The sequence below is a fragment of the Prionailurus viverrinus genome, chromosome D4 (assembly GCF_022837055.1).
Source record: "Prionailurus viverrinus isolate Anna chromosome D4, UM_Priviv_1.0, whole genome shotgun sequence".
NCBI classification, from domain to species: domain Eukaryota; kingdom Metazoa; phylum Chordata; class Mammalia; order Carnivora; family Felidae; genus Prionailurus; species Prionailurus viverrinus.
The window spans coordinates 10756485-11709810 of record NC_062573.1 but is presented as its reverse complement, the minus strand read 5'-3'; the positions used below and the strand labels follow the sequence as shown (position 1 = coordinate 11709810).

Genomic DNA, 953326 nt, shown 5'->3' with positions numbered 1-953326 from the left:
TTAAATGGCACTAGCAGGTACAGCATCCTGGGTAAGAAAAAGCACTGTACTCTCGAGAGACTGAATAAAAAGCCAATGCACTTAGGAAGTAGAAAGAGAGGGTACCAGTGGACCAATAAGAGGATGGAGAGAAAAGTTATCATGAGCCATGTTGAGAATTTCAGGCTTTATCTTAACAGCCATGAGGAGCCATTGAATGTTTTTTCAGAAAGGGACTTACAAGGTCAGATTTGTGGTTGAGGAAGATCCACCTGATGGCCATCTAAAGGAGAAAGATGGAGGGAAGGAACAGATGTAGGGTATAAGAGGAAAGAAATGATGATTCTTGGATGACAGTGGTGGTCATGGTGAGTGGGCAAAAGAGTTTCCCATTCTATTAGTGAAGTTGGATGAAATAATCTTTAGTGTTCAGCATTGTGTGATTCTAGAAAGTCATTTTACACCACAGCTATTCACTGATTTTAGAGAGTTGCTTTTCAATTAATAGAATTGCTTTTTAGGGAAGCTTCAGGTTTACAGAAAAAATTGAAAAGAAAGTAGAGTTCCGATTGAATTTCTTTTTAAATAATGGTATATTTGGGACTGGGAAATCTAGCGATTTCCTGGGCTCAGCCATTGGGAAAATATAAAGACCTAAAGCCATGTGATCAGGTGTGTAGGTTTGGATATTCAAGTGATATTCCTGATGACCCTTCAGTGGTTTGTTGTGGTGAGGTCTTAAGACAAGAGTGCAAGACTTTGAAGGGTTTGGAACACAGTCAGATGGGATCTGGAATCATGGCCATTTATATGCGGTGCTATCTTGGGAAGTTCTCTACCTGTTCCGTAGCATTGTCTGTAGAATGGGATTCATCATTTCTGTCCTAAATGGGCTGTCCTGAGAAAAATGTATCATAATTTAAGTAAAGCACTCAGCAGGGGGTAGCTATACACTAGGTCTCAATATATGTGCTATCCTTTTGCCCTCCCCTACTTCTCCACCCCATCTTTGGCTAAATATGAGCCCCATGGTAGGCTGCACTCTGCAGCAGAAGTGGGATGGTAAGAGGAGGGAAAGAGATACACCCAGCCCAGCTCCCCAGTATTTACATGGAGAACATTATGCGCCATTTTCACATCACCGAGACTGGAGTTATCTAAGGTCCATATCTTGTCCATTCAGTGTCCATTTCTGTGAAATGATAAATCTCAGTTACATGCCCAAGAGACTGAACAGGTCCAGAGTAAAATCCAACAAAGAATGAAAATCAAGGTTATTCTACTCTCTAGCTTGTACTTTAGAAGAGTAACAAGAGCAGAAGTGGAGAAGGGGTGCCTTTAAGACAAGGAGAGAGATTAGCTTCTCTTTTATTTCTCACAAAAATACTGTAATATATGGATCATTAGTCCCATTTCCACAGATGACAGAAACTGAGGCTCAAAGTTTAAGTGAATTTTCATAGTGAATGGACCCAAAAGTCAAGTACCCGTCTCATTGAGGTGTAAACAGATTCTCTCTTCTCATGATTGTCTTGTCTGTTTGAACCAAAAGCAATATTATTTAAATACTCCAGGGATGGAAATCATTTCAACTTAATCTCCACACAGATTGGTAGTGATTGCAATGCTGTGTTGAGAAAGGTTTTTATAATGCATTCAGGCTACAGGGGAAAGGATAATGTGACCTTGGGAAAGTTACCACATCTTTCTGAACTTGTTTCCTCATCCATGCCTACCTATCATAGAAATGGAAAGGACAGTTGCAGTATAAATGTTATATTTGCTTTTCCATGTTCAGTATAGTTTCTTTATTTGTCAAATGTAAATTCAAGATTGGGTTAGGGAGGAGATTCTCCAGGGCTACACCTCATGCCAGACACAGAGCTCCCCCCTTCTGCCACCTTGGTCAGTACTCTGTCCTTGACCAGGATGCCTCTTGTCTAACTTCATTAGAGACATCATCATCTCTGGACTATCCAGATCCCCTTGAACAACTTACAAGTTGTATCATGACTGGTGCTAAGTGAGCATTTTTTTTTTCCAGACGTTTCCATCCATGACAAATCGAGTCTTGTATCTTGGAATGACACTGAACTTGTCTCAAGCCTATGAGGAGAACAGATTATGTGTACTTCTCTAGCTACTCTATCCTCTACTGACCAGTTAGGTGGACAAGACAGCCTATATAATAATATTTAAAGAAGGCTCCATTTACTGAGAAATTACCTTTATCCATTCTTTAATCCTAACAACAATGCTATAAACAAATATCTTTAAGTCCTTTTATGGATGAGAATATCAACACCCACAGAAATAAGCACCTTGTCCAAAATTACACAGTAACCAAGTAGTAGAGCCAGGATTTTGGCCCAGGCATGTCAGATTTCTAAACCCACATTTTTATTTCTCATGTGATCCTTTCTTCCTATCATAATATAAATGGGAAAAGGGTTGTTTTGGTATTTTTACTACCTAGAGCAAATTTCTTCCCTCTGGTCCTCAGACTTCCCATTTACAAAATGATAATATGGAACTTTCTATTCCTAAGGACATTTCCATTTCTTATGGTTAGTGATTTTGTGATGGATAGTCTTGAAAGTTCCGGACATAAAGGTAGAATTTACCTAAGTTACAAGGAAGGGAGTATTTAAGCCATTCTACTTCAGTTGTAGAGCTGCTGCTTTCGAGAACATAATGTATGCTGTCTTTGGAAAGGATCAGTGATGATTTGTAGAATGAATAAGCACAGTCCACAGAGAGGGGAACCTGGACTGCAAGTTAAAGCTCTTAGCAGGGAAATGTTAAGTTTATTTCTAGCTCACTCAGTTTCCACATGTCTACCTTTCTCACTGCCTTACTTCCCATGTGCAGTAAAAGTAAGTAGGGTGCCTATTCATAAAGAGAGGCGTTATAAAGGAGTCTTAATTTTTTCCTGATTAAAAAGATGCTACAACAGTATATAATGATGAAGATAATTCCCTAAGACCCAGAAATTCCACTTTTAAGAGTACATCCAACAGAAATGTATATATTCATATATATATGTATATATATACATATATATGTGTATATATGTATGTGTGTATATATATGTATGTGTGTATGTGTGTGTATATATGTGTGTGTGTGTGTGTGTATACATATTCACCAAAAACAAGTTCCAGAATGTTTATAGCAGCATTATTGATGACAGCCCAAACTTGGAAACTCACCAAATGCCCATCAACAGTATGATGGGCAAATAAGTGGTATATATGAATACACTGAAATGCTACAGCAATAAGAACTGATCTACAACTTTATGCCACAATATGACTAAATCTCACAAAAAATGATGTCAAGCAAAAGAAGCAAGACACAAAAAAATATACACTATGGGATTTCCATTTATGAAATACAAAAATAAAGCACAATTAATGGTGCTGGGGCAACTGGGTATCTACATCCAAAAGAATGAAATTGGACCCCTACCTCATACCATATATACAAACTGATCCCAAATACATCAATGACCTAGATATGAAAGCTAAAATCATAAAATTCTTAGAAGAACACATAGGGAGAAATCTTAATGACCTTGATTTTAGAGATACATTCTTAGGTATGACACAAAAGCACAAACAACAGGGGCAAAAATAAATTAGACTTCAACAAAATTAAAAACTTTTGTGCTTCAAAGGACACTATCAAGAAACTGAAGAAAAGATTTCTAAATCATTTATAAAGAATATATAAGGAACTATTGCAAAAAGACAAATAACCCAATTGAAAATGGAAAAAATAACCTGAATAGACATTTCTCCAAAGATTAAAGACAAAGGATGGATATAGTTAAAAAAATTAAAGATAACAAGTGTTGGTGAAGATGTGGAGAAATGAGAACACCTGTGCATTGATGGCGGGCATATATAATGGTCCAGCCACTGTGGAAAACAATTTGTTGCTTCCTCAAAACATTAAGGGTAGAATTACCATATGATCCTAAAATTCCACTCCAAGGTATATGCCCAAAATAATTAAAACCAGATACTCAAGTACATGTACATACATGTTTGTAGCTGTGCTACTCACAATAGACTAGAGGTAAAACACCCCAATTTTCCATCAACAAGTGAATGGATAAGCAAACTCTGGTACACGCAAACAAAAGGACATTAGTCAATCATAAAAAAACATATTGATATGTGCTGCAGAGTTGATGGGCCTCCAAAATATTATGCTAAGTGAAAGAAGCCAGTAACTAAAAGGTTAAATATATCAGAATAGATAAGTCCATATAGAAAGACAGAGCTTGGTGGCTGCCAGGAGCTTGAGGAGGGTCAAATGGGGAGAAGCTGGTTACCGGGTAAAGAGTTTTACTTTGGTGTGATGGAAATGTTTGGAACTAGATAAAGGTGGTGGTCTCCCAAGATTTCAAATGTATTAAACACTACTGAATAGTTCATTATAAAGTTGCTAATTTTGTTATTGTAAATTTCACCCAAATAATTCTTTAAAAAGAGACTGGAAAAAACCCAAACATGAATATCAAAAAAAAAAAAGATAGATAGATAGATAGATAGATAAATAGATAAAGAAGAGAAGAAGGAAGAGGAGACAAACATTGCCATTAGAAGCCATGGTAGTGGGATCCTTCAGAGGAAGGGTAGTCACTGGAAGACACAAGAAGAGGACTTCTGGGATGCTAGTAATGTCCTGTTTCTTGATTTGAGTGCTGGATACACATGTCTGAATTTATGAAATTCAGCAAGCACTTATAATAAGTGTACATAATCTTCTGTATGTATATTATGTCAATACCAAAGTTTTTTAAAAGATTCACTGGCAAAAATGCTCCATTAGAAGTAAGACATTTTTTATGTCTTCTGCCCATTTCTTCACTGGATTGTTTTTCAGGTGTTGAGTTTGCAAAGTTCTTTATAGATTTTGGATACTAACTCTTTATCTGATATGTCATTTGCAAATATCTTCTCCCATTCTGTCGGTTACCTGGGTGTGGTATGTAAGAAATGAACCACGGGAATCTACCCCCAAAACCAAGAGCACACTGTATACACTGTATGTTAGCTAACTTGACAATAAATTATATTTGGGGGAAAAAAAAAGAAACAAGACATTTTTCTAGAATATTTTTCTGATGTGGAGTAAGACCCCACTTCAGTTCAGGAGCATAAGCTGGCATCTACATTTTCCCCCAAATTAGCAATGATCTTTAAAACACAACAAAGCTTGGCTATACAAAGGGTGGGGAGGGGAAGCAGTTGGCTGGTTTTGTGGAAGAGTGGGTAGTCAGGAGCCCTGGGCTCCAGCTGCACTGTTACGCTTTATAGCACTCTCTGGCCACAGAGAAGCCACTTTACCACTGAATCTCAGGATTCCTCATCTGAGCACTGGGCAAAGAAGATACGACATGAAGTGGTCTGTGTCTATTGCTCTCAAACCAAGTACTGTGAAGGAACTGCAAGAAATGCCATGGAGAAGTGGGTTGAGAAGCAGCCAAGAGAATGGAGATTGTTTCCTTGGGAAACTCATCCTACACCAAAAAAAGCTAGAACATTTTAATCTTCTCTACCCAAGGAGCCTCCTTGTAATAGTTAATGCACCTCTGCCACCATCTATTTCCATTTTGATCTGTCTTTCCTTCCCTTGCCTCAGATCCTTGGGAGATTGGCTAAAATGTAACCAGGTCAAAGGTTCTCAAACATTTCAGCCAAGTGCAGTGTTACATGAAATGTCAAGTCAAAAGACCTTCTCTAATCAAAGAGGGGATGAGGGACTCCTCTAGTTGGCCCATTCTATCTTCTCTAACTAGCCCGTTGACAACTGGATATTCCAGGATGTTTAGGGGCCAAAAAGTAGCCAGAAAAGATATGAAGACCACAAGGAGTCAAATACATAGCAATTCAGTTTTTACAGAAAAGGGGGGTTTAGTGCAGGGAACATGACAGACATAGATGCTTGCATGAGTGCTTTTAACAATTTAAATCCATAGAAAACTGTCCAGAGGTCCCAGGACTAGCCTCCAAACAGAGTAAAGAACTTTTTGTCTATAATGCATGATGCCCTTGAGTTCTACTGCAGGTAGGGTCAACAATCTCTTAGGAACTATGGCATTGTCCAAGCCCCTCTTCTATATTACTGGACTTCTTAGAGGAGGTAGCACTTGAGATGAGCCTTGGAGAACCAGTAGAGCTTTAGAAAAAAGAAGAAAGCGTAGTTGGCTGAGAAAAAGTCCACCTGACTTTAGGACTCCATATTGTCTCCCTCGTCTCCTCTTTCTTCTTCAAATATATGAGGAAGCACACAAGTGGCATCCTTTCACAGAAGTTTGTCTAGGAGGTGGGGTGCTCCCCTATGTCTCCTACCAGGAGCCTGTCTGGACTTTGCATGGAAAAGGAGCAGCTGATTCTTGATACTCTTATGCCATATGGAACACATTCCTTTCCAGGATTAAAAACACATTAAGGTAACACACACCACATGTAGGAAGGGAAGTGACCAGTCATCCTATTTTCTCCAGTCCCTGAGAAATAAATGTAATGCATGTATCCATCCATTTATCTGAGTGTGCACACATGCGTGTGTGTGCATGCATACACATGCGTGTGTGTGCATGCATACACACACACACACACACACACACACACACACACACACACACACAACCTTCTCTACCAGCACAGGCCAGGGAGGTGCGGTTTCCACAGACCAATCTCAAAACTTCTTCCCAAGGAGCCAAAGAGGGAACTTAGTTTCCAAACATTTAGTGCATCATCTGAGACCTAAACCCAAACTTTGATATTTCTCCTCTGGTAGGAGAATGGCTTACACATTTTTCTCTGTGTTGATATTTTTAAAACATTTCCACAAAGCTACCTGCCAAATGCCTTCATCTCAAATGCGCAGCTTTCCTGTAATGCATGTTAACATATACAAAGCATCAGCAGTTGGGACTCCATTCACCTGTAAATTTAAGCTGTCTTCAGAGCCTGATATTTGTAAACAGGTTCACTTCCTAAGAATACAGCTGGTCAATGTTTTAACTTGCTTAAACCCTTCACTGTAGATTCTGCCTGCCTTCTGCTAGACTTGTGTTTTGCCACCATCCCTCCCATCACCGACCCAACCCTCACACTATGCTCTCGCTAAACTGTACTTCCTTTAGTTACTTTAGCACGCCATATTTTCTTAGTTCCCAGCTTTGGTCTCAGGCTTTGCCCCTTACTTAGAACACCCTGTCTTAACTATGAGTAGCTCAGCTTAGATGATCAATGCATTAGTAATTATTATTATAGTTTGCATTGACTGCAGGCTTGCCATGCACCTGACACAAAATTAAGTACTATACATGCAATCATTAATTTAATATATATAATAACACACTGAAGTAGATATAGCTATCAGTATTATCATTTTATAAATGAGGAAAACAGGGTTAAGAAATTTTAAATAGCTTCTGCAAGAAATTTTAAATAGCACTGCAATGACTAGTGAGGAATTAAATCTGAATTTAAACCCAGGTAATCTGATTCTGAACACATTGAACATAACTGACTTATGTTGCTCCTTAAAACCTTCTCCAAGTTCAGCTAAGTCTGGTAGTCTTGTGGGTCCCCACCAGCCCCTATTACTTGCAAAACTGTCCTAATCATACTACACTAATTGTCCATTTATTTCTCGCATACCTCAAAAATACATACAAGCTGTTTCTCACTCAACCTGTATCCCCTGGCTCACAGGTCTGTGATTGTTTAAGGAAGATACAAATAAATTTAGATAGAGCCTGAGTTAACTTCTATTCATAAAGAAAACACATGATAATCCAGTTAGTGATATAAACCCCAGGCTGTAACTAAAGCAATTAAAAGAATAAAATTTTTCAGCACTTTGATAATGCTTGCTAACACAAAAATCATACGTCAATTACCAATCTTTTTCATTTATTCATGAAAGAAGGTGTCCCAAAGATTTCCAATTGCTAAGGCTTCCTGTGATGAGCAAGTGCTTAGAGATAAGAAAGTTTAATTAAAAATAATAATCAGTAATTCCAACACTTAGTACATTTCAATTGCCTGTGTTTAAAGAACAGAGTCAAATCTGGATAAGCGTTTGGCAGATGGAGTAGAAAGCTATATTCAAAGTTCGATGTCACGTGGGGAACTGGACAAACACAAGGACATCTGAGACCAGGGAAGAGGGTTGGCAAAACCAAGACTATAGCCGACCAACCCAGGAGGTCTAGTGAGTTTCAAATAGAAGATGGAGTTCAGCTTTCACAGGCCCAGATGTGAGGGATTGCCAAACTCCTCTGCCTCAGGCTAGGATGGGTTTTGAACCTCCAACTGGAGGCAAGAAAAATAAGGTGGTGTCTTGGATTGACCTGTTCTTCCTATCTTGACATCCTAGGGTTCTGAAGGAGAGGGTTGCTGGTTACCACTTAGTTCACAGAGCTGATGATTTACCAGACTCCTAGGCTTAGACTTTATCAGGTGACCAGCTTCACCCAGACATCTGACCTGTCCGCCATACCCTTCCTAGGTCAATTAAAAATATGGTTCCACCACAAAAGACCCCAAATAGCCAAAGCAACCTTGAAAAAGAAACACAAAGCTGGAGGCATCACAATTCCAGACTTCAACTTATATTACAAAGCTGTCATCATCAAAACGGTACAGTATTGGCACGAAAATAGATCAGTGAAATAGAAAAGCCAGAAATGAACCCACAATTATAATGTCAATTAGTCTTTGACAAAGTAAGAAAGAATATACAATGGAAAAAGAATGTCTCTTCAACAAATGGTGTTGGGAAAACTGGACAGCAACATGCAAAAGAATGAAACTGGACCACTTTCTTACACCATACGCAAAAATAAATTCAAAACGGATTAAAGACCTAAATGTGAGACTTGAAACCATAAAAATCCTTGAAGAGAGCACAGGAAGTAACTTGTTGTGTATTGGCCATAGGAACTTCTTTCTAAATATGTCTCTTGAGGCAAGGGAACCAAAATCAAAAATAAACTATTAGTATTACATCAAAAACAAAACAAAACAAAACAAAAAACTTCTGCACAGTGAAGGAAATAATCAACAAAACCAAAAGGCAACCTACTGAATGGCAGAAGATATCTGCAAATAACATACTGGTAAAGGTTGAGTATCCAAAACATTAAAGAACTTATAAAACTCAACACCCTCAAAAATGAATAATCCAATTAAAAATGGGCAGGAAACATGAATAGACATTTTCCAAAGAAGACATACATATGGCCAACAGATACATGAAAAGATGCTCAACGTCACTCATTATGAATATGCAAATCAAAACCAAGAAGAGATGCCACCTCATATCTGTCAGAATAGTTCAAATCAACACAAGAAACATCAGTGTTGGCTAGGATGTGGAGAAAGGGGAACCCTCTTGCACTGTTGGTGGGAATGCAAACTGGTGCAGCGGCTCTGGAAAACAGTATACAGTTTCCTCAAAAAGGTAAGAAGAGAACTAACCAGGATCCAGCAATTGCACTACTGGGTATTTACCCAAAGAATACAAAAATACTGATTCAAAGGGGTATGTGCACCCTGATATGTACAACAGCATTATCTGCAATAGCTAAATTATGGAAATCACCCAAGTGTTCATCGATTGATGAATGGATAAAGAAGCTGTGTGTGTATGTATATGTATGTATGTGTGTGTGTGTGTGTATATATATATATATATATACACATACATATACATATATACAATGGATGTGTATATACATATATGTAATATATGTGTATATGTGTGTACACACACATATGTACATGTATACATACGTACACACAGTGGAATATTACCAAGCCATAAAAAATCATGAAATCTTGCCATTTGCAATGACATGGATGGAAGTACAAATAGTACTATGCTACGTGAAATAAATCAGAGAAAGACAAATACCATATGATTTCACTCCTATGTAGAATTTAAGAAACACACACGCACACACACACACACACACACACACAAAATGAGCAAAGGGAAAAAGAAAGAGACAGAGAGACAAACCAAGAAACAGACTCTTAAGTAGAGAGAACAAACTGATGGTGACCAGAGGGAAGGGGAGTGGGGGAATGGGTTAAATAGTAAAGGAGATTAAGGAGATCACCTATTGTGATGAGCATCAACACAGGTGATGTACAGAAGTATTAAATCACTACATTGTACACCTGAAACTAATATCACACAGTATGTTAACTTACTGGAATTTAAGTAAAAACTTTAAAAAATCTGGTTCTGTTATTTTCAATTTTCACAGGTTTTCTGGTAAAGCCACACACTCTCTTTCTCTTTTCCATGCAAAGTTGGTCATTCTCCTTTCTTCTGTTTTTTGTTTTGTTTTGTTTTTTCTTTGAGCTCCCTACCTCAGTGTAACTGGTCAGGAAAAAACCAAAAACTTAAAGATGACTGAGTATCCTGCTACAAGAATGATATGTACAAATTCCACTGTATTCATGCTAAAACACAGATTCCATCGATGGCCCAAATGGCCCTGAATGACCTAGCCTGGCACTGTCCAACACAGCAGCCAGTAGCCACATGTGGCTATTGAACGCTTGAAGCATAGGCAGTCTGAATTGATATGTGCTGCAAGTGGAAACTCCACACTGGATTTCAAAGACTTTGTACCAAAATAACAATAATAATGATAATAATAATAATAATGTAAAATTTCATTAACAATTATTTATATTGATCGCATGTTGAGACAGTAGTATTTTGGATATTTTGAGTTCAATAAAATATATATTATTAAATTTAATTTTACTTGTTTCTTTTTAATTTTAAATGTGGCTACCAGAAAATTTAAAATTACATGTGACTCACACTGTATTTTTAAACATTTTTTAAAAGTTTATTTTTTTTGAGAGAGTGAGCAAGCAAGTGAACATGAGTAAGGGAGAGGGAGAGAGAGAATCCCAAGCAGGCTCCATGCTGTCAGTGCACAGCCTGATGCGGGGCTCAATCACATGAACATGACCTGAGCCGAAATCAAGAGTCAGATGCTTAACTGATGGAGCCACCAGGCGCCCCCTCCCACCATATTTCTGTTGGGTGTTCAGCCTCAGTTCCTGTCACCCTTCTAACCACAGTCTAGGCTCCAGGTAAGCTGAATTCCTTTTAAGCCTTCATCTATGTCAGTTTTTTTCACTTAATTTACTCTTACTCAGCTTTGTGCCAGAGTTCAGATATTACTTCCTTGATATAGTGTGGCATGTGGTCAGCCTATCAAATTTGGATCTCTGCGACCTCATGACCCCATTTGTTTTCATCCATCATGGCACTTGTCACACTGCTATAATGGACCCTTTCTGCCCCTCTGGACTATAAGCAGCAAGAGTGAAGAAACTGCTACTATATAGGGCATACAGTAGGTGCTCAATAAATATTTATGAAGGAAGGAGGGAGATCTAATCTGATTGTACCGCATCAATGTCACCCAACACCCTATAGCAGGGACTGGCAAACAATAGCCCACAGGCCAAATCTGGCCTGCCATCTGCTCTGGTAAATAAAAGTTTACTGGAATACAGCTAGGTTCATTCATTTACACACGATTTATAGCTGCTTTTGTGAAGCAGAAGTGAATAGTTGCAGCAGAGACCATATGGTCCACAAAGCCTAAAATATTTACTCTATGACTCTTTCAAGAAAAAAGTTTGCTGATGTCTGTCCTATAAGACAATGTTCAACTCCTCAGCACAGGTCACTGCTTACCTGTCCAGCCTTATCTGATGGTACTCCTCCTATAATACCTGTTTCAGATGTGCTGAACTACAGCCAGTGCCGGAAAACCTCCCTCACTCATGCTCATCCATTCCATGTCCAGACCACACTGTGGCTCTCAACACTGTAACATACATAATATGTAATTATAATTCCAGAATATGTAACAGAAATGCATATATACCTACCTGCAAGTCTTTCTTCTTTAGACCGCAAACAGCTCAAGGGCAAGGACAGCTTACTCATTCAACACGTATTTATTGAGTGTGCCCCAAATGTGCCATTAGGAGCTAGAGACAGAATGGTCACCATGCTCAAGTCACTTACAACCAGTTGGAATGGAATGGGAAATCCACTTTCCTTCAACTGTGTCCCCACTGTCCAAGTCAGTGCCAGGCATGCTGGAGCCACGCAGCTCATGTCTAAGTGAAGGAACGTCTCCTACCAGAATCACACTTTTAGCTTCACATAACACTACAAGCAGTGCTATTAGGAGTCAGACCCCTTTCCCCTCCCAGCCTTGACAGGTGGGCAGGCAAGAAATAATAGGTGAGGACACAGATTTGGGAAGCAAACTGCCTGGATTGGAATGCTGGCTCTGCTACCTGCTCTCTGTGTGATCTTAGGAAAGCTGCTAGACCCTCCTGCGAATCATGTCTGTAAAGTAGGCCGTGTCTGTAAAGTAGGCAGAAAAACACCCATCTTGGAGAGATGCCATGTAGATTCAATGACCAATACTATAGATGCAAAATGCACAGAGCAGTGCCTGGCCCATAGCAAGTGTTTTATAAGCATCGGCTACATCATTATCATCATCGCTCTTGTTATCACAACCTAAGGGAGGGTATGTGACGCCTTTAGGAGCCTCGTTGGTCAAAGGGGGCTAATGGTATCTGCTCTGCCCACTTTGCTGTGGAAATCTGACTAGAGACATCAGTGGGAGGACTCCATGACCTGTAGAGTGCTCTCCAGATGTGATCCAGGGTGATGATTAGCTCCCAGATGTGTGGGCCAAGACATTGCTGACACATCTGCAAGGCACAGACATCTGGAGGCCTGGCATTCCATCATCTCAACCCCTGCTGCCCTTCCCCCTCCTGCTCAACTTCCTTCCCTCACGCAGCCCCTTCTCCCACCCGGGCGGTTGGGGGGGGGGGTAGGGCGCAGCTTGCCCGTTCCACGGTTGGAGCAAGAGATTCTTCTGTTCTCTCTCCAGTTTCCATCATGTCAAGGATGCACAGAGGGTCCATTAAGGCTTCTTATGGGAAGAGGCAAGGGTGTGGAGAGAGGGAAGGAATGGGACTCCCTTCCACTGGGGTTTTGACAAGCACCCCTAGATGAAATCTTTCCATTCAGTCACCAAAGCCCTTGGTGGGTCATGGCTACTGCTAGGATGTGATTTCTTTTTTCTTTCTTTCTTTCTTTCTTTCTTTCTTCCTTCCTTCCTTCCTTCCTTTCTTTCTTTCTTTTTTGGAAGTAGGCCAACAGCAAAAGAACGTTTCATTGAATCAAAATACACATCCATTGCAATTTTTTTCTCAGCCATTTTTCCTCTTTGCTTTCCCAAACACAACACTGTCCAGCGTAGTTCACAAAGCACTTTTGGAGTTAAGGCTGAGACTGTTTTGCAAGGAATCCCCAAAAGCAAGTCAATTCGGTTCAATACACATTTATTCGGCATCAGGCACCATGCTGGGCCCCAGAGGTGAATTGAAAACACTGCACTGTTGTTGGAGACAGTCATAAAACCCAGAACTTTCTGACACGCTATGATAGGGCTGACATAGAAGTGATCCCTGGAACTTGGGGATCTCAGAGGAGGGGACAGGTACCCAGCTTTTGTATTGCTTGACCCGAGCACAGAACCAAACACATCTTAAGTCTTTCACGGCAATATCATGAATTAGTGAGCCCTACATTTGAGAGTTCAAAGGAGACTTCCCAAAGAAAACACTCATGGATCATGGGTGAATAGATGAACCAGGGTTCATAGTTGCAAGCAGCAACCACAGAATTTGGCTCAAAGAGAACTCATGGCAAGCATTTGGGGGAGCATGGTCCACAGTTTTCTATGAGGGAAGGCTGAAAAATAAGACTTGAAGGAGTCAGAAAGCCAGGCAGTTTCAGGGGCTCAGTAGCAAGAACAGTTCAAAAATTGCACCCAGCTTTGGGATGCCTGGGTGGCTCAGTCGGTTAAGTGTCCGACTTCTGCTCAGGTCATGATCTTGTGGTTCATGGGTTCGAGCCCCGCATCATGCTCTGTGCTGACAGCTCAGAGCCTGGAGCCTGTTTCAGATTCTGTGTCTACCTCTCTCACTCTCTGCCCCTACCCCACTTACTCTCTCTCATTCACTCTCTCTCTCTGTCTTTCTCAAAAATAAGTATTAAAAAAAATCGCACCCAGTTTCTCCAAACTCCAACTGTTCTCTCTAGCATCACTCTGCTCAAGACTCAGAGTCCTGGGAGAGAGGCTGTAGCTGGCACATGCAGGTCACCTGCCTAGGTAAGGAGAGGAATGATCTTCAGTGGGAGAATATAATGGTCTGATTTAAGCTCCACCAAAGCCATACCCAGTGGGGCAGAGGTGGTTTGCCCCCCTTCTCCCTGCAAAACATTTAGGGTGTTGCTGAGGAGTAACTGCACTGCTGCTGAGCAGCCAAAAAAAGACATTGCAACCGCCAAACAGCGATAAGCAGGAGAAAAAGGGTGGCAAAAGTGTGCATGATCATGGAAGCTGGGTGAGCAAAGTTATGGAGGTCTAGAAAAATAAGGAATGGGCAGGGAATTTCAAGCAGCTTGGCATTACTTGGGTATAAGGCATGAGATCAAAAAACAACCAGGTATGAGCAGGGGCACAGTATGGTGATGCTTAAACTTGAGATTGCACTGGGGAGTGGTTGGGACCATGAAGGAAGCTACGGAGTCTGGTGTCACCCCTACCTGTGTTACTGCTGCTTAGAAGTAGTGTGTTGTTCTTGCCCAGTGTCAAGGACTGCAGCATGTTCCGTGACTATTATGTACCCCACTGATACCGGGACAAATAGATTAAACAAGTCCAAATACCAGTAACCCAATTGCAGTTGTTCTGAGAGGGCTCTGAGCTTGGCCCATCCCCAACTGCAAGTTTCACGGGAAGACTTAAAAGGAAGGGTGGAGAATTCTCATCTGTGGCCCATGCATGCCCCATCCCCCAGCCAACCTCAGAAACCTCTGCTGCCCAATATTCATCCTTTGCTCTGTTTTTCTTTGTTGATTTTGTTTGTAACACAGGCCAGTGTCTTATGTAATGGAACACATGGCTGGGTGAGAAGCTTCCTCCCGGAAGTTTGGTTTTCTTGGAACTAATTGTGATGCTAAAAGGAATGATCGACTGAAAACTAAAAACACAAGCCTTTCTTGAGCACCTGCTTTCTTATTTATTGATAATATGCTAGCCCCTTTCTTACTTATTGATAATGCTTTCCCTACAATGAATGTCCCAGTGAAGCAGATGAAACTTGTAATTCCTGTTTTCCTGGTAGGAAAACGGATTCCAGGTCTGTAAAGTTCTCATGTTTGGGGAAGCTGAAATTTAAACCCAAGTTTGTCGGACTCCAAAGGCCAATATTCATTCCTCAGAATCAATCTATCCCTTAACAGGTCTTTCTGTAGCTATTTTGTTCCTTGCCACATGGATCTGAACCTCAACTTGGTTGCCTGTCAGCTTGCACCTCTTTAGTGATGGAAAGCTCACCGCTTCACATACAAAAAAGAGCCCTTTAAAAACCAGCCCTTTATATGGAGACAAATCTGCCCCCACTGGGAAATCCTTTGTCTCCACCTTGCATTCTTGAACCCCAAAAAGGAGTCCCTGCCTCTAGCTGCATGTTTACTATGACAATATCTGAAGATGAGATTGAATCTCAGTGTATTCTCCATGTAAACTCACAACCTCTCTCTTCTCTAATTGGAAATGTTCTTGGAAATCATCTAGGTGTGTCGTCCTTAAACAAGGCAAACATCAAATTCCCTAGGAAACATGTAGATTCCCAGGTCTCTCCTAATACTTATTCAACTGGAGTCTCAACAAGCGGGGCCAGAAATCTGTACTTCCCCCCAAGCTCCCAGGTCATTCACATTTCTCCATGGGTTTCCATCCCATTCTCCAAATTATATTGCATAGGAGATCAAGATCCAAAGAGGGGAAGAAATTTGCCTATAAGCCACACAGCCAATCAGTCATGTTTTTACATTCTGATAGGGCAAGGCCAGCCTTGCTGATTCCTGTAAACAGCCCCTCTTACACACATGCCTCTCGCTCTGCCCTGAGAAGGCTGTTCATGGACTGTGGAATAGAATAGCTTGCCTACAAGTGAGTGAAGAAACTACGTCATCTCTGATCGTAAAACCTAGTGAACTGCAACCATGCTGGTATTTGTACTACAAAAACCTCCTGGGGAAGCTGGCCAGACTTGGCACTGGCCTTGCTTCTAGAGCAGAGGTTAAGGCTTTCTTCCCTGCCCCTCCCTACCTGCGCAGACGTCTGGAAAGGGGATGGGCTTGGGGGCTGCCAAGGGGTCAGGAAAGCACCAGAGATAAAAATCAGGGAATATTCCACTCTTGGTTCTGCCAGCTGAATAACTTTGGATAGGTACTTTTTCCTTCCTGGCCCTCAGTCTTCTCATTTCTAAAATGGGGGGATTTTAGAAATGCTCTGGAGTGGGTAGGGGTGCCTGGGGACCTCATTTGGTTAAGCGTCTGACTTTGGCTCAGGTCATGATCTCACAGTTGGTGAATTCGAGCCCCAGATCCCGGCTCTCTGCTGTCAACGCAGAGCCTGCTTTGGATCTTCTGCCCCCCTCTCTCTGCCCCACCCCTACTCACACTCTCCTTCATTCTCTCAAAAATAAATAAACATTACAAAAAGAATCAGAAATGGGCTGGAGTGATTATGAGAATAGAGCTGCAGAGTCACCACGTCTTAAATTAGAACTCCATCCCAGCCCCTTACTGATGACACCACTCCGGGAGCATCACCTGCCCTCCCTGTACCACAGGACGTGTTCTGTGAAGTGGCGATGCCAACAGCTGGATTATGGGATATGAGTGACACCTAAGTGAGATACTACAAATAACCCCGCTTGGCATAGACCCTGGCCAAGGAAAATGCACAACAAATGGTAAGTATTCCTCTTATTGTTATTATAACTGGCCATTCTAATCTGAATCTCCAAGAAAGGAGCCTCTCTGACCAAGGGCAGAATACCGAGGTCTTACATTTGAACAGTCTTCCCCAGTTCCTTCACAGATGGCCCCCTCGGCCCCCCAGGGTTCCTCAACCACCCTATGAATGGACCGCTTGGCATAGCCCGGAGGAGATTTCTCTGGGTGTCATAAGAGAGATGCCCAAAGTCCTGCTCTGGCATGGATACCCTGTGTCAACACAAACCCAGCCTCAGTTTCTTCATCTACAGAGTACAAAGCCTGTCCATGACAGACTTCATGAACCCTGTCCTAGAAAACTCAAATCAGCACACATTTGCTGAGCACCCAACATACGCTTCAGCCTGACCTGGGCATGAGAGACATAAAACATGGCCATACCAAGGAGGTGACATCTTAAGGGAAAACAGAAACCTGAAGGGATGATTAGAACTCCTTGGGCTAGGTAGAAGCATCACAGATGTACGGGGATTGTAAGAAACAAAAGGAGGAGCCCCTAACCTGCATTTGGGGGAGATATGTTTAGAACAGCTTCCCTAACATAGGTAATACTTCTCTGAGAGTCTTCTGGGTCAACATCAACATACTCAACATAGAGGACTGTTTCTTTACTCCCTCCATTTCCAGTTGTGGGCCCTGAGGGCTTGAGAATCCTGGAATATTAGAGTTTAGAGCTGAAGGATTTTTCCAAGAAGTCCTAGTGCCACCAATCTGTTTTTGAAAAGACCCTGAGGGTAAGACTGAGGAGAGCCCGGCCTAAGGTTCCCATGGCCTGTTAGTGTCAGAGCTGGGTGCAGGATATGAGTTCTTCACTTCCCATCTGGGGCATTTGCTGCTATGTGAACTCACAACCTCCCCTCGTGCCCCCTTGTCTTTTTTCCTTTTCTTTTCTCTTTTCCTTCCTTGATCTCCTTTCTTCCTCCCCCACCCCCGCCCTTCCTCTTTCCCTTCCTTTTCTTTTTTCTTCTTTCTCTCCCCCCATAACCCCGCCAACAGAGCACAACTATGGCCCCTTGAATGCCCCTGCTGCCAACTCCTGTAAAATAGGAAAACAGAGCAGCTATAGCATGTACAAACACATGTAGCGAAGTTTCCAAAGGGAGACAGACAGTGAGTGCCTTTCAGGGTCTTGCAGTTTGATGGGCAGAGGCCAATTATTAAAAAGCTCACCCCCACAGAGCTTGTGGGTTCTGTTTGGCAGCTGCCCTCTTTCCAAACCCTCATGCTACATTGATTGCAAATTGGAAGGGTCACTGCTCTCAAGGGATTCTGGGTATTTCATATGCTTCCTAGGATCCTCCCTCAGGGCTCCCTCATTCCAGGCATCAAGGTCAATCTTGCTGGATGCTATTCATGAGCTAGGTCCAGTGCAAGACAGCAGGGTACAAACAAAATCCTACCCAGACTGTGCTCTTGCGTTGCTCATAGTCTTATGGGGCACAGTGACACTGAGTGAGGAAAATGCTGGAATGGAGGTGGGGAAGTCTTCACCATCAGACCAACTCCTTCTGGGAGAGGCAAAAGGTCTTAGGGAGGCAGTGAAAGACATTTTAACTGGAAGGGCATTACCAGAAAACAAAATAGCACATGCAAAGACTGAGAGGAAAGGTGTGAGAGTAAATTTTTTGAGATTTTTCAGTGTGGCTGTCAATAAAGTATGGTGCTGAGTACAAGAATGACAGTGACAACTAACACTTATATAGTACTTGTTACACCATGGGAACTATTCTAGGTATCTGACATATGTCGACCCATTCTCACTAAAATCTTATGAGGGCTGCTATTATTTCTCCTAATCGGCAGAGGAGGACACCAAGGCATGCAGAGGTTATCATTCGCCCAAGGTTGTTGGGCCCTTAACCACTAGTGTCTTGTATGACCATGAGAGGGATCTCAGTTGTCTCTAGGCCAGGAGAGTTGGATGGGGATCCAGACTCTGCTCCAGACTTTTTGGGACCTTAACCTTCTCTAGACTGGCCAAATGGAGCCATCCATTGTCCCATCGTTAACCTCAACAGAAGGCAATGAAGGTAAAAAGGACAGAGAAGAAAAAAGTGTTTTTTGTACATAAGTTATTATCTAATATAATCCCTCATGCCCATGGCACATCTTCCCCAGTGTGGTGGGGGCATATGGAGAACCTGAGGCCCACAGAGGGTGAATGGCTTGCTAAAGGCCACCCAACCACTCTTCCATAAAGGTTAGACTGGAAATGAGAAAAAGAGGGAGGAGGAGGAGCAGAAAGGGAAGAGGAGGAGAGGGAAGGAGAAGATGATGAAGAGGAAGAACCTAGCACTCTTAAGTTTACAAACTTTTCCCAAAACATCTACACTGGCTTTACACAGCCCCTCACTATGGTTCACATACTTGCATTTGGAAGTCATAGCACATTCATGCAGTTACACATAGGTCCATGCATGGTTTCCACCTAAAGCTAAATGGTATTCTTTTTTTCTTAAATTCTGCTTACTGTATCTGTATGATACAAATTATGCCTCATCCATGCACTGTCCATTGAGCCCAAGTGGATTTATCACCCACTTCAGGCTCCATGTTCTTCCTGCTCTAATACTCGACACCAGAGGGGACTGGGAAGACCCAAGTTCCCAGACCTCTTAGTTAGCAAGTCCTGCTGAGTCAAATTCCTTAATACTGCCCAGATCCAGCCGCACTATCACAACGACCCCAGCTCAGGCAACCTCATCTTCCTCTAAACATTTATCTATTCTCCTACCCCAGCCCATCCCAAACTATTTTACTCTACCCGACCTTACCTAGTCTCTGTGCCTTTGGCTCCTTCCCTTCTCTCTACTTTCCTACTCTGCAGCCAGAGGGGTTTTTCCAAAATGCTTGTCTGCCTATGTCACACCCTGCTTTCAATCCAGTGCCTTCCAATGGCCAAGGTGTTCAGCTCTGCCAACCTCTCCAAACAGCCCCCATCTTTCAGTCCATAGCAATTTCTCGCCGTGTCTCAAATATGGCGTACTCTTTCATAGATATGTTGGTCTCTCTATCCATAGGGCTGTTCCTCTACTGCTCTCCTCACTGAACTCTCACACATCCTTTGACTGTGAAGGCTCTCCTGATGCCTGCCCTTCCTTGGCAGAGTTAATCTTGTCTATCCTTTTCTCACCTACATAAGCTGCTGTAATAACTATTTACTGAGAGTTTTTGTTTTCAAGCACCTAATGGCTTTACATACATTAGCTAATATAATCTTTCCAACAGTTCTTTGAGGCAATGTATTTATCCCCTTCATAGATGAAGAAAGTGAGGCTTAGAGAGGTTAATGTCAGCTAACTTGAGCCTCTTAATTAGCAAGACCTGTTGAGTGTGACTTATAAATTTCTCTCAAGGACCAACCCCTCCTCGATGTAAATTGTACCACCAATATTTAAACCCAGATTGGCTTGACTCCAAAGTGTCTGATTTTATCACACTACCTTTAGTTAGCTAAGTTCCAAGAGTTTCTTAAAGGCAGACTTTGGGTCGTGTTCATCGCAGCACTCTAAACCTGGAAATCAGTCCTCAGGCATTGGCTGGAAGGTAGAGGGATTTAGCTTTTGACTTAGGATGGGGAAGAGGGGCACCATCCATTTGTTGTAGGAAGCACAGTTATCACTGGTTTGAATTACTTAGTCTGTCCAAGTTTAGATGTCAATATCTCAAGACCATAACTAACTACAGAATTTGGAACAGGTTATTCAAGTGGTTTAAACCTCAATTTCTTTAACTGGAAAATGGCAGTAACATGGTTATTTTGCATGTGGTTAAGTGAGATAAGTGTGTAGTCACTGATGTGATGAGCACTCTCGAAATAGTAGTTACCAGCGTTTGTCTATGCAGTCCCCTCCTCTTTGTCATGAAGCCTGCCTAGGGAAGTAATTCCTCAACCATACAGGAGGAGAAAATCATCTAGGGGTGATTCCCTGTGCACCTCTGATACACACCTTCTTTATTCAGTGGAGGACACCATATGAAAAGTCCCACATTGCCAGCACAGTGGGAGGTGAGCTCCCTGGGCATTTTCCATGGCAGCACATGAATCATCTGACTGTGTGGAGGCCAGGGCACCAAACCCAGCAGCCTCAGGTGCACTTCAAGAATTTTTCTTTTCTTTTTCTTTTTTTTCCCTAATGAAACATCTTAACAGACATTGGTCCAACTAACTTTCCCGCCATGGCAACACACAGACACACACCTGTCTCTCCAAGCTTCTGGAATCCCCCTCTGGAGAGCCTGATGGGGGCTGCGAGGAGCAGCAAGGCTCCACAGTGCCAGGAAAAGGGGTTTAAAACTAGAGAGGGCATGAGCAGCAGAATGAGCTGGGGACAGGCTGATAGCACATATTGTGGTGGCATCACACATATGTGATGGCACACTCAGGGGTCAGCCAACTTCGGCCAACCAGGCAGCTATCCAGAGGCCACAGCTGTCTGTGAAGGCCTCAGAGAAGCCACACACCTCTCTTTGCAGCTTTTGCACTGTGTTGGGTTCTGCCATCACAGCTGCTTTACCCTGAGTTAAACTTTTGATACTCTTTACAGTTCACACATCGCACAGGACTGCTAATCATTAATCCCTTCTCTCTCTTTTTTAAAATTCCTTCTCTTAATCAGAATTCCTTAGGCCTCTCCCAAACAAAGCTTCCTACTTCTCTCTCCAAGATTCAAAGAGTTGTGCATATAATCTAATAAAAGAAGAAATGACCCTACTATACATTGTACTGAATACATTACAGTCACTTTCTTGGTCAAGCTTCATAATAACCTCATAAGGTGGAACTATTACTAACCCCATTTTGTTGATGAGGAAACAGAGGTTCTGACGGCAAATTACTTACCCAAGTAATAGCTAGTGAATGGCGACAGAGACAGATTCAACTTAATTAGGCTCACACCATGGTCTCAGCACACTGGGGAGTTTCTGCAACTGTTAGGCTAATTTTTCCTTTGGGTTGGGTCAAGACAATGGAAAGCTATGATAATGGAGTGACTCAGCAAAGGCCAGGGACCTAGGTTTTAGGAAAGGGCATACACGAGAGGAATTTAGAACAGGGCTTGGCATGTGGCAATGTTATACACTGAATATTTGTGTCCTCCTGAAATTCCTATGTTGAAACCTAATCCCCAGGGTGATGGTATTAGGAGATGGGGCCTCTGGGAGGTGATTAGGTCTTGAGGGTGGAGCCTCTTGAATGGGATTAGTGCTTTTATGAAAGAGACCCCAGGGAGCTCCCTCTTCCCATCTGGCCTGTGAGGACACAGCAAAAAGATAGCTGTTTATGAACCAGGAGATTCTCACCAGACACTGAATCTGCCAGCACCTTGATCTTGGACTTCCCAGTGCCAGAACTATGAGAAACAAATCGGTGTTGTTTATACCAGTATCCTATTACACCAAAACTAAGATAAGGCCACAGACAAAGGCAGGCAAGTGTTCAATGAATGCAACTATGACTTTTCTTTTCTTCTTCTTTTTTTCTTTTTTTACCATGTTGGTTCCTCTCTGAAAATATTATGCCTAGGAGGAGGAGTCGGCAACACTGCAGGAGAAATTTATTCATCTAAACTCCACCTACATACTTGCAGAAACGTAAATCCAGTAATAATGAAACTTCTTGAAAGAGTATCCTTGAGCTTAGATTGCTAGAATTTGAGCAGACCTCTAGGCACTGAGTTGTCTGGAAGAATCTCTCTGTGCTTTGTTTCCCCATGTGTAGTAGAGTTGGGGTGGAGTGGTTGCGGGGGACTCAGTATGTAGGTTTTCAGGAATGGGACTGTTGACCTCATAGGCACTCATCAAAACTGAGAAGTAGGCATAGTTTCAACTGCTTATATTTTACACCTCTCTGAATTCCCACAGTGCCTTACTCTCCTCTCTTGAACAGGTGTCATCCTTGCATAATGAGATACCTGACCACATGCTTACTTCTTCTGCAGAGCTAGCTCCTGTGAGCTTTTACCAGAAAGTTAAGACTCTATAAGGCCTCTTTGCACTCTACCCTCCCAGGTAACACACTGGAAACAGTTCATTTGCTTTTTTAAAGGAGACTCCAGGGGTGCCTGGGTGGCTCAGTTGGTTAATTAAGTATCCCCTGACTCAGGCTTTGGTTAGGATCTCACACTTCTTGGGTTTGAGCCCCATGTTGGGCTCTGTGCTGACAGCTCAGAGCCTGGAGCCTGCTTTGGATTCTGTGTCTCCCTCTCTCAGGGCCCCTCTCCCGCTCGTGCCCTGTCTCTCTCTCTCTCAAAAATAAATAAACACTTAAAAAAATGGGGTGCCTGGGTGGCTCAGATGGTTAAGCGTCCAACTTCAGCTCAGGTCGTGATCTCATGGTTTGCGAGTTCAAGCCCCATGTCGGGTTCCACGCTGGCAATAGGGAGCCTGCATGGGATCATCTCTTTCTGCCTCTCCCCCACTAGTGAGCTCTATCTCAAAATTAACTTATAAATAAATAAATAAATAAATAAATAAATAAATAAATAAAACAATGGCAGAATGTCTCCCCATGACCTCAATATCCAAACTGCCATTGCTTCTTGCCTGGAAAATAACAATAGCCTCTTTGGGGCCTCTTTGGGGCCTTCTCTCTGGCCCCATTTCCACTTCTGCGGCCAAAACAGTTTTTCTTAAAGAGCAAGCTTGGTATTTCACTTTGTTAACATTTTTTGGTACCTCTCAGTAACTTCAAATATGGTCCAACTTTTTGTCCAAAGCTTCCAACACTCTGCCTAGCCCCAGCTTGCCCTCTGGCTATTTGGGTCTTTATTCTCATGGGAAGTGCTTTCAGCCCCGGAATGTGTTCCGTTTTCTCTTATCTCTGGGTTTTCAATGTTCCTGGTGGCCCATCTCATTCCTCCCCACTCTCTTTGGATTACCCCTCCTGTCCTTTGGGCTTTAGGCATCACTTTTTCAAGGAAGCACTTCCTTGAAGCACTAGTTTGTCTCATGACCCAGCAAGGAGTTAAGAACCCCCTACTGCAGCCTGAATTCACTGACCCACCTCTCTATAATCTCCAAGGGACTGTACGGTCCGAGAGCAGGGAGCTTCTCACTCTTCCGTTGCACGCCCAGTGGCTGGCATATAGTAGGTAATCAATAGATATCTGTTGAGTGAATACACAGAGGTCCCCCAGGGGCAAGAAACACTACCCAAGCAGAAAGAGAGACAATAAGAATTTTTAATCCATGGAAAGTGCTGCAGGGACTCTGTCCAGGCCCACAGGCAGCAGGAAGAGGCAGGGATCCTGCAAACCCAGTAGTGTCTGGAAAATGAAAAGCCATTAAGACCCAAGCTTCCTCACTGCAACAATCCTCGGGGCCTCCTTCCTGATGCTGAAGAGGTCAGATTGTCTCTCCATGGGTCTCCTCCAGGGCCCACTGTGGGAAGGAAGCTGAGTGTGGCAGGAGGAAGGAAGAAGAGCAAAGGCCGCTTGGTCTCCACCTGAAAGCCCCTCCCCCGGGACTGACCGCCGCCATCCATAAGAAAATGTTTAAAAAGGAGAGACTTGGATAGTCAAATAATATCTTAGAAAAAATAAAAGAGAAAAAAAAAACCGGATAATTCCAGCAGTTACAAAGTTCTCTGTCAGCTATCCACAAGAGAAAGAGTTTGCTTTGGCCTCGCTGGCAAGCCTCATCTGCCAGGCCCATCCTCAGCTGTCCCCCAGCCCCCCCCAGGCCCCAGGATCCACGAGAGTAGGGCTCCCCCTCCCATGGAGAGTCTCTGTGCTCATGGAGGGCAGTACCCTCCCTCACCGGCCCTTGGACTCCCCATACGTGTTTCGGGCCATGGACACCATCTTCTCCTCGCATGTGATTTTGGTGTCCTTGAGGATGCTGTACCACACCATACCCGCAGGCCGGACCTCCTCGCTGCGGCAGAAAAGGTAGGGCACGGTGTCCACACGGCTCTGGATGTAGGCGCTTCGCAGGAGGCTGGAGCAGTGACCGCTCACCCTCTCCAGTCGCCGCAGGATCAGGTGGGCCTTCCTGAAAGGCAGGACGAGACAGCGATGAAGAATGAAGCCCAGATCAAAGCTTAAGCCTTTGACGGTGAATAAAGGTCGACAAGAGAAATGAGGACTTCCTGTCCCAACAACCTCCTAACCATTACTGGCCTGAGTGTGATATTTCAAACACCCATTTGAAAATCACCTCAGAATCTGTCCTCTTCAACTGTGCAATGTGTAAAGAATGAAAGTGACATAGAACCTTTGATCCAGCATTTTCATTTCCAAGAAAAGAGAGTCCCAGGAGTTATGAAGTCACCAGCCTTAGGGCTCTGACCAAGGAGAAATTATTATAATAATCATACACAGAAACCACAATCACAACTAAAATTTATTGACACTAGCCATGCTAGGCACAGAGTAAGTGCTTTGCATACATTTAACAGTTTTATTTAATCTTCACAACAGCCCTGAACATACTGTTCTTTCCACTCACACAGAATGGGAGTAGAGCCCACAGCTCAGAGAAATGACATTGCATGACCAAGGTCAAACATCAAGTTGACCGTTGGGGCTGGGCATTCGAATCTAGGTCTGATACCCATGAAGTCCCTCTCTAACTTCTGCTTTTGTGTTTCTCTATTCTCTGATACTCTATTCTTTTTTTTTTTTTTTTTTTAAAGAGAAAGAGAGCATGCAGAGAGAGAGAGGGAGAGAGAGAGAATCATAAGCAGGCTCTGCGCTGGCACAGAGCCTGACACAGGGCTCGAATTCATGAACCATGAGATCATGACCTGAGCCAAGATCGAGTCAGATGCTTAACTGACTGAGCCACCCAGGTGCCCCTCTCATACCCTATTCTTACAGGCAGGAAATTTGGAGATCTTTCATCAAAGCCTTAATAGGTAAGTTCCCAAATCAGATTTCTCTAGATCTTGTTTTTGTCATCTCTAAAACAGTGAGGATGGTCTTAGTTTCACAAGTTTGTGGTTAAGATTTACCATGAGAAAGGGCCAAAGCCTGGCACAGAGTAAGCTCCCAATAAATGATACCTACAATTACCAAGAATTGTTATGATAGTATCTTGGGATCAGGGTCATACTGAACACTAGTCTAAACAAGAATCACCCTGTGCTGTGGTGATCATCATGAGTAATTTATCTGGAGTCCTTTATCCAGCACCAGAAAGAGGATCATTGAGGAGGTCTGATGGCTGCATAGAAGATTAAGCTAGAGAGGATCTCTGAGATCCTTGGGTCTCTCAATGATGGCACTATTGACATTTGAGCCAGATAATTTGCTGTTGTGGAGGCTGTCTGGTAGGAAGTTTTGCAGAATCTCTGGGCCTCTGCCCGTTAAGTACCAATAGCACTCCTTTGCCCCAGTCCTAGCAATGAAATTGTCTATAGACATTGTAAATTCTCCTCTTGGAGGTGAGGGAGGGGGGAATCACCCCAACTGGGAACCAGTGACCTGGTCTCACCTACTGTCATTGAAGATGTGAAAACTGAGACTGAGAGAGGAAAAGGGGCATCCTCTTCCCGGATCCCACCATAGACTAGTGTCACTATCAAGGTGTCCATCTCCATGTAGAATCCAGTTTTCTCTAGGTTTCACCATCTTCAAGATACCCAAGGGCTGAGTGAACAGCTCTCTCATGCTGTCCTCTCCATGCCCCTCTGAGACCCCAGGAGGGAGGGCATTTTACGACAACATACCCCACAAGTGGGAGACTGTGTCAGGCACCTGCATGGCGACTGGAAAAGGGCCGGGCTTACGTGTGTATGTTTTGTGGGCACAATTTATGAGGTACCTTTCAAAAAGTCCTCTTTGTATAGTTCACCACTTGGGTGGAATATTTCCTGAGGTGCCAAGAATTCATAGCTTCATAATCACACTCGAGTTGCCACTCTGCCCACAGACCTCTCTCTCCCCTGGCAGGCCAAAGAAGAGCTTGAGGAGTACGTTTCTCTCTTCTGGTTTGAGTCCTTGCTCTGTTCCTTAATAGCTCTGTGTCCTTGGGAAATTTACTTAACGTCTCTAAACCCATTTCTTCACTTGAAAAATGGCACTGTTGTGAAGTTAAAGGAGATAATGCTATTGACTGCTCATTTACTGAGCATTTATTTTATGAGAGCGCTCCCTATTCAGTGTGAAAGACCAACAGATGGACAATGACAAAAAGGAGAATGATAGGAGGAGGCATGGGGGCCGGGAGGAAGCAGAGGAAGGTGCCTACGTAGGATTGGGGATATCCAAGAAGGCTTCCTAGTAGAAGGGCAAATTGTATTGAGTCTCATAAATGAATAGGGGTCAAAGAAGACAAAGACATAACAGGAGGGATAGGGAAAGGCATAAAGATAAGTGATTACGTTGAATTTCTGAGGATTTACAGTTGGAATGCCATGTGGTAAGTGGGGACACAGTGGGAAAACTGGCAAAGTGGCAGGAGCCAGCCATTAGAACTCAGGAACTGGGAAGTTGGTTGTACCAAGTAATGGTGCACCATTCAGGATCTAGAGCCTGACTGCTCAGGTTCAAATCCTGGCTCAGCCACCTACTAGCTCTGATATTGAGGGAATTGTTTAACCAGGTGTGACTCCATTTCCTTATCCATGAAATGGGAATAATGTTTGTTATCTACCACATAGACTCATTAAAAAAAAAAAAAAGCATTAATGAATCTATAACAAGCCCTCAATAAGTGTTATCTAGATTGGTAGTCTGGAAGGCAAGTAGGGGAGTTATCAAAGGGTTTCAAGCTGCCAAGTAACAGATTCAGAGCTGGACTATTTAAAAACGTTCCTGGATGCCTTGAGGAGAACCGAATTGGGGGAAGGACAAGCCTGGCAGCAAGAAACCAGGTAGGGCACACATCCAGGAGTCAAGTGTTTCCTATCATCACACTTAAGGGTGCTGGTTTGCTTTTTCTGTGCTTTTAAAAAGCTGCGTCCTCTTTCCACTTCCTCATTTATAACAAGGGAGCGACATTTGCCAACCTCATAAAGTTATAGCGAGGATTACAGAAGTTAATACACACAAAACCCTTAGAAATGTGTTTGGCACATTGTAAGTCCCCGATACAGGGTAGAAAGTACCACCCCCACCATTGCCCCTCATCATCACTGTTTCTGTACTGGTATAAGCCTTGGGCACCTTTGCAAGTCAGTGGCAGGAGACAGACAGAAATAGGAATAAAGTGGATACCTAATCATTAGTTTGGGGGCTCAGAAATCTTTCCAAGGGATTTAACAACTACACTAGGACTTCAATGATGAGACAGGTTTTTAAGGTAGATGGGGAGGCAGAGGAAAGAGCCCATCCAAAGTTAGATTACCAAGAGCATGAACAACCAGAACTTTGAAATGGTTAGTGCAAAGAATGGATAAGAGACTAGTCAGTTTTTCAGATCTCAGACCATCTAGACTCTTCAAAGCCCTGGGGAAGTGTTATATTTTAGGGGCAATGGAGAGTGACTGTCTGGTTCAGACAGTCACAAAAACAAGGCACGGATATAAAATGAGGTTGGAAAGGGGAATCCCTTCAACATGTCCAAAGGCTTTGTCTCCAAAGGCCCAGCCATTTCCTCAGGGAGAATTCTGGAACTCCAATGAACCAAGCCTCCTTTTGAATGGATGGGGAAACTGAGGTTTGGAGTGAGAAAATACTCGGTCTAAAGGAACACCTTAAGTTAGTAACAAAGGCAGAGCAAGAACCAGAGCTCTTGGTTGTACAAAGCTGAATTTAAATATCTGGGCCTGGAGTCTCAGAGTCAAACCCTAGCTCTATAACTTAACAGCATGTGGATCATTAGGAAGTTCTTCAGTGGTGATCTTAGTTACCACATCAGTAAAACGAGAGTAATAACAGTGTTCTGGGGGGAATGAGATGAGCTGAGTAATTTGATTACTCTCAGTAAATGTTAGCCAAGGTTCAAAGTAGCATACTGTAGTAGAAAGGACATAGGCTTCAGAAACCATTAGGGTAAGTCACTTCTCTGTAAGTCTGTTTCCTCATTTGTAAAATGGGATTAGAGATGCTTATTTTGTAGGGCTGCTGTTAGGCTGAAATGAATGACTGCTGTAGGCATCCAGCACAGAAATTTGTACTCAATAGGCACTAAACTGGTGCCAGTTCACTTAACTATCCCCTGCTCTTTGTCCACAGCACACACTGCCTCAGACTTTGGCTTGCATTTAGCCAACAAACACAGGAGAACTCAGAAGGGGACACCATGGAGACAAGGATTGGAGGTGCTCAAAGGCCGGAGAAGAGGAGGGGGAGTGAGAGACCAAAGGTGAGAGAGCTGGGTAATAAATTTGTAGGCAATGGAGATCCATAAATCAAAGGCCAGGCATGCTCCAAGCTTTCCCTGGAGAGGGAATCATAGGTCAGAATGACCACTTTTCTCAAATACCGGAAATGAAATCTTCCTCATTGGAGACAGGACCCAGGCCTGCTGGGATAGGAAGCCAGAGGTGAAGGAGTGACAGTGCACATTAATTTATGGTTGTATTAGCGGGCAAGGCTGAGACAGGAATGGCTTGTGGAGGAGTCAGGGGCTGAGTTCCAATGCCACTTCTCCGGGAACTATAGAACCTTTGACCGACCATTCTATTCCCAGCACCATTACCCAATCAGCTGTTGACACAGTTAGTGGATACAGACCTAATTTCTAAGGGGGCCCTGGAATGGAGGGGGGAAAAAGAGGCAGTAGGGAAATGTTCCTATTGGCCTCTCCCCCTCCTCCCTATCTCCTTTAGTTGAGCTCAAACGTCTCTGTGTTAGCTGACCTCAAGCTTAATGAGAGTCGAGGGCATGACGTGGTTGCACAAAAACGGGACACAACCTCCAAAAATGGATAGCGCAGATTAAGAGAAAGAATGACTTCATTCATGTTGCCCTGGTCAGGCCACATCTGGAGAACCCCGGTCACTTCTGGTAAGAGGGACATGTGCAAACTGTAGCCAGACCATGATGCTGAAGCTTGTCTCAAAAGCAAGTCTTAATGAGGAAGTGTGGAAAGCAGGAATGGAATGTGTCCTCTGAAGGGAGAATTCAGGCAAATGGCTATGTTGTTCTAATAAATGAAGACTAGTGGGAAGAAAAAAAAAACCTGAAATTAAATATAATCCTCACCACAATTTTAGAGTTCATACTTCAGTCCCAGTCTTTAGGTGGTAAAAGTGAGGCTTGGGCTGGCCATATGGTTTGACCAGGGCTAACAGAGTGTGAGAAGAGCATCTAGAGCTGTTGCAAGGCACCTCAGTGTTATCAATGATATTGCTCCAAAATTAACAGAAGGTGAATTTTGACTCAATATTATAAAAAACTTAAAACTAGAATCCTTGAAATCTAGAATGGACCCTTCCATATCTCCATATCACTAGAGATGATCAAATCAAGTAAGTTTTAGAAAGGAGTCTGTCTTGGTCTGTTTGGGCTGCTATAACAAAATACCACAGACTGTGTCATTTATAAACAATGGAGATTTAATCCTCACAGTTCTGAAAGCTGGGAAGTCCAGGATCATGGCACTGAGGACATGTGCTGTGCGGTAGCTAGTGAGGGCTAGCTTCCTGGTCCACAGATGGTACTTTCTTGCTGTGCCTCCACATGGCGAAGGGGCAAAGAATCTCTCTGGTCCCTCTTTTTATAAGAGTACTAATCCCATTCCTAAGGGATTCAACCTCTCGACCTAATCAACTCCCAAAGATCCCATCTCTTAATACTATCACCTTGGACATTAGTTTTTGAATCTATGGATTTTGGGGGGATACAACATTCAGACCATAGCAGACTCTAATGGTAGTAGAAAGTGGAGAAGACTTATGTGGTTCTTGTTTGTTTTTTACTGACAAGAATCAAGGGGTTGATTCACAGATACCATCTGGTGGGCATCTGAAGAGAACTTCACAATAGATGTGACACAACTGCCAAGGCACAGAGTTCCTGACGTAAGAGGACCACATTTGCTGAAGTTCTGTTCTTGCTTCAAAGTCATGCTGAAATTTCACCTTCAGGAAGTCTTCCAGAACTTCCCAGCTATCATAAGTCATCTTTTACCCTTTGCTGCTGAAGCTTTTTATTTCTCTGTTGAGATATATAATATATTCTGCCTTAGTTGTGTACATATCTTGGGATGCAATGTGTTATAATGGACAGGACGCTGGTTTGAAGTTTGCATTTTGAGTTTATTTTGAATTTGGCCTCTGGCAGTTATTAGCTATGTAACCTTAAACAATTTACTTAATTCCAGTGATTCCCTGTTGCTTAATCTTCAGAATCGACGGTTTAGGAGATGAAATGAGATGTAAATGACCTCGCCCATAATAGTGCTCAACTAGTATCTTCCACCTGCTTCTTGGACAATGTAGAAGGAATTAATAAGAGTGAACTGACTTGAACTGAGGAAATTCTCAGGACTCAGCTTTCAAAATCCAAAATTCTCTAGCAGGAATTGATAAAAGGAATGGAATGGCATTTGAGCATCCATGTGGACCTAGGGAAATAATATGGCCAGGTGGGCAAAATGTTTATACAGAGTTGTTTATAACAGCAAAGCATTTGGAAGAAACCTAGTTGGTATTAAACAGAAGACTCAAGTAACATATAGTACATTCAAATAATTGCATGGCTAAAGGGCCTACCCAGATAACACAGTACATGTGCATCCAAGAGAAAAGACCTATTAAGTATAAAGAGACAGCAGAACATGGTGTATCTATTTGTTGTACATAGCAGAGTTGGTGAAAATTGTGCTCTGGTTGTAGATACAGGTATATCCTTAAGCCTGTATCAGCATCCCTATTCATTTTCTTATCCAAGTCATATCTAGAAAGGTATGTGCACACTGCTAATGACTTTATCTCTGGGTTGGGATTATGGAATTCAGAGTGCAAAATTCTCACTTTCCACTTTATATACATCTACATCATGTAGATGCTACAGAATGAGCAAGAATTACTTTTAGAACAAAATACAGTAAGTTCTTTCCATTTTGAAAACCTGTGTATATACACATATATTTTTGTAGCTGGTATGATGAATCTGAGCAATGAAACCATGGTTTCATGGCGTTGCGGTAGTTCAATGAGGTTACTTTCAGCATCTAGCCTCAGACCAGTTCCACAAAACAGAAAACAAGTAGCTCAATACTGCTGTCTTGATATAGATCTTCAACATCAGCTTTAAAATGTGATTTATAAGAGTGAAAATATTTATGTTTTGTCTTCTCCTTATTCTCTCACAAGAAACCATAAGACCTTCCCAAGAATTCATTCCTTAACTGATGGTAAGAATGACAGAGTCTCAACCAACCCAGTGATTTCAGTGTGGAACAGAAACAGACTACAAAATAGCAGCCAACCTTGCTATACTACCAGTGGGAACACTGATCCATAGAACACTTGTTCAAGGTCATCCTGTGTTTTGTATTTATCCACCCTGAAGCATCTTCAATTATAAGAAATGCCACTGATTTAATAATAGCCTTTCAAGAAAAGGAGAAAGAATATAACACTTAATGTGCACATCCATTGTTCACCGTCCATCCTGATTCCAGAAATGTCAAAACATGCAACAACAACAAAAAAGATTAAAAGTGCATGTGAGATCATAGGAATATGGCCCTAGAAGCCTAAGTTTGCTCTTGTTCAAAATATCCTAGAAATTCCAAAAGACTTAATCCCTGATAGCTAAGGAAAGGGTTAATATAATCTTGAATTGAAAGAATGACATCGAGTTTGATTATTTTCACTATGGATGCAGCAACCATGGTTCATGGGATATGCCAACTCTTCTCAGATAGGAAAGGCCTATCTTGCTATGTTGAGAAAAATCCTAGGCTAAACCAAGTCTGTAATGATTTCTGTGATGTATTAGCAATGTCTGCCATGGAAGCAAGAGGGGCTGAGACAGTAAATATATCATTATAGTCCAGAAAGATCAATTCACTGAAACAAAATCCCTTCAAGTGCTTGCTCTCTTCTTCCTATTCTGTCATCTCAGCCATACGTGGCTGAGAGGATCATCGAGAAGCCCAAGAGTGGTCAAGTATATTCTATTGGAGCAAATTCTGGTCCTTAGCCACCTATGAGCTCAGTTTCTCATGTCTAACAGAAACCGTATGGCTGGGCCAGCTGGGTGTCAGCAGGTTTTCTCTGAGTAGCTGTTTGTGGCACCCATGGCTGCCACAGGAGCCAGGCTCTGGAGGACAATGGCCTGATAGATTTATTAGGCAGAGATAAGAGATGCCCAATTTGTCACCAAATTTTATGGGGGTATATGACTATAGTTTTAAGGAGAAGTATGGAAAATTTTGGGGTTTGGTGATTCCTGATAGAGTTCATTCCATGGTATCGGTGGTTCTGGGAAGTGCTCTTAACACCCTGGCCACCTAGGTCCCTGAGAAACAGAACATGCTGGACTAAAGGACAGTCAAGGTGTCCCTGTTCTCTGGTCTTTATGACCTTGAGGGCTTTCTGGTTTCTTCGCTTCCCAGCTGGAAGGGACTTTGGAGTCCAGCTCTTTTACATTACAAATGAGGTCCAGAATGGGAATGGAGGTTTTCCAAGGTCACGCAGCTAGTGGGTGGCAAACCTAGGACAGGAACCCAAGGCTCCTGGCTCCAGGGCAGTGTCTTGCTCTCTCTCTCTCCTTTACATTTTGATACTTTGCACACTTGCGAACCCTTCGGAGTCATGGCACATTTACCCAAATTGTTCCTCTGTTTAAAACGTTTACCTGGCTTTTTGGGGGAAAGAATACACTCCTGGACAGAGCTCACAGGAGCCATCATGATCTGCCCTCTGCTGAACTCACCAGCCTTGTTCTTTTCCCCCCTCTCACCTTGAACTCTCTGTCCCAATGAGAATTATACTTCTTAAGTGTATCCTCTTAATTACCATCCCCCAACTCATCTTTGCATTGGTTGTTCCTTCTGATGAAAGCATCCATGGGAGGACTCCTTTGATGCTAAGCACAGACTTCACTGTCTTCTCCAAGGATTCTTGTTTGAGGTCCAGTTCTGGGTTAGGTGTGCCAGCTGTTCACATCTAGAACCCTGTCACTCAAAGTGTACTTTTGGGACGAGCAACACTGGCATCACACCTGAGAGCTTATTAGAAATGCAGAATCTCAGGCCCATCCTAAGCCACTAAGTCTATTTGAATTTTAGCAAGGCTTTCACGGGATTCTCATGCCCATTAAAGTTTGAGAAACACTGCAGTAAACCAGCTTCTCACCCTCCTTTTTACAGCATGCTTCTTGTAACATGCTTCACTGCAACTACCTACAGACTTTTGCTCACTAGATGCTGCTCCTTCTAAGGCAGGGTCTGTCTTCTTCACTCATATATTTCCAGCCCATAGCACAGAGTCTGGTACATAGTAAGTACATTACGTGAATCAACGAATAAGTAAATTAATGAAATGTGGTCTCCACAGGTCTCTTAATATTTGCAAGCACAATGCATTTTTTTATTGCTACTTTTGAGCTGGAGAGACCTTAGGGTTCATGGAATTTAGTTGTTACCAACTGTGACCTATAGATCTTTGATAGCTCACAGAGACTTAAGAGTCCCTCGGGATTGGGGGAAGGGGGTCTGAAAGGGAAACCTAGCAGGTGGAGCTCCAGACCACCCTCTCTAGTTTCTACCAGAACAACTGTGTAACCATCTGAGCCACACATTATCCAATTATTTAACAAGTAAATTTAGCACCTACTTACAAGAGTGAGTAGGACATAAAGAATCACTAAACACACATAAGCTGCCATAGTAGTACAGAAGAGAGATAACACAAGAGTAAACACATAAGCAATATAAGATACCAAAGTTAATAGGTATGATGCAGAAAATTAAAACATGAGCATGTGACTGAGAAGATATGTAGAAATCTTAGAGGATTCTCTGAGGAAGTAGCATTCTAGTTGAGACATGGGGGTCTACATAGGATCTGTTTAGAAAAAAATTTTCTACTGCTTAAAAGAAGGAGTACCACTGCCCTAGTTCATCCTGATCATTTTATAGATGAGGAGACTGAAAGCCAGAGAAAGCCAGAACCCGAGGTTATACACTGAGTTCATTAGCACTGTCAGGATAGATTAGGATGCAGCCATCTTGGTTCCTGTGGACATGCCAGTGTGGGATGTTAAAGGAATCTCATATTCCCTCCAGAGACTAGAAATACTGAAGAGTGAGGAAACTGGGTGATACCAACGGGGGCTGGTGGACAGTGACTGGTGGCCGGTTGGCTGGAGGTTAGGGGGGTTATCAGAGCCCATTACCAAGTGGGTTGTCCTACCTCTGTGGGCGGCCAGGCAGCCTCTCCAGAAGATTTATGTCCTTGAGGGCCATAAAGGATCCCAGAAGGTCATAAAGACAAAGTCAGGAGTGGAGCTCTGGTTTACCTTCCACCCAAACTCTCTGAGCCCTGTGGGAAAGGCCAATAAAGTGGGATGCTTTTCCCTGACCATGGGCAAGATGGCAGCCCAGATGACTCACACAGTGGCTTTCATCTGAGGCTCTGGGCTTCTGCCTGTCTACTCTCTTTTAGCTTTTATCTAAAGAAACTTCCTTTCATGTGAAAGAGAGAAAGTTATAGTCCAGGACCCAATGGGCAGATAACGTCTATTCCAGGGAGAGATCCCAGCTCTCATCTGTTCCCTTGAGGGCCTCAAATCCTTGGAGGGTTATTTCAAGTGTTATAAGGGCTCAGGGTAAGAGCTCAGGGCAGAATCAGCCTCCATATAAAACTCTGTGCAACCATGGACAGTTCACTTGACCTCACAGGGCCTCCAATTCCTTATCATCCACAACATGAGAATACCCTACTTTGCCCAGCTTACCCGGGTAATTTTAAAACTTTTTAAAGCATAGAGTGCTACCAACTAAGTATTTCAGGAGGTCAGATGATGCTCTCCAATGCCACCAGTACCACCCTGCCCCAGAACACCACACTGTCTCCCCTGGATTATTATAACAACGGCCTCCAGAGCCTCACTACCTCCCTCCTGTCTTGACCCCTCTCCATGTTTCCAACAGCAAGTCAGAGGCATCTTTCTTCCCTGAAGATCAGCTAATATCACCCCCTTCTGAAAAACACTTGAAAAGCTTCTCATTACCCTGGGGAGATAATCCAAACTCTTTAACCCTACTTAAAGGGCATTCAGGACTGGCCCCTGCTGACCTCTCCCTTCTTATCCCTTCCCACTCCTGCTGTCACACACTTTGCTTCAACTACAGGGAAACTCTCTCAGTTCCTCTACACACAGTGTTTACCAAGTGTAGAAGGAGTTCCCCTGGGGAAGGAGAAAGGGTTTGAGGTGGTACTCAAGACGATCACAGACACAGCATTAAACAACAATGAATCACACTGGGAAAAGCAGTTAGATTCTCTTTTTCATTCTCTTCCCCTCCTCCAGATTACTTTAAAAAAGAAAGTCTTGGTTTGAGACTGTGTCTTTAGTACTTCTCTAACACTTGCTAATCTCCTTTTTAAACTCAGAGTGTCAGGCTCTACTAGGATTGAATAGCATTGTTTTCTGTTTTTGTTTTTTGTTTTTGTTCTTTTTTCTCTTCCCTTGTATCAAATGTTTACATTTAATTTTCTTTTTTTTATTATAATTTTTAAAAAATCTTTATTTTTTTCTTGAGAGAGAGCAAGAGAGAGAGAGAGAGAGAGAGAGAGAGAGAGAGAGCGCGCATGAGCAGGGGAGGGGCAGAGAGAGAGGGAGACTCAGAATCCTAAGCAGGCTCCAGGCTCTGAGCTGTCAGCACCGAGCCCAACGTAGGGCTTGAACTCACAACCCACGAGATCATGACATGAGCCGAAGTCAGATGCTTAACCAACTGAGCCACCCAGTCACCCCTACATTTAATTTTCTATTAAGGGTAGTTGGTGCCCATTTTCCCTTTACAAAATGATATGGTGTTTTCAAATATATTATCAATGAGAAGTGAATCTAAGATACCAAAACAAAACAAGTGTTTACAGTATGGCGATATGTAGAAACTCATAAAAGTGGCAGGCAGATGATGAAAATTTGAGGAAAACGCTGGCCTGATGTAACATTATCTCCTCTGTGCATTCCCTAGGCTAGTCACAATGCCCCACACCCTCCAATCCTCCTCCCCTTCCTCTAGTCTGACCCTCTTCACCCTGTGGGTCTTAGTCTCAGCACTTGGAAAGCCTTCACTAGGTTACCTAGATCAGATGTCTATCTCTCACCTTCCCAAAGGACCCTATTCTGTTATCTCTTTTACTTATTCCTATTCTTTCAATTGCTTAAATGCTTAATTACCTCCAACAGTGAGTTTCTCTCCTTTTACTACTGCATGGTCAATAACCAACTGGTAAGAGGTGCTACTAAAAGTAAGTGATGAGTGAACGAATAAGTGAATGTTGTTAGGCGCAAGGCATGAAATGCAGCCACCATTTCATATACTACTTTGTGAATGAAGCTTCACAAGATAGGGACTGTGCCTTTGTGATGTTTGAATCCCCCATGGCATCTAGCACCAGTGGCTGGCATAGTCACTGCCGATGACAGAAGTCATGGCTTAATACACATTGAATATAGAAATGTATTTAGTAATGGTCACTAATGGACTTATTCTAGAAAACCTCAGGCTTCTTATGGAAGAGTGGGGAGAGCCCTAGATTAGAGGCCATGAGTCTGCCACTATGCCCTTCTATCATCCTGGTTAGGACACATAACCCTCCAGGAGTCCATGGTTCCTGTCTCTAACCCTGAAGGTGGAAGGTGGGTGAGGAAAGCGAATGATGGAAAGGACAGTAATGTCTCTCTCCTATCTGATATTCCAGGAGTCCAAGAAACAAAAATTCCAAGATTCTGTCATTCTCCCTGCCCATTTCCCATCTCTAATCCTGACAGAACAAGAGTGAATGATACCCTTATTTATTTGACAAAGCCCATTCTTAGCCTATGGGAAAAAAAAAAAAGGTCCAGTAAAATCACACAGAAGTAAGAGGAATCTGCCACTCCACTCATACTCACACAGCCATCCGTACCTGGGCCCCAGCTCGTCCTCACTCCTCCAGACAAAGTCACCAAACTTCTCATAGTGAGAATTGTAGTGGTGCTGTACTCGGAACAACATCGAGGCTGAGACCTCCATCAGCGTGTTGTAGGCAGTCTGCTGCTCCTTTCCACTTGTGTACCCATTGTACAGATTGTAGATCTTGTCTGCTATCTCTGAGGTGGGGAGAAATATAGGCACAGATCACTGTACAGCAGGAAAAAGTGAGCATGGAAACATGCCTTGCAACAAGGGAGGCACATTTGTGCGGGACTTCGCATGCATAGTATTTGGGGGCAGACAGACCTTCAGTCCACCTTGAATATCATTGGCTAGTTATGCTCAGTTTTCCCATCTATCAACTGGAGACAAGGATGTCTACTCTACAGGTGTGCTGGAAGGGTGGAATTAAAAAGTGAATGTAAAGCATTCGACACGGGGTCATAATTTGCCAGCTTCATTGTCAACAAACATTTGGTGCCCATGATTGAACAGAAAATTCCAAACAAGTGCAGACGCTTAAATCAACTGTCATGGGCTCATCTCAGCAGTCTACTTCTACATCCCCTCTATAATATTTCCAACACAGCTCCATGATCAGGTCTAACAGGTGTCCATTCAAAAATCTTTCAGAGGGGCACCTGGATGGCTCTGTCAGATAAGCATCTGACTTGAGCTCAGGTCATGATCTTGCAGCTCATGGGTTCGAGCCCTGCATCAGGCTCTGTGCTGACAGCTCAGAGCCTGGAGCCTGGTACAGATTCTGTGTCTCCCTCTCTCTCTGCCCCTCCCCGACTTGTGCTGTCTCTATCGTTCTCAAAAAAAAACTAAACATTAAAAAAAATTTTTTTTAATCTTTCAAAGAAAAATCAGACTCTTCTGCTGGCCATTCACAGCAATTTCTATTTCTTTAGTCATTCCTATTCAATTGATGTAACTTGAAATCATCATGGGCTGCTCTCTTGAATGGAAGGACCACTCTTTCATGTTTGAAGACTCTGACCAAAATTTATGTACGTCCCCCCAAGTCATCGCTAATGGCAATTGCCTCCAGAAGAATCTTGGAAACTTGCATTAAGATGGGACATTTACTTCTCATTATTTCCACCCTGGTTTTAATTTTTCTTTCTTTCTTTCTAATCCCATGCATATGTTATTTTAAAATAATAATAATAACAATAACAATAAATGACCAGGAAACCATCTCAAACCCCCTCACTTTTGAGATTCAATAGCTCTTCAATAGGAGGACTATCTTGTCTTGTCTGATACCACACAAAGTGCTTATTATTCGACTTATTATTCAGCCATGTGTAGACATGTCTGTCTGTCTGTCTGTCTCTCTCTCTCTCTCTCCCTAGAATGTGAACTCCTAAAAGGTGTAGAGCATCACTTGTGTACCAGCGCTCTTAGGAAATATTTGCTCAACTTGAAGTGAACCACCAGGACTCACAAGTCACCATTACACTCTGGCCAGTCCTGATGTAGAAACCATACCTATAGGTTGGCGAAGAACTAAGTATGTGGTGGATGTGACCGACTGGTTCGACTTTTTTTAGGTGTTTTGCCCGAAGTTTACAACTTCAGGGACCAGGAGCAGCAGAAAGGTCCAATCTTGCATGCTAGCTCTCACTGATAGTCACTGACTTCAGCTCTAGGCTGAGGATTCTGAGGCCACCCCTGGGCTAGATGGGAATGTGTGCTATGAGGACCTAATGATAGTAGGTTGAGTCATCTTCTACTGTCACTGATACGCCAGCTCTGGCACAGACTGAAATGGAAAAAAGTGACTGGTCTCCCAAAGCCTAGGCTAAGGGGCAGGATACAGTCATGGGGCCCTGACTGTCTACCATCCTTGCCTCTAAACCAGAACACAGACAAATTCTATGAAAGAGGAACAAGTCTCTCCACTGGCTAAGATACTGCTGGACAATCTCAATTTCCTTTAGGCCTTACTTAATTTACTTCCGTGTGCCTCCTGTCCCCTTAGTCCTTTCACTTTTTTCTTTCTGTGCAAATACGTGTATGTGGCAGGAAAGGGGTGGTGGTTAACTTCTGGGTACAGAACTTAAAGGAAATATGGGAATTTCCTGGGAAGTGAAGAGATTGGTCACCTACCTTCTGCTTTGTTGTCATCCACCAGTGGACAGGCCGTTCTCAAGGTCACTGTGCTGAGTTCCGAGTGCCTCCCCCGTGTATCCACGGCATACAAAGTGAACCTGTAGCACAGCGAGAAAACAGAGCACTGGGTTGTGACTTCAGAGAAGACCCTGGAAGGTGTAAGGAGGAACACAAAATCATAGTACAGGGGTAATGGTCAATAGAAGTCAGGGAGGCTTAGCCTCTAAGATAAATGATTTGGGGAAAAAATAGCAACCATATAGCATTTATTGGGCACCAATCATCTGCAGGGCACCCTGTACTTACTCCTATTTTACAAGTAAGCAAACCTAGAAGGCAGGGATTATTATCACCTGAACTTCACCAATGAAGAAACTGAAGCTTAGATTTTATATCTTCCTGTGGTCTCGTAGTTATTTGGGGACAGAGCAGTCTGAGTCCGGGACTTCAGAAGTGAACCCTAGTGGTGTCTTGGATGGCTAGAATACTCATCTATGTTCTTTCATTCATGCAGTGAACAAACACTTACTGAGCATTAACAATGTGCTAGCAGTCATTTTATTCAGACACTACCTAAGCTAGGTATTATGGCTGTGTTTTATCAATAAGGACATTGGTCCCAAAGAGGTCAAGTAATTGTCCTATTATTACATATTAAGTAAGTAGCAACAGGGGACCACAACTTAGGTCTGCCTTAATCCAAAGATTATATTCTTGGGACACCTGCATGGCCCAGTCGGTTGAGCGTCCAACTCTTGATTTTGTCTTAGGTTGTGATCTCAGGGTCCTGGGATCGAGCCCCACATCAGGCTCCACGCTGAGGGTGAAGCCTGCTTAAGATTCTCTCTCTCCCTTTCTCTCTCCCATCTTTCCCTCTTCCTCACTTGCTCTCTCTAAAAAGCAAAATCAAAACAAAGATTATGTTCTTATCCACACTGCCAAATCTAACTCTACCTTTTATCTTTCATTAGCTGGCTCGGAGTGCTGGCAAAGGTAAGGAAGTGTGGGCCAATACCTAAAACATAAGTCTTAAGAGGCCTAAACATGGGGTATTTGGGCCCCATCTTCAAAAAGAACCTAATCTATTCATCTGCTTTCTGGGGATTTGGGCTTCCGCCTTTGGTATAAGAACAATAGCACTGTGATGTGGGCATTCTCTCTCTCCTCCTGTTGTATCTCTGCATCATGAGTGGAGCTCAGTTCTACGGCTTACTACATCCAGTACCATTTAGGTCAAGAGAAACAGTGGGGGGGGGGCCTGGGTGGCTCAGTGGGTTAAACGTCAGACTCATGGTCATAGCTCAGGTCAAGATGAGATCAAGCCCTGCATCTGGCTCTGCACTGGCAGCATGGAGCCTGCTTGGGGTTCTCTCTCTTCTTCTCTCCTTGCCCTTCTCCTGCTCATGTTATATCTCTCTCTCTCTAAAAATAAATAAATAAACATGAAAACAAAATTAAAAAAATAAAAGAGAGAAGCAGTGGTGACAGAGGGAAGAGCCTGGTCCTGGAGATGGCCAGGTTTGGGTTCACGTTCCACTCTACTTCCTTGCTCTGTGACCTTGGTCAAGTCACTTCCCTTCTCTGTGCTCACTTCATCTCTCTGTATCACGCATCTCTGTTAAGGAGGCCACTGCCCACTTCGTGGGTCAGTGTGGATGAACATAAAATGTTAAGTGCTACTTGAGGTGAGTAATGATTGAGAAGCCTTGCAGAGGAGTTAGAAGGAAGATCACGAGGAAACTCCAGGATACGAGAATAAGCAAGTGGCAAAGTAGGAAGGTAAGGACAGTACTGGGTACCACTGTGTAAGCAGTTACTACCCACACAACAACCCATCTAGAAAGCAGCAGAGGCAGAATCCAAACCCTAGCCTGTAGCTCCCAGAGGGTGTATATGTCAGTTTGAGTACAACGGTATCCCTGGCATTTAACAGTACTGGGTATATATGATAGACACCCAGTAAATATTTGAGTAAATAAATGAACCTGAGCATACCACATCTTTTTTTCTTTTAGTTTGCTTACTTACTTAATTTATTATTTTGATAATTACTATTTTTTTAATATGAAATTTGTTGCCAAATTGATTTCCATACAACACCCAGTGCTCATCCCAACAGGTGCCCTCCTCCATGCCCATCACCCACCCTCCCCTCCCTCCCACCCCCATCAACCCTCAGTTTATTCTCAGTTTTTAAGAGTCTCTTATGGTTTGGCTCTCTCCCTAACTTTTTTTCCCCTTTCCCTCCCCCATGGTCTTCTGTTAAGTTTCTCAGGATCCACATAAGAATGAAAACATATGGTATCTGTCTTTCTCTGTATGACTTATTTCACATAGCATAACACTCTCCAGTTCCATCCACGTTGCTACAAATGGCCAAATTTCATTCTTTCTCATTGCCAAGTAGTATTCCATTGTATATATAAACCACATCTTCACGTTGCTACAAATGGCCATATTTCATTCTTTCTCATTGCTATGTAGTATTCCATCGTGTATATAAACCACAATTTCTTTATCCATTCATCAGTTGATGGACATTTAGGCCTTTCCATATTTTGGCTATTGTTGAAAGTGCTGCTATAAACATTGGGGTACAGAGAGATCAAGAGAAAATCCCAAATAGGCTCTGCACTGTCAGCATAGAGCCCGATGTGGGGCTTGAACTCACAAACCATGAGATTATGACCTGAGCTGAAACCAAGTCAGATGCTTAACCAACTGAGCTAGCCAGGTGCCCCCCACATATAATTCCTTAATTTCAGTTTCTACATTTTCTACAACAAAATGGGGATAATTGTAGAGATAATGTATGATTATCTCAAATATTACATAGAGTGATACATGAGAGGTGGCTTGTAAGCTGCAGATTTTTTTGAGGGGGGGAGGGGCAGAGGGAGAGAGAGAATCTTAAGCAGACTCCACACCCAGTGCGGAGCCTGATCTCACAACTGTGAGATCATGACCTGAGCTGAAATCAAGAGTTGGACGCTTAACCCACTCAGCCACCCAGGCGCCCTGCTGCAGATTTTCATAAAGACCATGTAAAGAGCACTTATTTGTGCAAGTGTATACCTTTAAAAAATGGTTTCTTGGGGAAGAGGAGATTCATTCCAACTGAAGGAAACACAGAAGGGCATAGTGAATGGAATATGTGAATTAGCCTCAAAACATGAGGAGTTGGAAAAAATTTTTAAACACTGCTTTCCCATTGGCCACTTATGTTTCCATGGTATTTCTGCAATATATTTCCTCCACCAAGAGGGTCCAGGGTCACCTCTCTGCTTAGCCAAGCAGCATGAATAACAGCATGCTGGGGAAGAAGCAGTCTTACATTTTTAAGTTACAAAAACCTGGGTGGAATCCTTGTTTTCCCCAATTGTTGGCTGAGTATTCTCTGGTGAAATTCTCTATTTCTCACAAGTTTGAGATCAAGACTCAATGATGGAGCAGGCCTGGCTCAGTCTTTGCTCCTAAAAGGTAGCTTCTATTTGTGTTATTAGGGTAACCAAACATGTCAGTGGAGGCCTCAGGATGGAGGAAGCCTCAGGCCACCCTGCCAGTGGGGGGTGGAGGGGTGGAGAAAGAGGAAGATGTCAACCTCACAGGCCTGGGTCAAAAGTCACAAGGCCAAGCACTTTCTGCCCGTCTCAGCTGTAATTGTAGAACTGTTCCAGAGACACATCTGAAAGCTGTTAGGGGACCAGGCAGGGCTTGGAGGGGCTCTTTGTGAGAGGAAGAAAGTGGCGGCCCCTGATGTGGAGAAGGGTGGGGAGAAAGGAGAGAAAGAAAGAGAAAGAGACCGAGAAACAGACACACAGACACACCCATAGAGTAGAGTGAAAAGCAGGGAGAGAAAGAGAGACTGAGAGAAGGCACAGGTGAGACTTCTGTGTTTCTCAGGGGATCCGGAAGGGTGCCCACCACCATCTGCTCAGTTCTTTCATCTTCTCTTTGCCCACTGAAGCAGGCTGAGATTCACTGACAGTTTGAACTAGAACTCCCAAGCCATCCCCAAACTCCATATACTTATTTACAGGTGGAGAAATGGAGGCCCAGAGAGGAAAGATTCTTACGTAAGGACCCACTGCCAGTTAGTTCAGAGTAGACACTGGCTTTTCTGACTCCTCCCCCAGTGTGCCTTCTATACACTAGACTGCTTCTGGTATAACTGGCTGACTTAGGTCCAATTGCACCTTTGGGATACTTTTATTACAAAAGAGGGGGCTCCAAGAATGAAGTGGGATGAGCTGTTTAGGAACCTGAAGCTCCAGACTCCAACCCGTGCTGTTCCTTCCTCCCACTTTGGTTTAGGGGAAAGAACACTGGCAAAGGTGCCTGAAACAAACAGAACAAAACAGACAGAAATACCATAAATGCAGAGAACAAAGTGGTGGTTGTCAGAGGAGTGGGCTGTAAGGGCATGAGCAAAATGGGTGAAGGGAAGTGGGAGGTACAGCCTTCCAGTTATGAGTAAGTCATGGGGACAAACAGTACAGCACAGGGAATATAGTCAATGGTGTTATAAGAGCTTTGCATGGTGACAGATGGTAGTTACACCTGTGGTGGACACAGGGTAATGTAGAGAGTTGTCGAATCATTATGTTGTGCACCTAAAACTAATGTGATATAGTTTGTCAAGTATACTTATATTAAAACAAGCAAGAAAACAAACAGAGTTCATGTCCCAGGTTTTCCACACACTGTGGCCTGTGAGATCTTGGCTGTCTAAAGCAATATGGTGTTGGGCGCCTGGGTGGCGCGGTTGGTTAAGCGTCCGACTTCAGCCAGGTCACGATCTCACGGTCCGTGAGTTCGAGCCCCGCGTCAGGCTCTGGGCTGATGGCTCAGAGCCTGGAGCCTGTTTCTGATTCTGTGTCTCCCTCTCTCTCTGCCCCTCCCCCATTCATGCTCTGTCTCTCTCTGTCCCCAAAATAAATAAACGTTCAAAAAAAAAAAAAAAGCAATATGGTGTCAGTGAATTGTGATTTCAATGTGGGGGAAGTGCCTTGGGATTGACTACTCAAAGGCAAAGTATTTTTCAATTTCCTTATCACCCTCAGGAAAAAGTCCAAAACCCTTACCACAGGCTCCCAGGGTGGCTCCTTGACCTTTATTCATTTGACAGTACTGGATCATTGAACTTCAAATAAACTCCGGCCACACCTCCAGCCTTGTTTACCAGTCTTTGCCTACTATTCTGTTTCATAGTAGAACCTTATCCAACTGCTAATGGTTCCAGAACATGGATTCTACCTCTTTGCCTTTGCACATGCTACACCCTCTGTCTGGGTTGTCCTTCCCCTTCTCCACTCAACCCTTCCTTTCCACCTTGTCCTTGGAGCATCAGTCAAACCTCATCCCCTCCAGTAAACCTTTCTCCATGCAGTGAATAGTGCCCTAGTATAGCACATGCCGCATTACTATGTCAAGTGCTCATACACTTCTCTCTTGTCCCCATGACATCTTCAGGACCAGAATATTGCTCTGCCCATCTCCATCCACCCACCTACACCGGGTGCTCAGACACCTAAATCACATGATGCTGAGCAAGTACTTTCCAGACTGAATGGCAGACTGAATGAATGACTCAATCAACTATGAAGTAGTTCCCTTGTCTGGAAATCAGCTTCCCCATTTGTAAAATGAACGAAAGGTGACTAGGTTGAAAGGCCATCATAAGAGATGAGATGACAGAATGGCTAAGAGCATGATCTTGGAATCAGGCAGTTTGGTTTTAAATTGGGGCTCCCTATTTATTGCCTGTGTAAGGACTTGTGTCAATTTACTCACCTGTAAAATAGGAATCAGGATATTAAAACCTACTGTATACGGTAGTGGTAGCATAAAATGAGATGTGAGTAAGTGCTTATCATGATGCCTGGCATGTGCTAACATTCAGGGAGAGTGAGCTGTGGGCATTATTATCAATAATATTGTTATTATGACGGTGCTCAAGGCTCTGACCCCTCCCCTCCCCCTCCTTCCAACATCCAGAGCGAGCTGTCCTAGTAGAAATCAGAGGAAATTGGGTGGAGAGGAAGCTGTTGTTGGTCCCATCCAAGACCCCCAGACCCCCTCACAGCAGGGGTGAGAGAATGAAACCGAGAAGTTAATTGGCGGTGAGAGCTTCTCATGGATCTGACAGGGGGTAAGAGCAGGGATAGAGCCCCAGAGGCCCACATCAGGACCAGGTCCCCGAGAGTACGGGAGAATGCGTTTGAAGTCTCCAGGCCAACGCCTGCTCTTCCCCAGCCGCCACATGATTTAGGCATTCTGGGGAGGCAAAAGTCTCCTCGCTGATTTGAAGGGAAACAGATGTTTCCAGGCCAGAGGCCCTGGTCTTGTAAAATGCTCCTTCCCCCCACGCAGCTTTGGCAAACAACTTCCCGTTAGTTTAAATCCCCCCACTTCCCCACCCCAACAAACACACACCCAGTCTACCATCACTCCCCTCCCCACCATTCCCAGCACAATGTGGCAGTCAGGGTGGTGGGAAAAACAGAGTCCCAGCTTTGGCTCTGGGTCCAAACAGCTGGATGGCCAGGGACACTTGACTGCCCTTCTCTGGGTCTCAGTCTCCTGTCTCTGGAGTGAGGGAACTAAACCAAGACCACCTCTAAGGACAGGCTAGATCTGATATGTTAGGGACTCATGATTGTTTTTTCCTCTGAAAGAACTGATATTATTCATTCCAGATCCTACTCCATTGCAGTCTATAGCAAAGAGCATGGGACTCATATCAAGCCACTCTGGTTTTAAATCTGGCTAGACTCTGTCAGCTATCTGGCAAGTAATGACTTAACCATTGGGCCTTGGTTTCCTTACCCACAAAATGGGACAAAGGTTCCATCTCACAGCATTGTGAGAATTAAATCAGAATTCAATCTCCCATATTTTAGGTCTCTTATGAGTGAAACTGAGTGTCAGACGTCTTTCCTTACACTACTCAAAAGGCACCGATTTTGGAGCCTGACTACCTGAATTCAAATGTTGGTTGCACAACCTACATTTTTTGACCTTCAGCAAGTTAATTAACCTCTCTGTTCTTTAGTGTGTCTTGTCTTTAAAGTGTGGATGATCACATTACCTCCTTCAAAGGGATGTTAGAGGAATAAAGTACTCAATACACTGCCTGCCACAGGGTTAAGTGCTAAGTAAGCATTCACCACTATTCGGGGTGTGTGTTGAAATTATTAGTCTCTGCTAGAATGATTTTAAAAAGTGAGCCCCCCCCCTCCCCAGTTCTTTAACATTTCTCTCATTGAGACATGGGGGTTCGATGGCTCTTCACCTTGAATTTTGGTGGGTTCAGGAATGTGTTGACTAGTAGAACACAGCAGAAGGGATACTTGCTGTATGACTTTTGAGTCTGGGTCATAAAAGGCTATGCAACTTCTACCAAGCTCACTGAAACTCGATCGAAGCCCTGAGCCTCCATGCAAGACATCCAACAGCCCTCAGGCCACCTTGGAGCAAGGAAGCCAGGACACAGGGGGGGAGAGGCTGATGTGAGCAGACCTGATGTTCACGTAATCCCAGCCCAGATGAGCAAAAGAACCTTCAGGTAATTCCAGCCCAAGTGGTCAGGTCATTCATCCCTGCAGCTGAGGCTCCAGACTTCATGAAGCAAAGACAGCTGATTGTGCTGAGCACTGTCTTGGTGCCTGACCCACAGAATCCATTAGCATAATCAAATAAGTTGGTTTAAGCCACTAAATTTTGGGGTCATTTATGACATCATCATCAACAGTAACTCTAACAACTTCCAAGCATCTACAGCAAGGGTCAGCAAACCATGGCACATGGGCCAAATCTGGTCTGCCACAGGTTTCTGTAAATAAGGCAGAGCTGAGTAATTGCAACAGAGACCATGTGACCCACAAAGCCTAAAAGGTTTACTATCTGGACTTCTAGAGAAAAGTTTGCTGACCCCTGATCCAGAGTTTTGACACAGAACTTAACACAAAGCACTTCATGCAAAATCATTTTGTGTACATTATTTCATTTGATGCCAGGGTTAGAAATCATTCCTGTTTTACAGACAGGCTCAGTGAGTCCAGATGACTCGTCCAGGGTCACACAGCTCTTCTGACCCCAAGTCTAATGTCACAACTGCTTACTGAAGATCCGGACTCCAGTTTGGGTTCAGACACTGAATAAGCAACATGGCCTTGGGCAAGTTCTATTGTGTTTTGTTCTCAGTTTCCCAGCCTGCGAAATGAGGGGATTGGGCAGGACGGTGTGAACCAGTGCCAGAATTCAGATGTCCAAAGTTCTCCCCAGCTGGGTGCTGGCCATCAGGCAAAATCTCTCTGTTCATCAGTCCAGGAGTATCAAAGCAAGGCTTGAGAATGAACAGCCAGGGGCTGTTATGGTTCCCTGCTCTGTTCCACATGCAGCCCACCTACTCCCCAGCAGTGAAAACCAATCTTTTTATATCCCAACTTGGGCTGGCAACTTGTGCTTTCTGCCAACATAAATATTTGGTTACAGTGCCCGGCACGGAGAGACTGTCATGGTATTAAGGACACTGATCCTGGTTTCTACTTTCAGAGCAACTCAGTCTGAGGCCTGATTGGGAGGCCAGTGGAACACCTGCTAGGTGCCCGGCACTCCACGCAGCAGGGGAAAAACAGTTGGGGAGAAGACGAGTGTGGTCCTTGCTTTCCAGGAGCTTACAGAAGAGCAGCGATATGGTTGAGTGAAGAAATGGGATGCAGTGCTAGGAGCACTTCGATAAAAATTTATTCCCGTCCTTCCATTTCCTTCAGATGTGTTCTTTCTTCTTTCTTTAAAACAATGGACTAAAGCCTCGGGTAGGCATTCGAGGACTGCCCGGATCCCCTGTCAGCTGCAATCTATCGGGAATGTCAACCACCTATGACAATCTCGTTTTCTCCTACCAAAAAAAACAAAAACCAAAAACCAAACAAAAAACAAAAACAAAAACAAATCCACCTTAAAAAACCCCTATAAGGGGACAATCTTTATACCCCCCACCCTGAAAGCCTTAGAAGACTGAAAGAGCCAAAGGATTTTAACATACAAAAACTAGGTGAAAGGTCCATTTGAGCTCATTCATTTACCTATCAAGTATAACTTGACCCTTCTTGAAAGAAAGATTCAGGTTGGCACTTAGCTTTCAAGGCTGTTCTTGTTTCCCTTTCCTTTTCTTCTTGTCAGTCCCTTCCTTTTCTTGACCTTCTTCTCTCTTCCTTCTCTTTTTCCAGGGAGTAGACTACATGGTAACACACAGCTAGACTGACCACTGGTCTCAGTTGGAGGATGTTCATCTTTTTTGTTTGCTTGTTTGTTTATTTATTTATACTTATTTATTTAGAAAGTGAGCACACACACAAGAGGGGTGCAGAGAGAGAGAGAGAGAGAGACAGAGAGAGAGAGACAGAGAGAGAGAGAATCCCAAGCAGGCTCCACGATATCAGCGTAGAGCCCAATGCGGGGCTCAATCTCATAAACCATGAGATCATGACCTGGCCCAAAATCAGGAGTCAGATGCTCAACCGACTGGGCCACCAAGGGGCACCAAGGATGTTCATCTTTTAATAGGTTGTTTTAGGTCAAAGCAGACACAGACTAATTTTATGGTTTCAAATCAAGGAATGGATGCCTTATTATTCCATGATTCAATTTAAATTTGTATTCCTGGGATCTTTAAAGCAAATTGTGGCCTTTTTATTATATATTTATTATAAACTGGATAGTCTTTCTAACACACCTAGGTATAGACAATAATTTTTAAGTGACTACAGTTATAGGAATTTTTTTGCAGAAAAGTATAGCTTAGAAGTATGTAGCATTGAGACAGAGGGCAGGATTTGAAGGTTTAACCTTGTCTTTAACTAGCTATGGAAGTTTGTCCAGATTATTTAACTTCTCTGTAGTTCAGATACCATTGATATCAAACCCCACAGGGATGCTGTGAGGGCCAAATGTTCATTATGGATGTGAAAGTGCCTTAGAGACCCCACACACACTTCCTGGGCACTCACTCTGTATCGGAGCACTGTGCTGGGGGCTTTTACACAGTTGTCTTCTGTTCTCTTTAAAACTGCCTAAGGGGTACATATTATTAAATCCACTTTACAAGGAGGCAAATGAGCCATGGAAATTTGAATTGACTTTTCCAAGGCTGCACAGATAGTTCAGCTAGGCCCCAACATAGGTCTCCCAACTGAAAGTTCAGTGCCATTTCCAAACAGATAGAATTGGTAACTATTCATTGGTCCCAATTGGACCTTGAGTCACAGTTTGGAGGAGGTTAGAGCTGATTAGGAGGATGAACTCCATGTTCCCAACTTTTGACAAGGAAGCGCTCTTAGTACAGCAACACCATCATCGCCCATCATCCATTTTCAACCCTGGCATTACCCCTCTTCCTATGTCTGACCCTGAAGTCTTTCTCTTCTTCCTTATTGCCTTGTAAAATTGCATTTGATCCAAGTCAAGCTCAGAGGAGAGGAGGCCAAGCAGAGGTCTCCAACTTGGAATTATCCTTGGGCATTAAGTCAGGCAACACTATAGGCAGGATGGTTCTTAGCTACCTCAAGTTGAGCTCAGTTTCCACCTGATGTGTGAGCAGTGTTTTCCCACAGGTGGAGGAATGGGTGTGGGAAGAAGGGCCAAGCCCTGCACTTGGGAGTCTGAAGGACTGAATTTGTACCATGGCTGTCCATTTCCTATTCCTGTTTTCTTTGACATCCTTGGTGTCCATAAATGTAAAAAGTGGAGTTAACAGTATCTGTCTCACAAGATTGTTTTAAGAACAAAATAACATGAAAAACACCTAGAATAGTGCTTGGCACTGTAAATATCATCTTACTTGTCTTGCTTCTTCATAACACTCAAATGGGGGGATAAAGTGGAAACATTGATTCCTGAAATCAAAACCCTGGGCAAAGGCAATCCTCCTGGAGGGTATCATGGCAACAAGGCCACTGTTTTCCATAATGTTTAGTTAGAACTCCAGCTCAGCCACTGGGTATGTAGGCAAATCACATCATGCCTCTGAGCCTCAGTTTCCCTTTCCTTCCCCAGGAAAGGGAAATGAAAGCAAAAATAAATAATTGGAATTACATCAAACTGAAAAGTTTTGCAGTTAAAAAAGCACCATCAACAAAATGAAAAGGCTACTTACTGAATGGGATAATATATTTGCAAATGATATATTCAATAACAGGTTAATATCCAAAATATCAAGAACTCAAACAACTCAACACCAAGAAAAAAATCAGATTAAAAAAATGGACAGAGGACCTGAATAGACATTTTTTCAAAGAAGATATACACATGGCTAACAGACATATGAAAAGATGCTCAACATCACCCATCATCAAAGAAATGTAAATCAAAACCACAATGAACTATCACCTCACACCTGTCAGAATGGCTAGTATCAAAAAGACAAGAAATAACAAGTGTTGATGAGGATGTGGAGAAAGGGGAAGCGTCATGCACTGCTGGTGGGAAGGCAAACTGGTGCAGCCACTATGGGAAACAGTATGAGGGGCCTCAAAAAATTAAAAATGGAACTATCATATGATCCAGTAACTGCACTTCTGAGTATATACCCAAGGAAAATTAAAACACTATTTTTTTTTAGAGAGAGAGAGCACACAAGTTGGGGAGAGGGGCAGAGGGAGAGAGAGAGAAACCCAAGCAGGCTCTATACTCAGCGCCACGCCCAACATGGGGCTTGATCCCATGACCCTGGGATCACAACCTGAAATCAAAAGTCAGACGCTTAACCAACTGAGCCACCCAGGTGCTCTAAAATACTAATTTTAAGAGATAGATGCACCCCTGTGTGTACTGTACTATTTACAATAGCCAAGACTGGAAGCAACCTGAGTGTCCTTTGATAACAGATGGATAAAGATGCGGTACATATACACAATGGAATATTACTCAGGTATAAAAAAGAATGAAATCTTGCCATTTGTGACAACACGGATGAACCTAGAGGGTATTATGCTAATAAGCAAAATAAGTCGGACAGAGAAAGGCAAAAACAAAATCAATGGACAAACAAACAGAAACAGACTTATAAGTACAGAGAACAACTTGGTAGTTGCCATGTGGGAGAGGTTGGGGGGGATGGGCAAAAAAGGTGAACAGAATTAAGAAGAACAAAGTTCTAGTTATAAAATAAATAAGTAATGGAGATGAAAAGTACAGCATAGGACATATAGACAATAATATTGTAATAATGTTGTATGGTGACAGTCAGTGACAACACTTACCATGGTGAGCACAGAGTAATGTACAGAATTACTCAATTACAATGTTGTACACCTGAATTAATGTAACACTGTATGTTAACTATACTTCGATAATTGAAAATATGATAATATAAACAGATAAATAATATCTGCTTTTTTGCTTTTTCATATAATTGATCACTCTTGTTAATCAACTGCAGTTTACTTAGCTCAAAAATTTCAAGTCCAGTCTAGTTACCATACAGTGTTATATTAATTTCAGGAGTATGATACAGTGATTCAACAATTCTATACATTACTCGGTGCTTATCAAGATTGTACCTTTAATCCCCTTCACCTATTTCACCCATGCCCCATCAACTCCCTTTTGGTAACCATGAGTTTGTTCTCTACAGTTAAGAGTCTGCTTTTTGGTTTGTCTAATTTAGTATTTTTTTTGCAAAGGCCAAGATTTCACTCTTTTTATGGCTGAGTAATAGTCCATTGTATGTATGTGTGTGTGTGCAGACACACACACACACACACACACACACATACCACATCTTTTTAACAATATCTGCTTTTAATAGTATGAGAATTAGAGACTATGCACGCAGTCAGCTACAAACTGAGGGAGGTCTGAACCTTGGGCTTCCCTGGCTTTGCCCTAATCAGCACTATGACTGTGGGTGAAGTCCTTCCTCATGGATTTTGCTTTCTTTTCCTATAAAACAATGGGTCATTAGATGTCTTCGCTGGTGAATTCCACCAAATTTTAATAGCAATCAACACGAATCCTACATAAACTCTTCCAAAAATATAAAAGAGGAGGGAACACTGCCAACTAATTATATGAAGCCAATATTATTCTGATACCAAAACCAGAAAAGTCATCAAAGAAAGAAAACTACAGTCCAATATCCCTTATAAATATAGATACAACAAAATCCTAAACAAATCCAGTAACATGTAAAAATGATTATACATCATGACCAAGTGGGATTTATCCCATGAAAGCATGACTGATTCAGCATATGACAATTAACTAATATAACACACCCTATTAATAGAATAAAGGACAAAAATTATACAATCACCTCAATAGACACAGAAAAAAACTTTCATAAAACTCAACATCCCCTCATGATAAAAACACTTGAACTATGAATAGAAGAAAACCACCACAACCTGATAAAGGGCATCTGTGGAAAGCTCAGAGCTAACATCATACTTAATGGTAAAGACTGAAAAACTCCCCCTATGGCCTAGAAAAGACAAGGAGACTGACTTTCACTATTGCTATTCAGCACTATACTTAAGGTTATTGACAGGGTATTTAGGCAAGAAGAAGAAAAAAAAATCATCCAGATAGTAAAGTATAAAACTATCTCTATTGGGGTGCCTGGGTGGCTCAGTCGTTAAGCATCTGACTCTTGATTTTGGCTGAAGTTTGTGAGGTTTGTGAGATCGAGCCTCATGTTGGGGCTCTGAGCTGACAGCATGGAGCCTACTTGGGATTCTGTCTCTCTGTCCACCCCCTCTCTCAACATGAATAAATAAACTTAAAAAAATAAAACTATCTCTGTTTGTAGATGACATAATCTTGTATATAGAAAAACAAAGGAATATACACACACACAGACACACATACACACACAACAGATCTTAAAAAGAAAGAAAACAAATTCGATAAGGTTACAGGTAAGATAAATATACAAAAGTCAATTGTATTTTATATACTAGCAGTGAACAATCAGAAAATGAAATTAAGAAATAATCCCATTTCTAGTAGCAACAACAAAAAAACCCACTTAGGAATAAATTAAACAAAAGGCATGCATGACTTATACACTGAAAACCATAAAACACAGAAAGAAATTAAAGACTTAAATAAATGGAAAGACATCTTGTGCTCATGGAGTGGAAGATTTAATGTTATTAACACCGAAATACTCCCAAATTTATCTGTAGATTCAACACAACTCCATTAAAATCCCAGCTGATTTTTTGCAGAAAATGACCAGCTACTCCTAAAATTCATATGGTACCCAGAAGAGCCAAAATAATCCCCCCCCCCAAAAAAAATGTTGGAAGACTCCCATAACCTGATTTCAAAATTTACCACAAAATTGCAGTAATCAAGACTGTCTGATACTAGTATAAAAATAGACATAGATCAATGGACTAAAATTGAGAGTCCAGAAATAAATGCATACATTTATGGTCAATTGATTTTCAACAAGAGCAAAAGAATAGTCTCTTTAACAATAGTCTCTCCAGTAAATGATGCTGGGACAATTGGATAGCGATATGCAAGAAAATGAAATTGGACCCCTATCTCACACCATATAAAAAAATTACCTCAAAATGGATCAAAGACATAAACATAAAAGCAAAAACTAAAAAAACTCTTAGAAAAAAACCTAGATCTTCATGAGCTTAGATAAGATGATGATTTCTTAGCTATGACCCCAAAAGCACAACTAAAACAAAAAAAAAATAAGAGAAGTTAGACTTCACGGAAGTTAAAAACTTTTGTGTTATAAAGGACGATATTAAGAAAACAAAAACACAACCCACCAAACATGGGAAAATATTTGTAAACCATGTATCTGGTACAAGACTAATATTCAGAATATATAAAGAAGTATTGCAACTCAACAACGGAGAGATAAATAGCACAGTATAAAAATGGACAAAAGATTTGAATAGATATTTCTCAGAGAAGATACACAGCTAATAAAAATATGAAAATATGTTCACATCATGAGTCAGCAGGGAATGAAAATCAAAAGCATAATGGGACACCACCTCTTACGCATTAAGATGGCTATAACCAAAAAACAAAAAAACAAAAACAAAAAACAAGAAATAAGTGCTGGTAAAGATGGAAGAAATTGGAACTCTCATATATTGTTGATGGGAATGTAAAATGGTATAGCCATCCTGGAAAACAGCTTGGCAGTTCCTCTCAAAGTTAAAAAAAAAAAATTAATGTTTATTCATTACTGAGAGATAGAGACAGACAGAGCATGAGCAGGGGAGGGGCAGAGAGAGAGGGAGACACAGAATCCGAAGCAGGCTCCAGGCTCTGAGTCGTCAGCACAGAGCCCGACACGGGGCTGGAACTCACGGACCGTGAGATCATGACCTGAGCCAAAGTCGGACGCCCAACCGACTGAGCCACCCAGGTGCCCCTTTCCTCTCCAAGTTAAACATAGAGTTAACATGACCTAGAAATTCTATTCCTAGGTATATACCCAAGAGAACTGAAAACATATGTCCATTAAGAAAAAAGTGTACACAAATTTTCATAGCTGCATTAACGGCCAAAAAGTAGAAAACAACTCAAACGTCCATCAACTGATGAATAAACAAAATATCCATACAACTGAATATTATTCAACCATAAAAAGGAATGAATTCCTTATTCATGCTACAGTATCACTGAACCTTGAGAACATTATGCCGGCTGAAAGAATTCAGACAGGCCATATGTCGTGTGATTCCATTTCCATGAAGTGTTCCCAATAGGCAAATTCCTAGACACAGAAAGTAGATTAGTGGTAGTCAGGACAGGGACGCGGAGACAACAGGAGTGACTGCTAATGGATATGGAGTTTCTTTTTCAGATGATTAAAATGTTCTGGAATTAGTTGTAATAATCGTACAACTTTGTAAACATTGTAAAATTCACTGAACTGCATACTTTACAAGGGTGAATTACATGGTATGTGATTTAGATCTCAAAAAAGTAATAAAGCTCTATAAACAAACAAAGCCAATGTGTCACTCTACAAGAATCCTGTGTCCATAAAGGTGGCCGTGGCAAGGATCGGATCTTCAATATCTGTAGCTTTCTGACCTCTGAGTTTGAGAAAGCACCTTCTGCCTCAGCCTCTGTCCCATATTTGCTCATATAAGCAGAAAGGGTTACTTAAAGGGGAAACGGGACCTTCAATGAAAACTTTTTTAAAAAATAAACGTTTATTTACTTATTTTGAGAGACAGAGAGAGAGTGTGTAACAGCATGGGTGCGAGTGGGGGAGAGGCAGAGAGAGAGGGAGAGAGAATCCCAAGCAGGCTCTGTGTTAGAAGTATATTAGAATACCATTCAGCTGGCTGTATTTTTTTCTTCATAATATTTATGAACTTCTAATATATAGTTTCCTTGTTTGTTATATTTACCGAGTTTGTCACTCCTGCTTGGATATAAAATTCACAAAAACAAGAATGGAGTCTGTTACAGTCACTGATATATCCCTAGTGCCAAAAGTTTAGGTAGCTCACTGGGACACCTGGGTGGCTCAGTCAGTTAAACGTTCAACTTCGGCTCAGGTCATGATCTTGTGGTCTGTGGGTTTGAGTCCTGCTTTGGGCTCGGTGCTAGCAGCTCGGAGCCCGGAGCCTGCTTCAGATTCGTGTCTCCCTCTCTCTGTCCCTTCCCTGCTCATGCTCTGTCTCTCAAAAATAAACATTCAAGAAAATTTTTTAGTGACTTGAATCTGAATATTGCACTTTTAATCCCAAGCCCCTGATGTATCTTTCAGAATAAAACCAAATAATGTTTAGGGGTGCCTGGGTGGCTCAGTGGGTTAAGCGTCCAACTGAGGCTCAGGTCCTGATCTCATGGTCTGTGGGTTCGAGCCCTGCATCAGGCTCTGTGCTGACAGCTCAGGAGCCTGCTTTGGATTCGTGTCTCCCTCTCTCTGTCCCTTCCCTGCTCATGCTCTCACTCTCAAAAATAAACATTAAAAAAATAAAAAAAAAATAGAGCTAGATCATAAGGTAGGCTAGATCATAAGGGTTTCTTGAATACATGGATATGTACATATGAATACATATAAATGTCTGTCCGTGTGTGTGTGTGTGTGTGTGTGTGTGGAGTATGAGTAGAATGTGAGATATTGCATGTGCATTGCTTAGGAAGAGGATGGATCCTTTTTCCTACATTCAGCATTGGAAAGCTAGGGGAAAGAAAATGTGGAGAAAAAGGAGGAAAAGGGATTATAGTTTTCACAAACTCAAAAACTTAGGAAAGTCAGTCCTTTTGTAGCTATTAAAACAGCTGTTTGGTCATTTTATAGTATTTCTGTAAACCAATGTGCACCTAAGCGCCTTGGCTGCAGCTACTAAAAAGCAGGTGTGGCCCAGAAGCCCTGTGCACACAGTCCCTGCCCATCAAGGGGCTCTCAATTTACTTGACTAGACTATATACACACACACATACACACACAATTCATACATATGTATCATCTTTGCCAATCATTGACTATATGTTATCTAATTTACTCCTTACCACAATCTTAAGTAGATCATATTATCTATATTTATCTATGCTTACAGATGAAGAAACAAAGTCTCAGAGAGATAAAATGAAATGCCTGAGTCACCTGGTGGTAACTTCCAGAGTAGGATCCAATCCCAGAGCTGTCCTGACCTCAAGTCTGCATTCTTTGTAGGATACAGTATGCCCATCATGAATTAACATGTCAGTCTTAATCCAAAAGGCACTTATATATGATCTGAAGATAGTAGTTTTGTCTCCAATGCACATATTTTAATCAAACACCAATGCTTCCTGTCCTGAGTTCCTGCCGTCTTGTGACATTGTACTTTTGTTCCTGAATAAAAGCAAAGGATTCTTTCTGTTGCCATCTTAAAACAAACAAACAAACAAAACAAAAGGCACTTATAATCCTACGTGAACAGATAAAACATGTCTCCAAGAACCAATGGTGAACAAGACAGGATAGAAAGTTAGGCACTGGTCGAACTAGTTCAGAGAAAAAGTAAGGGGGTTGGCAAAGTTCTTCCTTAGGGGAAAGGAGAGAGCTATTACCTTCACCTGTTCAGGAAGGCAGAGCAGTAATAGAGGGCAAAGTTAAGGGGTGCGAACAGAATGATTGAAAGATCAGTTCTCCACGCCAGGCTGCCAAATAAACAGGTCACGGATGACGAAAGCACACTAGATATGAATGTGCAGTATCTCAGTAGAACTCCCAACAGAGGTGGTAACCACTGAGGAGCTGGACGCGGCTGCTCAGAAAGCCCTGAGGGAAGCCTCGTCTGTGTCAGTCCTGAGCTCCAGAGAGAACTCCCAGTGTTCTCACCAGCTGAGAAATAGCATCAGGACAGAGTCTTGTCAAGTAGCTTATTCAACCCTTTCACCTAAGGCTCAGAGAGGGCAATCAACTTGTCCTAGGTCACATAGTGAGTTCAAAGCAAATCCAAGATTTGAACCCAGACCCCCTGTCTCCAAGGCAGGGTACTGTACTGACACTTAGCACAGTGAGCAGATTCACAGGGGAAACTACAAACAGGGCTGAGAGCAGGGTACCCTTCCCCAAAGGTGTCTCCCTGCCTCTATTCCACTTAGCAGGACCGGCCTGGTGGGTCCCCAGGCAGCCTTTATACTGGGCAGTTTTTACTCTGTTTTGATTTTATTTTTTTCCTCCTCTCATTCCGTTGATGCTCGCTCTCTGGGCCATACTGACCCATTCTCTGCTCGCTCATATGGCCCAACTCCCCGCTTCTTTGCGGCAGCCATTATGTCTGATAACTGTATGTCATGCACTGTGGGTACTACATGACTGATCCTGGTTTTCCCAAGAAAGGGGTTCTGCAAAGAAGGTGCCTCTCCCTCACCCACTACAGTAACAGGCTCAGAGCGGTGTCATTCCTCTGGAAGGCTAAGTGCCCATTATATGGCAGAGAACAGGTCTGCATTCAAACCCAGGACTGTCTGCCCCCACCACCAGGGCTGCGTCCTCCCCACGACGGTGTCCCTCTGTTCTCACCAGAGGGTCTGATCACTGCTGTGAACTTGGGCAACCTCACATAGCCTTTGTCTCGTATCTCAGAACCCCAGCCACCATCCGGCTCCCTTTGCCCATGAAGATAAGCCTCTTTGGTCGACTGGACACATCGGCCTTAGAAACCTTGAGCTACCAGAATAAGGGCAACGGGCTGGCTGGGCACAGTTGGGGCATCCGGCCCTGATAAGACCTCGCCACGGCTGGACAAGCTCTCAGAGACGTAAGACTTTGCGTAAGCACGAGATTAGAAGAATACATTATTAAAGTATTTATTTCTTTTCTTATAGGTATTGACATAAAAAGGGGGGAAAAGGGTTCCCAGGAGAGATAAGACCTAATGAGACTTTCTGCGGCTTGGTTTTAAAAACATGGCTATTATGGAAATTAAGTTAATATTATTAATAAATAATAAATAACAAAAACTGTGTCAGCTGCAACCAGCTGGATGTTCAATTGGCTAGCGTATGAAACGAGAGATGCCATTGGAAATTAAAAAGGAGAGAAGTGAGCAAATAAATAAACAAACATAAACTCACTTTGCTCTTTGGACCAGACTGATGACAAGGAGACAGTCATCTTCAAGTGGATCTTTAATTTTAATTTCTTTTAGGATAAAAGAAAGTACTCTGAAGCAAATGTGACACAGCCCTGGCAGGTATTAATCCTGCACAGTGGGCACACGGTGGCTTATTGTACTGGCTCCGTACTTTCTGCATTTTATTTTCAGTTTTGTGATTAAAGCAAACAAATGAACACATCCCTGACACCTATCAATTTACACTTTGCAAAGCTTATTACGCAAATAACCTTGAAAGCAAGACAAAGCAGGCTTTATTGCCCACATTTTACATTCAGAGAATTTGATGTCTGCAGGGAGGGTGGGGAGGGAGCTCTTTAATCAAGGACAGACACATAGTGGCAGAGTGATAGAGCTGGCACTTAATTTAACTTCTGGTTGAGGGCTCCTTGTGCTATATTCACCTTGACACTGAAGACACAACTGCTCCCTCTTGCAGAAAAATCTCTACAGGGTCTGGGTTGATCCAAGGACAGACACGGCACCAAGACACTTCTGAGCTCAGCGTCTCTGCTAGTCTACCCACCTTCCCATCACTCTGCTCTCCAACAATGAAACTTGATATCACTGGTCCAGTAAATGTTCCCTAAAGCCTAGATACAAGGCTGGGACTCCTAGGTAGCTCTCTATAGCACTCTGCTTCACATTCATACCAGCCCATTCTCTCTGTGACCTTTATTGTCTAGTTCATCTTTGTGAGTTGGGATGCTGCACCTGAGTGGGTTTTTTCACCTCCCCACCTTCCTCAGATGGAACGCAGACTATGAGGGAAGGCAGTGCAATGCCGGTGGTTAAGGATCCAGGGTGTTAGCATTAGAAAGACCTATACATGGGCCCTGTTCTGTGCTCCACCTCTACGAACCTCTATTTTCTCAACTCTGTACAGGAGATAATAGAACTCTGAGGACAGCAGGGTTTTCCGGTTTTGTTTTGTTTTCAGTTTTGGTTGTTTCCTTTACCTAGCCGTTCTTACTCCTTTTTCTGGAAGCATGGTGCCTGTGTCCACTTAGCAACAATTTTTCCACCTCTACTGTGATTTGAGTGGGACCGTCCATTTCATGTCCCTGACTCCCACCACAGAAATGGTGAGATAACCCAAGCAAAACAACCAGATTCCTTTCCTGGGGATTGATAGGGATCTCTTTCTAAGATCATAGGTCTAAAGGACCATCAAAGACTCTAGCTGCCAGGGTCATGAGGAAAACCCAACTCAAAAAGCAGCCAAACACACGGCAAACTTGAGACAGACACAAAGTCCATATCCTATTATCTGAACTCCTAGATTCCGCTGAATCTAGGGGCTGAAGCCAGCACGTTTGTTGAATTTCCCAGTTACACAAGAAAATAAATTCCATTTTTTTCCACAAGCAATTTTGATTTGAGTTTCTGTTACTTGCACTCATGAGTCCAGATTCTCCTATGTCCTTCTGAAATATCCTTTAGAAAGTTATTGTGAAGATAAAACAAGTTAATGTTTAGTCACACACTTAAAATAGTATCTGCTGCATTTCGAGTTGCCCAAGATGGTGGGGAGGAGATTAATAGGACTGTGGTGGACTCTCGTCCCAGAAGCGGGACTGCTCTTCTGCTTGGCTCTCCAGCTCAGCTTAGCGACCAGCAAATAAAATCCCTGCCACTGCTTGGTCACGTGACCTTGGCCAGTTCTCTCTCCGGGCTCTGGGAGAGACCCATACCTGTTTTCACGGGGTCAATTGCTTCTCCCTCAGAGTCTTAGTACCTAGGACATGAAGCCATAAGTGACACTGTCCTCATCTATCCTTTATTTGCTGAGCACACCACTGGTATGCGAGCTCTCTGGGAGAAAGAAACTGTATCTCATCTCCCTTCAACCCCATCAGCCCCCACATGGTTGTGGCACCCATAAAGGATCTCTTGCTGTTTCCGAAACAGATGCGAGCCAAGTACTCTTAAAAATTTAGAAAGGGAATAATGGGAACTTTTGCCAACTCACATAAGCTCACTTTTTTTTTTTTTAAATCTTCCAGAGGATAGGTATAGCCCACAGTAGGTACTTGGGAAATATTTTCTGGTTGTCGACAGTACTGCTCTTCCTTGGGCCAGCCTAAGAGGCAAGGGATTGAAGTAGAGTTCTTACCAATAAGCATCATGCAGGATAAATTTGTACATGCTCATGAGCTGTTTCTGGCTCATCCCTCGCCCTCCCATGTCCTGCTCATCTGACACGGTAGATTTCAACCACCCTCTTTCTTCCAATTCTGGCTAACACTAGACTTCACTGTCTCTCATTGAGGTCTTGGGAACAGCTTCCTTACTGCTTCCTACAGTTCCCTCCAACTTCCAATCTATCGTCAGTATATCAGCCAGACGGATCTTTCTAAAGTGCAAATTAACAATGTCTATTGAGCATCTGGCTTAAAACCTTTAATGACTCCTTTACCCCTTAAGATAAAGTCCACACTTCTTGGCCTAGCAAGAGAGTCCCTTGCTCTTCAATAACTTTGTACATATGACTCCCTCTCCGTGGAAAACCTTTCCCCTTCTCTGTCTTCATCTTCCTGATCCTATTTATCCTTTAAAGCTCAACTGAAATGAAATGTCACCCTTCCTGGCCAGCTTTCACTGGACTGAGAGGCATCGCCTCCTCTGAGCTCGCTTATCACGGGCCACATTTTATCATGAGCTCCACGGCAGTAGGGACAATGTGCTGTTCATCTCTGGGTCCCTAGAATATAGTGCAGGTCCCTACAGAGATGCAGAGACTGTAAAATGAATGAACACCAGTGCTAATAGGGAAGATGCTACATTTGAACACACCCTTAAAGGCTAAGTGTGCACTGGATAAGTACAGAAAGTACTGTTCTGGCTGTCCAAAACATCTTCTTTCTCCCTACCTTTTTCCATAGCTCATAATCAGTGTGATATTGTAGAACCAGTTCACCAATTTTAATTGCCCTGTGGTGTGGCAGTTTGTATACACATCTGGCTTCTCCCAGCAGAATAGGGAGCTATCCAGGGCAGACACTGTGCCCTCATTTCTGTGTGTGTCCCTTATAGGGCTGCACAGGAAGGAATACAGTGTACAGGTTCAGAGCGTGGGCTCTGAGATCAGAAAAGACCCGTTTTCTAACACTAGTTCTGGCATATACCCCCTTAGTGACTTAGTGACATGCCCAATTTACTGAACCTCTGCAAGCCTTTATTTCTTTATGTCTAAAATAAGGGAGAAAAGTGTGTGCCTCATATAGCTATGATTAAATGCGATACTACATGCATTGATTTCTCCAATGAATATTCATTGAATGCTTTCTGCATGTGTGCAGTTGAGTGTACAGAAATAAACAAAACAAACACCAGCTTTACTCTCACAGACTGTCAAGTCTAATAGGGGACAGACATGATCACACACACAAATATGTCATTTCAAAGTTTAATAATTGCAGTAAAGGAAAGGGGTAAGGAGGCGCAATTCAGATTACGGGTTGGGGGATGCCATTCTGAGGGAGCAACACTGAGGCTGAGGCTGAGAACTGAAGAACAAATACGAGATGTAGATGTGCCAAAGCCCTGTAAGGGGTAAAGAGTGCGCAATCTGGCAGAGGCAGCACTCGTTACTGATGAGAAGCTTGGGCTCTGGAACCAGCCAGTATGAATTTAAATCCTGGCTCTGTTACTGACTAGTGCATGACTTTAGGCAAATTTCTTAACTTCTCTGGCCTTTGGTTATCTCATGTATAAAATGGGGATCATAAAATTCTGTCCTCACTGAGTTATTGAGAGGACTGGTCCAGGTAATTTATATAAAGCATTTAGAACAGCATCTGGCATATCAACAGCACTCTTTCACAGCCATCCGTATCATTAATTCTTCTTTGTTTCTTCCTCTGAAGTATGAACATGGATACTACTAGAAAGGAAGAGGCAAAGGTCTTGCCTGAAGAAGACATATCCACGCTAGGAAATGAAAAAGGATAGTGGGAAATGATGGGAGGTTGTCCAATAAAATATCAGGAACTCAGTTTGCCTAGCTGAAAATGGTATAATCCTTGCCTCTAGGGTCAGCACATTTTATGGTGCCAATGCACTCCTAAGACACCTCTAGGGGACTCCCTTTGGCCTGCATTGGTTAGCTGGATTTGGACAAGGTTACTGGGATTCCTGGAAAAAAGTATAATTCTAAGCCAGTGTATTATTTAAAAATTCACAGACTTAAAGCAAAAGCAAACAAATAAAAAACTCCAGGGATTACCTCTGTGTTTTTTTTTTTTTAAGATGCTTTGGTTGATTTAATATCCATCTAGAAGCCAGCGAAATTGCTGTTTGTTTATTCTGTAGCTTCTGAGTGTCTTCCTTGCCTGTGTGCGTTCTCTCCTCTCCGTCACAGGCCATAGGTATGGTTAATAAATATCTATCTATGTCTTAAGCTATGACACATGTGAAGGAGAGAGTTCTGGGGGGCAGGACTGTGATAAGGATGAGAGGGCTAGATACAGTCCTGGGAGTCAGGCAGGGAGCTAACCCAAGCACCGCCCTCTGCACAAGTCAGACAGCTCCCTGGCCTTCCTTGCTTGTTTGAATCTGTGTTTCCCAGAAAGAAATAGTAACTTCTCCTTTTTCTGGCAGGGGTGCCTGATGAAACTCCCTGAAAACAGGGCCTCTCCCTCCCCTTCACGCTGGCCTCACACATGCTAATGCAAATGAGTCCTGACCCAGCCAGGGGTCTGCGGGAAAGCTGCCAGGAGCTTTAGAACAAACATGAAAAGAATGTTATTTCATTTCTGGCATCCTGGGGAAAGAGGGACCCAGAGAGGGAAGTTGGGCAGTTAGGGGGTGGAGGGAGAGGGACAATGAATATGAATGCTTACTGCAATAAGACTGAAGCAAAAGGAAAGGATGAGAGGAAATTAATATAAATGTCTCTCAAGTGCCAAGAATTGACATATAGAATAATTTTTTTTTTAATTTGACAGATACGTTTTGAAGTAGAATTTATTGCTCCCATTTTCTGGATGCAGAAAGAGGCTTGGTCTCAAAAGCTAGACATAGTTTTTTCAAAGGTTACCAGACTATGAAAGGGTAGAGTCAAGATTTAAACCTAGATTTTAAAGTTTTGAATTCCGTGCTATATCTTCTCAACGAGGCTGGCTTGTTGGCTGTTCTTTGATAGATTTCCAAAGAACACTGTGAGTACAACAAGCCCACATCCTACCTATGCCTCTCTTTATCCACTTCTTCCTCTCATCTCTTTCTGCCACAATTCTAACTCCGGATTCCTCACCTCTTACCAGGACTCCTACAACAGCTCTCTAAGTCTCCCGAATCTAACCCACACTCCACAGAGATCATTCTAAAGCCCAAATGCGGCCTTCTCACTGCTGCTCAGAACCAATCATTGGTTCCTTCATCTGCATTACGAGGCCTTACAAGTTCTGGCCCTCCAACCTCATACAGTACAAATCTCAGCCATCCTGAATCTTCTGCTCTTCCCTTATGTGTCCCTTCAATTTCCCCCTTCTTGTCTTTATTTTGGCTATTCCCTCTGCCTCAGATGCCTTAACTTTCCTAATTCTAAATGGCCAATGCTATCCATTCTTTCAGACTCAACTCAAATGCGCCTCCCCCGAGGTACACTGGCTGTTGGAGATCACAGCCTCCTCCAAATTTTCTTGCCTTTAGTAAGGGTAAATCACCCTCCACCCCAGAGTAATTATCTGCTTACAAATTTGTCTCCAACACAGCACTTTCAATCTGAGCCATAAGAGTTCCAATTTTAGTCACTCTACTGCCTATAAGAGGAATGCATAAGAACATACAAGTGTAGACTCTGGAGCCAGGCATCTTGTATTAGACTCATGGCTCTGCCATTTACCAACTAGGTGACCTTGAACAAGACACTTAGCCTTACAGTGTTAGCTTTCTTATATATAAAACAAGGATACTATAGTACCTGCCTCAGAGAGTACCATATTGTGAAGGATCGAAGAGTTAGTGTGGCAGGTAGTCAGAACTTGATAACTGGTTGATGAAGACAGTGACTAGGAGGCAGGGGCCATGTGACTGCTATGATACTGGCTAATAGCCATAGATGTTTATATGAAGTATGGACTCTAGCCATTCAACCTGTAGTACCTATTACTGACCTTTGGTGTTGGCTGAATTGAGTACCTACCAAATGTTAGGCCATATGCTAGGGACTCACAGAGTCCTAAAGCACGGTTTCTAAAACATCTTCTACTCTTGGATCACTGACAATCTTAGTTCCCGATCATCATGAGAACAATATTTGGGATGGGTTCAAGGAACAATAGAAGAAAAAAAGAAAAAGGGAAGGCATCTCTTGTTATGTCAGATATTTGATGAAAATGATCCTCAATTTTGTCACATCTTATGTCCAAAGGGCTCCTGGAAGTGGCTCAGAGAGAACAGAAAAATGTGAGCAACTTCACAGTGGGCAGGACAATTGGCTGATCATGGGTCCCCTTTATGGTCATCCTTGAGGAAGACCTACTAAAGAAACATCTTGTGTGTACTTGGTATGTGCTTGGTATGTCTTGTGTGCTGAACATCTATGGCTGGGAGCTTGGCATGTATTAACCATTCTATACTTGCTTTACCATGAAACTAATGTAGGAAGTAGCAACACTCTCACCTTGCAGATGTGGAAATTGAGAGCCAGGAAAAATAAGTATCTTGTACAGCCAGAAACTATCTGATTTTTGAACTCACCCTAGGGCAATCTGACTCCAAACCCCATGCCCCTAGCCTCTCATACACCCAATATGATCGGGGTACACATGTGCTTGGATCCAGGACAAGAAAGCAGCAGGTGGCCTGCATGGTCTGTATGGGAGTTAAGAGCCCTCATCCAGCCCAGCTCTGACACTGATTCTCTAAGTGACAGAGTGCAGGTTCGTGCCCTCCCTGATCTTCAGTTTCTCCCATAAAGAGAGAAGGTTCAGGTCAATGATTTCCGAGACCTCAAGCTCTATTATGCTGTATTCCAAGTGTGAAAGCATCACAGGGTTGTTGGTAAATGGGAGAGTCTGTCCTTGAGGGAAAGGAGAACAGAATAGAAAGGAAAATGTCAAGAATCTGGATTCTGTCTTGCTTCTGAATTTCCATGCATCATTCATGATGATCCCCTGTGGTCTGCTAATACCTTTTCAGCGATGACCCTCAAGACTGCTCACAGCAACAGCCTCCACAGATGGAGGTGGGAGCGTGGGGGGCAGGTGGCCACTTAGCATGAAGTGATGGACCCACAGCCAAGATAACAGGAGCAGGGACAAGTCAGGAAGCCTGGCCTCTAGCCTGAGTCCATTCCTACCTCTAGGAGTTCTTCGAGCCTTAGAAATCAGAGAAGGAAGGGACTTCTCCATTCAATCCCTTCATTGTAACAAGAAAGAAACTGAAGTTCAGAAAGAGGAAGCTCTTTGCCTATGGTCTCTCGTGGATGGGCAGCAAAGCTGGGCACAGAACCCGGAGTGGCTTGTGACCCCATCCCAAGAATCTCTCACCTGTTGAGCTGTCTCTGTGCTTCCCCTGCAACAAGGCAACCCTAAGGTAGAAGGTCGGGGTCAAGACTCATTGGAAAGAACACTGCATCAGGTGTTGGGACCACTATATGTTAATCCTTGCTCTGCTCTGAATGAGAAGCCTATGGGTCATCTCTCAGGGCCTCAGCTTCCACATGTATACACTGGAAGAGCTGACCTAGGTTCATAATTCTGAATTAACCTGAAGGTTAATTGTAACTTACAAAATTGGTCTATGTGACCAATTTTAAATTGGTTGCCAGCAAGTACTAATTAAGAGATTTCACTTAAACCCCTAGATTTATGGCTTGGAATATTTTTCAACACTGGGTCTATACTCTCACATAGTAATAATCAGCTGGAGCTGAGTATTCTCTACTCCATTTATAGTTTACCATGGTCCCCACTGTTGCCTATCATAACCATCTGGCCATTGTTGACCCATTGACGTCACTTGCAAGTTCCTCCTTATAAAGCCCAGCTGAGAGTTCACCCTGTCTCCCTTAGCCCCCTGCTACCCTGTGCATAGGGCTTTCACTGTCCTCTGAGATTACCACCCCACTGATGGCCAGCATCAGAATGTTTTCTGATAGTGACCTAGCAAAACTCCAACTTCTGCCTGTCTTTCCATGTAGTAGATACCAGTAACTACACTGGATTTAGGAACCAATCTAATCCAGTGTAATCTCATCTTGATCCTTAACTCATTACATTTACAAAGATTTTATTTCCCAAATAAGGGCATAATCTGAGGTTTGGGGTAGATATGGACTTTGGTGCGGGGGGGGGGGGTGTCATCACTATTCAATGCAGTACAACCCCTCCAATTACTTCCTCAGGAAGATTTTGCAGTTGATTTGCAAAGGGGGCCTGCAGTAGACCTGGCTGGGTTCGTGGCCCTTCCCCAGAGTTCTCACAGCCCCTGGGCTTTCCCATCAGAACACGAAGTGAAGCACCATGGACCTGTCTGGTCTCTTCTGCTTCCCCACCATAACTGTGAGCTCTGTGAGAGCAGAGACCTTGCTTGGCTTGCTTAGTTCTGCATCCCAAGTACCCAGCTTAGGGTGAGGCTCACTGTAGATGCCCCACAAATATGTCCTTTTCCAGAGCACTCTGCACTGCAGTCAGTTAGTAAGGATAAGAAAAGCTATCCTTGGATGTTCCCAGAACTGAGCTGAGCCCATGTTGCTCCACTCTGACCCAGCATATGCCCTTCTCAGGGCACCACTCACTGGATCCCCAAATGTATGAGGACCCCACCCTTCCCCTTTACCTATGCCAAATGGCTTCCCTAATAATCAAGTCAACCCAGCTCCTTCCACACCATGCTCAGAGTAGTCCCCACAAAACACAGGTTTAAATATAACCTGCCCCTCCTCAAGCTTTTCTTTGCTCCCCATTGCCTGCAGGATAAAGTCCAGCTTCTCTGCCCAGCATTCAAGGCCTAGCTTTCCAGCATGGCCTCAGCCCTCACCCATCCACTATCCATGAGTTCACAAGAGCAGCCTGTGCCCTGTCCCTCCAGAACTCTGGCGAGTGTCCCATTCCTGGATGAAATCTTGATGCAGTTTGAGGAAAGAAACAGCCTGCCTGAGAGTCCCCAGCAGGTTTTAGGAGCCTCACTGTCTGTCAGCTGAAAAACAGCTTTATTTTTCCTCTACGAGTCTCTCTTGGCTTGAGACACATGCTGTATATGCCTCTGGCTTAGGACAGCTCTTTCCCTCTCTGGGGCCCCAACTGTGCACTTTGGAGAGGTTAGCATGACCTGATGCTAGAGGGAATTGAGTCTTGAGTCGCAAGGCTATCTCTCTCCCTACCCACAACCCTGTCTCCCAACCAACTGGACAAGGTGCCACAACCTGGGAGAGTTCACATTCCATTCAGGTTTGGGGGCATCGGAAGCCCCCAGCCCCTGGTTAGCTCTGGGACCCTTGGCCACAACTTGGCTGTTTGCTCCAGAGTTACACAGTAGACCCAGGCCCTTGTACTTAGGGTGGGTGCCGTGGGGAATGCACAGAAGGATGAAAGAATAGAGATCTTGGGATTGGGACAGAGACTGAGAAGTGGTAAGTAAAGAAGAAAGAGACAAGACATGCATATGCAGAGATGGCAAATAGAAGAGAAGGACACACAGACAAAAATAATAGATGGGAAGTCAGAGTGACGCCAAGACAGGGAGAGAACAAGAAAGTGAGAGGGGAAAAAAAGGGAGGGAAAACAAAAGTCAAGCAATAAAGACATGGACAAAGGGGAAAGGAAAGAAGAGATGTTTGAAAAGAGGGAGGGGACACAGGGAGAGAAGGAGGGAGGGAGGGAGATGGAAGAAAGGAAAGTGAGGGAGGGGGAAGAAAGGGAGAAACTGCAGGGAGAGGGAGAAGGGGGGTGGGAGGGAGGAAGGAGAGGGAAGGGAGGGAAGGGGGAGAAAAGGCAGAGAAAAAGAGGGAGAAGGTAAATAGCAGGAGGAAGGAAGGAAAGGGGGAAGGGAAGGAGGGAAGGAGAGAGGAAGGGAAGGGAGGAAAGAGGAAGGGAAGGAGGGAAGGAGAGAGGAAGGGAAGGGAGGAAAGAGGAAGGGAAGGGAGGAAAGAGGAAGGGAAGGGAAGGGAGGAGAGAGGAAGGGAAGGAAGGAAGGAGGAAAAGTGGGAGAAAAGGCAGAGAAAGAGAAAGAAAAGGAGAAGGGAAGTGGTGGGGGGAGGGAGAGAAGGAGACTGAAGAGAAGAAGAAAGGGCTGAGGAAGTTTCACACTGGGAAGAAAAAGTCAGTATGGAGTGGGGCAAGAATTGTCAGGCCTGTCTTGGCTTCTTTCCCTGGTGTTTCCTGGATCAACCCTGGGCCTCAGCCTCCGTTCACACTGGTCCAGAGGCTGTGGCCCAGGGCCCTGGTCAGCATGGAAGGCTTCTTCGGTGCCTATCTCTTTTCTCCCAAATGCTGAAAGTCCCCTCAGAAGTTGGGCCCTGTCACGCTGGGGACTTGGCTCCAGAGGCCCACTAAACAGATGGGTTCACTGAAACTGAAAGGTGGGAGAAGTATGGGGCCTGAAGCTGAATGAAGCTCTTCTGCCTGGACTCGAACTCTCCCCTCTCCAATCAACAGGGGCTTGAGTCCCTCTCCTCTCCTCCGTTCTCTCTTGAGGTGCACAGCCTGCAAATTCATGAACTGGTCCTTTGGGTCGGCCTCATTCAATCCCTCTCCTATAAGTGAAGAACCGGAGGCCTCCAGAGGGGAAAATCCTTGCCACGGCCCCAGCTGCTTCGAGCCAGAAGCAAGATGACCCTCAGGTCTCTCGCCTCCCATCATCTGGGCAAGCACTTTTGGAAGCCAGCCTTAGAGGGCTCCTGATGACTTTCATGCTGTTTCCAGTAAAGTCTGTGCTGATTCTTGGCATGAAGAGAGGAAATGAAGAGGGTAGGGTAGGAATGTAAATAAAGGGGAACTTTGGGATTTCATCTAATATATAATTATAGTATCCATGGCGGTGGCCTTGGCTGCTTTTCTGATGTACTGCCCAGGCTGTGCCCAGGCAGAGGTGGTGTCTGGGGGTGAAGGGGGCCCAGAAATGCTCCATCCAAGGCTCCAGTCCCCCTGGGCTTTTGGAATAGCATCTCTGGGCCAAAAAGCATGGACTTGTTTGCAGAAACACATGGCAATCTGGAGACACTGAGAAACAATTCAGCACATGAGAGCTGGAGATCCTGGGTGTCGCAAAAATGGCATTGGGAGTACGTTGCTAGAAGAAGCAGAGGTCTTCGTACTGACTCTGAGCTCAGCCGTTGGCATGGCAGGGCCAGGAGTGCAGGAGGAAGTATGGAATTGAGTGGTAGTGGACAGGTATCTCTTGGTGTCAAGACTGAAAAATCTGTTTTCCATACTGTTTCCAACTCATCTGGGCCCACGTGGCTCTTTGCACAAAAGACCCCTCTAAACATATTCTACCCCCTGACCCTCACCATCTCTACACTGTATCATTCTTCTTGTCATCCAATGTGGTATTTTGAGTTCAGGCTCTGGAAATAAATTAGCTGAGTTCAAAGCCTGACTTCTCCTCTTACTAGCTTTGAGGTTTTGGTCACGTTATCTAAACTCTCTGTGCCTTAGCAGGCTAATCTGTTGGATAAGAAGAATAGTAATGGCCTTAGAGAGTAGGTTTGAGGATTAAATTAGATAAGGTAGATAGGTAGGTAGGTAGGTAGGTAGGTAGCCAGGCAGACAGACAAATATCCAGGTAGATATAGAGATACGGAGATTCGGTACTAGACCGCAGCCCGGCACACGGTGGGGGTCATCTAAATATTTGGTACGAAAGGGAGTTAGAGGTTGTGAATGCATGAAGGGGAAAAGTCAGTGTCTCCAGATTGATGCACTGACTTGGAACTTTCTTCAAATCGTTCAATAACTATTTACTGGATTCTTTACTGGTGTCAGTCACTGTTCTAGGTACCAGGGGTATGGGATAAAAAGGCAGACACAGATGCTGCTCTATGCAGCTGACAGGTGAGAAAAGACAGACAACAAACAAGTGACCAGATACCAAGTCATTACAGCTTTAGTGAGTAGCATGGCTTTGTGTGTCTCTATGTGTGGCAGGCAGGATTTACTGCAGATAATGTGGTCAAGGAAGGCCTTTTTCGGGAGACGAAGTGACATGTAATTCAACACGTAAAGGAGAACAAGGAGCCATCATGGGAACAAGGATGCGCAAATCCCGGAGAAGTCCATCCTGGGGAAAGGGAAGAAGCAGAGGCCTTGAGGAAGGAAAAAAGCACTACATCCTAGCAAGAGTGCGTGGGGATGATGAGTAAAGGGCCAGTGTCCGAGATAAAGACTTACTTTGCTCTCGCACTAGAATGCCGTGAACAGGAAGGTGTCAAAGTGGCAACCCCAGGCCGGATTGCTTGGGTGAAGACTGCTACCCCAGAGAGTACCGGCCAGGCTCCTCCACCTCCAGTCAAGCACGGACAGTGAGCTAGACACATCTAGTGCTCTTTACATGTTTCAGTCCATCGAATCCTCACGATCCTATGCAAAGGGTCCTATCGTGATTCCATTTTACAGGTGAAAAATTGTAACTCAGGAAGGTTAAGAGATTTGCCCAAGGCCACCTACCCACCTGAGGGGAGGGGTTGGAGTGGAGGCGAAGACTTCCTTCTGTCTGATCTAATTTTAAGGCCTAATTTTAAACTGTGTATGTGAGGTGGTGGGTGGGAAGGGGCAAGTGGATTCACGACGTCCCTACTGCCTTCCCTGCTGCTGACCTCTGACGACGGAGTCATCAAGAAAGCCTGACATGAGCACATGATGACCTTGTGAAAAATTCAAAGCACTTCCTCATCTACCACTCATTTTAATCTTTGTGACCACATGGGGAGGTAGAACTAATTATCTCCACTTTCTGGATCAATCAGCTCCATTTCACGGATGAGAAAGATGAGTGTGAAGCACCTTCCCTGGGGGTCTGCAGGCCGCAGGCTGGGTCCATCCCCAGCGTGCTTTCCATGACAAACAGGGTTGCCGTTAGTGCAAATGCCCTCTTGCACTCATATTCTGACAGGTCCATTTGTGTGATGCACAAGGACAGGGATAGCACGTGGGGCGAGGGCAGAGGAGGGTGGGTGTTAGAGGCAGCTTGGGTAAAAATGTCAGCTCTCTTTCTCCTTGTCATGTAATTTTGGGAAAAATGTTTACCCCTTTAAGCTCCAGTTTTCCCACCAATGAAACAGGAGGTGATGACGATGATGATGGTGATACCAGATCCACAGGATTATGGCAAGGATTAAACGAGACAGCACACCCAACATCATCCTTAGCATGGTTCCTGGCACACAGGGAGTTCTCAGTCAACTATTACTCTCCCCGCTACTGCTATTATCCAGGAAGTACCAGAGGCACTGAGAATCAGGACTTTGGTGTAGTCTTAATCCCCACCTCAGAGGTGAGCAATTCTCATAGCACAGAGTTTAACCTTTCCATTTCACAGATGAGAACATCAAGGCAGAGGCGGAAGAACTGGCTCTGGGTCTCACTGGGAGCAAGTGTGGGAACTGCTGTCTGACTCCTGACCTCAGGCTTTTTCTTCACAATGCTTTCCCTTCTCTAGGGCCCTGGTTTTCCTTTTACTCCTCTCCTCCAACTCCACCCATCCCTAAGAAGGAACCCCTCTCCTCCCCCAAGCCTCTGGCCCCACCATGGATGTTGGCATGTGGTTGTAGTACCCAGGCTCCCTTGGCATTCTTTTCAGAGAGCTGAGGCCAGGGAGGTGAAGGACGGGCCTGGGGCAAGCCTCTGAATGTGTGGGAATGAGCCCCCCTCCCCGGGAATTGGGCCTGGCTGCCACTGCATGTTTGCTCAGGACCCTTTGGCAGTCATCCATGGTTTGAGAAAGGCAAAGCAGCCAAGACAAGACAGAGGCTAATTACCTTGGGTAATAGGAAATTGAGGAGCGGTGACAAGAAGGGTATCTAGGCCTCTAGCCAGGCAAGGGCAGGGAAGACCATGGATGCCTAGCCCGGCCTGACCCATCCACTGTGAGTGGAGATTCCTTCTTAGGGTCACTCTCCAGTTCCAACAACCCAAGGGTGCAGGAGTTGGCCACACTGTCAGACCTTCTGGGGACCCTCTCCTCTGCTTCTCTTTGTTTGTTTTCATTCAAAAGCAAAACAAATGAAACAAACAAGGAAATTCAATTTAGACAGGGCCCAAATGCTGAGGTTTCTGTTTTGCTACACCAGGGTGAGCTTAGGACAGAATCAGCCTTGACTTTCCCTCCCCCAATTGGTCTCAACCAAGTGGTGCTTTGTAAAACTACATGGATAAAGGGGCTGCAAAAGTAATTTGCCTTCCTTGGTGGACTGAAGAGAGGGAGTAGAGATTCAGAGAGAGAGAGAGAGAAAGACAGAATGAGAGAGACGGAGAGAGAGAGAGAGAGAGAGAGAGAGAGAGAGAGAGAGACGAAGAGAGAGGAACCCACACTCAAATAAGAAACAGGACAGAGAAACTGAGGTACACACACAACAACAGAAGAGAATAACAAAGAGAAAGGCAAAGTCATAATGACTGGGAGAATGGCAGATAGACACAGACAGCAAGCTATGAAGAATAGACTTACACAGAGAATGAATGAAAGGCAGGAGAGATGAACAGAGACACAAGGAGGCACAGTGGGGTAAAAACAAGTGAGAGAGGCAGAAAAGCAGGAAGGGCAGGAGCCCAGGAGGAGAAGAAGGGAGAGAAAGAATGAGAAGAAATCTCGTGGCAAAAGTATGCATTCTCTGAACTCTCAAGCTGGGGTGGATCTAACACACCTTCACTTTGAAGGTGCCAGAACTGCAGAACAAGAAGGGGACATGAACGTTTAGCCCAAGGTCCCAGAGATGGAAGTGGTGGTAGTGAGATATGAATGCAGACTTCCTGCCTGAGAGACTGGCCCTCTCCACCTGAATCCTATTATATCTCTGGGGGGGGCGGGGAGGGTGGATGGGGGATTTGGTGCCCTGTGCTTAATTAAAACTCAGGGGTGTGGGCTCATGCTCTCTTTTCATTCTATTTCATTCCCAAAGGATCCTGGGCCAGTAGCACCTCAACCTGCTCCATAGGAAATGGCTCTCCCTTGGTTGTCCTTGGAAGAGACACAGATACCAAGTGATGGAGTCAATAAGAACAAAGCAGTAACTATATGCAAGGCATTCTGGTCAACCCCTGTCTGTGGAGTTTGTCACTTACTGCTCTTCCTTTTAACCCCGTGATATGAGAACAATTACTAGCTCCCTATTTCCAGAGGAAGACACTGTTGCATCGAGCAGTGAGAAATTACTTTCCCCAGGGCAGGTCATGAGTAAAGGGCAGAATCAGGATTTGCACCCAGTTTAGTCTGTCCCCAAAGCCCATGCTCTTCCTACTTCCATACACAGCCTTTTTGACCCAAGAGTAAGAAAACTGATTTTGGTAAGGAATGAGCAAGCAGAAAATAAGAAGCCCCAAGAACTGACAATGGAACTATTTTAAAACTCGCGACCGTGTTGGTCAGACTTCATGGAAGGAGAGTCACCAATAGGATGAGAGATGGGTCCAAACCACACCCTGGGATCCTTGTCGAAGCAGCCCAGATTCCATAGCCATTTAATAAAATCAGTTTTGAAAATAAAAGAAAGAAGTGTTCAGAGTTAGGAATGACAAACTCATGACAAATACATTTCCAGGACAGAAGAAGAAAGGATGGTCCCACTTAAAGACATGGCAAGGGGGTCATGGGTGTTAAGCAGTAAGGGAAAGCAGAGGTGAGGGAAAACCACCATCATCTTGAAAGGATTCGACTGATTTGTCAGCTCTCAGGGTTAATTGCTTTTGGGGTTCCATAAGACATTTCATTGCTCTCTACATAACAGGTCTGTAGGATTCCAGACTGCCTAATGCCCAGACTCTACAATGTCACCCAGAGACAGGGTTACTACTTGTTTCTCAATGGATAGGAACCACCTTCCAGGGCTCTGGCCCTCTCTGCTAGATGTTATCCCAGTAGTTGGTGAATGGACGGGGAGGGGATTAAAATTAACCATTAGCCCAACAAGGACAACAAGAACAACAGTGATAACAGCTAACACTTCTTACGCTCTTACTGGGAACTCATCACCAAGTGGAGAGCTTTTGTGCACTAGCTTATCAAATCCACTTCAGGTCCCAGTGCATCAGACACTGTTATTATCTACATTTTCACAGAGGAGGACATGGAAGCTCAGAAGGTTGACAGGCTCACTAGGTGTCACACAGCTGGTAAGTGCAGGGTAGAGATGTGAACCCAGATCTGTCTGCCTCCAGTCTATGTGCTTAATGAGGGACAAAGGGACCAGAAGCCAGTCATCATGAAATCTTTCAAAAATGTTACTTTCTTCACATAATCAGTTTTCAGAGTTGGAAAAGGCTTCAGAGCTCTTAATCTAGTCACATACATTTAATAGATGCAGTGGTCCTGGACACCCAGAGGTTGGTGTCAGCACTTATTGATTAAGAGGCAGTGGAGTCATGCTCTCAAGATCTGGATCCCAGGTCAGCACTTAAGGCTTGAGGCAAATGCTACTTCCTCTGGCAGGTTTGCCAAGATGTCCCACCAGAAGATATTTGATAGCCTGTTGTATTTTGGGGATTCCATTTCCAGAGCTCTCACTGTCCCCAATTGATTTTGCTATTCTGTACAAAGTAAAACTTGGATCCCAACATCTACAAGATAGTCAGTGGCAGAGCCAGGGTCAGAGGCCCAATCTCTAGCTTATAGGGATATTCCTGAGTTTGGTGCATGAATGTGTTAGGTGTTACCAATGAGCCTGAATATGTTGGATATTCTAAAGTATGCCATGGTCTTTAGAAAAGTCATGGCCTTACAGAGGAAGTGGGGATGGGATACGGTTTGGAGGTGAAAGAGATTCACATTGTGAAGGGGTTAATACTTACTGAGCACATACATACTGTGCTGAGGTGTTTTTTGTTTAATTCTCATGTGCCTCTGCAAACTAGGTTTTATTATTACTGTTGTACTGAGGCTTATAGAGGTAAAGGATGACATAACTAAAAATGTCAAAGCCAGATCGGAATTCACGGTCTGTGGCCTTTCATACCACCATTAAGTTCTAAGTTATTTGAGAATAGAACCCTTGTCGTAGTCACATTCATACCTGCATTTCTTAGCTCAGTACCAAGTCATAGGAACTCTTCAGAAAATGTCTGCTGAATAAGTAAATGAGTTATGAGTGAATGAATGAATACATAAAAATGGAATGAATGAAAGAAGTGATGAATAAATAAGTGAATGAATGATGGAGTATAAGAGAGGAAGAACAGATATATGGATGAATGAGATAGATGGAGAAAGGGAAGAAGGGGGAGAGAAAGGGATGGAAGGACGGATGGATTAATGATTGGGTAAAGGATGGATAAATGAATGGATCACTGAGTAAATAAAGGAAAAACATAACTGAGTTCAATAATTTGTGGATAATGCCTTCCTTGTTAATAACTTCAGCTTTCTAGGCTAAGGGAGGTGCCCTATAGTTTTATAACTAGGGTACATGAAGAAAGCTTGTCTCTAGAACTCTATATTATAGCTTTTGATGGATGCATCTCAATGTGGCAAATGCTCACCGAGGGGAGAACAAAAGAAAAACAAGCCCCTTTTCTAAGATTAACAGATGAGCCTCAGAATGACTTCCTTTTGTATCACTAGAAGTTTGGATGCAGTAACTCTAATATATTTTGTGAAGGAGTGATAATGGCACTATTTCTAAGGAGGGGGAAGCTGAATCTAATAAAACTAACAACAACAAATATATATACATACATACATATATATACATACATACATATATATATGTCATATATATACGCTGCATGCATGCATACTTCAGATATACGAATCTAAGTATTTTTTCAGAGGGGATATCATGGAATTGAGAAAAGAACGCCAGGCAGGGACTCCTATCCCAGCCCTCCTTGCTAACTCACCACTTTTCCTCTCTGGGCTGCAGATTATTCATCACTAGAAGAAATGCTTTTGTGTTCCTGGCCTCCCTGGGCCCTCCAGCACTAACCCTGTGTGATTCTGTGGCCTATTGTGGCCACACTTCTCCAATGGATACTTCCAAACCTTAGCATCTGAAGGTGCACATACAGGCTGTCTATAAAACGCTTGGCTGCCTGGACAGATTACTCATGCCTTGCCTCCCAGACTTGAAATCATCTTGTTTCACATCCCCCACGCACCCAGCACATCTTACTTGTAGAGACCGTCGGGCTCCAGACACTTGAAGATGACGGAGTAGATACTGACTTCAGGGACCTCTCCATGGCTTCGACCAGCTGCTACACAAGATGTGCCCAGGCCAGAGAGTAAGTCATCGGCAAAACTCAGGAATTCTCCTGGAGGGAGACAAAGAAAGATGAGCTCCCCAGCTCAGGCCTTGGTGAGCAGACATCCTTGTTGCTGTCCAAACCCAAGAAATGTCTGGATACCATTATCAGGAGGATTAGTGGGCAAAGCAAGCATAGCATATGAATGACACAGAATAGTATCTAGCCTTAATGTCTCTTTGTTTAAATTTATGCCTGAATTTTCCCAACTGTAAAGTGGGCATACTAATATCTGCCTTTATAAAATTGTAGGAAGGCTCAAATGAGGTAAATTATTGTGCAATAAAAATATACGAAAAGGCAAAAGGTGCATCGTGCTTTCTGTCCAGACTAACTATTCTGGTCTTATTGCTGCCATTAACTTCCTCTTAACTACTTGAGCAAGACCTTCCTTCCGGGAACTGCATTCTCCTTGCTGGTGTAACAAAGGAGTTGGACCAAGGATGTAAGATAGGTTTCCTATTACATGGTCACTCTTATGCATGAAGTGGAGTCATGAAGTATCCTGGTTCTGGATTCTGGATTCATGAAGTGGCTCATGGATTTAGGAAGTGTTATGTTGGTTCTGGATTCGTGAAGTGTTATGTTGAGATGGACAGAGACCTGGTCCAACTAAGGGGGAAAAAGTTCCATGCCTGATAAGTGATGGCCATGGGGCAGGAAGGGACAGTGGAAGAACAGGAGCCTCGAACTCCATGATTTCTAAAAATCAACCTAGACACTGGATTTTAGGAAGCAGCTGAAGTTTAGTAGAAATAGACCTAACTAAAAGGAATAACTGAACATTTAAAATCTCAGGTTCTACTTTTAGCTCTGTTAAGAATTTGCTGGATGGCTTTGGGCAACCCAATTCCCATCTCTGTGCCTTATTTTTGTCTTCTATAGAGTGAAAGTGGTAGGATCACTATTAGAGCTTTTGAAAAAAGAAAATAAAAACATAGATGTGCACAAAGATTAAGATATATGGATAAACGTTACAGTACCATTTAAACCAGGATGAATTTAGAAACAACTAAATGTTCAATGATATAGAAATAGCAGTATCATTTATAGTTCAGTGATGCAATGGAACATTTTATAGCCATTAAAAACAAGATTGTGGAAGCATATGAAGTTATATGAAAAGATATTAAGTTAAAAGACAGGTTACACTATTACAGAATAATCTAATTTTTGGTGGAAATTTTACATGTTTATCTATTTAAAAAGAGAAGGAAGAAATTACAAAAAAAATGTACAATAGTGGCTTTGTCTGGAAAGTGAGATCATGGGTATTTTTCTCTCTTATTTTTGCTTATCTGATTTTTTTTTAATCATCGATAATGGACATGTATTACTTTTGTAACAAAGAAAAAAATCAATAAAAAATTACTTAAAAATAGATAAAATAAATGAACCAGGCTAAATGGCCTCTTAAAGTTCCCTTCCAATTCTAAAATTGGATGATTTAGGAACAAAACAAACACGTGGATTATTCTATACCACACAGTATGGAATGATTTGAAGCGTCCTTACCATTCATTCCTTCTCCTTCTTGTCTAATATGGAATGCCTCACACTCTCTTCTCATTTATTCTTAATAACGACAAGAGGAAGAAGTCCATTCGACTAAATCCTCTCCACTTGTTGTTAAGGACAATCAAATATATTGGAACCAACACGGAACAGTAATAATATTGGCCAAGTGCCTGAGAAGGCTGTGACCCAAGGAGGCCACAGAGCTCTTCTCTACCACGGAACTGGTAAAGCCAAATATATAGATCACAGCCTGCTGGTGTTTCAAAGAAAAGTTTCATTCTTCACTCACAGGTGAATGATGTAACACTTGTCTGACTGAACTGTCTGGAAAGCCCTAGGATTTCAGGTAAACGACCGTTCGATAACGTACTTGTCCGTAGGGTCCAATAGAGCAGATCTGATTGTAGTGTTCTTTGTTTTCTACTTTTTTACAAAGACATCTACAGTGCATAGACTTGATACGTAGGTGCCAGAGGGAAGCATGTGAACCAGGCTGATGTCAGCAACATGCAAGTTCACCTGCTATTGTCAGACAGGCTTGGGACTGAATTCTACCTCCACCATTTATTGCAAGTCTCCTAACCTCTGAAAGTCTCAGTTTTCCCTTCTGTAATACGGGATCAGTAACTGTTACTGAGTTTGGAGTCCAGAATGAAAGAATCTAAGAAGAGATTCTTAGACCGGCAGTCATCTAGAACCAGCAGTTGGAAACCGAAAAGGTAAATGAAAGCTTTATTCATCAAGGATGTTGGCATCCTCTATTTCTTTCACAGGCCTCTAATGTCAGCTTCTTCCACAGTAAAATCATAAACAGACAATGTCTCTCTTCCAATACCTACCAAAGCAGAGCAACATATACGGTGAAAAATGAAGAAAAGGGGGAAAAACATAGAATTACTCACTGGAGTAAGGGCTTTGTCTCTCGTGGTTTCTCTCGTGGATTTTAAGTTTGGCAACTTACATTTGTTTTCTCTGAGCTTGGATCCACGTCTGTCTGCTTCTCAATTTGTTTCTAGATAGCCATTGAAAGAGTTGGCCCCTCGTGAGGGAATTCAGGATTTCTGTGGCCAGTATTAACGGTCTTCAAGCCAAAATATGGCTGACATTCATTCACAAATGGGCATAGCTTTCCAGATGTTTCAATGCATTTCAGAACAATTGGACCCTGGATAAAAGCTTTATAGCATGCCTGACAGGTCAGTAAGACAGGCACACAGCTCTAAGGTTTAAGATTTAGCTCGAAGGAAGAAACTGGATAGCATGGAACACATAACTAGTCATATGGAGGACAGTATAAGGACATACAGCACCCAGTTGTATTCGGGACTGCATAGACATGATGACCTTTGCATGGAAAGTGTCAAAAGGAAAGGAAATGACACAGTGCCAACTCTTCTTTGTTTCATTTAATCACCACAGCATCTAATCCTAAGGAGTTAAATGTTAGCATCTCTGTTGTAAAGCTGGGATTAAGCTCACAAATTTCAGGAGGGACAGAGCTGAGATTTGAACCTGTATAATCCTAACTGGAAATCCATACTTTTTCTTTTATACTATGCTGCCTCCTAGAGAAAGTTTAAAAACAACAGTGTTCGAAAGTGAGGTTTTCAATTCTGTTCAGTTTGCAATTGAAGCGTGTCACTCTCTTAGCTTGGGGAGTGAAACAATGAAAGAAATATTTCCTGACCTACAGTTTGTAGTGTGACAAGAGGAAGGGTTCTGAAAGACAAGAACAGACCGACAGAGTAAGTTGTAAGATCGCTTTTCTTGGCACTGTCTTCCAGAAGGTTTAAATGTAATTTCGATGGAGACAGGTGAATGAGGGGATCCTTTACTCCCTCACCTGTTGGAAGGGGTCCTAAGGAAGATCTTCTCTGTGCACAAATGCAAATCAGTGCAGTTCAACACATGCACTGGGGCTCCACAATACCCCAAGTCTGGCAATGGGACAATCAAATGAACAATGCTACAGGGCAGTGGTTAAGAGGCTGGGCTCTGAATTTACACTGCTTAAGGTTAAATCCTGGTTCACCCCCACTTATGGCTTGCCTCAGGCAGGTTCTTTGATTCCCTCCAACTATCTCCTCATATGTAAAACAGATAGAATCATAGTATCTAACGTACAATGTTGTGAATATCATATAAAATATTGCATCTATTGCTTACAAATCAATTAGCACCGTGTCTGACATACAATAAGGGTTCAAAGATATGTTAACTATTGTGTTAATTATCGTTTTCGATAACACTGTCATCATATCAGAGGACAGAAGATAAGGGCCCTTAGAACTTTTTTTTTTTTTTTTGGTCCAATCTTTTATCCTGTCCTTTTCCAGGTGACAATTGAGGCTTAGAGAAGGAAAGTATCATGTCCATAGCCATACACAAAGTGGGAGGTCCGCTTGGAACAAACATTTCATCTCTTGGCCCTTACAGCCTGTGTGGCGATTCCTATTAGCCTCTGAGATAAACCCGCTGAGACCTGAAGACCTTGCTCTGAATTTCTGACCAACTACCTTCAACATGAATGTGAGCTAGATTTACTTTGTGCCAGGCACCGTGCGAGACACACAGTTCCACCCTGCCATCTTCTTAAACTTGGACTCCCCTAAGAAAGATAAAAAGCCGAGGAGAGACAGAAGTAGTTCAAGAGGTTTCCAACACGTGCTATATTCTAGCAGCGGCTTGCCCATCAGGACATGCAGAACTCCAGGGTGGAGAAGGAGAGGCAGACGTGGTGGGGGCTGAAGTCTGTCTCCTCTGTGCCCACACCAACTTCAAGCCAGATCAACACCAGTTTGATCTATTGTATATACTGATGGTCACGTTTTATTTAAGTTGGGGACAAAAAACTGTTCTAAAAATATTGGCTTATAAGTTTTACTGCTTAAAATGTTTGAATCCTAAAACCCTGCCACATTCTCTGGTAGAAGAAATACAGAGGTTCAGGAATGTTGTACCCCACCCCCCAACCCCCAATTCAAGGCATCACAGCCACTCTGGGGCAGAGTCGAGGATCAAACCTATTTGCTTCTGAGCTCCACGTGCCTTCCACTAGGAAACTCTGCCCAGGTTAGGCTACCCCTGTCCCCTCCTCTCTGGTATGTTATGGCTGTGTGGCAGGACCCTCCTAGACGGGGCTGCTGTTGCCACCGCCTAGCTCATGCCTGTCCAAGATTCTAACATTCTTTCTCTGTTTTTCTTTCCTTGAAAACAGATAGGGAGTTGGGAGTCGCTGTACAGGAATGTGCCTGTTCCCCATTATGGCTCTTCTGGGGCTGTAACCCGAGTGGGCTTGGGCCAGACCCCCACACACTGCTTCATCCACTCAGACTCGAGCCTTGCTCTCATTACGATCCACAGCGGAGGTCAATCACAAATTCTGCCGGAGATTCAGAACCAACCCAACAAAGCACAGTAATTTTTCGAAAGGCCCCACCCCCTGCCTCAATCCCTTCTCCTTTTATCACTCCCTCAAATCCCCTGCCTCCTCGTTTCCCCCCTCTCTCCCCTTCTCCCCTCACCCCCTCACTTCTGATTGAGTTGAGGTCACAGTCAAAGCCGGCCACAAGAGCAAATTGAAAACAGGCTGGGGGGGGGGGGGGGTAGAAAAAGCAGCAAAGAAATTCCAAAATGGAAGGGGCGGGAGTAGTGAGTTATTTAGCCCAGGTGGGGAGAAAGGTCCCCGCTCCAGCCTCCACGCTCTTTTCAGGAAACGCCAGGGGGATTTGGAGGCAGCTTCGGGCCTGGTCTCTCTCTAACCTGAGGATGCTTCTTGCTGTGGTGCCAAGGAGAAGCAGGGCTCTGCATTTCCCACCATTCCTTTAGTTGGGCCAATGTAGAAATTCATTCAGAGACCTTGTCACGACAAGATGCATTTTTTCAGGGCCTCACACTTATCAGCTGCCATTGGTTTGTTTCTTCACAAACACGGTACTTGAAATCTGAGGAGCCAGTGTCTGGTTCCTACCTTGAGCATAATGGCAGTACGAGGTGGAGGAAAAAGAGTGGGTTTGTGGGGGCAGATGAAAGACCCGGTTTTGAAGCCAGCCTCCACCACTTAGGAACTATACTATCTACGGATGGATGATTAAGCTGAGACTGCTTCTTCATCATCGGAGAATCGGGTGAGGAACAAATAATTTATGTGGTATGCCTGCTACATGGATGGTTTACCAATGTCCGTGTTCCCCCAGTCCTGCTACCGTATGTCCATTTCCATCAGGTCACAGCAATTTGTCTGACAGCCAAATTTTTAGTGGTGAAACTCAGCTACTTTGAGATACATTATATAATATCTAACTCCCTAGAACTTTTTTTTGTTTTTAAAGGAAGCAATATTTAAGAAGGTTGAGGGAAGAAGGATGGAAGGTAGGCAAAGAGGAGAGAGGGAAAGGAAATGTCTATTTCACTCTTTATCGTATGGCAGGTATTTTTTTTAACATTGCCCTGATTAAACATTGAAAACAGCCCCATTGTGATTTTCAATACAATCTAAAGATTTGGGTTAACCACGCTTTTACAAATGAGGAAACAGGTTGAAAGAAGGCTAAGAAACTTGCCTAATGGGATCTCATGCTTTTCCTACTGCACATTTACCAACAGACTAGGAGATGCTGTTTCAGCAGGACTTGTGTTTTGGTCACCTCTGTGTCCTCAGTGCCCAGCATAAGGCTGGCCATGCAGAGATGTGTGGGACTCTAGAAAACCAGATGTCAGTGGTTGAAGCCTGGATCCACACCCCCAACTCCCCATCAATGGCATCGGGCATTAGAACTCTCTTTTGGGAGAACCAAGATGCCTCCTGGGTGACCTCTTTTAGGAATGCATAGGACACACATGATATAAAAGAGAAGGGACTGCCAAAAAATGATTCTGAAAATGGCAATGGTGGTCTAGCAAATACCTACCAAAAGTTCCTATGTGCCAAAAGTCATGTGAAGGGACTTCTGGCTCATCTCCATGCAAGTCCTCGAGTGAACCATCCATCGATTGGACCAGCTTTAAACCCATGCCTCCTTCTACTAACAGCGCACGAGTTTTCCACTGGAGAACCAGCTCTCCCCTAATGTCAACCTATGTGATTTCGGTGGAGCTAAGGCCTACTCCTTCCTCCAGAGATGGGCATGTGGTCAGCGACCCGATATTCCATGTCAGAGGCCAACGAGAGATGAACAAGTGACTCAAGCCTGATCAATCGGACTAACTCCTGGGACAGAGTCCAAGTCCTGATGATGACATCATTTGAAACCTTGGATCGGTTGGGTCTGTAGTTAGATATCCTCTTGGATATTTCAAATACATGAGTCAGTATTTTCCCTTTTCTGCCAAAGTACTTTCCATTTGTTTTCAGTTACTTGCAACCAGGAGCCTTACCAGACACAAATCCTATGAGGTAGATTTTATGATTGCCATTTTATATGAAAAAAAAAAAAAAGCTTACAGGTCTCAAGCAGATTGCCTAAGGTCACACTTCATCTAAATAACAAGGCTGAACTTCAAATCCATAGCTGTCAGACTCCAAAATCTGAGCCTTTCCCATCATAAAACACTGCCTTGGGCAAGAGATACAAAGATTCTATTATTCAACAAAAATCACTGAGAATTTCCAATTCCTATTTCCTCTAGTCCTGTTTTCCAACCTCATTGCCTACATTATCTTCCTCACTAACTCATTCCAGCAATACTGGTATTCTTCTGAGGAAGAATGCCGTGCATTCTCCAACCACAGGGTCTTTGCACCTATGGCTTCCATCTCTGGAGAGCTCTTCCCTGTGTTTTTTGCATAATCATTCCTTCTCCTTACCCAGATGATTACTTAAATGTTACTTCCTCAGAAAGGCCTTCTCCAGCCACTCAGTCTCATCTAATCCCTTTCTATCCCCCTTTTCTACTTTCTCTTCATAAACCTTATCAATCTTTCTCATATATTGATGAATTATTGTATTGTCTGTATACCCCACTATGAGCCCCATGGGGAAAGGACTTTGATCATTTACCACAGCAACTGTACATAGCAGATTCTCCATAAATATTTACTGTGTACTGTGACCTGAGGTGATGGCTGGCAACACAACGTGAAGAAGAATGTCTAAGTTTACGTGCCCTGGGAACCAGAGACTAAAAGAAGGGTCTGGGTGCAGATGGTTATTCCGAGAAGCATGCATGGGAGAGAGGAAAGAATCAAATAAGGAAAAAGAAACATCAATATAGAAGTGCATGATGAAGTCTACTGCCATGAATCATAGGAACGCCATTCTACAGGGACCTTCTAAGAAGGGAACTAGATGTCTCCCAGAATCATTTGGCTGAAAGCTGGGAGCTAGAGAGCATACCACCTGATTCCTGATAACCACTGGTTGAGAACCTCCCTGTGAAAATCTCCCCATGCCTTTTTTTTTTTTTAAGCTGTGCATGTACATGGGCCTAGGGAGCTCCCTTGGTCCTGTATAACAGCATGATGAGGCAGAAAGTGGAAGCTTGCTTTTGAGGTCACTATCAGTACAAGGTGAGCCTTGGTGTAGACAGTACTACCACCACTGCTGTGGCTAAAATATCCAGGACCAAGCGGGTATAGTATAGCCCAAGAGGTGTCTGCTACAAAGACCCAAGTCCTGTGTTTGAGAAATTCACAGAAAGAACAACTGACATGCCTTGTTCACTGAGGTCTAGGACAGATGCAACTGGGTAACCCAACTGGTGAAACAGTCCACAAACAATTATTAAATACCCACTAGGTTCCAAGGAAAGGACTACCCACTATGGACAGAGCACTGGGCCACCCTTTCCCTGTGGTGCTCATGGCTTAGCAAGGCAGATTTGCAATGGTTGCTTTTATGAGCAACCCACCAAAGAGTCCTGCAACTTATTATTAATATGGAATTTAATAATATTAACCTCAGTATTAATATGCACTTGGCCAATAGAGACTGCCCTTTTCTACCGCTGGATTAATCAGGGCCAAACAAGCCCTCGTCATCCCCACCATCTCGAGGACAAATGATGCTAATGCATTTGGCCAGAGTGGGTATTGCTAACATGTGTGAGGAGAGCTGATCTGGGGGGCAGGCTTGTGGAGGAGGAGCAAAGTGGAAAGGCTGCCAAGGTCCCCTCGCCATCATTCTCTGAGGACCATGGTGCTTGTTTACCGCCCTCACAGCACGCATCAACAGAAGCTTTGCTTTTCTTCCTTGTCTTTTTTTTAACTTGCATTCCTAAATGTTACACTATGGTGAAGTGGAAAGAACCGAATGTACAAAATGTGCTTCTCATCAGAGTCTCCGTTCCCCTAACACTTCCAACTTTGTCTGGGCCGAGCACTTCATTCAACGTCTCCCTCTCTGGGTAAAGAGGCAGAAACGTTGTGTGCTGACAGTGGGTCCTAATAGCCCCTCTGACCACAAGTCTGATGAAACAGTATACAGTCTGGTGGAGCTGGGGTTACTATTCTCATTCTATCCAGAAGAGAGGTGCAGAGAGTCGGGGCAAGTGGCCCAACCACACACCTACTGCACGGTGAAGCTAGCACTTGAACCCAGGTCGATCCAATCCCAGAGCCTGTGGTTTTTCTTAATTGTTCTGTTTCTATGGACCTCAGTCTCCTTGTCTCTTAGATGAGGATGTCATTATCTACTCTGGAAGAGGGACATGAGGAGTGAATTCAATTAAGTCCATAAAAAAATATAAAAGTGCTTTATTATCTGCAAACTGTGATGTGTATCTAAGGGGTTGTTGGTGAGGTAAATCCACAGAATAACAGGCAAGAGGATGAAAATGTCAGATGGGTTCTGCTTCTGGAGTTAGAAGGAGGGAAAGGAGGCCATCTTAAGGGAGGAACTGAGGTATGTTGGTGTTCAGCCCAAAGGACACACAAAATGGAATGATGATGAACCTTTACCAACCTGGAAACATACTCATCAGTGGCAAAGAGGAATTTGTATCCCAAGAAGGGGAAAGGCATTGTGCTGGATGAGGGTGCTATAATGCAGGGCAAGTTAGGACTCCTGGGGCTGGAGCTTCCAGAACTCTTAGTCCTGGAAAGTGGGCTTCTCTTACTTCAGTTCAGCTAAAGTCCTATCGCCTCAGAGCCTTCTGCATCACCCTATCTAAAGCAGACATAGGTTGCCTACTCTCAATTAGTCTTCATAGTACTCTTGATTTTCTTTTAAGCACCTGTAGTTACTATGTTCATTTATTTATTTTCATCTGATTATTAAAACGTGAGCTCCATGAGCTCAGAAGGCTTATCCATCTTGTTCCATCTTTTTCATGGTTTCTGTTTAGCAAAGAGTGGGGGACAGAGTAACCATTCACTAAGGATTCACTGAATACATTGGGGAGAGGTGAGGCCTGAGAGGCAATCAACTAATGACTCAGCCACGACTTCGCAAACATGTGGAGACAGCCTGTTGTTTTTGCTCATACCTGATATCTTTCCAAAAGCTTTCCTTGGCCACCCTTCCATCCAGCAAGGATGAGGTACCTCCTATGAGTTCCCATAGTGCCTTCACTTCCACCACTGTGGTCCTTAACCCATTGTCCTGCAACCACCTGTTTAGTGTCTCCCTCCCCCAGGACTTATGGAAAGGGACCTGGCCTGTCTTATTCACCATCTGAGCCCTATGCCGGGGTGTGTGGAATGATTAAGTAGATGAATGAGCATGGCTTCCTTCCCAGCTGGAAGCAGGCCCGCTAGGCAAGGGGTGGGGTGGGATTTCCCAGCACACCAACCTCTGAATTGTGTGGGGAAGAGCAATCCCAGGAGGCCAGTAGATCTTGTGTGAAAGAACACTGAATCCAAGGTCAAAGGGCATGAGCTGTGCCCCTGCCTTCCTATGAGACTTTACAAATCTATTCACATCTCTGCCACAGCAAATGGCCGTAATAGAAAGGGCATGCATCAAACTCTTGTCCAGCCTTTACCTGGTTTGGTCTTGCAACCAATTCCAACACTGAGACCCTCTTTTATTTTCCTCTATATTTGCCTATCACTTTGCTTCTTCAGTCTCAGCCTCCCTGAGCTTTGTCTAGCTGCCAGACCACCCACACCCCAGGAAATTTCTGTCATTGGTAGTACCGCTTCTTGATCTCTGCCCAACCCTGGCATTTCTGCCCAGCTAAGCCTTCTGCTGTATCACCTTACCACTCGCACTGGCTGCCTATGAATCCTTTGACTCCTGTCTCTCTTCATGAGGAGGGTTGCCATTCTCTTCTTACAGCTTTCTCCTTTTGTAAAGCCCTTTAAAGTTCACAGTGCAAGCCCCTACCTTCTTTGCCATCATACTCAAGCTTCACAAGCACTCAGTGAGGTAGGAAACATGAATAGAAGTGAAAATTCCCATTTTACACAAAGGAAAACTGACTCAGGAAAGGAATGTGTCTACAGAAGAGGTACCGGGGATGGATCACACATTTCCTGATGTGAGATACAGTGTTTTAGTAGCTGTACCTTGTGCTCTTGTCTCCTCATCCAGACTGCAGACCCACCTGTGACTAACACAGCTTTACAGCCACTCCCTGAAGGAACTAATGAGGCCCTCACCTTTAGTGAGCCCTCCGCACATTTACTGATTTAGACAATTACATTTACTAAGACATCAGCATCAAACCCCCATTGGAGAGGGAAAAGTAGCAGAAAAGGCAATACTGTGCTCCTGGGTTTAAATCCTGGCTTTGCTGAATGACTCCTCCGAGCAAGTTACTTAATCTCTCTAATCCTCATTTTCTTCATCTGAAAAATGCATGTGAAAATGCCTACCTCACCAGAATCAATATAGAATCATACTAAGAGCTAATTTACACAACGTATGCAAAACACTTAGCACGGTGCCTGGCACATGGTAAACACTCAGTAATGGAAACTGTATTGTTGTGATTACTTTTATTATGGAAAATGCCAACTCATAAAGCATTTCACAGGAAGTAAAGAGGAGAAATTCAACAATCCAGGGACAGTGAATTATCCTCCTGAATTTAGCACCTCTTACTCTGCCCAAACCAGAACTGTGTAAATTATGTGCCCAGAGATTAAAATTTGCTGAATGCCCAAAGCTGCCCTCCCTTTTCTAAATATAAACGTCAAAGCCCATGGTTAGCAGATAGCTGGGGTATCTTCCATAGATAAGGGAGCCTCTGTTTGTCTTTCTTCTTCCCTCCTGGGGTGGGATCAGGCTTCAAACCCAAATCTGACCAAAACTCTCCAAAGGCAGCTCTGGGGGGACCCTGTTAAGGCACCAGAGAGGAATGAATGAGGTCCTAAGGCCATTCCATTCTCCCAGCCAACTTCCCCCAATACACACACACACGCACACACACACACACACACACACACACACACACACACGTGCACAAATGCATATCCCCCTCCTCATCCCATCCCTGTGCCCAGGCCTTACGGCAGGGAGACGCCAGGAAGGTGGAGGGAAGTCCAGCAAAGATGACTCAGTTTTTCTAGTCGTGCAAACAACACCATTCCACCAGGCTGAGGTGAATCACTGAGAAGAGGTGGGACCTGGGAGGTGGCAGAGAGAGGTACCTTTCCAAATGAAAGAGACACACAGAAAGAAGGAATAGGACGGAATAGAGAAAGAGTCAGAAAAAGACTCATAGCCAGGAAATGCTCAGAGGCAGACTGAAGTAGAAATAGATAGCAATAGAAAGGAACAGAGAAGGAGAAAAAGAGTCATACAGAAATGGAAAGATGGAAAGAGAGACAAAGAGAGATCAAAAGAGAGATAAATGGAGACAGAAGGAGACCAAGAGTAAGAGAAACAAGGAAGGAAGGAAGGAGGAAGACAGGAGGGAGGAAGGGAAGGAGTGAACTATCCCAAAAGAGAAAGGGATAATATCAAAACAAAACAAACCAAAAAACAGGAGGAAAAGAGGCAGAGAGGGACATAGACAGCAAGAGAGCTGGACACTGAGAACAACCCCTGCAAGAGGAGGAGAAGAGGACAATGCCTGGCCATTGCCACTGAGCCATCTTAGCTCTTCCAAGGGCAGGCTAATGCTCCTTCTTCTCATTCCATCCTCCATGACCTTATCCAGTCCCCTTGACAGAAGAGACACACCCTAGGCCCAGAGGGGGAATGCTGTCCCCTTCCCTTTTAGCTTTGGATCAAAAACCAAGTCAGTCAAAGGTCCTATCGCTCTATAACCTGGCCATAAGAGGGCCTTGGGGTCCCACTGAGATCCCACAGGGAGAAGTGACTTTCTGGAGATGCCCAGAGGCCAGAAGGGCCTCCACAGGAGATGGTGGCCCTTGAGTATCTGACCAGGGCAACCTTGATGGGGGAGGGGTGCCCACCTATCCCAGGGGAAATGACCTGGGAGGTAAAGACGGCAGTGTGAGTAGGTGACAGCCATTTGCATCCAAACCCCCTCATCTATCCTCCCACACACATACAGGATTTTTTTCACTCTCTTAAAATGACTTCCTTGCTTCCCAATTTATATTAAATTTTTCCTTTAAATAGAGAAGGGGAAACAAGTTCTCTCTTCAACCCACAATGAAAGCTATAAAAGGGTTTTTAAGCTTGGAAAATTTGGCTGGTCAGTTTTTCCTACTGTTTAATACATGCCTTAGGTTACAGTGAATGAGTAAACATGGTTCATAAGCTTCTAATTCATAACTAGCCCTGTGAGTTTATACCATATATAGACACACACACACACTGGAGATATATATATATATATATATATATATATGGTGAGTGTGTGTATAAGTAGGGTATATATTCACACACATATATAGTATAGTATACATGTGTAGTATTCATGTATATGGTACACACATGTAAAAACAAACATGTATGTTTGCATCTACATACATAAACATACACATGGAAGTGTGTGTGTGTGTGTGTGTGTGTGTGTGTGTCTAAGTGATCTCTCAAATTTGACATCCCATTAGGGTTGACAAAACACTCTCTTATTTGATCCTAGATAACCCCAGGAGGTAGGCAGGGTGAGATGTCACCTCCAGTTTGCTGATACCTTTAGTGAAGGCAGAGCTCCAGGGACCAATAATCTCCCATATTACAGTTCCCCTTGCCAGTCACACAGACTGGTTACATGAGCACTGTTCAGGCAATGCACGCATCTGGATCTACAAGAACCCAAAGCAAGGGGAGCCTAAGGCATCATCTGTTTCAGGCCTTCATTTTACAGATTATAAGACTAAAGCTCAGAGACTCACTGCTTGCCCATAGGGTGCCTCTGTGCAAATCTTCCTTAAATACTTTGCTTCTATGTATCTGCAAGTGGTCCTAAAATCCCAGTTTATTAGAACAAGAGACATGACTATAATGTCTACAACTGGAATGAGGAGTTTTTAGATGTGGTAGTACTGTGCACTGTAAAACCTGTGCAACTGTACATGGCATTCCTGGGAGGGAGCTCAGCCAAGGTCAGGGCACAGAGGAGGGCAAGAGAGAAGATAGGGAGGGGGTGCCTGGGTGGCTCAGTCAGTTGAGTGTCCAACTTCAACTCAGGTCACAATCTCACGGTTTGTGAGTTCAAGCTCTGCATCAAGCTCACTGCTGTCAGAGCAGAGCTCACCTCGGATCCTCTGTCCCTCTCTCTCTTCCCCTCCCCCACTCATGCTCTCTCAGAAATGAATAAACATTTATTTAAAAACAAGAGAGAGGATAGAGAAGGTAAGATGAGAGAGGAATCAACCTTAGATTGTCTAAGAAGATAACTCATTTCACTTCAGGTATAACAGGAGAAAAATAATACCTAGTGTTTATTAAGCACTTAATGGTGTCTGATGGTTCCAATAACCCTTGAGTGGGACACATCTCTACTGCTGCCTTCTCTGCTGTCCTCCAACTAATGCTGCTACTACTGACCTTGAGCACTCACGATCTGTAGAGTAGCACGCCTAGTATTTCATTAACGTCACCTCATTTCGGCTCCACAAGAACTCTAAGAGCTGTTTCCCTGAATTTACAGATGAAGATGTCAAGACTAACACATGGGCAGTAATATGCCCAGGTTCATGCAGCCAACTGTGTGGCTGAGATTCAACTTTGGTGAGGAAAGGGTAGAGGTCAGATTCCTCCACATTCTCTGAAGAGAACTCAAATGCTCTACCTACTTAATCACTACTGACTCTTTTGGCACACCAGACTCTACCTACTCTGTATGTGGGGGTGTCAATACCCAATAAGTACCAGCCAAGAATGAAAGCATCTCTCTTAATTCTCATTCGTGTGTTTTATAGTGTCCCACAGTCGGTTCATCCCTTTAATCATGCCAAGGATGTTGAATAGAGCCATATGGATGATGTATCTGTGGAGTCTGTGCTCTGAGGCCACAATGGCGGCTCTGCCCCAGCTTTTCCTCGGTACCCAGTTTGTCTCCTTATTTCCACCTCTCCCTCACTAGCTTCCCATTTTGAATACAAACAGATATGGATAGTCATCATAAATTAAAAAAAAAAAATTAAAAAGGCAAGGCAAAACAAAATTAAAGCCAGGAGTCTGCCACAGGAAGCAAAGCCACGTCTTTGGATACCAGTGGAAATGGGCTTTCTGTCTTCAGCATCCTCTAGTATAAATGGGAGTAAGTTCTCCTACTTTGATGATGTATTTTATGGATTTAATGTGATGTATAGTTTCTGGCCCATTGCTTGCCACTCAGAGCTTTGTTTTACAGACTGGGAAACAAGAAGCGGGTATCGGCCAGGGTCACTCACACTGGACTAGAACTTTACGGTGTGTATATTTCATACCCATCAACTCCTTACCATAGTCTACGAGATGTCAGTGGTCTAGGGCCACCACTGCAGCTAGGGCCCTTTGCTCCCCCTTGCTGATGATACTTCAGTGATCTGAACTCACATCATCAAAGAGGTATTCTCTGACCCCCTAACTAAAGTGGCATCCCCAACCTCTGTCCCCATATCCATTTTTATTTCAAGCACTTATTACTCCTTGACGTTATATTGTACATCAGTTATTTTATCATCTTATCCCATCCTCCTCCCCCTGCAACGGGAACATAAGCTCAATAACAGCAGGTATTTTGTTTTCTTCGGTGCTGTAGCTCAGCTTCTATATGTTTTTAAATGTTTATTTATTTTTGATAGGGAGACACAGAGAGACAGCACTAGCGGGGGAGAGGGGCAGAGAGAGAGGGAGACACAGAACCTGAAACAGACTCCAGGCTCTGAGCTGTCCGCCCATAGCCCGACATGGGGCTTGAACTCACAAACTGCGAGATCGCGACCTGAGCTGAAGTCAGACGCTTAACTGACTGAGCCACCCAGGTGCTCCAATGCTGTATCTCAGCTTCCAGAATAGTTTTTGGTGCACAGTAGGTGCTCGATAAATATGTATTAAATGACTTAAGTCATAGTTCTTCACAAAATACCAAGAGGCTAGCCAGGCTGGGATTCTGATTCCCATTTTATACATGAATAAACAGGCCTATGGAGCTGAAGAAGTTTCTCCAAACTTCAGCTGGTGACAGAGGTGGGACTGGCACACTGCGTGGTCAGACTGAAATCCAAGTTTCTTGCTCTCCCACCAAGCTGTATTTCTTATTATCACTCCCCTTCCTCTCCAAGTATATATGGGGAGTGGCTGTTACTTGAGATTCCATTGCTTAAGTGAGAAGCCACAGGAGATGGAGGTGTTAGGAGTGATTTCCCTGTGTGTTCTCCACCCAGACACAGGCCTTGCCAGGGCCATGCTGTGTACATACTAGAGCACTGATCCTCAGTGGGAACCACGCATCATCCATGTTCCAGACCAGCCACCAGCAGCCAAGAGGAGGAGGGTTTGGTATCAAGTTGGTAGAATGGAGGAAGAGGGTAGGAAGGGACTGCTGTAGTCATCTTCAAGGCTCCAGAGAGCCATAAGGGAGAAGTCCAATTTCCCTTTTGGAGTAATTTCCTCTCTATGAAGCGGTGATGACTTATTTCATTACCCCAAGGTTTCCACTTGCCTCCTGGGAACAGCCAAGTCCTGCAGAAGAGGGAGGGACTCACCAGCTCTTGGGTTCTCTATGGAGAGGAAAGGCCTGGGCTGGGACTTGGGCTGGGATCTGACCTCCTCTGTGACTCACCTGCCTTCTCTGGACATCAGCTCACTCAGAAATCTTGGGCATAGAAAACCCTGGGGATTGGTTTGGGGAGATGGTGTTTAGAAAACTGTAGGCCGTGGCATACTATAGGTCCATACTGTGTTTGGTGTCCCACAAACGTGATGCCCTTAACCCTCACAGAAATACATGACGTTGGCATTATCGTGCTCATTTTGTAATTGGAGAAACAGCAGTGCAAGGTCAAGGACTGTGTCCAAAATCACACTGATAGTGAAAAGAACGTTGAGATCAGAGTCAAGATCTCTTAATAATCTGTCCCTCTCAAATGCAGACTCGGGGTATGGCCACCTGACATCCTCAGAGTCACAGCCAGGGTCCTTAGAAACCAATGAAATCTTTTGTCTCCTAGACAGATAAACAGGCATGAAGGGAAAGGGACTTGTCTGGGATCACATAGCAAGATAAAAGCAGAGTCCAACTGGAACCAATCCAGACTTTCCTGCTGAACTAAAAAGTGAATGGACATTCAATGGTAGTCCGCATTCCATCATTATTGGCCAGGCGAGAAGAAGGTGGGCAGCCTTCTTCCCCCCTCCCCCACCCCTGTAGGGGGAAGGGCAAGAGTTCCTAGGAAAAGGGTCCTTCCAAGCCTCACCCTCTAGACCACAATATTCCCACAGCCTAGCATAGTGCTGGTGCTTAGCGGATATTCAAGATCTCTTTGAATGAATGAGTGAATGAATGAATGAATGAATCACTCCTCTCTTCTTTTTGTTCTGGGCATCTTCCCACGGCGACACTTCTGTTCACACTCTTCTACTTGTCTGGTATGTTCTCTCTGTCCTGCAAAGTCAATCTTTAGGCCCCAGGTTAAGGTTCAAGCCCATCCCCACTACTTTCCCATTTCCCATTCCACATTAATTTACAGGGACCTCAGAGAGCTGCCGTGAGGATCCATGATGTTCAGGAGAGGCCAGCGAGTAATGCATTCCATACTTGCTACAAGGTGGTGGTACAGTCGTGGTCATAGGCTTCAACATGTCACCTAGTCCTATGACCTGCAGGAGTTCCCATGTGTTCCAGTCACTCTTCTAGAACTTCAATTTCCTTTCAATGTATGCATGAATAGGACCAGTCAGCTGCCTGTGACGTAGGGGTGTGTGTGATGCGTGGAAACACCCTGCCTTGGGAAGCCCTGATTCATGGTGGCATCACTGACATCCTTGCCCTCATGCAGAGCACTTTGTAGTTTACAGGGTATTTTTCTTTTCTTTCTTGTGATCCTTACAGCAACACTTATGAGCAAATGATGTTACTTTTACTTTCCAGACAAGGAAAGCTGAGGATCAGAAGAGGGAGCTGATTTGGCACCACAGCAGTAAGTGTGAGATGTGGGATTCTTGCAAGGTATTTAGCACCTGCACCCAGTTCTGCTAACCCCCTGTCAAGTGACCTTTCCTCAGTGTCTCCATGCACAAGGTAAGGGCATGATTAGAGTATGCCAAAGGGAATGCTTTCATAGAAGGAAGTGCTGGGATGATCAACATAAGGCAGGGCAATGGAACAGGAAATGCACTTTGGAAGACCTGCCCAAGAGGGTTTCAGAAGACCCCCCTGCCGGGCAGTGAGATGTGGGACTCAGCTCTAGAGCACAATTTCCTCCCATACCTCTCCTCCACCTCTGAATTTTTAAGCACATCCCTGGGTAAGCTGAATTTTTCAAAAGTTCCCATTTGGATACTCATATGAATCTTGATTCTCTTCTTTGATCTAGGGACAGAATCCTGATTTTGAACGGATCAACCCCTCAGAAAACAGTAAAGCTTACATCATAAGCCAATGGATGTTTGCAAATGGTTGCTTTAGTGGTGGGCACATGAGCCAGATGTAGGGAAAGTGTGCTAGAGGGCTTCCACACAAACTTTCCCCTCTTTCTTAAGATGGAAGAGAGTCCATTTTCTCTCTTGAACATATCTGAATATAATGCTTAGAAGCCTTGCAGCCATCTTGTGATCAGCGCGAGGCAGCCATCTTGCCACCAGCCTGAGGAACAGGCCAGAAACAAGGGCACTTTCAGAGAACCAGAGCTGGGTCTCTGATATGCCACATTTGGATCCACCCTACCTCTGGACTTCTGGTAACACAAGATAATGCATTTCCTATTTGTTTAAACTGATTTGCACCAAAATGACTGTTCCTTGAAGACAAAAGCCACCTGCCCCCTCCTGGTGGGTCTTATGTGCAGCCTGCATTGTGACCCAGTGCAGGTCTCTCCAACGGTGCTATGACCTACTGAGTCAGGTAGCCAAAAGTTATTAGTCACAAACAGTAAAGTCAAAATATGTAAGAACACTTGACTTTTTTTAGATCATTAGACCAATGGCTCTCAAACTTTAATGCATCAGAATTACCTAATGGGAGGTTCTTGTTAAAATACAGATTGCTGGACCCCAGCCCCAGAGTTACTAATTCAGTAAGTCTGTGGTGGGGCTTGAAAATTGAAATTTCTTTCAGGTTCCTAGATACTGATGTTGCTGCTGGTCTGAGTACCACATTTGGAGAACATTTATGTGCACTTATTTGCACATAAATATGATTTCTTGGATAGGAGAAAAGGAAGTAAAACTATAGTTAGTCCTCATGTACCTGGAAACATCTAGAGGAGTGTGTCTTCCGTTGACTACATCTTTCATGGGTATCCTTAGAAATGAGGGTTGAGATCTAAGGTTCCAGATGCCTGTTACTTCAGACCCAGAAAACCTAGGATGTAGGTACAGTGACTTAGTGATAACACAGATAAAGTTCCTGTCTTCATCTCCTAGGTAACATTATTTATGAAATCAAAAAGGAACTGCTGCCATTATTAATGCCATTAATGTCATCACTTAGACTTTATAAATTCTTTTCACATCCTTCATCCCATCTGATCTCTGTAACAACACTGTGAGAAAGATCATTAAGATTATAAATAAGGGAGAAGAGAAAGAGGTGGACCAGAAGGGGAGTGAGAGATAAAATTCCCATTGCACAGATGTGGAAACTGAGGTTGAATGACCTGTCCTTGTCATACAGCAAGTAAATTCCTGAGCTAAGATTCAAATCCAGAATTGTCCACCATTAGGTTGCATATTCTCTCTAGTCAACTATGGTATTTTTAGTAAGGTGGCACAGGAGAGAACTATGGATAAGAAAAAGAAAGTTCAGAAATTCTAGGGCTAGCTCATCTTCCGAAAGAAGGCCAACCTCTTGCTTCAGAAATCCTAGCAAAGCCAACACAGCCTAATGGATTGGTATGGTATGGAAAAGAGCATGGTGATCTTGGGTGGCTCTCTCTGAGCATCCATTTCCTTGGCTTGAAAATCAATGTCATAACACCTTCCTTGAGGAATTGTGAAGACTGGCAATATTACATAGAAAGAGCCTAACAGTCTTTGGCCCAAAGTAGGTCCTAAATAATAGGAGGCTCTTGTGATTTTGATAATGATGATTATTCAGGGAGGTTCTAAGAATGAACACGTATGAGATGGGAGGCAAGGAAGAGGCTCAGATCCATGACGAGCAGGTTCAGCTTGGACAGACATGGACACCAGGCCTTGGATGCCAGCTTCAAATATTAGTTTCTAAAGTTGTAATTTGCTAAACCAACCAGTTCGCGGGCCTTACTTCACAAATTATTACTTTGCCGTTTCAAAGGCCTCCCATAACTAGAACCAGCCCTCCACAAAGCAGGAAGAGAGTCACAGCTGAGTTCCACGAGGAAAGCATTGTCTCAGGGGCTGTAGACGCATGCAATATATTTTTTGGCCAGTGCTACTTGGATTTTTAGCAAGGAGAGAAGGCCAAAATGTAAAAAAAAAAAAAAAAAATCACATAGCTTACATGCTTAGATTTGGACTGAAGTTTGTCTCATTTTCAAACTCTAAACATGGGGGCGCCTGGGTGGCTCAGTGGGTTGAGCGTCTGACTTCAGCTCAGGTCGTGATCTCATGGTTCGTGAGTTTGAGCCCCATGTTGGGCTCTGTGCTGATAGCTCAGAGCCTGGAACTGCTTTGGATTCTGTGTCTCCTTCTCTCTCTGCCTCTCCCCCACTCACACTCTGTGTCTCTCTCTCTCTCTCTCTCAAAAATAAATATTGAAAAAAAAAACTCTAAACATGGATGCTGTCTCTGTTTCACTGACAGAATATTACTAACCTGGTTGGACACCTTGGCAAAGGCAAAAGAAAAGTGATTCTTGGCGGGAGAAAGACAGAAGGTCCTATTTTTTAGTGACTTCTGCAAATGTCTGCATTCTCCACCAGGGAAGGGGGAAATTTTTTTTTTAATTTTGTTCTAGTTTTACCTGGTAGGTGCTACGTGAAACGTAGCTGAGTTGACTGGAAGGCAAGGGAATTGCTGAAACACAGGGCTTTACTATTTGAGACACAGATCTCAACCACCGTGGGTAAACATGTTTCCATGGGAAAATGTGGTCAGAGTTCCCTTCCGCACGTAGGTGCCAAGAACACCTTTCCCTCGCAGCCTTTCACTGACTTCTGTGGGGCTGCGTGGTTCTATATTTAGAACAAGATGACATGAGTTCCAGTCCCAGTTTTCCCTGCTCTATTAGTTGAATGACCCTTGGACTCTCTGTCTCCATTTCTTTATCTGTCAAGCAGGCATGAAAATCTCCCACTTCTTTGGGGTCTTTTGAGCTTAAAGGAAAATAATGTTTGCAGCCTCACTTTGAAAACTGCACAGCCCCTGTACAATTTTGAAGAGTTGTTAGTAACTCTCCAGTCTGTTAGGATGTGAGCCCCCCTCCACAACTTCTACATGAAAGCGGGCATTCACTTCTCAGGACTCCATGGCCAAGGCCCCAGTCCTCTCTCTGTGTGGAGACGTGCCTGCTTCTGTCTCTAAGCTGCCCAGGTGTCTCTCCTCTCAAGGCTTCAACTTCCAAAATTCATAAGCTCTGTGATAAAGAAAACTAAAAAGGAACAATTATTGCCACACATGCGGACAACATATAATATGTGGTATAGATCACGTTCCTGCTTGGGGCCCTGCTGGCAGGGCACAGGGTGGAGGGTGTGCGAGAGGAGGAAACAGCAGAGCACAGGGGCCAGTGATTTCCCGGCTCCGGGGGTGGGATTTTGTCTCATCCTCTACCCTCATCCAGAACCTAAATACCACTGATAGCTTCTGCCCTCTATGGCTGCTGTAATAGGTCAATAAATGAAGCATCAGATTAAAACCTGTATTCAAAAGCTATTCATCTCCCCTCTACCAGAGGTCCTTAGATTGAGTGATAATGTTAGCACTGAGTAGTAAACACTGGAGATTAAAGCAAGCCACTGCTGCATTCAACAGCAGTGCCAGAAGGACGTAATGAGAATTCCCAACGTGTCAAGGGAGCTTTCTCGATCCTTTACCCTGCAGGTGCCAACCCTAAGCAAAGCTTTTCCTTTGCTGTTTCCCTGCTGAAAGTCTTTAATTATTCATGGGCCTCGGGGAAAAAAGGTCACAACTCTTCGGAGTTGCCCTAAATGGGTCCCAACTACCATTCCAGGTGCACTCGTTCCATAAACCATCCCTTCTGGATTCATCCCCAAACAGGTCACAATTTTATACCTCCCTGCTTTTGTGTTGGCTGTACCCCCCACTTGGTAGACCACTTCTCCCCATTTCCTTGCCCGCTGTCAGTGGAGGCTTATTGAAATCCTACTCATTTCCAAGGCCCAAATCAAATGACATCTTCTCTAGGAAGCCCCGCCTTATTCCAAACCTCCTCCACAGCAACCCCCACCCCCTTTTCCCCCTTGTCTAAGCCACAGCTGACCTCTATTGTTTGGTGCTAATTTCATTTATACAAAGAACACGACATCAGAAGGCTTAACTTTGTGCACGTGGTCCAGCATCTCTGACATGTGTGCCTGTCACATCCTGGAAACCTCTAAAAGTCTCTCTTTCCTTATCTCTAATAGGGGAGATAATCATAATATCTACTTCATGGAGGTGGTGTAAGCAGCAAAAGAGATGGAAGTATATTTTAATTTTGGAAATATGACAAATTTGTCATTGCGATTTTTAGTGTGCCTGCCTAAGCTGGGTTTTTGTTTTTTTTGTTTGTGTTTTAACTTCCCAATGAGGCCAGTCTGATATCTGGATCCCAGTTGCTCAGATCCAATTCTGACCCAGCACAAATAATTAGAAACATCTGACAAGGGACACCTGGGTGGCTCAGTCAGTTAAGCGTCCATCTTCCACTCAGGTCATCATCTTGGGTTTGTGAGTTCAAGCCTTATGTCAGGCTCTGTGCCGACAGTTCAGAGCCTGGAGCCTGCTTTGGATTCTGTGTCTCCCTTTCTCTCTGCCCCTCCCCCTCTCATGCTCTGTCTCTGTTTCTCTCTCAAAAATAAACAATAAAAAAGATTTTAAAAAAAGAAATGTCCGATGACTTTAAAATATGAAAATAAAAGAACAAAAAATGAATTAATCAAATCAGAGTCGGGAAACAGAAGACTCCTTTCAACATAAGAATGACCACTTCCCCATCAATTAAATTAGGGTTCTCCTGATACTCCTTTTCAAAGCCAGACCTGTGCACTCCAAAAACATTCCTAATTGTTCTCTTCACAGAACCTTATCATAACATGAACTTTCCCTGTAGTCTGTTGGTCTAATTTGTTTCAGCTGCATTTGACAAGTCCCCCAGTGATGGGGACCATTTGTCTTTTGCCCATCGAACACCTACCACCTAGGACAGCTCTAAATGTACATCTGCTAAGTGAAAGAATACACTGATATTTCTACTTATCAAAACAGAAAACCACGCCCATATGGAAGGTGATGGCAAAGGGTAGCCTATCATTCAATAACTGTTAGTGTACGTGGAGACAACTTCCTTCTTGTACCCGTCCCATCCCGTAGGCTGGGTAGGAGGTCCAGTGTTTGTTCCCATTGCTTCTTCACTTTCCCCCATGTAAACACTTAAACTACATCACATATGTCCTTGTCTGCTTGCCTTCTAGACTATGATCTCCAAAACAGAACCGCACTTTTGTCTTTATGTCCTAACTGCACAGCAGTGGTGCTGAAACACAGGGATAGGGCACAGCCACAAGTGTGAAGTTCTGTTTGATATGTGGTTCAAGGCCCCTCTGCTTACTGATGCTCACATGCTTTTTATTTTATTTGGTCTCCCTGTTCACCAGAATTTCTCCATGTTTACACGTGTCAATGTGTATGGACATGTGTAACATGGAACAAACAGAACTGAAATTTTGGCTTTACAATTTATATTGGTAACTTCATGTTCATTTGACAGGTGTATTTCTGACAAGTGCACACTTTCTTTCAGTCTTGGACTATGGATACCATACAAGATGGAGTGGCATACGTAATGCGGTTTGTGGTAGGGACACCGGGAACTGAAACCCACAGAGAAGACCTGAGGAGGGAGGCAGTGAATGATGAACTTTGATGGAACCCGCCTGCCCCTAAGTTTCTGAAGCCAGAAAACCCAGCAGGGTCTCTTGGATAAAAGTTTTAAGGACAGCTCAGTGTTTGGAAAAAGTGTCTCCTGCAAACTCACTGACCATCGCAGAATCAGAAGAGCTGGGCAGCTGCCACGTGGGGAACGGGATACAGGTGTAGAATCAAAAATTTCGATTTCAAGTCATAGGTACTGAGGGATAATGGTAAGGATTCAAGCCACAGAAGATGTGAGCCAGGGCAGCTGGGAATGTTATACAGGGGACGGCATAGGAGGTGAGGAAGCCCAGCGATGTGCCCCACGTCACACTGCTCCTAAGAGGCCACGTCCGGGTTGGAAACCAGACCTGTGCGCTCCAAATGCAGGACTAACTGTACTCTAAGACAGTGCCTTCTGCTTGATGCTTAGGCTATCTCTAGCTGATCTGTCTGGAATGAGCCAGAGCTGTGTCCCCAGTCTTGGATTAGCTTCTATGGGGGAAAAAAAAGGGAGGGAGGAAAGAGGAGAAGCAGAGAAAAAGAGAAAGAATGAAAGGGCAAGCGAGAGAAAGAGAAGGGGATTTTGGCTCTACGCCAGCCCTACTGAGAAAGGATCTTCAGGGTTGTGACCCAGGGCTTCATATTTGAAACACTCTGCAGGTGATTCTCGTACCCAAGAGCAGACAACCATGGATCTGGAGCCGAATTCTGCTCTGGCTGTGATGTTGGACTCGTGAGTTCTAACGGGCTTTGCAGAGTCTGGGCTGTATGTCCCAAGTCTCTCTGCTTGCTGGCACTCAGAGCCAAAGCTCTTCATATCGACTGAAGGAAAAGTACTAAAGATACATTTCCGTATTTTATAAATAATAAAATACTTTATTTTTTTGGTCTTTCAGTATATCTTAAAAATTGAGATGTGTCCTACAAGTGATGATGACATACAAACAGTTTCCATCAGCCAGGTGGCAGATGTGACTGCGTGCACCTTGTGTGAACTTGGCTGTCATTCCTCGTGTACAACTAGATATAGACAGCCCTTGATGTTTCAGGCCACAAACTCCTGAAGAACTAATTGTGAAGGAAATGGGAGTCCTGACTGTTGGCTGACAGCCTTCACTGACAACCGCCAGAAAGATCAGGAAAGCACCAGCATTAAAACTTGAAGGAAGGGGCGCCTGGGTGGCGCAGTCGGTTAAGCGTCCGACTTCAGCCAGGTCACGATCTCGTGGTCCCTGAGTTCGAGCCCCGCGTCAGGCTCTGGGCTGATGGCTCAGAGCCCGGAGCCTGTTTCCGATTCTGTGTCTCCCTCTCTCTCTGCCCCTCCCCCATTCATGCTCTGTCTCTCTCTGTCCCAAAAATAAATAAACGTTGAAAAAAAAATTAAAAAAAAAAAAAACCAAAAAAACTTGAAGGAAAATCCCAGAGATAATAATGGAGTCTTCGTTGACGAAATGTGGTAATAAAAACGAGTGATATACTATACATGCTGTGACAGGGATGAACCGTGAAAGAAGCCAGTCATCGAAGATCACATATTGTTAAGATTCCATTTCTATGAAATGTCCAGGGCAGGCCCATGGAGGTAGAAAGTAGTTTTGTGGTTGTGTGGGACTGGGGAAATGAGAGGAAGAAGGGAGTGGACGCTAATGGGTAGGGGGCATATTTGAGGGGTGCTGACCAAGTCCTAAAATTGATTATGTTGGTAGTTACAACTCTGCAAATGTACAAAAAAAAAAAACCCTATTAAATTATATACTTTAAACAGGCAAACTGTATGGGATGCAACTTATATCTCAATGTTGCTGTTAAAAAACCCCAAATACTATGAGGTAGTGGTGGGGGGACGGGGCAATGCAGTATAATCAATCCTCTGGCTGGTAAAGAGAACAATAGTATATGGAAAAACCCAGGATTCAATGACCTTGAATCATAAACTGATTTGGCAAAGTCAAAGCTGGATGTAAAGAAATGCTATGAATATTTGAATACTTATTTTACCTTTATATCACAGAAGTGATATATTACAAAAATACTATCACAATACATGAGCTCTTTTAATGAGTCTAAAAATTTAATTGTGAAGAAAGCACTGGCTTAGAGCTGAGTTGGCAGCATTTTCTTTTTCTTCTTAATGGCACCTAAAACAAAGTGGCTCTTAAAATCAATGACATGTCGATATGATGAAGATACGGTATTTGAGTCTTAGCTACTGGAGGCCAGCTTTTCCAGCCAGTGACTAGCCACGAAATGCCCGATAGATCCCTTAGCTTCTCCATTCCTAAGCTTTCAGATCTCTCTAGTGGATTTATTTCTAAGGATCCTCCTGGCTCTCAGATGTTCCAGTTCTAATTTAAATTTCTATTCATGTCTGGTGGAAAATTCACCAATCGTTAGATCCTGCACCAGATCACAGGCTTCAAATATAAGGAAGAGAGGAAAATAGCACATCCATCTAAATTTAAATTTCTTTCTACCGAAAAGGAATACGCTGGAAGAGAAAGGTAAAATGACTTCTTGTACTTTTCCCTTGATTATCTGCAGAGTTTCATTTCTTAATCCTCTCTGAATCCCAGATCCCCAGAGATCTGACAGTGAATGGAATAACACATTAAGAGGGGAAACTCTGGGCCTGTGGTCAAAATGTGTTCACTACGGCAGCCAACTGCTTGGGCGGCAGCTTTGGCCCCTGGATGAGTTCTTGGCGTATAATTGTCCAGCCTGTAGGTGGCTTCCTGCTGATCCTGTGTGCAGGGCAGCAACCAGGACGCCTAAAGCACTAACCCCAGCGGGAGCTCACACAGACTCAGGACTTACAAAAAGAAAAGAAACACAATGGAAGAAGAGAAACCCTTACAAGCGTCATCAGAGAAAACTTTTCTTAGCAGGTTCAAGAATTCCTTTAGTTACCAGACTGCATAGTTCAGATTATTTTTGTCTAAAATGCAAGGGCCCATGTTTATGTCAGTCGTCTTCAAAATAAGTGAGAAACTCAAAGTGCCTAAATGTCCAACACTGGAAAAATGGTAAATAAAATCTGGACTATCCATATTATAAAACTGTATACAGACACTAAAATGTTTGCCAGTAGTTTACAAAACTTTTTTTTTCCTGTGGGGGCGGGGGGGGGGGGGCGATGGGGAGGAAAGGCTTAGATAACACCATCTAATAAAAAAAAGTAGAAAAATGTAAAATACATTATGTTTTCCACTATATAGAGAATATACATTGGTTGGGAAAGAAATCTATGAAAATTCTGACCATCTCAGACCTGTGTCTTTCTGAGAGCTTTGTTACCATTTCTGTTTTCCCATTCTATAATGCACGCAGCACCATTTTCTACTATGGAAATTCTATATAATTTTAAACCTCTTTTTATTATAAAAAAATCTGTTCATTATAATTTAAGGAAATGAAGAAAATATAAATCTGCCAGACATAACATAAAGAAAACAACTTATGGTGACATTTTGGTATATGTTGCTTGAATCAATACACAGCACACAACACACAACACACATGACTATACGAGCCACTGCGAAGTTCACTCAGACTATAACTCTACTCTCTGAGAACTAGCCCCAAGACACATAGTACTGGGCTGTGTTAGCCATGGTTTTCCCAGGTAACCCTATATCTTTAATCATAGCTTACTGAATCAAGAATAAAAATTTAACCCAAGGTGGCCCAATCATATTTCTTTTCTCTAGGGAATTAAAGCTGGTAATTCCAAGGTACAGGGAAGATAGGCAGATGGTCAAAACACTGGACTGGGGCAGTGACTTTATATCGTGACCAGAGGCAACAGATGATGGGCTTCTGGAAGACTGAGAGAACAACAATAGTGATTCCTAATAACTCCCAGTTCCCATGTCTCTTTGACTCACAAGACTCCCCCTTCAGTTCTAAGTAAAGACATCCACACCCCTGGAGCCAAAAGTGCTTTAATTAAAACATATCAGATGGTAATTTGTAATGGGCTTTCTTCAGTGGTAATATTTAGATGATTTCCTTTATAGTTAACATTGTCCTAGACATTCTCGCATGCAAATATTTTATGAGCAATTCTTCCTGGAGTAAGTTGTCTTCTGCTATGTATTGATAATATTTACCTTTAAGAAAGTTATATTAATTCACATTATAATCAACAAACCATAATATAGCCTAATAAATTTAATATAATTTTTAATGAAATAAAAAGGTGACATAAACCTTTAGTAGTTCATAAGATCCTCTAAGAACTACTGTTCATAAGAGGGCCTAATAAATCCCTTCACTCCAATTGAATAAACGGTCTTAGTATCAGAACAACTCAAGTTGACATGTTTATTATTTTTGGTCAAAGATCATTGGAAGGGTGTTCAGAAAAAAATGTTAAATTCATTGTGAACTTTAAAAATAGCTTAGAAAAATCTGAAAAAGCCAAGCTATAGATTCTTGGGAAAAGAGATAACAGTTTGGAGTTATTAAACAACATTATCAGTCCCATTCATCAAAGTGTTGTTCAAGAGTATTATTTTTGGAATAACCTTGATGTTTCATCTTTTGAATCATCCAGTTACCCAAAAAAGTCATACAGTATCAGTGTTGGACAGCAATATAGCTTTTTTGGAACTATTTTAAACTGAATATTAGCTCTACTAAATATGCATCCTAGGGAACATCTGGCAAGTTTTTTTGATGGAAAGAAAAGCTTTGAAGAAAATGAGGGGAGTTCTTCATACTCATGGATGATAGCATGAAGGAGGACTAATACTCTCCCCTTTGTTGATTATGACATAGTTTTGAAACAGATTGTCCTGACGAAAAAGAAGCTTCAGTGAATACAGAAGTGTTGATAGCTCTTCAAGCAACTGATTTCAATTCTTTTGGATATATACTCAGAGAATATGGTAGTTGAATTTCTACTTTTTTTCAGGAACCTCCATACTGTCCCAAAGTGGCTGTACCACTTTACATTCCCATCAACAATGCACAAGGCTTCCTATTTCTCCACATCCTCGCCAACACTTGTCCTTTGTTCTTTTGATAAAGCCATCCTAACAGGTGTGAGGTAATGACTCACTGTGGTTTTGAGCCACAGTGGCCAAGATGTGGAAGTAACCAAATGTCCATCATTGGATGAGAAGATAAGCGAGTTGAGGAATATACAAACAATGGAGTAATAGTCTTTAAACAAAAGGAAATTTGGCAATATGTGATGATATGAATGAACCATGAGACTCTTGTCTTCTTGAGGACAATATGCTTGTCTTCATGAGGACAGTATGCTGAGTTCTAAATAAGCCAGTCACAGAAGTAAAATGCTGCATGATTTCACCTATATGAAATATCCAAAATAGTCAAACACAGAATCAGAGAATGGAATGGTAGTTTCAAGGGGCTCCAGGAGGGGAAAATGGGCCATTGCTAATCAATGGGCATAATATTTCAATTTTGCAAGGAGCAAGTTCTAGAGATCCGATGTACATTGTACCTATAGTTAACAATACTGTATTGTTCATTTCAAAATTTGCCAAGAGAGCAGAACTCATATTAAGTGTTCTTACCACAATATTTTTTTTAAAAGAAGCTTAAAACTGCTTAAAAGTCAGAAGTCTGGCAAAGTAGAATAATGCAGCTCTATGCCATATACCATTTGCTGAGCTGAACAAGTGTTCCCTTTTAAATCATGTTCCCTTAAGACAATAGTCTTTATTTTCCCGTCGCCTTCTCCAGTGGCCTCTCTTGAAAAATCATCCTCATCCACAGATGGTCAACATTATGATGGAATTTTGTTTTCCTCTCCTGTGAATTTGGAGCTGATAGAAGCTTCTCAGCTCCTTGCTGGGACCTGCTGACAAACCCGCTGGCCCCAGAACTACCTGTGACGTCAGGATGATGCTTCTGAGGTTCCTGTTGGTACCTTCTGCCGAGCCACGGGGCCCAGCTGGATATGCACCGATGAGCACATGGAGTTCAGGCTTTGTCACTGTCCCCATAAAGCCAATGTGAGCTGGAGTGGCTGATGGAATCCTTCACTATCTTTTCCCCATTAAAACATGATAGAGTCTAGTTTTAACAGAGAGATTGGGGAACGGGTTAACAATATCAAATTCCCTTTGGAAGTACTTGGAAAGAAACTACCAAACAAGCCCTCTTTTGTAAACTAAGAGGGATGCATTCAAAGTTCTCCAACAGCACTCCATGGCTGACATTCTAGTATTCAATAACGAATCAACCCCGAAACTTGCACCTAGGTGGTCCTACTAAGGAACATACAGTGTCTGGGGAGAAATGAGATATCTGAACGAAAAATGGGGTGTCCCTCAGATAGTCATGAGGAGGAGACAGGAGGCAACCCAGAAGCCCTCCATGTCCAATCAAGTGACTCACCTATGACAGCATCCCTCCCACCCTCCAAACCAAAAAATGTTTGTTATCAAGAACTGTCATTGACAAAAAACACAGGTATCTTAGACATGGCAGTGACAGGTCCTTCTCTGAAAGGGTCCACCTACAGCCCATTTTTACAGGCAATTTGCTATGTTTACACACGCCAGAACACAAGGAAAGGACAGCTACTTGGGCTCCTCTATTGCCACAGATCTGATGTGCCTTTGACTGTTCTATCACATACCTTCATTCCTCGGTTGTTTGGTTGATTCATTTTTAGGGGTATCAACAGTTTACACTGGAACATGGTTTGGGCACAAAGGCCTTATACTTTAGACACCAAAGGTCACACTCTGGATTAGGTTCGAGGGGCCAGGCCTCTAGACCACAAGAGCAAACACAACAGCAATTTTCCAGGAGCCAAATCAGTGGGAAACATGGCAAAGAAGGTGAAGCCGAGAACTATTTTTGTGGCTGTCTTAAGGACATAAAAAGTCATAAAGCATAAAAAGGCCTCAGATGGATTTCCCCCATCTTTCTTCCCAGCTGCAGAAACTTTCTCCCTGGCTTGTTTTGGAATATAAGCCAGAAGACCCTTGGTGAGAATGCCAATGGCCTGCTCCCAGCCCTGCTACCTGCTCCCTGGATGCCTGAGCAAACGTGGATGTGCCTTGCTCCTCTGCAGCCCCTGGGGCAGATCCTTCCAGCTTCCCAGCGATGTTCTTGGACTGCATAAGTAGCTCCTGGCCCAGAGTTAGGCCAAGCTCTCAGATGTGCCAACTCACAGCTAGGGACGCCAGACCTGGCATGGGGGGCCGCCCGCCTGGGGCCGTGGGCTATCCTCAAGAAAACAGAGAGTTTGAAAGGGCCTAGAGTTTCACCCCCAAGCTGTGCTTTGATCCCGGTGGGCTTCTGCACCGGTTACACATGGTCTTGTGGAAATGCCCTAAAGATTTAAGGATAGATGCGGGTGGGGGAGAGGGCAAAGTGGGTGATGAGCTGGGAGGAGGGCACTTGTTGGGATGAGCGCTGGGTGTTGTACGGAAACCAATTTGACAATAAATCATATTTTAAAAAAAAGAAGAAGAAGAAAGAAAGTGTTGCTCCCCAAATCAGAGGATGAACACCGCAGACTGAATCTTCAGATGCAACCCTGTGCCTCAGTGCCTCATTTGGGAAACCCCAATTCCTTCTCATTACCTAACATCATTCGGTTTTCAAACATTTCAAAGCCAAGACTCCACCTTTCCAGAACATCTTACCCATACATCCTATATAAAACCCAAAGACTGGGGCCATGAGGCTCCAGCTCCTTTATCCCATAAAGCAATTCTACTGCACAGCTTGTGGGCCCCTGAGGTCTAGCCACAGATCCCTTAAGCTCTGAGAAACATACTGGAAAACCATGGTTTAAGGATTTTTATAAACAACCTAAATCTTTCTAAAATCCAATTTCAAAATTGCCAGTTTTTAGCAGGAAAAAAAACAACCCCATCAAGTAAATTCACAGGCGTTCAGTGTCAGAACGCATTCAACAAACACCTTAGGAGTACAGAGCACAGGTCAGGCACTGTGCTGGGCGGCGGGGACGAAGACATAAAATAAGACACAATTCTAACACCGAATTGCAGCCGAGGGGCGTCAGGAAAGCTACTCACGTCTCTCTGAGTCCCTGTCGTTTTATGTCCTTGTGCAGTAAATGTGCTAACAGTGTGAGAGTGGATGATTACTGTCATCTGGAATCTCTTCAGTTTCTACTAGAAGAAGCTGAGTTCCAGAGTGGGAGATCAGACTTCAGGCCCAGACTCAACTTCTGGTCTCCTGGATTCCAACTGAGCAGTATTTCAGTCTCCCTGACTGCAGGGTATGGCAGAGGTCAGTGAGGAGAGGCTGACGAGAATGGCGTGGGAAGAGCAGGGGCAGCGGTGGTGGCTGGGTCTCCTGACTCGAAGGTGAAGTGCTGAAGCTATTCTGTCTTAGATGATGGGGTGAAAGAACTCTGCGGGTAGGGTGTGAGAGCTTAGCAAAATAACACTGTCAAACCAAATACATCAGGGTGACAGACAACGGGTTCCCAATACAGATAGTGTTCCTTTTTACTTTCCAAATGCCTCCCGGTTTACAAAGCACTTTCACTGGCAGTATCATATTTGATCCTCCTAGGAAGGATTTTGGTGCATAGGAGGGACATTTCCCCATTTCAGATGTGTATAAATGGAGTCTGAGAGATGGGAGATGACTTCCCAGGAGGGTCAGACAAGTGAAAAGTAGCACAGCCTAGACATTTCAACAAGTCAGGAGTCTACACTTTCTGTTTGAGTTGAGTAATGTACTGAGTGAGAAAGAGGTGTGGGTCTCGACTTTGATCTGGGGGTATGGGAATGGTAGTGACTTTGACAGAATTAAAGAAAGGAGATTGACATTTATTGAGTATAACCATCATATCAATGGGAAGCACAGTTAGTGCCTGGACCTTTACAGTAATATGGGGAAGGCAGGCATGTCAAGAGGTAAATAGTTATCTAGTGTGATGAATCCTAGTCTAGAGATATGTACAGGAGCTTGTTTCATTGTAGCAACCAGGGGATAGGTGTGTTTATTTCCAACTCCATGAGGAAACCGAAGCTCAGAGAGGCTAAGTAACCAGCCCCCAGGCCATGCAGCCAGTACTCAGGAGAAGGAGTTGAACTCCAGGTACTGACTCCAAAGCCCTTGCTCTTTGGACCTCACCTAGCTGCCCTTAGCTTCAATGAAAGCATCTGCAGGCAAGCTGGCTGGAGAGGGTAGGAATAATGTTATTTCATTTATGTTTTATTTATGTGGTGTTGTGATATTTATCTAGAAGCTTTCATCTGAGAGATGTGAAGTGTTTTATAAACAGGTTCCTATTATTGCCTCTCTCCCCTTCTCCTCCTTCACCCGAGTCCTTGGGAACCAGGAGGTTGCCAGGGATGGCCAAGGTCACAAGTATGGACAGGTGTATGTGTGATGGTTTCCCCATGTGGGGACACAGCTGTGTTTGGCGATAACAGCAATAATCTCTCACTTTGTATATCTCTCTGTTGTTTACTAACCACTTTCATGTCCAACTTTGACTTGATCCTCACATCAGTCATGTGAAATAGGCACAGCAAGCAATATACAGAGGAGGAAACAGGCCCAGAGAGGTAAACTAATTTGCTCAAAGACACACAGCCTACCATGAGAGGAGGGTAGAAAGAAACCCAGATCTGCTGATTTATGCCAAAGTGGTGTTGTATATTGATCAAGAGGCTGAGCTTTGGACTCAGGCAGACCTACCTAGAGTTCGGCACCCACTAGGTATCTTCAGAGCTATATGCCTGTAATGGTAGACTTCATCTGAAAGGGACATACTAATCACTCCTACATCAGTGAGCTGGGGAGAATCCACATGGGAACTTCCTGTAAGTATAAAGAACTTACCATAGTGCCTTACAAGTAGGGAGCTCTCAATAAACAGCAGCTTGAATGAAAATTCCAACTGAGACCTCCTCCCACAGTAACCATTGTCTGGAAGGAAGGAGTGAGGCATGCATACCCCAGAAGGGGTCTGCCTGGAACCTGGGCAAGGTGTGCAGCCTACCTACAGCTGCCATCCAAGCTGAGGTTCCCAGCCCCCACTCCCTCCCCCTCAGACATCAGCCCCTGTATGGGATGCTTCTGACGGCACGTACTCCCTAGCTCATCCCCAAAGTCGCTGCCCACCTGTTTCCAGTTCTCCCCAGCTGGCAGCTTCACTTTGCCTGGGAGAAGAGCAGGAAACCTGCGTCCTCAGGTGCTCTCCTCCTAGCTCCCCCACGAGGAGATACAGCCAAAGAAAACCAAAGCACTCTGTTTGTTTTCTAAGCCGGAGCCAGGAGCGATTCCCGTAAGGCACGCCTGGCTTAATGGGGCTGTGTCTGGGCCTTGCCTCTAAGCCAGGCTCTGGCAGAGTCAGAAGGCTGCTCTCCTGCCTGGCCCCACTGCAGGCAGTGGCATTTGCTTAAGGCGATTCAGAGTCCAGGCCAAGGGGGCGGAGATGGCGGGAGGCTTCATTCTGGTTCTGTCTGCACTGACTTCCCATGTGACCCTGGACATGTCCCTTTTTCTGCTCTGGGCCTCAGTTTCCCCACCTTTGCCAAAAGTCGTTTCTTCTAAGTCAGTAATTCCCCACCCTGGCTGCTTAAGAGAATCACGTGGAGGAGCTTGTACAAAATGAACACCTGAGCCCCTGCCCCATAGATTCTCCTCCTATTGGTCTGGTGTGAGGTCTGGGGAACAGCAGTTTTCAGAAGCTCAACAGGTGATTCGAGCAGGCAGCCAAGGTCTAGAACCCAAGGCCCTCAGGGAAGTCTGAGAGCCCTGTGAACTCTGTCATTTAACAATTCTATGAAAAAAGTGAAGGAGTGGAAACAGAACCTTCTAGGAGAAGTCCTGATGGTTCTTCTGTCTTTAAACCTCCATCTAATCAAGGTGCCTCACTGGACGGATGGGCAAACTGAGGCCCAAAGAGAAAAGATGAGGCCAAAGCCATCTAGTGAGTCACTGACAGCCTGGTCTAAACCTGGGTCTCCTAAACCTCAAGTCCAAAACCTGAGTCACATGACAAATACTACAATAAAGACCTAAAAAGGATTCAAAGGAGGGAGGAGAAGAAGCTGAAAGTACAACAAAGAAAGGAAAGGCAGAGGAGGGCACATTTCTAAAGGAAGAGAAGGAAGTAAAAGAAAAGAACGGGAGGCAAGGGAAGGGGGGTGCGGAGAAGGGAGAGAAAGAGAAATAAAAGCCACGGCAGGGGCACGAGCCGCTCAGAGAGTCCCCGGTGAGTCAGGGCAGCTCCGAGCCACACTTGGCTGTACAGCGCGTATTCGGCAAATACAACCAGGGCAAGAGCTCCGCTCCCAGCTGGGGCCCCAGGCCCAGGCTGGAGCCTGTGTGGGGGCGGTCTGACTCACAGCTGCTGCTTCCTCACCCTGCTTCCAGCCTCTTGCTCAATCCAGGCAGCAGGCAGGACGGATGCTCTTGTGCAAGGTGATCCCAGCAGAGAGGTCCTGGAATCTTTAGGATAGACTTCTGGCATGGGGAAGGGAGCAGATGGGATGGGGAGACCCTGGGCGACCCCCAAAGAGGCCGAGCCTCTTCCCCCTGCAGGCCCTTATCTGAGGCCCACGTCCGCTGGAGCGCTCTTCCCTACCGACGGCCCACCTAGCATGGTATTCAAGGCCTCCTACATCTGGCCCTGTGACGTCTTTATTCAGGTCTCCCCGCATGCTTTTTTTTTTTTTTTTTTTAAATTTTTTTTTTTTCCAACGTTTATTTATTTTTGGGACAGAGAGAGACAGAGCATGAACGGGGGAGGGGCAGAGAGAGAGGGAGACACAGAATCGGAAACAGGCTCCAGGCTCCGAGCCATCAGCCCAGAGCCTGACGCGGGGCTCGAACTCCCGGACCGCGAGATCGTGACCTGGCTGAAGTCGGACGCCTAACCGACTGCGCCACCCAGGCGCCCCTCCCCGCATGCTTTTGATACTACTCGTGAGGCCAGCTGTTTCCCCAAACATGGTTGGAAGTCTCCTACCTCCACACCTTTGTGTATCATGTGTTCACTCACCTGTCCTATTGAATTCGTAGGCATCTTTTAAAATCCAACTTATAAAAATCTCACATGAACTATCCCGGCATTAGTCTCACTCCTTCCCCAATGGCCCTCTCCAGATCTCCAGTCAGAATCACTCCTTTCCCCTCCTACATTGCCCCATCAAGCGTCCTATCCCTCCTCTGCAATACCTACCCCACCCCCAGACTAGTGGATCAGACCACAGAAATGAAAGTTCTTAGGTGACCAGATTATATCCACAGAACGTCTCTTGACAGTAGACTTGGACAGATCTCGGTTTCGGTGGACTTGGACAGACACACCTGCTTTATGGGTGTTTTGAGTCACAGCACCCTCAACTGTAAGACCAGGGTGTCAATTCTTACCTCATAGGGTCAATGTGGCCACACTGCCAGCAGTGTGGGTGAGGAGGAGATCAGGAGAGGAGGAAGCAGAGAAAGTAAGAATGAACCCTAAAAGTAAGGATGCTGGGTAGGCTCTTTTCCTCATGAGGACCAGGCTGGCAGAGCTGAAGCAACTTTGTACTCAAGACCTCATACCCTCCTCCTAATAGCACTGTGAGATAGGCAGGAGATCCTGTCCCTAAAAATGGAGACTCTACCTAACATAGGAAAGCTTGGGCCAAGGCCCCATGAAAACGTGAACCCTCCTACTTCTGAGATGCCTATTCTAGCTTTATGGCTCCACTGCCTGTCAGGAAGACAAGCAGACTTGGCCCCAATGTTGGCAGATGTCAGCCTTTGGGCACAATGGGACCTAACTGAGAGGCTAGAGGAAGGCAAAACACATGCAGGGAACTCTGTCTTTTATAGGAAGCCAGGATGTGGAGTGGGGAGAGGAGGAGGGGCATTCCAAGGGCCTGCAGAACTCTTTGGGAAAACATTTATTTGGTTTCATCATCCCAAGGAGATTCTCAATCATGGTGACTCTCACACATTAATAGACATGGAATCACTGGCCGGGGGGTGGGGGGTGGGGGGTGGGATCTAAAAAATAAAAGTTCCCAGAAATACTGATTCAGTAGCTTTGGAGTCAATGCTGTAATTTGCATTATTAACATGTTCTCCCTTGTGATTCTGATATAAATGGACCACACATTGCAAAACACTTTAGCCCATGCTCTGACCTAAACCATCTCTCTCCTCCTAGCCTAGCCTGCCCCTAGCTCAGAATTCTCTTTTACTCACAACACTGATTAAATTGATGTGTGTACCTCTTTCCCCTTCTTCTGCCAACACCTATCATTTCCTTCTGTCCTGTTTCATCTGGGTCTCTAGGGAAGAATTACCCGAGCGGGCAATAAGCATCCTTCCATCTCAGGGAGGCCAGTCCCTGCCCATGAGCTTCAGATGGATCCTTCTATCAGTTATTTCTGTCAGTTTATTTCTATCAGTTACTATAGTTCCTTTCCTCCAGAATTGCTTCTTCTTCTGTATCTCTTTCCATTTGGGAGACAGGCTCTAAGTTCCACATAGTGATCCTGCCTCAACCTCTCAAAGTCTATATTCAAAGTCGATATTCACTCTTCCCACTCAGTCTTCTGCTCCAGCAACACTTCACCAAAATGCATGTGTGTACACACACACACACACCCCACCATCACCTTCACTATACTGTGGTTCTACCTCTCAGCGTCCCTCCTCACTCCATCATCTCTTCCATGACTCTCCTTTGGTCCCTAATTCTCCCCCAGAGCACTGCAGTTCAAGGAGACCAAAGAAGAAGGTGTGAGGGGTAAGAATTCAGGCTGGGCCTTCTTGGATTCTCAGGAAATAGGAAGAGCTGTGGAGAATTAGGGGGACTCAGAGAAAGGGAAGATGATATCTAACCAAGTTGGTAGCTCTAGCCATAAAGATATGGCCAACAGATTTTAAAATAGCTTGCCATATTGTATGTCTACATATGTATAAACATATATACATACACATGCATGTGTGTATATACACACACATATATGAATATACTTGTATGTATATACTTGGGCACGTATACATATATACACACATGCATAAAACATATACACATACATATATACGTACTTGATTGCAATAAAGTTTAGAGGAACAAAAGCATCCATGAAGACTTTGCTATTTTTCCTCAGCAGCTGCCAGAGGCCAGAGTTGGCCACTGGGCTCTTGTAACAACAAAGATTCTAAGATTCTTCCATCATGGGATGTGTGAAGGTGTGGGTGAGTGAGCAAAGTCTTTTCTTAACCAACTTCCCATGCCTCGATGAATCCATCATCTAAAATAGGCATATTATTAGGAAAATCATGTGTTTTGTTCATTTTCATTTCTTTTCTTTGGGAGTGTTATCGTGTGTATTTGTGTGTGTATGGGGGCGGGGATGAGGGCTTATCTTAGCTGAAAGTGAGTCTAGAAAAAAGAGTGTTTTTCAAACCACTTATTCCTAATAAGATTTCATGGAAAAACCCAGCAGGTAAAGGTAAGGCTCTCTGCTAGTAGCAGGAGGTGAGTGGTCCAATTTCCTGTCTATTCTAATTTGCCTTCCTCAGTGGCTGTTGAGGTGCCTCAAAATATCCCTCAAGTTATAATGACACTGTTTTGGAAATTGCTTATGTAGTCCAAACTTCTTATTTTGAGAATGAGAGAAAGGGAGATTTGCTATAGCTTACACAGCCACAGTACTAGAATGTGAATGCCTGATTACCAACTCTCGCACCCGTGTTCCTCCAGCTAAGCGGTTCTCCCATGTGTGCTGGTGTGATAACACCAATTCAGGGCTCAAAGGAAAGATGAAGATCCAAGGCATCTGGGTCCAGCCACTCTTTTCCAAGCCACCATGTTCATAGCAAACGAGCATCCCCAGCCTCTGTAGGGCAGTCAAGGGCTTTTGGTGGGATTTTATAGCTTCCTTTGGAAATACATGAAGTTCTTTGCATCATGACAAGAATGGGAAAGGTTCTGGGGGTGCGGGGGCACTAGGGCTGAAGGCAAGAGGCCCAATACAGAGAAGACCAAGGCAGCATCAGAGAATGAGGTGATGTGAGACAGAGAGTTGAAGGCTTTCCCTGGCTGGACGTCTTAAGAGATGTCTGAGTCCAGCTTAGGCAAATCCCCTCTTGAAGGACAAGTTCTTTCTCCCTCTCTTTTTTGTTTCACATTTTTCTTTTTTCAATGGTCTGTGAATCTACAGACATGCCAGGGAAGAGGCCGGAGAGTCTACTTTTGACTCTAAAACAAGACTAATCAATAGTCAGTCTTACCTCAGTTCATTTTAGTTCTCAAATTAAAAATAAATAAAAAGGGTCCAACATTAGATGTTTACAGCATTTGCCTACAAGGAACCCTGGGTGAGGTAGTGAAGTCCAGACAGCACAGGGCCAAGGCTCAGTGTACATTTTCCTTCAGTTTTTTCTTATGGGTCTCAACGTCTCCCATCTGTTGTGCCACCATTACCCCCAGCAGATACTTACTGAGCAGCAACTATGTGTAGGGCAGTGTTAGCCCTGAGAAACGAAAAGCACATGTGAAAGAAAAAAAAAAAAAAGAAACTGCTCTCAAAAAACTTACAAGCATGTAGCTCTGCAATGCAGTAGAAAGAGTCTGGGCTTTGGAATTGGAAAGATCAGAGCCCAAGTCAAATTTATATCTGCCCAGGCTACTATGATTCGAGCTTCAGCTGAATCTCCACCACTCCATGCAGGATGTTGTGATAACAGCACCTACCTAGCACAGCCCTGAGCATGGGGTCGGTACTCAACAAAAATTACCATCTTTCTTGCCTCTCTTAGAAAATGTGGGGAAGTCAAAGTTGGGGTGAATTTGTCCCTCAGATCTTTGACCTTAAGCAAAAGTTGAAGTTTAGAAAGTTTAGAAAGTTATCATAGAAGAACAGAACACCTAAGCCCCTGCTTACATTTTGTTTTGTACATTGGGCCTTCCTAAATTGTGGGGTTTTTTTAAGGGGAAGGGGAGGGACTTTGCTGATATTAAAAGGAGGAAGAAGGGGAGAAGAAGAAAAAGAGGGAAGGGGGGGCAAAGAGAAATATAAAAAAAAGAAAAAAGAAATTGAGAAATAAAAAGAAATCAAGAAATCATGAAAGAAATCAAGAAGGAGGTTGGTAAGCAAAGGGTCTTCTACTAGTGATAGGTGGATGTAACTAAAGGTACAAGTTGTTGAGTGAGTATTGAATGATGAGTGAATGAATGCTTAACCTAGTAAATGTCAAAGCTTAACATGCTTGTGACTGATTTACTCTCAAGTTTTTATAGTTTGGCACAAATTATTTTGTCACTAAAATAATCCCTTAATTCCACTGCACTTAAGTGGGGTAGAAAAGTATGAAGCAATGGTTAGAATACTGAAAACCTAAGATCTATGTTAATGCCACAGACACAGAGTAGCGTGGTGGGGAAAAAAATGGCATAACCTTTTTCTTGACAAAGTCCTTATCTGGTGAGGTCTCACTCCTGAGAAATGAATTGTTCCCTTCAAAGAGGCAATGGGTGTATATTTAGAGGACAGGGGGAAACTCATTCTGCATTCCAGCATCCTGGGTCTAGTCCTCCAACTGCCACAGATTTACTGTGCAGCCACCAGCCTGTCCCTACCCTGGTAAAAACCATTTTGTTGGGTTGCATGGTATTTACCAAAGTGTGGGACACATCAGAATTAAACCACTTAATGGAAAAAACAAAACAAAACAACTTTCTAATTTTCTTTCAGTCCTTCACATTTAATCATGGAGAATGGCTTCGTTTACCGCTGATATTCCTTTGACAATTCCATAACATGTGCCAACTTCCCTTCTTTACAAGACAGAGCAAGCCTGGGGCTCAGAACCTTCTAGAGGCAATACTGTCTTGTCCAGAGTTATATAAAATTGTTTCATTTTCATTGTATTGATTTTTAGAGTTAGCTTCTATTTGTGGCAAGTAATCCTGGCTTTCCACTTACTGGTAGTGACATAAATTTCCATTTTGAAATCAATGATTTCACCAAAAATACTTTAAAATTTTTTTTCAACGTTTATTTATTTTTTGGGACAGAGAGAAACAGAGCATGAACGGGGGAGGGGCAGAGAGAGAGGGAGACACAGAATCGGAAACAGGCTCCAGGCTCTGAGCCATCAGCCCAGAGCCTGACACGGGGCTCGAACTCACGGACCGCGAGATCGTGACCTGGCTGAAGTCGGACGCTTAACCGACTGCGCCACCCAGGCGCCCCTCACCAAAAATACTTAAGAAAGAAAGAAAGAAAGAAAGAAAGAAAGAAAGAAAGAAGTCAGTTTCAATAAGAACACGTCAAATTAATAATATCTCAGGGATGACAAGATTGTAAAGCTGATGCTCAAATGAGGGCTACGAGAAACTGTGCTTGAGGATTTTCCAGGGTCCTTTCAAGGAGGGGAAATTGGGATTATTTGAGCTCTTCAAACTCTGAAACTGCCAGCCAGAACATTCCAAAGGGGATCAAATGAGCTTTAGTTTTCAAGGGAAACCAGGTTTTGGTTTCCGGGAAAACTAAACTGTGTAGAGGGCTACCGGGATCTATTCCCCTCAATCAGTTGTCCGCATGGGAGAGAAGCAGGTCTGCAGAGGCCCTGGAAAGAATACAGGGCTCCTTAACTCTGGGGCCCACAGAAAACAGCCTCTGGCTGCCCAGAGGCCACCCCAGCAAGAGGTTGAGGCCCTATGATTTCTCTGAGCTCCCCAGCCGGGGCCTCTCTGCTCCCTGGCCAAGAAGAGAGACAAGGCCAGCTGCACAGGCCGGCCCACTCATGCGCAGCTGGAATCTCTGGGCCAAGGGGAGTCAGGGGCCCTGATACAGTCTCCTTCTCCTGCACACCCACCCTACCTCAGTTTGAAATATAGCAGAGCAAGGAGGTAAAACCAGGACGACCCCAAACTGCAGAGATGGGTTTAAATGGGATGGGAGTGGGTTCTCTCCTCCCTACTCAGTATACTCCACCCCCCGGGCCATAAGAGCTCACCAAGATTTCTGGCTCAAGCTGACCTCAGGGAGAGCGATTGGACAGTGCTCTGAAGACAATGAGGAGGAAGAGGAGGAGGACGAGGAGGACGAGGAGGAGGACGAGGAGGAGGACGAGGAGGAGGACGAGGAGGAGGACGAGGAGGAGGACGAGGAGGAAGAGGAGGAGGAGGAAGAAGAGGAGGAGGAGGAAGAGGAGGAGGAGGAAGAGGAGGAGGAAGAAGAGGAGGAGGAGGGAGAGGAGGAGGGAGAGGAGGAGGGAGAGGAGGAGGGAGAGGAGGAGGGAGAGGAGGAGGGAGAGGAGGAGGGAGAGGAGGAGGGAGAGGAGGAGGGAGAGGAGGAGGGAGAGGAGGAGGAGGAATGGTTCCCCAGCTCTGGAGGGGGGGAGGAGAAATGGAAGGGGATGGATTTCTCCAAAGAGTTAATGTTCACTGAACATTACACACACTCACCTGAATTAAAAATTAAAAAAAAAAATTAAAAAATTAAAAAAATTAAAAAACCTCCCAACCCTGGACCCGACCGTTGAATGACAGGGACTGCTGGCTATGGAACGGGGAGACGCCTCAGTATGGGAACTGAAGCAGGGATGGATTATCATTCAGGACAAATTAACATCTCAAGTTGGGGGCTGCTAGTTCTGAGAGTACTAGTTTGACCCCATCAGTGGACACATCACCAATTCACAGCATGGCAGGACTGGCCTGGGCAAAAAGCATCTATGATGCCCCTCCATCACATCATCTGCTGAGCAACACTGAAGTCAACACCTACCAGGTACAGGGCTCAGAGCTAGGTACTGAGGGGACAGTGGTGAACAGACCAAACGCAGCTGCCTCTGCCCTCCATGAACTTTACCTTCCAGGAAAAATACAATTTGAATAAATAATTGCAATGACACATGAAGAGAGCTCTTAGGTGAGTGAGTGCTTGAGTCTCCAGTCACCTCTACTAAAAAGTCTTGGAGAAGGGCACCTGGGTGGCTCAAGTCAGTTAAACGTCTGAGTCTTGCTTTTGGCTCAGGTCATGATATCAAGGTTATGAGATGGAGCCCTGTATCTGGCTCCTTGCTTAAGATTCTCTCTCTGTGTCTCTGTCTCTCTCTTTCTCCCTCTTTCCTTCCCTCTGCCCCTCTCCTGCACTCTCTCTCTCAGCAAATAAGTGTTGGAGAGGCCTGGAAAACTGTCTCTGCATCCTTGGTCTGGAGTTTCCTCATTGGTGACAAGCATGGGGGTCAAGATCCATGACTTTTAAGTCCTAGGGATTCTAGAAGTGTTCAGGGCCACTGAGAATGAGCTTGCAGCCTGAATCCCTAAGCCCCTGCTTTTATTTTGTCTAGTACATTGGGCCTTTCCAAACTGTGTTTAAAAAACGGGTTCTGCTGATATTAACAGGAAGAAGAATATATGTTAACAAATTTAGATTTAAATTTAAAAAATTAAAAATTAAAAAAGGGCACTTCATTTAAAAAAGGAAGGAGGAAGAAGAGGGGAGAAAAGTAGGGAAGGGGGGGAGGGAGAGAGAGATCAAGAACAAAAAAAGAAAACAAATTAGAAATCATGAAAGAAATTAAAGAGGTTGGTAACTTAACAAGATGATCACCAAGATTTTCTCAAGTTTTGGGTTTCTAGGACTGTGGTGGCACAAATGTCCCAGAATTTAAGCTAGTGATGCTGGGTTATATGAAAATCTATAACTATGACCATATTCACATGTTGAAGTAATTTTCTACTCACTTTATCCATTTGTTTTCCTGTAAGCACCCAGAAAGGTGAGGTCATTGGTGTGTATATGAACTCACACACACACACACACACACACACACACACACGCATGTGCATATTTACAGTGTATGCATAACATATATACACAGAGAAATACAGATGAAGAGACATGAAAATATATGCACCACTGGGTGTAACTAAGCATTGTTCAGTTCCATGATGTAATAGTTAAAAAGCACAGTGTTTTGAGTCTAAAGGACTATTTCCTGGATATGTGATTTGGGGAACTGACTAAACTGTCCTAAGTCTCAGTCTCTCTTTCTGTGAGTTGGGAAGAGTAATGTGTAACTCTGCAGGATTCTTGGATGGATTAAGTAACAGCGTAATTACAGCACTCACCATGGTGAGTAGCAAGTAACAGAAACCTATAAATGATATTTTCTTTTGCTTTTATGCCTCTTCCTAAATGTCTAGCCATGGATAGCCAGCATTTTCCCTCTGTGCCTTTCTTCCTCTCAATTCGGACAGGGACACTGTCACTTGGAAATTGTCCTTACTGAAACCCCAGGTTGGTACAGAAGTGAAAGGGCTGTAATTTGGAGGATCTTAGGCTGAGTCCCTCCACGTTCCTACATAATGCATGCTCATCCACTGAAATAGTGGGAAACGTACACAAGCAAAGATGTAAAAAAAAAAATTAAAATTATCTGTAATCACTCTACTTCAAAATAATCACTGTTGGCATCTTGGTGTGTATTTCCCATACCCTTTTCTAAGTATATATAAACAAACATAATATTTTCTATGTCTCTGAGCAATTTTAAACTCCCAGGATGAAAGAGGCACAGGGAGAATACAGACAAACAAAACACTCTAACACACACACACACACACACACACACACACACACACACACACCTTTCATTTTGTTCTCTGGTTCTTGAACAGCTCTGAACTTCCATTCACTTCAAGCTCTGTCCATACTCCCAAGAAGCCATGATTGAACAAGCATTGCTGGATTTTCGTTTTTGCACAAGTCCCATTATAGACCTATAGACACAGACATAGAATGACTATGTTCACCCCACGGTTGATCAATCTTTTAGCCAATGAGTCCTGGACTCTCACCATGAGCCACATCCCGTGTGGTAGGGCCTGAGGTCAAGGGCACCAGCCCCATCCTCCCAGAGCTCTGAGACTAATATCAGCATACAGCCGCCACCCCATCTTGGGTCCCAAATTCAGCAGGTGACATGGCGAACCAGTTGGAGGCCCTCAGATAAAATAGCGATACAAATAGCAGTAGTAGTGACAGCCACCATGTAGGAGAGCTGATCACTATAATAGAAACTGTGCTCAACACTCTGCTTTCATTGCCTCTGATTCTCTCTCTCCAAGGTAGACACAGTTACCCCTTTTTAAAGCATACTGAAGAGAAAAAGCAAAACACGGCTTGCCTAAGGTCACCTCGTCAGTGAGTGGTTGAGCCAGGGTTACATAAGGTTCCCTCCGTCTCTTCTGTGGAGCAAAGCTTATAGAAGGACACTGGCCACTCCCCAGCAGGATCAGAGCCCACAGTCCCAGGCCAATGACTTGTATCACTCTGGCCCACGACACTCACCTCAGGGAGGCAGACCTAAACAGCCCAGGAATATCAAGACTGAGGAAGTCACATCTGCTTGACTCAGTCAAGCCAAGGGTTCTGATTCAGCTGGACTCTCTCGGACCACCCAGCTCAGCCTACATATCAATCGTGAGCCCAATTACCCCACCCTGGTCTGCCCTGGCTCCTGCCAGTGACTGAATTCTCCTCTCCTTCTCAAGGCACCTGATATTGTGGGACACAGAAGAATGAGCGAGAGCTAGGGCCAGGATGTAGATCCTGATCATGTGAGCTTGCCTGAGCCTGTTTCCTCAGCTGTAAAACAGAGATGAAAATATAACCTTCTACATAAGACTGATGAGAGGGTCAAATGAATCCTGTAAGATTGCCTGGCACATGGTGGCTTATTTAATAAATGCTCATTCTTTCTCATTTTTTTTTCTTTCATTAAATATTTCATGGGGATCTACTTTGATTCAGTTATTCTTGCAAGTGCTTAAAACAGACCAGTCAAGAAAACAAACGAAGACAAGAAAACAAACAATAGATTGCTGCCTTTGTAGAGGTTACACCTGGGGAGTAGGGGAAGCCATTCTCATTCTTCCCTCCTTGCCCTCTTTCTTGCCAGCACGACTTGCACAGAAGGCTCAAGCGCTGTGAGGCTTCAGGAGAGCCCCCCACCCCTCCCCACCCCTTCTCTCAAGTGTGAAATGTTGCTCTTAGAAAGACCCTTGGAAACTCCACACTGTTCCAGCACAAGTCCTTTGCCCTAACCTTATTCCATTTCACAGACCGATACAGAAGGCTGAGACCTTGGAAATCTCATCAGACCAGATGGGCAAGAAAATAATTTTAGGGAGAGGGAATTCAACAGACACATGCTGAATACATCTCTACGCCAAGCCCTATGTACTGGTGCCGAGAGAAGATGGGGCACACACCCAGCTTTTTTTTTTTCCACATTTAGAGGAAAATTCTGATCTGAGTTAATTGTGAGCTGTTTGTGGTATTTTCTTTAATTCCACTTAATCTGTTAATGTATATATACAGCTGCAGACAAAAAGGAGTTTGATTCTGGGGGTCATGTCTGAGAACCCAATGAGGACATTACAAAATATAGGACACAGGCACTTCATTAGCTTTCGAAAAATCCCCCCCTCCAAAATTCTCAATCCAGAAACACATCTAATACCAAGAATTCTGGACAAGGGATGATTGACTTGTAGTATTATTTTCTCTATATTATGGATTTAAAAAGCCGAGCTGCAGGGAACCTAAGGAATTTGTCCAAGGTTACACAGCTATAACAGAATCAGGATTGGAACCTGGAAGCCTGATTTAAGAACCTATTTTCTTGGTCTCTACATGATTTGCCTTTCTTACTTCCCACATTATTTATGTGTGCCAGGCATTTTATATTCTTTTTTTTTTTTTTGCATTTAATCCTCACAACAATCAAATAGGTAATGACTACGATTGTCAGTCTTTCGTTGATAAAGAAACGATTGCTAAAACCAACATATTTAAATTTTTTTTTACGTTTATTTATTTTTGAGACAGAGAGAGACAGAGCATGAATGGGGGAGGGTCAGAAAGAGAGGGAGATACAGAATCTGAAACAGGCTCCAGGCTCTGAGCGGTCAGCACAGAGCCCGATGCAGGGCTTGAACTCACGGACTGCGAGATCATGACCTGAGCTGAAGTCGGACGCTTAACTGACGGAGCCACCCAGGCACCCCTAAAACCAACATATTTAATATCATGCTGCTTAACAGGTAGCAGGACTGGGATCTGAACTTAGAACTGCCGGCTCTAATGCCCTTACCCTTCATCACTGTCCTATATACTGCCATGGACCACTGAGGTCCAAAATGGGCTGCAGTTACAGAGGACTTGCATGATCCTTTGGTGTATGTACATCTGCTCTCTTGCTTCCTTGCAATCATTCTCCACATAACAGCACAGTGATATTTGTAAAATAAAATCTGATCGTATCACTAATTCATTCATTCACTCAATAAATTTACTGAGCCTTCATGCCTGTCATTTTTCTGGTCACTAAGACGACAGCGATAAATAAAAATCAGTCTAGCCCATTATGGAGCAAACTCTTCCCCATGTTTCCATTATATTTAGAATAGAATCCAAAAGCCTTAACGTTAGACCCAGGAGATATGAACCTCCTCATCCTCTCTTCTTGTTCTTCCCCTTCACTGTCTCCTCCACTCCTAGTAGCCTGCAGTGAGTTCGTCCATCATTCCAGCTTCCTCCAGCCTCGAGACCTTAGCATGTGAGAGTTTTTTTTTCTTTCTGAAAATGTGTTTCCTTACACATTCATTAGTTTCATTGTTCAATTAATGTGTTTCCCACTAGACCGTAAGTGACATGTGGGAAGAGCTATGCCTTTTCTTGTTGACCTGTGTATCGCCAACCTCTAGCAACACGTATCTGGTACTGAAGGGGCATTTAATAAATACTTTTGGAATAAGTCACACTAGAAGTACTATGTTACAGGTACAGATCTTTCTTTAAATGCGGAGTCAAGTGGCATACTATTATGACATTTATTTTCTTGTATAACTTTTTTTTTAGTTTCCTGGGGCTAATTACTGTTCATTTTTTCCTTCCCAAACTTTACTGAAATATTACCGACATACAACATATGTAAGTTGAAGGTACAATGTGATGATTTGGTAACATGCATATATTGGGAAATGAGTACCATAATAAGGTTAGTTAACATCTCTGTCCCTCCTCAAAATTCCCTTTGTGTGTGTGTGTGTGTGTGTGTGTGTGTGTGTGTGTGTGTGATGAAAACTTTTAAGCCTACTCTCGTAACAACTTTTCAGTAAATAATAGAGTATCGCTAACTATGGTCACCATGCTGTTCATTAGATCCCCAGAACGTATCTGTCTGATAGCTGAATGTTTGTACTCTTTCTTCTCTTCCAGCATCTCCTCTTTCTCTTCCAGCCTTCAGCCCAGGCAACCACCATTCTACTATTTTTTTGAGCTTTTTTTAAAAAAAAGATTCTACATCTAAGTGTGAACACACAGTATTTGTCTTCTCTGTATGACTTACTTTGCTTAGCATTATGCCGCCAAAGTCCATCTATGTTGCTGTAAAAGGCAACATTTCCTTCTCTTTTAAGGCTGAATAATACTCCTTTATAAATATATACCATGGAATACACACACACACACACACACACACACACACACACACACACATTTTCTTTATCCATACATATACTGATGGAAACTTAGGTTGGTTTAGAGGCACAAAACTTAAGTATTAATAATATTTGGACCTAGATATAAGGCAGAGAAAGAAGATAGCAAGAACACTTCTCAGGGAAAGAAAAGTTACTTCAACTGAAGATCATGACTGGTACCACAAGAGCAAAGAACAATATGCCAGGAGGGTTGAACACAGGAGTGTCGACATGAACTCTGGGTTGTTTGTAAAAATGAGGCTGAGTGAGTTTAGGAAAAGTAAGTCTGAAGACATTATACGTGTTGAAAACCAAGGCTCTACAAAGATAGAGACAGAGAGGGTGTCTCTGCTTCGAATTCATCCCTTGAGCACATATCCTCCCCGCACTCACACCTGCCTCCCCTCCAGCCTGGTGTGCATCATGGTACACTCGGTCACCTTTCTAGGTCTATCTTCCCCTTCGAGGTTGGAAAGTTCTCGTGAACAATGGCTGTAACGGATTCACCTTACTGTTCCTGATGCCTATCATACAGGTGCCGGTGGGAGTTCAAGAAGCATCTGTTGACTTAGACGGAACGGAAGTGCAATAACATAAGCTGAGGCAGAAGCAGCTGCATTTTTCTCATCTACTCCAGCATCTGCCAACTTCCACTTGGTGAAGTTTAGCTGGATCATCGGGCTCCGAATCAGAAAAAGCCATTCCGACTTTAAGAGATAAGGGAGACCACCAAAGAGAAAAACAGAAACCAAGAATGACTTTGAGAAAGACACAGACAAAAAGAATCTGAGAAACCACAGGAGTCTCCTTGTCAAAATCTGGAAGGGACTGCTGGCACCTCCCATCAGCCCCATGGGGGCGAAGATAAAAATCCTACCCCTGTGGGCATCAAACTGCATCTACTACATACTGCCACTAATTCAATTTTTATGGCATGGACTGACCTGCCAAACTTCTATTGTTGAGTCTGCTTGAGAAGACAGCTATGGAGGGTGAGAAGGAAAAAGCCATGCCTTCTTCTTCCACAGGCCTGGGTCATCTCCTTTTCATTCCCTTGGCTTTCTCCCAATTGTCATAATTGTGACTCCTTATATTTCATTAAGGGTTCCCTATAGTCAGGAAAATTTTAAAGTCTGAGGTCATTTCTCCTTCCTGAACAGCCTTTTTCTCAGCAGGCAAATAGGAGGTAAAAACCAAAACCAAGGTGGCTGCCTTGGGCTATGAAGCTAGAATATCAGAGGTCAGCTGAGGTTAAACCAAAAAATATTCCAAAAGCTGGAAGAGCCCAACTAAGTTGCAACCCAGTATTTCCCAGAGAGGGTTTCTGAAGACTGTTCCTTTGGGAAAAGGTGCATTATAGTCAAATATGTTCAAGAAACAGTCTTTGACAATCCCTTCCTTTAAGATTCACAATGCCCATGTATCATACTAATGTCTCTGAGAAGTCACTGAATTAAGAAACCCACTTAGATTTGATTAACCAACAGTTTTCCAAACTGATTCCAGAACTCTTTATGTTCTATTAGGTTCACTAATTAAAATCCCATCAGACTAATGTTCTCCTGTGTAGACGCTGTGGAGTTGAGGTCCGGGAGAGGTGAGCATGAACTTGACAATGAAAGAATGCTTCTTTAAGAATACCAGGCTTATGCAGGACCTTGAAGGATAAGGGGTGAGGAGGCACCGCTTAGGCAGAAATGACAGGCAAGGTTCAGAAGTGTCACTGGTTCGTTTAATAATTCATTAAGTATTCATTCAGTGCCTATTCTGAGCCAGAAAGTATTCTTGGTGTTAAAGACACAGAGATGATTGAGAGAAACATGAACTTGGACTTCCTGGAATCTGCATTCTGCATTAGAATGGAAGATGTAAGCAGACCATCACAGACCAATTCTTCTACCCAAGATGGCTAAGGAAAAGTAGCTAGGACCTGAAGGTTAATTAAGAATTCTCCCACCAGAGTGGCAGAGAAAAGAATTTGAGCTAGAGCAACATGAATAATGGTTCCCTTGCCATCCCTCAAATACAGTAGGCACACTCCCACCTCAGGGCCTTTGCATGTGCTTTTCTCTTTGCCAGAAACCTTCTTCCTCCAGGTCCCTCATCTCCTTCTGGTCTTTGCTCCAAAGTTTCCCTTTTCTGACTACCTCATTTAAAATGATGTGGCCCCCTCCCAATTCTAACACTTTTTCTGCTTTTCCCTTCTGTATCACTTATCAAAATCTGATAAATTATATAAATTCTTATTTTTTATTTATTTTTACTCTCTGTCTTCCTTTTATTCTAGAGAGATATGTGAGGGTGACCCCAAATTTATGTGACATTGTGACACCCCCACCCTCCAGAATGTTGACTCTATAAAAGAGGTTTTGTCTCTTTGGTTCACTGCTGTGTCCCCAGCACATACTACCTGGTACAGTAGGCATTCAGTAAGGATTTACTGAATAAATGGATTAATGAACAAATGCAAAGTGTGGGTATGTTTGAAGGATAATGACAGGAGGGAAAGAATAAACACTTAGCACAAATTCTTTGCAAAGTGCATGGATTATAAAAATATTAGAAGACCAATATTATCTTCATTTTATAGATGGGTAAACTGAAACTCAGAAAGGTACAGTGATTTACTCAGTGCCACACAGCAAATAAGTACAGAAGCCCATGTACAAACCTAGATCTGATACGAATCACTAAAACGACTCAGGCTTGGTGATCTCAGGTGGTTCTTTGGTTCTTGGTCTTCACCATAATGCACTTCTACTCTGAACTAATGAGTAGCTTTCCGAGGTGGCCCAGAATGCATAGATCTGGTTGGCTCCTAGTCATGGGACCAATGAATAATGGCATGGCAGCCCTCAGGGCTGAAGATGAGTCAGCAGACCAGAGCTGTAGAGGCCATCTCTCCCCATCCCAAACACCTCATTCATTCTGTGATGTCAGGCGCCTGACTACCTCCATGCTGAGCCAGTTAATAGCTCACCCTATAAACGGGTGCGTAACAAAGTCTACTGCAAGGCCGTCATCACTTGGTCAAGTTTGGCTGATCTCTGGGCTGGCCACATGATTAATTCCAACTGGCTGTGGTCCCCTGCCTGGGGTCATTCAGAAATCCTTCACTCCTTGGCTAGGAGTCTATAGACTCATAGTGTTTGTTAGGGGATTCAAGAACTTCCTTTCTCCCTCCCTCCCTCCCTGATTTCCTCCCACCTTTTTCTACTTCCCTTGTTAATTCATCCATCGGTTTTTCATGGAGTTACATATTCGCTTAGTCATTCGTTCATGAATTCATATATTCTTTCATTAATTTACTCATATATTGCTACTATATAATCTATAATATTATTCATTCATAAAGGCATACATTGATCTGCTGATTCTCTTAATCAAACCAGGTATTGTAAAGGATCTTATGATAATTATTTTCATCTTGGAGCTCAGACGTCACCTCTCTAAGCATGATTTTCCCACTGAAGAAGGTTGAGTGGGGAGTCTCGATGGCACAAAATGTCTAAGCCACTTGTAACCAAAAGCTTCCTTCAATTCGTTACTTCCATGAGTTTAATTTGTATAAGATACAAGCCCAGCTCTACAAGAGTTCATAGCCTCGAAAAGTACATTTCAAACTTTTTTGACTGTGATTCATATATTTTTCATCCCAGCGTAGCATGCATATGTGACTGAAACAAAGCTTTATAAAATAACACTGACCCTTGATACACACAATATAATCTGATATATTCATTTTTTTAAATGTTGGCCACAATCCAGTAAGTTGATTTCATGACTCACTAATGGGTGTGTAATGACCTAAAGTTTCAACACTATAGACTAGAAAGTCTAGAGAAAGAGTTACAAGTAACATATAAGACAAGATAACTATTTGGACACCACCATAGTCTCTCTGCTCCCATAATCTTTCAAATCCAACAGCCATCTACCTACTTATGTGGGTTCCATCTCTTCTTAAATGCCTCCTGACTTTCCTTCCCTGCATTCACTGTTCCTGCCATCTCTGCCAAATGGACCTGACTTCCTGCCTCCAGTCTTACCCCTCCACTCCATCCTCTAAACTGTAGTCAGTGATCGTTCTAAAATATGCACTCGATGAAAAGTCTGTAATACTCCTCACTTAGCTTCGCTCTACAAAATAAATAAATGTATCTAATTCCTTAGGTTTCCCTGGCCTTGATTCTTTCTCCAGGGTCATTTCCTGCTAATTCCACTCTTGTATCTTATGCTAAATCCATATGTTGGGTTGTTCACAACCTTGAATCTTCTGTGCTGTTTCATGTCTCTGAGTCTTTGCTTTTGAAGATTTTTCTGTCTAGAATTCCCATTCCACTGACTGCAGGGCTCACTTAAGGATCATCAAATCACATATTTCTCTGTGCAGACTTTGTTGAGGGGCCTCCTCAACCATCCCCTTTCTTTTTACACTACCCTGAATATCTGTGTACCCTCAAACTCCTGTTTGGGTCAAGGACTGTGTTTCTCACTTCTCTTCATCCCCTGGACTCAGCAAAGTTCTTGGCATAACTTAGGTGCTTGGAAAATATTTTTAAAGGTGTATGAGGTACTCTGGGGAAGATGGGATTTGACTTGTTAATAACTGTGGCAGCCCTGAGAAGGCACCTTGGAAATCCGGCCATAGGGGGCTCAATTAACCAAGAGCCCAAGTCTGAGTTTTCCAAATTCCATCCCATTTGCACTGAGGCCACATTTCCTATAGGCTGCTGTCAGACAGTGACAGGACATGGTGCCAGGGGCACTGGGGCAGGCCCGTTCCTATGAGACGCAAGACTCCCCCTTGGACGGTAGACCGTTTTCAGGACTCCTCCTTGATGGTCTTGCCAAATATTACTTAAGCCTCCATTCTCTCTCTCCTCTACTCAGGGTCAGCTTTGCACCATGCTCTGATGGTTTTCCCAGCCTTTGCAGTAACTGCCCATCTTCTCTCACACAGGTGTTTCCCCTAATAAAATACTTGACTGTTTCATCCCATCTCGGTGTCTGCTTCTTGGAGGGCCTGAACTAACACAATATGCTCAGTGTCTATATGAGAGGTGACATGATTGTGAACAATTGATGTGACTGAGGTTCAGTAGTGTGCTGGTAAATACTTAACAGGCTCTCGGGGGTGGGGGGTGGGAAACAAGGTCCTGATTTGTAGCACCGGCTGATGTCAATAGCTAGTCAATGTCAATTTTTCCACCACAGCCAGTGTCACACTGCCACTGTGATATCACTGAACATGGACTTGGAAAGAGATGTGCACAGTTGTCTTGAGGACAGAGTGCAAACCAGCTCTAGAGGGCCTCCATGAGGTTCACAAGCACAAGTTTCCATCTTTCTGCTGGGCATCTTTTGATAGCCCACTGCAGTTCTGTTCACTCCTGAGTGCTCTTTCCAGGAGGGGCCCTGTAGCTAGCCTGTTCTGGAAGTTTCTGTCAAGTCACTGGGCTGGAAACCTTGTGGACCTGTAGCTAACCCATGGTTCCAGAGGGTGGATGAGGGGGAGGGTCTCCTGTTCCTAGACATATAGGCTCTGCTAGGTGGAAGCAGTCATCTGCTGTGTTCTTAGAGAAGGCTTGTGACACCAAACTGGCCTTGGATGACCTTTCTGGCTGTGATATGGAAGATGGTTTGAAGGAGAAAAGGAAGAAGACAGTAAGACCAATAAGAGGTGGTTTAAATAAGAGTTGTAAAGCCTGAGTGGAAGGTAGTATTGTAGGGATTATTTCATCAGGAAAATCAAGGAAGGAAGAAGTGGAGGGAAGGAGAAAGGAACGGAAGGAAAGAGAGAGGGTGAGAGAGAGGAAGGAAGGAAGCAAGGAAGGAAGCAAGCAAGGAAGGAAAGAAGGAAGGGAGGAAGCAAGGAAAGAAGCAAGGAAAGAAGGAAGGAAGGGAGGGAGGAAGGAAGGAAGGAGGGAGGAAAGGAGGAAAGGAAATAAAGACCAGTTATTATTGAGCCTTTACTACTTGCCAAGCTCATATTAAGCAGTTTCTTATTTCACACCCCCATATAAATGCCAAGGTGAAAATTACTGTCTCCCATGTTACAGATGTAGAAAAGGAGCCTCAAAGAGGTTATGCCTTGAAAAACAATAATCGAAGAGATAGCAAAAATAGTAGCTAGTGTTCCTTGAGCCTTGACTGTACAGAGTAACTCACAGCAACCCTATGGGGTATTGCTATCATCCCAATTTAAAGATGTGATTAAACTACTAACAAATGATAGGAGTTGAAACTATAATCCAGACACCTTATCTCTTGACCAAGGTCTAAGTATCCTGCTTTAGATGCCATTAATAAAACAGATTAAGTCCCCAAAGTCAGAAAACACACTTTTTCAGTTCTTCATGAATGAGGACAGAGATTAAGAAATGCACAATGTAAAAAAGAAAGATTCTGAGACCCGTCTTGCAGATGGAAAATCTGGGCTGCCCTCCCTGTTGTGGAAAGGATACTTGGAATTTCAGCTTAAGACTGTATCACTGGATGAGCCCACAGTAAACTCATCACATGGCAGAAGTTTGGGAGAGGCTTTAAGCTAAGTGGACTAAAGACCAAGAATAGTTAGAAAGAAAGTTAAATACATTTGAGAACAAAAGCAGCCACTGACCTCCCCATCCTGGGAATTGGAGTCTGTAGCCAAATCTCAGCAGACACAGCTGGATAATCCCAGTGTAAATCCCCTTGCTGAGTAAGAGATCCCACCAGAATAAACAACAATAATTGAACCCCATGGCCTCTTGACTTTACCAGCTGGCCATTCTCAACACAGATAGCCTTTGAGGGGAGATGCTGGGCCAGTGACTCTACCAGAGTGAGCCTAGTCCTTCTCTGAACATAGGGCCAACTATCACATAATACTTGAAATGGACAGGCACTAGCCAGAAATGAAGACAGGTAATGCCACCTAAGGTGAAGCAGGAGTCTGATCAAACTGAGTCAGATGAGATTCAGGGACTGGAGGACACCCCTTCCCAAAGAAACCAACTGGAAGACAGCAACTGGGTGATGTTGTAAAGAGATGTCCTTTCTAGACAAAGTGAGGCCTTTTGTTTGACCCTGACATCAACTGCTTTACCAATCCAGAAAGAAAAGTGATCATGCCAAGCTTGGTCCAGGGAGCAGCAGGAAAGGGAGTGGGGGTGGGGATCAGGGGCTCTAGATCTTGATCAGCTCTGTGACCTTGAACAAGATAGTCTTCCTCTCTCAGTGGAGTTCTTGTCTCTCTACCTTGGAGGTAACCGCCCCTGCACCCATCTTTCCATATTGGTCAGGAAGGCCACAGACCAGAGCAGTGAGTAGTGACAGCTAAGAGTCACTAAGGCCTGGTTTGCATCTCAGTGCTGTCGTCGGCTAGCTGTGCAGCCCATGGCAAGCTGCCACACGTCTCTGAGTCTTGGTTTGCTTGTGTGTGAAAACGACAAATACTTATAGGAGCGCTGTGAACATCTGAGGAAACAACACATGCAAAGTGTTTAGGGTAGTTCCTGGCAGGACATTAAGTACTTAATAAATAGTTGCTAATATGATTATCAATCAAAACACAGCAGTAATAATTAAGTGTGTTATCAGACCTCAGCATTCCTACCTGTAAAACGACCAGATGATCCCAATGTTCCTTCCACCTCTGCTGTTATCTGATAACCCACAGCAGATACTTGACAATACAAAAAAAAAAAAAAAGGAAAAAAAAAGGAATACGTGCTCCAGACCATGCAGACTGGAGGACAGAACTCTGATCTACTCAGCCTCAATCCACATTTGGCCTCACTAGTTTTCCCACTGTTGCTTTCTTCCTTGACCAACAGACACCTAAGGAAACCCAAGAAGCCAGAGACCCATCCTTGATACTCTACTCACACAGTAGACAGCCTGATGGCGGAGCCCAGGGCCTCACGGGGAACGGTGGGAACCAGCACGTCAGCACCCAAGCTGAGATCTGACGCCAGGCAACAGATGATCCAGGCCCGTGGGGAATGAGCGATAACTTCACAAACCAAGATTCCTCTTACTGGTAGGAGAGTCCAAAGTATGCCCTCATGTCATCTAACTCAGAGTCTTTTTGCTGTGACTTTCTCTCTCCCCTTTCTATTGGCTCTTGCTCAAGATCTGAAAAGCCACAGGAAGTACTTAATTATTACCATGTAGTGGAAAAGACAGGGGGCTTTGAAGTCAGACTGCTGGGTTTGAATCTGGAATTCCTAACTATGCTGCCTTGGGCAGGTGGCTTCCCATTTTCAGCCTTGGTTTCTTCATATGTACTGTGAGCTGTTAATCCATATTTTTCATAGTTTGTTTTATGAGCTTTAACTGACATAAAGGATACATAGTGCTTGGCACAGTACATGTAGCAGGCTTTCAATTAATGTTTACCCCCTTTGACCCCCTTTCCTTATCAATATAAAAAGACTCACATTCTATTTTTTAAGTTTATCGAGAAAGACAGAGAGAGGGAGGGAGAGAGAGAGAGAATCCCAAGCAGGCTCTGCACACACTCGTGAACTGTGAGATCATGACCTGAGCTGAAGTCAAGAGTCCGACTCGACCAACTGAGCTACCCAGGCACCCCCAAGAATCATATTCTATATATTAATGTAACTTTCGCCCTCTGTTTCAAAAGTTTTATATTCTGTATCTCTTTATCTTATTAGACAGTACTTTGGAAAGTGAGTTTTGAGTATCTTATTTCTATGCCCAGCACCCTGCATTAGTCTGGACCAGAAGAGTTACTCAAGAAGGTTTGCTGATCAGAATCTGTTTCACTGGAAATCCTGCGATTCCATGAAGTGAGTTATATTGACTTAGTTACATAATAAGCGAGCTTTGCCCAGTCCTTTACCTTCCCCATCTTCTCTAGAAGCACAGCCCTTCTTAGGTTCACAAGTTTTCCTGTTTTATTTTTAAAAACAAAAATCTTTTCTTCTTAAAAAAAAAAAGAGAGAGAGAACAGAATATATCCTGAGAGTCTGAGAAAGAGCTTCTTTGTGATGCTGCGGTCTGGGGAAAGTCAAATCGGACTACAGGCAATGCATAGATCAGGATGAAACGAGATGGTTTGGTGCCTCTGTCCCTGCTGGACTGAGGCCTAAGCCCTGGCCCCAGGATGACCACTCACTTTCCTGGGGGTATCACTTGCCCCAGCTATAGACAGACACCATGTCTGTATGGCCTCCCAAGGATGCCACCCCAAACCAGCTTTCTCTCTGCTTCAGCAACTAGAGTGGAGGGGACAAGAGCCCAGGCGGAGGACCAGATCTGGCGTGTAACCTCTCGTCTTCCCCCGGGGGCTGTTCTTCACTCTATTTTGTTTCCCTGTCCTCTTTTCCATCCTCCTCAACCCTCTTTTTCTTCTCTCACCCTTTTCTGGCCTCCCTCTGGTTTCTCTTATAGAAACATTCACTGATTCCATTTACTAACCGACGCATGCAGACCGTGAGCGCGTGTGCTGTGTGCTAGGCAATCGGCTGTCATCCAATGTGTCACGCATGCCCATTTGTGTTGGAGGGACCAACATGGCGCGCGGTACATCCAAATGTCTTTGCAGTATGCCTGCGGGGAGCTGGCTGTGTTTATGCATATCTTGTGTGCTTCTACTGCTTGGCCAGGATTTGCCTCTGGGAGTGTCTGTTGTGTGTGGTGTGCTATCCCCAAGCCACGTGTCTCGGTATGTGTTGTGGGTCCACTCTGTGCGGTGTACCGTGTATGCCTATGTGCTTACCATGTGTGTCTTTGTTATCTGCCTTTTGTATACTGTACGTGGCTTGAATGTCCCTGTGGGGTGATGTGTTTACACACGTGTGGGTCTACGTGTCCTGTTTATTGCTTAGCTAGGTGAGGTCACCGTATTGTGTGTATTTGTGTGTGCTGGGCTGCCTTCGTGTTGTGGTTCCGCAGCCTGTGATCCTGCGTGTGGTTGTCAAATCTCTTGGTTGTGTGCGTTGTGTATGTGGGATGTATTGTATTTGCTGTTTATGCACATGCGGCTTGTTTCTCTGTGTCCCTGTCTCTGTGAAATGTGTCTGTGTTTCCCCTGCCAGCTCTTCCTCCCCTTCGAGCGCCCCAGCCTCCTTCCCTCCCGTCTCCTCCCTAGGCTGTGACCAGTCTCAGCTGACACCTTCGCTGCTCTGGCAACCCAAGAACAGCCTGGAGAAAGGTCAGCTGGCCACCTTCTCCCTGGGCCTGCCCAGATCCCAAGACTCTGGTGTTGTGTGGTGTGGGAGCGCCCTCTGTTGGCTCTGTGGACCACAAATGGCCTCTGCAACTGGGGCTTCCTCCTCCCTTTGCAGATCACCCCCAAGAGACTTCCAGCCTCATTAATAAAAGGCCTTAGAAGGGGGGAATTCCCGTATCATTTCTCATTCAAAGAAAGAGACTTGAGATTGAAAGAGGGTGTTATTAAGTGCACTGAGACACTGGGTACATACCAGATGCATTCTCAGTTGATGGTAAAGACTTCCCTGACCACATACTCAGGTCACTGTCCCACTGAAACAAGACTGGAAAACATATACTGGCCCTCACTGGTGAAAGTAACAGCTACTTCCAATTTATATTCAAGGGGGTTCCAATCTCAACCCCACACTTACCTGATAATTTCATGCTTCCACCGCCACCCCCCAACTACCCCAGGCATTATTTCCCAAGGCTTCAATTTCCCCTTTGTGACAAGACCCAATGTTGACACCCCAGGGGTTCCATTCCAGAAAAAGGGAGGGGTCAATAGTGCAGGATAAACATTGAAAAGTTTCCAGTGGCTTGAACTTAAGGAAGTCGAAGGCACACTTGTGAGAGGGTTACACTTAGTGGAAGAAAAGTGAATGGTCACGAATGCACTCAGGACTTACAATGCCCTGGGTATGTGATTCTAAGACCCTCCACAGGAGGAGAAAGGATCCATGGGCTTACTTACGTGTGGGCATGGGTGCACAGAGACACATATCCACACCAAAATGCAGAATTCTCAAACAGCCTTTGTGGCAAATGTCCCTGAAGTGTGGGGGCATGCATATTTCCCACTTCTTGACTTACAGAACAAACAGAACTTAAGGCCATTATTTTACACAAAAACATGGGTTTTCATTGCATTCCTTCTTCTGGTGACTAACAGGATGCTGATAAGCAGTAGTTGTTTCTGTAAACTCGGTATGACAGGGTTGCAGGAGGACCCAAGGACCACATGGCCCAATCAGCCTCCTCAAGTATGTTTTTCAGAACATCACTTCTCATGAGACATTAATAGTTATTTCAAGGTTATTTCAATAACAGTTATTAGAAATAGAAACAGTTATTTAAAGCAAAATAAGTTCGAAAAACACAGGGTTAACTAAAGTTTAACAGATTTCCTTCCCACATGTTTTCTTACAGCCTTTAATATGATGATGATATATCTCACAAATTTCTGAAAAAGGGGGGAATGTATGTAGTGTGTCTCAAAGTACATACATAATAGAATTTTTTTCTTTCCTACAAATTTATGGGTGAAAACATTGTGTTTACACGTTGGCAAAGCAAGATCCCAAGTAGCATAATTCAATTACCATTAAATTCCCACTTACTTTGATAATTAGATATTTTGTTTTTGGATGTTTGTTTTAATTCATCTCTTTGGACCTTAAAATAACGTGGGTAGATGGATACTAGGAGATACTATGTTATCATGCTAAATTACAGATAAGAAGACAGACTCAAGGAGATAAAGTGACTTGTCCCAAGTCATGACATTGGTCAGTGATGACACAAGACTTGACAAGAGGCACATCTCTCTCCAAAACACATATACCTCTACTTTGTTAACTACTGCTGAGTCTAGCTTTACCAAAAGTTTAAATGTAGTCCCTGTCCTCAACAGCTATATATTATACTTAAAGAGACCTTTTAAAAAAAGTTTTTTAATGTTTATTTAGTTTTGAGAGAGAGAGAGACAGAGAGAGACAGAGAGAGACAGAGAGAGACAGAGAGAGACAGAGAGAGACAGAGAGAGAGAGAGAGAGAGAGAGACAGCATACAAGCAGGGGAGGGGCAGAGAGAGGGAGACACAGAATCTGGAGCAGGCTCCAGGCTCTGAGCTGTCAGCACAGCTGACATTAAAGAGACCTTTTAAAAAATACAATGCTAAAAATTAGTGGATAATAATTGGCATCACATATGGGAGACAAGGGAAAGAAAAAGAACTGGGAAGGAAGGTCAAGGAAAGCTTCCTGGAAGAGGTGAATTTCAACTGTGCTTTGAAGGATAGAGAAGGCTTATTAGATCAGGGGTCAGCAACATTTTATTCAAGGTAAAGGGCCAGATAGTCAATATTTTCTGCCTGTGAGCCATACAGTCTCTGCTGTAAGTACCTGACATCGCTGTTGGGAGTGTGAAAACAGCCCTAGATGATAAGTAAATGAATGGACATGGTTGTGTTCCAATAAAACTTTATTTGCAAAACTTTATTCGCCCATGGACCCTAGTTTACCAGTCCCTGAGTTGGATGGAGGGACAAGGGGAATGAGACCTTTCTGGACTAGAAGGATCTCTTCTACAAATGCAGTCAGCAGTACACTCAAGGGCCTTGCTCATAACTATTTACTTTCTAGTTCCCATTCCACCCCAACCCCACCTCAATTGCCTTCTAAGCCCTGAGGGTAAACTCACTGTAGTTATGCAAAGAGAAGGCTGTCTACATCTGAGATAAGCTGAACAAACAGCTCAAGGATCCCAGTGGAAGGTGCCTGGATTTAGTCTGTTGGGAAGGCAGAAAAAGCCAACAGACCTAGTTCTCTCTTGAAAAGGGGATTGGTCTCTTCCTCCAAAAAGTCAAGGCTAATGCTCAAGTGCTTACCTGTTTCTATATACTAGGTATGGAACAACCGTTCCTTTGCAGATAGCCAACCTGATGTGCAGAGGTTCCAGTATTCATCAAATGTAATATGCCAGAACAACATCTCTGTTCCTCCATCCCTAGCACGGGCCCAGTGAGTGGCGTTACTCCTTGCACATTACACTTCAGTAGCTCTCTACTTAGTATAGGATCAAAATCAGGTGCTCCAGCCTGGCCTCAAGGCACTGTACATGTGACCTCAAAGACTCAAGCCTCACTCTCCTCAGCATCCACTCCAGCTAAATTACATTGGTCTCTGTGCCCTTGTGCACGATTTACAAGTTCCACACTTCGGGCCTCTGCACCTGTGCCTGGAATGCCCTCCCCCTTCCTTCCTTTTACCCTTGCCCTATCCTGTCCTTCAAGGCTCTACTCTTAACTCCTCCTACTTAGCAACTTGGCGAAGACATCCCATTCTCCCCTCTAAATCGCCACAACCCAGATGCAGCACTTATTATGGGCAGTGTCCTTGGCTTTTTGTTTTGTTTTCCAAAATGAAACTTGGGGCACCTGGGTGGCTCAGTCGGTTGGGTGTATGACTTCAGCTCAGGTGATAATCTCACAGTTCATGGGGTTGGGCTCTGTGCTGACAGCTCAGAGCCTGGAGCCTGCTTCAGATGCTGTGTCTCCCTCTGTCTCTGCCCCTCCCCTGTTTGCTCTCTCTCTCTCTCTCTCTCTCAAAAATAATATTAAAAAAAAAACTTGTTAATGATCGTAAGAAATACAAACCTACTGTTTAAAGACCCAAGCATTCTAAAAACTATAATGCAAAAAAAGAAAAGAAAAGAGAAGAAAAGAAAAAGAAAAAGAAAAAGAAAAAGAAAGAGAGAGAAACTCAGATGGGTGATAAAGTCCAAAAAGATGTCAAGGGGTAATACAGCACAGTCTTTCAGGGAATGCAGCTGCTCTGGTGTAAAGGACCCCTACAGAGGAATGACGAGAGAGAACGCTGGGAACATGGCAGGGGCCAGAACACCAAAAATCCTAACTTTCTTTTTTTTTGCTCCCCTAAATTCTAAATTTCACTGAGTTTTGATTTAGAGATTGCTGGAGGAAAAAACAAAAACAAGAAAACAGATGCCATATCCCCACTAAGCACCTGGCTTGATACATAGTAGGTGGTCAATAAGTATTTGTTAAATTAATATAAGGCTGGACTTGGGGCCTTAGGCTAAGAAAACAACTCTAACTGGATTTCCTAGCATTGTTCCTATAGGAAAGGCATTGAGTGAGAGTCTGCAGTAGGAAGCTCAGGGGACTGGTGCCTGTGGATGGTCCCATAAACTAATTCCTTAATCATTTCCCCCTTAAAACAGAGAGTGTCTCCCCATCTATCCCAACATGTGTACTGAAGCTAGGCGTGAGAATACGAGTGGACAAGTTCCACAGTGAGCTTCTGAGGGTGAACAGAAAGATACATTATGGGGAGTTAGCCATAAAAGGGTAGCTCTCTGGTGCCATGCTGGAAGGGGAGAAGCTCAAGGCACAGGGGGAGGAAAAGGTAAGGGAAACAAAAAGGGGAGAGGAATGAGCAGGAGTAGCCCTCTTGTCTGCATGCTGACCTTTGCAACCTGGGAAGTATTTTACAGAGTAGAAGAATCCTAAGATTGGAAGAACCCAAAAGGTCACAGAAGCCGACCCCTCGATCAACAAGCCAGTGCCATTTGGCCCCACTTTGAACCTTTCCAGTTATAGAAAACTAGCTCCTCTATATCCAGCAGGCTGGTGCAGGGCAGTGTCCAGGATGCAAGTGTAGACAATACGAAGAGGAAGGGGGACTAATCCCCTAAGAAGCATTTACTATATGTCAGGTGATCACTGGGCGTACTACCTACATTATTTCGTGTAACCCTCATGACAACCTCGTGAATGGGGATTAACGTCTCTGTTTTACAGGTAAGGAGAGTGGGGCTCAGAAATATTGAGTCATTGGACCTAATTACAAATCTGGTAAGTAGGGAAGCTGGAATTCAAATTCAGGATGGTTTACCATCAAGGCCCATGGGATTTTAGCCAAAAAGCAGCTTTGGCTCAGACTCATAAAAGGCCTGATGACTTAGGTAGCCCCCACAAAGGCCAGGGTAGAGGGGATGAGGACCCTGCCAGTTGGTATGGCTATGGGGGGTTGGGGGAGGGAGCGTGAGAGGATGCCAGGCTGGGGCAGGAATACAGGAAATGCTTCAGGACAGGATTATGGCACATTGGCAAGGATGGTCCCGAAGGCTCACATGTTTTTGGTTCTGTGTGCCTGTGCCTGCCCCATGGTGAACATTTGGGCACTCTCCTCTTCTCATCCCCTTCCCAAGCTTCAAACAAAAGAAGAAGAGAGTAGGGCTCAGGGAAACAAGAGTGTCCTGGCCTGATCCCATAATCACATAAAGCAAGCCCCACCCTGGATCTGTTACCAACTCTCCTTTCAAAAGCATCAGAAAACTCATCCCACACTCCCCCTTGCTTGCAAAGCCCTTTCATCCTTTCAGTAAGCAGCGTAGAGTCTCAGGGCCAGGCACTAGGGATAGAGAAAGAACAACAACAATCACAGAAACCATGTCTCCAGTTCTTTCTATGTGCCAGGAGCTCTGCTAAGTGCTTTATGTGCATTTTCTTACCTAATCCCAACAACAACCTTGTGAGGTAGCCGCTGTCACTGTTCCTACTTTACAGACAGACACTGAGGCTCAGATTAATTCATCCAAAGTGACAATCACTACGTGGGGGAGTGGGGATCTGAAATCTGAACCCAAGCACAGAAATCCAAAGACTCTCAAGGAACCAGCTCACAGTTCAGGGAAAGAGGTGTGCGCTGAGCACGAGGCATGTGAACCCACAGAATCTGAGTCTGAAGTGCTGTCCAGGAGGCAAGTGATGAGAAAAAAAGGAGGAAAGGCTAACCTTGTGAAAAGCACTTAATATATGCCAAGCCAAGCAAGGTCAGTTAGGTTGGTTGTCTCACTGAATTCTTCCTTCAACCCTGTGGAGAGGCAACTGATAGGCCCATTTTACAGATGGGCAGTGTGGGGCTCAGGGATACTGAGTCCCTTGACCTAAGATGGAAGTCCAATTATTAGGAGGCTTGTAGGTGAAGCTCCTACAGCAGCCTCAAGTTGAGGGTGGGCTCTTAAGAGGGTATCTCATGCAAGGGTATCTCAGCAGAGGGATTACAGTGTGCAGTGGCCGAGGGAAGGGTGGCAGGCAGGGCTGGACCGGACGCGAGGAGAGATAGGGCTGGAGAGACAAGAAGGGGTAAAATTTAGGAGAACCTTAAAAACCACACTAAGAAATGGGAATCTTATTCTGAAGGCAAAAGAGAATTATGATGGGTTTTAGAATCCTCCCACTGACTGCAAAGTGAAAAATCAGAGGGGTAAAAAGGTTAGGATGGATGGAGACAGGAAGACTAGTTAGGAGAACATTACAGTAACCCAGGAGAGCAATGATGAGGACAGGGCCAAGGCCAAGGGTCAGTGTAGTCTGAAATGACAGCAATAAAGTAATTTTATTAAAGGGAGACTGAGGCTCAGAAAGTTAAGTCCTGGTCACTGTTAAAACTGGAACACAAACTCTGGTCTTCTGACTCTCAGGGACCTTTTTAAAACTGCATACATCCCTTTTTTTTTTTTTTTTTTTAGAATTCTCTCTCTCACTCACTTCTACTATCTACCAGCATGAGTACATTTTTCATTACCCAGATAGGAGTTTTAGGATTCTCATTTTAAAAACGTGAAATCATGAGTTCAGAGAAGCAAAGAAACAATTGTGTCTAAAATAATGTAAATAGGATGCAGCAGAGCCAGGATTTGAATGCAAAGCTTGTATTTTTCCCACTCCACCCTGCAGATCCCCAATACAACACCATGGCTCTTTCATGCCCACACACTACCTCCCTTCTCATCAACTTTTTCTTATGTTGGGTTTTTCAAATGGAAAAAATACCAACTGAGGAAATAGAGTATGCAATACATTTTTGGATAAAGTTATTTTTGTCCACGGTGATTTCTCCCCCTCAGAAAGATTACAGAAGGTTCAGATCAGCAGAAAAGCAGCCTGGAAATTTCATGCTTTAACAAGTTCCAAATATTTTTGAATTATTATTTACTTATTTTCTTAGGAAGTAAATTCCACATTTGGGGGGGGGGGGTGAGGCCAAGAAGTGGCCACATATCCCGGTTTTTGATTCACTCTCAAGAAGGAAAGCACCTGGAAAAACTGCAGCCTGCAATTATCAATTATCGATCTTCCACTATGGGTCCATTATACCCACTGGCTCATTTAATTATCATGATGATCCCACAGGAGTGTTACTATTATCCCTATTTTATAGAGGGGGTAACTGATAACCAGAAAGATGAAGTTACACGCCCATTGTCATCCACATGGAAATGGAAGATTTGAATACAGAATCTATCACAAATGTTTTTCTCTTCTGACTGTAATTTACTGCATCTATCGCCATAATTAGTCTAGTTCATCTCTCTTTGCTTTCCCATTATTGATTTTATGAGCAGGTAGCAAATGCAAGCATCATCAGGGTTTAATGGGAGGAGCAGAGCACACACGACGCCTCCAAGCCCTACCGGCTTTTTCTTCCACCATCTTGCTGTTAGACCTCTCCAAACAAAAGAGCAAAAAGACCATTGGTCTGCAAGTCAGGCCCCGAGATCTAACGCTGGCTCTGCCGGACCAAAGGTGTGGGTCCACAGACAAACAACCTCCCTAATTGGCCCTAGTGTCATCATCTGTAAACTTAGGATGTTAGAAAGCAATGAGGTGCTCTTGTGGTTCCATATTCTAAAATGTTAGTATCTCAGAAGAAATGCAGTGGGTCAGTTCTCAGAGCAAAGGTGAACATACACAGGACAGAAGAGGCAGAGATAAGACAATGTGGGGAGAGGGAGCAAAAGGACTGAAACAGGGGAGGAGGTCTCTAACAGTGGGGGCAAGAGGCAGCCCAAGGTTACAGCCTTGCCCTTTCATCTAGAGCCTTGCAGATAAACTTCAACCCAAGTCAAGGGCCCATGGCCCTATGAAGAACATTGACTGAGGGCTGACTAGAATCTGGGATGGAGGAAAGGGAGCAAAAGAAAGCCAGTGACAGATCTTCCATTCACTTGAGATGCTGTATGACACCAGGCTGTGTTCTAAATCTGTTCTTTGCAGCAGGACAGCTGAGTTGGTGGCATAGAAGGGCCAGATGTAATTGCAAAGCCAGCCTGGTCTTCTCTCTTTTTTCCCTGGTTGCCATTTTCACATGAAAACCATAAAAGATCCCAGAAATGGGAGGTGCACTTAATGGGTTTTTTTGGCACCAAGAAATTAATCTTTTTTAAACCAAGGGGATTTTTTTCTCTTTCCTAAAGATCTTTGGCAAACAGAAGCTAAATTGCTTCCAGACCTCATGAAAGGTATTCTGTGCAAACGAGGTGTGATTTACACTTCCTTTAATTAGTCTGAACCCTGGAAAAAGAGAGAAATAATAGAAAACAAGAGCTATGTAGAAAACAAGTCCAAACAGCCCTAAAATAACAGTTTTGTAAAAGCATCAGTTGAGGGTGTTAGAAGGAAACCAATAACAAAAAACAACAAAAACAAAACAAAACAAAAAAATCCTTCTAGTTCTGGGAGTGGGGCAATTACAAGTGAATTGAAGTTTTGTTGGACTCCTTTCCCTGGGGATGGGGGAGGGGAGAAAGTTTGGCAGAAAGGAGCCTTAGTGTTCTCAGAGTTAAGTTTCAAGTTCTGGTTGACCTTCCTTCCATTAAGCCTGTCTTTTCTGAGGGCATTTGGGGTCTAGGGAGCCAGAGAGTCAGGGAAGGACAGGATAGTTCTCGAAATCGTGGACATTTCACCAAGTCTGTCTCCTACCTGGGTTGAACATACAGCATTTGGGAAGAGGAATGGTTTTTGGAAACACAGACCTATACTTAAGTTTTGGCTCTGCCGTTTACAGCCAGAGTGACTCTGGACAACCCCAGTCTGCAATCTGTTGACCACTCCCTTACTCCTTGAAGCTCTCATTTCCTGGCTGCCTGATTCCCCCTCTTCCCCACACCCTTCTTATTGTCCCATCAGGTTGCTCCTGTTTATTATCTTTTGCAGATTCAAGTTCATCTACCTGGAAGTTAGTTGCTGGGGTTGCTCAAGACTCAGTCCCAAACCCACTTCCACTGGTCAGTTGACTTTATCAAGATGATATATCCATTGTGTATTGTTCCATCTTTCATCTGATTAATTCTCAGAGTCTTATTGCCTGGCCACATCTTCTCCTTTGTTGGGTCCTCATAGCCAAATGTGTTGCTACATCTTTTAATTGAATGTTTCCAAGTATCTCAGATATAACATATCCAAAACTGAACTCAGGATCTTCCACGTTAATCAGGTCCACTCCCCAGAGAAGACCATCCCCCTCCATGCACATATTATCCTTGGCCCACATTATCCTTCACCCTCTATCTGGTGCAATGTCATGGCCAGTTGATTTCATCTCTGCCCTGACATTGCATGATTTGAGCCAATCTTGCCCCTTCTCTGTGCAAAATGGACAGAGATGTGCATGGCTTTGTTGACAGTGTGCAACAACTCAATGGTGATCATCTCCACCTCTTACTCAGCTCACCTGTAGTCTATGATGGACTCTGGATCCATCCACAGCCTGGGCCCAGGAACTCTTAGAGGAGTTTAAGTTTAAGGAGACAATTAGGAGCCAGCAAGAGAAGCCTCTGGTGTGAATCTTATCTTTATTTTCACTAATCCCATTCCTTCTGACTACTCATCTCCCTCAGGGAAAAAAGAAAAAAAACAAAAACAAAAACAAATTATCATACCTTTTGGGTGTTGGAATGGAATACCCAACCTGATGTACTGCACAAGCTTAAAGAATAATTTCATCTTACCTTTAGAATGTTTAAGAGCCTAAGGCTCCATTCTACCACTAGAATCCTTGAAATCATAAGGCCAGTCTCAATGATAATTGCACTGGCCATACATACGTGATTCAAGAGTCATAAGCCAGAGGACCTGGGCTCAAGTCCTGGCTCTGTCTCTAACTCACCACCCTTATTCTCAAGGACTTCATCATCTCTGTACAAGAAATGGGTTTATACTTGGTGAGTTACATGGGTTCTGTCAGCTCAAACATTTACAGGACCGTTATTATAAACCATGCAGAGAAGGAAAGAGGGATCCAGGGAGACTCTTCTTTGCAGACTCCCTAGAAAATCATGGATCTTCTCCATGAAAGGAATAACACAGATAACAACTGCTGAAATTTATTGAGCACCCATCATATACTACACACTAATGTCCACAGTCAAGAGATAAACTAAGAAAGAAAACAAAATTGAATCCGTGCACTGTTGGTGGGAATGCAAACTGGTGCGGCCACTGTGGAAGACAACAGTATAGAGGTTCCTCAAAGTTAAAAATGGGGTGCCTGGGTGGCTCAGTCCATTGAGCATCCAAATCTTGGTTTCAGCTCAGGTCATGATCCCAGAGTCATGGGATAGAGCCCTGCATTGGGCTCTATGCTCATCATGGATTCTCTCCCTTTCCCTCTGCCTCTCTCCGGCCCCCGCCCTTTAAAAAAAAAAGGTTAAAAATAGAACACTAATTTATGATCCAGCAATCATACCACTGGTTATTTACCCAAAGAACACTGGGTATTTACCCACAAGAACACTGATTCAGAGAGACAGATGTGCCTCTATGTTTATAGCAGCATTATCTGCAATAGCCATATTATGGAAGCAGTCCAAGTGTTCGCTGATTGATGAATAAAGAAGGTGTGACGTACATCTACAATGGAATATTACCCAGCCATCAAAAAGAATGAAATCTTGCCATTTACAACATGCATGGAGCTAAAGAGTATCATGCTAAGCAAAATAAGTCGGAGAAAGACAAATACCATATGATTTCACTTATATGTGGAATTTCAGAAACAAAACAAATGAACAAAGGGAAAAAAAGAGAGAGAGACAGAGAGAAGCAAACCAAGAACCAGACTCTTAACTACAGATAACAAACTGATGGTTACCAGAAAGGAGGTGGGTGGGGGGGAAGGGTTAAATAGATGATGGGGATTAAGGAGGGCACTTGTCGTGATAAGCACTGAGTGATGTATGGAAGTATTGAATCACTATATTGTAGACCTGAAACTAATATCATACTGTGTGGAATTGAAACAAAAACCTTAAAAAGCCAAAACAACATACAAACCAACCAACCAACCAACCAACCAACCAACAAACACGTTGAGCCTTGCCCCCAGTATCACATGGTTAATGAATGGTACAGCTGAGATTTCCAATCTCACACTGACTTATTTACAGCCCGTGCTGGACACCACACTCTCCATTTATCCAGCCATTTTTGTTGTGCCTCTGTTCACTCATCCATTCATTCGTGTTACAAGCATTCCAAGTACTTTCTCTGTGCGTGGAACTGTGCTAAACACAAGGAAGCGTGAGAAAAGTCCATCAAGAAGTTCACAAATTGGCTACAGAAACAGGTAACTATGCTCAGGGCATTTAGAAAGATTCTTTCTTTCCAAAGGGCCATTCTGGTCATGTCTCTGATCCTTCTGAAAAAGGCTGATGGCGCTCCCCTTTGCCTACAGGATGAAGTCCAAACAGCTTAGCCTGTTGTCTAATCCCATTGTGACCTGGTTCTGGTCTCACCTCCTCTCGACGACATTCATTCAACACTTGTTCAATACTAGCCACGTGCCAGAACTGTACTAGAGTGTTAGGAAGGCAGTGCTGAGTGACAAAGACTTAGGCCCTGATCTCCTGGAGCTTGCAGATATCAACCAAATTATCACATTAATGCAGAAGTAGGCATTCCTTTAAGCTTTCTGTGGCCCAGCCCCAGTAGATGTGGGGTGTCTCATCCCATCAGACGCTTCCTGCCCAGTAAGCCATAAGGATCCAGCTCTCCTTGGATGCATTCGATGATCAAATGGACTTTTAACAGTGCAACTTGTCCTATTCATCAGGCATAAATATCTACTAACCAGAGATTTGTGTGTGTGTGCAATAAATACATTTTTACTCTACCTCAACATAGTTTTTCAACAATAGTTTAAAACTTCTTACTATATACTACCATAAAACACCATGGTCCTTCTCCCCAGGAAATGCTATGCTTCAAGTTAATTGCTTACAGTTTATCTCCCCTATTCAACTCTAAATTTCAAGTAGGCTGAGTTCTTGTCTATTCTTGTTCACCAATGAATTCCCAGCACTTAGCCCAGTGTTTGGCACACTGTGGACATTCAGAACATATGTTGCTTAGATTGAATAATCCTTAATGATTCTTAAATCCTTAACTCAAAAGGAGACTGTAACAGACAGATTCTCACCCATTTTTTTTTCCAGAGGAGGAAATACAGACTGAAAGGAGAAACAACTTTCCAAAAGCTACAGAGAGTTGGTAGCTTAATTGAGGTCAGAACCAAAGAGAATCTGATGTCCAGAACTCCTGTGATACCACACCCATTCATGAACCTTGAGTCTGACATGGCCAGGAAGATACAGCCTCAGGGGGAAAGAGCACATAACTGGAAGCAGACATAGTCCCTCGACCTTTACTACACACGTATTTATCTCAGAGAGCGTCACTGAGTGCATTGTTCCAGAGCAAGACGAGCCCATCTGCGTGGGAGAAACTCTAGTCTGCCCCCAAAGATCATCTCTGACTGAGAAAAAGATTCAATCACTCCCTCTAACCCAAACTCTCCAAAACTCTATTTCCTATTATGTCTCAACTACCAAATTTAACCCACCCGCATCTCAAGATTAGATCTGTGAGCTCACAAAAGCTCAATCACTCAATTTAGAGTAGGGAAAATCTTATCCTCTCCAAACAAAGTGAAATGTGACATAACCCAGTTGCTAGGATTATGTCTCACTCAGGAAGAAGGAGAGGAACAGGGAGAAAAATGGGTGGGTCATTCATTACAGTGAATTTTCCAGGATAATTTGAGTACTGTGGCCCTCCAAAATCAATGTTCCAGTCCTTAAAACAATGCTCAAGTCAAGGTCCAGGCTTTAGGAGAGCCATGAGAGTGAAGAAGCCTCTTCTGCCCTTGCCCTGAATCCCTGAGTAATCTCTAGGTACATTCTGATTCCTCCTCGGATGACTGGCCTAGTATCAATGATGATCTTTATACCCAGGCCCAGGGAATCCTAAAAGAAAGTACCAGTCTCCAAAATCTACTTGATTAGGCCAATGCAGAATATGGCACAATTCTACCTAATCAAGAATCCTTTTCCTCTTCTGAGCCTTCATTTGCAACATCCTGGAATTTCATAGGAAGCTGACTTGGGAAATATCTAAAGTCCCTTCCAACATCTTTGGTTGGTGTTTCAATAACTGAAAGACAGTTTGGTATACCAAAAGGGTCAGAGACTCTGGCCTTTTTCAATTTCCAATTCTGCCCTGGACAAGCGATTTTACTTTGCTGAACACCAGTTTTATCTTCTTTAAAAAAGGCAGTGACAATTTATAGATCACAGAATTTGCAAGGATTTGAGAAAATATATTTGATGTCCTTAAAACAGTGTCTGGTATACAGACCTACACAGTAAATGATCAGTAATCAGTCTGAGTAGGTCTTTGGACTTCGGCTAATTAATGACTGGTCTCAAGAATAAGACCTCTATGGATAAAATCTTAAAAGAGACTTTGAGTTCAGAAAGGAGCTATGTTCTCAAGTCAAAGAGTCTTCTAATTCATCAGCAACTACTAATCTACTAGAGGCTACCAATTCACAGCTGGTGAAACCTGTTTTCCTAAAACAACTGGCCATGTTAAAAAGTGATACAGTTACAGAACATCCAGCTCTCAAGGCCAGTTTTAGAGGAAATCATTCTTTCCATATGGAGGATTACTAAGAGGCACCTTGGTATGGACTCAATTTTAAACAATCCAGAAAAACTCCTGCCAGGGCCTGAGCAATGTAATTAATTTTGGACCAGCCACCCTACCATCCTGAGTTTCAGTTTGCCCATTTATATGGTAGAGGTGATGACATAAGCATCTAGGAGTTGCTTAAATGACTGACTGTGATAACCCCAAGTCCTTACAGGGTAGATGGTTGACAGCAAAAGCAGGATTCCTTAGTATTCCTGCAGCTCTTATCACCTATGTGTCTTTGGTTACCTCTCTTTCCCTCTCTGAGTCTCCATTTTCAGACCTAGAAAAGGAGTCCCAGGACACTCCCCATCATAGAACTATTGTAAGCAATTGATGAGGCAATGGACAAAAAGGGTTTTATAAAGTAGAAGGAAGGCATGACCCAAAGGCAGGACATGCTCATGGCTATGCCCAGGCTCTTTTAGACAAGCATCCCAGCATCTCCCTTTTATTCTTATCGCCTAAAAGTGATTGTACTTCCATGTACACAAGAGTTTGAAGGTTCCATTTCCAATGGTGCCTGTGGAAATGTTACCAGTATTTTTTGTCATTTAGAGTGACCCGAGGGGAAATTGGCCAGACTGTTGTCCTAGGTCCAGAGTCTTACTACAAGATTAAAACTCCACCCAGAAACCTGAGTCAACCTAAGAATGAAGCACTGGGCATAAACCATGCCAAAAATATCCACCCTCTGCTTTCCAGGATCCCAAATGACACTGGTCATTGAAAACCCATCCCTCCAATCCAGAGGGAAAACTCAGCTCTGCTTAAGATGAATTTAGTGCCCAGCATTAGTGTTAAAACCCCAAAAGACCCTTCCAAAACTGTGACCTTCTATTCAAAGGCTTGCTTTTGTTTGGTTGTATCTTGTAAAACACTTTAGCAGCAAATTTAGGACTTATAAAACGGGGCCAATTGACAGCCTCAGGAACCAAAAGTCTGTTTATTCATTGAGTACAGACAGTGGGGGCAGGAGCAACAGACAACATGGTGCCTAAGCCAGGGGTTTCTGGAGCAAAGATATCTTAGAACCCAGAGCAGTCATAGGTCCTGAGGTAAGAATGAGGAAAGAGTTCATGGAAAAGGTAGAACTAGTTATAATTGCAGTAGGCTCTGGGACAACAATGATTTAAAAAGAACACCACTTGACCTTGGATATGTTACTGAGCATCTCTGTGTCAATAAAATGGATGATACACTTCCTACTTCATGATTACTACTGAATACTATTATGCCAAAGGGCTCTACTAAAGCCCTCTCTGACCCTCTCTCATACTGTTTGTTTTTTTGAGGAATAGAATTTACATACAATAAAATGCATGGATCTTAAATACATAGTTCATACCTGAATGATTTTCAAAAATGGCTGAATTCTCCACTTTACATGGATGGCTAACCTATGTCACAGGCACTTAGGCAAGATAAAAGAAAAGATATTCTTCTGGTATCTAGGAAACGCAAACCTATAAGGAAGCTTATACATGAACTATTATAATAATTTTCTTTTTCTTTTAGTGAGAAAACTGAGGTCTAGAGAATTGATTTGGGGAAGTTAATGTGGTAGAAGGTCATATACTTTTACAGTGATAAAATGATCCTGATAATTAGCAAATATCTATTCAGTGTTTAATATGTCTCAGGATGATAGCTCTCCCTGCTAAATGCTTCATCAACAGCCATACTGAAAGTGATGCAGCCACAAAGAGACTTCTAACCATAGGTAATCTACCGGTTACATTAAGAAAGATGTGGGGGGTGGGGGTGTCTGGGTGGCTCAGTTGGTTAAGCGCCCAACCCTTGATTTTGGTTCAAGTCATGTTATCACAGGTTCATGGGATCAAGCCCCTGTGCTGACAGCACAGAGCCTGCTTGGGATTCTCATTCTCTCTTTCTCTCTCTCTCTCTCTCTCTCTCTCTCTCAATCTCTCTTTCTGCCCCTCCCCTGCTCATGGTTGTGTGTGCTCTCTCTCTCTCTCTCTCTCTCTCTCTCCCCCCGTCTCTCTAAAAATAAATAAATAAACTTAAAAAAAAAAAAGAAAGATAGGAAGAATGGGGAGTGAAAGAAGGCTGAAGGGAGGGAAAGATTGCAGTTGAAGATACATTAGTTATAAAAGTGCCAGGCATACTGAATAGACAGTTCAAAGAAACTCAATAAATAATTGTTGAATGAATGCATGCATGCGTGATCTGTAGACAACTTCATCAACTGGACTGCAAACACTTCTTTCAATGCTTAGAATAATTGCAGTCATAGACCCACATGTACACATTGCTAAGAAGTCCAGTGTCTCCTTGAGGCCACCCTCGCTCGTGTCTGGATTATAAGAGAATTCTAGAGGTTTCCTCAGTCAAGGCTTTATGGTGCCTTATGAAGAGAGAAGGGGGAATAGCATCATGTCCCCAGTGGGCCCCCTGTCCTTCTTTGCCTGTAATTCCTGCCACTACCACATAAGGCCACTTTGGAAAATGGGAGTTCTGTGAGGCTCTATGCCAGGTCATGGTGAGGAGGAAGGCATTAGAAAAGTCGTCTAACACATACCACAGTGGTTCTCCAAGGGAGGACCATCACACTCCTCAGCCACAGAGGTCCAGGCTTGGGCTCCCGAGTCTAAAACTCTTTGGACTAAGTCTCGTTTCTCGTGCTCAGGTCATGCCCACTGTACCAACGTGGCTGTGCCTACTGTGACTTTAGCTTGACACACCGATCAGATTTCCTCCTCCCTCACACTGAGTTCCCCTACATGCTGAGACAATATTACTTCATCCTAGAGGTTCTATACTTGATAAAGTGATCAGGATCTTCTACCCATCTGTTTCCAGCAGCAACTCAATTTAAAATCAAATTTTCATATTGCTCCCCTTGAATGCTCCATACTAAACATCATTGACAGGGTAGCCTTTTTCAGGCCACAAAATGCCCCAGTTAAATCCTTGCCCCAGAGTAAGCACTGTTTACTAATCGGACTTACTCTCATATATTTAAGACATACCATTCACAAGAACTTTCTCAGACAGAAAAGCTCAGCTCCAACATAACTTGCAGTCTATACATACTAAAATTTGTTCTCAGCTCCTCTTGAGAACAAATAATGATAAATAAACTACAACTCTTCCTAACAATATGAATGGACTGCACAATATGATGAGCAAAAGAATCCAGACACAGCAGAATGCAAATTGTGTATTTTATATATAGCCCAAAAGAGGCAAAATTAGTCTGTAAATTAAGAAATAAAAAATAAAATAAATACAATACAAGTCAGAATAGAGGGCTGCCTCAGTTCGGCTCAGGTCACAATCTCGCAGTTCAAGAGTTCGAGCCCTTCATTGGGCTCTCTGCTGTCAACACGGAGCCGGCTTCAGATCCTCTGTTCCCCTCTCTCTCTGCCCCTCCCCAACTTGTGCGCACACACACATGCTGTCTCTTTCTCTCTCAAAAATGAGCAAACTTTTTTTAAAAAGTCAGGATAGAAACGTATCCTTGAGGAAAGGGCAAATACCTAAATGAAAGCACAGGTGGGCTTCCGGGAGGCTTGCAACGTCCCGTTACTTGATCTGGGTATTGGTAACAGGACTGTATTCACTTTGTGAAAATTCATCCAGATGTACACTTATGATTGGTATACTTTTGTGTATGAATGTTACACTTCCGTAGAAATTTCAAAAAACAAAGGTACTCCGCCAAAAGTGAATAAAAGAAAGGACAGTATATGCATTTAATACCCTAGAGGCATGAAATCATAAAATCTTAAAGACAGAAAGGCCTCGGAAGTGATCAGTTTCAACCACCTCATTTTAAAGACAGGGAAAATGAGGCCCATAGAGGGGAGTCCCACGATCACACAGAGACTTAGTGTCAGATCACGTCTCCTGTAATTCAGCACTTCACAATATTCCTTTCCTTCTGCAGCCGATAAAGGGGAAATATGACAGAAGACTAAAAATAAGCCATACATCAGGATATCAAGGCATAAAATTTTTCAAATGCCGATGGATATCTATCTGCCTTGCAAACAGTGTCAGACAGCTGGGACGAGGCAGATGTGGCCACATAAGTGTGCTGCCCATGACGCATGGGCTGGAAGAGTGAGGCAGAGCCAACTCTAAAGGAACAAAAGAGAAGCCTGTCTGTCCAGAATGCACCAGGAGTGAGAATTCCAAAGAGGTCATCCAGGGAGAAGCTGTGCTTGCGCCCCAGAGAAGCCTGGGTGCATTTACTGGCATTCCAAACATCTGTGCTTTTGCAAGACAGATAAAAGGGAGTCTGCTTCCCTGACTTGAGGTATGATATATGGGCTTCTGAGGCACTGGGTGTGGGCTGCTGTTGAAGATGCGATGCAATGTTTGATGGATGAAGGCTGAGGAAACTACTAAGCCACACATTAATAAAAATTATCAAACTGTCCTGGTTGGTGGAACAGAATGCTAATGCCATTCTCCATGTGGACGTCAAAGGCAGAGAATGTCTGGAGGGAGCTAACCTGCTTTGTATCTTTACCTTCATCCCACTTGTCCAAATTAGAGCCTCAGTTCTGCTGCCAACACCTTAACTAGCCAAGACTGGCGGGGCCCACTCTAAAATAGAACCACCCATGATGCCTCACCTGCACCTACCCCTTCTCAACTGAGAGTGAGAAGGTGTGTTGCAATCACAATGTAGACCCATAAATACCCTCCACCACTCCCCACTGCCCAGAGAATAGTCCAAATACCAGCCTGGCCTTTAAGGCACTTATCCACCTGACCACAAACTTCCGTCTCCTTTATGTTCTCATGGTCCTCCTTTCTTTTTCATCTTCATGTCTTTGTTGGTTTCCACTCTTTCCTCATCTGGATTTCCTCTCATTCATCTCTACCACTGAAACTCTTCCAGGCTGAGGTCAATGGCCACTATCTTCATGATGGCCTCCTTGATCACCAGTTCCCCAACCAGAACCAATCTTTCTTCCACTGTAAGTTTATCTATTTAGTTACATTTCATTTTTACCATATTATCACATAGTTGTCCATTTTTCATTTCTCTCACCCCAGATTGAGCACTCCAAGAAAGAAGATAGTACTCACTGATATAGCAATATGATTGACATATGCAGTTGTCCAATATACAGATTTTTCTGAATGAGTGTGTAAGACAATCCTTTGGCATCATCACACATCCCTAGCCTCTGATTTCAGCCTCGACTGCAGTAGACAGTTCCAGCGCGAGCTCAGACTCCCCTTATGCTGCTCTACCTCCAGCACAGGCCAGATGCATCTTTCTGCTTCCTGCCCCGGGGGGCCTTAGCTGGCTGATGCCCGGCATCAGCTCAGAGGGGTAAACATGGCCCAGAAGTGTAACGAATGGAAATCTTCAAACACAGGTAGGAAGCCAGAGCAGACATACTCCTACTTTGCATCCTCAATTCTGGCAGTGATTATGGGAGGCATTTGTTTCCTCCTCAGGAGGTGCCGGTGGACTAGAGCCCATATTACCTCAATAAGAACCTTGTGAACACACCCCTGTATTGGCTTTCTCTCTTTCTGGTGGTACTACCCAAGCTCCATCATAACTGCTTCCTGTGTGTACCTACTAAGTAAATTACCTGCTCCTAATCCTTGCTCAGTGTCTGTTTTTAGGTTAAATCAAAATGAAAAATAAAACAAAACAAAAAACAGGATGAATACATGTCCTCTCTCTGAATTACAATTGGGCAATACAACTAACTGTCTCTAACATTTCCCCAGTGCCTGGAACCACCTATGGTATGCAATATATAATCCATAATTATGTGAGCAAGAAATAAATTTTAAAAATATGAGCCACTAGTGTCAACTTAGCCTATAAAAAAAAGCCCTACTTACAAACATAATCATCGAGGCAGTTGTCTATGTAGCTAATTCTAGGTGAGAAACATTAGAAGAATACAATCTCACTGCCATTTGATTTTGCTCCATCACTTTAGGTTCATTCAGTTGAGTGTATTCACTGGATCTCATTTTCAATACCCCCTTGTCTCTTTATGATGCGGGTCCAAGACTCCCCTGAGAGGTTCAGCTACTGAATAACCAGATCTGATTTTCCTAAGGCGTAACTTATCACACTCATGATGACAGAACATGTGTACCCAATGCAGAAAACATGGTGACCTATAGATCCTGGCCCAGGCAGGGTATGATCAGAGCTTAAGTTGTGCCAAGATTTCTGCCTTGAAAATAATGCTCAGTCCTCCTCCATATCTGTAATAAAAAAATGTTTATTTCTCTTTCACTATATATTCCTTTCCTTTCTTCCACTAAAATCATCATCATCACCATTACCATCATCATCGTTCTTCCCCTTTCAGGGATTCCTTGGAAGCTATCAAGAGTAGGGATAAAGAACATGGACTTCTGAATGAGAAAAAATCAGATTCAAATCTTAGCTCTATCACTTAATAACAATTAGTTCCTAGGCAAGTGACTCTGCTCCCAAACCTTGATTTCCCATTTGTGCTATAAAGATAATAATAACTACTTTTCAGAACAATTCTGATGATTAAGTAAGTCCTTAGTATATAAATGCTCAATCATTGCTAGTTCTCTCCCCTTTCCTTTTTTTTTTTTTTTTAAGGGAGAGTGAGAGAGCAAAAGCACGTGCACTAATTGGAGAGAGGTGCAGAAGAAGAGAGAGGATCTTAAGGGCTCCATCCCATGACCCTGGGTTCATGACCTAAGCTGAAATCAAGAGTCTGATGTTCAACCAAATGAGCCACCCCTCTCCCCTTTCCTTTAAATTAGCTTTGCACTTTACTGCTTACAAAATTCCTGGTATAGAAAAGGTGCTTCACAAATACCACTCGTCTTGCTTCATTCTTGCTTTAATTCCCTTTAAACTGGATAGAAGTAGTTTGCCTGCCTTGTTTCAGGGATTTTGATACCAGCATAATTTACATTTTTGATACTAGGAATATACCATAGACTGAGACAGTCAAGGTGAGGTCCCCAATCTTATAGGGCCTACATTCAGGAGCAGGGGAACCAAAAATAAACAGGCAAAAATAAATAAATAAGTAAAATTATTTCAGAAAATGGCAAGTGATGTGAGGACAGTAATACTGGAGGATGTGGCAAGAGGTGACAGAGAAGGAACTTTATATTTGGGTGGTCAGGAGGCCTCTAAGTGAAGAGGACAATGGGATGAAACAATCAACAATTCAAAGAACTGGGGAAAGAACATTCTAGGCAGAGGAAAGTAGGTGTGAAGAAACAAGCTTGGTGTGACTGAGGATAAGAAAGATGACTAGGGCGGTTCTGCCCTTCCATGCTAAGTTAGTCATCAGTTACCTCAAAGCCAACTCAAGAAGGGAAAGAGTTTGTGTTGTGTTGTTCTCTTTTCCAAATATAAAGGAAATACCTCTCAAGGATGGCTGTATAAGGGAATTTGTTTTCTTGCCTACTAGAATGAATGACTTCCATCTTTTCTGGCCTTTGGAAATGGTATGCTCCCTTCTTGAAGGCTACGCTCTCCAGAACTCAGACTTCTTCTAAAGGATGACTTCTGCCCAGGGGTCTGAAATAATGAGTGAGCCCAAATCCAAAGGTATTGTGACCCAACTCTTTGGCACTTGAATGGTTAGTGCTGACAGCACAAATTATTCTAGGATTCTTGATATGGGGTCTAAGACCTCTGGAATTACATTCATGAACTATGAATGATCTCAGTGGAGTCACTTCTCTTCTGAGTCTTACTCCTCATCTGTATGATTGAGTGAGAGAGGAGAGAACTGGGCAGAGGTGGAGGCAGGGGAACTGGGTAGAGGTTTGTCTGTGATCTCTACAGTTCCTTCCAGATTTCCTGTGATTCTAAAAGGTACTTTAGAATCATGGAGTGAGTATTACCAGGGAACTCTTATGTGTTGGAAAGCTGGCTTACATCACTGATGTCAGCTGTACCTGAGGCCTTTAAATGGGTCAACTGTCTGCAAAGATGAGCTGGAGAGAAACCTAGTAATTATGTATTAAGGAGAAATTACAACAGGGCCCATAATTGTTCTTTTACAAGCCCATATTCATTGTTAGTTAATAACCAAATTCCCTCTTTCCAGAGTATTCCACCCTTACCTTTCCCCACCTGGCTAGGTGAGGCCTGCTCAGGGCAGGGCAACTGAGTTCTCCCTGGGGAGTTTGGGGTCCAATGAAGACAACTCCTTGATCTCATCTTACATGACTTCAGGAATGTACCCCAAATCTTTCCCTTGAGAGGCATGATAAGATGACTTAGGAAAAGGAAAGTCAATGGGAGGAAGTTTATGAATACTGGGGATGGAACTAGTGGGCAAATCCAAGCCTGAATACTTCTAAGGACACATGGTAGAAGAATTAATGCTGGTTCTCTAATCTCTAATATTTGCTCTTCCAGATTCAGGGAACTTTCTCTTAATATATCCATGATATACAGTAATAGGGCAAAGTATTGCTCTGTGAACAAACTGAAGCATTTAGCTTTTCTCTCTACCTGAACCTTCTGAAAATGACAAAGTCTGGGAGTGTTCTTTCTTCCATGGCAATCATACCTATTTGCATAAGTTCAATAAGAACCTGCTCTCCTTATAATAGGACACCACTGGAAATACTGGTGATCTTACCAAGGCTTTGACTGGAACATCATATTTGAGAGATATGTATAGTCTCAGATATGACCATACAGCTTTAAAGAACTAAAGTTGACTTTATGAAGCATGAAGCCAATAAAGCCCCTTGGAAATGTTGGTCTAATATCTTGCTTAGAGAGTATCCAGAGTCTTCCTTATCCAGTAAGTAAAAATGTCACTTCCTGGCAGGTGCAGAAACCACAGGATACTTTGGGGACCTCATGAAGAGGAATTAGCCCAAATCAACAGGTATTGCAGGCATGTCTTATGGCAAGTACTTGGCATGGCTTCTGGCCTAGAGAGGCTACTAAAAGTTCAATCTCGATTCCTTATAAAAAGTTCTAGCAAAGCAAATTTTAAAAGATCTATATTGGGGCACCTGGGTGGTTCAGTCGGTTAAGCATCTGACTTTGGCTCAGGTCATGATCTCACAGTTTGGGAGTTCGAGCCCCACATCGGGCTCTGTGCTAACAGCTCAGAGCCTGGAGCCTGCTTTGTCTCCCTTTCTCTCTGCCCCTCCCCTGCTCATGCTCTGTCTCTGTCTCAAAAATAAATAGAACATTAAAAAATTTTTTTTAAAGATCTATATTGATCAAGAACTACTTTTGTTAAGCTAAGTAAATAATTAGGCCAAGTTTGTTAAAATTGGACTTTTCAAAAAGGATTAGTCTTGATTTGGCTATCACTGGAAATGAGGGTAATTATAGAGAAAAATTATGTTCAATAATAACACATCTTTGCAGATGTTAAATTCTAGTTCTGTCTTTAAATGTTGGCTAAGCTGGGCAACTTGAGGTAAACTTCAGAGAAATAGCTCATGTATAGAAAATCTTGGTTGTTATTCCGTGGGGATAACAGGACCCCATAGGCAGAGGACTACTTAAACAACTGGAAAATGGGTTGGATTCCCCCAAGTGTATATAAAAAGGCTTTCTCACTGTAGACCTATCAATAGATACAGGCTATAGAGCTTTATTAAATTATTCACTTGAGGCTGGGTTAATTCCTACATCTCTAAATGAATATGCAAACTATATCCTCCCTAAATCTGATCTGACAGTTGCTAGCAACCCACCCCATATAAACCCAGGAGACCTGGTTTATTTAAAGGATTGGAAATCTAATACATCAGGAAATTTAACTCCTAAATGGAAGGACCTCTACCGGGTCATATTATGTACTCTCACTGAAGTAAAATTAGAAGGACATTCCTCATGGATTCATGTTTCAAGAATTAACCGGGGTGCCTGGGTGGCTCATTTGGTTAAGCTGACTTTGGCTCAGATCATGATCTTGCAGTTCATAGGTTTGAGCCCTGTGTTGGGCTCTGTGCTGACAGCTCAGAGCCTGGAGCCTGCTTCGGATTCTGTGTCTCCCTCTCTCTCTGCCCCTCCCCTGTTCCCTCTCTCTCTTATAGATAAATAAACATTAAAAAATTTAAAAAAAAAAGAATTAAAGAATTAAACCTGTATCTTCCTCACAGGATTCTAGTATGCCTGCTGACATGCCTTCTTACTCCTGTGAACCTGTGGAAGACCTCAAATTTCTCTTCAGGAGACAACAAAAGAGTTGAGGAAAATTCTAACTATCAAAGGTCTTTTATTTAGGTTTCTCTTTCTCATAATATTAACGTTATTTTGTTGTCTTATTTCCAGTGTCTCCCTGACTGGTGCCAAGACTCCTTCACTACCATGACTTCCAGCTGATAGATGATCTTTTCTACTCAAGGAGGTTCATACATGTTTTCTACCTGGGATTGGCTGCCTTGGCCTTTGGTAACTCCTATACATACATACCTCAACTGACCAATGTTGGTCTACAGGTAGGGGCATCTCTACACCCCTATTCAGCAAGAAGAAGTTATAGAAGAGAAGACCTTCCACCCTCAGCAACCTTTAAGATTTAAGGGTCAAAACTGTTCAGGGGGGAATGATGTGGGAAACTCTGGAGGAAATGTAGACGAGATTAAATTTCCTTTTAACCTGCTACCCATTGACAAATACTTGAGGCAGGTGGAGTACAACATTTCTCCAGGAACTCCCCAGTATCTTAATGTTAATGCTTTGCTAGAGGGGAAAACAACCTTAGTTGGACAATGACAATGGCTAGGCTTCCAGAATCTGATGAGTCTTCTTTAGCATAGGAAAATCCCTTTGGAAAATCCCACTGACTTTACCTCCCCAACTCCCAAGTATATAATCAGTCTCTCCTCACAATCTCTGGACAGCTCTTTCTGCCTGGGTCCTTTCCCCATGCTTTAATAAAATTACCTTTTCACACCTGGCAGGGGGCGGGGGAGAATCCATGCATGGCTGGGAGCAGAGAGATCCAAATCTACTCACCAGGAGACTAAAACAAAGTTCCTTGACTTCTGGAATTCAGTTTCCTCATCTGAATTGAATCTATAAAGATCTTGTAGTATATTTTAGGATTCTAGAAGCATGTGACCTAGTGGGGCTACTCCTAGTTGATCATCTATCAGCTGAAGTATGGTGGTGAAGGAGTCTTGGTACCAGGCAGGGAGACACCGGAAAAGACAACAAAGTAAAGTTAATGAGAAAGAGACAAAAGCCACAGTTCAGGCTTTTGTGAAAATGAGAATAACAATAATAACTTCATCAAAGAATTATGGTGAACATAGAGTTTAGCACAGCACTTCTACTTCTTTCATTCGATGTACTCCTTTAATGGTTACCCATTAGGTTTCTGCTGTGAACCTACGCTAGGACAGGACAGACAAATACAGTGATGAACTAGATGGAGATCCTCACAGAGCTAGAAGTCTTGTGGGGTGATGGCGTTTTGGGGTAATGCTGGGGTCTGGAGCCGACAGCCAGGAAAAAAATTCTTGAAGACGTCTTTGGTGCAAAAAGATGATTTTATTAAGGTACAGGGACAGGACCCATGGGCAGAAAGAGCCACCTGGGATTGAGAAGAGTGACTGATTATATACCCTCAGGTTGGGAGGGAGTTAGGGACAGCATACATCTCTAAGGAATTCTGGAAGCAAGGTTTCCAGGACCTTGAGGGGCTAGTTGTTGTTAAGAAAATGTCATTTATTACTGCTTAATAAAACTTCAGTCATGAGACCCTTCAGATATGTATCAGGGGCCATATGCTTGGAGTATAACTGCCAACATATACTTGGGGATTAAAGATAAAAGAGGTTTGCAAAGAAATACTTATGTGTTTAAGGAGATGCACAGAATCCTGTGAGGGGGGGAAGGGGAGGTCAGGATAATGTTAAACCAAGATTCCCTTTTGCCCCTAGCAAAGTGTCAACATTGAGGCAGCTGGGCTTCTAGAGGAAGGTCACTCTGCCTATTTCAAAGACTTGTCAATGGGTTGTAGGTAGTAAGGGAACTTAATTTTTCATTTGCCTTGTTTCCCACATCACCAGGGCAAGTACATAAACCCCCTTAAATTTTGATGAGGGTGATATCAGGGCTCCAGGAAACAGAGTCTATAGGTTTCTGGAGATTAGACTGTGGATGCGATTGCCTTTTTCTTGCAGTTTACTAAGTTATCTGTAAACTGAAGGAGACTCCTGGCCTGCGTGACTGCGATCTCAATCAGTCAACCACTTACTTTCTTTCCTTTCCCCTGCTCTTGGGCAGCCAGGACTGTTAGAGGAATATCACACACATCCCACCTTGGTGGAGGGGGGGGCAGGGAGGGAGGGGAGGGTACTGTTAGCCTGTACTTTGCCCTCAGCTTGCCCCACGCTCCCTCATCAGGGGCACAGAGCAAACATTCAAAAATTGAAGCTATTTTTATAGGACATTTCTGCTATTATTATTAATAATCAGCTCAACGCCCACCCTACCCCCCGCCTTTGTTACGATACAGGCAAAGAGTAGGCTAGAATATTCCAAGACATGATTAATTCAAAACTCTGAAGGGAAGATGCTCTGTGTCCCTGGCCTGGGTTAGGGAAGACACAATCAAATATCTGAGGGGTAAAGCAGATAATACAAATTCATGCAGTCGGTCAGACGTCAGACAAACTGGAAGACGGGGCACTTTCGCAAACTAAAGCTTACGCACATTCTCTACAGGGGGGAACTGCTACTTAGCAATCCTGTCCACTGCTGCCATGTGGGATTACGCCCCAGCTTGCCAGAACCTACTCTTTTTTCAACAGAAGCCAGGAATCCAAGTGTTCATGGGAAAACATTCCAGATTTCAAATGATGGCAACTTATCCAAATATTAAAAAATGCTACGTAGCCAATTGCTACTTCTAGTTTAAGGCCAAGTATTTCAGATAAGGAAGAGTATTGTGTATATTTTCAAAGGGGATGCTAAAGAGAAAAGGAATGAGTAATTATTTTATATCCTCCATGCACCAGGCATCTCACATACATCATACAGAATTTCATTTGCTGCTCACAACAGTGTTGAGAAGTACCAATGTTTAGTTTGGGTTTTGTTTTGTTTTCTTTTTTTCTTAACATATTCACCTTTAGAGACTGTGTTTTGGGGAACACTGGCATAGACAGATAAGAGTCTGGCAGCACCAGTAAGACTGAATATAGGGGAAGACAAGAAGAGGTAGAGAAGCCTGATGAGGAAGTTATACTGGAAGTATCTAGAGTGGCCTCAGTGAGGAAGAAAGATTTGAGGTATAATGGAGAAGGAAGGTTTTTTTTTTTAATTATTTTTTTAATGTTTATTTATTTTTGAGAGAGAGAGAAAGAGAGAGAGAGAGAGAGAGAGCACAAGCGGGGGAAGGGGCAGAGAGAAAGGGAGACACAGAATCCAAAACAGGCTCCAGGCACTGAGCTGTCAGCACAGACACAGGGATCAAACTCACAAACCATGAGATCATGACCTGAGCTGAAGCCAGACGCTCAACCAACTGAGCCACCCAGGTGCCCCAGAAGTAAGATTTTTTTAAAGTCAACAAATAATGCCTTAGAGGGAAATCCTCCTTCCTACCCCCTCCCCAAGTCTGATGGGGGTACAGAGGTACTTACAGCTACACTCTTTTCCTCATCTTTTCCTTTCATCTTTAGGCAATCTTTTTGGATGCCTCTGCTCAGTCCCATGTCAACTATCCCTCCAGGTGGGCAATATAAGATGAACCTTAGTCCTATAAATTGGGTCACTCAGTCAACTCCTTGATGCCCACACAGAATCCTTAGGACAATGAAGTTCTGTAGAGAAACCATTCAGCCATTGTTCTTGATCCCCAGAGCCAGGGGCTTCTTGCCTCTGACTAGCATACACCAGCAGTCAGAAATGGAAAGAAACGTAGATTAAATAATCAGATACTAAAATTCAATTTTTGACCCCACTCTTCTCAGAAGTTGGACTTTTGACTATCAACTTCACAAGCCTGATCTTCAATTCTCTCACCTTTAAATGGAGATAATAATTCCCTACTTGGAAGGATGAATTTGTGGATAAAATGAAATACTAGATTCAAAGATGCTTCAACTCATCTTCCATTGACTAGCAGCCAAGGCAATAAAACGTGCATTCTTTAACATGCCTTAAACAGCTCACCATAACTTCACCCCTTCTATGGTCTCTTCTCTTTTAAATCTACCAATCAAAATTTAATCTCCAGCCACATTACCCTTTTATTCCTTAAGGCCACTGCACATGCTTTTCCCTCTCTCTATCTGGGATACTCTCCTTATTCATCTTCCCCTCAACCTTCACATGGTCTCACTATTTCTTGCTCACACTTCAGGGCCTTTATTAGGTGCCTACCATATGCCTGACATTTTACTAGACACTGGGGATGAAGTGATAAAAAAGAGGAACATAATTCTACCTAGGAGGAGTTAATATTCTAGTGAGAAAGGCAAATGTTAAGCCCATCTCCCCCCAACCCCCAATCAAAATCCATTCATTATAATTGTAATAAGTGCTACCAAGGGAGTATTAAATGCTAAAAGTTCACATAATCAATGAAAGGGCCAAATATAATCTAAGGATTTAGAGAAGTGACATTTAAGCTGAGACCTGAGTGTATAGACCCCAGTGGGAAAGAAAATTGGAGATATCAAGAATAGATAGAAGACTGGAGAAGAAGGCAAGAACAATTATTCATAACCTTATAGGCCATGTCAAAAATTTTTTTTATTCAGTTAGAAGAGTTATGGGAAGCTCTTAAAAGGTTTAAGTCAGGAGAGTAATATTATAAATCAGATATCTATTCATCAACTATTAATTGAGCATCCATGATATGCCAGGCACTGTGCTAGGTCCTGGATATGATCAAGAGCTGTATTTTGAAGGGTAGCTCTGCCTTTAAAACTGAGAACTGAAAGGGACAAAACGTGGCTAATATGAAAACTAATTAGAAGGTAGCTGCAAGAGATAATTGTGGCTTACACTAGGCAATATGAAAAAAAGAGAACAACAAGAGATAGTGTTATGTGTCGATTATACCTTCAACAATACTTCTTTTTCTCTGGCAGAGAAAGAGACGATGGAGATCGAAGCTAAATAACTTGGTTATAGATTGAATATGAGGATAAATAAGAGAAAAGAGTTATACCTTGGGGGGTTTTCTTCAAGGAACTCAGTTTATAGTGGTACCATTTACAGAGAATAAACTAACACTTGGGCAGGGGCGTATGTGTGTGGAGATGGTAACAAGTTCAGTTTGGGATGTGTTGAGTTTGGATTGTTTGTGAGACACCACACTGCACATGCCTTTTTTTATTCAGCTAGATATGGGTAGAGAGCTCAGAAGCATGAGATGGAAATGCAAACATAAGAGCAGCAAATGTGTTGATTTTAACTATCGGAGTGCACATGGGACCCCAGAGACAGTTTAAATTAAGAGTAGATAGAAAGGGTGCCTGGGTGGCTTAAGCATGTGACTTAGGCTCTGGTCATGATTTCATGGTTTGTGAGTTTGAGCCCCACATCGGACTCTCCACTGCTGTCAGTATGGAGCCCATTTCGGACCCTCTGTCCTCCCCCACCTCAAAAAATAAACTTAAAAAAAAAAAAAAAAAGAAAGAAAAGAAGAGAAGATAGAAGACCAAGACCTAAGGACTCTAAGATTTAAAGAGCAAACTGGAGGACCCGGAAAGGGAGGCTGAGTTGGAGTCAGACAGGCTAGTGGAAACCCAGGACAGTATGGTCAAAGAAAGCAAGAAAAGCAAAGGTTTCAGAAGAGAATGGTCAACCCCATAGAACGAATGAAGATATCAAGTAAATTTATGACCAAAAATTAAAAAAAAAAAAATCATTGAATTTAGTACCGCATGGAAGTCGCAGACATTTGCAGAGAAAATGATTCATGTCAGCAACATGGTGGTTGCAGGAAACAGAGTCAAGCAAAGTGAGGTGAGGAAGGAGTGGAAAGTGAAGAAATGGAGTCAACCACTGTAGATTCTACTTTCAAAAGTGTGTTTATTAAGAAGAGACATACTGAGAGTAGAAAATGGAGTGTTTTGTTTCTTTAAGAAAAACCTACAAGAATATTTAAATTATGGTAAAAATAATCTACTGAAGGAGAGACTGAAGATACAAAATACAGGGATATAATTAATATGTAAAGTTTCCTAAGAATTTAGGAGGACATGAGAGCAGTGTGAATAAGGGGACTAACTCTAGGTGCGCCTGGGTGGCTCATTGGTTAAACGTCCAACTTCGGCTCAGGTCATGATCTCATGGTTCATGAGTTCGAGCCCTGTGTCAGGCTCTGTGCTGACAGCTGGGAGCCTAGAGCCTGCTTTGGATTCTGTGTCTCTGTCTCTCTCTCTGCCCCTCCCCCGCTCATTCTCTCTCTGTCTCTGTCTCTCTCTCTCTCTCTCTCTCTCTCAAATAAATAAACATTAAAACAATTAAAAGGACTAACTCTAGAGAGGAAGAGCACCTCCTACATTGTATCATCAGGGAAGTGGAAAAATATGCAGAAAGGGGCACAGAGACTTAAAATTGTCACAGATGGAGGTTGAACTACTCCCTATGTTATCTTCTCTGTGAATGAGGGACAAGCCCATCTGCTGAGAGAGGCGGGGAAGGATAGGGTGTTATCAATTGAAAGACAATGGAGAAGAAAGTAAATGACAGGAGAAGTCTAGTAGGATTGCCTGGTGGTGAAGCATCCAGATGACACTGGTGACTGATGATATAATGGTGCCAAATACTCTCAACTTTGTGCTTTTCTCCAGCAGTGTGATTGTATGTACAAGCAGCAGGGAAGAAGTGAGACTTGAAGAGCAGTCTTTTCAGCCAGAGGGTGAGCTCCACATGGGAGGGCTCATAGTCTTGAATAAGAGGGGTTGATCAGTATGATTAATTACTAAAACCGGAATCTTGAACAGCTCCCTCACTTCCTCTAGGTAGCCTTTACTGACACCATGGGCCTAAGTTAGAAGCCTCTATTCTGTGCTCTTAACAGTATCTGAATTATCTCCATACCTATCACACTAGAGGGTAATTTCTTGCTATGTTCTCTCTCTCTCCTAGTCAAGTACAGGATCCATATGGGCAAGAATCATGCCTGTTTTATTACTCTCCTATGCCCAGCATGTTCTGCAATATCTGGGCCACAGTAAGAGCTCCATATACATTAATGGGATAAGTTAATGTGCTTTATGAACTGTAAAAAAAAAAAAAAAAAAAAAAAAAGAAGAAAGAAAAAGAAAAGAAAAAACTCTGATACAGAAAGCGGGCTGGGTAGAAAGCAGGCTGGGTGGCATGCAGGAATGGAGAGAATTAAGACCCTCCAAGTACCTTTTCCCTTTGGAAGTACTTCACTTTTGGAAACCTCTCATCCGAAGAGCAGCTGTAGTGACAGAAATGTTTTCTGAGGATCTAATATCAGTTCCAGATGTTTTCAGTCATGTCGGTTTGTACCTCACCCTGTAAAACATATTTTCTTCATCCCCCCTCCTCTCCTCCACTCTAGCTGAGGGAGTGAGGCCCAGTCTCCAATGACATCACCTCCCTCAAGCTGGTCCAGAGCAGGCAGACGGCAGGCGGATAAGGGCCCCTCTAGCTTCTCAAAGAGTATGGCTGAACCATGGCCTACGCTGCTTGAGAAGCTCTGAGTAATCTCCACAGTATTTTTTCAACAGTTCTATCACAGATGTTGCTGCTACCATCCTCTCAGCTCCTAGGGAAATTGGGGCCATGTTGTCCCTTGCCTTCAGTTATCCCCCCACACAAATTGACCTCTATAACTGCTTGCCTTCACCTGAGAAGGTCTTCAGTCTAAGGTCTAAGATGGGATGGTGTGTGTGGGGGAGGGGAGGTTGTCTTTCGGTTGTAGATTAGATTTAATAGAAACTTAATGGAAATTGGGAGAAAGAAGATATCGAATGGGGGTGGGGTGGTGGAGGCATCTTCTCATCATTCTAGACATCATTCGTGACCCAGATCTAGAGGAATTTATATGAGCAGTTCATACCTAAGCCAGTTCAGGGAGACAAACACAAGAAAAGATGGTGCGAGACACAGACAGAAGAAGACATGAAGTGAAAAAGACAAAGGAAGAGACAGAAAGATATCAAGAGGAAACACACACAGAGGGAGAAAAAGAAAGAGAAAGAGGGAGGGAGAGAGTCAGGAAAGGACAAAGAAAGGAGGAAACACACACAAAAGCTGAGAGTTGGCAGAAGGGGAGCCTGGTACTGATCAGCTGGGGAGCAGCCCAGCAGGCTCCCAGATGCCAGGACAGCAAAGGGCACTGACCAGCTCCAGATGTTGTTGCTTTCCATGAGGAGGCTGGGGGAATGGTGTAAAGGCCCTACTGCCTCTGTGGGGGCCAAGGCCTGAATCAAACAAGTTAAAGTTGGAAAGCCCATGGAAAGAGACAGAAGTTTCTGATTTTTAGAAGGTTAAAAAAATCCAGCAGATTACCTAGGCAAGTTCAGGGGGGTGTGGTGGGAGATTATGACACTGAGTGAGACCCTTCCCCTTCTTGTCTTCATTCTTCTGACCCTTATAATGAGGGAGCTGGACTGATGCTTAAGGTCCTTCTACTCTGAACTTCTGGGGTTCACAGAAGCTGACATATATGAAAATAGACAAAGTAGTGATGATTCTAAAGGTCTACATTCCCTATAAGGTGACAGCCCCCCAGCTGCCATCAGGTGGCTCGATACTTCATCATGCCCAGACAAACAGACACCTTCTATGCCCTAATTTCCATCTGCCTCAGCACGGCACAGCCTACTAGAGGTAATATGGACTGCTGGAAAGATGACTGGAATTGGCAGGGAAAGGAGGGAAAGAAACCAGAGTCCCTCCCATTTTATCTCCAGCTCGACTACTAGCTCATCCTACGTGCCACTTCCAGTCAAGTCCCTACCCTTTCCTCGCCTATTCCTCCATAAGTCAATCAAGGAATTTGACTTTATTAAATCTGCTTGTGCCTCAGCCCCCACTTCATATTCCTACCCTCCTGCCCAAAAGGCTGAAACCCGTGCCAATTTCTCTGGTGAGGCCACGCGAGAGAACCAGACGTCTGTTTTTAATATCGATGACAGGTTAGTGTGTGGGGAATTTAGCCACTCCCCAAAACAAGCCCCGTTTCTGTTCAAAACAACTGGAACAGGAGGCTACTTATGTTTGGCTTTCCCAATAGAGTCCCAGAACCGACAGAGCAATGGCTTCTCTGAAAGAAACAAAGAGAGTGCCAAACCCAGGGGCAAGGGGCAGGGGAAGGAGACAGGGAAGGAGAGAGTGAGCATTTCAACAGCTAGTTCAAAAAGATATGGAACAGATGGCAGTAATAAAGTGTGGTGTGTTTGTGTGTGTAAAAGAGAGACAGAGAGAGGGCAAGAGAGAAAGAGTTCGTATGCATGTATATCAGTGCACACACATTCGTGAGCTTGCAAATAAATAATTCCAGCACTGGACTCGGCTGTTGGTGAAAATCCAGAGGTCAAAGGAGAAAACCCGCATTTCCTTATTCTGGCCTCACCTGGCAAAGTGTGTGAGTAATCCTATGTGTGAGTAATCCTAACTCTCCATCCAAAACAAGTCTTACACCTTACTTTGTTGTTTTCTTCTGAACATTTAATTTTCCTTTCATTGTTTTTAATTCATGGAAATGAGAAGCAACTAAAATTTACTAGTACCTACTCTGTCCCAAGAACTTTACTACCTTCGATCTTGAAGGTAGCATGTTCAGTGATTGTTATTTTTCCCATTCCATGGATAAGGAAACTGAGACCTAGAAAAGATTATGACTGGCCCTAGATTTCTCAGTGCAAAGTGGTGGAAACTGAAAGCAGAAGCCAAGTTTTCCAAAGTCCATACTCCTTCATTAGGCTTCTATCCTCTAAGATAAAACGCAATCAGATGAGCTGGAATATTTAAATTTGAGCCAGATGAAGTTTCGAGATGGTTGAGACATGGTAAAGATGACATAGAGGCAAAAAAAAAAAACAAAACAAAACAGTTTTTGCTTCAGATAGCCCCCAATCATCCATAGCATCAGTTGACCATGATACATTTTAGAAGGCTTATTATATACTCAGCTAGTCTCTAGGGCTACATAAGACTAAATATCTATATCTATACACATATACATACATATATTGATATCTACCCATGAACAACTCAATTCATTAACATTGAAAATCTATGTGGGTCAGGCACTATGGGAGGATTCCAAATTATACAGAAATAAGTCATTATCTTCTTCTTTGTAGACAGCTACCCACTAAAAAATTCAAGAGCTGAACAATGGGGATAATGAAAGTCAAGTCACACAAGAAAGGATTAGAAGAACTTATAAAGATGGAAGTAGCTATGTCATTACCTTCAAACTTCTGAGTGACAGCAGGAAGAAGAAGGGGTGATATCTGTGTGGGGTGACCTCAGACCATTAACTAAAAACAAGTAAGCTTCATGTATATGAAAAAAAGAAAGAAAGAAAGAAAGAAAGAAAGAAAGAAAGAAAGAAAGAAAATTCTTGGATCAGAGCATTGGTTCCTAGACAATCAGAAGGAAGAATCTTCAATTTTCATTTCTGGACCAGATGGACAAACAGCCACTAGATTAATTTCCCCAGCTGCCTGAAACATAAAGAAATTAAAAAAGGAAAAGAAAGAGTATAAAACAAATGTTCAAACTGGAACTCAGCAACAAAGGCCAGAGATCTTGAAAGATTGAAATTGAAAACAAATTATGTGAGCCCTTAAAATTTTCCAGATTACTGCCTTTAGAGAGTTTCCAGATCACTGTGCAGTGAGAGGGAGGCCTGCAAGATTCCCTGCACTGAGAAGACCCAGTTCTCAGTCTGAAGAGATCAAAAATGACTACAGGGATAAAAGAATGGAGAGAGGAGAGCTACACAAAGAGAAAATTGAAGAGATCTGTGGAGGGTCCCATTTCAACACTCACCACAGTACTGACTAATGAATGTAGGTGAGGAAACTACTACCTCAAGAGGATTAGATGGAACGCTGCCAAGTGTTCATATAGGGGCCAAAAATAGTGGCTGTTCCTACCAGCCATACTGGAAAATCTCATAATTCATAGGCCATTGTGTGGAGCACATAGAAGAATCTTGCCTCAGTAGTAAGGAATAATTAGCCCTAGACTAAACACTGTTCCAGTTCCAGCTAGCAAATCTTAAAAGTGAGACTCAAAAGAATAGAACTATTTCCAAGTAACTTAACTGTGTCCCAGAACACAGTTAAAAAATATAGGAATACAAAAATATCCAGCACCAACAAGGCAAAAATAAAAATGTCTGGCATCCAGTCAAAAATTACCTGGCATGTAAAGAAGCAGGAAAATGCAACCCATAATGAGGAAAGAAACCAATCCATTTAAACTGACTCAGACATTAGAATTAGCATATAAAGACATTAAAACAATTATAACTCTATTCCATATGTCAAAAATGTTAAAGTGTGTGATATATTAACAAGACCCAAACTGAACTTTTAAAGATGAAAATTATAATGTCTGAGATGAAAAATTTACCAGATGGGGTCAAAAATAGGTTAGACTTTGCAGAAGGTATTGAAGATCCATCCAAAATTAAACAAAGAATTAAAAAAAAATAGAATCACTTCACATGGCCAAAAACACATGAAATTAGAGTCACTGAAGGAGAATAAAGATGGTCAGGAAGAAAAAAAATATAAAAAAAAAATAATGGCCCCCAAATCTCCAAACATGATAGAACTATAAACCCACATATTCAAGAAGCTCAATGAACCTCAAGCACAATAAAATAATAATATTGCTCAAAACTTGGACTAAAGAGAAGATCTTAGAAGCATCCACAGGACAAAAATGGTATGTATATACAGGGGGTCAAAAGTAGGAATAAAAGCAGATTTCTCAATGCAAACAATGTAAGCAAGACAGAGGAGCAACAGTTTTAAATTACTAAAAGAAAAACATGTCAATCTAGAATTCTATATCCAGCAATAACAACTTACAAAAGCAGAAGCAGAAAGAATCTATCACTAACAGATCTGAAAGGTAAGAAATAGAAAAAGACATCCTTTAGGAAGGACAATGAAATTAGATTAAAATATGTATGTGAAGGAATGATGAGCAGCAAAAATGGTAACTACATGGGTAAATATATAAAATTATTTTTTTCTTAAAAAAATAAAATTACTTTTCTTATTATTTAAATGTCTTTAAATATAATTATTCTTTAGGGAAAAATAATGACATGTTATAGAATATAGCATGCATATATATATGCAAAATGTATGTCAATACAATAAAGGCTAGGAGAGGAGAAATAAAAGTATACTATTATAAGGTTCCTATACTATATATATGGTGGTATAATAGCTTTGAAGGTATATCATGATATGCTGACTATGCATATATAAACACTAAAGTAACCACTAAAATAAAAAAAAAGATATATAGTTAATAAGTCAACAAAGGAGATAAAAAGGAATCATAAAAACACCCAATCCAAAAAAAGAAAAAAAGAGAAGATAGGACAACAGAAAATAAGTAGCAAGATTACAAAACTAAACCTGACCAAAAAAAGAAAATCACATTAAATATGAATGGTCCAAATACCCCAATTTAAAGGTAACAGTGTCAAATTGGATTTAAAAAATATATACAAAAAAACTAAATATATGTTGCCTACAAGAAATATATTTTATTTCATTTTATTTTTGATAACTAAATGGAATTTATTTTTTTACATTTGATCAAAGATTTTATTTATTTTTTTTTAATTTTTTTAAACGTTTTATTTATTTTTGAGACAGAGAGAGACAGAACATGAATGGGGGAGGGGCATTGAGAGAGGGAGACACAGAATCGGAAGCAGGCTCCAGGCTCTGAGCCATCAGCCCAGAGCCTGACGTGGGGTTCAAACTCACAGACCGCGAGATTGTGACCTGAGCTGAAGTCGGACGCTCAACCGACTGAGCCACCCAGGCGCCCCTGGCCTTTTATTTATTTTTTAATATAATTTATTGTCAAATTGGTTTCCATACAACATCCAGTGTTCATCCCAACAAGTGCCCTCCTCCCTGCCCATCACCCATTTTCCCCTACCCCCCATCCCCCCAATCTACCCTTAGTTTGTTCTCAGTCCTTAAGAGTTTTAAAGTGGATGCTGAAAATGATGACAGAACAGATTCTGGTCCATAAAGCCAGTCTCAATAAATTTAAAATGATTAGTCATAAAAATTATGTTCTTTGATATATAGTGACATCAATAACAAAAAGATGTCTGTAAAATACCCAATATTTGGAACATAAGTAACATTAAATAAGTAGCCATAAAGAATCCATAAGTCAAAGAAGAAAACAAAAGGGAAATTAGAGTATGTTTTGAAATGAATGAAAATGAAAACTCAATTTATCAAAAATTGGTAAGCCACTAAAGCAGTAGTTAGGGGGAATGCTTATAAGAAAAATCTCAAAACAATAACCTCAGCTACTACCTTAAAAATCCAGGAAAAAGAGGAGTGAACTAAATCCAGTTAGCCAAAGAAAAGAAATAATAAAGATCCCAACAGAACACAATGAAACGGGTAACAATAGTAAAAACAGATGAAACCAAAGTTGACTGGCTTGAGAAAGTAAATAAATTACATAACCTTTGAGCCAGATTGATCAGAAAGAGAGAGAGAGAGAGAGAGAGAGAGAGAGAAAGGCAAACTGCCAAAATCAAGAATGAGAGAGAGATCGCTATAATTTCTAAATTTTCATGGGTATTAAAAGACTAATTATAGAATGTTATGAACAACTTTTTGCCAGTAAATTTTATAACCTACATGAAATGGCCAAATTCCTTGAAATACACAAGCTATAATCTGAATAGCCTTGTATCTATCAGACAATTAAATTGGTAGTTAAACCTTCCTACAGGGAAAGCTCCAAGCCCAGATTATTTCACTGGTGAATTCTATCAAATAATTAAGGAAGAAATACTGCTAATTCTACCCAAACTCTTTTAGAAAATGGAAAAGGAAGGAAATATTTTGTGAGGGCAAATTTACGTTGCGAGGCCAGAATTAATCCTGATAATAAAAACAGACAAAAGCATTACAAGAAAACTACAGATCAGAATCTCTCAGGAACATAGATGCAAAAAATTCGCAACAAAATTTTAACACATCAAATCCAACAATATGTAGAAAGAAAAAAAAAGATGATGCATCATGACCATGTGGGATTTACTTACTCTGGAAATGTAAGGTTTTTTTGTTTTTTTTTTATCATTTGGAAATCTATCAATGTAATTTATCATATTTTTAAATGTAATCTATCATATTCACAAAGAAACAAACTATATGATCATTTCAATAGGCAGAAAATTCAACATCCATTTCTAATTCAAACAAAAAAAAAATCTCTCAGCAAACGAGTATTCAGTCTTCCATCATGAAGTCTGATGTTACATAAAGAATGAGCACGGTGCTGGAGTGAGATTTGGTTATAAAGCCTGACCCTACGAGGTACTGGTTGTAGGACTTTGGCAAAATCTCACACCTCTCTGGGTGGGATCCATTTACTTGATCTGTAAGCAAGGCTGCTAATCATTTGGAGAGTGAAGTTAGAACAATGACGGCACTTGTTCCTCTGACCCCCGCCCTCCCCAAATCAATTTCAACAGGTAGCCATGCAGAAAAATACGTCCGCAAGAACTAAAGTTTCTAGGTAAGGGATTATAGCACTTGGGTGAGGCACAAAAACAGGAAAATCGATAGTAAGCAGGTTAAAAAGGATAAGATTCACTATCATAACCTCCCCCAAGATGGGACAGACCAATTCAGAGAGAGAAATCCTCCCTGTGGAAGGAGAGAGAAGTGTGTGCGTGGCTTCACCAAGAACGCTGTACCCGCTATTGAGGCCCCAGAAGCTTTCAAGGCACCAGGCTCTCACGAACTCAAGCTTCCAACCCATCCTGGTGCCTGCCAGTTCCTACAGCTCCAGGGGTCCCTGTGGGCCAGGCTTCACTTGGTTCCAGTGATGACTGGGCATAACCCAAGCATACAATACATGCTCACAGAAAATTGGTTAGTTTGCCATGTATCTAAACCATATTCTCAATGATGCTTCATTGTTAATTAAATTGACAGTGCCTTCAGATACAGTCAGCCTAAGCCTGAATACCACAGACCCAGACTCCTGGCCTGCCTTGAAGCCAAACCCGCTCCCACACAGCCAATCTCCAGGATGGCACAGCTTCCTGGCTCTATCAGACATTCAGAATTCAAGGAGAGCAACTCAGAGTCACAACCAAATGTAGCACTCTGAAGAGTCCCTTTTCTCATCTCCTCCCGAATGCGTGAATCATTTCCAAATCCCTCTTCCCCACCACTGAAGACAGCTATCTCACTAGAGATGGTATGTCTCACTAGAAAAGACAATTCCTTGAGTTTATCTCCGTCCCAGAGATTATATACTTACAGACTCTGTTATTCAAACATGTGACCTGTAGGCCTTTCCAAGCAGAAAAGGTTAAATCCTTTTCTAAATTAACACTTAGATATATGACTTTAACGATCCATCTCAGAGAATCAGAAATTCTTTCCAACTACAATTTAATATCCTTCCCCACTGAAAAATCATATAAAAAGGCATACAGGTGTGGGCACCAGGTGACAATCACAAAACAATGAAATCTCAAATGCCTTCCCACATCAGATGACAGTAAGTCTCCAAATCCATTTCTCTCCTCTGTCACGCCACCCCAACAAAATGCAAAGTCATGGGCTTCCTACTTACCTGTATAGAGGTCTGTATCTGTGTATTCATCCACCTTCTTGTGCTGCAGAATATAGTCAGAGACCTTGGTCCCAATAGCTGGTTGAACATCCACCCACTCCAAGGAGACCACTGTGCTGGAGGGCTCTACTGTTGGGGACAGACGAAGCCTAGAAAGGGTGACGGGGAAGGTTGGTCATTTCCCAGTCAGCATTGGCTGGGCTCCAAAAGCATGTGCACATCTCAAGATTAAAAGCACAGGATTCACCCTAGGCTCAAATCCTGTTTCAACCCACCAACAAGCCTTTGTATGGACTCTGGCAATTCATTATACCTCTTTCAGTCTCCATTTCCTTATCCATAAAACAGGGTTATGAATAGCTACCTTTCAGGATCAGTGTGGGATCCAGTAAATTAACCCAAGCATATGATATATGCTCACAGAAAATTGATTTTTCCATGCATCTAAACCATATTATCAATGATGCTTCGTTGTTAATTAAATTCACAGTGCCTTCAGATACAGTAGCCTCAACCTTCCTGCCATTCTCTCCAATCCCCCAACAGATCAGTCAGATCTATAACATCTTTAAATCAACACTCCCTCAGAGAGGGCAGGAGTCCCAGAGAATCCTTTTATAAGTTATGACACAGCACAACGATTGAAGGTCAGAACTGGAAAAGTCCTTAGAGGCTGGGAAGTTCAATCACCTCATTTCACAGGTAGGGAAGCAAGGAAAAGAAAAACTATTTCTGAAAAGTCACACAGCATGTTGGGCACAGAACTGTGATGGTAATTTCCTTGTGCCCAGCCCAGATTCCTTCTCTATTTCCATTACACTACCTCTTCAAGAACTATCTTATGGTGTAATCTACCTAACACACACAAAGGGATGTTATGGGCCTCTGGTTCAGCCATATTGGCTCTTGCTCCTCTCTCCTATGCTCCTCACAGCACTGTCTTAATCACACTGCATCAGTTGAGATGATCTTCTCTTACTTCCCTGAATGCTGAATTTCCCACATTGGGGCTTTCACATGTGTTCCTCCTTTTGCTTGAACCACGATGGTGCCATTTGTTGCCTCGAAAACTACTCTGATTCAGGTCTTTTCAGAGAGGCTTCCCTCCCTCCCCTCCAACTAATGCACCAACCACATTATTCTCTCCCAGCACCTCTTCGTCTTTCTTTCATATATTTATTAGCTTTTTGAACTGTATCATATTTTCCTGTTTTTGCTTTGATATCTGTCCCCTCACTAAAGGGTCAGCTCCCTAAGTGCACAGGCTGTCTTGTTCACTGATGAATTCCCCAGTGCCTGACACACAGCAGGTGTTCAAAAATTATTTGTTGGGGGCGCCTGGGTGGCGCAGTCGGTTAAGCGTCCGACTTCAGCCAGGTCACGATCTCGCGGTCCGTGAGTTCGAGCCCCGCGTCGGGCTCTGGGCTGATGGCTCAGAGCCTGGAGCCTGTTTCCGATTCTGTGTCTCCTCTCTCTGCCCCTCCCCCGTTCATGCTCTGTCTCTCTCTGTCCCAAAAATAAATAAACGTTGAAAAAAAAAATTAAAAAAAAAATTATTTGTTGAATGAATGAATTAAATGACATTTCTTAGACAACATTCTACACCCTCCTTACCTCAGTAGCCCCAGTGACCAACACAGGAACTGATTAAGCAGCTGTCAGTGCCCAGTAAATGTCTCCTAAACAGATGAGCACGGAAGTAATGATAAACGGAGGGGATCATTTAAAAAATCTGGTTTCTATTCTCCCCAAACACTCCGCTTTCTCAAAGGAGGAGGCAGGTCACAGAGACTTCAGGGATCTGGTGATGCACTCGGGGACAGGACTGGGAGTCCATGAAAGGGGTGGCCAGAGGAAGAGGGACCATGCACACATACGTACACTGGCTGTGGGAGGGGGCTGCAGTTTGGGAGCCCACTGGCATCAAAGGCGCTGAGGTCACATCTGCACCAGTCATCGATCACATCCCCTTTTCCAGAGCACCAGTAGGAGCTCATCAGTGCGCTCTTGAAGGCCTGGAATAAAGAAGGGCAGAAGAGATGATGATGATGATCATGGTGGAGAGATTGAGAGTGAAGATCCCAGGGACCAGAGTTGACCCAAGCTTCAGAGCAACCCATCTAGGCACAGGCCACCATGTCTTTCCCAAAGACCTAACACTCGGCCACCAGGTTCTCCCATTCTGAGCCATTCTCTCCCCCAGGCAGCCAGAATGGTCACTGAGGCAGGACAGTGGTAACAGCAACTGCTGAGAATCTCCTCTGGGGCCCAGTACTCTACCTGAATTAAATTATGTAATCTTCTCCACCCCATGCAATCGATATCACAATTATTATTATCGTCATTTCCCACTCTACCCATTGGAGTACTGAGGTCCACAGAAATAACTTGTCTGAGGTTCACAGCCAGTAACGTGATGGAGCTGGGATCTCATGAAAACAGTCTGGGCCCAGGCCCTGCCCCTCCCCACCCCTTTTTAATTGAAGTATAATTAACAGTGTTATATTAGTTTCAAGTGTACCATGTAAGGATTCCACAATTCTACACACTACTCAGTGCTTAGCACAGTAAGTAAAGTCACCAGACTTCTTGCAGATGTTTGGTCCATCTCACCTTCCCATGTGGAAACCTTCAGAGGCTCCCCCCAAGGCCCTCAGGATAAAGCCTAAGCTCCTTACTCTAGCTCCTGATGGCTTCCACGGGCTCATCGTTCACCACTCCTGTGATGTTCCCTTACATGCTAATGTCCACCCTCATGCCACCTCTAACATTCTCACCACAGTAAATTCCTATGAAAAGCGTGCTCTAAGTTAGGAGACAACAAATTCCTTCTGTAAAGGGCCAGATAGCAAATAGTTTTGGCTTTGTGGCCAGGTAGTCTCTGCCACAATTAACTTAGCTTTGCCTTTGTAGCCCACAAGCGACAGAGATACTTTAAATGAATGGGCATGATTGTGTTCTGATAAAACGTTATTGACAAAGACAGGAAGCAGGCCAAATTTGGTCTAGGTCCACAGTTTGCTGACCCTTCCTCTCAATGATGATAAACGTTCTATAGAATTGCAATGTGCCTCGTTATCTTTTTATTTAAAAAGATTTCTTTTCTCCCTGCTAGAATATTCCCTACTCCCCTTCCTTGTACTCCAAGGAAGGAAATATCCCTTTATTCTGGGACTAATTCTTAAGTCTTGAATCATTCCCCTCTTCTGGACGCCATAACACGCTAGACCACACCTATTGCCACCTTCCCTTGCCTGTCTCATCCAACAGATTCTGATCACACCAAGGGTACGGGCCATGCCTTATTCACACAAGTATTCTCACAGGGCCTAGCACCGATATCCAGTCAATATTTACTGAATAAATAAATGGACACCGAAAAACATCAAGCTCATGTTCAGGTTCAGGTGTGCTTCACGCTGTAGTCACTCCATTTACACTAATGTTTCAAGGCACTGAGGATTCAGCTCTTTCTTTTTTTTTTCTTTTTTTTTTTAATTTTTTTAAATGTTTTTTTGTTTATTTTTGAGACAGAGAGAGACAGAGCATAAGCAGTGGAGGGGCAGAGAGAGAGGGAGACACAGAATCTGAAGCAGGCTGCAGGCTCCAAGCTGTCAGCACAGAGCCCGATGCCGGGCTCGAACTCACAGACCATGAGATCACGACCTGAGCCGAAGTCAGAAGCTCAACTGACTGAGCCACCCAGGCGCCCCTCAGCTCTTTCTTAAACTTAGAGAGCATTGATCTCTTTTCTCTTGGCCAGGTAACGGACCCTATGTCCTTTCTTTTTCTTTTATGTTTGTTACTTTCTGTGTACTTTTTAAATTTTTAAAATTTTTATTTACTTTTTTGAGAGAGACAGAGTGTGAGAGGGGGAGGGGCAGAGAGTGAATGAGACACAGAATCGGAAACAGGCTCCAGGCTCCGAGCTGCCAGCACAGAGTCTCTTTGTACTTTTTAAATGAAAGTGTCACACTGCCTATAACCAAGGACACCTGATTACCCAGGTGTCACTTTTTCCATCCTACGTTGTCAAAAGACTCAGGTGTAACATGTTTGTGTAAAGTAGGTCTGGGGTCTGCCTCCTTAGCTACCCAACACACAGATACAAAAGGAGGTAAGTAGCAAGGATGCTATTGTCACACCGTGCATGACTGTCCTGCAGATCTGCCTCTTGTTTCAATAGTATTAGGCCAGAACAGACCCAGGGACACCCCTTCTTCCAGCCTCTGACCACCCTCCAACCTCTTCCAGTCACAACCTTCAGAACCATCTTCTCAGCCATCCTCTGTCTCCAGGACCAGGCAACACTGCGTTCTGAGCTTAGCTCCTTATTGCCAAACAAACATGAGCTCTCAGATTCTTCAGAGTTATTCTGTCAAAGTGGAGGCTGCCATTGACCACCGTTAGCCCTAACCACTAGGGTTAGGGTCGATATGCATCTGTGGGCCTCTTACACCTACCTCTCTCTGGGCTTCTATTTCCACCTTGACAGTGTAGCTCGGGAGGGTATGGGCCACTTCTTCTGCAAGTCGGCTGAGCAGAAATGCAAAGGCACTGAGTGCTTCTTGAAGATGCAAAACTAGCTTCTTGAAGGGCAAAACGTGCCCTCCTCCAAAGCATTCAAAAGCCTTTCCAAGATGAGTGGAGAAAAACTCTAGACACCATGGAGGTTCTGAAGAAGAACCTGAACCAGGCCCTCTTGAAGCTGCCTGCCCTGTGTTCTACCCAAGCAGGCCCCCATCTCTGTAACTTCCTGGAGAACCACTTCCTAGATGAGGAGGTGAAACTCATCAAGAAGATGGTGACCACCTGACTCACCTTATCAGGCTCGCTGCTCCCCTAGCTGGGCTGGGCAACTATTTCTTTGAAAGGTTGACCCTGAAGCACAACTAGAAGCAACTGGAGCCCAGCAGCCTTTGAGGACCCTCCCCTGACATCCCCCTGGTGTCGGAGATTCTGCCTGAGCCTCTCCCTGCAACCATTAGGCAGCCTTTTAACTACCCCAGATCCCTTTCCCAAGCCAAAGGCCAAAAGGAAACAATAAAGCTTTTTAGAGGAAAAAACAAACAAAACAAGAATGCTATTGTATTAGCCTCTACCACATTTCTCTAAGTGACTCTGATGAGGAGGCCCCAATATTCCTGCTGTGTGTTTTCACCCATAATCTCCACTAGGGAATAAACAAATGACTAATTTATCCTGAACTTAGAGTAATGATCTAAAGAAACAAAGAAGATCAGGGCACCTGGGACGCTCAGTAGGTTAAGTGTCCAACGTCGGCTCTGGTCATGGTCTCATGGTTTGTGGGTTCGAGCCCCATATCGGGCTCTGTGCTGACAGCTCAGAGCCTGGAGTCTGCTTCAGATTCTGTGTCTCCCTCTCTCTCTCTGCCCCTTCCCTGCTCACACTCTGTCTCTCTCTCTCTCTCTCTCTCTCTCTCTCTCAAAAATAAATAAACATTAAAAAAAATTTAAATAAAGAAACAAAAAAGAATTATAGTGAAAGCTAATGTTCATGAAGCATGTAATACAGCATATACTTTAAGGGCATTAGGGTTGCCCTTAAAGGGTTGCTAGAGTTAGTAAACAAAAATACAGGATGCCCAGTTAAATTCAAATTTCAAGTGAACAACAATATTTTTTTAGTATATTTCTCTCAACATTTGCATATGCACCTAGCACTCTTCCTACTACAAATCAGAACCTATGTTAGAAACAAATGTCCGCTGCTCTACCAGCACAGGGTGGGGGTGGGGGTGGGGGTCGGGGTCTCTTGAGGACAGAAAGCAATGGGATCACATTAGGTCAGGCTGACTGATGGACTTTCTTCCTCCATTTGCAGGTTCTCCTTTACTACAATTAATGTGCAAAATGGCTCTGGGCATAAGATTCTGTAACATCTCCAGCCAGTACTAAGGGCTTACTACCATAATGGTGAAATCTGGGGCCATGGATGAAAGTGACCCAGATGGTAAGAGACTGCTTTGACTCTAGCAATGAGAGGAGAGAGAACATCCTGTTTTGTTTGTGTATGTGTTTTTGTTTTTGTGTGAGTGTGTGTTTTGTAATCAAGAGTCGCTTGAGCTTGTGGAAAACAAAACAGGAAATCTCTCTGGACTTTGTGAGTTTCACCATCCAAGCTGCTCTTGGGAAGAAATCCTGCCTGTGAGTCTCCTCATCTACTGGCTCTTTCCCAAACCATGAGGAACAGAATGGGGACTGGTGCAATGGCCAGGCAAACCCTGGAGAGAGCACAAACATACCCTGATAAAAGGCCTACATCAAAGAGGGAGCCCTGGCTAGGCAGCAGAAACCAGCAAGGCATCAGGGCAGCATCACTCTTTCCTTGTCTCCAGCCCTTGCAACATCCCATCCCGAATCCAATTAGATCCCAGGGGAGGAGAATCATAGAACGTTCCAGCTTCAAGGGATTCTGTAAATCATCTAATCTAATCCATTTGACAGATCAGATACAGTGGCTCAGAAAGGCTAGCTGGCTGGCCCACGGTGAGAGAGCAACTCTGTGATGAAATGATTCTATTCCTCCATTTAGTCGTAAAATTACCCTTTGAGATAGAGGTCCTATCCCCATTCACAAAGGAGCATGGAAGAGAATCCTGGCATCCTGGACTTCCCCAGGTCACACAGCAACAATAAATGCCAAGATTTCATCCAAAACATCCTTTTCAGCTGCTCTGTTTGAATCACGTGCTTATGTTCTGTTTGCATGCCTGTGCATGGGTGTGTGTGTGTGTGTGTGTGTGTGTGTGTTTGTGTGTTCTCAGAGGAAAATGAAACCTTACACTGGAGGCATTGTTGACTTCTGGCTTTTGAGTCAGTGCAGGGACTGAAGAAACAAATCCTGTACTTAAACAAGGGTAAGGACTACATTTGCATGATCATTCGTTTTCATAACAAAGAAATGCTTCCAACTTCTGGCTAATTAGCTAGCAAACCAAAAGGGGCAGGAGGAGTAAACAGCCACAAAAATGTTAAGCAATCAAAATAAACTAAGATTTATTTCTGACTCGATGGTTACTTTCCTATTTGAACTTGCCTCGTGCAAATTATTGAGTCATTCCTCTCTTTAAGCCTTAATTTCTCCATCTGTAAAATGAGGATGCAAAAGATATATTTTTGAAGGTTTAGTTAAGTTCAGTAAACATTCACTGAACTTCCTGCTCCATACCATCTGCTGTCTGGATGCTAAGAAACGAGGTGAACACGATGCAGTAGCTAACTTCAAAGGACTCATAGTGTAATGCTGAAGACACCAACAATCGCAATGAATACGGTTCAAATGCTATGAAGTAGTACACAGAGAAGGCTGTAGGAATACCAAGGAAGGGACTCCTCCAGCCTTAGGATGTTGACAATGTCTTAGGAATCCTAACTTTAGTACTCTGTATTTGATTAAGATACTTGGGACCATCCATATAGAATGTCACTGAGCCCGTGAATTAAATTCCATACTCTATATTTACAATGACTGTATTTTTTACACTAAAAATCAGACTCAGAGGCTGACACCAAGTTTGTTGTTTCTGATTTTGAGATGATTCTGAGATGATTTTTCTGACCAAAAAGATGCCCTGAAGTCCTCACTCAAAGCTTAATGGATTTTGTTATCCCCACGGTGCTATTAAGATTGGTCTTGTGGCTGTCCAATCATTTTCTCTAGGCAACTGTCATAGCCTCTGGACTGGCCTTCGAGCTCCAAGGTCACCTTTTCAGCACCTCCTCTCCCAGCTTTCTAAAACATTCCTGCTTAGTACACTCTCTTGCCCAGATTCCTTCAAAATCCCACCTCCTTCTGGTTAAAGTCTCTCTCTGCTTCTTAACCTGACATTCAAAATCCTTTGTTGTTCAGCCTGTGGCTCCTCTCCCTTCTCTTCCCCACTGCACCCACTTTATGATCTGACACATGCCGAGCCTTCTCTTGTGCTGTGCCTTTGTTCTGTATTGCCCTTTCCCCACTTTTTTCTCCTTGCTGAATTCCAGGAAACCTTTTGTCCACCAGGACCCTGCCATACTTGAGGAATTTTGTCCCTATACCTCCTCTCCATTTTTTCCCATTTCCCATTTCCTTGCAGTTTGCTTACTTATGTGTCCTTCTTACTTATTATACTGTGAACTCCTCCAGCCCAAGATAATATATTTGATTAATCACTGTGCCCCTGGCTCTAAGCAAAAGAGCAACACATAGTAGCGTCCCCAAAATGGGCGTTAAATTCCACAGATACGTACTAGGATGCTCTGCCAGGTATTAAGCTTATATACTTGCTGTTACTTTTCTTTTCTAGCAAAAGAGATGACAGAAATGCAATTGGTCACCATAAAAAGACTGACTCTCCATGAAGCCATTGAAAGTGCACTGGGGTGGGGGATGGAAGGAGAGAGAATCTCTTCTGGAGACATCTGGAATCACTGCTTGGAGGAGAGTAGGTTGATAGCTTTTTGCCAGAGGAGTGCTTGGGTCTAAAATAAGAAGCTCCTAGGTCCCTAGAGAAAGAGGGAGGAGGAGCAATGGGAATGGTTGACATCCTAGCTTTGTAGGGAGACTAATTCCTGAGCCCCTGTGGACCACACGTTTGATTGATCAGGAGGAACTAGGATTGATGAACACAGAAAGAATTGAAGAGGACATCATAGGAGCGCTTGTGCGGAGGCAGAAATCATGGTTTCCAGCTCAGCCTGGACCTCTGGGATAGAATCTACCTGGGCCATTTGCCATCCAGTCATCAGCACACCCACTAGCAGTGGCTGCAGGAGGTGCCAATCACTCATTTTCCCAGCAGACAGAGGCGTTGGAGACCAGGGACCAGAGCCCCCATTCTTTGGGAATAGAATAAAACACTGTTGGTGTGCCCTGATCTTGAGGAGATTGGCTGGTCATCTTGTTATCAATCAATGACTGCAGAATTAAGCAGCCTGTGTGAGAATACATTTGGGGACAGAAGTGAATAATGTCTGGGGACTGAAATTTTTTTATTCTGCAACAGAGCAGGAAGGCAGGGATAGTGACTTTAAAACATGCCCCTAGATATCGCTGATGTTTCCTTCAACATGACACGCAATCTAGGTTCTCCCCCCTTGGGTCTGGACTCTGTAACTGCAGCCAAAAGAATCATTACTGCTTCAATTTCTGGCCCCAAGTCTTGAGAAACTGGCAGCTTCCACATTATGTCTTTTGGGATATTCACTCTTGGAGCCCAACCACCATGCTGTGAGGAAGCCCAGACCACATGGAGAGGCCACATGGAGGTATTCCAGCCAATGGACCTAACTGAGGCCACAGCCAACAGCCGGGGTCATCTGCTGGATATGTGAGCGTGGACGTCTTTGAGATACCTCCAGCCACAGCCACCAGCTGACTGCACCCACATGAGAGAGCCAAGTAAGAACTACTGAGGTCAGCCCAGTCAACCCCCAGAACCATTAGAAAGACTAATAAAATGATCACCATTGGTTTAAGTCAACAGTTTCTGGGATTACATGGCAATAAAAAATGGGGGCAGCAGGTAATTTACCTCTGACAATGGTGAAAGATTGCTTAGAGGAGGTAGCAACTAGGGGACAGCCAAGCAAAGGGAAGTACAAACCTTAGACTAGAGGGCTCTGACACGCATATGCACATACTCAATGCCACAGATCCCTGGTATGTCAAATCTAGAAGACTCCTGAAAGGTGATGCTGATCTTCACAATTCTGCAGACCAAGAGGCCCAAAGAGGGGAAGAGACTTGTCCAAGTTTACACCACAAGAATCTGGCAGAAAACAAACCAAGTTTCTCATCTCAGTAACAGTCACTACATGAGGCTGCCTACCTTTGGACCTGGTTCAAGCCACTCATCGGCTATGCTGCTAGACAGGAAACATAGTAACAACACTCGCTGAGAGTGTACTAAGCACTTTGATACACATGATCTCACTTAATCTTGTTGCCTTAGAAGGCAGATTCTGTTGTTACTGTCCCCATTTTATAGGTGAAGAGACTGAGGTTCAGAGGGTGCAATAGTCTATTCAAAGTTACCAATTAAAAAGTGGTAGAACAAGAACTTGAACTCAGGTCATTTGATCCTGTAATCCATTCTGTCAGCCATGACCATCATGAGCAATATTCTCACCGACTAGAGTAGCCAAGCACTTTTACACTTTCCATGTGTTACTTCTCACAACAACTCTAAGTACTTTAGATATATCGGCTCATTTAATTTTCCCAACAATCTGTGAGGTAGGTAGAATTATTATGTTCCATTTTACATTTGTACCCAGGGTCATGGGGCTGGTCGGTGACACAGTCGGGATTTGAAACCAGGAAATCTGGCTCTAGAGCTTGCGCTCTGAAATATAAAGCCTCCAAATACACACTCTGATGGAGACAATCCATGTTTTTAAATATGATTTTCACCGCCGATTCCCTCCACCTTTAGTAGATATTGAGGTCTTCACTGTATCCATATGAATAGACTAATGAAAATGCCATCTGTAATTTCCATTTCTGTAAGTCAAATGTCAGTAATGTCACACAGTTCAATGTAATAGCAGCCACAGGAGTGAATAAAATTCCACAGGAAGAGGAGATAGAGCATGAAAAAAGCCAAGCGACAGGAGAATCCCAGGGACTCTAACCTTTTCCGACTAACTTGCTATGTGGCCTCAGTAAGTCATTTACCCTCTCTGGGCCTTATTGTCACTCATAATTTCTTCAACTTATGTACACACTGCACAGTATTGCTGGTTCTGATAATGTGTCCTGATTTGTGTCCGGGATTTTACTTTTCCTCATAACTGCCCACAGTTTTCCCATCCCCTTTAAAACTTCCTATCTTAGATGTACTGTCTGAGATCCTTTAAAAGTTCCTTCCAGCAGACAGAACTATGGAGACAGTAAAAGGATCAGTGATTGGCAGGGGCTGGGGAGAGGGGACGAATGGACAGAAGGAGCACACAGGATTTTTGGGCATTTCAACTGTTCCGTATGATACTATCATGGTGGATGCGTGTCATTATACATCTGTCAGAACTCGGAATGCACACCAAGAGCAAACCCTCACGTAAACCATGGACTTTGGGTAACAAAGATGTGTCAGTACAGGTTCATCAGTTGTAACAAATGCACCATGGTGCTGAGGGATTATGATGTGGTATGGGGGAGACTCTGTGTTGTGGGGGGGGCGGGGGTATATAGGAACTCTTTGTACTTTATGCCCAGTTTTGCTGGGAACCTAACACTGATCAAAAGAAAATAAAGTCTATACTTCACCCCCCCTGATAGCTAACATGCTTTCTGCGGAAGAGGTCACACGGGCGATGAGCATGCCATGGATGGTTTCTGAATACAGGGAGGGGTATCATGAAGGGAAGAGACACCTGTTAAGCACATCCTTACTCTGTCCTGGTGCTAAGGCATCTATCTGTCAGCTCTCCTATGCCTCTCAACACCTGGTACACGCTACAGCTCTCACCGTCTGCAGTAATCCTTCTAGACGAGCAAGTGTAGGACCAGAGAAGAGAAGACAGCAGCCCAGCGTTCCCCAGATAGAACACAATCGAGCAGAGAGTCTCCAACTCCAAACCCAAGCTTTGCCCCCTGACTTCCCTTGTCCCGCTCCTCATTTTCAGCTTCTGAGTCAGACCCCTCTATTCACAAGGCCACACAGTGCAGGAATACTAACCGGCAAGGACCCATTTCCTATATGAGAAATTGTGCCGCTCAATCTATGGCTCTATAAATCACAGAAATGACACCTAATTTCCCCTGTCAGGATAAACTTCGCTTTTCAAGCCATTCTCCCCTGAATGATGAGAGCCCAACAGAACAGCTTGTTAATCTGGGTGACAGGGGGAAGACATTTAAAGCCAGCCAAGCCCCCCTTCTTGCCACACTTACTTCTGCTAATGAAAAAATATTAGAGAAATAAATATACAACCCACTGGGATGCTCCAGCATGGGGCACTGTCAGCTGTCTGTTTCTCAAGATGTACAGAGACAAGATGGTAAGGTTATATGATCCTCAGGCAAGGAGCTATTTTTCTTGTCAGTGCACCCCATACTTCAGTTCCCATCCATCTCAGGTAGAGGACGGAGTGCTAGGTTTCAACGCATTAAAAATAACTGAGCGGATTTGAGCACAACTATATGCCAGACACAGTGCTCATTGTTTTCCAGGAAGAGAAGCATTTTATTTGCACAGGAATGCCATGATTTGGGTATTTCTATCACTCTCATTACACAGAGGATGAGACCAAAGCCCCAGGGACTCTGGGTTCCTTTCCTATGTTACATAGACAATGTTTGGCAGAGCAAAATTAAATCTCAAGCTCCTCCCATTCCTAAATACATCACCACTTCCAGCTAATTTAATCCTGAAATACGCCAGTATACTGGGTTGTACTAAATCTTTGAAAAAGTTGAAACTTAAAGTTTGGCTCAGCATGAACAAACGACTTGAACTATGTCACAAATCTAGGATAATTCAGAGTTAGGATTCAAACACCAAGCTGATTCCCGAGACTGAATACTTCTTCTCTGCTCCAGTCATTTTTCCTAAATACTGAAAACAGGTGAGGTTTGAGGGGTGTGGCATATTCTCAGGGTGAGCCAGGGTGACTGGTTAACCTTGTTTTGTTCAGTCCTAAGTCCTTACTGGCAAGAACAACGCTCCAAAGTGTGTTTCCAGGAACATGAGTTCAATGGGATGCTGATTTTAGGTTAAAAAAAAAAATTGAGAGTGGTTGGAGAGGTTGTCTCTGTGGTCAAGTACACTTGGAAAAGACTGGATTTAAAAAGATAAGATTGCTCTACACGGAACTTTTCAGAGCCATTTATATGCTAGTGGTCAGTGGGAAACCCTAAGAAGGTAATGCATAAAATGCAGTATTTCCCAAACATCACTGTCTACAGAACGTTTCCCCCCCCCCCCCCCCAACATGGCATCTTGGTATCTGGTACTTGCCAGAGTCTTCTCCATATTGTGCTAACCTCGATTCTAGGCTGGATACAAAGCCCTCTGCCAAGAGCTTCTCAGGAAAGAGAGCTCATCCCAGCTCTGTCAGCAACTGTGCAACTTTGGCCAAGTCAGTCTCCCTCTCTGGGACTCAGTTGTCTCGTCTATAAAATAAGGGTGTTGAATATTCTTATTTCAGAGGCCCTAACCTGGCAACACCATGAGCACTAGAAGGACCTGTAACTCACACTGATACTGCTTAAACTCCTGTCGAATCTTCCCCAGGCATCCAATTCAGATGCTTGCAGACTAAGCCATAGGCCACTCTGATGACCTGAGCCCTCCATGATTGGCCTCCCTGGCCACAGAGCCTGCCACATTCCACTAGGTGGCTTGGAGTCATCTGGATGCCTCTGTGCTGATGTTGGGCCCTCCGAATCTCTGCTCCTTCCAGCATCACCTCTTGCCACCACTCTTTTCAGACTCTATTCTCCAGCCATGCTTTCTCACCTCTAGCCATTCACATGCTATTTCCTCTCTAGGAACTCTTCCCCCATCCCATAATTTCCCCCACCGAGTGATCTATCAATTCTGTTTGGGAATAAGCTCTTCCAGGGAACATTCTCCAACCTCCTAAAGCTGGAATAGACCTCTTCCTTTGTAATACATCTTCTCCCACCTTCCCCTGTCATAAAACTTATTCTACGGTGTTATATTTTCTTGTCTGTTTCATTGCTCATCTGTCTCTCCTAATAGACTGTGTACAAACTGAGGTCGGAATTCTCCTGTCTGCTTTATTATTTAATCCCTAGCAGCTGACATAGAGTAGAGGGGCTCAGTAGTTGATTAATCAATTGGTTTATCATAAATGAGCTAATGCTAAGAGCCCTAATCTTGTATCTCTTATCCCTTCACCCCCGGTTGGCCTTAGCTTAGAAGATTTCTCTTCTGCCTAGGGCCTTAGGATAATTCTCTGTTTCTTAACCTTTTCCATGCTCCTACCACATGCTAACTTTTTTTCTAAGACCAGCACAGGAGATCTAAGAGCCAAAGCTCTCGATTTTTAAAAACTTTCCATATCCTCCAGTAAAATATGGAAGGGTTTTTTGTTGTGGTGGTGGTTTGTTTGTTTATTTGTTTGTTTGTTGTTTGTTTTATCTTTTCACACAAAGAATCCCAAATATCAGAAAGGACCAGGACAAAATTACTTTGAAGTCTCTTTCCTAAATATTTATGCAAATTGCAAATTCTACTCTACAATAGACTTGAGTTGGTTTTCATATTAAAACAATGACATTTTTTTCCTCTCAAAATGTTTCTCATAGGGTGATATTTGGGCCTCTTCCCTCATTAATGACTGGAAGCACTTATTAGAACTTCAGATTCCCAGGTCAAACTCAGCAGCACTGAACCAGAATACCGAGCGAGGTGCTGCAAAATCTGATTTAATATACTCGCAGGTGATTCTTGTATACTATTTGTTCAAGAATCTCGTCTCTCTTTATCCTGTGGCTTTGGAGATATCTTTGCATATCATAGTGTATCCCTCCTGGATTAAGGTACTCTGGTTTGAGAATAAAAACCTACCTACAGGATTTTATTTTAATAGTTACCTTTCAGGTATCAGATACAAAGAACAGTTTGGCAGTCATGTTTGAACTAAATAACCTTGTTGCTTTAGCCAAGGGTGGTGGGAGCAAAATTCATTATTTGGCCTAAATTGGACTGATTAGATATTTTTGCTATGAATTTAGATTCAAAGGGTCATTGGTCTGTGAGTGCTTGAACTGGCATGAGATACAAAGCTAGACTTGGCTCTGGGGTCTTGGCATGCTGAGCTACTTTCACAGAGACCAGAAAATATAAGAAAGGGAGTTAGAGAGAGAGAGAGAGACAGACAGAGAGAGAAGCAGAGACGGAAGGCTTTGGAGTTACTTCTGAGAGTGGTTTCCTAGATGCTGGGGCTCTGCTGTGTTCTCTGTCCATGAGAAGTCACTATATCATTATAATAATTTCTCCAATTTTTTTCCCTCAGATGTTTTAGTGGGTTTCTACTTCTTACCAACAGAAGGGCAAGTATAAATATTCTGTTCTTGGCCTGGCACACAAGGCCCTTCCTACAGAGATGGCAATCTTTCTAGCCTCATGCCCCACCACCGAGTATACCCCAGTCCTACATACCAGTGACACTAAACCACCTGTCACAAACCAGACAAGCAACAAACTCTTCTCAGCTTAGAATGCTTTTCTTCCACTCTACCTTTGGTCACATCACCCTCATTCTCTAAGACTTATCAACAACTGCAATCTTCTCCAGAAACCCCTTTCTGGTTTCCCAGCTCCCACTGCACCTTGGACAACGTATCTGCTAGTGAGCTACAATATTTTACTGAATTATTCATCGGTATGCCTGTCTTCTCCACTGAAATCTTCCTTGGCTTATTTTACCCGAAGCTTCTTGTACAAGGCCTGGCCCACAGCAGGTACTCCATACATGTTTGTCACATGAATAAGTGACACATGAATGAGTGGCAAACTCTGAGGAACAGAAGACTAGAAGCTCTTTGGATATCTAACCTATGTGACCTTAGTAGACCTTCTCCAACACCAGGGCAATAGATTGTGCTTACATTGTTCCAAACTATCTCCAGACCATTTGTCCTGCCTGTCACCGAGCTGATAGCAGTTGTGAAAGTGATGAATAGCAGACCAATTATGAGCACCAGGAAACATCAGTTATAACTCCAGGGAGAAGATGCAGCCATATCAGTAGCCTCATCCATCTAATCATGAGTCATCTTCCCAAGGCATCTTGCCCTGTGACCTTGAACTGCCAAGGGCTTCTTAGTCTCGCACAAATCCAAGTTCTTCAGAGAACAGATCCTCCTTTCAGCCTGTCTCCTACAAGGCGTTGCTCCTGGCCCGCTCAGTCCTAGAAGGGAAAACCTGGATGGAACTCATACTTTTCCTAAGGGAAGCTTTTAGCCAAGGCTCCCAGCCCCACCCAATAGACAAGACCTGTCTTCTAAGGCCTGCTGTCCTTTGACAGATAGTAACTCCTCTCCCCTGTGGTGAGAACATCTGGAGATGAGAGGCGGATGGGAAGGTTTCAAGTGGAAGATTTGTCCAAGATTGTGGAGTTTATGTCGCTAAATGCTAGCTTAAGTTAATGGTGAGTTTCTGAGTAAAGGACCGCAGAATTTCCTTTCTGTGGCCACTGGTGACCTCATTTTTCCAGTACGCCCATTTTCCCTTAGGAGGCATCTGAGGGAGGCAGTCTCTCCAGCTGATGAGGCTTCCATGGTTGGGCCTGTGGGTGGGGGCAGGGAAAGAAAGGTCAGAGGACAGGAGGGGACAGTCTAGTCTAGACTCAAACTAAGCTTATCTTTGCCTTTGAAAGGGAGGCTTAGAAATTTAGCTGGAGAGGTTATGAAAACGGAAATTTCTACCACATGCATTATAGTCACATTTCCATCAAGGCACGTTGGGACTCTGAAGTCTAGATCCCTTAAACCAACAAAGTTTATTATACATGCTGGAGGGAAAGCAAGACATGGAAGTCAAGAGTATGGTCTTTGGAACCAAACCCCTGGGTTCAAAGTTTAGTGTTCTCACTAAGCAAATTGACAGAAGTGACTTCAACTCTCTATGTTTCATTTCCACATGTGTGAAATGGGGATACGTTAATGCCTACAACAGTAAGGAATGTTTAAGGATCATTTGTAAAGTATCTAGCATAATGTCAGACCCATGCATGTGTCTATGCATATATATACATTTAACAACTACGTGAATATTGACAAAGCCCTGGACTTGGATGTTCACCACATGGAAGAAACATAATTATTATGAATTATTATTTTTATGAATTATTATTATTTATTATGAACATAGTAAAGTTGTTTACAATTATTTACAGACAAAAATTATTCTAGGCACATCTATGCTCAGAGTAATTTTTATTCTTTTTAATATTTTTTCAGTGGGGAAAAGTAAATCACTAGAACGAGCTTCCAAAAAGATAATAAGATTACCTTTGCCTCTGGGGAGGTATGACTTTCCTGGTTTCTGTGAACTCACCACCCTTCGGGTTTTTTAATCAATGGATGCCTGAGGCTAAGACAATTATGATTTAGTGTGCACCTACTCTATGCTGAATGTTTAATCAGCAGCAAGAACAGAAGCAGAAGAGACAAGGAAGAAAAAAAAAAGAGAGTGAAGTTGAAGATGAAGAGGAAAGAAGCTGCAACTAACACTGATCAAATTTTTAATCATACTAAGAATTTCTAAGGGCTTTATATAAATAATCCTACCTAAGCCAACAATAATTCAATGAGCTACATCATCCCCATGTTATCTTCATAGAGATTCTCAGTAATAGAAGTTGTATCTCCATCGTATGTGGCAAAATAAGAATTTAAGCCTAGGTCTATCTGATACTTGAACCTTCTTTTCTTTACATCTATTATCATATATAATATCCAGAACAATCCTAGAAAGCAAGTCTTAAGATAAGACAATGGAGCTCACGTAGCATAAGTTATCTGTACAATGCTATCCAACAGGTAAGCATAAACTCTGAAATTCAAATCTAGATCTGGGTGACTACAAAATTCAGACCTTCTCAATGACATTTCACTAAAATGCCTAACACCTCAAAATCTCATTGATAAGTCTGTTTACTTTGAATATAAGAAACACCCTCCTTGATATAAAATATGCATAAATATTTAAGTATATATATGCGCACACACACACATATATCTACCTATAGGTATATATCTATATTTATACTTTCTCCAGGTTCCTTCAAAATAAATATCTGAAAATTTGACAAACAAATAGGAAAGAAGCAATATGAGGGATGGAAGAGCCTCACTAATGTGTACTTCTCAATCCCAAAGCAGCCACTTACACTACCATTTGCTGGTATTCCCTCTATTTTTTAAGAGAAAGTAATAACTTTTGGTAAAGATTCAGCTTGGGCAAGCCAAAGTTGAAGGAGTCAAGCCCAAACACTTTTAAGAGTGGATCCATGCTTCTAAAAAGGATTGAGAACAGGGCTTTGGATTGAGTTAACAAAAGGTATTTGTTGAATCACTTCATACCTATTAGAATGGCTATTATCAAAAAGATAAGATATTTTGATATAAGATGTGAAAAAGATAAGGTAACACCAACAAGTGTTGGTGAGGATGTGGACAAAAGGGAACCCACGTGCATTGTTAGTGGGAATGTAAATTGGTGAAGTGACTATGGAAAACAGTATAGCAGTTCCTCAAAAAACTAAAAAAAAAAAAAAAGAATTACCACATGACCTGGCAATCCCTCTGGGCATTTACCCAAAGAAAATGAAAACACTAACTCAAAAAGATACATGCACCCCAATGTTCATTGCAACATTATTCATAATAGCAAGATATGGAAACAACCTAAGTGTCCACTGATGGATGAATGGATAAAGAAAATGTAGTGTGTGTGTGTGTGTGTGTGTGTGTGTGTACACACGCAAATATTATTTAGCCATAAAAAATAAAATCTTGCCAGATGAACATGGATGGACCTTGAACACATTATGCTAAGTGAAATAAGTCAAACAGAGAAAGACAAATACCGTATGATCTCACTTACATGTGGAATCTAAAAAAAAAAATTCATAGATAAAGAGAATAGATTAGTGGTTGCTCAGAGGTGGGGCATAGGGGTGGGGAAAATGGGTTAGAGAGGTTAAAAAGTTTATAATTTACAAACTTGCAAATTAAAAAATAAATAGGTTATGGGGATGTCATGTACAGGTTTGTGACTATAGTTGATAATACTGAATTGTATATCTGAAAGATGCTAAGAGAATAGATCTTAAACGTTCCCATCACATGAAAAAACTTGTAACTATGTGATGATGGATGCTAACTATTAACTAAACTCATGCGGTGATCATTTTGCAATGTGCAAAAATACTGTGCACCTGAAACAATATAATATTATACATCAATTACACCTCAATAGAGGGAAATGAGGAGGAGGAGGAGGAGGAGGAGGAGGAGGAGGAGGAGGAGGCCTTTGTTGAGTTTTGAGACAAGAACTTCAATTAGGTGGTGGAATCGCTTCCAAGAAGCTGAGAAGTGACAGAGTTGAGAAATGAAGCAGAAGTTTCACCATCAAGGAAAAGTGAAGTAAAAGATAGTGACAGGAGAGACTGTAGAATCCAAGAACAGCTATTTGATGATACAATAGGTTTGCTTGTGTCAAAGTGTAGAGGAAGGAGCCAATGATGAGGCAGTTTCTGTAGCTTACATATTTGAGACTACAGGCAATAGAACCAGATAAATGTGTTTAAATCCTGGTTCTATAACTCCTGGCTGATTTCTCCTTCTGAGCTTTGGTTGACTTTAGCCACTCAAAAGTTATGCTTTGAATGCTTAGTATATACATGACACTAAAGATAAAAGCTATTGTGACCCAGGACAAATCCAAAAGTCTGGAAGCAAGAGACTTGAATTCTACCTTTAATTCTGTAGGCAAGTGAAGCAGTCTCTGTGTGTTCTCACTTCTACATAAACCATACATCATTAAGAAAGATATACACATGCTGAAGTTCTTACAGAGGCTAATAATTAAGATGGCTGGGATAAAACTGGGTCGGAGTGAAGCACAGACCCATTTGATGAAAAGTTATAAAAGGAACTGGGATGTTTATAAGAATTAAGTCTTAAAATATCTTCAAATTCCTGAACGACTGTCACTTAGAACCAGGAGAGGACATATTTTTATTGAGCTACTTCTATGTGCCAAACGTTGCTCCTAAGCACCCTACCTGGATTATTTTCAATTAATAATCTATTATTTTAGCTACTATAGTTAGAAACAATTCTATAAAGTAGACATATGAGAGAATAGAATCTTAAAACCTTCAGTAATGTGCCCAAATACACAAAGTAATCTTGTAGCGAAGCTGATATTTGAACCTTTATCTCTCTGATTCCAAAGTATATGTTCTGTCTAATAAGTCAGTAGGTAGGTCTATTTCAGTATAGTGTTGATGAATGGAACTAGAGACCAGGATAGGAAAATATTTTGACTCAATAAAAGGGACATTCTAGTAGTGAGAGAACAAGCTGTTTAGGGGTCACTGGGCAAGCTTCACTTGGAATATTCAAATACAGACTCTTGCAGGGTATAGTAGAAAAGATTCAAGCAATAGACTAGGATACATCCACATGCCTGGACCCCTTCCAGTTCTGAGTCTGTCTGCTCTTTATTTCTCATAGGCATTGTTTTGATCATAAAATAAAAGAATGAAATGTGGAAAAGGAGAAGGAAAAGCAAGAGGAAGAACAGAAAGGGAGAAAACATAAGTAAGAGCTTATCTTTACTCAGCACAAGACTAAGCTTACTACATACCAGATACAAGACTAAGCGTGTTAAATGCCCATCTCATTTAACAGAATAACCTCAGAAATTAGGTATTATTATTATTAAACCCACATCACATCTGAGGGAACTAAGGCTCAGAATTCCTTGCCAAAAGTCACACAGAGAAAAGGAACAGCTAGGACTTGATGACAGATTTGATGTACATCAAAAACAAACTCGTAAATCCTAGATTAGAAAGCTCAGGTTATTCTATTAGATCCTTGGGGTACAGGTGTATCAATACTGGTTGTGGTAGAATGCCAAAAAAGTCAAACCTGGTCAACCTTCTAGACCTAACTACCAAGATACAGGAAATGCAGCGGCAGAGGAACATGTTAAATGATACCATGAGGATGCAACGAGCAAAATCCAGGCTGTGGAGAGCTCTACTGGACAAATGATGCAGTTCTTGAAAAATATCACAAGGAATAAAAAGAGAGAGAGTTAGATAAAGGAAGAAACCTACAGATTAAAAGAGACTTACTTATCAGCCCATCACAATGTTTAGATCTTATTTAGATCCTGCTTCGATCAAACAAACTTGTACCAAAAACATAAGACAATCCAGTAAACATGAACAATGACTAGATATTTGATGATATTGAGAAACTGTTAAATTGGAGAGCATGGTAATGGTATTGAAGGTATTTTTTTAGTCTTTATCTTTTAGAAATATGGGCTTTAACATTTGTACATAAAAGGCCATAATGTTTGAGGTGAGAGAGCAGGTAAGGTAGGCTTAGTGTGAATTGATCACTGTTGCAACTGAAGGTGAGAGGCCCATGGAGGTTCATTACACTAATTTCTCTGCTCTGATGGAAGTTACAGTTCTCTAAACTAAATCGTTTTGGGTTGGGTAGCAGAACTGGGATTTAACAGCGTCCCCTCAAATGGGAAAGTGTGGAAATGAAGTTGAAAAAGAAAAGAAACATGTGGTCCCAGGAGAAGCCCCATTCCTCAAGGTATTCTCCTCCTCCCAGGACTTGAGTTTACAACCTGGAACCCTTCCATTCAGAAATATTAGGAATGACACGACTCTATTGACCAAGGAAGGCACTGCACAGACTGACTGTATAATGGTACAAACTCATGCTGCTTTCAGCTACATCTGCCTGGTGAATTGTGAGACACATCTGGAACGACTTTTTGGTTCTTAGAAATAGCAAGAGAGTTGAACTGTTTGTGAATTCTTTCTGGGCCCTTTGCATCACCGCTGACTGAAGTTGTCTAATGACCCAAGAAGAGCCCCTGTGAACAGGGATAAGCTCCAGAAGGGATGGGGCCTACAGCTTGCTCCATTCCTGGAAGCCAGGCACTGCCCTGGCTGGGGTAGTCTTTGCATGGTTGTGTGATGGATGAGTTGTTATAGGTCAGCTCGAAAAGAGATCCCAGCCCTAGTTCTGATATGTTTTAGCCCTTTGGGACTTTGGGGGGTGGCACCTACCCTTTCTAAGCCTCAGTTTCCTTTTCTGTAAAATGAAGATAAATATCACTACCTTCCTTGGTCTGTTGAGAGGATCAAGGGGGCCAGTGTATGTGAAAGCACCTTGGAGGCATACCAATGTAAGTTGGTAATTCATTTGCTTTTCACTCATTCAATTCACCTATTCACATTGAGAATTTACTGAATTTCTACTATGAGTCAGGCACTATACCGGAATGCTGGTGCAATGCTGAGCACAAGTTTGCCCAGACCTTTGTCTCATGGAATTTACCCCCTAATGTATAAGACAATCATTTGAGCCGATTAGGAAAGATATTCTAGAAGTAAGAGAAACAGGATGCTTGGGGTCACTGAGCAAGCTGTTACTGGGAATGTTCAAACACAGACTCCACTCCAGTTTGTAAGGCGCGGCAGAAAGGAACCAAGAAGTAGACTAGGGTTGGACTAGATGCCTTCATTCCCGAGTTTACCTGTTCTTCCTTCCTCACAGGCACTGCTGTCATCATAAAACAAAATAATAAAATGTGGAGGAAGAGGAGACATAGACATTAATCAATTTCATAAACATAAAAAGTATAATTAGAAGCTTTGATAACGGCTACGGAAGAAAGATAAAAAGACTCAAGAAAGTACATAAACAAATAAATGGGGAGCTTATCAAATCCAGAAGCTTCCACAGCAATCTGGCGGGGGGAGTAGCAGTTAACTCAGAAAAGAAGGAGGAAGAGGGATGAAATCCATGCTAGTTAGAGGGAGAAGCATGAGCAAAGGCTCTTCAGCACAACAAGGTATATAGCCTTTCCAGAAATTGGATGATCACCAGTGACTGAAAACCAGAAAGCAAGGACGGTAGGGGTACCAATGAGTTTTAAGAAGTTAGAAGGGCCAGCCAGTCCAAGCAGCCCCATGTAGGCCATGTTAGTAAGTACCATGGTCTTGATCCTAGGCAATTGGAAGGCAGTTAAGGGTTTGAATTAGGAAAGTGATGAGTGTAAGTTTTATTTTTGAAAACGTCACTAGCTGCAAGGAAGAAAATTAACTAGAGGGGGCAAGGACTGTTGTTAGCCAGTGAGGAGACAATTGCAATAGTCCAGGTAAAACTTGAACAAGACTGGGTAAGAGTGAATTCTTCTGAGAAATTCTTAAGAAGAAAAATCTGCAGGATTTGATAATGGGTTATAGTTTCAGGGGGACGAGTGCAGGAAGGAAGAAAAGCATCAAGAACCTATTGGTCTCAGAATCTGTAAAAAGTGAGATAGAAAACACTATCTTAAAAAAGGCAGTCTTTTATGGCAAATGTAGTGTCCACAAGACTGAAGCCACTCTGTTTCCATTGGATGAAGGGAGTCAGCTCTGGAATGAGTTGCAAAGTGAATCAGCATAGACAGTAGAAGCAGTCAATTTTTAAAAAAAAAATTTGGCCGTGAAGTAAAGAAATGAAGACACAGTAGCTGGAGAAGGTAATATAATGCAGTGATAGTGTCTGTAGTTCACATTAGACTTCCATTTATGATAATTTAAAAAGTTGAAAGGAAGTAGCTAATAGAGAGTACAGCAAAGTGAGAAAAAGCCCAGGGGCTCAGGTTAAACCCTGGTTCCTCCACCTGGTCCTATTTCTAGGGACTGGGGACAAATGGTGTAACATCTCCATGCCTCAGTTTTCACAATGGAGAAAAAAAAAAAAAAGATAATAATAATACCCACCATGTGAGGTTGATGAAAAGGGTTCAGTGAGCTAAGTACATAAAGAGCTAAAGCTGAGCTCCTGGCACAATTGAAGTGCTCAGGAAATGGTTGTCATTAAAAGTACAAGGGAAAGACATTATGCTATTCTCTTTTTTATCACATTTGCTAACTGAATTCAATGCCCCTTGGGGCAAGGGTAGGGGGAGGACGCCCTTTGCTGTGACATGCAACAGTGTTTGCATTTGCTAAGTCTGTATGTCTTGTAGATCTTATTGAAGCTGGTCGTCTTCTGGTCCCATGAAATAGCTACGTTTTCCAGTTTTGCAAGTAGGCAAGCCAAGCATTAAGTTCCTTTTTTGTAATTGACCATGAGCGTGTTGAGTAATGTGTGGATTATTTCTCCCTCTTTTCTTTGATCTTCTCTCTTGCCAAGGATTGCCTGACAGTCTGGTTCCTGGCCAGTGCACCTCCTCAGAATGCACGGAGAAGGAGAGGAAGTGGCCCACAATAGCAGAGATTTACGCCGGATTATAAGTACTTGACTTTCTTAATCCCTAAACAAGGAATTCCCTGAAGGAACTTCAGAATAAAAGAGACCTATGATAGTGGTTCTCAAGTTCAGTGTGCATCAGAATCACTCTGGAAGCTTGTGAAAATGAAGATTCCCAGCCTCACCCCACCTGAGAAAAAATAATCAGTAGGAGGAAGCCAGGAACCTGCATTTTTAACAAATGCTTCCTCCATGCCCATCCCAACAGATTCCGAGTGAGACCCCCTGAAATCCAGTCTCCATATTCCACTAGCTACTCCTCATGTCGCTTTACTGCTTTATTGTTTTTTCTCTTCACTTTTTAATATACAGTTATCATTTACTATTCTCATTGTTTACTTTTTGTCTCCCACACATGCTCCAATAGAAATTAAGTCTCCAGATGGTCAAAATACATGCCTGTTTTTCTCTCTAATGTATCTCAAATGCCCAGCATAGTGCCTGACCCAAGGGAGACCCTCAGTAAATGCTAAAATTATTTGAATTGAATCCCCACACTCCCAGCCACCTCATATAGGAACTTCTGCAATAGAAACCCCAACTAACTGGTCATCTTATTTAAGTCTTCTATAACGTTTGGGTCCAGAACGTTTAGAAAACAGACTGATACTGGGGCGCCTGGGTGGCGCAGTCGGTTAAGCGTCCGACTTCAGCCAGGTCACGATCTCGTGCTCTGTGAGTTCGAGCCCCGCTTCAGGCTCTGGGCTGATGGCTCAGAGCCTGGAGCCTGTTTCTGATTCTGTGTCTCCCTCTCTCTCTGCCCCTCCCCCGTTCATGCTCTGTCTCACTCTATCCCAAAAATAAATAAACGTTGAAAAAAAAAATTTTAAAAAAAAAAATTTAAAAAAAAGAAAACAGACTGATACCAAGATTTTTTTTCCAGGAAAAATAATTTGATAATGTATAATTTGGTATAAATTTTTGGAGGATGGAGATCCAAAGACGCTTTGAAATCAGAGATCTGCAGACCCCAAATTTAATAACCCTTGGTTATTACATAGCCTTGGTCCCTGAAATTCACTCTTCGGTTGTTGCTGTAGTTATTCACCGAAAAGTCACATTTATTTTCACTTTTTTTTTTTAGGAATTTAATTTTTTTAATGTTTATTTTATTTTTGAGAGAGAAAGAGAGAGAGAGAGAGAGAGAGAGTGAAAGCAGAGAGGGGAAGAGAGAGAGGGAAAGAGACAGACAATCCCAAGCAGGCTCCATGCTGTTAGTACAGAGCCTGACACAGGGCTTAAACCCATGAACTGCGAGATGATCTGAGCCAAACTCAAGAGTTGGATGCCTAACCGACTGAGCCACCCAGGCGCCCCTAAGATTTTATTTTTAAGTAATTTCTACACTCAACGTGGGACTTGAACCTACAACCCCCAGATCAAGAGTTGCATGCTCCACCAACTGAGTCAGCAGGTGCCCCTAAAAAGTCACATTTAATCATGTCTTTTTCCCTTGACCCAAACCTTGAAGGAGGACTCCCTATAGTTTACATAGTTCCTAACTCCCTCAATGCAGCATTCAAAGCTTCCCACAACTCAGGCTTCTGCACATCACTTTTCCAGTTTGATCTCTCCCAAACCTCACACCTGTCACAGAGTGACTGATGAAACACACAAGCTTTAGATACAGACATCCCAGGCTCACATTCTGAGCCCACAAGTCCCTAGCTATGTGATCTTAGATGAGTTACTTACCTCTGTAAAGCCTCAGGTTTTGCTTTTTAATTTGTGAAATGGGCATAATAGTGCATACTCAAATGTGTTGGGGGGGTTGGAGTGAGAGAACATATATTAATATACATAAAACGCTTAAAAATGCCAGGCATAGATTTGGCACTCAATAACTGTTGAGTTTTATTCTCCTATTCTATATGTTTGGCTCATAGTATCTGAAATAACCTTTTTTCCCCTTCCTTTCCAATATCCCTTAGTCTAGACCAAGGTTTATCAGACTTTTTTTTTTTTGTAAAGAACTAGAAATGAATGTTTTTGGCTTTGTGTGTCATACTGTATTCTGTGGCTACTACCCAACCCTGCTGTTGCTGCAGGAAAGCAACCATGGATGATATGTAAACAAACGTGTGGCTAGGTTTCATAAATGTTATTTATAAAAACAGGTGGCGTGCTGGATTTCACCCATGGGTCACAATTTTCCAACTATGACCTGAACTAGCTTTGGAACTTTACAGAACTGGCTTCAAGCTTCTCTGAGACTCTGTGTCCTCATCTATTAAATAGGGATAATAATAGTACTTCCCTCATGAATTGTTGGATGATTAAATGAGATAAAAGCATGTAAAGCCCTCAGCACAGTTTCTGGCATATGATAGGCATCTCATCGATAGTATTACCTTCATCATCCAACAGACCTGCCTCAAGCTGTTCCATGATCTGCCCATATCCACCTTGCCTACTGCAAGAACTTTTCCAGACTCTCTCTGAGTTTCTTTCTCCCACTTTCTAACACTGTTGGAATGTCAATTGTATTATTGGAAAATAAGTCATGCATGAATGTAACATATGCAAGTAATTATAGTTACTTCTGTGACTCCGCAGCTTCACCCACTAGACTGTGAGCTCCTTGAAGGCACAATCTGCATCTGACTCCCCCCTCTGAATCTTGTTCCCTTACACAGTTATCTGTCACACACTAAGCACCCAAGGAAGGCAAGAAGATGGCAGCGATGGTGCTACAGTGATGGTGACAGCAGCTGTGATAATGGTGGTGGTGATGGTGGTAATAATGGTGTGGGGGAAGCGGGGGTGATCTTGGCTGACTTCCTTTCAAAGAGCAGTCATTTGGAATTCCCTTCTCAGTGAGAGCCAAGAAGTGTAAATAGAGCAAACAAGTCTTTCTGGCAGAGAGAGGATCTGCTAGAGGGTCAGACAACCACAACAAGACCAAAATTATACATGGCTCTTCCTAGAGCAGCATGAAAAGAAAAAGAAAAAAGAAAAACAAAACAAAACAAAACTCACATGACCGGAAGTCAGGAGAACCAAGCACTAGGAAATAATCATCCATCTATAGAGTATTTCACAGTCTTCAAATTGTTAGCATAGGGTGTCTTAATTTTTCTACATGAGAGCCCTCTGGTAAAAGTTACCACTATCCATTTTACAGAGGAGGAAACTGAGTCTCAGAGAGATGAAGGGCATCACTGAGGCCAGAAGCCATGCCTAACTGCTTCGAATTCAAAACTGGTTTGTGACTAGAGCAAGCCACTCCTCAAATCTAGGTCTTACTTCTACTATTTGTGACATAAGAGACTTGATCTGTAAGATGAACAGGATGTGGTTTTAACATCGCTCTCTACTCATAAATGCTGTGTCACTGCAATAAAGTGCAAGATATGTACCTATTTCTCTTCCAAATATTAATTGAAGGAGCAAAACTGTTAATATATCTGGATGGGAAATAAATTGCAGGTCACAGGATGACTCTTCTAACCTCAAAGTATTTCCCTTATTTTCAGGGTAAAAGTCAGCTCTGACCCTACCACAGCACTGGGAGGTGGAGGACGGGGGGGAGGGTGATGAAGTTAGCTCAGAATTCTCATGGTACAGATAAAGTAACAAAGACCACAACACTAGAAGCATCCATGCCCAATGCCATATAAGAGTCAAGGGCAGAGCCTAGTTCAGATTCCAGATGTCCCAATTCTCTAGTTGTCCCAAAGAGAACTCCTAGCCCCAACATGGATAGAGATAGATACAATGCCTAATTTACAAATGAGTACAAGGAAGGTCACCCAGTAGCCAATGGCAGAGATGGGTTTCAAATCAAGGTCTGACTGGCTCTGCACCATGACTCTGTTCTGTCCCCCCCACTCGCAGCCTCTTCTTCTCCTTCACCCAAAGGCTACATTAACAGCCCCACAAAGTCTTATACATTAAGCACTAGCTGTGGTTTTGGGCTGTGTAAGGTCATTTAACAGGTGGAGGGAGGAGATTTATATGTAAACCAAACTGTCCATCATAAATCATTTTTTTCCTGCTTTCTTTGTTCTAAATCACAGCGTGACATGTAATGAAGGGCTCTTTTCCAACTGAGGCACAAGGAGTCATCCTATCCTATGTATTTACGGAGACGGATGCAAGGAGACCCCAACCACCAAAGGAGCTGGTGTCCAGTGGTCCCCAGGGCTATTCAGAGCACATCCTAACCTTGGTCCAGAATGAGAGGCCAGAACTGCCTTACAGACCTCAGACAAGCCACACCCCCTCACTGATACTTCCTACCATGCCATAAAATGGGACTCAGAAGTTGCCTGAACACCCCCAAATAATTCAAGGGAGTCAGGGGTTCTTACATAGAAGACTGGTTCCATTCCACATCAGGAGGTCTGTAGGAGAAGGGAATCCTCTTATTCTTTGTGGCACTCCACCTATGACTTCCCTTACCAACAGAATATGGACTCTAGCCAAGTTTATAAAGTGTGAAAATGTTCCTGTATTCCCTCCATTCATGATCTGTCCTTTTGGGTTACCCAGTGATGTCTCCCATGCAAAATACAGATCTTACTCTAGAATGTCATGTCCCTAGCACTTTGGACATCTGCAAAGTTACAGAGTACTACTTAGAAGAGGAAGTATCAAAGGAAACTTGAAAAAAGGAGGGACGAAGTTGAGATGAACATCACTTTTATCATTATCATAGAGAATGTTTGTCCATTATATGCAATGTGCCAGGCACTATACATTCGTTATCTTGTTTGATGCCCATAAAGACCACATTTTACAGATGTGGAAATTGAAATTTGGAGAAGTCATTCAGCATCACACAGTGAACAGGAGATTGGGGCAGGATTCCAATCCAGCCTGAGTAGAGCAACAGAGCCTATGCTACCTGATTCCACTCCAACGAAGTTTCTTGCAGGAAACTCAGAAAGAAACTCATTCATCCTCTCTGCCTTTTCAGGTAGGGGAAGAAACACCCAGAAAGGGAAAAAGGACTTTTCCCAGCCTTGTTGTGCCTCAGTGTCAGAGCCCAGGCCAAGGTTCTTTTGTGTGTTATGCATGTGTCCTCCACCTCCAGCTGCAGAGAAAAGCAAAGAGATGGAGAAGCCAGGGGAGAAGGATCAATGGGGTCTGGGGAGGCAGAAAAACAGATGACTGCCACAAGGGGAGTGGCTGCCTCTCATCACACCAGCCTCATTCAATGACCATATTCCCCTCCCCCAGATCATTTCCAGACCTACAGTCGGCCTTTACCACCCACTCCTTCCTTAGCCTGGATCTCCTGGAAAAACCTAACTTACCACAGCCCCTAGACTGTTATGCAACTTTAAGAAGGCCTACCATTGGGGGTTGGGGAGAAGAAGCTTGGAGACTCGAGGAAGCCATCTCATCAACCAGCTCTGATGTTTCTGAGCAGGGATGACTAAGAGGAGGAGAGTGTGCGGCTGAGAACACATCACCCCTGCCTGTCTGCCTGCCCAAACTCTTCCCAGGCTCCCCACTACTGGAGGCCAGACTCCTCCCCACCACAGCCTCCCCAGGCCTGCCTGGCCCAGCCCTGCCACTTTCTCCTCGGTGCTGCCCATGGAGCTGCCCCCGAGTCTCAGCCCCTGCCACACACAGGTTCTCACTCAGTTTCTCAGGCAAATGGGCCAGTTCATTCTTCAGGCCTTTGCAGGAGTTGGGTCTTCAGTGTTGCATGTGCTCAGTCTCCTCGCCTTCCCCCAAACACAGTCCTCCACATTCACCTTATGCATCCAAGCCCTCTTAAATGTCACTTCCTCAGGGAAGCGTTCCCTAACTCCACAAGACCTCCTACCACACTCTTTCAACCCACTGGCCTGGACTTCCCTTGGTACTTTGCAGTCCATCTTTACTTGTATCATTGTTTCATTAATACCCGTCTCGTCCGTGTGAGGATAAAGACCAAGTCTACGCATTACACTCTACTTCTCAGGGCATGACACAGTACTTGGCATATAGTAAGTCCTCAAAAATGGTGAATGAATGAATGAATGAATGACTAGTGCTTCAAGGGTCCCAGATCTCCTATAAGGAGAACAGTGACATCTAGTGACTGCTTTCACACTCTTGGGCTTCTCTGATAACATCCCACCAGTTGGCCTCGAAAACATCTCGCTGGATTTCCGAAGAACTGCATATTTCGCTGATGCCAAGGGAAGCTGGCATAGAATCCAGACATGGGGGAATCTGATTCCTAAGCAAGGAGGAAAGGAACCACCAAGTCTCTGGCTATTGCATGTGCCAAGAACACATCACAAAAGTCCTGGGACTTCACTAAGATGGTGCCACATCACAGATGAGAAGAGTCTGGCCCAGAAAGGCAGTCACTGGGCCAAGTTTACAGAGCAGTAAATGGGGATTCTCACAGCCTCACCCACCAAGTACTGGAGAGCAGTTAACCATGATGCTTCACTCATCCACACTGACATAACACTGGTTGGACCATATTTGGTATTCGGCGGAAGCTACCACCCTCCTGAGAGGTCTCCCCCTTTGCACCCTTGCATTTTCACACTCATCTCTCACCCTGAAGCTGGAGGGGTGGAGATATATACATATTTGGCTTTTTTGTTATAGTTATTGTGGAGACCTTTCATGCACAGAATTAGATTATCCACAATGCTTACTTCATGATTCAAGCTCATTATTGCACCATGCATGGTTAGGCTTTATGTATTCATCCAGTTAGTGTTCGTTAATTAGCTAGTTTTAATGCTTTAATAAACTCCCACAAATCCACCACCCAAAATGCCAGCTAGGAACTTGATTCCTCCATCAAGTAATGAGGGCTCCCTCAAGCCATTGCCCCGCCTCCCTGACTCAAGACTACCATCATCCTGAGTCCTACGTTCACCATTTCCTTGGTTCCCTTTTAAAATAGTTTATAACACCTGTATTCATTCCAAAAATGTAGTGTATTTGGCGTGTGTGTATCTGTTTTAACTTAAAACAGGGGAGGGGTGCCTGGGTGGCTCAGTCGGTTGAGCATCCAACTTTGGCTCAGGTCATGATCTCACAGTTCATGGGTTTGAGGCCTGCATCGGGCTCTGTGCTGACAGCTCAGATACTGTGTCTCCCTGCTTCAGATTCTGTGTCTCCCTCTCTCTCTGCCCCTCCCCGCTCATGCTCTGTCTCTCTCACTCTCAAAAATGAATAAATGTTAAAAAAAAATTAATTATACCTTTGGGACTTCTATTCTTCATTTAATATTATGTTTGTTCATCTCATATCAAGTGTCAGTATAATCCATTTGTTTTGTCTGCTGTAGAGCATTCCACTGTATGCATATTCCATTATACACTTATTTAACTGCTCTCCCACTGAGGGGTCTTCTGCGTCATTTCCAGAGGGCTCCTTCTGCTGCACAAATCTAACCTATCTAATCCTTCCTGCATATCCTAAGCATCTCACTGCCCTCCAGACAGATCCAAATTCTATGAGCTAGTTTTCTATAACCTGTATGATCAGGCTCCTTCTGACCTCTCTAGCCTCATTGTGCTTTCCTTTTATCTCTTGATCTTAGTCACGGGGGATGTCTTCCAGTCTTCATATGGATCATGTTCTTTTCTGCATCTGGTCATCTACCTAATGCTTTCCCCACCTCCTTACTCTGATCCCCTCTCTGTCCTCTATGAAACCCTACCTGACCACGTACCACCCTCTAGCACTCTGTCCAATAGAATGCTATGGTGGGAACGCACAATCCATAGCATCCTATTGGTGCTGGTCAGGGATCTACCAGAGTATCTTCTTTGGAGGTGCAGGGCCAGCTATCTGGGAGTTGCTGCAGAGGGAAGCATGGGGACCAAGTAGAGATGCTTTAACCACTTTCCTCTTCCTAAGTGAAGGCGTGGCATCACTATTCCTGGTTTTTAGGAATTGGGGTTCCTGAAAGATTGCATTTAGAGAAACTGTTCATTAATACACTTTTGCAAACCAGTGAACCATTTATATGGTCTCTTCAAGTCCAGGCATACTGTAATGGAAAATGAGAGATGCAGAAAGAGGAAAAAGAGGAGATAGAACTTCGCGACTAAGTACATAGGCTCTGAAACAGACTAACTTTGAGCAAATCACTAAACATCTTCGAGGTTTCCTTACTTGTAAAGTGGGCATGACATTAGGATGAACCACATGGAATTACCATTTTTATAAATTAAAAAATGATCCACAGTTGGTAATTTCATATGAATCACACCAATATTTATATGTATTTCATAGATCTGGAGGGAAGATTAAATGAGATAATCCAAGTATAGCACTGAGGCAGAGACTGTCAGGTTTTCAACAAACCCATATATCTTCTTCTCCTCGGCAAACAGATAGAATAGATTTCCCTGTTTTTGTTTGCAGACAGGTGTGTCCAATGGCTGAGTTCTAGCCAAGGGAGTGGAACTGAAATGATATTTGTTACTTTCAGGCTTGGCCCATTTCAACTTCTCACGTATGATCCTCCATGTTATTTCTTCTTCCACAGCAACTGTGGAAGCATCAGGTTGATGGAGCACAAGACAGAACAAGGTGGGTCTCTGAACCATTTCTCAGAGTAAAGCCACTCATCATCAGAAACATTTATCTGGGACTCTGCACAAACAAGTGATAACTTCTATTGTCTTAAGCCATTGAGATTTGAGGATTTGTTGGTAATAGCAGCTATATATGTACTTAAACCATGGTAAGGAATCAATAAATGCAAGTCGTCACCATGGTGATGATGACAAGACAATCCCAGTGGACAAAGGGCCTACAAGGGCAGGAGGCAGGAAGATTGATATTTAAATGTGACACAGTGGCTGTGTCAGGGGAGCTCACCTCCTTGGTACCATTGTCTTGGATGAGGGTATACAGTGGTACCACATGGTTGATTTCCAGCAGCACTGGCGTGGGGCTCAGCTGCTCCTTGCCCGGCCGGCGGCAAAGGTGGCAGGTAGAGGGACATCGGCCTTTCTCCTCACAGCGGATCTCCACACCTGAGATGAGCTGGTCATCTGACAGCATTTGCGCCGTCAGCAGACCTGAGAGGTAAGTGATGAAGGGCATGGACTTGAGTTCCTTCTTGCTGCCCAGCTCTGTGGTCTCTGGAGAGGAAAGAGAAATTCAATATTGTTCAAAAGGTCAGACTCTTGAACCCATAGGGTCCAATGTGCTAAGGAGGAGGTATCCACTGGAAAGGAAAAAAAAAGATGGTAGAATGGTTTGCTCATGATGCCTTGGAAAGCACACCTGCTTTAGGACTCAAGGTGTCAGAATGGTATCTTGTTTTCTAATTCATGTTAAATAGCTCCTTACTTTCTCTGGGCCTCACTTTCTCCATATTGGAAGTTGGTTGCTTAGACAAGAGGATTCTCCAAGGGCCCTGTAAGATGTAAATATCCAAAGAAATTTTTCCCAACAGGAAATTCCTGTCTACTGTCAATTTACATAAATTTTACCTTTCTTTTGAGAACTTGCTCCAGTCCTGTATTTTCCATGAAGTTTCATGTAATGGCGGAAACATAAGCTGGAGTCCAATCAATTTCCATTTAAATCCCTACTCTGTTTGAAAATAGCAAGGGGTCTTGGGAAGGTCTCTTAATACCTAAGCGCCTTTGGAGATTAATTCTGTAAAATGGGGTTATAACGTTAACTGAAACAGTGATGACTGGTAAATGAGATAGAAGGAGGACCTGCCTGGAAAAGAAATGATTTCCCCTTTCTTTCTGTGCTCCTCTGGTCCCTTGTTCAAATTTCTTTTCCTATCTTCTTCATGCTCATGCTGAGATCTAATTACATATGCTCCATTCTGGGCTGTCTCTCTTGATCTGTGCAGTTAGCATTTCCCACCTCTGTACTTCTGCCCACTTTCTCTGCTGCCTCTCCAAACATTTACCACCCATGCATGCTCCATTTCAATATCCCCTTTTCGGGAAATCTTTTCTCCTTGCTCTAGCCCTTCTTCTCCAAAGAAGCATTTCTGTTGATAAGCCTTTTTCTTGTTAAGCTCATTTTCTCATCTCATTTTCTGCTGACCTCGCCCACCGTATTATCGGCTCTTGGAGACGGGACCATGTCTCCCACTCCTGCCTCCCGCACCCTGTCTGCTTCAGTGTCCAGCACAGCACTAGGGATATACTTAAGACTTCATCAAAGAGGAAAATTATGGAATCTGAATGGCTAGAATGACATCCATGATCTAGTCGGGAGGCTCCAAAATCCTTCAGAGGAATTCTTATGGATCCCAAGAAGCATCTCAACAGATGCTTGCAAAGGACAAAAGGGAAACTGGGCAGGTGGCACTCTAAACCCCACCTCTCAGCTTCCATTAGAGCAGTGCCACTTGTATCTCTCCTATAGACTGGCCTTCTACATAAGGCTTCATAAGAAGAGAGTGGTCTACAGCCATGCCAAAAAGCTTGAAAAAGCCAAGTAATTGGTACAACCCAGGGAGTTCCATTTACATCAGAGACTATGTGAATGGTGTTCTCAAACTTACGAGATGCATAATCTGAGTGGCAAAACAGGATAGCCCTGTAAGTAATAAGGGACAGGGCTTGGTCCAGACGGCAGTTTCTTCTAAGCCTGGTAAAGAGAAGGCAGGCTCCTGCCTCAGTGGAAACAGAGGCCCTGGGCACCAAGGCCTGAGAGAAAAAGTAGGGTTGTCTCCTGCTCTTGCTCTTGGCCTGCAGTGACATGCAGCGGCGATCTGGAAATGGGCTTGTGAACGAGAAATCAAAATAAATGCGGCCTTCATTCATTACTCTCTGGGCCCTCGGGCCTGGGATCTGGGCTCCACCTTTTGTGTCTGGCTGTCAGCAAATGCTTATGAGCATCAGATCAAAGACTCTGAGGGAGGAAGACAAGGCAAATTCCAGCTAACCAATCCTTCAGAGGGATTAAAGAAGGGTAGTTACTAAGATAAACAAAACAAAGCTGTGAAGAAGGCATCTCAGCAGCTGGGCAGACAGAGACAGTCTTAAGTACAGACAAGTCGAAAGAAGATGATGATGATGATGACTTCTGGAAGTGGAGGCCAGAAGGAATAGTTTTGGAGAAGGGTAACTTCAAACTTTGGAGAGAATAACCATTGAGGGGAGAAGGTCAGAGAGCAGTCAGAGCTGTGAGGACACTAGCGAGACAGTTAGCCCACACTCTGATCCAGAGGTCAGCAAACTATGGTCCATGGGTCAAATCCACACCTCAGCCTTTTTTTTTTTCTTTTTTGTAAATAAAGTTTTATTGGAACACAGGCACCCTCATTCATTTATATATTGTGTATGGCTACAATGGCACAATTGAGTAGGTGCAACCAGGACGCTATGCCCCACGAATTCTGAAATATTTACTATCTGATCCTTTACAGATTAAGTTTGGGAACCTCTGCTCCAGTCCTAGGTTATAGATGGGGAAACCGAGTCTCAGAAAGAGAATCTACCTTTGGTCACACAAGAATGTGGCAGTATAATGGTAACATTGGAACCGATTAGGCCATCAATACACTTACATTGTGAATCTCCAATGAGAAAAAAATAGTGAGGCACCTTTTCTCCATAAAACATCTTCCAAAAAACTATTGAAAAAACATACATTTGAAAATGGTAATCTGGTAGAACCCTCCCATTTTGAACAAGGGGAAACTGTGTCCCAAAGAAAGACTCTCCAAGGTCACACTCTGAGTTTGGGTTCCTTTCGGTACATGATTCCAGTCTCTTCTCTTAACTAGTTCATCACTTAAACTACTAATTTTATCTTGTATTTTAAACCATAGATGGCCCACCCCTCATAGCACCTTGCCACATGCACATAATTTAACTGGGAAGGAAATAAGGTGTTGGAAGTAAAAATTCCCTTGATCAAACATTCATAGCCACTGGGTTAAAGATATAACTATCCATTTAACAACAAAACAAGCTATAGATCTTTGCTGGTCTGTTTTTTTCCAATAAATCTCTTTCATCTTTTTTTTTTTTTTTCAACCTATCAATCCTACAGGTGGGGTTAAAAGCCCACGGTCTAGACTAACAGTTGCACTACAGTAGCAATATAGAATTCCTAGTTGAACACAGAAGCTGGTTTTGCAAAAGGAGGGTCCTTGAGTATCACCTGGTCCAACCCCGTTGCTCAACAAACGAAGAACTTGAGACCTAAACAGAGAAAGAGATTTACCTCTATATTCCATGCACATTTATTAACAATGATCCTTTTTGTAAAGATCGCTTCATGCCTAAGTTATGATCTGGATGAAAGTTACAACAGGGAAGACCATTAACCATTCCATTAATTATTCCTCTGTAGACATGGCAATTGTGAAATCTAATTATTTCTGATCCAACCTCACTCTGTGGCTAAAGTCATCTTTAGTTCAAGTGCCAGTTTTTCAGAAAGACCTTCCCTGAACTCCATCCCCATGCCACCAATCTACACAGGGTTTCCTATTAAAGATTCTTGTAGCATCCTGTTCTATCCATCACCTCTTAATGCGTCCAGACTATAAACTCCATGAGGACAAAGACCGTATTAGTTTTGCTGATTCCCATACCCACTTCACATAGAAGATGAAACACTTCAGGTTTTCAGTAATATTTTCAATAAATATTTGTTGAATATGTATTTATAGACCCTGATCACTGTACTATCTTATCAAAGCACTGATAAGTCGAAGAACGAAGATCTGTGCATGTCATGACTAACAGTTAATTGATGGCTTGTAATCAAGTGGCAACCTCTTCCCAAAGCAAAATTAGCTTTCTCAGTTGGAAGGTTTATGGATGAATAGCTGATCAATTTGCCAGTTGCTCTGACCTCCCCTGGGTTTTCACATAGGCCCTTGCCATTGAGGGGATGGGAGAGTTCACTTAAAACAGCCTGTCTCTAACAGGCAAGGATCAAGAGCATTTTTGAAGAGACTTATCCTCTGTTCACATTTCCCATCCCTCTGAACAATGCTTCCAAAATAGGATCATGTCTGGTTTCAAGCCCAATTCAGTTCCAATGACACTACAACCCATTCATTTGAGAACCTGCCAACTGAACTCTCTTTTTTCTCCTCCCAAATTCCTGCTGGGTCTAATTTTGTTGCCACCAAAAAAAAAAAAAAAAAAAAAGCAGCAGCCTCAGTTGAAGTGACAAGTCCTTGTTGGGAGGACAGCCAGGGCTTTCCGGCAGGAGGCGATGGCACTGCTTGCCCTCATCCAGAAAACAAAACAAAGGCAACAGACGAAGGGCTCCGGGGAGAGCCAAAGCCGTGCGAATGTTTGTTCAATATTCGGCCACAGCGCAGGGCGCTGCCTCCCAAGTCAGACAGGCTTGCTTTGGCAATAGGCTTGCACTTGAAGCATTTAAAGGCTCCACAGGGACCAGAGGGGCTCAAATTAGAAACGTTAAGGGTGGGGGGGAAGAGGGTGAGACTTTTATATCATAAAGAATGGCCTTTATTACAGCAACGGCCTCCCAGGAATTGCTGAAATGGGATCATTTCTTAGGCGGAGTTACTGTCTCCTGTTGGAGGAAAGCAATTGCTCTGAGGCCTGACTCAAGGACCCACACAAATATCCTGAACAAAGGGAAAGTAGCCAGCCGAAAGGCCATCGGCAAGGCCTGTGCTTGTGCGTTGTGCAATCCAAACTCCCCAGCGGAACAGTCAAGGTCACGCATTGTCAGTGTGCCCTTCGTAAGTCACGGCACCGACCTGACTGAATGAGTTCTTGGGAGGATCAACGACGGTGCCTGGCAAAGGTTAAGCTCTCAGTCTGTATTAGTCGTTGTTGTTGCTGCTGCTGCTGCTGCTGTGGTTGTTATAATTCTTACCGCTGCTGCTGCAGCTCACAGGATGTTACCATTGCAATTTCTACGGAGACACCAAGATAGAATAGAAATGAAATCCCAAAGCCGAGCCCCAATATGCAGGATTTACAAAGGAGATGGACCCTAGTTTCAGAACTCCAGGATCCTCCGCCAGAACAAGGAAATAAAACAAGGTCAGAGAATAGACGGGAAGGATTTAGGAGAGATTTGTTTTAGACAGGCTATTACCTGACGTTTAGAGTCTCCAGCACCCCAGGTGAGAGATATGTGGAGCACGGTACCTTTTCATCCCATTTTGTAAGAAGGATCTCAAGAGTGCCTCTTGGAGAACTTGGTAGGTGTTCCCTACAACTGGGGAGATAGTGGACTAGAGTCTTAACGCCACCTGCAAAAACTCTACTGACCTGTGGCAACACCACAGGCGGGCGGGGGGGGGGGGGGGGGCGGTGCGCGGGCTACACGGGGATGAGGCCCAAATCCCAGAGGCTGCCAAAGTGAAAATGTTCCAGTCTTTCCCTGTACCAGGTGTGAGTCACATAGGAGAAAGAGAGACCTAGAACGGTTGGTTCTAAGTCCTACCCGAGAGGAATTCTAACAGAGATTGAGGGGTTCACCCCAGTGAGAGTCCCTATGAGATAGGCCACTAGAGAAACACAGGTGGAGGGAGAACGGTAGCAGGCAGCCTGAGAGAAAATGCATCATCCCAGGTCTTGGGGAAAGCTCCCGAAGAAGCCCCAAGAGAAAGGGCTAGCTTTAAAAACCGTCAAGATCAGAGAACACAGAGCCATATACAAGGGTACCAGGGTAAGGATGACCTTCCTAATCCTTACCACTTCCTCCCTCTGCTTTGACCACGGAGGGAGAGGAAAGAGAAATGTGAGGTAGAAAAACAGAATGAAGGCCAATCTTGTCCCACCTCTTAATGCCCCCACCACTGGGGAGGGCAAGGAGATGTGATATGTCAGATTTAGAGATCTGATTAAAATTCTTAGACTGGACAGCCTAATTCCTGACTGGAAACTGTGTTAGCAGCTGAAAATGTCTATATCGCCGTCTAGCCCATAAAAGTGAGAACAGATTAGATGTGCCCTGCTAAAATCTTCATCTAGGAGCAGAGGAAGATTATCCCATTGAATACATTAAAAGGATCATGAGAAGCAAGTCACATGTATACTTTAGAACGTACCTATATTCATAAACTGTATTGCGAATTTTCTCCATTTATATTATCAACCGAACCATTTACATCATCTTCATTAGAGTGCTTATCACATTTTTAATTTTAGTTAATATGCTAGTTCAATTAATAACTGTGTCCCCAACTAAACTACAAGCTCCATAAAAGCAAGGACCACAGCCTGTCTTAGTGACTACTTGCATCCCAGCACAGAGTTCACTGTCTGACGTAGTATAGGTGGCTTACAGGTTAAGTATCTGCATAAATAAACGTGATCTGACCCTCTTTCCCTTTAATCGCTTCCATTCCTAGAACACTTGTGAGACTTTAAGCTCGCTATCTCAACTTACCACCATAGTTCCAAAGGCAGATGGTCTTAACCTTACTTTATTAAGGTACAAATAATAGCTCAGAGAGACAAAGTAATTTGCCCAAAGCCAATTAAAGTTAGTAACTAGCCTAGCCTTTTTTTTTTTTTTTTTTAGCAGGGGCGCCTCGGTGGCTCAGTGGTTAAGCGTCTGACTTCGACTCAGGTCATGATCTCATGGTTGGTGGGTTCAAGCTCCATGTCAGGCTCTGTGCTGACAGCTTAGAGCCTGGAGCCTGCTTCAGATTCTGTGTCTCCCTCTCTGCCCCTCCCCCACTAGTTCGCGCATGCACACACGCATTCTCTCTCTCAAATAAAAGTTAAAAAAAACAAACATTAAAAACTAAAGTTTACTCATTTATCTTGAGAGAGAGAGAGAGAGAGAGGGAGGGGAAGAGAGAGATCAAATCCCAAGCAAGCTCCACACCGACAGTGAAGATCCCAACATGAGGCTCAAACCCATGAACCGTGAGATCATGTCCTGAGCTAAAACCAAGAGTAGGCTGCTTAACCAACTGAACCACCCAGCGCCCCTAGCCTAACTTTTTATACTGGTTCTCCTACTCCTGCCATTGTCTATGTTGTAGACATAGACAAATCTTGTAGCACTAACTCTCACTCTTGCACAACGAGTCTCTGCTGAAAACACTTGGGCCTTCTCTGTTGCTGTTATGCCCAGACAACACCGCCAGGCTCCCTCACCTCTTTCCATGGACTAAAGCATCTCACGGGTAAAAGGTAGTTTAAAGGTCACCTGGTCAGAAATCCCATCTGATGTTCCATTCACCACCAAATCATCCTCTTCTTTTTGGAAGCTTTAAATGATGTAAAGCTCATTATCGTTTTAGGCTTCCAGTTCCATTATGGGACAGCTCTGTTAAATCTAGATGGCTTCCCACACAGGAACTGCATTCTTCATCCTAAGCATTAGACTCAGACCCAGAGGTATGCACTTTATGCTATTAGGACAACCTATCGAAGGTCCTCAAGCCTGTCCCCTCCTTGGGGGTCATGCTAAGATTAACCAACAAACTAGGTGGAGGAACTGTGGGGCATTCCCAAGTGGCTTCTGGTAAGGTATAAGTGTCTCAGTGAGTGTATGTGTATGTGAGTGTGTGCACACATGTGCATATTTAAGGAATGGAAGGGAAGGCAGGTCTACAAAACTGCCAAATCCTAGGAAAACTGGTCTCCTGATCTAACCTAATTCACAGCTTCTTCCCAAAATATACAACAATCAGCCCATTTGCAGAGGGCAGCTATAGCACACAGACTTGCTTGGGTGTGAATTCCACCTCTTCCATTTCCAGGTGGGGGACCCTGGACAAGTCACTTAACCTCTCTGAGGCTCCATGTTCTCGCCTGTAAAATGTTGATACTGTTAGTACCTAAATCTTGGAATATTCGGAGGATCAATGCGAAACAGAACCTGATGAGGAATTTACAAATTCTAGGGTGTCCGGAGCATCGTCAGAGTTATTTTTGTCCCAGCCCTTCGCCTTCACCTCAGCATTATTCAGTTCTTGTTCAAGTCTGGATCTGTAAAGCTTCCCTTGTAACCTGCAGCGCTTTAACCACACTGTCAGGAATTTCTCCCCAAACCACCCACTTTCTACCTAGTGGAACACGGCAGACAACGGTAGAATTGAACACTTAAGTCCAAAGCTACTGAGTTAGGTTCCCTGATTTAGGATCCTTCTGGGCAAGTCACTACCTCTCCAACCTTGGTGTTCCTCGCTTGTAAAATGGGAACACTAATTCCTGACTGAACTGCTCTGAGCATCAAATACGAGATGCAGCCCCAGCAGATTTACACCGATGATATCATATGGCTCTTCCTATCATACTACAAATTAGGAACAGTTGCCCCCTTTTATAGATAAGGAGACTGAGGCTCAGAGTGACACAGTATAACCTCACAAGAAGATACCTGTTTCAAGTGAAAGCAGTAACATCTCTGAGGAAGCAGTTAAATCTGAGGAAAATACTCTCTGCAAGGCAAGGAGGGCCAGCCCTATACACTGCCCAGTACCCAATATCCCAGTAGTGGCTAATGTCATTTAATGTTTGTTTGCAAATTAGAATCCTTCAATTTTTTTTTTTTTTCAAGTACTAAAATTCCTGTGTGGCTCTGCTGTCCTAAAGAAATTAATGAGCAGAGTGAAGAATCCCAGTACAGTTCAGTGGACCCCAAAGTGGGCCTTTCCACAGTCCAAGGTGTGCTCAGGCTTCCTCTACCCCTCCTGGAAGGGAACAGTCAGTATTGAAGCTTATCATTTACTCCTGCCTGTAGTGGGACAAGACGGGCCCTGGCCAGTAAAGGGAGGCTGGAGAAAAAGGTCATCTGTGATCTCCTGCTGCCCTCTAGTGCCTGCTTAAGATGATTGCTCTTGGGAAAAATGTGTTCTTCCATGCCAAAGAATGATTGCTGTGTACAAAGCAACTTGCTAGGAGCTGAGGGCAGCAGGTAAAACAGTAAAGCCTTGGCTAAAATACAAGGAAGCCTAGTGTAATGACCATAAGGCAAGCATTTTCTTAGAAGGCCTATTTGCCAGGTTTGCAGCCAGGCAACGGGGGACAAGGGAGCTGAGGGGTGAAATTATGAGCAACGATTTGTTTCAATCCCAGCAGTACCCAAATATAGAAATTGTACTGAGTGTATCCACTAAGGAGAAAAAGCCAGACAAGAGGGAAAGAAGACACATGGGAAAGATCATCAATGGAGCAGAATCCTATAGGAACCAGGCAGAGATAAACTCTCAGGGAGTACAGGAAAGGATGTGATCCGAATCTAAGACAAATGTAAGTTGGAATTTTATCATGAGGCCAGGGCCTCTGGGCACAGCTGTGCGAGTTGTGCACACATGTGACAGTAACAAGGCAAGGGGGTGAGTAGGATCTGAATCCAGACTCAGCCCCGCTAGCTGTGCCTGTGCCCACCGGATTGAATCCAAGTAGAAGAGCACTATTTCCTGATTTCTATAAAAGCTAAGTCATGGGCTGGCCGAGGCCTTGCATGGAACCATGAACATGCTGTCAGAGCCTCTGCTCTATTATGTTTAAAGTAAGGCTAGTCTCACCGACGGCACAAAGTTGTTAGAATCTGAGATAATGTATGCCCATGCCACCCAAGAAATTTCAGTTCTTATTGTTACTACTATTATTATAACAAACTAGTTTTATTTTTAAGAGATGGTGGGATAAGTCCTTCAGGAAAGGGAAAGGGTAGAAAGGAAATTCACATTTCCTGAGCTTCCATTATGTTTTGCCAAGCACAAGACATTATGAATCTCACTGGCTCCTCGTGACAGTGCTTTTGGACTAGGGAGTATTAACAATTGTCACAACCATATTTTACAAGTGAAAAAACAGAAGTTCTGAGAGGTGACAGACTGCAGCCAAAGGCTATTAGGCATTCAGGGCAACTCTAAAGCCCATTTTCTCGCCAATGGAGCACAGAAGCATCATTAAGAGGAGGCCTGTTCTCTCCTACCTGAGATCCCATTCTCCCTGTTTCTTAAAAACTCTGCTCAAAACTTACCCCCTTCAAGGAAGCATTCCAAGATTAGTTAATCCCCAATCCTTTCTCCTCCCAGTAGCTTCTTAGGCTAGGGATCAAGGATGAAATGCTCAGAAGGAATCATTCCTGGATAAGGCTTAGGGAATGGAGGTCTCTGGAATGCTAGTAACCTGCTTCAGACAGAGACTCCCAGATCATGCTGCTTGGAAATGACCTTGAAGCAGGAGAGCAGGCTGACAAGACATACCTGGTCACCCTGCAGCCAGCAGGAGGTTGCCAGATTTGAACATCAAGGAGGGCATGACCTTGAAGTGGGGTCATTTGGAAGCTCTGGTGTGAAGGGCTATCAGAAAACAAACTTCTACTCTCTGGCCACTCTCCCAGGAGGTTACAGGCTTGTGACTACACTTCTAACTCTTTCCCCTGAAATCTTAATACTCAGGTTAAAAGGTCATCTTTAAACATGCTGACAGGCAGTAGTTTTGGAGAACAGATTCAAGGTGAGTTACTTCTCCCATTAGCATCCCTCTTCCCTATAGTTGTGCTGCTAGGGATAAGGAGAGGGTCTAATGAGCCCACCCATCAAAAAATAAAATAAAAATAAAGGGCTAAGACCATTAAAGACTCCTTCTTATATTGCTGAGGGAAGCAGTAAAATTAACATTAATACTAGCTATGGGGCTCCTGGGTGGCTCAGTCTGTTGAGTGCCCAACTCTTGATTTCGGCTCAGGTCATGATCCCAGGATCATGGGTCAAGCCCCATGTTGGGGCTTAAAAAAATTAAAATTAAAAAAAAAAATAGGGGCACCTGGGTGCCTCAGTTGGTTAAGCATCTGACTTGGGCTCAGGTCATGATCTCGCAGTCTGTGAGTTCCAGCCTCGCGTCAGGCTCTGTGCTGAGAGCTCAGAGCCTGGAGTCTGTTTCTGATTCTGTGTCTCTCTCTCTCTCTGCCTCTCCCCTGTATCTCCGTCTCTCTCTCTGCCACTCCCCCACTCATGCTCTGTCTCTTAATGTCTCAAAAATAAAGATAAACATTAAAAACAATTTAAAAAAATTAAATAGTAGCTATGACTTTACAGGGACATATCACAGCTCAGATGTTCTGTCATTTACTATGTGTACATTGTCTCCTGTGGTCTGTAAAAATCCTAACAGTGAGAAGTAGGTTTTGTTATCGCTTTTTAAAAGGTGAAGAAATGGAGGCTCACAGAGAAGAAATCAATGGTTGGAGTGAACTGGATTTGCAGCCACTTTGACTGGTTTTACTTACTCTAAGCATCTTTCACTATTGTAAGCTGTGTCCAATCTACTAGACCACTGGAGATTCAAGGCTAGGCAGTTATAAATTCTGAAAATTGAATGTGTAATTTCTGTTACTTCTGCCCATTACATCATAGTGATTAACAATAAAAACCTTAACATAAGAATCTATGGACAATCAGTAGGTAATTGGTTGAAAAATTATGGTGTATCCAGACGGTGGAGTCTATTTACTTAAAAAGGGAATTAGGACAATCTTTATATGTGATATGAGTAATCACAAATATATTTTATTAAATGGAAAAAGCAAAGCACAGAACAGTGTTTATAGTGCTTTCTTTTGTACGAGAAAGGAACATAAATATATATATTATATAAATATTGGATTTATATAATATGTATATATGACCTATATACAGATTAGATAGATTTTTCAATAAGTAACACTTAAACAATCAACTCAAACTAAAAAAAAAAAAAAAAAAAAAGGTAAACCAAGGGGGAGCAAGGAAATAGGGCCAAGGGAACAAGGATAGAAGCCAAAGTTTTTTGAATATATCTTTTTTTTTAATAAGTTTTAGCTTTGGAATCATGTAAAATTATTATATAATTTTTTAAGTCAAAAAAGATAAAAACAATCTCTGCAAATTAAATGCAAATTGAAAAAACCTAGTTTTATATATATATATATATATTTATATATATATATATACACACACACACACATATATATATGTATATATATATATATATATATATATATATATACACCACAGAAACAATAATTATTTTAAGTGGCTTTTAAAATGCAGAAATTTTGATTTCATGCTTAATGAGAAATATTCCAAAGGAAAAAAAAAATCTGCAAATAGAGCTTAAACTAAGATTTATTGCTAGCTATAGTATGGGTATTGTTATTTTGAAACTATTACGGATATAATGTGGGCTATAGCAAATAAATAAGCCATTACATTACCATCATTAGGAATGAACATTATAAGCAGAAGAGGCAACTACTTCAGGTATAGAGTCAAAGAAGGTGAGAAAAATTCTGTACACTGAAATTTTCACTGGAAATCATATAAATTTATGATTTATTTTTATCTTTTACAAAATAAGCATTTCATAGTTGTCTCCACTGAAAAGACCTAGAAATGATGACAGCTAATAGCAATGAATATCCCTACTGCCTAGACTCTTGTTTTGAAATACCATTGCCCACTAAAAGAAACAAAAGATTCTTGGAAAAATTCCTTACTCCAGCTCTGGAAGAGGTATGATACAAGCTGTGCCTGGGACATCTTGCCATGCCAAAAAGCAGGATCTGCCAAAGGCTGATGTGGTCATTTCAAAAGGACATAGAAACCCATCTAGAGGGGCTCACACTGGCCTAACATTGATTGAATAAACTGAACATCAAAGAGAATAATGACTGAAATTGATTGAAATGGATCAAATAAATAAGTTTCCTGTAATTCATAGTGTACTTCAAACCAAAACCAAAGCCAAAGCCAAAACCAAAAAGCAAACAAAGCCTATTGATCACCATTGGGGATGGCTAGGACACTAGGTCATTATCTGAAAATTGATAAAGGAATCCAGTAATAATCAAGTTTTATTGCATGAACTGGATTTCAGGGTAACTACCCTTTTCTTTATGGCAATACTGCCAGTAACAAAAGGTTGGAAGAATGACAGAATTACAAAATTGCCACTTTATAAGCTCTAATAAGACAAGAGATCTGGACAGCTCTCATCAATTAATCCTAAAATCATTAGCAGAAAGGATGATGGGAAAATGTCTAATCAGTGTATAGGAATTATACCGCCTAACCTGCTGATCAATCATAATATCACTAAAAGTAGTAAACCAGACAAGTACCTTTGATATGATGCCAGAGGAAGCACACAGCATGGCCTGTATGCTGGCATTCCTTAGGTCCATGGATAAAATTTAAGAGTCTGTGAACTTGTTTAGGGGAAAAAAGACATCTTTATTTTAAGTATCCTATAAAGGCAATTTAGCATTTTCTTAAATTATGAATGAAGGCAACAAACAATAGTAGTGTACCACTTCCTATGATTTTGACAATCAAATTCATATATATTTCTATCACATTACAGTTTTTAAAAATACAGGTATTTCCAAATACTTACATTCAGTACTACTTAGAAATTATAAGTTATTAGACTCTCCACTACATCTTGTTATTAATAAAGAAGCACACATAACATTACACTACTGATTTTTTTATATTTTGATAACTATATCTGATATCATGTCTTTCTTACATAGTTTCTATGAATTTAATTTTATGAATTTACAAACATGATTCTGATATAAGTGGGTCAGCAGTCTTCATTCATTCTACACAGTGGGTCCAATGGGACCAAAAAAAAAAAAAAAGTGATGAATCGCTAGGAGAAAAGAACAAATTAACACAAAGAGGCAGCCATCAGCTAAATCTGCCAAGTAGACAATTCTAAAGAACACATGAGTCACTATCTTCGACAAATAATGGCATGGGCAAAATTTTAGGTGTGACTGTTATAGACTAAAGGAGACCAAGTACAACATGTAGACATTTTGATCCTTATCTAAACACACTCATAAAAAAATAAAACTTATTAAAAAAGTTTTTTGAAGCACTTAAAGAATTTTGAATATGAACTGCTAGATGTGATAATGATGCTGAGATATTATGTTAAAAAATAATGGTCTGTTAGAGATACATACTGAGATATTTAAAGGAGGAATGATAGGATATCTGGGATTTGCTTTAAAAGATTCTAGCAACAAAAAACAAATTGGGAGTGAGGGATAGCTGAAGCAAAATCAGCAAACTATTGACAACAATAATTGCAGGGTGATGGGCACACAGGGACCCACTATACCATTTTCCCTCTTTGTGTGTGTACTTTTTCTCCATAAAACACAGAGAAAAAAGGGCTGTCAGAGGATTACACAAAACCAGTAAAGGCAATTACTGTTGGGGAGTAGAACGGGGAGGAATTTTTCACATCTACAGCATGTATTGTTTTGATGCTTTCTTCTAAATGCATTTTCATTTGTATTATGTTTAAAAGTGAAAAAAAATAGCAACCAAATATTCCTACTTTTGTAAAAATAAATTAGAATAATGGTTAGCAATGACATGGGAAAAGTATATAGAGATGGGTGGGGGTAAGGGAAAGGAGATTGTCTCTGTCTGCTGCTGGCCAGTCTCACAGACTACCAATTGATGGAGTGGGCCAATGGTGGCCACCATAAAGAGAAAGGTGGATGAAATCCTGGAGCAACGATAACAGGGAATATGGAATGAGGTTGAGAGGTGGGACTTAGCAGGAATAAGACCCATGGGAAATTTTCCAGCAACCCTCACTTAGCATTGAGTTGAGTTGAGGTTGATGACACCAAACAGGCAATGTTCTCTGAGCAAGCCTCCAAATGCTACCAACATTTATCAAGGATCTACTCAGTCAGTGACTACTGCTGACCTTTGGCTATAGGCACTAGTTCAAACTATTAGAAAGTGGGTCTGGCCAATGCACATACATGTGTATGATATTAAAATAAAGCTTCAAAATTCTGAACCAACTATTTCCATATCAGTTCAAGAAAATTAAAAAAAAATCCTCCCTCACAAGGACATTTATGCAGCCTTATTTGTGATGATTAAATGTTTAACGATAGGCTTCTCAACTTGACGAAGTCTTACCTGGCCAGTTTGACAACCATGAGGACCAAATACACACACACACACACACACACACACACACACACACACATACATTTTTCAAACATTTTCCCATTTTAAGTAAAAATGAAAACTTACATTTATTAGAAAAACACTTGTTGGACACCCAATAAAGTCATAAGTATACATTAAAAGAGAACCTTGTAAATGAACCTTGTGAATTTATATGAACATAACCAATATAATGGTTATATTAAGGTGATGAATAGTTGACTCTTTGTATATGCTCTTTTATGCTATAAATTTAAATTGAATTCAAACGTCTATTGAGCACTTACCATGTACTGGGTGAAGGTCAGACTGAGAAATACACAGGTATTGAGTATGGCATATGTAGATGAGAGTCAGAGTTTCAGCAGAAAGTAGACTAATGACAGGCAGACAGACAGATGGTAAATACATAAATAGGATAAGAGATTGAGGGAGGGAGGAAAGGATGGAACATCTAAAATGGCCTGCAACAGGGGCGCCTGGGTGGCGCAGTTGGTTAAGCGTCCGACTTCAGCCAGGTCACGATCTTGCGGTCCGGGAGTTCGAGCCCCGCGTCGGGCTCTGGGCTGATGGCTCAGAGCCTAGAGCCTGTTTCCGATTCTGTGTCTCCCTCTCTCTCTGCCCCTCCCCCGTTCATGCTCTGTCTCTCCCTGTCCGAAAAGTATATAAACGTTGAAAAAAAAAATAAAATGGCCTGCAATGATCTCATGTCCTTGATATGCACTGCCTATTATAATCTCTTCCACTTGAGTAAATTGCTTTTAACCAACAGAATATGGCAGTTAGGGATGTTGCTTCTGTGATTAGGTTACGAAAGACTGTGACTCTTGTCTTTGTCAGACCCTCTCTTGATTTGATGAAACAGACTCTCATGGAGCAGCTCACATGTCAAGTACTATCAGAAATCTCCAGCCAAATGGCAGCAAAGAACGGAGGCCCTCAGTCCAACAACCCTTAAGGATTGAATCCTGCCATCAACTACATAAATGATCTTGGAAATGATCCTTCCTCAGTCAAACCCCAGCCCTAGCTGATAACTAGACTGTAGTCTTATGAGAGACTGTAAGGCAGGGATCTAGCTAAGCTGTGCTCAGATTCCTGACTCACAGACTGTGGAGTAAGAAGTGTGTTGTTTTAAGCCACAACACTTCAGGGTAATTTATTATTCAGTGATACATAAGTGATAGAGATAGACAGATATAACTTTATTCTATCATTTCATGGAAATTCTAGCAATTTTAAACCTCTAGAATCAAACAAGTTTGGTTAGGATAAAGTAGAGTTTTAACTCCTCCCATTTTCTCCTTTGTATTCTATAAACACAAACTCCTCTTCCTCCTCAGAATTCATTGGTAATAAGAGATGAAGGGGAAAATATTTTGTCAAAAATACTATAGATCACATTAATGATAATAATGGCTATAGTAGCCAACATTCACAGAGTACTTACTCTTTACAAGGCTGTGCTTTAAAAACCTGGGCTCTGTTAAGTCATCCAACATTCAAACATTCCTATAGGTCGATAACTAATAGTCCCATTTTGCAGAGGTGGAAAGTAAAGTACAGAGAGGCTAAACACCTTTTCTTTTTTTTTATTTGAGTGTGACAATGAGCTAGGTTGTTTTTTTTTTTTCATATAGCAATTTTTATTTATGTATATTTATACTTACTTCCAAGGATTTTTAATTTTTATTTTTTCATCATGATAAATGTACTCCTTAATCCCCATCACCGTTTCACCGATCCCCCCACCCACCTCCCAAACCTCCCAAACCATCAGTTTGTTCTCTGTAGTTAAGAGTCTGTTTCTTGGTTTGTTGCCCTCTCTCTCTCTCTCCTTTTATCTTCAATGTCATTTGTTTTGTTCAAAGTAAATTCTCCAAGATTCCACAGCTTGTCAGTTGCAGTAAGTTACCAAGCTTCACCCCAAATCACCTTTTCCTCAAAATAACTTTCCAGGTAGGGAGGACTGGGGTTCCAAACAGGTCTGACTCCAAAGCCCCTTTCTCTTTCTACTACACAAGGGTGGACTTAATAAAAAAACAAACAAAAACAAACAAAAAAAACCCACCTTGTTTATAAAAAGCGCAATAAATTACACATTACTACAAGAGAGGCAATATCCTAAAATGTAAATGTTTAACATCTAATATTTCTCATTTTGTCTCCCAAAATCCTATGGGTTCGCTACTGTTATTCTCATCATTAGGAAAATTAAAAAGATGTTAAACTAGAAATCTTAGCAAATGGAGAAAATAGTGCTTATCTCATTGGGTGATGCTATCGGTTGAACTGTGTCCCCCAGAAAGATAGGTTGATAGCCTATACGTCAGAATGAGATTTAATTTGGAAATAAGGTCATTGCCGACGTGATTAGTTAAGATAAGATCATACTGAAGTTTTAATTAGGTAAGATGGTGGTCACACTTAACCTGACTGCTGTTCTTACAAGAAGACAGCAACACACCCAATGAGATGAGGAGAATGGCACGTGAACATGGAGACATACACAGAGAAAATGACCACAACAAGATGGAGGCGGGCATTGGAGTTACGCTACCACAAGCCAAGGGATGCCTGTGGCCACCAGAAGCTGGAAGGGGAAACGAAGGATCCTCCCTCAGAGACTTCAGAGAAAGCGTGGTCCCACTAACACCTGGATGTCAGATTTCTAGCTTCCAGAACTGTGAAAGAATAAATTTCTCTTGTTTTAAGCCACCCAGTTTGTGATACTTTGTTATGACAGCCCTAGGAAACTGATACAGGTAGTTTAAAAGTTAAATGAAAAAAAGATTATGATGAAATGCTGAATAAAGAGTAAAGTACTCCACAAAGAGTATTTTAGAAACGTCTCTATGTATGAGGAATGCTAATATTGTGCCAGAGTATGCAAAGCCACGGAATTAAAATGAGTGCCTTTTCCCAGGGTATTTATTTTACTCTGAGATTTTTGAGGGAAGTGTGGTAATTAATTTCACTGGTAAGTAATTTAAACATAAAAAAAAAAAAAGCACAGCCAAACATTTTTTTTTTTTTTTAATGAGGAGACAAAGGATTTTTCATTGTTGTTGTTGTTGTTCTTTAAAGGCATGCTTGGATGATATCTCCAGACTGTCAGAGGAGTGCAATCAGCTCCTCTCACTGGGGAAACATCAGAATAAAAACATGATGAGTCCTGAATGGAGACTTTGGGTTGGGAACTGTGGTTTTCAGCAGAGTGATAACTCCCATCTGGTCTGAGAAGAGGGTATAGGTGAGGTCTTAAGGTTGGGAACAAACTATTTGACGGCAGCCCTCCCATCTCCCCAGCCTCTAACATGGGGGGCTGATAGAAGTACTCCCCAGTTCCCTATCCAGAAAGGTTTCTTGCCATTCTGGTGAAACAGGCCACTCCGACTCTCCAACATGGCAGAAACTCAGGACAGAGGGCAATTCCTGCTGTTCCCTGGCATTGCTGCCCAGAAGAGCTCATCGGAGTGTCTTTGTCTTGACAGGATCATGCTCTGTGGTCAGAATAATAGCCACGATTTGCCCCACAATCCTTGAATTCCTAAGCATTGTCATCTCTCCTTCTCTTTTGATTCTTATGAATAATCCTCAATAAAATAGAAAGCTAGCTCCCATCATAAAATGTGAGTAGTCTTTGTATGGTGGTTCAGAGCAGGTCCGTGGGCCTAACTGGCCTCGGTTTGTACCTCAGTCCTGTCACTTCCTAGGAGACTAAGGTAGGCAAGCAAGTTAGTCCTGCTGAGTCTCAGATGCCTCTCTGTAAGATGGACCTACTACTCTCTACTTGAGTCATTGCTGTGGCAAATTGTGATATGTGACCGTATCTGTGAAGTGTTTGGTATATTGCTGGTGTTCGAAATACGGTCCCCTTTTACTCAACTGACCCCCCTGAGTCATTCTGCAGCTTGAGTAAGTGTAGGTCAGACAGGAAATGCAGTTCACTTAAAATCACATTTCTGAGTCTCACTCACTTACTCAGCAACTCTTATGTGCTGGGCACTGTGCTAACAGATGCAAGAATTCCTCCTCGCTTGGCCCTGGAAGGTTCTGTTGCACCTGCTGGCTGGCTGCCAGTTTTGAGCAAAATCTGCCCCAGGGCCCTTCAGTCCCCAGCTGGGCTCCCTCTTCAGTCCACTCCTGACTCAACTTTTTCCTGGTCTGTCTGGTCAAAACCCTGGGTAGCTATGAACTGCAAATATATCCTTGAGGTCTAAATAGCCTCTGAACTCTATGCCAATCCAGGCATCCGGCCCCAGGTCTGTTCAAAGCATGCCGTAAGTATGCCAACCCAGTCTCCCTTTGCCCTCAATATTTGAAATGCTGGGCACTAGGGCTTCTGGAAGCAGCTGTCTAAAGGCTGTAAGAGCTAATTATAATTTTAAAAAATACTCTTAATTAAGTGCAAACGACTATGTATTCATAATTTTGGTTAATCCTCATAGCAAAACTTATCTCCATTTAGAAATAAAGAAATGGACCAAGAGGTTAAGCAAGATTATTAGGGTGGGTTCTCATCTAATCTTGGGTCCCAATCTCTGTTTTATCCTTGTGAACACGTGGCCTTACTGTGTAACCATCTGGGTGTCAGTTGCTTATCTAACAGGGTGGTTATGAGAATTAAGGGACTATGCATGGGAAGCGCTTAGCTGCAGCCAGACACCAAGTGCTCAAAGGTGGTAGCTGCGTTCTGTTTCCGTTGTATTATCATTGTGCAGGGTCACATACCTACGTGGTATTTCCAATTCAGGACCATGCAACCTCACCCCCTGTCCCTGCGCCTACACTGTACCACGTGGTCTGCTGCACCAGCAGGTACTGGACCTGGAACTGCCTCAGGGGCCACAGGTGCTCAGCAGCCCTAGGCCTGACTGGCTGTACTGCGGGCTTCCCGGAGGGCGCTTTGCTCTGCAGGGGCAGCAGGTGCAGAGCGCGGTCCCCTATTTACCTCTCCTGCGGCCTCCCCACAGGGCAAGGAAAAGACTCCTCTCCCTTGAGCACTAGGTCCATCGCATGAACTCGAGTCTAGGCAGGCGCGTGTCCCAGGGAGAAACACGGAGCCCCAGAAACTTGCTCTGTAAGCAAGTCCAGCCTCCGCGCCCGCCCCCGGGGAAAGCTTCCCCTGGTCACTCCCTCACATGCGCTGGCCGCACTTCCGAGACGCCCTTCTGCCAGGAGCCCAGGCTCTGCTGAGGCCCGTTCCTGGACGTCACGGGTCAGCGAAGCGGGTAACGCACATATTGGAATCAGACACGAGTTCTGACTTAGCTCCGGACTCGCTGAGGGAACCTGGGCGGGCCGCTTTCATCTCAGTTTCCCTGTCCGCACAAGGTGGGGGACACAAAGCGGACGCGCGCGTTCCTAGGTCTCCACGTTCCCAGCTGGGAGCTAGCTTCTACTCCGCCCGAGCTACGGACGCTCGGGTCCGTGCGACTACAAGCCCCAGCATGCCCCGGGGGCGGGGCGCAGTGACGGACAGACGGCTGTGCGAATTAGCGCCTGCCAAAGGGAGCGCGGCGGCGCGTGCGCAGAGGGCGGCGGGCGGGTGGGCTGGCGGCGGTGGACGCCTTGAAGCCGCGGGCGGTCAGGTAAGGGGCGGGAAGGAGGGTCCGGGACTAGGGACCGCGGCCTGAGTCGCGGGCCGTGGCTTAGCGGCGGGGCTGGGGGCCGCGCTGGCGTGCAGCGGCCGGCCCACGCCCGACTGGCAGGGTCTGGGGACCGGATCTGGGGGGCAGGACCAGGGTGGGGGTGGGGCTGCGAGGGACAGGCTCGGGAGGGATCCGAAGGGGCAGAGGAGCTCAGAGGAGATGCAGATCCGCTGAGAGGGGAGCGAGGGCCTCTCTCAGAATACCCGGTGCAGCATCTCGGGAGGCCTGAGGTAATGTGGGGGTCCCCGAGGAAAGAGGGGTGCAGCATCTGGGAGATGGGAGGGCATATGAAGGCCCTGGAGGCATCGGGGGTGCAGAATTTCGGAAATAAAAAGGAACTGGGGGGCTCTGATGAGGTTTGGGGTGCCGCATCTCAGGAGGCTTGAGGCAGTCTGGGGTCACCATGCATTTGAGGGGCCAAAACCTGAGATCAGAGAGAGCAGGGCCTGGGGAGGAAGCGTTTTCCAGATGAGATCTGGGGAAAATTGAGGGCGTTGAGTTCTTGGGGGAATCAGTGGGAGGCAGTGTCTTGTTAGCAGGGAGGGATCAAGCTGAGGTTTGAAGGCAGCACATGACATGGGGTGGATAAAAGGGGAAGGAACCAGGTTTGAGGTCGGCCGACTGCCTGATGGAATGCAGGACTTGGGGTTTCAGATTGAGGCGGGGCACAGAAGTCTGGGGTGTGCAGTTGGGATGCTATGATGGGATGCAGGGCTGAAGGCTGCAGCGATTTGGAAACAGATGAAAGGATCTATGTCAGAGGCATTTGGGGCACATGAGTAAAGAATTGGTAAGGGCTGCAATACAGAGCCCCAAAGGCTGAATTGCCTGTTGTAAGACGGTTGGGATTTAGGGAGGGCTGAGGGGACAGGCTGGAGACATACTAACTGGGTTATAGAATGAAAGGGCTCTAAGGACCCTGAATAGGTTTATGGATTGGTGTCTCGGGCTGCTAAAGGAATTTTCCTGAAGTCTGCATGGGAGGCAAAGGGAGTACTATACTAGAGTCCCAAGGCCCCGGGGGGTAGTGTGTGAGAGTGGACTTGAGTGTGTGGAGTTTAGCAAAGTTCAGGGGTTCAGCAGCAGAGTCAGAAATCTTCAGGGATCAGGACTCCTGAAGGAGCCTGACTCTCCACGGGAGGGGCAAAATCCCCCTCCCTCCCTAACCAGAGATTGCTTATCACAGGGCAACTATGGCACTGCCAGTAACTCTGAAGCCAGCCTGGGCTGCTGCAAGGGGTAGGCTTGGGAGGAGGAGGAGACAGTGGTTAAAGGAGGTGGAAAGCAGGAAACCGTTCAAGGTCATCTGCCTAAGTATTCCTTCCCCTGCCCCTCCGAGCTGTGATTGCAGATAGTATGGGAGACCTCCAGGGGATGAGTAGAACAAGACCTCAGGCCTTACCGTCCTTATCAGTTACATAAGTAGACTGAATTAATCCTGAATAAGGTCCACTACAGCTCCAAGAGGCAGTGACTCTGTGAGTGAGGTGTTTGGGCTGGAAAAGAATGACAGGAAGAGGGGAACACTGAGCATTTAGTCCTGCACCAGGTTCTAAAGAGAGGGTTCCTAATGAGACATGTGCAATACCTGGAAACGTTTTCGGCCCACACGGTTGGGGTACGGGGGACTACTGGCCTCCAGTAGGCAGACGCCAAGGAAACTGTTAAACATTGTACAGTGCACCGGTCAGCCCCCACAACAAAGAATTATCTGGCCCAAAAATGTCAGCAATGCCAAAGCTGAGGAACTCTGCGCAGGAGTCAGATGTTCTGGATTCAAATCCTGGCTCTCTGTCTTCCCTCCTTTGTCACCTTGAATGAATTACTTAACCTCCCTGCGCTTGGCTCTTCATCTGTAAAATGGAATTAATCACAGGACGACATCATAGATGACCGTGAAGCTTCAGTGAGAGACATCAGAGTGCTTCGTGTCTGGTGCACAGCAAGCACGCAGAATTTAGTAATGTGTAATTTTTATATGTGCTTTCTTACTCAGTTTTCCTCACAGCACTAGTCAACAGGCCCTACCATATCCAGTTTTTTTTTGTTTTTTTTTTTAATTTTTTTTCAACGTTTTTTATTTATTTTTGGGACAGAGAGAGACAGAGCATGAACGGGGGAGGGGCAGAGAGAGAGGGAGACACAGAATCGGAAGCAGGCTCCAGGCTCTGAGCCATCAGCCCAGAGCCCGACGCAGGGCTAGAACTCACAGACTGCAAGATCGTGACCTGGCTGAAGTCGGACGCTTAACCGACTGCGCCACCCAGGCGCCCCTATCCAGTTTTACACATGAGGCAGCTAAGTCTTGGGAAGTGACTTGTTTAAGGTTCCATAACTAGAATGGCAGAGCTAGGCTCATATTCAGATCTCTGTAGCCTGTAACCCTGCGTATTCCCTCTTTCCTTGCTGGGGCCTGCTTAGTCTTACTGTCTCAGCCCCTTCCCCTCTAATGAAAGAACTGCCCGTGAGTATTGCTGAATATCCAACTGCACTCGAAAGGGGACAAAACTATCTCAATTAGGTAGGGAGTAGCCCTGGACTTTGTTCTTGATTTGCTCTTAGACCAGGACCAGTGGGCAGATAAGGGGAGGAGCCTGAAGTTAGACGGGATGAGGTGCTAGGGACTGAAGGGTGAGGTGTGGAGGCCGCTGGCTTGAAAAAAACACTTCACAGCAGAGACTGAAGCCGAAGGCAGTCACGCTCTGGAAAATAACTCCTGGTTCTAAATGATCTCTTGGGTTTCTTTCCCCTGGGACAGAGTAACAGCATTTGCTCTGTCAGCTCCAGGACAAGCTACGGCACTGCTGAAGCCAGTTCAGGAACACAGTAGGACTGCATCAGAAGGCAAGAGATTTAGCTGGAATAGTCATACGCACCGCTATGGAAAACATGTGATAGGAATTGAATCAGCCTGGGAGTCAGAGGCTTCAAGTCCAAAATCCTTCCTCTGCTGCTAATTTACTAGGTGACCTTGGACAGATACTTCTTAGCAGCCTCAATCTATTAAAAATAAGAATAGCAACCATTTACTGTTTATTATGTGCATTGACTCAGTTAATCCTGCCAATGATCCTGCCAACATTGTAGATGTTATTCCATATTTTGTAGATGAGAAAACTAATAGGTTAAATGCTTTACCTAAGGCTTCATAGCACAGCGGGATGTGAGCCCAGGTCTGTCTGACTCCTAAGTTATATTATACTAGTTTCATTAGAATGGCTTCTCCAACATTTAAAGCCTGTGCACCTGTGTCTGGAGAGTTTGGTAGTTAGGTTTACAAAGCCCTTTGGGTAGATCACTGTCCCTGCACACTGACTTGCTGCCTCTGTGACAGTCCTTCCATTTCGTCCTTTTGGTATAACAATTTGATTTAAAAATCATTCCTAGGTGCCTTTACCAACCTCTCAGCCAAACTGCCTAGAGCCAGTGGTAGCCTCATCAGCTAGGGAACCGTAACGGATGTTTTGAGTTGATGTGGTTTTATGACTGGGAGTTAACACCTGGATTTGAATCTCAGTTCTACTACCTACCAGCTTTGAGACTCTGTGTCCTTATTTATGAAGAGGAATAACAAACATGTATTTCACAGTGATTACGAGGAGATAATGTATAAAAGATGCCTGACATCCAATAAATGGTAGTTTTATAAGAGCACTTCTAAGAGGAAGGCATTGCTAGAAGGGAACTGAGGGTTGCTTTGCCAAATTTCAGTGATCCTAAGCAGCCCCTGCCAGTCTCCCCCCAACTCCCATCCCCTCCTCTACCTTTCCCAGGATCTGCTCCCTGATCCTTTCATCAAAAGCTCATGGTTAAGGGAACATGTGTTGTACGTAGATAAAGCAACTGGAAGAGGGGTGGGTGAGTCGAGATGAGTTGGAGGTCCTCTGAGAAAGGACTGTTGGTTTTTCCCATATTCAAGATTCTTTGTCACATTGGCAGCATTGGTATTAACCCAAACGTTTGTGGAAGATACAAGGGAATCTTTCCAGCGCCTGCCGTTTTAGAAGAGGAAGAAAAGTGTCTTTCCATCAAACTCTATTATTGGTTTAACTTATTCTTGACATACTTTAGCTGAGGTTCCCTTTTCTACAAACATTTTCTTCTGAGTTGTTTTGTATGTCTCAGACTGGTACAGCTTTGGGGGGAAGTCATGCTTGTGTTTCCCTATAAGCTCCTACTTGTTGAGTTTCTCTTAGCTGTTGGCAGGTACCTTAAACGCCCTGTGTAAATAAACTTCAGACCCTCTTCCATACAAGATTAGGCAGGTGTCACGAGAGGACCTCCCTGACTTTGTTAAAATCGCTCCTGTTAGCACCTCCCAGAGAGCGACCATTGGGGGCCCGGAGATGGTTGTGTACTTGGTCAGCATTCCATTCAAACACAAGAGGAATACATACAGTTTAGAAAGGAAATGTGATAAGCCTTGCAAAACCACCCCCCTGCCAAACCAGAGGAAGGTGGCAGTGGAAGATGAACCTTTATGCTTTCTGAAAGGAAACGTAGTACTATTTTACATGTTTTCTGGTTTTTAGGTAAGTCGCTCTATTCATGTTTGGGTTTGTTCAAAATTATATCCCTAGTGTTTTTATGGGGCTAGACTCAGTGTGTGCTCAAGTAAAGATTTGTTTAATTAATTGCTTAAAGTTCTTCAGTTCTGCTGACGGCCTAAGCCCCCAAGGAGTTGACACATGTACGGCCTTTGGGCATCTCTAATCTTTTGGTTCAGAGATCAGGTAAAAACTCTTTGGTGAAGGCTCAGAACTTTTACTTTTGAAACTTGCATATTTGGTATCTTCATACAGTATGCCTGTTGTAAAGTGCGTATTCTTTTCTTCTCATTGGCTGAGTAGTGGCTGCCCCTGCACTCTTATAAATACTGCACAGTTAATTGTATGCTTCCCTTGGTGCTATACTAAGTGTGTTATTCACATAATCCCATTTAATCCTTACAATAACCTTGTGAGGAAGATACTGTTGTAAATCCCGTTTTCTTAGATAAACCAAGAACTAGAGAGGTTACTTAACTTGTCCAAGTCTCCACAGTGAGCAGTAGGGCCAGGATTGAAATCCAGAAAGCCTGATTCCTGAGCCCTCTTTCTTAGTCTGTATAATACTGGTTACCTCCAGTTCCTGTCTTTTAGTCCTCATTCTGCCATATGATTAGCAAGTTCTCGATTTCTCTCTCCTGATCTCCGTTTACTCATCTATTTTACTCTTTGAGATCACTACTAATTCTAGCATTCCATATTTAGTCCCTAGTAGAAGAAGCCTATTTTCTGGGCAAAAGAAGTTGTGAATTCATGTGCCAGTCACTTTCTAGCATGAATACCTAGTGTCCTCAATCAAATTCTTTCAAAGCTGGCCAGTCTCTTCATTAATCTTCATGCGCTTTTATATGTCATGAAAAAAAAGATGTGTCATCCTTTTAAAATGTAGTTTATAAACTGAATCCTTGGTTTATACTAGTACTAGTTGTTGTTATTGTTAATACCATTGCTGGTTGTTACTAAAACTATGATAGATAGCAATTTTTCATTTCATACCTGCCGGTTTCCAGACTAGGCACTTCACATGCATTATCCTTAATTTCTTACTTTTTGTGAAGTAAGAAAACAAATTTGGTGAGGTTAAATAACTTACCTATTGTCCCACACCTTGAAAATGACAGTGCTGATTTGACCCCAGTTCTGTCTGACTTCAGGGTTCATGGGTTTCTGTTTGCTTTTTGTTTTTTCCTGCTATCCTGGTTGTTTAAATCATGGACTGGAGAAAGCCTGGTGGTGCCAGAAACGGCTGGATTAGGCTAGGGTAGGACTATAGAATTTTCCTGAGTCTTAAGGCAGCTGAAGCAAACACAGCTGAAGGGGTAGATTCTCACCTGAAGAGCTGGCCTGGTATCAGGAGGCAATGTGCAGTATTAATCATGAGATCAGAACAGTGATGGGAGAGTGCATGGGCTGAGGTGAGCAGTCAAGAGTTGAGAGTACAAAGACACAACAGGAAACATATTCAAGGTATCATGAAGTCAGACAACACTATTATAAAGAACGTGTTGGGGGTTCATTCTGATTGGTTTTAGATTTTATAGCTGGCAGAAAATGGGCAGCTAACTTAGAGACTTGGGATGGTTAGACAGTTCCTGTCACCCGTCTGGCCCTTTCATGGAAACTGAGTTTGAATTAACTTTCCATCTGAATCACTGTCAGTATTAACAGTAGTGGTTAGATACACGCTTCTGGAGGAGAGGGAACGTATCTGCTTGTCACACAGAGCTCTGTGTCGGGCTAGGATCCTACTGAAGGCAGTGTTCCCAGCTCCTAGAGATGGGAGACATAGTTTAGGCTTTTTCCAAGTCTGAGGTATATCCCTGATGCTTTAGTGATGGCAGCTCCAGCTTTCCTGGCAAAGCATGCCAGCATTAGAGTAGGAATCCTTGACATTCTCCTCTGCCTCAGAGAGCCTAGTGAAGCTGCAGGCAGCTGAGGTATTTTAGGATATGGATGTGGGCATAGTAAATTCATTTTTCAAAGTGGATGGCTTAGACAGGGCAGTAAGAAGCTTTTTAATTGAAGGAGGTGGTACGACATTCCAGAAAGCTAGGGAAAGAATTTGCTAGTATTTTTACAGGTTGGCAGGTTTGTTTAATTAGCTGATCTGCAGTGCCAGCTTTGGGAAGAACAGATGTCCCTTGCATTGTAAGGTGACATGCTCTTGATCTAAACACCAAATGTTGCCCTCAGTCTGTTGTCCCAGATGATGGAAGAAGGGACCGAAGCTATTGGTTTAGAACTAAGGTTTGCATGGATTCTGAGTTGAGGTTTCTATCAGCATTTCTCAACTACTGTGCCCAGACCCATGGGATTTAAGAAGTCAGTATTAAGTTTCAGATATGCACTTGGGACCTTATAGGTTCATGATACGTGATAATGTGTCATTTTGTTGAGACATGGATTTGAATCATAATGGTTTGCCAGGCTGCTGTGTGAGAGTGGGTCACCCAGCTAATAAATCAATATAGCCCATTTTATAGAAGCTAAATACCGTAACAATAGTATTGTTCTTTCTTATTTGTGGAGAAAAGGATATGCTATAAGACAGCGTTTCCCAGAGTATGGTCTGGAGAACACTTGTTAACAAGTGTTATTACACCAGTGGCCGGGGGGGGGGGGGGGGGGGGGGAAGCTTGAAGTAATTCTGGGTTAAACAAAGTTAAAGGTTATCTGTACTGCATGGTTTCACCACGTGTGGGCTTTGTGACCCTAAGCCAGTGTTTCTGAGCCAGTGTTTCCTCATGGCAAAATGAGATAATAAAAACAGCACCTACTTTATAGGGGCATGAGGCAGATTAAATGAGATTAAGTATATGAAGCATCTAGTGTGGCATCCAGCACATAGAAGGTACTAGATGTATAATGGTTTCCCTTCCAGTAGAAGGGAAGTGGGATTTCAGAGAGGTTGGATTGCTTTTGGATACTGTGTGTCTGCTGTTGAGTACTTGTCAGATCGCGATGCAAAGCTAAATACGGGGAATTCTGTAATACGCATCTAGTACGCATCTCTGCATAGACGCCCTTTCTTCTGTATGCATGGAGAAAGTTGATGGCATTTGCGGAGCTCTTCTCAGCTTGCTGCATTGTCCTTAAAACCCAGCTAACTTGCCCTCCTCTTCTCCTTGATGGCTGAGGATCTGCATTTCAGGACAGCACAGATGTGGCTGTAGAATTTGCATTTAAGAAGGGCTGCAATTTACCCACATGCCTCACCTTGCCAGATCTGTTCATTCTAATTTGGAGTATAAATACACAATGACGGAAGTCTCAGAGCACTGAGATCTCTGTTCTATTTCATGAGCATATGTGGATCAAGGTGGGTGGGAGTATTTATGGCATGTACTTAGAGAAGCAGGGGATGTTCCAGGCCAAAAATAAATGGTCTTGATAAGGCACTACTGGTTTTTAAATCACTGGGCTTGAGTCTTTGGTTATCTTAGCTCCACCACTTTCCTACTTCAATCTACTCATTTTAGTGATTGTACTTCTGGAATATTGCTCCCATGCATCTTCGTTCCATTTCCACCCCTTGCTGTCTAGTTCAGCCTCCCTATTACCTCCCCCAGGCAGTTTTACAGCAGCTTCCAGACTAGGTTCTCCGCCTTTTCACCTACTCCATTCAAGCTCTGATCCTATCAGTTCTCTGCTTCAAAACATGCATTGCTTCACCATGCCTGTCAAAATGAAATCCAAAGGTCTCATTTCGGCTCTGAAGACTTCTTATAATTATTCTCATAATCATGCCAGTTACTTTAATCTACCTACATTCTCCCCACAGTTTTAACCTTAAGGATGAGAGAAAATAGAACTAAAATTTATCTAAGACTTTTTTGGTGCTAAGCCAAAACTTAGCATTTCATACACTGCCTATATCGTCCCATGTAATCCTCGTGTTGACCTTGTGAAGGCGGTATTATTTCATTGTACAAATGAGGAAACAAATGTATAGAGGCGACAGGTTCTCCTTCTAATACCCTGAAGTTCTTGCTCTTCCCCTTGCCTTCTAACCTTTGTTAAGACTGCCCTTTGTCTGGTACTCCCTTTCTCCCATCTCTACCTATCTGTGCACCCTTCCAGAGCCCTATCCAGTGCCATCCCCAGCCCCTACTGAAAATTCTATTTCCCCTCAAATTAGAGTAGATGCCTCATAGCCTCCATCTAACTGAGTTTATGTCTTATTTATGATACTGCTTTCTGCCTTGGCTATTATTTGCCTATATGTCTGGTCCCCTTTCCTAAAGTTTGAGATCTGAAGGGCAGGATTTCTATCCTGAAAACCTAATATAGGACAGCACGTGGTACCTAGTCCTAGTTGGGTGGATTGGTGAGTAGATAGGGGAATAGATACATGAAAAATACATGTATTTCCCGACCTAATGTTTTACGGATCACTTGAATTTTCTGTTTCTCTGTATGCTTCCCAGGACCCCGAATGTGACATGGTGAACTCTATATAACATAATAAAACAGGCTCCATGATTTTGGTCACATAGTTTTCTTTGCCTAAAATGCCTTTATCCCACAAGGCCTTGTTTCTTTCCAGACCTGTCACAGAAGTGACACTGTTTCTGGGAAGCCCTTCCCAGTTCCTCTGGGAACTGTTACTCCGTCCACCGTGCACCCACAGAACTTTGTGTGTAGTCCTTTCCTGTAATTTTCTTAGGCTTTTCCCCTGATATAAATGGAGTTGTAGATGTCAGTAATCACTAACATTTATCAGGCATGATGCTGGCCACGGGCTGTGCTAAGTGCGTCGTAGTCATCATGTTGCTTAACCCTTCCAAAACTCATATAAAGTAGATACTGTTATTACTTCAATTTTATAGATGGGTGATGGGGAAACCGAGCTTTGGGAAGTTTAGGCCACCTCCTTAAGGTCACACAACTAAGTATCAGAGACTCGAGAACCTGAATTCTTACCTACTATGCAGTGCTGCATCTGTTCCGTTTCCCTGTGTATCACGGTCACCTAACAGACTTCAACAAGTATTTGTTAAACACGTCAGTGGCTGGATGAGAGATGGTAGCTGTTCTCTGAATGTTTCTTGAGTGAATTAGTTCATGCAGGCAGTGCAGTAATGGCTTCTTATTCTTATTAGCAGGCTTTGACCCTCTGGAGCATGAATGCCAAGGTGTTCAGTCCTGGGCTGTGTTAGCAGGCCTCTCAGAGGAAGTGCGATGGCTGCAGCAGCGGCTGCGTCTCACCTGAACCTGGATGCCCTCCGGGAAGTGCTGGAATGCCCCATCTGCATGGAGTCCTTCACAGAGGAGCAGCTACGGCCCAAGCTCCTGCACTGTGGCCACACCATCTGCCGCCAGTGCCTGGAGAAGCTCCTGGCCAGTAGCATCAATGGTGTGCGCTGTCCCTTCTGCAGCAAGATTACCCGCATCACCAGCCTCACCCAGCTGACGGACAACCTGACCGTGCTGAAGATCATTGACACGGCGGGACTCAGTGAGGCCGTGGGGCTGCTCATGTGCCGGTCCTGTGGGCGGCGGCTGCCCCGGCAGTTCTGCAGGAGCTGCGGCCTGGTGCTGTGTGAGCCCTGCCGGGAGGCTGACCACCAGCCCCCTGGCCACTGTACACTCCCCGTCAAAGAGGCAGCCGAGGAGCGGCGCCACGACTTCGGAGAGAAGCTGGCCCGTCTGCGGGAGCTCATGGGGGAGCTGCAGCGGCGGAAGGTAGCCTTGGAAGGGGTCTCCAAGGACCTCCAGGCCAGGTACAAAGCAGTGCTCCAGGAGTACGGGCACGAGGAGCGCAGGGTCCAGGAAGAGCTGGCCCGCTCTCGGAAGTTCTTCACGGGCTCTCTGGCCGAGGTGGAGAAGTCCAACAGTCAGGTGGTGGAGGAGCAGAGTTACCTGCTTAACATTGCCGAGGTGCAGGCCGTGTCTCGCTGTGACTACTTCCTGGCCAAGATCAAGCAGGCGGACGTCGCGCTCCTGGAGGAGACCGCAGATGAGGAGGAGCCGGAGCTCACGGCCAGCCTGCCCCGCGAGCTTACCCTGCAGGACGTGGAGCTGCTTAAGGTCGGCCACGTCGGCCCCCTCCAAATCGGGCAGGCTGTTAAGAAGCCCCGGACCGTTAACATGGAAGACTCCTGGGCCATGGAGGCGGCAGCCTCTGCCGCCTCCACCTCTGTTACGTTCAGAGAGATGGACGTGAGCCCCGAGGAAGTGGTCGCCAGCCCAAGGGCCTCGCCTGCGAAGCAGCGGGGCTCCGAGCCAGCCGCCAACATGCAGCAGTGCCTCTTCCTCAAGAAGATGGGGGCCAAAGGCAGCACGCCAGGCATGTTCAACCTCCCGGTGAGTCTCTACGTGACCGGTCAGGGCGAGGTGCTGGTTGCCGACCGAGGCAACTACCGAATCCAAGTGTTCACTCGCAAAGGCTTTTTGAAGGAGATCCGCCGCAGCCCCAGTGGCATTGACAGCTTTGTGCTGAGCTTCCTTGGGGCTGATCTGCCCAACCTCACGCCTCTCTCAGTGGCCATGAACTGCCAGGGGCTGATTGGTGTGACTGACAGCTATGACAACTCCCTCAAGGTATACACCTTGGATGGCCACTGCGTGGCCTGTCACCGGAGCCAGCTGAGCAAACCCTGGGGCATCACAGCCCTTCCATCTGGCCAGTTCGTGGTAACTGATGTGGAAGGTGGAAAGCTCTGGTGCTTCACTGTTGACCGGGGGGCAGGGGTGGTCAAATACAGCTGCCTCTGTAGTGCCGTGCGGCCCAAGTTTGTCACCTGCGACGCTGAGGGCACCGTCTACTTCACGCAGGGCTTGGGCCTCAATCTGGAGAATCGGCAGAACGAGCACCACCTGGAGGGCGGCTTCTCCATTGGCTCTGTGGGCCCCGATGGGCAGCTGGGTCGCCAGATTAGCCACTTTTTCTCAGAGAATGAGGATTTCCGCTGCATTGCCGGCATGTGTGTGGATGCTCGTGGCGATCTCATTGTGGCCGATAGCAGTCGAAAGGAAATTCTCCACTTTCCCAAGGGCGGGGGCTATAGTGTGCTCATTCGAGAGGGGCTCACGTGTCCAGTGGGCATCGCCCTCACTCCTAAAGGGCAGCTGTTGGTCTTGGACTGTTGGGATCACTGCATTAAGATCTATAGCTACCATCTGAGAAGATACTCCACCCCTTAGGGGATAAGAGAGAGAACAGGTTCTTCTCCCCAGCCAGCTCCCTACCCAACCCCCACCCCCACCCCCACCCTTATTCCTGGGTTATTGGTGGTATTGTAGAGTGCACTTGGCCTAGGTCTTCATTCCTGCTGGCTAATCTTAGAATTTTAGAAGCTCTGTCTTTTAGTAGTTTTTTGTTTCTGTTTCTGTTTGTTTCTTTCTGCATTATTTTCTTCCTAAATTTAGAGCTTTAACATGCATTGCCCCAAATAAGACATATGATATGGGGTTAACTGAAGTTTGATTAGAATTTAGGCACTTCTGAGGCTTCAGTAGAGAGCCTCCTGCCCCTGTATTTGAAATTTGCCCTTATACTGAATCCTTGTTGATTTCCCTCTTTTGGCCTCGTTAACCCCGGTCCCATATTTCCCTCCTATTATAATGTGTTTCATCTGTAATACTTTCTCTTCAGCTCTGCTGCATTTAGTGTGCATGCTCCACCTTTCGTTTCAGACATCACAGCCCTGGGGCATGATGTCTCAGGTCTCTTCACCTTTACCAGAGTGAAAGCTCACTCATTTAGTGCCACCAAGAGACATACACAGTCCCTTTGGACCTCTCGGCTCTGGAGGTTTTGTGCCATCTTGGATTGGTCTCTAATTGCAGATGTGACAGAGGATGGATTGACCCTAGTTGGTTGGTATGGAAGACTTCAGCCTGGAAATTGCTCGCCTTTTATAGGAGCATATAGACTGGAATTATTTCAAAGCACAGAAAGATGGGAATAAACAAACACAAATGCTAATATAGTCAGTAAACACTCTTGGAGAGTCTCTAGAGTTCATCATTTTTCATATTACCTCTCTCCACTGACCTGTGCTAAGAGTTGTCTGCAGAATTGTACAACACAGGCCAGGGCCAGCAGAGTGGAGATGTGGGCACATCGCATTTTCATTACTAAGACAAAACTGTTGGGTCTTTATTCTGTATTTTCCTCAAGTGACTGCACAGTATTTGGTTTTGAGATTTATTTCCATTCCTCTATCAGAATTAAATAATTGATAACTGTTTCTTCATCGCTGGTGTTCATGTCTTTTAATTAAATATGGGATTTGGGAGATGGAGAGAGAGAAGTTGTACCACGCCGCTTTGCTTCCATATCTGACACTGCATTCTTTGAGAGCGTTAGGATCTACCCCAGCCCAAAATCAGCCTAAGGCACCATTATGTAAAAATGATCCAATTCTTACTCTCACCCACAGGTATACAGAATCAGCCCCCAAGATTGATAGAGTCACCAGCGCTCTGTTAGGAAATGAGCTTCTACCATTTGTGTTATCCTTATAATTACAGTTCAAAAACGGAAGAAGTCTTGTCTTTAAAAAGACCAAAACTGGATAAGGGAAATCATGACAAGGCTTCTCAGGCTTTGTTTTTGCTAAGCGGCATATTTTGCTCGTAGATGCAGGGCCAAAGAGCTATCACCCTGCTTTTCAAAGAAACAAAATTTGCTGAGCTGGGCTACTCAAAATTGTTTTTTGTTGTTTTTTATCTGTTTTTGTTTTTGTTTATTTGGTGGTCGCGTTGCTTTTTTGGCTTCTGTTGTAATAGCTGCCAAAGAATAGGAAAGGAAATAATTGGTAGGATGTTGAATTAGTTCCTCTTGTGCTTTTCACCTGGAGAATGCCCCGTGTTCTGATTATGAAATTGCACCCAATTTCCAAAGATCGTAGAATTGAGAAGAAACTGATCCAATTAAAAGTGCATCACAAATGGCTCCAGTAGTTATCAGAGCCACTTTCTCTGTGATGGCACCTGGCAGTAGGAGGTCTGTCTTTGCTGTCAGTGGGGAGCTTGCTGAGGCAATAACAGTGGTCGAGGCCTCTGGCACAGGGTCTGCAGCACAGAAATGTACATTGTGGGCTGGCTTGACGTAAATGGGCCAGAAACCCTGTAGCTGCCGATGCTTTTGGAGGCAAGTGCTATCACCAGTGCTGTTCAGCACTTAGGGCTTCCCGTTGCTGAACTATGCTCATGCCGTGGTCCTCAAGTACGGCATTTCTTTGATGTGAATATTTCAGGCTGTGCTTAGTCCAATCAGTTTTCAATTACCTACCGTGTTGACTCAATCACATACGTAGTACATCCCCAGGACACCGTTTTCCTCAATTATAGCAGTTTCTGTTTGTTGTTTGTTTTTTGTTTTTAAGCAACAGTGCCCTTAGTTGAGTAAAGTCTCACATGCCAGTCTGTCATGTCAAGTAGATCACCCCTGCTCTGGGTGAAGCAGGTTTGTGGGCCTGGAGAAGAGGCTTTATTTATCCCCTCATCTAACCTCCTGTTTATTCTTACAAAACTCTTGAGAATCTACAGAACACTTTCTGAAAACCATTGCTAATCTTCCATGTGGCCATGGACAAGCCATTTCACCTTTCCCCTTCTGGAAAATGATGGAAATGATTCTTCACAGGAAGGGTGTAAAATACGAGACAATGGATGCAAAACTACTTGGATGTAGTCCTCGGCGTACTCAACAGGTGACAGCTGTTCCTGTCTTCCCTGAGTGGCATGAGGTGGTCCAACCACTCCAAACTATACTTTCCCTCTTTCCTATTTTATGGGTTCCTAATTGCCAGCCACAACTTTTCTCAGGCATTTCCTCTCCTGGTCACCTGTTCCTTTCTATTATCACTCTCCCTATTTCATGTGTCTATTATTGTATAAATTGCTGTGAGCACATAGCATGGTCCCTAACACAAAATATATCCTCAGTTATTTAATTGGCTGCTGTTTACTTGCTAATGATGATAGGTCTCCAGTAACCTTCATCTTCTTAACGTAGTAGCCCCCTCACGTTGGACAAAACGGTAGGTATTCTTAGGCAACAGATTACTTATAGGTTAGTTAAGTCCCTGCCTCCCTTTATCATTCTGAGTAATTAACTTAGAAATTAAGGTTTTAGAGCAATGATTCATTCAGTATTTCTTGAGTACCTACTGTGGGCCAGGCACTATGGAAAGTGTTCAGAAAAGAAAAAAAATTAATAAATGATATTCATGTGTCTACTCTTTCAGAAATTGTTTCAGTCTTTCCTAAGATACTTGAAATCTAATGTTACATTGCCGTGGACTTCCTGAGGGGCCAGGGATAGGCACTGCCTGAATGATTGTAAGGGCCAGTCCCAATGTACACTCCAGCCAGAGACAGTCCACAGAGGGACACTCCATTATTCCAGTCAGTAAGATAAACTTGGCTGGAGTCCTACAGTGTTCCTGTGGGTAAGGCAAGTAATGCTTAAGTAGTTGTACTTTTAATCTAATGCTAATTAATGGCCTCTTAAAAGTAAAGTGTTACCCAGCTCTGTCGCAGGGAAGTAGAAGGCAGAGCTTGGTATGAAACTGGGGGCTCTGTCTTGCACCTGACTAGGCTGCTGATTTGTACTCAGGACGTACAGCCCCTCGAGGGATCTCAAAAACAAATTACAGATATGAAATAGCAGATGCCTGGATGAATTTTACAAGCAGGGCAGTGGTGAGGTACAAAGCTGCTTAGCAAAATACATACTTAGACTCCAGACCTATGGCTATATCTTGTCAATATCATTAATATTCATGCTCTCCTGGCTAAGTCCGAAGTTAGTGAGGCAGCTCTGGGACTGCCAATGTATTCTAGTGGGAAAAGTCACTGGACTTCGTCTAGGTCTGAATCACAGCTCTGCCCTTGACCTATTCAGGTGGCCTCGGGTGATCAACACACCTCTCCAACAGTTTCCCAGTCTGTAAAGAGGTTAGACTAGATCATTGGTAAAATCCCTTTTAGCGCTACGATTTTAATTACTCTTTAACCAACTAGAATTGTTGCATTTTGCCTCACTGTTTTTGCCTAATTCTTGCTATAACTGTGTTTAATACATTGGAGTGGTAGAAAGAACCTCCACTTTGTAATAATCAGCTCCACTTTGGTCCAAGTCCTTACTCTGCCCCAACTACTGGAACTTGCTAGGCTCTTGTCACTCTGCTGAACTATGGTTTCTTCATCTGGTGGAAGGCAAAGACAGTTTACGTTTTACAGCGCTTTTGTGAGAATTAAAAGATACAAATGGGATGGCATACATAGAAGTACCTAATTCAGAAAGTGTGAGGTGCTCAGGGAACGTGACTTCCCGTCGTGCTGCACTGATGTGAAATTTTCAAGTTAACGTCGGGAGACTGCAGACCTGTGTTGGTGTTGCGGGTGGCACTGCTCAGCTTCTGAAGAAAAGCCTACTGGAGGGAGAGAGGGATTCCTGGAGAGGTGGAGGCAAACACTCATAGTACTGTACCCCTCAAGGGAAGCTGCACGTCAAGCTTATAGGCTATTTGATGAAAGTAGTCAGGATGTCATCTTGACTGTTTTTGAGAGGTTAAATGGAGTCACGATTTTTATATACAGACATATATATGTATGTATTGTGTGCATGTGTGTGTATTTATTTCAAGACAGAAATATGCGTGTTTAGCTATTCTGCTAGATGGCTAGCATAAAAGGATTTTTCCTCTGGGTCATTATTCATGAACTCAAGTAATTACAAAAATTAACATAAGCCATTAGAGTGCAGTTGCTGGCTGCATCTTGGGCTCTCCTGGAAACAAAGGCTGGTTGTCACGGACACTGAACCTGTGGCCCTCCATCCCTTGCTGCCCATTCGGCCTTGGGTCGGGGAAGCAGCACTCTGAAAGTTCAGCACAGCCACGAGACACCCCTGCTCTAGCACAGAGCCAAACGTAGGCCCTCGGCATACCTCGTCTGTAGGACAGGGTCCCCCCTCCATCCTTGGTCCTTGGCTGGATATCATGGTGCTGGAGAAGGTCACCCCTTTTCCAAGACCCCTTGGCTATCTGAGGAGTCCCCTATGATCAACCCAGTAACTTTATAGATGGCATCACCAACCATCATATATGATCGAATTTGCTGGAAAGCTGCTGCTTTTCAGTCCTTCACTGGTATGTTCCTGATAATGAGACAGGACCCAAGAGGCAACACAACTGGCCAAACTTCATGCAGTCCTCTTTTCACTGGACGCCCTGGCCAACAGTCCACCCCATCTCCACATTCCTCTGTACTCTTGGGCCATTGCCAAAGATGTGTTCATCTGGTCCAGTCAGTGGGTGCAACAGTCCTCCATCTAGGATCTCTGGGAATCTCTTGTGTCACAGATACCCGAAACAAATCAAGATCACACATGTCTCTACACAAACTAAATCGATAACAAAAGTCCTCACTAAGACACTTCATCGCCTTCAGAGTTTCAGACATTATTGATAGTGACCAAAGCACTCATTTCATTTCTCAAAATACACAGCGTTGGGCTCTTATATAAGGCATTTAGTAGAATTTTCATTTCCCTTACCACCCTCACACTGCAGCCCTCATAGAGTGCCATAATGGCTTACTTATGTTCAAGTTCAATTAAATGAATCATAGCACATTTCAGTAACCAAACATCCAGGGTGAATTGTAATGATTCTGACTCCATATTTGATGCTTGGATTCTGACAGCATCCAAGCCCCGCTACTCCCTCATTTGGCAAACCCAGGTGCTCCCACTCTTGGTGCCAGAGGGAATTTCAAACAGTGGAGACATACCCCAACCCCCCTGCCCATTATATACTAGCCAGGTCAGTCTCTCCTTGTTTTCTCAAGCCACTTGGGACCTTCGGGAGAGCAGAAAGCCTCATTATGTGAGCGATTAGCCCTTTTATATCTTGATGTGTGGGCGGGAGCATCAGTTCTGTGGCCAAACCGCATGCATACCGGGTGGGACTCCATCCCGCTACTGCCCTGTGACGGCACACTTCAGAGTATGATAAATTAAGTTTTACGAATGTAGTTTATGAGCAACCACATGAATAAGACTGTGTTTCTGTGAAATGACAATATCTAAACTTGAGAATAAAAACCCTAACTGTCTCAGGCCCAAGGACCTGAGACTTGTTTGCAAGCCTGATGATTCTAGAGCAGGGTTAGAAATAAACTGTAAATATCGTGGCTCAAAGGGTGGAAAGGGAGCGGGCCTGCTTCGTATCTCCCCTGATCCTGGCTCAGGGCTGGACACAGGAGAAGGAAGCTTGTGCCGATGGATGTGCTGGAAGAAACGTGTGATCCATACACAGATGGGCCATCCACCCTGCACCTCCCATAAAGGCTACTTAATTCTTAGCTAAATGAAAGGTACAAATGCTGAGGCCAAAGCCCTAGCAGGATGTATTCTTCTCTCCTGCTCTGGCATCGATGGCTGCACAGGCCCTTCTCCCTCCTCCATGAAATGGGAGACGTTAACGCCAGCCTACCTAACATGCACTATCCCACAGCATTTTACAGAAGGAAAAGCTGGCCAGAAACGAGAAGCATGCACAGCCCCTCTAAATGAAATAAAGCCGCTCTAAAGAAAACCTCAGAAACAATACTGGGCCCAGGGTTGGGGGGGGGGGGGGGGAGGGTGGGGAAGGCTGCTCCCTGAGGAGACAAGTTGCAAAAGGGGAGCTGTGTCTTTATACAGGGAGCTCTGTCTCCTATGACGGTTACCAACCGGGTCCCAAACCTGCATTTTCGGTTTGTTTGTTTTTCCCCCTCATTACCAGTCTGGGGTATGTCCAGCTGCCCACTTTGTACTGCCAATCGGGATGTGAACTGTGGGCTGCTGTGCTGGATGAAGACCTCCCTGAGAACCCTCATGCTCACTGTCCTCAAGCCTGAGCTCCGCTCTCCAACACTGGCTGACCTTCCTTTGTTCTACTTTAACAAACCCTTCTGGGGCGCCTGGGTGGCTCAGTCGGTTGAGCGTCTGACTTCAGTTCAGGTCATGATCTCACAATCTGTGAGTTCGAGCCCCGCGTCGGGCTCTGTGCTGACAGCTCAGAGCCTGGAGCCTGCCTGTGTCTCCCTCTCTCTCTGCCCCTCCCCCGCTCATGCTCTGTCTCTGTCAAAAATAAAAATAAACATTAAAAAAATTAAAAAAAAAAAGAAACCCTTCAGCGCCCCCATTTCTTACCCATTTACTTCTGTTTTCTCCAGCTTCACGACTACGAAATGCTAAGCTGCTATCATTTTTCTCCTGAAACAAGGCTACAACTTCCTAACTGATCTTCCCTGATGACTCTTATCTAGCATCCCATATACACGTCCTTCAATCCCAGGTCCAGCCCCACCCTGCACCAGCCAGAATCAACTGTTTTTTGAAATGCAAATTAATATGACACAAAAATCTTTAAACGACCTTAAACGGCTCCTACTAAAACGGGCGCATTTCTTAACATGGTCCACACATCTAGGGGGATTTGGCGTTTATCTCAGCTCCTCCCTAGCAATCTGCTCCATACACTTTTTGTCTCGTATCTCAGGGCCTTTTCTGTACACGCTTTTCTGTACACGCGTGTCTGTACACCTGAAACTTGCCCTCTCCCTACCCACCTACGTGGCCTAAACCTTGCCTCCTGCAGGATTCCTGGGATGCCCCTTCTGACCCACCGCACAGTTTGAGTCAGGTGTCCAAGCCACGCTTTGTGTGGCTGCTGCTCCTAGCGTTTCACGTTGCATTGTGATTTCCTCATTACCTATCTCTCTCCAAGTCTGGACTGAGCTCTGTGAAGGGAGAGCCACGTTGAATTTGGTGCCGCATTGGCACAGAGTAGACACTAAAACTGTTGCTGGACAAAACCAGGGCAGGGGGTCAGCTTCGCTCATATGTTAATATAAATGAACACTTTGTATTGCATTTGGCCCCTGCTGGCTGTGCCCCCTTGTCCCCCTCCCACCAGCTGCCTCCCTGAATCACTGACAGTAGGTGGGACAGAAAACGGGACATAGTTGAAAGTGGGAGGCGTATTTACCTCCGATTTCATTTTCCTTGAAGAAGCTTCTCAACCAGACAATACTAAAAAGTTGTGTTTCCTTTTGGAAACTCAACCCAAACTGTGTCTTTGTGCAGAATCACCACCGGAAGAGAAGGCTCAAAAAGATACCTTTGACGTGTGGTATGTACATTATATATCTCAATAAAGCTGTTAGAAACAAAAAGGAGATACCTTTGGACAAAGGGTCTCTTAACACATCTTCTTGGAATGAGAAGGAAGAAAGAAAAGGGAGCTGGTTTGAGTCCTAACCCTGTCACTAGTTTATAGTTCCCTTTGAACAAGTTTTTCATTACCCATTTCATCATCTACAGTTAATAGATTTATTGAATTAAGGGTCTTTCCGGTTGTGAATTTCAGTGATTGTGGTGCCTCAGACTTCAGGGACTTCTTGGACCAAGATCTCTAAAAGAAGCCTTCCATCGGGCGCCCATGGAATGTGAGGAAACAGAAGGGCAGACCCCAAGAATCCTACAGAGGAACACTTGGGGTCTAGGGCTTGTGTGTCAGATGAAGACCAGCTCCAACCCAATGGATCAGCAGTCAAGTCATCTCTAAGACCTGGCTCAAAGCCTGCGCCCCGACCCAAAATCAGGGTGTTGATAGAAAACAAGAATCTGGAACCAACTGACCGACATCATGCAGGCTAGAATCATGCTGGTCTATCTGCCTCTATTTTTTCACTCTTCCTGATGAAGTATGTCTACCTGTTTCAAGAGGAAGAGAAATGCCTCCCAGAGAGGACACTTTTTGGAGTGCCCACTGTGGTTAAGTAACAGCAAAACGTAAATGGTAAGAGGCCCTGAGCAAGAAAAGAAAGAAAGGGAAGAGCGGGTATTTCCACCAGCTATATGTCTCTGGATTATATACATCCCCCCTCCCACCCCAGCATCTCCTGAGTCTCAGTTTCCTAGGCAGGAAGACATCAGCTTCAGAGGGTTTGTTGTTAGGATTCACTGAGATCCTGTATGCGAGGTGCCCAGCATGCCTGCTGGCATATAGTGGTTCTCAGTACCTGGCATCTGTTCTTACAGGGATGAAGTAGGGCGTTGGGGCTCTAGAGTGACACAGTGCTGGGATAGAATCCTGCCTCTGCCTATTACCAGCCACGTGACCTTAAGCAGATGAGTTTTCTCATTTGGAAGATGGACATAATACTCTGGACCCTGCCGGCTTCTCATGAAGACAACGCAAGATCATGTGATTAACTGGCCCACAGTAGGAACTGCATACAAATCAGTCATCATTGCCCATTCCTCCGGCATCCCTTTCCCCAACGCACACAGCCCTACACATCCTTCTCGTGTATTATAAGCTCAGTGCCCAGCTGTGCAAACACTCCCCTGTGCCCCACTGCTGGGTTCCAGGCTGTGCTTTTTGATAATTTTGCTCCCCCACCCCCACCCCAACCACCCCCAGGTTCAGGCAGGACTCAAATTCAAGCTGGCAGATCATCCAGTGAGAAACAGCCGTGACTTCAGGCTTATCTAGGCTTCTGTACTCAGGACTGGAAAGAGCTATACCATTAGGCTTTTTGTTTTGGGAAACTGATGGTAATAACAATCATCACTGACTCAACTGCATCTCACAATAATAAATGATCACAATAACAACTCGCATTTCCTGAGTATTTCTTATATGCCAGGTGCAGTGATTATCACTTTATAATCATTGTTTCTGCTAATTCTGCTAACAATACTGTGAAGCAGGCATCACTATACCCATCTTGAAGATACACTGAGACTCAGCAAATCAAAATGCCTTGCCCTAGTCACACATCTGGCAAACGGGGCAGAAGACTCACATACACCGGGTATGTATGTCGGTATTTGTTGAAAGGTACGCCTTTGATAAGGAGGGGGGAACAATGACTGATTTGAGTTCCTACAAGCCAACTCATCACACTACCTCATACCATCTTCATAATAACCTTGATGCTTTCCTAACTATTCCCCAGGTACCTCTGAAACTAGCCCCATGTGTTGACTCCATTGCAGGCATTTGGAGATACAGCCTCGCCCTTGTGCGAGAGGACTCAACTATGGACACAGGCAATGGCAATTTCTCTAACTACTTGGAAGACTGAGGAACAGAGACATTCAAAGACCTAAAAAAGAAGCCAGTGGTGTCCCTAAAGAGCACCTGGAGAGATTCAGGCACTGTTGCTGCAAACTGGCCTGAGAGGACTCAGCATTCACCAGGCTTTCCCACACCCCAGATTCACGTCTTGTCCCCTGCAAATCCCTTCTCTACCACCCCAGTCTGGCAAATGCCCACACCCTCCCGGGCTCTGCTGGGACATCTCCTCCAGGAAAGTTCCCAGCCACCCTACGTGGTTAGGGGCCAGTCTTCCAGGCTTGCTTCCTTCACTCCTGACCCTACACACACACACACACACACACACACACACACACACAGTGCACACATGCACATGCGCATGCTTTCCTTTGTTGCAGCATTTATCAAAAGGGTTGTAACTGTCTATCCACCTGTTAATCTTTCCTATTTGGGTGTGAGCTTCCTGAGAGCAGGGGGTGGGTCTCACTCGCCTTGCAGCCTCAGCACCTGATACAGAGCCTGGCATATCCCAGGAGTTGGACCCACTAGTGGACCCCCTAGTGTGGAAAGATGGAGGGGTGAGAAGGTATGAAGAAGAACAGGAGAGATAGAGCGGCAGGAAACACACCCTGTGCTGTGATATCTGTGAGTGAGGCTGCTCTCAGGTTGATGGGTTCTATCTGCTGCTGCCAACCTGGGGAAGGCAAAAGCTTCCCTCCATGCACCAGGGTTCCTTCCAGACCATTCTGTTCTCACTAAGGGGCTGAAGGCAGAAAGAGAACAAAAGCCCCATATTCATCTCCAGGGAAATTCCACGTCCTTAGTGCAGGACTGCTGAGAGAGAAGGGTCCCTTCGGACAGCCCCGCTCCCTCTGTCCCTGTATCGCCTTCCTGGGAATAGGCCTGTGATAGCAGAACAAGTGTGGTTTCACCCCTGGCTGAATAGAATCAAGGGTAACCAGCTTACAGCAGTATCCATCTTGTATTGTTGCCCTAGGGGGAAGGACAACAGGGGTTGTCTCCAGGGCTTCAGGGGAGGATGTATTTGTGTGTGCACGTACCCTAAAACAAGAAAATGTGCAGTCTGTCCACCGATAACTCTGCCATCTCTGAGGATATGGGGGGCTTTGGCAAGCAGGAGACTTTGAATTTGCTCTGAGTTTTCAGGAGGGTGAAGAAAAAAAAAAACAACACTGTTAGCTGGTTATTACGTTGTAACTATAGGTTCTAACAGATTGTATAAGCAGACCTCAACTTTCCCGTCTGTAGAATGGGAACAGCCAGCCCAGATGAGAATAGAGAATGCCTTACACAAGAGTCATTGTTTCTTCCTTTCGTGCCCATGGTAGATGTCGCTAAGTGACCACTGGATTCCTGTCACCAAGCCTGGTCCTGACCCAGGATCTCTTTCCGCGAGCATTCCAGGCAGCTACTACCTTTTGATCAAAACCGGCACATAAGGAGAAGCTCACCCTAGCTGGATACCTGCCAAGGCTTCTTCCAGCTCTGATGTTTTAGGGTTTGGCTTTGTCTGGCAGTGCTGTGGCTAAGCTAAGACAGAGAATTAAGCTACCAGAGGGGTACTGGTGCACAGAGTACCTCCTCCCCCGCCCAAGCTGAGGGCCTACACTCTAAGTCTTTGCTTCCCTCAGTTCTTCCAGTGGTGGATAAGAGAAACAGAACAGGAGTGCAAACAGCTCCCCTGGGTCTCATGCCAGCCAGCATCTAGAGAGTTCTCTGAGGCCGCCGTGCTATGCACACACAGGGTCTTCATGATTAAAGCAGCCTGGGTTCAAATCCCCGCTCTGCCACGCTCCCTGGTGTGAACTCCCTCAGGTCGCCTTACCCTTCTGAGCCTCAGTTTCCTCAAGCACGAAATGCAGATAGCAACGCCTCCCTTCCAGGCCTGTTGTGCGAGGAGTACATTGGATGAAATAATGTACGTGAGAGGGCTCTGTGAGTCGCTCTGCGCTGAGCGCCGCGAAGGATTATTATTCTTGGTACGCACCAATAGGAAGAAGACTAGGGTGTTCCGTTCCAGATGGACTCAATCTAAAGCGGGGAACAAATGCTTTTTTTGGTAATTTCATCTGGTGGAAATGGCAGTCTCATGGGCCTATTTGTGTTTAATGAACCACATCCTGTATCGTCTTTTTGCAAGGCTCTGAGGAGAAAGAAGTGGGTTCCCTCCTCTGGCGTGCTGCAGACTAGCGAGTGAGTGTCCAGCTCTCCCTTAACCTCCCCTGACCGCTCTACCCTCCCCTCTCCCTCAGAGCTAGATGAGTCCTACAAGTAGCTGCGTCAAAGCCACGGTGCAAGGGGAAGGGAGAGGGGTCCTCAGCCACATCCCACCATCTGGCTGAGACCCTGGCATAGATGGATGTGGACAGGCTCTGATCCCTGACTCCTGCTGTAGTTAAGGAGCGTGCGGCTGCGTGTGACTGAAAGGCAGACGGCCTGGGGCAGATGGGGCCCGAGGAAGGGGCAGTCGGTTGGGGACACAGCAGATCTGGGAGGGCCCTGAGGCCGTGCAGAAGAGTCTGGAAATTAACCTCAGGGCAAGGACACAGCACCCAGGAGTTTTCATTCAAGAAGTGGCATGAAGGAATGTCTGTTTTAGAAACATCCCATGATGGCTGGTTTTATGTGAAATCTTGCCTGAGCCATGGGGTGTCCAGATATTCGGTCAAACACTCTTCTAGCTGTGTCTGTGAAGGTGTCTTGGATGAGATAATCAGAAGACGAAAGCAGGCTGCCCTCCCTAATGTGGGTGGGCCTCATGTAATCAGTTGAAGGCCTGACTAGGACAAAAAGGCTGACCCTCCCGTGAGAAGGAACTCCTCCTGCCTGACTGTTTGAGCAGGAACGTCATTCTCTTCCTGCCTTTGGACTTAAACTGAAACATTGGTTCTTTTTGGGTCCCAAGCCCACCAGCTTTGGAATTAGAACTTATACTACCAGCTCTCCTGAATTTCCAGTCCGCTGAACAGATCTTGGATTGACACTTAGCCTGCACAATAACATCAGTCACATGAGCCAATTCCTTATAATAAATCTGTGTGTGTGTGTGTGTGTGTGTGTGTGTGTGTATCAAATGTATCTTTTACATGAATATTACATATCCATCCAACCAACCATCTTGTTGGTTCCATCTCTCTGGAGAGCCCTGACTCGTCCATGTCCTGAGGGCTGCTATGTGGTTTGGATTGATGGGGGACAGGAGTGAATGCAGGGAGTCCGGGTAGGATGCCAATGCTAGAGTCCAGACAAGTCACGATGCCAACTTGTGACAGAGCGACCGCAGTGAGGTGGAAAGAAAAGGGTAAATTCAAGACCTAACTGGGAATTAAAACGGATAAGATTTGCAAAATGGCAGGGGGAGGGAGAGGGAGATATTAAGGACTCAGCAGGGGCATCTGGGTGGCTCAATCAGTTAAGCATCCAACTTCTCACAGTTTTTGAGTTCAAGCGCCACATCAGGCTCTGTGCAGACAGCTCAGCGCCTACAGCCTGCTTCGGATTCTGTGTCTCCCTCTCTCTCTGCCCCTCCCCCACTCACACTCTGTCTCTCTCTGTCTCTCAAAAATAAATAAATGTTAAAAAAAAATTAAAAAAAAAAAAGAAGAAGAAGAAGAAGAAGAAGGACTCAGCCTTCTGTCTCCCTTCCCAAGATCCAAACAGATCATGGCACATTTTGTGAGAACACTGGAAATTGCTAGGTTGTCTAGGGTGTGTGGGGCAGAGTTTGGGCTGGCAAGGGAGCTGGCATAACAGCAAATATCAGAGGAAAGCTTGGAGGCACAGGTGTGAAGTGGGAGTCATCAATTGTAGGGATGGTGACAGAGTCCCCACAGAGGGAAGGACAGTCCAAGAAGAGGGCCCAGGCCAGGGTCCTGTGCAGCCACACCAACTGGTTTGGCAGAGGAGGATGAAGCAGACAGAGAAAGGAGCTGGCAAGAAGGGAGGTGGCCAACAAGGAAGGTCTGGTGCCATGGAAGCAAACACAGAAAGTGCCTCAAGCAGGAAGTGGTCAACTGTCAACTGCTAACACAAGGTCAAGCAAACAGGACCTGAAAACTGCCCCCGATGATTGAATCTACAGAGAAGTAAACCGGTGCCCAGGCAGGCCTCGGCTCTGAGAACGACTCCTTTCATGTCTGGTTGCTGTCTTTGAAGCAAGGTCCCTCAGGAAACTGAAAGCCCCAGAGAGTTCTCCAGCCCGCATCAGCCCCTTGGCCACAACTGTCCTCACAAAAGGAGGTGACATTTGACTTTCTTTCCCTTCTCCTCCCCCCCACCTCAAACCCTGGGCTGCCTTTCAAACAGCCAAAACTCCTTTAAAGAGGAGTCTAGGAATGCCTCAGCTGACATTCAAAAGTGCATTGTAATTCAAATGGAAATGCAGAAATTCATTCCCTTGGACAGTCTTGGGAAATTATAATAGAGATAAAACATCTTTTAAAGGTGGCACCAGGCATTTATCTGTGAGGACATCTCTATACCATGGACTATCCCAATCTTAACTCAAGAGCAGTATAACCTTCACTGGAAAATGTCCTTTCACAGGGTCACAGAGTCTATAAACTTGGAAAAGTCATATTAATTGCATAAATTTTCTCTTCTACACTTTCTTGGTCTCTCCTTTGGGTATCTGTGTGTGTGTGTGTATCTTGGTTTGCCTTTGCCTATCTCTCTTTTTTTCTGACTCCTCCTACCTCCTTCAGTTGGTCTCTCTCTGTCTCTCTTTCACACACACGTGTGCACATGCACACGTACACACACACACACACACACACACACACACACACGAACGCAGTTACCTGAGCAGACATGGCAACTATGGTGCGGAAGGAATGGGTTGGGTCAAGATGATAATTAGGTGCCCAGCTCAGTGCTAGATGAGTCCATTGTTATGCTATGCTTTCATGGGAGCCTGTGTTCTGCATATGAGGAAACTGATCTAGAGAGTGAATCAATTTGCCCAAGAACACACAGCTGGTAAGAGGTAGAGCTTGCGTTTGAACCAGAGTCCATCTGATTGCAAAACCTCTGCTTTATCTCAGAATGAGGAAGTCTTTATCCAAGGTAGCCAGGGGATAGATAACTTCATAGAGAGAGTTCTTAATCATGGTAAAAGTCTCATGTATCAAGGTCACAGCTAAGCAGAATATGTGAATATCAAGTCAAGGAGTGAAATGGAGGCCCAATTGGGAGAAAGGTAGTTTTTTAAAATACACACATATCAAGACCACAGCAGTATTTAGTGAAAAGTGAGCTGAGGCAAGAGACTCAAAACTCCATGTGGTCCTTGGGGCACCACCTGGGAGGAGAGGTGAAGGTCAAAGGAAACGGACAGGCTAAGCAGCTTCCACACTAAGCCTGCCTGGGCCCGGAGGGTCCAGCGATGATTTTGGCTACTCTGGTTGCCTTCTAAGGTCCAGCTCTTCCTGGCTTCTGACAGGCATCATCTAATTAGCCTGTTCGGTGCTCTGGTCCCCTCCAGACCGGTGAAATGCTGAGCAGACCCACTTGGTGGTAGAAAGCCCCACCTCCCTGCCTAGATCTTTCTAGTCCTGCTTGGCATACCCAGTCCCCCTCTGGAATCAGTGTCACAAGGTGGGTCTGTTACTTTAGCATTCACTTTGCCCTACTGCAGGGAGAGCAATACATAGACCACCCCCTGCCACTATCTGCATCACAACAGATGTTGTTAACTGATCATAATGTTCTTGGCCAATGACTTCAATGAGCTCCATACAGTGGCCTAGACAAGCTACTCCCTAACGGATCAAAACTGGCACATGAAAGGAAAGGTATGGACCATCACATGATAGTGACTGGGTTCTTTACCATGTGTCAGTCCCTCCCTCTTTCCAGCTATTTACCAGTGAATTAAAAAAAAAAAAGTCTACAACAAAAATGGTAAAATGTTGAAAGTCTAAGACAGACTGGTGATGAACAACAGGGGACAGTGCCCACATCTTGTCTACTGCGGTGCCCCTAGTACCTGGTGTGAGGTCTGCCAAGAAGGAACATTTGGGTATTAGTGAATTAAAGAATTAATGCATGATAAATGTGACTTTTTTCTCCCTGTGGAATGCACACTTAGAAGCACTTAGGGGAATAAAATGAACCTCTCATGAGGATATTTTAATCAGGCACATTCACCCCAACCCCCTGGGCTTTCCAGTGATTTCCAGTGGCTGCTTTGTGTCACAGCAGGAGCCAGAGCCCCATGATTAGTAAATCTGGAAAGGCTGGGGCATTTATTTGTAATTTCTGGGGACACAAGATCTAGGGAACACTGTACTCAGGTTGGAATTCAAACACCATCTCATTCACTAACAAACTGTGTGGCCCTGACAAGCCCCTTTTCTTCTCTACGCTCCAGGTTCCCCTTCTTTAAGATAAGGGGTGAGTAGTATCCTTGCTTTCTCTGCCTCCGGGGGTATGTGGGAGAACCAGTGGAACCATACTCTGTGAAGTGCTCTACTCATGTCTGTGCTCAATACCCATGCCCTATTGGGTCTTTTTTCTTGACCTTCTCTTCCAGCCTTGCTCTTTCCAGCCAAGGACAAGCCATCATGTGGAGCTAACCATAGATTTCAAAGACTCCAGGAACCCCTCCACCCCTACACTCTCTGGTTGGAAGGATATTTGCAGGGATTTTCCTATTATGGTGACACAGGTGCGTCACAGGGGGAAGTAAGGGCTGAGTTTACACGTGAGCCAGGAGTTGTGGCCAGAAATCCTCAGCTGACGCCCACACGTTTCGCTTTATTTTAAGCTACAGTTTTTCATGTGCTTACTCTATGCCAGACATCTCACCTGTATTATCTCATTTCATTTTCCCAACAGCCCCACAAGGGAATTACTATCTCTCATTTAACAAGTGGGGGCACGGAAACGTAGCAGTTACTTGCCCGAGGTTACCCAGCAGGAGGCTTGCAAGTCTGTCTGTCCGGCTCGGCCCCACACTAGCTCTCCTCTTTCCACAGCTCTGCCGCCAGAGTGATCAGCTTCCAAACCCAGATCCACCCTGACCTGCTTCCCAGGGAGCCCTTGTTTAGCAAGCGCCCATGACACACAGCTGATGGCTGGGGAGAGAAAGGTTACCTGCTATCTCTGAGCCCAGAGTTCTTTCAATTCTTTGGGGTGTGGGGGGTGGAATCCCTGGCTTCTCAGCCTCCCACTCGCAAACATCACTCCCACATTTAAAAAATAAAACCATCGTGTTTAATGTGCCATCTAGATCACAGCAGGTGGACAGAGAGAGGAACGCACACGTTAGTGTTAAGGTGGCCTCAGCATATTCCTGTGCTCTTCTTAGGGGCAAGCCTGGGTGACAGAAGAAGGAAAAGTGCCTCAGCACAGGCAGCCCAGAGAGAAAAACTACCACACCAAGGGTTCCCAGCAAGTCTGTGGCAAACCCGAAGACTCTGGAGTCTTAAAGGGGCCCCCAGATGCCCTTTCAGGCCTCCTCTCTGCCCCCAAACCATCTGACTTGCAACAGAGTCCATGCATTCACTGTATGAGGAGTGGGATTTTCTGGAGTGCAACAGTCCAGGGCCTGGAAGCAGCTGACATGGCACTTAGCATGAGACTGCTGTCCCAGGCCCCAAACGCGGGCCGAGGCGAGTTAGTTCGGCGGCCACAGTGAGCGAAGCTTTTTATAAACATAACCTAATTGTATTACTTCAAAGTCCTGAAGCTTATTGCCCTGCTTAATGATGTGTCACGTTATTTATAGGGGAGGACAACGAGACTTCTATTGATTTAATGCACTTCCTTAAAGACCGTCATTGTCACAGCCATAAAACAGAGCTATTCCCAGACAACTCAATTATGTCCCCCGCGTCTATAAACCACCCTGTGGCCCACACAGTTGTACACAGGAGGCAGGGAGAGGTGAGACTATGGTGGGGGTCTCAAGGCCCCAGGACAGAAGGAAAAGTTCTAGAGATGGCAAATGTAGGTGCAGTGGGGCACCATCCAGTCAGGGAGGAGGGGCGGCATGCAAAACCCTTGATGGGGAGCTTGAAGCACCCCACTTCGTCTTGGCCCACCCAGCGGAGCTCTGTGATGCTAAGCAAGCTTCCTCCTCCCTCTGGGCCTTAGTTTTCCCAACTGCAAACTTGGGTTGCTAAGCCCAGCGAGACGTGTAAGGTCCCTGGTGGCCCCCACGTTCTGCGGGTTTGAGGGTTACGGCTGATCTGGTTCTTGAGACAGAGCTGAGCCATGTGGCGACGGTGCAAGCACATGTTTAACATCGCTCCCCACCCTTTCCGTCCATCGTCCATCGAGAACTCTTCTTTCTCAGTTGATCGATGCTAACAGTAACGAACGCTAACAGGAAGCAATTCTCGCCCTGCTACTTATTAGCTGTGTATCTCTGGGCACTTGACTTGGCACAACTGAGACGCATTTTCTCCCCTGTGAAATGGGGATGTGAATACACAGGCCTGTTAACATACCTCATTCATGTATGCCATATGCCTGTCTTTCTCAAAATGCTGCTGCACAAACTACTACCCTTTAATGTGGGAGGCAGACAAGAACAGCTAAAGTGCCCATTTCATAGGAAGGGAAAACTGAGGTGGGAAGGGAATGAAGTTCCCCAGGTGGGGTGGTGGAGACTGGTCTCCTGCATCTGATCTGGAGAGTTCCAACTCTGGTAACAGCTGAGGATTGAAGGGAGATAAGATCTGGTGACCCTCCCTGAGGACAGAAGGCCCTCCGTGGGACAGACTTGAAACTGTGCCCTCAGACACAAAGTGATGGCTGCCAGGCTTCCAAGCAGACTGGAGAGAAGAAGGGGTCAAGGAGACACCACTCCCACCCCTCTAACTCTTCCCCAACAGTTGTTTCAAGGGGAGAGAGCTGGGAACAAGGAGCCTGCGGGAGAAGACCAGAGTTCTGGAGTGCTGACCACCACCTTACAGCCTCAGAAAATGCCTGAACTGGAAGAATCCTGAGATATCATCATACGGCCCCTTATAGGGTCAGTGGTACAAGGAAGCCCAGAGAGGGGCGGGGACCGCCAAAGGGCACACACCCTGTACAAGACAGAGCCAGGATTTAGCCTGTAGGAGCCTTACCTCCACACTCCACCCAGCTGCCAACTTCAGCAAGCACTTGCAGGCTTACCTTTCTGATACTGGAGCCACAGCTGCTGCTGGACCTTCTTGCTGGGAAAGTGAATGATACAGGTGAGCTCGGAGCCATAGAGGGCCTCTGCGATGTAGTGGGAGCCATAGTGCTGGATGAAGGAGAGCAGCTCCTCCCGGCTGCTCTCCCTGGTCAGGATCTTGAGGACGTTGGTGAAGCCTGGACAGAGGAGGAGCAGGGGGAGGTGGTCAGATTTGGGAGGCCAGTGGCTGCCAAACTGTAAGTGGCAGGGGGCTCTTTCCAGCCAGGTTTGGTGACTTATCCCTCACCACCACATCAGCCTGCTGGCTGCACTGGTCTGAACATACGCGACAAGTTCCCCTTCACTCACACGGCAAAGGTCGGTCCCTCTGGTGGACCCACAACTGAGAAGGGAACAACAGCGGAGTAAGGCCAAAAGCCTGGCAACCTAGATCATGGGACCTGAAAGTCATGATCAGGAAATCAAAGTTGATGTCTGTCCCGAGCAACTAATGTGTACCAAGCACACTGCTCACTGTTTCGCCCACTTTGTCCAATTTAGTTTAGGCCCCAACAGGGCACCCCCCGCTGTGTATGTGAGCAAATCAAATTCTCAGACTATAAATCATTTCCTTGGTCTTCCAGCCAGAGGAGCTAGGATTCCCAGCCCCTTCTGCTCTCACTGCAAAGCATATGCACTTCCCGCGGCATCCAGTCACCCAGGGCTTGAACTCTCCATGGCTGGAGCCCCGGGGCTGCACTGGCCTAGGCTCAGCAGATACTCTGCGTGCTAAGATTTGATCCCTGGCTTAGCTTCCTATAACACTACTTTCCCTTCTGCCTCTGCCTTTGCCTTCCCAAAACAGTGGTATGTTCTCTCTCCTGACAAGGCCAAGGGCTTCCTTTGCTGCTCTACTGTCCTTAGTCCTGTGCCAAAGAGACCTAGGTCCTCAGTGCCCAGCATGGTGCCTGCACAGCAATCACTCAGCAACTGCTGTCCCCCCCCCTCACCTTCCCCCGGCAGGCAGGTCACCAAGCTGTGCTTCCAAGAGCCTTAAGTCCTGCGTGGGCTCCTTCCTGCTACTAGATGACCAGTCCAGTGACCTTACCTGGTATTCCAGGCCTCCAAGGGCATCTCCCATGAGCCACCTACATCAGGCTTTACATCCAGCCAAATCAGCCTTCTGATTTCTCCTAAATGTGACCTGAGATCTCCACCATCCTTTCTTCACGTACATCCCCCGACACGCAACACCCATACACATTCACACCACCACCCACCTGGAATGGCCTCCCCACTTCTTCCCTATGTCCTCCCAGTGCACGAAGTCGCCGTCACCCCCACCCTCCCAAGAAACCATTCACACAGTCCTGGCCAGCCGCACCTACACTCTGCACCGCCAGGGGGCGCCACCTTGACCGCAGAAACTAGTCCACTCGTCTTTGAGCCTGGAAAGGCGTCCTTCCCCACCCCCGCCCCACCCCGGTACAGGGCACAGGTCCTGGGACAAGGCGGGGACACCAACCACCATTCTTCCAAGAGCAGTGGATTCTAGGCCGCATGAAAGTACAATGTAAAACAGCAAGCAAGCCCTTCTCCAACAGTAGAAATGAGCTGCAGTTTGCCAACACTTGATTTACAAGGGGTTCCCAGGAGCATCATTATTGATTAATTAAAGCTGATACACCTTTGTAGTTTTAACACAAACATCGCAGTCTCATTCACAAGTGCCGTGCAAGAGTGTGGGTGGTAGGGAAAACAGAAACATGCCTCAAAAGAATGGCTGTTTGATTAGGACAACCCCTCTCCATCAATCTGTTAACTCATACAACTGGGTAATTAATGCAGCAGTGTTAATGATGAGATCATTTCTCTTAAATAATAAATAACAACACCATGGAGATGACCTGTGGCTCTTTATCCAGGCAAACAAAACTAATCAAATCCCTGCTCTGCTCCTGTTTGGCCACTTCCTAGTGTGACCTTGGGCAAGTTACTTAACCTCTCTGACCCTCAGTTTCCTGATCTGGAAAAAAATGGGATAAATAATGCCTTCCTTTCAGGACTGATAGAAGTCCTAAGATAAAAAAAAAAAAAAATCATTAGAAAGGACTTAGCCAACATCAGCAAGAATCACTATTTGTACTTCCCAGATGGGAAAGTCCCCTGATTCCTAGACTAAAAGAGTTCCGTGTTGCTCGTGAACAAAGTGATATTGAAAAAGATAAGAAAAGATGTGGCAGTAAGTAGGAGACACAGGGACAATCATTCAGTGGTAGCGTTATGAGTAACAGCCGGGGTACAAAACCCCATTTTTCCAGAAACTTTCATTCACTCTGAATTTTCCAGTTTTCCTTTTTTTTTTTTTTTAATTCCTTTATCAAACAAGAGTGCCAACAATGTGTTGATTCTCTGTTAGTTACAGAGAATACAATAGAGGATACCGGAAAGAACAGGGCCTACACCCTACCCACAGTTCTTGGGTCAGGGGAGAAGACAGACAAGACTCAGATATGCATCTAGCACTTGTTAGTGCTTTAATACAGGTGCTCACAGGGAATATCCGGAGTTACTCTGAGGGGAATAGAGAACACAGGAGGGGTCTTGCAGCACTGCATGATGTGTTCCCTGGGCCAGGAGATCCAGACAGAGGGAACAGCATGTGCAAAGGCACAGAGGCATGAAAGAACATGGCCCATTTTGAGAACTATAAATTGTGCCTCATCAACTGAAACACAGGGTTTGTGCGGGTAGAGCATGGGCAGTATATGTGCCCATGTGTTGCAGGGGTATGTGTTATTGCTGTCTAGGAGTTGGACAGGAAAGGAAATCATCCAGGAGAGACCAGAGGAACCAGTGCCTCAGAAGAATTTATAATCCACAGGCCTGACATACACAGAACATAATTGTGACTTAGATTGTCATTTACCCCATCTCCCACTCACCCTTCCCCATACTGCTATGATACCCCTTCCTCCAGGAAGCCGCTCGGACTCCTCAGAGCAGACAGCTCCCTCCTCTGGGGCACTGCTGCCCCACTGTTGCATTGAACCAACTGAAACATAAGGGTCTCACTGTCTGTCTGCTTGTCTGCACCCCCTCCCTGTGGGCTCCTTCATGGCAGGGAGGTCATGGTCTCATTCCCTCAGCATCCCCAGTGCCAGCCCAGGGCCTGGCACCCCCTAAGCCGTTGGGCACATGTGCTGAATTGCACCAAGCCCCCTGGCTGCCTGAGAGGTGGTCCTCACCTGACGAGAGGGTGATGGTGCTGAGCTTCACGCGGTAGAGGTTGCTTCGGACCCGCCACTGCTGCACCATAGGGTAACCCATGGCCTCGTCATACCTGATGTCTCCTGGGGGACAGAATAAGAAGGGGAGGTCAGCACTTAGAGAACACTCACCAAAACCCCCAGCCTGCAGCCCTGCTGTGTAATGGCCCCTTCTAAATAGGTAGATGCTTGCCTTGACGTGCGGGCTCTCACTGGGGCCAACAGCTTTATCTGGATCTGCCTCCAGGCCTCTTCCTGGCCTCTGATCTCAACCCCAATCCTGCTTTTTCTCTGCCCAACAGCTTATAAGCAAGCAAAAGCAGATTTATGATTCCACGTAATCCTGCTGGCACCTTGCCATGGGAAATTAGACATCTCAGTGCCTCGGTTTCCCCACTGATACTATGGCTACCTATGCTGACCTTACTTCATAGATGCCTCAGGAGACTCAAATAAGATAACAGAAGTGGAGTCCTGTGGGAACCTGTCAATGCTGTACATGCAGGCACAGGGTCAGTGACCACAGCCCGTCCTCTGCGTATCACCTATGGCTGCTTTCACAGGATGACAGCTGTTCTCAGCAGGTGCCACAGAGCTTCCTGTAGAGCCTAGCACATTCACTATCTGGCTCTTTCTGTTGGCTGACCCCTGTTTGGACCACTGTTTTCTAACATGGAAACATGGGGTGAACATCGGTATCACATAAGACACACATGCACATACATAAAGGCTCACATTTCAAGTAAGACCGAGCTAAATGAAATTAAGCAAGATTTTAAAAACTCTGGGTAATTTCTGGGGCACTTGGGTGGCTCGGTCGGTGAAGAGACCGACTTTGGCTCAGGTCATGACCTCAAGGTTGGTGAGTTAGAGCCCCACATCGGGCTCTGTGCTGACAGCTCAGAGCCTGGAGCCTGCTTTGGATTCTGTGCCTCCCTCTATCTCTGCCCCTCCCCCACTCACACTCTGTCTCTAAAAACTAAGCATTAAAAAAAATTTTTTTTTTAATCTGTGATAATTTCTTGGCACCTTGACTAGATTAACATGCATTCTAGAGCTCTAGGAAGGTAGCAGTGTGGGTACTGTACTACTTAAGGTAGCATTTTGCAAACTTTTTTGACCAAGGAATCCCATTTTCATAGAGGGTTCACTGGAACTCATGTTCCATAGAATGCATTTTGGAAAACACAGGTATAGACAAAGAATAAACAAAGACGAAACCAGCACAGTGTTAGCAAATGGTTAACTCTAGGTGGTGGGTGTATAAACGATTCTTGTATTCTGATTTATATCTATTTGCATTTTCTAAACTTTCTGCTCTTAGCACTGAAAACTCTCTCTTTTTTTTAATCAGGAAAAAAATACATGGAAAAGAAATGCTAGTCACATCAGCAGTTAATATTATTGTTGTTATGTATCCTCTGCAAATGGCAGGCACATTTTCTGTCCTTTTCTCTTGTCCCCTGGTGAGGAGGCACTTAAAGAGATGTCTGATACCAAGATTAAAATGAGAATCTCATTGGAACCAATGATTTCTTCCTGGACATTACTGCAGTATTAAAGTTGTCCATTACTGTCAACTTTTTTTTTTCCTCCTTAGACTTTTCAGGAATAACATAATTTTTTTTCCGAAGCTTTCATTTTAAAGTAAAATATTCATGATCTCCAAATATATGTCTACTGGAGTGGGGTTGTTTTGTGATAAATATGTCCTCTCTGTTTATCTGCTCTGCCTGTCCTGTCCTTCCTCTGGAGAGGCTGCAAAGAGAAGGAGAATGGGTAGGGGTGGGGGATGAAGGAGATGCTGTGTTTTGAGTCAGGCAGGAGCAAACAGTCTGCACAGGAAGACTAGGCACCTGCATCCAGGTAGCCTCTGCCCCATCTGTTTGCGCCCGTCCGGATTCAGAACAGGCTTGGAGTGGGGATTGGCGACGGGGGCCCATCTTCAAGAGAGGGAGGCAAAGCATCTGAATGCAGGCTGTGGACACAGTTCATTCACTGGATGACATGGCGTCCAAAGGGAAAACAAATGCTACGTCTTTTGATTATCATGAAACTTATAAAGCCATCATTTTTGCCTCTCCCCACATTGTTGGACCTCCCCATAGTCATTATTATCGCTCTGCCCTTCACTTCCCTCCATCTCTGGTCCTTCCTGGAGTCCATCCTGGAATATAAGCTCCTCTAGTGGAGTGTTAGCTTCTTGAGGTCAAGGAGATTTTTTTTAATGTTTATTTATTTATTTTGAAAGAGAGAGAGAGAGAGAGAGAGAGAGAGAGAGAGAGAGAAAGAATCCCAAGCAGACTCTGCGCTGTCAGCACAGAGCCTGATGCAGGGCTCCAACTCCCAAACCTGGAGATCATGACCTGAGTGGAAACAAGAGTCAGGTGCATAACCGACTAAGCTACCCAGGCACCCCAAGGCCATGGTCTTTATTATCTGCACTCCTGCAGAGCCAAGAACAGAGCCTGGACCATAACAGGCTCTCAACAAACACTTATTTACTGTCTCACTTGCTCACTTGCATCCTATACCCAATTGTAAGGGTATGGCTCATCCTTGGTCCTTACTCATCCTTGACGTCCATGTTATCTGACTCTATCCTAGATCCCCACCAAAAGATGGGCTTTTTCCTGGTAAGTTTTTTGTTGTTGTTGTTGTTGTTAACTCTAGAAATATAACAGTTCCCTTATTAGGATGCCTCCAGAGATCCTCATGTCAAAACAAACAATCCTAATAATTTGTACCACTAATACAGAAGCACAATGCACTGAGCATTTTACACCTACGATCTCCAGTACTCACCACGGTGCTGAAGAATAGCTCTTACACCCCATATCTCAGAAGAAGAAACTGAGGCTCAGAGAGGGAAATGCCCAAGGACACACAGGTCAATGCCTGTGCTTTTCCATTAAAGAACAGCCCCTCCCCACAGACCATGGTGATGTCTGCTTTAAGGGGTGGTGAACTCCCTGTGACTGAGAGTATCCAAGAGGGATCATTACTCAGTGGAGATATTACAGATCTGATCTCTTCATTGGTAAGGAGGACTAGACGAGATGCCCTTGACAGTCTCGGTGAGCTCTGAAATCCTATGATCTTATGAAAATCTAAAATTAAGGAAGGCACAGCAGTTTTTAGACAGATTTTACAAAGCATTTTTAGATATATGATTTCATCTGATCTACATCTGGGCTCTTTTTGAAGTAGGACAGGTCAGGAAGGTGATGTAGGATAGTGGATACGGCATCAGCTTTGGAGTCAACACCCACTGGGCTTAAATCCTGACTCGACTGTGGACTGGTCATGTGGCCTTGGACCAGTTAAATGAGTTCTCTAATCAGAAAGAAATCCTGTGCCCTTGAAAGGGGACAATGACCCTTGCAGGGTTACAGAGATGAAGACGTGCGCAGTGTATGGCCCCTGGAGACCTGAAGCACACATGACTTGGGTCCTCTGCTCCGTCCGTGCCACTTTATTGGAAAGGCTGTGGAGGTTCCAGCTTGCACGTGGTAGAGGGGGCTAGGAACCAAAGTTGGCCACACTGTGTGGTCTTCCTTGGGGGACAGTTTCCTTCTCAGTGAGAGGGTGCAATCACCTGTGAGGATGACCATTCTCTGCGGGTAGTGGTTGAGATCCCCAACCACTGTATCACAAAAGCAGAACAAGGGCCTGTACATCTTAGGAAAGTCCCTCCAAAAAAGGTAGGAGAGGACCTGGGAGAAGATGAGGGGGAGCAGAAGGGCATCCTGGGTGGGACAGAAGATACAGAGTCCCAGGAGAGCCTGCAGAAGAGGGGGAGAAGGAGAGGGAGGGGTGGGGGTTGGGGGGCTGCAGAGCAGAGTGAATAGGGCAGAAGACTCAGGGCGGTGGAACCTGGTTCTCATCCTGGTAGGCGTGCTCTGTGACCTTGGGCTGATCCCATCACCTCTCTGAGTCTGGATTCTTCATCTGTATAATGGGGAAAATAATACCCACCCCACAGGATGGCTCAGCGCCCATATTCAAAATCAAGTTGTGTAACAAGTGCTTTCAAGTGAGGGAGACTCCTGGTAGAGAGGGCCAGTGATGTTACTTTAGCACGATTTAAAAATAAACCTAGTGAAATAAGCTAGACGCAGAAAGACAAATACTGCACGATTTCGCTTTTATGTAGAATCTGAAAAAGCTGAACTCATAAAAGCAGAGAGTAGAATGGTTGAGGGTTAGGGGGAAATGGAGAGACGCTGGTCAAAGGTACAAAGGTTCAGTTATGTGGGATGAATAAATTCTGCGGATCGAAGGCACAGCACGGTGCCTAGAGTTAGCATACTTGAAATTTGCTAAGAGAGTACGTCTTGGCCCAGATCAGAGGCTGGAGTCTCAGGGAATCCCCCTAGCTCTGCACAGACCATAGCAGAAGCCTCCCCTCCCCCTCCACCCCCCAAATGGCAGGTCCCTTTTGCACTCTGTCTTTCATGAAGGAGGAGGCCCGTCTTGGACTTGCTGAGGACTGACAGGCACCAGAACAGCAGGTGTGCGGTCAGAGTGGCGGGGAGGGGTGTGGCATGTGTGGCTTACCAGTGAGCAGCTGGAGGTCCGGGAGGGGCTCGGAGAGGACCCCCCGGCACTGCTCCTCCACCGGCAGTGGGATCACCAACAGCCCATCGGCCAGCTGAGGGAAGTCCTTGATGAAGTTGTTCTCCCTGTGGAGAGGAGCAGAAAGACCGCCAGAATGAGAACGTGGAGGCTGCTGGGGGCTGCAGGGTAGGAGGGCCGGGCTCTTGTAGTCAGATCAGAGAGACTCTCGAGTGGGCGGCTGTCCTTGCCCTTCGCCTCTGGCTCCCCGAGTCCCGGCTCAGAGCACTCGGTGCTAATCACAGGCTCTAGACTCCTGCAGGCTAGGGCTCGAGTCCTGGCCCGCCATCCACTAGATGCACAATCCTGAGGAAGCTACTGTTCCACCCAGAACCTCAGTTTCCTTGCTATGAAGTGAGATCTCAGGGTTGTTGTAAACACTTAATGGGATAAAGCTGCCAATTGCTTAAGACACCGTCTGAGGCTCTACAAACTGTGTATTTGGCTGCTAAACATCTCCTTGCATAAGCAATGACAGTGGTGAGCTAGAATGTGAGGCAACTGGGGACAGCCTGGAGTGCTTGGAGGAACAGGGGCAGGGTTGAGCTGGAGAAAGGAAGGCTGCAAAGAATGGGTGTGAGTGTGCTCAAGTGGAAGTGTCCTAAGGCATCTTTTGGATCACACGCCTCCTTTTACAGATGGGGAAACTGAGGCCTAGAGAAAGGGAGCCACTTGCTCCCAGACCCACCCCTCCCCACTCTCCCCACCCAATTCCAGGCTCATGCTCTTTCTCCTGCCCTGGTTTCATCAGATGCCTCTATTCCTTCCTTGCAGGTCCATTGCAGGGAACAGAAGACAGACCTTGGGGGACTGAACCCTGAACAGAGGTAGTCTTTTGGGCAGGCGGGGTACTAACAGTGCATCCCATGGGGGGAGCCTTCAATCTTTCATGCAACAGACCTGCCTAACACTAGAACAGCTTGCCAAGCCAGGTGGTGAGCTTCCTGTTCTTGAGAGTGTGCAAGCAGGGAATCTGACAGCCACTTGGCATGGATGGTATTAAAATCTGACATTTGAGGTCCCTCCATATTCAGAAAAGCTCAGAATCTGAGACACTAATCACAATCTGGAGAGGAGAAGGAGGAGGAGGGGGAGGAGAAGAAGAAAAGGAGGAGGGTGTTTATCACTTCACTGTGCCCCCTGGAAAGGGCAACTTTGAAATGAAAATCAGGAAGAGGAAAACAAAGATAGGGATGCCAAGGCAATGCCTTTGAAGCCTGGATCTCTTGAGCAGTTCAAAAGCAGCTGTACAAACGTGGGGGCAGGGCTGGGTCACTTCCTGTCTGTACTCCCTGTCCCTGCTGCGCACCTCACCCTAGGCACCTGTGAAGCCCCCCCAACGATTCATTCATGTAGGGAACCCCTCCCCTGTATCCTGACCCCTGAGGAGTCCAGGGTAAGAGACGTTAGCCCCATTTTCAACATACTCAGCATTGCCAGTATCTTCGTCATCATCATCTCTCACATTGTGTCCAATCCTCAGAATTTGCTAGGGTCTGGCTAAGTGCTTTACATACATTTTATCACTTAATGCTCACAGCAACCCCACAAGACAGTTATGATTACATTCTTTTCCCAGATGATCAAAACACGGGGCGCAGAGTGAAGAGGTGGTGGGTGTTGGGGTTTGAACCCAGGTCTGTTGATTGCACACTTGGGAAAGTTGGCAGCTGGGCCTGGGAGTGTCTGCTAAACACGTGTGTGCATGACAATGAGTTTCTAGGTCCACGCTGGTGCACTGAGGCATGCTATTTTGTGTGCCTGTGTGGGCGTACCCCTGTCTGTCTCGGGAGCTATACTTGTTTAAGTCTATGCATGTGCCATGATCGTGGCTTCCACCTAGGTGTTTGTGGTTGGCGTATGATCCGTTTGAAAGCCTGGGTGTGTGGAACAGCCATGCGAATAGAAAAAGAGGGACTTCTGGGGCGATGGGAGTGCCCCTAAAGGGGCACGTTAACACTCGCCAGGGTCTGAGGGCCTAAGTTTCCTTCTGTGTCCCTTGTGAGGTGGCCTGTGGTGATACAGATCTCCCCACAAAGAAACGGCAGGGTGGAGGGTGTCTGCATGCCCAGGTCAGCTGAGCTCACACTCTGGGTGGAGCCCTGAGCTGGGCCGAGAGATTCAGAGAGATCGGATTCTCCCCCACTTTTCTAGATCTTCCCAGCCTAGTGGGGGAGACGACAAATGAGCCATGCGGAGCAGCCACTGGGGCCCAGTGATCAGGAATTCTGGGTGGGCTGGATGCTTCTGGGACCCATCTCCACGAGACCCAAGCACCTGTTTCAAGCGTAGGTATGGGCACGAGTGAGAAGGTGCCAGCGGCTCTGGAGACTGGGCTCCAGTTCTGCCCACACCACACCACACCTCACTGCTTAACCTGGAGCAAACCGCTCAAACTTCAGATTTCCCATCTGTAAAGTGAGGGTCAGAAAAGCTGTTCGATCTGCCTTAATGAGAAACAGCAACAGACAATAAGAATAACCTTTTATTGAGCACCTACCACGTACCAGGCACGGTTCCAGGTACATTTATCTTCTCCCAACCCTATGAGGTCGGTGCTGTTAGGACCCTCACTTCAGAGGCTGAACAGATGAAGCACAACACAGTTGGAGGTCCCAGGTGGTCTGGCCCCAAGGCTCCCAGTCCTCACTACTGCTCAGGTGCAGGGAACTGTCAAAGCCAGCAGAGCAGTAGCACCCCTGGGTACACTGAGCCCAGACAGGCCATGGCCAAGAGAAGGAGCGTGCTGCTCGTTACGACTTGACCGAACCAGCTGCTCTGGTCTCCAAGTGACCTCACCCATCTTCACTGCATCGCCATGAGCTGGGTGCTCACTCAGCCAATGCAGAAGTAGAGGCTTTGAGGCATGCAGTACCTTCCAGAACTTACACAGAGTGCACTGGAGAAGAGGGATCTGAAAGCAAGCTTATGTTTTCTCACTTTACCATCCAGGGTCTCCATCTTCTCTGGCACTGCTTTTAGAGACAGAGACAGAGACAGAGACACCCTCTTCACTCCACATCCCTCTGCCTTCTGTGTAAGCCAGGCTTCACTCGGTGGGTAGATCTGACCCCACAGGGACAATGAAAGGCAGCCTCGGGATGGTGGGGTGGAGGTGGGGGGGTCTCATATGCTCTGTGTTCCTAGAGGAAGGTTTTCTCCCGAAGCTTTGGGGAAGCAGGGAGGATGTTGAGGAAGCATGTGAGGAAGAAGGGGAAGATGCAGGGGTGGGAGGTTGAGGGCCAGTGTGAAGGCTGGGAGGGAGGGAGGCAGGGGCGAAGCAGGGGATGGTAAGACCAAGGTCTGTCCCTCAGAAAGGGGCCCCTTTGCCGCCACCGCCTGGGGATGGCCACAGTCCTCTGTGGCCGTTGCCAGCAGAGGGCGCCCAGGGCTTTCATATCTCCTGGGCTCTCTCGGGAGGTACAAAAACTCAGATGGGAAGAGCAGGCGCCAGGAAGTTCCCCTGGGCCCAGAACCGCAGACAGAACCCAGACGGCTGCTTCAGAATCCACCCACCTGCAAAAGGGACGCGGGAGGCCGGCGGGGTGCTGGTTAAATTCAATTGCCAGAAAGTGAATTCTGATTCTCATAGCTTGTGTGTACGTGTGTATAGAAAAACAAAAACAAAAACAAAAACAAACAAACAAACAAAAAACTGTAAGGCAACTGATCCCAAAGATAGGAAGATGGGAAGGAGAATGAGTAATATTTATCGATCCTATTTGTTGATCATCAGCTATGCCCTAAATAGTGTGTGTGCGTGTGTGTGTGTGTGTGTGTGTGTGTGTGTGTGTGAGTGTGTGATTTTAACCGCATGAGACCTCTAGGAGACAAGTAGTATTACCCCCATCTTGTAAATAAAGAAATGGGCCCTCAGGGAGGTTAAGGAACCTGTCCCACATGTCCACAGTTAGGAAGCTGGAAGGGGCCAAGACCACTTGTAGCCAACGGGGAGGTTCCCAGCTTAGTGCTTTGCACTTGGTAAACACCTGCCCAATGGATCAATCCAAAGGCCATGCTCTTGATCCCTGGTATAACCTGAGACCAGTCAGTTCTGCCCTTTTACCGCCAGAGTGGATGCTCTCTCGTGCCCACGGGTGTGTCTGTATGTGTATGTGAGTGGATGTCATGTTTCAAACTGGGACAGGGTCACAGTTTCTTTAGACAAGTATCTCCCCCCAAATATCCATGAATCAATCTCAGCTGATATTATATGAAAATACTTCATTAACTTTTTTTTAAGCTTTTTTAAAATTTATTTTGAGAGAGAGTGCTGAAGGGGCAAAGAAAGAGGGGGAGAGGGAGAATTTCAACCAGGCTCCGCACTGACAGTGCGGGACTTGAACTCGCTAACCGTGAGATCATGACCTGAGTGGAAATCAAGAGTTGGTTGCTTACCTGACTAAGCTACCCAGGCACCCCTGGAAATGATTAATCAACTTTTAAAAATAGCAGATCCTGGGCTCTGGGCACTCAGGAGGGCCCTGGAGGTACGAGATCTCACTTGTTCCACATTTATTAGGGTCTCTCAAGTTTCAGGGACTGATCTGCACACCGGGGCCCAGCAGGAAACAGGGAGGTGCCTCCATTCACAAGGATCAGAGAGAACGCAGGGCATGTAGGAAGGTCTGAAAGGTCTTCGAAATCTAGCCTCTGCCTACCTCCTGCCTTATGTTTTGACCCCTGTCCCCTGGTCTGCTCTTCTCCAGCCGCACTGACCGCCCTTAAGTTCCTCTTACAGGGCATACTCACTTCCTACAAAGGGCCCACTGGGGGTTTGCCCTCTCTCTGGAAAGGTCCCTGCCCCGTGCACCTGGCTATCACCTGCTTATCATTCGGGCTACACATTACTGCCAGGACAGTTCTCCTGTTATGCTATCCCATAGTATCTTTCCTTCCATGAAGAGCTTCTCAACTCCTACCCGTAGATGTGCTCCCGGGGACCTTCCTTGAGACCTACCCTGCCTGTTAAACTGTGAGCTCCATGGGGGCCAAGACTACCTGCCTCCCCAGTGCAAACTGCATACAAAGTGTGTACTTACTGAACACTGGATTGAAGGGATCTTGGGAATCTAAGTCTAAAACTCCAGCCTGTCCCCATGGAGCTTCAAACCCTACTTTCTTCCTCTTCCTAACTGCATGGCACCCTGGTTCCTCTGGAGCTCAGATAGGAGCCAGGGGCTCCAGCCACACCCAGCTGCTGGGGACCCGATGGGAAATGGTGGTCTGTCTAAGCAGGGGTTGGTCAGACCTCCCACACTGGATGAACACATGTGTACGTGTGTGCATTCCCACTGGGGTGGGGATGCAGCAGGTGGGGTGGGCTGAAGGATGTCAACAGGAGGCAAGAGGCCAAGTTAAAAACCCACCTCCTCTTCCATGTAATCATCTCGATTTTCCCCAGATGCAATAAAACCTTCCTATCACTTTTCCCTCATGCATCTTGCTCATGAATAGATCCCAGAAGTGGCCTTGGGGTCTGGTGGTGGAAAAGGCAAGGGCTCAAAAGTCCTGCAGACATGGATCCAAATGCTGGCTGTGTGACCTTGGGGGGGGGGTCACTTCCATTTTATGAGTCTTAGTGACCTCACCTGTAAAATGGAAGTAAGAGGTCTGACTTCCAGGGGCTGAAAGGAAGATTCATTTGTAAAGTGATCTTTAGTGATGATCCCATTTCCGGAACCCCACACTAGATTCTGAATCTCTTCAAGAGCCTCAGAGCACCTGAGACAGTGACTACTCCTAGTAGAAGCCCCGTAAGCATCTGTTCAGTTGTGTGCAGAGGTGAGAGGCAGGCCTCTTCACCCACCATGCCACCTGCAAAGGACCTCCTGACTCAAAGCTACAGAGTATTTCCATGGAGTATGCACCTTGTCTAGCTTCCCTCCCATCAGCCATGCTGACAAGAACAGCAAGCAGGGGAGGCTGGGCTCCTCCGCCACCCTCCCCAGCCTACCTGAGGTCTTCCCTCCCTCCTGCCCCAATTTAAGAATATGTGTAAGTGTTTTGGATACATTAATACACAGCCACCAGCATGCAAGAGCCGATCACCCCTCAGTTCTGGGGAAATTAGCATTTAAATTGAGGCATTTCAGGGAAGTAAATCATCCCAGAGCCAGCCAGCACTGTCTGCAGCTCTTCCTCAGTGGAGGGAAGGCGAGGAGCCGTGGCCTGCAAGCTGTTGAGTCTGCAGGGAGTGGCTCTCTCCACCATTTCTGGCTCTCCCCAGGCTGCCCAAGGCCTCCTAAAAGGGTGGCAGTCAACCCCCAGCACCACTGAGGACATCACACCTGGTTTAAACCATGCCGTATCCCTCACCTACGCCTAAACTGAGGCTTTCTGTCAAATGAGAGTGGTGTTTTTGGCTGAGATGTGGTTTCCTGTGTGATCAACGAGCCAGGACATGTGCTCTCATCTTGGCTCTGTCACTGTCTAACTGGGGGGTCTGGGGAAGCCACTCCCCACCTCTGGGTGGGTGAGCAGCTGGTAAAAATACTTGGGCTTCTCTGAAGTGTAGATTAAGAGGTATTAGGCTTGATTCTACAGGCACTCTGTATGTTCTGGAGTCACAGGGACCAGTGTTGTTGAAACTGATGCTGACATCTGTCCATACCCAGCCTCCAACTCTGCTCTTCTTGGGGAGCAGTTAGAAACTTTGTTCTGTGATCTACTTCTTAACTATGGGTCTTTGTTTACATTCTCTGCTCAGGTGCTGCACTGAGTCATTCTTACATTCAACCTTTCATTCATTCATTCATTCATTCATTCAAATATTCAATGAATTTTCATTATTACATACCAGGCCTTGGAAATACAATGACAAAACAGACATTCTCTGTCCTTAAGCTCCCACATCCTAGTAGGAGACACATGTGTAAAATGCTTCTAGATAAGTGTGCAAGGTGAATAATGGTTTTGAAGAGGTTCAAGTGAAGTATTTTTCATTCCCCATAAATCACATTTGTCTACGGCACCCTGCCCGCTCAATCAAAAGCATTCATCCCTTAGGTAGAAGGGAAGACATCATCTGGACAAGAAAGGGGGTCATTGCTCAGCTTTGCATCTCAAAGATGACTTTGTAGTGTCTTGAGCTAGACAAGAGTTTCCAAAGCCAGCCTGTGCTAAAAGTGAAGGTCCCCTTATATATCAAAGCCAGGCCTGACCGACTCAAATCATAGTGTCTTATTTTAATGTATAGATGGTGCAGGCTATGACCTCAGGGGAGTTCCCACCAGACAGGAAAAGGAAGGAGAAAACCCTTCTTTCTGCCATCAGTGCTGTGCTGGATTGCTGAGAAGAGAAGGCTAGGGGGGCCAGGAGCTCATACCCAAGGGTAGACAACCCCTTTCTGGTCTTTTGGAAGGCAGCACCGCCTCCCCATCCACCCCGGCCTCGAGGGCAGCGTCTACAAATGCTGAAGATACTAACAAGTGTTTGGGAAAAGTCCCAGAGCAGGTGAGCAGGGACACTGGGGCCTGCTGCTTCAGATCAGGGATTAGTCTGGGGAGCTGGGGAGCCCCTCTATCCAACGAGCCATGGAAGCTCCCATGAGAGGGCAGCAGGAGCTGAGCAAGAGCCTGGAAGTCAGCCTCTGATTCCTGCACCTACAGGGCAGACATAATAAAGCTGACAAGACTTCCTGTCCTAACCCCCTGCTTGCACGGAGGCAGGGATGGGGAAGCAGACCTGAGATTAGAACAAAGGGGCTTCAGAGTGTGGGGACCTCATGACTCTGGACTGTGGCAGTATATTCTGACAACATATCCTTCCTCAAAAGACTACCCAAGACCATCCACATCCTAACGGATGCCAGTGCAAGGGCACAGAGCCACGCTCAAGTAAGAAATCCACATAGTGACTCCAAGCAAGGATCTAGTACACCATGCATCCTGAGGCCTCGTGGAGGTGGGGGGAGACTGCTTGGTGAAGAAAAGGCAGGGTTGGCTGGGGAGGAGTTCAACTTTGAACAGACTAAGTACTTCCTCTAAAGAGGATGTTCTGTATCCTTCATTGGTAACCTGAAATACTTTTTTTTTTTGCTATAAGTGAAATGGAAACTTGAGGAAAAGATTATTTCAGCTGTAGAAAATTAAGACTACACTGTTTTGCATAACTGACTTGTAGTGGGAAAAATGTTTAAATCTTTTGTTGTTTAAAGAGACAGTTATAGGTTAGAGTTATAAAGTTTAAGATTCACAGCAGGGAGGTTCAGAGAATAAGGGGGTAGAGAGGAGGGGCACTTAACACAGAGTGGGCAAGGTGGGAAGGCTGCCTGGAGAAGGTGAGCCTTGACTGATTGGGAGGGGTCATCCAGGGAAAGAGCGAAGAATGAAAATGGGGTCCGGGCAGAAAGAATAGCATGTGCAGAAGTCTGAAGTGGTGTGTGTGTGTGTGTGTGTGTGTGTGTGTGTGTCTCAGAAGGAGAGAGAGAGAGAGAGGAGGTAAACACTCACATGGCACATTCTGCAAATTGAAAGAAGCCAAGATTCAAGATGTAAAAGCATTGACTAAAATGCAAAGACGGGCTGGAGAGGGGCACATAAACAGACCAGCTCTTACCAGTCTTCCAAGTGATGCTAAGAGACGTGGGCTTTATTTTATTTTTTATAATTTTTTTACTGTTTATTGATTTTTGAGAGAGAGTGAGTGAGCGAGCAGGGGAGGGGCAGAGAGAGAGGGAGACACACAATCAGAAGCAGACTCGAGGTTCCACTCTCTGAGCTGAGAGTCAGCACCGAACCCGATGTGGGACTGAAACTCCCAAACCGTGAGATCATGACCTGAGCGGAAGTCAGATGCTTAATTAACCGCCTGAGCCACCCAGGCACCCCAGGAATGCAGGCTTTATTCTGAGGGCAAGACGACCCACTGCAGGGGTTTCAGCAGGAGAGAAATACTTTCTGACCGGAGCTTTAGAAAGATGGCCTGGACACACGCTAGAGAGTGAGCTGAAAAAGGAACAAGGACGGAGGGAAGGAGTGTGTTAGTATGTTATGGGGTTTTGCAGCACCCCAGACAAGCACGGTGGAGGCGCCCTACGACAGGACATGGAGAAGACGCACGCTTTGAAAGACACACAGCAAGTAGGACCTGCTGTTCCCTGTCACCAGCTGCACGTGGTGGGAGCAGAACGAGTCATGAGACGTGTCAGCAGTGCTGACTCCAGAACCCACGTCCACTTCTGGCTAAGCACCAGAGCCCCCGGACACCCCCGATTTTACCTGCTGTGGCCGGAGAGCAGACCAATGCCCATCGGGAAGTTCTTGCCTCCTTCCTGCCCCTACCAGCTGGCAGCCCATCCTCCACGAGATTCATCCTGTGAGATTCACAGGAAGACTGCCAGATCTCAGTAAAACCCCCAGCGTTTCCTGCGAGCCCAGCCACCTCCAGAGGGAGGCTCCCAGGATTGCCGTCTCTTCCTTGGCAGGATGCAGTTCATGACCCCCACCCTACGGGCTGTTTCACAGGTCATGGGCGCAAAGTTGCCTCCCTGGCTCTGCTGGGGCCCATGCGTGTGGGGCCGTTCTTATCTCAGCTGATGCTCGGCACATTGATGAGAGAGGGGACAAAGGCAGGGCAGAGGAAGTGACTCATTTACTGGTTCCTGGGTTGGCAAGACCAGAACAGGCTACCCATCCACATTTTTGATTTCCAGCCCCAGAGCTGTTTCCTCTTGCATGTTCTGGAGGGTTCCTAAGAAAGGCCATGTTACCTGCCCTACCCCCTCGGACCTGTGGGCTCCTTGAAAGCAGGGGCTGCATTTGATTCTTCTTTGCAACGTCCCCTGAGCTCTCTTGGGAGCCTCCAGACAGACTTCATAGTGTCCTCTTCTCTAGAAGGCATCCCTGAGCCCCTTCAGTGGAAGGGACGCCCTGCTTCCACAGCACTTGATTTTGACTCTGACCACAGCCTCTGGCAAGTACATGGTCGTTCTCTGCATGCCGGTTTCCCTTTCAAGGCTCTCTACTTCTCAGTTGCAGGGATCTGGGAATCTGGGGATCTGGGATCTGCCAGATCTGGGATCTGACAATCGTCTGGGCAACTGCCCTCTGAGCCTTCCTCACCTACACACCCTGCTTCCAGGGTGTGTACAGACACAACACAGGACGGCTGTGTGCTTGGGTTCAGGCCACCACCCCTCTCCCAGGGTCTGCTGTAACAGCCTGTTAATAATGCACTCTGCATTCAGCCTGGTCCCTCCAATTTGCCAACCATCCTGTGGCCAGAATGATTTTGTAAAATGACGGTTCTAACTCAGATGTATCACGGGCCCCGTGTCTTCGTGTATTAGTGTTCTGTTGCTGCCATAACCAACTGCCACCAATATAGTGGCTTAAACCAACATACACTTATTATATTTTTTTGTAGGTCAGATATCTGACATGGGTTTGTGGGCTTCAGGCAAGGTGTTGGCACGGCTGTATGCTTTCTGGAAGCTCCAGAGTAGGAACCGCTCCCTTGCCATTCCAGCTTTTTGAGACTGCCCGCGTTCCTTGGTCCCGGGCCCTCTTCCACCACCATCAAAGCTAGCCAAGGCAAGACAAGTCCTTCTGGAATCACATCCCTCTGGTCCCCTCTGTTACCTCCCACTCCCCTTTTAAGGAACCTTAGGATTACATCAGACCCACCTGGATAATCCAGGCAATAATCTCTTTATCTCCAGATCAGCGGCTTGATTTCCACCTGCACCCTTAATCACCCTTTGCCATGGAAGGTAATTTATTCACAGGGTCTAGGGATTAAAATATGTACATCTGGAAGGCATTATTCTGCCTACTACACTCCATTTCCACCCCCGGCAGGAGAGCTTTGCTGATGCCTCCCTTTCACTTGGGGGTTTGATGCCCCTTCTCTGGGTTTCCACAGCCCATCCTTCCCCTATCTTAGCACTTTCACACCGGACTATTGATCTTGGTCACTCACTGTCTCCCTTGCTGGACAAAGGGCACTTTATGGCAAGGGCCACGTCTTTCTTACTCGCTGCCTACATCCAGCCTTGACACAGGGGCTGAAACACATTCTAGGGGCTCAATAAGTGATTATTCAGTGAATGAATGAATGAATGAATGAATGGTCCTAGCTGAATGGAAATGTGGGAGAGACCACCCATCCAGCTGTGTTACTCCAATCTCCCCCTACCCTTTCGTCCCTACATATCTAGTATCAGACTGACAAACGTCATTTTTAAACTAATATCTACTGATTCCTTGCAGTGTGCTAGCAATTATTCTAAGGGATCTGCACACATCTTGTTTCACACAGCAACCCTGGGAGGGAAGTACTCTTATTCTATTTGTTTGTTTGTTTTAAATAAAGGAACAGAAGAGTAAAGAGATTGATTAAAGTACAAGGGACTAGCAAGCTGGACGTGGAACAATTCAACTCCATGTTCTTAGAAACTATGCAAAAATAGGCTAGTAATGTTTAATCTTGCCCCAAAATGAAATGCTGAAACGTGCAAGCTGACTCACTGAAAATACCAGTGTTGGCTGAATGTGCCAGATGGATGCCCACATTGATAACAGTAACTGCTCTTTATTGAATGCATGTCATGTGCTAGGTCCTCGGCAAGACTTGTTTCTAACTTTTTTTTTTTTTTTTTTTTTGCCATAGACTGAATGTTGGTGTCCTGCCCCTTCAAATCCATATGTTGAAACCTAACCCCCAATGTGAAGGTATTAGGAAGTGGGGCCTTTGGGAAGTGATCAGTTCATGAGGGTGGGCCCTTCAGGAATGGGGTTAGTGCCCTTGTAAGACAGACCCCAGAGAGCTCCTTGTCCCCTCCACCAAGTGAGGAAAGGTACCATCTAAGCACCAGGAAACAGTTCCTCAGCACACATGAATCTGCCACTGCCTTGATCTTGGACTTCCCAGCCTCCAGAACTTAGAGAAATAAAATTTTTGTTGGTTCCGCCATGAAGTCGATGGTATTTTGTTAGAGCAGCCCCAACACTGAGCCCCAACAGCCCCAACACTAAGACACTTCTAACATCTTGCAAAGTCATTATTATTATCTTGATGCTGGAGGTAAGGAGACTGGGTCTCAGTGAGGTGGGGTCACGTTCCCAGGCTCACCCTCCACTCTGCCACGCCCCTCTCCAGCCATGTTCACACGGTCTTTCTCCTGCCTTGCCCTCATGCATACGAAGGTGTGCATGAACACACACACACACACACACACACACACACACACACACACACAATGTGAAGTCTGGCTTACACACTGCACATGCCTTCCCTCTCTAAATGCAAAACCATTTCTACCAGAGGCACCAAACTCACTTAAGCATTCCGGGCATGGCCGCTTCTAACTCCTGCCCTGGTAATTGCAATCCCTGAAATTGAAAGAAATCGCAGGCTAGAGAAACATTATCTTCTCTTCAGCCCCTGTACCCTCCCCCTCCTCAGCACCAGGACTCGTCGTGGTGTCCTAACCCCAGGAGCAGGCCAGATTGCTGTCACTGGGGCCTCTGCAGCTGTTTCCAGAACGTCCCCCTCCATTTCTCAAGGGAAGGAATCCAAGACCCTGCTACCCTGACATCCAATTTCAGAGCTGGGGTGGCGAAAGTTCGACATCACTAGGCCCGATCTCTGCATTTTTTTCTGACCCAGCACTGTCGTTATCTCTGCTTTTCAGATGCTATAATGAGATCTGAAGAGGAGAATTAGCCTCACCAAAACCTCCAGACAGAAACGTGGACCTAAACACAAATCTGCAGGGCCTGAGTGAACAAGCCCCTGGTCCTAGGTGGCGGCTGAGCCTGTGAGAGAGGGGTACGGCTCAGCCTAGATCCCCCTCTGCAGCCACAGCCCAAACTGCACGCTGAGATTTACCCCCCTCCATCCTGAAAGGGTCTATTGCTTATGTTATCACAGTCAAAGGCAGAAGCCACTATCCCTGTGCTGTTAAAAAACATTTCAATTGCAATTAGGATTTCATATTCCAGTGTTCAGGGCACTCTCTGCTCTCAGGGCACCATGATCCCCACACACCTCCACTCATGTCTGTCTCAAGGGTGTAGCTTAACAGCAGACACAAAATACGTGTACTCAAGCACTTGCTGAGTGAGTCCAAGTGTTGGGACTACTGACTCTCCCTGAATCCTGGTGTGAGTGCTCACCATTCCTCAAGCACCCCCAGTCCTCTCCTGGACAGGGAGCCAGTTCTGTGAAGCTGTTCCACCAACTTGCTTTAAACAAGTCACTTCCCAGCTCCGGGGGTGTCTTAAGCCCTGGGGTCATTTCTTTGACAAATACAGGCGTCCTCAAACGGCTCTGGCACAGAGGGCTAAGAAGAAGTTCCCGAGAGGAGGAGCTGTGTTCCCACGGGCACTCTGTATCTTCCTTCCCACCTCGGGAGCAGTCTCTACAGCCAGACCACCTGAATTTACAGCATGCTTCCAATTCCCATCCCCTACATGGCTCTGGTTAGACAGAACGTTGAGCCTTTCCTGGGCCTCTGTTTGCTCATCAGGAAAATGGGAATAATAATCATCCTTAGCCTTACATACTTGTCATAAAGATTAAAAGAGTCCATAATGTGAACCACAGAAGAAGGACTGAAAATAGTAGGCTCTCGATAAATAGTAGCTATCGCCGCTGTGGAGCAGTTTTATTTAACATTCTCGAAAAGCCTGTCTTGATTAGGAATAAGAGAGATGCAAATTTTAGAGCTGGGATGGACCTCAAATTCTTTTCTTTTCCTCTTTCCAGGCAGCAGACACAGCTTGTCCAAGTCACATGATAGGACTATAATGAGAACCCAGGACAGGTGGCTACTAATTTGGAGTTCCTTTTTTTTCTATCATGGGATTCTTTTTTTTTTTTTTTTTTTCTGGCTGGTGGATTTGATTTTTCCCTAACCTCATACCCTATCCCTGACATCTGGAAGAGTTTTTTTTTTTTTTTAATGTTTGTTTATTTTAAGAGAGAGAAAGAGACAGAGCATGAACGGGGGAGGGGCAGAGAGAGAGGGAGCCACAGAGTCCGAAGCAGGTTCCAGGCTCTGAGCTGTCAGCACAGAGCTCAATGCAGGGCTCGAACTCACAGACCATGAGATCATGACTCAAGCCGAAGTCGGACACTTATCTGACTGAGCCACCCAGACGTCCCCTCTAGGAGAGTTATTAATGCTAAAGGCAGTATTCCCAGCACCATATGTTGAACACATCTCTTCTTATCACATTATGCACTGAAATTGTTGTGGGTATGTCTTTCCCCCCACATTGGGAGCAGAGACCTACTGTGTCTTCTACTTCTCCAGTTCCCAACAAAGAGTTAGGTACATAGAAGATTCTCAAAAATGTTTGTGAAACTGAATCTCCAGGAGGTTGGACTCCAAATTAAATTAAAAAGACATTTCAAAACTCCTAACTTAGGAGTGCCTGGATGGTTCAGTCAGTTAAGCTTCCAACTTTAGCTCAGGTCATGATCTCACGAGTTTGAGCTCTGAGTCTGGCTCTGTACTGACAATGCAAAGCCTGCTTGGGATTCTCTCTCTCCCTCTCTCACCCTGCCCCCCAAATAAATAAATAAACTTTAATAAAGAAAACTACCTAACTTAAAGCAACAAATAGGAAAAATCAAAGCCACATTTTAACTAACCTCACAGCATCAATACATTTGTAACTTTATCTGTAGTATTTAGAAAGAGAACCCTTTTCTTCTTTTGTTTTTCTTTTTTTTTTTTTTTGGTTGTTGTTGTTTTTCATTTCCTTTTCTTTTCTTTTCTTCCCCTCCTCTCTCCTCCCCTCCCCTCCTTTCTTCCTTTCTTTACTCTTTTCCCTTCCTTCCTTCCTTCCCCTCCCTCCCCTGCCCTTCTCTTCTTCCTTGCTTCCTTCCTTCCTTCCTTCCTTCCTTGTTAACACTTAAAACCAAGACATGAGGTGCCTTTTAACATCAGAACATGTGGTCTAGATACAGCTGGTTCTGGTGTGAATTTCTGGCAGGGGTCATATCTCTGAAAATTTCTTTCTTCTTCACTTTTGCCTTTCTCCTTCTCCCTGGGGCACCTTGGAAGTCTTTCCATATAGCCACCTCTAATGAGCTCTGCAGAATGAGAAACCTGCTGCAATAGAAGAAAATCTAATAGCAATTGCTTTCTTGTTTGCTCCCTCTTCTCTTTCTCTCTCTTTTTTTATTAGTCATTAGCAATGGAGAAAGAAAACACCCAAAGGCAGTAGAAAGGCAGCAATATTTGCACGTGCTTTCTGCAACAGTGAGCTGATGAGGAGCCCTGATCATCTCTCATATCCCTTCTTTTTCAATTCTCGCAGATCTGATATCAGTTGCAGTCCAATCCAGACCCCAGCTAGTGTGGAATTAGCTATTTTGCATCATAACCAAAGTGAAGTGTGGGTATTGTTGTAGGACAACTGGAAATGGCTTTAAGTGCTCCTTAAAAACCAATGGATGTCAAGACTTAAAAAGGGCCTAGGAAAACCAAAAGGTCTAATTAACGAACACAATTTTTGGTCTTTTCAAGATCTGACACCAAAATGTAATTCAATTTAGTTTTCAAGAGCCTAGGTCTAGCTCATACCCTTGCTAGTTAGTGATCATGGTTGTCACATGGCCATGCTCAGCCTCAAATTTGTCTATAGTACTCCCACCCCGCACATCGAGAATGGGTCTTCAACTCCACCTCTTACTGTGTGTGTGATCCTGAACAAGTTATTTAATTTCAGGAGCCTCAGTTACCTCATTTGTAAAATGAGGATCAAAATACTACCTACTTTTATAGACTCAATTACGAGAAGAAAAAAAGGGGGTGAGGGATAAAAACAGCCTTGCATATATGTAACCGTATGGAAGTTTCCATTTATTTTCTAGAAAGAAGGGGCAGGTCTAAGTCTTGCCTCTGCCTTTTTAGATAAACGTGCCTCTGTCATTGGATAGATTTCAGGTTCCTCATTTGCATTAGGGACTAAATCACGGTACTGGTGATTCTAAGCTATTGTGGAACTAAATGAGATGACGAATACAGCATGACACCTGTCACATCATACTATGCATTCCATAATGTTCATTACGGTTGTTATTACTATTGATAATAAGAATGTGAAGTGGGTTTTTAAAAAAAATAATATAGGGGCGCCTGGGTGGCTCAGTCGGTTAAGCGTCCGACTTCGGCTCAGGTCACCATCTCGCGGTCCGTGAGTTCGAGCCCCGCGTCGGGCTCTGGGCTGATGGCTCAGAGCCTGGAGCCTGTTTCAGATTCTGTGTCTCCCTCTCTCTCTGACCCTCCCCCGTTCATGCTCTGTCTCTCTCTGTCTCAAAAATAAATATACGTTAAAAAAAATTTTTTAAAAATTTAAAAAATAATATATAGTGGGAAACCCCCAAAGAATCAAAAGTAACAGCAACAACAACAAAAAATTCCTGAAACTAGTAAGTGACTATGGCAAAATGACAGGATACAAGGTTAATATATGAAAAATTCTTTCCTATATGACAGCAATGAACAATGGAATTTGAAATTAAACACAAAATACCATTTACAGTGGCATCCAAAAAAAAAAAAAAAAAAGAAATCCTTAGGTCTAAATCTAACAAAATACACACAAGATATATAAATGAGGAAAACTTCAAAACTGATGAAAGTAATAAAAAAAAATCTAAAGAAATGGAAAGACATTCCACGTTCATTCTCATGTTGTTAAAATGTCAGTTCGTGCCAAGTTGATCTATAGATTCAACGCAATCCCAATCAAAATCCCACTAAGTTATTTTGTAGAGATCGACAAGCTAATTCTAAAGTTTATGTGGAAAGGCCAAAGACCCAAAAACAGCCAACACAAACTGAAGGAGAGAAAACCAAGTCAGATAACTGGTATTGCCTAACTTTAGGCTTATTATAAAGCTACAGTAATCAAGGCAGTATGGTATTGGTGAAATAATAGACAAATAAGTTAGGAAACAGAACGGAGAGCCCAGAAAGAGACCCACACAAATCTAGTCAACTAATCTTTGTTAAAAGAGCAGAAGCAATTCAACAGAGAAAGGATTGTCTTTTTTAAAATATGGTGCTGGAAAAATAGACATCCACATGCCGGAAAAAAGAAATCTAGACACAGGTCCTACACCTTTCACAAAAAAAATTAACCCCACACGAATCGTAGACCTAAATGCAAAGCCTGAAACTATAAAACCTCTAGAAGACAACATAAGAGAAGATCTTGGTGATCTTGGGTTTGTTGATGCATTTTCACATACAACGCCAAAAGCACAATCCATTAAAGAAAAAAAAAAGATATGTTGGGCTTTATTAAAATTAAAAACTTCTGCTCTGTGAAAGACACTGTTAAGAAAATGAGAAGACAAGGCACAGATTGGGAGAAAATATTTGCAAAACACATATCTGATGAAAGACTTGCATCCGAATTATACAGAGAACACTTAAAATTCCACAATAAGAAAACAAACAACCAGATTTAAAAAGGGGCAAAAGAGCTGAGCAGACGTAGCACCAAAGAAGATATACAGATAGCAAAGAAGCATATGAATGCACGCACAACACATGTCATTCCGTAATTGCAAATTAAACAACAATGAGATACCACCACATAACTATTGGAACGATAACATCTAAAGCACTAACAACACCAAATGCTGGTGAGGATGTGGACCAGAAGGAAGAGTTCAGTGCGACTGGGAATACAAAATGGTACAGCCACTTTGGCAGGTAATCTGACAGTTTCTGGTAAAGCCAAACATATCCTTACCACACAATTCAGCAATTGGGCTCCTTGATACTTAACCCAAGTGAATGAAAAACATGTCTATGCAAAACCCTGCCCGTGAACAGTCATAGTGACCTTACTCTTGCTTACCAAAACTTGGACGCCACCAGGTTATCCTTCAGTAAGTGATCCGATAAAGGATTTGTGGTGCATCCATGAACGTGATAGTTTGTACCAACAACAATAAATGAGCTATCAAGCCACACAAAGACACAGAAGAACTTTAAATGCATACTGCTCCATGAAAGGAGCAAGTGTCAAAGGGCCACAGATTGTATGATTCCAACTTTATCACATTCTAGAAAAGGTAGAGCTATAAAGGCAGTGAAAAGCTCAATGGCTACTAGGAGTTGGGGGAGAGAGATGGACGGATGAGAAGGTGGCACAGGGGTTCTTTAGGACAGTGAAACTGTGTCACACTGTAATGGTGGATATATGATGTCATGCAAAACCCATAGAATGTACAACACAAAGTATACTATGGACTATAATTAATAATATTGTGTCAATAGTGGCTCACCAATTGTGACAAATACACCCCACTCATATAAGATGTTAATGATAGGAGGATCTGTATGGTAGGGGGTACTGAGGGCAATGGAAACTCTGTACTTTACACTTCATTTTTCTGCAAATCTAAAACTACTCTAAAATATCCTATTAATGTGGCTCCTGGGTGGTTCAGTTGGTTAAGTGGCTGACTTCAGGTTAGGTTCTTGTGGTCCATGGGTTCGAGCCCCACATCAGGCTCTGTGCTGACAGCTCAGAGCCTGGAGCCTGCTTCAGATTCTATGTCTCCCTCTCTCTCTGCCTCTCCCCCACCTGCACTCCGTCTCTCTCAAAAATAAATAGACATTAAAAAATTAGAACATCCTATTAATTAAAATAATAATAATATGCAGAGGCAAGACAGGTGTTCCATTAAACTTTATTGGTGTAGGGGCTCCCTCCTATTTTTGCAGATAATATTTAACCGGAAAATAGTCACATCCATTTATCTATATATTGTCTATGGTTGCTTTCTTATTAGGATAGCACAGTTGAGTCACTGTGGTAGAGTCTGTATGGCTAACAAAGCGGAAAGTACTTGCTATCTGGCCCTGTACCGAAAATTTTGCTGATTCCTGTTTAGAGTATAGACTTTTGGGCTGAGAAGTACATTGAGAAGTTGTTCAGTTCAATTACCTAATAAATTCTGGAAACCTTACTACCACAACATCCCAGGAGGAGCAGCTACCTTGTCTAACCTCTCCAGCTGGTATGAACTTCTGCACATTAATCTTAACATTAGAAACCAGCCTCTTTTCCTCTCTCTGCTATTCCTCCGATTCACCAAGTGCACTCTTTCTGATCTAGAAATATGATATCAGAGGAGAACCTGGGCATACACACATCACTCACAGCCTTCTTCATGAACCACACCCTTTCATACCCATGCCCCCAGACCCTACTTCTGATTTTTGGTTTCAATGCCAGAACAAGGTACCCCAGCTATGGCCCTGGCTCCTTTTAAATTGAAAAGGAAGTTGACCCTTGAAAAAGGCAGGGGTTAGAGGTGCCAACCCCCATGTAGTTGAAAATCTGCGTATAACTTTTGACTCTCCCAAAACTTTACTACAAATAGCCGAGTGTTGATCAGAAGGCTTACTGATAATAGTAAATTAATACATACTTCGTATGTTCTCCGTATTATATACTGTATTCTTACAATAGACTAAGCTAGAGAAAAGAAAATGTTATTAAGAAAATCATAAGGAAGAGAAAATACATTTACAGTGCTGTGCTGTATTTACTGGGGGAAAAACCCCATATAAGTGGACCCATGTGGTTCAAACCCATGTTGTTCAAGGCTCCACTGTAGACAAAATTATGGACCTCAGAGATGTCCAGGTCTTTATTCCTGGAACCTGTGAACATTACCTTATGTCATGGACTGAATTGGGTCCAATTCATATATTGAATTCTTCACAGTATCTCCCAGTATCTCAGAGTATGTATGTATTTAAGGATAAGATCTTGAAAGAAGTAAGTTAAAATGGGGCCTTGAGGGTGAGTCCTAATCCAATCTGACTGGTGTTCTTGTAAGAGGAAAATCATGGACATGTGGAGACACCAAGGATGCTTGTGAAAGACCATGTGGGGACACAGTGAGGAGGCGGCCATTTGCCAGGCAAGGGGAGAGGCCCTCGAAGAAACAAACCTGCTGACACCTTGTTCTTAGCTTCTAGCCTCCAGACCTGTAAGGAAATGACTATCTACCGTTTAAACCACCCAGTCTCTGATATTGTGCAGCCCAAGCAAACGAATACACCTTATGTAGCCAAAGGGACCTTTCAGAGCAACAGCTCCTAGTCAGACCTGTCCATCCACATTAAATTAAAGGTTCTAAAATGATGGGCCCTACTGCATCACACATGTCCCCTATAAGGAGGAAACAAGGATGTGCCCACATAAGGGCCAGAAGGTGATATGAAGATGGGAGAAGAGATTGCAGTGATGTGGCCACAGGCCAAGGAACACCAACGTATAGAAGAGAACACTCCAGATTCTCCCCAGAAGCTTCTAGAAAGAACTCCTCCTAATACCTTGATTTAAGCCCCATCAAACTCAGTTTGGACTTCTGGCCTGCAGAAGGGGAAGAGAAGTGTATGCTGTTTTAACCACAAAGTTTGTGGGCATTTCTTACAGCAGTCATACGAAACGGATACATGTACTTTCTCAGATAAATACCATTTTTGGTTTAGCGTGGTCTCCAGACCCTTCTTCTCCATGGCCTCAGCTCTTAAGCTGGAGACAGAGGGCCACTCAACCAATTCCCTGTCCAAGTATTTCTGGGGACTCTGAGGAGTTCAACATTAGCCAGGACTGTGTTTGAATCCCCACTCCAAAAAGTGTTAGTCTCTGTGATCTTAGGCATTGTACTGAACCGTTTAAGCCTCGATTTCAATCAGTGAATGAGGATCAAACTATCAACCCTCTAGGGTTGTTGCAAAACTGTTAAATGACACAGGTAAAATTTTCTGGAATAAAGTACCTTTTTAATGTTCTTAATAAGTAATTATGACAATTGCTATCCTTATCGGTGTTAGACTCTCCACAAATTCTCAGCCTGCCTGAGTTTCTCTTCTCAAAGCTGATAACGGACTTTGTAAACCATGGCTTGGGGCTCATCTCTGGTACCAATTCAGTGAGTTTGTACCAGCCACTCCCTCTCTCATTCACTGGTGACCCTGACCAGTGAGTATCTGTGAGGCACTTAGAATCAGGAAGGCATGATCGTCAATGACTACAGTTCTGTTATTTGGCACGTACGAGAGGCCGAGTGGCTTTACTTCAGAGAAGCTAAGTGACTTGCCCAAGGTCACACAGCTAAATAAATGACCACCTTGGGATTGAAGTGCAGGTTTCCAAAGTACTATCCACTATGCCACACTGTGTCTCACCTACTACGCCTGCCTCTCCAAATTCTAAACCTCAAAACATCAGGCTCCCACTACAGCACTTCCTGAACTAGGCACAGGCATCTCCTGTTCCTAAGGCTAGACTCCGTCCTTTCGTCTTCTGGGAAGTTCCTTCCCCAGGGCAGCTCCTGGTGAGGAGACAGATGGGAGGGCCCCTCGCAGGTGGTGGGAAGCCCTGAGTCTCTGTGCCCTTGTGCTGGAGAAGGTGGTGACATACCTAATCGTCCTCCCTCCTCCCAGGGAACTAGGAAACCAGCGCTTACCCAGAGCGCCTTCCCACTCTGTCAGCAATCCAGACCATATGGTTAATTAGCTAAAATTTGCGACCGCATCTGTGATGCTATTTCTCTTTTTGGCATGTGTGAACTTAATTACTGAAGCCATGGGAAGCTCCTGGCCCACTGGGAGTGTGGTGGGCACGAGGGTCACAGAGAATGCCCATGGCTTAGAGATGGGATGTGTGGGTGGTCGAGGGTCTGAGACACAGAGAACAGAGAGGGCCATTCGATCAGCTGAGGATGGGAGTTTTATGTGGTGGCAATGAGGCTGGGACACAATGTCACAAGGCCCCATCTGTGCATGTTGGCAAGCATCCGCAAAAAAAGGCCACCCTCTTTGCACAGTGGGGCATAGGGTTCACTCACTGGTCACCCATTGTTCTTTAGTTCTGTCCTCAGTTACTGCACAAAACATCTGTCTCCCTGGAACATGGGGATGGGGCCTATGACATAGAAGGTGTCCAATAAAGAAGGCTGATTGGTCCAATAAATGAATGTACCCTTCTTTGCCTTTGTTTCCTCATCTGTAGAATGGGTCTTAAAAGTTAAAGTTGACCATTCTGTTAGGATTAAATGAGATAAAATACATGTGGTAGCTAGCACAATGCCTGACATAATAATAGGTGTTCAGTAATAACTCACTGAATGAATGAATGGATAGCAGAATCAATGAGCCACCCGATGTCAGCCCTGGGAGAAGCTGGAGGGATCAGAATCCAGTCCGATCCTCCCACTGTGCCTCATTTGTCTCATCTGCAAAATGGGTACAATACACTCACCTCCCTGATTAGGTTACTTAAGGCAAAAGAAATAACAATAATGCAGACCTTCTAGAAGGGTGCCTGAAATGTGGTGAGCATTCAGCAAACACTGTTGCTGGGGTTGTGGATGATAGTGAAATGGGGGAAGCTTACTGCGAGCAGAGAAAGGGCTCTGCCCAGGCAACAGCAGCCTGTGGTATATCCTGGACGCTCCTCTCAGCATGGGCCAACACCATGCTCCAGGGCTCACAGGATAGACGTGTGCCAGCTCTGAGGGGTCACTGGTATAAGAAGGGAAACAGAGCTCCCCACAACCCCTCCTCTGGCGAACACTCAAACTAAGAAGTAAGTCAGAGCCCAGAGATGATCTGACCAATGTTGACATTGTCCCCCCCTTGTACCCCCCTTCGTGGGGACTCCTGGGGCTCCCACATATGATTTTGCAGATGGTGCCGTTGGTAAGAGGGCACAAAGAGAGTAAAATCCAGCCCTGCTCAGCAAGCCACATGCAATGCCCGTGAAGGGTGTGTCTTCCCCGAGATGGCTATTTTTTTCTGATTCATACACACGTGGTGTATCGGCCGCTGTGGCCTTGGAGCCTTCTCTGGGGTCAACGGGCAGCTTGGGGGCTGGTGAACTGGAAGCCTCAGAACTTGGGGGCAGATGTTCATAAGAGCAGGGCCAGTGTGTGTCTTACTCATCTAGGTCTAGTGCCTAATACTAGTGGACACTCAAGCAAATACCTGTGGAAGAAATGAGCCATTGTATTCTTACTACCAATCAGAGACCCTACTGTGTGCTATGAATTCAGCGCATGCTGAATAAATGTATGACTGAACTAGCAGGAGAAGACGTGTGTTCAGGAAAAGCAGTGATTTCCTCAACTTTCAGCACGATATAGTAATAGGAGTTACTTTATTGAACAGCGACTGTGTCTGGGCATAATATAAAGAGCAATATATGTATTGTCTCCTCAAGTCTCACAAAGGCCTTAGAGGAGGGCACTAGGCTTGCATGCAATGTACAAATGAATGCACTGAGGCTCATGAAGGCTGAGGGATTTGCCAGTGGTCACAGGGCTCCCAAGGAGCAATGTGGACATTAGAAGTGGGACGCCTGGGTGGCTCAGTCAGTTGGGTGTCTGACTTTGCCTCAGGTCATGATCTCACAGTCCATGAGTTCGAGCCCCATGTCAGGCTCTGTGCTGACACCTTGGAGCCTGGAGCTTGCTTCAAATTCTGTCTCCCTCTCTTTCTACCCCTCCCCCACTCCCCCCCCCTCAAATATAAATAAAGATTAAAAAAAAAGAAGCGTTTCATTGCCTCCAGTGGTGTTTCATTGGCTCCATTTTTTTTTTTTTTTTGTAGGTTCTGGAGCCTTCCTACAATTCCCATTCTTTGCCGGAGACCTGGGGATCCCTCAGTCTGGCCCAGCCCTGACCCAAAAGACTGTGGTATTCGTGTCTGACTGTGCCCCAGCCTCCCCTCTCTGCCTGGGACCAGGACCCTTCACAGCATCACTTGTGAGCAAATGTTGGATGAAAGAATGAATAAATGAATGAATGTGTGAGGGGAGGGATGAGGGCAGCCCACGGGATGTGTGATTTCCCTCATTGTGGCAGCAATTTCCACTCACATCTTAGAAGCCTGGTTGGTACACCCTCTTTGGCTTCTGGGGGGCATCAGGTAAACATACTCATTCATTCATTCATTCATTCATTCATTCACTCAATGGCCACCAGTGCCCTTTTAACCACCATGCTCTTCTCCCAAGCTGATGCATGAGATATCAGGAAACCTACCACTCCCTCTGTCTGTTATACTATTTCCCTCCACTCGCTCACACCGTCACTTTATTCAGTTCTGTGCTTTTCTGTGTCACCTCCTCTGAGAGGTCTGCCATGACCACACTGGATAGAGTAAAACTTTCCAATTCCTTACCCTGCTTTATTCTTCTTCATGTTCCCTACTGCCACCAGAAATGCATGTTGATTTTCTCTTGGCTGCCTTCATATCCCCATCCTTTCCCAGACGGTTAGCTCTATGAGGGCAAGGACCTTATCTGTCTTGTTAACTGCTATTTTACCAATATTTAGAACAGCACCTGCCATAGCAAAGTGCCTGACATGTATTTATGAAATGACCGGAAGGGTGGTTGGAGAGCCTCGGTCTGTTATTTAAATGTCTGTTCAGCGTCTGACATTCTCTTTCTTTCTCATTCTCTGCACTTGCTTCTTCATCAGTCAGGCAAGGTACAGAAAACAGACGTGACACCCCCCCAACCCCGAATGTATAAAAAGGGCCATCAGGAAAAGTTTAGGAAATCACCAAATGGAAGATATCATGTCTGAGCGTTAAGAGCCTAGGTCCCTACCAAAAGGCTCCCCACCTTGCAAGGGCTAGGACGCACAGCGTAACCTCAAAGCCCCAGCCTTTGCCACACCCGAGACAAGGGCTTCACCAAGACAAGTCAGTGCAAGGCAGCGTCGGGACTGGTTTTGGACAGGGAAGCTGGGGGCAGCTGCTGTGACAGCACCGTGCAGTGGTGACAATGTGAGGTACGTCATCTTGCTCCCGTTGCCTCTTACCCAAGACCAAAGTAATGCTAACACCAACCTTAGAGGGCACCTACTAGGCTGAAATGGAAGCACTTTGTGAAGTGCAAAGCTTCACACAGATGGAGACAGCAAGGCTGGGCAGTTCAGAGTTGACTGACAGCTGGGAGCCACGGGAGGATTCGGAGAAGGGTAGAAACACACCAGGAAATCACGTTTGGGGAGCGAATGCAGTCTTGTGTACAGACAGCCTGGGCCTCCAGCTTCCCTTTTCCCTTCTGGATTGTGCCTAGGCAAGGGGGGAGGGGAGAGAAGTAGCGACTGCAGAGTGGGAATCCCCCTTCTGCACATGCAGGAGGGAGTGGGGGTGGCAGGGAACGGGCCTGGGTGACAGGCACCGCTTGTGCCACCCTGATTAGCTGGGAAAATGCAAATCTGCACTTCCTTCCCCGCCGCAGCTAACAAGATAATGAATATTTTCATCAGCTGCAGAGAATACAAACATCTGTAGGAACACCAAACCTACTCTCAGGGGTGGGGGGAGGAGGGGAGGACGCGGAGGTGGGGAAACAGCTTCTCAGCAGTTTTAGGGAAGAGGAGATGTGTGGAGATGCTGGAGTGGTGGCTGGGAGCTCTGGCCGGTGCCTCCAGCACATGGCACAGCGGGGAACAGGTAACTATCCGCTGCAGCCCACTCCCGCTGCCCTGGCAGGGTTGACGCATGGTCCTCTGTGGACTTTTCATCCCTGTCGATCTATCCACCTGCACTGGTAGCTGTTCCCTCCGCCTGCCCACATATCTACTCAACCAACATTCACGGAGTCCTACTATGTGCCAGGGATGAATGTAGGCTCTAGGGGATAGAGGTAAATAAGACAGCTCTTGCTCTCAACAAGCTCATCCATGCGTATATTTACTTGCATTATTAAATGCCTATTCATGAAGCGCCCACTGTGTGCCCGGCACGACCCATCCAGTCGGACAGACAGACATGTGAACACATCCCCTTATCGAAGGAGTGCTCTGAGAGAGCAGACAGCAAAGGAGGATCGCCTACTGGTTCCTTCTGGAGGAGTGGTGTTCCAGAAAGACTGTTCGGAGGAGGTGACAGGCCCCTGGTGCAAATCGAGAATGGACTGGAGTATCTTAGGCAGGGAAAGTGGAAGAGCATTCCAGATACAGGGAGCAGCATGTGCAGAATCAGGAAAGCAAGAGGAACCCCGGGGAACTCAGTGAAGCACCAAGAGTTCAGTAGAAATGGAAGATACCAAGCAAGGCAAGGGCCAGGAGCAGTGACAGAGGAAGTCTGAGAGGTAGGCTGGAGCCCATTTATGTGAAGCCTTATCCACCATGCTAGGGAGGTGAAGCTTATCCTGGACATGATGTGACAATGCTGGCCAAGTTTTGAGCACAGGAGTGCCATGATAAGATGTGCGTTTTAAGAAGATCACTCTGGCTGCAGCATGGAGAATGGATTCAGAAGGAAGAGTGGGAGGGGAGTAAGGGGGCTGCTGAGGATTCTGGCTGGAGGCAGCCTGGCCCTTATTCAAAGGGCTTGTCCTCTAGGGGCTGGAAGACACCTGCAGATGCAGAGAGCTGGCTCTGTGACTTTGCAGAGCACCAGAAGCTACTAATAAGACCCCCTTCTTGCAGTTTCACTGAAGAACAAATGAGATAATGTGTGTCAAAGTGACCGACAAGGTCTAAAGCACTGTAGAAATATTAGTTATTGGTTATTTCATCAGAGCAGTACTATTGGGTCTGATCATCATTGCCTTCTGTTGTCTTACATTCCCATCACTGATAATCTAGAAACAGAAGGTGGTAAAAATTGGAGCCTCTAGACTCTAGTTTTGCCACTCACTGTGAGTGAGGGCTTGGAAAGTCCCTTGAAGCTCTGTGTTTTGGTATCTGCATCTCTGAAAGGAGAATAATACTCTTCCCTTTACCTATTCTTTAGGGCTCTTAGGAGGACACATCAGGACGGCTGACCCTCTAGTATTGGACAAACCTGTATCTTGCACAGCAACTTGAGTAGAAAGTGGGTGTGAACTCAAACCCAGTGAGCACCTGCCTGGGCCCCGTATTTCAGATTAGAGGTCTAGTCTGCCGGCCAAATGTAGCCCTCTGCCTGTTTTTTGGTGCAGGCCATGGGCTGAGGATGGTTTTTAATTTTTAAGTGGCTGTGGGAAAAATCAAAGGCAGAAGAGTGTTTCGTGCGACATGCAAAAATTCTGTGGAATGCAAAACTTGGTGTCCATAAATAAAGTTTTATGGGAACACACCCACAATATGCCAAGTGGACAGGTGGAGGGCTGCATTCATTTGTATAATGTTTGTGGCTTTTTTCCACCACAGCCTCAGAGTTGGTTACCCGCACCAAAGGACACAAGTCTGCACAGCTCAGTATATTTACTACCTGGCCCTTTACCAAAAAAGTTTTCTGATCTCCTACTTTAAAGTTTATTGATTTACTTTGAGAGAGAGAGAGAGAGAGAGCAACACAGAGCACGGGAGACAGAATCTCAAGCAGGCTCTGTGCTAACAGCGTGGCGCCCAACATGGGGCTCGATCTTATGAACCGTGAGGTCATGACCTGAGCCAAAATCAAGATTCCAATGCTTAACAGACTGAGCCACCGAGGCACCCTGTCCCCCTACTCCAGATACACGGACTTGAGTGTTGCTCACTGTTGCAACCCTAGGAGGTAGGGATTTTGTTTCCTTTCTGTTTACAGATGAGGAAACTAAGGCCCAGAAAAATTGAACCACTTGTCTAAAGAGACATAGAATGCTTCAATTCCATGGCTACTTTATTTCAAAGCCCATTCTCCTTTTGCCTTTTATCCTGATTCTTCTCTCCGAAGGGGCCAATTACCCTCCTTCTCTCAAGACACCCAGCAATCACGGGTCCACCAGACTCCACCTAACTGAGAGTAAAGACCAAGGGGGCCTTATATCCCACACCATGCAGCATCTACTACGGTGCCCCTCACACAGTACGTGCTTGAAAAATAACGATTGCTACTTTGGACACATGTGGCTGGCGGGGGTGGGGGAACCATGCTGTTCCATCACCCCGGCATTCATACTTATCAGCCATTAATTTATAAGATATACTCCTTTTTTCCTTTCTTTATTGGAAATGAGTGTAAATCTGCACCCTCCCCCCAAAACGCGGCCATGTGGAGATGTTTGTGCACACTGTTCAGTTTCTCGACAGGAGCCCAGCAGTCAGTGCTTGCTGTTTTATGGCAAGCAAGTCCTGCGATCAATACCAACCTACCTCTTCCTCTGGCTGCGAGGCGGCTCTGGGCCCCTGAAGACCATCTTCCAATATCCCCAGTTCCTACTTCTCCAGGCAACCCTCATCACTCAGACTTTGTGAAAACCGGCAAGAGAAAATACCCACGGATGGCGGAGCGCTGATAGGAAACACTGCCTGTGTTTGGGGACGTGGAGTCGCCCCGGGGGGACCTGGTCTCTCACGGCATCCCAACGTAAGCAACAAGAAACGGTTTGTTGTGCATCCTAGGGTGAGATTCCTCACCTTTCTGAGATTCGGTTTCCTTATAGATGAGGTGTGGTTGCTAAAGCCAGGCTGTCAGGGTTATAGAGAGGGCTGAACAGGGAATAGCAGGTGGAAAAAGTGCCTTGCAGCATCTGGCCCACAGCAGATACTCAGTGAGCTCCACTAGACCGCAGTTCCCTTTTGCACAACGTGCAACGTGCCCTCAGGCGTGGGGGCATGGGGTGGGGGTGAGGGAGGAAAATAACCAGATTACTACAGCACCAACCAGGGTAAGAGGGTTGGAGAGAGAGCCCAGAGGAAAAGAAGCAAGAATGTAACTTTTACTAAGGATCCCTGTTGCCAGATTTGTGCTGGGAACTTCTCTTACAGAAGCTCTTTTATCTTTTTTAAATGTTTATTTATTTGTTTTGAGGGGGGAGGGACAGAGAGAGAAGGGGAGAGAGAAAATCCCAAGTAGGCTCCGCGCTGACAGCTGGCATACGGCTCGATCTCATGAACCGTGAGATCACAACCTGTGTTGAAATCAAAAGAATCAGACGCTTAACCGACTGAGCCACCCAGGCGACTGTCTCTTTCCATACATGTCCACTCAGAGCCACTCCCTGATAAGCATGCTGAACTCAGCTTCTGCTTCCTGAGCGAACCCCACCCACAATGAAAGGCAGGAAATGATGGAGCTCACACCTTGACCTTCCGTCGGAACCTCTTCCTTTGGGTACCTGCACAATTGAAGTCATTCATTGGTGCACATCTTCAACTGTTCACTGAATTTCCCAAGAACCGTGATCCTTCAAGATGCTCAGAGTACCATAAACTTACATTTTCTGAACTTACTGTTTTGGATGCCACTGTTTCCCCACCTTTAGGTGAGCTCCGACCTCTGAGTATCTTTTTTTAATTATTATTATTTTTTAAATGTTTATTTTTGAGAGAGAGAGACAAAGCATGAGCAGGGAAGGTTAGAGAAAGAGGGAGACACAGAATCAGAAGCAGGCTCCAGGCTCTGAGCTGTCAGCACAGAGCCCGATGCGGAGCTCGAACTCACAGACTGTGAGATCATGACCTGAGCCGAAATTGGAGGCTCAACCGACTGAGCCCCCCAGGTGCCCCCCGTTTAAAAAAATTTTTTTTTATTGTTCGACCTCTGAGTATCTTAACTGCCTTCTGTTATTTCAATTAGAAGCTGAGGAGCAGCGTATATTTTAAAAATAATCACAGTCCAATGCATGCACCAATCTGATCTGCAGTGCTTCCGAAAGACATCCACAGTACCTCCGTATCCGCGTGTGACTGCACCCTCCGCCCCACCACCCTGGTTTTGCCTGCCTTTCCCCCCTCATTTACTTCGGTTAACACTCCTCTTCATCTTTGAGAGGCACTGTGTGAACTGCAGATGCCTTTCCAGCAGGCTTGCTGATGACAAATCTGAGGACCAAGACAGCATGGGGCCACATTATGGTCATTCAGCTCCAGAGGGTTCTTTCTGAGTGGAGGCCAACATCTACCTGTGAGCACTGAGCGAGCATCGCCTAATGTGGCCGAGCAGCCTAATGAACCCATCCTTGTGGAGAACACCTGCTTTCCTGCCCCTGTGTCTGTCTTCCAGGAGTCTTGAAGCACAGCCTCCAGTCACTCCTGGCCCCAGTCCTGGACCAGCCCATGTCCGGAGGCCATAATGCAAGGTCCCCTCCCCACAACAATGTTTGGAGTTCAGTCAGGACCCCAAACAACACCAGCTGCATCCCCTCTGGCTCGCTTACTGCCTTGCTAAGCCATTACATCTAGAACTCCAAGTGTAAAGGCTGGCCCTTTCTTGGGGCTAGTGGTACTGGCTATCAACAGTTCAGTGTGCAAACCTCTTGCCCGAGAGGTTCTGCTTCCTAGACTTATCCTAAGGAGACAACCAGTCAAGTGCGCACAGCTGTATTTACAAAGATGCTCATCACAACATAGTTTATGACAGTGAAAAGCTGGCAAACATCTCCGTGTCTATCAATAAATAAATGAATTATAAGTCTTGGCAATGAAATACCATGCAGGCATTCAAAAACATATAGCTGATCTTTATAAATTAGAGGAGAAAGATCTCTAGGGGATATTTTAAAGTGACAGGCATATGCTATATGATACTAGGCACATCAATTTTTTACTATAATATATGTGACTACAAGCACAGGGGGACATTTGGAATGAGGTTCACTAAAATGTGAAGGAGGTCACACACAGATGAGGCTTCAGGTGATTTTAAACTTCTTTTAAAAAATATTGCTTGGGTTTTTCTACAGATATAATATATACCTGTAGATTATATCTCTACAGATACACACACACACACACACACATATATATATCTATATATATCTATATATCTACAGATATACACACACACATATATATATATCTACAGATATATATCTATCTACAGATCTCTCTCTCTCTCTCTCTCTCTCTCTCTCTCTCGGAACAAAGCCCTGGGTAAATAATTTTCCCTTTCAATCCTGAGTGAAGAGGGATCTAATACTATCAATAATACTACCTATCATTTATTTTTATTTTTTAACATTTATTTGTTTTTTGAGATAGAGCAGAAGCAGGGTAAGGGCAGAGAGAGAAGGAGACAGAATCTGAAGCAGGCTCTGGGCTCTGAGCTGTCAGCACAGAGTCTAACGTGAGTCTTGAACCCACAAATCGCGAGATCATGACCCAAGCTGAAGTCGGACACTTAACCAAATGAGCCACCCAGGTGCCCTAATAATATTACCTATTAATAAGGCTATGAAATATTAAGCAGAGACTTATCTAAGTCACTTAAAACAGAGCCTAAGACATGACAAGCTTCAATAAACGGTCACTAGTAATAATTATTATAAAGAAGCAGGTATAGGGCAGACATCCTGGACAGATAGCCTAGGGCAATAACAGAGAGGACAACCCAAATGGACCAGGCTTCGTCTCTTCTGCTTTCACAGGACCACACTCCCACACACATAAATACACACACACACATTCATCCCCAGTCCCATAAATGCTCACATGCGTACACACAAATACATACACTCACACTCACACGTAAACCACACTAATAGATATTCATACTTACACATAAACACGCCCACACATATTCACCCTCGTACTTGTACATGCACTCACACGCACACACACACACACATTCATGCTCACATACACCAAGGCAGGCAGACACATACACACATATTTCAGGTACATGTGTTGGGGGCACACGCTGAGATGCACACACACACACACAGAGACGCAAGCAGACACACAGTGACGTGCATCACCAGGAGATGGGGAGGACCGAGCCGGCAGAACGGGCAGCTGGCACCTGCCTTTCTCCCTGCACCACCCCCCCACAAGCCCGCTCATGCCCTGGGTCCCCTCTGCACAGACTCTGGCTGCTCTCTGCTGGCTCCCAAAGCCTGTCTCCCTGCGAGGAGAGGGAGGGGTGGCTTGCGAGAAGCGAGAGGGTGACTGTTTGGGTTGAATTAAGCATGATGCCCAGAGACGTGTCGCTGAACTCAGAACCCCCATTCTCCAGGCGTGCGCAGGCCTGACAAAACATTTCAAAGCGGAGGACAGCCGGAGGAATGGAGGAGCCGACAGCTCCTAACAGCACGGTAACAAGAAGACACTAATAAAAGAGTGCGTCTGTGAGCTGAGCAGCTCCAGAGACGAAGAATACAAGGCTTCTTCAAAGGCATGTTGGCAATGCATGGGCCTTTCCTCTGGCGTCTTCTGTGCCCCACGCATCACAGCAGAGGGGCAGAAGTGCCTGGTGAGTTGTGCTCGGATTCCCCTCTGTGAGCAGGGGTTCTTGCAGCCAGCACCATCAGGTACGTCCTTGAGAGCCCTAGAGGTCAAAACCGTGGGGAGCGTGGTACAGTGGAGTCCTACGGTAGATAGCTCTGGAAGCAAGAAAAGGAAAGCAGGAGGCAGAGAGGAGGTGGGAAAGGGGATGCAGGAGGAGAAGGAAGACGATCCTCTATTTCCTGAGTGTAGATCTGTAGTGAAAGAGAGCTTATTGCCTCCACAACAACCTGTGCAAATGTCAAGGATTCTAGTTCCAAAAGACACAAGTCGCCAAACACCTACTTTTGGCAGACCCTAGGTATTAAAGATGAAAATCAAAGCAAATCAGACAGAGGAACAGTGACCCCATCCTCAAGCCCTTGGCAGTCTAGTAGGGGGGTCATACAGGTAAAGGGGCAATTGTGCTATGTGTAAACTCCCCACATCCCATGTTCTCTCTCCCTTTTCTTGCAAAATCCCTCCTCGAAGAGGAGTTCCCGCACCCTCCCTCCACCTTCTCCTCTCTCATTCTCACTTAACTCCTTCCAAGCACCTTCTGCCACATTCACACACTCAACTTGCACTCCCCGCCATTACTGACAACCCCCACTTTGCCAAACCCACTGCTCTCCATCTTCATCTTAGGGGGCCTCTGAGTGGCACGTGCCACAGATGACCAAACTCTTCTTGGGAAGTGTGTTCTGCGGGTTCCATGGCATCCACTGTCTGGTGTCTCCTCATTCTGCTGCCTCCCCGGCTCCTCTGACCCTGTCCCTTGGGCTGGTTTCTCTTGTCTTCCCCCTAAACAATGTGTCGTGTCTCTCTTCGCTCTCTGTACTCTCTCTGGGCAATATCCCCTACAATGATTTTTGAAATTCTCTATATACCAAGAGGGTTAGTTTAGAATCAACTGCGAGGTATGTTTGCGCATTGAGGAGAGTTACAATCAGGCAGTTGGATATGCCTGACTTTTGCTCTGAAGAAAGCTCCAGGCTGGGGACACAGATCTGGAAGAGGGCACACATGGAGAGCTGCAGGGAGAGAAGACCCAAGTACTGAGGATCAATCCCCAAGAAGGCTGGAAGTGTCTGTGGAGGTGACAAGGCAACCAGGGGCATGGCGTGCACAAAAGCCTGGAAAGACATTTTCAGGAAAGAGTGGACAATGGTGCTAAGTGAAGAGAAGCATGGGTGCGAGATAGAGAGAGAAGCATGTATATGGGATGTCACCATGAAGGGAGCACTTTTGGCCTTGAGGAAAGCAGTTTCTGTGGGTGATGGGTGCAGACGCCAGGCTGCGGTGGGTGGGGAAGCAGTGGGAAGTGAGGACACGGAGACCATTTGCATAGACTTCTCTTTCTAGAATGCTGGCTGCGAATGGAAGACATACGGTGGCAGCAACTCAAGTGTGTGGAGGGGACGAGAGGGGAGAAATGAACACAGTTGGGCTGAGGGGAGAGGATCAGGACAGAGGGAGACATTTACGAAAAAAGGGGGGCGCTCACTGAGGACATCAGGTTTCTAAATGATTGCAGGGGAGGAGATCAGTATTAGATGGCAGAACTCTTCCCCTAAGACAGGAGTGGGTGTGTATGCGGGTACATGAAAAAGAGGTTTGGAAGTTACGCTCTTTCTTGCATGATGATCGCATATTTTGTCTTTAAAATAGTAGAGGAGGGGGCGCCTGGGTGGCTCATTCAGTTAAAAGCATCCAACTTGATTTTGGCTCAGGTCATGATCTCGCAGTTTGTGAGATCGAGCCCTGATGACAGTGCAGAGCCTGCTTGGGATTCTCTCTCTCCCCTCTCTCTGCCCTTCCCTGGCTTGCTCTCTCTGTCTCTCCAAATCAATAAATAAACTTTAAAAAAATATAGTAGAAGAGAAAGGAAGGTAGTGCTGAAGTCGTGTTGGAGGCCGAAACTAGGGGGCTCTGAAGGTTTGACAAATCCACTACCGCAGGGATGGGGAGAAGGAAGAGAACAGCAAGAGACTGCCTGCTTGTTTGAGGACCCAGCTGTTATTGAGACTATGGATGGGTATTAGTGCCAGTCTGCATTGCAGTGTGGCTTATACAAACTACATGTGGCTGTCCCCAGGTTGGAAGCAGGAAAGCTGATGGGGTGGATCCAGGGCCAGGGTCCATGCAAGACTGGTCCTGAGCTCACCTGTGTCTATAGGACAATAATTAAAGCAACAACAGCTACCATTTTGCTGAGTGTTGATAATGTTCCAGGTGCCTTATATACTGCATCTCTAATTCTCAGGATAGTGCCACAAAACCACTAAGTATTCCCCCTTTTACCCAGGAGAAATCAGGTCCCAGAGACGTGATCTAATTTTCCCAAAATTTCAAAGGCTGTCTGATTCCAAAGTCTGGGCTCCTTCCCTTATTCTGTATCTTGTCACAACCTTTGAGACTTGACTGTAGCTCTCATTTTCTCCAAGTGTTTGCTTCCCAAGGACAAACAACTCCAGGCTTTGAACATGTCCTTTTGGGACCTCGTTTCCAGTCCCCTTCCTCTCCACGCAGTTTGTTAACTTCCCATTCCTGAACATGTGTACACACGTGTGCTTTCTTCAAGGTGGTAATGAGTTCCCTATGGGAAAGCCAAGACTCCTCAGTAAAAAGTTCTTGAAGACTCAGGAGGGTTTTTCCCCAAAGAAATTTGCATATGCTTCCCTCTAGTTTCCTCACTAAACCAATCTGCCAACTCAGATGTCCTTCCAGGAGCCAGAGATGCAGAGCCCAGCATCCCATGGCCATGATCACCTCTCTGCCTCTCCCTCCAAACACTCATGCCCACGCTCCACAAAGACCAAGCCACTTGGGGTCTTACATGCTTTGTTCTCAAGTTTTGTGCTTCTTGAACTTCACCTATTGATCTTTCTGCCTGAAATATCCCTTCCTCGGCCCTTTTCTAGCAAACACTCACCCCTCAAGATTCAGCTCAGACATCACCTTTGAGGAACATTCTCAGGTGGCCCGCTACCATCAGGTTCCCCCCAGTGTTCGTGCTTCCTCTCTGATAACACAGAACAGGCAGGAGACAACGGTTATGTGACTGGGTCAGTGGGCTCATCAGTCAGACTAGGCAAAACCTGGTTTAAGGCACTTACTACTTGTGTCACTTAACCTTCTCGATGTCCCCATCTTCTCAGCCCAAGGATGGGGACAGTGTAGACCTGTCTCGTAGGGCTGGTGTGAAGAAGTAAGCTGAAAGCTCTTAGCACTTGGCACAGTGCTCAGCACATAAGAAATGGCAGTTATTCCTGTAATACTTGTCAAACAGTACTATATTGAGTCCATGCTTTTATCTTCCCCACCAGCCCATGAGTACCAAGAGGGAAGGGATAGCACCTGATTCATGTTTTTTCATCTCCAACACCTTGCTCAGTGCCTAGATTACAATAGAGGATCATGAATAAATGAACAGATGACTCTAAGTCACTTCAGTGTGTATTGTCCTTGTAATCACATTATCTGAAATTACCTATTTCATTTCCATATGTTTTGAGAGAAGATAAGGGATAAGATGTACTTTCTTCATTTGAAAGGCAGGAGACCTCCCCAAGGATCGACTTGATGATGGGGAGATTTACGGGTTGAGTACCAAGCCCCATGCAGGATCGTGGGGAGTGGAGGTGGCCATCCCCAACTGGACCTTATGACCATTCAGAAGAGGTAAAGACCAATGGCTAGGCACAGTCAACAGTGTAAGCTGGCAAGAAAAGATCTAAGTCACATGGAGAGATGGGGGCACTGTATCAAGACTGACATTGTACTGGTACTCATGCATACAACCGTTCTTATTTATGGCTCCACAGGCAATAGGACGGTTCCATTCTGATTATTTGGCATCCATGCCATCACATTTACAAAATATATTAAACATTACCCTTTCCCTGAAACACCGGGATCCTAGGTTCCCAGCAGGGTTGGGGAAAGTGATGAAGAACACAGTTGAGAGGACTGTGAACCCAAAGACTAAATTTCAGGTGGCCACAAGCTAGGAGCAAAGAACAGAATTCAGGTCAGGTGAAGGCCAGCCATCTTGTTGAGTCAAGGAATTAGCAATCTGAGCCCTGCATGGAAGCCACCCCTTAGAAGACTCTGCCTTCTCCCTCAACCACCACCGCCCCCGGCTCTCTCTCCATATAACAGAGCCACGTGACTCCAGCCAGCAGCCTCATCTTCGCTGCAGCCACCGGGGCCAGAATCTAGTCACAGGAAATTTATGAACCTCTAGGCCAGATCTCAGGGGACCTAGCTTCCCATTAGCACTTAGTACTTATGTCTGTTATGCATGCACCTAGTGGTACAGTCATTATTTCTTTACAGATGCGTCTTTCCTGCTAGCTTGAGGCTTTCCTAGAAGCAGTAAGATTGAAAAAGAAAGAAAGAAAGAAAGAAAAGAAGAAAAGGAAAGAAAAGAAAAGAAAAGAAAAGAAAAGAAAAAGAAAGAAGGGAAAGAAAAATAAAGAATGGAAAAAGAAGAAATTAGGCTGGCTTCTGGTTTTGCTCTCATTTTAGGAACCAGTTTTATACAGTGGGCCTCTCTCCTATTTTTCCAATGCCTATCTTGATAACCTGCCCAGCGTGCTATGTTCTTTTGATCCCAGATGCTTTCCCTGTAGGGGACAGAAATCCATCCCCAGGTTTTTGCCCATATCTTGGGCCTTTAGTCTTTGAAACATACCTAACTTCTACTGCAAAGTTGTGAGCCCTGACTCTGAACCAACATATACTTGACTACCCAAGGGGGTCCCTATTGAATTTTCCAACCTGCTACAGTCATGTTTCTTCCTTTCTGGAAGTCTCCTGTGAAGGCTTTGCCTCAGAAATCTGTGGATTTGAGGAAAGAAATGAAGTAGGTTAGTGAGGATGTCATGTGGAAGAACAGGGGTCACAGAGAAGAGAGATCATGATAGGGAAGGTAGGTGGGACCATGTCTGTTTCATGAGGGGGAGTACTTCACTTAAAGACAGGCCTCTGATTCAGAATTCAGAGTTCAGGTGGGGAGATGCAGAAGAGAAAACACATACTGAGTATATACCACAAACCAAGCACTGTGAGATTATATATTATATCTCACTGAATGTTCCCATCACTACTTGCAATACAAGCCATTGTTCCCATTTTACAGATGAGAGCACTCAAGTTCAAGGAGATTAAGAATCTTCTTTGATATCAACAAGCAAATTAAGAGTAGAGCTCAGAACTGAATCAGTTCTGTCTCACTGTAAAGCCATTTCCTCCAAACCCTTAGCCTAGGTAAACAGGATGTCCCCACACTTTGGAAACATGCCTTTTCCCCCAGCTAGCCCCAAATCCCCAGGATAACTATCTTTTACAGTTTAAGTGAGCAATCATGGTCACCTCTGCTTATCTGGCTCCTTCCACGAGGAGATTATAAAATCTTGGGCCACTGAAACCAAAAGCAACTTAGTACTCCATTGAAGCAGCGGCTTTCAAATTTCTTTTCTTTGTGGCAGAATCTATATTTGGGACTCCCATGCATGAAGCAGATACCAGAGTAGTCTCCAGCCCCCCTCCCCCAAACTGTCCCCCTCTGAAAGGTACTCCTGAAGCTCTTCTTAAGACCCCATACCCCTCCAAGAAATGCAGTCTGCCTACTTTGGCACCTCATTTGTGGATGAGGAGGCTGGGGACTAGGGTCATAAAGGGCCTCACCCAAGGTTATCCAGTGACCTGGAGGCAGCACTGGGACAAGAATCTACATCCATTGTTCTCGTATTCTCTTTTCTATCCGATGGTCAAGTCATATCCATCAGAGTAAACGATAAGGTGCTCTGAGTCTAAGCAGGCAGACGGAGTAGGAGTGGGTTCTAGAGACAAAAACCTCCTTCTGATAGGGGGAGGAATCATTAAGAATAGTGACCAACTTAACTGAGCACTTTCTGTGGTGCTAGGTGCAGGGCAGAGAGCTGTGCCTGCAGCATTCCATTTAATCCTCGCAAGAGATTATGATCCCATTATGGAGATGAGGAAGAGGAGTCTTAATCCCTAGGCATTAGGTGACCCAGCCAGTAAAGTGCTGTCAGTGGGATTTGTTCCAGAGCCACCTCGCTCCAGAGCCCAGCTCTTAACCAGCCTGCGGTACGGTCTTCCTACTGAAGGCTAGACTCGTTGGTATTTACCAACATGTCCTTCCCTCCCCTCCTGCCAATCTCCCAGCAAACGCTCTGCACGATCAGACATCTCATTTTCCTCACCGTGACCGCCTGTGTGCAAGGTCTTGGGTATAAATGCGCACCTCCTACCCTCCCTCTGACAAACGCACATGCATGCGTACACAGGTGCGGGCATGCACTCATGCATAATGCATGCCACCGCGGTCTCAAAGCCTGCTAAATTGAGATTCAGCCGGCTGTTGGGTCTGGAGGAGACACCTCAGTGCCTGCGTCATTAGCTGAGCTCTGAAAGCCATCATTACTGCAGCCACTGTGGCTGAGTCACTGAGACTGCAGGCAGGTAATAGAATTGCAGGGACACATAATAAAAGGGAATGGAATGGGACTCGGGCCGGAAAGGAGGACTATCTGTCATCCGTCCTGAAGGGTGATATGTAAACAAGAAGCTCCAGGTCCCCGAGATACCGGTTCCGTCAAGTCCTTCAGCAGAGGATAATAAACGGCGCAATTATAACCTCGGCACTCTGAGGTTTCAAAGGAGAGGGAGAAGAAAAAAAAATCAATGAAATTAATTTAATGTGGACCCATTCTTTATGTTTGTTTTGCTACAGCAGTTGTAGGAGATACCCCTATAGACCTGCTCATCTTTCCTCCACCCACTGTCTTTACCCACAAGAGCAAAGGGAGAAGAAAAAACCCAGGACTTCAGGCATATTTGTCTATGACACCTCATAGAAGGGAAACAGATCAGAGAATCTCAGGCTGGAAGAGGCTTTAAAATTGCATCTTTCACAACAGAGAGGAAGATGGAGGGTTGGTACATACCATTGTGTGGGTTGTGCACTGTGTAAGGGTGCCCTGTTGAGGGACAAATGGGGACTTCAATCGAACCCATGCTTTCCAGATCCTTGGATGGGGTCACATCCATCTCTATATAAGTGAGAGGGAGGAGCCACAGGTAGGTCTAGGGAGTTATACTGAACGAGGACTGAGAGACCTGTGTTCTGTGGGGTTCACATTCAATGTGATCATTTGTACATCCCCTTCCTGGATATATTCCCTCTTTGTAAAGGGAGGACATTAGATAACGTGCAGGGGAAGGGGCTACCATGAAGGCACTGATTTCCCATGATTTCCCAGCAGGCATAGTACTCAGAGTATGAAGCATCTGCCTTATTGAATATTTTCAATAATCCCCTCGAGGTTGACTTAGTCCCATTTTGCAGATGGGGAAAAAAAAAGCAAAGCTCAGAGTTGTGATCACCTTCCCCAGGTCACAAAAACAGCTGAGTAGAGAAGCAAGGCTTGCGATCTAAGTAGGTCTGAGCAACACGCCTCCTCTATAAGGCTGTTTCCACCTCTAGTTTTCTGTGATTCTGTATATAAAGTGACCTCAGCTATTGGAGTGCCAGGGGCAGGGGGCAAGGACTGGTCTTGCTATCCCAATCAAACAATGGAGAACGTTATCTGATAAGAGCTGACGGGTCTGTGCAACAGGGGGCGGGAGGTCAGGGTGCGGGAGAAGCAAAACTGACCAAATGCAAAACTGGTCTTCCAAGGAGGTTAATGAGAGATAATCCTGAAAATCACTGTCCAGTAAGCCCGGTGTCAATATTTAGTAAAATAATTGGACGAATGTGCCCAGAGAAAATCTGCAAGCATTTGGGAGATAATGGAATAGTGAGCGTTAAGGAGCACTGGAGGTTCATGTAGAACAAATCATCCTGGACAACTTGATAGCTTTTCCTGACAGAATTACAAAATTAGTGGATAAAGGAGATGTAGTAGAGGTTATGGATCTGAGCTCCGGCAAAATATTGAATAGTGTCACATGTGATATTCAACTTGCCAAATTAATTCAAATTGCCTCTGATTCAAGCTGTGCTATGCGGATTAGTGCTGTTATTGAATCTGGTTGAAGAACAGAGCCATCAGGTGCTGATATGTAGTACTGCTCCAAGGGCCAGGCCCAGCGACCTTCTCACCCCCATCTGTGGTCTGGAAGGGAGTGGCAGCAGGGCCACTAGGATCCCAGGTGAGAAATGCAGGCATCTCTAAAACAGTGGAAGGCCTTGGGGCATCAGGAGGGAAAGGCTGTTTGATAGATAATTTGATTATCACAACCTCCCTATGGGCCAGCCGTCATTACCATCATCCTTCTCATCATCAATTGTCATCATCATAATGTGAATCATAATGAACTGAGGGGTTGGAGAGGGAGTGGCTGACCACACAGATAGGAAGTGGAATCACCTGTTTCTGATTCTAATGACTGGTGTACTTTCCTCTGTGCCCAGTGGTTCCCAAACTATGCATATATCAAAATCGCCAGGGGTGCAGGGAGAGTGGGGGAGGGTTAAAGATGGCTGGGCCCACTCCCAGAGTTTCTGATGCAGTGGTTCTGGGGCCTGAGAATTTGCATTTCCACCAAGTTCCCAGGTGACGCTAGTGTCCAAGGACCACCCTTGGACCACTGCTCTATTCCAGTACTTCTTGGGTATTAATTTGCATATGACTCACCTGTTAATCTTGTTAAAATGCAGATTCTGATCAGCAGATTTCCTGAAGAGTAAAGGATTCTGCATGTCTAATAAGCTTCCGGGTGGGGCCCAGGCCGCTGGGCCCAGCACACCTTGAGCAGCAAACACCTATGCCGTGATGTTGGGCAATAAATCTAGAAAGCACCGTGACTTAAGAATCTACTCTGGAATTCAAAGTAGAGGAAAGAGGTCTTAAGACATACAGAAAAATGATTTACAGAAAAGACATAATTCGGAAGATCCGAATTTCAAATGTGGCCTTGCCTTCCTTTTATTCCTTTTATGGTTGGAGGAATTTCTTTAACTTCTTTACGCATCAGTTTGCTTGTTTTCAAAGCAACACTCATTATGCGTCTTACAAAAATTATTTTTCTTTAATGCCAAGACTTTTATTCGATGGTCAATTTATAAAAAAGTCCACAGAGAAAATACTTGTGGACTTGTCAAATGATTGCTGAAGACACACCCTATGGTATTGTTCAACACCCTTTTGTGGGCAGCCACCCAGGAAACGCTTCTCAGAATGCAGTGTTAACTCATCTCTCTCTCCCCTGATGACTGACTCTACCTCCTTCTACAGGCAAACAGGACCCAGTATACTTGTCATTGCCAAAATGTTCCCTGGACTCTTCTAGGGTGATTTTATTGGAATTCTAGAATCACTCCATTATAAAATATACCCCTCTGCCTTTTTTAAAAAAAAGTTCATTTATTTTGAGAGAGAGAGAACATGAGCAGGGGAAGGATAGGGCAGGGAAGGGGAATGAGGGGGTAGGGGCACAGAGAGGGAGAGAGAGAGCCCGACGACCTGGGGCTCCATCTCATGAACCATGAGATGATGACCTAAGCCGAAATCAAGAGTTGGTCACTTAACCAATCAAGCCACCCAGGTGCCCCGGCCCCTTCTGCTTTAAATACCTCAATGTATGTATACAATTTCTTGCCAGTTGTCTACAGTCCTTCAGCAGAGTGGAAAGGGCCTATGTGTGAACTACTGATTTAATGAATGCAAAAGGAAAGAGTGAGGGCCCTTGCCCATCCTTCTCTGGAGGTACTTATTAAGCTCAAGAGAGAGAAATCAAAGAAGGACTGCTGTAGACAGGGACAAGAGGAATGAAATGGCTAATTATCGTTGTGATTGTTATTACATACACTATCAAAACCAGTTATGCTTTAAATTCAGTATTTAGATGGAGCACCTGGGTGGCTCAGTCAGTTAAGTGTCTGACTGGCTCAGGTCATGATCTCGCTGTTCATGGGCTCGAGCCCCGCATCAGGCTCTGTGCTGACAGAAGCCTGGAGCCTGCTTTGGATTCTGTCTCCTTCTCTCTCTGTCCCTCCTCTGCTCACACTCTCAAAAATAAATAAATGTAAATTAACAATTTTTTTTTAAAAATTGATATTTAGGAATGTTTCAACAGTTGTTAAAAAATAGAACCCCACCTGGCATAGTCTTCCAGCCTCAGTGAATTCTGACCATTCTCTCCACAATCTCTGCATTCCTCATCATCTCCTTCTCCTGTTACCTCTAGCATTCCCTGACCAGTGCCTACCACAGCAGCAAATTCTAAATCTTGATGTATTTCTTAATGTTCCTCAAACACCAGGAAAGAAATCACTAGTTCCACTCACATCCCAGTCTCTTTTTTTCCACTCTCCCAGAGTAACACAAATTTCCCCAGAGCCACGTGCCTTTTACGGCTCTCCTTGTCCAACAGCGGGTCTAAGATATGTGGGGTCAATAATTAATCATTCATTTACCTTTACATTCCCTCAATAACTGTCCTGCTCCCAGCCACTCCTTCATTTATTCCACCATTCATTGAACACATCACTAATCCATCCAGGGGTTCATTCATTCATGTAATTATTCTCATATATTCATCAATATATGGATCAGATGTGAATATACATTAACATATATATGTATGTATGCATCCACTAAGCAGTCCATTTTTCATTCACATTAGATCTCTATTCATACATTCTTTCCTTCACTCATTCATTCACCAAATATCCACAGTGCTCGCTGGGAGCCCAGTTGGTCGGGATCTGCCTTGGATACTGATTTGTAGAAGGTGTGGCCACTGCCATTTAGAAATTCAGAAACCAATGAAGAAGACAGAGGACAGGCAAACATAAAATTGCAAAGGCTGTGTGGTCAGGGCAAGGAGGGCAAGAAGTTGAAAACAAAAGTAATAATAACTGCATGCCTACTATGTCCCCAGTACTTCCCATGCCTTTTCTGATTTAAATGATCCCTTCCTTTTGGGGCACCTGGGTGGCTCAGTTGGTTAAGGGGCCAATTCTTCATTTCGTCGCAGGTCATGATCTCATGGTACATAAGCTGAAGCCCTGCATCAGGCTCTACACTGGGCATGGAACATGCTTGAGATTCTCTCTCTCTCCCTCAGATCCTCCCCTGCTTGCACATGCATGTGCTCTCACTCTCAAATAAATAAATGAATAAATGTTAAAAAAAAAACGCTCCCTTCCTTTTAATAGGTGATGAAACCAAATTTACCTAGTAAATAGTCTCAGCTGAGATCCGCGCCCAGGCATTTTCTTCACGCTCCCCAAACTCTTAACCACTCTGCTATATTCACTGGCAATATCATTGGCGACCTCACTTTAGACTAGAGTTTCTGGGGAGTGATGTGGGAGAAATCCAATTAGAAAGGTGTGAGAAGCAATTGGAATGTGAAGAAGTGGAAACTATGAGTTTTTGTCAAGGAGCTTGTCCTTCAAAGGGTGGAGAGAGAAGGTGGTGCCTGAAGAGGAGACTAGGAGCAAGTCTCAGCCAGGGCATCAGAAGATTCTTAGGAGTAAAGACAAGCAGGTTTACCACCGCAGGTCCCTTCCATTCTCTTCCATTAGTTACTGTCTCCATTCCTGTTGCTCTCGCCATGCCTGTGAGCTGTTTTATTTACTTCTGTAAATGCTAGGATATAGCGAAGAGGCTAACATAGTGTAGTTGCTAAATTAACACCTATAGAGTGGACGTCAAATGCGCTACAATGGATTGATGAATTACCTAGAATCACACTGTAGAGAAAGAGAGGAGTATGTTGGCTGAGTGGGGCAGCTCATCACCAAGTGATGAGTGGATCCCACTGGATCCTGGAAGGCTGCTGATATGGAGGCAGTGGCTGGGGTAACTAGAAACATAAAGTCAAAACTTGTAAGAAAAGTGTAGGTTCAAACACAGAGTAAAACTGACTTTGTGCCTAAGCAGGGGGCAGCATCAAAGTGGGGGACTCGAAAGAGTGTGTAGGATTGTCTTAGAGGAGACTGGCACATAGAAAACAGACCCAGGGAACAAATGTCACATGCCTATAGTGTTTGGCCATTTGCACAATTCCCTGGCAATTCACATTGGTTCAGGAGCCCCAGCCGAGAAAACAGTCTTAAGGGTGTAGAGAAAATGAAGGTTTCAGTTTCAGTGGGGTGGGTTTTATTACAACTGTTATTAGTCTGTTGTGCAAAAAGCCCATTAGAAACTCACTAAGGCTCTCAAAAGTATTGCACATTTATTATAATTATATTCCTTCTGATTGCTCCATGGGTTTCTTGATACTGACTGAGCATTGGATCTATTAAAGGTGCATAGGGAAGGGTAGCTTCTGGGTCACTTGGCATTTGAGTCCAGGGACAGATACCTCTAGTTCATGCCCCACACATATTGCTGAAAGGAAGAAAGGGACCTTCCAAGTTGTGAATTGTAGGCACGTGCTTCAACATGTATTATTTTCTATCATGACGACCAGAGGAGCCGGAGGATCAGATACATCAAGTAGCTTTCCCAAGGTCACACAGCTAGTCGGGAGCAGAACTGGCATTCGTAACCCAGCTGGTCTAACTTGCAAAGCCTATATCCTTTCCAGGGCCCCATGCAGCCCCCAGCAATGGGATCTCTTTAGTAAGAGAAAGGATTTCTCACTCCAGGTTGGCAACCTTTTTGAGAAAAGGAGGGGGCAGGGGAGGAAAGAATCATTTCATGCCAGTTTCAGTCTCAAAGATCACTCTCCAGCTGTCAGCAGAGCCCGCAATCACTGTGGAGTTTTATTAAGGAGCAAGAGTCGTAGAAGAGAGAAGTGACAGATTGAAAATTAACTTGCCAAACTCCCCATCAATATTGTGACAGTCCCCAAGTACCAGTTCAGTGGCCCAGTGTACCAACTTGACAATATTAACATAACTTTGTCGGAACAAAAGCTTCCCCTGTGTCTTTTCAAGAGAAGCTGATTTTGGGGAGACAGACATTCTTCTTTTTGCCTTTTTTGTCACCTCTGACTTCTACATGTCACACCCCCAGCTCACTTGACCGAATTTCACTTGCACAAGCATCTTTTTTGTGTGACCTAGGAGCTTGGTAAGTGGAGGGACAGTGGAAGCTATCATCTAATCCAGGCGACTTTTATCTGGGATAAATGGTAAACTTAGACAGGACTCTGGGACAAAAGGCATAAACCAGAACTGTCCCAGTCTACCTGGGACATACGGTCACCCTACAAATACTAGGCACAGGCTGCAACTCTTTGTATGTCCATCACCTTGCACAATGATTAAAATTCAGTGAGAGCAGGGAATTTGTTCAATGAGGGAATGGAATGGGTTATTTTCTTTTAATTAGTCTTAGAGAAGCTCACAGAACCTTACTGACTTCCTTCTTTGTTCCTTCTATACTCTTGCCCTCCCTCTCTTCAGCCCTCCCCAGACCCTTCCTTCCTTTTATTTCTTCTTGCCTTCTCAACTTACAAGTCACCTTCTATTCATCAAGCCCTGTTTAGTTTTTATCACTGGGCATATAAATAAACACAGTTTCTGCCTTGAGGGTGAGAAGAGAAAATGAGTAGAATATACTAAGCATTGACCATGGGTCAGCTGATTTAAACACTGGCTTATTTTGCCACCTGACCAATGAGGTAGTTAATATGTTCACCTTGTGCAAATGAGGAAAATTAGCCTGGGCCAGGTGACTTGACCAAGGTCACACAGCTAATAACAGCAGAGGGTGAATTTAATTCCAGGCCTGCCAGAGTCTCACCCTTAAACTACACTCCCACCTCAGCTTTATAGAGGGAAACTGAAATATAAAATAGTGCAGTGTGTAAAGTGCTGTGACAGAGAAGGGTTCCCAGTCTGTGGATGGGTATAAAAGCGTCTCTGACCCACAATTTTCTATACACTTTATCCATAAATCAACATGAATGGAACCAGAGAGTGTTATGCTAAGTGAAATAAGTCACACAGAGAAAGACAGATACCATATCTTTTCACTCTTATGTGGATCCTGAGAAACTTAACAGAAGACCATGGGGGGAGGGGAAGGGGGAAGAAAAAGTTGGAGGGAGGAAAACCATAAGAGACTCTTAACTGAGAATAAACTGAGAGTTGATGGGGGGAGGGGGAGAGGGGAAAGTGGGTGCTGGGCATTAAGGAGGGCACCTGTTGGGATGAGCACTGGGCGTTGTATGGAAACCAATTTGACAATAAATTTCATAATAAAAAAAATGAAAACACAAAAAAATAAATTAAAAAAATCAACTTTGAACTTACAGCTACCATTTGTCACAACCTTAGTCGTATAGACACTTTGCTAGCTAGGTCTTGGGGATTGATACTGACAGTCAAAAACGTGCTGGGTCTCATTTCAGTAGGGAAGGTAGACACTGAATAAAGAACACACAAATATTAATTTAATTTAGGTCTTTACAAATATTTCAGTGGAAAAATAGCACAAAGACAAGATATAATTTTTTTCGTCATTATTTCCATGGGCAAAGAACAGTCTGGGTGGGTAAATAATGAAGATCATATTGCGGAGAGCTAGGATTTGAACCCACCAACTACTTGATCGCAAAGCCTGTGGGTGCCCTTCCCTCCCTCCTCAACAATGTGACTGCAAAGCCATTGGTGGAACAGAGCAAATCCCTCGCCACCACTTTCTAAGCTCAGTAACCTCAGTGTCTTTCTCTGCAGAATGGATATAACATTGGCTCATCTCCATGAGCTTGTTGTGAGGAGTGAAGAAGATAAGTACTTGAAGCACTGTGCAGAGTCTCTGACCCATACATGTGTGCTCGGTAAATAGCAATTATCATCATCGTTAATATTATTAGGCAGTATTGAATTATTGACCAAGGTAATTTGGTGGTCTATCATATACATCATGTCCTGCGTGGTTGGTTAACTTTTAGCCTGGGCATATTTTTATAATATGCTTCCTCCATTCCCCAGCTGCCGCCACCCTCCAGTCCCTGAGCCCAGCACGGTGATATGAATGGAGCAGGGCATGTGACCGTGTGGTGTAAGGGGAAGGGAGGAAGAGATGTTTGAGTATGGGTTTGGAGCCACACTGCCAAGATGTCAATCCTGGCTCCACCATTTATTTCTAAGCTGGGTGACTGAGAAAATTAGTGTCATCTCTGGACACCACACTGCTGTGGGAGCTGAATGGGTTTATACAGGTAAAGCTCCTCCCTGAGTTCTCCTCTTAGGTCACTGGGAACTCGTTCTCATCCTCTTTGGCTGGTGCCTCTTCATTTCTCTGACCTGTAAGTATGGGAGCCCCTGGGCTCTGGGCCTGGGCTCATCTCTTCTCTCTCTACTCCCTGATGAGTCTGTCTCCTCTCATTTATTTTATATCATTCATATGCTAAGTAATCTGACATTTGTATTTCAAGGCCGGTTTCTCTTCTCTGTTGGTATATCCAACTGGCTTCCTGACATCTTCATGAGGAAATACGTGAGATATGGCCAGATGACGTTTACTAAAGCAGGGTGATGATGACCTGGGGTTTATGATACTGTTGCCTACTTTTATTAATGGCTGGAATTTTCCACAAATGAGTTCATTTTTTAATATGGCTGAAATCGAATTTCTGTTTCTGCTCCCCTCCCTTATGCCTCCTCTCCTGTCTCCGTCAATGGGACTTCCATCTGTCCAGTGGCGTAGGCTAAAACAGAGAGCCAACCTCACCTCCTGCTTCCTCTCCCTCATCAGCAAATTCTGTTGCCCTATCTTGAGAATACACCCAGAATCTGCCCATCATGTCAACTCGTACAGCCATGCTCCATTGTCTTTCACCTGAACCACTGCAGAAGCCTTGGAACGGCTTTCCCTGCTTCTATCCTGGCCACTAAAGTCTATTCTTCACACCCCAGATGGAATGGTCTTTTAAAAATATGAGTGAGATTAGAGCCCTCTTCTACTCAAACCATGCACTGGCTTGCTTCTCTTCTCACTCAGGATAAAATCCAAAGTATGGCATTTACATGACTCATGGGACTCCACACAGATTGCCACAGCGTTCTACTTGCCATCCATTATTTTTTAACTTAGAACATTTTCTCCTACTACTCACCCCCCCCCCCCTTCACTATGTTCCATCCACCTGAATTCCTTTTTGTTCATGGATCATGCCAGGGATCTATGAACTTGCTACACCCTCCGCCCGGAGGCTCTTCCTTAGGTACCTGCAAAGTTCACGATCTCACCTAAGACCTATGCACAAGTATCACCTTATCGAAGAGGGCTTTTCTGTTCAGCCTGTATTAAACAGGACCCCCTGCCCAGCACATGCCAGCCCTATGATCCTGCCTCCCTCCATCGTGTTTACACTTGACATAGTCTCTATATAGTTATCTGTTGATTGTCTCCCACACTAGAATACAACTCACGAGGGCAGGGATTTTAGGGGCTTTGTTCATTGCTATATTCCTGGCTTTCCAAAGACAGTGAGTGACATATAAACAGGTACTCAGTAAAGTTTTGGTTAAATAAAGATACAATGGCGCCTGGTGCAAGATAAGTCCTGTATGTTTGTCACTGCTATTCTTGTTACTATTGTTAGTACTGCCACTACTGTTAATTTTACTAGGACTTAGTTGACTCACAATGACACAACAAGATGTAAAGACCTTATCAGGACCTTATCGTACAGATGAGGAGACTCGGCTGAGAAAGGAGAAATCACCTGTGTGAGGCATGACAGGCCAAGAGGAAGAATTCAGTCTCCAAAACCCTGCTCTCTCTCCTCTCTGAGGCCCCTAGTTTTTCCATGATGGAATCTTATATCACTGATGGGATCCCTGTATTAGAATGTTCTCTGTGTCATTTTTTTAAAAGTTCATCGCCTATGGAAAGACCTTTAAGAGATATCACTAAATGAGGGTAAAAGTAAAAAAAAAAACAACAATATACTTTGTGTGATTTTTATGGAAGAAAGGGGAGGGATAATATTTAATCTTACTTGCTTGGATTTATATGTAAAAAACACTGGAAAGATCCCCAAGAAAGGAGTAACAGTAGGGTAGGGCCAGGGGAATAGGGACGGCAGAAAACAGGGAAAAGATGAAAAACTACCATTGTATGTATTTTATGCTGCTTTTGTTTTTGAACTTTGTGAATTTAATTTATATAAAAAATAAGCCTTCCAAAACTGTCACAGGCAAAGGAGCCCAGAAGACAGACAGGTAAAGGTATAGTAGTGACGAAGCCGGCCTTGAGATTCTCTCAACTTGACCCATCTTCAAACAAGCTTCTTCCTGACTCTAGGTGTCTGACCTCTCTTTCTCAGACTATGGCTTTAGACAAGTGTCCCTATAAATTCTTTATCTGCACCTTTAGCAAGTAAATCTTTCAAGAAGTGTCTGGCTAGTTCTCCAACCCAGGAAGGAAAGTCTTTCTTAAGGATCCGAAAGCCATCTCTTTAAAACACAGTCGTCAAGGAAGATAGCAGAGAAATACGTCTTTGGATTTGGAATAACTCCATCTGTGGGATGTATTCCGCTGGTGACCCTCCCCTGAAGTCCTCTGGTACCCTTCTACCTGCTTACCCCAACCACAGAAACCCTCCTGACCTTGTCTGAATGCAACTGAGTTCAGACCTCTCTCCCTGTTGCAGCAGTCTTGAATAACCTCTTTCTGGCCTGTTCGACACAGTCTGATGAAATTTCTGCTTTGAAAGTCACAGCGCTGGATAAGAGCCAGGATCAGAACAAAAGGACGTTACGTACAAATTAAGGTAGTCTGAATCACTGACTTTATTCAAGGCTACTGCAATAAAAGAGAGGGGTTTGAACTCAGTTCCACTGGGCTAGAGGGCAGAGGATTTTTGAGGCTGGGGTGGGAAGGCAGGAGGTACTGGAGGACTCTGGCACTAGGAAAGGGGGGTTGACCAATAGGTATGTCCTACATATTGACTTATGTTGAATTTGCAAATGCATTTCTCTATCTTTCTCCATAATTACGTTTCAAAAAGAGATGCTCCCAGGTCTTTGAGAAAGAAAAAAAAAAAAAAAAGGAAACACAAATGTAAATAATACCAATAAAAACTATATCCTTTTCCCCTTTATACCAATGTTGGGCTCCTTGAGTCCTGCTCAGCTTTTAGCTCCAGAACCTGGCAGATGATAAGTACTCAGTGTCTATTTATTGGGTGAATCACACAGCTGAAGGAGAATTTAATTGCTATTTAGTTTAATTTCAAACTAGGTTTCCACCTCCTTTGCAAACACAGCTGCAAGATTTCCTATAGGCTTGTATATTCCCAGTGGTTGGGTTCTCATGAACTCCTTAGAAGTAGAGGGGGAATTAATACAAACTTGTAGAACACTGAGTTCTCTGAACTTCAGTTCTCTGAACCGTGAGTTGGCAGGGAAGACTCATCCCTTTATCCTGTCTTTCTTCCTACTCTAGGAAGCATCCAAAACAAGCTGAAGCATCTTCAAGGTCACAGGTCATGGCAAGTGCCGGGACCCGCACAGAGAATGGAGAGGTGGCTGACTGATTCAGGGTTGATTCTTGCAACGTGGTCAGGAATATACTGAATTAACTAGGACTGGGTTACCCAAATGACTGCAGCTTCTGCTCCTGGCTTATGCCTGCTAATTAATTGCCCACTTAATGGGCTCCTCTGAGGATCTTATGAGACATAAAAATAAATGCTCATTTTGGACTCTTAAAAGCCACCTTTGAGGTGTTTCACTAGATTATCATTAATAGAAATTATTCAGCGGTGATGTTACATAAAACCCCAGCCACTGCCCTTGGAGCTCTCTGTATTAATTCACATCCAATAAACTGTGATCCTATCTTTCATTAGAATTGTTACTAACTACATTTCTATTCAGGGCATCTCCCTGAAATGGAAATATTTCCCTAAAAATTAATTTTCCTGATACACATGCGTAGGCTTATTAATGTGAGCTTAGAATAGACTTACTGTTTCATTTCTCTGGAAGGAACACAAAGAAAGTAATGTTGGTGAATTTGCATCTCACATGATCTCAAGTGTGCCAGGATGGGCGCTCCGGCACAAAATTTCAGAGTAAGTGGCATCTCACAGATCCTCAGATTCATGTTAGGAAAATGTCACTAACATTTGCACATGTCTTTACATTTACAAAGCATTTTAACCTGACTTTTCTCATCACCTCTCCCTCCCCACCATAATTCTCCTGTGGGGTTGGTATGATGATGTTCCCTGATTTAGTGGTGAGCAAACTGGCCTCAGAAGGTTCTAAGAAAAGTTTCATAGCCAGTAATGGTCCCATTACCGTCGGGGTTTAAATAACCCTTCCTGACTGAATGCCCATCCCCCACCATGGTTTATTTCTACAATCCCTTTCCCTCACCCTCTTCAAGATCCTCTAGACGTCCATGTCTGCAGATGCTCTGTGCTCTTACTTGCCTGGGAGCACTCTCCCACCTAGCTAACTCTTAATCACAGACTCCAGATTTCAGCCAGCAGCTTTCAGGAAGCCTCCCCTACCTCTGCTCACCACTGGCCAGTGGTCCATCTGCATAAGCATAGAGACCTGGACTGTCTCCTTCATCTTTTCATCCTCAAAGCTCATACATCACAGCCGAGCAACAAAAACTTGTTAAAAGCAAATGGGAACCAGTGGTAAAGCCAGGACTGGAGTCTCTGACCTCAAGTGCAGCCCTCTGGCCATTTCATTCCCTCCTGTAATTAACAAAATGACAAAAACAACAAATGACTTCTGAGGTGTGACTTCTTCAGAGAGTGATACACCCGGTGTTGCCTTACTTAGCATAATGCAAATATAGTAAAATTTCATCGCTGTGGACTCCATTAATTAAGGATGCATAATGCTTGGCCAGGGGCTGGGCTGGCGTGTACCTTTGGAGTGTTTATTTATAAAAGAGATTGCTAAGCACATTAGTACATTAGCAGTGTAAACAAGATCACCAGGGAAACGGCAGAAGATACTTAAGAGAACAAACTGCCTGGAGTCACTTTGGAAGCACCCATTATGAACAAACAATCACTGTGCTAATTACAATTGCTCTGCTAATTACAATTACTGTGCTAATTACAATCTATCCTTATCTGTTCCATAGGCTCCCCTATGGACTTTTTCTTCTGAGCACTTAGACCAGCCTGAGTTACCGCCTACATTTTCGTGGAATGAAATTGTGGTTCTTTAAAAATTGTCTCTGCTTTGGATGGCTCAGTGGTTCCAATAGGCTTCCCCCTCCTAGAAAAAGAACAGAGTCAGGGATTTTGAAGCCAGAAAATTAAAAACAAAACCAAAAAAATTCAGGGGGAGAAGGGAAGTGAACCTGGTTGCTTTTGTTGTTTTAGCACCTTCTGCAGACTAAAAGACACAGTTTTAGGTTAGTCGGAGAACATTCAAAATACACTATGTATAATTTGTTTTCCTCATAAAATGACCACGTTTGGTAGATTTAGAGATGTGGACACCAAGAACAAAATTTGAAAAAAAAATTAAAGTTGCTATTTGTCTTTCTTCTCTTACTATAATTAGGGAGAAAGATTAGAGAGGCCTTTTTTAGAAATGGATTGCAATTCCATGCTCCCCGCATGCAAAAAGTAAAAAGCATCTTTCACTAGGTCTTAATTTTACTACTTTCTTTCTGTCCCCAATTATACTAATGAGTGTTGAGGGTATGAGATTTTTGTCTAAGCACTTAATAATAATAAAGCTTCGGGGCGCCTGGGTGGCTCAGTCAGTTAAGCAACTGACTTCGGCTCAGGTCATGATCTCACAGTTTTGGGTTCAAGCCCCACGTCGGGCTCTGTGCTGACAGCTCAGAGCCTGGAGCCTGCTTCGGATTCTGTGTCTCCCTCTCTCTCTGTTCCTCCCCTGCTCGTTCTCTGTCTCTTTCTGTCTCTCAAAAAAATGTTAAAAATATTAAATAATAATAATAATAATAATAATAATAAAGCTTCACTCAGGCCGGTGTCTCCTCCCAAATGGATTTCTCACTTCTGTTTCAGGAGTCTGTCTTCCACCTGAAGCTGACTGTAGCCCAGCTCTCTGCTGCAAAGTCCTCTCTGCTGCATTCAATGGTGGTGAACTGAGATTGTGGCACACAGGAGGCTCTGATCTGGGCACCCAACCATGGCTTCAGGATACTGGACTCAGGATGAGTGTCTCCCCCCAACTGGGACTGATTCTCAGAGCATCCCATAGCCATCACTAAGCAGAGGAGATGGATGGATGGATGGATGGATGGACGCAGAAAACAAGTTGTGCTACATTATACACTAGGGGCCTGTTGGATTACAGGGCAAGACTGTCACCCTGGCTGCTGCAAACCCCAAATACAGTCTCTGCACTTGGTCACTCTGGATGAAGACTCCTTTGGGAGTGCATGGCCTTCTAGGTGTCATTGGCCCTGGGACTTGAATACTGCTCTCCAGCAGGAAAATGGAAGAGGGACAATCCTTCTCTAGTCTCAGGCATAACCTGGGCTCACAACTCATGAAAAGTTCAGTTTAATGCCTTGCTATTCAAAGCTGGTCCTCAGACCCGGGAACTCATTTGTAAAGCAGAGTTTCAGGTCTTATCTTCAACCCATTGAACCAGAGCCTCTATTTTAGCAGGATCCCTTGGTGATTTGTATGCATATTAGAGGTTGAGAATCACCAGTATAATTCATATGTACTATGTTCTGGCTATAAGCAGACATAGGGAAAAGTCCTACCTTTAGATAGGGTTTTTGTGTATAATAATGATGATGAGCTATTACTTGCTCTCCTACTCTTCGAGGATCATATGGTTTGAGCCATATGTGTGTGCATTTGTACACATTATCTGGAGGCTACAGAATGGAGATGAGAGCAGGGCATGACTCTTGGCTCCCTCACCTGCTGTATCACCTTGTATGCCATACTTCACTTCTCTGAGCTCTAGTTTTCTCATGTAGAAGTATCGTAGTCAACCCATTCTACATGTGTTATGGGAGAAATACCTTCCTATGACCCTCAAAGTCAGGCTTTGAAAGGTAAAGAAAATCTGGTTTTATAATATCAATCATCTCTAAGGGTACTGGGTAATGTACCAGAAGGAAAAGTAGGATCTGAACAAGTAGGTTCTGATGTGCAGAACATAGGACTTACTGGTTAACCTTCATTGTGTTTAGATGCATATCCTTTCCTATAGGTCAGGACCACTTCTAAGCTGGTTATTACATATTTTTAATATTTCCACAGAAGTGTTCCACACTTCCAGAACTTTTAGGCATAAGCCATGGCCCATTATCAAATTCCACACAGTACACATGGGCATCTAAATCCCACATTCCTCATTGAATGTAGGTCATTCATACAGAAACAAAGGAGCTATCCTACAGGACACAGGTAATACAATACATGAGCAAGATTTTGTCCTTCCAAAAGAAGGTGACCTTGGGCGGTTGCCTATTCCACAATGCTGGCTGAGTGGTCCACCTCCCAAAGACCCACAGAGCATGAAGGGCTCTGTTCCTACCCCTACCCTGGGCATTTCACCAAAGCAATGTATTCACCAAAACATGTTGGGTGGAGGAAGCTAGGAGGATGATGACAGGTCTTAGAGGATATTTTTAGGTTAAAACCCCACTTTACAGTTGAATATCTTGAGGTTCACGGAGGGTAAGAGATTTATCCAAAGCCACACAGCTATGCAATGGCAGATGCAGGGTTTACGCCTCATCATTTCTCGTGGTGGCATTTGACAGTTCAGAGCCTGGAGCATGCTTTGGAATCTGTGTCTCCCTCTCTGTCCCTCCCTTGCTCACGTTCTCTCTTGAAAATAAATACACATTCAAAAAGTTTTAATCATCACAATACCATCAAGAAGTAGGTATTGTCATTATTTCCAATTTAGAGATGAGGAACCCGAGGCACAATGAACAAATGTGCCCAAGGTCATACAGTTGACAGGTCGCAGGCTAGGACTCAGACTCTAGAGTCTGGCATCTTAGACACGAGGCCAGTACATCTCCGAACTGCTGGATAATGTGAGGCATATGGGCATATGGTGATGCTTCACTTTCCCAAGCTCCTTATTTTAGGAGGGGGGAAAAAAAACAAAACAACAAAAAACAACAATTGGTAAGTCTTGGTGCAGCTCCAGGTGATTCTTATGATCAGGTGAGTAGGAGAAGCTTCACTAAGCCTGTGGCCATGGGGGTTGAATAGGAAGAGGCTGTATTCCTCAGTATTCGTCTAAGTTCTGCCATAACCTTAATTTACAGAAACGGCAACTGATCAGGAGAGAATGAGCAAGGGTGATCCAACAGGAAGTGGCAGAACAGGTATGGAAACTCAGCTTTTTTATTCCAGGGCATATAGGACAGGGGACACATTGGCCTTCACTCCTGCAGAAAATGTCCAGAAACCTTGGGAAAATGCATAGACCAAAGAGAGATTCTTCTGTAGCCAGCCCAAGAGTCAGGGCCCCAGGGAAAGTTGCCTCTTAACTCCTGTGATCCAGCCTCTAATTTCTGTCCTCAGTTTACTACTAAAGTCTCATTAATTTATTCCCTAGAGAAGGGAACATACAGCTGTGTCTCCAGGTAGCAAGTTGAGGATATTGTCAAGAGTTGGGATATGACTGTACAGGTAGACTTGAAAATTGTCTTGAGAATCAGAAGCTAATGCCACTTTTAATTAATAATCTCTCCACCAGCAGCCTCCTTTGCTTTCTCTTGCTGTAGTAATACCATGGTGTATCACAAAACACCCAGGCCTGAGAATGCAGAAAAACAGCTTCCAGTCCTATCTCTACCATTAATTCTTTATATGGAGGCTTGACCTTGATGTTGCCATCTATATAGTGTGGAAGCTGGATCATAGATCTTTAAGGCTTCAGAGTGGATACAGTGCAGCCCAACAGACTGGGGGTTGGAAGTCTGACTTTTTCATTTACTAGTTATATGATTTTAAGTAGTTCATTTAAACACTGTGAGACATAGGCATCTCATCTACAAAAGGAGGGAGCATCACTGAAACTTCTTCAAAGTTCATCCATTTATAAATATGGTTTTTTTGGGGGGGAGATGAATGAAGGAAATGGTCAAGAAAAGAATAGAAGGTCTTATTACGGTTCTTATATAGGTGGTGATGTCAAGTGGGAGAATGCTAGAAGCCCGAAAGTTACACTGGTGGATGGGCTTTGTTGTTAGACTGAAGTTCTATCACCTGATAGCTGTATGACTATTAGGCTAGTTAGCTTAACATCTCTATACCTCGGTGTAGTAAATGGTATTGATGTCCCATGTTTTTCTTGATCTTCTCAGCACCTGGTAGACAGCATTTCATGTCCCTGCTCAATACTTTGAGGGGTACTGTAACCATAGGACTGGATTTGACCAATGGAACATGAGCAGAAAGTCACCTCTAGGAGGAAGTAATGAGAGCAAATTCCCTTCCCATTACCATAGTGTTCACAGAAGTACATGGAGATGATGTTTCTGTCAGGAGGGAGACACAGAATCCAAAGCAAGCTCCAGGCTCTGAGCTGTCAGCACACAGCCCAAAGCAGGGCTTGAATTCATGAAACACGAGATCATGACCTGACCGGAAGTCGGGCGCCCAACTGACTGAGTCATCCAGGCACCCCTCCTTTCCTCTTTTTTTTTTTAATAAAACCAAGTTGTTAAGGGCTATTTTGTGATTGGTATTGGGAACATTAAATAAGAAAATATATAAAGTACATGGTATAGGATCTGGCACATAACAAAAATGCATATGGCTAACTGGAGAAAATGAGAGAAAGGGAGAAGGGAGGGAAGGGAAGGATCCAGAAACAGCATGTATCATTAGCCATCTCCCAGGAAGGCACTAGAAAAATAGCTTTGGAGGCCACTTAATAAGATCTGACTCAGGACCCTCCACTGGGAAACAAGTGGGTGCCACTAACAAAAGCCAGCTTTTCTCAAATGCTTAAAGAGAGCCCTTCTGTCTCACCAGGCGTAGGCTGGTGGTGCCTCATCCTGAAATCCCACATCTCACCCAAAACTATCCTCTTACGCTGTATAATGTGCACATCTGATAAGCAGACTAGACTGAAAAGCACCTTTCTAGCAAATCTCTCATGAGCTCCTTGTGCTCTTTGTAGGTCATCCTGGAAGGCCTATGAGCAAACATCTATTGCCAGCGGAACCATCTTATTTTTGATGAGGCTTTTGCAAAATCTACAATTGTAATTTGCTCAGCCCCCATTCCCAAGCAACTTCCTTCACTGCAATTTCTGAGACTCCAGGCTGAATAAGAGCTCTTGAGTGATGTTTATCTAAATCCCTGCAATCTATAACCAAAGTTGATCTCTCTTTCTTACAGGAATGAGGTAGGATGGATGAGGATTAGGGAGGGAAGGAAGTAAAATACAAACAAAAAATCAAATACCACCAACCTTTGATGACTTTATCTCATTCCGACAGTCTTTCCCAATTCCCTCATTGATGGAGAGCTAAGAGGAGGGAATTCTAATGGCAACCCTGCGTGGGTCATTAAGACCCACAATGTGCACCGAAAGGGATTAGAACCAGCAAAACTTGACATCACTTCCTGAGTTTTGGGGGTAACTCAGGAGTGAATTACGTTGACTCTCCATGTTTCTACAGAATCTGACAATTTCATAAAGTTTTATGTCTATTCATGTCCATCTGATTAGGAAACGGATTCCTAATCCAGAGCTCTCTCCAGGTACCACCCAGGTTCTTTTTTTCAACGTTTATTTATTTTTGGGACAGAGAGAGACAGAGCATGAACGGGGCAGGGGCAGAGAGAGAGGGAGACACAGAATCGGAAACAGGCTCCAGGCCCTGAGCCATCAGCCCAGAGCCTGACGCAGGGCTCAAACTCACGGACCGCGAGATCGTGACCTGGCTGAAGTCGGACGCTTAACCGACTGCGCCACCCAGGCGCCACAACCACCCAGGTTCTTAAAATAACCTCTACCCATCCTGGGACTAAACTCTGCTGTGACTTGAGTATGAACTCTATCTTCTTCCTCTCTCACTTGAGGTCTGTCCTCCAAACCTTTCATTTCTCACTCCTTCCCACTTCCCCACCTTTCGTCTCTGCTTTGTCTCTGTGACTGCTTCTCGTTGTCACTCTTTTCCTATCTCTAACTTTCTGTGTGGTCTCTTAGAGTGTGCCACACAAAATCTTCACACACAGTGGAAAACTCCCAGGTTTGTCAGGGTCGTAAGCATCCCCACATGCTCATCTCTCAGGGACAGGCTGCAGCCTAAACATGGCAACCTGAGAAGGTGGTCAGAAAAGGAATCACGTTCCTGCAGAATCATATACACGGGGGTGGCTCTTGCCTAAAGTCCATCCGTCATTAAGAATCCGGCGTCCCCTGGGGCACCTGAGTGGCTCAGTTGGTTAAAGCATCCAACTTTGGCTCAGGTCATGCTCTTACAGTTTGGGAGTTCGAGCCCCACGTTGGGCTCTGTGCTGACAGCTCAGAGCCTGGAGACTGCTTCAGATGATATGTCTCCCTCTCTCTTTGCCCTTCCCCGGCTCGTGCTCTGTCTTCTCTGTCTCTGTCTCTTTGTCTGTCTGTCTGTCTCTCTCTCTCTCTCAAAAATAAGTAAACATAAAAAAAAAGAATCTGGCTTCCCCCAATGGCACCTGAGTCCTCCCTCTGTGTTGGCCACATGCTATTAAAGGGATACGAGGAAGTGACAGACATCCCTTACAACAGAACCAGAAGCCAGAGAACATTGGTTTGAGAGTTAGAAACTCTAACCTTGAGTCTCAAACGGGCCCCAGATCATGGCGAGCCCTGGAAAAGTTGTATCGTTTGCTGGGTCTCAGTTTCTCTATGTGTGAAACAAGGGGTTGGGTCTAATCATTAAGGTCTTGTGCAGTGTAGAGACTTGAAATGGGAGGCCTTTCATAGACCAGAAATCCAGGTTGCTTTTCCAGAGATTTGATGGAGGAAATGAGAATGCACATCTGTCCTCTGTCAGCATTTGCTAGGTGTGAGGATCAAGGTAGGGGCAGGGAGGAGAATGAAGCAGAGTGGTGCCTGTCATGCAGGAGACTCTAGCTGGTAGACAGTTTGAAATCCCAGGCCAGGCGGTTGTCAGGAAATGAGGCATATGGCAGGACGGCTGGTGGGGTGCCTGCTGGCTACTCTGGAGGGCTGGACCGAAGATTACTTGGAGGAGGGAGAAAAGGAACGGGGGATGAGGTGAGAAATGACAACTGCCTTTGATATTGAAAATTTTGCAGGCCTGCCTTCTGGAACTTGGAGGACAGAGAAGCCACTGCCTCCCCCCTGTCTGAGGCTCAGTAAGGGAGCCTTGAAAGAGATAAATTTAGACTCATCAGGAGCCACTCGGCTTCCCACTGTGGGAAGTCAACTGCCTTACCATGTGCCTCCGAGAGGTGACATGGTCTAAGGATGGAAATAATTGTAAAAAAAAGTTTAACTGAAGCCAAGGATAAGAGAGTTTATGTGAAATGGGTGAATCAAATACAATGGTAGTCTGGGGAGTTCCCTAAATCTTGAGGCTGTTGTCAAAAGAGAAAGTGTGGTCTATTCACTACACTCCTTTCAATGAGCAAATCAGGGCAGACATAGACCCTGGCTATTCAGAAACAACTCAAGATTGAAGGGTTGGAAACAATGAGCAGAGTGTTTGAGGCAGAATGAGGATTCCGGATGGGGCTAAAATTCTGTCAGAGCCTGGAGACTCCCAGGCTCAGCCTTTACAGCAACATGCTCTCTCTTAATGATCAGTTTGTTGGTAGTAGAAAGGCCAGCATGCTGGGATCTGACCTGAGGTCATGAGCTAGCTTTGCAGTGACTTGTTTTGTGACCTTGCCCAAGTCCCTTCTCCATATGTAAATGAGATCTGGGATTCCATGGAGGTTCTTTGGGATCTAGCATCTTACTTTCCAGTTTGGGTCCTTCTTTTGCACCCAAAGCTAATCTCCACACAAGAGAATGAGAATTAGTACATTTGATCACTTAGCCAGCCAGTCTGATAGCTGCTGTGAGAAATCAAGCTACATAAAACATACAACAGGTCCATCACAGTGGCTGGAAAGTGATGAGATGACTATGCTTGTCATGGGTGGGACCAGGATTTGGAGCCGGGTCTATGTGGAGACCTGTTCTGCTGAGTCCCCACCCCTGCTTATCTGTATCTGTCCATCTGCAGACTCGTTTCTCGACCAGAAAATGCCCTTTCAACTCTTATCCCTCCCAAGAAGTACTTTTCTTTGCTATCACTTCAAACCCCAATTCATAAGCCTCATCCTCTGAGAAACCCCTTATCGTTCTTTCTAATTCTTCTCAAAAGGCTTCACAAAGAAATTCTTTGAAAACTACTGTACTACCGCTTTGCAAATTAAATATTCATATATTTTTGTCGATTGTGTATGTCATTGTGCGAGCTTGTAAATTCCCTTCTCAAAAAACAAGGGACACTTTCTTTCTTTTGGATACCACACAGCATTATTTTACCTATCAGGGTGCTCAAAACAGAAGTTTCATAAAGTATTAAAACTACAGAAAGTTAGCATTGTGAATCCCAGTATTGAGTAGTTCATTTGAATTATCCTTAAGTCTCTCAGATTTTTCCAACAAAGTAGCATTCAGCTGCTGTTCGAGCCTCTGCATAGTAGAAAGGAAACTTCACTGGGATTTGAAGGACTCAACTCTGCTACCAAATTGCTGTTTGGCTACCAGTCACTCCTATTACCCTTAAGTCATCCCTTGCTTGACCTTCTCTTCTGCCTACAACTGCTCACTGGCCATTGGGCATTATGCCTTTCAACTAAATATCTTCCAATATCCCCCTTTCTCTCCTAACTGTTCCCATTATCCCGGTTGAAGCCACCCACACTCTTACGTGACTTCCAAAATATACCCCCAACTAAGCCCCCATTTCACACTTTCCCATGCCACCCTTATTGCAATCTACCTCCCATGCAGTCACTATGAGGTTGAACAATGTAATACAACCACTCTTTTAACCCTTTATCAGTTCTCCCATTTACTATTAGAATAAAGACTTGGCCAGCAAGACCCCCGTGATCTGCCACTACGTGCTGCTCTGGCTTCACCTCCCACAACTCTTCCCTTACTTTCTCGGCCAAAACCACACCAGACTGCTTCCTATCTTAAAGCCAAAGGCATTTTTTTTCCTTCTTAGAACATCTGTCTCTGCTTGAAATCTTTCCCAATGCTAACTCTCACTCATTTTCCAGGTATTAGTTAAATAACACTTCATCTGAAAAGTAGACTCCCAAGTCTTATTATTGCTTTCTAATCCAATAGATGCACACCCACTATTCTGCTCCAACTAAATTAGAGCCTACTGTTAATTGGTATCTTGGAACACTGTATCTTTATTCAACAGTACTTACCACAAATTAAATAAGTAGATAAGATTACAAACACACACACACACACACACACACACACACACACACACAAGCACACATGTATGCCCACACACTACACCTAGACACCAGAGGATCTCAGGCCACTTTTATCTTACTTTTCATTGTATCTCAAGTAACCAGCATGGTACTTGGAAAACAGTAGGTGCTCAAGCAGCTGTGATAACTACACAGGTGAATGGTTTTAGGGGGTTCACATTTCCATGCTTGTTCTACAAACCGGGAAGTGACAAGGTATACTGGATGAAAAGACAAGAGCAAGACTTTGGAGTCAGCCAGATTTACACCTGATTCTTTGCTCTGCCTCTCACTGGTGACCTTGGGAGAGTCACTTTACCTCTCTGGTGTTGACATATCAGCTGCAAAATGGAGGCTATGGTGCCTCCCAGGGTGTTAATAATGAAGCTAAAATGGTATTATCCTGGCTCTCTCACTTCCTAGAAGGGATATCAGGGAGAATCACTTAACATTTCCATTTTTCTTCTGTATAAAGGGGATGAAAATAGACCCTGCTTCTCAGGGCCATTGTGAGGATCACATAAATTAATAGATAGTTAATAGATGGCAAGTGCTTAGAATGCCCTCAGCATGTGCTGAGTTAATATCATCACCACCATCATCATCATTACTGTTACTATTATTAATACTAAACATACTTGGTAAAGAGTTTGACATGGAGTATTTCTTAATAAATAGTGGTCATTATTACCACTCCTACTATAACCACTACTATTATTAATTAGATGATGGAATGGGGATGATAATGATTATAATGGTGATATTTCTTCCCAATTCTGACTTTTGTTGACATGACCTCAAAATGCTAGGGTGAACCCTGCCCTGTGATAATATCCTATTACATTTTCATGCAAAACTGTCTAAAAGTACTGTTTTTTTAAAAAAGATAATCATTCTTTATACATAGAACAATGCTTCTCATTCTACCATCTTTTGATTCTTCAGATTGTGAGACATGATAAATCCTGCTTCTTCAGATCTCTCAGGGAGGCTTTCCTAATGAAGCTGCATGTCTAATCTTCATATAATTTGGCCAACTCAATCCTCATTCTGTTTGCTCTTATATGAGAATGGTCTTATGTTTTAATTTCGTAGGTACCTCTATATTTATTAACAGAGAAAGAGGTCTTTGACATTTTGTTGAGCAAAAAACAGCAATTTCTAAACAGCTTTACTGAGATTTAGTATGTGTGTGTGTGTGTGTGTGTGTGTGTGTGTGTGTGTATGTGTGTGTAGATAGAGAGAGGGAGAGAGGAGTTTTAAGAATGTTCAAGAAAATGTTAATTCTGGATATTTCTGGGTGATGGGAATTTTATTTTCTACTTCATTAAATGTCTTTATTTTTTAACTGCCTGAATAGCCTACATAGGATACTTATTTTTTAATAGACTGAAAGATTAATTTAAACATTTTAAAATTCCATTAACTGTACTTATAGGATGATTTAAGGCTGAATTAAAAATATGTGGATAGAGTTAGAAAAATTGAAGGGCAGGATAAATAAAGGCTAGGTCAGTGGAAAAGGAACCTCATGGAATGAATTTTGCTAACTTGTAACACTTCATTGGATAGGCATCAATAAGCCTACAAAGATACTGGTCAGTCTAACAAAGCTCAATTCCATGGTGCCCATGGCTTCTGCCCCCTGCCCAGATTTTGGGTCAGTGATCCAACCAGTGAAGTGCGAGTATCTGCCCATACCTAAAGGTCATCTGGAAGACTTGGCCTTGGTTCACATGCTGGGTCCGGTTGTTGTAACCATGTAGCATCTCTCCAAAGAGGGTGTCGTTGAATTTGGAGTCGGGTTTGAGGCATTTGGGGCCCTCGCAGACATCTGAGAGCATTAGGCAGGATTTTCCATCAGGAGCCAGCTTGTATTCCTCCACACAACTGCACAATAAAACAGAGCCAAGAGTTAGCTCCGCATGCTGGATGCCCCCATTGTGGATGACCTAAAACCAAGGCCTCCTTTGCCTGCAAAACAGGTCAGAGTTTAGGAATGGAGACAGCTATTCTGGCTGGAATCTATCTAGGGCACAGGTGTCTAGAGAGAAGCACATTAATCCTGCAAATTGGTAAATTCAGGGAAGTCATTTGTGACATTTTGGAGGAGTCGAGGGGGAAACCAGAGTGCACATCTACGCACAAAGCAAATTTAAAAACTGTTTTCCATGAACACACAGACTTTAAAAAGCATGACAGACCAATTCGCAGGGAATTATCAACTAGTTTCTCAAACCAGAATCTATTCCCAGTGTATCTGTCCACCAAGGTTGAAGACTAGCAAAAACAAGGTTGTTATTGCCCTTGTAACTCAGAGGTGATCCTTCCAGGACCACGGACAGCTCACTGCAGCCGCGGCTTCTGCTCAATTAGCAATATACCTAGTCTCTGTTGGCCTCTAACTACCCAATCCTAACAGCAGAAGGGCCTTTGACATGCCTTTGAGTCAGGGACTAAACCGGTCCTCCTCTGTGGACTAAATAGGCATCTGAATGGGGTGTGGAAATAATATTTGCAATCTGGGGATGTTTGTAGTGAAAAAGGAATCTTTTAGGCATGGGGAAGAGGAGGAAACAGAGGTCTCAGCTCCTGAAAAATCAATCCAGAAATGGGAACTCTTTTAGTCTTTACATGTTCATGGCCTTTGGCTATGCACTGGGAAAAGGGTGCACATAAGAGATAAGACACACAAAAGAATAGGCTGCTCAACTGAAAAAACTTGTATAAATATCATCTTTGCTCCTTTGGACCTATGTGAACCCCAGCAAGTCATTTAACTTCTTTGATCTTCAATTTCCTCATCTGTAGAATGGGGTAGAAACTCCTACCCTATATTAATTCATTAGGCTGCTATAACATCCTTGGATACATTGGCTGCAAAAAGAGGAATTGAAAGGTACTTCGCAAAATAATTACAGTAATGATGGAAATGGTGGTGTTTATTGAGCAGACACTTTCCATGGAAATTTCATATATTTCTATTTTTAAATGTTTCTTTTTGAGAGAGAGAAAGAAAGAACACAAGCCGGAGAGAGTTAGAGAGAGAATCCCAAGCAAGCTCCATGCTAAGCCTACTGTCAGCACAGAGCCCGACGCAGGGCTCTACCCCATGACACTGAGATCATGACCCTAGCTGAAATCAAGAGTTGGGCACTTAACTGACTGAGCCACCCAGGTGCCTCTTGTATATTTATTTTCTGGCCATGAAACAAGTTAATTTCATCATTCCTGCTTTACCCAGAATCAAAATGAGGAGACAAGTAAAGCAGGTCACACTGTAAGCAAGAGGCAAAGTGGCATTCAAATTTGAGTCTGTTTAGCAACAAAGGGACCTTTTTCTACTCTTGTCTTCTCCAAATCCAGTTGTTTCTACTTGCATGAAATGACCCTGGGTAAGGCTGTGCCAGTGAGAGGCAGTAGAAAGCAGGCAAGCTCTTATTTGTGAAAATCTATTGACTCTGACTGCAGAGAGACTCCGAAACTCATACAGAAGAAGGGAGAGGCTCTATGCGATGGTTTGGGAAGAAAATATTCCTAGGTTGAAAGAACCAGTAGCTGATGCCAGACACGTGGAACTCAACTGAAGGCAGGAAGCAAATAGGAAGAGCTGAAACGCTGACTCAAGATCACTCTAGTGAAAAGCCAGGAATGTCTCCTGCATAAAGCAAGCTGTCACTCTTCCCTTGTTCTCTTATCACCTCTAGTGTGTTGAACAGATGCACCAACTGTCCTTCCTACATGCTTCTGCCCAAGTACAGCAGAAGGTTGTTGGAAGAAGCCCTGTCCTGGTGCCTTCATCAAGTCTATCCCCTCTTCTTTTTGCATTTGTTAAATGTAAGTAACTCTCCCTTGATAAAGGTGGAGTACACATGACATGAGTTACATGAATGCACAGAGTATATGGTAAGTTCCTAACGAAGTCTAGTTCCAGCCATCTATTCCCAGGAGTTCCCAGCAAATATGAGAAATGGTTTACTGGAGTAGAGCTTCCTCTCTTTATACACACACACAGACACACACACACACACATGCACACACGCATGCACCTGTGAATAAATATACTCTTGTTATAAATGATTAAACATTATCAAAGTCTATAGAGTTCTTCATTTCCACTCCTCACATATTTTTACTTAATATCAGTAGTCATCATTGTTAACTATTATGTATTCTTCTAGGGTTTTAAAAATACATTTATAAATACAATATTACGCATATAATTATATATATAAATGTTCATAATAAACTCGTAAGTACACCCTACATTATCATTATTATAAGATATGCATTTGTACTTAATACTATTTCTTAGAGATCTTTTCAAACCAGTATTCATATAGATCTATCTTTCTGATGGTTATTTGGCATTGCACGGTATAAATGTACCATAATACCTTTAGCTAATCTTTATTAATGAGCATTTTGGTTGTTTATAGCTGTTTATTATTGCAAATGGTATCATAATGAAGATCTCTGTACATATATCATTCTGTACATGTATGTGTTTCTACTAAAAAAATCTTAGAAAAAGGATTGCTGGGTCAGTGGTTTATGAATTTAAAAATTTTGGTAGATTTAATAATGGCTGTCTGTTGGGGCTCTACCAGTCTACAATCCTATCACTGATGATTGAGAAAGCCCATTTCCCCATAACTTTCATGTTCATTATCACCAATATGGGATAGGAAAAAAACTCATTTTTGTTTTGCTTGGCATTTCCCTGATTACTGCTGAGGTTCCCCACCTTTTGATGTCATGGCCATGTGTATTTCTCCTTCTATAGGTTGTCCATCCATGTGCTTTAACCATTTTCCTATTGTGATTCTTGTCTTTTTCCTTATTGGCTTATGTATGCTTTGCATATTTTCTGGAGTTCTCCTTCTCCTTTCATACATATTGAAATTTTCTTTCATTCTGTACTTGTGTTTTAACCTTACTTTTGATATCTTATAACCTCTCTATCTTGGTCCTTAACTGCTTCTGAATTTGGTGCAATGCTTAGGAAGCGACAGATGATAAAACACATTTCTATATATTATTCTAGTATTTATATAGGTTTTTAAAAATCTTTGGTTGTTTAATCTGTATGGATTTAATTTTGTGCATGATGTGAGTGGTTATTTTAACTTCATTATTTTCAAAATGAGTAACCATTACCTGAAGGGTCCATCTGTTCACTAACTAATGTAAAATACTATTTTGTCATATACTAAATCACTATGTATGCCATGTATACATGGTTGGAATTTTTCCTATTTAGCTGTCTGTATTTTCCTGCAATAATTCTATACTACTTGAGGGGTTCCTGGGTGGCTCAGTCAGTTGAGCATCCAACATCAGCTCAGGTCATGATCTCAGGGTTCATGAGTTTGAACCCCACATCAAGCTCTCGGCTGTCAGGGCAGAGCCTGCTTTGGATCCTTTGTCTCCCTCTCTCTTTGCCTCTCTCTCTCTCTCTCTCCCTCTCTCCCTCTCCCTCTCCCTCTCTCAGAAATAGAAAAAACATGAAAAAGATTATATACTACTTGAATTACTGTAGCTTTGAGGCGTGGTCTGGATATAGTCAAGTAAGTCTCCTCCCCATTGTAAACACTAATTTTCTATCTCAAAACTTCCTCACTCGCCTTATTATTTTCCCATTCAAATGAATTTTAATTTTGACTTGTCAAATTCCACATAAAACCCTAGTAGAATTTTGGGTGATATCACATTGAATTTGTAGACCAATGTGGGGGGAATTAAAAAAAATGTTCCCCTGTAAGAAATACATATTGAGACTCAACTCTATGTTGGGCACCACCACCAACTGTGGCAGAGACAATGTCTTCCATTCGCTACACTGGGTCCTCTTTCTGGATGTGTACCATAGACTGTGCAACCAAGCTTCCCCTGCAGGTGGGCCAGAGGGGCCACGTGACGGGATTCTGAATGATGGAATCTGTGCTGACGTGATGCAAGCTGCTGCCAGACTCAGACCTTCAAAACATCCTGTCTGATTCTCAAGCCCCCTCTTCTCTTGCTATGGCAAGTTTGGAGAGCATGTGATCGAAATGCGTACTTGCGGTTGGAGAAGTTCACCTCAATCACAATGGATCTTGCATGAAAAGCGTATAATAAACTTTTGTGTACACGTTTCCGGCTTGAGAGGCTTCATTTGTTACAGCAACACAGCTGATCTTATCCTAGGATCTTTACAGTTGTGACTTTTCTAATTCAGAAATAGTTTGTATCTCCATTTATTAAGTGTTCCTTTAATGTTTTTTAATTTTTTTTATTATTTTTTGTAAACACTGTTTTCCCGTTATTTAGATTTTTAAAGGCTCCAAAACCAGTGTGGCTCAAACACCTTTTATTACAATCAAAACTTAATTTTTTATATGAAATATAATTTCTTGTCAAATTGGTTTCCATACAACACCCAGTGCTCATCCCAACAGGTGCCCTCCTCAATGCCCATCACCCACTTTCCCCTCTCCCCCACCCCCATCAACCTTCAGTTCATTCTCAGTATTTAGGAGTCTCTTATGGTTTGCCTCCCTCCCTTTCTGGTTTATATATTAAGCGTTCCTTTAAAGCCTTCTCTGAAGTTTTAGACTTCTGGTCGTAAACGTCTTCTTGGGGCTTATTCTTAGGTATGGGTACAATATGCAGGGTTCCACAGGTTACAGACATGCATTTTAGATGCAGATCACCAGGGGCCAAATCCTGATTTTGTCTCCCATTAGCTGTGTTGCCTTGGACAAAATGCTTAGCCTCTCTGTACTTGCTCTGCTTACCTATAAAGAAGTACTCACCTCAAAGAGCCACTGTGAAGATTAAATGAGTTATGTCTGGAATTTGGTATATCCAAACTTACAGCCAGTGGTCGCTGCTATCATTACATCCTTTTCCACTACAGAAGTAGAATCAGGTTTTCACTTATGTTTTCCCTTTTATTTTCTAGTAGAAACTGCTGATATTGAGGAAAGCTATTACTGATTTCTATAAGTTGATTTTTCACCGTACCACATAAGGAGCTCATCAGTTCTAATACATGTACCAGATTTTTCTAAATGGATGAGTATATATTTGCCTCATTTAGGCATTAGAACTATGCTAGGATTTTGGAATAAATTAGAAAACAGCCATTTTAGTTTCTTTCTCTGGTTCAGTTTATATAAGAGAGTGGTTGTGCATTCCTTAATGATTTGATAGGACCTGCCTATAAAACCCATGAGCTCATGACTTCTTTTCAATTGTAGATATTTAGCTCTCTGATCATTTTATTTTATGTTATCTGTCTGTTTAGATTTTCTACACCATCATGACTGAAACTTGGTAATTTATATTTTCCAAGAAAATAATGCATTTTATCAAGACTTGCAAATTTATTGGTATAAAGTTGTACACAGTATTCTCATTAAATTTGCTTTATCTTCTGTGCTTCTATGGGTATGTCTCTAGCTCATTCCTAATGTCCTTGTGTTCTCTCTCCCTCTCTCATTTCAAAAGGCTTTTGCATTTTATTGATGAGGCTCCTTTTTTTCACCTATTTCATTTATTTCAGCTTTTATTTGTATTAATTCCTTCCTGCTGCTTTCTTTGACTTTGTTATATAATTCTTTTTCTAGCTTCTTGATTTGAATGCTTATTTGTTTATTTTCAATCTGTCTTGCTTCTCAATACATGACACGGAGCTCTGACTGCCTTGCCCATGTTCCATGAATGTGAATATACAGTCTGCCTGCTCCTACTCATTTCTAAGGACGTGGTCATTTAAGTTTGATTTTTCTCCTTACTCGAGTGTTACTTAGGAGGTTTAGTTGTTTAAATGTAAAAAAAATTCTCAAATAGACCGATGCATCTGCTAACTAGACTGCTGTTAATATGTAATATTATTCCATTCTAGTCTGGAATATAGCTTGTATAATTTCTACTTCGGTGAATTTACTGAGATTTCATGCTCCCTTACTTAAGGGAGACACAGGTGTGGAGCTCAGAGTTAATTAAACCAGGGTTCAAAGGGAAGCTATGCCCCTTATCAACCATATGACCCTGATACAATCTATTAACTTCTGTAGGCCTCAGTGACACAATCTATTAAATGGGGATAAAAGTTATCCTTACCACATAGCTTATGTGAGAACCGACATAACTTACCTAAAGGACAAAATAGTATCTGTCGTGTAATAGACAATGTGAAACATATGGTGCCGTTGCAACACTGCTCTTGGTAAATGATACATCCATACATATAGCATTCATGTATTTTAAATAGATAAGTGTATACATAATTATTACAGTTCAAGTTAAATATGTACATTATATACATATGTATGCCTGTGTATTTATATTCTTATGCATATACATATATACACACACATATATACATGTACATATATACACATACATACATACACACATACATGCAAAGCTCAGCCCTACAGTTAAGATTCCAGTCTAGTGGAATATTTCCCTATATACAAACTGACCTGCTCCTTATTACAACCTGAATTAGGTAGAATAATGGTGCCCCCAAAATGTCTGTGTCTTAACAACCATAGGTCCTTACAACCTATGGATATGTTACCATACATGGCAAAAGGAACTTTGTAAGTATGATTAAGACTTTCGAGGTGGGAAGATTGTTCTTGATTATCTAGTTGGACTCAATGTAATCAAAAGGGTCCTTATAAGGGGAGCCTGGGTGGCTCAGTTGGTTAAGCATCTGACTTCGGCTCAGCTCATGATCTCACACTTGGTGAGTTCGAGCCCTGCATCAGGCTCTGTGCTGACAGCTTGGGCCCTGGAGCCTGCTTTGGATTCTGTCTCTCTCTCTCTCTCTCTCTCTCAAAAATAAATACACATTAAAAAACATTTTTTAAAAGGGGGTCCTTATAAGAGCATAAGAAGTAGACAAATGTGTCAGAGTCAGAGAAGGAGATATAGTGTGGAATCAGAGGAGAGACAGAAAAAGACTGTTCCTCTGGCCTTAAGAATCTTGCTGATGCCTCAGTTTTAGGAATTATGACCTCCACAGGTGTAAATAATAAATCTGTGAGGTTTTAAGCCGCTACGTTTGTGGCAATTCATCATCAAAGCATTAGGAAACTAAAGGAAGACCGTAACAGGGAGGCATTGCTCACGTTCAGATGAGAAAACCGGTAAGTGACTTGCCCATGGAGATACACCTTGTTTACCGTGGTGCTAGGAAGCAGACCTGGGAGTTCATATTTCAAAGCATGTGTATGAGTGTGTGTGTGTGCCATGTGTGTGTGCGTGTGTGTATGTGTGTGTGAGAGAGAAATTTTAGCCATATTACACCTGTAGGTTCATGGTTATTTATTTATTTATTTTTGTCTGGAGGTAGGAAAGGATTGTGGCTCAACAGGAGAGGAAGGAGGGGAGATAAAAGGTTTGGGGCATGCTTAGTAAGACAGAGATGCGGGGAGGGGAAAAAAACAGAGACTCATAAAAACATAGGGACTCAGAGGTAAATGATCCTCTGAGTTTTGAAACACGAGAAACTCTCTCCCCCAAGCCACCTCAGGGCACAAGATGGATGATTTATGCAAAGGTCTGTTTAGTTGTTGGTTTTTTTTTTTTCCATGCGACATAATTATACAGTTTCTTTAGAACATTCTGTCGTCTGGGAGATTTTCTTACAGAAATTCTAAAGAGTGTAGGCTCACAGGAAACCAGCCAAGATCTGCAAGGAACTATATTTATACATATGCCAAAATGAAAACCATAAAATAAGTACAAAGATACAAACTGGGCATTTTAGCTGTAGGCAATGAATGTGTTACCCTTAACACACCTATCACATTATAGAGAATACTAGAACTAGATGGGCCTTTAGAGATTGTACCATAAAACCTATACGTGTTTAGCCAAGAGCATGTTTTATTTAATCCCTACAGCAACATCACGAGATGGGGAGTTTCATTCCAACACAGCCACCAAGGACCTCGAGGCTGGCACTTTAAAATTCCACAACCAAGATCATACCGGCACTTTGGAAAAACCAGTACCTTGCCCTGGATCTTCTTACTCCACATCTAGTACTCATTCCATTTCGGCACAAAAGAATATTTCCGATCTGCTTGTCTTTCAAAAGAGGAATCTGGGACCTTAGAGAGGTATGGCATTTACACAGATTCTCCAAGCAGGGTGTTTATTTATTCATGTATTTACTTGCTCAGTTATTCATTCATTCCTCAACGGTTTGTGGAGCCTATAAAATTATAGATGGCAATGCACAGACTAGAAAATTTTTTCTTTAAATGGCAAAAAGAATCAGATCCTGGAGGGGGCCCTGGGGAATGTAAAAACATAGAAAACGTAAGGTCAGAAGAGCTCAACACTGACTTGGACCAACGTCAGGGCTGAATCTGAGTATCCCACCACAAGACAAGACCGTAGCAGGTGCCGTCCAGCTTTACTGAATCGGACCCCTGAAATGAATCCCACCCTGGGGCTGTCCGGACCATGACTCTCTGTGGCCTAGAAGGTAAAGTCCTGAGCCACAGGAACCCTACAATCCAATATCATGGGGGCCTTTCTCATGAAGGCCCTTGGGACTGTCCCCACATTAACCAAAATAAAGATTAGCAAAACTGTTTTCAGGGTGGTCTCCATCTGAAGGTTTCACTCAAGGGAAAGATTTAGTTTCCAGAAAAAGCCATTTTGAATGTAAGGTACCCAAGGGTATTCTTTAGAAAAGAAGGAAAGAAGGAAAGGAAAGGAAAGGAAACAGAATTCCATGGGGGAATTCTGGTTAACTTATATAATGATGTATCTACTCTAAGACCCTCAACACTTGTGAGAAACATTAGCATGTCACCTAACACTAAGAAAAACATTTTAAAAAAATCTTTCAAAGCATTGATAGTAAAATGCATCCTGATTTCAGAGATGTTAGAAAGTGGAAAATGTGGGCACTTTAGAACCAGTGAATTATGATATATCACCACCGCAGGACTTGTCAGAGCCTTTACTATCCTCAGGTGCACCATGAACCTTAAAGGCAGTTATAGAGTATAATTTCCCATCCACATAGGAATGTGACCACTGAGCTACCCTTTTCTGCCTTTCAGCTGCATATGGGACTCATGTTTCTCAGATCCCACAGTGGAAAAACCTCTCTGAATGAATGGATGAACTCTGTGTGCTTCAGTCAAATGTCTGTGAATATGTTTTACACCTGAGCTTTTGCAAAATACTTCAAGCAGCAGGGAGCATAAGGTTGTGATGTCTGCCGAGAACCTGGTATGTGGATGTTCTGTGCTAACTATGGGAGGTAAAATCCCGTTTCTCCGATCAGAAGTCACAGAGGTGAAAATGCAGACCCTAACCTAAAAGTCAGAAACCAAAACAAAACAAGTGGTAAATAAACACATCCCACACCTCTCCAACCAGTTACTGAAAGTCAAAATTAAGATCACTATCTTCCCTCTGGAGGTCAGCGTTTGCCACTCCTAGAGAGGATGTGTGGCTAGACGTGCTCTTTCGGCCCAGATTTTTAAACACATTTTCATTACATTGTTAATAAAATTACATTTACATCACATTCAAATCTGAAGAGAGATGCTTGGGTTATCTCCTGTCCCAACTTTACCTCCTAAATGGCTGTGAGATCCTTCTGGGCCACGGTTTCCTCCTCTGAAAGATCTGAGAAATACTTGTAACTTCAAAAAATATTAATGACCTTGATCACAATTTCTTATTTAAAAATACAGGGAACAAAATTATACATACAGGGAACATCTCTCTTAGCAAATTATGCCAGGAAAAGGTGTTTACCCCCTGAAACAAACAAAACACAATAAAACAACAAAAAACACAACCTTCCTTTTGTCAAGCCAGGACTACTATATAATCCACCATATGTTTGGGGTGGGGGGTGTTGTTTGTTTTGCCTTTTATGTTTACGTCAGTTGCCAAGAAGCAAAGAGCTAAATTTATCTCCAGTTGAGTAATGCCCCCATTTCAGGCTCCTGCAACCATTTGCTCTCTCTGTCCTTACACATGGCTCCGGTCAGTCCTAACTTTATATGACATGCTTTTTTAATAGGTTGGATTTATGTGGATAATATTAAGTCCTTGTCAAAGAATGCACGAAGTACTTCATAAACACACATACACAAAAGATACCAACTTGGTTGCTAGGTAACCAAGCAACCTGTAATTGCTTGGGGATGCTCCCTCACCTGTAAAGATTCATTCTAAATGCTTCAGCTCAGTTTCTGATGACCTTCTCAACTTCTCTCAAATTCACCTGCTTCTCTCTACCCTGCTAGTACCTGTTGCTCTATCAACATCAATCAGGACCAAGTGAGGCTCAGCCACCTGTCCTCAGTGACCCCTCTCTCCCAGAGTACAAACTCAATGCCTATTTGCGTTCTCAGCATCCCATAAAAGGCCAGGTACAGAGTAGGTGCAAGAAATCCTAGATAGATGAATTCCTTAATTCAACGGTTACGGTTTTGAAGAAGTTCTTGGGGCAAACAGTGGGGAGTGACAATGGGGATACCCAGGTGACTACGACCTAGTCCCTGATCATGAAGACTTCACAGTGCAATGAGGTCCACACAGGAAGGCAGGTAAGTCAAAAGAGCAACGGGGTGACCACAGAGAGAAGCACTGGGGTGCTGTGTGATCCCAGAGAAAGATACTTTACTCAGTTGTGTAGACCAGGGGCTGGCTATCAAGGCAGCTGGCAGGAGGTCCAGTCTGCAGGGTGTCCAGATATCACTGGGATAAATTAGAATTCAAAGCTACCAAACAGTCCTTGCAAGAGCATCTTGTGGGTCGAAATGAAAAAAATACAAATCAAAATAAAACAAGAAAAAAGGTCCTTTCTTTGCACGCCCTAACCCCACTTGCTAAATCCCCAGCCAATATTTAAACAGTATCCACTTGAAAGGGCAAGGTGTTCTATTACCCAGCTCCAGGGTAACTACACTTCTCACTCCTGCACCCCATGGGGCTCAGAGAAGACTTGTCAGAGAAGGTTATATCCACACTGACTCTTGATGATGAAACAGAGCTGTCTAAGCTAAATGGCCACAGGCAAGGGGTGGGGACTGATGGTACAGAGGAGGAGGAGAGGCAGATGGACAACATTGTCAAAATTCCAGATGCGCAGGCCAAGAAGAGGACTCATTCAGGAAGAGGGACACAACTGGAATTGCAGCTGGAAAGACTGGGCTGGGGACAACTGCTTTAGCCATGTTAAGTGAAGAACATCATTTAACAATTATTATGTGAGCACCTACTAATTGCCAGGCACTGTTCTAGGTGCTGGAGATAGGGTGGTAAAGAAGACCTACAATTCCGTCCCCAAGTGATTAAATTAGCTGGCTTTATACCTATTAGACTGGCCATAACTGCCATTCGCTGGGTGCTCACGCATGCTGGCCTCTGTGCATGCATAATTCCATTCAATCCTCACAATTGCATCTGATTCTACTTAAAAGGAAAGGCTCACAGAAGTTTATGGACTTGCTTAAGACCACGTAGCTAGAAGTGGCCAGAGGCGAGGAATAACAGCAGGTCTGTCCTGACTGAGACTAGAGCCCCACAGCCTGGGTTGGAGCCCTAATGCCCCCATGTACCAGCTGTGTGACCTTGGGAAAGTCACAGAGCTATTCTGTGCCTGGTTTTCTTGATGGTAACTGGCGATCATAATAGTACGTCCCTTGTAGAGTTGTTAGGAGAATTAAAAACCGGCTCTTGTAATCGAAGCACTAACCACAGCCATGGCACAGAAGAGGCACTTCATAAAAGTTAGCTGCTGTGACTCACCTAGCTGCAGAGGGGTTTATTGAACCTGAGCCTACCCAAGGAACTCAGCAAGGTCACAGAGCTCTGATCCAGTCTGGAAGGTCTCCTTGAGCAAAGGTTTGTTTCCCTTGCTTAATTCAATTAGGTGCTACATCTCTCTACCAACTCTCTCACAAGTACCTGCTAATGGCTTTCATTGTTTTGTTTACAGTGCTTCTAACAAGTGTGGGTAACTTCTCATTTGCATCCTTAATAGGCAATCTTCAAAACATGTTGACACTGCAGTTGGTTTTAGGAGACCTGGGTTTTATTTTCTTTTTTTGTCCTGTTTATCAGCATTTGGATGGGCTTCAACAGCTGCCAGCACACTCCCCCCCATTCATTCTTATTTAAGACTTTCAGAGTTCTTCTTATATTTTGGATATTAACCCCTTATTGGATATATCAACACCAAAAACAGCAACAACAACAAACAATCCAATCAAAAAATGGCCAGAGGACCTGAATAGACATATTCCCTAAGGAGACGTACCAATGGCCAACAGATTCATGAAAAACTGTTTCAATATCACTGCATGTCAGAAAAATGTAAATCAAAACCACAATGAGATATCCCTTCAAATCTGTTGTTAAGGCTAGTATCAAAAAGACAGGAAATAACAGGTGTTGGCAAGAATGTGGAGAAAAGGGAACCTCAGTGCGCTGTCGGTGGGAATGCAAACTGGCGCAGCCACTATGGGAAACAGTATGGAGTTCCTTAAAAACTTAAAAACAGAACTACCCTACGATCCAGCCTGAAGAAAATGAAAACACTAATCAGAAAAGATATGTGCACCTGATGTTTACTGCAGCATTATTTACAATAGCCAAGATATGGAAGCAGCCCAAGTGTCATCAATAGATGAATGGAGGGGCTTGTGGGTGGCTCAGTCCATTAAGTGCCCAACTTCAGCTCAGGTCATGATCTTATGGTCCATGAGTTCGAGCCCTGAATCAGGCTCCGTGCTGGCAGCTCAGAGCCTAGAGCCTGCTTCGGATTCTGTGTCAATGTCTTTCTCTGCTCCTCCCCCACTTGCGCGCGCGCTCTCTCTCTCTCTCTCTCAAAAATAAATAAACATTTTTTAAGAAGTTATAGATGAATGGATAAAGATGTGGTGTGTGAAAATAAATAAACATTTTTTAAGAAGTTATAGATGAATGGATAAAGATGTGGTGTGTGTATATGTAGACACACACACACACACACACACACACACACTATGGAATACCACTCAGCCACATACAAAGAATGAAATCTTTTTTTTTTTTTTTCAACGTTTTTATTTATTTTTGGGACAGAGAGAGACAGAGCATGAACGGGGGAGGGGCAGAGAGAGAGGGAGACACAGAATCGGAAACAGGCTCCAGGCTCCGAGCCATCAGCCCAGAGCCTGACGCGGGGCTCGAACTCCCGGACCGCGAGATCGTGACCTGGCTGAAGTCGGACGCTTAACCGACTGCGCCACCCAGGCGCCCCCAAAGAATGAAATCTTACCATTTGTGACAACATGGATGGACCTAGAGGGTACTATGCTCAGGGAAATAAGTCAGACAAAGAAATAAAAATACCACACGATTTCACTGATCTGTGGAACCTAAATATCAAAACAAAGAACACCAACAAAAAAAAAACAGTCATAAATACAGAGAACAAGCTAGCGGTTGCCCGCGGGGAGGCGGGGGCAGGGAAGGACAGGGGCAAAACAGGGGAAGGGGCTTGAGGAACAAGCTCCCAGTCTCATGTGGTTGCAAAGTACAACATAGTAAATAGAGTCAGTACCAGTGTATTAAGTTTCTATGGTGACAGATGACAAGTACACTTACTGTGGTGAGCGTCCCCTAACGTATATAAATGTCAGATCACTATGGTGTGCATCTGAAACTAATTTTGTATCCCAACTCTGCTTCAATTAAAAAAAAAGAGACTTTCAGAGACTTTTCCTCATAGGGAAAGTTAGGTGATCCTGTCTCACAAACCTAAAAACCAAGAACTTGAACACCTCGAATCACTGAGCAAGTGAGGGGCTATTGTCCCTACTCATCATTCACTGTAATTATTTTATTTAACAAATACATACAGTGCCAACTCTGTGCAGGGCCCTGTTCAGAAGCACTTTACAGACACTCATGGAAACTGTGAGGTAATGCATTTTAGTCCTCATCACAACTCCATAAAGAGATACTATTATCACGCCTATTTTACAGAGGAGGAAAGGGAGACACAGAGATGTTGAGTAACTTGCTCATGGTCACGCAGCAAGGAGGCAGCGAGCTACATTACTAACCATGTGACCTTGGACACACGACTTACCCTTAAGGGAGTAATAAACAGTAAGTAACTGTGCACTCTTCACAAGCATCTTTATATTGGGGCAAATATTAAAAGTTTAGACACGAGCAAACTGAAGATCAGGGGTTCTCAGAGACTTGCCCAATGCCTAAGAGAGAGTTATCTCCAGAGCTTGGATGAGAACGGAGTCTGTCGATTCCCCTTGACCTCTGCAGTGTGCTTCACTGGAAGGTGGTGACAGTCGCTATGTCACAATCCATTACTGCTCTACCTGCTGTTCCTGCTGTTTTTTGCAACGGAAAGACCACCCCACCACCAGGTACACAGGGAGAAAAATAATGATAAGAACACGGCTGATTCTGTATTCAAGCTTCAGATCTAAGCCCATGCATAATTTACTCAACACTGCCCTGCAGTCACTTAAGCTGAGGAGAGACAGCTATAAATTCAGGTCTGCATACACTAATTTATTTCTTATTTATTTTGCTGATACATATCTAGGGCCTGCAGCAAGCCGTTGCAACACCTGCTCAAAGGCACCTGCAGCCCCCAGTGTAACTGAGGCAGAAGGGGAGACCCTAAAGCAAGTCCCAGAAGGAAAACTAGAACCCTGGACGAGAACCATGCAGATAAAATTAATTTTCTGTTACACTGAGTTCAAACTCATAGACGCTCCCCCACCCCCTTTTGCATAATATGTAGGACCGAACAGGCTCTTGCTAAATGCCTTATTCTGTTTTCCGATCTTAGCAAAGCACTGAGCATATTTCGATGACAGACATTCTTGCACGAGCACTGGATTATTTTTCTGAGTCACAGAATGTCAAAAGATGAGGACATTTTTAAATAGGAAGATGTCACCAGAAAGAGACTGAAGAAGAGAGGGGGAAGAAAGCAGTGCCATTTTCGAGGAATAGCTGAGGATCAAGCCCTACCCTGGAGGCCGTCCATGACAGAGGTAATTCCCAATTCACTCCTCCGGATGGAAAACTAGGTAAACTGGATGAAATGTTAGGCGTCATCGGCCAAAGATCTCATTTTGCATGTGGTCAAACTGCGGCCCAGAGAGGGAAAGGGACTTGTCCCAGGCTACTCAGCAAGCTGGCCCCAATGTGCCCATTCTTTCAGTCTCAGACACATTGTAAAACTCCACTGAGTCCTTAGCATTTGCCTGCATGGCTTCCTTTCCACCTCCTCGCCTCCACTTAATTATCCTTACAGATAGGGCGTTAGGGCATAGAGAGGCCATCCCTGAATTTGCACTGCTAACTCCCTGCAGAAACAGGGTAGACAGTCTGGCCCAAGCTTTTTCTCAAGCACACACCTCCTGGTTTCTCAGTGAGACTTTCAAGGTGCCTGCTCTGGTCTCCAAGCTACACTGGCCAGGGCTGCGGGGGAGACACAGAAGGGGCAGGGGGCTTCGGCACAAAACAGTCCTGACCCTAAGACACCGCCTGAGCACGGATTCCATTATTATAAGAATTAATCAATTATTTATTTTACTTCTTCCTTTCTTCTTCCCAATACCCCACAGAAGCCTTTTGCTTCTTGGGCTGAAAAAGCAGACGTGGAAAGGCCATTTCGTTGACGGGCAGGCCCGGTCTGGCCTGACTGCAGTTCCTGACCTTTTTTCCACATCTCCCACCGATGGGAAGGGCCTCGGGGACAGAGACTCACCCGCAGAACATGAAGATGGTGCTGGAGGTGGCATCATAGGGCAAAGGCAGCGTCTGCTGCAGGCACAGCTGCTCACAGCCACCGTTGAAGCCGTCCGAGCAGTCGATGCCTTTGGAGTGGTCGTAGCATCCGGAGCCGTCCTTCATGGGCCTCAGCTCCTCGGGGCACTGCTCGGGGAGAGAGCGACAGGGCAGTCACGGCCAAGGAGGTGGTGGGTCCCACTGAGCCCTCTCCTCCCACTTTCCGAGAAGGGCCATGTGTCAGAGACCACAGAGGGGGTGTCAAAGTCTTGTCTGGCCAATTAATAGTTGCATGGTCTCTCTGAACCTCACTGTGCCCACCTGTGAAATGGGACTTTTGTCAGCATCCGCCTGGTAGACGTGTGAGAATAGAAGGAGGTACCGTGGGCAAAGTGCTCAGAACAAAGTGCTCAGAACAAAGTGCTCAGAATGAAGTGCTCAGAACAAAGTGGCTCATGTGGCAACTGCACAGCAAGCCTTAGCTCCTATTACTATTGACACTGCGGGAATCATCATCATTATTGTGTTTACTATTATCCAGTAGGATCTGCCACTGATAAAAAAAAAAAATCACCCTGGCAGGCAGCCAGGTATATTTTAAAGAGTTCCTACCGACATGAGTTTTAAACTCCAGCTCTTCCTCTCCTCATTCTGTGACCTGGGACAAGGTACTCACCGTCTCTGAGCCTCAACCTCCTTATCTGTTAAATGCGCAGAGCACCTACACTTATGCATTTGTTGGGAAGCTTCAACTGGATCCTGGGAGTGCACGTCCTACTTCGGAATTTGGCACGCAATCTGGTACTCATCAAACGTGAGTTCTCTCCCTTCCTGTCTTGAATTTGTCTTTTCGTCTCCATCCCTGTTTCCAGAGTCCTGAATGGGACCCCTTCATGGCCACATAGGGAGCCTGCAAATTCCAGTTAGGTCTCCTCCACACCATCCTCCTAAGTTAGGTATTTCTCAATCATCACTCCCCAGCTTAAATAAGTAACTGCATTTTCCAGAACAGTAACACTTTGAATCTCCCTTCAGCTGATAGGCAAGGTCTTCTGTAGATGTTTCAGCTCCTGTTTCACCAGGAACACCTGTCTCCTGGACTCGTAGCACTCTGGTCCCTAAAAGTACCCTGGTGACTCCAATCTTGAGTGACCTCAGTCAAATGCTCTTCTGAGTGTGCCTGGCATCTGCTAAGTGCTCCATAATTGGAAGATCCTATACTGTAGGGACAACTGGCTATATAATTTATTTTCCATCATTAGATGAGCTGAGCTAATCTTGTCCAGTCCAGCAGACAGAGAAGCAGTTTCCAACTTCTCTTGCATTCAGGACCAAAAATGAGGTACTAGGTTTTAATTTCAGTCACCCTTGCTGGCATTTCCTGTCCACAAAGATTAACACCCAGAGCTCAGCCCTCCTCATCCATCACTGGACATCACTGATTAAAATGCCCCCACTGCACACCCCACACCCAGCTCTCCGGTCCCTTCTCCAAGCCTCCATCCTGAACCCCATCAATAACAAACACATACACACAGATCAATTCACAAAGACCACAATAACAATAACCACAAAAAAGAAAAAGGTCAATCCTCCTGGAAATTAAATTTCGCCTAAGAAGAATTCATAATTACCAATGCACAAGAATTCTTCGAGACATTTGAGACTGGCGCCAGGGAGGGTGACGGAGAAAGTAGGTTATAAATGGCCTTTGTCAAGCTGCAGAAAGGTTATAAAACTGGCTACATTTTGTGCTTAAAAAGAAAAATCAATTTTCCATGTGAGTGAAGTGCTGTAAATATTAATACAAGCTCAGAGGAAGTCCCTGCTTGTCTCTAAACATTCAATGTCAGACAGGAGGGCACCTGGTCATGGGGTCATTTGGGAGCCATTTACCGGTCCTCAGGGCTGGGTCTGTCTGTCTGCAGAGATTGGGAATTAGCACTGGAAAGAATGGCTGACCTTCTCACCAGGTGACAGGAGGTATCTGGGGCACGGAATTACAGTTCGTCCCATCCCCTGCTGATTCCCTACTACTTTTGTTCTTTATAAAAGTATGTTCTGGGGGCACCTGCATGCCTCATTCGCTTGAGCCGCTGACTTCAGCTCAGGTTATGATCTCAAGGTTCATAGGTTGGAGCCCTGCATCGGGCTCTGTACTGACAAAGCAGAGCCTGCTTGGGATTCTCAATCTCTCTCTCTCTCTCTCTCTCTCTGCCCCTCCCCAACTTGCGCGCTCTCTCTCTCTGTCTCTCAGAATAAATGAATAATCTTTAAAAAAATAAATAAAAAATTTTTCAAAAGTATGTTCTGTAATCCAGATAAGACCTAAACACTTTCCCTGTTTTTACTTAGTCCTTACAGCAAGCCTATGAGGTCGTGTGGCAGGCTGAGAATGGCTACCCAAGATATGTTTCTGTCTTTATCCCTGAAACCTGTGAATATCACCTTCTATGGTCAAGTTCTGGCAGATTAAAGTTCTGGAAGATTAAAGTTCTTGCATGGAGTTGACTACCTGGGTTATCGAAGTAGGTCTAAATGCAGCCATGAATGTCCCCACAGGAGAGAGGCAAAGAGAGATCACACGCAAGATGAGAAGGCCGTGTGCAGGCAGAGCTGAGATTGTAGCCACATGGCTATAAGCCAGCAAATGCTGCAACCCCCAAAAGCTGGAAGAGGCAAAGAAGCCACGTGGAGGGAACGTGACCCTGAGAGCACCATGACTTTGGACTTGTGCCCTCTGGAATGGAGACAGAATACATTTCTGTCATCTTAAACCACACAGTTTCTGTGCTTTGGTAGTCACAGGAAAGCAATACAGGTTGGTAGTCACATTAGTCCCATTTTACAGATCAGGAAACTGAGGAGAAGTGGCAGGTGTGGGGCTTTTCAGGCTTTCTGGCTCGGTAGCTCTTAACTGATACTCAGGCAACTCACTGCACTCCCCTGTCACTTACTGAATGGTAGATTTTTCATCTTGGGAAGTCAGAGCAAAGATGGATTTAGAGCTGACCTCACCGACTTACTGTAAAGTTGAGGCTCAGAGAGTAGGAGGGTGTCCATCACCGCAAATCCCCCAGCACATGAGTAGAGGGTACACAGCCAGTCCCCTAGTCCCAGCTTGGGGCCCCATCCACCATACTTACTACCCTTTATGTTAAAGCATTTTATGTCTGAAGACAAACTTGATGATGATTTACAGATGGGAAACTGAGGCTCAGAGAGGTGAAGGTGCTTGAATAACATAACACAGCAAATTAAAGGCAGAGCTAGAATTAAACTTGCATTTGATCTGTGACCATGGGAGAGGTGTTCTGAGTATATGAAGTGGGTTTTCCAATCACCATATGATCATCCCTTCATCCAGCGTGGACTTCATACCCTGAGTCCTTGTGGGTGGGAGAGGGCAGACTAGATCTAGTAATATCATTTGAGATTTGCAAATTATTTCAACTATTTCACAGTTTGTCATCTCTCTCCCCCCACCAAAATGCAAAGCTGGTAATACTATGGACCTTCCTGCCTTGTCCTCAGCTACACTGCACACTTAGCATAGCGTCTGGAACATAGTAGCCGCTTTTTTTTTTTTTTTTAATAAACCATCTGAGCGCCAGACAGGATGTATAGTATGTCTGTGTGTTTGGGTTTGGGTTTGGGTTTCAATCCAAACTCTGCTTCTTATAAGCTGTGTAACCTCTTGCCAGTGACTCAACATCATCTATCTTTATGTGATTACTCTAAGGAGTAAACAGAGTGAAAGCCAGCATCAAAGATGGCCCCCAATGATGCCTGCTACTGGTATTCACACCCTGTGTAGTCTCCTCCCACACTCTACCAGCGTTGGTCTGCATGACCAATAGCATATGGCAGAACTGATGGTATATCACTTCCAAGATTAGATTATACAAGACTGAAATTTCTGTCTCCCTCCCTCTCTTTCATAGCACTGCTGTGGTGAAATCAAGCTGCCATGTTGTGAGCAAGGGACTGAAGCCTCTGGCCAACAGCCAGCAAGGCTGACCTTCCAGCAACACATGAGTAAGCTTGGAAACAGATCCTCCAACCCCAGTAAAGCCACTTCAGAGAACTACAGACCCAGCTGACATTTTGACTATAATCTTATAGGGGCCAGACCCACCCGGCTAAACCACTCTTGAATTTCTAACCCTCCAAGATTATGTGAGATGATACAAGCTTCTAGTTTGCAGCTGCTCAATTTGGGGATAATTTGTTATACAGCAATAGATAACTAATACAGTGAGACAAACGCGTCAAATGTTCAACATACACTCAGCAAGTGGCAGCTGCTGTTGTGGGTAATTTGAAGGAGCTTAGAAACTAGTTTGAGAGATAAGGAATATACATATCTGTCAGACAGAGGACTAGTAATAGAACAAACAAAGAAGCACAGCATAATTTGAATGGAAAAATAAAGTCCCTCTAAGTGTGAGTGCGACGGGGGGATGCCGGAGTGGAGAGGCCTTGGTCGGAGAAGACTTCCTCTTTGTCAGGAGCAGATGTCACTGAGCAAAAGGGACATGTGCCAATACACTAGAAACAGGAAGATCAGAATTCCTGCCCAGGCACGTCTGCTCACTTGCTTTGTGTGTCAGACATGTCCCTGAACCCAGCTGGACCTCAGTTTCCTTTCTTTAAACAGAGGGACAGCTCACAGACAAGAATGTGGGGGCTGAAGTCAGGCCTGATCCCGTGCAGGTTTTGAGACCCTGAGCAAGTGCTTCACTCAAAGAACGCCTCAGGTTCCTTAGGGAGGAATGGCCACTCTACTGGAGGCATTTCTGGAGACTTTATGAGAAAACCCACCTGAAGTGCCTGGCTCGGAACCTAGTACATAGTAGGCACTTAATCGATGAAGGACAAATGAACAAATGATAAATGAATGAACCCAACCCCCAAAAGAAAACCTAACTAAAACTATTAGCTTCTTTTTTTTTTTTTAACGTGTATTTATTTCGAGAGAGAGAGAGAGAGAGAGAGAGAGAGAGAGAGAGAGAATGTATGCAGATGCATGTGAATGGTGGGAGGGGCAGAAAGAGGGAGAGAGAATCCCAAGCACACTCTGCATTGTCAGCACAGAGCCCGATGCAGGGCCTGAGCTCACGACTGTGAGATCATGATCTGAACCAAGGCCAAAAGTCAGACAATTAACAGACTGAGCTCCCCAAGCATCCCTAGCTTCTTCCTTTGTTATCTATATAAGTCTTTCATTGGATCATTCAAAATATATTTACTGAAAACCTCCTCAGTGCTAAAAATTATCAGTAAACACGAGAGACAAGGCCTTGCTATCATGGACTTTAAATCCTAGAGAGGAGACAAATGATTGGCAAGGAAACAGAAAATGGTTATTCCACGGAGGAAAAAAGCAAGATGAAGAAAGAATAAAGTGAGTGGGGATGGACTGAAGGAGGCATACACACAACATCGGAGCAAAGCCTGAATAATTAGCCTCCTGGGTGAATACAAGTGGGAAGAATTTTCTAATAGGGAACAGGAAGTCTGAAAGTCCTGAGGGAGGAGCAGTGTTGGCCTGTCCATGGAACAGAGGAGGCCATAGCTCAGTGAGACAGGGAAAAACAAGGCTAGCACAAAGCAAGGTGTGAGAGGTAGGCGGTGACCAGATCACTTAAGCCAGAGTTAGCACACTATAGTCTGCAGGTCAAATTCAGTCTGAACCCTGTTTGTTTGCCTTTTTTTCATGTTTTATTTAATTTTGAGATAACTGTAGATTCACATGCAGTTGTAGGAAATAATATGATATAGAGAAACCCTGTGTATCTTTTGACCAGTTTCCTCCAATGGAAACATCTTGGAAAAAAATATAGAAAAAATATCACCCCAAGGATATTTACATTGATAGTCAAGATACACAGCATTTCCATTACTACAGAAATTCCCCTTTTTGCCCTTTACTTCCACAATCACTTCCCACCCGACTCCTCTCCTTAATGCGCAGAAACCACCATGTTCTCCATTCCTTTATATCATAGAATTCTTCAGAATACGTTATAGAATTTCTGTCACTTCAGGAATAGAACGTAAATATAATCATACAGTATGTGACCTCTGGGGATTGGCTTTTTTCCCCCCACTCAGCATCATTCTCCTATGCATCCAGATTGCTGATGTATCAATATTTACCTCCTTTTTTATTGCACAGTAGTATTCCATGGTGTGGACATACCATTGTGTGTGTAACCATTCACCCGATGAAGGACATGTGAGTTGTTTCCTGTTCTTAGCTAATATGAACAGCTGCTCTAAACATCTGCATACAAGTTTCTGTGTAAACTTAAGTTTTCACTTCTCTGAAAAAAATGCCAAGAAGTACAATTTCTGAGTCATAGGATAGTTACAGATTTAATTTTTTTTAGAAAGCTGCCAAACTGTTTTCCAGGGTGTCTGTGCTATTTTAAATCCCCACAGTAACGTATGAGTGGTTCAGTTTGCCACAACCTTGACATCATTTGATGTTGTCAATATATTTTATTGTAGCTATCCTGATAGGTGTGTGGTGATATCTCACTGTGCCTTTAATTTGAATTTCCCTAATACTTATTGATGTTGAATATCTTTTGTGCTCACCTTCCATCTGTAGATCTTTTTCAGTGAGGTGTCTCTTGATGTCTTTTGCCTATTTTCCGATTGATTTGGGTTTTTTATACTGTTATTTGAGAGTTCCTTATATATTCTAGACATTAGACTTTTGTCAGAGATGTGGCTTGCAAATGTATTTTCTCTCCCAGTTTGTAACTTGTCTTCTCATCTTCTTCAAATGAGCTTTCACAGAGCAAATGTTTTCAATTTTGATGAAATCCAAGTTACCATTTTCTCTTTTATGGATCATACTTTTAGAATCTGAAAACATTTTGCCAAGCCCAACTCTCAGAGATTTTCTCCTCTGTGTGTGTACTTTTCTAGAAGTGTTAAGGCTTTATGTTTCACAATTAATTCTGTGATACTTTTCGAGTTAATTTCTACATGAGGTGTGAGACTTACCCTGAGGTTGTTTTCTTGACTGTGAATGTGCTATTGTGCCCAGCACCCTTTGTTAGAAAGCTCCATTTTTTTCCCCACTTAAGTGGCTTTTGCCTCTTTGTAAACAACAACAACAACACAAAAAACAAAAACAAACTGAGCATATTTGTGTGGGACATTTCTGGGTTTTCTATTCTGTTCCATTGATCTATAGGTCTGTCCCTCTTACACACCTTAACATTGGGTAGACTGACTTCTTCTACTTTATTCTTCTTTTCAAAAGAAGTTGTGCTTAGGTGGCTCAGTCAGTGAAGCATCTGACTTCAGCTCAGGTCATGATCTTGCGGTTCGAGGGTTCAAGCCCTGCACTGGGCTCTGTGTCGACAGCTCAGAGCCTGGAGCCTGCTTCGGATTCTGTGTCTCACTTTCTCTCCGCCCTTCCCCCACTCATACTCTCTCTCAAAAATAAATAAACATCAAAAAATTAAAACAAAAACGAAAGAAGTTTTGCTCATTCTAATTCTTTTGCCCTTCCATATAAATTGTGGGAAAATCTTGTGTATATCCACAAAAAACTCATCCTGTCGTTTTTGATAGGAATCATACTACAAATTTGTATCAATTTGAAGAGAATTGAGATCTTTACTATGTTGAATGCTAATCCATGAAGAGAATATGTCTTTCCACTTAGATCTTTTAAAAATTTCTTTCATTAGCATTCCATAGTTCTCAGCATACATGTCCCATTCATGTTAGATTCACATCTAAATATTTCATTATTTTTTTAGGCACTATAAATGATATTGCATTTCACCTGTTCCATTCCTGATATTGATAACTGGTATCTTCTCTCCCTTTTATCTGTATTCCTAGATTTTTTTTTCAATTTTCTTGATGTTTCCAAAGAATCCATTTTTTTGTTTCCTTGACTTTTATCTATAGGTTGTGTTGTTGTTCTGTTTTTAAGTGCATTGATTTCCTTTCTTTTGCTTGCTTTGGGTTTATTTTGTTCTCTTTTTTGTAGGATCTTAGATGGAAGTTTAAATTACTAAATTGAAACTTCTTTTCTAATGTATGCATTCATGACTATTAAGTTTCCTCCTCATTAAATATAAGGACCCAGAGAAATTACAATGAAAGGATAGCATCCCACAAATTCGCATATACTGTATTTTTATTTCCTTCAGTTCAGTGTATTTTTTTTATTTCCCTTGAGACTTCCTCTTCAATCTATGGATTATTTAGAAATTTGTTGTGTAGTTTCCAAATGCTTAAAGATTTTTCTGTTATTTGTTATTGCTTTGTAGTTTGCTTCTCTTGTAGCTAGAAAACACACTGTATGATTTGAATTCTTTAAATTTATAGAGGTTTTTTTAATGGTCAAGATACGATCCATCTTAGTACATGTTCCATAGGCACTGAAAAGAATGTGTACTCTGTTGTTGTTGGGCAGTGTGTTCTATAAAATTAACTAGATCCTTTTAGTTGATGATGTTATTGAGTTATTCTATAACGTTGGTAATTTTCTAACTGTTCCATTCCATCAGTTCTTGAGAGAGGAAGGTTGGTGTAATCAACTATAATTATGGATTTATCTATTTTTCTTTTCAGTTCTATTGGTTTTTGCCTCACAAATTTTGCAGTTTCACTCTTTGATGCATAAACATTTAGGATTGTTAAGACTTCTTGGTGGATGACCCTTTCAATATTATCTGATAGCCCTCTCTGGCTTACTTTATCTGATATTAACATAGCTACCTCTGCTTTCTGTTTGATTTGCATGTCTTTTTTTACATGTTTATTTATTTATTTATTTATTTACTTATTTAGAGAGAGAGAGAGCAGGAGAGAGGCAGAGAGAGGGAGAGAGAGAATCCCAAACAGGAGTGAGGCTCAAGATCACAAACTGTGATCATGACCTGAATGGAAATCAAAAGTCGGATGCTGAACTGATTGAGCCACCCAGGAGCCCCTTCATATGTCCTTTTTAATTTACTTTCAACCTACTAAAATCATTATGTGTGAAGTGAATTTCTTGTAAAAAGCATACCATATTTTTAAATCAACTCTGCCAATTTGTCTTTTGCGTTTTTAAATCATTTACATTTAATGTGATTATTAGTATTTTAGAGCATAAGCCAGATGTTTGATTTTGTGTTCTGTTCTCCATTTTTCATTTTACTGTCTTCATTTTCTTGTCTTCTTGTGGGTTATTCGAACATTACTTTTTAAATTCCATCTTGATTTGTCTATAGTGTTTTTGAGTACATCTCTTTATATAGTTTTTGGTGTTTGCTCTAGGTATGCATAACTTATTACAGTCTATTCATGCCAACCCATTTAAGTGACATATAGAAACCTTACCTCCCTTTATGTCCCTTTATCTTCTCTCATCTGCAACATAATTTTCTTAAATATTCCTTTAAATACTTTTAGGACCACGTCAAATAGTGCTATCAGCTTTACTTTAACTGTCAAATATAATGTAGAAACTCAAGAAAACAAGGAAGGTCTATTGCATTTACCCATATTTGTGCTGTATTCTTTCTTCCTTCCCAATGTTCCAAGATTCCTTCTTCTATCATTCCTTTCTGTTTGGAGAACTTCCTTTAGCCAGTTTTTAAAAAAGGTCTAATGGCAACTAATTCTCTAAGTTTTCCTTCATATGAGAATGTGTTGATTTCTCCTTCATTCCTAAAAGATATTCCACTGGGCATAGGATTCTGAGCTGAAAGTTTTGGGGTTTTTTTGTTTTTGTTTTTGTTTTTTTATCCAACACTTACAAAATGCTGTGCCACTTGCCTCTGGCCTCCTGGTTTCTCAAGAGAATCCCGCCATCATTCAAATTGTGTTTTTCCATACAAATCAAAACCACACTCAGGTATCACCTCACGCCAGTCAGAGTGGCCAAAATGAACAAATCAGGAGACTATAGATGCTGGAGAGGATGTGGAGAAACGGGAACCCTCTTGGACTGTTGGTGGAATGCAAATTGGTGCAGCCACTCTGGAAAACAGTGTGGAGGTTCCTCAAAAAATTGAAAATAGACCTACCCTATGACCCAGCAATAGCACTGCTAGGAATTTACCCAAGGGATACAGGAGTACTGATGCATGGGAGCACTTGTACCCCAATGTTTATAGCAGCACTCTCAATGATAGCCAAATTATGGAAAGAGCCTAAATGTCAATCAACTGATGAATGGATAAAGAAATTGTGGTTTATATACACAATGGAGTACTACGTGGCAATGAGAAAGAATGAAATATGGCCCTTTGTAGCAACATGGATGGAACTGGAGAGTGTGATGCTAAGTGAAATAAGCCATACAGAGAAAGACAGATACCATATGGTTTCACTCTTATGTGGATCCTGAGAAACTTAACAGAAACCCATGGGGGAGGGGAAGGAAAAAAAAAAGAGGTTAGAGTGGAAGAGAGCCAAAGCATAAGAAACTCTTAAAAACTGAGAACAAACTGAGGGTTGATGGGAGTTGGGAGGGAGGGAGGGAAGGGTGGGTGATGGGTACTGAGGAGGGCACCTGTTGGGATGAGCACTGGGTGTTGTATGGAAACCAATTTGACAATAAACTTCATATATTGAAAAAACAAAACAAAACAAAAAAACAAATTGTGTTTTTCCAGTAGATAAAATATCATTTCTTTCTCCTTGCTTTCAAGATTTTTTCCCTGAAAAACTGAAATTTGACTATGATTGTTGGTGTGGATTTCTTTGTGTCTATCCTGGAGTTTGCTCAAGCTTTTCAAATATGTATATTTATGCATTTTACCAAATTTGAGATGTTTCCAGCCATTATTTCCTTTTTTTAAATATGAAATTTATTGTCAAATTGGTTTCCATACAACACCCAGTGCTCATCCCAACAGGTGCCCTCCTCAGTGCTCATCACCCACTTTCCCCTCCCTCCCACCCCCCGTCAACCCTCAGTTCATTCTCAGTTTTTAAGAATCTCTTATGGTTTGCCTCCTTCCCTCTCTGTAACTTTTTCCCCCTTCCCCTCCCCCATGGTCTTCTGTTAAGTTTCTCAGGATCCACATATTATTTCTTTGAGTACTTTTTCAGTTCCACTCTTTCTTCTCTCCTTCTGGCTCTTGAGACTGTTTATTTTATCAGTCTTTTCTCTTGATGTTCAAAGTGGGTAATTTCTATTGTTCTATCTTTAAGTTTACTGGTGATTTTCTCTGTCCTCTCCATTCTATTAGCCGAGTCAATCCACTGACTTTCAAAAAAATTAATTATTGTATTTTTCACTTCTATAATTTTCATTTGCTTCTCCTTTATATCTTTTACTTCTTTCCTGAGACTTTTTTTCATTTGTGCTTGAAATTGCTTAAGCATTTTTATGATGGCTATTTTAACATATTTGTCATCAAATTCCAATATCTCTGCTATCTTCATAGTAGCATCTATTGGCCATCTTTTTTTGCATTTGGTTTGAGATCTTTCAGGTTCTTGGTATGACAAGTGATTCTCAACGGAAACCTGGACAACTTGGGGCATTATGTTATGTTATTATGTTTTAACTCTGTATCTTATTTAAACCTTATATTTTATCTGGATTTCTCTGACACTGTTCCAATAGGGGAAAGTGGAGGCATACCTCATTACTACCAGGGGAGGTAGAATCCCAGTTTCCCCACTTGGCCTTCTTGGACACCATTGGCCACCAATGCAGCAAAGACAGGGGAGGATCGCATTATCAGATGGTATAAGTCTGGTAACAATGGAAGTCTAGCTTCCTACTTGGCCTTTATTAGAATGGGTTGGGAATGGGCCATGTTATTTCTATGATGTTTGGCTAGAGTGATTATTGTCTGAAGACTTTCTGTTTTCATAGGCTTCCTTTTTCTTGGGACTTTGGCTGAGAAGAGAAGGCTTTGGGTTTGGGGTTTTGATTTTTGTTTTTTGGTCTTTAAATATTGGAATTTCTGATTTGTTGGCTCCTTCAGCTCTAAGCTTGGGATATATGAGGCAAAAAGCAAACTCAAGGTGTAGGGGCCACCATATCTTTCCTTGGGCCCCCCATGTTCTTAGCTGGTCTCCCTTTTCGCTACCTTTTATAGACTTATGTTTGTTTTTTAAGTAACCTCCAGCATTTCTAGCTGTATTTAGCAGGAGAAAGACATCTATTTCCCAATGCCTGTTTTCCACAGTACTAAGAATGTTTACATTTTTAAAGTTTTTTTTTTAAGGAAGAACATGAGACAAAAAAAAAAAAAAGACCACATGTGGCTTGCAAAGCCTAAAATATTTACTACATGGTTCTTTATACACAAAAGTTGTTGACCCCTGACTTTAGCCATGGGAAGGCATCTTGAGTTGATTCTAAGTACAACTGGAAGGCACTGAAGGTTGTGAAGTGATCTGGTGTGGTACTTTGAAGAGATTACTGAAGTCAGTGCATTCAGTTATCTGTAAGCACTTTCTTAGAGCTCACAAAAGAAGCCTTGGGAGGCAGACTCTGTGGGGCTAGAAGTGGGCAGAAGAAAAGGGGCAGGTCTGTGTCATAATAACCTCATTCCTTAGAAGGCTGGTCTTTTGCCAGAAGGTTTTCAGTAAGTGCATGAGAAACCCAGACCAGCTGACCTCCAGAACTTCACAGCCTCCATTCTGCCCCACCTCAGGTGAGGACCCACAGGAACACCCTGGGCCTGAGTCCCTGAGTCTTAAAGTCTTGAGGATCTGAGTGGGGGAGTGTTACAGGGGATTCTTGGCTGTTCCTGCAACAGACTGGCCTTGCCTTTCTCCTCCCAGCCCCCTCTTCCATCCCCTGTGCCTTCTTTCTCTCCTTCCCCGCCCGTTTTCAACATCACCAAGCCATTTGTTTCTGTTTGTAATTATGCATTTTAATGTTCATTAATTATGGAATGCAAATTGCTTCAAGTGCAAAATTGTCATGAGCTGCTCCACCACCCCACCCCCAGGTCTAGAAGGTGGACCAGCTGTTCTGAGCAGAAGGAAAAACAACCAACTTACAAGACAGAATAACTTTTCCCGGGGGCTGATGGACTCATATGACAAATAAACCTGGGGAATCTCCGGACTGGTGCTGAAGAAAGAACCCTGCCCCTCCCTTGGGTCCCGTGGGGCATCAGTGTGGCATCATCCTTCTCTTCTGCAACCTTGGGCTTGAGAGACAGGGTGGGATAATAGAAAGAACTCCAGCCTCAGACCTAGACTCTTACTCACTGTCATCTGTGCTAGTCGTGTTTCTCTGACCCTCAGTTTCCCCACCCAGAAAACCTTTCTCAAAGTGGGTGTGGAAGGCAAACAGGATGACGGAGACAAATAGCCAAAGCCTAGCAAGCCCTCAATAAATAAATGCATGTGAATAAGGATCTCCAGAGAGCTGAGTTTCAGGTCTGCCTTGCCTCTCTCTTAACTGGCTGGGTGGCTTCAGGCAAGCACATCCGCCTCTCTGAGTCTGTTTCCTATACTGTAAAAAGAAGACAGTGGACAACAGGAAGCTGGAGACGTCTCTTAGCGCTGAGCTGCTTGGGCTTATTTTTTTTTATTTAATTAAAAAAAATTTTAATTGAATATTTTATTGGTGGGGGGAGGGACAAAGAGAGAGGGAGACAGAATCTGAAGCAGGCTCCAGGCTCTGAGCTGTCGGCACAGAGCTCAATGCAGGGCCTGAACCCACAATCCGTGAGATCATGACCGGAGCCGAAGTCAGACACTTAACCGACTGAGCTACCCAGGTGCCCAGAGCTGCTTGTTTTTTTTGCTAAAGCAACTATGAGTTGTGAAAAGGAGAGAAGCAGCTCTAAACTATTTCCAAAGGAAGTGGAGAATCCCCTCTGAATTGACTGAGCATGATTTAAGACACCACCAGGACGACTCCCACCTGCCAAACTACGGGCAAAGCCTTGTCCTCCTCCAAGGGCTCAGCAAGTATCTGATTTTTCTCATCACTAGTGCAAGCAAAACAACAGTCCTTCCTCCTAGGACAAGAGCCACCTTCTCCTAATAGCACTGCCTCATCAGATCATGGTCAAGATTACATAAGACAATGCAAAAGCAGTAATACCATTCATGAACGACAGTCTGAACACACTGTCAGCCATATAGGATCCCACTCCTCCTGTGAGTGAAATCTGCCACTTCCCTACTGTGTGCCCTGGATTCCCCGTTTCCACATCTCCACACTGGAGAGAGAGTCCTTCCTACCCCCCTGCGCTTCTGAGCGAATGGAACCATATCACATGCCTGACACAGGTCTGACCCAATGGCAGGTGCTCAGAAAATGGTAAACTGCTTTTGGGATCCCTTGTGACTTTCCCCCAAATAGGAAATACATTCAGGAAGCAATGGAAGAGGGCTGCATGCAGGCAGAGGGAAAGGAGACTGTTGCCATGGGCAGTTTTTACTATTCTCAGCAATGCTAAGGTAGGACCAGCATCATCATGCTCATTTTGCAGATGAGCAAACTAAAGCCCAGAAAGGTCAAGTGACTTGCCTGAGGTTACACAGCAAGTAAGAGGCAGACTCTGCCTACCTCTGGAGGTTCCCTGATTGTAAAAAAGGGGTTCTTTCTCCCTGATCCACATGAAGGTGGACTGTCCGTGATGTCACAAGTGGTTCAGACTGGCCAGGGCTACACAAGAATTCTGAGAGCTTTGTAGGAAGGTCACTATGATGGACTATGAAGGGACACAAAGGGGCTGGTGGCAGCAGTCTTGGAGGTGCAGATCAGATACAGCATCCCTAGGAGGGTGGGAAGCAATGAAGAAAATGAGATGGTTATTTCTACCAGGTGCTAGATTTTTCCCATATGCCACCTCCTCAAGTTCTCACAGCAAAACTCAGAGGCACCGGTAAGACACCCTCTTTCTGCAGGTAAGGTTATGGAGGACCGCGCTAACTAAGCGAGTGCCGCGGAGCCCTTCAGTGCCGACCATCCCTTTGACTAGACGCTGAGTGGGCTGGGCTGCCCGTGTCCCAGGGGGCCTCAGGATGACTGCCTGGAAAGGGGGTGTGCAGGGAAGACCCTGCCATCCCCCATCCCCTGCACTTCTCCCTCCTCCACCTCAATCTGTCAACCAGGCCAGCTAGCCCGTCTATTACTGCAGACATTGATTTGGACAACCAGGCCGGTCGAGAGCCCATAATTACGGGGAGTTTTAATCAACTCATGCCAATTCAGCCGTCGCTCAATTTGATGCGGACATGGAGGAAAGGGGTGGGCATGCAAAAAAGGATTACGGGGATCGATCGTGGCTGATGGAGGACTGCAGCTGCAGGCACCCCCAGAGGCTTCAGGCCCGAGTGGAGGAGTCCCCGGGAGAGCTCCCAGGCACGCTGCCCAAACCACAACCCTGCAATCATCTGTCTCTCCACCTGGATGTGGAAACCATGTAGGCAGACGCCCAAGGGTGTCTGCAGTGAAGGGGCAGAGAGAACGAGAGGGAGGGAGAGAATCCCCAGCAGGCCCCGCACTGTCAGTGCAGAGCCTGATGCGAGGCTCGATGCCATGAACCGTGAGATCATGACCTGAGCTGAAATCAAGAGTCGATGCTTAACCGACTAAGCCACCCAGGCGCCTCTTTATGTGTCTTCATTTTAAAATGGACTTGATAATAACTAACTAACTCCTGGGTTTGCTGGGACTTCTCAGTGCCATCATGGACAGATACCTTATATGGAAGTTCTTACTTCCTTCTGATTGGCCCGGAGTCAGCAAGCCTCATTTTCACTTCTCTCCTAGGTTAAGGATTCTTCCCAGCACAAACGTCATTCTGCCATTGAGGATGTTTTCTGGCTCACAGTCTGTCTCCCCAGGAGCCTGTGGGCTATTTGAGGAGAGAGTGTAAGACACACAGCTTCCTCTTTTCGGCCCAGTCCCAGTGCCCAGCACAGGGGACGAAGACGCTGGCGTGGCCTTCGGCATCAGGCAGGTCTGGACTGGAATCCCTCCGGATTGCCACTCACTAGCCGTGTAATGCTAGCCAGTCACATTCTCAACACTTCAAGACTCAATTCCCTCAACGTAAACGGAGACTAATTACACCTATTCAGCGGAATTGCCACGGGGAAAACAAGTCAGACAACCGATGTCCCTAGCACAGAGCCTGGTACGTGATAAAACGTCAACAGTTATAAAAGTGGTTATTGTGATCATTGTCGCTTGAATATTTGATACCCAGTAAATATTTCTGGAATGCAAGAAAATGTCAATTACGTTGCTTAGTTCTGTCTTGAGTTCCTGTGAAACACCAATAGGCCATTCTCCCCACACGCCTGCCATCTGTGCAGCATTCAACAAACACTCACTGGAGACATGAGAGAGGAAATTGGCGTGCTCTGGGTGCCTACTGTGAGCCAGACGCTACACGACGTGTTCTCCTTAGCCTGCTTTGCTCAAGACCCACAATTCTAAATTTTTTTAACATTTATTCATTTTTCAGAGTAAGAGAGACAGAGCATGAGTGGGGGAGGGGCAGAGAGGGAGGGAGATACAGAATCCAAAGCAGGCCCCAGGCTCTGAGCTGTCAACACAGAACCACATGTGGGGCTCGAACTCACGGACCGCGAGATCATGACCTGAGCTGAAGTTGGACACTTAACCGACTGAGCCACCCAGGCGCCCCTCAAGACCCATAATTCTATGGGCTCACTATTATTCAGCCCGATTTTGCAGAAGAGAAAACAGGCTTTGAAGCCAGAGTGCTTTTCCTATGTCACTCAGGCTTTCTACGAATGGAAGCAGGGTGTAGGCACAGGTATGTTTGGCTCTAAACCCGTGCTCTCTGCACCACACAACTCATTTCTGATGGAGACACGAAGAAAGAGAAGGGATGGCGGTCCTTGACCTCCAAGAGAATTAGACCTACTGGAGGCACTGGGGAAACCCCCAGAGGGAGGCAAGTCACGGCTCAAGATGGTTTATGCTCAAGAGTAGTCCTAAAGGGTGCCTGGGTGGCTCAGTCGGTTATGCATCTGACTTTGGCTCCGGTCATGATCTTGTGGTTTGTGGGTTTGAGCCCCACATCGGGCTCTGTGCCGACAGCCTAGAGCCTGAAGCCTGCTTCAGATTCCACATCTCCCTCTCTCTCTGCCCCTCCCCTGCTCGCAGTCAGTTTCTTTCTGTCTCTCAAAAATAAATAAAAAATGTTTAAAAAATCAAGAATAATAGTGAGATGGCACTGGTGCTGAAAAACACGGCTGGGTTTGCTGGCACCCATCCGGGTCATGGCCAGCCATCCGAATTTATTATGAGCACCCATCTTTCCCATTAGAGGAACACATGAACACAGTTAGGAGACACTGATTACAGTCTCTGCTTTGGGCAGTTCTCTTCCTTTCTCTTGCCTCAGGCTTCCTATCTGCTCTGAGAAAGGTGGCAGCTGGTTTCCACGGACCTTACAGCTTGGACATCCTATGGTTCTCTGCAAGAGGCTCACAGAAACACCAAGGGAGGTCAGAAGGTATGTTCTGGTAGTGGGTAGAACCTGCGCTGGGGAACCATGGAGAAGGGCTGCTCTTGTGGGACTGGCCCAAGGATATTGTTTGCAGCCAAGCCAGACAGCCGCTTTCGACGGCTGGCCGTCCTTCTAGCTGGAGTCATAAAGCTTTCTGCCTCCCTCTGGAGTTCCCCATGACACCACGTGGAGTAGGGGTTCAGTTCAGCAAATGCCTATTCAAAGCTGACTGTCCTCCAGGCCATCAAGTTTACAGAGCCTTAGCCCAGCCTTCAAAAAGCATCTGGTCCAACACAGGGAGAGGAATAAGTCATAACATTCTTATAGTCCTTGGAGATTTTTAATATGGTACAAATAAGCATGGAGAGCAGAGCGAAGAAGAAAACAGAGAACACTCTCCCAAGAAAATTCTCCAGGAGTCCTGTCAAATGTTTATTCAATAACTGTCTAGTAAGGAAAATAAATAGCCTTTGTATAGTTAATCAATAATAGTAATAGCTGGGGGGCGGCGCCTGGGTGGCTCAGTCAGTTAAGTGTCCGACTTCGGCTTGGGTCATGATCTCATGGTCCGTGAGTTCAAGCCCCATGTCGGGCTCTGTGCTGACAGCTCAGAGCCTGGAGCCTGTTTCCGATTCTGTGTCTCCCTCTCTCTCTGACCCTCCCCCATTCATGCTCTGTCTCTCTCTGTCTCAAAAATAAATAAACATTAAAAAACAATTAAAATTACTAAAAAAAAAATAGTAATAGCTGGGGGCACCTAGGTGGCTCAGTCGGTTAAGCGTCTGACTCTTAGTTTCGGCTCAGGTCATGATCTCACAGTTTGTGAGTTTGAGCCCCATATTGGGCTCTGCACTGGCAGCATGGAGCCTGCTTGGGATTCATTCTCTCTCTCTCTCTCTCTCTCTCTCTCTTTCTCTCTCTCTCTCTCTCTCCCTGTCCCTCCCTTGTTCGCTCTCTCTCCCTTTCTCTCTCAAAATACATAAACTTAAAAAATAAGTACTAGCTAACAATAGTTCTCACCATGTGCCAAGTACTATTCTAAATATGTTAGGGATATTAACTCCTAGTGTTAACGATACCCTGGTGGTAAAGGTACTATTATTCTTGTTTTTCAGAAGAGAAAACCGAGGCACAGACAGCTTCAGTAACTTGTCCGAAGACCTGAGCAAGTAGACGGCACAGCCGGCCATCAAGTCATGCTATGCTGCCTTTCAGGTGGCTGAGGTTTCTAAAGTCCTTCTCCAAGCATTCTATCTATCATTCCAGCCTCAGGTGACTGCCAGACAGACTCAGCTCCTGGTTGGAAGAAGAGAACCCCACGGTGCAAGACGCAAGGGGCCTTCCCTGGGTCACACAGTGAGCACCTGTAGGGCGGAGCTGAGGTTCAGCAGCCTGCACCATTCCAAAGCTGCACCTTCCGGGCTAACGGCAAGACTCAGTGAAGGAGCCCTCTGCTACCGAGACGGGGCTCGAGCCCCCTTCCCCTGGGTCAGGCGCTTTGTGGTGCCAGGGTGCTGGGGGCAAGCAGACATGGATCATGCACTCCCTCAATGCCCGGCACGTCATTCCAGCTCGCCAGCTCCTCAGAAAAGGGTATATACTGTTATTGTCAGCACTCACAAATGGGAAAGTAAGGCTTGCAAAGGAGAGATGATGTTGCTTCAGGTCAACATTATAGATGCTCCAATTTCTTCTAGTTTTAAGAAGACCCATGTCCCTGTTCTCCCTGTGAGTGGCACAGAGCCAAGAGAATTTTGACAACGTTTGCACGCTACAGACTGATGTGCAGGGCAGCACTGGCAAAAATGGCTTTCCGACATCATCTGAGCACTGACTGCCGAGCCAGGTCCCACACTAAGCGCTGAACGCACGCTGACTCGGCCCCTCCTCAAAGCAGCCCTAAGTGGTGGATGCTATTACCAAGCTCACTTACCAGATGGGGAATCTGAGACGCAGCGAGGTTCATGAGCATGCCCAAGGTCACACAGCCAGTAAGTGGCAGAGCCAGGAAAGGAGGCCCCAGGGTCTGTTTCCTTAAGCCTTGGGCTAGGCCTCCTCCCATAACAACCACGTAAGGTAGGTCCTATTAGTTTACTCATTTTTTGATATTGGGAGACTAAGACTCAACATGGTTTAAAGCAACCTATGTCAGTATATAGTAAGTGGCAGAGCCAGGATTTGAACCCCGCAGATCCCAAAGAACTCCTTCTCCCCCACTACTATGCCTACTAGTGAGCTAGAGATCCAGGGGCCAGGCTTCTGTCAGGACAGGCTGAAGACATGGTCTTTTTGATGGCTGCTAGGTTTTGCTGGCTCATTCCCTTCCCCATCCTTTGTAACTAAAAACTATTCGCAGCTTGCGGCTGTGTCCTCACACCGCACCTTCTCATCGATCACCCGGACTCTGCGTGAGAAATGATTTTATAAGCTAGTTGGCTTTGAAAAGCATGGAGCAGCAGCCATTGAACATATGCTTCTGTGGGTATATATTTATTCAGCGTATGTTGAGTGTAATTTTGGGCGGTTTGCATATTTTATTTTTTTGTTGTTGCAGAGAGCAATTTAAGAGAACGAAGAAAAAAAAAATCTACCCCTGAATGGAGACAGATGCCATAGATGTTAGACCCTGAGGTTCAGAGTCCAGTGTTTTGGGAATGGTGGGGGGGTGGTGAGAGGAAACTCAAGCCAAGAATTAAGGACCAGCAGTGACCCTCTCCCATCCCTGCCACCTACGGCAAGCACTAGCTAGCCAGCCTCATGGCAGGTGCTTCAAGTCTTTATTTTCAAGCCCTCCCCAGCAGCCTATCTGACTCTGCCCCTAGCTGCTATGTACTGAGTACTATAAATATCATCCAGACCCAGGGCTACGTGCACACCACCCACCTAACTCTCCAGGCAATCCCACGTGGAGGTGCTGCTGTGCATATAAGAACATTAATATATCATTACTCAGTGTCATTAACGGGTACAACAGGGATCTGTGCAGCAGGAAGCCTGACCCCAGACCAGTGCTCCCTCAAAGTTACTAGAGCCCTTCAGATTCGGGTTCCCATCCCAAGGCCTCCAATCCCAACGTGACCCCAGATCAGCGATCCATCAAGGTGACGGGAGCCCTTCGGATTTGGGATCTGATCCCAAGGCCACCAAACCCAACATGAGTGGCACTGCACGCACGCTACTCCCCTTCCTGGGTTGGCTTCTATACTCGCAGAATGCGGATGGCGATGCCATTTGGCTGGTGTGCTGTGTGGATTCCAAGATCCAAAGTTACACTTAAAAGCTCAAAAGACATTGGTTCCCTTTCTCTCTCTACCCCCACCCCTTGCCTAAAAGGTTCTCCTCTCACCCGGGATGAACTCAGGATGTAACATTTAAAGATATGCCTTAGAAGAAGCCTGCATGGTTTGGACCAGCTGCGGGGGGAGGGGGGGGATTTATGCTCGTGTGGGTGCCAAAAACTCAAAGGACAGGAAGAAGCAGGCCCAGGCCCGAGTCTACACCAGAGGGAATCTTTCAGAAAGGAGAAAGTTTACCCTGCATATGTGCTAAAAAGAGGCATCCACGTGTGATTTTGCGTGGTGGGATCTGAAATATCAATTTCTGGCTAGGTAAATCGACTGAGCTCTTTGTTAGCCAGGACACAACTCACCCCTGCGACTTTGGAGCCTAGCAGAGGACCCCACCCCAGGAGGGACTTAGGTGATGCATCCTGAATGCAGCTAAAATTTGAATGAAACTGTGGACCAGCTGATAAATACTTTTTGCTTCAACTGAAAGATTAGTTTTACCTAGCTTAGTGAAATGTGCTGAAGGCCAGAGAATTCATCACTGAAAAGCAAAAATAAAATAAAATTGTGGTTCTAGGTACATATAAATGGGGAAACTACATGGAAAAGATAAGGGACTTGATTACCATAAAAGTCAGGGCTGTGGCTACTTATAGAGGGGGAGAAAGGGCTAAAACGGGAAATGGAGTCCCAGCAAGTGTGTTAAGAAGGGGCTTCTGGAATGCAGGCTGTAGTCGAAGTTTTGACCTGGGTGGTGAATAGATAGGTATCACATAATTACTACATTTATTTATTTACTTACTTATGAGAGAGAGGGGGGAGGGACAGAAGGGGGAGAAAGAAAAAGAGAGCAGGGGAGGGGCAGAAAGAGAGAGAAAATCTTAAGCAGGTTTTACTTTCAGTGTGGAGCCCAACGTAGGGCTCAATTCCATGCCCTTGGGATCATGACCTGAGCAGAAATCAAGAGTCAGATGCTCAACGGACTGAGCCATCCGGGAGCCTTGCATAATTTGATTACTATCGACGAAACTCCATGTGATATTTGACACATTTCTCTCTCTCTCTCTCTCTCTCTCTATATATATATATATATATATATGTATGTACATATGTATGTATATATGTGTGTGTGTGTATATATATATACATACATATATACACATATATATGTGTGTGTGTGTATACACACACACACACACACACAGTAATAGAAAGAAAATACAAAAATACCAAATTGTTAGTGGTGATTATTGGAGATGACATGACTGTGGGTGATATTTTTCCTCCTTCTTCTTTCTCTGTATTCTAAATATCCTTACATGTATATATAATGCCTTTATAATTGAAAAAGGGAAAGCAAGTTTATAGCTGAAATGCCTCATTATCTAAACAAGGCGACAACAAAATCGTGGAGGTTGGTTACAGTGCTGCTGCCTAGAATCCCACCATATGGAGGCCTCCGTCTTCTTCCTAAGGTTTACTGTGTGTGCAAGAACAGCTCTCCTGGGGGAGTGGGGGGAGGAGCACAGGTGCCATTGACTATCATACAGGCTGATCTTCAGTCTTCCCTCTCCAGACCCAAGCACAGCTTCAACTTGTGGACTGTTGGGGGGAAAGAAGGAGCCCCAGACAAAATTAAGCTCAAATCTCAGAATCTGTAAAAAGCATGAGAGGCTCAGCTAAGAACACACAAGTAGAACCATGTTGAGGAATAGGGTCATTTTATTACCTAGGTCTGTACCATCCCCATGACAGTGGGCTTCTAAGATCACTTTTCCTTACAATGACGGCAAGAAAAATTCTTGAAGATCAATGAAAGCCAGAAAAAGATCCCATGCATGATAATGTGATTTATAATAAGGAATATGTATATTTTTATCTTCATCCTCATTTCTAGACAGAGTTCTCAAAACCCTTGGAATTTCCTTAAGTGATGAGAGCAAACAAGGTTTCTTAGTGTTTATAACAAGCTCCTTTCAATCACATCTGAACTTATGTTAATGAGGTGATTTTTGGAAAGAACCTAATGTTGGGGTCTGCTGGTTGCCAGGGGGAACCAACCAGGTGATTAGAAGGCTGGGACCTTCAGGATCCCGTAAGAGGAAGAAGGGGCTGGAAGTTACATCAGTTGCCAGTAGCCGACAATTTAAGCAATTATGCCTATGTAATGAGGCCTCCGTAAAAACCCAAAAGGATGGTGTTTGGAGAGCTTCTGAGATAGTACACACATGGAGGTGAAGAAGGGGCATGCAAGTTCCATGCTTCTTTCCCTGCACCTTGCCCTATGTACCTCTTCACCTGGTTGTTCATCTGTATCCTTTATAATATCCTTTACAATAAACTGGTAAACAGAAATCAGTGTTTCTCTAGTTTTGTGAGTCACTCAAGCAAATTAATCGAATCCAAAGAGGGGGTCATGAGAACCTACCATCTATACCTGGTCAATCAGAAGGACAGGCTTACAAGCTGGACCTGTGACTGGTCTCTGGAATTGGGGGGCAGTCTTATAGATGTGACTCTGTAACTTATGGGATCTGATGCTATCTTCAGGTGCACAGTGTCCAAGTTTAGTTGGATTGTAGGACAGAGTCACTTCCCATTGAGAACTGGAGAACTTCTGGGTCATGTCAAAGAGCAAGCATACATGGGCCTTGTTTCCTAGCTCACCAAACTCCTCCCTACCCAATAGGAACTGATCCTGGAAAGGGAGGTTACAGAACAGGGTCCTTCTCATGCCTGGCTACTCACATTGGGCTGGGCCAACATCATAAGGTGCAGGGATCATTCTCAGTTTATGGACAATGCAACAGAGGCTCAGAGGCATTCAACAATTTGCCCACAGTCACACAGCTTCCCAGTGATTAGACGGCACATAAACCCAACTCTGTATCATAGCCAAGTCTGCTCTTTGCACTGGAAGAATTCTGATGAGCCATCCCACTGCCCTAGGAATGTCTATGGTGCTACTCAGGTGCTATCTTCTCACCGAGAAGAAAGGCTAGTGAGTGAGGGGTTTATGAAACCTTCTCACTCTTTGCTATCCCAAGGCTAAAAGGTTTCAAGGTCGAGGCTGGTCGTCTTGTGCTTCTCTGCTGTCCCTGGGATAACTTCTCTAGTCTCCAAGAATATCTGGGCTAGCAGAGAAGATGTACAAGGCAGGACTCAGGGAGAAGCTGGAGAATGCAGGGAAAAGGCTAAATTTTCAAATTTGTAATAATGATGATGATGATATAATTTCTGATCCATTTGCCCCAAGATGTGTGATAAAAAGAAAAGGACACTACACTGTGTGGGAGAGAGAATCCTAGCCTGGAGTTTAGGACACTTGAGTTCAAGCCAAGCATAGTTCCTATGCTTTTTGGCCTCAATTTGTTCATCTTTGTCTTTGGTTAAAATCAAGTTAAGAAGCCAGTTGTCTTAAAAAAAAAAAAAAAAAGGAAAAGTTTGTATAAAGACATGTGGTTCTGACACAGAAAGTTACCTCAAAGAAACACAACTACTGTATGCTTTTCATGCTTCTATTTTTAAACTTACATATATAAATTCTTATTTAGATTTGCATATGCATTGGGGAAAATTTATAGGAAGATATATAGAGACCCAAGTGAAAGAAAATAAGGACACTGGTTTGTGTTTTTTTCTTTCTACATTTCAGCAGGGGTTTAAATTGGTCTTATTTTAGGGGCTCCTGGGCGACTCAGTCGGTTAAGCATCCGACTCTTGATTTCAGCTCAGGTCATGATCTCATGGTTCAGGAGTTCCAGCCCCACACTGGGTTCAGTGTTTGAGATACTCTGTCTCCCTCTTTGTGCCGTCCCTTGCTCACACACACACGTGCACACTCACTCTCTCTCTCAAAAATAAACATTTAAAAATACATAAAAATAATAAAGTTTGTTTTATTTTCTTTTACAATGAGCACGAGCTACTTAAACAACAACTAAGAAAAAAAGAAGACTGAAGATCGGATGGGGAAGACACCTTATAGATGCAACGAGTCTATTACCATAGTTAAGACGAACACAATGATTCCGGGTTTTCATTTCAGAGCTAAGAAAAAGGTGTCTATCAGCGTTCCAATGGCCATGGAGTCTGTCACAGGTGCTCAGCATGACCACCGGGAACTCTGTGGTCACGGTCTCTGACCCGCTCCAGTCTTCAAGGAGACAACAGCCCCGCGACAACAGCCTCCTACCTGCCCGGTCCTCTGCATTTGCGCCCCCTCCCACATGCATCTTGCACACATCACCGGGCTCTACTCTCTAATGTACCATTTTTGCTTGATCACTCCCCTCGTCAAGGGGATACTTTGGGTCCAACACCCTAACCTGCCCTTGGACTGCATCATGAAAGAAAACCAGCACCCCTGAAACAGGTGGAGTCCAGAAAGTCAGAGGTGGTGTTGCTCCCTTTTATTTTTATTTTTCAACGTTTATTTATTTTTGGGACAGAGAGAGACAGAGCATGAATGGGGGAGGGGCAGAGAGAGAGGGAGACACAGAATCGGAAACAGGCTCCAGGCTCCGAGCCATCAGCCCAGAGCCCGATGCGCGGCTCGAACTCACGGACCGCGAGATTGTGACCTGGCTGAAGTCGGACGCTTAACCGACTGCGCCACCCAGGCGCCCTGCTCCTTTTTATTTTTAATCCATCTCACACCTTCACCCAAATCATGGAATTTGAAAACTGGTCTTACAGACTATTGAGAATTTATTCTAAAGAAATAACTCAGAACACAAAGAATCCTTCGGCCCAAAGATGATCAGGGCAACACTGTTGACAATAGATTAAAACTGAAGGGACACCTGGGTGGCTCAGTCGGTTAATCGTCCAACTTTGGCTCAGGTCATGATCTCGCGGTCTGTGCGTTTGAGCCCTGCGTCGGGCTCTGTGCTGACAGCTCAAAGCCTAGAGCCTGCTTCAGATTCTGTCTCCCTCTCTCTCTGTCCCTCTCCCCTGCTTGCACTCTCTTACTCTCTCTGTCTCAAAAATAAATTAAAAAAATTAAAAATTAAAAAATACAGATTAAAATTGAAAACATTCAAAATGCCCACCAATCAGGTGAAGTAAGGGATTGAGTAGTCCCCTCTGTGGAGTATTAGGCAACAGGACAAATGATGTTTATGAAGACTTTGCCTGACTGAGGACGAGGGTTCTACCATTGGGCTGCTTGACTTAAACTCCCTGCTCTAGAACTTAGAAGCTGTGTGACCCTGAGTGAGGTACATAAGTTCTCCCATCTGTAAGAAAGGGGCAACGGGGTGACACCCATGTCAGACGCTTTGGGACATAGCAATCCCCCAGACAATTTCAGCTCTCATCATCCCTATCATCTGCGCATGAAATATCAGATAATAGCAGCAGCAACCATACTTTGTGTCTACTTAGGGCCGGGTGCTGGCCCATTGTGTGTGCATTATCTCAGTTAGTGCCGATGGCAGCTTTGCTGGATATTATTAGCCCCATTTTACTCAACAGGAACCTGAGACTCAGAGGCCTTAAATACTTTGTCCCAAGGTCACCCAGCTAGTGAGTGACAGAGCAGATTTGGGGCCCAGGTTTCTCTGATGCCAGAAACTGCTCTTAAGCGCTATGCTGACCCCTTGAAGGTAGGGGTGATGGTGGGAGTAAATATATTCTCTCATAAGGGCACCTTTCCAAAGGCGAAAAGCTTTGTGAAGCAGGTGCATGAAACATACAATTAAAATGCCAACGTCTCTCCTGAGATGCTTACAAAAGGGAAGCAAAGGGATGGAGAATTTTTTCCTCCTGTATGTTTGCTTTCCCACCAAACCAGGAGTTAAGCCTCACCCTCCACCTAGTGTTGCCCTTCCCCCTCCCCGCCTTGGGCCCTTCCGATGTTAGAAATCTGCCCTCTGAGAACATGTATCATGAGGTCATAGATTTCAGGAATTGAAAGGAAACTCAGCAATCGGTGGCCCCTCTCCAGGGCGGTCTGAAGCTCCCTCTCCCTTCCCACACGCAGTCCACACAGAAGGTGGCCGCCTTCCCCGAAGGGATTTGTTCCACTCCTGCAGCCAACAGGTGGCAGAACCAGGCAGTGCCCGTTCCCTGCCCCCACCTCTGGGGCTCCTTTCCCCCACGCCATTCTTCCAGGAATCAAAGGGTAAAACCCATCGCTTCAGAAGGGCGAGGGCTGCTCCCTGACTTTAACAGCTAATGACTTCCACACAATAAAACCAGCTTACCAGAAATACCATCAGACCCAGCAAATCTGGGTCCCAAAGAAATAACATGAGGGGAAAAAACTAGAGAAGGCTTCAAATGTCATGGGAAGAATAAAATATTTAATATCATAAAAGGGTGCTGAGGCTTTATGAGAAAGCCACACATTATAATCCTGAAAACCCTATATCGGACTCCCACCCACTGCCGCCACACCCACCCCAGAAGGGAGGAGGACTATGGTGGGAGTTCACAAAGAAAGGATGGACAGGCACAGCTCCCAAATGAGGGGCAGCTCCCTTCCTTTTCACTCCCCAAAGTTTGATCCTTACAGACAGGCTCAGAGTCAATAGGCAAGTTCTAATCTCGTTCTTTTCTACTCTCCTACCCCTTTCTCCAATACTTATTCTCTTTTATCTTCCTGCAGATCTCCTGGATGCAGAGGAAGAAGAAGACATTTTAGACACTGAAAGAGAAGGGGGAGAAGGGAGTGTCCCCTTCCTTTCACTCCCTGACATTGAGGGACATCTGCTTTATCCCTGGGGAATGATCCTTAGCCTGTGGAAGTTGCCATCTGAGGAGTTAAGAGAACGGGATTTGGAGTTAGATATACCTGGGTTTGAATTTCTGCTCTGCCTTTTTCTGGCTGCTTAGACTTGGGCAAGTTTCTCGTGCTTCCTAAATCCATTTCTTCACGGACAAAGTAGGAGTAACAATAGTGCTCACCTCCTAAGGTTGATGCAAGGATCCAATGTGATGACCTATTTCAAGCATTCGTCCCAGGGCCTGGCACGTAATCAGCACTCAAACCCTCTATGTATCTCTATCAGTAATTATTGATAGCACTAATTTGTTTGTCAATAGCATCAACCAAGTCATGCTTTCAATAATACGATCAGTACTAGTATTACTGATGAAGGGGCATATAGAGAATTCTCCATGTATGGACCTGGTTGATCAGAGGGTGCTGTGATGAGGACAAGATATAGGAGATACTCCACCCCTGAAAACAACTATTTCCCTGCCCAAGAGTCTCTGAGTTTTTACAAAGATGTGTTACTCTCTGACTCTGCATATTTGTAAGATTTCTAAGAAGAAAAAGGTGGCAAAGCATCATTCCTTCTATTGGACTATGGCAAAAGCCAGCTGGGCTGTAGTATGAATCCAACATACCCCCTGTCACCGGTCTGCTGGGATGGACTAAACCTCAAGAGTCCACTTCTGGGGAGGAGAAACTACGTCTCAGGGGCCAGGCCCTACCGTGGCTCAGCCTCGCATCGCCCGTCCAGGCGGGCAGAATGCCAGGCCCACAGGCTTGGGCTTCCCCCGGTCAGCAGTGCCTGGGCTGTGCTCCAAAGTGATTTCTCACCCAGCTGATTCTCTGAGGTGCCTTCCCTGCCCTTCGGAAAGGATGAGGGATGGAGAGAAGCAGGCTCTCTCTTTCAGCATCTCATGGCAATCAGGGGTGCTGTGGCCCTTCCTAATATCTGGGAGGCCAGATGGCTTTTTAGGTCAAAATGGAAACACACACACACAAAAGAGAGAAGGAGATTATGGGTGGGTGGTTTCTAGGTGTGGGGCGGAGTGGGATCTGTATGGAATTCAAAGGGAGGGCTGGACACACCTCCTAAAAGATACCAACACTCTGCAGGATGGAGCCAGCATGCAAATCCCCATTCCTTCCTCAGTCCTAACTTTCCACGAAGGCCCTGGACTGTCTGGTACCCACCCTCCTCTCCTCTCCATCCTTCTCTTTTGATGCTTCTACACATAACCTCATTTTCTACCAGGCAGTTCCATTTTTCTCATGGGTCAAGTAGAGATAATTATACAACCTAGATCATAAGCTGAGCACTCAAAATCATGTCTGCACACAGGTCACTGTGTGAACTATTGCTCTTACATTCCTAGTCTTTTTCTTATTTAAAAAAATTAATGTTTATTTATTTTTGAGAGAAAGAGACACAGAGTATGAGTGGTGGGCACAGAGAGAGAGAGACAGACAGACAGACAGAATCTGAAGCAGGCTCCAGGCTCTGAGCTGTCAGCACAGAGCCCAACAGGGGACTCGAACTCATGGATGGTAAGATCATGACCTGAGCCGAAGTCAGACACTTAATCAACTGAGCCACCCAGGCGCCCCTAGGCTTTGTCTTTCTTAAAATGGACCTAACAGTGTCCATCTAGAGGGAGAGTTACAAGCATTAACTGCCATGGACATACGTGAGTTGACACGCAGTATTAGTGAGCATCCCTCTCTCCTACCCCAGCCCCCTTCTCTCTGCACTCACATCCACCTTGAGAGATACTCTCAGGCAGAGATGAAGTGATTTGTTCAAGACCACACTGCAGTCCTGTTGAAGCCCATCTCGCCTTCTGAGCTACCTTAGAAAACAAGGTGGGGCTCTTTTTCTTGTCTTCCCTGCTCCATTCAGTGTGCTGGATGAAGGACTATTGCTGAATAAATCTTTGGACTGTTGCAGTGGCAAAGGTGATCATAAGGCCACTGCCTAGGCAGGTTCACCTGGGAGGAAGGAGTCTTGGGATCACATCTTGATTCTGTCACTGTTTTCCTACATGAACTTGAGCTATCTCTGCATCTTTCTAGGCTTTTGCTTTTCTTTCTATATAATGGGTACTGGCCTCATTAGATCTCTAGGGTGCCTTCCTACTCTCGGAGCCCTGGTCCATGCGTCCATGCTACAGGAATAAGGTAGATTAAAGAGAGCCACCCATTCTCTGCTGCTCTCCCCATCGACAGGTGAAGTCCAATTCCCTCTCTATGAATCTACACTGACCTTAATGACCTGCCTGACAAACAGAATGGGGTAGGAATGATGTTCTGGGACTTCTGAGGCTGGGTGCTAAGAAGCCTTGAAGCTTCTGTCTCTGCTCTTGGAACACCTGATTGTGGGATGCTCCCTCTGCAAACCGAGCCTCTGTGGCCTGACGAGCCCTGCCCGATGGAAAGGCGATGGGCAGGCACTCTAGTTGACAGCCCCAGGACAGAAATGAGGTCCAGCATGGCCAGGCTTGACTGTCTGCTATTCCGGCACCTTCTAAGTAAGTGAAGGGACCCTCATGGAAGAAATCCTCCAACTCTAGATGGCCCCCCTGTCACACATCAGAGACAAATAACCCAGCTGAACCCTTCCCATATTTCTGACTGACAAAACGTGAGAAAAACATTGGGAAAATGGAGGTAAGCTGTGAATTGCCGTTTCAAAAGGGGCTGAGAGAACAGATTTCGATCCCCAGATTTGTCTGAGGTTGAAGCCGTCAAGAGGATGCTTCCCCCGCTGGGAGAACCTGGGCAACACCAAGGAGGAGCCTGAGCAAAATGCTTCAGGGGCAGCAGCCACACAGGGATGGCCCCAGTGTCCTCCACACAATATTATGATAAAGTACCCATGGTTTTCTTTGGTTTTGTCCTCTATCATGATTAAAATTTCACCATGTTTGTACTGTCACACAGAATAAATGGAACCACAGCTTACTTTTCAAACTGGGCCTTGCCGACATCATTACGTGTGTCAGATTTATACGATTTCTAATAGATAACAACGTTTTACCCTTCAGCACACCGAAGGGGAACGCAAGCCTCCCTCCCTTCCCTGATGCTTCATTCACTGTTACTTCCTCCATCTCTGATCAAGCGGTGAGGGTCTCCCCGGAAATAATTGAAAATCGAAATAACAAGATGATTCTTTACGTGGCACCTCCTGGATCACCCTCCATATTCTCGCCGACAATATTTTTATTCACCCTGCATTAGTTTCTTCTCGCCGCTGCAACAAATTACCACCAACCTGCTGGTTTAAAACAACACAAATGTACTATCTTGCAGTTGCACAGGCTGGAAGGCCAACAAAGTTCTCAGTTGGCTCAAATCACGGTATTGGCAGGGTGGCACGACTTTCTGGGGGCTGTAGGGGTGAATCCATTTCCTTGCCTTTCCCAGTTGTTAGAGACTTCTCCTGGGGTTGTAACTCCTTTCCTCCATCTTCAAAGGTGGCAATGTTACATCGCTCTGAACTTCTGTGCTGGCTCCCGCCTTCCACATTGAAGGGCACTGTGATTACACTGGGCTCGCACTGATAATTCAGGACAATCTCCTTCTTTAAAAGTCAGCTTAGGGGCGCCTGGGTGGCTCAGTCGGTTGAGCGTCCGACTTCGCTCAGGTCACGATCTCACGGTCCGTGAGTTCGAGCCCCGCATCAGGCTCTGTGCTGACAGCTCAGAGCCTGGAGCCTGCTTCAGATTCTGTGTCTCCCTCTCTCTCTGGCCCTCCCCCCGTTCATGCTCTGTCTCTCTCTGTCTCAAAAATAAATAAATGTTAAAAAAAATTAAAAAAAAAAAGTCAGCTTATTAGCAACCTTAATTCTGTATGTGAATTTAATCTCCACTTTAGTTATGAAAGGTAAAATATTCACAGGCTCCAGACATTAGGATGTAAATTTCCTTGTGGGGGCTATAATGCTGCCCACCATATACCAAGTGACCCTTCCCAATCTGGGCAACTATATACTTGAGGACCACAGTATCCCAGGGGAATTACCATAGAAGAACCAGAAAACAAAGCCAAATGTGTCCACTTTTTTTTTCATTTGGGGGTTCAGAAGTTGAGGTCTAGATAGAAGGTAAAATAAGATGATAATAATGACAGTAATGGGAAATCTGTGATATGTTAGAGCACTGGCTTCTCCACCCTCTACCTGCCCCCCACTCCAAAGAAGTAAGGATCACTTGAGCATGGGAAGACAGGAATGTTGGAAATGAAACAAGATGGTCTTGAAAATGGTAGAGAATGTCCTTCAAAGAGATCCTGCACTTCATATGCATCAGGCTTGCCCACGAGGTGCTAAAGAGGATGACGAGCTATAGAAGATCAGGTGAATTTGAGGGACTGGAAAGCAAAGAGTGTTCCTGCCTCACTTGCCAGATAGCACCTGGGGGGATGGCAGCACAGTCAAGTGCTCTTCCTTGGCATGACAGCAGCCAATGACAAGTGCCTTCATGGTCGGCCTAAATCAAGAGGTCTTCAGCTGGTTCCTCTCGACACTCATGCCCCCAGTGTGGTCAAGAGGAGTTGCTGTCCTCATGCCCTCAGCAGGGTGGTAAAGCTATCTGATGCACAAAGCCAGCTGGCCTCAAAGGACCTTGTGGTGGGGATGGAGAGAGCAAGGCAGAAGATGCCAGGATAAGCCACATGCCTATAAATCACATGGGAACAGGGCGGTGCTGGCACAATACCAGTGATGGACAAGGGCCAGACAAGACAGCAGGCACTAGAACTGTCAGGTAGTTGTCGAGTACAGAACCACCCCTCAGCCCCATGCATGGATGGACATCAGCCCCCTTTGAACTTGTACACTCAGGAAGAGGCGGGAGGCAGAGCACCTGAATTAAACTAGAATTAAGTTTCCACCACCAATGGATGGAGCAGAACAGAAATGAAATTCGGTTACAGAAACATTATAGAAAATTAAATAGGCTGTGCTCCTGAGCTTTCGTGGCCCCAAATATCATATCCACTGCATAAAAACATCAGCGATCCTGGTCTCATCATCTTGCACATAAGTGACATTTTGTGAATCCCTAATCATCTCCGGTTATATTCTTTGTCAGACAACCTACAAGTTCAAGAGCTACTGCTTTCTTCTGAAAGATGAAGGAACTGAGGCTAATGAGGTGAACATAGATTCTAAAGCTCACGGATGACCAAGCCAGGGCTTAAGCCCAATTTGCTTAGCCCAGTCTTCCTTCCAAGCTTCTCCACTACTATCTCCACTCAGAATCACAGGAAAGCAAGCCAAAATGGTTGTGGCATGAAGAATAATACTTAAAACACATTCTTGGGCCTCTACCTGGCCACCTTGTGGTGATACCTTGGGAAGTCACTCTGCTTCCCGCATGGGCGGGGTACCCGCTGCCCAGGTTTGTTGTGAAGATGAGTTATTGGAGGCAGACATGTCTGGGGAACTCTAAAGTGCTCTAAAAATATAAGGTATTTTACTACTTTTTTTTTTTTTTTTTTTTACCAAATTGAGTTTCTTAGAAGAGGAGCTGTAAGAAACAGTTTCTCTATGCAGAAATGCCAAAAAGAAATGAGGGAGATTTTCAAGTTCAGTGTAGAAGTGGGTGTCTCCCCATGTATTCTGAAGGCACAAAGAAGAGCGTGCCTTACCTCCACTGAGCCCTGGAGTTGCAGCTTTAACATTAGATCCTTAATCTAGAGAGGAAGGTCTTTGACAACCTCATTAAACTGTTGAATTTTCTCTTAACCTCCAGGGAACGAATGTTCTTTCTCTCTCTCTTTTTATTTTTCCAGTTCGCACTGATGAGAGAGGGAAAAGAGACAACTCTTACCTAGACACACACACATGTGTGCATCCCTCTGCATTCTGACGTTTTGTTCTTCTGGGACATCTATCTTCAAGGAGAGGGAGTTTAATTAGTTTGGGAAACGGAACTGATGAAAGAAGGAAATAGAGGCAGGCAACTCATGCCTTTCAGAAATATCAGCTTTCTGTTGTGGAGACAACACAGACGATCTGGGACATCCTTTTGATTTGCATGCCCACTGACTGGCTTTAAGACTAGGGCAATTCCTCCTCTCTCTCAGAGGGCCTCAGTTTTCTAATATGCAAAATGGAGGGTTGGTTTGCAATACTCTGAAGTAGACAGCGGCTGTCACCAACCCCCCCTTTCTGTTGCCTGTACCCTACTTTTCCTTGAGAGTCTGTGCCCTTCCCCCAACTCACTACCATGTACTGGAGGTGCAGCTGGCACTTGGCCAAAGCCTCGGGTATGACTGGGTCTGGGATGAGCCCAGTGTTTCCCCTTGACCACAGCAATTGGTACAGTGATGGGCATGAGGATGAAGGTGGCCCAGTGAGATGAGATCCTGTGACTAGAGCTGGAGGAACTAGGAAAGAGATGTTATTGTCCTACAGGACTTACTGAATGGGGACGCTGTCCAGTGAATGACATGGTTCGGAGGAAAGTAGAGTGAAGAGAAGACAGATCCCATGACATTGTTTAAACCCCTTAATCCTACTGTGCCTAGACTTCTGTTAGATCCAATACATTTACTCTTTTTGCCTAAACTAGTTCGGAGTTTCTATCACTTATAATCCCAAGAATTATAATAAAAAAAAATCTCTAATTGCTCATCCACTTCTGAAGATCTGCTGATCTTTGAGTCTAAAATGTATTTTAATTGCATTGTCTCAATCTCTAGAAGCTTCTTCTTTGTATTGGGCTCCCAGCCACTGTCTATTTCCCTAGCTGTGGTGCAGGAACATTAAGAGTGGAATGTGTATTCTATTTCCTGTGGTCTCTAGTCCAAAGCAGGAATTCACATCCTTGGCCCCGTTCCTCCCTCCATCCCTTCTTTCTTTCATCCTTATTTACACAGACAGTTGGGGTGTTAAGTTGAATCGACAGATTCCTGGGTTCTCTCTCAGTTCACTGGGCAGGATAAACTTGAAAAAAGGCAGTTTGTGCTATAAATGATTACAGAGTATATAGCAGATGTAACAGGTGCATGACAACAGTGATGATCCTTAGAACAGAGTGGTCACTTTGCCAAGATGGGGAAGGAAAAGAAGACAAATCTGGAAAGAGATCTACTTGTTTGCTACACTGGCTGGGTGGTTGGGGGAAGGACCTTAGGCAAAAGGATGGCGGGAGCAAAGGCTCGGAGTCATTAAATAGGCAAGTATGTTCAGACAATTACATCGAATTCATTCCACTGGCCTTAGTGTAAAATGAAGCAAAAGGTTGGAGAGGTTGGAAAGGGCCAAATCAAGAAAGCACCGAATGCCAGGTGAAGAAGCTCAGCTTGTAGGGTGACGTTTCTCAAATGGGCTTCCGTGACACCACTGACTCTCCATACATACAACACTCATTAAATTGTTACAATTTTACACTCCTGGGCCCTAACCCCTCTATCGAATCAAAATTACTGGTGTGGGACCCTGAAACCTGCATTTTAAGGATTTTTAAAATTAATTTTTAAAACATTTATTTTGAGCGGGGAGGTGGGGTAGAGAGAGAGGGGAGAGAGAATCCCATGCTCGATGTGGGGCTCGATCTCACAAACTGTGTGATCATGACCTGAGCCGAAACCAAGAGTCTGAGGTTTAACTGACTGAGCCACCAGGTGCTCCTGGAACCTGCATTTTAAACAAGCCCCCCTAGGTCATTCCTATGAAACAAACCAGCCAATCTGGGAGCCTCTTCTGTAGGCAACAAATATCCTCACATACCTTTTTCTGTGTCCTTCTCCCATGTCAGATACTAGAGTTCTATGCAACCAAGTCTGCCATCCTTCTCCATGCCTTTGCTTTGGCCATCCCCACTCTTTTCTTTGTTAAGTTTATTTATTTATTTTTAGAGAGAGAGAGAAAGAAAGAGAGAGCTTGGGAGGGGCAGAAGAGAGAGAGAGAGAGAGAGAGAGAGAGAGAGAGAGAGAGAGAGAAAGAATCCCAAGCAGGCTTCTCACTGTCAGCCCAGGGCTGCACGTGGGGTTTGAACCCATGAACCATGATGAGATCATAACCTGAACTGAAACCAGATTCAGATGCTTAACCAACTGAGCCACCCAGGCACCCTGCCCACTCTTTTCCTAATGGAAGGTGACTCATCTTTTGAAGCCAGTTCACCACTAACTTCCCCACTTTCTACCAACTTTAAAATCTCAGCTGACACATTTTCTTCTAGACATCTCATTGACATGGACCCATTGTGTTCACAGAGATAAGACATGCCCTATCTCACTCCCAAATGGACAGTAACCTACCTGAGGCCAGGAGCTCTTAAGGACATATTGCATATTGGGCCCTAAAGCGCTGCTATTTCATTCTTCCAACACTTCCACAAGGTAGGTTTAATTACCCATTTTACAGATGAGGAAACCAAGGAAGCCTGATGTGCCAAAGAGGACATAGAGGTAGGAGCTATGAGTAGTGTGATTCTCCTTCACAAGCCACCCCCCCCCCCTCACAGGGAGGGGCCTCCAGAGAGCAGTCTTAGCACCTGGGCCAGAACCATATTCATGGGCCAAGGGCACTTACCACACATCCTGAGGAGTCCACCTGGCGGTCAGACACACACTTGAAGTTTCGAGTACAGCCCCCATTGTTCCGAGAGCAGTCACGAACCGGCCCAAAGGAGGACAGCAGGTCGTTGATGGTTTCGAAATATGTGGACAGCATCGCTTCCTCCCTTGGAGACAAAGGGGATGGTTAAACCCCAGAGACACGTGTATCATTAGATTAAAAAAATTAAATATGCATTCATCACATTTAAGATCGTCATTCACGATATTTGTAACCAAGAAAATGATACCAATCCATATTTGAGAAAAAACTAATAAGAAAAAAAAAATTAACAGGTATGCCATCATATGACACAATGTTTGTCTACTTGCGATCAAGGGGAATATATTTGGGACGCTGCATTCTTTATTCCATCAATCCCCATAATTTGGGAAGGCAGGCATGAGATTTCCATCTTACGAATAAGCGGACTAGGGCTCAGAAAGTTGAATGTCCTGCTGAAGTCCACCCAGCTTGTAACGTGGCAGAATTGAAGTTTGTGCCAAGTTCCAGCTGAGTCCAAAGATCAAGCTCCTCCCACTATACAACTCTTAACTTACATTACATATGTTTCTACAGGTTCCAGACCTCCCCATAGCAACTCTGCAAAACGGGTGTCTTCCTAATATTCCTACTTTTGATATAAATTGAAATTATACAAGGTATCGGACTTACCCCAAATTACCAGCCAGTAAATACCAGGGCCAAGGCACAAACACAGGACTGTTTGACTCTAGAACCCCAGAACTGTGCTCTTCATGCTACCGCATAAAAGTGGCACCATAGGACAGCTGTTGGAAAGGTCACGGGATTCTAGGCAAATGCATCATTCCTCCCAAATGAGGTTCCCAAGGGAAAACACTGGACTAGGTACCATAATTTGTGGATCTGCCAAAATTTTATTAGAGGATATACACAGACAGAAGTTTCTGGATGCTATTTTCTGGCAAAAGAGCCCCAAATAAGGATATCCTAGCACTGGAGTATCTGTGATGCCCACAGGTGCATGAGATACTAAAGGGACACCATGGACAGTGTGAAGAAGTACGCATTATCCCATGATGTAAGGCTCAAGGAATCCAGAAATGTGAAGGAAGGGAGATGCCCGTGGACCATCCTTCATCCTTCTACCACTGTTTTCCTCCATAGGCCTGGAGTTCTAGGCTTTGGTGTCCTAGCTTATTTTCTGTCTCCGCTATGATCCCTTTTTGTGCCATCTTCCGTACTGACTGCCAGAGAACTTGATAAATTCCAGCTCTAAATTAGAAACCTCATTGATTAATAATAGTTCTCCATTACTTACAGAAGAAAATCTAAATTAGTTTCCTTGGCATTCAAGGTCCTTCATAATTTGGTTCTGCCTACCTGTCCAGCTCCATTTACCCTGTCCTCATATTCTCTATTGGTGAGCCACAGGTCTCATTCCCTAAACACATAATCTTAGGTTAGGTTCTCTGAAAACAGACTCTGAAACAGTTGCATACAGCAGCTTTACCAAAGATCCCTCTGACATACTCTTAGAAAAGTAAGCAAGACAGGACTGGACAAGGGAGAGGCTGACCTGCCATGTGGTTAATGTATGTAGATCTAAAGCCTCACCTTGTCCTTAGGGGAGCTCTGGAGCTGGGTGGTCCTTTAAGGATTTCCTGATTAGAGGCAAGGGACCAGCCCTCTGCAACACCCTGTTGGCCAGTCACTGGCCAAAGGCTGTCATCTGGTATCCTTGCACAAGGCAGAGGGCAATGACCAGTGAGGAACACAGCTGTGTGGGTCATGAGCCACGGTCCGGGGGATGGGCAGATCAGCCCTGAAGAAGGGATCTGAGTATAGTATGCACCTTCACCTCTCTGAATCTTTAATCATGCTCTTGGGTCTAGGATGCTCATCTCTAACTTTTCTCCTTGACAAAATCCTAAGAATCCTCCAAAACACTTCAAATCCATCCACCCATCCATCCATTCATGTATTGCATGTGCTTACTGAGTGCTTACTACATAGCAGGCACTATTCTAGGTACTGCGGATGCATAAGTGACACATGACAGAGGCCTTCCCTCCATAGAGCTTGCTATGACCTCCTTTGGGAAACCCTCTCTATTTCGCCCAACCAGAATTAATTTCTTTTCCCTCTGAGTACATTGTTTAAATCTATTATCTCATTGATCTTAATCATTGGCTCTATGGTTTCCCAGAGAGACCTTAAGCTTTTTGAGCAAATGGCTCAAGAGTAACTCATCCCTCTCTGGCCCTCAGCACAAGGCCTGGCAAAAAAACCTGTGATAAGCAAATGTTTTTCAGATAAGACAAAGAAAACATTGGAAGGCTTGGATGCAGATTCCACCTATCATTGGTTTCACCAAGGGTCTCTCCAACAGGACACTCCCCTGTCCATCCCCAAGTCTCGGATCCCCTCCCAAGTCTTTCATGATCAAGTCTTTAGTATAGGGACAACAGAGAAGATGGCAGGAGAGCTGCCAGACTATCCCTCGCTTCCCAACTTTACACAGAATGAGGTCAGATGGCAGGTGAATGGGGGAAGAGAATGAACCGCTCCTGAACTGAGGCTCTTGATAGACTTGCCATTTGGGAATCATGGAAAGAGCTGAGGATCCTGCGAAGACATTAAGGCTATTAAAATATGAATAACCTTAGGGGAAGAAGAAGTGAGAAGTAAAAAGAGGGGATAAAGACAGAGGGAGAGGCAGGCTGAGAAAGTGTGAGACCACATAAAGAGATACACATGTAGAACATTGCTGGAAAGAAAGAACTGGATGGATGGATGGATGGATGGATGGATGGGTGGAAGGAAGGAAAGAGAGGCAGGAGAGAGGGAGGGAGGGAGGGAGGGAGGAAGGAAGGAAGGAAGGAAGGAAGGAAGGACTGACAGAGAGACAGAGACACCCAGAGGAGTGTCATATAGAGAGACTAAAAAAGAGGAAGATGAAGGCAGAGAAAGTACGTGAAAAGAGAGACAGAAATGAAAAGCTTGATTAGGGAGAAACTGGAATAAGAAACACCAAGATTTTAAAGGAGAAAACATTAAGGCAAACAAAACAGGGACATTGTGTATGGAGCAGGGGGTGGGGAGGGGAAGGGATAGGGAGGGGTGCAGGAGATGGGCACTGGGACCTGGAAGGAGACAGGCTCAGAAAGAGAATGGAAGAAGAAAAAGACCCTGTGTAAATGGAAGAGAACACACACAGGGACCCAGAGAGCAGTCAGAGAATGACAAAGAAAAACAAAGGAGAAAAGAGAAAAACAAGCAAAAAATGTCACCTTGCAGTGGAACCTGGAGACAGCTCAGGCTGTACAAATAAGGAGGCTGTTAGCTTTTGAAAGGATTGATTCTGCATAAACATCAGTTACATGAGGAGAACATTATTTAAAACACAAAGACCTGACACTGGGGCTGTTACTGAGTCTAGCAGTGATTGTGTCAGGCTACAGAAATGAAGAATCATCCTGCACAAGTGAGAGAAGTAGCTCGAGGCAGACTCTGACATTTTCTTAACTCCAGACTTAATCCCTCATCCCAGCTGCTGAGTCCGGGATTTGGGGTCTGTGGGAGCTTAAAGCTGCCCCAGTAGCCGAGCGCAAAGGATCAAGGGACTAGCGCTGCAGGTGGAGGTGGGCCGGGGTGACAGAGAGATCTGGGTGAGTCACAGCTTTGGCAGAAATTGCCACCAGCACTAACATCTTCATCATCTGTAACTTCCTGAACACCTGCTGTGCATGGAGGGCCATGCTAGGTTCCTTCACTGTGCCCTCTCCTTTGACTTTCACCGTTGTCCTATGACACACATTTTTACTCCTACCACGCAGCTGGAGAGACTAGGTCTTGGAGGGTCTCGTCACTAGCCCTTGTCCATGAGGTGGAGAGGCCGGGGTATGCACCCAAGTGTGCCTGATGTCAGGTCCTGAGCTTCCTCCCATGCCATAGTTGTGCTGGGCCAACTTGCTCTGGGCCCTCGGGATAAGTCAGAGCTCTCACAACAGGAAAGCCCATAGAAACCTGTGTCCAATCTCTGTGTCTTTGAGGAGGAAGAACCAGAAGGGTAGAACGTATACAACCTCTGCATATTTCCCAGCACTGCCTCCTGGCCTGTGTACCTGCCACAGTAGCCTCTATCCGTCTTGGAATAAGACAGGGCAACGTGTGTACTCATTTCCTAGAGGTGCATAACCAGTACCATAGACCAGATGACTGAAAACAGCAGCAACTTACTCTCTCTGACTTCTGGAGGTTGGGAGTTCAAACTCAAGGTGTCAGCAGAGCTATGCTTCCTCTGTAGACCCTAGGGGAGAATCCTTCCTGGTCTCTTCAGAGCTCCCCATGGCTCCTGGCAACCGTTGGCATCTCTTGGCTTATAGCCACATCAGTCTAACCTCTGCTTCCACCCTCACATGGCCCTCTTCCTGCATCAGTGTCTTTTCCTCTTCTTACAGTGACACCCTCCATTGGAATCAGCACCTACCCAAATCCATTATGTCCTTATCTCAATTATATTGGCAAAGACCTTATTTCCAAATGAGGTCATGTTCTGAGGATCCAGGTGGACATGAATTTGGGGGGGGGCATGACTCAACCCACTATTCATAGCTCACAGGAAAGCCCTCAGGCTTACACAGTAGGACAGAGCCAGGACTAGAACCCTCTACTCCTTGGCTCTTTCTCCAGTGCTCCTAACATCACATCAGCCCTTCCAGCTCCAGACTCTGCATGTTACACGATGGTATTTACAAGGCCTATAAAGTCTCAGAAAAAGAACCATGATGAAACCACTTCTCCCTCATTGGAGAGGAGAAAAGACCAACTTTCATTAAGTACCTAACATCCCAGGCAGAACAGGGGTCAGCAAGCTTTTCTTTATAGGAATCCATAGTAAATACCTTTGGCTTTGTAAGCCTTACAGTCTCTGATCTAACTACTCAAAGCTGCTTTTGTAATGCACAAGCAACCACAGAAAATATGCAATGGCCATATTGAAAATGCAATGAATTAGCATCATATGCTTCACTAAAACTATATGCACAAAAAAAACATGGCAGGCTGGATTGCTATATCCTTTTTGATTTTTTTTTTTAATGGGAAAACACTCAAGTCAGGGTTGGAGTTAGGATTTGAAGCCAGGTATGCCCAACTCCGGAACACACATTCTTTCTCCTACATGAAGTTTCATCTGTGCCTCAGTATTCTCATCTGTAAAGTGGAAGCAGTATGTTTCTAGCTTCCAACCACATAAGATCGTTGTAAGAACACAATGACATGATATGCACAGAAGCCCAGTGCAAACTGATTCGTAATCCATTCATTAAGAAATATCTGGGCACCCACTGTGGGTCAGGTGCTGAGCTGATCATTACTACGGCTCTCCTTTGGCCTCTCCATGCCTCTGTTCCTGCGCCTGCCAGGTCTGGACACTGTCCAAGTTGTTTCCAAGCTACTCTCCAGCTTACACATCCCAATTCTTCTTGATACTGCTGGTTTCAAAACTGAGTCAACCAGGGGAGCCCGGGGGGCTCAATCGGTTGAGCATCCAATTTCGGCTCAGGTCATGATCTCATGGCTCGTGAGTCCAAGCATCGGCATCTGGAGCTTGCTTCAGATCCTGTGTCTTCTTCTCTCTTTGGCCTTCCCCTGCTCATACTCTGTCTCTCTCTCTCAGCGTTAAATAAAACATCAAAAAAACTGAGTCAACCAGACACCCCCTCTCCCCCAGGATGAGTGAGGTTGCCATCCCTGCACTGATTGCTCAAGTGCAAATGCATCACCTGGGCTCCATTCGGCTGAGTCAGCGGAGCCCCACACAGGGTGAGCATCAGGCAAGGCAGCTGGGAACAGATGCTGACGTGGCCTGCTGTTAATAAACACCTGGAGACGTCTGTGTCACTCACAGAGAGGTGTGAATGGATGACTCAGGGCCCAGACAGTGACAAGACCCCAGGGGGCAGACTGATCATTCTCTAATATCAACAGGCAGACTTGTTCCTGAGCATCCATAGAGGGAGGAACCTAAGACAGGCTTCTCAGCTCCAGAAGCATGAGCAGCAGTGTAGATGGGTGGATCTGCAGAAGCTTTGACTCCTGGCTTCACTCACTATGAGATAGATGTTGGGCAAGTCCCTTACACTCTGAGTCTCTACTTTCTCATCTGAAAAATGGGCATATGAGCACGTAGGTGGCAGACTTGGCATTAGCAATAAACCAGACAATATATGCAAAATGTTCCCCACACAGAAAGTGCCCAAAGGCTGGTGGTAATTGGTACCCTCAAAGTTGCACTTGAGAGTGTAAGGAGCCCAATGCAGGAGAAGGCAAAGACCGAGAACCACATATTGTCCGTTTACTCATTCAAGTTTTTCATGGATGCCGAATCTGTCCTGGGCCCTGCACTGGTTCCTGGAGCACATGGCAATAGGTGTGACATAGCATATGCTAAGGAGGTAGAAAAACACACCACAAAAGTTAACCTAACAATATAACTGGGGCCACAGGTTCATAAAGAGGCCCCCTTCAGCCAGACCCTGGAAGTGTGGGTCAGACAAGGCTTTTTAGAGGAGGCAGTACTGAACCTGAAACATAGAGGATGAGCAGGAATTAGGCAAAGGAAGAAGATAAAAGTATTCCAGGCAGATGGAACAGAATAAGTTAAGGCCTAGAGGCAAGGAAACTTTAATCGATGCAATGAAGCAGGAGGGCTGGGAGGAAGTAGGGTGTGGCAAATGATGGGCCAGGAGGCAGGCTAGGCAAGGTTCTGTGTGCCAGGCCCTGGCAATTCTGGACTTCGCCCTGGGACCTATGAGGTGGCCACCGAAGGGTTTCAGGCAGAGCCTACTTTTACTTAGACTAGTAACATAGGTTGGTATTTGATAAAAATCATTATGGCAAAAACAACAATAATAGTTAATGTTTACTGGGCATTCATAATATGCCCTAAAGTGTACCAGGCAATGATTGTGTCGACCTACTTAATCCTCATTAAAAAAACAAAAAAACAGGGGCGCCTGGGTGGCTCAGTCGGTTGAGCCTCCGACTTCGGCTCAGGTCACGATCTCGCGGTCCGTGAGTTCGAGCCCCGCGTCGGGCTCTGTGCTGACAGCTCAGAGCCTGGAGCCTGCTTTGGATTCTGTGTCTCCCTCTCTCTCTCTGCTCCTCCCCCGTTCATGCTCTGTCTCTCTGTCTCAAAAATAAATAAACATTAAAAAAAACAAAACAAAACAATGATGTAAATGATATGATCATCCCCATTTTGCAGAAGAAGAAAGTGAGGCACCATTTTGAGGATGAAGGCTGTTCTGAGACCAGCCAAAGACAATGTAGGAACAGCCTCAGGGCAGTGGCTGGCATACGGCAAGTGCTTTATAAAGATTAGTTATAAAAGGGTTCCAGGCAGAGGTGAGCTGACACAGGCCACAAGGAGGCAGATTTGGGCTTTTGTAAAATCGGAGTTATTGAGCAATGGGAAGGAACAAGGTCTTACAAGGTCCTGCCGCGGGCCGATGTAGGAACGCAGACTGAGGAGGGATGGCCATGTTCTGGGCTGGTGGTGGGGGACCGTCAAGCCTCCAGGGAGATCTGCACAATCTCATGGTGGTGGGAACAACAACCATGGCTAATATCTATTGAGAACTCAAGACACAAGAGCTTTGACTTCACATGGTCCATCTCATCACTTCTTGCCATAGCCCTGTGAGGTGGTGCTATTCGTACGCCCCTTCTGTCGACTAAGAGGAACGCACACACTCACATGCACAACCTGGCACTGGCAGAGCTGGGGGCTTGTCCTGTGTCACACAGTAAGTCAGAGTGGCAGAGCCGGGGCTCTGCCCTGGTGGGTCTGACTCTGAGGCAGAGAGCAGTGTCCTGTTTTCCTCCTTAAGATCCCTTCCCAGCTGGAGATTCTGGAGCTGGTGTTACAGCTGATGCTCATCACTCCCCTTCCTCTAGCAATTACGGTTCGCAGTAATTTAGGTCAAGAATATGTATTGCTGTGCAGAGTGGTCTCAAAGCTTCCTGCGTGTGTCTGTGCCTTTGAGTAGCTCACGAGCTTCCTGCACGCGGAGATCCTTCCTCACGTCCCTCAGTGTGCTGGCTGTGCCTCAGCTGTTCAATGAATAAGCACAGGAGGTGGAGGAAGGGGAGGGACAAAGGGGGCCCATCAGCTCTGTGGTCTTGGGGACAAAGAGAAAACGATCGTGAGTGTCCACTGCCCATCTGTGAAATGGGGACAGTAACATTCAGCTCACAGGGTTGTGTGGTCAGGACTCGATGAGATAAAAGATGTCAAAGCCCGCCAGGCTCAAACAGGGACCTCAACAGGGGGCTGTTGTGTTTTGGAAATGCATTTGTTCATTTCACAAATATTTAGCCAGTACTCACTGCTGGGGGTGGGGGGAGCTGCAGGTTCTGTAGGAAGAAAAGAGCACACAGGACAGGCTTTGTTCTCTTGGAACGTACTGTTTAGTTACCCAGTCACCCAGCAAGTCCTATCTATGCCTACAACCAAATCTGGGCCTATGTCTGTGTCTGGATGTCGTATGTCTACGTCTATAATTACAAACGATGATAGATGCTTAAAAAATACGGGGTACTGTGAGAGCATATGGCAGGGGTGGCCAATCTACTCTAGGGAGCTGAGGATGGGAGTTGGGTGTTTCCCCAGAGAAGTGGGGGAAGTGGATTTCCCCAGAGTATCAGGCCCTGAAGCCAAACCAGCCTGAGGCGTTCTGTCACACGAGGACACTCCTAATGTGTGACCCCCCCCCCCCACCCCTCCACGCACAATGACCATCTGATCTTTGAGACCATCATTCCTTGGCAAAAAGCCATCACCTCCTTCTAACTGCTCGGTCATAGGAATTCTTCTCCTCACCCCACCCCCCTGTCTCCTGCCCCTGTGAGTCCCATCATCATATTAAAAAGGAACCATTATTAAAAAGGTTCAGTGACAAATGCTGAGGCTTGAGGATTATTTATTTATGAAATACCCACATGAAGTCATTGAGAGCTTCTAGCAGCTCTCATCTCAGAGAGAAGCTCATTAAGACGGGCCCAGGGGTGGGAGGGCACTGCGTTCTCAGAAGCAACTGCTCAGAACGCCCAGCTGGGAGAGTGCCTGTTGCCCAGAGAGGGCGGAAGACACTCGTGCCCTGGGAGGGCAGTGGGGGCTGCCTGGAGGCAGCAGAGCTCACCATTAGAGAGCAAATGGGGTTGTGTCCTCTAACATAAAGAGCATGAGCTGGCGGTTCCAGGCATGGGATCTGGGTTCAGCTTTGCCTCGCTCTGCTTGTGTCCCCCCGTGACTTTCTATCCTCCCTGAGCCCCTCAGGTGCCACATTTCTATGACGACTGTGTGATCTCGTAGGGTCCTTCCAGCTCAGATTTCTAATAACATGATGTGGCTTCCCAAAAAGATAAGAGTGAAATAGTGAGAAGAGACAGTGCCCGTTGTCTCCATTCTATTGCTCATTGCCGTTGTTTTGCACCTAAGGAAATCAAGGGGCTTGTACCATTAGCAGGGAAATCAGAAAGCGTTACCATGTGTTACTATGAAGAAGCCACGGGCTCAAACCAGCCCAGCCATTTATCAGCGAAGAAACGTTAACAATTCATTCAGCTTCTCTGAGCCTCCTTTCCTCAAGCACAGGTCAGAGACCACAGCACCTAACTCTACCTACCAGGGTCATCACAAGATAACAAAAGCTCCATGAAGGCAGAGCTTGGGCAAGCTCACTGCAGTCCAGTGCCTAGAATGCTATGCAGGCTTCCAGATTTTTATCAGAAAGATGAGTGAATGAATGAGTGAATTCAAACTTCTGCAAACTACTCCACCCATGCACTCATTTTTATTGTTGTGTTGTTACTAGCAATAGCATGCTTTTAAAAGTCAATCCTGAACGTTCCTCAAACCGGAGAACAGGGGTTCTTAATTCGGTGCCCAGGACCCCTTTGCCAATCTGCACAAGCATATGGGCCACTTCTTAGATTAATGTCTTCAAATGCATTAAAGCAAATGCAAAAAAAACATTACAAAAGAAACCATTTATCAAAACAGATTTTTTAAAAGCCAGCTGCAATATAATAATCTATATATGCTTCTTTGTTGACACATTATAAATTTTTTTTAAATGTTTATTTCTGAGACAGAGAGAGACAGAGCATGAATGGGGGAGGGTCAGAGAGAGAGGAAGACACAGAATCTGAAGCAGGCTCCAGGCTCTGAGAGCTGTCAGCACAGAGCCTGACACAGGGCTTGAACTCACAAACTGTGAGATCATGACCTGAGCCGAAGTCGGTCGCTCAACCAACTGAGCCACCCAGGCGCCCCTTCTTTGTTGACACATTAAATAAAAAGATCTAGTAACAGATGTAATAATGACCATAAATTGGAGTGGTGATCAGCATAAACTATATTTTTAAAAAAAAAAATTTTTTTAATGTTTATTTATTTTTGAGACAGAGAGAGACAGAGCATGAACGGGGGAGGGTCAGAGAGGGAGGGAGACACAGAATCCGAAGCAGGCTCCAGGCTCTGAGCTGTCAGCACAGAGCCCAACGTGGGACTCGAACTCACGGACCGTGAGATCATGACCTGAGCCTAAGTTGGCCGCTTAACCAACTGAGCCACCCAGGCGCCCCAGCATAAACTATATTTTAAGACATTTGCAACAAATGAAAGATGACCTAAAACTGCACGCGATTTCTATCACTGACAGAGTCACAGGTGCTGTGAGCTCACCCATGTCTATGACAGAAGAAAAGGCTAACTTCCAATGAGCGGTTGGCAGAAATAAAAATGTATTATCTTGCCATGTTATTTCATGGACCTCCAGCATGGACCCCAGGATGAGAGCCTCTGCCTAGACCAACACTTTGATAGAGAAACTTTCTCCCTGAATATCTGCTGGTACATGAGTAGAACCAGGAAGCTTGGGTCTAGAGAAGAGGAGGAGGGACATTAAAACGCAGCTGTGATCACACTATCTTCCTTCCTGCTGAGCATGTGTGGCGGGTGAAGGGAGAACAGACTTTGGCTTCACACAAAAATTTCACAAAGCTCTCAAGGGTGTATCTTTGCAGGAGTGACCCCCTCTCTGAGCTTCAGACTGCTCATCTATTAATGCATCACTGCTGTGCTTCCCCCAGGGTGGCGGGGGACCTTGTGAAATCAACGAGACGGTGCACCTGTGCAAAGATGCAAATGCTAGTCCTTCTCTGTTGCCCATCTGCTCCTCCTGGGGTGAGACTAATTTATTGCAGCCACCCACACTTAGAGCTGCCCCATGTCCCACAGCCGCGATGCATTTCTGCATTCCTTAACACCTTCTGGGGAGCAGGCCATCTGCTAGATACTCAGCACCCAGAGGCGCCCAGACAAAGCCCCACCCTCAAGAAGTGCGGAGGCTGGGGCCAGGGACAACAGGATTTACGATATGAAGATGAGGCAACGATTATAGCATAGATGCATAAAAATACATGAGGTCCCCAAGAGGAAGCAATGATTTCTCCCTGGCCTGGTTAGGGAAGGCTTCCTGGAGGAGATAGCAATACACTGGCTCTTAAAGGAAGACATCTTAAAGGAAGACAATGAGGAGGAGGAGGAGGAGAAGGGAAGGAAGAGGAAAGGATGGGGAGAAAGGCATGACAGGCATCAGAGGATAACACAAACAGAGTAACTAAAATGTGCTAGAGGGGACGGAGGAGTATTGGAGAAATAGGCAGAGAGCCCGTTATTAAACTGAGAAGTGAGCGGGAGTAAAGGTAGCTCATGAGCAGATCTTGTTACCCCATTTTATAGATGAGAAAACTGAGTCTCGGAGTGGGAAAGTCATACACGATCAATACCATGGTTCCTTCAAAGTGGAGCCTCAGTAGGAATCCAACCATGTCATAAAGTCCGTGCTTTCCCCGGAGTGTGGCACTGAATGCCACTTGTAGAAGACTGCTTACAGGAATTCTACCCAATGTCATAATTGGGAACCAGAAAGCTTTAGGAACAGGGCCTTGGTGATCAGGGAAGCACTGCCTCCCCCCAAAGGCAGCCCTCATTCCCCTTTCCTTGCCTTGCACTTTCCATCTCCTCCTCTTCTGTTCCTGGCAGTTCCAGCCACTAGCCTGCAGGAGATGCCTGCGTGGTGGTGAACGTAGGGAGTGCGTGGTGACGGCAGTGACTCTGGCCTCGTGTCCAGACAGCTGCCACCCTGCAGCCAGGCTATGAGTGGGCCCTGAGGGCTTCTCTCCTGCCCTCCGCATCCCCACCTTGCCAGTGGCCTCTTTTTATGGCTCCCGTCCCAGCCAGGCTGCCTCTGCCACGTGCCTGCAGCAGGGTCCCAGCGCCAGCACAGGCGAGGGGGAGCCAGTACGTGCCTCCGTCGCAGGGGACTGGCCAGGACCTGGAGCAAGTCCTAGAGCATAGGTGTGCGGAGCATTGTTGAGACAGCGGACACGTTTCTGAAAAGCAGGAGGACTGGGATAGACAGCAACTTTGTTTCCAGTCTCACAAGCTTCTCCAAAGCTAGGGCATGTTAGTTTCACCCTGCTGACAAATCCCCATTGTCTTTGAAGACTTATTCTTTCCTTCCTTCAGCCAAGCCAAATTAGTCATGTTCTCTGTGGCCTCACTGAATGCTGAGTATGCTTTCTTGTTACTAATAATAGAGTGGCAGCTGCATCACAAGTCCTCCACCTGCACGGTCTTCTGCTATGATACTCACAGCATCCCAGCAGGAGACATGCACAACCCCACTATACAGATGCAAAGCTGAGCGCGAAGGGAGGGGCAGAGATTTGCTTCAGGTCACAGGCCTAATCAATTTCAAACCTAGCTCCACCGGACTTCAAAGCTGGAGGCATTTTTAATTTCCATGCCATCCCACCATCAATTAGAACTCATTTCATGAAGTCTAAGTGTATATGGCCCACCTCCTCTGTGAGCAAGCCAACGGACACGTTGGGGCCTGGCCTGGAAAAGGGTATGGTGGATGTCTGAGCACAGAAGCGAAGAAAGGAGGGCTTCAGGAGAGAGGAGGAAGGAAGGAGAGGTGGCCGATCTTATTTTCCCACCACACCGTGTGTTTCTAAAGGCAGAAGTTTGTGCACCTGCAGAGCCTAGTACAATGACATTTAACGGGGAGGTGGTGCATGTTTGTTGAACAGTTTAATGAATGGATAGATGCGTAAACAGACAATATGAGAACTCACTGAGGAATTCCTCAAAGAACGAATACGCTAGCCTGATTTCCTGGCAAATTGGTCTTTAAAAGAATTTGAGCTTTCAAGAGCGGAAGGCTCTCGTGGGAATTACAGGGCCAGAGTTTTAGGGAGATGAAAAGATAAAAAACACAGATCAACATGACACTCTCTGCCCACTCAGCCGCTTGGAATGGGGAACTGTTCGTTGTTCAGTGGGTACACAGCTTCAGTTGTGTAAATGAGTTCTGGAGACTGCCATACGACACAGGGCCTGCGGCTGACAAAACAGTGGTGTGCAATTTAAAATTTGGTTAAGCTGGTAAATCTCGTGTTAAGTGTTCTTACTGCAAACAAAGCAAGAGACTAACGAAAACAACGCCCCCAAAAATGAAGGGGCAGGAGGAAGCTTTGGGAAGTGACGGATACATTTAGCACCTTGATGGTGGTGACTATATACTTTAAATATGTGCAGTTTTTTTCAGGAAATCAATTATACCTCAATACAGCCGTTAATCATTAAAATAAAAAGAGCTCTTGGAAACTCAAGCCACTAAAAAGGTCATGGTGTGCCCCAGATTTCACTGTTAAAAGAGTTGTCACCAGCCTAGAAATGCTCTCTTGACATGTATGTATCCTTTGAGGTGCCTTCCTTGTACTATCCTTCGTGCCTTGATTACCTCCTGACCCTGTAGGTGGCCACAGCCCTGTGCTCTCCCACCTTCTGGACATGGCCAGCTTCCATGAGGCAGGCAAGTTTCACGGAGAACTTCAGCAACGTTGCAGGAAGGGAGTAGACAGAAGCCCTGAGGGAAATGTAGGGTAACAGGGACTCCTGGAACTGGACGGCACTTTGTAACCCCAAAATGCTTCCCGGCCAAACCGAACCAGAGCTAGAACAGTGGGGGAGGCATTTTTAAAGCGATGCATTACTTTATTGGGCTGCCACGGTTGTCCCTGGTCTTGTTTGCATTTTACAGATGGACAAACTGAGTCCCTGAGAGGAAGATGGTTTGCTTAAAATCGGACCCCTGATGTTCTGAGCAGTGTCCATGGTCCGCAGTGATGGGACCATGGAGGAGAGACAGTTTGAGAGGTTTTGAGCATAGTTACAGGATGAAATGTATGCGTCCCGGGAAGTGTGTATGGGGAGTGGAGGGGCCCAAGTGCCAGTGAAGGGATAGAAATACTGGAGAATGAAATTCTGTTCTTTAATGCAGGGAAATCTATTCTATAACACAGATGTAGGAAGGAGATAAAACCCCCAAGTGGTGTTAGAACAAAGGAAAGAAAGAAATGTTTAAAGAGAACAGTTTGGGGGGCACCTGGGTAGTTCAGGCAGTTGAATGTCTGACTTTGGCCCAGGTCATGATCTCATCGTTTGTGAGTTGGAGCCCCATGTCAGGCCCTGTGCTGACAGCTCAGAGCCTGGAACCTGCTTCAGATTCTGTGTTTCTCTCTGTCCCTCCCCTGCTTGCACTCTGTCTCTCTCTCAAAAATAAATAAACGTTAAAAAATATGTATATTTATAGAGAACAGTCTGGAATATCAGAAAGCATTCAGGATCCCAGCGAGAGGATTTGGAGTTGGAATCCCAGCACTTCTAGCTGCCTACTAAAAAAATACTTTAATCTATAGAATGGAAGTTGCAGGCAGGAAAAGGCTGTGTCCAGTCTGTCAGTTACTTGCCAAAAATGTTGTAGTGGATAGTGAATTAAGGTAATTAAACATTAATTAATTTGTTGAACAAAAACTATTGTGACTTTGAAGCATCAGGATTATCTGTAGCATAGTTAAATGAATGGGGTTTTTAAGTGGTGAAAATTCACCAGGTAATTTCCCAGTGATCATTCATAATTATAAGACTGTTAAGTGTCCAAAGCCTGAAAGGATGATTCTTAATTTCTTTAGCATCAACAAAATAATTACCCATCCATCGTCTATCCATCCATCCAGCCCTCCACCCATCATTCCATGCATCCATCCATTGCAAAGTTACTTACTGAGCACCTGCTATGCCTGTCCCTGTGTTAGAAGCAGAAATGCAGATGATAACAAGCCATGGCCTCTGTCATCAACCAAGCCCCCAGTCTTAAAGAGCAGAAAAGAAATGGGAAACAGGTCTGCAGGAGTTCAGAAAGAGTGGATGATACTTCCAACGTGGGGTTAAGGGAGTGGGTGAGAGCTGGGTCTGCAGATCGAGAAAGACTTCCACTCTTGGGTATTTGGTATTTCAAGCTGTGCACATGTATATGCTTATTCAAAAATAAGTATCTTGTTTACCAAAAAAAAAAAAGTCAGCGATGATGCTGGGAGGAAAGGAGAAGAGGAAGAGGAGGAAAAGGAAGAAGGAGGAGAAGATTACAGACTGAAAATAGGTCCTTATGTTTGAGAATGAAAATCTAAATGTCAACTATTCTCCAGAAGCTTTCCTGTATCTTAATTTGCATTTATTTGGTAAAAAGGTACTAGTTTCCAACTACTTACCAGCCAAGTTAACAAGTGTTTTTGTTTAGTGATAACTCTCAGTGCTGATGAGGGTAGAGTGAAACATTTATTCAACTTGTGCTGGTGTAAATTGCCAAAATTTATGAAGAGCAATTTGGCAAAATATATCAAAACTCCTGAAGTGTTCATACAGTCTGACCTAGTGATCAAAGTAGTACTTTTTAAAGGAGACATTAGCAATGCAGGTAAAGATGTATCCACAAACACGTTCTTAACGATATCATCAACAACATGGTTAAATTTGGAATGATCTAGAGGTACCTGGGTGGCTCAGTCAGTTAAGCCTCTGACTTTGGCTCAGGTCATGATCTCACAGTCCGTGAGTTTAAGCCTCGTGTTGGGCTCTGTGCTGACAGCTCAGAGCCTGGAGCCTGCTTCAGATTCTGTGTCTCCCTCTCTCTCTGCTCGCACTCTGTCTCTCTCTCTCTCTCTCTCTCTCTCTCTCTCTCTCAAAAATAAACATTAAAAAAAATTGGAATGATCTAAATATTTCACAGTGACAATGATTGTGAACACTGTGGTTTCATTCATGTAATATTATCTGAAAATTTAAAAGTCAGGATTTCCAGGAACAGCTAACTGTATGGAAAATGAATAATAGTTTAAAAAAAACACAAGAAAACATTACATATATACAATGTGCATATAAGTGGAACAAAAAATCAAGAAGGAGGTGGAATTTCACTGGGTTGGATTTGTGAAAATGCAGGAAAGACCATGGGGTCGACAGCCCTTAGATGTGTTTATGCCATATCTACATTCCCTTCCAGTAACAGCACCCCTGTTAGCTTTATCTAAATTTACACCACTCTCCCCACAGACACATATACCCTGGATATGGTCTCGTAGATGCATCAATCAGAGTGTCTTGCAATCCTCTGGCCTATAAATGAGCAAGTAACCTGAGAATTAGGCCAATCAGAGGTTGACCTCTGGAATCTGAATCTTAAGCAGAATGGCATACAGCTTGAGGATCATTAAGGTTGGAAATCAATTGCTTATAAACTATTCATGCCTGTGTACGTTTTAGAAGTTCTTCAAGGTATCCCCATGTGGGACGTCTACTTTGGTTGCTGACTGCTGTCGTAAGCAAGCTGTGGCCAACCACTGGAAGTTTCTGAAGACGGGAATGACATCAACAGCATTGTGTCTACAAGTGGTAAAGGGACATTTCAATTCAGAGCATCTACATTCAGTTCAGTGTGTCCCGAGTTTTACCAACAGAAGATCAAGATGAAGAGTCACGATTTTTGAAGGGTAGTTGGAAAAGGATACGGTTTCAGGCAGTCCTGACCAGCAGAGGTACCCGACTTGTGCCTCCCATGACAGAGACCCACAGAAGGCCTCCATCAAGGTCCCGTCTCCACCTGGAAGAGCATGAGCAAGTGGCAGGAAAGGAGAAAAGGCAGAGAATGTACTTTGAGGCCAATGTTCATTGAGTCACTTGGTAAATCCACTCTCACAGCCAGGCGGACAAGGAGGCAGGCTTTACCTGGAAGCTGTCTGTCTTTACAAATCCAGGGCTGAGCCTGGGGGCCTGTGCTGCCTGGGAGGCCATGGGGTTCGGGAGAAAGCCAGTAAACCTGGAATCTGAGAGAAGAAGGCTCAAGTCGCCCACTTGCTGCTAAGGTGAGAAATGTTAGTGGCTTCCCTTTTCTGAACCTCAGTTGCCCTATTTGCGATAGGGCAGTTCACTTACTCATATGAAAGCACATTCATTCATTCATTCATCCATCCATCCATCCATCCATCCACCCATTCATTTCACAAATGCCTATCAAGTACCTACTACTGTAAAGTACTTCTGGTTTAGACTTGTGCAGGAAAATAAGGGAAATCGGTTCTTTCCTTATGTCAGAAGGGTGGGTAGGCTGTGGTGCTGTCCAGCGGGGATGGGGGAGCTGTGCACTCCTCACTTCTACACTAATCCCCTCATCTCCAGCTTTTAAGGATCTGGGCAGACAACCCCAGGTAGCAAAGAGCCTGATCCTGGCCACAGACACGCTGTCAGAGAGACCCACAGCGCCGGGAAGATGCAATTATCCGCCCACAGACTTGCCGTGCACGTCTTGTTCCAGACAAGGCCACTGTGTGGCCTGCTGGGGGCTTGGAAAAGGAGGAGGAGTGCAGGGGAGGAGTGGGTGGAGACCGTGCTCACGGGCCAGTTACTCGGTCTGTGAAGTACTCAAGTGCAGTCCGTGCACACGCAGCGAAGAAGGACTGACCTCGTCTCCAAACTGGGCTCCTTTTCCGGTGTGGGAAATAACCGGGCATTTCAGAAATTCCAGTAGATACTTATTGAGCATGTAATGCACGTCGCACGCTGCTCTCGGTATCGAAAAGGAAATGGTATATTTAAAAAAAAAAAAGTCCCTTCCCTCACAGCGTTTATATTCTGGTAGGGGGACACAAACATGAAACAAATGAGTGAGGGATAAAGAGTTACGGAGCCTCAGTGTTACCAGTTACTGAGGCAGAACGGGGCTAGGCAGTGCTGAGGTGGACTGAGGGGTCCTGTGCTAGTTTAGTAAGGTGATCAGGGAAGCTTTGTAGGGGTATTAAGACAATAAAAGGGGATAATTAATGCGGAGTGATTAACACAGCACCTGGCTTAGAGCAAGGTCTCCGGAAACTGCTGCTGCTGTTGTTATTGTTAATTACGTTCTAAGTCCCTTTACTGAATATGGGGACATTAAGCCTATTTCATAGGGCCGCTGAATGGATGGAATGTGGAAATATATAAAAATAAGTTTAATGACAAATTCAATGAGTGATTATTGAGAGCCCGCTATGTATCAGGGGAGAGAGCGCTAAATACACTATAAATACACAGTGTAAAGCCAGAGGGCTAAGTGAAGGAAAAGAAGGCAGGGACTGAGAGAGAGATTCCTTATGGAGAGAGGCTATGCTGTTTTGCAGACGGCGGGTCAGGAAAGGACCACCCGAGGCCCGAGGAGGTGACCTATAGCAAGAGCAGGAAGCTGGAGAGAAGCAGTCTGGGGAAAGCATGCTGCCAGCGGAGAGAACAGCAAGTGCAAAGGTCCAGAGGCAGGGGTGGGGTTGGCCCTGCAAAGAGCAGCAGGGCCCATATCACAGAGCACCCTGGAGGTGATGGTAAGGACTCTGGGTTTTATCACATGTATAATGCAAAGGCACTGGAGGGTTTTGAGCAGGGTACGCTAATCTGATTTACAGTTTAAAAGGATAACTCTGGCCACTCAGTGTAGGTTACAGTATATATCATCTTATTCATCTGTGATGAATGTATCATGAGATCAGGGGTAACATATGCAAAGTATCTGGCACTGGTTCTAAAATAAATATATTCACTACGTGGCTACTATGTGTAGGCTTCTAGGTACAACAGTGTATCTAGAGACGGCCACTACTTATTGTCCTCACAGATATTCTGATGGTTTTATTGGCACAGTGTACATATTCAATGTTAGTATCACTTGATATGAACTATTATCTTATGTTTTATTATACTATATGAATAACACAGCATTCATATTTTTATCTCTCTTCCCCCTAAAGTGACAGTATTAAAAATTTATCAGAAGATTATTCTTGGGGAAAAGGAAGCAGCAAAACGAAAAATAAAAAGAATGCAAGAAGGAGCAGGGACATGCCCTTTCTCACCACTGTATATCTGAGTATGTGGCTCTGACTTTCCTCTCGAATGACCCTCTGGGGGACTCCTATGCCCATTCCAGAGCCCAGCTCACTCGCCACCTCCTCCATGAAGCCGGAAGCCCTCCATCCACCCTACCATTCAGGCTGAACTGCTGTTTACCTACCTGCCCTGTCCACTTTCCTGGATCCTGGATCCCTCTCTATGCAGGCATATCACAGGCCACGTGCATACACTGTTTTGTTCATGAAACCATTCTTCCTACTTGTGTGCGTGTGTATCCTACTTGTGATGGGCACGGGGCCTGACGCATGGCTGCTGCAATAAACATGTGCAGAAGAAAGAGAAGAAAGGAAGACGAGAGGAAGGGAAAGGGAGGGAGAGAGAGAGAAGAAAAGGAATCCAGTTCTTTCCTCCTCTTTTTCCAGGTGATGCTAAAGCCCATTTCAGCCAAGTGCTGCGAGTTTATCGATCAACATTTCTGCGGTATTGAACTCAGTTTCTATTGACAGAAATAACTACCACCAAGGCTGGGGGAGAGAGAAATGTGCTGACAGCTAGCAAATCATACCCCTGGTATTGGAGTGCCTGTCTATGCCAAGGGGGACAATCATTAATTTCCTGTTCCTTCACAGTTACATTTCTTGCGTTGACTGACAAGTTCATTTTGGGGACTCATCAGGCCCTTTAGAAATAAACTCCCTACTTATTCCATGTTTCTAACTGCACCTGCCACCCAGATGATCGGCTGGCTGCCTGAGACTCACATAAACATTCCAAATTGCTCTCAACAGCTCAACATGGTAGTTAAAGGAAATCTTCCAGTTTCTGTATGATATAATCAAGAGAACCCACTTTCCCTTGCATCTCAATTCTGTGCACAGAACCACAAAGGGTTTCATTCACCGCCCGTGCCTCCCCACCTTTAAATCAATGGTACCCAAGAATTTAGCTATAAAATGGTTTGTCGGCATGCAGAACTTCCAATTAAGTCGCTTGCAAAAGCTGTGTGATTCTGAGTAGGTCACTTGACCTCTCTGGGCTTGTTTTCTTGCCTGATAAAGGTGGCTCTATAGTGAAAAGCAGGGTTGACAAGGAAAACATGAGGCAACAGGAGTAAACAGATTAAAGCTCTGCGAAGGGAAGGACACTTGCAATATTAACTCATTAACTCTCAAAATGAGTCTCGGGGTGGCCGTCCCCCTTTTACAGACAAGAAAACAACATCTCCAACAAAGGAAGTAACCTGTGTCTCGGGCTGGTAAGTGATGGAATTCTGATAGGGACCCAGCTCTGCCTGAGGCGGCAACTGACAGAAAGACAATTTATCATTCATCTCATTAGTGAGTTTAAAATTCCATTTGGTGCCAGTGGCCTCAAGGTGTGCACAGGTACCACCCAGTTTTCTGCTAGCCTTCACACTGTTCAAAAAAGAGACAACAGGCCCCAGATGGAGTCACCCGGGCTGAGCCCATGTCACCAAAGCAAAACTAATACCTATCCTGACTTCAGTTTTCATCTCCCCCAGGAATGCGATCTTAATGGCAAGTCTGGAATTTTCTGATGAGCACCAGTGAAATAATCTGCCTGACAGACTCCTTTGTCACCAAGGCAAAGGTTGCTTTGCTGAATATAATCTTTTTCTTTTCTTCCCATTTGTGACTTCCTTGCCCCATACTCTCTCAGCCTTTACAAACCTTCCCTTCTTCTGTAGCTCTTTTGAACTCCTTTGTATCTGCTAGACAGGATACTTCCCTACTCATGAATCATTAAATAAAGCCAATTAGATCTTCAAAATTACTCCGCTGAACTTTGTTTTTTAGCCATATAAACAAAGCACTTCCGATCCATAGATCCATGGAGAAACAATTCTTTGAGCTCAAAGTCATCAAAGCAAAATTCTTTAGACCCCAAATGCCTGGCGTTGATGTACCTAATGTATTCACTGTTGAGTTTATTTTGCTAACAGTAGCCATAGGTACCTTGACATTTGCATTAATATACAATTCCTCTTAAAAACTGTTTATATTTTGAAAAGGTTTTGAATACTTCTAACTATTCACTTAGGCAGGAATTTTCTCCCTTGAAAGACAATGAGCCACATGTGGTGCAGCTTTTGGGCTGACACCCAAGGTATTTTGCTTTCCTTTCTTTACTGGCAGACATTCACTGAATACCTATTGTTCCCTGGCATTCAGTTGCTGTGGCCCTTTTGTAGCTTCCACTAGAGTGGGGAAGGGCCAATCTTAATCCCGTGATGCTGTTTCCTATGTGTCAAACAGTGAGTGTGGCCCTTCTGCCCTGCTATATCACCACGAGTCCAAGAAGTAGCAACCCTGTGACTTAGTCCCATCTTACAGATAGGAAATGGACATAGTGAAGCGAAGGGACATGCACAGTGTCACCCAGCATGTGAGCGGAGAATCTAGGATTTGAATATGGGCTGTGAGGAGCCAGATGGTGTCACTTGATTGACAGGTGGGCTCTGAGCCATGAGGTGAGCTTCTCACAGGAGGATGACCAGCCCATCTTCTTCTTTTGTATGCCTTTGACATTTAGCTAATAAAATACATACATATTTTTTAAAAGTATAGGCTCTGGAGGCTGGCTGCCTAAAGCCCTAACTGTGACCTAACAATACCACCATGGACACTGAGTTGCTGTTAGCATAAAATGAATCAATACAAAGCATTTAGAACTGGTCACATTGTAAGTATTCATGGCATGTTGGCTGTTATTTGTTTTGTTTTTTTGTTTTTTCAATGTTTATCTTTGAGAAAGAGAGGGGCAGAGACAGAGGGAGACACAGAACCCGAAGCAGGCTCTACACTCCGAGCTGTCAGCACAGAGTCTGATGAGGGGCTCAAACTCACGAACCTTGAGATCATGACCTGAGCCGAAGTTGGACGCTTAACCAACTGAGCCACCCAGGTGCCCCAGCTGATATTTATTGTTAACAGCTAAGATGGAAAAGCCTACAGTGCTCAAAGGGTCTAGCATGCCCCTCCCCACATATTCCTAAACATAAGGCAACCTACCCACCCCCCCCACCCCCGCCCATCTTTTTGGGAAGATTTCAAGAGTTTCTTGATCTGCCTGACTATATAAACTTTGCTTAGAGATGTAAGTGAACCAGTCATAGATCTACTTGGAGTACTTCATTTATTACTTTGATAATACTCATACCTATTTAAAACATTATATACAATGATAAACACATTTAGAAATACTGCTCTTGCCCAGTGTTTTGTTTGAGCAAAACCACTCTGTTCCAACTCTTTACCGATTATTCCTGATCTAGTATATCTTCTCCAGGCAGCTGTTGTTTAAAAGAAATCAGCTGAGAAAACACCCTTCCTATGTGAGAAAGCCACAACCAAGGGGACGGCCTCCTGTCTGAGGGGCGGCTGTGTGGAGTAAATTCCACCCTCACACACAGACAGACACTTAGGGTTATGGTGGTCTAAGCGTGGATGATCTATTAATAAGGGCAGGGGCTGGTTAAACTGGGTGGGATGCTGGGAGCCTGGTGTGCTGGAAGGAGAGCAGACACATGAAGGAAAACGTCAGTCCTGGTCAGACCAGGAGGCACTGTATGTACCCAGCTCATCGACTTTTAATCTATTTTTTTCCTAGAGAAGTCATACATTGCTGTTGTAAGGTGTTTAGACAACAATGGGAAGTAAAAAGAAAAACAAATCCATTAATCCCACTGCCCAGAGAGAGCTACGAATGCTATTTTGCAATCTTTGATCCAAGCATGAATGCACTTTCCCCAGATAGTCTCCTGGCTCAAATGTCAGCCGCTCAATGTCATCAGATGACTGCCTAATGTTAGGGCTACCAGATTTAGGGCATGAAAGTACAGGACACTCAGTTGCATCTGGATTTCAGATGAGCAGCAAATAATTTTTAGTATAAACATGTCCCAAATACTGTAATTATCCACTGCTGGGAATTCACACTTACCACTCACAACTCTGGGGTAGCACTGACCAGCCATCCTCGCTCCCTTCCATGGGATACTGACCATGAGCCTCCTGTGTTCTGACCCAGCTCAGGTGCGGGCTAGAGAGGGATCCCAATACGGAAACAGAGATTTACCTGCCAGTTTCTAGAAAGGAAACACATGTGCCCCCTTCTGCCCCAGACCTGGGGCTAAGCTGGGCTTTAAATTGATTTTCAAAAGGAAGTGGTAGGTAGGAACAAGGGGTGAATAACTGATATCTGAAGGCGGCCAAAGTAATTGTAAATTGCTCTTTAAAAAAAAAAAAGAACACAATGACTCTATTACAATTTAAAAAAAATAAAAGAGGGGCGCCTGGGTGGCTCAGTTGGTTAAGCCGCTGACTACCGCTCAGGTCACGGTCTCATGGTTCATGGGGTCGAGATCGTGTTTTCAAGCTCTACCTTGGGCTCTCTGTTGTCAGCATGGAGCCCACTGTGGATCCTCTGTCCCACTTTGTCTGCCCCTCCTCCGCTCTCTCTCTCAAAAATAAACATTAAAAATATTTTGTAAAAGAAGGAAAAGAAAAAAGCCAAATGGTAGCCGTCACATAATAACAGGGGCCCGTGCTCTGCTGGGAGCTTCACCTGTCCTTCGTGATTCCAACAGCAATCCCGAATCCTCACTTTACAGGAGAGTAAACATAAGTTCAGAGAGGTTACGTAATTCACCCAAGGTCTCAGTTAATCAGGAGAGAGAGTAGGATTAGAATCCAAGCTCTGTTTGAAACAAACACTCCCACGGCAAGTACAGACTTGAGGCCGGCCAGCAGTTGCCAGGGCGTGAAAGCATCCGGCTTTTTCAAAAGTGTTATTTATTTATTGCAAAAGGCATTTTACCTCCCTGTGCATTTATGAAAGTGGCCCTGTAAGGAGGAGGCCGGAGCTCTCAGAGACCCAGCACATTCTGAAAGCAAACTTAATGCGTGTATTTGTACTCACTAAGCACGGGGAATCGAGTTGTGGCTGTCTCTATTCTTCAAGAGGTGGGGTGGCAGGAGGTCAATTACGGCTGGACCCCGGAAGGCTTTCTGGAAGCTGTGGTATCCTACGGAGGCCTTAGTAACTTGGAGAGAGTTTGCACAGAATCAAATTCGCCCGAATTAAACAGGACGGCAAATGAAGACTATATTGATTTTCTGCTCAGGTCAATAAATAAGATAAATTGACCAAAAGAGCTAAATACTGATCAGGGTGAACCGAACATCAACATTTACTAAGAGCAGAGGGAGGAGAAACATATATCAGAAAAATGGAGATGCCAATAAGAGCATCAGGGCAGCTGCTTGGTTTCCAGTTAAGGTCTGTGTTTAAGGATTAATATTTTAGTCGAGTCTTTACATACACACACGCACACGCACGCACCAGGCAGTGGGATTAAGTTATTACAATAAAACTTCATTTAGTCAGCCTGATTGCTGGGAAGACTGATTGATTTTTTTTTTTTTTTTTTTTTTTTAAGAATGTCACTGAATTAAAATGCGTGGGTATGATACGGCAGAAGGAGCACTGCACTGGGAGTCAGAAGATCTCGGTCACTGCCCTATGACTTGTTAAGAGCACGAAATCATATATTATTCATTTTTTGTATCCCCTTTGCCTAGCACAGACCCTGGCATACAGATAGAGTCTTTAATCAAGTCTTTAATCAAGTCTTCAATCTTCTGTGAAGAGCAGACCTGAGTCAAAGATTTGGGTACCTGTCGTCGATTTGGGAGGTGACCCCGGGAGGCAAGGGAGGGGCTATGAAATGAGGTAAGAAAGGGAGGAAAGCCAAAAGGGTGTATTAATGAATGGGCCACCATGTGGGACACAGGGGCTCAGTCCTGCTGGAGATGAGGTAGCATGCACCCAGTTCCACCTCGGGGCAAGGGACCTGGGATAATTTCCCACCAAATTTGTTTGAGTGTTGTGCCATTTGTCGAGGATATTGACTCCATCTCGCCCGCCATGTTTTTTTTTCCCCAACCCTAAAGTCTTGGTCGAGGGCTGTGCTATTTGTGAGGGGTATTACCCACCCCCCAATTTTAAAAGCAGAGAGATTCCGTAGTGGAGCCCACTACTGAAACTGCAGGTGACCACTGCCAAGAGCCATGCGGAGATAAGAAGCCCACAGGCAAGAGGTTATTCTAGCTAAGAGGTTGCAGGAAGGACCTCCGGGCACTGTGACCAGGGTCAAGTCCTTCACCTTTCAGGACATCAGAATCCAACTCCAAAAGAGTGAGATTTGGATCTTTACATTTTCCTCCAAGACTAAGTGTCAGTAACTCTGAAAACCAGATGGTCAAACACAGAAAAGAGGATTAGAAGCCCTTGAGGAAACTGCTTCTCACACAGATAAAAATGATCTATAATGAGCATTCCACTTGTTAGCTTTTAAGTGTGAGCATTTCAGGCATTCGAACATACACACGGAGATATATATGAACAAGATGATCACTGAGGCATTGTTTGTAATAGCAAAAACTTGGAAAAACCTAAATACCCTTCAATCGGGGCAGAACTGAATAAAATTGGTATATTCATGGGCTGGAATGTTCTCCTGCAGTTAAAAGGAATGAACTGAGTCTATATGTGTCAACACGGGTAGAGCTCAAAAAATGTTCCGAGGGAAAAAGCAAGATGCAGAATGTTATATATAGTACGGCACCATTTAAGAAAACATGCACGCGTTATAGCTTTCCTGCCGGGTAGGTTACATATATGGAAAAGTATTTTTAAAGGACTGAAAAGGGGCAACAGAAACTCATTTAAAGTTATTTTGGAAAGACTTGGAAAGATTAAAACCACATTTACATGAGTGGCTACTTTTGGGGAGGAGAAGTCGAGATAAGAGGGGGATGTGACTAGCAATGAAAAGTATGGCTGGGACAGAGTGATTTTAGCTTTAGTGATATTATTCTAATTTTTAAAGCCGAATTGATTCATGCATTTTTAAGTAAGCTGGAAAAACAAGAACTGTCTAGTACACAGGCTGGTATGACAGATTACATGGCAACGTGGGAAGAGTTCAGCAAATGGAATCGGTCCTACCAATCCTAGCAAACACTTCTCTGCTGAGAGTCTCTGACTCCTCAGTTTGAAAACAGACCCGGGGCACTGAATTCACAAAGCTGAGTACCAATAAAGTGACAGGTAGTGTCTTCCCTCCGGGGAGGAATTTGCATTCACCTACTGTTTGTTCCCTGCTCTCTAGTAGGTTTTTGGTTTTTGTGGGGGTTTTTTTCCATATTTTCATTTTTTTGTTTTGTTTTTGTTTTTGTTTTTGTTTTTGGCTGTGTTTCTTATACTTAGGGGGAAAAAAGAATCAATCCTTTATTGAATTGAAAGGTGAGGTTTCTGCCTAATTTCCATGGAATCAGGAATCTGATTTAATGGTCAGAACGAATGAGGTTTTTCATGTTTTCTTAATTGTCATAGTGTCAGTCAGTGTTGGAATTGAGCAGGGTTTCAGCTGAACTTGGATGTACTCTTTTGCCTTGCTTTGTGGGCATCAGGGAGTGTTAAGGAGGGGCCACTCCACAATGACAACACCACAGGGTGGTATTAAGTCAAAGAGTTACTTGATGGTCCTGAGTTAAAACTGCTGGGGTCAAGTTCAAACAGGAGAAGTTGTCAGGGCAAAGGAACATCTTCTGCAAGAGCTCTAGGGTTGTGGAACCCCGTACTTTTACTAGGCTAGTCTTCCACCTGGAGTGCTATCTTCTCTCCCAATGTTCACATGTCCATACCGTATTTCCCTTTGTGTCATTTTCTCCACGTAGCCTTCGTGGAGGCTAGTGATCATGATGCTGATAACAGCTACCATCTGTGGAAAGCAACATTAGTTACCAGGGACCAAGCAGGGTTATCCTCTAATCTTCCCAGGGCAACCCTGTGAACTAAGCATCCATGTTCCCATTTTATAGATGGGGAAATCAAGGATCATTAAGTATGAAAAGGGAAGCGGGAGCACCATTTTCCAAGGGCTCTGCCTTTTGACACTTTCTCCCCCTTACCATGTTCATGGCTTCCTGGGGTCTATGGTTTCTGTGCTATGTGATTTAGATACAGAGAAATCCTTTTCAAAGATTTTCCTTGATGGGGAGTCTGCTTCTTGGGCTTACCCTTCAGAAACAGAGTTCATTGGTTGGTTGTTTGGTTCCTTCCTACCTTCCTTCCTTCCTTCCTTCCTTCCTTCCTTCCTTCCTTTCGAAAGACAGAGAGCAAGCAGGGGAGGAGCAAAGAGAGAGGGAGAGAGAGGATCCTAAGCAGGCTGCATGCTGTCAGCACACAGACAGATGCAGGGCTCGAATTCGCAAATAGTGAGATGATGACCTGAGCTGAAATCAAGAGTCAGTCATTTCACTGACTGAGCCACGCAGGTGTCCCCAGAAACAGAGTTTTAAAGGTAAGAGCACAAGTCAGAGAGAAAGATAGGGACCTATGAAATGACCTAAAGTAAGATCCATTCTTTAAAACAGGAGACACCGTGTATAAACAAAGCAGGAGACCCAGGGTATGGACAAGGCAGGAGACCCAGGTATGGACAAGGCAGGAGGCACAGGGTGCAGACAAAGCAGGAGACCTGGGATGTACAGAAGACAGGAGGCTAGTGAATCTTACAAGATGGACGAAGAGGAAGACCAGGCATGTGGCTCCCAGTGCCACATGTCACAGCTACACGCAGCAGGAAGGACAGGAGCCTCCAGCCATTTCCAGAGTTGCGTCCATCACAAAGTCCCAAAGGGGCTCTTTCTGTCTCTCTCCCAGGTGTGTCTTCACCGGCTCTTTCCTCCCTCTCTCTATCCGGGCTCTCTCCTTCCCTCTCTCTCTTCTCCCCTCACACCTCCGCTACAGGAACTAAGTGGAAGGAGACCATCCATCTGCCTTGTGAGGGAACCAGGTGCTTGGTTCTTTGCTTCAGCTTTCTTTGCCTTCGGTTTGCTCCTGGCTTGCCAGGGGGAAAACCACTTACTACATCAAACAAAGATTTTTTTATTTTAACTGGATGTTCTGAAAGCCACAATAGAAGTGTAAAGAAATTTGCCCACGCTCAAACATAGTGGCCATGGCTGGAATTTGAAGCAAGTTGTGAGTCCAAAACTCTCTTCTGGCTACTGATACAGCTTGTGCGTGCATGTGTTGAAAGCTGCATTATTCTTACAGCAAGTTTTGCTTTATCTTCCCTTACTGACCATTATTGGTGACAGGAACCACACGGAGAGCAGGACCAATTCTGATTCCTCTCTCTGTCTTTCAGCTCATTTCGCATCATGCCAGGCACAGAGTAAGTGACATGGGACAAATAGGAAAGCCAGGGCCAATGGAGCTGACCTTTGAGCCTTCCTTCACATGACACTTCAGTGCAGAGGGCAGTATAGACAGAGTGGTGTTACCCCAGTAAAGAGCAGCACCCCCAGGACCTCCAAGGTGAGGACACTGTGTGCAGGAGGCCAGAAAGGTCAAAGCACCCTCCTAAAATGGTCTGGGGTAGCTGGCTCCAGATCCCACGGATCCAGACTGAGATCTGGATGCTTTGATGATCCCCTCCTGAGAAGAAGTTTCGGGACATAGGCTCAGCCTTTCCCAACCTGTTCGGAGAAATTATGCCAGTGGAAAAAAGTTCCTGGAGTCAAATATATTTAATAAATGCTGTGTTGAATTAAGTTAAGCAAGGTCTTCGACTTTAGGACTTTTTAGAGCAAGCACACTTTGTAAATATTCAAAGGAGAAAAATGAAGGTACGTTTATGTAACCATAGAAACCGCAGTCTCAGAGCATTGCACAGGGCTACCATTCCACAGGAAATGGATAGGACACAAATCAGGGGGAAGGAAAAAAAGAGTCCAATGAAATTATCTAAAAAAAGAAAAAAAGTAAGAACCATTTCTTAAGGAAGGGGCCAAGGGTGAGCCAAGACAAGAAGCCCGCCTTCTTTCCTCTGCAAAGAGTAGCCAATTTCACAGGACAGATGAGGCGACATTATGGGGTCATGCTTGACACCTGTCGTTCTCTCTTTAAACTCCAAGGCGATCTGCACTTCACAATGCTTCCTGACTCTCAACCCTGTCCCCACCTCCAGCGCCACCATCCTGATCCAAGCTATCACCATCTCTCACCTGGTTTTCACAATACTCTTCCACCAGTCCTCCTTACCTCTGCCCTTGCTCTCCTGCAGTCTACTTTCGACAAAGCAGCCAGAGTGTTCTTTTTGAAACTTACGGTGGAGGCCTCCTATGGCTTCCCATTTCTTCCAGAGTAAAAACTAGAGCTCTCCTTTCATCTGGCCACCTATTGTTTCTTTGACATTACCTCTTACTGTCCTACGTCCTTCCGCAAGAACACCATTCTCATCCTTCTTCAAATACCCCAGGTATTCTGTGCCTCAGGACCTTTGCACTGGTGGTGCATTGTTTTGGAATGCTCTTTTCCCAGAAACACACACATTCTCTCTCCTCCAATTTTTTGTTCAAATGTCATATTCTTGGAGAAACTTCCCCTGATTATCTTATTTAAAATTGCCCCACCCTCAGCACTTATCCTCCTTTCTCTCTGCATTTAATAGCACTTACCACCTCTGACTTACTATGTAATTTATTTACTTATCATGTTATTGCCTCTCTTCCTGCTAGAGTGTAAGCTCCATGCTGGGAGAAGTCTTTGTTTTATTTTCTGAAGTATACCTAGCACCCATAGTGGTGCCTAATACAGAGTAGATCTTTGTGGTAGAGTATATTCTCCAAAGATCTCCCATCCCACATGCACTTCCTACAATGTGACCCTAGAACTCCTCCCATTGAGTGTTAGGGTCTCTGTATCTCTTCCTTGAAACTGGCCTGATTTGTCTGATTGCTGTAGCCAACAGAGTGCAGTGGAAGAGGGATGCTCTGTGACTTCCAAGGCTAGGTCATAACAAGGCCAAGCACTTTCTCCTTGCTCACTTGGAACTCAGCCACCATACTGTGTGGGAGCCCATTCAGTCCATGGCAAGGCCCAACGGGGAAGTTACTGGGGCGTTCAGCTCACAGGCCCACCTCGGCTCCCAGCTGGCAGCCTGACCCTCTAAGCCCAGGTGAACCAGTCTAGCTGACTTGCATTGAACTGAGATGAACCAACCACTCTTGTCGAACCTTGCTGCCTGTGGATTTAGGAACAAAATAAATGATCGGGAGAAGGGTGTCGCCTCAGCCAGCCCACCAGGCCTAAACTGGAACACAGTGGTCACGGTTTTGCCAGCAGCATTTAAATCATTGCTTGGGCTTGGAGACATCCTGACCTCTTCCTGGACATGGAACAAAAATTCCCTCTATGAACCAACCTCAGGCTCCTTGTGAGAAGGATTAAATGATGTGACACACTTACAGAGCGCAGACCAGAGCATGGATGCGATGGTCGCGAGACTGCAGTTTGATGTTCTTTTCCTTCTGCACAGATGTCTGGAGTCCAAAGGAAACACATCTGGAAAGGCCTGTTTCTTTCTGTGACCAGGCAGGCGCCCCTGCAGATGTGTGCACAGTAATTGGCACAACTGACAGGAGACTGGCTCTCTCTTGTCTCCAGGTCTCTGTTCTCAACTCCCCGCTTCCTCCACTGTTGGCTTCACTCATCATGAAGCCAATTAGTGAATCGCTTGAGTCTCAGATTAATTACTACTTGCATCTAGAAGCCTCTGTCTGCTTCCTATGGTTGGAATTTCTGCTGTAGGCCCCAGGGCAACCAACCCTCCACCATCCTGTCAGCCTCACACCAGAGTGTGAGTTTTCTCTGGCCTGCTCATTTGCCAGTGCTTGGTGAGGATGAGAACAGGAATTCTCTGGAGACCGGGGCAGCTCCAGAGCCAAGCATACGGCCTGGCGTTACGTTCATGTCTCCAGAATGCAGGAACGTCAAGAGTTCACATCGTATGAGGGCTGCGTATTGCTGGGGCAGACACTCCCATCAGGCTGCGTGATGATTTCTTCCTAGGACTCAGAGAGTCTGGTGAACAACCATGAGGTGACAGGCAGCACTGTGGGTCTCCACTCAAGAGTCCAGTCAGGCTATCTATATCCAAGAGGCTGCCCAGTGTTGTGGGTAGGGCCTCATCCTGGGAACCAGACTACCTGCTCTCCAACCTTGACTACCTCACTTACCAGCTGTAGGACCTCCAACAATTTACTTCCATCTTCTGGGCCTCAGTTTCCTCAACTGTGAAATGGGCATAATGGCACCACCCACCCCAGAGGGTTGAAATGGCAGGGATTAAATGAATTACTAAGTGTAGAGCATGGACAATGATGTTTGGCACAGTTTAAGGGCCTCAGAAGGGTCTCATTCATCCGCCGGTGGAGCAGGATCTATATCTGTTCTCTACAGCAGGAAGACCCAGGACACTTCCACGTCTCAAAAAATTCTCGTGACAAACAGGATCCCAAAAATCAACTGCAGATTAAGGCTGTGTGACGAACAGCTTTCAATCCTCCCGGGCACTTGTGTTACTGTTTGCTCCGTAGCTTTACTGGGGGGAAATGACAAAGCTCTGTGTTTGCAGGCTGTGCCTTGATGCCCAGGCCGAATGCCTGCCAGCACCCCTGCCCCCAAATAGCCCCCCAGGCCTTCAAAGCCCCCTCTGCAGAGAAGAAGGAGCCAGCCTAGCCTTCTGAAGCCCTCCCCACCTGGAGGCCTCCTTCCACCACCTCCTTCCCTGGCCTCTTGGCTATTTCAGGAAACTGAAAAGACCACCCAGGGAACGGATCATGGGCTTCACTTCCGGTGAGTCTGGGGGGGCGAGGAGGCAGACTTGCCTGTACAAAAGAGCACGTGTTCCTGTTAAAAAGTCCTCGTGGAAATAAACGTGCAACCTATTATCAACCGTGAGGAGCCACCAGCAGGAGTTGGACTGACACAGAAGGGGCATTTGTAATGGCACAAAACACTTAGCACTTTACCAAGACATGCGTGGGATATAAAAGGAGACGAAGGGCTCAAGGAATCTGCCAGGAAAGCAACGTGCCCTGAATGCGGGACGGCCCATCACTATACCCCAACACACGGTCTTTATTCTCTGAACGATGCCACCGGTGACTCAAGCACGGACAGAATGTCTGCATGGACGCAGGTGTAAAAGGCCAGGTCTGTCTTCCTTCCGGGGCTCCCACTCAAGCACCTGCCTTTGTCTTCCTAGGCAGATAGGCCTGCCTGCAACATCTTCAGTGCTCAGGGAAAGAGCACAAATAGAAACTCAGGTATAATGAGACCGAGGATTTTAAAGCTATACATTCGGGGTGCCTGGGTGTCTCAGTCAGTTAAATGTCTGACTGCAGCTCAGGTCATGATCCCTCGGTTTGTGGGTTCCAGCCCTGCACGGGGGTCTGTGCTGACAGCACAGAGCCTGGAGCCCGCTTTGGATTCTGTGTCTCCCTCTCTGTCTCTGCCCCTCCCCTGCTTGCATCCTGTCTCCCTCTCTCTCTTAAAAAATAAACAGACATTGGGGTGCCTGGGTGACTCAGTCGGTTAAGGGTCCAACTTCAGCTCAGGTCATGATCTCACTGTTCCTGACTTTGAGCCCTGCATCGGGCTCTGTGCTGACAGCTCAGAGCCTGGAGTCTGTTTAACATTCTGTGTTTCCCTCTCTGTCTCTGTCCCTCCCCTCCTCATGCTTTACCTCTCTCTCTGTCTCAAAAATTAAATAAACATTTAAAAAAAAAATTAAAAATAAACAAACATTACAAAAAAGTTGTATGTTGAAGTAACAAGACATTCAATAAATGCGTTTTATCCTCCTAAACTGACAGTTATACCTTCATAACAGTCTGGAAGGCAAGGCTCAAATCTAGCGTCCTTGGATTTCCTTGGAAGAGAAGGGGGCCCCGAGGTGATCCCCAAACATTCATGGTGCCCAGGGCAGCCAGAGACATGGTTACGGGAAGTGCGAGAGTAGGTAAATCCCCAGTTTTGTTTTTAGCTTTGAGAGACTGGGAATCACACACCCTCATGGGGAGACATAGGAAATGCTTTGTGCCCTTCAAGTCAAACCTTTCTCTCTAGAGCTTTACCCTTTTCACATTTTCACTCCGGCTCTTCACAGCCACACAGAAGAAACAGATGTCTGTTCTCCACTGACCAGCCAACGTCCAGGAGAGACCTGATAGCCGTGGAAGCCTGCGTGGCCCCTGTTCCTCAGAGGTCACAGGCTATCAGTGGAGACGGGACAGCCAAGCCCCCATGTGAGATCAAAGTGGATGGTGGGAAAAGCAGACACATCTGGGGAGCATTTCCTGGTATGTCAGCCCAGAAAGGATCAAGGAATGTTTCCGTTCAACGTTAGAAAAGGGAAATAGCCGTAGAACCTTCTAACCACACGTTGCTGTGGGGGGGATTTGGACACATGGAACGGAAGAAAGCCCAGCTGCTCTCTCGGGTTGAAGCAGAGGCCGGAGAGGGGTGTGGAGCCCCTGCCCCTCCCCCCTGCCCTCCCTTCTCTCCCCCACAGACAGAGGACCTGCCGCCCATGGAATGCCAGGGGTCTGGGCAGCCCCATTTTAAATACTGTTGCTCTGGCCAACCTCTTCATTTGGTTTTGAGAGAGAAAGAGACAGAGCACGAGCCAGGGAAGGGCAGAGAGAGAGGGAGACACAGAATCCAAAGCAGGCTCCAGGCTCTGAGCTGTCAGCACAGAGCCTGACACAGGGCTTCAACTCACGGACCATGAGATCGTGACCTGAGCCAAAGTCAGACACTTAACCAACTGAGCCACCTAGGAGCCCCCAACCTCTTCACTTAGAGGGAGAGTGATTTGCTACATACCTATCACCTGCTGCAGACTTCCTGGCTTTGGGGAGACACAGCCGGGACCTTGTTACTTTCTGTATCCTAGAGTCTGGCACATGGTGGCCACTCAGAGAGTGTGTTGAAACAGACCAAAGGAGACATGCCAGCCCAGAATCAGAATGCTGTGGGACCTATATGAGATCATTCAGTTAGTGAGATACTTGAAATCCCTTTTAGAAAAGCAAGGAAAAACAGGTGTGAGGAATCTAGGAAAGACAGAAACCAGAGAGAAAAAAGGATTAGTAGGAAGCTAAAAATACCTTGACATGAGAGCCTTACACTATCATTGTCAATAAATAAATATCTACAAACTTTGAAAACTCCTCTATTTAGTATTTTTAAGATTTCATTTCCCTATCTGCATTTTTCCATTAATGCTCTTACAGACTTATACTAGTAATAACAACTGCTAACATTTATCGAGCAACCATTATGCAATCTTTACTAAGAGCACTGCTGGCATTTTCTTTTTTTTTTTCTTTCTTTTTTTTTTTATAATTTTTTTTAACATTTATTTGTTATTGAGACAGAGAGACAGAGACTGTGAGCAGGGAAGAGGTAGAGAGAGGGGGAGACAGAATCGGAAGCAGGTTCCAGGCTCGGAGCTGTCAGCACAGAGCCCGATGCAGGGCTCGAACTCACAAACTGAGAGATCGTGACCTGAGCCGAAGTCAGACGCTTAACCGACTGAGCCGCCCAGGTGCCGCACTACTGGCATTTTCTTATCTAATGCTCAGAACAACCCTTTCCACTAGGGCCACGATTCCCTTTACACAAACGAGAAAGCTGGTAACTCAGAGAAATTGAGAGAGGTGTCCAAGATCACTGAGCCAAGGAGTGATGAAATGCACACAGGAACCCACACGATATGTATTTACTGACTGCTGAACAAGAGTTAAGGGATGGGATCAGTAATTTGGGGGACCACTTCCTCCTCCCCTTGGCTTGCGGTCATAGAGCTGGGTAACACATTTCTCTCACTGCAGCTTGGTAGCCGGGAGGTTAGGGTTCCCAGGCTCTTCTTGGTGCCAAGACACCTGACTCTTCACTCTGGGCCCCAAAGGGTACCAGAGAGTGAGCTTCAGGCTCACAGAAGGGACTCTGAGCAGGCTCCAAGAAGTGACAGCTCGCCCAAATCCCAGACCCAGGAAAGTCTTTCAACCGCTGTTTTGGAGCGTGCCACACCTTCATCTGGAAAAGCAGGCCTGCCTTCATGGGCTCTCCCATTGGCGTTATGCACGGCTAAATGGGGGCCATATTTCACCCTAGAAGTGGCTGCCTTTCAGGAGCAGAGTGTGATTAAGAAAGACAGATGGCAGGCAATATCCGTTACCAACACCTGTACAGCGCACAGGGATCTATTTGGCAGAAAGGGGCTATGTAAGAGCAAGATCATTACCATTTGAACTAGAAAACAGAATGTGGTGAAGGAGGTGAAGAATGCGAGGGGTGGGGGAGGGGCCGCACAGAGAGGCTGAAGGAAGGCACCACAGGAAAACGCAGTGAGGCAGCTGGGTCCTTGGAACCACAGCACTGTGTCTTAAGCCCCACCTCTGCCACTGACTGACTGAGAAGACAGGACAAGTCGCCCCTCCCCTGGGCCTCAGTCTCCCCCTCAATGAGAAACTGATGGACCTCAGAGGTTTAACCTCACTTGGGCACCCAAGGCTGCAGGAGGCACCATTTGGAGGCATACTCAATGACAAGACTAGATCATACTCTGAGAACACCTGGAAAGGAGTATTTAGCCAACTGCTGATGGTCTCAGCCCCCTCCCCCATTCTGAGAGGCAGGGACCTCTGGTCATGGAGCCTCAAAACTGAAGCAGCCCAGAGGTCCCTGCCTCTCAGAAAGGGGGTGGGGGGTTCCTGCTCCAGTTCGGAGACTCCACGACCAGAGATGTCTGCCTCTCAGAGTGAGGGTAGGGGTTGTTAACGGTAAGGACGGAGGTCATGGGGTAGACGGACCTTTGTCCCAATGCTTCTACAGGTCCTACAGGCTAATAAGTTGGAGTCAACATTTCCAGAAAGGGAAAAGAAAGATGAAAGTGAGAGGCCTGAGAAAATTGAAACTTAAAAGCTTAAGTTACGGGAAACTGAAACCTAACCAAGCTTAACCAGCTTGTTCCGCTTGTGTACAATTGCTTGGCGCGCCCATGTATTCCTGATCAATCATTATTGCCTGGCACATCCGTATATTCTTGATCAACCATTGTTACTTGGCACATCCGTGTACTCCTGATCAATCATTGTTGCTTGGCACATCCGTGTATTCCTGATCAATCATTGTGATACCCGTACCCCCGGTTGTGGTCTGACCTAAAGGCAGGAACCAATCGAATACTGTTAAGTGTCCAACTTTAAACACCAACCAATCGCAGCTCTGTAACTGTGGAAAATTCCTGATTTCCCCATGACTTGTTTGTACCTGTCTATAAAAGGGGTGTAAAAACCTCTCTCAGGGCCTCTTGGCGTCACCGGCAACGGGGGCGCAGAGGTCCAGGTTCGAACCTGCAATAAATGACCCTTGCTGCTTAGCTTTGACTCTGGACTCTGGTGGTTCGTTTTTGGGCGTCTCTTAGACTCTGGGCATTTCAAAAGGAGCTAGCATAAGACAAGAGCCGACTTTAGGGTTCAACAGATCAGGGTATCTGCTCTGCCATCTGTTGCCTGTAAACCCAGGCAAGTTACAATTCTCTGAACCAGGCTTTTTCCTCATCTGTAAAATGGGGATCTTTACAGGGCTACTATGAGTATTAAATGGAATAACGTTTCTTTTCAGCTCTTAGCACAGAACCTGGTATATAACTGGCTCCATCCACAGAGGCTATCGTCTCCTCCTCCCCATCAAAAGAGTCACCACCATCATCGCCAGCTTCAGCCTGGACAAGGATGCCTTCTCCTCTTATTTTGGAAGTTGCATCTCTCTAAAGGCTTTCACAGAGCGGAAGGCGAGCCCTGCTCTGTGTAGTTCCCAGAGGGACGCTGGGGTCAGCAAGTATAAGCAATAGCGAGAGGGTGGGGAAAGGCAGGGGGAGAACTAAGATGCATTTGGCACATCCTTTCTGTTTGTGCAAAGCAGCCTTTGAGTCTCATCTTAGGGTCCAGAGCTATAGAATTAAATACAGTACGTGAGACATTATGATAACATGCACATTACATGTTAACAACGTGTGCATGCACAAAGTGGATTCAAGACACCTGGGTGAAGTGAGGGTACGAGCTACTCAAACATCTGCACTCCCTCAACAGGGAAGAGTGAAAGCAGGGGTGTCGGCATATGGCACGGGTTGGCCGAGGCCAGATGTGAGAGGGTCCAGGTAGTGGAGAGGATACTAGATTCCTTCTGAGGACACTGGAACAGGGGGTGACACGATCTGATTCTTACTTTATTTTATTTGTAATTTTGTAATGTTTGAGAGGGAGAGAAAGAGAGAGAACGAGCAGGGGAGGGGCAGAGAGAGGGAGATTGAGAGTCCCAAGCAGGCTTTGTGCTGCCAGAGTGGAGCCCAACACGGGGCTTGAACCCACGAACCGTGAGATCACGACCTGAGCTGAAATCAAGAGTTGAACGCTTAACCGACTGAGCCACCAGGCACCTCTGATTCGTTTTGTAAATGGTGATTTCAGCTGTGCTGTGCAGAATGTACTCAGTGGGGATGAGGGAGGCCAGTCTTTTTTTTTTTTCAACGTTTATTTATTTTTTGGGGGACAGAGAGAGACAGAGCGTGAACGGGGGAGGGGCTGAGAGAGAGGGAGACACAGAATCGGAAACAGGCTCCAGGCTCTGAGCCATCAGCCCAGAGCCTGACGCGGGGCTCGAACTCCCGGACCGCGAGATCGTGACCTGGCTGAAGTCGGACGCTTAACCGACTGCGCCACCCAGGCGCCCCAAGGGAGGCCAGTCTTGAGGCCACTGCCATCTCCCGGGTGAGGGATGATGCTGGCTTGAACTCGCAGGTCGATTAAAGGTGAGGAATTTTGAATAACGGGTACATTTTCAAGGTGGGGCATCCAGAGTCTGCTGACAGTTTGGATCGTGGATTTGAGAGGCAGAACTAGTCAGGAGTAACTCCAAATGTTTCAGCCTGAGTAACAGGACACATGTTGGTGCCTTTTCCAGGATGGGGCAGACTGTAGGAGGAGCAGGTTGAGGGAATAATGAATTCGGCTTCAGACATGCAACGCTGGAGATGTCCATTAGCCATTCAAATGGAGGCATTTACGAGGCTGGGGCTGGAGTGATTTGGCATTTAAAACCACAGGCTGGATGAAATCGCTGCGGGGGTGAGCAGTCTGAGGACGGGGGCCGTGGTGCCCTGTAACATTTAGAGGTCAGGAAGTGGGGAGGATCCAGCAGGGGAGAGCGAGTGAGTGCTGCCTGTGACGTAGGCAGGGAACCAGGAGAGAGTTCCTGGTTTGGTAGAAGCCAAACGAAGCAAATGTTTCTAGCCAGGAGAGGGACCAGCTATGCTACATAGGATAGAGGGTCCAGCAAATGGAGATTGGGAACTCGTCATTGGAAGTGGGCAAGCTGAAGGTTACTGGGGACACTGGTGATGAAGCTTCAGTGTGTAACTGGGACGGGGGTGAGAGTCTGGTGGAAGTGGATTCCAGAGAAAAGGAGGGTGAGGAACAGGAGGTGGAGGGTACTGGTAAATCTCGGGATGATCGTGCCTTAAAAGGAGGGCAGAGAATTGGAGTGAGGCCAATTCATTCCGAGGGTCAAGGAAAGCATTGTTTTGTTTTGTAAGATGAGATACCTTAAATCCTGGTTATATGGGTGGGCATTGCCTGGTAGAGGGAAGGAACTACATGAGAAAAGCCTCTAATGGGAACAAGGGAGTCTAGTGCCTGAGCACGAGGACGGCCCAAATTTTGTGGGCCCCGAGCTAATGCAATTTGGAGAGCCCTCTTTGACAAAACGAATTCGAAGTCATGAATTCAGAATGAGGGATGGAAATTAAGACTTACTTAGTACAAGGAAACACCTCATAACAAAGAAATAGTGCTTTAAAGATGCACGTATGCTTCTTCTGAGATTTTTCTTGGGCCAGGACTTCTCAGTCTCTGCAAGATTGACATTTGGGGCCAAATGGTTCTTTGTTGTAGGGGGCTGTCCTGTGCATCACAGGATGCTTTGCAGAATCTGTGACATCTACACCCTAGATGCCAAGAGTACCCGTACCCCCAACTGTGACAAACAAAAATGTCTTGAGTCATGCCCACTATCACCTTGAGAACCATTTCTAGGTCCTTTACTTGAAATGCTTGCATCCAAATATTCTTGGTTATAATCCCCATCTCAAACATTCTACAAGTCCCAGAAACCTTCAGCACTAACAGGGGGCCAGGCCAGTGAAGGTCGCAGAAGCTTAGAAGCTTAGGCTTCCTCTGCTTCTGATAAGTCTACTTCTGCTCTAGTTGAGGGCTTGGACAGGAAGAGCCATCCTAAAAGAAGGAAAGGCAGAGTACAGGGGCAGATGCCAGTAAGCTAAGAGACCTGATCTTCCCACTGCTTGTTTTCTCAGCACGGTAAAAAGCAAGAACATCCACTGAGCAGGTGATAGCAGGAGACTGTGTTAGAGCTTTGCTGGGAGGGAAGGGGTGAAACTGTCATCCTGTGGAATAAGACAGTGAGTAGACTGGGGTTCCTATGAGCCTCACAATGGATTAGAAGTGGGAGAAAGACTAGTCCCAGTGGCTGGAGGATGGCCTGGATGCCTTATAAAGCAGCACACGCTTTGATCGCCAGAGCAACCCGCGCTGCAATAGGCATTCAAGCAAATGACCAAATGATCTTCCCGGTCCTTCTTGTTCTGAGATTCTGTGATTTTCCAGCAAAGCAACCTGATGCCCTAGCAGAATGACCCCATAGCACCTTCACTCACAAGAGAGTAAGGTCAGTCTCACAAAATAACGGTTGTGATGGCTGAGAGCACTGGCCCTGGGTGGGGGCTTAGATTCCACGCCTCACTTCATTTAATACAAGATAAGAGAGTTGAAGAAAGTTTAAGCCACTTATCCACTGTCACACAGCTGGAAGAAATGGTACCATCCAAACGGAAGCACCATCTACAAAATGCCTGACCAGTATTCCTCATCACTGTCAAGGTCATGAAGGACAAATAAAGACCGAGAAACCATCTCAGACAGAGAAGACTGAGGAAATGTGATAATTAAACACACTGTCATATCCTGGAATTGATTCTACAACAGGAAGAGGATATTACTGGGAAAACTGGTGAAATTCAAATGCATAGTCTGGAGTTCAGTTCATAGCATCATTCGGTTCACAATAATGTTGGTTTCTTAGTTGTGACGGACGTGCCACGGTGAGATGTTAGCAACAGAGACTCTAAACACCGATGAGGTGCAAGTGGCAGTTCTCTGTGTTATCGCTATAATTTTCCTATAAACCTAAAATTCGTTCAAAACAGAAACTTCCAGGAACAACACGAGTAGCAGTAGCAGCAAGAAGAACAACGATGTGACAGACTCCCTGGTGTTCTAACTCTTATCCGGTACCAATGGGATGCGTCTGAGACCTCTGCTTTCTGTGTTTACACCTACATGCGTCCTCCATCCGAGAGGCAGCCTGATACCATGGCAAGAGATGGCTTTGAATCCAGGCAAACACTGCTTCAGCCTAGGCTCATCTGTTAAGTGTAATTCTGTACAGAAATCACGTCCTGGCTCAAATCTTTGTTCCCTGCATCTATTAAATGTGACCGATAACATCTCCCTCTCAGGCTTTGTGTGAACCTCCACCCAGAAACGGGGGAAAAAAACACAGCACTTGGTGCCCAGTAGGTGCTCAGTAAACACGAGGTCAGCCTTCTTTCTTCTTAAGAGCTAAGAACCTAAAGCAAACCAGGCCTCTTTCTTTCTGACAAGAACCTTTCATGTTTAATTTATAGGCTGGTTTAGGTAGTTGAATTTTAAATAATTCATAGCCTTGCTGTTAATATTTGTAGTTGTTGAATTCCTGTAATAAAACATTTAGGGATTTCTTTCCTCCCTGAAGTATATTTTGCCGGGAGAATGATTTGTTTTCTGAAATCTAGGACTTGGCTGCCCTCTCTTTATTTTCCTTCCTGCGTCTAATTCTGTCCATCGCTGCTGCAGGGGTGAGAGATGGCAGCCTGGGTTGTGTCCAGGACGTATGGCTGAGCGAATGGGATGCCAGCTCACCTGCGGCTGGGGCTTGCGGGGTGGGTTCACTTTTCAGGGTCTGCATATCACATCATCCACTTCCTTGCCGGAGCTGGGTTTAAACTCAAGTCTGCCGTTCCCTCACTGCGTGTGCTCACACAGGTAACCTCACCTTTCTGAGCCTCTGCTTGCGCGTGTGCAAAAATGGCAGTAACGCTCTCAGCTTACATTACGTGCTTCTGGATCCTTACATTCTGCCAACATCCCTGGAAGCTGGGTCATCTAATCTCTCTCCGCCTCAACCCCTGCCGTGTGCATCTGATAAGACAAACAGCCTCCCTATTTGCTCTGTTTCCTTCTCATCTTGGCTTGGGCCATTTCCACAGGAACCCCCGGGCTCTTCCTTGGACGAAACCTTGCTGGCTTTGTCAACTCTCAGCAGCCCTGGGTTTGGGGGAAGGAGAAGGATGATTCGGGCATCTTCCCGAAGGAGGCTCTGGTTCCCTCTTGAGGATGCAGGAGAGTCTGAAACACAAGGCCAGCTTCACAGGTGCCAACTGTATTGTTCAAAGAATATCCTCCCTTTTATAGCACTTATATTTCATTCTCTACTGCCAGAATGGAGACACATGCTGGGTTTCTGCATTCGTAATTGGGGAAGAACAGATGGGAGAGACGCAGTTGGAAGTAATACTGTCATTAAAATAATCTATACTGCTCGTAACTCTCGGGCGTGTGAGAGAAGGTGAGTGGGGCCACGTGGACCAAGTTTCCTCATATCCATTCCTCATGGAAATTACGGGGAGCCTGAGCCTCAGTGAGATCTGAAACTCCATTCTCTCATGGTACACCTCTGTGGGTATGTCTCTAGCTCCAAAGGCAAAAGAGGGAGAGATTGGTGGGAATGTTCCCTTAGGTAAAGGGTGGGGTGGGCATTCTGGAGAGGGAGAACAGCATGGGCCAAAGGTGAGGAGGGTGCAAATTAATAGGAAGTAGGGCAGCCTGGGGTGCAGAGGTCTTTTTAAGGAAGGAGTGCAGGATATGGCTGGAAAAAGAACGTGGGGCATGGTGATGACGTCCTTGAATGCCACGGAAGCCACTGAACAAGAATTGCTTTGGTGTGTCAGAAAGAGCACTGGATTGTGAGTCAGGTTCAGTTCAGGCTGTTCCTAACTAGCTATGAGAACACAGGAAAGATATTTCTCTTTCCTGGGCCTCGGATCTTCATCTGGAACATGGAAATAAAATATGTGATCCAAGTAAATCTTCAGTAGCTTGAAGGACAGTAGCTCTGAACTTCAGCAGGAACACATGTGATTCCTGAACCCTTTTTCTCCTTTGGCCATGCTGGTCAAGTTTAAACTAAGCTTATCCCAGTCCCTGTTGTTTGATTAGTGATAATGAGAAGAAGAAGAAGAAGAATCATTTGTAAAATAATATCGATACCCTTGACTAAGGGCCTACATTGTTCCAGGCACCGTGAGGTGCTTTACCGGCACATGTTGATCTAGACTACCGTCATCTGAGGCCCATCATGCAGCACTTGTCACCCTTCACATATGAGGCTCAGAGAGGTAAGAGGATGTGATGTGCTACGCTGATGACAGGGCCAGGTGTCACGCCTGCCTTCAACATGTGACCTCTTCTTGCTAAGTCTCCTTGTCCAGCAATAATGGCCTTAGGAGGAATCCTAAGGCCCAGAGCACTGTGCAGATATTTAGTGTCCCCTGTCTGGCTACCCTTCGATGTAGACCCTGGGGTCCCCATTTTATAGACGAGTAAACTAAGGTTCTTCGAGGAGAAATCACCAGCCCAAAGTCACAAAACCAGCACGGAGCATGGCTGGGCTTTGGCTTCCTATCTGCCTGGTGTCAGATTTCCAGACACTGCTTTGGAGATTTCTGTGTTCACATTCACAGAGGCTGAGAAGAACTCCACAGTCCCTTCCCCCAAAGTCTTTACACACTTCCTGCAAGGATGCCCCATCTTGCCAAACTCCCATAATGCCCTCTCCTGTGCTGGGGAGCATTCTTGGCACAGATGCATCAACGCCACTGTTACAAGGCGAACATATAAGCTGATATCTCAACATTCATGAGGCAGCAGACTTACACGTGTAGGAGTTCCCGCAGCTGCGACCAGCCTTCTCCTTGGGAAAAGGCTTCAGACCAGCAGACTAGCACATCAGCCCAAGTTCTGGAAGTTGACTTTCCACCATTGACTCTTTGGAGGGCCACCTCATCTCTCTATGTTGAGGTTTCTTCCTGCTGGCTCCCCCACCACCAATGGCCAGCCACCAATGCAAAGTGTTAGTGACACCATGTTCAGGCGTCTGAGGTTGGAAGGGAGGGAGGGAGTGGGGGAAATTGACTGGCTGCTTTATACGAGGTAGCTCAAAAATGTCCCATCACAGCCCTATATGGTGGATCCTATATTATTATCCCCATTTGATGGATGAAAAAAAAAACGAAGTTTGGAAAGGTTTAAATGGCCTTCCCAAGACAAGTAATAGAAGCAAGATTTGAATGCACGTCTTTAGTCTTTCTGACAATGAAAACTTATACACTTTTGGCTATAGCTCATGTCTTCCTATACTAGGAAAAAAATAGACTTGGCTCTTTCCTCTCTTACCTCCATCTTCAGTTTTCTCACTGATACAGGATTCCTCAATACTTTAGGAAACAATGTTATTGCAACCATTTGGGTAGCAAAGATACTAATTTCTCTAGAGAGATTTTCTTTTTGTTCAAGTGCCTAGGAATTCTTGTGGGCTCCTGTGGACTGCAAAAGCCCCAGTGATACTGACTGCGTTCTTGCTACTCATAGAGTCCTTTGCACATGCTGTTCCCTCTGTCAGACATGCTTTTCCCTTGCCTGTTTCCCTCTTTAACCCACTTATCTTTTAGATCTCATATCACTTGTGACTTTCTCAGAGAAGCTGCCATAAGCAGCCTGCTTATGTTGAGGTCACACACACCCAGCCTGCTCCCAGTCCCAGTTAACTCTCTCATAGCATTGCATTTCTTTCTTCTCTGTCACCTGGCTCAGTGTGCAAGTATTGATTAGTTGGAAGCTATTGTATGAATACCAGCCTCTCTCACTATATCATAAACCCTAAGAGGACAAGGACTGCATCTACTTGGATCATGACTGAATCCTCAGTTCCAAGCACAGCCCTTGAGACATAGTATATGCTCAGTTAAGTATTTACTGAATGAATGCATGAATGCATTAAAATACAGATGCTTAAATGCTGGGTCTGAAGACAATGTTTCCTAACTTGTGCTTTTGGGAGGCATAGCTTTCTCCTCGGAGCTCACTAGGAATGTGGAATCTCAGACTCCATCCCAAACCATCAGAATCAAACTGTGCATTTTTAACGGGGTCCACCAATGACTCCTATGTATGTTTACAACTGATCAGCATTTCAAAAGAGAAAGGAAGGTAGAAGAGTGAGGTAGCCCACATTAATGAATCAGTTAATTAGTTAACCAATTAATTCAGTAAAATCATCTAGTGCCATGTTAGGCCCTGGGACTCTGGTGTGAACACAGTAGATATAGTGCCTGCCCTAAGGGGGTGCCCCATGCCTGCTTGGATGGGCAGGGCATTAGGGGGAGAGGATGCTCATCACCCAAAGAGGTAGAGAGACCTTCCTGCAGGCGGTGACTGGGAGCTGTGGGTACAGAGGAGCAGCCTCATACTCACTGGAACTTTCCATTGCCTGTCTCCAAGCTAGAGGCTAGAGGTTGTTGCAACAATCCAGCAATGCAAGCAGGTCTTGATTTCCCTCCAGCTCTCTCCCCTAAGTCTCTCCTGCACGCAGATGCCTTTTTTGCAAAACCTGCCTAAAATACCCTGAGAATCAAATACTGGCCAATCCCATGGCCAAGGCCTCCCCTGCTCTTTTCTCATTTACATTCTGCCTCCCGATGTCAACCCTAAACCTTCTTCTCATCTCCCTCTATGTTTTCTGTCCCCTTCCACCACTTCCCTTCCTAGGTTGCCTCTGGCACATCCACTATGTGTACTATGATGCAGCTATTAGAAATGATGTTTACAAAGAGTGTGTAACAACATGGAGCATGCTTAGGTTATGATAGGAAGCGGGGAGCAAAATCATATGGAGAGATGATTACAGTCTTGTAAAAATAAAAACACTATGTTTGGTTATAAAAAAACCCAAAAAACAAAGCAAAACTCAAGAATGCATCAACCAATATTTACGTTTGCATGGGCCCTTAAATACATATTTATTAAAATTTTCTATTTCCTTTTTTAATAATGGGGGATTTCTTTCAGAGACAGGAAAATGAATAAATACAACAAATGTAAAACTACTATTTATCTACCATGTCATTTTGGGCAAGTTTGTTAATTGCCCTGAGGCTTGGTTGTCTTCTCTCTAAGAGGGCCAGGAGCTGTGCTTCCCACACAGACTGTTTTGAGATTGTGTTCCTCAAGCACTCAGCATGAAAGCTAAACCCATAGCAGTGACCGTCACTGTCATCGGTCATTGGTGATCAGTTCCCAGCTTACCTGTTTAGTACAGGTATAGATCAAAGAACAGGACAAATTTAATGTCCTGTAGGACATAATGTAGGGCTGGAGGCTGGAGACAGGAAATCGTTGCTTAGAAATCCTGAACTCTGAATTAATTTCGGTCCTAACTGGCTGTGTGACCTTGGATATAAGTCTCTTTCTGTGTCCAGGCTTTGGTTTTCCCAAATGTTGAAGAGGAACACGGCCACCAAGGTCAACAGAACTTCCTGCCACGTGCCTAAAAGACAAGATCTCAACTCCCCTGGAATTCCCAGGTGTAAATGCTTTCATAGTCCTAAAAATCCTATTGTTAGACTAATATCGTAACCTCTTTCAAATGTCCCTTCGCTCTCTGCTGAGTGTTGACCTAAGCACAAAGGTCCAGCCCTGTTAAGGTCTCTCAGACAAGACCCCACCTCCCCTGCTGACCACAGAACTATTCTTGGGGTTTCTTAGACTGTGTCAACTGTTAGAAGAAAAATAAAAAGTGCCATTTCCCTATGTTGGGATTTAGGGTGTGGTGGCCCCTCGTTTGTGATTGACAAGCACACCCCTCCGTGCTCTTGTAATTCAGTTCTTAACATTGACAAGTCTTGTTTCACGTCGCCTCCCCTCCCCGTTCCGTGAGGCTGCAGGTTGGACCAGATGCTCTCTGAAGAGGCTGTGTGACCCCCCTCCCCCCTAACCCTCTCCCCACATCTCCTCCTCCTCCTGGGACAGCAGCAATTTCTGTGGGTGAAGGAGGGTTTGTCTGTTTTTTTCCTGAACACGTAGCTCTGTCTCCCCTCTCTCTGTCCCCTCAGCTGATCTGCGGGCTCAGAGGAGCCAAGCCAGCTGGCTCTGCTCTATGCGGAAGCTCTAAGTAATTTTAATGGCATAAAAACCAGAGAGTAGTTCTCCAGCTCTTGTAAGAGGCAACATTAACAGGGCATCATTTAAAGGGGAGAACATGAATGAGGCAGACAGAAAGAAAGAGAGGGAAGAATGGGAGCAACCAATTTTCAGGATCCCTTAAAAAATCCTGGGTCAGTAGCCCACTCACTGGTCTCTTGAAAGCCCATCTCCTGCTCAGGATGGCTTCTTGTTTCAATAGCTTTACTACGTTCTAGGCACTATGTTGACCTCTTGACTGTACATTGCCTCATTTCCCCCTCAACTACATGTCAGCTCTAAGCAAATGGGGGGAGGGGGTTTTACGTGGTGTTTCACTGTTCTATCCCCATTGTCTAGAACGATGCCAAGACCCCTTGTATGTGCTCATTAAATCTTTCTTGCTATAATAAACAGCCACTCTCTGAGATCACCAGGATTACTACCTCCATTTTATAGACGAATAAACTGGAGTTCCTGACAGTTGTTACTAGCCCTGGGTCACGAAGCTGGTTAGGGAATAGATTCAGGCTTTCTGGTCTACCTGACCTCAAAGCCTGCGTGATCTCAGACCCCATGCCCATGGGCAATGCCCACCCCCTCTCCACTTCCCTACTCAAGGCTCCAGAACCATCTCCTGCTGGAAGTCTTCCTGAATTACTTCCTTGATCACTTTTAGCAATGACAGAACACACAGCCCTCCTGTCCTTTATCAAGTCCAAAGCCACCTTCCCCCAAAGGCCCCTTACTATCTACCCTGAGCTGTGCCTGACTGAATATTTTATACCTTGAATTGTTAATGTTTACTAAGTGCGTGGCCCTAACAAATTACAGGTGTTTCAAGGAAGTCTCTGTGTCTGATTTATGTTGTCATTTGCCAGAATGGCTGACTCATAGTGGGTTTTTAATCAGTATATGTCTAATAATGACAAGTTTAACCTTTGGAATCACAGAATCGAGGATCAAATTAGTAGTACCTATCGAAATTTATTATTTTTTAAAGTTTATTTATTTATTTGTTTGTTTGTTTGTTTGTTTATTGAGAGAGAGAGAGAATACGAATGGGGGAGGGACAGAGAGAATCCCAAGTAGTTTCCACACTGTCGGCACAGAGCCCCGCAGGGCTTGATCCCATGAAACACAAGATCATCACCTGAGCCAAAATCCAGAGTCAGAGGCTGAACCAACTGAGCCACCCAGGTGCCCTGGTTGTGTCTATTGAAATTTAAAGTAACTTTCCTTTTGGGGCACTTGGGTGACTCAGTTGGTTCAGCCTCTGACTCTTGATTTTGGCTCAGGTCATGATCTTATGGTTCATGGGATCCAGCCCTGTGTTGGGCTTCTTGTTGACATTGAGGAGCCTGCTTGGGATTCTTTCTCCTCTCTCTCTGCCCTTCCCCTGGCTCATGTACACATGAGCATTCTCAATCTCTCTCTCTCTCTCTCTCTCTCTCTCTCTCCGAATAAATAAAAGTTAAAAAAAATTAAAAAGTAACTTTCCTTTAACAATATAATTTCCCTTGAAGAAACCTAAAAATACTCAAGTGGCACAAAAATACCTGCATGGGGCTGAATATCATAACGCTCTTTATAGCAGTTAAAATAATACAATAACTTAAAGCCCATCGTTTCTCAGTGGTTAGACTTGTATTATGGAATATTAATCAGCTGTGAAAAAGAATATTGTAGACTTGTGTGAATTGACATGGAGACATCTTTAAAATTTTGTAGTAAGCAGAAAAAGCAAATTTCAGAAAAAGTATACAGCGCGCTCCCATTTGAGTTAAAATTTACCTATGTAAATGCATGTCAACAGTTCTGGAAGTATGCATGTCAAATTGGCAAGCAGTGGGCACTTTTGGGGCGGGCTGTAAGTATGGTGAATGAAGAAGATTTCTGCCTCTCTACTGAGAAAATACTTCTCTAAAAAATAATTTGGGCAATTTAAAAGAAAAGACTCATAGGGCATGAAGATTGGAGGGGACACTACAGAGGCAGAGGCGGCACAGGAAGGGGTTGATGTTCCTTGAGTATTTCTGGTCTGCCCAAGATTGGTGAGGTGTCTTGTGTACAGATTCATCACTGACACATCCTAACAAAGCCTGGAAGGGGCGCCTGGGTGGCTCAGTCGGTTAAGCATCCGACTTCGGCTCAGGTCATGATCTCACGGTCCGTGGGTTCGAGCCCCGCATCGGGCTCTGTGCTGTCAGTTCAGAGCCTGGATCCTGCTTCAGATTCTGCATCTCCCTCTCTCTCTGCCTCTCCCCTGCTCATACTCTGTCTCTCTATATCAAAAAATGAAGGGGCGCCTGGGTGGCTCAGTCGGTTAAGCATCTGACTTCGGCTCAGGTCATGATCTCACGGTCCGTGGGTTCGAGCCCCGCATAGGGCTCTGTGCTGACCACTCAGAGCCTGGAGCCTGTTTCAGATTCTGTGTCTCCCTCTCTCTCTGCCCCTCCCCTGTTCATGCTCTGTCTCTCTCTGTCTCAAAAATAAATAAACGTTAAAAAAAAAATTAAAAAAATAAAAGAACAAAGCCTGGAAGGTAAACATTAGCAATGCCACTTTATAGATAAGGACACTGAAGTCCAGATTCTAAATGTCAGGCTTGTCTTCCTCAGGAGGACAGCACCAAGATTCTAATCCAAGTACATTTTGTGGAGGAAGCTATGGAGCCCTGTGCAGGCTCGCCCTGCTGGGGGTCAGCGGCTGGGAAGTTCTCTCCTGCTCTCATCTCCCTCGATTGTTTCTCACACCTGAAGGTTATCACCCCAAGGTGCCACTTGCTCTTTGAAAAACAGAGGCTTAGCATTTTTTTGCTCCCGGGTGTGGGCTGACCACTTTTCCCCAATGGTGTATTCACTCCTCGAGGTGTATTCACTCCTCGATTGTCTAAATCAGCACGCGTACAAGGCTTCTCTTGACTCCTTGGTCATTAGAGTTTTCTTGGCAATCCCAGTTCTGCTTTTGGAAGAATGGCGCGATCTGCATTTTTCTTTCTTTTTCTCTTTTTCTTTTCTTTCTTTTTTTTGCCATCTGAATTTTTTTTTAATTTCATTTTTTATTTTTTAAAACTTACATCCAAATTAGTTAGCATATAGTGCAACAATGATTTCAGGAGTAGATTCCTTAGTGCCCCTTACCCATTTAGCCCATCCCCCCTCCCACAACTCCTCCGGTAACCCTGTTTGTTCTCCATATTTATGGGTCTCTTCTGTTTTGTCCCCCTCCCTGTTTTTATATTATTTTTGTTTCCCTTCCCTTATGTTCATCTGTTTTGTCTCTTAAAGTCCTCATATGAGTGAAGTCATATGATTTTTGTCTTTCTCTGACTGACTCATTTCACTTAGCATAATACCCTCCAGTTGTTTTGAGAAGAGGGGAGTAGCAGGAAGGAACGGTAGAAAGCTGTTTTGTGATCAGACCCTGTGTTCATCAGGTGGTGCGGGGCCATCACCGGCTTTCACCCCTAGGGAAGGTGACTGCCTCAGAGACCTGGCTGGACTGCACTGAGCAAGGGGACATCTCCAAAGGAGCCAGAGGGTGGGAACCAAGGATTCATATTAGAATCTTTATGCTTCAGACACTTAGCAGAGCTGACTTAATCCACCTTCTGACCCGCATGAGGGAGCTCTCTGGAGCATCCCTACAGAACAGCCACCAGCCACTGTTCCAGTGCTGGGAAGCTCACCACTTCACAAAGGAGCATGATCCACGTCAAACAGTCCTCAGTCAGAGCGCACATTTTCTGGTGGTGCCCAGACCTGCCTCCCCTGAAACCTCAACCCATGAGATAAGGAGCGGGATTCTTTGGTGAAAGGGCCAGAAGCTTTGCCCTTGACTAGTGATAAGACTCAAGATGAGTTGCCCAAGGTATGTAGAATTCATAGTATCTAATCCCTTGTTTTATAAATGGGAAAGATGAGGTCCAGCGAGTCTTATTAAAATCCAAGTCTCTTAATCCTCAGAGCAAAGAATATAACCACAGTTACTTTCTCAATATGTATTTTTTTTTAAAAAAAAGACAGGAACCATCCCATTAACCCCATTTACGGAAATCCTGGACATCTCTTTAGAAGTACACTTTGCTGACCAGGTACAGCCCCTGCTCAGTCACCACCACTGCCACCCTGCCATGGCCAATGCCATCATCATCACCACAGAATAGATATTACACAGAGGTGTCTACTACGTGCCAGGCATTCTGCTAAGCATTTCACACTTCATAGCTACTTTTGAAGGACCCTGTGGGAGGGGTGAGGAACCTCCCAGTGAGGGGAAGAATGCCCACCTAATGTGACAGTTGTCTTTCCAAGAGCTTTTAAATGAAGCAGAAGATGAGCCTCTTCCTGCCAGATCTCATCAACTGGGGCTTGTAGTCTCAGAGCAATAGAAAAGTCAGGCTGCTTTTCCCATGCCTAAAAGGAAATGCAGATGTCTGTGTGTGCGCACAAACCCACACGTGCTCACACAGGCTCCCTGATTCACAGATAAATGGAGCTCGGGGCTGGCTCCAGGAACTGCCTTCTCATTTGGAATCATCTGCAGTCCCTGAGCACTGCTTTCAGTATCTCAAATCGACCCAAACCCAGCTCTGTTTCTTCTTCTTTTGCCTTTTTTTTGTACATATTGTAGGCCACAATTAATGATTAAGGAAGACCACGCTTCCTGATATCGAGCTTGGATCACGAGTACCTCTCCTCCCCTGAACCCCCTTCTGTTCTCCCACTCTAGCCTGAAAATAAGATCCTTTGTGATTAAGTCCCATTCCTTCTTCCAAAAGTTACTTCCTCCATCCTTTGTCATGTTCCATCCAAAGTGGTTTTCTGACCTTTACATCCAAGCTAGAGTGCCATTCCTTGTCCATCACCAAGGCTCCCTTCCAATACCACAATGTCCATGAAACTGGCAAGGATATTCTTAGGACTCCTGTATAAATGATCTCTCTCTCATCAGAAATCTTAGGATCATTTTCCTTAAAATTGCCTTAAAACACACATTGATCCCAACAGTGGATACAGGCACCTGAGTCGTTACCACCCGTCCCCCACTCTGCAACTCAAGAGATTTCTTTTTGGTGCATGTTTCTCTCTGCCACATCCTATAGCCTTGGCTGTGTTGTGTGCTCCCACAAGATTTTCTGCCCCTTCCATCTTCTTTTTGTTCCCTGCCTTAGTATCATCAGGTCCCATTTCTACCTTTGCAGTCATACAACAAGTGTAGGTAATTTGACATTGCTATTATTTTTCACTGGTGTTACAAGAAATGTTTGCCCAACTCTCTTAATAATATACCCAGTCATGCTGATAATAATAAGCTGAATAAGGCATTCCATTACTGACCTATAGGTACTATCCTAAGGGCTTTATGTGCATTGACTGATTTAAATATTTCGCAGAACCAATGAGCTGGGTACTCTTCTTGTATTCCCATTTTACGGATGAGGAAACCAAGACTTGGAGAAGTTAGCTCACCCGTGCAAAGTTACCCAAAGTAACAGAGCTAGGATTTGAACCCACGTGGGACTGACTCCAAAGCCCAAGCTCTCAATCAGAGAATAGCCCTGAGATATCTAGGTAATTACATGCACTTTCCTGGGGGAGGGACACAGCCATGAGGACATTATTTGGAAATAAAAGCAAACACAGGATTCAGAAGAGAGCAGAGAGAAAGGAGAACAATCTGAGCAGGCAGTCTGAGAACAATGAATTGTGGTTTAAAAGATTTGGGTAAACAAAATTAGTTGGAATAGAACAAAGAGGTCAGCCTGAAGCCTGCCCTTGAGCAGGGATTCCAAAGAAGCTCATTTTTACCGTGGAGAGCTCCGAAAACCTTGAGCGTGTACTGGGCGGCACAGGTGATGTGGTATCTGTTTCCTTCCATCTGAACCTCTGCTTTCCTTAGGCCAGGTAGCCATGGCTTCCCTCGTCAGGGCCTCTCCCTGGGGTGCACACTTCAAGGATGGGTTGTTACCCTTAAAGGAGGTATTGCAGGAAGGAGACCCTTCCACGTGTACCCATAGTGTGATCACACAGCGAACACGTAGAGCTGTCTTAAGCTTTCACAATCATGGGGCTTCTTCTTGTTTTTATATTCATTGCTACTAACAGGAAGCTAATGGGTTTTGTTTTTCTGGCTTCCTCTGGTGTTCAGATTCCTTCTTCAGCCAGCTCCAGGAGCTCACTTGTGTAACAACATACTCATGAGTATTCATAAAGCACACTGCTTTGGATTGATTGGCTCTGTCTATTAGAATTGTCTTGGCCACAGCGAATATGTAGTTCCAACAGAAATGTGTAACAGACAGTCCCCCCTTTGACACCTGCGGGCTCTCAAGAATGGTGCCTGGGCTCTATTAGGCGCTAACCCCTAGTCCTCCCAGGTGCTATCTCCTCTCTGACCATAAACATCTCAGGGTGGGGGGCATGTTTTGCATGTAGCCCCGGTTCCAGGTTGATGCCCGCAGCAGACGCCCAGGGGGTGTTCTTGGAATAAGTGAGGGGGTGATTGAAAACATCACTGTACTGCCCTACTGCTACATAAAACTGGCTGTCAGTGCCAACAGCCCCCTACGGTGTATCTTCCTTCCCCGCACACCCTACCAATCTAGCTTTGGCCACACCTCTCTCCATACACCCTTTCATGCTTGTGCAACAACCAATGAATCGCCTCCCTGCTGTCAGCTTGCTGAGGCTCGGCATTTCCCATGACACTCCACAGCCCCCTTTAGTTCCCCTCCCCACCGCATCCCGGTCTCCCCACTGCCTCTCCCTTCTAGGTCATGCTGCTACCATTCACGGGACACCTGCCATGGGGCAGGTGCTTCGTGTGCAGAACCCCCATGGATCCTCACAACAGCCCACTAAGTAGGTCTGTCACTCCCTATGTTACAGATGAGAACATGAGGCTCAGGGAGAGGGACTTTCCAGGCCCATGAACAACAGCCAAAGTGCCAGCACCGCTGTGGATGACACAGGAGCCCAGCAGTGCAGCCAGCACACTATACTGTACCTTCGCACAGAAACGTGGATTCGCTTCTCCAGATAGACGAGGAAAACTTCACCTAGAGATTTGAATAGTAATGGGTGATCACACACCCCTGCACTCACACCTGCTCCTGACATCTTCATCTGCCTCTTCCAGCCTCCAACTTATCCCCAGCTTCTGCAGCAAGTACTCCAGCCTCCTGCGTGCAAAGCCAAAAGCCAGGTGCCATGAGTTGGGGGGGGGGGGGGGGGGCACTCCGGGTGTGACACAAATCATATACCTTCCCTGAGTTGACAGAGGAACGGGGAGATGAGCAATAAAGAAAGGAAAAAGAAAAGTACATTCAAAGAGCTGTTAGACTCCTCTTATTGAAAGAGACTGTGGAAATGCCAAGGAGGGTGTCGGGAAGGGTAAAGAAAACAACATCAACTGTCAGCCTGACACTATATTAGGTGCATTAATAAAACAGTAGCCATTTAAACAATTTTTTTAAATTTCAAGTTTATTTATTTTGAGAGAGTGAGCAAGCAGGATAGGAAGAGAGAGAGAGAGAGAGAGAGAGAGAGAGAGAGAGAAAATCCCAAGCAGGCTCTGCATTGTCAGCGTGGAGCCCAAAGCAGGGCTTGAATGCACAAACTATGAGATCATGACCTGAGCCAAAACCAAGGGTCTGGCGCTTAACTGACTGAGCCACCCAAGCGCTCCTACAGTAGACATTTTACAGCACCTATTATGTACTATAGACTTCCCACACCTTCTCTGTCATCCTCACAAGAAGCAAGTGGTCAGGGTTCTTATCTATTTTATAAATAAAGAAACTGAGGCACAGAGAGGTGGAACAAATTACCTACGGGCACACAGCCACATCATGTGGCAGACCTAAATTCGAATCCATGCCTGTCTGGGTTCAAAGGCTGTACTCTTCCTGCCATGCTCGCTGCCTGCATTTCTGTCATTTCAGAGCCTCTTTCATTGTCCACTTGGATCTGCCATGTGCCATGTACCTGCATCTGCAGTAAAGAGGAAGTGTCGAGCCTCAGCATTGGGAAAGACCTGGAAACCACTTGGAAACCAGGATGCTTGGTAGGGGAAAGAAGGCTTTATGTAGATGGAATCTGAGCCGGACTGGAAGGACTGGTGGGACTTAGCGCACAGACACTGGGAAGGCATTCTCGAGAGAAAGGTCTCCACAAGCACGGGCTCGGAGATGTGCGAGTGGCACACACACCGGAGAGAAGAAAACACCGCTGGTCAGCATGGCTGCAGGTTTAAGCTGCCGGAAGGGAACGTGACCATAATCCTGTTAGGCTGAGCTACAATCCTTGACTTTGGCAGACTGTTTGCTTTGAACCAAGGGTGTGGACCCTGCAGAGCTGACTCTGTAGGAAGTAACCCCCAAGGAGAGGCAGTGAGACTATTTTGGGGGGACCCTAAGAAGGCAGGTCTATTCACACCAACCACTAGACTAAATTGATCCCCAGACATTGCCTCTGTGCACAGTCTTGGAATGCTTTGTCAGGACCTCTCCCAAACCCCGGAAAATAAAGTCCATGGTGCCTTCCGGAGAGAAATGGCACTTGCTCCCCACTGTCTAATCTGAACAGCCCTTTGCTGACTAATTGAATTACTCTGGCCCACAAACTGATAGACAGCTGCTAAAAATGGTTATTGCATTATTAATTCGCTCCAGCAATTTCACATTAAACCTATACTGTTAATAATTTTCCCCCTTCTATTTCTTCCCTCTTAATTAGACTATTTAAAACTTAGAAGGAATAGTCTTCCCATGCTAAATGGAGGCATCGGGCAAATTACATTTTTGATTGAATACTTCTCTGATAGGCCAGCAAATGAGACTGTTGAGTTGTTAATTATTGTCAAAGTTCCACACGACGCCTGCTAATGAGGCAGTCAATCTTAGCTGTCAGTCCCCGAATATTAATGGAAGCCAATGGAATGTACTGGGAAGGATGCTTGTTGGAGGTCCAGGGTGACCAGTTCACTGGCTGTACATGCAAGGTTGGTGACTTCCTATTGGTAGAGCTAATGAGAATTTGTGACGAGTGGAGAAAAGGGTAGGCAACGAACACAGAGGTGAGGACAGCCCTGAACAGCTTCATGGCACCAAGTGGGTACCACTGGGATGGCCCATCTGGTTGACTTTCAGCATTTATCACTGCTAGCCTGGCTCTGGAGAGCTTATGAACAAGGCTGTATATTTGGTATTCTGGAGAGCTTCCGGGTATGAGGAATGGGCTGTAAGCAGCCAGGAGGAGGTATACAACTTAAGACTGCTGATCTGGACTCAGAATGACCCAGCCTCAGGCTCCCGTGCTGGCTGATGTCTTGGGATTTAGTTCTGACTTTAGCACCATAATTCTGTGGGTCAAGAGTGGGGTTAGGTTTCATTCAGCAAAAGCCGGGGTGACGAAGAGAAGATGTCATCCAAGACTGGGCATCACAGAACCCTATACTTAGTCTGGGACAAGGCAAAAGGCTCAGTAGAAGGGCAGGGAAGGGAGAGAAATTGGATTTGATTCAATAAATATTTACCGAACACTTTGTATGCATGATAAAGGCTTGAGTTCCCTGTGCAAACTCCCAGGGCAGACATTTTTGGGGAATCATCCTTGACTTTCACTTCCATTTCACAACTCTCCAATCCTCCCTCTCCTCCACTGGACTGTTCCCTAACATTCTGACTCTCCTTCACCAATGCTTCTGGGAATTCATTTTCTTCTCCACTCCCATTTCTTGTTCCCCTAGTCTGCTGCTCGCTGGGTTACTGCCCTAGTATAATAATTACTGGATGTTCACTCTCCCACCCTTTCCTGCTGTGACCTCTTTGACTTCATCCCCTACCAGTCCCTCTAGTTTACTCTGTTCCTCAAACACACCAGCCAGCCCCCCGCTTTCTCTCCGAGCTTTCGTTTCAGCATCTCTAAAGCAGGGCATCAACTGCTGTGATCTATCTGTTCACACGTGTTGGTATTCATCTCCCTGAGCTGCATCATTCCAACTGGTATTTAATCTTCACTCGTGGGTCCAACTGCCTATCCCTCTTATCCTATTCATTTTATGATGTTATCAATATGGGTTGCAGATCAGGATGGGGATGCTGGCCGGGCAAGGCTACAACATCCTGGCAGCAGGTGGGGAGTTGACCCCTAAAATAGAGATTTCTCTTCCATCTCATGAGGACAGATTCTTACCCTGGGAGAGGCAGCGGGCAACAAGTTTGTGAATTCACATAGGTTTTAAGGCTGACTTATAGGTTTTATTTTGCGACTTTGTGTGTGTGTGTGGGGGGGGGGGTATAATGAACAAAATGAAAAAGAAGAAAATTTATCTTTTGAAGATATAATCTCACCATGCTACTAACTGAACAATGGATGCTACCAATGCTATTGACAGCTTACAAACACAAGAAGCTGTTTTGGGTGTTCAGGATACCAGGGATAAAACAAAGGGGTGGGGGAGGTGCGCCTGGGTGGCTCAGTTGGTTAAGCGTCCGATTTCAGCTCAGGTCATGATCTCACAGCTTGTGAGTTCAAGCCCTGCGTCAAGCTCTGTGCTGACAGCTCAGAGCCTGGAGCCTGCCTCAGATTCGGTGTCTCCCTCTCTCTCTCTGTCCCCCCCTCCCACTTGTGTTCTCTCTCTCTCAAAATCAATTTAAAAAATTAAAAAAAAAAACAGGCAAGATCTCTGCCCACCAGGAACTTATATTCTAATTTGGGAGGCAATAATCCAACAAGTAAATCAATACATACATTCATACAAATAAGCATACAGACATCCATACATACAATGATTTCAGATACTGGTGAGGAATATAAAGACCACTTCTCAGCATACAGAGACACAACAGTGATGGTAGGGCAGGTGTATGTGGGGCTGGGCAACATTAGGGAAATATTAAGAGATGGATTTGAGCCAATAAAGAAAGCCAGCTAAAGGAATATGAGCCAGAGAAAAGCATTCCAGGCAGAGCTAAGAGTACACACAAAGGGTCTGAGAAGGAACTGAGTTTGGCATGTTGCAGGAATAGAATTAACACTGGTTTGGTGGAACCCTAATAATGAAGGGTGGGAGGTATGCTTCATATGAGTTTAGAGAGGAGGGACCTTATAGGTCATGGTGATGAGCTTGGACTTGACACCAGGGACAATGGGAAGCTGTTGCAGGATTTAAGCGGCAGAATGACGCCATTGGGTCAAGATTCCCACTGAGCACTTCTTTTAGGTGAAACCCAGTGGTAGGCAGTGAATGTACAACACTGAAGTAGATACAATCACTGCCTTTTCAGAGTTCAGTCTAATGGTGGAGACAGACATAGAGCCAAGTATCTTATAGGAGGTGAGGACAGACAGACTGGGTGGATCCCAAAGGTTGCTCTTTCCTTCTATAGTAATAGACATTTTAGTTTGATTTCTAGTTGCTTGGACTTATTATCACATTTCCCAACCTTGCTCTAAGCTGGGTGTGGCCAGGAGGTGACTTTGTGGCTAGTGGGAAATACTCAGAGGTAAATTATAGCAGCTCTAGGGGTCCTCGTTGGGAGACAGCTGGTTTCAGGTTCTGCTGCTCTCATGCTGGTGTCATCCTACCACTAGGCATGTGGCTTCAGTGGCCGCAGGACTACCTCAGTGCACACCAAGGAGAGCTAGACCTCAGGGAGGGAGGGACAGGAAGCTGGCAGGAGTCTACATCTCTAAACACTCGTGGAGTTAAGAAGCTGCCATTCCAGACCTGGATTCCCACCTTCCCACCTCTGAACTTTTACCCCCAAGAGACAAATATACATCCACCTCCTGTAGAAGCATGGGTGGGTTTCTATTCATGCAGACTGACTGAATCCTAAGAGTAACCGGTGCTAATAACAGGTGGAAGGAATTGTTAAGGGCATGCAGAGATAAGGAACAAACTCCACCTCCTCTAAAACAAATTGCCTACATTTACTCTGAGCTTCCATTCTAGTGTGTTCTCTTTACCCGCCCCCTCTCCTCCCAGCTAATGCTGCAGAGATGGGTAAGACTGGCTGTGAGACGTCAGGGCCTCAGTGGTTTGGTTCCTGCTTCCTTGGCTCCCCTTGGACCCCCCTCAAGCAGACAGCACAGGAACCAGAGCGAAGGTCAGCGTGAGCAGTCCCTTCCCACAGAGAAGTCAGATGAGTCTTGCTCACGCTCATGAGTCAGGCCAAGACAAGTTGAGATTAGAAACAGGAGCATTTAAGCGATTAAACCAGAGCATTCATTTCACTAGGCAGGAGAGGAACCGAACGAAAACAGAACCTAACGAACAGGAGATGGCAACTCCTTTGAAGCTATTACTTATTCACAAAAATTATTCCTGAATTTTATTAAGGAAAAAAAAGGGGGGCTCAGGAAAATTCAGCATTGACTAAAACCCCACGATGTAGACACAACACCCACAAGAATCTGTACAAAATGTTAGACAAGGCAAAAAACAATACTGAGGACAAACGATACGGATGGTTTCTCTGTTCTAGACTGTTCCAACTTCCAGCTGACTAATGTCTTCACTCAGATGTAACAAAGATTTTTAACAGTGGGTACATGGAGGGCACCACCAATAAGCCAATCTGAATATGGCGGATCCAGGAGTCGTCCGTCGTGTCAACTGTTAGTCCTTTATTTTCTGGATCAAAGCGACATCTGGGGAATCCTAGCAGAGAAGCTGAGATGGTCAGAGGTATTTGGGCTCTCAAAAAGCAACTATTTAAGAACTGGTCTGAATGCACTTCAATATGTGGGCAGCCACCACAGTGTCCTATTATATGCCTCTAAATATTAGCCCTGCTTCCATAAATGACAAGCTATTGCTCCAAAGAGGTGGCTTGAGGCCCTGGATCCAAGTAGCTCCGTTTCTTTTGTCAACAGCCGCAGAGGTGCCAACGTTGTGCAAGTTTTCTTCCAAGCCCCATCAAGGGCCCTAGAGTACCCATCAAGAGCAGTGCCAGCTGCAGCTAATGCACACAAAACACTCCGCAATTAACAGAGTTGAGCGTGCCATTAAGACAACCTTCTGAGGAAGGCAATACCTCCAAGTAAGCGTCAGCGCGTCATGAAGTCAGTCAGGCTGGTAAACACCTAAGTGATGGCCTTGTAAAAAAAAATCGCTTTTGAACTCATTTAGCCCTGCAGGCTGAGGCATGGTGCAGACAAATGATAGCTGTTCCATTATTTTCTGTTGACATTTACATGCACTCCCGTATTTGGTGGCTTTTGGAGAAATAGGTTTCGTTTTCCAGAGTCAGGCTGTTATGCATGCACATTCCAGCTCTTACCCTGTTTCAACTGTGCAAACTTGGGAAGTTACTACAATTCCCTGAGCTTTTATTTTGCTCATCTGTAAAAAAGATTAGGGGGGTAATCCTAATAGGTTCCCATTATGAGTAATTACAAAAGGTGCCAATGGACAGTGGTTCCCTTAACAATCGTCATTTCTGTGCTGGTTGAATATACACTTGTACATCTCACATTAAAAAAAATTTTTTTTTGGTTATGTATGTTTGAGAGAGACACACACACATAGAGCACAAACAGGGGAGGGGCAGAGGGAGAGGGAGACAGAATCTGAAGCAGGCTCCAGGCTCCGAGCTGTCAGCATGAAGCCCGACATGGGGCTCAAATCTACGAGCCGTGAGATCACAACTGAGCCCACGTTGGACACTTAACCGACTGAACTAACCAGGCGCCCCTACATTTTAAATAAAACAAGATGGATTGGACTACATCCCCAGAAGTGCACCTCACTGTTTAATGAATGCTTTGGGGGATTAGGCTGAAAAGAACCCACCACTCAAGAGCATGGGTTTTATTTTTTCTATACTTGGATTTGAATTGTGTCCCTGCTATTTGACAATAGCTGTGTGATCTTTGGCCAGTAACCTAACCTCTCTGACCTTCATTTGTCTTCATCTTTAACATGGGAATAATACCATCAAGCTGAGAAGATTGTTGTGAGAAGTAAATGATGTAATGTGTAGGCCTAGCACACAGAAGACACTCAGCAAATGTAAGCTTTTAAAGATGATTCCATTATTCCAGAGGCATATTCCTCTTTGAGTCACAACTGGACTTGGGGAGAGCCAGGAAAACATAAGGCTTCCACACAGCCAGGATAAGGCACCAGTATTGCTGTTTGGCAGAACAGAATTCAAATTCCATTTCTACTCTTCACTGGCTGTGTGACAGAGACAATCTGTGTTACCTCTCTGTTTCAGTCTTTTATCTGCAAGATAAGGAAGCAACTTGTCTTCTATGGAGGGGTTATACATGCTCTATCTTATTGTTTTGAGCATTAATTAGCTTACATGTCTACTTAATACTTCTGTTTACCATGTTCCTGGCACTATCCTCACACTTTATAACTGTAACTCACTAAATTTAATCTTCATGTCAATTCTTTGAGATAAGTACTATTCTTATCCCCATGTCACAGATGAGAAATTGAGTGAGATGTTGAGTAACCTGACCAAGATCCTTTGGTTAGTGAATGGCAGCCCTAGGATTTGATCCTAATACATTCTGGCTTTGGGATTGGTGCCCTTCATCACCATGCTGTGGGGTCACTGCCATCACCACTCCCACAGACACCACAATGACAACCATATTTATTGTGTGCTGATTCAGTACCAAGCATTTTCCATGCACAGCCTCATTTTATTCTCACACCACCTGCATGGGACGGGTTCTGTGACTTTCTCAAGGTCACTCAATTATTAGCAAGTGCCAGTGCTGACACTTGATTTCGGACCCTCTGGCCCTGGCTATTAGACTGTTGAAACTGGGAACACACCCAGCATGCCACCGGGCACATAACTGACATCCTCCAAAAGGCCTTTTTCTCTTGCAGGAATTTTCAAGCCATAAAGGTTGCATTTCCTGACAGCCCATGAGCACCTGAGTATCAATCTTTTCTCCCTGTCTAATTTGAAGGGTGAATCTGGTGGTTTCAGATAACAAATGAACCCACACACATCTCCACTTTGCTCTCATTTAGCACAGCTCTACCCAATGCCTGGCACCTTGTTTATGTCTTTGGAAGAAGAAAAATCAGCAAAGGTGGGTGGCAGAGGCCTGCCTATCTCCTTAAGGGCTGGACAAATCGATAGATGAGAAAACATATTCATAAGGCTTTAGGGACCTTGACTGTAAAAGAAGGCGTGAAGAACCCATCATTGTTTGGATTGTGTGTGTCAGATTTCTAATTTGGTTTAATTTTGTAAATAAAGGCCTAGTATCTCACAGGAGAACACTGGGCTCAGCCAATTCTAAGACAGCGACCTTGCTTTCCTTCTCTATCCATCTTCCACACTGAGCCAGAGGAATGCTTCCAGGATGGAAATCCAGTCATTTTTTCTCCTCCTTAAAATCCTTTCATGGCTTCCAGTTGCCCTCAGGAGAAAAGACAGGACCCCTGAATGTAATTTCCCAGGCTCTTCATAGTTGGCCCTGGTACCAACCACTCTCTCCTCATTTCCTTCCTCCCATCTTCCTTCACTCCTGTCATCAGTCTTCACTCCAGTTCTCAAAACTACCTTGCATTTCCCTGAATGTGCTACGTATTGTCTTTGTTGGCCTCCTTTTCCTTCAGATTTCAGCTGGGATTCCACTTTTCTCTGAGAAGCCAGCCAGGATAGTTTGAATCTGTCCATCCCCTAATCTCTTAATTGTTTGCACTCTTTATTATCTCTTATTATTATATCCTTACCAGGGACTGGGTATAGTTTTCTACCATGTAGCTCAGAGTATGACACAGAGGGTAGGTCTTCCGTAAATATTTCCTGGATGAATAAATAAAGGAACCTTTCTCAGGAGTTACAACTACCTTACTTTTTGGAGGGTGGGTAGCAAAGAAGAAATATAGTCAAGGTTTAGGACAAGATAAAGATGCAAATGGAACTGAAATTAAAAAAATAATAATAATACTGGGGCACCTGGATGACTCAGTTGGTTAAGCATCCAACTCCTGATTTCAGCTCAGGTCATGATCTGAGGGTTGTGGGATCGAGCCCCATGTCGGGCTCTGTGCTGAGTGTGGAGCCTGCTTAAGATTCTCTCTCCCTCTCCCGCCCTCCCCACTCGCGTGCTGTTTCTCTCTCAGAAAAATATATTGTTTTTTCCTCTAATTCCTAGTTGATCTTGCACCACACTTAATTCAATTTATAAATAGTTGTTAGTTTTTACGGACTTGTCAAGCAATGTGCTGGACTCAGCTGCAAAGATAAATACATATTTTTTTCCCTCAGAAAGCTCACAGTCCAATGGGGGAAGGACACACCAAAGTGAAGCTCACAAGATATGTATCAGCTGTTTGAGGACATATCCTGTACCAAGCTTTCACCCATCATTTGTAATTTTCTCTGCAAGCTACAAAGATGGGCATTGAAGCCATTTTTACAGATAAGGATACTAAAGTTCAGAGAGGTTCAAGTAGGTACCTTTCCTTTGTTCAATCATGCAATGGAGTATTAGAAATACCTGTGCTTTTTTTTTGCTATAATATCTCAATTTTTTTTAAGTTTATTTATTTTTGAGACAGAGAGAGACAGAGCATGAACGGGGGAGGGCCAGAGAGAGAGGGAGACACAGAATCGGAAACAGGCTCCAGGCTCTGAGCCATCAGCCCAGAGCCCGACGCGGGGCTCGAACCCACGGACCGCGAGATCGTGACCTGAGCCGAAGTCGGACGCCCAACCGACTGAGCCACCCAGGCGCCCCAATATAATATCTCAATTCACACTCCACACTTGCCATCATTTTTATGCCTATTACCTCATTTCAGTCCCACAAGGCTCTGCTTAAAATGCAGACAAGGATGACCTTACAATCCTTAATTTATCAGATAAAAAAGCTGAGACCCCAAGAGGCACCCCAATGTGACAATCTCCAGGTCATGTATTAAGGCAAATAGGAACAGAACCCACATTTCTTGCTGATGGGGCCTTCTCCTTGTCAATTTTCAAATACGCTTGACCCTTGTACAACACAGGGGGTTAGAGGTGCCCACCTGCAGTGGCATTGAAAATTACATGTCGTTTCTGATGCCCCCAAAACTTAACTACTCATAGCCTACTATTGACCAGAAGCCTTTCCAATAACACAAACAGTCGATTAACATGTATTGTGTATGCTACACATATTCTATACTGTATTCTTACAATAAAGTAAGCTAGAGAAAAGGAAGTGTTATTAAGAAAGTCATAAGGAAGAGAAAATTTGTTTATAATGCCATAGTGTGTTAATCAAAAAAATCCACATAGAAGTGGACCTGGCAGTCCAAACGTGAGTCATCAAGGACCAACTGTATACCCTCCAAAATCCTGTCCCTCCAAACCCAAACATGCAACTCCTTTTGTCCATAAGAAACCCCAACATTTCTTTCTCAGGGTAGATTGATGGGACTGTCCTAGAGCTGGATGACTGTAGTTTTAGAGGACCCAGGGGTCCTCAGCAAGTGCCCCAGTCCCCAAGCAGTGTTTACATTAAATTTGCTTTACATTAAGTTTGCTTTCAGGCCTTTCTCCACTGCTCCCCATTCAGCTGATATATGAAAGGGCCCTGGAGACTCTGGCCAGCTCTGGGTCCCATTTGAGGACAGCACATTGGCCCAAATCACAACACATTATCTGGTCTCGATATATTATCACAATATGGTTTTCTTCAGACTGATAGTGATTCATTACTTTAAGTACACAGGGGGATAATTCCAAAGGAGAACTGACCATCTCCCTGAGATATTTCTTGCCATTAAAAAAAATAATAATAAAGAAGGAGAAAAATATTCCCAGACAGGGATTCCTTATGTCTCTCATTGTGTCTCAAGGCTTTATTTTTCTTAATTCAACTCCACAAGCATTTACTGTCCTTGCTTCATTGCCCAGCTGTGTGAAGATTTGAAAGAACAAAGATAAATATGATCAAGAGCCTTCATCTTAGAGAACCCACTGTATTAAAAGAAAACAGATATGTGAAAAAAGAGCCCTAACTCTCAAGATCATGTAGTACAGTTAGGTAAAAAGATCAGCCTTTGCTGGAAGGCCAATCATGAGTTCAAATCCCAGTTTTCCACTTAACTAGCATCACATCCTTGGGCTGTCGACTTAACCTCATACAGTCCTGCTTTTCTCATCTGGTATAATGAAGACAATGACAGTATCATCATCAATACCCTATTTAAGGATGTGTGAGGGGCTCCTGGGTGGCTCAGTTGGTTGAGTGTCCGACTTCAGCTCAGGTCATGATCTCACAGTTCATGAGTTCGAGCCCTGTGTCAGGCTCTGTGCTGACAGCTCAGAGCCTAGAGCCTGCTTCAGATTCTGTGTCTCCCTCTCTCTCTCTCTGCTCCTCTCCTGCTCACATGCTGTCTCTCTCTCTCAAAAATAAATAAAGATTAAAAAAAATATGGATGCATGAAATAGCGTATGAAAAATTCTGTTATTGGGTGCCTGGATGGTTGAGTTGGTTATGCGTCCAACTCTTGATTTCAGTTTAGGTCCTGATCTCATGGTTTGTGAGTTTGATCCCTGAATCAGGCTCTGTGCTGATAGCACTAGCTTGCTTGGGATTCTCTCGCCCCCTCTCTTTTTTCCCCTCCCCAGCTCGTGCTTGTTCGTTCTCTGTCTCTCAAGATAAATAAACATTAAAAAAATTCTGTACCATAGCTAGCACATAGCAAATACTCAATAAACATGACTTTTATTTGTATTTTCCAACTTGCCTGGCCTCCCACAGGACTGTCAAACTGTTGAGGACAGGGATTGCACACTTTTCTCCTTTGTAACCCCTTCATTTCTCATATCCAGCAGAAACCTCATCACACATTTGACTTTTAATAAGAAAAATAAGTTTATTTTAGACATATAAACAGAAATGAAATCATTCATTTCATTCTTTTCAAATTGAGTAAGTAAAAAAACAAAATCTTTAGCGAAAGCCTACTGTATATGGACCCTATGCTGAGTGCTGGAAAGAGATCAATAAAACCCTGTCCCTGCTCTCCTAAAGCTTAAGGCTCCAAGGTGCCACAGAGAAGGGAAGAAACAAGAAAAATCATCATTTAGTCTTCCTGATGATTCAGAAGGAAAATGATAGCACAGAGAAGAAAACTCAGGCTACTGGTCAGGGATCTAGAACTTCTGGTTATACAACATTGCTTAGAATTAAATTTGACTCCTTTGCCCTCTTAGGGCTTTGAAGTCCCTTTAATGGCAATTATGATAATCTGGGATACTGGGATTCTGGCTTGACTTTTTTTTTGGGGGGGGAGGGGAACCTTTTATTCTAAAATAATTGTAGATTTAGAGAAGAGTTGCAAAGTTAGTAGAGAACTTCTGTATACCCTTCACCCAGCTATCCTAATGCTAACATCTTATATAACCATATGTATCAGTTAGGGTTCTTTGGAGAAACAGAACCAGTAGAATTATAAATTCTACATAAAGAAATGTATTATAAAGAACTGGCTCACTTGATGACAAAGGCTGGCAAGTCCAAAATCTGCAGAGCCAATGGCCCATTTTGAATTCCAAGGCTGGCAGGCTCTGTTAGAACCAGGAAAAGCTGATGTCTCAGCTCAAGGGCTGTCAAGGAGGAAATTTTTCTCTTAACTCAGGGAAGGGTCAGCCTTTTTGTTCTATTCAGTCCTTCAACAGATTGGATGAGGCCCACCCACTCTAGGGAAGGCAATCTGCTTTACTCAGTCTACTGATTTAAATGCTAATCTCATCCAGAAACACACTCAGAGAAACACCCAGAATAATGTTCGACCGAATATCCAGGCACTCCGTGGCCCAGTCAAGTTGAGACATACACTTCACCATCACGTACAAGAGTACATTTGCCAAACTAAGAAATTAACATTGAAACAATCCTATTAAAGTGATGCCAACTGCCTTTTCTCTAGAATAGCCTCTATGCACACCAAATGACACTGGAGGTAGGCACCCAAGTTGGGAACTCTTGGGTCTGCACTACCAACACAGAGCGAGATGTTCGGTTACACACCACGAATAGAGAAACAGAACAAACACTGGTCCAGTAGTCTAAATACTTGGATTCTAATCCTAGCTTTGCTATTAAAAGGCTCTAGGTCCTTGTGAAAATTGTATCTTTCTGATACTTTATTTAAAAAAAAATCTAAGTAGATAAGCCAAAAAAGTCCCTTCAATCTCTAAAGTCTACAGATTTAAGGAGAACATTACACACACACAAACACACACACACACATCCACACACGCACACACAAACCCAATGTGGTCCTCCTGCTCGGAGGTCCCTTCCTTATCCAGTGGAGGGTGCCAACTTGGGAGTAAGAGGACTGCTGTTCAGGCCCTGGGCTCTCATGCTGGTAAGTTCAGTCTAAGCCTGGCCCTGCTCCAGTCACAGCTTAACCACCCTCTCAGCTGACCCTGAACTTCCCTCAACTCATCTCTCTCATCTCCCATGGGTGGGACTCCTGCCTGATCTGCCCCTCTGCTGACTCCTGGCCTTCCACCTTCCCACTGGGGTCTGTGTTTTCCCGTCCTCTCTTCCAGTTTTCATGACTTGACCCTTTGCCCTGGATCTCTTGGGTACCAGACCTAGATGGCCCTCTGGGGTTCAGGCTTCTGGCCCTGTGCTGTCTCTAGCTTCAAACTATTTATTTCATTATAATTTTTATTTTAGGAATATGTGTCTGCAATGAACACCCTGCCTTTCTTGCACAACCTGAGTTACTGCTCAGATGCATGTACACACACACACACACACACACACACACAAACACACACTCCATCTGTCAGGGTCAGCTTGTGAGGGCTTCCTTGAGCCAATCTGTCTGTACTGAAGAAGCTAGCCAGAGTCAAGTGGCATGACATTTAGAGATCATTTCGAGATGTCTAACAGAGTGAAGAAGACTGAAGCAATGAGAAGCCAAGTTTAGCACAACACAAAGCAAAAGAGGCTCAGGGGAACAACCAGGTGACCTTCACTCAGAGGCAAGAATTGCAAAACATGGAGGCCAGTGCACCTGACCTATACTTGCCAAATGGGCAGTAATAACTTAAAGTCTTTATACTCCTAGCTCTCCTCTCCATTGTCCCATTTCCACACCCTCTCCTGGATGGGTATGCACTACAGGAATGCCAGCCTATTTCTGCAGCAAAGTCAAAGCCAGATTTGTAACCAATGATGTGCTTGGGGTGTTCAACCATCTAACATCTCTACCTACCATGTGCCAGGTCCTACTGCCAGCAGGAATGAACCGGGGAGAAAAAGGTCAATCAGCCATGATTCTAAACATCAAGGAGCTTGCAGACTGGAGAGAAGGGCAAGTGTGAAAAGGGTATGTAATATATTATGTATAAATGCTGGAGCTCAGGGGGAGGGGCGGGGCTGAAGGCAAATGAACTCATGGCACACCTCCTAGAGGAGGGATGCAGAGGTCACAGCCCCACTTCCTCAGGGCTAAGGCTCGGAGTGAAGACGGACAGATACTCATTCCTCATTTCTGGCCTAATCTACAAGACTGGGCCCCTAAGTGGCCCTGCTCATGTAAGAGTATCTAGAGCTCAACTCATCCTGCTAAAGAAGCCAGATCCAAAGGTTCTAAAATTGGATTTTGGTGATGGTTGCACAACTCTGTACACTTAGCAAGACTCAGCAAAATGTAAACTTAAGATGAGTGAGTATAATGGTATGTAAATCACGTCTCAAAACCCACTAAAAAACGAAAGGGCAGGTTTATCTCCTGGATATACTTGTTTGTTCTGCAGATCAAGGTCATCAATGCTTCCCTAATTTCTTCAAGACAAAATCCATACCTTTGGCCCAAATTCAAAACACTACAAGCAGTGAGGCTTAGCCCTGCCCTGTGTCTTTTGCTCTAAGTGGACTGGCCTTCCCTGTGGTCTGTACATCCCATCTCATTCCAGTGCGCTCCCTTTCCTTCCCATCCCACTTCATTCCATATCATCCCACCCCACAGGATTGCGTGTGTTTTGCTTTAAGCATTCACTTCAGCAATGCACGGCTCTATGACAGGTGTTACGGGTAAAGAAATGAAAACAAGTTCTGCCCTCAACGAGTGTGCAGACTCCCCTGTGTATCGTAAAGACACATAAGAAAACAGACAGACAGGGGCACGTGGGTGGCTCAGTCGGTTAAGTGGCCAACTTGGGCTGAGGTCATGATCTCACGGCTCTTGGGTTTGAGCTCTGTGTCGGGCTCCGTGCTGACAGCTCAGAACCTAGAGCCTGCTTCGGATTCTGTGTCTCCCTCTCTCTCCCCCTGCCCGTGAACCACCCTCCCCACCCCCGCCGCTAACACTCTGTCTTTCTCTCTCAAAACAAATAAACATGAAAAAAAAAAAAAAAAAGACAAATAGAGCCATGACAATGAACAGTTATATAAAGCTTGCTATGAGCCAGGCACTGTTCTCAGCATTTTTACATACATGGGCTCACCTCATTTTTAACAACTACCCCGTAGGAGAGGTACTATTATTATTTCCAAAGGAACTAAAGCAGGGAAGGGTTAAGCAAAATGTTCCAGGTCACAACGCTAGTAGGTGGAAAAGCTGGAATTCAAATTCAGGCATCCAGTCTCCTGAGCTCAGACGCTTAATCTTCATGTATAGACATACAGATCAGAGGTAGAAAGGTTCTCTGAGGTGACACCTCGCATAGTTCTGGGAGAAGAGGTGTAATCTGCCCTGCCAACACATGGAAGGGAAGACTGAATGAAAGGCAGGTATAAATATATGAACATATACAGTGGGGTGTGTTCAGGGACTCTACACAACTTGATGAGGTGAAAGGTAAGGAGAGACGTCGACAGTGTCGCTTGGAGATGAGGCTTGACACATTGTTAGGAAGTGTGTTCCACATCAGGTTGAAGTGCTGTATCACTTAGCATGCCTTTGCCTCAAGAAGCAGAAAAGCATGAGTGAAGTTGGTTTAAACCACAATCACATGTATTATTGCTTATATCAGAAAGTCCAGAGATATGGCAGATTTCAGAGTTGTTCAATTCAGCAGCTCAGCTGTGTTATCAGGGACCTCGGTTTTCCATCTCTCCACTCTGGCGTGCTCTGTGTTGACTAATCTCTCAGATGGACTCGCTTCATGGTCTCAAAAAGCAAAACATTTTCAGGCTTCCTGGCCAGATACAGTGAAGTCCAAAATCAGAAAGCAACCACTGCTTACGGTGTCTCCTTGTTAAAAACAAGGGTACATTTCCCAGAAGACCTTCCCCCATATGTCTTGCTGAGGTTCACGTACCAACACTGACCAATCACTGCCAAGGAGAATTCACCATATTGGTTTAGTCAAATCAGGGCTTAGCTCCTAGAAAGGGATGGGGCTCACCTTTCCCTGAGTCATAGGTTTTGCGAGCAAAGAAAAGGGGACTGAATGTCAAGGAGGCAGTCAGTATGTCTGAGAGAAAAGCTTAGCCTTTTTCCTGAAAGTGATAACGTTGGGGGCAGAGGGGGCAAGAGCAGGGTACTTTAAGTGAAGACACAACCAAACTGATGTTTGTTTTTTTATTTTTATTAAATATAATTTATTGTCAAATTGGTTTCCATACAACACCCAGTGCTCATCCCAACCCAAACTGATGTTTAGAAGCAATGTTTTATCATACTTCCATTACCTTTAACTACTCGATCCTGCATTCATGTCCCCTCCCCTTCTTCTTTTCCTTCCTCTCTTCCTTCCTTCTTCCCACTTGTTTTCCATTGAACACAAACTACTGAGGTTTATGCTTTGTTCAATACCATGCTTAGTCCTAGAATCACACTAAGCAGAGCGCGCGTGCGCGCACGCGCGCGCGCGCACACACACACACACACACACACACACACACACCCTTCCTGCATTTTATGTGACCATGGGTCTTTGTCTCCCTGCAACTGCCTCACCCCCACCTCCTCCCACACAAAGCCCTTTATGAGCAACCCAGCACCCAGTAATCTCTCTCGTATCAAGTGTTTTTACCATCCCTGAGGCGGCTTGCCAATTCATGCGCAACCTGGTGTGAGAAGATGGGAAGCTGTCCTAGGGGAGATTCTGTGGACATTAAAAGCATCTCAGAACTAGAGAGTATCTGTTTATTTGCTCCACCCCCAACTTAAATCCCTCTCTCCTCCTTCAACTGTCTTTTAAAATTCCCCAGTAATGATTATTGGTTTTCTGCAGCCAAAGGGCAAAATTAATAAATTTCTCAGCCACACAACTTTCTTGGAATCTAATAATGATCTTTGACTGTTAGCACTGGGACGAAGGATGTAGACAATAAAATAGAAGCAGGGAAGGAAGGAGAGGAAGGCAATGTGGGTGTGGGACAATCAAATCTATCCACTCGGGGAGTGTTGTTCAGTGAGACCAGGTAAGTGAGCCACTCATTCATTCATTCGTTCATTCATTCATTTATGAGAGAGAGTGTATGCACATGTGAATGTTAGCAGAGGAGAGGCAGAGAGAGAGAGAGAGGGAGAGAGAGAGAATCCCAAGCAGGCTCCATGCCTAGGACAGAGCCCTACTCAGGGCTCAATCTCACAAGGTCTCAATCTCATGAGATCATGACCTGAGCTGAAATCAAAAGTCAGACACTTAGTCAACTGAGCCACCCAGGCATCCCCAGGGAACTGAGCCTTTCAGAAAGAGAGACCTGTAGTAAACTTTAAAAAAGGGGGGGGGGATATGTGGCTCAGTTGGTTAAGCATCTGACTCTTTTTTTATTTTAATGTTTATTTTTTGAGAGAGACAGAGCAGGAGCAGGGGAGGGGCAGAGAAAGAGGGAGACACAGAATCCGAAGCAGGCTCCAGGCTCTGAGCTGTCAGCACAAGCCTGACATGGGGCTTGAACTCATGAATTATGAGACCATGACCTGAGCCAAAGTCAGACATTTAACTATCTAAGCACGCCAGCATCCAACTCTTATTTTCGGCTCACATCATGATCTCGTGGTTCCTGAGTTCAAGCCCCACATTGGTCAGTGTGGAACATGCTTGGAATTCTCTCTCTCTCTCTCTCTCTCTCTCTCTGCTCCTCCCATCCCATCAAAGTAAATAAACTTAAAAAATAAGAACAAAAAGAAAGGGAGACCAATCTTGGGTCAAGACCTTGAGGCAGGAAGGCTGTGAGGCAGGTAAAGGGTGGGGTATATGAGGGCAGTGAGTGAGTCAGAACCCACACAGACCAGAGGATTAATGTGTTACCCTTCTCTGGGAAGCCTTTTCCCTACCCCTCTCCCTCCTCCATTTGTGGAATTGGGACATCAGCATTCAACTAGGCTGAGGGATCGGCTACTGGTATACATTTTGGCAAAAATGAGATTACCTTTGAATTTCAGGATGAGAAACAGTGGAACAAAGTTTTCCCACTTGTATCAAGCCAATACAGGATACCGGAAAAAGAGAGCAATGATGCCTCTACAGTAGGTGCAGACCAGCCAGTGCTATTTCTTTGAGGGAGATTATCAGATGTGTATCTTGGAAGGCAGTAGGAGAACTCGAAAGGGTCTTTGGAATCAGACAGTTCTGAGTTTGATTCACTAGAACCATTATCTGCCAGATGTGTGGTATTGCAAAGTCACTTAACTTCTGGGGGAGTTAGTTTCTTACTGTGTGAAATGGGATCCATATTCTCTGTGTGTTCTGCCTCTATGGGCTGTTTGAGGAACAAATGGGATAATGAATGTGGAAGTCTCTTAGAGACATCTGAGTTAAGTTGATGAGTTTGTTATTTCTTCTGGGAAGATACTTCTCGCTTCCCGAAGGGACCACATAGCAGATCTCACTGAGTAATTAACGTGTAAACAACTTTGATTTTCCATTTCAATGACTCCCTCTCTTCTCTGCCTCTGTGTAACTTATATCTCTAGACTCTGCTAAAAGAAGGGAGTAGGAGGAGATAGCCTGCTTACTCTTGAAGATATCCAGAAAGAGATTTCTTTGGTTCAAATGTGGTCAGCAGAAAAACAGATTTATTTGCAGATAATAAAATTTCAGCCCAGGCACTATTTTTACATTCTTGGTCAGACAAAAGAATCGCTTCCTATGAACCAGTGAGAACAAAGTTACTGGCCAGGTTCTCCATTGCCCCAAACACTTCAGTCATACTTTCACAAAGAAAAATATTCTCAGATACAACAACAATATAATCATCAAAATCGGGAAATTAACATGTAAACATTACTACTGTGGAAATCTCAAGCCCCATTCAAGTTTTGCTAAATGTCCCAAAATATCCATTAGGGAAAAGGATCCAGGTCAGAATCGTGTGTCATGTTTACATGTTATGTCTTCTAGTCGCCGATCTGGAATGTGTCCTCATTCTTTTCTTGTCTTTTATAATCTTGAAGCTTTTGAATACCATCCACTTTCAGTTTGGGTTTGTCTGATGTTTCCTCCGGATCAGATCCAGGTAATGTGTCTCTGGATAAGAATATCAAAGGAGCCGTGTTCCTTTGTCTGGGCGTCCACGTCCTGTCACGTGGCACATAACTTTGATTTGTCTCATTTAGGGTGATATCCACTTTATATGTTCCATTACAATGTTGTCTGTCAGTGTTCTCTACTAAAGTAAGACTTTCACTCTCTGCAATTATTAAGTCTTTTGTGGAGATATACTTTGAAACTACATAAATATCTCTTTCCTCATCAGACATTCAGGTATTCATTGATTAATGTATGTTAGGATGGAATGGCGGTTTCTTATATTATTGACTGGGTTATATGTTACCAGATTTTTTTTTTAATTTTGATGTTCAAATTGTACAAGATTTGACCAGTAGAAGCTTCTTGAAACTGGCTCCTGTGTCCTTTAACATGTCTCCAACTTTCTGACTTGCCTTCTGACACAAGATATTTTGTTTTCCTTGTCCCACCCATTTCTGCAAAGAGCTCAGATTCCTTTTAGTGGAAATGGTATTAAAAACCTGAGATCATGTTATTGTGTGGTGTGTGTGTGTGTGTGTGTGTGTGTGTGTGTGGTGCATGACAGAGAAAAAGAAAGAGAAAGAAAGAGGAAGAGAGAGAGACGGAGAGCAGGAGAGAGGGAGAGGGAGAGAGGGAGAGAGGTATTTTGGTTTATGTTTGTATTATAACAACGTTAATTAGATGACAGCACTTTTCATATAGATTCCAATAAACTGTTAATAAATACTCTATGAAAAATAGAGATCCAAGGTCAACTGAGTCTGCCAAACACCAATATGCTTCTGTGTTTGGTGGCCATCCAAAAGGCCATGGAGTATGTAGTATCTATTTATATGGCAGTCTCAGCACTAGAATCATTTGTTGCTTCTAACTGATATAAATGGATTTTTTTAAAGTTTTACCTGAGTTCTCTACAACATATTTATTATCCCTGTTTAAAAATATATAGAGAAAGAGTGATTCCCTTTCCCTCCCACCACCCCAGTCCCTCATAGATGCCTGCTTCACAGGATGCTGAGGTCAACACTGTTCTGGGGAAGAAAAGACAATGGGCTGAGACTGTGCTGAGTCAGCACAGGTGTGAGGGCCTGGGGGCAGGGTCAAGGTACATCCAGTTCTGGAATGTGATGAAGTCTAAGTGCGCAAGGTGAGGAGGAGGAAGGATGAAGCCTGCCCTCACAGCTTCTTGGTAGCAACGGTGAGCTTCCAGAAGTTATGGAGCCTTTATTGCTTAGTGTTGGAAGGCACAGACTTTGGAATCAGATTCGCATTTGATTCTTGGCTTGTCCTGTAAGAAGGATGCGTGACTTTACGTATAATAACAGTACCTATCTTATAATGCCTTTGTGAGGATTAGACGTGACAGCTGCGTGAAACATACTTATCCCATTGCCTGGCATATGGTAAATGCTCAATAATTGGCATTTCTTTTTTGGTGGTGGTGGTTATTTCAGTATCAGTCGAGAGTTTGGATAGTCTCTCAGGGAGGTCTATAAAAGGATATGCAAGGCAATCAGGAATGAAGGAGACAGCTCTAGGAGACAGGCCCAGGATTTCTCCATCTTGGCACTAATGACACTTTGGGCTATTCAATTCTTGGTTGTGGGGGCTGTTCCGTGTATTACAGAAAGCTTAGCAGTGTCCCTGGCCTCTACCCACCAGATACCAGTAGCACCTCCCGGTTGCGACCACCCGAATCATTTCTAGGCATTGCCAAATGTCCCAGGGGGCAGGGGAAGGGGGTCAACTTGTCCCTGGTTAAGGACCACTGGGCTATGCATTGGAAGATATTTCCCAATGAGCTGAGAATTTTCCAGAATTACTTCTTACTTCACATGGTTATAAGGGGAGGAAGAGGGACAACTATGTGAGCACCCTGCCTGCCATCCTGACCCATAGCATATGCCAGACTTGACCAATCAAGTACCTGATCCCCTTAGGCAGTACTTGTCCCAAAGAAGGGCATATACACCTGGCTGGGCCAATACAAATCCTTCCCTGGGATCTTACACAACACACAGAAGAAATGGAATTCTGTTTCCTAGATGTTCCAGATGTAAGAATGGTGTCCATGCCCCATACCTTATGGAGGACACGGAAATAATGTGGTCAGCACAGAGACAGGAGCTAAGAGAGGGAGAGAGAGAAGGAGAAGGAGAATCTTTGTCTCTCCAGATCTGCCATGCATGAGCCCATCTCTGCCATAGGCATCGCCAGTCATGAGAACCCCTAGGTTCCCATTTATGGTTAAGATGTTTAGGGTTGCCTTTTATATAGATTGTGAAACCAGACTGGTTTCTGTTGCAATGATAAAGGAGAGGGAGGGTGTAATTAATAGGACAAGGTCCTTCAGTAAACCTGAGTGCATGGGACCCAGAATCCAGGCAGGAGAACCTGCCTTATGCAGGAAGGGCCATGTCCTGGAGATCATGGGGAGAGGGGTAGATGCAGACGAAGCGTGTCAGTGACACAAGTTCAGAGAGGTACCAGGTACCGCAGACTCCACAGTGGGGACTGTGTGTAACTATGTGTAACTGTGTGATAACTGTGCACAAGTTATCATCAGCAAGCCATCTACGATCCCACTTTTCTCTCTTCCACTCAAGAAAGAGTTTCAGAATCCAAGCAAGGACTAGGATTTTACTTATAATAATTTTGAATACACTATTTTGTTAAAAAAAGATCCCTGTAAGAGAGAAGGTATTTTCAAGCTTGAGTAATTTGATTGTTATTAGTATCACGTCTCTTACCAATTATCTAAAATCTGGATTTCAAATATTACAAACCAGAATAACTTGAGTGATTTGGCTATGTTTCATGTTGTGTTTCCTGCAACTTACCCAGATTTTTATTTTGGTGGGTCAGAGTTACTTCACTGGCTGACATAAGAAAATAGAAGTGTTCACTAACTGTCGATAATGCACACTCAATTTTTAACTGCCTTCTGGTTTATTCTTAGCACAGTGTCGCATCTGACAGAACTCAAGAGTTGTAGGAGATAGTCCAACCATCACTGGATGGTGGATTATACATGGTGTATGTCCGACTACTTATTCTAGACCTACTGCACAACTCACTAATCAATTCCGGCTTTCATTTTTATTGAGCCCACATGCAGCCTCAGAATTCTTCTCAACATCATGTTCCAGCAAATACAAAACTGGCTTTAAAGATGCAACTTATTTGCTATTGGTGACTGCTTCAAAAGCCCCTGTGGTTTGTTCTTATTCATTTTCTGGTGAAAGAGAAATAGTCCCCGGGTTCCGGCCAGGCTAAGAAGACCCTGGAGCAGCCTTGAGCATCCGACACTCTATTTTAGTATCCTTGCCCTCCCATTAAGAAGAGGTGAGATGTGATGAGAGGCACAGGCTGTGAGGCCTCGGGCTTTTATCTCTGGCGATGACATGGGCAGTGTGACATGCAGGGTAATGAATTGCCCTCTTTGCAGAAATGAATAAGTTGTGGTCGGTGATGCAATGATCAATTTGCTCCCTCACGTTAAGCTGTCCATTCATCATCCACACCTGCTGTCAGGAGCCCAGGGCCGCTGATATTGGCCTCAAGCCTCTGCCTCCGCCAGCTGAGCAACAGCCTTTGGTGCTGCCTCCCCAAGGCTCAAGGCTGCTTTTGATTACAAGCTCCGATGAAGAGCCTGGTTCCTGCTCAGCCACTGGGGACTCTGGAAAAAAGGACATCTCCGCTGACCTGGACCACGGAGATGCAGCCTACTAAAATGTGAAGGACCCCTTGACAGGTACCCAGGTGGCCTGTTCGACTGTTCCATCATGTGACAGTGGGCCAGCCCCAATGTTATCTCTGTCCCTCGGCATCTCTATGCTAAAGGGAAGGGATGGAGTCATCTGTCTCTCATTATCTCCTGCATCTCCAGCCCAGGAAGGCCTTCCACAAACATCTGCTATTGGAAGGGCAGATTAGGACTTTAACTCTCCCACTCACCAAGGCAAATAACAACATCTGTTAACTGCTGGTTCCTTGGCATCAGTGAATCGGTTCATTGACCCTTCACACCTGAAAAGAAGGTATAACTATCAGGTTTTGCTGATGAGGAAAATGAAGCATAGCAAGGTTAAGTGAGGTACCCAAAGCCACAGAGAGGTTGCATGGGAGTCCAAACTGAATCCAGATCCGCTTGACTCCAAAACCCTTGCCCTTTCTACTAGGAATCCTTTTAGATAGAGGGCAGGCCAAGAAGACACTCTAACCAAGCCAATTTCCTGATAGTTGTGTGGGTCCCGGGTGCCTCCAGGGCTGACGCAGGGGAAGGCCGGAAGGCCCAGAGGAGTTTGGGGCTGATTTCTGCATCTCTAGTTTCCAGTTTAAATTTTCAAGTTCCTGGTCAGAACTCAAGTTATAGAGCCAAGGTGGCTGGCCAGCAGAAACGTTGAGAAGCTTCTCAGTGTCTGGGGGATAATATGGGATATTTCTTCTTTTTTCTCAGCAGAGATGTTCAGTGGCCTGCATTGACATGTCTTGAGTCCCAGGCCCCGAGTAGGTTCTCAGCACCGTGAGGCTAATTCTAAATCATTTGCACATTGTAAGTACCTGATGAAGTTATTTGTTCACCATTTTGAATGGGAAAACTGAAGCTCAGGGAAGATGAGATATCTGCCCATGGTCATGTAGCTCATTAATGGGAGTGGAACAATTAGTCATTTGTTGGGTATTTCTGGCAACTCTGGTGGGATGGGATGGACAGTGAAATAGGCTCAGGGCCAGAAATTGTTGTGCTAATCCACACTTTTGACCTGGCCAGTATGTGAGCTTGGAGGGGTCATATTTGCCCCCAGGTGTGTGACCAAGGCCCCACCTCTAATGGTGGAAAAAACAATACCTTTGGACCTGTATGGGTAAAGATCTGAACCCACTTCTGCTCAATGATCAAATTGGTGTGATATTTTTTTACATTTTTTTCAGTTTATTTTGACAGAGAGAGAGAGAGAGAGAAAGAGAGAGAGAGAGCGCTAGCACAAATGGGGGAGGGGCAGAGAGGGAAAGAGAGAATTCCAAGCAGGCTCCATGCCATCAGCACATAGCCCAATGTGGGGCTCCAACTCACAAACCGTGAGGTTGTGACCTGAGATGAAATCAAGAGTCAGATGCTTAACCGACTGAGCCACCTAGGTGCCCCTTGATCTTAAGCAAGTTGCTTCCCCTTTCTGAGGCTCGCTTTCTCTTCTGTAAAATGGGCCAGTATTACATATCACATGGGGTTGTGAGATTACAAAGTTTGTCATTTTTTTTTCAGTCTATTCTCTACTAGGCACTATTGCTGTGGATATAACAGTGAGCAAGACAGAAAGTATCTCTGCTCATGCAGGATTTGCAGTTTAATTGGAAATCTAAACAAGTAATCACAGTCAAGTAGGACACATGCTATGCTGGGGGACAAAGGTCTCTTTCTGGAGAGGTTGATCCAGAACTTCTCAATCCTGGATGCACATTAGTATAAACCTTCAAAAGCTTTTAAAAAGTTCTACTGCCTAAGTGCTACCCCAGACCAAACAAATCAGAATTCCTAAAGGTAGGGCCTTTGATATATTTTTAGCTTTTTACATTAGCATAATTTCAGACTTTTGGGACAGAGTATAACTTTTGCCACTTCTGTTTAATATTGTACTGAAGGTTGTAGTCAGAGAAATTAGCCAAGAAATAAAGAAATAAAAGGCATTCTGATTGGAGAAGAAATAAAACTATCTGTATTTGTAGATGTCATGACTTTTCATATAGAAAATCCCAAGGAATACACACACACACACACACACACACACACGCACATACACACACGCACATGCACACACACAGAATTTGAATTAATAAATGAACTCAGTAAGACTTCAGGATACAAAGCCAATATCCAAAAGCTAATTGTATTTCTATTCAGTAGAAATGAAAAATTAAAAAATGAAATTAAGAAAATTTGGGGCACCTGAGTGGCTCAGTTGGTTAAGCATCCAACTTCCTCTCAGGTCACAATCTCACAGTTCATGAGTTTGAACCCTGTGTCAGGCTCCGTGCTGACAGCTCAGAGCCTGGAGCCTGCTTAGGATTCTGTTTCCATTGCTCTCTGCCCCTCCCCTGCTTGCTCTCTCTCTCTCTCTCTCTCTCTGTCAAATACAAATAAACATTAAAAAGAAAAGAAAAGAAAAGAAAAGAAAAGAAAATGACTCCATTTTCCATAGCATCAAAAAGAATAAAATACTTAGAAATAACTTTTTGGGCTGAGCACTGGGTGTCATACGGGAGAGATAAATCACGGGGTTCTACTCCTGAAACCAATACCTCACTGTGCGTTAACTAACTTGAATTTAAATAAATAAATTTTGTAAAAAATTCACAAAAGAAGTGTAAGATCTGTACACTGAAAACTAAAATAATGCTGAAAAAAATAAAGAAGGTCTAAATAAAATGCTCATGAATAAAGAAATTTGATACTGGAAAGATGGCAGTACTCCCTGAACTGATCTACAGGGTCAATGCAGCCCCTACCATCTCCCAGTGGATTTCATTTTTATTATTTGTTTTAGAAGTTTACAAGTTCATCCCAGAATTTATATGAAGATATAAGGAACCTAGAACACTTGAAACAGTTTTGAACAAGAAGAATAAAGTCAGAGGACTCGTACATCCCAATTTCTTTCTCCTCTTTTCTCTCCTCTCCCTCTCTCTGTATACAGAACATGTGCATGTGTACATGTGTGTGATGTGTATGTTTGCACGGTATATATTTCTTCTTAACTGTTTGAGAGTAAGTTAAAAACATGATGTCCCTTTACCCTTAATACCTCAATGTGCATTTTCCAAACCCAAAGATATTGTCTTGTATAACTCTTTGTTTTATTTTAAAGAGAGAGAGCGTGTAGGAGTGGGGGAGAGGGCAGAGAGAGAATCTCAGGCAGGCTCCACACTCAGTGCAGAGACTGATGCAGGGCCCGATCTCATGACCTTGGGATCATGACCTGAGCTGAAACTGAGACTCAGACACTCAACCTACTGAGCCACCCAGGAGCCCCTTTTATAACTTTTATAATACAATTACTTATATCAGGAGATTATCAGTGATGCAGTACTATCACCCAAAGAACACACTTCTCCGAGTGTACCAGTAATGTTCTTTTCTTTTTTTAAGATTTTATTTTTAAGTAACCTCTACACCCAACGTGGGGCTTGAACTCACAACCCTGAGATCAAGAGTTGCATGCTCTACTGACTGAGGCAGCCAGGCATCACTCACTAATGTTCTTTATAACAAAAGAAAATCCCAGCTTGGTCGGCATCCTTTCACAATGTTAAACGTGTGTCAACTCATCAGGTTGTAATACTTTGAATATATCACAATTTCATTTGTCAATTATACCTCAATAAAGCTGAAAAAAATAAAAAAAGAAAATGCCAGCTCAAAAGCTGCACTCAGTTGTTAGTCTCTTTGGATTCCTTTAATCTGAACAAATCCTTTTCCAGTTTTGTCTTTGGTGAGCTTGACATTCTTAAAGATATAGGTCAGCTGTTTTGTAGAATGTCTCATGTGTTCTCATGATTACATTTGGGTTGAGTGGTTTTGGTGGGAATACCCCCAGAAATGTTGCTCTGGCCTTCTCGGTGCATCATATCAGCAGGTTCCTTGTGGAGAGATCTGCTGAGATTATGCAACTATCCTGTTCCCCTTCCACCCACTAGGTCTGGCATGCATCCTCGGATTTTAAAAACTCACCAGCTTAAATGCATTAGCCAGGACTGAGGGTCACTCATTTACCCTTATCTAAGGAGGCAAGACCTGGCTTTCTGGAAGAAGAACCATTTAAACTGAAGCCTCCAGGGGCGCCTGGGTGGCTCAGTCGGTTGAGCCTCTGACTTCGGCTCAGGTCATGGTCTCAGGCTCGTGAGTTCGAGCCCCACATAGGGCTCTGGGCTGACAGTTTGGAGCCTAGAGCCTGCTTCGGATTCTGTGTCTCCCTCTCTCTCTGCTCCTCCCCCGCCCATGCCCCCCACCTTCAAAAATAAATAAAAACATTAAAAAATAAGTAAATAAAAATAAAATAAAGAAAATCAGAAGTGAAGGCAGGAAGTGATGTGAGGAGGGGATAGCGATGACTAGAGAGAGGAAATGGGAACTGGGCAATGCAATAGGCTTACTGAACAGCAGTGGCACTGTATGAGGTTGAGTGTTGACGATGGGGAGAGGTCAGGCGCTATGGACACACATGGAGAAAGGGCTTGTGGGATCACATACAGCTTCCTGGGGGAGGCGGCATATGCCGAGTCCTGTTGGCTGAGTATAAAGAAGCCAGATGAAGGGGCAGGTGATTCCTGTGTTCTAGGCAGGAAGAACTAGAAGCATGGAGGAACTAAAAGCACTCAAGAAGTTTGGATCTTGGGGATGTGGCTGGAAAGAGAAGCAGGGCCAGACCTCCAAGGCTGTGGGTCGCACTGAGAAATTTGGGCTCCATAGCTTCCTGGGAAGAGACAAGGGGAGCGATGGGAGGGTCTAAAGCATGTTTGTAATCCCAAGGAATCCACTCTAGCGGCATGCGGAGGATGACTCAGGAGGCAGGAAGGACACCTAAGAGGTCTATTTGCTAATGTTGTGGAGGAAATCCCTGCATCGTGTCCACACGGACTGGGGCTGGACAAGTGGGAACCATCATCACGGCTCCCAGCTCAGGGACGATGGCCAGGCACACCCATGAGTCTTTGCAGGATCTAACTGGATCTAACTGGGGTCTTTTCTGCAAGCTTTTGGGAGGACAGGTTAAAAAGAGGAAAACACCGTGGCACAGGGAAGAGACAGAGGACAACGACCTGTTGGCCAGGGACGGGGAAAAGGGAGGAAGAGCAAGGGGCTCGCTCCGGTGCGGAACGGAGACAAATGGGCAGTGAGTTCCGGAGAATACATCCTTTCTCTGGAACACTGGCCTCTCCATCAGGGCCCCGCACAGGCCTGTCAGGCGGGAGCGGAGCTTTTGTGCCTGTGCGGCTGTGCTCCCGTTGCCATGGCGATGGGGCCATAAGTCACGTCTGCTGCTGCTACACAGAGGCGCTGTGATTTATGCCTGCCCGGCTGGGATTGTAAACTTTTTTTTTTTTTTAATGTTCAAAATCCGTCACAGCAAGGGAGGGCGGGGTGTGCCTGGCTCACTTTGGAGGAGCGGGTTACAGTCAGACCTGCCTGCGATGCTCCTCCTCGCCCCGCGGGCACCGGGCCCTGGGTGCTGGAACTAGCAGCCCAGCAGAGCTCTGCAGGGCTCCTTTCAGACCAGGGGGAAGGGTTCCAAAAGCCTGAGGCTCATTCCTAAGACCAGAACGCTGCCTTACTCCTGAGACCAGTTCTTCCTCCTGTCTCCCTGGGGCCAAGTCTATGCAGGCCAGCATGCCTCTATATGCTTAATACGGTGGCTTCATAATCTGCCTGACACCCTCACCCCTTTAGAACTGGGTCTCTAGAAGGATGTCATGGAAGGAGCATGAATTTGAAAGCCTACCTCCTGAGCTGCAGTGTTTTACACCTGTTCAATGGGGATAATATAATTTCATCTAAGGTAGGGCTCCTCAATCTTGGCACCAGTGAAATCTGGGTTTAGGTAGTTCTTTATTGACATTTGGAGTTGAATAAATTCCTTATTGAAGGGGGTGGAGTGTGCACTCTAGGATGTTTAGAGTCCCTGCCTCTACCAGGAGCATTTTCCCACCGTGGCCACCGGAAATATTCCCAGAGATTGCCAAATGCTCCCTAGGAGCTAAATCATCTCTTTAAAGCCCATTTTGCAGATGAGGGAAGTGAGGCTTTCCCCCTTTGGACCTAGAGTCCCTCAGCTCTCATGGGCAACCAAAATCTTTCCCCGAAGACCAGGTCCGTTCTGGGATATGTAGATTCCCTTCCTATTTCCTGTCATGCCTTCCAGATACTGTATTCACCCCACTGGCCTGGACACCCTCATCCATCCTGCAGCACCTGTACAACCCCAGTGTGCAAATGTCATGCACCCTCTCAGGCTGTCCCATTTCAATGTGCCAGTCTTGTACATGAGGGGATGCTGGCAGGGCTGGAAAACGCCCTGGAGGGGAGGAGGGAGAAAAAGGTGCACTGTGGAGCCATACTCTGCTCCAGGAACTCTGTACCTAAGATGCCTTCAAGGGGTCTGGAGTGGCTTGCTAGGACTCACTGGGACTACCATGCATGCTCCCCCCTTGCCCCCAAAACCATTCTCTCTCATTTCCTTATTCTTTTTTCCCTTTTTTAACTTATAGTAACACAGACATAAAATTTACTATCTTCACCTTTTTTTAAGTATACAGTTCAGTGACATTATGCACACTCATATTGTACAACTATCGCCACCATCCATCTCCAGAACTTTCTCGTCTTGTAAAACTGAAGCTCTGAACGTGCCAAACAACCACCCCAATCCCCACGCCCCTCGCCCCTTGGCATCCACCATTCTGTTTTCTGTCTCTGCGATTTCCGACTACTCTAAGTACCTCATATAAGTGGAATTATACAGTATCTGTCTTTTTGTCACAGGCTTATTTTTCTAAGAATACCCTCAGGGTTCATCCACGTTGTAGCACATTAGAACTCTCTTCCTTTTTAAGGCTAAATGATATTCCATTGCACATACGTACCACATTTTGCTTGTCTGTTCAACCACTGACGGATGCTTGAGTTGTCTCCACGTTTTAGGTACTGTGCACAATGCTATAAATCTATTGTTCCTTTTTTAAAAAAATTTAATGCTTTTTTATTTTTGAGACAGAGAGACAGAATGCAAGCGGGGGAAGGCAGAGAGAGAGGGAGACAAAGAATGTAAAGCAGGCTCCGGGCTCTGAGCTGTCAGCACAGAGCCCAATGTGGGGTTCGAACCCACAAACTGTGAGATCATGACCTGAGTCGAAGTCGAACTCTCAACCACCCATGGCTGAGCCACCCAGGCACCCCTCTTCTTCCTTTTTGAAACAACTTGAAGTTACATTTCAATGACTCGTTCATCATGCACTTACTGAGTGATTACTGAATGCCAAGGGAAAATGGAGTTTGCAAAGAGCATGAATCACAATCCCTTTCGAAAGGCAAGATTTTTTAAAAAGCCTAAAGAAGGATTCTCATACTGGGTTAAGTTTGGGGTAAATCATAAGAGCCAATATATTTGTGCCAAATGCATCATACATTACATCACTTGATTCTCAAAGAGATCTTATGGGGCAGCCATCTTTACTCTGTTAATGTAGAAACAGGCCAAGCAAGGTAAAGCAACTTGCCCACCTTAACCAAATGGGGGTGGCATTGCTGGGATTTGAGTCAGAGCATCCGGCACTAGAGCCTGTGTGGCTAACGTCTGGTCTATGCTGAGCCTAGAGTTCCAAAAGCCTAGATTACTATGAAGGTTTTCATCTTTTTCACTACTTTTTTTCTCTTGGCTACTTCCTTTTCCTCCTCTGCCAGTTGTAGGTGATGGTACACATCTACCCACTCAGGATTTGTTCCTCCTCTGAAGTATCCAACATGCCCATTCTATTTAAGCCTACACTTTCCATGAGGGCCTTCTACAGGGTCAAGGAGACAGAATGTGGAGCTCAGCAGCAGCTGGCCTAACAAGCCAATAGCAGAGAGGACAGCCCTCTGCTCCGCCCTCCCCAAAGAATGTTGTGTACCATTTGAATCTCAGTGGGCTAATGTGGTACTACCGGCAGTGGGTCTCAAGAAATGTTGGTCCTGAGCCTGTACCTCATTAAATACTGTTGGGGAGACTGTGTGCAGACCTTGCTTCCTAAAGACTTGCGATGTTCATTAACATATTACCGTCCTTGGGAATGCTGCCACCCAGGAAATCAATGTAGCAACTTCATTTATCATAGGATTTTTAAACCCTTCAAATTAGAGAATCCTCCTTTTTTATTCTGTTACATTTACTAACCCCAAAGTACTGATGTTATTTGGAACGCCTCTACAACAAGACGGTTGTGTTTATAATGAAGTACAATAAACACCATGAGGCAGGAAGTTTTGATAAGGACGTTTGATGTTAAGGATATTTATGGGTAAGGGGGTTGGGTGAAACGCAGAGACAATATAAAGAAATTTGTCGAGCAATTTATTGATAATATCAAAATATCCCCATGACGGTGCCACTGCAGCCACATCAAACTAGGGTCATCAAAATGCTCTGTATCCTTGCTCTGAGACACTGACTGTGCCTAGGACTGGAAGTGCAAATATGGCTAAGATTCAGGCCTTGACCTCCAGGAACACATAGATACCAGATAGGGGCAGAGTGGGAATACTCACTTACCATTAACTATAATGCAAGGCAATGAGCTGTCCCATAATTAAGAAATTCTATTGGCATGAGCAAAGTGTTAAGGGGGTCACGATTCCAAGTGGATGGAAGGAAGATATGTTCTGGAAAGGTTGCTCAGAGGAAGTGACACTTCTGCAAGCCTGTGATGGATGGAGAGAGTGTGCCAGGAACACGGCAGACTGTGTGAGCATGAGGACATTTCAGGCAGAGGTACAACACTGGTGAAGACAATGAGATAGGAATGTGTCTGGCATTTTGAGGAAATGGCAAATGGGGACACGGTGAGAAACAAGATCACAGAGGGGATGGTGGTCATATTCTGAAGCGTTAACGTGTATCAGGAGAAACGGTTTGGATTTTTATTGTGAGGCTCTGTGGGGCAAGTTGGGGGGCTCTAAATGGTTTTAGCAGGAGATAGGCATGGTCCAATCTGTGTAGCAGTTGGATCAGGCATGTGCATGGGGATACAGGGAGAACTGAAAGCAGGGAGGCTCTTTGGGAGGTTTTGAGGCTAGGAGTGTTAGGGAAGATGAAGAGGCACGGACATTTTGAAGGCAAAATGGGAAGGTTGTGCATTCATGCTGGGTCTCTTCCATTTATTCCTCCACATCAACCCTCAGCTCATCCTTACCCTGCTTTGGGCCTCAGGAGGTTGAGTTTGGTCGACAGGCTCGATGGACTCTCTTGTCTGGGCTCCTGTTGGGTCAGCCAGTGTGGGGGCACTAGCAGAAGGTCTGGTGGGAGGTGGTTGAGTGAGGTTGGGATATTTATTCCCCTGGCTTCTTTCCTGTCTGTGTCTCTTGACTGAAGGCCAACGCTCCTGTCAGGCAGTATTCTGCATGCAATTCTCTCTCCAGGCTCTGGTAACCTCCCCCTCACCTTGACCCCCTGATACCTGCCACAGTCTACTGCATATCCCTTGTTGTTTCTCCAGAACTTCCCCCCCAACTTTGTGAATAGCTTCCTTTTAAACCTTTCCCAGCTTGAGCAATCCACCTGCTTCTGCTGGGACCCTCTTTGATATTAGTTTCCTTTATGAATAAGGGGAAAAGGAGGTAAGCCTAATATCCAGATCAATTCATTTCTCATTGAAATATCCAAGTCATCTTTCTGACCAGACTGCACTGGTGCATGTATGTGTGTGTTGAGGAAAAAGGGGAATTGAGACTTATCCGGCAGAATAAGATGTGCTAAGGCAAACGGGTGGTCCTACCCAATCCCAATGAGTGGGTCTTGGAAGGCAAAACAATTGCTTAATTTAGTTTATCTTGGTAATCACTACCCCTGCGTTTCTGCTTGAATAATTTAAAGCCTGGATGGTTTAGGTGAGAACAGAGCAAAGATATCTAAGGGAACATTGTGAGACCATGACAAACAACACAGCAGGAGGCTATGAAATACCCACAGGCAGAAGGTGGATTCTATTGACCTAGAACCAGCCACATGATGGCATAGAAATGGGAAAAAAAAAATGACTCAGATGGTCACTTCCAGTTTGTGAGCTTGTAACTGTTTCAACACGTCTTTGGAATGCTAAGATTCAGTTCAAGACCCTTGTAATGAGGGTGGTTTGTTTACACCTTAAATTAGAGTGTTCCATTTTTAAAACATTACAAGTGAAAATGATAGTACAAGACAGTATCTAGGAAGCACCTCTATAGAGGCCTCAATTCTGCCTCAAGCCAGAAATCTATTTCAGAAAATCTGTTGGAACCAAGACGAGATTATCCAAATATACCCCCTGAGATAACAGATAGATAAAAACAGACAGACGGAGTGAGCCCCATTTCTAATTCATTCTCAGTATTTCCATCCACATGACTATCTGTCTCCTGCATCTCAGCAGCCAAAAATCCCCTTTCGTTTTACCGGGACACACACATCAAGTCATCAGATGCAAAACCGGAAGGAGCTCTGAATACTACCAGTTGACAGTTGGCAAACACCTGACTCTTCTGTTCCAACTCCCATCAATACTGAAGGCAGGCTTCATGAGCTGATCATGACACTTTTCCCACCTGAGTCTGGTCTGCAGCCTCAGAAATCTTCTTAACATAATATGGTAGGCGTCCCCAACGCATGAACTGAAGTCGGCACATGAGATGTCCAGTAGCTGCCATCCATGATTCAGTCCAATCTCTCAGGCAGATGAATAACTAGAAGCCCAGGGAGGGGCTTTGAAGTCATGTGTTAGAGGAGATATGCAACTGATGGCCCCCTACCCAAGCCCCAATCTTCCTCCCATGCCATCTGTACACTGTGATCCCACTCCCTAATCAGAGACGGCTAGTCTGGAGGGGAGCTCCTAACCCATTCCAGGCCAGTAAGATTCCTTCTCTAGGATCTTTCAAACTGCAACCTTAGGAAGAGAAGAATTCACTCTTTGGGCTAAGAGCACAAGGATATGGGGGACTCAGGATTATCACAACTCCTGCTGTGGAGTGAGAGTAGTCAGGATGCAGTTGTGCATGCAGAGAGAAAGAAGCCATCATGAGACGATGCAGAGGCAAGACAGAACGCTAATGCCATGTAATTCCCTCAACCCTTCCTCCAACCCCTGTGGCTCAGCTGATCTCCCTCTCTTCCCATGGTGTCCTTCCAATGCAGCTGTCATTAACTCATTTGAATTGAACTTCTGTCTCCTGAAACCAAAAATATACCAACTGATAGGGAGCAGAATGGGCTTCCGTGCAGTGAAACAGAGGAAGGGAGGCACAGTGGCGTGACTGACACCGGTAGGTTCCTGAGATCACAAGCTCTGTGTTCTAATCCCAAACCTTCTCACCAGCTGTGCTGCCAAGGGTCTTAGAATATCAGCTCCTCACCTGTGAAATGGGGGGATAAAAGTAGCATTGAACTTGGAATATGGCTGTAAGGACCTCACATAGGACATTGTGCGGAGGAGGCTTCTGCCTGGGTAGGCATGCCTGGAACGCCACTTATAGCTGTCTTTAGGGTGAAGCTGGGACTCAGACACAGATATCCTGACCCCCAGCCCAGTATGCTTGCCCAAAATTGCACTTTTAATGTCTCCCTCTCCCTCTTTTCATCCAAAGAGCCACAGTCCTATTTCAACATCTGAAGTCCCATTTGAAAAGTGTTTAACTTCTAATGCAGATATAACAAGTCGTTTCTCAGATTCACTGTATCTGCAAAGCCTTCTATAATTCAACATCAAATATTTATTATTACATTTATTAAAGTTTTAATAATTTAGCATCTCCTGCATGTAAGGGAGAAGCTTAGCTAACTGGTTCCCCTTTATCCAACCTGGGTCACTTCAATATTTATATTCCAAAGTCTCCATTTGAGTTTCATTTAGCAGAGGCTGTGTCGTGGGCCCTCCGCCTGAGCTCACAGTTGGTGCGTGCTCCAGCCTCCCCAGTGGCAAAGACTAACAGAAATCTGGTGCTGAACAGTGTTTGAAGAGATTTACCGAGCCTGGGCAGAAACTCATCCTAATAGACTTCACTTTTATTATGATCGCTAAACTGAAATGGGGGAAAATATATATGTCTCCAGGCTCACTGGCTGAGTGACAGGCAGCCAGGATGTGAAGAGATGTGGGTATGGAGTAGGTCCATTTGAGGGAGCGTAGAGGCCTTTAAAGTAATGCTTCTCGGAGGGACTTCGTCTTCCTAGAACAAGGGAGGGATGTGGTGGTGCAGGGCAATTGTTAATGTCAAGTCCTATGAACCCAGCTGTGAGTGACAGACACACTCCCTACTGCCCCCACAGCCTCTCCCTTTTCCCATGTAATATTTTGTCTTCCACTAGCATGGAATGGACTTCCACACACACACTCAGTGGACTAAACGGTCCACAAAGATGAAGACAGAAAATCCAATGGGCTTAGGTCCCGATCTTACAGAGATTCCCCCACATCAACAACAGCCAACATTTACGAAGCAGTCACCAGACAGCTTGCATTCAAGTCTTCGTTCTGCTACTCACTACTCATAATATGTTGGACAAAGAAATTAAATTTTGTGTGCCTCAGTTTCCTCACCGGTAAATAATAGTGACTCCGTCATTCAGTGGTTGTGGAAGTCAGAACTGATACATATAAAGGGCTCCGAGAGGGCCTGGCACAAAATAAGTGTTCAATACATGGCTATAATTATTATTTATGACTGTGGGCCAAGAGTTTAAATGTTATTCAATACTCACAAAAACACTCAGGGGCGCCTGGGTGGCTCAGTCGGTTGAGCGTCTGACTCTTGGTTTCGGCTCAAGTCATGATCTCACAGTTTCATGGGCTTGAGTCCCGCATCAAGCTCTGCACTGACATCATGGAGCCTGCCTGGGATTCTCTCTCTCCCTCTCTCTCTGCCCTCTTCCCCACTTGCTCCCCACTCTCGAAATAAACTTTAAAAATAAATCCAAAGATATAATAGCAATTCTTATTCTTATCTACAGATAGGAAATGGAGACGTGGAAAGTTTAAGTTACTTGCCCAAGGTCAGTTAATGAGGGGTGGAGCTGGCATTGGAACTCGAGCAGTTGGGCTCCAGAGCCCACACTAATCCCTTCGCCTAGTACTCCTCTCATCGGGCGGGTAAGTAGGTTGCCTACTGAAGTTCTCTTGCTCTTTGGGAAAGGAACTCTATGTGAGTAATTGGTGAGGAAGGGAAAGTGGGTGAAGCTCGATGGGGCTGATGCTACATGATGAGGGCTAAAGAAGCCCACTCCTGTCCCAGCATCCCCACTGGGATGCACTTCAAGGTTGCCCGCCATGAGTATACGCACACCACCACCATCACTAAGATCTGCTGAGGTTATGGGGAAGGCAAAGGCGAAAAGTCTGAGTTTCACTCACCTCCAATAGGAGGGAGACATCTTGAGTACCTGAGGTCTGAATCAAGGGACACCCTCTCCTCCAGACTCTGCTTCCTACAGGCATTCCCATCCATTGCTCCTGTGTAATGGACCACCTGCCTCACTCCTGCCTACCCTACATATCCTGATGTCCTGCTGCTCTGATGATCCCTGGCCTCCACCACTGATGCCACCTGCTCAAGAGGAAGGTGCACACATCCCATCTCTGTACTGTGAACTGTGCCTTTTATCACCTGATCCCCCTGTGCCATATGGTTACCTCCCTATTTGTAGTACCGTGTCTACTCAAACTTCTAAAACACTCCACTCGTTGAACACCAATTACATGTAAGGTGCTCTACGAGTTACTCTATACACATTATAATATCCTCACAACCACCTGAGGGAAACACAACCATCTCTATCTGCCAGGTTCAGAAAGGGTAAGGGGAGGAAGTAAAGTTACTTGAACTAAAGAGTTCAGGTCGTAAATTGTGCACAAAGACTCATGTCCAGGTGTGTAGGATTCCAATCCTACACTTTTTCCAACTGGTTCATCTCTTTCTGATCTTTATATTTCTAGAACCAGCACAGTGTCTGTCGCACAGAGATGTACCTACAATGCTTCTGTTGAGGGTGTCACCTTAAGATGCACAGCCCACATTTCCAGAATACATTGCATCTGCCTGGAGGTAGTGTCTGGAAAAAGCCGGATTCTGGTATCTGGGACATTCACACAGGAGCACCTGCCGGGGGCACTCTCCTCAGCTGTCCTCAGGGGATTCTGCTGATTCTGCTAGGCGAGGTAGCCCACAGCCAAGGGGAGAGAGAAGAAGAAAATAGCATGCTTGTTCTGTTTCCTCTCCTCTTCTCCCTGCGCCCCTTGGCACCAGCCCCCAGACACAGGCTCCCTCCTCAGACATGCCACTTGCAGTCCCCATGCCTTGTCCGTGGAGAGGGCACCTGTGGGGTTTTCTGTCCAGCATCCATCCACCACCTGTCCTGATCTTTCTCTAGGGAACAACTGTACCTGCAATCTCAGTCCACATGGTAAAGGTGCCTCTGCCCCCACTGGCTTCGAGGGAGGGTCAGTGACCACAGGTCTGGAAATTTGAGCATTTTGCCCCTTTAGACACTGATCTGGGATACTGGAAAATGTCCCCAAACAGGACAAATAGGGGCAGCACAGTCTAGAGATGAGAAGCATGGAGTCAGGAGTCAGGTTCCCAGGATTCAAATTCTGGTTCTACCGCTTCCTGTCTGTGTCAGCTGGCAAGCTGAATGACCTCTTCGTGCCTTAGTTTCCTCAAGCATTAAACGGAGCTAATAATGGGTGAAGATTCAATGAGCTCATTTCGGTAAAGCACTTACATCATTGCTTCCTTATAAGGGTACTCGTTATGGTACTATGGGCCCATCTAGATAACCCAGGATAATCAACCTCTTTTAAGGTGCATAACTACATATGCAAAGACCATTTTTCCAAATAACGTAACATTTACAGGTTCTAGGAATTGGGAGCTGATACCATCGAGGGTCATTATCAGTCTCCCACAAATGGAGTCAGAAAATCGGCCTCTCTATCAAGTTTCCAGGTGTGCTGATGCTACTGGTCCAGGGACCACACTCTGAGAACCAGTGACCTAGTGATTTCCTGCTAAAACTTCACAGTTTCACCTGAAGGTCTCTCCTCTTTCTCTGTCCTGTTCTTTCCTTCTATCCTCTTGGGCTGTCACCAAATATGACATCTTTTGGTTTGCACTTTTGTCCCAGCTGAAGCACTGAGATCTCTGTCTGAACATTTTTTATATCTCTAATACTTAGCCTGGCATATAGTAGGTGTTCAGTAAATTCTCAGGGCTTGGAATTGAAAGGACAAATGAACAAGGAAGCATTCCTAATTCCATTCTGAACAAATTCAATGTGAAAATTGTCACCAAGTGAGAAATGCTGGCTTTCATTCTGATATCCCATTATTCTTTCAAAATTGTGCAGGAATTAACAGTAGTTCATCATTTCCTTTCCATTGATTGGAGATCATAGAAAAATCATTGAGGGGCTCCAAAAGCTGGGCTTTGTGGATGATTATTATTCCAACTATAATAGCTATTCTTGCATTTCTCTTCTAAGAAGAATCGGCTCTGGGTGAAATTGTGAAGGCTCAGTGTGTAGAAATAAGTGTTGTTTGCCATGCTTCTCTCTCCACAAGGATCTTTTATTTCATCTCTCAAGTCAGTATCTTGTTCCACACTCCTGGCTACTGTGAGATCCATGGAAGCAGAGGTGGGTCTTAATGTCTCTGTATTCCTCAGGTATCTTGGCACAGTGCCTGGCACACAGGAGGGGCCCAGCTAAGGTTTTGAGAATTGAAAAGAGTCTGGATGCAATTTAACGAGAGCTCACTCATCCACCTTTGTAGCTGACATCGTTAGTGTCTGAGAATCTCATTCCCGGCAGCTTCCCACTAGGACAGGCTGGGAACACGGCAGATGTCCCCGGGGAGAGTTCTCTTCTTTGGCCTTTCAACTCCTCAGACTTGAAAGTCTTCCCTCTCGCCTTAGATTCTACATAGCCAAAATGCATCCACAAGTCAAGGTTAATTGCTAATGTTCTCTCTTGCACTTTCTTAATCCTTTTGGTCTGGAATTGCTTTTTTCTTTTCCAACCCCCCAAGGAACTCCATGTGTATGGCACGCATATCCCTTCATTCCTTCTACACATATTTTCACACACATGAAGCCAGAGACCTACCACACTGTACGAGACTTTGTAAGTTAACATTTAAGTCTTCCTTGAACCCCATGCATGACAAAGGGATGAATGTGAGCTCTCACACACTACTAATTTTAAGATGCATCATGGATTGGATGTAGCCTTTTACCAAAAGGAGAAAAGAATTAAAAAGAGAAGGAGAACACAAATATGTTACACTACGTTACAGTAACAACAATCGTGATAACTAATGCTTCTAGATAATTCCCCATGTGCCAAACTCAGTGCTCTCCAGTGTATTATGTCACTTGATTCTCAACAACACACTCCTACATGGTATAATCTTCTATCCATATTATCCACAAGGTGAAACACAGCTCCAGAAAAGCTCGCGCAGTAAGCAAGTGGTAGAGGTGGGATTTGAACTCAGGCAGTTCAGCTGGGCTCCAAAACCGAACAAGAACTACCTTACGTAATAAACTGTATGGTTAGTCAAAACGCAGCATACATAGAGAAAAGTGTGTAAATCGTTATCTATACCGCTTGGTGAATTTTTATAGGAGAACACACCCATATAACCACCACCCAGATCAAGAAATCAAACACTGTCAGTATCACATAAGTTCTTCCCTGTTTCCCATGAATCACTGCCCTCTCTTTCAACAAAAAGTAATCCTTATCATTTCCTCTACCAGCACAGATTCATTTTTACTATTTTTGATCTTCACATACACATAATTTTGTGTGTCTTCTGTGTCTTCTATAACTCCATATTATATTTGTGAGATTCACTGATGGCAATGTGGGTGGTTGGTTTTTGTTGTTGTTGTTGTTGTTGTTAATATTCATCGCTAGTAGTATTCCATGGCATGACTATTTCATTATCTATTTCATTTTTTTAACTGATGGGATTTGTGGTTTTTTTTTACACCCTTTTAGGCAGGGTGAATGAATGCTGCTATTAGCATTCTTGAATGTATTATTGGTGGTACATATACACACATTTCTGCTAAGTATATTATTAGAAGTAGAATTGATGGATTGCACCATATACTTTAGTAGATTCTGCCCAACAGGTTTACGTACAGGTCATGCTAACTTACATTCCCACTACAAAGGTTTCAGAATCCCAGTTGTTCTAGGTTCTCACAAAAAAATTTGTTCTCATCAGTTGTTTTAAACTTAGCCACCCAACTGGGAAGAGCCTGTATGTTTGACCACTAAATTGCTCTGCCTTCCACAGTGTGAGATTCTGTATTTTCCAAATGACTTGTCCCAAACTAAAACACAACAAAAAAGTCAACAGGCAAAGCATCTTTAAGTTTTCCTTCTGATTCTGCTGTAATGCTTATCTTTTTCCTTTCTGGCTTGGCTTTTGAACAGCCTTTCCTCTATTCTCCTGGCAGTGATTCTATGGCTTATTATTGGCTATCTATAATTACAATCTATTATTTATTAATTTGTAACATATCATCTGACTGGAACTTGTTAATTCTTTAAACACCCATGATCACTTGCCTGGGCAATGTCATGTCAAACAAGCTTTATTAGTGCAGCTTGGAGAACTCAACCTACATAGTGTGGATTCTTTTGAATGGTGATGACTGCCATCTTTTATCCACCCTTGCAGGGAAACCAATGGGCACTGGTGGGAGGTATGCTGAAGGTAAGACTTAAAAGGCTGTCTGCTATTTCTCCAAGACCAGACAAATCATGAGGGCACCTTTGAGGAGGATAATAACCTAATGCCCTAACCAAACCAAATATTCTTCAAATATTTGTGTAACTTTTCTTTAGAGGAGAACCTCAGTGGTTTGTGAAGGAAGGGTTGAGAAGGAGTTTCCATAGCTACAGAACACCATCCCCTCCTCCCATCCTGAGCAGTTCTGTTCTGGCCCCAACTTGGTGTAAGTGTGTGCGCCATGTAAACAGGCACAGCCTTCTTAGCAGGAGGTGAGAAAAAACATCTCCTTGTTATTGACTCATGCCCCCTGAAGGTCTCACCTTTTCCAACTTACCACACTATCCCTTCTAACTACATATAATACTCTTTCTGAAATGTATGCTAGTACTTATACTTTTTCTTTTCTTTTCTTTCTTTCTTTTCTTTTTTTTTTTTGTTTACATTTCTAAAGATGTTTTAGAGTCCCTGCATGCAGATATTCTGGGCCCTTCTTTTCTGGATTGCTAATTCAATGCAAATCAGATTGGATCAGAAAAGGCAACTGAGTCATCCTGTGGATTATGGTCTTTCTCAATAGCCCAACATAGCATACGACTTTCTTGACGCTGTTTTCCCCATCATTCCCAGTTTCTACTTGAACTCTACTGTGGTTGGAATTTAGTTCATCTAACATGGGTATAATGTAGCACTGGGAATGTATCACATACTAGTGTTAATATATCATGCTACTTAATCATTACAACAACTCTTGGGAGATATTTCAGTAAAATAATTAAAAACATGGGTTCTGGAGCTCAAGAGATCATGGGCTGAAGCTTGGGTGCAGCACTTACTAGTAAAGGCATCACTCTTATGCCTCACATTTTCTTTTTAATCTGGAAATTCAAATAATAATAGCATCACCTTAAGGGGTTTTTGTTAGAATATAATGAGATAATGTTAGCAAAGGGTTTGGTATGTAATGGATAATCAATGGCTATGAATTATATTATTGTTACACTCTGTGAAGAAGGCACGGTCTATCCCAATTTTGCTAAGAAAATGGAAAGTTAGCAAATTGAATTTGGCCAGGATCACATACTTCATACACGGTAGACATGGGCTTCTAACTCAGACCTGTTCAAATCTGGAGTGAGTGTTATCATGACACCGGTACCTTCACTGAAATTACAAATTCAATGTCAACAGTGCAGAACTTGGAGGAAAGCTAGAGGAGAACTTTCAGCTGATATCAATCAAGATCACTGGGTCTCCTTGAGAATAGCTCCTCAAACAGATGATCTTTGCTCTACTTTTAAAATATGTAATGCAGAGAAACCTTAGCACATGCTTTACTCAAGTCCATTGGCCTCAAGTCTATCAAGAATAGAAATAATGGCAAATTGCCATGAATTTGTGTGTGTGTAAAACCATCTTAGGTCTTAATAATTACCAATTTGTTTCCTAAGTGCTACCCATTAACAATTTATTCTTTTTCAAACTCTCTCTTTTGGGAAATATCAACATCCATGTTAGGGGCATTTCACCATGAAAAGTTGAGAAGGTGAGAATAAACAAATCGCAAAGCAGAGACCAACCCAAACCCAATCCAAAGAGTTGGATTTGGGAGCTTCTTATCAAGATGCCACATACATACTGATGACATCTGGATTCAGAAAGGCCCAGAGCCAGCTATGCAGTGGTAGAATCACAATCACAAGGATGAGGCTGGTAAGGCATGATTCTGAGTTCCAATTTAAGAGTGACCAAGCTGTGCATGTGCCGCTTTCAAAAGCCGAATCAGAGTCCATTTTTAGTAACATTAAAATTTCTGGAATGCTTCCCCTAATCAAATTGGAAGGAAAGAAAACAAAAACAAAAACAAAAACTTCCACTAGAAAGCTCCAGAATAGTGACAGGAGCAAATCTAAGGCCACTGGTTTAATTAAATCAATAAACATCTAGTAGTTGTCCAATATGTACTGGGAACTGGGGATTAGAAAGCTAAATAAGTTATTTTCTTTGACCTTGAGAGATTCACCACATAATGGGACAGAATGATATGTAAGCAACTAATTACAGCACAGTAGAGCAAGTCTATAATGAAGTTAACTACAAGGTGCAAACATGTAAGGAAAGATGTAGTCTCCATCCTTTCCTGAATGAAGAACAAATAAATTTGCCCTGTGCATCAAGAACCTATGGATTAGTCCAAAGTCTGTCCCAGTACCAGAGTCACAAAAGAAGCATCTAATTCTCTCATCTTTCACTTTCATGATTCTCCAGTGTAAAATATTAAGTAAAGTTCTTTTATAAGATATAATCATTAATAATCCCAGGATGAGCCAGATAATGTATTCGCTTCCCTCATATTTTACATAAACCCAGAAGGAGTGTAATACTGTTGAAATATAAACCATTGAGGCCCACCAATGGGGGGCACTTCTAGAAGTGTAGAGCATGACATATTGGACAGTGTTCTTCACATCATCTACTAGGCAGGTGCCTACTTCAACACTAAGAAGCCACTTCAGCAAAGAGGTCCCTGTGATCCTGAACCAGAGGGGCTCCTAGTGTGCCAAAGAGCTCTTGGTACACAACAGTGGAGATGACTTCCCTACCTGACATCTGCAGGGTCTTCTGTGACGAGCACATCGGTCTTGCAGCTGGCCAGAGGGTTGATGGACAGCTCCACAGGCGGAACCACAAAGCTTTTGCTGACAGGAAGCCAGAGTCCTTGGCCCAAGCTGAAAGTAGACCTGCAATGTAAGAGTTTCCATTGGGGAACTCCCTGGGAAGCAGAGAGAAAACAGAAAATAGGGGCCCCTCCTTCCATCCCCACTAGGGCTATGTCTTACTTCCCACCCAACTGAGTCCCCTACATTCTCTAATGCATGATTTTGGCCAACTCTGCCAAGACTTGAATGTCATTACTTAAATGTATTAATCATTTGGCCCATGCACTGCTTTGCATGGCTAGTTTTCTTACCCTGACTACCTGTCCTGACTCCCAGTAAACAGCAGGCTCTGTGAGGACAGGGACTATTTTGGCTCTGCTTTCCCAAGCAGTCTTGAGCAAGCAGGAGTTCCATAAGTGGCTGCTAAATCAGCAGGGGCAGTCTGCACAAAGGTGAAGAGCAAGGACCCTGAATCAGTTTGAACCAAAATCTGATTCCCAGTTCTGCCACTTAATTTGTTATATGTCTTCATCAGCTGAAGTACTGAAGTTTCATACGAGATTTCATGGAAGTGGCAGGAAGAGGTCCTGTGGCTGTAGAATATTTTCAAAGCACTGGACTAGATAATCAGTGAAGCCTCCTCCAGTTCAAATATCTGAGTTCATAAGTCTAGATGCCAGACAAATGGTAATTAGATTCTCATCAACATTTGGGCCATGATGGTACATTCATGCCAATGAGAGTTCCTCTGTACTCAGTGCAACCTGAATGAAGTTCACAGGCTCCCTTGACTTAGGATGCATGACTATGCCTCCAATCCCCACCATCACGCCCCAACAAGATTGTCAACTCACCTGAGAATCTTTTCAGGAGCTTGTTCTCCTGTTACTAGGTCATAGCCCCTCTCAAGTGTAGTGTAAGGCCAAGGTCTGTGGAAAGAACAGAAGGAGGGAAAGAAAAGGAGATGGTGTTAGTCAGAAGCAGGTAGGATTCATATGTGGACACTGCTTAAAAGTAGCTTTACAGACAACCAAATTTCACAGCATAATTACAGTTGATCCTTAAATAATAGCCTCACTCCAGTCAAAACTCTGTGTATAACTTTTGATTCCCCCAAACCCTAACTACCAATAACCTACTGCTTTATTTTGTTGTTGTTTAAAATAGGCTCCATGCTCAACATGGGGCTTGAACTCATAACTCCAAGATCAAGAATCACATGCTCTACTGACTAGGCCAGCCAGGAAGCTCAGTAATAGCCTACTGTTGACTGGAAGGTTTACTGATAACATAACCAGTTGATTCACACATATTTTATAGGTTATGTGTATTAGACGCTTTCATCTTACAATAAAGTAGGCTAGAGAAAAGAAAAGGTCATTAAGAAAATCATGAAGAAAATGCATTTACAGTTCTGTACTATATTCATTGAAAAAAAATCTACATGTAAGTGGACCCATGCAGTTTAAATCCATGCTGTTCAAACCCATGTACTGGGTAAGACCATTTATAAGAGAACATCTCCATTTCACAGAAGGACTCGGCACTTTAAAGACCATTTGTCCATTCTGGAGTTTATGGACAAAAACCCGATTCTCTATCAGTCCAGTTAAGGAAGTGTTCATTGATTACTTACAGTGTGGGAGGGTGAGTTAAATTTGAGCCTTTGTTCTCTAGAAGATTCATTAATCATGTACCTTTATTTTTTTATTATTTTTTTTTTACTTTTTTTTTTTTTAAATTTATTTTTGGGACAGAGAGAGACAGAGCATGAACGGGGGAGGGGCAGAGAGAGAGGGAGACACAGAATCGGAAACAGGCTCCAGGCTCTGAGCCATCAGCCCAGAGCCTGACGCGGGGCTCAAACTCACGGACCGTGAGATCGTGACCTGGCTGAAGTCGGACGCTTAACCGACTGCGCCACCCAGGCGCCCCAATCATGTACCTTTAATATTAAAATGTGATTCAGTGGGAAATGGGATTCGCTGCCCATCAGGTTGTATACGACACAACTGTTGTAGAAAAAGAGTCCTCTTCGTGGAGAGGTTTGGGGCCTGTACTACCATAGCAGAGGAGCAGGGGACGGCTTTCCACTGTCCCTGCCCTGATGCCCCTTGCCACTCACCCTTCACTCTGTCCCCAGTCACTGCGCACACACAGGTGTCTGTGAACCGGGTCAGGGGCATAGCCTTCATGACAGCTGCACTCTCCTGTAAGCAAAAAGAGAAAGGAGTCTTGTAAAATACCATCTGCCCCAAATAGCCTTCTCCCCTGGTTTCCTGGTTTTCTTAGGAAATAAAGTGGGCTTCCCAGTTTTGGAAAAGACCAAGGGAAAGAGCGTGTTCTGGTCTACCCACCACTATGGTTAATAAAGGGTTTATTCCCCTGTTCATCTGCTTGCTTATTCATTCAACAAGTCCTAACCACACTCCCTGCCAGGTTCTCGGCCCACACTGAGGACACAGAGATTAGACACTGAAGGGGCTCATGGCTTAATGAGGGAAACAGGAAATGACCTGGTGGCTACAAATGGAGGTCCTTATTTTCAAACATTTAAATTATGATAAAGTACATATACATTAAAAGTATCATCAGAAATTCAAATTCTTCTCTCCACTTGAATGAGCAATTCATGTTCATTCATAAGCCCCAAATTAATGTCACCTCTACCAAGATACCTTTGATTTCCCCTTCTGGAAAATTTGTGTTCATCTATCACTTCAAGAGTTCATTTTGTTTTGTTGTTATTGTTGTCTTAGTTGGTGTGCCTCTGCCCTTCCCATCTTTCCATTCTTGTTCCTTCCCTCTCCACCCATCCATCCATCTATCCACCCATCTATCCATCCACGTAACCATACATCATTTTTTATGGCCATATCTCATGCCATGTTGCATGAATGCTAGCTAGCGTTCCACACTACCTTAAGCATCTTCTCCCACTGGCCAAGCTCACTTGGGGTTTCCTTGCATAGATTTAGAGTTCAGAATCCTGGAAGGTTTCCAAAGTTCTCTGTCCTACCCTCTTCAATTATCAATCCATTGTACACTCCTTAAAGTTGGGTTGAATAAGGTTCAATTTGTTACTGGTTTTTCCTAAGGTGTATTTGTAGAATATCCACAGACGCCTTACCAAACATAGATTCTATAAAAAAAAAAAATGACTGGGAAACACTAGACGATTTGTAGAGACAGTGGTGTGTGACTCTTCATGAAAGTGATACCTAAACAGCTTTCCCAAACCTATTTCATCTTGGGAAGCTTGCTGGTGCAACAGGCCACAAGATTAGTGTCCCACGGCCCGCAACTTGGGAAACGCTGTTGGAAACTGCCCTGCCTTATCCCACTGTGTACAACAGAGTAGATCCTCAATACTGTGAGTTGAATGAATAATTAACTATCTGGGGCACCTGGGTGGCTCAGTCGGTTGAGTGTCTGACCTTGGCTCAGGTCATGATCTCACAGTTCTTGAGTTCCAGCCCCACACTGGGCTCACCACTGTCAGTGTGGAGCCTGCTTTGGATCCTCTGTCCTCCTCTCTCTCTGTCCTTTCCCCGCCTGTGGGTGTGCGTACTCTCTCTCTCTCTCAATAATAAATAAAACACTTAAAAAATAATTAACTATCTGTTATGGCTCATAAATTTCTAGACTATTGCTGTCAGGTTGCTTTCTTTCTCATCTTCAGGTGATCTACTCTCTCTCTCTCTCTCTCTCTCTCTCTCTCTCTCTCTCACACACACACACACACACACACACACACACACACACCTGCAACTCTTCAATCCTACAGTGATTCTGACTGGCCTGACCTGAGTGTTTTTGAACCATGTTTCACAGAAATGTGTAATTCAAAGGAATAGACTTAGGAAACTTGCAACTTTTAGATTTGAATTTCCCTTAAACATTTGTCTTTTTAAATCTCAGTCATAGTAAAAAATAAATAAAGGCTAAATGCTCAGATGTTGTGTAATAGAATTCAGGACACTGGAGAGCACTGTCATATTAAGTCCAGTTGCTAGGTAAACACATTTTATGCAAACCTCATTTAAAAACAACCACTACCCCCCAAACCCACACAAACACCCTCTCCTGTAATCTCTGTTTCATTGAGGAGGATACCGGAGCCTGGGAGCTGTAGTGCTAACAAGGCCATGCTTTTTACGACTACAGATTTTGTGAATCAAGGTTCTTTTCAACCTGTGCTACCAAAACACAACACAGCAGAGAATATACACTAGGTTAACAGGTTCTACAACTATCACCCATAACTCCTCTTTTCAAAACATTTGTACTTACCAAACAACCTCATTGTCTTCATGGGTTCACCAAAAATATTATGCATTTGACCTTATACAAAGCATTCCGAGCGTTAAAAAAAACTCTCTAATTTGTTTTATACATTATAATGCTGCTTAATCTTTGTAACCCCGGCATTCACAAGTATTTGGCAAACAGCCTGCGCTCGATAAATGTTGGCTGAGCCAAAATGGTAGTGAGACAGAATAAGAAGTGATGGATGGGTAAGAGGTACTATTACAAATATTCAGAATGGAGATCACCAAAAGGCAGAAGAAAGAGGGAGACAGAGAGAGAGAGAGCTCTACCTTTCCCCTTCTCTGGATACGTGGTAAATAGGAGGGGGCTGCTCGCAGGCAGGAACGTTCTCTGTAACTCTCTTCTCCAACAGCAAGTTCAAGTGCTCCAACAAATGTGTGTGCTGTAGGTGTGTGCAAGCTAATGAGCTGATTGTTGCCAGAAGTAAGGAAAATGGAAGAAGAGGGAGGAGATCCTTGAGATTTCGGTGAGAATAATTTACCAAAAAGGGGAGGGGTAGGAGTCACTAATGATGTGTTAAAATGCTACAGTCCCGTCATGAAATATTCATCACTTTAAATATGCCTAATATTAAATATTAAAAGTCCTGGCATTTGTCCTCGAGACTCCCAGGGCTGATTTATGATCTGCCGCAACCACAGACCTCATGATTTGTAATGGAAGAGGTAAATAGTTACCTCTGGTGGAGGGACAGGAAGTCAGGCTGGGGCAGGCAAGAAGGGCTGAGAAAGGAGGGCCTTTCTTTTTGAGGGAAAGGGCACTGCTCAGTCAGGTTCCTGTTTCTCCGATCTGTGACTCTGCAGGAAAGGGCACAGGTTACGGTCCCCCTTTCCCTCTTGTTGGGAATATTGAGAGAATGAGAGATCTATACTGAGGAAGGTTACTGCTATATTTTGTGTTTTTTTCTCGCATGCTTACCAGGCCAGTTTCCCCGTTCTCAGAACAGATCATTAATTACTGACTTGCATATACAACAAATATGTATTTTGCAAATGAGAGGCGAGGCATCCACTCTGGAGGCCCTGAAAAGGCTACCTGGAGGGGCACCTTGGTGGCTCAGTGGGTTAAGTGTCTGATTTAAGCTCAGGTCATAATCTCACAGTTCGTGAGTTTGAGCCCCGCATTGAGTTCTCTGCTGTTGGCAGAGAACCTGCTTCAGATTCTCTGTCCTCCTCTCTCTGCCCCTCCCCCACTCATTCTTTAAACAAACTAACTTACTGGAAAAAAAAGAAAAAAGGTTACCTGGAGAATAGGAAGTGAGGCAGGGGAGGAATGATGGCTAGAGGCAAACAGACCTGGGTTCTAATCCTCACATTCTCTCTCTCTGGATGGGTCTCAGTTTTCTCATTAATAGAATGAGAAATGACCGTGATGTCAACTCCACAGAGCTGACCGTGAGAGTAAATCGAAGTAGTGGAAAGTAAGGCTTATGGCTCAGGCAGACAAACAGTCCTCCATAAATTTCTTCCTCTTTCCCTTCCGTTCCAAACCAGCACTCTGTTCTGATATATGCTGGCACATAACTTTAGGAAGACTGCGTAAGTCATTTCCTTCTTCCTGGACCTTAGCTTCCCCATCTGCAAAATGGAAACCTGGAGTAGACGTTCATCAATTCTGAGTGCCAATGAGAGTCAGTCATTTACACAGCCTTTCTGAATCCTGAAACTCTGTTTTCCTGACACTGCTTCAGCCTTAGCTGTGATCACTCTTAGTGACTGGGCTAGGTGTCTCCAGTAAGATTTCCATCAATGCCCTGGCTACTTTATTGACTCCAATTTCCTATTTTGCTGGCTCAGCCAACTCTCCACTATTTGCAACCAAGCACTTCCTTCTTGCAAGATGCAAGCTTCTGACAGCCAGACCTAGGGATTAACCCCTTCTTCGGATGAGTCCTTTCTGCAACCCTGCCTCTGCATACCCAGAGCAGCTGGGTGGTCAGAACAGCTCCCCAGGGATCCAGGTTTACATGATCTATGATCACCCATACTCCCTTACTCCTATCACTACAGAAGCTCCTTGAATGAGGAGGCTGCAGCCATCTTGCTCACTGTTGCATCCGCACCCACTGCACTGCCTGGTGCATAAATAAATGAGGGGGCACATCTCACAATAGTAACATCTATGCCAATGGGATAAAGAAACCATTTTTCTTAAATTTGCCTGTTTTCTCCACTAAGCTGGGCACTTCTTAACTGCAGAAACCTTTCTGTAACCATCTCCATATGCTAGCAATTAGTGTCATGCCTGATGACGAGTAGGCAGCTCATTTGCTGAATGAATGAATGAATGAATGAATGAACAAATGAATGAAGAAATACATTGCAGTTTTCATGAATGCAGGCTGAGTTCATTTAGAATAATGATGGTTCTGCCGAAGACTAGAAGAAACTTCCTTATATGCAGGACAGGTATTTGCCAAGGAAATGGAAAGTATAAACATGAGCGTTGATGAAATGTCTAAAATAGAATTCTATTTCACATCAGAGCAGAAACAGCTCTTAAAGATCAGCTGGGTCACAGCTTCTCAGCTTCATTTTCCCAAGGAACAAATGCAATTTCAGAGAGTGAAGACATTTGGCCAAATCACTGGACTTGGTTTGTGGGAGTCAGGATTAGAACCCAGGGCTCCTGGCCGCTACTGTAGCATCCTTCCTGCTGCGTGGGTGATCTCAATGCTTCGATATACCTGGCAACACTTGCTAGGATTTTTTTTCCTTGGTATTTGCCTGCCATCTCTGAATTGCCTATAATGAGAATCTATAACACAGACAAGGATTTTTTTTAATATATTTTTTAAATGTTTATTACTTATTTTGAGAGACAGAGGAAGAGAAAGAATGGGAGTGGGAGGAGGGGCAAATAGAGAGGGAGAGGGAGAGAGAGGGGAAGAGAGAGAGAGAGAGAGAGAGAGAGAGAGAGAGAGAGAGAGAGAGAGAATCCCAAGTAGGCTCCATACTGTCAGTGCAGAGCCCATCGTGGGGCTCGAACTCATGACCCATGAGATCATGATCCGTGAGCTCATGACCTGAGCTTAAATCAAGAGTCAGACGTGTAACTGACTAAGTTACCCAGGCACCCTGGGATTATTATTTTTTTTAAATATAATGAATCCTAGATAACCTTAACAGATTCAAACCATATATTTATATATGATTGATAATGCAGACCTTAAAAAAGAGTTTAATCTCTTCATTAAAGTGGTTTCCATAAAGGAAATCAGTTACATGGATTTTCATCGTGCTAGTTACTAAAACTCTGTATTATCAGCTATATGTGAGTTGCACTGGTATTAATATATTTACTCTTCCTGGGGTGCCTGGGTGGCTCAGTCAGTTAGGTGGCCAACTTCGGCTCAGGTCATGATCTCATGGTTCATGGGTTCGAGCCCCGTGTCAGGCTCTGTGCTGACAGCTCGGAGCCTGGAGCCTGCTTTGGAATCTAAGACGCCCCCTCTCTGTCCCCTCCCCAGATCATGCTCTGTCTCTGTCTCTCAAAAAATATATTAACGTTAAAAACATTTTTAAAAATATATTTATTCTTCCTGTCCCCTAGGTCCCATTTGTTCACTTCTCAATTTATGTTACATACCTTTTTACTCCATAAACTCTTGGGTAAAACACTAGAATCCCTCAACTATGAGCAATCTTGAGTTTATCTTGTGTGGGTTCTTCAAAACCACTTCGAAGTGGACACCGCCTTCATGTTAATCACGTAAAACCAGGATGCTGGTAAAGTAGTTCAGAGCATGGATCCTGGAATCATCTCGTTTTGGATTCAAATCCTGGATCTGCCACTTACAATTTGCACGAACTTGATCAAGTGGCTTCACCTCTCTGCATCTGTTTCTTAATCTGTAACAACGCTGCTGTCACTTATCTGCTGGAAAGATCAGTGATGTATCTGCAAAGTCTGAACTACAATCTTTGGCACACTTCTTGCTGAAAACGTTGTGGATGTTTGAGTTTTTGTAATTATTGTTCCAGGATAGGAGGGGGCCGATTTAACATCTTGTTTTTGTGGAAAGAAAAAGTGCTATCTAGATGAAGGATGGTCCCAATTTCAAGGTATGCCCTTTGCAAAGCCAAGAGGATCTATTTCTTGATCTGCAAATTTGAGGCAGCTTGAATGAAATAATCTCCAAAGCTGGTTATGGTGTTTTCAGAACCAGTAACACCTGTTGCCTTTGTCTTTGCTCCTCCTACTGAAGGACACACAGGCATGGACAAGAGGCTAAGCCAGACGGTGCTGCCCCCTCTTTCCTCCACAGCTCAGAAAAGCTTATCACCTGCCCATGATGGCAAGATGAATGCAGAGCCTTCTTCCCAAGTCTGCCTGCTGTCTGGCTATCCTCCTCCCGCCTTGTCATCCTCTTACGATTCCATTTTCACTTGCTTCCAACTCAGCCATCACTTATCATCACAGGCCAGGGACACTGGCTGCTGTTCACTTTCCTATTTATTCTTCTTGTCACTGTGGCTTGCAAAGACATCTCCCTGGGCCCTCAAAGCAGTAAGCGTGTGTGGCATCCTTTCTTGTCCTGACTCCAAAGGGGCCACCTGGGCCTCTTCACTTCTATCTCTGTGTCGCTGGAGCCCAGCTCAGGGCCAGGCATGCGGTGGGGGAGGCATGGGTTGAGCCTAGCATTACTGGGAGGTTGCTTCATGGTAGGAGTGGTGGAAGACACTTGCCATATGTCACTGCCTGTCATCTCACAGGTCACACCCATAGGAGTAGGAGGAAGGTACCAGTGTCCTCATTGTAAAATAAAGAAACAAAAGTTTGGACTCAACTAGTCATTGGGCCAAGGTCACAGAATCAGGTCTTCAAAACCCATGCTCTTTCGCACAATCACAAACATCATAACAATAAACATGACCACCAGGATGAGAGAAAGGACAGCTGTCTATAATGTGACAACTATCAGCTGCTAGCCAATAAGCATTAGGAAGAAGAGGAATCTCTAATTCACCCACACCAAAATTAACATCCTGCTGATTTCTAAAATCCCACTATAAGTAAAGATTAAAAATCACTCTTCCAAATATCCTGTGTAAATATTTTATGTGTGGATTGCACTAAATCCATATTGCCTATGTAGTGAAGGGTACTTGTGTTGATTTCCTGATCGCAGGGATAATCCACAGGGGAAGCATAATACCTTCTAACTAAGCATCTACTATGTGCTGACCTTACCTAGTTACCTTTGGTATCCATACTGGCAGGACAATACTATTGATTCCACTATAAAAACTATGTATGAGGTTGAGGCCTGGAGAGGGTAAGCAAGCTGCCCAGGGTTGTTGAACATCCAAGTCCAGTCTTCTTCTGACTCCTTGCCTAGCTATGTGATGCCTTTCTGAGAATCTGCTTGGAGAGAGTGTGGAAAAAAGCATGGGAACGGGAGATCGGGGTGGCGGGGGCGGTGGGGGGGAAGGAAAATGTACCCTGTGCTGGACTGTATTACTGGGGTCAAGTCTTCATTTCCTGTAGTAGTATGCATTCCTGTCCTTGCCATGGTTGACTGTGGGAACAGAGATTTCTTCCCTAGCCTTTGTCTTCAGGCTTAGCATGTCACTTGATTTTTGGCCAATGGGATGGTAGCAGACATGATGTGAACACAGGGGCCAAATGTGCTTGAAATGTGCTGGGTGGCTGGGCTTGCTCTCTTGCATTACTGTCTCTTGCCATGAAAAAACCACACTCTAGGGGCACTGGGTGGTTCAGCTGGTTAAGCATCTCACTTCAGCTTAGGTCATGATCTCACGGTTGTGGGTTTGAGCCCCACGCTGGGCTCTGTGCTGACAGCCCAGAGCCTGGAGCCTGCTTCTGATTCTGTGTCTCCCTCTCTCTCTCTGCCCCTCCCCTGCTCATGCTCTACTTCTGTTTCTCAAAAATAATAAACGTTGAAAAAATTTAAAACAAAAAGAAAGAAAAGAAAACCATTCTCCAAGTAGTGGCTGGTGCAAGAAGAATGAGAGGCACATGGAACAGAGTAGAGACAAAAGTGCAGCTGAGTCTTGGCTAGCATGGTCCACCCGGATGTGTAACAAAGGGGGAAAATGCTTACAGTTGTTGACAATAAAACACTGTGGCTGTTTGTCACGAAGCATTGCTGGAGCAGAAGTGGATATACCTCCAACATACATTCCCTCCACCTCCTATGAACATTGGTCCTGCTTTCTTCCCAAACCGGAAACCTTAGAAAAATCTCTGACTGGACTATGTTACCACCCTCAACTTCCAAATGGCACCTGAATCCCAATGATGCAGCCTCCTTACTGTCACTCAGGCCCATCCATTCCCAGCTTTCCCACTATCACTGCCCTGGGGCAGGCTCTGGACATCATCTATGTGCACTGTTGATAAAGTCTCATCACTGCCAATAAGCTTTCCGTGTCCCGCCATCAATCTGAGTGATGGCCAGTAATCTTTTCAAAGACCCTACATCCATCGCTTATCCCCAAAACTGTCAGTGGCTTCCAGTAGCTCTCAGGACAGAGTTCACATACCCTAGACTAACATCCAAAGCCCTTCGTGACTGGCCCCAGCCAACTGTCCCAGCCTTATGAACTGCTCTCCCTCCGTTGTACCTTTCCTGCCCTCACATCCTATTTGGTTTGCTGATGGTAACAGGGCCATCCAAGACCCACCTGCAGACCAGGGGCTGCTTCTTCCAGCAGTTCTGCCCTGAATCCACTCACTCCTTGAGAAGAGCAGAGGCTGAGAACTGGAGAGAGACATATTCAACAGTGGAGATACCAGGGGTTGAGAGGGGAGTAGGGGGTGAAGAGAAAATTAAGTAGCAAAATGATTATTTAGTAAAAGAATGAGATCATTCTGGCAGTTTTGAATGTAAGCATTGTCATCAGGGCATATATTTTACATGCTGACCCCTCTGCAACCTTGGACAAATCATTCTGCTTTTGTAGACCGCAGCCTTTCCATCTATAAAGTGAGTGGCAAATACATGGGGATCCCCAAACGCCCTTCCAAATCTTGTTCACATCCCAGTCCTTGATTCTTCTTCTAACGCATTCTAGTCTTGTCTGTTGAAGTCAGCGTTTCCCCAGGGACCGAGGGGCAGCGAGGCATGGGGTTGGAGAGTGTTGGAAGTTTGGAGAACAGAGGTTTGGAAAGCAGGAAAGCACAACTGGAGTGAAATAACAAGAGACTAGGATTTGGATCTTTGTAAAGTGAGGGACCCTTCTCTAGAGGTCTGCTCAGCCAACTGTGCTATGGCCTAGGGCAGGTCCCCTTTCTTCCTGGGACTCAGTCTCTCTATATACTCTGAGAAGGCTGGTCCAGATGACATCTAAGCAAACTCACATGGGCGTCTCTGCTGTCCCTTTTTTCCTTACACTGTTGGAGTGACACGTTTCAGCCTTGGTCTTCCCCATACATTTGAGACACATTTGGATGCCTGCATTCAACTTGCCGGCCCCTCATTGCCATTCATCAACACGCCTCTGAGAGCAGGGAGAAAAAAAAATAGAGGCCAAGGGGTTGTGGTGGTACAGGCTGGTGATCAGGACTGATAGAGATCAGAGTCCCTCATCAAGGCCACATAGGGGCTAATTGGCACTGACTCCGCTCATGTGAGCAGCCTGTGCAGAATGACCTGGGCTCTGAAAAGCCGCCAGCCAGGCCACACCAGGGATCCCACCTCGGAGGCTCAGCCGGGGCGAGCCCTCTCCCGCTAGCCTTGTTCATCCCTGAGTGAACCACACACCACACACAATCATCGATAAATTATTGTTTGGGGAAAAATCATGTAGATAAGACACTCTCTCAAAATTACGGCGGATTGAGGATGGAGGGGGACAAAGACCTCTCACCAGCAGCCTGGGACACACACAGATGCAGACATCCCCAACAGCCAGCAAGGATCACGGAATTCCTAACATGAATGCACAGAGCTGGGCCTGCTGGCGAAGGGCTGCCCTTCCCCACTGCTGCCCCCACCTCACCCAGGTGCCTGTATTATCCATGCTTCTCAGGCCAACCTGGCCTAGGTCAGGGGCCAAGGGTAACCAGCTGGAGAAAGGAAACCGGCATCAGCACGGGTATTAACATTCTGGGGCTGAGTCCTCAGCTATGAACAGACCAAATGTCCTTGGATAAGTTGCTGTGTTACTCTAGGCTTCAGTTTCCTCATCAGAAAATGGACACCTTAACCCCAATTTTGTTTTTGTTTTTTATTTTAAAAAAACTTTTTTAATGTTTAATTTTGAGAGAGAGAGAGAGACCATGGGCACACATGCAAGCATGGGAGGGGCAGAGAGAGAGGGAACAGAGGATCTGAAAGCAGGTTCTGTGCTGACAGCAGAGAGCCTGATGCGGGGCTCAAACCCATGAACCCTCAAATCATGACCCAAGCTGAAGTTGGATGCTTAACAGATTGAGCCACACAGGTGCCCCAGTTAAACCCAATGTTTTAAAAGTGTCACAGGGATTGGAGATAACATATTAAAGACAATGACCACATCAGCGGACGTGCAGGCAGCATTCAGTAAGTGTGAGCTGTTACCACTGTTTGTTGTTATTACAGACAGCATGGCCACCACTGTGGACCCCCAGGCCGCACTTCCTCTCTAGCTTGGTGCCCTTGCCCTTGTCTGCAGCAACAGCCTTCCTCCCAGACTTCTGCTGTGTGGATTCCTCCCCTTCTCCTCCTCACATGGTCCTTGCCTCATCTCTGGTCCAGATCTTACTTCATCCGACCATTTTTCATTCTTAGTATGATTCCTCTGTGCCTGGGACAGGTGGGATCGTGGCACAGAGACGAATCCATCCTATTCTCTCATCACAAGCAGGTGACACTTGGGTGTCATTGAGAAAAAAATACATTGCTACCACAAGGTGTGATTTGGGATGGGGAGGGGAGTGTGTGCAAAGAGCCACAGGGTCACAGGAAAGAGCATTGAACTCTGCCCCAAGGTTGAGGACATGCCAGCAAAGAGGGGGGGCTAAAAATAACAAGAGGGGACACTGAGACACCTGCCAAGCAGTTTTAGAAGTTTTTTACATACATTAACTCATGTCCCTCACAACCAGCCTAGGAAGCAGGTTCTAGTTTCAATCCCATCTTACAGATGAGGAGATTGAGGCCAAGAGAGGTTAAGTAACTTGCTGGCCTGATGTCACAACGCGAAGAGTGCCAAGGCCAGCACTAGAATCCAGCAGACAGTGCCGCTCGCCCCAGGCCACACAGCTTCTCTCTCAAGGCGGGTGTAGGAGTTTGCCAGACAGAGGGAAAGGCAAAGAAAGGAGGCAAAGGAAGGTCATAACACAGATGGCCCTTTGGTTCCTTGGGTCCTCAGAGGCAGAGGGTTTAGCAGGCACTGAGGACCTGCTATTCATTCCATAGGTGTGGGGATGGAACCCTGGGAAACCCATAGTCCCTCTACAAAAAGGGTCACTCCTAAATACTGAATCCAAGCACTGTGCACGGAGAGAGGCCATTTAAGGCAGAGAAGACAGACACTAAAGTCAGGACAGGGTATGAGCTCTGCATGTGTCATCCAGTGGCTCCATGATTGCACAATTTCCTGTCTCTGCCCAAGGCTCTATTTCCTCAGTTCTACAACGAGTTTGATCTGGCCTGTCCCTTTCACTGCATGACGTCTAGAATGCTTTATCCCCAGTGGGCTCCATAAGCACAGCCTGCTATTGCTATGATTATTACTAGGGAATTGGCTGCCTTAATGTTCTTTCCTGCCCACAGCTCTGATCTTGGATCCTTTGGCTGTCATTTGGGAAAGGGAAAAGGCTGGGAGTTGCTTATGGATCCTGTTAAGCATGATGTATTTGACCTACCCTCTCACCTTCAATCCACCCAGTCACTCTGTGAAAGCAGGGTCTCATGTCCTAATTTTATAGAGGAGGAAACTGAAGCCCCCAGGGGTTAAACGATCGGCCTCCAGTTTGCAGAGCAAGAAAGTAACAGGATCAGGATTCGAATCCTGTTCTTCTGTACTCTGGGAGTCAGAGCTCCCCAGCACTAGTTAAGATGGGGGAATTCAGCATGATCCTGAGTGTCACTCAAAACGACCCACTATGGTGGCTCTGCCTGGCCGCCTACCACACCTCTATTGGACCTTCCAGGATATAGATGAGATAAGGCTATGTGGTTGTCAGTACCCCGGCACCTGCCCCACCCACCATGGCTCTGTTTCCCACAAGATGATGGTTGGCCTTGTTCAATATCCTTCATCTCTCTGAGCCTCACCCTTCTAACCCAAAAGACAGGGAACATAAGCCCTGTCCCGTCCCATTCACAAGGATGCAGTAAGGATAAAATATACACTATTCTATTCAGGACACATGATGATTAATAATGCCGTGGTTCCCCACTTGCACAAAACCTGAACCTTCAAAGTGAAATATACAAAACAGATTAAGCAGAGGGTAATTATTCATTTTGCAAAAGAGTTCTTCAGTCTACAAAAGAGATGTACTGATGTTTTTTTTTTTTTTTTTTTCAAACATCAGCTATCTTTGTGAGTTTGGAATCAAATCTCATTTATAAAATTAAACCAAGAAAGAATAATGATATTCCAGATGTCCACTGAGTACAATGGGCCACACACACACATGCATCCTGCCTGTGCCATCCACGCCCTAAAGCAAGGTGGTCCAGACACCAGGAGGAGGGAGGCTTTGCCTCTGGCTAGTCAGGAACTGGGGGAAAACAGAGAAGCGGTGGACATCATGTGAAACCTGCACTCTGTTCAGAGGGGTCCGTTCCTGAGAGTGACCTCAGCCTCAGCTATATACAGGCAGATGGTCAGGGTCACAGTTAGCTTTCCTGGGAAACTAGAGAACTGTCATTTCTAGTACTTCCATCTGGAATATTATACCATTTTACAGTAATGTGTATGTCAGCTGAACCCAGCTCATTTCCCCTTTGCTAACCACATTCCTGGTTGTATTCAAACTCATGCTCTTGCTCCCCCTCTCCTTCTTGCCTCTCTTCTGTTTGATGGTTCTCTCTTCCCCTCTTCTCTCTCGCTTTTGTTTTGCAGCATTTGGCGTTTGCTCCTGCCTCAGTTTCCTTCTTTGGTCTCTTCTTTTCCACCTTTGCCTTTCTCTCCATCTGTGCCTCTCTATCCCTCACCGTCCTCCTTCCTGTAAACCTCTTTCCTTTGTAGCCCTCTTCAGGGAAAAGACCTTGAGTTTAAGTCAGACGGGTGCAGGTTAAGTCCCCAGATCCACTTTGTCCACAGAAAAGACACAAAAAAGGGACAGTCTGTCTACTTCAAGGGTTAATGTGATGATTACGAAAGATATGGTAAGTAAAAGTGCCTAAGCAAGGACTACAATTACACCCTGTTAATTCCACTCCCCTACTTTCCTTCCTCTTTCCCTTGATTTCTTTCCCTGAATTTCCCATCCATTCCACTCCCTTTGCCTCAGTCTCACACAAGCACGCACACCACAGCCTATTCACCACCCTCTGCCCCAGGTACCCCCCCCAACACCCCTCCCCAGGCTCTGCCTCTCACCCCCTTCCCCAAGCAGCCCCCACATTCAGGCAACGATTTACTTGCAGAACAGCACAGGCTCCATAACTAAAATGCAAATTCTTTCACAAAATACTTTGCGGTACATTTACTGGTATATGATAGAGAACCATGAATCATTAAAATTAAGCAACGTGTGTCCAAGTGGCCTGCACCAGGTTTCACTAGGGAGTCAGACTTTGCTATTAAGTCCATTTCTGGCCATTGGAAAGATTGCACCAGACCATTCCTACTGTACGGGGTGAGGTCACTTGACCTCGCCTGACTTGTGTAGAGCATCTTAAATTCCTGGATGTCCTATCCAGAAGAACAGTCTTGGTGTGATCAGCATAAAATCCATACACCTCTCCCACCCCTGTTGTCTGGTAGAAACCCATCTATTGACATTTCAATTAAAATACCATTTAACAGGGGCGTCTGGGTGGCGCAGTCGGTTGAGCGTCAGCCAGGTCACGATCTCGCGGTCCGTGAGTTCGAGCCCCGCGTCGGGCTCTGGGCTGATGGCTCAGAGCCTGGAGCCTGTTTCCGATTCTGTGTCTCCCTCTCTCTCTGCCCCTACCCCGTTCATGCTCTGTCTCTCTCTCTGTCCCAAAAATAAATAAACGTTGAAAAAAAAAATAAAATACCATTTAACAAAAAGTAACCAAAAGGTTGGGACCACACACACACACACACACACACACACACACACACTCCTCTTTTTAGAGACCTTTTAATCACCTACACTGAAATGAAAGCAGCCTCCATCCAGAAGAGAAAGGGCAGTGCAGTGTCATAGGTGGCTCCCTTTGATGACACCAAATAACCGGAAAAGGCCATTGCTATTGCCAAGTGCTGTGTTTTAAATGGTTTTGTGGAGGCCCCTTTTTCTCAGAAATCTGTCACCACGCCTTCCATTCCATCATGATGAAGACTTTTGTGGGTTAAGCATTATCAACACTAGGGGTTCTTTTTGCCCCTGATTCAATAATTTCCATTTGTTGAACCCATATAGTTGCCATATTATGTAGCAGGTCCTTTGTACTGATTTTAATCATCACAATAACCCTAGCAAAGGTGAGTACATTTTCCTCTGATGAAAAGGAGCTTGGGGAAAATTAAGCAATTTGCTCCAAACCACACCAACAGTTACAGGCAGAGACAAGATTTTAACCCACATCTGCCTCTTTCAGTGCTTCCACTTTTTTCCCCTTTTCCCTACTGCCTCTCCAAAAACAAAACAGCCCACACTGGGAGCAGCTTGATTTTGAGCAAACGGAGGTGGTGGCAGTGTGTCATATCTCCCTCCCTGGTGACTGACTCAGTCCTGGTTCTCAGTCAATGTTTGTGAAAGGAAGACATTAATGAAGCTGACAGGGGACTTACCATGCCCCAGATGTCCTGCACTGAAATGCCTCTTTGCATGAATGCGTGGACTGGATCATAAGCCTGGAAGACATACCTGAAAAAACACTGCCAGAAGCTGATACCACCTTCAGGAGTTGTAAAAGGCTTCTGAAGACACTGACCCAAGTTGCAGCTTGGAGGCCCACATTCTAAGAATAAAATATTTGACTGCTTAAGTTGTTCTCAAGAGATGGGGAAATCTAGCTTCAGTGTGGTGGTCAGGAGACCTCTACTGTGTTACAAACTTCCTGAGTGATTTGAGTCAGGCCCTAACCCTCTCTGAACGTCAACCTCATCCCTGTAGAAAGCGGGGGTTGGAATACATGGCCTGCATAGTGCCTCCCAGCCTGGGCCTCTGTGCTCTTTGAACCCCCAACTGGCCCCTAAAGGAGACTCTTCGAAGGCTTCTCAGGAGAAGGGTTGGAGCAGCTACTGTAGTGAGTTACTACTTTCCCCTTCCAAGTTTAGGGGGCACCCAGGGCTGTGCAATGCAGGGTTGACACCCACAGATGAGCACCTCTGTAGATTTTGTGTCCGAGCCTCCTCACTCACCTCCCTGAGTCCCAGCCCTGTTCAGCACAGTGCTCAGAAAATCTCTGCTCAGCCCCCACTCGTGGTGCATGTTTGTGGCACTGGTTCACTTCTCCTCTCATTCCAGATCACTGATATCTGTTATTGTCTGAATGTCTGTGTCCTCCCAAATTCATATACTGAAGCTCCTAACACCAACATGATGGTATTTGGAGGTGGGGCCTTTGGAAAATAATCAGGGTTAGATGAGGTCAGCCCTTGTGACGGGATAAGAAGAAGTGGAGGAGAGACAGATTTCGCACAGTCTACGTGCACACACGCAAGCACGCAGGTGCGGAAGAAAGGTCATGTGAGGACACAGAGAGCAGTCAAGAGGTCAGTCTTCCACAATTTGTTGATGACAATCCTGTCATCAGGAACCAATTCAGTGGTATCTTGATGTTGGGACTTTCCAGCCTCCAGAGCTGTGAGAAAGAAGATTACGTTGTTCAAGCCACCACTCCATGATATTTTGTTACAACAGCCCAAAGCGACTAAGACAGTGTCATCCTCTCCTGAGTCTTTAGAGACAGTGTGAAAACTGGTCCTGGATCTCATCCACATGTGGGGGACATAGCATTGGATTCCTCATTTCTGATGTCAAAGCTTGAAATCGGTTTGTTAGAAAACTCGAAGGGACAGAGATGATAGTGTCTTTTGCTCACTATCCCCAACACTGGGCACACGGCCCGGCATATAATTGGTGCTCACTGAATCACAGCAATGAATGAGATCCAACATCTTGATTCCAATCACTTCTTTCCACCATCACAGCCATCACCCTGGCCAAAGCCATCATCACCTTTGGCCTGGATAACCCTATCGGTCTTCCAAGGAGCCCCCTTGCTACCACTCTTTCCTATGTCCCTAAAGATTTTTCTCAGTGTTGTAGCCAGAGTGATCCTTCGAAAAGATAAGTTAGATGACAACAGCTTCTGGTCAGAATGCTCTTGTGGCTTCTCATTGAGTTCAGGTTGAAAGCCAAGGTTCTTACAATGTACTACAAGGCTCTGGGCCTCTGGTCCCACTGTGATCCTAGCTCCTAATATTCAGCTAGTGTTCAGTGAAGCCCAGGAACATTCTCTTACCTGGTCTTCCTCAAATATGTGAGGTGCGATCTGCTCTCAGAGGCTTTGTTCCAGCCGTTCCCTCCACCTGGCCGGATATTCCCCCCAGTAACCACAAAGCATGCTTTGCCACCCCCCCCCCATCTCCTCAGTCATGCCTACCTTGAACACCCTACTGAAATTTGCAACCACCTCTCTCCTCCTCGTTCACAGCCCACTCTTCCTGCAGCCTCTTTATAAAAAATACCATCTTCTAACATAGGATACAACTTACTTGTTGTATTACATATATTCTAATTATGTTTGCCCCCTGCCCCACTTGAATGCGAGCTCCATGATGACAACAATTTTTATCTATTCTGTTCATTCTGTCAGTATCTGACATCCTGCTTGAACTAGATGATTGAGAAATAAATACCAGTTGAATGTTAAATAAACAAATACATGAATAAATGAATAGATACGAAAACCAGTTATTTAACTCAGACGTAAAAGTATTAAATCAACCTACTAGACCAGGGGTTGGCAAATTTTTTTCTGGAAAGGGCCAGCTGGTAAATATTTTAGGTTTTGCAAGCTACAGGATCATAGCTTTTCAACTCTACTACTGTAGAAAACAATCATAGGCAATATGTAAACTAATAAGCATTGGCTGTGTTTCAATAAAACTTTATTTATGAAAAACAGCCATTGTCCTGTGAGCTGTAGTTTTGCCGACTGCTGCACTAGACTATCTATCAGGTCGGGCACTGGGTCTCATTTTGTTCTCCGTTAAATCCCAGTGCATAGCACAGCACCTAGCACAGCACTGTCACTCAATAAATAATTTGAATTAAATGACACATAAATGACATGTAGTTCCTTCCACTCTTCACTCTCTGTCACAGCACTGTCCAAGTGCATTTGCTACATGGTTAACTTTCTACATCTATGATCTCCAAAATGGCAGCCACTAGCCTGTGGCTACTGAGCACTTGAAATACATGTGAATTAATTTACTTTTTAATTTAAACAGCCACATATGGCTAGGGGCTACCATATTGGACAGTATAGCTCTATCACAAACATTGGTTTGCTACATGATCCAGTTCTAGTCCCTCCCCATCTAGGAAGACTTACCTGACTGCTAAGGCTCATAGTAACTATTATATTTTTTAATCCTACAATTCTCATTTTATTCAATTTATGTTTTGACCACAGCTACAACAATACTTAATGTTCATTGAGCTTTGTGCACCAGGCATTGTGCTAAGTGCTTAATATGTTTTATCTAGTTTAATGCTGGGCAGAGCACTGGCTTTCAACAAAGATTTGAAATACACATTCAAAACTGGAGAGCACTCAGAGAAAATCTAATGAATAGCTGATCCTTGAACAACATGAGGGACAAGGGTGCTGGACCCCAGGCACCACTGAAAATCCATGTATAATTTTTGACTCCCCCAAAGCGTAGTTACTAATAGCCTACTATTGACTGGAAAGCCTTACTGATAACACAAATGGTCAATTAACACATATTGTGCATGTTATATGTATTATATACCATATTATTTTTTAAAAATTGTTAACGTTTATTTATTATTGAGAAACAGAGAGAGACAGAGAATGAGCATGGGGGCGGGGGGCAGCAGGCAGAGAGAGGAGGAGACACAGAATCTGAAACAGGCTCCAGGCTCTGAGCAGTCAGCACAGAACCTGATGCGGGACTCAAACCTACAAACCTGGAGATCATGACCTGAGCCGAAGTCAGATGCTTAACTGACTGAGCCACCCAGGCATCCCTATATACTATATTCTTATAATAAAGTAAACTAGAGAAAAGAAAATGTTATGAAGAGAATCATAAGAAAGAGAAAATACATTCACAGTACCATATTGTGTTTCTTGAAAAAAATCTGCATGTAAGTTGACCCGCACAGTTCAAACCCATTGTTGTTCAAGGAGTCAACTATAATTTCCTTTTATATTACAAATAGAGAAACTAAGACTCAGAGAACAAAGTGACATGTCAAAGGTCACACTATTAGTCAAAATTGCAAATCTAGTAGTCAAGTTCATGGAATTGGTCTCCAAACACAATGTTTCTTTCTTTTATTCACTCATTCCATCATTCATTATTAAACACGGGCAATGAACTAGACAATTAATGGTCTGGGTTTGGAGGTAAGCAGTAAATCCCATAGGTGCAGCCTAGAGTCTCTTGGATACCTAGGAATCGAACACAGAACTTCACAAATAAACATATAATTAGAAGTTGTGATCCTGTACTGATAGTGCAGATCAGTGGTTAAGAGGATACAATTTGAAGCCTGACTTCTAGGATTCCAATCTGGACTCCACCACTTCTTAGATGTGTGACTTTGGGAAAATCCATTAACTTATATGATTCAGTTTCCTTGTCTGTAAAATGATAATAATAGGGCATTGCACCAATTCTAAGACACATAGCTTTCCACACTTTCATACCCTTGAAATGAGAACTTGTGTGTTATTAGTATCCTAATGGTAATTGTTGGCAGCATTTTTTTTCTTAGTAGAATGCAAAATACTGGCACATATATCTAACTGCATCTTGCTGCAGTTAAAATATGATTTTGTCTATTTCCTAGGGCTGTTAATGGGATTAAATGAGATAATATATGTGAAGTCCATAGAAGAGAGCCTGACACATAGTTTGTATTGTACAATGGGCATTGTTATTATTATTTGCTATAAAGAAAAAAGATAAAGGGTACTAATGCTGGGTAAAAGGAATAACTGAGTCTAGAAAGTCAGCAAAAACCTCCTTGAGGATGAGACATTTAAGCTGAAACAAGAAAGATAAGGAGGAGGAAAGAAAGGGAAGAATAAGACTCATAAGGAGTGAGGGTGGGTGGAGGGCAGACGGTTGAGTACAGAGGTAACAGCACCTGCAAAGACCCTGTATTTGCTGGAAATGACTCATCACTAACCAGCATGGAACACTTCACAACATGGCTTTGTATCTTAAGAACACTCCCAACCCCAACCTGTAAATTTATCATCATCTTCCTTTTCCACACTTTTGTTTATTGATAGTTCACTGCTCATAGGTACTACAGATATATTTTAAAGTTTATGAATTATTTTGAAAATAGCAGGACAGATACCATTTATAGAGCCACCAATATATTTTTGTAATATACTTGCTGAATAAAATTAAATATAGTTTCTAATTTAAATGCCAGTAAATTATATTTTTGATGATGAATCTCACCTTAAAATCTGAGAGCTCCCCTTCTTTTTGGCACATTCATCAAAGAGGTAAGAATCAGAGATACCTCCATTTATCTTCCTATTAGCAACTTCATCGGAAGACACTTCAGATCTCTCACACCCTCTTTCTTTCAGGTTCAGAAGCAAAGGTTACCTTGGACCTTCAGAGGGGCTGGCAAGCTCCCAATAAGAAAACATTTTCAGTCTCTTTTGCAGCCCATTCTAACCTTCTTGTCTTTCAAAATTTTTGAACAGTCAGTCCTGTTGCTTTCTGTTGTGGGCTTTCTGAAATTTTATGACCTCATCTTTGACACAGATTGTCCTTTTTCAAAAGACCTCCACCCTCTTCCACAACATTTTACAACACCTTTAGACCAAATATAGCAAGACTCCCAAGTAAGAGATATAAAATGGTTTCCCTACAACCCATAAATGCTGTCACAGTTCCGTCCCTCAGTTCTGCATTTCTCCCTTGTCCCCAGTCCAACTGGGTCCTTTTATTTTTTTCAGTCAGCTTATTCCATAAATTCTTTGTCCAGCAGATTCATGCCTACCTCTGAGAATTCTCTGCAAATACCTATCAAAGAGAGAATGCCAGAATGCCTCTCTTTTCTCAATACTAAGCAAACTTCTCAAACACTGACTCCTCAAATAGTAGCTTCTTACTCAGTCTGGGTCCAAATCCCAGCTGTGATATTTAATAAATATATGACCTTGAGAATTTCATTCAACTATTTTAAGACATAGCTTCTTGTATGGCAAATGGAAGCATCAATAACTACACTGAAGTATTGTTATGAATCCCAAGGTAGTAATAGAAAGCTGCAGCAATTATTCTTGGTTCACAATAAATGTACAATAAATTTCAGATGCCATTACTATTGCCCCAGTATTCATGCACTCCTTGATATCATACCCAAACTTGACCATGCCTCTCTTCACTGTAAGCTAGCTCTGGCCATTATCTAACACCTCCGTGTATTATATATAGATATGAACCTGTATCAAATGGATCACTTTGTTAAGATAAATAGAATTTTGTGGTTAACATTCATTTCATGGTCTTTAAACAGAAAAAGACCTTGGTTTGTTGTTGTTTGAATGGTTTTTGTTGGAAATGTTTTTTTTTTTAAAGTTTGATTTAATTATCTCGCATGTCTTTTTTTTTTTTTATTTTTTTTTCAACGTTTTTTATTTATTTTTGGGACAGAGAGAGACAGAGCATGAACAGGGGAGGGGCAGAGAGAGAGGGAGACACAGAATCGGAAACAGGCTCCAGGCTCCAGGCTCCGAGCCATCAGCCCAGAGCCCGACGCGGGGCTCGAACTCACGGACCGCAAGATCGTGACCTGGCTGAAGTCGGACGGTTAACCGACTGCACCACCCAGGCGCCCCTCGCATGTCTTAATGAAGCATGGAGTTCATTAATTGACAATCAGCTTAGATGAGTTTTGTTTAATACAGGTTTCGGTATAGTTCTGGACCAAGGCATGGTGACATAGACAGCATTCTGAATTCTGAGGATAAGGGTGACTCACTTCATGGAAGACTGATTTACTCTAGTTGAGGCCCACTAGAGTAACAACATAGTTGGACACACTAATCCTCAATGGATAAAGGATAGAGCTTACTTTATCTGAGTTCTAAAAGACTAGTGGTACCCACCTCAAAGGAGAGGTGACTTTCAGAAGAGAGCTGTACCAGGTAAAATTCTTTAGCAAAAACAGCCAAAATTCACTGTCAGCACCCAGAGAGCTATCCATGGTCCTGACCAACAGAACCATACACACAACCCACTGAAAAAGCCCTGACATTTCATCAAATGAAACTTGCTTCTCATTCATTCACTCTTTCATTCATTCATTCATTCATTCATTCATTCATTCATTCATTCACAAAAAGATGTATCGATGTGGTAACAGTTTCAGTGAGCTATAGCAATAAACAAAATGAACACTGGACAAGTTTTAACAGAACTATATACTCATAAAACAAATCTCTCCTCTCTGGCCTGACAGGAAGTGGGCTCTCTATAGATAAATCTCAGCTTATTTAATTGCGCATCTCTGGGGCGCCTGGGTGGCGCAGTCGGTTGAGCGTCCGACTTCAGCCAGGTCACGATCTCATGGTCTGTGAGTTCGAGCCCCACGTCGGGCTCTGGGCTGATGGCTCAGAGCCTGGAGCCTCTTTCCGATTCTGTGTCTCCCTCTCTCTCTGCCCCTCCCCCGTTCATGCTCTGTCTCTCTGTCCCAAAAATAAATAAACGTTAAAAAAAAAAAAAAATTAAAAAAAAATAATTGCGCATCTCACCTGTGCATGATCTTACTTAAATCCTACACATATGGTACCTAGAAACCCCCATGCTACAATCTCCTTCAAGGCAGGGACATTCTCCATTTCTGTGAATTCTTAAATTTACAACTTCATAAAGTCCTTGTGTCCCATTAAACTTGAACAATACAGGGCTTAGTAAATAACAAGATTAACCTATAAACATTAGAAATATTTAATACCATATAAGACAAATATAGGACATAACTACACTCATTGTATTCTCATTTCATATCTTATTGCAAATGAAAAGTGGCTGCCGAAGACACGGAAATAAACTGAACGTGACAGCGAACATGACTGAAGTTCTTATCAATTGGAAAAGAAAATTCAATCTTTTTTAAATGCCATTTACAAATTGTTTCAATCATACTCACGCTCTAAGTTATTAGTGCTCAAAAGGTCATAGAAACATGAATTTTGAACTGAGAAATATCTTAGGAATTATTCAGGGTTGTAATTCGTATCTTGCCACTAATTTACTTAGCGACACTGGGCAACTTGCTTAGCCTCAGTGGCCTTCAGTCTCATAATTAGATCAGACTAGATGATCACTAGGGATCTTTCTTGCATTAAAAGTTGTTTCCACTAATTTCTTTGTTGAAGAGAATGAATATGAAGTTCACAGCATATGCCATACTCAAGGGTGGATGACAAATCTGTGGCCAAGCTGACTCTAGGACTGAGAGCATTGGACTTACTTCATTGCACCAGTTTAGAAGTTGCCCAAGGACTAAATGAAAGTCCATTGATAGGAAAGTCCAGGTTATGGTAAGTTTCTCTGTTAGGTGGTCAGCTCCTAGAGGTCAGGGACAACATCTTATTTAGTTCTGAAAAAATTTAACACAGTGCACAATGCTGGATTAGAGGTGTCTGATGAAATATTTATTAAGTTAATTGACATATAAATTGAATTAATTACATAAAGGCACTGGGGACTGCATAACTGATTATAAAATTAATAAAAGATGCTATGTTTTGAGTGCCCACCATACATTATATACTGTGCAGGGTGTATTGGAAATGTGATTTTTCATCTCATTCTCATAGTGCCCTGCCAAATAGGTCTTACTCCCATTTTTACATATTTTAAAAAATAAGTCTTGGATATATTAAATGGCTTTCCCAAAGCCCTACTTCAGTAAGCACAGAAGCAAAGATTTGAACCTGGTCTGACTCAAAAGGATATTCCAATTCTACTCTGGTTAACTAAATGCCTGAATGAATAAATAAAGAGATGAATGAATTAGTGACTAAAGGCATTAGTGTTCTGCTGTTACTTGCTTCTGGTTTGAAGCCATACTGTCAAATATTTTGTATGGAATTTAGCATGATACCACACATGTGCAGAACTTTAATAAAGCTGTTTCACAAAAGGATTTACCCGTAATGACATTCTGAAGAGTCAAAGCCTGATCATTTAAACTGCCTGGTTCTACACCATATGGGACTGTAGCAAGTAGTTCTTGAATGATCACTTCTATCTTCTGAAAGATGAAGTGTAATGGTAGCCTATTCTGGAATGGATCATAACACCACTGTCTGGAAACATTTTCAGACCTTCTCTAAATCTTCACTGAAGCCCTTCTTTGCCTTGGTCCTATATTGGTGTGTTCTCATCCCCTTCACTGTTAGAAGGTACATGTTAAATGATTGGCTTTCCAAAGAAAATAAGCCATGATTTGTGACATTAACCAATTTTGTTGGTATAAATACCTTCATCATAGCCAATTTTCAAGCTATCTACATGACATAACTGAACAAAGAGCCGGGAAGAGATGATAACAATCAACTCTCATGAGTCTCATGAACTGTTACAAAAGCCAACACAAGCACACCATGTATCCAATCCCATAATCAGCTCTGTGGGTGGTACTGATTGTTGAAATCCCTAGAAAAACACACTTGAACTGGGCTATGGCACACAGCCAGGAAAACTTGGCCAGGTTCATTCACACATCATGGCATATATCTATCTATCTATCTATGTATAGATATCTATATAGATATATAGATATAGATAGATATCTATATAGATCTATATATATATGTAAATATATGTATATATCTATACATATACATATAGATATATAGATATCTATATAGATATCTATACATAGATAGATATAGATATAACTATATATAGTTATATATATGTAATTATGTATGTAACTATATATGTATATATAATTATATATGTATATATATGTAATTATATGTATATATATGTGTGTGTGTATATATATATACAACTTCAGCAGTATTACATCCCCACTTTTCTCCTTCTTCTTGGTCAGTTTGGAAGAATGATCCTTCTTATTGACTAATTCACTAAAGCTTTAAGGCATGATGAGCAATGATTGGACTCTATGACTTTGTTTGGCTCTACTCAAGGAAGGAGAAGCTTACTGAAGGAAGGCAAAGCCACTTTTGACAGATTTAAGGCCTGAATATGTACAGGAGTTAGGGGTTTAGTTTTGCCATGACTTCCCTCATAGTCTAATTCCTGATAGAAAGCAAAGGAGGGGAGGCCTACCTATTGCCATGAACAATTAGATGGTTCCCCAAAACAATTGGACAGATGTGGAAAGTCGTTTCCCCTTTTCTCATAAAGTCTTACTAATACCTTTAGTGGTTCTCAGAATCTTCAGGTCCTTATCTTTCTCTGAGTTCTCTTCATCTTACCTTTCCAACTTCATCACCTGTGTCTCTCCTAGTTCTCCTCCTCCATTTACTATGCAGTATATTCTCCGGATGCCAGCTCAGATATACTGCTTTCTCGTTCCTGGAATAATTTTAAACTTTCTTCCTCTTGATTTCAATCATTAAAATCCCTCTGTTAAGGGACCCTTCCTATTCATACTCCCTACTGATTCTACAAGGTTCAGATAAAAGGTCACGCACTCCATGATGTATCTCCTGAAATCCCCATCTAAAATACATTTTTCCCTTTTCTCCAGTCATGAGCTACTTTGTTAATGCCTGTTCTTGATTTATCCCACATTGTGTCTTTTATAATAGCTATATATGGGCATATTATTTTTATCCCTGTGAAAATGTGAAATCCATGAAGGCAGGAACATTGTCCAATTTGTCTGTGATTTCCCATAGCACTTAACACACGAGACTTACGAGTTGTGGAATTAAGAAAATCTTGCTTGAATTGAATCTAACAAATTGCAATAAATTTTTCAAAATGGGTGTGAGTCAAGCCCCATGAAAATATATTCAGGGATCTTATGTTCCCATTTCCACTCCTCACCGGTAGATAGTCCCATCTGTTTATGCCTTGAATGACTTGTAAGAGTAAGGTTCTTTGCTGGACATGGTGGTGAGAAGGATACAGGAGTAAATGAGATACAGTCCCTGGCTTTAAGGAGCTTACATTTTAACAGGGCAGGCGTTTCCAAACAATAACTCAAGTTTTAATCAGATATTTAGTCAACAGAGAACTCTGATGATACTGTAGAAGTCATCCATTCTACCAGGAGGAAAGAAGAGGTCATCAGTGAATAGGATTTTACAAGGTCGATGATTAAAGAATGCAAGACACTTCAGGTAGAAGGAGGGGCCTGAACTCTAGTTAGAAGGTAAAACTTGGCATGGCGTGTTTGGGAGGACTACAGAGAAGATGAACAGGGTGTAGGCTGCAAGGAGAGTGTTCTTGGGGATGTGGCTGCATGGGAGGATGAGGCCAAAGCCTTCCAGCTTGTCTGGCTATGAGATGGTTCCTGGTGACCCAATTTCTCTAGAGCTGGAAGATATTTAATCTGAGCTCATAGGTAAGTGGATATGGAAGAAGAGACTAAAACCTGGTGTATAAAATTGTTTCACAGAGCATATAAATGTCCTTCCTTCCTTCATCCTTTCATGATTTTCTGTGTGCCAATTATACGTCAGCATTAGGCCAGGCTTGAAGGATACAGAGATAACCAAGACACATGCTTTGAATCCCCCCTTCCTCAGCCCCTAACAAAGCTTACGGTCTGGGGATAGACCCAGACAAGGAAAGAACAATGGCTGTGCACAGGGACGAAAACTATGACACAGGGACCTATGAGAGCAGAAAGGAGGACTCCTTAATCTGGTGAGGGGTTTGGACTGAATGGAATGGAAATAAAATAATAATAATAATAATAATAATAATAATAATAATAATAACAACAACAACCCCTGGTCTCCCAGTAAAAGAGGGAGAAAGATATTTCCAGAAGGAGGGAATACTCCATCAAAGGAATGTAGGCATGAGAGGGTATGGTGCCTTCAGGGAATTGCAGGGATCAGTATATCTAAAGCCCAGGGCAGGTGGCACACAGGCAGAAAATAAAGTGCCAGATGTGAGCATGGCTTTGTCAGATAAATAAATTAACATATATGGCAACTAGGACTTATATTGTTTGTGTAGCAAATGAGAGGACTATTTGGGAGGGAAAGTGTTTAGAGCCTTGGTGCACCAAAGATAGTCCCTGGCCAGAAGCATCAGCAGTAGTTGGTAGCTTTTTAGAAATGTAGGATCTTAAAGTCACAGTAGACCTACAGAGGCTCAAGAAGCAATGGTTAAGAGCTCAGTCCCCCGAGTTTGAATCCTGGCTCTCTATCTGCTGGCTGTGTGACTTTGATCCTCTCACCTTTCTTCTCTGGCATCAATACTGTCAGTGATAAAGTTGAGAAGGTCAACTCAGTGGATTCTTGTAGCATTTTCAGCTCTACAGTATATGTGTGTGTATGTGTGTGTGCAATTCCAGGGGATACTGGTGGGAGAAGTGATCATTTCTAAAACTGCCTAGCACATGCTTACTCCCTGGATGACCCACTGTTTGGAATTATGCCCTCAAGCTTATAGTTAACAGAAAAGATCATCAGAAACCATGACCTTGCACCTGAAGGCAGATCCGATGGGAAGCCAGAAGGTCAGACCCTCAGGCACTGTGCTAGCTGTGGCTTCATAGAGGGAGGCAAGGGAGGAGATACCTTCTGTTCTCTTCTACCAATAGTCTTGCCAGCTTTTTAAGGAAAGAAAAGGAAAAAGAAGAAGAAAAAGAAAAAAGAAAAAGAAACAGAAACAAGAAACAGAAACATACAAAGAAAAAAAAAGAATGTACAGGACCAGATCCAGAGGCACATCATTTCACAAGGGCGTTCCTGGCTGTTGGATGAGGATAATTGAGTGTGTGTATGTGTGTATGTGTATACGTGTGTGTGTGTGTGTGTGTGTGTGTGTGTGTGTGTGTTTGTGTGTGGTGGGAGTAAAGGGGTACTGCTTAGGGTGATAGTGCCTTAAAGCCTAAATGTTTTAATTAAGAGAAAGAAGATTCAGCTGTCTGGTCAAATGATACACTAAAGCTGCATTGCATTTTCCAAATAGCTTCCCCAACAGGCCTATGTAAAAGCTACAAAAATGCATCTAAACAGACTTCCAACTAAAGGATAAGAGGGGATCGTGGTTAGAAAGCCAAATCCTTGCCCAACCCTGCAGAGATTCAAGGGTTAGCCTGGAGAAGCCCTCTCTTCACTCCTGAACTGTTGCCCCATGGAGCAGTGGGAGAGAACCGAGACAGAGCACAGCTTTGACCTGGGCCACTGAGAGCCCTCAGCTCTGCACAGAGGTGGCCACATGGGCATTGTGCAATGGACTTTCCAAGCAAGATGGCCAGGCTCTTGTTAACGAAGAAGAAATGAAGTTCCAGAGAGACTACACCAATGTAAGTCATAGGGAAGAGCAAAGGCCTGGGAGCTAGAACAGCTTCATGTCTAACTTGCTTTGGGACCTTGCCAACTCTTTTCTCTCCAACTTCTACTTCCCAGTTTGTGGACATTAATAACCACCACTTATTGAACAACAAGTAGGAATAAGATATTATCTATGTACTAATCATTTACTATAAAGAAGACAGTGTCTCCTAAGTTTAAATATCATGGGTATGCTATTGACTCATACATTTCTATCTCCAGCTAAAACTTCTTTGAATTTGACTTCTGGACATCAATGCCTGTCTTCTATCTCTACTTGATGTTTACTAGTCATCTTGAACTTACATCCAAAACAGTACCCTTAATCCTCCTCACCTCAATCCTGACCCTCTCACAGCATCCTCTGACTCAATGAAAGAGAAGTCCATTCATCCCACTGTTCAGACTGAAACCTTTGGAATCATCTTTAACCCCTCTCTGCTTCTCACCTTTCAGACCCAATTACAAGGACTGTCAAATATACCCTCTAAATAGGTCCAGAATTTGACCATCTTTCCCCCTTACCTCTGTGGGCCAAGCCACTGCTAATGCTTACCTATATTAGAATAATAGTGCCCTTGAATGCCAAGTCAATTTGCCACGCACCAGCCAGAGTACTTCTGTTAAAATCCAGGCCACATCATGTCGCTCCTTTGGCTCAGAATCCTCCAGTGACATCTCACCTCACTCAGAGTAAAATCCAAAGTCCTTGTCATCCTCTGTAAGTCCCTGAAGCCGCCCCACCCAACCTTCTGCTTTTCAAATTTTCCTTCTACTCCTCTCCTCTCTCAACTCCATCTAACCACACCATTCTTCCTGTTGAACCAATGGCAACATCCCTGAACTCCTGCTGCAGCGTGCTGGCCCTTGTCATTGCCTCTACCTAGAATACCAGTCCCCCAGATAGTCACATGGCTTCCATCATCTTAGCTTCAGGGTGCCCACTCAAATGTCCTCTTCTCAGAGAAGCCTTCCCTGACCACTGCATATAATAACAGCTCCACCCCCACTCCCAGCTTAGCATCCCATATGCTGTGTGCTCCCCCCCAGCATGTATCATCACCTGACAGAGCACATATATTTTCCTGTTTGTCTGTTGTAGCACTGTCCAACAGAACTTTCTGCAGGGGTGGTAATGTTCTACATCTGAGTTGTCCAAGAGGTAGCCATTAGTCACACGTAGCTTGAAATATGGCTAATGTGACTGGGGAAATGAATGCTTACTTTATTTAATTCCACTTAATTTAAATAGCGACGTGCAGCTAGTGGCTACCTTGTTAGTGCAGATTTAATGTGTCCTTGGAATATAAACTTAATTAGGGCAGAGATTACACCTATTTTGTTCACTGCCATATCTTCAATGCCTAGGAAGATGTATGCCCTGTGGAATGAATGAGTAAATGAATTTACCAGGGGCTTTCCATGTATTATCTCATTTAATCCTAACAACAGTCTTGTGGGTTAGATGCTGTTTTCATTCTCTGGTACTCAGAGAGAGGAAGTATCTTTCTGAAGAACACCCAGCTAGTGTGTACCCTATGATCAATATCTCCCCACTTAAGAACATGGGGATCTATCTAATGTACAACATAGTGAACAGTTAAAGTGGTTTTATATACTTGAAAGTTGCTACACAAAAGTTATCACCGCAAAAAGAATGGTATATGAAGTGACGGGGGTGTTAGTGAGTCTGAAGGTGGTAATCATTTCACGGTATATATGTGCATTATTAAATCATGGCATTGTTCACCTTAAACTTATACAATGTTATATGTCAATTTCATTTCAGTAAAGCTGGAAAAAATGACAAAGAACATCCAGCTAGTAAAGGGTAGACAGGATCTGAGCTCAGGGATGCTAGATGATGTTCAGACACCTTGCTTTGAAATTGGACCAGATGTTGTCTGTGGCCCTTTCTCCTTCTGGGATTCTATGGTTTTATGGAACTTTCTCCTTTGCCAGGTGATGGCAGCGTATAGTTTAATGGCCAATGGAACTGATGGGCCTTCATGTAAAATCCCTTGTCAATGGCTCAAGAGCCATGATTCTTCAGGTAGAAGGGGTGTAGACCATCTTTTGGCCCATATCCTCCCTCCCTCTATCCCCAGCCTAACCCATGGCTCACCAGTGTCTGGGTCGCAGAGCTGCTCACAGGCATCTGTCGTCCTCTGTCCGCAGAGGTCTCTCACCCATGGGGAGGTGGCGTTGATCTGGTAATACAAGGACAGCTTGGCCGGGTTTAACCAGTCTGAGACATCCAGGTAGCTCCCTTCACTCACCACAAAGCTGCTACCTGCAGGTGAACAGAGAGAAAGACAGCTACTTTCTCCCTGCTTTTAGGATACAGACATAGATGTGTCCTGCTGTTGATGCTGCAGGCAAGAACACAGACAGGTACATACAAGCCATCTCCCCACCCCAGGACCCTGTTCTTACTTGACCACCGGCATTTACAGAGCATTTATAGCATGCTTGTCACAATATAAGCAGCCAGTAGAGACACACAAATCAGACACAGAGACAGTACAGCCTAGTGGTTAGGAGTTGGGCCCTGAGAACTCGTAGAGACTTAGGTACAAATCAACAATCTACCCTTACCTGCCATTGACTTTGGGAAAGGCACTCAGTGCCTCTGGGCCTTGGTTATATCATCTGTAAATAGGAATATTAATGGAACCCACCTCATTGTTAGAAAAATGGAATAAATTAATGTAGACAAAATGCTTTGCTTAGCCAGGGCCTGACTTGTCCTAGTAAAGAATCCTTAAACATTAAAATTTAAAAGCAAAAAAAAAAAAAGTGCTAACGTCCCTGTCACTCAGGCACCTCCCCCCCCCACCCCCCACTGAAAAGGGGTCATTAATGCCCACAGGGGCCAGGTGTGTGATATTAATGGGAGAGACTAGCAGAGTAGCTTCTTGGCCTCCTGGCCTAGATTTTGTTTTTTATTCTATTAGGATGAGAAAGAGAGAGGGAATAGAGAGAGTACAGAATAGAAAACCCAGGTATAAACCCACAATTAGAGAGGGAGGTGGGGGGAAAAAGAGAAATTCAAAGAAATCGGTAGCACGTCTAAGAAAAAAAGCCACACTTGTGCAATGGAAAATGCCTTAATGTTGGGGAACAATGGAGTTTGGGGTGAACTGACAGTTCGGGTTCTATCAGACTGGAGTAGCTGCAGGCCCACTCCAGCCAACTCTTGCCAAAATGGGTCTATGAGCCAGTAGTCCAAGAATGTCAGGTTTTCTTCAGGCAGAGTCCAAAAATTCAGATTTTAATTGTAATCAAGCAATTTGGCAATAATGACTTAAATTTGTTCTTAAAAAACTTGTGTAGGTCCAACAAAAGACTCTAGCTTTGCAATCTATGCTCTAAAATATTCATTTTAACGTATATAGGTGCACACAAATACATATACCTCTACACTGGCATACATACATACCTGAATGCATACATACACATACACACATATACATAAATAAACACACGCACACACATATTCTTTGGGAGCAGGGAACAGAAGCCTGTTCAGGGTGGCTGCATATTGGGTATATGTGGTGAGTGTATACATATAAAAATAGAGCAAAGGTGTCTCACATCATTAGACAACAAGAAGGAATAAAAGGCATTCAAATTGGCAAGGAGGAAGTAAGAGTTTTACTATTTACAGATGACATGATACTATATACAGAAAATCCTAAAAATAATCTACCAAAAAACTACGGGAACTCATAAATGAATTCAGTGAAGTCACAGGATACAAAATCAATATACTGAAATCTGTTCCATTCCTATACACTGATAATGAAGCAGCAGAAAGTGAAATTAAGAAAGCAATCCCATTTATAATTGCACCCCAACCAATAAAAGATCTGCAAATAAACTTAATCAAAGAGGGGAAAGACCCATATCCTGAAAACTCTAAAACATTAATGAAAGAAATTCAAGATGATACAAAGAAATGGAAAGAAAGTCCATGTTCATGTGTTGGAAGAACAAATATTGTTAAAGTGTCTATTATTCTACAGATTTAATGTAATCCCAATCAAAATACCAACAGCATTTTTCGCAGAACTGGAAGAATAACCCTAAAATCTGTATGGAAGCACAAAAGACCCATGCCAAAGGAATGGTGAAAAAGACAAACAAAACTGGAGTCATCACAATGCCAGACTTCAACTTATATTACAAAGCTTTAGTAATCAAAACCATATGGTACCAGCATGAAAACAGACATATGGACCAACAGCACAGAACTGAAAACCCAGATATAAACCCGCAATTATACGGTCAATTAATCTTTGACAAAGGGGGAAAGAATATACAATGGGAAAAAAGGCAGCTTCTTCAACAAATGATATTGGAAAAACTGGACAGCTACATGCAGAAGCATGAAACTGGCCCACTTTTTTACACGATACACAAAAATAAACTAAAAATGGATTGAAGACCAAAATATGAGACCTGAAACCATAAAAATCTTAGAAGAGAGCACAGATAGTAATTTCTCTGGCATCAGCTGTAGCAATGTTTTTCTAGATATGTCTCCTGAGGCAAAAGAAATAAAAGCAAAAATAAACTATCGGGACTACATCAAAATAAACAGCTTCTGCACAACAAAGGAAAAAATCAATGAAACTAAAAGGCAACCTACTGAATGGGAAAACATATTGGCAAATGACATATCCAATAAAGGGTCAGTATCCAAAATATATAAAGAACTTATATAAATCAACACCAAAAAATGAATAATCTAATTTAAAAATGGGCAGAAGACATGAACAGACATTTTTCCAAAGAAGACATACAAATAGGCAACAGACACATGAAAAGATGCTCAATATCCCTCATCATCAGGAAAATGCAAATCAAAACTATGGTGAGTTTTCACCTTACATCAGTCAGAATGGCTAAAATCAACACAAGAAACAACAAGTGTTGGAAAGGATATGGAGATACGGGAACCCTCTTATACTGTTGGAATGCAAACTGGTGCAGCCACTCTGGAAAACAGTATGGAGCAGTATGGAGTGTCCTCAAACAGTTAAAAATAAAATTACCTTATAATTCAGCAATCACACTACTGTGTATTTATCCAAAGAATACAAAAAACACTGATTCAAAGGGATACGTTCACCCTGATATTTATTGCAACGTTATTGGCAAGAGCCTAACTATGGAAGCAGCCCAAGTGTCCATCCATAGATGAATGGATAACTAAGTTGTGTTGGTAGGGCGACAAGGGTGGCTCAGTCGGTTAAGAATCCGACTCTTGATTTCAGCTCAAGTCACGATCTCATGCCCCCTGAGTTTGAGCCCGCATCAGGTTTCATGTTGACAGTGTGGAGACTTCTTGAGATACTCTCTCTCTCTCACTCTCTCTCTCTGCCCTGCCATGAGCGCGCGCTCTCTCTCTCTCTCTCTCTCTCTTTCTCTCAAAATAAATAAGAATAAACTTTTTAAAATGTGGTATATAATATACGATGGAATATTACTCAGACATAAAAAAGAATGATATCTTGCCATTTGCAATGACATGGATGGAGGAGGAGAATATAACGCTAAGTGAAATAAGTCAGAGAGAGACAAATACCATATGACTTCACTCATATGTGGAATTTAAGAAACAAAACAAACCAACAAAGAAAAAGAGAGAGAGAAAAACAAGAAATGCTCACCTATCGAGAACAAACTGATGGTAATCAGAAGGGAAATGGTGGGTGACATAAGTGATGGAGATTAAGAGTACCCTTATCATGATGAGCACTTAGTCATGCATGGAAGTGCTGAATCACTCACTATATTGTACAACTGAAACTAACAGAACAGCGTATGTTAACTATACTGAAATTAAAATTAAAAAGAAACTTAATAAATGAAAAAAAGAAAACATAGATAAAATTTCCATTAAAAAAAAAATACAGCACAGGTCGAATTTCATAGGGGGAAAGAAAAACCAAAAAGTTCAAGTAGGACCAAGCTCCACCACGCTGGACTTGGAGAGCAGTTCTAGATTTATAACAGATCTACAGACCTCAGCAGCAGGAGATCTTAAATTGTTTCACAATTAACATGACTCAGCTTCTTTCCCTGCATTTGCTTCCCTCTACCTCACGATCAACCAACAAAAGCTTTCCATGTATGCAATTTAAATTTTCCAAAGAGGGACCCAGTTACTGGGCATCATTTGGGTTTAGCGAGAACTTCTCTGCCAGGTTACAAAAGACCTTGCTGGCTGACTGCAAAGATTGTGCTCCTCTCGGCCCTGGTGTCCAGCTGTGGTCCAATGGGCAATGGCCAGGGACGCAGGATCACATCAGACCATACCTGAATGCCTCGAGGATCTAAGATTCCCTGAGGGCATGGCAGGCAACGTTATCCTCTCTAACTCACACAGAAGATATGATTTCTATCATCTTATAGAATGAGTTCTTCAGTAGAAGTACAGTGGACAATGTGATTTGGGGTGATGATGAAAGAGGGATTCTATGAGAAAACCATAAGGGATAGATAGCATCAGGCTCAGAGATAAGGAAATGACCACATTTGAAGTCGGCCTTAGAATCCTTGGCAGCTAAAGGAAAAAAAAAAGGAAAAGAAAGAAAAAAGTCTGCTGGATTCCATATTTCAAATTTCTGGCAAGGAAAGATATGCAAATCTATCTGCAAAGCCATATTTTCCCCTCTGGAACTAAGCCCGAGCAGAAACATGTCACATGGGTCCCTGTGCAAGGCACCGAACATCAGTATCAACCACAGATTTTTCTTTTAAAAAGCACAGTCATGCTGTTTAAATGGGTAATTCTTGTATTTATTCTCACTAAAGACTGAGGGATGGATATTGAATTGTGTCCCAGGGCTGAGTTTGGCTAATCCCACTACTTCAGGGAAACTACACGGTGCAGCCATACAGAGAATAGAGTCAGCAATCCGTGGATTCAGATCTTCACTCTGCTACTTACAAACTGTAAACCTGGGCAAATCCTCCATCACCTCACATGAAAAATGTGGTTCCTAATTTCTCCTTCATAGGGTTGATATAAAGACTAAATGAGACAATGCATGTATCTTAGGTCTGGTTTACCAGAAATGAGGCTCAAAGGCAAAGATTGACATGCAGGAAGTTTACTGGGTGCTGCTTGTAAGGAAATGACCAAATGGCATTGAGAGTGAGCAGAGGGAGAAGTCAAATAGTGATACCGTTGCAGCAAAGACCCCAGGGCTGATCCCAGCGGGACGTTCTGGGGCTGGGATGGTCCTTCACAGTTGTCCCGAATCAAGACAACGTATCAGGCCTTTGTACCCTCACTTTAACCAGTCATAGGCTGCGGGCTATCTTTGGGGGAGGGGCACGGACTTGGATGAAGTGGTCCTTTTCCATGAAGGACATTTCTCTAAGAAAGGCTCAGAGCAAGTGGTCAGCCACCAACATTCCTGGAAGCTGGGGGAATAGTGCCTATGTTCTAATGACAGATTTGGTCATGGCATTAGTACATCCACTACAATATGTGATGTCCCTAGCACATTGTGAAATCTCAACTAACAAGAGTGATTTTAGTTTTTATTTGAATTTCTTATAAACCTGGACGCTCCAAATCCAATACTGGTTTATCAGATCTCTCTTAAATATGGGGAAATAAGAGTCTCTTTGAAAGACAATGACTCAAAAGCAGGTTATCTTCAACTTCTTTAAAAAGGTACTCTACCAAAGTATACTGTTGTTGTTGTTTTAATGTTTATTTATTTTTGAGAGACAGAGAGAGAGCATGAGCGGGGGGCGGGGGGCAGAGAGAGAGGGAGACACAGAATCTTAAGCAGGCTCCAGGCTCCGAGCTGTCAGCACAGAGCCCGATGTGGGGCTCGAACCCACGAATGGTGAGATCATGACCTGGGCTGAAGTCAACGCTTAACCAACTGAGCCACCCAGATGCCCCTATACTGTTGGCTTAATGGCAGAAGGAAGTTACTATCCTTTGAATGAGTGTGTTACACATCCTGTTCACTTAATTCTTACAACAGACCTATGGGGGTATGTATTCCCCCCATTTGACAGAAGGACAGCACAAGTTCAGAGAGAAACTAAGTTACCTGAAATTATAAGTAGTAAGTGGCCCAAGTAGAAAGTGACTCTAGGTATTTCAGCATCCAAAGCTGGGACATACCCATTATTCCATGCTGGCATGAGAGCTGGGGCTTTGATTCAGTATTAGGCAGAGTTTCCCTCTTCCATGATTTCATTTCTCCTCTGATAGTCTATGCATCCCTCTGTAGAGTGTATCCTAGAGTGCTGGAAGTCTTTTGCCTTTTCTGATTGACAGTGATTTCGTACAGGGAAGAGGTCATGACTCATTACTCCTTATCAATGCAGTCCTCAGCAGAATGCCTGGCATATATTAGGAGTTTGGAGAATGTCTGTTGAATGAATTAATGAAATCACAGTCCCATGCTTGACTGGAAGCAATTTCAACTAACTTCAGCATGGGATTGTGAAGCAGGAATGCCTCCACATGGATCCCAAAGGGTTTTTGTTTGTTTTTTGTTTTTATCCTGTGAGAGCCAGAATACAAGATAAGCCCTTCAGTGTCTCCCTCGCCCCAAACCAATCAAGGTTCTTGAGTTCTCATTTGCCCCATGGACTTGTGATGTAGATGATTAAAGTAGAGATGCTGGAGGGGTTCAGTGTGAAGGAGGAAGGACATGTGGCAGGGAGATGTCACATCAGATAGTGAAAGGAAGTAACTGCACAAAATGTAATTTCAAGACTTAATCCATGTGTTCATTTAACCAACATTTATTAAGCCCCTCCTTGCATAAGAAATGGATACCAAGAAAGATAAATGGACGGAATCTGTCAAGAAAATTACAGATTAGCAAGGGAGATCAAATGTGTGTACAGATAGATATAATACCTCCTAGAGTGTTGGGAGAACTGCATGACAAGGATGGGCATCTTTGAGGATAAGTGGAAGGAAAAAAGGGTGTTGTAGAGGAATCATTGAAGAGTTGGCCTTTAAGCTAGATTTCGAAGGATACCAAGGAGAACAAGCTAGGCAAAAGTTGAGGTGGCATCTGTCCCTCAAGGCTCACCTTCAGATCTGCCTTATTCTCCTTAAGAGGAGATTAAGATCTCTCTCATACATACAAGGCATTCTACTCAACTTGAAGCTATATATGCCATATTATAGGTTTACTCATTCATCCATATATTTATTCATTTAACAAATAAATCACCTACCATGTGCTGGGCCCTGTCTCATCCTCTGGATGAGTAAAATATGGCATCTGTCTACAGAGAGCTTATAGTCCAGGAAGGGAGTTCAGAAATAGAAAATCTAAGGCAAAGCAGGATTTTTTTTTTTAAAAATTCCTCTTCCTTATTCTCCCATCTAGATTGTACATTTCTTGAAAGTAGAGACTATGCCTTATCTAACTCTGCAATCACCACAGTGCTTAGGGTATAGTGGAGGTTCAGAAGATGTTGGGGAGTGTGTGTGTGAGAGAGAGACTAAGAGGAGAGAGAGAGAGAGAGAGAGAGAGAGAGAGAGAGAGAGAGAGAATGCATGCAAACATGCACAGTGAGGCCAAAGAGTGGCAAGCAGCTCTCTCTGGGTAAGTTCTAGCATTACTTTGAGAACAGATATATAGAAAAGGAATATAAATGCATTTTTCTGTGTGTCTCACACATCTCTAGTTTTCCAATGGACCCTGTTTTATTTTCTTGGCTTTGGACCAAAAGTACCCCCATTTTTCTGGGCTCTCTGAGAATCCTCTTTGTGCTCAAATCAATCTCCCCAGAGCAGTGACTCTGGAATGAATCTTTGCCAAAATCTCATCTTCAAAATGTCATGTTTCCTTATTTTTAAATATATATATATATATATTTTTTTCTCCCACTGGCTTGTGGGAATATACATCATCTAATTAGCCAAATGGATTTTCAGTTCAGCCCAATCGTTTCCTTATCTAGCATCTGAAGCTCAGCGTTGCTCAGGGGACTGAACGGGCACGGAGGTCCTCATTAACTCTGATCTTCAATTACATTGATTATAAGCCTGCTTCTGTAATTGTGCAGCATAGATCAGAGGTGAGCTGGGGAGCTCAGGCCACTCGGTAGTGTTCTATGAAAAGCCAGAGGCATATCGGCCCCTAAAGAAACAGAAAGCTACAGATGAGAACTAAAAATACCACGGAAGGAGGTATCACCAGACAAAATTGCCTGGCGAGCCGGACGGCAGCTGCAAATCCCTTTCATTATACCTCGAATCATGAGACAGACCTCTGAGAACCATGGATAGAAAATTTCAAAAGAAGGCTCTGGTCACAGTGGTGAATGAGAAGCAGGGAAAGGAAAGGTTGTATGGTGGAAAGGTGGTCTTCACAAATGAAACTCAGGGAATTTTCTGGCCAAAAGTACATGGCTTTTTTTCCCCCTTCTCATTATTTGGGTACAAAATAATTAAAGGTTTCTTTCCTGATGTTACAGCATGTATTCATTCCCATGATGATCTCATCTGTCAGGGTCTCAGACTTGGGAGAAAACGTCTTTGGGGAGCATAGGATAAGAAAACAAAAACAAAAACAAAAAACAAGATGAAGAAGTGAGCCACCCACCTTCAGCTCAACAGACCCATGAAGAGTGCACCCACACCCACCTCTCTCCCCTGTCCAGAGAGCCCCAAGTTAGGCTTGAATACATTCCACCACTTGTCATTGACTGAAAGCCATTTCAGGAGTGAGTGACCAAACTCTGCAAATGGGGGGTTAGATGCATCAGCCACGTTTCTCTGTGCTGTCGCCCCCTGGTCTTCTTCCAGCTCTCTTCCCTTCTGTTGCATTCTTCCCCCTCGCCTGGCATCAATGTCAGCCTATTCCTCTGTACGTTCTATGTGTCATGGGCTGATCTACAGCATCCCCAAATTTCACATGTTGAAAGTCCTAACGCCCCGTACCTCTGAGTATCCTTGTATTGGGGGCTGGGGTCTTTAAAGAGGTAATTAAGGTTAAATGAGGTCATTAGGTTGGGGCCCTAATCCAGTAGGACTGATGTCTTTATAAGAAGAGGAGACAAGGCCACAAACACAGAAGGACGACCATGTGAAGACCCAGGGAAAAGCTGGCCATCTACAGGCCAAGGAGAGATATCCTCAGAAGAGGACCTTTTGGCCAACAACTTGATATCAACTTCTGGCCTTGAGAACTATGGGGAAATAAATTTCTGTTGTTTAAGCCACGCAGTCTGTGGTACTGTGTTATAGCAGTCCTGGCAACTATTGTACTATCTCTGTCTTATATGACAACAACTACCTCTTTAAAATTTTTTTCGATGTTTATTTAGTTTTGAGAGGGGGGAGTAGGGAGGGAAGGGGGAAGGGGCAGAGAGAGAGGGAGACACAGAATTGGAGGCAGGCTCCAGGCTCTGAGCTGTCAGGACAGAGCCTGACATGGGGCTCAAACTCACGGACCGCAAGATTATGACCTGAGCGGAAGTCAGACACTCAACCGACTGAGCCACCCAGACGCCCCTCACAACAACTGCCTCTTAACACTTGCATTTGCCCCATTTATTAACCTTTATTTTTGTCACATATTCCTATGTATCACTTTCCAGAATAAAGTTCTCAAATGCATAAAATATAATGCATAGCATTACAAAGGAAACCAATAGTGGAAACACCCTAGCCTGAGCTACGCTAAGCTATTTCCATCCATTCCACAGATGCCCAGTCTGCTACCTGACCTGCTTCCAAACACTTGAACATCATTGGATGGACAAGGAGTGGCAGCCAGACTATAATGAATATTCAATCCCGCTGAAGTATGTGAATGAGATGCAAATGACAGAGAAGAAAACTAAGAAAACATGGAGAAGAAGTTCCACTGGCTATTTTAAAAAGGGCTGGCCTCTTTCTTTTTGTTCAAATACTAATTTTTTAAAAATCTCTGAAGAAGATAGAAACTTGGTTAAAATTAGAATTGTCTTAGAACAATCACACAATAGAGCATAATTTTATGAAGCTAAGTTACATATTTAATTTTAAAGAGGGTTAGAAAATTTTGAGTTCCTTTTTTCATTATCACCTGCTAAGGAACCTTTTTCAACACACTTTTCCTCAACCACTCCCAACTCATGAAGTTTTAATACCACAGATATACTCTGTATGTATGAATATGTACTATGCTTTTGATGTACATAAAAAAGAGTAAAAGGAGGTCCTCCTGCCCCCAGAATCAATTTTAATGTCTTTGGAGGTATTATTATCCTCACTGAGAATGGATGCTACAGTTACAGATAAACTTAGGGTTAAGAAAAGCAAGGGATAGGGGCACCTGGGTGGCTCAGTTGGTTGAGTGTCCAACTTTGGCTCAAGTCATGATCTCATGGTTTGTGGGTTCAAGCCCCTGCATCAGGCTCTGTGCTGACAGGCTCTGTCCTGGAGCCTGCTTTGGATTCTGTGTCTCCTTCTCTCTCTGCTCCTTCCCCACTCACTCTCTGTCTCTGTCTTTCAAAAATAAGTAAAATGTAAAAATAAATAAATAAATAAATAAATAAAGAAAGAAAAGGGATGTGCCCAAGATCTCACTGGGATTAGTGAAATATCTACAACTAGCACAAGGGAGGTGAGGATCAGAGAAAGGAACAGACTTTCCCAGGGACACAGAGCTGGAAAGCGTTGGGAATGGGCCAGAGCCCAAGTGCGGTGACCCAAGTACTCAGAGTTTGTCCCAGTATTCCACACTGACAACCAAGAATAGATCCCATGACGGTGAGCTGTCTCAAGGCTAAAGCTCCCTCACTGGGAGTGTGAAATGGTAATAACTTTGAGAGGTCCATTCATGGAAGAACATCAAAGAACTCATCACCAAACATCCCTTTAAAGGAACCATGGAGATGGACAGGCTACTGGTATTTTGAGTGTTCTATGTTCGAAAAAGAGTTATTTCCAAACAAAGATGCATGAAAGCCTGGTTTTCTTTCCCCAAATGGAGTTTTGCTTGATTGTCTCCAGGCAATTGTGTTTCTGTTTTCTCTCTTTCTCACTTCAAATTGTCATCAAAGTCTGCCTAAAAGAGATTGCCACCAAATTCCACATAACTTTATGTACCACTGGCCTTGCTTCAAAGTTGAGTTAGGGGTGTCTGAGTCTGGACAAAAGAGGTTTGAAGAGTTGAAATTTCAAAAAAAAATTATTTTTCTCTCCATGGATATAACAATTTGGTACCAAGCTAGGCAGCAAGGTTTGAAAAGAACAAAGTCGTGAAAAATGCTTCCTGTTTTCCTTCAGGTTATTTACTTTTTAAAGAACTGGGATTAAAGATTGAAGACAACCATTTGATTGAAGGCAACCATTTGCTTTTAATTTACGAATTTATTTTTTTTCCTTCCTTTTCTTCCTTTTTTTTTTTTTTTTAACTTTCTTGATGACTTCACTGGGGATATATGCATCAAGCCCAATCTCAATGTTGGAATTCTTTTTTATCTAAGATCAGTGCTTCTTGAATGAACATGGTGGACAGTTGCTCCCAAAACTCAAGGGTCCTCTGGCTCTGATTTGCTAACACAGTAGCACCCTATTGTGCATAAGGGATACATTCCAAGGCCCCCTGTGGATGCCTGATACCACAGATGATACCAAACTCTGCATATACTATGTTTTTTCATATACATACATATTTAAGATAAAATTTAATTTATACACTAGGCAGAGTAAGAGATTAACAATAACTAATAATAAAACAGAACAGTAATAATGTACTGTAATAAAATTTATCCCTCTCTAAATATCTCACCTTACTGTACTCACTCTTCTTGTGATGATGTGAGTGGATAAAATGCTCACGTGATGAGATGGTGTAAGGTAAATAAACACAGACACGTGACATGGCATTAGGCTACTACTGACCTTCTGATGTATCATCTGCTTTTGGACTGTGATTGACTGCACGTAACTTCAACCTTGGAAAGTGAAAGTACAGAAAAGGGGGCCCACTGTGTTCAAAAATCTCCTTCTTTATCAGCTGCTCAAGTAAGACAGGAGTTCAGATGGGAGGCAAGGGCTAGACTACAGGGTGAAACAGGTATGGTTTAAATCCTAGTCCAGCTACTGACCTGCTGGGTGGCCCCGGAACAGATCATTTGATCTTGGTTAAGTCTTCTCTGTTTCCTTATCTGCACAATGGAAATGCTTACTTCACAGAGATTCTATGACCATTAAATAAAATGATAATTCTATGAATAATTGGACCCTATGTAGATGGTACCCTCTGGAGCTGTGCTCCATGGTGGTTATGCCCAGGACATAGACAATAGTTTCATTTTTATTTTATTTAGTTATTTTTTAATGTTTATTTAAAAAAAATTTTTTTTTCAACGTTTTTTATTTATTTTGGGACAGAGAGAGACAGAGCATGAACGGGGGAGGGGCAGAGAGAGAGGGAGACACAGAATCGGAAACAGGCTCCAGGCTCCGAGCCATCAGCCCAGAGCCTGACGTGGGGCTCGAACTGACGGACCGCGAGATCGTGACCTGGCTGAAGTCGGACACTCAACCGACTGCGCCACCCAGGTGCCCCTTTAATGTTTATTTTTGATGGAGAGAGAGAGAGAGAGAGAGAGAGAGAGAGAGAGAGAAAGCATAAGCAGGGAAGGGGCAGAAGAGAGAGAAAGCATAAGCAGGGAAGGGGCAGAAGAGAGACAGAATTTGAAGTAGGCTCCAGGCTCTGAGCTGTCAGCACAGATTCCGATGTGGGGCTCGAACCCACAAGCCATGAGACTATGACCTGAGCTGAAATCTGATGCTTAACCGGCTGAGTCACCCAGGTACCCCAATAGTTTCATTTTTAAAACCAATGTGCACCTTTCTCCTGCCTGCCCAACCAAGGAGCCCATTTCCCTGTGCTGAGCCATGGCTTGCCCAGTAGCACCTCCAATTTTCACAATATCCCGGGGTGAACTGGGTAAGACAGGAAATGAGGGTTACAACTTTAAGATGTGTGGCAGGAGTGTAGAGGGCTGAGAAGAATGCCCTGAACATATTAGTTTCAATAAAACCATCATGAAAATACTATGTGTGGTTGAGACAGGACTGGCTGATGGAATGAACAATGAATGAACGGACCATGTGGCTTTCCAGATTCACCAGCCTAACTTTGTGGCTTACCTGCCCTGCTCCCCCTTCTTCGGTGATGTACCCTTTTCTATGGCACACCCTTCTTTCTGCCTCTCCCAAAGAGCCTGCACAAACGTCAGGGGCTGTTTGGCAAAGATGGCTCACAACTGCGAGTGCTAAGAATAACCATATTAGCAATTCCTCCCGGATCTGTTTCATTACTACACTGCGGGTTCGATGCCAACCGACCAAATTAGGCCCAAGCACCTGCCTGCTTTCGTGTCTCTCACTGTCAGTGTGTGTGCATGTGTCCCTCCCTCTCTAGGTCTCTGGCCTTCTATTCTCTTCACTTTTGTCTAGAAATAAATTCAGTGGGAAAAGCACAAGGTCTCAGACCTCAGAACTGGCAAACCTGGATTCAACAAGTGCCCTCACCACTTATTATTTGAATGACCTCAGGAAATGCTTTATATTTTTTTCTCAGCTTCCTCATCAAAAAGGAAATGCATACCACTTACCCGGCAGCATTCACAGGAATATTAAATGCAACCGCGTATATACCTGGCTTCTTGGATGTGCTTACCAAATGGGAGATTTTGCTGCTGCGGCTGTTGTTAATCTAATTGATCCCAGAAAAAATTCTGGAGGGCAGGTGTTACTTTTAGCCCCATTTCACAGACAAGAAGACTCCAGCCGAAGGAGGTTAAAGGTATATGTCCTCAGTTACACAGCAAGAAAGTTGATAATTCCAAACTAGAACTCATTACAGAGCTCTGTCTCAATACCAGGCTGCCTCCTTCCCATTCTCCTCCCTGTTACAAGTGTGTGTGTGCACACACACATATACATGCATGTGTGCATACATGCATGTGTGTGAATGTGTGTGTATGTATTTGGCTTCTGTCAATATTCATCTCTGGTTATTTCTCTAAGTACTCAGCTTCCCATGGGGGTGGCTGAAACATAAATCAGACCATGTTGAGAGTGTGTGAGAAAGAAATGGCAGGAGAAGGTGACATAATATTGTAATTCAATACTTAATATCTCTGAAGACATGTAATACATCCTCATGGCATTTCCAGAAGATATTTTCTGGAAACTGGACAATAATTCACATTAATGCGAAGCCTAAATCTAATTGTTTTATGAGGCTACAAAGGACTACATAGGATAAAGCTTCCAAAAATGTTGAGGCTTTAACAGTCATGTTGATGGAACAGATTTCACTGTCTGGCACAGATGAGAACAGCTGCCTAGATATATAATATTGGTACCTGGAGCACGATAACAAAAGAAATGTGCGGCTTAGCCACACCGTAATGTTCACTGCCATGAGCCCTCCGCCAGCCAAACCCTGCTATGAATTATGGGAAAGATAAAGAGAGAAAGGATAAGATTTTGAGGGCTAAAGGAAGGTCTTGAGGCTTCAACAGGCCACAGGATGGCGGAGACCCACATTTCTGGTATATGACATGTGAAGGATGAGTTATTTCAATCTGTTCCCAGAGGGAGATGTGGGGCTTGAGGGAGCCAGGCTCCGGAGCCAGATAGGATGGGTGGGAGCCCAATCCTGCCATTTATTAGCCGGCTTCTGCCCATTACCTGACCTTGTGAGCCTACGGGTTCCTATTACATCAAATGGGGATGACAGTATCTGCCACATAACTCCTGTGTATAAAGGCACATTGAGATATCCATGGTTGATGAGGAAAGCAAGGGGGGCAAGAATATGTAGGACCTTATCTCAGGTATCAAACAAACAAACAGCAACTCAGGGTGTGTGTGTGTGTGTGTGTGTGTGTAGTAAAATTTCTGGAAGGATATACACAAAAAAAGGCATCCACCCAACAGACCAGAACTAGGAGTATGAAAGAGGGCATCTTTAGTATTTTCTTCATCCAATCCTGTTGCTGCTGCTACTATTATTACTACTGATATTATTACCACTACCATCAGTATTAATACCAGCTACTTCAGAAGGTTTGGGAGGAATAAAGGATAGAATATATATAAAGTTGTAATATTGAGTCCAACACATAGTAGGTAACCAAAATGTGCCCATTCTTTCTTTGTCCGTGGCAACAAAGGACTATGCTTTCCCTGCCTTGGAACAGAAAGAGCCACTGGATGACAGGCTGGCAGCAGTTGACCGGATGTAGCCATTCTTCCCTCCCTTCTTAGCCCACTCCCCTTGACTTCGCAGAAGTTGTTCCCATATCCCGGACACCCTCTTCACCATACCGATCCTCCTAGGTCCAGCCAAAGGCACGCCCTTCTTTCCCTTGTCCTCTCACGTGGAAGTGACATGTCCTTCTTCTGACCCGAATGCCCTGGCCTCTGTACCTCTCTCCTTACATCACCTTACATCAGTGTCGCCGCTAATGCCACGTGAATTCGGCACACACTTACTGAGTACCTCCCCATCCATGTGACCAGGGTTGGAGCATGCTGATATTTTATCCACTGCAGGACAGAGTTCGCTTTCTGAGAGACCACCCATGTCTAACGTATTTTCAAATTACTGTTTCTCAGCCCAGTGTTGGGCACTTAGTGGGTGATCAGAAAACATTCTGAGTGGATGGACGGATGAAGTGAGAAATGGTGCTTTCTATTTGAAGAACATTACCCTACATGTTACCAAATGGAAAGAAAAGAAAGAAACCATACAGTTCTACAAACCCACTCTCCAATGGTACTTCAAATTTCACTCGAGACTCACTAATGAGCCTTAGCAGCGGGCAATTTTTGTTTAGCATGTAAGGTGCTGTGCGACACCTTTACAACCAATATCTGACTTGATCCTCAAGCAAGAAATATTGGGAGATTTTGGAGTCAGACAGATCTTCTTCAGCAGCTGTGTGAGTATGGGCAAATTTATTATTACTCTTGTTGGGACTCAGTTTCCTTATTAGAAAAAAAAAAGAGGAAAATAATAGTTACTGCCTCTAGGATTATTGTCAGGAATAAGTAAGGTAATGGATATCAAATATTTTTTAGAGTGGTTGGCATTCAATTGTACTACTGTATAGGCACATATGTTTTATGGAATTCTCATCATTCCCATGGCACAAATGAAGACACTGAAAGCAGTAAGGGCATTTCTTGCCTGAGTTACATACAACTATTTAATGACCAACCCGGGACTGAGTCCAGATGTCCAGAGTCTGGGTGTTGGGCTTCATTTACTGTCACTTTGCTTCTCAGCAGGCTGGTTATTGCACTGAAGTCTGAATGTATTTATCCATACATTCAACAAATGTTTATTGAGTGCCATACGTACCTCGGCCCTGGTTGTAAGAACTGGACATTTAGGAGGGAGAAAAAAAGATAGCACTTGGCTGTAGAGAGTGCACTCAATGTTGAGTAGATGAGCATTGAACAGGTAAATGCACCGACACTTACATGACTACAAATAAAAAGAAGAGCTGTGGATTAAGAAACAGGCTGCTGTGAGTACCTAAATGTGTGTGTGTGTGTGTGTGTGTGTGTGTGTGTGTGTGTGTGTGTGTTTTGGGGTGGAAGAGGGAGGGTGGTGATATCAGTGAGATAATGTTCCTTGCAAAGAAAATAAGACATGTGAAGTTTCTGAGATAGAAAATCGGTTAGGTTCCGTTTCAGTCTGAACTCACATTAGCAAACGAGGCTAGCTAAACCCGAGGATTCGTGGGACACCGGGCACGTGTTTATGTGGTTTCCTCTCAAACTTAATTGTCCTTTCTGGAGTGCTAAATATTTGAAAGAGCACAGTAAAATACCCAAACCATGATTTGGTGAACCCAAACCAGACCCCACAGTGCAGCCTCACAGTTTACACCTCAGGAATGGGCATTAGCAGAGACCACATAAAAGACCAAATGTAAAGGGGTGCCTGGGTGGCACAGTCAGTTGGGCATCAGACTTCACCTCAGGTCATGATCTCACGGTTCGTGAGTTCGAGCCTCGCGTCGGGCTCTGTGCTGACGGCTCAGAGCCTGGAACCTGCTTCAGATTCTGTGTCTCCCTCTCTCTCTGCCCCTCCCCCACTCACACTCAGTCTCTCTCTCTCTCTCTCTCTCTCTCTCTCTCTCTCTCTCAAAAATAAAGATTAAAAAAAAGACCAAATGTCGAACTAAAATCATTTCACTTTTGCAAAGGACTAGACAATTTTCTACATTTTTTGTTGTTAAGTTCATTTAGATGATGCAGCCCTTCTGTCTCTTTACAGACAGTGTATCTGGTACAGTGTTTAAGGGCAGGCATAGGGAGCCGGGCGATCAAGTATTCACACTGTGGCCCTGCCGGCAACTAACCAAGTCAAATTGGTCCAGTTAAATGGGCCTTGGTTCCTCAGCTATAAAATGGTGGATAATAATCTCATAGGAATGTGGAAGGTAATATATGTAAATTAAATTTCTGTTGTTTCAAATTACTCAGCTTTAATGTAAATGAGGTAATACACGTAAAGTACTTAAAATAGTACCTGGTATGTAATAAATGCTCAATAAGTGTTAGCTACTCTTACACTATTTCTACCTAAATATATTTGATGATCCCATTGTGAAATACAAGAGAATGCAGCCTCGTTCAAATACAGTTTGGCAAAAACAAACACAATAACCCAGGCTCCTGCTTAAATAACATATTAGCTCTGGATATAACAGTGTAAACAAAAGCTCATTCTGTGACTCATTTCTATTTTCTTAATTGCCTGCTCTTGCTCTGGACCTCAGCCAGGAGTCAGTCTTTAGCCGTGCCATGGATATACACATATCAAATTGTGCGTGTGCATAAACAAGAACACACAGGTCCTGGTGCTTCTGAGGACTGCAAAGAAATGGCATTAAAAGTGAGTGATTTGAAACAACTGAAATTTAATTAAAAACAAAATTAAAAGTTGTTCCAAGCCCAGTGCTCCAGCCAGCAAGACTCAGAGGAAATTAGTAAGTGGTACTAATAGTCGGATCCAATTCACAAACCTCTATGAAGAGATAGTCAGAGGGAAAAAAGATGCATACTCTTTAGATGAAACAATTAAAGATCACTTCTGAGAAATAATCATGAACAGTATCCCAGGGCAAAAAGGAATATTATTAGCTGGTGTGTTCCTTTTTGACTTTCTCATTTCCATTACAGGAAAGTGCCCTGAAATTCCCCAAGTAGCATCTTCTATGGCAACAGACAAGGATACTGATTTTGAAAACCAGACTAATATGAGTGGGCGGTGGGGCAGATTCCTTTTAAAGAGTAATTGTCACCCGCTGCCTGACATTCCTCTTTACCAATTCATCCACCTTTTAAATTTTCAAGAACTCGGTTGCTTAGTAAAATTCCAATCCCCTTCAAATTACAGATCTCAAACCACGAGCTAACAAGTGTTGGCTAGAAATTGGGGACTGGGTTCCAAGATGATTAAATGAGCTGGTTTCTGGGGTGCCATTATGGATGGCGTCAGAGTGGGCAGTGAGGCTGTGCTGGTGGGAGAGCAGAGAAGTAAGTCCAAGAGAGACGTTGATCTGTCCCTGCTTTTCAGTGCAGCACGAAGACAGACAGACAGAAAGAAGCAAAAACCAAGTCAGGAACCATGAAGATACAGGAAATGAGCTGAAGGCAATAAAAGAGGTGGGGCGTGAGAAGTCAGGGAGAGAAGTAACCAGAGAGGGGAAGCTGAAACTTTCTGAGAGTGTGAACTGGCTGGAAGGAGGGTGGCCCCGCTGAATTTAAACACCCAAAGTCAGGGCACATAGCAAATGCCCCTGAACAAAACAACACTCATCAGAGCCCTACTTTGCTGAACATCTTGTTGCCAGTGGAAAAGCAACAAGAATGCCTATCCATAGAAGATCTGGTTCCTGCTCTCCTCTGCAACCCTACCCCACCTAGGCCCCCCCAAACCGTGCAGATCTCTTTCCAGATTTTCCACTACTCTAGTGGTTTGAATGTGCTCTGCCTGGAACACGCTTCCCTCCCTCACACCTTTCCTGTCTCGAATGAAATGCCACCTCCTCTGACCACTATATCTGAGCTTGACATCCCAATGTTCCTCTTTGTTTTAATTGTTTTACACCATTTCAATTATTTTCACAGCGGCCCTCACTTATTTCCCTGCCACAACATATTTTGCTATTTTGCTAATTTTCTTCGGGGCCTGTCTCTTGCTGAGAATGAAAGCATTATGAAGGCAGAGGCATTCATAATGTCTTTTTTCAGGATAGCGTCTCTACTGCTCCAGGACAATAGGGACACGTGAAATAAATATTCATTCAATGTGTAACTTCTGTAATGATTAAATAGGCCATTGCAGGTTAAACACCCAGTACACTGGCTGCCACATCAGAGGCACGTGATGACTTTACTGAGATTTTTATAATCATCTAATATTATATTGACTTAGATTCTAACAGTGAGTTTGATCCTGGGAGGACAGAAAGGTGGAGACTCGAGAAGGCAATCTGAGGGCCCCAAATACCAAGTTTCTGTCCTCACATGTGTCTACAATCCCCAATTTGCAGGAAGAATGTGCTTGTTATATACATGGATCTTACTGCGGGCCTTAGGATGGGAAGAGAATGGTGCTGGAGGCTGATAGAGCAGGTCCATCAGGGAAAGGGGAAAATCTGAGACCAATTATCTTTGGCACAAACCAGTTTCGTCCTATCCTAACAAACTCTTTGAGGAGGATCACCTATCCTTGATGCTCAACTCCACCCCTACTTTCACCAAGATCCACCTCGGGGAGAAGTGTCTTCTCCACCTTCTGTTCTGTTTTTGATGTAGCTTTGCAAACAATGCAACTTATGCTTCCTGGCTCAAGACTGGTGTTCAAGAGTCCATCCCACTGTCAGATCATGTGACCAGATTTTATGTCTTGAGTGGGGAATAGATCTAAACATAATAGACTCCACTCTATCTTAGATACGGTTTCAAAATTTGGAGTCTATAAAAGTGGGAGAGTCCCTACCTGAAAGTAGCACATGACGCAGCGGGGAGATAACCAGACAGACAGGTATCACAGAGCATCACCAGTGTTACGATGAAGAGGAACCAGGAACCTTTGGACACACAGAGCACGGACCCTGATTCCTCTGCAAGGTCAGAATGGCCACATCTGAGCTGAATGTCGACACACCAGAAGGCAAAGCTAGGTGAAGTGGAGGCAAAGGAGAATTTTGGCAAAAAGGAAAGGATGTTTGTAAAGCAACAAAAAAAGAACCTTTGGGGCCTTCGAGAAACAGCCTGGTTGGAGATTGGCTGGAGTGCAAATGAGATGGGAAATGGGCAAAGATAGGCTGAAAGTAGTTCCCGGCACTCGCAATTTAGAAAATTGCTACGCCAGCTACTTTGCAACATGCCCACAATGTGCCCTCACCTCTGTGCCATGTTCTCCCTCTTGAGGTGGCAGAAGCTGCCATTTTTAATTGATTCCATATTTCAAATGTGACACCAGTTCCAATCACTGGGCCTCTGGGCCTCCCTCCAGGCCTCTGCTTCCATGGCCGGTCCCACGCCCAGCACATTAATACAGCATCTGAGTCTTTGTAGGAGATGCCCACCCCCCCAAATCTTCGTGCTCACAGATCACACCAGCACCTGTATGGGGGCCTGGGATGATAGCTCTCTAGCCTCTGCCCTGGCCTCAATACCATGATAAGACATCACTTGAACTATTACTCACACTGTCAAACCTGTAGGAGAACAGCCTTCAGAGATCTGGTGAGTTAATTTTGCTCACAGAACACAGTGACATCTCTTACTAGTAATTTTCATCCAGGCAGGATCTGTACAGGTCCCAATAATATGTGTTCTTCAAAGTTGCTTGCATTTTTCCCCCTTTTTTTTTCCTACAACCATAGACAAGATGTGGGTATCTGGTTCCTGATCTTCACACAGGAAAGCTGGCACAGGAAAGCTTCACACAGGAAAGCTGGTAATATTAGCTAGCCCTTAGCGTGTTTACCACTAACCAGTCACGTAATCTTCGCAAAGCACAGTCTGATTCCTGGCACACTGGCATCCCCGTGTTTCAGAAGACCGAGCTGTGCCATGGGAGAGGTGGAGTGAGGATTTGAACCCATGTACTCTGCCACTGGCAACCATGGTCTTAACCACCACACGTCACAGCTTGGCAGAAGACACTCTTATTTTGATGTCTGGGGTCACCAGCCTCTCAGGGACGCCAAGAGGCAGATGCAGAGCGGCCTGTGACTCCCTCCCCTCCTCAGCCCCTCCTTGCAGTTACTAAATGCCCTTGGCTCCAGCTCTACAGGAACTCCCTTCTCTCTCTCTCTCATTTCTAATGCCCCAGTTCAGCCATCACCATACAGACTAAATGTAACAGCCCCTAACAGGTTCCTTTCCTTTGGCCTTGGCCACTCAGACTCACCCTCTACACTGTGGTCAGTCAATCCACAATCTCCACCGTGTACTGGAGATTTCACAGGAAAAAGACAGCGACACTGTCTGCCCTCAAGGGGCTGAAGGCAGCATTAGCAAGGGCTATTGTTGACTGAGCATTGACTATGTGCCACATGCTTGCCTTAGTTTCGTATTCAGTCATTTGACTGCCCTCTGAAGTGGTTTACTGCTGCCATCCCCATTTCACAGATGAGCAAACAGAGGCTTAGAAATGAAATAACTAGCTCAACACTACATGGCTACAAAATATCAGAGCCAAGTATTGAACTTAGGGAGTGTGATTCTATATCCCAGACTCTTAACCAAATTAGACACTGAATAAGCAATTGTAAATGTGCTGACTGCACATTTAACAGCGAGACCTAACTTAGACTAGAAGTAAGGGTAGGATGCCAATGGAAAAAAAAATATTACTGAGTGCCTCATCTTTGCCAAACATTCTACTACTGAATGCTTGACAGATATTATCTCATTTAGTTTCCCTAAGAGGAAGCTATTATCATCATGTCCACTCTACAGATTAGGGAACAGGCCAGAAGGGTTAAGTAACATCTGTAATATCAAATAGCTATTAATTCACAGAGTCAGCATCTCAACCCAGATACATCTAACTCTACAGCCTGATCTCTTAATTACCATCTTGCATTGCCTTTTGTAAGAGCAACTGGGATGTCTACGCTCCCTTGTTTAAATCCTCCATGACCTCCAATCACCTCCTTGAGGGAAGTCCAACAAAAAGACCCTGCTCTCCCATCTGTTCCTCCCATTATTCTTCATCATGCCCCTTGGAGCCTGGGATGCTCTGGATGCTATCTGTTCCTGCCACACCTTTTCCTAGGGTGTCCTCCTTGTCTGGGACATTGTCCTTCTTGTCCTCACTCCATCCTGGATCTCTGACAGAGCAAACATTCTCACTCCCAATCCTGCCCACCCAGCTCCTCCCAATGGGACAAATCCTCTCACTCCCTAAGGCTTTACCTAGATCTGGCCAGCGGAAAATACTCCAAGTTTCCCTGGCAACCTTGCTCACTCTTGTCTACACGCCCTACATGGTTCTGATTATGATTTGCCTTTTGTAGTCTTTTGCTTTATAGCTATCCTGTCACTTTAAATAACAGGCGTGAGCCCTTTGAAGATACGATTTGCATTTACTGAGCACCTGTTATGGGATATTTTCATATCCCTCTTGATTTCATCACCTTCACCTTACAAAATAGAGGCTAAGAGCTTTACTTTTATAGACGGTGGAATTGCTGGCTCAGAGAAGTGAGATGACTCATCTAAGACCCATAGTTAGTAAGTAGAGAGATACAGCACTGAACCTGTGGTTTTCTGATTCTATATCTCACATGCTTTCCTGTCTCACCCTCCTTTAGCACTGACTGTGTTTGAGTTTGTCCTAGAGTGTGAGTTTTACCCTGTATAGGCATTCAGCAAGGGCCAGCTGAAAGTCTTAACGTGTGGATTCACCAATAAAGTCCAAATGGGAATTAAAGTTAAAGCAGAAGAGGGAATGCACAGAAAGTTCAGGAGTGGTTCAGGCTCTGGGGATTATTCAAGCTGCAGGTAAGATGCCCGAGCCTTTAGCAAAGGTTCAGAAAGTTTCCAACAGCTGCCCCCAAACCAGGACGGTGCAGCTGCAGATATATTTGGCTTAGATAATCCAGAGGGGTAGCTGGGGAGGAAAGCCAAACAGCAAGGCTCTGCAGGGCACTAGGGACCGGAGGGAGAAAATGCAGAGAGGCAGGAGGGATGTGCAGGATTTAATTATTCTTCCCATCTCATCATCTCCCCTCTGAATATGATGCATTCTCTCCCTCCCATACTGTTGTTGGCATCCGAGATGTTCAAGGTCCCCTGGCAGCTGAAGCTTCGAACTGGAGATGGGAGGCATCTTTCCCACCATGGCCCGGATCCCCACCACTTCTTTTTTCTTTCCAGCAGCCTTGGGAGCCCACAGTCCCTGCCCAAGCTTGGCTGTGATCCTTCTAAGCTTTCTTCAAATGGCAACTTGTGGGCTGTGAAAGGTTTGCTCAGCTGCCTTAGCTTCGAAGATCCTTGCTCAAGGGGGCTGGCTGGCCACAGAAAGGCCTGGCCAGATAAGACTCAGAAGAGATGTGGATGCTAATGGGATGGATGCATAAAGACTCCAGAGGCCATGTACCCAATGGGATGAATAAAGGGCAACTTTGCAGTCAAAGCTCTACTCCTGAGTTATATCCCCTCTAAAGGGGAATATTTCTCATTCTACTTTTAGAAAGTTATGGCAGGGAGGAATTTTAAGTACCATCTTGTTCCCTTCCCAGATTGTACCAGGAAGAAACAGGCCTGGAGAAGTCGTGGTAGAGCCACAGCCCAAATGCAGTCATCTAATTTTATGTCTACCATGTTCTACAGCCACAAATAATTTTGCTCACCCTCTTCCTGCCTCTATGGCATCAAAGTGCTCACATAAACTTCATGGGCTTTAATTTCCCTTAAATTTAAAGTGAGGATAATGTCTGGATCTACTTCATGAGACATTAGAATGAAAGCGGGTAACCCTTTTCAAGGCACTTAGCAGTGTTCTGTAAACATTGCCAATTATTAATGTTGGTATTAGCTCATCATTGGAATACTTGACCAGCAGGGTCTACATGTATGCACTGACAAGTGCCCATGCCCCTCTAGGAAGCATGGCATCATCCATCACCCACCTTCATGTAAGCATCAATGGCTCTGAGATCCAGCTCAGGCAGCACCCCTCAAGATATCCTCCTCTTAGTACCATTCCCCATCTCCAGCTTGGGGTACTTAGCTGCCCTTCTTTTCTATCCCCACAGCATCCAGCACAACTCTCTCTCTAGGAGAGGTCAGAGAGTGTGTCTTATTCATGTCTCCACCCCTGACATCTACACATGCCATGGAGAAGAGGATGTGCGATATTTGTTAACCAAAGGAAGGAAAGAAAGGCAGAAGAGGGGGGAGAAAACAGGCATTATGTATGAATAAGAAAGTGGTGTTGATAATGAATGTTTATTTAATTTCTTCCTTCTGGCCAAGCTAAGCCTCCCCAAAACTGTACCTTCTACTGATGTGGCCATACCCACTAGGCTCTTTCCAACTCCTTTACTGTCCTCATAAGTAATAAAGTTATGAACAAACAGAAATGGGAAAGCACCACATTCTCATAATCAGACCTATTCTCATAGTTGGCCAAGAGATCCCACATATATCAGCCCATTGACACTCATTTGGGGTAGGGAGTATTAACACTGCTTTTGGGGGTTGCTGGGTGGCTCAGTCAGTTAACATCCAACTGTTGGTATCAGCTCAGGTCATGATCTCATGGTTTGTGAATTTGAGCCCCCACACTGGGCTCCCCACTGACAATGCAGAGCCTGCTTGGAATTCCGTCTCTCTCTCTCTCTCTCTCTCTCTCTCTCTCTCTCTCTCTCTCCCCTTCCCCTACTCAGTCTCTCTGTCTCTCTCAAAATAAACAAATACATTCTAAAAACTATTTAAAAAAAAACCAAAACATTGCTTTTGGATGAGGAAACAGAGGCTCAGGTCAAAAAAAAAAACTGGAAAGCAGAGTAGCTAGGTGTAGAATTCACATCTCCTGGGTCATAGATCAATGCACTTAACCACTGCACCATGTTATCTTCTCTCTCCCAGCACTGTACCACTGCCTCACCCCTACACCACTGTGCAAACACCAAGTCAATAAGGAGGGAACATCGCACTATAATCCCAAGCTCCCTCTCATCAGAGCTCCCATCCATCACTCTCTCCTCCCTGCTGAAAAGTCAAAGTGGTCTTCTGCTCACAATAGCAGAATGGAATTATTAATGAGAAGAAATTACATTTCCCTACCCCTTTCGACCGTCCTCTGCCCCCCATTCCTAGGAACGTATTTTTGGACTCAATGTGCTATCAAAACACAGAAATTAGTCTCTAATTTTGGACGTCAAACTCAGTTATCCCTTTTGTTAGGAAAGGAAATTAATAACAATTCATCCTGGTCAGGAGCCAAGCTAACATCTTAGCACAGAGTGTCATTAAAAAATCCCAACCCAACTGGCTGTTGTGATATCTTTAAAAGCTTCAACATGTTCAGCCGCTTAGAGTGGTTTTCCAGAGTTTATTCTCCCTCAAGCCCCTTGTCACTTTTAACCTGGGGATCAGTTACTATTTAAGGAAGAAATAGCTTGAAGCATTTTTTTTTTCCTTCCATGGTTTTGTAGATTTAGGCTTTTCTAATAAAGAGGTTTGAGGGGGAAAAAAGCAGATTCTACTCTAGGGGGTATCCACCGCCCCAAGCAACAGCTCCAGGCCATTGCTGAGTGAGTTGCCCATTAAGTACCAGAAGAGGAAGAAGGCAAAGAAGTTTTCACAGTTTATAATTATATTACCAGTTTCATTACAGATCTCATTTTAATTCTGACTGAAACCTAGCCTTGCCTTCTCCCTGCACTCTCTCATGTATAGTTATTAAATCTGGGTTGGAGTTCAACCTATTCTTCCTGATTTCAGCATATTAATATGGTTTATTGGTATTTCATTGCCACCTCCCCCCTCTCTGCCCCCCCCCCCAAGGTGTTCTGAATCTCAGCTCAATTTATATTTTCCCCTCTTCCTGGGCTCCTGGATAAAGCTGGTTTCATTTTGGTGCTGGGGGGAGAAATGTGATTTTGATTGGAGTTTCTTATCTTTGGGGATGGGAGGAAAAACTGTGGGGAATGAAGTCAATCACAAGAGAGGCAAACTCAGATTTTGTGCACCGTCATTCCCCCGGATATATCTTCTTAGGTTATCTAGGTTCACCTGCCTGCCCCACCTCCCTTCATTTCACAGACACAATTTATTATATGTCTGCTGAAGCCTCTGTTAGACCTCACAGTAGGGTAGGACATGAATAAGCTGTGGCCTTTGACCTTGAGGAAATTTAAGTCTAGCTAGTGAAATCACTTCATTTTTTGGTTTTCTTTCTTTCTTTCTTTCTTTCATTCACTCATTCATTCATTCATTCAGTGAATGCTGTTTGGTTGCACAAACTCTGATTTAGACACTGTCCTAGGTGCTGAATATAATGAGCAAAACAAATAAAATCTTTAGCCTCATGGAGCTTACAACTTAGTGGGAAAGACCAACATGAACTAGATAATATATAATTACCAACTTAAATAATTGGAATAAAGGAATAGAGCAGGGGTTGTGGAGAATAATTACTAAGGGATCTAAAAGAGGCAGGGATATGAAAAGAGGAAGTCAATCACTTTAGGGTAAATAAATTTGTCCAGAAGAAACTGGGGAGGTAGGGAAAATGTTTTCCAGGCAGTAGGAACAACTTGTGCAAAGGTCCTGAGGTAGGAGACAGCTAAGGATATTTAAGGAACCCACATAAAGACAGTGGAGTAAGTTGAGGCTGCTGGATGGAGAGGTAGGTAGGGACCTGATCTTGCAGGAGCTTAAGAGCCATGTTAAGAAGTTCAGTATTTACAATTATAGTAAGAGGTACTTGAACAGGTTTTATGAGAAAATGCAGTATGCTGAGATTGCTGATTTTAAAATATCAACTCTGTTTGTATTGTTGAAAACAGACTGGAGAGGAGTCAGATTTAACTCAGGAGGCCAGTTCTTAGGACTATGGCAGTTGTTCCAATGACACATTCATAACAAAAACAGTGATGGGAGGTAGGCTGTGGGGTTATTAAAAAGGCAGAAATATAGTTCTATCTAGTTTTCAAGGAAGGGGGTTTTGATAAACAGGGTTTTCTGGAGGAAAGAGAAAATTAAGTTAGGCCATGGAGATGGGTAGAGTTGCAATATATGGAAACTAGGAAGGGCACTTCTGGTGGAGAGAAACACTTAAGCAAATGTACATAGGAAGACACAAGGCAAAGTAGCCTATCTGTCATAACAGCAACAAATGTGTGCAAAGTAGTGAAGGGCAAACAAGGCGGTGACCCTGCTATGGAGAACTTTCATTCCTGAACATGTTCTATGGCACTCAAAGGTCTGCAATTAGCACTGAACATTTTAAAACCAAGCCCCAGATGGTGCCACAGAGCAGAAGGTCCAAGGAACTCCTCTCTTTATACAGGTTTCTTTGCAGTTTGTGACTAAGCAGCCACCTTCAGTGTGGTGTAATTTTTCCTTCCTTAAGTTGAAAATACTCCTCCCATGTATTCAAATCACTGCAAACTAGCTCTGGAGCTGGTTATAACCTCATTCTTCATTAAAGGCACAAAGCCATATAAGATTAGCTCACTCTCTTGGGTTGAAAGACATGAAGTAGGGGTGGAAGCAAATATAGATTGAGATTCATCATATAAAATTTTTGTTTTCAAAAGCAGCTACACGTGGCATAATAATGAGCTAGGCCATCCTAATGATAAACATTTCCACTTCAGGTTTTCACAGGCTGGTAAGGAACCCTCAGACCCCAAATTCCTCATAGAAAACAAAGGGGATTTGAAATATCACCTAGTCTAACCCAAAGGTGAGACCAACAACTTAACTTTATCTTAACATATAAATATTTTAGCATGAATATTTTGATGTAATGAACGTATCAACACAAAAATACTGTGTGTGCATATGTGTGTGTGTGTTTAGTCAGGTAAAGTATTCAAGAGACACTCCCTAGCTTTCACTCATTCCTGAGTTTCATTCCATTCCTGGGCTAAGGCAAAGAGTGGGTGCCACCCAAGAATGAGGTTGTGAAGAATAAACAAACATAATTTGAAAGTCCTAAAAAAATTTAAGTGTTTTAAAAATTTATATTCTGATAAAATGGCTCTGAATCAAAATACCATGTACCCAAGTCAAACCCATTTCTTCCCTTTTCTTCTATGGCTTCATAGAAATGTGGTCATCCATTCTTAGGAAATTTCCTATGATGGGGAACTCCTTACCTTGCAATGACCCCCTTCCAGTATTAAACAAAAGTGATAACAACCACTAACATTTATACGATTTACTGAGCCATTACTAGATCTCTGGTACTGAGCTAAAAGCTTTATGAGCATTATTTCATTTATTCTGCACAATAACTCTACGGGATAAGTACTGCTATTATCCCCACTTTATAGATAATGAAGCTGAAGCTCAGAAAGTGAAGACATTTTCAGATGAAGGATCAATTTTACTTCATCACTGACCACCTCATCACCCATCTAGCTCTAATTTTTCTTCCTGGGGACTCCCAAGTCTGTCCCCTTTTCAAAACCAATAATAATGACCATGGTTATATTTGTCAAAGAGTGGGGCATGGAAGGACCTCGGACCAGGGGTTCAGGTACATTTGGGCTCTCATGTGTTGCTTCACTTCTGTGTGTTAATCTGGCTAAATCACTTAACATCTCTGCATTTACATCCATGTATGCAAATGAAGATGCTAAATGCTGCCTCACAGTTCTGCTATGAGACTGGAATGAGTAAATAACTCCATGAAAATGTTTGAACACTGCCATATTTATAACAGACTTACTCAATAATATTGGGTTCACTTTTTGTTTAGGTTCCTTCAATTCTTCTTATAGAATGATTCCTTCAGTCATTAGGTATCCACAGTGTTTTTCCAATCTCTCAACTGTGAAGCCTCTCCTTTGGACAACTTCCAATATATCACTCACCTTCTCAAAGCACCAGAACAGAACAGACTATAAGAGAGAACTCTAGGTGTACTGTTATTTGTCTACACTAGAGTGGAGCCATCTCACTCACTTAATCTAAACAACTTACTCCTTTAAAAGTTGCCTCTTTGGGGCACCTGGGTGGCTCAGTCAGGTAAGTATCCGACTTCGGCTCAGGTCATGATCTTGTAGTTCATGAGTTTGAGCCCCACATCAGGCTCTCTGCTGTCAGCATGGAGCCCACTTTGGATCCTCTGTCCCTGGTCTCTCTCTGCCCCTCCCCCTCTCTCTTTCTCACTGTCCTCTCAAAAATAAATAAACATAAAAAAATTAAGAGTTGCCTCTTCTATTAGCTTGCTGTAGTGTCAGAATATTGGGTAAATATACCCTGACTTACACTGGGAGCCTCAAGAGATGCACAAACCAACATCTCAAATAAGATAAGCTTTTTTTTTAACGTTTATTTATTTTTGAGACAGAGAGAGACAGAGCATGAAGGGGGGAGGGGCAGAGAGAGAAGGAGACACAGAATCGGAAGCAGCCTCCAGGCTCTGAGCCATCAGCCCAGAGCCCGATGCGGGGCTCGAACTCACGAACCATGAGATCGTGACCTGGGCTGAAGTCGGACGCCTAACCGACTGCGCCACCCAGGCGCCCCAAGCTTTTAAAACTAACTTGTAACCATTCATCCACAATGCCACCTACATGACAATCTGGATGAAGCCTGGATCCATGTACATTATCAGGTCTGCGTTGTTATAAAACTCATAGTCGCCATTTACATTGCATTCAGTGCTATGGACAATCACTGGAGCTACAGCATGAGGCAGCTCCATTAATATGACATTGACACAGTAAAAGATGGAAGAAACCAAAGCCCTTTATCAGGAGTCCCTGTGGTTCCAAGGAGTTATTACATTATTATATGTTATTATAAAAGTAACATTTACAGAGATATTAATGCAACTCTCAAACTTCTGTTAATTGATCACACAGAGTTCATATTAAGAATATTAGTATATAGGCTCCACCCCTAGAGACTGTGATTCACTAGCTCTAAGACTCATCAGCCCAAATGACCAAAATGCTTATAACTAACAGTCCACAGCAGAAAAAACAGCTAGATTCAAGGAGTTTGGACACAAATCTAATTTATCTCTTCACTGTGTACTTAGCAGGGCAAAAAGCCTCTAGTGGCCTTGAGAAGACCCAGACAAAGAAAGGGGTGATATTTGCCAAGGGTTTGGATGAGGGCTATTGCTCTTGCCAGTTAGGATATGGAAAAGTGCCACGTTGTGCTGGCCTTTACCTATAACGGGCAGTAAGTATCAAGTACAACGATACCATAACACAACTGCAGAATACTTTTTTTTGAAGACCCGCCCCATTACTCAACCCCACGCCCCATATGTCAGCACCACGGACAGCTCAACACATATGGCTGGATGAGTGCTCTCCCTAAGGGCTGACAAGTTGGTAGCTTAAGGTTTATGGGGAAGGTAAGAAAACTGAGAGCTGTCTTAGCCACTTAGCCATGGTCCTTGAGTGGCTTTGTCTCAGTGGAGTCCTTCCCACTCGATGGGGGCTGCTTTCATCCTGATAGGCTTTATTGTGTGTGATGTTGTTTATAACTCAGACAGTGGCCTTTTAAGGTAGGGGCATATATATATGATTGAATTGTACACTTGCATTCTGTTTTCTTTACTGTATGTATGTCATATATCGATGAATTTACAAATATTAATGCCAACTGATAATAAAGGTTCAGGAAAATAGACATCATCATCACTTACCCTCTTGCCTCCCTACACAACACTCCTGCATCTCCAGAAATCAGAGCTAGAGACCTCACTAGTCGAATTCATATAAATTATTCTTGGTTAGGCCCTGCTCCACCCCCACAGAAAACCGGATTCCACTCTTTTTCAAGTCCTAGTTTTCTTATCTGTCAAATGGGGATAATAAAGATCACTTTGAAGAGCTGTTGGGGGAATGGGATGTGCAATCCATATAGATTATCCACCCACAGGAAGCACTGGGATCATGCTGGGAAAGGTCTGCTTGCCTAGAACTGGACAGCCATCGACCTGACTGTAAGTATTCACTGCTCTAAGAATTCCTGTTCAACCCCAGAAGTACCATAATAGATTGGTACTGTTTGATTCTATCAGAATCTATTAGAATAGAAGAATCCCATTTATTTAGTTTCTTATGCCTTCTTGTCCTGCCATGTACCAGCTTCTGATGTCTCTTCCTTTATGGATCATTTTAAGAATAAGAGTAGCAAGCTATGGAGATTTTTCGAGCAATCACCATGTTTTAGATATTTTATAGGTATTTTATATACATTATGTCATTCAATCTTTTCAAAATAATCTCCATTTTACAGATGAGAAAAATTGAGACATAGGGAGCTTCACTGATTCTCCTATATTTCATAGCAACTAAACAAGAAAACTGAGATATTAACCTAAACATATTCATTTCAAAGGGTACATTCCTAACCAAGACAATGCAGCATGTAGGGGAAGGGGGTTCCATTACACCTTGAGACTGAGATCCTTTTGGGCTAGGTCCTCTATCATTGCCTACTATGTTTGTGTCATCGCATCCCTAGGATTTGTAAACTCCATTGTCATTGTCAATTAGCCTTGATCTGTAAGCATTTTCTGCCTTAGTTTTCCTTGATTCAGTCTCCCCTTTCTTCTTAGAGATCTAATATAACAGCCCATAGGGCCATTCATAAGTCTGCTTTAATTCAGGTTTCATGCATTCATTCATCACATATTTACTAAGCATCCACCATGGACCAGGTATTGTGCTAATCATCAGGAATACAAGATCTCTCCCAGAAGACACATCTCCTGCCCCCAAAGAGATTCCAGTCTACAGGCAGAAACAGACAACTCTACAGGAAGTTGTAAAGTTTTAAGTTTATGACAGAGGTCGGAATAAGGACCACTGAGAAAGGGCACCTGTTATCTCACCACATTTTTCTCTGTCCTTCCAAGCCATCACAACACTTTTCGAGTTTTCTTGGGCGATCCCTTGATTTTGCAATTTCACAACTACATGTTCTCTGAAAATCTGATAAATGTGGAATTGTAGGCTTCACAATAATCCAATGAGATAGGTATTATTATCATACCATTTTATAGATGCAGACTGAGGCTCTGAGAGGTGAGTCATTCACTTGGCTATAGAAATGGCAGATAACAGAACAACTATTTGAATTCATGTTTGTATTATTCTATACCCTCTGCTCTTAACCTCTAAACTATTTACCATGACCTTGAGAAGGTTACTTAGACTCCTTAGGAGCTCAATGTCTACAAGCATGAAAATAAATATTCAAAACTCGAATGTTGCTAAGGCCTATCGTTCTACAGTTAAAGTGTAGGGACTGGTAACACTAAAAGTTAAGATCACATGCCTTAAATGGTGGCCAAACTTGTCCTATTGGTTTTTCCAAACTCATTGTTTATTACTCTTAGTCTTTCATCTCCACCCAGGTTCTGGCAATTCTTCCCATCCCAATCTCCATGAACCTATAAGACCTAGATGCTTCTGTACATTTGCTTCCTTCTGCTTCCCTCTGCTATCCTTTTGTTATCTTACACTCAAAGTTGCACCTGTCATATGTACACATATGATTTGATAGAATTGAATCAAAAATGTTATGTTTAGGACCGGAAGCCAAGTGCATGTATATAAAATAAGAAATACTGAACTTCGTTGTAGTTCAGGTGAAAAACAAGTAGAGGCTAGTTTACATGGTGAAGTGGGAGCCATCACAGGATGCATTAATAGAAGTCTGAATGTTTCAGAGAAAGGAGGTAATCATTCAACTTTGGACAAAACATATGGAAGGGATTGGTGCTAGATCTGAACATGAACTTAAAAGGTAAAGATAAAATTGAATTATATTGAGATAAGGCTGACAACTATTGAGTAAGGATCTCAAAAATATTCAATACAGATCCAATTGCAAAAATATTTTTTTTAAATAATGGGACTAATATGGTGTTGGAAGTCAGAAGGGTGGTTACCTCTGGGAAGGCATTAACTGGGAATGAACATAAGGAAGCTGGGAATGTATTATGGTTTGATCTGGATGGACTCTTACGTAAAAATTTAAGCTGCATACTTAATATATCTTCTTTATTATATTTATGATAACCTTCATACACTTAAAAATAGTAATGCCAAGCACTTGGACAAGCAATTGAGGAAATAGGTGCCATCGCATCCTACTGGAGCATGTAAACTGGAACATCTTTCTGGAGGACACTTTAACAATAGCTATCAAGAACCTTAATCAGTTTCTTGGGCCATGCTTTTTTTGCAAATGATAACAAAGACTACAGTGTCTCACTAATTCAAATTAATTGCGTGAAGAGTAAACGGTAGGATATAACATACTTGTAAAGTACATCTACACGGAATGAGATAAGAGTATTCTCCAGGACATTCAGGAAATTCCAACGAAGCTCATATGATCTTCTCGGTCATATTTTTTAATTAGCAAATAGTATTTGGGGAGGGGATATTTTTAGTTAGGAATAGGATTTGCAAGCATAATAAGAAGCAGGAGGTTCTCTGAAGTAGCTCAGTCTCCCTGCACTCACATTTGAATTCTTCCTTAATTTAACAAATCTTATCCTTGCCCACGGCAAAAAAAAAAAAAAAAAAAAAAAAAAAAAAAAAAAAAACCAAAAAACAAAACAGTCTGTAGTTCCATTAGAATAACCCAGGATTCTAAATCATAAGGGCTTCTTCCAAGGCCTTTGGAATGTTTTTTTGTTTGTTTGTTTGTTTGTTTTGGTAATCTGATTGTGAAGTTGGGCTATGCATGGAGGACATTTGACCAGACAGGGGTGCAAGGTGACGAGCAGGTAATGGGGCATCTTTTATGCTTGGTTCTTACCATCTGCAATGAAGTGCTCAGGCACATGCAGAGTCACTTTCACGGTCAGTGGACAGGACATCTGACTGCCACACACCATGGCCAGGATGCAGGAGCTCACAGCAATCAATGTCAAGGCCGTCTTATTCACTGGGCTTTTCAGCAAACCTAATAACAAAAATACAACACAAAGATACATAAATCCAGGAGGTGAGAAAATAGGGATAGCATGGAATTTGGGAATCCTGTTATTTTCCAAATGGGAAGCTGGAAAAAGAAACCATATTTTCCAACATCTGTGCTTGCAATGACATCTCAGTGGCCTTTGTTGGGTCTCAACTTAACTCTCTGCAAAATGGGCTTATCATCCCCTTTGGTACAGATGAAAAAAACGAGCTTCCTGAAAACTGTGGTAATTCCCTCTCCTCCCCTCTCAATTAGGCTGGTTGTTTTTGGTAATTATTAAAAAATATTAAACTCTCTACTAGTTTTAGGAGCAAGTAGGAAGAAGTGAGAAGTGTTGAATTTGCAGAGCCCAGTGGAATGAACACGGGCTTTACAGTCTGACAACCGTGGGTTCAAATCTGGGCTTTAGCCTCAGTGGCTGTGTGACCTGTTTCATTCTCTGAACCTCAGTTTTCTTACACGTCTGATGAGAGTAGTAAGAAACAGCTCACAGGTTGTTGTGATGATTATGTGGCATAGTGTAGACACAATGTCTATCATCTAACAGGGTCTCACAGACTGTTAGAAGCTCTTCAGTTCACATTAGTGTTGCAGGCATTTATTGAGCACCTACTATGGAGATACATAGCAGCGCGAGAAGAGTTTTTGCTCTCCGGGAGCTTACAGGCTAGGGGGCTTATCCCCAGCTAATTAGACTCCAAGGCAAGTTGTGTTAAGGAACTAGCAGAGAGGGTGTAAGATGTGAAGGGGAGATTTGCCTGAGAAAATTAAAGGCAATTTAATAGATGCAATAGAATGAGTAGATTGGATTTGCATGGACAGCAAAGCACTGGGCCAGCAGAGCAATTCTGTTGTCTGTGTCCTAAGCCCCCACTGTGTCTCATTCTTTAGGTCTTGCTATTGACAACTACTTTAAAGGTTTTGATAACATTTTTAGAACAATGGGTCCCAAATTTCTATCACCTACTAGGCTCTTTTGAGCAAACCTTTATTCCCAAGTCTCCTAGACATCTCCCTACAGTAGTCTCAGGGGCATGACATAAATGTGTTCAAAAGTGAACACATTATCTTCTCCTTAAAGCTCCCTCCTCTTCCTTATCCTTCTTATTCTCCTCCTCCTGTTCTTCCTTCTTCTCCTCCTGAGCTCCCAAACTTATTGAAAATACCACCATTTAAACTGGCAAGAAACTTAGACATCCTTCATGCTTGTCTTCTTCCTTTACAGCATCTGCACAGCCATGCAGTTCTATTTATTCTTTTTTTAAAAGTTTATTTATTTATTTTAAGATGGGGGGGGGAGCACAGAGAGGGAGGGAGAGAGAGAATCCCAAGCAGGCTCTGCACTGTCAGCATGGATCTTGATGTGGGGCTTGATCTCACAAACTACGGGATCATGACTTGAGCCAAAATCAAGAGTCCGAACTTAACCAACTGAGCCACCCAGGTGCCCCTTTATTCTATGTCCTTATCATTTTCACCTGTTTCCCCACATCTCTTCTGTTCTCTGCTTATGAAATGAGGGAGGTTTGGGCACATCTTCCCATCTCATTCCCTGCTGGAACCCCTTGAGACTGTTTTACACCTCTGGGCACAGGATGCCTTCCATTCTCATTAGCCTGGCATTCAAGGCCTTTCATGGTGGGTCTCTGCACTCACACCTCCTGTCGCCCTCCCCTACCTGACAGAGGTATGGGCAGGGCTGCATAACTACAGTGCCACCACAGTCAACACTTCATCACGCTAATATCATAGGTGTTATTTCTTTTTAAAATTTTTTTTAATATTTATTTTTGAGACACACACACACACACACACACACACACACACACACAGAGTGAAAGTGGGGGAGGGGCAGAGAGAGAGGGAAACATGGAATCTGAAGCAGGCTCCAAGCTCCGAGCTGTAAGCACAGAGCCTCACATGGGTATTGAACCCACATACCATGAGATCATGATCTGTGCCCAAGTTGGACGCTTAACCGACTGAGCCACACAGGCGCCCTGACAGATATTATTTCTTTTGCATAGAACCCCACTTGTTACCTTATCCTTCATCACTGAGATTAATCACAAATGTAAATTCCTCTCCCTCTAGGCAAACAAACAGCCTACGTTTGTTGTGTTTCTCAAAATATCTCACTCCAACATTAGATTCTAGTAACTGGATGGTAAGCTCAGGTGCCATATCCTTTGCCTACCATTGATCCCAATGGCTAGCACAGTGTCTGGGACGTGGTAGAATCTCAGCAAATACATCCCAACTTCCAGGGATGATAGTAACATGTTAGTAAGCAGATAAGGTGTTGACCAGTCGAAAAGCAGGCCAGCCATAAGCCAGCTGTATTGCTAGACTGGTGGATCCTAATGGAATAAGAGCCCTTATGGACAGCTTTTGGATTTTTTTGTATGCCTATATAATTTTTTCTTAATAAACAGTGAGATTCTTGAAGGAAGGCACCCCATCTTCACCATCTTTACATCTCTCATGCTAAACTTACTTCCTGGAACCTATAAGTTCTTTGATTTAAGAACAGCATCTTTATCTTTATTGCTAGTCCTAGTACAAGGCATAACTTTTGGTAGAGACTATTCATCTATTTGCTATATTTGTTGGATATATGTTAGATGGAATGGCAAGTAAGATTTAAAAAGCTGCTTCTGGTGTCAGGTGGATGGGAAGTCCCTAAGCCTAAAATGACCACTGGAAGAAAAGGAACAAATTTTCTCTCTTCCTGGGAGCCACAAAAAAGCTGTTTCAAACTCTGAACTATACAGTTTAGTACCTAAATAACATAAGCTAGCTAGCATCCAAGTTTTATACTAGAAAGGGTATGGACTAGGAGTCAGTGCTTTGTGTAAGTCTTTCCTTAAAAAGTCAACATGTTACCCCAAGTCTAGATATTTAACAACCTCCCCTCCTTCCCCCGCAAAGAACACTTAGCAGCAGCACTGAGTTTCCACTCTAGATTCTGTAGAGTCTGTTCTCAGGGGACGAACATGTAAGGATGAGTCCAGCATGAACACATTCTTGGGAAGGGGAACTGGAGAGTGAGATAAGGAAGGTACATGTTCCTGGCATTGGGGAAGCAGATGCCCTGGATGGACAACAGCATCCTGTGGGTCTCTGAGAAGGCACCTCCCAGACTTGCCTCCATATGGCAGCACAAATGGAGATGACCAAGACTTTCCTTTTGCTAATTAACCAGCTACCAGAAATGCTGCCCAGCCCTCGCTGGGCTGATTTCTGGTTGGGAGATGAGGACTTATGGGCAGGTGTGGGATTGCTTGTACTATCTCTCTGGACTCACACCAGGCTAACTGCTTCCCCTAGGTCATTTAAACCTTCACAGTAATCCACAATCTTTAGGAGTCAGTGGGGAGGGGAGTGAAGGTATGTTGTTAGCTTATTGCCTCTCAGTTTTATCATCTGGAAAATAGGAGGGAGACGACACATCCTTCAAGAGTGTTGTGAGACCTAATGAGACAGCACACGTTAAATGCCTACCACAGTTTTTGGCACATGGTAGGCCCTCGCAAATGATCATTTCCAAGCCAGGTATCAGTATTTATCTAATCATTGATGGCAGAAACCAGTACTCATTTACTTCTTTGTCCAACACATTGACAGAACATATTATGAAATGAATTATTCTTTAGAAACCAAAGACAGAAACGGTGGATATAGTGGGGGAGAGTCCTAAGAAGAGGGAGGGAGTGGAGGGGAGAATGTGAATGAACAGTGTCCTGGGGAAGCCATTTATTCAGCAAATGCCTGAATTGCTACAGCTGCCTCTGAAGTCCAGGAAGAAGAAAGCACACAGGTCAAGTCTGCACTTGGGCCAGATGCCTGTGGAGCTGCCATGGGGCTTGGGGAGTTTCCATGGCAACTGAATCTGGCAGAAACTTCACAGTGGAACTCAAACAGAGGTGACTTCTTAAGAGTTCCTGGCCCAACGAGCTGATCATTAGCATTTAGCTCTGAGTAAGAGCTGTAGACAGTGGCAAGGTAGAAACTATCTTTCCCATAAAAACCACATCCTTCTCATCCAGGCCCTGTATTGCATCACAGGAAGCCGAGACAGGGAGGAGAAACTCCCTTTACAGAGTGTTTACTATGATTCAGGCACTACGCCTAGCACTCACATCTATCCGACCATTCACCCATCCAACCAGTTTTTACCGAGCATCGCCTCTTTCTCCATATTGTTCTAGGCAAAGAGGGAATGACAATGAACACAAGGCAACCAATGTCCTTGAAGCTTACATTTTGGTGAAGCAAATTCACCTCATTTAATCCTTATAACAAACTGCTACTATCATGCCCATTTTACACATAGACAGAGGGACAGAACAACCAAATGACTTTCTAAGGTCACTCAACTTGTACATGGCAGAGGCAAGACTAGAACCAGCACTTTCCAACCTTTCCCCCATATCATGCCACCTTCCACTTCACCACAGAATAAAGGTCCCACCAAGGCATCATGTAGTTGCAGAAAGAGCATGACCTCTAAAGCTAGACCTGCTTGTGTTCAAATCCTGGCTTCACCACTAAGTCTCCACGTGACACTTGCCAGTGGGTCTAACCCTAAAAGGACAAAATATTTCCATCTGAAAAATGGAGGAGTGCTCTTCTTTCAGAGCTAATATGAGGACAAAACAGAACTCTATGCAACTGGAAAAAAAATCAATAAATGACAGCTTCAGATCAATAACTGATAGCTCCAGATCATAACAGGAGCATCGCCAAATGCCCAGGGTCACGGGTATTCTTGTTTCACATTCCAGTTCGCAGTGCCCTCCCCATCACTTGCAAGAGAGAGCACTGTGCTGTAGGAATAGAATTACACCAGGGTGTATTGATTGTTGGAACTGGAGAAAGTTAATAATCTAATTTCCCTTTCGTTTCCCCTCCCTCTTACCACTCAACTCCTCTCATGGCAGCAGAGAATGGCATAAAATGCATTGCTTGAGAAATTCGACCGGAAATAACTCGGCATTGTTGATCCACACGCTGCCTATAATTTGGGGTTTGATTGATTCTCAGTTTGGAGATGCCAGGTTGAGAGAAGAAAATCAAATTTAAGTTAAATCTGGAATTGAATCAATCACATTTTACAATGAAGAAAATAGATCTAACCCCATCAGACCACTGTGTGCAGAAAACTTAAAGCTGCTATACTTCCATTGAATCCTTCCTCCCGATATCTCTGGGGGACAAAAAACTAGGTCCCAAGCTGAGAAATCATTTCTTCCTCTAAATGGCATATGGGGTTGGGGTGAGGGACAGGGACTTGAAGATCTCAGGACATTAGGGCGGAGGAGGGCAATTGGTAGAAAAGTCACTTAGAATAGGATGAAGAGGCTGGGTTTTGGAGACTTAAATCCAGACTCTTCCATTTAATGGCTATCTAACTTGTGGCAAGTTACCTACACTCCCAGAGCCTCAGTGTTCTAATCTATGAAATGGCAATCATAACCCATAACTGGTGGAAAAGCTGTTTAGATTAAATGTGAGATCATAATTGTAACATTAAACACATGTACTTTATCTTTCCTTTCATCTCAAGTCTTCAAATTCCCACTGCCTACAGATCTCAGCAGGACATATGGCTCTTTGGCTTACACTGGAATTCTGGCTTTTATACTTAGCTGCTGGCCTTCATGCACAAGTCACCTAACTCCTCTAAGCCTCAATGTCTTTATCTGAGAAGCTGTTCATTCAATAAGTAGTTATTTAATGTGCATCTACTATGTGCCAGACCTCATCTTTTGTGCCCTATTATTTCCAGCGTCTGTAAGTGTGTCTGAATATATATTAGGTGTTCAATAAACGTCTATTTACTGAATGAGTGAATGCATGAATGAATGAATGAATGAATGCCTAACTATCATTTTCCATTCTACCAAGAGATGTCAGTACTGGACTACTGTTACTGGTTCCTTTCTAGTCAAATGTATGCATTCATTCTCTTTGGCAATGATTGGTCCCCTGCCCCCCACCACCACCTTCCAGCTAGAGATCATACGAAAAGCCCTTGATAGGCTGCTAAACCTCACGCATATCAGGGTGGCCCCTGCAGATGGCTGGTGTTCCCCACTAACTTCAATGAATGCCTCTTGGGATTCCTGCCACACCTGAGCTCCAGCACCTCTGTGCTTCTTTGTGTGTTTCTGGAAACGAAAATTGGGACACACTGTCTGACAAATACAAGAGTCACGATGGAGGCAGGAGGAAAGAATATTTATAAGTGTGACTTTCTGAGAATTCTACATAAGGTGGCCCCCTAGCCTCAGCCTTACTCGTGGCTGGAGTGTATACATAATACTTTAGTACGATGTGTCAATATGGGGCATTCTACTCCTCCCATTCACCCCCACTTTGCCCACCTGGGATTAACTCTCTCCTCATCTCCTTCTCTCTATCTTTGCCATGAACTAGTTTCTTATGTTCTCTGGCTCTTTGACCGTGGCACTCTCAAATACACGGCATCCTTGAAACCATTTGTAGTTTTCCCAATCTCCCATCTTTCATAGGGTTTTCCTTTGTAGGATCTGTGCCAGTGTTCATCCAGCCTATTCATATTTCCAGAGACAGCAACCTCAACATCTCCAAAGCAGCAATTCTCCTCTCAGACAGATGTACTCAACAGTCCTGGACTCTGACTCTACAAGCCAGCTTCTGCTGCCCAGGGAAAAATGATGCGCTTAATACGTCCTCTTCAGGAGGAGCTAGTTAGTTAGTTAATGGTGGCAGCTGGCTTGTCATGAGCCTTCCTTCCTCCAAATCAAGTAATGCTAGCATTACTTTATTTATCTAAAATCCTATTTTGAGTCTTATTATTATTATACTTTGTATAGATTTTCTTCTTTACAATGACTTCCCTAGCAGAGAATATCACCATCACCACGATCACCACCACAGTCGTCATCATCATCATCATCATCATCACAAATATTTATGAAAACATTTATGCACCCAACATTCTCACATAGTATCTAACTTAGTCTTCACAGAAACTTCATGAGGTGCTGTCTATCATCATCCATATTTTGCTCATGAGGAAGCAAAGGGCACCACTTACCAAGGGCCATGTAGCTCAAAGTTTATAGGGCTGAAATGAAAAACCATTTGACCTCGGAGTCCGAGTTCTTAGCCATTACCCTCTATAACTTCTCTATCAACATGCCAGATATGGTATGAACAGTGAATACCCAACCCTGTCAAGCTGCTTACAGACCTCAGCTTTTCCTAGAGCCCTGCGGTGACGATGGGTTGACACAGAGCGGTCTCATCATCTCACCTGATGACCACAGGTCTTCAAGGGAACCTCTCCACATCACCACACGGGACTTTATAAGGAGAGCAGATGGTGACGGGCAGGATAGATGGCTCTTTCTCTTCCTTTCTTACCTCCAGAAAATACTACATGGCCTCAGTTAGTGCAGTGTGCTATTGTGAGGCCACTGGGGAACACATTTGGCTGAGTAAAGCTTGGATTGTGGCACACTGTTGAAGACAAAGCCACTGGTGGCAGACACAGAATGGGTCTAGAGACAACTGGCTCTTAGGATTTCTCAATGGCAGCTGCAGATGGCTGGCCTTGGTATGAATGTAACTTTAAGGGGATGACGGCGGAGATGGTAACAATCGTGTTGGTGACAAAGATCACACAGACGGTGCCATGTTTTTTCACTTTTTATGAATTCACAAATTATTCCCAACTATCCAATTCACTTTTCAACAAAATTCCATGTAATCAGCATTGGTATTATCTCCAGTATACAAGTGCGGAGTCCAACACTTAATGGTGAACTCAAGCTTAGACATGAGAGGAATAACTGGGCCTGGAAGCCACATCTCCTGACCCACAGCCTAGTACCTTTTCACAACACTATACCCAGATCTCATTGGCGAGGTGTGAAGGCAGGATGAGAATCCCTGCTCTCATCTATGGACCTACTGACTACACAAGTGCATCTAAATGTCCCAACGAGGGGCGCCCGGGTGGCGCAGTCGGTTAAGCGTCCGACTTCAGCCAGGTCACGATCTCGCGGTCCGTGAGTTCGAGCCCCGTGTCAGGCTTTGGGCTGATGGCTCAGAGCCTGGAGCCTGTTTCTGATTCTGTGTCTCCCTCTCTCTCTGCCCCTCCCCTGTTCATGCTCTGTCTCTCTCTGTCCCAAAAATAAATAAACGTTGAATAAATGTTTAAAAAAAATAATAAAATAAATGTCCCAACGAGCCACAGCTGTTATTTCTCACCAAACAAAATGTATCTTGAAAACAAAATTTCCATTTTCAAGAAATTCTGGGACATGTTGCATTCTATATTCACCTCCTAAAGTACTAGAGTTATGTATATTTATATATCTGGTATTAGGGCACCTGGGTGGCTCAGTCAGCTTGCTCTCTGTCTCTCTCTCTCAAAAATAATAAACATTAAAAAATTATATATCTGGTATTAAAATCTCTGGAAAGGCCTGCACTGAATTCTCTTTAGCAGAATTTAACCTGATGTTCCCCAAAAGTAATAATATATTACAGAGCCATTATTCTATGAAACAAAGTAGGAAAAATGAGCTACTTTAAAAATGTATACAGAAGTTGCTATTAATTATATCAGCAGATCCCAATAATTAACTGTTGCCCTATGCCAGGCACTGTATTAAAGATTCTATTTACATTTGCCTATAGACTTCTCAATAGCCTTGCAAGGCAGAGATTACCACCTCTATCTAAAGATGGGAAAACCAAGACTTAACCATTAGGAAGTGATAGAGAAAAATTTCCTGGTCAGTCTTGTCTGACTCCAATGTCTATATGCTTTCAGCTCCTAAGCCATTAAAAGAAAATAGAGTTTTAGGGGCACCTGGGTAGCTCAGTTGGCAAGGCATCTGACTTTGGCTCAGGTCATGATCTCATGGTTCGTGGGTTTGAGCCCCATATGGGGCTCTGAGCTGACAGCTCAGACTCTGGAGCCTGCTTCATATTCTGTGTGTCCCTCTCTCTCTCTGCCCCTCCCCACTCACGCTCTGTTTCTGTCTCTCTCTCTCTTTTTCAAAAATAAATAAACATTAAGAAAAAAGAATGGAGGGGCGCCTGGGTGGCTCAGATGGGTAAGCATCCGACTCTGTTTCAGCTCAGGTCACAATCTCATGCGGGGCCGGCTTGATATTCTCTCTCTCTCCTTCCCTCCCTCCCTCTCTCTCTCCCTCCCTCCCCTTCCCTCATTCACACTCTCTCTCAAAATAAATAAAAATTTGAAAATTTAAAGAAAAAAAAGGAAAAAGAATGGAGTTTTACAGTAACCCAAAAAGATATCTGCACCCCATGTCAACAGAAGCATTATTTATTACAGCTGAGACACGGAAACAAGCTAACTGTTGATCAGCAGATGTATGTATGCATATATATATATATATATATATATATATATATATACACACACACACACACACACATATATGCATATATATACATATATGTATACATATATATACATATATATATGATGAAATATAATTCAGCCATAAAAAATGAGAAAATCCTGCCATTGGTGACAATATAGATGAGTCTTGAAGGCATAATGCTAAGTGAAATAAGTCAGAGAAAGACTAATGCTGTATGATCTTATTTATATGTGGAATCCAAAAAGGAGCAAAAAGGAAATAAACTCATGGAGAAGAGATCACCTATGTGGTCACCAGAGGCAGAGGGTGGGGAGATGGGGGAATAGGAGGAATGGGGTCAAAATGCACAAACTTGCAGTTATAAGATAAATAAATACTAGGGGTGTGATAAATAACATGGCGACCGTAGCTAACACTGCTGTATGGCATATAGGAAAGTTACCGAAGAGAGGAAATCCTAAGGGTTCTTGTCACAATGAAAACGATTTTTTTTCTTCTTGCTTTTTCTTTTCACTGTACTTATTTGAGATGATGGATGCTGACTCTATTTATTAGCGTAATCATTTCACAAAATATGTAAGTCAAACCAATATGCACCACACACCTTAAACTTTTACACAGTGACGGATGTCAATTGTATCTCAACTGGGGGGAAAAAAAACTTGTTTACAGAAAAAAGAACTTCAGAGTCACAGAAAACTACGTGCAAAGAAGGAAAAGAGGCAGGTACAAGGGCCAGTTTGAAAGGTTAAAGACTATTCAACTGGTAGCAGCCTGACGGAATGCATTAGGGAGGGAGGAAAGAGGTACTGTACTCAGTCCGTGAAACTGCAGTGTGCAGAGAGAAATCGTGGTGACAGTTCAAAGAGCTAAAGTTCTAGAAAGGTTCACAAACAAATGGGAATGAAGGAAGGAAAGGTGGAGCTTGGTTTTCAGAGCCACAGGTGATCATCAGCTGGTACTGACTCACAAAATAAAAATGCTATTTTTTAAACACTGGTGCTTGACCTCTGTGTTCACCTTCCTAGACTGTGGGCTGTTTAGCAGCACCACCACATGCAGCCCACACCCCTCATGGAAGGGGGAGACTGGCAGAGAAGAGCTGGGGACCAAGTGTTGGGGGCAGAGGGACAGAGCAAAGAGCAGCCACATGTTTCCATGGCTACCAAGGAAGATCGGGACCAATCGTCTCCCATTTCCATGGAAGGCACATTTTTAGCTGCTTTTTCTTGGGGCTTGCCAAAGAAGTCAACACTCAGTTCTCTAAGAAGATGCCACTGGATGTCTGTCCAAGGCTTGTGAAAGTAGGAGAACAGAAACTATGTTTATTGTATATTTAATATTTACTAGGTCAGCTGTGTTGTCCTTTACCTACAGAATCTCCTCCAGTCCATAGGTCTACTGTAAATTCTAGGCAATGCTGCCACTTTCTGATACTAGAGGAAATGGAAACTCTGAGAGGTTAATGCACTTCCCCAAAGGCTGAGAATTAGTAAGGGCAGAGAGAGAATATAAACCAATCTATTGACCTCCTAATTCAATGTTTCTTCCATCATATCACACTACGTCTAAAGGAAGGGGGTTCCATCAAATCTCTGTGCTCCTTCCTCCTCACAACTTTGTCCGGATTCTCAGACTACACTTGAGAAATAATGGGAAACGAGGCTTTGTCCAAACCTTCCACTGCACTTCTCTTGGTACCTTTCCTTGTGACAGGCCACATGCATTCCCTACAGCCATGTGTTGCTCTTCCTGCTTTTATCAACATGTCTAAGGCAGATCTACTTTTTGGAAAATATTTTTATTTGCTTTAAAGTAATCTCTATGACCAACGTGTGGCTCAAACTCACAACTCTGAGATCAAGAGTTCCATGCTCTTCTTACTACACCAGCCAAGTGCAGCAAAAGGCAGACCTACTTTTTAAGGCCAGAGAACCCCCATCTCCTGGAAGTCTTCCCTAACTCACAGAAACTCCATACCTCTCTGGACTCCTGTCACAAGTATCACCTGTTCTAATATGAGTCACAGAATCTCAGATTTACAGAGAACTTAAAAAGAGCTTGACCCTAACAAATTACACCGTACAAGTAGTTCCCTACAATGCCCTGTCCTATGGTCATCCAACCTGTGTTTGAACATCACCTACACTGAAAGCTTGTTAGGTAAAAAGAAAACCAATTTCATTGGTGATGGCGATGATGATGATGATGATGGTGATGATGGTGATGTTCTTTTATTTTTAGAGCAGTTACTATGACATCTTGTGCTAAATATTTTAGATATTACTTTATTTGATCAATCATCAATTTTCTTTAGTGCATTTTTCAAATAAGGAAACTTGAGTCTAGCCCAAGGCTAGAAGGCTATTGAGAAGCAAAGCCAGGATTCTAATCCAGATCTAGACCCCAAAGCCTTAACAATGTATCACGAAGTCTTTCTTCACTGTTGACCTTCTGTATGAAAACTATGTCAATAAGAAATAAAAATCCGGCCTGCTGATCGGCATTTTCCTGCTGCTGTGGTGTCTCTACCGCCGGGCGGCTCGACACCGGCCCTTCGCACATCACCGGCTTCCAAACGACGGAGATGAACCGGTTATGCATTTGGAAGCCCGGAAGGACCCCTACGACCTCTACTTTTACGCGCCGGATGCCTGGGTCCCTTCACACATCGCCACCAAACAGCCGCCGCCCACACCCCCCCCACCCCCCGCTGCCGCCCAAGCTGCCCCTGCCGCCCTGCGGGAGGCGCCCCCAGAGCCTGGAGCCACTCTCCCCGGCCACGCTCCCCAACAACTTCCTGTGAGCCCCGCTCGTGTCCCGCCAGACCTGCGCCATCCCCAGGCCGAGGAAGGACCCAGAGGTCCTGACCTCCTGGCATGCTTTGCTACCTAGTAGTCCTCCTGGATAGGAAGTCCCACCCACAGAGAAGCTTTCGCTGTGACCGGAGAACACCATCTTGAGTGCGGCCGAATAAATCAACTGTTCCCAAAGCTAAAAAACAAAAAAAAAACAAAAACAAAAAAACAAACAAACAAACAAAAAAGAAATAAAAATCTACCCCTAGAGCCAAAACCAGCTAGACATATTCCTGTCCTCAACATTCCATAGTCTTGTTTCCATTCCTCCTCTCTCAGGCAGACCTTTGTGTTTGAAGTTGGAAAACAGGCCCCCATACTTCTTTTGCTCAAACTTATACTCTATCTTTTGACTCCCACATTCAGAAAATAATCATGGAGCTAGAAGAGAGAGCTGGAGGAGTGCCTTAAGATCCATGAGTTGAATCCATTATGCTAAAGGTTAAAAGGAGGACAGGAGAGAGTGCTGTCTAGAGTCATAATGTCCAGAGACCGACCTAGATCCCATTGGTTCCAGCTCCCACAGCAAGGTTTCTCAGTTCACCATTTGGGATGGTCATCATTGGTTCCTACCTTAGCCAGTATCTCTTGCAACAAATACAGTGCCTCTGGCACTCTCTGTGCATGTGACACTGGCCACAGTGTCCCACAAATGACCGTATGTCAGATGGGCTCAACCAGGATACTTTGGCCAATGTTAACATACAATCAAAATGAACCATACCCAAATATTCCCACAAAACAACCTTGAGAGACTGGTGCAAAAAGTCTAAAGCATAGTAGATTAGGTAAATGTGAAGAACATGGGCTTTAGAATTGGAGAAACTTGGGTTCAAATCCCCACTCTGTTATTTTCTGGTTGGCCTTAGGCAAGTCTTATCATCCTCACAAATGTGAATCACATCTACTCCACAGCATTGTTAGAAAGATTAAATAGAAAAATACATTGCACAGTAGGTACCCAATGAATAGCATCCATGATCGTGACCATCATCAGATGTGAGACCAGCAAATGTACACCTCACCCTTTGTATCCCAGAAAATATCTGCATAAATTTACGATGGTTCAGAAGAGGAAGAAAGAGCACGTAGCTGGAAGGAGAGTGAGTTTTTGGTAAGAGAAGGTTTAAACATATGTAAAGCACCTAATATATGCCAAGCCTCTATTGGACTCTTTGGATCCATTGTTCAGTTTGCTCCTCACAGCAATCACTGGCTTCCCATTTTATGGATCAGGGAAGTGAAGCTCAGGGAAGAGAAGTGGTTTGCTCAAGGTCACTCGTAAGCTGCAGAGCTGGTAATGTAACTCAGAATGCATGATGCTCTAAACAGAACATAGACAAGTCGTCCATGCTCTGAGAAGATAATGAGGGTTACACTAGAGATTATGTCAGGAGAGGGCACTAGTTAAAGGACACAGGACATTTAGCCTTGATGCAAAGGAGACTCAGGCAGACCGACCTCTTGAGGGGCATGTCACAGAGGACATCCAAACATAGAAAAAAAGTAAAAAAAAATAAATATTCCACAAGTGCAACTTTGAGAACCAAGGCCCTGGTCTAGACGCTTGACCTGCTTTGTTTTACCCAGCCCTTAAAACAACCCTTTGGGTTAAGCACCATGATCTCCACTTTATAAATGAGGAAAATGAAGCTCAGGGAGATGAGACACTTGTTCCAAGTTGCACAAACCATCAGAGGCAGAGCTGGGATTCTACCGAGGTCTGAGTGACCCCAGCAACATCTGCATTCCTCTTGCATCACCCAGGGGCTTATTTACCATCAGGGTCTCCCGAAGGTCTAAGGAACGAGAGGGAGCTTTGGCCCAAGAAGCACATTGTAAGACCAAGGGTCTTCTCAGCACCCAAACCATCATTCTTACAAAGGAATAAACTGGGTCCCTGCAGGGCACAGAGGATTCTGCCCTTTTTTGGGTGGATGAGTTTGGCTGCTAAGCACCTGGGGACTTTATTAGGATAAACACACCTGTCTCCAGCTCTTTAAATAGAAGGGCATTTTCCCCTGGTTTTCCAATCCATTGCCTTCTCTTCAGACCACTAACATTTCAGCAAAAGCACATTTGCATTGTGTTGAAACAGCCATTTGGAGATAAACAGCTTTGCCTTTAGACCTTTGAGAAGAGAATATAAAGGAGAATAAAAGAGGGAAAAAATGAGAGGGGAAAGAATGTTCCTGTGCAGCATTTCTGCCCAAGCATATTTCCACACAGAGGCCTCTACCCATTTCAGGCTGACATTCTGGGTCTAAACCTTTCAAGTTTGCTGGCTGAAATATTCCACCTACAGAAGAACAATAGTGGTCTTAGCCCAAGGGGCATGCCAGACTCACATACTGTCTTGTCCTTGAGCGACAAGGAAGTGCCTGGGGCCTGTGCAAAGTGCTCTGTCCTGGGGCACAAGAGACCAAACCTGAACATCACTCTGCCATTTATACACCATGCCACCTTCAGCAAAATCCCTCCCCTCCCTGGATGTCTATCTCCCTGTCTGTAAGAGGAGGAAATCATCTAGTCACACATATTTCTCGAAGGCCCATTCTGCACTGAGCTCTGCGCTCTAAGCTGGGGATACAGAGATCAGAGCCTCCGAGGGTCTCAATGTGCAGTGGGGTAGCAGGCTCCAAATAGAGAATGTAACGCAAGCAGACTACCATTGACAACAGAGGCCAGTGCAGAAGAGGGGACCCCTAATCTGGGTTTGGGTATCTGAGAACTGTTCCTGAGAGCTGAGGCTTGTAATGAGAGAGTTGAGTAGAAAAACAGGTGTGTGGTCCAGGAGATGGGTGAACAGGACACGGTGCATCAACTAGAGTGGCAGAGGTAACAGGCACATAGAGTAAGTACAATGTTAACAGAGGAGGCCAGGGAGCGGGGGAGGGAGGAGCTTATAAAGGAAGCGGGCTTCATCCTAGACGATACTTCATGGCCTTTCAGGTCAGCCGTCCTGGCACCGTGCAAACACCGAACACATCCTCATTCATTCACCTTGTCAGCAGAGATGTGTTGGGTATCTGCTGAGCACCAGACATTGTGTTGGGTGCTGAGGATACTGCAGGGACTTCATAGTCCCAAGGAGGGGGATCCAAAGACCTTGTGACAAAGGATATGATCTACAAGTGTACCTCTGGGGTGGAAAACAAGGCGAGGCGCCTGGGTTAAAGGCAGAAATCTTATTCTTCAAAGACTGTCTATAAGAAAATCAGAGAGGGGGCGTGCCTGGGTGGCTCGGTGGGTTAACTGTCTGATTTCAGCTCAGGTCATGACCTCATGGTTCGTGGGTTTGAGCCCCACATTGGGCTCTGTGCTGACAGCTCAGGGCCTGGAGCCTGCTTCCGATTCTGTGTCTCCCTCTCTCTCTGCCCCTCCCATGCTCGGGCTCTGTCTCTCTCCTTCTGTCTCAAAAATAAACAAACATTAAAAAATAATTAACAAAATCAGAGGATGCTTACACCAGGGGGCCGAAGAACATTCTGCACAGAATGTGAGAACCTGAAGCTTGGCAATCAACCATTCTTTAAGTCTACAGACATGAAAAAGCATGAGTCACCTGAAATGAGAGAAACATCTGGTTTGAAGAAAAGGAAAGAGGGTGGGGACTGAGGTAGACAGCTCCTAAAGTGGCTCCCAATGGTCCTGGCTTCCTGGTAATCACACTCTCGTGTGATCCCTTCCCCTACTGACTTGCTTCTACCAAACGGAATACAACAAAAGTGTGGGATGTCACTTCCATGACTAGGGTACAAGAGGTTGTGACTCCCATCTTGCTCACAGTCTCTTTGCCCCTTTCTCACTTTCTTGCTCTGGTGAAGCCAGGTGCCAGCCATGTTGTCAGCTGCCAGAGAGAGAGGCCCACAAGACAAAGAAGTGAGAGTGGCCTCTGGTTCACAGCCCTTGTGGGAATGAATCCTGCCAACCATCACATGAGGTAGCTGGGAAGCAGACCCTTCCCCCAAGTCAAGCCTTGAGGGGGGACCATAGCCTAGGTTTATGACTTCACTGTAGTCTTGTGAGAAACCCTAAGCTTGAGGAATAGTTACATGGTACCTGAGCCCCTGACCCACAGAATAAATGTCAGTTGAGGCAACATGTCAATCAATAAATGTTTGTTGAGATAATAAATAGATAACGTATGTTTGTTGTTTAAACCTGAAGATTTGGGGGTCATTTGTTATGGAGCCATAAAGAACTAACACCAGGACCTACTTAAATGAATAAATGAGAAAGGCTGAAAAGCCCTCATCCCCAGAAGGAGACTCAGGGACTTTCAAGTTTAGAAGAGACCCCCTTTCATTTAGAAAGGTTCCCTGTGGGTGGCTCAGTCAGTTAAGCATCCAACTCTTGATATTAGCTCAGGTCTCAATATCAGAGTCGTGAGTTCAAGTCCTACAATGGACTCCACGCTGGCACTTCCTTAAAAAAAATTAATAGAATAATAAATTAAAAAAAAATAAAAACAAAAAGCTTCCCTGTGCACCTGCTGTGTCATACCCCGGGCAACCTGAAGGGACTATAGTCAGGGAGGCGAGACGGTCCAGAGGAGACATAATGACATTGTACCCAGTAAAAGGGCTAGGTTGTTTTTCTGAAGACTCCAAGACCTGGTGAGGGCTGAGAGGAAGGAGACGCTGAGAGTGACTCACAAAATCAGGGCTGGCCTCCCAGCGAAGGAAGTCCCTTTCATCTCTACAGAGGCATGTCTCTCCGGGAGACCCTAGGTTCACACATCATCCCAGAAGGGAAGTGGGCGACATGGAAGGCTTCTGAGCTCTGCGATCAGAGAAAATAAGCTTGAAACCCAGCTCAGTAATTTCTTGACAGTGTGAAGTGCTGCAGGTCATGAAAAGGAAGAGTTAGGAACACAGCCCTTAGGGTCCCACAGAGCTGGGATCAAGCACCAGTGCTGCCCATTCCTACCGGAAGATGCTGGTACCAGTGATCTGATCTTCCTAAATCCCAGCGTCCCATTTACAAAGCAAGAATCATTAAAATACCTACTTCATAAGATCACTTGACCTAAGCAACAAGTTACCAGCACAGTGGCCAATATAAGAAAGGCTCAGTAATCGTTAGCTAATATCGCTGGGAAAGTTACTTAACTTCCTGATGGCTCTTTATGTATTTCAAGCCCTCAGCACACTGCTTGGCATATGCTGAGCACCCCGTGACCGTTGTCTGCTATACCTGTTAATATTATCAGCGGAGGCCCAGTGAATCGTCATGGTTCCTCCTAGACTACAGGCTGGCCAGCGATGATACATCCAAGTTACACATCGTTGTATATTTGTAAAAACGCTCCCCACCCCACCCCCAGGGGCACTTGGCTCCTTGTGCTAGGATGGAAGGACACAGATTATTCCTGCACAAGGAGCTGTACAGAGGCATCACTCAGGTAGAGACGACAGGGACACGCCAGCAGAGGTTCCCTAAGTAACCGTAATTCAGGTGCTATACACACCTGGAGCTTCCTGCTTGTGCTGTTAAATTTATGGGACGGCAATAATAGTAACAACATTAGTGCGTATTTATTTATGAAATGCCCACACCTGAACAGCCTAAAGAGCTAAACTAGAAGCTCTACTAAATTTAATAGAAACCTATGTATATATGTGAGGACGTGAATATGTGCGTAAGTGTAGAAGAATTGAGATTAGGATGTAGGCATGCTTAGAGCAGAGGTAACAGCAGCCCTGGGAATCATAACTATGAATTTCTTCTTCCATTTCAGTCGTCAACCAGGACCAGCATTAGCAGTGTTGCTTCCTCCTTGGTTTTCCAGGAGTCAGCGGCTCAAAGAACAGAAAATACCATTGCAAGAGGCAGCAGAATTCAAATTCCCAGATTCACCAACTTTCTGGCGACATGGCCTAGGATGGTCATTTCTTTTTGTTGTTGTATCACACAGGTTCCTCAAGTGATAAAATGGGCATAATGACGCCTCAGTCCTACTCAAAATCTAATGTGGGAGATGGGTACTCTCTCCGCCTTCTCTCCTCTCCCTTGTATTTCAAACTACAAAGAACAGGGCATATCAAAGGTTATTGCTTTTCTGCAGACCAATCTCCCAACTGGCTCCTTGCCAAGTTTATTTAGTGAAATCCTATAAGCAGGGAGAGAAGAATGTAGACGGCCCTCCTCCTCCCCTGTGACTACACCCTCCTCAGGGGTGTGGATCCTACCTTAGTTCCTCTAGCACTGAACCTGTTACTGAGTAGCAGCTAAATTAATATTTGGTTAATAAATAAATAGATGAATGAATGAGTGGACAGAGAGGCCAACCAGTCCCTTCATTCCAGGGAGAAGGAGCCAGCTCCATGGGATCTCTCTTTCTGAGAAGAGAAAATACAGTCATTACCTCCTTGGTGAAGAGAAGGAGTTAAGTGTGAGTTTGAGCTGAGGCATCACTTGGACTCAAAATAAAAATATTAGAATAACTACCGTGGTTAAGTGCTCAACTCTGCCGAGTCCTACACTAAGTGCTGTACATCGAATTCTCCAATCCTTATGATACCATGTGATGGAGCTACTGCTACTACACCCATTTTACAGAGGAGAAAATCAAGTCCGTATGAATGCATTGGCTACCTGACATCACAGGGCTAATAAAATGTGAACCGAAGAGGCTGACCCCAGAGTGCAGCCTTGAAAACTCTTTCCCACACTGCTTTCCAGGGGACAGCCTTCTGACCCACGGGAGGAGGTCTTGCAACACAACACGGCCAATTCCCCGACACTGCTAGGTAAAGGGACCCAGACAGAAACAGATATGACCTCCACTCTCATGAATTTTTCAATCTATAAGGGGTGGGAATTTACAGATGTGAATATGTCATTTTGTACTCTGATTCATGCTAGGATGGAGAAGGATAGTGTAGGACAAGAGAGCACAGCATCGGGACTTCTTTTAGAAAGGGACAGTGAAGCCCAGTCCCGATAGTAGGAAGGAAGGATGTATGTTCTAGGGAGAGATACAGTGGGGAAAAAATGATGAGTCACATGAGAGGATGCTGAGGAGGTGGGCAGAGACATGTGAGGGAGCCATCAAAGGCCACTGAGAAAAAAGACAGCATGATGAAGTTAATGTGGTATGATGCTCAGCTGGCTGCTGGGGGAGAATGTGTCACTACCAGAGTGGCAGTGAGGATCAAGGAGTGACATGTGGTGACAATACTGGGGACAGAGAAAAATCATCCAGTGCAGTGCATTTGGAGGGGAGTTGCTGGTTCATGGAAGATCAGCTCTTCTGGGAAGTGGGAACAGGAGGGCATCAGTAGTGTTTGAACATCTACACTCAAACTCTACGTCAACAGATCACCTCATTGTCATAGAGAAGTTCAGATAGGTGCACTGTAAAAAGATGTTGTGTCAATCTTATTTTAGGGCTGAAGATGTATTTCCCACCTTCCTCTCCAGTCTTGATTATTCGCTTATCATTCAAGTGTTTTTTTTATTCCTTAGTCAACAAATACGTACTGAGTTTCTATATTCCACACATGGGCCAAACTGTGCCAGGCACAGAAACACAAGACAGTAATTCCTAAGAGATACACCCTGACTTGCTGCTGGGACTGGGGCAATGGTGGGCTGGAACTGGCACAATTTGGCTCCTAAGAGCTAAGTGTTAAATACTCAAAGATGTTGCACAGTAGTTGTGAAACCTAATGACTTAAAATTAGACATGGAAGAAGAATTTATACCTTGGAAATTGGCAAGTGCTACAAATAAGGCTTTTTACATTATTCTCTTCTTCAGTGAGCCAGTTTGCGAGCATACCAATGGGTTGATCTAGTTGCCTCAATGGGTCCAACAGTCTGACAGTTTCTCTTCAGAGTTCAGAGTAATCAAAAATATTTGTGAAAACTGTAGACTCTGGAGTCAGACAGACCTGAGTGTGTATCCTGCTGGGACCACCCACTGATGATCCATATCAGGCAACTTACTTTATCATTCTGATCTTCATTCTCCTGCCTTGAAAATGGAGATCATGTATACATACTATGTTTGCAAGTGCTTTGCACAGAGCCCAATACTTTGTAAGCACTCAATGAATGATAGGCATTATTGTTTCTTTTGCTTAACAACAGCTTCTGTGTATCTTATAAAAATATATTTCTTTTCATTCCAGTATAATTAATGTACAATTCTGTGAACAATATAGTATACGCTATATTGTATAGTATATACTATATATAGTGCATAGTATACACTATATTGCATAGTGTATACTATATTGTATAGTGTATTGTATAGTGTACAGTGTATACTATATTGTATAGTGTATTGTATAGTGTATACTATATTGTATAGTGTATACTATATTGTACAATATAATGATCCAAAAATTCAAGTGTACAATACAGTGATTCAAAAATCCCACACACTCCTCAGTGCTCATCATAAGTGTACTCTTACCCTATTTCACCCATCCCCCCACCCACTTCCCCTCTGGGAGCCATCAGTTTGTTCTCTATATTTAAGAGTCTGGTTTCTTGTTTGTCTCTCTTTTTCTTTGTTCATTGTTTAAATTCCATATATAAGTAAAATCCTATCATAGCTGTCTTTCTCTGACAGACTGATCTCACTTTGTATTATACCCACTAGATCCATCCATGATGTGGCAAATGGGAAGACCTCATTCTTTTTATGGCTGAGTAATATTCCATATTGTGTGTGTGTGTGTGTGTGTGTGTGCATGCATGTCCCCACATCTTTATCCATTCATCTATCAATGGACATTTGGGTGGCTTCCATAATTTGCTATTGTAGATAATGCTGCAATAAACATAGGAATGCATGTATCTTTTGGAATTTGTGTTTTTGTACCTGGGTAAATGCCCAGTAGTGGAATTACTGGATATGGTAGTTCTATTTTAAACTTTCTCGAGGAACTTCCATACTGTTTTGCACAATGGCTGCACTTGCCTTTCCTCCAAGAGGGCATTGAACCCTTAGTATGCATTATTATTGCTCTTCTTTTCCTATTATTTTCCAGTGTACTCCCTCACCCATTTTACTCTTGATTATCCTTAGTAGTATCCAACCTTCACTTACACACGTCCTGGAACAGGGATCTCACAACTCCCAATGCAACCCATCCCATCTCTGGTCACTTCTGGAGATTACAAAGATCTCTGTTAACTAGAAATCAGTATAATTTCTACAATTGTTTTCACTTATTTAACAATGTGCTGTGCAAACATTTGCTATAAGCATATTAAATTATTCAAGTTGCATCAAGGTCAGAGACCAAAACAATCAATGATGCAATATAAATTCTGTCTACTCTCCCGGTGAACTTGTATGAGGAGACCGGGGCCTGTGGAACAAGAAGGCCCAGATTTAAACTTCAGCCTGCTGTTTACTAGCTGCATGATTTGAGGCAACTGTCATAACCTCTCTTGGCCTTGATGTCCTCATCTGTATATTTGTACTCTGAGGATATTTGCCAAAGATCAAATTAATTCACATGCCCTCCATGCTCAAAATTGTTATCTGGTAGACACAAGTTAAAAATGCCTCATGATACAGGGGAGAGGACATTGTTTCTGACTGTCCCTGCCATGCTTTGTAGTAAGTACTAAGGGCATACAAATAAATAAGAAACAAGACTGCACATGTCAGCCATGTAGGAAAAGCTACATTAGCAACAGATCCATTAAAAAAAATTTTTTTTTCAACATTTATTTTTTGGGGGGGGACAGAGAGAGACAGAGCATGAACGGGGCAGGGGCAGAGAGAGAGGGAGACACAGAATCGGAAACAGGCTCCAGGCTCTGAGCCATCAGCCCAGAGCCCGACGCGGGGCTCGAACTCACGGACCGCGAGATCGTGACCTGGCTGAAGTCGGACGCTTAACCAACTGCGCCACCCAGGCGCCCCCAGATCCATTTTTAAAGGGAAGAACTGAGGTTCAGGATGCCAAGCCATTTGTTAAAAAAAACAAACAAACAAACAAACAAAAAAACAACAAAAAAAAAAACAACTTTGTGAGTGGCTCCTAGGTGACTCAGTTAAGCATCCGACTTTGGCTCAGGTCATGATCTCAGGGTCCATGAGTTCAAGCCCTGCATCTAGGTCTGTGCTGACAGCTCAGAGCCTGAAGCCTGCTTCGGATTGTGTCTGCCTCTCTCTCTGCTTCTCCTCCACTCACACTCTGTCTCTCAAAAATGAATAAATGTTTAAATTTTTTCAAAAAAAAGTATGTGTGCTATGCAAAAAAAAAAAAAAAAAAAAAGGAAAAGAAAAGAGAAAAAGAAAGAAGAAAAAAAGGTCATCAAAACCCAGGGTCACTGGAGCTCACCACGCAGCCGACTGGAGTCCACAGAGAACCTGACTGTGTGGCAGTGTGGGATCAGAACAGCCCATTTTCACGCTTGCTTCTTTCCTTCACTACATCCTCCCTTTACTAAGCATTCATTCTTGCTTACTCAAATTCAGCCCAATTCCCGTTCAATCTCTTCTTCTTTTTTTAATGGAAAGATATCCTCCTACCCACCCCCATCAGCTTTGCTGATGTGTAGTTTAGTTTTATTATTCCAAACATTTACATAGGCGCATCAGGGAGAGGTTGCCTTTCTGTTTCTAGGTGGTGTCTTTGCACACAGATAATTTAAATGCATCTTAAGTGTCCAGCTTGAGCCCTTGACACACGGGAGGGAGTCAAGTGGGTAAATCCTGAAGTTAGTGGGAGGCTGTAAATCGTGGATTCCAAATGCACATTATGTGATTTGTTGTATAAATTATTAATGCCGGTCCAGGCTGTGGCTTGTTTACATTCTCTGAACAAGGAAATAAATACTGTCATCCTTGAACTTTCAGTGGGAGAATGAAGAGGGACAAGAGGCCCCTAATTCAGTCCTCAGAAGATTTTCTCATCCCTGTGTAAGGAGAGAAGGAGGAAGGAAGAGAGGAGGGGAGGAGACATTTGGGAACGTACTGTGTGGCACTCAGTACAAGAGTTTCTTCACCCACATTATTTTCCTAAACCTCATTACTGCACTATCAGTATTTCCACAGACCGAGACAAGGGGCCCAGATATTCTGTGTCACTTGTCCAAGGCCATGCAGTTGATAAGTGGTGGAGCCAGGACCTTAAGCCGGGTTTGGGTTCCAAGGATGAGCCCTCTCTAGTGCAGCACACTGAACTCTGCACAGCAAGAAGCCTGACTCCATTTGTGGCCAACTCCAGCACGGTTGGCCCTGTGGTGAGGCGCCTGAGTGGCCCAGCCTGCCCACATCTCCATGCCCATGGATTGATCAAGGTGTCATCCTCCCTGTCCATTGCCTGATCCAGTCACCATGAGAGTGACTTCTCTTCTTGGATAAGAACAAGGCTACCACTCTCACTAGATAGCCACGCTTAAACCACTCAACTATACCTAGCACCAAAAAGGGAGTTCTCTTGGGGCACCTGGGCGGCTCGGTCGGTTGAGTGTCCAGCTCTTGATCTTAGCTCAGGTCTTGATCTCAGAGTTGTGAGTTCAAGCCCCGTGCTGAGCTCCGCGTTCAGCTCCGGGCTGGGCATGAAGCCTACTTAAAAATAAAATAAAATACAATAAAAGAGAGCTCTCTTTCAACAGCACTTCCATCTCATTGAGCACACATAGCTTTGCTTGTTCCCTGGCTCATAATCCTTTATGGAGCTTATTAAAAATACAGTGCTCTGGGCTCTACATAAGAACAAGAATCCCAGGAGGTACTGCCCAGAAATCTGATTTTTAAACTTTTTTTCCCTCTAGAATTATTAACCATTGTTCCTGAAGATGGAGAATCAGAGAAAGGTTGGCTTTTTTTTTTGTTTTTTTTTTAATTTTTTTTTTTTTAACGTTTATTTATTTTTGAGACAGAGAGAGACAGAGCATGAACGGGGGAGGGGCAGAGAGAGAGGGAGACACAGAACCGGAAACAGGCTCCAGGCTCTGAGCCATCAGCCCAGAGCCCGATGCGGGGCTCGAACTCACGGACCGCGAGATCGTGACCTGGCTGAAGTCGGACGCTCAACCGACTGCGCCACCCAGGCGCCCCGAAAGGTTGTTTTAAAACCACATAGAGATAAGCTATACATTCAGCGGAATCTCTGTTCAAGTTCCAAGCCATGCCCTTGGGTGCCCATGGATGCTGATGCTTTCTGAGCAATGGTGAAGGGGTGTGTGTGTGTGTGTGTGTGTGTGTGTGTGCACATGCAGGCATGCACACGTACATGCATGTCACCCGGCTCTTCTAGCACACCACAGAAATACAGAAGATGTATTTCTTTAAAATTAACTTCATAAAGGATATTTATGTGTAGTAAATGCAATACTATTCATATTTCTTATTTATAACAGGTTAATTGGGCTTGTATATAAGACTGGAAACATAATCCTTATTCATAATCCTATCAAGAGGCAGGAAGACTATGGATCCAGAAAACCTTTTGAGGGGCTACCCATGACTCCAAACCATGACTTTCACTATTGCCATAACTCAGGCACAGCAGAGTAGAGATTACACAGAATGCTCGGTGCAGCATCAGAAGCTAACACACTCTGTTCCTTTCTCTTACTTCAAGGGCACTCTAGAGTAAGTACAATTTTTACAGAATAGCCTTAGAACACAACCACATTAGTTTACGCAGATCTCTGTTATACACTTGATATTGTCAGGTATAATCCCAATTCAAATATATCACATTGTAAAGTGCTAACTAGTACTATTCTTAGAAACAACTACAGTTTATAACCTTGTCACCTTTAAGGTACACTTCTTCAGGTTAAGGAACCATGTAGGGGCTCACCTGGGCACCTTGATAGTACTGTGATAACTGCTGATCCATTAGGAGGTAAGTCAACTTTTCTGAGCCAGCCTAGGAACTTTGCCCTTGCCTATGTTTGTTTTTAGGAGAAAGCATACTCTACATGCCAAAAGATGTTACAAACAAATTCCAGTGGGCTCCTAGGTTGTACAGCTAAGAGTTGTAGCAAAACTTACTAGGGGTGCTACGAGCCACAGGGCCACAAAAGCTAGATAAAGGCAATGTTAGCTGAGAGCTATAAACAGTGTGCCAAGTGACCCTAACAAGCTCTTCTATCCACTGGGGCTGCTCCAACAGCTTTCTCTTTAGGATACATGAAAGCAGCCGAGAGGATTGTTTTCCCGAGAGCTTTTTGGCTGCCCTGAGCGTGTCAAGGGACTTTGCTGTTTCTAATTATCTCCCTTTATGTTCAGGCCGAGACTTGTTAATACAATAAACTGGCGTCTCCAGGATGCGCTCACAACACAGAAACATCTCAAGGTGTTTTACAAGCAGAAGATCATGTTAAATCAAATCAAATACCAATTAAAGATTAACAGCAGTGTTAGAGAGCTGTTACCACGGTCCAGCCAGGGCCACTGGGACGGCCGGTGTTTCCTCCAAGCTGCTGTGGTCCGGCTCCTGTCCAGATTGCTATTTTGGGATCTACTGGGCAAAAGAGTCTTTGCTTGAGTCCCAAGGCCCCAGAATATCAACATTGAAAAGATGTTAAATATCATCTCAGTTGAGCCCTGCTGTTTCAAATGGGGAAACTGAGGTCAAGGAAAAGCATCACCCTGCAAGAATCCAAGCTCCCTGAGACACTCCAAAGAGCCCCCTGTCATTGACTGAGAACCCCACCTGGCTGATTTCTAACATCTATGAACCTTTTCTCTGCTTCCTGCTTGCAAGTGGTTGAGCTGTAGCCCCCAAAAGATCTGTCCATCTCGCAATGCAATCTTATTTGGGAAAAGGGTCTTTGCAGATGCATTTAAGTTCAGGATCTCAAGATGAGATCATCCTGGATTTAGGATAGGCCCTAGATCCAATGACTCAGATCCTTAAAAGAGAAAGACAAAGGGAGACATGAGACCTTAAGAGGAGAAGGCCACGTGAAGACAGAGGCAGAGATTGGGGTGATGTGGCCACAAGGCGGCCGGCAGCCACCAGAAGATGGGACTGAGGCAGGGAACAGGTTCTCTGTCAGAGCTTCCAGAAGAAATGCATTTGGCCAACACCTTGCGTTCAGACTCGTGGCCTCCAGAACTAGGGAAGAACAAGTTTTTGTTGCTGTAAGCCACCAACTCTGAGGTAATCTGTTACAGCAGCCTCAGGAGACTGGTATCTGCCTCCACCTGGAATGTCATTTCCTTGCCTCTTCCATATGGTGAGTAGCTACTTTTCTCTTAAGGTCCAGTTGTAATATTGATACCAGCCTGTGTGGAAGCCTTCCTGACTTAGCCTCCATCTAGAACTGGTCCCACCTTCCTTGGTCTCCCCCAGTATATACACCCATAATGTTCCTCTGAGTGTGTGTAATTCATTATTTTAGTTACCAGTCCCTTTCCTCTACCAGATTCTGGGTTTGTCTAGAACTCGGGGCACATGTTAGTCAGTGCCAGGCTCAAAAACCATCATGCCCATACAAGCGTTTAGGAAATGTTAGTCGAGTTAGTGTGAGCACAAATGAATGACTTAATCCTTGTTCTCTTCCTTCCTTTCCAATTATCGAAACCCATACCCACTGCATCTCTGTGGGTATTGGGAGCCTTAACCTCCCCCACCCCCTAACTTGAAGGCTTTGAAAACATAAACTTAGAGATTTTCAGGCCCAGACACGAGGCAGTATAATGTCAAAGATGTAAGTGCCAGCTTTGGGGTCAAACACACTTAAGCATATGCCCTGCCTCTACCACTTGCTGGCAAGGAACTTCATCTTTCTGAACTTCAGAGCCCTCACCTTGAAAATGAAGATAAAATATTAAGTTAATGCAAGTAATCTGAGCGACAACCCCTTTTGAACGTACCATCATCCCTGTTTTACAGATTACGACCTTGAATCCCAGAGAAGTTAATTGTTCGGAGTGGCATAGGCAAAAAGGGCCATGGCAAGATTTGAACTTAGGACAGTGAAATCCATGCTCTTCAACAACACACTGTACAGAATCCCAGGGCTCCCAACCACCACATCAAGATTCCCCGAATCCATCTGCTGGAGTAATAAAAAAATTTTCTATTGTTTCCAAAAATGAAGCGTCCCCAGAATAGCACACATCCCTGAATTTATCTTGTTCAGTCTTCAGGCTCCTTGGGAGGCCTCTAAATCCGCATGTAATACAGTCTCCCGAGTCTCAGCTGGTTTGAGACACTGTGAATCGTAATGCCAGCAGTATGAAAACAAATGCCTTCTGCCCAAACCATCGTCTTTCAATTACAGATCACTCTCTCCATTTGGAAGCACTTCCCTTTGCATGCAGACATCTTGCAGTCTGGCACGAGTTAGAAACGAGAAGAGACAGAGAGAGGAGACCCGGGAGAGTTCGGATGGGGGGATACGAGACAGGGAGAGCAGAAGGGGAAAGGCATCAACATGAACGGGTGCTCAGAGTTCATCTAGCTCAGGACCCTGGTTGCACAGTCCCGGGGCCTGCCTCTCGTGGGTCTAGGGGCTGGTGTCCAAGGGTGGATCCTGAGTCGTGCAGTATGGTAACACAGATACAGTCCAACTTAAAACAACAACAACAACAACAACAACAACAAGTGGATGAAACTAGGGTACAGAGAAGTTAAACAGCTTCACCACCCCATCAGCAAGGTAACAGCAGGGCCAGGAATTCTGACTTCTGATCCAGTTCTCTGTAGCATATGGAGGGTCAGTATCCAAAGTGAAAACAGAGGTGTATATGGGGATGCCTGGGTAGCTCAGTCAGTTAAGCCACCGACTCTTGATTTCGGCTCAGGTCATGATATCATGGTTCATGAGTTCGAGCCCCACATGGGGGCTCTGTGCTGTCAGTGTGGAGCCTGCTTGGCATTCTCTCTCTCCCTCTCTCTCTCTCTCTCTCTCTCTCTCTCTCACTCTCTGTCCCTCCCTCCACTCTCTCTTTCAAAAGCAAATATTTTCAAAGATAGAGGTATGGACCAAGGGGGTTTTGCAGGGATGGCAAAACAGAGTTAAGACTTAAAAGATGGAAAATGAGAGGAAGGAGAGATAGAGAGATGGAAATGGAACAAGAGACATCTACAAAGGAGGAGAGCTGGGGAGGATGAAGACAGGGGCAGAGAAGAGGTGAGAGAATGGGGAAAGCCAAAGATGACAGTGCAGGAAAAGTTCCAACAGAATGGGTCTGACAGTGGCTCCGTCGCCCTCTGATGACGATGCTTGAGCACATCCCCTGCATGGGTGTGTGTGGGTCCCAGGCCTCTGTGACACTACCTGGCTGACCTCGCCCTGGGCCCCCAGCCCAGCTTCCCTGCCTCAGGGGGCGCCTTCCTCTCTACTCTCCCTTTTCTCTGCTCTACTCTGGATGCAGCTGGATTCACTTCACCTACTCCTTTAAGACCTCCTCTCCTTCAGGAACTTCTCCTCTCCCCTCTGCCTGCTGCCTACCCTCCAGCCTCTCCTCTGTGTTTCCGTGACACCCCAGTACCCCCGATCATGTTGTTTATCACGCTGGACTTTAAATCTCTGTTTTAATGTCACCCTCCCTCTCTGAGGAGACTTAGTCTCCCAGGGCCAGGAACTCGGTTTGACCCATCTTACCTCTTACACACATCTTACACACTCAGGGGCTGACTGGTGAAAGCCTGGCTGGTGAATGCGTGATTGGAGAAACCACGCTTTCTCTCTGGCGAGTGACAAATTACGTCTACGGCCACTGGGGGGCGCTCTTGGGTAACGCCAGCCACGGACCCCGGCGGGGGGTGGCGACACGGAGCAGAACTATTCTCTACCAAACACCTCCACAAAATAGAGTAAGGCAAGAGTAATTCAAAACTGGAGATCCTTCCAGACTTCACCAGAGGAGGCTAGAACAAAGCCTGCCCTGGTGGATGAAAGACTAAAATGAAAGTCAGAGGAGAGGGTCTCCAGTCTGTGGAACTGGTTAGCTCTGTGGCCTGGGGAAGTCACTCATCACCCAAGGGCAACTGTTCCTGCCATTCGCACAAGCCCGGGTGATGGCCATTATTATCACCGCCCTCAGCCGTCAAGAATATAGTTGGACGAATGAGCATTAAAGCATTCCCATCTACCGGGGGTGGGGAAGACTTTAACAATACAAGAAGTGGGCTTATTAGGGATTCTTATTCCGGTTGGCAACACTGACTGCATGTCTACTGCATCGACCACGATTTCAGGCACTAGTGATGCAGGTGCGTGCAAGGGGAGCAGAGACACAGAACCAACCAGGGTTTTAAAAGAGACAAGGGCTTGGGGCGCCTGGGTGGCTCAGTTGGTTAAGCATCTGACTTCAGCTCAGGTCATGACCTCACAGTGCGTGAATTTGAGCCCCTGCTCAGAGCCTGGAACTTGCTTCAGGTTCTGAGACTCCCTCTCTCTCTGCCCCTCCCCCTCGCGTTCTCTCTCTCTCTCTCTCTCTCTCTCTCTCTCTCTCAAAAATAAATAAACATTAAAAAAAATTTAAAGCGATAAGGACTTGACAACAAAAGACATACAGGTATCATGCCGTGGTGCCATTCTGACCAGAGGGATCAGGGCAAGCTTCAGAAAGGTGGCGATACCCATTCTAGCCAGATCTAGAAGGAGTCAGGTGTCGTGAGACAGAGCTGGGTTGACACGGCACTCCAGGCTGATGCAAGAGCGCTGGCAAACACCGGTGAGGGAAGATGCCCAGGGTGTGTTGAAGGGGGTCCGAACAAGGGAGAGAACAGAAGTGAGGGCTCGAGAGGCAGGGTTGGCTAATACCGACGGCAGGTAAGAGTAGTGGGAATGGTAAATACTGACGCACACACACATACTCCCTCATACACGCGCGTGTGTAACTATAGCTATGCCTCGATCTCAACATGCAGTTTTGTTTCCACTTCACGAATGAAGAACAGGAAACACAGAGGGGTTAAGTACATGTCCCGGGTAAGTGAACAGTCACGCCGAGATCTACCCTAGGGTCTATCTCCAAAGGCAGTGCTTTCAAACGCTATGCTCCACCTCACCCAACGTTGGACTCAGAAGTGGAGAATTTATCACAGAGGCCAAGTGGGAGCCATTGAAGAAGTATGAGGGAGTGACACAATCTAACAAATGCTTTCAGAAGGTGACTCTGCTGCCACTTGTACCCCATCAGCTTTGGGTGCTTCCCACCTTCCTTTTGCTAATGAAGCCCCTTCGGGGGTGACGAGGGGTGGACATGGTCCATTTGTAGCAGTCCCCAAGTCTCCCCGGGGAGTGCAGGATGGGCCCAGCCCCTCTGACAAATGCTCCAGCCTCCCTTGGCCCCAGGGAGTGATTTATCAGAGCAGCGTCAGCACGCCTCTGCCCAGCAGCCTGTGATCCAAGGCTGGCGGCCCGGGCTGGGGTTTTTAATTAGCTGAGAGAGGGAAGAGTCAAGCCCTCTCAGATGGAAAGAAAGACACCAAGAAGACTCATAAATCTAGAACCAAGGATCCATCGACTGGAGTCTGGCAGTGGTAGGAGAGGCGAGGGGAGGGGGCCCAGGGGAGAGGGAGGGACAGGCTGGCTCTCTTTTTCTCTCTGTCACAGTCTCCCTTACTTTCAGGTCCAGGTACCACAGAGAGGATGGGGATCTATACCGCCATTTACATAGGAATCTCTGGGCTGCACCTGCTTCCAGAGTGGCTGTATGACCAGTCAGGGAACCTCATTTCTAGTTCCCCATCTACTGGAGTTGCTGTGTGATCTGAGGCAAAAACTGCAACAGACAAGCCTGCAGACCTTGCAGTAAGACAGGAGCTTCGATCTCTAACCTCTAATCCTCCCTACAACTGTGACATGGGCAAGCTGCTTTCCCTCTTTGTGCCTCAGTTTCCCCATTTATAAAACCACGATAAGACCTTGTAGTGTAAGGATTAAATGAGATAATGGGGGTGCCTGGGTGGCTCAGTTGGTTAAGCATCCGACTTCAGCTCAGGCCACGATCTCATGGTTTGTGGGTTCGAGCCCCACGTCGGGCTCTGCGCTGACAGGTCAGAGCCTGGAGCCTGCTTCGGATTCTGTGTCTCCCCCTCTCTCTGCCACTCCCCCAACTCATGCTCTGTCTCTGTCTTTCAAAAATAAATAAATGTTAAAAAAATTTTTAAAAACTGAGATAATTCAGGCAAAATGCTCGACCTGCAATGGATGCTCAATAAATAACAGCTATTTTACAAACAAACTAATAAATAACAAGTATTTTAAAATTTCTTTTCCTCCCTCTGGGCCTCAGTTTCCCCATATGTAAAATGCAAAGTTGTGCTGCATGACGTATATGGGCTTTTTCTTTTTTTCTAGCACTGCTTTCCTCTGTGCATTTTTAGCTGGATCTAAGAAGGCCTGTGTGTGAGGAGAAACAATATTCTTCCCATATCTAAATTTGAGGGGCCAGGGGTCCCTTAGAAAAAGGTTGCAAATTTACTTTTTGCTGGTGTCCAGAAGACAGGGCAGGGGCTAACCGGCATAGAAACCTTGACCGATGCACATTTCACACCCACATAAGCGAGACAATTCTAAGAGCCAGAGTTATTGGCTGCCTCATCAGTGAGTGAGCTCCCCATCTCTGGAGGAATGCAAGCAAAAGATGGGCAATAGTCTGGGGTGAATGGTCTAAAAGAAATTTAAACTTTGAATGGGGGGGCAGGCTTTTTCCTTTAAGGTCTTCACTAGCACTGAAAATATCACAGCCTAATGCTTAGGGGTGATATTAACTTACTGTGTAGTTTCTCACTTAATTCTTGCCACCCAGCAAGATAGGCAAGTGTATTCACACTCCTACTTTATAGATTGGAGACCCAAGATGCAAAATAGTTCAGCTGCTTGCTCAAGGTTGCACCCAGATTGAAGGAGACAGAGCAAGAATAGAAGTTCTGGTGAATCAAACTCTTAAACTCCTTTCTTCATGTTACACAGCCGGCCTCCCATCTCTGATTCTACACCTGATGGCAGAGCCCCAGCCTAGTTCATATTGATTGCAGCTGTCCCTTCCTTCCTCCCCAGCCCCTGTCTCTGTCCCCCGCCTGCTCCTCCACATGTATTTACGCTGGGCTGCCTGGTAACAAACGGCTCGTTACCATGCGGAAGGCGACAGCCGGGCGATTAGTGAAATTTGTTACCCGTGCGTCTCTGAACAAAATTAAATTAAAAGTGCTGCTTCGCTGTCAAGATAAGGGCCAAGCTGCTGAGATAATTTTTCACTCTCAAACACTCAATTACCCAGTGAGGTTGGATCAGATACAATCAAAGGGGGAAAAAAAAGAAAAAAAAAGAAAGAGAAAAAAATAGAGAGAGAGGCAGGACCTCCAAGAACAGATGTAAGAGTTGTTATCACTCACTCTGGCCAGGGATGTTAAAGAGGCTGTTGCCATGGTGATGGGGTTGGACCACATGAGACAGGTAGGTGGGTGTGGCCTGCGACTACATCCTGCAATAAAGGAGATGCTCTCCATCCCCATTGTCCTTGCCTTAGGCCAGATGGTATCATTTTTCACTTGAATTATTCCAACAGTCTCCTACCTGATCTCCCTCACCCTTCTTACCTCCCCCATCCAGTTAGAGTGACCTTTCTACCACACAAATCTGAAAACATCACTCCTTTGTTGAAATCCTGTGATGGCTTCTCATTGTCATCCCGATGAAGTCCAAGTCATGTAGCCAGTGTCACCTCTAGCTCTCTCTCTCTCCTCAAACTTGATATTTCAACGAAATGAACCAGACATATCCCTCCCTCTCCATGTCCTCCTTCCCCCTTTCCTTCCTTCCTTCCTTCCTTCCTTCCTTCCTTCCTTCCTTCTTTTTCAACAGGGATTCTTTTGTGGGCCTATAGTATGCCAGGTATTCTGCTCAATCTCACTCAATTCCCAGTTCCCTCTGTCGGGGATAATCTTCTACCTTCTTTCAATCAAGAATACCATCTTGTTCCTCAAAACTCAGCCTGGGAATTTCCCATGCCTGCGTGTCTATCAGGATTCCACTAAGCTGATCAGGTGCTCTTCCCCTGTGCCAGCATGGAATTCACTACTGTCTCCTCCTCCATCACAGTGCTTTCCACACTCCAGTGTCATGGTCTACTGGACTGTCTCCACCTACCGAGACTGAGAGACCCGCAAAGGCGAAGTCTGTGCTTCACTTATCTGTGTACCTCCTGAGCCCACTGAGCGGGCTTCCAGGAAGAATCTTGTAAACTGAAATCACCGTGGACTTAAATGGTGAGATGCCTGTTGTAGGTCTCTTCTGGAGATTGGAGAAGCCTCTTTCCTCCTTGTTTTTGGTTCTTTACCATCCTTCCTTTATGTGTCAGTTTTGCTCCTCTGGAGAGCCATCCTTGACATATGGACCCTATATCTCAAGACTACCACTCCAAACCTCCTCAGTCATTAGCACATAGCTTACACTACATCATCTTTCTTTTGTTAAAAGAACAAAAACAAGAAAAAATTACTTTGCAATTAGAATCACAGGTTGCAGAGCCAAGGGCACCATAGAAGTATAATCTATTTTGCTAAAGAGAGACTGAAGCCACAGATTTTGATTGATCTAGTAATCCTCATTATTTCTTACTACCTCTGCAATCTTGAAAATACCTTCAGGGCAAGGATCACCAGTCTTACCCATCTTTGATGTAGTTCCCTAAGCTCTCAATGAGGGCTGCACCTGGAGAGCTTCCATAAAATATTGGAGATGCCCAGGCATCTATCAAATCAAACTTTGGGGTGAAGTCCAAATGTAAGTATTTGTTTCTCAAGCTCACATATGCTTCCTATGTACATAGGGATATGAACCATGCTAAGAAGGAAAAGTAACCTTTACTCAAAACGTCATTCAAGGACAGAATACAAGGAGATCATTCTCATGGTCTATGACTCCTTCCACCTGGATCTTTAGTTTTGATTCTTCTTTATCCTCTTTTATTTTTACTCCACTAGGTAAAGATGAAATACTTTCATGCCTCCAGGGGTCCCAAGAGCAGGCACACTATGGTTTAAATGAATAGCAAAAGAGGGGTGGACAACACTTTTCAAGACTTCAAATCAATTTAAACACTTCTGCATTCAGCTGACCTAGCTACTGAGATACATTCTCCTAGTGTATAAAGTGAAGTGGGAAGACCTGAGGCTACCATCTACCCATCACTTACCACCTGCCACAGACTGCACGGGGTGCTTTCCTTGTACTATTTCTTTTCAACCTCAAACTCATTGTTAGCGGAAGGAACGATGCATATGCCATTACACAGTGAGGAAAGCAGGAGCAAATAGGTTAGAATGACCTTCCCAAGGTCATTCTGCCAAGACTCATAACTGCCTGAGTTTGGCTCCAAAGACCAGAAATTAAACATAGTACACTGGGCTACCTCCAGCAAGTGTACGTACCTCAAACCCCTTGTGGGGACAGACAAGGTATAAATGATAAACAGAAGGATAAAGAAATACATACATATATAATGTATGGTGATTCACCCACATGTTTTTTAAATAAATTGTTCTGTTTGTCCTCGAAAGTAATTATCATGGTTTATAAATTCCGCCCTTCTTAAAAAATCATTCTTCACAATTATCTTGTTGCATAATATTCCATCGAGTTGATACATCATAATTTACTTAGCCATTCCCCTATTGTTGGATACTCAAGCTCATTCTAATTTGTCAATGTTACAGATTATGCTACACTGACTATCTTCAGGTTCACAGCATCATGAAAAATGGGTAGTGTCATGGAAAAAATATGGTCATGATAAAATGTCAAGTAAAAAAACGAAGTGCAAAAGTGTGTGTCGATTATAGTTACAATGATGAGAAAGAATATATATGTAAATGAAGATGGGGAAAAATGAAATAACCTCTTTGTTCTAGAAGGTTCTTGCTAGTTTCTGTTTTTCTATTTTCCTCTAGTATTGTTATTATTAATTTATATTGGTGAAAAAAAGTAAAAGAAATAAGCATGTCATCCACAGTGGGATTAAAACATCTTAGTCCTCAGAGTGAAGAGGTGAACTTAGAGGTCAGTGGTCTGACTTATTCTGGGGACAGCAACCAGAGAAAGAGCTTCTGAAAGGCTGGAACCATGTCTTATTAACCCATGATTCATAAGAAAGCCATACTGTTCCTGATCTACAGTGGCCGTTAAGTGATAAAAGGATAGAATTTCAGATCTTGAAGAAGCCTCAGATATAATTTATTCAAACACCACGTCCCAGCTGAATAGATGAAACGCCAAAAAGACTTGCCCAAGGTTCCCCCAAAATTTGAGTGCAAGAGCTAGAGTTAATGCCATGTTTTCTAAAATCTACTCTAATTAGAAGAAGCAGATGGTTAGCAAATTCACTCCATGGAAGCCACGGAAGAAAAGTCCCTCATCAGTCCCAACACAGGATGGGTTTGACACACTGACCTGGGGTACCGTAAAGTGCCATGCATGTTGAGTTAGTTACAGATCTCCCTCGGATCCCTAGGTCCTGCAGCCTTTAAGATGTTGTCATGACAAATGTCTCTGACCTGAGGCATCTGCTTCCTTCCCAGGCAGCGTTAAGTGGTTTGACTATACCTGGGACATTGAGAGAAGAACACTTTCAAACCTGGGTCCATGATTGAGGGACACATTCTGGGCCTCCTTCTGGTCTACACCCTCTCCTAGGATTGTCTCCTCCTGCCATGCCTTCATTTACCACCTGATGGGAATTCTAAATCCAAAATGGCCCCAAGATTCTCACCCCCTGAACACACCGTGCATTCCCCTCCTCTTGAATGTGGGTGAGACCATGAATATGATGGGATAATACTCTATGATTAAGTGCAGGGATTTTTCAGATGTAATTAAGGTCCCAAATAAGTTGACTACAAGTTGATCATAAAGGAATTTATCCTGGATGGGTCTGACCAAATCAAATGAGCCCTTAAAAGAGGCATTGAAGGAAGAGCATCTAAGAGATGTCCTCCTGCCTTGAAGAAGCCAACAGTCATGCTGTGAACAGCCCCCATGGGGCTACAAGAAAGGTCCTGATGGGGTCCTCTAAGACCTGAGAGGGTCCATGACTGACAGCAGCAGCAAAACAGGCACGTCAGTCATACAGCAACAGGAAATGAATTCTGCCAAGAACCACACCACGTGCGTTTGAAAGGGGGCCCCGAGCCTCAGCGGAGACTGAAGCCCCAGTTGACTCCCTGATTTGAGACCCTGAGCAGAGAACCCAGTTGTGACATGACTGGACTTCTAACCTACAGAACCGCTGTGAGATAATCAACGTGTGTTCTTTGGAGCCGCTATGTTTGTGGCAGTTCATTACACAGAAAGAGAAAGTTAATACACAGCCACAGAGTGCTGGGCCTCTCTCTTCTCTCAGCGAGTGCTCTCCTGCACTCAGAGACGGCCGGCATCTCTATCGGGTAGTCCTACAGGCACCTGAGAGGCAGCGGCTCTCACACCAAGCTTACCCCTTCTCTCCTAAAGGTCTGCTGCTCCGCCCTTCCCCAGCGCTATGATTCTCTCTCCAGCCCCTAAGCCAGAATCGGATGCTCATCCTCAGCAATCCTCTATGGCTCACCTTCTTGGAGCCAGACAGTCATTGGGCTCTAACTTTGTTTCCACCTGTTCCTGACAGGCAGCCCTTCCCAGGTGCTCTCTTTCTACCTCAACAGCCTCCTAACTGGTCTACCTCCTCTAGTCTGCCCTCCTAATGGCACTTCCTCCACTGTGGAGAGAGTGATAGGCTTAAAACAGAAATAGGATGATGGCTCTCTCTTCTTCAAAAGCCTTCTTGGGCTCCCCATTTCACATACGTTCAAGCGCAAGCTCTCTCTGGCTCATGAGGAGATGCGTTCATGGTCAGCCCCCATGCATGCATCCCTCAGGTTAGCAGCTTTAATGTTAGTTCTTCAAAGATGCCTATCATCAATTTCCCCATTATTTTAGTTCCCTCTGTCTTTTCTTGTTCAAAGGCACTTCTACCCATTGGAAATGATATATTAATGTATGTATTTATTTGTGAAATACTTCTCTTCCTTCCCTTTTCACCCTTGCAAGACTGCAAGACTGATGAGAGGAGTCACATCATTGGTCTATTTGTTATGATATACCTGGTCCTTACCATAGACTCTCAGCAGAATTAGGTATTTAGCAAAATATTAGTTGATCAAGGGAATGGATAAAAATGAATGAACTTGGTATTCAATGTCTTTCTTGATCCACTCCCAGCCTTTTTTCTCACTATCTTCATTCATATACCTTATACTCCAGTGACACACAATTCCACTTAGTAATCATAAATCCTGAAAAGTGGGATTATCGGCTTCATTTTTGAGAGGAAGAAACCGAGGCCTGGAAAGTAAATCAATTTGTCGAAGATCACCCAAAGTAAGAGCCGGGGACTAAATAAGGTCACGCGTGCAAGCATCTTGCAATGTGCTTGACACATAGCGGGCGATCTTGACTGGTAGGTTTCACCTCTTTATCTGGGAAAGAATTTTTGCAAGGTAAGAGAATCCTGGCCGTCCCGCAGGATTGCAAAAAAGGGGGATGACAGAGTGTTCATGCTTGGGGCGGGAGGCAGAGAGTTGCAATCTCTCAGTGTAAGGAACAGGGGGGAAAATCCTGCTGAGCCTAGTTGAAAAACAAGAAAGCGAGAGAGACTGATTATTCCTTCTCGCTAGTGTAAGCAACTAAAAACGACATGTTTGCTTTATCGCCTTTGGTCTCCCATTTGATTCCTGACAGGCGTCTCCCTCCCTTCGATGCAGGGCTGGGCTGTCAGGTGCTGAGCTGGTTGGCATCGCAAAGGAGGAGGAGAACTGAGAACAGTTTAAACAATATTTCAGGGACCATCTCAGGCTTAGGGAGGAGTTTTTGAAGTTGTCTGCCTCCTTCATTGCATTCAAGGAACCCTCATTTGCCAACATTGCTTGATGTTTCTGCAGGTTGGAGAGAGGTAGTCTGGGTGGAATCTTTAAGAGGAAAAGAAAACCCAACAACAACAGCAACAACAACCAAAACAAAACAAAACAAAAACAACCCAATGTCTATTTCCTCTGAGGTTTGAGGGGAGGGAGAAAAGAGAGACATCAGACAGTGGGATTTTTAGCCCTTAACTATTCTGAATACATAATCTTCTCTTCTCTAATGTCTCAATAAATGGGGCCAAATGCAAGTGTAGATCAAAGCTAGGTTTCTGCATTCGACTGTTCTTTCAGTAAGAGAAATCCAAACTCCCAGTCTCATCTCTCCATGAGGGCAACTGGAATCTCTCCAGATGGTCTGCATAAGCTACTGGAACCATCTAGAGAAAGGTATCCACTTACTGCAAACCACACACAGCTACCTACCAGACCGAGAGTTGTGATAAGAGGGAAGATCTTCCTAGAGGCTAATACCGGGGTGTGGTGACAACAGACTTTGGAACCAACCAAAATGGGATTCAAGCTTCAGACCCGCAAGGCCATTTTGATTCTGTGACCTTGGAGAGGTCACTCTGTCTGCTGTTAGTTTCATTCTTTTACATATAACACAAGGACAATAACTGATCACGTAGGAAGTTTAGTGACTAGGCAATAGACTTGGCACCAAAGCAGCATTTAATGAATGGTTTCGATAGACTGCTACTCCTCTTATAACTGTTACTCGAGCTCCTGGCTTGGGAAAGGGGGGATACACTCAATGGGGGCCCAATGGGGGCCCAATGCCAGAAGAGGAACAGGGATGTGCTGGGGGCTAATGTGTCAAGGAACGCATAGTTTTCTCAACTCTGGATGAAAGTTAGAATCTGGAAAGGATTTTATACCAATACCTGTACCCCTGGACCAGGCAATCCCATGTAATGGGCCTGAGATAAGTATACGTAACTGGTGTTTTAAAAAGCTTTCCAAGTGATTCAGAGGTTTAGTTTGGCCATAAAACTACCCAATTCCAACAGTCCTTACCACACAGCTGAGGACAGCTGTCCTGCTGTTGGCTCTAACACGACCCAGGTTTCAGGACTCACTCCAGAGCGTCCAAGCTTCTACTTAGACCCTAAATACCCAGTCTCCCCAGCTGACCCTGTCATCTATTTCTGAAAAGAGATCCGGTGCACAGAGCCTTGGACTTTGTGGCTTCCTTTGTCCTATTCTCAGTGCACGGAGTGGTCCTAGGGTAAATTCTGGATTGCTCAGACTATGTCTAGACAATGGTTGTGCACCCCAGCCTGCAGCTAAATTCTTCCTTCTTACTGACAGGTTCTTCTCAGTGGTGTGATGGTAAACGCTTAACAATGAGCTCTCCAAGGAGGAAGGGGAAGCTTCCATTACTGTGTTTGCCAGTTTCCATGGTGTGAATACATCCACTGCAGCTGATGATAAGCTACCGAAGCGACATCACTCAGAGCAGAATTGGGAATGAAAAGCACAGTAGGCTCTTACAAATCGGTCTGGGTTGGTTCCAATGTAGCAGTGGAAGTTCTATCTTATGTTTTCCTACTGGGACCAAATACCAGGACTCCCACTGCTGGTGGTGCCCTGGGAAGGCTGGTCCCTATGGGCACCACTTTTGTCCTCCATATTGAACTACTTCTCAGTTCCTGAGTTGGTTCCGACCACTCTTATTCATGGTCCTAGCTCTTCCCAGGGCAGATGGCCATGGAGGACTTAGAGTTGACGCCAGGAAGTTGTCCTGGATCCGATCAGCAGGCTTTGTGCACCAGCAAGGACATAGGTATCTGCCTCTTGTCTCTAGCACATGCCTTGTTCTAGGTACTGCGGTACATGTCTCACGCATTACCTCAATCACCTAATGGTCTGGTCAGATTTTAAAACCAAACCACTTAAGTGCAAATCCCAGCTCTCCTTACTCCGTGGTAGTCTAGATCTCAGCTTCCTTATCTGTAAAATGAAGATGAAAATAATCCCATCGACGGTACTCTTCCAAAGCATGTGGGGTGACGCATATAAAGAGCACAGACAGGTGTAGAGAAAGTTCAGTACATCACATACTGTGCTTCCTGTCTTGTCCTCTTCCTCCCTCCTGGTTGTCTACTTTTCTGTCACGGACACTCAGAATAGTATTACCAACATGAACTTAGAGAGCATCCAGTTTTACCTCCTTGGTTGACAGAAAGGAACCAGAGGCTCAAAGTCTTGGTCAGTTCTCATAAACAAACACCTGGGATTGGAACCTTCCAGTAGTCATGGCACTTTGTTGTGCTTGGTGCTTCCTCCCTCCGTTCTTGTCTCCATCTTTCCCACCCAGCTCACCCAGCACCCTTGCTCCCTGGCTTTCCACCCTGTCCTAACCTGCCCCGGTTTTCCCCATCCCCATGTTGAGGCCCTGGGATCACCAGATAAGCCTACTTCTGCTGGCATGCCCTCACCTGTGGGCCCCCAGGTAACCTTTTGTCATGCTGTCTTCTGTACGAGTTCCTGCTCCTGGGGAGGAGCAGACCAGATGGGTCAATGAGGATGGGGGAAATAAGGACTTTGGAGCCCTGCTTCTCTGTCCCCTCCATACCAGGACCACCATTCCCTCCCTCCACAGCTTGGGTACTGGATCACTCTTTCAAGGTCACTCTAGATACAAAGGCTTAGAAAATGATTAAATACCTATCCACCAATCTTTGGTGTTTACCCTTTTCTGAGTAGAAGGTCCTAGTAGGGTGCCCTGCAGGCTAGCTTAAAGCATCCTGCAGGTGTGCCTGTGGAAGAGGCTGACCTCAGGCAAGGCACAAGGATGCAAAGGCAAAACCCATATTGCAACGTCCCCAAGAGGTCAGCCCAAGCAAATTCATGTTCTTACTGAAAAGGTGTAGTCTTTTTTTTTTCTAGAAGCAAAACCAATGGGCAGGTCAACACATTGGGAAAAAAAGGCCATGAAACCATGTGTGTCTGAGGCACTCATTTTGCTGTGCTTAACTGGTTACCATTTAATGAACGGTGATCACAAGGCAGGCACACCCAGCTAAGTATGTCCTGTGCACACATGATCTCCTTTAACCTTCACACCAAGCTTAAGGAAGAACAGAAGGACTAATACTAGACTGATCCTCCTTAACCAAGGACAAATTGAGGCTCAGAGAAGGAAAGTGCCTTTCCCTAAGCCACACAGCTAGGAAACAGCAGACCAAGGGCTTGGACCCCTGCCTGCTGTTTCTGAAGCCAAGAATTAGCCTAGAAGGACAACTGTTGACTTAATACTTTGGTCTGGAAATAATTTCAAACTGATGGAAAAGCTGCAAGTATAAGAACATCCGTATGCCCTTTGCCCAGATTTCCCTGCTGTTAAAATTTTGTCCCATTTGCTTTGCCAGTTGAAAAGGCAAACACTGTCACCTTGGGGAGAAGGCTTCCCTTCCCTGAGCCTTTGTTTCTGTATACATAAAATGGAACGAGTCCTTTCTTTAGGAGTGAAAAAAATCCTGTGCTCTGAAAGGAAACAGTGGCTAAAAGATGGGGTGGCTCCTGTCTATTTCTCTGGCCCATGTGCCATTATTCCCCAAACCACAGACCCGGGCTCTTCCCAGTGCCTGCTATCGCTCCCATTTGTGCCCCCCTTCCCCAGAGCACCACGTAGCCTCTCCCCTCATAACGGGAAGGTACTGATCTGTCAAACTTTCATGCCACCCCATTCCCACTTCCCAGAGTCTCTGCTCCACCCTGGCATCCTCCCCTTCTATTTCAGGATGGTCTCCTACCCTCAATCCCCAAAGGCCTTGATTTCTGCACATATGGCTTGAATTTTCCCTTACCTGTCCTCTTCCCTTAGGAGAGGATTAATCCATGTTTGCATGTGCGTGCATGCAGGCAGGGAAAATCAAAAAGAAAAATTCACATATCCATACAGTTTAGCAGATTCAAGAGTTCTTATCACTCACAGAACATCTCAGTTTAAGAATCACAGAATTAAGGGGCGCCTGGGTGGCTCAGTCAGTTAAGCATCTGACTTCGGCTCAGGTCATGATCTTGCAGTCTGTGGGTTCGAGCCCCGTGTTGGGCTTTGTGCTGACAGCTCAGAGCCTGGAGCCTGCTTTGGATTCCGTGTCTGCCCCTCTCCTGTTTCCCTGTTTGTGTTTGCTCTGTCTCTCAAAAATAAACAAACATTAAAAAATTAATAAAAAAGAATCACAGAATTAAAACTACCAACTAAAACAAAGATGTAGGCAAAAGCAGGGGCAGGCAGCCATGCTCTGGTTCTCTCTGCTGGGGAACTGATTGGCAAAGCTTAGAAGAAAGTGCATGAGATTGGGAAGAAGAAAATGTGGGTTTCTGAAACTGGCTGGGCAACCAGCTAATGAGAAGACCAAAGTCCAGAGAGGGAGAGATAGTAGCCCAAGGCCACAGGGCCAACCGCACAGAGCTGGGCTGGGAGGCCCCTGCCGGGTGCTTGCACTGTTGGAACCATCCAGCAGCTGTAGCTGCTTTGTCTGCTGCTCAGCACTGTGCCTGGGGCTGGACAGGCCATCTGCACTTCTCATCTGGCCCTTCAATTATACACTAGCTTATCCTGATCAGCACTGCTTCTCTGTGTGAACTGCATCACCCCCTAGGAGATTATAACCACCTTGAGGCTTGCAGCCTAGGCCCCATTTCCCACAATGCCCAGCATCACGCTTAGTAAGGTTGTTTGTTTCATAAATATAAGTTAGACTCGAATGAGCTTCAGAGTTGGTAACATGAGGCATAAATACTGTTGTTTGACAGATAGGAAAACTGAGGCTTCAAGAAGACATGTGCTTGGGAAGGGTCACTAAGTGAGTCAGTGGTAGGGGTACAGACTTCAATACGTATCTCCTAACTCTGGGTCCACTGTCCTTCCGAGTGTCATCTCTGGTTAATAAAGGTGAAATTCTGCCCAGTGGGAACCTATCATATCCAGCTACTTCATTAGTTAATCCTGTGGGGTACAGTCAGAATTGTCATACCCCAAACAAGTGATGGATTGAATGATTATTTATTTGACCATACACAGACCTCTGTGCTTGATAAATAGGCTCCTTTAGGCAGCAAGCTCATGCAGGATAGGAGATCAGATTCATTACACAAAGCATTCTGAGATTTCACTCAAGTGTCCTGGACCAGTCCTGCAAGTGAGGGCCACCTATATGATGTGGGGGTTTTAGGGTAGGGGTGAGCAAACTGTGAGCTACAGGTGAAATCTGGACCAGCATCTGATTTTGGACATAAAATTCCTTAGGACACACGTATATTCATGCATTTATGTGTTATCTTTGGAAGCTTTCAAGGTACTGGAGCAGAGTTGAATAGTTTCAAAAGTAACTGCATGGCCTGCAAGGTGAAAAGGTTTATGAATTGGCCATTGATGAAAGGTTGCTGACTCTTGATTCAGGAAATCTCACCAGACACACACACATCTTGGTCTCTCAGTCCCTATTCCTCAGGTTCTTTGTCCCTCTTCCTGTCTGCCCACTCACCATATTGATTACTACTGTTCTCTGCTTATGGGTTCCACCTGGTTCTCCCAGACGCCTTTGAATGGCAGTCCCAGGGCCCTTACAAAAAACCAGAGCCTCAAGGAAGCCAGGGTGGAATCTCAGACTATCATAAATCTCCTTTCCAGTCGCTCCTAGTGACAAAAATGAAATTTCAGCTGACTTAATTTTGGGTTTGGGATGTTTCCAAGGAAAGGGGAATTTTGGGAGAAAGGAAAAAAATTCGGAGTCCTGGAACCTCCCATCTCTGGACTTGCACTCTGGGAGACAGGTGTCAACAGCTCTATTTTACATGGAAGGCGATGCCGCTCACCCCATGGCCACACCAAGGGGATGAGGTAAAGGCAGGATTCACAGCCAGGTGTAGCTGACTCTAGCACCTTCTACATCGACATGCTAGAGAGAGACTAGGTAAGAAAACCCCATTAGATGTTCCCTCTCTCCTACCATCCCATGCCTTCTCTCGACCATTAGCTCTAGGTGTATCCTTCTCTGCTGGGGAACCTCCTGAACTTGTCACATCCCTTCAGATTGCACACACTCCAACCATGCTCAAAGAATCAGGCAGAGTGGGTTTTCAACCTCAGGAGTTAGGCCCTCCTCCCCACTACCTGGCATGTCCTTCCCTGGAGGCCTTGAAGTACAAGAGCTGGGCAGCGCTGAGGCCTCATTCCTGCTCACCAGGGGCAGACCCTTTTCTTGCACGTGGAAATGGAGTGAGCAAAGACAAGAGAGGCTGACAGAAAAGCAGCATCCACCCTGGGCACTTATAATAATCCAGACCCTGGGCCAAAAATTTCTTTCATTCATTCGTTAGTCGATCATCCAAATATATTAAGCTGGTGCCCACCCCAGATCCATCCCCGTGTTAGGTGCTGGGGATGGGAAGGTAAGTACAGATGGCAATGTGCCTCTCCTTGGGGTGCTTCCAGCTCCGTGGAGGATACAGACATCACCCAGAGAACACACTGGTAAATAGAATATTAGAGTGGGGATGAAGTCTGCAGGGTAAGCACGCAGGAGCTACCACGTAAGGAAACAGCAATCAGGCATGGGATGACACAGCGGAAGGCATACCATTTAAGTCGAGATGTCACAGCGAGTCCAAGGGTGACGCGGGGGGTGGCTGTTCCAGGAAAGTTCTGGTGGGACAGATGTGGGAGTGCTGGAGAAGAGGCCTGGGTAGCAGGAGGACACAGAGCCCGGGGTAAATGGGCGGCCAACCACTCAACACATTCATCCGAAACGCAGAAGGAAGGACTGAAGGCTTCTTAGCCAGAGAAGCAACATGATCCCTACTTACATTTTCAAAATGATCACTCTGGCTGCAGGGTTGAGAAGGGACTGGAAGACACTAAGTGACATGGTTGAGAAGGGATTTTAGCTGTTTTCAAGCAAAGGATGGAGGTGATACCAACTGGGATGAAGGTGATAAAGAGGGGAGAGCTTGCTGCTGGGGGTTGTAGTTATAAAGATGTTCAGGCTCCTATTTAATCCTCACACTTACCCCAAGAGGGCGCTATCACTACCTCATTTCAAACCAAGAATACCAGTGGCGGTTCAGTTTAGCCTCAGAGTCTTGATTTCAGCTCAGGTCATGATCCCGGGGTCCTGGGAAGGGAGGGAGGAAAGGAGGAAAAGAGATAAGAAGTGCGGGATAGAGGAAAGGGGGAAGAAAGAAGGAAGGAAGAATCCCCCAGGAAACAGCTGGAGAAGAGAGGGGAGAAAGTGGTGGGGAAAGGGGCAAGAGAGGAAGAGATAATAAGGAGAGAAGAAGAAACAGAGAAAATAGAAGAGAACAAAGGAAAGACGGAGGGATGAAGAGAAGGAAGCCTGGAGACACGAAGGAGGGAAGAAGAGAGGAAAAGGGGAGAACAAGAAAAGAGAAACAGAAATTAAACAAGCAGGCAAGCAAGCCAGCCCAGGACACTGAGAAGGAAGAGGAAGACACAGTGGAAGCCAGAGGCAGAGGGAGAAGGGCTCGCCATCTGTGGACACGCAGAGGGACAGAGTGGCAGCCGTCTGCTGGCAGGAGAGGCCAGGAAGGAAGGTAGGAGAGGATGCATCCCAGCCGTGTCCTCCCCACCCTGGAAACACAGCCTGGCCTTCCGCAGTACATGGAGGCATTGGGCCAAACTATTTTATCTCCAATCCAGTGGCTCACATTTGCTTTTCTTTTTAAAGTTTAACTCCGATTTACAAGGGGCGTGCTCTGTGATGGATGTTTTTCCAGTTAGTTGTAAACAGCAGAGGAGACCTGCAGTTTACCAGTCCTGCAGAGGAGACCCACTGACTTCCCCAGCCCTCGTTCTGGCTGCTGGACTGGGGGAGGGAGAAGACGGGTCAAGAATATCATCCATCACCAACTCCAAAATCCCCAACACAGCAAGATACCAGTGAGCCAAGGCTCGGGAAGGGGTGAGAGGCAGGCCTGATTATTCCAAGGCTGAGAAACCTTCCAAGCTGATGTGTCAGAAGAGATACTCCCCACACAGGGCCTGTTCAATGAAAGGTGCCAGGGTACGGGACATAAGGAAACCAACAATGAGGGCTGAACTCACATTACTAATATCTACCTAAGCAGGTGCCATGACAAATTTTTTCTGTACTTAACCAAAATTCATCTCTAGGTCAATGAAGGCCATTTCACAGATGAGAAAACTGAGGTATAGGGAAGGTAGATACCTGCCTAAGAGCAAAATTTGCCCAGAGAAGCTACGTGACCCATGATCTTTGAATGTCCACCATGCATGCGTGGAATGTACGCAAACTGTTTCACGATGGAGATTCCTTCCCTCTTCCCTACCCTGGGTCCTTCTTCAGCCCACTTTGGTGCAGAGGTGAGAGGGCCACATGCCTTGATTAGTTGCCAGAGGACCCCTGCTTCTTCCTGGGCCTGGTCCAAGCCCCTGGATCGCTCCTTAATCACAAGCATGGATTACAGGCCTATGCCCCTCTGTTCTCTTCCAAGATTGCAACCTTGAACTTGCTATTTCCCCATCATTATAAAACACTCAGGGATGAGGAATTACATTCACAGGTGAAATACGCTCTATTCTCCCCTCAGGAGTATGTGTAACCATCAAAGAACAGTGGACCTCAGTATCAAGGTTGTCGCCCTTTCTGGAGTGCCGCTTCTGCATCTGACGTCTCCTTACCTTTAGTGTCACTGAGAGAAATAATGATGCATCAATACGATTTCATCTGTTGAAGACACAGTCCAGATAGTCAAAAGGAGTCCTCTTTATAGGAACCAACTACAGAACTTTCTCTCTGGTCCTGGATGTCAGGTAAAGAGAATTTCCTGAACAAATGGTTCTAGCCCATAGACCCTGCACATTTTATTGCTGAGTATGTTTCCTTCTGGACTTTGATTGCTAAATCTCTACATTAAATTGCCAGCTCCTTCTAGGAACTACACAACACAGGATGGCATAGATCACCTTGCATCGATCTAACCTGGGTTTGAATCATTTTCTTTATTCTTATTTTGCTTTCAATCTGATTCCCTTCGTTATTTCATTTCCTGTGCTGGATTTTTTTTTTTAACTGCACGAACTTAAAAAAAAAAATTCTTCCCAAATCCTTTGGGGAATGACGTAGGACAGAGAGCAAATAAAGAAGCTATACAAGGACCATCACTGGTGTAGCCAGGGTTTCGGATGCCAGGCTGCATTAACCAGATCAGGACAAGGTTGAAGAAAAGCTGAGGTTTGTGCCTGAGCACAAAGTCTGCTTCCCAGGCATACGTCCTGCACACGCTAGTTCTGGAACCTTCCGGAACTTTCCCAAGGACTCCCTTACCTTTGCTGCGGCGGCGACTCCGGTACTGCTCCGTGTAGAACGTCAGCTGTGTTTCGTCATCTGCCTCTGAACCTGAAGTCCCCTTGGTTCTCCCAAAGCTGATTCCCCCTGAAAGGAACAACAATCCATTAGTCATAGAGGCCTCCTGGAGCTTGTTAAATCCCTCATCCGACCCAAAGATCAGCAACCCCATCGCCAGACTTCTTTCTGTAAAATCCCAAGTGACCCAGAAGCTGGCATGATTTATGGAAGGAGTTTGGGCTCTGCAGCGAGGCAGATCTGGGTTCTAACCATGACGTGGTAGCCACGAGCTGTGTGACCTTGAGGGACACCTCCCCTCTCTGAGCCCTGGGTTGTTTCTTAACCAAACGGGATAGTTACTACTGACCTTGTAGGGTTGCTTTGACGATTAAAGGAGATATAATATATAAAATATCTGGTCTGTGGTGGGTACTAACTGACAGCTATGTTTTTGCTTCATATGATGAGCCTGCCTCTAAAAAAACACTTCGGGTAACTTAATTTCATACACATTTCAAGCAAGTGCTTACTAGATGCCAGGCCAAGAGTGAGACACTGGAGATCCAAAGATAGATACGGCCCAGTCCGTGCCAGCCAGGGGATCGTAAGCTAGTCAACGAGATAAATGGGATCCTAAGGAGCCTTTAACCTAATTCATGGTTATGTTTTTCCACACAATGAGATGCTGAGAACATGGGGGAGAGCAATCCATCCCCACACGGAGGACCTGGGAAGGTTTTATGGAGGAAGGGGGATTTTAAGTCAGGGCTGAAAGGATGAATGGGGCTTCAGTGGCAGAAAATGGAGTTGCAGGTAAAGGGAAGAGCCTGAGCATCCCTGGGGACAGGAAGCGGGGCGGGCGGAGGCCATGCTGATTAGAGTACTGACTGGAAGGATCACTGGAGCCACACGGTGGAAGTCCCTGAGGGCCACACTGAGGACCAGGGGCCTTCCTACGGGCGTCACGGAAGGTTCCAGGGCAAGAGGAGGAGTTCATCAGCTGCACATGCCACGACAGATACCACAGAGGCCTCAGAGTGGGTGCCGCAGAGGGCAAGCAGGTGCAAGGCTCAGTGATCCCTTCGCGAGAGGCGACGAGGGTCTGGGTGAGGCAGGGGACATTGAGGATACAGAGGAAGAGAGGGGAGCAAGGGCTGTTTAGGGACACACTCAGGAACAGGAAGGCCGATGGGCAAGGCATTCACACGCTACGAACAGTGGATTCCAAAAGTAATAAAGAACCAGAGGGATATACGCCAAAATACTAGGAGCAGTTAATTGTGCAGGGAGGAATACAGATAATTTTTATTTTCTCTGTGCTATATATATATATATATATATATATATATATATATGTATATGTGTGTGTGTGTGTGTATATATATATACACACACACACACACACACACATATATATATATATATATATATATATATATATATGTAATCACTAACAAAAAAGCACAGAGTGTGTGAAAAGAGGGATTAAAGCATTAGTAAACTCTGTGCCCAGAGAGGATACAGTCAGGGGAGAGCTGCAGAGAGTGTTGGGGGCACAGGGGCGGGCAGGGGAGCAAAGGGCCTTTGTTTGGGGAAACTGCCTCAGGTACAGAAGCTTCAGACACTGACATCGATAGACTGTCTCTGGAGGAGACTCAAAAACCTAGTAGAAGTGGCTGTCCTGGATGGAGAAGAGGGTGGAGGTTAGGGATAGTGGGAGACCACTTTTCACTACAAATATTTTGTAACTTTTGAGTCAAGTGCCCTACAAACAAACCTATTACCTGTTTGAATATCTTACGCGAGGAACAGAAAAACATACATCAGAGGGAAACATTGCTCAACTCAAGAGAGAGTTTCCTATGTCATTTCCTCTATAGGGCATCTGAAATGGCATTCGGTATATGGAAACCCTGCTTGAGACACTCTACCTACAATATGGTTACTGTGCATGCATTCATCCATTCCAGCAACATGCGGAATGATCTGCTTCGTGCCTAGATGTCTGTATGTTACTGCCTACAATCCTCATCATGAAATTCTCATAAGGAAAGTGTAATTAACAAAATAGATCATGAAAGGCACAAGGACCTGTGTGGGCAAAGTTACTTAGGTGCCAGAGGTCACACAGCTGATGAGTATGAGGATTCAGATTCAAGGCTCGTCTGTCCGGCTCCACATGTGAGCTTTCTAGATGCAAACTGCTTTCCTGGAAACAACTCAAGAGGGAACCTTAGGGAAGGCAGACGGTCCTTAAAGCATCAAGGCACCAAGTACTGTGGTAGGAGCTTCACATACGCCTTCCTATTCCAAACTCACAGTACTCCTTGGAGGGAGGTATATTGATATCAGCCCATTTTACAGATGAGGCAACCAAGGTTCAGAAGACAAAAGTGATTTGCTAATAATGAGTGAAGTAGGACTTGGTACCCACGTGTAACCGAGGCCAAGTTCAAATTTACAGCCATTTGTGACACGCCCTTCCCAAATTAATGCTCTGGAAAATGGAAAGATTAATACCTGCCCTCTACCTCCCCTGAGACAGCATGTTGTAATGGATGGGAAAAGTATAGGGGACAACAATGTCTGATCTTTGTCCTCAAATGTATCTTTGGCCTTGTCCCTGTCTCTTAGTGTAAATATCACCATTTTCCCAGCAATTAAGGATAGGGCCTGGAGACAGCAGGAGACCCCAGACTGTGCTAGACACAGTCCCTCACTTAAAGGCTCTCCTTTGAAAAGGAGATGGCATGGCCCTGTGGACACTCTGGAAGCAGTGGAAGAGCAGAGGTGTCCAAAAGTCAGTTTTTACATTGCCACTGAAATATTTTCCTGTTACAGAAAAAGGGAAGAGGGAAAAAGTGAGGGAGGGGAAAAAAAGGGAAGGAAGGAAGGAAGGAAGGAAGGAAGGAAGGAAGGAAGGAAAGGAAAGGAAAAGGAAAAGGAAAGGAAGGCTTTTGGTCATCTATACATAATTCTTGGCCAACAGGAAAATGAAGGCATGGGATAAAATAGTTGCTTTATGTGCAGGAAGCATCTGTCATACTTCCTGCTGTGTCTGCGGCAGCAGAAAAAAAGGGAGGAGTCTGTCCTGTCAGGAATCTACCTCCTTATTTCCTTCAATTCTCTACCTTACCCCCTACTTAAAGCTTTACAGCCAAATCCTCCCTCCCTCCCTTCTTCTCTCTCTCTCATTTTCCTCTCTCATTTTCCTTCCTCTCTCCTCTCTCTCTCATTTTCCTTCCTCTCCCAAACAAATGACCTATTATGTCCCTGCCATGGTGACCATGACAGACAGGAGTTGGTTCTTTCTCTATTGGGACAGTCTAGCAGGTGTGAGAGTCACCAGACAATTCTAATACAATAATAATAATAATAATAATAATAATAATAATAAGCTATTACATAGCACTGTCTCTGCCAGGCATTGTTTTAACCCTTTACCCGTACCGATAACTCTAGGAGGTGGGTTGCTACTTTTATTCTCTTTTTAATGGATGAGGAAATGAAGGCACAAGGGAAGTAAGTAATTGGCCCAGGGTCACACAGCTTGTCAGTAGCAGAACCACAATGCAAATCCAGGCAGTGACTGCAAAGTCTATTCCTTTAGTCTCTATGCCAGCATACAATAAAATATGAGCAGATAGCTCATGTAACGTCCACTGCCGTACCTGTAAGGAAGGCATTATGAACCTTATCTTACTGGTGAATGAACCATGTTTCAGAGAGCTGATGGCAGATAGTAAGTGAGGGAGCTGAGACTGAATCAAGTCTTTCTACCGGCAAAGCTGGCCTCATGGCTAAAATAACCCGGGAAACTATGCTCGTGTGTGTGTGTGTGTGTGTGTGTGTGTGTGCGCGCGCACGCGCACGCGCGTGTGTGTGCGCCTGCGAGAGTGTGCATGTGTGTGTACCCAGAGGCAGAGAAGTGGCAAAGCTTGACGATTTGACCTGAGAAGGCTAGCAGGTGTGTTACCTGCCCCCAACGCCAGGGAGCATTTGCTGCTTCTCGCCACTCCTCTCCAAGGGACCACTGAACTTGTGCTCTTGGTAGGACTCCATTCAGGCTTCGCTAGATCCTAGTGATGCTCCACCGTTCCACATGCCCAAGCACATGGAGATTACACCCCTGACTACCATGAAGTCTTCTCCAGTCCCTCCCCACTCCCACACCTCTGACCTCACCTCCTTCCTGTAGGTATCAAGCTACCATTCCCAAAGTAGAAGCTGAAGATCAGAGAGGTTTTCTCTCTACCAACCTGTCCAACAGAAATATAACGTAAGGTGCATATGTCATTTTAAGTGTCCTAGCAGCCATTTTAGAAAGGGAAAAACAAACAGGTTAAATTCATTTTCAGAATATGTTGTGTTTAATGCAGTATGTTAAAAAATCTTGTGATTTTAATATGTAATTAACATAAGATTATTACTGACATATTTTATATATTTTTTCATGATAAGTTTTAATAATCCAGTGTCTATTTTATGCTTACAGCATATCTCAATACAGACTAGCTGCATTTTAAGTGCCCTCTATATCAGAGCACACACTTCTGGAGGCATTAGAAAACAGATATTACTAAGCATAATTAAGGGCCAGGATCTGACTACAAGAGAGAGATGAGTAAGTCACAGACCCCACTAAGGTGTTCAATCTTTTTTTTTATTTTAATGTGAATTGAATGAAAAATGGTGTAGCTCAGGTCCCATTAAAAGACAATAACCATTGTCTGTGCCCTCAAGCACTTAGAGTCTAGTAGGCTTCTACACTGGTTTCATCCATGAGCCAGGAGAGGTAATGGACTTTTGTAGAAAGACACCAGGGTACTGGAGTCAGGCAGAAGGTCTGATCTGAGGTCTTACTTATTAGCTGTGTGAGCTTGGGCGAGGTACCTAACCTCTCTGAATTCATCTTTGAAAGGGGGGGATAATAAACTCTCAGCTCACAGGGTAATTATGAGGGAAATGACATAATGTATGTAAACAGCATAAAGACCAAAGAAGTGAGGGGGAGGGCACATTCCTCATTTATTCAATACTTGCCTGAGTTTAACAGAAGAACAGGAAGTGCCACTGGGTGGGAGTACTAACTCCCTGTCTATTGTGACATCCTATGGAGGTGGCAGACACCCAAGTCATATAGCCTCTGAGTGTCCATATAATCTGAAGGGGACACAGGCCAATTACAGACTGACTTGGAAATGATTCAGATGGATAGAAAAGGGTCCCCTCTGCTAACATTTTAATATGAAATTGGTGATTTAGTGAAGTAAAGTGCAGCCAATAATTACATAGGAGTATTCAAGTATTTCCATTTAAGGGCTGAGAAAAAGGGAGAATGGCCTGAGACTGGCAAGAGAAAAGAAGACCCAGCAGCTTCTTTGTCCTTGTCTCATGGGCCCCTGGTTCCTCTGGTCCTGAAGGGTCTGGAATACAGCCTGAAGAAGATGAGCTAAGCACATTCTCTAGTGTGATAAGCACTGCTCTGGGCACTTTATATGCAGTAGCCCATCTACACTTCACAAGAGGCCCTAGAGGGAAGAATCACCTCGATTTTATTGAGGGGCATGCCAACATTCAGATTCTCAATGTTGCTTATCGGAGATCACAAAATTTACAAATGGCAGAACTGCCATATTTGAACCTTACTTTGTCGGATTCAAAAACTCTCTGTTCTCATGAAAAGATGAGTCATTATTAGTCACTAGGGAAATGCAAATCAAAGCCACAATGAGATACCATTTCATATCCAGTAGGTTGGCCATAATCAAAATAATCAGAAAATAACCAGTGTTGGAGAGGATGTAGAGAAATGGTAAGAATGTCAAATGGTGTAGCCACTGTGGAAAAAAGTTTGACTGTTCCTTAAGAACCTAAGCCAGGGGTGTCTGGGTGCCTGGTTGGTTAAATGTCCTATTTCAGCCCAGTTCATGATCTCATGGTTCATGAGTTCTAGGTCCACACTGGGCTCTATGCTGTAAGCACAGAGCCTGCTTCACGTCCTCTATCTCCCTTTCTCTGCCCTTTTCCTACTCATGTGCTTTATCTCTCTCTCTCTCAAAAAAAAAATTTAAAAAAAAGCTAACCCCCAAATTACCACAGGGCCCAGGAATTCTGCCCCAAGGCATTTCCCAAAAGAACTGAAGATAGGGTATTCAAATAAATACGTGCACATGAATGTTGATACAGCAGTATTTACACTAGTCAAAAGGTAGAAACAACACAAATGTCCATCAACTGATGAATGGGAAAACAAAATGTGGTCTACCCTTACAATGGGATATTATTCAACCATAAATGGATGCTTATGCCTGCTACCACATGGACAGACCTTGCCAACGTTCTGCTAAGGGAAAGAAGCCAGACATAAAAGGTCACATACTATATAATTCTATTTATATAAAACATACAAAATTAGTAAATCTAGAGACACAGAAAACAGTGGTTGCCTGGGCTGGGCAGACAGAGGAGAGGAATAGGGAGTGATTGCCAGGGAATATGAGGTTTCTTTCTGGGGTGAGGGAAAGGTCTTGGAACTCCACGCAGGTGACGGTTGCACAAACTTGTGTGCTAGGTGACAATGAATTATGCATTTTAAAATAGTTAATGGTTGATTTTATGTTATGTGAGCTTTAACCAAAAAAAAAAAATGCCAAAACTAAGAGGCCCTCTGACAGGGAGGAGGCAAGTCAGGACACAGAGGGAGGACTTACAAAGCCATGTTGCCTGGTGCTAAGCTCAGGCATTCTGAGTCCTGAGGAGACCCCTTGGGCCACCTCAAGTAATCACGACACTCACTCCTTTATGCATTCATTCATTTAGCAGTTATTGCCCAAGCACCCGCTCTGTGCCAAACACTATTTGGGCAGTCAGGATAAAACAGAGAAGGCAGCAGACAAAAACTTCCTGAATTCCTAGAGTTCACTTTCTGGTGAGGAAGCAATTAAGATATTCCAGGCATGATGCTAGACTTTCTACATAAGAATCATCTCAATTTCACTGATAAATAACCAAAGATGTTCAGAGGTATTTAGAGGCTTTCAGGAGGGCAAAGAGACTTGATGACCCACAAAGGACCTACCCTAGGTGTGCTCTGGGGCAAATCAGGACATCTGAGCAATCTGCAAATCTTATTATGGGAAAGTCTAGAGCAAGATCAATGATCTTTGGTGGGTCTATGAGAATTAACTCCTTGCTCTTCTTTGCAAATCTGCCTTCTCTGACTGTGCTGCTCCTCTACAAACCTGCCGTGCCAGCCTCTGGCCGGCCCACCCCTCTGCACTCTATCTCCTGCGCTCTTGGTATCATGATGGATGGTGGTGACATGTTAAATTATTCAGGCCCCGTGTCTTCCTCGAGCTGGTGACAGCGATATTGCATTTTTAGATTGTCCAGAACTGCACCAGATAGAGAAATATGTAGCTTGGGAATGTGCAAACCCATCTGACCCCCCAACCATTTGGGGAATACAAATGGTGCCAGTTGCTGGAAAAGGACAAAAGTGGCTAAAACTTGCCATGCATGCTCCCTCCCCCAAACCACACAACTCACAGCTGCTCTGAGCTCTAGGGCTAAACACAGATGTTCATAGGCATCTAGCACCTGGAGAGGCTCTGACCACAGTTGCTACTGGTCACCGCTATAGGCCAGGCACTTTGCCCAGAGGTGACTACAGCTACCCCTATTCCTCCTGATGTGCAAACAGAGGCAGAGACAGACTGAGCTCCTTATCTGTAGTTACACAGCCAATGAGTAGCAGGACCTGAGTTCGAACCCTGATTTACCTGATCCCCCAGGAAAACAGACTCTGCAGTACTCTTGAGATTCATGTTAAATTTTTATTTACTTAAAAAAATTTTTTTTAACCTTTGTTTATTTTTGAGAGAGAGACACCATATGAGCAGGGGAGGAGCAGAGAGAAAGGGAGACACAGAATGCAAAGCAGGCTCCAGGCTCCAAGCTGTCAGCACAGAACCTGACATGGGGCTCGAACTCACGAACTGTGAGATCATGACCCGAGCCAAAGTCAGAAACTCAACCAACTGAGCCACCCAGGGACCCTCATGTTGAATTTTTAAAATAGATCATTATGGTTAAAAAAGTGTCTTTGTAATAAAATATAATTAAACCTGATAGTTAATAATTTCAGGAAAAAAATGGAAATGACCTACTAGAGGACCATTTAGGGGAGGAATTTAAACAAAAATGATGGCATGTCCTTAAAATAGACTTTCATGAGACCATTAAATACAGTGACATAAATGTATGTTTAGTGACATGCAAACCTCTCCATGATATATTGTTGGGTGAAAAAACATACAGAGAAGAAGGCAAAGAAAGATTCCACTCATGTGCATTTATACACACTTGCTCATATTTGCTGTGAATTCCACTGAGTGTAATAAAAAATGAACATATTTTAATTTAAAAAATAAAGAAGAAGAAAGTAAAAGTCAATCTGAGATGTTTATGATCTAGAGTTATAAAATAAATTTTAAAAAGCATATTGCAAAACTCTCAGTGTAAAACGACCCTATTCTGTTTTAAAAATACATACCCTCTAAAGCGTATGAATATATGTATATACATACACATATGCATAAAAAGATATTGTAAGAAATATATTAAGGTACTTCAGTGGTTATTCTCTGAGTAGTTAAGATTTGGGGTATGTAAAATGTTTTTCTTATTGTTCATCTGCATTTTAGGATTTTCCTTCCACGAATATCTAATGCTTGGTAATTTTTAAAAAACACTTAATAAAAGTTACTTTTTTAAAAAAATAAATTGTCTTAATGCTGCAGTTTATGCCCATTCCTCACTTGAACTTGAGTGTGATATGGTCGTCATCCCAGGGGTAATCTTCCCACCTCAAGAATGGAGCTATCTCAACTTGTCCCCAAATTGTGGCCCAAAGAACTACCTATGTGGGAGAGAAGCTTTGTGACTAAGCTTATCTCAGCATCTCATGAAAGAAAAGCTTTGTCTTCTGGAATATCCCGTTGTTCCCTGTGGGAGGCTGCATCTTGCAGACATGGCTGTAGCACAATGTTCCGCCCCACACTTTCTTTGGCAATGTGACCTTTGCCACCCCCTATCAAAGGTGGGGACTGCTTTCCCTCCCCTTGAATCTGGGTCACCTCAGGGATGTCTTTTTAATAAAGAGGCTGCAGAGGAAGTGACACAACTTCTCTAGGAATGGGTGCATAATCTCTGGAAATGGGTTATCAAAGGCCATGCAGCTTCTGCCTGGCTTTCTTGAAACATTGACTCTCAGATGCGTATTCCCTCTTGGAAACCTGCCACTGCTCCCTGAGAGGTCTTGGCCACATGAAGGTGCCACACACAGTGGTGCCATCAACAGTCTCAGCTGACCCCAGCTGCCAAGATACCCCAGTCCAGGTGGCAAATATGCGGGAGAAGAAACTTCCAGATGCTTTTTCCCCCCACCCCCGGACACCTGAATTATACACAGATGCTGGAGTATTTCCAGCTGAGTTCCAGTCACTGTGGAGCTTGGACAACCCATCTATCTTCCTTTTGTCATTTATGAATTCCTGACTCCTAGAATCCATGAGCATAGGGTGGTTGTTATCTTAAGGCACTAAGTTTAGAGTGGTGTGCTGTGCAGAAGGAGGTAACCAGAACACTCCCTTGTCCAGTGCTACAAAAATATCCACACTCCTTCCCACTTGTCACCATATGGCATCCCTAGGCAATGGAAAGGTGACCTGGATGTTCAGAGACCCAGGTCCTAAGTCTATCCTGTTACTAACATGCTGTATGCCTGGAAAAGGTATTGACATCTAGCAAATATCACAGAACGCTTAGCACCTTGACTAGCTTCCCAGCAATGGCAGCTCCTTTGACCCCCACAATAATGGATGAGATAGGTACTGCCAGGCCCACTTGCAATATGAAGAGACTGTGGGTCAGAGACACCACTAGTGACTTGTTCAAGGTCACATGGCTCATAAATGGCGGAACAGAAATGAGAATACAGGGGCAGGTCCAGAAGCTATAACAATAAGAGATTAGATTCCGGTCCATGAGGTTAGCCAAGAATCAAGTTCCCTGCAATTCCCACCCTCTAGACTCTGCCTAGCCTTTTGGAATCACAGGTTCTAGCTATTCTACATACCCACATGATGGCACTTCAGCTGCCTGAAAATGGCACGTGTGCCCACTTATAATCTTTCCTTCCAAGTCAGATATTCCTAACACCTAACAGCCATTCCTTATAACACATGTGTTACAAAATTAGGACTTTTTTTGGATTATGAACTCAATGTCTATATATTGTAGAAAATTAGAAAACAAAAGTTGGAAGGCACAAAGAAGAAAATAATAATCAAGGCAATACTCTCCCTCCCAACAGGTTTTCCTCCTTTCTAGTTTTTAACTATGCATTATGCATATGTTTTCACAACTAGATTTTATGGTCTTATAACATAAGTACATCTTGTGAGTTTTGTTTAAAAATATCTAAGCTTAAATTGATTCATTCGTGTATGTCAGAAATACATATTGGGATCCAGCTATATGCTTAGCACTTTTGCTATTATATAAATCATATATATCACACATGTGTGTATATGCACATATCTAATCTATACCAAGCTTTATGTGTATACCAATATCTTCATCTGTACATATATCTACATCCTATATCCACCAAAGTGTTAATAACGAGTTTCTCTGAATACTGAGATTTTCTTCTTTCTGTGGACCTTTCTTATTTTCCTTTGTTTTTCCTGAAAATGAGCAGAGATTGCTTATGAAATTAAAATGAAGCTACATAAACTATGTCAGATACATTATCCCATGTCATTAAGTAGTGACTCCAGTATCATTTAATGTCTGCAATATATTCCATGGTACCAGTGTATCATCATGCATTTCATCATTCCCTAGTGTTTGAATTTTATATTGTTTCCAATTTTTCACTATAATATAACACCACATGTTCCTAAAGATAAATCTTTCTACACATCCTTGTAGTGTAGAATCCTTGTGCATCCATGTGTAGAATTTTCGTGAGAGTAAAAAGACAAATTTATGGGTCAAAGGGTATGGACATATTTAATTGAAGTTTTTGGTCCATATCAAGATGTCCTCCAGGAAGGTTATGCCAATGTCATCCTGATTAGTTATATACAGGAGTTGATTATTTCACTACCCCTTCTAGAACACTGGGTGTTACATCATGGTTTTCCAACCTTAGTATTTTTGATATGCATCCCATATCTCAAAAATCATTTTGTCATATTCTTTTCAACATACCCCGAAGTGATCAAGTCCTTTTTGATTTGTGATGTCCAGAACTAGGCATCATAACCCAGGTATGATCTGACCTACACAGAGAAGAAAATACCAGCACTTCTCTTTCTCAGAACATGAGGCTTATAATAATGCAGCCAAGGACTGTCCCCGCTTTACTGGCAGCTGACTTGGATTCAATATGTTCTCAGTTCTTTGTTCACATGCACCGTAAATAAAGCACCGTAAATAAAGTCTTTCCCATCATGTATTTGAACAATTGATTTTTCTAAACCGAAGTAAAGAAAATTTATACTACCAAATTGTGTCTGTGTATTTTGGCCCTTTCTTCTAGTGTCTCAAGATATTTTTTTTGGTCCTGGTCCTGTAATCTCATATTTTCACTATTCCCAGACTAGATGGCCTCTATGAACTGGATAAAAATGAAAAGGAACAGGAGGTAAGAAGAGGAATGAATAGTTACTAAGTGTCTGCAACATGTCAAGCGTATAGTACAAATTAATGCTGATTATCAAGAAATTGATGCTTGCAGGGATTACTTGTCTTGGGAAAGGCCACATAGCCAGTAAGGAGAAATGATGGGTTGAGAAGTCTAACTGTGGTTCTTGCTATTCCTGGTGTTACCATGCCAGGTCTCCCCTGATCTAAGGCAAAGAGACTAGTGTTGAAGAGAACTATGTGCAGAATAGAACCGGACAGCTCTTACAGAACTCTCTTTAGATTGACATTAGTCACTTAAGGAAAACTCTGAATAAAACTAGACAATCTGACTATACTACCAAACACTCTACAATTTCCTCCTTTGGAAACAACAACAAACTATTGTCCATTCAATAAAGTCCTGTTGAAAGCTTATGACATGCCAGAAAGTGGATATGCATTGGTGGAGTGAAACAGAAATATTTCCTGACATCGCAGAGTTTGCATTTAATTGGGAAGAGAGACTATTCAGATAAACACATATAAAAATCAATACACCTATGAGAAAAGCTTTGAAAAACAGCTTGCTGGCCTTCAGATATCCTGTGCCTGTAGTATGTCTCTGCTATACCTGCACCTGTCCGAAGTAGAAGTGAAGTTTGCCCAGCATGATTTATTCTTAGTGAACCCACGATGGCTCCGAGAGCTTCCAACTTCCCTTCTCACACGTTCACTATGTGAATTTGGCTAAATGGCCTCGTTGTTCTTGAGAATCAAAAGCAAATCAAATCAAAATTATATCAAAGTTTCAAAGGTGCTTCATCACCCATTTGAAAGGAGGGTATGATTTGTCCTCCTTCAGAATTTTGGAAGCTTTTCTACTTAACCTTGATTCCTCCAAGAATATAACTAACTCTGTGTTCTAAATACATATTGTCAAATCATTTTAGCCCTGGAAAAGTAATTTGCTTGAGTTTGGGGACTGAAATTGAGGCAGACACTTCAAAGTAAATACTTACTACTTCCTCTATATGTTCGAACTGCATTTCTTATGAAACATCTTTATTCTCCCTTTTCTAGTTTTCAGATTTTCTTCTTGATATATGTGACAGATCTGACAGATTCAGAATGAATTTAGTTTTATACTTTCATCTGGTAATAAGGTTTCAGTTGTTTCATGCAATGGGACAATCATTTTCTTGTTCTTATTGTTCCAAAGGCAATTTTAAAAGCTTGTTTTATTTTTTGTTATTTTTGTATTGTTTTTCAGAATTTCCCACCATGAACTGACAAATTTGAAGGCTCAGCATTTCTGAGACTATTTTCATAAGTTTGGGCTAAGCAGTTACACATTTTTGGCCCTTTTAAAAATCTTTTAGTTCCTGTGCAAATACATCTTCTCCCTCAATGCTTCCCAAATCCCTCCTTCATTCTAATTCTCTGTGATTATTTGCTAAGAATTTCATTTTTCTGAGTCTTCCTCTCTGTAATACATCTATTCCATTTTAGAGTCTCTGGTCACAAAACCAGGAAAATCTCTCCTCTGACATTAAAATATTACATATATATGTGTATTCATAAATTCTTGGTTATAATATTTCATCTTTTGAAATAGAAGTGTTATTCTTGGTTTAATAATATCCAGCACTGGCAAAGGTTTTATGAAATAATCATTTTCCTAAATTGTTGCAAGCACTGCAAATTTGTATGGCCCTTTTGGGAAGTAATTTGGCAAAATAAAAAAGAGCCTTAAAAAATAGTCATCCCTTTTGACCCACTTCTGGGAATTCACCCTAAGGAGACCATCCTAAATATAGGAGAGGTTTTATGTAGCATCACACTCACTGCAATGTTATTTATAAATATAGGAAAATGGAAAATAACCTTAACGCCCAACTTGAAGGGAATGGTTAATTATGTTGGAACATTAACTGGGCCTTGATGATAATTAGATAGAAAATACTTGTATCCAATACTAATTTTAAGAATGGGGGTAAAATCATAAAGTCTGTATTTACAAAGTGATTACTGTTAAATATAGCAAAGATTTTTCTTATGGTCCGGAGGAGTAAGATATTAATGGGCCTACTCTCCTCCAGATAACAATAAAGTTGGAACAAAGTGAAAACAAAATCCACCACCTGAGGGCTCTAGAAAGTAAATACAAACAAGTGTGTTTTGGAAAGTAGTTGAACTTGGAGAAAGAAGGCAGCACAGGGAAATTTCTCGGGTTTCAAGCTTTATCCTGAGGGTAGATCACAGTTTCAGTCTGGCTCAGGGCAACTGAAACATCAAAAAAAAACTGTGTTTTTTCTGGAGTGAGGACCCAGTGGATGGATTCAGATCAACCACTGCCACCAGGGAGGGAAGGAGGAATTCAGAAAAGAAGAGATCCAGAGAGGGTCTCATATCTATGTGTAAGCCTTGCCCACGTCTCTGGCTGACCTCCGAGCCACACACAGGTCGGGCAAATTATAAGCAGCAGAGCTAAAGAAAGAAAAACAGCTGAGATTTGAGTGGCTGTTCACCACAGGCAAGACAGTCAGATGGACAAGGCTTTTAACACAACTACTGTAATTGTGCTCAACAGGAAAAAGATGATTACAATGAATAAAAAAATACAAGAATTATTAGCAGAAAAACACACACACAGTGCAAAGGAAGATTTTAGAACTGAAAACTGAAACAAATATGTGAAATTTAAAAAAAATCACTGGATGGGCTTAATAGGGATAACAGGAAATAATCACTGGCCTTGCAGGTAGATTAATAAAATTCTATACTCAGAAGAAGAGAGAGAAGAAATAATGAAAAATATTAAATAGTGTCTAAGGGAAACATAGGACAATATCAAAAGTTTTAAATATGGATGAGTGAAGTTGCAGAAAGAGAGAACAGAGTAATAAAAATTAAAGAAATAATGGTTGAGATTTACCAACTTTGGTGTAAGAAATATATGAAACTAGCCAATTCACAAAGTTCAGGAAACACTGAATGGGATAAACATGGCGGGGGGAGGCGGGGCGGGTAAAAAGAGGGCCACACTGATAGTCAAACTGCTGGAAATCAAACTTATGGAAACATCCTGGCTCTAGCCCCTTCTATATGGCAAGAAAAAAAGAGAAAAGGCTATAAAGATTAGGAAGGAAGGAATAAAAGTATATTTGTTTGTAGATGACATGATTATTTAGAAAAAGAATCACAAGAGACCTATAAAACAACCGTTAGAATAAGTAACTTTAGCATGGTTGAAAGATAAAAGGTTAATTAATATATGAAAGTCAACTGTATTTCTATACATAGGCAGCACACAATTGGAAAATGAAATTTCAAAAACAATTCCATTTAGAAGAGTGCAAGAAACACTGCTTAGTAAGTTTAATCAAAGGTATACAAGATTTCTTCAATGAAAACAGCAGAAAACTACTAAGAAAAATTTAAGAAAAGCTAAATAAATGGAGAGATATGCCATGCCTGTGGACTGCAAGACTCAGCACTGTTAAGATGTCATTATCCATCCCCCCACCAAGTATATCTGTAGGTTAAATGCAATCCTATTCATAATCCAATGAGAGTTTTTTGTGTTTTTTTTTGGGGGGGTGTTTTTTTGGGGGTAGAAATTGACAGGGTGATTTAAGAATTTATAGGTAAGTGCAAATAACCTAAACTTGCCCAACAATTTTAATTTTTTTAATGTTTAATATTTTTGAGAGAGAGAAAGAAAGAGAGAGAGGAACAGAAATACAGGGAGACACAGAATCCAAAGTCCAGGCTCTGAACTATTAGCACAGAGGCCGACGTGGGGCTCGAACTTACGAACCATGAGATCATGACCTGAGCCAAAGCCGGATACTCAACCAACTGAGCCACCCAGACACCCCTCAAGCAATTTTAAAACAGAATAATATTGGAGGGCTTATACTACTTGTTTTCAAGACTTACAATAAAACTATAGTAACCAAGGGGCACCTGGGTGGCTCAGTCGGTTAAGCGTCCAACTTCAGCTCAGGTCATGATCTCATAGTTGGTGAGTTCGAGCCCCACGTCAGGCTCTGTGCTGACAGCTCAGAGCCTGAAGCCTGCTTTGGATTCTATGTCTCCCTCTCTCTCTGCCCCTCCCCTGCTCATACTCTGTCTCTCTCTGTCTCAAAAATAAACATTAAAATAATAAAAAACTATAGTAACCAAGACAAGCAGAGGCATATAGATGAATAACACAGAGTTCAGAATTATACACAACAGAGTTTTGATAAAGTTGTCAAAGGAAAGCCTTTTCCACAAATGCTGCTGGAACAGACAGACAGCCAGATGCTAAGAGATAAACATAGGCCCTAGAGCATGCCATACACACATACTAACTCAAACAGATCACAGAACTAAGGGTACATCCTAGAACTATAAACCATCCAGCAGAAAACAGGAGAAAAATCTCTGTGACTTTGGGATAGACAAAGATCTTGGGTAAAGAACCAAGTGCATGAATCATAAAAGAAAAAAATATATATACACAAAAATATATCAAAAAAAAATATATATATATATATACACACACTATATATATATACATACACAAATATATATATATATACACACATACACAAATATATACATACATACACAAATCATATAAAGATGAAAACATTTTGCTCTTTTAAATTTTTTTAACATTTATTTATTTTTGAAAGAGAGACAAAGCATGAGCAGGGGAGGGGTGGAGAGAGGGAAAAATAATCCAAAGTGGGCTCCAGGCTCTGAGCTGTCAGCACAGAGCCCCATACGGAGCTCGAACTCATGAACCATGAGATCATGACCTGAGCTGAAGCCGAGCGCTTAACCAACTGAGCCACCCAGACACCCCTTGCTCTTCTGAAGACACAATGTTAAAAAGTAAAGGCAAACTGTAGAAGAGAAGATGTGTCTATAGCACAGTAGTCCCCCCTTATCCACAGGGAATATGTTCCAAGACCACTGATGGATGCCTGAAACCACGGATATACCAAATCCTATAGGTAGATAGATAGATAGATAGATACATAGATAGATAGATAATTAGATAGATAGATAGATAGATGACATGTTTTCCCACACACACGATAGATAGATGACATGTTTTCCTACACACACACGATAGATAGATGACATGTTTTCCTACACACACACATATGTACGATAAAGTTTAATTTTTAAATTTGGCACATGATAACAATAATAACTAATAATAATAAAATAGAACAGTCATAACAGTTATGTGAATGTGGTCTCTCTCATAAAATCTTACTGTGCTATACTCACCCTTCTTTTTGGGAGACATGAGATGACAAAATGCCTACATGATGAGATGAAACGAGGCTGGTGAATGACGCAGGCGTGATGAACTGTGAGGCTAACTGTGACCTTCTGATGCTGTCAGGAGCATCAGAAGTTAATTAGAACTGAAGTTAATCAGAAGTAACAGAAACCACAGAAAGCAAAACCGAGGATAAGGGGGCGGATACTGTACATATATTTGACAAAGGACTTGCGTTGAGAATATATGGAGACTCCTTATAATTTTATAAGAAGAAGACAAAAAACTTGGTTAAAAATTTACAAGCTTTTGAAGAAATACTTTTACAAACAAAGAATGGCAATAAACACGTAGATAGACATTCAACCTCTTTAGTCATCAGGGAAATGAAAAATAAACCACAGTGAGACACCACTACATAATCGTTAGAATGGTTTGTTTTTGTTGTTGTTGTTGTTTTTTAGCATGGGTAAATTTAAAAGAAAAAAAGATCAGCCTTACCAATTACAGCAACGTTTGGGAACAGGTGAAACTCATACACTGCTAATGAGAATATGTATCATGCACCTACTTAGAAAAATAACAACAACCACCATTTCTCAAAAACTTAAGCCTACAACAACCATAGGACCCACATATTCCATTCCTAGTTATTTACTAAAGAGAAATAAAAACATATGTCTATACAAAGACTTATGCATGAATGTCCATAGAAGCTTAACTCACATAGCAAAAAACTGAAATCAGCCCCAATGTCCACCAACGGGTGAATAAATAAAGCATATCCATATAATGGAATACTATTCAGCATTAAGAAGTAACTCCCAACCTATGCAACAATACAGATGAATCTCAAAGTCATTGAGTAAAAGCTACCAGACACAAAGAATACATGATTATCTGTATGGTCATATATATGTTTACCGTATGATTCAATTCATATGGAATTCTAGAAAGACAAATCCAATCTAGAGTGAGAAAAAAGCAGACCTGTGGTTGCCTGATGTTTGTGAGTGGAAAGAAGAGTATACTACAAAAAGGTCACAAGGGATCTTTTGAGGGTGATGGAAATGTTCACTGGTATATACATCTTCCAAAACTGACTGAATTGTATACTCTAAATGGATGTAGTTTATTGTACACAAAGTATACTTCAACAAAGTTGACCTCTGAACTGCATATAGAAAAATATGATTCAAGCTTGGAAAGAAATTACAGACAAATTAAAATGTCAGTAGTATTTTGATGATGAAGTTACAGGAAATTTTTGTTTTTATGATTTCACTTTCAGTAATGTTACAAACTTTCTTAAAGGAACAGAAATCACATTAAAAAAAAATAAACCAGCTTATGTCAGGTTAGATTAGGCAAGCATCCTTTTTCTGGTTAAATGTATAAATAAGATATGAATTTCTAAAACGAATTGTTTCTGAAGACTACTATTCTTGTTGATCAGACCTAAGGGCAGAGAGGTAATCCCAGAGGGATAAGTGTTCTCCCTCCTCCTCTACATTTCATGCACAAAACTGGAACAGAGACAATTCACTAATTTACCATCAATTGTGTTTTTAGTGAAATAATTCTTGTGTAGCTATCTGGGGAACTGAAGTCCTTGCTGATTGATACGCTGCATTAGCTCTGTGTTGTTTTGTGTATGGAAAAGTCATTGTGTGTGTGTGTGTGTGTGTGTGTGTGTGTGTGTGTGTGCGCACGCACCTGTGTGTGTATCCCTTTGGATCTCAGTGAGCTTGTTACTGTTTTGACTGAAAGAGAATGGTTGAGATAAGTCTAAATATCTTCCAGGGCTCAGTCAAAAAAGGCCATGCTCTTTGACCTGGTTATCTCTGGAGGGTTACACTGAGAGAAGCCAGTAGCTCTCCCAAAAGTCTGACTACCTAGAGACTACCATGTTGGAGAGGCTATTTGTAGAAGCACTGATTCAGCCCCAGCTGGATCCCTTAGCCAACAACCAGCATCAGCTGTCGGCCATCCAGTGGGCCATTGTGTATGTCCTGCCCAGCTGAGTCGTCAGAAGACTGCAGTGCCCTCCCTTCCCACCCACCCCCCGATTTTTTACCGTAACCACATGAGAGACTCCAAGCTGGAATTGCTCAGCCAAGCCCTTCCCAAATTCCAGACCCATAAAACTGTGGGTAAAATAAAATAATTGTTGTTTTTAGCCACCAACATGTTGAAAGTAATTTACTACGCAGCAATGAGCATTTGTAACAGTGACCTTGGGTGAGTCACTTGACCTCTTCCAACTCTTTAGTCTTACATCTCTAATAGGAATATCATCAACTCTTAGTACTGTTGCAAGGTTTACAAGAATTTTCAAACCTTTTAATACTGAGCAAATACTTGTGGTTTCATTTTATTTGCTTATTTACACAACACACTTACTGGATACCTACTCTATGTCAGGCCTGTGCAGTAGGCTATGGGTCTATTATTAATAAGAGATAGTCCTTCCAGCCAAGGAACTCATATTCAGATGAAGAAAAGTGGTAAAGAAGCCAGGTGATGGTGGACACTTGGGTGGCTCAGTTGGTTAAGAGTCCAACTTTGGCTCAGGTCATGATCTCACGGCTTGTGGGTTCGAGCCCTGAGTCGGGATCTGTGCTGACAGTTCACAGCCTGGAGCCTGCTTCGGATTCTGTATCTCCCTCTTGCTCTCTGCCCCTCCCCCACTCGTGCTCTGTCTCTGTCTCCCTCAAAAATAAATAAACATTAAAAAAAGTTAAAGAAACCAGGGGATAGAATCAAGTGTGACAAGGTCATCACATAAGTCAGTGCAGGAACATGCTGGGGATACATGGTAGGGGCTTGCTCCCATCATCCTGGGGGTGGTGCTGAGAATGGTCAGGATTCCAGATCAGGTGTGGAGCTGGAGGGAGGCAGGAGAGTGGAGAGAGATCATTGTATAACAGTAAGAGCATCTGGCTTGGCTGGTGTGAGTGTAAACTAAACAAGGCATGTGGACTGATGCACACAAGAAAGGCGTTCTGAGTGGCCTATGTAAATCTTGGTGAAAACAGATCTTTTTGAGGCATGGTGGAGACACCATAGTGCCTGCCTTTCATGTATCTCTCTGGGCACAGAAAAATAAAAAAAAATTAGTAGGCAAGCAAATAATCTAGAACATCAGATTCAAGTACCTGCTACCTTAAATAATCTTTGTCACTGTGGATGAGCAAAGCAGGAGACAAGGTTAATGGACAAGAGTTCACCAGAAACATCTTATGCTGCTCAATGCAAGTCTAGAGGATTGGGATACTGGGAGGCAGCTGTGGAAGCCTGACTCCAACATCTTGGCAAAGCCCCTCTTTCCAAGTCGGGTTTACACAGGGATCCACCTACCTCCTGTGGCCCAATGGGTGCCCTGTGGCCAGCACAGTTATTTCTTGATTGCCAGATGACCACGATCATTCTCACAAAGTGCACGTGTTCATGGTGTGTGTGTGCGTGCGCGTGTGTGTTTGGGAGGCAGGCATCAACAAAAACAAAACAAAACAAACAAAAAAACACTTTTCCATTCATCATTTAAGTAAGTCCATTTAACAACTCCATGCCATAAGTAGGATGAGCAGAGGGTCATAGAAGTGACGTGCAAGGTCCTGTGTCCAGGTGACAACAGTAAAAGAGCCAATTCACAGTCACCTCTGGTTCCCTACACCCAGCGCTCTTCCCGGACACCTCTTGTGGACATGTAAGAATGGTGACTGGTGGAGATTATCAGTGAAGCTTTCTTTTAGATCAATCAAGGCCTCAGACAGGTGAAGAAGAGAGAGAAGGGAACCCTATTTGGGACAAGGAAACACAGTGTCTCCTTTTCTGTGAAAAGCCCACTACTTTTACGTGCTGGACACATGAAGGGCTCTACGCAAATGCCATATTTAATTAGCTCTGGTCCAAGTGAAAAGAAACTAAATTCAATTTGCTATTTGCACTCCTTCTTTTCTCCCTTGGAGAAGTTTAGGGTTTTAAACAGCTCAGGGAGCAGGGAAAAGAAGTAAAGTTAGGAAGGAAGGAAGGAAGGAAGGAAGGAAGGAAGGGAGGGAGAGAGGGAGGAAGGAAAAGAAAAACAAAGCTGTCTAATACCCAGAGTTGTGCCAATCAAGTTGTCTTAGGTAAGAGTGGGAGACTTTGTCGGGAGGTGGTTAAAACTTTCCCCAAACCATCTCAAAATGTTGACGGGATGTTTGCCTGCCTTAGTGGTACCTGGCACCCAGTAGGTGCTACCTCTCAGTGCGGTACCTGGCACCCAGTAGGTGCTACCTCTCAGTGAGGTACCTGGCACGCATTAGGTGTTACCTCTCAGTGAAGTACCTGGCACCCAGTAGGTGCTACCTCTCAGTGCGGTACGTGGAACGCAGTAGGTGCTACCTCTCAGTGCGGTACCTGGAACGCAGTAGGTGCTACCTCTCAGTGAGGTACCTGGCACCCAGTAGGTGCTACCTCTCAGTGAGGTACCTGGCACCCAGTAGGTGCTACCTCTCAGTGCGGTACCTGGCACACAGTAGGTGTTACCTCTCAGTGAAGTACCTGGCACCCAGTAGGCTCTAGCAAGTGTTGGCCAGAAGGAATGAAGTAGGAGGGGTTGTTCTCACCAGCATCCCCCATGGTGTCATGCTACAGATGCTCTGAAGAGATGTTTTCCAATTTAATCCTGTTTGCTGAGTTACTGGCCTGTTAATCTCAAACAGAAATACCCTACCATGCGCTGCAGGTCTGCTTTTTCCTTCCTCCTCACTACAACTCCCCACTCAGCCCTCCCACATTTCCATCCCAGTAGAAAACAGCATCTTTTCAAAGCAGAAACCACCACACTGCATCTCGTTTCAGACACAACGATCCCAGGGTGAACTGCATCCCTCTGGTGCTAGATCCCACCCAAGGGTTCCCACATCTTATGACAGCAGGGCAGAAGGCAGGTGAACCCCCTTTTAAAAAACACTGTTAGGCCAAAAAAAAAAAAAAAAAAGAGTCATTTCCAACCTCTCCCTGCCTCCTCCAAGAGCAAAAGTGCTAAGTGATTTCACTGTCATTCAGAAATGGATTCCCTGACAAGTTTTATAAACTCATTAACTAAAACTTAGGAGTCCTGGGTCCTCATTCTATCAAAGCTGCCATGTGGCTTTAAGTCAGTCATTTACCTTCTCTGCTTTCTTGTAAGAGAAAAATAATTATATCCTCCCCCATATATTTTGTAAACCCATTATTCAGTTGAGAAATTCTCACATGGCCAAGTCAGAATTCTTGCTGGTTTCTCCCAAACCCGCTACCCTGCCAGCCATCCCCATCTGGGAAAAAACAATCCCCAGCCATGCACTTAATCAGGCCAAAACATGGCAGCCGTACTGGTCCCCTTTATTCTCTTCCAGAGAACAGCCAATCCATCCTTATTTCTTTCTGTCCTTTTCACTCACAATGCATTGTTCACCCTGTCCTTTTTGCTGGTCATCAAACACATTAACCTTGTTCTTGTCTCAAGGTCATGACATTGCTCCTTCTCATGCCTGGAATGTTCTTTCTCCACTTCGTATGGGCCTCTACTCACATGTCACCTTAGAGAAGCCTTCCCTGACTACCCTACCTGAAATACCCTCTTAGTACATTCCCACACACTCTATACTCTGCTTTATTTTCTTCATAACATTTATTACTATCTGAGATGAGGCCGTATCTTTGTTGCTTCTCTCTTCCATCACTATAGAACCGTCAGGAGATTAGGATCTCAGACTTTCCATCATGGTACTCTGTACTTAGTTGAGTGTCTGGCATATAGTAGGCACTCCATAAATATCCATAGAATGAATGAACAGATAATGCAGGTGAAAACATGTAGAAAAGCTCAAAGCTCCAGAGCCAAAGGGGAAATTACACATTATCAGCCTTCTTGCCCACTCCAAAGACAGGATTTACAGGTAGGTCTGGGAATCTCTTACAAATACATATACGTTTCAGGGACTCACCTATTTGGTTATATGAGGAGCTCACTGGGGAAGCAAAGGAAATGAAAAAAGGATAGATTTCATTTTTCTGGGCACAGTGTGTTATTTCCCAAATTGCTCTGAATTTCCCAGGACATGGCTTCAGGCTTACAGAGTGAGGGTGCCAAGGCCTGGTGTAGCCAGGGCAGGAAGGCCCCCATGGAGGAGCATATGGGCTTGTGTCATGAGGTAGGCAGTCCAGGAGTGGTCTCCAGGGCCCCCGCCCTCCAATGCCTCCTTCATCAGAGCCCCTCGTCCACTGGTTCCAGAATTTTCCACTCCACAGTTAATAACAAAGTTTACCCTTACCAGTTCTAGGAAGCGCACATGACTGGGGATGAGATCCACCTCAGATTCTTCCTTGCTGTGCAATTTTGAGAAAATTACTTAACCTCTTTGACTCTTCCTAAATTATTTTCTTTTATTGTTTGTAACGTGAAAAACACGGACCCTGATTCCTGCCTCACCAGCTCTTCTCTAAGCATTTGTGAGTAATAAAAATTAAGGGATCCCAGGATGACACGTCCGTTACCCTCAATTTCCCAGGAAGGTGATGAAGCCTGACTTTAGAATCTTTTCTACAGGTAGATTTTTACCAGGTGGAGGTGAACAGATGAACAGCACTGGAATGTGAAAAGATAATTCATAGCACTGCGCAGCTATTACTTCACATTAAAGGAAATGATTTGTATTCAGAGATTATGTAATTGTGAAGTGCCGAACAATTACAAAATATTTTGGCTCCTTTTGGGTATGAGGGAGGGATACAAAACCCTGAAATAGAAGAAAGTGGTGGCTCATAGGAAAATTTTGTCCTATCTGTTTGTGAATGACTGAAAACTCCACCTTCCTACACACATTCTGAACACTTCCGGCCAAATGAGTCATCCTGTTATGATGGCAAGTGTTTGCTAAGCCTCTACTACATGCCCGGTTTCTAGACCTGAACCAGTTCTCAGACAAAACCCACTGGCTAAAGGAGAGGCTGGGTACCCATAAGGAAGACTGCAAAACTACACCAAGTGTGCACAGCAATGGCTTCTCCAGGTCTTCCTCAGAGAGACTTATGGTCTGTTATTTGGGTAGTCATATCACCAAGAATATCCAGATTTTTTAAAAGATAAGATAGTTGGATAGAAGTTGACACTGATACCCAGGAACCCAAGGCTTATTCAGAATGGGGAATGTATGGACTGCCAGGTAACTGACTGGAGTCCTCCCCTATGAGGACTCCCACATGAGATGACCATTTCCCAGTCCCCAAGTGCATAATACACACAGACAGATGTAAGAAGTGGCAGAACCCGCTTTCTACTGTTCTCTTGTTTTTTTCCCATTGTTCCTCTATTATAATAAACTATCCTAATGGGGCATTTCCATATCCTTTTCCAAGCAGAGGCATTCCCATCCCCAGCCAAGAGAGGAAATCACAACCAGTATCTCATCCTGAAGGTAATGGATGTGGCAAGTGACTCTTAACGACCCTAAAGATGCAGGGATGGTGGTATCTATCTTATCTCCATTTAATTCACCAACCTGGTCCTTTAACAATGCAGATGGATCCAGGAGGATGGCAGTGAGCTACCACAAACTCAAACAAATTGTTGGCTCAACTGTAGCTGCCAGATGTGGTGTCTATGCTACAGCCAATTAACACAGCCTTGGGCACAGAGTCTATGGCTGTTGATCTAGAAAAAAAGTTTTATCCCATCCCTATCTGGAAGGAGGATCAGAAGCAGTTTCCATTCCCATGGGGTAGGCACCACTACACATTTACAGTCTTGCCCCAGGGCTATATTACCCTCCATCAGCCCAGTCTGAAGGGAAATGGATCATGAGGCCAGTCTGCAGAATATCACATCGGTCTGCTCTGTTGATGCATCATGCTGATTGGACAAGATGAAAAAGAAAGGGAAAGTGCATTCAAGAGGTGGTAAGATAGACATGATCCAAAAGGTGGGATATAAATCCTATGAAGAACTGGGGGTTTGCCACATCAGTGAAGGATTTAGGTTTCTATGGCCTATGGTATGTCATATATCTGTTCCAAAATAAATGAGAAATTCCTGCATCTTATAGTTCACACCTCTAGGAAAGAAGCAGAATGCGTGGTAGTCTTCTTAGGGTTCTAAAGGCACCATGTTAAACATGTAGGGATATTGCCTTGACCCATTTTCCCAATAGCATGGAAGGCCCCCAGCTCCAAGTGGGTCACAGATTGGGAAAAGGTTCTGCAGCAGAACAGGCTGTGGAGCAAACAACCTGCCATGTGTACCATTTGATCCACTGGACCCTGTAGTGTAAGTGTCAATGGTCACAATAACCTATATTGTTAATAACCAATAACAATGGACCTCCACTGTGTGGAGGTCATGGCAAGTGCCAACTAGGAGACTCATAAAGTAGACCCCCAAGCTTCTGGATTAAGGCCATGCCACCTGCAGTAGAGAGGTGCATTTGCAGGGGTGAGGGGAGTTTCTGGTAATGCTAATGGGTCCTATCAAGAGAGCAGGCAGCCAGATCTGCCTATCATGAGCTAGATTCTGTCCGATTCAGCACATCATGGAGGAGAAATGACACACAGAAATGGCACATCCAGGATCAGGTCCAAGCAAGGTCAGCATAAGGAAATGGCCCAGACCCCATGCCATCCACCAGTGGCACATGTCATTCACGTTACAGTTATGGCCACCTGTGGGTGGGATGGAAGGGTGGAAGGCCAAGCTAATTTCACAAAGAGATATGCATATAAGCCAAAGTCCTTCTGCACAATGTGCAGGACTTCAAAGGGTGCACTTGGCCATCTACATTGTGAAAAAAGAGGAGAGGTCCAAGGTAAGATATAAGTGGATACATGATTTAATTGGCTTGTCAGGGCCCCGGCAGAGAAAGACACCTTGCCTGTTGAACACCAACTTAAGCAAATGCCTTTGAGAAGTCAACAAGGCATTCCAGGCAGTGGCTATCAATCGGTGGTGGGTTTATTGAGGAGAGGGCCAAGACAGAAGGCCATGGAACTTGTCTTTTCACTTTCAGTGGTTCAGACATATGCCATAGCTCAATGCTCCACACAAAACATGTCCCAGCTCCCTAGAGCCTGCTTACAAAGCTTTTAGCCCTCCACCTCTTCTAAGCTGACTCTGACTACCCATGTGAAATAGAATAGTATCAAAGACAAGAGAGACCAGACAGGCAGTAAAAAGCTCCAAAAGGGGCCGGAATCAGTGACCGGCAGGTGTCTCTGGCTCTGAGATTCCACGACAAAGGAGCCAAGGATGGGAATATTTTCCTAGTACCCTAGCTCTCTCACTCAATCATGCCATCAGAATCACCAGGAAGCTGTTAAAATGCAGACTGCTGGGCTCCCTCACAGAGTGGCAAGGTCTAAGAGTCTACATCTTTAGCCAGTTCTCCAAGGATGCAATACTGGCTGTTCAGACACCACCCTTTGCCTGTCCCTGTCCCAGAGCAACAGGAACTCAGAGGCCAACCTTATAGGCACCACTCCAGACTCCAACATGCTGTGTTCTCACAGCCAGCTTCAGTGATGGAGGCCGTATGTGTTGTACTTCAGAGCCTGGCTTTGGGGTTCTACTGATCTGCGTTCAAATCCAGACTCTGCCACTGACCAGCCATGTGACCTGTGGCAAATGGACTTCACCTTGTGGGCCTCAATTTTCTCATAGAAAATGAGTCATAATAATAAAACTCTGCTCTGTAAACTGCAAAGTGCCAGCAAATATAAGAACTGCTTTCTACCGGCATGTGGCTTTTATTTTCCAATTCAAACTTTCATCTTTCAGGACACAGAGGGGTAACAACATTAGGAGGGAAGGAAAGGAAAGAGACTGTGGTGGGGGGTTATGATTCCTCCTTCCCCACCCCTCCCCACTCTTCCTTCACCCCTCCACCTCTCCTCAGCCCTCTTCTCCCAGGTCACCCTGTTTACATCTGGACTTGGGACTTCAGTGAGAAATAGCTTCCCATTTTCCTTACCCACGGTGCCAAGAGAGAATGAGTAGGCCAATGATCTCCCATCTCTATTAGCAAACCTGTCTATGTTTGTGTGGCCATCTATGATGCAATCACCTTGGTTAGCACAATACCTGGCCCATAACACTTGCACAGATATTACTTGTTGAACTCAACTGAATTTACAGCAGTTAAGGGTCCAAGATCTGGGTGGGCCCTTGTATTGTGTCTGGGTCAGTGTATGATCTTGGGTAACCCTCACCCCTCATACAGGCCTCAGTTTCTCATTTGTCAAAAACAGAGATTTCCCTGGCCTCTTTCAGCTCCAGGTGGGAACATCCTGGACAGACATCTGAATGGGGAATTGATAAGCCAGGGTCCTGGACCCAGATCTGCCACTAACTCATGGTGAAGTCACTTCCTCTCTCTGGGCCTCAGCTTTCCCATCTGCATGATGGAATGATTTCCAAGAACTCATTTCCCATTCCAAAGTCCTAAATTTCTAGAATATTTTGTTTTAGGCCTCTTTGGGGCTCAAGGTCAAGGCATTTAAGCAGTGTTTGACATGATGGAGAATGAGTGTGTTTCTTTTTATCTTGTAATGGCCACATTCACCACATCTCAGATCTTACTGGATGAAATCTCCCCTAATAACACACAGTAATAATGATCATTAATATTGCATGTAATCATTAAGGCACAATCATATTATTCTCACCTCAGATGGTAACTTTTAAATGAGAGTGCACCAATACTTTAGAGCAAGACAAAGGAAGGCAAAGATGGACTGTTCTTTGAATCACTCACTCGAATCTTCTCTACATGCATTTTAACCTTACAGGGAAGTGGCCTAAGATAGTGAAGGCACCACTGGATTTGGCTTTAAAAGCTACGGCTTCCATGCCAGCTTCTTTCACTTACTAGCTGTGTGACTGCGGGCAAGTGACTCAACCACTCTGGGCCTCAGTCTTCTCATCCGGGAATGCTTCCCTGCCCTCACAGGGCTGTTGCAAAGATCACCTAAGATAACGGATGTGAAAGTCTGTTGTAAACTGTAAAGCTCTCTGCAAACACAAGACACTGCCATGATGGTAATAAAAAGCAAATGGCACATGAATATTTCACAAGCACAGACTGGGACAGATTATTTGTAAAGTACCCCCATCTAATGGGGTTTTACAAATACACACTCCCTGCCCTTATTATGAACCTCCTAATAATCTCTTTCTAAAGCTCATCTGCAAACTCCTTTTCTCTCCCCTGTCATTTCTTCTTAATATCTCCTCTCTCACACAGCTATTTATTACTGAACGCTGGGTGGCATTTGGGGAGACAGTTGGTCAGAAAAATAGACACATTCATATTTTGTGCAGACATAAACAAAATAAAGCAAGGACACCTCGATTCTAAGCTATTAAAAAATATACATCTTCCTTGTGGGTTTGTCTGCAGTCGCTCCTATTAGTAATACTTAAGTCTGAAATTAGGTTTAACAACCCCATCCCCATATGTAGCCTCCAATCCATTCACAGGTGGCATTAATACAGAAAGGGAAGAAATAGGCTCAGATGCATTTTTTTTCCTCTGAAAAAAAAGTATAAATTTTACAAAGCCTTTTGGAGCCTCTCTTGGCTAAAGGAGAAATCCTTTTGCCATTAACTGCTCCTGCAGAGAGAGCTTGCTTGCTGCAAGATCATGATGAGGGTAAGCATTAATTAAATCTAACTGCGAGAGAATAATTATGTACACATATCCGTCAGGGCAAGTTGTCACTATCCAGTAACAAAGTTGGATACAAACTCCATCAGCAGAACTGTCAGGCGGCTGTTAAAAGGATATAAATGTGTCCCAAAAGGATCATTTCATTTAGGGGGGAAAAATTGGATTGCAAAGGATTAATGAGGCGAGGGGTTTGTGTTTTCAATTGAATGTAAAATGCAAACCGAGGAAGTTGTGATATCATCATTTAACCTTAATGTATATCTACATTTGGGTTTCTAACACGTGGTGGGGACAATTAGAACTTGTGCATCAAACCAACATTCCCATCAAGCAATGAGATTAAAGGTTAGATTTCTGTAAGTTAGATTGCACAAAAGTTTGCAAAAATCTAATTTACACAGATGGCATATTCTTAATAATAATTAGGCAAGGAAATGAATGTAAATCCCACCAGGGTAATTTGGGGATTCAGGAAAGGGCCCCCCCTTTTTTTTGTGGCTGCCTTCATGTCTGCTGAATTTCAGTCCAACCTCAGTAGCACGCACACGCACGTGTGTGCGTGCCTGCGTGTGTCCCACACAGAGGCCCCAGGTAGGTGAGGTGAGTACAAGTCTTGGAGACAGGTGCTGCAAGTGGGCACAGCTACAATGTAGGAACAGACACAGCAGTGTTGGAAGCAGGTCTAAGGGGACATACAGGCTCTAGCACTGTCTGACCATGTGACCTTGGGCTACTTGATGTCTCTGAACATCAATTTCCTTTACAAAATAGTGTTATTGAAGGGCAGCCACAACAATATATTTGAAGGCATTTAGAACAGTGACTGGCACAAAACAGGTGGCCAATTATTGCTGCTGTGTCCTAGCAGATCTAGGTCCCAAGGGAGGAAACAAACCACAACCTCAGGACCTGTTTTTCCTCACTGGCATCCTGGCTGGGGCAGTCATAGGTCGTGATGGTTTCCAGCCAAGGCAAGGAATAGGAAGCCCGTCTGGTTTCACTGCATGCTTCGTGGCCAACAATAGCAGTCAACACCAAGGTCATTTACTCCAATGCACTCATAAAACAATTTGTAGTGGTTGGTTGACTGACTGCCTACCTGTTTCCTGCTCCACAACTTGAGCCCCATAGGGGTGAGGACCTCATGTGTCTGGTTTTCTACTGTCATCCCAGAACCTAGAATGGTGTCTGACCCTCAGTAGGCACTCAGTTGAAAGTAGGAATGAAAGTCAGGTTGGAAGCCCTGGACGGGGATGTAGCAGAAGGAGCTAGAGTTGTGAAATGGGAATCAGGCGCAACAGTACTAGAGAACAGCCAGGAAGAGACTCATTCTATGCCAGGAAAGATGCCGGAAGGATGATGATCTGACTCGTCTGGCTGTACTGGGGCCACGGAAGTTGATCCAGTCACAATGAGGCCAGAGTCTATCAGAGATCCTAGCCATTCTGGGATGCTGTAATTATCAGTGTAATAACCTAGTCTTGACTTCTCAAGATCTTGTCAAGTTATTTTTAGGTCCTGCCTGAATGCATGATTTCTGCAAGAACTTTCCCCTTTTTGGAATCTATGTAGGTTGCTACAAATGCAGACATTCTGCTGAAGGGGATGGCACCGACCCTTCTCAGCCAACATCTTTCCCAAGGGAACCAGGCTGACATAGGCACAGAAGGAGGCCGGCAACATAGCTATTCCCTGGAACCTTATCTTCTCAACTAGACCATACATAGGGCCTTTCTATTTCCAGAAGATATCCTGACACAATGGACTATTTCTGTGGCCTGAAGAAGACATATGAAGAACATGGATTGAAACAAAATAATTTTTCCTGACAGAAGCCACTTTTCTGGAAATTTTCCATTACAACCTCATCTACACACACTCCCTTCCACTCCCCCACCCCCCAAAAAACAAAATAAAATCAGTGTACATTATACAGATTGCTTCTCTCTATTTCCACCTCTGATTGAAAGAAATATCTTTCAGAGGGATAAAAATTAAACCACACAAATTGCCAAGAGTCATCATTGAAAGTAAAATAAAATTTCAGGAAATTGGGCCAAAGCCAGAAAACTGAGGTCATAAAATGTCAAGACCCATAAAGAGAATTTCATACTTCTGTTGAAAAATCTTTAAACTCTAATTCTTGGGGGCAGAATTTTATATATGTTCATTTGATTATATTTTTAATAGTATAGTTTAATTTTTCTGTATTATGGTTTTGCCTACTTGATCTAATAGGAAAATTTCTGTAAAGATATTCCCTTTGATTATGTGATTAGTCAACCTGTCATTGTACTTCCCTCAATTTTTTTTTTATATATTTTGAAGCCGGGTTATTTCTGTATGTAAGTACAGATTTCATTTGTCTCCTGGTGAACTGTTCCTTTTATGATTAATGACCATCTTTATTCCTAAGAATATTTTGTTTCTTGTTGTAAAGTTTATTTTGCTGTATATTTCTACTTCTCCCCAAGCTTCCATTTGATTAGTATTTGCCTAGTATATATTTTTCTTTCCCTTCACTGTCAAACTTTCTGTGGCTCTATGGTTTAGGAAGATCTCTGGTAAATGGCATGCAATTGGATTTTACTTAATATAATCTATTTCTGAATTTTATTTTGCAAATTATATTTATTGTAATTACTGGTGCTTTGGGGCTTGTTTCTACCCTGTTATGTTTCATTCTCTCTTCTTTTAAAATTTTTATTTATTTATTTTTTAATTTAAGTTTATTTATTTATTTTCAGAAAGACAGAGAGAGTGACCAGGGGAGGGGCAGAGAAAGAGGGAAAAAGAATCCCAAGCAGGTTCTGCACTGTCAGCCCAGAGCCTGATGTGGGGCTCAAACTCACAAACTGCAAGATCATGACCTGAGATAAAACCAAGAGTTGGATGCTTAACTGACTGAGCCACCCAGGTGCTCTTAAAATTTTTATTTAAATTCCAGCTACCATACAGTGTAATATTAGTTTCAGGTGTAGAATTTACTGATTAAATACTTCCATATAACACCCAATGCTCATCACAAGTGCACTCCTTAATCCCCATCCCCCATTGATCCAGCACTGGCACTACTATTGGCCCAAATAATACAAAAATACTAATATAAAAGGATACATGTAACCCGATATTTATAGCAGCATAATCTGTAAAAGCCAAATTATGGGAACAGCCCAAGTGTCCAAAGACTGATGAAGGGTAAAGAAGGTGCGGTGTATATACACAACAGAGTATTATTCAGCCATGAGAAAGAATGAATCCTTGCCATTTGCAACAACATGGATGGAGCTAGAGAGTATTACACTAAGTGAAATGAGTTAGTCACAGAAAGACAAATACCATATGATTTCACTCGTATGTGGAATTTAGAAAACAAACCAAAAAATGATCATGAAGGAAAAAAAGAGAGGCAAACCAGTGTCCTCTTGCTCTGACTTTCTCATTATCTTTATCTCACCACACCCTACCCCCCACCCCAGCGTCCCTCACGACATCGGCTTCTAAGTTTAAAGCTGGAGCTTTGTGTTTCCTTTTCATTCTTTACCCCTGAGGAGCTCCCTTTCTTGACCTGTGATAAACATGCATGTTTTAAAAAGTTTTATTTTATTCAATGCGCACACACGCGTGTATGGGGCAGGAAGAAGGCCAGGGTCAGCTCCATGTGCCATGCTGTTGACCGTTTACCACACTCTTTGCCAGCTTTCTTTTCATTTAGGAATGGGAGCTTCGTTATAAACAAAAACTTGTTTGTTTTTAAAAGTAAATATTCTGGAAGTGCGAATTTTTCGCCCAAATACTGAAGTCCAGTGTATACGTATGAACAGGAGTCTTACCTACTCAGCCACATTCTCCTGCCTGCTCCCTGAGTGCCTCTTTGGAGCACAGCTGGTCGGCTCCTGCTACTGGCCTGTAAGCTCTACCCTGTATCCTCAGGATGTACAAACCACCTCTGTCTCAAACGTGGGAAAATGCAAAGCCTTCTCTTTATAATCTTTGAAGTGATTTACCCATTTGGTCACAGCTGAGTTAGAAAAAGGCACAAGCTGCCAGCTTCGATGTGTCTTATCCAAATCCCCCAACAGTCAGTTCTGGTGCAGGTCATATGGCTTACGTGGTTTTACATGTTCAAATGGCATGAAAACTGGACAATTTTGGAAGTCAGGGGACTCGAAATTCAGTTCCTGGGTTTGCTAATTCTTCTCTGCGGCACGGATGAGGTCTCCCCATCCATCATTTTCCGCATCTATGAGCAGGATGGATCAGATGACCTTGAAATTCATTTCCATCTCTGATGGACTAAGAGAACAAGCCTGGGGCAATGACACCTCTGAGGCATCTGGATTCACCTACAGTCACCCAGCAATTAGATGGTCAGCAGCAGGGCTTAAATGTAGGATTCTCTGCGTCCACATCTGAGATGCTGCCTCACACCAGGATTGCAGGTCAGATCTAATCCATTGCCTGTTTTTGTGTGGTCCAGGAGCTAAAAATGGTGTTGACATCTTTAAGTGGTTAAAACAAACCAAAAGAAGAATGTGTTAAGATGTGGGAATCATACAAAATTCACATTTTAGTATCCATAAATGCATTCCATTCTTTTGATTAGTAGAACGCTATTACAAAAAAAATCGTACTTATTATTATTATACTATGAATTTTGTCAAATGTGTGGAAAATTGTCTCTCATTGTGCAAGTAAGCACCTGCATAATATCTTCAAGTTTGCCTCTTGGTCAGTAAAGCCTAAAATATTTCCCATCTAGCCCCTTACTGGAAAAATGTGCTGATCCTGCATTCGACCATAGGCCCCTGCAAGGATAAAGCCAGGGTCCAAGATCAACCATCTTCCATATATCATAAGCCAGGCCGGATCAGACAACGACTTGAGATCCAAACCTCTTTAGTACTGTTTACGCAGAGGCGTAAAAAATACATATGGTCTTTTGATCAGCTACAAATGGATTTGAATCTGGGATATGGTCATCTGAACTAGATGCATCACATAATAAAAGTTCCTTCATAGATCTGAGCCTCTGTTTTTCCATCAGCAAGTTAGGAATAATGAGGTTTCCCTCATGGAGTTGTGCAGATCAGTCCAGGCTTTAACATAAGACTGAGGCTTAATAAAATCGCCATACCTGTAGGTTGTAAAAAGCAGCCCAACATTTTGTCCATTTGTCCTTCAAGAGGTGAACTCTTATTTCCCTGCCCCTTGAATCTAAGGTGATTCCCTGACTTGTTTTGAGCAACAGAATGAAACAGAAGTGGTATGTGCCTTCCAGGCTTGGGACTCAAAAAACAAAACAAAAACAAAAACAAAAAACCTTGCAGCTCCTATTCTTGTCGTTTTGAGAACCCTTCGCTATTTGAACCAGCCTTGGATAGCTGGCTGACCACAGGTACATGACTGAGGTCAGCTTTGCCTATCCCTCCAAGACCAGAACTGCCCAGTTGAGCCCAGTGCAAATGCTCAACTTGGATTAAAAGCCAAAGAAATGGTGACTGTCCTAAGTCATAGGATTCTGGGGTGTTTTATTATGCCACAACTCTGACACAGTATTTGAGCCATTCTGATGGAAGAAATATCCTAGAGATGTGACCTCAGGCCACACCAGCACCTGGCCCACAGCCACTGCAAAGGCCACTTGTGATCACCTCTCCACCCTGCCAGGCCAGGCAGAATTGACTGAGAGCCCCATGACATATTTCAGACAGACAAGGAAAACCGCCTGGAGGAGACATACACTTTCGGCAACGCAAACTTCTCTGAAAGACACATCAGAGATTTATGGAGGCAGCTGTGCACTCCGACTACAAATCAGCTCTCCCACACCTCAGCCCCACACGGCCTGAGGATCACTGGGCTGGTGGTGGCACTGGTCCTTGTGGGAAGGGCCTGAGGTCAAGAAAAGGAAAGCCAGAGCCCCAGGGAAAAGGCTACTCCATCAAATAGGCATGGCATCCCCTGTCTTTGAAGGTACCAAGGCTCTGATTTCAGGATGCAACTAATCCACGCAGTGCTTCAAGGAGCATGTCCACAAACACCTAGCACATTCTCAAAACAGCCCTGGGAAATAAGCATGGTGGGGATCACCGCATCTCCAGGTGCTGGGGATGGAATCCCAACAAGATTAAGCAGCTTCTAACTGAACTTAAGAGCTAGGGTTCCAGCCAGGGTTTTCTGACTCTAAATACTGGACTTTTCAATAGACAACAATACTTCCGAATCAGATTTATCATCAAAGGCCATTTAAGTTGGAGGAGACCTGTGGAAATTATCTCGCCCATCACCTTTGCTTTCCAAATTAACAACAAAGATTTATTGGGTACTTACCATGTTCAGTGCAGCCGGCTGAGCACTTCACATACATTAACTCTAATCCCCCAGCCCCCTTGGAGGTGGCCGCTAATACAATTTGTAGATTAGGTAATGCCAATTTAGCATAAAATGTCATTTCCTGAAGTTGAGCGAGTCAGAGGCAGAACTGGGATATGAATTCACATCCATCTGACTTCAAAACCTGAGCTTGTTTCCACAAAGACACAGTCTCTTAGATGGGGACACTGAGGCCCAGAGGGTTGAAGGTCTTGTCCAAGATCATGCAGCCCATTTGATTAATTGTCCATTAATCCGCCAAGCATTAACTGAGCACCTGCTATTTGTTAGGAACCAGGCTAGTCAAAGGAAGCCCGGGCATGACCTGGACATAGCCACTGCACTTCATGAGTTTAATTAAGGGAGAAGAGAGGTGGCCATAAATTACTCTAATAAAAGGTAATAAATGACAAATATCACAAGGAAGACAGATCAGAGGCTATCAGAGCTTCTGGCTCCTTTATCCTCCCTGACAGATAAGCCCTGATAGGTTTTTTACTGTAGGACACTGTCTTCAGAATGCAGCTTATGTAAATAAATGTATTTTCTTCTGTTTATTGGTAACTGGCTATAAATTATTCACTTAGTTGGAGGAAAATATTCAGAAACATTAATGGCTTTAAATTATCTGCCTTAATGGGTCGTTGCTATGCTTAAATATGGAACAGCCAAGCCCCAGGTTCAGTCTTTATTTCTCTGGTTCTCATTTTGTTCCCCAAACCTCTTTCCTCTTATCAGCCTACCCTTTCTACCAAGGAGTTTTGGATAGAGGTCGCAGCCCTTTTGGCCAAAGGAAGTTCTGAAACTGTATAATCAAAATGAAGTCCCACTAGAAACCATGAGATAATTAACAGGGCCAGAAGGAAGATTGGACAGACACCAGCAATCTGGGGAAGATAAAATTGTTGTTTTCTTCTCCACCTCTGTGCCATTTCTCATGCTAGATTTTCCTCCCTGCCCCCATTGCCACATGACGAAAAGCCTGTTCTTCCTTCAACACAACACCTTAAGGCCACTTTCTTTGTGAAGTCTTCCAAATTTTTCCCAAATGAAAATTATACGTACTTGCTCCAAGTCCCTGAGCACATGGCCCTGGCTCCCTGAGGCCAGAGGGAGTCTGAAGGGGGATGTCCTGACTCTTGTCCTGACTCAGAGAGAGAGGTGCCTCACCTTCCAGAGTCTTCTAGCCTCTGAACACCCTCACAGCAGCACTGGTGATGCAGAAACCCTTCCCGATGCAAGAGAAGTGACTGCCACTTTCTTCCAGTACCTAGACTAGGCTGGTACCATTTCACAGTTTGAAGATCTTACCCAGACTAGCTGGGACCAAAACTCAAGTCATCTGGGAACTACGCTGTGGGCTCCGTCTAGACTCTGAGGTCACAGTTCCGCAATCTGCTAGTTGGACAAACTTGGGCAAGTCACTGAACCTAAGTTGGAACTTCCTCTTTGGTAGAATGTGGATAATTACAGTCCTTACCATGTGGGATCTGGGGAAGCTCTTAAATGAGATATGTGATGAGCACAAAACTTAGAACATACTCAGGAGAGTATGCTAGTTGTACCACATCTCATGAAACATTTGTATTCCATGATGCTCCCAGCAGTCTGCTTTACCCATCCATCCATCCATCCATCCATCCATCCATCCGTCCGTCCGTCTGTCCATCCACACATCCACCATTTAGCCAATTGCTATTCTATGCTGGTTCTGTTCTGCATTGGAGCTACAGAGAGACATAAATCACTGTCCTTCCCATCATGGGACTGTCAGAGCTGGGGAGGGAGACAGATGTGTCCACAAGTATTTACAATGGATTGTGATAAGAGCTGAGACAGAAAGCAGAACCAGGCTGCATGTGCCCAGACAAAAGGAGTGGCTCATTCAGCAGAGGTAAGGAGAAAATAGGTAAGGAGGAGAAAAGAGGTAAGGAATGAGGGCGGGCCGGGCGTGTGGTCTTCATAGATAAGATGTGAAACTGAATTCTGAAAAATGACTAGCAATTTGCTGCTTGGGGCAGGTGGCGGGGAGCAGGGTCTTTTAGGCAGAACCCGGTCTGTACACAGGCTTGGAAAGGAAGGCAGGTTGGGTAAAGGGAAAGATGGCTGGTGTGCACGAGACCATAGAATGCAGAGGCTTGGGATTTGGGGGGAACTAAGGGGCAAGCTGGAGTCAGGCTATCAAGACGTCTTGTGTGGCAAGCTATAGCAATTTTTTTTACCCTCTTAGACATGTTCCCTTCATCCTATAGATTTTTGCTTCTAAAATTGAGTAAATGGGGTGCCTGGGTGACTTAGTTGGTTTAGCCTTCAACTCTTGGTTTCAGCTCACGTCATGATCTCATGGTTTTCTGAGTTCGAGGCCCGCAACAGGCTCCATGCTGACAGTGCAAAGCCTGCTTGGGATTCTCTCTCTCCCTTTTTCTTTGCCCCTCCCCGACTCGCTCGTGTGTGCTCGCTCTCTCTCTCAAATAAACTTTTACAAGATACTAAAAAAATAAAAAATAAAAGTGAGTAAATGTACCCCTCCCTAATGGGTAAGGGCAGTGACATAAATAATAATAATAATAATAATAAAACAAGAGTGATAAAATAATAACTAATAGGGGCTCAGTCGGTAGAGCATCCAATTCTCAGTTTCGGCTCAGGTCATGATCTCATGGCTTTGTGGGTTCGAGCCCACATGTGGCCCTGTGTTGGCAGCATGGAGCCTGCTTGGGATCCAATCTCTCTCCTCTCTCTCTGCCCCTGCCCCACCCTCTGTCTGTCTCAAAATAAATAAATAAACTTAAAAAATAATAAATAATAAAACAATGGGGCACACGTGTTCAACGTGCACCGTTTGCTAGGCTCTGTGCTCAGTGCTTTACAGGCATTGTCTCATTTGATCCTACAGAAAACCTTTGAAGATGGTACCCTTATCATACGAGCATAATCAGTGTAAGTGTTCTTCCTGGGACATCACTATTTCCTAAAAGCTTGAGAAAATGTTAAATAATTTAACTTAAAAAATAATGTAGTATCATTTAAATTAAAATAAGCATGGAAATATTATGAAATAGAATGTCATGGATTTTTTTTTTAGGTGGAACCTGGAATTTGGGGTTTATGACCAATGTCTTTTGAGCACAGCCATAGGCTTTCTGGGTGCGTGTTGATTCTCACCTGCCTTTGGGAAGACTTCACTGCAAAATCTTGAGACGCCTCCAGTGCAAGTGACAGACTATCAGGAAAATGTTGTAGTCAGGAGAGTGACATGGGCAGATTTAGTGTGTTTTCAAAAGATCGTTCCGGGAGTACCTAGGTGGCTCAGTCAGTTAAGTGTTCGACTTCAGCTCAGGTCATGATCTTGCGGTTCGTGAGTTCGGGACCCATGTCCGGCTCTGTGCTGTTTCAGACCCTGGAGTCTGCTTTGGATTCTGTGTCTCCCTCTCTCTCTGCCCCTCCCCTGCTCGCATCCTGTCTGTCTGTCTCTATCTCTCTCTCAAAAATGAATAAACATTAAAAAAAATGATCCCTCCAGCCTCCAGGGTGGAAGATGGATTTGTGGATGAAGGGGCTGTTGCAGGAGTCCGCACAAGCAGCAATGACACCTCAACCAGGTCACAGGCAGTGGCGCAGTGAGCATGGGGTGGATCTGGGAGCCTATGGAGGTGAAATGAGGACAACACAGATGACAGTGATAACATCAGCTACTCTTTATGATAGTCACCCAAATGCCAGGCACTGGGCTACACAGTTTGCAGTGTTATCTCAAAACCCACATATAACATTCGTATTATTACTACTACTTTACAGATGGGAAAACTGAGACTAAAACAGCTTCTTCGTTTGCTTAAGATCAGTCAGCCAGCCAACAGTGGTTAATGCAATATCAACTATAAGAATCCCACCTTTAAACCACTATCGAAACGTCATGAACCACGGGAAGCTCTTCTTGACATCGAAAGCAGTATTTCCCTGCTTCATTTTTGTCCCAACACATTTGCATCCAACTTCCTGTGGACACCGGGAAATGGTGTGGCCAACAGCTGCCTCGTAAAACCCTGTCGGAGACATGAGGGCAGCAGTCAAGTCCCCCGCTGCCCTCCTCTGTCTGCCTAAGGATGATGCACTTGGGCGTCCACGAGGCCTCTCAGGAAGAAGCCAGAGCCACAGAAACACATTGGAACTGCTTTTAACCATGTGCTCAATCTCATGACACCAGTTCTCCACTGTCTGTTCCATCTGCTGTGAACCGCTGGGCACCACAGGCTGGGCAGGAAGCCCACTGAAGCAGAGAGAGGCCAGGCGCTCCCACTCTGGGCCAGCAAGCCCAACGCCACCTCAGGGACAGGGCGAAGAGACAGACAGTGAAAGACTGAGGATTCAGACCCTCATACTGTATCTGGGGGCTTCTGATGGTCAGTGAAGGCTAACAGAGCAATTCCAGTTGCGTTTCTCTGGCCATTTCTGTTCCTCAGGATTTTAATAAATGTTCCAAGGGGAAAAACAGTCTGTGGTCAAGAAGGTTGTGCAGCTGTTGAAGTAAACAAAGAAGCTCAGCTTTCTGTACTACAGGACATCCTGGGGTCTTTATTTTATTATTATTATTATTATTATCTATTATTATTATATTTTTTTAGTGTTTATTTTTGAGATAGACAGGGAGAGAAAGAGAGAGAGAGAGAGCACGAGCAGGGGAGGGGCAGAGAGAGAGAGAGGGAGACACAGAATCTGAAGCAGGCTCCAGGCTCTGAGCTGTCAGCACAGAGCCTGATGTGAGGCTGGAACTCACGAACCCGCGAGATCATGACCCGAGCCAAAGTCAGACGCTTAACTGACTGAGCCACCCTGGTGCCCCCATCCGGGGGTCTTCAATAGTCTAAGATGTATTTGGGAGTTTCCAAGAGGCAGGAGGAGTATGCAGTATTTCTAAAACTTTTATTGGCCACGGAGTTCTTCTGTCCAAGAAAATCGTGAGGACCCATGGTGGTAAGCACATGAGCTGGGAAGTACAGGGCTGACTCATACTATCCTTATTCTCTCTTGCAAAAAAACCTTACCCAACAGTGGCAGTAAAATCTCAAGCACAATGTTATTAAGCCATTTTGAAAATTGCCTTAACAGCATCCACTTGAGCACAGTTAATGTGCCATCCATCAGTGACTCTATCTCTAGAGGAAACAAGATTCTCTGGAGGTCTGTATCAAGAGGCTTTGGTTTATCCTGGATCCCTCTCACATCACCAACTTGAAAGTTAGGAAACTGAGTCACTTTTGAATGATCTTTAAGGTGAATGCACTCATTCATTCAACAAATATTTATTAAACACTTTCTCTGTATTAGGTTTATGAATATGAAACACATTTTTTTGAGAGGAAGATAGTAGATGAGCAAACAAACAGAAATAATTTTAGACCACAATATTATGGAACAAATAAAAAAGGGTTTTGTAGCAGGTCTTGGGATAGAAAGCATGAGACTGGGTGGTCATGGAAGACAGTTGTGAGGCGCTCACATCTGAGCTGAGAGCTGAAAGGTGGGAGAACAGCTGGCGGGGGGGGGGGGTGTAAAGAGACACAGCAAGGGGAAGAGACAGCAAGTTCTCAGATTCCAAAGTGGGGAACCGTTTGCTGTGCTTCTGCAAAATGAAGGAAGTGTGGCTGGCCCATGAGGAAATGCCAAGTAAAGAAAGCACCAGCCAGATCCAGATAGAACAGGAATTTGGCAAATAGTTTGGATTGTATTTTAAGGACAACAGGAAACCAATGAATGATTTTTTTTAAGAGAGAGAGCATGTGCACAAGCAGGGCAGAGGGGCAGAGGGAGAGAGACAGAATCTTAAGCAGGCTCCATATTCAGCGTGAAGTCTGATGCGGGGCTTGATCCCGTGACCTAGGATCATGACCTGAGCTGAGATAAAGAGTCAAGACATTCAACTGACTGAGCCACCCAGGTGCCCCCAGGACACCACTGAACGATTTTAATCAGAAAGTGACCTTATCTGGTTTATATTTCTAAAAAGATTAGTCTGGCTACTTTGGGGAGACTGAATCTCGAGGAGGGCACAGTTGCAAGCAGGAGGTGAGAGATGGCAGTGGTCACAGATCTGAGATACATTTAGGGAAAAAACAATGCAGTAATTCTCTTAGGCCCAGTTTGTTTTTGTTTTTTTAATATGAAATTTATCGTCAAATTGGTTTCCGTACAACACCCAGTGCTCATCCCAACAGATGCCCTCCTCCATGCCCGTCACCCACCCTCCCCTCCCTCCCACCCCCATCAACCCTCAGTTTATTCTCAGTTTTTAAGAGTCTCTTATGGTTTGGCTCTCTCCCTCTTTAACTTTTTTTTCCCTTCCCCTCCCCGATGGTATTCTGTCAAGTTTCTCAGGATCCACATAAGAATGAAAACATATGGTATCTGTCTTTCTCTGTATGACTTGTTTCACTTAGCATAACACTCTCCAGTTCCATCCACGTTGCTACAAAAGGCCATATTTCATTCTTTCTCATTGCCAAGTAGTATTCCATTGTGTATATAAACCACAATTTCTTTATCCATTCACCAGTTGATGGACATTTAGGCTTTTTCCATAATTTGGCTATTGTTGAAAGTACTGCTATAAACATTGGGGTACAAGTGCCCCTATGCATCAGCACTACTGTATCCCTTGGGTAAATTCCTAGAAGTGCTATTGCTGGGTTATAGGGTAGATCTATTTTTAATTTTTTGAGGAACCTCCACACTGTTTTCCAGAACTGGCTGCACCAGTTTGCATTCTCACCAACAGTGCAAGAGGGTTCCCGTTTCTCCACATCCTCTCCAGCATCTGTAGTCTCCTGATTTGTTCATTTTAGCCACTCTGACCAGCAGGAGGTGATATCTCAGTGTGGTTTGATTTGTATTTCTCTGATGAGGAGTGACGTTGAGCATCTTTTCATGTGCTTGTTGGCCATCTGGATGTCTTCTTTAGAGAAGTGTCTATGCATGTCCTCTGCCCATTTCTTCACTGGATTATTTTTTTTTCAGGTGTGGAGTTTGGTGAGTTCTTTACAGATTTTGGATACTAGCCCTTTGTCTGATATGTCATTTGCAAATATCTTTTCCCATTCCTTTGGTTGCTCCTAGGCCCAATTTGACTTGCAAATCAAAATAACTTGATATCCAATCATCATCTAAGTCAAACAACAGGTTTTCATTAACAGTAAAATTCTAAAATTCTACTCTAAGAGGGGGAAACAAATTCCAAAATGAAGACTAAATTTGATGACTAACCTCCCCCCCCCCAAAAAAAACCTTCCATGTGACATGGTTTATGGCATTTGTTTAATGCAGAATTATTAGAAACAGTGCAAATGCCCAAAATAGAGGCCTCATTAAGACAGTTATGGTGCATAAGAGGGATTTAGGGGGCGAGGGAAAGAATTCAGTGGTACAACACATGTTCAGGACATGACACTAAGGAAATGAATTCGGACTGGCGGTGAGAAGGGTGGAGGTTATGAACTAGGAGCCACTTGTACTCCCAGGGGCTGGATTTGCAGGGAGGGTCTCAGAGGGGAATTCTTGGTCAGTGGTGGAAGAAAAACAGATGGATAAATAAGCTGAATGAAACTACCAGGGACACTGAACAAACGTAAGAAAGAACAAATACAAGACGGAATTCTATTCAGCTCCTGACACACATTGGCTGAGCGTTCCCCCGAGTCTACATTCGCCATCTTGTCAGACCTTCACAGTGATCTCTGGTGCAGGGATTGACATCCCATTGTGCAGAAGAAGAGACTGAGACTCAGGGACATCCAGTTGATTCTTTGAAAGCCATGCACAGTGGAAGTTCACTGGGCTGGAATTAGTACTGGACACTGCTGACCTCAAAGCAACTTACTTATCTTATGCATTGGCTCAACCTGGGGTTTACCATGTGAATTCCAGAAAGGAACGTCATTATCAACTTCTGCCTCGATTCATGACCTCAGGTTAATGTGCCGATCTTGGTTTTTTTTAAATAGGATTCAGGATTTCACAGGACAAAGACCGAGGCGTTGTCCCAACAAAAAGCAATGTCTACCATGCATGCAGCCACTGATTGAGGCCCACAAATGCCAAGACGATTCAAACAGTGAGACAGTTCCAGCCATCAAGGAATTCTCTGTCTAGCTAAGGAGAGAGCCGGATGAGCAAATTATATTACACAAAAATGAACTCGGCACTTAACACATATGGAAAGATATGGGAGAACTCACACATGTAAGAATTCAGAGTGAATTCTGACTAACAGGCAGTGATACCTTCACAGAGTGCCATGCAAGCTAAGTTTGGGAAAACGGGTAGGACCTCACTAGCTCAGAGCACAGTGGTTTAGGAGCGCCTGGGTGGCTCAGTTAGTTGAGTGTCCGACTCTTTTTTTTTTTAATTTTTTTAATGTTTATTTATTTCTGAGAGAGAGAGAGAGAGAGAGAGAGAGAGAGCGAGCCGGGGAGGGGCAGAGAGAGAGGAAGACACAGAAACCGAAACAGGCTCCAGGACCTGAGCTGTCAGCACAGAGCCCGACGCGGGGCTCAAACCCACAAACTGTGAGATCATGACCTGAGCCGAAGTTGGACGCTTAACCGACTGAGTCACCCAGGTGCCCTGAGTGTCCAACTCTTGATTTCAGCTCAGGTCATGATCCCAGGGTCGTGGAATCAAGTTCAGCATTGAACGTGGAGCCTGCTTAAGATTTTTTCTCTCTCTCCCTCTGCCCCTCTCCCCCATTCTCTTTCTTTCTGTCTCTCAAAATAAAATAGAATAAAATAAAATAAAACACAGTGGTTTAGTTAAAAAGTTTGTAACCCAGCTGGGTTATTTCTTCCTGGCTCTTCCTTTACTAGGGCATCCCTTTGGGCAAGTTACTGTAGCTTCCTGTGCCTTGGGGATGTCATCTGTAAAATGGGAATCACCCTGTATCTCCTTCACAAGATTGGTGAGAATCAAATAAGAGGCATTTAGTACTTAGCCTGCTGCCTGGAGTAAGTATCAATAAATGACAACAATTGCTTATAGGGTCCAGTTAGGTCATTTCAGACAGAGAGAATGCCATGGAAAGGAACATGGAAGTGGAACCCACAGATTTAGGTGAGACAGCAGAGAGACAAGAGCTCTGCAGTGGCCCTGAATGTCACCTTCACAAGCCTGTACACTCCCGAGGGCACCAGACATCCAATGGAGCTCTGGGAGAAGAGTAACATCATCAGAACCATGTTCACAGGAACTAGAGATGTGAGAGACCAGAATCAGAGAGGAGCTGAAGGTTATGGAGTGGACTTAAGGAAGAAGTTTGGATGTCAGGCAATGATAAGGGGGTTCATCCCATTTACAAAGTCACAGAGATGACCAGAGAAAGAAAAAGCTGATGGTGACGGTGATGATGATGATGAGAAGGAGGAGGAAGAGGAGGAAGAAGAGGAGGAGGAGAGAATGGGGAAAGGAGGAGGAAGAGGAGGGAAGGATCTACTTTTTCTTGCATGCTGGGCTGGGTGCTACGCTAAGAAAGCATAACAACCCTGTGATAAGAGGGGCTTGGAGAAATAGAACCACCTGCCCAAGGTGACGTGATTAGTTAACAGCAGAGCCAAAATTTCATTTTGATTCTGTCTGGTTTACAGCGCTCCTACGCCTGACCATGATACTATACTATTTTGAAGAGTGACTCCAAAACCCATTCTGGGACCCAAGCTTGAGGACTGCCTTCCACGAGAACATCTGCCTCCCTTGCGCCCTCCAAAGTGACACCTGGTACAATTTAAAGAGCATCGGCTGTGCTCATCAGGTCCTGTGTTAGGCACTTTCCATAGACTGTTGCTAATCTTCTCAGCCTGTACAAAAGATGGCTGGTCCATTCCCATCTCCGAGGAGGCAGCCGGAGCTAAGAGACACTGGCTCCACCCCCAGGGGCACAGGTCTGCTGCCTTCAAGCCTCCGCTGAGATGACTGATCGGGGAGAAGGTGGCACGATTCTATGAGTCCAGGGAAGCAAGGGAATGGGGCACAGCTCTTCCTGGACCCGCAGAACCCGGGGACAGCCCGCTGACACCCTGGCAAGAGGTGCTGGAAGGGCCTACCTCGAGACTTGCTCCTCCGCTTCCGCCTCCCTGCTGAGGCCCTGCGCGGGGCTGGCTGCAGCTGACCGATCTCGATGGGCGTGTTAGCGCGGAAACTCTCCTTGAACTTCTGCATCAGGGACTCCACTGTCTCCTGCGTCGCCTCAGCTGCTGCTACAGGGTGGGCAATGGGGCTGAGGTTAGGGCTCGGCCCACCCCTGTCCCCTGGAGGACTGGGCCTGGCCACCCTGAGTCCCTGGAGCTCCCTCCCTGACCCATAATGATGGAGAAGCCACAGGTGCCAGTATAGATGTATCTGTTGGCCTCCTCACTTGTGCATTCAACACACACCATGTTGCAGGCATCCCCCCCAGCCCTTGAGATATGGTGGTGAAAAGTCAGACACAATCCATGATTCAAGGAATTCATAGCTTGGGAGGACACATAGCCAGGCATTCCCAAAACTGCAATACTTTTGTGATAGGACAGTACAGAATGCTAGAGGAGCACCAAGAAGGGTCCTGTCATCCATCGGGAATCAAGGCAGGCTTCCTGAAAGAGACACTATATACACAGACACCTTAAGAATGAGTAGGAATTAGCAAAGAGGGTAGAATCAGGGTAGGGTTACTAAAGAGATTTAGGATAAGAAAGACTGCCTGGGTAGGAGGAGAGGCATGTGCAAGGATCCAAAGCCAGAAAGAGCATGGTGCTTGAGCAACTGACAGTTCGATGTGGCTCCAAGGGAGCGTGCAAAGAGAAGATGAGGCCAGAGAGGTAAGGTCACTGTCAGTCACATCAAGGAGCTCGGATTGCATCCTAATGGCAGAAGTTATTCCCCGAAAGGTTTTAAACAGAAAACTGGTACGTTCAAAATAAGTCCCTTTGACGATAGTTCCTAATGAGAGGATGGCGAACGCATGTAGAGGTAGAGAGAGAGGCCAGTGCAGCGGTGTGGTAGCCAGCCAGATGCCATGGTGGCCTGAACAGAACAGTGGCAGTGAAGGAAGATGGGAACCCATGGGTCAAACAACATTTGAGGACATAAAACTATAGTACTGTGATACGGAGATCACTTGGTACAATATCCCAACTTAGGGAAACCGAGGCCCCCCTCCCCGAACAAGGCATATAACACTCCAAGCTAGCAAGTGGCAAAGTCAAGTCTTCTAACTCCCAGCCCAATGTTCCATTTTTATCAATACCCTCGATGGAGTTAGTAGCCTCATTTCTATAAAATTGCAAAATTGAGACAGGTAGAAAGTTCCAGAGAATGGTGAGAGTGAGGTCAGAAGGGCACCGAGAAAAAGGTGGAAGATAAAAGAGGAAAAAAAAGGCAGAAAAGCTCAAGGAGGAAGGACAGAGGCAACATAAAAGGCAAGGAGAGGAAACAGGAAAGAGGCAAAGGAAATTGTCTAAATGGCCTTACTGCCTTTGTTCTGAGACATTCCCAAAGAGAGTCCTAACTTTGAAATCTTCAAGCTCAGCCCTCCCTCCATCTATGTCTCTAGAGGCAAGGACGTTTCTTCGGTTTAAGCTACCTGCTGTCTGAGGCCAGGAAATGGTACACACAAAAGATTCATGCTTCTTTGAAGGGGTTTCACCGGACTGGACAAAGAGGGCTTCTGAACATACCAATGCCCATTTCTAAGGAGCTCCTGTTTTCCCAGGTAAGGTTATCAGCTTAGACGGATTCATCTGGGGTGTAGCTCATACCCAGATGGCTGTTTTGGGCACTGGGCTCTGCGAGAATCTCTGTCTTTGATGACACAGGAGAGCATCTATGTTTGCTAAGGAAAAGACAGTTGACAATACAGATGGAACATGAAGGCATTATAACTTTATCACCTGCCTGTCTTGCTCTCTGGCAAGGTTCTCTAAACTGAGTATACTTAAAGATAAACCACGAGGGAGATCCTGGACATGGGACTCCCTACCCAAGCCTGCGATGCACAGCCCTCCAGCAAGAGGCTATCCTCCAAATTCTGAGAATCACTGCCAAGCCCAGTCTTTTAACCCAGAGATGAGAGTGATTGGCCCCATATTGTAAGGGTTGGGCTATACCGTGGTCAAGAGTTTAGAGCAAGCTATAGTCTGGAATCCAGGGACCCATACATGTGCACCAACACCCATGCCTTCATTCATCTTCCTGTCCGTTCATTCATCCATTCAACACTGTTTTCAGAAAAACCATAATGTATCTGAGACAAGTACAGGAAATGTTGTTTTAGCTCAGGCCATCATAACAAAAGTCATATATTGGGCTACTTAACAGAAATTTATGTTCTACAGTTCTGGAGGCTGGAAGGCTGAGACCAGGATGCCAGCATTGTTGTGTTCTAGTGAGGTCTCCCTTCTTGGCTCACAGACTGTCACACTCTCCCTGTGTACATGGTAGGGAGAGAGAACCAGAGGCAGAGATGCAGAAACAGAGAGAAAGAGGGAGGGGAAGAGAGAGATCTCTTCCTCTTCTTCTAACACCACAGTCCTATCCAATTAGGGCCCACCTTTATGATCTCATTTAATTTTAATGACCTCTTAAAGATCTACTCCAAATACAGTCTGCTGTGGATTTTACTGTGTCCTTCCAAATTTCATATGTGGAAGTCCTAAGCCCCATTGTGACTATATTTGGAGACAGGGTTTCTAATAGGTAATTAAAGTTAAAGGAGGCCATAAGGGTGAGATCCTAATCCAATAGGATTGGTGTCTTTGTAAGAAGAGGAAGAAATCACTCTCTCTCCTCTTGCTCTCCTAACATACACGTACACTGAGGAAAGGCCATGTGGGTACACAGTGAGAAGGAAGCCATCTGCAAGCCACAACTCAACTGTGCTGCTGTCTTGATCTTGGACTTGCAGCCTCCAGAGCTATGAGAACATGAATGTCTATTGTTTAAGCCCCCCGGTCTACAGTATGTTGTTATGTCAGTCCAAGTAGACAACCCACGATCACATCAAGGTTAAGGCTTCAATATAGGACTCTGGGGGGGACACAAGTGTGCCGTCCAGAACAAGGTACAATGGTGAAAAGACCACCAAAACCCTCCTAATTCTCACCATATAGACAAGATAGACCAAGATTAGTGAAATGATCTATAAGTGCTATATAAGTGATATATAGCACAAATGAGAGGTAAAAGAGGATATAAGAAGCTCTATTAGCGGAATATGACCTAGTTTAGGAACATCATGGACACTAACTTCAAGAAATGCGTAGTGGGACTAAGGTCTGAAAAGAGTATGAGTGAATCAAGTGATGAGGAAGGAAGGAAGCGGTGAGTGATAAGAACACGAGTCAGGGGGAAAAATCCAAAGAGCCCTTTGAGGAGAAGAAATACGAAAGGGGCTGCTCCACCACTCACTGGGCCTGAAACACTGAAAACAACTGGCAAGAGATCATGCTGGCGAGGCAGAAGTCCTAACCCCAACACCAACCCTAACCCTTCTGGAGCTTATCAAGGACAGAACACGCTGACGGTTTCAGACGGAAGAGTGACTTGACCAGATTTTCATTTAGGGAAGATCGTTCCAGCAGCACAGAGCAGAATTTATGGAGAGAGGGGCAGAAATGGAAGCGAGGAGACCAACCAGGCAAATGGTGCAGTTGTGCAGCAGTCCACACACAAGATGATGGTCACCTGAAGGCACCTCTCAATGAGAGCCCTGGAAGAGCACACGTTCCAGAGGACTGAAAACACGAGTTGGGTCTGAGATACGAACACGTGGTGTCTTCCAGACGTCTAGGTAGAAGTGCTGAGTAGATGGCAGGTTATGCACGTCTCACACTCACAAGAGAGAACTAGACTCCATGGAGACCCCACACACGTACTCCTTGTTAAAGTACAGAAGCACTATGTGTAGTGGTCGAGAACGTGAGCTTCCGGCACAGTGCAAACAATGGAACATGTGTTCATTCCTGCTCTGTACTGGCTGTTCTCCATTTGCTCCCCCTGATCCCTTGCCACCCCAGGTTCATGCTGCCCCGCCCCACGTTCTGGAGGCAGACCTTCTATGCACCACATCTCTGCTCCTGGTTGTTTGGCTATCAGTTAGCTTTGCCCAGTGGGACGTAGGAGGCCGGAGGCAAGAATTTGGAAGTAGGTCTTCCCTTGCTCCTTTCCGGTCTCTGCACCCTATTCCTGAGAGTCTGGGACACTAGACAATTACAGCTTCTTCTAGGGGCCCCTGTCTACAGATCCCATCCTCACAGCCTCCAGGAAAACCATTTCTTCTCCCTGTCCTTTCAGTTCAAGGAGTTAGTAGTGGCTTCCTGATATTTCCTGTCCCTGGTTCCTCCATACCTTCATGCTGATTCTCTTCACTCTGCCTACGCCTCCATAAATAATCGCTTCATTGAGTTTCTCCTTAAAGTCTCATTTGAAGGTGCCTTCTTTGTCCAGCTGAGACCTTGACTGATACAGCATCCTTTTCCGTCATGCTTCTGACATTCACCAATTCTAAAGATCAGCCTCTTCTCATCCTGCTATTTCTGCTTTCTTTTCTCCTAAATGGACACAGACTGGACTGGCTAGAAGGAGAGGCAGACATGGGGAGGGAAGGTTTGCTCCTCTGAGCTGCAAGGGTTTCTGATCAGGACTGTAGCAAATCTCATCCATCTGTTTGGCTGTTCTTGCTGGGGCGGCAGTGCCGGGAGCCCAGACTTACAGGGGAAGTGCCTGTACAAGCCCCTCCGTGGGCTATTGCATCCTGCCTCCCACTCTCCCCCACCCCCAACCCTCTGATCCCTTTCAGTAGTTCTATCAATATCAATATATCACGTTGTCCAAACAAGCCACACTACCTCCTGGTACCCGCTGAGCTCTGCCTCCCTAGAGCAGCAAAATGCTCACCCGTTGCCTGGATGAACGCAACAGATGGTGCTTGATCTGAGCATCGCGGCGGGCCCAGGAAAGGAGGGGGCAGGGGGAAGCCATCTCTTTCTACCATGTGAGAGACTGTCAAGTTTAATGGGTATAGACCACTGGCGCCTGAGGAGAGGCCCCCCCCACCCGGCCCCCGAGACAGAGAGAAGGGAAGAGAGAAAGGGGAGGAGGGAGGAAAAGAGAAAACAAGAATGGAAAGGAAAAGTGTGCTCAGCAGTAAAGGCAGGGGGAAAAAAGGAGGGGGCAGAGAAGAGTGGAAGGGGAGGAGAGAGAGCAGGAAAATAATACACAGGGAACAGGAAGGCAGGGGGTGGGGGGGAGGAGTGGCAAGGCCAGGAGAGGGGAAGAGGAGTCAGGAGAAGGGGAAGGAGAGGTGGAAGACAGGGCAAACCTTGAGGGCCTTTGCAAAGGCATACAGTTTCCAGATACCAGGCAAGCGGCAGCCTGGTCCTCCGCCCTGCACTCCAGGCACCACATGCTGTGTCCACCCTAGAACCCCACCATCTGCATTCAGAGCCTCCCCCACACAGCCTGGGATGCCCTATGACCAACACTTATATAGGTTTCTGTTTCACTTTCATCGCCCTCTTTAATTTTTCTAGACTCATCTAGCCTGTGTAGGAAGAAAATTCACAATGCTTGAATACCAACTCTTTGCCAGGCCAAAGAGCCTGGCATCTCCTTGTACTTTCCTCCTTTATTCTTCCTAACAAGCTTGAAAGGTAAGGATCATTAGCTGGTGTTTCAAAATGAGGAAACTGAGACTCAGAGAAGTTAAAGAACCTCCTAGGGTCACACAGCTTAGGAGTGGCAAAGCTGGGATTTGGACCCAGGTTACAGCGACACTGATGACCCTAGCTCCATCCACTGCACTCACCTACACAGATTCTTTCTGGTTTGTTGGTGGATGGAAATGGATAGCCCAGTCTTGGGGTTTGGAGGTTACTTCTCAGGGCCTGGAAAGTGACTCTGACAGGCCAGCCCCTCTTCGACCATCCAGGCAAGGAGTCCCAAGCACCCAGCCTTGTCTGGAGCCAGGGGCTCAACCTGATTGGAGAGTGAGCAGTGATGCCAGAGGAATATTGCTCAGTGTTGATGGTCAAGACTGTCCAGCCTGGAGGTCCTAGGCTCAGGCTCAACTCATGCCCCATTTTCTGAGCTTCATCTCACTACAAAACCTAAGTTCAGAGAACCAAGCCACAGGTGGATATTAACTGACCATACTGACTACTGTGAGTGAAAAAGTCACTCAGGTTACAATGTCAACTTTGCCATTGTGTGAGCTTGAGTTACTCTCTTCTCCTTGACAGTGGTGCTCAGTTTCTTCCTTTGTAACTGTCTGCAGGGCTGCGGGGGGACAGAATGGAGGTATGTACATAAATTGTCTAACAGAGCTCCTAGAACATAGTAAGTGCTCAAGAAAGAGCAGTCATCACCAAACTTCCTACTGTTCACCCTTTGGCTTCATGACTAGTCGGTCAATTCATCCATCCATCCATCCATCCATCCATTCATTTGTTCATTCATTCGTTTTGAAAATCATCTGCATTATAAAATACCAATTTGAAAATTCATTTAGGGTCGCCTGGGTGGCTCAGTCAGTTGGGCATCTGACTTTGGCTCAGGTCGTGATCTCACGGTTTGTGGGTGAGAGACCCATGTCAGGTTCTATGCTGACAGCTCAGAGCCAGGAGCCTGCTTTGGATTCTGTGTCTCCCTCTCTCTCTCTGCCCCTTCCCTACTCACGCTCTGTCTCTCTGTCTCTTAAAAATAAATAAACATTGAAAAAAAATTTTTAAAGAAAATTCGTTTAGAAAATATATAGTTCCTTCTTTTTAAAAAATATTTATTCATTTTTGAGAGAGAGAGAGAGAGAGAGAGAGAGAGAGAGAGGCAGCGGGGGAGGGGAACAGAGAGAGGGAGACAGAAGATCCAAAACAGGCTATGTGCCAATAGCAGCAAGCCTGATGCAGGGCTTGAACTCACGAACCGTGAGATCATGACCTGAGCCGAAATCAGACCCTCAACAGAATGAGCCACCCAGGCACCCCAGTATAGTTCCTCTTCTATTTAGATGTGGAAACAAAGGCATTAAGAGACAAAGTCACAATACAAGTCCACAGAAGACCAAAGTCCAACTCTAAGGTCTCCTGTTTCCAGTACTCTTCTCCGATTCCCCAAATTCTAAGATAACTTTAACCTCAGATGTAGTGATGTTCAATTTTATGTATAAAATTGTCTAGACCATGGTATCTAGATAGTTGGTCAAGCATTATTCTAGATATTTCTGTGAACAATTTTTAAAGATAAGATTAACATTTAACATAATAGACTTTGAGCAAGGCAAATAGTTGAAGGCCTTAAAAGAAGAAAGACTAGGGCACCTGGGTGGCTCAGTCAGTTAAGGGTCTGACTCTTGATATTGACTCAGGTCATGATCTCACAGTTATAAGATCGAGTCCCATTGTTGGGCTCTGCACTGTCAGTGCAGAGCCTCTTGGGATTATCCCTCTCCCTCTCTCTCTCTCTCTGTCCCTTCCCTGCTCTCTCATACTCTCTCTCTCTCTCTCTCAAAATGAATAAATAAACATTAAAAAAGTAAGTAAAAAGACTGACCTCCCCCAAGGGACAAAGAATTCTGCCAGCAAACTATCTTCAGACTCGAGCTACAACATTAAATGCTCCCTGCATCTTTAGCCTAATGGTCTCCCCTAATGATTTGGGACTTGTCAGCCTCCAGAATCACAGGAATCATTTCCTTAAAACAAATAAACAAATAAACGAACAAACAAACCTCTAGATAGATGCTGATAGAGACAGAAAGAGGTAGACAGCTGGAGAGATAGAAAATATATATAATCAATAAGTGATACAGAAAGCCCTCCTATTAATTCTGTTTCTCTGGGCAACCCTGACAAATACAGACCTCGCTTGTGTCTCCAGGCTTTAAACTGAGCACATCTAGATGCCAGGATTTGGGGGGACGGTAATAAAAGAAGACATCCCAGTTTTAAAGCACACGCCAGCTGGGAAGACCTGCTATAAATAGAAAAAGGCATCAAATTTGGAAGTTGCGAGAGTCCAATCACTGAATCCAACATTACATCTCATGTAGGAGCCACCCTCTTCATGAAAAGAAAAAACAAAAATTAAGAACAGTCAGCATTCCTTAGCCAGATGACAATACTCCGCTTCCAGAACAAATGTAAAACCCATATATGCTTTTTTTCTAAATGGCCACCCCTTCCAAATTCTCAGGGATAAAAAGTTGATGGATAGAATTTTCTCACGTTTTAGCTTGTTTCTCACACACATTTTCTGAAACCTTTGATGCCTGCTACAGCTTATCTTCAAGCAAGCGCCTACAGGCAAGACAAATGAACACACAGCAGCAAATATAAATTGGAAAACTTGGGAACAGCCTTTTCTTATATACAGGATCTTGGGCCTGTCAGCTAATACTGCAGACTTGTAGGGTGGTCATAATTTCTGCTGGAGAACTGTATCAAGTTTGAATGACGGAATTAGAATTAGTGATCTTTCCCTCTGTTCTGTTAACAACACAATACTTTCCAGATTCTTTGGAGCTGGTTCCACGGCCTCCTAGCCAGGACACAGATGGTCTCTAAGATTCTTTCCAGCTCCGTGGCCCTGTATTCTAAATGTAAATGAAATTGTGCTTTCACTAAAATGAATACGGTAACCGCAAGAACACTACTCTTGAATTCACAAAGTCTTCTTATCTCTCAGTAATGTTATCCTTACAATCTCCTATTTTATAGAGCCCGGAGAAGCAAAAGAGGTTTCCAAAGTTTGGGCTGGAGTTGAATCAACAGACAAACAAGTCGTGTTCAAGAGGGAAAGGGTCAAGTAACTGGATAGGTAGGGTCAACACCTTCTTGGTCACTTGTTTACCACCTGGACAGCAAGGTGTGGCTACGGAAAGGCTTTGGAATCAGCTGCTGTTTGGAATAATAAGCCCCATTTCCCACCAGCTGTGCGATGTGGGCAAATCATTTAACCACCCAAAGTCTCAGCTTCCCCAAGTGTTAAGCTGAGGTTTGCGATTCCAAATTCATAAAGCTGTTTTTTGGATTAAATGAGATGCTAAAATGCTTATCACAGTGCCTGATGCAGAGGAAGCATTTAAAAAATGAGAGTTAATACTGTTGTTTTTATTGCCAAAAAGATCTTAAGCACATCAGTCATAGCAAATGTGGATCTTCTGCCCAAACCTGTGGGGCATATTCAAGTCCAGAATCTGCTGGGATTCACAGGAGCTAGCCAGATTCCTCTTCCAGATTCATCCTTTCTGTAACTGCACAGGAAGGCCAAGTATGGGGGGGGGGGTCTGCATGTCCTGGGAATGGAGGGCCACTTACATTGTACAAATGGAATTCTTCAGCCAACACCATCACTGGGTGCTGTATCCAGAAGTGGGCACTGGGGACACAGTGATGGACTGAAGATCACCCCTCCTTTAAAACAGTGTCATGAGGATAGAGGGTGCTAAATGCCCAGAGAGGTGTGACCAGAACACTGAGAACACGCTCTCCAATTCCTTTTGCAAGTACAAAGGCTGTGGGAAATTCCTGGAGTCGATGCCAACTCGCCTGAGCCTTAAGGAATTCAGGGCCAGGTAAAGAGGGCTATATAAAGAGTGCCATCAGCAGGCGACAGGGGCAAGGATTGTAGAGAAAGCTCCACTTGGTTTGGTGCTCCTTGAGCTTAAAGTGGGGGATGATTTTATTACCGAGAACATCCATCTGCAGCTGGGAAGAAGGGTGGCTCTTGCTATACTCCTACCTCCTTTCCCAAACCCTAGATCAAAAAGCCCCCTTTTTAGAAAGCCCTGCCCTCCAGCCCCACCACCATTTCCTGTGCCTATTCCTGTTGTCTCAGATGCTCTGGGTACAGGGCATGCATGTCCTGGAATCTGACAGACTTGGGTGTAACCGCCATTCTCTCTTTATGCACGATGTGGCTTTAGGTGTTGGGTGTGTTTCTTACACTGCCCTAAGGCCCAGTTCTTGGCCTGTAAAACCCTGAGCATAAATCTCCCTGCAGAAGTATGGGGTTTTGTGGGGTTTTGCTGGTTAAAATTCAATGCAATGACATATGCAAAGTGCTTAGCTCAGTACCCAAAACGGATTAAGCACTCAGCAAAGTATAGCCTTTATTACCATTATTGTTAGCCGGCTTAAGTGAGATAAGCTTGCAGAAGGCCTTGCACCGAGTCAAAGCCTAATGCATGCTGAGTCCTTCCCTTCCTTTTTGGGTAACTCATCACCTTTGACTAAGGACTATGGACTCTGACTCCCTGTTGTCCTCCCAAGTATAAATTTTACTATCATCTCTGGCTCCTGTAGAGTTCATGGGTTTCATCTCCACTCTACTTCAGCCAATCCCATCATGGTTACCCCAGAGATGTAGCCATAATCTGGGTACAGATTATTACAGCCATATTGTAACACAAATCCTGGATCCAAAACTTTTGCTCATGGCCCTCTGTCTACCCTCCTGCCTTGCTTTGCCATGCTTTTCAAGTTCGTGCTCTGACTTCTAGGAATTACCAGGCCTCAAACATGTGTGTTGCTGACAAAGATGTAGCTCCATCATCATGAGCCAGAGGAAGCTGTTTTCTGGCAGCAGAGAGGGGAGATGCCCACCCTTGGACCCCTACTCCCTTCCTCCCCAGAAACTTTCTTTTCTCGGTTTCACATTTTCCACCAGAGAGTTAGCTTAGACTTCTCTGGTTGATCTAATACCAACGTTCACTTAAATATGCCATTCCAATTTTCAAGGACATCTCATTAGTCATGTAATCATTAATAGCAGTAATAATAATATCAACCATTTATGGAGTATTTACAACGTGATAAGTTTTAAGGTAAACATAGCCATGATTTAATGTATTTCTCATAATGGCTGTGGTGCGTGGAAGTATTAGACTTGTCTCTTCACCCTGCCTCCCCCACCCTGCTGGCACCCTTGCTAGAGCCTCATTATATATGGAATGCACTTCATTGCTCTTTGATTTGCTCTTGTCTGTGTGACTTGTTTTGGCCAATGGTATTTGGGTAAAAGTCAGCGTATGTCGGCTGTGAGCATAGGCTTCAAGAGGTACCACAGACTTCTGCTCACATGGTTACACCTGCCAGCACCATGAGGAAGACGTGTCCCAGCTAGCCTGCTGGTGCACACAGGATGAATGACACACCATAGATTCACACCTCTGCAGCAAGGAACAGAGTCACCCTACTCTTAAAGCCCAGTCACTGACTCCAGCCACTTGCAGATGATGAGCAAACCTAAGATGAGAAGGACATTCCACTCAATCCTCAGACACATGACAAACTGATGTTTATCATATGATGCCACTGAGATTTTGTAGCTGGTTGTTATGCCGCACTATTGTGGCCTGACTGGTATACAACCTGTCGAGATACGTATTATTATTTTCATCTTACAAATGGGTGAGTGAGGCACACCAAGGTTAATTAATTTTTCAAATGTCATATAACCTCTGAGCAGCAGCGCTGGACAAATATCTTTAAATACTACTCCATGGATTGTTTTGGAAGGCGACCAATAAACGTGATTTAATGAACTGGCTTGCACACTGGAGTTGATGAAAGTAACCCATTAGCCAGCTTCCCTTTAGTCCCTATTAATAGCAATTATGAAGAACATCTAAGAAATAACAATGACCCAAAACGGAGCTGTGCCTCTGTGGTGACATAGAGACTATTGACGCATCTGTTCAGAGCCTGCAGGGGTGGGCTATGCTTGGTGAATGAATGAACAAAGGTTTCAAGCTGCGTATGACTGGGCACTGAATGAAAGATACACATTGTGACGTAAGTCCATCACTAAGCCACGCTATGGTGGGGGAGGGGGATTACCAGGGAGCAGAATATGGAATTTGTACAATCTTACTACTTCAACTGGCAGACTTACCACCCATCTTACTTTAAACTAAGGGCCTATCTTCCCAGTGCAAAAGTGTGGTTATAAATTTAAACACACATAAGTCAACTATAGCAAATGGCAGGAATTTTGGAGTAAAATTAATGCAGCTGCATTATAAATATGTCCTATTTCTCAATATTAAACTCTTAAAAATAGACTGGCTAAATATATAGGCAGTAATGGATTGAGGCTGAGTTGGCGTTACTATAAAGCTCGGGATTTTCCATTTAATGACTTATAATTTCAATTTCCCATTCCTCCATGACAGTGAGAGCAGGCTTGCTTTATTATTCATGATTACAGGCTACCACCACACGAAAACGAAAGGAGAAAACCAGAGAGCAACACCGGTAGGAGGGGAGAGCAGAGAATCCCAAATCGAAAACTCAGCAGATCTGGGAGAAGACCCAATCTCCAGTTCCATCTCAGCTGCTGTGTGACTTTGGATACCTCAGCCAGCCTCGCTGAGCCTCAAGAAATAAACATTTCTGTGAAATGCATATTATAGCATGTGATAAGCTGGGCCTCTATACAGTTTGTAATATTGCCATTTCGTTATAGCTTAACAAAGACTGGGCTTCTAAATTGTTTTTTCACATCCTTAATCATACCGCCAATGTCCATACAAAGAAGTGAGACAAAGCAACATGGCAGAAACACTGAGGTTCGAATCCCAGATCTGCCTACTAGCATACATCACCCTTGAGTTCAGTGATCCTGCCTCTCTGATCCTCAGGTGTTCTTGATCCATTTCATGGGGTTGAGGAGGCCCACAGGAAAGGTTTCCATAAGCACACTAGTGATACCACTCGTATTTGTTGACTTGTTGAGTGTTTATGCCAGGCACCATGAGCTCATATCCCACTCGCCACAAGCTTGGGGAACAGGTGACATTAGTGTCACCCTATGGGGACACAGCTTGATCTGGGGCCCAGGCTGGTCTGATTCCTGTGGTTTTAATCACTACTGAAATGATGCAGACAGCAGAAGGAACAGGAGAAGGATGTGGAGGGAACAAAAGAGGGACTAGGCTGTGGCATGCTTGAAGCTATCCCAAGCACCTACGGGAGCTGCTGAGTGGATCTGGGCTCACACATGTATCTGAGGAATTAGTTTTATTCCATGGTTAGATGATCTTGAATTATCTTCTTCTTTCCTTATTCAGTCCTGGTTAAACTAGCTCAGCTAAGTATTATGGATACCTCCTTTTTTTCCTCCATCCTTTTCCCAGGGAGCAGTCAAAAAACTAAGCTAAGGCAGTAGAAAGAACTGGAAATCATGTCTTTAGCAGAGCAGAACAAATTCCTCCTCTGATGTTTTTTGGTGAAATAATAGAGATCCATCCTAGGGAGCCATTTGCACAGGGAGGCTGCGTGCACGGGCAGATGGGTCTTGAGGAATGCTCTCATTTTGTTCAATGTGTACAATGAGGTAGAGAAATGTGATAAAAAAAAAAAGAGAGATAGGGAGAGGGAAGGAGGAAGGGAGAGAGAGACAGACAGAGAGACAGAGAGAGAGGCTGTGACAGAACCTTCAAACCAAGATCCTGTAGTGGCAACACTGTGGGTTCTGAGAGCCCTGGAAGGGATCCTATGCTCCTGCCGCTGTTCTGATAAGGGGTATTCTGGGATTATACACATGTGCTATCTCTCTCCTCTTGAGTGTCTGCCTCTTCTTCCTCACCTGTTAGCTCTTATCAGTCATCTCCTGATTTAAACCTCCAGAAGCTGGACCCAACATGCCTGGGTTAGGCGTTAAGTGTCCAAGCAGATATTTTTGGAGCCCTCACCAAAATGTACATGTCATAAACACACAATCAGCTGGGTGTTCCTCCTTCCCCTCCTCACTTATGTCATTTCCACTCAATAATTTGAGCATCAAAGATCTCAGTATGAGGGAACAGTAAGGTGACCACTGCAAAAGCAACATTAATAGAAACATAAAGCCTTAGACCCAGAAGGCAACAGCTCCAACATGCATTGCTCAGACCACACCTAGGGGCCTGTGTTGAGATCTGAATGTCACATTAAAATATTAGCAACATAAGGGCTCCCAGGTGGCTCAGTCAGTTAAGCATCTGACTGGTTCAGGTCATGATCTCGCAGTTCGTGAGTTTGAGCCCTGTGTTGTGTTCTCTGCTGTCACTGCGGAGCCTGCTTCAGATCCTCTGTCCCCCTCTCTCTGCCCTTCCCCCACTTGCGCTCTCTCTCTCTCTCTCTCTCTCTCTCTCTGTCAAAGAAACATTTTTTAAAAATAAAAAAAGTATTATTAGCAAAGTAGAACAAGACAGGTGTGAGAAGCGAGTCTGAGACGAAGGCTGGGAATGGTATCACGAGGAACATTAAGACAGGAGCTACAGTTATCTGAAGGACTGCGGGACTAATACTGCTTCTAATACTATTGTTTGCTATTCTTACCACTGTTGCTATGTCCCATGCACCACGATACATGCTTATTAGATGTTATAATTACAAGAGTCATTTTTTTAATACTTACATTGGGCCAAGCACCTGGTAAGATGTCCAAGATTTAATTTTCAATGAGGCTGTGAAGCAAACTCTCTACCTTTTTTTTTTTTAAACAGATGGGAAAATGGACCTTGACTACATTCAGGTTCTTGACTAAAGCAAGGTTTTTCAGCTTCAGCATTACTTACATTTGAGGCTGGATAATTCCCTATTGTGAGGACTGTCCTATGTATTACTATAGGATGTTTAGCAGCCTCCCTGGCCTCTGCCAATTAGATGCTAGTAGTCCCCTCCTCAAGTCGTGACAACTGAAAGTGTCTCCAGATATTGTTCAATACCCCTGGAGGAGCAAAAATCATCCCTGGTTGATAACCACTGGCCTAAGATAAGACAGGTGGTAAGTGGGAGGGATGGGATTCAAATTTAGATATGTCTGGTACCAAGATCCATAATCTTAAGAATAATAGTATCGGTAACAGCTATAATAGTAATATTATTATCTTAGGAACCCACTATATCACTGAAAGTAATCAAAGGTGCCACATTCCAAATACATATAGAAGAGATTCAAATATTAAGTAACAATGAACTAAAAGACAGACCAGATCAATGATAATCCTAAAAGTCCATTATTCTGTAAATTTAGACCATGAGGTTCTAATTTTTATTATAAATGATTTTCAATAATTATAGAGGAAGAAAAAAATCTTACAATGAATTGTCTTCGCCTTAGCAGAAACTCAAGTTCACCTCATTCTCATATGCATAAGATCGGGAAGATGCCCCCCCCCCCCACCTCCAAATCCCTTTCTTTATCCCTCCAACACACACACAGGCACCAACCCTCCTGTATATGCATCTGGGCTCAGAATCAATTCATCCATTGTCTGGTTCTAGGTAGAGCATAGCTAAGATACAGTAGCAAGTCCTGAGCTGTGCAGCAGATTGGCAAGTCTCCACCTGTTTGTAGTAAGTTAATGATGCCCGAGCAAAGAAGACATTGACAAGAAGGGAGCCCATTAACCTCCCACCTGCCTCTCTTCATGGTCAGAGCATCTACTCTTGAGCTGTATTTGGATGCAGATGAGGAAAATGGAGGGGAAACATGCACATCTCTAGCAATTACAGATGGGAACGAAAAAAGACACATGGATCCAAGCCAGCGAGAAACCTGCTGGAAGTCAGTCATCCAGGTGAAATTTCAGAGTCAGTTCTCAAAAGAGCCTGATGATGCAGTGAATTACACCAGGATGAAGCTAAATTACAGCTGGACTGAGTTGGGCTAAACATAAAAGAGACTTCCTCAATTACCTCATGAATCAAGCAACCAAAATAAAAAACAAAAACAAAAAAGACCAGAGGAAGCTATGGAGCTCCCATATCCAGAAAGCCAAGTAGAGAGAAAAGTCCACCTGTCTGGCTGACTTCAGCATTCACCTGCAAAGCACAGGGACTAAAGCCACATTTTTGATGCTGGGTGTGGTAGATCAAACAAGGATGAGGGAGTTTTCCAAAGTGGCAAATATATAAAGATGCAAAACTCCAAAGTCATCTTCAGTTCAAAACCTGACAAGTCACTTATACCAGCTGGAGTTCAGCGTTCCTGGAGGGACAATGCTGCAGAGCAGGTGAGAAGAGGGCTGTGAACAAACACATCAGAGAGAAGCCAGAATGCCAAGCTGAAGACCTGAACTGCAGTCTGTATAACAGGGAAGATTACACATACAGGTGTTTAAAATATATGGGTACATAGGAAGATTTTCATCAGAAGAAAGGTACTGTCAGAGAGGTACCTAAGAAAGATCAATGTGATTGCCAGTGTGGAAGAGAGGAAAGAATGGATAATGATAATCATGATAAAAAGAGCTGAAATGTATTGAGCCACTCAGCATGTGCCAGTAACTGTGCTAAGCATTTAACCTGAATTTTTCAATTTAATACTCAGAACAGCCGTATGACATAAGCACTTCAATAAATTGCTCTTTGTAGAAGAATTTAAGCTCAGAATTCAAATTGTGTTCAGGGTCCAATACTAGTTACTGGTTGAGTCAAGACACTAACACTGGACGAATTTTAGTGACTGCATTTATACAAGAGGCTGTGTAAGTCCAGACCAAAGTAAATACAGATACTGACTGACTATGGCAATGTCAAAGGACATAGGGGCACCTGGGTGGAGCAGTCGGTTAAGCGTCCGACTTCAGCCAGGTCACGATCTCCCGGTCCGGGAGTTCGAGCCCCGCGTCGGGCTCTGGGCTGATGACTCAGAGCCTGGAGCCTGCTTCCGATTCTGTGTCTCCCTCTCTCTCTGCCCCTCCCCCGTTCATGCTCTGTCTCTCTCTGTCTCAAAAATAAATAAAACGTTAAAAAAATTTAAAAAATTAAAATAATTTTAAAAAGGACATAGAAAGCAAGATATATATTTGAAAATATATATATATGTGTGTGTGTGTGTGTGTGTGTGTATATATATATATATATATATATATATATATATATATATATATTTAGGCATTGGAATAGACAGGAACAATAGAACTTAGATCTAAATTGGAGGAGAAGTCATGAATGCATCCTGGTTTTCCCCCTGGGAATGGTATCTGATTATGATTTGAGAGGTAACTACATCTCAATATATCTAAATTTATCTGAATGTTCCCCTTTTCAATTATAAAAGAATCACTGATGGTTTTCCTTGCCATAATCAACTTGCCTGCAAAACTTGATCAAAACATTCATTACAGAAAAGAAAAATATAATCATAGAAGAAGAAATTTCTTCATCTGACCATCAACCCCAGTGAGTAAGTGGCATAAGGGCAGAGACTGTTGGGCAAGACCATGACCCAGATTCTAGGGTTTCTAGAGGACTACGGGTTCAATCAGACAGCCAAGGGGGGTACCAGTTTAATGAGCAGGGGGGTTTGCGGACATCTGAACTTAAAACTTAAGTAAACTCAGTTCGTGCAAATATTTGCACTCACGTGTTCAATAAGCTTATCACAGAACGTCTGTGGCTTACACCTGGCCAGTCTAGTCCTTGGAATCTCACTGCTTTTCCTGGATACCAGATATATTGCCTGCTCTGATCTTCATGGTTTTCCGATCTTCAGCAATGTCTGAATCTCTTTTCTCACTCTTGTCCTTCTGGACGGGCATGACCCTCCCTATCTCACCCTGTCCCCAGTCATGGCCGTCATTCACTTCCAACCTAATTGTCTCCATCGATGTGTGCAAACTAACCATTTATGGGAAATGCCACGGAATGTTAATTTCATTTGGAATTGGATAATTGCAAAAAGCGCGCCCATTTTTTTTATTATATAGAATGAATAAGTATTGTATTAATAGTGCCATTTCCAATTACAACCCCAATCACAAGCCTGTCATCCCCTAACTGTGGGTTATTTTTCACGGAGCATTTTTCTGAACGTTTTTCTTTTTAAATCCTTCCCCCCTACTCCCTTCCTCATATCATTGTAATTAAGATAATACAGCATAATTATAAACACATATTGGAAGCTCAAATACCAGCATGGACCATCCAACTAGTGCTACACACTTATTGAAATTTCTCAAGCAAAAAAAAAAAAAAAAAGTGTTGGAACTGCTATTGAGAGAGAAGAATGAAGATTGGTGAAGTCAGCAAGGAGCACGCCAGAGCAGTCCAAAAACCCTGGCCAGAGTCCACGTCTGGGAGCTGAGCTTGCTTGCATATTTCTAGTAGGCAACCAGGAAACATGCACGAAGCTTTCAGATGTTGAGAGAAAAAAACTACTGAGCATTGATCAGGTGCTTCTTACATATCATCTGACCTCCCCATCAACAGAAATCCATGAAGTTTGTTTTTTATTAAATCCATTTTACAGATGAAGAAGCTGACAGTGTAAGGAGTTAAGAAAGTTGGCCAATGTGAAGAACTAAGATGGACGAGCTGAAATGCAATCCTGGGTTCTAGTGTTAGCTAGTTACTACCATTAGGAAACACTCCAAAAAATGTTTTTGTTTCATTCAAAATTGTATTCATTCATGTGTCTTGGGGTCAAGTCAGGGTTAGTTAGGTTGCTCAGACTGGGCTTTGCTTGCTACAAGCTGCAGGTTGGTTTCAGGTCTATTTCATAAGTCTGTCATCCTCTCTGGACCAGCAGGCTCTCTGGGGCATATTCCCACAGAGATGTGAGAAGGTAGGCACGAGGAGGAAACTCCACTGTGTAAGTACATTTCAAGCTTTTGTCTGTGTCACACTTGCTAACGTGTCAATGGTCAAAGTCAGTGAGATGGCCAAGGCCAGTATCACCGGGACAGGAAAGTACGCTCCACTCACAGTGGCAGATGGAGGGTGAATATTTTCTGAACTGTCACTGAAGTGATGACACCCTATATGTCTTCCAATTTTCACTATACCATGAAAACCATACCACTTAGTGTCTAAGTTCCTAGAGTGTAGGGGGTCAGGTCAAAGACATGTGGCCATGGCAACACAGAAGGGGTAATGAATCACATGACCTGGAGATTTCCTCATTTGTATCAACAATGGTAATACATACAAATACATACAAAAGGGCTACTGAGATGCCTGTAACAGGTTTTAAATGTACAGAGTTTCTTTATAACCTCATGTTTTATCCCCTTGTTCTGCTTTGCTTTTCTTCATTAAACAATCACACCTGCCCTTATGTTACATATTTGTTTCTTTATTATCTGTTCTTCCAAATATAAGTTAAATAAATGAAAAGACATTGCCTATTTTGTTAACTGTTATAACGCCAGCACCTATGGCATTGACTGGAATGCAGTGGACACATAATAAAGATTTTTTTTTTAATAAATGAAATGCAAGTATGTGAACCCCAGCTTATAAAAACTCCATCCATGAAGACAAAAACCTCACCCCATACCAATATAGGTAGTGTTCTGTGCTCTAAAGAAGGGGTAGGGTTTCTGAGAGGTACAGTGGAATGATGATGAGGAAAAAGGGAATGGGGACGATGAGCAGTCTCTTGTAGTTTTTCTTGGGAAAGGTATATAGAAATAGCTCTTGTAAAAGTAAGCAGAATTAAACCTCGTAACAAGCACAGCAAAGAGCTGCGGGTTAAAAGTTGGAGAATGTTTCATGGAGCAAGAGCCTTTTGAACTAGTTCTTAAAGCCCATGTTAGAATCACATATGGGGAGATGGGAGAGGAAAATCCCAGAAAGGAGAAACAAAAAGAGAAAACTTACAGGAGGAGGAAAAGGCATAGGTAATCATTTCAACTGTCCAAACAAGTTCCACACGTCCTTTAGAACTTTTTGGTTTATCTAAACAACTCCAGATTCGTTATATTAGTTCATCTATATAATAACCATGTATAATATATAGGAGACTTATTATCACCATATATCATAGAGGAAGAAACAGAGGCTCAAAGACAATCTGTAATTTAACTTTGTAGCTGGATGAGAAATGGAAATTTTAGCTGAGCCCTCCCCCCACCACCCCCACCAAAGTGACATGCATAGACATCAAAATGAGTTTGGAGATACATCACTCAGTAGATCCTATGAAAACTGAATAGTTAAGAACCAGTTAGTGAACTAGTAAACCCCTCAGCCCCGTGAGGGGCTTGACAAATGATATTCGAAAAAAGCATATGTGGGTGATTTCTTGGGAAACGGCATCACTTGTGAGCTTCATCTCCTACTACTACCCGGGGAGGGAATGATGGCACCCCTGAGGACGCCTAATGAGAAGGGCTGTCACGGCACTACTCCGAGACCTTCACGTGTGGTCCCTGCCCGGTGAGCTGGTGTCCAGTTCCCACCAGGGAAATGTAAGCGGTGAGCAATGGGCTGGCCAGATGCTCTGCTGACTGCTAAGCAGAGGCACCTATGTGGGGATCTGCCTGTGCCACCAGAATGTTCTCTATGGCCCAGATAGGATGATGAGCCAGAGAAGACCAGCACGAGGTTGAAATACAAAATAGCTGTTAAAAGAAGGATGCTAAGCTAGACTGTGTGGGCGCTCACATCCTGCCCCCACACCCCCCATTCCAGCTGTGAGATCTTGAGGAAGTTCACTAAATTTTCTAAGGCTCTGGTTCTTTATCTGTAAAATAGGGATAATAATCGTACCAACACAGGCCATTATGCGGATTAAATGAGTAAATACAAGAAAAAACGCTTAGCACGTTGCAAGTGCTGTACAAGTGGTAACTCCCAAAATTATGTTAAGTTAGAAGGAATACAGCTGCCTGGAAGGGTGAACAAACCTCACCAGAGGGAAGCAGGGGAAATGTTTAGAGTCACAGAATAAGTGAATGAACACAGGGAAACAGGGATGCATCCAGACACATTAAGGGACCTCAGTGGAGGGATCTTTAGGAATGGAGGCTGGTCCCTTGAGGAGATCATGAAAACGCCTCCAAAGAGCCAGAATTCATTCTACCAGGCTCACTGTCCTTGAAGTCAAGTTATGGCAATGCCATCAAGTCAGGTCTTCCCTGATGCTATTGTGTTTCTTCCCTCTTCATCCACCCCACAGCCCCAGAGGGGTTAGAAACAATAGCTAAAAGATAAGGGGAGGTGACAAGCAGAAAAGAAAAATCAGGTGTTACCTACCTTCCTCAGCTGCCAAGGTAACTATAGCCTTAGTCGGGAGAGCAGAGCTAGAGAGGGAGGCTCACCTTTTAATGGAGACCAAGGGGTTACTTATTACATGATGCTGGGCATCCCTGAGTTGAGACTTTTTGCTACATTAGGTAAATGCCTAATGCCAAACTTTGCATGACCTAATGCTGATCGGAAACGTCATTCTGTTATTCTACAGGGGCAGAGGAGATGTTAATACAAATATAAAGGGGTAAAATGTATATATATACATTTTATATACATATATATATGTATATATATATATTTTATATATATATATACATTTTATATATATATATATACATTATATATATATATACATTATATATATATATACATTATATATATATATATACATACATATATATATATGTATACATATATATATATATGTATATATACATATATATACATATATATATATATACATATACATACATACATATATACATATGTATATATACATATATATATATATACACATTATATATATATATACATTATATATATATACATTATATATATATATATATACATTATATATATATATACATTTTATATATATTATAAAATATATATATTTTATATATACACATACATACACATATATAAAGGGGTAACAGAACAGAAAACTAAAGATGCTTTGTGACTATATCCTATGGGCTAATCTTGGATGACACACTAGGTTACAAGTTTCTAATATTATTTTCGCTACATTTCCTATTGTATTGCATTAATACAGCTATTCCCATTCAACAAGGGCTTTCTTTTTGTTTTTAATTTAACAGACTCATCACAACACATCCAGACAAAAATGACTTAGGGAAGTGGCACAATGTGACTTGGGTGTTTATCTCCCAACTCATGAGCCATTCTCCATACCATGATTCAATCAATGTATGCAATTTATAGTTCCAAATATTATGCATTCTCCCCCTTTAGTTCAAACCTGGATTGATCATTCCTGCACATTCCCATCCTATCTTGGACTCCTTGCTCTTGTAATACTTCTCATATTTGCAATGATGCATGATTGCTACCTTCCCCAACTGAAGAGGAGTTCCACACTGTCATAAACCGTATTTGCATAATTTACTACTGCTTCTTCTCCTGGTACAGAGGAGACACTGAGTGCATGTCAGATAAATGGATGTATGGATGGATTAATTAGTAGGGACTTATCACTTTCACTGAGTTTCAAAGCACTGATCTTCATGGGTTAGGTGATTTTTTTTTTTTATTTCTAAACAACCAGTTAAATACATAAAGTTCTGTCCTAAAATATATTCCCAGCTAAGATTTTTAAAATCAGTTTCAGAAGTATCGCCTTTTAGAAGTACATGAAACCTCCAAAATCATTGCTTACAGATGGCCAAACTGAGTCCTGGAGAGTGGTAATGACTGTGAGCCAGGGTCAGGACAGGAAGGCAGGAGGGCGTATAGTCCAGTCTTCTCAGCTGTGCTTTGCTGGCTGAAGAACCCTTTGGCCCTGTGTCACTGATTGTTTTTATGGATTCACACTCCAGGGCATCACCTGGTGAGGCTGTCACTGGGTGTAAATGAAAACTGAACAGGAGCCTGGAGGAAGCCTCCACTCTGGCATTAATGAACACATGGCAGAATCCAGCCTAATGTTGCATGAAGTTTGGAGAAAGATCAATAACCATCAAGTCAAAACAGATCTTCAGCCTCCTGGTCTCCCTACACCCCCTCCCACACCCCCTCTAGGCAGCCAGTGGGCCCTGAAGTGTGTTATTCATGGCTGGATTTGAGCTGTTAATGAAACATCTTTATGAGGCATAGGTCTGGGCCGATGCAGTCAGGTTCCTCTAAGAACAAAACTCAGGGATTCCTGTCTTTGCTGTGCAGAGTCAGGCTTTGGTAAAATTGTCCTGGCACATGCTTCACCTCTCTTGCACAAACTCTGCTGGGAGTCTCTCCCCTCCCCCACGTCACATCTGGTTCTCAGCAGGTATTCAGGAAGACAAATGGTGATGGCTGAGGTTGACTCAGTGACTTCTCTTGTGTTAGCACGGTGCTCAGCACATATATGGGTTGTCTTTTATTTCCCACAGTAATCCTATGAGTTAAATAACTTATTACAGCCATTTCACAGATGAAGAAACTGCAGCTCAGGAAGGTTAATTAACTCCCCACGCAAAGTCACAGGGCTAGCACAGGAAGTGCTAGAACACACAGTCTGGCTTCAGAGCCCATGCTGACAAGCATTAGGCTTCACTAACTCCTACTTCCCATGTGGTAGCCATGCAATAGCTCGGAGAGGTCATGGCTCCTCAAAACGTCTCCCCTCTGCTGCCCTACCTATTCTGCATCTCTCTTCCCATATGCATTTGCACTCACATACGAAGTGTGTGTAATTTTGCTGAACATTTGCCACATGTCTTGTATGATTTTAGTACATTACACTCAACACTTTACTTCAACCTCTGAAAGTGGGCACTGTTACCCCTGACTCACAGTTGAGCAAATGGAGGCTCAGATAGGTGGGGTAACTTAGACTCCCCAGCAAGAGGCAAGGCGGGATTCTGGGTGGGAGGTCTGGGCTCCTTTCTGAGTGCTTGAGTGTAGCTCTGCCTGGCCATCCCAGCTCAGAAAAGAGATTCCCTCACCTCTCAACTGCCACTGCTCTGACCCTGCCCCTTCCTCACGGAGCACAGCACCACATCACATGACCATTCCATAGTTACTCATGCTAATGATCTTTGGATGCCAAAAGACTGCAGGTCCCTGAGAGCTAGGGCCATGTCTTACGCCCCTGAGCCCTGAGTCCAGCTCCTTTCTCACCATAGATATTTGAAATTCCAGTGGCAAACATAAAACCTCATCCCTTTTCTCCACTCAGCTGTGAGTTGCTGAGCATGTCACTTCATGCTTCTTGAACTCTACTCTGTGTCCAGCAAAATGAATAATACCACCTCCCTACAAAATTGATTGGAAGAGGACATGAGAAACTAGATGTGAAACACCCAGTATAATGTCTAACAGACAGCAAGTGTCCATTAAAAAAATTATTATCACAAGAACATAATCATGGAGTAAAAAGTAGCTCTTTAGCACTTCAAACATCTATAAGAAACAGTTCTTAACTTAGTTAACTGGTTATCCAATACACAGGCACTGGGTCTTACTAACAGAATTAAAAACAGTGCTGATGATAATACCAAACCCATGTGTAACACTCCGTGGCATTAGAGTGTGCTCATTTAGGAACAGAGGAATGGAAAGACGGAGACCAAAAACAAGCATGCAGATATGGAGTCTGAAGGGTCAGGTCATGAGGAAGTGCCCAGGAAGGACATCTGGAACTCTCTGTTACCATACAAATCCTCTGCCTTGGTCCCACTATCTCTCCCCTCTCTAACCCATCCTCCCCATTATGGTCAGTTGGATCTGCCAAAAATGAAAATGTTTCACCAGTTGAAAGACCATCAGTGGATCCCCACTGCCCTTGGAACCAAAGTCAAATACTTGCACATGGCTTATAAGGAAAGCCTTTTATAACCTGGTCCGTAACAGCTTCCTCATGGCTCGCCAATATCCATCTCTTTCTGACCCAAACCAGCCAAACCAATCTTTGCACAGCACCTTCCCACCCCCTACCTTCCCCTAGCTGAGCACTGCTTGTCCATCAGATCTCCAGTCAGCCCTCTACTACTCGAAGAAACCCTCACTGACCCTCTAGACTAGGTGGGTCTGTCTGCTAAATGGTCCATAGCACCACCTAATTCTCCTCTCATAATATATGCTTATCGTTCATTATCTTCTTCACCACAGACAGCAAAATCCCTTAGAATCAAAGAAGGCAGCCATATTCGAAGAGCACAGCTGGTGCCAGGCACATAATGTGATGTCTGGCTTCTTCCCTCTCTCTGCCTCAGTTTTCTCAAAGGCTAATGATGTTGAAACATCCATTCTTCCTGCTACACTGGGCTGGTGGAAAGATAAAAGGATACATCTGAGAGAGTCATATTAAAGCTTCCATTACTGTTCACATAGCAGATATTTTTCTTATTATTTTTTTAATTTGGAAAGATGACCTGAAAAGGCAAAAGCAAACTTAATCAAAACAGAACTAGGGATTTTGAGAGCTCAGACTGACAGAAAAATACCACCAGTTGGACCCTGAAAAATCCCAAAATTTTATGACAAATGCAGCATACTATCCGTATCTATTTCTCTGTCTCTATCTATCAATTGTGTGTGGATCACATTAAAATTTATTTCTCCTAAAAACATCTTTCCTTAATTGCTAAAGTCTTATGCGTTTAAGGAGAATAGAAATCCATAGAATTCTGAGCAGTCTACACTTAAATCACTAAAACATTATTTGGAAATTACATTTGAATGTCCAGGAGACTTTGGAGTAATTTAAATAAGGTCCTTAAAACCACTGTTTTTTCTTCCTTCACCTTAATCACCTTTCCCAAATACAATGCCATGCTAAGAAAAAGAACAATCCCCCAAATCAAATTATAGTAAATGCTGAAAATAATGTGGAGGCATGAACTCATAAACCAAGAAATGACTTTCTGGGAGGTTGAAAATCTGGCTGAAAACACTACTGCCTGTTGAACCTGAGTTGGGTAGATAAAACTGACTGTTAGGGGGGAAAAAAAAGTCATCCATTCGGCAAATATTAAGTACTTATTATATTACCACACTCCCCACAAGGGAGACACTGTCCCTACTTTTATGAGACTTATATTCTCGAAAGGGAGATAGGACTCAAGTAATTTCATGAATGGCATGCCCTGAACAGGAGGCCATGTGAGCATGTAACAGGGAAGTCTGATAGGAGCCGGGAGCTCAGCAAACTTTCTCCTGAGGAAAGACTGTCTGAGCTGGCATCTTTGCCTTTGACTTTGCCTTTATCCCAAAGACAATGGTTTTCAGTCATGTGAGTGGTAAGAGCTTACCTACATTTTAGAAGTTTTACCTGAGTGGCCCTGAGCAGAAAGCAACAGGCAGTGGGCAGTGCGGCAGGGTGGGCACCAGTAACCAAGTCAGCATCGTCAAGACTGCGTTTCCTTACCTCTGACATAGGGGTTACAGCTCATCTGAAAAGATATATGCACCACTATGTTTACTGCAGCATTACTAACAACAGACAACTTATGGAAACAGCCAGGTAAGTGTCCATCGACAGACGGACGGATAAAGAAGATGTGATACGTATATACACACACACACATACACACAGACAAAATGGAATGTTACTCAGCCATAAAAAACAATGTAACCTTGCCATTTGCAATGACATGGATGGAGCTAGAGATATAATGCTAACAGAAATAAATCAATTGGAGAAAGAGAAATACGATATGATTTCACGCATGTGCAATTTAAAAACTAAACAAATGAACAAAGAAAAAAAGAGACCAAAAAACAAGACTCTTAACTGTAGAGAACAAACTGGCAGTTACCAGAGGGGTGGTTGGGGTGAAGGTGAAGGGGATTAAGAGAGCACCTGTTGTGCTGAGCACTGGGTAATATACAGAGTTGTTCAATCACTATATTGTACCCCTGAAACCAATATACCACTGTATGATAACTATACTAGAATTTTAAAAAGCAAAAGTGAAATGACATGAAATAAAATAAAATAATAAAATAAATAGAACAAAATAAATAGGGGCTCTAGTCTTTCTGCCTCTGCTGCAAAGTTACTGGGAGGAGCTAAGAGGATAGCGTGGATGACGCAAGACCTAGACAATGATTGGTGTGCAAACAGTTCACCACCTGAAAATGTTGTACACATTAAACTAATAAGAATGAAAGGTGCTTCGTCAATATCTTCATGTCCATACAAAATGGACAGTGTGATGGTGAATGCTCACAGTCCCTTGAGGGCAAACTAATGAAGTATGGGGGTCCTTAAGAAATACTTGTGGGGGGCGGGAGAGCTTAACATCCACAAGAAGGTAATGAAAGAGATTTTTCTTTAAAAAAAAATGCTAGTGCAAGACAATATCTACAATCCCCACTGTTTTTCAGGCACCTGTACCAGGAAGTCTATCCACAGAACTCAGGCTAGGAACCCCAAGGATAAAACAAAAGCATCATTATCACAGGGGTAATGTGTCAGACTGGAGCCCATAATGAAATATGCATTTTATACTGCTACGCAAATGAACAAAAGTTGCATGAAGCAATATGAATGTGATTATTCTACAATGTTTGCTATTCTCTCCTACTCTATTGTTTTTGTTTTATTTTATTGCAGGGTTTTTTTTTTTCATGTTTTTAAATGCTGACAATGATTCAACAGGTCGATCTTCCTAGCAATTTGAATAGCAGTGTTGACAGAATGACAGGCATACTTTTGAATTTGGCCTCTGTTAATTAATGGCTGGTATGATCATGGGCAAAACACAACCTCTCTAAACCTCAGTTTCCTCAACTGTGAAATGGGGATAATAATGCTAGCGTAGGAGTTAAGCAAATTGAAGTAATACTGGGGGAAATCACTACATAGATTTCTACTACATAGGTCAATCACTACATAGGTCAACAAAGGGTAGTGATTATAAATAGAGGCTGCTAATAGGGGTATTAGAGCAGAGCTAAATCCCTCTTGATTAGGGGGACTGGAAGGAGGAAAAGGAAGAAAAAAAATCCCATATTCATTTTCTACCCAGGGGGTCTTTCTGTTTTCCAAATGTCACTATTTGCTATGGGGAGGGGAACCCAGTCCAAAAGCCTCTGTTTGCTGTGACAGGATTTATAAATAAGTAAAATGCTTCATCAAACATTTATAGTTGTGTGTGAGAGTCAAAAAAAAAAAAGGGCACGTGAGCTTGGGTTTATTTATAGTGACTCCCTGTTTTCCTCTCCACCAGAATTTCACAGCTTAACTTTCATTTGCTTATGATTGTTCTTGGATGAACTTCACTTCCAAGCAGAAGGTATTAATTATTAAAACACAGACCAGAAAAAACAGCCCATGCTGCTCCCCCAAACAATGACAGGATGATGCAGCAGAAGGAAGCCACCAGAAAGAAGGGCTTAGAATTGCCAGCACATGCTTTCCCACAGAGCCAACCCTTGGCAAAACTCATTTAAACAAACATGCTGTGGGCGCCCACTGTGCTCCACTTGGGGGCTGTGCCAGCCATGGGGAGGGGTCAGTGATGAATTAGACCCTTGCTAACTCAGCTCCTAGTGAAGGGAGAGAGCTCCCAGCCAAGGGGGACGCGGTGTATAAATATCAAAGCAGGACTGAAGGGGGCAAGTGCACCTGCACTAGGTGTGCAGGGAATGGCAGAACCCAAAAAAGCCCTCCCAGGAGGCATCCTGGTCTGGGAAAAGAACAACTGTGGGATCAGGCTATGGGAGGTTCAAACCCCTTGCTCCTATTCCTCCTGACTCCGTGATCTTGGGCATGCCACAGCCATCCCACGTGTGACAACAGTGTCGATAATCCCTCCCTGACAAAGGTCACTGTTAGGATTAAATATGAAAATCCATATGAAATGCTAAACACACTGTAAACATCCATGAAATAGTAAATATTTAGTAGCAATAATATGGACACATATTTAGCATACAGTAGGTGCTAAATAAATCGCACCCACCTCCTAGCCACTCCAACTTCAATATGCTTGTACAGCACTGATACCCGCCATTCCCGAGGGCACCCTCCTTACCTGGCCCCAGTCTCAGTCTGCTACATAATTTGTCCACCAATTTGTTGATTGAGCATCTAATATCACTGATATTGTTTCAATAATACTCATTGAGCATCTCCTCGATAACAACGCGAGTGCAGGCATCAGGGATTCAAAGAAGAAAAGAAACGGAATAGCTTCCTGACATTATCATGGGGGAAAGATGGCCATAAACGCATCAGTAAGTCAAATACAGGCTATGTCAGATGGTACTAACACTAAAAAGAAAGACAAGGCCAGAAGGAAGAGCAGGAATTCCTAGGGAAGGAATATGCTATTTAAAACTAGTTGGGGGGTGGCTTATGGAGAAGGTACCATCTGTGCAGGGACCTGAGGAGGTCATCAAGCAGCCAGGTGGCTATCTAAGGGAAGAGAATCCCAGGAGAGGAAACAGCAGGTGAAAATGCCCTGAGTAGGAAGTATGATGGGCCTCAGACCATCTCCAGTCACTTTGGCCTCCTGGACGGGAGGAGAAAGCAGAGTGATCTAATTTTACAAATCAACTCTGTTTTTCTCACACACTAGTATAAGCAATCTGTACCTTACCAGTGTCCACATTAGGTCCCGCAAATACACCCACAAAGAGACAGATGCCTGGCTGCGTGTTCTGCCCCTGGTTCCACAAAGGAGGGAGTGTGGCCCCGGGCTTGGTGACTACACTGTCACCACCAACCACAGCACCTTCAGGCTCTGAGCTCTACAACAGCAGGAGCTCTCAGCAACATCCAAGAGCACAGACTGGAGTTATCTCTGACAATTTCAGGGACTTGTGGAGGAATTTAAGTTAAGGGGGCCTGGCTGGCTCAGTTAAGCATTTGACTTCAGCTCAGATCATGATCACATGGTTCGTGGGTTCAAGCCCCGTGTCCGGCTCTGTGCTGACAGCGTGGGACCTGGAGCCTGCTTCAGATTCTGTCTCCATCTCTCTCTCTGCCCTTCCCCCACTCATGCGCTCTCTCTCTCTCTCTCTCTCTCTCTCTCAAAAACAAAATAAAACATTAAAAAACTTTTTCTCACTAAGTAAAATCAAGAAACAAAAGCAGGAAAACAAAAACAAAAAGGAAACATGGAATAAAAATAGTTCTTTTAGCTCAATTAGTTGAATTGCTCACAGGTACGCGATGTTTGCCATGGTACAAGTCAGAGGGTGAAAGTCATGTACGAAGAGTAAAGGCTGCATGCAGCCTGCCTGAGTTCCTGGCCTAGCTGTGTGACTTGGGAAAGTCTGCTTAACCTCTCTGTGCATGAATTTCCCCACCTATAAAATGGGAATAATAATAGTACTTATCTTGAAGGATTTATGTCAGAGTAAAATGAGTTCATCTGGGTAAATGTGTAGCAGCACACCTGGCCTGGAGTAAGTGATCAGAAAAGTTAGTTAATGTTTGGGAGAATGGACACACACATTTTTATAAAGTCACATACAGAACACTGCACAGCAATAAAAGAAAAGGAATTATGAGTACCTGTAGTAACATGGATGAATATCACAGACGATATACGAAGAAGAAGCCAGACACAAAAGAGGGCATACCGTAGGATCCCAAATGTATAAAGAATAGGAAAAACCAACTGATGGTAAAGGTCAGAATACTGTTTGCTTTTGAGAGATGGGAGATTTTCTAAGAAGGTGCCAGAGGGAAACTTCAGCAGTTCTAGAAGCATTCTATCTATCATAAGGCTGCCTGCTAGAACTTCCTGGAATAACAGAGTTGTTCGTATTCTGTGTTGTGCAATGCACTGTGATGGCTACATGTGGCTAGTGTTCACTGTATTGTGAGACAGAGGTGTAAATCTCAGACTGGCTGGTGGTAAAAAGAGTACATGTATTTGTTTAAAAATATATCAAAAATGTACTTAAGATCTGTGTGATTTGTAGACCTGAGTATATGTGTGATAGCCCTCAAAAGTTAGCTAGGATTATTAATTTACATACATTCCATCACTTGTAACTCACAGGCTCAGTACATTGTGGGACACCAATCCCTATTGTGCCCATTGCTACAGTGGCTAAACTGAGCCTCAGACAGGTGGCTGTGATTTGCAAGGGGTCACACAGAGGTTATAAATGGCAGGGTAGGAGACAAGTCCACCCAAGTCTCTTCTTGCCAAGTGGGGAAAAGGCAACACAAAAAGATCCTGCTGAGATGATTCCATGCAACAACTCATTAATTCAATCCATACTTTGTTGAGCACCTGCCAAATGCCAGGCACTATCCTAGATGCTTGACATGGAGCAGTGGACATAGTGGGGGGAAAGTCCCTTCTTTCATGGGGCTGCTGACATTAGAAGTTTTTGGCCACCTCACATTCTGATCACCGTACAGAATCCCTCACCTGCGGTGAATTGGCCATAGACCAGACTGTGTGAAATCAGACTCAACTAAGCATCCATCAGCTATCTATTTTCTGTCTGATAATCCTACACTTGAATGTTGACTCATTTCAGAGCTGATCAGCCTACTTGTTTTTCTGTGCCCTAGCTCTTTCATTTATAAAATAAAGGATGAAAGAATGTATCACAGAAAAATATGAATTAAAAGAAAGGCAAAAAGCATTATTAGCAGCAAAGACATTATTACTTAATGGTAAAAGATCAATTCCCTCCAAAAAAAATTTTTTTAAGTCAATCCACACCTTTGTTCACTTAGCAATGGAGTCCTAAAACAGAAATAAACAAAAATTGCCAGAAATTAGTGAAACTGACCAGTCTAGGTTTTCAATGGAAGATTTTAGCTCAAAATGCTCAGACACAACAATAACAACAAAAAATTAAGCAGACAAAATTTAGATATAGACATTTTGGTCAATAAAATTAACAGGCAGGATCTAATGGTTACACACAAAATCTTCTGTCTGATAATCAGAAAATGCATGACGCTTTGGGGCACTTGGGTGGCTTGGTCAGTTGAGCATTCAACTCTTGATTTTAGCTCAGATCATGACCCCAGTGTCTTGCAATTGAGCCCCATGTCAGGCTCCATGTGCAGCATGGAGATTCTTAAGATTCTCTCTCTCTCTCTCTCTCTCTCTCTCTCCCCCTCTGTTCCTCTCCCACCACTCATAGATGTGCGTGCTCTCTCTCTTGCTCTATCTAAAAAAAAAAAGGAAGTAAGAAAAAAGGGAGAAAAATGCATATTTCTCAAAATATAGGAATTGATTATAAAAAGTAGCCATGTCCCAGAGTACAAAGCAAGTCTCAAAAAATAATTAAGAAATAAATAAATATCCAGATCATACTCTTTGACAAAACAAAATAAAATTAGTGTCAATAGCCAAAATATTTTTAAAATGTATGTTTAGAGTTGGTGGGGGATGGGTGAACCAGGTGATGGGGAGTAAGGTGTGCGCTCGGGATGAGCACTGGGTGCTGTATGGAAATGTTGAATCACTTTATTGGACATCTGAAACTAGTACTATATGTTAACTATACTGGAATGAACAATAAACACTTGAAAAAACATTTGACTTAATTCATGATTCAAAGAAGAGACAAATTTGAAAAATATTTAGAACTAAATGCACAGCACACAGTAAAGCGATGTCTACAAAAAAAACAATACCCAAGTGAAATATTGAATGGAAATGGTCAGAGAGAAAGATTGAAAATTAATGAGCTACACTTTTAATTCAAGAATCTTAAAAAGAATGGTAATAATAAAGGATGTGGAAGGAAGAAAATGATTAAGATGGAAATTAATGATGTAGAAAAGAAGCAGTATAGAGTATCAACACACCATGACCAAATTTAAATAATATTAATAAAACGCATAGAATACCAACAAGATTGAGCGAAAGGCCCAAATAAATCCATATATGGAATTAAAATATGGATATGATTATAAATATGGTATAAAGTTGGGATACACAGACACAGATATGTATACTTATCACACACAGATATAGATATATCCACATAAATATGTACATTTAGCACATATTAAAAACACTTTCAAAAACATGTCCACAAATGGGACAATTTAGACAAAACTCAGTGACTCTTAGGAAAAGTACCAAAACTGACTCAAGAAGAAACAGATAACAGAAACAGTCATACAAATAACTGAATCAGTAGACAGAGTTTACCATCTAACAAAGAGAAAAACAAAAATATCAGGCACAGGCATATTGAGGCATAAATTCTAACAAATGTTATGAGAGAGTCCCCATTCCATGCAATAGTTATACATACAAATAGTTATACGTAAACACATGACAGTAGAAGAGGGAAGCTGTTCAACCTCATGTTTTATGTAACTAGGATAAGTTGATATTGAAAACCATCAAAAATCTTAGGAAAAGTCAGTCTCTTTCTAAAAGAATATATGTCACCATACACACTACACAATCAGGACAGAAAACATGATTGTCTTACTTCATGCAGAAAGAGTATTTAATAAAATTTAATGCCCAATCATGATTTGTAAAAGTCTTCATGCACTAGGAAGAGAGCAGAAATTCCTTTAGTATCAAAAAGCTACTAATTTTTACTATTTGGTTTTCTACAAAAACGTAATATATAATGATGAAGTTTTAGAATTCTTCCCTTTAAAGTCAGGATGAAAAATGATAAGGTCTGTCATCATTTTTATTCAGCACTGAGTAAGAGGCCCAGCTTATAAGGCAACAGAACAGAATAAAACAAATATAAGATATACAGATTTGCAAAATGACTGTTAATTGTATATGATTTTTTTCACATGGAAATTAAAGAAAATCTAGAGGCAAAAGATAATAAAATAATGAACCATATTTTCTAGATTCATAATCAATGAGAAACTATTTCTATACACAAAGAAGCAACAATTAAGAAATGTAATAGGGGTGCCTAGGTGGCTAATTCGGTTAAGCATCAGACTCTTGGTTTTGGCTCAGGTCATGATCTCAGGATTTTGTGAGTTCAAGCCCCACATTGGCTCTGTGCAGGCACAGTAGAGACTGCCTGAGATTCTCTCTCTCCTCTCTCTCTGCCCCTTCCCCACTCACGCTGTCTCTGTCTCAAAATAAATAAATAAAACTGAGAAAAAAATTTTTAAAGAAAAAACAATAAATGTAATAAAAATGAAAATATACAGTTTGCTCTAGTAACAGAAGTGGTGACGTGCCTAGAAATTACATATAATAAAACGGGTTTGTCCATATACACACACATTTAAAAACTATACTCAAAGACACAAAATAAGGCCTAAAGATGTATACTATTTCTTGGATTTGAGGAAGTCCAAGTTTTATGAATCTCACAATTTAATTTTGTCAATTCAATACAATGCCAATCCCCGCAGGGCTTTTCCTAAAATAGAAGTTTATCTTAAAATTCAGGTAGCAGAGTAAAGAGAAAAGAAGAGCCAAAACATTTAAGTAAGAACAATGAGGGGGTGCTGCCCAAGCTGTTATCAAGACATTATGGAACTATAATAATTAAGAGAATGTAACGAGAACAGGGATCAGTATATAGACCAGTGAGAAGGAAGACAGAGCTCAGGAACTGGTCCCCACACACAGAGGGACTTGTTATAGGACAGCGGCATTATAAATCTGTGAGTAAAGCGGGATTTCGAGAGTAGATACAACAACTACCTATCCACATGAAAAAATGTATCTAATTAGATCTGTAAACCATCACATATACAAGCAAGTCCATGGCTAAAGACCTAAACGTAACAAGCCAAACCTTAAGAATTTAAAATAAAATACAGGAGCACCTTTAAGACATTAGGATAGTAAGCGATTTCTTCCCTAAGTCACAAGAAGTATACGCTAGAAATGAAAATAATAATAATAATTTTCTAGCATTAAAATGACAATCTTCAAAATGAGGAAGTAATTCTCTTAACAAAATGAAAACATAAGTTATAGATTAGAAGAAGGCATTTTCAAAATGACCAAGGGCAACTTATTTTTTATGTGATTATTATCAATATTTATAAAGAACTTCTAATTAATAAGAAAAAAAATAGAAAATTGTGCAATAGATGGAATCAGGAAGTTGGCAGAAGAAAACTCAATATAAGAAAAGATGTTTAACCTCATTAGTAATCTCTGACATGCAAATTAAATTAGCTTTGAAGTTATAATTTTATATGCTACAGATGGGCAAAATGTAAATCATCTGATAATAAGTCTTATTGAGAATTTGGGAAAGTGGTAGCTTTTATATATTGCTGGTGGGTGTGTGATAAAATATAAAATTGAAAGGCATGAATAAAAGTCCCAGACATGATCATGGCAACTATACATGAAGTCCCAGATATGATCATGACAACTATACATGAAGCAGACACATAAACACTCAAATGGGAGGGTAACACGAATGTTAGGGTCGTGAGGAATGGAATCAGTGGGAATGATTCAGCTGTGTAATTTAACATTTTATTTCTAAAAAATATCGTACAGATACCACAAAATACATACATTGTTGTCCCAATTTGGTGCTAAGAATATTTATATCATATTAATTCACTCTACCGTACGGTTAAAGTAGCTCGTAATTTAAAATACAAATACATTTTAGGAGGACTTTTTAAAAAACAGATGCCATTTGGGGCACCTGGGTGGCTCAGTCGGTTGAGCGACCCACTTCAGCTCAGGTCATGATCTCGTGGTTCGTGAGTTCAAGCCCTGCATCAGGCTCTGTGCTGATAGCTCAGAGCCTGGAGCCCGCTTCGGATTCTGTGTCTCCCTCTCTCTCTGCCCCTCCCCAGTTCACACTCTTTCTCTCTCTCTCTCAAAAAATAAAAATACTTAAATAAACATTAAAAATTAGAAAAAAAAAAGGATGCAATTCAAGAGAAACAACAACTGACGTGAGGAAATGAAGACAAAGCCAAGGGAAAAAGTGGTACTCGGATGAGCACATAAAATCCGGTACATTTCCTAGAGCTTCAGCTTCACAATAGACGCCAAGCATCCCAGCAGACAGCAAGCACAAAGAGGAGGGACTGGCTATCAGATTCATACGTCCACAAAATTAAAATAACCATCTGGCCAGAGAACACAGCCGTCTTGGTTCCGATTCCGGGGTCGATGTTGCTATTTTGCGCCCTGTGTGAGGTACGAAGCAACATCCTCAGCTGGCCCCCCTCAGAAATCGGAGAAGACTGCAGCAAGGTTAATGACACAAACAGTAACTGCATAGCCCAAGGAACTGTTCTAAACAGCTTATGCTTTATAACTTATTGAATACCGACAACTAGCTTTATTTTAGTATCACCATTCATAGACACGGAAATTGAGGGAAAAGGAGGTAAATCGCTTACTTCAATCCTACAGCTATGAAGTAGAAAACCTGGCGCGGAACTGATTCTGGCTCTCCATTATCCTGTATTAACATCATTACAGCAAAGCCAGTTCCATGAAAGTAGTGTGATGATCTCAGAGTAAAGTGGTCCAGGCATGCAGCTGACTGAATGTCTGACTTTTCCAGCAAGCACATCTTTGGAACAGCTGAACCAGTACTCACTACTCTTACTTCCATCTGGAACTTTCTGACCGAGTGACCAAGCTATGGGTCTTTTTGCCAAGAAATAGGAGATAACCCCAGTTTTGCAAATAATCTTAGGGGAAAAAACTCAAACACCAACCCTCCATTAAAAAAAAAGTGCTACTCTAGAAAGGAATAAAACAGGTTGTATGTTCTCAGACACTGAACCATGGATATCAATTCTCACCACTGGGTATCCTTAATGTGGAAGGACTGTGAATGTGATGAACAGAGAGCACACAGTTAAGTACCAGTTGTGTTTACGGTATTGATTGTTGTTATTGTTATATGCAAAATCGCCTATGTTCTCCCTGCTTCCATGCTTGTTCTCTATGTTCTCTATACTCCCTTTAGCAACATAAATTTGAACTTGGCTCTCCTTCACTCCACAGCCTCCAATGGCTGCAAATCAGACCCAGAAAATCCCAGCACTGTGCAGTCACTGGCCCCACATTAGGTTACATTAGGTTCTTGCTGCCTACACTTCTCCCCTTGTCTCACTCTGCTCACCCTACTGTGTCCCTCATTGGAACTCCTCTCAACTTGGTGGAGTTGTGCCTTCTGACTGGCCATCTCCTCTGCAAAAGCAGGGCCTCAATTCTTCTGTGTGCTACCCCACCCTTTATCCACTTATCACTGCCCTGCATGAAGGTTTTTATGAATGGGGTCCTGTGATTACTCTCTTTCCCTCCACTGCCCCATTAGAATGTAAGCTCCGTGAGGACAAGGACTTGTCCACTTCAATCACTGCTCTGTCCCCACCATCTGCAATATGCCTTGTGCATAGCAGGTGCTCTCACTGAGCATCAGTGAACAGAAAGAAAGGAGGAAGGGAAATGTGTTAGTTGGGTTTTATGCTTATGGTTCCCGGATACTGATTTAGACACAGCCGTGTACCCAACCTTGGTAGAATCATGGTGTAGACTGGCTTCACCCCCAGCACTTACGGTCATGAAAAGATGCATGTCCAGTACCAACATACATCATAAACAAAAAAGGGGCCACGATATCTCCAATGCCCCTTGCTAACTGCTCAGGGGCAGGAAGAGAAGCGATAACACTTATGCCCTGGAAGGCATGGAACCAAAAGGCAAGGGGCTCTGGTCCCCTCTGGCAAGACATGAGTGGGGTCCTCAGGGGCCTGCCCAGCCTGGCACCAGACCTCTTGCACACTAAGATCTAATTAATAAGAACCCAGAGAAAGAGCAGGCAGGAGAATCAAAGCAGCAAGCGACAGCAGAACAGCATCTGCAAGCAGGAGAGGGCTGGGCCCAGCTGGGCTCCACCCAGCGGCACCAGCCCTAATTAAGTTATTAGACACACGCCACTGCAGCCGGGGTGCTCCTGGGCCCGCCACCCACAGGGAGGGCTGGCTCTGTGGGGGGCTGATGACTGAGCTGCTTCTGGCCCTCTCAGGGCCCTGTATTTCCTTCTCCTTCTTCCTTTATTCTCTTATAAACATGGTAGACAAGTGGATACCATTAGCTCATTTCTTCTATTTATTCTACCAGTATGGACTGAGGACTTCCTATCTTCCAGGGAATATTCTAAATGCTGGGGACAGAGAGTGCATGAAAAGATCTCAAATTCCAACTCTCTTGGAGACAGCTGTATATATGTATACATGTGCACATGCATGTATGCAGATGCGTGTGTGTGTGAATATCTGATATTTTACACATAACATCATCTGGAGAGAAGTGAGCCAGCATATAAGTATTTCTAGCTCCCGCATGATGGAACACCGTCTCCAAGAGGTAAAATGGACTACACAGTATATGACATGCCATCCTAATACGAGACCCCATTGTTTGTAATGACAGCAAAAACACCTGGGATGTTCTCCATGCTTCTAAAAGGAATCGTCTTATCTTCCTCTTAGTTGCCCTCCCTTCTTGCACTTCTCCCTTGCCCTCTCTCCCTGCTTGCACATTCCCTCAATAAATCAAGGTGCAACACAAGGACACAGGGAGCCCCCACCTGCCCGCTGTGTTCCAGGTTGCTGGGCATGGTGGTGGCAGGGCCTAGCCCCAGCTTTCCCTTCCTGCCTCACTGTAAACCTGTCATTTCTAGATCTTGTGAAAATCAGCGTTTAGGGACCCATCGCATTCCCTCCCTTTATTTTATCATCGACTTCCTGTGGGACATTTTCTTCCTCTTTACCCTTCCTCCTAAGGACACAGGATTGGATGTTCCCTCTGGTCTCATTTAACAAACAGGGGAACTAAGGTCCAGCATAGGGCACCTAAGTCAAACTGAAGGGCATGTCGGTAGAAGAGCTCTGCATGAAAGGCAGAGAGGATCGCTCCCAGACACTGTGGCATCTACTGGAGCATGCTAGCTCCTCATCTGTCATTCGGGTCATGGTGGCGGTCTTCTATTGATCACCCTGCCCTTATTCTAATCCAGCCTGTGCTGTCACCTTAATAATCCTTCTAGGAAGAAAAATATCTGGGCATGGTACTCCCTACTTGAAAATGGCTGCCCAGAGTCTTCCAGGTAAAGTCCAAGTCCCCAGGATCTGGTCCCCATCATGTGTCCCAGTCTCTCCTCCTGTGCACGTTCTCTTATTCCAGTCACTCTAGACATCTTGCAGTTCCCAGAATGCAGCATTCTTTATTCTTTCTTGCAAACCTATGCACATCCCTTTCCCTACCCCTTGGATTAATTGATGAACTTCTTATCTTCAGGTTCCAGCTCACATAGCACCTTCTGAGGGAAGCCTTCCCCGTCATCCTCAGCACATTTAAATGCTTTTTTCCATGTGTCCCTTGAATATATGTCCATATTCACATTCTGACACCTTCCCAGCAAAAATTTATGGATGCCTCACTACGCACAGGCCACCGTTGAAACACTTTACCTGGGAGAGCTCATTGAATCTTCACAGTGATTTTCAGTCTGGGCATGCTCACATACCTGTTTCAGAGATGGGGAAACTGAGGCCCAGAGAGCTTGGATGACCTGCCTCTGGTCACAGAGCTGAGAACTGTCAGACCCCAGACTGCACGCTGGCCACGCTCTCAAATGTGTCCTGCTGCTATGATCACCTGTTTATCCAAATCTCTCCCACACATCATGAATTTGTCAAAATGTGAATCCCCCCAGAACCCCAGCACTTAACACTGAGACTCAAGTCTCTGCACACAATGTGAACTCTGTAGGTGGCCACTGAATGAATGGGCTTTTCGGTCTTGATTTATTTGCTTTCAAAGCCTGCTAGACAGTAGGATAGCACAGTGGCCACAAAACAGAGACTCTGGAGCCAGACAGACACAGAGACTCAGGTCCTAATCCTAGCTCTGTTACATCTCACAGCTTGAAATAGTTAACCTCTCTCACTCCCAGTTTTCCTGGTCTGTAAAACGGGCTCATGATGATAACACATAAGATAATCACAAGGATTAAATACAGAACTGCATAGAAAGTACATAGCATAATGTTCTGGAACTCAACAGACAGTGGGTACTCACTAGGTATTGGTTATGACTGCCATTATGAGCCACTGTGTTCCTTATCTTGACAGTGTTCTCGTTCTCCCTCCCTTCCTCCCTCCCTCCTTTTCTCTCTCTCTCTTTCTCTCTTCCCCCCCCCCCCCCACCATGTCTCTCCTTAATCAAGAGGCATGCCCTCTCAGCACGACTAGTTTGGGGTCTGTGCAGACTGAGAGGGGGGGCATGGCCGCTCTGGCCCGCTAAGCCCAGCGCCCTCCTTCCCCACTCTACACAGCCACCTTCCAGCTGTGAAATAGAGTCCCTGCTCGAATGGGCCCCAGAGCTGTCAGGGGGCTGCCAATTTCACAGTTCACGAGGCTACTGTTCCCCCCTGATTAATGGGGTGCCAGTAGCCATGGGCAGGGCCATGATACCAGTCAAATGGGGCTCCCCCCTACTCCCTGCCTATGCTTCCTGAGGAGTAGAGAACAGGCCAGCCTCATGCATATTAATGCAGGGAGAGAAATGACTTTGTACTGCATGCCTTCGAAAAAAATAAATAAGGTTTCACCCAAGTCTCGTGCATTTCCTTCAGTGAACTCAGCATGCTTCGGGGAAGAAAACCACACATACACCCACACGCGCATGCACGCGCGCGCGCACACACACCCACACACGTACAAACACAGAACTATGAAAAACCAAAAACACTTTATACCACTGATCTGAGCAGAGCATCTGATGCCAAGAATGACCCAGGGGGCACAGGAGATATTAAACCCTGGAGCATAGATAGGGTTAGTTTGAAATTAATCCAGTTCTACCCCATAACCCTAAGGGAATTAAAATGGATGAGGTCCAAACTCGGCAGGGCACGTGAAGCCTGCCCCGCCACCTTCGAAGTCACCGCTGTCCATCAATACCATCCCTCAGCTCACACACAGATGCTCTCTGCTCCCTCCAACAGCAAACCAGAATCTGCTTTCCTGGCCCTGTCCCCAGTGGGGATGGAAGGGAAGCTTTCATCTCAAGCAGACCCCCAACCCCTCCATCCCACACATACAGCCTCTGGAAAGCCACCCCCACTTCCTGTGTGTTGGTTTCCCCAACTCTGTGTAACAGAACACTCCCACTCTGGCCCAGTCCCCTCTGGCCCAGCCCCCTCTCTGTGCTCTAGTCACACTGGCCTCTGGGCCACACTTTTTCTTTACAAAGGTCACTTCCTCTGCTCTTCAGCTCTTCATCTGGCTAAACACTATGGATCCCTCTGACTTCGGCTAAAATCCTCCCTCCTGAGAAAGGTCATGCTAGACAGTCAAACGGAGGCCAACTGGGCTCCCCTCTTCTCCCTTAGAGCTCTTAGTGCATTCCCTTCCCACCAGCCCGGCGTTCAGTTCGGACTCGGGTAAGTCAGAACGGATCTCGAGACCGTCTTCCGCTGGCAGGCGGCGTGTCGGAGGGCAAGGCTCAATCAGCCTCTGCTCTGGTCATGAATGGATGAGTCAACTGTGGGGTGGCTGCGGGGATTAAAAAAAAAAAAAAAATAGCACGCAAAGTGCCTGATCTGTTTGCAGAAGATCCTCAACACGCTGTCATAGCTGACACTCACTGAGCCTTTTCTTTGCAAAAGCATGTCCTGTGACACGTTCAACTCATTTAGTCCAGCAACGTGGGGATGCTTGGTCTGATCTTCCCTGTTTTAGAGATGACGGCAGTGGGAGGCTGGGGCGTTTACTCACGTGTCCAAGGTTATGCATGGCTCGTATTAGGAAATACCAGCGGTTCGCCAGGACGGCCTGGCTCTGGAGCCCACATGCCTAACCACCTACAGAGTGATCTCATTTCCACCCCTTTATCTTCCCTCTTGGATCTTTCTCAGCCTGAAACACCCTTGTTGAAGGCGCTCTCTCTCTCTCTCTCTCTCTCTCACGAACTCTTTCCTAATTTGTCATCCCCACTCTTTCTTTTGGAAACCCACACACCCCTCCCCAAACCCATGCACAGACAGCTGAAATCACAAAATGTGGCCCTTCAGATAAAAATACTCTCTAACCACCCTCTGGCCCGTTCTTTGATAGGACGAGGCAAACCTCATTTTCTTTCAATGTGAAGAAAGATTCCTGGTGTAGGAATATTTCTCAGAGTACAGAAATTGCTTTCTCCTCCAGGCTCCCCAGGGTCAAACACTCAGACTCCAGAATGAAACCAACCTACCACCCAGGAGCACCCTCCCCTATTAGAACACCACCATCACATTTCTCCTGAGATCCCGACAAGTTCAGAGCCGGATAAGGGAGCGGAGATCTCATGGTGCACCTGACCACGCTACACATAGTTACGTGGAGGGAGGCCCAGGGAGGAAGAGGATTCAACTTGGGCTATATGGCATGCTGAAGGCAGAACCCAGGCTCCCTCATTCCCCCTTCGGTGCCCTCCCCTCTGTCTCCCCATGCTTTCTCTTCAAAAAAAGAGGGGGAAAAAGGGAGAACCATAGGAGTCATTGCCAAAGACACAGCTGGATGGGACAAAGCTATGCTGAGCCAAAGCAGGCTGCCTGTCTGTCCACACTGGGCGAGGCTGCTCTCCCGGGGTGATGAACAGCGCCAATCAGGCGGCACTTAACATAATTATAATGAAGTGGATGCATCTGGTCTCCCAAGGCTTCATTCACTAGGGAAATGACGAGGAAGTGATGTCTCTCTCTGCCAACCTCCTTGGGACACTTACCAAACAGTCCAGGAGCCAGGAGGCTATACAAAGAGGCTTGAGACTGACCTCTGCCACGTATTAGCCCAGTTAGAAACCTAGTTACTAGCGCCCTTTTTCCTTTCTGCACCATTTCTGTACAAGGAGGTATGAGTAGATGAGAGGTTGCCTGAGAGAAAGTCTTCCTTTCTTTCTCTTACAGAGATGCTGGTTTTTCTAGTAACTTCCCTGCACTACACACACACACACACACACACACACACACACACACACACCATTAGCCATGCTAGCTGGACAAATGGCACTCAGTTCTGGCTCAGTCTCCACTGGACTCCAGTGACAGGGGCAGAAACTGAAAGATGTAGGCGTGTAGACTTAAAAGGGTCCAAGCTGCTCATGAGTCGGATGGGGAGACTGAGGCTTAGGAAAAGAATGTGACTTTCTCAAGACCATAAATAATATGTAGGAGAGATAGCTAGGCACCAGGCTATCCACCTATTATGGCGTTTCATTCTCAAAACGACTCTAGAAGTCCCAAATTATTAGTAAACCAGTTTCACACATGAGGAAGCTGAGACTTAAGTCAGTCAGCTTGCCCACGATCAAGGTGGTTTATACCCATGAATGCCCCATTCCAAACCCATCGTCCGCTGGCTGGCCACTTCCCCCAGAAAGCCCTCCCATTACTTTTGCTTTGACTTATGGTTAGTGTATCCTTAAATATTTTGATAAGTCAAAAGTTGGCGAAGTCCCACCCTCTTTTACATGCACTGGTGGGGTGCTAGCTATTGAAGGAGATCCTGGGGAGAATGCTTTTGTAAAATAAAGAACCGTTTAGGAAAATAATCTGTCATTCCTTGATTTATCTCTTTGCTAAGCTGAGCTATTCACAAACCAGGTCCTTTTGAAGCAAGACACATCAGTCCTGCTCTGAGCAGATGGGCTCCCCGCTGTTCTGGAAGCGATATGATGCTTTGAGGGCCTGCCATACTCACAGATGCCTGCTTCAGTGAAAGGCAGCTGCAGGTGCATAAGAGCCCAGAGGGTACGCTGAGACTCCCCTGTCCTGGTGAAGCTGATGGGACCAGAGATCCATGTCTAAGCAGAGACAGCCCCACATTAGCCTGTGGATGGTGGTGTGGCCTGTGTGAGGACCTGCCCATTAAGACTTTAAATACTGGAGATGGGAAATTCTCTCACAGGGTGTTTGCACAGGAGATCCAAGAAGACTGTCAGAGTCAGATGAGCATATCTCATAAGGAACAGAGTGGAGCCAGGAACAGAAGCTATGAGGCAGCAGAAGCCATGGGCATACACAGATTAGGAGATAAAGAAAGGTCCAGAGACACTCACACAGATTCACGAGCTTAGCAGAGACACTTGAGGCAGAAACAGTGTGCTAATTCCTGTTACAGCCTAACAGTGGCGCTTTCTCCTTGAATCCCGTGACTGTCTTCTCGTCATCCCTGGCCCCTGGGTTCTCCAAATGTGATGCTTTTCACATCAGTGAAAAGCAAGCATTCAAAGGACACAAAGAGCAAGGTACAAATCCCAGCTTTAACGCAAAGCAGGTACATGATCTTGGGAAAGTTACCTGTGTTCTCCCAGCTCTGGTTGCCTCATCTGAAAAAAAAGGGCAATGAGAGGTACTGACCATACCAACATTTTTTTTTTGAGGATTAAATGTGTAAATATTTATGGAGTGCTGATCATGGATGCTGGCCCATACAAGCTAGCTAATATTATTCCCATTGCAACTAAAAATAAATCCTCATCAGCTAACCCAAACAGTCTCTTCTTTGAAACCTGAACAAACTTAATAAAAGCACTCAGTGTCAGTCATTCATTGATTCATTCACTCATTCTATTTACCCATTCATTCCAGAAGTTATTTACTTGTTGTCTGCTCTGTGCCAGGCAGTGATCTAAATAACAAGCACATAGCACTGAACAAAACAGACAAAATACCTGGGGGAGACAGACAAGTAGATACACAGATATGTATACTGGGTCAAATGGTGACAAAGGCTAGAAGAAAAAGAGAAGAAGGGAAAGGAGACTAGAGTGTGGGTTATGTACATGTGATTGTCTGTACTGTGCTATTTCATACGGGGTGGTCAGGGACGACCTCAATGATGACATGACCTATGAAAAAGACCGGGAGGGACTGAGAGAACAAGTCATGCAGAAACCAGGAGAAAACACTGTTCAGGGGCAGGAATGCAAAGGCCCTGAGGTAGCTCTCTCAAGAACAAATCCTTCTATATAGTGAATAAAAAAATAATGCAGTGGAGTACAGGGGACATGGTCAATGGTATTGTAAGAGTGCTGTATGGTGACAGATGGTGGCTACACTTGTGGTGAGCGCAGCATAACATAGAGACTTGTCACATCACTACGTTGCAGACCTGAAAGTAATGTCACTTTGTGTGTGTCAGCTAGCTTTCAATTAAAAAAAATAAAAAATTGGGGCATCTGGGTGGCTGAGTCAGTTAAGCGGCCAGCTTCGGCTCAGGTCATGATCTCAGAGTCTGTGGGTTCGAGCCCCACGTCAGACTCTCTGCTGACAGCACGGAGCCTGGAGCCTGCTTTGCATTCTGTGGCGCCGTCATCTCTCTCTGCCTCCCTCTCTCTCAAAAATAAATAAACATTAAAGATTTTTTTTAGGGGCACCTGGATGGCTCAGTCGGTTAAGCGTCCGACTTCAGCTCAGGTCACGATCTCGCGGTCCATGAGTTCGAGCCCCGCATCGGGCTCTGGGCTGATGGCTCAGAGCCTGGAGCCTGCTTCCGATTCTGTGTCTCCCTCTCTCTCTGCCGCTCCCCCATTCATGCTCTGTCTCTCTCTGTGTCAAAAATAAATAAAAAAACTTAAAAAAAAAGCTGATGATTCAACTCAGTTTTTAAAGATTTTTTTTAAATAATAAAACTAAAAAATAAAAATACCAAAGACAGGCTACAAAAATTGTAAAGATAATCTCCCAATAACCAAGAAATACTGGAAAACAAAACAGGCCAAAAATTAAAAAAAAAAAAAAAGTTACAATGCAACAACAGCATTCCCATCCAATGTTTGTGCAATGTGCTAGTTGACAAGAAGCATTCGCTTGCATAATTATTTGGCTCTCCCACATTCTTGTGAAAATTAGAACCTCCATTCTACCAACGTGACACCCAGGGCTTAGAACAGGGCTTCTCAATCTCGGCCCTACTGACGTTCTAAGCTGGGTAATCCTTTTACCGTGAGGAGCCATCCTGTGTCTTGTGCATAGCAGGGCATTTACCGGCATCCCTGGCCTCTACCCACCAGATACCGGCAGCATCCTCTACCCTTTCCCCAGTCCATGACGAACAACAAGGTCTCCCGACATTATCAAATGTCCCCAGTAAGGAGGTGACAGCGACAAAATCACCTCGGGTCGAGAACCACTGGCCCAGAGAAACGACTAGTCCAAAATCGCAAAACCAGTGAGCAGATAAAGGTTAGATTCTGACCCAGAGCCCCTCGTTAGGGGAGACCATCACCTTTTCCACAGGATGCAGTTTCCAAAGCCAGCCTGTGTCTGTTAATACTGTCTGGGTGCCAGGAAGTGAAGGAGGGAGGCTGGGAAAGTATGTGATGAAGAGGGACAGTGGGGGGCAGTCTGCTCCATGTAGCTGACGGCTGATCTCTACTCAAGTATGGAACCGTGGAGCCAAGGGAGGAAGATTACTTGCTTACCATTCTTTTTTTTTTAATGTTTTATTTATTTATGTATTTATTTATTTACTTATTTATTCATTTATTTATTTATTTATTTTGATAGAGAGAGAGAGAGAAAGAGACAGAGAGACAGAGAGAGAGAGAGAGAGAGAGAGACAGAGCATGAGCAGGGGAGGGGCAGAAAAAAGAGGGAGACACAGGATCCAAAGCAGGTTCCAGGCTCTGAGCTGTCAGCACAGAGCCTGACGCGGGGCTCGAACTCACAAACCTTGAAATCACGACCTGACCCGAAGTCAGACACGTAACTGACTGAGCCACCCAGGCACACCAGTCTCACTCCCCGTTCTCATGTCATTGCTGGATGCCTGGAAGACTTAGTGTCTGAGAACATTTTAGAAACCAGACTCTTATCCTGCTGGGGATGTTGACCACCCAAAACAGAATGGCTCCTGGCCAAGTTACAAAGATACTTTTGTCTTCAGTATTCATTCCACAGATGAGGACCCAGGCAAAGAAAAGAGGAAACAACATGTTTCAAGTACCATAGATTTAAAACGCAGAGAAGAGAGAGCAGGCAGTAAATGTCCACCTTGGAAATGCCAAGGAGCAGTGAGCCCGTGGGCTGCCGGCATAAGGGCAGCCACATTTTTTTTTAATTTTTTTTTTAACGTTTATTTATTTTTGAGACAGAGAGAGACAAAGCATGAACGGGGGAGGGTCAGAGAGAGGGAGACACAGAATCTGAAACAGGCTCCAGGCTCTGAGCTGTCAGCACAGAGCCCGACGCGGGGCTCGAACTCAGGGACCGTAAGATCAGGACCTGAGCCGAAGTTGGCCGCTTAACCGACTGAGCCACCCAGGCGCCCCAGGGCAGCCACATTTTAAGGAGCCAGGTACTGGGTGGGGATTATCCATCCATGCAGGTCAGTGGCCTCTCTGTGCTCAGGGGGCAGCAATGCATCTGCCTGCACACCCATGGATATCCTTTCTCCAGGAGCCTGGAGCCTCGGAGAGGGGCCTCAAGACTCCCCTGCTTTCATAATCCTGCGTCTCTCCTGTCCCACCCCGGAGATGGTGGGGAGGAAGGTCCTGCCTGCCAGACATCTGAACCCCCTCAGACAGGAGACCCCCCTTGCTGAGCAATGGCTGAAGGAAAAGCTGGAAAGGCAAAGAACAACTGGCATTGGCACAGCCAACTCAGCATTGTGCTGTCCACCTGACTCTCCCTGGGGGAGAAAACAGCCCCTTGCAGCCAGGGATTCATTCCTTCGTTCCTCTCACACATAGACAGTCATCTCCCAGAATGTGTCAGGACCCAGGTCCACATCCAGGATTTGAAAGAAAAAATCATCCCTTCAGAACGTGTGGCAGTCACACTAAGGTGACACTGGCTGGAAATTAGATGGCCTCTGGTAGGGCCACCACCACCCCTCCCCCACGTACACACTCCACAGAACCGGCTGTGCAACCTTAGATAAGCCCCTTCCGCTCTCTGAGCCTCCCTGTGCTGAATGCAGTGAGCATTTCACACAGAAGCAATAATGGCATCTGTTTAGAATCAAACTCCTCCACTAAGTGTTTGACAATTGTGACCTGGTCTCATAGCCACAAGCAGAAGGCCTCCTGCAGAAGGCCATCCCATTTCAGAGGCGAGCACACCAAGTCCCTGAGGTGTGAGTGACTTTCTCCAGTTCTCACACCTTGTGAACTGCAGGCATGACGGGTCTGCTTTGAGAGCCGGGCTTCTTAGCCACTTCCTACTCTGCTGTCTGACTTCTCAAAGGTCTCTTGGTGTCTGTTCCGCTGCGAGCCTCTGTCTGGCTGGAAGCACAAAACTCAAGGAGTTGGAGAGGGTGAAGAATGGCATCCGGACATGCCACCAAAGTGGGGATCGCTGCTGTTAAGGAAGTGGGTCAGGCGGTGCCAGAGCTGGAGAGGGAGAACAGCCCTCCCGGATGAGGCACTACCACTCAGCCTCCGCCGTGTGCCAGAAGGCCTGGCGTTCCCAGAGTCTCCAGTGATCAAGTCTGCAACTCAACGGTGCCTGACGCATGGGCAGAAATGTGAATGTGACGCAAAATGTCCTGCCTTATGAAGATGGGCAACTTAACTGAAAAAATGTAAAACATACTCTGTATGCAAACAGAACAAAAGAAATACATCTGGAGACTGAATTCTACCCCAGAGATGCCAGAGCACAACCTCTATTCTCTGGTCTCCCCAGCATCCTTCCTTCTGAATGTCAACTCCATCTAAACCCCTCCTTTTCATCCTGACTCCCAATTGCTTAACACCTTTGCAGGAAACTAACTCCCCATTTTCCAATGGCTCCCCATCTCACTCACAGCAAAAGCCAACACCCTTACCTACCAGGCCTTACATGACCTTTTCTTTAGCACCTCTGTGACCCAATTTATTCTACTGCTCTCTTCCCCATACTGCTTCTTCCTATTCCTTGAATATTCCCAGCACACTGATGCCACCGGGCCTTTGCACTTGCCATTCATGTTGCCTGAAACGTTCCTTCCTCAAATATCCAACTGGGTTCTTCATCTACTACAGATTGGTCCTCAGATGAGTGAGGCCTTCCCTGAGGATCCTAATTCCTTTCCTTGTTTTAATTTTCCCTTGTTGCAAGGATCATGATTTGATATTATATATAATTATACATATGCATTTTATATATTTATGCTTATACAATGTATATTCATACATATTTATATTTTCTATTTAATTATATATTTTTACATAAATATATTTTTTCTTGTTCACTTATTTACGGTCTTTCCATACTTGAAAATAAACTTAGGGGCACCTGAGTGGCACAGTCAGTTGAGGGTCCAACTCTTGGTTTCAGCTCAGGTCATGAGCCCGCGATTTCATGAGTTCAAGCCCCACATTGGGCTCTGTGCTGGCAATGGGGAGACTGCTTGGGATTGTCTCTCTCCCTCTCTCTCTCTGCCCCTTCCCTGCTCACACTGTCTGTCTCTCCCAAAAAAAGTACGTAAACTTAATGGAAACAGAATTATATATATTTTATTCACTGCTTTATCTGTCGTGCCCTAAACTGTGCCTAACACAGTAGAGACCCAATTTAAGCTTGTTGAATTCATAAATAAAAAAATAGATGTACAAATGTTTCCTTATTTAACAAATGTTTACTGGGACTTTCTGACACGGGGGTGTTGAGCGAAACATGCATCAACAACTTTATAACAGTCAAATTATTTAACCCAGTAATTCCACTCCTGGGAATATACCCTGAGAAAATAATACAGAATAGTGAAAAATAATATTAAGCCCCAAATGTCTATTGCTAATGAACATAAAATAAAAAGGAAGCGACTAAAATGTTCACCAATAAATAAACTATGAGACAGTCAGAAGATGAAATGATGAGCAGTTTGAAATGCTCTGGCATAATATTTCAGAAAAATGTAAGAGATAAAATAATAGATTTTCAACTTTCAATATGCAAAAGAGGAGAAGAGAAACAAAAGGAAAACCCTGCCAACAGTTGTTGAGGCATTATGAAAAACGTCTAATTTAGGCTTTTTCAAAAGTTTTCTACAATGAGCCTAAAAACTTTGCTAAGTAGGAAATATTAAAAAAAACTGACCATAAGTGTGGATCAGGGTGGTAATTTATTGCATCCCAGGGGCGGATGAGCATACAGGAGGCAGAGGCAGGCTAGGATCCTGGAGGAGAGAGAGCCTCAGCTGCCTGGACTCTTGGTGACAGTCAGGCCCCCGCTGGGTGATGTCCAGCTATTACAATGGAGGCCTGTATGGGAGATACGGAGTCCCCTGACTGCTGGGAAATTGCTCCAGCTCTGATCAATCAGGGAGCAGTCTCTTCAGCCCCTGACATTTATCAAACCTCCTTCACCCACATCTGTCAGTGTGCGGTGGGGCTGCCTCTCCAGGGCACAGTCTAATCAAGTCAGAATGCCCAGAGTGTCCCTGGAGACAAGGGGGAGGGGGACTCTGCGGGAGAAGGGAGAAAAGGGGAGACAGGGAGATAGGGAAAGAATCATGAGGGAGGAGGGGAAGAGCAAATGTTCAGAGAACGCCCGTTTGTTTTGCTATCGTGGCAATTAATGCTGGGAAGTGACATTTTAAGGGGCTCTGGTGACAGCTTTGGTGACATTCCTGTTTGTGATTCCATGACAAATCTCTGTCTATATCTTATTTTAGAGAGCGTGGAGACAGCTCAGAGGACGGCTGTCTGGGGATGCCGAGCTCCAGTCTGCTGGAGGAGCGGCTCCCTCCTGCTTTGCCCAGCCTGTGCACTCCGGCACCAGGGCCAATGTCCACGACGGGGGGACTGACACATCAAAGCAGAAAAAGCTTTGGTGCAGAGTCAGAGTCCCGTCTTCCACAGTCTTATGCACTCCACTGCGTGGTAACATTAATTGGCGAGAACACGAAAGTTCTACCATCCTACAAGTGGCCAGCTGGGGTTAAAAGAAAAGGAAAAGAAGGGGCCCCTGAAGGTGGCTCAGTCAGTTAAGCGTCTGACTTTGACTCAGGTCGTGATCTCATGGTTTGTGAGTTTGAGCCCCGCATCGGGCTCTGTGCTGACAGCTCAGAGCCTGGAGCCTCTTCAGATTCTGTGCCTTTCTTTCTCTCTCTCTCTGCCCCTCTCCGGCTTGCACTCTGTCTGTCTGTCTATCTGTCTGTCTGTCTCTCTCTCTCAAATAAATAAATAAACATTAAAAAAAAAAAAAGAAAACTTTTCAATTCTGAATACTTGCCAGGCTGCCCAGTTCTAAGGAACCTTTTTTTTTTTTTTCAAATACAGATCTTGCCCCACTTTGTTTTCTAAGAAGTCCAAATAAGAAAATAGAATGGAAACAAACTGAGTTCAAATTTTACAATCTGAGAATTAGAAAGAATTACTGTGTCTCATCTCCAATCGTGCCACAGTATTCTGAACCAAGAGCTACCCAGGCTTGAATACACCCAAAGAGGAGACATTCTTACGCCTAAGATGAAGAGGGGAGGGCAGTCTGGATGTAACAAGTTGTTTTGCCAAACAATAGTCAAGATGCTACAGAGATAAATACGGTGTGGCCAGACAGAGAGAGCCGTGAACTTGAACTCAAGAGATGTGGGTTTAAGGAGAGCTTCATCCCAAACTTACTCTTTGTCATGGGGGCACAGTGATTCAATTCCTCTGAGCTCTGTAAGGTTTTTGGTCTCTCAAAGGGTTCAGTAACACACAGAGTATCATATAATGTTTATGAAGCCATTCTATAAATGTTAAAGGACTATATAAAATAAAGTGGCTATTACTGTTTTAAACCCCTCTAAACTGTGAGCTTCTAGAAGAGAATGATTTCCCATCGTGCTTTGTCTCTTCTGCATTAAATGCAAGGTCTTGCACATAGTAGGTGTTCAGTAAACACCTGTTAAATAAGAGAATGAGGGGCACCTGGGTAGCTCAGTTGGTTAAGCATCCGACTCTTGATTTCGGCTCAGGTAATGATCTCATGGTTTGTGACTTCGAGCCCCACCTTGGGCTCTGAGCTGATAGCACAAAGTCTGCTTGGGGTTCTGTCTCCCTCTCTCTCTGCCCCTCCCCGCTTGCTCTCTATCTCTCTCTCAAAATAAATAAAAAGAAACTTAAAAAACTTGCTTAAAAAAATAAAATCAAATGAGTAAATGAAGGAACGACTGAGTAGTGAAGGAAGTATATCCACCCTCCCCAAAAAAGATGCAGGGATTAAAGCGTCAGCCCCCTTTCCCTCTAGGTCAGGTGATATAAGTGTAAAGAAGACAGAAAGTGCACCAAACAGCCTCTGGGGCATTTTGCAACTCAGACTCCAAAAGGAACTTTCAACAAGGAGAGGGGAGAGCCAGTCGGTAACACGAAGCCAGGGCAGATTGGTGTAAGAAAGTCATATCCAACATTTTCTTTTTACACTAAAGAAACTATCTTTCAAAAATAATCTTGGGGCGCCTGGGTGGCTCAGTCAGTTAAGCGTCCGACTTCAGCTCAGGTCACGATCTCGCGGTCCGTGAGTTCGAGCCCCGCATCGGGCTCTGGGCTGATGGCTCAGAGCCTGGAGCCTGCTTCTGATTCTGTGTCTCCCTCTCTCTCTGCCCCTCCCCTGTTCATTCTCTGTCTCTCTCTGTCTCAAAAATAAATAAAACGTTAAAAAAAAATAATCTTATGTGGAACCACAATGTATGAACCAGTTAAAAGCAGTTCAGCTCTGGTGAAAGCCATTCTGCCCATCCCGCTTTCCTCTGTGCCCCAGGGAGCCTGGCAGCACCCTCAAAGCCCTGCCAAATGGGAGCTGTTGTTAGGGAGTGAGTTTCCTCATGCTCTTGGACAACCTCCCTCTGAGCCTCCAAGAACCTGGGAAGAGGAAGGTGTTGAGCTGTGGCTTAAAGGATGGGTGGTTTTTCTCAGGGAGTGAACACAGCAGGAGAAATTTCTGGGAGCTGGGGGATGGATGGAAGAGAGAGTGTCCCCTAAGGAAAGAATATACAGAACATACAGAGCAGCCTTTGGAAGGAATGGCCACATAGTTTCAAGAGAGAGTATAAAGATGATGGGACCCCGGGCCATCATGTTGGGTAAAGACACCAATGGGTTGGCCACAGGGACAACAGACATAAAGTCCTCACGTGGGCCAGGACCCTCTCATGTACCATCCCCAGTTCCTCTACCCAAACCTCACCTGGAGTACCTTGAATTATCCTCCTCCTGCAGATCTCCAGGCAAAAAGCACCTGCAGGAAGCGATCAGAGATCCAGCAACCAGGGACCGGTGCCCCTGGGGATCCTGATATAATATACCCTCTCTAAGGTTTAGGAGATCTTTGAACTTCAGGTCAAGACCCACTCGTCAACTGTGAAACCAATTCAGTGGTCCATACCAGCATTAAAAAGATGACATAAAAAGAACAGAAAATATCAGAGCATGCCACACGTAATAAAGATAAGTATGCTTTTGCAAAACTTATTTTAGAGATACACACACACACACAAACACACACACACACACACACACTTCTACCCATACATGTGGGGCCGCAGTGCAAAATCTATTTCTCACTGTGGCTGGTGTTCAATATTTTTGATAAACACAGCTACAAGGGACTTGGCTTGCTAGCAGCTAAGCCCATGTCTTACCTCTCCTGCTCAAATAAATGAACAGGATTAATGCGTGTGGTATAGTGTTCAGAGCCTACTGGGGTTTGCTGGGTTCAAATTCTGGCTCTGCTACTTTTAGCTTGCATAACTGAGACGATCTCCAAATTTTGATAAGAGTAATTTCTTCCTTATGAAAGGGGTGGGAAGAGTCAACAAATCCTTGATTTAAAATCACCAAACAAGGCTGGTCCAGGTCAGAAAAAGATTAGTAAGGAGCCCACGCAAGTTACCAGCCTGTGGAAACACACTAAGATAGCCATCTCTCCATCCACTCATTTACCCATTCCTCCATCTACCTGATGCAACACGTATTATATGCCAGATACTTCATGAGGCACAGAATAACCCAAACATATCTGGTACACAACTTCATGGAACCCTGAATCCAGTGGGAAAATTAAAGCAATTAATTAAAACACCCAAATAATTTAAATATTACTATTATAGAAACAAAAAGGGGAGTTGATAGAAGGCAAAAGAAGAGAGCTCACATAGAGAAAAGAGCTTTGTCTGATGAGGTGAGACTAAGCCAACGCCAGAACGGCGAGAAGGAGTCAGCCATGATAGACTGGGGAAGGAAAGACTGGGATTCTCCCAGGCAAACATAATCATGGCAATGCAAAGGACCTGTGGTGCAAGAAGCTCAGGAAAACTGAAGAGCAGAGAGGAGGCCATTGGCTGGAGTATGGAAGCTGAGGTCAATAGCAGTGAGAGCTCAGGAAAAACTTTCAGCATGAAACGCTGTGACCAGAAGGATCATAACAGAGCCGCCGCTGTGTAAAGAATGGCTGAGGGTAGGAAAGGGAAGTTAAGATGTGGGCAGGAGTGAAGCTGAGGGTTTGAACATCAAGGCATTTGAATGAGGTGCTGAGTACAAAGAGCTCTGAAATTTTAGAAAGCACTACACAACAATGACATTTACATGGCATTTGCCTGGGGGCATTAGGAGGGTAAGTTAATAAACAGCTTTCCAGTTCTCTGTCACCCTAGAGTGCTCTATTGACAACAAATACAAGTCCCCTGTACCCTTGGGAGCCTCTCAAAACACTAAAAAATAGGATCTCTCTGTTGCAAAGTCCCTGCTAGAAGCCAATCCAGAAGTCCAGATTTACTCTGTAGCAGCTTCCTGCCTCCAAGAACAGATGTTAATTATATATTTTTGTTCCCTGATTTGTGGACGAAGCAAGTTCATGGTTGCTATGCTTTAGCCGTCCCTGGGATTGCAACAGCTTAGAGCCTTTCAAGACCATGAAACTCAGCGTGGAAGGTGTATCCATACCCCTGCTCTGCCCCTCTCGAGACAGTTCTAGTGCTGGAATTTTAACCTGGCTCAGTCATTCCTGCTGTGTGACGTTGGACGGGTTACTCAGCCCCTCTTCGCCTTAATCTCCTGCTCTGTAGGATGGGAGCAACATTAGTACACAACTCACAGGGTTACTGGTGAAAATGGCATAATTCAAGGAAAGTTCTCAAAACAGAGGTTATATAGCTAAGTAAAGGTCTCTGTTTCTATTTCCTTCTCTCTCCTTCCTTCCCTTCCTTCCATTAGAAACAGTATGCATTCTTTTTCCGCAATAATAAAACCAAATTAAGAAAACCCAATACCCATTCAGCCATCCCCTACCCTATCCCTTGATAAGGTGATAAATCTGTTACCTTAATTTCCTTGAGCTTTCATGCATAATATTCAGGGAAGGGAAACATAAATTTCAGGATGGATAAGGAGAACTGGAATTGAAATCTATCAAGTTTCTGTTATGTACCAAACACAGTGCTAAGCATTCACATACTGACGTGATTAAATCCGCAGCAATGTGCTAAGGTGTATCAGCAATGATATGCAAAATTCCTGAGCATTTCTAAGGCAGAGGCACCAACTAACAAGACAGGGCACCCGCCATCACACCGGGGAGGTACCCTAAAGCCACCCCTGTTCCTGGATGGTGGGAGCTTCAGGAGGATTCTTGGAGGGGGCCTGGCATGGCCAGGAAGCAGAAGGGCGAGGGGGGGGGGTGCTCAGAACAGGGAGCTACTTACCAACTGTCACAGAAGTTCAATATGTAACAAAGGGTGTGGCCACACGGGCGTGTACCAGCTGAATGTCAGACCTGCTCAGGACACCGCTTTTGGGGTCTGGAAACCCAAGCAGCGGCCCCTTGGTAATGAAACTTCCTCCCTCTGCTCTCCAGAGTGTCCTCTCTATTCTCTACAAGTCCAAGCTGAAAAGCAGGCTAACAGCGCTTGAGAATAGTGAAGGAGTTTGAATTTATAGGCAAATGCTAAGCAGCAAACATGCAGCTGGGATCAGCCTTTGGCAGTATGATTTCAAAAGGGCTATGGGATTACTTTTGTCTGGGTTGCCCAGCCTCTGAATAGTTGTCCACTCTGGACAAAGCCCGTGGCTGCTCCCCGGTCACTTCATGAAAGACAGCGCCTCACAGTTCTCTCCCAAGGGCCGCCTGAGGCAAAGAGAGCTCACCTGTCTGAGCTGCTGTTAGATCTTCTACAACCTGCCAGGGGAGCCATCCCTCTCCTGTCCAGACAAGGAGGAGCAGGTGCTCAGGGACCACAGTGTTGCAAGAACAGCCCCGAGGAGCCCCCTCCTGACAGGCAGGGCGACCAGCAACCTGGGTGCAGTCAGGAAAAGTGTGCCCTTCACTTCCATCTTGCCTAGATTTCTTCCTCGCCCACCCTTAATGGATGGAAGGGTGGCTGGATACAGTGATGAAGGGGCTGTGTGGTATTTCAAACTGTACTTTGTTTTAAAGCCTAGGCGGTGTTTGAAAAAAAAAATTCTTTTAATTGTTTAAAACAAGGGGCACCTGGTTGGCTCAGTCGGTTAAGCGTCCGACTTCGGCTCAGGTCATGATCTCACGGTGCGTGGGTCGGAGCCCCGCGTCGGGCTCTGTGCTGACAGCTTGGAGCCTGGAGCCTGCTTCAGATTCTGTGTCTCCCACTCTCTCTGCCCCTCCCCCACTCACACTCACTCTCTCTCCCTCTCTCTCAAAAATAAACATTAAAAAAATCAATTGTTTGGGCTCCTGGGTGGCTCCGTCGGTCGAGCGTCCCACTTCGGCTCAGGTCATGATCTCGTGGTTTGTGAGTTCAAGCCCCGCGTCGGGCTCTGTGCTGACAGCTCAGAGCCTGGAGCCTGCTTTGGATTCTGTGTTTCCCCCTCTCTCTACCCCTTCCCCGCTCACACTTGCTGGTTCTCTCAAAAATAAACATTAAAAAAATTAATTATTTTAAAAAATAACGTGGATCAGACAAAAACAGGTGAGGCGAAGGCATGGCCTTCCAGGTGGCGAAGAGTTTTGTCCAAGGCCATTTCACCAGTGAACTGAGGAGTGGGGTTTAATTTAATTAGTTCATCTCTACTTCCTGGAGGCAGGGGGAAGGGAATGCCAGTAAACGAACAGTTCAGAGACAGGAGTGACCATGGAGGACAAGGGAAATACCCCAGGCTAGAACATATAAGGAGACTGGGGATGAATACTGGGCCTGGGTTAAGGACACTCTGGAAGCCTGGCTAAGAGCAGGGGCCTGAGGTCTACAAACACAGCTCTCGGGGATTCAACCTCTACCACGTGCCAGGCCCTGGGGTAGGTATTTTGCACACGTTTTATTTTTATATTGAATCCTTCCGGAACCCTTCCATGAGGAAACTGAGATTCGGAGGGCTGAATTCCTATTTTTCCAAAGTCACCCAGTAAATAAAGGAGGCAGGATTTGAACCCAGGTCCAGGTGACACCAAACCCTGTGTTCTCCCCTATTGTCTCACTCTCCCCTCTCTGCAGGGTTCTAGGCTTGACAAAATGTCTCCTTGCAAGACACCCTTAATGTCCTTATCAGTCTACTGAGCACAACAGAAGACGGGTCCAAGAGGAAGGACCCTGGAAGGAGAGAAGAAGGATGTGGAGCTCAGAGATCCGGCGCTGGCCCAAGCAGCGAGGGCTCCCCTCAACTCACAAAAGCAGTGGGTCGGTGTCAGAACGGGGGTCTCCAGGCCGAGCCTTTAACAGCATCACAGAGACAATGAGGAGGAAAGAGCAGAATGGTTCGCTTGCAGCATTTATAGGAAAAGAGCCAAATCCCATCTATAAACAAACTGGTGCCATAGACACTAAAGACAGATAGAACACATTCTACGCTCATGTCTAAATAATCAATTGTCTTCCAACTTCTGGGAAATGTGTCTTTGCAACAGCATATATCAAAAAGGGTGAGAGGTTTCAGTCACCAAAAAATCTCAGTATGACCCAGCAATAGTGGAGGAAAACAAATGTGATCTCATCAACAGAAGCATACCAGCTGGCAAGAGGGAGGTGACAGTCCCATTTGGCTTGGCACAGGAGTATTCCCACCTTGAGGAAGAGGTCTGTTAGTTCTGGTGCTACATTCTAGGACACGAAAAGTCAGACTCTCCACCTAGAGGACAGTGACCAGGATGCTGAAACGTCTGAAACTATGTCATATGAGACTGGCTGAAGAAACTGGGATTATTCAGATTGATTTCCAGAAGGTACAGAGCTCCTTTTTTTTCTGCAGTCAAATTTCCCAAGAGCTGCCTTAAAGAAGGAAATCAGATTCATTTTCTTTGTGGACGTGAAAGCCCAGAGAAAAGAGATTTCAATTCAATGTAAGGAAAAAACTTTCTAATAGTAGTGTGTGAAAATGAGGAGACTTCCCACCAGAGTAGTGAGAAGGCCATCAAGGGAAGTAATCAAGAGACAATGGAGAAATATTGAACTAGGTAACTTCTGATGCTCCTCAAAACTCAATTCCAAGAACACGGACTCTTTTTTTTTTTTCTTTCTTTCTCCCATCACTGCTAAAGAACTAGAGAAGACAAAGTCTGATGACTGCCCATGAATCCAAAGTGGCTCAGCCCTGAAGACACCACCTGTGTCCCCAACCGCCCAGCTCCTGTGCCTCTTCCCAGCTCCCCAGAACGTCCCCTGGAAGGTGGGATACAACAAGGAGGACTCACCTTTCTTCTCAAAGTCCCCCTTCTCTTCTCCCGGCCGGCCCAGACTGTCCAGGGTGTGTGTCACCTGGCTGCCAAACTCATCCTCGCGGGAGACGTGGTTGGCCCGGCGGGGTAGGTCCTCCTCCTCCTCATAGTCATAGTCATCTAGGATGGGGGTCTCCCGGATGGGCACTCCAATGACAGAATTGTGAGCCTGTAGCCGAGAGGAGCGGAAGCTTTCCCGGGCCTGGGGTCCCAGCAGCACTGATGGGATGTAGTGAATCTCGTGAGTGGCTTCCGTGCTGGCGCTCTTCTGGGGGATGCGGCGACGTTTCTGCCAGCGCCGCTGGGCATACAGCGCCACAGTGAACACCAGCAGCAGGAGCAGCAGTGCGATGAGGCCGCCCTGGAGCAGAAGAGCAGAAGGACAAGAAAATGGGCCAGTGCTCTTTGGGCTACGGGGCCAGCGGGGTCTCCCTGTCCACCAGACTCAGTGCAGATCCCTGGGCGTGGTTCCTAAAGCCGCAGGAACCCCTAGCCGCTGCTTGAAAGCCAGAGAGATGTCACTTCCAAACTTGGCTTTCTCGCCAACAAGCTGTGTGACCTTGGGCAAACCGCTTGACTTCTCTGAACCTTGCTTTTCACATCTAGGAGGATGAGTAAGAATCCCTGCCTTTCCTTCTTCATCAGGTTGCCACGGGGAGCAAATGAGATAGATAATGGTCATGTCAGAGCAAGCAGATGACTAAACGCGGAGAAGAGTCAAGGCTATGGCTTCACACAGGTGAGTAGCTGAACCTCGACTCTGCCTCCCATCAGCTGAGTGACCCCAGGACATTTGCTCACGTTCTCTCAGCTTTGCTTCCTTATCTCTAGAATGAGTCCACTTAGGGATCAAGAGACAATAGTACCCTTTCTTCCAACCTGCTACAAATATGAGACAACATTATTAAATCAAACATAATTCTGCATGGTCTGTACTTCTTTCTAATATGTGATTCCCAATAGGGGGCCTGGGACAAAATAGGCACCTCATAAATATCTGTTGAATGAATAAATGAAAAAAAAAAACCACACCTTTCTAGGTCTCCTTTAATCAGAGCATTAAGGCAAACTGAAGCTTATTTTTCTTTAATACATCCAACTAGCAAATATTCCAGAGTCTGCGTACCAAACCTTGCCCTGGAACAGGTTACGATGTTTATAGACATATCTTACATGATTCACAAGACTCACAAAATACCCTGTTCTGTGAGTTCCTTAAGAGCAGGGTTACTCACAAGCATGTCTGTGTCCCCGATGGCACCTGCCAAGAACTGGAGGGGACAGTGGGCATTCTATTCACTCCACTGTATTCACCGTGTGCCAGGAACATCTGCAATGGATGGAGTAGCTCCCTCAGTTACCCTGCTTTTCTTCCTTACATACTGTGCTTTGTGTCTGGGGGGCTACAGGTCCCTGTGTCGAATCCCTGGGGGTAATTCATGGGGTTGGGAAGGATCATCCTCACTGTTTGGGAGAGAGAGGGGAGAAATCCAGAGACTTGGAAACTCATGGTGAACAGTAGAGCAAAAGCTGAGCCTCATTTTTGGCTGTGTTTGGTTTCATTTTTTTTGTTTTAGCTCTAAAGCCTACATCCTTCCAACCACACCCACGTGGTTGATTGCTCTTCCTTGACTATGATCTCACTGAAGGCAAGGATGATTTCTGACAATTATTTGTATAATATCTAACAAAGACGACAGATGTTAATGCTAAATACATTATTGGTGGGGGGCGGGGCATGACTGCCGTTAAGCATACCCAGTTAAGCCAAGAAGGATACTATTCACTAAAAGCATTAGGCTAGTCTCCTGCCTGCACGGGAACGTTATCGTGTTCTTTTTGCAAGGACCTCGGTTCAGTAAGCTGGAATTCATCACCTCCATGGAAGGGAAAAGTGGGTGGGAACGCAGGCTAAGAAGTGGCCAGGCATGTAGGTACAGCTGAGCTACTATGGAATGCTCAGGGAGCATTCTCTGGGCGTCAGAACTTACGCACAAGCACACAAACCAAATAACCCTATTGTATTTATGTGTATGTGTGTATGTATGTACGTACATATATGCACATATGTATGTTTATAAAATGGGTGCATATGCATGGGTTCATCACATTTGCAACCCCCCCCCCAAGTAAACATAGATCCTTTTTCCCTCCATAGAACATACAACAGTGATTGCTCTGTGTCTAGAAGACTCTTTTGACAGGGTATTACTTGTCAGTTTTTCCATTACAGATAAGAGAGGGAGGAGACAAAGGAAGGTGGGGGAGGAGGAAAATGAAGGAAAGAGGTAAGAGCAACAGGCAGTGAAAAGAGAGAGGAGGCAGAAAGAACACTTGATGAAATAATAGCAGGCCCTCTCCTTATTGCTTTTCCTTCTTGTTCTTTGATCTTCAACACAATCTAATGTGATCGGGATTATAGCGTCTGTTCTATAGATGAAATGAGGAAAAGGTGGTTCAGAAAGGTTAAAGAACCTGCTTGAAGTCACACAGCTTTTGATCCTAGGTCCACCTGGGTACAAAGAGCCAGGACGTGGTAAAGCAGGGATCTGAACCCAGGTCTTCATTGCAGAGCCACTGGCTATTTGACTGCATAGTGGTTCTCACTGACCAAAGGGAGGGGAGGAGAAATCGGGAACAATGGAGAGGGTGCACAAAGAGAGAGCAGATTCTGAGAAGGGAAAAGGAAAACACGATCTTCAAATCCAGGAGTCGATGGGCACGTCTTGAGGCTGCCTCTTCAGTAAAGCTTTTCACTTTTGTCAATTACGACCTTGGGGAAATCTCTTTGCCTATCTTCTATTTACCTCTGGGCATTTCACTGGCTTTGAGGGTCAGGCCCCTGCCAGTGCGGGCCCTTCATCCACAGCCCCTTCCACCCACCCCGTTTATGAGACTTCGACCCTGTGGTCAGATCCCAGATCCCTGGGAAAGATAAGGCCTAACCAACTGTCCACCTACAACCACTACCGCCCGTCCCTGCCTCCACTGCATCTAAACCACCCTCCCAGGTCACCCCCTGCAGCCCTGGATCAGCTCCTAAATCTAAATCCACACCAGGAGCTCCTGGAAGGCAGGAAGACACACGCTTTGTCTCTAAAACCCTCCAGCATCGTTGGCCATAGTGGCTAAGAGCTGGCCTCAGAGGGACAGTTTTAGTCCAGATTCTACTACTTTGAGGCTATGTCCTTGACTAGGTCACTTTCCCTTTCAGAGCCTTGGCTTCGTGACTGCTTAAACAAGGGCAGTGTCACAGTGTCAGCTCATTGGGTCATCGTGAGGCTAACTAAGATGTGTGTATGTAGTGCTGTGGGGAGGGTGCATGGCAGCTGCTCACAGACTAAGGTTAGCTGCTGCTGCTGTCAACAGCATTCAGCCAGGGTAGATTTAACGTAAATGAATAAATTAAGGAGGAGTGAATAAACAGCTTGACCTTCTGCACCTGAATGCCTATTCTGCAATATTTGCCTGGAGGCCCCCAAATCCTTCTTAATCTGGACCAAACACTTTGCACGTGCTCTGGCATTCACCTTGGCACAAATGTGCATGCTAGGCATCTTTGTCCTACATCAGGTAAGGAAACTGAGGCACAGAGCCAGGAGGTCCATTATGCAAGGTAGTGCAACTGAGATTCAAACTAACCTCAACATGGCGACATGGTTCTGCTTGGAGTGAGAAGGGACAGGGGCATCGAAGGCCTGATTAGCCCCTGCCCAGCCTCACATATGCCTCCTCAAATTACCTAGGCAATTCCAGGTATAGGTTTCCCAGCACAGGAAACTTCTGCAAGGTCGTACAGAGGAATACCACCCATCTCCCTTGCCCCACGTTGATGGGGGCTGAGCTCGAAAGTACCTTTAGCCTAATGATCCAGCGATTCTTTAACCCCTGGCCTTGCCATATGATACGATCCCAGGCCAGCAGCTCTGGTTCTCCCTGGGTACCCGGACCTCAGCGTCCTCCAGCCTCAGCTGAGCCACCAACCATGTGGCTTCTGTTACAGATCAGATTTTCACTGTGAACGTTTGGCCAAAAGAGAATCTCAGTATTCAAGGGTTTACTGTACCACTGACCTAGTGAAACAAATATCCCCATGCCGGGCTCCTGAAAGGCTGAGGGGACCCCCGCCTCAAACATAGGAGCAGCTCAGGGGATGTTACAGGCAGGAGTCTGGCCAGTTCTATGTCCCTAGAGCCTGAAAAAGCAGTAGAGAACAGGAAACTGGGGACAGACTCCGGGTATGCAAGAAATAGGTTCTGAATTCCAGTTTACTCATTGTGTTTGAGCTTGAATTTCTCAGATTCCTCTAGAGACCTTCAGTTTACTCATCTGTACATTGGAATTAGCAATACCTGGAATAGTATAACACAGAGGCAAACAAAGACTAAGGGTCAGAAAGACTTTAACTCTCATACTACCACATATAAGCTGGGCAATCTTAGACAAAGGAATGAATCTCTCAATCACAATCATCTCCTCCATAAAACTGGGTCAAAAACATCCATAGAGAGAGAGGTTAGACGTGGAGAGGCACACTCAGTGCCTGGTACATGGTAAACCTGTGATAATCTCTCATTCACGCTTCACACAGGGTTGCTGTGCAAAGCAAATCTGAGCAGTGCTCTGATGGCACTTACAAACTAACAAGTGCGGTGCACGAGCAGAGGAGCTCAAGACAACCAGGTGGCCGTGTTCTCCCAGTGAGACATTCCATCCTAAGAGAGCAGACGAGTAACTCAGAAGCAAGAAGCTGTCATGTGCGTCCACCTGGATCGGTCCAGGCTGTTGTGCCGGTCCACACGCACAGAACTGCACTCCATTTCTTCACGGTCTTTCCTCACCAAGGGCAAGTGAACAGAAAAGCAGGAGCTGACGCTGGAAAGGTAAGTGGGGCCAGAGTGTCCACCCACCGAGTCTGCACGCCAGGAGCAAACACGAGTCCTGGAGGTAGAGAAAACACAGCAGGGCAACCACAAGCCAAACACGAAGAAGGGGATGTAGGGAAAGGCTGTGAATTTTTAGAAAGCAGGTGAAGAAGAGGCCGAGGCTCCAGGGGTGGCACACAGAGGCCCCGCTGGCCTCAGGGATGCGCTGATGTCAAATCCGATTTGGACGGTGTTCACTCTCGGGCAGCCCAAGACAAACAAGGTTGGAGAAGGGGCAGCGACTTCCAGAAATAAAAATGCCAGGCTGTTAGTTACAGGTTGGTTTTTGGGAGTGCAAGCAGTACAGGTCTCGGGGTGATCAGTTTTACCCTTTTCTTAGGGATCTGAGGATTTCACTAAGCTGTCAGGCAGGAAGTGGGAGAGAAAGAGCAGGAAGAATGTGTGTGCCCATCTCTTACGGAAACTCCTTACTATCCGGGGCAGCTGGGTGGCTCAGCGACTTAAACATGTGGTTCTTAACTTTGGCTCAGGTCATGATCTCACAATCCGTGAGATTGACCCCCCCCCGGGGGGGGGGGGCTCTGCGCTGACAGTGTAGAGCCTCCTTGGGATTCTCTCTCCCTCTCTCTCTGTCCCTCCTCCTCCCACACTCTCGTGCATGTACATGCACTTGCTCGCTCTCTCTCTCTCTCTCTCTCTCTCTCTCTCTGAAAATAAATAAGTAAACATTAAAAAAAAAGGTCTGGCACCAAGTACTCAACAAATATCAGCCTCTCTTATTTCTCTATCCCAAACCAAATCCTTGTGCACCCTCCCTTGTGTAAAACCCTTTCTTTGCTCTCCAGGGCCCTGAGAATAATGTCCAGACTCTTTTCTTGGACTCAAGGCCCTTCATGAGGCCTTGAGGGAGGCCATGAGGGAGGAGGTACTCCCTTCTTTCTCATGCCCAGGTCCCCACAAGTCCTACCCCATACTCTGTTCTGGAGCCACACCGAGCAATGAGCATTCCCCCCAAAGGTGATGCTCCGGGCTCTTCCACACTGGCTACTCCCTCTGCCCAGAGCACTCTCACCCCCTTTCTGGTTTGAATAATGACCCTGCAAAATCCAGGTCCTCCCAGAACCTCAGAATGGGATCTTATTTGGAAATAGGGTCACTTCAGTTGTAATTGGTTAAGGTAAGTTCATACTGGATTGGGTGGGCCCTAAATCCAATGACTGATGTCCTTATAAGAAGAGTAGAGGAGGGGTGCCTGGGTGGCTCATTCAGTTAAGTATCTGACTTCAGCTCAGGTCATGATCTTGAAGTTCGTGGGTTCAAGCCCCAGGCTGGGCTCTGTGCTGACAGCTCAGAGCCTGGAGGCCACTTTGAATTCTGTGTCTCCCTCTCTCTCTGCACCTCCCCCACTCGTGCTGTCTCTCTCCGTCTCTCAAAAATGCATAAACATTAAAAAAAATATTCTCTCTCTCTCTCTAAAGGAAAAAAAAGAGGATACAGATGGACAGAAAGACAGACAGACACATACATACACACACAGTCACACACAGGGAGAGGGAGAGAGAGAGAGAGAAGAAGGAAGAGGGGGAGGAGGAGAAGGGGAAGGAAAGGAAGGGAAAGGAGAGGAGGCCAAAGGAGAGGGAGAAGGAGGAGAAGGAGAAAAGGAAGAAGAAGAGGGAGGAGAAAGAGAAGGAGGAGGAGAAGAGGAAGGAGGAGAAGAGGAAGGAGGAGGAGAAGAGGGGGGAAGAGGAGGAGAAGAAGGAGGAGGAAAATGAGAAGAGGGAAGAGGAGGAGCTAGAAAAGAGGGGGAGGAGGGAGGAGCAGTCAAGTAGGAGGAGGGGGGAGGACCAGGTGGGGAGGAGAAGGAGAATCAGAAGGAGGCCATGTGAAGATGGAGACAGACTGCAATGATGCATCTACAAGTCAAGGAAGGCCAAGCATTGCCCGCAACCATCAGAAGCTACTGGGAGGCACGGGACAGATTCTCCATCAGCCTCCAGGGACAGCAAACCGTACTGACATCCTGATTTTGGCCTTCTGGCCTCCTGAATTGTGAAGATAAATTTCTGTTCTTTTAAGCCTCTCATTTTGTTGTGATTTTGTTAAGGAGTCCCTAGCAACTAATACACTCCCCTTCATCTGCTCATCCCAACTCACTCAGCCATCTCAGCTCAGAGATCACATCCTCAGGGAGTATCTTGGCCTCTTCAGGGTGGGGCCAGTCTGTGATGTCTTCCCTCTCAGCCCCTGTGGTTTTCAGTCATCTGGCTGTACTAATACAATATGGCCATCTGGTTGACCATGTTCCCACTCTAGGTGAACTGCTATCTACCCCTACCATTTACACAACCTAAGATGTAGTACTTGGTCGAGAGAAGGTGCTTAATAAATATACAGGAGCCTAAAATCTTAACAAGATCTTCCAGAGGAATATAAATCTTACAGTCCCTGTAGCATCTCTGACCTCAGCATCCAAAGGGCACCTGTTCAGACCTCACGTGGACCCTCTCTGCTGTTCTGCCTTTATCCCCATGCTAGTACCTCTAGCTGGTTTGCTTACAAAATATCAAACACTGAAAGAAATATAAAGATGAAAAATAGAAAGCACCCCAAACTACCCCACTGAGAGAGCCTTCTGAAAAGTCAAACTTAGAACTCCATTCAGCCTGCCCTCATTTTAATCTATTTTTTCATGTTAACTATCCAGGCACGGGAGAAGGAGCCAGAGAAAGAAAAAAAAAGACGGGGGGGGGGGGGGGGTAAGGATAATGTGAGAAATGCTTTATTTGACAATGTGTCATTGGGAAACTGATTATTTCTGTCTCCGGCCTTTTTAATATTCCCTCACAACGGCCAAGCTGCAAGGGGATTTGGTATTCTAAGACTGGATTTATAATACTCTGTTCAGCAGTGATAAGAACACGGGCCTTTAATCCTCAGAGCTGTGAACATGCATATTCTCCCAAGTAATGTCCTTCTCTTCTCGTCACTTGTGTCTCGTCTCGACAGCCAGCCCTAGGATGGCTGAAGACTGATGATCCACTGGGTGTGTTCCTGGCCATTTGCCGAGTGACCGAGCTAGTGGGGTAAGGGTTCTGAGTTCTCTGGGGAGTCTCCTTTCAGGCTCCAGTCTAGGTTTAAGATGGAGGGGTTACTGGAAAATAGTCCAGACCTTTGGCATTACAGATAAGGAAAACTGAGATTCAGAGAGGAGTGGCTTGACCAAGTTCACAGGACATCCTAAAAGGGTATTGGCAGTGGAATGTGCAGCCCACATCCCCCAAAGCTGCTGAGAAGTCATGTGAATCCTGACAGTTATCTACACATAGCTTCTGCCACCTTCCCCTTCTCTCCATCCAATGGCTGTCCTAGCCCCCAGTCACTACAGCCCCTTCATCATGATCATCGTCATACACTCTGGATGATCTCCCAGGCTTTGTCCCCACCCCTACTGTTCCCAATCCATCTTCTCTAGCATGACCGGGGCACAGCTGGACACAGAGCCCCTCCTTACTGATTAAGGTGGAGAGTCCTATGGTTTGGCAGTTCAGGTTCTTGTCAGTCAGGCCCCCATTTTTCTGGATAATCTGGTCTCAAACCATACACTTTCGAGGTACCTTTCTCAAAATATATGTTTCGCCCACCCATGCCACCAACCCCACTGGGCACTTACTATGCAGCAGGCACTACTGGACAGTGCCGAGTGTCCAGCCACATCAGAACTCGTTGTTTCTGTGAAATGTCCTGGTATTTTTACCCACATCATTTCTTCTGCTTGGAATGCCACTCTCATGGTTATCCTTCACCTCATGTCCAAATACCACCAGACGTCAAGGCTAGTGTCAATGTAATCTCTGCTGAGATGTCCCCTCTATAGGCTTAGCCAGAAGAAATCTCTTAATCCTCAGAACTCCCACAATGCTTCATCTAAAACTTCACTTAAAGAGCTTTAGTGTTTTCTACCTTGCATTAGAGTTACTGGTGCTCAGCACTTAGCTCCCCTACTGGTTATTAGATTACTACACCCTCTGCACAGATGAAAAAGTGAGGCTTAGAAGATAAACTTGCTTGAGAGGACACAACAAGGTGAATATATATGGGATAAGGCCTCCTAACTGAGACAGTTTCCAGTAAATGTAGGCTCACTCTCTCAGAGACTGGAAATTGCCCATTGGAACTTAAGGGAGAATAAGATGGTAACACAGGTTAAGAACTATACTTTAGACACTCATGTTCCTCGAACTTTTTTTTTCTTTTTAAGCAATATGGTGCTAAGATCACAGTGGATGCATATGGTGGAGAGACAAAGCAAGGAGACCATGGAGGCAGCTGTTCACGATGGGCTAGAACAGTTCTCTACTTTGCCCCCTGCCAGGAGATATTTGGTAATGGGGGCATTTTTGGGTGTCATGACTGGAGAGCGGGTGCTACTGGTATTTAGTGGGAAGAGGCCAGGGAATCCATGAGCATCCTCCATGCAAAGGACAGCTACAAACAATAAAGAACTACCTGGCCCGAAATGTCAAAAGTATGGAGACTGAGGAAGCCCCTGGTCTAAGAGAAAGTCCCACAATTGGGGCATTTCAAGCGGTGATCAGGGAGTGGGGTATAAACAAGACACGCCAGGGGATGGGAAGACATGGTGTGCGATTAGCAGGAGAGGAGGAGGGCGAAGGAGCCAACAGAGACACCATGGTGTAGATCCTGCAACTGGAGGAGAGAGGAATCCATCTGTTCATTTTTTTCTGGGTAAGCCCCCAGAAGGCTATGAAAGATCCCAGCACATAATCAAATGAAGAGGTAAGTTCCATGTGTGAGCAATTAGGAGAAGATAAACTGATAAAGATAACTGCAAATAACTGATAAAGATCTGTATCTATATATACATGTATGGGTTTGTATATGTTCGTATGTATAAAAATATACTCACACCTAGCTTCACGTATCTATAGTTAGCTATATTTATATATAGTTATCTCTTTGTGTCTAGACAGATATAAGATGACCTATTTAAGGAGGTCCCATTACAGAAAATGAAACATTTTTTTTTCTTTTAAACTAGTCATCTACTTATAATGTATCTATTAGAGACACTATTTTATTTCCCAAGATAATGCCAGAGGAATAGAGTAAAAACCCAGCAGTTCTTTGGAATACAGTCATTGCCCACTCAGATCAACCTTCCTTAATCATTTTTAGATCAGATCAGAATGAGGCCCAAATCCTGAGAGATCAGTGCGAATCCCGCAGAAATTTATCAAGGGGAAAGCTAATGAACATTGGGACCAGCAGCACTTGCCCTCGAGTCAGACAGACATGGATTTTAGTAACGGCTGCACTACCTTTCAGTCGTGTGTCTTTGGGCATGTGGCTTAAGTTTCCTCCATTGTCTCATCTGTAAATTGGGTTAGTAACACTAGCTGAGGGGGGCTGGGGAGGATTCAATGAGTCTGCATTACAGAACGTGGACCACGGTGATTTGCAAGTCGTGGCTCTCAGGAAATACTAGCATCCTTATTATTGATGCAAGGCCTTGTTTCATGAAAAATTAGATGCAAAGGAGTGTGGTGAGACCACCATTCCGCCTCCACTATATTGAGATATTCTCTGTGGTTTCCCAAATATCTTCTGGTGACCACCCCTGCTCTCTTCCTCCAGGCTCCAAGCAGTGTGCCCTTGACCACCTCCCTTCCCTTCCTTGGGCTGAGTAGGTGAGACTGGATGGTTTCTGACTATCATTCCAGCTGCAAAATCCTAGATTATAAAGGCAAAGGCAAACTTGAAAGTGTTTCTGGAGGCGCCTGGGTGGCTCAGTTGGTTAAGCGTCTGACTTCGGTTCAGGTCATGATCTCACAGTTTGTGGATTGGAGCCCGGCATCCAGCTCTGTGCTGACAACTCAGAGCCTGGAGCCTGCTTCAGATTCTGTGCATCTCTCTCTCTCTCTCTCTCCCCCTCCCCCACTTGTACGTGCTCCTCTCACATGCTCTCTCTCTCTCAAAAACGAATAAACATTAAAAAAAGAAAGCATTTCTGAACATATGAAATATGTATTCTTAGGACATCCTGCCTAGCATTGAAGCTGTATATGCACATATGAAATATGCATTCTTAGGACATCCTGCCTAGCATTGTAGCTGTATCTGCACATACGACACTGGTAAGATGTCCTGCATCCCTACCACCATCTCACACACCTGTATGTTTGCTCATGCTGCTCCGTCTGCCTGAAAGCACCCCTCCTTCACTTCTCTGTCTAGTCCTTTCAACCTCAGCTCTTGGGTCAAGAGTTCTCAGCAACCCTTTCTGAAACGTGCTATCTCTAGCTGGGTTAAGTACACAACTTTCAGACCCGTCAGTGATCATGCTTCTGTCTGCCAACCACCCTCCCACCACCTCTGTGTACCCAAGGCCCAGCATGGGCTCTGACCCTGAGTAGGCCTCATTATGCACTTAGTGCATTTTCACACTGAGAGATGGTGCAGAAAAGGGCCGGGTTTTATTTATCCCTGAGCAAATTTGATTGTCACATGACACAGTAGATCTTCAATTACTTGTTAGAAGAATTAATGAATGAGCCCACTAGAAATGCCTCTCTGAGAATAGGTGACTGAAATATACGTACATCTGTTTGGCAATTCTCCATTTGTGTGTGAGAATGCTGAAGATAATTCACAGGAGCCATTGAGCACAAATCAGCACCGTACTCCAAATCCTCAGGTGGCCTCTCAAGTTCTGTCTGAAATCCCACTTTGAAGGATGGGTGGATGGAGAGGGTGGGAGAAAGCAGCTTTTTGAGAGGATTGATTTTCCTACTCTTCTCTGAGTCATGAAGACAAACACAAGAACCTAGATGACTCAAGAGGAGGACTGTGCTCATCCATCGACGTACTCATTTGCCAGGATGAGGGCGTGCCTGGAAGCAGGCAGACTAGAGTTCAAGTTCTTACTCTTCCACCCCCAGTGGTGTGACCTTGGAACACTCTCCCTGTAAGCTCCAACATGGGAATAACACCATTCACCAGGGAGGTACGTTGTGAGGACTAGGTAAAATGATATATCGAGACGATGTCACAAAGCCCTTGACCTGTAGAAAACATTCAGTCCCGGGCACCTGGGTGGCTCAGTGGGTTAAGAGTCCAACTTTGGCTCAGGTCATGATCTCAGAGTTCCTGACTTCAAGCCCTGTGTCCGGCTCTGTGCTGACAGCTCAGAGCCTAGAGCCTGGAGCCTGCTTTGGATTCTGTGTCTCCCTCGCTTTCTGCCCCTCCCCTGCTCATGCTCTGTCTCTCTCTCTCATTCACTCTCTCCCAAAAAATAAATAATAAAACCTAAAAACAAAAAGAAAACATCCAGTCCCCAGTAGTTAATTGGCTTCATTGTTACTGTTATGACTGTCACCCCCAGTCCCTGTGCAAACCTCTCACCTGGATCGAGGAACACATGGGTATGGCCTGGAAGAACTCACAGTTGGTTTATAGAAACAGAGAAGCAAGCAGATAATCACTGTAATGCACATTTCAATAAGCTTGATGACAGAGGGAAACATAGTAAGAAGCAAAGAGTTTCTTAAAGCTTCTAAGTGCAAGGCACAGAGGAAGTGAGAATCAAAAGGACTTCCTTATAATTCCAATCACGGTCGAGTTCAAAGGTACGGGAGTAGGTTGGCCCATCCAACCAGGATGGTCAAAGGCTGGGTCTGCATCATCTTTGATTCCTACCCAAATGTGACAGGGTAGACAACCACGTACATGGAATGATGGTTGGTGGTGCAGGCTCTGGAGTTGAAGAACCTGGGTCTGAGTGTCTGTGCAGTCACAGACCAGCTCTGGAGCCTCGGATAGGTCACTGCACTTTTCTGAGCTCAGCTTTAAAACCTGGAAAGCTGAGGACAGCAGTCTTCACTGAAAGAGGCTATCATGGGATTAAAAAAGGCACAAAAGGGATTCATTGCAGTGTCTAGAACACAACCATGGCCAATAAATTGTTGTTTAAAAAAATTCTGGCAGAGGGAAAACACACTGAGAAAGAAATCAGAACACCTTAGTCCCAATCCTGATCCTGCCCCTTTATAAAGTAAAGAAGTGTGCAGGATGCTCACACATCCTCACACACATTATTTAACAAGATGGCTACAGCAGCCACATGAGCTCAGCATTCTTCATTTAATAGATGAGGAAAGTGAGCCTCCAAGAGGTGACTTTGTCCAAGGTTCCAGAATCCAAATTCTGTCTGCTGCAGGCTACTCTAATAATCCTGTGACCCTCAATGTGTCCCTAGAGCTAGCAGTATACAGAGCCTGTGTCCTCTGCTCAGGGAATTATTTTCTGAGAAGGTGCTGCAGACTCATAGGGTCCAAGGAGAGATCTCTAATACCATGCCAATTTAAGCCACTGTGTTCAATAACTCAGCCTTCTGATATGGGAAGGAGGGCTGAGACTCCAAAAGAGCTGGAGGCCACTAAGAGCCTAGTTAATACTTCACTCATATAAAATAACTTTCATAAGGGCAGCAATCTTCCAAAGTAAGCTGGTTTCTTTGGAAATCACAGGTGGGGAAAAGAAGTTTAGAATTGGGGGCAGGGTGGGGATGCTGGTCTACCACTACTAACATGCAGCATCATCCGTGAAGACTTCCCTTTGCACCTCCAGTGGACAATGCCCCTCATCCCCATCTCCATCACAGAATCCCTATCTCCTTTCTTTGCCTTAACTTTGTTTATAGTACTTCCCTCTCCTTGCTGATATACTAACATTGACGTGTTAACTTTGTTTATGGCTCTGATGCAAAAAAAATTTCATAAGACCTTTGTTTTGTTTACTTATCATCAATAAAACAACTTAATGCTTTGTTGGTATTTGCTAAATAGTTTTTGAATGGATAGATGGATACAAATCTCCCCCAATGATCTGATAAGCCCTAAAGGTCAAAGGCTGGGTCTGAATCACCTTTGATTACTACCCCATGGCCAGAAGATTGGAAGACACTTAATGAGCACACAGTTATTTGCATGCGCACACACACACACACACACACACACACACACTCCTGTTAGTTCCCTCCTGGAGTCTGGGAAGGGGTACTTGTTATAGAAGTAATTAGGAGGCAAATCTGGTTAACTGTCTGGCTGCTTCCTTCCACCATTGGGGTCAAACGGAAAAGTTGGGTCTGAATTCCAAATTTGTTTAATGACTTATTTATTTGTAAATATTGAGGAAACACTGAGCCAGAAAGCAAAGGGGTGAAGGATGCCTGACCCAACTATTCATGCACAATCACCTTCCACAGAAAGCAAGCTGATAGCTGTATCTATTTGCTGATCCTATTGTTAATGTCTACATGGAAAATGATAGAATGTTACATGAACAGGGGCATCCAGGATGTAGTTCAAAGAACACTGGATTTGGTTCAAGTCCTGGCTGTCACTGATGAGCTGTGCAGCCCTGGGCCAGTCACTCTACCTTGCTGAGTCTTAGATACCCCAGCTTTAAAGGGATCAAGACAACAGATGCTTCTTCCTCTTTATGCAAGGACCCCATTGAGAACCATGTTTATAAAATAACTTTATATGCTGCAGAATGATTTTGCTGATAGGTATTGGTGCTTAGTAAAAGACGTGCTGAAAAAGAGAACCAAGCACCAGTGGTAACTCAGGCAGACAGTAACCTAAGTCTCAAATAAGCTTATTCAAAATTTAGTACAAGTCACACAGCAGGGGTCCCTTAGAGGCACTGTTTTGCTGCCATTTCCCAGCATTGGTGATGGAGCTGTCAATGGTCCTGAAGTTGTGTTGTGATGGCCTCAGGATCTCCCCTACTGGGCCTGATCAGGAAAATCCCAGGAAAGTTAGGCTAAGGGCTAAGGGCAGAGAGTCAAGCACAAGATGCCAAGCCAAGAAAAGGGAAAAGAGAGAGGCCTCGACCAAAGGCTGTGCTGAGCTGTGGCAGACACAAGAGATCTCTCTGGAAGAAGAGATGCTCATTGTCCTTGCTACACCCCCCAGGGCTGACCTGGTAGGATCCACCCTTTCCTGCATCACCTTCCCACTCCACGCCACCTGAGCTTTTTGGAAAATAGAATTTAGCATTTTCTGAGTACCCCAGGTTAGCAAACACCTACTACCTCACTTGTAACCCCTCTCACTTCTGAGATGTCCTCCACCCTAGTCCACACATCAGGCAACCCAGGGTCCAGGCCACAGAAGGAACTTTTAGGTGGCAAGGTTTCTTTCTTTGTTCAGGGAACATCCCAATTGTACCACTGCTAACCTCCTCCGCCCCATCACGAGTCCTGAACACCCCAAAGTCTGTTCCTGAGACCTTGCTATCACAAAATGTGCTGCCCCAACATGGTCCTCCAGGTCCTGCTTCCCCCGACTCCTTAGATTCTGTGTCTAAATCCTTCCAAGTCCCATCCCCACCCTCAGATCCAGGCCCAGCTGGGCATACATAGTCGTACAGCACCTTTAGCTTAAGTCCAGGGTGAGTACAAGGACCCAAAGCCTCAGCATATCAGAGCCTAAAGGGGTCAGTGTCAGCTCCCCCAAACCAGCCACCCATGAAGACGTATCATTTGAGGTGAGGGCCTGAAGCTGGAAGGATGAGGTCTGGGAGAGCCCAGGAACAGTGTAAACTGCAGATGAGTTAGATGGAGTTGAGCTTAACCCCATAACTGCTGGATTAAATGCCCATGTCACAGAACCACCTACTGCCCAGACTGGTGAGGGATCTGGGCTCATGCACAACCCCGTGCATTCTGAACCAGCCAGAATGTTCTGGAAGAACAGGTAGTGGTGGAATAGGGTCTCTCGCCTAGGAAGTCCTTGTTTCTGAATGTGGTCTCCAAAGAAGCTGAGGGCATTAGTTGACTACAGCTGTCAAAAAAATCAACACAAACTGAGTGACTTAAAACAATAGAAAACTTGCCTTTCATGGTTCAGGAAGCCAAGAGTCTGAAATCAAGGTGTTAGCTGGGCCATGCTCCCTCTCGGGGCCCTGAGGAAGAATCCTTCCTTGTCTCTTCCAGCATCTGGTGGCTCCTGGAATCCCTTGGCATGTGACAGTATCATTCCACCCAATCTATGCATGAAACTTCCATCACCTTCTTTTCCCTGTACCTCTTTGTGTCCTCTTCTCTTGTCATGAGGGCACCAGTCACTGGAGGCAGAGCACACCCTGAATCCGGGATGATTTCATCTTGTGATCCTAATTACATCCACAAAGATCCTACTTCCAAATAAGGTTCCATTCTGAGAATTCAGTGAACATGAATTTGGGGGGTAGTACTCAATCAACCAGACCTAGAAGAATATTTAAGGTCACTTATGTAGACTTACGAGTCTCTGAGATAATCCATAACAGGTGAACTGCGAAAATTCAGGAAAGAAAAGGACTAAGAGAGGGTAGTGGGAAGATCTCTTTTCCTCTCCCTGCATGGCTATACTGGGGCAGAGGACACAAACCCTGCATGCATTATGGGAGGCAGCATCCAGACAACAAGGAGAAATTACAGGAAGATGTTTCGATGGAAAAACAAAACAAACAAAAACAACTTCCCATCACAGCAAACTCAACTCTCTTGAGACACAGCTTACATATACCTCCTTCTTGACTCTCCCAGATAGATGGGATCATGCCCTTTCCCACAACCCTGCATGGCCCAACGACACTGCTATGGTCTGAATGTTTATGTCCACACAAAATTTGTATGTTCCAAACCTAATGCCCAAAGTCATGGTATCAGGAAGTAGGGCCCATCAGAGGTGGTTAGACCATAAAGTTGAGCCCTCATGAATGGGATGAGTATCCTTATCAAAAAGGCTGGATACAACAAGAGTCTGCAATCATGAAGACAGCCTTTGCCTTACCATGCATGCACCCTGATCTCAGACTTCCAGCCTCCATAACTGAGAAATAAGCTGCTCCTGTCCATAAGCCACTATGTTTTGGGTATTTTGTTACAGCAGCCTGAATAGACAGAGACAGATATGTTTCCAAAACTTGCCTAATCATTAGGATACCCCAGGGATGCTCATTAAAAATACTTGTTTCTGGGCTTTACCTAGTCCTACAGATTCAACTTCAGGGGGCCTTACCAGCAGGTAGGTTTGACAGAGCTGACCTAGTGGGTGACACATGAGTTGACATGGTGCAGAAGAATATCCAAATCCCACCTACTGTACCCTCAGAGGCTCTGCTCACGGGTAGAAGTAGGTCATGTGAATTCTCCGTACCTCATTTTCCCTATCTGTGAAGTAGTGTCTACTTTAGGATTACTTGAGCTCAAGCATTCATCAGAGTGACTAAAACAATAGAAATTCTTAGTGCTGAAGTGCCAAGATGATTGCCAAAAGCATAATCATCCAAAATGGCCCTTATCCTGATCTGTAGCATATGGTTGCCTACAGAGGAGTCTGCCCTCATTGACCACTTTCTTTCCCCCCTCTTTTATGCATGCCAATTTAGCCTATTGGTAATAAGGTTCAGGGCAGGCCACCCCAGAATATGTCACTTTGGCATATAGATCTTTTTTTAATTAAAGTTACTTGAGAAATGGGGTGCCTGTGTGGCTCAGTCAGTTAAGCATCTGACTTCGGCTCAGGTCATGATCTCACAGTTTGTGAATTCGAGCCCCATGTCAGGCTCTGTGCTGACAGCTCAGAGCCTGGAGCCTGCTTCGGATTCTGTGTCTCCCTTTCTCTCTGCCCCTCCCCCACTCACACTCTGTCTCTCAAAAATATATCAGTGTTGAAAATCAGTTTAAGAAAAGTTACATGAGAAATGGCACAAGGGCACTCTGACTCTCCTCTCTGTCCCCCTGAAAGCAGAAAATAAATCTCCCATGTGAAAGGTACTCTCCCTACACCAGGAGGTACAGATATCCCTATCGCCAGAGATAGGTAATTCAGCATCAAGAACGCTGTATAAAACAAGGCAAACCAAACCAAAACAAAACAAAATTCTCCTTATTTCCTTTACTAATTAGTACCTGAGCCTGTTTCTTTATCATGTCAGTTCTTCACAAATTTCTTATTTCTTTGTAAAAGGTATATAAACAGCCTGCTTTGGCCACTTCTTGGATCTTCAATCTTTGGGGTCTCCTCGTTACTGGAGAAGTCCAAGTAGCCAAGGATTTAGGAAGAGAATAGAAAAGGAGGAGAATCCAAAAGGAGGTGGGAGGAGAAGGGACAAGAGGGAAAGTGGATCTTTTTCAAAGACCCCAACTGGTGGGCATATCTCATTCCTCAGCTCATTACACACATGAGGATCTCTTTTATTGTGGTCACAACTTCCCCCGTGTTTCCAGTCCAGACCCTGAGGCTCTCACTGGGGCAAGGTGCACACCTCCCCTTTATCATCCCTGCCTTTAAAAGCCTGTGAGGGAAGCAGTGCAGAAGAGGAGTTAGGGGACCTTTGGAGTCAGGCAGAACTGGAATAAAATTCCAGCTCTGTCATTCCTTGTGGCTATGACCAAGTTACAAAAGCTGTTACAAAAATAACATCAAAAGGTAAATGTCTGATCAAAGCCTCTAGGGGCCTCTTTTTACTCATCTATTTGATGGGCATCATAATGGTCCTAACTTAATACAGTAGGATTTACTGTACTTGCTGTAGCAGTTAAGCTATTTGGAACATTTAAGCACTCAGAAGAGTGTTGGAGGAAAACGTTTCTCCCGGGCATCCTGTGATCAGGGTGAACCTCCTCATACACTGTCTCTTGCCCTGCTGCCTTTACTCCTCCCTCCTAGGTACACGGATTCTCCTGATGCATGCGTGGGGAATGAGGACCTGGACTTCCAGAGCTCTGTCCTTCCCTCTCGCCCTTTCATTTTAGGAGCCAGCCATCCTCCAGAAGCAGCCTCCCAATCTTCCCCTCCACCCCTTCCATTTCACAGGGACAGAGTCCCTTGTGGGAAGACATCAAGTACCCAGCACTCATCCTGGGTGAGGAAGTACCCACTTTGTGCTAAGTCCTTCAAATCAACCTTTCTTAATAATAAAGACAAAATGTTAATGTCCATCTGCTTTACTCCTTTTTTTTTCTGATCTTTCAAATTGTTCTGAATTCAGGCCGAGAAAATATGGGGCTCCTGCAAACCCAGTACCCTGGTGCAAACCCTACCTGGTGCATAGAATGTTCTCAGTAAATCATTCTGTTATTATTTTTGCATTCACCAGAAACTCCATTGTCTCTCCTTCCTTTGTAGGAAACATTTTTTTTCTTTATTTCTCTCACTCTCAGAAAGCTTTTACATTTCCCTCCCTTTTATCTACACCGTTCTGAAATTGCACCACAGTGCAACTAGGTGTGGGCTTTTTTTCCCTTTTTGTTCCTCATTCATTATGTTTGGTACTCTGTAGACCCTTTCAATCTGAACATTTGCTCCTTTCTTCTGTGCAGGGGCAGGTTCTGGCATTATTCCCTCCCTCCCATTGTCTGTGCCTGGTTTCTGGAGCCCCTCTCCTTTTGCTGTCATCAAGCAAGTTTTCTAGGGGGTCTGACCAGAGTCTAATGCTCCTTGGGTCCCAGTCACAAAGCCTCCCTGGATGCAGGGCTCTATGTCCTTCCAGAGGCAAAGCAGGCTGGCAAGAGGACTTCCCAAGCAATCGGCAAGGGGAAGGGGCCGCATTCTGGAAGGAAGCCCTGTTTCTAGCTCCCCTCTGGCACTGGGTCCTAATTCCAAAGCAGGATACTGTAGAAAATCACTGTACCTGAACCAGTATCTGGCTCAGTGGAAGCAAAATGCTCAGACCTTAATCCTCCTCATGAGATTTTAGGCAGGTCATTCAACCTTCTTCCCATAGCCTCCTTTTCCTCACTACTCAAGTGGCAACAATGATTTACCCCAACTGACTCCTAGGATGGTTGGCAGAATCAGAGAAGATGATATGGGGGGCAGGGGGGGGGGAGGCTTTGAAAATCATGAAGTGCTGTTCATATATGAGTGCGTATGAGTGCACACACATACAGGAAATTACAACGTAACTCTCAAAACCACCCTCACATCACAGAGAAAGGCTGAAGGGCTGCTAAACAAACTTCTGCTTATCCTTCGAATCCAGCTGAAGTGTCCCTATTACTATTTCATTCAGCACGTAAAATAACTGGCTTGAATTTAGAGCCATGATTATAAAGGAAAAGGATATGTTTAAACAAGAGGATTGCACTCAGGGCCCAGTGGCACTGACTGTGAGGAGTGGGCACTGAGACTGACCTAAGAAGACAGAAGTTTCATGTCTCCATCCATTTTCACTCTGGACTATAGATGTTCATTGAGTGTAATGGTGGGGAAAATGACCTAACTTCCTATCTCTGTTTCTGTATCTCTTGTCATAAAATATATGGAGATAGGTTAATTCATGCAAATTCAATGTACGTATGATAGGACTGCAGTGTCATAAAATGCTGCCTATATCTGTCTTCTGAACAGGAACTCCCAATAATACTCTGTTTGGACCAAGGACTCCTGGCTAAAAATGCCGTGTCTTTACAGTACATGGTACACAGGGCTGGGCAGCAGAAAGGGGGGTTATAAGAGAAGGCGGGGGCTTTGTAAGCTGGCCGAGGGAGAGAGACAGGGCCAACCCCTCTCCCCAGGCCGGAGAAGGCTGCAGTGTTGCCCAGTGGCCTACAACCAGGATGCAAAGGGGGCCTCAGGCAGGGAGAGATGGTATCTGGGCAGGACAGGGAGACTGGTAACTGAGCAGAGACAATACAGACATGCCTGGTAACCAGGCCTCTGCACCATGACCCCGGCTCCCCTTTCTCCTCCATGCCCCTCCAGTGCCAGCTAAGGGGTCATATGCCTCCACCAGGCTCAGCGGGGGCAGGAGGGAAGCCCAGTGACACACTCGTCTTTCTAAAATCTCCCTTTGAAAATGTCAGATCGAAAGGACAGAACTCAGAGATCATAAGGTTAACCAACGTTGCTATGATTATCACCTCCTGTGACACTTTCCTTAAATCAAATCTTATCTGAGCACCCACTTACAAAACAAACAAGCGAAAGAACTATTCCAGTTCAAGTAGAGATTGGGAGCCTGAAATTTCTAGGGCTCCATGAAGCAGGACTACACAAAAGTGCTCTTTCGTTCTATAAAGGGAGATATCAAATTAAATGCCTTATCTAATTAAGTCAATCTTCACAGGAAATCTGTGAGGACTGTATTAATATACCCATTTTGCAGATGAGAAAACTCAAAAGATGTTAAGTCACTTGCTCTGGGTCTCCAAACTGGGCTGTAGCAGATGTCATTAGAACCCAGATCTGTGAGACCCAGTAGAAAATCTGTGAGGGTTTCTTCTGCCCTCCAGGAAAACCCTGTCCCATGTGACAGTGTATTATTATAAATACAAGCAAATGATACAAAACAAACCATCATGAACAACACCACGTCTCTTGCACAACACTGAGGTTTAAAAAGCCTTTGCTGGAGCATCTGGGTGGCTCCGTCGGTTAGGGGTCCAACTTCAGCTCAGGTCATGATCTCACACTTTGTGGGTTTGAGCCCCGAGTCGGGCTCTGGGCTGACAGCTCAGAGCCTGCAGCCTGCTGTGGATTCTGTCTCTCCCTCTCTCTCTGCCCCTTCCCCGCTCGCACTCTGTCTCTCCAAAATAAACAAATGTTAAAAAGTTTAAGAAAAATAAAGAAAAAGACTTTGCTGCAGTACCATTTGAGCCAAATGTGTGTTATAAGCTGGGACCAGGGTAAGGCCGGTGAGACACTTGTCTTGAAGGCAAAATTTAAAAGGGAGTCAAAAAACTCACTAATCAAGACAAATCATACTTTAATACCATATTTTTAAAAAATCAGGATTAATGCATTCCTGAGTTTTGGCAACCCTTTGTATCGTGTGTCCGTGGCACCTGAGGCACTCATGCCTCCAGTGCAAGCCTTGGCCCTGCAGGTGCCAGCCTCATGAAACTGGGAGAAAATGTACTTTTGAACCAATTTTACATGTGAGTAAGGGGAAATCTCAGAACATTAAATAACATTTCCAGGGAACTAAAGGCAGGTTCTTCTGTCTGCCGTGAATGTCTGGGATGTAGGTGACAGAGAAAGAATTCAAACCCATGTCGCCGGACTCTGGGAAGCTTATAAATACATTGGTCAACACCTTGCCCCTCTCAGAGCCTCAGTTTCCCCAACTATAAAAGAGGGGATTGTACCAGATGGTCTGCAAGGATCTTCCTGGTGGTAAATGCCTCAGGAGTCTATGAACTGATAAAGTCACAGCCCACATCTCTGGCTCTGGCCAGCCTGGGGCTGAATCTCTTCCACAACACCCTTCAGTGAGGAGAAACTCATTACCTCTCGGTAGTGTAGAACTCTGGAGGGAATTTGGGATAACTCTTTCTCTGACGAGCTGTTTGACCTAAGAGAATGAATTTTCTTCTCTGATGCTTAAGTCTAATAGCTAGAGAAACAGGGATGCTGGGGCCCACCTCCAAGGATGCTGTGAAGATTAAATGAGTTAAGGGCGCCTGGGTGGATCAGTCGGTTAAGCATCTGACTTTGGCTCTGGTCATGATCTCACGGTTCATGAGTTTGAGCCCCACGTCTGGCTCTGTGTTGACAGCTCAGAGCCTGGAGCCTGCTTCAGATTCTGTGTCCCCCTCTCTCTCCGCCCCACCCCTACTTGGGCTCTCTCTCTGTCTTTCAAAAATGAATAAACATTAAAAAAATAAGATTAAATGAGCTAATGTGGGTGAAGTTCCTGGAACTCAGAAGCCGCTCAAAAACACTGGCAATTATTCTCCAAGCTGCCATTCTTGAGTAGAAACAAACAAGAAGGAAGACCGAACGATGCTCTATTTGTATGCCAATACTGAACTTTTTCCAGACTTTCCCAGCTGTAGGAGGTCCCACAATACTCAGGGATCAATCAGACAGGGGATTTTTCCTAGAACCTTAGATGAATTGCTTTATCAATGTGAAAACCAAGGCCCAGGGAATATCTTCCTTGCCCTAGATCACACAGCAAATCGGCAGCAGACTCAAGATGCCTGAAAACCCAAGCTCATCATATCTCCACTTAGGTAACCAAGAGGCCCTGCCATGCTTGGCAGACAGCATCACCCTAGAGGCAGAAGGCAGCCCTGAGTCCCTACAGCCAATGCAGCCAGTTTCCTAAGCATTGGGCAGGAGGAGAGAAGCACAGAGATGAATGGGATGTGGCTCCTCCCACCCCAGAATTGCAAGGGGGCAGGGCAGCAGGACGAGTTAATGAAACCTGTCCACACATCCCTGGAATATGGTTCTTCCTTGCTCCTTTGTTCCCTCTCTCCCGCAAAAGGACCAGTGAAGTAGACAGATGTTGGTGACATCTGGGCCACTGTTGTGGGGCAGCAAGTGGCTCTGGGCTGCTGGAGGAAAGCTGTTGGTGTTTGGAATAATAATAGAGAGCTCACATTTGCATAGTGCTTCCTCCATTTCAAGAGACACCCAGCCCCACCCACTCCCACTCATTAGTCCCAGAGAGTGATGCAAACAGCAGCTGTTTGAAAGCCAGGTAGAGCCATTTCCAATTCTTAGAAGGCAAAACCAAGGCTCAGAGAAGCTATGCTTCCTGCCCCAAATCACTGAGCTAATCACTTTGTGCCCAAGAACAAAGTCACAAGACTCCTAGACTAGCATCATGCTATGTGCTCAGCTCCGGCATGGGCTGTAAGCGAGGGCAAACACGATGCAGACTTATCTCTACAGGGGAAGAAAACACCTGATTTGTGTTTAGCGGGCACGACATCATGTGGTTAGTATGCTCACCTCATTACTCCTCTCCACTTTGAGATAAATTATTATTTTCATCCTCCTCTCCTGGGTGCAGAAATTGAGACTCAGGTCAAGTAACCTACCTGCGGTCACACTGGTGACTAAAAGGAGTCACTGGTGCTGTGGGAGGTCCCGTGACTTGGTGGAAGGAATTGGGACACCGGGTTCCTGGTCCCGCCATCCTCACAAACTGGGTGGTACTCTTGGTGTATGGCAGAGCTGGAATTTGAATCCCAAAGCCAGCTGACTCTGGGTGTGGCTGTGTGTCTGTGTGTGTGTGTGGGGGGGGGGGGGGTGTACAATGGTGGAACATTTCAAGAAGGAGGAACTGAGCCTTGGGAAGCAGGCTTCTGCTAGGATAAACACAAGGGCATTATAGCCCCAGGCAGTACCCTCCCAGGCATATACTGAGCATGCTCCCAGAACAGGAAGTCGCCAAGGCTGGAGAGGAGTCAGGGAGCGGAAGGGAGAAGAGATGAGGTGGGGGGTGCATCACGGAGCCAGACAGCAGAGGGCCAAGGGACCAGGCAGTGAGAAAAACTCAGTGCGGTTGATATCAATTCAGAGCGGATGCTGGAGCTACCCTTGGCTAAAACCTTCCTACAGACTTGGCTTTCAGTCTGTATCTTTCCTCAGCTATGGGTGCCAGTTCTTTCTCTAGGATAGGGATCTTTGAAAGATTTCTAGTACTTATGAGTCCAATCCTCATGTGGCATATGGGGGTCCAAAGCCCAGAAAAGGAAGGGTTTTGCCCAAACCCACCAAGCACCTCAAGGGCTTGACTTCGGCTCTGACTCAGGCTTAGTGCCTCCTAGGCAGACACTTTCCAGCATGGTACGCCATATTCTCTCAGCTCACACCTTTTGCCCATCACTGGGACTTAGCAGAAGGCTCACATTCACTCCCTAACTGCCCGAGACTTGGTTACAATTCTCCTTTCCATCTGGGCCTTTCCGGGCTTTCCCTTTGTCCACCATGAAAGAGCCGCTCAAGAGGAGAGAGAAAAGGACAGCTCCCTCCATGCCAGCTGCTCTTTCTGAGCCTGAAGCCATTCAAAGCCAGTGGGGCTGTCAGCTCTGACACGGACTGAGCCCAATAAACAAAACTCCACTGAGGTGAATTTGTCCTTTGATGCTTTTCAGAGTTGACAAGGTAGAGCTCCCTCAGAGCCTGCATGACTCATGAGTTCTTTCTAATGGATTAGTTTGGGTACATTTTCAGCTAGGAGAAACTTTGACAACTGTACTCCTACAAGCCAGGGGTATCTCCTAAAGGATCCATCTGATTTCGTTCCAGGTGGAGGTCATTTTGAAATGTATATCAGTCCAAGCAGTGAGTACCTTGAAAGAAGAGATCTGAATGCCATCCATGGATGTGGACCCATTGTAGACAGAGCCTACGATTCTCTCTCTCTCTCTGTATCTCTCCTCTGTCTCTGTCTCTCTTTCTCTCTCCCTCTCTCTCTCTCACACACACACAACCTATATTTTCATTTGAAATCTGATTTTCAAAAGTTCAGACACCAATTTTTTTTAATGTTTATTTATTTTGAGACAGAGAGAGCACAAGCAGGGGAGGGGCGACAGAGAGGGGGAGAGACAGAGAGACAGAATCCTAAGCAGGCTCCACGCTGTCAATGCAGAGCCCAGTGCGCGGCTCGAACTAATGACCCTGAGATCATGACCTGAGCTGAGATCAAGAGTCTGATGCTTAACCAACTGAGCCACCCAGGTGCCCTGAATTTTTTTGAATGGGTTGCTGAACCAGAGGCAAAATGAGACTCATCTGTGGCCCAGATATAGCCTTGGACCCTCAGTTTACAAACTCTGCTCTATAGGGTCCAATTAGTTTCATTTAACTTGGAGCAAACTTTGACATGTGCATTACTATAAATCCTCTTAGAGAATGCTTCCCATTTGGAATGGTTCCCCCGGACTTAGCTGACATTCTCCTGAGCATTCCTATAGATTGCTGGAGTGAAAATTGGCAAGTTTCCACCTAGAGGCTGTAACCTATAAATATATCTCGAACCTCCATTGCTTTTACACTCTGCTGGTGGATATAATTGAGTTTCTCTCTGTACCAAATGAGCTCTGAGTTCTTAGTACTTGATGTACTTAATAGAGGAAAGTCGGGAGGAGTCAGGAAAAGCAAGAATAACACGGAAACGGAACAGGGATATGCGGGCTAGAGGTGTCATAAAGGTTTTATCGCCTCTTGTTAGAAGAGAAAAGCATAAGTAATGTTATCATCTCAATCTCTGTGTAATAAACGTTTTATGGTACCCTGCCCAGCTACACACAGGTGGCCTGGAGACACAGGGAAGGATTCAACCACGGTTAGAAGTCAGTTCTCAGCAGGAAGCAAAGAGGGCTTAAGGATGATGGCAGGTGATGTTTGATTGGGGAACCTGCTTTCTTAGAGATGTCATAAGAAGACTTCCTTTAAGGAGTCCCTCAGCACATATCATGAGGTCCCTGCTGGTGTGTGGAACCAGTCCCGGAAGGCTGGGGTGGCCCAGAGCAAGAGCTGGCTTCAGAATTCCACAGGGAACTTAGCTCTTGTGTGTTGCCATCTGTGTGGGTCTGCAGAGAAAGGACGCTAACTCTAGCCTTCTACTTTTCTTGCCGAGTCATTCCTTCCTCCATTTATTCATTCATTCCATAAATATGGAGTGATTCGCCATCATCACAATCATCCCTGTCATTTATTTAGAGATTTCCATTTTTCAGGCACTTGACATTTGCATAGATAATTCCCTTTGATTCTGACAAGAAATCTACACGCGGAGTATCACTACTCCTTTTTACTGATAATGAAACCCAGGCTCAGCAAGATCATGTCACAGGGCTAAAATCACACCTCTAAGAAGCAGCAGTGTTTCGGTGCGAAACTAGGTTGTCTGACCGCTCCCCCACCGTGGACTGCGGTTTTCCCACCAGAGAACATTACCTTAATAATACCATGAGGTTTTGTAGTGTGTTGGAAAGGAAGTCTTTGATTTTCATAATGACAGGCAATCGAATCATCCTCATTTCCCAGAAACAAGACTGAGTCTCAGGCAAGTGAAGCGATTTGCCAGAGACCACACAGCCATTACGTGGGTCTCCAGTTGAGGTCCATGCCCACCTACAGGGTCCCCTCAATGATGACGACAATCACGAGCAAGCCTGGAAGTTAGCAATTACTGATGTACCTAATAAGCACTTGAATAGACTATGTTCACGAACCCCTCATAACTGTCCTATACAGTCAGTGTAACTGTCACTGTAGTAAAGAAACGGGGCTCAAAAAATTGAACAAAGCGTGCCCAAGCTACACAGCTAGTGAATAGGAAAGCCAGCATTTATACCAAGATCTATTCGACCTGAATTCTTCACCCAAGTTCGTAACCCCGTGATGTGCAAGGAAGGCCTCCGTGAGGGAGACTGAGCTGAATCTGACCCAGACACCCCGTCAAAGACCTCAAGGTGCCTGTCCAACATGCACTCTTGCTTTCTTTCTTAGTAACAGGCACTGATGTTATCTCCAGCTAACAACCTCCAAGTAACAAGTACATCTGAGTCAGGTGACTAGATTCTGGCCAATAAGGTATCAGTATAAGGGGCCTGAGAGCCTTCCCTAGAAGCTCCTTTAAAAGGAACTGCTTTGGCTGGGAGGCATGCCTCATTTTCCCTTTCTTTTCTCCCCTTTCCTGCTGCTTGGGACTTGAATAGGATGGCTGACTTTCCTGCAGTCATCGTGGACCACGAGGATGGATGCCACACCTTAGAATGGTAGGGAAAAAGGAAAGCAGGAAGAAGGGAAGGAGAGTAAGAGAAAGGGATGGAGAGAGGGAAGGAGAGGGGGAGGGCAAGAAGGAAGGGCTAAGTCCTTGAAGATATCATGGGGATGCTACCATAGCCCTGTCCATCCTATCCTTAGACTTCTTTTATAGGAGAGAGAAATACATTTCCTCTTGTTTAAGGCACGATTATTCTGGTTTTTTTGTTACAAGCAGTCAGACCTAATACTAATTGATACAGATCTGCCCTCAAGTAGCTCACAGTCCTGCAGACAAGATAGATATACAGCAAACAGATAACCAACATACAAGAAGGTGGTTACAGCCTCAAACAGAGCTTAAAAAGGGCTTCATTCATCCTCCCGTGGCCTCCACCGTAATGGCCCTGACAGCAAACTCCACAGGCCAGGGCATGCTCTCTGTGTAATGGCAATGGATAAGCTGTCCGTTCTGAAAGGCGAATGCATCCATTTCAATTAGATGTGCCCAGTGCTGGGATTGTAACCAATTAATCCTGCCCATCTGAACGCTGATTAGTTGGAATATTTGGGTGAATGGATAATAACAGGCTAATAAGCCTACCATCTGAATGCCACTGCACGTCTTTTTTTGACACAATATTGTAGATATGTTTGCAGCATCTGTGACTAATCTTCAAGTGGCGGGTGGCCCAGTTTGCAAAGCGGCAGAGGGAGGGGCACAGGGGCTCCAGGGTCTGGGCGGCCAGGGCCAGTTCCAGCTAGTCCTCTGCTTCTGAGTTTGGACCCAGGAAGCCCAGGTTATCCTAACTGCCCTCTGCTTCTTGGACATTGGAGACCCACAATGAGGCCACAGTGGCTGGACACAGGCTGGGAGGCAAGAGGTCTCTGCTCTGAGTTCAGAGCCACCTTGAATCCACTGGGTAACAACTCAAGCAAGCCCCTTCTCCTGTATGGCTTGTTTACACCTTTGTGCTACAATCTTTTTTTTTTTTTTTTTAACATTTATTCATTTTTGAGAGAGAGAGACAGAGCATGAGTTGGGCAGGGATAAACAGAGAGGAGACACAGAATCTAAAGCAGGCTCCAGGCTCTGAACTGACAGCACAGAGCCTGATGTGGGGCTCGAACTCATAAGCCATGAGATCATGACCTGAGCCGGAGTCGGATGCTTAACCGACTGAGCCACCCAGCCACCCCATCTTTTTTTTTTTAGTTGGGGTTAAGAACATTTAACACGAGATCTACCCTCTTAACAAAATTTTAAGTGTAAAATACAATATTGTTAACTATATTGCACGGCAGATCTCTAGAACTTACTCATCTTGAATAACTGGAACTTCATATCCTTTGAATAGCAATTCCCCCCCCCCCCCCCCCCCCGCCAAACCCCTGTCAACCACCCTTCTACTCTCTGCTTCTATAGATTTGACTAATTAAGATGTGTCATATAAGCGAAATCATGCAGTATTTGTCTTACTGTGCCTGGATTATCTCACTTAGCATAGTGTCCTTAAATTTCATCCACGGTGTTGCAAATGATTTCCTGCTTTTTTTTTTTTTTAAAGGCCAAACAATATTTCATTGCATGGGTATGTGCGTCTATACATTTTTTCTTCATCCACTCATCAACAGATACTAAAGTTGTTTCCACATCCTGGCTGTTGTGAACACTGGTGCAATAACCTTGAACCGGTCTTACTTCTACCTCCTGGTATTTGCACCTCATCCGCCTACCCAGTACATTCTTTGTTGCCACTCTTTGCCTGGTTAATTTCTTCTTATTCTTTAGATTGCTGCTTCCTGCTGGAAAACCTTCTGCAGCCACTTCTCACTTACCTAGGGCTCTCTGTGCTACACAGGATCCCATGTGTTGTAACAATGTGTTTACCAGTCCACTTCCTGCATTGAACTCCAAGCTCCATGATGGCAGAGGCCAGTTCTTTTCTTTTTAAAGTTTTTTTAATGTTTATTTACTTTTGGGGGGGGGTGGAGAAGGGCAGACAGAAAGACACAGACTCCAAAGCAGGTTCCAGGCTCTGAGCTCTCAGCACAAAGCCTGACGCAGGGCTCGAGCTCATGAACCATGAGATCATGACCTGAGCCGAAATCTGACGCTCAACCGACTGAGCCACCCAGGCACCCCTGGCAGAGGCCAGTTGTGACTGCTCACAATTATATCCCTGCTGCTTGGCATAGTGAATGGCCCAGAAGAGGCAAAATAAACGTGTGTTTGCTAAAGCCTTGCTCTGACCTTCTCATGAATTGAGTAAGAAGCAAATGGAATCTAGGATTCAAAAAATCACTTTGCGTGGGGGGCCTGAGTAGCTCAGTTGGTTAAGGGTCTGACTCTTGGTTTTGGCTCAGGTCATAATCTCACAGTTGGTGAGTTTGAGCCCCGTGTTGGGATCTGCACTCACAGTGCGGAGCCGGCTTGGGATTCTCTATCTCTCCCCTTCTCTCTGCCCCTCCTCTGCGCTTGCTCTCTCTCAAAATAAATAAATAAATAAGCAAACATTTAAAAAAAAAAAAAAAAGAAAAGAATCACTTTGCAAATCTCTAAATTGATATACAAATGTAAGGAATTAGCAGTAATGAAAAAGTCCTTGAAGGTACAGAAATTAAGCATTCCAATTCTTCCAAGAGCTTCACGCTTGCTCAATGTGTCACCAATAATTACCATGGCTTTTCCTTCCCTCATTCATTGTAATTAAGACATAGCGTTTTCATTAGGGGAGAAACCAAGGTCCAGAGCAGCAGAAATCATGTGGCATGTGAGTCCGGGCACCATGGCACACTGGCTGTGTGGCCCTGGATAAGTCACCCAGCTCCCTTGAGTCCCAGCATCCTCCTCTGTAGAATGAAATTCAAATCTCTACCATCAAGCTCATAGTTTGTTGTGAAAATCAAACAGAGTTAATGTGTAGAAAACGGCTTGTAACCTGTAAAATGCTATGGACGTGTCACTTCAATAGCATCCTGCTGGTGTCTCTCCCCAACAGTATTTGTTACAACTTGGATTTCTGGTCTCTAAATCCTGGGAAAGTGCACAGAGGTATAAAAGAGCATGGGGTGTCTGATGCATTTGTCCACTCAGTTTCCTAAGTATTTAATGTATGCTAGGGGCTAGGGGATAAGAGGTGACTCAAGCTGGCCCTTCTCTCAAAGACCTTCCAGTCTGGTGGTAGGGGCTGAGACGAGCAGGCAGGTGAAGATGACAGGGTGTCTCTGCAGAGCTGTGAGCTGGTGGGATGGGGGCATTGTACACACTGACCCAGGAGCGACTGTTTAGGCCTGACCCTGAAGGACTTTCTGGAACAGATGAAGGTGCATGGATTCTATCTTGTCAGGGATTTTGAACAGGGAAATGACCAGGTCAGATTCACCAGCTGAAAGAACATTCTGGAAAGAGGCAAAGACGCAAAAACTGATAGGGAGACCATGACAGGCATCTACTCAGAATTTTGGAGAGAAGAATGGAAACAGAAAAAAAAGTGTAACAAAATGGGAGAGAGAAGTGGGAATCAGAAAGGAATGTTAATTGAAAATGTGAAGAAAGAATGTCTAATAAGAAACTCGTAAAGATAAAGACGGAAAAAGCAAGGATTAATGGCTTGCCTCCTTATCTTAAGGCCTTCCGAGGCCATGCACTGCCTCTACCATTCATCACTCACGCTGTACTCCTGGCTGTAGGACAGAAACCTGCCAGACTCTCTGTCATTGATGAAGATGTGAGGGGCAGAGAGAAAGCATGGATATGGATGCCGGTCCCTGCTCTGGTCTATCTGCACGGAGTGAGGTGGAGAAGTCACTCAACCCATCTGATCTGCAGCACCTAAATCACAGAGTGAGGCGAGGGTCAAAGGAAAGGATATGTAAAGGACACCTAATATAGTTCCGAGGACAGAGGAGCACTTCACGTCCTTTCCCTTTGCCTGACTCCTGTCCCAGAGGCCGCAGACAATACTGAGCACTCGCTATGTACCAAGCCTGGAGGAATGTGATGGCTCATGCTCAGGAAGCTTGCCAGGCCTCCCTGGGCACTCAACACTAACCCAAACCTCTTCTGCCCTCATTGCGGCCAGGCCCTACAGCTGTGACAGATCTGTGATCTGTCCTACAGGCAGGACCAGAGAGCTGGTCCTATGGCTCCAAAGAGCCTCTTCCCAACAGATGCTGACAGAGGCAGGCAAAGCCCTATTGTGGAGTTGTGTTCCCAAAGCTCAGTAGCCCCCAGTCCCATCTCTTAGTCCTGGACAAAAACCCTGCCAATTTATGTTTATGCCTCTTTTGCAAAGACTTAGTTGTCTTTGGGAACCTAAGGAAACTAACTTCACCCCTTTAGACCTTGGTTTCCTCATCAATAAAATGGGAATTTTGAATCCTGTTGAGTTCATAAGGGCACATTATTAGAATCATATGAGAATACACATGAAAGCTTCCCATGGTACGAACATAATACTTTTGGCATAATACTTTTGACTACTTTTTAACCAAAATCACAAGAAAAAAATTAATTTTTTTTGCCTGTTGAGATTTTCAAGGTCATCCTAATTTTGTTTAAATCTAAAATGCCTGCTGGAATCAACTTCATGAGAGCAGGGACTCTGTGTTGAACATTATACCTAGGCCAGTGCCTAAATATTTAGTGGATACTCCATAAAACATTAATAAATGAATGAATGAAAGGGGCATATTTTAACTTCAAACACAACTGTGTTATAAAATGAATATATATGCACCTTACTTCTGGAAAGGATCTCATATACAAGGTCAGCAGACACTAGAGTTTGTAAGGACAGAAAATGAGGTGGAGGGATGGGAAGGGGAATAACAATGCATGAGTGGGAGGGCAGTGAAACTCCGGCTCAGGGAAACAGACCCTGGGCAGGAGGGTCCCCAGCTCTGGCCCTTCCCCTCTTACTTTAATGTATGCTTTGGGAAAAGCACTTCTGTTCTCTCTCCATTTTCTTATTTACCAAACTATACTGCCAATGGGTAAGAGGATGTCTGTAATGAAATGTTTTTTGCCAGTATGTAGCGTCTTCTGGTTCTCCTTCCTGGGGGACTTTAAAGTGCAGGGGAAAGCAGGTGCTAGTTTATTATTTAAGCTCCCTAAATTCCTATACCTCCTGCCTTTAACCTGTTTGGATAAGAAAATTGATAAGCTGCTTTGAAAGCAATAATAATAATAATAATAATAAGCCAGGTGTAAGGGTCTTGGGCCTGGGATATTTTGTCCCAGATACAGTGCTGGAGTTAAGCTGGGTTTCTGGTGTATGTAGAACAAGGGAACAAGGGCTCTTGCCCAGGGTGCCAGCTCCTTCCTCACAGCTGAGGCAGCAGTGCAGTCACGGGCCAGCAGCTGCCCACATCGCTGAGGGACTAGCCTTCGGATCTGGCTGAGGTGTCCTTCTGGAAATAGAGCATCATTTCTGAAGGTGGAGGGAAGGTAGAAGGCTGCATTATCCTCTCCACCTAGGTATCTTAGCCACTTGGCTCAAGGCCCTGGGGTGTAGAAGGTGGTCATGAGAGCCCCTCTCTCCCCGTGTGTATGGCTGTTACTAATGACAACTTCCTCATTTGTAGGAGGCATGGCTTCTGAAACCTTTTAATATTCATAGTCTTATTTGTTCCTCGCAAGGTCCCCTGTCCAATGTCCTCATTATTAGTGTCTGCATCCCACAGATGAGGAAAATGAACTTCCGAAGGGCTCAGGTACATTTCAGTAAAAAGACGTGTGGAGGTCTATTTACCTAACACTGTTATATGCCAGGCTCTGGAATGTACCCAGGAGAAGAGGATGTAGTCTCCGATCTCACAACATTCCCTGTCCTGCCGGACTGCAGCAGGAGAACGGGCACCTTGACTCTAGGGAGTAAATTATTATGGTAGAAGTAAGCTTGAGACGGTCCATCCACACTTAAAATGGTTATACGATTCAGATAGTGAGGCTGAAAGCCAGGCTGGTCTTTTGGAGAAGCCAAGACTTGAACTGAGTTGCAAACAATGAGTACGAGTTACTCTGGCTTAAGTGGAATCAAAGAAAAAAAGTGTGTGCTCCAGGTACAGGGAATAGTAGAAGCAGAGGTCCTCTGGTTAAAACATCATGGGGCATCTTAGATGCTACGGGAAACTCACAGTGTCCAATGTAGACATAAAATGGGAGGCTGTGGAATGGCAGAGGATGGAGCAGCTACCCGCTCTGGATCACAGAGAGCCTTACAAGTGAGACCGAGGGGCTAGGACTTCATCCCTAAGGGAATGAGAGTCGGGGAACATTCTGAGCAGAGACAACATATGAACAGATGTGTGTTCAGTGATCAGGCTGGCCTCTTAGCCCTTGTCCAGTGATCTTGAACATCAACAAAATAAAGTCTGTGCTGGCTACACCATTCTGGACCCAGGAGCGGAGTGTATCTCGTATCTGCATAGTTAGCACAGTCACATGCTGGCTCAAAAAGCAGAAAGGTGGCAAGTGGTACAGACCCCAAAGAGGCCATCCAGGGAAGACAAAAGGCATGTCAGACATGATGGCAACAATCTGCTCTTATATTCGGGGTTGGCAATGCCCACATCTTCTCTGAACCACTTGGTGCTGTGTCCCAGGGACCGCACACTGGTTGGTCGGACGATCTGGCTTCCTCACTGCTGACGGTGTCACTTCAGGCAAGGTTCTTCCCTCTCTAATTCCAAATCGGAAGCCTCAATTTCCCCAATTATACAATGAGCAGATTGAACCAGACGCTCTCTCTGGTTGCATCTACCTCTGGCACGTGATGAGTCTTACTTTCCAACAGACTTTTCAAGGCGTATTTACAACATCCATTCTCATGGCCAACGTCTGTCACATGTGTAAGAGAGGGAAAGAATGTACCTTTATCAAGTCATGGCTTGCTAACCCATAGCTGCTGACACCCTATCAAGTTCTTCAAGTAGCTATTTGGAAACAAGAAGGACAAAGGGTAATAAAACCCTGAAGGGAAAGAAGGAAAGAAAGGCTATGTGGAAAGTCTGTTCTTGCCCAGACGTAAACCTCAGAGTCACAGAGAATGATGCAGCTTCTTTCTGCCCCTTCTGTGTCATTTCACACCTGCCTCCACCCCCCCTGCAGCCTGGACCCTTCTTTTCCTCAATCGAATACATAGAATTGAAGGCTTTATTTTCACCAGCTCTCCTTTCACAGACTGCCCAAACTGGAAAGCCATTTAAGATCATTTTGACCAGAGGTTTTCAAACCTCATTTTGTAGCAGAACCCTTGGTTCAAATCATATTTTATACTCAAAATCCAATGTACAAGCCTACAGAAGGGAAGTTTCTGTAAGAGGGAGGGAGCATGTGGCTCCCCTCCTCGCCCACCACTTTCCCCTCCCTACTGTCCCCCGACCCAGAAGCACGGCCACAAATCCCTGCAGCCCTGAGGAACGTGATTTCAAAACCACTGACCTACTACTCACATATGCTTAAAGATGGAGAGACTGAAACCCAGACTGAAGAAGGCATTTCACTCAAGCTGCACTGCCAGAAGGTAACAGTTAGAAGCAAAATCCAGATCTCTGGGCTCCCAGGCCAATGTGGATGCCATAGTTCCATTTGTTTTCTTTGTCCTGGCCTGTTGACATCTCAGCCTCAAGGGCCCTCAGGGTGGTACTCTCCCCAGAGAATGTCACCGCCTCCTCATCTCCTTTCTCCCTTTCCTTGGAGAATCAGCTCACTAAACACCCACACTCAGTTCCAACTCTGCGTTTTGGAAACAGATCAGCCTGTCCTGTCCTGGCAGACATATTCTCAGAGCCTTGGGCTTTTCCACAGCCTGCTGCCCCCACTGGGACTTCTGAGTCTGGGAGGAACCAGAAGACTCCCCCCCGCCCCCTGCCGAAATGACTTTCCCTCCCCACGTGCACGTGCACAAACATTCCTCGCTCTCCTGTCTCTCCCAGACTCCTCAGTGCTGCAGACACAGAAGCTAGCAAAACCTGCAGTGAATCAAGAGTCAGAACACTAGGTTTGAGTGATGGCCGCATTCTTTTCAACCAGGTTGATATAGTTTCAAACACATTTCTTTGCCTCTTGAGGTCTTCATGACCCCGCATCAGCGACCTCAAAAGTTTGTTGTGGATTCCAAGTGACATAATGAAGGTAGAAGGATCAATAATGTGGTAAAGTGCTTCATATATGTAAGGAATGATTTTATTTAGTAAAATTTTCATCATTTTCCCTTAGGCAGGACATTTGTAGCAACTTCAGTTAATACTTAAGTATTTCCATTTGCCTGTTAATTTATTAATGGGATGCTTTCTGAAAAGACATTTCTAATCATCCTTTGATCCTGACCTCTACCAAAATCATGAGACTGTGAGCTTTGTGAGGCCATCAGAGCCAGTGTTCGGCACACAGTAGGCACCAGACTCAGGAAGCACCTACCGTGTGCCAAACACTGGCTTTGATGGCCTCACAAAGCTCATAGTCTCATGAGAGGCACAGACACTATTGATCCTGTGGGCAGTGCTAGGAATGGAGGACACAGAGTGGGATGGAAATACTTAGGGGAACATATCCCAGCCTTGGGGTAGGAGGGCCACCAAAGACTTCCAGGAAGAACTGATGTCTGAGCTAATATCTGAAGGTTGAGTTGCAGGGATCCAGGTGAAGGAAGAAAAGTGTAAAGAAGAGAGAGGGAAGCAAAGGACCACTGAGAGAAGAGGAGACGGAAAGTGGCTATAGTGCTTCTGTGTGGTTTGAGCAGGCAAAGAGTGGTCAGGGATGAGCCTCGGTCAGTAGTAACCAGGGGTCAGAGCATGAATGGTTCTGTAAGCAAAGCTATCAAGTCAGAACTATCACAGCATCCTTTTCTTTTTTTTTTAATGTTTATTTATTTTTGAGAGACAGAGTATGAGCAGGGGAGGGGGGAGAGAGAGAGAGAGAGAGAGAGAGAGAGAGAGAGAGAATTCAAAGCAGGCTCCAGGCTCTGAGCTGTCAGCACAGAGCCCGATGCGGGGCTCGAACCCACGAACCGTGAGATCATGACTTGAGCCAAAGTCAGACACTTAACTGACTGAGCCACCCAGGTGCCCCAGAGCATTCTCATATTACAGAGGAGAAACTGAGAACACCAGAGATGAAATGACTTACCCAAGGGCACAGATGAAAAGCAGTAGAGGCAGAATGTCAACCGAGGACTCTACTCCTCCCAGAGAAGTGCTTCCTGGTTTCCTTATTTAAAGTAGAACCACCTGCCATTTTTGTACCCATTGCCCTCCTTCATTTTTCCTCATGACACTTACTACAGTCTAATAGTATAATATAAATTTATGTATTTGTGCATGACCTTCCTCTCTGACAAAAACACAAGCTCCAGGATAATACCGACTTGGATTTATTCACAGTATGTACCTGGTGCACTTAACAGCATCTGGCACATGGAAGAAACTCAGAAAGGGTGGAATGAAGGAATGAATTCCGAGCAATATAAAACCCTGACAACCCAATGCTATATTATGTTCCTCTGACTGATGCGGAGCCTTTGACCTTTTAGTTACCACTGGTAGGAGACCAAGAAGATAGGATTTAGCTTTGGAAGGTCCATGCTGGCAGAAATATGGAGAATGAATTTGCAGAGAAAGGCAGATATAGAGGCCAGGACACCATAGAAGGGGAAGCTACACTATTCTTTGCCAGGGAACATGATGGTCTAGATTGGAGAACAGTAAGAAGGACGGAGAGAAGAAAGGCCCCTAATGAACCTGAAGCCTCAGGCAGACCATCCTCCCAAGACTTGGGAGCCCACTAAGAGAAGAAATCAGAGAGGAAGGACACATCCCAAGAAGACAGAGCTCTTCCCATTTCTGAAGATTATACATGAGAGTGGCTAAAACAGGGTCTCAAGTTAAATTTTTCCAGGACAGCCTCTGATAAAACTATACCCTTGACGGGCTGGAGGAGTGGTGTCTTTGAAAAAGGGGAAAAAAGTCCTGCATTGCCTGATGAGGAGGAGGATAAACGTGCAAACCCTATGGAAGTCATGACCAGGCTCACTTGATAGTCAAAGAGGCAGATTTCTCTGTGAGGATAGAGCCTGATACCTGAAGGGTCACAGGCTGCTGCTGCTTCCCGGGATGGTGCCTCTACCCTCCTCAGCACTCTCTTGCACATGTACGCCCATGTGTGGCCAAGACTGAAGAGACAGAACTAAAAGGTGTTATTTTTATTCCAGCAAAGCCTGGAAAGAAATTAAGAAAAGGATGCAGATACATAATTCGGTTGCCTTCATTCACTTGTTCATTCGTTCATTTAGCCGATCAATCCACTGGGGAGTCATTCAGTGCTAATGCTTACTGATAGCCTCACAGTGCCAGACACAGAACCTCCAGTGAGGACAGAAGCAGCAGCATGACAGATCTAGTCTCTGTCCACACGGTGTGAACGGCCCCGTGTTTCCTCCCTGTGGTCTTTGCACAAGGCCATTAAAAAAAAAATCAAATTATCATTACGTTTAAAGGTGTATATTTGTTAGGGACTGGACATGTCTTGTACCATTTAATCAGCAACTCTATGGGGCAACTATCGTCACTCTCATTTGTCAAAGAAGGAAGCTGAGGTTCAAAGAGGTTTAGGGATTTGCCAGAGATGAGGCACATTGTGGCAGAGGAGCATGAACTTAAACCCATGTCAGGTTTCTTGCCAAAGCCCTTGCAGGGTCCTGTGCTGCCTCATGCATCACAGGATGTGCCTTGCAGCACTGAGGACAGTGCCTGGCTCTCGGTAAGTGCCACACGAGATTATGTGTCCCTGCTTGCTGTGGCTATCAAGAGGCAAGTTACTTCATCTCTGAGTCGCAGCGTCCTCTGAAATGGGAACACTAATGCATCACAATCTTGATAAGAAGTGTAAAGACTTAAAGAGATGGTAAACACCATGCCCAGTTTGCTGTCTGACACACTGGGCAGTCATCTATAGCAGAGCCAGAACACGTGACCATGGATGAAGGGTAGTCCCGAAGTCCTGCAGGGCAATACTGCGTCTGGACACAGAAGGGGCCCTTTGAGGAGGCCGTTTTACCCCCCACACCTAGGGCTATAGGCTAAGAGGGCCATGGCACTCTCCCACGTCTCTTCTCTCATGCCCCATTTCTTTACTGCAAGGGGAGAGAATGGGAGAGGAGTGCAGAAGGAGGCGCTGGGTCATGAGGCCAGGAATAGCAATGCCCTCTGGAATGCCCCGTGGCCATGACAGCTCCAGGTTTGGGGCCATTCCCAAAGACCTTTCCTTGGCCACTGTCAGGAATGTCTCCCTCCTGCTGAAAGGCTCCCCTGGGCTAGAAAAAGAGCTGGCATGGCAGGAATCCAGCGACTCCAGTCCAGCTGGGCACTGCCACCAAAGCCTGCGTCCCGTGTTTTATTCGTATCACCTTTCTAAAACAAGCAGGGATCACCTGACTTACAAGGAAGTGGAAGTCTGAAAAACCCAACAACAGTCACTGGCTGCGTCTGTCCCTCTGACCAGGCAATATCTGATGTCCGTGTCCAGGAGCCATAAATGGGGAATCAAGGCACAGTGGAGGGGAGGGTGGGCCTGTGATAACCCCAACTCCCGCAATCACCCTCCTGTGCTAGAGTAAGCCTGAACTCGGCTCAGGGACAAATGGCTTCAGAAATTTTGTTGCCTGGGGGAGCCTAGGTGGCTCAGTCAGTTAAGGGTCTGACTCTTTGTTTCGGCTCAGGTCATGATCTCACAGTTCGTGAGTGCAGGTCCCACAACGGGCTCTGCACTGACAGTGCAGAGCACGCTTGGGATTCTGTCTCTCTCGTTCTCTCTCTGCCCCTCTCCTGCACATGCTCTCTCGCTCTCTCTCTCTCTCTCTCTCTCTCTCTCAAAATAAGTAAATAAACTTTAGGGGAAAAAAAGAAATCCAGTTGCCTGATTAACTCCTGTGTCTTATGTTGGGCACCTTACCCAGCCAGTCACACACTCAGAGGGTTGTATCTGTGTTAAATGCCAGCTTCAGGAAGCCTTTCTGAATCTCAATAGTCATGGTCCACTCTACCTGCCTTGAGTAGCCTCCAAGTGCCGAGGAAGCACAGAACCCTTGAACCTGACAGAGAGGATGGGAGATGGTTCCCAACAGTAGTTCCATATCTATGGGGAGTTACACCCTCAGACAAATCACTCTGTCTCTTTGAACCTCAGATTTTCCCATCTGTCAAATGGGCACATTAACAGCTACTCCACAGGATAGTGTGAGGAGTATGTGGTAAGAGGCATTGAAGCACCTAGTAAGCATTAGATAACTGGTAGTAATTGAGGATGTGGGGTAAAAACAATGAAGGCTACCATCTACTGAGAATTTATTATTATGTCAGATCCTGTTTTATTTATTTATTTGTTTTAATTTTTTTTTAACGTTTACTTATTTCTGAGACAGAGAGAGACAGAGCATGAACGGGGGAGGGTCAGAGAGAGGGAGACACAGAATCTGAAACAGGCTCCAGGCTCTGAGCTGTCAGCACAGAGCCCAACGCGGGGCTCGAACTCACAAACTGCGAGATCATGACCTGAGCTGAAGTCGGACGTTTAACCGACTGAGCCACCCAGGCGCCCCTGTCAGACCCTGTTTTAAATATGTGAATAGTGATTAACAGCATTAAGTAAGACTTACTGTTATAATTGATATATTTCCTTAAATCCACTAAACATTTCAGCTACCATGTCTTTGCATGGATGCTTGCAACAAAGCTCAGTGTTTTCTCAGCCATTTGATTTGACCAACAGATCTGGAGCATCTATGAAGGGCTAGCCCTTCACAGGCTTAGGGGATGGAGGAACCAGATGGGGAGCAGTTATGGTTCAATGTAACTTTGAGACAACTAAGCAACAAAACAAGGGCATGCCTGACTGCTAAAAAATAAAGTAGTGAGGGGCATCTGGGTGGCTCAGTCGGTGAAGCGTCTGACTTAAACTCAGGTCATGATCTCATGGTTTGTGGGTTCGAGCCCCACATCGAACTCTGTGCTGACAGCTCAGATCCTGGAGCCTGCTTCAGATTCTGTGTCTCCCTCTCTCTCTCTCTCTGCCCCTCCCTGGCTTGTGCTTTGTCTCTATCTCTTAAAAATAAACAAACATTAAAAAATTTTTTAAGTAAAGTAGTGGCATTTAACATATTTCCCCTGAAGCCTATAATACTACATACAGTTGTACAAATTTGTGTGTGTGTGTGTGTGTATCTGACCTCAAAGTTTCACACATGAAAATATACTTGCTTTTACTACAATGGATGTATGCCAAAATCTATTCTAATCTATTCTATTTATTCTAGTACATTCTGTTCCATTCTATTCTTGTTTTTCTTTTTTTTTTTTTTTTTTTTTTTTTTTTTTTTTTTTTTTTTTTGTATTCTAGTCTTTCTACCCTCCTCTATCCTATTTCATTCCATTTGGGTCTGTTTTGTTACTTTCCATTGCATTCTGTTCTCTTATTTTCTATTTCTTTCCATTCCATTCTTTTACATTCTCCTCCATTTCTCTTAAATACTTGCTGTGAGCCACTTAATATTTTATGACCTATTAAATTGTTTTGACCCATCTTTCAAAAAGTACTGATAGAAAGAAGCTGTTTTCTAGTTATGTATAGCTGAGAAACACTCTTGAAATGAAATCCTAGCTAACATCAGAATCTTAATTATTAAACAAGTAATTAGAGTTACTCTGGCTGGAGTTCCTCTAGAGAGTGGGGACCCAGAACGGACTGTTTGGCATTTCCACATTGCTAGACACATAGTAACTGGCGAGGACTATTTTTGGCTGAGATTGATTATAAAGAACTCTTTTCTCTGCTTTCAGAGGAAGGGTGGGAGGGAGATTATTTAATTTTTTTTTACTAATTCAGTTAATTTCTGTATACATATCAGATGCCTACTGTGTGCCAAGCCTAATGCTATGGCTGGAGACACAAAGGAAAACAAGAAGATTCTTGCCCTCACTAGAGTTATAGCAAGTATACTAAAGCATTTTACACACTGAGTCCCATTAAACCCTCATGGTTCCTTTGAGGGACTATTGGAGTTTTGCCCATTTTACAGATGAAGAAACAGGCTCAGAAGTAGCCCGTGCTCATACAGTGATCCACACTGGGGCTGCGATTTAAGGCCAGGTTGCCAGAACCCCGGATTCTTTATTTCTAGTGGAACAATCTGAGAAGGGATGTCCGAAGAGATGGCTTCTGAGATATATCTATCTATGGTGGTGAAGGAAAGCCTTTCCGCTGCCCCTCCAAATACAGAATAGCGTGAGCAAAAGACAGGAAGGAGGCCGGAGCTACAAGGTGTGTTGGGAGAACATGGAGAAGCCACATTTTGCTGGAACACAGAATGTGTGAGAGAGAGAATTTCAGCGGGGCTTGGAAGGTACACAGAGCAGGGAGAGGAGAGGAGGAAGGCAGCTCACCTCCCTCTGCAGCTCTGTCTGGCTGGGGCCCTCCAAGGCAAGTCCACACTGAAGGGCAGGGTTGACAGGATGCTGGCTGAGATTAAGCTTCAGCCAGATGTGGGAAAGGCACAGCTCATGTCAGGAAACAATTACTTCTTTGCAAGCATATGTCCAGAGATGGCCATCTCTCCAAGAAAAAAAAAAAAAATATATATATATATATGTGTGTGTGTGTGTGTGTGTGTATACATATACACACACGCATATACGTATACACACACACACACACACGGTCTGATGTGTGTGTGTGTATGTGTGTGCATGCGTGTGTGTGTGTGTGTGTGTGTGTGTGTGTGTGTGTATAGCCTGAATTAAAATTATGGCCACATAAATAAAATCCTCACCCTGGGATCACTAACAAAACTTTCTCAATTTCATGGATGGCCATACCCGGCCTGTGAGGTAGGCAGGCAGAGATCATTTTCTCTGCTGGATGATGGGGGAGATGAAGACACATGGATCGAGACTCAGTCTTACCCAGAACTCCTGGGTACAGGAGGCCTGTGTCTCCTCTTCCCATGCCTTCCAGGGAACCCATTTCCCTTCCTTTGTGCAGGGGCTGCTACAGAAGTAGCTCCTGGAACCTGAGATGACCACTGCTCAGCCTGAGGCATAAGCCTGACATGCCACTATTTCCAGAAGGGCATTAGAGAGAAACTCCATCACCAAAAAGCGATTCAGACACATCTCCCTTCCCCACTGGGGAGTCTGAACTCAGCGCCATCCTGAGTGAAGAGACTGAGTTCGACCTATGTAAATATGAGCCTTTCTGAAGATGAGGAGCTAGGAGTGGGTGGGAGAGGATAAAGGGGGCTATTATTTATTGAGTGCTACTACCTGTCATGCATGCATGTTGGATAATTCATTTAATCAGGAAACCTTACGACTGGCTATGTATTAGAATTCCCATGTGAAAGGTAAAGTAGCTGAGGCTCAGAGAGGTTAAAAGACCTGTCAAGGTCATCCAACTAATGAGTGAAAGGGGCTGGATTTGAACTTAGGTTGGTGTGTACACAAAGCCCAAGTTCATCTTACCTTATCATGATGTCTCTAGATTGTGATGCAATAATGGGACATCTAGGGGTGCCTGGGTGGCTCAGTTGATTAAGCGCCTGACTTCGGTCATGGTTTGTGGGTTTGAGCCCCGTGTCGGGCTCTGTGCTGACAGCTTGGAGCCTGGGCCCGCTTCGATTCTGTTATCTCCCACTCTCTCTGCCCCTCTTCTGCTCATGCTCTGTCTCTCAAAAATGAATAAACGTTAAAAAACATTTAAAAAAATAAAAATAATGGGACATCTAGACTATGGTAAAGTAGCATAAAAGGGGAGATGTATAAAAGAGGAAGGAGGAAGGAGGAAGGAGAGAAAAAAGAGTAAAGAAGACAAATTAGTAATACTCTTTCTCCCATGACTACTACCATTTTACCACTGCTACTATAATTCAGACCCTCTCCCTTTCTAAGTTAGTTTCACATTCAATGTCATACTTGATGTTGGGACAAAGAGAGAACACATACCACTTTCTCTGCAGTTAAGAGATAGGGGTATTGAGGGTCAGCGAGATTAAGTAATTGTTGAAGGTCACTTACAAACCTGAATGCAACTGAGTTCCAAGAGTTTTAGCTTGAAAAAAACGGAAGATTTGCAGTAATAGTCCTTGGAATGTTGTTTCAGTACCACTCATGGTAAAATTTTTTTTCCTTTTTTTTCCAGCTTCATTGAGATATAACTGACAAATAATATTGTAGAAATTTAAGACACCTTTCTTGCATACTATTGGTGAGAATATGAATTGGTATAGCCATTATGAAAAATAGTACAGAAATTTCTCAAAAAATTACAAATAGGGGCGCCTGGGTGGCGCAGTCGGTTAAGCGTCCGACTTCAGCCAGGTCATGATCTCGCGGTCTGTGAGTTCGAGCCCTGCGTCAGGCTCTGGGCCGATGGCTCAGAACCTGGAGCCTGTTTCCGATTCTGTGTCTCCCTCTCTCTCTGCCCCTCCCCCGTTCATGCTCTGTCTCTCTCTGTCCCAAAAATAAATAAACGTTGAAAAAAAAATTAAAAAAAAAATTACAAATAAAAGTACGTATATGGACCAGTGATCCTACTTCCAGGTTTACATCCAAACGAAATGGAACCACTACCTCAACGAGATAGCCATGCCCTTATCATGCTCACTGAAGCATTATTCACAACAGCCAAGACATGGAAGAAAACATTTTTCAATGGGACTCAGTCCATATACTCTCACACACATACAAACATCAACACTTCAGAAACAAGGTGTGCCCTTACTTTCTGCAATCCATTCTGAGATTCCCCCTTCTGTCTATTCCATTTCATTTCATTGTGCTGCAGAAAATGCTGGTCCTGAGTCATTAGATAGGTTTAATAGCATAGTAATGGGTCAATGCAGGAGTGATTTTCAGGGCATAAAAGCATGAAAAGTAGTTCAAAGGATCCCAAGGAATCCCACATGGAAGAAAAAAAAAAGATTCATGCTTCACTGCTAGAAATGGCAAAACTATGACCAAAGAGCAGAAACTATAGGAACACAAAATTTAGGTCAAAATAAAGAGGCCTTTCTAAATAGGCAAAAATGTCCCAAAATAGAAAGACTGCCTTAGGAAGTAGTGAGCTCCCTGGAACTATAGCCATACAAGCAGAAGCCTGAAGGTTACTTGACAAGGATGCCATAAACGGAACTGAAGGTGACCTCTAAGCTTCTTTCTGGGCCCAAAACGCAATTTAATGTCTTTTTCTCATTTTTCTCCCTATGCCAGCAGCTATCACAGGAAATTTTGCCTTTGATGTCAGAGTCAGAGGGCACAGAGGAGAAATAGAGATGCTGAATGTTGGTTCCACTGCCAAACGGGGGAGTGTAATACTCCTCTCTCCATTCTGAGAAAATAGAGGAAACGAGGAGCAAAACAGCAATCCAGGGAGGAATAAAGTATAAAAAAGTATGAGCGATCAGAGAAAAGGAGAGCTGCATTTTAGTCCCTGTTCTTTCTTTCGCCATTGTAGGACACAGGGCCAGCCAGCCAGCCTCACTTTCCCCAGGTATGGAGTGGGGATACAGCTGAACTATACATCTCCACACACTACTGCATTCCTCAGGTTCTGGGTATTCCTGGTGCCTTATTCCAGGATTCCCTTGTCATTGCTCATGATGCCAGCTCAGCAGCTGAACAAGGCAAAGGGGACAGTGGGGAGTGACTTAGCTGCACCTTTGAGGGAAGAAGGAAGGAACAATTATGGCCCATCCCCATGGCCTTGCGCTGACTTAGAGAGACTCATCCCATCAAATGTGTGGGTCATGGAGTTCAATTCATTAATTTTGGTGGTGGAGGGAGGCTGACAGGCCTGGTGCTGACATGAATAATGATGGATCACCAGGAGAGGGCCCAGGAAAATCTGCAGCTTAATCAGACCCAGAGAGTCTCCTCAGGCATTAATGTAGGCCAAGTGCTTTCTAGCCAATCAGACCCAATTTCAATTTAATGTTGCAAATTGTTACCATGCAGCTCAGCCTCTCAACCACAACTCAGACTCAAATTGGGTTACTCATTTGTTCCCTTTTCCTGCTCATTTGCTAGCACCTGCCTGGTCATTGTCTGTGCTACAGCTTGCAGCAGGGGAGGTGGCTAGACTACGGTGGCAAGAATTCACAGAGGACCATGCAAAGCCCGGAGCTGGCATCCCCACTTTACCACTTTGCACTCTTGTTTCTAAAGCCCATTCTTTGCTTGCTTATAAATACATGCTGCTTCTTCACAGCCAGCAGAATAAAATCCAAGTCTTTACCATCAGACTGCTCTACCCTTACCACCCACCGTGCTTCCCCAAGCAACCGGTGCCTCAGCCACAACACATCACTTCCACTGCCGAGAAAAGTGCCGTGCCCTTGGATTTTGAAGCCTCTGTGTAACTGCACGTGCTGTGCCCTCTGCCTGCAACACCTTTATTTGTTCCCCTCTGTTCGCCACCTCCCTCACATCTACCATCCTTTAATCCAGAGGACACTGGCCAGAGAAAAAGGCAAACAAGCAGATCCTTGAGAGGCAAGGATTGTCTATTTCACTTTTTTGCCCAGAGTGGACACTCAATATAAATAGAGTCAATGAACTCTGGGCAAGACATTTCAAGTTTCCAATCCTCTGTTTTCTCAGATGTAAAATGATAAAAATAATAAACCTACCTCCCACACATACATTAGTGTGACTGTTCGTGAGGGACACTTTTCTTTTCAGCCCTTTACCTTCCCAGTGCCTTTGAGAGCCCTCCCTGGATGAAACTATCAGTGTAGCTCTCACCCTCCAAAACACTTCTCTTAGCTGCCCTGGGCTTCACTTCTCTGCAGCTCAGTTTCTTTATATGCAAAATGTATATACTGCATCTTAGAGGGTTGGAGACATTGAAAGAAACCATTTATTCATCCCTGCTTTTAGTACATATGTCCGATGCAAATGATTGAAAACAGTGAATGTAAAAGTGACTGTCATGGGATGAGATACAGAGTGGATGCTCAACAAAAGCTTTCTGTTTCATCCAATATCCTCTTCTTTCTTCCTTCCTTTTTCCTCTTCCTAGCCCCTATCATCTTCCTTTATCCCCAAGGTATGATTTTGAAACTCCTGTGGCCTTGTTAGGCACAGCCTAACCTTATCCCTGAAGCCATCTGCCCCTTCAACAGGACACTTGGGTGCAGAGCAGTGTGATGGCAGTGATTCTACGCCTGCCAACTGTTACATGTGCTGGGCTCTGGACTCCTTTGAGCAAGTTGCCATGTGAACACAGGGTCAGAAAACTCCTGCTCTTCTTCTAAGGATCCATCATTAGAAGCTTATGCTGTCATTCCACTCTTACCTCCCAGTAAACAAGTGCCAAGATTAAGGGAAGATCTGAAGCAATGTGGTTTCAGATCCAGACCTCACTTCCTGGTAACATATGGTTTAGCACATAAGTAAATTCACCCAAACTTGTCAGAAACTATGTATGAGGGATTCAGATCCTACCTGGTATCAGATAATTGTCAATGTTATTGAGAAGAATAAAAGGTCAGGAGTCGCAATCTCTTCATGTGGTCTTTAAACGTAGTCACCAAAGTGAGGGAACTGAAAGGTCCAGAGAGTGACACTCTGTGGAGGGCAGGGGATATCAGGGTTCTCCACCATTAATTAACTGTATGTCCTTGGGCCATCCATTTCTCTCTGAACTTTAGATTTGTAATCTGTAAAATTCATCTAGTTTAGTTCAATGAAAAATAATGGGCACCCACCATCTGCCTTCCACACATGGGGCTAGACACAGACAAAAAGACAAACAGCATATAGCTTAAATCAACTGGAAAGACTGATTTTGGAAGCATTCCATACATTACAAAATGTGCTATTGAAATACTCTGTAACTCGTTTTGACTGTGTGTGTTTGTATATATATGTGTATAAGTGCAAGTGTGTGTGTGTGTGTGTGTGTGTGTGTATGTGTGTGTGTATGTTATTCCAGTGAGTGAGTGAAAAATCGAAGATAATGTGGTTAGTGAATCTCTTTGGCCTAAATTTACCAAGTGTTTAGTATGAACAAGATGTTATTCTAGACAATGCAGACAGAAGAATGAATAGCCTCTACTTTCATAAAGCTTATGTTCTAGGGATAAGAAAGTCACACTTGAGAGGGAGAAGAAGGAACCTTAGGCTTTTTCACTTAGTTATGAAGGTATAATTAGAGGTGGGCCTTTGATGACAAATAGGAACCAAGACAAGTTGAGGCCACGTTCTTCAGCTGAAATCAGGCCAGCAATACTAGTGGAGGAATATGCTTTTTCAGTACCTGGGACAGCGCCGCACATACTCCCTAAGCTTTAACAAGTTGAGGCAGCTGATTCTTTCAATCTGATTTGGGTTTAAAAGACCTTACAGAGCCTCAAAGCATGTAGATGTATATGCAGGACCAGATGCCACTTTCATAGTTATGCCTAAATTGTTCAGGAGTTGTCTATATCGGCAAAGATTTTCCCAGTAAGTGACCAACCAAGTTTCCTGCTTAAACACTGTGGACTTGAAAATCAGAAATAAAAAGTAATACCACATTACTTCTTTTAAAATGTCTCCCATGACTCTCACCTTATTCTTACCTCTGCTCTCTATCTCTTCCACAATCTGTAAGCCCTGAAGTGTGCATTTGACTGGAAATGTATCACTCAAAGCACCTGTGGTGGGTTGAAATTGGTTAGGATTTCATGGTTCCCATCCAATTTCAGCTAGCAGCAGGCAAGAAGGGGGAAATGTTCAGTTATGGGCAACCCCGTACTTTTTGCTTTTGTTAAAACAAAGTTTGGAAAGAAAGATTTTTGTTGTTGTTGTTGTTGTTGGTGGTGGTGGTGGTGGTGGTGGTTGTTCTTCTTCTTCTTCTTCTTCTTCTTCTTCCTCTTCCTCTCCCTCTCCCTCTCCCTCTCCCTCTCCCTCTCCCTCTCCTTCTTTTTCTTCCTCTAGAGAACTTTTTCCCATTGGAATTATTTTGCTGAAGACTTTCATGAAATCTTTTAGGATATGTCCTTTCAAATATCCTTCTCAGCTGAGGGAGACAGTATTCTTTCTTTATTTCTTAGCAACAATATTGTATCAACACTTTTTTTTGATCAGCATTATTCTAACCTTTTGCTTCAACCCTTAGGACTCTAAAATCTGGGAGAAAAATACCACATCACTTCTCCTAAAGTGTCTCCCATGACTCTCACTAGTTGGTTTCATCATCTAGGAATGAGGAAACCACACAAACAAGACAGTAAATCTGGGCCTAGGGATTCCCAAAGCCTCATCTAGAAACAGAATAGAATTTCATCATTAGACAGGATCAGCTATTTGCTTTCTCTGCTAAGTACTACCATAAGATAGGATCTCCAAACATCAGAATACAAAATAAAATCTTTTTTTCATTTTTATTATTGTATTTTACTTGAGAGAGACAGAGACAGAGACAGAGACAGAGACAGAGACAGAGAGAGAGAGAGAGCACGCGCATGCGTGCACCAGCAGGGGAGAGGGGCAGAGGGAGAGAATCTCAAGGAGGCTCCATGCTCAGCACAGAGCTTGACACAGGGCTCAATCCCATGACTCCAGGGATCAGGACCTGAACCAAAATCAAGAATCAAGACACACAACTGACTGAGTCCCCCAAGTGCCCTCCCAAATATCTATCTCTAAAATCCATAATTTCACCCCCACCTAATATTGGATACCCCACCCCACACTGTGGTTGATTTTTGTAAATCTCTTTACCATCTTTTTCATCTGCTTTTGTAGTAAAGACCTACTTTTCCTTTGAAAGACTAAATGATACCCCCTTCAAAGTTTTCAACATATGTGGTCTGACTCTGGATTACCCAAGTCTAGGTCCAGTAGTAGCCACTTGACCCAGGGTTGACCAAGTGGCGCATCACAGTGACTTACTTGAGGTTTGTGGTACGCAAATTAATACCCCAAAGATGCTCGTGTCTTCATCCCTGGCACCTATGAATATGTTAGGTTACACGGCAATGGAGAATTATGGTTGCAGATGAAATTAAAGCTTCTAATCAGCTTTTTGATGGGTAAGTAGTCCTTGATTATACAGAGGAGCCGAGTATAATCACAAGTATCTTTATAAGTGGAAGAAGGAGACAGAAGAGGAAGTAAGAATGATGTGGTCTGAGAACTTGGCTCACTTGTGTGGATTTTGTAGATGGAAGATGAGACCACAAATAAAGGAATGTGGGCAGCCTCTACAAGATGGAAAGGCAAGGACACAGATTCTCCCCAGTCCCCCCAGAAGGAACACAGTCCAACCACCAACACTGTGATGATAACCCAATGAGAAAATTTTCAAATATATAAACCACAGAACTAAAAGATAATACAGGGGTGCTTGGGTGGTTCAGATGGTTAAGTGTCCAACTTTGGCTCAGGTCATGATCTCGTGGTTGGTAAGTTTGAGCCCTGCATTGGGCTCTCTACTGTCAGCATGGAGCCTGCTTCAGATTCTCTGTCTCCCTCTCTTTCTGCCCCTCCTCTGCTCGCTCTCACTCATTCTTTCTCCCTCCCTCCCTCTCTCTCTCTCTCTCAAAAATAAATAAAAACATTTTTAAAAAATAATATTATCTGTGCAGTTTTAAGCTACTAAGTTTGCAGTAATTTGTTACAACATCAATAGAAAACTAACATGAAATGAACACATGAGCAAGTGATGGTTTTCCCAGGCACGTTGGTTAAAAATAAGAAGCACTCTTTCCTTACTGGCAATGCTAACATATCCAATGGGGAGAGTTTGCCCAAGAATGAAACCAACCCAGAGGAAACCAGCGCAAAGGAATTCCTGATGATGTTGTGTGGACATTTTGATCTAACCATTCCTTCACTAAAGGTAGCCTTAGATACTTCAGTTCCTTGAGGAATTAAAGACCTTATTTGTCCTTTAGCCAGTTTGAGTTGGATTTATATCACTTGCAAATTAAAATAAAAAATCCCAACATAGGCACAGTGGAGAAAATACCACTTCTTGAAATAGCCTATTCCAATTTTGGGTACTTTTGTTATTGTGTCTTTTTAAAATAGAGTTAGAATTGGCTGCTGTGTGGCTTTCTCCCCATTGCTTATGTCCTGAGGCCACACAGGACAAATTTGACTCCCACCACCCCTTAAGAGATAGTTAGGATCTGAAATAATAATCCCTACTAAGATCCCCAAAAACTCTTCTGCAGGCTACATCCTCCCAGCAGTTTTCAGAATTGTGGGAATATAGTTTTGAATCCTTCCACTACCCTGTGGTTAATCTTCTCTGGACACACTCATTTCTCATCACGATTTTTTTAAGGATAATACCACAACTAAGCACAGTATTCCAGGAAATGACTAACCAGATCAGAATATCCCTGTTCTAGGTGAGGCACTTTGACAAAATCTAAATTGGAAAAAAAAAAGTCTATTGTTGTTGTTGAACACCGTTACTTCACTTGTCTTATTGTCCAATAAAATCCACGCGTGTTTTTCCTAGCTGCTGCTGCGTCATTTCTCTGCCCCTCTCTGCACACCCACCCTCCATTTCCACCTCGTTTAGTTACGAATAATGTTTTCAAGTGCACAGAACTCTTTACAGTTACAGCTCCTTAAGTTCATCATGTAGAGAAGCAGATAGTGAGTAAAACACAGGATTTCAATTCAGGCAAGCCTGGATTCAAATCCTGGTTTAACCACTAATAGCCACATGACCTTCAACAATTCCATTATCCCTTCCAATCCTAGCTCCCTCATGATAAAATAATAATAGTACCTTCCACATAGGACTGTTGTGGAAGCAAACAAGATAATATGTGGAAAACGTTTGGCATAGTGCCTGGCATGTACTATGCTCTCAGAAAACGATACCTATTATTATATCCAGTCAGAAAAAAAAAATAGGTCAGAGCTTTCAAACTCAGGATTGTCCTCTTCCGTGCATGCAAATGGAAACATTAGTACAGGGAGAGACACAAAGAAAGACTTGGGGTGGAGGGGACTACGGGGTAAGGCAATACGACTAGGCTCCCTATATTCTTGGTTTACATCTAAAGTCAAAGACCAGTGCTCCCAAAAATTAGGGCATCCACACTTTTCTAATCCTGGATGTGTCAGACTTAAGAGTTTGTTTTAAAAATGGGAACTGGTAGGCAGAAAGCATACAGATTTCTTTAAGACACATTAAGTAAATTCATGAAAATCATACACATAAGGGAGGAATCAAGGTATTTGCAAATTGAAACTTCAGACCAAAAACTCTAGGAAGACTTCGGCAACATCTGATCTAATCTCTCCCTTTGTAAGTAAGGAATGTAGTCTCAAGAGAGTGACTGTGTTTTGCTCTGCTTGAACCAGCAGATCTGTTTTGGAACCAATTAGAAGTTGAGGTCATTTTTTTTTTTCCCCTTCTGGGCCCAAACTTCCTGGCCCAACAAGACATGAAAGAAGCTCGTTTGAGTTTTTCTTTCTCCAGAAGAAATTTAGAAAACAAGGATTTAAGCATATGTGGTTATTTGGAAAGTGGCTGCAGGGAAACACTGGTAGGAGATGGGGAAATGAGGCAGGAAGGGAAGGAAGCAAATAAGGGATGGTTTATTAAGCCAGCCAGATGTTACAGTGGGCAACAGGAGGGAGGTTTATCCTGCTAGGGTGGCAAGGGTGGTGGGCAACCCCCCACAATCAGGGGTCCGATGGTTCCATGGCACTCTAGCCTGCCTAGAGGGTGGGCAGAAAGGCACCAAGCTGCCAGAGAGACTTTAGCCAGTGTCACATGTGCTGGCAACTGAAGTTGGGCCAGCACTCATGGGAAATGTTAGTGCTAAGGGGAAGTGAGCTGGACCCCAACAGTGTCTGCTACAAAGTTAACATAATAATGAGACAAAGTCTCTGAATCATCCTCAAGCTACCAACCAGTGGCCCAACCAACCCACAGACCAATTAAGAAACAATTATTAATGCCAACGGTGCTGGCATTCTAAGATGTTAAAGATACAGAGAAAATATTCAAGTGCTTGCTTACTCTATTGATGCTAAGTAGCCATATCCCTATACAACAGTTCTTCAGAATCAGAAATAATTCTAGACAACATGCATGAGAATTCCCCCAACTAGTTTATTTTTTTTTAACGTTTATTTATTTTTTTGGACATAGAGAGACAGAGCGTGAACAGGGGAGGGTCAGAGAGAGGGAGACACAGAATCTGAAACAGGCTCCGGGCTCTGAGCTGTCAGCACAGAGCCCAACACGGGGCTCGAACTCACGGACCACGAGATCATGACCTGAGCCGAAGTCGGCCGCTTAACCGACTGAGCCACCCAGGCGCCCCGATCCCCCAACTAGTTTAATGGGTAGGAAATTTCCTAATATCTTGAGGTTCTTGCATGCTAATTTCTGTCTGGAATACTTCCTGTCAACCTCAATCTTTAAGAATCATCTCAACGGCCATCTCTTCCATGAGATTTGCTCCAAGGGCTAAATGGGCTAATCTAACAAGCTTAACTCCCAGTGACCCATACCAGATACCCCCAAGGTAGGCCAGGCATGGGCGGTTTATACACATTCCTGCACTTCCTCATCTTGAGCTTCAAGCCAGCCATATTTTGTCACTGAGATCTTATGGAACCTTGCCAAGAATGCAAGCTGTTCTAGGGGACTGCCCAAAGCTAAGATATAGGCAAAAGGTTGGTAACTCCCTTTCTCCCCAAATGCTATGGGACCCAGTAGTAGGCATATGTTGAAAGCAAAAAGGAAGCACACATACAACATACAGCACGTATAACATAAAACACACATACAGAAGCATGGAAACTATCAGCTTAAGAGACCTATCTTAACCTACTCCCTCAACTAGGTATACTTTTTAAATAATTTTTTTAGGTTTATTTATTTATTTTGAGAGAGAATGAGAGAGCATGAGTTGGGGAGGGGCAGGCAGATGGGAGAACAGAGAATTCCAAGCAGGCCCCACGCTGTCAGTGCAGAGCCCAACATAGGGCTCGAACTCGTGAGCTGTGAGATCATGGCAAAACCAAGAGTAGGACGCTTAACCAACTGAGTGCCCCTGGTGCCCCTCAACTAGGTATATTTTCAGATAAAACCTGGGAGGAAAAGGGGCACATTAAGTGTTCTTACACTGATCTACACTGACCTTTTCCTGAAAGAGTTAACAAGAGCTTCCCCGGGCCTCAGAGTATGATGGTTACTGACAGTGCCATGGTGATGTCAATTAAAATGCCCCTGTGTTTGAATGAGGTCAGCAAAGCTGGTGAGGAGAGTACTGCCAACCCTTTTCTCCCTGACTGGAGTCCACCACCTAGAAAGGGTGTTGCCTTTAGTAAGGGCATACCCGTTCTCTTCTTCCTTTCCTGACTCCTTTTTTTCCTCTTTCTATTTTTTGCTTTTGTTTTGCTTTAAGATCCCTTTTCTCCACTGCAGTAATAAATCACTGCCGGCGAGATCTACTGATGAATGCTAAAATGAGTGGGGAAAACCTTATGAAGACACGGGATGTCTGCAGCGTCTGAAAGTACCTCTCCCAAATATTTATGAATCGCGGTGGTGGTTTTATTAAACATCCACACTTTCTCTGGCACACTTCCCTCCAGGAGGCAGATCTTAATCCCCTGCCCCCTGTGCACGCTGGTGTTAGTAACTTGCTTCTACTAGGGTATGGACAGAGAAAACCAGGAACTTCAGAGTGGAGAAACTTGACAGACACCATCTTAGCATGTCTTAAGTCCTAATGATAGCACATTCCTCCTGATATAATGAAGCGAGAAGGCCACTTCTCATTTGTCGCTGTTCTTCCCTCACATCTATAATGTCAGTCCAATTATGAGAAAGCATCAGATACACCCAGGTCCAGAGACACCCTGCAAAATACCTCCTCACTGCTCTCCAAAATATCAAGGTAGTACGCAAGCAAAGCCTGAGGAGTAGAAGACTAAGCAGACAGGTCAACTAAACGCAATACGGTACCCGGGACTGGATTCTGGAACAAAAAAAAAGGGCATCTGTGAAAAAATTCAGGCAAAAGGAATAAAGTGTTAACGGTGTGGCATCATTAACTGCTCAGTTTTGGGAAGTGTACCATGGTTCAGAAAAAAGGTTGATAGTTGGGGAAGTTAGTTAGAGGATACAGAGGAATTCTCTGTACTTACTTTACGATTATTTTGGAAACCTAAAGTTATTTCAAAATAAAAGTTAAAAAACACAAAAACAAAAAACAGTCTCTTCTCTCAGTGGTGGTGTGGAAAGCCTTGGGACAGGACACCCAGAGAGCTGGTTCCCGGCCTTGCTCATGGACTCTGGCCTTGAGTCAATTCCCCTCTCAGGGCACAATCCCTTCATCCTTTACATCATGGGGGTGTACAGGCAGTTAAGTGGTTGTTTTCAAGCCACGATCACTAGGGCATAGCTTCGGTGGTATGTGGGGTGAATTAAAACAAGCAGATCCTACCCCCCTCATCAACTCCTCCAAGCTTCCAGCCACAGAAGATCCACGTGGATGTATTAGGCATCCATATAACATTTCATTTGATGAAAGGTTTCTGGTGTAAAATGTAGAAAAGTACTGGAATAGATCATTTACAAGATTCCTTTCTAAACTTACATTTATCCTCCTCCGCTAAGTCTTCCTTGAATTAACTAAGAATGACTTAGATACTCCCTTCCTTCTCTACTCGGGAGTTTTCCGTGGGTGGGAGCCATGTCTGTTTACCTGTGTTGATCAGTCCCCAGCCTTTGTGGTGGGACAGAGTAGTGAGTAGCAGGTAAATTGGTCCTGAATAGGATGCTAGGAATCTACTAACCTCTTGGAAAGTGAGCGTGAAACACATCCCTGACCCTAGACTCTTGATAACATCATCTACTGCCAACAGATCATGAGTAAGATGCAAAGTTGTACATTACTGACTGATGTCCTCATCCATGCCACATTTTAAGACCTGGATCAATTTTCCCTTCCTCTAAGAAGCTTCCCTTGATCCCTCCAGCTGGAAGGGACCTCTTCTTCCTCTGTGTTTCCACTGTCTTTGGTCTGTGCCTCCTACACAGCACTACTTCCTTGAATATTTCATCCAATAATCCTACCCAAAGACACAGAAACCTGCATTTTGGAACCTCCAGAAGTGCTTCCCCCAGTGCTTTGTGTATACAGGATGCCCCATGAACTTTGAAGACATGAACAAATAAGCTCTAAGCCTCTTTGTTTCAAGGAGTTCAAAACAAGACTCTTGACAGATCTAGGTTTGAATCTCAGCTCTGCCAGTTCCTATAGTGTAAACTTAGACAAACTGCTTAATGCTCCTGGGGCCACAATCTCAAATCAGTCTCTGGTTGATAAATGCTAGTCCAGGAGTCTAACACAGTACTTGACACAGTGGGTGGGTGTTCAAGAAATATTAGTTGAATAAATTGTAGACTCTCTGAGCTTCCGTTCCTTTATCTGTAAAATAACAATACAAATGCCTACCTTACATTGCTGTGGTGAGATTAAATAGCAGAGCCTCGTCGTGCATTCAGCACGATGCCTGATGCATGGCAATTGCTCTATAAATGTTTGTTTCCCTTCTAGTCTTTCCCCATCAGGTATTTTCCCCAATGAAGGGACTAACTTAAGCACTTCTCCCAGCCATGTGCTTCATTACGGAGACCAAATTAAGAATCCAAGGTGCTTACATTTGAGAAAAAGCAAAAGATGCTAGACCATGGAGTGCGGCATGGGGTGTAATGTATTCACAGTAGCTCAGCTAAGAAAACATCCAGGCCCCCGGTTGAGACTAACACAGCACCATTAGCATAACAGGTGTCTTTGCTACAAGAATGACACTTTAAAGACAAATCCCCCCAATGCAGTCCCCAAACGCAGGAGTGCATATTTAATTACACTTAATGCCATCTTTTCCCTCCAGCTCCATGCTTGGAGGGGACACAAAACTCCACCAAGTTGGGAAGATTTTTATAGAAATGGCTGGAATCCAGAACTGCTTCTTAGCTCCAATGCCCAAAGGAAAAATGTCAACAGTGGTGCTTCAGGGAAGGAGCTGTGGGCTTTCTTTGTTTGCTTGGAGAACAGCTAGCTGAGAAAGAAAATCACAGAATGGGAAAAGGAGAACACACTGGGACCCATGAGAGGTGAGGTTCACTGTGGGAAAGGCTCTGGGGTGATCTCTACCATAGGCTATTTTCAGTAAACAGAGCAAACAAAATGGTGTCGGTATAAACCATTCCAATTTTCATAGAAGGAAACTGAGGTTAGGAGGATTTGAGTGATTTTCTCAAGGTCACATAGTTAACGACTGGGAGCTTGGAGCTGAACTCAGGCCTGTCTGGCCCCAAGCCTGTGTGTTTTTCTTCGTATGTCTTGTCCCAGTGGCTTTCACTTAGTGGGCACATGTTCTATGACATGTGTTACCAGTTTCATATACATCATCGCACTGAACCCTTACCCCACTCCATAGCGTTTCCCCTGTTTTACAAAACAGAAAACCAAGGCTGCAATGAATTAATTCACTTGTCCATGGTCACAAAGAGAGGTAATGTAAATCCCAGGATTTAAATGCAAACTTGTTCGTTTTTTTTTTAATTATTCATTTTTTTAATGTTCCTGGCACATGAAGACCCAGAAGACTATTCTTCTAATGTTTATTTATTTCTGAGACAGAGAGAAACAGAGCATGAGTGGGGGAGGGGCAGAGAGAGAGGGAGACACAGAATCCGAAGCAGGCTCCAGGCTCCGAGCTGTCAGCACAGAGCCCGACTCGGGGCTCGAACTCACAAACCTTGAGATCATGACTTGAGCCGAAGTTGGTCGCTCAACCGACGGAGCCACCCAGGCGACCCAGACTTGTTCATTTTTTTTAGCCTCAATGTCACACTAACTTGCTGTGTGAATCTGAAGAAGTGAGTTCCTTTCAACAGGCACTGGTTTTCTTCATTTTGAAAATGAGGGTCTTAAAGCAAGGATCTCCAAATTTCCTTCTACCTCTAACATGCCATGATCTTCTTTGCTTCTCTGACATGAGGTCTTTTCTATTTGCCACCCCTGGGTACCCCTAACCTTTTAAATATCCCCCAGGGGATACGGAGAAAGTTGGTGAAAGGAGGTCTGGCTTTACCACTGAGTCACTGTGTGATCTTAGACATGATAAACCTTTCAAAGCTTCACCACAGGACTAATAATAATAATAATAATAACAATAATAATAGTCATAAGAATAATAAACAGCTACAATATGAGTGCTAAATAACTAAGAATGGTCTTGAATATAAAAGGCATTAGTGGATATGTCATCATTGCCTTAAAATTGTCAACTTACTGTACAAATATTAGCTAGCATTATTATTGCTATTATTATCATTCATAAGGTGCAATGCATTCATTGGGGGTAAGTAACTTCTATATCAACAGAGTTGATTCATGGAAGCATAAATGGTCCTCACTGGCCCTCATATGAGTATCCCTAGGTTTTGCAAGAGCCACCCTCTGAAATTCCCCATCAGCTTTTTAATAGATACTTCTGAATGGTTCCCCGGAGTATTTTATTGGGAACATGAGAAGATTCTGCTATACCACAGAAGCCAGAGGCGCAGACCTTGAACTCTTATAACCCAGGGTTCAAGCTTGAGCTCTATCACATCTAACAAAAGAGCCTGCCCCTCTGAGTCTTCTCACATTTACAGGCAGTTACCAAGAGATTAGATAAAGCACCGTTCCTGGCACATGAAGACCCAGAAGACTATGCTATTTTTAATACCAAAATGTTACCGATGCCCAGGCTGCAGCAGCCGACAGGATGGGCCAAGTTCAGGGACTCGCAGAAGTGGGGTGGGCAAGAGGGCTCAGGTGTTCCTTTTTCATGTCCGTCTCCCCATGCCCCTGCTCTGATATGTACCCTTTCCCATAGTGTTAAAGGGTGAAAAACACATTTGTTTAAAATCCATCTGCTTTTTATAACTTCCAGAGACCAAAATCTGCACGGGCTGCAGTTCTCTGCTGCTCCTAATTAATTCCTAAACAAAGACCGCTCTGGCAGCAGCACAGTTTATGAAGCCGGTTGACCCCCTGATGCAGAAAATGATGACACAGACGTTGTTACCCTTTCCCAAGCTCATTTTTCACTTGGCACCACTTGGTCAGGCCAGCCATGTCTTCACCTCCTGGGGAGCAGGATGTGGTCCCCGGGGCGGGGGGGGGGGGTGGTTCTCGGAGACCCCAGCTGTCACTTCCCATGGCTGCTGGCTTCTTTCCACTCAGGGGCCTCCCCAAAGCAGCCTGGGGTGGAACAGACCAGAAAACCACCAGCTTGGTCTTCGATTTATCCAAGAGATTCCCAAACTGACGAGTCTCTAATCTACACGGTGTTTTGGAGGCCACCGGAAATAATGATCACAATAGTCCTCACAAACCAAGCATCTATTACGTGACAGGTGAAGCCCTGGGGATGCTCTCCTCTAGCTTATCTCATTTCATTCAACACAGTCTTTGAAGATGTGAGCTAGTGTCCTCAGTTTAAAGCCCAGGAAATAGGATATTGGAGACACAAAGAGAGGTTTTGTACCCTACAGCTCCCATTCATGGAGCACTCCCCATGGGCAAGGCACCAAGCACTTCCCCATTACCTCACTGTAGGCTAGGATGGGTTAGACAACTTGTCCCAGGTCATATAAGCAGGGGGTGAAGAAATAGAAACCTAGCAAGGTGTGGGACTCTCCTCTAAGTTAGCTGTTCTTCCAGTCCCACTGGTATTAATCAGTGCACTCATGCCCAGAGCATGGGCTCCAAAATCAGAGTCCAGGTCCTGTGTGACCTTGGGCAATATCAGTTTTCTCATCCAACAAATGGGTACATGCACATCTTATCTGTAAATAATCATTAGTAGGCAGAATTCTGTAAACTTTAATGAATTCTGTAAAGATTAATGACAAAGACCATACTGTCATATAAAAGGCACTCAATTTTTTTTCTTCTTGCAATAACTAAGTGGAAGCTGTTATCATCAGCTGTCTCCCTGAAATCTGTGAATCTACACCCAGTACTTGATGTTGTGAAAAGTTCATTACAGTAACACATGACAAGATCATCCAACTGTCTATCTCCCAGTCCATTCACCTAAGAGTTTACTGAGCTACTATTATGTGCTTCTAAAAACCCCTCTCATCTCCTTTCTTCCCTTTCCATCCTGTCTCCTCTCTGCTTTGGGATCACCTCCCCTCACTCTTTCTGCTTTTGGCCTTCGTTCCAGGAGAAACTGCAGAGAAGGAAAAGACGAGTCCAGCTTCCCTCATTCCTTCAGCCACTGGGGGCTGGGGTGGCAATAACCACGATACTCTGCTCTGTTAGCTCAGGCTGCCATAAAGAAATTCCACAGATTGAGTGGCTTCAACAACAGAAATTTGGTTTCTCTCCATTCTAGCAGCTGGAAGTCCTCTAGATCAAGGGTACCCACAAGTCCTCTAGATCAAGGGTTCCCAACTTGTAGCAGTCACCTTGTCACTGTGTCCTCACATGGCCTTTCCATTAGGTACATGCATCACCAATGTCTCTTCCTCATCTTTAAGGATACCAGTCCTACTGGGTTAGCGCCCCACTCATAGGACCTTACTTAACCTTAATTACCTTCTCCAAGGCCCCGTCTTCAAATATGGCCATATGGGGGTTTAGGACACAATTCAGTAGATAACCCCTGCCATTCTGAATCTCAAAAGGAGGGTGGCCAGAGGGTCCAGCCCAAATTTCACCCTGAACCTCAAATGGCAGGTCTACAAACTTCAGGCAAATGTCCACCACTGGCCCCACATATGCATTTCTGTCAGAGATTCAGGAAGTCCTTTTTCTGGCACTCACCAGCTATGTGACTCTAAGCAAGGCCCCTCTCTGAGGCTCAGCTATAAAAGGACGTTAAAAAGAACACCTACTTAATATACAGTCAGGAGGTTTTAATGAAATGTTAAATGCAAACACGTTCTGTTAATGTTAGTGGGTCAACAGTGCTTGAGCTTTGAGAATAGCTACAGGGGCGCCTGGGTGGCTCCACTGGCTGAGCGTCAGACTTCGGCTCAGGTCATGATTTCACAGGTTTGTGAGTTCAAGCCCCACGTCGGGCTCTGTGCTGACAGCTCGGAGCCTGGAGCCTGCTTCAGATTCTGTGTCTCCTTCTCTCTCCACCCCTACCCTGCTCGCACTCTGTCTCTCTCTCTCTCTCTTAAAAATAAATAAACACTTAAAAAAATTAAGATAGCTATAATCTATTAAGAAATTTCTATTTATCAGATACCAAGCTTGCACACAGCATGGACGCTTCCATTCGTGGCAATGATTTTGTAGAGGAGGTACCATTGTTACACCTGTTTTACCTCAAGGCTCAGAGAGGGCAAGTAGCTAGCCCAAGATCATACAGTTAGCCAAAGGCTGGCAGAAACAGGTCCAGCTGTTCTCCTCTCCCTTCAGCCATGCTGCTGTAATGATTGTAACAGTGCAGACCCACCCTGTGGGTAAGCTTCCTTTACCTGAGATCATCTGCAACGATGGGAGGGAGGGGCTAACCCACATCCCCCCACGGGAGGCCTTGGGTAGCTCTGTGAACCATCTAAACAAAGCCCCTGGCACGGACACCAACATATTTCACTCTCTATTAAGGAAGGCCAAGACAGGGCAGGCCTCTCGATGCTTCATTAGGGGAACATCAGGACACATAAGGACAGTAATAAAACAGGAACCGAAGAGGATGTCCATGGGGAAAGCCTAGAGCCACTCTCGCTGATGCCCCTGCAGGATTTTAGACAAGGGAGGCTACAGACAGAGCCAGACAAAGACAGAAGCAGATGAGATGGGGGTGCTCAGTGAGAGCAGGAGCATTCTAGTCAGCAAGGCAAACACAGGGTCTAGATCCCAATCGGGTCTCTCCCTAGCTGTGTGACCTTGGGCAAGACCACTTAACCTGATAGACCTCAATATTTAAATCTACAAAATGGAGACAGTGATGCCCGCCCAGCAGGGTTTCAGAAGAATTAAATCATGTTTTACACGAGCAGGTCCAGGCTGTGACTTTCTCCCTGCTGGTCTCAGGGAGCTTCAGGATAAGGATTCTCCTCCACCTTTGCTATCCACAGACACCAGCTCCAGAGTTTTCCGTAATGCAGATTCCCTGGAACCCCCACCAGGAATTCAGATCCAACATACCTGGGGCAGAGTCCAGGAAACTGTGTTTTAAACAAACACTGCAAGTAATTCTATATATATATTTATGTTTATTTATTTATTTTTCTAACACTGACGCCATCCAGGTGCCCCGACTGAGCCACTCAGGTGCCCCGACACCCCAGGTAATTCTTAAGTAGGAAGGAGATCTTGCTCCACACCTAGTGAAATATGGGCAGTAAATAGTACGGCTTAATGAGAAGCAATTTGTAAAAATCCTAATGTATGAGGGTAATGCAAGAGCTTTAGAATCCAGATACCAGGCTTCCATTCTTATGCTGTTTATGTTGCAGAAAATGTTTATCATCTATGGACTTCAGTCTCTTCCCAGGTGACATGGACAAAACACCCTAAACAACTGCTTTAGAAAGTAAAACAATACACATAAAATAATCAGTGCTCTGTATTGTTCCTATGACATATTCACTTTCACCTGGTCCTTGAAAGGAACTTGTAGGGGCGCCTGGGTGGTTAAGCGTCCAACTTTGGCTCATGTCATGATCTCACAGTTCGTGGGTTCCGGCCCCGTGTTGGGCTCTGGGCTGACAGCTCAGAGCCTGGAGTCTGCTTCGGATTCTGTGTCTCCCTCTCTCGACACCCTTCCCCCACTCCTGCTCTGTCTCTCTCTGTCTCTCTCTGTCTCTCTCTCTCTCAAAATAAAATAAACACTAAAAATATTTAAAAAAACAAAGACAAAAAAAAAAAACAAGAAAGGAACTTGTAATGACCCCACAACTGTGGAAACCCAGGAATGCAAACAGGGACACAGATTTTTTTTTTCTTCTACCTTAATTCCAACCTCACATTTTGTTTAACCAAGCAACTTAGAGGGGGCAAAAATAATTGGTGATTTTAAATGCTTTGATACAACGAGGCACTGCAATCACGATAAATCATCGCCGACATATGCCCGGCTCCTCCAAGTGACAGATGACAAACAAAAGCAGGACAAGGTCCTCCATCACAGGCGGAATCATTGAGTTAATGGAAGAATTATTGCTTCTGAAATCCACTCCAGTCCTATTGAGGGGAACGTTCCAATTTATCAAAGCCAAATGAACATTAATTGCAGCAGTCTGGTAAGTTTTCCAGCCGTTATGACCTTCATTGAATTTTAATCCAAAACAGATAAGATTTCCTTCCACACAAGAGGAAACAACACAATTAGCTCAAAATGACAGCTAGATTATGAAGCAGGCGCACAGGAACCACATACACGCGTTCACACTCACACACACACGCCCCAGCGAAGACACTGATTCTGCGTGGCTTAAAATTCAGCACAAAGGAGGTAAGCAGAGAAAAGGTAAATAAATACAATCGCACATCTGCATAAACCTCCCCCCTTCATTCAAGAGAGGAATTTTTGGAGGCGGAAGGCAAGATAGAAAAGGTGGCAGGCAGTAATGGAGACAGAATTTCCGTTAACTGCTGTAATTAATGTTATGTCTCATCGGGGAGAGATTAGGAAAAAACAGAGAGGGAAGGAAGAAAAAACAAGTATTATTTTGCTATTAAAGACGCCCTTGAGCTGGGGAACATTAGCAGCAGAAGTTTGAATTGGGTAATTGTTTGACTGTATCGGCGGATGTGCAGACAGGATGATTACCACAATGAAGTGAAATATAGCTGTGTGCAACCTATATGTTTATGGCTCCCACAGCATGAGCCGGAGGCCTTCTGCTGAGTACAGATCACAGCTGGGGGACGTCTAGAAAGTGTAGTGAGGCGGGGACCACCCACCCACACAGACACATAAGCACGAGTGCGCATTCGTGCAGTCTAGCCGGCAAGGCCATTTCTGGCACTGACCTGACACACGACACTGAGTCACTCTGAGACCTACAGGCTTAGTTTCCATATTTGTTTTCACTCTCAATGAGGGCACTGGACTCCCTGTGTTTTAAAGGGGCTGAGGTTGTCTTGCGGATTTTTTTTTTTTTTTTTTTAGAATTAAGTTGGAAATTTCTGCTTTCCTCACTTCTAAGTACTTATGATGAGGAAGAAGTGGCTGCCATCTTCCACAGTCCAGAGTCAGGCCCATCTGACCGACACACAGGGATGTGGGACCAGAGGTTAAGGAGATGGGCCCCAGGAGAGGTCCTTACCCACCTTTGCCCTGGTAGCAGAATAAATGTCTTACAAGAGATCACTTGGAACCAGAAATCTTTTTTTTAAACATTTATTTATTTTTGAGAGACAGAGAAAAAGCACGAGTGGGGAGGGGAGCAGGAAAGAGAGGGAGACACAGAACCCAAAGCACATTCCAAGCTCTGAGCTGTCAGCACAGAGCCCGACAACGGGGCCCGAACCCATGAATTGAGAGATCATGACCTGAGCCGAAGTGGGATGCTTAAACGACTGAGCCACCCAGGCGTCACCAGAAGTTTTTTTAAGTAAACTCTACACCCACTGTGGGACTCAGACTGAGGACCCTGAGATCAAGAGTCACATGATCTACCACGTGAGCCAGCCAGGTGCCCCTGGAATCAGAAACTTAAGTTTGATTCAGGGCTCAGGCACCAGCCATGTGATCTTACAGACGAGTTATCTTAACTCCCTCATCCGAGGTTTTATCGTTTGTCAAACAAGATCAATAATAGTAACAATATCCATGAAACTGATGACAGTATTTGCATGCAGTCCACATGTTACCTCATTTTAATTCCAGGAGGTAGAAATTATCAGTATTATCATTTTTAATGGGGGAAACAGACACAGAGCAGTAACTTAACCAACAGCAGTTAAGTGGCAGTTAAATCATAAGGCCAGGATTCTGACCCAGGCAATCCTGCTTCAGACTCCATACTCTCTTTGTTTTTAAACCTTTTATTTTGAATACAGGGGCACCTGGGTGGCTCAGTTGGTTAAGTGTCCAACTTCAGCTCAAGTCGTGATCGCAGCTCATGAGTTCAAGCCCCATGTTGGGCTCTGTGCTGAAAGCCCAGAACCTGAAGCCTGCTTTGGATTCTGTGCCCCCCTCTCTCTCCCCGACTTGTGCTCTGTCTCTCAAAAATGAATGTTAAAAAAAACTTTATAAACCTGTTATTTTGAATATAGACTCACGAGAAGTTACAAAGCTGGTACAGAAGAGTTCCTGTATACTATTTATTCAGTTTCCCCCAAAGTTAAAATCACATATAAAAGAATAATCAAAACCAGGAAATAAATGTTATAATACATTAATAAGACTACAGACCTTATATGGATTTTATTATATTTTCCATCAATGTTCCTTTTTTGGTCCAGGATCCCATGTGGCATTTAGATTCTATGTCTGCCCAGTCTTCTCTTATCCGTGACAATCCCTCAGCCTTTCCTATCTTTCATGATTTTGACACTTTTGAAGAGTGCTAGCCAATTATGTCATAGAATGTTGCTCACTTTGGGGTGTGCCTAATTGTATTCTCACAATTACAATAAGGGCACACATTTTGCACAAGCATCAGGAACGGCATTGTGCCCTTCTCAGTGCATCCTAGCAGAGGATTCATGATGTCGATCTGTCTTATTCCTGGTGGTGGTAACCTGGATCACCTGGTTAAAGTGAGGTAGTGGGTTGAATGGTAGACTCAAAAAAAGATAGGTCCCCCATCTTAGTCCCCAGAACCAGTGAATGCTACCTTATTTGGGAAAAGAAAACAAACAGAAAAAAAAGGTCTTTGCAGATGTAATTAAGTTAAGATCTTGCAAAAGAAGATCATCCTGAATTACCCAGGAGGGCTCTGAAGCCAATAACTCATGTCCTTATGAAAGACATACAGAAGAGAGGACATAGAGAAGAAGGTGATACAAAGACTAAGGCAAAGATGTGGAGTTATGTATGCAGGAGTATTTATGTATGTATGTATGTATGTATGTAGTCCCGAGCCACAGAACACCTGGCACCTCCATAAACTAGAAGAGGCAAGGAACAGATTATCCCCTAGAGCTGCTGAGAGAGTACAGTCCTACTGAAACCTTGATTTTGGATTTTTGGCCTCCAAAACTGTGACAGAATAATTTTCTGTTGTTTCAACAGCCCCCCACTTTGTGACAATTTGTTACAGCAGCCCTAGAAGCTGATACTACTTATCTACTAGATTCTCTACTATAAATCACCATTTTCCTTTCATAATTAATAAATATTGGGGGGGAATACTTTGAGATTCCGCAAATATCCTGCTTCTTCTTGAAGTTTCACCCTTTAATATTCGTATATATCAGTGGATCTTGTCAGTAGTAATTTTAACAGTGGTGACTGTCTAATGACGATCTTCTACTTCCCTCTTTCCTTCCACATTTATTTATCAATTGGGATTCTATTGTAAGAAAGAGCTATGTCTTCTATCCCATTCATTTATTTAGTCTATTATTTATGTCAGTATTTCAGAGTCAATATTCTTTTTTTAAAAAATGTTTTCAAATGTTTATTTTTTGAGACAGAGAAAGAGAGACAGAACATGAGCAGGGGAAGGGCAGAGAGACAGGGAGACACAGAATCTGAAGCAGGCTCCAGGCTCTGAGCTGTCAGCACAGGGCCTGACACGGGGCTCGAACTCACAAACCATGTGATCATGAGCCTAAGTTGGACGCTCAGCCAACTGAGCCATACAGGCGCCCCCAGAGTCAATATTCTTAATAATTCCTGCCCAACTTAGCTCAAAGGATGTTTGTGAAGGTCAAGCATGAGCGTGAATTAGGGAGAAATATTTTAAAGGGCAAAAGGAAAAGAAGGGATGTTCTCTGAGCACTGTGCTGAGACATTCCATGTGTCTTCTCCCCTCAGCCCCATGAATGAGAGGTCCACAGCCTCACTGTAGATTCAGGAGACAGTAACAATCAGAGAAGTTCAGGAATGTGCCTGAGACAAGCAGCAATAAGAGAGTCATACTCTGAACCAACATCTGTCTATCCAAACGTATGTTATCTCCACCAAACCAAGTTGTCTTCTGAGGACTGGGAGGGGGAGGAAGGGGAACTAACTGAAGGTGGATCTTGAAGCTCTATTGTGTCCAACGCCAAGTTCACTGGACATTTTCACCGTGGGCTGACTCAGGGCATGGGGGAAGGGGAGTATACAACGTGAATACCGCACAGCACACGTGCATTCATTCTGTGTTGTTAGAATACTGCACACACAGAAGCTTCAGGTTCTTTTTTCCTTTTTTAATGTTTATTTATTTTTGAGAGACAGAGAGACAGAGCACAGGCAGGGGAGGGGCGGAGAGAGACAGAGACACAGAATCTGAGGCAGGCTCCAGGCTCCAAGCTGCCATCACAGAGCCCGACATGGGGCTCAAACCCACAAAGCAGGAGATCATGACCTGAGCCAAAGTCGGAAATGTAACCAACTGAGCCACCCACGTGCTCCAGAAGCTTCAGGTTCTTGAAGCAAAATGAAATGTGCAACAACAAGCCGGAGTGTAAAGGTGGAGAGTGGTCACCAAGAGAACATCCCCCTCAACTCTGTCAACCTGCCTGCTGCCCTTCCTGCCCCTGCCATGCTTCTCTGCCGTCTCTAGATCTCCCCTCTCCCTTCTCTTTTCCACCTTTTCCTCTGCTGCTTCTTCTCAGATCCACTGTGCCAGTGCCCCCCTCCGTGTCGTGCAGGAGGCCTTCTGTCCCTCTCAGCCCCTGACTTCCTCCTCATCCCCCTCCTCACCCCAGGACCCTTCTACCACTTTTTCTTGGGCTTGGGTTCTATCTGCCCCTCCACCTCCACCCTGCCTTCCTCCCTGCCTTCCTCCCTGTGTGGTTCCTTCCTCCCTGCCTTTTATTCTGCATCCTCTTCCCCTGTCTCTGCTTCTACTGCTAACTCCTTACCAGTCCATTCCTGCCAATTTCCTTGTATTTTTCTACATCTCTCTCATTATCATCAGCTCCCTTTTTCTCAGTTTCCCTCTCTGTCTCCGGTAGTTTCTATACACCTAACATAGAAGAGCTACTCAATGAATATTAGCAGATGTCTATTTTTCCTGTCTGTGTTTCTCTCTGCCTCCCTCTGTCTCATATTTTGCAGATTATTTTTTCTTATACACAGTCCTATCCTGCATCCCAACTGCCTCTGTTCCCCTGTCTAGGTTGCCTCTTGCCATCTCCAGGATTTTCTTTCTGGGCTTGACTGTCGGCCCAGACAGACGGGGTAATCTGGATGGAGAACATCCTTTTTCTAGCCTCATTCTCTCCACCCGCAAAATGAAGGTGGGGTTCAGTCTGCTGCCGTATGCAACCGCCCACATGCCCATTCTCTGTAAAGGACTATACACCTCTGCCATTGGCTTTGGGTTGGGCCACACATGTGCTTTGGCCCTGGCCACAGAACATGAGAGAACCCCCTGTCTGAGCACTAGCTTGCAGAAGCGTCCTTGATTTCCACCAGTTCTTTTGCTCATTCCCTCTGCCATAGAGACCAAAGGTCTCAGGCTGGGGCTCCCCTTCAGCCAAAACTGCAGAATGAGAAGACATGCGGAGCTGAGCCACAGAGACCGCAGCTGCCAACACGGAAGGCGTGTGAGCAAGAAAGCACTGTTTGGTCAGTCACCAAGATTCAGAGCGATTTGTTTGTAGAATAAACGTGTGCCAGCTGACTCATCTAGAAAAGTTGGATTCTGCAAGGTCTAAGGTGCTTTGGGCTCCAACATTCCAACCATATTTTATAGCTCCATCGCTTCTGCGGAAACCTAGCCAAATCCTTTCATGGGCATTGTCTCAGTTCAATGCCATGATTTCAATCTTAATTCCACTTTTACAAATGATCAACCAAGAAACTCAGAGAGGTGAAGACATCCAAACCTCCACAGCTGCTATGAGGAAGACTCTCAGCTTGAAACCCAGGCTCCTGACACCAGACTATGTTCTTTCTACTTCACTATGCTGCATCCCTAAATGCTGTGGGAGATAAGTCTCATATCCTATAGACGGAAGCCATGGCTTATCCTTCTCACGGTCCCGTAAGCCTAGCTAGAGACCCTACATGCTTTTAGTACATCCTTGTTGTTGAGGCAAGTCAAACCTGAGCTACCAGGTTCATGTGGCTTGAATTTTTAAAACTTAATGCATGCATCTGTGATTTTTAAAATTCTACTTTCTTAAAAAAATAAACGGGATTCATGTACATAAATACATGTACCTAAGTACATAAAAATGTACATGGTGTATCTGTACTGCCCAATCTTATCATGTCCTGCAACTGATAAACGCTTGATGATCTCAACTTATAGATGGGGGTCTTAAGGCTAAGAAGGGAAGTGTGTGCCTACGGTCAGGGAGCAAATGAGTGTTAGGGCTGGGACACCCGAGTCCCAGGCCACAGCTTCACGGCTGTGTGTACCGCGTGTTTTTTTTCTTCCGCTATATCATTGTCACCTTTCCTTTTAAAATAATCCCCTTTAGGATGTTTTCCTCACTACTCTACTTTCTGTCCAAAGGCCTTTGGCACCTGCAGTCTGTAATGGCCTGGTTTCCCCTGTCCTGGCTGCCCTGGGCTTTCTTCAATAATATCACTTATAAATAACACAGCAATGGCACTTGTTATTGGTGAAATCCGCCCCCCCCACACACACAAAATATATGTAGGACTCCTAATGCCCAATACCTCAGAACACGACCTTATATGGAGAGGAGACTGGGACTTTATGGAGGTAAGCAAGTTACAACAAGGTCATTATGGTGGGCCCCACCCAATATAACTGGCATCCTCATAAAAAGTGGAAAAATGTGGATGCAGAGAGAGACACACACACAGTGAGAATGCCACGTAAAAATCAGAGCTACGCTGTCATAAGCCAAGGAACTACAAGAAGCTGGAACGGATATTTCCCCTAGTGCCTTCAGAAGGAGTGTGGCCCTGCCCACACCTTGATCTCAGAAATCTAGCCTCCAGAAGTGCGAAACAACACATGTTAGGTCATTCAGTCCATGCACTTTGTTACGGCAATCCTCGGAAACTAATACGCGAATAAAGGGCAGAGTCCTAACACTTAGGAAGACCCAGCTATGTGTCAGTCTCTAGCCGTATGTGCCTTATGTGAGTCATCTTACAACAACGCCCTCAGGCAGTTACTTCCATCCTCACCCCATTCCAGAAGAGGAAATGGAAGCAGAGGGAGGAAAGATGCCTATGTTACACAGCTAGGAAGTCAGTAATGGAGCCAGAATATGAACCTGGGGACCCCAGTCCACAGTTCTTGCACATTAGTTATATTCTCTGTGCCTGCATGTTCTCAAAAGTAGACAGGAGTTCAACAGGATATCTGCTGAATTGGGATTGTGTAGAGAACTGAGTGAGTCAAATATACGCTGACAATACAACACTAAGTGTTTAAACCATGCTTATTAACACTGTTATTTTCAGGGGCGACTTGGTGGCTCAGTTGGCTAAGTGCCTGACTTCGGCTCAGGTCATGATCTCACAGTTTGTGAGTTCGAGCCCCGCATCAGGCTCAGGGCTGACAGCTCAGAGCCTGGATGCCTGCTTCAGATTCTGCGTCTCCCTCTCTCTCTGCCCCTCCTCTGCTCACGCTCTGTCTCTCTCTGTCTCTCAATAATAAGTAAACGTTTAAAAAAAAATTAAAACATTGTTATTTTCAGATCCTTCACTATTTTAACTATTTTCTCATAACTTTTCTAATCATTGTTTCTCTGAGCATGGGATCCCCAAAAGTAAACACATTGTTTCAGGTCTCATCTAGAACCTCTAAAACTAGTTATTCAGAACACTAGTCTTTCATTAATACAACTTAAAATGTGGAAACAGGGGTGCCTGGTAACTCAGTTGGTTTGTGAGTTCGAGCCCCGGGTCGGGCTCTGTGCTGACAGCTCAGAGCCTGGAGGCTGCTTCGGATTCTGGGTCTCCCTCTCTCCGTGCCCCTTCCCCTCCTCAAAAATAAATAAGCATCACAAACGTTAATAAAAAAATACATTAAAAAAATAAAAGGTGGAGCCACTCTTACCACTTTCGACAATCAGAGTCCATATAGTTGGCTCATTCTGAGCTTGTGGTTGACTTTTTCAAAGCTTTTTTTTTCTTTTCTCTTATTTTCTTGCAGATAGGATTTTCATTGTTAGGTTTAGCAGGCAAGGAAACCACTGCATGATTGAGTGATTAAATCAATGAACTAAGGAATGCATGATACGCTGTGAATGAATAAATGCAATGGTTGGGGAAATGATCTAAAGTCATTTTTCACAGAAAGCTTTAAAAAGAATTATCCCCAAATCACACAAATCCTTTAAACAAAGCTTCTGATTGAGAATGGGAATAATAATTCCTTAGATTTATGTGGCATTTTATAATCCTCAAAGTATTTTTCTATATATTATTATGCCATAGAATTATAGATCTTATAAGTGTGAGAGAACCACACTAGTCATCTAATTTAAGTATTATTTCTCTCAAAATCCTAATGACTAGGGCTTCTACCCTTTGCTTTCCTACCCCCAGAGACAAAGAACTGACTACCCCTTACTCCATCATCGAGTGCCAGATAGCTCAAACACTTAGAAAGGTCTGTCCTGCCATGGACCGGGGTATTGGGCCCTTATAACCACCCCTTCACTGTGGCCCACCCATATAAATGGTGGGAGAATGAGGGAAATAACAGTATCTATCCTACAGAGTGTTAGAACAATTAAATGGAATAACCCATGTGCTGCAACTAGACTGTGCCTGGCATACAGGAAGTCCTCAATGGTGGCAGCCATTAATTTCATTGTGCAGGACACTGGCACATGTAGCTGCATTCAGTACCTAGAAAAACTCTCAGAATTAGGGAACATTATCCCAGTTTCACCAATGATGATTTTGATTTGGCCAAAGTCATAAAGCTAGCAACAGTGATACTATTCAATATTGGAGTTGACTTCCAAGTCAAACCCCTGCCCCCTTTAATCTACCCACAGATTCCACACAAGGAGGAGTCTGTGCATGAATCTGCCCATAAGGTATTATAAATTTAAGCCAACAGCTGATGCAAGGAGAAGAGAAATGGCAGTCTAGTATGCAGAGTAAGGGTGGAGGTTCTGGAATCAGCCTATATAGGGTGAAATACTGGTATTCCCGTTTAATCTTTGGGTGACCAAGTCACATCAAATAGCTACTAAGTTTATTAATATCTCAGGCTCAGGTCTTAACAAACTCAGCGCCTGCTGGTTCCACTCCAGAAGGCATGAAATGTAGCAGGTTCTAATGACTGAGCTGGAGCTGGTTACCCTACATGAGTGGGCAGGATGCTTGTCCTGAGAAAAGAGAATGGAGGACATTGACCCTAGAATGATTTGGATCTTCTCACAAACGATCTCAGATCTTCACCAAAGAAAGAAACAATGCAAAATTTGATAGACCAGGAGCCATCCTGTCGTGAGTAACCATGTGACTTCAGTTTAGAATCTTGGGAAAAGCCTGCTCCCAGAACTGCATTCCTGTTAACCACACAGCCTTAGAAGTCAGTTAAACTCACTGCATCTCCAGTTTCTCATCTATGAAATGGGAAAACAGATTTTAGCCACTGTGAATGCTATTTTGAATGGTTGTTTAGGGGACAGGAAAGCAAACATTCTTTTCGTTCTTGCTGAACTGTGGCCAGACCAGCAAGGACAGATAAGAGTCTAAGCCACAGAGAGGTGTGCTGTCCAGGCCAAGCTCCACTGTCTGTCTGGGGGATCCTGGACGACTTGCAGCCTATATGGGACCTCAGTTTATCCATTTATGAAATGAAACGGTATATTAAATCAACACATCTTAAAGTTTTCAACGAAAGTGCCCCAAAGACTTGTACCCGAATGTTTATAGCAGCACTTTCAACAATAGCCAAATTATGGGAAGAGCCTAAATGTCCATCAACTGATGAATGGATAAAGAAATTGTGGTTTATACACACAATGAAATACTACGAGGCAATGAGAAAGAATGAAATATGGCCTTCTGTAGCAACGTGGATGGAACTGGAGAGTGTTATGCTAAGTGAAATAAGCCATACAGAGAAAGACAGATACCATATGTTTTCACTCTTATGTGGATCCTGAGAAATTTGACAGAAGACCATGGGGGAGGGGAAGGGAAAAAAAAGTTAGAGAGGGAAGGAGGCAAACCATAAGAGACTCTTAAAAACTGAGAATAAACTGAGGGTTGATGGCGGGGGGGGGGGTGGTTGGAGGGAGGGCAGAATGGGTAATGGGCATTGAGGAGGACACCTGTTGGGATGAGCACTGGGTGTTGTATGGAAACCAATTTGACAGTAAATTTCATAAAAAAAAAAAAAAAAAAAAAAAAAAAGAAAGAAGGAAAGTGCCCCTAAGAATAAGAGCTAATGGTCTTAGGTGCCAAGCCCTCTGATACAAGTGCTCGGTGTACGTACACAGTAAGTATTGGTGGAAGCCTCGTTTACAGATGACAAAAACAAGGCACAGAGGAATTTAAAACTTTGTCCAAAATCATCCAGAGTGTTAAGCGGCACAGCAGGACTTTACACCCAGGCACTCGGGCTCTGGAACCTGTGCTTATTATGAACCTCCACGTCACCCTACCTCACCTCAGAGAAGCCGGGCTGCCATCAACAAATGTCTTGGGGTTCAAGGTTTCCTGGACATGACTCTATCTCCTGAAGAGGTAGTAAGGTGAGGACAGGAAAGATCCAGATTTTGGAGCCCTGAAGATGGAAAAGAACTGGCGGGACCACAAGGTGGTAGCCTTGGGCCACATTAGTGTGAGGGCAGGGAAGATCTGGATTGTGCCAACCTCCACAGGGCCTACTCTGCCAGCCACATCTTGAATTCCAGATTCGTGCGGGTCTTGATGAGTTCTCCTTTCCAAGCTGAACTCACTGAGCAGAATAAAAAGGTGAAGAACACCTACAGTCCTTGGAGACAGAGTGTGATTTAGTGGAAGTAACACTGAACCTGGAAGCAGAGAACGTCCATTCAGGGCTCATTTATAATTGAGATTATACCATCTAGGTTACTGGGCTATGGGAAGGATGTAGACAAGTAAACGTGAGGCCAAACCCAGAAAATGCTTAATAAATATTAATCAAAAACGGAGTCTCACTCTCCAACATGAAAAAAGTAAGTCACGCCCCCTCGAGTCTTCTTAGCATCAGATGGTGTCTCATGCCCCGTGAACTCTTGAGCAAGTATCCTGAAAGACTTGCACCCCAAAGTTAGCATGCAGGCACTCACTTGGCTTGGCATGTGGCTGCATCATTTGCAAAATATATATATGGGAAAAGTCTATCGCACTCATTCCGCGAATAACACAAAGGCCTTGATTTGTTTTTCCACGTGATAAGCATGCGTTAGGTCCAAAATTAACACTGCTGTCTGGCTGGGGTATGTGTGTGTTTTTCCAAAAAGAGAAAACTTCCAAGCTCTTACTCAGCCCTAATCAGAATGTCTAATGCACAGTGTTAGGTGAAGAGGAACCAGGAGACTGGAGACCAAGAGCAAAGGTCTGTCCCCAGTACAGATTCTCAATAAATGTTTCTGACTATTGAATGGAAAATACAGGAGTGCACAGTAGTGCTGCTTTGCTGAGTGGCCTTATTCCAAATTCTTCACCTCTCTGAGCCATACCTTTCTCACGTGTAGATTGGGAATCACATTTCCTATCCTTATGCATTCGGCAGAGCCGTGCTACAAGAGAAAATAATGGCTTGAAGAGTGAAAAGCACTAGGGGGATGTCACTTGTAGCTATTATCAGATCTCTTCTTGAGCCAATTAGACCCTGTACATTCTGCATAATGAATTTGTTTTTTCCTATCTACCATGCAGAGCCATTAACTACAGCTTTTTGAAGAAACCATTAATATGAGCCTACATACATTTTAGACCACCATTCAAGTGATTTAAGCCCTAACAGCCTTCTCTGAAGAGAGAGAAGACTCCAAGAGCTCCAGGTCATAGGGCCGACAGAGATGGAAGGCCACTTCACCTCTCTGTGCCCGTAACTTCATCTCTCACATGGAGGTGACATGCCTGACTCCACACATTCTTGGTGAGAATGCAATGAGATAATGTCCTTAAATGTGCCCTGCACAGTGCTTGACACACGCTTGGACAGTCAATAAATTCTTGCACTGAGAGAAATAGTGTGGAGGACATAGTTCAGGCTTTGTAGTCAGACATGCTTAGGGGTTCGAGTGTCCAAGAGCATCTCTGTCTCTTACTAGCTATGTGACCTTGGGTAAAGTTTCTCTGCCCCCGCGACTCAGTATTCACAACTACAACAGGAGGGTAATGGAGGGACTTCGATGTGTGACTGTGGCTAAGCCTAGCCCAGCGCCAAGGGTCACCATGTACAATCTACACTGCAGAGGGTATTGTGAGGGTCAAAGCACCTGGCCTATGAAAGGCACTTGGGAAAGGGCAGCCCTGCTCCAATTCTGTTCCGATTTTGTTTGTTCAGTCATTCCTGGAAAGGCCAATTGTATTTTGGAGCACTGAACCTCAGCCCTCGGTGGAACAGGCCAAGCACGTGACAGATGTTAAACAGCTATTCCCAAAGATGTCGGCCAAAAGGCCAAGGAGCTGGAGACCCTTTATTCTCTTCTCTGAAGCACAATTAGTTTGTCACAGCTGACAGATGATGGATGGGTATGCATCAGTCCAAGTGACACCACAGAATCCACCTGACCTTCTGTTTATCATTCTAACCTCTTGCACTCAGCCAATTCTCTTCCACCTGCCACTGGCAACCCCTGCCTCCCTCCACAGTCTCCCCAACTCACCCTTTCCATCCCCTAGCACCTTACGGCATTCCCCCTCACTCACCATCACAGAAATGTGGAGAATGTGCATCTGCTCCTCTACAATCTCTGAAGGCTCCTGGAGCGTGGGCGCCGTGGCCCGGGCCAGCTGCCCGGCACTGCTCATGGAGACGTGGAAATACAAGGTGCCATTCTCGAGCCATTGCTGTCTCCAGTGCACCAGCGAGATGTCCGCCGCGGTGCCAGACATCTCTGTAAGACAAGACCAAAGGCGCTGCGTGAGCGGCATTGCCTGGGCCTCAGTTTTCCAGGGAGGGAAAGAGCCACACATGTTCAGGAGATCAGAAGGCACCTACTTTGGATGCCTTTCCATCCATCAAATCTATGAGCCAGACACCATCGCTTCCATTTGTACGTGGTCAACTGTGGCCAAGAATCTCCCCAAGCCACAAAGTGTAAGAGACAGAATTTGAACCCAGTCTGGGGTCCTTGTGTATAGCACCATCCATGATAAGGCAATTCAGTCCATTCAATCAAAGTGAGCAGAATCAATCTAAGCAAGAGATTCAAGAGTTTACATTCTCATGAGGCCATGGAACTAGAAGACGATGAAGGGAAGACATCTCCATCCATGAGAAGAGCAGGGGTTTAGCGTGTGAATTCTTTAAAAGCTGAGTTGGAAGTGTCAGGGCATCACTGCAGAACCCCAGAGCTGGAAAGGCCCAAGAGAACATGTGGCCCAGCCTGGGTACCTCAGAATTACTCTTTATAGGAAAGGAGCTTGGCAAGTGGGTTGTTCTGAGCCTATTTCTCCTGCTTCAGTCAGAGAAGCCCCATTTTTTGCTAGTGTATATACTGCAACCCCAGCAAGGGAGTGTTGGCACAAAGTTTCCATGACTTAAAAATACTTCAAAAGTCACTGCCCTACACTAATGTTCTCCCATGACCAAGGGGAAGTTAGAACCTCCTAGCAAGCTACAGTCACCTGACCTCTAAATTATTATTTTAATAGTACTTCCATTCAGTACCAACATAGCCTCTTATTAAATAAGAAGGGTGACAGCATTAGCTTTCAGGAAGTGTCCTTGCACTGGAGGCACCTGGCTGGCTCAGGCAGTAGAGCATGTGACTCTCGAACTTGGGGTTGTGAGTTTGAGCTCCCGCTTCGGTGTAGAGATTACTTAAAAGAAGTGTCCTTGTACCAAGATCATACAATCTTTTCATAATGTTGCCTACTAAAGGGAATATGTCCCTGGAAATGTCCTAGAAGGACAAAGGCCTATCAGGGTATCTTATGAAGAAAGGGGAAGGTTGCTAGGGTTCCAGGACTTCATTCAAGCGAGGGTTACCATAGGAGACGAAAACACTCCATCGTAGACAAGTAGCTGTAATGATGTCTGGATCCTGGAGCTCTGCACTACAGAGCTGACCTAGGGGTCGTATTCCCATAGTCACCAAAGACCTCATATACGTGTGTGTGTAGACACACACACACACTTAAGGAGGGTTGGTGGGGAAACAGAGTTAGAACTTCGTTTCCAGTCAGCTCTCCCTATGCCCCACTACAACCCCCGCCAAGTCTGGCGACACTGAAGGAAACAGAGTCACCTTGAAGAGATGATGTTTGCTCACCAAATTCTACTGAATTATTCTTGCATCGTCCACCCCCCATAGACTAACTCCTTGAGGTTCACAATCAACAGTCCTTAGGGAAGAGCATCTGGCACTTCATAAGTGCTATAAAAAGTTAGCTATTAATATTTATTATCATTATTATTATTAACAGGCACAGGATCTAATTTACCCTTCAGCTGCTCTGAAAAAAAATCCTTGAGACATCCTTGACTGCTTGCTTTCTTTCCCTCTCCTCCTCCAGTCCACCAGGAAATCCTTCAAAAGCCACCCCAAAGTCCCTTCCCTTCTTGGCTCCTCTCTTGCAACCATCTGGGCCAAGGTACCACTCTCTCTTGCCTGACTTACTACAAGCTCTTCCTAACTGGACTCCGTTCTTGCCTCTCTGCTCTTCTGTCCATTCCCACACAGAAACCAGAGGATCCCTGCCAGAACCTGTTAGCTCCCATCAGCCCTCAGCGCCAAACCCTCAACAGCCTCCCACCTCATTCCAAGTAAAAGACAAGGTGGCCAGGGGCGCCTGGGTGGTGCAGTCGGTTAAGCGTCCGACTTCAGCCAGGTCACGATCTCGCGGTCCGGGAGTTCGAGCCCCGCGTCGGGCTCTGGGCTGATGGCTCAGAGCCTGGAGCCTGTTTCCAATTCTGTGTCTCCCTCTCTCTCTGCCCCTCGCCCATTCATGCTCTGTCTCTCTCTGTCCCAAAAATAAATAAACGTTGAAAAAAAAATTTAACAAAAAGACAAGGTGGCCAGAACATAGGAGGTTACAAGTCCAAGTGAAAACCTATCTGGGATGCACTAAGAGTTGAGCAGGGCTGGAGACCATCACAAGGACCCTAAGAGCTCACTGTGGGGCGCCACGGGAGAGGCTGGCTGGGTGGCCAGTCTGTGAGGCGGGCCTCTTCCCAGCACCTTCTCTCCACACACCGCCCCACCTCCTGGCCTCAGCACCCGAAGCCCTGGCAGCAACATCTCTGGCAGCCAGCCAGCTGGGCTGAGGCAAGGTGAAGACATGGTAAATGGCCTTGCTCAGTACCTCACTCGTATTTCTCCCAGGGTATTAAAGCCTATAACCAGAGGCCCAGAGAACCCACGGCTACAAGCTGCCTCTGGAAATGGCTGCCTCTCATTCAGCAGCTCCAGAAAAAAAGGACCCCTGTGCCAATGGACCGCCAGGCACTTACAGTGCCACATCTGATCGACACAGCCTGGGACAGGGGAGGCAGAGTCAGTGAAGGAGGGCTGGCTGAAATCTGCACTCTTCACTCCTGGAGTTCTCCCTCCCCAGCCTGTGCTCAAAATCCCACCATTGAAGAAGCCTGTCCTCCTAACATTCAGATTAGGAAACGGAGGATCACAGAGGGTGAGTCACTCACTTAAGGCCACTGGTGAATGTATGCCCAGATGGACCCAGTGGACTTCCAGTCCACACAATTTCTACTATGCCGGTAGCTCTTACAACATCTCCTTTTCCTTGACTAAATTAGCCCATGAACCAAAACTAGATTGAGCTCTTTGTTTGCTACAGCGATGAGTGCACAGTCAGCAGACAGTAAACGTTAAATGATAATAACAGTGTGTGAAACACAGTAAATATTGAATCACAGAGATCAGCTCTGGACTCACTCTATTACAAAGGAAGGAAACTGTTGCTGAGGCGGGGAGGAGGGCCATGGAGCCTCAAAGAGAAAACCGCCTTGGCGGAAGCAGAAGGCCTGATCATTCATTCCCTCATTCATTCGTTCACTCATTCATTCATTCATTCATTCATGCTTGTGTTTGTTTATTCACTCATTCAACACACTTTATTGAGGGCCTACTCAATTGTGAGTACTTTAGTAGTTCAGAACATGGAGTGAAATGAGGCATAATCTTGCCTTCAGGAAGCTCAGTCCTTTCTTTAGTGGCAGAAATTCTACCCACTGCCCATCTGGCATCTCCCTGCCCACACATGCACACACTCTCCATTTATTGTGGCCCAGAATCTGCGCATTACTCTGACTGATCCCCTCCTCATGTGCTCCAGCCCTGCAAACTTACAACCGTTACTCAAACAGACCAGGCTTACTCTTACTCTTGTCTCAGGAAAGAAGGACTCTTTCTCCTGTCTGTCTGGAACTCTCCTCCCAGACCCTGCAAACCACTTTCTCCTCAGTGTTAGTCTCCCTGACCAAGTGACACCTGTTCAGAGAGGCTCTGCCAGTTTTAGCTAAAGTTCTCTCTACACACATCACACTCTCTGGTATCCCCTTTACAAAAACTTGTTATAGCACTTATCACTATTTAAATTAATCTTGTGCATTTTCTAAGTTTATCTATTTGAGAGAGAGAGCATGCATGAGTGCTAGTGGGGGAGGGGCAGGGAGACAGAGAATCCCAAGTAGGCTCCACATTGATAGCACAGAGCCTGACACAGGGCTCAATCCCACAAACCGCGAGATCATGACCCGAGCCAAAATCAGGAGTCGGATGCTAAACCAACTGAGCCACCCAGGTGCCCCAATCCTATGCATTTTCTTAAACATGTATTTAATGCCTGCCTCTCCAGGAGAGCAGGGATTTCCTGCCATATCTCACGTACTTTTAAAAGTGCCCGACGCATAACAAGTGCTCAAGAAAAATTACTGAATTGCCAATGATGAGGGGCGCCTGGGTGGTGCAGTCGGTTAAGCGTCCGACTTCAGCCAGGTCACGATCTCGCGGTCCGGGAGTTCGAGCCCCGCGTCGGGCTCTGGGCTGATGGCTCAGAGCCTGGAGCCTGTTTCCGATTCTGTGTCTCCCTCTCTCTCTGCCCCTCCCCCGTTCATGCTCTGTCTCTCTCTGTCCCAAAAATAAATAAACGTTGAAAAAAAAAAAATAAATGAATTGCCAATGATGAATACATGCACACACACATATCCATAATAAGATTACGGAGGTAGAGTTTAACCTCACTAGAGTATTAAAGAAAGAGTAAGTAAGCTCCACTGGGAATCTGAAGGTGGGACAGGACTCTCCTAGCTTAGAGACAAGGAGCCACTCTAAAAACATGATGACATGAACGTTGCAAAGAATGGGCATATTGTTGGCCTTCAGAGAGAGGAGGCATGGAGACGGGCTGGGCAGTTGGGTATTTCAGGGTACTAACACCGCATGTGCAAGTAGGAGTGTGGTGGGATGTCGGCTGGAAATGTACTTCAGACACAGGGTTAAGGGCTTTGAGTCCCTAGTGACACAGTGTACTCTCTTCTGCATGCGGTCGGGAATCAGCAAAGTACACTTGATCAGAGCGCCAGTCCTGTGTCCATTAAAAACAGGTCAAAGAAATACTAGCATAACCAAGGCCAGCTCCTGAAATTCCCCGCTGATTGATTTTCCAATTGCATTTTCCCCAACCTCTTCCCCTAGTCCTTCCATATAAACATTTCATTGAAGTCTTCAAGTCACATTACAATCAAACTTAAAGCAAAAGGGGGACTAAACGCATTTGGTTGGGAACCAAGACGATTCCCATAAAGGCAGATTATGCTGACATGATGAATATAAAACGAAACAGCAGATATTAAAGTAGGAGAATTGGTGCGCCATGCCTTCCGGCGGTAGGCTGACTCCACTGCCTGCCTCCCTCCCACCTCGGATAGCCTGGTTTTATATTGGAATCATAAAGAAACACAGGGATTGCCTTTTCACCTTTCTCTGTTCTCCCCCCATGGGCTGCAACTCGTGAAATATTCAATAGGCTCAAATCCCCTCAACCACCCCGCTAAAGCCAAGTGAGCGGATCAGCCTTCATCAGTGATTCTGGGTAGACCGCCATCCTGCCTCAGCAGCCACAGATGCCTTTCAGCCTCCTGGAAAAGAAATAAAAATTCCCGAAGGCGTGTTGTGCTTTTAATTGGCTTGTTCTTCCTAATCTATGGCACTCATTGTATTTTTATTTAATTCCTGAAGGTCATTATGAAAATAAGCAGCTCTTCTGATCACCAGCCATCTTGGTAACATCTCCCAAGTGGCTAACTAACCCTCCGTCAGATTCCACAGCTCCAGCTGACCCTCCAGCAGATTATTCGCAGAAGGCCAGAGAGCGCTTCTGATGAGTTTGCAAATGGTCTTTGCTTCGCTGAGGGAAGGCAGACATTACGTGAGATGAACTCACTGCCTAGGTACAAAGAGTTGAGAAAGGTAGAGATGTTAACTTCCATCATCCTTGCCATTAGCTGTCCCAAAATTCATGGGGGCGGGGGTGGGTCATCTCTACACAGCAAGTCCTGCTGAGTGCTTAGGAAATATATCTCAAACACACGCCCTTCCTTTCATGTCTACAATGGTTGCCTTAATGCAGACCTTTATCATCTCTCTTGTGGAATACTTCAAATGGCCTTGTGCCAGTCAGGGTCTTATCACAGAAGAGAAGACACACTCAGTAAGGTCGCTGAGAAGGGACTGTTTACAAAGACTTTAGAAGTATATTAGTCAGGGTCCTCCAGAGAAATAGAAGCAACAGGATATACATATATTTATATAAGAGAAAAAGACTTATTACGAAGGGTTCGTTTCTATGGTTATGGAGGTTAAGAAGTCCCAAATCTGCCATCTTCAAGAAGGAGAGCTAGTGGCACAGTCCAGTCTAAACCCAAAGTCCTGAGAACCAAGGGAGCCAATGGTGTAAATCTCTGAGTCTGAGTCCAAAGGCCCAAGAACTGGAAGGGCTAATGCCCAAGGGCTGGAGAAGATGGGGTATCCTGGCTCAAGCAGAGAGCAAATTGTCCTTCCTCTACCTTTTGGTTCTGTTCAAGCCCTCAACAGGTTGAGCGATGCCTGCATTGATAAAGGCCTTTCTCCTTTCCTTGGTCTACGGATTCAAATGTTAGTCTCTTCTAGAAACACCCTCAGAGACACATCCAGAAATAATGTTTTACCAGCTCTCTGGACATCCTCTAAACAAAGTCAAATTGCATAAAATTGCATAAAATTAATCAACACAGACAGGATTAAGGTAAACCAGTGATGAAGCACCTCAAGGTTGACAATAGCAAGGAGCTGTCACCACCCTAGGCCCAAAGGGGCAAGGGGAGGGGTATTTATAAAACCATGAAACAGCCACAGTTGTAGGAAAGGGTTGCCAGACAGGAGTTGTGGCCTTCAGTAGAACAACCCAGCTACTGACAAGGCAAGGCCCATCCTGGGAGTGGTGGGGTAATAAATGCTCCAACCTCACTCTCCTTCTACCTGCTAATCTCTTGCAGGTGCCTTCCATGGGCCAATTCCAACCAAACACCCAAGGCGGAGCAACTCATACAGGTCAGTCTTCCAGGGCCCTCAGCAAGGAGGAAAGGGTGAAGAGTGGATCTTAGGGAGTCAGTGGAGACTACCTAGAAGGCCCCAACTGGTATGCCTACCTCCAGGCTTCCTTCCAACCATCATGCAAATAGCTACCAGGATTAAATTTCCAACTTATAAATCTGACCACATCATTCCCTTGCTCAAAAGCTTTCAATGGCTCCTGATTCCCCTCAGGATAAAACCTAATTTCATGAGCCCAGCACCTGAATTTCTCCTCTGCCTTACCCCTCTTCACTCCTTTCCCTGCACTTACACATTAAATCTGATCAAATATTTATGTAATCTCCACATATAGCGTACTCTTTCCTAATTCAATGTCTTTGAAGATGCCTTTTTTTTAAGGCCAAGAGAAATCAGTTTAATTTTATAACACATCATTTCGTTGCCTCGACTAAAAATGCTTCTTCAGAGTCTGGGAGAGCCTTTCCTACGCAACCCTATCCCCTGCTCTGGAAGATTTCCATGACCCCCATATGAGCTAGAAGTTCCTTTACGCTTCTATAAAGAGGAAGTATTGCATGCTATATAATATCATAGACCCTGAGAGACCAACTGGTTGAATTTGAACAACAGCTCCCCTGTGCTCATGCTGAGGGTCTTTGGATAAACTTTTTACCTTATTTGTGCCTCAGTTTCTTCATCTGTCAAATGAGGATAATAATAGCACCTGCTATTATAGAAATAGAGCTATTTTTCTGCTATTATGGAAATAAATAAAACACCTCATAGAGTTATTTTGAGAATTAAATAAAATAGCACAAAATAGTTTTTAACCTTCATCTGGATCCTCAGTAAGCACTCCAGTTACATTTGTTACATATTACTTCACACACATAATTACAGCATCCTATTTTACCGCTGTCTTGGTCTTTGCTATTTATCTATGCAGCATTTGGTATTTACCTATGTTAAAATGTGTTTATACAGCTGACCTCTCTCTTATTGGACACTAGTACAGGGACACTTCAGAGCCATTTGTGTACCTGAGTGCCTGAGACAGTGGCCGAATGCAGGGCAGAAGGCTCCACAAACATGTGTGTTGAGTTGAACTGAGCTGTCCCCGTATCTGAGTTCGAATGGGCACGGAAAGGACGGAGAGAAGAAATGCCAACTGAGGACAGCAGCAATGGCTTGATTCCCATATAACGACACTACAGAAATTTACTTAACATCTGGCTCAAGTTTAGGCGCCCCGGAGAATGCAAATGAAGAGAAAGCCTTCAAACGTTCAGGGTGTTTGCATTTCTGACGGAGACAGACAAGAAGTTTATACAGAAAATAGATAATCTCATGATTCTGTTTAGACATAAGTACGCGTGTATACGGCTGGGAAGAAATATACTGCAACAAAATACACTGCAACATCAAGAATAGTGCTCTTTAAATGGTGGGATCGGAGGTGATTTTAATCATGATCTGATTCATTTTCCTCTACATTTTCTACATTGAATATATATTACCTCTGCATCTGCTAGAGGCAGATACATGCTCACTTTAAAGATTCATTTAGTCAACCAACCTTCTCTGAGATCTGGCATTGAGGAACTCTATCCTCGGGAGCTTGGGCCAAGGAATGGAGAAAAAGCATGCTATAAATAACTATAAATCAAAGTAGAAAGCTTAAAGGAGAGGAGATGACTTCTGGCTGGATCTAGAAAGTGTCTTTGTGGAGGAGCCTTAAAGGATGGGCAAGATTTCAACAAGTGGCCGTGTGGCAGAGGGCACTGTAAATGGATGAATGGCACAAAGGCAAAAAGACAGGATTGCAGATGCAAAAGGGGGTAGTGGGAGGAAACCAGCAGAAAAAGCAGAGGGTCATCAGTGCAGAGGGAACAGAAGGATATAGCAAGTCTGCAGAGAGGAAAGTAAAGAAGGGGCTGCCTTTACCTATGGGCTATCTCCCAGAAGAATAACGAATATGAGGCCCCACTTGGGACTCCTTCATACAATCAGATCAAGCCCTAGTTGGGAGGTAAATGAAGTTCTCCAAATACCATAAATTAAAATGACAGGATAAATGGATGGCTGATGAATGGGTGGATGGATGGATAGATCCTCATCTTTCTAACCTAATCGATAATCGCACAGTCTGGATTTGTGAAAAGAACACTGAATCTGCAGTCACATGTTGAGGTTTGCGTGATACTTCTCCACCAACTAGCTAGTTTACCTGAGGACAAGTCAGAAAGCCTCTATGATTTTCTTTCTTTATTTGTAAAGTGTGTGTGTGGTGGGAAGGGTCACCTACTATCCTACTTATATCACACCTGACACAGAATTAAGAGAAAACAAAGCCATGCCTAGCAATGTGCTTAGAAATCTCGAAAATCTCAGTCCTAAAAGCAAATGCCATCATTGCCCCCATCATCCCAGAATATAGCTTCCACAGGGCACCCAGCTGGCTCAGTCGGTAGAGCATGTGACCCTTTGTCAGTTCAAGTCCACATTAGGCACAGTAGAAGTTACTTAAAATAAAATTCTTTAAAAAATATATAGCCTCCATAAATATCTTATGACTGTCTAAAATGTGTCAGGCACAGTGCTAGGTCCCGCAGATTAGGTAAATCAGGCTCAGTGCCAGGTCCCACAGATCAGGTAAAAAAGACCAATTTGATTGCTGCCTTCCATTCCAGATGAACGTTCCTCCATGGCCACTATCCAGCAACAATGACCGTATTTTCCTCTTGCTTCAGTTTCATTCATTTATTTATATATATATATATATATATATACACACACACACACACATATATATATTCATTCATTTATATATATATATATGTGTGTGTGTGTATATATATATATATATATATATATATATATATATATATATTGTTTATTTATTTTTGAGAGAGACAGACAGAATGCGAGTGGGTTAGGGGCAGAGAGAGAGGGAGACACAGAAGCAGAAGCAGGCTCCAGGCTTTGAGCTGTCAGCACAGAGCCCGACATGGGGCTCAAATTCACAAGCTGTGAGATCATGACCTGAGCCAAAGTCAGACACTCAACCGACTGAGCCACCCAGGCGCCCCTCATCGATTTATATATTAATCATTCATTCATTCATTCTTGGTACAAGATTGCGTCTGTCTAGGTAACTGCTATCCTCAGTCCTTAGCATGCAGCAGGTGCCCAACAAATGTTTGTTGAATAAATGCGTCACTCAACGCACATTTCAGGAGTTCCCTGCCCTCAAGAAAATCACAATCTAGGAGAGCAGGAAAAGGAAAATCAATGAAAGTGACAATCCTGTTGCACCGGTCATGAGAGAGTATGCACAGGGTGTCACAGGAATGTATGTGAGGGGTGACTTAATGCTCCTCATTTATCAGGGGTCTGGACAAGGTAAGCAGGCAGAGTCTATAATCTGGACATTTTATAAGTCTAAGCGATCCTGATGTCAGACCAGGTTAAATGCCCACAGGATGCATCACTGAGGTATGTGGATTGGGAGTTCACCTCAGCGGGGTAGGGGGGATAGGGGGTAGAAGATGGAGAGACAGCAGGGGCAGGGATGCAGCCAGGGGAACGGCACTTGGACGAGGACACCCCAGGAGTGCCTCAGACCCTCTCCTTCCTCACCCCCATTTGTCAGCTCATCTATGCCTTTGCCCCCAATCTGCCCCTCTCAATTCCTTGGAGAACTGTATCTTTGGCAAAAACAAAAAACAAAAACAAAAACAAAAAAACAAAAACCTGCTTTCCCTGGCCACCCAGTGGAGATAAATAATACAGTTATATCCAGGTAAATAAGGGAGAGGAAGAGAATTAAGAGTTATTGGCAAGGGAGAAAAGCACATCATTTCAGATTCTATTTGAAAATAGATGGATAGTTGACAGAACTGAATCTTATTACTCCTGGTTACTCTCTCCTGAAGCATTTACCTCCCTCCCTTGCTGCATTTTTTCACCTGGTCTTTCTTTGTCATTTAGCTTCACTATTTGCTCTTGGTTTCTCTGTGTATTTGCTCTCTCTTTCTTTCTTTTCCTTTCTTTTCTTTGCTTAATGCATCCAAACAATCAATGAATTTTTTTCTCTCCCTCCCCTATTTCACAACATTGCAAATGGATGTGGAGAGGGAGCCCAAAGAATGGGGACAGGGACTAACTTTCACCAATACCCACTCATGTGTGCCAGGCACTCAGCTAGGGGCGGGAAACCCACATAAATAAAGGAGAGAGTAGGACATCCATTGTTCAGCTGTGCTACCCGAGGACTCAACAGGTGATTGGATTCTCCCAAGATCTTCCCTCTAGAGCATGGCAGAGCGGGAATTCAAGCTCTGGTTTCTTGATTCCAAATCCAGTGTTCTCCCCACTGTCCTAACTGGGCTGAGAAAAGGAGTTTGCATATTTGAGCAAAAAGATGGAGGGACCAAGTCCACACCAGGGGTATGCCAGGGGTACCAGGACAGCACCTCCGAGTCAGCCAGGTGCTCTGTCCATATATCCCATCATGATGGAGTCATTTGCGGGGTGAAGTGTTGCTGTTGAGCCCTCTGTTTTTAAAATGAAAATCTCTCCTGGGAGAGGTATATGAAGCGTTCTGTCTTGGGGTGAAGTAAATTTTTAAAACCATTTTGCTCCTTCCTGCTGAGCGACCTTTAGTAAGTTAGGTTTATCTCCCTAAGCGTCACTTGCCTCCTATGGAAAATGAGAGTCATAAAAGCAATCTCTGGGGCACATAGTGGCTCAGTCAGTTGAGCGTCAACTCTTTATTTCAGCTGAGGTCATGATCTCATGGTTAGTGGGATCAAGCTCCATGTTGGGCTCTGTACTGACAGCGGGAACCTGCTTGGGATTCTCCCTCTCCCTCTGCCCCTCCCCTGCTCTCACAGGCTTTCTAAGGAAATAAATTAATAAATGATCTATTTTTTTTAAAAAGGCAATCTTTAACAAATGTCCTGAGAATTAAGATGCCTGTTTGAAGGAGCCAGCACTGCATTCAGCACCTGCAAATTCCCTGACAGCTGTCTGTCTTCTCGTCACTCTGTCTATCTCACCACTGTCAAGACAAGAATCAGGTTGTTTCGAGAGCAGTGGGGGACGGCACAGTACAGAATGCAGAGAAGGAGGAGGCAGAGGTTAAGCGTCCCGCTTCACTTGGAAACAGTGTCCACGACCCTGTGGCCTAGTCCCTAGTATCCACACCCCCCACACACCCTTTTTAAGTCACTCTACTGGCTATGACCTGGAATCACAGAAAACCTCACATACAAACGAGTACCAAGTGATGGAGATCGATGATCTAATCCACCATTTTACTGACCAGGAAATGGGGACCATAGAGAGGTAGCAACTTGCCCTGAATTACACAGCCTCATAATGCAATGCTCTTCAAGGATTATAAGGGGGCTTGAGGCAAAGATTTGGGGAGGGGGCAGGACAGAGCTTTACAAAAGGTGGAATCTCCCTGACTCCTAAAAGCGGTTTACCACTAAGGAGGGAGGGTGTAGAATTCCCTGTAACTCCAGCGCTCCCTCCACCCGGCCTAAAGATGCTACCATGATGGCTCCTTAGGTCTCTGTTGCTGAGTCTGACTTGTCAATCCCCAACCTCCTTACCTCAATCCAGAGGGTTCCCCATCTGAGAGCCACAGGCTTGGACTCACCCCTGACAGGTAATAAAACGTAATGAGCCAGGAGAGCATGGTACCATGCAATGTTGTGGCCAAGGGAGGAAAAAGGAAACTTGTAAAATCCCACAACTGAACAGAAGCGAAGAGGATGAACATACCTGCCCCTGACTCCACCAGCTATTTGCAGTAGGGTGGGGGAGTTGGACATGAAGGAATCCCTTCACTTGATTAATTCATCCCAGTGCCAGACGCTGGCCACCCATTGCCTCTGTATCCACACCACAGTCCACTGGCCCTGAGCAGCATCACGGCCTCTCCGTTCTCGTCCACACTGCACTTCCTGCCTGAAATGCCCAAACCTCTCCTTCTGCAACACAGACATCATCCGCCTTCAAAATCTCGCTGAGATGACCCCTCCGAAAAGCCCTGTCCAAGATGCCCTCTCCCTCCTCTGAGCTCTAAGCTCCTCTGGCACGTTTCTACTCAATTCCCTGGTTCACTAACCTCACCAGTCTGCAATTCTCATTTCCTTTGCTAGTTCATGAGACTCTTCTGGGCTAAGAGTGGCTATTATCTCCTCTATTTCCCTCTTAGTAGCTCAGTCTTCTTTTTAATAGCAGGTGCTTGATAACTATGGGCCAATGCAAGATTCAAATCAAGGTCCAAGAGGGTGAGACTTCCAACTCCAATTTCACAGATGGGAATACTGAGACACAGTGGGTGGAAAAGTTACTTAGAGGCATTGAGACCCAGAAGTGGGAAGAACCAGGTGAAGCCTAAGAATATATGGGTCCACCTGTCCCCTAACCTCACCCCTATCCCACCACAGAACACCTGCAGCATCTATCCAAACAGCCCCAACTTGCCCCAACTTGCATCACATGGCATGTGATGTGGTCAACTCACGACCAGTCAGCATCCTGTGCCTTGCCTAGGTCTCCAATTGCGTCATTCCCTCCCCACTGCCCTGCCTATAGAAGCATGCCCCCATGCTCTTGTTCACGCGCTTCCCTCTCCCAAGGCTGTTTTCATTCTTTGTTGCCTATGGATCTTCAGGACTCAGCTATAAGTAGACCCAACAGTCAACAATTCGTCCCCTCACGTCTACACCTGTGCAATGTGACACTGCAGATCCCCATCAAGAGGTGAGTCTATCTCTCTTCCCTTCGAATCAGAGTTGGCTGCCGGACTTTCTTTGGCCAAAAAGACAATGCCAAATATGACACAAGCAGGGACTTGAAAAGTGTCAGGGTTTGCTCTCTCTCGCCGTACTTGGAAGCCCTCAAACTGCCATGTGATGGAGCGTGGGATAACATGCTGGGTGATGAGGGAAACATAGCCCATTTTCCCAGGTGGAGAGAAGCCTTCCCGGACCATCAGCTCCTGGAAAAACCGCCAGCTGACCACAGACACATGAGAAAGCCTGGCAGAGATCTGCCAAGGCCAGCAGAACTTAGCTCAACTAAGCTCAGCCCAAACCACCAGCCCCATGTAATTATGAGCTAAAAACCCACTGTAAGCCATTAAGTTTTGGGTGTTTTGTTACACAGCCACAGATACCTGGAAGAACAACTCAATGTCACTCCCTTTGTGAAGCCTCCCCGCCCCCAATGCTGGGGTCGGGAGCCCCTCATCCTTTCACTGCTGTGCTTACCACACTGTATTGTAATCACTGCTTTGGTTATTTCACACCTCACCTACCCTCTGCTCCCTGAGTCTCCAAGCTTCTTAAAATGAAAGGCCTGCTCTCCCTTGCTGTCTGCTATCTCCCTAACACCCAACTCAGAGTAGGTGCTCAATGGGCATGTGCAGAACAGAAGGCATGGCCTCAGAAAACTCCCCCCAGGTGGGGTCCTGCCACATCGTCCTCAGCCCCATCTCCTCCTAATCAGAATCTCCATGGCCCTGATTTGAGAGAGTGCGTGGGTATGGACTGGCTCCCAGCTGCACAGCTTCGGAAGCATAATCTGCCCCTATATTCCTTAAATAAGCCCCGTGCCTGTTCACGGTGGCCTTGATTATTATTCAACCTCTACTCCATTACCCTTATTTATAACACTGCGATGGAGCGCAGCCCCAGGCCGGTGGCGGGATGATTACAGGACGCTTTTGACTTGCAATTCCACACCATTCAGTCCAATTTAGACCCGCCACAGATGGTGCCCTGTGGCAGGCAAGGGACATGAGAGGATACCAGGCTGGAGGTGGGGAGGAGGGAAGGACCCTCTTGATTTTCTGAGCGCACCAGAGGAGAGTGAGGAAAAGCCTCAGACTGTCCCCAATGTCCTTCATGACCTGAACAGTGAGCACCTGAATGATGGCAAATCATGCCCCTCTCCAACAGCGTGGGGCACAAGAACTCCTGTGACCATTACTGGACATCTCTCTCTTTTTTTTTAATCATTTGATTTAAATGCCAGACTCCCCAGTGAGATGATGGAATGCTGGTCCCATACTGCCAGGCTAACAGTCAGGAAAGACGAATTCCACTCTGGTCTTGGCTCTGTGACCCTACGGGAGGCACTTGTACCCCTGGACCTCAGTCTTCTCATCTGTCAAATGGGAGGACTAATTTGTCTCCTGACTCCTTCCCTAGGTCACTGCAGAAAATAAAGGGAAATATTTATGAGAAGGTACTTTGCATAAAACATTCTCTGGGCCACGGTCATAGTTATGGCTCATGCTAATCAACCTAATATAAGATGTCTGGAAAACCAAAACTACATGGCTCAAAGGGAAAGGCTAACAACCCTTCCCATTTTAAACACCCCAGCTCCTTACCGCAGCGTAGGGTCAGGGCTGGGTCTCTAAAACCGGTTACCTGCGCCCCCACCCCTGCCACTCTATTTAACTGAGGAACATGGCAGAAGTCACCCAGCTTCTCAAGGTCTCACTTTCCTTATAGAAACTGGGGACAATAGCGTCATAATCATCACTGGAGTGTGAGTGTCAGGAAGGCAGGGATTAGGCCGTGCCCCAGTGCCTTCAGCAGTATCTGCTATAATGTAGCCACTTAATCTAACAGAATGACTGACATTCATTAAGTGCTTATTGTATGCAAGGCTCTGTTCCCAGCTGTTTGCACAGATTTTCTCATTTCGTCTTTCCTATATCCCTATGACTTGTGGATAATAATAAATCCACATGCACACAGTGCTGAGGTACCATGTGAGCACGAGACCTGGCACCCGGCTTGGCTCAATAAGGTTGTAGCACGGCACACTGGGACTCCTAGACCGCCTCTCTGGTGCTACACAAGTGCATGGCTTTTACTCCAGTTAACAGAGACATTGGGGATTGCTTGCTCTGAAGCACTGGGGTCTGCCTTTGATTGTAAATTGCCGGAGAACGGGTACCATGACTGTCCAATGACCTCTTCAGAGCGCTGTGGTTAACAACCCAGAATATCATCAGGGTGTAGGACTAGAAGTCATGTCCTGTCCCCCGCACTGTCATGTCCCCCGCCCCCCACCCCCACCTCACCTTGCTGGCTCTGCTTCCAGAACCACAGAAAGCAAACTGAGACTGAGCCACCTCAGCAAACGTTCCTGGGGAGCTGCCACTTCGCCAGACCCTTGGCTGGAGCATACAAGCACCATTGCCCTGAATCTCCACTTCTCGTTTAGACTCAAGAAAATCCAAACTCAGGGAGAATGGGGAGGTGTCCTAGATTACACAGTAAGGCGGGGACTGGGCCACCAAGAAACCAGGCTCTTAACCTCAAGGACAAACGTGTACTGCACCTGCCCATTTACGAGCAGCCTCCTGGCTCCACTGCTGCCTTGCTGGGTCACCCAGGGGAAGATGCTTTCCACTCTGAACTCACTTTTCTCACCTGTAAAATGGGAGCAGCCAACCTCAGAAGCTGTTGAGAGGAGGTACTCCAGACTGCCATTGGTGGGGAGCCTAGAAATACCTGCAGAGATGCCTGGGCAGACAAGCACACATTTACAGGTCTGTGATCCTAAAGCAAAAGTGTGCTGGCTCACAGACACACAAATCTGTGCATCTGTGCGCCTCCAGGAAAGCATCCACATCTCCTTGCCACACAAATGCCACGTGTTTACCTGTAGTCTCTTACACATGCATCAATGCACAGAGTGATGTGCTCACGTGTGGATACAAACACCACCGTGACCAGATACGTGGTGTTAAATGTGGACTCACATGCACATTTTGCAAAACCGCTCCCTTCCTTACACTGGCACCAAGGGCATTTGTGCCTGCATCACACTGGTGTGCTCCTGACACGTGCAAACAGGCACCCACGGTACCTGCACACACAGACCCGTGGACACCTTGATAACACAGCAGCTACAGGCTTGCACAGGACCCTCAGAGATGCACCTGCTCACAGTGTGTTCACCTGCTTCACCCCATCTGCTCACGGCCACGCGTGCTCCATCTTGCCTGTTCAAACCCACACGTATGTGCGTTCAACATTGTGAATGTGCATGACCGCATTCACATGCAGAAACCCAAGTATGTGTTCAGGCATGCACACGCCTACAGATCCTGGCACATGAAACCTAAGGACATACCTACACCCTCATTTGTATGTCCTCACATACAAGAGGCACGCAACTGATGTCATGAGCCCCTCTGAGCCCTGGGAATATCTCCGAATCTGTCCTCCAAGGGGCCTGGTTTCTCGAAGAGAAAGATCAAATCCTCTCCCATACAGTCTCTGGAAGCTATTTCCTCTTCTCTAGTCTGACTGACAGGCCATCGTGGAGCAAAGGAGGGCACAGCAGTCTCTGTTCCCGGGCTGTCCATCCACTTAATCCTTTCTGATTCTGTTATGGGGAAAAAAACTCCACGGAATTGCTATTTCATCCGTTCAGCCTGATGTCCTTGAAAGAGACAGAGGCAGAAAGAGGCTCGCTGATGGCAGGCCCCAGGTGGCCCTGGTGACATTCCCACAGGGTTCTGACTCTAAGCTCTGTTTGGGAAACCTGGCCAGGGAGCCAAAGCCAGTGCCCTGAATGCAGGGGCAGGAGAATCTGGAAGCAGGAGTAACCCGTCAATAAAACCCACAGCCACACACCATGCTTGGCACCATCACATGCTGCAACTCATGGGACCCTCACTCCACTCGCAAGAGAGCTAGACGCAAGCCTGTTTTACAAAGAAATGAAGGCCCTTGTCGAAGGTGCTACACGCTGCAAACAAGGAGCAGGGGTGGAAATCGAAACTCAGATCAGTTGGCCCCAAAGCACTTTCTAAACTCAGGGGAGTCTGGAAAGAAGCTGGCCAACCATGTGTTACTGCATGGCCTCTGGAATCTTCCTCTTCTTAGGTGGAACTTGCAAGAGTTCTAGTCCACAGAAGAGCACAATGCGCTGCAGAGCTGTTTTCCCAACCTGGTCCAAGGACCAGGAACTGGATAAGGAGGCAAGGAAGGAGAGAGAGTCTGGGGACAAAAGAAAGAGAGGAGTCAGGAAGGAGGATGGGCCAGTGTTAGGAAGAAGGCAGGAAGAGACCATGGGGAAGGAAGGAAGCAGCTTTAAGAGATGGCCAACTCAGTGGCACCCGGGTGGCTCAGTTGGTTAAGCATCTGATTTTAGCTCAGGTCATGATCTCACGGTTTGTGGGGTTGAGCCCCACATTGCGCTCTGCACCAACATTGCATGGCCTGCCTGGAATTCTCTCCTCCCTCATTCTCTGCCCCTCCCCACTCATGCTGTGTGTCTCTGTCTCTCTGTGTCTCCAAATAAACTAAAACAATTCTTTTAAAAGAGGTGGCAGACTCCATCCCTCTTTTCTTCTAACAGCATCCAGTGAGCACCTTCTCTGTGCACCCGTAAAGACACCAGCACTGCCGAGGGCAAGAGACAACATTTCTATCCAGGGAACTCCTGAATGAGCAGGGCCAATGTCTGTTCTATGGGTTATGTTAAAGCTTGACCAGATGTTGTTGTTGTTTTTTTTTTTAATATCTGCATAATGAGTTTCAAATCAGTGAAGAAAGAGAGGTGCAAAATGACCTCCAACATACCCCGTCTCCTGCCCTAAGTCTACCCACAAGGGTGAGCATTAATTATACTCAAGCCTTAGACACACATTTTCCCGCATCATCCTCACAACTATGTCTCAATAAAGTTATGATATCTCACTGTGTATCCGTGTATACGTGTGTGTGCATGTACGTGCATATATATATGCACGCATACACATGGGCATATGTACATATGTGACCTAGAAAAATGAAGACACCAGCAACGATCACACAGGATTTCAGCCGTAGAGATGTAGATTTCATCCACACCCACTCAGCCTAACCCAGGGTCCTTAGATACCCAAAGACATTCCTCTTACTACCCCTCCTGCAGCTGCACCTACCGTGTGTGGTGGCTAATTAATTCCCACAATCCTGGTTGTTTAGCACAGGAAAGCACTGCTGGATGAACCCTAAGACATAATCCAGAGGCAACGAAACCAAGGTTGGCAGAGGTGAAGTGGCTTGGCTAAGGTCACTGTGCGATAAATGTCTGGACGGGGACTGCCCTTCTGACCCCAAGATCAATGCCCTTTTCCCAATGTGCTTTACGACAGGCTCTGTATTTTCAAGAGGAGATATCCTCACCCTGAGGTCACGGACCTGGACACAGGAAAGCAGATATGAGGACGGAGGTGCCTCTGATCAACATTCTCCTACACGGGGGTGAAAGCCGGAGGGAAAGCAATCCTTCCATCCCCGTGGCAACAGGATTAGCAACTGAACTTGACAGATGAGCCAAGTGCAGCCCAGAGAGAGGAAGGGACTTGCCTAGGAAGAAATGGAGCAGCCTCTCAAACACGACCCCATGTCTTTTCCCACAGCGTCTACCCTGAATAGCACTAGAAGCCACTGAGTGGAGGCTGAGAAGACACGGATGAGAGACAGAGGGACCGGTGGCTCCTAAGGTGTCACTTACCAACTCTGAGACTTTTGACGAGGCCCAGCTTCCGGGTATATGACTTGTGAGGTCACACAGACCCAGCATTTAGAAGGCTGCCATGAATTAGTTTCATGCTGTTACCATCCTGAAAGTCTTAATAATTTGTTTAGTATTTATTTAATTTTGAAAGGGAGAGGGGCAGAGAGAGAGGGGGGGGAGACAGAGAACCCCAAGCAGACTCCACAATGTCAGCACAGAACCCAACACGGGGCTCGAACTCAGGAACTATCAGATGGTGACCTGAGCTGAAATCAAGAGTTGGACCCTTAACCAACTGAGTCACCCAGGTGCCCCAGAAGTCTTAATAATTGTTGAACACGGGGCCCCACCTTTCACACTGGGCCCTGAAAATTATGTAGGAGGCCCTATCTCTGTCTCTTCATCTTTCTGAGCCTCAGTTTCCTCAGCTATAAATGGGGTTAATAATTGGGGCTAACCTAACAGGGTGTCTGTGCCTTGCCCTCATCCTCCTTGGCACTCCCCTTTCTGGTAGAGGCCAAAAGAACTTTCACCCACAGATACCTGCTCTCTGCCCAGCACTTTCCTAACCCCCATGTAGGGCACACCAGAAATACCAGGGATTTTTAATGTCCTCCACCCATGTCCCCCCAGCCCTCCACCTGTAGTAGCCCTTAACTGATAAAAGATGGGGAGTGTAGGATAAATGCCCCAGCTTGGGACAGGGCTGGGTATGTTCCATCTGCCCCCCAGAGTTCCTCAGTGGAATGAGCTCAGGTGCCTATGACCGTCCCCTGCTCAGCTATCCACGTTCACTGGCCCCCTTCCCTGCCCCGCCTCACCTTCCTGGGACCACCTCCCAGATAAATTACTTGTCCTCATCCTCTCATCCCACTGTCTGCTTCTGGAGAACCCAATTTCAGACAGAGCTGCTGCGAGCTTAATTGAGATAATGCATGTAAAGTGCTTAATACAGCATCGGGCATAGACACAAGCCCTCAATAAATGGTAGGCCTACCAAAAAAAAAAAAAAAAAGCCACTTTACAAGAAGACATGAGGAAGACGACAGAATGCTTATAATTGATTTCTAAATTTATCCTCCTAATGAAATCATCTCCAGGCAGACCCTGCTCATGACCAGTCAGGAATGATTTTTCAGGGCCCCACTTCCCGCCAGAGGCAGATGCCAGTCATTCTGGTTCCCAGGACCCACCCCAGAGTAAAAGCTCACGGAATCACCATCCACTTCCTTCCTGGTCTTAGCAGCAAATGGGAGGCACAGAGCCACCCAAAAGCTCAGAGCCCAGAGATGAGACATCTTGTCTCCCCCTTTGTTTTACAGAATCAGAAAACAAAGGGATGGAAATACGCCCAAAGACAGTAGTGTGTGAAGGGCAAGTTCAGAAGAATGAGGCTGCCTGCCACCTATTCTCTTAATAAACTTCGCTATTTACTTACTGATTTGTTAATTCCTTGTATTTGCCCCATGCGCACACACATACTACAAAGTAAGCTCCACAGACACAAGGATTTCTGCCTGTTTTGTTCCCTGGAGCCTAGCCCAGTGCCAGGCACATATTAAGTGCTCGATATTTAAGTGAACAAATGTTCTTCCCATGAGACCCATAGTATACACCTGCTGAAGCTCTTCCTGGCCTGCTTCAGGGTTGGGGGGTGGGCAACGATTCCAAACGGCCTCAGAGCCTGACCCCCCACTATGATCAGAATAGCATGGTTAGAATGAGGGCCCTGGAGCCAGACCACCAAAGTGAACCCTAGTTCCACTAGGCAGCCCCTGCAAGACCTGGGACAACTTACCCTCAGTCTCCCCATCTTTAAATAGGGCAGCTGAAAGTATTTACCAAGGGGGTACGTACAGAATGTAAAAACCAACCCTAGGGTAAGCACTCAGTACAGATTAGCTATTATGAAGATAAAAAGAAAAGCCCTCCCGCCCCTGGGGCTTACTTTTGCTGCTAATATATGAGGGGAAATATTCCAAAGTGTGGAAAAATGCACTAATGCTGGTGTAGAGGATGACTGTGTGCAATCCATTTTCATCAAATTAATGAACAGAGAATAACAACATGAGGACGTTCTATCCTCTCCAGTGTCTTCCAGCCCTTCTTCTAACCTCAAGGAGAAAGTGTCAGTAAAGTGCTATAATGTCTTTAACAAGCTAGAGAGCGGGGCTCGGGCTCAGATCCTCCTGCCTGCTATAGCACCAGCTGGCTAGAAGGTAACAGCATTGTTTCACTTTCATTGTACTGACTTTTTTTTTAATCATCTTCTTTTTTAGTGTTTATTTTTGAGAGAGAGAGAGAGAGAGAGAGAGAGAGAGTGCAAGCGAGCGAGGGAGGGGCAGAAAGAGAGGGAGGCACAGAATCTGAAGCAGGCTCCAGACTTGGAGCTGGGGGCTTGAACCCACAAACGGCGAGATCATGACCTGAGCTGAAGTCAGATGCTTAACAGACTAAGCCACCCAGCCGCCTCTCATTGTACTGACTTTTATAGTGGCCTCTTCTAATTTTAGTAAGTGATGCTAGTTCCCCATTTGTGTTTATAATATTAAAGCTTCCATTTGCCATTCATATGTTACTTTAGAACAAAATAAAGTGAAAAAGAGAATGCAGATAAGGCCAAAGGGATAACGACGTCCCTGAAGTGACCAGGGTTTGGGAACCTCGGTCTAGTGTTGACTCATAAGCCCCCCTAGACAGAGACACGGGATCCAGATCTTCAGACCGGGCGCTGCCATCCGCTTATGCCCTTTGACTTTGAACAAGCCCACCCCCCTCCCTGGGCTCAGTTGCCCCCTTTCCCCCCACCCCATCTCTGAAATGACGGGAGCACAAGACCCAGGCTTCTGAAAATGTTTGAAACGTGTTGAATCTTTTCAGGATTCCAATAAAAACTGTAACCAACCCGTGGAAAATGCATCAAGGCCGTGTGGCCTCCCTGCTTGTCTCCACGATGTCTCACTCCCAGATTAAAGTCTGCAAACTTCAGAGACTCTTTGGCGCCCATTTGTTTATTAACACGGCTTTACTTTTTATGCCACTTTCCTCTCCCTGCCTAATTCCTGACAAAGGAAATAAAGACAGCACTTAAGAACCCATGTTTAGAAACCTCACTCATTACTGCACCCAGGGTGTTCACACATAGCACTGGGGTGCCACTTTCCACTTCCTTCGCCCCACACTGTCTGCACTCAAGTCCCCTGTATGGTGTTTAAGAGAAAGAGCCTTGGGGAGGGCACATGTGGTTTATAGCGGATTCTCAGGAAAGTGGAAAGCGGGCTTTGCTTCTGACCCGGCTCTTCTGTTTGGATTAGCTCATATTTACTGAGCTCCAGCTCCCAAGGCAGCCTGTGAGCTCAGGGGGCCCGAGAGGCAGCGGGAATCAGTCGAGGCTGACCCTGCCTCAGTGAGGCGTCAGGTTGGTGGGGTGGATATCCAGCTCATCTCATGCACCAGACAGAATGCAGCACAAGAAGTGCGGCCTGGAAGCGTGAGCTTGACAGAGAGGTGGCAGAGGGGAGGCAATGATCAGCTTTGCCTTAAGGGGCCAGCATGCGAGTTTCCTGGACAGGTGATGTCTGAGTGCATTCGTGAAGATGGACAGATAAAGGTGAAGATGGGGAAAGCGTTCTGAGCATGAAAGTGAAAAACCCCACAGTTAAGATATACACTTCGGGGCGCCTGGGTGGCTCAGTCGGTTAAGCATCTGACTTCAGCTCAGGTCATGATCTCACTGTCCATGAGCTCGAGCCCCTCATCAGGCTCTATGCTGACAGCTCACAGCCTGGAGCCTGCTTCAGATTCTGTGTCTCCCTCTCTCTCTGCCCCTCCCCCACTCACACTCAGTCTCTCTCTGCGTCTCAAAAATGAATAAACATTTTTTTTAAAGTTTTTTTTTTTTTAATCTGAAGATATACATGTCATTTGGGAGCCAGTGGTTTGTCAAGTTGGGGCAACTGCCTTCTGGGTGACCTCGTAAAGCCCAACTTCTCTGAGACATGAACCTCCGGTACCCCCAGTCCCAAAAAGTATCAGACGCTTCCTCCGGAAGGACTGCCACGTCAGACGTGCGGTCCATCCGTGAACACATGGTTCAGGATACAGTCAGGATGCGCACAGAGGAAGAGGGCCTCAGTGTAGCAAGGCAGCTCCCAACGAGTGTAGACAGCCTTGGAAACCAGACCCAACCAGACCCTGTCCCAAACCTCCACGTTTTCTCTGCATCTCCATCTCCTTTGTGTTCTGACGCCATGCCCTTGGCTTCCTTCGAGCCCTGCTCTTCCCTCAAATCCCCACCTTTTCAGAAACAAAACAAAAACACTATGTATCACTTCCCTAACTAACAGGCAGAGGCTTTTAACAGATTTCTAATGCACTGCCAGACGACGCCTTAAGGCTTGAATCCCCAAGGACACCTCACTGAAAAGGATAGAGAATCCGTAGTTATTGGGGCTTTGGATTTTATTGTTTTCATAAAACATTGCCAAGAAGTGTCTATTTCACTCACAGGTAGACACACACGGTTAGTCTACCCACCCCCACCCTGAATGTTTAAGTGAAATGACATATACATGGAAGTCTAATTCATTCTGAATGCACGGTATCCCAGGAGGACCAAAGTCTGTGTTAGCGATGGAGATACAGGGTTCAGAGAATGGATGTCAGTGGCCTAACCTGGTTCCCTTCCACCTCCCAAAACCTACCCCAGATCTCATCTACCAAGATCTAAATACAGCTCCCCCTTTACAAACTCTAATCCAAGGCCTGATGGCCCTATGGCTGCCCTCTTAACTGCCTGGGTTTTCTCAATATATCCCCTACTTATCTCTAACCTAACGTTGTTTAATGACAAATTTTCTTAGAACTTTTCTCTGCTGGTCACCAAAACCTACCCTTGCTGTGTTTGACACTTTGATACTCTACAGGTGATGGTTCAGATTCTTGATGACCAAGATTTGGCTTGAAACGGATCCCTGAAGTCACCTCCTTCAGTTAAAAGCAAAACAAAACAAAACTCTGGAGCAATGCTTCCTAATAGAAGGAACTAAATACTATATTAAATTGAGACACTAAAGTAGCTTCATGACAGAAGACTTTCTCAGCAGGGTACCTTTTGGCCATTTCAAAACACATTTATGGCACTGACACCAAATACTTATTCCAATCTACCCTGATGTTTTCCATCAGAATCTGGTGAATTGCGAGCCTCGAGCGTTGCTAGAACCATCAGTGATTACACTTTCCTAAATGACCTAAAGTATTTTAAGGTATTTATGAACTTCAAAATATTATACAAGGTAGTTTTATCCCCTTTTCTGTATTTCAAGGAATAAGCACAGTAATGTTTAAGAAGTCCTATGGAATCCTCAGCAGTGAGATCTATCTCCCAGTTTTCTTTAAGAATAACGACCCAGAGGGGCATCTGGGCGGCTCAGCGGGTTGAGCTCCCAACTCTTGATTCTGGCTGCGGTCATGATCTCATGGTTGTGAGATTGAGCCCTGCTTCGGGCTCTCCACTGGGCGTGGGGCCTGCTTAGGAGTCTCTCTCCCACGCTCCCTCTCCCACTCATTCTCATAAATAAGAAAGGAAGGAAGGAAGGAAGGAAGGAAATAAAAATTTAAAGAATAACACAGAGACAGTGCTTAGCTGAGTGCTAAGACAGTGAAAGTGTACTGTTTTGCCAGCTTTTCCCCAGTTGCCCCCCTATGCCCATGATGGGTAAGTGGGAGACCCACCAGTCCAGAGCCACCCTGAATTACAATCGCTGCTGGGCTCCTTACCAGACAGGCGAACTCAGACAAACCCTTTTACTTCTCTAAGGCTCAGATTCCTCATCTCGAAAACAAGGATCGTGACACCTTCCTAGCCAGGGCCCTGGGATTTGTGCTGAATCTGGCACAGAGCACTGCTCCATAAATGTCTGTCGTCTTATGTCCTTCTTTAAAACTCTGCACAATAGTTTCTTTGAATCCACGCACAGAACTCCATTTTGTTACCTTTCAGCTCCCTAAATTTGGCTCAGCATGGAGTGGGCCAGCTTTCCTCTCCAACTCTGACCTTTTGAAATTCATCTCTGCCTGGAAGCTTCTTAATTCGAATCTTCCACCCACCAATGGAAAATGACCAAAAAAAAAAAAAATCCAATATAAAGTGTTTAGTCAGAGAAGAACTTCAGAGACTAAACCTCCAGGCATGTAAGTATGGGCTTCCCTGACGCCACACAAAATTGTGGGCAACAGTAATCGCATAGGTCACATCTACTGAGGGCTTGCCATGTGCCCTGTGCTTCTAAGTGATCTAAATGAAATATCTCCTATCACCTTCACAATGCTACGAGGGAGAGGGACTCGTGGCAATCCCATTGTACGGATGAAAAAAAAGTGAAGTGTCTCCTAGATTTGATAACTGATCGCTAATCACACAGCTCAGACCTCAACTCTTCACTCTCTGGCTCCCCAGCCACCGAGGCACCACTCCCCCTCCACGCCTTCCCTGACTGTGAGCCTTCAGAAGTGGGCCGCAGCAGGAGGCATGTCCGCTCCAGCACAGATTTCTGGAGGATCTCCAGGGAAGCCAGTTCCGCTCTGTGTGCTTGGGTGTCTCATCCACACACAGGGTAATTAAAAATTACCTGACTTTCAGGATAGTATTGAAAATTCATGGCAGGGGGTGGAGGGAGACAAGAACGAGAAGTTATGAGGGACTCCCTCTACATGGCAGTATCTTAACTTTCTCCCTCACAAGAGCCTCCTGCAGGTCCATGGGAGGAGAGATACTGCTCTGGGTCACACGCCATGATTCTAAGTGGCCAGGAAGGAGCCTGGAACCCCGCCCAGGAGACACCAGGGATGATGCTCTCCCTGCTCAGATGCCCTCTGGCTGAGGATAGTACCCCATGAGGTTTCTGTCCTTGCCCTGAAGAATGGCTGGAATCCAACTCCCTCAAATCCAAACCCTTCAAGTTTCCTTGCAAAGAAAAAATAAACTACAGACCAGTCAGTGCAGAGGGCAGGGAGCTTCCTGACAGACAGCTGATGGGAACCTGATGTAATGTAAACTTCAGCCTGGGGATCCTGGTCAGAAGCTGTCCCAGATTCTATGAAAAACAGAGTGGAGCTGAATGGAAATCAGGTGGGTCCACTCTGTGGGTGTATCTGGGCCTCAGAAGCATAAATGGAGAGCCCTTTGGCTCTGTTTATTCTTCCTTCTTACCTCTCCCCTCTGTGACTTCTCCTTCCCCCGCCCCCCCCTTTTCCTCCTATTTTTCCTCCTCCACCTGTGACTTCTCCCTCCCCTACCTCCCTCTCTCCCTCCCTCCCTCTCTCTGTCACGCACACGCGCGCGCGCACACACACACACACACACACACACACACATACACACAGAATCCCACCTTCTTCAGGATGCTGAACATAGACCTTTCATGTTGCTGAAATAGCTTTGCACCCCTAGATGGCATTTCAAAGCCTCAGGAAGCATCCCTGTATCTCTGCTTCTATATGCATTACCTCTACTAACACAAGCTCCATGGCTGCCACAGACCCATCAGATTCCAGGACTCAAAAAAAAAAAAAAAAAAAAAACCAACAACTTAGGACTGGCTCTACTCAGCTATTACTCACTGCTGAGTCAGGAGAACCTAAAACAATACCGGGAAATAGCAGGCACTCAATACAGATTTGTTGAATGAATAAATTGAGAAATGTAAGTTCTTGACCCCATTTTGCAGGTGGGGAAACCAAGGCTCCAGGACAGCTAAGTGTCCTGCCCAGGATCACACTGTGAGTTCACTGTAGATCTAAGATTTGAAGTTACGTCTTCCGATGCCTAGTTCATTTCTTAATGGCCACACGATCAGGATTGTCACTCCCAGACCTCTTATTTAAAACACTGAAAGCGCCCTTATGAGCCTGCAGAGTCTCTGGGGAGAAGCAGGACTAGCATCCATTGCCAGCCATTAACACAGCAGCAGAGACTGACCCTCAGTCTTGGGAGAACTGATGTGAAGATTCCTCAGAAAGCGGAGTCCTGGATACAGGAGCAGCTCTCATGAGGAGCAGTACAGGCAGGGTCCTGGCATGCTGTGTGGGCAAACCAAGTGCCAGCCCTAATCTGTCCACTCCAGAGAGGGACTATGCCCAGCACAGAGGGCCAGCAGGACTGGGTATGGGTAGGGTGGTTAAACCTCTGATCAGAGATGCTAGGAACTCAGTCATGTACCAGATCCAAGGTAGCCAAGAACAGCCCACCCCCCGCCTCCTTTCCTCTGGGTTCCTGTGGGAGCCAGGCACACAGGCAGAATGGAAATCTACCACCAAGTTCCATGACACTCCTTGGTGAGGCAATGTGGTCTCTGGGGCCAGCCTGACTGGGTTCAGACCCCACCTCCACTACTCACTGATCTGTGTGCTTTTCAAAATCTGCTTATGTTCCTCAACATGTGCCCACTGCCTCAGTTTTCTCATCTGTAAAGTGGGGATACTAAGAATGTCTCCATTTGGGTAGCATCACACTTTCAACTTTGCCTTCCAGGAAAATTTCCATCGTATAAGTGTTAGCTGTTATCATTTCTCATGTGCATCTGAAACAACACGGCTGTAGCAATCTTTTTTTTTTTTTTTTGATGGAGTCGAGGATGGGGGGCAGAGAGAGAGAGAGAGAATGCACAAACCGGGGAGGGGCAAAGAGAGAGGGAGACACAGAATCCGAAGCAGGCTCCAGGCTCTGAGCTGTCAGCACAGAGCCCGACACAGGGCTCAAACTCACAGACCACAAGATCATGACCTTAACTGAAGTCGGACACTCAACCGACTGAGCCACCCAAGCGCCCCAAGGGCTGTAGCAATCTTACAATTTAGATTACTACACACTCCCAGGTTCCCACTGGAAGCTCTGGCCATCCTGGACTTTCCTTCTTTCTGGCTGAAAGAAGACACTTGAGAGGGTCAACAGACACTGAAGAGCCTCTGGGACAAGGGAAGCCCGGACTCCAACGTCAGGGCTAATCAGGTGGTGCTGCGCTCTCTGCAGAATGAATCACCCCTTTTCTGTTTGCCCAGCTCGGGGCTCTCTCCAACAAGCTCTGGGTCCAAACGAGCCAGCACAGCCGCCGAACATAACACCAGAGGGGCTTTAGAACAAACACATCCAAGGCCCTCATCTCATGATGGAAAACAGAGGCCCCCAGTGGGGAAGAGGCACTCGCACGGTCACCCCAGCAGGTGCCTATGCTGCGTGACAACTGAAGTCGTGTTTCTCCCATTCGCTGCTGTTTCTCCCAAACGGTGCTGCTCTGTGGAAGGCCTGGGGTTGCAGAGGTTATATGACCTTATTGTTACAAGGCGCTTTGCAAAAATAAAGTATTCCAGAAGGACCAAGCCCGGCAGTGGCTCTGCTGCTCCTTTGAGCAGAAGGGACTCAACTAGTCACTGTGGGAGGCAAATTAAGGCACATTTGTTTTATGCAGGGCACCACTTAGAAGATTGCTTCTTCCAAAGTCTCCTGGGAAAAATTCCTTCTTTTCCAAGGGGTGAGCTTTTTGTTCTAAGAGAACCATTTATTCTGATAAGATCGAAGTAATCGTTACAGGCCGTGCTTCTCTCTGGATGTGCTCTTTCATTAAATATGTACTGAGGCCCTACAACGGGTTGTTTTATGTAGATGTATAGTTGCACCTGCCACGTTGTAGTCAAATGCTCACAGAGATTTCACCTACATTTTAGTCCTGTGCCTTCTCGGGGCAGCCCAGCAAGGCAGTTAATTGCAGTGGGAAAAAAAATAAACTAAAACCTGGACGCTCCCACGTTATAACTGTACCACCTCAGATGCGTCACTTTACTATCCTGTAAAATGGGAAGCACAGAGCCATCCCAATGTACTTGAAGGGGTAACAAGGGGTCTGAGTTCACTCCCTGGCAGTGGTCTCTGCTTCACACATCAGGAAACTGAGGCCAAGAGAGGTGAACATGGAAAGAGAAACACCCAAGACCCATGAGACACTTAGTGGGAGACACAGGCTGCCCAACTAGCATGATTTCCCAACTCACCTTGGGTTCAAGTTAACAACGTTGGAGACGTTTCAGACACGCTGAAAGCTGATTCATATGTAGCTATTGTTTTAAATAAGCCTTTTGCGGGGTGCCTGGGTGGCTCTGTCGGTTAAGTGAGCAGCTTCGGCTCAGGTCATGATCTCGCGGTTCCTGAGTTCAAGCCCGCGTCAGGCTCTGTGATGACAGCTCAGAGCCTGGAGCTGCTTTAGATTCTGTCTCCCTCTCTCTGCACCTCCCCTGCTCATGCTCTGTCTCTCTCTCTCTCTCTCTCTCTCTCTCTCTCTCTCTCAAAAAATAAATAAACATTAAAAAAAATTTTGTTTAAATAAGCCTTTTGGTCCTCTTTATCCACAAAATGGAGAGAAGAGCAGCAGGGAGAGTCGACTTAAACAACCCAGTGAGCTTACTGTTGTCAGTACTGAAGAGACATGCTGTTTTAAGAGCTCATCAACCATCATTTCCCCCATTTCACTGCTGAGCAAACTGAGGCAATAAGGACCACTGGGATGCTCATGGAAATGCATATTCCCAGGGCCCAAATTCCCTGGGCTCAAACAAAAATCTGGTAGGAACCAAGGCATCTGCATTTTAATCAGCTTCTTCCTGGGATGATTTTCTGGGAATCATCAAATCAAACTGCTCTGCCTGCCTCTCAGCAGAGAAGATGAAAAGACCTTACTTACCACATGCCAGGCTCTTCCCACATAGGATCAAATTTGCTTCTTGGGATCGACCATTTAGGAAACAGGCTCAGAGAGGTTAAATAACTTGCCCAAAGTCATGGAGCTAGAAAGTGGCAGCTCTGGGCTTCCTACTCCACGAATGTCTAACTTCATCCGGTCACTCTGCCCCTTCTTCGTGACCAGGACCAGCATGCTGTGCTTCCTTTCCTACAGCCTAAGCAAGGAGTCAGACGGTCCCTCTGCAACCCCAACGGGCATCCACCCACACCTCGTCACTCGGCATGGCAGATCTGAAGAAAAACAGACTGTCTCCTCTTTGCATCCCTGCCTGGGACAAACACAGCAGCTGGAATCAAAGAAAGACTGTTGAAATTAAAGTATGAAGCGTGCGGAGCAGCTTGAACTGATGGGTAGTCTGATGTTCCAGCTCCTTGTTTGCTCATGCACTTTCTAGATGCATAAAAATGCACATCTCCTCTACCATTCTACCAAGCAGGGACACGCACTGCACTCTGTCAGCTTCCTTCACAGACCCAAACCAGCTGGAGGGAGGGACATGGCCAGTGAGGGAGGGAGATCTGCCCGGTAATAGGAGCCCTGGATGTTCGTCCGTGTTCTGTGGCTTTTGGCAGTGGCATCCCAGCTCTGGGCCTCGATTTCCTCACCTGTGAAATGGGAGACAGCAGCCAAACCATGAGGTCCAGCACTTTGCACGATGCTCAGTGAATATTTGTAGACTAAATACAGGACACGATGAGGTCTGTAGAAGATTATGCAGTGACACGCGTAGATCAGGACTAGGTCACAAGCAGATGCTTCCCCAAATATTTGTGCCTCTGGGAAAACCACTTCTACCTCTCTGGTTGCAGGGACCACTCCAGATCACAGCCCTATCTGACTATCCTGGCCCTGTACACAACCCATTCCAGAACCCCCCAGACCTCCATCCAAGGCTGTATGTCTCATTCCTACACCTCCTTACTGAACACCTGGATAATCTGATGAACCAATCAGGCTAAGGTGTAAATGGGAGCTAAGTGACTGATCCAGATGGATGGAACCAAGTCATAGACCCCATGTGCATTTCATTTACTGGCATGAATATTCAATTCTAAGAGGGGAGTGGTCAGCACTATGACAACATTTGTTGTTTGAAACAGGGTAGGGAATGCATCTGTGACTAAAATCAAATCCAACAGGTAACCGCCTTCTCTAGCAGGCCAGGTTCTGATGTTCCAGAGCCTTACAACTGTTACAACTATTAACGTTCATGGTCGTGGGGATTCTCTTGTGCACTGTGGGTTCCCAGACAGCATCCCTGGCCTCTACCTACTAGATTCCAGTAGCATCTCCCCATCCATCAGCTGTGACAACTAAAAATGTTTTCAAACATGGCCAAATGTAGGAGGCAAAATCACTTCCTGTTGGGAACCAGTGCTCTGGAGTGAAAATAACAAAAATTTGCTAAGCTGATAAAGCAGCACTAACCAATCCCAGGTTCTTGAACACACCATGGTATCTCTTGCCACAACCCTACACATTCTGTTGCCTCTTCTGGAATCTTCTCTCCCTGCCCCATCCCTACCTCAACACCTGGCAAGCATGTACTGCTCCTCCACTCAGAGGTCACCTCATCTGTGAAATCTTCCAGAGCCTCCTAAAACTGGGAGGTCAGAGAGACACTTCCCACTTGTGAAAGCAAGTTGCACTCTGGTCTGTCACAATGCAGTTATATCTTTGCACCCCCGAACTAAACCTTGCGTTCTTTGAAGACAAGGTCCCCGCCCCATTCCTGCTTAAATTCCAGTTCCTAACACCATGGCCAACAACCGAATAAATAAATGCATGAACAGAAGACTACCACTTTATGACTGTCTACTATGTGTCGGGACCCACCATGCATCCGATCAGCACATCCTCACCTCGATGCCCAGGTTGCGTCCCCGGCTATTATTACCACATGCTTCCAGAGGGTAACTGACTCCCAGAGAACAGAGATAACCCATCCAGTGTCACACAGGGAACAAGTACAACTGGGCCTGTGAACTTGGGTCTATGTGGCTCCCACTCTGCCAGTCTGACCTTCTGTCTTGCACAGAAGTGAGCTCACCTTGCCTTGTTTCCTAAAGTAGCTTCTGCTTTAGATGTTGGCCCTCAGCGGCACCCCCTGCTCCCTCTCACCAGACCCCCTGACCCTGTTGACTACAGGCAGCAAAGCAGCAGGCAGGTGGGTGTGAACGGTGATGATGTGTGCACCCTGGCCCCCAGCACAGGCACTGTGGGACTCTAGCTAAGCAGCCCGGCTTCTCCACACAGCAATGCAGGCCTAAGCAGAGGACTGTGGGCATTTTCAGCACACTCTTCTGTCTCTTGCGGAGTTATTACATTCCTTCAACCTAACTAGTAATGGGGACCTTTGGGGGCTGGAGAGGAAACAATGATTTCCCCCTCCCTCTCCTGGAGTCAAGTCCAGAATTTAATAAAGGTTAAGAAAAATACGAAGGCATTCCAATTCCTCCTCTCTGCAGATTTTTTTAAATTTAGTTTTAGCCATGATGTTAGATTGACAGTCTGGAGGGCTGACGTTTATCCATTCCCATAACGGGTCTGGTCCGGAGAGTTTGAGCCATTATTATACATGCACACACACATACACACATACACATGCACATGCACACACACGCACACAGTTTGAAAAGAACAATTTCTTTTACAAAAAACAAAATATCAGCTGCATTACACTGATCTGATCTGGACCCAATCTGTCTGCCCCACTTTCCTTTTTAAGTATATTTATATATTTTGAGAGAGAGGGAGAGAGTATGTGCAGGAGAGAGGCATAGAGAGGGAAAGACAGAGAATCCCAAGCAGGCTCCGCACTGTTAGCACAGAGCCCGACATGGGGCTCGATCTCATGAACCTCGAGATCATCACCTGAGTCGAAATCAAGAAACGGATGCCTAACCAACTGAGCCACCCAGGCACCCCTGCCCCACTTCTGTCTCCTAAAGCCACATTCTCAAATGTAAATTCACATTTCACAGTCAGTTAAGACCTTCCCTGTAGCTGACCATCCCCACCACCATTTGATCCTACCTCTTTTCTCTCAATGCCTGGAATTAACCTCTTGGTTTCAGCCCTCCCCAGTTAAAACAAGGAATATGGATCTTTGCTTCCAAAACACTCGATGGCTTTGCCAACCTACAGAAGTCCCAATGTCTTGGGTGAGGGGCCTTACTCTACAGAGTACCACCCCTCCACGTGCTTTCATCCTGAATCACTAGCACTGCATTCAGCGAAAGTGACTGGGAATGAGAAGGAAGATTCTCTGTCCACAAAGAAACCTTGAATATTACAAGTCAACATGCTTTCAAGTGTGAAATATGTCCAGGATTGCTTCTCATCCTAATACAAATGATTTCCCTCATATGGAAGAATGCAGCAGGCATTTTTATTGTTCTTCCTTCTGCCTCTGCATTTTTGCTTTCCATCCTTGTTGTAGGCAGGTAGGCATTGCAACACACACGCTTTGTAGATGAACACATAAAGAGGCAGAGTAAAACTGGGTTGAATCTACTTGCATGGAACTTGACTCCTGCAATCAATCAACATATATTTATTAATTGCCTAACATCAGCTGGATACCATGTAGACTGGTGGGACACAATGACAAACAAGATAGACATGGCCATGGACACTCTTAACTAGGGAGAAACATGTGCCCATCATGATGTGAAAAGCACTTGATGGGGAAGCTGTGAAAACGGGAGCCTAAGAGGAGGCCCAAGCCAGCTATGATCCTGCAGACTCAGGGGAGGACACGACGTCTACGCTGAGAGATATAGGATGAGTAGGTTTCCAAGGGCAAGAAGAACAAAAGCACTCTGTCCATCCAGAGGAGGCAGATGTGAATATCAACAAACAAACAGCAAATAAGGATCCTTCAAAAAAGCTTGGAGAAAAAATTCAGCATGGCTGGTATGCAGATTTGAGGAAGCAGAGAGAAGTGATGAGGCTGGAAAGATGGGCTGGGGAATGAAGCACGCCAGGACTAGCAGATCATGCAGAATTTCCCCCGAGACCCATGGGGAGCCACTGCCGAGATGAAGCCTGGAAAGAGACAGGACAGGTAGGCTGGTCTCTGCCTTCTCTATCTCCAAAAGGAAGAGATGGGATGTGAAGGCAGTAGAAGTGGGGAGGGGGTGGTGTTGAGGGAAGCTCATTACAGGAGGCAGGACTTGCCTGGATGACCCTATAGCTGGAGAGGCGAGGACGGGCATCCTGAGCAACAGCCAGTCTAGGACACTGCATGTTGTGTTTCAGAAGCATTAAACACAAAAGGACAGGAGTTAGATGCTGCTGGAGCAGCTGGTTGGCGAGAGACTGTGGCATCATTCATGTAACTTATTTAATAATAAAACAGGCAGACAAGAGACGCCATCTGAAGTGTAGATTGTTGGCCCTGATCCCTGAGGGAGAGGCTGATGACAGGCCAGACTCCTGCAGGTCCAGCACAGAGTCTGGCCTGCCCTTCCAGACGGCACAAGACTGTTCTGGATTGTCCACATGAGGATGCGCGTGCCAGAGTGCAGGGGCTCACCTCTCCCTCCGGGCCGGCCCCACAACCAGACATGGAGAGTGCAGCCCTCCCACCATTGCCTCTGTGGCCATCGGCTCTCCAGGCACCTTCTCTGATGTTCTTGGGAGCACCCAGCCCAGCCAGAACTGAGTCAGAGCTGGGCCGACCCAGACCGGTCACATGACCAAGGAGACGGGCAGTCAGGCCGGAACCCCTCTCTCTCCTTCCCGGATTCGGAGTCTCCTCTTCCCTTCAGAGCTTTCCCCCTGGACTCCTTAATGATGAAGAGTGTCTCATCAATTCCCCTACTAATTACCTGCTGTATGTCCTCATGGAGACTGATAAGGAGGTAATTAGGATGGACATGCTGGGATTACAGGAAGGGGGAAACGTTCCATTGTCAAGATAATGCCACTTTCCCACCAGCCCCTTCCCTGACAAATGACCCAGCAGTACATGGGGATTTTTTAGAGATGGAGAAGCTGGAAGGGGTGTGAGGGGAACGGAGTGAAACGAGGGGGTGGAATTGCACGTTTCAGAGCGGAAGCAGCCCTTGACCATAATTCACAAGTCCCAACCTCAGTGCCTCGGGACACCAGACAGGCAGTCAGATGCGTGGAAGCAGAACAGGTGGCAGGAAATGAGTGGCACATGCGTGATGATACAGGACAACCCACACTCAGCCTTAGGGAGTGACCGCGAGGGAGGGATGGGGAGTTTGCACCCCTGTAGAAGGGGCGACACGACACCCCCATTGGCACACTGCCCTGCAGGAAGCCCAGTTTGGGTGGCTCTTCCAATTCTTCTAGAGAAGCTGGAAATCCAGATGTTGTGTGGAATTTCTCATTTATCTTCATTTTGGAAACCTACCCACTTTTAAAAATATATATATATATATTTTGCAAGCCAAGCAAAATGTTATCTATATGCCAGATGTGGCCCGTGGGCAGCCAGTTTGAGGTCACTCAGTTTAGCCCAATGCCTTGTTTACAGTCGTAGAAACTAAATAGATGTTCAGAGAGAAAGAGGGTCTTGCCCAGGGTCACCTAGCAAGTTAATGGTGGAGCCAAGACTTAAACACGCTTTTTTTGCTCAGCACCCTTACACATTTCACAGTACTAAAAACTGGAAGCTGATCACAGATCACAGGAATAAAACAGGCATATAAATAATACCAACGAATGTATGTAGTGATACCGAACTGCACAAAGAAAACCCCTCAGCAGAATATAATCACTTCCAGTGGTAGCTGTGGGAGAAAGAGAAAATGTAGACAGAAGGCTTCCTGTAGAAAGGGCTGAACCATGCATTGTCTCGATATGAGAATCTTATATATGGGGAACAGACCCATAAGTTGATGTAAGTGATAAAAATGTATGGAAATGCCAAGAAAGAGTAGCTTTAAGAAACCGGGTGAGGGGCGCCTGGGTGGCGCAGTCGGTTAAGCGTCCGACTTCAGCCAGGTCACCATCTCGCGGTCCGTGAGTTAGAGCCCCGCGTCGGGCTCTGGGCTGATGGCTCAGAGCCTGGAGCCTGTTTCCGATTCTGTGTCTCCCTCTCTCTCTGCCCCTCCCCCGTTCATGCTCTGTCTCTTTCTGTCCCAAAAATAAATAAACGTTGAAAAAAAAAATTTTTTTTTAAATAAATAAATAAAAAAAATAAAAAAAGAAACCGGGTCGGGGGGGGCGCCTGGGTGGCGCAGTCGGTTGGGCGTCCGACTTCAGCCAGGTCACGATCTCGCGGTCCGTGAGTTCGAGCCCCGCATCAGGCTCTGGGCTGATGGCTCAGAGCCTGGAGCCTGTTTCTGATTCTGTGTCTCCCTCTCTCTCTGCCCCTCCCCCGTTCATGCTCTGTCTCTCTCTGTCCCAAAAATAAATAAACGTTGAAAAAAAATTTTTTTTAAATAAATAAATAAAAGAAACCGGGTGGGCCTAAGAAAGGGGGTGTGAAGTGATGTGGAAGTGATGATAAGGTCCTCAAAGACAAGATGGCGCTTATGATGGAGCTTGAAGGGTGCGTATTTTACCAATGGATCGGAGTGACAGATATAAGACCTTCCAGGACACAGAGATAGTAATGCATGGGATTTAGGTAGCTGAGAAACAACGGTCAATGTAGCTAGAGTATACATTTAAGAAGCGACAGGGCTGGACAGGGAAGTTGAGTGCACATCTGATAAGGCCAAGTATGCCAAACAAAAAAGTGTAAATACATTAGGTAGGAAATGAGCAGCTGCTGCAAATTTGTGAGCAAGGAACAAAGCTGGTGATGCTATGGGTGTTGTATCTGGGGACCATTCACCTGGCGGTACATCTACAGTGAACCAGAGGCTAAAAACTGATGCAGAAGCCCCTTGGGAGGTTGCTGAGAGCTCATTCATCCTTGCCTGATAAATATGTGTTCAACAACTACCACGTTCCAGGCACTATGCTAGAGGCTGAGGATCTGTGATAAATAAAACAATGATTCATTACATGTACTGCCCACCTAGTAGGTACCAAGCACCCTCTGAGAGCAGGGTTTCGGCCCCATTCATTTTAGGCCAAGTGCAGAACCTGGCAAGGAGTGAATGCTCAGTAGTGGTTTGCCCCACATAACTGACCAGGTGCAAAGGAAAAGTGAAAGGGCCAAGCTGAGAATGTCCAGTAGAGCTCAGAAGCACGGATGACACAGAAGACACCTGGGGGGATGAACGGCCTCTGATTCTGAGATCAGGGTTCTCTGGGTGTGTCCTAAGTCTTCATAATTGTTAGACAATTGAACTATTGTTCCGTTAGACAACTGAACTATTCCCTTTCCCTTCCTGAAGGTCAGTTTCTGCATCTGCAGAATCGAATAGAAGAGCTTGGCTAGGTCCGAGGTTCTATGTCCCAAAGGTCATATGTGAAATTGAAAGCATGACAAAATGGAGTCAGTGGGGAGGGAGAGAGTATAGAATGTGCAGAATTCCCAAGGCTGGAAGAATAGAGCAGCTGGAAGAGAGGAAGGGGAGGAAAGCCAGATTTGGGAATCTTTGGGGCTACTCAGAGCCATGGAGCTGGATAACTATCAGCTTCCAGAACAACCTCTCTACCTGGACCTGCCCTTGGCAAGACCTCACTCAGGCTGCGTGCCGTTGCTGTTTCCCATCACTCGTATTACTATAATTACTGAGGTTCCTGACGTTCTCTACGGCCTCCTTACACTGTGGGAAAGCACTTTCCTGATGACTGTTAATTAATCCCTCACCACCTCTGTGCATGCCAGCGACTGCTGAGAGTGGCCTCATTTTTCATCCCAGGGAAATGGGCAGAGAAAGGGGCTGGAAGGTCACTCAGACAGCTTCGGGATGATTCAGGACTGGAACCTGGGAGTCTTCTCCAGCCATTCATCACCAGCACCAGGGTTGACCCAATGGAAGAGGCACAGGGTGATTGAGCTAGGCAACAAGCCACTTCAAGAAGAAAGTGATGGCAAATCTTTCCCGGAGTGGGTGACAAATAGCAGCCTCACAGAGAGGAAAACAAGAGTGGGTGCTGTTTAGAGGCTGCAAGGGAAAGGGAGGTAAGTTGAGGGCTTGGATACCATCCCAAGGAGCACGAACTCTGCAGTAGAGGTCTAACTTCCACTGGGATTCAGCGAAAGGAAGGGTGGCCTCCTGCCTGAGGAGCAGAGAAAAGCAACTTCTGCTAAAAGGGCTGCAGCAGGTGCTTTGCTAACTAGAGAATCAGGAAATGGTGACCACCAGCAGGTACAGCTGAGAAAGGTGACCTCCAGCTAGAGGGGCAGGGAAGGGTGACTTCCTCCTGGAAAATGGGAAATCTATGACCTTTTCCAAGAGGGCAGACAAGACTTACAGGAAGAAAAGGGATGTGAGCTGACCGCCCTTCCTAAACTGCAGGTCCAAAAAAAAAAAGATCAGACACGTTAAGCTACTGTCACAGCTCTAAGCAAGAGGCAGGTGCCCCGCCTTCATCAGGCTAAGCAGTTAATTTGTCCAACTCATTGCTTTCAAGTTCCTCATTTTTTAACATGCGTTCAGGGTCCCTGTCACTGATGGCTGAGGATGAATTAGGATAGGGTTTTAAAGGAAGGCGGAGAGGAGGAGAACCACCAAGAAAGGGGGAGAAGAACCCCTGCTGTTTTTAATCAACTGAATGATGAAGGAGGGGGAGCAGGGAGGGAACGTGAGAAGAGGGGCCATATGTACTTCTTCTCCAAGATGACTTGGCAAGAGGTGCCAGCTCTCCAGACTCCATATAAAGTGGCCATGCTCAGTGGCTGCAGGGGTCATAAATGCAGGCCCCAGAAAAGCCAGGAGATTGCAACGATAATAGCTACCATTTATTGTTTACTGTGTTCCAGGAATCGGGCTCGACACTAAAATGATAATGGATGTGACCACCGTTTGAAAGCACACTCCTAGGATCTTGTGCTTGGCACTTCTCACGCACTATCTCTTTTCATTCTCAGATTGCCCCATGGAGTGTGAACTGTGATCATTCGTGTTTCTAAGTGAAGAAACCAGGACTCACAGGGGTTAAGTAGTCTCACCAAGGTCACCAGTAACTGGCAGAGCACGGACTCAAGCCCAGGTCCTTGCGACTCCAACAACCCCAGCACTTAACCACTGTGCACCCATTCGAGGACTCGTTTCTCTGTACCTACAGCTTCCCCATCACCAAAGAAAAAAAGCTGTGGTCAGAGTCCCTGAAGGAGAAATCACTCAAGAGAGTCTGGCTTGTCCCGTTATACCCTCCCACCAGGTCACTCCAGCCAGTTCGCAAGAGGGAATAATTCTCAGGCCTAAAGGCGGAAGACAACACCTGTTCATTTTGACACACTCTGCCTAAGGCTTCAGGAAACCCAACCAACGTGGCGAGAAATAAGCCCAGCAGATACAGAGAAAGACAGCTTAGCCAAATGACAGGCAGTCATGGAAACCCACCCCGAGGACTCCTCGAGGACTAGTTAGTGATTCCAATGCAGAGAACAGAAGGGAAGACAGGGAGGCATGAAGCCTTGGACGCCAGGTATGAAAGGAGCCAACACATCACATCCCCCCATCCTGATTTCAACATGTCAACTTCACACTTGGTGCGAGACTCTACCTCCGGAGCCCAAATCACCTATTCTCTGCCCACTCCTCACCACCCACCCCCTCCTCTGTGTCAGCCTCTGTAAATACAGGTGGGGAGAGAGCACATAATAGAGATAGCTCATACCCCACCCCACTCCACTGAAAAATCTTCCCTTTTCAGCACTAACAGAATCACCTAATTTAGTGAGGCCATTTCCACCTTCTCTTGGAGCTAGTTTTGACTACAAGTGGACTCCTGGCTGAAGGGATGTAAATGGAAGTTCATTTCACTTGAAGACAAGTCCTAAAACAAAGGAAACATTCCCTCCTCCCAAACTTCTCTCCTTCACATGGCTAGAATTTGGACACAACATATATTGCCAGGACAGCCATGCTGATCCATGTGATAAACTTGGGAACGCAGGCCACACACAACAGAGCATCAGGATAGAAGGACCCCAGGTTTCCAACACAGGGTCCTACAGCATGGACACCTACCAGACAGGCAGACACCATCTCATGTAACTCACTGGGATACTGGGGTTTCTGTCACTCACCACTGAATCAGTACTAACACAGGGAGAAGGCATTAGACAATGGGACTCTAAGTGTCTTGATCACAGACACCACATTTTTCTATGTCTTGTGCTTACCCCCCAAACAGTACCATTTAACAGAAAGAACAAGGGTTTTGGAGACCAACAAGAGTTCTGATAGGTCTCTGCCACTTACTAGGCAGCTTAAACTTACTGAGCCTCAGTGTTCTCACCCATTAAATGGAGTTCTAAGGATTAAATAAGCTGTACCTTCATGGAGGAAGGGCTGTGTCTATCTTGTTCACTGATGTGCATCTATCTATCCACCAGTGCTCGCAAAGAGTACCTGGTGCACAGCACAAGCTATACAAAGAACTGATGAATACATGGACAGTATACCCCAAGCATGGGGCCCACTATGGGTGCTCTTGAAACATCATTAATTACCAACACAATCCTGAGAGACCTTCCCCATTAGAACTTTTGAAGATTACACTATAAGCCAACCAGAGATGGGGGGAAAATCCTACAACTAGGCCCATGAGTCAAATTTCTTGATTTTACTGCAAAAAAAAAAAAAACTTAGAAGGGTCTTCTTGCCCTTTTAAAGGTGGAAAACAGAAAGATAATGACCATCCTCTTTCTATCCTCTTCTCAGTCCCTCTCTCCTCTACGGCCCTCCATTCGTGTTCCATTTAATTTTCACATATAGTCTAAGATGCTAAATTTCTTCCAGACTGGGACGCCTCCTAAGCTTCTGTCTCAAAGCCAGAAAATGAAAGGTCCATGTGGGGTTGGCTCCCCACTATCAAGGAGCCTCTAGACTTAACACAGGAGGGAAAGAAGAAAAGTAGAACTTGTTTTTGTTTTCTGAGGATCTCCTGCATCTCATAATAATAGTATACTATTTGTCAGATATGCATTCTATGTCAGGCTCTATGCTAGATATTTTACTCTGCTTTATCTCATTTACCCTCACAACAAGCCCCGTAAGTATGCAGGTGCAGCCTACATAAGAGATGAGAAAACAGAGGTCTAGGGGGCTTAAGCTACTTGCCCAAGGCAGGAACAGATGCCTGCCCACATTCAAACATGCACACAAATATGCATTGTTCACAGCAGCCAAAGGGCTACCCAAATGTCCAACGGCAAATGCGGGACTAACTATATGTGGTACCTGCATGCAACAAAATATGAGACAGCCTTAAAAATGAATGAATTACTGACACCTGCCAAAAATATGGATGAACCTTGAAAACATTATGCTAAGCGAAAAACGCCAGTCATGAAATACTACATATCATATAATTCCTTGTACATGAGATGTCCAGGAAGCCGATTAGTGGTTGCTTTCAGAAGTGACAGTTAAAGGGTAACGGGTTTCTTTCTGAGGTGAGAAAATGTTCTAAGACTGACTTGGGATGGTTGCACATACCTGGGAATATACTGAAATCAATTGAATGATACATTCTAAATGGATGAAATATATAGTATGGGAATTCTGTCTCAATAAAGGTGTTTTTAAAAAAAGCTAATGCCTGTACCCATGTCTGGAAGGCTCCCAACTCCTGTTTATTCAACTTCATCACCTAGCACTTGGTATGTACCATCTCATTGAATTCTCAAGATGGTTCTGGGATGTGTAGATGACTGTTCTCATTTCATAAATGAAGAAATTAAGGGCCAGAGAGGAAAAATAATGTGTCCTCTTTCAAAAAGAAAATTTAATCTGCAGAGATGATTTTCTAAACATCTCCCTATATGAGGTACCCACCCATGTTCATTATAAACAGAGACTGTGGGAGCCAGAAGAGAAAATAAAATGGTCTAACCTCACGATTTTCAAATTGCCCTCCAAGCGTCATACCCTAAAGATGCTCATGCAGGTGCTCAGGGGTCAATGCAGGGAAATGGGGAGTTACATTTAGAGCAGTTTCTAAATTCTATTTTAGATACTGTGCTTTCCATGTAAGGCTTTAGTTGAAAATACTGCGAAGGTAGTTTGGAAGCAACTGATCTTGTCCAACTTGCCCATTTTAAACATAAGATAATTTAAACAGGAGCAGAAAAAGGTCTCTGATTCACATGGTGAGCTAATATTAGTGCTGGGCAGGGGGCCAGTTTTCTTCCCCTCCCCCATCACACATTCCTTTTAGTCCAGATTAATGGCCTGATACAAGACCAGGCTAGAGAACTCGGTTCTGTTCATCAACTCATGTTCCAAACCGGAGGGCAGCAACCTTTCTCTGTAAAGGCCAGATGGTAAATATTTTTGGCTTTGCAGGCCATATGGTGTCTTTAGCAATTAAGTTGGCCATTGTAGTGGGAATGTAGCCATAGACAATACATGAAAAAGGGGTGTGGCTGGATTCCAATAAAACAGGTGGGGGCCATAGTTTGCTGGCTCCTGCCCCTAACAGAGTCCATACTGTCAGTCCCTCCTGTCCCCAGGGAGGAAAGGGACGGCACAGGATGAGGAACGGTCCCTCCTCAGTGTCCCTGCTAGAACTGCATAGGTGGCAGTGTGGCGTGGTGGACAGCAATACATACACAGACCTGGAGTCAGGCAGGTCTGCTTTCAGACCCAGGTTTCCACCCATTCAACCTCTGAGACTGGAGAAGTCAGCCATCTCGGAGACTCTGTTTTGCTTGCGGCACGGGGACAACAATGTCTACTTTCAGGGTCATTGCAAACGTTACATGAGAGGTGGAACAGGAGCGCTTCCTTTGACATTGGGGAGAACCATGACATTAGGCAAGGCCAGCCCCACTGTCTGCTGGCATCTCCCTCTTGGCTCCCTTTACTCACCCACCTCCAGCCCAGAGCCCTCCTGCTGGATTCCTTTGCAATGGAGTCTGCCCCAGCCTCTACCCCTTTATACTTAGCACTTCCCTCCTTGGGATGCTTTTCCCCAGACCTTCCCATGGCTTAACCTTCCCACTCTCCTAGGCTCAGCTCAACTGCCACTTTTGGCAGAATTTTCCTAATACACTCTCTAAAATAGCAACCTCTACCATGTACCCCAAGGCACTCCATTACAGAACCCCACTTTCTTTTCCTTGTAGCCCTACCTGCTGTCTTAAATTTCACCACTCATGGGGGCACCTAGGTGGCTCAGATGGTTAAGTGTCCAACTCTTGGTTTCGGCTCAGGTCATGAACTCACAGTTTGTGGACTGAAGCCCCATGTCAGGCTCTATGCTGATGGTGCAGAGCCTGCTTGGGACTCTGTCTCTCCTTCTCTCTCTCTGCCCCGCCTCTGCTTACTCTTTCTGTCTCTCTCTCTCAGAATAAATAAATAAACTAATTTAAAATTTTTAAATTTCAGGGGCACCTGCGTGGCTCAGTCAATTGAGCATCCGACTTTGGCTCAGGTCAGGATCTCACAGTTTGTGAGTTCGAGCCCCGTGTCGGGCTGTGTGCTGACAGCTCAGAGCCTGGAGCCTGTTTCAGATTCTGTGTCTCCCTCTCACTGCTCCTTCCCCACTCATGCTCTGTCTCTCTCTGTCTCTCAAAAATGAATAAACATTAAAAATTTTTTTTTTAATTTTAAATTTCCTTGCTCATGTATCTGTTTACTGGTTTAATGTCTGTTTCTCTCAAAGCTCCATAAGGATCTTACTGGCTTCCTAGAATTGAGAATAGAGTGATAGATGAATGCATGCATAAGAAGATGTGGTGTTTATATGTATATCTACACACACACACACACACACACACACACACACCACAGAATATTATTCACCAATAAAAAGGGATGAGATCGTGCCATTTGCAACAACATGGATGGACCTAGAGGGTATTATGCTAAGTGAAATATGTCAGGCATAAAAAGACAAATACCATATGATTCCTCTTACATGTGGAATCTAAAAAACAAAACCAATGAATAAACAAAGAAAAAGCAGAGTCAGAGCTGCAAATACAGAAAATAAACTGATGGTTGCCAGAGAGGAGGTGGTGGGGATGGGAAAAATGGATGAAGGGGAGTGGGAGACAAAGGCTTCCAGGTATGAAATGAATAAGGCACAGGAACACAAGGTACAGGATAGGGATTATAGCCAATGATATGTAATAATGTTGTATGGTGGCAGAGGGTAGCTACCCTTCTGGTGAGCACAGCATAGTGTATAGAGTTGTTGAAACACTGGGTTGTACACCTAAAACTAATGTTACACCGTGTGTCAACTATATTCAAAAAAATTAAAAAGAAAAGAATGGAGGTTGCAACGTACTGAGCACTCAGCAAATATTTGTTGAAATAAAAATGAAGGTATGATGATTCCCAAACTGCTCTATGTTTCTGAATTATCTTCTCCACCTAAATAAAGCTCCTGCATTTCGGAAGGACTATGTTTGAACACAGTGCAAACATCCCCATGTTAGGAAGGTCAATCTAATGATGCATCCCTCAATTAGGTACTGATTGACCTGGAGTACAGAGATCCTCTGGAATGATCTGGGTCTCCCATGACACGGACTGCCAAGAGCTGGCATTGCACCCAGACTATAGGAAAGCTATCTCATTAATTTCCATATTAAATTAGACCTACACGGGCCCCTTAACTCCATCCCTACTTCTATTTTGCCGTTGGGGAAACTGAGGCTCAAAGGACTTTCTCACAGTCTTGTTCTTCGTTGAAAGAGGAAGCCCTTAAACTACTCAAGTCATAAAATTCTAGGGATATAGCCTTAAAACTCATGCCATCTGATCAAACAGATGGAGAACTCAGAGCAACAGAGGAAAAGGGACTTGCCCAAGATCACACAGCAGCACAGGGGCAGCATTAAGACTAAATGCCATGTGTGTTTGTACCCAGAGTTGGAATAGCACCCCTAGCCATCCATGCTGCTCTTTGGAGAGAAACCGAAAGAAAAAGAGAAGAAATCATTCCAGGCACACATTTAGCAATACTCCTAAGTCCTGACAATATTAACAACACACGACAGCTTCGTTGAACAAATTGGCAGCCAGTGTAGGCAGCTTAAGGAGACAGGAGGTTTGGAAAAAGGAAAAAAAAAAAAAAAGACCACCAGACACACAGAAATCTTCCCATTCTGCTCTTTTCTAAGCCTGTCTCTACAATTAGGGCTCAGACAGGAGATGTTGGGGTGTGGTAGAAGTTTGAAGGAGGTGCCTACGTGGCATATGAGTATGTGTGTGCATGAGCACACACACGCATTCACATGTGCATGCGGCTCCCAAGAGACTGCATGGGGGAATAATCCATTCGTGAGATGTCACTCATCTTTTATACAAATTAACCTCCACCCCCCTAATGCAGATATTAATTTGTTCTTTGTTTCCTTGACATTCAGCAGGGGAGATCTCTGAAGAATTAAAGAAAGTTCTTCAAGAGGTGAAAAGGGGAAGTCAGGGCTTAGGAGCTCTGGATCTCTGGATGATTGACATTTGCTGCACTGCTTCCCATGGGGACAAAGGGGAAGACTGCCTTCACAAGGACCTACTCCCATCTGTAGAAGGAAGCCAATCTTGGCCACCAGATCACACTAAATAATAATATCATCATTTACTCTACACCTGGTCTTTTTTTAAAGTTTTTTTTTAACGTTTATTTACTTTTGAGAGAGAGAGAGAGAGAGAGAGAGAGAGAGAGCGCGCATGAGATCGGGAGGGGCAGAGAGAGAGTGGGAGACACAGAATCTGAAGCAAGCTCCAGGCTCTGAGCTGTCAGCACAAAGCCGGATTCGAGGCTCGAACTCACGAACCGTGAGATCATGACCTGAGCCAAAGCTGGATGCTTAACCAACTGAGCCACCCAGGCACCCCTTCACCTGGTCTTTGATGAGTGCTTTGCAAGCACCATACCAACTCCCACCAACTCACTGCCATCAAAGAAGTCCGAGTCAGCCAATGTTCCTAACCCCACCTAGGGTATATGATTCTTTTTTTTTTTTTTCTTTCCGGTTGGGGGAAGAGAGAGCACACACACATATGCACAGGGAAAAGACAGAAAGGGAGAAAGAAGACCAAGAAGGCTCCAGGCCCAGCGTGGAGCCCAACATGGGGCTTGATGTCACAACCCCAAGATCAGGACCTGAGCAACAATCAAGAGTCAGATGCTTAACTGACTGAGCCACCCAGGCACCCCTAGGATGTACGTTTCATTACCCTCCAGCCAATGGCTTCTGGCAGCAAAGGACCATCCTGAACCCTCCGCCTTCCCAGATGGTCCCCTACCCCTTTGTTCTCTACTAATAGAAGTTCCAGATTCAGGTGTGTTTGAGGGGCCATGTCATGTCACTCCCACAACTGGAAGCTTTAGCCTTTGTGAAAAGTTCTATCACAAAGGTTGAATTAAAAAAAAAAATGCAAAACACCATCAGACATACACTCCAAAGTACAGACCTTCCATTTTTCCCTTTAGCTGTGTATCTGTTTGTTATCACAATCTGTAAGAATAAATAAGCCATCTAACATTATTTGTGGAACTAAATAAGTACACAAATAAGAATAAATAATATTAACACTGAATTAATGAAGATGGGTTTTAAAAATACATATTTCCAGGGTGCCTGGGTGGCTCAGTCGATTAGGCATCCAGCTCTTGATTTTGGCTCAGGTCTAAGATCCCAGACAGGGCCGTGGGATCGAGCCCCACGTCAGGCTCCGTGCTGGACATGAGGCTTGCTTAAGATTCTCTCTCTCCCTCTCCCTTTGCCCCTTCTCTGCACTCTCTCTCTCTCTCTAAAAAAAAAAAAACAAAAAAAAAAAAACCAAAAAAAACACATATTGCCAATCACATTTAATGTGAGGAACCCAAGGAATCACACATATCCCTACTGCATCTCTGCTTGATGCAACAAATCACCATGAAATAGGGACTTCTCATTTTATAGGTGGGTCCACAGAAGCCAATGGCAGGAAGGCAGTCATAAGTTAATTGGCTTATTCAAGGAATTAAAATTGTTTAGTTGCAGTATAATGGCCTATGACTTCTGGATTCCAGAAATCAAACTTCTTTCACATTAGGCACCCCCTAAAAATCTTTGAGAAGTTAGGACCAAGAGCAATGAAAAGAGAAGTCATTTTCATTTCTTTATTATGTACACATGTTGAACAAGATCATGAGCGCGATGGTGCCTGGCACTAAACGGGGGGTTTGCAAACAGTATCTTATTCCATTCTCCTAACAACCCCATGAAGTCAACGTAATACACCCATTGTTCAGATGAGGATATTGAGGATTAGAGAAAGATAGTGACTTTCCAAAAGATAGAAACAGCTTTTAAATGTAGTCTGTACATTTATCAGAGTTCCACTCATATAATTTTCACTGTTGAGATTCCCACTTAGTGATGCAGATATCAGGAAATGAGGCATCAGATGGGGAGAAAAGGTAGGGAACTTCACTGCAAATCACCAACAAGTAGAAACTCTGTTTTAATTGAAAGCAGTAGAGCAAACACTAAGCCCACAGTCAAGGGGAGAAGTAGCAGCACACTCACTAACCTAATATTGCAGGCATGGGAGGAATGGGAGGTGGGCTGAATGAGTGCTAATGACTTTGGGTGGCCAATGTAATGGGTATAAGAAATTGGCCCAGCTTTCAGCAGCTAAAGTGTTACCAAAAATCCATATTCTATGGATTTATGGGAACCTAATTCTGTTCTTACTCAATGAAAAATAAAACAAATAGGGAACTGGTGGAGATCAATGGATCAACCTATCATTTACCTGTCTATAATTTCCCAATATTCCTTAATCACCTCTCATCATCACAGACTAGCTGGAGAAAATGGGGGAATTAGGAAAGACTCCAATTTTGCAAATGGGAAAGTGAGACTACTAATCATCAATGCAGTATATTATTACTTTAAAAAATTATTATCGAGGCACCTGGGTGGCTCAGTCGGCTGGGCGTCCGACTTTGGCTCAGGTCATGATCTTGTGATCCGTGAGTTTGAGCCCCGCATCAGGCTCTGGGCTGACAGCTCAGAGCCTGGAGTCTGTTTCGGATTCTGTGTCTCCCTCTCTCTCTGACCCTCCCCTGCTCATGCTCTGTCTCTCTCTGTCTCAAAAATAAATAAATGTTAAAAAAATTTTTTAAAAATAGTAATAAAAATAAAAAATTATTATTTTGGGGGTGCCTGGGTGTCTCAGTCAGTTGAGTGGTTCACTCTTGATTTTGGCGTGGGTCATGATCTCGCAGTTTGTGGGTTCAAGCCCCATGTCTGGCTCTGTGCTGACAGGGCTCTGTGCTGATGGTGCAGGGCCTGCTTGGGATTCTCTCTCTCTGCCTCTCACCCACTTGCGCATTCTCTTGCTCTCTCTCCTTGTCTCTCTCTAGCTCTAAATAAATAAATAAATAAATAAATAAATAACTTTAAACAATTATTATTTTCTACCCAAAATACCTTTTAGGACATTGAATATCCTGAGCCAGTCCCATGTCAGCGTGACCCTAATGGATACGCCTCCTCAATCATTTATTTCCCCAAATAAAACACCCCACTTAGCCTCTATTTGTTCTTAGCTCTATACCTAAGAACTCCCTTCTTTACACATGCAAACACTCAACCTCATGGCTCTTCTCCATTTATGTGTTCATGCATCCATTCATTCAACCATCCACCCATGTGCAGATCTTCCCCCAAAACTGTTCCAGATGGCCTATCGTGTGCTGGACACACAGAAGACAGGATCCTTGCCATGAGGGCTTAGCAACTAATTGGAAAAATAGACAGTATTCACAACATTCCTTGACATGTAGAAGAAAGTGATAAATGCATGAGTGTAAGAAAGGCCTGTTTCTGTGCAAGTGCAAAAAACAAATGAGGAGGTGATCTGGGTAGGTACAACATGAATGAATCATAGAAGATACACACAGGGGAAGGAGTTTCTGCTTTCCTCTGATCACTACCAGTAATCTACCAAGCTCCACCTCTTACTTTCTTTTTTAAACACTTATTTTTTTAATTTTTTTAATGTTTATTTATTTTTGAGACAGACAAAGACAGAGCATGAATGGAAGAGGGTTAGAGAGAGGGAGACACAGAATCTGAAGCAGGCTCCAGGCTCTGAGCTGTCAGCACAGAGCCCGACGTGGGGCTTGAACTCATAGACCGTGAGATCATGACCTGAGCCGAGGTCGGACGCTCAACCGACTGAGCCTCCCAGGTGCCCCAAACATTTATTTTTGAGAGAGAGCATGAGGGCAGGCAAGTGGGGGAGGGACAGAGAGAGAGGGGTCAGAGGATCCAAAGCAGATTTGCACTGATAGCAGAGAGTCTGATGCAGGGCTCAAACTCACAAACCATGAGATCATGACCTGTGTCAAAATCGGACGTTTATCTACTGAACCACCGAGGCACCCCTAGCAAGCTTCAGCTCTTAAGTGGCTTGGTGAGACCAATGAAAATGACTGGATCACCTTCACTTTCAGACTGAATCACTGAATCACAGCACACCCATCCATGGGAATTCTTTTTTTCTACTTCTCCTGACCTCACAGATGAGCAGGTAAATTCAACCACCCAGCTTTAACTGTTCCCTCTCATCAGCTGTGTAAGTTGATGCAGCTCTCCAGAGAGTCTCCAGTGAGCCCCCATGATCTAGATTGGCTGGGAGTTGACGATGAAAGACTTGTAGACCCCACTTGGGCTGCTGCTTCAGCTACTGGCTTCATCCAGCCTTCACCTCACGTTCTGCAATTTATCCCACAATGTGATCTTGCTAGATCAGGAGAAGAAGTAGTAATGGACACAGCAGTATACAGGCATCCCTGGATTCCTGGCTACAATAATATCACAACTCCCAATTTTCGCTTAACAGTTGGTATTAATATTTTACACTTTACCAATGAAGAAACTGAGGTTCAGAGGGGGACATGATTTTGTTCCATGTCACGGAAGTTTTAAGAGGCAGAGGCAGGACAAGACCTTAAAGGAATCTAACTCCACACTGAATGCTCTTTCTACCACGCCACATAAGAGCTGCGATTCTGAAGAATATAAAGGATCTGTGTATTGTGGAGACAGGAGGGGACACCATAGCCCTCTCCCACTCCCAAAGGTCCACTGAGAGTCCACACACACACACACACACACACACACACACACACACACACAATTACTGCCACATCTCCAATGTCAGCAGACTAGCAGAGAAACACCATTCTTTTTCTTGGAGAAACTTTTTCTCTGTTAAGAAGCAAGAACCCAACAGCTTTCTTGAGACCCATTTTTCATACAATTAATGTCAGGCCTCCCATGTTTCCTAATGAAATCTGACACTAACGGAGAAAAATGGATACATTAATATTGAGTTCATTAGTAAATAGATTACCCAAATGTTTGGGGTGAAGGAAGAAGGAGAAAGGGGGAGAGAGGCACACATACCCACTCAGCTATTCTGCCAAGAGCCTCTCCGAGGACCACATGCTGATCAAATATTTATGGATTTTAATGCACTGATCTGTTAAGTCTGGAAATACTGTCTTTTACCAAAAATTTTTTTTAAAGGGAGAGAGAGAAGACCCCACCTGACACTGTAGCATTTTACTGAGATGGAAACTGAGTCTACTTAAGGAAAAGGCAGGGCCCAGAGAGAAACCTTTGTTCCCTGGACAGGAGATGCAAAGGACTCTTCTCCTGAGACATCATACCCCCATGCCCCACATACACTCCTCCACGCTAGGAGATAGTGACAGGGAAAGAAGGAGAAGTGTGGCCGAGTTAGGAGAGATTTTAGACTGACAGAAAAATTCTTTGTGTACCCTGCTTAATTCTGCCTCCCGCTCTAGAGAATCATTCAGCTGCCCCATAGTCACCAGTCTCTACCCTGCTACGCCCTGTGAAGGGGGACAGAAGCCAAAGCATAGCAGCAGCAGCACTGGTCCCAGCCCATAGAGCAGAACAGTCTAGTTCTGACCCTTCCTTGCTGTATGACGTTGGTACCTTGGACAGCTCCTGTCACTTCCTGCCTTTGTGAAAAGGAGAGGCTAATGGAGGCCTTAGGCTGTCTCCCAGAATCACTGTCACCATGGTCAAATGAGGTCATGGGCAGGACAGCTCTTAATATAAACTAAAGTGCCATAAAATATACAATGTTGCGGCTGTTTCAAGGCATCCTATCCCTTTATGTCTATATGATGTGTTGGAAAATGAAAGCAAAAAGGCCAGGATACCAGTCCCAGCTCCGCAAACTATTTTGTTTGACCTTGGTCAAGTCCCTTCATCCCTCTGGACATCAGCTTGCCCAGCAGCAACATGGCCAGGCTGGGCCACAGCTTTTGCACAGCCTTCGCACAGCTTCCTATCTACAACCACCCAGAGATTTCAGAAAGAGGCCAGATATTATGGTGCTGGAATCTCTAGAGACCCAAGGTTATCCCTGATTAAGGTCAGAGAGGAGATATACTGAGGATCAGATGATCTCTTAGAACTACTGCAGTTCTCAAATTTTGAGAGATGGGACATTTTGTGTCTCTTAAAGTCCTTGAGTAAGGAAATCTCATGTCATGCTCCGAGGAGAAAACAACTTAATAAAAGTGAGGACAGAAAGAAAGAAGGAAATAGTTCAGGTAGAAATGGACCCCAGAGAGAGTAGATGTTCATGAATCAAATAGTTTCTTTCCTGGTCGCTGCATTTCGCTCTGTCATGGGCACTTTATTCACTGAGATAGGAATGATCTGCCAAAACATTTTTACACACAAGAGACGGAGATACACAGACAGATGGTGAGAGACAGAGGCAGACACAGCCTCTAAGCAAGAGGCAGAAACTTTCCTGTTCTTTGTGAGCAGGAGGTTAAGGAAACAAAAAGACGAAGAAACCGAAAGGGGAAAAAAATGTAAAGTAGCAAACAATCAGGAAAAAGACAATGCCACATTCAGAGTAGGGTCTTTGTATTCCAAACAGCAGTGACATTTCCTTAAATGAGGAGGCGAATCCTTTCAAGTGAGCCTTTTTATACGAGCCTCTTGCCGTCCAATTTATTAACCCAGAGAGAAATGCATGGAAAGCAAGACACAGAGTGTATAGGAAGATACAAAGCAGGAACCCAAAATGTATTTTGTTCCCTGAATCTTCTAATGTGACTCACTGGCTCTATTGTGACAAAGTGAGAGGTCCCTGAGGAGTTCATTTCATGTCTCATCCATCCTCAGAGTAATGGGAAAATCCCGCCTGTTTCTACAAAATATCAGCACACACTGTGTGCCACATGCACTCAATTCCATTAGACATAATGGAACAAGATTGTCCCAGAAGTTGTTTTCAATTGCTTGAGTGCATCCTTCATTTAGAGAAACAAGAATATATGAGCTGTTTGACTCAAGTTGAAGTGTGGACCCAAGTCTGCAGTGATCACCATGGCTATTTTCTTATGGATGGCTAGGTGGAGACATGGCCAAGTATCACCTCTCCTCATAGTTGAAGAGAGATTTCTGCATCTCTGTTTCAAGTCACATATTACAAAGCAGCACCAGCTATTCATTAACTGTTGTTAACTGAGCCCCGGTCCCTGAATGGTCCACACCCACAAAGGCATTTCCATTCTGTGAATGCCAGCAATCAGATTCAGCCACGGAAGAGCACATAAAGTGCCAGATGGTCAGGAGTTTGAATCCCCCATTCTGCCACTTCTAGCTGCTTGACTGTTGGCAGGTCACTTAGCCCTGCTGAAACAGTTTTATCAGGTGAAAATGAAACAAGAAATGATAGGTGTTTGTTGGAATAATTCAATGTAATGTAGCAAGGACAATGAAAAGTCTGAGGGGAAGTGCCCAGAACTTGGGAAAGACTGGTTAGCAGTGAGCTTCCTGAAGTAATTCCTACCTCTGAACCACCCTCTTGTACTTGTGAGTTTGTGGGCTTAGAGCTGGGTTTCCAGCGCCGGAAGAGAAGCCCAGAGACCTCCAATTCAACTCCTAATATGCCACTAATTTACTAGGAACATGAAGTTTGTCTCCCCTGGCTGGGTCCCCCAATGAAGGGGATTGGACTGGATTTGGTCATCTAGCAGTTTTCAAACTGTGTTTTCAGAACACAATCATTTCTTCAAACACAGCTTTATGCAGAAATAGAATATGCATAGCAAAGGAGAGTGGGTATGAAATGGACATTGGGGTCAGAAGTTCCCTTCATACTTGTGCCCCTGACCATCTTTAGCAGGATCTCTTCTGCAAAGCCTCAGGGCATCATGGAAGACAGTGAGAAAAGCCACTGCTTCGGTGACATTGAGGTCTTGTCTAATGACATTCTGCGAGAAGCACAGAGAAATGGCATGGGAATTTCCGATGTTTGATCGGTTGGACAGCTTTTTCCTGCCATTAGCTTCCAGAGCTGGCTACTGACCTCGCTGGCTCTTTCACGCTCACCAAAGAAACATCAAGGCAGGGAGGGCCTATGGGAGACGGAACACTTCAAGAAACAAAAGGCAGCCAATAGGAATCATTTCCACGGTCATTTCATTCTCATGTACGGAGAATGTATCTATGAAGGAGGCTTAGCCCATGATGGGCTGAAATTCATGCAAATACCATTATTGTTTGTATTTGTTTCTATGGATGATGTAAAGAATTGCCACAAACTCAGTGGCTTAAACCAACAGAAATTTATTCTCTCACATTTCTGGAAGCCAGAAATCTAACATCAGGTTCACTGGGCCAAAATCAAGGTGACAGTTGGGCCACACTCCCTCTGGAGATTCTAGGGCAGAATCTGTCCCTTGCCTCTTCCAGTCTGGCTTGTGGCCACATCACTCCAATCTCTACCTCTGTTATCATTTTGCCTTCTCCCCTTCTGTGTCAAGTCAAATCTCCTTCTGCCTCCCTCTTATCTGGATGCTTGTGATTGCTTTTAGGCCCCAGAGAATCATCTCCCCATCTAAAGATCATGAACGTCGTCACATCTGCCCAGACCTTTCTTCCATACAAGGTAAACAGAGGGTAGAATTCACAGGATCCAGGGATTAGAATGTGGATACTTTGCAGGGATGTGGGGGTGCATAAATGGACCCACCACACTTTGTTCCTTATTCATGCACAGTGCAAACTTGAAGGACACAGACAAGTACACCTTATAATTCAGCCATGGAAGGTTTTTAAACTCTACAAACATAAAGAGAAACCTCCAGGACCCCTTAGTGACTTTGTTCATCCGTTCCCTTTGTTAGAACGACACTCAGCTCTCACCCCAAATTCACTTGTACACAGCCTACTCACCCTTAAGAATCAGTGTGAAAATAACTCATCCGGGAAGCTTTCTCAGATCACCCCAGTGCCTGAACTCACTTTTCCCCAGGAGAGACTCACAGAAAACATTAGCTAAATTGTCATGATGCCACTCACAACTGGTAACAATAGGTGTTTGTGCTGCACTCACTAACACTCAGGCACTGCGCTAAGGGTCTACGTGGAGAGCACCACGGCAACCTCACAAACACCCCAAGAGGCAAATCCTGTTATTTCCACCATTTACAGATGGGAATACGGAGACTTGGAGAGAGGGAGTAACATGCCCAAGGTCACTGAGCTAGCAAGAGGGGAGTACCCCAACTCCACAACATGGTCCACACTGCCTTCCTCCTTAAGCCATTCCACACCTGGCATCAGTTAGTTCCACACCAGCTTCATCTTTCCTTCCAGAATGTGCCTTTCTTTTTTTTTAAATATGAAATTTATTGTCAAATCGGTTTCCATACAACACCCAGTGCTCATCCCAGAATGTGCCCTTCTTAAAGACTGAGTCAGTGTTTTCTGTAGTTCGTACCCCTCTCGCACCTGGCCTAATCCCTGTTTGCAGGAATAAATGAATGATTCAGTGAAAAACAAATAAAAAAGGAAAAAGAGATAAATTAAGGAGATCAAGGAAGGCAGAGAAGACAGGGGGAAAGAGAAAACAGAAGGAGGGAAGAGGGTAGGAGGAGGGAAGAAGGGCCAGGACTACTTAGAAAATATCACTCAGAGTGTCTCCCTCTTAGATGTTATGCCAAAAACTCCTGAAGGAGGAAAAGCAACTCCCCAGGGTGGCCCCATCATTAGTTCTAATAGACTTGGAGACAGGGGGACAGAGGAGGGGAGGAAGGTGAGAGAAAGAGGAGAGAGAGAGAGATCTCCAGCATAACGGGACTGAAAAAGTAAGCCAGCAAAACCACACAAACATCCATACACACATATAGAGGAAAAACCCATTCCCCAGAGCAATATTAACAGGAGAAAATTAAAGCCTGCACCACAGCCCAGTTCCTAAGACTTCAAAGCCCTCCACACATGGAAATGAACCCTACAGGCAGGTGGGGGCACCGAGGTTGATGTAAGCACCCGCAGTGTGGACATACACTGAGTCCTAATAGCCCAGAATCTCACAGACCCTGCCCTTCCCCAGCTTCGTCCACCCTCGAACCCTGGGAGTCCCAAAAGGCAAGGGACTACGTTAACTCTCAACACCACAACCAAGTTGGGAAGATATCTGGATCCTGGAAGACAGCAGGGTTCAGGAGCAGCGGTGTTAATTTGTGCATACACACACAACCCAAGCTCAGACCCCCCACAGAGAGACACAGAATCACAGACAACCCATCTCCCTGTACAGGAAGCTGTGTTTCCTTTATGCAATTCCACCACCCCCTACACCTCGATGATTTATTTTGTTTTCCTTTCTTTATCCCTGAGCCTAAAGCTAAGGAAAGAGGAAAGAATGAACACGGGCTTCAACTCTGGACCTAAGAGTAATGAAAAGGGTGAAGCAAGAGGAGAGCAGGGGAGGGGAGCAGCCTGGTGGAGGCATTGTGTGCAATACTAATGTGAAAGCGGCCTTCCCATCGCTCATGTTTCCTCGGGGCCCCAATGCATTCTTCATCCAAACATAAATTAGGGTTTTTTTCCTTCCCCCTCCAGAATGTGGATAGCAACACTGACACATGCAGCCTGCACACGAGTGGGGGACATTTTTCCCCTAGGGCATGGACAGATTGACTCCATGAAGAGACCCAGGATTCTAAGAGAGCCAAGGTTACAGCTGGGCGGGGGGGGGGTTCATCTGCATAGGAGTGGCCACTCCCATGTTTTCCCCTTGAAGTTGCAGTGTCTTCAGCAGCACAAAGGAGCCTAGGAAGTGACAGCCTTGAGCCCAGCCTGTGGCCCACTGAACCCTCCAGCCTGCAAGGCTTGCCTTTCATGCCCACCCTTTGTGTTGCTGTTTTAATTATTTTTTTTAAATATTCATTCTTTTATTCATGCAAGCAATGTATTGCTGAGTGCCTGACAGGTGTCAAACCTGCACCAGGTCCTTGGGCGTTCAGTGGAAAATAAAAAGATAAAATTCTTGCCCTTACAGATTTACAACACAGAAAAGCAACAGGACATAAACAAGTATGAATCACGGCCACAGCTGCTTTTTGAGAGCTCTCAAAGTCCCTTGCACAGTTCTAAGTGCTTAAAAGATAGTAAATCATTTAATCTTCACACAACCTGCAGAAGACAGATGAGGCAGATGAGGAATCTGGGACTCTAAGCAGACTGTGAACTTGCCTAAGGTCACACAGCCGGCAGGTGGCAGAGCTGGGTCTTCAAACCCGTCACTCGGGTCCTTACCCCGAATTCAACACAAAACAAAACAAAAACAAGTACATGGTTGCAGCTGACGTCACGTGCTCACAGAAGAAAGAAACAGGATGCTGTGACAGCAGAGAACAACAGGTAGGGACTTCTTTGGATGGGATGGTGAGGGAGGGCTTCTCAGAGGAGGTGACGTTTAAACTGAAGGAGGTGATAGAGAAGTCAGCCATGTCCAAAGAGAAAAGAGAAAGACTGTTTCAAGAAACATGGTTACTTCCTTATGAGTCTATTCTCCTTGATCTCGTAACTTCTTTCTTTCCCTACCTCACCCCTTCTTCTCCCTCGCTCTGCCACCCACACCCTGAATTCTGCAGGTCTCTCTCTCCAGTCTCATACTTTCTTATTCCCATAGTTAGTTCCCTCCGTCCATTATTCACGTCTGCTTGTGGCTCCCAGTATGGCCAGCATTTTAATCCTCATTTTGCAGTTAAGTAAACTGGGGGGTGGAGAAAGGGAGGGAGAGCAGGGGATGCTTACATTTGGCATTTTCTAGATTTTATCATGTCCAATCCCTGGTGGAGGCTCAGGGGCGCTATGAGATTGGCATCAAACCACACAGCCCACGAACCTTTTTTTCCGTGAAGACCAAACTCACATGTGCTGACTCTCTGTCCAGGGCAGCATGCTATTCCCCCAGAGTTGGGGTTACTTTTCAAAGGATCTGCCCATAACCGGATCAAGGAAAGGCATAGAAAACTAGGTAACAGACCAATGCAGCGTTTATTAGTTTCTCAAGCAGAACTCAAGACTGTACATCCTTCTAAGCCCTGAATCTGGCCACCTATTCAGACAGCATTTGTCCAACCAATCAACCAAACTCCTAATAAAATCATTTGTACTCATTCTCAACAATCCTATTCTCTCAGTGTAGGAAGGGCTGCCTCATCCTTTTGTTTTGCAGACACAGAAACTGAGACCAAGCCAAAAACAGAAGTTAGGTCTACAGGGAGACCAATGAGGAGAAACAAGCAAATATGGAAGAAAAATCCCTCTGCCCTCTTAGGTGAAACAGGTCCCTTAAGTTTTCTCTTCCCCAGCTCCTTTGCCTGCTGGTGGTGTGAAAAAATCTGCCCTGAGCCATCTCTGTTCCCTCAAGGCAATGTGCATAGTATATGGATGCCGAAATCATACAGACCTAGTTCAAATCCTATCACTGCTAACCTTGACGAATCTAGGTCATTTCGCTGAGCTTAACTTGCATTGTCTATAGAACATTTAAGGTTGGTATGAGGATTAAATGGCAGTACATGTGAAGAGTTGAATCTAATGTTGACACATAATCTATGCTCACTGCACACATGTTCCCTTTAACTCTGGGAATGAATGAAATGTATGGTGATTGGCCAGAGTTAGAGACGCAATGAATTATCATCTAATCAGTCAGAGCGTACTAGTCTACCGCCAACCTACAACCTGGAGGGTATCCTGCGGCTTCAGTGGCATGTGTCACCTGAGGTAGGGTGACCTGGTATGTCCTGGGAACATCTGAAGAGAAGCCTGTGGAGCAGGAACTAAGGGAAACATGATGGAAGTAAGGTCAAGGAGAAAAGGCACATGTCACATCTTTCCAAAATCACTAAGGGAGTGACAGGAGGGAAGCACTCTTGATCATGACTAACAGGGGCGCCTGGGTGGCACAGTCGGTTAAGCGTCCGATTTCAGCCAGGTCACGATCTCGCGGTCCGTGAGTTCAAGCCCCGCGTCAGGCTCTGGGCTGATGGCTCAGAGCCTGGAGCCTGTTTCCGATTCTGTGTCTCCTTCTCTCTCTGCCCCTCCCCTGTTCATGCTCTCTCTCTGTCCCAAAAATAAATAAATGTTGATCATGACTAACAGGCTTCATGGGAAGGTGGGGTTTTTGAGTGAGGCATGTTAGCGCTTAACTACATAAACGCATTATACTGATAGCTCACACGTGGAGGGCTCTGAACAATGAGAGCAGAGCTTCCTAGTTGAGAATTTCATTTGTTCTCACCTCCACCTTGGGAGGCTGTCCCTGTTGTTCTAAAGTCAGCTCTCGGCTGAGCATACTGTATGCTGGGCACTCCTCGGATCCTCACCCCAATCCCACTCATGTAGGTCCTGTTGCATAAATGAGGAAACCACGGTTCAGAGAGGATAACAATCTGCCCAGAATCACACAGCTGGTTACTTCATCTAGGGCAATTCCCCTCTCCCATTATACTCAACTCTCTGTCCTTTATATATAAATATGTATGCGATTCTGGAAACAGGAAATAATTAATAGATAAAAAGCAAGAAGGTGATGGCTATAACCACACAAAGACAGAAGCAGGCTCTAAAGAGCAGAGAAGAAAAGAATTGCTAAGAAGAAACAAAAGGCACATCCAACCTCATGCCTTTGTGTAAAGCCCTCAGCACCAGGCGACAAGGACGATGCACTATAAAGGACAGCGAAGGCCCAGAGACCTAGGTAGTACACGTCCGGCTTTCCGAAGACTAAAATGGCCGATTAATTTAGATTCCAAAGCCCTGTGCATGCTGTTTAGCTAGAATCTAGAAAAAAAAAAAAAAAAAAAGGAAAAAAAATGCTAATCAGAGAGTCTATTACCAGATCAGAAGATTATACTTAACTTACATTCTCATTATTTTTAATGTTTTCAACCAACATTGCACCAAGCTTAAAATCAGAGAGGAGTGTAATCTGTTTATAAGTAAGGTGGAAGCTAACTGGGGAGGCCTGCTCAGTCTAGGACTATGGGTTTAAGTCAACCCTGTTCCCAGGGTGGGGAGGATTATGTGACTTGGCCAGAGGCAAAATGAAGCAGAAATTCAGGGCAATTTTCCAGGTATTTTAATCTAAAATCTACCATCTGACTATAATATGCAAGACAGCTAAGGACAAAGGCAAAAACACTGGGGATTGGCTTTATCTCCCTTTTAACTCTACAGATTCTTGTCTCAATTCACCACTTTTTGTCTCCAGAGACATGATCCAGGAGGCGAGGGCATTATCAGCTAAATGCCTATTTCTCAAAATATGTTCCATGGAACCCTATCTTCATAAGACATTCATAGGAAATAGGATGCTCTGTGGTCAAATAAATTTAGGAAGTGTTCAGACAAGGGAAAAAAAATGGGTCCATTTACCATAAAGCTGTTCAGAGTTCATCCACTTGATAATGATGATTTGTAGTATGAACCTCTAATGGGTCTGTGCATGTGTTTGTTTGGGCGTAGACTGCCATGTGTCCACACTTACTCTGAACCAGAGCTTGAAAAATTCTGGTTTACATTGTTGCAGCTTTACTTTACTGTGGGAAAAAAGAGAGGCAAGGAACGGCATGGAGGCTTTTACTTTACAAGTGCCAAACACTTTGTATAAAACCAAGGGCTTCATCGCTATGATATCAGATAGTAGTATTTCATTAATAACTGATCTCCTAATTCATGCTTTATGATCCTGTCAGCACAGAGAGGCATTTGTCTCTGCCCAAAAAGAAAGTCTGTGTGGCTTCTAATCATTCACTCCCCTCCCTCTGCCCCATTAACTTGGAAAAGAAGAATCACTGGAAAAGGTGGACGAAAGTCAAAACAATTGAGTTGTCTCTTTATGGATTTATCGAGTGGCAACTGGTGCCATAGAGAGACCGAGGCGGGGGCAGCGAAGCATGCCGGGAAACCCATTGATCATCAGGCACCTGGGTCAAAAAGGATTTTATCTTCTGTCCTCAAATCCAAATGGCAAACCCAAGCACAGATACAGCAGACAGGAGACAGAAGGGGCCGCCAGACTCAGTCCTCCCCTCACCAGCCCCTCCCAGGCAGAGGTCTCCAAGGTCACAGTAGGGGAAAACAACCCCATTTCGGAGAGGTTAAGTTTGGGTCAAACTCATTGCTGGGAATCTATCATGGATTAAATTCAGAGGAGAGAGACAAATCAGGCATGGCCCCCACTTTCAGGAGCCCACTGTTTAATAGGGGGGAGGAAAGACAAATAACCACCCAATTGTCAGATTGAGTACTGAAAGGGGCTCCCTGACACCAAAAGGGCTACAAAGGCTCTAAAAAAGGAGACCATTATTCTCCCCTCCAGGAGGTACAGCTTAACCTGCCTCTCCTTCAGTGCCAACAGGATTTAATGACTCACTTCCGGGGGAAACAGAGTACAGAAAAGGGAAATAATAACTTTGCAATGGAGAAACCTGGTAGATACCACCTTAACCCGGTGATCAGGGTTAACATCAGGTTGATATCATCAGGATACTGTATCTGATACTATTTGATGGCAAAGATAGTTCACTTCTGTGAGGTTTCTCCAAACCCATATAACCCTAATGTCATCATGAGAAAAGAGTACACACCCAAATGGAGGGGCGTTCTACAAAAAACTAAACCAGTACTTTTCACAGCTCTGGGAAAGGGAGGGGGAGGGGAAGAGGGAAGGAAGGAAGGAAGGAAGGAAGGAAGGAAGGAAGGAAGGGGAAAAAAAAGAAAAGAGAAAACAGTTATATATCAGAGCAAAGAAACCAGAGACAGGACAGCTAAAAGCAACATGGACTGCGTCCTGGGACAGAAAAGGAACACTAGTGTAAACCGTGCAATCTACATACAGTCTGTAGTGTAGTTAATAGTAATGTACGAATGCTGATTTCTTAGTTTTGACAGAAGTGCCATGGTAATAAAAGACCTTAACGATAGGAGAAGCTGGGTAAAGAGTATATAGAAAGCCTCTGTACTATCTATGCCAATTTTCTGTACATCTAAAACTATGCCCAAACAGGAAATCTAAGAAAAAAAAAAAAAAACATACAGTGCTTACTAAGGGTTTTGAGAGATTAATGACTTCTGTAAATCAGTTTGGGGGAGATGGAGATGAAAATCATAGAAAGACAGTGTCATCAGAGGAAGCACTGGAATGATAGAGAATGTGTTCAGAGCTCTATGCATACTTGATATGATGGGAGGGCAGGCTGGGCAGTGGGGAATGAGGCTGAGGACACATGGACAATTGAATGAAGAATCTTCTAGGTTAAGCTAAGAATGTTAGCCTAATGTTACAATGTGAGTGAGTCAATGCAGGATTTAGAGCAGAGAAAGCCTGTCAAATAGGAACGAAATGTCTAGAAGTGAAGATGAGTTGGCAAAGACCATCAGCAAGTCATGTTTAATATGGACGCAGAAAAGTAGGGAAAACAGCAAATAAAATCACAATTAAGTTGGCCATCCTATGTGGGCCCTGCTTTGACATGACTTCTATGTTGAATGGTGGATGGGTTAAAGTGCAGTCGCTTTCCATGCTTTTGACTTAAAAGCATAAAGGTCATAATGGCAGATGCCTGTTTCTTCTGCTTACACACCCCATGTCTACACTGCTACCCCCTTTAAGAGAAACAAGCAGCAGAGAGTTCTGGGAAAGATAGGGGCAACTGGATACAACTAAGAAGTGGAGTCACAAAAATGATAATAATAATAATAATAATAATAATAATAATAAAGCTAAATCCAGGATGGCAGATAACTTGGTGTAAAAAGCAAAAACAAAAACAAAAACAAAAAATAAAAAACAAACAAACAAAAAAAGACAGTAGAAACTAGGGAAACAGATCATGGCCATCCCAACTCAAAAACCTGAGTACCTAACCAGCGTCTCCAGAATCAAGTCCAAACACTATGCATGGTACTCCAAGCTTATTATGTTTGCAGGAGACTACCCTTCTATCTCACCTCCCTCCTTGTTGTACTTTACCACAGGTAAGCCAACACTACGTTCTTAAGAAAGAACAAAAAACAAAAACCTGAACTTCCAGTTCCCCTGCCTTTGTGTAAACTATTCTGTCAGCCACAGCTGCCTTGACTTGAGCCAGAATCCCACCCTAGTATTTAATACTTCATCCACATGCCACTGCCTCCCCAAAGTCTTCCCCGACCACACGGAAAACTCCTGAAGTTGTTACAATCCAACTTTTTGGTGCATCTCTTTTAGGACTTACTCTATATCTTAACTACATTTTTGGTGAGCTGGAAGCAGGCACATCCCCCTGGGGGCAGGAATCATACCTTATCAGTGCCTAGATTTCCCCTGCACATATCATCTGGGTGTTCAGGTAGTGTTGGTGGTTATCCAATACTCTTTCCCTACAGACATCTTATTTTCCTTATCTAACTCTCCCTAGAAAGGATGAAAAGCTTGGAGCACCCGGGTGGCTCAATTGTTTAAGAATCCAACATTGGCTCATGTCATGACCTCACAGTTCATGAGTTTGAGCCCCGTGTCGGACTCTGTGCTAACAGCTCGGAGCCTGGAGCCTGCTTTGGATTCTGTGTCTCCCTCTCTCTCTCTCTGCCTCTCCCTTGCTCACACTCTGTCTCTGTCTCTCTCTCCCAAAAGTAAATATATATTAAAAAAAAAAAAAAAAGGACCCAAAGCTCACTTTCCCAGACTCCACTGCATATAGAGGTGGCCATGTGACTCACTTTTGGCTGAATCATAAGCTGAAATGTTTGGAGGCACTTCTAGAAAATATGTCTCTTCTAATAAAGGAAACAGCTCATAGGGAGAGCTGTTTTCTGCCTGCCTTCCCTTAATCCCTGTCTTAGAAGCTATGTTAACTCATGCATCTTGGGGTGGGAGAGCCCCCTTGGAGCCCCAAGAAGGTCAAGACACCAAAGGGCTGCCCACCCTGGGCACTGACATCTAGATCTGCAAAGTCACTGATCTTTAAACTTTTTGTCATAGGAGATAATTAAATGTCCTCATTGTCTAAGCTTCTAGGACACAGATAAAAGTATCCTAAGTAAGACACTGCTTAATATCTTTTTAATTCAATAGAATGTGATGATTTCCTATCATCTGAGTCCATTTGGCCTTCTCTATGTACCCACCCCTCCTCAAAGAAAAAGAGTCCTTGGAACTCAGAGTCTATGCCTCCAACCTTGGACTGGAGAGAACACGGGGTCTGACCCCAGAAAACAATTACTCTCTCATGTGAATTTCTAATCTGGCTCAAGAAACACTATCTAAGGCCAAGTCATAATCTCCTTATGACTTCATCTACCTTTAAATGTCAAGTGCTGATTTTCGCCGTACTTCCCCTGAGAGGAATTATTACTTTAATGAGGAACATGGGCCGTCATCTGCATCCCAGGACTTGTGACACTTGAGAGGTATTATCTCCACCAACCTGAAACCTCCCACACATTAAAGACGCAGAGGTCAAATAAAATATTCTTGCATTTTACAGTCCAAGAATCAGAGCTGAACTACTGAGCCCCGAGAGAACCAACAATTGCAAACAGTTGCTAAGTTTCTCACACACAGGGATCCAGGCACCAAGGGGGTGATAAACAGAGGTGGACAAGAGGGGGAGGAAAATTAATGAATGCTGCACTAGAAACTGTATCCAATACTTTATTTTTGGTGTGTCTTGTAATCTTCAAGATGATCATAGGATTTATGGATTAACATACCCATTTGCTTGAAAGGAAGCTCAGGGAAATTACTCACACTTGTATTGCTAAGCCAAAAGGTGGACACAATCCAGATGTCTATCAACAGATGAATGGACGAAAGAGGCGTGATACTTCTGTGCAATGGAATATCATTCAGCCACAAAAAAGGAATTGAGTTCTCCAAGACGCTGCAACATGGATGAAGTTTGAAGACATAAGGTTACATTAAAGCCAGACACAAAAGGGCAGATATTGAATGATTCTACCTCTATGAAATTCTCTGAGAACTGGCAAATTTGTAGAGCTAGAAAGCAGACTGAGAATACCAGCAGTTAAGTTGTATGTACACAGAATGGAGAGTTACTGCTTAATGGTTGCAGAGTTTCTATTTGGGGTGACGAAAAGGTTTTGGAAACAGATCGTGGGGACAGTTGCACAATATTGTGAACACAATTAACGCACTGAATTGTACACTGGAAAATAGTTAAAATGGCAAATTTTACCTTATATATATTAATAAGTAAATATATATATAAATATACTGCATATATATATGTATATATACACTGCATAAATATACATAAATATTACTGCATAGAAAAAAATCACATCACTGATACAGAGTTTCTATTTGGGGTGACGAAAAGGTTTTGGAAACAGATCGTGGGGACAGTTGCACAACCTTGTGAACATAATGCAATGAATTGTACACTGGAAAATGGTTAAAATGGCAAATTTTACCTTATATATATTAAATAAATATATATATAAATATACTGCATGTATATATATATACTGCATAAATATACAAAAATATTACTGCACAGAAAAAAATCACATCACTGATACATGCTTTACAACAACTTAAAAGATACCTTGGACTCCAAAGTCTGTAGTCTTTCTAGCAAACCATAAAGGGGTCCTCAAAGATTTAGTTCCATGCTGATTTATAGAACCTTATGTAACAATGAAAATGTTCTATGTCTGTACATGTGGTAGCCTACAATCACATATGGGTACTGAGAATTTCAAATGTGGCTAACACGCCTGAGCCATTGAAATTTTTATTTTATTTTATTTTATTTTATTTTATTTTATTTTATTTTATTTTAATTAAAGTGTAATTTAAGTATAGCCACTGGCTGGATAGCACAGATCAAGAGAAACGCTGATTTTGGTTCACCTCTACCTCCAATCCATCCATCAGGAAAGCTGCCTTGATAACAGCAGACCTGGTTATATCATCTGCTTCCTGGAAACTCCACTAAATGGAAACCTTAAATGCATACATGGAGGTGAAAGAAGCCGGTTTGAAAAGGCTACATACTGTATGATTCCAATTACATAACATTCAGAAAAATGCAAAACTATGGAGACAGTAAAAAAAAAAAAAAAAATCAGTGGTTGCCAAGGGTTGGGGGAGGGAGAAATAAATAGGCAAAAACCAGAGGATTTTCAGAACAGAGGAACTACTTTGTATGAATAATAGTAGTGGGTACATGTCACTCTGCGTTTAGTCAAAACCCACAGAATGCAGACACAGGGGAACAATGATGCGTCAATGTAGGTTCATCAGTTGCAAAAGTGTCACTATGCTGTGGGAATTGCTAGTGGAGAAGCTGGGGTTCTGGTGCTGAGGCAGAGGGTGTTTGGACCTCTATGAACTTTCTGCTCAATTTTGTTACGACCCTAAAACTGGTCTCAAAAATAAAGCCAATTATTCTGCATGTCGCTGTCCAGTTTTCCCAGCACTATTTGCTGAAGAGACTGTCTTTATTCCATTGGATATTCTTTCCTGCTTTGTCAAATATTAGTTGGCCATACGTTTGTGGGTCCATTTCTGGGTTCTCTATTCTGTTCCATTGATCTGAGTGTCTGTTCTTGTGCCAGTACCACACTGTCTTGGTGATTACAGCTTTGTAGTATAGCTTGAAGTCTGGGATTGTGATGCCTCCTGCTTTGGTTTTCTTTTTCAAGATCGCTTTGGCAATTCGGGGTCTTTTCTGGTTCCACACAAATTTTAGAATTATTTGTTCTAGCTCTGTGAAGAATTCTGGTGTTATTTTGATAGGGATTGCATTGAATATGTAGATTGCTTTGGGTAGTATCGACATTTTAACAATGTTTGTTCTTCCTGGGAAAACTGGACAGTGACATGCAGAAGAATGAACCTGGACCACTTTCTTACACCATACACAAAAATAAACTCAAAATGGATGAAAGACCTCAATGTAAGATAGGAAGCCATCAAAATCCTCGAGGAGAAAGCAGGCAAAAACCTCTTTGACCTTGGCCGCAGCAACTTCTTACTCAACATGTCTCCGGAGGCAAGGGAAACAAATGCAAAAATGAACTACCGGGACCTCATCAAAATAAAAAGCTTCTGCACAGCGAAGGAAACAATCAGCAAAACTAAAAGGCAACCCGACAGAATGGGAGAAGATATTTGCAAATGACATATCAGATAAAGGGTTAGTATCCAAAATCTATAAAGAACTTATCAAACTCAACACCCAAAAAACAAATAATCCAGTGAAGAAATGGGTAAAAGACATGAATAGACATTTCTCCAAAGAAGACATCCAGATGGCCAACCAACACATGAAAAAATGCTCAACATCACTCATCATTGGGGAAATACAAATCAAAACCACAATGAGATACCACCTTATACCTGTCAGAATGGCTAACATTAACAGCTCAGGCAACAACAAATGTGGGCGAGGATGCGGAGAAAGAGGATCTCTTTTGCACTGCTGGTGGCAATGCAAACTGGTGCAGCCACGCTTGAAAAATGTATGGAGGCTCCTCAAAAACCTAAAAACAGAACTACCCTACGACCCAGCAATTGCACTACTAGGCATTTATCCACGGGATACAGGTGTGCTGTTTCGAAGGGACACATGCACCCCCATGTTTATAGCAGCACTATCGACAGTAGCCAAAGTATGGAAAGAGCCCAAATGTCCACTGACGGATGAATGGATAAAGAAGAGGTGGTATATGTATACAATGGAGTATTACTCGGCAATCAAAAAGAATGAAATCTTGCCATTTGCAACTACATGGATGGAACTGGAGGGTATTATGCTAAGTGAAATTAGAGAAAGACAAAAATCATATGACTTCACTCATATGAGGACTTTAAGAGACAAAACAGACGAACATAAGGGAAGGGAAACAAAAATAATATAAAAACAGGGAGGGGGACAAAACAGAAGAGACTCATAAATATGGAGAACAAACTGAGGGTTACCGGAGGGGTTGTGGGAGGGGGGATGGGCTAAATGGTAAGGGGCACTAAGGAATCTACTCCTGAAATCATTGTTGCACTATATGCTAACTAATTTGGATGTAAATTTTTAAAAATAAAAAATAAAATTAAAATAAATAAAGCCAATTAAAAAAAAAAAGAAGGTAAAAGCACCATTAAAACTCACCATCCTTGGGCATATGGGTATGCGGGCGGGGTCCCCCAGCTCTGACTCCTGCCTCTCCTCCAGTCCCCTTTCTCACTGCCCCCTTCCTCACCACAAGCCTTGCCTAGCTATTCCCTCTGAGGCCTCTTCACCCCTAGAGCGGCTAGGCCAGCTTCCTTACTTCTTTCAAACCCCTAACTCCCCTCTTTGAATCCTTTCTTGAGCCAGGAAAATGGGAGTTAACTACTCTCCCTCCTTTTTGTGTCCATTGAATCACAATCTCAGCTTGTGCATTGTTTTGCTACTGATCTGTCTCTTCTAACAACTCCTTGGTTGCTTCAGGGTAGGTCTTACTCCTCCCCACCAGATCTTGCATGACCTGGCCCCAGGCAATCTCTGAAGACGCCTTCACCCCGGCCTCCCTCCAGCCACACAGCCTTCTGGCAGTCCGCTCTCAGCTCCTCACTGCCTCTGGCCTTCACGCCTCTCTTCTCCCCACCTGAACCTGCTCCCCCACTAACTCAAACCCATCCTTCAGTTCCAACTCCGCCCCTTGGGAAAGCCTTCCCTGATTTCCCAGACTGAAATAAATGCCCCAGTTATAAGTTCTCAAAATATAAGATGCTTTTGCCTTCAAGGAAAAATAACTGTTTATGAAAGTATGTTTAATTTTTATCTCTTCCTTTAGCCTTTAAGCTAAGCCTGTTGTTTCTTGTTTTATTGTTTTTCCTCACAGTTTTATCCAGAATTCCTGCTATATCTGAAGTTCCCAGCATATATTGGTGAATAAATGGATTCATGTCTCTATCCTCAGGATCCAGGTGGGTGTTTTAATAATTATTTGTAAAACCACTGTATTTCTGTCATGTCCAGGGTTTAGGGCAGTTCTTCACACAAAAGAAGTGCTTAGAAAATTCAGTATTTGTTGAATGAATGAATGAATGAATGAATGAAAAGTTCAGACATCCTTGCACAATGAACCACTCCACCTCTTCATGGTAGAAACTATTTAGCACCATACAGAGTTTCAGACTGAAGAGGTTACTGCCAAACGCATACAAAAATGATGGGGTTTTTTTTCATTTACTAAATATTTTCCAAGCATACTCTCTTACCTTATTCTTTCAGTGATGCTGCATGTTGGGTAATGAATCCCACTTCTAGATATGGGTGATTGCATTCGGAGAAAAAGCTTGTCCTGCCACATGTAACAGAGCACAAGGGGCCAGGCTGCCTGCTCCCTCCCCTCCCCCCCCCCCCCCCCCCCCCCGGAAAGGCACAGGGTGAGGGCTGAGATGCTGCCAGGACAGAGGAGCCACACAAACTCTCCAGATTCCTGGGGGCCAGAGCCGGACGGGGAGACAGAATGGACCCTGATTACAATCTGAGGGGGATTCTTCCACTGAAAGACAGCTGATTGGATTATGCTGTGATGCCAGAGTCTGTGGGTAATCAAACACCCCCGGATTACCTCCAAGCAGCTGGAACTGGAAATCTGGAGGCAGAGGCTGGCCTGCTTCTAGGGGCCAGGCTGGGGGGCATGGGAGCAGCTCAGCTGGGGGTTATAGCTAGCATGCAAGATGATGGATTTATCAATCCCAGCACTGCTGATGAAAAACACTTCCGAAGGGGAGCTGCTTGCCCTGGGGAGCGGGGAGACATGGGAATAGCCCCTTATAACTCCCCAAACTCTACTAAGTCTGTATCATGACCCTCATTTGACAGATGCACACATCTAGGCTGGTGGAGGAGTCATGTCGTGCTCCAAGTAGAAAGTCAGGACTGAGATGACAATTCCAAGTCTGCCCAACTCTAACTACTACACTGCAGTCCGGAGCAAGATTCTTCAACGTAGACAACAGCTGAAAACAACGATGGTGACGAGATCTCCCAGGAAGACGATCATGGATCTGAACCCTTCCTGGACACTTACTATGTGCCAGTAGGCAGTCCATAGGGACAATCACATATAACCTGTGTGGTTGACGTTATTATCCCACGCATGACATGACAGAACAGAGTTTGGCTCTGCGAGGTGGCCGAGCCGGCCCTTAAACACAGACCACATTTTTTCAATTTCCTTCTGCAAATGTGGGAAGCAAAAAGCAATACACAAAGCTACCTGCTTTACCCCCCTCCAAACAATGTGCTGGGGCTGGCTCTACAGTAAAGTGGCAGTGCTACTTCTGTTCAATCTGGTTCCCAATTTTCATAGACTTTCGTGTGAAATATGGCTGCTTAAAATGTGAAAATGAAGTGGAACTGTGTCAAGAGTGGTTAAGAAAGGGGCATTCAGAAAAGCAGAAGAGCTCTGCTCATACCATCTTGGGAAAGATGATGAACGGAGTATCAAGCATGTCCTGGCAGGGCTGATGTATCCATCAGGTTCTGCATCCAGGGCCCACAGTACGTTTAGGGGCCAATGTGAATGTTTTAATCTTTCTAAAAACCGGAAGTGAAAGCAGTTTTATGTTTAGGTCAAAGAAAATGTTTCAAATATATTATTAGTATAATCACCTTTAGGGGCACCCGGGTTGCTCAGTCGGTTGGTTGAACCCCTGACTTCATGGTTCGTGGGTTCAAGCCCCGTGTCGGGCTCTGTGCTGACAGCTCAGAGCCTGGAGCCTGCTGTGGATTCTGTGTCTCCTTCTCTCTCTGCCCCTCCCCTGCTCACGTTCTTTTTCTCTCCCAAAAATAAATAAACATGAAAACAAATTTTAGTATAATCACCTTTATGTAAACACAATTATAAAATATTTCCCAAGTAAACAATAAGTAATTTTTTTTAAATGCCATGGAATAATGGCTCACAAAAGCAATAGTGCCTAGGTCTTCAGAAGTCATAAAGTTGCCTTGTATGCTGACTGTGTTATTATATAACCTTGGCCACTGAATGTGGAGCTAAATGAGCTAATGAGAATTAGTGCAATTAGGGGAGAACATTCTCAGGTATGTTCTAATGAACTCACATGAGATTCCCATGGGCAGAGCTAAGGTTCTGAGCACTATCGAGAGAAGTGGAAATATGCTCCTGGGTGCGTGTGGGCATTTCCCCTTCGGCCATGCTGAGCAGAGAAGGCTAAATTAAAGTTACCTTTAGTTTTATCACTTTCTCCAGCTCAAAATTCACTCTTATTAAGGGTCCTTGGAACCTAATGGTATCCAGGAGATTGGAATCAATACCTAAACTCTGGTTAAGCAGATCTTTTCTGCCTAACCCAAACCCTGCTTCTTCTAGCTACAGTCTTTAGTTTTGCTTTTTAAGAATGAAAAATCTATACATGTTGCTTTCCTCGCATTATTGCAAGGATTCCTTGTAAGGAGACCCATTTGTGAGTCTGGGTACCTAATATCTTGAGGGATGGTCAGAGCCCTCGAAGGTCACTGAAAAGCCACAGACTGTAGTAACAATGTAGTCAGAAATTTTTATGAGCTGGACAAGTCACTTCCTCTCATGGACCATTTCTGAGGTGAGTTACTGGCATATGAAGTTCCTGGAAAATCTGAAGGATTCTGTGATACTGAACATATGGGATATTATGGATGGTCCTATCAGAGATCCCTTACAGTAAAATCAGTGTGATAGTGAGAATCTATCATGGTGGTGTTTGAGAAGCCTATTTTGCCAAAAGCAAGGCTTATTAGTTTCTGCACAGACAGTATCATTTCTAAGAATTTGCAGAAGGAAAGTAAAGGTCACACAGGTTACCTGCGCACAGCAAATCAGGGGCAATGCCAGGTTCAAGCCCTGGGGACAGTGCAGTGTGGGGACACAAGAGTTGTCACATTACTGATACCTCACTCCTGGAGTTGCAAACCCTACTTCTGCGCATGACAGCCGGAAGGAGAAATCCCATTTCACTTCCAATCATTTGAATGAGAAAGGGGTCAACACTAAACTGGGGACAATTGTCTTTACATCACCTGGACAATGATTCTAATACAAACTTGCAGACCATCGGCTTCTCCCCGCACTGATCTGGAATGTGGAAATTATAACTGACAACAGGCAGTGCCTGAAAGTTACTTTCTCAGCATCTGTTCCCTAAGTAGTCCCAGAGCAAGGAAATGAAGAAAGCTCAGGGGGTTGCTGGAGAAATGTGATCTCCTCCAGCTGCATCTAACAGTCCAATATCCTCCCCACAAACTAGTCTCTTCCTCTGCTTCCCTCATCCTGCCAGGCCTCTCCCTCTCCCTCTCTGTCTCCCTCCCCCCTCCCCCCTCTCTGCTGTTGGAAGTTCCGCCCCTCCTTTAAGACTTTCATTCCAAATCCCACCTTTCTCCAAGAACCTGTCCAGCCCAACTCACCTCCCACTACCCGCTTCTGGAAAGTCCATCTCTGTCACCTGTGAACTGGGGGAAAGTTAAGCATGGCTTGAATTCAACCCAAATATAATAATTCTATGAGTAAACACTGGCTGGACCCTGATGTCACTCAGAGCCTTTTATTTTTATTTTCCTGTGCAACACAAGGCATAGATTCAGGATGAAACACTGGCTAACATAAAAGGATAAATCTTGCATTCTGGACCCCTTAGGTATTGTACCACTTGCGCCCTGTCCTCATGCCGTGCCTTTGGGCATGAACCACAGTCTCCCCATCTGTAAAATGGGAGGTGATTAAACATTAATGGGTTATTCTGAGGATTAAAGAAAGCAAAAAGAAAAAAACACGATTATAGGCAGTGATGTGCAATACAAATGCAAGAAACAGCTATTACTATCACTCCAATAATAGCTGATGGATGGGTAGGGACACCTGGGTGGCTCAGCTGGTTAAGCTTCTGACCTCGACTTCAGTTCATGAATTGGAGCCCACGTTGGTCTCTGTGCTGACAACTCAGAGCCTGGAGCCTGCTTCGGATTCTGCGTCACCCCCTTTCTCTCTGCCCCTCCCCCACTCACTCTCTGTCTCTCTCTCTCTCTCTCTAAACATTTTTTTAAAATTTTTTTAAAAAAGAAGAGCTGATGTGTTAAGGGAAGTAACAAACTGTATGTTGCTCCTTTTTTTAGCTCAAGAAAGGCAAACGCTCTGAGATTTATCTGTTACATGCTAGGATAGAGTTCAGTCACCCAACCATGAATTAAAAGACATTATTAAGCATCTTCCATGTATCCACATAGGTTCCAGCAGGAGAGAGAGAGAACATCAAAACACCATGCAAGGAATTAGCCTCTGTGCCTTAACTTGGTTAAATCATCCAGTTTTTAAAAGATGCGTCCTCATCTGGAGTATGGCAGTCTTTTGGTCAGTAGTCAGCACAGCGTCAATAGGTTCCTCAGTATTTCTGAACTTATTCCATCGATATGTAACTGGAACTTTCAGTAGTGCAGTACTGGACTGGGTTCTCTGATGATAATATATGTTGAAGGAAGGATCCAGGAATTTAGATCCCAAACTATCAGAGGCAGGAGAAAGGAATGAAGTCAAGGGTTACAGACCTGATTCTGACCTGGGCACTCTGTCTCAGTGTGACCCAATCAGCGTAAGTGGCTTTAATCTCTGTGCCTCGGTTTCTCTTAAAGTCATGAAGGAGAGATGCAATGATGATATAAACCAAGAACAACTAGATGAAGAACGGAATATATAGAGGCGGGAGTTAAGAAGTCAAAGTAATGGTGAACAGCAACTTTTCTCAGCAGGAGTAAACCAGGGAAGAAGAGAAAGTACATGCAAACCATTGGCTTTGACTGATCGCTGAACATGAAGTAACAGAAATCAATAAATGTCTTAATGACTCTTTCACTCTCAGGGCATGTGGGTAGTTGTCCAGCACTGAGAGATCCATGGATTATACTCTGAGGTTGGAACCATCTTGATTTCCCCCCTTCCTGTCTCTGTCAAACATTTACTGAACATGTCTGGCCTTGTGCTAAGCATACCTACTGGGAAAACCGAGAGTAAACAAGACAGCCACAATCCCTGCTCTCACAGAGAGCTTACAGAGCAGGGGGTAAGACAGACAGTTTAACCAATAAAGAGGCTGAATGTAACGTGGAAATCCAGAAAGAATGCAGGGAATAATAAGGGAATATATAACAGGGGCTGTCTGACCTAGCCGGTCGTTGGAGAGGATCTCCATCTGAAATATTATGTCATGCCAGAATTTAAGAACGTACAGGGGGTGGCCAGGCAAAGAAGAGTGGAAACTGTACCCAAGAAAGGAGACACAGAAATAAGACGACACAATTTCTGCCATCATAGTGCTACCAGTGTAATGGATGAGAGTTGAGAAAACAACATTCCAAAATCGTGCAGTACAAGATGCACCACTAACCAGCACTGAAAAGAAGCCCCTCCCCATTTCCAGGACTGTATCTACAGTGGGCACATACAATAGACACAGTAAGTAAGCAGCTAGCCTACCTAATTTCGAGGCTTGGCTTTATGGACAGCCTGATGTGTGACCCGGGACAAGTCCCTTGCCCCCTCTGGCCACACTCTTCCCAAGGGGAGGTTATTTTAGATACTCACGTACAGGCTTCCAACCCGAAAATTCTTCACTCCAGGATGACTTAGCAATTTCCGGGATTTGTCCTATACTTCTAAAAGAATCAGTTTTTTTTTTCTCTTCTTCCACATTATGCCCTTTTACGGGGAATGGTGACATTATTTATTTCTCATATCCTCCGGACTTAAATCCCTGAATTATTCTAAATCTTGCCCAGGCCTGGCATCACAAATAAATTCTCCATCCCAGGGGGATGGAGATAAATGGGGGCTGCCACTACTGTGACCTCCATCAGGGATTTGGCTCCGACACTCCACCTAAGGAAAATGCTGCACCAAGTCAAGCTGGAGGCAGAAGGGGGCATAAAAATAAAATAAAACAGAAAAGAAACACATCTAAAGCTAGAATTCTTGAAATTTCTTGAAAAGACACAGGAAGGTGTTTCTCTCCAGATGCACCTCAAAGACCCCCATCAGACTGGGCGGGGGGGATGACGACCCAATGTGGGGTCTTTGCTTTTCATTTTCAGAAGGAAAGGAGTCTGAGGCTAAATGGAAGGCAGACAGGCAGGCACAGCGAGAACTCCCAAGCCTGGGCTCCCCGCTAGAATCTGTGTGACCTCCACCAGTCATGCCATTCTTTCTGAGATGGAGTTTCCTTGGCTGGAAAGGGAAGATGCCATCATCTCCTCAAAGAATTGCTGAAAAGATAAAACAAAACTGTAGGGGGCGCCTGGGTAGCTCAGTCGGTTGAGCTTCCAGCTTCGGCTCACATCTTGATCTCACAGTTTCTGGGTTCAAGCCCTGCGTCGGGTTCTGTGTTGACAGCTCGGAGCCTGGAGCCTGCTTTGGATTCTGTGTCTCCCTCTCTCTCTGCCCCTCCCCTGCTCATGCTCTGTCTCTCTCTCTCAAAAATGAATAAACATTTAAAAAAATGCAGGCATGGAAATGCCTAATATAGGCATAGGACACAGAAAATATTCAATGAAGAGTAGTTGAGGCTAAACCAAGGTGGGGGCTCTGTGGAAAACCGGCAGAGGTATCTACAGTTCTCAGCTCTCTGGTGCCAGATACTTCACAAGGGGAGTGAGTTCCTTAGCCCCCCAAAAGGAGAAGGAACAATGCAGTTGAGTGTAAACATACGGGCAACAGAGTTTAACAGTGTTGGCGAATTTTAGTTCCATCATGTTTAAGACTTCCCTAACCTCAGGGCGCCTGGGTGGCTCAGTCAGTTAAGTATCTGCCTTCAGCTCAGGTCATGATCTCATGATTTCTGAGTTCGAGCCCCACATGGGGCTTTCTGTTATCCGTGCAGAGCCTGTCTCAGATCCTCTGTCTCCCTCTCTCTCTGCCCCTTCCCTGCTTGCCCTCTCCCTCTCTCTCTCTCCAAAAGAAAAGAAAAGAAAGGAAAAACAAAAAAAGAAAAAAAGACTTCCCTAACCTCTCTGAGCCCAAGGTTCCTCAAGTGCACAAAATAGTACATACCTAAGGTTATTTTAGGACTTAAAAGATCCTGCATATCATACGCTTAAGGAGGACACTCGGTGCTGGCCATGTGCACCATAAATGATGGCTACCAAAGTTTCATGATCTCCCTGGCTTCTCTGAGATCTGTATCTGACGGTTACCCTGAGTAATCTACCCCACCCCCAAACCGTTTTCGGTGACCCCCTTTGCCCCAGGAGGCTGATTGACCTCTACAGCCTGGATCATCCAGGTGGGATCTGCTCGGGACAGGCACCAAGTGGGCAGATCAGTGAGCGGCAGAGAAGTCAGGGTGTTTATCATCCTCACTCCCTTCCTCTGGAGCTGTGGTCTCAGTAGTGGATGGGAGTCAGCTGTGGCCAGTCCTTATAAGGGGCCCCTCCTCCCGGTATCATCATCCCCTCATCTGCTACCAACAGGGTGGCAAGAACTTCCCCCCTGAAATGAAGAATCTGGCTCCTGTTTTTTAAAGTTTGGATTCAGATAGCTTTCACATCTCACCTTTCCCTCCTCACTCTGTGCTCCCTGTCTGGGCAAGCTGATAAGAAAGCCTGGGTGCTCCCTCCTTTTGGTGCCACCTGGAGACTCTAACTATATGCAAGTCCCCCACCCCCACCCCGCCCCAGCCCCACCCTTGAGCCACCATAAAAATCCAGGCCAGCCTCTTTCTCTGGCTCTCTCCAGCCATTCTGGACCTGCTTGAGAGGCCGGGCCTGCTCACCCCAAAGACCATAATTATGTGAATAATCGACCTTTCCACACCCGCTTTGTGTATCTGCAGGTATCATCACTCTCAACGCCTAAATTAAATTTGTCACTCCTGCTCTTGCAGAGTGACAAAAACATCCCGGTGCAGGGGCGCCTGGGTGGCTCAGTCGGTTAAGCGTCCGACTTCGGCTCAGGTCATGATCTCGCGGTTCGTGAGTTCAAGCCCCGCATCAGGCTCTGTGCTGATGGCTCAGAGCCTGGAGCCTGTTTCGGATTCTGTGTCTCCCTCTCTCTCTGACCCTCCCCCATTCATGCTCTGTCTCTCTCTGTCTCAAAAACAAATAAACGTTAAAAAAAAAACATCCCAGTGCTCACTGGCAAGACCTCATGACCACTGGCTGGTTCCCTTAGCCCTGCCACACCCTTCAATAAACCCCCACAGCCACCTCTTCTGAATCTGGTCAGAAAGGAGCCCTCTGTTTCCCACCAGGACCCTGACTGATAGGACACTGACGGTCCCTGAGCATGTGCACTCATTAAGCATCTGTTAGTCACCTACTTGTCCAAGTTACCTTGTGCCTGAGCAGAATGCATGGTGGAGGACAGCTTTACAGTACGAGTAACAAAACAAATACTTTATGTACAGCATCTCACTCCATTCTTTCAACAGCCCTGCAGAATTTGAATCCTCGTGCTGTTCTGAAGCGAAACCAAAGTGCAGAAAGAACATTGTTCAAGGTAACAGCTCATTCATGGTGAGGCGGGGGCAAGAATCGAGGATGGACTCCACTCCACCCCTCCTTCTCTCTACATGAAGACACAGGCACGATGCCACAGTACGGGGTAGGCTGTGGGATGAGATACACACAGAGCATGCTCTGAATGATCAGCACATAGAAAGGCCACTTGTGGTTAAGGTTGAGGGCCTGTGAGCAACAGGCCTGGAAGTATTTGTACAACCTGAACATAAGGACAGGCTATACGAAGTGGGTCTGTGAGCAGTACTGGAGACCTCACACGGAGATGTGGGACAGATACATCGAAGTCTGGTCTTGAAGACTTCGCACATCATCGGCCATGAGTCCCTACTTAATGCAACCATTCTTTGACCACAGTCACAAATATACCTCCGTCCTCTAGCCACTGACACTGGGCAGTACACACTGCTTTTTCACAGAACCTCCGTTTCCCCAGTCACAATATGTGGGCTGTTTTGCTTTATATCCACTCGATTAAACATGGATTAAATCCACTAGTAGCATCACAGTAATGGAACCCAATAGTTCATACTTTGGGACTCAATTCATGGTCAACTTATGTCTTTTCTTACCCACTCACTTCCACTAGCCTAGGAACCATGGGATTGGAAACATGACCTGGACATGTTTCTCCTTTAAGCCTGTATAGTACCTAACACAGAGGGGCATCCAATAAATGTTTGCAGAACAGTAGACTGATGTGGCCCAGCCTCCTTCTCGGCTAACCTGGAAAATCACAGACCAGGGAGGTAAGGACTGCTCCAAAGTCACCAAGTGGATTAATGGTTCCTTCAAGGCATCAACCTCGTAAAGACTCACTCTTAGAACTTGTCCCCAGGGGCTTGTTTTGTAGACCATGGGCCACAGTTTGCCGACTTCTGTCTGGTATTACAGATGGGAGGTTAAAACAAGAAACAGGCCAGGTGAGTCTTTAATGTGAGCAGAAAGAAATACGAGCCTTTCAAACTTGCCCGAATTCTCTGACAAGTTTAATCAAGTACAAAATAAAAGGTGGGCATGATTTACCTAGTTTTTCCAAATGCTGTTGACGAAGTACCTCATGAAAAACTACAGAAGGAGATCAACGACTGAGGGGGTGGGGTATAAACGATGTTGCAGAACAGGAGGCAGTTAAGCCTCAGGAAACGAAGGTCTGGTAGCTTCAAAGAAGAAAGGATGCTTGTTGAGTAAGCCTGGGGTAAGCATCCTGGCCTTACAGAAGGAGCTGGACTCAAACTTGGGTTACAAGGTATACCGGGAACTCTGAGGCCCCACACTGCATCATCAAGGACCTTATAAAGAGGCACAGTAAGTAGACAATAGACATCACTGTACTCTGCCCACATCTGCCACGGTGCTGCTCCTATATCAGGTAACGTTAGAGTATGCTTCAGGAGCAATTCCCAAATCTTAGGGTCTTAAAGGATAATGGTGTATGTGTGACTAACGTTCATCTAAGGTTGGCAGTGGCCTCAACTCATTAGAGTCTCTCAATGACCCAGGCAGGTGGGGGCAGCCACCATGTGAAACACTGCCACTCTCCATGTGAGAAGGAAAGAGAAAGTTCTGGAATGTCTTTCCCTGACAGACAAGTGGCATATTAACACCTCCACTCACACCTTTAGTTATGTGAGCCATCTGCCAGTAAGCAGGCTGAGAACTGCAACCCTAGCATGAGCCCCAAGAGGAGAGGAACCAGAAATACTGGGCAAAATAGTACCCGCAGTGTGGCCAACAGCCCCTCCCAAAAAAGCCCGCCATGGTCTGACGGTGTGGGGAGGCTAAGCAAGCCGCTGAGCTTAGCAGAGGATGAGAAGGCAGCTTGGATTTGTTAGTGGAAAGGCACTGGCCTGGGAGTCTGCAGGTATCAGAGACGTACCACTCCCCTTCTGCTGCACGCAGGTGACGCCGTGAGCTCCTTCCCTGCTCTTTCCAAGCACAGATTCTCCCTGGCAGAATGTGACAAGTTAACATAGCATTCTGTTTGCTCCGTGCCCCTGACACATTACATAACTTAGCCCCGTTCTGAAGTCATCCAAGGCCTCTGTTCATTTCCCGTTGTAAACTCGAGGGCAGAGGCCTTGTCTTACTCATCTTGCAGAACCCAGCACAGTTCTTTACAGATTGGAGGCACTGCCTGCATGTTTATTTAATAAATGCACAGGTTAAATTTCCTGAAAACGATGACTTAAAGAACTCAGCCTAGCCAACGGTGGATGTTCCAGGGAATGCATACAACGATAATAGTGACAATGTCAGTGACCAGCTGATAAAGACTGATGATAAATATTAATAGTAAAAAACAACATGCACAGAGCAGCCGTCAATTTATAGATCCTTTTCACCTCTATTCTCTGTTTTGATGTTCTCCTGAACTCTGTGTGGGAAGCAGAGTTAAGATGAGGAATTTGAGGTCCAGGAAGTAATGGGATTCTCCCAACGTCACACAGCTAGTCAAGGTAGGGCTGGATTACAAGTGTAGGTCTATGCTTCAGATTCTGTGTCTCCCCTCTCTGCCCCTCCTCCCACTTGCACTCTCTCCCTCTCTCAAAAATAAATACAACATTATTATTTTTTAAATAAAAGAAAAAGAAGTATAGGTCGATCACTCTTTTCCCGTGATCTTTCCATTAATAGTTCTCTCTCTGCCTCCTCCCATAACGTGAATATGCATTTACGATAATATGCGGACCAAATTTTTCCCTGAGTCCTGCAGATTAGCCTCCTGAGCCATCCTTGTGACCTCAGCCTCGAATGTCTGAGCTCCCCACACCTGCTGCAGCCACCCACTTTGCCTTCCTGCTCAAGCAACCCAGCTCTCTGGGAACACCTGCTCTGAACCACAAATAGCATCAACTCCATGTTCTTCAGTGAGTTTTCATTCATGGGGATGTTTTCAGAGCACAATGGAGGCTCGCTCCTATAGGACTTCACTGCTATTTTAGAGCCACAACAATAAACACAAACAAACTACAATAAAAACAATCCAGACTATCTTGCAAGCTTCTCTTTGCCATTCTCTGTAACAACGCTCTGGGTGGAGCAGGGCCACTCACTGCACAGAGGAAGAGCATGTGGTCTAGAAATTAAGTGACAGAAAAGGCAGTGTAGTGACTGGTTAAGAGCATTAGCCATGAGAATCAGCCTAATCTGGGTTCCAGTGTGGGCTCTGCCAGACGGTCACTTATGAACACCTCTAAGTCTCTCAAGTTCACCCTCTGTAAAGTAGGGACATGTTCCTGATCCTCTTAGGGTTGTTGTAAAGATAAATGAGAGAATGCATAGAAAGCTCTTGCAGAGAGACCTGCTCATGAGAAGCACTGGGCACATGAATTACTTTACTCATGTCCGCTTTCCCTCTAGATGGGAAGCTCCGAACGGCTAAGAGCCCTCTTTGCTTGTCCATGCTTTCCCCAGAGTCTAACACAATGCCTGGGCCACATTCAAGGCTTTATAAACTCTTGTAATTATTATGAGACTTGATTGAGTTCACATAGCTATCTAATTTCTCTATAAAATCGCTGAGGCTGTTGCTTCCCAGACATATAGAACTTGGCGAGCTTTCACCCAGTGTTATTTTTAAGTTCGCTTAGAATCACAGAAACCTTGAGGAAAGAGGGACTTTACGCCAGCCCCCATCCATTTGCAAGAGTCATCTCTGCAATGCCCTCTCTCGCTTCCATACAATGAGTTCTGTACATTATTCCCTTACTCAGTGTGTGGTATGTGCTGTCCTAACAAACAATTTCCACTTGTAGTTCTTCAGGTTCTCACTTGTAAAACAGAATAGCAATCCCAGGTCTCAAGAAAGGTCTCCCTGACCACAAGAAAAGGGAGGGTGAATCAAAAATGACTCTCCTGGAGCTAACAGTCTGGAAGTAGGCAAGAGGTGAACAGCAACAAAGGATCAGAGATTCACAAAAGTCACAGAATATTTACACAGTAATTCTTCATCGACCTTGGAAAAGGACAATAGTTGACAAAAACAGATTTGAGAGCCCTAGAATTCTTATCACACAGGGGTTCTGGGAAACACACCATGCACACATATGTACACGCACACACACACACACACACACAGAGATATATGCAGAGTTTTGAACCTCACACTCAATACAAACTAAAGAAGGCATCCATTGAAGCAAAAAAAGTCACAGGAGTTGTCTTTTTTTTTAATTCTCAAGGCAGCTAGTATACCAAATACCTCTCTTTTTTTTTTCATTTTTTATTTATTTTTTTTCAACCGTGACCTCCTTTTACGTGTTCAGTCAACACTGACATCGTGGTAAGAACTGTCAAAGAAGATTCTCATACGTGTTTTCCATTATGGAGTCTCTGCCTCATTGCAAAGTTTTTAGAATAAACTAAGTCCATGTATTTAGGGAAGGTAAGCATATAATTGTATCTTCCATCACACTTAATTTTCCCAGTGTGCGTAACAGACAAGTTTGTATGTTTGTTTGTTAATTATCTCTGGGTTAAGAGCATAAGAGGGTGGGAGATAGCATCCTCAGCCTCTACTGAAGGGTAAACCATAGAACTTCTCTGGTTTCCCAGGAACCAGAATAATGACTGCCATGTGCTAAGAATTCTGATCTAAAAAACATATACAAAAATAACACGCATTTTTAACATGTTGGTTTATAAATATAAAATCCCATTATCACAGAGCCACAGTTGGCCCAGTCTCCAAGGATTACTGTGCATTTAACACAGTAGGAAAAATAATCACTCGCAGGCTTAAGAAATGCCCTGAACCTTGATTTTAAGTGTCGGCACAGAATAGTCCTGCCTGAACTTAGGTCAAGTAAAATGGGGCAAATCTATAGAAGTCATCATTTACTTAGGGGAAACTAAAGTGCTGTTAATGAAGACAGAAAATCTTACAACAAACACAGGACAATACTTGCCAACAAAAGTACAGGCCAGCCCAGATTAATGAATTCGCTTAAGAGTTCCTCCCTGCCATGGCTATTTGTTAAAACTGGAAGAGTGCTATTCAAACGTTAAAGTTCTTCTGGTTGTTAATAATATTATTTTATTTTTCTAAGCACCAGTGATCCTGGCTGCTCTTGGAATCTCTTGGGAAACGAGTCTCTATGTACCGTGATTATAATGATTCATTATATTTGTGTAGGGTTTTGTGGCTTGGAAAGCATTTTCCATTCGTTATTAATATTATCATTATTAATAATAATAGCTACCATTCATTGTGTGCTTTTTTAGGGGCCACGCACTGTTCAGTGGGCAGAAAACATAGCATCTATAATCGTTACAATATCCCTGGCAAGGAATCTGTAGACACCCATTCTATAGGGGAGGACACGGAGGCCCCTGGATGGCGTGACTCCTAAGCAGTGGAGAGAATACTAAACCTCATGCCTGCCTGACCCCAAGATTCAGGCTGTTTGCATTCTACCTATGGCAATTCATGGGACCTTAACCTCATCTGTTTACTATCTATTCTCTGCCAATCCTTTCAGACTAAACACCCTTTGAAGGCAGGAAATGGATGGTGTTCAGAGTCGCCACATGACTCCCTCGCACAGTCCTTGGAACACTGCAGCCACTGGATGGGCATCTGCTAAAAGAGTAAGTGAAGAAGTGAGCACGCAAGGGAATTCTTACATCTCTTCTGAGGCAAAGAGATTACTTGGTATTTTCTCTGTTCATAAACAGGGGAGTGAGGACTCAAAGAGGTAAAGCGACTTCCCCAAGGGCACACAGCCATGAAAAGCTAGCGACATAACGCCATCTGAAGCCATCAGACTTGTGGTCTGATTGGCCATGCACAGGCCTCAGCTGCCTCATTGTATCAAAGCACGCACACCTGCCGTGTCATGGCAGGTGGCTGATGAGTGGTGGGGAGGGGCTGCAGGCCAGCCCCAAGTCCAGGTATACTGCCCACCTCCCTCCACACACACCCCCTTCTATCAGCCCAGAGGGCAAGCCCATGAATGAGTGTGAGCATAAATGCGGAGGCTTCTGCTTGGGAGTGGGTGAGGCTGGAGAGGTAGTAGATGTGGAGCTGACAATTCAGGCAGCCAAATTCAATTTGAGGGAATTTGGTTCAGTGCTTTCCATTAACAACACTCTAAGAAAAATATAATTCCCGGGACTACAGAAGGAAAGGAGAAAAGAAAACAACTTTTCATCGTGTGCAGTCAATGCAAAGCAAATCAATCACACTCCTTCTCCCCCCCGGCCTGGCAATGCCTCAGTGAATGGGAACAGCACAGGGCCTCTGAGCCCTGGGCCAGTCCTCAGGGCGCGGCAGGAGACAGAATCAGGAAGAGAAACGGAAGACCGGCAAAAGGTGATCTCCATTCCAGGCCACCTTCAATCATACAAAGGAGCCTTTACAGTTGAGAAAACACTTTACCTACATTTGGTCATCAGAGCCTTTGGAAATAGGTGACATTATAATTCCTATTTTATAAATGAGAAATTGGATTGGAGTAATTAAATAACACACACAATATGAGACAACTAGTGAGTGGTGGTGATTTGAAGCCAGGTCCTTTTGGCCCCACAGGCCAATCTCTTAAACTCGACATTACCAAATGGCTCCTATAACCCAACAGAGAGCAGAGTGTAAATTCAGCTGGGCGTCTGCACCCACAACTACAACTTTTCTCTTCCAGTTCAAGCTCATCCCAACATGGGAACTGAAAGGGCCTATATGTATTTCAATACGGTAACATCACTTCCTGCCTCACCTCCCTCATCCAAGCAAACCTGGAACACACATAGCAATGCTTTAAATTCCGTGATCACTTTTCCTGTCAAAGTGCCCTCTCACCTACCCACAGCGAGCTGGGGAACAAAGTTTCCAGGGAAGCCTGACCAGAAGGCAGAGAGGCACAGTGGCTGAAATGTGAACTTGGTTGCCAAATGACATGAGCCTAAATCCTAGCTCCATCCTTAAGGGTTGCATGACCTTGAGTAAGGCCTGCTACCTCCTTATGCCCCAATTTCTTGATCTGGGAAGTCAGCATAGCAGTTGGACCTCACCTCTCAGGGTTACAAGGATTAATGAGATAATACCTGAAGCGCTTAGACAGTGTCTGGAAGACAGAAAGCATATCATAAAATTTTGTTATTATCATGGCTGCATGGCAAAGCACTGATGATCACAGGACGCTCCGTTGGGGAGGCCCTTGTAGAGACATCTAGTTTAACATGCTTATTCTACAGAGGAGAAGACTGAGGCTTAGAGACAGGAAGCCTGGCCCCCACAGCACTCAGGGAGCCAGTGGCAGTCTCCTGTGCCCAGATGTGGATCTTCTGCTGCATTTGCATACTTTCCTCCAACTCTCTTACTCCTCTAGGACTGTGCACCTGAAAAAAGGTTCCCTTTTCTCGATTGTGAGAGGGAGTGGCTGGCCTTGGCTGAGCAGGGTTTTCAGGGAATCCTTAATGCTACTTGGCAAAGCAGCTACCGATATTTCCAATGTCTTGTTGAACATCCTCGATCCAAAAGCTGCACGAGGCCAGACTGCAGTCCCCTGGGCCAATGTGGGCACATTAACTTCCAGCCAACGTGATGATTCAAGGGCTGATTATGTCCTTGGTGGATTAGCTGTGTGCCTGGCTTTTCCTCTTTCTTTCAGATGTCCCTTGGCCATTTCATGGCTCACTGACACTTTCCCCCCAGAGGGTAAGGAGGGAAGGGGAGAGCCTCTGAGCTGCCCATCGCTCAGACACTGGCAGTAGGTAGCAAGTCTTAAGGACGCTTCCAGTGCAAGGGCTGTATCTGCACACAGGAACCCTGTTCATATGGACATTTGAGAGCCAAGGGGGGTTTTCACAGTCACAAGCTAGGATCGTAGATTCGGATGGTTCAAATCCCACTGCTGCCACTTATAAGCAATATGAATTCAGGCAACTTACTTTATATTCCACTGAGCCTCAGTCTCTCCATCTGTAAACTGAGAAGAGTAAGGGCCACCTACTCTAAGGGCTGCAAAATTTACGTGACATGATAAATGCAAAACATACAGGACAGTGCCTGGCACACAGTAAGTACTGGATAAATTTTATCCATTATTAAAAATAAGTTAGGGGCACCTGGGTGGCTGAGTCAGTTAAGTGTCCGACTCTTGATTTCCACTCAGGTCATGATCCACTCAGGTTTATGAGTTTGAGCCCCACATCAGGCTCCGTGCTGGCAGTGCAGAGCCTGCTTGGGATTCTCTCTCTTTCCCTCTCTCTGTGCCCCTCCCCCTACATACTCTCTCAATAAATAAATCAACTTAAAAAAATAAAAATAAAAATAATTTTGAATGGTCACATTTTTTTTGCAGTGACCACTGAGAAATGGCTAGAACCCCTGGGTCAAGATGTTGTACACTTGACACAAATATAACATCGTGTGTTAACTGCACTTCAGTTTTCTTTTCTTTTTTTTTTTTTTTTTTTTTTTGAAAGTCTTAAAAAATACGTCCTGGCTAATGTGTGCTCCAAATCCTGAGGTTGTACAGCTCACCACCTCTTCCCCGCAAATCCTGGCTGATGTTGGCTGCCAGAAATATACTCTGCAAATTTCAGCATGCGAGTTCTTGTCTGCAAGCATGCTGGAAAGAAGACGCATAAGGCGAAAACCTGACTATGGAGCCAGACTTCCACTGACTGCTCACAGTTCTAACACTTCTAAGTTGTAGCATGGTGTTTGGGAAGTCACTGGATTTCTCTGAGACTCGGCTTCCTCGTTTCCCCATGGTGGATGACAGCATTTCTGGACATGCCACCTGCACATGGGTGGGGAAAGGTGGTGCACACATCTCTGTTGCTGTCACCAGCATCGCTGTGGTTAGAGTTAGTGGCTGAGCTGTTCCACGTTACTGAAGGAGCCATGTATTTGAACGTTCACCTAGTTTTATGCTGATACTGAAACTCAGTGTTCGTCCCATTTTATAGATACAGAAACCATGCTTATAAAGAAACTGGCTAAAGCCTCAATTCTACAACTTTCTCTGGTGCCCACCTGCTCAAACTCTCTAAGTCTGGCTTACAGTCCCTTCACCGCTAATGAGATCTTTAACATTTTACTATTGGTTATTTGAGCACATGTTTATCTACATGAGGTGCTCCAACCAAGGACAGAGTTATCCTGATGTCTGCATCCCTAGCATCTCACATGGTGCCTAAATTATTGTCCACTGAAGTGAAAAACCACCAGGTCAAATGAAGGGGTGTAGCCCAATGAAATGTGCTCTTACAGAGTTAGAAGCCATCTGCTTAGAAAGGCTTCTTTTCAAGGGGAAATGTGATTACAGAGATGCTGAGGTTATCAAGAGTCCTTAGAAGGAATCCAGGTGGGAAATCAGAGTGCAAACTAGAACATATCCCCTCCTTCATAATGAGGGAGAAAGGAAATTAATGATGACTCCAAGGAGGCAAAGATCCTGAACCCATCTTTGGTAATATGTCTTTTGCCAGAAACAGAATAAAAAAATAAAAAAAGAAACTGGAAAAAAAAAGAAAGAGGAAATGTGGACAATTAGGAAGTAATTAAGATCTCACAGAAACAGCTATGACAGAAAGCAGTTAAGGGAATACTTAGCGATTTGGGGGAAAACACAAATCAGCAGGTTGGACAGCATGTATCCTAAGGTGTTCCAGAGAAGAGCTGATATAGTTACTGAAGCACTTACAATTATTTCTGAAAAGTCATGGTAGAACAGCAGCAGAATATATGCTTAAATTTTGTAAAACATCAAATGTCATATTTATCTTTTAGACAGAAGGGAAAAATACATGAAGCAGGAGCTTCAAGAGCTGAGAGAAGAGAGAAACACTTCCAACTGGTACATGGACAGGCACTTGCATTTAGAGCATCCCATTGGACCATCCATCCACTTGCAAGCCAGGCCTGGCTTCTTCCCATTTTCCAGAGCAGGAAGCCAAGTCTCTGAATGGGAAGCAAACTGTCCAGGGAGAGCCACTAATCATTGCCTGAGCTGGGACTCAACCCCAGTCTCTGCCTCACTCTGGCAGGGCTCTCGTCTTACCCTTTTTACTGCTCTTCTACAACAAAGATTAACAAATTGGACACAACCCAGGAAAACAAAGGAATTATGAGACTGCATAAGACCGGGGTTATAAAAACAGCACCAATCACGGCTTGCAAACATGATAGCTTTTCAATAGAATTACAAAGACAGTGGATGAAAAGATCACAAGATGGCTTAATCTGGACCACAATAACTCAAAATCGTTTCTCAAAATTAATTCAAATAAGCTAGGAGGGGCTGCAAAACTGAGAGGCTCAGAAATTAGCTCAAAGGCAGTAAACAAAGAATAATGGTGGAAATAATTCAAATACAAAGGAAGGCACCAAGTCTGGGGAAGCTCGAAGCCCCCCCCCCCCCCCCCATAATGTCATTTCATGACTCCTCCCAGGTAGTTAGTAACACACAGCAGGACTGAGATAAGGTACTGGCAGGAGAGTCTTATTGAGTGAAGCCTCATTTTGAGGCCTGGGGTTAATAAAAGAAGCAAGGCCAGACAAGAGATAGTTTCTTTTCTCACCATTAGCACTTACAAAAGAGGAGCTGTGTGCATTGTATAAAGGAGGAAGGAGTCAGGATGGACAGGAGCCTTGATATCTGGATGAACCAAACACCATCAACTCAGAATTGGAGACCCATTATGCCAGGTCCCCCATCCAGCCCTTTCCAACTAACTGACCAGCAGGTTGAGCTCTAGAATCAATTCTTCCTCCTGATGGATCTCCCTGATCCCTAGTCCTTATCTAGACTAAGATATGGAGCTCACTGATGGTACTAGACCAAACTGTCCTCCCACCCCCCGCATCACAGGTCAGTTTACACAACAAACATGTTCCTGCATGACTACGTGTCACACACCGTGTTAGGTCATAAGGCTACAAGATGGACAAGGCAGGAGTCTTTGCCCCGCCCTCTAGAAGCTCAGGCCAGAGGAGGGTGGTTGAGCTGGGGTTTACAGTACATCATTTAATCTTGCTTCAATTTATGGCCAGAAGATTCATCATCCTTCACAGAGGTTTAGTTGTATTGTTCAAGGTCATGGAGTTAAGCAAATGCCAGAGGTGGCATTCAAATATCTGTCTCTACTACATAAGCTCACCAGTGTCTACCATACAAGTTCATGGCTATAGGTCAAGGGAAATAATAACTTTCATGACTGAGCACCTATTCTGTGCCAGGAATTTTGTTTAGCACAGGATCTCATGCAATCTTCATAAATCCTATTAAAGGGTTCTCATTGACTCATATTGCACGTAAGGAAAGGGAGGCTCTAAGAGGCACAAGGTCACAAGTAGCTTGTACATAGAGAAGTGAGAGTCTGCCTTACAGACTGAAAGAAGCCCACTGAGGATGTGAGGATGTATATGCTTCCTTACGGCCGCTATAACAAATTGCCAGAAACTTAGTGACATAAAACAATACAAATTTGTGATCTTACAGCTCTGGAGGTCAGGAGTCCAAAACAGGTTTCACTGGGCCAAAACCAAAGTATTTCCAGGGCTGCATTCCTTCCAGGACCTTCCATGGAATAATAACTTTCCTTACCTTTTCTAACTCCTAGAGCTGCACTCTTTAGCTCCTGGCTCCTTTCTTCTTTTTCAAAGATAGCAGCATGGCATCTCTGGGTCTCTCTGTGTCTCTCTCCACATCTCCTTCCCTGACTCTAATGCTAGTGCCTCACTCTGAAAAAAAGAACCGTGTGATTATACTGGGCCCACCCAGATAATTCAGGATAATCTTCCTTCCCTTCCCAAGATCCTTACCTTAATCACATCTACAAAGTTCCTCTCATCATACATCAGTGAGCACATTCAGAGGTTAGAATGTGGACATCAGTGGGTGGGGCAATTATTCAGTCTACACAGGCTAGCAGAAGCATACTTAACTATAGTATAAACTATAAATAACAAGCCCACTGTCTGAAAGAGGACACTGAGGTTCACAGAGGTAAAATGGGTCTTTGGGGACATGTGTGCAAATGGCAAGGTGGAAATCTGAACCCAAACTGGTCTAACTTCAAGGTTCATTTTTCCCCTTCCCACGGCACACAGAGCCCCCAGGGAAATGTCACAGACACATTCAAATGGATAAGCAGTCAGATCCAAATGAACAATCATTTGGGAAGGTTTCAAGACAGGCTTGGTGACTTTCTAGGTTGGTGGGAAATGGTTGTGGATGATAAGATGCTATATGTCTTTGGAAATCATAAGAAATATATGTTTGGGGGTTCGGTGATTACTGAGGAGTGTGGATAAAGATTACAAAAATCCTCTTTCTCAGAAGCCAGGCAGAGAGGAAGAAAAGGCTGTTGTGGGGAGAATAAGGCAAGTATGTATTCAGGCCCCAGACCTTCTCTGACTCCAGCCATGAGTACTTTCTGTCGCTTCTCTGGGCCTAGCTTCCTCACCTGAAATAGAGGCAGTGATGTCTGCCTGGGATGAGGCAGTGAGGCAGTACCTGTGTGGTGCCCAACACGGCATCCTGCACATGGTAGGAGCTCAATAATCACAGGAGTTTCTTTTTTTTTTTTTTCCTTCTCTGTTCTATTAGGTTTAAGAAACATCCAGGTTTTGTTTGAAGGAAGACAGCAAGCTGTGCAACTCATCTTTAAAAAAAAAAAAAAAGAAAAAAACAATGACTCCCTCCTCTTGCCTGTGCTCAAGGCTTGAATGAAGGCTTAGAGACATGGGCAGACCAAGGAGGGAAGGCAGGGGAGGAGAAAATGCAGGCACCCCCTAGTCCGACAGGACAAACGCAATGCATTATTCAGGGCGTTTGCTGGTGGGCCTCCATCAGGAGTGGGCAAGAGAGCTGGAGAGGTCGTTTAAACTCCTCAGGACTTGGCTGATCTCCGAGTAAGGCCAGATGCCACAGTCCCTATTAGTCAGCTGTTTGCCAGCCCCTGGCAATCTACTGGGACCTTCTCTGGAAACCCCGGGCTCTGAGCTGGGCAGGAGGTTAATCAAGCCACCTCCCCATTCTGGAAAGCCTTTACTAAAACCCTGGTTTAGAAACTATGAAAGCACTGAACTGTAAGAAAGTAGATGCAGAAGGCACGCCAGGCGGGACCCGCCTCACCTGTAAACAGAGTCACTAACAGCTGGCAGAGGGTGGTTTGAAGGGTGAGAGGCAGTATTCCTGGCCCAAAAAGATGCTCTTACCTTTGTTGTCACATCTAAAATTCCACCTGGACTCTCTCTGAGTGTAAATTGGTACAGCTATTTCGGAGGGCAATTTAGCAGTATCCGTGCAACTCGAAAATGCCTGTATTCTCTGACCTGGTAATACTACCCCTAGGGAGCTAACCTACAGAAATACCCATACACAACAGAATGCTGCATATACAAAAAAAGTTCACCGTAGCATGCTTTTGATAATGCAAGATTAGAAACAACATAAACGTCCATCAATAGGAAAACGGGTTAGATAAATGACAGCATATCCATACTACAGAATGAGGTCATTAGAAATAATGAAGTAGATCCAAATGTTCTGATAGTGAGAGATGTCCGATCATTTTTAAATGAAAAACATACACACGCAAGTCTCAGAATAATAGAGCAATGATCCTGCATATGGGGGAACACGCAGACGTGGATTTGGATTTATACACACATGCAGATGTAAATAAAGAGAAAAATAATTGAGAAGGATATACACCCAACAGGTCACAGCGATTATCTCTGGGTAGGGAAGTCAGATGGAGAAGGCCAAGAGCAAGCTGCCCCTTTTTACTCCGTATGGTTTTACTTTATTTATAGTTTTACCCAAAGAATGGCTTTCTGTATTACTTATGTAATTTAGGAAAGCATAAGTTGCAAAATGAAAACCATTTCTACAGCTTATGGACAGGATGAGGCTCGGCAGGTGGATTCAAGTCCTCCATTTCTCAGATGGAGAGGACAGGCAGGGACAGGAGGGAGCAATCTGTCCAAGGTTACTTAATGGCCTAAGAGTTGACCCAGAGCTTCTGGCAACCAGACCAGAGCTCTTTCCACCACCCTCAAGGTCTGGAATCCTTGAGTGTCCATGGTATGAAGGCAAATTACCACTAGACAGCAGGAAAACTTTAATGATTATCAGATTACCTGGGGGCAGCATGCTCTAAAGGTCTGGGTCTGGATGCTCTTTCTGCCACTGGCTTGTCTGGGGCCTCAATCAAGTCACTTTTTCCTGCTGAGCGTCTGATTTTTTATCTGCGACATGGAGACACGACCGCCTTTCTCACGGTGATATTAGGAACATCAACTAATTTTCCTTCCTTTTTTCTTTGAAAGACTCATTCCCTACCCTTCTTTTCTAAGAGGGACGTTGCTCTTAAAAAAGCTGAGACACAACTAGGTTGAGTGTGTCCAAAAGCTAAGAGTTCAAATTTCGGCTATACCCTGGACCTATCTGGTAGCATTTGACAAAGTATAAAAACATTGTCTGTACTTCACTGCTGCCTCTCCCCTCCCCACCCAAGTTTCTGAATGCCTTTGGGTCCTTCTTACTTACTTGGTAGAAAAAAAAAATATGTCTTTGGACCACACTGCTGTCATCAGAAGCAAAGGTTTCAATGCACTCCCCCATCTCTGAGGTCTGGAGCCCAGGGTCATCTGCAGAGGAAAAGGCATGTGAGGCAAGATGCCTCTTGGAGAAAAAAAGGGAACCTGGTGTTTTCCCAAAGCTGGCAAGAATGGCAGTCACTAAACAATCTCCCACTCACCCAAGGAGAACTATCCCCAAGTTCGTGAAGACCAAGCAGCTCTGACAAGGTGAGGTGATGGTGACTGACTGGCTTACTCCAAAAACATCTCCCCAGCCTGCCTGTGGTAGATGCCTGGGATCCCATCATCAATCCTTCCAGTTAAGTCTTTGAAGGCCTCTATTAGCATACAAATGTTTCTCCTGGGAAGAATAATAAAATTTAATCCAAGTGAACAAACATTTACTGACAGTTGCTTTCAACCAGGCACTTGTGAGGTGTAGTGGGATGTCCAAAGATGAATGCAAAGTTCCCTGTCCTCCAGGAGCTTATAGCTCATCAGAAAGAGTAAAATGTGTGCTAAACAACTGAAAGCAAGGAGGGGGGAGTGGTTCAAAAATTATGTAAAAGAAGAAGAAAATTCCGTAATTGTTCTCTCCTCTGTCTAATGTATAAAGACCTCAATTGCAGTGCAGATCACCTTCAGGGACTTCCATCAAGAGTCACAAATTTTTTAAGTATTTTACAAAGATTGATCTGACAGTTTTGTGGATTATGAGAAAAAATGGACAAGGATCGAGGCTAAGCAGGTGGAGGTGGGTAAGATAAGAATCTAATCTGAAAGATGTGAAAGACTGTAGAGAACAAGACACAACAGGCAGGAAAGGGTGGAATCTGGAAGGATGAAGGTATCCATTCATGCTTGTATCAAACAGATACTTTCTTTTTTTTCTTTTTGAGCACTTGCTAGGTGCAAAGCACGGTGTTGAAACCTCAAAATACAGTAGTAGAGCTCTCCCCTCCTTGAGCTTAGAGTTGACTGTGGGGACCACACAGTAAAATTACATCATAAAAATAAATGTATAATTCAAAAAAAATCTAAGTACTCTGAAAGAAAGGTCACAGGATACTCTGAAAGAACAATGAGATCTGTTCTAGTCAGGGATGTGTCATTGGGGAAGTCTTCCTTGAGGGAGTGGTATTTTATTTGGACAGAACAGATAAGTAGGAATGAACTATGTCAATGAGAGAGTACTTCATCCCACTACAGTGGCTATAACCACAAAGACAAACAACAACAAGTTTTACTAAGAATCTAGAGAAATTAGAACCCTCATACACTGCTGAACAGAATGTAAAATGGTGCAGCCACTTTGAAACACCATTGGCAGTCCCCCCAGAAGTTAAAAATAGAAGTCCTTGAGTGCCCAGTAATTCCACTCCTAGGTATACGCCTAGAAGAAATCAAAAACATACATACAAAATATTCCTAGGGGCATTACTCATAATAGCCAAAAAGTAGATGGAAGCAATCCAGATATCCATTAACTGGTACATGGATAAGTAAAATGTGGTATATCCATACAATGGAAGATTATTTAGCAATAAAAAAGAATAAAGTACTGATACATGTCAAAACATTGATGAACTTTAAAAACATTATTCTAGGGGCGCCTGGGTGGCTCAGTCGGTTGAGTGTCCGACTTCGGCTCAGGTCATGATCTCGCAGTCTGTAGGTTCGAGCTCCACATCGGGCTCTGTGCTTACGGCTCAGAGCCTGGAGCCTGCTTTGGATTCTGTGTCTCCCTCTCTCTCTGCCCCTCCTCCGCTCAGGCTCTGTCTCTCTCCTTCTCTGTCAAAAATAAATAAACATTAAAAAAATTTTTTAATAAAAAAATAAAAACACTATTCTATGTGAAAAAATCTGGTCCCAAAAGACCACGTATGTCATGATTCCATCTAAATGAAATGTCCAGGATGTACCAAGTCATAGGGACAGAAAGTAGGTTAGTGCTTGGGGACAAGAAAATGGAGTAACTGGTTACAGGGTTTCTTTTTGGGGTGATGGAATGTTCTGGAAGTAGATAGCAATGATTGTTCCAGGAGTTTGTGCTTATACTAAAAATCACTGAAATATACACTTTTTTTAAAGGGTGAATTTTATGGCATGTGAATTATATCTCCATAAAGAATAAGAATGAATGAGGTAAAAAGGGTACAAATATGAATAGTGTTCTGGTCAGAGGGAAGAGAATATATAAATGACCATGGGAAGGGAAATGTGGTTCTGTAGTTCATAGAGAGAACTGAGGTCAAGGTCAATGTGGCTGGAGTATTGGGAGCAACAGAGAGTAATAGCACATGAGACAAGAAATATAAGCAGAGGTAGGTCGCGGGTGGCTTTCAGGACACATTAAGCTGGCTGGTCTTTATCCTCAGAATAATGGGACAAGGTGGGGAGGTGTGTGTGTGTGTGTGTGTGTGTGTCTGTAGGTGTGTAGGGGTGTGTGTGTGTGTGTGTGTGTGTGTGTGTGAGAGAGAGAGAGAGAGAGAGAAGGAGATACATTCACTTTGCCTATACTAGGCAGCATAAACTACAGGGAGCCAAAGAGTAAGTAGAGGGTGACCAGTTGTACAGGTCAAAGCACGAGAAGATGTCAGGTCAAGAGAGGGTGGTGGGGGTGGGGGTGTGTATGTGGAGAGAACATGCTATGACTGATGTTTTTGGGAGTGAATGGCTGGGACGATTCTGAGTTCACCAATGGGGGAAAATGGCAGGTTTGAGCAAGCAGAACAAGTCCGTTGTGCAGAGATGTTTAGTCAGCACCTACCATGTACCAGGAACTGGGAAACTGAGGTTCTGAAGAGCCAAGTAACGTATCCAAATACACATAGTTGGTAGGGGGTGGCACAGGGATTCAAATCCAGGTCTGTCTGTTATCAGGCTCTCTGCATCCTTTCTCTAAATTACGATGCTTCCAGGCTAGGGATGGCAAATGACTTTCAATACACCCCCAAATATTATCTATTAGTAGTGACTGCCTAGAGCACTGGGCTGAGACAAATTCTGAGCCCAAGCCCAGGCCCAGGAGAAACACAGACCATGACTGAGTGGGGACGCAAGCCCTGAGTACAAGAGAGGCAGCAGTGGGGCAAGTGCACCATATTTGCCATGCCTGCTCCAAGGGTTCAAGGGAAGAAGACACACGTGTAGCTGAAGGGATTACAAACAGCCACTTGTGAACTACCCACACACTCAACAATGGGCCAATGTCAAAAACATTACACCAAGCAAGGGCATCAGAAACAAGAGTGCAGGGGCACTTCGGTGGCTCAGTCGGTTAAGCGTCCGACTTTGGCTCAGGTCTTGACCTCACAGACCAAGGTTTGTCAGCTTGAGCCCTAGACTGGGTTCCTGGTTATCAGCACAGAGCCCACTTCAGAGCCTCTGTCCCTGCCCCTCCCCCGCTGGTGCACTTGCTCTCTGTCTCTCTTACTCTCTCTCTCTCTCAAAAATAAACATTTTAAAAAAGCCACGAAGTTTAAAAAAAAGATTAAAAAAAGAAACAAGAGTGCATTCTATATCGAGGGCCGAAAAAAGCCTTCGGTAAAGAGTCAGATGATGAACACGTTAGGCTTTGGGGGCCAGACAATCTCTGTTACAACGACTCAACTGTGCCACCGTAATATGAAAGCGGCCACAGACAATACATAAACCAATGAGCATGGCTGTATGCCAATAACACGATTTATGAACACTGAAATTGGAGTTTCATATACTTTTTATGTGTCATGAAATATCATTCTTCTTTGATTTTCTTTCCAACTATTTAAAAATGTAAAATCCACTCTTCACTCACCAGTCATACCAAAAAGAGATGGGCTATATTTGGCCCACACGCCACAGTTTTCTCTCTCCTGTACTTTATGTTTCCATTTATAAGGAGGTCAAGGACAGACAAAACTAATTGTGATATATATCAGTCCAGTGGTTGCCTATGGGTAGATAGGGGCTCACTGGGAGGGGTCACCAGGAAACTTTCTGGAGAGATGGAAAAATTCTTATTTGCAAGGCTTTGTCAAAACTCCTCAAAATGTATACTTAAGAAGAGTGAATTTCACTGTGTGTACGTGTAACCTCAATTTAACACTGTTGCTTTAACCTGAAACACTAGGGTGAAAGGGAAATGGCTACCTGGAGGAGGTGCCATTTGGACGATCTCTGAAGAATAAATAAACTCCCCTCCCAAGGGGGGAAGGGAATGTTGATGGGTGTAGGAGTAAGATTCAATCAGGGCTCAGACATAAACAAAACACGGGGAAAAATTCTATTTGGCAAGAAGCAATGAAAGTATACCCCCATCCACAGGCCTTTATTTTCCAAAAGCTCTAGCTCAGAAATAATTGCCTTGCACAATAATTGGGGGATGCTGTCTGGGAGCTGATACAAGTGGAGCCGGGTGCAATTTGGGGAGATTTGTTACGCTCAGCTCCCTTCTATCAATTCCAGCGGCTCAGATGTTCCTGACCTGTTGCTTGGCATATTGTGAAATCGTCTTTTATTTACTGCACTTCCATTAAAAGATGAAATCCACGAACAGGAGCTCACAGGCCAGAAAATCACCATTTACGTCTCCACTTATCTCCTGTCCGCGGCCAAGAACCTTGTCTCCTCGGCGCCTGGGATCTGGCTTCAAGCGCCAGTTTCAGTACGGCCTGGGAATATCTGTGGAGGAACCCACATCTGGGTAATGGGATTGGGCTAACAGGCAGGGCTGGGCTGGGTTAAAATGGTGCTCCTCTGGAAGGTGAGCCCCAGGATTATGCTGGGTTGCAAGGGAAGGAACGGATGCAAAGTCAGGATTTACCCAGAACTCAAGGTGTCTTGAGAAGTCTGGGGATCTGGCGGGGTGGTTGGCGGAATCACTGGAATGAGCTGGTTGAGTGATTCAAAGGCAGACGTGAAACTCCGGATAACCTTAACCTGAGCGAATCACTGGTCCTTTTTTCAGCATAGCACATGCCTGAGCCTAACCATGTCAGAGATCTCCACTCCAACCTCAGTTATGCTGCCAGATGAGTGACTAGAAATAGGGTACTAGCTCCTTCCCATCGCTGAGCCTCGTTTTCCCCTTCTGTAAAAGGGGAAGAGCAAATTAAGCAATCTACTTCAGCTCTGATGTTCCCTCAGTTCTCCCACGGTTCCCTCACTTGGTTACTTGATAGGCAACTTGGGGCAAGTCACATTTCCTCTGGGCTCTGGGTACCACTTTATACAGAGAGGGCTGAATGAGACAATCTCCAAAGATGCTCCCAGATTTCGAGGTCTCTGTTCTTGCGTGCTCAGAAGACCCAAGGCATCTATCTCATTGTTCTTGACAGACTGCCCCTTGGGTCACAGTTAAGTCCCTGACCCTTTTCCTTCCTATCCCTACTTTTCCTGGCCTGGATGTTCCTTGAGGGCACTGATCCCATCATTCTTAGCACAGAGAATGGAGAGTTGGATAGTGGATGAAAAGGCGGAAGGGTAGATGGGTGGATGGGTAGTTGAGGGATTAATGAGTGGTAGAAGATTGGCTGGCGAATGAACGAAAGGGGGCTTGAGAGCACCAGAGAACAGAGAAATAGAAGGGAAGATATCCACAGCCAATACCAGGCACCCCCTTCCCCACCATAGTTCAGTCGCAGTATACAGAGTAGTAAGTTACAATAAATTCTACTATAAACAGTCTCGTGCTTTTTGAAGCCCATACTTCAGGAAAGAGACTACAACATCCCTTTTATCTGACAGTAAGCACGTGAATTGTAAACACACATCATGCGTATTCATATGCTCACTGTGAAAGAATCACAAGGGAATATGTGATCCCTTGGGAAGCATACCTCAGATCCAGGGAACTAGGTAGTATAAAAAATAAAAGAAGTAAAATTTTAAAAGAAGGGGCACCTGGGTGGCTCTGTTGGTTGTGTCCAACTCTTGGTTTGGGCTCAGATCATGGTCTCAAGGTTCGTGAGTTCCAGCCCCGCGTTGGGCTGTGTGCTGACAGTGCAGAGCATGCTTGGTCTTCTTGCCCTCTCTCTGCCCTACCTGCGTGCGCTCTCGCTCTCTGTCTCTCTCTCTCTCTCTCAAAATAAATAAACTTAAAAATAAATAAATAAAATTTTAAAAGAAAATATTTCTCGATTATGTGGTCCAGACAATAAGCACTGAGTGAGAAGTTTTAAGCAGAGAGAAATCTGTGAATGGAAAAGGCAGAGGAGTGGAGGTGGAGGGAGGTGTAGATGGAAGGGCTTTCCCAGAGAAGAGCTTCAGAAGGTGGGAAGGCATCTGGCAGGGGTGAACACAGAGCAGAGTGCGGGGGTGCAGTGGTCGGAGGACAGGGGATACTGACAAATGGCTGACAAAGGCCAAGGGGGCCAGAGGGTCCCAGTAGGATGGGGGTGGTGGCTCGGTGAGAGAAGTGCCTGCTGAGGGTACACCCATCTCTAGCCTTTCGCCTGCCCTAGGAAAGACAGAGAGGGCAGGAGAAAGAAAAGAGATGTGGTAAAGCGGGACAGAAGTGAAAGGAGAGCTCCACAGACAGGCAGAGACAGAGAATCCTCCACATCCAGGAGTCTGAATCCTGACTGGAAGGGGCTGAGGCTGAGACTGTACTCTCTGTGACAGCAGAGAACTGGGGCATCTCTGGAGCCAGCCCCAGCTGGGGCGGGGGGTGCTAATGCATGGAGGGGCCACGGCGCCTTGCCCAGGGAGCCCAGCGCTCAGACCAGTGGGGCACCTGGAACCCTGTCTCTTTCTCCACTGCCAGCTTTAAGTTGCTAAGGTTACCTTCTGAACTGCCTAATTAGAGAAGCTGTCATTCTGACGAAGATCAGGGGGGAGGGGGGGAAAAAAACGAAAGCAGACATTTCATACTCTTAGACAAGAAGAAAATGATAAAGCCAATTCAACAGTCGTAGAAACTCTGCCTGCAGTCAAAGAAGACTGTGCCTTCACCGGGACCATCCTGTCACTAGCTGGGAGAGAGCTGGAAATGAGCAGCCACTTTGCATCCACAGGGAGCAGCTGACAGCCTCCAGCAAGACTACATGGGGTGGGGGGAGGAACAGAGATCTGTGTCCATTTTGCTGCCGTGCTCTGGTAAGTCTCAGCGACCCAGAAATGAGGTGCCCTTTGTAGCCAGCAGGGCTAAATTAGGCTGAGACAGCCTCTGTACCTCGTCAAGACCCACCATTGGGGGATCAAAACTCTGAGGACCAGGATGCCAGCTCCATTCTTCAGCCGTGTCGGGCCACCCCCAGGAGTATCCTGAACTGTGGAAACTTACACGTGCTGCACACACTCCTTTGCTAAGTGCCCCCCCCCTTAACCTCCCCCTTCTCTGCACTTCCACACCTCATCCTTCTCTAACCAAGACTCCTTGGAGAAAGAACAGCACCATTGTGTTGCGAGCAAGGAAGTCCATTTTCAACAACTGCATTATCTCTGCAAGAAGGAGAGAAGCAAAGGGGAGCCTGTGTGGCTCAGTTAAGCAGCCAACTTTGGCTCAGGTCATGATCGCATGGTTCATGAGTTCAACCCCTGCATTGAGAATGCTTGGGTTGGGATCCTCTCTCTCCCTCCCTCTCTTAATTAATTAATTAGTTAGTTAATTAATAATAAAAAGTAAAAAAAAAAAAAAAAGAATGGGAGAAGCATAATAGCACTGTGCCAGGAGTCAGGAAGCTCAGGCATTAATCCCGGCACAGCCACCAACTCACTGTGTGACCTTGGTCAAGTCCTTTGACCTCTCTGAGACTCACAGTCCACACCCTGTGGACCTCCTGGGATAGGTTAAAAATTATATGAAGAAAAGAGAAAAATTCTGCTACCCAAGAAAATAAGCATCTTGGGGCTGGATCTGTATCCTATTCAGAGATCCATCCCAGCCTCAAGGACAGGACCTGGTATACAAAAAGTGTTCAATAAATGCTCATTGAACTGAGTCAACACTTTGAGAATCGTACCATGTTCTATATTTATTTCTTCACTCCACATCTTTTAGCACCTAATAAAGACATGATTTCTGCCTATGCTAAGATTATGACATAGTAGAAAAGATAAACATAAATACATGTACATATATATTTAAAACCTAGTATCTATAAACCAGGGAGACCAGATCTAACCTGAGAAGTCAGGAAAGGCTTCTCTAAGGGAGTGACACTAATTTAGGATCTGAAAAGTTAGCAGGAATCAGCCAAACAAAACAAACAAAAACAAAAAAGGTGGAGGCAAGACCTTTCTAGGCAAAGAAAACAGCCTGTGCAAAGGCCCAGGGGCAGCAAGGGGACTGTCACCTCAGAACAACTGATAAAAGCCCAGTGGCAATGGAAAAGCAGAGAACAACAGGGAGAATGGGAGAATGTGAGGCAGGAAACGTACATGGTACTCGAACCAGAGGGCCACACACTTGCTACCATCATTTCCCTTTCTTTCTGGAGGACAGGCCGAGTCCTGCCCCTTCTGGACATGGGCCGGGGCATGAGTGCAGCAGGACCATGTGAAGGTCCTGGTCTGATTTGCCAGGCAAATCAGGCTCTTCAACCCCGCAGCCACTTCCATGAATCAGCCTCCCCTCCACACAGATCTAAATAGAGCCCTTATCTGAGATGCTCTGTTTTGCAGCAAAGGCCAACCTGGAAAGGGCCCCGCAGATGATGTAGCCCAGTGGTAGCTAAGTACACTTCATGGACTTTCAGGATCTGAAGAGATATTTTAAGGAGCCTGTGGGGAGGGGGAGGGGGAGGGGAAGTCCTGGAGGGCCGGGCTGGGGGCCCTCACACCCCCATCTCAGGTGGAGCAGCCTTGTCTCCCCCAGACTTTTCCAGTGGGCTGCCCAAGATTCCGTTTGAAAGAAAACGTCTGATGCTACAGGAGGATCTGGAACACCACTATCACCCTACAGATGAGAACACTGAGGCCCCTGATGAAGACAAGTTTCTGTTGCTACTGAGCAGCCATTTAGTATCAGTCCCCAGACTCACCTTTTAAAATATCACCCTCCCATGGGGCACCTGGGTGGCTCAGTCGGTTAGGCTTCCGACTTCAGCTCAAGTCATGATCTCACAGTTTGTGTGTTCGAGCCCCACGTCGGGCTCTGTGCTGACAGCTCAGAGCCTGGAGCCTGCTTCGGATTCGGTGTCTCCTTCTCTCTCTGCCCTTCCCCTGCTCATGCTCTGTCTCTTTCTGTCTCAAAAATAAATAAGTAAAATGTTGCCCTCCCTCCAACCATGGGCAGCCTGGAGGGGATGTCAATCCACTTCTTCCCCAGATGAGGGTATGTACGTGGCCATGTTGAGCCAATGATTGCTGAAGGGAGAGGGGTAAATGATGGACAAACTCCTGAAGCCCCTCCATCCTGGTGGAGGTGCTTGGATCCCCAGAGCTGCACGTTCTGAACCTGCTTCTTCACCTCTTGCATCCTTCACTGAGCCACCTCAAATCCTTCCTTAAAGTCCCTTTGCTTAAATAATACAGCTGGTTTCTGTTGCTTGCAACCCTCTCCTATAGCTCAAGAATGTCTGGACTTGCTCAGGGCATTCAGAGCTAGAAGCGTGCCCAAGATTAGAAACCCAAGCTCTTCAGCCACAGCCTGGGGCTGCCCTGGCTGGTGACTATTTCCGGCTCCATGTTCACTTGGTCCTTCATCCCTAGTCTTCTGCCTTGTCCTCCTAGTCTCTTCCTAAGCCTCTTGGGGATGAAAAAATACAGCCGCCTCTCTTCCTTTCCGTATCCTCCAACAGAACTCACAGGCAATCCTGCCCTTGGGGTCCTTCACCATAAATCTGACATCAGCCACTCCTCATTGGCCATAAAATAATTTATTGAAAGTACAGAGAAACAAGTACAGATATTATGCCAGGAGCTGGATCCAAGCCAAACAAAAACAAGATAAATTCTTAACTGCTTCCTTACTACGCTACACCAGTATGTGTGTGCCTGTCTCTCCCACCCCAGCGAGGCTTAAAGAAATTTTTCGCAATTTTCCCTGCTTCAGAAGGCACCTGCGAATATCCCGTTTCTACATCACTCTTCCCTTTGCTCACAATCTAAAGGCAATTTAATTTCCTATATGAAAGACGCAGCAAAGGAGGCTGGCACTGGGGGGTGGCAGGGAGGGTGCTTGGTTTTTCTTCTTTCAGCTTGCTCATTGACTACAGAGCTGTTTCCAACAGTAGCAGAAGTTGCTCCCAAGGCACTTGAAGGAGATGGAAACACATGAGCCTAATTGCATTATACTGCAGTTTGACCAAGCGATCACTAACTTTATTGCACAGAAAGAAAATGGAAATGACAGAGGCAAATTTAACCCATCTATTCCCTAACTTAAACTCAGGATTCAGCCCTCCAGCTTGAGGGAAGGGAACAGACAGAAACGCTCACGGGTGGTCAAGAAAATTATTTCTCTGGGGCGCCTGGGTGGCTCAGTGGGTTAAGGCGTCCGGCTCTTGATTTCAGCTCAGCTCATGTTCTCATGGGTTGTGGGATCAAGCCCTGCATTGGGCTCCGAGCTGACAGTGTGGAGCCTGATTGGGATTCTCTCTCTCTCCCTTTCTCTCTGCTCCTCTCACTCTCTCTCAAAATAAATAAATCCACATTTAAAAAAAATATATTCTGCTCTGTTCTGTAGCCCCATTACGAGTAGAAGCTGGTATGCATATGCTTTGTCTTACCTAGCTTTAGCCACCCACCATTGCCCCCTGCCCCGGTCTCCCCTGACTTGCCAGTATGAGGACAAGAAGGAAGAGCCTACTAAACTGTGTGACCCGTCCATTCATTCGTTCACTCACTCAATAAATATTTACTGAGTACTAATTATGAAGCAAATGCCTTGGGAAGCAGTGCTGAACACAGTCCCTGTCCTCAAAAAGTTTGTAGTCTAGGGGAGCCAATAGACAACCAACACGGACAAACAGATACCAAGGTACAATTGAGATTAGATGGTTAGGGAAGGCTTCTAGGAGACCTCTGGCAGGCAACAGAAAAACAGAGCATGGGGGTGGGGGGCACCTGGGTGGTTGAGTCGGTTAAACGTCTGACTTCAGCTCAGGTCACGATCTCATGGTTCATGGGTTCAAACCCCACGTCATGCTCTGTGCTGACAGCTTGGAGCCTGGAGCCAGCTTCAGATTCTGTTTCCCTCTCTCTCTCTCTGTCCCTCGCCTGCTTGCTCTCTGTGTCTCTCTCTCTCTCTCTCAAAAATAAACAAACACTAAAAACATTCAATCTTTAAAAAAGAAAAACACAGCATGGGGTAAAGGTGAAGGTGGATAGGGCCTCTCTGCATGGTAGCCCTCAAACCCAGCTGTATATTAGAATCCCTAAGTCTCCTGGAAAGATTATGAAACACAACAGTAATGCTTAGTTGTTCTGATTTAATTGGCCTACAGTAGGGCCCAGGACCTGGCTTTTTTTTAAATTTAAGAGCAGTTTCAGGTTAATGGAAATATTGATGGGAAAGTACAGACCTCCCATATGCAACTCTGCACACACACACACACACACACACACACACACACAGGGTTTCCCTTATTACTTATATCTTATATTAGTATGGCGCATCTGTTAAAGCTGATGAGCCAATTTAAATACATTGTTATTAATTGAAGTCCAAAGCTCCCTCTTTGTGCTGTGCATTCTATGAGTTTCCACAAATGTATAACATGTATCCATCGTTACTGCATCATACAGAATAGTTTCACTGCTGTAAAACCACCTGTTTGTCTCTTCTTCCTCCTCCCCAAACCCCTGACAACTGATCCTTTTCTTGTCTCCAGAGTTCTACCTTTTCAAGAATGTCATATATTTGGAATCATGCAGTCCACAGCCTTTTCACATTGGCTTCCCTCACTTAGCAAAATATGATTTTAAGGTCTCTCCATGTCTTTTCGTGGCTTGATAGCTCATTTCTTTTTATCACGGAATAATATTCCATTGTCTGGATGCATCCCAGTTTATTTATCCTTTCTTCTATTCAGGGACATCTTGGTGGCTTCCAAGTTTTTGGCAGTTTAAATTAAGCTGCTGAAAACATTCATGTGCAGGATTTTGCATGGAAACAAGTTTTCGACTCATTTGAGTAAAATACCAAGGAAATGTGACTGCTGGATCTTACATTAAGAGTATAGTTAGTTTTGCAAGAAACTGCCAAATTATCTAACTCCCAGTTATAATGATGTCATTAGCCTACAGTAGAGTCCAGGTCCCAGCATTTTTAAAAAAAAAAACTTTCCCAAATATTCTGACGTAAAGCTCAGGTTTAATATCTTGTAGGGCTTGGTTAAGGACCATGTATTTCATTATAAGAACAATGGAAGCTCGTGAACTTAAGCAAAGAAGAGGCATGCTTTGACATACAGTCTCACAAAGTCATTCTGGCAGCATGTGAGGATGGGTGGGGAAGGACTGGGGAGGCTGTAAGAGCAAGAGTGAACATGAGGGACCAGTCAGGAGTCTACTGAATTAGAGGTCAGCGATGACAGGTTATTCATACCAGAGCAGGGATGGAAAGAAAGGGGTGGATTCGAAAGGCATGTTAGAGAAAATTAATGAGCTCTGGCTATTGGTTCAATATTGAAGTGGGGGAAAAATGAAGAGAGAAATCCAAGGATAACAACAGATATTTCCCATTGTGTTCTAGAAGCAAGTTTCAGTCTACCCTGCAAAGAGGCACAAAAGGTCATCAGCCTGGGGGTGCCTGGGTGGCTCAGTCAGTTGGGTGTCCAACTTTGGCTCAGGTCATGATCTCGTGGTTCGTGGGTTTGAGCCCCATGTTGGGCTCTGCGTTGACAGCTCAGAGCCTGGAGCCTGCTTCGGATTCTGTGTCTCCCTCTCTCTCTGCCCCTCCCCCACTCAGATTCTCCTCTCTCTCTCTCTCTCTCTCTCTCTCTGTCTCAAAAATAAATGTTAAAAAAAAAAAAGTCACCAGCCTATTTTCTTTTGTCTTCCCCATTCTCTTCCTCCTATTCTTCCTCTCCTACCTCTCCATCTTTGATTTGTTTTCTTGTTTGTTTGAAGTAAGAAATCCTCTTGACTCAAGACCACTTGCTATTTTAAAGCACTACTTACTAAACCCTTGCAAGCTAACTGAGCATCTTCCTTGAAGGTCAAATTCCAAATGGTGCATGATATTTTGGGGACAAGGTAACTTGACTCAGATGCCACTCTTTGTCCCTTATAGCCAAAAATTGAAATTTCAGAAGGGATGATCCCTTAAAGTTTATCATTCTTGCAACTTTTCTTCTGAAACTCTCCAGCAGATGTTCCTGATGCCGTGAAGAAAAAAAGCTTTAATACAGAGCTGCTGCTGAACAGCACAAGAGCAGCAGAGGAGATTTGAAGACGAGGAACCCACCAGGGTCACTAAAAAAGAGCTTTGGATAGTTAGCAAAACAGGAATAAGTCATCCAGAGTCTTTTTACCAGCCGCTCTCAAAAATCCATCTCGTGCTGACAATCAAGGTGGCAGATAACTCTATACAAGATGAATCAAGTGGTCCCAGAGGCCTCCAAAGTCATTTGGGACATTTGGAATCACATCCAGCAAGGCCAGGTGCATGGAGGCCCTGACAGAAGAAGCTGGGTAGAGAGAGCTGCACCCTGCAAGGCCCTGCTCACCTCTTCCCTCCTTTGCTCTAAGTACTGCGCAGAAGCAGCGAGCTCCGAGTGGTGCATGGGGCCATAATGGTCACAAGGCGCTTGGGCTGGCTTCTCTGGTCAGGGTGGGCAGACAGTGCTCAGGGACTGTAAAGAGAATTCAAGGCTGTGGGAGCTGATGAAGAGAGAGAGAGGGAGAAAGACAGGGAAGAAGACAGACAGATACACACAGCCAAGTAGAAAGACAAAAAAAAAAAAAAGAGGGACATCAAGAGTAAAGAGAAAAAAAAGAAAAGAAAGGGAAGGAACAGGGAGGACAGAGAAAAGGAATACACAGAAAGAGGGAAAAGAGGCAACAGGAGGAAAAGAGAAGAACAAGATAAGTATGGGGGGGAGGGGGAGGGGGGAGGAGAGGAGAGTCCTGTCCTGCATTCTACTCCCACTCCATCCATCACAGGGGGATTTTCAGGAGGAGTTCTCTCTCAAAGAAACACTCATGAATCCTCCATGAAACCACCACGGAAACTCAAGCCTGGGTGTCTGCCAGGTGGTTCCGTGCACACCCATCTCCACAGGATGAGAACGCCCAGGGTTCCTCTTCCTATAGCCCCCCCCCCCCCCCCCCCCCCGCCCCATGCAGTAAACCTCACCTGGGCAGGGTGAGGCCATATTTGCCCAACAGCCAGATGGGAAGAAAAGGCATGGCTGAGAAATGACCCCCACAGGGACCGGGAATTCCTACCACTGTCATTAATGGATTAAGGTTAGACGCCCTGGACTAGACACACCAGATTTTGCAAATGAAAGTTTACGAAGCAACATTTCCATTAACAAACCTTGGTGTATTCGAAAGTAAGTTGCTGTAAATTTCCTTCTCAACACTAGAGCTCGTTGAGGTCAGTGGTTATACAGTTTGCCCAAAGGCCTGTTCTGCTAACATTCATTGACACCTATTCACTAACAGGCCCCAGAGCAGGAATGGGGCACAGAAAAGACAGGACTCCATCCTGCCCCGTCAAGGGTTCCTAAGCAGTGCTAACAGAATGTTCTGCAGTGACAGACCTGTTCTATATCTGTGCTGTTCAATAGAGCAGCCACTAGCCACATGTAGCTTTATTTAAATTAACTAAAATTAAATACAATTTAACATTCAGTCCCTCAGTCATGCAAGTCGTACTTCAAGTCTCAACAGCCATGTGTGGCCAGGGGCCACTGTATCGGCCTATGCAGGTGGAAAATGAGGTAAGACATGAATGTGTGTCTGTGTGTGTATATATATATATATATATATATATATATATTTAATATAAAGGAAGTGGTCTACAAGGAATATGTATTAACTTTTCTGAGTAACGGTATTCAAATCTGAATCAGGGGAGGAAGGAAAGAGGACGAAGCAGGCAGGGTGGACGTTTCCATAGAGAAAGTAGCTTGCAAAAGATGGAGTTCTACCAGCAGAAATGGAGGGGAACGAAGACATCACGATGGAGGGCACGGCATGAGTAAAGTCACAGAAATGGAAAAGCTGAGCTCCTTTTCTGGGATCTGAAAAGTGTAGCCCGAGAGCAGTAAGAGAGAAGGGAATTACAGGTGGATTCAGCCATTAGGTAGAGGGCTCAGATGCCAAGGAGTTTGCTATTGATCCTGTAAAGGGGGAGGGGGGTGGGGTGGAGAGGAGGTGGTCACTGGGGATTCTAAGCAAGGGAGAAATCACCTTTGGGAATGGTCCCCCAGGCTGCATATCTGCTCGAAGGAAGAAAATGGAGCAGTCTATCAAGAGACAACGGGGAGAGAGATGATATAACATGAAGAAGGGTGAGGGAGACCAGGAAGGAGTGGTTGCTGTTGAATTTTAAGATGCAAGGCTGTCTGGTGCACCCGGGTGGCTTAGTCAGTTAAGCGTCTGACTCTTGATTTTGGCTCAGGTCATGATCTCACAGTTTGTGGGTTCAAGCCCTGCATCGGGCTCTGCGCTGACAGCACGGAGCCTGCTTGGGATTCTCTCTCTCCCTCTCTCTCTCTCTGCCACTTCCCTGCTCCCTCTCTTTCTCTCCCTCTATAAATAAATAAATAAACTTAAAAACAATAAAAAAGACAGAGGGCTGTCTGGAAGCCTTATTTTGGCCCCAAAAAGGATGGCATGTGTAAGTCTAACTATAATTGTGGCAGGCAGTTCCCTGAAGTCATCTTCTGAGCCAATGTCTTTGCAGAGGAAGAATCATCCAAGAAAGGTGATCTTTTTCACAACCACTTGCCAGCCCATAACCTATACTGCAGGATCCCTTCCCCCCAGGCTCACCCTCATAAGCCACCTCATAAGCCACCAAGGGCTCATCATCCAATGAGAATCTGGTAGAAAAAAAGGGAGTAAAGGAAAGAGGAAAATGAGAGGGAGAGGAGAGGTATTTAAAAAACACGTGCTGGGGAAGTCCAAACAAAATCCCAGCCATTCCTGCTGGAGATTTTATGGAGCGAGACATCCCCAAAATGGGTTTTGAATTATACTCTGCACCTCATAAAGCACAGGCACTCTTGGCAGCCCGCTCACACACACTGCCCTGTCATTACCTGCCCAATCCTCCCGGCAGGAAGGCTTGCCGGGAGACCCAGAATGGTGCAGGTAACCCAATGGAGGCAAGGGAACACGGGACAAGGTGAACTGGGATCTACATTCAGATGCAGCCCCAGACTTTTGAGTTTAGGTGCAAGGGACCTGCCTTCTCAAGGCCTTGTTCTCCGGCTGTGCAAGGAGAGGGCTGCTCTGGATAGGCCTGGGGGCCCTGAGTTCTAAGCTTGGGACAGCATTCAGGAAGTCAACATGACCTGGGAACTAAACTGCAGCTCTGTCCCCCGTGCGAGGTCAGCTCACTCTCTAAACCAGTTTCCTCATCTGCAAAAGGGAAAACGTCTTGGGTGTCAGCCACGAGAATGTAACGGAGAACGCAGGGAAAACAATTAATAATACTGTCGCTTTCTACAATAACAGATGGTAACTGGAGCTATGCAGGTAATCATTTCATAATGTACAAAAATCACTGAGTCACTATGTTGCACACCTAAAACAAGTATTGTATGCTAGTTATTAATCAATTTTTAAAAGGCCACCCAGGGGCACCTGGGTGGCTCAGTCGGTTGAGCGTCCGACTTCGGCTCAGGTCGCGATCTCGCGGTCCGTGAGTTCGAGCCCTGCGTCGGGCTCTGTGCTGACTGCTCAGAGCCTGGAGCCTGTTTCAGATTCTGTGTCTCCCTCTCTCTCTGCCCCTCCCCCGTTCATGCTCTGTCTCTGTGTCTCAAAAATAAATAAATGTTAAAAGGCCACCCAAAAGGGAAAGGACATTAGGGACATGTGCTGTGGAGTCCCAGGAGGGGCCGTGAACTCCAAGAGTCCAATGACTTGTGCTCCCGGCTCATCTCTGCTATTGCTTCCTTCTCTTTATTGTTTTTTTTCCCCACTTTATTGAGCTACAATTGACATATAACATTGTATAAATTTAAGGTGTACAATGTGTTCATTTGACACACTTATACATTGCTAAATAATAACCAAAGTAGCGTTTGCTAACACCTCCATCACATCACATAATTACCATTTTGTGTTTATAGTGAGGACATTTAAGATCTACTCTCTTAGCACCTTCCAAGTGCATGACATCACTGTTAACTGTAATCAGCATTGGATTCCTCGAACTTACTCACCTCATAACTGGAGGCCTGTACTCTTTGACCAGCATCTCCCCATTTCCCACACACCCCAGTAACCACCCTTATAGCCTCGGTTTCTAGGAGTTTGGCTTTTTGAAATTCCACGTACAAGTGATACCACATAGTATCCGCCTTTCTCGGATTTATTTCACTCAGCACAGTGCCCTCAAGATTTATCCACATTGTCACAACTGGAAGATTTCCTTGTTTCTCATGGCTCAATAATATTCCATAGCGTGTAACACCACACCTTCTTTCTCCATTCATCCGTTGACCGACACAGGTTTGCGTCCTTATCTTGGCTGTTGTGAATAATGCTTCAGTGACCACGAAAGTACATACCTTGTGTGGAACTGCTGCATTACATGGTAATTCTATTTTCAAATTGTTGAGGAACCTCCATACATTTTCCAGAGTGACGACAACAATTTACATTTCCACCAAGAAGGCCAATGGGTGCCTTTCCTCTCCTTTAACTCAGAGTTGGGGACAAAAAATGCTCTCTAAAGGTTCAACCCCTAAACTTCTGTGACTTAATGTCTCTGTCAACCTGAAACATGTATATATTTCAAGAGCTTTTCGCTGGCCTTCTCTCCGGTGACTGGCAGTGTTCTCTATTATATCCCTAAAACATCCTGAGGCTCACAAGCCCTGAATGCTCACACCAATAAGGTAATTCCTCTCCAGCATCCTTAGGACATGTCACTATCAAATCAGTTGCATTTTTAACAGAGGACCAATTTGTTTCCCAAACCTATGGATGCCTGTTATGTGTTTTGCCATTTGAAAATTTAATGGAATGTTATTATGCACGTTAAAAAAAAAACTGTATGAGCATCACAAGGAAGTGGCTTCTAGGAGGACAAAGTTGATTTTACCATAAAAATTACAAAAGTCACTTAAATATTGCTATTGAGCTAGGTCAGGTGCGACAACTATAAAAATTTAGAAAGGAATCATAAAACTCTAGCAGAATTACTTGGCAAGCACTTACGTTCTCAGTCCCCTTTAATGAAACCAACATTGGAGACCATATTTGGTCCATTATGAGCATGGTTTACACAAGAAAGATGGCACGAAACTCCACTCAGCTGACCCAGACTCCAAGAATTCTGGAGTCTACACCAAATAACCGGCAAACATACAGACTTCTATGTATCTTAAGTTACAAGGAAATGTTTAAGGTGCATTATTATTTTTTATGATTCCTTGCTTTAGAAGATTTTTTCTATGAACTGACCAGCCACCAATCCACATGGCCTCACAAATGAGGGTTTCTAAAGTAAACGACTCAACCTAAACCCAGGCAACCCTTTCCTGAAGAGTCTGTCTCCTCATTCAAGTGAGGAAAAGGTTTCAGGTAGGAAAGGAAGAGCTGCTTTATCAGGCAAGTCGGATACCATGTCACAAGGAACACATTCACCCCCAACTTTGTGGGGGTGATAAATTGTGATATTCATTGTGATAAATGACTCCCTTGCTGGGTCCAGTTTCTTTTAGTTCCCCAGCAGGAAAAGTCATTATCTTATTTTCCCTCTCGCATATGTATCGGTCTATATGTATAATGTATGTGTGTGTGTGTGTGTGTGTGTGTGTGTGTGTGTGTAGGATATATACAAGGATGTGTGTGTTATGTATAAACACATACAACATGCACATGTTTATATATACATACATATGTTTTACATGTATACATTTTTTTTTCAAGCAGTGGTCAGTAAAGAAGGGGGCTCCCTGCCTGAGGACTGAAGTATATCTTGGAGGCAGATTCTGGGGCCTGAGCATGCATGGAGCAACTTTGTAAAGTTGGCTTAATATTGAATATAAGAAGGTCAATGAGCTTTCTCCAATCACAGTACCTCCATAAAATATTATGGCAGGAACATTACCCATCTCCTTCCTAATATATTGTACATGGGGCACAGAGGATGATGCTGTGGTCTACCCACAGCACTGTGCTTGTACAACATATTTTAAAGCTGTGGAATCTTTATTAATATATCTGAGTTGCTTGTAAGAAACTTTCAGAGAGACACAGGACAAGTCACTTTCTCTCTGTCACCAAATGTGGCTGTTCAGGCGCGTATTTATTCCACAAGACTCCCAGCAAATTCTTCATCATGATCATTGCTGGGGACTGAGACAGGGCAAGGGAAAGGCATTCAATTTTTCCTTTATAATATCCCTGAACGGTTTGCATTTGGTACAGCAAGCTGGTATGCTTTTCGTTAAAATTAAATTAAAATTTACTAAGCATGCATGCACTAGCTGCTGGAGTTACAGATGTGAAAGAGACAAGGTGTTTAGCTTAGGAAGGTTAAAGACTAGGAAGAGAGGCAGACAATTAGCCAATAACAGTATTTCCATGAAACAAAGAACTTCAATGAATACACCAAGGGCTTGGAAGAGAACTGTTCTTCGTGATGCCAGGAGAGTCATCTTGGAAGCAGTTAAAGTACATCCGAGCTGGATCTTAAAAGATAGGTAGTAGCTATGAGGCAGGAAAGGTATTTTTTTAATGCATATATTAGAGGAAATCTGACAATTGAGTGGGCAATTTTTAAATTTTTTTTTTTTTAGTTTTTTTAATGTTTATTTTTGAGAGAGACAGAGAGACAGAGAGACAGAGTATGAGTGGGAGAGGGGCAGAGAGAGAGAGGGAGACACAGAATCAGAAACAGACTCCAGGCTCTGAGCTGTCAGCACAGAGCCCAACGCAGGGCTCAAACTCACAAACTGCGAGATCGAGATCGTGACCTGAGTCGACTGAGGTATGCAGGCACCCCTGTGGGCAAAATTTAAATTTTAAATGAATATTTTTGTCTCAGTGGTTGGGCTGGATCTATGTGTTCCCAAAGTATGGTATGAGGGATAAATTTAGAGGTCCTGTTAATATTACATATATACATTCATCTATTTGTGCATGTATGTAGCTATTTGTATATAGATATGTTTCCTTTAATAGTTACATAGTTACTCTTACAGGCCATCTTCTATTTATAGCAAGTTATTCTAGTTTTCCATTTGTGATAGTGATACAAAGATTCCTTTAAAAAAAATGCAGCTAATCCCATTTATTATGTGACCTTGTACAATTGGCCTGATCTCTCTGAATGGTCATGTCTTCATCTGTAATATGGAGATACTAAAAATACCCATGAAAAGAGGTGTTTTTTTTTTTTCTTTAAATCAGAAAGTACAAATGTTATCACCATAGACTATGAACTCCTTGCATTTCTGGGCCCCCAGGGACTGGGCACACAACTGGGATGGAAGAATCACTGAATAATGACTAAGGGGCTTAGCTCCAGGCAAGGGGAGCTTAAGGTGAACCAGGGGTTGTTGTAGGGAATTCAGTTTTGTCTAGAAAATGTGAATAGAATTCATCTCCCATGCAAACCCCAGTGATAGCAGCGGCTGCTGAAGACACTGCATTTGAGAAGTGATCTAAAGCCAATGAAGTTGCTGATTGGCAATGTCTGATCACAAGTATTTCCCACTTGTGCGGATCTTCATTCAACAAATATTTACTGGGTGCCTACTACGCGATGGGCGTGGCTCTAGGCACCTGGGATCCCAGTAGGTGGACAAGACTGGAAGATTCCTCCATTCTTGTGGAGGACTGTATGCAGCCCCACCTTCCCCAGCTTCTTGAAGGAGAGCTGGCTCCAACAATATTCCTCAATCTCATCTGAGGCTGCAAGAGGAACTGTCCTTTATTCGAGGTCCTCTAGCAAGGGAAAGGCAGACACAGGACCAAAATTGAAGGCGTTTGCCTCCCAATGCAGTACAGTCTGCTATTTAGCATACTTGGAAACCTGTTTGGTTTCCCAAGGTTTGCAGCTCTGCCCTTTCTCAGCCACCAGCCTTCCCATTTGCTGTCCCCTTTGGCTATCTATTCCCCAGCTGGGAACAGGGAGCCAGGTGAAAGGGGTACCCCTCCCTTAGAGGCATCTACAGTTTGGAGAGGTGGCTCTGAGAGGCCAGGAGAATAAAGTGGAGAGAGAAAAGCAGGGAGGGAGGGACAGGGAAGTCACCTATTGGCAGACGAGTAATTGGTTACTTTGGGCGGTCAGTTCTCCAGTCTCCCTCCCTGGGGGAGACTAGAAAGAAAGTAATTGAAGAAGGTTCCCTAACAAATTAGTGTGAGACTGGGCTTGAAATTTTGAGTTGCACCTGGATTCAGAGCTGAGGGTTTGATCTTCAGAGGCCTCAGGAAGGATGCAGAGAGGGAGGAAGGAAGGGAGGGAGGTCTTACTCCTCTGCAGCAGCTTCCAGTCTCAGAGACTCCTCGAGGGAGCCCTTTTCTCCCTCCCGGGCTCCTGCTGAGCTGGCTGGGCCGAGAAGAACCTCACAGATCACAGGGTTTAATCTAACCACAACAGAAATGGGGTGGGTGGAGGGGTTGGGGGGGGGGTGCGGAAAGCCCAAAATGCAGAAGGGATGGAACCACAGACACCCAGCAGAACTGAGACCAAACCCCAGGATTCCTGGCTCATAGTCCTGGCCACCAGATCACCCTGCCCCCTGGGTTCCAGGAGGTCTTTACTCCCAAGACTCCCTTTGAATTGGCTTAAGTCCCTCCAACTACAAAGAAAGTGGGGAAGGGGCAGGTCCGAGGGATGAAGGTACAGGCCTATTTATTTCTGTTTACTTAACGAACACCAAGGTACCATCTGCTGAGGGGCAGGCAAACATTAGTTCTTGAAACCCTAACAATCTCCCAAATAAGCAACGGAAAACCCCAATGAGGTGGGTACCCTCTATGGTGCTGTTCACAAACTATTGCTCCTGAGGTTGTCCATGTTGCATTCATTTGGTCAGAAAACCTCCACTCAGCACCCACTATACGCTGTGTCCTGCACTTCGTGGTTCAGAGAGCAAAAAGATGAACAAGGCACATTCCCTACCTTTGAGGGGCCGTTAGGTAAAGGTTTGAAAATGAATGGGACAGAAAGCTATGAAGGGACTGTATACCCGGGTGAGGGAGGACTTCTTGGAGGAAGTGATATTTAAGTTTCATGAACAAGGGAGAAAATGGAAAATGAATTCACAGAAGAAGGCGCATTTTTTGGGACTTTTAGGCTCTGAAAAGGAATTTTTTAAAGAGAAATGGAAAACAAAAGGATTTTGTTTTTGGTTTTTTACTTTACATACAGCTGGAGTTGGGGAGAGGGGCAGAAGGAGAGAGAGAAAAACTTAAGCAGGCGTCACACTCAGTATGGAGGGCTCTATCCCAAGACCCTGGGATCATGACTTGAGCCAAAATCAAGAGTCGGATGCTCAACCGACTAAGCCACCCAGGTGTCCCAAAAAACAAAGGTTTTAAACAGGAGAGAATGACAAGATCCAATTTGCTTGTTTTGGAAAAGATCCCTGTGGCTACTGAATTCAGCAAGGATCGCAAACGTTTTCTGTAAAGGGTCAGTCGGTAAACATTTTAAGCATTGTGGGCCAGATACTCACTGTTGCTACTACTCAACTTTGCTGTTGTAAATAGAAAACAACCACTGACAATTGATACACCAGTGTAGGGGCATGGCTGCGTTCCAATAAATCTTTATTTGTGGATACGGATGTTTGAATGTCATGTAATTGTCACTATCCTGAAGTGTTACTTTTCACGGGATTCTTTTCACCCATATGAATGAATGAATGAATGAATGAATGAAGTTTACAGGCCGTACAAAAGTGGCAGTAAGCTGGATTTGGCCCGTATGCTGAATACCATATACTAGAAAGAAAGGATGGGGACACAGACACAGCCAGAAGACGGGAGACTGATACAACAGCCCAAGTAAACAAGGATGAAGCTTGAATGAAGGTTATGGCAGTAGGACTGAGAGTCATTCTAGAAGTAAAACCAGTAAGGTTGGCTGAATGAAAGAATGGGGGACAAGAGAAAGGACATTTCAAGAATGACTCCTTTGCTTGGGTAATTGGGTGGATAGAAGCCCAATCTCCTGAAATAGGGGAGATGTGGGAAGAGCAGGTTTGGGGAGCAAATCACATGTTGCCAGTGTGGTCACTGACAGGAGACAGAGAAACAGAGTCCCTGGGGCTTGCCAGGTAAAATACAGGATGTCTGGTTAAATTTTAATTTCCGATCATCAGAGAGTCATTTTAAGTACAACGATGTCCCAAATATTGCACTGGACATAATTCTACTAAGTATTCATTGTCCAAAATTCAAGTTTAACTGGGCATCCTGTATTTTATTTTTTGCATCTATTTTTATTCACAAAGTATGGCAATCCTAAGGGGAGGGGGATGAGCATTTGGGGGGGGAAAATCTTTATCTAAGCCTTGGAGGAGAAAGAGAAGATTCCTCAGAGGAGGTCCTAGCTGAGTTAAGGCTAGGAGTTGGCCAGGTGAATCCGGGATGGGAAAAGCATTCTAACCAGAGAGAATAGCATTTCCATTCAGGATCAAGTGGGGGGAATGTTCCCGGTGCCCTCATAAATCTGCAAGATGTCAGTAAGGCTAGAGCATGAAGCACCAAGGAGAATGGCAGGAGGCAGGTTGAGGAAGTATCCAGGGGCCATCCATGCAGGTCCCTGATGGATATGTTACAGAGTTGGTACACTTCTTAAGGTATAGATTCCCAGGCCCCTCTGGGTACCTCAGCAAGTCTAGGAATGAGAGACTGGGTTCCAAAGTGATTCTAATGAGTAGGGAACTTTAGGGAAAACTGGGAGCTTTCCCTCCAAAAATCCCAAGAGCCTAGGAAGTTGCTGCTGCCTCTAAATCTTGAAAGAAGTAACCCAAGTAATCAGAGCAAAGGCACTATAGTGTGAATGTACAGCCTCCCGTGGGGACAGACCCCTGAGGAGGAAGCTCTGTCCATTTGCAGGGAAGCAGAAGGTCCAGAACGTTCACGCACCCGCCCAACTCCCCAACAGTCCCTCTGAGTCTGGCACCTGGCTCTCCTTGGGCGCTCTCGACTCAGTGCAAGTGAACCAGACGTCTCTGTGACTTTCCTTGCCACCCCACCCCCTTCCGTCCTCCGCCCACAGTCACCACTGAAATGATTCCCCCAAATGCAGCTATTACTGTGACTGGAAATCTCTTTACTGCTGATTCTGCTAATGGAAATGTTCCTTCCCTTTTCGGCTGCTTGCAAAGCCACTCGTGACTTTCCTGGGTGCTTGAGAGCAAGGCTTTGTCAGCCAGCCACCACCAGAAGGGAGAGAATTCTGCCCCGATTGCCTCCTACAACACCCACCTGCCTCAGACTCAGGCTCTAAGAGCTTCTCTGTCCAAACTGTCCTCAGACAACCCTGGAGTCCCCTGCTCCCCCCTGCTTCTGGAGAAGGAGCAGAGATCAGTGGTCAATTGCATTCCTTTTTGCCTGGCCTGGGGGAGAAGGAAAGGGAGGGGGGAGTTGTAAGGACAGCGTGCTGGAGAGGAATGAGGGGGAAGGGAAAAGTAATTTGCATTCATTATTTATTGAAACCTCCACCTCTTTCCAAAAAAGGATTCCAGGTGGCTAAGAGGCTTGGAGCGCAAACCTTGCCAGACAGACACGGTACTGGGTGCTTTGCACGTAACATCTCTGTAAGGATCCCGGGCTTCGTGCAAGTAAAAACCAAGCACGGTGCTAGGCACTCATGAAAATCTAGTTTACGGAGGGAGAGCTCTCCAAAAATAATGGTCACAGCAACCCCAAAAAGTGATCATTATGTCGTCTTCACTTTACCGATGAGCAAACAGGCTCAGAGAGGTGGCCCACAGAAGTCGGCAGTTAAGACGTAGAGCATCTGGGATTTGATCCCAGGGCTCTTGGTCCTCAGAGCTGATGCGTGTTCCACCCCAGAACACTGCCTCTCAATCGACAGAGCTGGGCTGGAGCCTGGATTAGCTCTGGGATCTTGGAAAATGTATTCTGCTTTGCCAGGTAAATCAGGGAGTTGGGCTGGAACTCAGAGGATTTTACCCAGTTCTAATATTCTACGAAAGGTATACATTTATTTGGATTTTTACAGCATTATATCTAAATGTCATAGATTCGTATATATATCCCATATGTATAGATAATGTAATATAAATTCCATTCTCAAGGCGGGAACATTAAAAGCACAGGATGCTGCAAAGAAGCGTTCAGTGGACAAAACTCAACATGGGGTGTAGAGGAGAGCACCTGGTCAAAAGGGGGCTGGATCTCTGACAAGGGACGTCCTGGCAATTTCTACAAAGAGAAGAGAGAGCTTCTCCACGTGCCTGAAAGGACAGGTCCCCCAGGATGACACTATGCCTAGCACAAGGAGGGATTTCCCTAAGCACCGAGAGAAGAGGAAAGTGGAAAAGGAAGAAGGGAGAGCAGAAAGCAAAGAGGGGGTGAGGAAAGAAGGAAGGGAGAGAGTGGAGAAGGCATGGAAGTGTAGGAATTTGCCTGTGGAGTACTCGGGGATGATGAGTGGCATCTAGAGAAAATGAGACCAGGCCTCGTGCTCTCTTGGCGAACCACCGCACAGAGCGGAAGGGCCTGGGGAGATGCTGAGTCAGCTCCCGGCAGCCCAGAAACAAGGTGTTCAGTCCCTTGGGCCTGTGAGGCTGTCACACCTGAAGTTCTTGTATAGAAACGTCTGCAACTTCTTGGTAATGAGAGCAGGAAGAGATAAAAAGTAAGAGAGGTTGTCAAAGAGATGGAAACTGAAGAGCACACTTACTTGCATGCAGCAGACGAAGGGAGAGAGTAGGGGGGTTAGAACCAGACAGACCTGCCTGGGTTTGGAGCCAGCCCGGCAGTATAATCACTGTGTGCTCTTGGGCATGTCCCTTAACCTCTCTGAGCCTCAGAGTTCACCTAAAACATGGCCCAAATCTGGTCTTTCAGGCCCGTAGAGAGGATGAAATGAGAGAACAGATACACCAGCATGGCATCTGGGGCACAGTAAATGTTCAATAAATGTCCTCACATAGCCTGCTTCATGCCAGAATGATAAAGTCTGGAACACCCGGGCCCCCCACCCCTAGTGGCCCAGTTGCCCTCCCCCAGGCGGGAGGAAGACACATCAGAGGAGGGGTCAGTAGACTGAGATCTGGTTCTGGCTTCATCACCGTCTTGCTACGTGACCTCGACTTCCCCATCTTTAGACAGAAACGTTTTGTTTAGATAATGTCCTAAATTACTACATTTGGCGATTCCAAAACCATGGTGTATCATCTTCCCCAAAACATTCATTGCTTCTCTGTTTGCCACGATGCAAAAAGTTCCAATCCCTTATCTGGCTTCCATGATTTGCAAAAGAACATCTTCCCTAAACCCAGCACACTTTTCTCCAATCAAACTGACCTCATTCTGAGTCCTATAAACACCCTCAGATTATTAGGGAGATAGGAGAAGGTAGAGGAAATGGCTAGGAGAGCTCAAAGAGAGAAGTCTCTATGGGAGGGGCGGCATTCCAGCTCAGATGTTAAGACTGATGAGTGCAATTCCAACACCTCTCCAGTTTTGCCCAGTACGGATGCCCATTCTAGACCACCATCATGCCTCACCTGAACAGACTCCTACAGGCCTTCCGGCTTCTGTCTCTGCTCCTGTACACAGAAGCCTAAGTAATTCTTACCAAGCGTACATCAGATGTTGATGCTCTTTTGCTTAAAATCCTGCCTGGCTCTCTACTTCCTCTCCTGTCCTGTCCTCCTTTGCTCACTCCACTCTGGATGCACCGGCCTTCTTGCTAAGCCTTGGGCATCCCAGGCATGCTCCCCAGTCAGGTCTCTGCTGGAACAGTTCTCTGCCTGGAATGTTCCCTTCGTAGATCACTGCTTGGCCAACTCCTTCACCAACTTCAAGTCTTGGTTCTAATCCTACATTCTCAATGAGCTCCTCTCTCTCTGCTCTATGTAACATGAAAACCCATCTCCTCATCTCCAAAATTTCCCTTTTACTTAATTTCCTTTTGTTCATAGAATTTATCACCTTCTCACATACTACCTAATTTTATTTATTATGTGCATCATTAGCGCCCTCTCCTCGCCACACACCCACCCACACCCTCACTGGCTCACTTCTCTATATGAGCTCTCTGAATATAAGAGTGCTCTGTCTTTTGTTCTCTGTTGTATCGTAAGCACCTGCAACAGTGCCTAGCACAGTATAGGTGCTCAATAGTTAAGGGACTAGTCATAATTATAGTACTCTTTTCTAATGTTTATTTGTTTATGTATTTATTTTTGCAAGAGCGAGACAGAGCCCAACACGGGGATCGAACCCACAGACCACAAGATCAAGACCTGAGCCAAAGTCGGATGCCTAACTGACTGAGCCACCCAGGCACCCCTATACTACTCTTTTATATTGATAGTGGGCGTTAAGGCTCCAGTGTGAGGTCAAGAGAGGCTGCAAAGATGTGGTGATATTTAAATTCAGTCTCAAAGGTAAGAAGGAATTTTCCCAGGGGGGGAGTCACAAAACAAGAAGGGAGGGTTCTTACCATAGGGCACTCTGGACAGAGTCAGATCACAGACCTTATACCACAATAAGGAGCTTGAACTTCATACTAAGAACTGTGGGGAAGCAGTGAAGTGCTTTATTTTTTTTTTAATTTTTTTTTAACGTTTATTTATTTTTGAGACAGAAAGAGGCAGAGCATGAATGGGGGAGGGGCAGAGAGCTAGGGAGACACAGAATCGGAAGCAGGCTCCAGGCTCCGAGCTGTCAGCACAGACCCCGACGCGGGGCTCAAACTCACGGACTGCGAGATCATGAGCTGAGCTGAAGTCGGACGCTTAACCGACTGAGCCACCCAGGCACCCCGAGTGAAGTGCTTTAGAAGAGAACAACCACGATCAGATTTGGGCTTTCAATGCAGTCACGCTGTCGGCAAGTACAGAGGGTAGATTAGAGGCAAAGTGACCATGGGGCTGACTTCTAAAATTGTAGTGGAGAGAAGCCTTGAGGTGTGAGCCTCCCCCTTTGACAATGGGGATGGAGAAACGGTTTCTCTTCAGGTGAAAACCCTAAGAGTTTACACCACACAGCAACCCCGTCGATGCTTCACTCACAGACTGGACTGCTTGCATGTTCTAGCACACCGGTAGGGAAGCTACAAAGGTTTCAGTCCTGGATCTTACATTGTGTAGTCCCCATCCATCCCCCTTTCCCATCCAAAGGGACGTCTTTATGGGGACTGTTGTCCAGGAGAACTACAGACAGCAGCAAAGAGCCAGAGGAAGGAGAGCGCTGGCAAGGGAGAACAGATCCTGTCCCTCCAAGCACTGCTGTCTGCCTCCTTCCAGGGCAGAAAGTCTGCAAGCTCTCCCAGAAAGGAGAGACACCAGCTCGCTCTCTCTCTCTCGTTATAGTTAATCTTCTGTTGCCACTAGCTGGTCAGTGAGAGAACTTGGGAAAGCATGAGCTCTGTAAAGGAAGCAACCCCGTAATGCTGCTCTACCGCAAGGTTAAATACAACTTTCTTCCCTTTCCTGGAAAAGAGCAGGCTGCTTCTGCTCACCCCGAAAAGCAGCTAGAGTAAAAAGCAATGAGGCTTCCTCCTCCCCCAGAACAAAACCTATCAGCTCTGGTTCTCGGGAGAGATTGGAGCCAACCAGCTGGATACTTGGGCAGGAGAACAAATTCAGTTTCCCTAGGGATATTTTTCTCCCTAGATTTTGGTTTTTCGGGCATTTTGTGTGTGTGGTTTTTTTGTGGTTTTTTGTTTTGGGGGGTTTCTTTTGCAGGGAGGAGAGTTTGTTCAACTGAGTTTCAGACACTGAGACATATTTAAACACACAGTCATGTGTTCAAGGTCCAGTGTGATGGAAAGAAACACAGAGTGGGACCCAAGACCACTGGGTTTAAGTCTGAACTGCTAGTCCTCAAGAAGGTTTCTTCCCCAGTCTGAATGCCCATGTTACCATATAAAACTCTGTGTACTCTGAGCCCATGAGCATTGACTGTCATGCTAAAAGTTTTCATGAATTCACCCAAGGACGTCACTGTCACTCTCCACCCTTCTCTCCCTGAAGCACATGTGTTCACACTGTCCTATGGCAGCCAAGGCCTAATTTACAGCAAAGCAAGGACGTGAGAAACAGATTTTGCTTGCCAGAGGCCATTTCAAACCTGCCGAACTTGCTAGAAATTAAAATTACAGAATACTCTTGCAGCCTGAGGGCCCAGTTCAGGAAACCTATCAAGCTGTGGGTCACACCAAAGCCTACAGAGTGGTGCTATCTCAGTTGGTGTCACTGACCCCCCGAAACAGCAAATCTGGCTGGCCCTGACTGGACTTGAGCCTCTGTAACACAGCTGAAGCGAATCCACCTCTCTCCCTGACCCACTGCCTTCTCAGGAACTTGGTACGTTCTGAGGGCAGATAATACATCTCTATCTGCCCTGATTATTAAATATATTTCATCATATTCAAGCTGGTAAAAGGCTGGGGATGGGGGAGGGAAGCAAGTGGAAAGAGGAAGAAGATTCAGATCAGAGCCCACCGAACACGCCCCTAACTGCGACCCTCATTTACAATATCCCAGGAAGCTGGACCATCACAGCAGGATGGGGCCTGGAGTGTGGTACTACTCCAATACTTTATTTGGTGCTAAGGACCTGGTGCCCAATTGAGAAAGGAACATATGTATTTTTAAACCTAGCTTTGTTGGAAGATATCACATTCGTCATCTTGTCCACCCCAGAATTTCTCTCTCTGACCCATAAGGAAAAGAACACTGGAACTGATTTTAATGAGTAGTCTGTGGACAGAAATCCCTACAGAAGACCCAGATTACTACTATTTGTATGTTTTTTTCTCCCTATTAATAACTGGCATCAACCTTCAGAATTAAGCTGGAAACCAAAAAGGGCAGATAGTCTCATTGTCTCCTAGGACTTCGGTTCTGTGTCCAAATGCCTGCCAGATAGCTGTATAGTGTCTGCTTACAGGCTTTCTTCAATATGGATCCTATAATCATTAGAGGTCAGGATGCTGAGTTCTGGACAGCTTCCTGGGAACCAGCCCCCTAGTATTTGCTCCTTGCACAGAAAAAAAGCACGTTCCTCATTCCCTGTTGACATGTGAAGCAAGTTCCTCCGGCCCTTTGTGAACTGTCCTTGTTAGGCTAAATTCTCTGCTTCTAGCAACCTTTCTGATTTGGTGCCTGGGTCCTAATTCCTTCCAGAGGCTTTTCTCTTTTGGTATCCATTTTTGTCTCTGTTTTCATGAATCTTTGCAGACCAGGCCAATCAGCTTCCTGCAAAGAGCATCCTTTTGGGGCAGAACTTCAGGACACTTGCCAGACGTACTCATACAGGTACATTCAGACATACTGACGGACAGGCTTTCCTTTCTACGTACCCTCCCCCAAATAGAGAGTACACTCCTCAGCTATGCTATTGCTATACCAAGGCAGCTTAGTAAGAAATGTTGATAACGAGGGCTTCCTCAATTTTATCTTTTTCCCCCTTTTGCTGAATCAAGGCTGATGGTAAACAGCCCAGTCCAGCTACTGTCAGGTCCAGGAAGAAGGATGCCATTTCCCTACCTGTGGGCATGAAAGCTAAATCCACAAGCGGACTCCAGGGCTGCCTGGGGGCAAATGAGGACTGAGTGATGTGCAAGTTCACCTCTGAAGCCCTGCACGGCACTTGCTCCTGTTTAAATTCTTTTCTTTTCAATCAGTCCTTCCCAACACCCTGTGTTACCAGCAAAAGAAAGGAGACAGTGAGAAGCCAGATGAGCTAGTCAGAGTAACAGAGTGCATCAGGGCACTTCAAGTTCATAGCGTCTCTACACTGAAGGATTATTTTAGGGCTTCTCTACCCACTCATATTACCACACAAAGCACTGAAGCTCTGGGGATAAATGACTTGTTCAAGGTCACAGTGGGCCACAGCTGAGATTTCCAGATCTTAACCAACACTAAGCTCCCAAGCTGCATGGAAGCTTCCAACTTCTCCTCCAACCTCTCCCCCCACAAAGGCCTCATGCATTTTTTTTTCCCCTTTCTGGAAGTTTCCCCAGGCTTCTCTGAATCTACAGAGATGTGTTCCCTCCCCGATGTTATAGAACGTGTAATCTCCGTCACTCATTGGCACCATTAAATAGAATGCCCTCTGATATCCCATGAATCATGGAACTTTGAGCTGGCAGGGTCATCAAAGGTCATGCCTTACTTTCAAACTCTCATACTTTGGCACCCTAGTGTAGCTGAAGTTCCTCTGAGAAATGTTGCTGTCATGTTGATGATTGGTGTATTTCTCTCCAAGACCCTGCCCCAGGCCCTCCATAAATGTAACCAACCCCTGAACACATCTTTGCCAATACACAACTACCAAGAAGGTAGGTGTCTGGTAGAATGAGATTCTGGTTCCAGGTCTGCCATTTACCCGCACTGCGACCTTGGACTAGATACCTGACCTCTCCAAAAATGCTTCCTGATCCGTGAAATGGTAATAACTGCAATGCTGACTTCATATGTTTTATGTGGATTAAAAATAAACGGTAAACGTGAAGTTCTTAGCACCTCATTAAGGATTCAATAACTATTTGCTATTTCTCGATCACTTTCAAGGAAATTCACTCTGTCAGTGCCAGTGACTTATATAATCAGATTCTAAAGAAGAGGCCCAGACACTGAAAATTGGGGGGAAACTTCAAGTCTGAGGCAAACTTCCATCTATATAAAGCAGACTAGAACATGATGGGAGAGAAGAGCTATGGAGAGGCATTACCGATAATAGAGCCAATAACTGGAACAAGAGAAGCAGAACGGAGGGAGACAGGGCCAGATATGCAGGGGACTTTGGTGACTGGGGATGGTAGGCAATGCATGCACCCTGAGGTCCACCAACTATCAGTAAGATGGGAACTGCACCTTTCATTTGTTTGTTCGCCCCCTTTAACGCCAAGGACATTTTCCCACCACCAACTCTGAGCCCACAACCCAAAGCATGGCCCGAGGGCTTCTGCGGACACTACCACCCCCTAGTGGTGGCTCCACACACCCCACTATTGGCAGGATTTGGCATTTGCTGACTGCGTAGGCAATTGTGGCGTATATCGTCTCCAAATCCCTCGAACTGTCCAGGAAGTGGTGAAAGACTCGCCCAGCACACCAGAGACAAAACACTAAGCGAGGATGTTTGAAAGGTCTGGGGATGAAATGATGGGATGGAGCTACCTTGGGACCTTAGGGAAGATAAGGCCATAAATGACTCAGTGCCCCCCACCCCCAGACACACACACACATGCACCCACACCGGCCCTCGTTTCCAGCCAGCCTGGCCCTCCCAGAGCTCATTGTGCACTCCATGTTTACATGCAAACAGTGGAAGACCAACACAAATAAAAAACCCACGTCTCCCTACACAGCTCCTGCTACACTCGGCCATCTGGTGACTACCTCGCTAGCCAAATCCCCCGGAGGGAGCGCCTGAGCTGCCAGTCCAGGGCGCTGGGGGGAGAAGAAGGAGGCAAGACACAATTCCCCACATGCATCCTAAGGGCTCAGAGCTGCCGAGAAGGACAGCAACCCCCCACTCCTCAGCAGGCGGTCCCCAGCCGCCCGGCTCAGCTGCCTTGCGTCAGAGAAGGCGGAAGGCTCCAAGCGGAGGGCGCCTGGAGACTCTCCAGCCGATGCTGGGGTCCTGGGGGATTCAAGACTTCCAGCTCCCCACGCAGCTCCTCACTCAGCTTGCCCCAGCTCCCAGGCACCCACTCCCTCTTGAAAGCCTAAGTTTCAAAAGGCAGAGATTGCCAGCTTCCGGAATTCTTCGGGGACTCCGATAGCTGGCTGGACCGGGTCCTCCACATCCTTGGGGAACTGGAATGCTCTGGGGTCTTTGCTTCCAAGTCATGCCATACCCTAGAACGTCCCCCTCTACGAACTTACTTGAACAGCCATTTAGGAAGCCTCCCACTCATGACCTCTCAGGGCACCCTAGAGTAGAGAGATCACGAGGATGGAAGAAATGTGAACCTGTAAGTGGTGCTGAAGGCACACCCTTCGGGTCGCTAGAAGGACCCTTCCCTGCGAGGAGGCGGCAGGAGTCAGCCCTGAGCCCTGGGTTAGCTTTTCGCCCTAAGAACCCCTATCTCCACCCTCACCCCTTCCTTTGAAATGGACAGGCCCACAGGTGCACGTGGGAAGAGCTACTGGTGTGTGTGCATGTGTGTGTCGGTGTGTGTATTCTTGAGTGAGTGAGTGTGTGTGTGTGTGTGTGTGTGTGTGTCGCACGCTAGACGCGCCGCCGCGGGAAGTCCCCAGGGAACCTGCAAGGCGCACTCCCGCCGCGCCTCCCAGAAAGCTCAGCAAAGCTCAGGTTACAGCCAGCTGGGGAGAGCCCCCGGGCCAGACGCCCGAGGCTGGAGCACCGACCGCGAGCGGGCCTGGCATTCCCTCAAATCTCCAGAGGCGGCCAGCGTGAAAGGGAAGGGGGGCGGGGGTCACAAAAACACATTTTAAAATATTATGGCTCCCAGGAGAGAGGATTCTAGTCTCCGGATTCGTCTTTAGGGCTTCTCGGGCAAGCGAAGAGTTAACCTCGGAGGTTCAAGCTGGGATCCCGAAAGCGCTTCACCGGCGAGACGCCAGGGCCGAGCCGGATCCCGAGAAGGCACGGATCCGGGGAAGAAGGGCTCGGGAGTCTCCCGGCGAGCCCCCGGCGCCTTCCAGGCGCTGTCGTTGGCCAGACTCCGACAGCCAATCGCGCCCCGCGCCCCCGAAAGGGGAGGAGAGCGAGCGATCCGCGAGCGCGGGAGAGCTAAGGGGGAACGTTTTTGTAAACGCTCTCCGAGATAATTAAGCTATCAATTACCCGGGTGGGAAATCAGCCGCGCTTCCCGCAGCTCCTCGGAAGGGCCGACTCCTCCGGGATTGGCGCTGGGAACCAGCAGGCAGCGAGCTGCTGGCGAACTTTCCGATTAACTTTTCCATTTGAGCCCCCACCCCACCCCCACCCTTTTTCCCTTCCCTGCCGTTTTCTGGCCTTTGAGTTGTTATTATTGGTCCAGCGAGTGCGCCGTGAGGACCGACCTGCTGTCCCCTGGAAGGGGGATAGAAATGCGACTGCGACAAGGACGGTGGGGGGAGAATCAGAGAACCTGGACGCGGCGACCTCAGAAATCACTCAACCCTCCCCTGCCCCATTTCACAGATGGCCAAAACTGAGGCCCAGGGAGGGGAAGCGACTTGGCCAAGGTCACACAACCCACACGGAGACCGAGTTTACGCGGGTTGGGTGATCCCACACGGAGCTTCTCTGCTCCGATTCTCGAGAAAATCTATCTGGAAGAGCCTCGCCTCCAACTCCGAGGTGAGAGTGAGGGGGCGGTAACCGCGAGCGGCCAGGGACAGTGCCCGGAGGAGCGGCGAGCGGCTGGACGACCCGGGTCCCCAGCTCCAACACACTCAGCCATCTGGGTTCTCCGGCGTCGGGGATGGATCGCGGCAGAGCTCAACGCCCGGGCTGAGAGAGCGGGGGACACAGGTCCCCACTGCGGGAGTGTCGGCACGCCCCCGAGCTCCCGCCACGCGATCTCGGGGACCTCCTGCCCGTCCTGCTCTCCAACCACCTGTACGTCCTCCGGGCCCCGCGGCCGCCCTCTCCCAACCCCGCTCGGGGCAGCCCGGGGCGGGGATCCCCAGGGCGCCCCCACCCGTCCGGCTTCACTTAGGGGCTCGGGGCTCCTCGGGATCCCGCGCGTGCCGGCGCCCAGCCTTACCCAGGGTGAAGAAGGGCAGCTCGGTGTTGTCCAGGTCGTCTTGCACGGCGATGCGCCCCGGCAGCTCGTTACGCACAAAGAGCAGGAGGCGCGACTCGGCGGCGGTGCCCGCGGAGCCGGCGGAGCCCGAGGACGCGGCGGCGGCGGCGGCGGCGGCGGCGGCGGCCCCGGTCCCGGTCCCGGTCCCGGCCCCGGTCCCGGCCCCTGCGCGGGCGCCGCTCCAGCCGATGTCGCTCTCCCGCAGGGCGGGCAGCGTGGACACCGTGACGGTCTTGAGCCGGCACGGGCTGTCGGGCTCCCGCGAGGCGGCGGCGGTGGCGCCGGCCAGCAGCGGCCGCGGCGGCAGCAGGAACAGGAACAGCAGCAGCAGCGGCGGCGGCGGCGCCGGGTGGAAGCCGAGCCTCAGCCGCCCCCGGAGCCCCGAGCCGGAGCCGGGGCTGCGCCGGGCGCCGGCGGCCGCCATGGCGGGAGGGGCTGCGGTGCTGCGAGCGGCGGCGGCGGCGGCGGCGGCGAAGAAGGAGGAAGCGGAGGAAGCGGCGGCGGCGGCGGCGGACGCCGGAGCTAACCAGGACGCCGGAGCTAAGGAGCCGTGGGAGCCGCGCGCCAGCAGCCCCCAGCTCCCGGCTCCGCCTCCCGATCGGCCCTGGACCGCCCCCCCGCGCCGCCTCCCCGGGCCCCGCCGCCCGCCCCCCCTCCCTTCCTGGCTCCCCCCAGCAGACCCCGAGCGTTCCGGAGGCCCCGCCCGGCCTCGTGCAAATCCCAGTCGCCCCCTCTCCTTTCCCAGGATCCCCCAATGCCACCCTCACGATGGTCTTTAGTCACACCACCCCTCTCCAGATTCTTGACACTTAAGGACCCCTCGCGCCTCCTCTAATTCCTCCCGGCTCAGCCCAGCTCGCCCAGCCTCACCCCCACCCCTGGCTCAACCCTCGGGCTGCACCTGGGGGCGCGCCTCGGCCCAGCCTGGCTCCAAGCCCCTCCCTCTAGGGGGTAGGGGGCGCCTCTTGATGGCCAAGACTTAACTTTGTCTCCCCAGGAGCCCAGTAACAAGTCCTGGACCCTCTTCTAGTCCCTGAAATAATTGAGCCCCCCTACTCACCCTCTTTCCCGCAACTCGCGTATTCAGTCTCCAGACACCAGGATCCCACCTCTCTCCTCCACCCAGGCTTCCGGGGTTGCATTAAATGCTTGTAGACGGAGGGGTGTCATACCCCACCCTCTAGCCCCCAAATTGACTCGGGCCTGGAAGCTCTGGCCCCCTAAGCTGCCGCCCGCCCTGCAAGCCCGCCCACTCTCGCGCTTGTGTTTTGGATCCCTACTCCGAGCTTGGAGCAGCTCTACTTGGCTGCTTCTGTTCTCTGCGTGAAATTCCTGAAAAGGGTATGAGGTAGAGAGACCTGCTACTCTGTCTGCTTCTGGCTCCCATGGGCTCCTACGTCCTCTCCCCCATTCCCAGAGGAGGGGTCTGTTCACCAGTTCTTTCCCCCACCCCAGTCCTTCCAGATTCAAGTTGAGCTGGAAACCTAGGCCCTGTGTCTGAGGGCCCTGTGCCCTTTGGCCTTGGGCTGATTCTCCGTGACCCACATGACCTCAGATCCTTTCGGGAGAGCCATCGCTGGCATCCTGGGGGATCTAGTGCTTGGGCAGCCCCCCTTCCCCACTCCCCTTACTTCTCCTCACCTCTCCTCTCTGTTTTCTCTTTCATCTCTACTCATGTCATTCCTCCTCTTCTTGACTTTAATCATATAAATGCTTCCTCCCTATACTTTGTGAGACATCTCCCATCTCTCTCTATTGCTTCACCCATCTGCACTTTTTTGTGGAGTGTCTGTGCGCGAACTTGTCTTCCCTCTTTGCCTCTTCTCTCCTTTTCTGTCTTTAACTCTTCACACGCATTGCCCTTTCCCCTCTACCGTCACATTTTATTTACTCTGTTATGACTTTGGATAAAGGCAGAAGACTGAAAAGAAGGAGAAATCAAACCTATGTTGTGACCTTGGACGTAATACTGCTGGTTAAGCACTCCAAATGCTAGGCAAGTATATATGTTAGCTTTTATACGTAACCATACTCCGTGGAGATGGGTATTATGATTCCCATTTTTCAGATGAAGAAACTGAGATCAGGAGGTCAGGGAGGTGAAGGGACTTCCCAAGGTCACACATCTGGTGAGCAAAAAAAAGCTGAGATCTAAACTGCAGGCTCCAAAGCCTTCGCTGTTTCTATTAAGTCATACTGTCCTCAGTGACCTTGGAAAAACCCACCTATCGAAGATGCGAAAGGCACATCTGCATGTGTGTGTTTAGGTCTGTTTCAGCTCTGAGGTTTGTAAGATAGGTTTCTCCTGTCTCAGTTTACTAATCTTGTGAACCCAAGGTGGGGGGGAGGTGGAATCTGGCCTTTCAAGTCCTCTGATTCTAAACCATCTCCTGCCTCTCTAATGCCTGCTCCAGTTCATTTACTCCTCCAAAATATGTCGTCCTGCCTCCCTCAGTCTCTCCTTTGTACCCTTACAATCCGCCACTATCCTCTGCAATGGGGCTTTCTGATTCTCTATGCCCCTTTCTTCAAATATGCTGACATAGTCCATTTATAGAAGTGCACACCAGGAAAAAAGGGCTCCCTTATGTAAGGCAGAGTCTGTGCAAGTCCTTCGTGGACCTCTGGTACAAAGGCCTGTCGAATGCGACCAACGCTACCATTCATTCATTCACCACCCAATGCCCAGGGCTCCTCCCAGGCACTGTATGGGGATGCAGAGAGGGATAAACACAGCTCCTGCCCTTGAAGAGTTTATAATGATGGGGGTGCAAGGTGTGGGGATGAGATGAGCACAGAAATATCTCAGGTACCAGGCAGGCACGAAGACATGTGTCTTTTTATGAGGTGTTTTGAAACTTAGGCTTGGAGAAATCAAAGAAAGCTTCCCAGAGGAGGAGGCACTGGAGTTGAAACATGAAGGACTCGAAGCGGGGGGGGGGGGGGGGGGGGGTAGACATCCTGGGTTAAAGCTGGCATTTGGCATTTTTGCAACTGTTTGGCATCTGAACGAATCCCTCTCCTGTGCCAGAGGGTGCTTCGCTCTCTGAGGCACAGCCCACGTCCCATGAAGAGGCTGAAATTTCCAGATACCTTCTCAGCCTCCACAGCAGCTAGGACTTGGGCATGTGACTCAGAACTCACCAATCAGATTCACCCCTCCCAGAGGCTGGAAAGGAAGCTGGAATCAGGCAGAATCCCCTTGGGTACCAAAGTGGCACTACTTGGTTCGGTTACATCCAGATTTGATTGCTAGAGGGAATGGTTTTAACAGCACTGGCTTGGAGCACGGTGTCACTGATGTCAACAGTGTGAATTGCCCTATTTATGCCTGACAGCAACTTCAGGAATAGTGTCTCCACCAACCAGTTCTGTGCTGTGATTTGGATCGGTGCTCTTGACTTCATGGACTCTATGCCCCGATCCCGCGCCCTCCTGGAGATTCTAAGTAATCCAATATCACTGTACTGAATTCTGTTTCTGCTTAAATTATCCAGAATTGGTATCTGTTGCTTGCAACTAAGACACCTGGCTGAGAACACAGAAATTGGAAACAGATGGAGGGCAGAGAGGGCAGAGCTTACAAAAGGAAAAGGGGGAAGTTCGGTGAAGGGGGGAGAGGGAGTAATTGAAGACAAGACAGAAAAGGCAGGCAAGGAGTTTGCTGTTCGTCTTCAAGAGGACCAACTTTATCTAGTAGGTAGTGTCGAATCTGGAATAACCACAGGAAAAGAACTCGTATTTCTGAACACAAACTGCGACTTCACAACTTTGTGTGGTGTATCAGTGAACGATGACAATTCCTGCCTTCTGGTGGTGGTGAGGCTTGGGAAATAATTATGCAAAGTGCTTAACATTCTAGGTGCTCAATAAATTATAACTGCTGCTTTGATGTGTCATCCCAGCGATATCTGGAGTTAATCTTGTTATCCCCATTTAATAGATGGCGAGTTTGAGGCTCAGGGTAGCTAAGGAACTTGACTTTGATCCTGTAGTTATCAAGTGGTAAAACTCAGGTCTGACTTCTCACTCCCTGACATCCTACCACAGCACAATTTTTCCTTTTCTCCTCCTCCTACCCCATACTCTATTCCCTTTCTTTCTTTCTTTCTTTCTTTCTTTCTTATATCCATACCACCTGACCGAGGCAGCTTAGCATAGTTGGAAAAGCAGGGACTGGGGTGGCAGACAGGCTTTGGTCTGGATATCATCTTTGCTATTTATCTCCTGGGTCAAGTCAGTTAATAAGTGCCCCTACTCGATCTTTCATTTTCTCACATGCAAAATAAGGAAAGCAGTACCACTTTTCAGGAGCGTGGGAATTAAATGAGATCACATGTATGAAAAATGTCTAGCTTATATTAGGTTCTCCATAATGTTCTAAGTGAATCTAAGCATTTGACATCATCGCATTCACTATTTTCCTCTTCAGCCCCATGTAACAAGATCCTCACCACCGCCACTCTGTTCTAGCCTTATGTGTCTCTTTTCTATTCCCAGAAGGTTCCAAGTTCCTTGCTGCCCCAGTGTTTTCACACAGGCTCTTCCCTCTGCCCGGAGAGATCTCCCTCCAGACTTCACCTTGTTACCTTTCACTAACCTGTAAGTGTCAGCTAGTAAAACACTTTTCCTAAGATGACTAACCACCCAGTCTAAACTAGCCTGAGCTAGCACTAATATAAAGTAGAGATGTAAAACAAGTACTTTGTCAGTGAATGATCAGGTACTTACTGACTTTTTACTCTCACACAGGTATTGTAGTAGGCACTAGCCTTAACTCTGCAGTTAAGAAAACAAACCATCCTTCTGGCTTTCTACAATGAGTACATTATCTTCCCTCCCTCCCTCCCTGCTTCCTTTCCTTCCTTCCTTCTCTCCCAGCTTTCCATGATTCAAGAATATTTTTTTTTTTTTTTACTTTACGTCTTTCTTCCTTAAGCCTTGAGGTGATCTCTAGGACACAGACTCCAGCTCAGGAGGAGTTTGCTATCTCCCGCTTCATCTCTGCTCTATCTAAGCTCCATCTCCCATCCATCCTCTTGGAACCCACAAATCTCCACCATTTGTTTTCTCTCGCTTCAATCATGGCCGTCTCTGTAACTCACTCTGTCCCTTTAGTCCTGCCTTCTCGCTGCAGCACGTTGACTCCACTCATCACCTGGCATGTTGTTTCCTTTCCTATCCTCTCACCACTTCCCCCAGACACTCTTGGTTGCAGCTCCGCCAGCCCCTTGAACAGAGCCCAGCTCCATCAGTTGGTATAGGGTCACTTACAAGATTAAGGTCAATCTTGTATCTTTCCCTTCTATTGTTCTTGTCTCCAAAATAGATCATGGTAAATATGCTTATCACTGCTGCTTCTTCAACGCAGATACCTCTCTTTGGTGTAAGTTCAAATTCTTTTGTAGACCACTTACTCTCCGGCTAATTTCTAATGATTTACCTCTGTGAGCCTTAATGTTGGGGTCATGGGAAGGTTGAATGAGCCAGCAGGTATCAATGGAAGCCCCCAGGGCTCTCGGGCACATAGTAGGTCCTCCAGTAACAGTAGCTTGTTTCCACTACACACGTCTTATTTATTTGGTCCTTCTGTTACTTCTCTGTCTCTTTGCTTCCGACCTTCCATTTCTCATTTCCCTTTTCAGAACATTTCCACTATATCTCATTTAGAGCAAACTTTTACCATTGTCTCTAACTTCTCTTTCGTGAAAAATGAAAGAATATTTTAATCACCGTTGTCTTTCTTCATTTCTGCTTGCATTTGTTTGACTGATTTCTGCTTCAACCCAGCACTTCTCTGACTCTTTCCCTTAACAATTCTCAAATTTATTATCTTTTTTCTCCAGCTCATACCTTTCACTACCTCCCGCTTCCTCTGTCCTCGGTCCTCTAAATCAACCCCTTCTTGTTCTGTGATTTACTGCAGTCAATTCCTACCCTTCTTGCACCATTCAGTCGAAAACCTCCCAATCCTCACTGAGAGTCTCCGTCTCTTTCCTCCTTCCTCTTGCATTTTCTTTTTCACATCCCCTTGTCTTAATTCACCCCCATCATTCATTTGCTTATGCCCAGTCTCTGTGTCTCATTGCCTACTTAATCATTTAACCTATTCGTGTTCCCTTCCTCCTTTGTTATGTGTGTCATCTTTCATCATTAACACACATTAATGGGTGATATTGCTTTGGGTCTCGTTTGTTACAAATCTTACTATTGGTGTATTATCAGAATCCTCTTTCCAGGTCTCGTTGGCACCTCTTGTCTGGAATCTTTTCTCTCTGGGAGCCTACTTGGAAAACAAAACAAAACAAAACAAAACAAAACAACCACAGCAACAAACACCTTGCAGTATATAATCTATATTTTTTTCAAGCTGAACTTCTAACCTGGTGCATTAGAATGTCTATTACTAATGAAAAGAATAAACTTTATTCTCTGCTATAGAATCCTAGGTCATTTCCCTTTTCTGCAGCACATTATTTTTACGATTACATTTGAATTGGTGAAGGTGATGTCAGCATAGAGTGACTGTTTCTACAACATCATCTGAGTGCCTAGTCTGAGGAAGGCATACGATACATTTTTTTTCATGTAATTCTCACAACCGCCTGTGAAGTGGGGGGTTTTAACCCCCCGCTTCACATGGGTAGAATTGAGAATACATGGAAAATGTGTGGCCTCATATAGGCTGGGCAACTGATACGTAATAAAGTCTTTCCAACTTCCTTGGGTAGAAATTCAAAATTGGCCCCCGTATGCAGAGGGTGAGGAGAGACTGAAGAAAGATCCAGATTGGTAGCTGGCAGTGTTAATAAGCAAGGGAACTCAAATTTGAGGCTTGCCTCGTGATGCCACAAAAATAAGTGAATTTCCTCACCCGCCTGCCAGAATCTTAAAAGTTTCTATGGAGGCCCTAACTGCGTTCAGTCGCATATACCATCACATGATCTCAACAAGCCATTGTTCTCTGAAGGTTGCATCCTTGAGAGAATTTTGGCTAAGGGAATAGTGGGCAGAATGTATATTTCATGGGCTGGGGAGGAGGTGACGAGTCTCTGATTGCCCCAGATCGGCTCGTCATGGTCAACTGCTGGGCATGTCCTCAGGATGACCTCCTCCAACAACACAGCATAGTGTAAAGGCTAAGAGTTCCCATACTTTTGTAACAGGGATGATAACAACCACTTTGCAGGAGAGTTATTTAATATTTGTCTTCCCTGCTACATTATAGTTACCATGAAGGCAGAAATCCTGCCAATCTTGGTCCCTGCTACCTGGTATGTGTTAGGCCATCACTGATGTTTTGTTGAATGAATGAATGAATGAATGAATATTAAAAGCACAATCCTTGCATAAGACAACATTGGTTTTGAATTTCAGCTCTGCCTCTGCCATTTAATACCTGTGTGACCTTGAGCATAGGAGAAAGAGAGCAGATAGAGTCTCACAGTCTATATGTTTACATTTGTTGAAGCATGGTTGTTTTTGATTTTTAAGTGATATTATTTAACAATCTTCAGAGGACAAACTAGGGTTCCAAACCCAGCTCTCCCGCTTGCTAGCTTGGATGCCTTGGGCAAGTTACTTATCTCTTCCAACATCTTCATCTCTAAAATGGGAATGATACAATGTCTCTATCACACCCAGGGGCAAGAGCTAGTTTGGTTGATGATCTGGGGTGAAACCCCAAGACTGCCAGGTTTCATGCACATTTCGTGACAGTAGAGGTCTCACTGGTCTGACTCCTGACTCCACGGCCCCCTTTCACTGCTTCTCTTGCTGTCCTTAGGAGCTCCCGCAAACAGAACTCCCAAGACCTAGCCCAGATGTATCTCAGAGAGGCAGAGGACGTCCCCCACTCCTGACCTACTTACCAAGCTATATTTGATGACTATTGTATGATAATCTGCAGACTCAGCAAGACTGGGACTCTGCAGGCTCCCTGTGTCTCCTGAAGGTCCAGCTGTACTCCATGTCATGCTAGAGAGGCTTCCAGCAAAATCTGTTGGAAGTCCCTCTTCCCAGCTCTGGGCACTGTATATCACAGATCTATAATTTGTTTGTTTGTTTGTTTGTTTGTTTGTTTACTGAGGCTCTGGTCTACAGATGGACAAGGAAAAACAATATTTAAATTCAGAGAGCCCTGAGGCGCCTGGGTGGCTCAGTCGGTTGAGCATCCAACTTCGGCTCAGGTCATGATCTTCCAGTTTGTGGGTTTGAGCCCTGCGGCGGGCTCTGTGCTGACAGCTCAGAGTCTGGAGCCTGTTTGGATTCTGTGTTTCCTTCTCTCACTGCCCCTCCCCTGCTTGTGCTCTTTCTCTCTCTTTTAAAAATAAATAATCATTAAAAAAAAAATTAGACTCAGAGAGCCCTTCCTCCTTCCCTTCTTCCTATCATCTCTCCTTCATGAAATACTATGCACCAGGAATGGGGACACAACAATTAGCGAGACTAAAATGGTCCCTGCACTCACGGGGCTTACAGTCTAGTCAAGAGACAGACAAAAATCAATAAATAATGAATATATGGGAGGAGGAAATGGGGAATTGCTATTCAACTGGTATAAAGTTTCAGCTATGACAGATAGTTAAGTTCTAGAGATGTCCTGTACAACATCTGCTGTGCCTACAGTTAACAATACTGTATGGTATACATAAAAATTTATTAGGAGGGTAGATCTCATGCTAACTGTTCCTACCACCATAAAAAAGAGAGAGACTATATGACTGAAAGTGTTTAAATGTTTTGGGATATGGAAAAGAATATGGTTCTGTGAAGTGGAATAATGAAAGAGTTATTAATTTATATTTGAGGACTAGGCGATACAGCTCTAAAAATGTGGCACTTCATTCGAAACAGGGACAGACGCATGGGAATTGGACCGGCAAAGGGGGTCGGGAGGTTTCCAGGCACAGGGAGCGGCAAGCAAAAAAGTCCTTGAGGAAGAACTTGGTAAATTCAAGGAGCCAAACGTTTCAAGCTATGTGGCTAGAGAGTTGAGAGGGAAGAGTAGAAAAGGATGAAACGAGTCTCGGGAAGTTAGTATGGCTTAAATTATTCAGCTGTATGTAGGCCATGGTAAGGAGTGTGGATTTAATTCTAATTTAAATGGAAAGCCATGGGCAATTTTACGTACGAGGGTGGCATAGTCAGATACACGTTTTGAAAATGCTACTTTGGCGGTGGGGCGAGAGTGGATTTGTATAGGGCAGGGGAGGAGAGCAAGAGTGGAATAGGGACTCTCTCAGGGCATCCAGGTGTAAACCTCTCTAGCAGGCAGGCTTTCGCATTACAATGTCCCCACACCATGGGGTGCTGTAGCATGCAGACACTGATCCTGGGGAACCTGCTATCTCTATTGAAAACTAGTTCTAGTTTTGGTTGGCCCTGACCCACAGAATGTCCTGATTTGTATTTTTCTTGTTGAATCTACCACTTACTGATTCAAATTCCAAAATTTGGGGGAAGCTATATGGGACAAGTTTCACGAAGATTCTCCAGGTATCTGAAGGCATCTACCATTTCTTCTTCAAGGAATGGCTGTCGCTGTTGGCCACCTCCGCCATTCTCTGCCTGAGATGAAAATACAAACAACAATAATAATTAACAACTTCCACTTTACTGAATGTGTGTCTGTTCGTCAACATAACATTTGACTTCTATGACATTGTGAGCCAGCAGTACAGGAATTTTTAGCTTCATTTACAAGTGGCAAAAATACAATTCAAAGACATGACTTACGCAAGGTTGGGAGACAAGTTGGAAGAACTGAGTCCTGAATCAAGTCCTACAACTCCAACTCCAGGCCCCTTTTCACCTCAGAGCAAGAGTCAGCATAGACAGAGGATAAGCTCCTACACTGTGGTATCAGATTATCGGAGTTCAGACACCGACTCCGATACTTACTGTGCGACCTTGGGGAAATTACTTAAAGTCTCTGAACTTCAGTTTCTTTATCTGAGAAAAACAAAAATACCTACCTCAGAGAGTTGGACGAGGATTAAAGGAGCTAATAGATTAAAAGCAGGAAGCACTGTGTCAAGCCTATATTAATAATCAATAAATGTTAGCTATTATAGCATCCTAGAACCTACTTGACCAAAAGCAACACTGGCAAAATAGAGATTGCAGTGGGTTTAGTACAAGGTATCCTAGTTTAGAATATTAACTCTGCCATAATGTCATGATAAGGTAGCTGATCAGTGACCTGGTTCATCTGTAAAATGGGTGTAATCATACCTAGCTCACAGAGTTGTTTATAAAAGTAAATTCTCTAAATAGTAAGAGAAATCACCTAGCATTGAGGATTAGCATCCGACAAATAGTAATTTATCTCCTTTCTGCTTTAACATTTCCTCCAGAAAGACTTTCCTGATGCCCCAGGCAGTGTTAGTCATTCTCCTTTCTTTGCCCTTACCACCTTATAACTACCTGGAACAGAGCACAGATCACGATGCTTTAAAAGTATCTGCTCATCCCGGTGCCTGGGTGGCTCAGTCAGTTAAGCGTCCCACTTGGGTTCAGGTCATGATCTCGCAGTTCATGTTCAAGCCCTGTGTTGGGCTCTGTGCTGACAGCTCAGAGCCTGGGGCCTGCTTCTGATTCTGTGTCTCCCTCTCTCACTGCCCTTCCCCCTCTCAAAAATAAACATTAACAGGAATAAACGTTAACAGTATCTGCTCATCTGTCTTCACCTCTAGACTGGAGTTACTGGATGTGCCAGGTACTGTTCTAAGCACTTTGCAAGTAATAATGTATTTAATCTTGATATGAACCCGAGGAAGGAGGGGTACTATCATCCCCTCAATCAGGAAACTGAGGCAAGGGAGGTTGAATCATGCATCCAGCTTGCATGGCTGGCAGAGAGGGGGTGCTCACTTTTTCTTTCTTGTTGTTTGGGTCTCCGTGGCGATGTCATCCCTGGAGAGAGGACTTTTGTGACTCCCTACTCTAAAGGACTCCCCCATTCACCACCATTCCCATGGTGGCATCATTTCCAAGGGGACAGGATGGAAAAGCAGGAGGACGCTTTACAGGGGAGAAATACTGCACTTGCGGCATTAAGTCTGAGGTTTGAGATGCCTACTAAGATTCACTGAGAAAAAATAATACTTGAAAAAAGTGTAATGTCTAGTATTCATCACCTTGGTCTACTGGTAGTTCATTCTCCCTGACATCTATGGAGATCCTTAGGAGCTAATAGATTGTTTAAAGCCTACCTTGCAACGCTCTCTGTACTCCTTTTTCTTGTGGTTAGCTTTCTCACCTTACTCTCTAATTAATTTCTGTTGCCCTGGGTCTTATGTAATCCATTAGCATGATATTTAAGCTCCAAGACAATTCTTCTGATCTCTCTCACTAGTTTTTCTTCCTATAACCTATGCCCTCATCAAAACAGCTGTCCTCACTATTCCTTGTGCACACTCCAGATTTCCTGTTATCTGTCTAGATTATTTTTCCCTAACTAGCACTCTGCACACACATACGGCATCCGTCCATCAGGGCCATTTCTGATTCTCCTCACATTCTTTATATATAATAGTTATTTTTTCCTTTACGTGTCCTTATTCTTTGTATAGCTTATTTATAACTCTCTATTTTTTTTTTTATCACATATACTAATTGTATTTAAGGCTACAATCCATTAGTATTGAACTTGGCCATGCTGGTTAGTGAGATATAGGCAGTCACAACGTGTGCCAAGGGTATTACAGTGGGACTGCCTCTTTGCACTTCTGCCTATGGCATGAGAGAAAAATGCCCTATCTAGCCCACTGGTCCAAGTAGGGTGGCAGATATGGGATCAGAGCTGGACCTAGGCCACAGTTTGGAGACAAGCCTGGCCAAACCAGCCTACATCAGCAGACTCCCCAAGGCAACCTTCAGATGTTTGAGTCAGAATCTGTGATTGCCCTTTCAAGCCATTGAGTTTTAGAGTGGTTTCATTACACAGCATTATTGTGGTAATAACTGACTGATACAAAGTCTTAGCTCCTATCCTACACTCTGAATATCTTGAAGCTAGATAGAGACAGTCTGATTCATCTTTTTTTTACTCATGCAAAATTCCAAGGCACAATCCGAATATGTATTTGCTGAACAAATGAATGGATAAGTGAATAAAGAGCTGTAGTGAGAGATTTAAGAATTAAGGAGACTAATGTATTCATTAGTTCAACAAGAATTTACCAAATACTAATTTTGCATCAGGCATTGTGTTAGAAAAACAGTATTCAGCGCTAAACAAACCAGACTTGACTTCTGGATGCTCCTTGGTGGCTTGGGAAAGCTTGAGAACCGGGGATTCATAATGCAGTCAACGTGCAAACTCTGATTATCCTTGAATCACATGCGAGGGCACCAAAATAATCAGAGAAGTGATAATGGATAGAAAAGAGCAGAAGATCCCTCGCTCACTGCTGATTCCCATTATCTCAGGTTAAGAGCAAATCCCCAGACAGATGGAAGGAATTTGCATCCATTTGAAGAAAATGAGTAGTAGAAGCTGACCCAAGGGGTAAAACTGAAATTTATAGGGATAGGTATTGGTCATTTTCTGATTGCTGAATGACACCTCTGTCCCTTTCCACCATCGTGGAGAGGCTGTCGGTATGCTGAGCCTAAATGCTGTTACAATCTGTAAATCAAAAACCTAGATTCATGACAGTCTAACCTCAATGCCCTTTTCTGAGAGCATTTCTGATCATGAAGCATTTCTGTCACACTTTCCTGCCTAGCCCACCTGCTCACTCCAGAGGTGTGGCTATGGCAGCTTGTGGCTGATGACTTGCATGTCACAATGGAAGGGGCTCCAGGAATGCAGAGCAGATCTGGAATTCCTAAATTGTGAGGTCTTGACCAGAGCCAAGGCTGAAGGCCAGTTCCCCTTGCTTTGGGTACCAGCCACTGAGAGGGAAAATTCATCCAGCTTGTGCGTTAATATCACCTAAGGTTTTGTGTTAGCTTCTATGTTTTGAAAGAGCAGGTGGCTAGGACAGATGGACTGAGAGAGAAAAGGCAACTTTTGCAGGCTTGAAGGATGACACTCCAAAAGGAAATGCATGGCTATTTCCAAAACTAGCACCTTTCAGCTTGAAAGAATGAGTTGAGACATTTTACTACCTTCGATCAGTGACACGTTGACATGATACCTAATGGGTATAGTGGGCATAAAAAAAAAAATAAACTTTTAGGTCAGGTAGACAACTATCCACAGAGATCTATTTTCTAATCATTGTGCGATCTAAATGTGAGAATACCTATGCAGCATTTAGTTCACGATTTAATATATGGCAAAAAAAAAAACCCCACAAAAAATAATAGTAACATTTATTGCGTACACACAATATACCATGAAGTATGCTACATGCTGTGAAGGGCTCATTTCAATTCGCTCTTTCAATAACTGTAAGAGCTAGGAATGGTTAGTATTGTCATTTGACCTATGAGGAAACTAGAGCACAGAGAGGTAAAATTCCTTTTCCAGAGTCACACAGCAAGTATACGGTGGCATCAGGATTCGAACTCAGGCAGTCTTATTCCAGAGCTCTGGTCACAACCACTCCCCATATTCCCCCTCAAAAATCAAGAGTAGACATACAATAAATCAAAGCTAACATCATCATCATCATTTGCTTTATCGTAATAATTATTAGGTAGGCTAACAAAAAAAGTCACTACATGAGGGTACTTTCCTGAAATGTTCCTACTGAAAGAAACTACTGATTCCTGATTCAAAAGCAAGGATGCAAGTTTAAAGGTGGCCTTTGGGGCCAAACTGTAGGAGAGAGGTAAAAGGAAGGGAAGGCTCTGTGAAGTCCAAAATGCTTACTTCTGACTTCACCGTATGGTAGCCTACACAAGATCCCCACTGAGTCATCTGAAAAGTGCGATGCAGTGTGAATTATATCATGGGCCATTTTTTATTTTTTATTTTTTTTTTACCTCCCCCAGTTTGTGCAACCTTTGGCAGGCATCTTTACAGTTACTTTGCTCCTACTAAACAGGCCTATTTCCCATCCCCTTGAATCAAAGCCTGGTTCTGTGACTTGTTTTGACCAACTGACTGAGGCAGAAGTGAGGACAGACCAGTTCTGAGCCTTGTGTATTTCTGCTTTCCATCCCTTGCTTCCGCAGGCATAGGGGAAGCACATGCCTGGGCTAGCCTACGGGCCTCAGAGGCAGGATGGCAAGCCCATGGAGCAGATGTTGTAGCTACGTTTTTGCAACCAAACTCAGCTGAGAGCTAAATCTTAGCTGACTTGCAGACCCGGTGATGAGTCTCGCCTAGGTGGCTGACCTCCCATCAGCCCTCTGATTCCTAGGCTATAATAATAAATCATTGTTTTAAGCCACTGAACTTTGGGGGTACTTTGTTATGCAAAAACAGGTAAACCAGGGTAGGGAATGATCCTGCCTACTTATACCCAGGAACACAGCAATTGAATAAAGAGTGGTTCCCTTTCATACCTTCTTGATCAAGCAGAAGAAGTCTCAGTTCCTTCCAGTTGAAGTCCCCCAATTACGTTAGGTGGAGGGAGCCAGGCGAGGGACAGCAGATATCTGTGCTTCCCCTTTGGCGCATCTAGGAGGTGGGGAAGTGCCTGGACACCACGTGGACCTCCTGCCTGGGAAGCAGACAGCTCCACCATCAGCACAAGGATGGCCCGACAGCCTCACAGCAAGCTTCCCAGAATCGTTGCTTCCATTGCCACAGGTGGTGATTTCTGCGTCAGAGCCGGTGCCCCCTCTCCACTCCTGATTTCTCATTTCTCTAAAAAGGACAGTCTCTGATTTAGCTCTTGGAAGAGGGCAGGGAGTTTCAGGAGGGATGGGGCCATGGAGGAGAAGGCAGGAGAGGAAAGGAACAAACTGCCTCACCAGAACGGGCTCTAGCCATATAAAGTGCTAATGAAATTCGAAATAACAACAATAATTATGCTTCCAAGGCCGAAGCCTCACATTTCTCACCATGAATATTCATCTCCATGTTATCTTTCGAAGGAATAAAAATTGGGTGGAACAGTAATGTGCCTGTAAGCTGTTATTCTTTTCTTTTCTTTTTCTTTTTAATTCTCCTATTCTATTTTTACCTGATCCAGGAAGACCCCTGGTTTGATAGTGCCTGTATTCTAATATTCTTTGTAGCTGTTATTTGAGTCTCACTGGGGTGGCCACGTGCAGATGTCTGACACGTAAGATGCTTAACATGTCAATAAAATGTAAGTTATAAAGAAGGGGGCTCTGGAATCAAGCTGAAACTCCTCTTTTTGTGGCTGCTAAGTGGTCACAGGTGGAAGATCACTGTAAGTCAGGCAGCCAGGACTCTGACAAAGGAATCCAATGGATCTTTTATCAACTGGCACAGAAGATCGGGAGGTTACCGCTAAGCTATCACTAGCTATCAACGGGATGGGGGGAGGCACCTGGCTGTCTGCAGTGGTCTTCAATTGGTCCCCAAGCTCAGAAGAGCACCTGTGAGGCAGCACTCATCCCGATGCATGGTAAATGCATGTAAAATGTATCAGTCTGCTCAGGCTGCCATAACAAAATTCCACAAACTGGATGGCTTAAAACAAACAAACAAACAAACAAACAAACAAAAAACAACAACAGTAATTTATTTTCTCACAGTTCTAGAGACTGGAGTCCAAGATCAAAGTGCCAGCTGGATTAGTGTCTGGTGAGAGCTCTGTCTTTGGATTGCAGATGGCTGTCTTTTCTCTGTATCCTCACATAGCCTTTCCTTGATGTGTGGGTGCAGGCAGGGTGAGAGAGAGGGAAACAGAGAGATCCCTTCTTTTTTAAAATTTTATTTCTGAGTAATTTCTACACCCAACACAGGGCTTGAACTCACAACCCTGGGATCAAGAGTCACACACTCTACTGACTAAGCCAGGCAGGTGCCCCATCCCTTCTTCTTATGAGGCCACCAATCCTATCTGATTAGGGCCCCACCCTCTTGACCTCATTCAACCTTAATTAGCTCCTAAAGGTTCTATCTCCAAATACCATCATGTTTGGGGGTTAGGGCTTCAATATATAAATTTTTGACAGGGAGACACAGTTCAGTCCATAGCATACGGTACAGACAACCTTCTCTGCAGGCACTTGCGAAGGTTGTATGGCTCCCACTGTCACCAAGGAAGAAAAAAGGGCTCATATTACCCAGTCATGATGTAATCACTGGCCTATATTTCAAGGATGAGAGTCAGAATGTCAGCATTGATAACATCACTCCGGAGAGGGTGGAGGAAGTGGAGGAGTGAGACACGAATCACAGGCTTCAGTAAATCCCATGGGAACAACTGGGCCCAGGGGCTGTGAGCCAGAGGGCTTCCTCTGCCAGGTCTCTGAGAAGCAGCCAGGTTTGCCTAAGTCAGCAATCAGGTAAAGAGCCCCAGAGACAGGAGAGAGGCCTTGGGGAATTGCTAAGTGCAGGTGTGTATCGGGAAGAGGGGGCAGCCAGGTCAGTAGGCTGATGGGGTGAGTGTGGGAGAGAAAGCCTAATAAGACGGCAAATGTTGACACATTAAGGCTTCTCAAAATATAACTCTCATTATGTCACCCGCAAGTTTGCTTACAAACCTTCAGCAGCTTTTTGGTACCTTCATAATAAGGGGATGAAGTTCTTAACTTGACATTCATGGCTCTGTCTGCTGTGGTTTCAACGAGCCCTCCTTGTCTTTTGAGATGACAGTCATAGCAAACATTTAGGGCATGCTTATTTGAGATAGCCACTCTTCTGAGTCTTCGGTACGTACAAACTCACTCAACTCTAACCACAACCTGAGAAGGTAGCAGTGACTTTCCTCATTGTACAGATGAAAAACATAGGGCTCATGAAAGTAAAGTGGCTCAGCGAAGGTCATATACCTAGTAGATAGTCAAGCTGGAACTCGAACCCAAGACAACTAACTACAGAGTCCATACACATAAACGTTACAGGCTACTCTTTTCTTCTTGCCCTCCATGCGGCAGAATCTCTGGCTTTCTCCCAAACATGTCCTATGTTTTCTGTTCCTGGGGTGTTCAACCTCATCCCATTCTCTGCAGATCCCAATTCTCATGACTATTCACGGCCAAGTTCGAGGGGCGTCTTCTCCTTACAGCATGGTGCCCCCTGCTGTAAGTGGTACCTCCCAATTCATATCCCACTGAGCATTTTATCCTACCTTTTCTTGCGGTGATTACCATTTGGAAGCTAAAAGGAAAATTAATATGACTGGAGTATATAATCATCATATATGGATGCATAGAAGCTCTCCCATAGGCTGTGAGGTCCACACAGGCATGGAATAGGTGTGTGGGCATGTGGCATGCCTCACAGTGCCTGGAACAGTGCTCTGAACTTAGTCATTGTATCAGGTGGGATTTGGTTCGGGGGAAAGTAATAAAAACCCCAAAATGGTGAGTTAAATAGGATAGAAATCTAATTCTCCCTCTCTCATAAAATAAGTCTGGAGATAGAGTGAAGAACTATTCTAACAGTTCCAGAGTCATCAGGAATCCACATCACTTCCACAGTTTTCCTTTGTAATCCCTAAGGTGTGGCTCTGTTCTTCATGGTCCAAAAGGGCTGCCTGAACTCTCTCTGCCATCATATGCATGATCTAAGTAGTATGACAGAGTAAGAGGAGGAAGTGCAAACACAGCAATCCTGCTTATATCTTAGGGACCAGACTTAATTACACAGTCACTTCTAACTGCAAAGCAGCTGGGGATGTCTTTTTAGTCATTTAGTTGGAGGCGTGGCCCTCCAGGTAAAAATGAGAATTATGTTATTAAGGAAGAAGGGATGGGCAGGTGTTGCAAGGAACCAGCCAACTTGTCATAGCAGGTCCTCAGTAAATATTCAACAACCATTCCTTGAAACCTGCTCCATGCCAGTCCCCGTGTGAAACAAGGACACCTAAGTCAACAAGAAAGCTCAAGTCCCTACTTACTATGAGCTTATGCTTTAGATGGGAAGACGAAGTAAACATTACTTACAAAAAGTTTGTGATGGAGGCTACAACAGGATGATACAGGGTACCGCAGGAGCCCTGACTGGATGAGACTTGGACAACCTGATGGAAAGAATGAATTATTTGCATAAAGCTATAAAATAAGCCCTTCTTTGGTTCCATTCTAGTAGGAGTAAATGAGCAAGGGGAGATACAGGGGTGCTGAGGGAAGGTAAGTTTGGAGAAAAGAATATGTCCAACTCATGGTATTCTAAACATGGCTGGCCCACCTGTTATATTTTGGACAAATTACTCACCAGCTCCAAAACTTAACATCTTCAATCTGTCCAATGAAATGATATTGAGTCTTTCATAGACTTTGTGGGAGAGCTGATATGGTATACAATAGGTGCTCAACAAATGTTAGCCTCTTTATTGGAGGCAAAGGGATGCAGCCATTCCCACATTACGCACGCTCTTCCCCTTCTCGCATTTGCCCTGCAACACCAGCCAGAGCCCTCCAGCTTCAATAGAAGTCAGTTTGGGATGAAGCTGATGTTGAATTTGATTTTCTTTTCCCCTGGAACTGACATAAAGGGGTCTGTCCCTTAATTACTAGTCATTGCCCTTCACACACAAAAAGTGGTAACCCGTTCAGCCCATCAAAGCATGCCCTTTGAAATGCTGAACTAGACAGTGAACAGAAAGTATCTGCCAAAAGGCGTCTTTTCTTCCAGAGATAAAAGCAACTTGAAAATGTATGTAAGTCCTGCGCCCTTGTTAATTAATCAGGATTCGCATTAAAAGCTTAAACGTCTTTGATGCGGGAAGCTCGGGGAGTCGGAAACTTTTTTCTGTTTTATAGGGGGGAAATGGGTGGACAGGGCAGCCCAAAGAGGTATGTGTGGGGACGGCAGGGGATGAGTCCCCTGCTGCTACCAGGACAGCTGTAACAGGCAGGGAGGGGATGGGTTCCAAAGTGAGAAGACCACCACGTTCATGCAAGCTTCACCCATTCATCAAAGAGCAACGCAAAACTCAGAACTACCAATGCTCCTGACACAGGAGTTTATAGCAGGAACGTCTATTCATTTATGCAACATTTGATTAGTGGCTTTCTACTACACGCCAGGTTAGGGAAGCAGTTGTGAATACAACACAGTCCCTACCTTCTAAAGAGTTGGGCGCATAGGTTCTCAAATGGTGTTTTGTGCCCCAGGGGATATTTATTTGGAATGTCTGGAGACGTGCTTCGTCGTTGTCACAACTGGGGGAAGGGATACTGGTACATAGCGGGTAAAGACCGGGTCTGCTGCTGGACACCCTACCATGCACTGGACAGCCCCCACAACAGACTTATCCAGTCCAAAATATCAATAGCGCCGAGGCTGAGACAGCGGGAGAGACAAACATTTCAACAAGCAATTTCAATAAAGCATAATAAGTGCCATGTCCTAGCAGGAGCAAGCAAGTGATCGTCAGAGAAAGCCTCCCTGCAGAAGTGGTATATAAGCTGAGACTTTAAAGAGGAATGAGAGTGCAGGCCGGGTGGGGACCAGGGCTGGGCAGGGCAAGAAGAGGGAAAAGCATGTGAGAGCTCCAAGACAGGAGAGTGAGGAGTGGCTGTGTAGCTGGAAGGGAGAATGAGAAGAAAAAAGGTTGCACAGAGGAGGCTAGCAGGCTAACAGGGGCTGGGACTCATGAGCAGTGTTTACGAATAAGATTTTATCTGAAAATCATTGCAGAGTCACTGAAGGGTTTTAAACCAAAAAGTTACATCATACAGATTTATCATAGAAAAATGCATTGCCAGACGCTGTCCTGGGTACTTGGGAGGAAATACAAAGATTGCCCATACCTTGACAATCTGATGGGGAAAATAAAATGAAATCAGAGGCTTACAATACTAAGCACATGTAAAAGAAGACTTGGGATGGATTGGTTTTCATTTACAAGGTCAAGGGAAATCAGTCCTGTCTTAGTTTGGGCTGCCCTAACAGAACACCATGCACTGGGTGACTTAAACAACAGTCAGCCCTCACTATGCTAGAAGGTCAAGATCAAGGTGCTGGCAGATTCTGTGTCTGGTGAGGGTCCTCTTCTTGCTTTGTGAATGGCTGTCTTCTCGCTGTGTCTTCACTTGTCAGAGAGAGAGAGAGAGAGAGAGAAAGAGAAAAGTTCTCTTCATCCTCTTACAAGGGCACCAATCTCCTCATGGGGGGCTCTACCCCCAGAATTTATCCAAACCCAAGTGTCTCCCAAAGGCCCCACTTCCAAATATCATCCCACTGGGAATTAGGGCTTTAATGTATGAAACGTGAGGGGATGCAAACATTCAGTCCATAGCAAGTCCCTTTTGAGATCAAAAGGAAGAAGGGATCACAGTGCTGGCCCAAACTGGGGAGGTGATTCATAGACTGTGGGGGAGGGGTCGGAGCCAAAGTTGGGAACTGTAAATAAAGAAGTTGGCTTTTGCTTCCTGTTTACCTTTGTCCCATCTTTCAATTTCTTAAATGCAGCAGATTCTCTCTTGCCTCCCAGTTGTGCTACTTGGACCATTCTGCCTTCCCTTCCTTCTCAACTGTACCTTCCTCCAATTAACACCTTCTCAGCCTTTAGGTCTCAGATTGGACACCACCTTTTCTGGGAATTTCTCCATGGATTTCCCCAGTCTAAAGACTGGACTTGTTTTATGGTCTTGCACCCCATTAGATCATAACCTCCATGAGGGCAAGGGGCATGAATTGCCCATTGCTGTATCCCATTTAGCACAACCCTAGCAAAGAGCAGATGTTTGCTAACTATGTATTGACCTGATTTGCAGGTGGAAGCCAGAACACAAACAAGGTAGAATCTAATCTGAGGAATGACTCAAGGTCATGGTCAGGATCGGAGTTCAGAACTGAGGCTTCAAACTCACAGGGGTTTGGGAATCCTATTTATTTGGTGCCAGGTGGATGCTGGGGGAGGGGATCAGCATGGGTGCTTAAAGTTCAGGGCTACACCAAGAAAAGTGAAATAAGTGCATATATTTGAGATAATTTTTTTTTCCCCAGGGGAAAAAGCAGTCCTGGAAAGCTATGTGGTTCAAGTGGTATCTTAGTGCGGCCTTGACTGATGGACAAGCTTGCCTCTGCTATTGCACGGTCGTGTTCTCTGCCTCGGTATATGTTGATCTGCAAATTCTCTACACACTATTGTCTCTGTCAGAGCACAGGTGTGGCTTAATGTGCAGAGTGTCACCCAGGTTACATCCCACAGAGGACACCTATTATGTGCTTCTACAGGCTGTGATCTCCAGGCTCTTGCTTTCAAAGCACAAAACACCTACAGCATATTCAACACGGCATACATTATGTATTCATGATCATGAATAGTGTATGTGTGTGTATGGATCCGTGAAAACTTGTGTTTTGTTCAGAGGCTTAACTTTTCAAAGAATTTCCACAACTAGAACCTCATTTCTTCTGCTGGGCAATAATACAAGGTAGATGAAGACGCCGTGGTTCTCCCTTTACAGAGGAGCAACCAGGGGTGCCAAGAGGTTAGCACCTCGTTCAAGGCCACACAGCTATCGTGATGTGATGTGATACTACCAGGGAGGGGACCCACGCCTCTTAGTTGTCAATTAATCAAACCCGTCCAACCCACTGTAGGTGAACTCTCTAGACTGTGAGAAAATATGTTCAAACGTGTTCTCGAAAACAACAGCTGCCATTGGCTCAACCTGCTGTGGAATGTTTAGTGGAGGCTTAACGTACGATCATTAGATATGTGAATGATCTTCAGTTAAACAGTTGTATCTTCCTGACTGACCCCAAAAATAATTTCTTTAATTATAAAATGTGTATTCTTTTTTAAAATAATTTTTAATGTTTATTTATTTTGAGAGAGACAGAGAGAGAGAGAGAGAGCATGAGCAGAGGAGGGGCAGAGAGAGGGGGAGACACAGAATCCAAAGAAAACTCCAGGCTCTGAGCTGTCAGCACAGAGCCCCACGTGGGGCTCGAACCCATGAACTGTGAGATCATGACCTGAGCCAAAGTCTGATGCTTAACCAACTGAGCCACCAGGCACCCCATGTATTCTTTCTTTTTTTTTTTTTTTAAATTTTTTTTTTTCAACGTTTATTTATTTTTGGGACAGAGAGAGACAGAGCATGAACGGGCGAGGGGCAGAGAGAGAGGGAGACACAGAATCGGAAACAGGCTCCAGGCTCCGAGCCATCAGCCCAGAGCCCGACGCGGGGCTCGAACTCACGGACCGCGAGATCATGACCTGGCTGAAGTCGGACGCTTAACCGACTGCGCCACCCAGGTGCCCCTATTCTTTCTTTTAAAGTGTATTTATTTATTTATTTTGAGAGAGAGAGAGAGAGAGAGAGAGAGAAACAGTAGGGTAGGGGCAGAGAGAGAGGGGAACAGAAGATCCGAAGCAGGTTCTGGGCTGACAGCACAGAACTCACGAACCGTGAGTTCATGACCTAAGACGAAGTTGGACGCCACCCAGGCACCCCTAAAATGTGTATTCCTATGTTTCAGTAATACGTGACATGGTGAATTTTAGAAACAAATGAATGATTGGTAATAACATGGACTTATATTCATCTGAAGTTAAAAGCGTTTGGTTACGTACCCAGCCTCTATTGAAAAAAAACTGAGGTTAATCAGTAGGGATCAAAATCCTTCAAGGAACCTGTTTCATCCCTCAATTTGAACATCAGGCCAAATAACCAGAAGGTTATTGTTGAGATACTCTGGCTAAAGGAAAAGCCTATATACATATGCAATTGTAAGTAGTTATACTAATGCATAAAGTTCTCATAAAACCTTTCAACTCAAGCTTGAAGCAAATGCATTCTCTTTTGTTCCCTTTTCCATACCCCTCCCATCAATCTTTTATTTTTATTTTTCCCCCCTTTCTCTTCTTTTCTCCCACCTGTTTCTTTCTAAGACTGTTTCCTCTCTGTGAAGGTTTACATAAGAAAGCCAATGATAATGCAGGCTCACTAATTCTGAAGAAAAAAGAAGTGTAGCTGTGCTGAATTAGGCACAGATTCATTCCTGTGATCCGAAGTTTTTCAACACCGTATGTTTTCAAGCATTCATATAAAGAAGTGCCTTTTTATGGCATTCACATTGTCTTTATCTTTTCCTCTCACTGCTTTCTGCGTGCACTCCCATACCCACCACATGCTTGCAGAGACAGAGGCTGTTCCTACGCAAACTTTGTCGAAACAGTGTTCTCCCACAGATAAATCACTTCCTTCCCAAGGAAGCAAATACCTTTGCCACATGGCTGCAGTGGGCGGGAAGACGCCTTGTCCTGCACCCTGCCTGTCAATCACTGAGCACGCCACCGGCAGGGAGAGCCTCTGGGAACGTTGAGTGGTCAAGAGGGTTGCCGTACAGGCCACGGAACGGAGTCCCTTTCCTCAAGGTGACTCCAGCGACCAGCTCCGGATGGTCTGAAGGACCCTGTGTTGGGAGATGGAACTGATTAGTGGTAGGAGCCCTCCTGGATGATTTCTGTGATTTGCTTGAAGAGCAAAGCATGTGTCAGCTTCCCAGAGCTCATGTCACAACTGAGCAGAAGCCTCGGACAGATGACTTGTGGCTTGGAGATCCTGTGGAGGACAGCTCACCCCTCCCACATTATTCGAGGGGGAAAATCACACACAACATACTGATGGGTTGCAAATATATGAACGCCGATAATGTGCTTCCCTATTGCACAAAGGAAGAAAACACATAAATGGGTTAATTAGCTCCTGTGCAGAATTTAATTGGAGCATCTTTGTTCACTCTGCTTCAGCCAGAATCTCAATTATCAACCCCTAGCTCCATGATTTTTGAGCATGGATGTAAATTTTCATTTGGGGCTTCCCATCAGAGGCTCAGGGTCCCGGCTGTCTTCCCCATGGCAGTGGTAGCTGATTTCAACATGGAATTTTGATTACTTAGAATTCATCCCATTATCACAAGGAACAATGACTCCTGTCAGCACTCAAAGGCATTTTCCCTCTGTATGTGTATATCGATAAGTAGGTTCTTGAGAAGTCCAGATTGGAGCCAGGGCTGGGACCTCAGTAACTTTTTTGCTCCATAAGATGAAGCAATCGTAAGTGACCTGGATCATGTTAACAACTCATTTAATCCTTACAAAAATCCTCCCAGGCAGGTATCATTATTATTGTCAGCATTCACTAGATAAAGAAACTGAATCACAGAGAGGTTAAGAGATTTTCCCAGGTACTTGACTGAGCCCGGGTGGTCTGGATCCTGGGTCCACATTCTTAATCATCGTGTTCCTATGTCTCACAATAATACGATAGCTTCTCACTGCAGCCACGCCAATGTCAATTCTAGCGGAATCATAAATTGAAACAAATCATTCATTTTATAGGAATGATATTATTTAGAGTTATTTTGGTTCTGAACAACAGAAATCAGACCCTCACTTAACTTATGCAAAAAAGGAAACTTATAAGGGGTGGGTAAGGGGTGAGTCTTTAGAAAGCCAAGGGCAGGAATGCAGCTGGATATGAGGAACACGTGGAAGTAGGAGCTAGAAAAGCATCAGGATTTTCTCCTGGTCTCTCTTCCTTATTTTTTTAAAAAATTGTTTTTAGTATTTATTTTTGAGGGAGAGACAGAGAGAGAGAGACACACAGAATCCGAAGCAGGCTCCAGGCTCTGAGCTGTCAGCACAGAGCCGGATGTGGGGCTCGAACTCATGAACCGTGAGATCATGACCTGAGCCGAAGTCGGACGCTTAACCGACTGAGCCACCCAGGCGTCCCTCTCTTCCTTATTTTTAAGTTTGTTTATTTATTTATTTATTTATTTATTTGAGAGAGAGACAGCACGAACAGGGGAGGGAGGGAGAGCCTGTAGATGACTGCAGCCCCTGCTGACATTTGACTGCAACCGTATGAGAGATTATGAGCTAGATACCTGGACTGCTACCAAACTCCTGACCCACATAAACTTCAAGCAGGCTTCACTCCCAGGGCGGAGCCCGACGCGGGGCCTGATCCCACGACTGTGAGACCATGACCTGAGTCGAAATCAAGAGTCGGGCGTTCAACCCACTGAGCCACCCAGGCGCCCCACTCTTCCTTACCTCTTTCGACTATCTCTGGCTCCTGCTGTCTTCACTGTGTCTGTCTGCAGAGCAACAACCTGCAGTTGCATCGGCAGAAGACATGCTCATACCCACAGATTCGGAGCTGTGTTTCTCATACACTTGGGTCCAAAGAGAGACTTTACCCGATATTTGCTCCTAATATGCCCACAAAGCCCAGAATGAAAGCGAATGCTATTTTTTGTTATCACTGAGGACCCTGTTGTCCATAACTCTATTGACTTCTGTGGTGCTTTGAACAGCTTCTTTGCCCAACGATACTCACACGCCCGAAGTAGGAGCAGCTGCATTTTAAAGTAAAAACCTTGCAAGGGTCCCCAAACCTTCCTGGGCCAGTAAGAGGCTTCCTTGAACTTTTTCAAGTCTACATGTGCTTTTCAGGATTTGATACTTGAAACAGCATCAGGAAGTAGGGAAGGTGGTTACTCTTCTTCTTTTTTTTTTTTAACAGAGAAAAAACAGAGGCTCAGAGAGATAGCAATTCTTATTTAATGTTGCGCTGTTATCAAGTGGCGAAGTTCTTTGTTAATGACTCTGTACAAGTAAATCAAAATTCAAAATTCAGCTTTTAGTCCTGATCTACCCTGCACGGGAGAGTCAATCCAAAGGCAGTGCATCCGATTTGAGGATTAGGCGCCAGATCTCCAGCCTTCTGGCCTTGCCACGAAACATTTCTCTGCACTTTTAAGAGGTTTCAAGAACATGTTATTTTGTCAGCCCAGGCTTCCGGATTTAACCTTTTCCCTAGAATCATTCCTCCTTGGCAATAAGCACATACAATTTGCTTTTATTATTTTCTACTTAGCTCCTGTTTCCTCTGCCAATTCTGGGTTCTGAAAGGGTGGCCAACATTGTAGAAGTCAAAGCAATTGAATGTTCATCTCTCCTACATAGAAATCATGAGTTTCTTTGCTTCTACCCTACCTCCTTTTAAGAGGATTTCCTACGCTCAACGACCCATCAATCTTTGCCGTCAGTGAATACATATGGGAACCCACTCCTCACTTCACACCGAGCTAGGCACGGCTCTCTGCAGGGGCTGTGCGACACATTTCCAGGGAAATGAGAACAGATCTCTTGGGTGGATGATGTCCCACAAATCATGACTATGTAGTTAACCAGCTGTACAGCATCTCTCACTCTAAGGCACAAAAGTTAGTTTTAATTTTGAATTTAAAACAGCAGATACTGAGGACGTATCTAAAAGAGAACCTCCTAATCACCCAGGGGAAAGATACTGGCATGAGCCACTCAAGGATGATGTTGCATCTTTGTCCCTAGAACAATACTAGTGCCAGCTCTTGTGGCAGCCAGCCTTCTAGGTGGCCCCCGATGATCCTCACCAGCTGGCATTCATGCCATTGCATAGTCCGCTCCCAACATGACCACGACTGAACTTGGAGTCAATGGGAAATTATAGAGATGATGGTGTGTAACTTCCGAGGCTAAGTCATTAAAAAAAAAAAAAACCAACAACTGTGACTTCTAATTCATCTCTCTTGGACTGCTTGCTCAGGGGGAACCAGTGGCCATGTCCTGAAGATACTTGGGAAGCCCATGAAGAGGACTGTACCGGAAGGAACTGAGGCCTTCTGGAAAAAGCTAGCATCAACTTGCAGGCACGTGAGTGAGTCAACATTGGAAATGGATCCTCCAGCCTCAGTCAAGCCTGTAGATGACTGCAGCCCCTGCTGACATTTGACTGCAACCGTATGAGAGATTATGAGCTAGATACCTGGACTGCTACCAAACTCCTGACCCACATAAACTGTGAGATAATAAATGTTTACTACAATTTTAAATTCTGGGGCAATTTGTTAGGTAGAAATAGGTGACTAATATAGCTTTAAAATCCTGCTCTGCCCATAACCTATCTTAGGGAAGCCACCCTAAGATAACTCTTAATGAATGAGCACAACTGTGCTATGTACCCAGCGACCTCCTGAGCCTGACCATAGTACAATGGAACAGACAGCCAGGCACAGACAGGACTGGCCTCCTCATTCAGGAGCTTGGGTTTGGGGAACTGAAAGACTGAGTCAGAACCTAGTGGGCACTGCTTCTGAAAAAGGAATAGAGGGTTGGGTGTTTTGTCAGCCAGCATGGGCCAGGGACAGGCAGAAGGCAGAAGATGCTCATGACCAAGAGAGAAGGACAAGAGGCAAGACAGAAGCAGAGAAGGGGTGCCTGGGTGGCTCAGTTGGTTAGGCATCTGACTTTGGCTCAGGTCATAATCTCACTGTCCGTGGGTTCAAGCCCCATATCAGGCTCTGTGATGACAGTTCAGAGCCTGAAGCCTGCTTTGGATTCTGTGTCTCCCTCTCTCTCTGCCCCTCCCCTGCTTGTGCTCTCTCTCTCATTCTCAAAAATAAATAAACACATTTGGGAAAAAAAAAAGAAGCAGAGAAACAAACAAACAAAAAAACATAAATGAGAAAGTAGTTTCAGGTCCTGGTGGCTACTCAGTGCCTCTTCTCCGCAGACTTGAAGCCAAATCTGAATTGCCAGGTCTCCATGAAATTTCAGATGCCTTGATTTACGCCAATCTAAAATGTACCCCAAATGGTCCCCACACAAAAGCACCTTCAGAAAGTCATTAAATGATCACCTGGTCCAGATGTTAGGATATTTACTTAGAAGGAAAGGATTCAGGATTCAGTCTTAAAAATTTTTTTTAACATTTATTTGTCTTTGAGAGACAGAGAAAGACAGAGCGCAAGTGGGGGAGGAGCAGAGAGAGAGAGGAAGACACAGAATCCGAAGCAGGCTCCAGGCTCTGAACTGTCAGCACAGAGCCCGACGTGGGGCTCAAACCCACAAACTGCAAGATCATGACCAGAGCTGAAGTCGGACTCTTAACCAACTGAGCCACCGAGATGCCCCATGGACTCAGAGTCTTAAGAAGCAGTGTCCCATGGAGGTGATAGCGTATTTTCCTTTTTATATCTTCATTTTAAAGGCAAAGAAATGACTGAGAGAATTTAGTTTGCACACATTCTTATTATGCTTTAAAGGGATAATGCTCTCTCTCTCTCTCTCTCTCTCTCTCTCATATCACATAGGGACAGAACTAAGAAAACTGCCTTCTGTAGATGCCGGTTCACTCAGGTTCAAGAATGAAAGAAATTCACTTAGCTTTGGAACAATGATCTCGCCCTTCTGGCTCCCATGATTTCCCATGGATATCCGGACAGGTGACACACCCCTACACTACTTACTGGTGTGAATCCTGTCTCAGGGAGAGGACACTTCCTTGAGGGGCCCCGAATTGGCTTGCACATTAATTTGGCATGGAGACTGAGACCTCTGTGTGCAAAGGAGTTCTGCTTAGGTATTGCTAAATACGCAGATCATGTTCCAGCTTCCCCCTCTGGAGAGAGCTTACAAAAAGGAATCTTTACATGTGAAAAGTGTTGAGAGCTGCCCTTCCTTTTCATTGCAAGAGGGTGTAATAAGAGGCAGTGTTTGCACCTGAGAACAGGAAGCGTGTGAGGGACTCCTGACCAGAGGAAGTCCTATTAGGAAGGTGTTCGTGGGGATCTGCACAGCTGAGGGCGTCTGTATGCAGGAGGAGGGATAGGAGCTGCACCTTGCACAGGTCAAGAGGTGTGGGGGGAACCCTGCAGACTTGAGAGGCAGAGAAATGCAGTTCTTGTGCTAATTTCCAAAGAGAGCCTGATGAGGTTTCCATCATGAATACGAAATGATGTCTTCTGCAAGGAATGTTTCATGCTTCCATAAACAGCCCACGCCTGTGTGATTTTATGGGAGAAATTCTCCATAATGGTGAGGGATTTCTACTTACAGAGAGTTTTAAAGTGAGCTGCAATGATGTGTCTTCAATAAAAGAAGAAATGAAACATCAGAGACACTTATAGGAACGGTCTTGGAATGTGTAACCATCTCTTTCTTTCTTCTTCTTCTTCTTCTTTTTTTTTTTTTTTTTTTTTTTTTTTTGGTCTCTCTGGAGAACATTGGCTGTCTAGTTTTTGCTTTGGCTTCTCAGTGGAGGGGATTTAAGGTTGCCGGGTCTTGGCTCTACTCACTCCCACCCCAACGTTGGCCATCCCCCTTCCAAAGCTATTCCAGCTACATGGAACTGTTGCCATTTTCCATCCACAAGCTTACGCACCTGCTGTTCTGTCTGTTTGTCATGAACACTCCCTGCAACCTGTCTTTACCTGGCTGACTTCTTGCCTTGTTTCAGGGCTCAGTGGAGACATCAATGCTGAGGACCTTGTCACACTCCATTCTACTCTCTGTCCCCCTAAATTCTCCTGTGGAGACTGTAATGGATACTTGCCTTGCTTTTTCGCCTACTCAGCAGCTTTTGGACACACACACACACACACACACACACACACATTCTCTCTCTGGTTAGCAATGTCCTGTCTTATTCCAATGTGATCGGTTACAGCCCCAGCCTGACCAATCAGGCACACCCATGTTAGACCTTGAATAGAAAGTCAGGTACATGAAGAAGGAGACGTGCACAAAATCTCCTTCTGGTGAAGCTGACGGTAGAAGCATCCGGTGTTCAGGCCACAGGAGGTGGAGGTTCTGGAGTCCCACACCCAGGGCCAGTGGCATGTTCTGACATCTTTGGGCAGAGAGCAGCAGGCTGGGATTTGCTGCCACATTCGCACACTATAGTTTGGATATTATTACGCCTGGCTGTCTATGAGCCATTTCAATCTATTCCTTTCATCAGCTCCTTTTCTGCTTAGATTGCTTAAGAGAGTTTTTTCGGCTAAGAACTCTTACTGAGGCAGCACCCCCTCCTCTATGCCCTGATGGCACCTGACCTCCCTTTCACTGTACCTTATACGTTCTTCTACTTAGACACCTGTCCTCCTCTGTATCCATCAATGTCCTGAGGGCTGGGACCAGGTGTGCCTTCTTCCTAGTGATATCCTGGTTCTTATTGTGATGCCGGAATAAATATTTACTGATTAAATAAATGCACAAAGGAAGATTCTTTCCAAGTGCCTTAAAAAAATTTTTTTAATGTTTATTTATTTTTGAGAGAGACAGAGACAGAGTGTGAGCGAGGGAGGGGCAGAGAGAAAAGGAGACAGAATCTGAAGCAGGCTCCAGGCTCTGAGCAAGCTGTCTGCACAGAGCCTCACACGGGGCTTGAACTCACAAACTGTGAGATCATGACCTGAGCCAAAGTCGGACGCTCAACCGACTGAGCCACCCAGGTGCCCCCCGCTTTTTTTAAAAAGTTTTTTTTAATGTCCCAAGTGCCTTTTATCATTCTCAAATTCGGGGGAATTGTCAGCTGTGGTGTCCCCTAGAATACGTAAGCCCCAGAGCACATGTGTGTGGGTACCAGGTGTCCTGGAAAAGGTGGTTAGGATCAGAATAGAGGTGGACAGTTACCCAGCAGAGCCAGAAATAAAATACAGGCAGTCTAATCTAAAGAAATAGACAAGCTCATTATCAGGCGAGCTCCATATCAAGGACTTCCGGTGGATTCAAGAGGTAGGTGCAAGTCTATGCCCAGAGAATTGGGAAACTGGGGACAGTAGAGGAGGACAGAAACAGGCCTGAGGGGTGCAGTGTCAGGTGAGATGGAGAATGAGCAGGGCTTATCTGGTGGCAAGTAGGAGCTGGGCAGTGGGAGAACAGCTGCATAATGACCTTGAGATGGACGGTTTGGGCGTGTGCCAGGGATGAAAAGAAAAGTAGTGGGATTGGGCTGGGGATAAGTCCAAAGCTACAGGAATTAAAGCCCAGAGAGGTAAAGTGACCAGCATAAGCCTGCACAACCAAGTCAGTAGCAAAAGGGAGATATGAACTCGAGCCTGCCTAATTTCAGAGACTCTGTCCTTATTAAACACTAGGTTATAGTGACTTGAGACAACATCTCAGCTGAGTAAACAGGTGCTAGTTTTCTTTTCCCTTTCGAAGTTCAAGAAGCCAAGTGAGGATCTAAGAGTGAGGAAAGAAAAGAAGCTTGTGTGGATGGCTCAGACAGTGAATGACAGGGCTGGAACCAGCTTCCAGATCCCTCAGCGCATCCCAGATGATCACCTCGCTCTGGGAGAACAAGTCTAGGAAGATAAGGCTGACCCGAGTAGATTCGGGGTAGGCGCGGGGGGAGGAAGGGGATACCGGCCACTGGCTCTCTAGGTGGGCTAAATATCAGTGCTCAGAGAACATGATTTCTGCACAGAGAGTTTGCAAGGCTGGGAACCAATGTCTTGTCAGCTTGGACAATCTGCTGTCTTCCAAAGCCGGCAAAACCTGTAGAGGCTTGCTGCCCGTTTACCTGACATACCCAGACATTAGATGCTCTGAGGCAAAATGCTTCTGATCTGCATTGGCTCCCGTCCCAAAAAGCAGAGATTTATGGACAGGCCTATGGGGGGAGAGTTGAGACTGGCTCCAGGCCCCATTTCAGCTCTCTCCACCTGGGGACCATCCCCCCTTTTCTTACCTTCCAGATGACAGGTTAAGGGACACTAAAAAATGGAATCTTAAGCCTGGCTGTGTTTTCTGGGACCCCCTGAGATGAGGACCTAACCGTGCCTCACAATTATGTGGGGGCCTTGTGAAAAACACACGCTGTGAGTTCCATTTAAGCCCCCAGAGGTCTGGGTGTGAGCAGTTTCCAATAGTCCCTTAAGGGACGCTGCTCATCAGCCAGGTGGAAGAGTCTCTGATCTAATCTAAGAGAACGATAGTCACATTTTACAAGTGAGAAAGCAGAAACGCAGGAGGGGAGGGGACAAGCAGCCTAAGAAAATGGTTTAAGCCTGAACTCTGCCATGTGCTTGCTTTGTAGCTTAAGGAAAGGCACTGAAACTTCCCAAGCTCCAGTGTTCTCATATTTATAAACATAGACAGGGGTGCCTGGCCAGCTCAGCTGGTTGGGTGTCCCACTCTTGGTTTCAGCTCGGGTCGTGATCTCAGGATCTCACAGTTTGTGGGTTCGAGTCCTGCAGTGGGCTTGGTGCTGACGGTAGGAAGCCTGCTTGGGATTCTCTGTCTCCCTCTCTCGCTCTGTGCCCCTCCCCTTCGCTCTGTCTGTTTCTCTCTCAAAAATGAATAAACTTAAAAAAAAAATTTAAAAACCAACATAGACATAACAGCTTATTTTATAGCACTATTGGAAGATAGGAAAGTTCTTAGCTCAGCGACTGAAGAAGTAAATGTGTTTATTAACTAGTAGTGGGAGAGCAGATGAATGAAATAAATAATTGTATCTAGTCAGATAAATTATTTTTCAATCATTGTTATCACTGTCGTTGCCGTTTCTTTTCTTACGTATTTTTTATGAGATTCCATGCTGCTTACCATGCTTTCCTTTGTACCCTGCTAGAAGAAATCATCCCCAAACCATAAGCTGATCCTCACCCACCCCCATATGTATCTGTGCAGGTGAACTCCCTTGCTGCAACATAGATCTTCTTCTGTTCTCTGACTTTTCCTCTCTTACCAGGTCAGCCTGCAAATACCCAAAGAGACCCCATGGCCTGACCTGCCATCAGAGTCCCTCTGGAGCAGAGCATCTGAGAGAATAGGCCCATCCCACAGTCCACAGAACAGCAAGAACACGGATAATTCCCAGAGACATTGGCCCAAGGCGTGGCCCCAGGGCATCTCCAGCTCAAACTCCCCGGGTCCCTCTCTGGAAAGACTCTGAATGCAGAGAGCTGGCCAGTGTGAGTGTGTAGGTCTGGGTGTATCTGCATGTCTGTGAGGGGAGGAAGGTGCTTTGGGTTTCTATGTGTACGCATGTGTGTGCACCAATATTTGCAGGCATGGAACAGACAAATCTACCACGCTGAGACTGGGTGGAGAGAAAAGGCCCGGAGGCTTACACATCTTCCATGGTCATAGGTATGTGCCACATGTTTATTAAACAGATGAATGGAGGATAGAAGGAGTGAATAATGACAGAGCGAATGAGTGAAACAGAAATGTCTCAAGTGGAAGCCAAGGGAAAGTTCTGTTAATCCAAAGTCTAAAGCCAGGAGCTGTTAATCCATGTCCCTGGAAATATCTGCACCTTCTTTTGAGGTGGCATCATTATGATAGTCCTACAGATTTTATAGTTAGACAAACTTGGATGAGAATCCTAACACAAGCAGCTTTGCCTTTCTGGGCAACAATGTCTTTGTCTGTAAGTCAGGGATGTCAATTTCTAGTTAATAAGATTATGTGGAAGGTTAAATAAAATGCCATATGATGTTCAGTGCCGAGCATGGTACCTGTTACAGAAGAATTTAATAAATCCCTTCTACCTTCTTTCCTTCCTTCCTTCCTTCCTTCCCCTCCCTCCCCCACCCTTCTCTTTCTCCTTCCTTCCTTCCTTCCTTCCTTCCCCTCTTCATTCCCTCCTTCCCTCTTTCTCTCCTTCCTCCTCCCTGCTTCCCTCTCTCCCTTCCTTCCTTTACTCCTTCCTTCCCTCTTTGCATTCCTCCCTTCAGGGACACAGTGGAGGATTACCTTTCAAAGAACTTTACTAGTCATGTTAGCCAAACTGCCTAGGTCTGGGATGGGTGCCAAGAAAGACCAACTTGAAGACAGGAGGATTCTAGATGGTTTCTAGCATTGTTTGCAAACTTCAAGCCCTGTTAGGAGTTGACTGATGCCATTCACTTCCTTTTAAGAGTCAATGTAGTGCAGTAGAAAGAAGAAATTACAAAAATAGACTGATTTGGCATTTTGTCCTTTATGATTGGCTATGACTTGGACCAGTCCCTCCCCCTTTCTGGTCCTTACTGTCCTCACATCAGGGCCCTGACAACTTTACAATGCTAGATGAGAATATAAATATTTTGGGTGCTGGAGGCAAGGGGTTCGGTGTCCAGTGTGCAGGGCCCAAGATGCCACGGAAGACAGAATTTATACAAGGCTCCTACTCATATGGCCCAGGCCACATAAGATGGTGACACTGAAGTTAAGTGCTAAGGTAATTTAGGAAAAAGGGGATCCTCTGGGAGTCACAGTCTTCCGGAAAGGCTCTCCAGATGTGAGGCAATAGAACACCCTTCACGAATGCCTCCTGTGACTAGGAAGAAACAACAACTATAACAATGACAACTACAATTTATTAAGCATCCGCTCAATTCCACGACCCGCACCGAGTGCTTTACATGAAACATCTGGCATGTTTCTCACAAAATGTGGGGTCACTGTTGCCACTATTATTCTCATTTTGTAGACTGTAAGGGGCTCGCAAGGTAAATGGCAAGGTAGGATGTGAACTGAGACCATTGAACTCCACAGCTGATGCTCTCAACAGCAGCCCTGCCCAGCCCCTCTGGTCGCTGTCTTGACCCCACAGACGTGACCGACAACTCTGCTGCCACCGCCAGAACGTCTGCCGGGACCACAGGTGCTGACGATGAGCTGCCCTCTTTGCAGACGTGGCAACACTTTTCCAGATGCTTCTTCATGCATATGCCCCACCTCCTCTCAACACCACCCAACAAGGAAGTTGCAGTGGGATTAGTCCCATTTTGCAGACTCACACAACAAGACTCCCGGAATTTGTTTCTTGCAGAAGACACACTTAGTGGGTGATGGAGATCATACCAGGACACTAGGCTCCAAACGTAGCTGTTTCCTTCAGGGTGATGTTCAAGTGTCCCTGGAGTGAAACGCAATGGTACCTCTAGCCAAAGTCTAACCTGAGGCACAGAGCCATCCAGCTGTCTGCCAGCATCATCTTATAGGGAGTTGTGAGTGCATTAGGTAGAGGCTGGGCTCCCTGCTCGCCATCGGTCATGTTTGCATTGGCTGCCCCACTCTGTATGCCTGCTGGAAGGTTCCCTGGTGTCACCTGAAACCTGAGAACAGCCCTTGGGTAGATCGGGATTTCTAACCCACATGCCTTAGTTCAGCCCTCTGCAGAGGGAGCTCAGATGTCATTAATCACTGTTCTGTTTCCATAAATGCTGTCATCTCCCATCCCAGGCAAAGACAGACCCCCCCTGGGGAGAAACTCTAGAAACAGAAGCCAAAGCATGCACCCCAGTGCCAGACGGGAAGGAAGAGGCTGAGGTTAATGCAATGTCAAGGGAAAGAAACCTTTAGCACGCCTGTGGGGGAAAGAGCTTCGCTTAGAGACTTGTCAGACTACCGGAACCTCAGCCTCCAGGATCAGCTCAACCAGAATTAAATCCTGATGCCCTCTGTTGGTGTTTTCCAGTAATGGTAAAATTTTGGAGATCTAGAAAGGAAGCAACAATCTGTGGGACACAGATATAAACCCCACATTCATACACAAATTCACATGTACTGCGTTTTTACACTTAGAGCCTGCAAGCCAGGACCATGGACCATCAGGTTTGTAGAGACTCTATAAACATCTGAGTCTTGTCCCTTATTTTTTGAAAATGAAGAAACAAGAGGCTGTCAGAGGAACAGTCAATTTCTGTCAGAAGATGGAAACCATTCTCCTGGCATAGTGCATTGAGCCTTAACTATATGCAGGCAGCGTGGCCATGGTCAGTTCTCTCCACATACCGTCACATCTGATCCTTCCTGCAGCCTCGCGTGGCGTGCATTATTCTCTCCCGTTTACACAGGAGGAAAAGGAGGTGCAAGTGAGTTATGGAATGTGTCCAAAGTTAGTAAAGCTACTACTTGGCAGGTCTAAGATGCTATTCCAGGCAGATCTGGCTCTTGAATCCATGCTGCCTCCCATCTCAGTTAGAACTTCAACTTGAAGTTGGATCTCTAACCCTCAATCTTGTGACCTTTACATGAATGCGTACAGAATATACATATTTGGTCTCTCCCAGAGCGCACAGAAACACGATGAACTGACTTTAGGCTCATGCCCTGGATACCGCTGTGGAACATAATGCCCGTCCCGATAAGTAATACCTTATTTTTCTGCCTGTGTTTAGAACCATTTGAAAGATAGACACAGGAGCCAAAGGAGAAAATCAGACCATCACCATTGTTGTTAACGCTCTTAGATTATGTGGCGTTGGTTCTATTGCTCAGGTGGGCTTGTCAGAACTTCACCCCTGAGTAAGTTTGGCCCACCTGCCAGTTGCTGCTGCAGAGGCCTCCATCGCAGAGAGAGAACCTGCCCAACTAAGCTTAGAACATGGCACAGGGCAGCTGAGAACATGCCTTCATACAGAGAGGCAGACCTGAACCAAACAAACTTGCACATTAAGCTTTGCATGCCCATTTCTTTTGGCAGAAGCCACAAATCAGATGCTACTTTTCCTCCCCTGGGGGCATCAGAAGGCCAGGAATATTTTGCTAATGGAAGTTCCTTCACATGGACACGTGAGAAGCTGAGCATAAGTGATTCCCCTAAACTGTTATTTCGGGGGTCCACTAATTCAGAGCATATAAAGTTCTGTGCGTTATCTACAAAGTTGGCCCGGTAAGTAAACACGATGATCTAGCCTACCCAGAATGCTCCAGACTCCTTTTTCAAGCACTGTGTTATGACTAGCATATCAGATCCTAGTTTTCAATGAGTATTTTTCTATTCCCATCAGCATATCCCCAGAGGGACTTGAATGGAATTCTAAAGCATGCACTCCTGGAGTTTAGACTGGCCTTCCCTTAATTAGTACAAATGACAGGTCTGGCTCTATGTAGATGAGTTATAGAGTTAACTCGTGTGAGCTACATCATTGCACGAAGGACAGTTTTCACTGTGAGTCCAAATTTCACCTGCTTGAAATTCTTTGGAAAGCCTCCTTTTGGGTGGTAACTTGTCAGACCCATTTCTTGTCATAAGTTGCAGGAAAATCAATCCCACTATTTGGGAGTTGGACTCAATCTGAAAGCAATAGGCTTGTCACATTTAATTATTTCACACTCCACTCACCAAGCCATGAAAGTGTCAATTTCACCTGAGGGGTAATGGGACCAGGGAAGAAAAATCTGCCCAAGTGTGGGAAAACAATAAGCTATAGTTAACAACAAGAGCAAATTTTGGAAGTTAAGGAAAAAAAAAAGTTTCCCCAGTGAGGAACCAGAGAGGGTGGGAGAGACAGATTTGCAGATTGGTTTTCTCCTAAAAAAATTAGAATTCTAGAAAATATGTGCAGAAAGGGAACCTTAGAAGTTATGAAATCAAACTCCTTCAGTTTATTGATACAGTGACTAGGGCATCTCTGACATTAAGTAGTAGTAGTAGTAATAATAATAATAATCAACTAGTATTTATTTAACACTGATTATGTGCCAGTCACTTTTCCAAGGTCCCCTCGCCAGTCAGTGGGAGAACAGAGGCCAGAACCTAGGCTTCCCAGTTGCTACTATTTTTATGCTTTAAATACCAAAGTAAGAAAGGATCATATAGAAAAGCCTGACAAGTTCGTATTTTATTCCCGTGAAATACAAATACAAAGAATACATTCAAATGATGCTATTGTTTTAACTCTGGCAGACACCATGGCATTGAAACCTCCTTCCACGGAATCAGGAATAGTTGACCCCCATCCCCCCACTTTTTAAAAAATAAATGTCGACTCAATGGGTGATGGCCATTAAGGAGGACACTTGTGGTGAACAGTGGGTGTTATATGTGAGTGATGAATCACTAAATTCTACTGCTGAAACAAACAAACAAAAACAAAGTTGAAAATAGAAACTTCATGACAGTACAATGTGTTTTTTTCCTCTAAGTCCTTGATATGAATAAAAACATATTCAAGCTTTGCTATTTTTAACAGTTGGGGTGATGGGGGAGTGGGGGTTAAGATTCTTAAACCATAAGATCCAAGACTGTAGATGATGATGATTTGTTCTAAGTTGCTGGGGGGAGGAGACAAAAAAAGCAAGAGTGAGAATAAAAAGATCCTTTTTACACAAAATAAAGGTGTGTCCATTGCACTCTGCAATTTCCCTCAACTTGGGAGTATAAAAGATAGAACAATCTGGTATTTAAGGGAGCTGATTTAGACAGATAGGGTTTTGCCTCTCAACTCTGCTACTTATTTCCTGTTTGAGTTTGTCAAGAACTCACAGGGCTCGATCTCATGACTGAGAGATCATGACCTAAGCTGAAATCAAGAGTCAGAAGCTTAATGGATTGAGCCACCCAGTCACCCCAATAGCCGCTTTGACCATTTTAAGAGTACAATTCATTTGTATTAATTATACTCATAGTATTGTATAATCATCACTACTATTTATTTCCAAACAATTTTATCACCCCAAACAGAAACTCTTTACCCATTAAACTATAACCCCTCATTAATCTTCTCCCCCAGTTCCTAGTAACTTCTAATCTCCTGTCTCATGAATTTGCCTTTTTTCATATAAGTGAAACCATACAATCAATATTTGTCCTTTTATGTCTGGTTTATGTCACTTAGTATATGTTTTCAAGGTATATCCATGTTGTAGCATGTATTAGAATTTCATTCTTTTGAAAGACTTAATAATATTCCACTGCATGAATATACCACATTTTGATTAGCCATTCATCTGTTGATGGACAATTGGGTTGTTTCTTCCTTTTGGCTATTGTGAATAATGCTTGTTGGTTTGAAACCTTGGAATCTTCCTGGGTGAAATCTGAAACGGGGCGCCATACATGGAAGGTAAGGAGAGACCTGAGAAAGAGACCACTCAGATTTGTAGACGGTAGTTTTAATAAGCAAGGGAACTTATACACAAGGCTTGTCTGGGATGGCCACAAGATAAGCATATCTTGACACCCACCCCCCAGAATCTTAAGTTCATGTAGAGGTCTTAACTGGATGCAGTCACACATATACTGTCTAGATGGTCTTAACAATACATTGTTCTCCCAAGGCTGTGTCCTTGAAAACAGCTTCTGCTGTGAACAATGGACAGTACATTCTAAGGACAGGGGAGCAGGTGAGGAGCCTCCGATTGCCTAGGACCAGCTTGAGGGTCAACTGGCAGGCATGTCCTCTTGATTACTTCCTCCAACAGTGCTGCAATGAACACTGGTGTACCATATATATCTGAGTCCCGATATTCAATTACTTGGGGTATATACCTGGAAAGTCGAATTGCTGGGTCATATGGTAATTTTATGTTTAGCTCTTTGAGAAGCCACCAAACTGTATTCCACAGCAGCTGGTATTATATACAGATGGTATTATATCACCATCAGCAATGTACAAGGGTTCCAATTTCTCCACATCCTTGCCAACCCTTGTTATTTTCTTTTTCATTAATAATTCTTTTAGGGCTACCTGGGTAGCTCCATTGGTTACGCATCCAGCTCTTGATTTTGGCTTAGGTCATAGTCTCACGGTTCCTAATTCAAGCCCCACATTGGGCTCCTTGCTGATACTGCTGCTTGCAGGGAGCCTGCTTGGATCTCTCTCTCTCTACCCCTCCCCTGCTTGCGTGTGCTTTCTCTCTCTCTCTTTCTCTCAATGAATAGACTTTTAAAAAAGAAGTATTTTTTTTATTGTAGCCATCCACAGGTTTTGTGTGTAGATAAATAAGATTGTATTGTCTGAAATGTAGCAAAACCCAGTAGAGGGAAGTTGAAAACACTGATGCTGTCGGAGGTGTTGATGACTGTGCCCACCCAAATTGTTCCCTCCTTTTGGAATATCCTCCCTTCTTACATTTCCAGGTTTTCAAGTTATATCAATCCTCCTGACTGTCCACACAGGAGTAAGGAAATATACACTTAAAGATAGAGGAGTGGTACTGGGGCCCACACTGCTGGTAAGGACCTAAGGGAATATCAACCTTGGCTCATATTCATTTTTCTTTTTCTTTATTCACCAGAAATGGGAAGAATGATTTCCAGAGTTATAACATCTTTCATTTAATATATTTATTAAACAAGATACTTGTTGGGAAACCACCCTCATTTTTTCTTGGATTATCTTACTTGATTTATTTCCTGATGGTATGTAGGATTTAGATATTTTTATTCAATTTTTAACCTACTGATGCAAGATATGAGCAAGGACCAGATGGATACCATTTGCAGCAAGATTATGGGATTCCCCCAGAACTTCTCACGGGTGTTTTAAATTACAAGATGCCAAGAGTCACAAGGAGAAGCAAACTTTCTGGATAAGACCTTTGAGTACAAACATCTCTGAACTGGAAGCCGTGGATCCTTACATCTTGCTTCTCTACCTCTTCTGAACATTTTCTCAATGCTCCAATTAATTAACAAGGAGATGAGTTGATATATTTGAAACATGAGATGAATCATGAAGATGAGAATGTTGATTGATTATTATCATGTTTGTGGAGTTCATCACACTATGTTATGGTGTTGCAGCAACTGAAATGAGGGAGGGTTACAAATGATGCAATGGGGAAACTGCTCCTTAATAATCAATAGAGTGGGTTAATGTTTTGAATTAGTAACATGTTCTTACATTGCTTTACATAGTTTGGCTCCTCCTTGGAACCAGGAACAAGGACATTCTACCTTCATATTCTCTGGGAAGCACTCTCCCAGTAGAGTGTGGGTAACAAAAGGAATCAATCCTCAGTCTTTGAGGTTCAGAGTGAGATTTTGGAACTTATAGCTTTAACCATGGTTAAAAAGAAAATAATTTTGTATTTCAGGATTCTGGACACTATAAATATAAGGTCCAAGATTTGTCGCTGTCATGATGCCAGAGGCCACATTAGGGTAAACACAACTACTTAGGGTTCTGGAAGGTCGAGCTTTGGCCAAAGGTACAGGGAAGAGTTGAATCTTTATCATGGCCACACTTTCATGGGAAACTTGTATCACCTTTTGCTTGGAGAATTCACTGATCACTTTTGGCAGTAAGTGATCCCTTTTGCCCCAAATTTCCTAGTGATGTGTTTGAACATTCTTTAGAGTACTTGATAGTTTCATATATTTTGCTATATGAATTTACACATGTGAATTATATTTCTTTTTAATCTTTATTTTTTTTATAGGCTAGAAAACTTACAAGTGTTATAGTAGATCTAAAACTTCATGATGGAGATGAATCACTTGGAGTGCTAATGCAGATAGCCGATCTCTACCTATAGAGATTCTGACTCATTAGATCTCAGATGGCATCCAGGAATCTATTTTATAAGCAATCATCCTAGGCAATCCTATTGCAAGTCTAAAGGCCACATTTACAGAAACTCTTCGTGACACTGAAAATTATATCTTGCATACAAAGTGTATGCAGTAGATGAATGCTGAATTAATGCAAGAGTAGACTAAGGTGTTGGCAAATTCAACAGTTAGTCTTCTTGGCAAGTTTTCTATCTGAAGAGAATCATAGGAACGAATTGGGAAGGAAGTTAAATATGACTGATTATCTCCCACTCAAATTCCTTGAGTGCCGGGAACTTTTTGACCATACTCCTGCCAGGTCGTTTACACAAGTGGAAACTGAGGCTCGGAGAATCACTCTCTGTCTTAAAATCAATGAGCTAGTAAGTGACTTCACACCCTGGTTCATCCTATTTTAAAAACCATGCCCTTTTCATTTCTCCAGGCTTCCCAGGGTACAGGGCTCAGATGTCACAATCCAGAAAATGACCTCTCCCAGTAGTACTGAGAAAGGGATTTAACCTCCGTGTGCCTTAATTTACCATTTGCAAAATAAGGGCAAAGACACTTAATTAAATAGGGTGTATTATGAGAATTAATCAGTGGAGGCTTGAGATGGGAGGTGAAAATGTAAAAGCATCTAATCACACCGTGATTATTATGAACAATAATAACATCATCAACGTTGGCTTCATAATTTAACCCACAAAGCATTGAACTACCAGCTCTGATTATTATTATTGATAATTAATAGGAATAAGACATGAGGTTAATGAGGGTTCTTTGTGGCTTTAAATCTTTATAGGGTAGGAAGAAAGGAAAATTAATTCTTTTCTTCATACCAAATGTAACTGGATTTGGATTTGTTGCCTGTTTTTGTGTTTCTTTATCTCTCCCTTAAAATTCCCTGAGGCCCACTTGGAATAATGGAGTAAATGAGTTAGTCTGTAAAAACACATTTTAAAGCCCACAGTGAGGGCAGCTTCAACACATGATATTTGAGACAGTGGCTCATCAGGGAAGCATTGGTTCACACCAAAACTTAGCTATCTTCTGAAATTCAGAAGGAAGTGCTTGAGGCGAAGATAACCCCCAGGAAATATGAGCCTCTTAGTTGGAAAACTGCAGATGGACCTCTGGCCCCACGATTGACCAGTCTATGAGTTTCGCTAAGTTGTACCGTCTACGTGATCTGACCTGCAAGACAGGGATGATAGTCCTCGTTCAGTTTGCAAGGCTGTTTTGATGTGTATGAAAGTCCTGTTGTCATTAGCTCAGTTTGCAAAGGTGGTCAGAAAGGGAAAGTAAAGACTTTGAATCCTAAATACAAAGACAAATTATATGCTTTATTAATAGGTTCATAGTGAGTTATAAAGTTAGAGGAATGATCTGGATCAAGTGTTGGAAGTTGCTGTTCCAGAGTGATGTCTATAATGCTCAGAAATCAGGCCACCCAGCCAAGACACCATCATCCTGGGCCAACATTATCTCCCTAGGAATAATGAGAGCTACTCAGCAGATCTCCCTCCTCAGTGCCACAGAGACTCCAGTAACTTGGTAACTTGCTTACAGGAAGCTTGTTATTGAATACCTTTCTTGAACCTAATTTGACCAGAGAAGTGACTCCACTTTTTCTTTTTCATTTATTCTAAATTCAGCATCCATTCAATGTAATGCCAAGTAGTATTTTGGACATTTGGGAAACATGGTTCCAAAGTTAGAAACTTGTAGGGTGAATGCAAAATTGGCTACAATTCTTTACCTTTCCCTCTGTCCACAGCCTTTGCAGTGCAACTTGTGTATTCCCTCCATTAAGACGGAGTCTGGTCCCCTGTCCCTTGAGTGTGGCCTTGTGACTTAAATTGGCTAAGAGAATATGGTGGGAGTGACAGTGCAATGGTTCTAAGCCTAGGCTTCATGAGGTGCTTTTGCTCACTTTCTTTGGGAACCTAACCATTGGCCATCTCAAAAGCCCTGGCTAACCTTCTGGAGGATCAGACTCTTACAGAAGAGAACCCGGCTGAAGTGATCTAAGAGCTATTTATAGTCAGCAGCACTGACTGACACAGAGCTGACAGCAGATGTACAAGTAGGCAAGTTAAGACAAGATGAACCACTCTGTTGATACACAAACTCAAGAGTAATAATAATGTTTGTAGTTTTAGGCCATTAAGTTTGAGGTAGTTTGTTAGGCAACGGTTGCTAACTCATATAAATGCACAATGGAGATATTCAAAAGGAACATTTTTGTGACTTTATAAAAGGAAAACAAAAGTAAAGGGAAAAAAATACTAACCTAGCATGAGTTTACCAGCAACCAGATTTATCTGCTCTCTAGTTGTAGTTTTAAAATGTTTAAATTGTGATAAAATTTCTAATTGCAGTTTTATTGTTCATAGTAGAAAAGATCTTGACCACCTATAGAGCTGAATGAAAGAGGCCATGGAATGACCTATTTATCTCTTGATTCATTTAAAAAACAAAACACCTTTCTGGGTACCTGCTCTGTGTCTGAAATCTTGGTAGGTGCTAGGATGTAAAGTCAACTACGGAATGTTTGACATTTCATTTTTAGTGAATTATTCTTTGAAAATCTGCTTTGAAATATCCCTAGAAGTTAGGCCATTTTAAGTTTACCTCAAGGACCAATGCAGATGAAACTCTCTGTGTATATTCACCTTAACTCTCTTCCCTTCATTGATGGTCAATTTTCTTGTTTGAAAAGCAAAATTTTGGGGCCAAGTTCTCTTCCATTTCTCTATTATTTGATGTGAAATCGGTTTCCTCATTTTTATCCCCAGGTCATATATGACTGATACAATGGCTAAATGGATACCGATGACTTAACTCAAAGCAATGACACTCTAATGGTGAGAATCTTGGACACTGGATTTCAGCACCACACGTACAGAGTAATCACTTCAGTTCTAATAATAAAAGAAAACCCAGACAAACTGAAAATCAATGATTTTTCTTGGGCCCACTAGAGAAGTGAGTCTGTGGGGCAGGCAAACTGCCACTGTGAAATCTGGAGAAACAACTTCGTCCATAAAGACACAGCTAGACTTCCTGTAAAAGCTGCTGGAGCCATATACTGGAAGGAACACTGCAATGATCATTTTGAAGAATTTCTGGCCGCTGAGTCTGGCCTAGTATTGGAGTGAAAATGCCAGGGACTTTGATCTTAGGGCACCCCCCACCCTTTCATGGGCTTTACCTCCAGGAACCCCACCAGATTCTCATTTTGAAGACCTGAGAAGAACCCTTGTGTCCCTGGAAGGAAGATGGGAAGGGATGAGTAATCATTATAAAATACTCCCAGAAGCTCTCCATAACAAATGTCTACACTACAGGCGAGATTGGTCCATCATTCTTTGTGGCAGGAAGGGGAAGGGCATTCTTTAAAACAATTTTTTTTGAACATTTATTTAGTTTTTGAGAGAGAGGCAGGCAGACAGACAGAGGGTGAGTGGGGGAGAGGCAGAGAGAGAGAGAGGGAGACACAGAATCTGTAGCAGGCTTCAGGCTCTGAGCTGTCAGTACAGAGCCCGACGTGGGGCTCGAACTCACAAACTGTGAGATCATGACCTGAGGCAAATTAGGACGCCTAAACCAAATGAGCCACCCAGGTACCCCAGGGGAAGGGCATTCCTATGCTCCGGCCCTTCTAGCATTCCCGTTTCATCTAAGGGCAGAGAAGGAAGAATGGCATAGTCCATAGGGATCTGGGATTCAAGGAAATTGATGGAGAATGCTTCAGCCAGGGAAGGGAATAGGTGGCAAGTAGGGCAAAAAAAAGTTATAGCACTGGGGAGGCACCTGTGGAGGTCATAGCCCTAAGATAAAACCTAGGTAAAACACTGAAATTTAATGAGAAGAGTTCAGAATGCTCCTGTGGTGTCTGACTCGTGGCATACCACTGCTGAAATAACCACATCTTAATCCCCAGAGCCTGTGACTATGTTATCTTACATGGTAAAAAGGGACCTGCAAGATATGAATGAAGTTAAACAATCTTGAGGTAGGAAATTATCCTGGGTCTCCCTAGTGGGTCTTAAATTAAATCATAAGAGCCCTTATGAGAAGAAGGGAAAAGGTCAAAGCAAAAAGAAGGAGATGTGGAAAGAGAAGTAAGAGGTTGGAGTAATTCAAGGAAAGGGTCACCAGCCAAGAAATGCATGCAGCCTCCAGAAGCTAAAGTCGAATGAATGGGTTCTCCCTTACAGGCTCCAGAAGAAACCAGCCTTGCTGACATCTTGCTCATTGACATAGATTTCAAGCATCTGACCCTCAGAACCATAAGAGAATACATCTATGTTGTTTTAAGCATCTAAGTCTCTGTTAATTTATTGCAGCAGCAGTAAGATATTAATACAGCTTCCCCTCCCCTACACCTTACTATCACACCAACAGGATTACAGTGTAATGACGGTGGGTTGCACTTGAAGCAGCTGAGAGATGCAGACTCCTTCTGAGTAGCACTTGAGGAAGCCCTAATTCAAGAGGGGAGACAAAAACAAGGACACAGAAGAATGTGAAGCTTCTGAAACCTAAAGTTACACTAAACACAGCCCAGTTCCTAGCCAGACCACCATAAATCCTCACACGAAGAGTCTATTAAACACAGTTCTTGTTATTTGATACATGTCTACCTTTCAACAAAAAAATGATCAGACATGCCAAAAGGTAACAAAAAGCATAGTCTTAAGTGACAAAGCTAGCATCAGAATAGACTCAGATATGACATACCTATTTGAACTATAAGACAAGGCATTTAAAATAACCCAGGTGAATATGTTAAGGATCAAATGGAAAAAGATATAAAACATGCAAAAACAGATGAGTAATGTAACTAGAGAGATGGAAACTAGACAAAGAGTTTTAAGGCTAAGGAAGTAGAAGAAAAAGAATAATAAAAATTTGGGCAGAAATCAATGAAATTGAAAACAGAAAAAAAAATGGAGAAAATCCACATAATCTAAAGCTATTTTTTTGAAATGATCAATAAAATTGAGAAACCTCTAGCCAGGCTAACCAATAAAAACAGAGAGAAGATATAATTTGCCAGTGTTAGAAGTGAAGGGGAGGTCGGGAATATTGATCACAAGAACATGAAGCGGAGTCTAAAGGAATATTATGAAGAGTAATTATAGCCAAAATTTAATAACTGAGAACAAATGGACCAATTCCTTGAAGGATAAAAACACACACACAAAGAGAAATATATAACCTGAATATCACTGTATCTAATAAAGAAACTGAATCAATAACAAAGAGCCTTCTGAAAAAGAAAACACCAGGCCCAAATGGTTTCACTGGTGAATTCTACTAAATATTCCAGGAAGAAGTAACATCAATTCTCAACCACCTCTGCAGTAAAGAGAAATCGAAGGGGGTGAGGGGGGAACATTTTCAAACTAATTCTAGCAGGCCAGCATTACCTTAATACTAAAACTGAAAAATTACATTATGAGAAGAGATAATTACAGACCAGTATCTCTCATGATCATAGATATGAAAATTCTCAGCCAAATATTAGTAAATAAATTCCAACACTGTATAAAGAGAATTATATACTATGACCCAATGGAATTAATTCCAGGTGTGTTAAGTGTACTTCAACCATTGAAATAAATGTAATCAACCGTATATATAAATAGGCTAAAGAAAAATCATAGTATTAGATCAATTGACACTAAAAAAGCATTTGAAAAAATCCAACACTAATTCATAATAAAAACACTCAGAACATTAGGAATAGAGAAGAATTTCCTCAGTTTGATAAAGAACAGCTGCAAAAATCCTACAGCATCATACTTAATGTTGACAGGGCACTTTCCTCTTAAGATTGGGAACAAGGCAAGAATGTCTTTCTCACCACTTCAATTCAGCATCATAATGAAATTCCTACCTAGTGCGATCAGAAAAGAAAGAGCCATAAAGAGTACACAGATTGGGAAGGACAAAGTGAAACAGTCTTTATCCTCTGATGGCATGATTATCTATGTAGAAAATCCCAAATGATCAATTAAAAAAAGGTCCTGAAACTAGTGTGTGATGATAGCGAGGTTTCAGGATACAAGAACAATATACAAAACCAACTGCTTTCCTATACCCCACTAATGAATTTTACTATAAAAATACCATTTACAATAGCACCCACAAAATGAAATGTTAAGTGTAAATGCAGTGAAATATATTATAATATCTGTATGTGGAAACTACAGAACACTTATGAAAGAAATAAAGGCAGAACCAAACAAATGAAGAGATAATTCGTATTTGTAGACTAGAAGAGTCAGTACTGTTAACACGTCAGTTTTTCCCAACTTGATCTATAGATTCAAAGCAATCACAACCAAAATCCCAACAGAGTATTCTGCAGATATTACAAACTCGTAAAGTTTATGCAGAAAGGCAAAAGACCTAGAATACAATACTGATGAAGAATAAACTTGGATGACTCTGCTTCTCGATTTCAAGTCTTATTATGAACCTACAGTAATCAAGACAGTGTGGTATGGGTGGAAGAACATAGATTGAGCAGCAGAATAAAAGATCCCCAAGACAGACCCACAGGAATATAATCAATTCATCTTTGAAAAAAATGCATAGATAATTTAGTGAAGAAATAAAGACTTTTCTTTTCAACAAATGATGCTGGATCAAGTGTACATCCATGTTAAAACAAAACAAAAACAAAACAAAACAAAACAAACAAGAATCTAGGCACAGACCCTCCACAAAAATTAACTCAAAATGGATTATATACCTAAATTTAAATGTAAAATTAGAAAACTTCTATAAGCAAGAGAAAATCTACATGATCTTGGATTTGAAGGTGAGTTTTCAGATATCCTAACAAAAGAATGATCCGTAGAAGAAGAAAATTGATGTTAGACCTCATTAAAATTAAAAATTTCTCCTCTTTGTAACACATTCCTAAGAGAACGAAAAGACAAACCACAGCCTGGGAGAAAATATTTGCAAAACACATATCTGAACTTGTATCCAAATATACAAAGAACTCTCAAAAACTGGGGCAATAAGAAAACAAACAAATCAATTTAGGAAAAAATATCAGAACATGCCTCACCAGAGAAGATATACAGATGGCAAGTAAGCATATGAAAAGATGTTCCACATAATTTTTCATTAGGAAAATGCAAATTAAAATGAGAAAACACTGCACACCTATCAGAGTGGCTACAATCCAAAAAGCTGACAATACCAATTTCTGGCAAGAATGCTGTGCAACAGGGGCTCTCATTCATTGTTGGTAGAAATGCTAAATAATACAACCACTTTGGAAGACCAGTTGGCAGTTTCTTACAAAAGCTAAACATAGTCTTACCATACGCTTCAGCAATCTCACTCCTGTTATTTACTCAGCTGATCTGAAAACTTATGCCACACAATAACTAGCATTTAAATATTTATAACAGCTTTATTGATAATTGTCAAAAAAAAAACCTCTGATATCAACCAAGATGTCTTTCAGTATGTGAATGCATAAACAAATTACGGTACATCCATGTAGTGGAATACTATTCAGCAGTCAAAGGGAATGTGCTTTTCTGGCCAAACATGTGGATGAATCTTAATACTGCTAAGTGAAGGAAGCCAGTCAAAAAAGGCTCAATATGGATGGAACTGGAGGGTATTGCGCTAAGGGAAATAAGTCAGGCAGAGAAAGACAGAAACCGTATGTTTTCACTCATATGTGGATCCTGAGAAACTTAAAAGAAGACCATGGGGGAGATGAAGGAGGGAAAAAAAGTTACAGAGACGGAGGGAGGAAAACCATAAAAGACTCTTAAATACTGAGAACAAACTGAGGGTTGATGGGGGGGTGGGAGAGAGGGGAAAGTGGGTGATGGGCATTGAGGAGGGCACCTGTTGGGAAGAGCACTGGATGTTGTATGGAAACCAATTTGATGATGAAATATATTTCATATTAAAAAAAGGCTACATGTTGTATCATTCCATGTATAAACTATTCTGGGAAAGGCAAATCTACAGAAATGGTAAACATATAAGTGTTTGCCAGAGACTCGAATTAGGAGAGAGACAAGTGAAGCACGGGGTATGTATTGGGACAGTGAAACTGATCTATAGGATACTCTAAGAGTGGGTATAGGACATTAGGTATTTGTCAGAACACATAGAACTTTACAGCACACAGTAGTGAATTTGCATGAACCTTAATGCATGCAAATTTAAAAAATAATGTGGGAGTCCAGAGACTCCCAGGACGAAATGCAGAATATCACAAGAGACTCTAATTGTATGTGATTGTATTACACATACAACCTCACTGAAGGGAGTGGGGTGTAGGAAAGGTGCTGACCTAGGTAACCTTGGAAATGAGTGGCGTCCATAAGACTAAGGACAAAAGGAACTGTACATAAGCAACGTACTCTAGTTGAAAACGTTATTTCCCATGGAGGTACAAGTTAACTATTCTGAAGCCACTATTCTGTACACTGACAATGAAAAATTAAGTAAATGATGGCAGATGGTAGGAGTCAAGTTTCTCAGTGTTGGAGGAGGAGATTATAGACCAGCAAGAAGAGGCTATAATGATCCATGTGGACCAGAGTTAGTAACATCAGGATGAACTCATGTTTTGCTTAATATGGATGCAGGTGGTTACACGGAACTATTTATAGATGTGTGCACATACAAGGGTTAGTACACACACGTTTCCTTGCTGTGCCAACTGAGGGGCTCTATAAGATGAAACCCCACTAGTATCAAGCATGTGTAGTGCCCATAAATTTGTTTCTAATACCATTCTCTAGTAACAGTAAGCAGGGATCCTTGGAGAAAAATCAGATTTGAAGACTGTGGCAGGAAATGTACATGGTGAAGTCTCATAGAGCTAGAGATGAAACCACACACACACACACACACACACACAGGGACTGATACAGGAGCCATTTGTAAGATCTCCCAATGGCAAATGCTGGAACAATTTGAGCAATACAAGAAATTTTATGTGGTATTGAATTATAGCCTAAAGTGTAAAATAACTATCTATGAGTCCACGATGATTTAAAGAAATTGAAAGACATGATTTAAGTAGATAAATATATGGGGGAAGGTAGAAAAATCTGTACAGAAGAATCCCAAGTAATTTTGGTGGAAAATTATGTATGCAAAGGGTGTGAGAAGGGGGAAAGGGAGAAAAGTCTGGAAAGAGGGGAAGGTTAACTGTGGAGTGGAGAAACATGAAAAGCACTATCTCAGCCATGTAATCAAACTGAACGTTATCAGTGATAAGTCATGTTGATAACGTGCCCCTGATACGAGGTGATCAAAATGACATTTCATCTCTGTGATCTTCCTCTCCAAAACCCATACGCCCAGTTCAATCATGAGAAGATCAGACAAATCCCAATTGAGGGACATTCTATGAAATACCTGAATAGTACTCCTCAAAACTGTCAGAAATAAGGAAAGTCTGAGAAATACCTCAGTGAAGAAGAACCTAAGGAGACCTGATGAATGGATGCAATATGGAACCAGCAATATGGAACCAGAAATAGGATATTAGGTAAAAACTTAGAAAACCTGGAAAATACATGGATATTAATTAACAATATGTTAGTATTAATGCATTAATTGTGGCATGCTAATGTGAGATGTTAATAATAGGGAAAGATGGGTGTGGGTTATACAGGAACCCTGTACCATCTTTACGGTTTTTGTATAAATCCAAAAGTATTCTAAAATTTTAGAAGTTAATCTAAAAAAATGCTGGGAACTGCAACAAGGTTGGTGAGACGAATATTTTCTAGGTGGAAGAAGAAGCCAAGGAAATCAATGCAGCGCATGGATGTGGGGCATTAATGCTAGACTCATGGGTTCTGAGGTCCATCCTGCTACTTTGGGGATGTGTGCTGCTGAGCATCTAATTTAACCTTTATTTCCTCACATGTTAATTGGGCATCATGTAATGATGACAGCTGAATTATATAAGGCATGTGGCACATATACCATATGTGGCTATGGCTGCCATTCTAATTATCCCACGGCTCTTCTTGGGTTGGTTATCCTATCTGATTATCCACTTCCACTGGGTAGATGTCTGTGGTGTATCTGGATGGCTGTTGCATTAAGAAAGCCCTTCTTGGGGCGCCTGGGTGGCGCAGTCGGTTAAGCGTCCGACTTCAGCCAGGGCACGATCTCGCCGTCCGTGAGTTCGAGCCCCGCGTCAGGTTCTGGGCTGATGGCTCGGAGCCTGGAGCCTGTTTCCGATTCTGTGTCTCCCTTTCTCTCTGCCCCTCCCCCGTTCAGGCTCTGTCTCTCTCTGTCCCAAAAATAAATAAAAACGTTGGAAAATAAATAAAAAATAAATAAATAAATAAATAAATAAAAAAGAAAGTCCTTCCTTATACTAACCCAAATCTAGCCTGCTGTCTTTCAAACGTGTCCCTCCCCCCCCCCCCAGGGAGACAGAAACCAGATGCTCCCCTTTCCCTGAACAAAGATGTTGATTATTTAGTCAGATTTCTCTGCAGGCTTTGGACTTCTCATCCATCTTTTGCATTTGTGCAAACTGGTCCTTTTATTATTACAAAAGAAAGAGACTGGAGGCTGAAATATTTATTATGATGTCATAAATAACTGTTCAGAAGTTTTCCTTTTTCTTACAAAAACAACAGATCTTCACTATAGAAATTTGATAAAATGCTAACATTCAGAAAGAATTAAAAACCGTCTATAATGCCAATAGTCATAAAGTTTTACAATCTGCTTTCAGAAACTAACAGGTATCTTGTAAACGCACGATCATGTTTGTGTGCCTAAATATTGTCACACAAATAATTTCTAACTGCTGCATAACATTCGACTTATAATGATTGTGCCATAGTTTATTAGTTCAATCGCTTACTTTGGGTGTTTGGGGAGCTTTATTTTATTTATTTATTTTTATATTATAAATAGTTTGGGGATGAGCATCCTTGTAATTAAGTCTTTATGTGTGTTTTCAATTATGTCCTTCGGGTGATGTGTTATTTGTCATTGTGGCTTAGGTTGTTTCGCATCAGGGAGGAACTTAAAACCAGCACTGTTCTCAGGCCCCAGGGGAGAGTGAGATGGAGGCTAGGAGGTAAGGCGGTTCAGAGTACAACAAAACAAAACAAAACTTGTATTTATGCTAGGTTAGACTTTGAGTCTCAGTGTCTACACATCTGCCTTATTCTAGTGGCAAACATTCCAACTACTGTGCCCTTTGTAGTCAGTACTCTTGGCTATTAATCTGTTATGCCACACGCCAGCAGCGTGACTCATTATCTCCATCTCTAAAATGGGGTTGTCTCGTGAAAACTAAAAGAAAAAAATATGTGGACATCTTCCTACACCTGATACAGGCTCTATAAATAATGGATGGCCTCCACGTGAGTGATGCTTAAATCTTTCTCTAGACCACCTCAAGGCATCCCCTGTGCCCTCACCTTTGGGCAATTTATTATAACCAGGCAATATTTTCCTTCTGAGAAAAGCAAAAAAGACATTTTTCTCCTTCTTCCTCCTGCATCCTCAAAGCCTCAGGCCCTTCTGAGACTCCTGTGATCACAAAGTCACTTCCATTACAATCAAGACTAGAAGAATATCTATCCTTGACAAACAGCCCTCCGTACCACCAGCCCTCCGTACCAGCACCCCCCCCCCCCAGTACCCTAGTGTCCAAAATGCTTTATCTGGCATTTTCTTGGCTGACACATGGATAAGGAAGAAAAGTCAAGACACTATGCAGAGTAGAAATCTAACAAGCCCTGGAAAAATTCACCTCCTGCTTCCCCTTGCCTCCTTTTTTGGGAGCTACCTGTTTTCCAACAGCTTCAGTTTTATATCAGAAGGGACCTGAAGAAAAGGACATAAGCTGGGTAGTCAGACACATTAGGGCTCTACTCTATGTCTTTGCTATCCCAGCTTTGGGATCCTGGGCAAGTTAATTGAGGTCTCTGAGCCTCAGTTTCCTTAAGTGCACAAAAGGATTATAACAGCTGGTTGGTGATAAATTCATGAATTGTGTAAAATGCAGGGCATATAGTGCCTGGCACATCATAGCATTTCTCCATTCATTGGGTTTCTTACCATTGCAAACTTTCCTTACTATACCTCTATTAAAGTGAGCCTAGGAGAGAAATAAAATCATTCATC

General features: G+C 44.5%; 2 protein-coding genes and 1 pseudogene across 8 annotated transcripts; 2 read left to right on the top strand and 1 right to left on the bottom strand.

Annotated features, from left to right (window-relative positions):
* Positions 1–24123: 24123 nt before the first annotated feature.
* Positions 24124–900515, bottom strand: ASTN2 (astrotactin 2). 5 transcript variants are annotated; one of them, XM_047831063.1, is made up of 23 exons: positions 900053–900515; positions 773453–773640; positions 698056–698440; positions 639958–640110; positions 594800–594907; positions 547201–547347; positions 513283–513450; positions 483111–483195; positions 481840–481914; positions 480929–481066; positions 383654–383804; positions 347637–347803; positions 331562–331750; positions 268271–268395; positions 263690–263794; positions 260459–260638; positions 208996–209261; positions 178036–178169; positions 176155–176303; positions 77956–78097; positions 40069–40169; positions 37943–38126; positions 24124–24948 (listed from the first exon to the last, which is right to left on the bottom strand). In XM_047831063.1, exons 1-23 carry the CDS (start codon positions 900513–900515, stop codon positions 24711–24713), a joined length of 4041 nt encoding a protein of 1346 aa, XP_047687019.1. In that variant the 3' UTR covers positions 24124–24710. The 5 variants fall into 5 exon arrangements, with proteins under 5 accessions (XP_047687019.1, XP_047687020.1, XP_047687022.1 ...); XM_047831064.1 differs by having other exon boundaries at positions 480929–481054; XM_047831066.1 differs by lacking the exon at positions 639958–640110.
* LOC125150752 (ferritin light chain-like) lies at positions 180502–181050 on the top strand (annotated as a pseudogene).
* On the top strand, positions 229249–242440 carry TRIM32 (tripartite motif containing 32). Of its 3 annotated transcripts, none has more exons than XM_047831069.1 (2): positions 229249–229272; positions 239345–242440. In XM_047831069.1, exon 2 carries the CDS (start codon positions 239367–239369, stop codon positions 241383–241385), a length of 2019 nt encoding a protein of 672 aa, XP_047687025.1. In that variant the 5' UTR covers positions 229249–229272; positions 239345–239366; the 3' UTR covers positions 241386–242440. The 3 variants fall into 3 exon arrangements, with proteins under 3 accessions (XP_047687025.1, XP_047687024.1, XP_047687023.1); XM_047831068.1 differs by lacking the exon at positions 229249–229272 and adding an exon at positions 229560–229632; XM_047831067.1 differs by lacking the exon at positions 229249–229272 and adding an exon at positions 229578–229632 and having other exon boundaries at positions 239342–242440.
* Positions 900516–953326: the final 52811 nt, after the last annotated feature.

What these genes read in the sequence shown, in the direction of transcription:
- TRIM32 (XM_047831069.1), top strand. Translation starts at nt 239,367, where the DNA reads ATGCCAAGGTGTTCAGTCCTGGGCTGTGTTAGCAGGCCTCTCAGAGGA.
- ASTN2 (XM_047831063.1), bottom strand. Translation starts at nt 900,515, where the DNA reads ATGGCGGCCGCCGGCGCCCGGCGCAGCCCCGGCTCCGGCTCGGGGCTC. An exon ending in GAAGACCCTGCAGATGTCAG is followed by an intron (nt 383,805 to 480,928) that starts GTAGGGAAGTCA and finishes TTTGTCTCCAAG; the next exon opens with GGAGGAAGCGATGCTGTCCA. An exon ending in AGATACAGACCTCTATACAG is followed by an intron (nt 78,098 to 176,154) that starts GTAAGTAGGAAG and finishes GTCTCCCTCCAG; the next exon opens with GAGAATTCCTGAGTTTTGCC.